At 27.7% G+C, this 977,056-nt stretch overlaps 32 protein-coding genes across 50 annotated transcripts; 14 read left to right on the top strand and 18 right to left on the bottom strand.

The window, feature by feature from the left end:
• Positions 1-1,329: 1,329 nt before the first annotated feature.
• LOC122511384 (damage-control phosphatase ARMT1-like) lies at positions 1,330-5,363 on the bottom strand. The gene is made up of 6 exons (XM_043626587.1): positions 4,981-5,363; positions 4,643-4,748; positions 4,330-4,574; positions 4,029-4,214; positions 3,558-3,951; positions 1,330-1,809 (listed from the first exon to the last, which is right to left on the bottom strand). The coding sequence occupies exons 1-6, from the start codon at positions 5,166-5,168 to the stop codon at positions 1,462-1,464; spliced, it is 1,467 nt and encodes a 488-aa protein (XP_043482522.1). The 5' UTR covers positions 5,169-5,363; the 3' UTR covers positions 1,330-1,461.
• Positions 5,364-61,346: 55,983 nt separating this feature from the next.
• Positions 61,347-554,590, bottom strand: LOC122511383 (lachesin-like). 7 transcript variants are annotated; one of them, XM_043626583.1, is made up of 13 exons: positions 554,458-554,590; positions 553,409-553,598; positions 499,009-499,076; positions 374,332-374,441; positions 283,364-283,571; positions 249,902-250,060; positions 249,056-249,184; positions 188,442-188,659; positions 179,453-179,528; positions 119,865-119,921; positions 115,118-115,198; positions 73,081-73,179; positions 61,347-61,930 (listed from the first exon to the last, which is right to left on the bottom strand). In XM_043626583.1, the coding sequence occupies exons 5-13, from the start codon at positions 283,560-283,562 to the stop codon at positions 61,857-61,859; spliced, it is 1,092 nt and encodes a 363-aa protein (XP_043482518.1). In that variant the 5' UTR covers positions 283,563-283,571; positions 374,332-374,441; positions 499,009-499,076; positions 553,409-553,598; positions 554,458-554,590; the 3' UTR covers positions 61,347-61,856. The 7 variants fall into 7 exon arrangements, with proteins under 7 accessions (XP_043482518.1, XP_043482519.1, XP_043482516.1 ...); XM_043626584.1 differs by having other exon boundaries at positions 554,462-554,579; XM_043626581.1 differs by having other exon boundaries at positions 553,776-554,562.
• Positions 554,591-554,688: 98 nt separating this feature from the next.
• LOC122511381 (myosin-11-like) lies at positions 554,689-566,125 on the top strand. 2 transcript variants are annotated; one of them, XM_043626577.1, is made up of 13 exons: positions 554,689-554,881; positions 554,984-555,216; positions 555,358-555,563; positions 557,883-558,098; positions 558,162-558,264; positions 558,448-558,737; positions 559,544-560,845; positions 560,938-561,284; positions 564,205-564,365; positions 564,470-564,685; positions 564,821-565,073; positions 565,156-565,306; positions 565,675-566,125. In XM_043626577.1, exons 2-12 carry the CDS (start codon positions 555,000-555,002, stop codon positions 565,259-565,261), a joined length of 3,417 nt encoding a protein of 1,138 aa, XP_043482512.1. In that variant the 5' UTR covers positions 554,689-554,881; positions 554,984-554,999; the 3' UTR covers positions 565,262-565,306; positions 565,675-566,125. The 2 variants fall into 2 exon arrangements, with proteins under 2 accessions (XP_043482512.1, XP_043482513.1); XM_043626578.1 differs by having other exon boundaries at positions 554,690-554,881; positions 555,361-555,563.
• A 398-nt stretch (positions 566,126-566,523) lies between these two features.
• LOC122511204 (fatty acid synthase) lies at positions 566,524-586,953 on the top strand. Its single transcript, XM_043626317.1, has 16 exons — positions 566,524-566,875; positions 570,626-570,876; positions 571,552-571,783; positions 572,011-572,429; positions 572,514-572,807; positions 573,254-573,464; positions 574,748-574,908; positions 575,003-575,320; positions 577,445-578,255; positions 578,353-578,748; positions 578,810-579,773; positions 581,676-582,672; positions 584,321-585,634; positions 585,700-585,954; positions 586,038-586,292; positions 586,434-586,953. Exons 1-16 carry the CDS (start codon positions 566,686-566,688, stop codon positions 586,620-586,622), a joined length of 7,257 nt encoding a protein of 2,418 aa, XP_043482252.1. The 5' UTR covers positions 566,524-566,685; the 3' UTR covers positions 586,623-586,953.
• Positions 586,954-589,200: 2,247 nt separating this feature from the next.
• LOC122511193 lies at positions 589,201-591,100 on the bottom strand. Of its 4 annotated transcripts, none has more exons than XM_043626302.1 (4): positions 590,912-591,100; positions 590,434-590,720; positions 590,085-590,327; positions 589,201-589,992 (listed from the first exon to the last, which is right to left on the bottom strand). In XM_043626302.1, exons 2-4 carry the CDS (start codon positions 590,673-590,675, stop codon positions 589,764-589,766), a joined length of 714 nt encoding a protein of 237 aa, XP_043482237.1. In that variant the 5' UTR covers positions 590,676-590,720; positions 590,912-591,100; the 3' UTR covers positions 589,201-589,763. The 4 variants fall into 4 exon arrangements, with proteins under 4 accessions (XP_043482237.1, XP_043482236.1, XP_043482239.1 ...); XM_043626301.1 differs by having other exon boundaries at positions 590,916-591,100; XM_043626304.1 differs by having other exon boundaries at positions 590,085-590,324; positions 590,916-591,100.
• Positions 591,101-593,291: 2,191 nt separating this feature from the next.
• Positions 593,292-603,919, top strand: LOC122511280 (ATP-binding cassette sub-family G member 4). The gene is made up of 13 exons (XM_043626431.1): positions 593,292-593,475; positions 596,763-597,055; positions 597,795-597,978; positions 598,360-598,483; positions 598,728-598,873; positions 599,210-599,333; positions 600,481-600,595; positions 600,688-600,816; positions 600,925-601,079; positions 601,232-601,400; positions 601,477-601,733; positions 602,990-603,123; positions 603,296-603,919. The coding sequence occupies exons 2-13, from the start codon at positions 596,851-596,853 to the stop codon at positions 603,501-603,503; spliced, it is 1,950 nt and encodes a 649-aa protein (XP_043482366.1). The 5' UTR covers positions 593,292-593,475; positions 596,763-596,850; the 3' UTR covers positions 603,504-603,919.
• An 89-nt stretch (positions 603,920-604,008) lies between these two features.
• Positions 604,009-608,920, bottom strand: LOC122511281 (ATP-binding cassette sub-family G member 4-like). Its single transcript, XM_043626432.1, has 11 exons — positions 608,434-608,920; positions 607,849-608,159; positions 607,142-607,315; positions 605,933-606,143; positions 605,732-605,848; positions 605,343-605,485; positions 605,106-605,274; positions 604,907-605,007; positions 604,629-604,784; positions 604,412-604,530; positions 604,009-604,329 (listed from the first exon to the last, which is right to left on the bottom strand). Exons 1-11 carry the CDS (start codon positions 608,600-608,602, stop codon positions 604,107-604,109), a joined length of 1,893 nt encoding a protein of 630 aa, XP_043482367.1. The 5' UTR covers positions 608,603-608,920; the 3' UTR covers positions 604,009-604,106.
• A 647-nt stretch (positions 608,921-609,567) lies between these two features.
• LOC122511326 (ABC transporter G family member 3-like) lies at positions 609,568-653,374 on the bottom strand. Its single transcript, XM_043626484.1, has 20 exons — positions 653,235-653,374; positions 646,522-646,908; positions 640,412-640,529; positions 638,045-638,240; positions 636,295-636,442; positions 631,979-632,218; positions 631,143-631,256; positions 630,767-631,042; positions 624,215-624,471; positions 623,746-624,096; positions 616,604-616,778; positions 614,156-614,273; positions 613,826-614,009; positions 612,977-613,122; positions 612,654-612,892; positions 612,299-612,582; positions 611,982-612,150; positions 611,310-611,566; positions 610,061-610,215; positions 609,568-609,978 (listed from the first exon to the last, which is right to left on the bottom strand). The coding sequence occupies exons 2-20, from the start codon at positions 646,745-646,747 to the stop codon at positions 609,783-609,785; spliced, it is 3,849 nt and encodes a 1,282-aa protein (XP_043482419.1). The 5' UTR covers positions 646,748-646,908; positions 653,235-653,374; the 3' UTR covers positions 609,568-609,782.
• A 38-nt stretch (positions 653,375-653,412) lies between these two features.
• Positions 653,413-670,111, top strand: LOC122511282 (uroporphyrinogen decarboxylase). Of its 2 annotated transcripts, XM_043626433.1 has the most exons (8): positions 653,413-653,551; positions 667,788-667,931; positions 668,376-668,673; positions 668,821-668,979; positions 669,065-669,226; positions 669,388-669,525; positions 669,622-669,795; positions 669,876-670,111. In XM_043626433.1, exons 3-8 carry the CDS (start codon positions 668,380-668,382, stop codon positions 670,014-670,016), a joined length of 1,068 nt encoding a protein of 355 aa, XP_043482368.1. In that variant the 5' UTR covers positions 653,413-653,551; positions 667,788-667,931; positions 668,376-668,379; the 3' UTR covers positions 670,017-670,111. The 2 variants fall into 2 exon arrangements, with proteins under 2 accessions (XP_043482368.1, XP_043482369.1); XM_043626434.1 differs by lacking the exons at positions 653,413-653,551; positions 667,788-667,931 and adding an exon at positions 668,018-668,159.
• A 148-nt stretch (positions 670,112-670,259) lies between these two features.
• On the bottom strand, positions 670,260-686,345 carry LOC122511279. The gene is made up of 6 exons (XM_043626430.1): positions 685,790-686,345; positions 681,309-681,443; positions 681,004-681,214; positions 678,833-679,229; positions 673,881-678,747; positions 670,260-672,339 (listed from the first exon to the last, which is right to left on the bottom strand). Exons 1-6 carry the CDS (start codon positions 685,922-685,924, stop codon positions 671,455-671,457), a joined length of 6,630 nt encoding a protein of 2,209 aa, XP_043482365.1. The 5' UTR covers positions 685,925-686,345; the 3' UTR covers positions 670,260-671,454.
• Positions 681,594-683,759, top strand: LOC122511283. The gene is made up of 2 exons (XM_043626435.1): positions 681,594-681,824; positions 682,844-683,759. Exon 2 carries the CDS (start codon positions 683,262-683,264, stop codon positions 683,700-683,702), a length of 441 nt encoding a protein of 146 aa, XP_043482370.1. The 5' UTR covers positions 681,594-681,824; positions 682,844-683,261; the 3' UTR covers positions 683,703-683,759.
• Positions 686,346-687,928: 1,583 nt separating the features above from the next.
• Positions 687,929-704,665, bottom strand: LOC122511278 (protein mahjong). Of its 2 annotated transcripts, none has more exons than XM_043626427.1 (16): positions 704,449-704,665; positions 703,390-703,664; positions 698,987-700,369; positions 698,686-698,895; positions 697,054-697,220; positions 696,722-696,962; positions 696,463-696,585; positions 696,088-696,387; positions 695,818-696,015; positions 695,496-695,737; positions 695,103-695,357; positions 694,711-694,900; positions 694,291-694,584; positions 690,823-691,231; positions 690,479-690,718; positions 687,929-688,908 (listed from the first exon to the last, which is right to left on the bottom strand). In XM_043626427.1, the coding sequence occupies exons 2-16, from the start codon at positions 703,648-703,650 to the stop codon at positions 688,700-688,702; spliced, it is 4,722 nt and encodes a 1,573-aa protein (XP_043482362.1). In that variant the 5' UTR covers positions 703,651-703,664; positions 704,449-704,665; the 3' UTR covers positions 687,929-688,699. The 2 variants fall into 2 exon arrangements, with proteins under 2 accessions (XP_043482362.1, XP_043482363.1); XM_043626428.1 differs by lacking the exon at positions 704,449-704,665 and adding an exon at positions 704,122-704,300.
• Positions 704,666-705,334: 669 nt separating this feature from the next.
• Positions 705,335-708,291, top strand: LOC122511300 (zinc finger CCHC-type and RNA-binding motif-containing protein 1-like). Its single transcript, XM_043626451.1, has 4 exons — positions 705,335-705,693; positions 705,823-705,934; positions 706,038-706,388; positions 707,981-708,291. Exons 1-4 carry the CDS (start codon positions 705,581-705,583, stop codon positions 708,116-708,118), a joined length of 714 nt encoding a protein of 237 aa, XP_043482386.1. The 5' UTR covers positions 705,335-705,580; the 3' UTR covers positions 708,119-708,291.
• On the bottom strand, positions 708,226-709,910 carry LOC122511299. Its single transcript, XM_043626449.1, has 3 exons — positions 709,633-709,910; positions 709,113-709,453; positions 708,226-709,034 (listed from the first exon to the last, which is right to left on the bottom strand). Exons 1-3 carry the CDS (start codon positions 709,634-709,636, stop codon positions 708,372-708,374), a joined length of 1,008 nt encoding a protein of 335 aa, XP_043482384.1. The 5' UTR covers positions 709,637-709,910; the 3' UTR covers positions 708,226-708,371.
• A 2,563-nt stretch (positions 709,911-712,473) lies between these two features.
• LOC122511203 lies at positions 712,474-713,605 on the bottom strand. The gene is made up of 3 exons (XM_043626316.1): positions 713,477-713,605; positions 713,048-713,373; positions 712,474-712,982 (listed from the first exon to the last, which is right to left on the bottom strand). Exons 1-3 carry the CDS (start codon positions 713,478-713,480, stop codon positions 712,581-712,583), a joined length of 732 nt encoding a protein of 243 aa, XP_043482251.1. The 5' UTR covers positions 713,481-713,605; the 3' UTR covers positions 712,474-712,580.
• A 206-nt stretch (positions 713,606-713,811) lies between these two features.
• On the bottom strand, positions 713,812-715,386 carry LOC122511194 (60S ribosomal protein L9). Its single transcript, XM_043626306.1, has 4 exons — positions 715,279-715,386; positions 714,669-714,816; positions 714,133-714,460; positions 713,812-713,942 (listed from the first exon to the last, which is right to left on the bottom strand). Exons 2-4 carry the CDS (start codon positions 714,804-714,806, stop codon positions 713,836-713,838), a joined length of 573 nt encoding a protein of 190 aa, XP_043482241.1. The 5' UTR covers positions 714,807-714,816; positions 715,279-715,386; the 3' UTR covers positions 713,812-713,835.
• A 378-nt stretch (positions 715,387-715,764) lies between these two features.
• On the top strand, positions 715,765-717,923 carry LOC122511294 (cytochrome c oxidase subunit 5B, mitochondrial-like). The gene is made up of 3 exons (XM_043626445.1): positions 715,765-715,954; positions 716,128-716,198; positions 717,447-717,923. Exons 1-3 carry the CDS (start codon positions 715,855-715,857, stop codon positions 717,660-717,662), a joined length of 387 nt encoding a protein of 128 aa, XP_043482380.1. The 5' UTR covers positions 715,765-715,854; the 3' UTR covers positions 717,663-717,923.
• A 474-nt stretch (positions 717,924-718,397) lies between these two features.
• On the bottom strand, positions 718,398-721,948 carry LOC122511293 (probable peroxisomal membrane protein PEX13). The gene is made up of 5 exons (XM_043626444.1): positions 721,671-721,948; positions 721,258-721,539; positions 720,918-721,165; positions 720,660-720,845; positions 718,398-718,873 (listed from the first exon to the last, which is right to left on the bottom strand). Exons 1-5 carry the CDS (start codon positions 721,736-721,738, stop codon positions 718,473-718,475), a joined length of 1,185 nt encoding a protein of 394 aa, XP_043482379.1. The 5' UTR covers positions 721,739-721,948; the 3' UTR covers positions 718,398-718,472.
• A 586-nt stretch (positions 721,949-722,534) lies between these two features.
• LOC122511286 (protein phosphatase 1 regulatory subunit 14B) lies at positions 722,535-729,037 on the top strand. The gene is made up of 5 exons (XM_043626437.1): positions 722,535-722,780; positions 723,477-723,694; positions 723,830-723,919; positions 724,003-724,044; positions 724,971-729,037. Exons 2-5 carry the CDS (start codon positions 723,488-723,490, stop codon positions 725,010-725,012), a joined length of 381 nt encoding a protein of 126 aa, XP_043482372.1. The 5' UTR covers positions 722,535-722,780; positions 723,477-723,487; the 3' UTR covers positions 725,013-729,037.
• Positions 729,038-729,381: 344 nt separating this feature from the next.
• LOC122511201 (RNA-binding protein 7) lies at positions 729,382-731,608 on the top strand. The gene is made up of 2 exons (XM_043626314.1): positions 729,382-729,606; positions 730,486-731,608. The coding sequence occupies exons 1-2, from the start codon at positions 729,520-729,522 to the stop codon at positions 731,086-731,088; spliced, it is 690 nt and encodes a 229-aa protein (XP_043482249.1). The 5' UTR covers positions 729,382-729,519; the 3' UTR covers positions 731,089-731,608.
• On the bottom strand, positions 731,544-732,715 carry LOC122511200 (beta-1,3-galactosyltransferase 1-like). The gene has a single exon (XM_043626313.1). It carries the CDS (start codon positions 732,678-732,680, stop codon positions 731,544-731,546), a length of 1,137 nt encoding a protein of 378 aa, XP_043482248.1. The 5' UTR covers positions 732,681-732,715.
• A 77-nt stretch (positions 732,716-732,792) lies between these two features.
• Positions 732,793-738,989, bottom strand: LOC122511197 (glucose dehydrogenase [FAD, quinone]-like). The gene is made up of 11 exons (XM_043626307.1): positions 738,377-738,989; positions 738,019-738,218; positions 737,820-737,931; positions 734,900-735,034; positions 734,663-734,775; positions 734,431-734,598; positions 734,142-734,295; positions 733,853-734,010; positions 733,547-733,724; positions 733,206-733,410; positions 732,793-733,123 (listed from the first exon to the last, which is right to left on the bottom strand). The coding sequence occupies exons 1-11, from the start codon at positions 738,534-738,536 to the stop codon at positions 732,931-732,933; spliced, it is 1,776 nt and encodes a 591-aa protein (XP_043482242.1). The 5' UTR covers positions 738,537-738,989; the 3' UTR covers positions 732,793-732,930.
• A 161-nt stretch (positions 738,990-739,150) lies between these two features.
• Positions 739,151-778,732, top strand: LOC122511199 (protein decapentaplegic-like). Of its 4 annotated transcripts, none has more exons than XM_043626308.1 (5): positions 739,151-739,292; positions 741,548-741,867; positions 757,558-757,752; positions 766,627-766,977; positions 776,544-778,732. In XM_043626308.1, the coding sequence occupies exons 4-5, from the start codon at positions 766,656-766,658 to the stop codon at positions 777,404-777,406; spliced, it is 1,185 nt and encodes a 394-aa protein (XP_043482243.1). In that variant the 5' UTR covers positions 739,151-739,292; positions 741,548-741,867; positions 757,558-757,752; positions 766,627-766,655; the 3' UTR covers positions 777,407-778,732. The 4 variants fall into 4 exon arrangements, with proteins under 4 accessions (XP_043482243.1, XP_043482245.1, XP_043482246.1 ...); XM_043626310.1 differs by lacking the exon at positions 739,151-739,292 and adding an exon at positions 739,414-739,665; XM_043626311.1 differs by lacking the exons at positions 739,151-739,292; positions 741,548-741,867 and adding an exon at positions 757,178-757,315.
• Positions 778,733-803,196: 24,464 nt separating this feature from the next.
• On the bottom strand, positions 803,197-811,729 carry LOC122511144 (malonate--CoA ligase ACSF3, mitochondrial). Of its 2 annotated transcripts, none has more exons than XM_043626211.1 (9): positions 811,223-811,729; positions 810,972-811,114; positions 810,593-810,830; positions 810,197-810,508; positions 809,582-809,939; positions 809,358-809,503; positions 808,991-809,230; positions 804,069-804,247; positions 803,197-803,953 (listed from the first exon to the last, which is right to left on the bottom strand). In XM_043626211.1, the coding sequence occupies exons 2-9, from the start codon at positions 811,098-811,100 to the stop codon at positions 803,765-803,767; spliced, it is 1,791 nt and encodes a 596-aa protein (XP_043482146.1). In that variant the 5' UTR covers positions 811,101-811,114; positions 811,223-811,729; the 3' UTR covers positions 803,197-803,764. The 2 variants fall into 2 exon arrangements, with proteins under 2 accessions (XP_043482146.1, XP_043482145.1); XM_043626210.1 differs by having other exon boundaries at positions 810,972-811,118; positions 811,223-811,728.
• Positions 811,730-811,930: 201 nt separating this feature from the next.
• Positions 811,931-813,313, top strand: LOC122511145 (exosome complex component MTR3-like). The gene is made up of 4 exons (XM_043626212.1): positions 811,931-812,244; positions 812,374-812,627; positions 812,703-812,849; positions 812,936-813,313. Exons 1-4 carry the CDS (start codon positions 812,097-812,099, stop codon positions 813,245-813,247), a joined length of 861 nt encoding a protein of 286 aa, XP_043482147.1. The 5' UTR covers positions 811,931-812,096; the 3' UTR covers positions 813,248-813,313.
• On the bottom strand, positions 813,250-813,910 carry LOC122511147 (splicing factor 3B subunit 5). Its single transcript, XM_043626214.1, has 2 exons — positions 813,756-813,910; positions 813,250-813,636 (listed from the first exon to the last, which is right to left on the bottom strand). Exon 2 carries the CDS (start codon positions 813,633-813,635, stop codon positions 813,378-813,380), a length of 258 nt encoding a protein of 85 aa, XP_043482149.1. The 5' UTR covers position 813,636; positions 813,756-813,910; the 3' UTR covers positions 813,250-813,377.
• A 1,524-nt stretch (positions 813,911-815,434) lies between these two features.
• Positions 815,435-820,376, top strand: LOC122511142 (U4/U6.U5 tri-snRNP-associated protein 1). 2 transcript variants are annotated; one of them, XM_043626207.1, is made up of 11 exons: positions 815,435-815,775; positions 815,949-816,391; positions 816,468-816,596; positions 818,058-818,477; positions 818,583-818,733; positions 818,842-819,113; positions 819,204-819,288; positions 819,369-819,564; positions 819,639-819,825; positions 819,913-820,067; positions 820,142-820,376. In XM_043626207.1, exons 1-11 carry the CDS (start codon positions 815,598-815,600, stop codon positions 820,167-820,169), a joined length of 2,244 nt encoding a protein of 747 aa, XP_043482142.1. In that variant the 5' UTR covers positions 815,435-815,597; the 3' UTR covers positions 820,170-820,376. The 2 variants fall into 2 exon arrangements, with proteins under 2 accessions (XP_043482142.1, XP_043482141.1); XM_043626206.1 differs by having other exon boundaries at positions 819,366-819,564.
• Positions 820,377-820,435: 59 nt separating this feature from the next.
• On the bottom strand, positions 820,436-822,398 carry LOC122511146 (peptidyl-prolyl cis-trans isomerase-like). The gene is made up of 2 exons (XM_043626213.1): positions 822,254-822,398; positions 820,436-821,525 (listed from the first exon to the last, which is right to left on the bottom strand). The coding sequence occupies exon 2, from the start codon at positions 821,501-821,503 to the stop codon at positions 821,009-821,011; it is 495 nt and encodes a 164-aa protein (XP_043482148.1). The 5' UTR covers positions 821,504-821,525; positions 822,254-822,398; the 3' UTR covers positions 820,436-821,008.
• A 111-nt stretch (positions 822,399-822,509) lies between these two features.
• LOC122511143 lies at positions 822,510-829,300 on the top strand. Its single transcript, XM_043626209.1, has 12 exons — positions 822,510-822,994; positions 823,878-824,015; positions 824,241-824,376; positions 825,301-825,518; positions 825,775-825,962; positions 826,331-826,487; positions 826,578-826,616; positions 826,687-826,852; positions 826,952-827,340; positions 827,411-827,700; positions 827,797-827,904; positions 828,918-829,300. The coding sequence occupies exons 2-12, from the start codon at positions 823,941-823,943 to the stop codon at positions 829,033-829,035; spliced, it is 1,884 nt and encodes a 627-aa protein (XP_043482144.1). The 5' UTR covers positions 822,510-822,994; positions 823,878-823,940; the 3' UTR covers positions 829,036-829,300.
• Positions 829,301-829,615: 315 nt separating this feature from the next.
• Positions 829,616-830,902, bottom strand: LOC122511325 (dual specificity protein phosphatase CDC14B-like). Its single transcript, XM_043626483.1, has 4 exons — positions 830,626-830,902; positions 830,269-830,530; positions 830,042-830,171; positions 829,616-829,975 (listed from the first exon to the last, which is right to left on the bottom strand). Exons 1-4 carry the CDS (start codon positions 830,900-830,902, stop codon positions 829,766-829,768), a joined length of 879 nt encoding a protein of 292 aa, XP_043482418.1. The 3' UTR covers positions 829,616-829,765.
• A 5,888-nt stretch (positions 830,903-836,790) lies between these two features.
• LOC122511260 (ras-responsive element-binding protein 1) lies at positions 836,791-889,883 on the bottom strand. 2 transcript variants are annotated; one of them, XM_043626402.1, is made up of 4 exons: positions 889,745-889,883; positions 844,701-844,771; positions 840,168-844,400; positions 836,791-838,796 (listed from the first exon to the last, which is right to left on the bottom strand). In XM_043626402.1, coding segments are annotated over exons 1-4 (4,863 nt in total). In that variant the 5' UTR covers positions 889,746-889,883; the 3' UTR covers positions 836,791-838,238. The 2 variants fall into 2 exon arrangements, with proteins under 2 accessions (XP_043482337.1, XP_043482336.1); XM_043626401.1 differs by lacking the exon at positions 889,745-889,883 and adding an exon at positions 856,318-856,822.
• Positions 889,884-890,982: 1,099 nt separating this feature from the next.
• Positions 890,983-969,195, top strand: LOC122511323. Its single transcript, XM_043626482.1, has 2 exons — positions 890,983-891,705; positions 969,100-969,195. Exons 1-2 carry the CDS (start codon positions 891,496-891,498, stop codon positions 969,193-969,195), a joined length of 306 nt encoding a protein of 101 aa, XP_043482417.1. The 5' UTR covers positions 890,983-891,495.
• Positions 969,196-977,056: the final 7,861 nt, after the last annotated feature.

Below are 977,056 nucleotides of genomic sequence, written 5' to 3'. Positions count from 1 at the left end.
AAATTAACATGGCTTTTGGCGAGTAAAAAAGTTTTTTTGTGTAAAAAGTGAGAATTAGACTGGTCAGATAACATTGTTTATTTTAAATCACCGTTACTATGAATGTTATTGTGTTTAATATACAAATGTATTTAATATTTTAGATTTTTAAAATAAAAATCCATAAACTTTAAGGTCAAACGAATGCCGTTTTATATATAACTTATTAATATTGAATTAAGATCTCAAATTCTTAATTTTGCATTTAAGATAAAGCCTAAGTAAAATTACAAGTTAACAATTTTTATCATTTTTTTTATTTCTTAAAAGAACTGATGATACAAAATCAAAAAAGTCATTCATTTTTTTCTGTACAATAGATTCTATTCTTTTTTTTTGAGTCTTATTCTCATTTTCATCTACACCTCTAAGATATTGAAAAAGAAGTAATTTTTTTAGACATTTTAGTGTGAGCGTGTATAAGAAATGTGAATTTTATAATATAATGTATAGATGTAGTTTGAAATTTTCTGTACAGTATAAGATATAAAGAAAGACAAAAAAAGTATGAGAGACTTTTAATAAAGTCAAATAATAATTAAAAATAAAGAGTAATTATGCAATAATTATACATTATGAAATAATATAAGAACGAATATAATCTGTTTTGTTAAATTCAAATGTTATTTTACTTTCATTTGATATACAAATTATATAGATAATTGTACAAACATTAATATAGAGCAAGATATATCGAAAGATAGAATATTTACAAATAATCGTTACTTATGACATAATCATAATTATTCTTATTCTTATTATAATCATAATTATCCTTCAAATTATAATTATTAATAAAATTATTATTAAAATTATAATTCAAATTATTAAAATTATTATTATTATTATTATTAAAATTATTATTATTATTATTAAGCTTTAGATTAAAAACGAATCTAATAAAATGTTGTAAAAGTACTTCACACTTATACTTCTTTAAATTACACGCATCAAATCCATGCTTTTGTATTTGGAATAGTTGACTAAGTTAATTGACAGAAAAATTGGTCTTTTTCAAATCATAATGTATTATTTACACATCTATGAAAATTTGTTTATATTTATACAAAAGTTTCGATTTAAAATCTACTTGTATCTAAATAGCTAGATTTTCAATTTTGATTAAGGAAGAATCGCAACAAAACTTAGTCCTATGTCGTAATTTCGTATTTTAAAAGAAAAAGTCGAATTAAATTATTAATATTTTCGATAATTTAAAGGTGCATTTGAGTAAAAATTACAATTTTCTGTGAATAAGGAACGATTCAGATAGAAACTATGTAAAATTTATCAAATCTCGTTCTTCTTGAGAGAAAACTAATTTTTATTGAAATGCAACTTTTAATATTTTTAAATGTTGGAATCTAAATTGTTTGGACTGTCCGTTAGATTTTTCCTTATGAAATTACTTTTTTGCGAAAATTAATTGCACTTGCACTTGCTACCGAGAGTTGTTTCAATTAATCCATATTTACCAGTGTGCAACCAATCTTTGTCCTCTTTTTCTACAACTTCCGCTTGACCAGATGCTAATCCAACACACACGTCGCATTTGATTGTGCGTAAACTTGCAATATTTGTGGGTTCAAATTCCTGTAAGGCTTGAACGAAATCTGTTGTGTACTCCCAATTAATATCGCCTACAAGTTTTCGATAATTTAAGTCGCCCTTGAAAATTACCAAAACGGCTTCAGAAAATTTTGCATAAAGAGTAGGATCCCGCTTTTTTATTTCATCAAATGTATAGGGTTCGGTCCAGAAATTTTCCATCTAGAGAAAAAATAGCAAACAATTAATCAATTGTTTATTACATTCTCGTCAAAATTTCGATTGTCTTTCTAAATAATAAAATTCGTCTCCAAAATTTAATTACATATTTTCAAAAATTTTAATAAAATTCTTGTTAAAATTTAAATTATTTTCAAAAATTTTAATAAATTTTATTCTCGTCTAATTTTCAATAGTCTTTTTAAATTTAAATAATAAAATTCTTCTCCCAAATTCAATTATTTTCAAAAATTTTAATAAAATTTTTGGCAAAATTTCAATTATGTTCGAAAATTTTTAAAAATTCTCGTCTAAATTTCAATAGTTTTTTTAAATAATAAAATTCTTCTCCGAAATTCAATTATTTTCAAAAATTTTTTAAAAAATTTTTGGCAAAATTTCAATTATGTTCGAAAATTTTTTTAATTTCTCGTCTAAATTTCAATAGTCTTTTTAAATAATAAAATTCTTCTCCGAAATTCAATTATTTTAAAAAATTTTAATAAAATTCTTGGCAAAGTTTCAATTATTTTCAAAAATTTGAATAAATTCTTGACAAAATTTCAATTATTTATTTATTTATTTTACAAATTTACGGGCAGTGCCCTTTCGTACATAAGTACTTAATATACGGTATTCAATCAAATTGACAATATGCGAAGTATTGACACTTAACTATCTAAACTGTAGATCAACTCTACTTGAATTATGTTCAAAAATTTTTTCAAATTCTCATCAAAATTTCAATTATCTTTCTAAATAATAAAATTCTTCTCCGAAATTCAATTATTTTCAAATATTTTAATAAAATTCTAGGCAAACATTTAATTATTTTCATAAGTAATAAAAATTTTTACAAGAATTCAATTATTTACAATTGTTTTTATAAATTTCTCGCAATAATTTCATTATTTTCATAAATAATAAAATTTTTTACAGGGTTTCAATTATTTTTATAAATAATAAAACTCATCGCTACAATTGTAATCAAATTCCACGAAAAATATAATTATTTTCGAAAATTTTATTAAAATTCGTCGAAAGAAGCATTATAGCTTGAATTTTTAGAAAGAATTGAATTTTGAAATGGTTTCAAATGAAAATCTTTGACAATTTGAATTTTTCATCATTTTTACTGATAATTCCGTAGAAATAATTTTTTTTTGAAAAAGTTTAATTGAATTTTTGTTGAAATTATTTAAAGGTTTTATTTTCTAATATATATTAGTTGAAGAATTTCCGAAAAATCGAAATTCGGCAAAATTGAATTGTAAACAAATGGATTTGAAAATATTCTAGAAAATAGTAATTGAATGAAAATGATGAAAATAATTTCGAAGTAGTTACAGTAACATTATTTTTATAATATAAATTAATGATTTTATCATTTGGTTATCTTTTAAATATTATAAAACATGAAGAAATCGATAACTCCGAGTCTTCGACTCAGAGTGATCGATTTTTTCATGTTTTATAATAATATTCTTGTATAAGTTGTTGAATTCCAAAAAGGTTTGAATTTGTAATTTTAAAAAATCTTAATTCCTATGGAAAAATAATAATGAATAAATATTTAAATAATAATTAATAATTAAAGAGATTCGTAAATAAATCTAAGAAAAATTTTTTTTGAGTATCTAATAATTTGTAGACTGAATCAGAATAGTCTTTAGAATCAGGGAAAAAGTCAAAGTTTTGTTTGGAAATCAGGGAAAAAAGCAAAATTAAATAATAAAGAAATGTTAATTTACCTCTATAGTCCAGACTCCTTTTGCCAAATAGTCATGGCATATTTCGCCCAAAGATTTCAAAATTTCATTTGAAGAATTCTTCATTGTTTCAATTGTCCAATGAAAATCATTTACCGTAACATCACTCACATACCATGGATACCGTTTTACGTAGAATCGTATTTTGGTCGTGAATTTCTGTGACGTTATAAATGCAGCAAATGTCAAGTCAGTGAATAATTCGTAACCTGCATTGTCTAAAACAATATCAACAATGCCGGTAGTGTTTTTACTTAACAGGTCCCATATTAGTTGTGAATCATCAACAAGAAGATCTTTTTGAAAAGTATCTACAAAATCAAGTGGATTTCCACTTGCGCTACATTCTGCACCTCCAGACAAGGATAAATCACACCTGTGAAATAATTCTCCTGTTACTCATTCTGTCTACAAATGGAAATTGAAAACTTGAGTATAAATGTTTATTATTACTTGTTTCCCCAGAGATTGATCTTTAAAAGTTGAATGAACCCATTTTCACGCTCTGCTGGAGTGAGTTTATTGCCTTTGTTTATTAGGTCCATGACAAATTCACTTACAATATTAATGCTGCTCAGTGAATTATTAAAAGCTGTCACTTTTTGCTTTTCGAAAGGATCATAAGTTTTGAGATGTTTTCTGAAAACAGCAGCAAATTAATATAATGCTAGATTAAATATTGGAATGTAAGGGAAAAATTTGGGATTAAAAATGGTAAAAAAGTAGGATAAGTGTAGGATAAAAATTAACATACGTAAGGGCGAGTTCCTGGTAAATTCTTCGGTACAAGTAGCATTCGCAATATATCCAGATTGTATTGTACCAAGTAGGCGTTTTTCCCTCAATTTCAGTTCGTTCTTCGAGGAATTTATTCCAAATTATTCCATCCTCATCATTTTCAGACAATAATGTTAGTGGTTTTAACTCTTTATTCGTCACCATTTCATTCTTCATTTTACTAATACAACCAATTATGTGTTTAATTTCTTCAGCTGTTCCCTGTAAAATATCATTCATTACTTAGAAATGGCAAAAATTCTTATTTATTTTAAATCAAAAATACCAACATCTCCATATTTGCTAATCATTTCTTCTTTATCACGACTCATTGTATCGATAATTCTCGTCACAATTACTGGTAGTCTATCTTTTATTGTCTCATATCCAAAACTCCTGTAAATAAAAATTACATGTCAATTATTATTTACATAATAATATGTAATTATTAACATATATAATTATATATAAATTTTAATTTTCTAAATTATTTTCTATATATAAAGTACATAAATATTAATTTTCATTTCTATACGAAAAGAATATCTGTCTGTAATTAAAATTTGTATAAAATTCGACATTATGTAGAGAGGTTATGTAGAGAGGTTAAAAAAGAAGATAACTTTACCGTTTATATTTTCCCGATAATGGTACTCCAATGGGTGTTTTGATATCCTCTAAATCATGTATTTCTACAGAATCCATTCTTTGCGTCATGATTTCAGGTGGAAATTCGACAATTTGTATAGAAAATATTTGATGAATGACAATAAGTAAACTGATGATGTGCGCAACTAACCAAAGATTCCGAAACATAGTGAATTAAATAGATGTGGATATTTATACTTCTGAATCCAATGCCGTTTATGTAATGAGAAGACGAGATTTTTATGTTTATTCAACATTTTTCTTTCTCTACTTGCAAAACACTCACAATTTGATAATTAAGATATGATAAATTTCTTTTTTTTTAAACAAAATATTTTATTGAGTACGAGGAGCCAATCAAATTTATCAAGCGATGCAAGAAGAGTGCGCGAGTTTAAAGGTAAGTACGCGTGCGCAAGTTTGAATTTTGAATAATTTGGTAATTTTATTTAGTGTTGAATCTATAATTTAAAGGGGGAAAATTTATACTTTTTATATGAATCTACTTAAAAAATAATCTATTCTTGGCGAATGAAATTTTGTTAGTTTTTAGTGGAAAAATTATAATTTTATAATGTAATCATTCTACAGGGGCGAAAGCACCTTTCGATAGGCTAGCGAGCTTCCATCAGAGTATTTAGTGAAGTATTAAAAACCAATGGACTAAATATTTAAAGCAAAATTTTCTTTTCTATTTTTTTTGTTTTGAAGGAAAAGTTTTTTTCTAAATTATTTTTTGTTTGACAATTATAATTATAATTATTTCACAACAATTATCTCTTAAAATATTAGTCAAGAAAAGTTGCAATTTTCAGAAATAATTGAAACACGGAAAGAGAATATATGGGTGATTCTCCGCGTAGCGCACAATTTTGATTTTACTATTTTTGAAAATTTTTTTTCAAATTAAGTAAAAGTCGATATAGAATTTTAAAGTTCAATATTCAAGAACGAAATATTCGTGGTGGGCCAGACAAAATAAACACCCATGTAAAATTGATTACACCATGACGCTCTGATTCGACCATGACGCACAAGAAAAACTAATTTTTTAAGCAAATTATTATCGATTTAAAAAAATTTTTTTTCCACGTATTTTGTTTTCACTTACTTTATACTACTAAACTTGTTTTGAGGTAAAATATGAATAATTATTCATTTTATTGCAAATATATTATGATTCGACCATGACGATTCTGTGATTCCCTATGCAACTTTCATGCTTGTAACACATATAAAACAGAAAAATAAATTTTTTTATTAATTTCTTTTTTAGTAGTTTACTTAGGAGAGTTTATTAATGCTTTTTATTAATGTTAAGTAATTTTTCGATTTGATTTTTTATGTAAATTAGGCAATTTTACAAAGTGATGATACCATGACGCGAAAACAGGGGACAAGAAATATCTACAGAAATATTAAAAAATAATTTTTTTTTTCCATAAGTGTTTTGTTTTTCTCAATTCTACTAATTTAGACAATAAGAAAATTTCAATATTCATTATATTTATTATTATATTTTACTAAAAAAATAACATTTTATTTATGAAATGGTAGTGGGGACTGATTACACCATGGCGTTTTGGCACCTTAAAACAGATTTTTAAGTAAAATTATAAACTTTTAAATGAAAACGACAATAGACTGTTATTTGTTATCATGGAAATAAGTTATCCACGTTGAATTTATTAGAATATATGAAACTGATTTCTTAAAAAACATGAGGGACATTAAATTGTGCGCTACGCGGAGAATCACCCATATATTAAATTTTGTAAAAGTATTTTGCAAATTGGGGAAAAAGTGCAACAAAGCGAAATTTTGATATAAAAAATACTAAACTTTAAAAAAAGTGATGTGAAATTTAGTAAAGTTATATTAGAATTTAATTAATATTCTGAATATTTGATATAATTATACCAAATTTCACATAAATTTTTTTAAAATTTAGTATTTTTTATATCAAAATTTCGCTTTGTCGCTGAAAATTCATTAGTCACAATAGTTTAATAAAAGTTTTGAAATATACCGTCAAGACTCTCGCTTATAGAGGTCCGATAGCAGATTTTCTCGCTTATAGAGGTTTATTAAGTGGTAACAGAAACTCTCACTTAAAGAGGTCCCAGGCAGTCCTAGGGTGGTTTTTCTCACTTATATAAAAATTTGGTTAAATAATTTATTTTTTCGAAATTTTTTTGGAAATGCTATTCTAAATTCATAGAATTTCTGTGGAAATTTTATTATTTATGAAAATAATTGAATTTTTGATAAATTTTATCAATGCTTTTTAAATAATTGAATTGTTTTGCGAAATTTCATGAAAATACTAGATATTGGAACCGATGGTATAGCTCGGTTGGCGGAATCCCGTGGCTTGCGATCACGGAGATTAAGCACATTTGAGCACGGTTAGTACTTGGATGGGTGACCCTCTGTGAATCGCTACAGTCTCGGTGTTTTTCGCTGATCGAGATATATCAAACGGGAGGTTTGACGTCTGAGGCTATGCTTGTGCATTTGTGATGGCTATCCAAATGTACATTCATGACTCGACGTCAATAAACCGGTTGTACTCGGGAAGTAGGTTTACTTTACTTTACTAGATATTGAAAATAATTGGATTTCGAATATTTTTTTAAAATAATTGAATCTTTTTAAAGAATTTGATTATAATTTTTAAGAATAGTTTTTTTATTTCTAGTATTTGCGAATACACATTATACTTATTTATGAAAATTTAATGGAATTAATATAGTTTATTTATTTTACATTCTTCCCTCTCGCAGCTCATTTTTCATCACTTTTCATACGTGTATAAAATCTTCTATTACATAATAGAGATAAATGTTTGTTAATTTAACTCTTTTCTTTTCCTCTTAATTTAATTTCTCCCACAATATATATATATATATATATATATATATAGAATGCAGATGAAAAAAAGAATTTACATTTATTCGAAAAATTTTAGGAAAATGAATCTTAAAGACGAGAAAAATTTCATTTTCTGGTATATACTCTCTTCGGACAGTGATAAATTCAGATGAAATGCCAGACAATATGAAATTAATCACAATTAGCTGCTATTCATTCAAGTTCCGAGAAAGTTTTCACAAGCTCTTTCCTCTGAGTATAATTAGGTGCAAAATCCCTATGCCAGTTGAATTTTCAAATTGTGGCTTTAAAATGACTGCGTAAAAAAAACTTTTTTAATAACTTTCTAACGAAAGACATTGAGTTTCTTTCAATTCGAACATAGATTGTATATGATTAATAATTAATAAAAATTGAATTATTTTTATAAGCAGTAAAATTCATCGCAAGAATTGATATTTATATAATTTTCCCAAATATCAATTAATTTCTATAAACGAAATGGAATTATTTTCATCTCGAAATAAAATAATTTGATATTAAACAGAGTAGAATTACTAGGTTTAGAGTAGGAAACATGAGACATTATTGTTCTCTGATAGAAGAAACATATATACTTCATTTTAAAAGTTGTTGTTGGCCATCTGGCAGTATTACTACAAGCTGGTAATGGCCATTGTATGAAGGTTCTTTTGGATCAATGACAGGTGTACACCTCTATAAAGAAAGTGTAGTAACATAAAAAGAACAGTAAAAGTACATTACGTTACGCACCTTTTCTTACTCCAAAGAAATTGGTTGTGATCAACAAAGTAATCTATTATTATTACTAAACTTTCATTCCACTTTCTCACCAACATAATTGCAAAAAATTTTCCTTATTTTTTTCGAATTAAGGTTCTTCACAATTGTAGTGGATTATTATTATACTTTTATTTCTTAAAATAAATACAAAAAGTAATCATACTATATTGGAAATAGATTTTCTATATTTGAAAGCAAAACCGGTAAAAGAAAATAAATTAGAACAACGTTATTCGATATGACGAAAAATCTAGAAAACCCATGTACATTTATGTATATAAAAGGAAAATATATATTTATATTCCATTTGTAAATAAATAACATATTAGTTATTTTATTAAAAAAGCTTTTTCATTTTTCATTCTAAAAATATAAAAGTTACTCACTAGATATTATTTGAAAATGTTATTAAGAAATTGTCTTCGATAATGATATAATCAATCGCGGGAGTAATTTGAAGTTCCGAACGGAAAAGGAATGTGTAAGCAAACCCTGTCCGTTAATCAATGAGAGAAATGTTTTAATAATTTCAATAGCGCCAAGGTATTGTACGATTGTTGGAATTATCAATGGAATTTGTAGATTTGAAGTTATGTTGTTCGAGATAGAAGGTATGTATATAATTAACAATCAGACTATCGCCGACATTTCATATCGCGCTTTGGATTTCGCATATGCAACAAAAGGAACGGTTCTGTCAATCATATAAATTATTTTAAACTATAATTTTTTTAATTATTCCGCAATATAATTTAGTACGACTACTGTTGTTTTACTAAATTTAGCATAAATACTAAATTTAATTTAGTATAACGGCTGTTATTTAATTTTAATCTCAGGATAAAACAATTGCTTCATATGACAGAATATTATTTATGACGCAGAATGTGGCGCATCACAAAAAAGAAAAACAAAATTATAACTATTCTAAAGTCCTCTCACCAAAAAGTTTATTAAGAACAGTTGTCATCTGTAGCTAAATTATCGTTGTTTTGGCTTCGACAAAAACTTGTTTGCTAAGACAAGAGTCGTGGAATGAACTTATCAACTTTGTGTTGTCCTAGAGACATTACCTACCACCTTCTGCTTTAAACCTTTCAACTTTCTAAACATGGAAACTAAAACCAAGTTTTTAAAATAAAAAAACGAAAAATATTATGACTGAGTATTTAAACAAACAATTTAATTACAATTAAATAGTTAATAATACATGATTTTAATTGCGAAACGATTGTAAAATAATACTTGTCTTTCTAAATCGGAAGAAAATGGAGCTACTTACTCATCTTAGTAAATTTTTTTTTTACTAATTTCTATTCATTTTATAGGCTAAAACTTTAGTAAAAAAATTATAACTAATACTTAAAAAAATAAGTAAAAGTAAGATTGGGAAATTGTGGGCCACACTTTTTTAGCTTAATATCTTACACACAAAATTTTTTTTTAAATTTTAAAATTTTTTTGTCAGTAGGAGGTATAAACTAACATATATCATCGTCAGTTTCCCAAAATTATCACTTACCTTAAAGAAATTTTTGTTTTATTTATTTATTTATTAACAATATAAACGGGCTAAATGCCCTTTGTATAATTAAGCTACATAAACGTAAAATACTGTGAGGCATTGGCATCTACATCAAATAATAAATGTTTTAAATTTGTTTTAAAAGAGGACAAAGAAACTCCAAAGAAATCTAGCTTATCACTATATATTCATATTGTTTCTTTTAATTTTTTTATTACATACCTGCTTTTTAATTGAAATTCTAAATAATTAAGTTTCTCAAACATTTATTAATTAGATATTCGTGTCTATACACATTTATTAGGGGAGGATGGGGCAAGGATAGTTAGGTAAGACCTTTTCGGATCTAGCGGCCAAACTTAAATTTGTAGGGTGTTGCGCAACGTTTTTTTTCGTTGGACGAAAAACATGTCAAAAAATTAAATTTTTAAATATTTCAAAATTGAATAACTTAGAGGCATCATAATAGAATATTTCTGCATTATTAGATTTTTAGAATTTTAAATTTTTCCTACAAATTTTTTGCTTTCTCAAAAATGTCTGTTTTTGCATTTTCCAAAAAAGTTGGGGTGATGTGCAACACCAGTAAAATTCCAGTATATGTAATGCATAAATGACGGGTTCCACGTCAAGTGCCCCAGGTCAAAAATTTACATGGAATATTTAAAAAATTTGTAGTTTCTTTAAAACAAAACGAAAATACGTTTTCTATTTTGGGTTTTTCTGCTGTTTTTCAACACTTTCTAATGGTGTAAACAAATGTAGAGAAAAAAAATTTTTTGACCTTGAAAAATTAAATTAAAAAATAAAATTTCATTTTTTTATCAAATGGACAGTTTTTATTTTTTAAAAAAAAATTTTATCATACACGGAGAAAAATTTTCTGTTAATGATTACAATAGTCGAACAGTACTGCTCGGATATGTGACTACTTTTCGTAATGCCTAAAGTAGCTTCGTTGTAACAATTCTGTAAGTCGAACGTACTCATTAAAAATTTATTTGAAATAAATACGAACTAAATATGAGTTAGCACAAAGTCTATGTGACTGATTACAATAGTTTACGTTAAAAGGAAGTCTTGGATTCTATCCACATTTGCAGCAATCTAAGGGAATCAGTGATACAGTCTGTAGTAGCCTTTACAACAGGACTATTGTAAAATAAGGTGACCGCGGCTGCCTGCCTTCTTATTTTACAATAGTTCTTCGTAAAGACTACTATTGCTATATTTCTGATTACAAATGACTGTTGTAAAGTTAAAAAAGAAAATTTTCAACTAAAATAAAATTTTTTTGTAATTCATGACTTCTAATCATGTATTGCACATTAATTTCACTCTTCCAAGACTACCCACTTCAAGATTAATTATATTATTAAACTAGACAATTTCACTAAACCCTAAGTACATAAATCTAACTTAAATACTAAACGCATAACATAATAACGATCGCTGTTTACACATATTTATACATGACTTGAACTTCCTTATATACTAACTGCTATGAAAGTTCACCACTTGCGAGAAAGACTTATACACTTTAAATGTAAAAAAATCACTTCGTTCTCAATAATTAATACAATTATTGTTCATTGTTAGTCTTTAATATTGTAAGGTCTATTTTTTATTACATTTCCATAGTGAAAATTTTTTTTTTTAACACACGCACCGAAGGTAAAAGATTTCTTGCCTGTATAAATTGTTATATAATTTACACAACTTACGTAAGTTACGTAAATAACAAAAGTAAGTTACATAAACAAGTAAGTTAATTTACGTAAGTTACGTAAAATATAAGTTATGTACATAATGTAAGTTACGTAAATAACGTAAGTTGCACTTACGTAAATAACTTAAGTTACGTAATGAACGAATTATTGTAAATTGCACTAATTAGGTAACTTACGTACTTTACCCCGTGCAGAAATTAAAATGTGGGCCTGATAGGGTACTGGACAGTTTTCCCGATCTCTGGTGTGGCTCTGGGTAGAGAAACTGACCAGTGCCCGACTAGTGTGTGACGCTGTTCCCGACCAATGCCCTACTTAGGGAAAAACTGGTAAGGGCCTCGTCAGTTTTTCTTAAAATTGCCCCATTTTGTGAGGTTAATTTTATTCAAAAAAATTACAATAAAATTACTGTAATTAAAAATATTATTGTATTAGAAACATAATGAACACAACATATTTATTATACATAACATAATGAGGTATTATAGTCATTTTGACTAATTTAAAAGTGAAAATGATAAAAATAATATAATTTCAAGAATAGAAAAACTTAAAAATTTTTGAAAAATATAATTTTTGGTTTTATGATTAATTCATTTTTCTTTTGGAGGTTGTCGCTCCTTTCTGCCTCCTTAATTTTATAATATTAATAAAGGTTATAATTTTTGATTTCAAATGTATAAGTAATAATTAATATTTATTTAATAAATATTTTATTCAAATTTATTAATTATGTTTAAAAAATAGTTATTAAATATTGAAGGTGTTAAATTTAACAATCTCTCCGAATCATTTTCTCACTTTAAGCTAATATAATATAAAATAATTATTATTATTAAAATAATATAATATATATATACAAACCAAATGATAAATTCATCCTATAAATTAATAATTATTAAAATTCATTAAGTATAATTTATTAATAATTGTTTATTAATTATTATTTTTTAAATTCATAATTTTTATTTTTAAATAAATGTATAATAATTAATTATTTAATAACTATTATTATTTGTTATTTATAATTTAGTTGTTATTATTAATAAATAAACTTTCTTATAATATTGTACTTAAAAAGAAAAAAAAATTATATGTATTTTCGTTTTTTAAATATATTACCATAATTATTTTATAAAGTGTTTTAAAAGAACACGCTTTTTTAACTTAAATAACTGTTTTAAAAAAGTTAATTTTAAAAAATTAAATTTATTTACATGTTTTTAAAACGAGGAAAACTGTCGAGGCCCTGATCAGAGCCCTATTTCATATCTAGTGAACACCCCACTTAGGGTTTTGGCCAGAATTTCTGGTCAAACCCATAAGATAAAAAAATTCTTAAAAATGTAGTATAATTACTCCGTTTAATTAATTTCTTCAATTGTTTACAATTTTATTATGGGAACTAATTTAAAAAACTTAATTCATTTACACTTTATTCAAACGAGGAAAACTGTCGAGGCCCTGATCAGAGCCCTATTTAATATCTAGTGAACACCTCACTTGGGGTTTTGGCAAGAAATTCTGGTCAAACCCACAAAATAAAAAAATTATTAAAACGATAGTATAATTACTCCCTTTAATTGTATTCTTCAATTGTTCATTATTTTTTATCAAAAGTAATTTTAGAGATTTAATTTTTTACACTTTATTTAAACAAGGAAAACTGTCGAGGCCCTGATCAGTACCCTATCTAAAATCTAATGAACACCCTACCTGGGGTTCTGGCTAGGAATTCTAGTCAAACCCCTGAAATAAAAAAATTATTAAATAACTAAAATAATGATTGCCTTTCATTGTTAATAGCTTCTACAACAAAAAGGAATTCTAAAAACTTTATTAAAAAAAAAATTTAATAGGGAAAACTGTCGAGGCCCTGACCAGAACCCTGTTTTAAATAGGGCAAAGTGGGGCATTTTCTGCACGGGACGCAAGTCATGAATTACAAAAAAAAATTATTTTAGTTGAAAATTTTCTTTTTTTACTTTACAACAGTCATTTGTAATCAGAAATATAGCAATAGTAGTCTTTACGAAGAACTATAGTAAAATAAGAAGGCGAAGCAGCCGCGGTCACCTTATTTTACAATAGTCCTGTTGTAAAGGCTACTACAGTCTGTATCACTGATTCCTTTAGACCGCTACAAATGTGAACAGTATCCAAGATTTTCTTTTAACGTAGACTATTGTAATTATAACAAGTCTCTGCGTGAATGCCTACAGTACCCTTTCTGAACCTGTACATTTAAACTATTAATGATTCCAAAAAATTAATTTCAACACGATTAATACAGTGTTTGGATTCATTAAAGTAACTATAGTAATCGCTCCTACTAAATTCTTAATAAATTACATAGTTTTCGTAATCATTACAAAAAGTGGTCACATATCCGAGCTGTAATATAGACTATTGTAATCATTACGAAAGAAATTTTCTCCGTGTAAAGGTGAGGTTTTTTCCTAAAAAAAATGTATAGGTCAAAACGTGGGACAAGAACTTTTAACTGGTCAAAATAAACATTTACTTCTGCAGTGCACCGACCCACAGTAGAATTTTTTTTACAATTTACTATTAAAAAATGTCTACACCTTACAATTTTTAACCGATTTGAGTGTTCTTTGTCTTAAATTAAAGGGGAATAAATTCTTAAGACATCCTTCGAGGACAATTTTGGGGATTTTAATTATTTATAATTTTTTTTTAATCAAAGTTAACAAATTAATACACTTTTTTAAAAAAGGACGTTTATTTTCTTATTCCGTTGCTGCACATGATCTAAATCAATTCAAATTCATCCAATATGACCACCAGATAATTACTAAAGCATAAAATAATTTATTTCAATTGTTATAAACAATATATAGCCCAACAACGAGCAGGGGCGGTGGATTGCAGAAGTAAATGTTTATTTTGACCAGTTAAAAGTTCTTGTCCCACGTTTTGACCTATACATTTTTTTTAGCAAAAAACCTCACCTTTATGATAAAATTTTTTTTTAAAAAATAAAAACTGTCCATTTGATAAAAAAATGAAATTTTATTTTTTAATTTAATTTTTCAAGGTCAAAAAATTTTTTTTCTCTACATTTGTTTACACCATTAGAAAGTGTTAAAAACAGCAGAAAAATCCAAAATAGAAAACGTATTTTCGTTTTGTTTTAAAGAAACTACAAATTTTTCAAATATTCCATGTAAGACCAAAAATTTAAACTTTGACCCCCTCCAGTTTTTATATTTGTTTAAATAAATTAATAATATTTGATATTTTTTATTGTATCTAATAGGACTACTGTTTGTGCAAACTTTTTACCTGATCCCAAACATGTTAAATTTGGACCTGGGTCACTTGACGTGGAACCCATCAAATATCGATGAAAATCTCTTTAATTATTAACTTTAGGCTTTTTCAATGCAAACTAATCGAAATCTGCCAAAACAAAATTTACTAAGGTATAGTTGACCTCTAAAAAGTGGAGATTTCACCAAAGAAGAAAAAATTTTTTTGTTTAATTTTTTATTTATTCATAACTTAATAAGGAATATAATTAAAGGAAAATAACTCAGAATTTGTTATTCATCATGTGAATCGCAGTTATGGCACGTAAAGTATAAAAAAGAAAAAGTGTTGCACATCACCCCAAATATGATATTTTGCGAAAAATGATTTGTACGCAATACGCAATGGAATCAAAATAAAAACAGATATTTAAAAACACTTAAAAAACCAACAATAAACACATTCTTATCTATAAAATAAATTGAAACCCTTCACGAAACGACTAGAAATGTAAAGCGCGAGAAATATTTCCTTCTCGAGAAATTTAAGTCAACTTACGTACAGCAAACATAGCTGCGAGCTGTCTCGTGAGTTATATATCAAGAACAAGTTACTGAGGACACACACAAATGGCAATACTTGGCTCTGTTCAATATCGAACTGTATCACTGAAAAAAATATATTTATGGTACTGCCCAAGAAGGCTAGAGACAGGAGGTGAAACTTCGGTAGTGAGGATGAGTCAAAAGCCTTTCATTAACCAGGCGTTTTTCGTTTCGAAAAGTCGCCGGCGCGGTGCTTCTGCACCTCACTCACACATTCAAATTCTTGTATGCCATATGTTTTACATATGTGTATGATATGATTTTAATTTGAGGTTAACTTTAAAGTGCAATCAGTGCAATCGAGACACAATTGACAATGTGTGTCATAACGGATATATAGAAATAATATGAGTGATTATTAAATTAAGTGTTATTCAAATAGTTGAAAATTCCGAAAACGTGCTGTGTGGAAAGTTGTAACAAGAAGACAGATGAACACAACACTATGACTATTACTTTTTGTTAACTTTTAATACACTTCATGCTACAGTTTACACATTTTTTTGTTTTTAAAACGTTTTTTTAATAACTATAAGATGTTTGAAAATATAAACACTTATATTTCATATTGTATTTGTATAGAATATATTTTCCCGTGTTTACGTCTGTTAGATTGCGCAGAAGTCCGTCTGGTCTACTGCGGCGAAAACTTTTTTTGAAAGTAAACGCCTGACCATACATCAGCTGAGCGACTCAGCATTGCCATACCCCCACTACCGAAGTTTTACCTCCTGTCTCTAGTCTTCTTGGTATTGCCATAAATATGGCCAATTCTCACATATTATATTGGTGGATATGGAACAGCCATACAGTATTGCTGTTTCAGCTATAAGCAGTGTAGAACAGCCATAGGGGACGTCCATAAATCACGTGACTGATTTTCGGTCAATTTCTGACCCCCCAAGTAATCAACCGTGATACATTCTATGACTTCCCACCCCCCTCCCATTGTCACGTGACTTCTAATTTTTATGAAAATTGTTAAAAAACGAAGGAAAAATTTTTAACAAAGTTTGAGAGACTGATAATTGCAAATTCTAAATATATTATATATATATTTCATATAAAATTTAATAATCATGTCATTAATATTTTTATTTATACCCATTGAGATGCTGAATATGAAAAATCGGCCAAGTCTCAAATTAAGCTTTTATTGAAAATTTAGAGTTAATTCATATCACGTGATCATGTGCGAAGCCCCCTACCCCCCAGGTGATCAACCGTGATAATTTTCCTAACCCCCCACCCCCCATTTTGAGTCACGTGATTTATGGACGCCCCCATATGTATGTGAGATACAGTAATATGTATGTGGAGAATACCAATACTGTATTTGAAGAACAGAAATACAGTATTGTTCACTGAAAAAAAAAGTTCATTGAATCAAGTAAATGCATTTTCTTGACCTGATTTATTTGAAACAAACCCATATTTTCTTATTGGAAGAAATTTATTTTCTTGTGTCAAGTAATTTTGAGCATTGATCAAAGTTATTGAAATAAGAAAATATGGGTTTGACATAAGTAAATATCTTACTGTTTCAAACGAACTGTTTTACATGCGCCAAGTCTCGAAAAAGTATTGAATCAAGAATATCATGTTCTCACGTCAAGTAATTTACCTTGAGTCATTTGGTATCTTGAGTCAAATAATTTTTTTATTTCCTTTAAAGCAACTATTTATTTCATCCAACACCCATAGTCTTGAGCCAAGAAAATGGGAAGATTAATACAAGTTAATAATTGTTTCAACTCAATTAAAAATTATTTTGTTTCAAAGAAATATTAATTAATCTAAGCATTTCTTTTACTTGAAGCATTTCTATATTCTCATGTTTCAAAATCATTAATTTCTTGCGAGAATGTTATATATTTTCTGGAATGAAATATTTTATTTATTCAATTCAATTAAGTGTAAGATCTTGAATTAAATCATTCTTTTGTTTCCTTTAAAAAAGTTTTTACTTAATTCAACGCTCATATAATCCTGATTCAAGAAAATACGAAGGTTAATATAAGTAAATATTTGTTTCAAGTTGATTAAAAATTATATTCAATTAATCCCATATTTATTTGAAGAAAGAAATTCATTTTCTTGTGTCAAGTAATTATTAGCATTGAACAGAATTCTTGAATTAACAATTTAGTATTTGTCAGAACTCAATATGTAATTATTTCAACCAAATATTTTACTTTTCCGAAGTACCAAAAAGTATTGAATCTAGAATATCATGTTCTTAAGCGAAATAATAAAGTATTGTCTGGAGAATTCATGTTTCTTGAATCGAATCTTTTTATTTATTTGCTTTGAAACTTTTTTTTACTTAACACAATGCCAGTGTTCTTGATCCAAGAAAATATTTTTCTTCAAATGTATATGCAACTTAAATATCAGTTTTTGAAAACTGTCCATTGAGGCTAGGATGGCATAGCGGTAGCGTGACGGCTTCTGGTGCGTGCAACCCGAGTTCAATTCCTCCGACCGTGGAAAATTTTCTTTCAAGGTATATTTGTTGTATTTGTGTTAAGTAATAATTAAATGTAAATATATATGTAAAATAACAATTATTTAATTATTTAAATAAAAAATATAAATGTTAATTAATTAAAAAATAAAAATGTTTGACCTAAGTATTAGAAAAGATGGGATGGGGGTAAGGGGGGGGGGTAATTTAAGTAAATAATTTACTTGTATTGAGAAAGTATTTTTTTGATTGAAATCTATAAATTTTCTCAAATCAAGAAAATATTTTCTCGGACAGAGAACATACTTTCTTGATTTGATACATAAATGATTTTGAATTAATATATTCTGCATTTCTTACATGCTACTTAATTTCTTGATCGAATTCCATATTTTCTTGGATCAAGAATATCTGCGTTCTCTCACAAAATAAATGTTTTCTTTATTTAAATCTTGAATTACTTGAATGAACGTTACAAAAAATTGAATGAATCAAATAAAATAATTCAATTAACTATATATATTCTTAGAACAAGAAAATATTTTATTCATTTAATACATTTTATATTTCGTACAAGTCGATTAACTTCTTGGTCAAATTCCATATTTTCTTGGATCAAGAATATCTGTTCTTCTCACAAAATAAATGTTTTCTTCATTTAAATCTTGAATTACTTGAACGAACGTTACAAAAAATTGAATGAATCAAATAAAATAATTCAATTAACTATATGACGGGTTCCACGTTAAGTGACCCAGGTCAAAATTTTAAATGTTTGGGATCGGGTAAAAATTTTGCAGAAACAGTAGTCCTATTAGATACAATTAAAAATACCAAATATTATTAATTTATTTAAACAAATATAAAAACTGGAGGGGGTCAAAGTTTAAATTTTTGGTCTAACATGGAATATTTGAAAAATTTGTAGTTTCTTTAAAACAAAACGAAAATACGTTTTCTATTTTGGGTTTTTCTGCTGTTTTTCAACACTTTCTAATGGTGTAAACAAATGTAGAGAAAAAAAATGTTTGACCTTGAAAAATTAAATTAAAAAATAAAATTTCATTTTTTCATCAAATGGACAGTTTTTATTTAAAAAAAAAAAATTTTATCATAAAGGTGAGGTTTTTTGCTAAAAAAAATGTATAGGTCAAAACGTGGGACAAGAACTTTTAACTGGTCAAAATAAACATTTACTTCTGCAATCCACCGCCCCTGCTCGTTGTTGGGCTATATATTGTTTATAACAATTGAAATAGATTATTTTATGCTTTATTAATTATCTGGTGGTCATATTGGATGAATTTAAATTTATTTAGATCATGTGCATCAACGGAATAAGAAAATAAACCTCCTTTTTTAAAAAAGTGTATTAATTTGTTAACTTTGATTTTAAAAAAATTATAAATAATTAAAATCTCCAAAATCGGCCTCGAAGGATGTCTTAAGAATTTATTCCTCTTTAATTTAAGTTAAAGAACACTCAAATCGGTTAAAAATTGTAAGCTATAGACATTTTTTAATAGTAAATTGTAAAAAAAATTCCACTGTGGGACGGTGCACGGCAGAAGTAAATGCTTAATTTGACCAGTTAAAAGTTCTTGTCCCACGTTTTGACCTATACATTTTTTTTAGGAAAAAACCTCACCTTTCTGATAAAATTTTTTTAAAAAAATTAAAAACTGCCCATTTGATAAAAAAATGAAATTTTATTTTTTAATTTAATTTTTCAAGGTCAAACAATTTTTTTTCTCTACATTTGTTCACACTATTAGAAAGTGTTGAAAAACAGCAGCAAAACCCAAAATAGAAAACGTATTTTCGTTTTGTTTTACAGAAACTACAAATTTTTCAAATATTCCATGTAAATTTTTGACCTGGGTCACTTGACGTGGAACCCGTCATATATATTCTTAGAACAAGAAAATATTTTATTCATTTAATACATTTCATACTTCGTATAAGAAGACTAACTTCTTGGTCGAATTCCATATTTTCTTGGATCAAGAATATATGTTCTTCTCCCAAATATCCTATGTCAAGAAAATCGTTTTCTTGAATCAATACTTTAATAGTCTTGGCCGTATTCAATCCCACGATTTGCTTCAACCAAGAAAAATTTTCTTGGTTCAATACTTTTTTTTTTCAGTGTTGTTTCAGCTATATAAGTTCTAACCATACTCGTATGACAAAATAGACAATATCATTTTTTTCAGTGTAGATCAGAAATCGGCGGTGTTGCACATCACCCCAGAACACTCTACTTTTTTACTAGGGGAAGTGCGCCGGTTGTGGGCACTCTCCGGTTGTGGGCACCACTACGTAAACTTCGACGGCAAGCAGACTTTACTGATCTAAGTATTGCAAGTAGTGTTCATTGACAATACGGACTTTTCGTATTGATAGCGAAACAAATATATGCATTTGTGTAATAGCTGTGAGCATAATAAAGAAAATTTGCATTAAATAAATAAAAAAGTAATTTTGTATTGTTTTCGAAGAGCAACATATGGGTGTAGATTCGTTCAGAAAAAAAGGGTTTAATTTTTTTTTGCAGTGTTGTCATTATATTTTGTGATTTACCTTCGTGTTTAACCAAAATCCTGCATCACAAAATGTGTTGGTCTTTTTAAAAAATGACTGTCATTCCCGGTTGTGGGCACCTTTATGTTAAGGAGGCTCTACCATCTGACAATGATGTGGACTACTGTCTCATCTATCTAAACTTTCTGCCAAGGAATGTGACAGCCGCAAACTCCATTAAATGCGATGAATTCGCATTCGAAGTGCGTTATGGTTTGCGTACTAGCTACTTCACATGCAAGCATTATGCTTTTGTTAGCGATGAGCATAGTGTGAAAACGTGTCATCATTTTTGTTCTTTATCCCGGCAAAGTCTCTTAAAATAAAGAAACTTTCATTTCTTCTTTATTTGTGTTGGTTTCCTTTAATATTTTTCCATTTTTAGCGGATTTTTCAAGGGTGCCCACAACCGGGCACAAAAATTTTTTTGTCAAAAAATTTCTATTTCACTAAATTTCTAATAAAACTTTTTTATTTAAAGGAATCAATTTAATTCCTTCACTGACAGTCACCTTGGACCTCTAGCTTTAAATTCGTACACATATATTTGTAAAATATGCACATGGACAAATGTTAAATGCAGAGGACTTTTGAAACACTTTTTTCTCTGTTCTACCAAAAGATAAAAAATTATATAATATATGGAAATTATTTATTTTTTCATGAATATTTCAAATATGTAGTAAAAAAATAACATTAAATAAATTAAAATTTCGTCTAAAATGTGACTTTTCTCAAAAGCGAAGTAATTAATTTTCGATTTTTTTCTTTCATTACAACATTATTTTAAATAAAGAAATTATTCGCACTTATGTCAAAATGGTGCTCTTTAGGGTTCAAATTATATTTAAAAATATGTCAGTCGTTGCACAGATTTTAGAGAAGGAAATTGGAAAATTAACCACAAAACATTCGCATTCTTTTGTTTTTGAAGGTTAATTTTTTAAAAAGTGTAAAAGTTGAATAAAACTGTTGATTCAGCCAAAATTTAATTATTTTAAATAAATATTTTTCTGAGTGTATTTTTTAATGAAAAAAGTAGCCAAATTTTTTAAACGCAAGAAAATTTTTAGTTGCAAACCCCAAACTATTTTCTCGGTGAGTGTGTATATTTCACTCAAAGCGGTGAACGTGCTTTCAGATCGCACAGCATCCAGTATTCCTAAAGTAACTTCGTCAAGTTGGTATGTACATCTAAACGTTTCTTGGAAACTCTTAGGGTTTATCTTCTTCTTTTTCTCGCATCCTCTGATGGACTTTCCAAGACGAAGAGATTTTCTGTGATCCTCTCAGAAAGCTTCTAATTTCTTTTCTAATTCGAGCGAATTAAAGTCTACTTTAATTTAAAAACTTCTTTTAAAAATACTACTCTTATTGGAATGTATACATGTTAATATTTTTTAATTTTTTAATTCTTTGTTGATTATTTGCTACATGTGTTTTTGTATTTTGAACACAGTTTTTCTAAGGATGTCAAAATTGAGGCAAAAAAAGAATCAAAAGTGTTGCGAAGCAACAATTTTTATCCGTTGTTTTGTCTCAAATTGATATCCTTAGAAAAACTACGAAACTGTCTTTATAATTTTATTATGAAACTATGTCATTAGTCTCTAAATCTGAACAAAAAGTGAATTAACTATTTAAGAAAGAATTAACGGATAATAATTTTTGACCATATTTTTTATCCCATCAAAAAACTCTTCTTCTGTATAAAAAAAAGAATAAAATGATCTATAATAAAGTTATTTTGCACTAAATATCAATATTCTATCAACAAATCAATGTTGGGGGTATTTTTGTACCCTAGTTGTAGTGTCTAGGCTTAATTAGTTTTTGATCAATGGTAATTTAGCCATAAATAACGTGAAATAGGGAAATAACAATAAGACACTATATGTATTAATTTGACGATAATGATATTCGATCGTTTTTTTATATTGGTTATCACGTAAGCCGGAAAACAGAAAGTATCATGGACTAAAATGGCTGGTATAGGCTCTCACAAGTGTCAGAGAGAATGGAAAATAATAGGGTAATTGTTATGCCACGGCACGGTAACTTGAGGATCAAAACAGTGTTCCTTCGATAAGACACGGTCGGTGTGGGCGGGTACTTAACAGAGTTAAGACTGTTTTATATCACAACCCTGAAATCTATGCTTTTCGATTCCGTAAAAATTTAGAAAGCTTGTACACAAACTTTTTTTCATTACTTTCCGTTTTTTCATTCTTTCAAAACTAAAAAGTACAACCACAAATATTAACAAATTTTGTTTCCCATTTTTTTGGTTTTATTTTTAAAGAAAAAGAAAGTTTTTTTAATCTTTTTTTTTTAATTTTTTTATGAATTTTCATAAAAAAATATTATGCTTGAATGTGTTATGATCCTAATTATTATAATTTCCCTAATGTTTCCCGATTTTATTTTAAAATTAATTAAAATGGGGACGGGGTAGTAAATAACAAGAAATTACTTTAGTTGAACAAATATATGTGTATTTTATGAAATAAGATAAAATTGATGAAAATAAGAGATGGACATAGGCTTTCTAATGTGAGTCTTAGAGTGGTTGATTGTTTACCTTGGGACAAAGGGTGATGTTAGTCGCTCAGGTATAATGGCACTAGTCCGTTAATGGTTGACTAAGTGGATGCAGTATTGTGTCTCGAGAAACAGGAACACTCTTTTCAAATGGCAAATTTGACTTCCAGATTGACTTTCCAAAATGCACTTTTGAAATATACGTAGAGTAAAGGACAACTACTGAAACTGGGTTTAGAGCACTGTGTCGTGAAGAACCACTTGTTATAGATAAAATTTTAAGACTGACTTGTGCAGAGCACCACTTCTCAATTTGAGACTTATAATATTGACGACTACATTTTCTTGACTGCTTTTTTAGACTGCTTTCTTAGACTGACTTCTTAGACTGAACTGCTGTTGATGGTCTGGCTCTTCTTATACCCAAATTTCCCTGTGTATTTGAAGAAACTGTACGTTTTGCCATGTATTTGAAGAATCGTTCGCTTTGCCATGCATTTGGAGAAACCCTTTGTTGCAGGAACACTTGTGGTGACTCACCATTAGATCGCACGTGTCCATTGCTTATTACTCATATGTTATTTTATAATTTTGTTATTTCCATCAATTGTTTATAATTTGTTACAATTGATTGTTTATTACAATTCATTATTTATAATTTGTTGTATTATTTGTTGATTATAATTGTTTACAATTAAAGTCGGTATTCATTCCTAGTTATTATAATTCTATTATTACTGTTAATATTTATTATTACAATGTTTATGTTTATTATTGTTTATTATTATTTGTTAAAAGTTGTTGTTTAAAATTGTTATAACTATCTGTTTATTATAATTTGTTATTATTTCTAATAATTATTCTTACAATTTATTGTAGTTTATTATTGTTATTTGTTATAATTTATTGTCGTTTATTATTTGTTATATTTATTTATTATAATAATATGTTAAATAATTACACAGCCACACAAAAAAAAAAAAAAGTTCTGATCTGGGGGTCTCACTATGTAGACTTTATGTTTTTTGGGTCGCTGAATCCGAATCCGAGGTCCATTTAACCCCATCAGATCAGGATTTTGACATAACCTCAAAAAACCAATATGGCGGACACATTTTTGAAAAGTTCATCGGATTCGCTTGAAATTCGTTACTCGGGGGTTTTTGGGGTCGCTGATTACGAATTTGAAGTCTGATTTCAAAAATTAAAAATGGCGGATCCAATATGGCGGACAAGTTTTTGAAAAATTCATCAGATTCGCTTGAAATTCGTTACTCTGGGGTTTTTGGGGTCGCTGATTACGAAAATGATGTCGGTTTTTCAAAATTCAAATTTTTTTTTTTTTCAAAATTTTTTCAAATTCAAAATTTTGAAAAACCGACATCAATTTCGTAATCAGCGACCCCAAAAACCCCAGAGTAACGAATTTCAAGCGAATCCGATGAATTTTTCAAAAACTTGTCCGCCATATTGGATCCGCCATTTTGAATTTTTGAAATCAGACTTCAAATTCGTAATCAGCGACCCCAAAAACCCCCGAGTAACGAATTTCAAGCGAATCCGATGAACTTTTCAAAAATGTGTCCGCCATATTGGTTTTTTGAGGTTATCTCAAAATCCTGATCTGATGGGGTTAAATGGACCTCGGATTCGGATTCAGCGACCCAAAAAACATAAAGTCTACATAGTGAGACCCCCAGATCAGACCTTTTTTTTTTTTTTGTGTGGCTGTGTTATGATTACTATTATTACTATTATTATTAATTATTATGATTGTTATTATTAATTATTGTAATTAATATTATTAATTATTATGATTATTATTATTAATTATTATAATTATTATTTATTATTATTTTACATATTATTATTAATATTATTGAAAATAGGTTACGGTGACGTAACAAATGATTGAAATTGGTAGAAGAAATTAAAATGATTAAAAATTTTAAAAACAGGAAATGAAAGATAAGTTATAATTAGCAAATAATTAATTAAATTGATATTTTTTTCAGAGGTGCGTGATACAGTTGTTAGCAGCATTTCTAAAGAACCACTTCACGGATTACACCTCAACTTCCTATAGGGGGTAACTTCGCTGAACTGCATGCACTTACCAGTAAGTCCTTGTATAACGGAAGTCGTAAGTACCCCGTCACAACTTCTTTAACGTCGTAAATTTCTTAAGTTTGCATTACCTCCTCGAAAGTACAGAGGTAAACAATTTTCTGGATTAAAGACATTTCTTTGAAACTTTAGACATTGGAATTTAATTTTACAGAATGTGTTAACAAACCAATGTGCACTATTTTAGTGTGTAAATTGGAAAATATTTATTTTATTTCACGAATTTCCGTTTGCCTTTAATTATAACGAAAGTTTTTATATTTTTAAAGAGAATATATTATGTATAATAATTTCCACGAAATGAATATTTATTACCAATATATTAATATTAATTTTTATTAAATCATGAAATTTGGTATTGAGTTTCTAAATGTAATAATCTTAAATATGGATTTAAGTTGAATATTTAAGATATTCTATTTCGCAAATGGTTTGACCTATAAACAAATTTAAACGCTGGTATTGTATTATTTTGCAAAAATTTCACTTTTTGGTGAACTCTGAAAATATTGAAAATTTTAAACATTCATTGAATTAAATTTTTCACGTTAACTACCTACAAGAAATCAGAAAGTTACAGTTGAAAATTTTATGAATCTTGTAAAATTGTCTGAAAATTATTCAAAATAATTTACTTATAGAAAAAATGAATTTTTTTAATTTAGTTGAACTTTTAACTGTGTTAAAGTAGGATTTAGAAATTTAATATTTAATTTTAAAAGATTAATTTTTAAAACTTTAACTCACGTGTCCTTCGGACAAAAGAAATTGTAAAGGTAGTGGATTCCCTCTCTACTTAGTTATTGATTCAACTAAGAGGTTGAGAACCCTACTCTTGAGTAAAATGAGAAGATAGGAAAATAATTAGGATGTGTTAATGGAATATTAGTGTGTGTTGTGACACGTAAGATCTTTACTCACTACTCGGTGATTCTTACTTGGTAATACGAATCCAATGAATGTGTCTTGTCTTTATACCTGCTTCACGATGTTTTTCCGAAAAATTCAGGAAATACCAAATCTAGGTTCACTAGATTGATATTTCACTGGGAATTTTAATATTCTTTTAAGTTATACAAAGTTTAAGACCTAAACCTTGTAAATAATAAAGGTTGTCTTCTGTCTTCTAATATATATTTGAAATTAATATTATTTATTCTTTAATGGCTTTACTTTATTTTCCTTTTTGATATAAGAGTCTTTTACTTTACTTTGATCACTTTAATTCTTTTATATTTCTTTCACAAATTCCTTTATGTTTATTCCACAAATTTTTATATTCAATTTCATTTATTTTATTTTCAATATTTTCTTTTATTTCTTTTATCTTTTTAATTATATCACTTTATTTTATTCTTTATATTTCAATTATATATTTTTCAATTCAACCTTTTTTTACTTGTATTTATTTATATTTTTCTCAATTAAATTCACTTTTCTTAACAAACTTCTTATTAATTTCTTTAAACTTCTGAGATCGTTTTCATACAAACACGGCTAATTTGCCGGACTTAGATTTGCCTGGCCCAAAAATGCCGGCTACAACTACAGGCTACAACGGCCTGGACTAAAAACTGCGGGCCTAAACTGCCCGGGCTAACTGCCGGCTACAACGGCCTGGCTTAAACTGCCCAGATTTCCCTGTGTCAATCAATTTTATTGAAAGACGATTTAGTGGGAGAATTCATAATTAACGTGGCTGTTGCTAAGCCGATTTCTGCAACCTTACAGATTTAGGCAGTGGCGTGATCCGAGTTCGGTGACTTGGATGCACCACTCCTTATATTGAGCTATTTGCTTGCCTTTGATAATTTCTAACCATTTCTCAAAAGAGTTAATAAGCTGTTTGTGAAAGAAAGGAATTTATTAAGAAGTACTGCATTATATTCTTAAGTTTTTACTTTAAAATTGTGAAACTTAAAGGAATGTTAAATCCCATTAAATCTTTTATTTATATAGAATTAGATCTTTATCCGATTAAAATATTTTGGATTAAGATATTCAAAAAGAAGAATGTCCCTTTTGTGAAATTACAAAGGGTTGTTTTTGTGTAAATGTTTTTATTATGTTTAACAAAATCGCATGTTGTGTGTAATTGTTGCATGTAATTTTAGTTTAACTATAATTAAAAAGATATTAACAATATAAAAAGTTACGGAGTTCGGCCGTAACAAACTGTAAAATTCAATGAAAATTTCCAAATAATTGAGATTTTGTTAAATTGAATTAATAGAAATTGAATCTAAAATTGCATTTTTAACATAAATTTTTTTTTATTATGAAATAATTCAATTCTCAAAGATCTTTCAAAAAATTAGTAAAAATAATTGATTTAGAAAAGAATTTAAGCTAAAAAGTTTAAAAAATAATTGAATATTGAAAAGTTACATTTGAAATTTCTATAAAATAATTAAATTTTGGAAAAATTGCAGTCAATTATTTGAAAACAATTTAATTTTAGTCATAACTCATATTTTGTTGTAATTTCTATTCTTGTAAATAAAAATAATTGAATTTTCAAAAATATTTTTCAAAATTACTAAAAATAATAATTGATTTAGAGAAGAATATAAGTTAATAATTTTGGTAAATAATTGAATTTTGGAAGAATTACAAGTAATTAATTGGAAATAATTGAATTTTAGACGAATTTTAAATGAACATTTTTTTAACTAAAATAATCGTATTATTAGAAAACTTTCTCAAAATTTATTTAGAGAACAATTTCATAGTAAAAATTTCCAGAAAATACTTAATTTTTTGTCTAATTTTACTTAAACTTTTTATAAAATAATATAATTTCGTAGAATGACAGTTAATTAAATAAAAGCAATTGAATTTTACAACGTTTCAAAAATTAACTTTCATTTTTTAAAAATAAATAATTAATAGAGGTGTACAAAAAACTCGAATTGCCGAGCCCGAGCCGTCTTGATGTGTTACGTCCAAAGATATTTAACATAGTTTAAAAATATAGATATTTGAACCTAGACTAAAAGTCCAATAGTTCGGGAAACTATTAGTATTAGAAACTTTGATCAACTAAATTGTCTTTGATTGTGTAAAAAAAGAAGTTTTAAAGAAGGAAGAAAAGAAGCTAACAAAAGAGATTGAAATATATAATCTACGCGCTTAAGGGGTTACGCCACCCTGAAATTTTCAAAAAAATTTATTTTTTTTTTTTTGCTTAATTTCAAAGTTTATATTCTAACGAATATTTTGAGATGTCGCCAAAGACAATGTCTCACTAATTACAAAAGTTATGGTCATTAGAAGTCAGCGCAGTGGGGACGCGCCGAGAGCTGCTGGAAGCAGCGACTTTCTATTTTCGAATGGTCTAGGGGGCCCTTTCATGATTTAGGAAGGGTCCTTTTCATTGTATCCCATCCATTCTTAAATAAAAAAAATTATGGCCCAGGAATTGCTGATTAAATAGTAAATTGAAAAATTTTCAAGTTATAATACACTAAAGTTCATTTTTTTCTTCTTTTGCGTTTTTCTCGAAACCACAATTTTCGAGACGGTGTACACGATAACTCAAAAACTATTCAATCGATTGACTTGAAAATTAATATACATCTTCCTAAATAGATTTTCCACAGAGTGACGTGGGATTTTTTTGATTGAATAATTTGAAAATTTTTTATCCAATTTTTTATACGGTAATTTTAGCCAAAAAAAAAATGTCAATTTTTGAAGTGCTTCCATTTGCGTAAAAAATTTTTTTTTTTTAAATGGCTTCGTCACTCTGTTCAAAATTTATCACTTTTTAAGAAAAATATTGTTTTACTTGTTTCTGACAAAAATTGAACTGCCAATCATGTACACCATCAAGGAGTGCTCCGGAAAAATTGATCCACGCCAATAGTTATATCTCCGCCATTTTTAATTAAAAACCATTTTTTTTTTAATATTTAAAAAGCTCAATATATGTACTAAAGCATCAATAAATGTAAAGAAGTCCTACCTGAAACAGTTTTATCAAAAAAATTCCTAAAAAACCATCCGATTTTCATGCGTTCAGGGTGGCGTAACCCCTTAAAAAAAATAAGGTTAGCAATTATATGTTCTCAAAACCGCGCTTTTCCCTAAAAAATTGTAATAATGTCATCATAAAACTCGATTTTACAAGTTTCTATTTCTGACGAAAAATAAAGAGTAGAGAAATAAAAAAAAATGTGTGTAAATTGAATGCAAAACAATGAGTAAAATGTACAAGTTTTTATTTATTAGACATACTTTTTAACAGAAATTTTATTAAATCAACGAAATAAAACGGGCAGCAAAGTAACTCGTCGTCAAATCCTTGGTAATTTCTCCTCAAGATTATTGTAGTTGTAGAACTTGTTAAGAACTTGTTTAAAACTTGTTAAAAACTTGTTAAAAGCTTTTTAACTTTGAAAACTAGTTTAAAACTTTTTAAAAACTTGTTGAAAGCTTTTTAACTTTGAGAACTTGTTAAAACTTTTTAACTTTAAACTTTTTTTTTAAGTTTAAAAAGTTGGAAAACTTGCTTGAAAACTTTTAAAACTTTGGAAACTTGTTTAAAACTTTGAAACTTGGATTTAGTTAAAACTTGTTAAAACTTTGTAAAATTTTGAATATTTGAATTGTGGTAAATGAAATTAGGGGCCGTCCATAAATTACGTAAGGTCATTTGGGTGGGGGGGTGGGTAGACAATTTTTCTATGTTAACTTACATGGGTGGATACCTAGTTAAACGAATTTCTTACGTAAGATATATTTTTTTACACTACTCCATAAATTTCGGAAATTCTCAAGCTATGATAGGGTCGTTCCAGAATGAGCCAAAACGCAACAAAGACGCGACGCGTCCCAATGCCAAAGATGTTAATATTAAGCAAAATTTCTGCATTAAGGTACTACTTACTACACTTTAGAAGGCTCTTAAAAGACCAAATTTAAAAAAAATTTTTCTTAGGTCTTTTATTATAAATATTTAAAACACTTTTTTGCCTATATTAGTACATATTTGGAGAATAAAAATAATGGTTTGCTTTTAATCTTTATTTAATATCATAATCTGCAGACAGCATTCAGATCGAAACTCCAAAAAGTTAGTTGTCCAATTGCGTACAGTTTATCTCAAGATTGACAAATCGGAAACAAAAAATCCAAATTGCCTTTTCAAAAGGAAGGTGTCTTGCATAGAAATCTACCACCAATAATGAAAAATCGACTAAAATAAAAAAATAGCAGATGTTTCAATAATTTGTTTAAAAATACACTATGTTTTTCAGTATTTTTCTAGTCTGCAAAAATGTTTTTTTTAATTTTTTTGACCATTTTCAGCAAAAGCTTACGTAAGATAGGGGGGGTGGGTGGTTCAAAATCTTACGGAGCCTTACAGACGTGGGTGCATGGGTCAAAATTTAAGAAAAATGCCTTACGTAATTTATGGACGGTCCCTTATAACTGTGTCGAAACGAGTAAAAAACGAATGTGTCGCTTCTTGCAAGTGTTCCAATTTTTATATTTTAGTCCCCTCCAAAAATTTTCAAGTTAAGAGTTAATTTTCCTGGTGGAGGAGTGTGGGCTGGCAAATTTTCTGTTTTGTCAAATCGTGGAAAAAGAAGGCGGAAAAACTCATTAGCGCGGGCCTTACGATTGGGACCCTTCGTTACGTCTGTCCGAAAGTTGCCAAAATATACGTAGGCGTTTTGAATTTTAAACTTTTTAGAGTGGGATTATAGTTTTGAGTTTTTCAAATAGATGGAAACACTGTTAGTTTTTTGTAAGATTTTAAATTTCAAAAATTCAACCTTTTGAGAAATTTCCAAAGATTTTTACATTAAATTGAGATAAAAAAATGGGATAAAAAATTTTTAACAAACAATTCGAAATTAGTTAACTTAAATTACTTACAAATAAAACTTGGAAATGTGGAGTATTTTCTAATTTACATTATAATTAGTATTTGTAATATTTAATTGTTTATTACTAAGTTTAGTTACTAAATATTATTAACTTAAAAAAATATTGAAACTAATTAAATTTCATCATATTGAAGTAAAATTGTTTAACTTAAATTTTGTAGGGTATTTATTTCTTTAATCAGTTAAACAACTAATTTTTACTAATTTTAGTAAATTAGTATTTATTTTTAGTTAAAACAATTTTTAGATTTCGCCATGTTGAGATTGAATTAAATGTTTATTGAAACTTAATTTCTAAATAATGTATTATTTAAAACAATTAAATAATTTTATTGAATTTAGTAATTTAGTAATTTTGAGCACTCGAAATTATTCGAGCTTTTTATACAGCTCGGCTCGGCTCAAAAAATGAAAAGTTCAAAAAGCTCTATCAAGCTTCGAGCTTTTTGCACTCCTCTAATAAATAAATTCTTAAGCTATTTTCCCAAAATTAATAAAAGGAATTTATTTAGAAAAGAATTTTAGTTTAAAATTCTAGAAAATAAATGAATTTTGGTTGCAGTTCATCAATTGAGAATAATTTAAGTTTAGATAAATTTTATGTGAACTTTCCTTTATTTTAAATAAATAATTAAATTCTGAAAAAAATGTCCGAAAATTAATAAAAATAATTGAATTCGAAAATAATTTTAATTAAAAATTCTTGAAAAGAATTGAATTTTAAACCAATTTAATTAGTAAGTAGACTTTGCTTTTTGAATAAATAATTAAATCTTTATATATACTTTTCTCAAAATTACTAAAAGTAATTGATTTAGAAAAAAAATTTAGTTGAAAACTCCGAAAAATAATTGAATTTTGGAAGAATTGCATTCAATTAATTAAAAATAATTAAATTTTAAATAAATTTAATTAGTAAACTTTACTTTTCTTTAATAAATAGGAATTAAATTTTTATAAATTTTTCTCAAAATTACAAAAAGTAATTGATTTAGAAAATAATTTTAGTTAAAAATTCCGAAAAATAATTAAATTTTGAATAAGTTACAGTAGATATTTAAAGGAATAATTAAATTTTGTAAAAATTGTAATTAATTTTGTACTTATACAAAAACTTAGAATTGTAGTTTTAATATCCGAATGAGAAAAAGAATTAAAAACTTTTCTGAAAAAAAGTAAAAAATCAAAAAGTAGATTTTTTATAGAAACATTGAATAAAATTAAAAACTTTTCGGATTTGTTACGAACCAGAAAATATTTAAATAATTAATATAGTTAAATTAACTATATAGATTATTTTAGGCTTTTGAGATGGCCCTATTTTCGAGTCTGTCGGAGGAATTCAAACTGCCAGAGCGTGAGCTCTGTTTAATCTTATAGGATTTGTGTTTCCTTGTAGCTTAAGTCAGAAATGAAAAAAAGAGGAGGGGAGAGAACAAAATAGAATGAAGAATAATAGTTAGAGTTAAAGAAGAAAATTTATTAAAATTTAATATTGTTATTTTCCATCTTTCGCACAATTAAATGAGGGAGGAAAATGGTATTTGTTACCCCAGAACGACACAGAGTACTTACCGCTCCGGGATCCTTAAAACTACCGTCAGAAGATTCTTCTTTCTGCGGGCGAAGATTTCACAATTTTTCGAAATGCGGTACGTACACGCACAATTATGAATTTTTATTGTCCTTAATTATTAATTTCTTAAATTAATTTCTTAAATTAATTTCTTAAACCATTAAAACAGGGCGGACGCGGCAACAACACGAAACCGACCGGTCTTTTCGACAAGAAAGATTTTATAAAATTTTATTTCTTCACTATTTTAATTTTTAAGACTACCACGCGGATTTCGAGGTATTTTAAAATTTTATTTTACGTCCGGCCAAATTGCTTGTATAAGCATACAATCAATTTGGATCCTGTATACCGGACGGGAACATTATAGGAAATATTATTTTTACTCCGACAGAGTTCGAGTCTCTGTGCTGTGGGAAACCGTACTGAACAATTTGGATGGTCATTGATGTGTCTTTTATAGTTTGATGGATTTCTAATTAGGTGGGAAAATATTGCAATAAAAGATGGTGGGGACAGGGCGTTGGACCTGTTGCCATGCCAAAATTGCTGAACTTGCATCTTATGGAATCGGTTCATTGCACGTTGAAATAAATTTCTTTTTTTCTTGTATTCTTAGAAAAGAATATCTTTTAATATTCTTTTAATTATTGAAACAATTTTTAATTTGTTTATTTATTTTTCAAATTAATCTCTTAAAATAGGATTAATGTAAGTTAGAAATAATGGACATTTCAAAAATAGAAATTCCATTCTATTTTGTAACCCATTAAAGGTTGTTACAAATCCAACATTAAATCAGTTGCCCCAATAATTATTTTAATATTGCGTAGAAACCTTCCGCAAGTATGCAGTTTATGGCAGGCAAGGTTCGTAGGCTAGGTTGGTAAAGGGAAGCAAGAAAGGATAAATTATAATTCATAAATAATTAAATAAACCTAAACGTTCCCGTTCATGTATATATTGTATGATAAATATAGTTTTAATTTAACCGGGCCAGCATCTACCCTGTATTCAATAATTCGAAAAATTAGAAGATGTATTAAAATAATAAAATTCACTATTAGTGGGAGAGAAAAAGAGCTACAGGACAGAAAGAGTACACTGTAAAAAATTTAGGGAGTTAACGGACTCGGGAGTTGGGAGTGAAATTTTTCGAGTTAAAAATCAACTCCAAAAGAGAGTTAATTTCTAACTCCCTTCATTCAACACCCGCGCGAGTTATTTTTTCCTTGGGGAGTTAGCATTTGGGTGTGAAATTTTAACTCTCTTTATTTAACTCCCCTGGCATTAACTCCCCAATGGGTGCGACTTTTATAGACCCCCCAGGGGAGTTAAAATTTAACTCCCTTTTTTTACAGTGTACGCAATACTCTGTAAGAACAATATGTACGAGAGAGAACGCTTCAATGCTATACATAATATTTCTTCTCTCTCGCACAATGTCAAGGGGAGCGCGGGGAGCCTTCACTCAACGCGTTGAGTGAAGCCTCTTGTCCATTTTTCGTATATTCAGTGAAACCTCGATTATCCGAACCGAAAATCATTTTATCCGATCTTCTATTATCCGAACTTTTTTTTAGCCTCCCGAATCTTTCAGAGGAAAATAACGAAATTTATGCCAGAAAAATCTTAAAAAATTCTGAATTCTATGTTTTATTATTATATTATTACACTGTAAAAAATTTAGGGAGTTAACGGACTCGGGAGTTGGGAGTGAAATTTTTCGAGTTAAAAATCAACTCCAAAAGAGAGTTAATTTCTAACTCCCTTCATTCAACACCCGCGCGAGTTATTTTTTCCATGGGGAATTAGCATTTGGGTGTTAAATTTTAACTCTCTTTATTTAACTCCCCTGGCATTAACTCTCTAATGGGTGCGACTTTTATGGATTCCCCTGGGGAGTTGAAATTTAACTCCCTTTTTTTACAGTGTATTTAAGTATATATGCTTATGTATATTTAAAAATGGATTAAATGAAATATATATAATTCAACTGCCCGTGTGGAAAATGAAAATTGGTCCTAGCATGGTCCTACCTATTTTGCCCTGTTAATAGCTTGGACCTAAGTAGGCAGTGTAGTTTGGACCAACAATGGCTGGTGATGCGATTTTAGCCTGGTCCTAACTTGGGAGCCTAGTTAGAACCAGTTTATGGGTCCATTTTTGGACCTAGAAAGGACCATCTCAGACAGTATTTTCTATTTCATTATAATTTTAATTAGTTTATAATATTTGTTAAAGAAATAACCTAAATTATTAATAATAAGTATTAGTTTTAATTAATTATTATTTTTTTCAATTAAATGATGACCAAAAGCGAATTCATAAATAATGTTAATATATTCAGAGATTAATATATATTCCTCTACACGGAGAGACCCACATTCGTAAAAATTACTAAAAACGGTTGCAATGACCGGAAATAAGGGGACTTTTAGCATAATGTACTACAGAATTAGATAAATTTACAAAAGAAATAGATAAATTTGCTACATTGAAATAGCAAGTTTTAATATTTTGTGTAAGAGTTGTAAATGTAGCGAAAATTGATTATAGTTTTCTCTAATTTAATTAGACAAAATCTGACAAATGAAAACATTTTCCACTAAAATCTTCTATCCACTGTAGTAATTTTTGGTGAGCAAGTGTGGCTAGCGAGTGCAGTCATATGGCGCCTGTATTTCTATTGGTTGCTAACCTCGTCAATCTCCGTAAATGAGCCGATGCCTTCCGATCATTGACAGTGACTATGTTTCGCGTATGTAAAATAAATTTGGATATTATCCACAATAATTAAATATAAAGTGAAACGTAGGTCGTTCGGTATCTCAGAAATTGACCATTATAAATTAATAAATTTTGCATTTATTCCTGTCCCAAGAAGTATGTCTTATAATAAGTTGTTAAAAGTAAACTGCTTTCTCGTAAGTGCTGTAAATTTTCATCATTCAATATATAAGGAAACAAAGATGTATACTTTCAGTGAAATTCGTTGTCGTGCGTGCAGTTGTGTATTAGGTCACAACACAAAGGTCCACAAAAAAGGCAATGTCACCAACACTTTTCTTTTGTGTGTGGTTCTTTCGAAAGGAGAAAGAAAAAAACAGGGTAGAGGGAAAGGGTAACAACAGGCATTCACCTAGTCCACATGTCCACATGTTCTTGCAACCACACGTATCGTGTGCTATTTTTGGCAGATCGGTCTAAAATATCACGATTCGGTAACGCTCTCGATGCACTGGACAGTTCCACTGGAAAATTTCGAGGCACTTTACAGTTAAACTGGCTAAAAACTATAAAGTGATGTCACGCTAATTTCTTCAAGTTATTGTCCAGTCAAATTTTACAGTTTCTGATCATCAGTCCTGTAGAAAAACTATACAAAATAATTCACTTGGAAATGTCAAAACTTTCTTTATATTGACGTTACGTATTAAACACGTACAAATTTGAAAATATAACGTTAAATTTTTTTGTCAACAAATTAAATAAATTAAAATTTTACGAAACTATATTTTTACTGTTGGTGTATCTATTGTTCCGTATAATAAATGATTTATAATAAATTATCTGTAAAATTATTTTTAAATAACTACATAATTAAAAAAAAATATAAAAATTACTGATTCTTGAACACATGTCATTTTTTTACATTAAACAACATTCACTTTTTCCTTTAATTAAGCACAACACTGAAATAAATATTATTATTTTATCACACTACAAACTTATAAGTAAACCCTAATATGAAGAATTAATTCAGTTCAAACGAAAAATATCTAGCGGTTTCGGGGAGCGAACTCGGGTCACACTGGGACGAAATACCTAAACGCACGCTTTACGCATCACGGCCGTTCTAGTCGATGGACGATTCCGGAAAAATAAGAACCATACTCTACCGGCAGGTAAAGCAGTTCCCTTTTTCATCTTTTCTAGCTCAACTGGCGAATTACTGGACAGCTACTGCATAACACTCTAAAGTTGAACTTATTGATTATTACTGTATAGAAGTTCTGTCTGTCCAGTTATTCTCATGGTACTGTCTAGGCGTTCCGTGAAATTATGTTTCAAAGTTTGTCGTGGCGTTAGCGCTACCGTCAGTCCAGCAACTGAACAGTGTTGTGTAGACATTTTCCATAAATACATCAGAGTATACACTGAAAGAAATAATTCGCGGGTGTAACTAGAATTATGTCTATTTTTTCCGTAAGGAATTAGTAATAAATTGTTACTGTCTACTGTCATTAATTATAGACAGTTCTGTTATTCAGATCGGAGAGCTATACATATGTCAACGTCAATTCATCAATGTAAAACATAACCTCACTTTATTGGACCAATTCTAACTTTTTGTATGTAACAGGTTTGTTAAATTAATATTTATACATATAATAAGAGTATATAATCTTGAAAAGAAATTGTCTTCTGAATTTAAAAAATTAGTTATTTTAATTAACTCAATTAATTGAAGCGAATTTTAAAAAAATTTTTTTTTTCTAAAGGAATTTTCATTAAAAATAAATTTTGATTGAAAAGAAATTTTTATTATTAAATCAAAATTTTAATATTAAATAATTTAAAAAATTTGTTATTTAGTTGTCAACAGTAAAATAAAAGAACAAAATTAAAATTATAAAAACTATAAACTGTAAAACCAAAAGATTTATTTTATAGAAAATATTTCGAAAATGTCAATACACAACTGTTTAGTTACTGAAACTGGCGGTAGCGCTAACGCCACGACAAACTTTGGAACATCATTTCTCGGAACGCCTCGACAGTGCCATGAAAATAACTGTACAGGACTTCTATGCAGTAATAACCAAGTTCAACTTTATATTTTCTTTAACAGTGTTATGCAGTAGCTGTCTAGTAATTCGCCAGTTAAGCTAGATTAAACTTCCATGACTAAAACTGTACAGTAACTTGAATAAATCTAGTCATGCCACGACAAATTTCTACTAGGGTCAGTCGCGGGGTCGCGATACATGCCGAGGCAAGCCCGCAGACAGGACCGTTCAAAAACTCTGATCATTTCCATTGCATTTGGGGAAATCCCAAACCAGATAAGACAACCGTAAACCAAAATCGGGCGAATTAGTAAAATATAGCAAAGCAGTTTTACCCGCGGATCAATTTGGCGAGAAAAGAATAATCTTTTAAGAGAAAAAAAAGCTTTTTTAGCTTTATCAATTGAGGTTTTAACATGGTCAGTAAATTGAAATCGATCATCAATAAATATTCCTAAATATTTTACCACCCGCTTATGGTTAAGGCTATTTGGTACAGTTTGATTATCATTTATTGCGAATTGTCTCCATATTTTATAATTACATTTCAATTTGGTATCCGCTATTCTTGACCTAAACAGAATGGTCTCGCACTTTTCAAAATTACATCGAAGGCGCCAAGTTTCAAAATAGTCATTTATATCGATTAGCAATTTTTGCAGCTTTGCCTGAGCAACTGAGACTGAGGCGTCAGCGACGTAAATAATCAGGTCATCAGCAAAACCAATGCCCTTGATGGAGCTGTCAGAATTCATGCCATAAAGAAGCAATAGGTCACTAAAAAAATATTAAATAAAATAGGTGAATTAACCGCACCCTGCTGTAGGCCTTCTATGAGCTCGAAAGTAAGATCGGAAGCAACCTCAAGTTCCTGCACAAATAATTTTTTGCCTCGTATAGAGTTCCAAAGAATTCGTAAGAGATATATCGGGATATTTTTTTTAATCAATTTAAAGAACAGTCCATTGAGCCAAACTGTGTCGAACGCTTTTTCAAGGTCGATCAAACAAGCCGCTACTAACTTTCCGTCTGTAACTGCTTTGTTTACGTCAGATGTCAGTTTCGTAATCGCATGTACAGTGGATACTTGATGTCTAAAACCAAATTGTTCATTGGGGATGATGTAATTTTCGGCACAAAATTTAGAAATTGACTGGTTTAAGACGATCCCGAATACCTTACTTATGTTAGGTAGCAAGCTGATAGGCCTGTAGCTGACAGGCAAAAAGGGTTCTTTATTCTTTTTTAACAACGCTTTAATTTTAGCAATTTTCCACTTTTGGGGGTAGTGACTATTATTTAGTAAATTATCAATAATTATAACATAAAAGATCAAAAAGTTGTCAAGTCCTAACCACTACACACTAAAAACAAAGTCTTAAATTTAATGGTGGCTAGTTTTAATTTTTGACTTATCTTAACCCTTTAACGTCCAAATTTTTTTTTCCATTCAAAATTCATGACACTTGGTACCTAGGGGTTTTCGGGGTCCCTGATTACGAATCTCATGTCAGATTTCAAAAATTCAAAATGGCGGATCCAATATGGCGGACCGGAATTTTAAAATTTGGTGAATTTTTATGAAACTTGGTATATAGGGGTTTTCGGGGTCGCTGATTACGAATTTTAAGTCAGATTTTAAAAATTTAAAATGGCGGATCTAATATGGCGGACCTAAAATTTAAAATTCGTTGGATTTTTATGAAACTTGGTATGTAGGGGTTTTTGTGGTAGCTGATTATAAATCCAATGTAGCTTGGAACTAGTGGCATACTAAGTCCACGTCGTTAGTTCTGGGTCACGCAAAGTGTAAGTTGGTTTCGTATTTAAAAATTATTAAAGACCTAATACAGTTTCTAAAATTTATCCATTATCTTTAAATGCGACATTTTGAATATTGAAAATATGACATCTAATTCGTAATCAGTGACATCGAAAACCCCTAGATTCAAAGCTCCATATAAATTCATGAATTTAAAATTCTCGGTCCGCCATATTGGATTTGCCGTTTTTAATTTTCAAAATCCTACATCAGATTCGTAATCAGCGACCTCGAAAACCCCTAGATACCAAGTTCCATGAAAATCCATCTAATTTTAAATTTTTGTCCGCCGTATTGGATCCGCCATTTTGAATTTTAAAAATCTGACATTAGATTCATAATCAGCGACCTCGAAAACCTCTACATACTAAGTTTCATAAAAATCCATCAAATTTTAAATTTTTCTATCCGCCATATTGGATTTACCATTTTAAAATTTCAAAATCCGACATCTGATTCGTAATCAGCGACCTCGAAAACGCCTAGATACCAAGTTCCATGAAAATTTATCGAATTGTAAATTTTCGTCCGCCATATTGGATCCGCCATTTTTAATTTTCAAAATCTGACATCAGATTCGTAATCAGCGACCCCGAAAACCCCTAGATATCATTTTGTAATTAAATATATTAACCCTATTTGAAGATAGGTTTTTTTATTCTTTATGGTACAGCATATGTACCGCTGGACGTTAAAGGGTTAAGCTATCAACTTTATTTAATCATAAAAATTAACTGAAAATTAAAGTTAGTTGTACTCTTACTTAAATAAAACTCAGTTTGTAATTTATTTGTAATACACCGGACTTAATTTCAGATCCAATGGTATTAATAAAAAGTTGGATGAAATTAACTTCTAATAAGGTACGCTAACAGCTGACTGTAAGTCTGGCGAGGCTGAAAAAGTTGATTGTGACGTCACAAGGGACGCAATTTGCAAACGTGAAAAGTCTGAATAGCGCGTCGCGTCGCCGGTTTATACTTTTGACTCGTGTTTTATTAATAATATATAAGTCCATAAATTATATTTATAATTGGTGAATCTTAGACAGAAAGTTTAGTTTTATTAGTATGTTAATATTTTAATTCGATTATAAACAAGTTTATAAACAGTTTATAATCTTAATTTCACCTAATATATATGTGCATTAGCATTTAATTCTTTATCTTAAAGAGAGAAATTTCCACTGATAGTTTTAATAATTGTTGTTTGTTATAAGAAATAATTAAATGTGACATATGTTTATTTTAATAAAATTCAAGAATATGAACATACACTGTAAAAACAAAGTCTTTCTTTAAGGCGGTGTCAAAGTCGATTGGATTTTTGCATTGAGCTTCAATGGAAAAATCGCATCGACTTTGACACCGCCTTTAAGCTCGAAATTTGTCTTTTTTCAAGGTGTAAACGGAAGACTCCCCAATTGATACAAGTAAGGTGTTAAATAAACTGAAATTCAACTGTAAGCTTGTAAGAAGGCTGAAATTTAGCTAGATGGTTTGGCTGAATTTTAGCCTTCTTACTAGCTTACAGTTGAATTTCAGTTCATTTAACACCTTACTTGTATCAATTGGGGAGTATTCTTTTTAAACTTCTAATCATTACTGACATTCAGCCAACATGGTCTACTTCCGTTTACACCTTGAAAAAAGACAAATTTCGGGCTTAAAGGAAGACTTTGTTTTTACAGTGTATGCTACGGAGCCTAACTGAACATCGACGTCTTATTGTCAGTGACTTGTTGACTTGCTTTTGATGATTCAATATAGTATTTATTGACTCGAATACACCATAATAAATAAAAAAACTAATACCTTCTCATATGATGAGAATGTAAAAATAGTTTAACAACAACAATAATAATAAAATAATATTCAAATATAAACATTCAAAAATTAATATTTTTATATTATATAAAGAAAAAAATATCTTTTCATTTTCGTTAAAAACAGGTTTTTCATTATTCTCAATCATTTTTAACATTAATTTGTTGGTCTAAAAAAATATTCGTCTTTTGGACTTGGAAATTTTTGCTAATTAATTAAGTGGGTGATTCACTTTTTATAAAAAATGTCAAAAAATTTATGTTAAAAACATGTTTTTCATTGTTCTAAATCATTTTAAACATTAATTTTTTGTTGAAAAAAATTTTTTAAATTTGGACTTAGAAATTTTTGCTAATGAAACTAGGAAGCCCAGGTAGGGCCTGGGTTGGACCTGGGTGGGTCAGCTCACATTCAAATTGCAATATCTTCTAGTGTTTAGCACCAACTTAAAAGAAACTTAAAATCAGCGAACGAAATTAAAAATATATTTTACTAATTATAATTATATTGCAGTCTTTATCTGTTTAAATAAATAAATGTTACTGTTTTATTAACTTTTGTGACAAATTACTTAGAAATTTGCAGTTTTTTTTCTAATTTCGCGATTATTACACTTGAGTAGTAAAATATGAAGATAATTTATCATTTTAACAATTCAGTTATTTGTTTAAACAAATAAATGTTGTTATTTATTAACTCTTGATACAAAGTACCTAGAAACTTGCAGTTTTTCCTAATTTTGCAATAAACTAATTTAAAAAGTATGAAATAGAGATATTTTATAATTTTAACAATTCAGCATTTGTTTAAACAAAAAATTGTTGTTATTTATTAACTCTTGAGACAATAAAGCGTCTAGACACTTGTAGTCTTTTAAAATTTTGCAATTAACTAATCTGAGTATTTACTTATTGCAAAATTAGAAAAAACTGCTAGTTTCTAGGTTGATTGTGTGAAAAATGAGTAAATAACAATTAGTTGTTTAAACAATTGCTGAATTAATAAATTAACTTTATTTTATAATATTTGTATAATTTTCTGATTTATGTCAAACAATAAATTGTTTAAACAAATATGATTATCAATTAATTTTATAAATATTAATTGAGAATATTTATCAATTTTTACATGTTTTTCATGTATCAATTTTGACACTTTACTTTCCTAAAAATTTTTCTAAGTCATAACTGGATTTCCTAGTTAGTACCAAGTTAGGACCAGCCTAGGATATATAAAAAGGGGTTGCCAAGTTAGGTCCAAGCTAGGGCCAATAATCATTTTAGGCATAGCATAGTGATTTCTACACGGGTGTCGATTTTTTTACTTTGATTATATAAAAAAATTAAAATCTCTATTATCCGAACTTTCGATTATCCGTACCCGGCCTTGCCTAGGTTAGTTCGGATAATCGAGGTTCCACTGTATATATATATATATTGTATTTTATTATTTTAATTCTAATAGTTAATAATTTTTCCTTTACATTTTATTTTAAATAAAATAGGCAATATATATATATATATATATATATATATATACTCTCTAAATCTGAATATGTGAAATTTCACTTATTGTACGTTATAAGTCGTCTTCTCGATCAATAAGTGCATATACACTTATAAATAAGTGAATTTTTCACTTATTCTGAGTGAAATTTCACTTATTATAAGTGTATATGCACTTATTGAACGAGAGAGCGACTTATAACTTACAAATATGTGAATTTTCACATATTCAGATTTAGAGAGTATATACGTATACACACACTCATTTGCTTATGCGGTTGCTGTTTCTAAAGTCATAAAAAAACATAAAAATGATAGCCCTTCATTAATTGATTTACCTGAAAGTCATGAAAATAAAATATTTTAATTACTGAAATAATACTTTCAGGCGGAAGAAATAAGGATTACGGTCTTTGAACCGAGTTCATTTTCTGCGCGATTGCAAAATGCTAAGCATGCATTTCATTAATTAATTTTAATTAATGATAAATAAAATATAAAATTTGTGTAAAATTTTTGTTACGATAATGGCGTAACAGATTTTTTTGTAATTATGCCCGTGCAGAAATTAAAATGTGGGCCTGATAGGGTATACTGGACAGTTTTCCCGATCTCTGGTGTGGCTCTGGGTAGAGAAACTGACCAGTGCCCGACTAGTGTGTGACGCTGTTTCCGACTAATGCCCTACTTAGGGAAAAACTGGTCAGGGCCTCGTCAGTTTTTCTTAAAATTGCCCTATTTTGTGAGGTTAATTTTATTCAAAAGAAATTACAATAAAATTACTGTAATTAAAAATATGATTATATATACAACATATACATAACATAATGAGGTATTATAGTCATTTTGACAAATTTAAAAGTGAAAATGATAAAAATAATATAATTTCAAGAATAGAAAAACTTAAAAATTTTTGAAAAATATAATTTTTGGTTTTATGATTAATTTATTTTTCTTTTGGAGGTTGTCGCTCCTTTCTGCCTCCTTAATTTTATAATATTAATAAAGGTTATAATTGAGGGTTCACGTGCAATAAGGGGATACGCATGGAAGTGAAAGTCCCCGCGTATAGCGATTCTGCGGCTGCGCGAGAGGACAACGAATAGCTTGCGCGTCCCCTTATCGCACGTGAACCCTCAATTTTTGTTTTCGAATGTATAAGTAATAATTAATATTTATTTAATTAATATTTTATTCAAATTTATTAATTATGTTTAAAAAATAGTTATTAAATATTGAAGGTGTTAAATTTAACAATCTCTCCGAATAATTTTCTTACTTTAAGCTAATATAATATAAAATAATTATTATTACTAAAATAATATAATACCTATATATATACAAACCAAATGATAAATGCATCCTATAAATTAATAATTATTAAAATTCATTAAGTATAATTTGTTAATAATTGTTTATTAATTATTATTTTTTAAATTCATAATTTTTATTTTTAAATAAATGTATAATAATTTATTATTTAATAACTATTATTATTCGTTATTTATAATTTAGTTGTTATTATTAATAAATAAACTTTATTATAATATTGTACTTAAAGGAAAAAAAATTATATGTATTTTCGTTTTTTAAATATATTACCATAATTATTTTATAAAGTGTTTTAAAAGAACACGCTTTTTTAACTTAAATAACTGTATTAAAAAAGTTAATTTTAAAAAATTAAATTTATTTACATGCTTTTAAAACGAGGAAAACTGTCGAGGCCCTGATCAGAGCCATATTTCATATCTAGTGAACACCCCACTTAGGGTTTTGGCCAGAATTTCTGGTCAAACCCATAAGATAAAAAAATTCTTAAAAATGTAGTATAATTACTCCGTTTAATTAATTTCTTCAATTGTTTATAATTTTATTATGGGAACTAATTTAAAAAACTTAATTTATTTACACTTTATTGAAACGAGGAAAACTGTCGAGGCCTTGATCAGTACCCTATCTAAAATCTAATGAACACCCTACCTGGGGTTCTGGCTAGGAATTCTAGTCAAACCCCTAAAATAAAAAAATTATTAAATAACTAAAATAATGATTGCCTTTCATTGATAATAGCTTCTACAACAAAAAGGAATTCTAAAAACTTTATTAAAAAAAAAAAATTAATAGGGAAAACTGTCCAGGCCCCGACCAGAACCCTGTTTTAAATAGGGCAAAGTGGGGCATTTTCTTCACGGGTGGAATATGACTACCTAAAACAACTTTTTTTGATTTTTAAAATCGATCCGAGAAACTGTAATAATTTTGAAAGAAACCTTTAAAAACTATATTATTTTTTTTCTTTTTCTATTTTTGGATTTTTTTCAGTTATTTGTTTCTAAATTTAATACATTGTACTTTATGTTTGAAAAGCAAAAAGATGAAAAAAGGAAAAAGTATTTTTCTGGCAAGTGAATCATATGTGATTTTTAGTTACATATATGTTTATACATATATGTATGTGGGATTATGAAAGGTTAAGCAATTCAAGTTTAGAGTTTTAGCAAAGTACATTCGAAGTTACATTATTTGTATACTTAAGGTAGAGCTTCAAGGGAGCCAGATGTGATTTCGAAGATTTACATTTCGGGAAATTGCAACTTTGCTCCTGGCCCATGAAATACATAACTACATAAACATATAATATAATAAAGAGTATTTTCGAAACGATATAAAATCTTATCTCTCGGATACAAACATTGGAAATACAGCAATAACTGTGTAATTTGCTTTTAGGGGCGTTCTTTTCCTCTATAACGTAACAATTTCCCAAACTTTAAGCTTACAAAAAAATACGCAATTTTCTTCTACTTTTTTAGTCAGCGAACTTATAATATTAATTCTAATTCGAATGTATCAGAACTGATTTTAATATTTTTTTTTTATTACTTTTTTATTATTTTTTTTCTTATATTTAACGAAATTCGAATATTGAAATAATAAAATTGTCTTAAGTAATTTGTTTATAAACTGAATGGAATATGGTAAATGAATGTATGAATAAAAGTTTTTTTTGGCTGCACCTTTTTTTTAATCATTTTTTTTAACAAACTAATCTCATCAGTCGTGAATAAAAAAATAGAAACGAAAAATCGTGTATGAAGGACAAATTCGTTAAAATGAAAACGAGGATATTTTTTTTTTGTTTTTTTTAAATCATTTTTTTGTGAAATTTCGTAGGACTCGCAAATTGTTTTGCCTTTGGCAGTTGGGGAAAATCAATGGAGAAAAGCTGTGTGCGGTGTGGTCCGTTACGAATTTCGACTAACCACGGTAGGAGAGTTAAGCGGTTAGAAATTGCAATTCGAATTCCAAACCATTTACTGCTTCAAACCAACATTTGACCCTTTTCTAATTTATTCTTCTTTTACATTGCTGATGATCCATCTTCTCTCATGAATTTTGCCGCTAAATTCATCCATTCGATTAATTAACAGTTACTATTTGTCTAAACCGTAAATCATATTAACGGTTGGATTTTTAAAGACATTTTTTCGCAAGAATTCAATTATTTCCGTAAATAATGAAATTTTTCGATAAAATTCAATTATTTTTAATATATCTACTAATTTTAATAAAATATACCAAAAAAATACAATTAGGGTATAAATTTCAATGTGCGATTACTACTATAGTTTTGTGCTTACGTGTTTATTTCAACTTGCATTAAAGAGAGGGTTTAACTGTAATTCCCAGACTGTAAAAGTTTTTCTTAATTTCTTAACGGTGTTAGTATAAAATAACATAATTTTGAGGATTGCTTGTCCCCTAGTACCGGACAGTTAAAAAATTGGTTTTTGTAGGTAAAGTCAGCCAATAAGTGAATAGTTAAGTCACTTTTGTTTTATTTGAATATATTAGACAGGAATATTCGTTGAACCAATCATACACTTAATGTGAATGTGTTTTTGGTAGGATGCACTGTAAAATTTAAATAAAAAATAAAAAAAAGGAAAAATTTTTTTTTCTAAAGTTGGTGATTTTATTTTACAATATCTTTGGCAATAACACTTCTTTTAATACAGCAAGAATACAGTCTTTGATCGTTGCATCATTTCTCAATAATATCTTGCGCGTAAAATTAAAAGTTTTAGACTGTCCGGTACTATAGGGGACAATTTCAAAATTGTAGTATTTCGATACCAAAACTAAATTGAACTTAAAAAAAAAGTTTATCAAAATATTCTATTTTTGTTAATTGATTTTGGTGTTATATATTGTAGAGTTAATTAATTCATAAATGAAGTCATATTTTTTAAAGTAGTTTTAATTTTATTTCATGAAAACCTTAGTAGGTGTCCGGTACTAGGGGACTTTCCCCTATTTTCAAAAATTTCGATAAAATTTCTTTATAAGAATTAAATCATATTTTCATACATAATAAAATTCATCCCTAGAATTCAATTATTTTTAATACAATGTGAATTCAATTAATTGAAATAATTGAATTATTCTTTTTAATTTTAATACACTGAGAGACCTTTTGGACTGTAGTGGAACAACGTATGCTCCCAATGGGAAATGCCAGTGTAGTGCCGATGTTTACCACTGGCTTAGTACTCAGACGATTGTTCGGCGTAGTCTAGCCGAGCCTCGACAATTAGTGCTGGCGCAGTACAGAATTTTTGTTTCGCCAAAGCTTGGACAAGCCACGGTGGCAAGTGCTGGCTGAGTATAGAAAAATTATTCACAACGCTCTTTGCCAACATTGCTTTTTTGACATAAATATTAAAATACTATAATTATACTTCTTACTATAAATAAAAAATTATTAAAAAATTACCACGTAATTTAAAAAATACGTAAAATGTTAAATGCAATAAGTAAAGTAATTTAATTTAATTATTAAAAATTTAGTTTAATTTATTTTATTTCAATTTATTATTTCTAACGTATCCCTATTTTTTTCTCATCTTTGACTCAATAATTGTATGTCTGAATGATACTGAGATATTAATACTTTACTGTACACATGTGTCGTTAGCATAGTGGTTAGAGCGTTAGTCTGTTAGTCCGTAGGTCGTAGGTTCGATTCCCCTCGTCAGCAATTTTGTTTATTTTCATAGGTTTGCGATATTTCTAGATTCCAATCGTTAGGTACTAAAATATGAAAATCTAATGCACACTTACTGTAATTGTTTATTATTTAATTTTTAAATGTTATAAACAATTTTTTTCTACTTCATTTACTATATCCATTGTTAGTCTCCATCTTTAATACAATTTCTTTAGGAAGAGATTTATTTTATGAATAATAACTATTTATTAATATTATTTACCATTTTGTTGTTAAATTATTTATAATTATTAATTTACAACTAATTAATAACAGTACGGCATTTATTGCGGCAATATTCTCAGCCAGCACTGGTCCAGTGCTGCGCCAGCGCTGTCTGGCAGCACTTACAGACAGTACTTCGGCAGCGCCGGACGGCGTTATCATCCCAGTGCCATGCCAGTGCTGGCTCTCAGCCTTGCCGCCAGTGCTGCCAGTGCTGGCGCAGTACTACGCCAGTTGTAAATTTCCCATTGGGCTATAGCAGCTCCACTACCCAGGTAGAAATTTGTCAAGTATTACTTGTTTCCTTCCAGTAGCTGTAGAGTCGAGAGCGAGTTTTACTTGCCAAGACAATCTGGCCAGTCCTGAATAAGTGACTGGCCAGTTTCACTGGATAAAAACAATTCCCCTTTGTGAACAGTACTTTTGTCAAGTCACTGACTAGAAATTCTGATCATAACAGTGATAAGAATTTCTCTCCAGACACTGGCCAGTCACTGATTTGAAGAATTATTTAAGATTCCACCTAGAAAAACTGGTCCACCACTGATCAGAAAAACTTGCCGAATCCTATTAAAGGAATTATTCTACACTGAGAAAACTGGAGTATTAGACTAAACATCTGGAGGGACAAATCGTTCATATTTGAGAGTTAGCTATTGGATAACAATCTAAATGGTCAAATACACTATTGACAGATATTCGTGCCATTTCTCTAACAGAGGGACAAATTAACCATCTTGAGAAATCCCTTCCTTATCCGGCGCGAAATGAATAAATATGGCAACCTAACCCCTAAATTAAATACATAAAATGTCAGAAAAATAATTTCGCGCGCATCAGATCGTACACATTTTCTGCGCAACTTTTAACCCTCAGATATAATGGGAGAGAATATACAAGTAGATTTCCATTACCAATTCAAAATTTATTTTAGAAGGACTATTTAACTCATCTCTTCATAGGCAAAGGAAACATACATACTTTTTGAACTTCTGAATTTGACTCTCCAGTTTTCTCAGTGTAGATTTTTTCGAATCTCTAGCCAGAAAATTTTGGCACTATCAAAAAAAGAAACTGATGACACAGAAACTGACCAGTTACTAAAGAAAAAAACAAAGCCCCAGTCCCATAAAAATACACTCTTAGTCAATCATTTATAATAAGATATTAAAAATAATTTTTATGTTCCATACGGTTAAAAACAGAAAAGTCTAAAGTAACTTTATTTAAAAGTTATGATCGTTTCACTGTCACATTACCAAAGTTTACATTTTTTACATTTAAATTTTGACAAGATAAGCCGTCAAGTCTCTGACAAGTGACTAAACAGTTTATCTGGTCATGAATTCTAATCATTAGGGGCCGTCCATAAATAAATCCTTACTTCTGACAAGTCACTGGCTAGAAATTCTGGTCACAATGGGAATAGAACTTGAGTTCTTAAACTTGTAGTTATGCTAAGTAACTATCTAGTCACCGTGGCTGCGTGGTAACGCACATGCGTTGTGTCTCCAGGGTCTAGGGTTCAATCCCCCATGGGTGCGAATTTTTCATTCTTAGATTTAAGTGTTATTGGTAGAGTAATTGTTCATTAGTCTTAAATATTTGAATAAACAAAAAAATATAAATAAATATGTAATTATAAACAAAATAAAAAGAGCAGGGAAAAGTTATATTTTATTCTAGATTTTGAGCAGAAAACTGGCTAGTTACTGGTCAGTTACTTGTCAGTCAATTGTGATTAAGCTTACAAACTAATTTCAATTAAACAAAATCACTTAAAATTATTTTTCTATTTGAATTAAGTGCCTATAATGTTTTCTCAGTGTATGTTTCGAATAATTTTACTTAAAAATTTTAAAAAAATGTTCTTTTAAGTTGTAATTTTTACAGCAATATAGAATTAAATTTTAGAAAACTTTTACATTAATATTTTTAAAAATTTCAATTCCTGTAGAGAAATAAATAAGAATGAGTATTTAAATATTTTTTTAACAAAAATTATTCAAGTACCTATGAATAATTTAATTTAGAAAGTATGAAAATATAAAGTTGTCGTTTGAAAAATATTAATTAAAATCTTTTGAATGTAGTTACTTAAATACTTGTAAAAATTTCAGGATGAACCTGCGCGACTTTCCCTGACAAAAATTTAAACCTCAAAATGAGACTTTTCATATGGGATATATGAGGGTAAAAAAATGATTTTTGATGGAAATCAGGAAGAAGTCAGGGAAACACATAATTTGTTTTTATCTTTATAAACAATTTGTATTGGGTGAAATTAAAATAAATTAAAATAAAATTAATTTTTAGTTCGAAATAAAAAATACTTTCTTTCAACAGTATTTTGAAAAAAATGATTTGGTCGAAATAAATATTTATTTTGACGATAGCCAAGTAACATTGTTTGAATCGAAAATAAATTCTTTTCTCGTTGTAACGTGAAAGATTTATGAACGAAAATTGAATTATTTATAAAAGTATAAATAAAAAAAGTCCTTTGAAATAAAGTTCTAGACCCAAACAAGGGAGATGAGGAGGTTAATAGTAGTGGCAAAGACCACGTTATCGAAGAACCTTTGGGGATTTCGATGATGGAAAGAGACTAACTTTTTCCTACAAACTATATATGTTCTGTTAGCCCCTTCTCTTACCAACTTTCCTACATGTACATTCCATGTCCCTTCAACTCATATGACAAGTCCATATATTCATTTTCCAACTTTTCATTCAGTTAAAGTAGAATTAAATTTCATTTTCTTTTAGAATGCATTATTATATACGAATGACAAAGAATTCATACCTCTGTTATATAAAATGAAAAGAGGCAAACGTAAAATATATATATAATATGTAAAAACATGTATTAAAAAACGCTTTAAATCTTAAAATAAACCGACTTTTAACAATTTATTTCTTTCTTTTAAATTTTACATATGATGAACGTATTCATTTTTTTACTAAAGTATAATTTTAATAGAGATGAAAGAAACCTATTTACTATTTCATCAGTCTGGAAAATTTTATTAACTCTTCCACTGGGAAAAAAGTTAAATATAATATAGAGTATATTGCATGCTCTAAATTTTATAAACGAAAATCGGAGAAAAAAAAGTACAAAAATATTAGTCTAGTTTGCAGTTAAATTTAATTCATAATACCCCTCGATCTTTGTCCCCTTGTAACTTGTCTCATCAAGGATTTAACGACCATGTCGTTGGAAACTTTGCCGAAGAAAGTCTCCAATTTCTCTCCTTGGAAAATGAGAAATTGGTGCACCTCAATTTATATAGTTTTTTTCCCCCTTATGTCCAGACTGACGTTTGAAATAATAAAGTTTTTAATTTCTACTATTACATAAAAAGAAAGAAGTTCAGTAAAAAAGAGAAATGTAAAGAAGACTATTTTTAAGAATCGTAATTTTCTTTAAAATATAAAATTTATTTCAAAAAAAAAAATTTGACGAAATTTTTAATTGTTTGAAAATTTTGCAATTGAAGAAAATTTAATTAAAATTTTTCAGAAAACGTAAGTTTTTTTAGAATTTCTAAATTAAATTATTTATATCAATGCTTCAGTAATTTTGTTAAATTATTTTAAATATCTTTTGTTATTTATTTTTCCTCGAGAATTCAAATTTTTTAAATTTACAATTTTAAAACTTCTGAAATTCAATTATTTATAAACATTACAACTGTAATTCTTCCAAAATTCAATTTATTTTCTAAAATTTTAAACTAAAATTCTTCTCTAAATCAATTATTTTTAGTGATTTTTGAAAGTTTTCTACACGGAAAGACTTTGTGTTTCAAAATTTAACATGATCATGTCAAACAGGGGAAAACGATGTTTTTATGTTATTTAATCGTATTAACGTATCAACTATTAATATGGTTTATACTAAAGATTGGCACGGACCATACTAATTTTTTGTATTAGGGGAGAGTGGGGCAAAATGGGGTACCTTTTTGAAATTGGCTGTTTACAGAGAACCAAACGAATAAATCGATTCAGTTAAACTTCAGAATTCTTCTTTGTAAACTTAGCTTTGAGGAAATTATGATAATAGCGGAGAAAAAAATTTTTGAAAGAACTTATATCGTATTTTCTGAGAAAGTGCTGAAATCCCATTTTGCCCCACCCGTGGGGCAAAATGGGGTGGCATCAAATAACTATACAAAACATTGAATATTTTTTCAAAATTCATTAAATTCTTGTTGTATGAGATTATAAATACAAACAAAAAGTAGGATTCTTTATTACTATGAAAAAACAAGTAATATTTATTAGAATTTAACAAAAAAAACATGGATATTGCAAAATATCGATATATCGATAATGAAACATCGATAGTATAAATGCCTCGAAGCAAAAATATCGATTCTTCTACAGGAAACCTTTAAATATGCATAATATAATGTTTTTAAATAGTTTTAATGAAGCCCCAATGGGAAATGCCAGTGTAGTGCCGATGTTTACCACTGGCTTAGTACTCAGACGATTGTTCGGCGTAGTCTAGCCGAGCCTCGACAATTAGTGCTGGCGCAGTACAGAATTTTTGTTTCGCCAAAGCTTGGACAAGCCTCGGCGGGAAGTGCTGGCTGAGTATAGAAAAATTGTTCACGACGCTCTTTGCCAACATTGCTTTTTTGACATAAACTTGAAAAAAATTATAAAAAAAGTTTATAAATGTTTATAAATATAAATTTATTGAAAAAAATTAATATTTTACTTTTGAGTTGTTCATTTTTTATTCTTATTAAATTTAATAATAACAATTTAACACAATTATCTAATTTTGAAAATAATAAATTATTTAAACAAATTAAAATTATAAACAAAATTTAAACTTTAATCTCAATAATAATTTGGTTCCTATTAAAATACTATTATACTTCTTACTATTAAAAATTTAGTTTAATTTATTTTATTTCAATTTATTATTTCTAACGTATCCGTATTTTTTTCTCATCTTTGACTCAATAATTGTATGTATGAATGATACTGAGATATTAATACTTTACTGTACACATGTGTCGTTAGCATAGTGGTTAGAGCATTAGTCTGTTAGTCCGTAGGTCGTAGGTTCGATTCCCCTCGTCAGCAATTTTGTTTATTTTCATAGGTTTGCGATATTTCTAGATTCCAATCGTTAGGTACTAAAATATGAAAATCTAATGCACACTTACTGTAATTGTTTATTATTTAATTTTTAAATGTTATAAACAATTTTTTTCTACTTCCTTTACTATATCCATTGTTAGTCTCCATCTTTAATACAATTTCTTTAAGAAGAGAAATATTTCATGAATAATAACTATTTATTAATATTATTTACCATTTTGTTGTTAAATTATTTATAATTATTAATTTACGACTAATTAATAAATAACAATACGGCATTTATTGCGGCAATATTCTCAGCCAGCACTGGTCCAGTGCTGCGCCAGCGCTGTCTGGCAGCACTGACAGACAGTACTTCGGCAGCGCCAGACGGCGTTATCATCCCAGTGCCATGCCAGTGCTGGCTCTCAGCCTTGCCGCCAGTGCTGCCAGTACTGGCGCAGTACTACGCCAGTTGTAAATTTCCCATTGGGGCGGCGTAGCTTCCGGCATGCCCCACACTTAGGTACCCCATTCTGCCCCACACTGCATATTAAAACAAAATGCAATGTTTACAAGTTATTGTAAACAATTAAACAATCTATTCTATTGGAAATTACTCTAGAATAAGTACTGAAAAAGATCCCACACTTGCCAAACTAAATGCATTATCCCAAAAAGTTTGGTAAGCACTTTAATTTTGAAAAAAATTCATATTTTTTTTGCTTAAAACTTAAAAGTTGTATAACTTTAAAAAAAAAAAATTCTTTCGAGTGTCTTCATAATTAATAACAGTTTCTGATCAACATGAATAATATATGTCGAGGATAAAAAAATTAAAAGTACCTTTCATGGAAAGACAGAGGTACCCCATTTGACCCGCCTACCCCATTTTGCCCCACTCTCCCCTACTTTGTTAAAAGCTGATACGTTCGTACGATTAAATAACATAAAAACATCGTTTTCCCCTGTTTCAAATGCATCATATTAAAGTTTGAAATGAATTCTATTAATTTTTTAAACAAAAAGTTTTTCAATGTAATAATACGATAATTTAAGTTAAAAAAATAAAAGTTCATTTAAAATTCGTAAAAAATCAATTATTTTTAATTAATTGACTGCAATTCTTTCAAAATTCAATTATTTCCTGTAATTTTTAACTAATATTCTTCTTTAAATTAATTATTTTTAGTAATTTTGAGGAAGATTCTTAATAATTTAATTATTTATTTTAAAAAAGGAAATTTAGTTTAAGGGGTTACGCCACCCTGAACGCATGAAAATCGGATGGTTTTTTAGGAATTTTTTTGATAAAACTGTTTCAGGTAGGACTTCTTTACATTTATTGATGCTTTAGTACATATATTGAGCTTTTTAAATATTAAAAAAAAAATGGTTTTTAATTAAAAATGGCGGAGATATAACTATTGGCGTGGATCAATTTTTCCGGAGCACTCCTTGATGGTGTACATGATTGGCAGTTCAATTTTTGTCAGAAACAAGTAAAACAATATTTTTCTTAAAAAGTGATAAATTTTGAACAGAGTGACGAAGCCATTTAAAAAAAAAAAATTTTTTACGCAAATGGAAGCACTTCAAAAATTGACATTTTTTTTTTGGCTAAAATTACCGTATAAAAAATTGGATAAAAAATTTTCAAATTATTCAATCAAAAAAATCCCTCGTCACTCTGTGGAAAATCTATTTAGGAAGATGTATATTAATTTTCAAGTCAATCGATTGAATAGTTTTTGAGTTATCGTGTACACCGTCTCGAAAATTGTGGTTTCGAGAAAAACGCAAAAGAAGAAAAAAATGAACTTTAGTGTATTATAACTTGAAAATTTTTCAATTTACTATTTAATCAGCAATTCCTGGGCCATAATTTTTTTTATTTAAGAATGGATGGGATACAATGAAAAGGACCCTTCCTAAATCATGAAAGGGCCCCCTAGACCATTCGAAAATAGAAACTCGCTGCTTCCAGCAGCTCTCGGCGCGTCCCCACTGCTCTGACTTCTAATGACCATAACTTTTGTAATTAGTGAGACATTGTCTTCGGCGACATCTCAAAATATTCGTTAGAATATAAACTTTGAAATTAAGCAAAAAAAAAAAATAAATTTTTTTGAAAATTTCAGGGTGGCGTAACCCCTTAAAGTTCGTCTAAAATTCAATTATTTTCTGGAATTCTATTAATTAAAATTTTGCTAATTTTGAGAAAAACTCTTTAGAATTTAATAATTTCTTTAAAATTCGTCTAGAATTCAATTATTTTTAATTAATTGACTACATTTCTTCCAAAATTCAATTATTTTCTGATAATCTTGACTAAAATCGTTCTCTAAATCAATTATTTTTAGTAATTTTGAGAAAGTTTTTGTTAATTCAATTATTCATTTTAAAAGAATGAAAGTTCATTTAAAAAATCTTTATAAATTCAATTGCTTTTATTTAATGAACAATAATTTTTCAAAATTCAATTATTTCTTAGAATTTTTAACTTAAATTCTTCTAAATGCAATTATTTTTCGTATTATTGAGAAATTCTTTTGAGAATTCAATTATTTAAAAAATAGAAATTCCATTTAAAATAAGTCTAAAGTTCAATTGTTTTCAATTAAATTTTACGATATTTCGATTATTCGAAAATTTTTCATTTATATATAGTATATATTATATTCAAAAATTGAACTAATTTCTAAAAAATTTAAATCAACATTTTTCTAAAAACTATATTCTTCAGAGAGTTTAATTTAAATTATTCTAAAGTTTTCCATTTTGAAATTGTATTTCAGGAAAATAAGGAAATGAAAGAAGAAATAAGCTTCGAGTTTTTTGGTTAGTTTCATAATTAAATTAAAAATATTAACAAAAAAATATTACTTTTTAATAAAATTCAATGGTTTCACTGGTTTTTCAATTTAATTTTTGCTAAATAATAGAAAATTGAAGTTACGAAGAATTTTTTTTGAGATTTTTGGAGAAAGATAAAAAAAATTAAAAAAGAACCATCTTTACCTTTAGCTTCTTTAATAAGACGACGATTATTTCTACCAGAAAATTGAAGTGAAAGAAGGAAAAGATTTTATGGTTTAGGAAAAATAGTCACATTGGAAATAATTTAGTTTTCTTGTTTTTATTACATATTTTGTAGGTCCTTTCTTTTTCATTTCTTTTAACAACATTCAACTCAACATCGCGAAAGCATAATGGTGTTTACAATAATATTAATCATAATAATATCGTGTTTAACATACAATATAGCGATATCATTATTTTAATAATCTCCTGATGCCTTTTTTCTCTTTTTTTTTAATACAATATCACAGAAAAAATCTGAATTCAATTTCAGTGGCGTACTGATGAATTTGATACGCAACAAAAATGAGCTCAGGTGTTTTCCATATATATTTATATATATAATATTTTTAATTATGTATACCTTCGCATTAATTCGTTCGTTAGTTTTTTATAACGATTAGACGAACAAGTACACGGTAATTCGTTTCTCTTAAAACTAGAGTCAAAATATTTTCACTGAGATTTTTTCTTAACCGTTACTTTTCTCGTCTTTACAATCGTATATTAATAATTTAATAATAATATTTTTGCAGTAGGATTCGCTATCTCACCGCCCTTATGGTTAATTTAAAACTAAACCCTAATTTATAACTATTAGTTTATAATTTTATATTCGCATATTTATATTCATATTTACAAAAAAACGTCCTTCTAAGCTTTTTTTCTGTTTCAAATATATATCAAACCGGTGTTTTTTTAATTACTTTATTTTGTAAATTCGTAAAAGAAAATTTTACGTTTTATTTTTTCGATGAAGGTGCAATAGTTCCAGATTGAATTAGAAGTTTGAGCTTTTCTTTAAAAGTGATTAAAAAAAATGTTCTCGAATCAAAATTTGAATATTTATTCCGATATGAGATTTTAAATTACAAAATAAATTTAAAATTAGGTATAAAATTTCTTACTTTTAGGATATGAAGCAATTTTTGAAATCTTTTATTAAAAGTTTAGTCTTTGGGGTTTTCTTTGGAATTATTTTCTAAATATTTGTCTAAATTTGAAAAATTTTATCTCTATTTTGAATTAGTAAAAAAGTTTATTAATTAGTCAGTGTTAGTAAATTTTATCAACAAATTGTAATTTCTATTAATTTATCAATAAAATACACTAATTCAAAAGCAAAAAATCAATCACTAATTCAAAATTAATAAACATTTTTAGTTTTTTACTAATTCAAATTTAGAGAGTTTGTAATTACACACTTTTTTTAGTTATGAAAACAATTTGCAATGTGTGGCTATATTAAAAATGTTCAATTAAAATTTTAATTTCGATTTGAATTAAAATAAATGACAAAATTAAAATCTTCAACAACAAATGAAATAAATGAGTTTAATATGCGCACAATTGCAAATTAAAAAGAAAATAAAATTACTTTTATATACCATTTAAGTATAAAGTCGTGTAATTTGACAATTTGTGGTTGGTATTATTCTGCTATTAACTTTTATTACTCTTATCACGTTTTTATTGCGTCGTATTTTCCACGAACTGATTACAAGGTACTTTACATTACTTGACGATTAGCAGAATCTTAACATACTTTTTCCAAAGCACAATAAATACATTATCAAATTTTCTAAATTCATAATTTTCTTGTGCGCTTGTAATGCAAATTTAATGCTTGGTTTAATGCAAATGAATAAATATTTAATCATATATAAAATAGGAAATAAATAAAAATTTATTAATAAATATTGCTTTTTGATTAGTTGAGTTAATAATAAATAAATTAATTAGGTATAAAACTTAATTGGAATTAATTTTTATAATTAGTTTTGATTACAAAATTTTCAAAAAGTTTAATTATTAAAACATTGTTTTTTAATTTCTTTTGCTTTATTTATATAGTCGAAATAATTAAATAAATAATAAGTAATAAATATTTCACTGAAAAAAAGTTATTTGGTTCAAATAACAGATTACTTGTAAATAAAAAAAATGTTTATTTAAATCAATTAAATTGTATTTAAACCAGGGACTCTTTCCAACACAAATGAACACAAATATCAAGTGTTGTGTTCAGAACACAAACAGATTTCAATAGTAAATTGAACTCGCCACATGTGTTTGAGCAAATGTGTTTTTTCGAACACAAACACATTTCAAAATTTGAATTGTGTTGTGTTCTGAACACAACACAATTTCAATATTTGAATTGAGTTGTGTTCTGATAACACAACACAAACTCAACACAAACGTTTGGTAACTGTCCCTGATTTAAAGCAATTATTTTAGTATTTGAAGAAAATATGAATTGAATCATTTAATTGACTCAAATAAAAATTATTTGATTCAAGTAAATATTTAATTGATAATAGTCGTTAAAAAATTATTATTATTTTAATACTTATTATTTTAATCGAATAATTTTTATTTCAGTGTAATAATCGAAAATTATGTTTATATAGTAGAAAAAAATCTCTTTTTACAAAACCCTAAATCCAAATTGTTATTGTTTTTAATCCATTGCAAATCCTTGAACTTTTGTATTGTCTCGAGTCTTAGACCTGTTGCACTTGAAAAGGTATGTTGAATAATACATGTTTGAAAGACTTTTACACTTTTTAGGCTTATGCAAGACTGGATTTTATATTCTTAATTTTTTTTTATTTTTTTATTTCTTTTTTGGAAATAAATTCAATTACTCAGAAATTAATTTTTTGTTAAATCATTTAAACTAAAGTTTTTAAAATTTTATTTGATTGATTGAAAATTGATTAGTGAATAACTCTTGAATTGTTCAATTTTATTTAATTGATTTTAATGTTTAATGCTCAAGTGTAAAGAGAAAAACTTTTGACTTTTTTTTGTAATTCTTGTTTGATTACTTTCAAGTTGTTAGATGAAAAGTTAAAGCCCTATAAAATTACAAACTTTATAGAGTTTAATGGTTCCAAAGTGAAAAGTACCGAATCTTTAGTGCTTTTAATCTCGAAAAATTAAACCTTCAAATCAAACTAAATAATATAATTTAAATTCCTCTCAAGGTGGGAAATAATAAAATTTTACTTGTCGAGAAAAATTTATCAATTAGTAGTAAAAATAAAAAATCAAATATCAATCTCTGCGAAACGAGTGTAAAATTGATGTCAAGTAATCAATACTAATAAAATTTTAATTCAAAATTTTATTTTCAATTAGATATACCCAAAAGGTGAGGGGAAGAAATCAAGAGAGCTCAAAAGTGTGAAAATAATTTGAATCTCTACATTATCTTTAAAACTTGATCAAAAAGCCTCATTTCTGAGATCACGTCATTGCAAATCGAAGACGTTTGCAAATTATAATATTCGACTTTTTAATATTCGACTCAGTCTTCACTCATTCCCTGCTTGCTTGAACGTCGTTTCGAACGAATCTGACATTTTAATCTGAAGTATCCAGATGGGATCTGCAATTCTGCAAGCAGAAGAATCAGAAAGAGGGTATGGGAAAAATGAAAAAGAGAAAAAAACGAGAGGGGTCGGAAAAAGTGAGTATCAAGAAAGACACTAAATAAAGGATAGATTGTGCTTTAGAGAAAAGAAAACTAAACGAGACGGAAAACTTAAATGTATTTTTCCAAAAGAAAATAGAGAAAAAAGAACTCATACACAAATTACACGACTTTCGATTTCTTATTTGTAAAATATGTATAAGATAATAATATGTATACAGAGAAACATTGAGCATAATCTTGTTGAAAATCACAAAAACTAATGCTATTTTCCTGAAAATGAGCTAATTTGAATTTTAAAATATTTCTTGCGACAGAAATCTTGAATTCTCTATTTCTCTGCACTTAATTTAAATGTCGTTTATTTATTTACTTAATAAAAAGTAAACGAGCCAAACATCGTTGTTCTATTTATCAAAGAAACAAATTTATATTAAAATTAATTTATTTATTAATTAGAAATTAGAATGTTTTAATAATTAGAAAATTTTGAAATTAATTTATACTTTAATTTAATTAATTTATACGGTCGTGAAGTTTATAACGTTTATAATTAACAGTTTGAAAGAAAAAATATTTTTCTATTGTAATTTTTATCTAAAAATTTTTTCTAACTATTTTTTCCATCTAAAATTCAAAAAATTAAATATTGTTAATAAACAATATTTTTTTGGCATGAAAAATATTTCTTTCTTTCAATCTATGAATTGACGCTGTATAAACGTTGTAAACTTCGCCCACGTTAATTAATTTAATTTTTTACCATCTTTTGTTTGTATTTAAATGGAAAATATTTTTGCTATCCGAATACAGACACGCATGATAAAACACAAGGGACTTTAAATATTTGAGATAAAAAAATATGCGCATAAACATTTTAAAAAAAATAATTTTTCGAAAACTATTTCTTCTTTTCACAACTTGGAATTCTTTTGAGGATTATATGCTTACTTTCGTTTCCTCGCCTTCTTGAAAATCTAGTTTTCTTTTCTTTTTCTTTTACTAAGTAAGAAAATGTTAATTTTGTTTTTGTAATTTAATTTTTTAAGTCGAAAGAGAGCTCTTTATAAACTGAAAATATTTGCTAAACAAAAAACTACTTTTCTGAATGAAATATTCAATTTATGAATTAAAATATAAGGAATTTATAAATGAAAATAATTAATTAATTGTTTTGCTTCTTAGGTCTCTTCGCGACGCTTCAAAATTTAATTAGTTAATTTGTTAATTAAATATATTAGAATCGTAAATTATTTAATTAATTAAATAAATTACACTTTGAATTAGTAAATTTTACTAATAAATTAATAGAAATTACTTAGTAAAATTTACTAATTTTAATTTAGAGACTATTTAATTGATTGATTAAATTATTAATTTTTTTAATTGACAAATTTAATTGTTTCATTATTTAATTAATTAATTAAATTATTTTATACAATAATAAAAAATTTAGAAAAAAATGAAATGAATAAAAATGTGAAGAAAACATTTTATACTGATAAAATATTGGAGAGCTTTATTTCTAAGTGACCTAGTTGTTTTGCCGCAGATCGACATGAAAAGCTCAGATTAATAAATATCATTGCTCATATATAAACAATCTCACGCACTTTTTCATTTTTCTTACATTTTCTCCTTTTAGCAGTGACACAAGTTTTGTGAAATATATTACATTAAAGGCTACAGTCGTTGCACTTTTGCAAATATTCAATCATTTATTAATTATTTGTTTTCATTTTATCACTTTTTTTCATTTACACACAAACATACATTCGTTTTATTTATTTCAAATAATTATTTGCAAGTGTCCACAATTGGTATCACGAAATCCATTTGTTGGCACGATTTATTTATAAACTGTAATGAATAGCACTAAATACTCCTGTCAGTCTTTCGTTTTCTTTTTAATTTTCCATTCTCTTTATATTTTTCTTTAAAATTACAGTTTATAATTATATTTAAAATTGTAACTCTTTTTTTTGGTGACACAGTTTTCTACTGGTTGAGCCGGAGAATGAGTAGTGTCAGTACAATAAAAATTCCAGTCGTTGTCAATTTCTCAGCACCAGCTGCAAAGATAAAAAAAATTATATATTAAAAGGTATCGAAAATCAATTTAAAATTTTTCTTTCGTTTTTTACCGGTATTTAAAAACTAGGATGTAAAAAGCTATATTCTTCTGTTTTTTTAGAGCTTTTAATATTTTTTTATATTACTTTCCATATTTCAGCAATCTATCTATGGTCGTTAAAAATGTGACATTTATTTCAAAAAAAAAAAATATATATATATATATAGTGTTCCAATGGTGATTGAAAAAGAAAATTAAAATATTTTCATCAAGAATTTACGATATTCACTAATTGACGTGAATTGAAAAAAAAATTAAATTTATTTCTTTTATTCGCTCATAAAAACATTTCCTTCTCTTTAATTCTATTTTTATTAATGAATTCGGATTTTAAAAATTTATCCCTGAGAAGATAGATAGGATTTTTTTTAAATCTAAATAAGGTTAAATTTACCTAAAAGCAGAAAAATGTTTAAAAGAAGTATTTAAAACCACTTTTCAAACGTGATGCTTTTTATTAAATCTCATTAAAAATTCTGATTACGACAACATATTTTTTATCGCTGGCTAAAAAAAATGAACGAGAATTTACCGATCCGTTTAGATGATAATTTTTTTTTCTTTTAATTACTAAGTTCATTTAAAGTTTCGGATGAAGTACCTTTTTTAATATATAAACTGCTAAAAAAACGTCAATTGCTAAAATAAAAATCGACGATTGCGAGCAAGTTGCACAGTTGATACAGCTAAAGCAGCATGGTGCCTGAATTTACGACTCTTGATTTTGCTCTTGCTAGCAAACGCGATACCCAAATCCAATTCTAGAATTCGCCTCACTACAGTTTCTAAAAGTGTTTTGACAAAAATTTCATCAACCACACATGTTTTTCAATTCACTTTATAAAAATAAAGTTTCGTCCGTTTAATTATTTTTATTTTCGGAAAAATAAACAAATGAAAATAATTGAAAAAATTCTGTAGAATAGAAATTGAATAAAACAATATAAATAAAAAAAATAAAATTGTAAAAATTCGAATTTGGTAAAAACTATCGATATTTGTGTAAGAAAATTACGTTAATTACGTTAATAAAAGTTCCATTTTGTTCCTTTATTTTATTGTATCTTTGCAAAAAGGATTATATGAACCGTTAAACGAGAAGAATATTTCATGGTGAAGAGAAAGGAAAAAAAGAAAAGTTGAAAAATATGGAAAATTCTTAAAGTTTGCTTTGCGATGAATCCGATGAGAAGGTTCGAATTCAACAATGCGAATGTTGGTGTAAAGCGAACTAACGTCAGGGCAAGCTTTGCGAATGAGATATCTTGGAATTCTCAATTTTCATTCAAGAGTCCAAGAGAAAGTCAGTTATTCTTCCGGTTGGCCTCCTCTTTCCCCGGCTATTACTCGCTTCGAGAGAAATATATTCTTCGTGTTCTTCCTGCCTTCACTCATCTCTAATTACGAATCAGAAACAAGCCAGTCTTCCGCCATTCTACCGTGTCCTTCGTTTCACTCTGGTTTGCCGCACTTTCACCCCATCCCTTAAAATTTCTTCGCTTCGCTACTTTTGTCTACTCTTCAACTCTTGGCTCTCTACTTTTCTCTCTGTCTCTCTTCTTATCAATTTTTCCCATTTCTTCTTTTTTTTATTTGAAAATATTTTTTTATCCTCTTTAACTTTTATTTTATTGCTTATTTTTTTAAATTATTCTTTTATTTTCTCCCAAATTAATATTCTTGTTTCTTTTTATTTTCTTCCAGGCTTCGCACTCATCTATACCCAAACCTACTATTTAATATTTTTTACGTTATACTACTATTTGGGTACTTTTGTTAGATTTCAGCCACTAAAAGCTACTATTTCTGTTTTTTTTTCTTTTGAGAATTTTCACTACATTAAATTCGCTAATACTAAAAATCAAAAAAGTATTCCAAAAAATTATAATCAAATTCTTTAATACAATTCAATTATTTTCAAAAAATTTTCGAAATTTAATTATTTTCAATATCTAGTATTTTAATAAAATTTCGCAAAACAATTCAATTATTATTCAATAAAAAATTGATAAAATTCATCCAAAATTCAATTATTTTCATAAATAATAAAATTTCCATAGGAATTCAATTACCCAGGCGCGAAGTGACGCCGAGTTCAGGCTTTATAAAGATTGGCCGAGCATTGGTCAACATTGATTGAGCATGAGTGAATCAGCGAGCGCAGGAATGATCGAAGCTTTAATGTAACACCGATTCCAGACTGCAGCGCGAGCCTTGATTCAGCATTGGACATCAATGCTCAATCAATGCTGCGGACGCCTAACGCAGGACTGAAACAAGACTGCTTCCACTGTTCCCAAATTTACTCGTTTCTCACGTTTATTCAATATAATGTAAATATATGAATTATTAATAATAATAATAAATATTATTGTTATTATTTTAATTCATGTGCGTATATATACATATATATTTAATGACAATAAGTTATTATTTGTAATAATTATATTATCTTCATATAAATAAGAATATATTACTAACAATAAATATCATTTGAATAGTAATTTTAAAAAAATAATTTTAGTAAAAAAAGACAATTTTTCTGTTAATCGTTACATTTTTTTCTTGATTTTTAACATACTTTTAACATTATTTATAAACATGTTCACATTTTTTATTCACGACACAACACACAATTTTATTTTTTTATATAAACGCTTATAACAAAGAATGAAAAATATTCGCTCGCATGTGGGATCGAAACTCACGCACCCCGCCCCCCTAACGCATACCGGAAGTTCTCAACGCACGCATTTAAACCGCTCGGCCACAGAAGGCTGGAAGGCTTCTCGCCTAATCTACTATATCAATGCCAGTGCCGTCACTCAATATTGGTTCAGCATGGGACACCAATGTTCGTCCCATGCTCGATTCAAGACTCGGTCAATCTTGTTACAATATTCAGTTCCTTTATTGCCGTGTGCACTGTACAATATTAAATATAAATATTTATAAATTATTTAATATTAAAATATTTCTTCTGATAATTTTATAAGTTAAATTATATATTATTATTTTTCTCGCACAGTGTCAAATTATTATTTTCAAAGTTCAAGAGTTTCGTTTATCTGTAAAATTTTCAGTGAAAAAAATGTTCATTAGGTAGTAGTAAATATTTATGCCTAGTAGTTTTACACTAGGATTAACTGTTTACTGAATATTATCAAAAATATATTTTTCGTCAAACGCGCGCGACTAAACACAAATAACCTTGAGACGTTGCGATTGTCGTGCTCCCACCATCCCATCTACTCAATACACTCCCCGCCTGTGACGTCATGAGGGGAAAGCATTGAGTAGATGGGATGGTGGGAGCACGACAATCGCAACGTCTCAAGGTTATTTGTGTTTAGTCGCGCGCGTTTGACGAAAAATATATTTTTGATAATATTCAGTAAACAGTTAAACCTAGTGTAAAACTACTAGGCATAAATATTTATTACTACCTAATGAACATTTTTTTCACTGAAAATTTTTCAGATAAACGAAACTCTTGAACTTTGAAAATAATAATTTGACATTGCAAGAAAAAAAATAATATATAATTTAATTTTATTTATATGAATCTTATATAATTAATATAAATATTATACACTAAATAAATATTAATATTTACTTACCAATTCATATCTTAATAACAATAATAATAATAATACTTATTATATTATTTAATAATAATTAATAATAAGAATAATAATTTTTAAATAGTATAAAAAATTACTAAAAAATATCACTAATAATATTTTAATATTAAATAATTTATAAATATTTATATCTAATATTGTTATAAGTGCACACGGTAATAAATAAACTATCAAGATTGATTCAAGCTTGAATAAAGACGGGATGTTGAAGCTCCACTTACGAAGATTGATCGAGTGTTAAATCGAGCATGGGACGAACATTGGTGTCCCATGCTGAACCAATATTGAGTGACAATGATATAAAGACTGCTTCAACTCTGGGTTACCCACGCTGGGCGTTCAAGACTCAGTCAAGTTTCAACCCATCGTCAGCACTGGTCTTTCGCGCCTGGGTATTTAACAAAATTTTTTTACAATTCTTCACTATAATTCAATTACTTTAACTAATATAATAACATTTTTCATGAAAATTCAATTCTTCAAAAAAAATTTTGATAAAACTCTATGCAAGAATTCAATTATTTTCACAAATAAAGTTTTCCACAAGAATTTATTATATTTCAAAAAAATTAATTATTTAAAACAAAGTTTATAAATTTCTCATAATGAATCCAATTATTTTCAAAAATAACAAAATTTTCCACAGAAATTTAATTCTTTTTAAACATTTTAATAAAATTTTTCGCAATAATTCAATTATTTTCATAAATAATAAAAGTCTTCTCAGAAATTCAATTATTTTTGAAAATTTTAATAAAATTCTTAGCCTCGTACTGCAAAATCAAGCTCGGACGAGAAACTTGCGCTTTGCGTCCTCGTTGCACAATGTACTATTTTAAATTCTTTGGAAGAATTCAATTATTTACAAAAATATTAGAATTTTTCACGCGGTAATTCAATTACTTTCAAATATTTTAATTTAAAATTGTTCGAAGGAAATCAATTATTTTAAATACAATTTTAATTAAATTTTTTTGAAATAATTCAATCATTCTTTTAGATTTTAATAAAATTTTTCTCAAGAATTCAATTAGATATATAAATAATTCTTCGAAAGAATTCAATTATGTCGATAAATAACAAAATTATTCCCGAAAATTCAATTATTTTGAGGAATTTTAATAAAATTCTTTGCAAAATTCAATTAGTTTCATAAGTAACAATAGTCATCACAAGAATTCAATTATTTTTAAACGTAATAAATTTCTTCTTGGAAATTCAATTATTTAAAAAAAATCTAATAAAATTGTTCTTAGGAATTAAATTATTTTCATAAATAATAAAATGCTTTTTAGGAATTCAATTATTTTCAAAATAATTTAATAAAATACCACACAGATTTTTTTATATAATTAAATTATTTTTAAAAACTTTTCGCAGTTCAATGATTTTAAATATTTACTATTATCATAAAATTTCCGAACGGAATTCAATTATTTAAAAATTTGTTTGTAAAAATCTTCATAAGAATTCAATTCTTTTCATGAATAATAAAAATTTCGCAGGAATTCAATTATTTAAATTAGAATTTGCATAAAATTAGTCGAAAGAAATAAATTATTTAAAAATTTTATAAAATTCTTCCCAAGAATTGAATTATTTTTATAAATATTTAAATTCTTTTATGAATAATAAAATTCGTTGCAGGAATTCAATTTATTAGCTCGATAAGAAAGGATAGGAAAGGATTTTTTATGAAAATTAGGAAAAAGTCAGGAAAATAAAATATAGAATGGAATTTTTGTCAGTTTTGTGAAGTGTCTAAAACGAGTTTTTTTGGTCGTCAAGTTTAATTTTTCGATAGAAATTTTTTTACTAACTTTTTTTTAGTTTGAAAGATACTTTTTTCTACTTTTTTAATATTAATTATCGAGTTCGAAGTCTGTTTTTCGTTTTATTCATTTTTTATTTTTCTCCTGGAAGAATTTTTTTGTCGAAAATTTAAAAACTCGATTTTTTCACTTTCAGGGTTGCCACAGTTTATAGAGAAATCAGAAAAATGTCAGAAAATTTTATCAAATGTATTGGAAAAATATGTGGTGTTTGCTACTGAAAATTAATTAGGATATACTAAAATTCATGGAATTTTAAAACAAAAGCAGAGTTCTCACAAAAATTTTGATTCAAAATTTATAAAAATTGCTAGTTATGGAAGAAGATAAAAATATATACCTACTAATAATTAACAGAAAAAATCTGATTTAAAAAAGTTGTAATTAAGAGAGAAAGTATAAAAATATAAATTTCTACGTTAACTTTACAGCGGTTTTTTTCTTCTAATTTATTTTTTTTTCTAAATTCTCTTATGGATTCTCTTTTTACCCTTTTCTTTCGTTCCCGTCTTTCTTCTCTTTTTCAATTTTTCTCGGAATTTTTTTCAACGTTTCTCTCTATCTATTTCATAGTTTTTCTCTTTTATACACTTGAGATTTTTCTCTTTCTCCTTCAGCTCTATAACTCGTCGTTTCCTTTTCTCCCAGTCTACTGGGCTCTTTTTCCACACATTTTCGTTCAGCACCCTTCCTTTCTTCTTCGTCATCTTTTTTTCCACTCCTCTTTCTTCCATCCGCTTTCCATCGAATGGGCAGATGATTTATGAACGTGTGCTTGGAGAACTCGATGGGGTCGCACTTTTAAGCATAGAAATCATTTTAATTGGGATCGGTGTGCTTCGCGAGAAAGTCGACTTTGACGGGTTTCAAAGTTGGTCGTTTCCAATAGGGAAAAGGTGGAAAAAAGAGAAGTATCGTGTGACGCGCGTACGAAAAGCGGTTTAATTAAGCTTTCCCGCCAAGTCAACTCTTTAAAACTTCTCACCACGTCGAGGTTTAGTTAAAAACATTTCTTTAAGTGATATTCAAGTGGATTTTTACTTTTTCTATTATTTTCTTAATAAAGGGAAGATGGGTTGCTACAAAAATTTTATTTTATTTTTCCCCTATTTTTCCCTAACTTCCAGACAAAATTTTGATTTTTTTTCCTTATTCTAAAAAATATTCTGATTCACTTTAAAAATTATTAGATACTCAAAAAAATGTTCTACTTTTACTTGCGAATTTCTTTAATTGTAAAATTATTCGAAAACATCAATAATTTCTTTTTTAAATAAATATTTAATAATTATTATTTTCTAGAATTTTTAACTAAAATTTTTTTAAACATTATTTTATTCAGTCAAAATTTAAATTTTTTACAAGTCAAAGTAAAGTAAAGCCCACACTGAGCAAGTCACTGAACAAACACACATGTAAACAATACTGTTTTGACCTATCAACCTGTCCTTATACACTAAAGAGAACATTTTTTTACCACTTGTTAGAGAAAAAGGGCATTCTAGTTAGGGCCTGATTCAAATATTTAATAGGGGCCTAAATAGAACCAGCTAGATTTCCTTATTTAAGAAAAGAGGGCATTCTAGTCAATGCCCGATTATTGCCTATCCAGATATTATTAGTGTGGTTGGCCTAACTAATTCCTAATCAGTGCCCTTCTTCAAATAAGGTGAAGTCGGGCAATTTCCACACGGGTAATTAAAATTTTGCATAGAAATCTATAAAAATTTTTTTAAATAATTGAATTCAGTTATTTTATTAGAATTTTCTTGAGACATTTTATTGAAAATAATCGAATTCATACGAAAAATTAAAAATAATTTAAATTCAGCTATTATTTTATTAGAATTGTATTAAAAATAATGAAATTCTTGCAAAGAATTTAAAAATAATTTACATTTTGACAAGAAATTTATAAAAAATTCGAAGAATAATTGAAATTCTGGTAAGGGATTTATTAACAATTGTAAGAATAATAAAAACGATGAGATAGTGGATCACTCCGAGTCAGAATCCTGACTCGGAGTGATCGACTATCTCATCGTTTTTATTAATTTATCGACCGAGTGATAACATCATTATTACTATATATAACTTTAAGAATAATTGAATTCAAATATTTTATTAAAATTGTATTGAAAATAATTGAATTCCTTCAAAGAATTTTAAAATAATTGAAATTTTTATACTAAATCGAACGCCTTGATGCAAGAACCAGACATAGCTCCGAGAAAAGAGTGGGGGGTTGTCCCCTGGCAATAAAATATTCAACTTCAAAATTTTTAAATTTTATTTTTATAAAGAATAAAAAACTGCATCTTTTTTTCCTTTGAGAAAAAGTTGTAGAATTAATATTTTTTTAAATAAAATTAAAAAACTTGTTTTTTCTCAAACGAATTTTTAATTAAAATTTCATCTTCAACTCGCTGCCAAATCTACAATTTTGCATATTTTTCAATCAAATTTAGAATGGACACACTTTATATTATCCTTTTTGAGCATATATGTTTTAAAAATTTATATGTTTGTTTATAAACAAACTAAAAAATATTTATTAGCCAATGGTAAAATTTTAACACCATAATCTTTGAACGCTTCGTTTATCGAGGAAATTTTGAGTAAATGAAAACTTCCAGTGAAGAAGTTGTTTAAAATAGTATAAAAAAGTTTTCTGGAAATTATTAAATTATCAAAATTGATAGAAAAAATTCTAACATCGTTTAACTTTTCTCGCGCGGCGGACTCTAACGAAACGAATTTCTATATCTGGCGGAGCCAGCCAGGACTGTCTGTTTTTTCATTTCACAGCTTAGAATAATGAAAATAATTAATATTTATTATTTTAATAATATTTTTTAACGCTAATATAATAATTGATTTATTCTTATATTGAGTGATATGAAAAATATTGTTTTCCGAAAAAAGCATATTAATGTTTTGTTTTCATTATTCTAAGCTGTGAAATGAAAAAACAGACAGTCCTGGCTGGCTCCGCCAGATATAGAAATTCGTTTCGTTAGAGTCCGCCGCGCGAGAAAAGTTAAACGTTGTTAGAATTTTTTCTATCAATTTTGATAATTCAATAATTTCCAGAAAACTTTTTTATACTATTTTGAACAATTTCTTCACTGGAAGTTTTCATTTGCTCAAAATTTCCTCGATAAACGAAACGTTCAAAGATTATGGTGTTAAAATTTTACCATTGGCTAATAAATATTTTTTAGTTTGTTTATAAACAAACATATAAATTTTTAAAACATATATGCTCAAAAAGGATAATATAAAGTGTGTCCATTCTAAATTTGATTGAAAAATATGCAAAATTGTAGATTTGGCAGCGAGTTGAAGATGAAATTTTAATTAAAAATTCGTTTGAGAAAAAACAAGTTTTTTAATTTTATTTAAAAAAATATTAATTCTACAACTTTTTCTCAAAGGAAAAAAAGATGCAGTTTTTTATTCTTTATAAGAATAAAATTTAAAAATTCAAAAATTTTGAAGTTGAATATTTTATTGCCAGGGGACTACCCCCCACTCTTTTCTCGGAGCTATGTCTGGTTCTTGCATCAAGGCGTTCAATCTATAAAAGTCTTTAAAAAAATTGAATTATTTTGAGAAATTTTATTAAAAATAATTAAATTTATGCTTAGTTCTATGAATTTAATTATTTTCACTAAAATTTTTAAATTTATTCAAAATTAAAATTTTCTAAAATTTCAATTAGAAACCTTTTGAAATTAATTTATTCATGAAAATTGTAAACCCAACTCTTATAAAATTCAATTATTTTTGAAAGTTTCAAGTAAAATTATTCATTAAATAATTTCTAAGTAATAATTTTATGATTTTTCTTAAAGAATTCAATTATTTAATGTAAATTATTGTGAGAAATGGAAAAAATAAAAAATTTTGTATTATTAGAATTCATAGTAATTTCATATTTTATGAGGAAAGCACATTCAAAATTTTCTTATGAATTTTAAAAATTGTATTTTTTTCGAGTATTCTTAATATAATTAAAAAGATCTCATTAAAAAAATCTCGACTTAAAAATTTGATTTCGTTAGAAAAAAGGCACAGATCTGAAGCTTTCTTATAAAAAGTAGAGAATTGATGGTATATTGGCTTGATGAAATATACAATGTGGAAAGAAAAATCGCGTCCGAATATTTTTGTGCTGTAACAGCTGTAGGTTACACAAGACATCGAAATGCAGAGGCAAATGGTTGGCAGGCGATGCCACTCTTCCCTTTTCTTCTTCTTCTTTTTTTCTCCTTTTTTCCTTCCTTCGAGGAATTACCCAAGTACCTCGGGTATCTGGTGCACTGCCATAGAATACAGATTTGCACACTTTGCCATTAAGCAAATTCCTTTTAAAAAGAAATTGCCAATAGGGTGCGCGCAAAAGCAGTGGGAAAAATATGAACGTCGAAAAGAAATATCCAATATTGCCCCTGAGGGCTTTGCGGAATTTCTAAAGGGCGAGAGAGGAGAGAGAGAGAGAGAGAGAGAGAGAGACCGATCGCGACGGATGTGAAGTTCTCATTCATTTCAAAAGCTTTATACTGACGCGAAGAACCGAGTACATTATATCTAATTTAGCTCAAAGTTGCCGAGTTGATTTTTTTTAAAAGTTCTTCTTATATACTTTAACTGAATCCATTAGATGCAATACCTATGCTTTGTATATGTGACACTATATGAATAAGATATTGCAACTTTTTTATTCTTTGCAGAAAATGTCTACTGCATCTTAATGTAATTATTATTTTTTTTACTTTTATTACGTACTGTTACTTCTAGTATTTTTTTCTCTTTTTTTATCATTTTATTTCCAATTTGATTATCATCTTTTTTTTTAATTTTCTTTTATATATATTATAATTTTTTGTAAATTTGTGATATTTGAAAACTTTTTTCAGCTTTTTTTTCTTTCTTGTTAAAGAATTCCAATTAAAAGAAAATTAATCTAAAGTAAGAAATTAGTATGTAATAACTTGATAACTGTAGAGAATAATTTATGGCATTTAAATTACTTTCTGTTACACTTCTTCTTAGTCATGCATATCATGTTCGTGATTGATTAAATCTTTATCGATTTGTTTAAATTTGCAATTCTGAGACTTGAACTTGTTTTATGCCACTGTACATTTAATATTAAACTTTCTCTTTAATTTTTCATTTTCTTTGAATAATTGAATTCAATTTCGATTTACATGTTTTTTCGTTCGATTAAAAAGAGACATTTTTTTATTTCATTATTTTTAATTATTTAATTACTCTTAATTATAATTATTTTTAAGAATTGAAAAATTAAAACTATGAACAAATGGGGAACTAACCCCATAAATTTTTAATTATTTAATTACTTTTATTTAATTATTTTTAAGAATTAAAAAATTAAAACTATAAAAAAATGGGGGACTAACCCCATAAATTATTTTTAATTATTTCAATATTTTTAATTAACTATTTAAAACTATGAGTATTTCAATAATGATTTTAGAATTGAATATTCAATTGGATTATTATATTTTTCGTGTCATTTTTAGCTAAGAAAAAAAATTGTTATTGGAAAAACGTTTCGTATACTGTTAATACAGAAATATTACCAGTCTCGGGGTCCCATTTATTTTTTCGCTTCCTCTCCAATTCATTAGATTTCTGTTCAGATTTTCCAATGTCGTTTAAGTTAGATTGCGACTTGCTGACTGAAATGAGAAAAAAAATTTGTTCAAATAATTATGAAATACTTTTTTCTTTAGATTTAGAGTTATTTTCAATATTTTCTTTCGAGGAGAAAAAATGTTTATAAATCGATGTTATTCTAAGAGCAGCAAAGAAAATTTTATTTCGAAAACGATTGCATTTAGAAATAGTTTAATAATTAATTATAATAACATAATACTTTTTTTTGTTAAATTCTTGAAAAATTAGAAATTAACAATCTCGAATTTAGATGAGCGCATTAATGCCATAAACAAAGAGACGTGAGACGAATTGTCGATGTACAGATGTTTACGCCTTTGTTGCATGCCAATTGGGTAAGTGAAGTGAGTCGCGCTTTAGTCAGACATTATTTTCCATTCACGCGTCGCACTCCTCTCATAAGATCGAATGAACAATATTTATGTATACATAAATATATTCAACAAAACAAAATTTTAACAAAATAGAACAGAATATATTAATGAGTACATAAATATTATAAAAATATAAACGTATTTAAATTTATAAGTAATTAAATTGAAGAATAATAATTAACAGTCTACAAAATTCTATTAATTTATGAATATTAATGATTGATAATGTTAAATAATGTCAAATAAATTGTATCTTTCCTAAAGGTTTATCAATATTCGAAATGCATGGCTTTTTACGCTTAAGCAATAAGCAGACAAAATGACCTCGAGAAAATTTACAAAGCTTTTCCGGTGGGACAACGTTACAGCAAAACAAGTTAAATCGCTTTTGACAAAGTTCCGGTCCGGTCACACTGCCCTCGAGCTGAGTAATTCTACCGGAATTGGGCTACACGTTCACTAAATACGAAAGACAAAACTATTATAATAATAAAAACTCTAAATTCTCTTTTTGCTTGTGTATTACATAATAGCAAACATTTTTAAGAAAACCTTCGCTCATTTTTTTTTACAAATTTACAAAAATTCTTTTAAATTCGAACAATCTAAATTCCAAGCCACTGTTTTAAAAAATATTATTTATTATAGAAAAATTAATTAACTAAATAAATACTGAATTTAAATATTTTTAAATTCGGTAAATAGTAAGTTTTGAAAATATTTAAACAGAAAGATAAATTTCTTTCCTTTGGACGTTCAAACTTTCAGTGAAATTTCTTTTTTTAGAAACTAGGGCCTCAGACGGCCTACGGCCGTCTTCGTTGCTTTTGTTTCATGCTCATTTTTGTTCAATTTTTAAAAGTTCCCACGTTAATTTTTTCAATTCATGTTTTTTTAACATAAAATTCTATTCACTTAAAATATTTTTAAAACAAAAATACTTAAAATTTTCATGTTTTATATTTAAATTTAATTTTTTTCCTAAAGTTTTCACTGCTTCAGTTAAGCAATTATTTCAGTTATTGCTAATTTTTCTAATCTTTCGAACGGAAATAGTTAGAGCATTGTAATTTTAATTATAGAAGGGTGTTATCACTCTAAATAAATGTCCGGAGTTATGTTACATTCTGTTCATTTTTGTGGTGTCCATATTTAAAGTTTGTTTTCACCCTACTTTTAAAAATTTTTTCGTAAAAGAAAATATCAACTTTTAAGTATATTTTTTGAATTTATTCTCATCGCGATTTTTTAGGTCCTTATTTGGGTCCTTTCAAGAGATACCTAAAGGTATTTGCTAAATATCTTTAGTCAGATTTTTTATATTTGTTGTTAAAGCCAAAAATGCACCCTGGGGCGAAATGTTAAATAACACACTGCAACAGAATTTCACTTTCTTATTATTTCTGGGATCGCATAGGGTGATTTTTATAGGTTTTTTAAAGCTGAATCCGTAATCAGAATTGTTCCATCATCCTAGGTTTTCGAGAAATTTGACTTTGAAAATTGAAAAATGGACGTTTTTGGGATACTGTTTGGTTTTTTATCAGGGTACACAAATTTTTTCTAGGGTTTTCATGATATGCGTACGAAAGCATGAGGCTGAAGTTCGAAACGTTTTTGAAAACGAAAAATTAAAAATAAAAAAAGTAAATTTTTTTCAACGTGAGATTGTCCCAAATGATAACCAACACCTAAAAATAAATTTTTGTCCCCCTACCCTCTTCGGTTCCCTTCGTTTATGGGGTAAAATGGTCCAAAAAATTAAAAAAAATTTCTTAAAAATAGAAAAAGGCTCGGGGGAAAAATTTTATTGCACAAATCGATTGCATTCACAGCCAGGAAGCTGTAAAAAAATATGCGCCCCCCTACACCCTTCGGCTCCCCTCGTTTATGGGGTAAAATGGTCCAAAAAATTAAAAAAAATTTCTTAAAAATAGAAAAAAGCTCGGGGGAAAAATTTTATTGCACACATCAATTGCATTCACAGCCAGGAAGCTGTAAAAAAATATGCGCCCCCCTACACCCTTCGGCTCCCCTCGTTTATGGGGTAAAATGGTCCAAAAAATTAAAAAAAATTTCTTAAAAATAGAAAAAGGCTCGGGGGAAAAATTTTATTGCACAAATCGATTGCATTCACAGCCAGAAAGCTGTAAAAAAATTTGCGCCCCCCTACACCCTTCGGCTCCCCTCGTTTATGGGGTAAAATGGTCCTAAAAATTAAAAAAAATTTCTTAAAAATTGGAAAAGGCTCGGGGGAAAAATTTTATTGCACAACTTAGTTGCAATCGATGCCAGAAAGATGTAAAAAAATTTGCGCCCCCCTACACCCTTCGGCTCCCCTCGTTTATGGGGTAAAATGGTCCCAAAAATTAAAAAAAATTTCTCAAAAATAGAAAAAAGCTCGGGGGAAAAATTTTATTGCACAAATCAATTGCATTCACAGCCAGGAAGCTGTAAAAAAATATGCGCCCCCCTACACCCTTCGGCTCCCCTCGTTTATGGGGTAAAATGGTCCAAAAAATTAAAAAAAATTTCTTAAAAATAGAAAAAGGCTCGGGGGAAAAATTTTATTGCACAAATCGATTGCATTCACAGCCAGAAAGCTGTAAAAAAATTTGCGCCCCCCTACACCCTTCGGCTCCCCTCGTTTATGGGGTAAAATGGTCCTAAAAATTAAAAAAAATTTCTTAAAAATTGGAAAAGGCTCGGGGGAAAAATTTTATTGCACAACTTAGTTGCAATCGATGCCAGAAAGATGTAATAGTATATTGTGCAACAAGTACAGAAAGAAGCTGTTTTCCGACGAGTGCAAAGTTTGCTGTCCCGAGCGAAGCGAGGGCAGCAATTTGCACGAAGTTGGAAAATCTTCTTTCGTACGTGTTGCACACAGTACTTTGTGCAACACCTTTTGGTTTTGATAAAAAAGCTGTTTGGAAACGCTAGTTGACGCTAACATACGTACTGTTTAGCAGGGTTTGGAACGTATGTTACCGCACGTAATATTCGTGGTTTTTTACGCGTATATTACTGTAAAAAACAGGTATTCTACAAATAGAAAACAAATACCTATGTATATCACCAAAAAAACCCAAAAGTTTAAGAACTTTGCCGCACTAGTGCAGCAAAGTAAAAACTTTGCCGCACTAGTGCAGCAAAATAAGCACTTTGCCGCACTAGTGCAGCAAAGTAAGCTCTTTGCCGCACTAGTGCAGCAAAGTACTGTTTTGCGCCTACTTTACAGGCATGCAAAGTATTACTTTCCTTACAGGTGTTGCACAAAAAAATTTGCGTACCCTTAAACCGTTCGCTTCCCTTCGTTTATAAAGTAAATTGGCCCAAAAATTAAAAAAAAAATTAATAAAAAATTTTTTAAAAATTGGAAAGGCTCGGGGGAAAAATTTTATTGCTTAACTTAGTTGCATTTAATATTAGTAAGCTGTGAAAAAATTTGCGTGCCCTTAAACCCTTCGCTTCCCTTCGTTTATAAAGTAAATTGTCCCAAAAATTAAAAAAAAAATTAATAAAAAGTTTTTTAAAAATTGGAAAAGGCTCGAGGGAAAAATTTTATTGCACAACTTAGTTGCATTCGATGCCAGGAAGATGTAAAAAAATTTGCGTGCCCTTAAACCCTTCGCTTCCCTTCGTTTATAAAGTAAATTGTCCCAAAAATTAAAAAAAAAATTAATAAAAAGTTTTTTAAAAATTGGAAAAGGCTCGAGGGAAAAATTTTATTGCACAACTTAGTTGCATTTAATATTAGTAAGATGTAAAAAAATTTGCGTGCCCTTAAACCCTTCGCTTCCCTTCGTTTATAAAGTAAATTGTCCCAAAAATTAAAAAAAAAATTAATAAAAAGTTTTTTAAAAATTGGAAAAGGCTCGGGGGAAAAATTTTATTGCACAACTTAGTTGCATTCGATGCCAGGAAGATGTAAAAAAATTTGCGTGCCCTTAAACCCTTCGCTTCCCTTCGTTTATAAAGTAAATTGTCCCAAAAATTAAGAAAAAAATTAATAAAAAATTTCTTAAAAATTGGAAAGGCTCGGGGGAAAAATTTTATTGCACAACTTAGTTGCATTTAATATTAGTAAGATGTAAAAAAATTTGCGTGCCCTTAAACCCTTCGCTTCCCTTCGTTTATAAAGTAAATTGTCCCAAAAATTAAAAAAAAAATTAATAAAAAGTTTTTTAAAAATTGGAAAAGGCTCGGGGGAAAAATTTTATTGCACAACTTAGTTGCATTCGATGCCAGGAAGATGTAAAAAAATTTGCGTGCCCTTAAACCCTTCGCTTCCCTTCGTTTATAAAGTAAATTGTCCCAAAAATTAAAAAAAAAATTAATAAAAAATTTCTTAAAAATTGGAAAGGCTCGGGGGAAAAATTTTATTGCTTAACTTAGTTGCATTTAATATTAGTAAGCTGTGAAAAAATTTGCGTGCCCTTAAACCCTTCGCTTCCTTTCGTTTATGGAGTAAAATAGTCCCAAAAATTAAAAAAAAATTAATAAAAATTTTTTTAAAAATTAGAAAAGGCTCGGGGGAAAAATTTTATTGCACAACTTAGTTGCATTTAATATTAGTAAGCTGTGAAAAAATTTGCGTGCCCTTAAAGCCTTCGCTTCCCTTCGTTTATAAAGTAAATTGTCCCAAAAATTAAAAAAAAAATTAATAAAAAATTTCTTAAAAATTGGAAAGGCTCGGGGGAAAAATTTTATTGCACAACTTAGTTGCATTCGATGCCAGGAAGATGTAAAAAAATTTGCGTGCCCTTAAACCCTTCGCTTCCTTTCGTTTATGGAGTAAAATAGTCCCAAAAATTAAAAAAGAAATTATTAAAAATTTTTTAAAAAATTGGAAAAGGCTCAGGGGAAAAATTTTATTGCACAACTTAGTTGCATTCGATGCCAGAAAGATGTAAAAAAATTTGCGTGCCCTTAAACCCTTCGCTTCCCTTCGTTTATAAAGTAAATTGGCCCAAAAATTAAAAAAAAAATTAATAAAAAATTTCTTAAAAATTGGAAAAGGCTCGGGGGAAAAATTTTATTGCACAACTTAGTTGCATTTAATATTAGTAAGCTGTGAAAAAATTTGCGTGCCCTTAAACCCTTCGCTTCTCTTCGTTTATGGAGTAAATTGACCCAAAAATTAAAAAAAAAATTAATAAAAAATTTCTTAAAAATTGGAAAAGGCTCGGGGGAAAAATTTTATTGCACAACTTAGTTGCATTCGATGCCAGAAAAATGTAAAAAAATTTGCGTGCCCTTAAACCGTTCGCTTCCCTTCGTTTATAAAGTAAATTGGCCCAAAAATTAAAAAAAAAATTAATAAAAAATTTTTTAAAAATTGGAAAGGCTCGAGGGAAAAATTTTATTGCACAACTTAGTTGCATTTAATATTAGTAAGCTGTGAAAAAATTTGCGTGCCCTTAAAGCTTTCGCTTCCCTTCGTTTATAAAGTAAATTGTCCCAAAAATTAAAAAAAAAATTAATAAAAAGTTTTTTAAAAATTGGAAAAGGCTCGGGGGAAAAATTTTATTGCACAACTTAGTTGCATTCGATGCCAGGAAGATGTAAAAAAATTTGCGTGCCCTTAAACCCTTCGCTTCCCTTCGTTTATAAAGTAAATTGTCCCAAAAATTAAAAAAAAAATTAATAAAAAGTTTTTTAAAAATTGGAAAAGGCTCGGAGGAAAAATTTTATTGCACAACTTAGTTGCATTCGATGCCAGGAAGATGTAAAAAAATTTGCGTGCTCTTAAACCCTTCGCTTCCCTTCGTTTATAAAGTAAATTGGCCCAAAAATTAAAAAAAAAATTAATAAAAAATTTTTTAAAAATTGGAAAGGCTCGGGGGAAAAATTTTATTGCACAACTTAGTTGCATTCGATGCCAGGAAGATGTAAAAAAATTTGCGTGCCCTTAAACCCTTCGCTTCCTTTCGTTTATAAAGTAAATTGGCCCAAAAATTAAAAAAAAAATTAATAAAAAATTTTTTAAAAATTGGAAAGGCTCGGGGGAAAAATTTTATTGCACAACTTAGTTGCATTCGATGCCAGAAAGATGTAAACAAATTTGCGTGCCCTTAAACCCTTCGCTTCCTTTCGTTTATAAAGTAAATTGGCCCAAAAATTAAAAAAAAAATTAATAAAAAATTTTTTAAAAATTGGAAAGGCTCGGGGGAAAAATTTTATTGCACAACTTAGTTGCATTTAATATTAGTAAGCTGTGAAAAAATTTGCGTGCCCTTAAAGCTTTCGCTTCCCTTCGTTTATGGAGTAAATTGACCCAAAAATTAAAAAAAAAATTAATAAAAAATTTTTTAAAAATTGGAAAGGCTCGGGGGAAAAATTTTATTGCACAACTTAGTTGCATTTAATATTAGTAAGCTGTGAAAAAATTTGCGTGCCCTTAAAGCTTTCGCTTCCCTTCGTTTATAAAGTAAATTGTCCCAAAAATTAAAAAAAAAATTAATAAAAAGTTTTTTAAAAATTGGAAAAGGCTCGGGGGAAAAATTTTATGCACAACTTAGTTGCATTCGATGCCAGGAAGATGTAAAAAAATTTGCGTGCCCTTAAACCCTTCGCTTCCCTTCGTTTATAAAGTAAATTGTCCCAAAAATTAAAAAAAAAAATTAATAAAAAATTTTTTAAAAATTAAAAAAGGCTCGGGGGAAAAATTTTATTGCACAACTTAGTTGCATTCGATGCCAGAAAGATGTAAACAAATTTGCGTGCCCTTAAACCGTTCGCTTCCCTTCGTTTATAAAGTAAATTGGCCCAAAAATTAAAAAAAAAATTAATGAAAAATTTTTTAAAAATTGGAAAGGCTCGGGGGAAAAATTTTATTGCTTAACTTAGTTGCATTTAATATTAGTAAGCTGTGAGAAAATTTGCGTGCCCTTAAACCCTTCGCTTCCCTTCGTTTATGGAGTAAATTGACCCAAAAATTAAAAAAAAAATTAATAAAAAATTTCTTTAAAATTGGAAAAGGCTCGGGGGAAAAATTTTATTGCACAACTTAGTTGCATTCGATGCCAGAAAGATGTAAAAAAATTTGCGTGCCCTTAAACCCTTCGCTTCCCTTCGTTTATAAAGTAAATTGGCCAAAAAATTAAAAAAAAAATTAATAAAAAGTTTTTTAAAAATTGGAAAAGGCTCGGGGGAAAAATTTTATTGCACAACTTAGTTGCATTCGATGCCAGAAAGATGTAAAAAAATTTGCGTGCCCTTAAACCCTTCGCTTCCCTTCGTTTATAAAGTAAATTGTCCCAAAAATTAAAAAAAAAATTAATAAAAAGTTTTTTAAAAATTGGAAAAGGCTCGGGGGATAAATTTTATTGCACAACTTAGTTGCATTCGATGCCAGGAAGATGTAAAAAAATTTGCGTGCCCTTAAACCCTTCGCTTCCCTTCGTTTATAAAGTAAATTGTCCTAAAAATTAAAAAAAAAATTAATAAAAAGTTTCTTAAAAATCGGAAAAGGCTCGGGGGAGAAATTTTATTGCACAACTCAGTTGCATTCGATACCAGTAAGCTGTGAAAAAATTTGCAGGTTCTTAAACCCTTCGCTTCCCTTCGTTTATAGAGTAAATTGTCCTAAAAATTAAAAAAAATTTCTTAAAAATTTCTTAAAAATTGGAAAAAGTTTGGGGGAGAAATTTTATTGGACAACTCAGTTGCATTCGATACCAGTAAGCTGTAAAAAAATTTGCGTGCCCCTAAACCCTTTGCTTCCCTTCGTTTATGGAGTAAAATGGCCAAAAAACGAAAAAAAATTTAGCAAAATTACAGATGGTCTTACAGATATAATTTTTTTTATAAATCACTTATATTAGACCCCACTAGAATACAAAAAAAGTTTCGCCCTTGCAACCCTTTCAGATCCTTTCGTTTATGGGGTAAAATGGTGAAAAAACGAAAAAAATTCTTCAATATTATAGATGGTCTTACAGTTGCAATTTTTTTCTGAAATCACTTGACTAGACCCCACTAGACTTCAAGAAAAGTTTCGCCCTTCTAACCCCTTCGGACTCCTTCATTTATGAGGTAAAATGACCAATAATTGTAAAAAAATTCAGCAAAATTCAAAAATGTAATATTTTCTTATTATTTTGTTTTAATTGGGCTCCAAAAGCACAACACTAGTAATTTTTTGCATAGATTTTGTTTCATGAGGTCACAATAGTGTGTAAAAAGTTTTTAGACCCTATTTAAAAGGATCTATTCAATTTTGTGAAACATACATTTATTAAATAGTTTTTTCATTTTTGTATTTAAATAATTGAATTCTCGTAGAATTTTCTAATAAATGTCGGTTTAATATGAATTTAAGTGAAAATTTTAGATAATAATTGAATAGGGGAGAGTAGGGCAAACCGGCCAGGTGTCAATATCTCTGAAATGTCGAAATTGTCTAAAGTGTTTACAAATTTGAAACAACCATGAGTAGTATACCTTATTTTTATTCAATTTGACATTTTTTACTTTTGTTTGTGCAACGCTGGGAACAGAAGTTTTTTTTTTAAGTTCCGTTATACACTTTTAAGAACTTGTTCTTAAGAAAATTCTGAGGGAATCATGTAATATTTCCAAATATTATGTCTTAGGTTTTTTAAAGTTAACGCAGGAACTAAACAATAAAAGATAAAGTATATAGGTGTCTCTTGGAAAAATTTTCCAAAAATTTTCGCAATTAAATGATCTTACCAAGAAGACATCGAAAAATCAAATCGGTTGATTCATTTAGTCACAAGAGTAAAAAAAACTGTTAGTATGGCCGTTTTGCCCCACTCTCCCCTATTGAAAGCATTATAGCTTGAATTTTTAGAAATAATTTTAATAATTGTATTTTGAAATGTAGTTTAATTGAATGTTTCTTTTGAAATTATTTCTAGTTTTTATTTTTTAAATATTTAATTGGAGAATTTCCGAATAATGGGAATTTCGAAGAATTTTATTTTGAACTAATATGGGTTTGAAAATTCTCTAGGAACTTTTGCAAAACTTATTAAAAATAATTGTTAATTGTTCATTTATTTCTGTCGACAAATTTTAATAAATTTTTGAAATTAATTACGTTTTTCGAAGACTTACTTAAAATTATATTAAAAAATAATTAAAATCCTGTGAAAAATTTTATTATTTGTGAAAATAATTGAAGTCTTGCAACGAATTTTATTACATTTCTTTTAAATAATTGAAATCCTGTGAAAAATTTTATTATTTATGAAAATGATTGAATTCATGAAACGAATTTTATTACATTTTTTTAAATAATTGAATTGATGTAAAAAAAATTGTATTACTTTTAATAATAGTTGAATTCTTACGAAGGATTTTATTAAAATTTTTGTAAATAATTAAATTTTTTTTAAATTTTGTAGAAATTTAAATTATTATAAACATGAAGATATCGAGCTATCTTTATGTTTTATAATAAATATTCTTGCCTAAATTGCATAAATTTGTTTCATTAGATCCCTTCGGCACTCTTCGTTTATTTTTTAGGTTTTACCGAAGATTGATAATTTTTTTTTTAAATTAATAAATGGCATAGGGGTTGTCCATATACCACGTGAACCGTTTTTCAAAGATTTTTTACCCCTCCCTCCCTTGTGGACACAAAAATACATGGGATCGTGGACATTTTCAAACTTTTTTAACCCCCCCCCCTCCCCCAAAAGTGTCCACGTGGTATATGGACGACCCCATAGCAGTAACAATTTTAAAAAGTAATTAATTTTTTGAAGAATTATATTAATAATTTTGAAAACTTTGATTTCTAAAAAAAATTTTAATGATTATTTTCAATAATATTTTAAAAAATTGTATACTCTCTAAATCTGAATCAGTGAAATTCTACTGAAAATCAGTTAAATTTGACTGAGAATCAGTGACTTTATTCTCGGGATTTGAATTAGTGGAATTTCACTGAAAATCAGTTAAAAATAACTGAAATTTCAGTCATTTTCCACTGATTTGCCAATCAAAAAACTACTGAAAATTTCAGTTATTTTTTAATTGAACAATCAGTGAAAAGTGACTGAAATTTTAATCATTTTTAACTGATCTTCAGTGAAATTTCACTAATTTAAATCGCGAGAATGGAGTTACTGATTCTCAGTCAAATTTCACTGATTCAGTTTGACAAAAAAACCAACTTGGAAAACTTCGAAGTCGTTTTCCTCGAAATATTTTTTCGGACCGTGGGTCCCTTTTAACTGTCCCTGTCACATGCGTATTTTAAATTAGAAGCATTTACTGCTATCCGGCTGGTATTAGCGCGTGTCTTCAAGCGTCGGCTGAAAGAGAGAGAGAGATTGAAATTGTGATTGGAAAATAAAAAATACGCAAAACGTATTTGTTTTCTAGTTCTTAATTTTAATCATTAAACAATTTGTTTTATTAGAAAAACAATAAATCTGTATAATTTTCATTTGTCAAACATTAGCCGAGATAATCTTTTTATATAGAAAAACAATGAAAAAAATTTGTTTATGGAAAACTGTTAAGCTTGCCCAATCTAATATCTTATATTTCTCTATGTTTTAAAAGCATTTAAAAATAATATAATTGGTTATCAGTGAAAAAAATGACTAATTTTCAGAAAACATTAATTGTACAATTAGCTATAGATTTGACAAATTGAATCAATTGAAAAATATTTTGGCTTATCAAAATTTTGTAGATATTCTTTTTTATTTTTTAAAAAATTAGAAACTAATTTTTCTTCTAAGAAGGAAAAAATTTAAAAATAGAATTTGTAAATAAGAAAAAATAAAATCTTAACTAAATATTAAAAAATTTTAAAAAAGAAAGTTTCACATTAATTATGTGGAGGATCGTATTGCTGAAAAATAAAAAAGTATGAGTTGTCCATACGCCGATCAAAACAAAGTATTGCGTAGAGTTTCGAATGTATGTAGTACAACGGCGGAGAGAAGTGAAATACACCGTTCGGTTGTACTCGGTACATTTCGGCCACACGATCGGATCCAAAGTCCCGCCTCACTCCTCAAAGAGCACGCCAAGGCATCAGAAACGAAAAACTCTTTTCGCTTGCCTTTCACTACGTTCGCTTATCCCCACTCTACTCAATCTTCTACGCGATTCGCATGTGTGCGCGCACACCACTCTAGAGACAGTAACGTTTTCGTGTAAACGAATCCCCAAATGAGCGCTTGGATCGTAGATACTCAAAAATCAACTTTTGAATTTAACTATTTTAAATACACATCCTTATAGGAAATTTCATTTCGCATCTTTTTCACTTATGCAATTTTTTTGTATCTATTAACGTTTTCGAAATATTTGGAAAAAACTGTTTTTTTGAAACTGTAAAGTTAATGACATTTTTCACTTCAACTCGCGATATTTCAGACAATTTTAAAAATTTTTCAATGAAACAAAAAATAAAATGCGTCTTAAGGTATTCTACGAATGATGAAAAAAGAAAACAGTTATTTTCTTTATAAACAAAATTGTTATTAATTTTTTTTCTTAATTAATGTAAAAATCACGAACTACAATCTTCACGGCTCTCGTTTAACGGGCGAATTTTGAGTAACAGAGAACTTCCAATGAGAAAGTTGTTCATTATGGTCCAAAAAAGTTTTCTCGAAAATCATAGGGTTAATAATTAATTAGTGTTGATATGGTGAATGTTTAAAGTTGCTAGGAGTTGCTATGAAACAACACTCCGGAGTATCTACCTATGACGAGTGACGCGTGGTGTACGTTCGGCTCCTAGCAACTTTAAACATTCACCATATTAACACTAATTAATTATTAACCCTATGATTTTCGAGAAAACTTTTTGGACCATAATGAACAACTTTCTCATTGGAAGTTCTCTGTTACTCAAAATTCGCCCGTTAAACGAGAGCCGTGAAGATTGTAGTTCGTGATTTTTACATTAATTAAGAAAAAAAATTAATAACAATTTTGTTTATAAAGAAAATAACTGTTTTCTTTTTTCATCATTCGTAGAATACCTTAAGACGCATTTTATTTTTTGTTTCATTGAAAAATTTTTAAAATTGTCTGAAATATCGCGAGTTGAAGTGAAAAATGTCATTAACTTTACAGTTTCAAAAAAACAGTTTTTTCCAAATATTTCGAAAACGTTAATAGATACAAAAAAATTGCATAAGTGAAAAAGATGCGAAATGAAATTTCCTATAAGGATGTGTATTTAAAATAGTTAAATTCAAAAGTTGATTTTTGAGTATCTACGATCCAAGCGCTCATTTGGGGATTCGTTTACACGAAAACGTTACTGTCTCTAGAGTGGTGTGCGCGCACACATGCGAATCGCGTAGAAGATTGAGTAGAGTGGGGATAAGCGAACGTAGTGAAAGAAAAGAGCGAAAAGAGTTTTTCGTTTCTGATGCCTTGGCGTGCTCTTTGAGGAGTGAGGCGGGACTTTGGATCCGATCGTGTGGCCGAAATGTACCGAGTACAACCGAACGGTGTATTTCACTTCTCTCCGCCGTTGTACTACATACCACGACTACATACATTCGGAACTCTACGCAATACAGTCGGGCCGCAGAACTGTACGGTACCCCAGAAATAACCCCTCCACTTGATTTCAAACTGTACGCTGACGAACTCATCCCCACTATTTAATTTTCAGGACTGTATACTTATATATTTAAGGAGCAAGTTTTCAAAAGTTGATAAATATATTTTTTTTTAAATCGAGATAAACATAAATTTAATAATTTAAATATCTCACAAATCATCATGTCCTTGCTAAATTTAAAAAAAAAATTATTAACAGCGAATTTTCAATTTAAAAACTTTTTGACATAACCAAATTGACTTTTAATTTTTATGTTTGTTATTTGAACAAATTACCAAAACCTTAAAGTTACTTTATTATGTGAAAGTTTTATTAAAAACAGAACGTATTAAATATAAAAACTTTGTTACAAATATTAAATATTACAAATTTTTTAGTTTGAAATTAACTGAGTGGTTATGTCAGGAAAGTCATTTATTTCGATTTCTCGAAATAATAAGAAAATAGGAATTTATCAAATTTTGAAAATTTGCTCCTCATTTATCGTCTGGGACTATAATATACATAATTTTAGATTTAAAATTAATTGAAATCATAAAAATATATATACTATTCTTAAAATTATAAATGTTAGAAAAATTAACAATTTTTAACCAAAACGTATTGCCTCATAGAATTAAAAGAAGTCCACTGATTTATCCAAATTATGAAAAAGAAAATAATTTGATTAAATCAGTAAAATTTTTAATTTTAAGGAAGAATTTGATAAACAATCGGAACAAAAGTTAGTCCAAAGTCATAATTTAGTATTTAAAAAAAAAGTCAAATTAAATTTTCAATTCCTTTTGGTAAAAGCGTAAGGAATTTAATTTTCTAAATTTTGAAAATTTTAAATATATATTTGAATAAAAATGATAATTTTGTCGTCAATAATGAATGATTTAAGTAACATAACCTAAAATTTAACAAATGTTTATTCTTATTGACAGAAAATTGTAATTTTTATTCAAATGAAACTTTTAATCGTTTTAAATATTCAAAATTAAATTCTTCGCCTTTCCAACAAGACGAATTTAAAATTTAATTAGTTTTTTTAAATTACGAAATTATGACATTGGAATAACTTTTTATTTGACTGTCCCTCAGATTCTTCCTTAAAAGGCAACATTTTCAAATATACGGCACTGAATTTAGTAGCGCCACCGTACACTGTGGAGCACTTAAAAACTAAAGCCAGCGTACAGTTTGGCGACAGCGTACAGTTTGAAAGCGTTCAGTTCGGAGGCCCGACTGTACTTTGTTTTGATCGGCGTATGGACAACTCATACTTTTTTATTTTTCAGCAATACGATCCTCCACATAATTAATGTAAAACTTTCTTTTTTAAAATTTTTATTATTTTTTTTTATTTACAAATTCTTTTTTTAAATTTTTTCTTTTCTTCTAAGTTTTTAATTTTTTAACTAATAGAAAAGAATAGATATTCTTTTCTATTTGTGAAAAATTTTGATAAGCGAAAAATTTTTTAATTGATTTAATTTGACAAATATAACTAATTTTCCAATTAATGTTTTCTGAAAATTAGTCATTTTGCTTCCTCGTGGAGGAAGCTTCGTAGTCGTTTAATTTACAAAATTTTTAAAAATCCTTTAAACAAATTTTCTTCTATATAGGACTATGTTATATGTATAAGACCCTGAAATTGTCCGCATTCAGCACTGTCTGCTATAATGTTAAAGGATGCAAAATACGTGCGTAAATCAAGTATTGACTGCCTTTAAAATGTTGTATCTTAATTTAAGGCTGCTTTTCTGCCTTAAAATAAGACTTTCTTTTTACTGTGTATGTGTGTGTGTGGATCCCGTTTTTTGTGAACAGAATAACTCGAAGAGGTTTTAACGAATTTGTCAAAAATTTGCCAGATATAATTATCATAAAACTATCTCGAAATAGATTTATGGACTTTGAAAAATCCTCGGAAAAAAAATTTTTATTTAACTTTTTTCTAAAAAAATTTTTATAAGTTGGTTTTTAAAGTTAATATATAATAAAATCTTTTCTTTTGCATCAAGACGAATTAATTAGTCTATACAAAGTATAAATTGTATTAGAATTTATAGAGTTAATCACAATTAAAGCTGAAATATTCGCATTTTTATCAAAAAGTGAGTTCTTTCCGCGAAATTATGTTGCTATATAATAAAATGTTATTATTTATCGAAAAAAAATCAAAACTCTTATTCTTTGTATCAAGACGAATCGATTAGTGTATGTAAAGTATATATTATATTCAAAAACTATAGAATTAATTACAATTAAGTGGAAAAATTCACTTTTTTACTAAAAATTTTTTTGTTTATTTAGATTCATATTACTGTATAAGAAAATTTTATTCTTTCTATTAAGACGAATGCACTTTATTTTATAAATGTTAAATTGTATTGAAAATGATTTAAAAATTAAATATATTTGTCGTTAATGATTTCTCCACGAAGAAGCAAAATTTGTTTGCTGATCGTAAAGAGGAAGCAAAATGTTCATGTAATGAACATCTGAATTTACAACTTGTTTTAATACAATTTTAAGTAAGGACTTTGAAAAACTTAATTATGTTCAAATATTGTATGAAATCTTTTCGAAAAAATGAACAATTAACAATTATATTTAATAATTTTAGCAAAAGTTCATAGAGAATTTTCAAATCTATTTGTTCACAATAAAATTTGACAAAATTTTAATTATTCGTTTATTCTCCAATTATTAAATATTTAGAAAATAAAAACTAGAAATAATTTTTAAAAAAAATTTAATTAAACATTTCAAAATACACTTATTTCTAAAAATCAAGCTATAATGCTTTTATTATTCAATTATTATCAAAAATTTTAACTCAAATTCATGTTTTAATAAAAAATTCTACAAGCATTCAATTATTTAAGGATTGTCACGGCGGTGGTGAGGGGCAAGGGGATTGTTCCCATTACTCCTATGTAAAATCTTGCATGTTTGCAACCTCAAAAAAAAATTTTAGTTTTATAATTTTAATCAAAAAACCTATATATTTATTTTATTCAAAGAAAAAAACATTCAAAAAAGATGTAAAAATTAATGATAAAATTTTTTCAAGACTAAAATATTAAAAAATGCATTTAATTAATTTTTTGAAAAAGTGCTAAAAACCATTACACAACATAGTCGACATATGGTTGGTACGACTGGAATATAGTATATTGTCAGAGGTTAACCTCAAATTTTTTAGTGTTGAGAACACGAAAATAACAATAAACAAATGTAAAATATAATTATGATTCAAAAGAAACATAAAAATTATTAACTTATGTTTAAGGAATATTATTAATTTCAAATGTACACATCAAATTTGTATTTTTTTGAGGTTGTGTGTTGTTGCCACATTTTCATGTGTTTTTGTGTTTGATATACTTATACAATTATTATTGTTCTGAAAACTAAAACTTTAATAATTATTTATTCATTAAATCTGTGGTAAACTTTCTCTAAACTCTTTTAGTTTAAACTTTTTGACATTGTCTATCCATATAAAAAACCACAGATTTTTCTCTCATTTCCTTCACACTTTTTTTCTAAGATTTATCTGAGCTCCCATAAGAGCCTATGTTAAATTGCAAATTTATTTGATTTTTTTAAGAAAAAACTACGTGGTAAAAAATTCTGAAAAAAATAATATGTTTCTAAAATAATATAAACATCAAACTGTCAAATTTTTAAAATTTTCTCTCCTAAAAGTAATTTCTAAAAAAAAATTACAACTGTAAGACCATCTGTAATTTTGCTAAATTTCTTTTCGTTTTTTGTCCATTTTACCCCATAAACGAAGGGAAGCGAAAGGTTTAAGGGCACGCAAATTTTTTCACAGCTTACTGGTATTAAATACAACTTGATTGTTCAATAAAATTTTTCCCCCGAGCCTTTTCCAATTCTTAAGAAATTTTTTATTAATTTTTTTTTAATTTTTGGGACTATTTTACTCCATAAACGAAGGGAAGCGAAGGGTTTAAGGGCACGCAAACTTTTTTACATCTTCCTGGCATCGAATGCAACTAAGTTGTGCAATAAAATTTTTCCCCCGAGCCTTTTCTAATTTTTAAGAAATTTTTTATTAATTTTTTTTTTAATTTTTGGGCCAATTTACTTTATAAACGAAGGGAAGCGAAGGGTTTAAGGGCACGCAAATTTTTTTACATCTTTCTGGCATCGAATGCAACTAAGTTGTGCAATAAAATTTTTCCCCCGAGCCTTTTTTAATTTTTAAATAATTTTTTATTAATTTTTTTTTAATTTTTGGGACTATTTTACTCCACAAACGAAGGGAAGCGAAGGGTTTAAGGGCACGCAAATTTTTTTACATCTTCCTGGCATCGAATGCAACTAAGTTGTGCAATAAAATTTTTCCCCCGAGCCTTTTCCAATTTTTAAGAAATTTTTTATTAATTTTTTTTTTAATTTTTGGGACAATATACTTTATAAACGAAGGGAAGCGAAAGGTTTAAGGGCACGCAAATTTTTTCACAGCTTACTAATATTAAATGCAACTAATTTGTGCAATAAAATTTTTCCCCCGAGCCTTTTTTAATTTTTAAAAAATTTTTTATTAATTTTTTTTTTAATTTTTGGGCCAATTTACTTTATAAACGAAGGGAAGCGAAGGGTTTAAGGGCACGCAAATTTTTTTACATCTTTCTGGCATCGAATGCAACTAAGTTGTGCAATAAAATTTTTCCCCCGAGCCTTTTTTAATTTTTAAAAAATTTTTTATTAATTTTTTTTTTAATTTTTGGGCCAATTTACTTTATAAACGAAGGGAAGCGAAGGGTTTAAGGGCACGCAAATTTTTTTACATCTTTCTGGCATCGAATGCAACTAAGTTGTGCAATAAAATTTTTCCCCCGAGCCTTTTTTAATTTTTAAAAAATTTTTTATTAATTTTTTTTTAATTTTTGGGCCAATTTACTTTATAAACGAAGGGAAGCGAAGGGTTTAAGGGCACACAAAATTTTTCCAAGCTTACTAATATTAAATGCAACTAAGTTAAGCGATAAAATTTTTCCCCCGAGCCTTTTCCAATTTTTAAAAAATTTTTTATTAATTTTTTTTTTAATTTTTGGGCCAATTTACTTTATAAACGAAGGGAAGCGAAGGGTTTAAGGGCACGCAAATTTTTTTACATCTTTCTGGCATCGAATGCAACTAAGTTGTGCCATAAAATTTTTCCCCTGAGCCTTTTTTAATTTTTAAAAAATTTTTTATTAATTTTTTTTTTAATTTTTGGGCCAATTTACTTTATAAACGAAGGGATGCGAAGGGTTTAAGGGCACGCAAATTTTTTTACATCTTTCTGGCATCAAATGCAACTAAGTTGTGCAATAAAATTTTTTCCCCGAGCCTTTTTTAATTTTTAAAAAATTTTTTATTAATTTTTTTTTTAATTTTTGGGCAAATTTACTTTATAAACGAAGGGAAGCGAAGGGTTTAAGGGCACGCAAATTTTTTCACAGCTTACTAATATTAAATGCAACTAAGTTAAGCAATAAAATTTTTCCCCCGAGCCTTTTCCAATTTTTAAAAAATTTTTTATTAATTTTTTTTTTAATTTTTGGGCCAATTTACTTTATAAACGAAGGGAAGCGAAGGGTTTAAGGGCACGCAAATTTTTTCACAGCTTACTAATATTAAATGCAACTAAGTTAAGCAATAAAATTTTTCCCCCGAGCCTTTTCTAATTTTTAAGAAATTTTTTATTAATTTTTTTTTTAATTTTTGGGCCAATTTACTTTATAAACGAAGGGAAGCGAAGGGTTTAAGGGCACGCAAATTTTTTCACAGCTTACTAATATTAAATGCAACTAAGTTGTGCAATAAAATTTTTCCCCCGAGCCTTTTCTAATTTTTAAAAAAATTTTTATTAATTTTTTTTTAATTTTTGGGACTATTTTACTCCATAAACGAAGGGAAGCGAAGGGTTTAAGGGCACGCAAATTTTTTTACATCTTCCTGGCATCGAATGCAACTAAGTTGTGCAATAAAATTTTTCCCCCGAGCCTTTTTTAATTTTTAAAAAATTTTTTATTAATTTTTTTTTAATTTTTGGGACTATTTTACTCCATAAACGAAGGGAAGCGAAGGGTTTAAAGGCACGCAAATTTTTTTACATCTTTCTGGCATCGAATGCAACTAAGTTGTGCAATAAAATTTTTCCCCCGAGCCTTTTTTAATTTTTAAAAAATTTTTTATTAATTTTTTTTTTAATTTTTGGGCCAATTTACTTTATAAACGAAGGGAAGCGAAGGGTTTAAGGGCACGCAAATTTTTTTACATCTTTCTGGCATCGAATGCAACTAAGTTGTGCAATAAAATTTTTCCCCCGAGCCTGTTCCAATTTTTAAAAAATTTTTTATTAATTTTTTTTTTAATTTTTGGGCCAATTTACTTTATAAACGAAGGGAAGCGAACGGTTTAAGGGCACGCAAATTTTTTTACATCTTTCTGGCATCGAATGCAACTAAGTTGTGCAATAAAATTTTTCCCCCGAGCCTGTTCCAATTTTTAAAAAATTTTTTATTAATTTTTTTTTAATTTTTGGGCCAATTTACTTTATAAACGAAGGGAAGCGAAGGGTTTAAGGGCACGCAAATTTTTTTACATCTTTCTGGCATCGAATGCAACTAAGTTGTGCAATAAAATTTTTCCCCCGAGCCTTTTTCTATTTTTAAGAAATTTTTTTTAATTTTTGGGACCATTTTACCCCATAAACGAGGGGAACCGAAGGGTGTAGGGGGGCGCAAATTTTTTTACAGCTTCCTGGCTGTGAGTGCAATTGATTTGTGCAATAAAATTTTTCCCCCGAGCCTTTTTCTATTTTTAAGAAATTTTTTTTAATTTTTGGGACCATTTTACCCCATAAACGAGGGGAACCGAAGGGTGTAGGGGGGCGCAAATTTTTTTACAGCTTCCTGGCTGTGAATGCAATTGATTTGTGCAATAAAATTTTTCCCCTGAGCCTTTTTCTATTTTTAAGAAATTTTTTTTAATTTTTTGGACCATTTTACCCCATAGACGAAGGGAACCGAAGAGGGTAGGGGGACAAAAATTTATTTTTAGGTGTTGGTTATCATTTGGGACAATCTCACGTTGAAAAAAATTTACTTTTTTTATTTTTAATTTTTCGTTTTCAAAAACGTTTCGAACTTCAGCCTCATACGAAAGCTCACATCCTCCTCAACAATCTCCAATTTGAACATTTTAAAAATATCTATTTTTCGATGAGTTATCTTTGTTTTTGTTAAATTATTGTTAAAGAATTTGAAATGATAAACAAAAAAAACAATGGTTAATTTATTTTTGATTTTCCTAAGAATGTAATACTTTCTTTAATAAATCATTGGTTTCTGCTTGAGATTTAATGGGTTAATATTAATAATATTAATATTATGTTAATATTTTTCTCACTGTTATCCCATTTGACGATGCGACGCGAACTTCAAACAAAGATAACTCATCGAAAAATAGATATTTTTTAAAGGTTCAAATTGGAAATTGTTAAGGAGGATATGTGCTTTCGTTCGCATATAATGAAAACCAAGGGAAAAATGTTTATACCCTGATAAAAAACCAAAAAGTACCCCAAAAACGGTCTTTTTTCAATTTTTAACGTCAAATTTCTCAAAAATCTAGGGTGATGAAACAATTCTGATTACGGATTCGCGTTCGGCATCAAAAAACCTATAAAAATCACCCTATACGATCCCAGAAATAAAAATGCTGTTGCACTGTGTAATGGGTGGGGCGAAAAGTTAAATGTATTTTTACATGTTGTTAAAAATGATTTTTACATTTTTTGTTTTTTTTGGGTTTATTTGTTTAAAAATTATTTATTTGACATTGGGCAAGTACTCTGTCAAAAAACAAGACCGTTAACGTGTAATAAACCAAAAAATCTTTTTTTTTTTGAAATTTTAATTTATTAACTTTATAACTGTTCTAAAGCTTTTGTTAAATAAACACAGACCTTTTATTAACTAAATTACTTGTTTACGTATACTTTAACTTATCTACTACTTAACTCCTATCAGAAAATAGTTTTAGTAGGCTAAAAACAGAATTTAACATTTAGGCCCAGCCACTTAATTTTTCGCTCCACCATGGGGCGAAAAGTTAAAACAAATAAAATTTTCAAAAAAGGACAAAACATGTATTGTATGCGAAAATATCAAAAACTTTTTTATTGAAAGTTGTAGAGGACAATTTGCCCTATAATACTGATATATAAATATTTGCATCTAAGCGGTTTATATTGTCTAAAAAAATCATTTATGCAAAATTTAACCTTTTGCCCCAGTCTCCCCTAAATCGTTCAAATAATAAAAGATGCTTAAATACGCATAAATTTGTTGTTGAAAACAAAAATATTTGAGTCGTAAAACAATGTGCCTGAAGTTCGGAACATTTCTATCACAGAAAATAAAAAGTGTTATTGTAACACCGAATTTGGTGTTAAAATAACACGCAACAAATTTAACCGTCATAGGTGGCGCCACATTCTATGTCGTTTAACATTGGTTAATTTAACACGCAACAAAAATCACACCAACTTTTTTCTAGTGTAATGACGAAAAATCAAAACAGAATTTTCTTTAATTTAAATTAAATTCATTAATATTTTTTTGGCAATTTGCGTCTTTGTTCTTCATGAAGTTTTTTTGGTTTTAAAGTTTGACAAAAAGAGCCTATTTCACAAACTTGTTATTACATACATATCGTTCACCCCAAGTACAATGTATGTATTTATGTTTAAAAACCATTTTGGAAGTTACCTATTTTCCACGTTTGCTTTAGAAATCACGTAAGTTAGAGGATTGTTTTGGAAACTACGTATGTTTCCCCTTCCGAGCAAAAACTACGTATCTCTGACAGTCGCTTTAGAACCTACTAATGTACTAAATAATATTATAATAATTTTATAAAAAAAATTAAATTATTATTAAAAATATACATTTTAATGCATCAACTTACAAAAAAATTCACTTCACAACAAAATATTAACTTTAAAATAATAGTAATAATAATAAAAAGTAGAGCTTCTAAGGCTACTGTCAGAGATACGTATCACTGAAAAAAATATATTTATGGTACTACCATAAAAATATATCCAATTCTCATATATTATATTGGTGGATATGGAACTGCCATAGAGTATTGCTGTTTCAGCCATATGTATGTGAGAGACAGTGATATGTATGTGGAGAACACCAATACTGCATTTTAAGAACAGCAATACAATATTGCTGTTTCAGCTATATACATCCTAACCATAAATACTTGTATGTTAAAATTTACATTATCATTTTTTTCAGTGTAGTTTTTGCACGGAACTTGTAAAAAATAAATATTTTGAATTAAAACATTTAGAATAGTATTTGTATTTTACAGTTAAAAAAAATAATTCGAAACGTAACTAAATAATTTCTAAATTATTAGAAAATAGAGAAAGAAAAATACTTTTAAGTTAAATTCACCAGCAAATTAGATTTAATCCAAAAATATTTTATGTGGAGTACAAGAAAAAATAATTTATCTCACATTTTTTAGGAAAATTTTAGCCAGTAAAAATATTTTTCGTTACAGTGTAGAGATTTTTCACTCTGAAATTATAATGAAGTTATCTCTTTCCCGGGTAACATTTTTTTACTGCAATTTCATTTAATACAACATGATATAAAATAAAATGAATAAAACAAAAGTACATAAAGTAACCTCCTCATGTGTCGCGTATTCTCCTCATTGTACTATAGCAATATGAGATATTGTCGAACATGTTAACAGTGTGTGGAGTATTTGATAATTACTTGTTCAGTCAAACATTTCGAAATTTGATTCGATAAGACTTGATTGTCACGTAACAGATTGAATGACTGTATTGGAGTAGGTCGCGTGCCAATATGAATATGGCACATACTCGCGAAGCCTCCAGAAGTTGTGTAGGTCGAAATCTGGGAATAGGTCATATTGGAAAGATGTTCGAGAGAGCAGGTGAAGGAAAACTATGCGTGCGCATGTATAGAGAGTGTGTGTGTGTGTGATACATGCGATATTCTTGGCTATTTGAGAGAGAGAGAGAGAGAGAGAGAGAGGCCAATGGTTGCAATGCCTGCTCGTCGTGCCACAGAACATTGTCATTGCTAATGTTTACCCACGATTTGCATATGTCCGTCTGCCCTATCAATTCCTGGCATACAGCTTCCTCCCTTCATTGCACATACCTAGCCAAACGCACACGGGAATGCGCAAATTTCATGGCACTGAGTGCCTCCACGATCACCAATTACCTTACCAAAATAGCCAATTGTGCCAAGATACATTCATTTTGCACCCGAGGGTCAATCGTCAAACAGCCTTATTTGTGCCGTTCACTCATCGCAAACCGTTTTGCTCAAGGGGGGAAAAGTTTCCTACTTTACACTATACAGTTCTTCTAAGGATATCAAATTGAAACAAAAAACGAATCAAAACGTTGCTTCGCAACTTATTTCTTTATAAACAACCAATATTTAAACAATGTGTTAATTAATAAAATTACTTAAATTACTATAATAATAATTATTAAATAATGCAATAATTGTTAAATTATTGACAATAGTGGCCCGACTGTCGGGAGGTTAACCGCGGTAGGCCGTCGGCAGCCAATTATCGGCCGATTCTCGGTAAACATTAATGGCCCAATATTGGCTGCCATTACTCCCCAGTGTTGACAGAATTAACAAAAAAATATATTTTTTATTTAATTAACTAATTAATTTATAACATTTATACGGCTTAATTCTTACCGATTGCGGGGATCGATAACTGAACCTGATGCACCACAGCCTAACACTCTGACCACTCTGCTACTTTTTTTTTTTTTTTTTTCATTTATTTTTAACGACTCATAAAATACATAAATAGTACGAAGTAAATGAACAAAGCATTCGTATGTAAAATTTTTTGAATTTAATAGACCACTCTGCTACTCTGACGTGAAGTCGAGGAAACAAAAGGGTTCTTATAAGCTACACTACACTGGCCGATACTGTGCCATTATTGGGCCGAGCTACATCCCAATATTAGCAATTATAATTTGCCATCATAGATACAAAATGATAGACATTAATGTGCCATTCCTGAGCCAAGCTACGCCCCAATTCTGGCAATTATAATTTGCCATCAAAGACACAAAATTTTTGCCATTAAAGTGCCATTAATGGGCCGATCTTCGTCACATCACTGGCAATTGAATTTTACCATTAAAGATTGATCAACTTTGTCGTGAATGTGCCATTATTGGGCCGAGAGCTGGCCCAGTCTTAAAAAATTTGAAAATCTGACCATCGGAGCCATCATTGGCCCATCAATGGAACGTTTTGAACACCAGTAATGGCCCAGTAACTACTGCCAATTCTCGGCAGACATTACTGGATCAATAATGGGCCGTTTTTGCAGTCTTGGCATTTCGCACTTGGGTTATATTAATTAACAAATTAATTATACATAATTATTGAATAATGTAATTTACGCCGAATCGTTCGTAAAAACTTGGTAATTAATAATTTTATGATTGTTAATATTAATAACTATAATGTTTAAATAATTTTCATACACAAAATGTAAATATTATTATATAAAAATATGTCAGAGAAAACGTTGAAACTAAGAAAATTCGTCATTTTTGTAAAATCTAAAAATTTGAAGGTGAAAAGGGAGATGAAGTTGAGGAAGGTCAAGACTCAAATTCTCTACAAGTTCTTTTCAAGTTAAAAATCAATTTTCAAGTTATCTACAAGTTCTCAAAAATTCTTTTTTAAATCCTTCAAAGTTCTCAAGTTTCCACAAAGTCTAAATTTTAAAGGTTAATAGGGGAGACTAGGTGCGGTTGTTACGCTGTGCAGTTGCTACAAAGAGAAAAATGTTTAGTTTTTATGTACGAACTTGCTGCAATATGTTTAAAAATTATATGCAAGCTTTACAAGTAAAAAATAGGCACATTGGTTTTTAGAGGCCAAAAGTAAATATTTCTCTGCCTGATATTTTTTAAGTAATTAATTGACCTTTATACTTAACAAAGTAAATTTTTTAATATCAATTCTATGAGAATTTAGCTTTAACAAACTGCCTTGGTTGTCCACATTTAGTGTATACTTTTTTAATAAAGTGATTTTTTGTAAAAAAAATGTACCTGTTGTGCAGTTGTTACAAGTGATGATGAGAACAGATATTTTTTTAAAAATTCGAAACAATATTAGTGCTGCTATCTCTACGACACTGTCACGCACTATTATGTTGAGTCAAAAATTATGAATAATTAATAAAAGTTGATATAAGAAATTATTTGTCTTCAATTTAGAAATGTTATAGATGATTCTTGGTATTGTAACAACCGACATTCACTTTGTGCAGTTGTTACAATTTATACGCTGTCACTCAAATGCTTGTAGTTAATTCAATAATAGATATAGAGCTAAATCAATTAAGGCCTTTTAAAACTAGATAATATACGTTTGATTTAATTGTTTGACCAAACAAATAGGAGTTAAACTCTAATCACTGTAACTGATTTTATCAAAATTGTAACAACTGCACCTAGTCTCAACTATTCTATAAAATTCCAACCTCTACTTTAACTTCGTTCCAGCTTCAACAAATTTATTCCAAGTATTTTATTTTGACTCCTAAATTACTAACCTATGAATCCGAGAATGATTATTAAGAATTCGTTTTTTTTTCAAGAAAGATCTCACTCCTTTTAAATTCAATTTTCCCTTATAAAATCAAAATTGAACCAAATAAACAAAGAAATAATATAAAGTGTTCCCAAGCTATTGAATGTAAAAATCGCAGACTTAAAACAAATTTGTTTAATTAAATTTCTATATTAAATTAAATTAAAAATAAGTATTGTTATTTTCATCATATTTTAGGACGTAATATATTTTTTCAACAATTTGGAATTGTTATTAATACATTGTTATAATAAATAATTGATAAGTAAAACCACTTCAGGTGTTTGCTGAGACAACAAAGAACAAGCTCCTTAATTGTTAACAATTGACACCAAAGAATTTTGTTACAGCAACCAGGGATGTTATTCGATTAAATTAACTTGACGTAAATCATGATTTAAATCGGAATTTAAATCAAAAATGACATCCATTTTAATCATAATTAAAATAATTTTTTACTTAAAAATCGAGTTTTTAATCAATTTTCACTTAACTGACATTTTACAGACAGTTATATTAAAAGCTAATCCAACTTCCAAACACTCTCGTATTTTCAGTAATCAATAATTATAATTAAAAAGTGTTTTACGAATTGTGCAATTTTTAATTATTAAAAAGAAATTAATAATAAAATAAATCTATTAACTTTTCTCTAAAATATTTCTCATGAAATGCATTATTTTAATTTAGAAAAGAAAATACGAAATCTGTCTGCTCAGAGAGAAAAGAATTTTTAAAATGAAACTAACATTTATTATTTTATTATGTTCAGGCCTTGCACTCATCGACTAATACCTGCATTCTACTACTTTTTAACGACTTGCTACTATTTGGATTCTATTTTTTATTTGTTTCACTAAAAGCTACTTTTTCCATGTTTGAGAATTTACAATATTTTAAATTTGTTAAGTAGGGGAGACTGGGGCGAAAAGTTAAACTGTCAAAACAGTTAAAATTCATTATCTTTCGAACGGAAATAGTTAGAGCATTGCAATTTTAATTATGGAAGGGTGTTATCACCCTAAATAAATGTCCGGAGTTATGTGACATTCTGCTAATTTTTGTGGTGACCATATTTAAATTATTTTTTCACCCTACTTTTAAAAATTTTTTCGTAAAAGAAAATATTAACTTTTAAGTATATTTTTTGCATTTATTCTCACCGCGATTTTTTTACTTCATTATTTGCACAGAAAAAAACTGTACTCAAAATGAGTCGGAAAAGTGACTCATTATGAGCTGCAACAAAAATGAGTAGGGCAGATGGCGCCACGTTCTATGTCATTTAACATGGACTCATTTTGAGTTGCAACAAAAATGAGTACAAGTTTTTTCTGTGTGGGTCCCCTGAAGAGATACCTAAAGGTATTTTCTAAATATCTTTAGTCAGATTTTTTATATTTGCTGTTAAAGCTAAAAACGCACCCTGATGGGGCGAAAAGTTAAATGTATTTTTACATGTTATTAAAAATTTTTTTTTATTTTTCGTTTTTTTGGGTTTATTTGTTTAAAAATGATTTATTTGACATTGGGCAAGTACTCTGTCAAAAAACAAGACCGTTAACGTGTAATAAACCAAAAAATCTTTTTTTTTTGAAATTTTAATTTATTAACTTTATAACTGTTCTAAAGCTTTTGTTAAATAAACACAGACCTTTTATTAACTAAATTACTTGTTTACGTATACTTTAACTTATTATCTACTACTTAACTCCTATCAGAAAATAGTTTTAGTAGGCTAAAAACAGAATTTAACATTTAGGCCCAGCCACTTAATTTTTCGCTCCAGCATGGGGCGAAAAGTTAAAACAAATAAAATTTTCAAAAAAGGACAAAACATGTATTGTATGCGAAAATATCAGAAACTTTTTTATTGAAAGTTGTAGGGGACAAGTTGCCCTACAATATTGATGTATAAATATTTACATCTAAGCGGATTATATTGTCTAAAAAAATCATTTATGCAAAATTTAACTTTTCGCCCCAGTCTTCCCTAACAGTTGAAATAAAAAACTTATTTTTACAGATTTTAGTAGTTGTTGGAAAAAATTCAAAAATTTTAATAAAATTCTTTAAAACGATTAAATTATTTAAAACAAAATTTTTCTAATATTTTTCGAAAAAATCAATTATTTAAAGAGATTTTTATAAAATTCTTTACAAGAATTCAATTATTTTTATAAATAATAAAATTCTTCTCATGAATTCAATTATTTTTAAAAATTTTAATAATAATCGTAAGTATTCAATTATTTTTATAAATATTAAAACTCATCACAGGATTTCAATTACTTTTTAATACAATTTTAAATAAATTCCGCGAAAAATGCAACTATTATTCTTAAAAATTTTAATAAAACCAGGGACTCTTTCCAACACAAATGAACATAAATATCAAGTGTGTGTTTGTGTTGTGTTCAGAACACAAACGGTTTTCAATAGTAAATTGAACTCGCCACATGTGTTTGAGCAAATATGTTTTTTCGAACACAAACACATTTCAAAATTTGAATTATGTTGTGTTCTGAACACAACACAATTTTAATCGATTTCAATATTCGAATTGAGTTGTATTCTGAACACAACACGCACTGAAAAAACATTATATTCGATTCAAGTGAAAAAATAATTTTAAGTGACTTTGTTTAATTGAAAGTAGTTTGTAAGCTTAATCCCAATATATAAAAAATATCTACTGCTTTGTTTCAAAAATAATATTTGTTTTAATAATTATGTTTAATTCAAACATATTTTCTGTTTTGGTTTAAACAAAAAATATGTTCAAAAATGTTATGTTTGATCCAAACTTAAATGTTGATTAGATATAATTTAAAATCAACCATAAATTAGGTTTGAATTGAATATATTATTTCTATAAATGAACCAAAAAATATGTTTGAATTAAACTTAAATTTGTTTGACTGTATAGCAAAGATATTTTAAGTTTGATTTAAGGTACTACTACACTTTAGAAGGCTCTTAAAAGACCAAATTTAAAAAAAAATTTCTTAGGTCTTTTATTATAAATATTTAAAAAACTTTTTTCCCTATATTAGTATATATTTGGAGAATGGAAACTCGAGAACTGGAACTCGAGAAAAAAATTTGTTAATTTAGCAGTACTAAAAAATTCAATTGTTAATAACTTTTACAAAAAAATTTTTTTTGGCTTAATATTTTTAGGGATTTTTCTTAACCATATTAAGAGTCAAAAAAATATTTTGGTTCAAAAAGAAAATTTTTTAGTTTCAGGTAATCCGTTTGAGAAATTCTGACCCTATTCTATTTTTGAATGTAATTAAGAAATTATAAAACAACTAGCACAAATAACGCGCGCTAATGCGCGCGTGAAGTTTCTTGTTTCACTTTTAACATATATATATAACAATAAAGTAATTTTTACATTACATGTCACATGAAAATTAATGAAAGCGTGAATGCCAATGAGACGATAATGAAAAATATGTTCATTACATTATTTTTGACTTATTAATTATCAAAAATAAATTACATTTAATTACAATTAATTATTTATTTGTTATTTTGTTTCTAATAGTTTTCTAGTCAAAATTAATTAATATTATTTTCATATCATTAACATTCAAAAATTCAATTATTCAGAAGAATTCTACACAAAATCACTATTTTTCTAAATTTATTCAGGGAAATCAGGAAAAAGTCAGAAAATTTTGTCAAAAGTGCTGGAATAATATTCAATTTCAAGAATTCATAAGAAAATTCTGAATGTTATTCTTAAGCATTGAAAAGATTTTATATATTTCAAACTCTTCCTGTTTTTAACAATAATTAGACTTTAGGGGAGACTGGGGCGAAAAGTTAAATTTTGCATAAATGATTTTTTTTAGACAATATAATCCGCTTACATGCAAATATTTATACATCAATATTGTAGGGCAACTTGTCTCCTACAACTTTCAATAAAAAAGTTTCTGATATTTTTGCATACAATACATGTTTTGTCCTTTTTTGAAAATTTTGTTTTTTTTAACTTTTCGCCCCATGCTGGGCGAAAAGTTAAATGGCTGGGGCAAAAAGTTAAATTCTATTTTTAGCCTACTAAAACTATTTTCTGATAGGTGTTAAGTAGTAGATAAGTTAAAGTATACGTAAACAAGTAATTTAGTTAATAAAAGATCTTTGTTTACTTAACAAAAGCTTTAGAATACCGTCAACTGGGGCTATTTTGTGCATCCGGGGGCTATTTTGTGCACGCGAGTTTTTTAATGAAAAAAATTATTAAAATGAATTATTTTAATCTGCTATTTTGTTAAATGAAAGTTTGATTACATGACAATAGAGAGCACTAAATGTTATTATTTAATTCTTTGTCAATTAAGAGAAAAAAATTCCTAAAAACGGAAAATTTGTTTAAAAAATTTTGAAAGTTCGGAAAAATTATACCAGATCTTCTAGAGTTTTAATGTGTCTCATAAACTGAGTTAGATATTTGTTGTCAATTGTGTTGTGATGATACATACGTAATGCGCTAATTTTTTATTCATTATTTTAAGAGAAAAGTGGAAAAAACTGAAAAACCAGGATTCCATGGGGCTATTTTGTGCACTTAAAAAAATCAAATATTTTTCATAAATGTTTTATTTAGTAAGTAAAGAAGATTCTGTTTATCATTTTAATACATTTTTGTCTTACTTTTCTGTCAAAAAACTGTAAATACGTTAATTAAAATCATTAAAACGATTAAGCTCAACCGGTGCACAACGTAACCTCAAAAAATGAACATTAATTAATATTTATAAGTTTTTCAAATTAGTTTTAAAACTATTTTCTCGTTTCTCTTAAAATAACTTGAAAAGCATATTAGATATTAAATTGTTATCTATTTAACCTTAAAAATATTTATTTCAAGATTTTTAAAAATATCATTCAAAACCATTAAAAAAGCTCCTATTGAAATGATGTTTTAAAGTTATTTATAAGTGTTTAAACGATCATTTTATAATTATATTAGTATATTATTATAAAATATATATATTAAAAAAGAAAAAAATGTTATTTACTATCTGCGTAATATACAATTTAAAGAAAGATTGTTAATTTTTAGTAAATTCAGATTTTAGCAAAATTTTTGTGCTTTATTTTACATTTTTTGTATAATTTATCTACAAAAAAATTTTACTAGGTCATTCTTTTTTTAACTTACTCTCAAATATATACACAAAAGATTTCATGAAGCAGAAACGATTAAAAATATGTTTACGCAACATTATAGGAAAACAAAGTTCGATGCACAAAATAGCCCCATCCCGGGAGTTATTGTGTGCACGACTTTCAATGACTATAACTAAGACAAAAAAATTTTTTTCTTTGCCAAATTTATAGGAAAGCTTCAGAAGGATGTCCACAACATATATCAAAAGTTGATTTTCTTTATTCTCTTAATTCTGAATTTAAATAAATCTTTGAATAAAAAAAAGCTATTTGGTGCACAAAATAGCCCCGGTTGACGGTAGTTATAAAGTTAATAAATTGAAATTTCAAAAAAAAAAAAAAATTTTTTTGGTTTATTTCACCTGAGCGGTCTTGATTTTTGATAGAGTACTTGCCTAATGGCAAATAAATCATTTTTAAACAAATAAACCCAAAAAAACGAAAAATAAAAAAAAATTTTTGATAACATGTAAAAATGCATTTAACTTTTCGCCCCAGGGTACGTTTTTGGCTTTAACAACAAATATAAAAAATCTGACTAAAGATATTTAGCAAATACCTTTAGGTATCTCTTCAGAGGATCCAAATGATGAAGTAAAAAAATCGCGGTGAGAATAAATGCAAAAAATATACTTAAAAGTTGATATTTTCTTTTACGAAAAAATTTTCAAAAGTAGGGTGAAAAAAAAATTTAAATATGGACACCACAAAAATTGGCAGAATGTCACATAACTCCGGACATTTATTCAGGGTGATAACACCCTTCTATAATTAAAATTGCAATGCTCTAACTATTTCCGTTCGAAAGATAATGAATTTTAACTGTTTTCACAATTTAACTTTTCGCCCCAGTCTCCCCTACAGATTTAAAATTAATTTTCTTAAATAATTTAATTTTTGAAAAACTATCGAGAAAAAATTATTTTTTAATAATTATTTTGGAATAATTTTTTATTTAAAAATTAAAAAAATAATTGAATTTTATGAAATTTGTATTTAAAATTTTTTTATAAATAATATAAATAAGTAGTAAATGTCACGCCCGCCAAACAAAGTATTTAATTTATTATTATTATTATTATTATTATTATTATTATTATTATTATCATTACTCAAAAGAAATTCGATTATCTTTACAAAATTTCAATAAAAAATTCTTCGAAAAATTTATGAAAAATTACAAAAATGTTATCTTTTGAAATTATTACAGGTGAAAGCTAAAAAAACGTGCGTGTAGTTTCTCCTAGTATTAATAGATAATTAATAATAATGCCTATTAACAATAAAAACTGGTACTTAATCACTTAACTACTTAATCACAAAAAATAATTTAAAAATTAAAAAAAATTTCGTTAAAAATTGAAATTTACAAAATATATCACTGCTTTGCTAACTTTGCATAAAATTTCATATTTGTGCCTTCAAAAAATGAATTTAAAAATGTTTTGATAAAATTCTTTATCAGACTTAAATTTTAAGAAATTTTAATTATTCAATAAATTATTTATTTTTGCATTTAAATTATTGAATTCTCTAATAAAAATTTATTTCAAAATGAATTTCAGTTAAAGTTCTACATAATAATTGAATATTAAAAGCATTATAGTATGAATTTTAAGAAATAATTAAATTTTAAAATGGTTCCAAATCAAATTCTTTAAAAATTTGTATTTTTCATACTTATAACTAACAATTCTGTAGAATTAATTATTTTAAAAAAGTTTAATTGAATTTTTTTCTGAAATTATTTGAAGTATTTATTTTTTAATTCGTATTTAGTTGAAGAATTTCTGAATAATTTAAATTTCGTAAACAAATGGATTTTAAAATTCTCAAAGAACTTTTTTCAAAAATTATTAAAAATAATTTATTCCTGTGGGAAAATAACAATGATTAAAATTTATTTAGAAAAGAAGTAATTGATGTTTTCAAATAATTTTAGAATTAAAGATATTCGTATATAAATGTAATGGAACATTTTTTGGAGTATCTAATCATTTTTAGAGAGAATCAGAATATTCTTTAGAGTCAAGGAAAAAGTCAAAATTTTGTCAATTAATAAAGTTTTTCATATTAAAAAAAAGAAAATATTTTACAGGATTTACATTTGTTAATTTTCTAAAATGTTTGTTACAAAATGCTAATTTTTTAGAATCAAAGGAAATAATGAATAATATAATATTTATAATTTTTTTAGATTAATAAAAATATTTTTGAATTATTTGAGAAATAAAAATAATATTATTAAATTAAAAAAATAAAAACAAAATAAAGAAATGTAATATTACACAGGCCAACAAAATTTGATTTAATTTACTTTCCAAGAATCAGACAATACTTTTCCGAAGGATTTCGACGTGCTGAATCCGAATCTGGCCTCAAAATAGACCCATCACGTCAGCTTTTCGAGATATTTTAACCTAAAAGTGCAAAAAACCTGTTTTTAGTTATATTTGATGTCATGTAACATCAAGTGATAATTTTTTATTTAAAAAGTCAATATTGCGTCTAAAAGTGCTACTCTTCCCCTTTAATATCCATTTTGAAAATTTTAAAAATCTTCATTTGTCTCTGAGTAATCGTTCATTGAATTTTTTGAGTTTGGCGAATTCTTCGAAAACTAAGTAGAAACACAAAACTTCGATAATAAAGCAGATTTTAACTACAAACATCTAAATTTTAAATAGTTCTAAGGATTTTCGATATAACTGAATACAAATTCGATATCAGATTAACAGAATTCAAAATGGCATATTTGAGGAAAATACAATCAATTTGAAATAAATCGTCTGCCATATTGTATACGCCATTTTGAATTTTGTGAATCTAATATCGAATTCGTATTCAGTTATATCGAAAATCCTCAGAACTATTTAAAATTTAGATGTTTGTAGTTAAAATCTGCTTTATTATCGAAGTTTTGTCTGTTTCTACTTAGTTTTCGAAGAATTCGCCAAACTCAAAAAATTCAATGAACGATTACTCAGAGACAAATGAAGATTTTTTAAATTTTCAAAATGGATATTAAAGGGGAAGAGTAGCACTTTTAGACGCAATATTGACTTTTTAAATGAAAAAATTATCTCTTGATGTTACATGACATCAAATATGACTAAAAACAGGTTTCTTGCACTTTTAGGTTAAAATATCTCGAAAACCTGACGTGATGGGTCTATTTTAAGGCCGAATTCGGATTCAGCACGTCGAAAACCTTCGGAAAAGTATTATCTGATTCTTGGAAAGTAAATCTTGTCGGCCTGTGTTATCTATCAAAACATATAAAAAACAAAAGCACGAATTTTGTTAAAAAATCGTTATTTTATATTTTATTTCTATTTTCTATCAAAACGAATAAAAAACGAAAGAATAACCATGACTAACTTCAGGTGTGGACAGACTGGACAGAATGAATACGACGATTATTATAGTTAATTGAGTGGTCAAGTTTAATTTTTTGATGGATACTTTTCCACTACTTTTTTCTGTTTTTAAGCTACTTTTACTTCCTCATAGAGAAAGTATTGTAATACCAAAATTTTTCGAGTTCGATTTTTTGACATATCTTTATGTTATTTGACCTCAGGAGTTCAAAAATGACATTTGTAAAAAATGTCATTCCGTATGTGTGTGTGTGTGTGTGTGTAAACATCACATTTTCATAAATATCTCGAAATCATGAAGAGCTTTTGGGTTAAAATTTTTTTTAAATTGTAGATCTCACCTGCGGACATAAAATGAGAGTACGTTGAGATAGATTAATAAAGTTTAACTAATTTTTTTTTGGATTTTTAATTTTGCAAAAAAACGTTTTTTGCCCATAACTTTAAAAAGATGTTAGGACACCTATAAATGTTTTTCCATAATTTTGTAGAGTTTTTTTAGACGCATCTTTTGAGCCCTAAATTGAACATTTTTCGTCCATATTGACCGGAGATATTAAACTTTTAAAAATAAAAAATTTTGGAAATTGATTGACATATTTTTGAACCTAATTCGATAATAAATTTCGAAAATATTGGTATTTTAAAAACAAAAAATTGTGGATAGTATTCAAAATAAGATATACTTTTTCCTGTGATTAATTTTTAGACTTTTTCATTTATTTTATTTCATTAATTGATCCACACGGTACATGTAATGTCACTATAATGTTACAGCAATGTCACAGTAGTCTTACAGAGAAAGATCGCAAAATTCCTTATTATAATGAGTTTATGAACTTTCTTTTATAACATCATTGTAACATTGCTGCAATGTTTTTGTGAAATTACTGTAAGCTATGTACATCCTACAGATATTTAACAATTACATAACATAATTATCTCGATATTACGATGAGCGGCCCACATATCTAAGATATACTAGTATAACGATGTAGATTCTACAAAGGTCTAACAAATGTAGTCTTACATGGAAAGGCCTATTTGAAACTTATCTCGATATTATGTTGGGGGACCTACATATTTGTGATGTAGGATTACCGATCTAAATATTTCATATATTTAAGATATGTAGGCCTACATAGAAAGATCTTCGCAAATCCTACATAGATTGAACAACTGTAGACCTATATATAGAAAGACTTACTCAAAACTTATCTCGGTGTTACATTAAGTGGCCTTTATAAGTCCGATGTACAAATAGCGATGTAAACCCTACATAAATCTATGAAATATAGGTCTATATAAAAAGACCTTCGCAGATCCTACATAGATCTAACAATTACAGGCATACGTACAAAAGCCTACTCAAAACTTATCTCGGAACTACGTTGGATGACCGACATTTGTCCGACATACGATTACCGATGTAGGTCCTAAATATATTCAAAAACAATAGACCTACATAGACATGCCTACATAAGACCTATGTCGACACTACATCGAAATGGCTTCGTCAATACACCAATACTTTACATAGAATGAACATAGCGTGGCCTGTATAGGAGGCCGACTTTCAGCCTACATAAACACTATGTACGTTATACATAGGCCGTATTACTTTTTTACTCGGGTGTTCATGAAATGAATACCAAAATTATAAACAAATATATACAACTTGGCTGCGGTTTTTTAAAATTAATTATCGAGTACGAAGCCTGTCAGTTGTGCATTGTTATCGCAACAATTCTGAATTGTTAACACAATAAAATTAATTTGTTAGTAATACCTACATATATGTATACTCTCTGAATCTGAATATGTGAACATTCATATATTTGTAAGTTATAAGTCGCTCTCTCATTCAATAAGTGCATTATACACTTATAATAAGTGAAATTTCACTCATCAGAATAAGTGATAATTCACTTAAAAAAAAGTGTATATGCACTTATTGATCGAGAAGACGACTTATATAACGAATAATAAGTGAAATTTCACATATTTAAATTTAGAGAGTATTAACAGTTTAATTTTTAAAGTAAATTTTACTCTGCAGTGTAATCAGTTGAAAACGTAATTATTTATTTAATGTAAAGTTAAATTTTAATTAGCACACACTGTAAAAAAGGGAGTTAAATTTTAACTCCCCCGGGGGGTCTATAAAAGTCGCACCCATTGAGGAGTTAATGCCAGGGGAGTTAAATAAAGAGAGTTAAAATTTCACACCCAAATGCTAACTCCCCATGGAAAAAATAACTCGCGCGGGTGTTGAATGAAGGGAGTTAGAAATTAACTCTCTTTTGGAGTTGATTTTTAACTCGAAAAATTTCACTCCCAACTCCCGAGTCCGTTAACTCCCTAAATTTTTTACAGTGTACAAACATATAGTATACATATTTAAATATGTATGTAATGTATTTATTTTGCAGCAGCAAGTCGAAAATTCATTTATATTTTAATAATAATAATCATAATAATTTGTATTTTGATATAACTTGGTGTAATTTAATTATATTATTTATATTAATTTACATTATTTAATTTGTATTGACGTAACATGTAAATGTGTAAATATATTGAAAATCGGGGAAATTGAATGCAGTAATTAGTGATTAACCAGAAGAGAAAGAGCTTTCCTCTTAAGCAGTAGAGGCGTTTAGGACAAAGACATTTTCGCATGATCACATGTACGTAGGTGTTGAGATATTTGCATCGTTGTGGTTGAACGTGAATACAGTGGCCCAACAAAGGTTGGGCTATATCTGTATATAAGGGAGTAACATTAATGCCACCCCACAGACCGCAGATGTTGCGCCAATTACAAACCTCAACCCTCAACGTGCCCCGACCTCAGAAACATAAGCCATTCCACCGACTTACTGCCACATTGTCGAGGTTTTCTTTTACGCCATACTTTTCCCTTCAATGAAACGACAAAGGAAAGCCTCGAAAAAAAGTCCCTAACAAACAAGTCAACTAATCGCCTTTTTATGTCTCATTAACTGATTTAAGTATATACTTTATTTTTGTCCCACGCAGCAAACTATTATTTTTAATTTCTTTCTCATTTTTACATTTGCTGCTATTACAAATACCAAATAGAATTTATCTGATTTAATATAATAATTGTTAGAAATAGAAGTTGAATGTCCAAATTGGAAATGATAAGATTACATAATTTAATATAAAGAAAACCGAAATCTGCTTCCTCTTATTTGAGAATAATCCACTAGGAAAGGAGGAAAGTATAAAGGGAGAGCGAGATGGAAAGATGAAACCATACTGCGAGAAAGAGGAAGTAAGAGAATGTGGAAATACGGAAGCTGATATTATTCTTGGGTCTTCCTTGCTGAAGCATTATTAGTTCTAGTTGTTAGCATATATGAAATATTGATGTTACAACCCCTCTTGAACAAAGTCTCTGGCCGTGGGTTCCGTTATGAACAAGCTTGTACACTTCTCTCTTCTTCTAACTCCCTTTGTCACACTCCTTCCTTCCTCTCTTTTATTTCTCTCTATTCATCTCGTCTCTCTTTTCCTTTTTTTATAATTTATAAATATACGCATTTTTAAAATTATTTCTCAACAATTTAACCATAATTTATGATGTCTTTTAATTTTTGCGAAAGAAATAACACAAGCCTGCAAAAAAACAAAAATTTATTTTCCAAATTTTTTGGTGCGCTGAATCCGAATCTGGCAACGAAAACCTCCCATCACGTCAGGATTTTGAGAAAAGTGGGGGTAAATTCCCAAAAATCATATTTTTCGCAGTTTTTGAAAATTTCTACCGGGTAAATCCGACGTGCTAGAGACTTGTCATAGGGTAACGAGTTTCAGGCAAATTTAATCGATTTTAAAAAGTCGTCCGCCATATTGGATCCAACATTTAAAATTTTGAAAATCTGACATCATATGCGAAATAAGCGACCTCGAAAACCCCCGAGTAACAAATGCTAAGCGAATCCAAGTCTTTTCTAAAACAGTTATATTATTATATTATTATATTATACCAACTTTTAAAAAAATCGTTTTTGACAGCTAATTTAGTTCGTTATTGGCAAAATCGCTATATATCTTCGTAAAGTAGAGGGTTCAAGCTTAAAGTTTACTCCTATGACAAGTCTCTAGCACGTCGGATTTAACTGGTAGAAAATTATTATTTTTTTTTTGCAGGCTTGTATAATTATTCCAGGAACATGTTCCAATGAATAAAATTGTTAATTAACATTTGCATTTTAAAAAACCCCAAAAATCAAAAAATAATTTGTTAATTAGTCTCCATTTACAGTATACATGGTTGCCATAGGTATGAAACTGAAGTAACCAACGTTGATTCAATGAAAAACTTAAAAAAAAAAATTTCTCAGGATACAAATTTTTCTTGTTTACTTTTAACCCAAGTAATTTTTTTTAAAAATCACGCAATTTCAATTAAATTAATAATTCCTCGCATCGGTAGTCATTTTTTTCTTTTGATAATTATTTATTCTGGCATTAGACGTTATTTTAAAAAATTTCAAGTAATTCCAAGTCGGGGAAAGCAGTGATTTTGATTTTTTTAAATGAAATTTCGTAATTCTTGGAAAAAATTCGACAAAAAAAATAAAAATCACTGCTTTCCCCGACTTGGAATGACTTGAAATTTTTTTAAAATAACGCCTGATGCCAGAATAAACAATTATCAAAAGAAAAAAATGACTACTGAAACGAGGAAACGTTAATTAATTTGAAATTTCGATATTTTTGGAAAATTCGTGACACAAAAAAATTAAAAATCACTATTTTAAAACTATTTTTTAAACTAAAAAAAACTGTCTTTCACGTACAAAACAAAAAATTTGGTGGAATTATAATGACGATTTTTTATTGAAATAGGAAGTTTTAAAAATTAATAAACTTGTGATTTATTTCGCTTAGGGTGTCAACTTCAATATTCTGATGTGATAAAGAATTTTAAATCTTTGAACCATCCGAATTTACAGCGTATTTTCAATTTTAAGAGTGGTAAAGTTGTCTGCTCTACTATCTAGTAAGAAAAATACTGGAAGATATGCTTTCATTACAATTGTCAACGTGATAAACTTAAACTCTCACTTTTCCTACCTAACCTGACATCGAAATATATTAAACTCCTATATTAACAAATATTAAATATTTAACAACAATTTTCTATTTTTTCGAGTGGAAAATAAGATTTTTTACAATCTGTAAGTGGAAATATTATTTTCGAAGTAAATTGTAGTGTTTTATTAGAGGTGGTTCAATGTAGACACACATTCTTCAAAATAAAAGTGTAACTGGTTAGAAAAAAATTAAATTAAATTATTATTTAATCATAATAATTTGTGTTTGTAACGTGTGTATTAACTAAAGGAGTACTTCAGTTTTGTTTTCATACAAAAACCTGATCAAAATTTGTAAAATTTAATTAGTTCTTGGACTTTATAAAAAAACCTGGTTCAATGTAGCGTACTCTCCTCTATTTAAAAATTTATTAATAAAATTATGTATAAGAATTAAATTTTAAGACACATTCACTTATTCAATAAATTATTTATGTTTGTGTTTAAATAATAAATTATTTAAAAATTTATTGATAAAATTACCTATGTATAAAAATTAAATTTGAAGACACATTAAACTATTCAATAAATTATTTACGTTTAAATAATCGAATTCTTGTAAAATTTTCTAATAAAAATTGATTTAAAAATTAATTTCAGTTAAAGTTTTACATAATAATTGAATTTTTGAGAAGTTACTAATAATTGCAATTTTTAGAAATAATTGAATTAAATCCGAATAATCGAAATTTTGGGACCATTCAAGTATTACGTAAGCATTTAAGGGGGAGGGGGGGGTCTAGCTATTGCTTATTTCCATTAGAAAAAATGGCGCTAATGCATATAAAAAATCTTACATGGGGGACGGAGGGGTCTTAAAACCTAAAAAATATGCTTACGTAATACTTGAATGGCTCCTTTAGGTAAATCTTAATTGAAAACAAATGGATTTAAAAATTCTCAATATTAAGTTTTTCAAAAATTATTAAAAAGAATTGATTTAAAAAGAATTTTATTTAAAAGTTGTAGAAAATAATAATTGAATTGAAATGATGAAAATAATTTTGAAGAAGTTCAATATTCTTATAAGAATATTGTCTTCGACTCGGAGTGATAGATATCTTCATGTTTTATAATAATATTCCTAATATTATTAGAATTAGAAATTTTAAAAATCTTAGTTCCCATGGAAAAATAATAATGATTAAATATTTATTTTATTTAGTGAATGAGAATATTCTTTAGGGTTAGAGAAAACGTCAAAATCTTATCTGGAAATCAGGGAAAGGTCAGGGAAAAACAAAATTAAATTTTTGTGTCAACTTTGAGTATAGTAACGAATTATCACAAATTATATTTCGGAAAATGAATTCTGTATATGCTAATGAAAATTAATTAATTAAATTATAAAATAAAAGTAAAATCAATAAAGCATACTTTTTTTGTTATAATTAATTAATAATAACTTTAAATGAATTGATTAATACACTGTAAAATAGTAATGAAGTAAGTTTTTAATTATGCAAATATCAAGTCCTATAATGCTAATGCTTCGAATCACATGATTCGTCCAATTATTATGAGGAATAATACACTGTAAACATTGTTAAATCAATATTTCCAAATGAAACCAATTGCTTTACCAACTAACCACAATGAAACATGTATCAACGCTTTAATTATAAAACTTTGTGTACTTTTGCTTCAATTTAATTTGTTTCGCGTAATGAATAAAACGCCAAAAAATAATTTTAACAAACTTTCCAATTATGTACATATATTACTGCGGTCAATACATATTTTAATGTGAAGGTGATACCTTGGATTCCGCACTCAAAGGTTATGTGGGGAACCCGACCATTCCCCGAACATCTTTTTGACCGAATGGACATTTCCCCGAATGCCAACTTTACCGAACAGACAACATCCCGAAAATAAAATAGATAGTAAATAGAAAATAAACAGTATTTTTACACATTTACGTCTATCCTCACCAGGGATGTGTTCGGAAACGGAATCAAAATTAAAAATAATTTTGTTTCGTTTCGGGCCAAGGACACGGAAATAAAATGTGTGTAAGATTTTCGTATCGTGTCCAAATACGAAATACAAATAAACTCTCTAAATCTGAATTAGTAAAAATGTTTACTAATTTGAATTAGTGACTGACTTTTTGCTTTTGAATTAGTAAATTTTACTATTAAATAGTTATTTCTACTAATTTATTAGTAAAATTTACTAATTCAAAAGCAAAAAGTCAGTCACTAATTCAAATTAGTAAACATTTTTACTAATTCAGATTTAGAGAGAAAGTCGTTCTTGTTTACGTTCAGAGTCTAGAGTTCTAAAAATTGAATTAGTACAATGAAAAGTAGTTAATTTCGTGTTCGAACCCGCGAAATAATAAAAAAAAATTTCGGTAAAGTTGACATTCGGGGAAATCGATTCGGGGGAAGTACAGTAATCGTTATGTGGGGTTGGTATAATAAATTAGTACTAAAATCAATTATGGTTTTAACTTAAAATAATATATGTACATTTTGATCCAAATATTAAAAATTCATTTTGTAATAATTTTAGATAATGTTAAGGACAATGAAAATATAATCTCAAGCTTACCTTTCTTTTTATCATTTTGAATTGTCAACGAGCTGGGATTTCCATAAACAGAATTATTCATTTCTGTAAGAACCTCCCATTCTAAAACATGAAAAAAATTAACTTTAATAATAATAATAAAAAGTTGAAAAAAAGCCTTTTGTTTTTTATTGTCATAAAATAATTTATACAATATCAAAATTATTTATTATGCCATAGGTTTTAAAATTAAAAATTTCATTCATTATTATTTATTATAAATGAATTATTAATCAATCTTTTATGTCCGAGAAATATTAATTATAGATGAAGGGAAATAAAAACATTTTAAATTTTCAAAAAATTTTACGACCTAGCAATCTTTCTTGAGACATGAATTTTTGAAAAGTTTTATTGTGAAAAATTACATGCCAAAGGAAAAGATATCCACAATCCCTTGTCAATACTGATAAAAGTATCAAGAAAATTCTCTTAAGTGAATTTAAAAAATAAAAAATATATAAAGGCGTCAATAATTTCTTTTTTCAGAATACCTGGTGTGCAGAGAGACACTTTAACATTACATGCGGAAGGGTTAAAGATCACCTTGCAACTTCATTATCTTCAGTTCATTATTGGCACATGCGCAGATTTCAGGTAAGGATAGTGATAGCTGATACGCGGTTTAATGATGATAATGAGTCTCAAACTGTCTCATATTCTGGTTAATCTTTAATGAAGTTGACCGGACTTGGTAATTAATCGTCAAAAGAAAAGAAAACCACTTTTATATCTACTTTTGCTCTGACTTTTTTTAAATATGAATTTGAAAATATATTCTTTAAATTTTTTATTTCATTTCAATTATTGTTATTAATTTATTTTATTTCTTTTTCATGAAAGCTTTGTTTTACACGATAATTTTCGAAGTCGATTTTTTCACTTTTCTTCACGTTTTTTTTTTTTTTGAAACCCATCACGGTGCGTTTTAAACTCATTTAACCCAAAAGTCCTGCAGGGTGTCTAGTATTTTCGTTCAACAAAATTCCCGGTTATTTCCCGGATTTTCCCGGTTATGTCCAAATTTTTTCCCGGTTTTTTTTCTCATCAAATTTAAATTTAAATTTAAATTTGATTTCGAAAATAAATAAATCTTTAAATTTTTTTAATTTTTCAAAAATAATCTTGTCTCTTTATAATTATAATTGAAATTTTGATTTTTTAATTTTATTAAAATTATATTGATAATAATTGAATTTCTGCAAAAAAATTTCACTATTTATAAAAACAATTGAATTCTTTCTAAAGAATGCTATATTATTTATTAAAATAATTTAATTCTTGTGAAGAATAAGTAATAAACATTTAATCAGAAATTTAAAATTAAATTAAATTATAATTACGGTCACTAACTTCCCTTGATTATTTTCGAAAAATTTAAATAAAATTCTTTAAAAGAATTCAATTATTTTTCAAAAAATGTAAACAAATTTCAATTATTTGTTTAGAAAAATTCAATTATCTTGAAACAATAGAATTAAAAAATTACAACAATCTTATTTTGCAGAATTAAAAAAAAAAATTTGCGAAAGTTCAATTTTATTAAACAATTTTAAGTATGTATATTTTTTTAAATTAACTAATAAAAATTTTAATTATTAATCTTCGCAGTAAGAAACATGAATACATTAGAATTTAACTCTTTATAATATTCAATTATTAATCAATTATTAAATTCAAATACTTTGAAAATTCTATTTGTTAAAAAGTTTCTAATGAAATTCTTTAACAAATTTAATTACATATTTTCAGTCGAATTGACTTTTTACTATCAAATTAATTATTTTTAACTAACTTAAATTTAGAGAACAGTATAAATACCTATAAAAATTGAAATAAAAAGTGATTTTTTAAAAACAAATTAAAATAATAAAACTTTTTTAATTTTGGTAAAAAAATTCCCGGTTTGGTATAAAATTTCCGGCTAATTCCCGGTTTTTCCCGGTCAAATAAAATTCCCGGTTATTTCCCGGTTAGTAGACACCCTGTCCTGGCATCTGGGATTTTCTTCTTAATTTCGATTCTGGAGTGTGAACACATGATTTTACAACAAAAATTAAAATAATCGCCGGAGCCGTTTTTGATAACATCGATTTTTACATTTAAAAAAACGAAAATTCAAATTTGCTTAAAAAATTTTTTATTTTAGAAAAAAATGAAAATTAATTATAATTAGCTTCTCAAAATTATATTAAAATATTTTTAAAAAGTAAATCTTAGAATTTGATCATTCTCATTTGTTAAAATTCAATTATACTCTCAATACTTTTAATTAAATATTTACGAAAAATCAAATAAAAAAATAAACGTAACATTAAAATTTTACAGAATTATTTTTAACGTTTTGGAGAAAACAATCATCCCAGTAAAAAAAAACTAATTCAAACGGATTGAAATAAATTAAGATTTTTGGTAGAAAGCGGGATTCATTCAAGCTCTTTGTATATTCGATTGAATTCGATTCAATTTGCCTGAAGTTGTGCAAACGAATTCGCATTCGTAAGAAATGACCAAGGCATGCATTGAATTCGTGGTGACGAATTAAAAAAAAATTAAAGGCCTCAAAACTTGTCCATTGAATTAGTAAGAATAGAAGGTTTGGAAGTTCAATACAGTAGTTTGACGAATTCAGGAAAATTGCAACATAGCTCCAATTCGTATTTGTCCCAAAGCGGGATTCACTGAAACTCTTACTGAATTCTTTTTAATTTATTTCAATTAGTTTTTGTTTACTGGGATGTTAAAAATTTTTAATTAAAATTCTTCAAAAAATTTGTTTTTTTTTAAATTACATATACAGAAATTTTTTTAGTAAGAATATCAATTATTTTCAAAAAATTACATTACATTTTTAAAAAAAACTTATTCTTATTCTTCTTCATAAAACAATTATTTTATCAAAATTTTTTAAGAATTAATTATCTTCAAACAACAAAGTAAATTTAAAATTTACTTTTTTAGACTTACTAAAATTTCAATTCTATTTCAATTCTATTTAATTGGAAAACTATTACTTTATTATTAAACTATTTGTTGATTTTTGGAAAAAATATAAAGTTTTTCAAAAAACTTTTTGCGGCACAAACCTAGCCCAATTCAGCACAAGTTTCGTTTTTTTGAAATTTTTAGTTTGCGGTGCCAACTATTAATCTCTAACAATTATTTAAATACAATATTTCAAAAAAATTAATTTTATGAATTTCTTTATTATGTCACGTCATCGCGACGTATTTGTTTTGATATTTGTAAAGTTAGAATCTGAATCCTCCCTTTTTCTTGTAACCCAAACACATCAATTCAAATGTGTGTCATCTTGGACAGATTTTTCTATATATGGTCATCCACGATTGTCACCCTTCTATAAGGTTACTGAACTGTCTAAAACAGTTACCAAAATCAACGCAGTATTGATCCGAAGAAGTCTTTCTCTGATTAGCGAACGCCAAATATGGTCATGTCTATCTTGTCATTTTTCTATTGGTTCCCCACTTACATGTGATACATTTTTTATCACTTTAACCCAGAGGTAGTAAGAGTGGGTGGTAAAACATAAAATTCCCCTTGTGGAAGGAAACTATATAAGGGGCCACCCTCGCCGAATTAGTTAGTCCGGGAAGAGCCTTCAACTTAACTAGACGCAAGTTCTCACTTCGCGTCTTCTTCGTATCAGTCCAAAAGTCACCCTCGAACAGAAACATGCGTTCTTCGTTACTCCAGAAATCGCCACCAAGTTAAGAAGTCGTAGAATAAACTCGATGACGATACACGTATCGTCATCGAGTTTATTCTACGACTCCAGTTCCAAAAAACTCTTCAAGTACCAAGTGCATTCTTCAAGTCTCAGTTAAGTTCATTCAAGAAGAATTTAATCAAGGAGATAATTTCTAATACGAGGCACGTTTCTATTTGCTAAGGACTGCATTATTTCGACTTCAACATCAAATCAATAATTCGACACCTGGACTCCGGACCTGCCACTTCGGCTGGCCCGAAAACAATTCGAAGGAATCTACTTCATATTCTGTTTCCCACTAGACAACGTCATTGCTTCGACTTCACACTGAAGGAGGTATCGCCTGTTGGGTTTACGACTCTAATAATAATATTTAAAAGTAAGTAACTAATACTTTTATAATTAGTCCCCATCTAAATTCTCGATTGATTCTACAAAGTCCGTATTTGTTTCAGTATCCCTGAAGACATGACATGTGGATCTACTCTTTCTCTCTCATTCTAATTGTAAAGGATTCAAATAAAAACTTTAATAATATAACTTCAATTAAACAGTTACTCTTTCTTAAAACCTGTCCCTTGAAATCAGAGTGTTCGACTCTGTGAATAAATCAGGTATGAATCACCGATGCCGAACAAATTAAATATATAAATTATAGTTATGTTTAGTTTCATTTCTGAGACATACCTATTATATTTTCTTGAAAATATTTAACTTAAAAGAAGAAAAGTTACAGTTACAAGTTATTATAAAAAATAAAATTTATTGAATTCTCAAAAACCGTTCGGAAAATGTAAAAAATCTAATTATTATTTTATGATTGAAATCTTGAATGATTGTTGGTAGAATCTTTAAATACGGTCACTGGTTATAAAAGTGTGAAAATTTAATGAAATTTAAAAGAAAATGGAAAAAGGAGTAATATTAATTCAGTAGTTAAGAAAATAATAATGAGACAAAAGAATTATAAAGAAGTATATAGAAAATTGACCTTACCCTTTTTTGCGAGTTCAGTAGTGGGCGGACTTGGACTGGTACTTGGAGGAGGCGACTCTGTAACAAAAAAAAGTTTCATTTTAAATTAAAGTTTCTCTACAGATTTATCCGAACCCACATTAAGCATGGATGGAAGTGGGTTTGTTGTATGAATTTGCGTCATCTGTTACTATAACTTTAAACCGTGAAAGGTATTTAGCGATCCAACGCACGTGGTCGGTCTGATTTCCCGACTGCTCGGCCACCCTAACTGGTTATCATATTTTATTCAGGACATACGTGTACAAGCAGTAGATTTTACCCGTAAATATACTGGAATAATTATTTCTAATTTCAACATTTGTCCACATTCGTCATCCCACATTTGCCCTGTATTAAATGATCGAAAGTTCTCATTTACTCAACCCACCAGATTTCTCAATTTCGACTAATCTCAGTTCTCTTATTGCACTCTTTAACTTATCAGCGCTTATTAATTATTAATTAATTTTAGTTAAAATATTTTTACTTTAACGGGAGACTTAACTAATTATTCCAGGAACATGTTCTAATAAATAAACAAATAGTTAATTAATAATTGAATTTTCAAAAACACCTAAACACAAAAATGCCCAAAAAATGATTGTCTGCTGACTAGTGGGCATACTCAAGTATGCTTAAAATAAATACTCAGCACAAGTTTAAATATTAAAAATTTTATTATATTAACTGGATAATTTAATAACATTTCCATTTGAAAAATTTTATTTATGGCACTTTTTTAAAAGAGTTTTACATTATTGAGAAATGTTTTTACCTTTCTTTATACAAACAACATTCGATACGATCACTGAATTTATTTTTAGGGGAGAGTAGTCAGGGTTGGACATAGTTTTGACTTTTCTTCATAACTTCCCCTGTAGGACGAATTTCGCGATTTTGCGCATATTGTTGGAAATTGTAAATTCTCGATGAATAGTTAAGTACCCTGTAAATCGCTCTGGTGCAAATTGACTGCATTCGTAAATCGATTTGATACGGTCGACTTCTATAATCGAGCCACTCAACGGGATTATTACGGGAAGATTATCCGATTTCAAGAGCAATGTGGTCGAGTTGTATAGTGTAGATATACATATCTATATATATATAAATAGAGGGGGATAGAAAATTCATTTATCACTTTTGTAAGTTGCCGAAGAGAGTGAGAGACATTAGAGAGAAGTGTCGATTCGAAAGGAGGAAAATTGAGAGAGAAAAGACGAAGAGTGTGTGAGAAGAGATTCGCAGTTGCCATTTTGCTCTCCTGGCTGAGTGGCAGCTCTAGGAAAAGAGACTGAAAGTAAAGTGAGTTAGTGACTTTTGACTTTTGATTTATCGCACCAACTTTTATTTCTCCCTGAGAGATATTAAAACCCGTTGTCCCGACCATTTAACTTTCTGTGGCTGATTGATGATTGGCTCCTACTCCAAGAATTTTCTCGCGAGTCAAGAAATTAATCGCATAAATATTAAAAATTATATTTCGAGAGGTAAAAAGATTTTTTGTCACACCTCAATTTTTCAAAATTTCTTTTTAAATTTTCTCCCTTTTAAAAGATCCTTTTTAAATGGGAAAATAATTTTACCGGAGAAATATAAATTGGAGGGAATTTTTTGTCCTTTTTTTTGTTATACAAGAAAAAATGACACGCTTCAATTAAAAAAAACTATAGTGTACAATCAAACGACTGCACGGACTTTCGAAGAAATTTGAGGAAAGCAATTGAATAATTGAATGAAATTAGCGAATTGATTTAATGAAGTCTTGAATTGGTGATTTGAGTGCTTTGAAAATTTTCGCATTTTTACAACACGACATTCGATAATTGAGAGAATGAAAGGAAACCGAAGTGGAGAACCTCTAATCCGTGGGAAGAGACTCCTATGCTGTGAAACCGAGCGACTGATTGGAGAGGTGATGCTAAATCGACCAATCTGTACTACAGATCTGAATTTCCAATCAAATGTTCCAGATAACGGGTCCTCTGTTACAAAGTCTCACTCTTTTATACTAGATTAACAGTTCAGATATTCGAAATTAACTTGTGAAAACAAATTTTTTCCACAATCAATAATAAGGTTGCTACAGGTCAGGAAAATCAGGGAATTCAGGGAAAGTAGCATTGGTTAGGAAAATAAGGAAAAAATCAGTAAATTTTATTAAATAAGTACTGGAAAAAATTAAATTTTTACACTTCATCAGAAAATACTGAATTTTGGTGTCTTTTTTTCTTGACTCGCATAAACTATAAAATTTGCACGAATTCCAGTACAGAACCTTCAATGTTTTAAATTTCTGACACTGAGAAAACATTATACTTAATTTAAATAGAAAAATAATTATGTTTAATTCAAACATATTTTCTGTTTTCGTTTAAACAAAAAATATGTTTAAAAATTTTATGTTTGATTCAAACTTAAAAGTTGATTATAAATAATTTAAAAACAACCATAACTTATGTTTAAATTAAATAAATTACCTACTTCTTTAAATGAACCAAAAAATATGTTTCAGTTAAACTTAAATATGTTCGACTGTATAGCAAATATATTTTAAGCTTGATTTAAACAAAATATTAGAGTTGTGCAAAAAGCTTGAAGCTCGAAGCTCGATCGAGCTTTTTCGAGCTTTTCATTTTTCGAGCCGAGCCGAGCCTAATCAGTTCGAGCTCGAGCCGAGCTGTGTAAAAAGCTCGAATAGTTTCGAGTACTCGAATTTTTCGAGCACTCGAGGGAATTCGAGTACTTGATTTAATTCGAGTACTCGAATTTTTTCGAGCTCTTAAGTAAATTCGAGTTTTAGAGAAAATTCATATAATTTTCGCATATATTATATTTAGCAAATAGAAATACACTTTGAAATTAAAGATTTCTTTACTTTATTGATTACACACTCGAGTGTTCGAATTTCATCGAATACTCGAATTTACCCGAGTACTCGAAGTCACTCGAGTACTCGAAAATTTCGAGTACTCGATACATCGAGCCGGCTTGGGCTTGGCTCGGCTCGACATTTCGAGCTTTTTGCACATCTCTACAAAATATGTTTGAATCAAATAAATCGATTTCTCAGTGGACAATAATTTACTTTAAATAAATTTATTCATAAAGAACTATTGAAAATTATTACTTATATAAATAAGTTAATGAATAATTTTACTTAAATATTTGAAAATTAATTAAATTTTAAAAAAGTTACGTTTACAATTTTCATCAATAAATGAATTTTTAAGGTTTCAAATTGAAATTTTAGAAAATTACAGTTTCAAATGTATTTAATTAGAAATTTTCTTGTAAATAATTAAATTCATACAACTAAACATGAATTTAATTATTTTCAAAAAAATTTGTCAGAAAAATTCAAATATTCTTAAAATTTGTGATAAATTAAACAATTAGCTACCTCCCAATGGGAAATGCCAGTGTAGTGCCGATGTTCACCACTGGCTTAGTACTCAGACGATTTATTATGTTTTTTTAATTATAAAAAAAGTTTAGGAATGTTTATAAATATAAATTTATTAAAAAAAATTAATATTTTACTTTTCAGTTGTTCATTTTTTATTCTTATTAAATTTAATAATAACAATTTAACACAATTGTCGAATTTTACAAATAATAAATTATTTAAACAAATTAAAATTATAAACAAAATTTAAACTTTAATCTCAATAATAATTTGGTTCCTATTAAAATACTATTATACTTCTTACTATAAATAAAAAATTATTAAAAAATTACCACGTAATTTAAGAATTACGTAAAATGATAAATGCAATAAGTAAAGTAATTTAATTTAATTATTAAAAATTTAGTTTAATTTATTTTATTTCAATTTATTATTTCTAACGTATCCCTATTTTTTTCTCATCTTTGACTCAATAATTGTATGTCTGAATGATACTGAGATATTAATACTTTACTGTACACATGTGTCGTTAGCATAGTGGTTAGAGCGTTAGTCTGTTAGTCCGTAGGTCGTAGGTTCGATTCCCCTCGTCAGCAATTTTGTTTATTTTCATAGGTTTGCGATATTTCTAGATTCCAATCGTTAGGTACTAAAATATGAAAATCTAATGCACACTTACTGTAAATGTTTATTTTTTAATTTTTAAATGTTATAAACAATTTTTTTCTACTTCATTTACTTCATTCCATTGTTAGTCTCCATCTTTAATACAATTTCTTTAAGAAGAGAAATATTTTATGAATAATAACTATTTATTAATACTATTTACCATTTTGTTGTTAAATTATTTATAATTATTAATTTACGACTAATTGAGGAGCTGGATCGAAGAACCGGCTCTTCGCTTGGACCGCACGCGCTAATGTCAGTCGGGTGACAGTGAGCGCCTCTGGGCCATTCACTCCTACCCGACTGGTATTAGCGCGTGAGGTCCGAGCGAAGAGCCGGTTCTTCGATCCAGCTCCTCAATTAATAACAATACGGCATTTATTGCGGCAATATTCTCAGCCAGCACTGGTCCAGTGCTGTGCCAGCGCTGCCTGGCAGCACTGGCAGGCAGTACTTCGCCAGCGTTAGACAGCGTTATCATCCCAGAGTTATCAGTGCTGTCTGTCAGCGTAGCTGCCAGTACTGCCAGTGCTGGCGCAGTACTCCGCCAGTAAATTTCCCATTGGGCTAGCTCAAAACTTACACTTATTATTATTTTTATTATTGTCTCATTAGACATTCTCTTTTTTTATACTTATATTAAATTCTAAGTACTATTTGTACTAAAGGGCATTTTTTTGTAAGCATGTATACATTTACTAAATAAATGAATAAATAAATTTCTCACCGGAATTTCAATTATTTTGAATCAAATTTCTTAAAAAATTTCAATTATTTTTAAATTTTTTTTATAAATTTCTTCTCAAAATTTAAATTATTTTTAAATTCTTTGTAAGAATTCAACTATACTTTCAAGTCAATTTTTAATATTAATTTTTCGCAAGAAATAAATTATTTTCAACAAAATTTCTCGAAAGAATTCAATTATTCTTAAATTTTTTTCTAAATTTCTTTCTTCAGAATTCCAATTACATATTTTAAATTCTTCTTAAGAATTGAATTATTTTCAATAACATTTTTCGAAAGAATTCAATAATTATTCTTACATTTTTTTATAAATTTCATTCTTTAGAATTTCAATTATTTAATATTTTTTGCAAGAATATTCAGTAAAATTTCTCAAAAGAATTCAATTATTTTTAAAAATACTGATAAATTTCTTTGCTAAATTTCAATTATTTTCAATAAAATTTTTCAAAAGAATTCAATCACTTTAAAAATTTTTCTTTAATTTGCTTATCAAAATTTCAATTATTTTAAAATTCTTCTTATGAATTGAATTATTTTCAATAAAATTTCTCGAAAATATTTAATAAGTTTAAATTTTTTTATGAATTTACTTGTCAAAATTTTAATTATTCATAAAATGAATTTAATTAATTATTAATAATTAATTATTTATTTCTTTTCAGAATTTAAATTATTTTGACTTTTAGAAAATTTGAGCTTTGAATAAATTTAATTAGAAATTTAACTTAGTTTGTTGTAAAATGTTCGATAATTCAAATTCTTTTAAAACTATTTGAATGTTTTAAGATATATTTAATTAATTATTATAAATAATGGATTTATAGAAGAATTTTAGTTAAAAACTCTAATAATAGCAGTTTTTAGAAATGCATTGAATTTTGAGTGGATTTTTTAAAGTCAAATCTTTGAAATCTGAAATTTTCATACTTTTAATAAACAATTCTGTAGAACTAATTTTTTAAAAAAATTTTAATTTCAATTCTTTTGAAATTATTTGAGGTTTTTATTTTGTAATATATATTTAATTGAATAATTTGCAACGAAATTTAGTAAAATTGAATTGTAAAAAAATGGATATGAAAATTAAACATTTTTAAAATGAAAATGAACTTTTTCAAAATTATTTAAAATAATTGATTTAAAGAAGAATTTTAGATAAAAAATTCTAGAAAATAATAATTAAATTAATATGATGAAAATAATTTTGAAGAAGTTAGAATAACAATATTCTTATATTTTTTACGGTCAGGGAAGAAATCAAAATTTTATCTGGAAATCAGGGAAAAGTCAGGGAAAAATGAAATAAAATTTTGGTGGTAATCCCGAATAAGTCAAAGTAAATAATTTTATAGAACTTTTAAAAAATTAAAATAAAAAATTTGACTTGAATATTAATTTCATGAAAATCATGAAAATAATTTCGAAAAAATTCAAAATTCTTGATTGAAAAGAATACAGCATTGATATTAACAGACCATTGAATTGTCCCTCATCAGAAGTATATATCCATGAGAGTCTAATTTCAATTTCCTCCGAGGAAACTCTCATGAGCCATTTTGTTTGGGGAATAGATTAAGATCCTTTGGTTTTGAAATTGAATTTAGCAAGTTATTGGACAAACAAATTCCATCATATCTGCACAGATCTGATTACTTTGTACTAACGATTTCATCCGGAACCTCTCATGGAATTCGTATATATTTCTAGATACAGCAATGGATTCTCGTTTCGTACGTTATATTTCCGTCAGTACATATTTCATTGATTTGCAAACATTTTCCAATTCTTATTGAAAAATTAATTCTCCCAATAATAACTGCGAAATACTACTCTTTAATTTTTAAATTAAAAGATGGAATAAGTAAATTATAATCATACAAATTTTATTTTTTTTATTGATATTATAATTAATGGGTAAAAGAATAATTATCTCAGTATTGAGAAACAGGATAAATTGAATAAAAATTGATTGAAATAAAATAGTGATAATAAGGAAAAAGAAAAAGAGGAAAACTAAAAGTTGGGAATTAATAGAAAAATATGAAAGTATTAAAAGAGGGTCGAGGTGAGGAAATAGAGGGGGGAAAGTGGAAAGAGATAAACGTGATTTGAATGGGATTAACCTTGACAGGGCCGAATGCGTTCAGTCCTTGGTTAGGATATACAGAAGTTGTGAATTGAAAGGCCGCTATCTATGGACTGTCTGGGACTATCGTGGTGTGGGACTTTCTCTAAGGGCAGTGCAGGTTGGCCATCTGAGGGTGGGGCGCAGGAGGGAAAGAGTAGAATTAGTATGCGGAAGTTGTCTCGCTCTTTCCATCGTTCCTCAACCCCCTCGTATGGACCACCCCAGCTAGACCGTTAATTTTCCATCTCGTGACGCCAATCAATCTTATAGCACGTCAGCGGTTCTCTCTCTCTCTCTCTCTCTTTTTTATTTCTTATACCCTTTTCTTGTTTTTCCTTAATACATTACACTTATGACGATGCTAAAGTGTCATTTAAAACCTCTTTTTATCTTAGCAGCTTACCATCTTTCATAAATGAACTTTTCTTTATTTCATACACTGAAAAAAAGTTATTTGAATCAAATAACTGATTACTTGTCTATTATCAAATAAATATTTACTTGAATCAAATAATTTTTATTTCAATCAAACGAATTGTATATTTGAATCAATTATTTCAGTATTTTAATTTATTTATTTGTTTATACACTCGTCTTGAGCCTACAATCTTGGCTATACAAGTGTTTGTTTACATCTCTTAAATTTCACTTACAAATATTTCTTATATACATTTCCTTAATACTAAATTTTGCGCCTACAGAGCGACTTGAAGATTAGGAGTACTCGCATTTGCCTGGACCACCCGTCTAATGGGTTTTCTCGCCAGTGGAGAGGGAAACTGTAGAAAACCTCTCCGAGTTTATCGACTGTTTATCGACAGTCGAATTCTAATGGTGTGTACCGGACAATAATCGACGGTGCACATCATTATACCTCGACGTTAAACCTCCCGCTCAGATTGTCTCACGTGCCGGAAAAATACCAAGCCAAGTGAGCGCGAACCAAGGATACTTATACCCTTGGTCCTTAAACGACCACCAACGCCAGGCACTTATCCGACTGAGCCAATCTGTCGGTGAAAACTACTAATTCATGTAGTATAAGTCAGCTTATTAATTTGAAATAGTAAAACTTCTATAAAATTTAATTTTTTTAGAGTTTTTAACTAAAATTCTTCTATAAATCCATTATTTTTAATAACTAATTAAATATATATATTATATTAAAATATTCAAATAGTTTTAAAAGAATTTAAATTATCGAAAATTTTTCAACAAACTAAGTTTTTTAAAATTTCTAAATTTTAAATCAAAATTCAAATTTTCTAAAAGTCAAAAAAAATATAAATTCTAATTTATCAAACATTTTAAGAATAATTGAATTCTAATATTTTATTAAAATTGAATTGAAAATAATTGAATTCTTGTAAAGAATTTATTTTAAAATATTTGCAAAAATTTTTTAAATTATTCAATTCTTTTCAGAAATTTTATTGAAAGTAATTAAATTCATGCTTATTTAAGTACCTAAAATTACATATTAAATAATTTATAAGTAATATAATTCTTTGAAAGTTCTTCATGAGTTAAATTTTCAAAATATATTATTGTCAGAAGTGGAGAAAATTGAAGGTTTTGTATTATTAATTCGTGATAATTTCATAGTTTATGTGTCAAACAGAAAAGACACAAAAATTTAGTGTTCTGTTATGAATTTTAAAAATTGAATTTCTTTTCAGTACTTTTAATAAAAGTTCCAGATTTCCCTGACTTTTGGCGACCAGAATGAACTAGGGTAAGTCCGGGGGAGATGGCCAATTTAAATATTTTACAGAATTTGTAAAAAAATATCACTTATTATTGGTTATTTTTCAACCTTTTGTGACTAATAATAAATGTAAAAATGAATTTCTTAAAAAATAATAAAATAAAATTTTAAGATAATTTTAAATTTCATTGAGTAGTACATAACCTTCGCTTTAATATAGAGGAGTATTTTGGTGCTTTGGCGCTGTGTAAGTATAAATTTTCAGGTGTGCAACTTTTGGTCTATTTTTTAAATGGTTAATAAGCTATCAATGCGCTTTTTTCACTAAAATGATTCATATTTAATTGGAAATCAAATAGTATATTATACTTAACAGTTTAATCAACTGGTTTTTTCATATTTGATAAAAAGTGAAAAACTGCGCAATGGGGCTGATTGTGCCTTTCGCTCGGGGCTAATTGTGCCGCAGTCAGTGGCAATTTTTTAGAATGAGAACATACAACATGTATGGGAAATTCCACGTGAAACGTAGTTATTAGTTGTATCAAATGTAATAAATTAAAAAAAGTAAAAAATGGCTTTTAATATCTGCTTTTTGACCTAGGTGCACAATATGCCGCGTGCGAGCGACCTGCACGTGGAGACTAACTATTTTTTAAAATCCATGAAACTTATCAGATTCACTCTAAAATTTTTTGCAAAAACTTCTTAGTATTTTAAGGTACATTTTAAACAAAAAAATTTTTTTATCGAATATCTTAAGTTAAAAAAAACTTAATTTGTTTATAAAAAATTGTTATTTTTTTAGTATAAAATGGGAAAATTTTTTTGTCAACATATTATTCAATAGTAGAGAAGAAATTAAAACTATTCTTCTCTTGTCAAAAATTAAAGAAAAACAATATTTTTCGAGTTATCTGATATTAAAAAGTAGGTAAAAAAAACATTCAAAAAAACGAAAAATTTTGAAAATTCGTAACTCAAAAATTTGGATTAAAACGTTGCAGATTATTTTAATCTATTCTAGTGTTGATTTACTGTGTATTTAAATGTTTATAATAAATAATATTATTTGCTGTAATTTAAACAAGGTAAAACTCTATGCGGCATAATCTGCCCCAGCGTCGGCACAACCGGCCCCGCAGCGAGAGTCGTTGGGACGCATCGCCGCGCTGCAAAAAATCACATTTTTATTGAAAACTATGAAAAATTGTTAAAAAGTATAAATAAATTCAAAAACTACATAAAATTCTACACCAAATAGTTCATAAATAAAAACAAATAGTTGTTATTTTACTATTGTTTTCTTTCATTTTGGCGAAATCGGCACTTTCAACCCCGCTCTCCCCTAAACAAAAAATTAATTTTTTTATGTTAACTTTAGATATTCAAGAAATATTACAGAAAAACAAATTAAAAAACCTCTGATAACAAAATAATTGATCCAATTGACACCAGAGATGAAGATCTATTCTCGGGTTGTGCCGAAAGTTACAACCAAACGATATTGATTGAAGATAGTATTTGACACTTTTGACTACATGAAAACTGCACTTAATTGCATTAAACATGTTCAAAATGCGACCAGAAAAAGAGGAAAGTAATGTTTTTCTATGAAAATATTTTATTTCATTTTTCGTCATTTTAAAGTTAAGTGTTCAATGTTTAATTATCAATAAAAGTTAAGACAAGAAACGTTTTTTTATAATTTTTACAATCCTTTAAAAAACTATGGCCATTTCTCCCGGACTTACCCTTTACAAGTAATTGTTAATTACTAATTAATGATAATCATAATTAATAAGTAACGGTGACGTGGCAATAATATTAAATTCTAAAGTTCCAAAAGTTTATATTAAATCATGATTTCCCTCTCTTTGATTTTAAACATTATTTGAAATTTAACTTAATCGCAATTATTAATACTGACATTCAATTAATTGAATGAACATTAATTTAATTTCACGCCAGATTGCTCCTGAAATTTCATATAATATAAATTCTGCGCTTCTTGGCTAAAGGCGGAAAGAAATGCTTTATGTATGTGCATAAAAGATATAGAGAACAAAGTGGGGGTGCAGTGTTGAAATTTATTCGACTACAGAAGTAAAAATAGAAAAACAATTTTTTTTAAAGAGAATTTTTTTGTCTGTAAATTTAAACCGAGATTTATTAAATATCTGGTCCTAATATTACTACGTAAAAGTTGATAATTTTAATTCTAAATGGAGAGGTATCCATCTGCTGACAAATACTACCTGCACTGAATATGTACTGAATTTTACAACGTGTGTATTAAGTGCCATTCACATGTTGACTATTATTGCGCATTCATTGCATATGTTACGTATGGCAACATCATGGAAACATTTCTCTCTATGCTTTCGAAATGCTGTAGATTATCGCGAACGTTGCATGATACCTGTTTGGTTGTAACGCGGAACCAAAATCCATTTCCGACAAAAGCATATATGAATTCAAAATCCGTTTCGAACTTTTACCACAAAAACGAACGCTCATAACTCTTCAGCGAAAAACAAGGGAATTGATGTAGATTCATTTAATAATGCGTGTCTCGGGTTATTGAAAACAAGAATTCAAATTAATTTTTTTTTTAAATATTATTGAAAAGATCCCAAGTAGAAATGTAATACTGGCATTGTACTGACCCAGTACTGACTGCCAGTATACTAGCAGTACTGACTCCAGTACTAAATCAGTACTGGGAAATCCCTGGCTGGTAACGCTGTCCAGTACTGATTTTTTACCGGCAGTCAGTACTAAGTCAGTATTAAAATATCACTGGCAGAACAACGCCTATATATGTCGTAGGCAACTAGAAGAATCCGGCATTAAGCTTAATTCCTAGGCAATAAGCTTACTGCCGGCAATTAGACGAATACACGACGAAATCGTTCAGATTTGTCTATTTGCCTAGGCAGTAAGCTTAATGCCCGGTAGTAAGCTTATTGCCCGATGAAGATTCGGCAATTAGACGAATCACATTAGAATCCATTTGCAGTGCACAAACGTCCTATAAAAAATTAATTAAAAACAATAATAATAATAATAATAATAATAATAATAATAATAATAATAATAATAATAATAATAATAATAATAATAATAATAAATCATTCTGGACAGAATTAAATATTTCTTGGGTAAAAAAAATATTTCTTGAGTCTAATAAACATTTCTTGGATCAATTAAATAATTCTGGACAGAATTAAATATTTTTTGAGTAAAAAAAATATCTCCTGAGTCAAATAAATAATTTTTTTACTTTTGCATAAAGAAAAATATTTCTCGACTAAAATAAATTTTGTTCAAGTCTATCAAACAATTTTTGACTAAAATATTCCTTTAGTGAAATAAATATTTATTGAGTCAAATAGAGATTGTTTGATTTAAATAAATATTTCTTGACTCAAATAAATGCTTCTTGACTCTTATAAATATTTGTTATCATTGAGAAACATTTCTTGAGTCTAATAAATATTTTTTGCCTCAAAAAGAAATAATTCTTGGATGAAAAAAAATATTTCTTAGGAAAATATAAATTATTTATTTGACTCAGGAAATATTTTTTTTACTCAAAAAATATTTAATTCTGTCCAGAATTATTTAATTGATCCAAGAAATGTTTATTAGACTCAAGAAATATTTTTTTTACCCAAGAAATATTTAATTCTGTCCAGAATGATTTATTTCAGTTAAGAAATGTTTATTTGACTCAAGCAATATTTATTTTAGTCGAGAATTATTTATATGAGTCAAGGAATATTATTATCATTATTATTATTATTATTATCATTATTATTGTTTTTAATTAATTTTTTATAGGACGTTTGTGCACTGCAAATGGATTCTAATGTGATTCGTCTAATTGCCGAATCTTCAACGGGCAATAAGCTTACTGCCGGGCATTAAGCTTACTGCCTAGGCAAATAGACAAATCTGAACGATTTTGTCGTGTATTCGTCTAATTGCCGGCAGTAAGCTTATTGCCTAGGAATTAAGCTTAATGCCGGATTCTTCTAGTTGCCTACGACATATATACTGATTCGCAGGTAAAATTTAGTAAATTTGGAAAATGCTGTAACGCATTCTCTAAAACAAAATTTACCTTTAGAAGCTTATATTAATTTGTTATTTGATTATTAAAGAAAAGGGAGTAATTTATTGAATACTAATAATTATTATTAATATTTCTGTAGTAAATAAACTTTTATGAGTAATAGTAAAAATGTAAATAATTAGCAAAATTGCTTTTATTGAAATAAGTTTAAAAAAAAAATTTTTCTTTTTTTTTCATTAATTTATACAATCTTATTTATTTTAATTAATTACTAAATTATTATTATTGTTTATAATTATTTAAATTTATATTTTATGTAACACTGTTGAGAATTATACACTAAACACTTAGAACTAAAACGGAAAAATATCGCACGCACGGGGGATCGAACCCTAGACCTCGAGGACGCAAGTCGAATACACTAACCACACAGCCACGCAAGCTTGGAAGTGATTTTACTTAAACTTCCTTTTGAATTATGGGAAGGATATATACAGTGCTAAAATAATGAATTCACTGTATATTATATTTAGTTAAAGAAAAATTATTATAATTTGTCCCTCTGCGTTATAAACTCATTTTCCCTCCAAGAGAAATAGCACGAATATTTGTCAATGGTGTATTTGAACATTTTGATTGTTATCCAATAGCTAACTCTCAAATATGAACGATTTGTCCCTCCAGATGTTTAGTCCAATACTCCAGTTTTCTCAGTGTATTGTTGATGAATAATGTTTTTAAAAATTTTGGAAAATATTTTAATAGTTAATAAATCAAACGATGTTGTTATTAATAATGGCCGGTTTAATGCCATTATAACAAATTTTGTTTGTTTTTTAACTCCTTCGCAGTACTGATTTGGTGTTATGCCAGTTTTCTGCCAGTACTGATTTTAATACTTTTCTAACTCCGACATAGTACTGATTCGGTTTTGGAGTCAGTATACTCCCAGCACTGATCGGGTTCCGAAAGTCAGTACCGTCGGTCAGTACTAAGTCAGTACGATGCCGGTGTTTAACTCCGTCCTAAATCCGGACATTTCTACTTGGGGAGCGTGACATTTTTCGATAGTTGAAGGATTTAACTAAAAAAAGTATATGTACAAGTTTGGAGTATTTATACAAAGTATCTATACAAAGAAAATAAAAACTGAAAATAAGATAGAAAAATGAATTTTGATAAATATGTCCAAAATTAGATAAAAAAATAACAGAAAGTAAATTAGGTACATTTGTCTGTGAATTCAATACTTGTGATATAACAGATATATATTGACTTTCAATAGATCCAATAATCCCTCCTCCACGACGTAGGAGCGATATGAAAAAAGATTGACATGCAACTGCAATATCACTAAATTACCCTGTCAATCTCACTTTTCAAAAACAATTATCCAAATAGATAAAAAAAGACACAATATTACACCAGTATCTTCATCAATTTTTAATAAAATGAAATACTCTTCTCAAAGGACTTTTAAAGCAAAAAGTGTATAAAAATATATTTAAAATCCCCAATGACTGATGTATGTATGACAATTTTTATTTTCTGCAAATAAATAAAGTCGATAAAGAGCGGAAAAAAGGTGAAAAATCCTGGAGAGAAATTAAAGTTTATATTTAAAAACAAATTTATTATATATATACTTGGGGTTTTCTGTGCTTTGAGAAAATAAAGTTTATAATCAGACAGTAAAAAAAGTGAGTTCTATCTCTTTTCAACTTTAGGCACGAACACACGTTGGCCTTGTGATTTCAACTTTAACAAACCCTTAGATTAAAACTCCTCCAGTTGAAAAGAATAATCTTTATTCGCTTCACGCGAAGGGTGCTTTTGGCTTATATCCAATCCCCATACGAGATATGAGTAAATAATAAGTTTTTTAATCTTTTACTTTACAGTCTTCAATCATTTTTCGATGAATACATTTTTTTATTCCTTTTTTCAAAAAAAGAACATTTTCGTATATGAGGTAAACGATCCAGCTGGGCATTACCAAAGGCTGGATATTAATACGAATAATATAATAATTTCTACAAATACATCTTTTGTTTTCAAAACAGTGTAGTAACATTTTTAAATGAATTTATAGAATTATAATTGTTCGGTAATTCAGCTTTTTGTTCTTTTCATTATCTTCCACTAAATTAGATAATAATAATTGGTTTACTATATCGTTCGAAGGATAATGATACAAAAATATAATAATAAATTAATTTAAGTCAATAATCAATTACTAAATTAGCATATATTACGTGCGCGAAACGCGATATTCAATTTATTATTGTTATGCAAATTACAAAATTTTTAATTTTCAAATATTAACTTCAATTTTTGAATAAATTCAAAATCAAAATTTTAAAAAAATCCAGAAATTAACTCATTTATTATTTTCAAATATTTTAATAAAATTCTTAGTAAGAATTCAATTATTTTAATCAGGGACCGTCACGGAATCAAAACAAAATTAAAAAATACTTTTGTTTTGATTCGGATATGGGTATCAGAATCAAAATTCCACTCTATTTAGTTCTGATTCCAATATCAAAATCAAAATTCCACTCTATTTCGTTTTGGTTCCGATATCAAAATCAAAATTCCACTCTATTTCGTTTTGGTTCCGATATCAAAATCAAAATTCCACTCTATTTCGTTTTGGTTCCAATATCAAAATCAAAATTCCATTCTATTTAGTTTTGATTCCAATATCAGAATTCTTTTTTGTTTTAATTTTGATAAAATACTGCTGCGCATGTATAAGTCTCATTGAACCTAAATTTTGTTGCAAATGTCAAATATATCAGAAGATAATATCGTTTTTACATACGTAATCTGAAGTAGAATATTCGAATCGACTTCTGTTTCTATAAGAAAACCGAATTGCAGTATTACAGTATCAGAATCAAAATAGGAAGTAAATTTTGTTTCGTTACAGTATCAGAATCAAAATAGGAAGTGAATTTTGTTTCGTTACAGTATCGGAATCAAAATAGAAAGTAAATTTTGTTTCGTTACAGTATCGGAATCAAAATACATTAATAATTTCGTTTTGTTTTGGAATAAATTAACGAAATCAAAATTTGATTTCCGTGACGGTCCCTGATTTTAATAAATAATAAAATTCCTTGGAAGAATTCACAAGTTTCAGTTCATCAATTTCCCTGACATTTCCCTGACAAAATTCTTTTTACAGTAAAATACGAAAGTTTACGGGAAATGAGTACCTACCTAAAATTTATGAACTTTAATAATTTCTAAAAATTACAATTATCTGAATTCAATTATTTCCTACAATTTCCAAACAATTGAAATTTGGTAAAATCTTTTTAAAATAATTGAATTTTTGGAAAATATAAATAAAAATAATAAAATATCAATTTGAATTTATCACTTGGTGTTATTTAATAATAATGATGACTTTATCGATCACTCCGAGTCATTTAAAATAATGAAAAAATTAAGAGAAAAAAAAAAAAATTTTCTTTACGTTTCAACGGCACAGCCGTCCTCTTCAGAATCTGAAATTTTATTATAATTTATAAATACTCATACATAAAATACTTTTACAAATAAAAAAATTATTTTACAAAAATAAAAATATTTAACAAAAAAATATTTACCATTGAAAAAAAAAATATATAAATAAAAATAAAAATTTTGGACATTATTAAACAATTTGTCGATTGTTAAAACGTCTCGCTTGACACGATTGCTAATAGACACTGATCAATTATAAAGTCATTAGAATAATATGAAGAGAGAAAAGTAAGTTCAATGAACTTATTACAATAATGCGAATAATAAATAGACGAAATGTCAAGGTGTTACTAAACAAAGAAACACTATAAATATTTTCTCTCATTAAGGAAATGGAGATAACAATTACTAAGATTTTGAGTATCATCTTTTTTGTTTATTGCATTCTTTTGCAAATTAATATGAATCATTTCGGATATTAAACGTTTGCTCTCATTAGATTCTTTGTCAAGTATGTAAAAATTATCCCAATTAAAGTCATGTTTTTGTAAGTTTCTATGAGTAACAGTGACGCCAATCTTAGCTTTTTTGTGTTCGTTAATACGAACCCCCACCATTCTTTTGGTTTCACCAACATAAGATGCTGAACAATCCTTACAGTTAATTTTATAAACAACGTTAGTAATCTCGGATTTTTTATTTATATCTTTACCCTTTTTGATTAAATTATGATTCAAAACTTTATTATTAGTTGGTACAGTTAAAATATTATATTGTTTCAGAAATGATGAAGATTTTTCATACAACTTTGGTACATATGGTAAAAATACTTTTGGTGATTTTCTATATAAAAATGAATTGACATTGTTTTTTTGAGTATTGGATTCAATAGAACAAATGCGTTTCTTAATGTATTTGTCTATAAAAACAATAGGATAATTATTTCTAAGAAGAATTGTTTTAACATATTTAATATTTTTAATATGGAATTTTTTATCTGATAACTTTATTGCCCTGTCCGTTAAATTATAAATAATTGCAATTTTTTGAGCTATAGGATGTTGTGAATCATAATTTAAAGTACGTTCAGAAAAAGTAGGTTTTTTATACCAATCCGTGATTATTTTATTACTATCTTTAATTATAAGTACATCTAAAAAATTAATTGAATGATTAACTTCTAATTCATGAGTGAATTGTAATCTTAAATCATAACTGTTAAAAATGTTCAACATTTCTTGAATTTTGTCATTTGGAATGCATGTGATTATATCATCAACGTACCTAAAGAAAAACAACGGTTTAAACGACAATTTATTTAAACCACAAGTCTCAAGATCATCCATGACGATGTCCGCAAATAGCCCAGATATGGAAGAACCCATAGGTGTACCATAAGTTTGCTGGTAAAATTTACCATTAAATTTGAAATAAATATTATCAAACAAAAAGGAGCATGCGTCAAGTAGATCATCGAGAGGGATATTTGAATTTTTAGAAATAGAAGAATAACGTTTTATGATGCAATCAGATACATGTTTAGATCCGACATTTGTAAATAAAGATTTGACATCTAAACTAATTAATATGTGATTATCTGGAATAACGAAATTTTTAATCTTTTCAATGAAATCAAAACTATTGCGAATGTAAGATTTAGGTTTAGGAATAGATTCATTCAGAATATATAACAAATGTTTGGAAAAAAAATATGTTGATGAACCTACAGTAGAAACGACAGGTCTAAAAGGACAATCCTTTTTATGTATCTTAGGTAGTCCATCAAATTTAGCAAGATTCGTATTAGTTTGCGTCAGAACAAAGTCACTATATGATTTGTTTAAGTATCCACTTTTATTCCAATATTTTAATAATTCATAAGTGTTGGATTTTAGTTTTGGGAGTGGATCCTTTTTAATAATTTTATAAGTATCTACATCAGATAACAACAATTCGGTATTTTTTAAATAATTATCTCTGTTTAGTGCAACCGTAACATTTCAAAAGAGTTAATATTTTTTAAAATTTTATTTCTAATATTATTTGAAATTTCAGTATTTAAATCATAAGAATCAAAAAACTGTTTTATAGATTTAATATATTCAATTGTAGAATTCAAAGAATTATTATTATTATTGTTAAATCTATAACCATTGCCGAGAGAAACGACATCAATGACATTATTGGGAATGTCACAATTTGATAGATTAAGAAACCATTTTTGTTGTGGACAAATGGAATTATTCCTATTTTCACATTTTTTGTTGTTTTTGTTACACATAAAATTAAATTTTTTACAAATTTTATCTTTTAGTATAGAGACAAAACGTGCATGCTCTTTGTCATGTATTGAAAAAATTGACTTGGAAAATGTTGGACATTTTTAACAGTTATGATTTAAGATTACAATTCACTCATGAATTAGAAGTTAATCATTCAATTAATTTTTTAGATGTACTTATAATTAAAGATAGTAATAAAATAATCACGGATTGGTATAAAAAACCTACTTTTTCTGAACGTACTTTAAATTATGATTCACAACATCCTATAGCTCAAAAAATTGCAATTATTTATAATTTAACGGACAGGGCAATAAAGTTATCAGATAAAAAATTCCATATTAAAAATATTAAATATGTTAAAACAATTCTTCTTAGAAATAATTATCCTATTGTTTTTATAGACAAATACATTAAGAAACGCATTTGTTCTATTGAATCCAATACTCAAAAAAACAATGTCAATTCATTTTTATATAGAAAATCACCAAAAGTATTTTTACCATATGTACCAAAGTTGTATGAAAAATCTTCATCATTTCTGAAACAATATAATATTTTAACTGTACCAACTAATAATAAAGTTTTGAATCATAATTTAATCAAAAAGGGTAAAGATATAAATAAAAAATCCGAGATTACTAACGTTGTTTATAAAATTAACTGTAAGGATTGTTCAGCATCTTATGTTGGTGAAACCAAAAGAATGGTGGGGGTTCGTATTAACGAACACAAAAAAGCTAAGATTGGCGTCACTGTTACTCATAGAAACTTACAAAAACATGACTTTAATTGGGATAATTTTTACATACTTGACAAAGAATCTAATGAGAGCAAACGTTTAATATCCGAAATGATTCATATTAATTTGCAAAAGAATGCAATAAACAAAAAAGATGATACTCAAAATCTTAGTAATTGTTATCTCCATTTCCTTAATGAGAGAAAATATTTATAGTGTTTCTTTGTTTAGTAACACCTTGACATTTCGTCTATTTATTATTCGCATTATTGTAATAAGTTCATTGAACTTACTTTTCTCTCTTCATATTATTCTAATGACTTTATAATTGATCAGTGTCTATTAGCAATCGTGTCAAGCGAGACGTTTTAACAATCGACAAATTGTTTAATAATGTCCAAAATTTTTATTTTTATTTATATATTTTTTTTTTCAATGGTAAATATTTTTTTGTTAAATATTTTTATTTTTGTAAAATAATTTTTTTATTTGTAAAAGTATTTTATGTATGAGTATTTATAAATTATAATAAAATTTCAGATTCTGAAGAGGACGGCTGTGCCGTTGAAACGTAAAGAAAATTTTTTTTTTTTTCTCCTTATTTTTTCATTATTTTAAATGACTCGGAGTGATCGATAAAGTCATCATTATTATTAAAAATAATAAAATTTTTGAAGAATTTTAATTATAATATGAAAGAATTTTTGTATACGGGAGACCGGGGCGTAACGGATCACTTTTTACTTTTTGTTGCTTAACGTCGTCATTCTTGCTTTAATAAAAATGTCATCATATGGAAAACTTAGCCTAACATCTCAGCTTTCAATTAAAAAAAAGTACGCCCTAATATCACTTATACTTTTTTTCTGAAACAATGTTTTTGAAGAAATGCAAGGTGATCCATTACGCCTCGGGCCGGGGCGTAATGGATCACTACCCGGGGCGTATTGAACCAGGAATGAGATTATAATTTAGATCATGAAATATTATTACAGTATTGATAATTTTGATTTTCATTGTACATTTATAACAATATGAATAGGGTAAGAATTCCTGAAGTGGGCAACGGATTTTCTAAGGTTTGCAATTTCTATAATAAACTTTATAAAAATAAAGTACTAATAGAGGGACAAACAGTCACCAAGTTTTATTTAAAAATATTCATTTGTTTATTTTTTATAAACAATTTAATTTTAATGTAACATTTTATTTAAACATTTATATCTCAGAACTAGATTATCGGATTTTCATGAAAATTTTTGAACACAATTAATAAAGATTTGAGTTTTTTAAGAAAAATTATTTCAATGTTGAAAAAATTATTTATTGAAAAAAATAATTGTTAATAATAAACAAATGAATAATTAATTGTGTTCTGGACCATTTTCGTAAAAATTTTTTTCAGAAGCTTAAACTATATAAATCAAGGATTAAATAACTGAAAGAAGAAGTTGGTAGATTGAAATAGTTTATTAACTGTGAATTTTTTTGTGAGCGCGGTCGCGTTGTTCAGTGCGTCGTGGCTTGACGTGGAGCTCCATAAGTTCATTGCATACTCACCACGAACACTGAGTATTCTTAAAAACTGAAATACAGAATAAGTATTCAAAATTTAAGATTATTAGTAATTATACAATATTTCTTGAACAAAAAGTTAAAATTGAAAACTTTCCAAGTGTAAAATATTGTCTTCTGAGTAATAAACAGTTTTTTTCTTCAAAATCATCGTTGATGATATTAAAAAAATTAATCTAACACAAGCAAATTTGAAATCTTTGCTTTAGACCAAATTTTACCAGTTTCAGTAAAATTCCATAAAAAAAATTTAAATCTAAAGAAAATTTTTTTACTGTGAAGTTTTTACTTTTAACCCTCAAGGGCTCGAGCCGGGTCTCTCGGACCCGGAGGAAAGTTTTTTTGATCTACTTCCGGTTAAGAAAATACTATTGGAAAATCAACTTCACATTAGCCTTGGGGACGTAAAAACACACATTTTTCATCAATATAAACAATTTTTTTTATAAAATACTCTTGCTTAATAAGTATGTAGTTCGATTTATTCAAAATGACTCATTAAATTTATTAAACAAATTTTAGTTATAACTTGATTACTTTTTAATATTTAAAATTTCTTATGCAATTATATCATTAAAATTGTATTAAATATGAAAAATAAAAAGCACTTTGCTATTAAATTTTATTTTTTATTGCATTGAAACATCCGGGTCCCTCGGACCCACCTTGTGCGCGCATTTCAAAAATCGAACTCGAGCCTGTGAGGGTTAACAAAAACATTTCTTATTTACTTAAAAATTTACCCAGGTAGCAATTTCAACTCTATAATGACCAGTCACTGGGAAGTTTTTCTAGATTTTGGCCAGTGATTGACCAGAAAATCTGTCAAGTTATTGATTAGAAATGTAACGCGCTGCTTTAGCAGTCACTGTTTAGATTATCTGGCCAGTGACTGGCAAGTAACTGATCAGTAACTGGACAGCTTTCTGCTCAAAATCTAGGATAAAATATAATTTTTCCTGGCTCTTTTTTTTGTTTATAATTACATATTTATTTATATTTTTGTGATTATTCAAATATTTAAGACTAATGAACAATAATTACTCTACCAATAACACTTAAATCTAAGAATTAAAAATTCGAACGCATGGGGGATCGAACCCTAGACCCTGGAGACACAACGCATGTGCGTTACGACGCAGCCACGGTTTAAGAACTGAAGTTCCATTCCGATTGTGACCAGAATTTCTGGCCAGTGACTTGTCAGAAGTAATGATCAAAAATCATGACCAGATAAACTGTTTAGTCACTTGTCAGAGACTTGACGGCTTATTTTGTCAAAATTTAGAAAAATGTAAACTTTGGTAATGTGACAGTGAAACGATCATAACTTTTATATAAAGTTACTTTAGACTTTTCTGTTTTTGATCGTATGGAACATAATAGTATATTAAGCAACAAGGGTATAAAGGCAGCCATTTGTTTACGGTGATTTTTGTGACATGAGTGGAGGTCGAGGGCGCCCCGAGACCGGAACGCCATGGCCGTTTTCTCCCTTGGGCAAAAATAACGCATGGGATCAGCGGTTATGTTTGCACATGGGAGAAAATGGACGCCATTTTCATATGATCGAACAAATGAGTGACTTTACTCCCTGTCGTCAGCTATCTAAAAGCGCCATTTTTGTGCATGTGGGATAAAAAAATTATTTTTAATATCTAATTATAAATGATTGACTAAGAGTGTATTTTTATGGGACTGGGGCTTTGTTTTTTTCTTTAGTAACTGGTCAGTTTCTGTGTCAGCAGTTTCTTTTTTTGATAGTGCCAAAATTTTCTGGCTAGAGATTCGAAAAAATCTAGAATAATTCCTTTAATAGGATTCGGCAAGTTTTTCTGATCAGTGGTGGACCAGTTTTTCTAGGTGGAATCTTAAATAATTCTTCAAATCAGTGACTGGCCAGTGTCTGGAAAGAAATTCTTATCACTGTTATGATCAGAATTTCTGGTCAGTGACTTGACAAAAGTACTGTTCACAAAGGGGAATTGTTTTTATCCAGTGAAACTGGCCAGTCACTTATTCAGGACTGGCCAGATTGTCTTGGCAAGTAAAACTCGCTCTCGACTCTACAGCTACTGGAAGAAAACAAGTAATACTTGACAAATTTCTACCTGGGTAGTCGAAAATTTAAACAAAAATACTTTGTTAGTTAAACACCAACAATGTAAAATTTATTTAATTAAAAATAAATTACATTTCTTGAGAAAACCTAAATAAAAAAATTATATTTACATATTATTGTCACTAATAAAAACAATAATGTGGTAAAATAATTCTACTAATAATCTTAAATAAACTTATGAAGCTCCACGTCAAGCCGCGACGCACGGAACAACGCGATCGCGCTCACAAAAAAATCCACAGTTAATAAACTATTTCGATCTACCAACTTCTTCTTTCAGTTATTTAATCTTTGATTTATATAGTTTAAGGTTCTGAAAAAAAATTTTACGAAAAAGGTCCAGAACACAATTAATTATTAATTTGTTTATTATTAACAATTATTTTTTACAATAAATAATTTTTTTTCAACATTGAAATAATTTTTCTTAAAAAGCTCAAATCTTTATTAATTCGATAATCCAGTTCTGAGATATAAATGTTTAAAAAAAATGTTACATTAAAATTAAATTGTTTATAAAAAATAAACAAATGAATATTTTTAAATAAAACTTGGTGACTGTTTGTCTCTCTATTAGTACTTTATTTTTATAAAGTTTATTACAGAAATTGCAAACCTTGGAAAATCAGTTGCCCACTTCACGAATTTTCACCCATATATATATATATATATATATATATATATATATATATATATATATATATATATATATATATATATATATATATATATATATATATACTCCCAGGCGGAAAAGTCGGACGAACGTCGGAGTTTACAACCGGCTGGGATCCGCGCCCGTACAAACCACAAGTACCGACGGTCTGTACCGATTCGGATCTGAAAAAGCAACCGGCGCGGTACAGATTATGTCGGAAGAACGACGGATATGTTGAGTCTGTACTGGCTCGGTGCTGGGCCGGATCCGACTGCGGATCTCGTCATTTATTGTCACATTATAAATTAAATAATTATTACAAGTAATTGCATTATTTTAGAAAATAATTATTAATAAATGAATCTAATCAATATATTAAGTAATTATTTATTGAGACTTTTTTAAAAATTAAATAATTAGAAAAATTCGATATTAATTAATATTATATATTATTAATTAATAATATCTCAATAATAATTGAATAATTGTTTCTCAATATAATAATATTGAAGGTAATGATATTAATAATTTTAATTAATATCTCAATAATAATAAATTTATTGTTATTGATATATTATTAATTAATAATAATATTGATAATTTATTATTAATTCTCAATAATATTAATGTTAATTATTAATATATAAAATTAATTAATAATATCTTAATAATAATAAATTTATTATTATTGAGATATTAATTAAAATTATTATTATTATTACGTTCAATATAATTATATTGAAAAACAATTATTCAATATATGTATTATATAATAATAAAAATATAACAAGTTTCTTTTTTAACGAAATATTGAAATAGTCCTAAATATACATTCAATAAAGTATTGAAAATATACCCAGTGAGAAATTGCCAATAGACTTTAATCGGTCCAATATCGGTCCAATATTGGTTGCCGTGCTAAGCGCCGATTGACTCCCAATATTGGACCAATATGGGCTGATGCTTGGGATGTAACGGCATCGCCAGTCATCGGTTGTCAATATTGGTCCAATATTGGCCGAATATTGGCAACCAAGAGAAAAAAATTTTTTTAAATAAATTTTTTTTAATTAAATAATAATAATAAAAAATTAATGTTTATAATTTTTGTTTAATATATTTATTTGTTTAATTATTTATTTTTAATAATTCATGTAAATAATAAATAATTTATTATTTATAAATTATAATTATTTAAAAATGCAGCAGCTATTAGAAAATAGCATTCTGCAAAAAAATTCTATCATTGAAAAATCAATGATAGGCGAGAGAAATCCGCGTCTTTAAATAGATTCGCAGATGATAGACAAGAGATATCCGCGTCATTAAACGGATTCGCAGATATACTCTGGTCTCGCGACGAATCTCTCGATACTTATATACACTGGAGTCGCCGTGTCAGTTGCGAGAACGGTTACAGCGTCCCTCTTGCGGCGGAGATAAGAATTGTCACGTAAACTGCGGGTATAATGAGGCGGTCGGTAAAGCGATTTAGCAGTTTACGTGACAATTCTTATCTCCGCCGCAAGAGGGACGCTGTAACCGTTCTCGAAACTGACACGGTGACTCCAGTGTATATAAGTATCGAGAGATTCGTCGCGAGACCAGAGTATATCTGCGAATCCGTTTAATGACGCGGATATCTCTTGTCTATCATCTGCGAATCTATTTAAAGACGCGGATTTCTCTCGCCTATCATTGATTTTTCAATGATAGAATTTTTTTGCAGAATGCTATTTCGATTATTTCCTAATAGTTGCTGCATTTTTAAATAATTATAATTTATAAATAATAAATTATTTATTATTTACATGAATTATTAAAAATAAATAATTAAACAAATAAATATATTAAACAAAAATTATAAACATTAATTTTTTATTATTATTATTTAATTAAAAAAAATTTATTTAAAAAAATTTTTTTCTCTTGGTTGCCAATATTTAGCCAATATTGGACCAATATTGGGAGCCTTTATTGGACCGATGATCGGTCTCTTGGCTCCCAATATTGGACCGATATTGGACCGGTGAGAAATTTCTCACTGGGTAGCGGTATCATTGACGCGTAGTAATTCTGCAAGTTTTATTTGAGCTAGTAACACTTGAGAGTATTTAAGATTTGAGAGTCCCATGCGAGCGTAGCATAGTGATTAGCGTGCGAGTAGAGTGCCAGATCCCAGCCGGTTGAATTATACACGGAACGGCTTCTCCCGGCCGGTCAGCGGGCGGTAGAATGCCAGTTCCGAGCCGGTTGCCAGCGCGCTCCTGGCCTAGTCATTATTCGGTAGAATGCCCGTTCACATTCGGTTGGCAGGCGGTTCCCAGCCAGTACACCCAGGTGAGATTTTTTGGTCGGCCCATAGTTGGGCCAACTTATACAAAGTCGGCCCAACTTCTCGTGTCAGAGGTTGGGCCAACCATACAGATGATAACGGTCGCCGTCTAATGGCGACGATGGTTGGCCCGACAACTCATAAGGAAGTTGGCCCAACTTACAATGTATATGTTGTGCCAACTATACATTTCAATGGTTGGTCCAAAGACTGACGCCAAAGTTGGCACAACTTTAGATGCGTAAGTTGGGCCAACCACAATTTTCAAAGTTTGGCCAACTTCAACAGCCAAAGGTAAAAAATTATTAAAAAACTAAATTATTTAAACAATTAACAGGTTATTATTAGTAGGAACATCAGATATAGCCTTTACCTATTATTATTAAACACAATCTCATACATACATTTTCGCAAATATCTAACGCTCGCTGGGATCGAACCCCTAACCTAACGCACCGAAGACTTATACACTGACCACTACGCTACGCTCACATGGGAGTGCATAACGCAAAATGTATATTTAAGCTGCAACAGTCGGGCCAACCGTAGCCCAGAGTTCGGCCAACCAAGAAAAATCAAGTCAATTAAACTGCATTTGACAAAGTTTTGCCAACCGATGGGCCAACCGTGGCCCAGAGTTCGGCCAACCAAGAAAGTTTAAGTCATTTAAACTGCATTTGACAAAGTTTTGCCAACCGTCGGGCAAACCGTGGCCCAGAGTTCGGCCGACCAAGAAAGTTTACGTCATTTAAACTGCATTTGACAAAGTTTTGCCAACCGTTGGGCCAACCGTGGCACAGAGTTCGGCCGACCAAAATAATGTAAGTCAATTAAACTGCGTTTCACATAGTTTTGCCAACCGTCGGGCCAACCGTGGCCCAGAGTTCGGCCGACCAAAATAATGTAAGTCAATTAAACTGCGTTTCACAAAGTTTTGCCAACCGTCGGGCCAACCGTGGCCCAGAGTTTGGCCGACCAAGAAAGTTTAAGTCAATGAAACTGCGTTTCTAGAGTTTTGCCAACCGTTGGGCCAACCGTGGCCCAGAGTTCGGCTGACCAAAAAACTATAAGTCAATTATACTGCTTTTCTTGAGTTTTGCCAACCGTCGGGCCAACCGTGGGCCAGAGTTCGGCCAACCGAAACTGAAAGTCTTTTAAACTACGTTTGGATGAGTTGTGCCAACCTTTGTCGCCAAAGTTGGCCCGACGGTTGGTTAAACTCTGCATTTAATGGTTGGCTTGCAAAGTCGGGCCAACTGTGGCAACCAAAACTTCGCTTGCCAAAGTTAGGCCAACCTTGGGCTAACCTTCAAACTCTGGCGGCCAACCTAAATTCGCACCTGGGCAGTTATACCGGCGTCAGTACGGGCTAGGATCCGCGCCGGTTGGAAATTTCCGCCTGGGCTGAAGTAACATTATTTTTATTTTTGTTCTTCGAGTTTTACCGAACTTTTAGTAAATTGTAACTTGTTCCCTTTTCCCGAACACTTTATTTTACGTTTTACCGAACTTTTTAATAAATATAAATGTAGCGAGCACTTAGTTTACGATTTACCGAACTGTAAGTGAAGCGCTAATACATGTATCGTAAAGTTTATGCTTTTTACATTATTTTTCAGTGCAATTTCTTTTACAGTCTAATTCTTGAAAAATTACTGTTTTGACAGTTCATCCCAGTTTTACCGAACTAAATTCAGTAAAATTTCAGGAATAAATTTTCTCCATGTGTATAAAAACTTAAAAGAAATTTTTCTTCAAATTCAATTATACTTTAAAAATTTTCATTATAATTATCAGAGAGAAACTGAGAGTAGGCACGTAATGGAAATGAGTTGTTCCCGTAAAACAGTGCCTCTAGCGGCCAAAAAGTGGTACTTAGGGGTGTAATTTGAATTCACTTGCTTTCGCGGGTTATGTTTCCTCCCTATGTCCGTGAGACGCACACATACATTTGGAAATCCGAACTTGGACGAATATCGTCGAGAATACTCGGTCCAACGAGGTCCAGCTCTTTTACACAAACTGTACATACATTTTTCGTATGTGCTGACAGCGTATTTTAGGTTAGAGTGTCGCATTTAGTTTATTTTATAACTGTCAATACAAAAATTGACAAAATAGTAGGCATGGTAAAGATACTCGCCATTTATATATTTTTCCACAGCGGAGTACAAAACGACACGAAAACTGGTTGATAAATTTTGTTTTAAACGTCCAAATAAACGAAAATTATTTTATTGAATACTTTGTTTAATTTTTTATTTTATTGTAAAATAATTTTTCAAGGTGTCTACTATTTTCGTTCAACAAAATTCCCGTTTTTCCCGGCTTTGTCCTAATTTTTCCCGGTTTTGTTTTCTCATCAAATTTACATTTATTTGATTTCGAACCTAAATAAATCTACAAATGGCTTCCAAAATTTTTATTAGAGTTTTTATGAATATTCAAATTCTTTTGACGAGTTCCTTTAAATTTTTTTTAAATAATGTTTTTTTTAATAATTTTAATTAAAAATGTGGAAAATACATAATTGAATTAAACAAAGGATTTTTTCAATTTTTCAAAATAATATTGTCTTTTCATAATTATCATTGAAAATTTGTTTAATTCAATTTTAATCATATGTATTGATGGTAATTGAATTTCTGCAAAGAATTTTACTATTTATAAAAGTAATGAAATCCTTCCAAAGAATGTTATAATTTATGAAAATAATTAAATGTTTGCGTAGAATTTTATTAAAATTTTTGAAAATAATTCAATTGTGGAGAACAATTTAATTATTTATAAAGATAATTTAAACTTAAAGGAGAAATTAAAAAAATTTGTAAACATAATTGAATTCCTGCGAAGAATTTTATTACTTTTGAAAATAATTGAATTGTTTTTTTAGAATTTTATGAAAATTTATGAAAACAATTGAATTCTTGTAAAGAATTTTTTTAAAAATAATATTCAAAAGAATTTAGTAAATCTAAAGAATTTTGCTATTTATGGAAATAATTGAATTCTTGAGAAGAATATTTTTACAGTTTCTAAAAATAATTGAATTCTTTCGACGAATTTCAATCAAAATTTCAAGAATTATTACATTTTTCGAGGAATTTGAATAAAATTGTATTACAAATAATTAAAATTCTGCAATGAGATTTACTGTTTATTAAAAAAATTAAATATATTGCGAAGAAATTTTTAAAAATAAAATTATAATTACGGAGACTAACTTTGATTATTTCCGAAAAAATTAAATAAAATTCTTTAAATGAATTTAATTATTTTTAAAGAAAATTTTTGTAAAGAAATTTTTTGATTTTGTAAAGAAATTTAATTTATTTCAAAAATTTTTAATTATTTGTTTATAAAAATTCAATTATCTTGAAACAATAGAATTGAAAAATTTCAGAATTCTTATTTTTCAGAATTGTCATAAAAACTTTGCGAAAATTCAATTATTTATCAATTATTAAATTAAAATACTTTGAAAATTCGATTTGTTAAAAAGGTAATATCTATAAAAATTGAAATAAAAAGCGATTTTTTTAAAACAAATAAAAATAATAAAACTTTTTCTAATTTGATGAAATAAAATAATAAAATTCCTGGCTTATTTCCGGTGTTTCCCTTGTCAAATTAAATTTCCGGTTAGTAGACAACCTGTTTTTCTACATTAAGAAAATTAATTATTTTTGACTAAGAAAATATTTTTGTTTTTTATTTTAGTACAGTAATGTTTGGAAATATTTAAAATGGAAATAATTTCGTTGATTTGACAGTTCAAAACTTATAAATGGTTAAATAATTAATTTTAGAATGAATTAATGAAATTTTATTACATGAAATTAAGGAAGAAATTGACATTCAGTCAAAACAAAAGTTAGTCCAATAACATAATTTCCTATTTTAAGAGTAAAAGACAAATTAATTTTAAACTTGCTTTAGTGGAAGGGTAAAGAATTCAATTTTCAACATTGTAAGCAATTAATGTTGCACTTGAATAAAAATTATAATTTTTTGCTATTAAAAAATTATTGATAAATTTTAAGTTATGTTATCTAAATCGTTTCTATTGACAGAAAATTGTAAATTTTATTTAAATTCAACTTTAAATTACATATTTCAAATGTTGAAAATTAAATTCTTTACTCTTCCACTATGTAACAAATTAGAAATTAAATTTGTCTTTTTCTGTTAAAGTACGCAATTATGATTCTTTTTAGATCAAAATCCCATTCGGATTTTTTAAGTTTAGAAAAAGTGTTTATTCAAGTATAAAAACATTATTTGCAATTAAAATTTGTTATAGTAAACCTTCTGACGTATGACATTTATAAACATTAAAAAATATATTTCATTATATTTAGACTTGACAGACATTTTTTTAATTTATGATTTATACAATTTCATAAAAATCCTCAAAAATGTAAATATGTGATTACTTTAAAGTTTAAAAAATAATTTAAAATTATATTCATAAACATAGAAATAAACAATAAAATATAAAAGAAGAAAATATATACAAGCGAAATTATTGATATAAATTTTGAATAAATAAATATTTGATTTATATTAATATTTAAGTAATAATTTAATTGATATTAAAAGAAATTTACTGTAGATATTTGTTTCGACTGGTAATATCCCTTCCAAGCTTCGCGTTCGTTTTATGGATCTCGTGAGAAAAGTATAGAAGAACCTCGAAAGCGAAAAATGTACAGTTTGTAAAAGAGCTGGGCCTCGTTGGTCCGAGTATTCTCGACGATATTCGTCCAAGTTCGGATTTCCAAATGTATGTGTGCGTCTCACGGACATAGGGAGGAAACATAACCCGCGAAAGCAAGTGAATTCAAATTACACCCCTAAGTACCACTTTTTGGCCGCTAGAGGCACTGTTTTACGGGAACAACTCATTTCCATTACGTGCCTACTCTCAGTTTCTCTCTGTAATTATTAAAAAAGCAATTATTTAAAAAAAATTTTAAATATTTTCATACTCTCTAAATTTTAATTAGTAGTTTTCTACTAATTGCTAATACAGTCATTTTAATATTACATCAATTAATTAGAAATTGTATCAGTCAATATAAAATATACGAATAGTTAAAATACGATAAGAAAACAAAGAATTCTGAATAAATGGAAATTTTTAGGAGGAAGATTGGTTTCTGCGAAAACAAATAGAAGAAAATATCAGGTGGTGCAGAAGATGCACGTTTCAAAAAAGAAATCACAGTCTTTTAAATCGAAACCCGTTACCAAAATCAGACTTTACCCACGATTCGTACACACTATCTTCATATTTTCATCTCTTTTATTCCATCACATACACGATCTGAAATTCTTCTCAACTGACATTTCGGAATGTCCCATCGAATCGCATCACGAAGGCAGCGTGCGTTTCAGAAACCCTCGAACTTCATTTCTCCAATATGGCTACGCATAAGTAGAATAAGATATCTGTACTCACGTGTCTGAATATGTATTTGAGAAATTCTCACGTTCAGACAGGCCAGTCGTGTATTTCCTAGAAAACTTGGGATGTCCTCTCGCTTTTTCCTCCGCCACTTCTTCTTCTTGCACGAGTGGCAGTCGCTTGTATAATTCATGGACCACCCGGCGTTCGTGGTCGGGTGGATTCTTTGGCTCTCACCCACTCGACAAGCACCCCCACAGCATCTCAATGCTGACCGACCGCGAGATTAGCCCCAGGAAATTGCCAAACTTCTTCGCCCCGGCCGAAAAGTCCATTTCAAAAGTCATTCCTCAAGAAGACTTTCGAGACTGGCCGGCTTCTTTCGGCAGAGGACACACTCCGAAATGTCTTTTAAATTAATGCGCCATACGTCCACCAATCTTTTCTTGATCCCGTTCCAATACTGTGTGTGTATACCTGTCGTCAACACACAGTATATGGGATAAAAATTTCTTGGCATTGATGGCTGGATATCCGAAGAACTTTGCCTGATATTGGTTTACTTTCATTCTTGAGTCTTGACCACCGCCACGTTTGCTTTTGGCAAACATATACGACTAATTTGATATCCGAGCTTTTTGATGGTATATACAAGACGGGACAGAAAATTCCCCAACAAAAATTATTTCTTTTCAGAAAAAGATGGGGAGGGGCGCGGGAGAAAGAGTCTTCCAATTGTGACCGAGTTTACGTGCAAAGAATACAAAACTTTTTATTTTATAAAGTATTTTTACGTGAAAATATTCTCCAACAAGGCGAACTGTGAAATAAGAGATATAGTTCACTATATATTTGAAAAATATATGAATAAAATATAATACAACTAAAACTAGATTTTTCTAGTTTATAAATTTTTAGATGATAATTTATTTTTTAGCGTAGAGAAGAGTGGGGCAAAATGGGGTAGACGGGTCAAATGGGGTACCCCTGTTTTTCCATGATAGGTACTTTCAATTTTTTTATCCTTTATATATATATATCATTCATATTAATCAGAAATATTTTTTTTTGTAACTTATGCAACTTTAAAGTTTTAAGCAAAAAAAATATAAATATTTATCGAAATTAAAGTGCTTTTAAAACTTTTTGGGATAATGCATTTAATTTGGCAAGTATAGGATCTTTTTCAGCATTTATTTTAGAGTAATTTCCAATAGGATAGATTATTAAATAATTGTTTACAATAACTTGGAAACATTACATTTTGTTTTAATATGCAGTGTGGGGCAGAATGGGGTACTAAAATGTGGGACATACCGGGTGCTACGCCGTTTCATTCAACTATTTAAAAACATTACATTATGCAAACTTAAAAGTTTCCCGCAGAAGAATCGATATTTTTGTTTCGAGGCATTTATACTATCGATATATCGATATTTTGCAATATCGATGTTTTTTGTTAAAAATAAATATTACTTGTTTTTTCATAGTAATAAAGAACCCTATTTTTTGTTTGTATTTATAATCTCACTGTAAAAAATTTTTGGGGTAATTTTACCAAAACTGATTTGGAAGTAATTTACACCAAGAATTTGTGGGTAAAAATACACAAGATTTTTGGAAGTTTTACCCAAAATTTCTTGAAAAAATTCCTATTAAGTTTTAGGTAAAAATGCACAAGAGTTTTAGTGATTTTACCCAAACATTTTGGAAGAAATACCTAAAAGGTTTGGGGTAAAAATGCAAACATTTTGGTATCTTTTATAAAAGTTTTGGAAAAAATACCCAAAAATTTTTAGGTAAAATTACACAAGTTTTTGTACTTTTTTCCAAAATTATGTGCAGAAATACCCATGAAATTTTTGGACAAATTCAAGTTTTGTGATAATTTTTTATCTAAACATTTTGAGAAAATACGTAAGTAATGAAATGGAATAGTTAATTTTTCATCCCCAATTTAAAAAAATTCGCTAATACCCAGGCGCGAAAGACCAATGCTGACGATGGGTTGAAGCTTGATTGAGTCTTGAACGCCCAGCGTGGGTAACCCAGAGTTGAAGCAGTCTTTATATCATTGTCACTCAATATTGGTTCAGCATGGGACACCAATGTTCGTCTTATGCTCGATTTAACACTCGGTCAATCTTCGTAAGTGGAGCTTCAACATCCCGTCTTTATTCAAGCTTGAATCAATCTTGATAGTTTATTTATTACCGTGTGCACTTATAACAATATTAGATATAAATATTTATAAATTATTTAATATTAAAATATTATTAGTGATATTTTTTAGTAATTTTTTATACTATTTAAAAATTATTATTCTTATTATTAATTATTATTAAATAATATAATAAGTATTATTATTATTATTGTTATTAAGATATGAATTGGTAAGTAAATATTAATATTTATTTAGTGTATAATATTTATATTAATTATATAAGATTCATATAAATAAAATTAAATTATATATTATTTTTTTTCTTGCAATGTCAAATTATTATTTTCAAAGTTCAAGAGTTTCGTTTATCTGAAAAATTTTCAGTGAAAAAAATGTTCATTAGGTAGTAATAAATATTTATGCCTAGTAGTTTTACACTAGGTTTAACTGTTTACTGAATATTATCAAAAATATATTTTTCGTCAAACGCGCGCGACTAAACACAAATAACCTTGAGACTTTACAACGCGACGTTGCGATTGTCGTGCTCCCACCATCCCATCTACTCAATGCTTTCCCCTCATGACGTCACAGGCGGGGAGTGTATTGAGTAGATGGGATGGTGGGAGCACGACAATCGCAACGTCTCAAGGTTCCCTAGTAGAAATTTGTCGTGGCATGACTAGATTTATTCAAGTTACTGTACAGTTTTAGTCATGGAAGTTTAATCTAGCTTAACTGGCGAATTACTAGACAGCTACTGCATAACACTGTTAAAGAAAATATAAAGTTGAACTTGATTATTACTGCATAGAAGTCCTGTACAGTTATTTTCATGGCACTGTCGAGGCGTTCCGAGAAATGATGTTCCAAAGTTTGTCGTGGCGTTAGCGCTACCGCCAGTTTCAGTAACTAAACAGTTGTGTATTGACATTTTCGAAATATTTTCTATAAAATAAATCTTTTGGTTTTACAGTTTATAGTTTTTATAATTTTAATTTTGTTCTTTTATTTTACTGTTGACAACTAAATAACAAATTTTTTAAATTATTTAATATTAAAATTTTGATTTAATAATAAAAATTTCTTTTCAATCAAAATTTATTTTTAATGAAAATTCCTTTAGAAAAAAAAAATTTTTTTAAAATTCGCTTCAATTAATTGAGTTAATTAAAATAACTAATTTTTTAAATTCAGAAGACAATTTCTTTTCAAGATTATATACTCTTATTATATGTATAAATATTAATTTAACAAACCTGTTACATACAAAAAGTTAGAATTGGTCCAATAAAGTGAGGTTATGTTTTACATTGATGAATTGACGTTGACATATGTATAGCTCTCCGATCTGAATAACAGAACTGTCTATAATTAATGACAGTAGACAGTAACAATTTATTACTAATTCCTTACGGAAAAAATAGACATAATTCTAGTTACACCCGCGAATTATTTCTTTCAGTGTATACTCTGATGTATTTATGGAAAATGTCTACACAACACTGTTCAGTTGCTGGACTGACGGTAGCGCTAACGCCACGACAAACTTTGAAACATAATTTCACGGAACGCCTAGACAGTACCATGAGAATAACTGGACAGACAGAACTTCTATACAGTAATAATCAATAAGTTCAAGTTTAGAGTGTTATGCAGTAGCTGTCCAGTAATTCGCCAGTTGAGCTAGAAAAGATGAAAAAGGGAACTGCTTTACCTGCCGGTAGAGTATGGTTCTTATTTTTCCGGAATCGTCCATCGACTAGAACGGCCGTGATGCGTAAAGCGTGCGTTTAGGTATTTCGTCCCAGTGTGACCCGAGTTCGCTCCCCGAAACCGCTAGATATTTTTCGTTTGAACTGAATTAATTCTTCATATTAGGGTTTACTTATAAGTTTGTAGTGTGATAAAATAATAATATTTATTTCAGTGTTGTGCTTAATTAAAGGAAAAAGTGAATGTTGTTTAATGTAAAAAAATGACATGTGTTCAAGAATCAGTAATTTTTATATTTTTTTTTAATTATGTAGTTATTTAAAAATAATTTTACAGATAATTTATTATAAATCATTTATTATACGGAACAATAGATACACCAACAGTAAAAATATAGTTTCGTAAAATTTTAATTTATTTAATTTGTTGACAAAAAAATTTAACGTTATATTTTCAAATTTGTACGTGTTTAATACGTAACGTCAATATAAAGAAAGTTTTGACATTTCCAAGTGAATTATTTTGTATAGTTTTTCTACAGGACTGATGATCAGAAACTGTAAAATTTGACTGGACAATAACTTGAAGAAATTAGCGTGACATCACTTTATAGTTTTTAGCCAGTTTAACTGTAAAGTGCCTCGAAATTTTCCAGTGGAACTGTCCAGTGCCCTTAAAGATACTATGACAAATTTCTACTAGGGTTATTTGTGTTTAGTCGCGCGCGTTTGACGAAAAATATATTTTTGATAATATTCAGTAAACAGTTAATCCTAGTGTAAAACTACTAGGCATAAATATTTATTACTAGGGGAGAGTGGGGCAAAATGGGGTACCTTTTTGAAATTGGCTGTTTACAGAGAACCAAACGAATAAATCGATTCAGCTAAACTTCAGAATTCTTCTTTGTACACTTAGCTTTGAGGAAATTATGATAATAGCGGAGAAAAAAATTTTTGAAAGAACTTATATCGTATTTTCTAAGAAAGTGCTAAAATCCCATTTTGCCCCACCCGTGGGGCAAAATGGGGTGGCATCAAATAACTATACAAAACATTGAGTATTTTTTCAAAATTCATTAAATTCTTGTTGTATGAGATTATAAATACAAACAAAAAGTAGGATTCTTTATTACTATGACAAAACAAGTAATATTTATTGGAATTTAACAAAAAAAACATGGATATTGCAAAATATCGATATATCGATAATGAAACATCGATAGTATAAATGCCTCGAAGCAAAAATATCGATTCTTCTGCAGGAAACCTTTAAATATGCATAATATAATGTTTTTAAATAGTTTTAATGAAACGGCGTAGCTTCCGGCATGCCCCACACTTAGGTACCCCATTCTGCCCCACACTGCATATTAAAACAAAATGCAATGTTTACAAGTTATTGTAAACAATTAAACAATCTATTCTATTGGAAATTACTCTAGAATAAGTACTGAAAAAGATCCCACACTTGCCAAATTAAATGCATTATCCCAAAAAGTTTGGAGAGCACTTTAATTTTGAAAAAAATTCATATTTTTTTTGCTTAAAACTTAAAAGTTGTATAACTTTCAAAAAAAAATTTTCTTTGGAGTGTCTTCATAATTAATAACAGTTTCTTATCAACATTAATGATATATGTCAAGGAAAAAAAAATTAAAAGTACCTATCATGGAAAAACAGAGGTACCCCATTTGACCCGCCTACCCCATTTTGCCCCACTCTCCCCTACCTAATGAACATTTTTTTCACTGAAAATTTTTCAGATAAACGAAACTCTTGAATTTGAAAATAATAATTTGACACTGTGCGAGAAAAAAAATAATATATAATTTAACTTATAAAATTATCAGAAAAAATATTTTAATATTAAATAATTTATAAATATTTATAGATAATATTGTACAGTGCACACGGTAATAAAGAAACTGAATATTGTATCAAGATTGACCGAGTCTTGAATCGAGCATGGGACGAACATTGGTATCCCATGTTGAGTGACGGCACTGGCATTGATATAGTAGATTAGGCGAGAAGCCTTCCAGCCTTCTGTGGCTGAGCGGTTTAAATGCGTGCGTTGAGAACTTCCGGTATGCGTTAGGGGGGCGGGGTGCGTGAGTTTCGATCCCACATGCGAGCGAATATTTTTCATTCTTTGTTATAAGCGTTTATATAAAATAATAAAATTGTGTGTTGTGTTGTGAATAAAAAATGTGAACATGTTTATAAATAATGTTAAAAGTCTGTTAAAAATCAAGAAAAAAATGAAACGATTAACAGAAAAATTGTCTTTTTTTACTAAAATTATTTTTTTAAAATTACTATTCAAATGATATTTATTGTTAGTAATATATTCTTATTTATATGAAAATAATATAATTATTACAAATAATAACTTATTGTCATTAAATATATATGTATATATACGCACATGAATTAAAATAATAACAATAATATTTATTATTATTATTAATAATTCATATATTCACATTATATTGAATAAACGTGAGAAACGAGTAAATTTGGGAACAGTGGAAGCAGTCTTGTTTCAGTCCTGCATTAGGCGTCCGCAGCATTGATTGAGCATTGGTGTTCAATGCTGAATCAAGGCTCGCGCTGCAGTCTGGAATCGGTGTTACATTAAAGCTTCGATCAGTCCTGCTCTCGCTGATTCACTCATGCTCAATCAATGTTGACCAATGCTCGGCCAATCTTTATAAAGCCTGAACTCGGCGTCACTTCGCGCCTGGGAAATTACCCAAACATCTTTGTGTAAAATAATTTTACCCTCAAAACCTTGAAAAATTTCACAAGAGTTTACCTAAGCTTTAGGAAAATTCTCCAATTTAATTAGGTAATATTTCACAATTCTTGTAGAATTCCCAACATCTTTGGGTAAAATGACTTTACCCGCAAAATTTAGAAATTTTCCCAAGAGTTTACCCAAGTTTTAGGAAAATTTTTCAATTTATTTATAGGTAATATTTCACAATTTTTGCAGAATTACCAAAAGTTTTGGGTAAAACGACTTTACCCAAAATTATAAGAGAAATTACCTAAGAAAAATTAATTAAAGAATTTAATTAATTTTGAAAAAATATTCCATGTTTTGTATAGTTATTTTATACCACCCCATATTGCCCCACGGGTAAATTTTTGCCATTTTGCCCCATGCACCTCAGAAAATACGATATAAGTTCTTTCAAAATTCTTTTTCTCCGCTATTATCATAATTTCTTCAAAGCTAAATGTACAAGGAAGAATTCTGAAGTTTAGTTGAATCGGTTTATTCGTTTGGTTCTCTGTAAACAGACAATTTCAAAAAGGTACCCCATTTTGCCCCACTCTCCCCTGCTTAATTTTGAAAATTAAAATTTAAATATTTTTAATTTGTTTAAAACCAACATACAATTTTGGAAAATTAAGTGGGTGCTAATTTTAGCTTCACAAAAAATATTTAACTTTAAAATTTAATTAAAAAAATTAAGAAGGTGCTTCTTTAGCTTCTTGATATGGAGAATAAAAAAATAATTTTTGATTACACTGAGAGACCTTTGGGACTGTAGCGGAACAACGTATGTGACAGCAGCTCCACTATGGTTTTGGTGCGCTGCGGTAAAATTTTGGGCGCGTGACAGTCCCAAATGGTGGTGAGCAGCTCACCGAAGTAGTGGGAATGCCGCCTTTGGTTTGCAGCTGAACAACTTTGGGACTGTCATGCGCCCAAGATTTTACCGCAGCAACCCAAAAGTATAGTCCTGTAGCGTTCTTCCAAAATGGTCAGTAGCAGCCTATCGAAAGTCTCAGACCCTCCGTGAGTTTCCGAAGATTTCTCTAATAATTGGGGAAATAATTTGACGCGCAGACAAAATTAAAGTAATGATAAAAAAAATTATTGGAAAAAGATTTCTACGTTATCATCATAAAAGTTCTACCTTTAACGCATGGGACGTCAGTATACTACGATTGCAAGAGATCCATGCTATTTTAGTATATGTTTCATGCAACTGAGGTATAAGGACACGCCTCAAGCAGGGCGTTCATACAAAATTACCATAGAAAGTCTCCATACTACAAACGCTTTATTTTTCTCTCCGTGTATAATATTAATTTATCTTTCACATTTTTTTTCGTGCCTGCCCCCGACCAGAAGCACTCGCTTCGCTCGTGCATCAAATGTCGGGGCAAGCGAATATTGTTTGCAAGAGAGAGACAGAGAAAACACTAGAGCTTCACGAGTGTCCGCTAGAGGCGTTGAAGTGAGGAGCAAAAGTAAATAAAGATGGCCGGCTGTCAAATGAAACACGATTGCAATTTTCTTAAAAAATAAATTAGCGAGCGTACTTTCGACCGTATATAAAGAAAAATAGTATACATTATTATAAGGGCAGAAAGTTCGAAAGCCCTAAACTACGCGATAATGCCCTCGGCTTCGCCTCGGGCATCATTTCGCGCAGTGCAGGAATTTCGAACTTTCTGCCCTTATAATGTAATATACTATTTCAGAGTCGAGGTATAATTGGAATCAACTGCACACTGGAATCAATTGCAAACTACTCAAGTCAAATTAGACTCTCCCACGGAAGATATTGCCTGTCAACAAACTTAAAGTCGCGCACTAAATCCAGAAGCTTGCAGGTATGGCCATTTGTTCACTAGTACCCATGAACTCAACCGTACCTACCCGTGTAGAAATTGTCATATTTAGGCCATAACATGGCAATTTCTACACGGGTAATAAACATTGTCCTTCTTTTAGAGTTAATCTGGTAAAATTTAAACTCCCGAAATTCGAGCATTGTATGTGGTGTGAAGAAGAATGCGAGAACTTTCATCACATGCTTGTTGATTGCCCCAAATACAATCATATTAGAAAGAGTTTTTATCCCGAAATTTGTACAAGTGTGTGTGAGGCCTCTTTTTGGGGGAAAATTTTATCAACGGAATCATTGTCAGATATTAAAAATTTTACAAAGATGCTTATTAGTATCCTAACTGTAAGAATGAATGGGTAATGTGTTGGAACTCTGTTTTCTTTTTTTTCATTGTATCTTTTTGTGAATATTGTATATGGATTTTTTTTGTTCCTGTATCAAAATGGGCAGTTTGGACGAATAAAGTTTATATATATATTTTCAAGTACAATATTGTATTCGAAAATTGAAGAGAGCTATTTTAGAAAAGAAGAATTTCGTATAGTAATAATAATGAATATGAAATTTTCAACATCTCAGCTGAATTAAAAAGTCATCTGCTGAACGTACACATAATGGAAAAACAAATAATTTACGCTTTTTTCTTTATTCATTTTGGAAAAAAACCATTAAAGTAAAAATACTCGTAACAACAAAATTTGCAAAAAGAATTCTTGAATAAAAACGAAGTTTTAAAAATAGTAGTAACAACTTTTTATTTTATAAAGTATTTAAAAAATATTTAATATTTTAATATTTTCAAAATGTAGAGAAAATTTAAAATGGTTAAAAATTTAAAAGTATTTTCCCCACCCAATAATAAGTACTGTCGTAAAAAGGAAAGACCACTTTGTTTAAAGTCAAACCCAAATCCAATGTAAACGTACCGCGTACTTTGTTCTTTTAATAAATTATTTATCACAGACATATTGCAGTTTCGCTCTTTTATAACACATTGAAGGCGAAAAAGTTCCAAGAATAGACCTTGGAGATTTTCTTCCTTAAAGTTTTTTCAAGGAGATTCTTAAAGCAGGAGGGTGACTATTAAAATTTTTACACCTCAAACCAACTAGTGCACGAGCTATGTTATATAAAAAAGAAGTGGCACGTCAACGAGAAGCACTCATTATGTCTCGCAAGCTGTGAAAGTCTGATCAATTTATAATTAAAGCAAGTGACTTTTTAAGGAAAAAGTTCGATAAGATGATGACGTCGACGACAGTTCGTCGCGTGCTTACCAGGGTTTTATATTGAAAAATTCACTATATAACTAATCCAAGTTCTCTGCTGAAATCTTTACATTCACTCTCCAAGTTCAAGTTTTGCAACCTTCTTCGAATAATAACTCTATCAAACTTCATGGTACGTACTTCAACGTGGGAAAGTTCGCTAATATATTAACTTTACCCGAGTTTCAAATCTGTCGAACAAATAAATATTAAAATACAGATATTTTTTTTTTCACGGAAATAGCGAATCTGTAATCGTTTGTATATCACAGTTTTTCTAAGGATAACAAATTGAGACAAAAAACGTATCAAAACGTTTTTTGTTTCAAAACACTTTTTATTCATTTTTTGTCTTAATCTGATATCCTTAGAAAAACTGTGCTCCTTAAAACGAAATTATTCAAAAGTAGCCTATTTTTAAGCTGTGAACCACACAGGATTGCCACAACAATTTTATTTTATTTTTCCCTGATTTTCAAATAAAATTTTGATTTTTCTCCTGACTCTAAAGAATATTATGCGATTCACTCTAAAAATTATTAGGTACTCAAAATAATATTGTTAATAAATTAATTTTCGAGCTTCTTTAATATTGTAAAATGATTCGAAATCATCAATAACTTATTTTTTAAATAAATATTTAATCATTATTATTTTTTCATAGGAATTAAGATTTTCAAAAATTTAAAATTTAAACCTTTTTGAGATTACACAAGTTATAAAAATATTATTATATGTATAACATGAAGAAATCGATCAAATTAGTGATAATGTGATAAAATCATTATTTTTTTGTTATACACGGAGAAAAAGGAATAGTTGACACATCCAGATACATGGATATCACAGCCATATTATATTGAAAAATACGGGATATCCATAGTTAAGGTTGCTGCTTCCATATTTTATGGCTGGCTGTATATTGTTGGAGCAGCAAAAGATCTATGGTTGCGGGTGATCCATAGTAATGGAAATGGGTAAAAAAATTGGAATCACTCAATTAATTAAATTCAATGTCACTTGAGATATTTTATACACATTTTTGTTAATTAATACACACCACTTATTGAATAACCGCATATTAACAAAATAAATTATTAACCGATGGGGGAGACACGAACCCTAGACCTAACGCATACTAAACACTAACGCTATCCACCTACACTATACACACAACTACAATATTTGAGCATATAATATTCCTTATATACTCTACACATATTTCATGAAAATGAATTTACATAAACACTAATAGACAATAACGATAATAAATAATAAACAATTATAACACTATTTATACACAATAAACTCACAACGCGATTATATAGACGTGACAGGAAACCGACGCGACGGACAAATTGAGACGACCATTTTTAAATGGATGCCATGATAATGAATTGCGCGCAACATGTATCGAAATTTTGAACTAACTATGGATCTCCCAACCAAAGTTTACATGGATGAGGCAGCCATATGTGAAAATCCATAGCATGAATTGTAAGCCCAACCATGCCTACACGGAGAAAAATAAATAGTAATAATTATACTATTTTCGATGAAAAATTACTACTTTTAAGTAGTAATTTTGAAACTGCTCGAAAAATAGTAACTTTTGCTTCGTATTCAAACGATTTTTACTTTTTTGAAAAAGTATAATTTACTTCAAGGAATCTAAATTTTATTAAAAGCCGAGTAATATTTAAAATGTCCCGAGCAATTAATACTCTGAGCGAAGCAACTTTTATTACGAATCAGAGCAATTATTACTATTTCGGTAAAGATTTTTACTCGTAAAAGTAGTAATCCGTACCCACACAATGACGCGCCTCACACCGACGGGCGAAACGAATGCCGGCGCGCCTGCGCGTCTGTCCACGCCGTGACGAAAAAAAATGCTGGTGTAGAGAGCTATATTGTCTCGTTTTATTTTAATAAATTAAAATAAAATAATCAGTGCGTTCAAAAAATATTTTTTCAAGTAATTAACACTCTGCATGTGTATTATTATTCATTATTCATAAGTTTTACTTTTTTTTCACATTCTTACTTACAATTAACAACTTAACATATCGGAAAATCTTAACATCTATACAGTTTCGAACCCTACCTAACTTATATCTAACGCAACCTAAAATCGCACGCATTTATACTAAGCCTCTCGGCTACGCAATCGCTATGGAGAAAATTTCATGTTACCCGCATTTATCTCTTTTCGATAAAGTGAATCATAAATTATATTTATTTAGATAAGTTACTGAATTAAAATATAAACATTTATAATAATAATAATAATAATAATAATAATAATAATAATAATAATAATAATAAACAGTATTATTAATTTAAAATTACTTATTTTAATTATTAAATTATTAGATTATAATGTTAATGATTTTATTTATTTATATATTTTTTACTAATTAATTAGTAATTTATTAAAAATTAATTAACTAATTATTAAGTGATTATACATGAATTGCATACTTTGGAAATTGATAAATAATTAAAATGCATATAGCAATTAATGATCGCACCACTGATATAAACAAAATTGTCCAAAGAACTGAACCGTGCTACACGTGCTTCTTGTAACCTAGAAATGTTGGATCACTTTGACGTCAGGTTACGGTCGCTGCGCATGACAGTAGTGACGTGATCACACACATAGGTGTGTAACAGTAGTGGTACGGATTACTACTTTTACGAGTAAAAAGTTTGTTCTGCAATAGTAAAAGTTGCTTCTTGCAGAAGCAATCTTTATTTTCCGCAGTATTAATTATTAGAATTTCTACAAGTAATATTTACAACATATCGAATGTAAAAAGTAATACAAAATTTAATAAAATTTACAATGACGATGTAAAAATTAAAATTCTTAAAGCAATTTTTAAACGTGACTACTGTAATAATTACTATTAGTAATTTTTACTACCAAAAATAGTAATTTTTACTTCATGCGAAGTACATTTTACTATGAATAGTAATTTTTAATATAAAAGTAGAATTATTACTATTCCATAGGAACTTTTACTAGAAACTCAGCACCATTTTTCTCCGTGTATGGATGTCACATCCATATTTGATTCAACAATATAATATGGCTCCCTCATCCATTGAATATGGAATGTGCTTCCATTCTGAAAGTTGTCTCTTCCATTGAATAGGATAACACAACAATATTCTGCTCAACAATATTTTTATGGATATCTCTTCCAGACCTTTTCTTTCCGTGTATAAATATTGTTACTGTAACTAATTCAAAATTATTTTCATCATCAATTCAATTATTATTTTTTTAGAGTTTTTAACTAAAATTCTTCTTTAAATAAATTATTTTTAATAATTTTTGAAAACCTTCTTTGAGAATTTTCAAATTCATTTGTTTACAATTCAATTTTACGAAATTTCGATTATTCGAAAATTCTTCAATTAAATATTACAAAATTTAACAAATTTAAAAAAAAGAAAATTTTTTTTTCAAATTTTTAAAAGGCACAGAACATTAGAAAAAATAAATTGTTTATAAACAATTATTAATTATTAAAAAATAAACTTTTTAAAAATTTTCTAATTCTAAACGAAAGTATATTTTATCCCCTTTGTATTCCCGCTTGGTTCATTTAAATCGGTTCATTCATTTAGGATAAATAAAATTTTGTTTAAAAAGTTGCAAAAAAATTTATTCTGCAATACCTTTTATAAATAAAATTTTTTTTATGTCCTTTGGTAGACTTATTTCTAAGGCCAAATAGAAATGTTTCGTCAACATTTCGATTAAAAAAATATACTTTTTATTTTTAGTGAAAATTTCACGAATTTTTTCCAATTACATTTTTTGAGGAATTTGATTAAAATTGTATTAAAAATAATTGAAATTCTTCGATGAGTTCTATTATTTATGAAAATAATTCAATTACTAAAAAGAATTTATTTATATTTATGAAAATAATGGAATTATTGTGAAGAAATTTATAAAAAATAATTGAATTCCTGTGGAATTTTTATTATTTATGGAAATAATTAAATATTTGCGTAGAATTTTGTCAACATTATTTTTAAATAATTAAATTTTTTTGGAAAATTTTATTAAAATATTAAATACTGAAAATAATTGAATTGAGAAAAATTTTTGAAAATAATTGAATTACGGCGAAGAATTTTACTATTTATAAAGATATTTGAAATTTTGACAAGAATTTTTTTAAAAATTGTGAAAATAATTTAATCGTTTGATAAATATTGTTATTTATGAAAATAATTGAATTTTGCAAAAAATTTATTAAAATTCCTGAATGATTAAATTTTTGTGAAGAATCTTGGTATTTATTATAAGATAATTCAATATTTTCAATAAATTGAGATAAAATTTTTGAAACTAATTGAATTTCGCAAAAAATGTTATTAAAATTCCTTAAAATAATTGAATTTCAGTGAAGAATTTTGTTATTTATAAAGATAATTAAATTCTTTCTAAGAATTGCGTTAAAATTTTTGAAATAATTGAATTTGAAATTTTTTCTTTTTAATTTTAATTAATTTGAATTTTTACCTTGTTTTCTTTTTAATTTTCATTGTGAAATAACTTAAGATCACAATAACAAACAATTGTGACAAAAACTACTTACACCTTATTTTAATATTTTTAGTCTTAGCGAAGAAATATTTCGTTAAATAATACAAATCAGGATTATACCATAATTTAAGGAGAGAATTTTGAAGAAAAGAATTATTTTCACTTTCATAAAAGTTAAATTTACCCAGTTTTTTGTCAAATTGCAACCTATTGAAAATATTCTCAAAAGAAATAAAAGGTATCTTACACTAAAAAATTGGAATTGTAAATTAAAATGTCTGGCTTACATGAGGATATCTCAATTGGAAAAGAGAAGAGCGACCAATCTCATTAGTGCGGAGGCGAAGTAAAAGATTTATTCTCGTAAAGTTCAGATTAAGAGGACCGGATCTTCGTATATACTTTGTAGATGCAAAGAAATATAAAGGGCGTTTTCGCGTGATTTAGTACAAGCTTTTGCGGAGAAGACATAATTCTTGATTTTCAACTGTACTGTTTGAATACTTGTATAATAAGATTTTGTCTAAAGAAGAGAGAGAGAGAGAGAGAGAAAGAAGAATTCTTCGTATTACTTTTAACCGCAAACACAGTTAATTTTTTCCTAATTAAAAAAACTTTCATTTGCACCTAATTAATCACATATTCCATTGCAAGAAGGAAAATTGTAAAATTTTATTCGAAATACTCGACACGAATATATAAAATATTATGCTCAAAGTTTCATAAGATGAATTATTTAAAGGGCAATTAATTTTTAAATAGAGTTTGAAATATGTTTTTAAATTGACCTCACAAAGATTTAATAACTTACAAAATTTTCTAATAAGCGAAAGTCTTCATCAAACTCTTCATCAAGATGCTTACTTCATATTTTTAATGAACTCTAAAGTTTCTCCTTATGAGTTCTCGCATATTTCGAGCGGACATTGTAATTTATGATATTCAATTTTTATTTTTGGGTAAACATCCAGAAATGTGCATTTTAAATTTATTTCTATTTCTATTATATATTTGTATAAAAGAAAAAATTTGTTCGTTACATACAAGCAAGAAATTAAATTCAAAGCAAAAAGCTCAATCGAATGGATAAGGGGAAAAAGTAGAATAAAAAGAATGAGGAGACAAAAATATATAAAGGAAGAGCAAGGGATGGAAAAAGCGGGAGTTTAAAAACAAAAAAGGAGATTAAAAGACAGAGGGAGAGGGAAAGTTAAAGCTAAAAAGTAAGAGGAGGAGAGCGGAAGAAGATGGGACGAGTTTGATATGGATGAGGATACAGGAGACTAGAATAAAGCCAGATACGAAGAAACAGGGAGCCCTTAGCCCTCAGGCGGTCCTTAATAATAAATTCATATCTCTACAAGCACCCTTTCCCTTTTACCTCTCCTTATACTCTCTTCCTTCCACTCAGTTTTTGCCTCAACCATATACACACCAAGATGGTCCCTTCTCAGTTGAACTACAAATATCTTTTTTATACCGCTTAATAAAACTCGCTTGACATATCTCGACTGCTACCACTTAATTTTCGAAAGCGGCCTGCCCGGCTACTATTCACATTTCGCTTTCTCTCCCACACGACTGTATTCTTTTCCCTTTTCTCGGTAATCCCCAAAACTCTTACCTCGTGGAAAATGAATATTCTCCAGTCTTCCTTGAATTTTATTCCCCACTGAACCTTAATCCTCTATTGTCGAACGTTAAATGTTAAATTCGAGTCACGTGACTCAGACTAGAAAAAAAAATTTATTTTTTCTGTATCTCAAATAATTGAATTAAAAAGAAAACTTACGAATGATAAAATCTATTAGCCAGTTTCTCTAAATATTATATATCTTCACTGAGAAAAATGGAGAGTCAAATTCAGAGGTTCAAAAAGTGTATGTTTCCTTTGCTTATGAAGAGAGTTAAATAGTCCTTCTAAAATAAATTTTGAATTGATAATGGAAATCTACTTGTATATTCTCTCCCATTATATCTGAGGGTTAAAAGTTGCGCAGAAAATGTGTACGATCTCCCAGGCGGAAATTTCCAACCGGCGCGGATCCTAGCCCGTACTGACGCCGGTGTAACTGTACTGGCTCGGAACCGCCTGCCAACCGAATGTGAACGGGCATTCTACCGAATAGTGACTAGGCCAGGAGCGCGCTGGCAACCGGCTCGGAACTGGCATTCTACCGCCCGCTGACCGGCCGGGAGAAGCCGTTCCGTGTATAATTCAACCGGCTGGGACCTGGCACTCTACCGACCGTGGATTTTTCATTTAATACCCAACGGGAAGTTGCCAATGTTAACGATTGGTTCAATAATGGGCCATGCTTGGTACCCAATGGTTTTTTCTTGGCAAAACAATTGGCAACCATCATTGGACCACCAATGGTTTAAACTTGGGATGATCACGCTACTGCCAATGATCGGTAGCCAAGCATCGGGCCAATATTATTTGCCAAGGAATTGCCAAGGAGACAAAATCGATTTTCAAAAGCTTGATTTTTTATTGGCAGCCAACAAAAAACAAAGGTTTTGAAAATTGATTTTTTTTAATTATTAATTAAAATTTATTTTTAAAAAATATATTTTTCAAAAAATTATTTAAAAAAAAAATATATTTTTTTAAATTAATAGAACATATTAATTTAATTTGTCACCTCTGGTAAAACAAAGATGGAAGACTGATAAATTCCCTCACTTTATATTTTACAGTGGAGGGATGACTGTGAATGTCTTTGCGAGAGAGGAGCAGGTACTTATATAGAGCCAGTGAGAAAGGTCACAAGCGAGAACAAATCACTAGCATGCACTCTGGCGGCGCTTGTCGGAAGTGGCGCAACGTTGGTTGCCAAGCGCTGCGTCGATAATGTCAGGATATGCATGCGCGCCAGAAAACAGTTCCGACAAGCGCCGCCAGAGTGCATGCTAGTGATTTCTTCTCGCTTGTGACCTGTTTCACTGGCTCTATATAAGTACCTGCTCCTCTCTCGCAAAGACATTCACAGTTATCCCTCCACTGTAAAATATAAAGTGAGGGAATTTATCAGTCTTTCATCTTTGTTTTACCAGAGGTGACAAATTAAATTAATATGTTCTATTAATTTAAAAAAATATATATTTTTAAAAAATATATTTTTTTTTAAAATAATTTTTTGAAAAATATATTTTTTAAAAATAAATTTTAATTAATAATTAAGAAAAATCAATTTTCAAAACCTTTGTTTTTTGTTGGCTGCCAATAAAAAATCAAGCTTTTGAAAATCGATTTTGTTTCCTTGGCAATTCCTTGGCAACTAATATTGGCCCGATGCTTGGCTACCGATCATTGGCAGTAGCGTGATCATCCCAAGTTTAAACCATTGGTGGTCCAATGATGGTTGCCATTAATGTTCCAATAATGGAACGGAGTTCGCCAAGCATGGCCCATTATTGAACCAATCGTTTACTTCCCATTGGGTAGCCAGCCGAGCGCTGGCATTCTACCGACTGACAACCGGGTCGGATCCAAATGATAATTTCAACAAATATCAATAAAAAAAATAATAATTAATTGCAAAAGATAAATACTAATGACAATTCATTGACAGTTCACTTTACACATTTTTTTTATTTTTTTATACACTTAAACGTAATTTGTTATTACATACACATTTGAAAAATCCTAACGCTTGGAGGTACGAACCTACGCCTAACCGAATATTTACGCACCGAAATCTCGCACGCTAACCACTATGCTACGCTCGCATGGGACTCTCAAATCTTAAATACTCTCAAGTGTCACAAGCTGAAATAAAACTTGTCGAATAACTACGCGTCAATGCTACAGCTATATTTTTATTATTATTTAATATATTAAATAATTGTATCTCAATATAATAATATTGAACATAATAATATTAATAATTTTAATTAATATCACAATAATAATAAATTTATTATTATTGAGATATTATTAATTAACATTAATATTATTGAGAATTAATAATAAATTATTAACATGAATATTAATATTTATTAATATTAATAATTTATTATTAATTCTCAATAATATTAATTAATAATATCTCAATAATAATAAATTTATATTAATAGTATAAATTTATTTATAATAATTATAAACTATAAGTGCACAACAAATTTTTTTAATTGCTTAATTTTGAAAAAACTCTTAATAAATAATTACTTAATATTTTGATTAAATTCATTTATTAATTAATCATTATTTTCTAAAATAATGCAATTAATTATTGTAATAATTATTTAGTTATGACACATTTATTGAAAATAAATTTATAATGTGATTTATAATGTGACAATAAATGACGACATCCGCAGTCGGATCCGGCCCAGCACCGAGCCAGTACGGACTAAACATATCCGTCATTCTTCCGACGCCGCAGAAGAATAAGATCCGCCGGCGGAAGAAATCCAGTACCGAGCCGGTACTGACAATAGTGGGAAGACGGTTCCGACAGTCGGAGCATAATCTGTACCGCGCCGGTTGCTTTTTCAGATCCGAATCGGTACAGACCGTCGGTACTTGCGGTCTGTACGGGCGCGGATCCCAGCCGGTTGTAAATTCCGACATTCGTCCGACTTTTCCGCCTGGGCTGATGCGCGCGAAATTATTTTTCTGACATTTTATGTATTTAATTTAGGGGTTAGGTTGCCATATTTATTCATTTCGCGCCGGATAAGGAAGGGATTTCTCAAGATGGTTAATTTGTCCCTCTGTTATAAACTCATTTTCCCTCCAAGAGAAATGGCACGAATATCTGTCAATGGTGTATTTGAACATTTAGATTGTTATCCAATAGCTAACTCTCAAATATCAACGATTTGTCCCTCCAGATGTTTAGTCCAATACTCCAGTTTTCTCAGTGTTGAGTGAGTTAGGACACGGCACGAATTTTCGTATTTTTATTAATTTATTTATTAATTGTTAACGTCCATTTTATAGTTCACTTTTATGATTTTCACTATTCGCCAATTGTCTTCAATTTCTTTCACTTCACGTGTTCAAATAATTGTTTTTTTTAAGTAATACAACACTAATTTTTTCCTTAAAAGAGTTCCTATCTATTTAACTTTAAAAACTTAAAATAGTTTTTAAATTAGTCAAATTTTTAAGAAACTACAGCGTTTTTTGTAAAAAAAAGTCAATTTTGCAATTTTTTGGTGTTTTTTTTTGTTTTAACAGTTTTTTTTCAAAATTCTTTTAATTTATAAAAATATGAATAATATCATTGTGTTCCTTACTAAAAAACCAATCAAATTCACTATACATAATTTTTGTACGTCAAATAAAAACCTTATAAAACAAGTTTAAAGCATGGGGTGTCAGGATACCCCAGTTACTCCTTAGATGGTGAGTAAATTCACGTACTCCTTCTACACGGAAAAAATTAGTCGCTGAAGTTTTCAGCTACTAATTAAAGACTCTCGGATATGAAAAAAAACTTTACGGACTTTTTGAAATACTCTTCGCTTTTATCAGAAATTCTCTGAAAAAAGTTGAGGACGTTTTATAAACCTAGTAGCGGAAAATAGTCGTAGAATTATTGTAACACTTTGATAGAAATTTTCGTCGACGAGTCGCGGAAAATGATGCGCAGAAAAGATGCGCAAACTCTCAGGCGGTAAACGTCACGTGAAATAATTTTGACTGACTTTGTTTACGTATTTTTTATTTTTATTTATTTATTTTTATTTTTTTTTATTTTTCTTTATTTACTTTTTATTTATTTATTTTTTTTATTTTTTTCTTAGCAATGTCAAATCAATTATTAAATAACAAAATTATAAAAAATAAAACAGTTTGTACAGGTATCATTACTTTTCAATGTGAAAGTGACTATTTTTATTTTCATTGGTATCGCGCACCTTTACGATGGAGGAGTTTGAAAATCCGGTAAGAAATTTAAAATAATTTGTGACAATTAAATACCAACTTTAAATGAATATTTTGTTTCATCAAAAAATATAATCACTCTCGAGCTTATTTCATTATAATTTAATTGTTAATAATACTTTTAATACGCACATTATAAATTTATAGAAATTGTAGAAATATATTTTAATATTTATTTACATATTTTATATTCAAAATTTTTAGGATTGTTTATTATGAATTAATATAATTTATTATTGATTATAATAATAATATATAATATATCAAATCATATTATTCAAAATAATAAAAAACATAATAACATACAGTAATATAAAATATAATTATTAATCGTTAAAGAAGTTTTTACAGTAATTAACAGAAAAAAATTTGTTTGGTTTAATTATTTTTTTCATTAAATATTATAATTCTTCTATACATATGTGATAAATTAAAAATAATAAAATGGAAATAAGTGTGAAATAGTCCTTAACGCATACTGAAATACTCTTTAAAATTCTAAAATATGTTGAGCAGAAATATTTGAGATTTATAATTTTCAAAATATTGCACTTTTTCTCGCAAGCGGTAAAGAAATGTTTCATTTAATATATAAGGACGATGAAAAAGTAGATTTGTAGCGTGCGAAAGCGTAGGGTAATATATGCGTGTTAGTTATTTAGTTTGACGTAGGAAATTAGTGTTTAAATAGTGTTCGATTACATGTGATAAGTGTCGTGATTATGTATAAATGTACAAGTGTAATTAAATATAAGGCATAATAAGAATAAAATAAATAAGAACTGAAAGAATTTTTTTTTTTTCATTGGTCGGCCGAATTTTTCATTTTCCGCGACTATCGATGAAAGTTTAGAATACTATAAAACAAGATTTCCGCGACTGTCGCCAAATCGTTCGCGCGCCGGCTGTGTTTTCATTTTCCGCGACTGACGCTGAAAGTTTCGAATCCTTTTTCTAAATTCTCTTCGAATGTAGTTTATTTTTCCTGCAACCTGTTAATATGATTTTTAAAACTCAGTGATGTTAAAAATTTAAATACTTTCCACTAAATCCGAGAGTCTTTTACAAAGTCGCGGAAAATTTCAGCAACTAATTTTTTCCGTGTAGGGTTAAAATTGTGAAGATTAACAAAACAAACAAAAAGTGAATTGATAGTGTTTGTTCAATTATTATCATAATTACTTTTATTATTTTATAAATTATAAAATTAATAAAATAACTGAATTTATCACAAAGATATTGTGGTGAAGTGCATTAAAATCTGATATTTATAAATTATTCCATTAAATATATGAAGACCTCCACGGAATAACGATCTATGGCACATTTTAACATAAATCCAATTGTAATGAAAATATGTAGACGTATTATTGAATTTTCAGCCTAAATGAATAAAATATTGTAGTTGGAATAATGATTTATGGCAATTCAAAGTTGAAAATTTTAAGCATTTTGAAATGTGCCACAGATCGTTATTCCGTGGAGGTCTTCATATATCCATTTAATAAGTAATAATTATTTAACTCTCGATTAAATGATGTTTAATGAATAATTTAATAATCTACAAATATTTAATGCAGAAATTAAAATTGTCAATCGCTACACAACTCAATAGTAATACTGTCTGTTGTAAATATTAACACAACGTCTACACATACCATTGGTAATTAATTAACAGATTAATTACACGAATTATGCTGATTTAATCGAATAAAACTAATTGAGATTTGATCTTAATTACCAGCAAATTATAATTGATTAATATAAAGTACCTTTTCACTTAATTAGTTCAAACTCTACTCGAGAACAATGTAAAATTATTAAGTTTCAAAATATGGGTCAATTAGGATCTATTATACAACTGTTGGAATATATCATATGTCGTAATATAACATACGTGTAATATAAGTATTATTATTATTATTATTATTATTCTACTAAAATGTACTATTTACTACTTTTTTTACTATTTGTTACTATTTAGCTACATTTCTTACATTATTGACACAATATAAAAGCTACTTTTTTCTATTTTTGAGAATTTGCACAACTTTAAAATCGCTAATAGTTGGAATAAAAGAATTATTCTCAAAAATTTTATTAAAATTCTTAGAAACAATTAAAATAATTTTTATAAAATTCTTTCAAACTATTCAATTATTTTCAAAAAGTCGAAATTCAATTATTTTCAATATCTACTAATTTAATAAAAAATTTCCCAATAGAATTCAAATATTTTTAAAAAAACGTTATAAAATATTTTGCAAACATTCAATTATTTTCGTAAATAACAAAATTTCAGAGGAATTCAATTATTTAAAAATTAAAACACAGTTGTCATAAAATTTTCCGAAAAAATCAATTATTTAAAAAGGTTTGTACTAAATTCTTTGCAAGAATTAAATTATTTAAAAATAATTTAATAAAATTCTTTGCAAGAATTAAATTATTTAAAAATAATTTAATAAAATTCTTTGCAAAATTCAATTATTTTTACAACTAATAACACTCATCGCAGGATTTTAATTATTTTTAATATAATTTAAAATAAATTCCTAGAAAAATGCTATTATTCTTAAAAATTTTATTAAAATTCTTCAAAAGAATTCGATTATTTTTAAAAATTTGATATTTATTTATTAGATTTGAATAATTATTTACAATACATTTTTCATTAAATTTCTGGAAAGAATTTAATTATTTTTAAAAATTTTAATGAAATTCTTCATAGAAATTTTATTAATTTCAAAGATTTGTCGAAATTCAATTATTTTTAATATCTACTATTTCAATAAAATTTTCCAAAAGAATTCAATTATTTTCAAAAAGTTTAACAACTTTTGTTGACAGAATTAACTCTTTTTTAAAATCGTTATTCAATTACTTTCAGTACAATTTTAATTAGAGGTGTGCATTTAATCGAGTCAAACCGAACATTAATCGACTCGGCAACAGAGAATTCGAATCGGAGATAATTCGATTCGAACTAGTCAATTCGAAAATCGACGTTTTGAATTTCGAATTGCACAACTCGACTCGTTCTACTTTCGATTCGAATCGGCTAATTCGAAATTTCGAATTGCGAATTGCACGACTCGACTAGGTTAACTTTCGATTCGAATCGGACAATTCGAAATTCGAAGTTTCGACTTTCGAATTACTCGACTCGACTCGATTTTCGAATCAAGTCGGCCAATTCGAATATCGAAGTTAGACTTTCGAATTGCTATGTAATGTGCTATGATGTGTATGCTGTATGTTATGCAATTCGAAAGTCGAAACTTCCAATTTCGAATTGTCCGATTAAACTCCTCGTACTAACTTGAATTTTATTCGAAACAATTAAATTTCATTTTTTAAAATTATTTTTATATATTACTTTTATAAATAATAACATTTTCATTGGAATTCAATTATTTCATTAATTTAATTAAATTTAATTTTAATTGTTTTTAATACAAATTTAAATAAATTCTTTGAAAAATGTAATTATTCTTGAAAATTTTATTACAAATTCATGGAAAGAATTCAATTACTTTAAAAAGTTTTGATAAAGTTCTTGTAAGAATTTATTTTTAAGAAATATTCAATTATTTATTTTTGTATTTAAATAATTGAATACTTGTAGAAATTTCAAATGAAAAATGATTTAAAATTGAATTTCAGTTAAAAATTATCGAGTACGAAAATTAAGGTCAAATTAAAATCATTTATTAAAACTATTAATTAATTGATTCATTATTCAATTAATTATTAAATTAATAGAACCACAAACAGCGAGTTGGAGCACAAAACGCAATAATAATTTTTATTATTATTTATAATAATAAAAATAATCTAAAAATCGGAAATACAAGAAAGAATGTCTGCTTTTGGAAAAATTGCAAAAGATAAGAGTTTTTTATTTAAAAAGTTTCGAATTAAGTTACGAAAGAAGAATTCATTTCTGACTAACCTTTGATCTATTCTTTTCCTCACAAAATGATTTTTCTTTACACAATATCGAATTCGTTTTTAAACTTATATTTCTATCGTTTCTCTTCTGGATTATTTGCAGACGAAACGATTAGAAAATGAAAGAAATTGATCCCAAGTTGATATGTTTTTCAATACGAAAGAAGAAATATAATTCAGTACTGAGTAAAATAGAGCAAATAGAAATTTTTGCTATAGTCGAAAAATTCTGATTTTGTGGCTAAAGTCAAAGAATTTCTAAAGATGATGTTTTATTGTTTTAAAAAATAGATTTCGATAAATAAAGAATAATTTTCCATTACACTATGGTTCAAAAATAAATATTTAAAAAGTTATGGTTAAAAAACTGATTTGTCCCATTGAATTCAATGCATTGTTTGTCCTCCGGTAAATCAGCTGATGTCAGCCATATTGGATTTCCCCCACCCAACTTGAACTACCTTATTGTATTTAAATGTTTGTCAGTAGTACTATCGAATTTTAGGCAGACAAGCCTTTCTTTAATTCATTTGACAAATAGCAGTAACAGTAACTTAAGTCAAACAGTTTCTTTCCATTTCTCTTTCGATATTCGCAATATCAGTAGTACGAGTCAGCGTATGTCGGACACAACATTTCTAAATGCCTCTTACTTTTATTTGAGCAGTAAACGTCAATTTAGTTCAAACGGAATTTTTTTTTAAATTGCCGTAAATTTGATATCACTATACTAAAAGTCAGTTTCAGATAAGAAATTTACTTCCAATTCTTGTTTGTTTTCTTCCAGTATACCTAGTTATTTTTTCCGTGTCACTTGCTTTTAAAATGTAGTGAAGTAGTAGAAAAAATTTCTAGTGAGACAAGAGCGTGTAATTCACAATAGATTTTTTTGTCTCAACTTGATAATCTTAGAAAAACTGTGTAAATAAAGAAACAAAGAATTAAATATTTGAAGATCGATAGCGATGAGTAATTCGCGAGACTAATATAGAAATTAAACAGCAAGACTAAAGCATCTCATTTCATCGGCCAGGTTTAGTGTAAGAAGAAATGGTGAGAGGCAAAGTTCGCTCTCTTTTTGCAGCCAGCCTTTTATGCTAAACGCTCTCTTCATTTGAATGGCGCTAATGCGAAAAACCGATGCATGCTAATGGAGAGCACACGACTCTGTCTACTCGTCGCATACAAACCAACCCTTCATGTCATATGCATACGTTACGACCGTGAAATCATCCAACTACCTTTCCCACCTAACGAGCATTGAGCTATAGTTGACCCAACTATAGTCACTTTCTATGCTTTTAAACTCATAAAATCTGCAATATTTTACGAAAATATCTATTTTGGATTACACGCTCTTGTCTCACTGGACATTTTTTCTACCACTTTTAAAAGTAGAAGAAACATTTTTTTTTACATTTTAAAAGCAAGTGACACGAAAAAATTACTATACTGGAAGAAAACAAACTGTTTGACTTCAAGTAACTTTTACTGCTATTTGTCAAAAGAATTAAAAAAAGATTTGTCTGGCTAAAATTCTGTATTACTACTGCCAAAAATTACAAGCATTGAGAAAATTGGTGTAACATTTACAAAGATTAAAAAATATTCCGCCTGACTTAAATTGACTTTCACTACTGATAAAAAATTATAAAGAGACATTTAGAAATGATGTGTCTGATAAACGCTGACTTCTACTACTAATATACCAAATTTAAGGGAAGACTTAGACTACATTTTTAACTATATCAAGAAAATGATTTAAATTTACCACAAACTTATTATTCATAATAATTTTTGGAGAGGACCATTGATTTACAGATATTTATCAAACTCATTAAATAAAAAAAAGTCTTGTCTGACTAAAATTCGATATTACTACTGACAAAGATTTAAATACAATTCTTCCTTTCTATGATGAAGCAAAAAAATTTTAACTGACTGAATTTGACTTAGACTACTGATATAAAAATAAAAGAGATTCAAAAATTTTTGTCTAACAAGCTTTGACTTTTACTACTGACATAAGATTTAAAAGAAAAGGAATGAAAAGGTTAGATATAAAATAGTTTTGAATGATATTTATACAATGAATGAAATAAAGAATACGACTTGTCTGACTAAAATTTGATATTACTAATAAAAAAATTTAAAAATATAAAAATTATAGAAATAAATTACAAAAAATTACTGTCTGCCGAAAAGACACTGATAATCCAACCATTCAAAATTTACAAGAATTAATAAAAAACCAGCCTGACCTAAATTAACTTTTACTACTGATACAAAACTAATGCTGGTTCAAGTTTCGTCTGACAAGCACTGACTTTTTCCACATTCTGTTTTTAACAGAGTGTTCTTATTAAATTAATTATTTTTCCTTCTGTAGATTAGTAATTCATTTTTTTTTCTTGAAAAATTTTTGCTATGTGTTGGTATTTGTAAAATATTGATTTCAAACGTTGGTTCAGTATTGGTAACCAATAAATAACCAAGCATTAATTTAATTTTAAAGCATTGGTAAATAATTGGTCATTAATATGGGTCCAATCTTTGTTGCCAATGAATAACCAAGGCTTGGAAAGTCCGGCATTTGCCTTGGCAGCCAATAGTGATCCAATATTGGCTGCCAATGCTTGTCAAAGTCGTGATCATCCCAAGACTCTAGCAATAATAGCCCAATATTGGTTGCTAATGTTTGACCAAGAAAAATCTGTTGGCAGCAAATATTGGTCCATTATTTAGCCAATGGTGACCATTGGCAATTTCCCATTGGGAAGATATACAAGAAATGAAAAGTATTTAACTTGCATTAACTTTTACTGATACTTTTACAAAATGAATTAAATAAAGAAAGAGTCTTGTCTGACTAAATGTGTATTTTACTACTGTCGTAGTAGATACAAGCACTTAGAGAATTACTGCTTGCTAAACACTCACATTTACCGTTCTAATAGGAACTTTACAAGAATTCAAAAATATTCCTTTGTATTTATAAATACCTTTGTTACTTATAAAAAGACTTGAATAAATAAACATTCTGTCTGACTTAAACTGCATTTTACTACTAATATAATTAGAAGCATTCAAGAAAGTTGTGTCTGACGTTGACCTTTACTACTGTCAACATGTTTATGTAGAACACGAAACTTTAGATTTGAATTTACTTTTACAATTGTCTGACCTATGTTGACTTGTACTACTTAACTGTTAGTTAAAATTTGAAAACAAGTAAAGTTACTTTCTATAGGTCAGTATTTTGCTCATTAACAAATCAGTATTGCTTTTATGACTCGCTACATCGTGTTTTACTGTTGAAGAATTTGAGAAAAATTTCTGACCAAAACTACATTTTACTCCTGAACTCGTAAAAGTCCGACATTAGCTAATTTGTACTACTGACTTTTACTGCTATTACAGAAATTACAAAAATTAGGAAAGTTTTAATTAAACTAAAACTAACTTTACAATTTTTACCTTTTTTAGAGCACTTCGATTAAAATATTCATATAAAATTTTTACTACTTAAATAATTCCATACTTTTGAAAAATTCGATTTAATTTTTCGTTTAAATGAAAATAAATAAATAAATTCAATTTGTTGAAGAATTTTTTAATAATTTTTGAGATGAGCAGATAATATTGAAAATTTGCCATAAAAAGAACTATAAATTAAACATATATATATATATATAATTATAAAGAGATTTAATTTATTTTCTTTTGTACTTATTGATTGACGACGGGTTTACTGCGACCCACGTTTTACCTTTCGATCAGTGACGTCGTAAATGCAGCCACTCAAATTTACGACTCGTACACGCTTCTCACTTACAAAGAAGAATGAAAAGCAAAAGAGAAAAACTTGGCTTTGAGTTCCAAATAAACGAATATAACAAATTAGAAAATAATACAAATATACCTATCAACCTACCAATCAATCGCTAAAAAAATTTTTAATTTTTTTATAAAACAAAAAAAGTTACTCACCATAAATACGAATTGTACCATCTGTCTCTCCTCGCGGATTTTTTGCTATACAATTGTAGCTTCCATAATCTGACATCTGAAAAAAATTGAGTTATAAACAACAAAATAATTGCAAAAAAAAAATGGAAAAAACAAATAAAAGCACTCTCTCGAAAAAAACGTGTCATGTGCAAACTGGCTTTGTTGAATTATTACTAAAGGTTCAACGAATCAATATATCTACTGCTTTCTACTATACTGCAGATTGTTAAATAATCGAAATCTTTACTCTTCCTCTTTCTATATATATATATATATATATATGATACAAGTGCACGTTGTGATTTCCTATCAGATAAATTCATAAATGTGAACTGGTTTACTCTCAAAACATGAAAGGGCTGTTTATTTTGGTTTCATGAATATCCACCTGTCTTTTGTTACTTTTGCAAATTTTATTTACTCGTCGTTATTATTCCAGTTTCTAGTCTAAAAGGTACCACAAACTAGCGTCTATTGTGCAAAAATATGATGCAACGCTTATATTGTAATACAATTTTTATAGCTTATTTTAGTTAAATTTTGTAAAGGAGCTTATTTTAATCAAAAATCTGACGAATGTCTGTTCGTCAGATTTTTTATCAAGTTTTGTTCTTTATTATAAATTATTTAATAAATAATTTTACATAGAAATTTCAAAAATTATTCTTATAAAATTCTTGTCAAAATTTCAACTATTTTAAAATTCTTTGCAAGAATTTAATTATTTTCAATACAATACAATTATTCGTATAAAAGTTGATAAATTTCTTTGCAGAATTTCAATTATTTTGAGTTTTTCGCGTAAATAGGGAGTTTTTACCAAAAATTTTTTTTCTGTGCCACAAAAAAAATATTAGGAGGCAATGCTTCCAGTTGTACACGAAGTAGTATAAGGAGACCCATTGCCATATATTGAAATGGTTCCACTTTTTGGATCAGCTTTAGAGCCCAAATGGGCACTTTGCGATTTTATTTAATTGAAAAAAATTTATAAGCTTCAATTGATGCTCGTTCGTGAAATGTGTAATTATTTATCACTTAAGAAAATATTAATGTTTAAAAAACATTGAAAAAATTATTTTAAACAATATTTGATACAATTGTCTAAAAAGATATACATTTACAATATAATTAGTTTAATTATTCAACTTTTAATTCTGCTTACCGCAGCAATTAAAACATTCATGTGAAATACATGGGCAATTGACAATAGCGCAATACAATTGACACAGCGCGCGGGATATTCTGATATTTTTTGATACTTTTGATCTTTTTAAATATTTAAATTTAATCAAAAGCTAGAATTTTATAAGCCATTAATTTTTGCAAAAACTTCTTAAGAATACAAACAATTATTTTAATAAATTATAAATTTAATTCCTTTGCTATAAATATATTTTTTTTATATGCAAAAGATATCTTGGCTGAAATGCCGCAGAAACTAGTGCACTTATCCTATATGCTGCCATATAGGTCAGGAAATTAAGAGAAAAACCAGTGAATTTTTTCGAAATTATTGGAAAAAGTATTAAATTTCTGGAATTGATAAAAATAATTCTGGTATTTTGTGTCCAGAAACCTTTGAAATTTTTAAAAATATTTAATCTTTTCGTATTAAAATTATTAATTGGGGTAAATTAATTAATTAAATATTTAATTGAAACATCACGACTTTCAATATAAAACCTTAAAAATTTATTCTCTATCTGGACAGTAATGGAACTTTATAGAATATGAAATTGAATATTTATTTTTATTTATTTTATTTATTTTTACACTCGTCTTTTGCCTAATACTAGCGTTTACCGGACAATAATCGACAGTCCACATAATTATGTGTACTGTCGATTATTGTCCGGTACACACCATTACACACCATACCTCGACGTCAAACCTCCCGCTTAGATTATCTCACGTGTCGGAAAAATCCCAGGCTAATGGGCGCGAACCAAGTACCCTTGGTCCTACAGCGTCCGCCGAGCGAGGCATTTATCCGACCGAGCTAATCTCTCGGTTATATGAAATTGAATATATTTTAAATAACTTAATCCATTATAATCTTTTTTAAAATTATTATTATAAAATAAGTTGTATATTTTTTTATAATTTTGGTGCTCATTTCATTAACACTTTGCTTCCTCATAGAGATAATAATAATAGAAACATATGAATAACTTTTTATAAATATGGTAAAAGTGATTGAATCTTGAGTCAATTAATGTATTTCTAAGTACCCTACAAGATAATTATAATAGTTTTATAGTTAAACAAAAATTTTCAAACAAAAAAATTGAGAAAATGTCATTTTCCACAATTTTTGGTTTTTAAAATATCAATAATTTCGAAATTTATTATCGAATTAGGTTCAAAAATAGCTAAATCGAAGCGTTTTTTAATGCTCTACAAGTTGGTAATGATAATTTGTAAATAACTTCTACATTTTTCAACAAAATTTTCAAAAAATCTTATTTTCCAAAATTTTTTATTTTTAAAAGTTTAATATCTCCGGTCAATATGGACGAAAATTTTTAATTATGGCTCAAAAGATGCGTCTAAAAAACTCTACAAAATTATGGAAAAACATTTATAGGTGTCCTAACATTTTTTTAAAGTTATGGGCAAAAAACGTTTTTTTGCAAAATTAAAAATCAAAAAAAAATTTAGTTAAACTTTATTAATCTATCTCAAAGTACTCTCATTTTATGTCCGCAGGTGAGATCTACAATTAAAAAAAAAAATGCAACCCAAAAGCTCTTCATGATTTCGAGATATTCATTATATTATATATATATATATATATATATATATATATATATATATATATATATATATATATATATATATATATATATATATATATATATATTAGGGGGGCTTCGCCCCCCTGCGCGCTTCGCGCGCCAACCCCCTATCCCTATTTTTATATTTATTTTAATTTAAATTTTTATAAATTTAAAATAATGTTTTCTTACATGGAAAACACTGCATGGTTGGGACAACCATATATATATTGAAAAATACGGGATATCCATTTTTTTTCTATGGATGTGTCAACTAAATAAATGAATGTGGTATATGGATGTGATAACCTTAAAAATGGATATTCCGTATTTTTCAATATATATGGTTGTCCCAACCATGCAGTTTTTTCCGTGTATATGAATGCATCATAATAAATTACATACAACCCCCTATCTGTATTTTTTATATTTATTTTAATTTTTATAAATTTCAAATAATGTTTTTTTAATATGAATGCATCATAATAAATTACAATAAGTATATGACAAAGTACACATGGATTTTGAAGTAATGAAACAATCGTTATTGACCTTTTTTTAACCTATATGTGAAAAATTAGATTAAATTTTGACTTATATTTTGACTCTATTTAATTTTAAAGTTATGTTTGCTTTCCCACCTATTATTCTGACCTAATTTTGGTGTTTTATTTTTACTCTCTCACCTATAACTTTTAAACTAAGTTTGAGGTTATGTTTTCCTCTAAAGGAAAATAAATTTTAATAAAATTTTTAAAAATAGATGTCAGTTTATAACATCTTTTATTTTGATTTAAACTTACTATTAAAATTTAAGTCAAGCTTCTTTTAACCTATAGGTCAAAAATTTTGTCAAATTTTAATATAAGGTAACGACCTCTTGAAGTATCCTAATTAATTTGCTTTTTTGATAAGTAGGTTAAAAAATATGTCAAATTTGACCTAAATTATGAGGGAAGGTCAGGTCAGAAGGAGTTTTCTCGACAATTTTTGCGGTGTAGATAAAAACTGCTCTTAAAATTTAGGTTCGTCAATTTTCTCCGTTTCGGTCAAAATCTTTTAAAATTGACCTACATTTTGAGAGCAGAGGGAATTGTTTGTCAATTTTTTACCTGTAGGTTAAAACTGCCCTTTAAATTGACCTAAATTTTGAGGGCAGAGGGATTAGTTTATCAATTTTTGACCTGAAGGTTAAAACTGCCCTTAAAATTGACCTGAATATGGGTCAAATGTAACTTGTTTCTGACGATGGGCCTACCTTAACAGTGGGCCAACCTTGACTATGTGCCCTTTCTAAAGGGCCCTTAGAAATGACTGAATCAGCGACGGCGGCGGCGAAATGATTTTATATTATAGGGATAGATATATTCATTATATATTCACTTCCTTTTCACCTCACTTTCACTTCATATTCACTTCACTTTCACTCTACTTGACTATTATTCCATTTTCACTTCACTTCTACCTCACTTTCACTTCACATTCGCTTTAAAGTGGAGTAAAAGTGAAGTGAAAATGGAGTTACTTAAATGAAGTGAAAGTCAAGTGAACAAGTTGTTCATTTCATGACCATTTAGCTTCCTCAATGTATAAAAATTGCGGTTTTGCAAACTTTTGAAAAACTATGTACAAAAGGGTTCGTCCAGAAGATTTGTTAAAAATAAAATTATATAAATCATTTATAATTTATAAGTTGTTATATAAATATTTGGTGAAATTTACACTTTCATTTGCCAATTGGTTCTTTTTTATGATAAAATAATCATTTCAAAATATAAATATTAATATTAAATAAATTATGAAAAAATACAAAATTTGAATTTTTTTTTTAAAAGAAAAATATTTATTAATTTGATAAATTTTGATAAAATATATACTTTGTATACATCAATCGATTCGTTTTCTTGTCAGGAATGTAATTTTGAGAATAATTAATAAAAATATTAACAAATAAAAAAATTATTTCAAAAAATACAAAAAAAAATTCTTTCTGAATTTTAAAAAAATTGTATTAAAAAAAATTTTGTAGATATTTTTGAAAATCCTTGCGTCAGATTTTAGGTATTAATGACTGCAATAAACCTGCAAAATTTCAGGACAATCCATCAAAATTTGTTTGAGATAATTTGTACACAATTTTTGTGACATACACACACACACACACACACGGAGAGAGATTTTGTATTAATATTTGTTAAAATTGGCAATAGAATTTAATATATTCTTTTTCAATTTAGGGAAATCGTGTTTTATATTAAAAATTAATATTGTGCATATTAGTAGGCAGCCCTTGATATATTTTACAAAAATTAATAAAATTGTAATACAATTTAATAAAAGAATTATAATTTTTAAAAATGACTATATTAAAATCGCAGTCCGTGAAAGTATCGAAAGAATAAGAAAAATTGAAATAGTTCTTTTAAATTTTAGAATAAAATACATATTTCAATCTTTAATATAGTCAATACTAAAAATTATGAGTGAGTCGAAAAGGACAGGAAATAAAAAGACGTAGGAAGGAGGAGGATAGAATTATCGTTTCGAAAGTATTTCGCACACACACTAATGAGCTAACGCAAGCATCATACTATACATCATACTATACAAACACAAACTATATACAATTTCGGAGATCTATGTTAAAACCTATAAACGCATACATATAAACTTAACTTAAATACAAATAAACGCAATAACGCACGCACGCTGTACATTGGGAGATACAGTTCTCAACTTCCTTATATACTAAACTCGAGAAATTTTCTGAACTTGTGAGAAAGTGATATTTTCTCCATATTTTGTTTAAAAAAGTTCTTAATTTATTTTACATTATAAATACATACTTTTGTATGCTGGGTCAAAATTTTATTCAGAAATGTTTATCATAATACTGTTTTTAAAATTGTTTGTTTCTGGAAAATGATTTCTATTGAAATTATATCCAATTTTTCGTTATATAAAAAAACCCATCATTTAATTTATTGGCATAAGAAAATGCAGCATATCTTAAATCATTTTTTTTAAATACCTTCCAATGTCCTAATTCATTTTCGTACACGGAAAAAAATTAATATCTAAACTTGAAATAATATTAATTTGAAATCCAATGGAATGTAAGTACCGTCAACTGGGGCTATTTTGTGCATCCGGGGGCTATTTTGTGCACGCGAGTTTTTTGATGAAAAAAATTATTAAAATGAATTATTTTAATCTGCTATTTTGTAAAATGAAAGTTTGATTACATGACAATAGAGAGCACTAAATGTTATTATTTAATTCTTCGTCAATTAAGAGAAAAAAATTCCTAAAAACGGAAAATTTGTTTAAAAAATTTTGAAAGTTCGGAAAAATTATACCAGATCTTCTAGAGTTTTAATGTGTCTCATAAACTAAGTTAGATATTTGTTGTCAATTGTGTTGTGATGATACATACGTAATGCGCTAATTTTTTATTCATTATTTTAAGAGAAAAGTGGAAAAAACTGAAAAACCAGGATTCCATGGGGCTATTTTGTGCACTTAAAAAAATCAAATATTTTTCATAAATGTTTTATTTAGTAAGTAAAGAAGATTCTGTTTATCATTTTAATACATTTTTGTCTTACTTTTCTGTCAAAAAACTGTAAATACGTTAATTAAAATCATTAAAACGATTAAAAGCTCAACCGCTGCACAACGTAACCTCAAAAAATGAACATTAATTAATATTTATAAGTTTTTCAAATTAGTTTTAAAACTATTTTCTCGTTTCTCTTAAAATGACTTGAAAAGCATATAAGATATTAAATTGTTATCTATTTAACCTTAAAAATATTTATTTCAAGATTTTTAAAAATATCATTCAAAACCATTAAAAAAGCTCCTATTGAAATGATGTTTTAAAGTTATTTATAAGTGTTTAAACGATCATTTTATAATTATATTAGTATATTATTATAAAATATATATTGAAAAAGAAAAAAATGTTATTTACTATCTGCGTAATATACAATTTAAAGAAAGATTGTTAATGTTTAGTAAATTCAGATTTTAGCAAAATTTTAGTGCTTTATTTTATATTTTTTGTATAATATATCTACAAAAAAAATTTTACTAGGTCATTCTTTTTTTAACTTACTCTCAAATATATACACAAAAGATTTCATGAAGCAGAAACGATTAAAAAAATGTTTACGCAACATTATAGGAAAACAAAGTTCGATGCACAAAATAGCCCCATCCCGGGAGTTATTGTGTGCACGACTTTCAATGACTATAACTAAGACAAAAAAATTTTTTTCTTTGCCAAATTTATAGGAAAGCTTCAGAAGGATGTCCACAACATATATCAAAAGTTGATTTTCTTTATTCTCTTAATTCTGAATTTAAATAAATCTTTGAATAAAAAAAAAGCTATTTGGTGCACAAAATAGCCCCGGTTGACGGTATGTCTAAAATAGACATTATAGTCACAATTAAATTCACATCTCTGATTTAGAGATTTGTTAATTTCACAACTTATCTGATGTGAATTACATTGCGTTTTAAGTTCATCATTGTCAAAGAATATTTAAACCTTTTTAATTATTTAAGTATTAATTTTATGTTTTAAATGCGTTTCATTCCCAGTTTTCACTTTCCATATTTTACGAATGTTTTTCGCGTTATCACGTGTGGGACATATTTTTATTTATTAGTATTTTCAGGTTAAACTTTCGTTTGACACTTGAAAACCTAACCTATATTGAAAGTTGTACCAAACCATGTTTTTTTTATTAAGAAATAGAAAAAGAATGTTTATATTGTGTGATGTTGAGATAATTTGATTCAAATAAAGAAATGAAATAATAAAAAATTCATATTATCTTCAAAAAATGTCCAATTTTTTATGATTGTCAATGGATTTGTTTATAAGTTCACACTAAAAGAAAAATATACATTCTTTGAATAATTCTCACTCTAAATTGTGATAAATCATAAAATTTGAGATTTCTAATATCATTTTCAGGCATAAAAATACGGATTCTTCACACTGATAATATATGCGGATTAGATATAACTCTAAATTTCAGTTTTAGAGATCTGTTCAAATCACACATCCGATTCCAGTGATAGTTTATGCCTAAATCTCATATTAAATCTCTAATTTAGAGATTAATTTTTTTCCGTGTAAATTTTGAATGCTCTCAAATGCTCATTTAAAAGACAATGGACTATGCCTTTTACTACAATTAGGAAATCTTCATTGTCGATTAAAATTATTGAATGAACAAAATAAAATTATTCACCCAATTCCGACACATTTTGACACATCAAATTAAAATATTTTGGGGTAAACACAACGTGCACATGTTGCCACGAGGTTTGACTCGGATAATTTCGGAACTGCTCGACTGAAATATTCGGCTAATCTCGGACAGCTTCGTAACCGCTCTACGTCAGCCTGACGTCAGCCCATAGCCTGCTATGGCCTGCTACTAGGCTGGTCATAATTTTTATTATAGTCGATAATACTATTCATAACTAAATTAACAACTTATGTAATTCTTCGATAGTATTTAGTATAATCATCTGGTAATACTTTTTACTATTGCATACTTTCTTACTTATAATATTACAACTTCTTATTGACTATTTCAATTTCTATTACTACAGAATAATACAAAGTAATAATTTGATTATAAACTTTCTTAAAAATGGTAATATTAATTCATAAATGTACATGATTTCCCCAAATTGCAATCGGTTTTACTAAATACTAATATAATAATACGAAATATTAAAACAGAATCTCTCTCCGTGCACATACATCTGGACATTTGCTCATAATTGAATATACATATGTTCTAGATGAAAATGAGTCCATATAACCTTCTTTTGAAAAATTGAAAATCGTCACGAATGCAAAGCTTCCTCAGGAGGAAGCAAAATGAAATAAAAGTGAAGTGAAAGTGAATTAAAATGGACGTATAAGTGGAGTGAGAGTGTTTAAAAGTGAAGTGATGGTGAAGTGAAAATGGAGTAAAAATGAAGTGAATGTGGTATGAAAGTGAAGAGAATATGAAGTGAAAATGAAATAAAATACTAAAATTGAAATGAGAGTGAGGTGTAAGTGAAAGTAAAGTGAATAAATAAATTTAAAAAAATGAAAACCCTAATAAATTGATGTATGTATATATTTTATAAAATCAACATTCAACACTCACCTGTATATCGAAAATAGTCAATGTCATATTCGTTTTGTACGGGGGTTTCTCAGGAGTGGACGTGACTTTGTACTTTTTATTCTCGTGTATCATGGGGCCGTCTTCGCGAGTCCAGTAATTTAAAGAAGTCGGATGCGCCTCCGTGTGACATTCCAAAGTCACTGAATATCCTAAGGGCACACCGACCAATTGATGTGGTATAGATAGCATCGGCGGGACTGTAACAGAGAAGTGATTGATTGTCCCATAAATACTCCAATTACCAACAGTATACAGAATCGATATCCTTTTGCTTGTGTCAATAAATTTTCCTCGAACCCAACTAATGTCAGTTTATACGTTTCATAGTTTTCCGAAGTGCCCTATACGCTCACTTTTTTCATTTTCATTCTACATGTCTCGCGCCAATAATCTACACACTGGGTGATCAGAACATTCCCATTTTTATACATTTCATATATTTTATATTTAAAAATATTATTCCATTTTATTCCTTATTATTTCTCAATATAACAGAGAGACCTTAGCGAAATTTGGATATTTTACCCAAAGTCGACAGACTTTCGTTAAAATATCAAAATTTCGCAAAATTTCAGAACAATTCTATTCAAAATATTTCTCACTGACTTGGTAAAAATTGACAAAGGATTATTTTTAGAGCTGTGCAAAATTCGAATCGAACCTAGTTTTGTTCGGTTTTTGGGGCGCCGAAATGTCGAATATTCGACATCCGAACTAAGCTAACTCGAATGTCGAATATTCGACATTCGAACTGGGCGACTGTAATGCCGAATTTTAGAATTCGACATTTTAGCGTACTAAAACCGAACACAACTCGGTTCGGTTCGAATTTTATAGTAACTCGAATGTCGAATTTTCGACATTCGAACTAAAGTCGGGGACAAAAGAAAGCGACTCTGGCTTTTTTTGTTTATATCTCATTGAAAAAAAATCTCTCAACATTCTGGTAAAAAAATTTATGAAAGCTTAAAGTCTTGAGAATGAAAAAAAGTATATTTCGAGACCACAAAAAATTTTTTGCAGTAGCTATGACACAAAATGTGCCAAAAAACACAGTTTTTCAGCCCTTTTTTACAAGTCTATACTTTCACCTGTTCCCCAAGCGAAACTGCTAGTAGGAAAAATTTTAAAAAATTCACAGATATTCTTTAAGGTGTGTACAATTAATTTTTGTTTTTGAAATTAAAAAATAATAATTAATTTGTATAAATTAGAGATGAAATACTATCAATCTATCCAAGTCAGGTTAAAATAAAAACACTCCGTTTTAACGTTTCGACGATACAATCGTCCTCTTCAGAAACTAAAATTTATTATAATAATAAGATAAAAAAATTATTTGTACATATAAAAAAATTTTTAATAATTAACATTTACCGAAAAAAAAAGTTGATATAAAATTTTGTTCAATCAAATGAACGTGTACATTGCCGGACGAAGACTAACTAAACAATACAAAATCCATTAATATAAATATATAGAAATAAATATGTTATTGAAAAAAAGGTCGATGAACCTATGACAGGTGTAATTATTGTGTTTATATATTAATGAATATAAATCTAAATTCTAAATTGTGTAAATTTACTCAATTAAATTAAATTCCTATAAAATAATTTTGAAGAAAAAAAGTTTTTATAAATTTGACTTAGATTTTTTGTATCCTCTTTTTTATTGAGGGGTTTTATCTGTAATCCAATATGGATCATCTCGGAAATTAGTCTTTTTCGCCAAACAGGTTCATTATCTAATACCAAAACATTATCCCAATCAAATTGATGTTTAAAATCACGTTTATGTATCGCGACAACATTAGTTTTCGACATTTTATGTTCATCCACTCTTACACTCAACATTCTTTTTGTTTCACCAACATAACAAGATGAACAATCCCTACAATTAATTTTATAGACACAATTTGTTTTATTGTTTTTTTGAGTTATATCTTTGCCTTTTTTAATAAGTTTATTATTGTTATTTATTTTTGAAATTGTGAAAATATTATTTTCATGTAACAATTTTGTAGCTTTATAATAAATATGTTCTGAGTAGGGTAAAACAATTTTTTTGACATTACGGTAAAAAATATCTTTGTCCACCGGTCTTTCATTCATATTGATCATGTGAAGTCGTTTTCTTATAAACTTATCAATAAAATCTGAAGGATAGCCATTGTCTAAAAGAAGATTTTTGGCAATTTTGATATTTTTTTCGTGGAATTTTTTATGTGATAATTTTATCGCTCTGTCAATGAGGTTATAAACAATACCAATTTTTTGAGAAATCGGATTATGTGAATAAAAATTTAAAAAGCGTCCAGAAAAGGTAGGTTTCATAAACCAGTCAGTTATTAAAAGATTGTTTTGCTTTATAATAAGTACGTCAAGAAAATTTATAAAATTATCATTTTCAACTTCACATGTAAATTGTAAGCGTTCATCATAAGAGTTAAAAACATTCAAGATCTCGTCAATTTTATCAAAAGGAATACATGTAATAATGTCATCCACATAACGAAAGAAAAACAACGGTAAAAAGGATAATTTTTCAAAACATACTTCCTCCAAATCTATCATGACCATTTTAACCAAGTGATAAATTCAACATCATCATAATAATTAATTTATTGTTTACACAGCTTTATTCAGCTTAATGCTATCTTTTAAACAAATAGAGATAAAATGACGTTTTTTAGCTTAAAATGTGCAATTTTATAGTAGGATAAAATTACATAAATTAAAAACTAAATAAATTGAATATTCTTCTCAAAAAATGAATATACATATTTTGGGCTTTAATGAGAATCGACGTGTGGCTGCCATAAAGCAAGAAGTTGTAGAAAAAAAAGAGTTTCGAGTGTACAATAGAAAACCCAGAAGAAAATCGCCAGATGTGGGATTGCACTCAGGGATGTCTCTACGCTTAACAGATAAAATCCTTGAGTGGCTCCCAATAAATGAGACAAAATTTTATGAAATAATATTTTTATCCAGAACAATTTTTTAAACTACTACTTATTAATTAATATTTGTAATTTATAATATGATCTACTTATTAATTTATAATAAATTATGCTACATTCCTAAGCGAAATTTTATACATTTATTATTTAATCTTTTTTCTAAGGAAAATTTGACTACATGAAACACATTAAGTATTAAATAATTAATTACTGTAACATTACCTGTAATGTTAAAGTAATATTACCATGTATATTACTGTAATGCTATTAATAATATTACTAATACATTGCAATATTACTAATATTACATGTTACACTACAGTAATATTACGTTCTACTTGGGATATTGCAAAAAAAACTGCAAATTGGATTTAAAAATTTTTTTTTTACAAAACTGGTTTTGCAAAATAAAATTTTTTACATCAAATTTGCATAATACTATAAAAATGTAGTATGCAACTTATTGAAAATCTAGTATGCAAAATTAATTTTGCATAAACAATGTATAAAGTTTCGTTTTGTTTAAAAAATTGTTCTGGATAAAAATATTATTTCATAAAATTTTGTCTCATTTATTGAGAGCCACTCAAGGATTTTATCTGTTAAGCGTAGAGACATCCCTGAGTGCAATCCCACATCTGGCGATTTTCTTCTGGGTTTTCTATTGTACACTCGAAACTCTTTTTTTTCTACAACTTCTTGCTTTATGGCAGCCACACGTCGATTCTCATTAAAGCCCAAAATATGTATATTCATTTTTTGAGAAGAATATTCTATTTATTTAGTTTTTAATTTATGTAATTTTATCCTACTATAAAATTGCACATTTTAAACTAAAAACGTCATTTTATCTCTATTTTTTTAAAAGATAGCATTAAGCTGAATAAAGCTGTGTAAACAATAAATTACTTATTATTTTTTAATTACAAAAACAAAAATTAATTGCACACACCTTAAAGAATATCTGTGAATTTTTTCAAATTTTTCCTACACGGAGAAAAATGGTGCTGAGTTTCTAGTAAAAGTTCCTATGGAATAGTAATAATTCTACTTTTATATTAAAAATTACTATTCATAGTAAAATGTACTTCGCATGAAGTAAAAATTACTATTTTTGGTAGTAAAAATTACTAATAGTAATTATTACAGTAGTCACGTTTAAAAATTGCTTTAAGAATTTTAATTTTTACATCGTCATTGTAAATTTTATTAAATTTTGTATTACTTTTTACATTCGATATGTTGTAAATATTACTTGTAGAAATTCTAATAATTAATACTGCGGAAAATAAAGATTGCTTCTGCAAGAAGCAACTTTTACTATTGCAGAACAAACTTTTTACTCGTAAAAGTAGTAATCCGTACCACTACTGTTACACACCTATGTGTGTGATCACGTCACTACTGTCATGCGCAGCGACCGTAACCTGACGTCAAAGTGATCCAACATTTCTAGGTTACAAGAAGCACGTGTAGCACGGTTCAGTTCTTTGGACAATTTTGTTTATATCAGTGGTGCGATCATTAATTGCTATATGCATTTTAATTATTTATCAATTTCCAAAGTATGCAATTCATGTATAATCACTTAATAATTAGTTAATTAATTTTTAATAAATTACTAATTAATTAGTAAAAAATATATAAATAAATAAAATCATTAACATTATAATCTAATAATTTAATAATTAAAATAAGTAATTTTAAATTAATAATACTGTTTATTATTATTATTATTATTATTATTATTATTATTATTATTATTATTATTATTATTATAAATGTTTATATTTTAATTCAGTAACTTATCTAAATAAATATAATTTATGATTCACTTTATCGAAAAGAGATAAATGCGGGTAACATGAAATTTTCTCCATAGCGATTGCGTAGCCGAGAGGCTTAGTATAAATGCGTGCGATTTTAGGTTGCGTTAGATATAAGTTAGGTAGGGTTCGAAACTGTATAGATGTTAAGATTTTCCGATATGTTAAGTTGTTAATTGTAAGTAAGAATGTGAAAAAAAAGTAAAACTTATGAATAATGAATAATAATACACATGCAGAGTGTTAATTACTTGAAAAAATATTTTTTGAACGCACTGATTATTTTATTTTAATTTATTAAAATAAAACGAGACAATATAGCTCTCTACACCAGCATTTTTTTTCGTCACGGCGTGGACAGACGCGCAGGCGCGCCGGCATTCGTTTCGCCCGTCGGTGTGAGGCGCGTCATTGTGTGGGTACGGATTACTACTTTTACGAGTAAAAATCTTTACCGAAATAGTAATAATTGCTCTGATTCGTAATAAAAGTTGCTTCGCTCAGAGTATTAATTGCTCGGGACATTTTAAATATTACTCGGCTTTTAATAAAATTTAGATTCCTTGAAGTAAATTATACTTTTTCAAAAAAGTAAAAATCGTTTGAATACGAAGCAAAAGTTACTATTTTTCGAGCAGTTTCAAAATTACTACTTAAAAGTAGTAATTTTTCATCGAAAATAGTATAATTATTACTATTTATTTTTCTCCGTGTACTAGCAGTTTCGCTTGGGGAACAGGTGAAAGTATAGACTTGTAAAAAAGGGCTGAAAAACTGTGTTTTTTGGCACATTTTGTGCCATAGCTACTGCAAAAAATTTTTTGTGGTCTCGAAATATACTTTTTTTCATTCTCAAGACTTTATAAGCTTTCATAAATTTTTTACCAGAATGTTTAGAGATTTTTTTTCAATGAGATATAAACAAAAAAAGCCAGAGTCGAACTTTTTTTTAGCCTCCCGAATCTTTCAGAGGAAAATAACGAAATTTATGCCAGAAAAATCTTTAAAAATTCTGAATTCTATGTTTTATTATTATATTATTACACTGTAAAAAATTTAGGGAGTTAACGGACTCGGGAGTTGGGAGTGAAATTTTTCGAGTTAAAAATCAACTCCAAAAGAGAGTTAATTTCTAACTCCCTTCATTCAACACCCGCGCGAGTTATTTTTTTCATGGGGAATTAGCATTTGGGTGTTAAATTTTAACTCTCTTTATTTAACTCCCCTGGCATTAACTCTCTAATGGGTGCGACTTTTATGGATTCCCCTGGGGAGTTGAAATTTAACTCCCTTTTTTTACAGTGTATTTAAGTATATATGCTTATGTATATTTAAAAATGGATTAAATGAAATATATATAATTCAACTGCCCGTGTGGAAAATGAAAATTGGTCCTAGCATGGTCCTACCTATTTTGCCCTGTTAATAGCTTGGACCTAAGTAGGCAGTGTAGTTTGGACCAACAATGGCTGGTGATGCGATTTTAGCCTGGTCCTAACTTGGGAGCCTAGTTAGGACCAGTTTATTTATATATTTTATTATAATTTTAATTAGTTTATAATATTTGCTAAAGAAATAACCTAAATTATTAATAATAAGTATTAGTTTTAATTAATTATTATTTTTTTCAATTAAATGATGACCAAAAGCGAATTCATAAATAATGTTAGTATATGCAGAGATTAATATATATTCCTCTAATATATACATAAAAAATTATAAAAAAATTAGAAATTTGTTAATTAAATTATTTTACAGTATATATAATCTTTAAATTATAAATGCAAACCTAAGAAGCAAATAAAATCTAACGCACGCGGGAATCGAACCTATGACCTACGGACTTCGAGACTAACGTCCTAACCACTATGCTACGGAGCCTAACTGAACATCGACGTCTTATTGTCAGTGACTTGTTGACTTGCTTTTGATGATTCAATATAGTATTTATTGACTCTAATACACCATAATAAATAAAAAAAACTAATACCTTCTCATATGATGAGAATGTAAAAATAGTTTAACAACAACAATAATAATAAAATAATATTCAAATATAAAAATTCAAAAATTAATATTTTTATATTATATAAAGAAAAAAATATCTTTTCATTTTCGTTAAAAACAGGTTTTTCATTGTTCTCAATCATTTTTAACATTAATTTGTTGGTCTAAAAAAATATTCGTCTTTTGGACTTGGAAATTTTTGCTAATTAATTAAGTGGGTGATTCACTTTTTTAAAAAAATGTCAAAAAATTTATGTTAAAAACACGTTTTTTATTGTTCCAAATCATTTTAAACATTAATTTTTTGTTGCAAAAAATTTTTTAAGTTTGGACTTAGAAATTTTTGCTAATGAAACTGGGAAGCCTAGGTAGGGCCTGGGTTGGACCTGGGTGGGTCAGCCCACATTCAGATTGCAATATCTTCTAGTGTTTAGCACCAACTTAAAAGAAACTTAAAATCAGCGAACGAAATTAAAAATATATTTTACTAATTATAATTATATTGCAGTCTGTATCTGTTTAAATAAATAAATGTTACTGTTTTATTAACTTTTGTGACAAATTACTTAGAAATTTATAGTTTTTTTTCTAATTTCGCGATTATTACACTTGAGTAGTAAAATATGAAGATAATTTATCATTTTAACAATTCAGTTATTTGTTTAAACAAATAAATGTTGTTATTTATTAACTCTTGATACAAAGTACCTAGAAACTTGCAGTTTTTCCTAATTTTGCAATAAACTAATTTAAAAAGTATGAAATAGAGATATTTTATAATTTTAACAATTCAGCATTTGTTTAAACAAAAAATTGTTGTTATTTATTAACTCTTGAGACAATAAAGCGCCTAGACACTTGTAGTCTTTTAAAATTTTGCAATTAACTAATCTGAGTATTTACTTATTGCAAAATTAGAAAAAACTGCTAGTTTCTAGGTTGATTGTGTGAAAAATGAGTAAATAACAATTAGTTGTTTAAACAATTGCTGAATTAATAAATTAACTTTATTTTATAATATTTGTATAATTTTCTGATTTATGTCAAACAATAAATTGTTTAAACAAATATGATTATCAATTAATTTTATAAATATTAATTGAGAATATTTATCAATTTTTACATGTTTTTCATGTACCAATTTTGACAGTTTACTTTCCTAAAAATTTTTCCAAGTCATAACTGGATTTCCTAGTTAGTACCAAGTTAGGACTAGCCTAGGATATATAAAAAGGGGTTGCCAAGTTAGGTCCAAGCTAGGGTCAATAATCATTTTAGGCATAGCATGGTGATTTCTACACGGGTGTCGATTTTTTTACTTTAATTATATAAAAAAATTAAAATCTCTATTATCCGAACTTTCGATTATCCGTACCCGGCCTTGCCTAGGTTAGTTCGGATAATCGAGGTTCCACTGTATTATTAATTAAAAAATTGTTTGATAACAATTGATATATACACTTCCTATATACTAGGATCGATAAAATAATTGTCCCACTTTTCGGAAATGGCCCGCTTGTTCGTTTATTTGCCAAAAGTTTTGTGTGTGCTTCTTTGGAAGTTGGGTAGTTTTATCTGCTAAGTTAAATCCCATGCGCAGAACCCAAGTACATCGCACAAGACTTAATAAAAAAGTAATCCCATTACGATGAACGTCTCCACTAACCCCTTTTCCTTTTATCCTCACTCGTCGTTCCCTATATAATATCCTCACGGCGCAGGCACTTCAATTTAACTTAAACCTTGTGAACATTATTTCCATTATGCCAATCTGAAATCTCTAATATGTATTCATACCTCTATACATATACCTTTGTCGAAAAGACAAAACGTTGCTTCAAAATTAAATGTCATTAAAAGCTGCCGGCAATAATTCTCGGGTTGCTGCTTTTGTTTCACATTATATATACAAACTGCAATATATATTGAATAAAATACATTGAACCTCTACCGATATATTAATACGATAATCATTCTTGATCACATTTCCTTTCAATAGATTTACCTTCAATCAAATTTTCTTTGAATCAAATTTTTTAAAAATTCGGATAATTTGTTGATTTGTTCTGAATTCAATGAAATTGTTTTTAAATTAAGAAACAATGTTTTAAATACGATTTAAATTATTAAAATATTTCTACGAAGGCTAAAGTCTTCCGACAGTTCAGAACGAGTGGAAAAAGAGTTTCAAAAGAAAGTTTACGGCTCTCTAAATTTAAATTAGTAAACACGTTAATAAAAAATAAAAAATGCTAATTAATTTAAATTTATAACATACTTTTTGCTTTTGAGTTAGTAAATTATTATACTAATAAATAGTAATTTCTTCTATAATTCATTAGTGAAATTTACTAATTCAACAGATAATTTCTCTAATAAATATTTAAATACCAATTTACATTTTTCGTAGGAATTAAAACATTTTAAATGATTTCCATGTAAAGCCTTTTTGAAATTTTAACTATTTTAAAAAAATTCCAACTCTAATTCTTCCAAACTTCAATTATTTTTTCGTTAAAATTTTCAATTGAAATTATTCAAAAATGTAATCATTTGATTTCAAAATAAAAAGTTAAATATTATAACAGTTTTACGACAATTAAAATTTTTAAAGATTTCAATTCAAAAATCTTTTGAAATTTCAAAAGATTTTTGAATTAATTCTATTATATTTTTCAAAAATCACACAATAATGCTTTTAATATTCAATTCTCTGAAAATTTCAATAAAATTCAATTTTAAATCAATTCTTCTTAGAAAGTTCTACGAGAATTAAATTATTTATATAAAGAAATAAATTATTTATCGAATAATTGAATATTTCTTAAAACTAAATTCTTATAAAGAATTTTCTCAAAATCTTTTAAAATAATTGAATTCTTTTGAGGAATTTTAATAAAATTTTTAGGAATAATTGCATTTTTCGGGGAATTCATTTAAAAGTGTATTAAAACTAATTAAATAATTGAATTTCTGTGAATTCTATAAACAATTTTTGTTAAACTTTTTTAAAATACCTTAATTCCATCAAGAAATTTTAATCAAATTGTATTTAATTAAATGATTTTTTCAAAATAATTTTAATTTAGTTAGAAATTTTATTATTTTCAATAAAATTTCTCGAAAGAATACAATAATATTCCAATTTTTTATAGATTTCTTCACAGAATTTTAATTATTTTCAATAAAATTTTTGAATAGAATTCAATTGTTTTTAAAATTTATTATAAATTTCTTATTAAAATTTCAATTATTTTAAAATTCTTTGCAAAAATTATATTGTTTTAAATTTTTCTCATAAATTGTATCATTTCTCAAAAAAATTCAATAATTCTTAAAATTTTTAATAAATTACTTATCAGAATTTCAATTATTTTCAACAAAATTTCACTAAAGAATTCAATTATTAATAATAATTGAATTCCTGTGAATTCTATGAACAAATTTTCTTAAACTTTTTAAAAATAACTGAATTCTTGACAAGATTTTTTAAATAATTGTTACGTCTTATGGACTAAACATAATTATTTTAAATTCAATTTATTAAATAAATGAATATTTAATAAATGGAATTATGTGTGTGATTTGAACCTTAGCTCTCGCTTAATAGTTCGGGACACTTCGAGTTTTATTTTGTTTTGAAATGATTTTTTAGGATTGTTGGAATTTAATTTATAAGGAATGAAACCAAATCATCGAACACAGAAAAGTAAGATGACAGCTTTCGATAACATAGTGTAAGAAATTAGAGATCTTTCAGGCGAATCGTTGTGAATATTGAGAAAGAAGGGAGAATCTTGTAAACGATGATTTAAGTGTCGCGCATGTCATAAGTTAGTGGTCAAGGGACCTTCGCATGTGAAACATGCAAAATCTTCGTCAAAATATTTGTAGATCAAGATTGTAACACGCCAAGTGGTATTTGACGAATACGCTAAAGACAACGCCCAATAGGGGTAAATATTTAATTAATTTTGTGTAAAAGTGTATAAAAAATGGTGTATTAATTGTATTTCTTTTTTTGTCTTAATTTTAAAGCGGTTGGTGAAGAAATCGAACTCACCGTGTGTTTCGTCGACGAGGCTTGACGAAAATTAAACTAACCTTTTATAACTATCTTTTTTTAAAACAAAAAAGATAAAAACCTTGTGTGTATCTGGAGTGGATTCGATGTCAAGAGAAGTCACCAATTAATTGGCTTTGCATCATCTGTATAATAATCGAGGTGGAATCTTGGATTTGGCCGATCAAGTTTTCCCGAAGAGCATACTCTAATCACACTTTTATCAGAGGTTTTCTTTTCTTATACAAAGTTTGTCGACTTCCATCTTTTGGATGGATAAAAATCTATTTTTTTATATTGACTGGGTGAGTTAGCCTATACATTTTATACAAGATCTTTGATCTTGCCCTTGACCACAAATTTTCTGTTAAATTGAATGTACAAATTTTACATAGCCCTTCAAATTGAATCTTATGTTTAAAAAAATATTAATATACAAATTTATTATAAATTTTCGAGTATAGTGTAAATGTGAAAAGTGTGAATCGTATGTTTTTGTTGATGGACTAAAAGAGATATTTTCTGTACAGACTAAATTATATCAAACTTTATAAATATAAATAAATATCCTCTATTTCACATTGAACTTGTATCAATAATTATTAAAAATATTAAATTTGTTACAATAGGTAACAATTTCAGGATTCAAAAATAGTTTTAAAAAGGTATTAAAGTTATAGTTCTCAGTCATAGAACCTTTTTTTTACGGATTTGGGAATTTGACAAGATTTAAGAAAGTTAAGAAGAGAAAGATGAATTTAATAAGAATATTTTGAATTTGTACTCACTTTTTATTTATAGTTATACAAAAATTTGTTGCTTCTTCCAGAACGTGAAATAATTTGGATTTTGTATAATATCGATTATTAATATTGATTGATCGATTTAAATATATCGATATATCGATTTATGATTTCGATATATTTGCGAGATTATTTGAATTTAGTTGGATTATTTAACGTTGATAATAAAAATTGACACTTGTATTTTATACAGGATGTAACAATTGATTTTTCTCAAAAAAATTTATGAACATTATGTTTTAAAGAATTGAATTCCTGGGAAAATTTTACTATTTATAAAAATAATTGAATGTTTGCAAAGAATATTATACAAAAATTTTTTAAATAAATTTTTTAAATAATTGAATGCTTTTGGGAAATTTTGATTAAAATAGTACCTATATAATATTGAAAATAATTGAAATTAGATAAAGTTTTAAAAAATAAAAAAACTTTCTTTACCCGACACCCAGGTGCGATTTTTTGGTCGGCCCATAGTTGGGCCAACTTATACAAAGTCGGCCCAACTTCTCGTGTCAGAGTTTGGGCCAACCATATAGATGATAACGGTCGCCGTCTAATGGCGACGATGGTTGGCCCGACAACTCATAAGGAAGTTGGCCCAACTTACAATGTATATGTTGTGCTAACTATACATTTCAATGGTTGGTCCAAAGACTGACGCCAAAGTTGGCACAACTTTAGATGCGTAAGTTGGGCCAACCACAATTTTCAAAGTTTGGCCAACTTCAACAGCCAAAGGTAAAAAATTATTAAAAAACTACATTATTTAAACAATTAACAGGTGATTATTAGCGGGAACATCAGATATAACCTTTACCTATTATTATTAAACACAATCTCATACATACATTTTCGCAAATATCTAACGCTCGCTGGGATCGAACCCCTAACCTAACGCACCGAAGACTTATACACTGACCACTACGCTACGCTCACATGGGAGTGCATAACGCAAAAGGTATATTAAAGCTGCAACAGTCGGGCAAACCGTGACCCAGAGTTCGGCCGACCAAGAAAATTTAAGTCATTTAAACTGCATTTGACAAAGTTTTGCCAACCGTTGGGCCAACCGTGGCCCAGAGTTCGGCCGACCAAAATAATGTAAGTCAATTAAACTGCGTTTCACATAGTTTTGCCAACCGTGGCCCAGAGTTCGGCCGACCAAGAAAGTTTAAGTCATTTAAACTGCATTTGACAAAGTTTTACCAACCATCGGGCCAACCGTGGCCCAGAGTTTGGCCGACCAAGAAAGTTTAAGTAAATGAAACTGCGTTTCTAGAGTTTTGCCAACCGTTGGGCCAACCGTGGCCCAGAGTTCGGCCGACCGAAACTGAAAGTCTTTTAAACTACGTTTGGATGAGTTGTGCCAACCGTCTGGCCAACCGTGGCCCAGAGTTCGGCCAACCGAAACTGAAAGTCTTTTAAACTACGTTTGGATGAGTTGTGCCAACCTTTGTCGCCAAAGTTGGCCCGACGGTTGGTTAAACTCTGCATTTAATGGTTGGCTTGCAAAGTCGGGCCAACTGTGGGCACTAGTACTTGCCAAAGTTGGGCAAACTCTGGCAACCAAAACTTCGCTTGCCAAAGTTAGGCCAACCTTGGGCCAACCTTCAAACTCTGGCGGCCAACCTAAATTCGCACCTGGGCAGTTGTATTCAATTTCCATAAATTATATTCTGCAATTATTTTTTAAGTTCGAGAAAAAATTTGGCAACCAAAACAAACGACCCAGATATATTTCACGTCTGAAGGCAGATTTAGTCCAGATTTACTTACAATAATTCCTGGACCAAATTTTCTCGAGTTTGATCATATCTCTATTCCAAATTTTATTTGTATATTGTACTTCTCGAGAAAATAGATTTATTGAAATATTAAATTTTACGATATGATTCATTAGCAGTATCTAGCTTTTTATTTCGATTTCGGACGAATAAAAAAAACGTAAAATTTATAATAATAATTAAAACAAAAATTTCTAGTCTTTTTTGAGAAAGACAACAAAAATAATTCTTTATTTCATAAATTAATGTTTTATTGATGTTCCAAGTTAGCCACTTATTTATTAAAGAAATTATTTTCATGAAGATTCATATTACTTTTTAATCCCAAAGACTAAAATATTTAAAGAATAGAATAATATATTATTAAAAAATTCTCGTATTGGAAAAAAATATACTTCTTTTTTAAATTTGTATTTAAATTTGTAGTTTTAAAAAGATTGTTTCATTAAAGTCTTTTCATTCGATTTATCTTTTTTATTAAATTGTAATAAAAAAGTAATAATGAATAACTAAATATTCATTGATTATTATTTTAAAACAGAATAAAGTCTGGTGACACAAAAAGCACTATCGATATCATGAAAGATCCCTTTTCCTCCCCCAGGAATTTATGTTTAGTTCCTCCTGGTCCATATCTGTGGAAACGCAACCCATTCGCTATTCTCTATATTTGCTGTAGTACAGCGAAAAACTCGATTTCTCTTTAGCATCGATTTCTTGAAACCTTCCTGTGTCTCTAAAGTGAAAAACCCAGAAAAGAGAGAAAGAGAGAAAAGGGGAGGGTAATGTCTGTGTTTTTCGAAAGAACCAAGAACTAATATCTACTGAGAAAAATTGTTGTCCAGTAAAAGTCAAATGGACTACGAATTTTCCCTTGGTACTCCGAGAGCTGGCAGCGCAAAGATCAAAAGAATCATAAAGTATGTTGAGAACCGTGTCTGAGAACAGGTACTACTGAAAGTATAGGAACATTTTCAGAACGAAAACAAGCCAGTTAAAAGTGTACTTTGTCTTTTTTATTCGAAAAGAAAAGATTTCGTCTTAAATTACAATTCGAAAAATTTTGCAAAAACAAAATTGGTAGATCCTAATTCACGGAGTGTAAATTGTAATATATTTTTAGCATTTGATGCATGAAGTCAATGATTACTCAGAATTGCGTAAAACCTTCAATATTCTTCCGTTGACACAACGATTCATTTATGCCGACCTAGTTCCCTTTTTAAAATAATTAAATTAATAACTAAACTACTAACAATTCTAATTTAGGCTAACTTCTTCCTTACTTTTTTAAATAAAATTCTCAATTTAAAAAAAATAGAATTTAAAAATATTTAATTAAAATTTGTTTTCATAAAAATAAAATATGAATTTGAATATGGTTTTAATAGTATTTTATAACTACAATAATCATATATTCTAAGATAGGGAATTCAGGAAAAATTCAGAGACTTTTATTAAAAGTACTAGAAAAAATTAAATTTTTAGAATTTATAAGAAAATTCTGATTTACAATTTTTAAAAATAAATAAATTTCAAAGCTTCCAATTTTAATAAAATTCTTTACAAAATTCAATTATTTTGAAATAAAAAGAATTCAATAAAATTCTTGGCAGAAATTCAATTATTATCAAAATTTTTTTTAAAAAAATCTCGTCAAAATTTCAGTTATCTTTATAAATAAAAAAAATTCTTCGCCGAAATTCAATTATTTTCAAAACAATTTTAATAAAATTCATTGCAAAATTTCAATTATTTTTAAAAATAATTACTTTTCCTAATTAATTCAATTATTAAAAAAGAATTTTGATAGAATTTTACACAAACATTTAATTATTTTCAATAATAATAAAAATTTCTCAGGAATTCAATTATTTACATATTTTTTATATATTTCTTCGCAATAATTCAATTATTTTCATAAATAATAATAATATTTTTTAAAATGATTTAGTTATTTAAAACACAATTTTCATAAAATTTTTCGACAAAAATCAATTATTTAAAATTCTTTGCAAGAATTTCATTATTTTTATAAATTATAAAATTCTATCCATGAATTCAATTATGTTTATGAATAATAAAATTTTATTCAAGAATTCAATTATTTTTATAAATAATAAAATCCTATTCAAGAATTAGATTATTTTATTTTCAATAAAATTCATTGCAAAAATTCAATTATTTTCATAAATAATAAAATCCTTTGTAGGATTTTAACTATTTTTAATACAATTTTATTCAAGTTTCTCGAAAAATGTAATTATTCGTAAAAATTTTATTAAAATTAGTCGAAAGAATGAAATTATTTAAAAAATTTTTGTGAAAATTCCATTTTGAGAATAATTTGATAAATTATTGATTTTTGAATTTAAATAATTAAATTCTCGTAGAATTTTCTAACAAAAATTGATTTAAAACTGAATTTTAAATTTTAATAAAAATTTTAGATAGGTAATAAAATTATATTGAATATTAAAATCATTGTGACATGAATTTTTAGAAATAATTGAATTTTAAAAAGGTTTCCAATTAAAATTAAAATCATTAAAAATTTTAATTTTTCATTCATTTAATTAACAATTTTGTAGAACTAATTTTTTTCAATAATTTTAATTCTAATTCTGTTGAAATTATTTTAAGTTTATATTTTTTAATAAATATTTAATTGAAGAGTTTCCGAATAATCGAAATTCCGTAAAATTGAATTGTAAACAAATGGATTTGAAAATTCTCAAAGAACTTTTTTAAAAATTATATTAAAAATAGATGATTTAAAGAAGAATTTTAGTTACGAATTCTTATAGGTAAGTTGTTGAATTTCAAAGAGGTTTGAATTTGAAATTTTTTAGTATCTTAATTTCTACGGAAAAATAATAATTGACAAATAGAATTTATAAAAATTGTTCTCTTTATTTTTAAAAAACTTTGAATTTTATTAAAACAATTGTAATTAAGAAATAGAAATGATGCAAATTATTTCCTTATGAAAGTTGAGAATTTTCTAAAAAAAATATTAAAAAATAGGAAAATGTAATATTTTTTTTCCAAAAGAAAGGAATGAGTTTGTGAATAATGTTGTTATTGAGAAATAAAAATTATGCATAAAATAGGTATATTTCCTATTCCTTAATCATAATTTGTTAACAATTGACAATATTTTCTATTTTTTATAAATAAATAGGAGGAAAATTTGCTCAATTTAAATCAGTGAAACGAAATTTACTATAGAAAAAAGCATATAATAAACAAAATGGATATATTTTTTATTTGTTAATCATAAAAAAAATTAATCATAATATTTTTTAAACTTTCTAATTTCTAATATTATTTTATTATTGAATTATGAAAAAATATCTGCATATTTTCGATTTGTCAAACAAAAACCAAAGCATACACAAAAGCTGACTTTAAAATGAAAACTGAAGTATCAGATTATTGTAGGTAATTAGAACATGTGGAATCAGCCAACTTCAATTGATAAATGTATTAATATTCCCACTGATTTTTTTAAAAAGTATAAAGTAAATATTGATAACATTAAGGGATATGTTGTTTCAAATGTAAACGTTTAGATCACTAGTCCAATTAATAGAAAAATTAGCTTTAAAATATTATTTTTCATCATTTAATAAAAATTTAGATATTTTTTTGAGAAAAAAAGACAATCGAATAGGTACAAATTAATATTGAAAAAAACTAATTTTCTATTTTTCTATTTAAACATTCATTTTTTTCAATGAAAATTTGCGTTCGATTGTCTTTTTTTGTCGAAAATTGTCAAAAAAATGAAAGTTTAGATAGAAAAATATTTTATTCATTTTTTAAAATGCTAATTTGTGCTCGATTCTCTTTTTTTCTTGAAAAATATCAAACTTTTTATTTAATGAAAAATAATATTTAAAAGCAAATTTTTTTATTTATTGGACTAGAGATCCATGAATCAATAAATAAAATACTATTTTTCTTATATTTTGTCAAAATTTATTTTATATTTTTTAAGAAAATCGGGAGAATAATAATATAATAATATAATAATACATGTATTAATTGAAGTTGGCTAGTTGAACATGCCCTTAATAGTTAATTAAAATAAACTAAAAATCGTTTCTTTAAATAATTCATAATTATTTTTCTTTCGCTATTAAAATAACTCAATCCTAAGAATACCATAGATTTTTAATTGACAACTATTTATTTAATTGAGAAACTAATGAGAAATTCGATACAAGAATCTGAATTCTCCAGGATTTCCCTTTATTTTCTCCTTTCTTTTTTCTCTCTCTCTCTCTCTCTCTTTTCATGATAGAACATTTGCACATTACTTTTTTTTCTTTTTATTCGACTTTTCGTCTGCAAAGGACGAAGGAAGAAGCGAGTGCTTCGAATCGAGGAGCAGAGGGGATTCGACACCTTCTTAAAATGCAAAACATCCCTGCATCTGAGAATGAGAAAGACGTGAAAAAGGGGGAAAATAAAGGTGAAAGGGAAGTCTGAGACGAAAGTTGGGAACGGGGTGACACTCCGATCCTTATTGCGACGACAAGCATTGACTTGGAACTCGAACCCGTCTCAGTCTATTCACCACTAAAATAGAAGGAAATCTAACTCAAACACGTAAAAAGTGTTCCCTAAGGATGTAAATTCGATACTCTTTTCTTTCTATTACGTGATGTATCATTATTTTTTCCCCTTCTATAAAATCAATTTTTAACCGCGCAAATTTACACAAAATCAGTTAGCATAATTTTTTTTTCGTCCTTGTACTTATTCTGGTGAGATGATTCATTGAACTGAAAAATTCTTCTTATTGAACAGAATTCAACGAGACTGATTCACGAAATCTTTTGAAAGATTTTCTTCAATATAACACGGTTTGAAAATATACACTGAGAGAAAATTATGTTTGAATCAGATGCTTCATTTTGTTATATAAATTTAAATTGTTGGTTATTCTAACAAAATTTTATTTGACCTCAAAAAAGATTTATATGATTTAAATAATTAGTCAAATTGGTCAGGGAATTTTATTAAAAGTACTAGAAAAAATTTAAATTTTTAGAATTCATAAGAAAATTCTGAATTTTTGTGGCTTTTTTGTTTGTCTCATAAACTATAAAATTACCACGAATTTTAATACAAAACCTTCAATTTTTTCTATTTCTGACAATAATTTCTTTTTAAATAACTTAATTCTTGAAGAACTATCATAAAATTATTACTTATAAATTATTTAATAAATAATTGTACTTAAAAATTTCAAAATTAATTGGTTTTCAAAAGAATAAATTGCGTTTACAATCTTTATAAATAGATGAACTTTAAAGCTTTTAATTTCAAATTTTAGAAAACTTCGATTTTAAATAAATTTAGTTAGAAATTTAATTATTTTCAATAAAATTTGTCGAAAGAATTCAATAATTATTAACAAATTTTATAGATTTTTTAACAGAATTTTAATTATTTTCAATAAAGATTCTCAATAAAATTGAATTATTCTTAAATTTTTTTTTAAATTTCTTGTCATTTCAATTATATTAACTTTTTTACTAGAATCCAATTATTTTCATTACAACATTAATAAAATATCAGAATTAAATTAGTTTCAAAAATTTTGATAAACTTGTTTTGTAGAATTTCAATTATTTTAACTTTTTACTAGAATTCAATTGTTTTTAAAAATTTTGCTAAATTTGTTTTGCAGAATTTCAATTATTTTTACTTTTAGAAAATTTCAGTTGTGAATGAATTTTCTTTGAAATTATAAGGAATTTAGTTTTTTAAAAAAAATTTGATAATTCAAATTGTTTTGAAATTAAGTTAAAGTTTTTAATGTATATTTAATTAATTATTATTTAAAATAATTTATTTATAGAAGAATTTTAGTTAAAAACTTTTTAAAAAATGAATTTTATGGAGGTTACAAATAATAGAAGTTATTAGAAATAATTGAATTTTGAAAAGGTTTTAAATTCAAATCTTGAAAAATTTGTATTTTTATAAATTTTCGAATAAACAATATGAAATAAACGGATTTAAAAATCCTCAAAGAACGTTTTTAAAAATTATTTAAAATAATTGAGTTGAAGAAGAATTTTATAATTTTGAGAATTTTAGAGAAATTACAAATGATTGCAGAAATTCAATTATTTTCAAAAGTAATAAAATTCGTCGCAGAAATTCAATTATCTTCAAAAGTAATAAAATTCTTCGCAGAAATTCAATTATCTTTAAAATTTTTTTTAAATTCTCATCAAAATTACTATTATTTTTAGAAATAATGAAATTCTTCTCCGAAATTCAATTATTTTCAAAAATTTTCCTCAATTCAATGATTTTCAATATCTACTATTTTCATAAAATTTTCCAAAAGTATTCAATTATTTAAAAGAAATTTAATAAAATTCCACACAAACTTTTAATTATTTTCAAAAAACAATAAAAATTTCACAGGAATTTTATTATTTACAAATTTTTTTATAAATTTCTTGGCAATCATTCAATTATTTTCATAAATAATAAAATTTTTACGGGGATTCAATTATTTTTGTAAATAATAGCATTCTTTTTAGGGATTCAATTATTTTCATAAATATAATAAAACACATTGCAGAATTTCAATTATTTTTAATACAATTTTAATCGAATTCCTCGAAAAAATTCTTAAAAATTTTATTAAAAATCATCAAAAGAATTCAGTTATTTAAAATTCTTTATAAAAATTCAATTTTAAGAAACATGCAAGTATTCAATAAATTATTTATTTTTGTATTTAAATAATTGAATTCTAGTAGAATTTTCTAATAAAAATTTATTTAAACATGAATTTCTGTTAAAATTTTAGATAGTAATTGAATATTGATGGCGTGATTATTTAGAAATAATTTAATTTTGAAATTAATTTGTTTGAAAAAGTTTAATTGAACTTTTTAATTATTATTTTAAGTTTTTATTTTCTAATATTTATTTAATTGAAGAATTTTCGAACAATTGAAATTCCGTAAAATTGAATATTGTAAACAAATGGATTTGAAAATTGTCAAAGAACTTTTTAGAAAATTATTAAAAATAATAATCGATTTAAAGAAGAATTTTAGTTAAAAATTCTTGTAAATAATAATTGAATTGTAAATGATTTTATCACTTGGTCATCTTGAATTATTATAAAACATGAAGAAATCGATAACTCCGAGTCTTCGACCCGAAGTGATCGATTTCTTCATGTTTTATAGTTATGAAAAATTTAATTTATACTTTAAATAAAATGTTTTCTTATTTGACTCGGACTGGCTATATTTTTGTCAATAATTGGTCCGTAAATGGTCCGTAAAGTCCGTATCTTTAAATACTTTCAATGGTTCGAGCCCTGAGTATATCTAATAATTTTTAGAGTGAATCAAAATATTTCTTGGGATCAGGGAAAAAAATGAAAATTCTGTCTGGAAATCCGGGAAAAGTGAGGGAAAAATAAAATAAAATTTTTGTGGCAACCCTGCTGATTATGAGGAAAATTGAAAAACTTAACGAAGAGTAATAAATAAAAGAGGGGAATAAAGGAAGTGCGCCTGAATAAATGGACAAAAATATAGTTTCCTCTAAAATGTTCGATTTAACAAAGACGAATTTGAGGTGAACCTTGAGTTAAACGGGTAAGAATAAAACTTGTACTTGTAAAGGGAGAAAGCCCAATGGGAAATTTACAACTGGCGTAGTACTGCGCCAGCACTGGCAGCACTGGCGGCAAGGCTGAGAGCCAGCACTGGCATGGCACTGGGATGATAACGCCGTCTGGCGCTGCCGAAGTACTGTCTGTCAGTGCTGCCAGACAGCGCTGGCGCAGCACTGGACCAGTGCTGGCTGAGAATATTGCCGCAATAAATGCCGTATTGTTATTTATTAATTAGTCGTAAATTAATAATTATAAATAATTTAACAACAAAATGGTAAATAATATTAATAAATAGTTATTATTCATAAAATATTTCTCTTCTTAAAGAAATTGTATTAAAGATGGAGACTAACAATGGATATAGTAAATGAAGTAGAAAAAAATTGTTTATAACATTTAAAAATTAAATAATAAACAATTACAGTAAGTGTGCATTAGATTTTCATATTTTAGTACCTAACGATTGGAATCTAGAAATATCGCAAACCTATGAAAATAAACAAAATTGCTGACGAGGGGAATCGAACCTACGACCTACGGACTAACAGACTAACGCTCTAACCACTATGCTAACGACACGTGTGTGCAGTAAAATTTTAATATCTCAGTATCATTCAGACATACAATTATTGAGTCAAAGATGAGAAAAAAATAGGGATACGTTAGAAATAATAAATTGAAATAAAATAAATTAAACTAAATTTTTAAAAATTAAATTACTTTACTTATTGCATTTAACATTTTACGTAATTCTTAAATTACGTGGTAATTTTTTAATAATTTTTTATTCATAGTAAGAAGTATAATAGTATTTTAATAGGAACCAAATTATTATTGAGATTAAAGTTTAAATTTTGTTTATAATTTTAATTTGTTTAAATAATTTATTATTTACAAAATTAGACAATTATGTTAAATTATTATTATTATGAAATTTAATAAAAATAAAAAATTAATAACTGAAAAGTAAAATATTCATTTTTTTCAATAAATTTATATTTATAAACATTCATAAACTTTTTTTATAATTTTTTTCAAGTTTATGTCAAAAAAGCAATGTTGGCAAAGAGCGTTGTGAACAATTTTTCTATACTCAGCCAGCACTTGCCGCCGTGGCTTGTCCAAGCTTTGGCGAAACAAAAATTCTGTACTGCGCCAGCACTAATTGTCGAGGCTCGGCTAGACTACGCCGAACAATCGTCTGAGTACTAAGCCAGTGGTGAACATCGGCACTACACTGGCATTTCCCATTGGGAGAGGGAGGAGAGAACTTTTTTAGGTTCATATTCCGCACTTAAGTTACTTCTGCCTCAAGAAACGCGTTTTAGTTGTTCCATGCTCTAGAGGGGAGAAGAAGAAGAAGAAGAAGAAGAAGAAGAAATAATAGAAAGGATTTTTATGATTATTTACGTGCTGTTTACTTTGAATTGTATTTTATTCTCGATAACTTTTATTGTTGTACCCACTATTCAACAGCATTATTTAGCACGCAAAACGATAGGAACGTAAGTTTGTAGCAAAAATGAGCTTTAAATACCATAAAAATAATACAAATGATACCACTAATACAACTAATAGATAGAATTACATGTCCATTAGTCTAAATTGTTGTCTTTGGAGAAATATTTGTATTTAATTGTTTGTGGTATATACAATTACACTCTGCTCCATATAATGGATTTTGAGTGTATTTAAATATCAAGCAGAGGGATTCCTTAGATCTTGCAAGTAGCACTGATCTCAGATGGCTATTCAGTTTAATTTAGTGTGTCAGTTTCAACTGTTCTCCAGCGACCAAAATGTATGCACACAGGCCATCGCGTCGTCTCTTGGCAAAGCTAAAGTCTACCAAGGGAAACAAACCTGTCCTTTATGGTAGAGGATGCCTCTTCAAGGTTGTGGTGTCGCACAAAGCAATCCTTTCCATTTGTAATTAATTCCGTTATTGTCGGTTCGAGAAATGCACGCAGATCAGGTTTCTGAGGCTGTAATAGAAACAGTTCATTTCGAGATCCAAAGAAATACTTGTCGGGTTGTTTGTAATCCCAAGAGCCTTTGAAACTGTCCTAATCAAAATTATATCATCTACCTCAAACTATTTCATTCCCATCATTATTATGCTCCAAGTAATTATTATTATATCTTTGAAATTGTATTCATTTGCAAAGATGTTTTTAGAACCTCAGGACATCCATAACTACCAATATTATATTATTTTCATTGAAAATTTAAAATCAAGAACAAAGAGAATTTTCTCTTATTGAAAAAGAAAGTTGGGGAGAATAATAAAAATTTGTAATCGTGTAATGAAAGTTTCGGAATCTAATCTAGAGACTGCCTCTAATGTGACAGGGCTTTTGATATAGCCACACACACACACATAGTGGTTGTCGTCGTTTGGTTAGTTGAAACTTTCAACATTTCCTGACCCCGAACCGGAATTCTCATGGAATTTTAATCCCTTGCTTGGAAACTCGGCGAGATTTATAAAGCGGCTGAATATACTCCTTCCGCACTTTTCAGGAAGTGTCGACGGAGATCACGTAGACCTTTGGCGCAAAAACGAGGCAGTTTATGAACGTTTAAAATCAGCCGAGAACTGCTAATCTGTCCATTCGACATGAGGATTTATAAAATACGAAACTTCATAACTGGACTTTTATTTTTCATTTTCCTCATACACTGAAAATTGTAACTTCTTTTCAACCTCTTCCTTTTAATATCAAAACTTGAAAAGCCATTTGAAAATAATATAGAGAGAAGACTTTTGCAAAGTCTTTTTTCCAAAAGGAACGGGTACAAAAAACGTAATTATAAACTTTCGTTAATAGATGGAGACAGAAAGAGAGGATAAAAATATATCTTTGAAAAATCTTCAACTTTTCAAATGATGCATAAGGGTAAAATTTAAATTCAAAGAAAAATGTTCCAATGTTTAATAACTTAGAATTGTTTGAAATTTGAATGATTCTGCAGGGAATGGCAGTCAAAAGGACTGTAAGGTTTGCAATGAATTTAAGACCACTCTTGCCTTAACTGTGCAGACCACGCTAGTGCAAGTGTACAGAGCATGCACCGGCAACATTGTTTAACTTCCATCTGAATTAGCCCACAACCCACATTATTCTCCACAATTTGGGTTCCCCGTCGTTTCTAGTTTCACATGAGTCTGGAGAATGTTTAAACTTTAAAAAGAACATTTTAAATGATGATTCAATGAATAAAAAATATTATAGATTTTTCCTCACTGTTACACTGTAGAAAAATGTAAATCTGTACTAAAATAATTCCATTCAAATGGAAGAATTAGAATTTTCCGAAACAGTAAATTTTGGGAAAATTTTTAAGTTTCAAAGGTTGTCAAAAAAATATGATTTTGTTTTTCCCTGATTTCTAGACAGAATGTTGATTGTTGACTTTATTCTAACCCTGACAAATATTTTGATTTACTCTAAAATTTATTATTTACTCAACAACATGTTCTAATACATTTTTTTGCGAATTTCTTTAATTGTAAAATTATGCAGAAAAATCAATAGTTTTATTTAAAAATTTAAAATATATATTTAATCGTTCTTAATTTTTTATAGAAATTAAGATTTTCAAAAATTCCAAATTAAAACCTTTTAAAATTTAATAACATATTATTATTATAATACATGAACATATCGATCGTTCAATTTCTTCATATTTTATAATAATTAAAGATGATCGAGTGCGATATAATCATTTTTTTATATTATAAGAATACTGTTACTGTAACTTTATCAAAATTACACCGAAAAAAATAAAATCTCAAAGTGAGAAAAAAATTCTGCTTGACAATTATTTTAACATTTTATTTTCAATATATACGAATATTCATCTACAAAAAAGAAGAATTTTTGTATATATATATATATTTAAAAGTTTTTTAACTAAAAGATGAATTTTAATCTTTCTTCTTTGATTTAAATTATTCCTTTTAAATTGAAACAAATTTATACATTTAATAGAAAATATAAAAGAGGAAAATCCTCTCAATTAGTAAGGAAAAATTTAGTGCCCATATGTAAGAGGAAAAAATGCTGCAAAAGAAGAGGAATCGTCTAAAATTGAAAACATTTTTTTTCGGTGTATTTTCATCATTTCAATTCAATTATTATTTTTTAAAATTTTTAACTAAAATTCTTTTTCAAATCAATCTTTCAAAAATTCAACTATTTCGAAAATTCAATTTTTTTAGAGTTTTTAATTCAAATTCTTCTATATAAATCCATTGTTTTTAATAATTAATTAAATATAAAAATATATTAAGAAACTTAACTAATTTTTAAAGAATTTAAATTATCAAAATTTTTCAAAAAACTAAGTTCTTAATCGGATACTTTTGAAAAATTTTATTGAAAATTATTCAATTCATACAAAAAAATTCAAAATAATTGAAATTTTGATAAGAAATTTATCATCATTTTTAAAAATAATTTAATTATTTTGAGAAATTTTATTGAAAACAATTGATATTCTGCCAAGAAATTTATCAAAAATTTTAAAGAATAATTCAACTTTCAACTAATTGAAATTTTGACAAGAAATTTATAAAAAATTTTAAGAATAATTAAATTCTCGTGAGAAATTTTATTGAAAATAATTGATATTCTTCTAAGAAATTTATTACAAGCTTTAAGAATTATTGACTTCTTTCTAGTAATTTTCTTAATTTTCAAATTGAAACCTTTTGAAATTAATTCTTCTTATGAAAATTGTAAAGGCAACTATTATAATATTTAATTATTTTTGAAATTTTCAAATAAAACTATTCATTAAATAATTTCTAAATAATAATTGGAGGCGAGTTTTTTGGATATGTAAAATCAAAAAATTCAAGTTATAAATTTGTGAAGTTCGGGGCAAGTACGGAAAAGTACAGCAAAGTATGGAAGATTCTAAAAATGGGTTTTTGGGAAATATTAAGTCTGAAAATTAAAATTCTATCTTTTTGGAGTTCGGCAAAGTACGGAAAAGTACAGAACAGTATGAGAGATTAAAAAAATAGTTTTTTGAGAAATATTAACCCTTAAACCGCACCCTGGGTGTGCGACACCCATATTCTAGCTTTTTCCTCTAATATCTCGTTTAAATTCGTAAAATTTGAACATGTCTTGATATTGGGCAGTACATTTTGTACTTAACTTTATAATTCGTAAGTGACATAAGTCTGCCAAGTGTCTTTGATAACTTTATGAAGTTGACGGCGAAAAATGTGTGCTTGTCTGACACCTAGTTTTTGGTTTAAGGTAATTTCAGTAGTTTTAAAAAACTCTTTTTTAATTATTAAAATTAAATAAATCATTATGAAATCTATTTTCCTCCAAAATAGATGTACTGAGCTATATAAGATAATTTTTCCAAAAGATAATATCCTATTCCAGCTTGGAGAACACACTTAAAAGTCCCCGGGTGTCGCACACCCAGTGTGCGGTTTAAGGGTTAAATAATAAGAAAATTACAAATCTGAATTTTTAGAGTTTGGCAAAGTACGGGAAAGTACAGCAAAGTATGGGAGAGTAAAAAAGGGGTCTTTGGAAAATATTAAAAAAGAAAATTTAAAATCTGAATTTTTTTCCAAAAAACCTATTTTACTCTGTACATTTACGTATTTTGTCGAACTTCAAAAATTCAGATTTTTAATTTTCTTATTTAATATTTCCCAGAAAACCCTTTTTTTACTCTCCTATACTTTGCTGTACTTTTACATATACCTTGCCGAACACCAAAAAGACAGAATTTTAATTTTCAGATTTAATATTTCTAAAAAACTATTTTTGTAATCACCCATTCTTTGCTGTTCTTTCCCATACTTTGCCAAACGTCAAAAATTTAGAATTTTAATTTTCAGATATAACATTTCCCAAAAAACTATTTTTTAAATCTCCCATACTTTTCTGTAGGTACTTTCCCGTACTTTGCCGAACTCCAAAAAGACAGATTTTTTATTTTCTTATTTAATAGGGTAACTGCACCAATTGCCGAGGGTGCTCCAATTGTCGAGGATAATAATTTTCTTTTTTAGATAAATAGTATAATATATAATATTTAAGAACAAAAAAAAATTCTAAATAATCTTTGTATTTTCAACTGTATATTTATATATAAAAATTTCGTAGCGATTCTACTAAAATAATTATTTAATTAATATTATAATTCACTGCTGTGAAATTTACACGAATCTCCATTTTCTTAATACTTCAGGTTGATTAAAACAGATTTTTAGAAATGCAAATTAAACATATTTATAATGACTTTTTGTGTACAAAATTATTATTATAATTTTGTACACGAACTAAATTAATTTTGTATGCATGTTTTTTTGTTAAAAAAAAATATTTAATATTTTTTAAAAGCAAATCATCGGTATTTGGTTCCTTTTTTTGACAGTTCCATTTTTCGAGGTAATGACTCGAAAATTGGTGTAGTCACTTTTTTCGCTGATGCACCATTTATCGATGGTTAAGTGTTTATTTACTAAACGTCAAACATAAATGCCAAACATTTATAGGTACAGAGAAAAAGAAAAAAAATGCTCCAAAAATTTACAACCAACAGAAAATAATCAACCAAAAAAACGAGAAAGACCGAAAAAAAATTAATAAAAAAATGCATTATTTAAAACTAAAAAATGTTGTACTATAGTTTAATTATAATTAACCATTATATTTACAGTTCGTAATAAAAGTTTATTTTATTCGTTTACAAATTTAATGTGACCTAAATTAATTTATTTTTTCAATTAATGTCTGATTAACAAAATTGATTAAATTTAATTAACTTATATTTATAAAAGTTTAAAAAACAGTTAAATAATTTTCTGTCCTGTATCATCTACAATAAAAATGTTTTATATCGATATTATAAATTATTGAATTATAGTTAAATAAATATATTTGTTTTCTGGTAATGTTCTATAATATTTTTATCGAAAAAATAAATATCTACTCGATTTTCTAATATCTGTACAGGTTAATTGTTAGGTTATATTGGGTTATATGTTTAAAAATGTCATACCCTCGACAATTGGAACAGACCCTCGAGAAATTAGCACAAGACCATCGACAAATGGTGCTTTTGCTCGATTGACTTTTAAATATATTTTTTGATTAACAATTTAGTTTATATTAAAAAAATAAATATGAATATTAAACATTATTAGATCCTTCGTCCAAATATACAAAAATCAAATTTTAAAGTGCATTTACTTCCGAGAAAAAAAATGTCAAAGTCACATGTTGCCTAAAACCCTCGACAATTGGTACAGTTACCCTATTTCCCAATAAACCCTTTTGTACACTCCCACACTTTGCTGTACTTTTCCGTACTTTGCCAAACTCTAAAAATTCAGATTTTTAATTTTCTTATTTAATATTTCTCAAAAAACTATTTTTTTAATCTCTCATACTGTTCTGTACTTTTCCGTACTTTGCCAAACTCCAAAAAGATAGAATTTTAATTTTCAGACTTAATATTTCCCAAAAAACCATTTTTTGAATCTCTCATACTTTGCTGTACTTTTCCGTACTTGCCCCGAACTTTCCAAATTTATAACTTGAATTTTTTGATTTTGTGTGGCAACGCTGTAATCAGTTATATCATGATTTAGGGACTTTTGTTTCAGTTACACCCTTCTAATTTTAAAGATTAATAATTAAACACAAAAATATATCTTCTGATATAGTAATTAATTAATTTTAATAGTGCAATTCACTATACAGAGTTCTAAAAATAAAGTGTAAATATTATAAGAAAGAATTATTATGTAATATTGAAAAATATACTAAAATACACTAAATGAATTTTCGAGATAGAGACAAGTTGCGACTTTGATATAAGGAGTTCCACGTATGAACAAAGTGAGTGATGTCAGAGATAAGGAATCAAGCTTGATTCGCGAATATACCTGAGAACATGATTGTTCGAACAAAGTTTATAGTTCGAACAGCATGAAACTAGGTCGCAATGTAACTAACGAGACAACGCGGAGATGATCTCTTTCATCTGAAGCATCTTGAGTGGCAGCAGGTGATGATAAATTTAGTGCAACAACGAGACCACGATCCAAGTAATTAAGAAGCTTTTATAAAGACAAGTGAGAGTCTCCAAGGAGTCACTCGTTGGAGGTCATAAAATAAAAATGAAAAAGACACAAGAACCTTCACTAAGTCTCCTAGAAGAGATATTTTCAACTGCACAAAAAAGAAACAGAAATAAAAACAATAAAGAAGAGATGAGGTAAAAGCTAAGAGAAAATATAATTTTTAGTTTCAAGAAATGTTTTTCCTTCAAAAAAAAAAATTTGAAAAGCATCAAACATTGAAAACTTAATATTTCAAAACTTTCATATTAAGTCTTTGAACTTATTTCTTTTTGCTAATTATTTCGAAATAAGATATTTATCATTTTAGCTAAAAATTCTAATTAGTCAATTTATTTATTAGATTTAAATAAAAAAAAGTGTTTGAGTGAACAAAAAGGAAGTAACCGAATAATATTATCAAGTTAGAGAAATTTTTCTTTGATCCACTAGCAATGCGGTACAAATTTCTTTGATTTACACAAGCTTTCTTTGAATCAAATAATCCGATTTCTAGCAGTACATTATTCGAAAGCACAATTGTCGATTTGTACACTGATTGAAATAACACCACCTCTTCTTCTGTATGTCTCATGTCTGAGTGAAATTGAATTTACATCTGTAAGTTGATAATTTGTTCGCTGAGGGTTTATACCGTTGGGTCATGAAGAACAGATAGGTTTCAGGATCAAAGAGTGAAAATTCCTTCAGGAATTCAAATACGCCTGCGAAGTCTCTTTTACATTTAGATGCGCTCCATGTTATATTATTTTAATTCAATCCTCTTTTATACCTCCAAGATATAATTGTTTTACATTCAGAATAAAAAGTGTTTTGTAAATGTTGAATAAGAATGACAAGAAATGAGATATCATTTTTTTTCTTTTCGTCGTGAAACATTTTTCATTGTTAATTCTTTTTGACAAAAAATAGCTAAAATAAAGTACATAAAAGAATGGAATTACGGTTCAATTTTTTTAAATCTACCCGCCATATTAGATCGACCATTTTGAATTTATAAAATCTGGTCTAAAAGAATCAAACGTGAAAGACGATTACAGGATTCGCACTCATCAAATAAAACCTACTATTTACTACTTTTTTACGTTATGCTACTATTTGGGTACTTTTTTTAGATTTCACCCACTAAATGCTACTATTTCTGTATTTTGAGAATTTCCACTACTTTAAATTCGCTAATACTAGAAATCAAAAAACTATTCTCAAAAATTATAATCAAATTCTTTAAAACGATTCAATTATTTTTAAAAAATATTCGAAATTCAATTATTTTCAATATCTAGTATGTATTCTCATAAAATTTTGCAAAACAATTTAATTATTTTTAAAAAAGTTGATAAAATTCAACCAAAAATTAAATTATTTTCATAAATAATACACGGAGAGAGAATATATATTAAATTTTGTAAAAGTATTTTAAAAATGGGGAAAAAGTGCAACAAAGCGAAATTTTGATATAGAAAATACTAAACTTTAAAAAAAGTTTTGTGAAATTAAAGGTAGGTGCAGCGATACGTCACCGGACTAATATCAATAGGGGTTTCTTCATTCGCCATGTATTTGGATAGGTCTCATTGAACTTGATTCTGGTATGTGTCGTTTCTCTCTCTTTCGGAGTGCATTCTTCTTTCCTTATGTGTGGTCTAGTTTGCAGAAGGTTGTCAAATTGATGCGTAATCCTTATTTCTTTTACATTACTTGAAATATAACTTCTCTTTCTTGGATTTGTTATAACTTATAAATTTGTTGTAATTACATAAATATAATAAGATATCCCAGGCGGAAATTTCCAACCGGCGCGGATCCTAGCCCGTACTGACGCCGGTGTAACTGTACTGGCTCGGAACCGCCTGCCAACCGAATGTGAACGGGCATTCTACCGAATAGTGACTAGGCCAGGAGCGCGCTGGCAACCGGCTCGGAACTGGCATTCTACCGCCCGCTGACCGGCCGGGAGAAGCCGTTCCGTGTATAATTCAACCGGCTGGGACCTGGCACTCTACCGACCGTGGATTTTTCATTCAATAGCCAGCTGAGCGCTGGCATTCTACCGACTGACAACCGGGTCGGATCCAAATGATAATTTCAACAAATATCAATACAAAAAATAATAATTAATTGCAAAAGATAAATACTAATGACAATTCATTGACAGTTCACTTTACACATTTTTTTATACACTTAAACGCAATTTTTTATTACATAGACATTTGAAAAATCCTAACGCTTGGGGTACGAACCTACGCCTAACCGAATATTTACGCACCGAAATCTCGCACGCTAACCACTATGCTACGCTCGCATGGGACTCTCAAATCTTAAATACTCTCAAGTGTCACAAGCTGAAATAAAACTTGTAGAATTACTACGCGTCAATGATACCGCCATATTTTCAATACTTAATTGAATGTATATTTAGGACTATTTCAATATTTCGTTAAAAAAGAAACTTGTTATATTTTTATTATTATATAATACATATATTGAATAATTGTTTTTCAATATAATAATATTGAACGTAATAATATTAATAATTTTAATTAATATCTCAATAATAATAAATTTATTATTATTAAGATATTATTAATTAATTTTATATATTATTAATTAACATTAATATTATTGAGAATTAATAATAAATTATCAATATTAATATTAATTAATAATATATCAATAACCATAAATTTATTATTATTGAGATATTAATTAAAATTATTAATATCATTACCTTCATTAATATTGTATTGAGAAACAATTATTCAATTATTATTGAGATATTATTAATTAATAATATATAATATTAATTAATAACGAATTTTTCTAATTATTTAATTTTTAAAAAAGTCTCAATAAATAATTACTTAATATATTGATTAGATTCATTTATTAATAATTATTTTCTAAAATAATGCAATTACTTGTAATAATTATATAATTTATAATGTGACAATAAATGACGAGATCCGCAGTCGGATCCGCCCCAGTACCGAGCCAGTACAGACTCAACATATCCGTCATTCTTCCGACGCCGCAGAAGAATAAGATCCGCCGGCGGAAGAAATCCAGTTCCGAGCCAGTACTGACAATAGTGGGAAGACGGTTCCGACAGTCGGAGCATAATCTGTACCGCGCCGGTTGCTTTTTCAGATCCGAATCGGTACAGACCGTCGGTACTTGCGGTCTGTACGGGCGCGGATCCCAGCCGGTTGTAAACTCCGACGTTCGTCCGACTTTTCCGCCTGGGATACCATATTAATAGAAAATGTACTGAATATAATGCAATGATATATGACATACACATACACACACATACACATACACATGTAAATATTATAAGAATTATATAAGTAAATCAAGAATATTAATAAGAATATACATAAATAATTCAAGAATATTAATAAGAATATACATAGGTAAATAAAGAATATAATTAAGAAACTACATAGTTGAATCAAGAATATTGATAAGTTACGGACGTAACAAAAGTTATAATAAATTCGTCCGCAAGAATTCAATTATTTTCATAAATAATACAATGCTTTTTAAAAATTCAATTCTTTCCAAAAAAATTTAATAAAATGCCACGCAGACATTCAATTATTGTTAAAATTTTGAATAGAATTCTTTGTAAAATTGAATTATTTTTTAAAACTTTTCGCAATTCAATGATTTTTAATAGGTATCTACCCATTATTGCATTAAATTTTCAAACAAAATTCAATTATTTAAATTAGAATTTACATAAAATTAGTCGAAAGAAATGAATTATTTAAAAAATTTTATAAAATTCCTCGCAAGAATTAAATTATTTTTATAAATATTTAAATTCTGTCATGAATAATAAAATTCTTTAAAGGAATTGAATTTATTAGCGGGATATTGGGATATCCCAGGGATATTTGTGACATCTCAGAGATATCCCTGGGATATCCAAATTTGCATCCCATGGGAGACTCGCGCGGGATATCCAAATATTCTCAACACGGGATATGCCACGTGAGGAATATAGTAATATGTTGAGAAATAATTAGAGCTTTAAAGAGTTGAAAAACCATTATTAAATTATATCCAGAATGAGAAAAAAATTATTTCAAAAATAAAAGATTATTTGACTAATATCAAAGTTATTTGTTTGTGATTTAATAAACATTAGTTGAATTCAATAAAATGTTTTTTTAACGCTAAACATTTATTGTGTGTGGGTTTAAACTAATTTTAGTCAATTCATTTTGTCTATTACTGATAAATATTTATTGGTTAAAGATATTTACAAGAAACTAAAAAAATGTGAAAGTTAAACATATTAAACAGCAACACTTATAATCACACAGTGCAAAACACACGCTTCTGATCTAATGACGCGACGCCATGGTCGTCATGACACTCAACAGCTGGGATGGTCGATGAGTACATACTTATAAAATTTTATTTCTTCTTGTTTAAAGGGGAAAATATACTGGATTTTCAGTAATTAATCTAGTAATTTATGCAGTATTTGTTTAGAATGTAGTTAGAATAAATATTTGAATAATTTAATATATATCATCTACCAAAAAAGTAACTAAAAAATCGTACACTCTAAGCTGAATTGATAAATATATTTATTTTCCACTTTCGTTAATTTAATGCAACAAATATCTAAACAAACTTTTTCTAATTTAAATGCGTTAAATATAATTTCACAGGTCTTTGACACACACTCTTTGACACTTGGAACGATTGCATTTCGTTTCCTGCGCATGCGCTGACATATCCCACGCGGGATATCCCACACGAGTTGCCCCAAGAAAGAAAACTTTGCATATCCCGTGGATATCCCAGGGATCTCCCAGAGATATCCAGTGGATGTCCTTGGGATATCCAAATTTCCGTCCCGTGAGATATCTCATGGGATCTCCCTGAGATATCCTAGGGATATCACGGGATGGAAATGGGATATTCGCGGGATATCCCGTGCTGTGAGAGAAATTTTTTCACTCCTTTTTTTTAGTTTGAAAGCTACTTTTTGCTACTTTTTTAAAATTAATTATCGAGTGCGAAATCTGTAATTACGATTTATGATAATTGAGGATATTTTTGTCAAAAAACTTACTCTCTAAATTTGAATCAGCGAAAAGTCGCTGATTGACCAGCCCAGAGTATGCAGCTGATGAAATAGCGTATATACGCTGGAAAATCAGTGCATATACGCTGTTTTATCAGTGTATATACGCTATTTCATCAGCGCGTCAAGTTGCGCAGACGTCACTCATGGGAATATACTAGAATATATACTTTCACTTAAAGCTAACCCCGGTCTCACAGACCGCTATACTTCAAATATTTATTTATATTACAAAATTTAACGAATAAAAATTTTTAAAAAAGTTGTCTCCTAACAGATTTTCATAAAATATGAAGCTACTAAAAAGTTCAAGTTCTTATTATACTTTGAAAAAAAGTTACAAGCAAAGAAAATTTTAATAGCGGTCTGTCAGACCGGCATAGCACTTTAAAGGTTAATCAAAAAATGGATTATTCTAATTTTTATCGAAGTAAATGACAAAAAATTTAATACCTCATATAGTTTACACCGAGAGTGAGACAAAAATGTTTCTTTGAAAATTAACAGAACAAGACAAAGGGCGAGGAAAAAGTGTACATATATAACCGTAAATGCAAGTAGAAAAGACAGAGTAGACAGATAGTGTAAAGGTGCTGGAGGTGAGTCAGAACAGAGGCATTGTCGCATTAACATTCCTTTCGTGTGAAGAGGGTGTAGAGCGGGAGAGTGGAGCGGTTAGGGTGGGATTTGATTATGGAGGGTTGGTAGTGGCCTGTGAGTTGGATGGAGCTTTCGAATAAGAAGAGAAAAGGGTCGAAGCGAGAGGGAAGGATTCGGAAACGAAGTTACTGAAAGAGGAGAGACGCCGTTTTTGGATGCGTTGTGGAGCGCACGAATTAGGCGACTTCTCTGGCATTCAAGTTAGTCTTGGATAAAAACCGTTTCTCCTAACGAGGATTTCGAATGCGCCAAGGGAAAGCAATAATAAGAGAGCAGAGTCTCCCAATTCTCAAAAACACAAATTTCTACCTGTTCTCTTTCTTCTTAATCCATCCCTCAAATCTTTTCCCATTAGAAAATTAAGGAACTACAATTATTAAAAATATTAGAAATAAATAAGAAAATTAGACAGTGATAGTATCTGCTATACATGAATTTGGAAAAGAGACGATCAAATCAAAGTGATCATTCACAGGATGGATCTGTGATATATATTTCGGAAACTAGGGATCGATAAACCAATCCAAACGGATATGACTCTCTCCATCCTATATGTGAGAGTGATTCGAATATCAAGTTGACAATATTTGTCCATTTTCTAAATCTCGTAAATCAGTTTCCTTCCTTCCCTCCATTTTGAAACATGTCAATATTAGAAAAAAAAGAATTAACAAAATTCATTGTAAAATGGCATCAATAACTGATTGAAAATACTTGTACCGAAAACTGGCGAATATAGAGTATTGCAACTACGATCGTTGAATAAACAAACAACAAATTTAATGAAAAGTCCATTATTTACCTTCATTGTTGATATAAAAAATATATTTTTTAATAAATAAAGAAGACATTTTTTCTATAGGCATATGGGTGATTCTCCGTGTAGCGCAGAATTTAATGTCCCTGGTGTTTTTTAAGAAATCAGTTTCATATATTGTAATAAATACAACGTGGGTAACTTATTTCCATGATAACAAATAACAGTCTATTGTCGTTTTCATTTAAAAGTTTATAATTTTGCTTAAAAATCTGTTTTAAGGTGCCAAATCGTCATGCCCAAGTAGAAATGTAATACTGGCATAGTACTGATCTTGTACTGACTGCCAGTATTGCAGTACTGACTCCAGTACTAAGTCAGTACTGGGAAAACCCTGGCTGGTAACGCTGTCCAGTACTGATTTTTACCGGCGGTCAGTATAAGCTCCTTATTTAATTATTAAAGCATGGGGAGTAATTTATTGAATACTAATAATTATTATTAGTAATAATTATTATTAATTAATTATTAGAATTCCTTTTATTAAAATAAGTTTTAAAAAAATATTTTTCTTATTTTTTCATTATTTATTTAAATCTTATTTATTTAAATTAATGACTAAATTATTATTATTACTGGTTATTAATTATTTAAACTTATACTTTATGTAACACTGTTAAGAATTATACACAAAACACTTAAAACTAAGACGGAAAAATATCGCACGCACGGGGGACCGAACCCTAGACCTCGAGGACGCAAGTCGAATACACATACCGCATAGCCACGCAAGCTCGGGAGTTATCTCGCATAAACTTCCTTTTGAATTGTGGGACCGATATATACAGTGCTTTAATAATAAATCCACTGCATAATGCATATTATATTTATTTCAAGAAAAATTATTATACATATATCTTTATATACATTTTATCAAGTCATTATGTAGTAATTAATAGATACATCATAATAATATGGTAAAAATTATTAATATAATTATTTATTTATTATTTATAATCTAATTATTTATTAAAATAATAATAAAAAAAAATTTATTTAAGAAAAATTTTTGTTAAATAAATAAATAAAAATATATATACAGCTTTAAAAAATAAAATTTTTTTTATTATTAATAATACGTAATAATTCTAAAAATAATTAATTAATAATAATTTATTATTATATTATTAAAATATAGGGTAGAGTGGGGTAAAAAAGCCATGGTGTAAAAAAGCCATTTGAGTTTTATTTAAAAACTATTAAGCCGATTTATCAGCTGTTTAGAATATAAATACTATTAGGTAATACGCAACTTTTGAATCTAATTTGAATGTTGTACCTAGATTAATATTGTTTTTATTGTAATTTTAATTTTTTGTTGCTTTTTTGAAAACATTTTGGTGAACTTTTCAAACATATTACAATTTGATTAAGTGAACGAATAATAAAAGTAAATGTTTGTACATAAGGAGAAAAGTATACCGAAAACGTATACAATGTTAATTTTTGGAAATTGAACTGAATTAACAATTTATTTTTGCTTTTTTTAATAACTGGTCTTGGGTGTAAAAAAGCCAGGGCAAAAAATCCATTAAATATTTTGTGAAATTCACTTGTTTTCTATTTAAACTAACCTTCTTATTTTACAAAATTTCTCGTGTTTATTTAATAAAATAAATTAAACACGACGAAAAAGAAGTTCAAAATGCATTTAAAAAATAAACAATGAATAAACGGTTGCAACGAAATATGTTATCTGTGGTAAAACTTAAAGAGAACTTCTAAAAAAGGTACGAAAAATTGGCAGTGCAAATGAAAAACAGGTAAACTTAATATAATTTTCAATTTTGCTTGCTAAAAACTCTTTCATAATTATTAGAATATTTTTCAAATAAGACTATTTGTCATATAAATAAAGGGAAACTATAAAAATACCTAAATTGATAACATGTTTTGCTAAAATCGTAGGGTGGCTTTTTCACCCCACCAGGTGGTGCAAAAAAGCCACTTGCAGTCCTTTCGTAAAACTCTTATAACTTAGTCCTTTCATGAGATAAAAAATATTTCCGTCAAGAATTTTCAAGCTTAATAACTAAACTTTCAATAACAATTGGAAATTTGAGAAAAAAATTTTAAATACAGATTTTACAACATCAAAAGTAAAAATGTGGCTTTTTTACCCCACTCTACCCTATTAGTTAATAATAAATTAATAAAATGTTTGATATTATTGTTGATGAATAATGTTTTTACAAATCTTTGCAAATATTTTAATTGTTAATAAATCAAACGATGTTTAATGTTTAATTACATTATAACAAATTTTGATTGTTTTTTTAACTCCTTCGCAGTACTGATTTAGTGTTAAGCCAGTTTTCTGCCAGTACTGATTTTAGAACTTTTCTAACTCCGACATAGTACTGATTCGGTTTTGGAGTCAGTATACTCCCAGTACTGATCGGGTTCCGAAAGTCAGTACCGACGGTCAGTACTGAGTCAGTACCATGTCGGTGTTTAACTCCGTCCTAACTCCGGACATTTCTACTTGGGTGGTGTAATCAGTCCCCACTACCATTTAATATATAAAATGTTATTCTTTTAGTAAAATATAATAATAAATATAATGAATATTGACATTTTCTTATTGTCGAAGTTAGTGGAATTGAGAAGAACAAAATACTTGTGAAAAAAAAATTTATTTTTTAAATATTTTTGTAGTTATTTCTTGTCTCTCGTTTTCGCGTCATGGTATAATCACTTTGTAAAACTGCATAATTTACATAAAAAATGAAATCGAAAAATTAGTTAACATTAATAAAAATCATTAATAAACTCTCCTAAGTAAATTACTAAAAAATAAATTAATGCAAAAAATTTGTTTTCTGTTTTATATGTGTTACAAGCATGAAAGTTGCATAGGGAATCACAGAATCGCCATGGTCGAATCATAATAATTATATTTGCAATAAAATGAATAATTATTTATATTTTACGTCAAAACAAGTTTAATAGTCTAAGGTTAGTGAAAATAAATGACGTTAAAAAAGAAAAAAATTAAAATCGCTAATAATTTGTTTAAAAAAATAGTTTTATTTGCGCGTCATGGTGTAATCAATTTTACACGGGTGTTTATTGTAAAAAAGAAAATTATAATTATTTTGTCTGGCCTACCACGAATATTTTATTCTTGAATGTTGAACTTTAAAATTCTATATCGACTTTTACATAATTTGACAAAAAAATTTCAAAAATAATAAAATCCAAATTGTGCGCTACGCGGAGAATCACCCATATATAGACATAGTGCGACAAATTGCAGATAATTTAGTTAAAACTGTGTGCAGGAGTCTCTGATTTAAATACGGGTTGTTGTGCTGGCCGACATTTGAATTATTTGAATATACGAGATACATAATGTTTACACATCAAGTATACGACTAACACGTATACACATAAACAGTTATATACCAGTCTCTAGAAAGACATGCCATTACACCGAAACATCCTTTGAATACAAAATTTCGCCTTGAGTAGAAAAATCCTCTAGGACTTGTTCGCATATAAGTCTTGCTGCTAGATCGATCAGCCTCAAGGTGAAAAGTGCAAAAAAGATTTGTACGTTTTAGAAAAAAAGGGAGAGAACTTATATTTCTTTTTGTATTGCAGACGCACTGTAAATACAAAATCTGCAGTTAAAAAATAGTGCTGAAGAACTTTCAATGTTTAACAATAATTTTTAAAAAATTACCAATTTTCCCAAATTGTACATTTTTAAAGTCCAACAACTTTAAAAAGTTAGCTCCGAAAAGCACATGTTTACTATCCTCACTCCCTGCTGTATAATGAATCTCGAGAAGCGTATTATTTCTTACATGAAGTGCAAAAAAAACTTACTTAATCATAGCCATTATTCATTTTTGATACAAATTTTCAATTCTGAGGGGATCATCCCTTAACCATCTTTATCTTCTGAAGGAAGAGTTTCCCTTGTGAAATTTGCTGAATCTCTAATCTGCGCAAGATGTTGCCCCACTCTCATGAGAGATGAGACTAATGGCGAAAGTAAGGATGAGCAAAAATGAAAGGGAAGTAATTACTAAACGTTAAAATAATCATCCGTACCTTCTGGGCCTAAGAAGTTATACATTATTTTATTCATTTCTCACCGCATAATTGCTTTTTTTGCTTTTTTTCGTTTTTCAATTATGTTGAGAAAATTACCACCGAAAATACTTTAAGACATCGCATGGATATTGTATGAAAGAAATGAAAAATTCGTTCAAGAATTATATGAAATTATATATAGCGTCTCTACGACTATGAAAGGATTTACAGTAAACGAGGTCACGGATATCAATTCAGAAGTAAAATATTCCTACAAACGGAAATTGTTACCGGAATTTCATTAATTTTGCACGATCAAAAATTCTTACGATTTATTGCAATTTGTTATACTATTCTACCATTGTAATGTAGAATAATTGAAAATGCAATTCATCATTAGCCTTTTGCTAATGATAAATTCACTCTATTAATCTAACAATTCATCTGTGACATGAAAGGATTGTGGCATCATCGATTATTGGCGAAGCTCACAAAGTTAAAACTCTTTCAATGGCTATATTTTATAAATCCTTTCATTTTTTTCTAATAATATCTATACTTTTTTATTTCGTCAAGAAATACAAAATTTTCCAAAAGTTTCAATTTAAAATTTTCGAAAATTTTAATGAAAAAATCAAAATTTTGTCTGCAAATCAGGGAAAAGTCAGCGAAAAATACAATAAAGTATGACTGCGAATCATTATTCGGAGAGATTCCATTCCCAAATGACAAATAGAGAAAATTCATTATCAATAATTGTTATCAAAAATTAAATAAAACTGTTGATCCCATTACCTTTTTATCTTTTGCATCCTTTGCGCGAATGATAAAAGAACCCGATGACCTATGAAATTGAAAAGCATTCACCGAGTAATCGGTTTCCGTTATAAAACCGCAAAGTCCGTCAAATCACTTGGTGTGAATCCGTCACGTTCAGGATATTATTAAGAGAGAGACATATTTTTCACATTGTTCGTGGATTTATCTTTTTTTCCCGGATTTTATTATACACCTAAATCGTTAATTTCACATTTCATTTTTTTGTTTGCGAATATTTTAAGTCATAAATTTTCTTTCTTTTCTTTTTCATTCTTTTTTAAATCTTGCGTAAAAATTCTTATTTTAAAATTATGAAAAGGCAAAATGTAATGAATATTCTGAAACTAATTCACGAAGGGGAATTATTTTCATTTCTATCCATATACATAAGACGCTGAATTATTTCCCCTTGGTTCGTTTGAAGATTATTCTGTCAGTCAAGAGGAAATTAGCAAAAAAGTTCTCTTGTACAAGAAAAATGTATCTTCGAGCAATAAAAGTCTCCAGACTTGTTTGTCACGCGTCACATTTCTTTAGTGTAGTGGAAAAAAAATGAATTTTAATTTTTGCATAAAATAATTGCAATTCAAGTATAATCGAAATTTTTATTGCTTTATTAATATCAATAAATAATCGATAAATAATTTTTTACTTTTTTCCGTTTTCAACTAAAAGTTTGGGTAAACCAGTTATTCAAATTAAGGGGTTACATCCAACATTCAAGTTTGTAAACATTGTCTTAAAGCAATAATAATTCGTCTGTTCCTTTTTTCTACCTGTCTATTATGAATGATAAAATATGTTTAAATAAAGGTCAAAGTACACTTTATATGTGCATTAATTTTGAAATTGAAATAGTCAATAGTTTTCTCATAAAAAATTCCTAAAATATCGACTTTGTTTAGCTGTTTAACTGGATGTAAGCCTTTAACAAAATAAAAATATCGCCGTCGAGTAGTCTAAATATAAGTTTTGTAATCCACGGACACAAATTTAATAGTGTTTATACAATAGAAACTCTCGCGCAGTTTGAAAGGGCAAAGAAGACTATTGCCGTGGGGTTGTACAACACGCTTTTCCGGACGTTGTGTCGTACGAAGCGATTCATTCTTGGCCGTTTCTCCCAAGGGAGCACCTGAATAGTAACCCTTCGTTCTCTACGTGCTCAGATTACCCGACATTTTCGTTCAGAAAAACCGGGACCAGTTAACTTTTTGAAACCTGTGGCCGCGCACGTCACTTCTGTTTACGTCAAGAGTGTACTGAAATTTGATAAGGGACTTGGAGTTCATTTTTTGCATTCTTTGACGTTCTTTTCACAGAGAATTTCCTTGGAATAACCGTTTTGTGGTAACTCACTTTTATCCCCCAATATTCCAACAACCAAAAAGTTACGGTTCCACTATAAAGTAATATCATTTTCAAAAGTTAACCTCCGAGGCATTTTCTATACTTTTTATGTATATACAATGTTTTCATCAAAATATATTTTATATAAAAGAAGTTAAATTTTGAACTTGGGAAAGTTTTCTTCTCAGAAAGGTTTAGATGGATGATTGAAAAAGTAGAGCGTAATCTAGATTAGCGATTCTGGGTCGCAAGGTAAATGAAATAGGTTCAGGAAAAAAACGTCGTTGGAGAAAAATCTACTATTTAAGACAATATGTGGAAGTCAGGGGCCAACTAAAATGACCGTCAAAATTCCATCCGTGGTTATACTATCCGGAGGCTCAATTACAATAACAGGGTTGCCACAGGTCAGGGATATCAGGGAATTCAGGGAAAAGTCAAGGATTTTTATTAAAAGTACTGGAAAAAATTAAATTTTTAGAATTTATAAGAAAATTATGAATTTTTGTGTCTTTTTGTTTGCCTGATAAACTATAAAATTACAACGAATTCTAAAAAACCTTAAATTTTTTCTATTTCTGACAATAATTTATTTTTAATAACTAAATTCTATTGAAGAACTGCCATAAAATTATTACTTATAAATAATGAAGTATTTTTTTGAAAAATTTTAATTTCAATTCTGTTGAAATTAGTTTCAATTTTAAAGATATTAACGCAATGTTTTGAAAGAATTCAACTTCCTTAACAAATATTGAAGTTGTTTCCAGAAATTCAATTATTTTGAAAAATTTAAAAAAAAATTTTCGTTTCAATTATTTTTATAAATAACAATATTCATCACAAGAATTCAATTATTTTCATAAATAATAGTATTCATCACAAATTCAATTATTTTCAAAAATTTTTCTTTATTCAACGATTCTACTATTTCAATAAAATTTCACAAAAGAATTCAAGCATTAAACAAATATTTTGATAATATTCTACACCAACATTTAATTATTTTCCAAAAAAATTAAAATTTAACAGGAATTCAATATTATTTAAAATAGAATTTGAATACCTAGAAAAAATCAAATGTTTTAAAATTTCGCATTACATTTTTCGCAGTAATTCAATTATTTTCATAAATTTTAAAATCCTTCCAGGGATTTAATTATTTTCATAAATAATAAAATCATTCGGAGGAAGTCAATTATTTTCATAAATAACATTGTTCATCACAAGAATTAAATTATTTTCAAAATTTTTTATAAAATTCATTGGGGAGCGTTCACAAATGATGTCACGCAATTATTCGCGATTTTAGACCCCCCCCCTCCCCCTGTCCCGCAATTCCATGCAATTTCACATGCAAAAATACATTGTGTCACGTTTAGTAGAGACCCCCCCCCTCCCCCAAAAAATGTGACATCATTTGTGAACGCTCCCTTGCAAATATTCAATTATTTTCAAAAATTTTTCTTAGTTCAACGATTTACAATATACTACTATTTTAATAAAATTTCCCAAAAGAATTCAATTATTTAAAAACAATTTTGACAAAATCTTACACGAATATTCAATTATTTTCTAAAATAATGAAAATTTCACATGAATTCAATTATTAACAATAGAATAATAGAAAAATGTAATTATTCTTATAAATGTTATTAAAATTCATCGAAAGAATTCAAATACTTAAAAATTTGTTGATACAATTATGTATAAGAATTTAATTTTAAGAAACATTCAATTATTCAATAAATTATCTATGTTTGTATTTAAATAATGGAATTCTCGTTAAAATTTTTGAATAAAAATTGATTTAAAAATTAATTTCAGTTAAAGTTTTAAATAGAATTGAATTTTAGAGAAGTTACTAATAATTGCAATTTTTTAGAAATAATTGAATTTTGTAAAAGTTTCAAATTAAAATTTTTTTAAATTTGAAATTTTCTTACTTTTAATTAAAAATTCTATGGAACTAATATTTTTTAAAAAGCTTAATCGAAATTTTTTAAAATTATTTCAAGTTTTTATTTTCTAATGTATTATGTTTAATTGAAGAATTTCCGAATAATCAAAAGTTCGTAAAATTGAATTGTAAAAAAATGAATTTGAATATTCTCAAAAGAACTTTATCAAAAATTTTTAAAAATAATTGATTTAAAGAAGAATTTCAGTTAAAAATTCTAGAAAATAATAATTGAATTAAAATGATGAAAATAATTGCTTCCTCGGGAGGAAGCTTTGCATTGGTAACGATTTTCAATTTTTCAAAAGAAGGTTATATGGACTCATTTTCATCTAGAACATAATTATGTATATTCAATTATGAGCAAATGTCCAGATGTATGTGTGTGTGTGTGTATGTCACAAAAATTGTGTACAAATTATCTCAGACAAATTTTGATGGATTGTCCTGAAATTTTGCAGGTTTATTGCAGTCATTAATACCTAAAATCTGACACAAGGATTTTCAAAAATATCTACAAAATTTTTTTTAATACAATTTTTTTTAAAATTCAGAAAGAATTTTTTTTTGTATTTTTTGAAATAATTTTTTTATTTGTTAATATTTTTATTAATTATTCTCAAAATTACATTCCTGACAAGAAAACGAATCGATTGATGTATACAAAGTATATATTTTATCAAAATTTATAAAATTAATAAATATTTTTCTTTTTCACAAAAAATTCAAATTTTTTTCATAATTTATTTAATATTAATATTTTGAAATGATTATTTTATCATAAAAAAGAACCAATTGGCAAATGAAAGTGTAAATTTCACCAAATATTTATATAACAACTTATAAATTATAAATGATTTATATAATTTTATTTTTAACAAAACTTCTGGACGAACCCTTTTGTACATAGTTTTTCAAAAGTTTGCAAAACCGCAATTTTTATATATTGAGGAAGCTAAATGGTCATGAAATGAACAACTTGTTTTAAAGAAGTTACAGTAACAATAATATTCTTATCAAATAAAATAATGATTTTACCACTCGGTCACATTTAATTATTATAAGTTATTGAATTTTAAAAGATTTGAATTAGAAATTTTGAAAATCTTTGTTCCCATGCAAAAATAATAGTGATTACCTAAATATTTATTTGAAAATGAAGTTATTGGTGTTTTTGTATAATTTTACAATTAAGGAAATTCGTAAATAAATGTAATAGAACATTTTTTTGTGTATCCAGTCATTTTTAGAGTGAATCAGAATATTCTTTAAGGTTAGGGAAAAAGTTAAAATTTTGTCTGCAAATCAAGAAAAAGTCAGGGAAAAACAAAATTAAATTTTTGTGGCAACCCTGAATAATATTGTAATAATTAATAATTCAGAAATATATTCCGATATTCAGAAATAGAATACCTACTCTCTAAATCTGAATATGTGAAATTTCACTTATTGTACGTTATAAGTCGTCCTCTCGATCAATAAGTGCATATACACTTATAAATAAGTGAATTTTTCACTTATTCTGAGTGAAATTTCACTTATTATAAGTGTATATGCACTTATTGATCGAGAAGACGACTTATAACGTACAAATATGTGAATTTTCACATATTCAGATTTAGAGAGTAATGGACAGTAATTATCATACGAAAGCACTGCAGATTTCTGCGATTTGATACGATTATAACTGGTAGCCAATGTAATAATTCAAAATTACAATACTCTAGTTAGTATTGCGTTATGCACTGAGTCTATTTCAGTACGAATTTTGGTTACGTTAGTGTCAACAGAATGTGAGAGAAAGCTCAAGGGGAGCGATGATGTAAAGGGAAACTGAAGAGAAATGGGTTACAGAGGGACAAATATGCGAACTCTAAGAGGAAGAGAAGACAATGCAGAAGGAGAGACGACAGTGCAATGCAAATAAAAATAAAATATTTAATAAAAGATAAAACTAGAAGTTTATCTAATTTATGCAAATAAAACTAATCTATTTTAAAATTAGTTAATTACTTTTAATTTTTCTAAAATTTTTTTCATTAAAATGTCGATATCGAAATTACATTAAAACCTAACTTTAATGTCTTTAGAAAGAGGACATATAAACGCGTTATTTCCAAGTACTGATTCGGTATGTAAAATGATTTATGTGACACGCATATCTACTCATCAGTTTTATTTCTCCTTTTTTCATCAGTCTGTTTCATTCAACGCGCTACAGAGATATTATATGAGTTTTAGGATGTTTCAAAAAATTTTTTTTTAGATTTTTCTTGACATATTTTAACAAAAAATTTTCAATTATCTTGAACTTTTAGCTCCAGACTATAAACCTCTAGAGCTTAAAAATATTAAAATATTACAAAATTTTTAATAATTGTTTAAATTTTGTTTTATCTACAGTTTAGTAAAACTATAACTGAAAAATGGTAATTGAAAGAACATCCACTTAATATTAACTTTCAAAGCGCGGTTTTTTTTCTTGCTATATCAGATCTATAATAGCAGAAAGATCGTTTGAATTTTAAATTTAAGAAAAATTAATTCATATGGAAAAATAATAATGATCAAATAATTATTTAAAGAAGAAGTTATTGATGTTTTCGAATAATTTTACAATTCAAGAAATTCACAAATAAAAGTATTAAAACATAGAGTGAATCAGAGAACTTTTTAGAATTAGTGAAAAAGTCAAAATTCTGTCTGGAAATTAGGGAAAACAAATTTTTATTTTTGTGGCGACGACGATGTAATTTTATTAAAATTGTTTTATTTTTTTTTTGCATAATTTTTTTAATACTACGCAAACACAACTTGTTAACTGCAATAATAATGGCTTAGTGGAGAGAACTTGTTCAGGAATCTCTTCTCTTTTTTTCGCTCAATTTTCATCGCAACTCAAGTGTAAAAACATGAATATGTTCACCTCATTATACGCAGTCGCAAATGACGGCATTGCGTCTCCAACTTTACAAATATTCAGTAACGCAAATTGTCATTTTCCTCGACTATTATTATAGTTTTACACAGAGTTTCTCCTCCTTTTTTTATGTCCCTTTTTTTCAACAAAACATTGAAAAAGTAAAATAACCCTAATTTCTATATTTAAGTCAAGTATTGCGTACACAAAAGAAGTATAAAACTTCTCTTGGCCTACTGCCAATCGTTTCTTCGAAACAAAGTTGCTGGAATTTGCCAGCAGCAGCAATATAATTGCCTCGCGTGTCGATACAGATATAAATTCACCGGGTACAATTATTGCGTAAAATTATCACCGTCAAATAACCGATGTAAAATTTAAATAATGATGTTCCAAAATTTGGTTTTGTCGTCACCTCTTTCAAACATTTAGGAAAGATTTATTTATTTTTATTTATTATTTATTCTCATTCGATTAGATTCGTTTTTAATTAATACTGTATATACATAATTATATTAAATTTGACTTTTTTGTGGAAAAAAGAAATTAATTTTGGAAATTTTATTCATCTTGTTTGGCGTGTGATTTTTATATTATTCAATGCAAGTTTTCCTGTTTTACATTTTGATATTGTTTTACAAACTCAAGTTACAAGTGGTGGTAAATATTGAGAGATTGCAGATAGATGCGGAAAAGCGGCTAATTCGCGGTATGCGAGCTCATAAAAATTCAACGCCCCCAAGAACTCGTACGCATCGTCAGGCGTCAAATATAAAAAAATTACAAGCAGAAGCAATTTTATTATACAATCTAAAAAAACGATAGGATAAAATGCTTTGTACCAAAACTGACCATTAATTTCCTTTTAATAAAAAATAAACAAATTGTTTTCTTTATACAAACTTATTCTTTTTTTTTTTTTGAAAAAAAAATTACACATTTCTTAATATTTTTGTCGAAAATTCTCAATTTTCATAAGGAAATAATTTGCATCATTTTTATGATGATGCTTTCAATTGTTGTTTTAATAAAATTCAAAGTTTTTTAAAAATATAGGAAAAAAGTGTTTATAAATTCTATTTGTCAATATTACAAATTCTAATTGAATTTTCAAAGCATTAAAATTCAAACCTTTTTTGAAATTAAACAACTTAAAAAATTATTTTTATAAAACACGAAGATATCGATAACTCAAAGTCTTTGACTGACTATGGTGATAATTCTGTTTTAAACAGAATATGTAAAGAGGCTAATGAATACAGTGCTGAATTAGATATTTTCAATAATTCAATGTCGTCATTTAAGGCATCTGCGTAAAGGGCTTAGGGGGTTAAGTGTGCAAAAACTGCCCCCGCATCTATTTTTCTCAAATTTGGCCCATATATTACTATCCATATGACTATAACTTTCTGCAATTTTGAACTCAAAATTCGCTTTTTTGGGGAAGTTATGGAGGGGGAAAGCAAAATCAAAAAACTTATTTTTCTCGAAAACTACTGAACCGATTTTAATGAAATTTTAAGAGGTTGTAAATATAGATAAGACGATTTTAGAAAAAAAAATCAAAATTTTTTTTCAAAAAAAATTTTCAAAAATTTTTTTTAGGGTTATTTTTTAAAGTGACCACTTTCTCTTTTGTTGTAAAAAGTACCTTATCATGTCCCCTTTAACATATAATTTTTTCAAATTTTTTAAAAATATAGTTTTTGAGTAAAATGTCAAAAACCATGGTCATGCTATTTGTCACGTACGGTAATGCACATATATACATATGGGCAATTTCATGTGATAGGGTACAGCCAAATAAGTATGGAAAAAGTGACCCGAATATATTTTTCCCATTCATTCCTACCCACTTAAAAATATCTTTTGAAATTTTTAACTCAAAATTTTGAGTTTTTCGGAACTAATGGAGGGAAAAAAATCGAAAAACGCATTTTTCTCAAAAGCTACTGTATGCATTTTAATCAGCTTCGGATATGTTGAAAAGACAATTAAAGAGATTCCAAAAAAAAATTTCAATTTTTTTTTCAAAAAATTCCAAAAATCTTTTTTTTTGAAAATTTCAAAATGAAAATTTTTTTAGTTCTATTAAAGTGACATTTTTATGTATTTTCTCATTTCATTCTCTTATGTGATCTACTTAATAAAAAAATTTTGCCCGACATGATTTCGGGGTGTGTCACGGTAAATAACTCAAAAACCCTACCCGGTACATTTTTATGTTGTATGTAAATGGTTAATTTTAAAAAATCTGTCAAATATTTTTGCAACTTATTACTAGTGGGTTATTAAGGTTGATAAATACAAATCTGAAGTTGATATAAAAAAATATCTTTAGACAAACAAAAAAATTTGGAAAATTTTAAAATCAAATTTTAGGATTTTTGAAGTTTTTTTACCGTGTCGCACTCTAAAATCATCTAGGCCATTATTTTTTAAAAAGTAAGACTGTTAAAAAAGTTAAATAAAAAAGTGTGATGTACCGCTTCAACGATCCAAAAAGAAAAAAAATTTAAATGCCAAAATAAAAATTTTTGGATTTTTCTTTGGAAATAATTTTTTTTGACATCGATTTCAGACTTGTATTCAGAAAACCCCTAAGTATTAATTTGTAATTAAATAAATAATTAATTAGTTAACCATTCACATACAACATAAAAATGTACCGGGTAGGGTTTTTGAGTTATTTACCGTGACACCCTGAAATCATGTCGGGCAAAATTTTTTTATTAAGTAGACCACATAAGAGAATGAAATGAGAAAATACATAAAAATGTCACTTTAATAGAACTAAAAAATTTTTTTTTTTTTAATTTCAAAAAATTTTCAAAAAAAATATTTTTGGAATTTTTTGAAAAAAAAATTTGAAATTTTTCTTTGGAATCTCTTTAATTGTCTTTTCAACATATCCAAAGCTGATTAAAATGCGTACAGCAATTTTTGAGAAAAATGCGTTTTTCGATTTTTTTCCCTCCATAAGTTCCAAAAAACTCAAAATTTTGAGTTAAAAATTTCAAAAGATATTTTTAAGTGGGTAGGAATGAATGGGAAAAATATATACGGGTCACTTTTTCCATACATATTTTCTCTATCACATGAAATTGCCCATATGTAGGGGAGAGTCTCCAGTTGTGAGACGGGTTTCATTTTTAACCCGTAAATTGTAAACGGGTAAACGAAATTGTAAATAAAATACACCGTTCGAAAGGTAACAGAAATACGCAACTTTTATTAAAAGAAAGTACAGTGTTTCGATGAACTCAAAAAATTTTACGATACATTTTCCGAGCACATCGCTTTTTTCAAACAAAAAAAATGTCTCCAGTTGTGAGACACTCATTAAAAATGAATTATGAATTAAAATTTTTTAATAATTATTCTATTATTTTTAAAATTGCTAATTTTATTTAAAAAAGTAAGTAAGAAGTTAGTTACATTATTAAATGAATAAATTGAAATTGAATAGATTTTTTTAAACGTTTTATAAAGAGAGATGAAAAATTTTAGAAACTGAAGTCTCAAACTTCAGATTGTATCTTATTATTTCGCATTTTGCGTTGCAGCAGAGCCTATAAATATACTCTATGTTGAATGTAGAGCGCCTGGTGAGCCTATATTTTACCATAAAAGCAGACATTCGTTTATGAAAGTTTCATGACGACTAGCGTCACCATGAAAAGTCAGATTGCGCGTTACCCGCAGGTTCAAAAACAATAAATTTTACTCAAATAAGAAACGTCGTCCCCTTTTTCGAGAAGTTCTCGATTTTTACTTGGAAAAGAGAATTTACGACAGCGAGAAACAAAAATTTACTCAATTTTCTTGCTTACACTTTCTCAAAGAACTAAATTTTAAGATGTTGCTGTGCTTATTTTTGTAATAGGATAATATTTTTCGGGTAACTTTCATTTTTCAAAAGACAATTTTACCAAAATGTAAAATGAGAAGATGAAAATTTTTTCTTACTTTTTCTTTCATGCCTGACATTATTTCACTTTTTTGCTTCTTATTTCCCTTTTATAAATTAATGACTACGAAATTTATTTGAAAATATATATTGAAATAGCAATTATATAATATCTATAAATTATTAAATATCCTAATTTAAATCAGTTTAATTAAACAGTTCTTTTTCAATGAGTTCCCGATTTCAAAGTTATTTCTATCAAGAAATATTTTTGAAATGCAAATTACATTTATTTTTCAGGTCTTTCAATATTCAGATTGGTTTCGTTCCAAATAAAGAGAAGAAGACTCGAGACATTTCTTTGGTATTGGATTCGTTTTCAAATTAAAAATTAATATCCTTTTGCTTGACTACTATTCATTATTATTATTATTTCTAATTATTACTTAATAATAATAAAATATTTAATATACTTGGTAATTTGGTGTCCACCAAACATTCAGTGGTACTGTTAAACGTTAATTGGACAGAAACAAAATTTGTCTGGAATTTGCCAAGTATTTTGAGAAACGTTTCATTAAGTCAAAATGAATCTCACTATTCTAAACTACCAGCCGCAGTAACTGGAATAACGCAATCTAATATAGAAATAATTTTTAATTAACTTAAAATATCTGTATTCATTAAAGAAATTAAAAACCACACCATAAAAAACACTCGAGAAAATAAGTCTCTCGAAAGTGAAAATTCGAAAAAGAAATCTCTAAAAGTTAACCATCCTCTTAAATGAAATTTCATTATTCAATCTTCTTTCTTTTCTTTGATATTTCAAGTTTCCACTATCTCTCGTGAATTCTTCGAGCCATTCAAAGAAAGCAAGAATAAAAAAGGAAAAAAGGGAATATATGAGACATGTTAATGAGTTTTTTCCTGAGGCAGAAAAAAAAGTGGAAAAAGGAAGTGAGTGCCAAATAGAGACGATCGACAAGAGATGAGAATTAGAGGGTGCAGGTGACATTCTAAGGAAGGAAAAAGGGATGCTGAAAAAGATCGATTTCCAGTTTTAAATTTAAATAAACGCAAACTCGTATACAACTGATAAGACTCCCCTTTTGTTCCCCTTTTATATATGGAATATAATTCACTATATCTTGACTTTCATCCTGATTTCTTTTTTTATATACCTAATATATATATATAGAAATATTATTTTGTATGCATGAGATTGCTAATCGTACAGAGATAACAACTTGAGTCTCAATTTTCTTTCTAAATAATGAAACTTTTAATGAAATAAGAATGACATTTTTGTATGAAAAATAAATTTTCCTCTTTGTTCTAAAAACATTGTTTTTAACATTTGTTAAAAAAGTTTGTTTTTTTAAAATTTATTTTAATTATTTATTTAAATTGAGTTCTTTAATCAAGATGGTTGGCAGACCCAGCTAAGAAAGTTCTATAGAATTTCCCTAGAATCATTCTATAGATTCATTCTATATAAATTCTATAGAATTTCACTATAATTCTAGTAAATTTTAGTAAACTTTAATTAGAAAAAATTTAAATTCGTGAAATAACACTTTACAACTTTATATTATTGTATACCTATAATTAAATTTTACATTTGATTTCAATGACAAATTTTAGACAAAATGGTTTAAATCATTTAAATTTATACAATTCTTTGAACTTATAGTAGCATACAATAATATAATGTTAAAAAAAACTATTTCACGAAATTTATATTCTTCTTCTTCTTCTTCTTCTTCTTCTTCTTCTTCTTCTTCTTCTTCTTCTTCTTCTTCTTCTTCTTCTTCTTCTTCTTCTTCTTCTTCTTCTTCTTCTTCTTCTTCTTCTTCTTCTTCTTCTTCTTCTTCTTCTTCTTCTTCTTCTTCTTCTTCTTCTTCTTCTTCTTCTTCTTCTTCTTCTTCTTCTTCTTCTTCTTCTTCTTCTTCTTCTTCTTCTTCTTCTTCTTCTTAAATGACTTTAGGCTTTGGCGACTGTCAGAACAAACACTTAGAAGAATAAGAGTTAAGAATTAAAAGTTTCCATGAAATTGGTTAATGTGGAAAAAAAAAAAAGAATGTGAAAAAAAAACGAAATTTATATTCTTTCTAATCAAAAATTAATAAAATTTAGTAGAATTCATGTAGAAATTCTACAGAATCGTTCTAGCGAAATTCTATAGAATATTCACTAGAATTTATATAGAATGATTCTAGTGAAAATCTATAGAACTTTTTCAGTTGGGGAGGTAAGGGAACACAGGGAAAAGTTAGGGAACGTAGAACTAGTCAGGGTATTTTATTAAATGTATTAAAAAAAATTAAATTCTTAGAATTCACAAGAAAATTATGAATTTTTGTGTCTTTTTTGTTTGTCTCATAAACTATATAAAATTACCATAACGAATTCTAATACAAACCCTTCCATTTTTCTATTTCTAACAACAATTTATTTTCAATATTTTAATTCTTGAAGAACTATCATAAAATTATTGCGTAAGAATTATTTAATGAATAATTTTAATTAAATATTTCAAAATAATTAGGTACTTTCAAATTCTTTGGAAGAAATCAATTATTTTGAATTCTTCGCAAGAATTCAATTATTTTAAATAAAATTTTTCAAAAAAATTCAATTATTTTTTTTTAAATACTTGCAGAATTTTAATTATTTTGAATTCTTCGCAAGAATTCAATTATTTTCAATAAAATATCTTCAATCAATTGTTTTAAAAATTTTTATTTTCGTGTCAGAATTTCAATTATTTTTCTAATAAAATTTCTCAAAAGAATTCAATTATTTTAATAAATTTATCTGCAGAGTTAAAATTATTTTAAATTCTTTACAAGAATTCAATTATTCCTACATTTTTTTAAAAATTCTTGTCAAAAAAAGTTATTGATGTTTTCTAATAATTTTACAATAATTCAAGAAATCCGCAAGTAAATGTATTAAAAACATTTTTAGAGTGATTCGCAGAATATTCTTTAGAGTCAGGGAAAGAAATCAAAATTTCGTATGAAAATTAGGAAAAAGTGAGGGAAAAATAAAATAAAATTTTTGTGACAAACCTGATTCAATGAATTAATTAATTGAGTCGAAGAAAGAAAGAAAGTCAAGAAAAAAATGAAAATTGTAGAACTAGAATGTAGAACGTTTTATGATGCTTTTAGCCAACAAAAACATTATCACTCTCATTTGCTCAGGATTCAATAAGATTATAATTGAAATTATTGTTGAGTGAAAACAAAGATAGATGCGCCGATCGGTAATATCCGCACCATGATGGCTCACGTCCAAGCAGAAGTTCAATTTCCTTTGAATTGAACAATTAAATTAGAATCGGTAAACGAGAAATGTTACAACACCATATAATATGTTAACCACTTTATACTGAAGTTAAATTTTGTCAGCTAATAATAAAATTCCACATAAAAGATAAAAGAAAAAATCACGAAAAATTTGGCACTCCTCTTTTCTATTTTGCAGCGCAATTCATTTTTCTATCGTTTTTTCAAAACCAGAAAATAACACTAATTTTTTGATAGATAAAAAATTGTCCAGATTTTACAAACTAATAAAATTCAATTAACAAATTGAATTTCCTCGTTACAATATAGTTCTATATTTACCAAAAAGAAACAATAAATTCAAAAGCGAGAGATTTTTACAAAATAAAAAAAAATAAACTTTTAAATTAGAATAGAAAGGACAAAAATAACAAAAGGAAAAATGTATTGTTTTATTTATAATTGGAAAAGAATAAAATAATTAAAAAAAAACAAAATAAATAAAAGCGGATAAAAATTTACATGAATGGTAAATAAATACTGCAAACAAATAAACAGAGACGAAACATTAAAATAGAGTTATCAATTCAAAAGTTAATTATAAATTGCCTAATTTAAAACTAAAATAAATAAAAGACAAAAATACAATCCTTTCCCTATGAAGAAGTAATAGTAAATAAATTCTCAATTTATAATTTAAATTTAATCAGTATTTTATGGTACATAGCTAACCACGTATAGGTATAATGTTTACAGCGTTATCATACAACGAGGAAAAGGTGGACGAGTGTAGAAAAGAAAAAAAAGAATAAAAAATAGCAAATATTTCTGGTAAAGATTAACCAAAAGACGTCAACTTCTCGAGTCCAGTAATTTCGTTTCAAGTTTACAGTTGCAGGTGGCTTAATTTTTGCCGTAACACGTTTGTCGGCGCGCACAGCAAGTGTTACAAGATACGGCACGGATTTTTCTTCGTTTGCTGATTTTAATAACAGATTGCTACTTTGGAGTCAGTGGAAGTTGACTGTGTATGGCTGAAACGGGGGTTGAGTCACTGCCTATACGTGACTGCAGCAACACCAATTTTCCTGCACAATTGCATATTCCCTATGTTTCCTATTGTTCTCACCAAAAACTCGTTTTCAATTCCAGTAATTATTTAAAATTCAAAAAAAAAAATTCTAAAAGTAATTAATTTTTCAAAGTTACTTATTTGAAGCAGCAAGTAGGTTATTATTCTAAAAATCATTTTAATTTTATTTAAATTGAGTTCTTTAATTAACAAGGTTTTTAAACTTTAGAATTCATAATAAAATACTGAATTTTTGTGACTTTTTTGTTTGCGTCATAAACTATGAAATTTACCACGAATTCTAATACAAAGCCTTCAATTTTTTCCATTTCTGACAATAATTTATTTTTAAATAACTTACTTCTCGAAAAAATATCATAAAATTATTATACTCATAAATTATTTAATGAATAATTTTACTAAAATGTTTCAAAATTAATTGAATTTTAAAGGAGTTGCATTTACAATTTTCATAAATAAATGAACTTCAAAAGGTCTCAATTTCAAATTCAATTAAATTAAAATTTTTTAAAAGATTTCTTATCAGAATTTCAATTATTTTCAAGCAAACTGCTCAAAAGAATTCAATTATTCATAAAATTTATTATACATTTCTTGTTAAAATATAAATTAATTTCAAATTCTTTACAAGATATTAATTATTTTCAATACAATTGTCATAAAATATCTGAATTCAATTATTCTTAAAAATGTTAATAACAGTCCAATATTGGACTGCGGAAATCAGGGTGGGAATGTATATATATTAAATAAATAAATAAATAAATAAATTTCTTTGCAGAATTTAACTTATTTTAAATTCTTGTCAAGAATTCAATTATTTTAAATAAAATCTCTTAAAAGAATTCAATTGTTCTTAAAATTTGTTGCTGAATTTCTTAGCAGAATATCAATTATTTTTTTAATAAAATTTCTCGAAAGAATTCAATTATTCTAAAATTTTTTTATAAATTTCTTTTTTCAGAAATTCAATTATTTTAAAATACTTTGGAAGAATTTAATTATTTTCAATAGAATTTTAATAAAATATCAGAATTCAATTATTTTCAAAAATTTCGATAAATTTTTTTGCAGAATAAATTTTTTCATCTAAATTTTTAAAAGTAATTAAATTTTTAAAGTGACTTATTGAAGAATAAGGTTATAAATCAAAAAATGATTTTGATTTAATTTTATTTGACATAAGTACGTAAAAATATACATTATTTTTACCCAGATTTAATATATTTCATGAACCTGTTACGAATATTTTATTATTTCACTAGAATATTCTAGGAATATTCATAGTTTAGGAGTATTCTAGAATATTCTAAATTCTTAAAGAGCTAAAACAAATAGTTTTTATAACTTTTTACATCTTTTAAAAAAAATTCCAAGATTGTTTAATATTAGAAATTTTGAACTTCAAAATTTCTTATACGATACTTACTATGAAATATAGCTTTATTAAATATTTTTTCGTTTTAATATAACCATATTAAGTTTCGTACAAGTCTCTCTCTAATGTTCGGAATTTATTAAATAAAAATTTTCTAACTGTGACTGACATTCTCTCTAAATTATAATAAGTTTTTAAATTTGATAAAATCGACTTTTTTATTATTTAGCAATTTTATTTTTCTTTAAAAATAAAATAAAAATTCTTTCGAGTAGGGAAAAAGAGTGACTCTATATTTGAATTATTAAAAACGTTTACTAATTTACATTGGTGACTGACTTTTCGCTTTTGAATTAGTCAATTTTACTAATAAATTAGAAAAGAACTAATAAATTATTAGAAATTACTATTTTTTCGTAAAATGTATTAACTCCTACGAAATAATCATAAAACTATCAAAATTCAATAAGTTTCAGTAAAGAAAATTATCAAATGGGTAAAATACAACACAAACATACGATAAGCAGCGTGTATAATTTGAGAGATCAATAATCAAATTGCCACTTAGGAGTCAATAATCACTTTACTAGTAATTTAATTAGCTATTGTGATAATTATTTCATGCAACCCCAATAAGCTTACGTGCCAGCCTTACTGACAGTTTTCCACGCTAATTAGTCGCTAATAGTATTAGAGGCGCTTGGTCATTTAATCTTCTAAATTTAAATAATCGATTTCATGACTGTTGTTATAAAACAGATAATTATTTGTTACAAAGTTACAAATGAAAGCAAATTTCCCTTTCTGCTCCAAATAATTATTTATTTGAGGGGTTACATCCAGTTAGACAGCCGAAAAAAGTCGATATTTTAGGAATTTTTTCTGAGAAAACTATTGAGTATTTCAATTAAAAAATTAATGCACATATTAAGGGTACACTGAGAAAAAAGGCGTAGTGAGTCTTACTAAACAGAAATAGTTAAAGAGGAATGGTCGGGCTAACTGAATAACCGCTTCCTGCAACTATAAGAATAGTCAAGTTTACTATTCCAACTAGTTAGAGAATCTACGCTGCTTAGTGAACGTTAGAAAAGTTTGTCTTACTACGCAGATAGTTTGACATACTAAATAGCATAGTATTTTGGAAGCATAGTACCACAGAACTTCGTTTAGTAAGTCTTACAAATTACTAGGTTATAGTGACTTAGCCCAACTAGTAATTGAATTTACATCTAAATAAAGGGTTAATATTGACATTTAATTAATAGTTTATTATTAGCATATTAAATATAAATAAATAAAGTATATGAAATATTGATGTTTGATTTTATCAATAGTTTTATAATATTGATATATTATTTATAGATTAATAAATTTTTATTAATCAATTTTAATTATTAATTAATTAATTGTAATTATTATTTGTTTATTTTAATCTTATTTGGCGTCAAATAAACCCTTTTCTAAATAAGCGTATATATTTAAATATTTGCAGTATATCTATAACTTTAATTAAAATGTATTATGATCGGTTATAACTTATAGGTGAATTTTAATTATTTTACTTTATATAACAAACTTATATTTACTATAGTACTGATTTTAAAAAATTATCGTTTAATTAAAATAAGTTTTTTCAAAACATTACGTTTAACAAATATTTTTGTACTTAAAAAGGCATATATATCATTTTGTAGTATGAATCAGAAAACATCTTGTTGCCGTGCGGTGAACAAAGACATAGGACCCTTGGCAAAGTATTTTGACCCACGACTTCGTAATTTTTTTTACATGTGTTTTTTTGTTTCGTGCATTTTCGGTTAATTACGGAAAGTGAAAGGACATTTTTCCTGTCAACATTTCTTCATATTCTCCTTATTCAGCCCTTAGAATTCTTTCGCCTAACATTATATTTCAAACTTCAGTGGTAGATATTGCGTAGATTCAAGTCTTATTTTTCACAGTGAATTGTTGCAAAGTATATTTAAGCTTTAATAAATTTATAATATTACCAGTGTTTTAATGTGAAAGTGTAAATTTAACTTATAATTAATTACTATTAAGTATTTTATTAGTAAAACATTACTATATTTGAATCATGGACTGTGAGATTTTTCCAATCAAGTTATTTCTAATTAGTTCAAATTTGGAAAGAAATATTATTCAAAGTATATAGTGTCTATTTATTTCTGCTAAAGAAGAAAAGTTTTTCTACAGACTATGTTTTTATTTGTGAAGCAATTAAAAGTGTGTGTATTATGAATTTTGTGAAAATGGTTTAAATTAAATTTAAAAAATGGATTGCTAAGTTATTCTTTTTCAAAATACGTGATTTAATATGTTGAAAACAACATTATATATATGTATGTACAAAATAAATTATATTATTATTAATATAAATATGCTTTTAATATTTACACAATGTACCATGTTTTATTTCAGTTGCTATGGCGAATACTACATAAGTAGTATCTTTAACTATATTATTTGGAAGCATTAAACTAAAAACTCAGTAGCTCGAACTACGTTAATTAGTAATACTAAGTAAGCAGCGTAGTGTTTTTAATTAAGAATCGTAGTCAAATTGACCGAGCAAAATAGTATGTTTTATTGCACCTTTCAGTAAGACTCACCTCGATATTTAGTAAGAGTTACTAAAAGGCGTAGTGTTCTTTACTACCCATCGTAGTAAAACTAAAATAATGGCGTAGTATGTTTTACTACGCCAGTTAGTTAGGCTCACAAAACCCACTGTCACTAGACGGAGTAGTACATGTCACTACGCTGCTTAGTGCTCCCATATTTTACTACGCCAAATAGTAAGTCTAACTATTTATTCAGTTAGCCTAACTATTCTTTTTTCTCTGTGTACGTTTCAATTTAACCCGACTTTTTAAAAAATAATCCGTATTCTGTCCGACATTTTGAATTTTATAAAATTAAACACTAGGACATAGGGGTCCCTATCAGGGTACTAACCGTAATCAACGATGCTTAACCTCCGTGATGGCAAGCAAAGAACATCAATACCCATGCTATAGCATTGCTCACTTTGTAGTTATACTAAACAATAATTTAAATAATTTTTCTAAAATTACTTTATTACTGTCTTGAAAAATAAAATTTACCTAAACAGACAATTTTCTCCCACACATTACTGTTTATCAGAGAATGCTATATTTTTCCAAGTTTGAAAAGTAATTCAGTACTCGTAAAGACGTGCGCTATTTTCAGGAAATTGTGATATCTGAGGTAAAATTTAACACAACAATAGTCTAACGCGATAGTAAAAAAAAACAGTAATAGCGTGTTGTGGTTGACTAAAGCTCGCTTGGTTTTATATGTCTCCTGAGGGTGAAGCATACTCTCTTTCTTTTCGACCCCTTTCCACTTGTTGTTACTGGAAGGTGGCAAAGGAAGAATAGATGTATATTTTTGTATGTTAGCAAGAGTAAAACGAGAGAGAGAGAGAGAGAAATACACTCAAAGCCTTGCTTTGTCACCCGTCGCCTTTCTCCATTATTAAATTGCTCGGTTCCCATCCCTTAACACGTGGATACCACTTCTCGAAACATACACTTTTCCCCATTCAACAAAGTATTATTCACTTCGTAAAGAATAATTTAGGGTCATGTTCTGCCTCACTGCTTTAATTACTCTATTTACATAAACCTTATAACCCTTTTGAAAAATAATAATCAAGGAAAGAAAATTTTTATTCCTTTTAAAAAAAAGAAATATTTCATTTTTTTTTGACGATTGCATAAATTACAAATATATAGTTTTTAACTATAATCTTAATTCATTTTATTATTTAATAACATAAGGATGTCTTTCTTTACCTGATTTGCATATCTACTCTTTTCATATAAGGGAAACATTTATTTTCTGACAATTTGGAGTTAAAAACGTCTCCAAATTGTCAGAAAATAAATTTTGTTAATTTAGTTTCGCTGAAAAATAATTAAAATATGTTAAACGCAGATATTGTACTTACAGTCAACTGATACTTTGATCTGCTTGCTCACAGTTGGAGGTATTCCATTACTGGCTATGCAGAGATAAGCTCCCATGTCTAACCTGGATATCCGGGCCATTTCTAAAGTGTTTCCATCCCATTCGGACACTAAAATGAGATATTTTTTGTGTGCCATTTGCAGAAATGAGCAGAATGTAAATATTAATATAATATACGGAAAGAAATTTTATTCAAAAATTTAACAGATTATTAAACTTTATTCAATGTTTACTGCAAAATATTAATAGAGTCACAGCGAAAAGAAAAAATAAACATATTCTCTTCTTTTCTCTGTGGCAATTTACTAGTGACAATATTAATATTTTGTACGTCTATAGCAGGCATCGAATAAGATTTAATAATCCGTTTATGAAATTTTAAAATAATATATCTTTCTTTGTACAGAAATTACTGTTTTAAATTGCTTCCAATACATTTATTTTCGGAGTATATAAATAAATTTGCAGATATATTAATTAATATTAGTCATGGATAAATTGGAAATTTAATTATTCCAATTTTAGTTGCAGCTTTTTGTTAAAGTATAGTTCGCTTTTAATTTCCTTATATAATATTTAAAAAGTAATAATAATTATCCAATAATAATTTCGCGCATGAAATAGTTATCAAAAGAGATTTAATAATGCATTAAAAATGTTCAAACAAACGTCAATATAATTTCTATTTTGATTTAAAAATAAAATACCGCCGTTTATATTTACCATTCTGAATGTTATAGAATTATTGTTTCCAAGCATATTATGTGAGTTTTAAATAACTTTTTATAATTAACATTGTTTAAAATCGAAATATTGGAATTTTTACCTGATAAACTTTTGTTGATCGCAATTTTTGTACCATCTTCCCGTTTCCAACGAATGCTGGGTATTGGACTTCCAGTTGCTTTACAAGTGAGTGAGACATTTGAGCCTTCTCGGACAATAGCATCGGACGAGCTTTGCGAATCGTCAATATTGGGTGGCACTAAAAGAATAAAAATATATTTTTTCGTTTATAATTATTTGACAATGATTTAATACTTCAATTAATTGATTTGTAATAAGGTTCTTAATTTTTTAGTCGATCGCATGAATTAAAAATATATTTTAACTATAACAGAGTAGCCACAAAAATATAATTTTGTTTTTCCCTAATTTTTAGAGAGAATTTCGACTTTTTCCCTGACCTTAAATAATATTCTAATTCACTCTTCTATATCAATTATTTTTAATAATTTTTAAAAAAGTTCTTTGAGAATTTTCAAATCTATTTGTTTACAATTCAAATTTATGAAATTTCGATTATTCGGAAATTCTTTAATTAAATATATATATTAAATAGGTACAAAATAAACAACTTCAAATAATTTTTAAAAAATGCAATTAAATTTTTTTAAAAAAATTTAAATTCTACCGAATTGTTAGTTAAAAATACAAAAATTCAAATCTTTAAAGATTTTAATTTGAAAACTTTTCAAAATTCAATCATTTAATTAAAATTTAATTCTCAAAGAATTTTATCAACAAATTTTTAATGAATTTAATTTTTTCGACGAATTTTTCCTACAAATGTTTAAATAATTAAATTCTTTCGACGCATTTTAATAAAATTTTTAAGAATAATTACAGTTTTTGAGGAATTCAATTAAAATTGTATTAAAAATAATTGAATTTTTTCGACGAATTTTAATAAAATTTTTAATAATAATTACATTTTTTGGAATTTGATTAAAAATCATTGAATTCATTCGACGAATTTAGTCTACAAATGTTTAAATAATTGCATTATTTCCATGAATTTTAATAAAATTTTTAAGAATAATTACATTTTTCGAGGAATTTGATTAAAATTGTATTAAAAATAATTAAAAATCAGTGTTCAATTATTTATGAACATAATTGAATCTCTGTAAAGATTAAAGAATTTTATTATTTTTGGAAATAATTGAATCTCTGTAAAGAATTTTTTTATTTATGAAAATAATGGAATTATTGCAAAGAAATAAATAATTTATAAATAATTCATAAATAATTGAATTCCTATGAAATTTTTATTATTTGTGAAAATAATTAGGGTCATTTGGGGTAATATTTTATTTTGACAATTGGCAATGCCATAGTGTAAGTTATCTTTTAATGCAAAAAGATTATAATGCAAAGTTTTACTGTTTCAGTATTTTGTGTCGCATTTGCATAAAAATAAATTTTAAAATCAAACAAACATATCTAATTCTTCCTTATTAATGCCCTAACAAAAATTGACTTTGATTTTCATCAATTTAGTTAATAAATAATTAAGTGTTTAAATTTACCCCGAGAATTCGAAAACTCGGTGTAAATGTAAACAGAACTTGAACTACATTTTAAAAGAAAATAATTGAATTTTGCTTCTATTTCACAATTTCATTAATTTGGCAATGTAAAATTACATAAAAAAGGAAATTAAGTCCTTTTTAAAAAAAAATTTGATAAAAAAAATTTTTTTTTTGAAAATTTGATCAATTTTTAAAAATATTTTTAGGTTCATCCGGCATTTTGAAAATTTAAAATTTGACTTCAGATTCGTATTCAGCGACCTCAAAAACCCCCGAGTAGCCAGATTCAAGCAAATTTGATCAATTTTTAACAATATTTTATGTTTGACCGCCATATTGGATCCACCATTTTGAAATTTAAAAATTCAATTTTACATTCTTATTCAGCAAAATAAAAAAAAAACTTCTTTTTACCAAGTTGAATGAAAATCTATTAAAATTTGTTCAAGTTATTCAAGTTTTTACATTACTAATTTTGTAATGGTTGATTGTTTATTTTATATGATACATTATCAGTCAACTGGTTGATTTACTATACATCTACGAAGAATTTTTATCAGTTCTTCCATCCCTTAAAACAGTAGTATACTTGAAATAACTTGTTTCTTAAACCTCGCTTAACTACAGTGGTGTTTACATTTACCCCGAATTTTAGGAAAATTTCAAAATCTCGGGGTAAATGTAAACATTCAGTTTTAGGCGATTCAGGTGCATCAATATTTTTTTGTACCTCATAAAATTTTTCTAGGGAACTCTAGTAACAAGTTCATGCAAAAGAAATCCGTCCGTTTTACCTTTTAACAAAAAAAAACTAATGTTTTTGGTGAAGAATAGATATTTCCGAGGGGTGAACAACTCTCATTCAGGGCGTACGAAGAATATATTCCCAGCAAGGAATACTTGAGAATATTTGGGAATACTTCAGAATATTTGGGAATATGGAATACTCAGAATAGTTAGACAAATGTAAGAATATTATGTTTGAATATAAAGGAATATCATGGAGAATATTGAAGAATATGTTTGAATATAAAGGAATATGCCAAGGAATATATGAATATGTTTGAAGAAAAGGGAATATGTTTGAAAATATAAGATTATTATATAGGTATAATATTTAGAAAAATTATAGAATATTAGTCAATGTTTCTTGAGAAATATTAAGAAAAGCGGAATTTATTTAAAATACCCTTTTATGTAAATCCGGGGTAAAATCTTATAAACTTTCAAAATATGCTTTGCTTCTGATTTTTATTTTATCTTCAAAAACTCTAATTTATTCTTTCAATTAAATTTTTGAGTGTCATAACCCTCACAAAATTATTAAAAATAAGTCTTAGAACTGATGTTTTCGTATACTGTCAATCCTTTGACGTATTTGCAGTCATATAACCAAAAGGTAGTTAGTACCTTACCCAGGGTGGTAACAAGATTCAGTTTATCAATTTCCCTGACAATTTACTGATATGAAAATTATTTTCTATTATAAAATATTTTTACAGGAAAATATGAAAGTTTACGAAAAACGAACCGACAGATTAGCTCAGTCGGATAGATGCCTCGCTTGGCGGTCGTTTAAGGACCAAGGGTATAGTACCCTTGGTTCGCGCCCATTTGGCTTGGCATTTTTCCGGCACGTGAGACAATCTGAGCGGGAGGTTTGACGTCGAGGTATAATGATGTGCACTCTGTTTTTTAACTCGAGTATCGAAACAGCAGATAATTTTGAATTTCCGGAGCCTTTACGCGTATAAATTTAAAATGACAAATGTAAAAATATGTTACAGTTTTCTTGAAACTGTTGTTACTGCTCGTTAATATTATAGAATATGTCAAAATATTAGAGATTACTTAGGAATATATGGGAATATATAGGGAATATTAAAGAATATAAGTGCCCAATGGGAAATTTACAACTGGCGTAGTACTGCGCCAGTACTGGCAGCACTGGCGGCAAGGCTGAGAGCCAGCACTGGCATGGCACTGGGATGATAACGCCGTCTGGCGCTGCCGAAGTACTGTCTGTCAGTGCTGCCAGACAGCGCTGGCGCAGCACTGGACCAGTGCTGGCTGAGAATATTGCCGCAATAAATGCCGTATTGTTATTTATTAATTAGTCGTAAATTAATAATTATAAATAATTTAACAACAAAATGGTAAATAATATTAATAAATAGTTATTATTCATGAAATATTTCTCTTCTTAAAGAAATTGTATTAAAGATGGAGACTAACAATGGATATAGTAAAGGAAGTAGAAAAAAATTGTTTATAACATTTAAAAATTAAATAATAAACAATTACAGTAAGTGTGCATTAGATTTTCATATTTTAGTACCTAACGATTGGAATCTAGAAATATCGCAAACCTATGAAAATAAACAAAATTGCTGACGAGGGGAATCGAACCTACGACCTACGGACTAACAGACTAATGCTCTAACCACTATGCTAACGACACATGTGTACAGTAAAGTATTAATATCTCAGTATCATTCATACATACAATTATTGAGTCAAAGATGAGAAAAAAATACGGATACGTTAGAAATAATAAATTGAAATAAAATAAATTAAACTAAATTTTTAATAGTAAGAAGTATAATAGTATTTTAATAGGAACCAAATTATTATTGAGATTAAAGTTTAAATTTTGTTTATAATTTTAATTTGTTTAAATAATTTATTATTTTCAAAATTAGATAATTGTGTTAAATTGTTATTATTAAATTTAATAAGAATAAAAAATGAACAACTCAAAAGTAAAATATTAATTTTTTTCAATAAATTTATATTTATAAACATTTATAAACTTTTTTTATAATTTTTTTCAAGTTTATGTCAAAAAAGCAATGTTGGCAAAGAGCGTCGTGAACAATTTTTCTATACTCAGCCAGCACTTCCCGCCGAGGCTTGTCCAAGCTTTGGCGAAACAAAAATTCTGTACTGCGCCAGCACTAATTGTCGAGGCTCGGCTAGACTACGCCGAACAATCGTCTGAGTACTAAGCCAGTGGTGAACATCGGCACTACACTGGCATTTCCCATTGGGAATACTGATAATATTAAAGAATATCAGTGAATACTGAGAATACTGAATATATGCTGGAAAACATGGGAATACCCATAGAATAAGGAAAAGGTGTACGAGATGATCCCCCTAAGGAAAAAAACCTATTATTCAAAGAAAAATCAACATATTCGAGTTTTTTTTGTACACGGAGAGACCCACATTCGTAAAAATTACTAAAAATGGTTGCAATGACCGGAAATAAGGGGACTTTTAGCATAATGTACTACAGAATTAGATAAATTTACAAAAGAAATAGATAAATTTGCTACATTGAAATAGCAAGTTTTAATATTTTGTGTAAGAGTTGTAAATGTAGCAAAAATTGATTATAGTTTTCTCTAATTTAATTAGACAAAATCTGACAAATGAAAACATTTTCCACTAAAACCTACGATCCACTGTAGTAATTTTTGGTGAGCAAGTGTGGCTAGCGAGTGCAGTCATATGGCGCCTGCATTTCTATTGGTTGCTAACTTCGTCAATCTCCGTAAATGAGCCGATGCCATCCGATCATTGACAGTGACTATGTTTCGCGTATGAAAAATAAATTTGGATATTATCTACAATAATTAAATATAAAGTGAAACGTAGGTCGTTCGTTATCTCAGAAATTGACCATTATAAATTAATAAACTTTGCATTTATTCCTGTCCCAAGAACTATGTCTTATAATAAGTTGTTAAAAGTAAACTGCTTTCTTGTAAGTGCTGTTAATTTTCATCATTCAATATATAAGGAAACAAAGATGTATGCTTTCAGTGAAATTCGTTGTCGTGCGTGCAGTTGTGTATTAGTGTATTAATTAACCGCGTCTATACATATAAGTGAAATAAACATGTGTGTGTCTTCAAATATTTATCCAACAAATATATAAGTGTGTGAGTGTGTGTGTCTGTGTATGTAAAAATCCTTCCAGTTTACCTCCATTAGTCAAGAATTGACGGGAAACCGGCGACAAAAATCCGTATTTTTTCTTTCACTCTTTCTTTCTGCATTTACAAACGACTGTAGTAATTTTACGTACACAATGCTTCTGAGTTTACTACAGTTATTTGGAACTATTGGACGAAACACCCATTGAGGGATCATCTTGCCCCAAATGCCACTATTTTGTAATTTGTTCGTAGCTTAACCTACGAGCTCTGTTATTCCATAATACCAATCAGAACACTTAGTTGAAGAGATACTGAAGCCGTGAGTACAAGAAACATGGAATTTCAGCTACTACACGGAAAAAAATATTCACCTGGAACAGCTATAAATTTCACTAGTTTAGCCAAATTTTTAGTTGTTTCAGTTAAGACTTTTGCTATTTTAGAGAAACTTATCGCTGTTCCAGGTAAATATTTTTTTCCGTGTACAACAAAAGTTATCTAAGCCCAAAGTTAAGCTTTCCTTAGATCAAAAGTATGAAATTTTTATTTTTTCCAGTAGAATTTTTTTAATGACGCGTGTTGTCATGACAGTTTGACTGATTCATAGGTATGTCATTGGCAACGTATTACCGTATTTGCCTAAAAGGTGGCGCTAATAGGCTCGCCAAAATTCAAAAGGATCATCTTGCAACAGGGGATCATCTCGTACACCTTTCCCCTACATGTGAATATGTACTGAGTGTACAAGGAATATCGAAGTTGTTCACCCCTCGGATATTCCGTTTACATTTACCCTAAATGACCCTAAATATTTCATATAATTTTTTCAAATTTTTTTTTAAATATTTGAATTCTTTTGGAAAATTTTATCAAAATAGTATAGATATTGAAAACCATTGAATTCAGGAAAATTTTTGAAAATAATTGAATTTTAGCAAAGAATTTTGCTATTTATAAAGATATTTGATATTTTGACGAGCATTTTTAAAAAAGTATTGAAAATAGTTAGAAATATGTCCCAATGGGAAATAGCCATTAGTCTACCATTGGTGCATTAATGGCTCAATATTGGGAGCCATTGGTTTTTCTAGGTTTATTATTGGCACCCAATAATGGACCACTAATGGTGAACTCGTGGGATGTCCACGCCGATGCCAATAATTGGCAACCATTATTGGCTGCCATTAAAAAACCAATAATAAAAAAAAAATTTTTTTATTAAATTTTTATTAAATAATAAATTTATTTATTTAATAATTATTTTATTTATTATTATTATTGTTTATTAATAAAAATATTAATTTTTTTAATTAATTATTTTATAGAAATGGTTATTATTTTTTATCACAGCGAAATGTGAATAACCCTTTCGTTCAGAGTCTAAAAATTATTTACCTCACATCCATCAGTGCAAAGATAGGAGAGGACGGGCAGAATAAAATTCCACAAATATTCGTGAGAATGCTGCCTCCTTATATACTTTTCAAGTTTCATGTTAATTGCGAGAGAGTTTCACGCAACACCCTCCTATGGGGCATTGAGCGAACTACATACTTACTACATGATAATTTCTGCAGCGTCGGTAAGTAATTGTATGTAGTTCGCTCATCGCTCCGTTGTTTCAAACTCTCTCGCAACTAACACGAAACTTGAAAAGTATATAAGGAGGCAGCATTCTCACAAATATTTGTGGAAATAACCATTTCTACAAAATAATTAATTAAAAAAATTAATATTTTTAATAATAAATAATAATAATATATAAAATAATTTTTAAATAAATAAATTTATTATTTAATAAAAGTTAATAAAATTTTTTTTTATTAATGGTTTTTTAATGGCTTAATGGTTTTTTAATTATTGGCCAAATAATGGGCCAATAATGGTTGCCAATTATTGGCATCGGCGTGTACATCCCACGATTTTACCATTAGTGGTCCATTATTAGGTGCCAATAATGGGACAATAATGGAATGGTGGCTCCCATTATTGGACCATTAATGCGCCAATGGTCTTTTTCTCATTGGGGTCCATCATAGTTTGTTAATGTTGATAATATAAAAATGATCAGTTGACAGTGAATCGTTCGATGTTTTAACAAAATTTAGACTGATGAGGTTGGCAAACCGTAGCCAACGAAACGTCGCTTTTTTAACGACACACATTTGAATTTTATTCAAATCTTACCTTCTCAAGATCATTTATATTATCAACATTAACTTTTGAAAATAATTAAATTCTTCTGATGATTATTATTATTTATGAAAATAACTGAATTTTGCAAAAAAATTTATTCTTAAAAATAATTAAATTTCTGTGATGACTTTCGTTATTTATTAAGATAATTAAATTCTTTTGAAGAATTTTATAAAAAATTTTAAAAATAATTGAATTTCGGAAAAGAATTTTATTACTTATAAAGATAATCTCGAGATAATTTATGTTTTGACGAGAATCTAAAAAAATTGTTGAATATAATTGAATTTCTACGAAGAATTTTATTAAAATTTTTGAAAATAATTGAATTTCAGAGAAAAATTTTATTATTTATAAAAATAATTAATTAAGTATATTTTTAAAAATTTAACTAATTTCGCATTTATTATAAATTAGCAAATTGAAATATACTTTGAAATTGAAGATTTATTTACTTTATTGATTCAGTAATTCGAATAAATTCGAAATTTTCTAATTACCTATTAATAGTTTTTTTAGTAATTTAAAAGCTCGAATCCATGCGAGTACTCGAATATTTCGAGTACTCGATTGCACTCGAGTGCTCGAATTTAATCGAGTACTTGAATTTACACGAGTACTCGAATTTTTCGAGTACTTGAAGGCACTCGAGTACTCGAAAATTTCGAGTACTCGATACATCGAGTCGGCTTGAGCTTGGCTCGGCTCATCTCGAAAAAATTTCGGTTTGGCTCGGCTCGACCTTTCGAGCTTTTTGCATACCTCTACTAATTATGGTTATGAACTAATAAAGATAAGCTGTTCTGATGCACTGAATTTAACGTTTTTAATTAAATAAATATAGTTAATTATTAATAGTTAATTACTTACATTAATTAATATATTTATTTGTTTATTTACTTTATTTGAATTCAATGTTTTTGACATTTGAACCTCAAAAAATTGTTCTGTTTTATTATTAACCACCAAAGAATAAAAATAAAATACATTCAAGTGTAATATGTAATGTTTTTGATAATTTCTTAAGAATTAAGTTACTGAAAAAAATTATTGTCAAAAATGAAGAAAATTGAAGGTTTTGTATAAATTGTTTACATTTCAAATATTAATTCTTCATTTCAAGAAATTCTGTTAATCTGTTTAAAATAAGATAAATTGTTACAAGGAAAAAAATTGTCAACACGAAGGGTTGGAGAACAGTGTGCAGATAAGAGAAAGAGGAAATCTCCGTTAAAGACTCGTAATCATCGACGATAAGAGGGGAGTTCGCGAAAGAAATGTCTTTGAAAAGCGCGCACTTGATTCCCGCAGTGAAATCTGAACAAAGTTTAGACAGACCTTAACCGCAAAAAAATCGACGCTTCTTTACCTTTGAAAACGGTTTTCATTTAATGGACAAAATTTTTTTTTCTCTCGACGATTCGTCGAATTTCAACATTTGCCTCCTCTTTTTACCAATTATCAAGGCGGCTTATTCTGGAATTACTGGAATCCCTTGCCTCCTCTTAATGAGCTTTAAAAATTGTTCCCCCGCATTCAACGTGAGCCTTATTGCGAGAACATAAGCGCAGCAGGGAGAAAACTGGATACTGCGGTAGTTGTAAATCAATTATAGGCGAACCGAATGGCCCGCGAAATTTGTTTGCATTATAACGGAAATTCGTTTCGTTTATATACCCATGTTTCATGTGTGTGATAAAAGCCAAAAAATATTTTGACAAATAAAAATCAATTTAAAAGGGATATAAAATTTATTTTTAGTGAAAGTTGAGTGAAAGAATCGTTTACAAAAAAACTAAAAACCGTATCATCATTTCTTAGTTATTCATGAAATCAAGAATCCATTATGAAATTAAAAGTCTGACATATCTAAACAGCAATTATTATTGGTAATTGCGCTTAATTATCTACGTGTCAAGAATGCGCAATTTTCTGTTATCAACTGTCAAATTAAAATTCGCCACATAAATTAAGGACCAGACGACAGATGCATTCGATTTTCAGGGAATTCTGATTAATAAACTGACGGCTTTTAACCCGCAACTAACTGTCACTGATTAAAATGAAAAGTGATCACGAAAAAGCTTTTTATATCACATTTTTTACATACTTCTAATAATTATTATGCTAATTAATTTCTCAATGCTTATCTGTAATTGAATATTTCATTTTTATTTCAAATGTCACACACACTTTGGATAGAATATTATTAATTTATTTCACAAAAATCGTTTAATATTTTCAATATCTCTAATTCTTAATTTCTTAATATCTTAATGAAATTGGAATTTAAAAATATTGAAATTCTTGGAAGAATACAGTTCCAGTGGAACATCGTGTGATAAATTATAGAGTCAACTGAACCTAGAGGGAGTCGTAAATGTTTCATAATTGTTTCATGGAAATGCGTACAGGTACTACACCTACAGTTGTTCATAGTAGCGAATATCGCTGATAACATTAAGTACTTGAAACGTGAAAACGAACTGTAGGCACTATTTGAACTTTATGCAAATTAAGATCAAATATTATATCAAGGATAGAATAAGCAAAAATTCGCCTAATAGACAATATTTACTAATTCACTTCAAATTTTTCTTTTCTTAAACACTCATTGACGATATCACTGAATTTTAGATTTTTAGACGAAGAATTTTTTACCAGACGTACCAATTTTCAATTTTAATCACCGTACCCTGCTAACAATAGAGAAAGTCAGGAATATGTTATTTTCTCCCGCCAGGTAAACTCAAATTTCAAACAACAAAAAGTTCTTACACACCCCAATGGGAAGTAAACGATTGGTTCAATAATGGGCCATGCTTGTCGAACTCCGTTCCATTATTGGAACATTAATGGCAACCATCATTGGACCACCAATGGTTTAAACTTGGGATGATCACGCTACTGCCAATGATCGGTAGCCAAGCATCGGGCCAATATTAGTTGCCAAGGAATTGCCAAGAAAACAAAATCGATTTTTAAAAGCTTGATTTTTTATTGGCAGCCAACAAAAAACCAAGGTTTTGAAAATTGATTTTTTTTAATTATTAATTAAAATTTATTTTCAAAAAATATATTTTTCAAAAATTAATTTTAAAAAAATATATTTTTCAAAAATATATATTTTTTTAAATTAATAGAACATATTAATTTAATTTGTCACCTCTGGTAAAACAAAGATGAAAGACTGATAAATTCCCTCACTTTATATCTTACAGTGGAGGGATAACTGTGAATGTCTTTGCGAGAGAGGAGCAGGTACTTATATAGAGCCAGTGAAACAGGTCACAAGCGAGAAGAAATCACTAGCATGCACTCTGGCGGCGCTTGTCGGAAGTGGCGCAACGTTGGTTGCCAAGCGCTGTGTCGATAACGTCAGGATATGCATGCGCGCCAGAAAACAGTTCCGACAAGCGCCGCCAGAGTGCATGCTAGTGATTTTTTCTCGCTTGTGACCTGTTTCACTGGCTCTATATAAGTACCTGCTCCTCTCTCGCAAAGACATTCACAGTTATCCCTCCACTGTAAGATATAAAGTGAGGGAATTTATCAGTCTTTCATCTTTGTTTTACCAGAAGTGACAAATTAAATTAATATGTTCTATTAATTTAAAAAAATATATATTTTTAAAAAATAAATTTTTAAAAAATAAATTTTTGAAAAATATATTTTTTAAAAATAAATTTTAATTAATAATTAAAAAAAACCAATTTTTAAAACCTTGGTTTTTTGTTGGCTGCCAATAAAAAATCAAGCTTTTGAAAATCGATTTTGTTTCCTTGTCAATTCCTTGGCAACTAATATTGGCCCGATGCTTGGCTACCGATCATTGGCAGTAGCGTGATCATCCCAAGTTTAAACCATTGGTGGTCCAATGATGGTTGCCAATTGTTTTGCCAAGAAAAAACCATTGGGCACCAAGCATGGCCCATTATTGAACCAATCGTTAACATTGGCAACTTCCCGTTGGGACGAGTCGATGATGAATCTGCACTTTATTACAGAAACATATCTGATTTCAGTACCAGCAGAAAACAACTCGAGTTATGTATGGTTTCGAGTAAAATAAATACGCCCATTAGCAGCTTATGAAAAATAACAAAAAGGAACGAAAATAATAAAAATCGTTGTAACGAAGCATTGCGTTATATGAACCTTTTCTGGTTTCTATCATTTTGGGTCCTTGTTTCCGAATTTAAAGATAAAACAATAACGATAGAGCAAGAAAGCACGCGTTAAACTAAATTAACTGTTAGTATAAGCGATTTTCCCTAGACTTCGCATTCATCTAATAAAACCTACTATTTTCTACTTTTTTCAAGTTACACTACTATTTGAGTACTTTTTTTTAGATTTCAGCCATTAAAAGCTACTCCAAAAAATTTTCGAAATTCAATTATTTTCATAAAATTTCGCAAAACAATTCAATTATTTAAAAAAAAATTAATAAAATTCATCCAAAATTCAATTCTTTTCATAATAAATAATAAAATTCATCGCAGAATTTCAATTATTTTTAATACAACTTTAGAGGAATTGCTCAAAAAATGTAATTATTCTTAAAAATTTAATTTCAATTCCTCGAAAAAATCAATTATTTAAAAAAATGTTTATAAAATTCTTTGGAAGAATTCAATTATTTTTAAATACTTTAATAAAATTGTTCGAAAGAAATTAATTATTTCTAATACAATTTCAATTAATTTGAAATAATTCAATTATTCTCTTAGATTTTAATAAAATTCTTCCCAAATAAGAGTTTGTTCAGTAAAATTATCATTTCATCTTTGCAAAAACTATTTTTTTGTTATATTTCTTAAAATATTTGATATTTAAAAATTTTTATTTTTTTAAACAATTGGTCTGATTGTATTGAAAGTAAATTTTTAACACCAAGTGAAATAGACAAAAAATAAAGGAGATTTAAAAAACGTCGTTGCCCCGTATAGCGTCTTTACCCCACTCTCCCCTACTTTTTTTTAGTTTGAAAGTTACTTTTTGGTATTTTTTTGAAATTAATTATCTAAGTCTGTAAGTATTATATTTTTAAATTTTGTTTTTATTGAAAAATGTGTCGCTTTGTAACTAAATTGAAGGAATTTGTACGATAGAACTACAGTAATTATAATGAAATACGCAATTGTTTGACATATCAGCGAGAAGCCTAATTTTTATCCAGATAGACGAATGCAGTTAGATAAAGCATAAATATACAGCGGAGAATATATACGAGTATATCAGAGGTTATCCCACACGACCGAGCAATCCTATGAATTACCGCAGGTGTTGGCCGATATCCTACATTAATGCTAATGCGTGGGTGTTACCGAATTGTTCAACAAGCACAGATTGAACGAGCCTCTGTTATATTGCATGGCCACGGACTGTTGCTGCATTATTCAGACGGAATACAGCCCGTTTTGTTGTCCTCCATGTTGTCCTAACTTGCCCTATACTCTATCGAATTTGCTTTATACTTCTGAAGAAGACAACTACTGTCCTCATAGCATTTTCTCTTGTTTTTTAAACAAAAAATTCCACTTAACCCTTTAATGGCCGAGTTTTTTGCCGTTAATATAAATGTATAATGTTTAGTAAATTCGATTATTCTATTATTCAATATGAGAAAACATTTTTTTTAACATGTTCCACCCCTTAAAACCACCCTTAACGTATATTACTACCCAAAAAAATTGATAATTAATCTAAGTGATAAATTGAATATTTTTTAGCTCCTGTCTGCTTTATAATTATTTATAAATATTGTCTGGTTGTTCAAAAATAAAAAATAATTATAAATAACTACTTGAACACCACCCTTAAAGTCAAATAGCCACCCCTTGACGATAATAGTTTTTATAAATATTTAAAAAAAATCTATAGATTCTAAATGCATCTAAATTATAAAAAAAATATTTCTAAGTGACACAAATATGGATAATAATGTTAAACACCCCCCTTGGAACCCACCCCTATTTCATAATTATTCTTACATACTGTCAATAGTTTTGAACAATTAAGAAAATAATTATTATAGATTTTATACGTTTCGAAAATACAAAAAAATATTTGTATGATGACTAGGTAATGCTAGTAAATGTAAACCAGCCTCTAAAAACAACCCCATGGTCAAATAACCACCCCTTGTTGATAAAAGTTTTTGTGAATGATAAAAAAAATCTATAGCTTCTAAATGCTTCTAAATTATAAAAAAGGTTTCTAAGTGACACAGATGTGGATAATATTAATAAGCACACCCCTCGAAACCACCCATACTGCATAACAAGATTCAGGCGAATCTGATAAATTTTTTTTTGTCCGCCATATTGGATCCGCCATTTTGAATTTTTGAAAACTGACATCGGATTCGTAATAAGCGACCCTGAAAACCCCCAAGGAACAAATTTTATGCGAATTTGGTAGATTTTTAAATTTATCGTCCGCCATGTTGGATCCGCCATTTTGAATTTTTGAAAACTAACATTGGATTCATAAACAGCGACCCCGAAAACCCCCGAGTAACTAATTTTAGGCGAATTTAGCAGATTTTTAAATTTTTTCGTTTTTTTGGGGTAGTTTTCATTTATTTTTTTACCCTGAGGTAAAATTTTCTTATTAATTTTTTTTACAAAGTTTATAATATTTTAAAACTTATGTTACTTTGAAAGCCGAAAAAAAAAATTTTTTCTTGAATTTATACCTTTTTTTAAATTTTTGTCATTTTTTGCGTTTTTTGAAGGGGTGTATTTCATAAAGGTTAGTATTTTGGAAAATGTAATTCATATGTATTTATTACTCTCGCTCACCCCTTCAAAATGAGACCTTAGCGAAGTTGATCTGTTAAGTTTTAATAAAGTTATGATTTATTGAAGTAGGTGGTACGTATGTGTACCACTGGCCATTAAAGGGTTAAAGAATCTTTTAATAGATAAAGAATGATAGCACATTATTTAACAGTTAAAAATTACTTTGGACAAACAAATACTTTTAGCATTGTTATCAACCGTAATTTTCTTACAGGTACACTACCGGATTCAAGATAGAAGAGGAATGAAGATTCAGAATCCTTACGAGAAACTTTCGTAGACAAGAACACAGACACTGCACAAGTGCACACGAAGAAAATAGAAAAGTCTATTGAACCGAATCGAATATATGTCGATGTTTGTGAAACTTTTAAAGTAGTAGCAAACGATGAATTTTTTTTGGCATTAATTAGTTTTGTAAATAAACTTTAGTCAATTCTGTATTTTTCTTACATGTAAAAGCAGTTTTTTACAAGGAGTCTTAGTTTTTATTTCAATTTTATTAAATTCTATTCATTACGAATTGATTTCGAAAAACTACAATCTCGAATAGAGATATCAATTTCTTTTCTGGTTCATCCAATTAAACAAAAAGGAAATATTGTTATTAAATAGAGTTATTATTGTCACAAATCTCTTTTCATGAAGACAACGTCGAAAAGATATTTCTCAAAAACAATTATCCATTGGATTTTGTAAATGAAAATATTCATTTCAGAATTCGAAAACTACTCTCTAAAACTAAATCAGTGAAATATGACTGATTTTCAGTGACTCTATTCTCGCGAAGAAACGTTTTGCTTCACAACAATTTTGATACTTTTTTTTGTCTCAATTTGATATCCTTAAAAAGACTTTGAAGTTGGGTAAAAGATACATATTTGAATTATTTAATAATAAATTATTCCTAACTGCCAAATTACTTACAAGTGAAAATAGAAAACTAATGTTTGAAAAGACTATAATTCTATTTCCCAGGGGAAATTATATCAATTTTTATGTTTTTAAATTTTTCCAGTCAAGTAGTTTGGGAAATAAAATTGATTGCTGTTCAACTACATATAAATATTTATTTCCTTTTTTTATTAAAGGAGAAGGAAGTCTAGAGCACCTTTTAATAGATTGCAAATTCAGGACTAATGTAAATTCCATTTTAAAATTCTATTGCCAAGTCTGAAGTTTTGCAGAGAAATTCGCTTTAGACCAATGAGAATCACAATAAAATGAGGGTTCAAAGGCAACCTTCAATTTTTAAAATTGAATATAGAAATTTATATGACTTCATAAGAATCTCAGGTTATGGAACTGACAGGTCTCGTTTGAATTTATCTTAGAAACATATTATTCATCGCAGGGCGATTTGTAGACGTCAGTTCACAGATTTCCTTTTACATAACAAAGTTTAAATTCATTTCCTTGTTATCGAATTGCCAAAAAAAATTGCTATAGTAAAAATAAACACATAAATTCAAATCGTTCTTTTCAGTTTAATTTTCAACTTTAAGAATATTTTTCTGTTCACTTTATTAAGGAATACAGTTTCAGTTATGAAATCTTTCATGAATAATGAAATGTTTCTTTCATATGAAATATGGTTGGTTCTCAGTGAATTAGCTTTTTCCTGTTTCCAGACGCTCTCTCTATGAACCATCATAAAATGCAAATTGCTAACTGCTCGGTTGTTCTAGAAATTATTATGCCATGTGCATATGTGGACATCCAAATGCCACTGTAGCATGTTAATTTAATATTTCTAACGTATATTTTCATACCTCCTCAATTTTTTTAGTGCACATATATTTAGAATCTGCGGTATACATTTTTTGAATATCTCAAACATGTATTCTTAAAGGGTTACATCCACTTAGGATTTTGAAAAAATCAATTTTTTATTGCATTTTCGTAATATTATACATGTATTTAAGAATACACTCAGAAAATTTCAGGGCTATCCGTTAAATATTCCCCAAGTACAGGGCTCGAACCAATGAAAGTACCTATTTAAAAATTATTGACAAAAATATAACAACCCGCGTAAAAAAATGTTGGCTCGCTCAAGGCTCGAGGCTTGGTTGAAGCTAAAAATTCCCCTAAAGCTTAAGACTCGCTGAAGGCTCTCTTAAAGCTCGAGACATGGTTAAATTAAATAAAACTTCTAAACTGTTCAACATGAAGAGCTAAAATTTGGCATACTGGTGTATTTTAACGCGAATATTACAGGAAAAATATAGAGAACTTGCTATGTAATAATAACCATATCGTTGTCAAGGAAAAACTAAAAAAAATTTTGAAAATTTTTTTTTTCTAATTTCTACATTATTTGATCTAATTAACTAAAAATGGGTTTATTAGTATATTTTTACAGTCTAATTACAAAAAGTATATTAAAAAATCTAAAAAAAAATTAAAAAAAATTTTTTTTTAGATTTTTAAAAAAATTTTACAAAAATTTAAAAATAAAATTAAAAAAAAAGTGGACAAGTGCGAGTTGTACTTGCACTGCAATGGCGGGTTCCGTACACAAATATTAAAACAACACTTGCAACATTTATCGGTACACTTTTTTTTAATGATTACAATAGTCTACATATATGTAATATTACAGTTCGGATATGTGACCACTTTTTGGAATGATTACGAAGACTATGTAATGAGTTAAGAATTGAGTAGGAACGATTACTATAGCTGTTGTAAGCGATACCTTCATGTTTGTACTCCTTACAACAGCTATAGTAATCATCACAAAAAGTGGTCACATATCCGAACAGTAATATAGACTATTGTAATCATTATGAATAAATTTTTCTCCGTGTAGATAATAAAATTAAACATAAAAATTCAAATAAGGACAACAAAGATGACATTATTCTAAATTTTTATTCAGTTAAAAGTAATTTGCCTTCAGCGAGTATTAAGTTTCAGATGAATTTTTAGCTTCAACCAAGTCTCAAGCCTTGAGCGAGCCTTGAGGATTATTTTTAGATTCAACCAAGTCTGGAGCCTAGGGGGAGCCTTAAGCTTTAGGATTATTTTTAGCTTCAACCAAGTCTCGAGCCTTGATCGAGCCTTGTTCATTTCAATTCAATTATTATTTTAAAGTATTTTTAACTAAAATTCTACTTTAGATCAATTATTTTTAATAATTTTTGAAAAAATTCTTTGGCAATATTTTTAAATTCATTTGTTTACAATTCAATTTTACAACATTTCAATTATTCGGAAATTCTTCAATTAAATATATATTAGAAAATAAAAACTTGAAAGAATTTCCAAAAAAAATTCAATTAAACTTTTTCAAAAGAATTAATTCTACAGAATTGTTAGTTAAAAATATGAAAAATTCAGATTTTCAAAGATTTTAATTTGAAACCTTTTCAAAATTCAAGTATTTCTAAAAATCTACGTTATAATGCTTTTAATATTTAATTATAGTCTAAAATTTTAACTGAAACACTACAAATCAAAGTGAGTGAAATTCATGCACTCGAAGTGGATAAAATATAAAATGCATAAGAATGGACACACTTTGCCGTCAAAGTGCATGAGAATAATGCACTTCAAAGTGTGTTCAGAACTGGGACAATCAAAGTGCATAAATTTTACTCACATTAGTTTTTAAAACAATTTTTATTAGTAAATTCTACGAGAATTCAATTATTTAAATACAAAAATTGAATAATTTATTAATTGAATGTTTCTTAAAATTAAATTCTCATAAAAATTTTATCAACAAAATATAATTAAATTCTTTTGACAAATTTTAATAAAATTTTGAAGAATTTTTCGAGGAATTTGATTAAAATTACGTTAAAAATAATTGAAATTCTGCACACTGAGAAAACTGGAGTATTGGACTAAACATCTGGAGGGACAAATCGTTGATATTTGAGAGTTAGCTATTGGATAACAATCTAAATGTTCAAATTCACCATTGACAGATATTCGTGCCATTTCTCTAACAGAGGGACAAATTAACCATCTTGAGAAATCCCTTCCTTATCCGGCGCGAAATGAATAAATATGGCAACCTAACCCCTAAATTAAATACATAAAATGTCAGAAAAATAATTTCGCGCGCATCAGATCGTACACATTTTCTGCGCAACTTTTAACCCTCAGATATAATGGGAGAGAATATACAAGTAGATTTCCATTATCAATTCAAAATTTATTTTAGAAGGACTATTTAACTCTCTTCATAAGCAAAGGAAACATACACTTTTTGAACCTCTGAATTTGACTCTCCAGTTTTCTCAGTGCAATGAGTTTTAATATTTATGAAAATAATTGAATTATTGCGAAGAAATTTGAAATTGCTGTAAAGAATTTTATTATTTATGAAAATAATTGAATTGTTTTAGAAAATTTTATTAAAATAGTAGATATTAAAAATCATTGAATTGAAGAAAATTTTGGAAAATAATTGAAATTTTGCCAAGAATTTGATTAAAATTTTGGAAAATAATTTAATTTCAGAGAAGAATTTTATTATTTCCCAGGCGCGAAAGACCAATGCTGACGATAGATTAAAGGTTGATTGAGTCTTGAACGCTCAGTGTGGATAACTCACAGTAGAAGCAGTCTTTACATCACTGTCAATCAATATTAGTTCAATATTGGTTCAACATTGGACCCAATGCTCGTCCCATGCTCGATTCAAGACTCGGTCAATCTTTATGAGTGAAGCTCGAACATCTAATCTTGATTCAAGCTTGAATCAATCTTTACACAATATTCAGTTTATCTTTATTTATTACCGTGTTCACTTAATTAAATAATATTATAATAATTATAATTATAATAATTGTTTCAAATAATAATAATAATTAACATTAAGTTATCAATTGATAAATGAATATTTATATTTATTTAGTATAAATATATTATTAATTGTAACATTCATATTTAAAAAAAGTTAAATGGAAAATTTTTTTATAAATGTTTTTAAAATTATTATAGATAATTAATAAATAATAATTAAAATGTGCAATAAATATTCCTGGCACTGCATCATATTTAATAATTTTATTAATTATGTTAACTTTTAATATTAATTTAATTAATTATTATAATTATAAATAATAATTATTATTCAATTAATAAATATTATTATAATTAATAATAATTATAATATTTAACATTATAATTCATTATTATTCCAAATTATATTTATTTAAATAATATATTATTAATATATCTAATTATAAATGTTAATAATTTTGTTACTGAATAATAAAAAATATCAATTATTTATCGATGTTTATTAAATTATCCAATAAATATTTTTAATTGTAAAATGTTTTAAAAGTTGAATTTTGTAATGATTACAATTTTATTATGAATTATTTAATATTCATTTTTAATAATTAAAATAATTCAGGATTAGTATGTGTAAAATTTTTAGTCATAGTTTTCACTTTGCCCTTATAAGTAACAAAGTATACGGCACTGGCATTAATATATTACATTAGTCCGAGGTCTCATCGAGACTCAGTGGCCGTGCGGTTTAAGTGGTTGCGTCAAGGACTTCCGGAATGCGTCTGGGGCGGGGGGACGTGAGTTCGATCCCACATGCGAGCGGATTTTTTCATTATAAGCGTTACATAAAATAATAAAATTACTATTTAATCTGTATAATTAATAAGTGTTGTGAAAAAAAACTTGTGAACTTGTTTGTAAATAATATTAAAAGTCTGTTAAAAATGAAGTTAAAAAATGTACCAATTATCACAAATTGTCTTTTTTTGCTAAAATTATTTTTCAATATTATTATGTTAAATGACATTTATTGTTAGTAATATAATATTTATATGAAAATAATATAATTATTACAATAATAACTTATTGTCATTAAATGTGTAAATACATATATATTAATAACAATACTGTTTATTATTAATAATAATAATTAATATATTCACGTTATATTGAATGAACGCGTGAGAAGCGTGTAAATTTGGGAACAGTGGAAGCAGTCTTGTTCAGTCCTGCTTTCGGCTTCCGCAGCATTGATTGAAGATTGAACGCCAGTCTTCAACAAAGACTGAGCGTCAGGTTTACATCGATGTTACTATTCCGGACTGAAGCAGCCTTGCTTTCGCTGTCCCACCAAGCTTCAACTAATACTGACCAAGCCTCAATCAAGCTTCGTAAAGCCTGAACTCACTGTCAGCTCGCGCCTGGGTTATAATGATAATTGAAATTTTGATGAGAATTTTTAAATATTTTTGAATACAATTAAATTTCTGCAATCATTTGTAATTTCTCTAAAATTCTTTAAATTATATTGTACAATTTACGAACTTTTCGTCCTTTTTTAATCAAATTACGGACTTTACGGACCTTTTTTATAAAGAAAACGGACTTTAAAGGACTTGAAGCGAATTTACGGACCTAATTCGAGCCCTGTAAGTTATATTCAAGTTTGTAAACATTGTCGGAGCGTCTGTCCCTTTTTTCTACCCTTTATATGTTTAATTATTTTGAAATTGAAATACTCAATAGTTTCCTCAAAAAAAATCCCTAAAATATCGACTTTTTCGGCTATCTACCTGGATGTAACCCCTTAAGTATTTTTTGAGAAAAAGTTCTCTGCTAGTGTCAGAATCGTATGTTGGAGATGAAGAATGAAGAAAAGGCAATAATTTAATCAAAGGAGGAGAAGCGAAGTAGTATATAGAAAGGATTCGTAGTCTTCCGGCAGAACATATTAATATCTTGAGTTTTGACATTTCAGGACGCTGAGGGGATGGTGGTACAGTCGGCGGAGTAATCAGAGGGCTAGATTAATTGTTTCCATGGGAGTCTTGCCCTGAGATGCAGACACAAGCGCGCAAGACTCACGCCAACATTCGGCGATTTCGGCGATTGTGTTATAATACCAACAGGCAACATAATACGGATGGTGCCATAATTCAAGTGTCGCAATACTAGGCCGTTTGTGCCAAGTATATTGCAACACAAGTTCTACTGAAAATCTATTAGATTTTCCCGTCTGTTTCTCCCGCAGTCCCGCCTTTCTGTTGCATCAAAATCCGTCTCCTATTTACCGTGTCGCAAATAGAGCAAAACCACAGGGATTTGACTTTTATTCGATTTAAAGCTACGAAGGAAAACTTCCTCAGAAATGGAGAACCGTTAGAGCTGAGTGGACGAGAACTGGGGTTCAATCGTATAATACGCTGCGACCTTTTCAGCTCCTCGATACTTATCGCGACATCCTCTTTCGACTTCTTCAGTTTCAATGATTGTACACTTAACACCACTTGTAAATGTCAGCACAATTTTATTTTTTCATTGGTAGAAGAAATTATTTCATATATGGATTTTCAAAATGAAAAATAAATTATTGATTCGAGTGAAAAATTTTTAACTGTAGGAAAATTAATACTTCCTCTCGTAAATAATATTAACTTTCTATTTTCATTACAAAATTAATCAATATCTTTTCTTTGGATAAATGTCATTTTATATGTCATTAAACATTTCAAAATGTAAAAATATTCTGTTTATATTGGTAAAAGTATCAAAAATAATTCTTTTCTCGACAATTGTGATTTCATATGCGACATTAAAAATTTGAGAATGTATTCTATTTATATTGGTAAAAGTGGAGAAAAAAATTCTCTTCAAATTACGTATAAATATTGGAAATTATTTTTCTTTCTGTCTCATCCATATTCAAGTATAATAATATAAATGCCAATTATATAATTATAAATATAGTTGTTCGATTTGACAGTAAATTGTATTATTTCAAAACAATGAATCGATTTTTCTTTATTTTTATTTTAGCTCATAGTTATATCCAAATTGATTTTCAAAAAGACAAGTTGGATGTTCATTTTAATTCAAGTTTCTTCAAATTCATATTGTTTGTAAAATATTTCCTAAAAATATTCCAGTACAGTCGATCCTGTCGGAATGCAACTTTATTCTTGAAACTCTTATGTATTCAAAAATTTCCAACATGAGTTATTTTCACTTAGTTACCGAATATTGAAAAATATTACAAACAATTTTTTAAGGATTGTTTACTGTAATAAAATTTAAAAACTCGACTTGCATTCCGACAGGTTTCACTGTATTACACTGTAAAAACAAAGTCTTCCTTTAAGCCCGAAATTTGTCTTTTTTCAAGGTGTAAACGGAAGTAGACCATATTGGCTGAATGTCAGTAATGATTAGAAGTTTAAAAAGAATACTCCCCAATTGATATACAAGTAAGGTGTTAAATGAACTGAAATTCAACTGTAAGCTAGTAAGAAGGCTAAAATTTAGCCAAACCATCTAGCTAAATTTCAGCCTTCTTACAAGCTTACAGTTGAATTTCAGTTTATTTAACACCTTACTTGTATTAATTGGGGAGTCTTCCGCTTACACCTTGAAAAAAGACAAATTTCGAGCTTAGGGGCCGTACACATAATACGTCACGCGGCTAGGGGGAGGGAGGGGGTCTGAGAATTGTGACTAAGTGTGACATGGGGGAGGGGGGTGAACTCATGTGTTACGTCACGATCTTTTAAATTCAAAGATTATAAGAAATTATATGTGACAATGTCACTTTTTCTAAATAAAACAAGTTAAAAATGCTTTAAACTATTTAATATCTATCACGTACCTGTTTAACATCTATTGGTATATTATTTATAATATGATAAATAATATATTCTCTTAATTTGAATCAGTTAAAAATCATGGTTTTAACTGACAATCAGCAGTGACTGACTTTTTGCTTCTTAATCAGTTAAAAATAATTGAAAAATTATCCACAAAACATTATTAAAAACATTAAACATTATTTGCTTGCATACTTCGAAAAATTTACTTGCAAAGTTTATTTTAAAATTGTGTAAAGATTTAAATTTCTCACTCCAATAAATGTCTATCGTCAAATTTTCTTAAAAATATAGCTTGAAACTTTCCTGAACATTTGAATTATTGCATTTTCGACCATACTTTCGTGAAAATTTAAGTTAAATTTTCAGGAAAGTTTCGCGCTAAACATTTATTGAAGTGGGATATTTAAATCTTTACACAATTTTCACTAAACTTTGCATTTAAATATTTCGAAGCTTGCGAGTAAATCTTTAGTAAATTTTTAGGAAAGTTTCGGTGCTATGTATAGGTAGTTAAACGTGACTAATTGAATCAATCAAAAACAATTGTATTGAAACATCAGTTATTTTTAACTAATTGTCAGAAAAAAATATTACTGTTTGAATTAGTGACTGACTTTTTGCTTCTACCCGTGTAGAAATTTTGGCAGGGGCCTGGCCGGGCCCAGAACGGGCTTCCCTAAACCGGGGTGAAACAATAAAACCGACCGGGGCCATGGCAAAAGCCCGATTTGCCCCCGATTTGCCGAGCTCCCAGACCGGGCCCGGTCGGGTTCCCTGTTTCATGCGGGGTCTGGGCCCGGGTGGGCAATTTCTGCACGGGTAAATCAAGTATTTTTAACTGATTCAATAATTTAGAGTGTAAGATATAATATATATTGTCCAATGTATAAAATTTGCAGTGAAATTTATGTTTGTGACGTGACGTAGGGGAAGGGGGGGGGTTCAAGATTTGTGACGAAGTGTGACATAGGGGGAGGGAGGGGTTAAAAATGGTCAAAAATTGCGTGACTTATTATGTGTACGACCCCATTAAAGGCGGTGTAAAAGTCGATGCGATTTTTCCATTGAAGCTCAATGCAAAAATCCAATCGACTTTGACACCGCCTTAAAGAAAGACTTTGTTTTTACAGTGTATGTTCATATTCTTGAATTTTATTAAAATATCGATTTTTATGGCATATCTTTAAGCGTTTTTATAAATGGTTTGAGAGACAAAATTTTTTGCTCAACATAAATGATGTGTCTTCACTTTGCGTAATAAGCTAATATTATTTTTTGTTATATTTAGTACTTTTGTACGAAAGGGCAAGACCCGTGTAAATAAATAAATAAATAAAATAAACATATGTCACATTTAATTTCTTATAACAAACAACAATTATTAAAACTATCAGTGGAAATTTCTCTCTTTAAGATAAAGAATTAAATGCTAATGCACATATATATTAGGTGAAATTAAGATTATAAAATGTTTATAAACTATTATTTATAATCGAATTAAAATATTAACATACTAATAAAACTAAACTTTCTGTCTAAGATTCACCAATTATAAATATAATTTATGGACTTATATATTATTAATAAAACACGAGTCAAAAGTATAAACCGGCGACGCGACGCGCTATTCAGACTTTTCACGTTTGCAAATTGCGTCCCTTGTGACGTCACAATCAACTGTTTCAGCCTCGCCAGACTTACAGTCAGCTGTTAGCGTACCTTATTAGAAGTTAATTTCATCTTACTTTTTAATAATACCATTGGATCTGAAATTAAGTCCGGTGTATTACAAATAAATTACAAACTGAGTTTTATTTAAGTAAGAGTACAACTAACTTTAATTTTCAGTTAGTTTTTATGATTAAATAAAGTTGATAGCTTAAGATAAGTCAAAAATTAAAACTAGCCACCATTAAATTTAAGACTTAGTTTTTACTGTGTAAGAAATAACACGTATACATTTTTTTAAATAAAATTTTTCCAACTTTAGAGATAGTTCTTTCTAGTGTGCTATTTAGATCGAATAATTTCAAGATTGTTACTTAATTCGTTTTTGATAAATGGAAAAATCGTGGCAGAAAGAAAACTCTTGTGCGAGTGCTCTAAAAAAAGAAACTGTTGCACCTATTTTTATATTGAAACGAATGCGTACAACTTCTAATAAACGAAACAAAAGAAAACCAGTCTAGAAGTTGAAAACTTATCAATCACGACTGTAGTTTAGATTCTACTTTAATAAAATCGGTTGAATTTATATTCTCCGACACATTTCAATGAAAATTATTTTTACTGAAGCTTAACAATTTTATTATATGAAACCTATAGTTCTTTCATTTAACGAAAGAATACATTTTTCCTTATCAAAACAATAAGAATAAAACTAATAATTTTTTCACTATAATCTTCACTAAAATCACGTAAAACTGCCAATTTCCACTGGTATTGATTATAATTATTATTTATTTAAAACTTTTTAATTTTAAATATTGTTCTTGAGTATCATCCCAATGGGAAATGCCAGTGTAGTGCCGATGTTCACCACTGGCTTAGTACTCAGACGATTGTTCGGCGTAGTCTAGCCGAGCCTCGATAATTAGTGCTGGCACAGTACAGAATTTTTGTTTCGCCAAAGCTTGGACAAGCCACGGCGGCAAGTGCTGGCTGAGTATAGAAAAATTGTTCACGACGCTCTTTGCCAACATTGCTTTTTTGACATAAACTTGAAAAAAATTATAAAAAAGTTTATGAATGTTTATAAATATAAATTTATTGAAAAAATTAATATTTTACTTTTCAGTTGTTCATTTTTTATTTTTATTAAATTTAATAATAATAATTTAACATAATTGTCTAATTTTGTAAATAATAAATTATTTGAACAAATTAAAATTACCACGTAATTTAAGAATTACGTAAAATGTTAAATGCAATAAGTAAAGTAATTTAATTTTTAAAAATTTAGTTTAATTTATTTTATTTCAATTTATTATTTCTACCGTATTCCTATTTTTTCTCATCTTTGACTCAATAATTGTATGTCTGAATGATACTGAGATATTAATACTTTACTGTACACATGTGTCGTTAGCATAGTGGTTAGAGCGTTAGTCTGTTAGTCCGTAGGTCGTAGGTTCGATTCCCCTCGTCAGCAATTTTGTTTATTTTCATAGGTTTGCGATATTTCTAGATTCCAATCGTTAGGTACTAAAATATGAAAATCTAATGCACACTTACTGTAATTGTTTATTATTTAATTTTTAAATGTTATAAACAATTTTTTTCTACTTCATTTACTATATCCATTGTTAGTCTCCATCTTTAATACAATTTCTTTAAGAAGAGAAATGTTTTATGAATAATAACTATTTATTAATGTTATTTACCATTTTGTTGTTAAATTATTTATAATTATGAATTTACGACTAATTAATAACAATACGGCATTTATTGCGGCAATATTCTCAGCCAGCGCTGTCTGGCAGCACTGACAGACAGTACTTCGGCAGCGCCAGACGGCGTTATCATCCCAGTGCCATGCCAGTGCTGGCTCTCAGCCTTGCCGCCAGTGCTGCCGCAGTACTACGCCAGTTGTAAATTTCCCATTGGGATTGCATGACCCGTGTAGAAATTGAAACGTGGTAGTCATTCGGCCCTGATCAGGTTAAATAGGGCCCTGAATTGGAAATAAAACACTTTTTCTGATCAGGCCCTGAAGTGGTGTTTTAGAAAAAGGCCAAATAAGGTTGTGATCCGGGCCTTATAAGTTTAAAAAAATTAAAGCTAACAAAAAATGTAATTGACAAATGTGAATGATGCAAATTGTTTTAATTCTTTTTGATAAAAAACTAAAATTTTGTTAAAAAATATTTGACAAATCAAAACTATGCAGATTTTTTTTTCTTTATTTCTAAATAAATGTAGAAAATTAAGCAAATTTTAGCAAAAAAAAAATAACTTGCATCATTCCTATTTTTAAATCATAATTTTCTGAAAAAATCTGATTTATTTTAAAAAGAAAAAAAATTATATTTTTTTAATTAATTACAATTTTTCAACAAAATGTCAAATTATATTTTTTTATTGTTTATAATTACAATATTAAATTCGTACCTTCAGTTTCAGAAAAAACATATTTTCGAGTTTCATTAGAATCCGCTTGAAAAAATTTAATTTGTTTATACAAATTATGTTGTTTATAATATATTTAAAAAAATCTAAGGTGAAATATGTACTTATTTACTTTTGCATTCGGAAAATAATTATTCAATTCTTGTATGAATCTATATGTCTCTTTACTCTTTTTGAACTTTTCTTCGTATATAAGTCAATCCTGATCAGGGCCAAACCACAAACAGAATTTACTTAAGGCAATTTCTACACGGGCGAGTGACTTTTCTTCTATCAAAATTTTAAATTATGTGGCAGATGAATTTCTTTTGTGCGATAAATATAAATGTACTCTCATATCCAACAGTTTTGATATATTTTTCGAAATATTTCAAATTTGTTACAAAACGCACTTTTTTTTTGCTATAACTGCTTCACATTTTCAATTCGAGTATTAAAATTGGTTATTTTCCTGACAGATGTAAAGATGGCATAATTGTACCTGTCTTCAAGGAAGGTGACGTTTCTAACATTGCAAACTGCAGGCCAATAACAATACTAAATTCTATACCTAAATTGTTTGAAAGTATTATACATGACAGACTGTATTCGGCATTTAAAAGTATTCACTGCAAAAACAGGTGTCTATATTTGAGACACTTTTGTCCTTATTTTTAAGACGTTTTGGGATGTCTTTCAGGAAGACGTTAAAAGTGACTATTTTGGAGACGTTTAAAGTGTCTTCATTCAGATGAAATTTCTGCTTGAATCGATACATAACCTAAAAATGCATGTATGCATTGATATTGCGCGGGAAACTTTCATCGAGACGAGGCAAGACGAATATTACCGAAGATACTCGAATACACAAAATGTCTTTTATTCAAAGTGTCTTACTTCGAAAACGTCTTAAATTAGCAAAAATGACTTAAATGTAGACACTTTTACCGTCTACATTATATGTCTTAAATTATAAGCACTGAAAGTGACTTGTTTACATTTGTAAGACGCAAGAAGTGTCTCAAATTTTTAGACACTTTGCATGAAAGACAGATGAATTAGTCATTTATTCCAGACTAGACGTTTTCGAAACGTCTAATGTCTTAAAATAAGACGTTTCGAAGACGCTAGTTTTTGCAGTGTTCTAATGGAAGAACAGCATGGTTTCTGTAAAAGCCGTTCAGTTTGCACAAATCTATGTATTTATTCTGAGTACATTGCAAATAATTTAGCAACGGAAAAACAAATTGATCCAATTTACTTTGACTTTTCCAAAGCGTTTGACAAGGTTGATCATAAAATACTTTTAAACTAAACTCAAGGTCTATGGAATGACAATTGCGCTCTCTCCTGGTTTGCCTCACATCTACATAAGAGAATACAATATGTTAGAGTCAATAAAATATTGTCTGAGGGATTTTGTGCTTTGTCAGGTGTGCCACAGGGATCTCATTTGGGCCCTCTTCTTTTTATAATTTTAATAAATGACTTACAAAACAATATTAATCATAGTAAATTTTATGTTATGCAGACGATTTTAAATTATTCTCTACTATTTCATTTATAGTATCGGCCACTGATTTGCAGGAGGACATTGAGGGAGTCCTGACATGGTCCAAGAAGAATAATTTACCCATAAACGAAAATAAGTGTTCGGTGATAACTTTTACTAAAAAAAGAAAAAACATTAGATTTTATTATAACTTAAATTCAAAATTGCTAACTCGAGTTTCTAGTTTAAAAGATTTGGGTGTAGTGTTTGACACCACATTAAGTTTCACTGAGCACTTAAATATTACAGTTAACAAGTCTTTGAGAGTTTTGGGACAAGTTATTAGATCATCTCATGACTTCCATAATTTTCTAGTCCTAAAAACTCTTTACTTTAGCCTAGTTAGGCCAATTCTAGAATTTGCGTCTATCATTAAGAACACCATATTATGAATGTAACAGGGTAAAACTGGAGAGAGTTCAGAATCGATATCTCAGATTTATGGCACACCAGCTTAATGTACAATATGATAAATTCTCCCATGACTATAGTGGACTGCGTGCAGTATTTAAAATGCCATCAATTAGACATAGATTTTTGCAGACTGATTTGCAGTTTTTGTATTCAATTATCAACAATAAAATAGACTCTTCCTCAATCTTATCTCTTATTTCTTTATCAGCGCCAGTAATTTGCACCAGAAGTGTCACCACCTTCCGAGTACTTTTCCATAGAACAAATTATGGCGAAAACTGTCCGCTTTCGCGTGTTTTTGCAAAGAGGCGAACTTACACAAAAAAATTGATTTTTTTAATAATTCTAAAAGCGTCTTCGGTAGACAGTTAGCGTTATCGCTAAAAGAGTTGTTTAGAATTTCTGTGTGTGGTGTGTTCGTTTAACTTCAAAATAAAATGTTAAAATTTATTATACTTAAGTTAAATACTAATTATCATTTTATTGTAATAAAGGGTGATTACCAGTTAAATATTTCAAATAAATAAATAAATATAAATTGTCTGAAATAATACAATAATACAAGTACTTGTACCTACATGAACCCGTACAAGATCATATACATTTTCTTGTACTAGTTTTTTTTTCTTGTACAAGTACTTGTACATTTTCTTGTACAAGTTCCAATAAAAGAACTTGTTTCAAATCCGTATACAAGAAATTGTACATTTTCTTGTACAAGTTCAGCTGCTGAACGTGTGCATTTTCTTGTGCAAGATCTTATACAGGGATTTTCAGTAGGGAGAACATACTTTTTTAACGGACGTTTACTTTTAAACACCCATTAAATATAAATAAGTATTCACTCTTGGCATTTAATACTTATTAAATTATTAAAAAAGCAGAAAAGAGAAAATGAAGAATAATTTTAATATAAAACATATATTTTTAAACGCTATTTTAAAATCTTTTGAAAAAAGAATTTTAAATTGATTTCTCGAATTATAAATATCAGTATAAGTAAAAAGTATTTTAAGGTCTACTTAAGTATCTTACTCTAAAGCAGGGTTCGAACCAGTGAAAGTAATTAAAAATACGGACTTTGCGGACAAAAAATATAACCAGTCCGAGTCTTATAAGAGAACATTTTACTTAAAACTATAAAATAAATTTTTCATAACTATAAAACATGAAAATATCGATAACTTTAACATGATCGATTTCTGCATGTTTTATAATAATTAAAGATGACCAAATGATAAAATCATTATCAATTACACTATTATTTTCAAGAATTTTTAACTAAAATTCTTCTTTAAATCCATTTATTTACAATATTCAATTTTACGAAATTTCAATTATTCGTAAATTCTTCAATTAAAATATATATTAGAAAATAAAAACTTAAAATAATATAAAAATAATTCAATTAAACTTTTTCAAAAAAATTAATTTCAAAATTCAATTATTTCTAAATATTCACGCTATATTGTTTTTAAAATTCAATTAAAATTTAAAATTTGAACTGAAATCCATTTTTAAATCACTGTTTATAAGAAAATTCTATTAGAATTCAAATATTTAAATACAAAAATAAAAATTTATTGAATAATTGCAAGTTTCTTAAAATTGAATTCGATTAAATTTGTATTAAAAATAATTGAAATTCTGCAATGAGTTTTATTATTTATGCAAATAATTGAATTCCTAATAAGAATTTTATTATTTACGAAAATAATTGAATGATTGCGAAGAAATTTATAAAAAAATTTGTAAATAATGAAATTCCTGTTAAATTTTTATAATTTTTTGAAAATAATTAAAAGTTTGTGTACCTAGAATTTTAGTAAATTTTTTTTAATTCTTTTGGAAAATTTTATAAAAATAATAGATATTGAAAATCCTTGAATTTTTAAAATTTTTTGAAAATAATTGAATTTTGGAGAAGAATTTAATTTTTTTTAAGATAATTGAAATTTTGATGAGAATTTTTAAAAATTTTTTAACATAATTGAATTTTTGCGAAGAATTTTATTACTTTTGAAAATATTTGAATTTCTGCAATCATTTGTAATTTATCTAAAATTATCCAAATTATATCGTACAATTTACGAAATTTTCGTCCTTTTTTAATCAAATTACGGACTTTATGGACCTTTTTTAAAAAAAACAGATATTCACGGACTTCAAGCAAAGTTACGGACTTTTACGCGATTTACGGTCCTAGTTCGATCCCTACTAAAGCCGAAAAAAAGGTGGTTTTTGTTAATTTTTTCAGAGTATTTATAAAGTCAATTAACATTTGAACATGAGGTGTTTATTAATTATTATTGTTAATTAATTGTTGTCACTAATTATTTTGTACCGGTTGACATTTTTTGTTTTACTAGACGCATCTCACTTTAATAAATATTCACTGAGAAAACATTATACTTGATTCAAATAGAAATATAATTTTCAGTGATTTTGTTTAATTGAAATTAGTTTGTAAGCTTAGTCTCAATATATAGAAAAAATCTACTGCTTTGATTCAAAAATATTATTTGTTTGAATAATTATGGTTAATTTAAATATATTTTCAGTGTGGATTTAAACAAAAATTATGTTTGAAAACTTTATGTTTGATTCAAACTTAAAAGTTGATTATAAATAATTTAAAATTAACTATAACTTATGTTTGAATTAAATATATTATTTCTTTAAATGAACCAAAAAATATTTTTTAATTAAACTTAAATAGGTTTGACTGTATAGCAAAGATATTTTAAGTTTGATTTAAACAAAATATGTTTTAATCAAATAAATCGTTTTCTCAGTGATTGTTTCAATCTTCATTCAATAGAAAAAAACTTCTGAACCCGTGTGGAAATAGCCCGAGGTCGTCCGTATAGAAGTCGGTTGCTGGTCAGGGGCTATAAGGACTAATTTTTCACATAAAAGGAATGTCAGATCTGGTAGGGGACAAGTTGGGCTCAGTTTTTTGAAAGTCTTACTAGGAAATACATGAATTCTGGACAGTTTAGGTTCAACATAAAAAGTTTAAAATTATTATCTTGACATAAAAGTAATATTTCTAAATCCAAAAATTTATTTCTTTATATTAATAAAGTTTTGCCTGCCGCTGAATCTGCATCTTTAGTTGAAATTGGAAATTTTTTATTTCGGCTTCAAAATAACAAACAAAAATTTTAAGTAATCGAATTTGACGAAATTACTTACTCACAAATTTTCAAAATTGCTAAAATCAAATTTTTCAACAAAATTAAAAAATTTGAAAATTTTGACATGAAAATGGCTACAAAAAATTCATAAATTAAAAAATCTATCTGAAACTACTAACTCGTATATTTCAAAGTCGATGAATCCGAATTTGTGAACAACATTTAAAATTTTTAAAACAGTGGCTTCCAATAAATGAAAAAAAATTAAAGTTAATAAATTTGGATAAGAAATGACCATTACGGTTTTTTTTTTCGCTAATTCTTCAGGATACATCCTCTTTTTTGCTGAAGAAACTGCTCTTCTTTTTCTGTTATTAATTCTTAACTTATTTTGATCTCTGATGGTGGTAAAAAAATGACAGTTTTTTAACCCTCAAAATTGACAGTTATAAAAAAATTGAAAAAGATGAATAATAATTTCATGCACGCAAACCTTGTTCGTTGAAATAGGGACAGCGAAAAAGTTCGCTATGACAGGAAACTCGCATACATTTTTACTAATGTTTGCTGCCACAGCAAACTTCTTAGCTGTGGTAGCTAATTTTCAGAGATTTCACAGCAAACATCTGTTTACTGCTGTAGCTAATTTCTTTTTTTCCGTGATGTTATTATCGTAACCTTTTAATTTTCAGTTGCTTTTTTAAGAGCTAGTGCGAGCAATTATTGTTCCAGAATGTCAATTTGACATTTCAATTTGTTTTTGCATATGAAACACCAGTTTAAGTACGAATTTATTAAAAAAAATAATTTTCAAAAAACCCTTATAATATTAGTCGGGCCCTAGTAGGGCGCTCTAATATTTCGCTCAAATAGCCACCGAATAAAATGGTGTTTCGTTTCTGGCTGGGATCCAGCCAGAAGCCGGATAAGTGCCCAGGTTACGTCTGTGTTCACTTCCCATAACACGACTAGCGCCCAACTTTAACACGGGCTCCCCGGCCATGGCACGGCTAGCGCCCAGATTCAATTTCCACACGGGAATATCTTCATTTACCTGATTTGCATATATCTACTCTTTCATATAAGTATAAATGAATATAAATAAATAATAAATAAAAAAAGTGATAAAATTCATTGATGAAAAAAATGAAAGTTTATGAAGTTAATAAATAAAATGTTACACTCACCTACAACGTGTAAATAACCATATTGCGTTTTGGCAGTGACAGTGTTAATCTGGCACATGTATTTTCCCTTGTCGTCCTCTTGCACATCGTTGATATGAAGATACCACGTCCTGTGCTTATCGTGTGACACGGCTATCCTTGGGTTCCTCGTAATAACGTGGTTGTGTACCGTCAAAATAGCACTCTGATCGAAGAGCATCCAAGCCACCTGAAAGCATGAGACAATCGATCGTTCATCTCTAAATGTCACCTGGTCAAATAAGATCTAATCTTCTAAGAACAATACACGAGAAGATAGTGTACAACTTCTCATAATATTCAAATTCTCCATTATCTTTACAATATAATAGCTAACTAGTCCCACTTTCCTCCCGCTCCAAATTCAGTTTACAAACTTTCAAACCATTTTCCGTTTTATTTTCTCGAATTAGAAACAAAACAACTTTTTATGTTGCTTCCAGATTCTAGACTCGAGAAGAGTTCAATTGTTTTACTTGCAAAGTTTTATTGTTTGGAAAAAAATTTGAATATCTATTGAAATTAACATTTTTTTATAACATATATATATAAAGGTCAATTTTTCTTCCGTTGTTAAAGTTTATTACTCGATTATCAGAAGAGTAATAAATGAAACGTTATTTCATTAGTTGTGCAACGATTCGGTGTCTAGGTTTGACACCATCATTGAGTCACTTTATTAAACAATGAAATTATTTTTTAACCAAAAATGAAAAATTACGGACCAATAATTATTACTGACAAAAATATAAGCAGTCCTAGTCAAATAACAGAACATTTTACATAAAACTATAAATTCTCATAACTATAAAACATTGTACTTCTTCAAAATTATTTTCATTTTAATAAAATTATTATTTTCAAAAATTTTTAACTAAAATTCTTCTTTTAATCAATTATTTTTAATAATTTTCGAAAAAGTTCTTTGACAATTTTCAAATCCATTTATTTACAATATTCAATTTTACGAAATTTATTTCAATTATTCGTAAATTCTTCATTTAAAAAATAAATTATTTATAAAAATCCATACTATAATGCTTTTAATATTCGTCATTATTATTATCAAAAATTTTAACTGATAAATTCATTTTTAAGAGCATTTGAATCATAATGACGTCACAGTTTGAGCAAAGCATGTGTTTTAAAGCTGTGACGTCATGATGGTTCAAATGCCCTTAAATCAATTTTTATTAGAAAATTCTATTAGAATTCAAATATTTAAATATAAAAATAAACAATGTATTGAATTATTGAATGTTTCTTAAAATCTAATCCTCATAAAGAATTTTATCAACAAATTTTTAAATAATTAAATTCTTTAGACGAATTTTAATAAAATTCTGAATAATTACTTTTTCCAAAAGTTTAATTAAAATTGTATTAAAAATAATTGAAATTCTGCAATGAGTTTTATTATTTATGAAAATAATTGAATTTCTGCAATAATTTGTAACTTTAAAAAGTTCTTTGAGAATTTTCAAATTTATTTTATTACAATTCAATTTTACAAAATTTCAATTATTCAGATATTCTTCAATTAACTATATATTATTAGAAAATAAAAACTACAAAAAAATAATTTCAAGTAACATTCAAATAAACTTATTCAAAAAAATTAATTCTTCCACAGACATGATGGTTAAAAGTATATGAATAATTCAAACTTTCAAAGATTTTAATATGAAACCTTTTCAAATATTCAATATATTTCTAAAAATTCACGCTATAATGCTTTTAATATTCAATTATAATCTAAAATTTTAACTAAAATTCGTTTTTAAATCAGTTTTTATTAGAAAATTCAACTAGAATTCAATTATAGAATTTAATTACTGAATTAATATAAATAAAGAAACTATATAAAGTATAAATAAAAAAAATATACACGAAGAAAAATTTTCTGTTAATGATTACAATAGTCGAACAGTACTGCTCGGATATGTGACCACTTTTCGTAATGCCTAAAGTAGCTTCGTTGTAACAATTCTGTAAGTCGAACGTACTCATTAAAAATTTATTTGAAATAAATACGAACTAAATATAAGTGAGCACAAAGTCTATGTGACTGATTACAATAGTCTACGTTAAAAGGAAATCTTGAATTCTATCCACATTTGCAGCAATCTAAGGGAATCAGTGATACAGACTGTAGTAGCCTTTACAACAGGACTATTGTAAAATAAGGTGACCGGCTGCCTTACCTTCTTATTTTACAATAGTTCTTTGCAAAGACTACTATTGCTATATTTCTGATTACAAATGACTGTTGTAAAGTAAAAAAAGAAAATTTTCAACTAAAATAATTTTTTTTGTAATTCATAACTTTTAATCATATATTGCACATTAATTTCACTCATTCAAGACTCCCAACTTCAAGATTAATTATACTATTAACCTAGACAATTTTACTAAACCCTAAGTACACAAATCTAACTTAAATACTAAACGCATAACATAATAGCGATCGCTATTTACACATATTTATACATGACTTAAACTTCCTTATATACTAACTGCTATGCAAATTCACCGCTTGCGAGAAAGACTAATACACTTTCAATGTAAAAAAATCACTTCGTTCTCAATAATTAATACAATTATTATTCATTGTTAGTCTTTAATATTGTAAGGTCTATTTTTTATTACATTTCTATAGTAAAAAATTTTTTTTCTAACACACGCACCGAAGGTGCAAGATTTCTTGCCTGTATAAATTGTTATGTAATTTACACAACTTACGTAAGTTACGTAACTTACGCAATTTACGTAAGTAACAAAAGTAAGTTACATAAACAAGTAAGTTAACTTACGTAAATAATGTAAGTTACGTAAGTTGTACTTACATAAACAACTTAAGTTACGTAATGAACGGATTATTGTAAATTGCACTAATTAGGTAACTTACGTACTTCACGCAAGTCATGAATTACAAAAAAAATTTATTTTAGTTGAAAATTTTCTTTTTTTTTACTTTACAACAGTCATTTGTAATCAGAAATATAGCAATAGTAGTCTTTGCAAAGAACTATTGTAAAATAAGAAGGCAAGGCAGCCGGTCACCTTATTTTACAATAGTCCTGTTGTAAAGGCTACTTTCAGTCTGTATCACTGATTTCCTTAGACCGCTGCAAATGTGAACAGAATCCAAGATTTCCTTTTAACGTAGACTATTGTAATTATAACAAGTCTCTGCGTGAATGAGTACAGTTTCCTTTCTGAACCTGTACATCTTAATTATTAATGATTCCAAAAAATAAATTTCAACACGATTAATACAGTGTTTGGATTCATTAAAGTAACTATAGTAATCGCTCCTACTAAATTCTTAATAAATTACATAGTTTTCGTAATCATTACAAAAAGTGGTCACATATCCGAGCTGTATAATATAGACTATTGTAATCATTATGAAAGAAATTTTCTCCGTGTAAATTAAACAATAAATACGTGAAGTAATAACATTTTTTTCTCCTTGTAGGAAGTCAACTTAGGTACGTACAAAAAAGAATTCTTTTATTAATTCATCAAGACTCTTTGATAAATAAAGTACGAAAATTGTGTCTTAAAAAATTCAGAACACAATTCTCAATTGTTTCAGGCAATATTTTATGCACTAATGCTTGGGCGAGATTAATTTTTACAAAATGAAAAAAGGAAATAAAATTTCTTCGTCTTTTTCACAAACGAAAAAGAGCCAATGTAGTGTAAAGAAATGTATTATCGGGTGTGCGATAAAATTGGAAAGAACTAGAAAAAGGACATGTTACATAGAAAAGAAAGTGAAAATCTCCGCGAGCGCGCGCGCACAAGCACTCGTGGAAGCAGATAAATAGAGAGATGGCGAAAAGGCGCAAGGAGTAAATGGCAGAAAGATGGATAGGCAACTACAAAGAGAAGAAAAGAGATAATAAGATCAGTGGCGGAAGATAAGAAATAAAGAAGAAAAGAGGGAGCTATGGGGTGAAAATTCGTTACATCAAAAGTGCAATCGTACGTTTGACCCCTGGGGTATACTATTCCTCGAAACCTATGATCTACAACACCCTCGAAACATTATCCGATCAATGGAAGTTTCAAAGTTATGGATATTCATTCCATAAATTAATCATTCGGGATTTTATATTCTTTGCAAAATTTTTTATTATCGAAACACAAAGTTAAATTTTTAATCAAAAAATGAATTTTTTTATTAAATTTTTTTATTTACTTACTAATGATATGTTTTTTTTATAAATAAATTGGGAAATAATAATAAAATTAAATTAAAAAATAAATCAATCAACATATTAAAAATAAATAAAATTGAAAAACAAATAATTAAATATTTTTCTTACTTTGAAAATAATCAGAAATTATTATAATAAATTGACTTTAAAGATGTACGTGCACGTTTTTTAGAAATTAGAAAACACACTTTTTTTTATATATGAGGCATTTTACGTGAAATGTCCTAAGTTGAAATTTCAACTTCTTGAAAAAAATTGAAACTCGGGGAATTTGTTGTTCTATCAAGTAGAAATGTGACCCAAAAAATATTTTTGATTTTTTCGAAAAATTGGAGGGGGTAGAGGGGGGTCAATTTGACCAATTTTTCCAACACCGGCTACTTTGTGAATTTTTTCTGAACATACTTCTAATAGGAAAAATTTTTTAGAATATGTTTCTGAAAGGTTTTTTCGTCCTCTTTCCAATGGTGAATTTTATTTTTTAATATTTTAAAAATTTACCCTAATTTTTGATAATTAATATTTAATTTTCAATTTCCCAAAAATCGGTCCGTTCACGCAAACACTCAGAAAAAAATTTGTTCGAAACAACCAAATTTTGGTTGAATAAAACCAAATAAATGCATTGCTATACAGTCAACCAAACGTTTGTTTGATTCAACCAAAAAATTTCTTCTAATACGTTTATTTGTATTAACCAAATGGTTATTACACTTAACCAAAAAATTTTATTTAATATAACTAAAAACTTTGTTTATTTCAAGAGAAAAGATTTGTTTGATTCAAATAAATAGTTTTAGTAAACGTATTTGGTTCATTTAAATAAATATTTTTGTTTACTTAATTTTGTTATTTATTTTCCTCTAATAATATTTGAATTTCCTAATTTAATATTTTCTAGTACATATTATTGGTTAATTTATAATTTATTATATAATTATTGATATTTTAAAATTATACATATAATAAATTATAAATTAACCAATAATATGTATACTAGAAAATATTAAATTAGGAAACTCAAACATTATTAGAGGAAAATAAATAACAATTAAGTAAAATATTATATATATGTATTTCTTCATATAAAAAAAATTACTTAATTATAAAAAAACATTTGAAATATTACATTAAACATATTATAATTATGATTTTTATACGTGCACTCAGAAAAAAGTTTATTCAAAACAACCAACTGAAAACTTCACAAAACCTTTTTGTAAATATTCTTCTCACTGGTACAAATTAAATATGCAGTAAGTCAATGAACACAATGTATTTAATATTTATTTAACCGACACTTATAATTTTGTTTCTTTGATTTACCGATTTAAGAAATAAATTTGACGCGAACGCGGACTGTAGACAAGTGAGATCTCCATTTTTAAATTCACACATGTACTTTTTGAGACAAGCAAATATTTTTGTTCGACTCAAATAAAATGATTTGGTTGAATCAAACAAATTTGTGTGTTGTGTCGAACAAACTGTATTTAACTATAAATAATATTCTCTATTCAAAACACAAATTTGGTTAAATGAAACAAACAACTTCAAATAAAAAATTTCTTTCCAATAACCAAACAAATTTTACGTATTTATTAAAATGAACCAAATTTTTATTTAAATCAACAAAATTGTTTTATCGTGACAAATAAAATAGGTTAATTAAACAGTTTGGTTAAGTGAAATAAACTTTTTCTCTGAGTGAAAAAAAGGTTGGATAATACATCCAATTTTTATTGGATAGAAAGAAATTAGCTGTTATATCTATGTAAAATCATATATGATCAAACGGCGTTGGTTCCAGTGACAATTTTAAATTTATACTTATGATTAGTCATTATATCTATTTAGTTGGATACGGTTTCCAACGAGTTGAATGTAGCAGCTAACTGAAATTTGTAAGTCCCGATTCCTACTCTCTAAATTTGAATCAGCGAAAAGTCGCTGATTCACCAGCCCAGAGTATGCAGCTGATGAAATAGCGTATATACACTGATGAAACAGCGTATATGCACTGATTTTCCAGCGTATATACGCTGTTTCATCAGCTGCATACTCTGGGCTGGTGAATCAGCGACTTTTCGCTGATTCAAATTTAGAGAGTATGATGCGCATGCGCTGTCAAGAAGTTGCGACTCGATTCCGACAATTTCGTGCGTGAACGTGAACTGTCAAGACAAAAATACTATAAAGTCCAACGCACAATAGGTTCGCGAAAGTCGTTCGCGAACGAGACACATGAGATAGACAAGGACACAAATATATCTCTGTCCTTTTCTAACTCATGCTTTGCGTTCGCGAACGACTTTCGCGAACCTATTGTGCTTAGGCCTTAATGGACGAAAACACGATACATTTTTTGAAAATAATCGCGCCAACAAACTGTGAACATTTAATAACATTGTTAAACGAAAGTGACTAAGTGAAAGTGAAAGTGTCAAGTAATAAAGTAGCAAAATTGAAATCAAAGTTTGTAAAATTCTGTCTTCGCTTTTACAGAGAATCTTATAGATTATGAAACACTATTATCTCTTAAAGAGAATATGATTTTGATAAATTGATTTATTTGTGATGAGGAACAACCGCTCCACGATGAGGAATACCTAACGCGGAAAACATTTTTAGGTTATGTTTGTTAATTTTAAAGTAAATAAATCATAAAGAGAATTAATTTTCAGTAATAACTAATGATATTTAAATCTTAATTATATCTAAAACATTCAATAAGAATTAAATTAGTAAAATTAAATAAACACATAATTTTATTAATATTCATGTGTAAATTTAATTAAATATGTAAAATATAAATGATTATTTCACTATTAGAAAATAATTGCATTATCCAACTTAAAAGTAGTAATAACAAAAAAAAAACAGACAGTTCACAAACCGACAGATTGGCTCAGTCGGATAGATGCCTGGCGTTGGTGGTCGTTTAAGGACCAAGGGTATAAGTACCCTTGGTTCGCGCCCATTTGGCTTGGTATTTTTCCGGCACGTGAGACAATCTGAGCGGGAGGTTTGACGTCGAGGTATAATGATGTGCACCGTCGATTATTGTCCGGTACACACCATTAGAACTCGACTGTCGATAAACCGGTTGTACTCAGAGAGGTTTTCTACAGTTTCCCTCTTCTCTGGCGAGAAAACCCATTGACGGGTGGTCCAGGCGTAATGCGAGTACTCCTAATAAAGTCGGCTGTAGACGCAAAATTAGGTTAATATATATAGAAAATTTCTAAAAGTAGAATGGTTATGCTTAATCCAAAAAAAGTATTTCTCGGGGACTCTTGTCGAAGTGCGTAAGGCCAATAGGGCAGGAGTATAAACAATAAAAAAAAAAAACAGACAGTTCACAAAACAAATTGGCTCCCCTATCCAACATCTAAGAATCCAATTAAATTGGTTGCCCTGTCCAACTAAATAGATCGCGCTCCAGACACTATCTAAAATAGCTGGGGTATCCAACACATAGTATACTGTATCCAACTATTTTTCTGCGTGTTTTATTTGTAAATAAATTATTGCAAACGAAAGCTGAGGTTTTTTCCTATGGGCATGTAAATTTTCAGAATGCCCTTTTTTTGAGTTATTAAATTTCAAAGAATAAATTGCGGCGCGCTGCGACGTGGTGGCACTGAACCGCGTGGCACCCGTGGTGAGGCGAGGCGCCCGCGACACAATTTATTCTTTGAAATCAGAAACATATTCTTAAAAAAATTTTTTCCATTACAAGTATGTTCAGAAAAAATTCACAAAGTAGCCGGTGTTGGCAAAATTGGTTAAATTGACCCCTCTCTACCCCCTCCAATTTTTCGAAAAAATCAAAAATATTTTTTGGGTCACATTTCCACTTGATAGAACAACAAATTCCCCGAGTTTCAATTTTTTTCAAGAAGTTGAAATTTCAACTTAGGACATTTCACGTAAAATGCCTCATATATCAAAAGTTTTAGGTAAAAAAAAATTTCTGGCAAAGTTTGGAGTCGGTTTACTACGGATTTATTGAATATGTAATACGAATTTTAAATTATAAACATTTAACATTGATTCTTATGGAGATATGTGAAAATCCTTTTAATTAAAAAAAAATGTTGAAAGAAATCCAAATAAATTCATGTTTTTTTTAAATAAGTGCATGGCGATATCACAAATCATTTTCAAAAAAAATTATACTATGTTACCGGAAATATATTAACAAATTTTAGAAAATAGTAACAAAAATATGATCTATTAAATTTTTTAAATAACAAAGGAAGAAAAGAGGCAACGTCACTTTTACACGCGTTATTAAACTGGTAAACAAAAGAACTAATATTTTTATCATTTTATTGTTATAAATGTAAGTAAAATAGAAAAAGGTTTTTTAAAACATTTCCATCCCAACGATAAATTACATGCATTGACATTTTTCTGCATTAATAAAGAATATTCTAATTCTAACCAACTAATCATAAAACAATAACATTCGTTCATGTTTTCATTGTTTTTACAAGGATTTTCAAAAATTAATTATGGAAAATATTTTTTTTAATTATTGTGTGTCATTGGTACTTTGACTTTAAAAACAAAATTTTGCATTAAATTTAAATGAATAAATAATACAAAGCTTTTTGTAAAATGAAGCATTTGGGGAATTGTGGGCCACTTTTTTGGGAAAGTATTTGTTGCTTGTTTTTAGCGATTTAATTGGAAATATTATTAAAATCACTCATAGTTATAGTAATTTAACAAAAACAATTATATTCATTGCGATTCAAGTGATAGAGCTGTTCACTTAAAATGAGTAATTAATTGAGCCTATTTTACTTGTCTAAATTGTGATTCCGATTAATTTTATTTTCTTACTTTTTGTTTTCTAATTTTAAACTAATAATTAAACATTTATAACATTTTTAATATTTCTAACCATTTAATAAATATATTTCATCGTTATTTTTAATTTTGAACTCAATTTAGGCAGTGGCCCACAATTCCCCAACATTTTTAAAAATCATAAAAGTGCTCTCTTTGGTAAAACTGAAATTTCTTTTAGATAAGTGATAATTTTGGTAAACTGACTATAATATATGATAGTTTAGACCTCCTGACATGAAAAATTTGAAAAAAAAATTTTTTGTGCAAGATATTGAACTAAGAAAAAGTATGGCCCACAATACCCCAATCTCCTCTACTTTTGAAAATAATTGAATTTCTGCAATTATTTATAATTTCTCCAAAATTGAATTTTGTTAATGGTTTCAACAAAAATTTTAATTAAAAAATTTTAAATTCTATTATATTTAAAATTGTTAATTTTATTGAAAAAAGGAAGTAAGAAGTTAGCTGCGCGCTTTAGCGCGCGAATTGTTGCTAGTCTATCAATAAACATTTATAGGATTTACAATTATTTTTTAAAAATTAAATTAATTAATTTGGAATTAAATTTTGAAAATAAGCGAGATAATTTTTATCGGAAATTTGTTGTCATTTTTGACCTTATAATGGATTAAATAAGCGATTCGAAATACATTATTTCTGTATAGTAAACAATTCAATTGTTTCACTTGTCTTTTGGTACACTGTAAACATTTTATTTCGAAAAGGTCAATTTTAAAAGAACATATAAAAAAATTGTTGATTACATTTTAAAAATGAGGAATATGTAACTCTCTTTATGCTCAACGAGGCATGCATATTCAGAAAATTATCCACGATATTCAGAAAATAGCTGAGCCATTTTAATTAAAAAAAGATTGAAACAAAAAAACATTAATTTAGTTCTTTGAATAAAAAGTTAGTCCTTTTAAAAAAATCTATTGCAAATGTTTCGTTATGTATTCTTTTGAAACAAATTTCCCGCCACTAATTGAAAACGTAAAACTAAAAATACAAAATATTTGGTTATTTTCAAGCTCTACAACAAAAAGTGCAGAATAAATTACATTTTTTTTAATAAACAACTCTCATATTCTTGTCTGTTATTTTCGTTGCTTCTGAAAAGTATTTGGACTGAAACTTTTGAAAAGTCGCCAATGTACGTACATCGAATTGTACCAGTGGACTATGAAATATTTATGTTTTCCTGTTTCGCGACAGGAGAAAGAAAGAGAGAGAGAGAGAGAGAGAGAAAACGAAAAAGTGAAAAGAGAAATTTTTGTGGTGAAGAAGAGGAAAAATGGTTAGGAACAAAATTTTTCTTGTAGTTTAAAGAAAGTCCTTGGAGAAATAGTGAGAAGAAAGAGTACTCTTTTTACCACATGTGTAGTTTTTATGTCTTGTATTATCTATATAGAACGCGGACTTGAACAAGGTGTGTAGAAAGGGTGGAAAATGAACTATAGATACACGTATCCTGGCACCAAATCAAAACAAGTTTTCGTGTTAAAAACTTTCAGATATAAGAGAAATTATTAAAAATGTATCACTTTTCACTTTTATTCAATAAGCAGCAAAATAACAAAAAATAAAATAATAAACAAAAGATTTTCTTACAAAATGAATTCTCAAAGGAATTCAGTCTTTTATTTTGATTTCATTACCAAAACCCGTGTAGAAATCATCATGCTATGCCTAAAATGATTATTGGCCCTAGCTTGGACCTAACTTGGCAACCCCTTTTTATATATCCTAGGCTGGTCCTAACTTGGTACTAACTAGGAGATCCAGTTATGACTTAGAAAAATTTTTAGGAAAATAAAGTGTCAAAATTGATACATGAAAAACATGTAAAAATTGATAAATATTCTCAATTAATATTTATAAAATTAATTGATAATCATATTTGTTTAAACAATTTATTGTTTGACATAAATCAGAAAATTATACAAATATTATAAAATAAAGTTAATTTATTAATTCAGCAATTGTTTAAACAACTAATTGTTATTTACTCATTTTTCACACAATCAACCTAGAAACTAGCAGTTTTTTCTAATTTTCCAATAAGTAAATACTCAGATTAGTTAATTGCAAAATTTTAAAAGACTACAAGTGTCTAGACGCTTTATTGTCTCAAGAGTTAATAAATAACAACAATTTTTTGTTTAAACAAATGCTGAATTGTTAAAATTATAAAATATCTCTATTTCATACTTTTTAAATTAGTTTATTGCAAAATTAGGAAAAACTGCAAGTTTCTAGGTACTTTGTATCAAGAGTTAATAAATAACAACATTTATTTGTTTAAACAAATAACTGAATTGTTAAAATGATAAATTATCTTCATATTTTACTACTCAAGTGTAATAATCGCGAAATTAGAAAAAAAACTGCAAATTTCTAAGTAATTTGTCACAAAAGTTAAAAAAACAGTAACATTTATTTATTTATTTAAACAGATACAGACTGCAATATAATTATAATTAGTAAAATATATTTTTAATTTCGTTCGCTGATTTTAAGTTTCTTTTAAGTTGGTGCTAAACACTAGAAGATATTGCAATTTGAATGTGGGCTGACCCACCCAGGTCCAACCCAGGCCCTACCTGGGCTTCCTAGTTTCATTAGCAAAAATTTCTAAGTCCAAATTTAAAAAATTTTTTGCAACAAAAAATTAATGTTTAAAATGATTTAGAACAATGAAAAACGTGTTTTTAACATAAATTTTTTGATATTTTTTTTAAAAAGTGGATCACCCACTTAATTAATTAGCAAAAATTTCCAAGTCCAAAAGACGAATATTTTTTTAGACCAACAAATTAATGTTAAAAATGATTGAGAACAATGAAAAACCTGTTTTTAACGAAAATGAAAAGATATTTTTTTCTTTATATAATATAAAAATATTAATTTTTGAATTTTTATATTTGAATATTATTTTATTATTATTGTTGTTGTTAAACTATTTTTACATTCTCATCATATGAGAAGGTATTAGTTTTTTTTATTTATTATGGTGTATTAGAGTCAATAAATACTATATTGAATCATCAAAAGCAAGTCAACAAGTCACTGACAATAAGACGTCGATGTTCAGTTAGGCTCCGTAGCATAGTGGTTAGGACGTTAGTCTCGAAGTCCGTAGGTCATAGGTTCGATTCCCGCGTGCGTTAGATTTTATTTACTTCTTAGGTTTGCGTTTATTCCGATTTTTCTGCGTTGTATTCGTATAAGTATGCAATTTAATGATTATATATACTGTAAAATAATTTAATTAACAAATTTCTAATTTTTTTATAATTTTTAATGTATTTATTAGAGTAATATATATTAATCTCTACATATATACTAACATTATTTATGAATTCGCTTTTGGTCATCATTTAATTGAAAAAAATAATAATTAATTAAAACTAATACTTATTATTAATAATTTAGGTTATTTCTTTAGCAAATATTATAAACTAATTAAAATTATAATAAAATATATAAATAAACTGGTCCTAACTAGGCTCCCAAGTTAGGACCAGGCTAAAATCGCATCACCAGCCATTGTTGGTCCAAACTACACTGCCTACTTAGGTCCAAGCTATTAACAGGGCAAAATAGGTAGGACCATGCTAGGACCAATTTTCATTTTCCACACGGGAACCGAAAAATATTGTAACGTATTTTTTAAACGGATATTTTGATTATACGTAGAAAACGAAAAAGGTAACTTTTACTATATTTTCAAAGTAAAACTTTCACTAGTAGAAAATTCTGCCGTTGATACTTAATAAATACCAACGCTTATATATTTTGTGTAATATTTCCTATTTGTCAATACTTTGTGAATAAATAAACTTTGTGAATTTTAAGAAATAACAAATTAGGAAAATAAAAATTAGAAAAGATTAATAATGATGAAATAAAAATGAACAAGTATAAAATATCAATAATATATAGCATTATATTAAAAACAAGAACATATCTCCCTCAATAGATACGTTACTGACAGACACGCACGCCACTCAAAGTCTTCCCTCTTACGTCTCTTCCCTACCGCGTCACCGAAAAAAAATAGAGACGTCACTCGATCGAATATCCCTCGATGGAGGTTTCAGTGTATTTTTGAGTAAAAGTTGCTACTGTCGAAGTAAATGTTGGTAAAAATTAGTTAGAGCTTAGCAAAACAATTTAAATTGTCAAAGATTTCTATTTAAAAATCTTATGAAATTTAATTATTTCTAAAATTTCCCACTATATATATCGTTTTCAATATTGAATTATTATCTATAATTTTAACTGAAATTTAATTTTAAATCAATTCTTATTCGAGAGTTCTACACTAAAAAAAATTTATTTGATTCAAATAATCGATTAGGGGAGCGAGGAGGAATTGGAGCCCCTTAAGGAAAATTATTAAAAAAACCAACTTATCTTTATAATAATTCATTGTTTTCGTCATTTTCTACTCATTTCGTTATTTATCTTTAATTATGTTTAATTAGAAACTTAAAAAGAGAAAATAAATTGGGAATAAAAATTTTTCAAAAAAAAATACATTTTTTGCTATCACCCAATTTGTGGGGTATTGGGAGCTTTCACTTGAAATTAAAAATTTTTTTATTTTTTAGAAATATTTTTTGTTTTCTAATAGAAAAAAGTGTTAATACTTACACAGAAGCCAAAACTTTAGACTTAGAATAAATTTTTTCCTAAATTATAATTTAATACAAAATTTTTGAAAAAAAATTAAATTTTTCATTTTTTCCACCAAAAATGATTTTTTAATTAAAAGTTTGTTCATAATGTGATATCTTTTACAATTTTCAAAGAAATAACGAAAGCCGTAACATAGTAAAAAAATTCTTTGGGCTGACACTAATTCTCCCATTACCCCACAGAATTTTTACAGGACAAAATTTAAATAAAAAAAAAAAAAAACACGAACAAATTTTATTATTATCTCGATTTTTATACAAGTATGCATATCCACACATATTCACCTATAATATAATGAAAAAACAGAACTAAATAATACGATTTTAACTACTTATGGTGATGTTTTGAAATATTTTGCATTTTACAACGAAAACTCAAAAAATACATTTTCCTTTGTCATTACTAAAAATTTGTCAAGAATGTGATCGTTTGTTTTGGAATGATATAAACAAAGGTTGTAGAAGTTTTTCTAGACATTACAGCGAATTTGAAGGCTTTTAAGTACGTGAAATTTAAAAGCTCCCATTACCCGCAAGCTCCCATTACCCCACGCTCCCCTACTTGACTATTATCAATTAAATATTTACTTGAATCAAATAATATTTATTGGAGTCAATTAAATGGTATTTGTTTCAAATACTGAAATTATTGGTTTAAATACCATTTAATTGACTCCAATAAATATTACTTGATTCAATTAAATATTTAATTGATAATAGTCAAGTAATCGGTTATTTGAAACAATATACATTTTTCAGTGTACGAGAATTCAATTATTTAAGTACAAAAATAAATAATTTACTAATTAATTAAATTTTTACTTAAAATAGAATTTTGTATAAAGAACTTCATTACAACTTTTTAAACTAATTGAATTCTTTCGAAGAATTTTAATAACATTTTTAAGAATAATTGCATTTTTCGGAGAATTTTATAACTTGGAAAATAATTGAATTCTTGCGACAAATTTTATTAAAATTTTCTTTTAAATAGTTTAATTTTTTGGGAAATAGAAGATGAAGGTTAAAATAGTGGATATTAAAAATAATTGAATTTCGACAAATTTTTGAAATTAAAAAATTTTTATGAAGAATTTTATTAAAAAAAATTTTAAATATAAAATAATTAAATTGTTCCAAAGAATTTTATTAAAATTTTTGAAAATAATTAAATTCTTGCAAAGAAATTTAATTTAAAATGTATTGAAAATAATTATTAAATTCTAATAAACAAATTAAATCAAAATTTTTGAAAATAATTAAAATCTTATGAAAACTTTTAATAAAATTTTTAAGAAATAATTGCATTTTTCGAGAAATTTATTTAAAATTGTATTAAAAATAATTGAAATCCTGTGATGAGTTGTATTAGTTATGAAAATAATTAAATTTTAGCAAAAAATGTTATTAAAATTTTTTAAAATAATTAAATAATTAAATGTTTGCAAAGAAACCAAATTTTTAAAAATTTGAATTCTTTTGAAGAATTTAAATAAAATTTTCGAGAATAATTGTGTTTTTCGAAACATTAATTAAAAATTGTATTAAAAATAATTTAAAATGAAATAAAATTAAACTAATTAAATAATTGATTTCGCGTAAAAATATTATTATTTATGAAAATAATAGACAAAAATAAAAAAATAGGTAAAATTTGTAAAAATACAAATACAAATATTTAGAGAAAAATTTAAATGTTCCTCTAAATTTGTCATACAAGGAATTTCATTAAAATTATTCTGAAAATAATTAAATTCCTTTCAAGAATTAATCACAATTTTGAAAAATAAGTGAATTATATCAAAAATTTTGTTTTCCAATTTCATTAATTTTTTTTTAAGCAATTCAATTCTTTTGGAAATTTTTATTGAAATAGTAGATATTGAAAATCATTGAATTTTGAAATATTTTTGAAAATAATTGAATCGTTTTGAAAGAATTTTATTTAAATTTTTGAGAATAATTTTTTTATTTCAATTATTAGCGAATTTAAAGTAATGCAAATTCCCAAACTTAGAAAAAAGTATCTTTTAGTGACACAAATCTAAGAAAAGATTAATCGTGAAGAAGTAGTAAATAATAGATTTTAGAAGACGAATACGAAGCCTTAAGTACTTTTCAATTAACCCGTGTAGAAATTGCCATGTTATGGCCTAGATATGGCAATTTCTACACGGGCTGATGGGGTTTGACTTCAATTTTTATTTTATTTTTCATCATGTCCCGTGTAGAAATTGCCATGTTATGGCCTACATAATGATCAAAAGATCTGGCCCCGATTTGGGCCATGGTTAAATTTCTACACGGGGTGTGAAAAGTGTAAATATTCACGGACAAAAGGAAACTAAATGTAGAAGCAGAGGAAATGGGCAGAACCGTCTGCATAATATGCGAGGTCTCGTTAGTCAAGAAATGAATTATATGAACAGTACACATTGTTTTGGTTACAATGCCGAAATTCTGAGTAACCAATTATTAATTTTACGTTATGCATAAATGTATCAACCACTTGTAAATTATACATACATTGTAAATGCATAATGAACTAAAACCTTGTTCATTGTTGTATTAATTTTCGACTTTAATTAACGTGTAGCTTTATACGACATCTGTGTGTGAAAAATTATGTGTTTATTAAATTATTATACTCCAAAAGGACTCGATAAAATTTATTTTAATAATAGAAATTCTATAATTAAAATAAATTTTATTTTAATTTGCAAATTTCTTTTAGTAGGGTAACATTTGCTCTGGTAGGAAAATTCATTAATTTCAATCAAACTTTCGATATTAACTTAGAAATAAATAAAATATAGATTCGAACATTTCATTCAAATACCTATTATTAAAAAAAGATAACAAACAATTGAATGAAATTACTTGTAAAATTAAAAGTTGAATTATTTAATTTTTAAATGATGACACACTGAATTAATAAACACAAAAAGTATTAATTAAAAGTAATGTTAAACCCTTAAAGTGTGTAAACATTAATTTTTGATAAAATTTTCATATTTTTTCCGTTTGAAGAAGAATTTTTATAAATATAGATTATAGATAAAATTAAAATTTAGGACAATTTTTTAGGGTAATTACTAAATCTCCATTACAAAGGGAAAATGTTAAAAGCTCCTTGTGACTGCACATAAATTTTTCAAACTTCTTAAATCCATAATACTTTTTTTCTATTAATCAAGATAGAATAATAAATGTAAAAGAAAAATGTTGAGATAAAAAAATTAGTTGAAATAATTATGAAATATAAAAAACGAGACTAAGAGATGAGAGAGAAAATAAAAGAGAATATATTTCTTGAAGATTTTCTTTTATAAATAATTCTTTCTTTTATAAATAATTTTGTTCTTTTCTCTCATATGCGGAGCGGGAATCTGTTAAACTTTCGATTTATATTTTTTCCTTATATCAGCATGCACGGGACCAGAAATAAGATGAATTTTTGCTCGTTTCGAGGCAAAAGCATTGATTCCTCGGTGTGAGAAGAGAAGAGAGTTACAGCTTTGTTTACAACGAGTGCGTTGAGCTCAGCGCCGTCCAGTCTGGACCAAGTTATATCTAGTCACCTCCTTCTTTCCTCTTTTCCTACTTTTTTTTTGCTTCCCACCCACCACAATACTTCTCTTTTCCTTCTTCTTTAACTCATTCGCTCTTTCATTTCCTCTCTTTTAAACTCTTCAAGATCCAATTTATGTAACACGTTAAAATCATCCCTTCAATCTTTAACTTTTATTTTCTCAACTCTTCACTTTGAGAAAAAAAAGCTTCAATTTTCACATCTCACTTATCTGCTCCGTTTTGATTTCAAAGAATTCATAGTAGATTGTTATATTCATTTTTTTCAACTCCTCTTTGAAGAATCGAAAATTTCAAAAATCAAGAGTATTTTATGAAAAAAAAATCTTAAAGGAGATTTCCACCATTTCTATTTCTCAATTACAATTTTTCAATAAAATACTGTTTTTTTAAGAAATAAATTTGAAAAATTAATGTTTCTCAATCATAATTTCAATTTTTTTAAAAATTTTCCTCAATTCAATGATTTTTAATATCTACTATTTTAATAAAATTTTACAAAAGAATTGAATTATTTAAAAAAAAATTTTAATAAAATTCTACGCAAACATTTAATTATTATTTTCATAAATAATAATAGAAACTTCAAAGGAATTTAATTACTTACATTTTTTATACGCATTTCTTTGTAATAATTCAATTATTTTCATAAATAATACAATTTTTTACAAGGATTCAATTATTATTTTCATAAATAATAAAACTTATCGCAGAATTTAAATTATTTTTAATACCTACAATTTTAATAAAATTCCTGGAAAAATGTAATTATTTTAAAAAAATTTTTTTAAATTCGACAAATGAATTCAATTTTTTCAAAATTTGCTGAGAAAATTCTTTATGAGAATTTAATTTTAAGAAGCATCCAATAAATTATTTATTTTTGTATTTAAATAATTAAATTTATGTAGAATTTTCTTATAAAAATTGATTTCTAAAGAATTCAATTGTTCTTAAAAAATTAAAAAATTTCTTGTCAAAATTTTAATTATTTTAAATTCTTTGCAAGAATTCAATTATTTTCAATATAATTTAATAAATAATATCTGAAATCAATTATTCCTCAAAATATTGATAAATTTTTTTGCAGAATTTCAATTATTTTAAATTATTCGCATGAATTTAATTATTTTCAATAAAATCTCTTAAAAGAATTCAATCATTCTTAAAATGTTTCATACATTTATTTGTAGAATTTCTATTATTTTTTTAATAAAATTTTTCAAAAGAATTCAATTATTTTTAAACTTTTTTTTGTAACTTTTCTGATAAAATTTCAATTATTTTCAAAACAATTACGTAAAATTGAATTGTAAACAAATGGTTTTGAAAATTTTTAAAGAACTTTTTCAAAATTTCTTTAAAACAATTGCTTTAAAAAATTTAGTTAAAAATTTTAGAAAGTAATAATTGAATTGAAATGTTGAAAATAATTTTGAAGTTACAGTAACAATATTTTTAGAATATAAAATAATGATTTTATCACTGGGTCTTTTATAATAATATTCTTATAAGTTGTTGAATTTAAATGTTTTAAAAATCTTAATTCCAATGGAAAAATACTAAAATAGTAATGATGAAATACTTATTTAAAAAAGAAGTTTCAAATTTAATAAATGTCCTTTCTTTTATATTGGAGTGCTTGTAAGGGGTTACATGGGTCAAAACGTCCAGACAATGTATGATTGTTTAAATATTTTTTTTTTAAATAAATAAATTTTTTTATTTGAGTGTTTTTATATCTTAAAGTACACTATTAAAAGAGTAACTTTTAAAAATTTCGTTAAAAAATATTTAAAATCAGGGCCGTACCTACAGGTTCTTTGAGAACCCTTCCAAAAAAGCGGTGGTCACGATATCTTCTGACCGGTTTATTTAAAATCAAAAAACCAAATATTTTCTGTTAGTGGATGAGTATAGCTCGTGATTGAACGAAGGAATATTTTTTTTGTTGATTAGAACCGATTTTACATGGTCTTGATGATTCTAAAAATTTTAACTTTTGATAAAAGACACTGTCAAACATCCAAATTTAAATTTCTTTGAAAACCCTTCGTTAAATCACGAGATATATTCACCCACTAACAGAAAATTTTTTGTATTTTGATTTTAGATGAAGCAGTCAAAAGATATCTTGACCACCGCAAAAGCAATTTTTTTTTAAAGGGGCCCGAAGAACTGTTGCTACGGGCCTGATTTTAAATATTTTTTATAAACAATTTAATATCTTTCTCATTTAATACTGTACTTTCAGATACCAAAGTGTTCAAATAAAAAAATTTATTTATTTTATGAAAAAAAAATTATTAAAAAAACATACGTTTTCAGGTCGTTTTGACCCATGTAACCCCTTAAATCGTGGTGTATTTTTTATTCCCTATCCTGGTCCCAAAATCTGGCGACCGTGACAGGACTGTGTTAAGTTGGGAAGTTGTGATAGTGGAATTTTAAAGTTAAGTGAATTTATCACCACGTGGAGAAAATGGACGCCATCAAGAAGGAACGAAAGGCCTTACGTACGGCATTTTCCAGAGCGCACACAGCGTTTGCTGCCAAAGCGTAGAGCGATTGTTTGAGAGAAGAAAAGTTTGTCGCTTTTCAATTTTTGGAAGCAAAAATGATGGAGTTAGATGCAGTGCATGATCGTTTCAATAGAGAGATGTTCAAGTCTGATGCAACTGAGGAAGAAATTGACAAAGAGTTGGAAACTAACGACGCCTACAAAACGAAATTTCTAACGTCGAAAGTAAAGATGTCGTCACTTACAGCTCCAGCTGTATTTCAGCAAACTGGTACTCCTTCAGCCAGCATCAGAGAGGTGATGAAACTGTCGAGCATCGAACTTCCAAAATTCAAAGGAAATGTGCGCGAGTGGCTGCCATTTTGGAGCCAGTTTCGGAAAATCCACGACGATCCAAGTGTGAGACGTGAGGACAAGTTCCAATACTTGATTCAAGCAACCGTGCCGGATTCTCGTGCTAATGAACTCGTTAATAGTTTTCCACCAACCGCTGAGAACTATGATAAAGTTATAACGTGTCTGAAAAATCGAGGTAAGAATGATTTTAAAGATGTCGCTACGGCGAGTGTACTTTTTGTATCTAAAGAGAATAAAGTTGTTAATTGTATTTTTTGTAAATCGAATCACGAGAGTCGCGAATGTGAGGAAGCGCGAAAACTTAATTTATCGGAACGGTCAGAAGTTGTAAAATAGGAAAGATGTTGTTTTAAATGCCTGAAGTACGGTCATATTTCTAAATTGTGTAAAGTAAAGTTAAAATGTGACTGGTGCTCCGGAAGGCACGTTTTATTAATGTGTTCGCGTTTTGGACAAGGTAACGGCATAGAAAGAAAAAATTACGACTCGAGTAGTAACGAAAACGTAATAGTTGAGAATAGTTTGTCAAGTTTCAGTGGGTCGTCGTTCAAAATTTGTTTACAAACATTGCGCGTTTTATTGTATTCGAAAAATGTAGAAAAGGTAGTAAGAGTTCTTATAGACACCGGTTCTCAAAGATCATATGTTCGAGACTAGCTCGCGAGAGAGATGAACTATGTTTCAGAAGGGAATATGAAAATGACTCATTCTCTATTTGGTGGGGCGAAATCCAAGTGTGAAACACACAGTGTGTTCAAAATACGAGTGAGAAGTCTCGACGGCCAATATGCTTGTAACTTTTCAGCGATAAGTCAAGGTACGATTTGTGATACGGTTCTAAGTATTAAACATGACAGTTGGGTTGAGGAATTGTATACAAAGAGTATCGTCTTATCAGATATTGATGCAAGCGATGGAGGTCGTAAAGATATTCTCGTCGGTGCAGATATAGCAGGGAAATTGCTCACGGGTAAAAAATACGAATTAGAGAATGGGTTAGTTGCGCTCGAAACTCTTTTAGGTTGGACAGTAATGGCCAAATTGCCCAATGTAATGAAAAGTATAGATTCCGCAATGTTGATTAACGCTATGTTTGTGAAAGAGGCGGATCCATGCGATTTGTGGCGTTTAGACGTTATAGGGATTTCAGATCCTATTGAAAAAGTAAATAAAAATATAAAAGACGAACAAACGCTAAAGTTTTTGATAGATTCGACAATATTGACTGAGGAAGGTAGATACGAGATTTTTTCACCGTGGGTAGAAGATCATGCTCCGATTTCCGATAATTATGATATTGCACATAAACGATTAGAAAAAACGGTTAAGAAATTAAAGACGAAAAATCTTTATAAAGATTATGACGCTGTTTTCCGAGAGTGGGTATCTGAAGGAATTATTGAGGAAGTCGAGGATAATAAAATGCAAAACAGCCTTCATTATTTACCGCATCGCCCAGTGGTTAAGTTGCAAAGTACGACAGTAATTCGCCCGGTTTACGACGCATCGACCAAACGTGAAGGTTTTCCGTCGTTGAACCAATGCCTAGAACGGGGGCCAAATTTAATCGTACTCGTGCCGAATGCAATAAATCGATTTAGAGAAAGAGCCATTGGGGTTATAGCCGACATCCGAAAGGCTTTTTTGCAAATAAGCGTAAACGAAAAAGATAGAGATTATCTCAGGTTCCTGTGGGTTCGAGAAGACAAAGTGTTGATTTTTCGTCATTGTAGAGTCGTGTTTGGATTATCGTGTAGTCCTTTTATTTTAGCTGCAATAATAAAGTTACTTTTGAGTTCGGCTCAGGAAAAAGCAAAAAATTCGCAATGTGTTTGGTCAGAAAAAACAGTCGAAAAATTGTGCGATGCGTTTTATGTAGATAATTGTGCAACCAGTCTAGATTCTGAAACAGAAATAAAATCATTCGTGCAGGAATCCACTGCAATTTTTGCGTCGCGAGGGTTTGACCTTCGAGCTTGGGAAAACACGAATGCTAACAGTGAAAAAGAATCTACATTGGTATTAGGCTTGCTTTGGAATAAGAAAAGAGACACAATTTCAATTAATCCAAGTACATTCGAATCAGAAGATACTCAATAAATAACAAAACGCACGATTCTTTCGGCTACGCATAAAATTTTTGATCCGATAGGAATCACGTGTCCAGTTGCATTAAAACCAAAAATGATATTACGTAATTTGTGGGAAGAGAAAATAGACTGAGACACGAATATCAAAGGAAAATTAAAAGAAGAATTTTTGGAATGGTCACGTGAAATCAAGTTGTTAAAAAATGTAGAAATTCCTCGAACGATATAGGTGTAGGAAATTTAACATTGCATACATTTGGCGATGCCAGTGGTGCAGCTTATGTAGCCGTTGTTTTTGCAAGAGTAATGTGGGGGAATTCCGTAAAAGTCACATTATTAAATGCGAAATCTAGAGTTGCGCCAAAAGGGGCAACTATCCCTCGCTTAGAGTTGATGGCTGCGACTATAGGTGTTCGCTTTACGCAAACAGTTGCAGAGTCCTTATCGCGAAAAATTTTAGACAAAAAGGATAATACTAGATAAGGAAAACAATTACAATAGAAGATTAATATCAGAAATGATCTATATTAATTTACAAAAAAAACCGGTTAATAAAAAGGATGATGTACAAAATCTTAATAATACTTATAATCACTTTCTTAATGAAATGAAATATTCACAATCTTCTAATCTGTTTTAACTTTCCTTGACATTTCCTGTGTTTGCTTTATTTTGTTTTCTTTTCGCTAACACGGTCATTCACCTTGTGCCGATAGAGTATACTACGAAAATTGTATATATTTCATTCATCAGTGTCTAATTGTAATCGCCACGGCGAGGACGTCTCCTATGAGACTCTTCAAACAATTTAAATATTTTTGCAATCGGTAATAATTTTACTAATATGTTTGTAAATAATTTTATCTTATAATTTTAATAATGTAATTTTTTATTAATGTATTTTAATTAATTTTTTTTCTGTCAAATAAATAATAGTTTCTGAAGAGGGCAGCAGCGCTGCTGAAACGTAAAACGTAAAAACCAATGTGTTTTTTTAAATTATTGACTCGTAATGATCGTTAAATTTTAATTATTAAAATAACTAATACACGGAAAAAAAAAGTACGTGAATTTTTCATTGACTCGGTACTTGACTTTTGGATACGACACAAAATACTAAAAACAGTCTAGTACTTTTGCATGAGAGTTTCAAAAGCAGTCAATGAAAATTTCTAGTACCTTGCTTGAGAATTTCATTGACTTTAAAAAAAATTGTAAAATAAAAAAAATAATTTCCACTTGTTCACACCGTTTTTCTGAAATTCACTCATTCATTCACATATTTGGATAATTAATCACACAAACAAAGAACAATTATTGTATCACTTTTCGACGTTCGTCAACACTTATGAACTAACCTATAATACACACATATATTCGCGTATAACTTAAATATAAACACACACTTAACACTTAAAAGTACGTATCGAATTGTTCTTACATACCACATGGTGAAATTTTTCACGACTTCTGAGACATGCTATTTCACTGAAAACTGAGACTTACATAACATTCTGTTTTGTGAGAAACACAAAATAAAAAATATTTTTTTGAAAGTCAATTCTTGAAGACAAATATATATTAACACTATTTGTTTTTCATAAAATAATAGTATATTCACATCTGAAATTAACACAAATGGAAACAGACGATCAGCTGGCATTTACCTTGGGTAGAAACGCGCAACGCACACTGCGCATGCTCTACAGAATTTTCAAGCGCAGTCAACTAATCTTTCACGTACTTTATAAAACTGAACAAATGACTTTTCGTTAAAATTTAAAAAACACTGTTGCCCATACTAGTACTAGAATAACTCTAGGACTTTTCTATATTTTCTAATAAAAAGTATATGATACAGCCTTGTACTTTGTGTTCTATCCAAAAGTCAAGCACTTTCAAGGAAGGATTCAAGTACTTTTTTTTTCCGTGTACGAACGAGTGATAAAGTCATATTATCATGTATTGAAAATAGTTGAATCTTTGGGAAGAATTCAAAATAATTTATTTAAATAATACACTCTTAAGGTACTTCTTTTTGCAGTGAAGATATTAACCTCCCTACGGTTAACCCCGAGTATTTAATATCAAAATAAATACGAAATTGTCAAAATTAATTTTAACAAAATTATAAATTTATTTCCTGCACAATTGAAAAATGATAAAACCATAGGAGGGTTAATAACCGTAGGTTCAAATTTTCTAAAAATCAAAATAATAAAAATTCTGCAAAGAAATTTATCAGCATTCTTAAAAATAATTGAATCCAGATATTTTATTAAAATTGTATTTAAATTAATTGAATTCTTACAAAAAATTTAAAATAATTGAAATTCTGACAAGAAATTTATAAAAAAATTTTAAAATAATTGAATTCTTTCGAAAAATATCGTAGAAAATAATTGAATTCTTCTAAAGAAATTTATGAAAATTTGTAAGAATAATGGAAATAATTGAATTATATTGCAAAGAACTTTAAAATAATTAAAATTTTGACAAGAAATTTATAAAAAAAATTTAAGAATTATTGAATTTTTTCCAGAAATTTTCTAATATTTTAAATTGAAACCATTTAAAATTCATCTATTTATGAAAATTGTAAACGCAACTGTTTTAAAATTTAATTAATTTCGAAATAGTTCAGTATAATTATTCATTAAATAATTAATAAGTAATAATTTGATAATAGTTTTAAAGAATTAGGTTATTTGAAAATAAATTATTGTCAGAAATAGAAAAATTTGAAGGTTTTGTATTAGAATTCGTGGTAATTTAATAGAGGAAAACAAGAAAGACACAAAAATTCAGAATTTTCTTAGAAATTCTAAAAATTTAATTTTTTTCCATTAGGGTAGGGTGAGGCATTACTATTCTTGTTTGGATTTTTGAGTCTAAAAAATGTATTTAAAAAAAAATAAAAAAATGAGTAGGACCGTTTGAAAACTTGACTTCTTAGCTACAATTTTGCCATGTATTATTTTGCTGTAACTGGATTCTGCTCCGAACTACAGCGATTTTACGATTTTTTTTTTTTGATGTCGAAAAAACGAGGGGCGAAACTATTCTTGCAGCTATTAATGATTTAATACTAAAAAAAATATAAAAATTAATTTGTTAATTGGAGGAGTTTTTCTGGTTTTTCTCTTCCAATTTCTTACCATTCTAACCTAAAAACAAGCACACACAAAAATACACTGTTCCGTAGTTTTCGCTGTTATCTATGGGAGTGAAAACAAGTAAGCGAGTATATCAAAATTACATTTGAGTTCCTAACTCCTATGATAGATGGCGCCAGAAGCTCAAATGTGGCGTACAATGTTCATTTCACATGACAAGTATACAATGTAAAAGGGGTTTCAATCGGATGAATAGTTTTCTCTCCAGGACTATAGAATAGTTTCGCCCCGCGAATAGTACACAGAAAAAAACTGAACTCAAAATGATACCCCTTCGACTCATTCTGAGTTTCTGGGGAAAAGACTCCTCAAAATGAGTAAAAGCGGTATCATTTTGGGTTTATGCTAAAATTACAATAACATTGGAATAACTAGGAATAATTCATAAAAATATAAATTAAAATAATTGTTTATCTTTATAATGAATAAACACGTTACACTTGTCAAAACATTAATACTTGAAGTCGATTTACCGCATTTATGAGAAATGAAAAAGAAATTTTTAGGTTAGGCACTTGTGAATTGACTGTCAGTGATGGCAACCATGTAACACGAAACATGCGAAATAGGCCTAATGCGAAACACAAAAAAAGTAACGGCGCAACGCGCAGCAGACATTTTCTACAGTTGTTGCCAACATAACACACAAAAAATACTAGAACTGACATTTTTTCATTTTGAGTCACTTGAAGTTGTCAATTACTCATTTCGAGACCGACTTCCAAATGCGTTGCAACAAAAGTGAGTCGGGTTTTTTTCTGTGTAATGCCCCACCCAACCCCACTTTTAATAGAATTTCCTGATTTTTCTCTGACCAATATGTGACTGTCCACGACAAAACACGGCTTAGGTCCAAAAAATCAATTTGGAGTTTTTTATGGCAATCGACAGATTTTATGTTGCTTTTTCAAATGCAAAAGTCAAAAGTTAAAAATATCAATTACTTTCGACAATATATCGTTTTAAAGATGGGTATGTCAAGCGTAGTTAACTTCAATCGTAGATCGTAGTACATCAATCGCTCGCCTTGTGAAATTCACGTTTCGGAGCTAAGCCGCGTTTTCTCGTGGACAGTCACATATAATGCTTTCCCTGACTTTTCCCCGAATTTCCTCAATTCCCTGACCTGTGGCAACCCTCGTTCAGATTCTAATTTTCTATTTTTATTAATTGTTACATATTACTCATCTTGATAAAAAATACAAAAACTTTAAGACTTAAACTTAACTAACTTTTAGAGTTGGTTTTATACTCTGCAAGTTTTTTCTCCAAACAGTGATGGTTATAAATGATTACATTCTCGTGAGAGTGTGAGGAATACTCGTTCGTCAAAAATTGAACGAAAGAAAAATTGTTGTCGCAGTGTTTGATAAAAATAAACATTTTGCAAGAAAGTACCAACTTCAAGATGCCGTGTATGTGAAGAAATCTAGACGAATTTCTAAAAGGCACACACGTGACATGTGACAGTGTTGAAGTAGTGGATGCGTTATGTTGTTGCCTCCGTTGTTTAGTTTAGTTCCACGGCATCTGGCAGAGCGAGGAACGTGGGCCAAAGCCATGCAGCGGGATCAAAATGAGGAAGGAAGGAGCGAGACACGATGAGAAGTCTTGGATTCTAGAGGATAAAACGGAGATCGGAGAGAGGGAATTGAGGGATGTGAGAGTGCCTCGAGGGTTGTGGTGTACGTTTCTCTAGTCAGGGCACGCGCGACGTAATTGTGAAGGTGGGGGTGGTGCACCTTCACAAGTGGGCGAAGGAAAATTCAGAAAGGGATGCAAGACTACGCTAGCAGCAGCTAGCAGACAGCGTTCGATGCGATGGAAGGTTGGGCCACTCATTAAACCGCTCCGACTACCCACATGGCATACGGGATCGGCAATAAAATCATCCCACGATCATCGGAGCAATAAAAGCAATACCCACACTCTTCCAATTGAAAATTAAACACATCTTAGAAACTAAAACTTTATTTTCATCTCTCGATAGTTATTTTTCCCACACAGAAAATCCATTTTTAAGTATTTACTTCGATACCAGAGTAAAATTTTATTACAAACAATGCATAATTGATGAGCTGCACGACTTGAGGAGAAGCCCTTCAATTTTATATTCAAGATGTAAATGAGCTGGTTACGTTCATTGATGTAGAATCTTAAAGGTGAACAGCCAAGAATAGAGGGAACTTTACTCCCGACAGTCCCGACCGGGGAAGAAATTATAGCTACGGGAGGGTAAGAAGTTCATCCTCAACTACACACTGCACCAGCTTGGCAATTAAATCATCCAGCCATTCATCAAAGTGGCAAAAAGTAGATGAAAGACAAAGGCAAAAAATTATTCCTATCAACTTCAACTGTTTAAAGCGTCTGCTAATTCTGCAATTTTTTCGTTTACAAATTCAAGCGTACTCAAATTATAGTAAATATTTTCACATATATAATAAATTTGTAACAAAAGAGTGATGACATCGAAAATGATGGATTTAAAATCATAAATTTGAAATAAAATAATGGATTTTAATTAAAAATGATGATTAAACAATTCTAATAAAATGCTTTTTAATTCAACGGATATGAAATTTACCGAAACGAAAATTCATACGTGTCTATAATTGATTATTTACATAATTTGCAATACAGAGAGTCTAACGCGAAGCAAAATATGGAAATAGCAACCGCAACTGTCGGTGCTCCCGGAGTTACACTTGCCTACAAACAAGTTTAATTAAAAGCCCACGCCACATGCTAGGTTCAAGTTGAGACATTACAACCTTAGACAGTTTACTCAGTATACCTGCGTCATAAATATTTAAAGATCTGTCTAGCTTCTCACTTCCGAATGTTCCAACTCTTCAAACTTTCCAGCCTGGCAAATTTCATTTTTCTAAACACAACTTTTTTTTCCAACGCACCAACTTCTTTTCAAAATGTTTCATTACATTTATATTTCCGGATTTTTTTCCAAAACATTCAAATTCAAATAATTAAATATGACCGAGTGATAAAATCATTATTTTGTCTTTTAAGAATATTTTTACTGTAACAAAATTATTTTCGTCATTTCAATTCAATTAAATTATTTTCTAGAATTTTTAACTAAAAATCTTCTTTGAATTAATTACCTATTTTTAATAATTGAAATTTTGTCAAAAAATTTAACATTAATTGAATACTTTTGAGAAATTATATTAAAAAAATAATTGAAATTCTACAAATAAATGTATGAAACATAATTGGATTGCATTTCTGCAATCATTTGTAACTTTTCTAAAAATTATTTTTTTAAGACTTTTTAACTAAAATTCATTTATAAATTTATCAAAATTTTCTAGAATACCTAATTGAATTCTGATATTTTATTAAATTTTTATTGAAAATAATTAAATTCTTGCATAGAATTTTAAAATAATTGAAATTTTTACAAAAAACTTATAGAAATTTTAAGAATAATTGAATTCTTTTGAGAAATTTGATTGAAAATAATTGAATTCCTATAAAGAATTTAAAATAATTTAAATTCTGTTAGTAAATTAATCAAACATTTTAAGAATAAGTGAATACTTTCGAGAAATTTTATTAAAAAAATACTTGAAATTTTGACAAAAAACTTGGGAGAAAGGCTTGCAGGTTGTCCCACTTGCGTTTTTTTTATTGTAGAAATGCCATAATTTAAAACGTGACTGATATTGTTGTCAAATGATTAGTTATTACTTTTTATGATCTTTTGGAGCAAAAAGAAGCAATAAAAATGTTATTGTTAAACAAATTCTGAAATTAACTTGTGGAAAAATTGAAAAATGTAACTTTTTCATCTGCTTACAAATGAAATATTTTTATGGATAATTTAAGTTACAATTTTTTTCTGAGTTGCTTTTTTAATCAATTTTGATAATCCAAAAGGAATTTTTAAAATATCATGAATTAATATTTTTTTCATCGATTTAAAAATAGAGTTCAAAATTAAAGGTTGACTCACTTTACGGTTTGCAGGTCCGAAATACGAATCCGCAATGATAATTTGGAGTAAATTTACACGATTTCCGAAATTTCATTTTTTTCACATATCTCGCTTTTCGTTTCATATTCAATTGAAAAAAATATTTTTTATTTAAAAAAGTTTTATTTATTAATAAATTGTTTAAAAAAATTAAATTTAAATTATTATGTTGAGATTTGAGAAACATTAAATGTAAGTGAAATTTAATAAATTTATTGGAGTTGTTCCATATTATTATCAATTTTTCAAGGTGGGTCAACCTGCAAGCCTAAATTTCGAAACGTTGATTTTACATCGTTTTAAAAAATTGATGTAAAAATTTTATTTTTTTCCAATTTAAATTATCTATGGGTCAAATTTGTAGCTTTTTAAGTTTTCTTTCCGATGGTATGTTCATATAAATTATTATTTTTTTAATGAGTTATGAACAAAAAAGCTTATAGGTATGGCAACCTGCAAGCCTTTCCCCTATAAAAAATTTTCGGACCGCACGAGCTAATAGCTAATACCAGTCAGGTAGGAGTAAGTGACCCAGAGGCGCTCACTGCCACCCGACTGATATTAGCGTTTGCGGTTCGAGCGAAGAGCCGATTCTTCGATCCAGCTCCTCAATTGAATTCTTTTGAGAAATTTGATAGAAAATAATGGATTTTTTACAAAGAATTCAATATAATTGAAATTTTTTGACAAGAAATTTATAAAAAAAATTTTGAGAATAATTGAATTCTTTTGAGAAATTTTATTAAAAAATAATTGTAATTCTGCTAATCAATTTTTCAAACACTTTAAGAATAATTGAATTATTTAAGATATATTTTTAAAATAATTGAAATTCTGCTAAGAAATATATCAAAAATTTTAAGAATTATTAATTTCTTTTGAGAACTTTTATTAAAAATAATTCATTTTTGTTTTTGCGAAGAATTAAAAACAATTTAAATTCTGCACCAAAAATTTTAAGAATAATTTACTTCTTTTCGGGAATTTTATTAAAAATAATTGAATTCATTTGAAATATTCAAAATAATTGAAATTCTGCAAAGAAATAAATTAATTAATTAAATTTATTTAAAATTACAATTTTCTAAAATTTTAAATTGAAACCTTTTCAAATTCATTTATTTATGATAATTGTAAACGCAACTTGTTTAAAATTCAATTAACTTTGAAATATTTAAGTAAAATTATTAACTACCATTTAAACAAAGACTTCGTTTTCACAAAGAAACGCAATAAAATTTAAAGAAACACGAAAAAACGAATATAATCCGAAATTGAAATCCGTTTATTTCCTTGTGAATAGAGCAAAATATCACTATGCAGAAATCGGATCAATCTTGGATATATTTTAAGAGGGATGATGTTACTTTTCTTTGTGAACGACAGAAGGATGCAGATAAGGATCTCGAAGGAACAATGAAAAGGTGGAAATAAGATAGTTGAGAGAAAAGTCATGCCTGAAATGCAGAAGGAATAATTCAGTCTTTCATGTATGATGTTTTTTCTTTTGAGAGAAAGAGAGAGAGAGAGAGAGAGAAAACTACAAGATCTTTTTCATATGCAGAAACAAACGCAAGACGCAGACAAGTCTCGACTTACAAGAATACTGTGGCACGACAACGACGACGATGCTTTACAGAAGAGAAGAAACGTTGAGGTATTTATATTGGCTTTACTCTGCGTGACAGGCGTGATGTACTGGGAATTTCACCCTCCATCGTCCCTCGTTTCGCCTCAACCCCACACACAATCCTTCAACCCCAGCCCCACGACTTTTCGTCGAACTAATAAAAATGGACTTTATCCGACTTCAAGCATTAGGACAATTACCACTTTTCACTTGTAAAACTTCATATTCAATAGAAAAGTAATCTTCAAGATATAAACTTCTACACTCAGAAAAAAATTTGTTCGAAACAACCAAATTTTGGTTGAATCAACCAAATAAATGCATTGCTATACAGTCAACCAAACGTTTGTTTGATTCAACCAAAAAATTTCTTCCAATACGTTTATTTGTATTAACCAAATGGTTATTACACTTAACCAAAAAATTTTATTTAATATAACTAAAAACTTTGTTTATTTCAAGAGAAAAGATTTGTTTGATTCAAATAAATAGTTTTAGTAAACGTATTTGGTTCATTTAAATAAATATTTTTGTTTACTTAATTTTGTTATTTATTTTTCTCTAATAATATTTGAATTTCCTAATTTAATATTTTCTAGTACATATTATTGGTTAATTTATAATTTATTATATAATTATTGATATTTTAAAATTATACATATAATAAATTATAAATTAACCAATAATATGTATACTAGAAAATATTAAATTAGGAAACTCAAACATTATTAGAGGAAAATAAATAACAATTAAGTAAAATATTATATATGTATTTCTTCATATAAACAAAATTACTTAATTATAAAAAAACATTTGAAATATTACATTAGTAGTTAGACAATGTGAGTTCTCGGTGATAGTTCGCAAGGCCGCCGCTAGAGGCGCCACTAGCGCTGCAGTCGGTGAATGGCGCGCGTTTTTGAAATTAGTTCGCGAGGCCGCCACTAGCGCTGCAGTCGGTTATGGCGCGTATATTTGAAATTGTTTAATTTCTACCTAACCCTAATTTCTAGCCTAACCCTTTTTACTAGTGCAATTTGCTATGTGTGAATCCGTGAGTTGGGTATAAATATCTGGAATTCAATGCCAACCCACAGTCGGTATTGCAGATTCCATCATTAACAGTTGATTGAAATGCAGATTCCTACCCTACATTTTAATTCAACCGTCAGAGTAGGGAACTGTTTTTTCGACATGTTTCGACCCTCATCTGTGTTATATTTTACACATGTGTTAGTGCAATTTGTGATGTGTGAATCTGTATATTGGGTATATGTACACACGACAAAGAAATTTACCTGGAACAACCATAAATTTCACTATATTAACGAAAGTTTTAGTTATTTCAGTTAAGACTTTCACCTTATTGCAGTTCCAGTTAAAATTTTATTTCCGTGTACAACACCTGAAATAGATTTCAGATATTCACACCTGTCTCTTTTTAATTAATTATTAATTCATTAATGATTTGTCTTATCTATCCAAATATTTTATTTTAACGAGTCTTGAAAATTTTTTTCTTCAAGACAAGTACATATCAGGATATTTTACTTTAAGAGCTTTCTTATTATATAATCATTATAAAATATACATTACAATTAAATGTAAGTAGTTTTTTATCAGTTGATATTAATTCATTGTTGAATCATAGTTGATGCATTAATGACTCATTGTTGATTCGTTAATGATTCATCGGTGATTAATTAATGATTTATTATTGATTCATTAATGGTTTACGGTTAAATAATTCTTTAAAGATTCATTATTGATTAATTTCTTATTAATTTTTTGAATAATAATAATTTATTAGTTAATGATTTGTCTTGTCTATATAAATACACAGAGAAAAATTAATAGTCAAAATTACACTGAGAGAAGTTTAGCACAGCATCTGAACTCAGATACAGCAGCCGCGCGAAATGAGGGTTAGATATTGTTCCCTGATTTTATTCAGATGCTGAGATAAAATAGAACAGCATATGTGCTAAAACTTTCGTATATGTGTTAAAAGTTTAGTTTCTGTAATTCTGTACACCAGAACGAGAAGTCTTTAAAACCGTGGGACCAATGTTGCGCGGAAGGTTAGGTACAGAATCTGAAACATGCGCAATGCAGAATCTGAGCTAAACTTCCCTCAGATACACCAGATCATGGACGAATATACGTTGAAAGACTTTTCATTTCAAAAAGGGTAAAATGATGTTTTTATGTTACTTAATCGTATGAACGTATCCACTATTAATACAGTTCAAACTAATAAGTGGGTCTCTACTAAACGAAAAATAATATATTTTTCTCATCTAAAATTGCGCGAAATTGTAGTAGAGGTGGGAGGGGGTGAATCTCAAAAAAAAAAACTACATGACATCATTTGGGAACGCTTCCTAACCAATTGACAAATATTTCAGTTCATTATTGGTTCATTAATGACTCATTGTTAATTCATTGTTGATTCCTTAATGATTCATACTTGATTTATTTATGATCCATTGATGATTCATTAATGTCTCATTGTTAATAAATTAATGATTGATAGTTGATTTATTTATAATTCATTATTGATTCATTGTTAATTCATAGTTGATTCACTAATGACACATTGTTGATTCATTAATGATTCATAGCTGATTTTTTATGATTCATTAATGACTCATTGTTAATTAATTGTTGATTTATTAATGACTTATAGTTGATTTATTTATAATTAATTGTTGATTCATTAATTATTCATAGTTGATTTATTAATGGTTCATAGTTGATTTTTTATGATTCATTCTTGATTCATTAATGATTCATTGTTGATTCATTAATGACTAATTGTTGATTTATTAATGCTTCAGTGTTGATTTATTAATTATTTACTGTTTTTTCATTAATGATCTGTCTTAAATATCCAACTATTATTGAAAATGAATGATGAAATGTTAATAGTAGTGAATAAACTCCATACATTAGGTTGAAAAACTTATCGATGTCGAGTAAAAATGCTTGGTATTGTAGATTTAGTAGATTTTAGTAGATTTAGTAGAAATGATATCTTATTTTAAAATAAATAGATATTTTTTCCAAATATTTTTGGGCTGTTCCTGTAGAGAATAAAAATGGAAAAGATGTTGCTGATGCAATGTAATATTTAGTAAATAAATGTATTCCAAAATACCTGCATTCAGATAATGAAAAGAAAATAATCTTACAATTAACAATTTGAATCAGAAACGAAAATGAATAAAATTACTTTTAATCAGCATGCAGGAATCTAAAAAATGTCAGTTGTTGAACGATTTAATAGAACACTTAAGAGTGAAGGTGTAAATTTAGAAGTTGTTGACACATTAAAAGTACCTTTTTTAAAATTAAAAAAAGTACCGCAGTGAATACCAAAGTTAAAAAAATCATGATAAAGTACGAGTCATCAAATAAAACATTAACTAAAACATTCACCATTGGGGTCGTCCATAAATTAATTCAAACATTTATGGGGGAGGGTCTACACGGAAAAAAAGTACGTGAATCCTTCCTTGAAAGTGCTTGACTTTTGGATAGGACACAAAATACAAGGCTGTATCATATACTTTTTATTAGAAAATATAGAAAAGTCCTAGAGTTATTCTAGTACTAGTATGGGCAACAGTGTTTTTTAAATTTTAACGAAAAGTCATTTGCTCAGTTTTATAAAGTACGTGAAAGATTAGTTGACTGCGCTTGAAAACTCTGTAGAGCATGCGCAGTGTGCGTTGCGCGTTTTTACCCAAGGTAAATGCCAGCTGATCGTCTGTTTCCGTTTGTGTTAATTTCAGATGTGAATATACTATTATTTTATGAAAAACAAATAGTGTTAATATATATTTGTCTTCAAGAATTGACTTTCAAAAAAATATTTTTTATTTTGTGTTTCTCACAAAACAGAATGTTATGTAAGTATCAGTTTTCAGTGAAATAGCATGTCTCAGAAGTCGTGAAAAATTTCACCATGTGGTATATAAGAACAATTCGATACGTACTTTTAAGTGTTAAAAGTGTGTTTATATTTAAGTTATACGCGAATATATGTGTGTGTTATAGGTTAGTTCATAAGTTTTGACGAACGTCGAAAAGTGATACAATAATTGTTCTTTGTTTGTGTAATTAATTATCCAAATATGTGAATAAATTTCAGAAAAACTGTGTGAACAAGTGGAAATTATTTTTTTTTATTTTACAATTTTTTTGAAAGTCAATGAAATTCTTAAGCAAGGTTATTTTAGAAATTTTCATTGACTGCTTTTGAAACTCTCATGCAAAAGTACAAGACTGTTTTCAGTATTTTGTGTCGTATCCTAAAGTCAAGTATCGAGTCAATGAAAATTTCACGTATTTTTTTTCCGTGTAGCTAGTTCTTACGAACAATAGAAAAAATTGAGCTGATGTATGTAAAATATCTTACTAGGAGGAGGGGGGGGGGAAGGTTAAATTTTCAAAAAATATTTTACGTAATTTATGGACGGCCCCATTGACAAAGTTGTATCAACTACACCTGTGACTTATAAGATCAATAATTACTATAGGACCAACCAATAAGTAAAATATCCTGGTACATATCTTGTAGAAAAAGTTGTCAAGTCTCGTGGAAATAAAATTTTGATTAAGTGGTTAGACTTTAATTATTATCAAAACAGTTGGATAGATAAGACAAATTATTAATGAATCAACTAACAATTATTATTGTTGACTATTGAAAACTACTTAAATTGTATTATAATGTATATTTTATAAGGATTTTATAGAGAGGAACTTCTTAAAGTAAAATATTCTGATACATACATTCTATAGCAATAGTTCTTAAGACTCGTGGTATTAAAATATTTGTCAAGTGGTTAGGCTTCGATAATTCTCATAATAGTTGGATATATAAGACAAATCAATAATGAATTAATAATGTTTCATTATTTTATTAACAGTCAATCATTAATGAATCAACAATGAATCATAAATAAATCAAGTATGAATCAATAATGAATTAATGTTAACTACAAAAAAGACTAGTTAATTTGAATTATAGTGTATATTTTGTAAGAATGCTATAAAGAGGAACAGTTTAAAGTAAAATATTCTGAAGTACATATATCTTGTAGAAAAAGTTGTCAATTCTCGTGAGACTAAAATATTAATCAATCGCTTAGGCTTTGAAAATTCTCCTATTAGTAGGATATTTGTATAAGACAAATCATTAATGAATCAATAATGAATTATTAATAAAATCATTAATTAATCAATAAAGAATCAACTATCAATCATAAATAAATCAACTTCAAAACATTAATAAATCAACAATGAATTCATGTTAAATATTAAAAAGCTACCTATAGTGAATTATAATGTATATATTTTATAAAAAATCTATAAAAAGGAACTTCTTAAAGTAAAATATCCTGATGTATTTTATAATACAAATCAATAATGATCAATAATGATCATTAATAAATCAGTCATAAATCATTAATGAATCAACTAACTAATTAAGCAAGCCAACGATTTGTCAAAAAAAAGCAAAAGGAGTCTTTGTCTTAGTCAAAGTGATAGTCAAAGTCTTAGTAAAGTTAACGTTCAAGTCTTATTCCAAGTCTTAATCAACGTCTTAGTCTAAGTCTCGTTCAAAGTATTGGTCACAGTCCAAGTCTTAGTCATGATCAAAGTCTAAGTCAAAGTCTTAGCCATGGTGAAAGTCAAAGCCTTAGTCAAATTCTTGGTCAAAGTCTCGTCCAAAGTCCTAGTCTTAGTCCAAGTCAAAGTTTCAGTCTTTGACTTTGACCATAGTTAGTCTTAGACTTAGATTTACTTTGATTTTCTTTGATAAATCGTTGACTTGGTTTAGATTTTAAATAAAATTTCATTCGTAATTAAAAATAACAGTAAAATGAATTATTTTTTATCCATTCTGGTGTTATTTTTAATACCTCACGATTTACTGTGTAAGGATTCCAATTCAATTCAACATGCTCCTTTTGTCAATACCACGAATCCAATCTTGTCAAAGTATAACTCTCCTAGTTAAGTCAGCTAGTATAATTAGTCATTTTGAAAGTTTTCTTAGTTGTGCATGCGCATGTTTCTGCTTTAGCGGTATTTGGCTCTGTGAATCGTGAATTTACGTGAATCGTGGAATTTTTTTATGCATATAGAATGGGTTTTCTATGTCTTCCACGTTTTAAAATGAAGCTATTACATTGTATATCACTAATATAATGTAATTATAAGTAGTCAATTATTTCAGACATTTTAGATTTAGTTCCAGTCTAAAATTAATTTCATACAAGCGGTATCAACATTTTTTAGTATTCTAATTAGTTTTGTTAAAACGTACTTTACCATTGCAATATGTAATGCATGGATTTGGATGCATTTACATTAAGTTCTTGACAAGCAAGTAAAATGGTGTATATTTAATTATTCATTTCTTGTTAAGTCATTAACGATTCTTTAATAATTCATTATTGATTCATGGTTAACTTATTAATGATTCATTATTGATTCATTAATGCTTCATTATTGATTCATTAATGCTTCATTATTGATTCATTGTTGATTCATTGTTTATTCATTAATGATTCATTGTTGATTCATTAATGATTCATTATTGATTCATTGTTGATTCATTGTTGATTCATTGTTGATTCATTAATGATTCATTATTGACTCATTAATGATTCATTATTGATTCATGGTTAACTTATTAATGATTCATTATTGATTCATTGTTTATTCATTAATGATTCATTAATGATTCATTATTGACTCATTAATGATTAATTATTGATTCATTATTGATTCATTAATGATTCATTGTTGACTCATTAATGATTCATTGTTGAATCATTAATGATTCATTATTGATTCATTGTTGATTCATTGTTGATTCATTAATGATTCATTGTTGATTCATTAATGATTCATTGTTGATTCATTATTGATTCATTAATGATTCATTAATGATTCATTAATGATTCATTAATGATTCATTATTGATTCATTGTTGATTAATTATTGACTCATTAATGATTCATTATTGATTCATTGTTGATTCATTAATGATTCATTATTGATCCATTCATTCATTGTTGTTTTATTATTGATTTATAAATGATTCATTTTTGATTTATTAAGGGGTTACATCACTTTGACCCGACCAAAAATACGCTTTTTCAACAATTTTTATTTAACAATAGAAATTTTTTTAAAAATTCCAGTGTTAGTTTGATGCAATCTTATAAGGTGTAAGCTTACGTTGACCTTATACTATACGCTGTGATTATTGTCATAAGATTACCGTAACCTTACATGTAATGTTACGTTGACATTAAGGTGTCAATTTTTTTAAATATAATGATAAGAGTACAATATTAATTCCCCTTTAAATGTTTCCATCATCCAATTTTTTTAAGAGTTTTCTTTTTATAATATATTTTTCAGATTTTTGAAAAATGTATTTTTATATATTTTATATATAATATTTCGATGTACTTTTTAAACATATTACAACTTGTTTAAGTGAATATTATTTAAATATTATGTAAAATTCATTTGTTTTCTATTTATATTAACCTTCTTGTTTCACAAAATTGTTGGTGTATGGCTGATTCATTAAGGATCCATTATTATTAATTCATTATTGACTTATTAATGATTCATTATTGATTCATTAAAGATTCATTATTGATTCATTAATGATACATAGTTGATTCAATAATGATTCCTAGATGATTCAATAATGATTTATAATTGATTAATTATAGTAATTCATTGTTGATTCATTAATGATTTATATCTGATTCATTAATGATGCATTATTGATTCATTACTGATTCATGTTGATTCCTAGTTTATTTATTAATGATCGCTAATTGATTTATTAATCATCGCTTATTGATTCATTAATGATCCATTATTGATTTATTAATGATTCTTGTTGATTTAAATTTGATCCATTAATTATGCATTAATGATTCATTATTGATTCATTAATGATACATTAATGATTCATTGTTGATTCATTCATGATTTATGACTGATTCTTCGTTAATTCTTTAATGGTCTATGGCTGATTCGTTAATGATCTATTAATGATTCATAGTTGACTCATTAATTATTTATAGCTGATGAATTAATGATGAATAATTGATTTATTACTGATTCTTCTTGTTTCACAGTTGATTTATTAATTATTCATAGTTGATTCATAAAGGATTCATTGTTGATTTATTAATGGCTCATTATTGCGATTCACTAATGATTTGTATTATTCAATATATGGCATATTTTTTTAGAAGTTCCTCTTTACAAAAATTCTTATAAAATATACATCACACATAGCACGTTATCTTGCTGTAAGCTTATTCTTTAAGCTTATGAGTGAAGTTCGACAGTAAACTTAAGGTAAACCCAGAAAAACCGTAATATGTCCCCATCATAGTAAACTTACATTATAGACAGTGTAGTGGCACAGTGGTTCAAAATTACAATTTAGTGTTCATAATCACCTACATCCTACAATTTTGACTTTTTTTTTAAATAAATAAAAAAAAAGAAAAAGTTGCCTATTATGGCTGCAATAATTTAAATAGTAGTTTAAATAAAAGTTAGGATAGAAAAGTAAATGTTTATAATAATTATCTCTCTATATTATATAAAGATTTCGTCGCCGGATTCATTGTTTTGAAGTCAAAGGTCAAAAGTCAAAGATCATAGGTCATAGGTCAAGAGACGAACATAACCTAAAAATTAGGTCAAAGATCATAGGGCATATGTCAAAAGATGAACACTAGTGTGTGATCTATTCCCTAATTTTGAGGTTATGTTCGTCTCTTAACCTATGATCTTTGACCTGATTTTGAGGTTGTGTTCATCTTTTGACATATGCCCTATGATCTTTGACCTAATTTTTAGGTTATGTTCGTCTCTTGACCTATGACCTATGATCTTTGACTTTTGACCTTTGACTTCAAAACAATGAATCCGGCGACGAAATCTTTATATAATATAGAGAGATAATTATTATAAACATTTACTTTTCTATCCTAACTTTTATTTAAACTACTATTTAAATTATTGCAGCCATAATAGGCAACTTTTTCTTTTTTTTTATTTATTTAAAAAAAAAGTCAAAATTGTAGGATGTAGGTGATTATGAACACTAAATTGTAATTTTGAACCACTGTGCCACTACACTGTCTATAATGTAAGTTTACTATGATGGGGACATATTACGGTTTTTCTGGGTTTACCTTAAGTTTACTGTCGAACTTCACTCATAAGCTTAAAGAATAAGCTTACAGCAAGATAACGTGCTATGTGTGATGTATATTTTATAAGAATTTTTGTAAAGAGGAACTTCTAAAAAAATATGCCATATATTGAATAATACAAATCATTAGTGAATCGCAATAATGAGCCATTAATAAATCAACAATGAATCCTTTATGAATCAACTATGAATAATTAATAAATCAACTGTGAAACAAGAAGAATCAGTAATAAATCAATTATTCATCATTAATTCATCAGCTATAAATAATTAATGAGTCAACTATGAATCATTAATAGATCATTAACGAATCAGCCATAGACCATTAAAGAATTAACGAAGAATCAGTCATAAATCATGAATGAATCAACAATGAATCATTAATGTATCATTAATGAATCAATAATGAATCATTAATGCATAATTAATGGATCAAATTTAAATCAACAAGAATCATTAATAAATCAATAATGGATCATTAATGAATCAATAAGCGATGATTAATAAATCAATTAGCGATCATTAATAAATAAACTAGGAATCAACATGAATCAGTAATGAATCAATAATGCATCATTAATGAATCAGATATAAATCATTAATGAATCAACAATGAATTACTATAATTAATCAATTATAAATCATTATTGAATCATCTAGGAATCATTATTGAATCAACTATGTATCATTAATGAATCAATAATGAATCTTTAATGAATCAATAATGAATCATTAATAAGTCAATAATGAATTAATAATAATGGATCCTTAATGAATCAGCCATACACCAACAATTTTGTGAAACAAGAAGGTTAATATAAATAGAAAACAAATGAATTTTACATAATATTTAAATAATATTCACTTAAACAAGTTGTAATATGTTTAAAAAGTACATCGAAATATTATATATAAAATATATAAAAATACATTTTTCAAAAATCTGAAAAATATATTATAAAAAGAAAACTCTTAAAAAAATTGGATGATGGAAACATTTAAAGGGGAATTAATATTGTACTCTTATCATTATATTTAAAAAAATTGACACCTTAATGTCAACGTAACATTACATGTAAGGTTACGGTAATCTTATGACAATAATCACAGCGTATAGTATAAGGTCAACGTAAGCTTACACCTTATAAGATTGCATCAAACTAACACTGGAATTTTTAAAAAAATTTCTATTGTTAAATAAAAATTGTTGAAAAAGCGTATTTTTGGTCGGGTCAAAGTGATGTAACCCCTTAATAAATCAAAAATGAATCATTTATAAATCAATAATAAAACAACAATGAATGAATGGATCAATAATGAATCATTAATGAATCAACAATGAATCAATAATGAATCATTAATGAGTCAATAATTAATCAACAATGAATCAATAATGAATCATTAATGAATCATTAATGAATCATTAATGAATCATTAATGAATCAATAATGAATCAACAATGAATCATTAATGAATCAACAATGAATCATTAATGAATCAACAATGAATCAACAATGAATCAATAATGAATCATTAATGATTCAACAATGAATCATTAATGAGTCAACAATGAATCATTAATGAATCAATAATGAATCAATAATTAATCATTAATGAGTCAATAATGAATCATTAATGAATCATTAATGAATAAACAATGAATCAATAATGAATCATTAATAAGTTAACCATGAATCAATAATGAATCATTAATGAGTCAATAATGAATCATTAATGAATCAACAATGAATCAACAATGAATCAACAATGAATCAATAATGAATCATTAATGAATCAACAATGAATCATTAATGAATAAACAATGAATCAACAATGAATCAATAATGAAGCATTAATGAATCAATAATGAAGCATTAATGAATCAATAATGAATCATTAATAAGTTAACCATGAATCAATAATGAATTATTAAAGAATCGTTAATGACTTAACAAGAAATGAATAATTAAATATACACCATTTTACTTGCTTGTCAAGAACTTAATGTAAATGCATCCAAATCCATGCATTACATATTGCAATGGTAAAGTACGTTTTAACAAAACTAATTAGAATACTAAAAAATGTTGATACCGCTTGTATGAAATTAATTTTAGACTGGAACTAAATCTAAAATGTCTGAAATAATTGACTACTTATAATTACATTATATTAGTGATATACAATGTAATAGCTTCATTTTAAAACGTGGAAGACATAGAAAACCCATTCTATATGCATAAAAAAATTCCACGATTCACGTAAATTCACGATTCACAGAGCCAAATACCGCTAAAGCAGAAACATGCGCATGCACAACTAAGAAAACTTTCAAAATGACTAATTATACTAGCTGACTTAACTAGGAGAGTTATACTTTGACAAGATTGGATTCGTGGTATTGACAAAAGGAGCATGTTGAATTGAATTGGAATCCTTACACAGTAAATCGTGAGGTATTAAAAATAACACCAGAATGGATAAAAAATAATTCATTTTACTGTTATTTTTAATTACGAATGAAATTTTATTTAAAATCTAAACCAAGTCAACGATTTATCAAAGAAAATCAAAGTAAATCTAAGTCTAAGACTAACTATGGTCAAAGTCAAAGACTGAAACTTTGACTTGGACTAAGACTAGGACTTTGGACGAGACTTTGACCAAGAATTTGACTAAGGCTTTGACTTTCACCATGGCTAAGACTTTGACTTAGACTTTGATCATGACTAAGACTTGGACTGTGACCAATACTTTGAACGAGACTTAGACTAAGACGTTGATTAAGACTTGGAATAAGACTTGAACGTTAACTTTACTAAGACTTTGACTATCACTTTGACTAAGACAAAGACTCCTTTTGCTTTTTTTTTGACAAATCGTTGGCTTGCTTAATTAGTTAGTTGATTCATTAATGATTTATGACTGATTTATTAATGATCATTATTGATCATTATTGATTTGTATTATAAAATACATCAGGATATTTTACTTTAAGAAGTTCCTTTTTATAGATTTTTTATAAAATATATACATTATAATTCACTATAGGTAGCTTTTTAATATTTAACATGAATTCATTGTTGATTTATTAATGTTTTGAAGTTGATTTATTTATGATTGATAGTTGATTCTTTATTGATTAATTAATGATTTTATTAATAATTCATTATTGATTCATTAATGATTTGTCTTATACAAATATCCTACTAATAGGAGAATTTTCAAAGCCTAAGCGATTGATTAATATTTTAGTCTCACGAGAATTGACAACTTTTTCTACAAGATATATGTACTTCAGAATATTTTACTTTAAACTGTTCCTCTTTATAGCATTCTTACAAAATATACACTATAATTCAAATTAACTAGTCTTTTTTGTAGTTAACATTAATTCATTATTGATTCATACTTGATTTATTTATGATTCATTGTTGATTCATTAATGATTGACTGTTAATAAAATAATGAAACATTATTAATTCATTATTGATTTGTCTTATATATCCAACTATTATGAGAATTATCGAAGCCTAACCACTTGACAAATATTTTAATACCACGAGTCTTAAGAACTATTGCTATAGAATGTATGTATCAGAATATTTTACTTTAAGAAGTTCCTCTCTATAAAATCCTTATAAAATATACATTATAATACAATTTAAGTAGTTTTCAATAGTCAACAATAATAATTGTTAGTTGATTCATTAATAATTTGTCTTATCTATCCAACTGTTTTGATAATAATTAAAGTCTAACCACTTAATCAAAATTTTATTTCCACGAGACTTGACAACTTTTTCTACAAGATATGTACCAGGATATTTTACTTATTGGTTGGTCCTATAGTAATTATTGATCTTATAAGTCACAGGTGTAGTTGATACAACTTTGTCAATGGGGCCGTCCATAAATTACGTAAAATATTTTTTGAAAATTTAACCTTCCCCCCCCCTCCTCCTAGTAAGATATTTTACATACATCAGCTCAATTTTTTCTATTGTTCGTAAGAACTAGCTACACGGAAAAAAAATACGTGAAATTTTCATTGACTCGATACTTGACTTTAGGATACGACACAAAATACTGAAAACAGTCTTGTACTTTTGCATGAGAGTTTCAAAAGCAGTCAATGAAAATTTCTAAAATAACCTTGCTTAAGAATTTCATTGACTTTCAAAAAAATTGTAAAATAAAAAAAATAATTTCCACTTGTTCACACAGTTTTTCTGAAATTTATTCACATATTTGGATAATTAATTACACAAACAAAGAACAATTATTGTATCACTTTTCGACGTTCGTCAAAACTTATGAACTAACCTATAACACACACATATATTCGCGTATAACTTAAATATAAACACACTTTTAACACTTAAAAGTACGTATCGAATTGTTCTTATATACCACATGGTGAAATTTTTCACGACTTCTGAGACATGCTATTTCACTGAAAACTGATACTTACATAACATTCTGTTTTGTGAGAAACACAAAATAAAAAATATTTTTTTGAAAGTCAATTCTTGAAGACAAATATATATTAACACTATTTGTTTTTCATAAAATAATAGTATATTCACATCTGAAATTAACACAAACGGAAACAGACGATCAGCTGGCATTTACCTTGGGTAAAAACGCGCAACGCACACTGCGCATGCTCTACAGAGTTTTCAAGCGCAGTCAACTAATCTTTCACGTACTTTATAAAACTGAGCAAATGACTTTTCGTTAAAATTTAAAAAACACTGTTGCCCATACTAGTACTAGAATAACTCTAGGACTTTTCTATATTTTCTAATAAAAAGTATATGATACAGCCTTGTATTTTGTGTCCTATCCAAAAGTCAAGCACTTTCAAGGAAGGATTCACGTACTTTTTTTCCGTGTAGACCCTCCCCCATAAATGTTTGAATTAATTTATGGACGACCCCAATGGTGAATGTTTTAGTTAATGTTTTATTTGATGACTCGTACTTTATCATGATTTTTTTAACTTTGGTATTCACTGCGGTACTTTTTTTAATTTTAAAAAAGGTACTTTTAATGTGTCAACAACTTCTAAATTTACACCTTCACTCTTAAGTGTTCTATTAAATCGTTCAACAACTGACATTTTTTAGATTCCTGCATGCTGATTAAAAGTAATTTTATTCATTTTCGTTTCTGATTCAAATTGTTAATTGTAAGATTATTTTCTTTTCATTATCTGAATGCAGGTATTTTGGAATACATTTATTTACTAAATATTACATTGCATCAGCAACATCTTTTCCATTTTTATTCTCTACAGGAACAGCCCAAAAATATTTGGAAAAAATATCTATTTATTTTAAAATAAGATATCATTTCTACTAAATCTACTAAAATCTACTAAATCTACAATACCAAGCATTTTTACTCGACATCGATAAGTTTTTCAACCTAATGTATGGAGTTTATTCACTACTATTAACATTTCATCATTCATTTTCAATAATAGTTGGATATTTAAGACAGATCATTAATGAAAAAACAGTAAATAATTAATAAATCAACACTGAAGCATTAATAAATCAACAATTAGTCATTAATGAATCAACAATGAATCATTAATGAATCAAGAATGAATCATAAAAAATCAACTATGAACCATTAATAAATCAACTATGAATAATTAATGAATCAACAATTAATTATAAATAAATCAACTATAAGTCATTAATAAATCAACAATTAATTAACAATGAGTCATTAATGAATCATAAAAAATCAGCTATGAATCATTAATGAATCAACAATGTGTCATTAGTGAATCAACTATGAATTAACAATGAATCAATAATGAATTATAAATAAATCAACTATCAATCATTAATTTATTAACAATGAGACATTAATGAATCATCAATGGATCATAAATAAATCAAGTATGAATCATTAAGGAATCAACAATGAATTAACAATGAGTCATTAATGAACCAATAATGAACTGAAATATTTGTCAATTGGTTAGGAAGCGTTCCCAAATGATGTCATGTAGTTTTTTTTTTTGAGATTCACCCCCTCCCACCTCTACTACAATTTCGCGCAATTTTAGATGAGAAAAATATATTATTTTTCGTTTAGTAGAGACCCACTTATTAGTTTGAACTGTATTAATAGTGGATACGTTCATACGATTAAGTAACATAAAAACATCATTTTACCCTTTTTGAAATGAAAAGTCTTTCAACGTATATTCGTCCATGATCTGGTGTATCTGAGGGAAGTTTAGCTCAGATTCTGCATTGCGCATGTTTCAGATTCTGTACCTAACCTTCCGCGCAACATTGGTCCCACGGTTTTAAAGACTTCTCGTTCTGGTGTACAGAATTACAGAAACTAAACTTTTAACACATATACGAAAGTTTTAGCACATATGCTGTTCTATTTTATCTCAGCATCTGAATAAAATCAGGGAACAATATCTAACCCTCATTTCGCGCGGCTGCTGTATCTGAGTTCAGATGCTGTGCTAAACTTCTCTCAGTGTAATTTTGACTATTAATTTTTCTCTGTGTATTTATATAGACAAGACAAATCATTAACTAATAAATTATTATTATTCAAAAAATTAATAAGAAATTAATCAATAATGAATCTTTAAAGAATTATTTAACCGTAAACCATTAATGAATCAATAATAAATCATTAATTAATCACCGATGAATCATTAACGAATCAACAATGAGTCATTAATGCATCAACTATGATTCAACAATGAATTAATATCAACTGATAAAAAACTACTTACATTTAATTGTAATGTATATTTTATAATGATTATATAATAAGAAAGCTCTTAAAGTAAAATATCCTGATATGTACTTGTCTTGAAGAAAAAAATTTTCAAGACTCGTTAAAATAAAATATTTGGATAGATAAGACAAATCATTAATGAATTAATAATTAATTAAAAAGAGACAGGTGTGAATATCTGAAATCTATTTCAGGTGTTGTACACGGAAATAAAATTTTAACTGGAACTGCAATAAGGTGAAAGTCTTAACTGAAATAACTAAAACTTTCGTTAATATAGTGAAATTTATGGTTGTTCCAGGTAAATTTCTTTGTCGTGTGTACATATACCCAATATACAGATTCACACATCACAAATTGCACTAACACATGTGTAAAATATAACACAGATGAGGGTCGAAACATGTCGAAAAAACAGTTCCCTACTCTGACGGTTGAATTAAAATGTAGGGTAGGAATCTGCATTTCAATCAACTGTTAATGATGGAATCTGCAATACCGACTGTGGGTTGGCATTGAATTCCAGATATTTATACCCAACTCACGGATTCACACATAGCAAATTGCACTAGTAAAAAGGGTTAGGCTAGAAATTAGGGTTAGGTAGAAATTAAACAATTTCAAATATACGCGCCATAACCGACTGCAGCGCTAGTGGCGGCCTCGCGAACTAATTTCAAAAACGCGCGCCATTCACCGACTGCAGCGCTAGTGGCGCCTCTAGCGGCGGCCTTGCGAACTATCACCGAGAACTCACATTGTCTAACTACTTACATTAAACATATTATAATTATGATTTTTATACGTGCACTCAGAAAAAAGTTTATTCAAAACAACCAACTGAAAACTTCACAAAACCTTTTTGTAAATATTCTTCTCACTGGTACAAATTAAATATGCAGTAAGTAAATGAACACAATGTATTTAATATTTATTTAACCGACACTTATAATTTTTTTTCTTTGATTTACCGATTTAACAAATAAATTTGACGCGAACGCGGACTGTAGACAAGTGAGATCGCCATTTTTAAATTCACACATGTACTTTTTGAGACAAGCAAATATTTTTGTTCGACTCAAATAAAATGATTTGGTTGAATCAAACAAATTTGTGTGTTGTGTCGAACAAACTGTATTTAACTATAAATAATATTCTCTATTCAAAACACAAATTTGGTTAAATGAAACAAACAACTTCAAATAAAAAATTTCTTTCCAATAACCAAACAAATTTTACGTATTTATTAAAATGAACCAAATTTTTATTTAAATCAACAAAATTGTTTTATCGTGACAAATAAAATAGGTTAATTAAACAGTTTGGTTAAGTGAAATAAACTTTTTCTCTGAGTGTAAATTCATTTTAATACATGGATTTATGTACTAATTTCTTCTAATTCATGTCTTGTTTTTTAATTTCATTATTTTCCTTTATCTTTATGTCATCTGTTTATCTTTGCCTTATAAGGATTATAATCCTTATCTTTTCGTTCATCTTTTTCTTTACCTTTTTGCTACATCTCTTTTACTTTAATTATAATTGGCAAATGTGATAATGTGTGTTAATAAAAAAATGTTATATTCAGACCTTTAATATTCTCAGATTTTCAGTAGTAAAAGGCAGATTTAGTCAGACATTGTAAATAAGCATAATATTTGTGTTCGCCACTGGAAAAAACAATTTTATTAGGATTGAATTCTTATATGTATAGTAAAAAAATTTACAGTCTCACAATACTTTTTGAAATTATAGAAGCAGTAGTAGAAGTAAATTTTAAGTCAGACAGAGTAAGTGAAATTTTTATAGTTTCAGTGTCAGTAGTAAAAGTACAATCAGATTTGATAGATTTTAATTGTAAAAAGGTTATAATCAGTGATATAAGTCAATCAGTAGTAGACATTTCCAATCAGACTAAACTTTTCTACATTAAAATTGAAACAAAAAATTTCATTTTGTTATTGACTGACTTTCTCCAGATTTCCAGGCAAAAATTTTTTAAACAGTTCTTTGAGAATTTTCAAATTCACTTGTTTACAATTCAATTTTACCAAAAATTTTGCACATTATGTTTTTATTATAATATTATTCAAATGTAAATTTTTGAAGTTTACTAACAAAATAAAAGTAAGTTAAGGACAACTACCTTGTTATGTTTCACTAATTTTAACTTTAAGTTATGTTTTTTTCACTATTAAAATAGTTGGCCGCCTCACTCCACGTTTTTGCAAATATGCCAAAAACGTGGTCCTTTGGAAAAAGGATTGTTGAAATTTTTAAGTGCAACCTACGTCAAAATGTAAAGTTGAAAAACCTATTACTCTATGAAAGGTCTGCATTTGGCCATATATCCCACCTGGGATTGCAAAGAGGTAGTTTTTTCAAAATTTTGTTTCAAAAAATTTTTTAAAATTTTTTTCGGGCAAAAAAAAGTTTTTTTTTGTTTTATTTTTTCTTAAAAGTGCTTCTTATTATGAGTATTTTCCAAAAAAAACTTATCTTAATCGGTAAGAAGGAAAAAAGTTATATGCCTTTTTTGAAAAACCGACCAAAATTTTAGGTAAACGGTATCACAAAAATTTTTTGAAATTTTGAAAAAACTTTTATACATTTTTACTCAATGTATATAGAGGAACAAATTCCTCGACAAATTATTATTGTTATTAATATTGCTAAAATCATCGAAAATTCTTCAGATCACTTCCCGTGGAATTGCTTAAAGTCAGATTTTGTATTAACAAAATCTCAGTTTAAGTCAACAAATCGTTTCAAATGTTTTACTTTACGTATTAAAAATAAAGATAAAATTTTATTTCTGCATTGCATTGCATAATTATTAACATATCAAGATTTTTTTTTAAAATAATTGATATTTTAATTGTGATATAAAGTGAATCTGTTTGCAGTGAGAAACATTCTCCCAGTGAACTGTCAATTATGTCTCTCTCTCTCTCGGTGTACTTTGCAGATAATAAATATTTACGTAGCAGGTGACAAATAATTTATTAGCACATACTTCCGTCAAATTTGTATCAGAACACACAAAAAAGCAAATGCTATTTCTGCTTACATTTTATTGGAAAATTGAATTGCACTAAATTCCAGTGCACTTAAAATACTACACACCATAAGAGGTTCACTCTTTTATAAAAGTGTACACAAAATCCATAAAAATTTGAACAACTATCCGCAAAAATACAAAGTTACTTTATTAAAAAGTAAAAGAAGAATCAATGTACAACAAAATGTGAGCATAAAACTTTTATATCTATCTCTCTGTGTCCAAAACTTTCAACTTTTCAACTTCTCACTTCTGATTTGAATATTTTTTGAAAACAAAATATTTTTATCTCCAAAGAAATATATGTGTATGTACTTGGACAATAACTCATATATTGCGAGAGTTTTCCAGAAGAAAATCGTGGAATGACTTATAGCTGATAAGCAGGGAAAATGGTCAAAACTGAATCACAGAAGGATGAGATATTTATCACAATATGATTGTGATTGCTTCGGTTTGTCACGGATGCACTTCAGACTTGTAGTTTCTTGTTGGCTTTATTTTGCCGGCAAGGACCTCGCTAACCTCCTGGAACAAAGTTGAAAGACCACATCGACAGGGTTGCTACAAAAATTAATTTTGTTTTTCCCTGATCTTTCCCTGATTTCCAGACAAAATTTTCACTTTTCCCCTAAGGAATATTCTGATTCACTGTAAATTCTTGGAAAAATATAATTACTTTTAAAATTTTTATTAAAATTCTTCGAAATTAATCAATTATTTTATTATTAAAAAAATAATTTAATGTTTGCTTAGAATTATATTTTTTTTAAATAATTGAATACTTTTAAAAAATTTTATATAAAATAGTAGATATTGGAAAATCATTGAATTGAGGAAATTGTTGAAAAATAATATTGATTATTTGCCAAGAATGCTATTAGAATTTTTGAAAAGAATTTAATTTTACACCTGAAGAGAACGATATGTACTTATTTAGTACCTAAATCAACTCCAATTTAGAAGCTTTTTTACAGTGTGAAGAAAAATTTTATTAATTGAAGGAAATTAATTTATCATTCGGCAATCAATATTAAAGGTAAAAGAAGTTAACAATTTTTCCAAATCAATCTCACAAATAAATATTTTGAATAAGCTCTTAAGTTTCATATGTATCGACAGCACGGCTGTCCTAATACAGAAACCTGCTTAATCTGAAAAATATTTTTTCGAAATTAATTAATAATTAATTAATTAACTAATCCTAATTATTAATAATTAGGACAGTGCTGTCGATACATATAAAACTCATGAGCTTATTCAAGAGATTTATTTGTGAGATTGATTCGGAAAAATTCTAAACAATTAATTTTTTTGCAGTTCTTTAATAAAAAGAGGGGCTGAAGGGAACAACGGCAGCATCTGGGGTAGGTGACGGAGTCATGAGTCGAGAGGGGGGAAGGAGCTTAAACTAAAGGCTACAGGATGTCGCGTTCAACTTTACCAATAACCAACAAGAACCTACGAAAACCTTAAAATGTAACTAGCATCATATGCATGAAACACCTGATTCTCTAATCATGATCAAACCGAAACTAAAAATACCCTCTGCCAGTGTTTTTGTTAATTCCAATTCGATGTATTGATTTGTAATTATATTCTCCACACAGGTCATCTATAAATGATAATGTGAAGAAAAATTTACGCGAGAAAGTTTAAAAACATTTTTGATGCAGTAAATAATTTTCAACACTCGAGAACAATGAGAGAGCGTGTGATATTTGGCACGTTTCACGATCGTGTGGTAAAATATATGAAAAAGATGTATGTATATATATTGTGCACGGTTTGTTGCAGAAAAGCATTGTTTCCCCAGCTAGCGCACAGAGAGAAAAGATCTAGAGCGAGAATGTGGAATCTCGAAGTCGAAGCATGCCCGACAAATAGTTGCCATGGGATGAGGGCTTTGTTGACCCAAGCCTGGTGTTTACCCAGATTCTATATACACTGGTTTATGATTAAAGTGCACCAATATGTTTGTCATAATTGTAGCTTTGCGACAGGCCATAAAGAGACTTGTACACTTTCCTAACGACGTTTTCCACTTTAGTTAAACTCTTCCTGCGTTTAATGAAATCATGTTAACACATTCAACTACCGAACTCTCAAAATCATCTATTTATAATAATATTATAACTACCGTGTTATCAAAACAATGGATAATTATACAAACCACAGACAAAGCTTGAACTGAAATGAAATTTCCAAATCCTTTTCTCCATTGTCACGAAACTTTTATTTTATTCGGACTTTTCCCTGATTTGCAGACAAAATGTTATCGATCGATATCTTCATGTTTTGTAATAATAATTAAAAATGATCGAGTGACAAAAAATATTATTTTTTGTTTTAAAAATATTATTACTGTAACTTCTCCAAAAATATGTTCATCATTTCAATTCAATTATTATTTTCTAGAATTTTTAACTAAAATTCTTCTTTAAATCCATTATTTTAAATAATTTTTTAAAAAGTTCGTCGTTGAAAATTTTCAAATTCATTTGTTTACAATTCAATTAAACGAATTTTCATATTTTCGGAAATTCTCCAATTAAATATATATTAGAAAATAACTGCAAATAATTTTCAACAGAATTGGAATTAAAATTTTTCAAAAAACTAAGTTCTTTAAATTTTCTAATTAAATTCATTCAAAATTTAAATTTTCTAAGTCTAAATAATAGAAAAACCGCTGCCAAGTTGTATATTTTTTTTATAATTTTTGTGTTCATTTCATGAACACTTTGCTTCCTCATAGAGATAATAATAATAGAAACAAGTTGTTCATTTCATGATCATTAGGCTTCCTCAATATAATATATACCAATCGTTTAATTATTTATTTTAGAATAATTATTTTAAAGTGTTAAGATAAAATTTCGAAAAATACAAAATTTCAATTTTTTGTGAAAAATTAAAATATTTAATAATTCTATAAATTTGGATAAAATATATACTTTATATACATGAATCGATTAGTTTTCATGTCAGGAATGCAATTTTGCCAAGAATTAATAAAAATTTTAATATAGAAAAAAGTTATTTCAAAAAATCCAAAAATTAATTTTTTCAAAAATTAAAAAATTGTTGAAAAAAAATTTTTTTTAGACATTTTTGAAAATCCTTCTGTCTGATTTTTGGTATTCGTGACCGTAATACACCTACAAAATTTTATCAAAATCCGTCAAGACGTGTAAGAGAAAATCTGTCCACAAGAATCGGTGACACACACACACACCCATACATACACACATACATCCGGACATTTGTTCCTCTCGACGAATTATATATACTACACTTGAAAATTTGTAAAAATAATTGATTTTAAAAAATTCGGAAATCGACATCACTATAAGGCTTCCTTTAAGAGGAAGCAATATATGAATAACTTTTTATAAATATGGTAAAAGTGATTGAATCTTGGGTCAACCAATGTATTTTTAAATACCCTACAAGATAGTTACAATAGTTTAATAGTTCAACAAAAATTTTCAAACAAAAAAGTTAAGAAAATGTCATTTTCCACAATTTTTGGTTTTTAAAATACCAATATTTTCGATATTTATTATCGAATTAGGTTCAAAACTAGGTCAATCGAAGCGTTTTTTAATGCTCTACAAGTTGGTAATGATAATTTTAAAGTTACTTCTACATTTTTCAACAAAATTTTCAAAAAAGTCTTATTTTTCAAAATTTTTGATTTTTAAATGTTTAATATCTCCGGTCAATATGGACGAAAAATGTTCAATTATGTACAAAATTATGGAAAAACATTTATAGGTGTCCTAACATATTTTTTTAAAGTTATGGAAAAAAACGTATTTTTGCAAAATTAAAAATCCAAAAAAAATTTAATTAAACTTTATTAATCTATCTCAAAGTACTCTCATTTTATGTCCGCAGGTGAGATCTATAATTTAAAAAAAATTCAACCCAAAAGCTCTTCATGATTTCGAGATATTTATGAAAATGTGATTTTTACACACACACACACACACACACACATACGGAATGACATTTTTTAAAAATGTCATTTTTGAACTCCTGAGGTCAAATAACATAAAGATATGTCAAAAATCGAACTCGAAAAAATTTCGTATACAATACTTCCTCTATGAGGAGGAAATAATGAAAATTTTGATAAGAAATTTAAAAAAAAATTGTAAGAATAATTCAATTCTTTTCATAAATTAAAAAAAACAGAATTGGAATTAAAATTTTACAAACAAATTATGTAGTATTCTACAGAATTGTTAATTAAAAGTATGAAAATTTCAGATTTTCAAAGATTTGTGTTTGAAACCTTACCAAAATTCAATTATTTTTCAAATCTATTTGTAACTTCTCTGAAATTCAATTTCTTTAAAAACTTTAAACAAAAATTCTTTCATAAATCCATTATTTTTAATAATAAATCAAATATCTATTAAAAAATTCAACAAATTTTAAAGTAATTTGAAGTTTTTAAATTATTCAATATTTAAGTTCTTTACCTATTTCTAATAAAATTCATTAAAAATTCAAATTTTCTAAAAGTCAAAATAATAGAAATTCTACAAAGAAATTTCTCAAAATTTTTACGAATAAGTCAATTCTGATATTTTATTATAATTATATTTAGACAAGAATATTTCGATAAATTTAAGCAAGAAATTTATCGAAATTTTTAAGAATAATTGAATTATGATGTTTTATTAAAACTGTATTTAAAATAATTAAATTCTTGAAACGAATTTTAAGATAATTTAAATTCTGATAAGAAATTTATAGATAATTTTAAGAATAATTGAATTATTTTGAGAAATTTTATTTATAAACTAATTGAATTCATGCAAACAACTCATATTAATAGAAATTTTGTAATGAAATTTATTAAAATTTTAAAAATTATTGAATTCTAAGATTTTATTAAAATTGTATTGAAAAAAATGCAATTCTTGCAATCAATTGAAAAATAATTGAAATTTTGACAAGAAATTTATAAAAAAATTTAAGAATAATTAAATTCTGATATTTTATTAAAAATAATTGAACTCTTGAAATTTATAAATAATTTCAAGAATAATTGAATTCTTTTAAGAAATGTTATTTATAAAATAATTGAATTCATGCGTAGAATTCAAAATAATTTTAATTCTGTAAGTAAAATCAAACTTTTAAAGAATAATTAAATTCTTTTAAGAAATTTTTTTGGAAATAATTGAATTCATGCATGAATTTTTTCGCATGCGAAAAAATCGAAATTTTTAAGACTAATTGAATTCAGATATTTTTGTCAAGAAATTTAAGGAATAATTCAATTTTTTGTAAAAAATTTTATTGAATATGATTGAAATTCTGTTAAGAAATTTACTAAAATTTTTAAGAATAATTGAATTCCTTTGAGAAATTTTATTGAAAATCATTCAAAATTCAAGTTTTCTAAAATTTGAAATTAAAACCTTTTGAAAAAATTGAAGGTTTGATATTAAAATTCGTGGTAATTTCATAGTTTATGAGGAAAACAAAAAAGACACGAAAATGCAGAATTTTCTTATGAATTATAAAAATTCAATTTTTTCCAACTACTTTTAATAAATTTCCTTCACTTTTTCCTGATTTTCCTGACCTGTGGCAATCCTGTTCTCTCTTCCAAATAGAATAGGATTTTAATAAAATAATATTTTATTTCTCTCTTAAATGGAGAAAAATAAAATTTGTAAACAAAATTGAAGAATAGATCTCATTATGCGATCGACAAGAATGGACCAATATTCAATTTTTACTACCGCAATACTGGTATTTGGTAGTTTTTGTTGGAAATTTGTTCACTCAAAGAACGGGCTGACCAAGTGGATTGAAACACACCACAGAGAGAATGAGAATCACAAGAACTTCCGTTAGCTACTTGAAAACGCAGGGGTTATACACTTTGAGTAGTGCAACTTTGAAAGCTCTACTCTCAATGCTGTTGGGGGGCTATACATACATATACAGAAACATATACCAAAGTGTTGTCCAACGAAAGCGAAACGAGAAAAATCGTATCCTCTATTGTAGTTTACAAAAGGAGAAAACACGATTTCACAATAAATATACTCAACGTTTTATTGAATAAAAAAGAAAAGAAAAAAAGTTCATTTTAAAAAATGTACGAAACAATAATTTCACACTTCTTAAAATCACTGCAACATAATAAATGTCTGATTATTCATTTACTTTTACTCCTTCAAATATTTTTTCATTGATTATTCTATCCTCAATGTATTAGTAAAAAAAACGGAGAAGACAATTTTTCTCTCATATTAGAAACTGGTTTCTGAAGAATTATTTTCGAGCTGATTTTATTAACTTTTGTAATTTGAAATTTTTTTAAGATTACCCTCCTGCGAAAAATAAATACACCAAATATATCTCCGTAATGTAGTTTTCAAACTTTCCTAAAGAACTTTCAGAAAATAAAAAAGTATATGCCTAAAACGTATATCGCAAGAAATTCAATTACTTTTCGAATATGAAAAATTTATAAAGAGAGCATCAAAATTTTTGTGCTTAGCTTCACAATACAAGCAATGTCCTGCATCTTGGAAAATGTTATATTTTGTTTAGAGTCTACTAAATTTGTGTCAAATAACATTTTTTTTTTTTAAATATTTATAAAAAAAAAATTTACTAATTCAAAAGCAAAAAGTCAGCCACTTTTAAATTACCACCTAAACATTTTTACAAAATCAATTCGATTTTTTAAAAAAATTTTCTTAAAATTAATATCTCTTGCAAATGCATTTTGAGAAGAGGATTTTTATCACATAATAAATCGTCTTTGATGTTAAAAATAACTAGGTTAAATTAAAGTGATTCTGTTATAGGTTTTTATGATTAAAATTTTACGCGACCTACACTCGAAAATCATTGCTTTTAATATAAATTAAGGAGATGTTTTTCTATTTAAATACAATTTTACTTTGTTCTATTTAAATGGGGTAGGGGATAGTGGGCTACATTGAACCACTTCAATTTTCTGAGAAATGACTGAGTGAAATTTTTTCTTATTCAATATATAAGTTAGTATTACCGAAACAGACTATGTCCAAAAATTTCCGGCACGTAGGTTTATTATTCACGAAGAAAAACTAAAAAAACTGTTTTCACGTACAAAACAAAAAATTTAGTGGAAATATAATGACGTTTTTTTATTCAAATAGGAAGTTTCAAAAATAAGTAAACTTGTTATTTATTTTGCTTAGGGTGTCAACTTTAATATTCCGATGTGATAAAGAATTTTAAGTCTTACATAAATTTATTATAAACCATTTTTGTTGGGAATGTCATATGTATACGTGTGATAAACTTAAACTGTCACTTTTGCTACGTAACCTGACATCGAAATATATTAATCTCCTATATTAACAAATAATAACAAATTTAACAACAATTTGCTATTTTGTTGAGTAGAAAATAAGATTTTTTACAATGTGTAAGTATAAATATTATTTTCGAGGTAAGTCGTATGTGTTTTCATAGAGCTGGCTCAATGTAAACAAAAGGCCTTCAAAATAAGACTATAGTGTAACAGGTTAGAAAAAAATTAAATTTTATTATTTAATCATAATAATTTGTGTTTGTAACGTGTGTATTAACTAAAGGAGTATTTCAGTTCTATAGTTTTGATACAAAAAACTGATCAAAACTTGTAAAATTTAATTAGTTCTTGGACTCTATAAAAAAACCCGGTTGAATGTAGCCCACTCTCCCCTACACTACTTGTAACGCAAAAAGAAGACATTTTTCAATAAATTAGGTTCTAATAAACTATTAAATTTTTTAAAAATATTTAATACTCCCAGAAACAAATTTTATTTAAACCAAATGGGTATAATTTATTTTATATTTTACATTTTTGTTCTATTAAGTTGACTGATTATTGCAGGAAACTTTAAGAAACTTAAAACAAAATCAGGAAAATTGAAATTTATTTGACTGTCACGTTTGGAATCTATAGTTGCGAAACTCATGAAACTTGAAGTAATTCTTTAAATGTTTACTATTTTTCGATATTTGACGCAAGAGTTGATTGCATATTGCATGCGGAAGTTAAAACTTTTTATTTTAAGGTTCTTAAATTTTTATGCAATTTTTTATTCAACATTTTAAATAACAAAGAACTTAGATTTATGAAAAAATTTTATAATTAAAATTCCTCTGAAATTAGTTAAATGTTTTTAATATATATATATATATATACACTATTTTCGGGAATTTACGGTACAATTTTTGGGCAGCACGCGCAGGGCCCAAAAACATACCAATCTTTAAATCACGATTTCTTTGTAAATACAAATGTCAGAAAATTAACAAATTTACACTGGGGTCAAAAAGTTTTAGTACATTTGTACTGATTACTTTTAAATGCTCGCTTCACTTCAAATTCAAATATTTCTGTAAAAATAGATGTTAGAGCTATCAAACTAGGATCATTTTAAAGTTCAATAAATTTAGAGTCAAATAGGCTAAGACACAACCAATTTAATAGTGTAAATATTAAAAAAATAATTCTTTAAAGTTAGAGATTTTTTGTGAAAATAGCGATTTTCAAATCTAGAATTTAAGCGCACGCCAATTGAAGAAAATTTTTTTTAAGATTTGATAGTTGCACATAATATCAAGTATAAATTCCATTCTTTAATTCTAGACCAAAATAATTCACAAATATTAATTAATATAAAAATAACTTCCCTTGCTCTCGAAATTTTTCAAAGAATATTAATTGCAAATTCGTCGTTTTCGTTCACTTGTTTTATCAATTAACCACACTTTTGAAAAATATGCACCTTTTTGTCATTGTAAAATAAAAAAATAGTCACCAAGAAGGAAAATAAGGAATAATGATAGAGTTAAAATTTGTAAAACTATAAGAAGAGGGATAAATTTCATTTAAATATCTTTAATTTTCTAAGATGAAGAGGTTCTATATTTTTCAAAAGTGTGGTTATTTGATAGAACAAGTGAATGAAAACGACAAATTTGCAATTTATATTCTTCGAAAAATTTAGAGCAAGAGATATTATTTTTATAGAATTTGAAAAAAATACTTAATATATGTGAATTATTTTGGTCTAGAATTAAAGAATGGAATTTATACTTGATATTCCCAATGGGAAATTTACAACTGGCGGAGTACTGAGCCAGCACTGGCAGTAATGGAATTTATACTTGATATTGTGCAACTATCAAATCTTAAAAGAAATTTTTCTTCAATTGACGTGCGCTTGAATTCCAGATTTAAAAATCGCAATTTTCACCAAAAATCTCTAACTTTAAAGAATTATATTTTTAATATTTACACTATTAAATTGGTTATATCTTATCCTATTTGACTCTAAATTTATTGAACTTTAAAATGATCCTACTTTGATAGCTCATACATCTACACTGAAAAAAATTCTTAGTAGATTTGACTACTTTTTAACTACTTTCCTTAGTTCAATAAGTCCCCAAAGATAATTTTGAACTTACATTAATTATCAGATATGTAGTTGAATGAAGTGATAATACAGTTGCATTAACTACTTTTGTTAGTTAAATAGGAACCAATGACAGTTTTGCAGTAGAATTAACTGCTGATATGTAGTTAAAGTTACTAAGATAACTCAGTAATAAAGACAACTACTGAAAATGGTAAAATAAAATTATTTATAATTTATTATAAATATTATCGAGTTGTATTTTTTTATATTTCCCCCTACCCACTTTTGTTTACCTATACCTTATTTATTTAATGTCTATATACCTATAACGGAGAAAAATCTCTAAACGTCGGGAGTTGAACGCTCGACCCTAACATTCGTAAACCGATAACCCAACCACCTAACCACGCTCGCCCGCTTCGATGAGTTGCTTAATACTTAAAGGCATTCCAGACACAGTTCAACTGATAACTGTAGTTAATTTTACTACTTAAAGTAGTTGCATTTACAACTTTTCACAGTTGATAATCTTCTATAAAAATCTATAACATAAATTACATGGAAAATAATTCAACTCCTAGAAGAAGTAAAAACTACTACAAAATTAGTCTATCGAACTACTTTAAGTAGTAGAATCTACTACTTTCTGTAGTCATTTCTATAACATACCTGCAGTTACAAAGTTAACTGTAAAATTACATTAATTTAATTAATAATTTTTAACTACATAAAACAGTTAAAATAAGTATCAAAAGTAGCCAGACTAATTAAAAAAGTAGTTCGTTTTATTACTTTTTACTCTACTAAGGGGATGTAGTTGAAAATGTCTCATGTATTTTTTTCAGTGTATTTTTACAGAAATATTTGAATCTTAAGTAAAGCGAGCACTTAACAGTAATCAGTACAAATGTACTGAAACTTTTTGACCCTAGTGTACCATTCGAAAGATTATTAAATTCTACGATTAATGATACATACCTGAAAATTTTAATAATTTATAAAAGATTGCAGCAATCGACAAATTTGACAAAAAAATTGAAAAAATAAAATTTTTGTGGAAATTTTTTCACCCCCTGCATATTTTTTAAAAATTGTTGAAAAAATTTGAAACTTACATAGGTGTGATCATTTAAGTCTCATCTTTAATTTAAGACCAAAAAAGTTCAAGAATCTTAATCAGTTAGCGAGATATCATTATAAACGTCCGAGCATTTTTAGCCAAAAATCGTTCAAAATTGACTAATTCAATGCATTTGTCAAAAAACATGCTCGGACGTTTATAACGATATCTCACGAACCGAATAAGATTTTTAAATTTTTTGTTCTTAAATTAAAGATGAGACTTGAATAATCACATCTATATGAGTTTCAAATTTTTTCTACAATTTTTAAAAAATGTGCAGGGGTTGAAAAAATTTCCAAAAAAATTTAATTTTTAAAATTTTTTGGTCAAATTTGTCGATTGCTGAAATATTTGTATAAATTATTAAAATTTTTAGTTATGTATCATTAATCGTAGAATTTAATAATCTTTCGAATGGTATATTTGTTAATTTTCTGACATTTGTATTTACAAAGAAATCGTGATTTAAAGATTGGCATGTTTTTGGGCCGTGCACGTGCAGCCGTACCGATAATTCCCGACGATAGTATATATATATATATATATATATATATATATATATATATATATATATATATATATATGTTTAATTAAGTATTAAAAATAATGTATTTATAAAAGAATTTTATTTAAAAACACTAAAAAAATTTGAATTGTATTCAGAATTTCAAAAAAATACCCCATTGTAAATTTATGCAAATTTTTCTTCTTTTACCAAAAATTTTTTATTAAATTTAAACTTTATTTAGGCCAGTTGCTTTATTATTATTGCAAAAATGCATGTCTGAAATTGTAACTTCAGATTAATTATTTCAAAGTGTTAAAATAAGTTTTGAAAACATGTTAAATTTTAATTTTTACATTTTCATCACACGAGAAGGTATTTTTAAAATAAGAATAAAATAAGAATATTCTATATTTAGAATAAATAAGAATAATCTTTTATAAATAAAATCAGACTTTTGTCTGTACATTGCTCATATCTTTAAATTTCGCACACAATTATTCCTTTTAAGCATCAAGGATTCCAAATAGGTATATACCAATAAAAAATTCCATGTATATACACTGAAAGAAAAGTTCTGGTTAGGGTATATTTAACACGATATTCTAGTTAAAACAACCAGAATTCTGGTTAACATAACCAGAAAAAATCTAGTTAGGGCATATTTAACACGAAATTCTAGTTAAAAACATGTTTTCTGGTAATTCCAACCAGAACTTTTTTTTCAGTGTATGTATGTATGTGTGTCGGTATATTTGAAAAATATTAATTCGAACGGGAGATATTCATTTTTTTCAAAAAATTCAAAAATTATTAAATTTTACATTTTTTAATCAATTGCTTTTAAACTGTCTATAATTGATTATTACATATTATTTAGTCAAATTTTAGCATAATTTTGCCAAAAATACTGTTTTATAAGTAAGATATAAGTATAAAAATAATTTCAAAAAATCGCAAATTTCCAAATTTTATATTTTTAATGGACTGCTTTTAAACTCTCTATAATTAAGTATTACATGTTATTTAGTCACATTTTAGCATAATTTTGCACAAAAAAATCCTATCACTACGATGTAAGTATAAAAATATTTTCGATGTCAAAAAATCGAAAAAATTATAATTATTATTAATTACTATTATATAAGCTTAATTCAGTAGTATTTTTGGTGTTTCTGATTAAGATTTTGACGTCAAAATAATGCAATTCATAATTATTTGTCTAATTCATCCAATATTCTTCAATTGAAAGAGCTTCAGAAACATTAAAAATGGAGATGTTTAATGATAAATATTTTATGATAAAAATAATATCGCAGGATGTCAAGAATTGAGGGCTCGGATCAAAGAACCGACGCTTCGCAATGTTCTGTGCGTTTATAAGCGGTGGTTTATTATGCTACTGGGTAAAAGCTTAGGTGGTAAAAAGTTTTGTTATTTTACTTTTTGATTTAACTTTTAAAGATGTTTTGAGCAAAATAAAGACAAAAGTTAAGCAGGGTGTCTACGTTTGTTTAACAAAATTCCCGGCTTTGTCCAAATTTTACCCGGTTTATTTTTGTTAATCAAATTTAAATTTACTTGATTTTAAGTTTTAACTTAACCATAAATAAATATGCAGATAGCTACAAAAATTGACTTATTTTATGAAAATACTCTTTTTTCAGTTCATATGTTATATACCAGTACTAGTCTTTGACGCGGGCTTTAGTTTCTACTATAATACATTTAACAGAGTGTCTATACTAATTGCACGGGGAAACCGAGAAATAGCCAGGAATTTAATTTGACCAGGAAAAACTGTAAGTTTTCTTACCAAATTAAAAAATTTTATTATATTAATTTGTTTTTAAAAATTGCTTTTTACTTGAATTTTTATTGATGTAATATTTATGTAAACAGATCCGAGTCAAAATTTGTGTCCTATTTTCAGACTCTACTTTGACTCCAAAAGTTGCTGTAAATTTAGGATTAATTTTTAATAGTACTACAAACGCATAAAGTACGACAAGTTGATAAATACTGTTCCTGAATAACTAAATAGTATATTAAGCAACAAGGTACGTACACTGAAAAAAAAATTATTTGATTCAAATAACCGATTAATTGACTACCCAATGGGAAATTTACAACTGGCGTAGTACTGCGCCAGCACTGGCAGCACTGGCGGCAAGGCTGAGAGTCAGCACTGGCATGGCACTGGGATGATAACGCCGTCCGGCGCTGCCGAAGTACTGTCTGTCAGTGCTGCCAGACAGCGCTGGCGCAGCACTGGACCAGTGCTGGCTGAGAATATTGCCGCAATAAATGCCGTATTGTTATTAATTAGTCGTAAATTCATAATTATAAATAATTTAACAACAAAATGGTAAATAATATTAATAAATATTTATTATTCATAAAATATTTCTCTTCTCAAAGAAATTGTATTAAAGATGGAGACTAACAATGGATATAGTAAATGAAGTAGAAAAAAATTGTTTATAACATTTAAAAATTAAATAATAAACAATTACAGTAAGTGTGCATTAGATTTTCATATTTTAGTACCTAACGATTGGAATCTAGAAATATCGCAAACCTATGAAAATAAACAAAATTGCTGACGAGGGGAATCGAACCTACGACCTACGGACTAACAGACTAACGCTCTAACCACTATGCTAACGACACATGTGTACAGTAAAGTATTAATATCTCAGTATCATTCAGACATACAATTATTGAGTCAAAGATGAGAAAATAAAAAAATAGGGATACGTTAGAAATAATAAATTCAAATAAAGTAAATTAAACTAAATTTTTAATAATAGAATTAAATAACTTTACTTATTGCATTTAACATTTTACAAGTGATAATTTTTTAATAATTTTTAATTCATAGTAAGAAATATAATAGTATTTTAATAGGAACCAAATTATTATTGAGATTAAAGTTTAAATTTTGATTATAATTTTAATTTGTTTAAATAATTTATTATTTACAAAATTAGACAATTGTGTTTAATTGTTATTATTAAATTTAATAAGAATAAAAAATGAACAACTGAAAAGTAAAATATTAATTTTTTTCAATAAATTTATATTTATAATCATTTATAAACTTTTTTTATAATTTTTTTCAAGTTTATGTCAAAAAAGCAATGTTGGCAAAGAGCGTTGTGAACAATTTTTCTATACTCAGACAGCACTTGCCGCCGTGGCTTGTCCAAGCTTTGGCGAAACAAAAATTCTGTACTGCGCCAGCACTAATTGTCGAGGCTCGGCTAGACTACGCCGAACAATCGTCTGAGTACTATGCCAGTGAACATCGGCACTACACTGGCATTTCCCATTGGGTATTATCAATTAAATATTTAATTGAATCAAATAATATATATTGGAGTTAATTCAAGTAAACAAATAAATGGTTTTTAGTTCCTGTCGGCTGCTATCTAAAAGCGCCTATTTTGTGCCTGAGGTATGAAAAATTGCATTAAAGTTTTAGAAATTTAAAACAAAATCAAGAAAATTGAAATTTATTTTACTGCAATCTTCGGAATCTTTATTTGCGAAACTTAAAAAACTTGTAGAAATTCTTTAAATGCCCTCTATTTTTCAAAGTGTTACGTTCCAAAAAGATGGTAAATAACAATATTTGTTTTAATTTAATTAAATATTAAAATTTAATTAACAATTTATTTTTAAGCCTCTGAGTGAAATAATATTATATATGAACCAAAAAGTACATGTTTACAGAGCTTTAAAAAAAATAAAAATTTTCTTTATCAAAATCTTTATGAGTAATGAGCCATTGAAGTGACGCTTTCAGCAAGAGTTCATTTGATAAGCAAAAATAAAATTGATTTACATTTATTGTAAAATTATCTAGCTCCCAATCGAAGGATTTAAAAATATACAAATTTAACAAAACGGCGTTCTTTCATAAAATTAAGAGTACGATTTTCTTTAAACAATAATATCGATTTCCAGCTGTAGAAAAAAAATTTATTTATTAGAAAAAAATCCTTTGATTGGGTACAACAGTTGCAATTTTCGGAAAATCGAGCGATTTTCCGAAAGTTTCAACTGTTTGTACCCGCTTAAACTAAAACTTTAGCAAGAGCCTATTCTCTAGAATTTGCTTTAGATCGAGCTTTAGCTTTCGATTTACTCTAGAGTTCTCTTTTAAATAGCACAAAATAGTTCAGTTTTAAAGGACTCCTTTCTTTATTTTACAAATTTTTTTTGTTTTAAGAAACGAAAGAACTGGACAATGAAGAAATCGAAGACGACATTCGATGAGGAAGCGAAAGGATTGAAATAAACGACTTTGCACGGAGAGAAGGGCGTAGTCAGATTAACTACTTGCGCAGTTAAATGTACTAAACAAAATAGTCGATTTTGGACTGACTAAACTGGTAGTAGGATTTACTAAACAAGCGTTTAGTCATTGTGACTACTCAGGAAAAAGTTAATTCAACTGCACAGAAAGTCAAATGGACTAAACTGTTTAGTAAAATGTAAAAATATTGAAATATTGTTTTCTACATTTAATTTTGCAATAATTTCAATAGTAGTAGAAAGTCAACGTGAAATTTTTATATTTTAACAGAAAACAAAAACATAATTATCACAAAAATTTCGAGCAGTTAATTTGCATATTTTTAAGAGGTTATGTTGATTTTTTCTGTAATCACAGAAATTATTTTTTAAATTAAATATAGAAAACTGCATTACTATTGGTAAACAAATGTTTGGCAATAATAGAAGCGTTTCGTTTAATTTCTTACCTCAAAATAAGCACTTCGTGAATATCGAAACTTACCTGCAAACGCATTAGCGCCATTTTGAAAAAACAGTGTACTGCGCAGTGTTCTGTGAGTTTAACTAAGCATGCAGTGTCTTCGACAACACTGTTTAGTAAAATCGACTAAACGAAACTAAATGACGTTTTTTAAATGTAACTGAATATTCAGTTATTATTACTACATACTGACTTACTAAACGTGTTAAGTAGAATTAACTACAACTTTTCTCTCCGTGTGGAGAGAAGGATTTTAAGAGTCGCGCCGAACGAAAGAAAAGGAGAACAAAGTGAGAGCTAAAAGCTTATAGCAACGTATTTAGGATCGATGTAGAGTTGGTCACAGTAATTTATCGTCCCCCCTTTTGTCCCCTTACCTCCTTGGATTTCGATTACTTTGGAGTGTCCGCTTCGCTAAACTCTTGACCATTCGTGTACCAAAAGCTAAATCGAGATCACTCTGTGTCGTCCCTCCTATAGCCATCGAGTCACATCCCTCCTTCTGTCTGTTCTCGCGTAAAACACACACTCGGGATCTCAAACTGCAATATCTGTCACTACAGCGTCCACTCTGTGTGTGCACGTCTATTCTGAAGACCCATTTCCTCACTCTCACTAAATTCAACTCTGTTGCATCAACATCATCCACCAACAATCAGGACTCACAATTGATTCCACCAGAATCCATATACTGTTGCGAACCGAATTGCTAAGATAGCTGCTATATATAGAAGCGAAACAATGCCCGCTGGGAGGTCCAGCAAGGCTTCTTCGACTGAATCAACTTTGATTTGTGAATACGGCACACGATGAAACCGTACAGCATATAGAAACAGATTTCAAGACAATTGTTGTCCAATGAAAATCGAACCGTATTTTATTTTTTCAAATTTTCACAGTCGACTTTAATTCTACATTTAAACAATTTAAATCTATATAAGTAAACTGTTTTTGAAACCGTTTTTATGAACGCGTTTTCCTCCAAACTATGTTTTTAAAGTCGGTGAGCAAAATTTCTCGAAAACGGCTCAACCTCTCAGGTTTTATCACAAGCTTTTTAATTATATTTTTTAGTGATTAATCGAAGGTTTTTTTACAATAAATATTTTTTATTTTATAAGCAATTTAAGTTGTGAATTTCGGTAAAAAATCTATATCTCCGCTTTCAGAAGACGCCATTTTGTCAAAAATTAATATTTTGTTTATTCCTTCGTTTAATCACAGGATAATCTATTATATTAACGAAAATTTTTTAGTTCTTTCATTTTAAACAACGCTCTTTGCCAACATTGCTTTTTTGACATAAACTTGAAAAAAATTATAAAAAAAGTTTATAAATGTTTATAAATATAAATTTATTGAAAGAAAATAAAAAATTAATATTTTACTTTTCAGTTGTTCATTTTTTATTCTTATTAAATTTAATAATAACAATTTAACACAATTGTCTAATTTTGAAAATAATAAATTATTTAAACAAATTAAAATTATAAACAAAATTTAAACTTAAATCTCAATAATAATTTGGTTCCTATTAAAATACTATTATACTTCTTACTATAAATAAAAAATTATTAAAAAATTACCACGTAATTTAAGAATTACGTAAAATGTTAAATGCAATAAGTAAAGTAATTTAATTTAATTATTAAAAATTTAGTTTAATTTATTTTATTTCAATTTATTATTTCTAACGTATCCCTATTTTTTTCTCATCTTTGACTCAATAATTGTATGTCTGAATGATACTGAGATATTAATACTTTACTGTACACATGTGTCGTTAGCATAGTGGTTAGAGCGTTAGTCTATTAGTCCGTAGGTCGTAGGTTCGATTCCCCTCGTCAGCAATTTTGTTTATTTTCATAGGTTTGCGATATTTCTAGATTCCAATCGTTAGGTACTAAAATATGAAAATCTAATGCACACTTACTGTAATTGTTTATTATTTAATTTTTAAATGTTATAAACAATTTTTTTCTACTTCATTTACTATATCGATTGTTAGTCTCCATCTTTAATACAATTTCTTTAAGAAGAGAAATATTTTATGAATAATAACTATTTATTAATATTATTTACCATTTTGTTGCTAAATTATTTTTAATTATTAATTTACGACTAATTAATAACAATACGGCATTTATTGCGGCAATATTCTCAGCCAGCACTGGTCCAGTGCTGCGCCAGCGCTAGACAGCGTTATCATCCCAGAGTTATGCCAGTGCTGTCTGTCAGCGTAGCTGCCAGTACTGCCAGTGCTGGCGCAGTACTCCGCCAGTCAACTTTTGCGTTAAACATTAAAAACAATAGACATTTCAAGAATTCCGAAGACTTCCTACAAGTTTCACGAGTTTCGCAACGTAAGATTTTTTAGGTGTCAGTCAAGCTATACAAGAATTTTCAAAAATATCCACAAAAATTTTATTTCAACCAATATTTTAATCATTGAAAAAAATTGTTTTTCCTTTTTCCATTATGTATAACTTTTTTCTCTGTAGAAAGTTTAAATAATTCACGTCCAACTTGTATTTCTAGCACGAATACGAATTTATTAATGTGTAGAAAGTACACATTTTAGCATTATATTATATAGTTAAAAGCTATTCTTATTTTTAAAATACCTTCTCGTGTGATGAGAATGTAAAAAATTAAAGTTTTACATGTTTTCAAAACTTATTTTAACACTTTGGAATAAATCAATGTAAAGTCAAAATTCCAGATATACATTTTGTAATGAAAACTGAATTAATTGAGCTTCAATAAAGTATAAATTTAATACGAAATTTTTAATAAAAGAAGAAAAATGTACATACATTCACTATAGGGCATTTTTTCGAAATTCTGAATAAAATTCAAATTTCATTTAAAATAATCTCAAACTTCCCAGTGAGAAATTGCCAATAGACTTTAATCGGTCCAATATTGGTTGCCGTGCTGGGCGCCGATTGACTCCCAATATTGGACCAATATGGGCTGATGCTTGGGATGTAACGGCATCGCCAATCATCGGTTGTCAATATTGGTCCAATATTGGCCGAATATTGGCAACCAAGAGAAAAAAATTTTTTTAAATAAATTTTTTTTAATTAAATAATAATAATAAAAAATTAATGTTTATAATTTTTGTTTAATATATTTATTTGTTTAATTATTTATTTTTAATAATTCATGTAAATAATAAATAATTTATTATTTATAAATTATAATTATTTAAAAATGCAGCAACTATTAGGAAATAATCGAAATAGCATTCTGCAAAAAAATTCTATCATTGAAAAATCAATGATAGGCGAGAGAAATCCGCGTCTTTAAATAGATTCGCAGATGATAGACAAGAGATATCCGCGTCATTAAACGGATTCGCAGATATACTCTGGTCTCGCGACGAATCTCTCGATACTTATATACACTGGAGTCGCCGTGTCAGTTGCGAGAACGGTTACAGCGTCCCTCTTGCGGCGGAGATAAGAATTGTCACGTAAACTGCGGGTATAATAAGGCCGTCGGTAAAGAGATTTAGCATTTTACGTGAAAATTTGTATCTCTGCCGCAAGAGGGACGCTGTAACCGTTCTCGCAACTGACACGGCGACTCCAGTGTATATAAGTATCGAGAGATTCGTCGCGAGACCAGAGTATATCTGCGAATCCGTTTAATGACGCGGATATCTCTTGTCTATCATCTGCGAATCTATTTAAAGACGCGGATTTCTCTCGCCTATCATTGATTTTTCAATGATAGAATTTTTTTGCAGAATGCTATTTCCTAATAGCTGCTGCATTTTTAAATAATTATAATTTATAAATAATAAATTATTTATTATTTACATGAATTATTAAAAATAAGTAATTAAACAAATAAATATATTAAACAAAAATTATAAACATTAATTTTTTATTATTATTATTTAATTAAAAAAAATTTATTTAAAAAAATTTTTTTCTCTTGGTTGCCAATATTCGGCCAATATTGGACCAATATTGACAACCGATGATTGGCGATGCCGTTACATCCCAAGCATCAGCCCATATTGGTCCAATATTGGGAGCCTTTATTGGACCGATGATCGGTCTCTTGGCTCCCAATATTGGACCGATATTGGACCGGTGAGAAATTTCTCACTGGGTTATGGGAGGTTTGTGGAGACGCTGATTACGAATTCAAAGTCAGTTTTTAAAAATTCAAAACAGCCATATGCCCAGGCGGAAAAGTCGGACGAACGTCGGAGTTTACAACCGGCTGGGATCCGCGCCCGTACAGACCGCAAGTACCGACGGTCTGTACCGATTCGGATCTGAAAAAGCAACCGGCGCGGTACAGATTATGCTCCGACTGTCGGAACCGTCTTCCCACTATTGTCAGTACCGGCTCGGTACTGGATTTCTTCCGCCGGCGGATCTTATTCTTCTGCGGCGTCGGAAGAATGACGGATATGTTGAGTCTGTACTGGCTCGGTACTGGGGCGGATCCGACTGCGGATCTCGTCATTTATTGTCACATTATAAATTTAATAATTATTACAAGTAATTGCATTATTTTAGAAAATAATTATTAATAAATGAATCTGTTTAGGAATATGTGTTAATTCAAGTATTTGAGTTATTATGAATGTCCTAGTATTAGTAAGATTTACGAATTTTCTCGATGTAACCCGAAAGGTATTTGCAGGATTGTAACGAATTCCTTATCGAATCAGTCTTCGTCTTGAACAGAAGAGAGAAACACTCAATTTTCTTTCTAAACAAAAAAAAAAAAACAATACTAAAGTCAAATTTGTAGTGATTTAAAACAGACATCTCTGGTTATTATTAATTTTGAAATTCTTGTGTAAGTGAAATTGATTTTGAAATAAAAGTTGATCAATTTTTTGTAATTAAAATGGTTTTGTTTTATTTTCAAAGATGATTGTGTTCCGATTTCCATAAAGTTTTATGGCTTATCTTTAAAGTTACTCAAAAAATTATTGTGAGTGAATAATAGTGGTGATAAAAAAAATCTAAACTCTCAATCCTCAACAAATTGGCGATCCTACCTGGATATTTCGGTACGCATCTCAAAAAAAAATCGAAAGATTCATTACACAAGTGATTCATCGCGTCGCGTCCTGTCGACATTTTCTATATGGAAAATTACAAGTTCCTTCATTTTCAAAATCATAGAAGTCACGTATAGTCCATCATGACGTCATACCAACAGTGAGTCATCATCCATTCATCGAAATTAAGACGAAGACTATTTAAATGTCAACATGTTCTAAGTTGACCCGTTTAATAACGTCGTTCATACGTTACACACATCAGCTGTTCTATTCAAAATAATATCACCACCATGACAACAAGTGGAAGTGGTGATACAAAAACATTTATAACATTAGAAACATTACTAAAGGATCAGTACATTGATCTAGAATCTTTAAATAGATGTATGAGTTACATCGAAGATCTCCAGCAAGATGCTCGATTGGGGCCTGTTTTGGAAAATCGAGCTAAACATCTATTCATGTGTTGGACAAGCTTTGTCTCAAGACATTACCAGCTTCATCATATAGCAACAAACGATGAAATCAAAAATCGTTCGTACTTCAAAAATAAAATCTTCGAAACTACAGAAGCAAAGTATCTCTCCATCAGTGACCTGTTATCTCTTTGGATGACGACTGCAAATCCACCAAGCAAACCATCAATCTTTCAAGGACAACCATCGGAGCAGTCCAACGTTAAATTACCACCAATAAGTATCCCGATGTTTTCTGGTAAGTTAACTGAATGGGCCACATTTAAAGATAGTTTTCAGTCCCTCATTGTATCTCAAAAAAATTTAAGCAAATTAGAAAAATTGCATTATTTAAAAGCTTCGGTGCAGGGGGACGCACATGAATTAATTTGCAATATAACATTAGTAGCATCAAACTTCGAAACTGCTTGGGATTTGTTAACAACGCGATACTCAAATACTAGAGCTTCAGTGAATGCACATATAAACGAAATTTTTTCTATCGAACCCATCAAAAAAGAATCTGCGTCTAGCTTACTTAATTTGCGAAATATAATAAAACGAAATTTATCTGCATTAAATAATTTAGATCGTCCGATTGAAAATTATAGCGATATTTTAATAAACAGATTGGTTGATCGACTTGACCCAAACACTCAGCGTGACTGGGAACTTAGTTTGGCTGCAACTACAAATTGTCCAAGTTACGATGATTTTGATAAATTTCTTTTAAATCGAATTCGTGCTCTAGAAGCCCTAGGTCGAGTTGAGACTGTGGTTAAGTCGAATCCAAACAAACAAATCAATTCACAAACAAAAACTAATACCTCAAAAAACAAATCAATTCTAGCTAATTCTTATGTAATTTCACATGAAAATTCTCAATGTTTAGTTTGCAATGAAGAGCATAAAATTTACAAATGCCCCACATTTTCAAGTTTGTCGCCTATAGATAGATTTGCTAAAATTAAATCGCTTCAATTATGTACAAATTGTTTAACAAAAGGTCATAAACTTCAAAATTGTAGTAGTAAACACACGTGTTTCGAATGCAAAATGAAACATCACACGTTACTTCATCGTCAAAATGCAAATAAAGTTAAATTAAATCAAGTTGACGAAAAAAGTTCAGCGTTGATATCAAATCAAGCTGAATCTAGTAATGTTCAATCTCATTTTTTAACAACAGAAAGTCTTCGAGAAAAACGGGTTATTTTAGCTACGATTAAATTATGCGTTTTTTCCAATTCAAATCAAAAAATTGTAGTAAGAGCTCTGGTTGATCAAGGATCAACATGGTCTTTCGTCTCCAAAAAATTAGCTACTGCATTAAATGCAAAACAAACTCGTGTAACAGCAACATTGTCGGGATTGAGTGGTAATTCGGCCGGTACATCTTCGTCAGCAATTGAAATTAATCTTTGTCCAATAAATTCAGAAAAACCTAAACTTTCAACACAAGCGTTAGTCATCCCTCGAATCACCACCTACATTCCTGAAAAAAGAATTGCGTTTGAGAAGTGGCCTCACTTAAATAATATCGAATTTTCTGACGATTTTAAAAGTGATGAAGAAATTCATATGCTCATTGGAGCTGATCTATATGGCGGATTAATATTAAATGAAATCAAAAAAGGGGGTTTAAACGAACCAGTAGCACAAAACACTATTTTTGGTTGGATATTATCTGGTCCAGTTTCATCTGGCATATTTTCTAATTTAAATCCTATCTCGATTCATCTTTGCACAGAATTTAATCAATTAAATTCCACATTAAATAAATTTTGGGAAATTGAAAATATACCCACTGAAAAACCTATTTCGCCGGAAGACGAATTTTGCGAATCTCATTTCATGTCCACTCACTCACGTACGGAGAAAGGTCAATATATGGTTCGAATTCCTTTTAGTTCTGAATCTCCTCAGATTGGTCAATCTAGACATATAGCAGAACGTTCATTAAAAAGTATTGAGTCCAAATTAGAAAAAAATTCCGAACATAAAGAAATGTATAATAAATTTATGAAGGAATATGAAACCTTACAACATATGACTCGTATAATCAATTTAAATTCAATTCCAAAGCCGATAGTTTTTATTCCTCACCATCCAATTTTTCGATTCTACAGTCAGACCACAAAAATGAGAGCAGTATTTCATGCTTCAAAAAAAAACGTCAAATGGGAAGTCTCTTAATGATCATATGTTAACTGGTCCAAAGCTCCAACCTGATCTTTGTCATATTCTTTGTCAATGGAGGTCATACCGTTTTGTATACACTGCTGATATCACAAAAATGTATCGACAAATACTGATAGATCCTTCCGATAGACATTACCAGTGCATACTATGGAGAGTATCTCCAACTTTTCCAATATCTGAATACCAATTAAACACAGTGACTTACGGTACAAGATCTGCTCCATATCTCGCATTAAGAGTAATGAAACAACTTGTTTCCGACGAAGGATCTAATTACCCGCTCGCATCTCCCGTTTTATTACACGACACATTTGTTGATGATTTTCTATTTGGTTCACATGATAGGAAAACTGCTAAATTAACACGTGATGAGGTCATATCCCTGTTAAAGAAAGGTCAGTTGGAAGCGCGTAAATGGGCGAGCAATGATTCATCTCTCATATCAGATATTAATCCTGAGAATCACGGACTTGCTTGGAATACATCTGGATCTGGTTCAGATGAACAGATGCTCAAGGTTCTTGGAATTACTTGGAAAACAGATACAGATACATTTCATTATGCTGTTAACCTTGAAATTCCGGAAATATTGACTCACCGCGTAGTATTATCTCTTTTGGCCCAATTATTTGATCCCGTCGGGTGGATCTCGCCTATCATTGTTAAAGGGAAAATTTTGATGCAAAAAACGTGGTTATGTAAAGTAAATTGGGATGAGCCATTGCCAAACTCACTTCAAAATGAATGGTATAATTATTTTTTATCATTAAAAAAATTATCTAAAATTTCAATTCCTCGATGGAATTATTATGATCCAAAAAATTCTCAAATTGAATTACACGGATTCTCAGACGCATCTGACCTTGCGTACGGCGCGGTTATTTATCAAAGAACAATTTCAAATAAAGGAGAAATTAAAGTTTCATTGATTGCTAGCAAAACCAAAGTATGCCCAATAAAGAAAATATCAATACCACGAGCAGAATTACAAGGGGCTGTTCTTCTTGCTCGACTTTTTTCGTCATTAAAAGGAGTCAGAGCCTTTTCTAATATCTCTATTTATTGTTGGACTGATTCTATGGTTGTGTTGGCCTGGTTAAGTAAACATGCTTCTTCGTGGAAGCTTTTTGTGGCAAACAGAGTTTCCGAAATTCAAACTCTTCTCCCATCACAAAAGTGGAAACATGTGCCGACAGACAGTAATCCTGCAGATTTAGCATCGCGTGGACAATCACCATTACAACTCCATGAATCAACTATATGGTGGAATGGACCTAATTGGTTGATGCTTCATCCAGATCAGTGGCCGAGTCAAAATCTGCCATCTGATGAGGAATCATCTGTTGAACTGAAATCAAACACTCACCATATTAATGATCTTTCCACACATCCCTTGTATAATCATTTAATAAAATTTTCATCTTGGGAGAAAATAATTAGAATAATAGCTTATGTTTTAAAATTTGTTAAACTCTGTATCAAAACAATGAGTAAAAAAAGTTTCTCTTTCAAGACCTTTCGCGAACAAGTTCAATTTGATCAATCTGACAATAAAGTAGAATCAACGAAAAATCTAACTGCAAAGGATTTGTTGGATGCAAAAATCATTTTATATAAAATGTTGCAACAACAATTTCTTTCTGAAGATATAAAATCCTTGATAGAAAGAAAATATGTTTCATCAAAAAGTCCGTTGCACTCCTTAAATCCCTTTATCGATAAACAAGGAGTAGTTCGTGTTGGTGGTAGATTGGAAAACTCCAATTTACCGTTCGAAACAAAACATCCAGTGATATTGAAAAAACACCCTATTGTAACATCATTGATACGATCAACTCATGTTAATTGCCTGCACGGGGGAATGAAATTAACATTGAGTACGTTAAGACAACAAGTTTGGATAATAAACCCGAGACCTCAAATAAAATCAGTCCTGTTTAAATGTATATTATGTACCAGACTTCGGGCATCAATGGCCACCCAATTAATGTCAAATCTACCAAAATCACGCGTAACAAAACCGCCCAAACCGTTTACTCATTGCGGGTTGGATTACGCAGGCCCTCTTCAAGTACGATTAGCAAGTGGTCGAGGTCATAAATCGCAATCCTGTTACATTGCGCTATTTATTTGTCTTTCCGTCAAAGCGATACACCTTGAACTTGTTTCAGATTATTCTTCGGAAAAATTTATTGCAGCCTATCAAAGATTTTGTTCCCGCCGCGGTATTCCTGCACATATTTATTCTGATCATGGGACAAATTTCAAGGGTGCATCGCGACTTTTACAGGAAGATTTTGCCAGAATTACGGCTGAACCAGATTTTCATGCATTATTAGCGAAAGATAATGTCATTTGGCATTTTATCCCTCCAGCTGCACCTCACTTTGGAGGTATTTGGGAGGCTGGTATAAAAAGTGTGAAGACACACCTCAAACGTATTCTTTTAGGTAAAACTCCTACTCTTGAAGAACTACAAACACTTTTATGCCAAATTGAATCGATTTTAAATTCAAGGCCAATTGCTCCTTATACCGACAATGTTGATGATTTAGATCCACTAACGCCAGGACATTTTCTTATCGGCGGTCCAATTAATGCTGTTCCATTTGAATCATTAATTAATTTAAATGAAAATAGGTTAACACGCTGGCAACAAATGCAACAAATGTTTGAAAAATTTTGGAAACGCTGGTCGACTGATTACCTTCAATCATTACAACACCGAACTAAGTGGCAAATATCTAATGTTCAAATAAAAACTGGACAAATGGTCCTGCTTCGAAAGCCAGATTTACCTCCCACAAAGTGGAATCTTGCACGCATTTCTAAATGCTTTCCTGGCACCGACGGTGTAATTCGTGTTGTCAAAGTAAAAACATATAAATCCGAATACATTCGACCGATAACCGAACTTATTTTATTACCCATTGATTTAAATGAAAATTGAATTTATTGTTAGTATATCTATAAAAAAAATATTTTTTTTTGAATAAATCGTCAATAACGATGTTTATTTAACATGTATTGAAATTTGTTATTTCAAGGCGGGCGGTTTGTTTAGGAATATGTGTTAATTCAAGTATTTGAGTTATTATGAATGTCCTAGTATTAGTAAGATTTACGAATTTTCTCGATGTAACCCGAAAGGTATTTGCAGGATTGTAACGAATTCCTTATCGAATCAGTCTTCGTCTTGAACAGAAGAGAGAAACACTCAATTTTCTTTCTAAACAAAAAAAAAAACAATACTAAAGTCAAATTTGTAGTGATTTAAAACAGACATCTCTGGTTATTATTAATTTTGAAATTCTTGTGTAAGTGAAATTGATTTTGAAATAAAAGTTGATCAATTTTTTGTAATTAAAATGGTTTTGTTTTATTTTCAAAGATGATTGTGTTCCGATTTCCATAAAGTTTTATGGCTTATCTTTAAAGTTACTCAAAAAATTATTGTGAGTGAATAATAGTGGTGATAAAAAAAATCTAAACTCTCAATCCTCAACAGAATCTAATCAATATATTAAGTAATTATTTATTGAGACTTTTTTAAAAATTAAATAATTAGAAAAATTCGATATTAATTAATATTATATATTATTAATTAATAATATCTCAATAATAATTGAATAATTGTTTCTCAATATAATAATATTGAAGGTAATGATATTAATAATTTTAATTAATATCTCAATAATAATAAATTTATTGTTATTGATATATTATTAATTAATAATAATATTGATAATTTATTATTAATTCTCAATAATATTAATGTTAATTAATAATATATAAAATTAATTAATAATATCTTAATAATAATAAATTTATTATTATTGAGATATTAATTAAAATTATTAATATTATTACGTTCAATATTATTATATTGAAAAACAATTATTCAATATAATATGTATTATATAATAATAAAAATATAACAAGTTTCTTTTTTAACGAAATATTGAAATAGTCCTAAATATACATTCAATAAAGTATTGAAAATATAGCGGTATCATTGACGCGTAGTAATTCTACAAGTTTTATTTCAGCTTGTGACACTTGAGAGTATTTAAGATTTGAGAGTCCCATGCGAGCATAGCATAGTGGTTAGCGTGCGAGATTTCGGTGCGTAAATATTCGGTTAGGCGTAGGTTCGTACCTCCAAGCGTTAGGATTTTTCAAATGTGTATGTAATAAAAAAATTGCGTTTAAGTGTATAAAAAAATTGTGTAAAGTGAACTGTCAATGAATTGTCATTAGTATTTATCTTTTGCAATTAATTATTATTTTTTTTATTGATATTTGTTGAAATTATCATTTGGATCCGACCCGGTTGTCAGTCGGTAGAATGCCAGCGCTCGGCTGGCTATTAAATGAAAAATCCGCGGTCGGTAGAGTGCCAGATCCCAGCCGGTTGAATTATACACGGAACGGCTTCTCCCGGCCGGTCAGCGGGCGGTAGAATGCCAGTTTCGGGCCGGTTGCCAGCGCGCTCCTGGCCTAGTCACTATTCGGTAGAATGCCCGTTCACATTCGGTTGGCAGGCGGTTCCGAGCCAGTACAGTTACACCGGCGTCAGTACGGGCTAGGATCCGCGCCGGTTGGAAATTTCCGCCTGGGTGTATGTGAGAGACAGTAATATGTATGTGGAGGACACCAATACTGCATTTTACGAACAGCAATACAGTATTCCTGTTTCAGCTATACATCCTAACCATACTTGTATGTCAAAATTTACATTGTCATTTTTTTCAGTGTGTTTGTGGTTTGTCCCTGATCAGAATTCAGATCCCTGATCTACTGTTCAATTTTCAATAACTCTTAAGATTAGCAAGAAGGCCGAAAACAACAAAAAAATGTAAGTCCTTTAAAAACTAATATACTTGTTGTTACTTCTTATAAAAATAAATTACTTTATTATTGAATAATTGAAAATATTATTTATTATAATCTTGCAAAAATCTTACAAAAAATTTTAAATAACAAACCTTTCAAAACTATATACAATAATTTTAATATTTACTTCCTTAGTTTATTAATGTATATTGAAATTAACCTTCCATTTTTACATCATAACGTAAATAACAGATATAAATTATAACTGCAGATAAAATAACCTATTTTATAATTTATTATAAGTAAGGTCCTGATCACAATCTGATTTGGCCTTTACTTTAAATACCACTTCAGGATCTGATCAGAAAAAGTGTTTCATTTCCAATTCAGGGCCCTATTTAACCTGATCAGGACCGGTGGCTACCATGTTTCAGTTTCTACACGGGTATTAACATAATTTAAAATTCATCGAAACTGGTTTAAAAAAAAACAAGCAACTACTCAATATGTAATATCCGGAAAATGCACTTGATTATAAATATTTTATGAAGCATTTTTCGCAGCTTTTAAAATATGTAACAGAAATTTTAGGCCGATTACTTCTTGTCAACCGGATGTATAACATCCGCTCTTTTGAACTTCAACCATTTTATCAGATAACCAGAAAGTTTTTTATTTTTTTTACAATGAATTTTCGTGGGCGTCAGAAATATTTTTACAAAAAATGATACACAATGACGTGCACTATGAACTAAAGATTGAAAGCTTTTTAATAACCAAGGGGAAAAAAATGGAAAATTTCTGTCAGAAAATTGTATTCATTCGTCCGTTGTATGACAGACACATGAATAAATAAATTTTAAACAAAAAATTACTCATTGTACATTTATTTATATTTAACCAAAATGACGATTCTCTTTATATTCGTATAACGATATTTCCAAACTAAACATTCCTTTTTCGCCTCGTTTCCACATTTCCATTTCTACCGCGATACTTTTTCCAGAGAGAGATAATTGCCATTCTTTCGAGAACAAGAAACTCTGACACTATTAGCTCGATATGGATTGTAAGACTGTATAATTTTGTTTCTAAAACAAGAATTGAAAAAAATAGAGAAAAAAAATCAACTGTTTTAAAAGTCAATAAACGAAAAGAAGAGATAGGAGAGAAAATGCAGGAACAAAGCAAGAAAAAAAGAGAAAATTGAAAACAAGAAAAAGAGAGAGAAGAGAGAGAGAGGAAAAAACTGTGTTATATTCACAATGTATACTTTGCTAAAGTGCTGAAAAGTGTTTCAATGTGTTCAGATTTTCCGACTATAATCGGAGCGTTAAAGCCTCAATCGTTTCCACTGAAAGTAGTCGAATATATTTCGATTTATTGAAAGTGTTCCAATTTCTATTTAAATTGATTATACAATGTTCAGTGTGCCGTGCTTCAAATAAATTTTTGTCCAATTTTTAGTGTACTGTGAATAAACTAATATTCAATCACTGTTAAAACGAACATAAAATTTGTTATAATAAAGCTTTCATCAAACCAATGGACAATAAAATATTTAAATTGATCACACGATTTGTTATTTCGACGCAGTAATTAAAAAAATTGATGAATTCATTTTTACTAAACACAACAAAAAAATATATTCGACATCTGTATTCTTGTATTCAAATTTGAAAATTAATGTTTAAAAAAAAACTTATTCTTTCAAGACAAAATCAAAAGAATTTATTCAATTACGTTTATGTCAATAGCAGTCGGCAGTTTATTACTGATCTTTTTTATAATTGAATGTGATGAGATTACAGAAAGAAGCACATTTTTTTGAAATTGCAAATAAAACGAAAACCGAAACAATTTATAAATATTTTCTCCCTTTTTTATAACTATGATTGAAAAAGGTCTAGAATAGTATTGGCAGGGTGCTAATACGGACAGTCTCGACATTCGGGTCCCGAGGTATGCGAGGAAAAAAATGTTGAAAAAAGCACGATTTGTGCATACATACATGGCGCCAAAGTGCCAAAGAGTGTTTCTTCGTGTTCGAAACTAATCGATGCGTTAATCTCCCGACCTTTTACCCCTCGACCTCACCCTTTTAAATCGACCCTGGTGACCAGCCAGCATCCGTTATTGAACATTTTCCCGCAAAAGTCGAACTTTCGAGACGATATTATTCAAAGAGTATACTGGCTTACCAATACATCCAACCTATTAGTACTTGCAATTCAATTCAACTTTAAATTTCAGCACACTCTTATATTGATTCAAACAAATATTATTTATAAACTATTTTTCACTTTGGCCAACAATATTTTTTATTTTTCCTTCCAATATTTGCTTTTAATTTAAATTTAAATGCTTCTTTTCTTTTCTCTTGAAAAAGATTATCTCTCTATGAATATAAAAGAGTTAGGTAAAATTATTTTGATACACGTTCAAAAATTTCTTGAATTTGCATACAAAAATTCCTGACGTTTATATGGAGCGTTGTCTTCTTTTCAGGTTTTTAAAAAATAATTTTTATTGTAAAGAAATTTAAATTATTTTATAGTACTAAAAACATTTTACTAATTGCAGAAATTTAGAAAAAAAATTAATAGAAAAATGATTTACAATATACAAGAGTAGGAAGAAGCTAATAAGTAACTGTATGCTAAAATGCTTTTCTTTACGGTAGCTTACTTTCATTGTGTCGGTACTTTCATTCATTTGTTTAGAGTTACAATAAAGTCCCCTTTAAAGTGAAAAGAGAATGGAGAATTTATTCCGTAAAAATAAGCTCACAATTTGCGCCTTCTTGTTTTCTCGGTGCTTTTCCTTCTCAGTGTATTTAGATGCATGCGAAACCATTAAAGTAAAATACTTGATGCAATTCCCTGAAAGAAATATTTTGCAATCAACTTTTCTCCTCAAATGTCAATTGTTTTAAAATCATTAAATAAGTTTTCTCAATTTACTTCTTCTCTTTGTCTCATTTTTATTGAAACTTTTTCAACTAATGATCCATTAAAAGTTGAATAAAAATTTTTCATTAGAGAAAATTTAAGTTTTAATATTAAAACCCTCTTAATAAAAAGAAAAGGGGACTTGCAGTAAAAAGAAAAATGATAAATTTACCAAAAAATATAATTTAGAAATAAAATTATTAGTGAAAAATGGTCCTTTTGAGATTTTGTGGTAAAACTTTTTGGCTGAAAGAATTTCCATTGAAATTTAACCGATGATCCGCGGATGATGGGAGTTTGAAAAAAAAAATTGGTATTTGAAGGGAGGCAAGTTGTACGGCAAGATGGTACAAAGTTTGTGGTGTTAAGCGGCAAGCTTTACTGGCACTTACCATCCCAAACATTATTTTATCATTCTAATAGGGGGGGGGGAGAAACCGGAAAGCAGAAGGGGGTATAACTCGACTCCTCCAAGTCTGAGGTTCACCTCCCCAACCCTTACAATTGACCCTCGCCGTCTTATATAAGATTACGCTTGTTACTATAGTCTCCGGTTGACGACGATGTCGTCGCTTCATCCGCTCGCTCAGCACGGCAGTGTTGACTTCGTTAGTAAGGACGCTTTAATTCACTACCTTCTGCTATATTCCTCCCCTCAATTTCCTGCTCCCTTTTCACTCCTCACTCCCTCTCTTCTAAATTCATCCTCGTTTCTCTCAGTGGTTTCTGTATGCCATCATTTTTTCATATCTATTTTACCAGCATCATCGTCTCTTTAACCATGTTCTTTACGTCTGACCTTCTTCCCTCTTTTCCGTTTACTTTCCATTTGTTCAAACTTCCCTGCGCTGTAAAAAGAGGTTCCTTTTCTCAGTAACTCACACTCCGTCCAGAAAAGTTTTCCTTTTCCCTTATTGGACAAGGATATCCATCATCCTTCACAAAGGATTTTTATTAAAACTTCGCCGTTAGTCAACTTTTAATATTAGTTAGACACTGTGATTAGCCACGCTTGACTGATTATTTGTCTGTTCTGCACACAGAATATTATATCGATAAAGACCTACAACAGTTGGACTTTAACTTTGAAAAGTTGTTACTAAATATGTCTTTTTTTAAATCCTTCCATTAGAAACTAGATAATCTTGTAATAAATGTAAATCAACTTAAGGGGTTACATTCACTTAGAATTTTGAAAAAATCTATTTTTTATTGCATTTTCGTAATATACATGTATTTAAGAGTACACTCAGAAAATTTCAGGGCGATCCGTTGAATATTCCCCAAATTACATTCAAGTTTACATACATTGTTAGAGGATCTGTACCTTTGTTCCACCTGCCTATTGTGAATGAACAAGACTCATACTCATAAAGTTCTTTTAGGTAAAATATTTTTAGCGTTTATTCTGATTTATTTGATTTAAAATGTTAAAGACAAAAGTCTTCATTCTCATTTGATAAGTACATTATAATCAAATGAGAATAGAGACTTTTGTCTTTAATATCTTAAATCAAATAAATTATACTCAAATAAGTCGAAACGAAAAACAACATCTATTCACTGATGTTTATTCTGATTGTTTATTTCAAAAAATAATAATTGCTTCGAGCAACATAGAAATTTATCAAAAAAAGAAATTTAAATGCAGTATGAGGCCTTGTCTGGAGTTTTAATTTCCTTCGCGGGAAGCTAAAACACCGCGCTAAGTTGCCTTCAGGCATAGTGTTAGCTTTGGTTTGAGGTTTGGCCGCAGCAAGCCGCATGTTTGCGGTATTGCTGTCGGTGCTCCGGAGTACATTCTACAATCCACCCTCTGCAAATCTATATTCACCCTCCTGTTCCGGAGGAGACATCAAGCTCAGCTCGAACGCGAACAATAGAAGATAATCCCCACATCCGCAAACACTATAGTCAATAAGGACATCATCTTTACGATCGCTAATTAAATCATTTACAAACTCTCCGCCTTTCTTAAAATGGTAAACATCTTAAAAACCCTCCATAACATTTCCATCTTTTCATTAATTTCGACTGACATTTTTTAAAATTGACCAGATTCGCTCTTTCTCAGATTCTCTTTGAAACTCAGTAGTGACATATGTTCCAAACACAATTCAATTGTATTTTGATGCACTTAGCCCACTGTAAAAAGGAAGGTACTAATTTAGTACCAATTTTGGTACTAAATCGACATATCTTTATGTTATTTGACCTCTGGAGTTCAAAAATGACGTTTTTAAAAAATGTCATCCCGTGTGTATGTGTGTAAACATTACATTTTCATAAATATCACGAGATTATGAAAACCTTTAGGGATGGATTTTTTTTTAAATTGTAGGTCTCACGTACGGACATAATATATAGTATATTAAGCAACAAGGGTATAAAGGCAGCCATTTGTTTACGGTGATTTTTGTGACACGAGTGGAGGTCGAGGGCGCCCGGAGACCGGAACAAGTGTCACAAAAATCATTGTAAAGAAATTGGCTGCCTTTATTCTCGTGTTACTTACGATATTTTTTATTCCTAATGCACAAAAGTGGCGATTTCAGATAGCAGACGACAGGGAATAAAAGTCAGTCACTTGTTCGACTTATATGAAAAAGGCGGCCGTTTACTCCCTTGGGCAAAAATAACGCATGGGATCAGCGGTTATGTTTGCACATGGGTGAAAATGGACGCCATTTTCATATGGTCGAACAAATGAGTGACTTTACTTCCTCGTCAGTTATCTAAAAGCGCCATTTTTGTGCATGTGGGATAAAAAGAGTATTTTCAGCCCGCTTCATAAAGTTTAACAATATTTTTTTGATTTTTAATTTTGCAAAAAAACGTTTGTTACCACAAACTTTAAAAAAATGTTAGGACACCTATAAATGTTTTTCTCTAATTTTGTAGAGTTTTTTTAGACGCATCTTTTGAGCGCTTATTGAACATTTTTGTCCATATTAACCGGAGATATTAAACTTTTAAAAATAAAACATTTTGGAAAATAAGACTTTTTTTAAAATTTTGTTGAAAAATGTTGAAGTAACTTTAAAATTATCGTTACCAACTTGTAGAGCATTAAAAAAAGCTTCGATTGACCTATTTTTAAACCTAATTCGATCATAAATTTCGAAATTATTGGTATTTTAAAAATCAAAAATTGTGCACGGAGAAAAATGGATATTTAAGGTAAATATCTAGATGTTAAAGTATAATATTTTTATTCTTTAACATAGGGACAGCTATCTGGATGTTAAGCGTTAATATCTAGCATGTTGCATGTGATTTGAATATCTAGATATAGTTTAGTATTTTTGATGTTAAGAGTTAATATATTTTTTCAATATCTACTTTTGAATATTCAGTTTTCTCCGTGTGGAAAATGACATTTTCTTAACTTTTTTGTTTGAAAATTTTTGTTTAATTATTAAACTATTATAACTATCTTGTAGGGTATTTCAAAATACATTGATTGACCCAAGATTATTTACCATATTTATCAAAAGTTATTCATATATTTCTATTATTATTATCTCTATGAGAAAGCAAAGTGTTCATGAAATGAGCACCAAAATTATATAAAAAAATATACAACTTGGTAGCGGATTTTTAATACCGAAATCAGCTCTAATTATTTAAATACAAAGGTAACTATAATTTATTGAATCACTGTGAATCATGATTTTTAACATAGTTCTAGTACCAAATTAAAATTAAGGTACGAAACTTTAAAAAAGAAGCTAGGAAAAAAATTTCTATGGAACACTAAGAAAATGTGGAGGTTGCTTTCTCTAAATTTTGATTTTATTGATTTTTATTGAACCACAGGGTCTAATTTTGTGGGTTTTTGGGAAATAGTTGGGGAAATAGGGTACTCGTATATAAGTAAAGTTGGTAGGTGATTTTTGGTGAAGACCGGAATCTCAAATACGGTTGGCCAGTTGAAATTTTACATCCACAGAGAGTGCACGAAGATTGAATTGATGTTCCTTGGCCTTTTGCCAGCTCTTACGTCGCACCACGATAAAAGTCTTCTCGACCCTCTTCTTCAATTTGAAATTGAAGAGGCAAGTCACTGGCGAGAGTTCCGCTTTCTGCAAAGTTTACATGACAAATCTTCCATTCTTATCTAACTTGAATTATCGGTAATGAAACTCACTTTATGTCAATTTAATTATAGATTTAATTACAAAATTAGTGTAACTTTTTAACCAAATTAATGTCGATATTTTACTTTCCCGCTTGGTTTTGGTTTGAACTTTTAAATTCTATCTCTTACTTAGCATAACGGATTTATTAACCAAAAATTGGTGTGAAAAATACCACTGTATTATTTATCCAATTTTAAAAAGAAATTAAAAAGAAAGTTTTGGTTTGCGCGTATAATTGAATGTCTTTAGAGAATTTTATTTCTTGAAGAGCGTGATTGAAAAATTGAATCTAGCCAGAATAATACTCCACCTTAACTTGAAGAGGAAATAAAGAAAGTGAAAACAAAGAGAGGGACTTTAAATTACGTTTGTTGCGCTTAAAAACATCCGCTAATTCAGCTAATGCAATTTCAGCTAACGAGGAGTTTATAATCAGTGCAAGTAGTTATCTTTTATTTTCCCATGCAACTGAAACAAAAGTTTAAAACCGGTTTTAAGAAAGTCCTGAACTACCTTTAGCAAAAAAAAAACAAACCTTACAAAAGTTTCTGATTGAAAGAAAAAAATCAAACAAATGTTTTACAAGAATGAGAGTAATCAAGTTATGTACTTTCGAGTAGTTTACGAGTCTTTTGAACTTGTAACACGAGTTAGAAATTGTATATGGACCTTTTTATTAAGAAGAAAAAAGATTTTTATTTCTGCTTTTTTGGGTAAAATTATTATTATATAAATGAAAAATTTTGATGCAATAAAAACCGGATAAGAATCTGGCTTGAGGAAAAAATTTTCAATCAAAGATTTCCATTTGGTGTGAAAGTTTTATCGTGGTTAGTTTTAGTACGAGAGGAATTTTCTTTTATGCTACTCAAATGCTTTCAAACTAGTCCTTAGTACCCTTTAGAGTCCCATAGACAGGTCACTGGGGATCACTCCTACTGAATCCGCTCTTATCTAACATCAAAGTTAAGGGAAGTGTTCCGGTTGTGGGCACCCTTTTGTTTTTGCCTCATAACATTTGTCCATGTGCATATTTTACAAATATATGTGTACGAATTTAAAGCTAGAGGTCCAAGGTGACTGTCAGTGAAGGAATTAAATTGATTCCTTTAAATAAAAAAGTTTTATTAGAAATTTAGTGAAATAGAAATTTTTTGACAAAAAAATTTTTGTGCCCGGTTGTGGGCACCCTTGAAAAATCCGCTAAAAATGGAAAAATATTAAAGGAAACCAACACAAATAAAGAAGAAATGAAAGTTTCTTTATTTTAAGAGACTTTGCCGGGATAAAGAACAAAAATGATGACACGTTTTCACACTATGCTCATCGCTAACAAAAGCATAATGCTTGCATGTGAAGTAGCTAGTACGCAAACCATAACGCACTTCGAATGCGAATTCATCGCATTTAATGGAGTTTGCGGCTGTCACATTCCTTGGCAGAAAGTTTAGATAGATGAGACAGTAGTCCACATCATTGTCAGATGGTAGAGCCTCCTTAACATAAAGGTGCCCACAACCGGGAATGACAGTCATTTTTTAAAAAGACCAACACATTTTGTGATGCAGGATTATGGTTAAACACGAAGGTAAATCACAAAATATAATGACAACACTGCAACAAAAAATTAAATCCTTTTTTTCTGAACGAATCTACACTAGGGTGGTCCAAAAATACATGGGAAAAAAAATAAAATCGGAATTTTAATGCTCTCACCCCCTAGGAATGTTCTATATGGAGAAAAAAAATACCCCTATTTTTTTTTAAATAAAAAAATATTTAGAGGTCGCTCAAAGCGCTGGAAGTTTCCCATGTAAAATGCATGGGGAAAAAACACTTTTTCGTAGAATTGGTATAGAATCCTTGAAAATCAATATTTTTCATTCAGCAAACTCTGTTTTTCTTCAGAAGACTTCAAAGAATAGTGCTGAATTGTTTATTTAATAATTTTTCAAATTAACTATTTTTTATAATGCCCCAAAAAAACCCCATAAATTTCAAAATTACAAAAAAAACCATTAAAAAATATTTTTTACTATTTTTATTAAAGTTTTTTCCTAGATTTTGAATAAATAACACAAATATTGATTTTTAAACATTATTCCATGTAATTGCTAATTTGTTTAAACAAATTATTATTGTTTATTTACAACTTTTTATCTAATTGAGCTAAAAAGTTTCGATTTTTTCTCAATTTTGCAACTTTTTAGGCCGAATGTAACCAGTCACTATCAACTAACTAAGAATATTAATTTTACCAATTGTTTAAACAAATTACTATTGTTTAATTTTATCTTTTTATCAAATTGAGCTGCAGAGTCGCAATTTTTTTCTCAATTTTGTATTTTTCCAAGGCAAATGTAACTAAAGTTACTAACAACAATCTAAGAATTACAATTTTACCAATTGTTTAAACAAATTGTTATTTTAAATTTGAAGCTGTCGCAGTAGTAATTTCAATGACGTAAATAAAAATTTTTGTACTTATCATTTTTATAATAATAAATTTATTGTTTACAATTTTTACTCGAAAATTAAGTCTTACATTAATTATTACCTCACAAAAAAAATAAAATGATTAAATAAATAATTTAGCACTATTCTTTGAAGTCTTCTGAAGAGAAACAGAGTTTGCTGAATGAAAAATATTGATTTTCAAGGATTCTATACCAATTCTACGAAAAAGTGTTATTTCCCCATGCATTTTACATGGGAAACTTTGAGCGACCTCTAAATATTTTTTTATTTAAAAAAAAAATAGGGGTATTTTTTTTCTCCATATAGAACAATCCTAGGGGGTGAGAGCATTAAAATTCCGATTTTACTTTTTTTGGACCACCCTAATCTACACCCATATGTTGCTCTTCGAAAACAATACAAAATTACTTTTTTATTAATTTAATGCAAATTTTCTTTATTATGCTCACAGCTATTACACAAATGCATATATTTGTTTCGTTATAAATACGAAAAGTTCGTATTGTCAACGAACACGACTTGCAATACTTAGATCAGTAAAGTCTGCTTGCCGTCGAAGTTTACGTAGAGGTGCCCACAACCGGAGAGTGCCCACAACCGGCGCACTTCCCCTACTATATAATCAGATATGTATTTGTTACACCAAATATTCCTTGAAACTTTTTGCCACTTTCTTTATTTTTTCTTTTTAAATTTTTAATGAAGTAAGTAAAATTAAAAATTTATGGGCACGAAAAAACTTGTTAAATTATTAAAATTTGGAAAAATTGAAAATTTCTTAAGATACTGAATCAATAATTAAATCTTTTAATTGTCTTTCTAAAAAATAACACAAACATTTGTTTAAAAAAAGTGACCGTCAATTTTATTTACGGATATTCCGTCTTAATAATGCAACCACTGTGCAAACTGTACCCAAGTTTATCAGCATTACACATTCCTGTCTAGAGCAATATGGAATTAACGAACCCCTCGAGAATAAAGTCGCGACGTCTCTATAACAACCCTCAAGATCAGTTGAAATAACGTTTCAGCCTATTAATTGGGAGAATATTCTTTCAACAATGGAAAAAAATATCACTAAAGAAACATAGAAACTTGAAATATAATTTATGATTAAAATTTCATATCCTCGTATAACAAAAGATAGAAAAAAAGACTGAAATATCGATTTTACTTTTTTTGTCCAATTTCCCAAGAACTCAGCAAATTCTCTAATAAATTTACAATTATTCAAAAGGTGCACTCAGCCGAAACTGTTTTAATTTTAATAAATGAAATATATTTAATTCAATAGTATCACTTTCATATTTTTTTCAGACCCACAATTTTTTTTCAAATTAAATGCACTTGACAAATTTCTTCACCTCTTTAATTCTGTATTTTTAAAAACTTTATGAATTTTAGAATCTCTTCTTTTAAAAACTCAATGATCTCAATTATAAAATTATTAAATAATAATTCCAATCGTTTTTATTACAAGAAATATTCTTACATCGAATTATATAAAATAAAATTTTATTCCGAAGAAATTGATGATTATAAAAGCTTTAGAAAAAATGAAATTAGACGAGACGAAATAATGTGCGAGAGAGTGAAAAAGGCAACATTATAGGATCCTTCTATCAAAAAACGAAATCGAGAATAGTTTTCAATGTGAATAAAAACAGTGGGAACTAAAATAATCCAATTCTTGAGCAAAGAATCAAATAATATATTTCCTTATCTAAAATCGTTTCCTCGTCCTATTTCCTACGAATCCGTAGCAGAAAAGAACCAATCTTCTTATGTTACCACTACACACTTGGGACGGTACCTATACGCCGGTATCACGGAATTATACCGGTAAATCGAGAAATCCTCTCTTAACTTCCACTGTATCGTTTAGTGTCGAACAAAGGACAATGCTCCGAGAAAATTTACATTTTCACTGCGGTTCGATTCGATGTTTCCTTTTACTGGGTCAAACTGGTTACCAAAATATGTTGCTCTAAGAATTTTCCCACCAAAATAGAACATCGTAAAAGTAATTTGAAATATTATAATACAGACAGACAATATTTTAATGAATTTCATAGAACCAAGAATAGGAAAAGTATTTTTCCGAAAATTGGTATTCTTATAGAAAAGAAATTTTAGAACAATAATTAAATTTTTTATATCACATGTCAATTTTTGCTCCAGTTGAACCTCTTTAATAAAATTATTTCTTTTTTTTAATTTTTCAAAAAGTACGTTGAACAGATATATTTTGTGTTTTTGATCTTTTCAGCATATTCAGAAATAGCGACACACAGGCACACAACTGAAGGGTAAAGATAATCTTTGAAAGTTCGTTCACTTTTGTTTATTTTGATTTTAATGAGATCCTCCAATGAATCACCAGGCATTGAAACACGATTCGCTTCACGAGAGGTGAAGCTCAACTGTTCAGCGCAACATCTCTTACGAGATTTTCAAGTACGCATATATATAATTTTCATCATTCGGACTTTATATCACTGAAAATCCACTTGCAAACTATATACTAAACTTTCCAAGAACATTTTGTTTCAATGTTTCTAGTGTATATGCGAAGATTACAAACGATTGCATCGCACTAAAATATAGTTTATAGCGAAACTCCATTTGTTTTGTGAAAAGATGCAATATGTGACATTAAGAAAACTATTTAATACGAAAAATTACTCACTTTGTATGTTCCCAAGTCTTTCACTGTACATCCCAACTTTACACTTCGTCCAGCTGGAACTGTTATATTTCCGATCTCATCGACGAATTCTGGATCTGGAACGGTGGACACTGAAGAATAAAAACAATTTTTGATTATTATGCTGAAAAATGTTAAATAATATGTGAAATTTCTGTATTATTTTGTAGTACTAAACAGGACTTTAAATCTATTCTTTTATGAAACATGATGTGATGCGAGTAGCAATAGTTTCAAAGCGAATCACAGTACCTTATTTGGAAAGGGATGAGAGTACTAGAAAATTCTCTTTGCTAACACTCCATCACTTATCACCCACCTTGTTTGAGAGCATTTGACGTGAGAACCTATTAGTGTATTTTTGAGCTTTTGGTACTTAATTTCATACTCTAGTATATTCAAAAACTATAACCAAAAAAAATATACGTAACAATAAAAGATATGTTATTGACGGTCCAAAATATTCATGAATATTTTCGAATGATTTACTTGGAGATAATGTACATCAGGATTTCCTTTCATATAATATCAAACTCCCTATAGTTTTCAGAAAGGATACATTAAAATTCAGAACTAGAAAAAGGAACAGAAAGACACATGCTTTCCTTTCTAGTATATATAGAGTACTTACTGAAATTTATTATTGGCAAAGAGATAAAGTTACATTTGACATTCGCATATCAAAAAAGCAAATTTTATTTTCTTAAAATTCACGAACATTATTTTTCTCATTTTTCAAAGAATCATTAACAGCGTGTGATTGTTACAAAATTCAATGTTAATTTTTTCGACCACTTTTCTCTTAAAATATTAAATAAATTAAGCTAGTTTTTTGTGAATAACTCTAAAATATCATAAAGAAGGGCAGTGATGTGAAAAAGTTTTAATATTTTTAAAATTATTTATTAAAAAATAACTTTAAAATTATCAGTTCTTAAAATCACTTTTAATCAATTTCTCGTCTTTTCCGATTTCAAAGTATTTTTTTATAATTTATTTTAGGATTATTAAAACTTTTGCACATCACTGCTCTTCTTTATTATATTTTAGAGTTATTCACAAAAAACTAGCTTAATTTATTTAATATTTTAAGAGAAAAGTGGTCGAAAAAATTAACATTGATTTCTGTAACAGTCACATGCTGTGGCCATTTTATTCATTTTTTTATATTCTCAAAGAATTATTTGTTTTTCTTATTTTTCAAAGAATCATTATCATTCAATCTTTTGCAAAAAATTTTCTTCTAATAAACCATTAAATTTTTTTTCAAATAGTATTCATTTAATTGCTTATAACAATTAAATTGTTTGTAATAATATGATTGTTTAAACTATAAGAGTAATAGTAATTATTGTAAATATTTATTGTAAACATTCGATTTATAAACTTTCATAACTAATTATTAGAAAAATTATAATTTAATAACATAATAAATCAGATTCAATATAATTGAAATTATATAAATTGTTTATAACAATTAAATTTTTTGTAATGTTCATAACAATATGATTGTTTAAATTAGAAGAGGAAATTGTAAACATTTGATTTATAAACTTTCATAACTAATTATTATAAAAATTGTAATTATATTTTAATAACAATATATGAAAACATTGTCGTTTGATTGTGAAAACTAATACATACATATAATACAGTCATCAATACATTCAATGGAGGACCCACTTACAATGACCTACTTCCGATTTCGGACTATAGGAAAAAGATAAGATACATATTATATAAGCGGCTTAGTCGAAGAACAATTAACAGAATCAACAAGCAAGGTAGAGGAGAACGGGGCGAGGCAGCCAAGATTGCACATTTTGGTTTGCGAGGCAGTTATTTAAATAGGTTTTTTCAATTTTAATATCGCGTTAGAAAGCTTGTCTTATTGGCTAAAAAATCGCCGTAGAACATTTTGACGTAGGTTGCACTTAAAAATTTCTACAACCCTTTTCCCAAAGGACCACATTTTGGCATATTTGAAAAAACGTGGGGTAAGGTGGCCAACTATTTTAATAGTTAAAAAACATAACTTAAAGTTAAAATTTGTGAAACATAACAAGGTAGTTGTCCTTAACTTACTTTTATTTTGTTAGTAAACTTCAAAAATTTACATTTGAATAATATTATAATAATAACATTAATTAAATTCAATTTAACATTTTAAGGAAATATAAATTTGTTATTCTTAAAAAATGGTTTATAAAATTCAATAAAATCAACACAAAAAGATGAAAAATTTAGTGTTGGCTGCCTAACCCCACGAGTACTTTTTTAAGAAAACATCCACAAAACCCGTAATATTAAAAATATCGCAATTTCATTAACACCATCGTCTTCAGCACTAAATTCTGCATTAAAAATCACTTTACAAGAATTTTATTCGTGTAACTCTATTAACTAAAATCACCAAAATAACTCTTAGAAAAGTTACATCCAAAAAGTCTGTTTTCATAAATGATACTGCCATTGCTAAACTGCTGCAGCAATAATGCCCATCTCTTAGCAACTAAAGTAAACTACCATAAGTAGTCTAAATTATCAATAGCGCACGATTTGAAAAAATTATGCAGAAATAAGAAGCAATTGGCTGCCTCGCCCCGTTCTCCTCTACACTGCTTTTCTTAAAGACAAAACAAGGACTAAATACTTATTTATTAGTTTTCGAAATCTAAAGACAATCTAATAGTATATTTTCAATTTGATAATAAAATTATTTTAAAAAACAATAAAGTCTTTATTGAGTTTATTTACTACCCGTGTTCCCATTTCATCATTTGGATGAAATAAAGCAAGGAATAGATAGGGAAAAATAATTTTTCTTAGAGTAGAATAATTAAAAATTAATAAACGATGTTTCAATTCTTCTGTAATATAATTGTAAAAAAATCTTATTTTAAATATAATATACTGAAGGCATTAGGCCAAACAGAAGAACTGAAACAACTTTTATATTTATATAATTTTATGACTTTCATAAAATATTGAATTAATTAAAAATTAAGACATAACACGATTGATGAAATTTAATCTCGGTCTAATGAGTGTAATAAAAGCGGAAAAGTTTATCTACAACCCTCATTCTTGTTTTTCGTCATCTGTCTACCACCATGAGTAGCGGCGCAATGATATCGAAGATATTGGAACTTTTTTCTCTTTCGCTATTCCTGGAAGAGGAACAAGTGGCCCCTTTTTGAAAAAGAGAGGCTGATAAAGTCAACTCATTGGCACCGGAATAGATAGACTGCTGTCATTTGTCAGCACGTCTCTTGCGTCGACATAGGGAGAAAGTGAGAGGGAGGGCGAAGAAACGTAATAGAGGGAAACGTTTAACTTAGCCATGCTTTTGATTCGATTCGGCAGGGGTGCTCGTATCAGCAGTTTCTAGCGGAGAAAATTCGCGAGAGAGGAAAATAGTTAAATGAAAATGCAACGTAAGCTCCTGGGCTCATGAATGCTAATTAAAAAGACACGCTATTGAACAGACCATGTTCTTATGTAATACAATAATTCTAACGTACCTCAGGAATTTTAAATTCTAGAAGAAAAAATATCATCATTATAGTAGAAAAAATTAGGCATTGCTCAAATTAGCACAAATCCAAGACTTTCTCATTTTTGATGAGAATGTAAAAAGATAAGAAGTCTATCATTTTTGTAGGAGACGGAAACCTGTTCTGAATTGTTTACTCAGAATTGCCACAAAACCTTTGGCTTATTATTTAGCAGTAATAATAAAAAAATATAAGTATATTTAAATAAATATGAAAACAGGATTTCCACAAAAATTTAATTTTGTTTTTTCTGGACTTTTCCCTGATTAACAGATAAAATTTTTACTTTTTCCCTGACCTTAAAGAATATTATAATATTATTTTATTAAAATTATATTGAAAATAAATAAATTCTTGCAAAGAATTTTAAAATAATTAAAATTCTGCAAATAAATTTATCAAACATTTTATTAATAATTTAATTCTTTTAAGAAAAATCCGTGACTGGTTGGAACTTTCGCTAAATCCGACGATGGCCAGTAGCCCAAGGATGCAGGAGGGCAACAACGCGTTTAAAGTATCACAGATCGTCGTGGACAAGGTGGAGAGAAGAGGAAGCACGAGCAGCGTCACAAGTCAAGCCAGCTGCATTTCTGTCTTCAGTAATCCTTCTGCGATTGACATTGCTAGCTGCAACGAAGATCGGGATGAATGCATTAAGCTGCGGGAGGAAGAGGAAACGAGCATTCTAAAAATGGAGGATGAGGTCAGAAAGATGCTGAAGTCCTGCGAAGACCAGAATGTCAATATGACAATCAAGGATACCCGTGTAGAAATTGACATATTTAGGCTGACCTGGAGGACAGTCAGATAAGGGTTGTGGGAGCTTTACCCACTAAAAACCACCTCTTTATCAAAATTGGAGGGACTTCAAATCAGGCGTCGTTCACCGAGGAGGTGACAAGGGTAATTGGAGTCTTAGGTAAGGTGGAGATGTCGGACCCGCGAACTACGTTGGAGATCCGCGATATGGATGCCCTTACAGAAAAAGAAGACGTACAGCATGCCCTGGAGAAAATTTCTACGGTGCCAGCAGGAAGGTGACGGTCCTTGGATCAAACAAGAGAGGAGTAAAGCTCGCTGTCGTGGTCACCAGCCAAGAAGACGCTGATAAGCTGGAGAAAATCGGGCACATTAAGATGGGGTTCGTCTCCTGCAAGATAAGAAAAAGAGCTATGGTCACAAGGTGTCATATGGCATATAGGTAGAGATTGCCAAGCAATAGACAGGTCGGCTGCGTGCTTTAAGTACGGAGAAGACGGACATAAGGCAGCAGATTGTAAGAAGAGCCCATGCTGGATCAGGAGGATGCAGAGTCTTCAGAACTGCCCTGGGAAAAGCAAAGAAGAACAAGAGCGGTACGGGAGAGTCGCGCCAGCGACTAAATGGGACCATTCATCTGCGAAGTCTGAAGCCGCAAAGTTGTTCCATAGGTGTATAGAAGGTTCAAAACCTAGGGGATCAACAAGAGTTTTTTAATCGGTAGGGGTAAAGCGCATTAAAACGGAAATTATCGAATATATACTTTATTATTTTTTTAATAATCATCTTTGGGAATCTGTCTTTCGTCGACAAATTTTACAAGTAAAGGTTGCATTTTTATCTTTGACATCGACACCAGCACAACTGCTCAAAGCCCATTGGCCGCAGACAGAACAAGCAGCCCAGCCTTCATTTGAGTCTAAATAATAACCATTGCAATAGAGACAAGGTGTATTTTCCACATTCCCTTCGCTAAGTAATGATTTAACCTTACAAGCTTTATTCTTTTGGTCACTCTTATTTTATTCAGTTTTGATTTTAGTAGTTTTCTTAACATCTCTTATCTCTCTTTTCTTTTGCTTAATTTGTGTACCCCGTCTTGCCCCACTCTTCCCTACCAAATCTTGCTCGCACCTACGAAATTGAATAAACATCTTGCCCCACTCTCCCCTATTCGTGATTGCCTAAAGCAGGTATGCAAGGTTTATTTTTTTATCCTTAACTTTTGTTACCCCAGCGTAACTGGGAGCTTCCTGGGCATGCGTTAAAAGCATTTTTCTCTTCTCCCCCGTGAATAAAAAAAATTCTTTCAAGAAAATTTATTGGAAAAATTGTAATTCTGTTAAGAAATTTATAAACATTTTTAAGGGGTCAGTCTGGGTCTTTTGCACGTATTTTGAAGATTTTTTTTTTATAGTGAAATTAATTTAAACATTTAAAATTTTTTACATATTATTACACATATATATTAAACTAAATAAAAAAATTTCTTTCTATGTTTTTTGTTGTTAATGGCGAAGAACTGCGGCAACTGTAAGTAGAGTCCTCGAAAATCTGGTTGACATGATATCTTCAGTCAAAACAGACGGAATCAAAAAATTCAAACGGAATATTAAAATAGAGGTAAGTGGTTACAGCCGGAAGTAAAATAAAAAATTTTCATTGAAAAATAACACAATGACTGACTTTTTAATATTTTAACCCTTCTTTTGCAAACAAAAATTGTTTAAAAAACAGGTTAAAAATTATGATTTATTTCGGACTATAACCACTTACCTATATTTTAATGTCCGTTTTAATTTTTTGATTCCATCTGTTCTGACTAAAGATATCATGTCAACCAAAATTTCGAGGACTTTACTTATAATCACCGCAGTTCTTCGCTATTAACAACAAAATATATAGAAAATTTTTTTTTTATTTAGTTTATGCCACTGCCTATGCCCGTGTTATAGCTTTATAATATTTCACTATATTGTTCTGATATAGTAAAACTATCTAGAAACTTGATGTCCGTAGCGTTACATTTCAAGATAGTTACTACAACATTTCACGCTATCGCAACTAGATAGCAACTAGTGAAACTATATCATTACGGTACAGATACGTGACAAATTTCCACACGGGTTTAAATATTTAATTATTATTTAAAATTTTATCTGTAATCCGTTTTTAAATTAATTTTTATTCGAAAATTCTACAAGAATTCGATTATTTAAATACAAAAATAAATAATAATTTGTTGAATAATTGAATGTTTCTTAAAATTGAATTTTCATAAAGAATTTTATCAACAAATTTTTAAATAATTGAATTCTTTTGACGAATTTTTATTAATAAAATTTGTAATGACAATTACATTTATCGAGGTATCTGATTAAAATTGTATTACAAATAATTGAAATTTTACAAAGAATTTTATTAATTTTAAAGATAATTGAAATTTTGACTAGAAATTTTTAAAATTTTTAAACATAATTGAATTTCTGTGAAGAATTTTATTACTTTTTAAAATAATTGAATTTTCTAAAATTATTTGTAACTTCTCAAGAATTCAATTTTTTAAGTGTTTTTAACTAAAAATTTAATTTTTTCCCGTACTTTTAATAAAAATCCCGAACTTTTCCCTGATTTCCCTGACCAATTCTACTTTCCCTGACTTGCCTGACCTGTAGCAACCCTGAAAAATTAGAAATAGATGAAAATTTCTAATTGAATCTGAAAAACGGAGTATAAAAGTCGTTTACTTTTTTCGCCAGTGAAGAATCTAATCTTTCTCGCACGTGAAAATTCACACGCTCAGAGTGCATTCTCTCCCCAGTAGTGAAGAGAGAGAGAGAGAGTATTCACTCTCGACGAAATAAAAGAACATCGACGAACGCATGAGCGAAAAATACACGGACTCTTGAATCGAGATAAAATATATAGGCATTGGCCTGCCTTATCTTGGATTTAGTTCGGACTGTTCTTTCTCACACACGAAGAGAAGTTACCACACACACAAGAAGAGAAATGTTATAAAGACTCTCCTTTCGGCAAACGGACATTCAGCTTTCAGAATGGTCGCGAACCCCATGCATTTCTGATGAACGTTTGCCCGAAAGATTTCTTTCCCTCTGTGCCAGACTCGTGCTGCGATACTGATCTCGATTTTATGAAAACGCCACCCCCGAAACAATTCGGGCGCACTGCCATGTTTCCCATTTCACTTTCCAACGTTAAGGAAAAATCTCCACTCGATCCCGCAAACGATACCAAAATACACGAGGTTTATTTCCCTTCTATTTTATTTTCTATACGTCTCTCTCTCTCTCTTTATTTTATATTTTTTTCTCCTTTTCTTATCCACCTCTACATGGTATGTACACCCCCTCTGCGCTTTTTCGATGGCTTCTCATTCTCTGTGTGAGGATGAAAACTGCTCTTTGTGAACGAAATACCTTTTTACTTTGAATGTATATTTTCTTTTGTCATTCCCATTCCTAAAAAGATCTACTCGTTCAGGCTTTCATACACATAGCGAGGATTAAAATTTCATTATTAAATGAAAAGATTACATCTCAACTTTAATATTTCTCTAGCCTAAAAAGAACTTAATTAGTCAAGTATAAAAAAGTTCAATTAATATTCATAAACTGTAAAAAGTATATGTTCATTATAAATAGTCATTAATTCTTAATCTGTTTTTTTTTATTTTTTCTTATTTAATATATTAATATGTATCAATGTTTAATACTTTAATTTAATAATGTATTTGCCCTCAATATTCTGAATTATTTTCTGACTTTCAGGTTTGCTGATTATGAACCTGAAGTCGAAATTGTAAATTTCAAAATGGCAGATTCAATATGGCGGACAACCAAAATTAAGAATCAAAAGTTTTGCTTGAAACTTGTTAATCAGGAATTATTAGGGAAAGTTGATTATGAATCTAAAGTCGAAATGTCATTATTCAAAACTCTGATGTCGAAATTTCAAAATGGTGGATCAAATATGACGGACCCAAAGACCCTGAAGTACTAAGTTTGAAGTAATTCCGAGCGATTTTCAATTTTTTCATCCGCCATTTTGAATTTATAAATTTAGACTTTTGGTAACCACTAAATGTCAAAGTTGTTAAATGTAATTAATTTCAATGAAAGAAAATTGCGAAAAAAAGGAAAATCGTTAATTTTTCAATAGAACACACATTTATCGAATAAATTTCACGAGCAGACGAACAGTTAATGAAAAGGCAAAGAGAGAATGAAATTTGACAGAGCTCAAGATACCATCAAAGGCGATAAGAGGATAAATTTCGAATTACCGGTCCTCATCTTTCTTTTTGTCTTAACTTTCATCTGTGAAGTCTTGCTCTTATTTTCTGGCTTATCGGCTTGAATCTCATAAATTTCGCGGAAAACGCGATTAAGCGAACCTCGACCCGTCCAATCTAAGTATTCAAATGAGAGAACCGACTTACAGCCCTTACGTCGTCGGCTCTATATAGCTTTTTACAATCGTCGCTCCCACTCTCTCTCTCTCTCTCTCTTTCTCACCCTCTCGTTATGTGAGAGCTTGTAACACGAAGAAAGTTGAGAGTTTTAAAAAATGGGTCTTGTGTGCGTATATTACCGGAAAAACCTCCAGCTTATTCTCTCATTTATAACCCTTTCGTATCAAAAGTCGATCGAGAATGACGAATTCTAACCATGTATGCGTGTCAAATTTATTCCAGGACATTTTTCACTGCATCACTTTGCGTGTCTCATTTTAATGTCATTAAAAAATCTACAAGTGTAAAATTTTAAAATAAGTTAACTTCTCATGTATCTCTTTAAAATCTGTTTAAATTTCTCTCTAAGAAACATAAAAAGTTTTTTAATTTTGCCGCATCAACAACCGCGTTTTCTTCCTAATTAAATAGGGGAGAGTGGGGCAAAGGCGCTAGGTTTACATTTATCGATGTATATTTTTTAAATTAAGCAATAAATTTATGCGGTTTTTGTTTTTCATTATTCTAAAACTAATCAACAAGAAATTTTAATAGTTGTTATTTAGTATATTATAATTATAAATAGATTATTTAATGAAATTTAAAAACAATGCAAAAAATGCCTTTGCCCCACATGCTGGGGCAGCGACGTTTTCACTTATATTTCTAAAAGAAAGCCTTTATAAGCCTTAAAAAAATTAACAAGTGATATTTATTAGTATAATATTTACGAAACATAAGGTTAACAACATATTATTAAAAGAATTAAACTATTTAAATAAAAAATAAAATTTTGTAGTGATTTTAACCTTATATTGTGAATTAATAAGGAGAAAATTCGAATATTCAATTGTTTTTAACCAAATTATGTTCAATATTGCCTTTGCCCCACATAACAAACTTTTTTTTACTTTTAATTTAAAATATTTAGATACAAAATTAAACTAAAACACCACGCCAGTTGTGTAGAGAAATATTTAATTTATTTACATGCTATGTTTTTAATAATTAAATACTTAAACTTATGTTTTAAAAAATAAGAATTTGTTCAGTAAAATTATCATTTTATTTTTGCAAAACAATTTTTTTGTTATATTTCTTAAAATATTTGATATTTTTAGGTTTTTCTTTTTCCCAATGGGAAATGCCAGTGTAGTGCCGATGTTCACCACTGGCTTAGTACTCAGACGATTGTTCGGCGTAGTCTAACCAAGCCTCGACATTAGTGCTGGCGCAGTACAGAATTTTTGTTTCGCCAAAGCTTGGACAAGCCTCGGCGGGAAGTGCTGGCTGAGTATAGAAAAATTGTTCATGACGCTCTTTGCCAACATTGCTTTTTTGACATAAACTTGAAAAAAATTATAAAAAAAGTTTATAAATGTTTATAAATATAAATTTATTGAAAAAAAAATAAAAAATTAATATTTTACTTTTCAGATGTTCATTTTTTATTCTTATTAAATTTAATAATGACAATTTAACACAATTGTCTAATTTTGTAAATAATAAATTATTTAAACAAATTAAAATTATAAACAAAATTTAAACTTTAATCTCAATAATAATTTGGTTCCTATTAAAATACTATTATACTTCTTACTATGAATAAAAAATTATTAAAAAATTACCACGTAATTTAAGAATTACGTAAAATGTTAAATGCAATAAGTAAAGTAATTTAATTTAATTTTTAAAAATTTAGTTTAATTTATTTTATTTCAATTTATTATTTCTAACGTATCCCTATTTTTTTCTCATCTTTGACTCAATAATTGTATGTCTGAATGATACTGAGATATTAATACTTTAATGTACACATGTGTCGTTAGCATAGTGGTTAGAGCATTAGTCTGTTAGTCCGTAGGTCGTAGGTTCGATTCCCCTCGTCAGCAATTTTGTTTATTTTCATAGGTTTGCGATATTTCTAGATTCCAATCGTTAGGTACTAAAATATGAAAATCTAATGCACACTTACTGTAATTGTTTATTATTTAATTTTTAAATGTTATAAACAATTTTTTTCTACTTCATTTACTATATCCTTGTTAGTCTCCATCTTTAATACAATTTCTTTAAGAAGAGAAATATTTTATGAATAATAACTATTTATTAATATTATTTACCATTTTGTTGCTAAATTATTTTTAATTATTAATTTACGACTAATTAATAACAATACGGCATTTATTGCGGCAATATTCTCAGCCAGCACTGGTCCAGTGCTGCGCCAGCGTTGTCTGGCGCTGGCAGGCAGTACTTCGACAGCGCTAGACAGCGTTATCATCCCAGAGTTATGCCAGTGCTGTCTGTCAGCGTAGCTGCCAGTACTGCCAGTGCTGGCGCAGTACTACGCCAGTTGTAAATTTTCCATTGGGTTTTAATTAATTGGTCTGATTGCATTGCAACTTAATTTTTTATACCAATTGGAATAGACAGAAAATAAAGGAGATATTTTAAAAAACGTCTTTGCCCCGCATAGCGCCTTTGCCCCACTCTCCCCTACTCCATAAAATAATTTTAAAAAACTTGTCATTTATTAATTAATGCGAAAAATGCCTTGTGGCCTTAAGTAAAATTAAATTCATTATTTTAATTATGTTGGAAAAATTAATTAGTATAAAATATAAGTGCAATTTTTGAGAAAGTATTTTTTTTGGTCAAAACAAAAGCAAATTCCTTTTTTCCCGCGTAATTAAAAGCCGTTAACATTATTTGATTAAAACAAGTTTTTATGATTGCATAAAAGGATTCAACTTAGTCTTTAAGTATTGTCTTTTCTTTAGTTCGAGGAAAGTTTACCTAAGAATGAATGTAAAAGTAGAAGAAGAAGAAGAAGAAAAGTGAACATGGAAAGAAATGCATCAGGTCTTTGTTTCGAGTACTGATAGAATCTAAAAGTACCTTCTTTTTAAAACTCCACTGGACCAATATCAGAAGAAGATAAGGATTTTATCTTAATGAACTACCGAAGCGCTACGCAACTCAAAAGCTAATATACGACACGAATAACATTAAATTTAAAAAGAAATCTACACTAAGAAATTTTAATTAATAATACATTTTGATTATTTATTTTGTAATATTGTTCTTATTTTTTTACTTTTTATTATTATTATTATTATCACGATTGTTATGATTTAAATCATAAATTTATTTAGGCTTTTTATCATTCAATTTAAAACTCTAAACAAGAGTACTAATAGAAGGATAAAAAATTTATTTTCCAACATTTTAAACAATTAAAAGTTGCATTTGAATGAAAATTATAATTTTTTGTCACTGAGAAATGTCAATAATTTAATTTTTTAAGAAATATCATAAAATTATTAGGGGACTGTGTCCAGTTGTAAGACAGTCGATTTTTTTTAACACGCAATATTAAAAAGCCAATTGCGTTTATATAAAAACATTTCTTTTTATATCATATTTATAATAAATCATAAATTTAACTCAGGATTTAAATCTAAAAAGTTTTCATTTTAATCATGATTTAAATCGAATTTTTACTTAAAATAGGTTTTTTAATTAACTTTGACTTAACGAAGAATCCAACAAAGAATTTGAAAGAATCGGAATAACAAAAGATGAAACTAAAGTTATTAACGCTTACGTCGACAAAATCAAATAAAAATAGCATAAATTATTCAGTAAATATTATCTTTTTCCCGCCCCAATTGGATTGAAAATCTGTTTAGGATGTAATAAAGTAATAATAAAGTTCTTTTTATCAAAAATTATTTGCTTCTTGGTCTTAAAAAATTCAACTTTTTGCGTTAACGAAAACATTGCTAACTTCAGTTTCATGACAAAATTTGGTGCAATGTCATGATTTTAAGTATTAAATTTTAATTAAAAGTTGGCATCTAACTAAAACAGTTCATATATTCGCTTCGGCGTACACGAAAAAGTTGGCTTATATAAAAAGAAATGTTTAAAAAAAATTAATGTTTAAAATTAAACTATTGATATTTCTCAGTGACAAAAAATTGTAATTTTTATTCAAATACAACTTTTAATTGTTTAAAATGTTAGAAAATAAATTTTTTATCCTTCTATTAGTACTCTTGTTTAGAGTTTTAAATTCGAAAAATAAAAAGCCTAAATAAAAACCAATATATTATTAAATATAAAGACTGTTAATTAAACAGAAGGTAGTCATTTATTTTTTCAACATGTTTGGTTAAATAGTTTATTAAAAAAATAAAAGTAGCTATTCTTTCTTGCTTCTATTTTTAAATTAATTTTTTATTATCATTACTAAAAAGCCAAGCTCTAGAAAAAATTGATTTAAATAAAAAATGGGATTTCGTTTTTAAATCATGATTTTTAACAGCTTTGATTATCATTATTGTATTTTTTTACTTTTTATTATTATTATAATTTTTGTTAGTGAAACTAAACAATCTTTATTTGCTGAAAGAAAGCAGAAATGGTAAGGAACATTAGGAAAATATGTAAATATTAACGAAATTGAGGAACTCTTTCGAAAATGAAATATTAGTGCAGGGTAAATGTTTAATGTTGCGAGGGCCTAGCAGACGTCGAATAGCGCAGTCTAACAAGTTGAAATCAAGTTTTAAGAGGAAATGCTGCGAGTGGGGTGCAAGTACTGTAATAGCTTTGTCAGCTTTGCTTCCTTATTCATAGCAACAAAGCTTTATATGATGCAAAGCATTGTTTCGCTGGGAATGCACCAGCTGCAATGCAGTTTCATATTAATTTATAATTCATAATAATAAATATTATATATAATATTTATTTCCTGTTTACCTATTATTGTTTTAACACTTTTAACATATTATTATTACAATTATTATACAATAACAATGCATTATTACAATATCACAGTTTTTCCAAGGCTATCAAATTGAGACAAAAAAGTATCAAAATACACTAGAACTCCCAAGAGAGTCACTCGCAGAGTTTTATGTGACTCTCTTGGAGAGTGACCTTGACCTTTCAAAAATGTAAACATTAAGGGCCGTAGGGTCTATGAAAACAATATTTATACGTCCACATGAAAAGGACCAATTTATTCTATTTATTATATAAATGGATATAAATTTTTATATTTTTTACAATTTTATATTATAAATTAAACAAATTTTATCAATATGAATAGAAATGTATAATGTTTATTTATAATTTAAAACTTGAAGAACAATATTTTTTTAAGAAAACGTGTGAAATTTCACATATTTAGGATCAGAGAGTAAAAACAGAATTTTATTATTATTTAAATTAATTATTCTTCTATTAACAATTTATAATAATAAGTCTCGTAAGGACAGTAAATATTAAGATTTCAATATATTTTAACCCCTCCACTGTCAGTGGGCTCTATAGAGCCATAAAAAAGTCGTGCCCTGTATGTCAGTGGGCTCTATAGGGCCATCGAAAAAAAAGACATTTAAAAGTTAACGAATCTGGCTAAAAATCCTTACTCGGGGGTTTTTGGGGTCGCTGAATCCAAATCCGTTGTAGAAAATTCAAAATTCCAAATGGCGGCTTCAAACTGGCGCCCAAAAAAATTTTTAAGTTAACGAATCTGTCTGAAAATGCCTTAAAATGCCTACTCGGGGGTTTTTGAGGTCGCTGATTCCAAATCCATGGTCAAAAATTCAAAATTTAAAATGGCAGTTTTAGAAAAGCGACAAAAAAATTTTTAAGATAACGAATTCGTTAACCTTTCTTTTTTTTGGTCGATATTTTGAAGCCGCCATTTTGAATTTTCACTTTTCGACCACGGATTTGGAATCAGCGACCTCGAAAACATATAATATGCCAATATCATGTTTTTTTTAAAAAAAAATTTTTTTGGACACTTATGGCACAAAAACTTTATTTTTACTCGACTGTCAAGGGGTTAAGTGTATGAAACAGTATTACTAACTTTAAAAATAACTTTTTAATAGTTTGATTGCAAAAATTAATCATTTTTTAGATAAAAAATTGATAGTTCAAAAGTATATTTTATTTTACTTAAACAAAAATTATGTTTCAGATATTTAGTTTAATTTTATGATACTATTAGATAATATTTAATTTAGAAACAAATTTTATGTTTAAATAAAATATATTATTTGCATTAATTAAATAAACAGTCTCAATTTGACAAGCTTAGGAAAACTATGTAAACAAAAATTAAACTTTTAAGTTTAATTTATACTTTATTTATATTTTTATTATAATTAAATATAAAGTTTATTTTCAGAAAAATCAGAACAAAATGAAGATAATTTTTGCGTAAACAAATATATTAACAAAGTCTAGTGTGTCAGTTTCTAAAGTCATCGAGCAAGTAAGAGAGACGTTTGCACATTGGTCCCGTTAATCGATTTTAATTTCCGGTTTGCCTTTATGGACGAATATGTTATTATTCCTTGGCTTTCAAGCGGCTTCGCAGATTTAAAAACGAACATTTCATGCACTCACGGAAGCGGTAAAACGACATGTTTTGCATGAGACGCACATGCATTTTACTAAAAAGAATTTTATTTTATTATTCATATATAATTTTTTTTAGACGGAATAAAAATTATTAGGTACTCAACTTTATTAAAAGTTATATTAAAATACCACTGATGATAGTTATTTCTTTTGTAAAAATAACAAACAAAAGTTTATTACAATTAAAACTTTTCCATTCTAGAGACATAAATTATTAATAGATGGGTCAGAATTTCCCAAACGGATCACCTAAAACTAAAAAATTTTCTTTTTAAACCAAAATATTTTTTTTGACTCTTAATATGGTTAAGAAAAATCCCTGAAAATATTATTCCAAAAAAAAATTTTTTGTAAAAGTTATAAACATTTGAATTTTTTAGTACTGGTAAATTAACAAAGTTTTTTCTCGAGTTCCAGTTGACGGACTTAAAAATTAAAATATCGGTTTTTCTCGTCTTGAATTGCACTATTCAAATATATTTTTTATTTTTAATTTTATAATTTTTTATATTATTTGTTTATAAAATGTTAATAAACAAATATGTTCTTCACGTCCTAACAAAAAAAAATAAAATTGTATTATATTCCTTCAACGTCTCCGAGTGTAAAACCGTTTTGAAATTTTATCGAATTTTGATGGTCTTGGTCTTAAATTAAAGGGGATAAAATTTATAAGAGATCCCTCTAAACCAATTTTTGAATTTTAAATTGTTTAAATTTTTTTTGTTACTCAAAGTTAACAATTTACAATATTTTTAGAAAAAATTATGTTTACTTTTTATTTTTTCATTGCAAATGATTGAAATCAATTTAAATTAGTCTGACATGACCACCAGACAAATAATAATTCATAATTTATTTATAATTATAATTATTATTATTATTATTATTATTATTATTATTATTATTATTATTTATTTATAATTTATTTTTATTTAAATTGTTGCAAACAATGTTATTTGTTTAAAAAGTAAATAATCGGTTTATAAATTATAACAAATGAAATTGTTTGTTTTAAAACGTTTACAAATGTCAAAGAAACATGATTTTTGTTCATAATAATTGCCAATAACAATGATAATTATTAACTTTAAAATCATTTTTTACCAAAATCGACATAGATTACTTAAATAAACAAATTTGTCTGCAAAAAAAAAATTGTTTAAAAAAGAACCGAAGTTATCTATTTGTTAATTAACATTGTTTGCAACAATTTAAATAAATTGTATTAAGCATTATTATTTGTCTGGTGGTCATGCCAGACTAATTTAAATTAATTTCAATCATTTGCAATGAAAAAATAAAAAAATAAACATGATTTTTTCTAAAAATATTGTAAATTGTTAACTTTGAGTAACAAAAAAAATATAAACAATTAAAAATTTAAAATGTTTTAGAAGGATCTCTTATAAATTTTATCCCCTTTAACTTAAGACCAAGATCATCAAAATCCAATAAAATTTGTAGGCTCCAGACAATTTCGAACAGTAAATTGTAAAAAATGCCAATGTGCGCGGGGCGAGTTTAACGTTATGTTTACATGACGTAGCTCTACACAGGTGCAGTTTTTAATTAATAAATTTTTTTCTAATTGAGGCTCATTTTTTTCAAAACGGTTTTACTCTCGGAGACGTTGAAGGAATATAATACAATTTTATTTTTTTTTGTTAGGACGTGAAGAACATATTTGTTTATTAACATTTTATAAACAAATAATATAAAAAATTATTAAAAAAAAAAAAATTTAAAAACAAAAAATATATTCGAATAGTGCAATTCAAGACGAAAAAAACTCATATTTTAATTTTTAAATCCGTCAACTGGAACTCGAGAAAAAAATTTGTTAATTTAGCAGTACTAAAAAATTCAATTGTTAATAACTTTTACAAAAAATTCTTTTTTGGATTAATAATTTCAAGGATTCTTCTTAACCATATTAAGAGTCAAAAAAAAAATATTTTGGTTCAAAAAGAAAATTTTTTAGTTTCAGGCGATCCGTTTGAGAAATTCTGACCCAGTTATTGCAAAAAAATATATGATTATACAGAAAATACACAGTATACAGTGCCGCTCAATAACTTTTGCCCACCCTCCCAATGGGAAATTTACAACTGGCGTAGTACTGCGCCAGCACTGGCAGCACTGGCGGCAAGGCTGAGAGCCAGCACTGGCATGGCACTGGGATGATAACGCCGTCTGGCGCTGCCGAAGTACTGTCTGTCAGTGCTGCCAGACAGCGCTGGTGCAGCACTGGACCAGTGCTGGCTGAGTATATTGCCGCAATAAATGCCGTATTGTTATTAATTAGTCCTAAATTAATAATTATAAATAATTTAACAACAAAATGGTAAATAATATTAATAAATAGTTATTATTCATAAAATATTTCTCTTCTTAAAGAAATTGTATTAAAGATGGAGACTAACAATGGATATAGTAAATGAAGTAGAAAAAAATTGTTTATAACATTTAAAAATTAAATAATAAACAATTACAGTAAGTGTGCATTAGATTTTCATATTTTAGTACCTAACGATTGGAATCTAGAAATATCGCAAACCTATGAAAATAAACAAAATTGCTGACGAGGGGATTCGAACCTACGACCTACGGACTTACAGACTAACGCTCTAACCACTATGCTAACGACACATGTGTACAGAAAAGTATTAATATCTCAGTATCATTCAGACATACAATTATTGAGTCAAAGATGAGAAAAAAATAGGGATACGTTAGAAATAATAAATTGAAGTAAAATAAGTTAAACTAAATTTTTAATAATTAAATTAAATTACTTTATTCATAGTAAGAAGTATAATAGTATTTTAATAGGAACCAAATTATTATTGAGATTAAAGTTTAAATATTGTTTATAATTTTAATTTGTTTAAATAATTTATTATTTACAAAATTAGACAATTGTGTTAAATTGTTATTATTAAATTTAGTAAGAATAAAAAATGAACAACTGAAAAGTAAAATATTAATTTTTTTCAATGAATTCATATTTATAAACATTCATAAACTTTTTTTATAATTTTTTTCAAGTTTATGTCAAAAAAGCAACGTTGGCAAAGAGCGTTGTGAACAATTTTTCTATACTCAGCCAGCACTTGCCGCCGTGGCTTGTCCAAGCTTTGGCGAAACAAAAATTCTGTACTGCGCCAGCACCAATTGTCGAGGCTCGGCTAGACTACGCCGAACAATCGTCTGAGTACTAAGCCAGTGGTGAACATCGGCACTACACTGGCATTTCCCATTGGGCTACAGCGATTGAAGGCTTTACAAAAAGTTTTGTAATTTGTTTATTGTTAAAGATAAAAAGCACAAAAAGGTCTCTTTTTAAAGCTCTTTTCCTGAGCTTTAACACTGTATAAAACAAAAATTAAAAAAATTAATTTGTTAATGTTTAAAAAATGTTATTGCAACATAAAATTTTTCGTTTTTTTTAAAGTGATACAGTTTCATAGGAAATGGTCGCATTTTAATCAAACACATATTTTCTGAAAGCTAGTTTTATCACCTTTAAAATGCATTTTTTTAAATTTTCATACGATAATTTTTAAGGAAAATATGATTTTTTGTTTAAAAAATTAGCCATTTTTTTCAATTGTTGATAACTCAAAAACGGTTACTTTAGGAAAAAAATTTTAAAAACATAAATTGTTCCTTCTTGTGTGCAGAATTAGAAAAAAATTATTAAAAATTTTTATTTGAAAAAAATTTTTTTGACTTTTTTTGAAAAAAAATTTTTTTTTCATTTTTTATAGTTTTATGTTTGAATTATAGAAACTCGCTTTTTACACTCACTTGTGACAATTGTCACAAGACTGACATTATGATGACAATCGTCAAAGTAATTAAGAACCTTTAATCCGTTTACAAATAATATAATAAATAAGTATTATATCAAAAGTTATTTAAATGATTGGTGATTTAAAATTATTGAAAAAAATTAAATAAATACGTTGAAAAATTTTCTTGCTTGTTGTACTGAGTGTAAAAAGCGAGTTTCTACAATTAAAACATAAAAAAATAAAAAAGGAAAAAAATTTTTTTTCTTCAAAAAAAGTCAAAAAATTTTTTTTTAAACAAAAATTTTTAATATTTTTTTTCTAATTCTGCACACAAAAATGAACAATTTATGTACTTAAAATATTTTTTTCTAAAGTAAGCGTTTTTGAGTTATCAACAATTGAAAAAAATGGCTAATTTTTTAAACAAAAAATCATATTTTTCTTAAAAATGATCGTATAAAAATTTTTAAAAATGCATTTTAAAGGTGATAAAACTAGCTTTCAGAAAATATGTGTTTGATTAAAATGCGACCATTTCCTATGAAACTGTATCGCTTTAAAAAAAACGAAAGAAAACGAAAAATTTTATGTTGCAATAAGATTTTTTAAACATTAACAAGTTAATTTTTAAAATTTTTGTTTTATACAGTGTTAAAGCTCAGGAAAAGAGCTTGAAAAAGAGACCTTTTTGAGCGTTTTATCTTTAATAATAAACAAAATACAAAACTTTTTGTACAGCTCTCAATCGCTGTAGGGTGGGCAAAAGTTATTGAGCGGCACTGTATATATAGAAAAAATATTAAAAAATATATAATAATAAAAACAGTGAAAGTAACAACATACAAAACTTTTACACTCCAACATCTCATTTTGAGAAATAACCATCGATTTTACAGTAAAAATTGTCCATTTTTATGATCAGATTACGACCGCCAGTTGATGCCACTCACGCCACTTAAGAAAACTTAATACGACTATTTTAACATTAAACAGAAAAATTTATGCAAATATTTTGCAATATTCCTTTTACGCTCATATCAACATTAAAGTTGAAAATGTCCGTTACATTTCGATGAATAAAAAAGATATTTTTTTATATCGATACCAACAATGACATAAATTTTGCCACAATGCAAAAAATACCATTATACTTGTGATGAAAAAAAAATTTTAAAGCAAAGAAAGAACAAATTTTTCCATCAATAAAATATTTATTTATCCATTGTTTTTTTGCATATTTCAATATACAAGTATTTGTATATTTTTAATACAGCTAATAATATATTTCTATATATTTCATAGTTGTTTAAACATTCCGAGAACTCTTTAAATATAAATGGAATGTATTTTTTTTCAATAATTTTTGCTTTAAAAAATTATTGATTTAATGTATAGTGGAGGATGGGGCAAGGATAGTTAGGTAAGACCTTTTCTGATCTAGCCGCCAAACTTGAATATATGTGACTGTCCACGAGAAAACAGGGCTTAGGTCCAAAAAATAAATTTTGAGTTTTTTATGGTAATCGACAGATTTTATGTTGCTTTTTCAAATGCAAAAGTCAAAAGTTAAAAATATCAATTATTTTCAACAATATATCGTTTTAAAGCTGGGTATGTCAAGTGTAGTTAACTTCAATCGTCGACTGTCCACGACAAAACACGGCTTAGGTCCAAAAAATCAATTTGAGTTTTTTATGGTAATCGACAGATTTTATGTTGCTTTTTCAGATGCAAAAGTCAAAAGTTAAAAATATCAACTACTTTCGACAATATATCGTTTTAAAGATGGGTATGTGAAGCGTAGTTAACTTCAATCGTAGTACTTCAATCGCTCGCCCTGTGAAATTCACGTTTGGGAGCTAAGCCCTGTTTTCTCGTGGACAGTCACATATATGTATCTGCAAACGAAAAGTATTTTTGGAAAGCCTGGTTGTTTGGATATAATATACATTATTTTACTATGTAGACTCAAATCCCTACGAGATACGAATGAAAAAGTAAACAAAATTTTTTAACTATCTCAGTTTTAACCAATTTTCTTCAGACAACTACCAACTTCTTGGTCAATAAGCTTCGTTTTCCGTATGTAATTTACATTTTTTTTTTTAATTTTTTTTTTACGTGAAATTTTCATTGACTCGGTACTTGACTTTTGGATACGACACAAAATACTAAAAACAGTCTAGTACTTTTGCATGAGAGATTCAAAAGCAGTCAATGAAAAACACAGTTTTTCTGAAATTCACTCATTCATTCACATATTTGGATAATTAATCACACAAACAAAGAACAATTATTGTATCACTTTTCGACGTTCGTCAACACTTATGAACTAACCTATAACACACACATATATTCGCGTATAACTTAAATATAAACACACACTTAACACTTAAAAGTATACGTATCGAATTGTTCTTACATACCACATGGTGAAATTTTCCACGACTTCTGAGATATGCTATTTCACTGAAAACTGATACTTACATAACATTCTGTTTTGTGAGAAACACAAAATAAAAAATATTTTTTTGAAAGTCAATTCTTGAAGACAAATATATATTAACACTATTTGTTTTTCATAAAATAATAGTATATTCACATCTGAAATTAACACAAATGGAAACAGACGATCAGCTGGCATTTACCTTGGGTAGAAACGCGCAACGCACACTGCGCATGCTCTACAGAATTTTCAAGCGCAGTCAACTAATCTTTCACGTACTTTATAAAACTGAACAAATGACTTTTCGTTAAAATTTAAAAAACACTGTTGCCCATACTAGTACTAGAATAACTCTAGGACTTTTCTATATTTTCTAATAAAAAGTATATGATACAGCCTTGTATTTTGTGTCCTATTCAAAAGTCAAGCACTTTCAAGGAAGGATTCACGTACATACTTTTTTTCCGTGTACGCACTATTATGTATATCAGCCCAAAAAGAACAATTAAACATTTTTTTACAGTGTACAGTCGCATTAGCAGGATTGTACCGTGCCATATATTAGCTCTAACTATCCTTGCCCCGTGGGGGGAAAAGGAGCCCATATTTCAATTTTTCCTAATTTTTTGTGAAACGACGTGAATTTAATTGAAAATAAATATTCGGAAGCACTAATAAAGAAAACAATATGACAAAACGTGACAAAGATTCCGTTGTCATTTTTTAAGAACAGGTGTTTTTTAAAAATAAACTCCTAACTTCGCAAATGGTGGCAGATTGACTTCCAATTTTTACTATAATCTTTTTTGGTGTTAAGACGCGAAAATATCATGAATGACGCGCTAATTTGAATAAGCCGTTTAAGCAATACAGCTACTAACTATCCTTGGCCCATCCTCCCCTACACATTAAAAATATACAAGAAAGGAATTTTTACTTTAAAAAATTATTGAAAAAAAATATATTCAATTTATATTTAAAGAGTTCTCTGAATGTTTAAAAAAGACTTTAAAGAAGATTTTAAATGAAGATTGACCATATATCAGCTGCAAAAACTGCTCGGCAAAAGCACACGGAAAAAATAAGTTCAGCAGATTTTACGAAACTAATTTCGCACTAGCGGATATTTAAGATTCCTAGACGAAGTTTTTCAAAAACCCAGAAACTTTCACTACTTTAAGCAGAACAATTGTCGAGAAACTGCAACCAGTGTTGTAATTTATAAAACAAGCTTGAATGTAGAAATGTTTCGTATTTTCTGGTGAACATTTTATCAGAAAATGGTAAAAATGTTTCGTGCAATCTAAAAACGCGTGGTTTGAGTTTCCACTTCGCTGTCTATCGTGAATTCTCGAACACAAAGTTTCGTAAAATTCTATACGGGGTGTACCAAAAGTCGCGTTATAAATAGATATGTTGAAGCTTGTCTCGTCGCGTCGGTATTAACTTGTCTGCTGTATATAGAGATAATATGTGGAAGGGAAAAGAGAACTGCTTTACCTGCCGGTAACATTTGGATAATTGTTTTCTTTTACGTATTTCACATTTCATTGTTCCAAATTCGTAACATTTTTTATGTGCTTTTGTAATTCAAACTTTTAATTATTATTAATTTCTTTTAATTTACAGTCCAATAAATTTTATAGTTTATCATAATATTTACCGATGACAATATATATATTAATTTCTCAAGTTTTAACTGTTATTACTTCAAATTTTAGACAATTTAATATAAACATTTTTTGAGTTTGAATTTAATTTTGAAAATTTTTTGTCAATTTATTTATAATTTAAAATTAAGAATAAAATTATTTTCTAAAAATTGAAAAATTTTATAGAGATTTTATAACTAATTATAATCAAAAAATGTTATTTTAAAAACCATAAAATATTTTGTATAACTTTTAAAAAAATGATTTTTTTAAAAATTAATATTCAGTATATTGACATTTCTCACAAGCGCAGTTTTAATCTCCTCAGTTAGTATATAAAGAAACTCAATTCTTTCATCTACAAGTGCGAGTTATATTGTATGTGCGTTGCGTCAGAATTCGTTTATATGTATGCGTATTTCCGTTAAGTTAGTGTCAGAATAAAATAAGCCAATCCAAGCGAACCATTGCGTTGTAGAGTGCAGTCACATGTGTCGAACCAATCATCTATCTCCTATAGAAGACGAGAAAAAATGGTCTTGAGAGCTCATTGGTACATTAAGAAATTTTTTTTTCTGCTTTATTCGTTTTTTCCTCCGTGAATATTTTTTTCCGTGGCGCATGCGCTTCAGGCTAAACATTTTACAAAACTCTTGAATTAGAACGTCCAACCGATCATTTGTGAATTCCATAGAATTTTTTTTGAGTTTTCGAGAAACGCAGTCATCATATATTACTATTGATTCTGTTTTATCTTATACTAAACTCCTCTCCGTATCCGCTATTCCAAAATTAGTTTCGTAAAATGTACTAAATTAATTTTTTCCGTGCAGTGCTATCAATCAGCGGTGTTCACCAAGGACACTAAGTCCCTGGACCAGACATTATCCAATAAATTACCGAGAAAAAATGTCGGAAATTTTGATCCCCTGAAAATCTGTCATCATTCAAGACATGCCACACGATCAGAATATTATAGTCTTAAAGAGGATATTAAACAATGTGTGAATTAAAGAATTTTCCTAAATTCAACAACAATAATTTATTGTCACTTAAAATCCACTTTAATTAATTTATACTTTCCTTTCCAGTTACACTTTTACTTTTGATTTCAGTGCCATACAATTTTTTTTCTGTTTTCCATTCAGTTTTATTGATTTTAATAGGGGAGAGTGCAGTGGGGCAAACCGGCCATTCTAACGGTTTTTTACTCTTGTGACTAAACGAATCAACCGATTTCATTTTTCGATGACTTGTTTGAAAGATCATTTAATTGCGAAACTTTTTTCCAGAGACATCTACACTTTATCTTTCACTGTTTACTTGCTGTGTTAACTTTAAAAAAATTTGCAAACTGTCCGGTTTGCCCCACCCCCTGGGGTAAACCGGCCAATTGGGTTTTTTATCTATAATATTGCATTTGTATAATCTACAATAACAACAAACATAAAGAATCATGTGAACAATGGTTGTAATACTGTAAATAATAATACAGGATTGAATTTTAATTAAATAAATAATTTTTTTTAATAACAAAACAAAAATGTTTGAAATTATCAGGAAAACAATATTAAATGGTCTAATTCTCATTGGAAAACAATTATTTTTCATTGAAAGTAAATATTTTAATGAAAAAAACATTCTAATTAATAATAATTTTCTTGAAACTCTGATACAATGAAAATATCCTATGGCCGCTTTGCCCTACAGGCTCATTTTGAGAATAAATATTTGTTTAAAAAAACGCTTTGCAAATTTATCAAAGTTTTTGATGGTAACTATTCCTGAGGTGTGTATACCTTCAAATCCTAAGACCTAATATTTGGAAATATTACACGATTTCCTCAGAATTTCCAAGAAAAAAATTCGTAAAAGTGTAGAAAAAAACTAAGAAAAAAAAACTTTTGCTCCCAGCGTTGCACAAAAAAAAGTAAAAAATGTCAAATTGAAAAAATAAGGTATACTCTCCCTTAAAACCTCTTGGCAGTCGATGACGTGTATACACGATTTTCAAAATACAATGTGGCGGTTCGAATATGGCTGGCGTCATTTAAAAAAATTTATCAGATTTACTTAAAAGTTGTTACTTGGGATTTATTGATGTCGTAGATTAAAAAGGTAATATCGGTTTTGAAAATGGCGGATCCAATATAAGAACAAACAAAAAAAAATATAAAAAAACAAAATAAATAAAGGAGTGTAGAATCCGACCGCATACCTCCACGTGGTAAACTCTGGGGTCGTAAGTAAAGTAGTACACGGAGAGAGAAAAAAGTTGTAACTGCTTTCTTTTGAGTCGTCATGATAATTTTATAAAGTCAAGTACACTGAAAAAAATTCTTAGTAGATTTGACTACTTTTTAACTACGTTCCTTAGTTCAATAAGTCCCCAAAGATAATTTTGAACTTACATTAATTATCAGATATGTAGTTGAATGAAGTGATAATACAGTTGCATTAACTACTTTTGTTAGTTAAATAGGAACCAATGACAGTTTTGCAGTAGAATTAACTGCTGATATGTAGTTAAAGTTACTAAGATAACTCAGTAATAAAGTAACTACTGAAAATGGTAAAATAAAATTATTTATAATTTATTATAAATATTATCGAGTTGTATTTTTTTATATTTCCCCCTACCCACTTTTGTTTACCTATACCTTATTTATTTAATGTCTATATACCTAACGGAGAAAAATCTCTAAACGTCGGGAGTTGAACGCTCGACCCTAACATTCGTAAACCGATAACCCAACCACCTAACCACGCTCGCCCGCTTCGATGAGTTGCTTAATACTTAAAGGCATTCCAGACACAGTTCAACTGATAACTGTAGTTAATTTTACTACTTAAAGTAGTTGCATTTACAACTTTTCACAGTTGCTAATCTTCTATAAAAACCTATAACATAAATTACATGGAAAATTATTTAACTCCTAGAAGAAGTAAAGACTACTACAAAATTAGTCTATCGAACTACTTTAAGTAGTAGAATCTACTACTTTCTGTAGTCATTTCTATAACATACCTGCAGTTACAAAGTTAACTGTAAAATTACATTAATTTAATTAATAATTTTTAACTACATAAAACAGTTAAAATAAGTATCAAAAGTAGCCAGACTAATTAAAAAAGTAGTTCGTTTTATTACTTTTTACTCTACTAAGGGGATGTAGTTGAAAATGTCTCATGTATTTTTTTCAGTGTAGTTGTAACCGGAGAGCCAGGCCGTTTTTACTTGGATCTCAAGTTGCGTCTTTAGTTTTCCTCAGTCAATTTACTACTGATATCGATCCAGCCATTGACACTACTAGAGGCAGCCAAGCCAAAACTGCCTGGCTGTCAAATTGTGCTGACTTGGGTATCAGAGGTTATGTTAACGCCTGTGTCGGTCAAGTAGTTTTAACCGGGGTCTCCGGTTGGTATAACCTACATTTTTTCTCCGTGTATACTTAACAGCTGACTGCGGGGGAAAATTTTGTATTTATTATCGTTCCAAAAGTTTTTCGTAATCAGCGAAAACGCTCTAATAAAGAGTTTCAAATGAATCCGATGAATTTCAGAAAATTTCATTCGCCATATTGGACCCGCTATTTTGAATTTTCAAAATCTGAAATCGGATTCGTAATCAGCGACCCCGAAAACCCCCGAGTAAAAAGTTTTAAGTGAATTCAGTCGATTTTTAATTTTTATGTCCGCCATATTGGATCCGCCATTTTGAATTTTCAAAATCTGATATCGGATTCGTAATCAGCGACTTCAAATACAATAGTATGCTCTTTGCGCAAATTTTAGTTTTCTAAAAAGTTGTCGACATTTTGAGCCGACTTATGAGATTTTGGTCTTGACTGCGAAGGGGTTAATTAATTTTAATTTTCCTTTTTTTAAATAATTTAAATTCTGCAAGTAAATTTGTCAAATGTTTAAAGAATAATTAAATTATTTTGAGAAATTTAATTGAAAATAATTAAATTAATGCAAAAACTGCAAAATAATTTAAATTCTACAAGTAAATATATATAGTTGATTTTTTCGATTTTTTCTTCCGTTGTTGAATTTTGTTGATATTCTTTAATCGATTATCGGAAGAGTAATAATTGAATTCTTGCAAAGAATTTGAAATAATTTTGACAGAAATTTATCAACACTTTTAAGAATAATTGAATTTTTATTAGAATTGTATTAAAAATAATTGAATTCCTTCAAAGAATTTGAAAATAATTTAAATTCTAAAAGTAAATTTATCAAACATTTTTAGAATAATTACATTTTTTTGAGCAATTTTATTGAAAATAATTGAATTATTGTAAAGAATTTAAAATCATTCTAATTTTGACAAAAAATTTATAAAAAATTTTAAGAATAATTAAGTTCTGATATTTTAATCAAATTGTATTGAAAATAACTGAATTTTTGCAAAGAATTTTAAAATAATTGAAATTCTGACAAGAAATTTATAACAAATTTTAAGAATAGTTGAATTCTTTTGAGAAATTTTAGTGAAAATAATTAAAATTTTTGTAAGAAATTTCTCAAAAATTTGAATAATTGATTTCTTTAAAAAAAAATTATTAACAATATGTATTTTAATTCATGCGAATAATTCAAAATAATTTAAATTCTACAAAAACTTATTAATATCTTTATCAATAATTGAATTCAGATATTTCATTAAAATTATATTGAAAATAATTGAATTTACTGCGAGTACTCTTACACGGAGAGACCGAGATTACTAATTTTTGTATAAAATCACACTAGAATTTACTATTTTCACATTGCAACCACCGGAAATAAGGGAACTTTTTGTATTTTTTACTATTTTCTACACTAAGTCACTAATCCCGACAAATGTTCACCAAATTAGCAAAGTTTCTTACTATTTCGTCCAATAGTTCCAAATAACTGTAGTAAACTCAGAAGCATTGTGTACGTAAAATTACTACAGTCGTTTGTAAATGCAGAAAGAAAGAGTGAAAGAAAAAATACGGATTTTTGTCGCCGGTTTCCCGTCAATTCTTGATTAATGGAGACAAACTGGAAGAATTTTTACATACACAGACACACACACACACTTATATATTTGTTGGATAAATATTTGAAGACACACACATGTTTATTTCACTTATATGTATAGACGCGGTTAATTAATACACTAATACACAACTGCACGCACGACGACGAATTTCACTGAAAGTATACATGTTTGTTTTCTTATAATATATTGAATGATGAAAATTTACAGCACTTAAGAGAAAGCAGTTTACTTTTAACAACTTATTATAAGACATAGTTCTTGGGACAGGAATAAATGCAAAATTTATTAATTTATAATGGTCAATTTCTGAGATAACGAACGACCTACGTTTCACTTTATATTTAATTATTGTAGATAATATCCAAATTTATTTTTCATACGCGAAACATAGTCACTGTCAATGATCGGATGGCATCGGCTCATTTACGGAGATTGACGAAGTTAGCAACCAATAGAAATGCAGGCGCCATATGACTGCACTCGCTAGCCACACTTGCTCACCAAAAATTACTACAGTGGATAGTAGGTTTTAGTGGAAAATGTTTTCATTTGTCAGATTTTGTCTAATTAAATTAGAGAAAACTATAATCAATTTTCGCTACATTTACAACTCTCACACAAAATATTAAAACTTGCTATTTCAGTGTAGCAAATTTATCTATTTCTTTTGTAAATTTATCTAATTCTGTAGTACATTATGCTAAAAGTCCCCTTATTTCCGGTCATTGCAACCATTTTTAGTAATTTTTACGAATGTGGGTCTCTCCGTGTAATTTTCAAGTCGTTCTGTAGGCGCAAAAATTTAGAATAAGTTTATAGTATGTAAGAAAATTTCCTCGGGGACACTTGTAAACGCTAGTATTAAGGCAAAAAGACGAGTGTATAAATAAATAAATGAATTTATTGCAAAGAATTTTAAAATAATTGAAATTACGACACAAAATTTTAAGAATAGTTCAATTCTTTATAGAAATTTTATTAAAAATAATTGAAATTCTGCAAAGAAATTTAATTTTTGAATTATCATATTTAATTAAAATTTTATTGAAAATAATTGAATTCAAATATTTTATTAAGTTTTTATTGAAAATTATTAAATTCTTACAATGAATTTTAAAATATACAAGTAAATTTAATTGAATTCATGCCAAAAAAACTCAAATCAATAGAAAGTCTGCAAAGAATTTTATAAACTTTTTAATGACTACACGGAAAAAAAGTACGTGAATCCTTCCTTGAAAATGCTTGACTTTTGGATAGGACACAAAATACAAGGCAGTATCATATACTTTTTATTAGAAAATATAGAAAAGTCCTAGAGTTATTTTAGTACTAGTATGGGCAACAGTGTTTTTTAAATTTTAACGAAAAGTCATTTGTTCAGTTTTATAAAGTACGTGAAAGATTAGTTGACTGCGCTTGAAAATTCTGTAGAGCATGCGCAGTGTGCGTTGCGCGTTTCTACCCAAGGTAAATGCCAGCTGATCGTCTGTTTCCATTTGTGTTAATTTCAGATGTGAATATACTATTATTTTATGAAAAACAAATAGTGTTAATATATATTTGTCTTCAAGAATTGACTTTCAAAAAAATATTTTTTATTTTGTGTTTCTCACAAAACAGAATGTTATGTAAGTCTCAGTTTTCAGTGAAATAGTATGTCTCAGAAGTCGTGAAAAATTTCACCATGTGGTATATAAGAACAATTCGATACGTACTTTTAAGTGTTAAGTGTGTGTTTATATTTAAGTTATACGCGAATATATGTGTGTGTTACAGGTTAGTTCATAAGTGTTGACGAACGTCGAAAAGTGATACAATAATTGTTCTTTGTTTGTGTGATTAATTATCCAAATATGTGAATGAATGAGTGAATTTCAGAAAAACGGTGTGAACAAGTGGAAATTATTTTTTTTATTTTACAGTTTTTTTGAAAGTCAATGAAATTCTCAAGCAAGGTACTAGAAATTTTCATTGACTGCTTTTGAAACTCTCATGCAAAAGTACTAGACTGTTTTTAGTATTTTGTGTCGTATCCAAAAGTCAAGTACCGAGTCAATGAAAAATTCACGTACTTTTTTTTCCGTGTAATTGAATTTAAATGTTTTATATTGGGATCTCTTTTGGGGGCGTGGCTTAATAATTTGACCTACTCTCAGTAGTACCATTTTTCGACACCGCGTTAAAAAGCTATTCTGGTTGGTGGAAGCTAGAAAAGTTTAGACAAAACGACCTACTGTCAAAGGTTACAAAAATTTTCAACACAGAGCGTCTCACGGTACAAGAAATCCCAATAAGTTTGTATTGAAAATAATTAAATTCTTCCAATGAATTTTAAAATAATTGAAATTTTTTGACATGAAATTTATGAAAAATGTTAAGAATTTTAATTAAATTCTGTTATTAGATAAGCCGTGGAAATAAAGAAAAAGAATATTATTTAAAGGAACACTGATCACACTATTTATTGAGAAACATTAGAATACACGATAGACGTGATATACATTCTAGACAGTAGTCACTTTTATTATTCTTTATTTATATGAAAACAAACGATAATAAAAGTGACTTTGAGAACCTTTGGTCGCCTCGGGGCGCCCTAGGGCGAGCATCTCGTAAACGCCCAGTGAGTGAAATAGACACAAACATAATAAAGGTGGCAGCACTTCGAGCGTGAATCGTTCAAATAATCACAACAAAATTCTTTTTGGAGAAATTTTATTTAAAAAAATTAATTTATAATTTAATTCAATTAATTTAAGAAATTAGATTACTTTTCGCAGTTATTGAATAAAATGCAATATACACGAAACTTTTAAAGTTCCGACGAGCAATTTTCGAGCTTCTCGCTAGAAACGATCGAACGTAGGTATAAAAATTCCATTGAAACACCACACCTCATAACTGCTAAGTACAACCAATCAAACTGTTTTGTCCCACGTCAGTTTCTATATATTCCAGGAAAAGTTTCCGAACCATTAATTTCAAAAACTTGCTCACGACTGCGTGGGGAAAGAGAAGAAGATGAAGAGAACTAAAGAAGAATGACATGAAAGGGATGAACTTGCTCTTTATTTTCCGGTCACATATTTGTAAATTATGCCTGCGCTTCTATATGACGTTAAAATTCTAGAGTCAACTTGACATGCCCTCTTATGTATCACATGACACAGAAAATGAAACAGTAAAATTACATTTATAATCCGACATGCAATTGAAAGGAAAACGAAAGGATCTATATTCTACATGAGCTATTTTCTATTATATTCCCTATTCGTAAAATCAAAAACATGATAAAAAATTGGAATGTAAGAATGTAAAAATTATAAAACAATTTTTACATTCTTAGCCCTATTTAAAAATTTTTTTTTAAACAGTTGTCGATAAATGGGAATATCTTATTGGTTAAAGAATAACAACGCGCATTTGATGTTCTACAGCCACATGTGGTGATCGACAAGGCCAATTTGGGACAACTAATCTAAATTCAAATTGGCTCGAACAAAACTAATCTAGTGGTTGACCGTCCCTTCACGCGCCGTCCAGTCTACATAGTATCCAATCGACAAAAGTTTCTTTTCCTTGTAAAATTATTCTTATTTTTTTCACATTCACAAAAATAGGATCACTAAATCACGTCCCTAAAGTTTTGATATTTTTTGCCACTAATTTTAAATATTTTTTCATAACAAAAATATATTTTCTTTGTAATTTTTTTGACCGCATATAAAAGATTTTTTTTTCCCCACAAATGGAGTAGGGTCATTTGGGGTAAATGTAAACAGTAGATGTTTCAGGTAAATTTACAAATTTAAAAATGACTACGACGTCAATATTTTTACCTCAGCTCACCTACAAGATGTTCTGAGTATTGACAATATTTTATTTTGACAATTGGCAATGCCATAGTGTAAGTTATCTTTTAATCCAAAAAAGATTGAAAATCAAAGTTTTACTGTTTTAGTATTTTGTCTCGCATTTGCATAAAAATAAATTAAAAAATCAAACAAAAATTTGTAATTCTTCCTTATTAATGCCCTAACAAAAATTGACTTTGATTTCTGATTTTCGTCAATTTAGTTAATAAATAATTAAGTGTTTACATTTCCCCCGAGAATTCGAAAACTCGGGGTAAATGTAAACAGAACTTGAACTACATTTTAAAAGAAAATAATTGAATAAATTTGCTTCTATTTCACAATTTTATTACTTTGGCAATGTAAAATTACATAGAAAAGGAAATTAGGTCTTCTTTCATACCTCCTTCGTGTTAGTCAGTTTTGTATTGCATAGTTTATGTTTGACCCCCATATTGGATCCACCATTTTGAAACTTAAAAATTCGATTTTAGATAAAAACTTCTTTTTACCAAGTTGAATGAAAATCTATTAAAATTTGTTCAAGTTATTCAACTTTTTACATTACTAATTTTGTCATGGTTGATTGTTTATTTTATATGATACATTATCAGTCAACTGGTTGATTTACTATACATCTACGAAGAATTTTTTTCAGTTTTTCATCCCTTAAAACAGTAGTATACTTGAAATAACTTGTTTCTTAAACCTCGCTTAACTACAGTGGTGTTTACATTTACCCCGAATTTTAGGAAAATTTCAAAATCTCGGGGTGAATGTAAAGTAAAGTAACAATAGTTCATGCAAAAGAAATCCGTCCGTTTTACCTTTTAACAAAAAAAACTAATGTTTTTGGTAAAATAGATATTCCGTTTACATTTACCCCAAATGACCCTATATTAAAAGTTTTATTAATATCCATTCTCAAAACTTTTAATTTGCTAAATTGCTCAGACTGAGTAAAAACATGACTTATTACTTACAAATGTTATGAATAATTTCTTTCATTTTTATTTATGTAATATTTTTTTGACCCACTTTTTAACGAATCATATAAAATTCTTTATTGATTCTTTTGTTTTTATTATTTCTTTTTATCTTTGAAATTACTCACTCTCTAAATTTTAAGTAATTATTATAGTGACTCATTGTTTACTTTTGAATTAGTAAACTTTACTAACAATATAGATTACAATTTGTTTTTGAATTAGTAAGTTTTACTAATAAATAATTATCAATATTTATTAGCGAAAATATTTGCTATTTACTAATTCAAAGGCAAGAACTTATTTACTAATTCAAATTACTATAAGGACTTTTACTAATCTAAATTTAGAGAGCAGCGTGCTCATATAAAAATTATTCTTTATTATTTAATTTTTAAAACTTTAGCACTAAAAAAGATTTATAATACAAAATGAAACTGTAGCTACAGAATAATTATTTTTGTACGAAATTCGATCGTTTCAACCTTAAAGGAATTTTGTTTTTAAGATCATATTAAGTATCAAAGAAAAGTTTGAAGCTCTTGTTATCTAAATAATATAAGAAATCGTACAACTTTAAAATTATTAAAAGCTCTTAGAAATATGTCAGAAACAGATATTTACCAGAGCTACAAGATATTGACAAAATTGGTCAACACTTTACAATCTTAAGTTTTCTCATTACTTTCTTCAATATACTATATATTCATAATATATTCTTAAAGTAATAAATTAAAATGTTATAAAAATAAAAAAGAGTGCCATCTAGAAAAAAGTATAAGTATAATTTTTCATAATCGGGAAAGTAAATTATTTTATAAACGATGCAAAATAAATGTCTTATTTCCAGATAAGATACTAAAGTATAAGGACAATTTAATTTTACAAAATGAGCAACTCGTGCTAAATTTATATAACCTTTTTTAAAATTATACCTTTTAAATCAATAAAATTGTACATTTAAAATTATATAAGATCTAATCATCATACAATTTTTCCCTGAAGTTAAAACTGATCTTTTGAGGTTAATTTATTTTCAGCTGCAGAAAATATTTTTTGTTTTACTGTCAAATGTTAAGAGTTTTTTTTGTTTTATTTTTATTTCGACAATTGTCACAAGAAACTTGTGACTGTGAAGAAGTAATATTGGTACGCTAAAGGAACTTAAACGAGCTACAATAGTTAAAAAAATAAATTCATAGTTTTAAATTATTGGAAATAATTTAAATTTATAATTTCAAAAACCAACAGTTTGAGTAATTAAATTATGAGTAATTGAATTAAGAGTAATTATAATAATATTTGATATTACATGATAAATATTTACATTAGATACGTATTTTCTAATTCGAACATTAGTAGTAATCGAATTATTAATTTACTCTTTAAATATAAATATTTTAACTAGATATTTCACGCTACACATGATGTAATATAATTAGTAAATTTAACCGACAGATTAGCTCGGTCGGATAAATGCCTGGCTCGGTGGGCGGACCAAGGGTACTTGGTTCGCGCCCATTAGCCTGGGATTTTTCCGGCACGTGAGATAATCTGAGCGGGAGGTTTGACGTCCAAGTATAATGATGTGCACCGTCGATTATTGTCCGGTACACACCATTAGAATTCGACTGTCGATAAACCGGTTGTACTCAGGAGAGGTTTTCTACAGTTTCCCTCTTCTCTGGCGAGAAAACCCATTGACGGGTGGTCCAGGCAAATGCGAGTACTCCTAATCTCAAAAAGTCGTTCTGTAGAAATGCAAAACTAGTTGGTATATAAGAGTGTGTGTTCTGACAGTTGGCCTAGCTTCAAGTCATTTAAGAAGAAAAAAAAACTATCATAACTAAAAAGCAAGCTCCAGAAAAAATTGGATTGAAATCAAGAAAATCAGATTTTATTTTATTTTTTAAAAATAATCATGATTTTTAACAACTCTGATAGGTGCAAATATTATATTACAGCTAAAATTGAGACAATTCCATTGTTGTCGCGAGATTGTGTTTGAAAGACGAAGTGAAGGATTGTTGTGGCTGAGAAAGTAGTCCACTATTTGTGATATTAAACAGTTTAATCACCGGCCTATAGAAAAACCACGTGTGTTACATAAACTCATTCTTTTTCGTGTCAGTGTACATTTACGTATTCCAACATACCCTGCATAGCTCGTAAATCACGTCCGTCCAACCCCGATACAACAGGACGTCGACTACGAGAGAAAGAGAGAAAGGAAACGGGAGCACAGTGTTGGAGGAGGTTCAAGAGAAACAACACGAAACTGTGTAACAATTGGCATCGGAGTTTAGCCAGTGACAAAAATTAAACATACAAAACGACACAAAGTGATCCCTTTGCAAAGTTAAAGCTTTGTTAAATTGTATTTCCTTTCTTGTACTACCACAACACTTACTGTTGTCCTTTGTCATTTTACAAGCAATAACACTCATTATTTCCACGTAAACAACAGAATTAGTGCAACTCCTATTAATCATGAATTCAGAAAAAAAATTACAACCACCTTAAATAATAATTACCAGTCTTTAGCAAAGTCTGAAATCGTTTACATCTTAAGGGGTTACATCCTGTTAGACAGTCGAAAAAGTCCATATTTTAGGAATTTTTTCTAAGAAAACTAAAAAAATCGCAAACTTCTAATAGTAATAAAAATAACAATAAATCGCTTATGTTTAGTCGTCTTCCAAAAATTTGTATTCCTTTTAATAACGGTTACACACAATTATCAAACATTTTAATGAATTATAATTTTTTGTTGACAATTCCAATTGTTAAAAAAAATCTGAGTTCGATTATAAAACAGGGTAAAGATACAAAAAAAATGGAACCAAACTGGTATTGTTTATAAGTTTAATTGTAATGGTTGTCAGGCTACGTACATCGGTGACTCAAAGCGCAGTTTGGAAAAGAGAAAAACATAATTAAAAAGCTTGTGTTAAAATCTGAGACTGATCGGTTCAGCCATTTTCAAGAAATCTTGCTCACCGACTTTAAAAACATATAGTTTTGAGAAAAACGCGTCCATAAAAAAGGTTTTGAAACCACTTTACTCATAGAAAAAAAATTTTTTTTTAACTTACTTTGAATCATCTATTCCAGGCCTACATAATGAATCTTCAGCACCTTCTAGAACTTCTTTTTGGTCTTGTTAATTCACAATAGGTATAGGTAGAAAAAAGGGACAGACGCACCGACAATGTTTACAAACTTTTCTCTAAATTTGAATTAGAAAAAATGTTTACTAATTTCAATTAGTGACTGACTTTTTGCTTTTGAATAAGTAAATTTTACTAATTAATAGTAATTTCTACTAATTTATTAATTTATCATAACTTATTAAACTATTAGACTGAAGCGATACAATCTCATGAAAGATTGACTCTTGGAAAATGTTACCGGTCCGACTTCAAAGTATTTCCAAAATTTAATCATTACCATTCACTTCGCCGCAAATATCCTGGACCCGAGATACAATGGTGATCATTTAACTCGTTCAAAAAAACTTTGGGAATGGAAGTAATTCTTGACAGGGCAAACTATCTATATGGAGAAAATAGTAACTCAGTGACTGAAATTTTAACAGACTTAGCTCATTATAAAGAGAAACAAGGAACATATAGTTCAGCTTTTGTTCAGAATGCAATCAAGACACTACCACCTATTATTTGGTGGAAAACTAATAATTCTGATCTCAAGTTATCGTCGATCGCAGTAGATATTCTAAGTATGCCAGCAACAAGTGCTGCAACTGAAAGAACTTTCAGTAAATATGGAAATGTGCATACAACGAAAAGAAATCGTTTGTTAACTGATAGAGCAGGAATGTTAACCTACATTTCTTTCAACTTAAAAGTATTTTTGGAGACAGAAGAAAGAGAAAAGCGAAAGCAAAAAAGAAGTCTATTCGTTACTCCCTGGAATGATAATGAATTTGGATTACAAGCGGCGGAATTGGAAGCAGCAAACGATGATAATTCATTCGAGGATAGCGATATTGATACAGATTCAGATCTTTAAAAAGGTTTTTCTGATTGTAGTTATTCAAATTCTATTCGAAAGTTTTATAAAGTATTTACAGATTTTAATTTAAAAATTTTAAGATATTTACTGTTTAAAAATACTAAGACTGTTTAAAAATATGTTTAAAGAGTTTAAATATTAAACATAAAGTTCGTTATTATTTTAAATCACTAAGAGTATTAAAAATGTGATATAATTTATAGGTATAATATGATATACGTGATACTAAAAAATAATTGTTAAAAAGGCGTCTCGTACAGAAAGGAATTACGCTGTTTTTTATTCATTGTTCAAATTATATAATGATTAATAAATTATATAATTTCATATAATAACACTTATGTCGTTTATTTTAACCTACATACTATAAAAATACATATTTAAATTAAAAAAGGCAGATATTAATCATTTAAATGAATATTCTCGTATATTCTCATAAATTCTCTTTTCTTCGGTAATTTACCACAATTTTCTTTCTTACCTTCTCCGGTTTCAATCTTACCGAGAATTTTAAAACACTATTCATGAAATGAGCACCAAAATTATAAAAAAAAAATATACAACTTGGCAGCGGTTTTGTATTTTATTTTGACTGATTTCTTTTTAAATATTGTTATTTGAATATGCGTATATTTGTGTGTTTATTTGTCATTTTATTTTCTATACTTATGTATACATCCCTGACGTCAGGCCTATTTTATTTAAACCTTTGACGGAAATATAAATTTTATTTCTTTTTGTAAATTATTTATGGGTTTATTAATTGAGTATTTTGTATTTTTGTGCAATTTCGTTATTTTATTTAATTATTTAAAATTCTTTGTTTTATAATTTTTATTGTTTTTGTATTTTGTATTGTCGCGGTTTTTATTTATTTTACGAAATAAGAAAATCGTTACAAGACTGACGTGAAATTAATTAAATGGCACTTTATTTAATCTTATTTTAGAGTTTATAATGTGTATAACTATTAAATATTTGATTGCTCCAAATTTAACAAAGTAATATAATCCACGTACCGACATTAATATTTCAGACAAGTCATAAATATTTAATTTTGAAAATTGAAAATTTTATGAATATATTCTGATTTTGTATATAGTGTGTGTACATAAGCCGCAAATTTATGTGGACTAACCTCAGTCGGCCCAAGGGATGGCAATAATTAATAGACGGAAATGGGAGTAGGTGACGAAGATTCTAGATGTCATGGAATTAGTTATAGGATGGTCTCTACACACTAGACTCAATTGGCTTAACCACAGTTAGTCAAACCGTTGCTCCTCGTATATCGAGAATTAAACTTCAGAATCCCTAATTACTTGAGAGGAAGAATATTATTATCAAACACGATTTTTCTCGCAGTAAAAAATTATTTGCATCATTTGCATATAATTTAAAAATAATTTTCCACACTGTTTAAATTATTTCGTTAAAACAAAAATATTCCAGTGAAAATATTCCCTTACAGAATAAATTGGATGTGGAAAAGAGGAAAATGTTAGAAAAGTATATAATATACAATTATTTTTATTAAAATATCGACGTTTATTGGATAGAAATGATTTGATATATATAATTTTTCTGGTTGTGCAACATGTTAATATTTGTTGAAAATAAATTCTCTTTGACTAGACTCAAAAATATGTTTGATATTTTTAAGTTCTAAAGATATTAATACACAATTTTTTTAGCAATGGAGGCAACGTAATCGATGTTGAAAGGAAAAAAATGGAACACGAGGTTGAGCATAAAACTTTGCATGAATGGATTTTGCAGGTTTACAAATAACAGTCAGTATACGGTATTGCATTTCCTTTCGCATGGCATGTTTTTTTTACAATAGTAAACGTCATAATGTATCGAGCAGAACGATACACCCTGCGGACAGAAACCTACCGATTGAAAGAATAACAACTGTAATGGGCCAACGAAACGTGCGTCAGACAATAAATAACATGAAAAATTGCACTCACAATCCGGAAGCATAGATTTTGTATGATTGTTAAAAACTTCTTTCTTCTTATTACTTGTCTCGTAACTTTTCTTAAAAACCAGAATATTTTTTGTAAATTACAACAATTATTACTACAATTCGCGGTATTTGCAAAGATTTATCATTAAATAAACAAAAAGTCACAAATTCTTAAAAATAAATTTTTTGGACCTAAGCCGTGTTTTCTCGTGGACAGTCACATATATATATACTAGGGTGGCCGTTAAAAACGACATTTTGGAATTTTGTCCATTCCGGGTCTCATTTTGTTACAAATTGAAAATAATTATATACGTATTTTTTTATTTTTTTTTTAATTAATATTTAGTGGTGCCTGTAGCCTATTGAAATTTTGCATGTATTTTGCATGGGAAAAAACCTTGTTTTCGTAGATTTCCTGTAAAATCGTTGAAAATTAATATTTTTTGACTGGACTACTCTGTTTCTCTTCATAAATGTTCAAAGAATAATATACAATTTTTGACATATGAAATTTGTTAAGTTAATTATTTTTTACAGGACCCAAAATTTGACCAAAAAAACCAAAATAGGTTATTATTGGCAAAAAATATTAATTCTAAAAAAAACAAGAAATTTAAACTGCTAATCATAGTTTCTATTGTTTTTGAGGTCGCTGATTACAAAATTGAAGTCATATTTCAAAAATTCAAAATAGCGGATCCAATATGGCAGTCATGAAAATTTTAAAATTAATCAATTTCTAGGAAACTTCGTATTAGGAGGTTTTTGGGGTCCCTGATTACAAATCTGAAGTCAGATTTCAAAAATTCAAAATTGCGGATCCAATATGGCGACCATGCAAATTTTTAAATTAATTAATTTTTATGAAACTTTGTATCAAGGTGTTTTTTGAGGTCCCTAGTTATAAATCTGAAGTTAAAAATTTAAACAGGACCTCACTGCTAATCAGAAATTAGAAGGTTAGTATTTATTAGCTAGATAAGGTTCATTCACAAATTAGATGATACGATTTTATATATATTTTGACTCCATCCTCCTTTATTACACTTTCTACATAGTAAAAATTAGAAAATTAGATATGCTGTTACACTTAGATAGTTACACTTAGGAAAAAGGGTACATAAAAGTATGCTTTATTAGTTCACTTTAACTAATCGATTTATTAGAAATATTACTATTTGAATCAGAGATCGACTTTTTGTTATCACAACAGTTATTTCTAATTAACTTAAATTTAGAAAGAACTTTCACAAAAATTTTGTTGGATAATGGGATAAGATATTCCATAATTAAGTTTCTTAAAATATTATTAATTTTTTAAACATTATGCCCGCCATATTGGTTCCAGCACCTTTAATTTTTGAAATCTGACTTCAGATTTGTAATCAGAGACCTCAAAAACAATAGAAACCATGATTAGCACTTTAAATTTCTCGTTTTTTTTAGAATTAATATTTTTTGCCAATAATAACCTATTTTGGTTTTTTTGGTCAAATTTTGGGTCCTGTAAAAAATAATTAACTTAACAAATTTCATATGTCAAAAATTGTATATTATTCTTTGAACATTTATGAAGAGAACAGAGTAGTCCAGTCAAAAAATATTAATTTTCAACAATTTTACAGGAAATCTACGAAAAAAGTTTTTTTCAAATGCAAAATACATGCAAAATTTCAATATGCTACAGGCACCACTAAATATTAATTTAAAAAAAAATAAAAAAATACGTATATAATTTTTTTCAATTTGTGACAAAATGAGACCCGGAAATGGACAAAATTCCAAATTTCGTTTTTAACGGCCACCCTAATATATACCTATAATATATTTTAAATGATATTTACTGCTAGTGTAGTATACTATTTATTTGAAAATAATATAATTATTAGAATAATAAGTTATTGTCATTAAATATATGTATGAATAACAATAATTGTATTATTATTATTATTATTATTATTATTATTATTATTAATTCATATATTCACATTACATTGAATAAACGTGAGAAGCTAGTAAATTTGGGTAAATTATTTAAAATTAAAAAACTGAAATATTGAAATCGAACCTAAAATTTTAAATATTAGCACTGCTCATTAGCCCTGATTAGCTTGTTCAGTCTAGACCAACGTGTGGTTCGATCGTCACTGGTCTGATTAGCCCATGATCAGACAGTCTTTTCAGCACCCAGTTAGAGAATAGACTGTCTTTCTGGCACCACACTAGAACCCAACAATTTTTCTACACGGGCAAATATTACGTCAAAATATTCAGTAATTTTTGAGATGGCAAAATTTTGGAAAAATTTTGAAATCGTTATATCTTCTTTCTATCTAACCCAAATCACTTAATTTTTTTGGAAAAAATTCAGCATAAAAAAACGAAATAAATTTTTACTTACTTGATTACTTACTTACTCTGATCGGGATCTATTGTTCCTGGTAAAGCTAAAATCGGTGAATTTTGACAAAGCATTAACTTGGTTTTGATTTGAAGTGAAATTTCATACGTATATATATATTTAAAAATAAGACCAATCCATGGATTATTTTAATCATTTTTGGTGTTAATTTAATCTGCAACGCTTTTTAATACCTTACAATTTACTATGGTGTAACCATTTTCTCATAAGCAATGTCTCCTTGGACATTTCAGTTTTATTTCAAATTTAAACTACTGAGCAACGACTGCTACTTATATATGTTCAAGAAAAAAAAGAAGGAAAAAGGAGAAAAACATAAAAAAAATCTCTCAAAATATAAAAAGGTGTGTTAAGACAAAAATGATAAAATGTTAAAACCTCTAATTCTGAACTAAAAACGTTTCTTTAATTTCTCTGCTTTCAACAGCAATTACAAAAAATATTGCAATTTCAATTTTTATAATTAAAAACTCCCCTATACGAAAGAAAACAATTTTTAAAAATACTACACGGTTTGTAATTTTAAAAAAATCGACAAATAAATAAGAGTTCTGATTGCCGCCCTTTGTTAAAGAATATCAAAAATAAACGTCAAAAGAATCGATAATTTAATTATCGAATGTAAAAATGAAAATATTACTTGAACCTCGGAAACAGAAGTTTTCGTTCAGATATACAGTGTTGTAAATTCATTGCAGACATTTGTAACTCCTAGAATTGTGTTTCTGATAAAATATATCGTCATCGGATTTAATTTTAACGAACTACTTACGAGCGCAAGATAAGCCCACTAACGACAGAAGAACGGTTCACTGTGGTAATAACGGAGACGTATAATAAAAGCAACTACTTTTCACGTTGCAATATACGAATTACTTCTTTTTTTTATGGAGATTCTATGTTTCTCTCGGAAAGAAATAAAAACGTCACGTCTTTCTTATTAAATTATGATCATTTTTTAATTTATTTTTCAGCAAAAATGTTATTGCAAAACAAGAGCAAAGAAAGTTTTTCATTTACTTTCTAAAATAGCAAAGAAAATATTATAAATAACATTTATAAATTCAAATACTTTAATAAAAATCTCTTGTTTTCTTAAGAAAAAAAAATTACTCTGATTGATCTCAGTTACAAGAAGAAAACTTTCTGGAGAAAAAAAAAGGAAACTTTCATGTATATAATGAAACTTTATAAATTCTTATTATTTCAGAAATTTTTTCTATTATTTTTCTTTTTCATTGCAAGAGCTAAAGTTAAAGAAAAGTACAGAATGTACTTAAATAATGAAATTATTTCAATTCTTTCGAACAGCATAAGCCCCCAGTAGTACGAGTCGAGCTTCAGGTAGACAAAGGCAACTTTTCCTTTCTCCTCCTAAGACCTACAGAGTGGCAGCAACAAATTTTTTTTTTTTTTTTTGAACTTTTTCTTTATATTCTCTAAAAAATTAAGAAAAAGTAATTCCTTTTTATGGAGAGTCGACTATACATGGCATTTGACAAACAAAATCTATGGATCTATTTTCCATTTACAAGTTTCACTATGGGTGAGGAAACTTAGTTTACGGCTTAAAGTACTGAAAAAGTGTGCATCCGGATTTGAGAAAAGAGTAGTCCGCTATAAAGCCATCGGGGCAGATAACGTTTATGCAGAGAAGAGAAGAAGCGTCGCGAGTTGAAATATCTGTTTACCAGAAACTTCTTGAAGATCATTCAGAACGTGCTTCGAAAGGTCGATCGCGAGTGGTTGTTTCACCCCTTTAAACCTCTGACTACCGACTTTTCCGAACGTGCTGTTGCCGTTGCTATATATTAAAGTGTGGCGCGAAGCACAAACAAAAGTGTCAAATCGGTTGGATCAGCTTCAGATTCAAACTTGATAATTTAGCATAAACTAAAGTGCACATGTAATATAAATTTCGAAATCGTATATAAACATGCAAATATTTTCTTTATCAATTATCTACATTGTTATTAAATTCAGCCAAGAAGTAATTTTCAACATGGGCGATTCTTCTGAAACTCACATTTTTTGTATCTTGATTAATTTTATAAAATATACACGGAAAAAAAAGTTCACGAATCTCTCGTGAACTAGTATATCACTTTTGGATGGGACACAAAATTATTGAAAATCAACAAACGCAGTTCGTCAAAATTTCATCAACTCCTTCACTAGAAACATAGTACGGTTTCCGAACTTTTCGTCAAAGTTAACGAAAAATTCGTGAACTTTTAAAAAATGCTGAAAACAAGAAAAAATAATTTCCAAACACTACTTTTTTATATTTCACTTAATTTGATAATTTGACGTCTATACGCACCCAACTACACAGAATACACAATTTTATCGCCATTAAAATTCGTAATTCGCTTCACGGGATTCGAACCTAGTACCCTATACCCTATAACATAATATTTCTAACAACTAACCGCCACGGCTAAATCTAGATACACTGTCCTTTGACAATTGAAACGATTAGCTTTGTCTGCTGTAAAACTCAGGACCGTGCAAAGTAGAAAAAGTCCCTTATCGTAACTTTTAATTCATTTTATGAATTATTTGTTTCACAAAGGAAATTAGCAAACAAAAATATTCACTAAGTAATAAAAAACACTGATTCTAAAGATAACTTTCATCAAAGAATTTTCCCGAATGTAAACACCGATTACACCGACTGAATGATGAATGCTTGATCAGCCATATTTGATGCGCATTACGAACTGCGCATACTACTGACACTCGCGAGTTCACGATTTTTTCGTGAACTTGTACCTCTACTTTTGACGAACTACTCTTCCTTAACAGTTCATCAAAAATTCATTAACTTTGTTTCAGTTTTTCGTTGACGTTCGCCATTTCTAATCAAAAGTGAATGAAAATTTTGAAATTTTCTGTCCCATCCAAAAGTGATATACTAGTTCACGAGAGATTCGTGAACTTTTTTTTCCGTGTACTCTCTAATAATTATTAACCATTTTCATAGCCAAAAGTTAATATGTGACAGGGACAGTTATAAAAGGGACCTACACGGAAAAAAAGTACGTGAAATTTTCATTGACTCGGTACTTGACTTTTGGATACGACACAAAATACTAAAAACAGTCTAGTACTTTTGCATGAGAGTTTCAAAAGCAGTCAATGAAAATTTCTAGTACCTTGCTTGAGAATTTCATTGACTTTCAAAAAAACTGTAAAATAAAAAAAATAATTTCCACTTGTTCACACCGTTTTTCTGAAATTCACTCATTCATTCACATATTTGGATAATTAATCACACAAACAAAGAACAATTATTGTATCACTTTTCGACGTTCGGCAACACTTATGAACTAACCTGTAACACACACATATATTCGCGTATAACTTAAATATAAACACACACTTAACACTTAAAAGTACGTATCGAATTGTTCTTATATACCACATGGTGAAATTTTTCACGACTTCTGAGACATACTATTTCACTGAAAACTGAGACTTACATAACATTCTGTTTTGTGAGAAACACAAAATAAAAAATATTTTTTTGAAAGTCAATTCTTGAAGACAAATATATATTAACACTATTTGTTTTTCATAAAATAATAGTATATTCACATCTGAAATTAACACAAATGGAAACAGACGATCAGCTGGCATTTACCTTGGGTAGAAACGCGCAACGCACACTGCGCATGCTCTACAGAATTTTCAAGCGCAGTCAACTAATCTTTCACGTACTTTATAAAACTGAACAAATGACTTTTCGTTAAAATTTAAAAAACACTGTTGCCCATACTAGTACTAGAATAACTCTAGGACTTTTCTATATTTTCTAATAAAAAGTATATGATACAGCCTTGTATTTTGTGTCCTATCCAAAAGTCAAGCATTTTCAAGGAAGGATTCACGTACATACTTTTTTTCCGTGTACGGTCTATAAGAATCACTAATCAATAAAAATTGATTTTTTCGAACCGTAGGTCCCTTTTAACTGTCCCTGTCACATATATTAGAAAAATCTTCAAATGGTTTTTAAAAAAATGCAATTTAACTTTTTCAAAAAAAATTGATTCTACAGAATTTTTGGTAAAAGTATGTAAAATTCAAATTTTCAAAAATTTAATTTGAAACTTTTTGAAAATTCAATTATTTCTAAAAATTTATGCTATATTGCTTTTAATATTTAATTATTATCTAAAATTTTAACTGAAATATTCGTTGTTAAATCAATTTTTATTAGAAAATTCTTATTCTACGAGAATTCAATTATTTAAATACAAAAATAAATAATTTATTAAATAATTGATTACTTCTTAAAAATAAATTCTCATAAAGAATTTTATCAACAAATTTTGAAATAATTGAATTCTATTGTAGAATTTTAATAAAAAGTTTAAGAACAAAACATTCTTTGAGAAATTCGATTAAAATTGTAGGTATTAAAAATAATTAAAATTCTGCGTTTAGTTTTATTATTTATGAAATAATTTATTTCATAAACAGAATTTTATTATTTTTAAAAATAATTGTATCTCTGAAAAAAATTTTATTTTTTATGCAAATAATTGAATTGTTGCGAAGAAATTTATAAAAAATTTGTAAATAATTGAATTCCTGTGAAATTTGTATTATTTATGAAAATAATTAAATGTTTGCTTACAATTTTATTAAAATTTTTTAAAGTACCTACCCAGGCGCGAAAGACCAATGCTGACGATAGATTAAAGGTTGATTGAGTCTTGAACGCTCAGTGTGGGTAACTCACAGTAGAAGCAGTCTTTACATCACTGTCAATCAATATTAGTTCAATATTGGTTCAACATTGGACCCAATGCTCGTCCCATGCTCGATTCAAGACTCGGTCAGTCTTTATGAGTGAAGCTCGAACATCTAATCTTGATTCAAGCTTGAATCAATCTTTACTCAATATTCAGTTTATCTTTATTTATTACCGTGTTCACTTAATTAAATAATATTATAATAATTATAATTATAATAATTGTTTCAAATAATAATAATAATAATTAACATTAAGTTATCAATTGATAAATAAATATATTATTAATTGTAACATTCATATTTAAAGAAAGTTAAATGGAAAATTTTTTTTTATAAATGTTTTCAAAATTATTATAGATAATTAATAAATAATAATTAAAATGTGCAATAAATATTCCTGACACTGCATCATATTTAATCATTTTATTAATTATGTTAACTTTTAATATTAATTTAATTAATTATTATTTATTTATTTATTAATTATTATAATTTTAATAATTATTATTCAATTAATAAATATTATTATAATTAATAATAATTATAATATTTAACATTATAATCCATTATTATTCCAAATTATATTTATTTACATAATATATTATTAATATATCTAATAATAAATGTTAATAATTTTGTTACTGAATAATAAAAAATATCAATTATTTATCGATGTTTATTAAATTATCCATTAAATATTTTTAATTGTAAAATGTTTTAGTCATAGTTTTCACTTTGCCCTTATAAGTAACAAAGTATACGGCACTGGCATTAATATATTACATTAGCCCGAGGTCTCATCGAGACTCAGTGGCCGTGCGGATTAAGTGGTTGCGTCTAGGACTTCCGGAATGCGTCTGGGGCGGGGGGACGTGAGTTCGATCCCACATGCGAGCGGATTTTTTCATTATAAGCGGTTACATAAAATAATATAATTACTATTTAATCTGTATAATTAATAAGTGTTGTGAATAAAAACTTGTGAACTTGTTTGTGAATAATATTAAAAGTCTGTCAAAAATGAAGTTAAAAAATGTACAAATTATCACAAATTGTGTTTTTTTTTTGCTAAAATTATTTTTCAATATTATTATGTTAAATGACATTTATTGTTAGTAATATAATATTTATATGAAAATAATATAATTATTATAATAATAACTTATTGTCATTAAATATGTAAATACATATATATTAATAACAATACTGTTTATTATTAATAATAATAATTAATATATTCACGTTATATTGAATGAACGCGTGAAAAGCGTGTAAATTTGGGAACAGTGGAAGTAGTCTTGTTCAGTCCTGCTTTCGGTTTCCGCAGCATTGATTGAAGATTGAACGCCAGTCTTCAACAAAGACTGAGCGTCAGGTTTACATCGATGTTACTATTCCGGACTCAAGTAGCCTTGCTTTCGCTGTCCCACCAATCTTCAACCAATACTGACCAAGTCTCAATCAAGCTTCGTAAAGCCTGAACTCACTGTCAGCTCGCGCCTGGGTAATTGAAATTTTTGTTAAGAATTTTATTCAAATTTTTGTATAAATAATTGAATTTCAGAGAAGAATTTCATTCAAATTCTTAAAAATAATTGAAATTTTAAGCATAATTTAAAAAATGTTTGAAAATAATTGAATTTCTGTGAAGAATTTTGTTGCATTTAAAAATAATTGAATTTCTGCGATTATTTGTAACTTTTTTAAAATTCATTGTTTTTAGTGTTTTTAACTAAAGTTCTTCCATAAGATAATTATGTTCACTAATTAATTAAATATATATGTATATTGAAAAATTTAACTAATTTCAAAAGAACTTGAATTATAAAAATTTTTCAAAAATATTTTTAAAATAATTGATTTTTTTTGCAAAATTTTATTGAAAATAATTCAATTCCTGCAAAAACTTCAAAATAATTAGAATTCTTGAAATAAATTTATCCACATTTGTAAGAATAATTAAATTCAGATATTTTTTTAAAATTGTATTGAAAGTAATTGAATTTTTGCAAAAAATTTTTAAATAATTGAAATTCTGACAAGAAATTTAAAAAAAATTAAGAATAATTGAATTTCTGTGATAAATTTTTTAAAATAATTGAATTTCTGAAAAAAGTTCAAAATAATTTAAATTCTTCAAAGAAATTGATCATCATTTCTAAAAATTATTGAATTCAGATATTTTATTAAAATTGTATTGAAAGTAATTGAATTTTTGTAAGAAATTTTATTGAAAATAATGGAAATTTTGTCAAGAAATTTTAAAAAAATTTTAAGAAAAATTCAATTCTTTCGAGAAATTTTTTTGAAAATAATTGAAATTCTGCTTAGAAATTTATAAAAAATTTTAAGAATTATTAAATTCTTTCGTGAAATTTTATTGCAAATAATTAAATTCATGCTTTGTTGCATGAATTTAATTATTTTCAAGAAAGTTTCTAATTAAATTAATTGAAAATTGAAGTTTTATAAAATTTCAAATTGAAACCTTTTAAAGTTCATTTATTTATAAAAATTGTAAACGCAACTCGTTTTATATCCAATTTATAGTTTAAGAGGCAAACCAAAAATACCCCAAAATTCAAAATTTTTTTATGAATTCTAAAAATTTTATTTTTCCAGTACTTTTAATAAAGTTCCCTGACTTTTTCCTAATTTCCTGAACAATTCTATTTTTCCCGACATTTCCCAGAATTTCCTGATTTTTCTTTTCAATAGAAGTTTCAATAGAAAAATTCCAAAATAAAAAAAATAAATTAAAAAATCGAATTTTAGAAGTTTCATAAATTTCAGAAGAAAAATCACTTGTCAACGAAATTTTGAACAATTTTAATTTCGTGCTTTTGAAAACTGGGCTATATGCCATTTACAATTTTACGTCATTTCAACGTATGAATATTCATGGCTAATTTGTAAGAAGCTCTACAAACAACGAAGACTCACATGAGCACATCCCTTTTCTCTCTTTCGCACCTTCTCTCCATTTCACTCATCCATCTCAACACGAACTGTTTCTCTATATACTGTTTTGCATACTTAGACATTTATTGAGTAGGTACGGTTTACCTTTAATTAGCGTCAGAATGAATAAAAGATTCTTCCCATCGCGTCGAGTGTCTTTTGCTCTAAAAACACGTGCCTCACACTTTCGTAGTGTTTCGTATGTGAAAACAATTTATAAACATTTTTCGCAACACCCCGCTTTACATATATGAGCTCAAGAAAATAACTACTATTTTATAATCGAATTAATATTCATTGACAACCATTTTTTTTAATGTTTCATACTAATTTCAATATAAGGATAAAGTTTTTCTAAGGATATCAAATTGAGACAAAAAACTTATCAAAATTGTTGAGAATTTTGGTAAATGTTTACTCTCTAAATATCTCAGAAACCTAATTTTTTGTAACCACTTTGTACATATATATGTGTAAAAATTACGAGAATGTTCCTTCAAAAATTGTGATTTATACTTTTTAATTTTTTATTCTTTGGACAATGATTTTGAACTTAACAATATTATAACCGGTGCAAATTTTCTAATGATATGAAATTAAGACAAAAAACGTATAAACATTGTTGTGATGCAACGTTTTGATGCTGTAATAATCTCAAATTGAGAGTCTTAGAAAACTTTACGTTTTTTGATCGAACCTTCAATCGTTAGTAAAATTATTACAACATCATTTGCTGGACGACTATTCGTCAATTTATTAACATTTTTTTATTAATTTTGATTTAGCGAGAAGTAAATAGTTCAAAAAATGGGAAAAATATTGCATAGTGATAAACTATGCAATAAACTATTTCTTTGCATAGTGATTAACATTTTTTTATTAATTTTGATTTAGCGAGAAGTAAATAGTTCAAAAAGTAGGAAAAATATTGCATAGTGATAATCTCGAATCTTTGTTTCAATCAAGAAGAAGAAGAAGAAGAAGAAGAAGAAGAAGAAGAAGAAGAAGAAGAAGAAGAAGAAGAAATTCCGGTAAAAGTTTCTATCCGAAATTGCGCTATATGGATCCATTGTATCGAAGCGACAAGAGTTTGCCCAAATGTTGTAAACACTTTAAATAAATTACCTTCTCCACATCTTGGAGAGTAATCACACAACGTCCACAAGATTTATTTCTCATGTTTGCTTCCTAACAATCGTTTCCCTTTCGTTTCTCCTTTCTGTTTATCATATTTCTCTCTTCCCCCTTCATGTCCGACCAATCCTCGCAAGCATCAAAGAAATTTCACCCTCTCCACTCTTGCATTCATCGCAGCACGACGTTCATAAAATGCAAATATTATTAGTAGCTCCCTTCGTATTCTTTCCCTGTGTACTATAGGTAACCACAAAACACAAAACACACAATACTTGATATTCAAAACGTTGAGCTTTATGACGGACGTGGAGCAACTCGTTCTCGGTCTAGACCTGTCTCGTCGTGATAAAAACGACTTTAATGTCATAATTATTGTTTAGTGGCTTTGCCGTGTGTTGTACGACACAGCAAAGAGCGAGGCGAACTTTCGTTGATTTTACGACCAATTCCTACGAGCACTAAAGACGTCTTCATTTTTATTAAATTTTTCCTCCCTCGCAATTGCAGTTATAAACGGTATTCGACGATAAAAAGCCTCAAAGTGCTGAAAAGTATAGCTGCAATGGCTAAAGAGTCCAACATCTCTCGAGAGAGTCTCGTTAGATTCAAAACGATTCAGAGGCACTCTCATATTGGTAGTTCTCTAATTTCAAATGTGCAACCGTAAAATATCATTAATGTTGTATTACTGCCTTGTAATTTATTTCCTTAATTATTTCAAAATTTCATTCCATCCCTCTCTCTCTCTCTCTCTCTCTTATTTTTCTCTAGCAATTTTTTATTATATTGCGATTATTTTTCTTTTGCAATTTTCAACAAAACTGAATTATATTTTAAAAATCCTACTATCAATTAAAATTTTTTTATAAAACTATATTAATTGAACCCATGCGCAGGGAAATTGTAGCCATTCCACAATTTTCAAATCGAGTCGTTATACTTTTAATCCCTAGTGAGCACTGCATTCATTATTTTTATCTGCGTATATAGAGAATGAATGAAAAAATGCCAATATTGTGAAATCACACCAAACAAGTGGTTGAACTTTGTCTAACGATAAATTTTTTACTGTTCATACAACCATATTCTGGCGATTTTTTTTTTGCGAAAAAAACAAAAAAATTCCATAACAAATGGCAAAATCAGTGACTAAAAACAAAGTTTTTTGCAAATATTACAATACACGGAGAAAATTTTTCTGTTAATGATTACAATAGTCGAACAGTACTGCTCGGATATGTGACCACTTTTCGTAATGCCTAAAGTAGCTTTGTTGTAACAATTCTGTAAGTCGAACGTACTCATTAAAAATTTATTTAAAATAAATACGAACTAAATATAAGTGAGCACAAAGTCTATGTGACTGATTACAATAGTCTACGTTAAAAGGAAATCTTGAATTCTATCCACATTTGCAGCAATCTAAGGGAATCAGTGATACAGACTGTAGTAGCCTTTACAACAGGACTCGATTTGAAAATTGTGGAATGGCTACAATTTCCCTGCGCATGGGTTAAAAAAGAAAATTTTCAACTAAAATAAAATTTTTTTGTAATTCATGACTTCTAATCATGTATTGCACATTAATTTCACTCTTCCAAGACTACCCACTTCAAGATTAATTATATTATTAAACTAGACAATTTCACTAAACCCTAAGTACATAAATCTAACTTAAATACTAAACGCATAACATAATAACGATCGCTATTTACACATATTTATACATGACTTAAACTTCCTTATATACTAACTGCTATGAAAGTTCACCGCTTGCGAGAAAGACTTATCCACTTTAAATGTAAAAAAATCACTTCGTTCTCAATAATTAATACAATTATTGTTCATTGTTAGTCTTTAATATTGTAAGGTCTGTTTTTTATTACATTTCCATAGTGAAATTTTTTTTTTCTAACACACGCACCGAAGGTACAAGATTTCTTGCCTCACTGTAAAAAAAAGGTTCTAAATTAGAGCTAATTTCGGTATTGAAATAGAACCAAATTACGATTTAGTACCAAAATTGGTACTAAATTAGTACCTTTCTTTTTACAGTGCTGTATAAATTGTTATATAATTTACACAACTTACGTAAGTTACATAACTTACGCAAGTTACGTAAATAACAAAAGTAAGTTACACAAATAAGTAAGTTAACTTACGTAAATTACGTAAGTTACGTAAAATATAAGTTACATAAGTAATGTAAGTTACGTAAATAACGTAAGTTGTACTTACGTAAATAACTTAAGTTACGTAATGGACGAATTATTGTAAATTGCACTAATTAGGCAACTTACGTACTTTACGCAAGTCATGAATTACAAAAAAAAATTATTTTAGTTGAAAATTTTCTTTTTTTACTTTACAACAGTCATTTGTAATCAGAAATATAGCAATAGTAGTCTTTACGAAGAACTATAGTAAAATAAGAAGGCAAGGCAGCCGCGGTCACCTTATTTTACAATAGTCCTGTTGTAAAGGCTACTACAGTCTGTATCACTGATTCCCTTAGACCGCTACAAATGTGAACAGTATCCAAGATTTCCTTTTAACGTAGACTATTGTAATTATAACAAGTCTCTGCGTGAATGCTTACAGTACCCTTTCTGAACCTGTACATCTAAACTATTAATGATTCCAAAAAATAAATTTCAACACGATTAATACAGTGTTTGGATTCATTAAAGTAACTATAGTAATCGCTCCTACTAAATTCTTAATAAATTACATAGTTTTCGTAATCATTACAAAAAGTGGTCACATATCCGAGCTGTATAATATAGACTATTGTAATCATTACGAAAGAAATTTTCTCCGTGTACATATTACAGCTCGGATATGTGACCACTTTTTGGAATGATTACGAAGACTATGTAATGAGTTAAGAATTGAGTAGGAACGATTACTATAGCTGTTGTAAGCGATACCTTCATGTTTGTACTCCTTACAACAGCTATAGTAATCATCACAAAAAGTGGTCACATATTCGAACAGTAATATAGACTATTGTAATCATTATGAATAAATTTTTCTCCGTGTATGATTATTTGCACTGAAAAAAATAGGTCTTTGAATCAAACATAATTATCGCTTTTATAAACTTTTCTTTAGTAATCAAAAGCGAATTTAATTTAATTTAATTTAATTTAATTTAATTTCGATTTTAAATCGAAGCGAAGGTAATAAATTTGATTGAATATACAAATTATTTAATTAAATTATAAAATATATTTAATTCAATTAGAAAGTAATGTTTACTTCAAATATATATTTTTTTGGTTAATTACACAGGGCCACGAAATTTTTTTAAAGAAAGTATTGAGTGGACTATGTTTTTTATATGTTTTTTGGGTCACTGAATTCAAATTCGAACTCAGTTTTCCGCCATCACATCAAGTTTCTTCACAAATTAATAAAATTCGAAAAAAACTGACTGTAAACAAGATTTAAATAAAAATAAGCAAAAGATTCTATTAAAAAACAACTTTAAAACACTGAAAAAATATTATATAATGGTAAACAATCAAAAAAACTCGTAAATATTCAAAATTTAAGATGCCGGATCCAATATGGCGTCAATTTTTTTAAAATTACCCAATTCGTCTAAATCTTGTTACTTGGGGGTTTTTGGGGTTGCTAAGTACGAATTTCACCTTAGTTTTCAAAAATTCAAAAACTGATAAATTTTTAAATAATTCGTTAGCCATATTGGATCCGCCATTTTGGATTTTTTAAAACTAAGGTGAAATTCGTATTCAGCGACCCCAAGAACCCCTAAGTAACAAATTTCAAGTAAATCTGGTACATTTTTGAAAAATTCGACAGCCATATTGGATCCGCCATTTTGAAGAAATTTGACGTAATGGCGCAAAACTGAGTTCGGATTCGAATTCAGCGACCCAAAAGGCATATAAAAAACATGGTCCGGTCAATACTTTCTTTAAAAAAAATTTGGTGGTCCTGTGTTATCTATTGTTGCTACGACAACAACAATTCAACTATTATCTATAATTTTTAATGAAATTCATTTTTAAATCAATTTTTATTAGAAAATTCAAAAAGAATCGAATCATTAAAATACTAAAATAAATAATTTATTTAATAATTTAAAGTTTCTCAAAATTGAATTCTCATCAACAAATTTTGAAATAATTAACTTATTTCAACAAATTTTAATAAAATTTTTAAGAATAATTACATTTACCGGGGAATTCGATTAAAATTGTATTAAAAATAATTGCGATGAGTTTTATTATTTATGAAAATAATGATTCAATCTCTGTAAAACATCCCAACGGGAAGTTGCCAATGTTAACGATTGGTTCAATAATGGGCCATGCTTGGTGCCCAATGGTTTTTTCTTGGCAAAACAATTGGCAACCATCATTGGACCACCAATGGTTTAAACTTGGGATGATCACGCTACTGCCAATGATCGGTAGCCAAGCATCGGGCCAATATTAGTTGCCAAGGAATTGCCAAGGAAACAAAATCGATTTTCAAAAGCTTGATTTTTTATTGGCAGCCAACAAAAAACCAAGGTTTTGAAAATTGATTTTTTTAATTATTAATTAAAATATATTTTTCAAAAATATATATTTTTTTAAATTAATAGAACATATTAATTTAATTTGTCACCTCTGGTAAAACAAAGATGAAAGACTGATAAATTCCCTCACTTTATATCTTACAGTGGAGGGATAACTGTGAATGTCTTTGCGAGAGAGGAGCAGGTACTTATATAGAGCCAGTGAAACAGGTCACAAGCGAGAAGAAATCACTAGCATGCACTCTGGCGGCGCTTGTCGGAAGTGGCGCAACGTTGGTTGCCAAGCGCTGTGTCGATAACGTCAGGATATGCATGCGCGCCAGAAAACAGTTCCGACAAGCGCCGCCAGAGTGCATGCTAGTGATTTCTTCTCGCTTGTGACCTGTTTCACTGGCTCTATATAAGTACCTGCTCCTCTCTCGCAAAGACATTCACAGTTATCCCTCCACTGTAAAATATAAAGTGAGGGAATTTATCAGTCTTTCATCTTTGTTTTACCAGAGGTGACAAATTAAATTAATATGTTCTATTAATTTAAAAAAATATATATTTTTAAAAAATATATTTTTTTAAAATAAATTTTTGAAAAATATATTTTTCAAAAATAAATTTTAATTAATAATTAAAAAAAATAAATTTTCAAAACCTTGGTTTTTTGTTGGCTGCCAATAAAAAATCAAGCTTTTGAAAATCGATTTTGTTTCCTTGGCAATTCCTTGGCAACTAATATTGGCCCGATGCTTGGCTACCGATCATTGGCAGTAGCGTGATCATCCCAAGTTTAAACCATTGGTGGTCCAATGATGGTTGCCATTAATGTTCCAATAATGGAACGGAGTTCGCCAAGCATGGCCCATTATTGAACCAATCGTTTACTTCCCATTGGGATTTTATTATTTATAAAAATAATAGAATTCTTGCTAAAAAAATTTTATAAAATATTTGAAAATAATTGAATTCCTGTGAAATTTTTATTATTTATGAAAATAAATAAATGCTTCTTGGAATTTTATCAATTTTTCTTTAAATAATTGAATTCTTTTAGGAATATTTTTTATTAAAATAGTAGATATTGGAAATCTTTGAATTCAGGAAAATTTTTTTAAAATAATTGAAATTTCGCAAAGAATGTTATTCAAATTCTTGAAAATAATTAAATTTCAGAAAAGAATTTTGTTATTTATAAAGAAAATTGAATTTTTTGCAAGAATTTTGTTAACTTTTTGATCATAATTGAATTCAATTAAAATTGTATTGAAAATAATTAAAAGTAATTAAAAATGTTTGCGTAGAACTTTATCAACATTTTTTTAAGTAATTGAATACATTTGGAAAATTTCTTTTAAATCTAGTAATTATTGAAAATAATTGAATTGAGGAGCAGAATTTTGTTATTTATACAGATATGTAATTGAATTTTTGACAAGAATTTTACTAAATTTTTGAACATAATTGAATTCAATTAAAATTGTATTAAAAATAATTGAAATTCCGAAAAAGTAATTTATAATTTATGAAAATAATTGAATTATTGCTAAGAAATTTATAAAAAATTTGTAAATAATTTTTATTTTACCCAATTAAGGCCAAAAACAATTTAAATACGTTTCCTTTATAGTTACATATATTATATTATTAATTGGACGTAGGTAAAATATTTCTCTTTTACTATAATAAGCAAATGTCTAATATTAATAAATTTTCAAACTTACGAACCAGAGTAAAGAAGAAAATTCCCATTAGAAACTCACCTATAACAGAAAAGGAAAAAAAAATGATTAATTATTCCATTATTATAGAAAAAAAACCATTTATTACTTTAAAAAAAAAATAACTTTTCATATTTAATAATAATTAGTTGCGACAAAAAAAATTGAGCTATAAAAATTTCAGAAACTCACTTGAAACTTTTTTTTCATCAGGAAACTTATAATCAGGAGTAGAATGTTTTTTTCAAACTTGAGGTGTGTCGAACTAGCCGGTTATCTAGTCGGAAGGGCTAATTTCTATACAGGAAGACATAGGCGAGAAAAATGAAACAAGGAAACTTTCATTTTAACCTCCGCAGTACACTATACAAAGTTGCGGAAACAACGAACTAACGATGCATACTTCTGGAAACTATGTTATTTTCTCTTTTATACTTTTCCTTAAGCTTTCCCTCTATATCTCCTTTTTTTCTTTGTCTTTAACATTTTCTCACCCCTTCAACTTTCAGTATTATAGTCTATCATAGTCACCGGATATTCTCGGTTAATAATCTCGTTACTAATGCGTGACCCAACACGAACATTTTCTCAACTATACGTGTATACTCCTTCAGTAATAGGCTACTTCGTCATTTCTGAGCTTTACTTTCGTGCAGGAGAAGAGTATAATTATTGTAACGCTATAAAAGAGAAAGTGAAAAACATTTTGTTTCACATTTCTCGAATTTATTTTGGATAAATTTTATTGAAAATAGAAAAAGTCACTCGGCTAATCGTTTACAGTTTTTCTAAGGATATTAAATTGAGACAAAAAACGAATCAAAATGTTGCAACATTTTAATTCGTTTTTTGTCTCAATTTAATATCCTTAGAAAAAATGGAAACGTTTTTTTCTATTTTCAATAAAATTTTGCATCTCAAAGTATGACTTCATTTCTAGTTGAAAATAAAAAATTTTTTTGTGAATAATTATTTTATAGTGAGGACAAGATGAGAGAAAAAACTACGAAATCTTTATTTGAATATTACAGCATCGATAAAAATGTTAAACAGGCAGGCAATTAATTTCGAGCAAATTAATAATTATAATAGTCATTAAATATTCCCGAGTTTCTGTCCGTTCATTGAAAAGTTGTATCAATTTTATCGATATTAATTACTGCCGTCTCCTCACAGCAGAATGTAAAATATATGCACTGAAAAATGGTCTACTAATTTCAACTCATCCTTTTGTCAGTTTATTTCATAATTAAAATACAATTAACGAAAAGTAATAAATTCTGGAAGACAAATTCTTTTTTTTAAATTAAAATGTTTTTTGTATGTAACAATAAAAAACATTTTTCTCACTGTATTAGATGGATAAAGAATTTAATTTTCAACAAATTTTCATGTCTCAATTTGATATCCTTAGAAAAAATGTGATTTTGAAAAAGTAGATCAATTATTATTTTTAAAAAACCTAGTACTTTATTCTGGAAAGCTTTAATTTTTTAACGGCATTTTTTTATATTAATAATAAAACAACTAAAACTAAAATATTTATAGAAACATATAAAATTTATATGAATAACCAGTGAATGAAAGCTTTGTACGAGTGAATGGATAAACATTTATTTTTATATTTCTTCTATATAAATTTTATACAAGAAAAACAAAGCTTTAAAAATATTAATTTTCCATTTTTTGTAAAAAATAATTGTTATTTTTATTTATAATACTTTTTTGAGTGTTGATTGGTATTTAACCAATTAGATTGAAATTAATTTTCTTGATGATTATTAATTTTAATTAATGAAGAAAAAACAAAATTTTAAGAAAAGTAAAAAGTTAATGTTTAGAATTTTTTAAAAACGTCCTAAGTATGAAAACCACCAGGGCTTAATAACGGCCCAGCACTGGCAAAGTTGCCAAGACTAGGGTCTTGGCAGATATTTTTGGGACGACTCTTGTGATGTTATTGTTAATTACGGTTGGACGTCAGCAAACGTTAATGGCGCAATATTGACTGCCATTACACTGTAAAAAATTTAGGGAGTTGACGGTCATCACTGTTGGAAGTGCAATTTTTCGAGTTAAAAATCAACTCCAAAAGGGAGTTAATTATAAAATTAACTCCCTTTTGGAGTTAATTCTTATTTTCACCGTGTAAATCTTAACTCCCTTCGTCCAATTCCCTTCGCTTTAACTCCCAAATGGGTGCGACTTTTATAGAATCCCCTGGGGAGTTAAAATTTGAATCCCTTTTTTACAGTGTACTTACAAAATACAAAAACTAAAATAAATTATTACATTTTTTATTAATTAACTAATTAATTTATCATATTTATACGGATTTTATTTCACTCTGCTACTCTGACGTGAAGTCAAGAAAGCATAAAGGTTTTATAAGCATATTTATCGATATTGTGATATTATTGGGGCGAGGTACGTTCCAATATTTGCAATTGTATTTTGCTATCATAGCAGATACAAAATTTTTACTATTAATGTGCCATTACTGAGCCGAACAACGTCCCAATATTCTGAAACTGAAATTACCAACGTTTATTCGACGAAAATTTTCACTTTAGCTAATTATAATTAGCAAAAGTAAAAATTTTCGTCAAATAAACGTTGGTAATTTCGTATTAATTATTTCGTTTGAATCTGATGCAAAAAATTAAAAATGGCGGATTTAAAATGGCGGAGTAGTTGCTGATTACAAATCTGAAATGAGAATGAAGGATTTAAAAATGAAGTTTTAAGAATAATAACATGTTTACTTACAGATTTTAACGTTCATTTAACAGTGTCATTGAAACATTGTATTTTTACTTTGTCAGATAGCCTAAGTAACATGTAAACTTACAAGAATCTAGTATAGCAAGTTTGGTAAGAAATAGCAAAATGTCTTCCCCACTGTGTAACATATATACTTTCCGCAAACTTATTGAGCAAGCATACGGTAATCTTACATTCTGCGAAGCGGCGACAACATTTTTCAATCTGTAGCAAGCTTTAATTGCATGTTTAGTAAGCTTGCTGCAAGTTTTCTGCCAGCTTACGGTCAATTTTGGGTTTCACTTATATTTACAGTTTTTAAAATCATCTTATCTTCAAGGGAATGTTTCTCTTTAGTCAATATTCTTATCTGCATCGATTACATATAGCTCTAAAGCGGAGAGCAAAACCTCATCGTGAAATAACATTGCCGACAGGACTTAACATTCTCTGGAATGAAAATATTTTCTAAAATAAAAACCCATTAACTTTACACTCAATTGACAATCTTGTCAATTCATTACCTGCATTACATATAAGACAAGTGCTATTTCGTGTCTGTGTTAACCCTCCAACCGTCGCATGGTGAGAAATTCCCTCACCCAGTTTCTTTTTTTATTTATAACTTTTAAAATACAAAAAATTATAATTTCATATTCTCAGTACCTTTTACAGCACTCTTCTTCTTTACATTAAAAAAATGTTTGTGTTTTTTTATGTTTTAATTTCTTTGTTATTGAATTTGAAAGTAGCAAATGTAGGGGATTTTTGACGCGAAGTGAGGAAACTTTTCACCATGCGACTGACCGCGTATACTCGGTCATAAAAGTTAATTTTACTGCCAATAGCTTGTTTGAAAATTCTAATGAACATTAAAAAAAAAAACAAGTTTGGACTAATTTATGAGGGTGAGAATTTTCCTCACCTGCGACGGATCGCGTTACAAAAAAAGGTTCGACGGATGGAGGGTTAAGACATTTAGTCTTAAACAGCCAGGATCTGACTCCATCTCAAGAATTTTGTTTCAAATTGATTGATTGATTGCAATTAGTGCACGAAATAGCACTTGTCTTATATGTAATGCAGGTAATGAATTGACAAGATTGTCAATTGAGTGTAAAGTTAATGTGTTTATTTCACATAATATTTTCATTTCATAAAATGTTAAGTCCTGTAGGCATCATTTAAGTGATGAAGGTTTTTTACTGGAGCCACTATTACAAGGTTTATGTTTCATTAACAGCCCCTACGTAATCAAAGGTCAAGCTTTTCAACCTTCAAGCTTTTCTTCAAGAGATTCATAATGTTGCTTTAAATCAAACTAGAATTTTTGATGAAAATAGTCTCTCGGATAAGGATTTTGAATGTCTCTGTCCTATGAATAAAGTATAGTTTCAAGAATTATTCACATATTGTGATAAAGTTCCTTGTAATAATGGTTACAGGTATGTCGAAAAGAAGGATCTTATAATGTTTTTATATGTAAAATCCGACAGGGTCTATCAGATGAGTTCTTTAAAGTGATGTTTAAATATACCACTAGGCAGGCAACAAGTTTAGCTGTCGCAACTGTGCAACAATCTTTGATGATTCAGTTCGTTCCACAGAATATAGGATTCGACGCTTTAACAAGAGCAGATTATATTAACAGACATGTAACTGATTTCTCAAATCAATTATATAACCCGGAACCAGAAACTCCTCGAGTAATTGCTTTCTTCGATGGTACGTACATTTACATACAAAAAAGTAGTAACTTCAGGGCTCTTTGTCAATCGTATTGTCTCCATAAAGGTCAGCACTTGCTGAAACCAGTGATGATAGTTGCTCCTAATGGCTATATACTAGTCATCCAAGGTCCGTACTTTTCTGATAGTCGTAATAATGATGCTGCCTTATTAGAAAATGAATTTGAAAGAGATGCTGAGAGAATGTTAAGATGGTTTCAGGAAGATGATATTCTTATTGTTGATAGGGGATATAGGGATGCTACTGGTCTTTTAAGACGTTTAGGAATCGAATGGAAAATGCCCGCACTTCTATCTTCCAAGAAACCAGCATCAGCTTAGTGCAGAGGATGCTAATGAATCCCGCCTTGTAACAAAACAAAGGTGGATAGTGGAAGATAGAAACGGTCATCTAAAGTTAATGTTTAAATTCTTTCAGCAAAAAATGCAAATGCATCATCTTTCTAACCTTGGAGATTTTTGTAGAATAGCAGGGGCAATCATAAATAGATATCATCCCACTATACATTTATGGAAGGAGCTAATGCCGCAAAAGCAATTCAAATCCTTGAGAAAGCGAGAGAACCTAACTTAGTTCAAGCTTTAGAAATAAAGAGAACAAAATCTGCATAATTTCGATTTGTCGCAATCATTTTAACTTTTTAACAAAATTATAGTTTTTTATTGAAAAGAATCTGCATAATTTCGATTTGTCGCAATCATTTTAACTTTTTAACAAAATTTTAGTTTTTTATTGAAAAGAAATAAAACAATTTGTATATTAAAATTAACCTTCCATTTTCACATGAAATGATAGAAATAAATTTTACTGCAGATAAAATAAGCTAATTTATAATAAGTATACTTATAAAATACCAAATCAGGTTGTGATCAGGGCCTTATAAGGCCCTGATGTGGCCTTTTTTTAAACACCATTTCAGGACCTGATCAGAAAAAGTGTTTCATTTCCAAATCAGGGCCCCATTTAACCTGAGCCGGATCACTACCACGTTTCAATTTCTAAACGGGAAGTCGAATCATGTGGTTTTAATTAATTTATCGATAATTTAACTGTTTGATTTCATTGGTTCTTTAGAAAAATGAAAAGGGCCCATTTTGTCGGTCATTTGCAAAAGTAATCTGTATTTTAAAAATGGAGGTGTGGAAAAATTTAAAACCTCTTGATTTTTCATCTTTAAGGTGTCCTTGACTGTAAACAATCAGAGATATTGATGTTAGAGTCTTTTTTTGTAATTATCGAAATGAAAATTAGGATATTGCGTCAATTTTTTCATAATAGACTATCAGAAAATTTTAAATAAGTTTAATATTTATTCTTTTTCTTCAAATGACACAATAAAATTGTACCTAATCATTGTATAAATAATCTAACCTAATCTTGTAAAAAAATGGTTTTTTAATAGAAAAACTGTCCTTTTTAGAAAAGGGCCCATATTGTCGGTTTTTCGTATTTTCAAAATTAAGAGGGGGGGATTAATCGCGCTCAATGGTGCTTAACCTCTGTGATCGCAAGCCTCGAGTTCCGCCAACCAAGCTATACCATCGGTCCACATATACGTACATGGGTGATTAAATTTAAAATGTCATTTTTGATCCTACTAACTTTGTTTTTTCGATGTTGGATTTTGAACTTAACGATACTCTATTTTGGTTGACGAGAATATATGATGGACAAAAATAATAATGGTCGAGCAGGTGGAAGCAAATTTTAATTTTCACCACGTGAAAAACGATAGGCAGAAATGATAAGAAATTTTCTGTTTTCGTTTATTCTTTTCTCAAATAAATTCTTACAACTTTAAAAAGTTATTAAAATATTTCAAATTACAATAATGAATGTTTCAACATGACTTAAAAAATATTTGTAATGAGTTCTGCCATAAATTAATATACTTTTGAAGACCAAAAAGACATATGAACATTGAGGGACACCACTGACATTTTTGAAAGATTTCATTGATATTTTTTTTTTGAATAGTGAGAATAAAATCAGCTTATAAATTACAATCCAGTATCAAATCTTCATTAACTGCATATAAGGAGTAAATTTAACACAAATTTATTAAAAATAAAATAATAAGCTGCAAGAAACAGAATTTTGAGGGGACACCACTGACAAGGAACACCACTGACATTTTGCTTCATTTCTCAATTTCGAAAAAGAAAGACTTTATTTTTAACTTAAAGTCGGTGCGGTTTTTAAAATACGTGTAATACCTGAAAACGAGATACAATAATATTTAAAAAATATTAATATTATGAACAAGTTTTCGATGGGGACACCACTGACATGGTGTGCTCGACAAAGTGTTACTTGCTTTCTGCCACCAACCGTACAAGTTATAAATGTGATAGAATGTTGTAATGTTTTTTTCTTTAAGAAGCTATACATATCACCAATACTATTATAGCTTAATAAGGCAATTATCTGCACTAGGTTATTTAAATATCAGACATGATATTCAAAATTTGCGATAATTACTTAAAAATATGAAACTTACGGACAGGCGATTTTGATTTTTTTCTAGCACTGGATCAAAATTATTCTGTAAGCACAATTACTATATAAAAATATAGACTCTTAGCTGTACAAAATAATTTTTCTGGTACTAAAAGTGTGAGAATCAAAATTTTTATTATTAGGTAAAGTTCTGATTTCTTAAGTGCGGACAAGGGACACCACTGACATTTTGCTTCTAATTCTTCTGCCAAATTTTTTCAGAGAATTTTTAGCGACTAAGAATTATTAATTTAAGTAGAAGGAGTGATTAAGAAAATTAATTGACTTCAAAAACTTTTATATATGAACTAGTATTCCAGATTTTTGGGCAGGACATGAAAATGACATTTTAAATTTAATCACCCATATAATTAATAAATGTATTAGGGGCGAGTAGTAAAGATCATATCGTCTTTTAAAATACACTGTTATAGGAGCTGCTTAGTTAGCGTAACACACAAAAACTCGTAGCGTAAACTTCAAATATTTTTTTCTCGAAAACATCAAAAAGCACTTCTTCAACAATTTAACCAATTTTGAGAAACTAATTTTTCTAGAAAATTCCATGATGTTCCTAGCATGTTTTTTTAACAATAAAAAATTATGGTTTAAACAAATTATTGAAAAATTAATTTTTCTTAACTTTTTTTTAATATTATAAATAATTGACATTTTCTCTATAATTCTGAATAAATGACCTTTTCTTGTGGAATCAATAGTTTTCGAAATAAAAATTCTCGAAAAAAGTCATTTTTTTCAAATTCCGAATTTTCAAATGCAAATATCTTGCAAAAAAATTTTTTTTTTTGCAAAACTGTATGGCACAGTTATTTTTTATGTACTACAAAATTACAGAGTTTAAAAAAATCAGTGATCCACCATTTGCTTTTCCTATGGAACTGCCCTATACTCAATTATGTCTTCAAGTGTATTGTCCTACACGGAGAGAAAAATCAAGCGTTTGTAGCATGGAGCCCTTCTATACTGCAGTTGCATGAAACATATATACGGAAAAGCATGGATATCTTGCAATCGTAGTATACTGACGTCCCATGCGTCTAAAGGTAGAACTTTCATGCTCATATCGTACCAATTCATACCAATACAGTATAAATTTTACGCCTATTGCGCATGTACATTCTTTTGCGAAATAAGGTTATGTGTTCTTACTACAAAAGCTTGATTTTTCACTCCGTGTACAAACTCAGCAAGATCCTAAGCCTGTGGGACAGATGATTTTTTGGAGATTATGATCTCCCAGACGAACCTTTCGCAGGTAATTTACGAAACGCCCACCTTCGTTTTTGCAACCAATTAAAATAGCTAATTTCCCACCAAAAATTATTTGTACACCCCCAAACTCAGAACGTTAAGTAATTTTTTGAAATATATTAAGCAGTCACTGCACAACCTTCGTCTTAAAAACTAATCACTCCTCCACCTTATGTATTTATCCCGTTACATCTCAATATTTTAATAAATGTTAAATTTCATGACACAACAGGAAGCCTATACATTAATTACCTTCCTACTTTGATCGTATTAAACTAAATGCGAGATAAAACAATTATTATAAGTAGTGGAAATTCTTTAAAAAAAAAAACAGAAATAGTAGCTTTTAGTGGCTGAATTCTAAAAAAATTATCCAAATAGGAGCATAACGCAAAATATGTAGTAAATAGTAGGTTTTAGTAGATGAGTGCGAAGCCTGGAACAATCTTGGAATCAACAATAAAACTTTTTGTAAAATCCCTTCAAAATCCATGGGACGTTTTTTAACGAAAATCCCAACAGAAAATCCCACAGGGAGGGAAAAAATAAAAAGTAATCTACAAAATGTGACCTCCAAATCAAGTTAGGTATACATATGCATAAAAATGTCAAAGCGAGGAATATTGTCATTGTGAGATGTATTACATTTTTACCGGTTGGTAACGATAGATCAGGTTATTATTATACAGTAGAGAATCAGATATTCTATATATATATATATATATATATATAGGTTAGATGACCAAGCAATAGGTTACTGGAATGGCTGTTCAGTATGCATTGCGGTCTTCTGGCAAGTGGTAATTCCTAGGCTCAGGTATACATACACGTATGATATGCTTCTCACACACACTCACGAAATTGACATACACCTACACAGTGTCTGCATATATTCAAAGGGTTGTATGCGTTTCTGTCATCATTGGCCCAATAATCTTAGTTTTATAAGCCATTTATAATTAAAGCAGACCCAATGTCAATATATACATACATATATGCAACAAGATTTTAGAATATCAAGCATAAACAGATTTATCGCGTGTATTAAACTGTTTCGCACCATCGGTTACAATGTTCGGCAATAAACTCTTGATTACTTTATAAATACACCGAAATGAAACTAATTAAAAATTTATATACTATTTCAATCTACTTTATATGGAAAAAAGTAAATTAAAAATTAACGAAATTAAAGAAAGTACATTAAAAATTAGCAAAATTAAAAAAAAGTGTATTAAAAATTAACAAAATTAAAAAAATTACATTAAAAAATTAACGAAAATTAAATTACTAAAAAACAAATTTCTTCGCTTAAATTTGACTAATAAATAGTAATTTTCACTAATTTATTAGTAAAACTTACTAATTCAAAAACAAAAAAATCAGTTACTAATTTCAATTAGTAAACATTTTATTACTAATTTAAATGAAGAGAGTGGCAAAAAATTTCTTTCATTTCAATGTTCAGAACTTGTGGATCATTAATTACATTCCAAAGTGATGATATAAAAATAATCGCATCTTTTGTTATAAATTAATTATTATTTTTCTATTTGTAGGACCTTAATTTTTATATATAAACTTTATAAGATTTTGTGGCCTTTGGTCCGTAAAAGTAAGGTGTTGGTTTTAAGAATTAATTTAATTGAAAATAATTTTATTTCTGTCTAATGCATTTTCGCTGTCAACACAGCTCATCAGGAACTACAATGAAAAAATATATACATGTCAATTTAAGTGTACACATGTAGTTCAAAGTATAATATAGAGAAAAAACATATCTTACGGCATTTGGAAATTAATAAAAAACAATTAAAATTTGAAATATAAATATAAATATTATAAGAAAACATAACCTCAGTCAATAAAAACAATTAAAAAATAATAAATATGTAGAAAATCTTTGTTTCATAAGGCAATATGTCATCTGTGCAAAATATTATGGAACCTCTGCCTTATGAAACAAAGATTTTCTACATATTTATTATTTTTTAATTGTTTTTATCGACTGAGGTTATGTTTTCTTATAATATTTATATTTATATTTCAAATTTTAATTGTTTTTTATTAATTTCCAAATGCCGTAAGATATGTTTTTTCTCTATATTATACTTTGAACTACATGTGTACACTTAAATTGACATGTATATATTTTTTCATTGTAGTTCCTGATGAGCTGTGTTGACAGCGAAAATGCATTAGACAGAAATAAAATTATTTTCAATTAAATTAATTCTTGAAACCAACACCTTACTTTTACGGACCAAAGGCCACAAAATCTTATAAAGTTTATAAATTAATTATTGCAGTAACAAGAGCATTAATTAGAAGTGAATAATTAAAACTCGTCTCATAAATATCGACAGAAAGTTTAATTAGTTCGACAAACATTTTTTTTATCATCCATACAAACTTTCATAATTTTTGTAATTGTAATTAAAATTTTGTTAATTCTCTTTTTTAATCTAACAATTTCTTTATTTCATTTTATCTACCCTTCCAATTTTCTTTTTCGTTTAAATGTTTTTTTTAATATCATTAATTATTTTGCTATTAGAATAATTTTTTCAAATTAAATTTTCATAGAATATAAAAGACAAATAGTGTGTTACATTTTGTTATAATATGTCGCGATTGATAAAAGCAATATGAACTCTAAAACGAAATACAAATGACACGTCTCTTTAATGTAGAGAATAAAGTTTCGTCTCTCTTGAGTATATTGTGCAAAGTTCATTTTAAATACATTAACTGAAGGAAAACAGTAACAAAGATGGTTTCAACGTAACTCATGGGATACAATTACTTATTATGTAAAATTTTCGGATTGTATACACTAAAAGCTTATGAAGACAAACAATGTAACAATATATTAAAGCATAAAATTTTCAACAATTATTTACATTAGTATAACAGCACTGCAGATTGATGCAATTGTGCTACTTTTAAGTTAAACCAACACATAACTGATACGTATGAATCTAATTTTAATTTAACTTTTTAAAAGCTAAAAAACATAATAAACAAGATCTTATTTTACTTTTTAAATTTTCTGTTGTTTCAAAAGAAATCTGATAAAAAATAGAAATTGCAATTTTAGAAACAAAACGTTAGTTTCTTTTATTTTTTTTAATTATAAATGAATAATCGAAAGCATTTAGTTGCGAGAGAGTTGTGAGTGAATTCTATTTAATTTAGAGTTGAAAAGTTTTGGAGTCGTTAAAAATTTTTGAAGTCCTTATGTGCTAACGAAGTCGCAGCAATGAAATAAAGAAAAGTCGTTGTAGAGATAACGAGCTACAGGCACTAATCACAAAAGGTCTAATACGAAGGACAGTTCACTGCGTCGCAAATAAATTGTTAGCGTCGAGTGGATACAGACTTGGGGGAGGCAGGTGGCAGGGTGGTGGTCATAGCAGTACGTACGTGACTGGACTCTAAAATACACTGGTCCCTGTGAGACGTGTGGTCGACTTTAGTGAAAACTGATGCAACCTATACCAACATTATGTGCTATCATGAAATTATACCTTCACAAAGATATATCGTCCCTTATTCTCCTTCATTTATCACTCACATTCATCTTTTCAATACAACAACAAAAAAATACTTTTTTCCAAAATTAAACATTTCTTTCATCTCTAAATTTATCTCTAAAATTTAGAGAGAAAAAAATTTTAATCATCTCCATATTAAAAAGAAACAAATATAATATAAAAAAAATAAATGGAAATTTTTATAAAAGTCGCAATGAAAAGATTTTAAATTTCAAACTTCAGAAATTTTTGAAAAGGAAAGTTTACGCTTTTTGTCGAAGTGTTCTGATGTTGAAAAAACTACTCTTGGAAAAAATTCATAAGACTTTGAAACTAACATTTTTTTATAAACACTTTAGGAATCTAAAATTATTTCTATGATTTTATAGGTTTAGAAAATCTATTAAGTCCTCCGTAGAACTCTCCCGAGAGAAGAGGGTTTGTGGAAACTATTACCACAGTTCTTATAGCTCTTAAAACTTTAGAAATCGAAATGATTTGTAAACTTTAAGAGGGCTCATTTTTTTAAGTCTTAAATTTTCAACAAAAAAAATGTCAATTCCTATTCGAAAACTGTAAATACAATTCCCTTTTTGTTAAAACCGTTTTTATAATAAAAAAGTCTAAATAAGCCTACAACTGAAGCATTTTTATTATAAAATAAGTAAATTTTTTTAAAGTTTAAGTTACTTTAAAAAACCAAACTCCAGAAATCAAAAATATTTCTTTAAAGAAAATTATTTATTTACTTTTCTTCAGAGAAAGCAAAAATTATAAAATAGTAACTGAAGATTCAAAAAGTTATTTTGTCACACAAGGTTTATTATCGCAATTGATCGGTTCCAGTCTACCTAAAGTATTATTTAACTAACCTTACTAAACAATTAATTTCTCGAACCGAATTTTTATTTCAACTATTGATTTTCATGACCTTCATATACTCCTAAATTTTTTACTCAACTTGTTTGCTATTCTTCAGTGTTAAATAATAATTTTCCAATAAAGCATATGGGGCATTCCAGGCCAAATCGGAAATTATTTTGCTTTTGCATCTCAAATTTTTTTTAAACATTTTTTTTCTTTTAGTACTCTTTGAAATGAGCTACCTTGATTTTTTTCAAATTTTTTCATAAAGCGGTTCAGGAGATACAGATTTTTGAAAAATGACGTTTTTTACGTAAATTTTTTTTTAAATGCTTATAACTCGGTCAAAAATTGATCAAATTGGACGTTTTTATAATGAAAAGTTTTGTTTTCACGCGTAGTTTTTAATAAAAAATTTAAAAATAATTTACGATAAGATTTTAAAATTTTTAAAATAAAATTTCATTTTTAACAATGTATGTATCGATCAATTTTTTTCAAAATTTTTAGTAAGAAACCAGCATTAAATTAACAATTTTTAAGCCTTGTCCGATCGTGGGCAAACGATGGGATCTATGTATTTTGAAATTTTAAATTTTTATATACGCAGTGGTGGCCAAATGACTAACTTTCCATTTGACAAAATCACACAAATTTTTCACAGCAAATGTGTTTTCAGACTGAGTCTCTTCAAACTTAACCATCTTTCTGTGTAAAATTGTGATTTGGTCAAATGAAAAGTTAGGCCTACCGTTTTCACTGTGGATATAAAAATTAAAATTTTTTAAATAAATAGATCCCATCGTTTGCTCACGATCGGACAAGGCTTAAAAATTGTTAATTTAGTGCTAGTTTCTTACAAAAAATTTTGAAAAAAATTGATCGATACATACATTGTTAAAAATGAAATTTTATTTAAAAAATTTTTAAATCTTATCGTAAATTATTTTAAATTTTTTTAAAAATATTTTTATCAAAAACTACGCGTGAAAACAAAACTTTTCATTATAAAAACGTCCAATTTGATCAATTTTTGACTGAGTTAAGAGCATTTAAAAAAAATTTACGTAAAAAACGTCATTTTTCAAAAATCTGTATCTCCTGAACCGCTTTATGAAAAAATTTGAAAAAAATCAAGGTAGCTCATTTCAAAGAGTACTAAAAGAAAAAAATGTTTAAAAAAAATTTGAGATGCAAAAGCAAAATAATTTCCGATTTGGCCTGGAATGCCCCATATACACCTGTCGTGTTTACCAGTAGTTCACAGTTCAAGTAATTTTTAATAAGTAAACACACTCCTTTTTTCACACTAATTTTTCACTACCTCCATATTTTCTCTAAATTGTGATTTTCTAGTATTCCACCTCTATAGTCATTTTCATCAACAATATATATTAGAAAAAAAGTCGAGTAAACAACGAAACGATTGTGAGATAAGGTATAAATTCTGTTAAAAGAAAAAATACTTTATTCCACTAGGTCCAGATTAAACGCAAAGATTAATGAGAGTATATTTCTATGTCAGGCAGCAGTTCATTTTTGCTAACTGTGAAAAGTTCACATTTTTCTTCACAATTCATGATCATTTAAATGCTACTGTAATTCTATATTTATACATGCACTGGAAATTTTTATTATTAAAACAGTGTTGTTTTAAAAAACAATGGCAAACATTTTTCTATTATTGAAACATCTTTTATTATTTGAATTTTATTAAAAAAGAAAAAACAAAAAAACACAAATAAATAATGTAATTAATATTTTTCAAACTAATTTCAATATGAAAATTTTGTTTACCGAATATTATTGTTGAGTTTTATTATTCTCCATTTTTTTTGTTAGAGTAGATAAAACGTATTTGCTCTTATTTTTAAATATCAATTTGTATTCCATTTATTTTTTCCTCGAAAAATATTATTTATTCTCCATTGTATACGATGGCTTATATACAATGCCTCGAAAAATATAATTATTTTTAACAAATTAATTAATACGGTCAAACAAAAACAAAAATTACAAATTTTTGACAATATTCTTGAATCTAATTATTCAAAGAATATAGAAAGTTCACTTTGAATTCAGTTGAATAAAATTGTTTAATATTCTTTTTTAAATGAATAAGTGCTAAATTTTTACTATATAAAATGGTTAATAATTATTAGAGAGTAAATTTTATAAAATTAATCAAAACATCAAAGATGTCACTTTCAGAAGAATCATTTTCCTCTTTTACTAAACACTTTTATATATAGTTTATATTTTAAATAAAATTTATTAAATTCTATCTTCTAAATATTCATTTCGAAGAAGATTACTTTACGTCTTGATTTAAATGAAAAGCATTAAGGAATTTTTATTTTTTAAAGAAAATTGTTCAATACTAACCCATTGCAATTTATGGGTTCCTGACCTTATTTAATTTCTTTTGAAAAAATATTTCTCGAGGAGAATATTCGATATGAAAGTAGTTTGTTTATAGCTGTACAAATAAAAAACCACTATTCATGTACATTTTTCAGGTATTCACAATTTGATCTCTGGCAAATCTTTAGTATAACTGAAGGTAGTTGGTTTTTTTTCTCTCTCTCATTTTTGTGGGAAAATAAGTATTGAAAACGAATAGAAGAATTTCATTCCATTTCAAAAGAAAATTTTCCACTTCAGATTTAGTCTCTACCTTTTGATTTCTTAACATTGAATTTTGCTTGGAAATCATAAAAACATTTTTTTCCATAAATTTATTTATTTTATATATATATTTCATGTAAATTATTTTATATAATTTTTTTCGGTTATAATTAAAAATAATTTTTTTTTTAAATAATTTTTCAATGCAAATTAAATGTTATAATTTAGTTTAATTAATAAAAATCTCTTTACATCTGTTACTTTATCGTCAATTGTAATTCGTTTTGTTTCAATTTGCTCGTTAAAAAAAATTTTTGTTATAATTTTAATTGGAAGCATTTTAAATATATTAAAAGTAAATGAAATTGGAAAATTTAATGAATTTGAGAAAGGAATTGTTAAAATGTTAAAAAATGTTTCACAAATAAATGTGAGGGATTTTAATTGTTTCTTTATGAAATAAAACTATTGTTTGCGGGTGTTCCGAACGTGACATAATGAACTATTCTCTTTAAGAAGAGAAGACAATTTAATTCGATAAATTGGAACAATTATAGTGGTAAAATTTCAGGTTTGAAGCCATGTGTAGGAGAAGCTTTTCATTGAATTATCGATTTACATTTTGTCCCTTAGGGATGTAGTGTGAATTTGAATTCCACGTGTACGCTCATTGTCACAGCTTTGGCTTCTGCATTTAACCAAATTCCGACTGTAATATGCGCGTTATTCGCGCTTCCGCCACTTGAATCGCGACATCAATTTATTGCCATCTGTACATACACAACGATGTGAAGACGTTTTGGAATGAGGTTTTGAATTCCTGACCTGATTTTATTAATAAAAAATAAGCGTTTGTCACTACTTTCTATATTTTATTAATATTAGTGTTTGCTGAAACTTTTTATTTTTTTCTACTTGGGGACTTTTGGGCAATCTGCTTACAGATACCTTGGATTTTTTTAAATTTCGTACCACTTCCCATGTGGAAATCTGCCCAAGTTAGCCCAGTTGAAAAGTGGGGGCCAGCTGGACTTCCTCGGGGCTTCCCAATTTTTTTTTTTAAATATTAACATTATAATAAAAAAGCCTTAAAATTAAATATAACTGTTGATAATGAATCATTCTACAATTAATTCATAACAATAATAATCATTATTTGTGGACGTCCGCATGAAAAGGGACCACTTTGGCACTATTGGACTTATCTATATGGGCGAATTCCTGACAAAATTTGGAAAATTTTTAGTGGTCTTACAACCTTTTTGGTGAAAAATTCGATGAGTTATAGAAATTGAAAGTTTGGAGTATCAAATACGTCATTTCGAGAAAAACGAAATCAAAGATTGTAATAAGAATTTCTTTAGTTCTTCTAGGAAGTTATTTAGATAAGAGTTGATTTAAGTCTAGTACACTCTTAAGATTAAAAATTAATAGGTTTCGAATTACCCCCTCCCCCCTCATTTTTTAACAACGAAAAAATAATGGATTTCCGACAAAGTGGTCCCTTTTCTAAAAATACGATTATTAATTAATATAGTTGAATATTTAACGAAGTTAAAGGTTCGGTGTTATTTTTTAGAGTTATTTCAAGCAAAGAAAAGAAACGTATCCTCAAAAAATATTTTTAACCGACTTTATTATAAAAAATCTTAGAAAAAATTAAAAATTTCATTTCTAAAAACACGAAATTAAAAATTGTAATGCGAATTTCTCCGGCTCTTCTGCGAAGTTATTCAGATAAAAGTTGTTTTAAGTCTAGTACACCCTTAAGATTGAAAATAAATAGGTTTCGAATTTCCCCCTCCCCCTGATTTTTTAACAATGACAAAATAATGGATTTCCGACAAAGTGGTCCCTTTTCTAAAAATATGGTTATTGATTAATAAAGTGGAATATTTAACGAAGTTAAAGGTTTCGGTGTTTTTTTAGAGTTATTTTAAGCAAAGAAAAGAAAAGTAGCCAACAAAAATTTTTTAAGCGACTTTAATAAAAAATCTTAGAAAAAATTAAAAATTTCATTTCAAAAAACACGAAATTAAAAATTGTAATGCGAATTTCTCCGGCTCTTCTTGGAAGTTATTCAGATAAGAGTTGTTTTAAGTGCAGTACACCCTTAATATTGAAAATCAATAGGTTTCGAATTTTTTTTCCCCTTCGTTTTGAAACAATGAAAAAATAACGGATTTCCGACAAAGTGGTCCCTTTTCATTTTTTTTTGTTAACAACAAAACAAAATATTTAGAGTGTCAATAAATTGATGAAAACTGCATGAATCGACGTGTTAGACCCTGTAGATTAAGAAAAAAGGATAAAAAAATTTTGATATTTTTATTCAAAATTAGTAAATTGCGAATATCTCAGAATCTAGAACCGACAAAGTGGTCCCTTTTCATGCGGACGTCCACATTTGTTTAAACAATTTATTATTGTTAATTATTAACTTTTATTGTAGTACACTAACAGACATTCAATTTTTCCGAAATTTGAAATTTATCCAGCTGAATTTATTTATTTAATAATTAACTTATCAAGGCATAACCGTTTTTTATACATTTTGATAATTATTTAAACAAATAATTGCTGTTAATTAATAACTCTTGACACAAACTATCTAGAAACTTGCAGTTTTTTTCTAATTTTGCAATTAACTAATACGAACCACACGAAATAAAGATAATTTATGGTTCTAACAATTCAGAAATTGTTTAAACAAATATTTGTTGTTATTGACTAACTTTTTACACGAAGTACCTAGAAACATGATTTTTTTAAAAATTTTTTAATTAACTAATCTGAAAAGTATGAAATGAAAATATTTGATGATTTAAACAATTCAGAAATTGCTTAAACAAATAATTGTTGTTATTTATTAACTTTTGATACAAATAATCTAGAAACTAACAGTTTCTTTTTTAATTTTTGCAATTAACTAATCTAAGTAGTAAAACATGCAGATATTTTATGATTTTAACAATTCATCAAATGTTTAAACAAATAATTGTTGCTATTTACTAACTCTTGACACATAGCATCTAGAAAGATGCAGTTTTTTCTTATTTTGCAATTCGCTAATCAGAGTAGTTGTACACGGAGAAAAAGGAATAGTTGACACATCCAGATACATGGATATCACAGCCATATTATATTGAAAAATACGGGATATCCATAGTTAAGGTTGCTGTATCCATATTTTATGGCTGGCTGTATATTGTTAGAGCAGCAAAAGACCTATGGTTGGGTGATCCATAGTAATGGAAATGGGAAACAAAAAATTTGAATCACTCAATTAATTAGATTCAATGTCACTTGAGATATTTTATACAAATTTTTGTTAATTAATACACAACACTTATTGAATAACCGCATATTAACGAAATAAATTATTAACCGATGGGGGGAGACACGAACCCTAGACCTAACGTATACTAAACACTAACGCTATCCACTACACTATACACGCAACTACAATATTGGAGCATATAATATTCCTTATATACTCTACACATATTTCATGAAAATGAATTTACATAAACACTAATAAACAATAACGATAATAAATAATAAACAATTATAACACTATTTATACACAATAAACTCACAACGTGATTATATAGACGTGACAGGAAACCGACGCGACGAACAAATTGAGACGACCATTTTTAAATGGATGCCATGATAATGAATTGAGCGCAACATGTATCGAAATTTTGAACTAACTATGGATCTCCCAACCAAAGTTTACATGGATGAGGCAGCCATATGTGAAAATCCATAGCATGAATTGTAAGCCCAACCATGCCTATGGATGTCACATCCATATTTGATTCAACAATATAATATGGCTCCCTCATCCATTGAATATGGAATGTGCTTCCATTCTGAAAGTTGTCTCTTCCATTGAATTGGATAACACAACAATATTCTGCTCAACAATATTTTTATGGATATCTCTTCCAGACCTTTTCTTTCCGTGTAGTAATTGTGAAATTAGAAAAAAATAAATAAATAACAACAAATCATTTGTTTAAACAATTTCTGAATTGTTAAAACTATATATTATCTTTATTTCATGTGGTTCGTATTAGTTATTAAAAAATTAGAAAAAAACTGCATCTTTCTAGATGCCAGTGTCAAGAGTTATTAATTAACAAGAATTATTTATTTAAATAAATAAAGACTGCAGTATAACATTAGTAAAATTTATTATATATAATAACAAAAATCATTTACACTTTTCAGTGAAAATGATTAATTATTATTTTAGTTTTTCTTTAATATTTAATAATGAAACTTTGATATTATCGTGGTCATCTTTGTACATGAAATGACAATTGTTATAAATAAACAATAAACTTGTCTATGAAATAAATTCATCAGTTTACAAACACATTTATGAAGATCAATTCTCGATATACTACAAACATTTTTTATGACAAAAGAATGCACTTTTTTTCTTTTTCGATAACATGAATGCATCAACTACAAACCTCGGAATGTAATTTAGCAATAAAAGAGTTAAATGCAGAAGTGCGGAGATGAAAACATGATATCTCACTTAAAACGGATATGAACAGTGCATATAGTGAAAATATATGTGTTTTACATAAATCACGAGAGATAATTGAGACTTATATTTGTGTGGGGGATGTGGGAAAGGTTTTGGGAGACCTTACACACGATTTGTATAATAGTGTGTTTTGCGGTGTAGGCGCACTGGAATGCATCGAGTGGAGCAGGTCGAACTTCCATTACCGGTGGTGACAATTAATAATTACCCCATATCGCTGATGATATCCCAGAATCCATTTTGCCGTGTAGTTAGAGCCAGCCAGGCTCCGTGTTTCGCAGGAAGCGAGATCTTGCACTCTCTGGTTAAGTCCTCCTCTGACCCTTCGACCCCTAAACTAACATTTCCCACAGCATTGACCATTTTGTCCTATAACTAGGAGGTGCATTAATGCAACCTACCGAGAAGATAACGTCGGCCTATCGAACACGCAGCGCGGCGCTACTCGATCCCATCGACCAATTCGCAAAGTTAATAATAAAGTGTCGACATTCCACATTGTGCTATTTCAAGTCCAATTACCATGCATTCGAGAAAACGAAATTTCTTTTTAATAACTTTACTAATGCATTAATTTCTTTTTCTTTTGCTTCATTTCTATTCGTCAATTATTATAATTATTCATTTATTTCACACTTTCAAGTACAAAAATATTTCTAATCACAGTTTATCTACTACGGTAAAATTTGTAAATGATAAAAAATTAATAACACCAACAGTTGACAGATGTAAAAATAAAATCAGTCGAAAAATATTTTATACGAAAAATTCAGTGTACACTACTCGACAAATTCAACCTTTTTTCCTTCCATTCTGCAACGTTTCGGTATTTATTGTTTTAATTTACACCCGTGCTCGTGTTTAATTATAGAAGGTTAATTTCATCAGACATTATAGTGACTCGCCGCGAACCTTGTTATCCAGTTCTGGCGGACAGTTTTGTTTGCGCTTAATGACTATCTTCTATAAAGAATGTTATGTCATTTATAAAAAAAACACTATCATAAATAATAATTGTAAATCGTCGTTAGAAAAAATTCCATGTTTACTCTTAATTAGTACACGAACTAATTTAAAAACTCAAGCACTAATTCAAGTACTAATTTAAGAACTATTTTAAGAACAAATTTAACTACTAGCAGTTTTTTTCCAACAAGAGTTGAAAAAACTTTAATTTTTGATAGTTGAAACTCAAAATTTTACAAACAACTTTTATGTATAAAAATTTCGACTCTAGGAAATCCATTAATACCACGTGTTTCAGCGGAAGGATTCACCTTTGTCTCAGCGAGTTTATATCGGTAGCACTAAAACGACACAGTAAAAGAAGAAAAAAGACGCATAAAAAGGGGTAAATTGAAATGAAAGCAAAGTGAGGATCGCTGAAGAATTGCACAGCTGTGCAACAGAGGAGCAGAGGAACAAAAATATCCCAAACATTCCGTTAGCTTCACCACTATTTTCGAGTAGAAGCAAAGAGCCGGAAAAAGAGAGAATATAGGCAGACGCATAATAACATTTTACATTTTTGACATTGTCAACTTGATCAAACTTTAATTATACTTCATACATGGAATATGACTTTCTCAATTTTCAGTTTTCTACACATACAGAATATACCAAAATTGTCATCTCTACATTCATCTCTCCCGCGCTTAATGCCAACCACAAATATTATTCTGTTCAAAAATTATATTCCAATTATAAAAAAAATTGGAAGTTATTATTATTATATAAATTTGATATATAAATCTGAATTTAGAAACTTTTTTTTCTAATTTGAATTAGTGACTGACTCTTACCTTTTGAATTGGTAAATTAGTAAGTTTTACTAATACAGAGATACCACAAATCTTTAATTTTGTTTTTACCTGATTTCCAGACAAAATGTTAACTTTTTCCCTCTAAAAATGATTAGCTACTCAAAAAAATGTTCTATTACATTTATTTACGAATTTCTTTAACTGTAAAATTATTCGAAACTACCAATAACTTCCCTCTGAGCAAAAGGATATACCAGGGATATCCTAGAGATATCTCGCGGGATATTGGGATATCCCAGGGACATCGGGATATCCCAGGGATATTTGTGACATCTCAGAGATATCCCTGGGATATCCAAATTTGCATCCCATGGGAGACTCGCGCGGGATATCCAAATATTCTCAACACGGGATATGCCACGTGAGGAATATAGTAATATGTTGAGAAATAATTAGAGCTTTAAAGAGTTGAAAAACCATTATTAAATTATATCCAGAATGAGAAAAAAATTATTTCAAAAATAAAAGATTATTTGACTAATATCAAAGTTATTTGTTTGTGATTTAATAAACATTAGTTGAATTCAATAAAATGTTTTTTTAACGCTAAACATTTATTGTGTGTGGGTTTAAACTAATTTTAGTCAATTCATTTTGTCTATTACTGATAAATATTTATTGGTTAAAGATATTTACAAGAAACTAAAAAAATGTGAAAGTTAAACATATTAAACAGCAACACTTATAATCACACAGTGCAAAACACACGCTTCTGATCTAATGACGCGACGCCATGGTCGTCATGACACTCAACAGCTGGGATGGTCGATGAGTACATACTTATAAAATTTTATTTCTTCTTGTTTAAAGGGGAAAATATACTGGATTTTCAGTAATTAATCTAGTAATTTATGCAGTATTTGTTTAGAATGTAGTTAGAATAAATATTTGAATAATTTAATATATATCATCTACCAAAAAAGTAACTAAAAAATCGTACACTTTAAGCTGAATTGATAAATATATTTATTTTCCACTTTCGTTAATTTAATGCAACAAATATCTAAACAAACTTTTTCTAATTTAAATGCGTTAAATATAATTTCACAGGTCTTTGACACACACTCTTTGACACTTGGAACGATTGCATTTCGTTTCCTGCACATGCGCTGACATATCCCACGCGGGATATCCCACACGGGATGCCCCACGAAAGAAAACTTTGCATATCCCGTGGATATCCCAGAGATATCCAGTGGATGTCCTTGGGATATCCAAATTTCCTATCTCCCTGAGATATTCTACACGGAAAGAAAAAGTCCGTCAATCATTAATAGACTAGTATATTACTTTGAGACGGGACACAAAATCATTGAATGCATAACATACTTTGAGTCACAATCAGTGACGAGTTGCTTGGTAAAATTTAGAAAACTGTCATCAATATATAAAACTCGTTCACTAAAATTTAGAAAACTGTCTATTAAATTTTCTATGACTATCAAAAGCATTCAAAAAATTCAACTTCTTTCAGAATTATCCCTAATTTTAGACACTATTTGGTACAGAATGAACACATTTTTTTCGTTGCACAGTTCCGATATTTTATTTACACTCTTAGACGCTTTAGACCAACACATTTTCGCACTTATAATAACTACACGTAGAAACGCACACTTATAACACTTTAAGTTTAGAAGCGAACTGTTCTTATATACCAAATAACAAAATTTTTCACAACTTGTGAGAAATGATTTTGCACTAATAACTACTTTTTAATTAGCGAGAAATATAAAAGAAAATATATTTTTATCGAGGTCAATTTCTAGACGCAATTCAACTGCAAATTGTTAGTTAAGTTAAATATTCACATTACACATAATAGTATATAGGGATATGTATAGCAGACAGCAAAAACACATGGACTATAGAGAAACCGGAAGAAATGCGCATCGGTACACTGCGCAACAATGCGCTAGTGAAGAGCGCCGATTTAGAATACGAGTCAACTAACGTTTCACAAACTTTCACTAATGATTCGTAAACATTCAAACAGCCATTGATAACAATTCAGCATTAAATCTAAAACAATTGGTCACATACTGGCATTCTAATCAATCCATGACTCGTTTTCAATCGTTAAGTAAAGTTAAGCAACCATCAACGGAAAAAGAGTCCCGTCTCAAAGTAATATACTAATCCATTAATGGTTGACGGACTTTTTCTTTCCGTGTAGGGATATCGCGGGATGGAAATGGGATATTCGCGGGATATCCCGTGCTGTGAGGGTTATTTGGCAATTTTCAAATTCATTTGTTTACAATTCAAGTTCACTAAATTTGAATTATTTAGAAATTCCATAATTAAATATATGTATATTAGAATAACCTTTTTAAAATTCAATTATTTCTGAAAATTCATACTATAATGATTCAAATATTCAATTATTATCTAAAATTTTAACTAAAATTTATTTTTAAATCAATTTTTATTAGAAAATTCTGCGAGAATTCAATTATTCAAGTACAAAAATAAATTATTTATTTGAATAATAGAATGTTTTTTAAAATTCAATTCTCATAAAGAATTTTATCAACAAATTTTTAAATAACTGAATTCTTTCGACGAATTTTATTAAATTTTTTAAAAATAATTACATTTTTCGAGGAATTTGACTAAAATTGTATTAAAATAATTCAAATTCTACAATGAGTTTTATTATTTATGAAAATAAATGAATTCTTCTGGAAAAATTTATTAAAATAGTAGATATTGAAAATCTTTGAATAGAGGAAACTTTTTGAAAATAATTGAAATTTTGTCAAGAATTTTATTAAAAGTTTTGTAAGTAATTGAATTTCTGCGAATAATTTTATTACTTTTGACAATAATTGAATTTCTGAAATCATTTATAAGTTCTCGAAATTCAGAATTTTCTTATGAATTCTCAAAATTAAATTTTTTCCAGTAATATTAATAAAAAATCCTTAACTTTTTCCTGATTTCCCTGACTTTTCCCTTGAATTTCCTTTAATAAATTAGTAGAAATTATTATTTATTAATAAAATTTACTAATTCAAAAGCCAATTCGTTAGTCACTAATTCAAATTAGTAAACATTTTCACATTTTCACTAATTCAAATTCAGAGAGCTTGATGATCCACAAGTTTTGAACGTTCCAACGAATGCAATATTTTTCATCAAAAGTATTTCATAAATTGATTTTGATAAAAATTAAAAAACTAAATTTAGTTTAAAAACTAATAGAGTTTGAAAGTTAATGGTATTGCTTTGCTTCGTTTTGAAAATAAAAATAAAATTAAAATAAAAATTAAAATATTTAAACATTTATTATTTTCAAAAAATTACCCCTTAATTGCGAACGATCTCTATTAATATGATTAATTAATATAATTTGTTAATATGATTAATATGTAAAACGAAAATTGAAAATTTTATTATTCAGTTTAGTGTCAAGGAACGAGAAATAATAATGCGCTCGCGATTTTTCGTTAGTTTTAAAATTAATTTTCAAGTTAAGAAATAAAATTTCTGCTTAAAAAATTGTATGTTTTTCCGTTCGCACAGAAAATTGATGAATTAACACCCATTTTTATGGCGTAATCCTTTTATCTTTCAATGAACCGTTATTAAATTTACAACTATTATATAAAAAATACACAAATAACTCCGCGAGAAAGAAATTGAAAAAACAAACGAGAGGCGGGCAAAAAATATTTTGCAATTTAAAACAGTGATGCGTGACAGGGGTAAAAGGGGTATGAAGGGAGGATGGGAATGGTGGTCAGCAATCGAAGGATGGAGTTGGTGTCGGAGGCGAAAGTGCTGGCGCGCGAGGACCAGTAACAATGGACACATCCGTGTATGTGTTTCCGGTCGGTGAGAACCTTCCGGTAGAGAATTACGCGGGTGAATAAATATAGTCGAGACCGCGCGCATAGCCACAAGAGAATATTACACTTTGGAAGGGTGAAAGCCGAGAGAGCTAATGAAATTGAAATGAACGGGAAAGGAAGGATTAGTCTTAAATGCGAGTGTAACGAACGATCTTATCTATAACGCGTGTGTCTAGAATTTATCTATAACACATATGAATTCGTTTGTTTGTGAAAATATACTTGCGAATTGCATAAATTTTAATGCTTCCGTTATTGTGAACGGATTCTCTAAATAAATTTTCATAACATACATTAAACTCTAAAGCTCAAAATTTAATTACAAAATCACCAAAATATACGTAAAATTCTATGCCTTATGAAAAGTATACTCTCTAAATTTGAATTAGTTAAAAATAACTAATTTGATAGCAAAAAGTCAGTCACTGCTTATTCAAATAGTAATATTTTACTAATGAAATAGTTAATAATGACTAATTATTAGTTAAATTCACTTTTAAGTTATGTAAAAATGACTGAAATTTGTAGTAACTAATTCAATTAATGAAATTTGACTATTTTTTCTTTGTTATTTATTTACTATTAATTAGTGATTCTCTACTCATAATTAAAGTTACTTTTTACTAATTGATGAAGTAAAAAGTCATCCACGATTTTACTAATAATTAGTTATTTTTAACTAATTCAGATTTAGAGAGTAGCTGAATAATTCTAAAATATAGACATATTTTCCAAAAAAATTTACATATTTTCCCTTTTTTAATTGATAATTTGCGAATGTGGCATTTATAGCAACACTGGTTATTCAAGTCCGCATTCACATGAATTTTTATGATGAAATTCAATTGTTCATAGTTTTAAAGCCTTTTATGATTTAATTGATTTAAGCTAACGCAATTCTAACGGAAATAATACAATTTTGTGAAGTGTTAAAAAAATGAAAATATGTATTCCTCGGATATTTTGAAACATAAATAAACGTGAAACATTTTTGCATTTAGCAGATTAAAATTTTTCATTTTTTTTAACTGATAAAATTTGAGTCTATAATTATGAAGCCTATTTATTAATAACTTATGATCCTATTTATGAAATAATTAAAGAAAAAAAATTTTGTATCAGTTGATTTAATTTGCTATTATATAGATAACAATTATTTTTAATTAACAGTCTTCTTTTGTTATAGAGTTAAAATCATCTGTAGCTGTTATAAAGGAAATTAAAAAAATTTCTGTAAGATATAATAGCAATTAAATGTCAATACCCAATGGGAAATGCCAGTGTAGTGCCGATGTTTACCACTGGCTTAGTACTCAGACGATTGTTCGGCGTAGTCTAGCCGAGCCTCGACAATTAGTGCTGGCGCAGTACAGAATTTTTGTTTCGCCAAAGCTTGGACAAGCCTCGGCGGGAAGTGCTGGCTGAGTATAGAAAAATTGTTCACGACGCTCTTTGCCAACATTGCTTTTTTGACATAAACTTGAAAAAAATTATAAAAAAAGTTTATAAATGTTTATAAATATAAATTTATTGAAAAAAATTAATATTTTACTTTTGAGTTGTTCATTTTTTATTCTTATTAAATTTAATAATAACAATTTAACACAATTATCTAATTTTGAAAATAATAAATTATTTAAACAAATTAAAATTATAAACAAAATTTAAACTTTAATCTCAATAATAATTTGGTTCCTATTAAAATACTATTATACTTCTTACTATTAAAAATTTAGTTTAATTTATTTTATTTCAATTTATTATTTCTAACGTATCCGTATTTTTTTCTCATCTTTGACTCAATAATTGTATGTATGAATGATACTGAGATATTAATACTTTACTGTACACATGTGTCGTTAGCATAGTGGTTAGAGCATTAGTCTGTTAGTCCGTAGGTCGTAGGTTCGATTCCCCTCGTCAGCAATTTTGTTTATTTTCATAGGTTTGCGATATTTCTAGATTCCAATCGTTAGGTACTAAAATATGAAAATCTAATGCACACTTACTGTAATTGTTTATTATTTAATTTTTAAATGTTATAAACAATTTTTTTCTACTTCCTTTACTATATCCATTGTTAGTCTCCATCTTTAATACAATTTCTTTAAGAAGAGAAATATTTCATGAATAATAACTATTTATTAATATTATTTACCATTTTGTTGTTAAATTATTTATAATTATGAATTTACGACTAATTAATAACAATACGGCATTTATTGCGGCAATATTCTCAGCCAGCACTGGTCCAGTGCTGCGCCAGCGCTGTCTGGCAGCACTGACAGACAGTACTTCGGCAGCGCCAGACGGCGTTATCATCCCAGTGCCATGCCAGTGCTGGCTCTCAGCCTTGCCGCCAGTGCTGCCAGTACTGGCGCAGTACTACGCCAGTTGTAAATTTCCCATTGGGTAGTTATAACGACATTTTTTCTCCGCGTGTTTCATTGTAAAATTTTATTTAATTATATTTCGTGCTTGGCTTTGATTAAATTGCACCAAACCTATGGAAATATAAACCACTATGCAAAAAGAACTAATTATATTAATGGAAATGCTTCATTGACTGTATATTCAAAGAATGTTCACAATTCTCATAGTTTGAAGCACATTTACCAAAAGTTATTAATATTATGTTACTTATTATATTAATAATAAAAAAGTTGTTATGTTCGAAAGTAACATTGGGGCATTCCAGGTGAAATTTCTTTCAATAAAAATTTTTTTTCTTTGGAACAATTCTTTTTGAATTCTATTTGAAAAAGAAAAAAACACGTATTTTTTATTTTGTTATTGGAAGAAAGCTTTGGAATCTGTAATTTTTTTAAATTCGACTTCTTCAAAAGCCAATACTTTTAAAACGTGTTTTTCTTTAACATTTCTAGAATTCTATTAATAATTAACATTAAGAAAAATTAAAGGAAATGAATTTATCATTCGGTAATTAAATATTAAAGGTGAAAGAAGTTAACAATTTTCTGAATCAATTTCACAAATAAATAAATATCTTAAATAAATCTCTTGATAAGCTCATGGGTTTCATATGTATCGACAGCACAGCTGCCCTAATACAGAAACCCATGAGCTTATCAAGAGATTGATTTAAGATATTTATTTATTTGTGAAATTGATTCGGAAAATTGTTAACTTTATTCACCTTTAAAATTAAGAAAAATTGTTGGTACATACAGAAAAATAGAGTATTTAATTCAAACATAATTCTTTCCTCCGCAAGGGCTTAAGTGCTAAATATGTATTTTAATAATTTGCATAAAATTTCAGGAAAATGCATACAGCAATAATTAACAAGTCAGTTAAACTTAAGTAAGTCGATTTATATAATTTTGTCTTAAGCTCCATAAGCACTAAATTTACAAAGACCATCTTTATTTTACCATAATGAACCATAATTAAAAAACCAAAAACCACTCTTTATCGACATTAAAATTTTTCCTCGTTTTTCAATAACAATAATATATAAATATCAATTAAATTAAATTGTTTCAAACAGATATATAAATATAAATTCACTTCTAAATTGAAACCCACAATAATTGAAATTGTTCAAATTGTTTCTTTGTTTTATTTTCAAAACAGTCAGTTTACCCTCAAATTCAATTCTGTAGAATTAAATGTAAATAATTAGAAAAAATAGTCGTATAAAATAGTAATAATAAAATAGTCGAATTGAGTAAAAAAATGAATAAATATATAATGCAGAAGAGAGAGAATTCTATTAGAGACAGAATACATTAACGATTTTTTTTCAACTCGAGAATAGCAAATTTACACTGGTAAAATGGAGCATTGACCAAGAGCAGATGTTTCACAAGCTGTCGAATTAAAATATCGTATGCTAGCGATTTGCCGCCTTGGCACACTATGGCAAGGAAATGGTGACAAAAAGAATCTATCGGAGATTCGAATAAACCTTTTCTACTACATATATATTCGTCGACTACAGTAATCGACTGGCGAAAATCCGCTCTAGGACCAACTTGATTGCTTCTCGAATATCAAATGGGAAAACGACGACCTCTTCTTTCAAAGATTCTTTCCTTTCATTCTAAATCGTCGCGGCAGCGTGCTCTTTATTCTTGTTAGAAGGAAAAAACGTTTTTTACGCCAATTGCTATGTTCAGAAACTGAAATAGTCCATGCTCGATACTATCGTTATATCCCAATAGGAAATTTACAACTGGCGTAGTACTGCGCCAGTACTGGCAGCACTGGCGGCAAGGCTGAGAGCCAGCACTGGCATGGCACTGGGATGATAACGCCGTCTGGCGCTGCCGAAGTACTGTCTGTCAGTGCTGCCAGACAGCGCTGGCGCAGCACTGGACCAGTGCTGGCTGAGAATATTGCCGCAATAAATGCCGTATTGTTATTAATTAGTCGTAAATTCATAATTATAAATAATTTAAGAACAAAATGGTAAATAATATTAATAAATAGTTATTATTCATAAAATATTTCTCTTCTTAAAGAAATTGTAGTAAAGATGGAGACTAACAATGGATATAGTAAATGAAGTAGAAAAAAATTGTTTATAACATTTAAAAATTAAATAATAAACAATTACAGTAAGTGTGCATTAGATTTCCATATTTTAGTACCTAACGATTGGAATCTTGAAATATCGCAAACCTATGAAAATAAACAAAATTGCTGACGAGGGGAATCGAACCTACGACCTACGGACTAACAGACTAACGCTCTAACCACTATGCTAACGACACATGTGTACAGTAAAGTATTAATATCTCAGTATCATTCAGACTTACAATTATTGAGTCAAAGATGAGAAAAAAATTGGGATACGTTAGAAATAATAAATTGAAATAAAATAAATTAAACTAAATTTTTAAAAATTAAATTACTTTACTTATTGCATTTAACATTTTACGTAATTCTTAAATTACGTGATAATTTTTTAATAATTTTTTATTCATAGTAAGAAGTATAATAATATTTTAATAGGAACCAAATTATTATTGAGATTAAAGTTTAAATTTTGTTTATAATTTTAATTTGTTTAAATAATTTATTATTTAGAAAATTAGACAATTGTGTTAAATTGTTATTATTAAATTTAATAAGAATAAAAAATGAACAACTGAAAAGTAAAATATTAATGTTTTCAATAAATTTATATTTATAAACATTTATAAACTTTTTTTATAATTTTTTTCAAGTTTATGTCAAAAAAGCAATGTTGGCAAAGAGCGTCATGAACAATTTTTCTATACTCAGCCAGCACTTGCCGCCGTGGCTTGTCCAAGCTTTGGCGAAACAAAAATTCTGTACTGCGCCAGCACTAATTGTCGAGGCTCGGCTAGAATACGCCAAACAATCGTCTGAGTACTAAGCCAGTGGTGAACATCGGCACTACACTGGCATTTCCCATTGGGATATTGACTTTCCTCCAATGTCATCAAAGATAAAATGAAATCTGGTATAAAGAAATGTCCTGCGAACTTCATGATTGAAAAAATTTGTTCTGCACAATTTTAACTTTCGCAACTAATTATAAAGAGATTATGAAACACTCAAATTGCATGTAGAAGAGAAATTGATGTTTGAATGTGGATCATTTTCAATCAAGAATCAACACGTACATTTGAAACGTCTTCATCAGGGTTGCCCCAAAAACTTAATTTTGTTTTTCCCTGATTTCCAGGCAAAATTTTGACTTTTTCCCTGATTTTAAAGAATATTCTGATTCATTCTAAAAAGATTAGACACTAAAAAAATGTCCTATTACATTTATTTACAAATTTCTTTAATTGTAAAATCATTCAAAAACAAATAACTTCTTTTTTAGATAAATATATATTTATTCATTATTATTTTTCCACAAAAATTAAAATTTTTTAAAATTTCAAATTCAAACCTTTTTCAAATTTAATAACTAATAAGAATATTATTCTTCTTTGAGAATTTTCAAATCCATTTGTTTAAAATTCAAGTTTATCAAATTTGGATTATTCGTAAATTCTTCAATTAAATATTTATTAAAAAGTAAAAAACTTGAAATAATTTCAAAAAAATTCAAATAAAATTTTTCAAAAAAATTAATTAATTAGAAAATTCAACGAGAATTCAATTATTTAAATACAAAAATAAATAATTTATTGAAAAATTAAATGTTTCTTAAAATCGAATTCTCATCAAGAAATTTATCAACAAATTCAATAATTATTGAATTCTTTCGACAATTTTTAATAAAATTTTTAAGAATAATTACCAACATTTTTCGAGAAATTCGATTAAAATTGTAGGGGAGAGGGCCCTAAGGTGGTCACCCATCTTTTGAACGACTGTAGATTTCAAATGGAATTATATATAAAGGTCAATAATACGGCGTTTGAAACTTTATCTTATTACCTAACTTCCTATCATAAAGTTTTTTTTATTTCATTAATAAAAAAAAAGTTATGGCACTTTTTAAAAAAAGTTGAAAATTCGACTTTTAAAAAAGTGGCCCCAAGGTGGTCACCATACAAAAATTCACTAAAAAAGTTTTAAAAAAATGTAAAAAACGTATTACTAAGTTGTTTATTTAATATTAATTGTTTTTCAGGATCACAGAAACATATTACATATTTTTTTTGCACTTTGTCCTTTCGTCAAAAATGATACTTTTTGTGTATATATTAGATAGGTAAAATTTTGAAAATAATTCTATTTTATTATTATTCATCATAAAACTTAAAAATTGATAAAATTCACATTCACAGTGATAAATGTTGATAAATATGGCGTATAAACATATTTTCATAAAAAATCAAAAGTGACCACCTTGTGGCCAAAAAAGTGTCCACCTTAGGGCCAAGACAGAATTTTTTAAACGTTAATGAAAAAATTTTTTAAAGCACAATATTAATTATATTCATTTGGAATATTATTGTACGATATATAAAGATAATTATAACGATTTTTACTAATTTAAAATGGTTAATTTCGATGATTTTAACACCCTGAGAAAAAAATTTCTCGATCATTTAAAAACAGAAATTTTACGACGTTCACGTTACAAAGAGACTCATACGACTATTTACCTCAAAACTTTACTAAAATCTTTGTCTTCTCAAATAATAACAATAACAAAAAACATTTGAAGATACTAACTAATATACAAAAATTTTCTTAGGGTGACCACCTTGGGGCCCTGACCACCTTGGGGCCCTCTCCCCTATTATAAAGATAAATGAAATTCTTCGATAAGTTGTATTATTATTTATGAAAAAATTGGAATTATTGCAAAAAAAAATTTATAAAAAGTTTGTAAATAATAAATTGAATTCCTGTAAAAATTTTATTATTAATGAAAATATTTAAATTTTTGCGTAGAATTTTATCAAAAATTTATTTATTTAATTAAATTCTTTTGGAAAATTTTGTATAAATAGTAGATAATAAAAATCATTGAATTGTTGAAAATTTTTTTAAAAAATTGAAATTTTGTCAAGAATTTTATTAAAATTTTAGAAAATAATTCAATTTTGAAGAAAAATTTTATAATTTCTAAAGATAATTGAAATTTTTACAAGAATTTAAAAAATTTTTTGAACATAATTGAATTTCTGCGATGAATTTTGTTACTTTTGAAAATAATTGAAATTTAGCCAAGGATTTTATTGAAAATTTTTTAAATAATTTAATTTTGAAAAAATAATTATTATTTGTAAAGATAATTGAAATTTTCATGAGAATTTTTACAAATTTTTTAACATAATTGAATTTTTGCAAAGAATTTTATTTTTATTTTTTAAAAATAATTGAATTTCTGCAATCATTTGTAACTTCAAAATTAAATTCTTTTTTAGTGTTTTCAACTAAAATTCTTCTTCTTTCAACTAAAATTATTTTAAATAATTCATTAAATATATATTTAAAAAAAATTGTTCAATTGTCCATCAGTGGACAAACAATTTATTAATACATTTTTTAAAAATGATGAAAACTGTAACCATTTCCAATGAACCTAATTTTTTTTCTATTTTCTATCGCTAAACAAACAATTCATTAATACATTTTTTTAAATTTAGCGTGGTCTTCATTAAGTTTTTTGACTTTGAATTTTGATAAAAGGAGCTCATTTTAGAGTTTTAACCAGTTTTTTGGAAAAACATGAAAATTGTGACCATTTCCGAAGAACCAAACTATTTCCTTCCTATTCTGTAACTCTAAATAAATAATTCATTAATACATTTTTTAAAATTAGCGTCGTCTTCATTAAGCTTTTTGGCTTTGAAGTTTACGAAAACAGCCCATTTCATAGTTTTGGCTTTACAATAAATTAACCTTTTTTATTTATTAAATATTTACAGAAGATCCGAATTTTCGTGTTCATTTAAACGACTCATATTATATTAATAAAAACACTAGCAAAAATAAAGCTTAAATTTAGAAATAAACAAGCAGTTTTAATGATTAGAGTCCGTTAGAGAAAAAGAAAAACGTCACGTAAAAATGCCTTGAAAGGTTTTAGGAAATTTCAAAGTAATCTTGGTGGTCACGTCGCTCTGGCTCGCAGAACTTTTCCAGGATGAGGCGAACGCGATAAGAATGAAAATGTAAAAAACGTCAAAGTGCGGAAAAAAACGCTATACGCTAAGACAGTGAAAAATTGATGATAAGCCAAAAATTCCATAAATAAAGTTTGAGTAAATAAATTTTTTAAAGTAGAAAATTAAAAAACGCAATTATAAACAATTTTTAAAAATTGTAAAAACAAATTTACAGAATTTAGTATACTTTTAGTTTTTACGAAATAAAAATAATTCTAAAAAAAATCTCCTGACTTTTGAATGTCCCTATAAATAGAGATAAAAAGTGTACAACTTTTTACATTGAGACGCACTTTTTCCAGTTTTTATACAATAAAACATGAAATGTCCCTCTTATTATTGAAAGTTGTAGACACGAGATAGCAGACTCGTGAATTTTTCAATTGAATTCAACGCGAAAATGTTATTATCGTCGTTATGGAGTTAGTAAAATCAAGGGAGAAGAGAATCTGTGGTTCTTTTATGACTCGAATGTTGGTAATCAACAGGGTAAACTCATTCCACTTGTAGGACCCTCGAACGTGGCCAAAGTGGAGGGCGATAGTCGCCCTTCCAACCAATGTCTATAAAGTTCTATCGGAGCATATAGGTAGACATAACAATATAAGGGTACATATAGATTAATCAAAAGATAATTTTTGCTAATAAATAAAAAGGGAGACAGTGTCACACAAGGGTTATGTCAAGTTTGTACATCAAGCAACATTCCTGAATTATGAAACATTGCTTATTTTTATGAAGAACATAAGTATATATATAAGATGTTCACAACATTTATAATCAATGATTCAAAAAAACTTAATTTTTCAAAAAGAAAATAATAGATTTTTTTCCTAAAAATTGATTCGACTAATTTTGAATAATTATCCAAAAATTCTTTTAAAAAAATGTTTTTAAAATCAATTATTTTCAATATTTTCAGTTATACATATTTTTAATTATTTACCTTTTAATTAATTTTTTTGAGAAAAACGTGAAGATTTGCATTTACAATTATTATAAAAAATTGAATTTTTATATTTAAATAATTAAATTCTCGAAAAACTTTCGAAAAGTTATTAAAAATTATTTATTTTGAGACGAAGTTTAGTTAAAAATTCTAAAAAATATATAAATTTTGAAAAAGTGCAACTACTTACGGTAAACTTTGTACAGTCATTGTTGAAAATTACTCACCTGAAACGAAAAAGAAATAGTTTTTAATACAGAAATTGCAGCAATTTTTTAACATTTCTAAAATTTGAATAAGTTACTAACAAATAAGGTCCTCTTCAAAATTAAAAAAGTCAGTACATTTTTGTAAAAGCATATTTCGATTATAACTAATGTGGAATTTTATTTAAAGTACTGGAAAAAATTAAATTTTTAGAATTTATAAGAAAATTATGAATTTGGAGAAGTTAAAAATGATTACAGAAATTCAATTATTTTCAAAAATAATAAAATTCTTGCCAAAATTTCAATTATTAAAAAAGTTTTTCGCAATTCAATGAATTTTTATTATCTACTATTTATATAAAATTTTCCAAAAGAATTTTAATCGAATTCCTCGAAAAATGAAAGTAATTATTCTTAAAAATTTTATTAAAAATCGTCGAAAGAATTTAATTATATAAAAATTCGTAGATAAAATTCTGTAATGGGAATTCGATTTTAAGAAATATTTAATTTTTCAATAAATTATTTATTTTTTTATTTTAATAAATGAATATTCTCGTAGAATTTTCTCATAAAAATTGATTTAAAAATTAATTTCATTTAAAATTTTAGATAATAATTAAAAATTAAAAGGCTTATAGCATGAATTTTTATAGAAAAAATTAATTTTTGAAAAGGTTTGAATTGAAATCTTTGAAATTTTGAATTTTTTACTAAGGGGCCGTCCTAATATTACGTAACGCTTTTTGGGGGGAGGGGGGGTCAAGCTATTTGTTACGATAAGCAAAAAAAATGGCGCTAATGTATGTAACAGTGTGTTACATGGGGGGAGGGGGGGGGTCTCAATTTTCAAAAATTAGCGTTGCGTAATATATGGACGGCCCCTAACAATTCTAATTTTTGAAATCATTTCAAGCTTTTATTTTTTAATATACCCAAGTAGAAATGTAATACTGGCATAGTACTGATCTTGTACTGACTGCCAGTATTGCAGTACTGACTCCAGTACTAAGTCAGTACTGGGAAAACCCTGGCTGGTAACGCTGTCCAGTACTGATTTTTACCGGCAGTCAGTATAAGCTCCTTATATAATTATTAAAGCATGGGGAGTAATTTATTGAATACTAATAATTATTATTAGTATTAATTATTATTAATTAATTATTAGAATTCCTTTTATTAAAATAAGTTTTAAAAAAATATTTTTCTTATTTTTTCATTATTTATTTAAATCTTATTTATTTAAATGAATGACTAAATTATTATTATTACTGCTTATTAATTATTTAAACTTATACTTTATGTAACACTGTTAAGAATTATACACAAAACACTTAAAACTAAGACGGAAAAATATCGCACGCACGGGGGACCGAACCCTAGACATTTTATCAAGTCATTATGTAGTAATTAATAGATACATCATAATAATATGGTAAAAATTATTAATATAATTATTTATTTATTATTTATAATCTAATTATTTATTAAAATAATAATAACAAAAAAAAAAATTTATTTAAGAAAAATTTTTGTTAAATAAATAAATAAAAATATATATACAGCTTTAAAAAATAAAATTTTTTTTATTATTAATAATACGTAATAATTCTAAAAATAATTAATTAATAATAATTTATTATTATATTATTAAAATATATCTATTAGTTAATAATAAATTAATAAAATGTTTGATATTATTGTTGATGAATAATGTTTTTACAAATCTTTGCAAATATTTTAATTGTTAATAAATCAAACGATGTTTAATGTTTAATTACATTATAACAAATTTTGATTGTTTTTTTAACTCCTTCGCAGTACTGATTTAGTGTTAAGCCAGTTTTCTGCCAGTACTGATTTTAGAACTTTTCTAACTCCGACATAGTACTGATTCGGTTTTAGAGTCAGTATACTCCCAGTACTGATCGGGTTCCGAAAGTCAGTACCGACGGTCAGTACTGAGTCAGTACCATGTCGGTGTTTAACTCCGTCCTAACTCCGGACATTTCTACTTGGGTAATATAGGGGAAAGGCTTGCAGGTTTTCTCACCTAAGTTTTTTGCTCATAACTCATTAAAAAAAATAATAATAATTAATATGAACATGCCATCGGAAAGAGGACCTAAAAAACTACAAATTTGACCCATAGATAATTTAAATTGGCAGAAAATAAAATTTTTACATCAATTTTTAAAAATGATTTAAAATCAACGTTTTGAAATTTCGGCTTGCAGGTTGACCCACCTTGAAAAATTGATAATAATATGGAACAACTCCAATAAGTTTATTAATTTTCACTTATATTTAATGTTTCTGAATATAATAATTTCAATTTAAATTTTTTAAACAATTTATTAATAAATAAAATTATTTTTAAATAAAAAATATTTTTGAAAAATAAAAATTTTTTTTTCAATTGAAAATCAAACGAAAAGCAACTTATGTGAAAAAAAATGAAATTTCGGAAATCGTGTATAACTTTACTCCAAATTATCATTACGGATTCACATTTCGGACCTGCAAACCGTAAAGTGAGTCAACCTGCAATTTTGAACTCTATTTTTAAATTGATAAAAAAAATATTAATTCATGATATTTTAAAAATTCCTTTTGGATTATCAAAATTGATAAAAAAAAGCAACTCAGTAAAAAATTGAAACTTAAATTATACATAAAAATATTTCATTTGTAAGCACATGAAAAAGTCACATTTTTAATTTTTCAATTTTTTCACAAGTCAATTTCAGAATTTGTTTAACAAGAACATTTTATTGCTTCTTTTGCTCCAAAAGATCATAAAAAGTAATAACTAATCATTTGACAACAATATCAGTCGCGTTTTTAATTATGGCATTATATATATTCATTATATATATTATATATTCAATTGCAAAAGCAGTAGGTAAATATCATAAGTCACATACTATACTTTAGAGTTGTGTTAAAAAATTTCTAACGTAAAGCAGTTAGTGAGTTGCGAGAACGATGATTGAATTTAGCAGTTTTCACGTCAAAGATGTCACCCCTTGAAATGGAAAGAGAAGTAAGCTTTCAAATATAGCAGTAGTAAGTGAAGGGCCGTTGCTTCAACTGATCCTGGAAGAGGACCAAGCTTCAACTTCCTAACCGAATTGTTAACTCGAGGTTGATGGCAGTAGAGGCAAACTTGCCGGTTAACTTCTTGGCGACGATGTCACCAGAGATACGGCAAGAGACTTCAGGTGGATCAGGGGAACTAATGGATGGGTTGGGATGGGATGGTAGCAGTCTAACTAAAAAGATGGAAGCTCCGACTGCGCTGATTTAGTAAACATAATCTGAATATCTGATTGGATCTCTTGTAAGTTCCGTGTCGTTTACAGAACAACTGCCATCAGCAATTTTCCCCTTTTTTCCACACATTTATATTCTCTTCTCATTCCGCTTGATTAAATATTTCAGCAAAAAATCAAATTCATTAGCTGTTATTTTTCAAAATAATTTACACTTTTTCATTCCTTTTCTATCTCAATTTGATATTCTTAGAAAAACTGTGTTTAACCGCAATTTTTTTCTTCTTTTTTTACTTTTACTCTTATCTTGAAAGCGACTTTCTCTTTCTTTCATAAGCAAGTTCGACGCTCGAGAAGTTGGAATTATTTAGATTTTATAACACAATAGCCAAGTTTATGAGTGGAGTCTGAGGTACTCCAATATTTTCATAAGAATTTAATAATACCGCAACCCGGAGCGCAATTAATATACTTTTTTTCTTATTGCTCGAAAGAAAATGCAAAAGGTTAGTGTTTCAAAAGGAGATGCTGTTTCAACTCGAATTACTGAAATCATTCCATCCACAAAGCAATACATAATTTTAAACATTCTTGAAACTTGGTTAATCAAATTTAAAAATTCTAAGAATCCTTTAAAAAAATGTATCATATAATTTATTTACGTTTAACAAACTTTCGTTGTACTTTTAATTTTGTACATTTTATCAATATGGTCAAATAGGTATTAAAAATAGTTTCCCCCTATTACAATATGATTAAATTTTTAAAAACATTTTCAACAAGTTACTTATTTTTAATCCTTGAACTTTCGTAACTACACTGAGAAAAATAGAGTTTGAAAAACTGGGAGTCAATATTGAAAAAACTGGACTCAGTCCAGTAAAAGTACATTAATTCATTTCCATCAAGCATCTTAGGGAGCGTTCACAAATTACGTAACGCTAATTTTTGAAAATTTTGACCCCCCCCCCTCCCCCCATGTAACACACTGTTACATACATTAGCGCCATTTTTTCTGCTGTACATAACAAATAGCTAGACCCCCCCCTCCCCTTTATAATGTTACGTAATTTGTGAACGCTCCCTTAGGGTGTTGCGTATAGTGTATAAAGGGCCTTAGTTCCAAATGTCACTGTAAAGAGCATTGAAACACAGGCGAAGATTATAAGGCGCGCTGCAGTGTGCATAGTAGAGAAACTGGACTCAGTCCCCTACTTCGAAATTTTCACAATGAGGGAACGCAGGCGCGGAACCTGTCAATAAATGTCCGTTGCGACGCGAAACGAGTGTTTCCTTTTATTCACTTCGTCAATTTTATATAAAAAAAACAATAACCAATCATTAAAAAAAAAGAAAAATATGTTAAATGCACTCTTTATATATTCATATTCATTAATTCACAAGTTTTATTCTTACCACATCTTCATACTTACAATTAACAACTAAATGCATCGGAAAATCTTACAATCATACGGGATTGAACACCTACCTAACCATACAACTAAATATACGCATAATTATAAATCGCACGCTTTTACATTAAGCCTCTCGGCTACGCAATCGATGGGGGAAATTTCCTATTTAAGAAACATCCCTTACCAATGAAATAAATTAGAATATGCGTCGATTTTACTTTGTAATTAATGTAAGTATGGATGTCAACAATATTCATAATATTGAATAAATAATATTGTCAACTAGTTTAAATTTGATACGGTTATTAGAATTTAATAATAAATAAATAAAAAACATTAATTTTTTCTTAATAACCTTGAAACCTTTTTTAAGTTTGACAGTCCTCATGGTAAATTTGATTATTCTTTTTTTTCGTGTACAAAATAGTGAATTGACCTTGAATGAAATGTATAATTAATTATTCTCACAGCAATATTTAATAATTTAATGAACTTAACTGCACTGCATAATAGTTGAGAGTAGTAAGAGTAAGTGAAACGGTAAGATAAGTGAACGACCATTAGTGTGAGAGAGAGAGAGAGAGAGAGAGAGAGAGAGAGAGAGAGAGAGAGAGAGAGAGAGAGAGAGAGAGAGAGAGAGAGAGAGAGAGAGAGAGAATAACTTGTGGTTTTCGAGTAGGTATCTACTTTATGTGCACGGCGTTCATTTTTCGAAAGAACTGGACTGAGTACTATTTGTTCAATATTCGCTTCTATTATTGACTTGTGTTTTGTACACTGCCGCGTTCTTTTAACAATTACATGAGAAAGTAATTTCTCATTCCAATTTTTTATACTCTTATAAAATTGTATATAAAATCTTTATATACTCTCCCTCTTAGAGTATATAAACAGTCTTGTTTAAGCTGATGAATGGGATAACTTGTGTTGAGTCCCAAACTGTTCAGCTATGAAACTTCTAATACTATAGTGTGTACCTGTCACATATTATTCTATAAAGGAGTACTACACTGACTGCATAAATCATTTTTCCATTTTTCTCCGTGTAGTGAATCATATTCTATTTTAGAAAAAGGAATATTTATTTATCATATTTTTTATATTAAGCAATTTGTTTGAAGGTAATAGAGAAGGGATTTATCTTTCTGTATTTCATTACTCTATTAGAATTACTCTTTTATGTTAAGCGAAGAATGAAAGTACATATTATATGTCCGTATGTATATACCCAAATCCTCATTGGGGTAACTGCCTTGCAATATAAGGGGAGATTCCCATCGGGGATTTAATCTGCAGGGGAAGAAAAATCGGAAAATGAACGTAAAGTGACCTGACGAGAATAAATTGTGTAATATATTTTTTGCTCTTCGCAAAATTTAGAAAAAATGTAAAAAAACGTGTTTGTAGACAAAGTGTATATGGGTACATATTTCAAAGAGTTAATGAAACAGTGACTGTTTTCTGTTTCATCAGAGATCGTTAATTTGATAGATAGTTTTTTTACGATTTTGAAAGCAATATCCAGAAGAATTCGAAGATCAGTTTAATATTGGTTTTTTTAGTCGTTGATTTCTTGCGATATTGTCTTCAATGGGCAATACAGATCCAAAATAATATGTTCATTGTCTTGATATCAGATCGAATCAAGAAATTTAGTTGGTTTTTCTACGATGTTTTCCCCTCTTTTAAAAGAATTTTTTCTCTCTTTTTCCTCTCTTGTTCTTTGATTGCTTCTTTCTTCGTTGTTTTTTTTCCTCTTCAAAAATGCATTATTTCGTTACCCTAAAGAACTAGCGAGTAAAAACGTTTTTGTTATCTCAGTCTCAGTGAATTATTAAAGAAGTTCGTCGATAGTCGCAGCTAGATTCGCGACATTTGAGCGCATATTTATCCTCTCCTATTGGACCATAAGTATTTTCCGTTCTATGAACCCTCTTCATGGGGACATTATCTGCTGTAGCCTGAGGGGTGCCATCTGTTTCATCCGCGTAACCCTCTAATTACGTATAGCGACAGTAGTAAGCGTCGTGTTAAATCTAATGTCGAATGTTCTATGTGTCCCTTTAGGGTAACGCTTCAGCCGTGACGAAAAGTCGACTTACTCTTTTGCCTTTTTTACGAATAACGAGAATTTCTGATAAATTTAAGCAAATACTTTAAGGAGTTACTTTCACTTTTCTTTATTTTTCTCAAAATTAACATTATCAAGGTTAGATCCCTCTTCGACGCGCGGCTCCAATTTAAGACCGCTTTCAAAAGGGACCATTTTGTCAAAAATTATTATTTTGTTTATTCCTTCAATTAATCACAGGATAATCTATTATATTAACGAAAATTTTTTGGTTTTTTCATTTTAGATTATCCAGTCCAGAAATATCCTGCTCACCGAAAGATGCCTCTCTTCGGAGGAGCTCTCGCAAATTCTTTATAGAAGTTTAAAAAAAATTATTTTTATAAATAAAATATGTCAAAATAAAGTTCAAAGTACCCTTTATATGTGCATTAATTTTTAAATTGAAATACTCAATAGTAGGGTTTTAACCCCTTAAAAAGAATTTATTTTTAATAAAAGGTAGTAAACAAAGAGATCCCCAGGCGGAAATTTCCAACCGGCGCGGATCCTAGCCCGTACTGACGCCGGTGTAACTGTACTGGCTCGGAACCGCCTGCCAACCGAATGTGAACGGGCATTCTACCGAATAGTGACTAGGCCAGGAGCGCGCTGGCAACCGGCTCGGAACTGGCATTCTACCGCCCGCTGACCGGCCGGGAGAAGCCGTTCCGTGTATAATTCAACCGGCTGGGACCTGGCACTCTACCGACCGTGGATTTTTCATTTAATAGCCAGCCGAGCGCTGGCATTCTACCGACTGACAACCGGGTCGGATCCAAATGATAATTTCAACAAATATCAATAAAAAAAATAATAATTAATTGCAAAAGATAAATACTGATGACAATTCATTGACAGTTCACTTTACACATTTTTTTTATTTTTTTATACACTTAAACGCAATTTTTTATTACATGCACATTTGAAAAATCCTAACGCTTGGGGGTACGGAACCTGCGCCTAACCGAATATCTACGCACCGAAATCTCGCACGCTAACCACTATGCTACGCTCGCATGGGACTCTCAAATCTTAAATACTCTCAAGTGTCACAAGCTGAAATAAAACTTGTAGAATTACTACGCGTCAATGATACCGCTATATCTTTATTATTATATAATATATTAAATAATTTTATCTCAATATAATAATATTGAACATAATAATATTAATAATTTTAATTAATATCACAATAATAATAAATTTATTATTATTGAGATATTATTAATTAACATTAATATTATTGAGAATTAATAATAAATTATTAACATGAATATTAATATTTATTAATATTTATTAATATTAATAATTTATTATTAATTCTCAATAATATTAATTAATAATATCTCAATAATAATAAATTTATATTAATAGTATAAATTTATTTATAATAATTATAAATTATAAGTGCAAAACAAATTTTTTTAATTGTTTAATTTTGAAAAAACTCTTAATAAATAATTACTTAATATTTTGATTAAATTCATTTTTTAATTAATAGAGGTGTGCAAAAAGCTCGAATAGCATGGTCGAGCTCGAGCCGGGCTCGATACTCGAGTCAGGCTCGAGTTTTAGTTACTCAAAAATATTTGAGTGCTCGAAAAATTCAAGTGCTCAAAATTATTTTAGGTTTAATACTGCACGTGTCGGATGGAACTTGGTTCAATTTCGGATTGATTCTGCTCAGCTCTGCTAGAAAAACGAAAAGCTTGAAAATACTCGATCGAGCTTTTTGCACAACTCTATTAATTAATCATTATTTTCTAAAATAATGCAATAAATTATTGTAATAATTATTTAGTTATGACACATTTATTGAAAATAAATTTATAATGTGATTTATAATGTGACAATAAATGACGACACCCAATGGAAAATTTACAACTGGCGTAGTACTGCGCCAGCACTGGCAGTACTGGCAGCTACGCTGACAGACAGCACTGGCATAACTCTGGGATGATAACGCTGTCTAGCGCTGTCGAAGTACTGCCTGCCAGCGCCAGACAACGCTGGCGCAGCACTGGACCAGTGCTGGCTGAGAATATTGCCGCAATAAATGCCGTATTGTTATTAATTAGTCGTAAATTCATAATTATAAATAATTTAAGAACAAAATGGTAAATAATATTAATAAATAGTTATTATTCATAAAATATTTCTCTTCTTAAAGAAATTGTATTAAAGATGGAGACTCACAATGGATATAGTAAATGAAGTAGAAAAAAATTGTTTATAACATTTAAAAATTAAATAATAAACAATTACAGTAAGTGTGCATTAGATTTTCATATTTTAGTACCTAACGATTGGAATCTAGAAATATCGCAAACCTATGAAAATAAACAAAATTGCTGACGAGGGGAATCGAACCTACGACCTACGGACTAACAGACTAACGCTCTAACCACTATGCTAACGACACATGTGTACAGTAAAGTATTAATATCTCAGTATCATTCAGACATACAATTATTGAGTCAAAGATGAGAAAATAAAAAAATAGGGATACGTTAGAAATAATAAATTGAAATAAAATAAATTAAACTAAATTTTTAAAAATTAAATTAAATTACTTTACTTATTGCATTTAACATTTTACGTAATTCTTAAATTACGTGGTAATTTTTTAATAATTTTTTATTCATAGTAAGAAGTATAATAGTATTTTAATAGGAACCAAATTATTATTGAGATTAAAGTTTAAATTTTGTTTATAATTTTAATTTGTTTAAATAATTTATTATTTACAAAATTAGACAATTGTGTTAAATTGTCATTATTAAATTTAATAAGAATAAAAAATGAACATCTGAAAAGTAAAATATTAATTTTTTATTTTTTTTTCAATAAATTTATATTTATAAACATTTATAAACTTTTTTTATAATTTTTTTCAAGTTTATGTCAAAAAAGCAATGTTGGCAAAGAGCGTCATGAACAATTTTTCTATACTCAGCCAGCACTTCCCGCCGAGGCTTGTCCAAGCTTTGGCGAAACAAAAATTCTGTACTGCGCCAGCACTAATGTCGAGGCTTGGTTAGACTACGCCGAACAATCGTCTGAGTACTAAGCCAGTGGTGAACATCGGCACTACACTGGCATTTCCCATTGGGCATCCGCAGTCGGATCCGGCCCAGCACCGAGCCAGTACGGACTAAACATATCCGTCATTCTTCCGACGCCGCAGAAGAATAAGATCCGCCGGCGGAAGAAATCCAGTACCGAGCCGGTACTGACAATAGTGGGAAGACGGTTCCGACAGTCGGAGCATAATCTGTACCGCGCCGGTTGCTTTTTCAGATCCGAATCGGTACAGACCGTCGGTACTTGCGGTCTGTACGGGCGCGGATCCCAGCCGGTTGTAAATTCCGACATTCGTCCGACTTTTCCGCCTGGGCGAGACTGTTTTAAAATTAAAAGGGTGATTTTTAAATCGCCTGTTTTTAAATAATTGTTATTTTTCAAGAGAGTGATATACTGTGTGTATATAAATATACACATTAGGATTTTGCTGCGGTCGAGCAACTTATTGTGAAATGTACTTTGACAGGAATTCTTTTCACTGCTATGCAGGAAAGCAGTATCGGGAGACTTTTGAAGTCGAAAGCTCCTCTCTCTCTCTCTGGTAAAAATAGAAAAGTACTTTCACGTACAAGTTTATTGAGTTACTGTGAGGAATGTCAATTTTCTTTGTTCGTATTTGTTACACTGTAAATGACAAAAGTCAAGTACAAATTCATTTGTTGTAATTAAATTGAAAATAATTTAAATTGCCTCATTCAAAGCATAGTAAAACAAACTCAAAGTAGTAAATTACAGAATATATACAACTAATTTTAACGGCTAATGTGAAAATCTTTCTATAAAAATACAAATTTTTATCCAAAGTTGACTATCATTTTCTTTCTTCTTTCTTTCTTCTGTTTCCTTGCAAAAAAAAGTTTCAACATGTATAAAATTGAATATAAGAATTCGATAAGCCTAAGAGTCGGAAAGAAAGTCTCTCAGAAGTGTGAAACATATTTAAAAGTTGAAAGCTACGGAAGAAAGAGGAAAATCACCCTTTCTCACGGGAGTAGAGGGCTTTTCGTTCATTAAACTTATCGAATTGTCGAGTTCGTACAGAGTATAAGATAAAGGGAATCTCCCAAGTGGCACACATATACAAAACGCCAAGTCACGTGGGTGAAACTTGGGTGTGTGTAGAGCGAAAGCTCTGTGCAAAGAAAGAAAAAAAAGATGAGGCGCGTATCCAATGACCAGACGATGATCAAAGATAATTTTTGATCAAAGATTAAAGAGGGTCGCTCTCGCAGACCCACAGTCACTATATATAAGAATCAAAGTCGAACGAAATATAAAATGCATGAAGTGAAAATCCCTCGAGTGTGGCGCTACGTTTTCTCACACCCTTTTAAGAATTATATACGAAATCTATCTTCCAAAGGCACACACGCTCTGCATGTACTGGAATTTTACCATTTTTTTCTACTTATTTCCTTAACTTTTCTTAACTTACTAGTTTCTTTAATTGCAGGCTTCGTACTAGACAATTAATTTTAAAAAAAATAGCTTCAAGGAATGAAAGAAGTAACTAAAGTAAATAGTACCTTTTTTAATAGTAGATTGTAGATGATATTATAAAAAACACAATTATCAACGTTGTAAAAACAATTAGACACATAATAAAATCATAATAAAAATGTATTTCGACCAACGACTGAAAACTAAAGTAAAAAAAGCTACAGGAATTATATCTCCCAATTAAAAGTTTTCTCTTTTCCCTCACAAATCACGATACAAATCTTAAAATTTCTTACTTGCTGAACAAGTTTTCTCTAGAATTTCAAGTTTATTCTTTCCTCTTATCCTTAAAGAAATGAATATTCACCAAAGAACGCGGAGCTATTATCCTTGGTTTATCGACGTCGGAAGTAAACGCGAACTTAAAAGTGTCAAGTCACGCCTTCAACCCTCGACGGAAAATATTTTTTAACCACGTTATCCCTGATACATCCAAAGTAGCAGCTTCCACCTTGTATTAAAGACAATTCATTTACATACATTTTTATATATATACCTAAAAATAAACCCTTGTTGATCGACAAGACTCGAGTGTGACGGTTCACTTCATGAATTATGTATAAGAATCAGAAGCAGAAGAAGAAGGAGAAGAGAAGATGGACTACTCAATTTTTATAATACATTTTTACGCAAAAAAAAGAAAAAAATACACAAAATGCTCGAGTATTCAATGTATTTAGTTTTATAACAGAGAAAAGACACACTACGCTTTTATAGTGACTTAAAATTGCAATATATATACTCAAAAGGTTTAAAAAAGTCCTGACATTCATTGAAATGAAAAATGCAAGCAAGCTGCACTACCTTTGTTAACGAAGTAAATAAGAGGCGCACAATTCCCTTGCGACGCGCCTTGAAACGTCATTTTGTGGAGCTAATAATGCCACTTGAATGTAAATTGAAAAACTATGTGTACCTGAATTAAATCATTTAAATTCTCCTGTTGTCAAACACAAATAAAAATTTCACAAACTGTCCTAAACTTTAGAAAAAATTAGAAAAATTTATTTATTTCTTATTTAAATTTAATTTTTGTTCGAATAACTTTGCGTCATTATACACGCAGAAAAAAATTATGTTTTCATCTAAATATTTATTAGTTACACAGTTTTCTTGAAAGTATCAAATTAATACTAAAGTAATATGATACAACAATTGATTCAACAATTTGATACAATTGATATTGATACAACAATTTAAAACAGTTTTTTATTTAATCCACATTTCGGTATGAAATTGATATACATTTTAGTATTAATTCGGTACTTTCAAGAAAATTATAAATCTAAGTACTTATTTGATTTAAATAAACATTTGCTTCAGTTTAATAAATTTTGCCTTCACAAAAAAAAATTTAGTCATCTGAAGCAAACTTTTAGTTGAACGAAACAAATGCAGACTTCGCACTAGGTAAATAATTTTTAAAAAGTAGCTTCAAGACTGAAAACAGTAGCAAAAGGTAGCTATCGAAAAATGGAATTTTACTGCTGAAAATACTCATTTTAGTCGATTCATAAAAACTTGATTCAGTATTTCCCTGACTTTTGCCAATTTCCATCAAAATATTCACAATTTATCAGGTCTGTGAAGCTTGCTGAACCACTTTTATAAAATATGCCATTAATTATTATTGCTCAGGTAGTGTTAATTTTGTACCACATTGCCATATTTAGTTCTCAATGTTTCTTTAAAAAAACACTGGTTCTGCTGAGTGAAAGTTCCGCTGGTCGGATCAATACGAAAAACGCGTTCAAAGCGTCAAAAAACAATTTAACAATAGCCAAAAATAATTAAGCAAATTGCCTAAAAAGAAAAGAAAAATTTTTAAACTTAAGAATTTTCGGTACAACTGGCAAGGGTATTTTTTTTACCAAAGGGTGGAATCGAAAAAACGAATAGGGTATTTTTTAAGAGCTCAAAAATAATTAAGTTAATTCCCGTACAAAAAAAAAAAATTTTAATTTTCGTTTTTTTTTGTTTTAAATAATTGAATCTTTTTATAAAATTTTATTGAAAATTTAAAATAGTAATTGAAAATAATTGAATTTAACCAAAAATTTTTTTACTTGTGAAAATAATTCAATTCGTGCGAAATTTTTTTTTCAATTTTTGAAAATAATAAATTGAATGGTCTGAAAGAATTTTATTAAATTTTTTTGAATTGTTTCTAAAAATTTGATGAAAATTTTTAAACGTTAACTGTACACTGTAAAAAAAAGGTTGTAAATTAGAGTTGATTTCCGTACCTTTCTTTCTCCAGTCTACAGCGCAATGCATTTCTTTGGTTGACTTGTGGATCATCTAATTTAACACTTTCTTTTTATAGTGCAATAATGTATCAAATTAATAAATAATTTAAAATTAAAATCATTAATAAATATTTCTACATAAAAATTCTAAAACTCTTGATGAAATAATAGCGCCCATAGGTCAAACATGCTTTATTAAACATGTAATTGTTCGAAATAGCCATTCTGGTTTATCGAAAAGCTATTACAACCATTATTACCACACTAACGTTACCTTTACCATAGTAATTGATCTAATGATGCAAAACGTAATAACTTCCCTAGATTACTACAATCAGAATTCAATGAATTATTTTTAAATTCAACCCAAAAAATACCATTTTCCTTTCCTATGTACAAAAATTGGTTTATTATCAGTTAGAACAAATCAATTCAACTAAGGAATAAAGTGTACAAAGTGGATATTTTAAAACAAGACAGTTTAATGAATTACAAAAATCAGATTAGAATTTCTAAATGATCCAATGATCGGACAGTGTTAAACTAACCGTGAAAGATTGTCGTTGAAAGGGAGAAACTCATTTGCATATCAATTAATCGCGCGATTTTAAAGTGGCACGTGACCGCGTGAACAAGCGGATGGTTGAAAATATAGACAGGCAGGCGCAGCATGAAAATCCCTTTATAATGACAATTTTTTTTCATTTTATTGGAATTTAAAAAGAGATGAGGTTTAAAATTTAAAAAAATTTTACTAAAAAAATTATACGACCGCAAATACGTGTTCAAAAGTTTACAGTCCATTTCCCGAATTATACCAATCTCACTCGACAGATGCTCAATCCTAAAGTTTATTACTATACCAATGGGATAAATTGTCCCCATATATTTCTCGGTGGTCGTTCACGTACACTAACAATAGCAATGCCGATTTAACGCGTGTGCGCTTTGGATCTTTACTGTTTTAATTACCCTTGTACAATTATAAACAAATGAGTATTATGTACTAAAGGAATTTTTATAGAATAAATTTATTATGTTATTATTATCATGAAAATTTGTACTTTAATTTTAATTATAATTTTAACTTTAATTACAATTAATTTAATTAATTTTTCTTTAATTTCTATTACATTTCAAACAATAAGAGAAAGGGGAAAAAATAATAGAAAAAGAAAGATAATATTATATACTTTAAAAAGAAGACAAGAGATGAAAGAGTAGTGGGGGCGATTATCGAGTAAAAGAAGAGAAAAATAGAAGGGGAGTGAATTCCAAAATACACTGCTCGCGTTCTGCAAACTCGGAAATAGCGCGCGTCACACACGATTCGCCAATTAACCGCTTAACTCTGCACAAATTATTTTAAAGCAATGATAAACGCACGCAGGAAGCGTTATTCTCTCACTCTATATATTATTAGAGAATTATTAATGAGAAAATGGAAGTTTAAGCATAGTCCTTTGTTTCAAATTTCAAATAATTTAAATTACGGTCAATATTATTCTCTTGTTCAAATATATATTCATATAATGAACAATATCAATTCTAGAAAAAATAAATCTGACTTTAATGCAAGGAAGGTAACTGAATTACGTTTATAAAGCGAAAATTGTTTACAATTGTTTCCACTGGAAAGCGAGAATTGAACCAAAAAAGAATATTTAAAAAGAATCTCTCAACTTTTAGGTATTATTTAAAAAAATATTTTTTTATAATTTATATTTCTTATGCTTATTTATGTATAATAAATATCAAGTTTATAGACGTAATTTCCTATATCCATGTTCGATGTTTACAAATATTTTTTATATTAATAATAAAACAACTAAAACTGAAATATTCATAAAAACATATAAAATTTATATGAATAACCAGTGAATGAACGCTTTGTACGAGTAAATGAATAAACATTTATTTTTATATTTCTTCTATAAATTTTATACAAGAAAAACAAAGCATTAAAAATATTAATTTTCCATTTTGTGTAAAAAAGAATGGTTATTTTTAATTATAATACGTTTTTTATCAACTGCTCATTTACTAGTGCAGTATGACCCTATTGTATTAAAAAATATTTATTGAAATATAATCATCAAATTTTCAATAGAAATGTATTATAAAAATATTGTATAATTTGAACATTTTTATTCAAAAACTACAATTGTATTAAAAATTTAAAAATTGGAATTTTTTTGTATTGGAGAAAAACTTTGCAGACAAAAAAAATATGCTTAAAACAAATACTCTATTTTGTTGTATCAACCTTATTTTTAGGTTATTCTGATTAAAGTTTGTTTAATTCAAATAATATATTAATTTAATTTAAGTATTTTTTTTTATTGAGAGCTGTTAAAAATCATGATTTTGTTAAAACAATAAAAAAAAGCTTTTTCTTAGTAATGAATAATAAAAAGTTAATTTTATAATAGGAGCAACAAAGAATAACTGCTTTTATTTTTCTTATAAGAAATTATTTAACCGAACATGTTGAAAAAATAATTGACTACCTTCTTAATTAAGTCCTTATATTTAATAAGATATGTATTGGTTTTCTTATAATTTTTTTATTTTATGAATTTAAAACTTTCAACAAAAGTACTAGCAGAGGGATAAAGAATTTAATTTCCAAAAATTTAAACAATTAAAAATTGCATTTGAATAAAAATTACAATTTTTTGTCAATGAGAAATATTTATTAAATATTAGGTTTAATCGTTTCTTTTATAGATAGAAAATTGTATACTTTTTATTTAAATTTTCATTTTATTCAAATTTTTAATTTCTTCTCAATTCAAATATAAAAAAAAATTCTGTCAAAATTTTCAATGCAATTTTTAATTGTTTAAAATGTTGAAAATTGAATTCTTTATGCGCTTCCACTAAATCGAATTTAAAATTTATTAATTTATCTTTTTCATACAAAATACGAAATCATGACATTAGACTAACTTTTGTTATGAAAATGAAGTTTCAACCAAAATTTAATTGTTTCAAACTAATTTTTGGGCAATGTGAGTTTAAATAAGAAAATAATGAGAAAAGTACGATCTACTATAATTTGATATAACTTGGGGAAAATAGAAAAATTTTTATACCTCGAATATGTCAGATATAATTTGAAGATGTTACCGATCTCTAATATGAAATGGTATTATTCTGATCAGTATGATAACACAGTAATGGCAGATGGTGTCTCTGATATTATAGCGATAAAATTGAGGTTATAGGTTTGCGTGGGTCCTGAACTACGATTTAGTGAAAACGACCAAAGTGTGACCTGACTTCATATACCGTATATTTTCCTTTTTTAAAAAAAGAAAAAAAAGCGAACGTATACATCGAAAACGTGTTTTCTCTTCCCCTTTTTCCCCAAGTTTTATAACTTATATATAGAAGAATTTTAAAGAAAAGTGTGTACTCTGACTTTAGCTTTTGTCAGCTAAAGGACAAAAAATTGAAAACAAAACCTTTAAAAAGGTCGTCTGATAGAAACTACAAACTATATAGATTAGTCGCAAAAGTAAAAATGTTTTTTTTTAACTTTTTTAAAATTTCCCTAAAATCAAGATGCCTATAAAATATGAGAAAGTCGAGAAACGGAGAAAGTATTTCCAGACAAGAAAGTCTATTCAAAAATTCATATTCGTGAAACAAATATTTACCAGTTGTGAAAGCAGCTGATGTTGACCTAGCACACTGTAGCAATATCCACATGGCAAAAATGACAGTAGACATTCTTGATAGATTTTTGTTCATAATCCTTCCTCTCATCTTCCTTGGAAGACAAGACTTTATTTGAACATTTGAACATTCACACGCGATTTTTTCATCAGTCACACACTTGTAATTAATTTTTCCCGAATCAAAAATCATCAAACTATCAAAATACTCCCTCTGAAGGAAGGCAAAATTCCATTGTCTCTGCTCAGAACAACTCTCAAACATTTCCTATAAACATTTCTAATAATATCACATTCGTCTCAATGTCCCACGTGATCTTGCTGCACTAGAATTTTGTAGAAAATTATGTCCATTCTGATCATTGTCCGATCGAAAAAAAAATCAAAATTATTAAACCTTACATGGATATATGTAGAGAAATTGATCTTTAGAAATTCGTTCCTTTATTTACTATCTTAGATTATCTTTTGTTTATATAAGTAATTATTATATAATTAATAATTAATTTTTTATATTTGTTAATATATGTTTTAGTTGAATAGCTAATATTTTGAAATAGGTGAAAATATATTTTTGTAATGGATCGAAATTTTTGAAATGCGAAAATACTTCGTTGCTTTGTAACCGGTAGATTTAAAATTCAGCGGATGAGTAAAACTCGCAGCCGTTCAATGTAAGCGCTCGGCGTCGACTGATTTCATCCCCCGAGAAAGTTGGACATCGTGCTCGGAGCGCGGCGCATCACCCCCGGCGGAAATCTCACCCTGTGGAGAACAGGCCAATCGCTATTTAGGAACGTACCGCCCATCATGTTGCGAGGGCGGTGCTTCCGAATTAAGATTTTCGACTTCTTCTTCTTCATCTTCTTCTTCTTGAGCAAAGTCGGACTCTCCTCGCAGCATCCGAGGCTTTACCAAACGAGAGAGTGGCTAATTCCAATCTTGCCACTGTTTAACTTTCTTGCAGGGCAGTGACGAGTTGCTAACCTGGGAACTTCTCTTTCGCTCCTTGGGGAACAACCGATGCGATGTGGCATCGGCAGGTCCACCCTTCCTGTTCGGAATTCAGCCCCAGGCTCCTATTTCCGCTTCTTTTCGTTGGTGCGGCACGTCCTCCAGAGGATCCTTCCGAGTACTCGTGTGGAATTCAATTATCATCGCTAATTTGATAAATTTCTTATGTTCTCCCGCAGAGAACCAGATTTTTAGCGCAAATATGTTCACGCTGTCCGGCACAAGAAGAAGAAAAAAAGCACTTGGAATTTTAAAAAAGATGAGGGCAAACCAAGGTTTTAACTTTTATAAGTTTACCTTTTTCCAATTTTACTAAAGACTTACTCCAATTCAATTAAAAGTAACCTTTCAAAAAAAGGACCAAAAATAAATCTTGACATCTTTTAGTTTTTAGGTAAGCATTCTTTTGAAAAAAAAAGAAAAACTTCATTTGCTCTGTTGATTCTAAATAGAAATCATAGTGAAATTGTAAATTAGTTTCAGGTCATGAATGACCTGAATAAAAATCATAAATTATGTATTTGTCTCTCGAGGAAAGGAATAAAACGCCCCAGAATAATACGTCTGCAGACATACCAAGAATACAATTAATCGATTCCATTGAAGGTCATTTCACCCAGCAAATATTAGCATTATCGTTATTTCTTTGTCCAAGACAATCACCATCTCATAAGATTATACGAAAATTAGGTTAATATTTATATTGCTAATTGCCTAAATTTAAGGATCTTTAGAAATAAAAAAATTCGCCCTTTTTGAAAAGTTTTTTGTAGAAAAGTAAACAAACAAGAAAAGGATTTCGAGTTTTCCATTGGTGATAACAAGCAACATAATCATTTAAATAGCCATTAAGATTAATAAAATTAAATAGCTACTCTATTACGACTTACGAGTTTACGTAAATCAATATAAGTGTCGATTATATTCAACCTCAGAATGTCCAAATTGTCAGACTAATCTAAAGAAATATATACTTGTTTACAAAAACTTTTGGATAGAAATTAGCTCAACTGCTCTCGCTGGACTGCCAATTTAGATAAGAATCTTCGATGGATCTCAACGTGTAATGAAAACCTCAGATCCCGCCTTTGTGCAAAAAAAAAATGTTTTCTCTGACTTTCCAAATGAATTTCAAGTCAAGCAAAAATAAAAAAATTCCCGAAACTATAAGTCTACTATATGTATATACTATAATATACTACCAAACAAATAATATTTGAAACAATTTCAAAATACTAACCATCTGAAAATAAAAATAATTATTTTATTTTCTCAAAATCAGTTACTACCCAATGGGAAATGCCAGTGTAGTGCCGATGTTCACCACTGGCTTAGTACTCAGACGATTGTTCGGCGTAGTCTAGCCGAGCCTCGACAATTAGTGCTGGCGCAGTACAGAATTTTTGTTTCGCCAAAGCTTGGACAAGCCACGGCGGCAAGTGCTGGCTGAGTATAGAAAAATTGTTCACGACGCTCTTTGCCAACATTGCTTTTTTGACATAAACTTGAAAAAAATTATAAAAAAAGTTTATAAATGCTTATAAATATAAATTTACTGAAAAAAATTAATATTTTACTTTTCAGTTGTTCATTTTTTATTCTTATTAAATTTAATAATAACAATTTAACATAATTGTCTAATTTTGTAAAAATAATAAATTATTTAAACAAATTAAAATTATAAACAAAATTTAAACTTTAATCTCAATAATAATTTGGTTCCTATTAAAATACTATTACCCGTGTAGAAATTGCCATGTTATGGCCTACACAATGATCAAAAAATCTGGCCCCGATTTGGGCCATGGTTAAATTTCTACACGGGTATACTTCTTACTATGAATAAAAAATTATTAAAAAATTACCACGTAATTTAAGAATTACGTAAAATGTTAGATGCAATAAGTAAAGTAATTTAATTTTTAAAAATTTAGTTTAATTTATTTTATTTCAATTTATTATTTCTAACGTATCCCTATTTTTTCGCATCTTTAACTCAATAATTGTATGTCTGAATGATACTGAGATATTAATACTTTACTGTACACATGTGTCGTTAGCATAGTGGTTAGAGCGTTAGTCTGTTAGTCCGTAGGTCGTAGGTTCGATTCCCCTCGTCAGCAATTTTGTTTATTTTCATAGGTTTGCGATATTTCTAGATTCCAATCGTTAGGGACTAAAATATGAAAATCTAATGCACACTTACTGTACACTGAAAAAAATTCTTAGTAGATTTGACTACTTTTTAACTACTTTCCTTAGTTCAATAAGTCCCCAAAGATTATTTTGAACTTACATTAATTATCAGATATGTAGTTGAATGAAGTAATAATACAGTTGCATTAACTACTTTTCTTAGTTAAATAGGAACCAATGACAGTTTTGCAGTAGAATTAACTGCTGATATGTAGTTAAAGTTACTATAAGATAACTCAGTAATAAAGACAACTACTGAAAATGGTAAAATAAAATTATTTATAATTTATTATAAATATTATCGAGTTGTATTTTTTATATTTCCCCCTACCCACTTTTGTTTACCTATACCTTATTTATTTAATGTCTATATACCTAACGGAGAAAAATCTCTAAACGTCGGGAGTTGAACGCTCGACCCTAACATTCGTAAACCGATAACCTAACCACCTAACCACGCTCGCCCGCTACGATGAGTTGCTTAATACTTAAAGGCATTCCTGACACAGTTCAACTGATAACTGTAGTTAATTTTACTACTTAAAGTAGTTGCATTTACAACTTTTCACAGTTGCTAATCTTCTATAAAAACCTATAACATAAATTACATGGAAAATTATTTAACTCCTAGAAGAAGTAAAGACTACTACAAAATTAGTCTATCGAACTACTTTAAGTAGTAGAATCTACTACTTTCTGTAGTCATTTCTGTAACATACCTGCAGTTACAAAGTTAACTATAAAATTACATTAATTTAATTAATAATTTTTAACAACATAAAACAGTTAAAATAAGTATCAAAAGTAGCCAGACTAACTAAAAAAGTAGTTCGTTTTATTACTTTTTACTCTACTAAGGGGATGTAGTTGAAAATGTCTCATGTATTTTTTTCAGTGTAATTGTTTATTATTTAATTTTTAAATGTTATAAACAATTTTTTTCTACTTCAATTACTATATCCTTGTTAGTCTCCATCTTTAATACAATTTCTTTAAGAAGAGAAATATTTTATGAATAAGAACTTTTTATTAATATTATTTACCATTTTGCTGTTAAATTTTTTATAATTATGAATTTACGACTAATTAATAACAATACGGCATTTATTGCGGAAATATTCTCAGCCAGCACTGGTCCAGTGCTGCGCCAGCGCTGCCTGGCAGCACTGACAGACAGTACTTCGGCAGCGCCAGACGACGTTATCATCCCAGTGCTGCCAGTGCTGGCGCAGTACAACGCCAGTTGTAAATTTCCCATTGGGCTAGTGCAAAATTTTTTATTTGTACAATATATAGCAATAAAATAATAAAAGCAATAAAAAATTGTGGGGTATGATTTTAACCTAAAAATGGATTAAAATAACCAGCGAAGCTTTCATCTATCTATATTTTAAATAATCCATCGAAGGATTACCTTTTAAAAATGGTTATACGAATAATTGATTTAAAGAAATATTTGTCAATTTTTCATATAGGAAAAAGCGTATTATTTTAATCTTTCTTTCCTGAGTGTGTAAATTTAGACTGCAACTCTTTTTAATACCTTATAGTTTGATGTAAAATGAATTTTTAAAATTTTATTTATTCAGACGTTGAAAATTATTTTTGAAAATTTCATTTACAATTATACAGAGAAATTCGAAAAACAAGAAAATTATTTGCGCTCATCAGAATGGATGTTTATTTAAAAACAATTGAAATTTCCACAAATATATTCATGTATTTTGAGAAACTTCATGTATAGATAATAATAAAGGGAAATTCTCATCGACAAGAATAAATTTCAAAACATAATTTATTATGTTACAATAAGTATACGTAACATGATTGTTGTAACAATATTAAAACTGAAGAAAATTTATTCTGAAATTAAGAATTAAGAATGTATACTTAGCACTTATTTTATAGATCATTATTTATACTTAAATTCACACAGTTTTTCTAAGGATATTAAAATGAGACAAAAAAACTAATTAAAATGTTGCTTCGCAACACTTTTAATTCATTTTTTGTCTCAATTTCTTGATATTCTTAGAAAAACATATTACTATTTAGTATAACTATTTACTATTTATTTACTATTCAATATTTATTATTTAGTATAGGTAATATACTAAATCTATAAGAGTAAGGGAGATTGGGGAATTGTGAGCCACATTTTTTTTAGCTCAATATCTTACACACAAATTTTTTTTCCAATTTTTTAATTTTTCATGTCAGTAGGAGGTATAAACTAACATATATCATAGCCAGTTTCCCAAAATTATCACTTAACCTTAAAGAAATTTCAGTTTTACTAAAGAGTCAAATCATAAGATTTTTAAAAATGTTGGGGAATTGTGGGCCACTGCCTAAATTGAGTTCAAAATAAAAAATAACGATGGAATATATTTATTAAATGGTTAGAAATATTAAAAGTGGTATAAATGTTTAATTATTAGTTTAAAATTAGAAAAGAAAAAGTAAAAAAATGAAATTAATCGGAATCACAATTTGGACAAGTGAAATAGGCTCCATTAATTTTAAATTTTTAAGTGAACAGCTTTATCGCATGAATTGCAATGAATCGAATTGTTTTTGTTAAATTACTATACTATTATATTTTAATAATATGTACCTGCATTGTGCAATTAAATCGCCAAAAACAAGCAATAAATACTTCCCTAAAAAAAGTGGCCTACAATTTCCCAAATGCTTCATTTTACAAAAAGCTCTGTATTATTTATTCATTTTAATTTGATGCAAAATTTCTTTTTGGAGTCAAAGTACCAATGCCACACAATAATTAAAAAAATATTTTTCATAATTTATTCTTGAAAATCCTTGTAAAAACATGAAGGCCCAAATTAAATATTTGAATGCAATTTTTCAGGTGATTTTTGTTTACGATTTATAGGTAATTGTAAACCATTGTAAAGTAATGAAATGCTAATGAAAAATTTACTTTGGACGAACCGAGGGGGTATTTACTAGTTGAAAACGTGTACACTCCAATACACTTATTACGCTAAAATTACACTTATTACCAAGTATTACAGGGTATTACAGGGTAATACAGAGATATTTTTAGGTATTACACCCACGTAATAACGTACTATTACGCCCTATTACGCGATATTACACGACTATTACAAGAAGAGTGTACACTCCAATACGGAAGTACATATATACCCCCTCGGGACGAACAAAAGAAAATAAAAAAAAATTGGGTGATCAAACTTATAAATATTATTAAATAATTGAGGTGGCCCACAATTCCCCAATCCCTCCTATTTATGAAACTAATAAGCCTGCAACGTTTTTAATAACGAAAACGAAAAATAATGAGACGATTTATTTTATTTTGGTCTCAAATTCATGTTATTTTTCAAATTTCAGCAGTAACAATTAATTTCTTAAAAATTTAAGCACATTAAAATTAGAGCTTGAAGAAAAATTCTCTTTTGATGTTTCGTTTTTGAAAACGTTGTAAACTTCAATATTAATAATATTTACTAAATATTAAGAATATATTCTTATTTTAAGGATGCAATATACCTACTAAATTTAAGTATAAAATATCACAACATTTAGAATTTAAGAATCGACTATGCAAAATATTTTCTACAAAAAAATATATAAGAATTTCAATAGAAAAATATTTATTTCTTCTAAGTCGTTGATTATTGCAGATATCTTCACCAACATATATATTCTTAAGTTCAAAATTAATTTTCTTCAGTTTCTTGATTTTTAATCAAACATTTTCGACTTCTCTTTATTGAAGTAAAACTATAAATGACAGAATAAGAAAGTCTGTGATCTATTAACAAGTCTCAGTGTATAACAACGGATTCAATTGCCGAGAAACTATTCATAGGATGAAACAATTGGAATGTAATTGCTTTCTCATTCAGTACCAATTCATTTTGTGGCTCAATTCTCTGCTTCATTGTCTTCAAAAAATCTTTGTATTTCATTTTTAAAAAATTTCAAAGTTTCTTTCAAAATCAAAATTCAAGAGAGAGAGGAAATTTGTACAGATTGCGGAGGATGATTGCAAATAATAATTGAAATAAGAAAAAATTACTTCTAACATAATATTTATAATATTAAAAATAATTATTTTTTTATAAAAAATGAATTATTGATAAACTCACCGATTTTAAATATTTAAAGTTAATAGCAAAAATATATCGCATAAATAATATATAAAAGTTTGTTAAATTTTATGTTTTTTCTCCTTCGCCTTAAGCCATTCATTCACAAAAAGTTTTACAGCCGTAATTGTGGGTTTACATTCAAGACATATTTCCCTTGTATGATTAACGAGAGTCGCTCTCCCTCGAGAAGTAAAACTCCAAAAACTAAGATTATATAAAAGGAATTATTTAAATGCATTTAAACTCTTAAACGCATATTTATGTAATGAGATGCCCCCAGGGCTTTCAAAAATGGAAAAAGGAGCTCTAACTCCAACTTCTCGCGAATTAGATTCGAATCCCTGTAAAATATTTTTCTATATTGATTCAGAATACATTAATTTTAAAAAAAAGACATCTGCCGTTTATCTAACTTCTCTCCATAATATTTCTAAACTATGTGGAAATAAATATTTACTTTCATATTCACTTTCACTTTGACAGATTTTTATTTTCACTTTAACTCTTTTACTCTTTAACTTTAATTTTGATATGATTTTATTTTCACTTTAATTTTCTCTTTCATTTTGATGGATTTTTATTCTCACTTTTAATTTCACTTTCATGGTATTTTATTTTTTTTTTCCTTTTTTACAGCTACTTTTAATTTTCAGTATTTTATTTTCACCATTCACTTTAATAGTAGAAAATAAAATACTTATAAGTAGTTAAATTTGCTGTAAAAAATAAAAAAATAAAATCCCATCAAAGTAAAAATGAAAGTGGAAATAAAATTCTATCAAAATGAAAATTTATCATAGGTGAAAATGAAAGTTGAAATAAAAATCTGTCAAAGTGAAAATAAAAATGAAAATTAAAATGAAAGTGAAAGTGAAAGTGAAAGTAGAAATGAAATTTCGTAATCAACCCCCTGAATGGAATATAAAGAAATATTTACCTATTTATTTAAATTCATCTAAATTATGGTCAACAATTAATATTGTTACTATTATCATTAAAATAATTATTTTATTCATAAACAATTTTGCTTCCGTTCTTTTCTAATAGAGAAAGAGAATAAACAAAAGCATAATTCCAAGTTAATTAATTATAAATTTGAAATGAAATTTTCGATGCTTAAGATCTTCTTTCAGCTAATACATAGTATCAATGAGTATATCTGAAACTTGATACTTGAAAAGTAGTAAATTGTTTGAGATGTTTTGAACAGCACGCGCGAGTAACAGGAAGGGCAATGGGCCAATTTAGCACAAGGGAAACTCTAGCAGTACAAAGACGTCAGATCACGATTCGGAGCACAACCAACGTTGCTGCCTTCGCTTGATTAATGAACGAAAACTTTCAATCGATTCGATTAAACCTATACACTAAACAAACGAGGGGTAACCGATGAATATGTGCTGGTGATAACAACTATGACGAACATTTCACGCGGCAATTCATTAATCATATTAAAATACACCCCGATCATATGTTCCTTTAATTTTCCACTACTTCCTAAATAGTTCATCCTACGTGTAAGGATTTAATAAAAAATATTTACAAAAATGTTCATCAAATTTTCTCTTATTTTTAGTCAAGTTTTTCTCTCTCTGTTATTTTCAAAAATAAAGGAAAAAAATGATTTCGAAAGTTTCACATATAAGTTTAAATGCAAATATCTCTTATTAAAAATATTTTAAACTGATATCATATGAAATTCCCATGTGTAAATACCTGGCGCATGCATTTTTCATGAAATAATATTTTTTTTAAAAAAAGCGTATAGAAAATTTCACACGCAAACTCAATCAGAACTTCTGACTTTATACATATATAGAAACTATATTATTAAAGTTTTGAGATTATATAGTTTTTTGCAATAAAAGTTTACATTTGTCTTTTGAAATTTTTACTTTTGGACAAGAAATAAAGCTGAAAATTTCGAGAAAAATTTAATAAAATTACTGACCTTTCCTTGATTTTCAGAAAAGTTTTCAACCATTTCCCTTGATCTTTATAACTTTAATTTTCAGTTTTTGTAAACTTCATTTATTTTCAAAATATTTCCTCAAATGTTTTTACATATTTCTTCAAAAATGTTTAAGCTTTTTCTCTTTTCTTTTATAAAGAATAAATTTTATAAACCCGTTTATATCAGGTTTGTGTCACGTCCTCGTGACGAATAATTTTCTTTCATTGAAATATTTAGAATTAAGGAAATGTTTATATTATCAAAAGCATTAACCTTTGTACTTAAAATCATAATGTAACTCTGACACGTGTCGACTTGTTACTAGTGTTGCCGCAAGACTCGAGATTTTCGAGACGAGACGAGATAATCATCGTCAAGACCAAGACCAAGATGAACTTTTTTTCTCGTCTTGTCTATTCAAGACGAGACGAGACAATAACTGTCAAGACCAAGACAAGATTCAAGACTTGAAAACTATCGTTAAATACAGTGTACGATTAGAAAAATACGAAAAAATAACGCTTAAATAAGTTGTTGCACCATAAAATATAGTACACGGAAAAAAATATTTACCTGGAACAGCGATAAGTTTCTCTAAAATAGCGAAAGTCTTAACTGAAACAACTAAAAATTTGGCTAAACTAGTGAAATTTATAGCTGTTCCAGGTGAATATTTTTTTCCGTCCCGTGTAGAAATTGCCATATTTAGGCCATAACATGGCATGAAACACCTTCCCAAGACTGGCCAGACTTGGGCCCGATCTGGGAAGGTAAACACCTTTTCTTTTGATCATTGTGTAGGCCATAACATGCCATGAAACATGCCATGTTATGGCCTACACAATGATCAAAAGATCTGGCCCCGATTTAGGCCATGGTTAAATTTCTACACGGGGTGTAACATTACATCTATATTTTATGAAATTACTCTGAATTTTAGTTATAAATCTAAAATTTTAGTTTAATGTGAAATATAAGACCAACATTTTCATCAATTTAAAATCTTTATTCATGAAAAAAATAAAATGTTTTAACACTTAACTTCTTTCGCAATTTTTCAATCTACCATATAAGTGTTTAATGATTTAAAGGAAGAAAATAGTTTTTAAATTATTGATCATATAGCAAAATCTAAAGATAAATTAAAAACCTTTTGAAATTCCATAATTTATACAAATTGAATGTAAATTCAACTCGAGAGGGTATTTACTTGTGTACTTGCGTGTACGCTCTTCCCGTAATAGTCACGTAATAGAGTGCAACAGAGCACTATTACGGCAGTGTAATACCATACATAATATAGAGGTAATATTCTGTAATAATCAGTAATACCCTGTAATAGTTCTGTAATACCCAATAAATCTAGATAATACGCGTAATAGCAGGAAAATTTAGTGTATTAGAGTGTACACCATTTTAACCAGTAATTACCCCCTCGATTCTACTATTCTAAAATCCAATAATTTTTCAATTTTCAAGTAAAATTATTCTCTGAATATTTTATAAATAACAATGTTATGAAACTTTTCTAAGATTTAACTTATTTAAAATAAATTCAATTTCAGATTCTGTAAAGATCAATTTTATTTTTAGAAATGGAAAAAATTTAAAGTTTAGCATTAATATTTGTGGTTGATTTTAAAGTTTATAACCAGAACATGGAAAATTTAAAAATAATTAAATGTTTTTAATATCTTCAAAGATTGCTGGACACAAAAAATTAAACTTTTTCTTCAATTCTAGAAAATTAATACTTATTCCAGTATTTTTGATAAAATTCTCTGATTTTCTTGAAAAATTTTTGTTTTCCTAATTTTTTATTAAATTTCCTGTTTTCCGAACCTGTAGTAGCCTTATTAATTGAAAAAATATCGAGACTTCAAGACGAGACGAGATTCTATGTCTCAAGACGAGACTTTTTCGAGACAAGACTCTTTGTTGGTCTTGACATTTCAAGACGAGACGAGATTGAAAAGAATCTCGTCTTGTCTCGTCTTGCGGCAACACTAGCTCTGAGGGCTAACCTGCGAATCTTCGATTCACTTATTTCTACGAAATTTAACCGTCTTCTTAAAATAATGGGGTGCTGCTCTAAAAATGGAATTCTGGTGGTTATACAAATCACCCTGTTTTGTGGAAGCTTTGTAACAGCCCAGTTCCAGTATCATCAGTCTAAAATTCGTCGTGAAACCTTTGAACCATTTCGTCTGTGAATTCCCTGATCTGTGGCACCGTGTATTTATATTTGAAATAAATGTTTAGTTTTTAAGTTTAAAAAGAATGTGATAAAGCACCAAAAAGTGGAATTTTTTTGCAACGAGCAAAAGAAAAATCGAAATAGTGACATTTTTCGAAAATAGCCAAAAAAGTAATTATTATCCGAGACCTGAAGCCACTGTTAAAAATTGGAAAGACGATTAAAGAAGGCAAAGTGAAGGCCTAACCTCTGCGACGTTTCTGAAGATTCATCAGCGAGTAATTTTGATAAAAAATCATCCGAGTCTTGTCGTAATAGACTTTAGTCGTTGGTTGCGAGGGGTGTGTCGGGGTGTTAGTTTCCTGGACGGATATTAGCTGTCACCCGGCTCACTGGACAGGACGCCAGATATATATCGAACAGGAATAGTGTGAGGTCCAGGTATAGTAGGCATCCAACATTGGATGCTTGCCACTTTTATGTATAGGAATCGCGTTACGGAAACCTAGAATGGTGTGTCGGAATTTCATTGGTTTGACATCACGGAAGAAAAGTAATAAACCGAAACACAATTCAAATTGTATTTCTTCAGTCTTATAAATAGTTTTCTTCATTTTATGTTAATTCCCCAAAAACATTTGTCTAGAATAGGTATTTTTCTTTTCTCTCTAACCTGATTTCTTCAAAATCATCAATTTACCAGAAAGTAATTAAAAACAAGAAAATCATTAATAAAAAAAGGGACAGAGCTAAAAAAATTTTTAAAATGACATCAAATAATTTCCTCGGAGACAAGCATTGAAGTGTAGTCTGACCGAATCAGATTTTTCCACTTAAATAATACATTTGATAAAAAAAACACGAAATATCACTTGAAAATTTCAACAAGAATATCTATTGAAACTTCGCAAAAATCCGTGTGGGATATTTTTTATTTACAAAATAAATATTTAATCATTATTATTTTTTCCATAGGAATTAAGATTTTCAAAAATTGAATATTGTTACCTACTGTCACATCTTCAAAAGTATTTTTATCATTTCAATTTCGCAATTATTATTTTCTAGGATTTTTAAGTATTAAAAAATACAGATTTTCAAAGATTTGAGTTTGAAACCGCATTTCAAAATTTAATTATTTCTTAAAATTTGCTATTATTTGTAAAATCTCTAAAATTCAATTCTTTTTTAGTGTTCCTAACTAAAATTCTTCTATAAATCCATTATTTTTAATAATTTATTAAATAGGTACATGGGGTAGTTGCATCAGTGAAAGAATTGACACCAGTAAAAGAACAAATTTATTATTTATCACGATATTTTACAAAATAATTGAAATTCTGCAAATAAATTTATAAAAACTTTTAAGAATTTTATAATTCAGATATTTTATAAAAATTGTATTGAAAATAATTGAATTTTTGCAAAGAATTTAAAAATAATTGAATTCTTTTGAAAAATGGTATTGAAAATAATTGAACTCATGGGAAAAATTCTAAATAACTGAAATTCTACAATGAAATTTATGAACTCTTATAAAATTTACTTATTATTGAAATTTTCAAGTAGAATTATTCAATAAATAATTTAGAAGTAATTACTTTATGATACTTTTTAATGAATTAAATTATTTAAAATAAATAATTTAAAAAATGGAAAACATTTATTTTATTCAAATAAAGAAATACGGTTTAAATAAAAAAAACATGATTTTTAGCAGCTTTTAGTTTCATGTTTTCAGTTTAGTATTTAGTTTCAAGTTTTTTGTTTATCATTTACTCAGGCTTCACAGCGCAAAATAAGTTCAAAAAAGGGGAATAAGGGAATTTTTTATTCAAAATATTGGGGGGAAAGGGGAAAATCTAAACATATTTTTTAGTTAAATTTGGACTCTTATTTTATAAAACTGCTTTAAAAATTGCTATAATCTAAAGTTGATTTAGTTTAGAACATTTATTAAACATTAATTTATAAAGTTTATCACATTATATCATTCCTAAATTGTGCGATACTTTGATTTTGTCTTCTAATTAAAAAAAATTTTAATTAAAAAGAAAACAGACATTTTATTTATTTCTTTTGATTTCTTCGATTCTATAACTGACTCCACAACCTTGAATTTTCGTTTTAGAATATTTCTTAATTAATTACTTTCATAGCAAATCTAAATATTTTAATCTCTAATATTAAAATTACCGAAAATTATTTTCCCGAATAGGTACTGTTTTACCAAAAATGCACTTCTCCCGAATTCATATCTCCGAAAAAAAACATTTTAGCCATGTCTCCAAATAAATTTTTCCGAAAGAAGTTGTTTTAAAATTTTAGAACAAAAAATTGTTTTTTGAAATAAATTGAATTTTTGTTGTGCTTTAGCACTTTTTAAACACAATTTTTTTATGTTTGAAAATTAATTTTATGCTGTTTTGATGTACTTTCGGTCAAAATGCATTCAATAAAATTGTATTCGGGGGAATTTTTATTCGGTGAAAAATATGTTTGGGTAAATTCTGGTGAATGGTCGGATACCATTTTGAGAAATGTAATATTGTTTTATAGCTTTACTTAATTAAGATTTTAATTAAAATTTCTAAATTAATAAATTATCGACATTGAAAATATCAATATTCAAAATAGTAAAATTTCAACTACACTTTTTATTTGTTGCAAATAAACTTTATTTTGTTTAAATAAAAGTTTTATTTATGTTCAATAAAATTTGCCTTTGAAACAAATAAATAACCTAGTTGGCTCGGAGTCAAATCTACGTTTATTTAACTCAAATAAAATATATTTGATATAAAAAAAAATTGTTCTCTTGGTGTACAACACAAAATAGGGGAAAGGAGTAAAAAAATAGGGGAAAAAGGGTAAATATATTGATAAAAAAGGGGAATTTTTTTGAAATAGAGGGAAAAAAGGGGAATAGGGGAAACACTGTGAAGCCTGTTTACTTTTACTAATAACAAAAAATGTGGAACTTGTCCAGAATAGAAATAAAAGGGATTTTTTTTTACACAGTATTCGACAAATTAACGTGAATGAGAGAATTATTACGAGAATTGGAAGAGGACACTGGTAATATGTTCTCGGTTGGCAATCAGTGATAGGAATCGCAATAGATCTGCATTTCTGAACGGATTTAAGCGATATCCATAGCTTCGATGCAGCCTATGTTATAGTCTGCGTACTCCATACGTGATGCAATGCTACCGAAGGCATCACTGGAATACCAAAATACATCATCTCCAAGAGCCTATATTCCACCCGTTTCTGTATATCTTTCGCAAAAAATAAAGTGTTACACATAAGGATACCTTATTTTCAGTAGAATACAAAAACCATAGGTTACGATCTCTAGTTTAGTCACAAAATGAATATTTTTATTCATATAAAGAAGAATCCTTATTTTCTTTCTTATATTTGGTTTATACACCCGTCTTAAGCTTATCTAGCTATACAAGTGTGTTTACATTTTCTCTTACATAATATTTCTTATATACATTTTCCTAATACTAAGTTTTGCGCCTACAGAGCGACTTGAAGATTAGGAGTACTCGCATTTGCCTGGACCACCCGTCTAATGGGTTTTCTCGCCAGTGGAGAGGGAAACTGTAGAAAACATCTCCTGAGTACAACCAGTTTATCGACAGTCGAGTTCTAATGGTGTGTACCGGACAATAATCGACAATGTTTTTCACGTGCCGGAAAAATACCAAATACCAAAGCCAAATGGGCGCGAACCAAGGGTACTTACCCTTGGTTCTTAAACGACCGCCAAGCGAGGCATCTATCCGACTGAGCTAATCTGTAGGTATTTTCTTTCTTATAAGAAGCTTCATTGTTAAGATTTAAAATTCATTTGTTTTCGATCCGGACAATGCAAATTTTACCGCAAGTACTTCAAGGTAATTAAATTAAAATATGGTATGAAATTTTAAATATAATTACTTTATGAAAAAACTCACCAATAGTCGTGGTTCCCGCTATTTAAGTGTTGTATAGTTCATTGCAGTGTTCTGAATCCGAGTGGAATCTAAAAAAAAACAATTTTTTAAATTAATTTATAATAATTAAAAAATTATAAAAATATTATGTCCCTGAAATTAACCTCTACGCTCAGCGTATCAAACTAATATTTGAGGCTTTCAGAGACGAAAATGTTACTAAATTCACTTCTTTTTTTCCACCTATAGGGAGTAAAAACACGTTTCTAAGAATATTAAATTGAGACAAAAAACGTATCAAAAATGTTGCGAAGCAACGTTTTGATACGTTTTCTGTCTCAATTTGATATCCTTCGAAAAACTGTGTGCGCTCAGCGTATTAAAAAAGTGTCGAACCTCCAAATTTAGTATGTGTGATATTTGTACCCAATGCAAATTTGTGTCATTAAGTTTGCAAATAAGTTATTTTAATAGCAGTTACGATTTACAAACTGGCTAATAATCACTTCGGAGTATTATTATTATTATCTAGATGAGTAAAATCTGCCTAATGGTAATAGCTTAATGAGAAACAGTGCCTCCATCGATTAGCTTAAGTTCTAATCGAGCGGTGGCAGATTCCTAAAACCGCAACTCATCGTCGTAACAGTATTATTAATGAAAACGGTGGTTGCTATAGAGCGGGAGAAATGAGAATTATAGCGAACATAAGTGACATTACCATAAGATTTTCGAAAGGCTTACTCAAGCCCGAGGGACAACCTGACAGGATTTAAACGCTTATATCGCGACAAAGGCGGGATTGTATATTCTAATATGATCCACGTGCAACCCTCCCGCATATTATTTGTGCACCACAATACGTGCGTGTTGTACTATTTTCATAAATACAAATTGTTGACAAATATTTTAAATATTTAACTTTTTTAAAACTTTTCTGCAGCTTATTAATGAATTTTATTTCCAAATACAAATTTTTGAATAATTTCTTAGTCAAAATTTAAAAAATTCATTTATTAAGTACACAATTAATTATTATTGTTTATATTTTCAAAACTTTTAATTTCTTGGTAAGAATTCAGTTATTTTCACTAATAATAATATTCTTCGGAAAAATTCAATTATTTTTATAAATATTAAATTTGTATGCAAACAATCAATTATTTCAACAAAATTTTTAAAAAATTTCACGAAAGAATTCAATTTTCTTCTTAATTCGCTTTAAAAATTCCCGAAAGAGCTCAATTATTTTCTCAAATTTTTATAATTTTATTTTTTCTTTTATTTTTATATTTTTATAATTGAATTTTCAAAACAATTCAATTATTTCCAATAAAATTTCCCGAAAGAATTCAGTTTTTTTTTTCTTAAATTTGCTTATTAAAAATTTTCAAAAGAATTCAATTATTTTCTAAAATTATAATAAATCCTTCGAAACAATTCAATTATTTTTATAAATAATAAAATTCTTTGCAAGAATTAAATTTTTTTTTATAAATAATAAAATTCTTCTCAGGAATTCAATTATTTTTAATACAATTTTAATAAACTTCAATAATCAAATATTTAACTATAATTATTAAAAGACACGATTATTTTAAAAAGTTGAAAAAGATTCTTTGTTTAATTCAATAATTTTCAAAATTTTCAATTAAAATTATTCAAAAAACTGTACTAATTTCAAAAAAACTTTTAAAAATTCTTCAAAAGAATTTAATTATTATTTACAAAAACTTTAATAAAATTGTTTAAAATAGTTTAAGTTTTTATCAATAATTTTAATAGTGAAATTATTAATTGCAATTTATAACAAAATCGATTATATTCAATAAATTAAAAAAATTTTTTGAAAGAATTTAATTATTTTCTATATTTTAATAAAATTCCTTGAATGAATAAAATTATTTTAGAAAATTGTGATAAAATTCTAAGAAAAATTTAATTATTTTTCAAAAGTTTTAATAGAATTCAATAATTAAATGTTTAATTTCAATTATTAAGAAACACGATTTCTAATTAAAATTATTATTGAAACTCATCCATTGTTTTAAAAAAATTCAAAGAAATTCATCAAAAGAATTGAATTTTCAAAAATTTTACTAAAATTCTTCGATGAAATTCAAAAGGCCGCCATTTTCATACAAGTCGAACAAGTGAATGACTTTTACTCCCTGTCGTCTGCTATCTGAAATCGCCGCTTTTGTGCATTAGGAATAAAAAATATCGTAAGTAACACGAGAATAAAGGCAGCCATTTATTTACGATGATTTTTGTGACACGAGTGGAGGTCGAGGGCGCCTCGAGACCGTAACGAGTGTCACAAAAATCACCGTAAATAAATGGCTGCCTTTACGTACCTTGTTGCTTAATATACTATTAAAAAGAAAACTTATTGAAAAAGTTAGGAAACAAAAAAGCAAATAATAACTTACTTCAAACTGCGAACAGATTATACCGGAATACAACGATTATTAATATAGATTGCTTGCTCTCTAAATCTGAATTAGTGCGGATTCGTTTACCAATTTGAATTAGTAACAATTTTTACTAATTTTTAGTAGTTTTTTACTAATTGCTAGTAGAAAATTACTAATTCAATTACTAGAACGTATTTTTTACTATTTCAAATTAGTAAATTTTCTACTAATAATTACTTAAAAAACTACTAAAAATTAGTAAAAACAGTTTGTTACTAATTCAATTGGTAAACGAATCCGCACTATTTCATTAGTAGAAAACTACTAATTCAGATTTAGAGAGTGCCCCCGTCCCTCTTGAAGTGTTACAAAATATATGAACGACCACTAATGTATAACTAATAAAGAATCCAAATATTGAATACATTATTGTTGAATAATTTTCGATTCGAATATAAAAGAAATCAATTAGGAAAAGTTGTATAATATAAATGGTAATGTTCAATGTACAAGTATTGATTTTATTTGGATGGGAAGTTTTCAAATTGTGTTAAAGAACATAAGGCAAGTTTCAGTGTCGTTTTTATTTGTTCCGAGAGTCTTGAAGAAAAAAGCTTTAACACGCCGCTTTCCTTTTCGATTTATTTCGACATCACGAAAGAAAAGTAATAGCGCCGACCAGCGAAGATTGCCTTAGTATAGAACTTCTTTATGAGAATTCATCAAATGGATTTCGACGAGACTGCAGGTGTTTCATTACATTTTATATTTGTCTATTTATTACAATCCCTCTCTCTCTCTCTTACTCCTCGCGAATCATCAATACAAGTTCTTTCCTTTACAATTATAAGTCAAATACTGACATTTAGAATTTTTTCTAAATTTAGAATTCCAAAAATTGGAGAAACAATTTTTTCTTTAAATTTTTAATTTAAACTCATTAAAGCATGTTATATCAATTTATATTATACTAAATGCATCAAAGCTACAATTATTGTCAGATTTTGAAGACAGAAAAAGGAGAAATCCCACGCACTTTAGAATGTGCTATAATCCTTTCAACAAAAAATTGCAGGTGGAAAAAGTCTGTTCTTCCATAGTTATAAAACCAGACCCACATGATCGTGCTCTCACGAATTAAGACCTAATTTTCCAAAAACGCCGCTAGAAGAATTCCTCCATACTTTCAATTAGTCACGTAATTTCGAAATTTTCTCTTCGTTTGATCCGCTTTATACATAATAAAACAATTATTTTCCCCAAAAATAAATTTTCTTCACAGTACTTTCTATAGTAACTTCAAATATTTTTTATTCTTATAATAATTAAAAATAAAAGCAATATGAATTACTCAATAAAAGTTAATTTAGTCAACATAAACAATGAATTAGTTTAGTGTCAACTAAATTAAAATTATTTTATTATTTCAATCAATAACCTGATATGAAAAATTGAAATAAATCGAATAAAGCCAAAAGACATCGAATGAAAATCAAATAAATTCTCCGCTTTCTTTTGAATTGAAAAAAACTTGGTATTTTGAAAATAAAAAATTTAATAAAACGATATGTCAAAAAAAGGCGTAAATTTAATCAACTGGGAAAGCAGAAAATAGGAGGGAAGTTTGAATTTTCCATTGAAATGTACACAGGACGTTTATATAATAGTGGGGAATGTTGGACCGTTAGATTCATCGACAGAAATTTATTGAATTCTCGAGGCAAACTCGTATACAATGTGCCTTAGCTTAGTATATTCCATTACCGTGATGTGTAAAGATTTAAATCAACGACGAGAGTCACTATGGGAAAAATTTCATATTTTTTCAATTGTTAACAAATAAGTTATAAAAGAAATGGACGAATGCAATAAATGTATATATATATATACATATTTGCAACTGACCTAACAAAAATGCCTAAAGCCTTTTCACTATATTATAAATATACGCATTTTATAATACAATCTGACACGCTTCCAATCTGTGGCAACGTAACGAATTTAAAATTTCGCTCGTTTTTAATTAAACTGTTACTCTTAATAAATCCATATTGATTTTAATGAAACACTTTTCAATTAGTAAATATTTTAATAGGTTGTTATGTATTCATTTTTAAAAGTCAAATAATAAGATAATAATTTTTAAATCCGTTTGTTTTACAATTCAATTTTATTAAATTTTTCGTTTAATAAAAAATTCGGAAAACATATTTTAGAAAATAAAAATTTTAAATAATTTCAACAGAACTGGAATTAAAATTTTTCAAAAAAATTAGTTCTACAGAATTGGGAATTAAAAGTATAAAAGAAAATCAAAAATTTGATTTGAAAATTTTCAAAGATTTGAGTTTGAAACCATTTCAAAATTCAATTATTTCAAAAAATTTCTATTAGGTATCTGTAACTTCTCTAAAATTCATTTTTTTAGAGTTTTTATCAAAAATTATTCTATAAATCCATTATTTTTAATAATTAATTAAATATTATATTAAAACATTCAACTAGATTCAAAAGAATTTGAATTATCAAACTTTTTCAAAAAAACTAAGTTCTTTAAAATTTCTTAATAAATTCATTTTTAAACATTCAAATTTTCCAAAAGTAAATTATACATTCTTATAAAGAATTTAAAATAATTGATTTTTTGCCAAGAAAATAAAAAATTTGACCAATAATTTAATTTTTTCGAGAAATTTTATTAAAAAAATAATTGACATTCTGCCAAGAAATTTATCAAAAATTTTAAAAACAATGAATTAATTTTTTTGGAATAATTTTATTAAAAATATTTAAATTCTGGAAAAGAATTCAAAATAATTTAAATTGTGCAAGTAAATTTATCAAACATTTTAAGAATAATTAAATTCGTTTCAGAAATTTTATTGAAAATAATTGAATTCGTACTAGAAATACAATATTATTAAATTTTTGCAAATAAATTTATTAACATTTTTAAAAATAATTGATTTCAGATATTTTATAAAAAATTTGTAGAAAATCATTGAATTATCGTAAAGAATTTTAAAATAATTGGAATTTTGACAAGAAATCTATAAAAAATGTTGAGAATGAATGAACTATTCTGAAAAGTTTTATTAAAATAATTGAATTTTTGCAAATAAAATTATCAACATTTTTAGGAATAATTTATTTAAGATATTTTATTAAAATTGAATTAAAAATAATTTAATTCTTGCAAAGTATTTTAAAATAATCGGAATTTTGACAAGAAATTTACCCAATGGGAAATGCCAGTGTAGTGCCGATGTTCACCACTGGCTTAGTGCTCAGGCGATTGTTCGGCGTAGTCTAGCCGAGCCTCGACAATTAGTGCTGGCGCAGTACAGAATTTTTGTTTCGCCAAAGCTTGGACAAGCCACGGCGGCAAGTGCTGGCTGAGTATAGAAAAATTGTTCACGACGCTCTTTGCCAACATTGCTTTTTTGACATAAACTTGAAAAAAATTATAAAAAAAGTTTATAAATATAAATTTATTGAAAAAAATTAATATTTTACTTTTCAGTTGTTCATTTTTTATTCTTATTAAATTTAATAATAACAATTTAACACAATTGTCTAACTTTGTAAATAATAAATTATTTAAACAAATTAAAATTATAAACAAAATTTAAACTTTAATTTCAATAATAATTTGGTTCCTATTAAAATACTATTATACTTCTTACTATGAATAAAAAATTATTAAAAAATTACCACGTAATTTAAGAATTACGTAAAATGTTAAATGCAATAAGTAAAGTAATTTAATTTAATTTTTAAAAATTTAGTTTAATTTATTTTATTTCAATTTATTATTTCTAACGTATCCCTATTTTTTTCTCATCTTTGACTCAATAATTGTATGTCTGAATGATACTGAGATATTAAAATTTTACTGCACACACGTGTCGTTAGCATAGTGGTAAGAGCGTTAGTCTGTTAGTCCGTAGGTCGTAGGTTCGATTCCCCTCGTCAGCAATTTTGTTTATTTTCATAGGTTTGCGATATTTCTAGATTCCAATCGTTAGGTACTAAAATATGAAAATCTAATGCACACTTACTGTAATTGTTTATTATTTAATTTTTAAATGTTATAAACAATTTTTTTCTACTTCATTTACTATATCCATTGTTAGTCTCCATCTTTAATACAATTTCTTTAAGAAGAGAAATATTTTATGAATAATAACTATTTATTAATATTATTTACCATTTTGTTGTTAAATTATTTATAATTATTAATTTACGACTAATTAATAGCAATACGGCATTTATTGCGGCAATATTCTCAGCCAGCACTGGTCCAGTGCTGCGCCAGCGCTGTCTGGCAGCACTGACAGACAGTACTTCGGCAGCGCCAGACGGCGTTATCATCCCAGAGTTATGCCAGTGCTGGCTCTCAGCCTTGCCGCCAGTGCTGCCAGTGCTGGCGCAGTACTACGCCAGTTGTAAATTTCCCATTGGGTATAAACAATGTTGAGAATAATTGAATTCTTTTGAAGAATTTTATTGAAAATAATTGACTTCATGCGAAAACTTCTGCACGGAAAAAAAAAGTACGTGAATCCTTCCTTGAAAGTGCTTGACTTTTGGATAGAACACAAAGTACAAGGCTGTATCATATACTTTTTATTAGAAAATATAGAAAAGTCCTAGAGTTATTTTAGTACTAGTATGGGCAACAGTGTTTTTTAAATTTTAACGAAAAGTCATTTGTTCAGTTTTATAAAGTACGTGAAAGATTAGTTGACTGCGCTTGAAAATTCTGTAGAGCATGCGCAGTGTGCGTTGCGCGTTTCTACCCAAGGTAAATGCCAGCTGATCGTCTGTTTCCATTTGTGTTAATTTCAGATGTGAATATACTATTATTTTATGAAAAACAAATAGTGTTAATATATATTTGTCTTCAAGAATTGACTTTCAAAAAAATATTTTTTGTTTTGTGTTTCTCACAAAACAGAATGTTATGTAAGTCTCAGTTTTCAGTGAAATAGCATGTCTCAGAAGTCGTGAAAAATTTCACCATGTGGTATATAAGAACAATTCGATACGTACTTTTAAGTGTAAGTGTGTGTTTATATTTAAGTTATACGCGAATATGTGTGTGTTATAGGTTAGTTCATAAGTGTTGACGAACGTCGAAAAGTGATACAATAATTGTTCTTTGTTTGTGTGATTAATTATCCAAATATGTGAATGAATGAGTGAATTTCAGAAAAACGGTGTGAACAAGTGGAAATTATTTTTTTTATTTTACAGTTTTTTTGAAAGTCAATGAAATTCTCAAGCAAGGTACTAGAAATTTTCATTGACTGCTTTTGAAACTCTCATGCAAAAGTACTAGACTGTTTTTAGTATTTTGTGTCGTATCCAAAAGTCAAGTACCGAGTCAATGAAAAATTCACGTACTTTTTTTTTCCGTGTGCAAAGAAATTTATCAACATTTTTAAGAATAACTGAATTCTTTTGAAAAATTGTATTGAAAATAATTGAATTCTTGCAAAGTATTTTAAAATAATTGAAATTTTGACAAGAAATCTATAAAAAATGTTAAGATTAAGTAAATTCTTTTGGGGAATTTTATTGAAAATAATTTAAATTCTGCTAAGAAATTTATCAAATATTTTAAGAATTATTGGATTCTTTCGAGAAATTTTATTGAAAATTCGAATTTTCTAAAATTTTAAATTGACACACCTTTTGAAATTCATTTATTTGTGAAAATTGTAAACGCAAGTCTTATAGGGGAGAGTGGGGCAAGACGGGGTACTGGCCCTATTTAACAAACGAATTAACTAATCTCGATCATGTTTCACGAAATACAGCACCGAGACGATAGTTTCTTGCCAATGGGAAATGCCAGTGTAGTGCCAATGTTCACCACTGGCTTAGTACTCAGACGATTGTTCGGCGTAGTCTAGTCGAGCCGCGACAATTAGTGCTGGCGCAGTACAGAATTTTTGTTTCGCCAAAGCTTGGACAAGCCACGGCGGCAAGTACTGGCTGAGTATAGAAAAATTAATTAATTAATTTCTTGCGAGAATGTTATATTTTCTGGAATGAAATATTTTATTTATTCAATTCAATTAAGTGTAAGATCTTGAATTAAATCATTCTTTTGTTTCCCTTAAAAAAGTTTTTACTTAATTCAACGCTCATATAATCCTGATTCAAGAAAATACGAAGGTTAATATAAGTAAATATTTGTTTCAAGTTGATTAAAAATTATATTCAATTAATCCCATATTTATTTGAAGAAAGAAATTCATTTTCTTGTGTCAAGTAATTATTATCATTGAACAGAATTCTTGAATTAACAATTTAGTATTTGGCAGAACTCAATATGTAATTATTTCAACCAAATATTTTACTTTTCCGAAGTACCAAAAAGTATTGAATCTAGAATATCATGTTCTTAAGCGAAATAATAAAGTATTGTCTGGAGAATTCATGTTTCTTGAATCGAATCATTTTATTTATTTGCTTTGAAACTTTTTTTTACTTAACACAATGCCGGTGTTCTTGATCCAAGAAAATATTTTTCTTCAAATGTATATGCAACTTAAATATCAGTTTTTGAAAACTGTCCATTGAGGCTAGGATGGCATAGTGGTAGCGTGACGGCTTCTGGTGCGTGCAACCCGAGTTCAATTCCTCCGACCGTGGAAAATTTTCTTTCAAGGTATATTTGTTGTATTTGTGTTAAGTAATAATTAAATGTAAATATATATGTAAAATAACAATTATTTAAATCAAAAATATAAATGTTAATTAATTAAATAATACAAATGTTTGACCTAAGTATTAGAAAAGATGGGATGGGGGTAATTTAAGTAAATAATTTACTTGTATTGAGAAAGTATTTTTTTGATTGAAATCTATAAATTTTCTCAAATCAAGAAAAAATTTTCTCAGACAGAGAACATACTTTCTTGATTTGATACATAAATGATTTTTAATTAATATATTCTGCATTTCTTACATGCTACTTAACTTCTTGATCGAATTCCATATTTTCTTGGATCAAGAATATCTGCGTTCTCTCACAAAATAAATGTTTTCTTCATTTAAATCTTTAATTACTTGAACGAACGTTACAAAAAATTGAATGAATAAAATAAAATAATTCAATTAACTATATATATTCTTAGAACAAGAAAATATTTGATTCATTTAATACATTTTATATTTCGTACAAGTCGATTAACTTCTTGGTCGAATTCCATATTTTCTTGGATCAAGAATATATGTTCTTCTCCCAAATATCCTATGTCAAGAAAATCGTTTTCTTGAATCAATACTTTAATAGTCTTGGCCGTATTCAATCCCACGATTTGCTTTAACCAAGAAAAATTTTCTTGGTTCAATACTTTTTTTTCAGTGTATGAATAAAAAATAATTAAAAAATTATCACGTAATTTAACCCTAGAAGGAGTACGTTAATTTACTCACCCTCTAAGGAGTAACTGGGGTGTCCCGACACCCCACGCTTTAAACTTGTTTTATAAGGTTTATATTTGACGTAAAAAAAATTTATTATACTGAATTAATTGGTTTTTTAGTAAGGAATACTATAATATTATTCATATTTTGATAAATTAAAAAAAATTTGAAAAAAAATCATAAAAACCCAAAAAAACACCAAAAAATTGCAAAATTGACTTTTTTCACAAAAAACGTTGTAGTTTCTTAAAAATTTGACTAATTTAAAAACTATTCTAGGTTTTTAAAGTTAAATAGATACACTTTTAGGGGAAAAAATTAGTTTTTGTATTACTTCCAAAAAACATAATTATTTGAACATCTAAAGTGAAAGAAATTAAAGACAATTGACAAATAGTGAAAATCATAAAAATGAACTATAAAACGGACTTAAACAATTAATATTTACTAAAAATGGTGTTATAAATTTAAAATTTTACAAACTTAATATATCTGAATATATTAACATTAAAATTAATAACTTATGAAATGATTCTGTAAATTAATATTTAATCAAAATTTTAATTTACAATTCTTAATGCCTCTAATATATGTTAAAATATTATTAACAATATATAATTTATAATTTAAATTTGACTGTCATATACTACATTTTTCTGTATTAGAATTTAATTTCTGACTGTAGAGAGAGCACAGAAATTTTTAATAAATCTTAACTCAAATTTCATAAGTTGTTACAAATACAGAATGTCTATTTTTCATAAAAATAGAATTTTTGTATACAAATTTTTCCTTTTTTATAAAATACAACTTTTTCATGCATAACCTATCAATTTACACTTTATCAGATGATTTTAACTGATTAAAAACGATTTTTTAAAAAAATTTGAATTTACTTATCTTGACAATTTTTCTAACGTTAGGGAGTAACTGGGGTGTCCAGACACCCCAGACGTATTTTAGCAGGAGATAGAGCTCTTCCTAGAGCAAAACTTTTGTCGGCACATACAGGTGTCAAAAGATAGAGGTTCAAACTAAATTATCAACGGGTTTTGAGCGCAAAAAAATTATTGGTTAAGCCATGGGAATATTTTGAATTTTGCTTGGGGTGTCCAGACACCACAGTTACTCCTTCTAGGGTTAAGAATGACGTAAAATGTTAAATGCAATAAGTAAAGTAATTTAATTTTTAAAAATTTAATTTAATTTATTTTATTTCAATTTATTACTTCTAACGTATCCCTATTTTTTTTTCATCTTTGACTCAATAATTGTATGTCTGAATGATACTGAGATATTAATACTTTACTGTACACATGTGTCGTTAGCATAGTGGTTAGAGCGTTAGTCTGTTAGTCCGTAGGTCGTAGGTTCGATTCCCCTCGTCAGCAATTTTGTTTATTTTCATAGGTTTGCGATATTTCTAGATTCCAATCGTTAGGTACTAAAATATGAAAATCTAATGCACACTTACTGTAATTGTTTATTATTTAATTTTTAAATGTTATAAACAATTTTTTATACTTCATTTACTATATCCATTGTTAGTCTCCGTCTTTAATACAATTTCTTTAAGAAGAGAAATATTTTATGAATAAGAACTATTTATTAATATTATTTACCATTTTGTTGTTAAATTGTTTATAATTATGAATTTACGACTAATTAATAACAATACAGCATTTATTGCGGCAATATTCTCAGCCAGCACTGGTCCAGTGCTGCGCCAGCGCTGTCTGGCAGCACTGGCAGGCAGTACTTCGCCAGCATTAGACAGCGTTATCATCCCAGAGTTATGCCAGTACTGCCAGTACTGCCAGTGCTGGCGCAGTACTCCGCCAGTTGTAAATTTCCCATTGGGTTGTTTACAAAAGCATTGAGCCATGAGAACAAATTTTTTATCTGTTTTACTAAAACAACTGTTTACGACGATTTTCTTGTAAGTTTTTCACTTTTTTTAGGAGGTGTTTATTATGTAAATAATAACAGTTCATGAACTAGCATGTTCTGTCCACGGCCAATGGGCTTTGTGCAGTTGTGCTCGTGTCGATGTCGAAAATGAAGATTTCTAAGATTATCATAAACAAATCTAAGCTTTTGTAATTGAAAAAAAATTTTTTGTACGGTTTTTGAAAGCTTTTTAAAGTGGCCGATTGCTGTCGGATTCTTACTTGTTTATTTACTCATTTTTTTAATGAATAAAAATTTTTTTTTCATAAACATGATTGTAATAGTTTTGTGTGATCGTAAGGAACAACATCACAAAAAAGAATTCGAAAAAAATATGAATTGCACTTTTAATAAAACAGTATTAATTGAAAAGATTTTTTTAAGTGGCCGACTACTGTCTGGTTTACCCTATTTAAAATAAATTATTGTCTGAAATGGAAAAAATTAAAGATTTTGAATTAGAATTCGTGGTAATTTGATAGTTTACGAGGTTAATGAACTGCCTCATTAGTTAGAATAATTTCAAGTGTGGAGTGTATCTGCTAGAAATAAGAAACTTATTGTAGAAATCGATAATCGTTTTTAAACAAAGAATTGACACGGACAATTCGCTTGACTTATTAAATAAATTTCGTTTACTTATATGATAGGTTTTTTCTCGTCCTCTCCCTTGTTATGAACGACGCAGGTAAATACCTGTATATTCAGAGTCAGAACACTTCTGAATTCGTATTTTTGTTTTTTTCCTCTCCAGCACGTGTGGACATAGGTGCATTCACAAGTTTCCTGCGCGATCTTGATTTCATCAACGTGTCTCTTTTTATTGTTGCCAGTTTAGTGAGGCTTTAAATATTTTGTCACGACATTAAGCTTTCGTTACTGGGTGAAAATTGACAATATATTCTCTTACCGTTGTTCCAATCAAGCTGCTATGAAAGATCACGTCCAACCCGACTCATCCCAACTACCGAATCCCCTCACCACCACCACCACCAGCAACCATCCCTTATCCCATCAGTTCGTTGTAACAGTTTACCTATATATATATATATATATATATATGTCTAAGTTTCCACCCTTGGATTTAGATCCACCTCAACTTCTGACCGAATAGCGGTGTGTTCTGAAACCATACATCGTCAGCATTGGTCAAAATCTACCCGACTTTGCACAATCATAAACCCCCTGTCACTTTTTCCTTAAAAGATTTCTTCTGATTTGGAAGATTTATTCTGGAAATCTATGTAAGACTTTATAATAATTCAAAATTCAATTTTTTCATTTTTAACTTAATCGTACTACTTTTTTTATCACGTCGATGGCTCTTAAATCAAAAAAGCTGCTCTTAAATCAAAAAATCTATAAAACAAATACGATTATTATTCGACAAGTAATCGATTATTAAATACATTTTTTTACTAAGGTACCAATCTGATGATAGAAGGATAAATCAGTTGTAAAACCAAGTTGCAGTAGGACATTTCTAATATACACATGTAATTTGCTGTGTCAGTAGTATAAACCAGTTTACGTCAGACCCAAAAGTGAAACCCCGTTGAGTAAAAATGTGTATTCTGAAAATCAGTAGTTAAAGAGCGTTTTAGTAAGACAAACTTTCCAGTTCGTGGTCTTTTGAGTTTCAGTAGTAAAAATCCGTTTTAGGCTGACGTTTTTTAAAGAAATCGTCACCACTGTCCTTTATGGAACTAATATTCTCTATATTTAATATTTGTAAATATTATTCTAAATTTTTGATTATTTTCGACGTATATGTTGTTGCTTATTTTCTTCCGCGTGGTTGCAGAGTGAACGGTGAAATTTTCCGAGAGGGAGTGGGTGATGAATTGAATAGAGGATAAAAAGAAGAAGGAAAGATTCTAAAAGTAGAACGGCAGCCCGGAGGGCCTCTAAATTGGTTGAGAATCAATTAAATGCTGCGGAGTAATCAGTGTATTGGCTTCGTATTGGAAGAAGTCCTGCGTATATACAGGGAGAAGATTCACGCCCCAATCAACGGAAATACGACTATTTACGAGCGAAGCCATGACTCCTCTTATTTCTCAAGGACTCTTTTAGAGCAATCCACGATCTCCGCAAATTCTAGTATACAGCTCTTTATGACCCTGTATGTTGGGCACGAGAAAAAGTTTCTTACCCCCTTATATTATATATCGTTTTCACGCTTGTTATTATTTTCTAACATATCATTCATTTTATGCACTTTAAAGAAACTTTTCTTTTTAAATTCAAAAATTAAATATATTTGAAAAATTTAATTATCTTAAAAATTATTCAAAAATAACTTTTAGTTATTTTTCGCACTATAAAAATTGAAATAATTTGCATTTTATACTAAAAAATGTGGTATTTTGTTGCAATATTTGGAAGAAAAGTCGCAATTTTTGAAAATAAATCGAAAAAAAGTTTCAATTTTCTTAATTTCGCTGACAAAAAATTTTTTCCTGACATTTCCCTGACTTTACCGATATGTGGCAACCCTGATATTTTAATGAACAATTTTTAATATAACAGAAAAAAATCGAATTTTTTTTATTAAAAAAATCGTGATTTTTAACAGCTCTGATAGAAAGATATTTAAATCTGCAGTTATAACGTCAAATGGGCAATAAGAAACAAAGCCATTTTTTGAAAACAAATAGGGGAAGAAAGTAGAATCAAATAAAGAAAAGGTAGCTATACAAAACATAAATTATGATCCCAATCGTAGAGATTACAAGCCCTTCTTCCCAATTCTTTATTAGGATAGTTCAAATGGGATCAAACTACTTTTGCCACTCCGTTTAACTTTCCTTATCTCGAGGTCTTTTTTCAAAAAGAATATCTATTTGCAGATTTTTTTTCAATCTAATGTTCAAAAACACTTGTCTAGACACAGTTCATCGTAAAATTGAGTTTACAATCATAAAAAGAAGGACATCACAAACGGTAGGAAAATAAAATTAATATTTTAATTTTCTACAAAACAGATTTTTTTGCAGAACAGTAAAATCAATTTACAGAAACAAACTTCAAGTGTTGAGAGAAAAACATTTCTAGTGTCGAAAAGAAGTGTTCAAGTATTAAACAATTTTAGCCTGACATGAATATTTTGATTGAAGAAATGCGGAAATAATAAAAAGAAAAGTCAGAATAAGCAGAGGCGACGTTTCCAAGAGATGCCACAGAATGTAAATACCAATTCCGGTTAGCAAAACTGAAGGATCCAGAGAGTCTGGGTGAAAGCATTGAATGAAACAAGTTTGCTTTTGTCCTTCAATTACTCAGAGACAATGAGAGCACCCTCCAAGAAGTCCCCTTAACCCCCAATCCTTTTCGTTCGGCAAAACCGAACGAATTAATATCAAACTTGAGAGAAAGAAAGACCGAGCAACCATCGCACCAACTTTGTTTGTTGTAACAAAGATTTAGAGGACAAACCGAATAATTTCGAATCACTTATACGATGAAAATCTCTAATAAAACATTATTCAACAAGGCATGTGTCAAATCGACAAAAAAGTAAATATTCCGCTTAATAATAATTTCTAATTTCAAATTATTAATTTTAAATTCATATTTAAATAACCAAAAAATAGATTCTTCACTCTGAATAGGAAAATTGAAAAGAATACGAGAAGTAGCACCTAAAGAAGAATATTTTTTTTGCTTGCTTCTGACAAGAAAAATACAAACTAAAGATAAAGTCGTGGGATGAGCTGTAAGCCTTAAGCCTGAGCAAAACCTAGCTAGCTGTGTGACTGGCAGGTTTCTTCATCGAAGAAGCCACCGGAAATGATGTTTCGATCGAAGAGTGGAAAATTATTGTCTCGGTCGCAACCGGTAAAAATTTTGTAAAACAAGTCAATATTTTAGCAATAACGGAAATATACTTTAAATATGAAACAGTTCAATCCAAGGCCGATCCTTATCGGGATGCCTCCTGACATCGACATCTACGATTCACTTCCTCCTTTGAAACTCTCAATGCAAACACCAAAAAAGCGCGAGTGTTTACCCAATTGAAAATATACATTCAATAACTATATCTAATATATTACATGAAACTAGTAATAAAAAAATAAAGGAAAAATTTGTTTCTACATATTATTCAGTTAATATTTTGTACATCAGGGTTGCTAGAAAAACTTAGCTTTGTTTTCCCCTGACTTTTCCCTGATTAACAGACAAAATTTTCACTTTTTCCCTAAGGAATATCCCGATTCACTCTAAAACTGATTAAATACCCAAAAAGATGTTCTAATTCTTTTATTAGGTATCAAATTTCTCTAAAAGTAGAATTATTCAAAAACATCAATAACTTCTTTCTTAAATTAATATTTAATCATTATTTTTCCATAGGAATTAAAATTTTTATTTTTTTAATATAATTTATTCATTTTAATTAAATCTGAATAATACACTGAAAAAAATATATTTGTGCAACACCTGTATGGAAAGTAATACTTTGCATGCCTGTAAAGTAGGCGCAAAACAGTACTTTGCTGCACTAGTGCGGCAAAGAGCTTACTTTGCTGCACTAGTGCGTCAAAGTGCTTATTTTGCTGCACTAGTGCGGCAAAGTTCTTAAACTTTTGGGTTTTTTTGGTGATATACATAGGTATTTGTTTTCTACTTGTAGAATACCTGTTTTTTACAGTAATATACGCGTAGAAAACCACGTATATTACGTGCGGTAACATACGTTCCAAACCCTGCTAAACAGTACGTATGTTGGCGTCAACTAGCGTTTCCAAACAGCTTTCTTTATCAAAACCAAAAGGTGTTGCACAAAGTACTGTGTGCAACACGTACGAAAGAAGATTTTCCGAGTTCGTGCAAATTGTTGCCCTCGCTTCGCTCGGGACAGCAAACTTTGCACTCGTCGGAAAACAGCTTCTTTCTGTACTTGTTGCACAATATACTATTATGGTACTACCATAAATAAAGCCAATTCTCACATATTATATTGGTGGATATGGAACAGCCATACAGAATTGCTGTTTCAGCCATACGTATGTGAGAAAGAGTATTATGTATGTGGAGAACACCAATACTGTATTTTAAGAACATGTTCTTAAGTAATGCAGCAATACAGTATTACTGTTTTAAACATTTTTCTTTAATATAATTAAAACATATTTTAAACCTTCAGTAAATTGCAACTGGTTACATTTTACCGAACACTTTATCTTACATTTACCGTTCTATTCAATAAATTGCAACTCATCAGTTTTACCGAACACTTTATCTTACGTTTTACCAAACTATTCAATAAATATGAATGTAGCGAGCACTTAGCTTACGTTTTACCGAACTGTAACCCGTGTAGAAATTGAAATTTGGATTTAGTAAGGCCCCGAATATACGCCCTATATCGTTTAGTGAGGCGCAAACTAGGAAAATTCGCCAAGACCCGGCTTATTTCGTCACGCTTGTAAAATCAGGCGATGATGCGGAAAACTAGAAAGGTTCTAACTAGATCGTAAGGTTTCTTTTACAGTCTAGTTCTTGAGAAATTACTGTTTTGACAGTTCATCCCAGTTTTACCGAACTACCTAAATTAAGTGAAATTTCAGGAATAAATTTTCTCCGTGCAGAGTTTTAATAAAATTTTTACGAATAATTGCATTTTTCGAGGAATTTATTTAAAATTGTATTAAAAATATTTGAAATTCTGCGATGAAAATAATGGAATTCCTAAAAGAAATGTATTATTCTTTATGAAAATAATTGAATGTTTTCGTAGATTTTTATCAAAAAATTTTTTTCAATAATTAAACTTTGTGATAAATTTTATGAAAATAGTAAATATTGACAATCATTAAATTGCTAAAAACATTTGAAATTCATTGAAATTTTGCAAAGAATTTTATTAAAATTTTTGAAAATAATTTAATTTTTGCTAAAAAATGTTGTTATTTATGAAGAAAATTGAATTGTTGACGAGATATTCGTTAATATTTCTGAAAATAATTTAATTTCTACGTAAAATTTAATTACTTTTGAAAATAATTGAATTCTTGTGATGAATATTGTTATTTATGAAAATAATTGAATTTTGCAAAAAATTTTATTAAAACTCCTAAAAATAATTGAATTTCAGTGAAGAATTTTGTTATTTACGAAGATAATTGCGTTAAAACTTTTGAAATAAGTAAATAATATTAAAAAATTCATTCTTGTCAGACATAGAAAAAAATTGAAGGTTTTCTACTAGATTTCGTAGTAACTTCATAGTTTATGAATCAAACAAAAAAGTCACTAAATGCAGAATTTTCTTTTGAATTCTAGAAATTTAATTTTTTCCAGTGCTTTTAATAAAAATCCCTGACTTTTCCCTGATTTCCCTAACATGTGGCAACCTTGTACATTTTCTTCTCACTGAGAAAAATATGTTTTGTTATTAATTAAATTTCAATAAGTAAAACAGATACGATATTAAAAGTTGTATCTTCTTGATATAAAGATATTCTTCAATAAAAGTCAAGTAAAAGTAAGCGAATAATAATATAAAATTTCAAATTTTACCCCCTACATATTTTTAAATCTAATTTTAACAACTTATTACGAGAAATTTCTTTCGGTAATTTACATTGAAAAGTTAAATTTTCATGTTAGCGAGATATTGTATATATTATAGTCTACGTATATACTATATATTCAGGTTTTGTATGAGAACTTTTCTAGATGTTGCAAAGATAGTATTCGAAAAGTACATTTCCTTCTATGAATATTGTAATGGAAAGAGAAACTCGAAACGAGGGATGGATATCATGTAACATAACTAGTCGGGTATAATATATAAGGAAACTATGACCGGTTCGTTATCAGAGACGAATGCCAATTATATTTTAGCCAAGGCGAATCCAATTTGTGTTCAAACTTTTCAAGTGAGGGCTTCAAGTTTGAACCATCAAGAGCTTTCTCTCCTCAATTCCAACACTTACATCGCAAATGGAAAATAACGAGAATCACCCATCGTTTGTCACATGTTTTTTCGAGTGGTCAATATAATGACTTGAATAACTTTAAGTGCAACAATAAAGATAATATTTTAATAAAGCATCAAAAATATTTTTTACCCATTATTATTATTATATACAACTTATTTATATATTTATATTTTGTTAAACAAAAATTAAAAGATTTGGTAAAAAATAATTCTATAAAATGAAACGGTACAAATTTTTTTGAAACGATCGACCTTGAAGCATAATCTACACGCATGGATTTTAAAATCTGGCGTTTAAGCTTGGATTTTTATTTGGAAAAAGTGAGTTGATGGAAATTTAGATTCGGATAGAGTAAGAGCGTACGGTGGATTTAGCCTGAAGCTGCTGGCAACCGCGTGGTCAGAGCCGATTAACGGGAGAAATTTATCAAAAAATAAAAGTGTACTTTTAAGCTGAAGCGATATTTTACCATACATATCGCTCCAGTAGGAAAGAAATAAGTCTATGATTCTTATTCTTCATTTTGATTTAATTGTTATAGTTATAAATTAATATTTTACCCTTTAAAAATGCAATTAGCAAATATAACAAATGGTTAAAAATATCACTTAACTATGATTTTGATTCCAAGCATAAAAACAATTTTCATACAGAATTGAATGGAACAAAAGGAGAAAAGAAAAATAATAAAAAAGATACTACTGTGTATGCATTATTCAAAATGAAAAAGTTTTTTCATTTGGCTATCTGTTGCAGAAGATTAGCGGAATGTTGAAAGCTTTTCGTTCTTGAAAAAGAAAAGAGGAGACTATAGGATGGTGCGATCTAATAAAATACATGAGGAAGCGACGTCAGATTTTAGTTCGCTCATCAAGGGTTACCGAGAAGATATTAAAAGTAAAGTACGATAGCGAACTTAACTCATTAGAACAGCTTGCCTTCTGACTTTCGTTACAAGATATAATACCCTTGAACTCTCTTCTTTTGTATTGGTCCTTCTCTAGAACCTTACTCTTTTATTATCCACACTGAAATAATAACAAAAGTAACAATACAAACACTTTATTACACGAATATTTCATTTCGATTCATATGCAAATCATTTCAATATTATTCATTCTAAAAATCTTGTAACTCAAAAAATCCATTAGGAAATGGATGGATTAAAAAAATTTCCAACACAAAAACAGATAATATTTAATTATATGTTTAAAAGTATAACAATGGACTAAAATTTTAATCGTTATCTACTATTATAAAAAAATCCTAGAGCGAAAAAGTAAAGAATAAAAACAAACGGAAATTGAATCGATTACGTTAACAAGATTTCAACGAGTGAACGGTTTTAAACTCAAACACCTACTGGAAAACATGCGATACTTTCTACAAAGTGATGAAGGATTTAGAAAATCTTTCTTTTTTTTCTGTCATCTGGCAAACTCGATGAGTGATTCAGAGAGACAAAAAGAGACGGAAATAGAAAAAGAGAATGAAATGAGTCGAGAGGTAAAAGCAACGTGATTTTAAGAGGATACCTCAAAGTCGATTAATCAAGAATGACTAAAAGAATTAAAAAGAACGTATTTCATAGGAGAATTCATTTCCTACTGAACAAATTGTTTGTTTATGACTTTAAAACCAGAAAATCTTTAATTTCACGCTAAATTTATCTAAACTATTGTACAAAGTTGCAAACAAGAGAAATAAATTAACAAATATTCGTTCAAAATGGATAAAGAATATGTATACTGCTAATAACAGGGTGGTCACAAGTTTCAGATTATCAATTTCCCTGACATTTTCCAGACAATTTACTGACATTAAAATTATTTTCCCTGACAAAGTTCTTTTTACAGAAAAATATGAAAGTTTATGGATAACAAGTAAAATTTATGGATTTTAATAATTTCTAAAAATTACAATTAAAACCATTCCTGAATTCAATTATTTTCTACAATTTCCCGTACAGCACAAGATTTTTTTGGATACGACACAAAATACGAGAAACAGTCAAGGATTTTTGCATGAGAGTTTCAAAAGCAGTCAATGAAAATTTCTAGTACCTTGCTTGAGAATTTCATTGACTTTCAAAAAAATTGTATATTTCTGTAAAATAAAAAAAATAATTTCCACTTGTTCACACAGTTTTTCTGAAATTCACTCATTCATTCACATATTTGGATAATTAATCACACAAACAAACAACAATTATTGTATCACTTTTCGACGTTCGTCAACACTTATGAACTAACCTATAATACACACATATATTCGCGTATAACTTAAATATAAACACACACTTAACACTTAAAAGTACGTATCGAATTGTTCTTACATACCACATGGTGAAATTTTTCACGACTTCTGAGACATGCTATTTCACTGAAAACTGAGACTTACATAACATTCTGTTTTGTGAGAAACACAAAATAAAAAATATTTTTTTGAAAGTCAATTCTTGAAGACAAATATATATATATTAACACTATTTGTTTTTCATAAAATAATAGTCTTCTTCTTCTTCTTTACTACAGGAAAGCTGTAGTTATCTAATTTTTGTCTTTGTATAAACAGGCCAATTCAAAACACATGTAATTCACTTAAAGAAATGTAGATATATAGTTAATTAATATCGTCTGATTATTTGTTAGCTTATTTGTTAGCTTATTTGTTGCGGTGCACATCTGTATGTTCCCTTGTTTGATATGTTCTTCTTCTTCTTCTTTCCTTTTTAGTGGCCTATTGCAGAGCATACAGCCATTTCTATTTGTGAACAGCATATATATATATATATATATATATATATATATATATATATATATATATATATATATATCAGTATAAGTTCTTGTACATATACCATGAACTAAACAAATTCAAGTAGGGTTCAGCAATAAATTTATAAAGGTGCTCAACACACCGCTGAACAAAAATTTAAGCGGGAAAAATCATAAAACAAAATCATAAACAAAATCATAAAACAAAACCAAATAAAACTCAAAGCAAAGGGAAAAAAAATTAAAATCAAACACAAAACAGCAAAAGCATACTCAAATCCGCATTAGAGCGCCAATGTAGGCCCAGGCTACTCAATTCACCCAGGGGGAAGATTGGCAAAATGCAAGAAAAGAAATATACCATTGCTTAAGAAGAAAAAAAAAATAAATCAAAACTCAAAACACAAGAGAAAAAAAAACAAAATCAAAACCAAAAGCAAAACAAAATTAGAAAATAAAGAACCAAACAAGAAAAAGAAAAAATTCTTAGAATCTAGAGCACACAATCAAAGTTAATTTAAATTATTATACGGGAGGTGCCTCCGCCAATAAATCGACCAAAAGCCTCAACCATCTCTCTCGTAGGTCTCATCACAACATCAAATGGATTAAACCTCTCCGGATCCTCAATTCCCAATCTATGATGTAGGAATCCAAAAAACTCCGGTCTACTTGGAGACAAAATAGGGCATTCATTGAAAAGATGTTTTAAACTCCTATTTTCTGCAATTTAGAAAGGGAGAGTGGCGGGAAGGTTTAAACTTAGGTCTGTGACTATCCCAGCTGTTCCTGAATGAGAAAACTTTTATAGACATATATGTTTCTTATATACAATAGCAATGACATATTTATCCAGGCTCGAATGAAAATACCTTAACCAAGCATAAATGAGAAATCAGTAAAATATTTACTCACTTGGAGTATAACTAAGTTTGATTTATCACTTATAAAGTATGGTGTGATCTATATTTAAGAGAAAGCACAAAAGATAAGAATGATCCACCAAACTCAGTGATAACACTTTAACATTAGTATAATATTTTAAAAGTGCATTAGACATGCTTAAGTAATACTATTTATAGGATAAATTTCAACATTATCCGTCTCCTTCCCGAACTAGAGCTTGGATCAGCAGCAATAACATATGCCTAAGGCCCAGAACAGTTGATTAATCCGGGTTCCTCTGCCTTCAATTAATATGATAGTGTTTTAAAATTATAATTTATAGTAATTTGTGTAACAGAAAAAATTTACGAATAGACTTAAATTAAATTAAATTGTTTCTCCTTTATCCCTCTTCCCTTTCCTCTTATTTTCCCTTCTCCTTTTCTTCTCTTTGATTAAATGCTTAACAATTAACTCCCTAGCAAATTTGTTTCTTAAATTAGGAAAACTAAATAAAAATTTTTTTTTTCGCCCCTTGCTCTTTCTTGCTTTTTTGTTTTTCAGAGTTGAACTTAAAACCAGTCGATAGACTCACCCTCGATATAAAGTTTACATTTTGCCTTTGCAGCATTACTTAATTTTATAAACTAAATTTAGTAAAGAAATAAATAAATCCTTCATTCTTGAAGTGTGCCTATATTTAAATAATTATATCCTTTCCCATAAAAAATTTACCCATTTCCATGATAATTTCTAAATTAGGGAAAAAATCAAGAAGTCCAAATTCTCCAGGAAGATGTGAGAATTTCCCAGTTTTCCCCTCAAGAATCTTTGGAAATTCTCTCTGTCACCATCAAACATGGGGCAGTCTTGTAAATAATGTCTAGTCGAGCTCATCTCGAAACCGCATTTGCACTGTGCAGAAAGATTCCATCCCATCCTTCTAAAATGGATTCCCGTACAAATGTGTCCGGTTCTCATTCGGGTAATAAGATTGATATAATTTCTGGGCGCAGCATAACCAGCAAACCATGGGCGGGGAGTATTCGCGTCAATATATTCAAAATATTTCTGCTTGGTTCTTATATTGTCAAAAAAAGGCCACCGGTATTTCAATCCCGCAAAGTAATCTCTTTGAAATAATTTAGTCATTTCTTCTTGGAGGGGGTAAATTTTGGTTCCTATATTTATTGTTGAGGCTATTTTGGCCACTTTATCCGCTTGCGAATTTCCATTTATCCCTGAGTGGGCTGGTATCCAAAGAAATTTTACACTATTTCCCTTTTTAGTTAAAGAGAAAATTAGTTTTACAATTTTGTGTATTATCGGATCTAAAGCAAAATCTCGCCAGTGTTGTCAGGTCACTATAGCGCTTTCCTCCTAGATCGTCATATATTTTCCACTAAACATTTTTTTTCCACTAAAAGTATTTGCTGCAAATTTTGACTAGAATTTAGGGATATAACTCTAAATGTCTCTATCTGAACGCAAATTTTTTGAATTTGTACATTTTCAAAAGTTATTTAAATAATTGTGCCATAAAATGTTATAGTTTAATGTAACAATTTACAATTATAGTTATAGATATTTTTAAAAAATTTCAAAGCTATTAATTTTAAATAAAATTTATTTATAAAATTTACATATTTTAAAAACATGAAATAATTATGACAAATGAATTATGCATCAAGAAAACTCTCATATTTATATGCTTCAGTTATTAGGAATTAATTACATTAATTGCCTCAACATCAAAATTTCCTTTATATACTTCTTCGGTGTTAAACTTTGTAAGCATATTTTCTGTCGGCTCAAACTTTTTGCACGTTTCAGGTAACAAATATCGAACTCGAAGAATACAATCTACTGTAGAAATCATTAATCTATTGCGCAAATTGTCCTTTATTATTTTCATTTGAGAAAACGCTCTTTCTACTTCTGCATTAGAGAAGGGCAATGAAAGTAAGGATATTGCTAATTTGGATATGTCGTCGGCTTGGTGGAAAACTGTACCATTTCAAGAATTCGTTATAAACTATACCATTTCAAAAGTTTGTTATAAAACATACCATTTCGATGAAGATCTATAAAAGCGTTGCACTAAAGAATTTGTAATGATTAATAAGCAATTATTTTAAATTATTAAAAATTTTGAATTAATACATCGAAAAGATGAACAAGAGAATATTTAAGATACCGTTTTTTAAAAAAGCATAACCTTATTTTATGTCTAGTAGCAGTGTTGACAAACTTGGAAAAAAAGCAAAATACTTTTTTTCTTGAAATGGTATGTTTTAAAACAATTTACCGAAATGATACAGTTTTCCACTAAGCCGACGATGTGTCCAAATCGTTGATTTCCTCCACTATCTCTATCTTGAGCTACAGCTGACCAAAATTCATCGGTACTTTTGGCATCAGTTTCAAAACGGTGAAGAATGTTCCATTCCCTCACAGCTTCATCGACGTTTCCGCAAACTTCTTTGAATTGAATGGCAATGATTGAAATATCCAACCTTTGTAGTGACGTTGCTGATTCGATAGAAAATATACTAATTTTTTCCAAAATATGTATGTTTTCTGGAATTCTTGCCTGCAATTGATCACATAAGGTAACAAGAAAGTTTTTGCATTTTTCTTTTATTTCAAAGAGTTGGTTTTTATCGACGTGAGTAGATGCTTCGTTAAAGTCATAACCAAAGTAGATTGCAGAAACTGGCATTAAATGATCCGAAAATTTAAATGAGGAAAGATTTTGACGTTTAACTTTTTCTAGGTAGGATGGTATAACAATCAATTTCAAATTAGAGTATAGTAAGTCGCTTAAATCTCTCATTAATTTTAAAGGTTCAGCTGTTTGAGATTAAAACAATTTATTTAAACTTATCACTGAACCAAGTACTCCTTTTAAAAAAATTAAATAAAGCTTGTTCTCGTGATTATACATGTCGAATAAAACTCTCGTAGTAAAACATCTTTCTCTGCTGGCTGCCATTTGAAAATGTAATTTCAAACTGTCAAATTGATCTAGAATAACTTTAATTGAATTGATACGTGCTAACCATCGTGTACCTGAAAGCTTACAAATTTTTTTAGGGTCTTTTTCTGCATCATACATTAATTTAAATATATCTCTATATTCATTAATTCGTTTTGTGGAATTAAAAAAACCAGTTGTGACTCTCCTTTACCATAAAATATAAATTTACTGGTAGTACTTTGCACGCTTCTTCAGCTGCAGTGTGCAAGGAATGACAGATACATTTAATTGTGACTAAATGAAGGATTAAGCTTTGAAGACGTGAACTCACTGAATTATGTTGACCGATCATAACATTTGCTGCATCCACACCAATACCAATTAATTTTTCTAATTTTAATCCATCCGAAACCAATTGTTCTTTAAAAGCATTAGTCATTATTTCAGCTGTGCCACCTTCCAATTCAATAAAACGATAAAATGTGGTGTGCATTCGACGGCGATTTATACTGAAATATCTTATTATTAAACACATAATTTTTTTTGTGTCAACTGTCGTACTTTCATCAATTATGATAGAAAAATATGAGTCACCGATATCTCTAATTAGTTCCTCGAATAAACACGGCGACAATATATTTACTATTAATCCTGTACATTTAGTTTTGTGCAATTTCATAGATTTTAAAATTTCTGAGTCGTTATCCAAATCGCTTATAACTTCTCCCAAATGATCAATACTATTCAAAGAGCAATGCTCTGCAACAAAAGCAGCAATTTTTAGTTCCGCCCTTTTTCTGCTTTTGCTTATTGCTTTCTTTATTATTGCAGAAATTTTAGGAGTACTCGAACAGACTTTCTCGTGATTCACATTTCGTAAATGTTTTTGGGAATCTGCATGCGTCGTTAATCCTGCTCTGTGAGCCGCTATGTCCATCTTACAATATGAGCAATATGCTCTTGTACTATCCGATGGAAATGGTCTTAACCAATCTATAAAAAAAGCTTTTAGAACTTTCAGAATTTAAGTGTTAATTATATATATTTAAAAAAACGAAATAATAAACATGAATTTTAACATTTAGTAAAATCGAAGGAACTTATTTATATTAAAAATAATATAAATAGCATGTTTATTTTGATTTTTTATACGAAACAACAAATAATGAAATATAACCTTTAAATTGAGTTTCGCTTTCCCAAGAGGTTTTATACCTCTGTACATATTTTTTTGCAGTTGGAGTAGGCGGCATTTATAAATTACTTTTCGGATTTATTTTTTCGGATTTAACTTTTCGACTTTAAACTTATAATTGGCTTAAGACATTTGGAAACTGTCCAATTGTCAAAAATTACTTTGCAAATAGACGGGGAAATAAACATACACGAAACAGACGTGCAGGATACAGGGCTCGGTAAGTATGAGACCATTCTTTCTTGTAGAATTCAAAGACTAAATTTGATTGGCTCTGCCCGTACATACGTCTAACTTCCATCAGAAAAACCAATCAAATTCAGTTAAACAGTTTAAGCTTCGGCTGCAGTCACACGACAGCGGCTTAAAGCGCGTTTTGTAACTAGATCATAAGTGTGAAAGTAGGCTAAAGTGACAAATTAGGGTAAAATTAAATTGAGGTAAAAATCACTAAAAATCCACTAAACGAAAAGAAACATACTAATTTTTCTACTAAAATATTTCTCCCACTAAAATTTCCACTGAAGGGCCAAAATATTACTAAATTTAATGGAAAAACCACTAACTTGACAAATTCTCTCTTTGATCTTTAAGAGTGCTGCCATAGAGTCCGTGCATATCACACTTTTATCCAAGTTCAATTCCACAATGTATTTTAATGCTTGGAAAATTGCGTACAATACTGCTGAGAGAGCCGAAGAGCAATTGTGTAGTCTGGTCCCCTGTTTTATCTGTATAGATGGGAGTTTCTTCCTCAAATTTATGGCCAAGTAGTTCCTTAAATTCCGTTTCCGCCTGCTGTAAATTTTTAAGATTGTATCCTGACTCCATGTCCATCAGTGAGTCAATATCAGCAACAATCTCTTCCCAAGGGTGATCAAAATATGTTGGTCTGCTTGGTTTAGGCGGATAGTTTAGCAGAGAGAAAGCTGGCTCAATACAGCCCAATGGAGCGAATTTTTTAATAAATCGTTGAGCGTTAGGAGTTTTTTCTGTTCTTTTTTTTAATCCTCGAATCCTTGGGGCAATAGGGTTATCTCTCCAACTGGAAATCCTCAGCGAGAATTTGGCCAAGATAAGACTCCTCCTTACTTCCAGAGGGAGCTCATTCGCTTCTGATAACAGTATTGGAATTGGAGTGGTGCGCATGCACCCCATCGCGAACCTCAGCGCCTGGTATTGTATTCTGTCTAGTTTTTTGAGGTGGCAGTTCGATGATCCTTCAAAAAGGGATGCGCCCCATTCAAGGTGTGCTCTTATTAATCCTTTATAGACCTGCATTAGGATTTCCGGATTTGCTCCCCATGAGACTTTACCTAGAGTTCTCAATACATTGATTGTCGCTAAAGCCTTAGATCCGATGTGGTCAATGTGGTTTTTCCACGTCAATTTCGTATCTAGCATAATTCCTAGATAGAGCAGGGAAGAGCTTGACTTAACAGTTGTTTTATCAACTCGTAGCGTGATTGTAGAGTAATCCTCTCGTCTTCTATCCAGGATGCATAGTTGGCATTTATTTGGTGCTATTTCAAGCCCAAATTCTTGTAGATAAAGTTTGAGTTTTTTGGTCGCTTCTTCCAGTTGTGTGATTGCTTCCCCGATGTCCTTAAATCTACAATAGAGCAAAATGTCATCAGCGTATTGTAATAATTTAATACTTATTGGTAGGTGTCTATTGATTTTCCGTAGGACTAGATTAAATAAAATCGGTGAGGGGACCCCGCCCTGTAGAACGCCTGTGGAGCAGACTTGTGGGGAGCCATAAGCGTCTCCAAAAGTGAGTTTTCTACCTGTGATCATATGAGTCACGAAATTGTAAATTCTGATAGGTACTCCACAGCTTCTCAATTCCTCCACTATTTTTTCGGGTAACAAGGCATTGAAGGCACCTTTTATATTAATGGCAAGGACTGCAGTTCCCGACCCTTTTTGAAAAAAAGTTCCCTGTCAAAACGTCAGTCACCAATGCCGTAGTGCAATCAATTGCAGATCGATTCCTTCTAAATCCAAATTGACTTGATGGAATCAATCTTTTATTTTCCACAAAATGTTCCAGACGTCTGTGGATGATTCTCTCCATGAGTTTACCCATATTCGATGTTAATGAAATTGGTCTGTGGCCCTTTCCTCCAGGTTTTGGGATGAATTTAACTAGCGATGTTCTCCAATTTTCAGGGAAGTAAGAGTATCTAAAACATTCATTAAAGATCTCTAATTGTAAAAGGTGCGCCTTCGCTGTTTTTGGTAGTTTATTAATTGCCTCGTAGCCAATTTGATCCAGTCCTGAAACAGATTCTTTCTTCCACGATTCAAGCGCTGAATGGAATTCTTGTTTCGTGAACGGTTTGTTGTATGAATCCGATTCGGATCTTTCGTCGATTTCCCTTGGTTCTACTTGAAAAGGTTGTATGTCACTTCTAAGTAATTCCTCCTTCAGCTTCATGGAACTCCTTTGCGTTTGGATCATTTGATGTATTTAATGGGGGGATGAATTTTCCCTGGAAGGCTCTGACGAGACCCCAGATCCTTTTTGTTCCCATCCCTGAGTTGATTGATTCACACAGAGTTCTAAAAGACTCTCTTTTACATTCTGCAAGAATAGTGTTTGCCTCATGTTCTGCAACCAAGTACAGGTCAAGATTTTCCCTCGAGCTATCAGACAAATATCTTTTTCGCGCTGTTTTTTTATTGTCTAGAGCTTCCTCGCATTTCTTCGTCCACCAGAGAGGTTTGATAGGTGAATTTTTCTCATTTTTACTTGGTACGTAGGCTCCAGCCTTTTTTAGGTGTTCTATGAACACTTCAGCAAATTTATTGTATTTTAGGTCCGGTGTCATATTCTGTGGATAAGTTACGTTTTCCACGTATTCCTTGAAGAGGTCGCCGAATAGGATCCAATTAACTTTATGTAATCTCAGTCTATTTGAGCAGTCGCAGATATCCGAGATTCTTAGTTGAATTGATAGAAGCACCGGAAGGTGATCACTACCGAACGCTCCACCTGCCGTCCAACCTTAAGAGATGCTGCTGATCTGTGGTGATACCAAAATAAGGTCCAGTACGCTGCCATGATCCATCATTTCACCATAAGTTGATTGGCCATCATTCATAATAATCAAGTTTCTATCTTCCAGTAAATCCATCAATACCTTTCCTGACAGATTGATGTCGTATGGACTGAAATGTGGAATGTGCGCGTTAAAATCTCCCATGATGATCATCTTGGCATCCATTGGAATATGTTCCAGGAGATCCGACCAGTGTTGCATTGTGACCTTCTTTGTAGGAGCAATATATATCAAAAATATATATAAAGGTCCAGCTGATGTTTCAGTTTTAATTCCTACTGCTTCAATGATTTCAGTCCAAGGACCTTTCAGTGTTAGCATCTCAGTAGTTATTGATCTTTTTACCAAGAGCATTGATCCTCCGCCAGCGCCTTCTCCAGGTCTATCGAATCTGTAAGAGTTATATCCTTTTAGAAACCAGCTTTTATTGTCTGGTGTGAGCCATGTTTCAGTTATTGCAATTATGTCCAAATTATATTGAAAAGCCATGCATTCCAAATTTTTTTTTAACGCTTCTTGCGTTCCAGGTGGCGCATTTGAGTAATGGAGGGTTTGGTTGTTCCATCTTGTAAGTTTTAAGTTTCCTGCACGTTATAAGTTGTCTAAGACTATATTTAGTGGGGCCGAAAAGGAAAGAAAAAAAGACAGAAGAAAAAGAAAATTTTTTCCCACTTCCCCTCCTTTATTTTCCTCTTCTTTATCCTTATCTGTGACTTATATTAACAAACTAAATTAAAGTCTAAAAACTTAACTAAAGAATATCTTACTATATGTAAATAAAATAATAGTATATTCACATCTGTAATTAGCACAAATGGAAACAGACGATCAGCTGGCATTTACCTTGGGTAGAAACGCGCAACGCACACTGCGCATGCTCTACAGAATTTTTAAGCGCAGTCAACTAATCTTTCACGTACTTTATAAAACTGAACAAATGACTTTTGGTTAAAATTTAAAAAACACTGTTGCCCATACTAGTACTTGAATAATTCTAGGACTTTGTTATATTTTCTAATAAAAAGTATATGATACAGTTTGGTATTTTGTGTCCTATCCAAAAGTCAAGCACTTTCAAGGAAGGATTCACGTACTTTTTTTTCGTGCAGTTAGATCTATAGATATCTGGGATATCTCAGGGATATCTTATAGATATTCCAACAAATATCCTAAGAGAAGGAACTTTTTATATCCTGCAAATGTCTAGGGGATATTTCTGGATATTTTTAGGACGTCCTGTGGATATCTGTGGGATGTGGCACTTAATGTCCCCGTAACAACCCTGAGATATCCTTGGATATGAAAGGTTAAATCACTTACAACTTTTTTTATCAATTTTTATGTACTTTGTTCGAAAATAATTGAATCTTGAAAAATTATGATAAAATAATTATAAAAATTAGTTTTTAAAAATATTTTAATGTAATTTTTCGAAAATAATTGATTTTCTTAAACGAATTTTTGTATAATTTAAAAAAAACATTTAAATATTTTTTATTAAAATTTTTGATAATTCAATTACTTTCAAAATTTTTAATTATAAAACTCTTCAAAAGTTGATTTTCAAAAATTGTAAAAAAATATTTGAAAAAAATTAATTATTTCCAATTACATTTTACAAAATTGTAATTATTTAATTACGTGATGTGAGACTAAATTACTAGCGCTATACAGAGTTTTATAACATTTGTTTTTAAATATTTATATATATTGTAGTGCTTATATGGACAAAAGGGCAATTTTTTATTTGTATGCCCGTACAGTATTTAAATAAATAAATTTAAAGCAATTCTTATCATAGATTATAGATATATTTAGAAAATTTAATTTTCTTAAAAAGTGATTCAAGAATAATTTTTGAAAGATTTGTTTATAGTTATTTTTGGAGGTGCCTGAAGTTGTCATCGATGCTCAAAATCGAAAATTTTTTTTTCATCAGACCATAAATTTTTTTTCATTTTCTTACTCAAGGAGGTACCCAATAAATAACTATCAAGTTTCATCCCATTCTCGATAATAATAATTATATTCTCGATAATAATAATTCGAAATAATTTGCATTTTATACTAAAAAATGTGATTTTTTGTTGCAATATTTGAAAGAAAAAAATTGTTTCAATATGTCATTTCTTGACTTTACTGCCAAAAATTTTGTTTTTCTGACATTTCCCTGGCTTTACTGACAAGTGGCCACTTTTGTACATTAAAAAGTTATTTTTATCCTCACAAATTTTTTATTCTGAATAAAAATTAATTTTTGGATTGTCCTGTCGAGGACAAAGACACTTAAGGAGTTAACAACACACTCGGTAAAAACGAGTGTATTGAAATCGATTGAAATGATTACAAGTATAGCTGAATTCTTGAAATCATTTTAATCCAAACGAATGACATTTTTGTCCATCAATAAATTTATTCCAATCACAGTAATCTATTTGAACACACTTAAATTCAGTTGAATTCCTGTTAACATTTCAAATCTGTTAAAATGACGAAAAATGATATCAATTTAATCCAGTTTAATGCTTTCTGGAAATTTTAAAAAGTGAAATCATTTGAATCCTTTCTTGAACATAAACATTGTTAACATTTTAATTTTTTTGGATTGAAATGGATTAAACTGATTACCCGAGTCGAACTTTTAGACCTGCTTACCTCCTTAAAACTGAGGGTTTGTAAGGATGTAATAGGATGAAAGCAGAGTTTATTTGCATTGCAAGTTAACTCTGATTACCTCCTGCAAACCCCTGGTTAGCGACAAATTTAGATGGTAAAAGGGGGAAAGCAGGTGTTCCTAGAACCTTATTAAATACTGCGCTTGACCCTTACTTACAGAATTCTTTCCTCTCCAAAAACCCTGGAAAAACTGCTCATAGCATATTTGAGATCATTTTTAACTAATTTTTATAATAACTTTAATTATTAATAAATGGCATTATTATTTAATGATTTTTACTTTTTTTTTAATTTAATCGTGACCAATAGCGAATTCATAAATAATGTTAGTATATATGTGGGGATTAATACATATCCATTTATATATAAAAAAAAAATTTTAATTTAATATTTGTTAATTAAATTATTTAACGGTGTATATAATCATTAAATTGCATACTTATACCTATACAATACAGAAAAATCGGAATAAACGCAAACCTACGAAATAAATAAAATCTAACGCACGCGAGACTTGAACCTACGACCTACGAACTACGGACTACGAAACTAACGCCCTAACCACTATGCTACGGAACCTAACTGAACATAGACGCTCTATTTTCAGTGACTTGTTGAGTGATTCAATAAAGCATTAATTGACACTAATACACTACAGCAAATAAATAAATTGTTTAATAATAATAACCTTTAAACATTCATAAATTAATATTTTTATTATTTAAAAAAAATGTCAAAACATTTCAGTTAAAAATAATATTTATAAATTAATAATAAAAAAGTACATGTTTCGGTAACCTATTTGCAGTTTGAAGTTAATTGTTGTTTACATTTTGGTTTCTTAATCTTTTTTTAATTTTTCTTTTCAAATATTTTCAATTTTAAAATTAATGTATTGAAAATCTTCGAATTGTTGCAAAGAATTTTATCAAAAAATTTGATAATAATAGAATATTCCTTCAAAGAATTTCTTTATTTAGAAAAATAACTAAATTCTCGCAAAGAATTTTATTAATATTTTTAAAAATCCTAATTAAATTTTTTTGAAAAATTTCTTTGAATTTTTTTTAAACTAATGGAGTTTCTTTAATAATTTTAATTGAAAATTTCGAAAGCAATTGAATTTTATGAAGAAGAATTTTATTAAAATTGTATTGAAAATAAGTGATTTCTTGCGAAGAATTTATTAAAATTTTAAGAAATAATTAAATTGTTTATGAAGAATTTTATAGAAATATTTAAAAATCATGAAATTTTTTCGAAAAATTCAATTAAAGTTGTTTCGAAAATAATTGAATTTCTTTAAAGAATTTTATTAAAATTAAGTATATTCAAAATAATTGAATTCATCATAAGAATTTTAATTACTTTTCGAAAATAATAGAATTATTTTAATTCTTTTGACGAATATATTCAAAAATTGTATTGAGCTAGTAATTTATGTCTTATATAGAATTTTTTTAAAATATTTTGAGAATAATTAAATTGTTTTTCAAAAATTTTAAATTCTTGTTGAAACAAAATTTTATGGGAATTTTTGAAAATAATTAAATTCTTTCGTTTAATTTTATTTTAATTGGGTTAATAATTATTTAATTCTTGCAAAGAGTTTTAGTATTTATAAAAATAGTTGAATTATTTCGAAGAATTTATTAAAGTTTAAGAAAATAATTGCAATTTATGAAAATATTTTTTAAAATATTTGAATTCATCTAAGGAATTCAATTAAAATTGTTTTGAAAATAATTGAATTCCTGCAAAGAATTTTACTATTTATAAAAATAATTGAATTTTTTCGAAGGATTTATTAAAATTTTAGAAAATAATTGAATTCTTTCGTGAAGTTTTCAAAATAAAAAATTTTGTAATTTGCAAAACAATAATAAGTTGAATATCTTGTACCGCGCGTAACATTTCCTATTGCGTAAGAATGTGGTAGAAGCAATACAGGGTTTAAGGTTCAATTAGGACTTAAAAAGGAGTTGTCAGAGTTAAATAGAACTTACGCAGGAGGAAAAAAACACCAAGGGTTTGTTAGGTGCAGGTTAGGGTTAAATTATACTTACCAGGAGGTAAGCAGGTCTAAAAGTTCGACTCGGGTACCAATATGCTATGAATTCTCAATCATTTTAATCCAAACCAATGTCGTTTTCGTCCTTTTTGTGATATCATTTTAATTCATTTTAATACACACCTTCTTATCGGGCAGTTTTTCTAAGGATATCAATTTGAGACAAAAACGAATCAAAAGACTTTCGATTCATTTTTTGTCTCAATTTGATATCCTTAAAAAAACTGTGATAATGAAAAAATAGAAAAATGAAGAAAAAATGATAAATCCATATAAATATAATTATATTATCAAAATCCAATAATAAAGGCATCATAATAATTTAGTAGAAATTGCAATAAAGGCGCAAGACGGAAACACGGTTAATGCTAATAAATGGCTCAGTAAACTGTTCCATTGTTGCACGGCCAAATTCGGATGTGGCTAACTGACGAAGGATAATTTAACCGGCCAAAACACTGACGCAAATATGCTCTCTAATCCACAACGTCGGATATTAAGTGTAATTTGTAATAAAGGCAATTCAAGTATAATTTATATCGCATTCCTGCTGACTTCCCGCATTTCAATTTAGATGGCGTCAACGTTTAACCATTTATAGTTATAGAAACCAGACGAAAGCGCAATCGATGTGCAACTTGAAAAATAGACAAATTTGTCGCGTGTCACTTTGAGTTCACAATATACGAATGTATACAAGAAAACTCATTGTTCAATGTTCTGGAAGTTCTTCCCTTTTAACATTATAAAGGACATTCCAAGGAACATTTAATTTCATTTTCTGCACGAAAACATATTTATTCCGTCATATTTCAATTTTTAATCAATGTATTTTTTAACTCCTATAATTCATTCTATTTTGTTTTCACATTTTATTTTATTATACTTTATCAAAAATATGTTAATAAATTACTGATTGCAATATAAAAGTTAAAAAACAAAATTTTATATTTAGAAAATTTTAAAATAAATTTTTTCCAGTGACAGCAAGTTATTGTAATAAAAAATATAATGTAAAGAAGAAATAAATTTTCGTTCAGAATTTTAGGAACATCCTCAATTACCAAATATGTAAGAAATGAATGACAACATAAAAAATACATATTTATTCTATTCTGATATCTCAAGCCACAGGAGATTGAAAATCTCATTGACAATATTGTCAATAAACCAAATGATGTGTTCTAAATTAAATTGTCAAATTTCATTAATCTACCTACTTATCAATTGATATCTTTGAGTGACAACTAGAATTATTACTGATAACGTATTCCTTAATAACTTGCTCGCATCGTCACATTTTGTAATATGAAACTTAACTCGATTGATATTTCCCTTCTATAATAATAATTTCTATTTCAGCGATGGTACATAGATATATTAGTAAAATTTTTAAAAAAATATCAATAAACCAAACTAATGATATCTAAATTTTAAATATTTGTACTTTTCCACAAAGATATAAAACAAAATTACGTAATTCATACGAATTGCTGCTAAATACATAGTGAAAAATAAAATTTTAATGTATGGAAAAAGTTATTTATCTTTTAGAGATGAAAAACAAATTATTTAGAGTTGAAAAACAAATTATTAAGTACTCATTAAAATTTGTCAGCTGTCCAGAATACTTCACTTGTTCGCGTTGGAAAATACAATATTCATATAGAAATGAAAATAAATTGGTAGCCGTGACTCTACTCAGACCATCGATTGTCGCGAATTGAAAAACAATTAGTGAATTGTGGTTGGCACTAGTATCCACTACAATGACCATTTTCTAGTAACGTTTGAAACTGGACGCTATATATAATATACTTCCATATCCTCCCGAATGCCATTGACGTTGCGTTTATTTGCATCCCATATTTCGAGAGTCAAACAAAATTTCCAGATGTCTACAAAGTTACACATTGCCGAACTGAAAAGGCAATTTTTAGTCTTATCTTCTATATAGTTGTATATTTACATTCAAAATATCAAAGCAAGAATGAAGACAAATTGGAAAAAATTTTGCAATCTTTTTTGGTCACTCTGACGTGGTGACATATAATATTCATGAAACTACCGTTATTCACAATCGCATTGGTACCATTTTCTGCCGGTATTTAAAAGAAATGGCTTAGCGAAAGAGCGCAAATGGGTAATTAATCCATTTTTTAATGATTGTGGTGTAGCACAATTTTCAAGAAACACCCATTGCCAAAAAGTGCATCGGTGCCATTTTTTGCCGCTGTGTAAGGCTCACTGAATATGTTAAAAAATGCGTTAAAGCGAATGAGCGCAAATGGATAATTGATCAATTTCTAAATTAATTAATAATTGTGGTGCCATACAATATTCAAGAAACTACACTGAAAAAAATGATAATGTAAATTTTGACATACAAGTATGGTTAGGATATATAGCTGAAATAGGAGTATACTGTATTGCCTATTGGTGAAACTCTTGTGTCCGTAGCCAAATCGTGTCCCCCCCTAGCGGCTAAACTATTTGACCTAAAGAGCTCAAATTTGGTCCAGATATGTATTTTCACTCGTAGATTACAGGAAAAATATAGCGAATGTGAACAGACGTGATGGTCATAGCGTTGTCAAGGAAATAACAAGATTTTTGGACAAAAATGCATAAAAAGTGACCATTCCCCCCCCTTAACTTCTAAACTATTCGACATGGAGAGCTAAAATTTTGCATGCTGGTGTATTTTTACTCGAATATTACAGGAAAAATATAGAGAACTTGATATGTAATGATGTCCATAGCGTTGTCAAGAAAAAACTAAAAAATTTTTTAAAAAAATTTTTTTTACCCTAATTTTTACATTATTTGACCTAATGATCTGAAAATTGGTATCCTAGTGTATTATTACAGTCTGACGACAAAAAATTTATTTAAGAAACTTTTTGAAAAAAAATCAAAAAATTTTTTTTTTAATTTTTTTTAGTTTAAACACGTGGCATTAAATATTTTAAGGAAGAGTGAAATTTTAAGAGAATAAATGAGAGATTGTTTTCTGACTTTAATTTCTTAAATAAAAACAAAAAAAAATTGGACAAGTGCGAGTTGCACTCGCACTGCAATGGCGGGTTCCGTACACAAATATTAAAACAATACTTGCAACATTTATCGGTACTTTGTAGAATTAAAATAAACAATTAAAAAAATATATTAAAATCATTTGATAAAAAAAAATAACTAAAGAAAATTAAAGTATTGTATATCTAATATTGTAAACAATAATAAGCAGAGGAACTATAATTTTAAAAATTTTGTTCCTCTGCTTATTATTGTTTACAATATTAGATATATACAACACTTTAATTATTTTTTAGTTATTTTTTTTATCAAATGATTTTAATATATTTTTTTAATTGTTTATTTTAATTCTACCAATTACCGAGAAATGTTGCAAGTATTGTTTTAATATTTGTGTACGGAACCCGCTATTGCAGTGCGAGTATAACTCGCACTTGTTTTCCATTATTTTTGAGTTTGTTTTGTACGAACTAGTAGATAATTAATCCATCTAACTTTTCTGATTAGAAATGTATGCAGCTAATTAATATTTTACAAGTAAATTTAATTTTTCTAAAACCTTACAAAAGGATCATCTTGGACACCGAGGTGTCCAATATGATCCCCCTGGCATGGGCAAGATGATCCGTAGGTTTATCTTACCCCAATTATTGGAAAAGGAGACTAAATTGAAGAAATAACATATATTAATATTAAATATGCTTTATTTTAGGTTCACAGTTTTCTGAAAAGTATCAAATTGATAGTATATTGCAGATCAAATTGTGGCAACGTTTTGATATTAAATGGTAAATAATTATAATTTATGTTATATATGTGAGGCATTCCATTTCAAAACGACCCCCTTCGTAAACAATTGACAATGAAAGACAATTTTTAAATGAATAGGTATTTCTTCCATTCTGTAGAACCAAACTACTTTTTATATTAGTGATTTCGAAAGTAGAATTTCTGTACTTTCTGATAATAAAAATATATATTTTTTTAATAATTTAATTTAAATAGAAAATTGAGTTTAAAAGTTAAACTTTGAAAAATCTCAAAACACGTTACCTCCGATTTTAATAAAATTCATATCAAACGAAAGCTTGAATATTCTACTTTTTATTTATCAAGCGATAATAATGGACATTTCAGTGGATTTTGAGAAAATAATTAAATTTTACAAACATTTCGAAGGTTATATTGAGAGAACCATTTATTAAGTATAGGGCCAACTCAACAAAAAAAGAATATTGTGTACAACTTAGTTGATAGAGCCATTTCATTGTCCAATAAAAAGTTCCATTTTGACAACTTCAAGAAAATTAAAACAATTCTAAAAAACAATTTATAATTATATTATATTATATTATATTATAATTATAATTATCCCTTAGATTTCATCGAAAAACATATTGGTATCAGAATGAAAAAACTAAAATTCTCTAATGAGAATAATAATAACCAAAATAGAATCAATATCTATAGTCAAATCCCCAAGGTGCCTTTGCCCTTCAATGAAAAATATTTCTTCAAGTTGTCAAATGTTCTTAAAGATTTTAATTGTATTTCTATTCCCATCATAAATAAAAACTCCAGTTCTATTATAAAATTAGGAAAAGATGTAACTAAAAAATGGGACAAAACGAATGTTGTATATAAGTTTGATTGTAAAGACTGCCCAGCAACTTATATTGGAGAGACAAAACGATCATTACAAACTCGCATTAACGAGCATAAAAAAGTGAATGACAATTCTGTAGTCTATCGACATCGTTTAAATTTTAACCATGATTTTGATTGGGAAAATACAAAAATATTGGACAATAAACCTAATTTTAAAAAAAGACGAATATCTGAAATGATTTATATAAAAACTAATCGTTCCACTGTCAACAGAAAGGAAGATATCTTCACCTTAAACAAAACATTCTTTCCTTTACTTAGACGTATGGACTCGTGTCCATAGAGAAAATAATAATATCAATATAGCTTGTATTTCTTTTAAGAATGTGTTTATATTTTATTTCATTGACTTCTCTGACGTATTTACTAGTTTGACTTTATAAGATGAATAAAATTCTTTTCAGTTGACAGTGAATCGCTGTTGTGAGAATGTCGTCTCTCCTTCACAAATTTTACTCTCATAAGTGTGGAATGTTTGTTTTTCATAATTTGACAAAACTTTTTAATTTTTTGACGTGTTAGTACGTATTTGATGTTCTAACCAAACCTAGGTATATTATTATTGTTTATTAAAATAGTGCTTTTTTAGACCTTGATAAAAAATACTGATGTGTAACTTATCTATTCAATAAATTTTTTAGCCTGATGAGGTTGGCAAACCCTGGCCAACGAAACGTCGCTTTAACGATACACTTTTGAATTTTTTATTCAAATCTTACCTTCCCAAGATCATATACAATTTCAACATTAAAGCTGGAAATTGTTTAAATTTGATAGAAACAAAGCTGGAAATTGTTTAAATTAGATAAAAATGCTGGAAATTGGTTAAATTGGATAAAAGGCAAAATTAGAAATCGCTTATATTGGATAAAAGGCAAAATTAAAAATTGGTTATATTGGATAAAAGGCAAAATTGGAAATTGGTTCTATTGGATAAAAACAAAGCTGGAAATTGTTTAAATTGGATAAAAGGAAGAATTTGAAATTGGTTATATTGGATAAAAACAAAGATGGAAATTAGTTAAATTGGATAAAAGGCAAAATTGAAAATTGGTTATATTGGATAAAAAGCTGGAAATTGGTTAAATTGGATAAAAACAAAGCTAGAAATTGATAATATTGGATAAAAACAAAGTTGGAAATTGTTTAAATTTGATAGAAACAAAGCTGGAAATTGTTTAAATTGGATAAAAACAAAGCTGAAAATTGGTTAAATTGGTTAAATTGGATAAAAGGAAAAATTGTAAATTATTTATATTGGATAAAAACAAATTGGATGAAAGACAAAATTGGACATTGATTTTATTTGATAGAAGGAAAAATTTGAAAGTTTTGAATAAAGGAGAGAATTGTAAATTTGTTATTTTCTATAAGAGGCAAAATTTGGTAACATTGGATAAAAGGAAATTATAAAATTTATAATTAAATGTATAAAACTTGATATTATAATTCTAATGTAATATTACTATTTTTAAAATTATAATTCCTTGATATATGTAAATTTTAAATAATAAAAGAACAAAGTCTAATAATGGAGAAACTGGTAATGCGACTACTCATGATTTAAGTATTGTTGTCACTGAAGGAGCAATGCTAAATAATGATCATATGTATGAATTTCAAAAGCTATTGGGAAGACAATCAAATTTTTTTTATAATATGCAAAATACTTTGTGTTTACAAACAATTGATTTGATAGTTCCAATCGTGAAAAGTAAGCAGCACATTCAAATACTTTTTAGTGGATCTTATAAATCTGGTCATTGGATTTGTACTTATTATAATGGAATAAACCTTTACATTTTTGATAGTCTTAATAAAAAATTTGTAAATCATGATCAAAGAGATTATTTAATTAGATTATATCCTTTTGAACCACCAGTAGTTTTCACAACTGTTGATCAACAACCAGAATACCAAAATCTCTGTGGCGCATATGGTCCGTGGCCGCACCAACTGTTCCCGTAAATTTTGAAATATCTTGAGTATATAATTTTTTATTTATTGTGCATTACAATAGCTAAAGCAACACGTAGGATTTTTTCGATATATTGATCTATGGTCAAATGGCGCACTTCTAAAGTTAACCTCTCTATATTCTACCAAAAAATCGTCAGTAAATTGTTAATAACAAATGAACAATACAAAATAAAAAAAAAAACCTACGTGATGCCTTAAAAAATATATTTTCAAAGATGTTTGTGAAGTTTGAACTTAATCGGTTGAAAATTGTACGAGTTGTTAGTGCGGCCAACTCGAAAAATGTACACGGAAAAAAATACTAGGCTAAAAACACATGAGCGTCTGTTGTGTATATTGCACGCACACTACCATGCGTGATTAGCTTGGAATCCATCCTATTTTCGCATGGTGCTGTGGCAAAAGTCACAAAAGCCATGCATTTTTAGTAAACTCCTGTGTGATATTTGCAAAATGGGCTCATGTAAAAATCGAACCAATAGACTCCATGCATTATTAGGCTGATTTTTTTTGCCGTGTAGTTTTCAGATAATCGCGTTTAAAGTTTAAAGTTAATATGCTCTTCACATGCTTGACTATGCCTAACTGACTGAAACAGACGCTTGCATACTGTTTGTGAAGTCAAATTGTGTAGAATAGACTATAGTTTAGACAGAAAAGTAGCCTTATACCTGCTCTAGATCCTTCAAAGATGACCTCCCGTAGCGCGCTAACAAAAGGACCTCGCCGCTACGAAAATACGAAACTACGAAAATAAATTACTTAGATATTTTCCCTAGCCGTAATACTACGATATGTTATTTCTGATACCCTAAGGGACTATTTAATGCAAAAAAATAAAAATCGATTTTTTTAAAATCCTAGAGTGGCATAACCCCTTAAGTGAAAAACACACTTGAACTAAGAAAAAAGTGGACCATTCTGTTACAAAATTCAAGGTCAAATTTACTATTGAATTAATAGTGCTTTATATCCGAATAAAGGTGAGGATCCATGTTTTGGTCAATTATTTATTTATGACCCAGAGGAATCAATCAGATACAGATTAAAAAGTAACGAAAATTTGGATGAAGACGGTTTAAAATCTATAGAAAATATTATGAGAAATTCTAATGCATACACAAAATCTCACATGATGATGTCCACTTGGAAATAAGGGTTATAATATTAATATGATTCGTAGTGATAGTGATTACAGAATTAGAAATCATACTATTTCTAGGTCTGCCTACATTAAATAAAAAATTGCTGTAAGAGATAAAGAATTTAATCAATTTTTATATGGAGGTAGATTGTTTTAACAATGGGTGGTTGAAAATGATGTAAAAATAGAAAAAGATAGATTAAGTTTTTGTGCAAATAATCATGCTTAAGTGAGAAGTGAAAGATATAAAGGACTGATGGATTATTTACACAATCATGTGTTGGAAAATGATGTACACGTGTGAAAAACGCTTATATTGCCTTCTACTTTTATAGAATCACCTCGCAATATGATGCAACAATATCAGGATTCGATGGCTATTGTTGCTCGTCATGGTAGACCAGATTCATTTATCGCAATGACGTGTAATCCAAATTGGAAAGAGATACAGGAAAATTTATTCCCCTATCAAACTGCTGCTGATAGACCTGATATAGTAACTAGGGTTTTCGCATTAAAAGTTAAACATTTACTTAAACCTATTGTTGATAATAAATTATTTGGAGAAGTCAAATCTTATGTTTATGTTATTGAATTTCAAAAGCGAGGATTGCCACACATTCATTTGTTAGTTATATTGAAAGAAAATTCTAAAATATCGTTATATTTCTGCAGAAATTCCTGATGAAAATATCAATTCTAAGTAAACCTTTAGAGAAAAAGAGTCATAGCGTTAATCGCTTACCCATATATTTGCCAAATAAACTGAATGTTATTATTCGAGATGAAAAATATAGTAACGGCATTTCTTTCGATTTAAATACAAAACTTTTGGATTATTTTAAACTTAACCAACGAGATAGTAATGCTCAAAAGTATTATTATTCAAATATACCAGAGCATTATACCGTCGGCTTAGTGGAAAACTGTACCATTTCAGGTATTCGTTATAAACTGTACCATTTCGGTAAATTGTTTGAAAACATACCATTTCGAGAAAAAAAGTTTTTTGATTTTTTTCCAAGTTTGTCAACACTGCTGCTAGACATAAAATAAGGTTATGCTTTTTTAAAAAACGGTATCTTAAATATACTCTTGTTCATCTTTTCAATGTATTAATTCAAAATTTCTAATAATTTAAATTAATTGCTTGTTAACCATTAGAAATTCTTTAGTGCAACGGTTTTATAGATCTTCATCGAAATGGTATGTTTTATAACAAACTTTTGAAATGTATTAAAGTTAAAGTTAAATTAAAGTTCAAAAATAATATGTTTATTTTTCAAATATTAATTTTTTCTCCATTTTGTTTAACTCAACCAGCAAATAGAAAAGTTGATTTTGAAAATAGGAGGAGTTTGAATCTTTTTTTATTGGCTAATAGCAGTCATTTTTTTGTGAGGGTTTGAGACTTAATATTATATTTTTTTAAGTTTAATATTTTCTCCATTTTGTTCTATTGAAGCCAAGAATAAAAAAAAGCTTTTATTAAGAGGGAGGAGTTTAAATGGTAATTTAATTGGTCTTAAACATCCATTTTATCTTTTGGGGGTTGGGACTAAATTTTATATTTTTAAATATTAATATTTTCTCCATTTTGTGGTATTGAAGCAACAAATAAAAAAAGGTTTCTTTAAAAAGGAGGAGTTTAAATTTTCTTTAATTGGTCTAAATCATCCATTTTTCCTTTTGGCCATTGGAATAATATAATTTATTTCTTAAATATTAGTTTTTCCTCCATTTTGTTTAACTCAACCAACAAATAGAAAAATTGATTTTGAAAATGGGAGGAGTTTGTTTATAATTCTTATTGGTCTAAATCATTATTTTTTCTTTGGGGGTTGGTATTATATGTTTTATTTTTTAATTATTAATTATTTTTTCCATTTTGTTTTACTCAACTAACAAATAAAAAATTCCATTTTGAAAATAGGAGGAGTTTATTTTTATTGGCCAGAAGTCTTTTTTTCTTATTGGGTCCCCAGTGGGCACACTTATTCAAAAGACGTCCTAAGGATGTCTTTTTGCGGACGTCTTTTGTACTTGTACAAAAAGACGTCTTAAAGACGTCCCATACATGTTCTATGTCTTGGCTATTAGATGTCTTTAAGATGTCTAAAAAACGTCTTTTTCATTCAACATTTGAAAATAGAAAAATTTTCATAAATAGAAAATATTATTTTCTAAGTTCAACTTGGACTTAGAAATTCATGAATGTGAAATTCATTGGAATTTTTCTAAGTTAAATTCATTTCATTGACAAGTGAGATCGTTAACTTTGTAGAGGTTCATATCTGTCTTGAACGGCTGAGGTGCTTAAGGCGCAGTACTTCAAGCCCAAGGTATCCGAGTTCGATCCCAGCTTCGTAGGAATTTTTTCATTATTTCTCCACATTTTAGAAAACATAAAATTAAACTTATAATAAATTTAAAACAATATTACTGAGTTTCAACTTAGAAAATGATATAAAAGAAATGTCTATTTCAAATCTGAAGGAATGTAAAAAGGACGTCCAAAAGACGTCTTTTAGACGTCCAAAAGACGTCATTGAGACGTTCTTTAGACGTCCTTTGTTTTGTCTTTTAGACGTCTTTTGGACCAGACATAGAACGTCTTTTAGACGTCTTTTAGTTGTCTTTTTGATGACTCAGAGACATTACCATCATTGTCCCCGAATTGTCCGCGGACAAAAAGGGACGTCTTTAAGACGTCTTTTAGACGTCCCTGTGCCCACTGGGTCAAGACCAAATGTAACTTTTTAAAAATTAAATATTCACTCCCTTTTTGTAATGTTGAACCAACGAATAAAAAAATTGCTTTCTTAAAGTCGGAGGAGTTAGAATCTTATTTTAATTGGTCTAAAAAGTAGATTTTCTAATAACTTCAAAAAAACGGGAAAAAATTGCCTATTTTATCTTTCTTAGTATAATTATTTATTTATTTCTGCGTTTTTATTTTTCATATTTTATTAAATATACTAATAATTGTCTTTGTAAGCGATTAAATTAAAAAAAGGTTAATTTCAATATCAATTTCTAGAATTGATTTAAATAACATTCATCTTGAAAAGTTGGTTTTCCTATTTCTTGTTTTGAATGTGATAAAACAGAAAGCAGTTCGAATGTCAGTCCCGCCATCTGTCGTGACAAATGCGCGGCGATATATCAGTAGTATATTATTATCGCTTTACACACACACGCATACATCTCACAGTAGAACTGACATCTCCAACTTTAAACATTAATTATTCAATAAGTAAACATTAATTTGCCCTAAATATGTAATAAATAAATGTTATTGATTACTTAATGTTACTTAATGTTAATGATTACTTTTGTCAAATATAATAAGTTTTCCTAATTTTTCCTTTTTTTTATTCACTAAATATTCCATTTAAAACACCCTATATTCACTGGAAACTATATTTTGGCACTTTTACTGATATTTTTTCTAAAAATATCGACCTACACAGCTAAATATTTAAAAAATTATTCATCAACAATAGTAATAATCAAATTTTAAATACTTACTATTAAGAACGGAATGACCGCACCCATAAATATTTCACTATACCTTGAGCCAAAAATCTCCAGAAATTGTAAAGTTACCTTTAATCGAAATGTCATAACAACGTGAATTGAGGTTAGTGTATTTCAATACAAGTTTTTTTTAAATAATGTGCTCATTTTATATAATTTCTCACATTTCTCACTGTTAATATGTAAAATAAAACAATTTTTAATACTTAAGAGTATATAAAACTAAATAAATTGATTAGTTAAATTTCCAGTTAATGCGAACCGGCCATGACAGTGTTACATTGCTACAGATACACGTATTAAAAAATGATACTGTATTGACTATCATTCTTAAAAAAGATACTTATATTCGTATCAACTTGATACATTATACAGCGTTGCCAAATTATAACTAAGATTTAAGTATAAAAATGTTTTCAAAAAATTTTAAAAATCACAAATTTTTAAAGTTTACATTTTGTAATGAATTGCTTTTACATAATGACTAAAATGTAAGTATAAAAATATTTTCGATATCAAAAAATCGATAAAATTATAATTGTTATTAATTACTATCAAGCTTAATTCAGTAGTATTTTTGGGGTCTCTGATTAAGATTTTGTCATCAAAATAATGCAATTCATCCAATATTCTTTAATTGAAACTTAACTTCTAAAGATATTTTGAGCAATGTAAAGACAAAAGTTAAGCATGGGATATATGTTTGTTTAAAAAAATTCCTGGCGTTGTCCAAATTTTACCCGGTTTAGTTTTTTTAAACAAATTTAAATTTACTTGATTTTATTATATTATTATTATTTTATTATATTAATTTGTTTTTAAAAACTGCTTTTTCCTTTAATTTTTACACGGAAAAAAAAGTTCACGAATCTCTCGTGAACTAGTATATCACTTTTGGATGGGACACAAAATTATTGAAAATCAACAAACGCAGTTCGTCAAAATTTCATCAACTCCTTCACTAGAAACATAGTACGGTTTCCGAACTTTTCGTCAAAGTTAACGAAAAATTCGTGAACTTTTAAAAAATGCTGAAAACAAGAAAAAATAATTTCCAGACACTACTTTTTTATATTTCACTTAATTTGATAATTTGACGTCTATACGCACCCAACTACACAGAATACACAATTTTATCGCCATTAAAATTCGTAATTCGCTTCACGGGATTCGAACCTAGTACCCTATACCCTATAACATAATATTTCTAACAACTAACCGCCACGGCTAAATCTAGATACACTGTCCTTCGACAAACGAAACGATTAGCTTTGTCTGCTGTAAAACTCAGGACCGTGCAAAGTAGAAAAAGTCCCTTATCGTAACTTTTAATTCATTTTATGAATTATTTGTTTCACAAAGGAAATTAGCAAACAAAAATATTCACTAAGTAATAAAAAACACTGATTCTAAAGATAACTTTCATCAAAGAATTTTCCCGAATGTAAACACCGATGACACCGACTGAATGATGAATGCTTGATCAGCCATATTTGATGCGCATTACGAACTGCGCATACTACTGACACTCGCGAGTTCACGATTTTTTCGTGAACTTGTACCTCTACTTTTGACGAACTACTCTTCATTAACAGTTCATCAAAAATTCATTAACTTTGTTTCAGTTTTTCGTTGACGTTCGCCATTTCTAATCAAAAGTGAATGAAAATTTTGAAATTTTGTGTCCCATCCAAAAGTGATATACTAGTTCACGAGAGATTCGTGAACTTTTTTTTCCGTGTATTGATGTAATATTTATGTAAACAGACCCAAGTAAAAATTTAAGCCCTACTTTCAGCCTACACTGAGAAAACTGGAGTATTGGACTAAACATCTGGAGGGACAAATCGTTCATATTTGAGAGTTAGCTATTGGATAACAATCTAAATGTTCAAATACACCATTGACAGATATTCGTGCCATTTCTCTTGGAGGGAAAATGAGTTTATAACAGAGGGACAAATTAACCATCTTGAGAAATCCCTTCCTTATCCGGCGCGAAATGAATAAATATGGCAACCTTACCCCTAAATTAAATACATAAAATGTCAGAAAAATAATTTCGCGCGCATCAGATCGTACACATTTTCTGCGCAACTTTTGACCCTCAGATATAATGGGAGAAAATATACAAGTAGATTTCCATTATCAATTCAAAATTTATTTTAGAAGGACTATTTAACTCTCTTCATAAGCAAAGGAAACATACACTTTTTGAACCTCTGAATTTGACTCTCTAGTTTTCTCAGTGTAAACATATAGATTTTATTTAGGTTTTAGCAGTCGTAAGGTAGGATCTAATTGCGACACAATTATTTCGAAATAGACTCTACTTTGACTCCAAAAGCTGGTGTAAATTTAGGATTAATTTTTAATACCTACATTAATTGTAGTACTACAAACGCATAAAGTACTACAAGTTGACAAATACTGTTCCTGAATAACAAATTTGATAGAAAACAGTCTGTCACTGATTAAAATAGTAATATTTTCCTAACGAAATAGTTAATGTTAACTTATTATTAGTTTTTCACAGTAAACTTTAATTTCCGGTAAACACCCTTTCAAATGTATTAGCAGAAACTAAAACCCATCGAAGACGGGTCCGACAGCTAGTATTAAAATATATTCCAACATGTGACCAATTGGCAGACACGTTTACAAAATCCTTGCCTGCTGTACAGTTCCAATCAATTCGTAACAAAATAGGACTGAAGGATGTTTGAGATCTGATTGCGGAACGAAATTCAACTTTTGTCCGGAACTGTGACAATCACCTGCACCAGAGAAACTACTCTACGAATATGTACACATTGAGAAAATAATATGTTGTAAATCAATAAGATTCTTTCCGGTCTAATTAGGTTTTATCTGAGGTTTTCCTAATTCATCGCAGCAAATGCTGGACCAGTCTTGTACCTCAGTGTCAAAATGTAAAACATCGCAAATATTTTACAATTATTTTGAGTGGGAGTATTGAAATATACAAAATAATTTAATATTATTTAAGGGGCACACCTAGTGTGAGTGATTGAAAAAACGTCGATTTTTAGGAATTTTTTTCAGGGAAATTATTGCTTCTAATTTTTTTTAAAGTTTTGTACATGTATATTTGTATAAATAGTGAACATTTTGTAGTTTTTTTAAAGAAAAATATCTTTTTTTTAAAAAGTTATTCGCTATCTCCTGAGTATCCGAAAAAAAGTTCTCCCACTGCTGCAGTGATTGCGGCCTTCTCAGTGACCTAAATCAAAAAAACCAAAAAGATTATTAAACTAGATGATATTTGCCGTACAATGACCCTCGGATGTCAAAAAATATTGAATTGCAACAAAATGGCGGAGTTTTGAAAAAAGCTTTTAAATTTCACCAAAAAAAATCCGATGGTTTTTGGCATCCCAAAATTTTATTTTTCATCCAATTAAAAAACTGGAGCCTCATTGTACGGCAAATATCTTCTAGTTTAATAATCTTTTTGGTTTTTTTGATTTAGGTCACTGAGAAGGCCGCAATAACTGCAGCAGTGGGAAAACTGTTTTTTTTTATATAGCGAATAACTCTTTAAAAAAAGATATTTTTCTTTGAAAAAATTACAAAATGTTCACTATTTATACAAATATGTATACATGTACAAAACTTTAAAAAAAATTAGATGCAATAATTTCCCTGAAAAAAATTCCTAAAAATCGACGTTTTTTCAATCACTCACACTAGGTGTGCCCCTTAACTATATATGCAGTAATGTAGATGCTCATATATATGTGCCACGTGCACCTTCTTAACTTTGTTTATATGATATCGATACGGGCCAGCTCATGTAGTCGTGTGGACCATAGTGAATTTTACACTATCTTTTTTAGTCCCTTGCCGGCTCTCGATTTGTAAAGACGTATATCTTCTTAAATACATTTTGACTTTAATATTATATTTGATTCTACTTTATTTTAACCGAACTGCTTCCTTCTTTTAATTAAATTCCAATATTATTTAAGTTGAAATTTCGAAATTTTTGGAAAATTCGTATAACACAACAAAATTCAAAATCACTGCTTTCCCCGACTTGGAATCACTTGGAATTTTCTTTAAATACCCGTGTAGGGGCCTGACCGGGCTTCCCCAAACCGGGGTGAAACAGAAAACCCGACCGGGTTCCCTGTTTCATTCTTGGATTTTCAGAAAATCCGTGTCAAAAAAACCAAACTCACTGTTTTCCCCGACTTCACATGTTAAAGTTTAATATTTTTATTCTTTAACATAGGGACAGCTATCTAGATATTAAAAGTAAATATCTGGATGTTAAGCGTTAATATCTAGCATGTGATTTGAATATCTAAATATTAAAGTTTAATATTTATTTTTTCAATATCTACTTTTGAATATATATCGAGTTCTCTCCGTGTTGGAACCTTTCGAAATTTTTTTTAAACTCTATGTACGAGACTAAAAAAATCGTTGGTAGCGCGAAGGTTAAAAATAAACAAAAAAAAATTGTATCCTGAACTTTTTAGAGAAAATTTTTTTTTCAATTTTTTCGTTGAATCAACGTTGGTAACTTCAGTTTCATGACGTTTTTACCTTTCCAACGATATATTTTTTGTTATGTTTATCTAAATCCATATTAATTTTACAAAGCGATTTCGGAGGAACTCAGGTGAGACTTTTTGGCCTGCCGGAAGGACGTTGGACACTCTATGGTTAATTATGCAATAGGTCCCAATGTATAGGTTAACGTATCTAAAATTATCCATTGAATGATTTATAAGTAATAAGTTTATGATGTTCTTATAGAATTAAATTATGTAAAATATATTATTGTCAGAAATGGAAAAAATTGAAGGTTTTGTATTTGAATTTGTGGTAATTTTATAGTTTAGGAAGGCAAACAAAAAGACACAAAAATTCAGAATTTTCTTATGAATTCAAAAATTTAATTTATGTTTTTCAGTACTGTTAATAAAATTCCCTAACTTTTCATTAATTTTCCTGACTTTTACCTAAATTATCTGACTTGTGGCAACCTATCTGACTGCAGAGACATATGTAATTAAATTTTTTTAACAATGAACTCATCCTTGTGCAACTTCCCTCGGCCAATAAATATAATATCAACTTTGAAAGATGGAGAATAACTTCCTTTTCTAACAAAATTTTCTTTTTTTTCTCTGACATTTTCAACCAATCGGTTCTCGATCTAGTCTTTCAACTAATCCAATCCGTCAAGATAAGTCTTTCAGACATGAAGATAATTCGTTTACGCCGACACCTCGTTCTATCTAACCTGATATATATAGTCATCTAACATCATTTCAAATATCCTTTTCACTTTTTTTCTATATAAAATAATTTGAAATCGTTTCAAATTTTCCCAATGTAAGCAAACACGTTTTTTTATTTATTAACAAGAAAAAAATTAATTGAATCAAAAAGTTCACTGCATGGAAAAAATATTCAAAAAAACCAAACTATGAATGACGTATATAAAGTGTAATATGGGAGATGAGATATTTCCCCCATGACATATTCGTCACCCCAGTAACAAAACATTTTCATTAATAATTTTCAATAAAATCCCACTATATTATTTTATAGTTTTTTTCCCAAATACAATTACGTTATCCCAGAGATTTTTACAAATCAATAAGCAATCCATCTTTTTCATAAATAATTAATAGAGAATTTACTTGACACTCTAATTGAAAAATTATTTTTAACGCATTTATGGTAAAAATATATGGAAAGTTTTTAAGTTTTCTTTTTTTTTTAATACATTTAATGTATTTAATGCATGTTTAATATAATTAATAAATAATTAATAATTAGCGATTTTGTACAATATACACTTTTTAACTTTTTTCGTGTACAGAAAAATTTGGATTTTGCCTGCGGTTGAGACCTATTGAAAAAATCATATGAGAAGCCACCTATGCTTATAAAATTTTCATTTATTTTTCGCATACTACAACCATATGCAGCTGGTGCAGCATTGTGTGTAAAAAGGCTAGACCAACGCAAACGCAAATATTGAACCGATCATGGAAAATTCGAACCAACGAACAAAAGAAAAATTTTTGTACGTGGGTACTATAACGTATATACTTTAATGAAAATTTTTGCTTCTTTTCTATATACAAAATAAAATTTCCATAAATGGTGGATGTGTATCGTCTATATAAATAAAACAAACCCGCTGTTAAAAAACTATTTTTTAACGACTATACTTTATTAAAAAAACACGTATCAAGTTTCATAAAAATAAAGGAGAACAATAAATTCCATCAGGAATAAAATATTTGAATATCAAATAATTATTTGTACATAGGGTCAGATGGGGTAAATAAAAACAAGGGGTAAATCGAAACAGTAGTTATTTCAGTTAAATAAAAAATTTTTTAAATGAATACGGCCTTACATCTTGAAGCTTATATCACCCCCAACAAGTTCTAAGTATTTTCCCATTTTCCGTTTGTCAATTAGCAGCAGTATATAAAAAAATATTTCCTATTGCATAAAAAATTGAAAATCAAAGAAGACACCCTTTCACTTTTTTGACTCGCATTTGGAAAAAATAAAATAAAAATTCATACTAATAATTATCTCTTATTAATACTACAACAAAAACCAACTTTGATTTTTTCATTTTGCAAACTTTAATAAAAAATAGGAGACTGTTTCTATTTACCCCTAAAAACTGGAAATTCGGGGTAAATAGAAACAGCAGAAATTTCAATAATATTTCATATAATATAAATGAGAAAATTATTTCTATCAAACTACAACACTATAGAAGAGAAAAAGAGAGAACAAACCTTTATTTGTGTAATGTGTTTCAACTTTTGGCATGGTTTATTTTTAAACTTATGTAATGCATTATTAATTATTAATTTGAATTATTTTATAAATAACACAATTTCTTATGTAATTCTTTGTGTCTTTTAACATTTCCATACTTAAAATTGATTTTTTCTTAAATTTTTTTAAGAAATAATGAACTGTTTCTATTTACCCCTAAATTTTTGCAAAGTTGAAAAATTTAGGGGAAAATAGAAACAGTTGATTATTGCAATTTAATGATACCCATATTTTTTACTTCGCCATAAAATTGTTCCACGGAAGTGAAATAATAACGCAATACACAAAAAAACCGAAAGTATTCCAATTTAAAAGAAAAAACTTATGTTATTGGTGAAACTTAGCAAATCTGTTTCTATTTACCCCAACTGACCCTAAAATGTTATTTTATTTCAAAATGATTTCACGATAATAGAGTAATTGAGGCTCCGGATCTTAAAAGGGCACTTTCACCATGTAAAGTCTATGCGGAAAGTGCCCTTTTAAGATCCGGAGTCTCAATTAAAGGCTGATTATCTCTAAAATTAATTATTATTATATATGAATAATATTACTATAGCTAGATTGCTTTTTCCGTAACGAATCCAGTGATATAAAAAACTTATTTTGCATAAAAATGTCGAATACAGACTTTCTTCATCAGGACGGCAATACGTATTCCGGATATTTTTGTGACGTTTATTTTATATACGAGCAGGAGTACATAACACAGTAAACAAAATTATAGGCCATTGAATATTAAATAATAGAATAAAAAAGAAATTTTAAAATTGAATATCTGTCTCTGAAACTGTGAATTAAATAAATTGTATTTATTTAATTAAATAATAATAATTGTCTGATTCAATAAATAAATGATTCTATGTAAATAATTCTTTAATATTTAGTTATTTGACACGAAATAATCAAAAATATAACGAAAAACTTTTTCCCTTTTCAAATATACAGTAATAATAAAACATGAGAGAATTAGAAGTTATCACTTGACCTCATTTAATTTCAATTATCTTCACCTACACTCATCATTTTGCTTCTAATAAAAGTGGATATGAGCTTCTGAAAATTTCTACAATATATTACTTCTTGTTCTATCTTGTTATTTTGCATTGCAATAACTATGTTCATAATGATGTTCTGAAGAGCCTCTTAAGAATTGCACTTGTCACGACCAGTATACTTGAAAATATTTTGCACCTTCATGTCCATATATAATTATTAAAACCATTTCATCATCATTTATTCTCTCTAGTTACCAGAGTTGGTACAATCTCTAAGGAATATTTATTTGCATTATATGTCAAGACTTTAAATCTCCTTGTTATTGTTATAATTATACAAATTAACTATATTCAAAATTTTATATATTTTATAAATTACTTTGTGAAACATTAAAAAGTAACTTTTGAACTGATAACTCATGGAATTGACTTTTGAAGATTTAGTTGGAGCAAATATAAAATATAAAATTAAAGTTAAATGTGCCTGAGGCAAAACTTCTATATGAGAAGAGTATTTCTTCTTTCGTTGGCTAACGATTTTGGGGAAGATGTCGGAGTTAGCTAATTGGTTGACTGCCTCAGGCAATTGTTCTCTCAAGAAATACGTTTTTTATTCCTGAAACTTGAAAATAGATATATCTAAACCTAAAGTTAAAACTTCCCTCCCCCTAAAAAAATAATAAAACTTTCCAAGGACGTTCAAGTATATGGAACGTTTATCTTACACAAAACTTTTTATTTGGAACAACACCAATTATAGTAAATGATTTTAAAAAATTATATTTACTCACTTTTTGTAGAAATTGGAGACCATTTTCCCTGTTGAATTCCAGTTTTGTTAAAGTTGTCAACACATAGGTACTTCAAGCTATTCATTTTCGATTTACATAATGAGAGACGTGCAAAATAAACTAATAAACTAAAAAAAAGTTTTTGTACTTTATCCTTTTCACAAAAAATTTGCAATAGAACTCCGAAAAACTAAAACGACTTTCATTCATTTCTATCACCTCCATTACTGAGATTATTTTTGTTATTTTTTTAAGCAATTTTACTATAACCAAATAAATAATCAAAAAACTTTTAATTAAAAACTAGTTTAGTTAAATAATTTTATCAAAATAGACAATTAATATAAAGAATAAAAAATTTGGATACCTAACCTAACTTTTACTGCTGTACACCATTCGTATAATTTGATACCTTTTTGCAACTATTTTAACAAATATCAAATATTCCCATAACTCTCAAGGAAGAATAAATTAAATTCAAAAGTTTTACCCAAATAAAAATATTCTTCTTCTTCTTCTTCTTAAATGACTTGAGGCATAGCCAACTGTCAGAACATAAAAATAGAAATATTTGCATGTAAAATAATGAAAATAGAGGTGAAGAACAATGAGAAAACTACACGAGGGACACCCGTGTAGAAATTTAACCATGGCCCAAATCGGGGCCAGATCTTATGATCATTGTGTAGCCTACTACACGGGCACGAGCAAAAAGCAAAGAATTCACCGCGTATTGTCCAACTTTTTCTGGATTTTGATTCATAAACTTGATTTTTAATTATTACTTATTGTTAATGTATAATTTATTATTATTAACTTTCACTTTTATTAATTTAATAATTAACTAAACCGCGCGAAGTTAAAAGCAAAAATGTTAACATTCTGAAAAATGTACAGAATACATTTTTTTATTATTTTATAATTAAATATATTATATATTAAAACTATTCTAAATAAGAAAAATAACACTGTATATATTGTTCAGTTTGAGACAAAATTATTTCTTTCGTTACAGAATTGTAAAATAAACGTAACAGTATTAACTGTACCTACTACCGATAATTAATATAGATTTGATTATATAATTTCAATTATTATTATATCATTTTACAAAGTCACGGTTATCGGGATATGTAATTAAAATCCTTTCCAGACAGTCTTCTTGTTTTGTTCCAGACTCAATTTATTTTGCTTATCGACAATAGAAAATTTAACACCAGATGTCACCAGTAAATACCTGCTCTCTACACTCGAAATTACCAACTATAGACAAAAACATGAACTGCGCAACTCTAAAAACAACAAATATCGTTTAAAAAAATGTATTTTAAAATGAAGTTTAATTTACAATTATTAGTGTGTAAATACGTTTAAGAACATGTTTTAAAAGAGTGAACAAAGTAAACAAATGTTACAATAAAAAAAAATGAAGAAAAAATAAAATTTAATCTTAAAATTCTGTGAATGAAAAAGGTAAACAAACTAATCTGCTTCTAGTGTTTTTGATATTCCTGTCAAATTATTTAATGACATTTTCGTATATTTATTAATAATAAATAATTTATTCTATACCAGGATTTTATCGAAAATCATGGACAAGAATACAGAATTAGAGAACAAAGAGGAAAAGGATGTTTTACACGAGCTTCAATGTAAACACAGTCGAAATTTAAAAGCCACTTCTAATCTAAAACATAAGTTATTCCAAAAATCAAAACTCCTTGAATTATCGAATAAAAAAGGAGAAAATTTAGAACGAAAACTAATGACTGCAAGATCTGAAATTGCTGGCATAAGTCGAATTTTAGGTAATTTATATTTGTGTTAACAAGATTTAGTTTTATTATAACAATACAGTTTGCGAGAGAGTTTGTATACAATTTTGAGTCTCATAATTTTCATTTGAATATATAAACATTTAATTTGTTTAATAAATTAATTAATTTCAGCAGAATTGGAGCGACAAGAGAGACAAGAATTAGAAAGTAGAACGCTGAATCTAATAAAGGGTGCAAAAAGAAAATGGGAAAACTCAGAAAAGAATAAAGTACACGTACAAACTGTTCAGATTGCTGAATTACGGGATAAGCTACAAAAAACAGAATCTGAATTAAATACATCAAATACCGAATTGGAAAAATTGAAAATTTTACAGGTATTTGTAATTTAAACGTACTAATTAATTAAACTGGTACAGGGCTCGAAGTAGGTCCGTAAATCCTGAAAAAATCCGTAACTTTGCTTCAGGTCCGTAAAAGTCCGTTTTTTTAAAAAAAATGTCCGTAAAGTCCGTAATTTCATTCAAAACTGATGGAAAGTTCGTAAATTGTACGATATAATTTTGAGAATTTTAGAGAAATTACAAACGATTACAGAAATTCAATTATTTTTAAAAGTAATAAAATTCTTCGCAAAAATTCAATTATTTTCAAAATTTTTTTTAAATTCTCGTCAAAATTTCAATTATCTTTAGAAATATTAAAATTCTTCTCCGAAATTTAATTATTTTCAAAAAATCTAAAAAAAACATTGTCAACATTTCAATTATCTTTATAAATAAATAGCAAAATTTAATTATTTTCAAAAATTTTATTAAAATTCATTAAAAAATTTCAATTATTTTCATAATTAACAATATTTATCACGCGAATTCAATTATTTTCCAAAGTAATAAAATTCCATTATTTAATATTAATATTAATTTATTAATTAATTAATAATATTCTTCGCAAAAATTAAATATTGTTCAATATCTACTATTTTCATAAAATTTACCAAAAGAATTTAATTATTTAAAAAAAAAATTTAATAAAATTCTACAAAAACTTTTAATTATTTTCAAAAAATAATAAAAATTTCACAAGAATTTCATTAATAACAATTTTTTTTTTCATAAATTTCTTCGCAATCATTCAACTATTTTCATATTTAATAAAATTTTTACCGGGATTCAATTATTTTCGTAAATAATAAAATTCTTTTTAGGAATTAAATTATTTTCAATAGAATTTTAATCAAATTCCTCGAAAAAATTCTTAAAAATTTTATTAAAATTCGTCCAAAGAATTTAATTATTTAAAAATTTATTAATAAAATTTTTAATAGGAATTGAACTCCAAGAAACATTCAATTATTCAATAAATTATTTATTTTTGTATTTAAATAATTAAATTCTGGTAGAATTTTCTCATAACATTGATTTAAAAATAGATTTCAGTTAAAATCTTAGATTATAATAATTGAATTTTTTTCGAAGAATTTCATTAAGACTTTTGAAAAATAATTGAATCTCTGCAAAGATTTTTATTATTTTACGAAAATATTTAAATTCTTGCGAAAATTTTTTTAAAATTTCTGAAAGTAATTGAAGATCTGCTAAGAATTTTGTTATTTTTAATTTATGCCAAGAATTTTATTAAAATTTTTAAAAATAATTGAATTCCTGTTAATTTTTTACAAGAATTTAAATTATTTTTGAAAATTTTAATAAAATTCTTCGCGAGAATTCAATTATTTTCATAAATGCAGAATTTTAATTATTTTTAATACAATTTTAATCGAATTTTGTCGAAAAATGTAATTATTATTAAAAATTTTATTAAAATTCGTTCATAGAATTCAATTATTTTCGAAAATTTGTTGATAACGATTTTTTGTGGGAATTGAATTTTAAGAAACGTTCAATTATTCAACAAATTATTTATTTGCATTTTATTTGTATTTAAATAATTGAATTCTAGTAGAATATTCTAATAAAAATTGATTTTCATAAAAATGAATTTCAGTTAAAATTTTAGATAATAATTGAATATTAAAAGCAATATTGCGTGAATTTTAAAAAATAATTGAATTTTGTAATTAACTTTTTTTAAAAAGTTCAATTGAATTTTTTTAATATTATTTTTAGTTTCTATTTTCTAATATTTATTTAATTAAAGAATTTTTGAATAATTGAAATTTCGTAAAATTGAATATTGTAAAGAAATGAATTTGAAAATTTTTAAAGAACTTTTTTGAAAATTATTAAAAATAATCGATATAAAGAAGAATTTTAGATAAAAATTCTTAAAAATAATAATTGAATTGATAATGATTTTAATTATTATAAATTATTTTTATTAATGATTATTATTAATTTTTATAAAACATTAAGAAATCGATGACTTCGAGTCGAAGACTCGGAGTTATCGATTTCTTCATGTTTTATAGTTATGAAAAATTGAATTTCTAGTTTTAAGTAAAATGTTCTCTTATTTGATTCGGCCTAATTCTATTTTTGTCAGTTGGTCTGTAAATGGTCCGTAATTTTTAATTTTTGATCCGTAAAGTCCGTATTTTTAAATACTTTCACTGCTTCGAGCACTGCTGGTAATAAAAACAATTTTTAAAATTTCTAAATAGTTTTGTTGTAATGTTATTTTATAAGTTATTTGAGAGGAAATATTTTTATGTTAATAAATTATTTTATTTTCAGATTCAGTATAAAGAGTCTTTAAATAAAATGAAGGAATGCAGTCGTCAGAGTGCTCAAGGGATAGGGGACAATTTAAAGAAAATGATAATTCGTTCTCATGATCAATTATCTGAAGTTCAGAAACAATTGGAATTGGAGAAATTAAAATACATAGATTTACGAGATCAGAACGAGTTAATTATTACCGAAAATAAGCAATTACAATATCAATCAAAAGTGAGTGAAATCTATTTTAATCCTTCATCTGCTAGAATTAATAAATTTTTTCTTATTTTTTAGATTTCTGAATCGAAACTTAAAGATACGCTTTTGAATCTTGAAAGTGTTAAAAAGGAAAAAGAAACTTTTGAACTTCAGTTGCGTACCTCTTTAAATACAGAAGGTATAATTTTTCGTTTATTAAATTTTATTTTATTTTTGTGTCATTTTATTTTATTCTACATATTTCTTTTTGATTTTATTTTATTTCTACTTCATTTGAATTTATATTCTTTTATGAATAAATTAATTAATATTTGTAAACATTTTCATAAGTCAGTAATATTGAAAAACAATTTTTTTCCAGAAAATCAATTACAGAAGATTAATAAATTAGAAGAACTATTGAAAAAATTACAAGAAAGAGAACTATCTGATGCCAATCTTGATAAACGTTTAGCAATTAAAACTGAAGAAGAAAAAATAAAGTTAATAGAAGAGGAGAAACTAAAATTGATGGAGGAATTGAAGAAAAGAGAAGAGGATGATGACAAATCCATTAAAGTATTGAAAGAAATAGAAATTGCTAAAATTTCATTGGCAGAGTTAACCAAAGAATCCGAAAATAACAAAATACAAGCAGATTTGGCTAATAAGGTTGTTTTATATGAATATAATTTTTATTTATTTGTTTGTAAATTTTTTTATTTATTTTTATTTTATTAAAACACTAGCAAATGTTACGCGAGCTAGCGCGCGGAACGTGATATTCAATTTATTATTCTTATGCAAATTAAACATTTTTATTTTCAAATATAAATTTTTAAAATAATTTCATGATCAAAATTTAAAAAATTCACTTATTAAGTACTTACTAAATTAATTATTACTGTTCATATTTTCAAAAATTTTTTTTAAATTTCACAAAAGAATTAAATTATTTTCTAAAATTTTAATAAATCCTTCTAAACAATTCAATGATTTTTTAAACAATTTTAATTGAATTCCTCAGAAGAATTCAATTTTTTATAAAAATTTTAATAAATCCTTCGAAAAAATTCAATTATTTTTATAAATAGTAAAATTCTTCGCAAGAATTCAATTGTTTTCAATTCAATTTTAATAAAATTCTTCTTCATAAAATTCAATTGCTTTCAAAATTTTCAATTAAAATTATCAAAAAATCTCCATTAATTTAAAAAAAATTCAAAGAAATTCTTCAAATGAATTAAATTGTGATTTTTAAAAATTTTAATAAAATTCTTTGCGAGAATTCAATTATTTTTCTAAATAATAAAATTTTTTGAAGGACTTTATTATTATTAATTCTCTCTAGTTTTTGCTTTTAATTTTTACAATTTAATTGTAATTTTTTTAAAACTAATTTTAATTTTTAACTACAATTAAATTTAATTTACAAAAAATTTAATATTAACAATTTCAATTTCTAATCATTTTTACAGGCTTTAACAAACTCGAATAAAAAAAATGAAAAACTTCAGCATTCAAATGCATTATTACGAAGAGAATTAGATGCGTCCCTCCGGGAAATTCGAGAAAATCAATATCGAATAGATAGTCTTAATAAATATTTTGAATTAAAGATATTGAAACAAAATGAGATAATAAGTGAATATGAAGATAAAATCGAGAAACTACAAAAAGAAAATAATAATTGTCATGTTAACGATACTTTACTTAAAAAAGCCTGTTCTATTCTTGAGGAACAATTGAATGATTATGAAAAACTGACAAATGATTTCGAAAAACGAGAGAATAGTCTCCTCGAAGAAAAAAGTAAACTGCAAAATGATTTACGAACTTTGAAAAGTAATATTCGAAAATGCAAAATAGTTGAAAGTGAAGAGAATACGATGAGACAAATTGCAGAAAAAGCGATTGAAAAATTGGATGCTGAAATGAGTGACATTGAAAACGAGAGAGATAATTTAATTACAGAAAGAGATGAATACAAATTATTAGTTTATAAACTAAATAAACAAATTACTGAAATATCATTAAAATGTAGTAATTTAGAATGCGATTTATCACAAATGAAGCAATTAGTCGATATGGCAAAAAAGGAAACACAAATTATTAAAGAAGAAAATTCACAGCATTTATCGAAAGTTTATGAATTAAAAGAATTGAATATAAATCTTGTTTCGGATTTACAAAAAAATGCCAATCAATGTCAAGCACTTGAAATGAGAGTCACTGAACGAGAAGATGTTATGAATGAAATGAGACAATTTTATAAAGAGAGAGAAACCAAAGCAGAAAGTAATTACACACAGCAAACCAACTTTAAAATCGACGACTACAATAAAAAGAAAAAAGGCGTCTACAATAAATTATTCGGTCTTAAAAAAAAGGAAAATATTGAAATTGCGACTGCCGTTAATTATCATGAATTAGAAAAACAATTGGAAATAGAGAGAACAAAAGTAAAGGTTTTAATGGAACAATTATTAAATACTAAAATATCAAGACTATCGTCACCGAAGAATGTACCTTCTATGGAAAAGAAATACAATTTACTTGTAGGAAATGTGGAAGAAAAAAATATTGTCACTGTACCAATTGCAAGCAGTATATCTAAAAATTTGGAGAGCAGTTCAGAATGTTTTTCGAATTCCACTAGTAGTCCGAAAACACTAACAATAAATGAGCCAGATCTACCCGAAAGAGATATTGATTATTTGCAAATTGATCAGAGCACTTTTATTGATTGCCAAACAATACTAAAACTGGAAAAAAATAAGGTATTTAATATTTTTAGAAATTTTTTTTTTAATTTGATATGATTTATTTGATTGTAAACATTTTTTTCAACCCTTATTTTTTATTATTTCAGCTGAATTTGAACTGTGTTTTGGAAATTGAAGAAGGAGTTTTATTAATAGGCGCAGAAGAAGGTTTATACGTTTATCACTGTTTGCAAACTCAAATTCTGAAGGTAATTAGAGGAGTAAAAAATGTTCATCAATTGTCTCTACATTACAATTTGGGATTGGCTTTGATGATTGCTGAGGAAGAAAGACAATTACTTTCTTGTAGTGTTAAACAATTTGATTTTCTATCATTCAAATATTCACGACCTAAAATTAATACAAAACGTATTTTGGCTGAATCCGAAAATAATTGTCATCTTTATCAAGTTGAAGGAGAGACAATTTGTGCAGCAACTTCTTCTCACATTATGTAAGTAAATTTAAAATGTTAAAATTATTAAATTATTGAAATTTTAAATCAATTTTAGTAAATTTAAAATATATATATATATATTTATACATATTATACATACATTATAATAATCGTAAGTTTCCTTTCCGTTAGCAAATTATCTGCATTCATTTGTTTGTTTTGAATATTAATTTTTGTGGGTTATTTTCATTTTTTTTAATGTCAAAAAAACCCCAAAAAAACTCGTTTTATTCACTTTACAAAATTGACAAAATTTCCATTCCATAATTTTTATTTTCCTGACTTTTTCCTAATTTTCATCAAAAATATTTACTTTTTTCTCATCCTGCTAATAAATTGAATTTCTGCTACGAATTTTATTATTCATGAAAGAATTTAAAATAATTTAATTCTTGCGAAGAATTTTATAAAAATTTTTAAATAATTCATTTCTTTCGAATAATTTTATGCAAATTCTAATTTAAATAATTGAATTGATGAAAATTTTTATTATTCATGAAAAGAATTGAATTTTTACAAACAATTTTTTAAATAATTGAATTCTATTTGGAAATTTTATGAAAATAGTAGATAGGTATTGAAAATCATTGAATTGCGAAAAGTTTTTAAAGATAATTAAATTTTACAAATTTGTCAATAATAATTGAATGTCTGTGGGAAATATATATTTATTTAAATTAAATATATATTTATTTTTAATATATATATATATTTTTATATATATATTTTATTAAATTTTTTTAACTTAGAATGTTTTCAGGACCTTAAAAATTTTCAATGTTTTCAGGACAAATTTATTTGATTAAATTTTTTTGAAAATAATTAAATTCCTAAAAAACATTTTATTATTTATGAAAATAATTGAATTCTTGCAAACGATTTACTAGAATTTTTTAAAATGATGGAATTTTCAAGAAGAAATTTATTATTTTTAAAAATAATTGAATTATTGTGATGAATATTGTTATTTATGAAAATAATTGAATTTTGAAAAAAATTTTATTAAAATACCTTAAAATAATTGAATTTTCGGGAGTAATTTTTTTATCTATCTATTACACAGGCCGACAAAATTTTGGCGAATCTCAGAACCAAGAACCGGACAATACTTTTCCGAAGGTTTTTGACGTGCTGAATCCGAATCTGACCTCAGAATTGCCCCATCACGTCAGGTTTTTGAGATATTCTAACCTAAAAGTTCCAAAAACACTTTTTTTTGGCATTTTTAAAGTCCTGTACAATCAAGAAAACATTTTTTTTCTAAAAGTTATTTGCGGCATCCAAAAGTACTATTCTTCCACTTTAAAAAGCTTTTTGAAACTTAAAAAAATCTTTATTTTTCACTGAGATATCGTCATTTGAAGTTTTTGAATCTGGTCAGTATACGAATATTGACCAATTTACCACATTCAAAAACTTCAAATGACGATATCTCAGTGAAAAATAAAGATTTTTTCAAGTTTCAAAAGGCTTTTTAAAGGTTAGAATATCTCAAAAACCTGACGTGATGGGGCAATTCTGAGGTCAGATTCGGATTCAGCACGTCAAAAACCTTCGGAAAAGTATTGTCCGGTTCTTGGTTCTGAGATTCGCCAAAATTTTGTCAGCCTGTGTTATCTTTAATAATTGAATTCTTTCGAAAAATTATTTGTGTAAATAATTGAATTCTTAGAAAAAATGTTATTAAAATTAAAAAAAATTGAATTATTCCAAAAAAGTTTAATTAAAATTGTATTTGAAACAATTAATTTCATTCGAACAGTTTTATTAAATTTTTGAAAATAATTATTCAATTCTTCCATAGAATTAAAAAAAACATTTTTTTAAATGATTTATTTTTGTCCAGGAATTGAAATTAAGTTTTTAAGAATAATTAAATTTTTGAGCAATTCCTGTAAAATTGTATTAAAAATAATTGAAATCCTGCTATGAATTTTATTATTTATGAAAATAATTGAATAGTTTTTAATTTGAATAGAATTTTATTATAATTCTCAAAAATAATTGAATTACAGAGAAGAATTTTATTATTTTTGAAAATAATTGAATTATTGCGGAAAAGCTTATTAAAATATTTAAAAAGTATTGAATTTCTGTAAAAAGTTTTATTATTTTTGAAAGTAAGTGAATTCTTCATTAGAATTTTATAAACATTGTTTTAAATAATTTTTTTTTTCGAAATATAATAAATATTATGAAAATTTTATTATTTAAAATAATTGAATTCTTGTGTGAAAACTTTATTTGTGAAAATAACTGAATTTTTCGATTATTAATTTAAAATAGTAATGAAAATAATTGAAATTCTTCGATGAGTTTTATTATTTATGAAAATAATTAAATTCTTGCTTAGAATTTAATCAAAAAATTTTTTTTTAAATTGATTTTTCATGAAAAATTTTATTATTAGTGAAAGTAATTGAATTATTGTGAAAAATAAATTGCATAAAATTTTGTTAAATAATTGATTTTTCGAAATTTTTTTGAAAATCAGCGAATTTAAAATAATGGAAATATTCTCTAAAAAAAAATATAATTTATATTCTTTGTTCAGAAAGTTGAAGATTATTTTTAATTTAGGTATCAAATATCAATTTTTGCGAAATTCAATTTACCTCGTACAACAGAAAGTTTAATTATTTTCAATTTTGAAAATCTGATGTAAAATTTGAAATTAGTATCAAAATTTCTTAAAGTTTTTTTATTTACTTTAAAGTTTAAAAATATAATATAATTTGAAAATTTAATTCTAATTAGTTTTTCAGTTATGTGTCATAATAAGTATTTCTTTAAAAATTACTTAAATTAAAATGACTTGAAATTGTTTACAATAAACAGTGTAAAATTAAGTCTATAGACTCAATTTTAACACTAGTAAAATTTGAATTTTTTCACTCGTATGAAATTTATTCTACAGCCTGCTAAAATGGACCTTAAATGGAGAATCTGGTGAATTTATCAAGATACGTGAAATTAAAACACAAGAACCTTGCAGTTGTGTTTTATTTATAAAAAATAATCTCATTGTTGGTTGTAACGAATTCTTTCAAATAGACATGACGACATTTAAAATGAATGGTAAATTTAATTTTTTGTTAATTATTTTTTAAAGCAATTAAAGTATTTTTTTTTACATTTGTATTTTCTGTATTTTTATTCATTTAATTTTGGATCTTTTTCAGACTTTCCACAAATAGATGATTCTTCTGTGAGAACTGACGAAGTTACTGAATTAACAGGACTCAAAATATTTCCTATTTATGCTCTGGATGTTTCTATTGATTTACAAACTGTAGAAATTTTATTATGTTACAATGAATTTGGCATTTTTGTTAATGGATCTGGACAGAAGATTAGATGTGAAAATCTCAACTGGAGTCATCTTCCGTTTGCATTTGGTAAAAAATCTTCTATTTCATTTTCTTTTTTTCTTATAAACACAAAAAAACAAAAGAACTTAAGTTTTTTTATTTCTGATAATATTTGAACTTTACAGAATATGAAATTGAACTTTTTTTAATTATTGTTTCCAGCATTCAGTGCACCATATTTATTCGTGGTGCATTTTTCCTCGGTAGAAATCATAAAAATTGATCCAGATTCACTTAAAGTGCCTTCGATAATGCCAGAAAGAATAATTCTGGAATTAAACAATCCCCGTTATTTGGGCTTATCTGGTAAAAGTATTTACATATCCATTTCCAATTTTATACTTGAACTGCTAAAAATTAAAGGAAAATCACTGACACCAGGGTTAAGTGGTAGTCTGACTAGCATAGATTCATTGTAAGTAAATATTATAATTTTCATATTCAAGACATACATTGCAATCGCCTTACAATTTTCCAACAACTATTTTAATTTTCAGATCTAGAAATTGGAATTACACATCTGATTTTAGTGTCATGTCGAATTTAACAGAAGTTCTTGATGGTCGAGGAAGAAATAAATATTCTAACATTTCCAACGAGTAATGATATACGCATCTAATATAAAAATAGAAATCACAGTATCTTTCGGTAAGTTTTTTACAATTTTTTTAATTCTATATTTGTTAAAAAAAACTGAATATTCTAATTTCAGTTGTAAACAAGTATTTCTGTATAATTTATGTTTCATGCATAAGTAAAATAAAAGGAAAACAGCCTCATTTAATTTTAAAATAAAAAACAATATATTCACATTTTTTATTTTTGACTTCGAATTATTATTCATTTATAATATATGTAAAGTGACTGAATAATTAACATTTTCTTTAAATTTTCCAATCATACAAAAAGTATCACATTTTCTTTTTACAATTAGAAAAGCAAAAAACTTACTACTTTTGAAATAATTTACATAATTTGCATAATGTTTAAAAGTTCTAATAGTGTTTCATTTTCAGGAAATAACTAATAACTCTCGAAATATTTCTAATGGCCCAACAAATATAACTTGTAATAAATCTGATAACAAGTACTACTAATTTATGGATATTCTATGCAGAATGATGCGACGTCCGGGTAACCTTTGATACTGGATGTATTACCGCATAAAAACCAACGCATATTCATTGTGAGCCGCCTTATTGTTTTTTTAAAGGATTTCTTTCGAGAGCGTTCTGAAAACTATCAATGGAATTCAAGTTCAATGCCCTAGAAAAAGCTAGTTGTCCTTATGTTTGTTTTTTTTATTTTTACTCTTTTTATTACTGCTATTACTTCTATTCAAGATTCAAAGGAGAATAATTTACCATTTTACATAAAAAAATAATATATTTTAATTTAAAAATCAAAAAAATTATATTACTTTGTGTAATAAATGTTTGACAAATATAAATTTCCATCTTTTCTAAATTTGAAGACACATTTTTTATTTATTTTTTATTATATTATATTTTTATTTTATTTTTTATTTGTATTTTTTTATTATTAGTAAAAATTGAACTTATTGAACTGAAGATATCTTTCGAGATTGGAATATAAAAAGAATTGAGAATAATTTATTATATGAAAGAAGGAAAAAAAAGATTTTAACTTTTTGACATATATGTATGTTGTTTTTTCGAATTTATTTTAAAAGAAAAAGTCAATTGCTTCCTGTAGTGCATTTCTAATTAACAGAGCAAGGCTACTCTGGGGTTAATGTCGATTCGTATTAAATTTCGATGGCTACCAAGTTTGAAGGAGATTGGGGTTTGGAGTTTCACATTCGATTTTAAAGTGGGGGTATCCGTTGTTATAAAAGAACGTTTAAAAATTTTCTCATTCTTACTCGGACTATTATATAATAGAGAAGCAAAATAAGGAAAATTTTTTCTCCATTTAAAATTAATGTGGTGTGATTAGTGAGAATATAATAATTAGTGGTGCTCATTTGGCGGGTCTATACATTTTGGATATTCAGCCTATTAAAGATGAGCGAAAATAAAACGACAACCACCGTTTGCAATGGCAAACGAGTCATTGCCGAAAGTCCTGATGAGGAAATTGTCATTTCCGGTATCGCCGGAAGATTTCCCGATTCCGATGATGTGAAACATTTTAAGGAAAATTTGTTCAATAAGGTAGATCTTATTTCGGACGACGATCGACGATGGAAATTGGGTCAGTTTTTTGTCAATGAATATTGAAATTTTTCTTTCGTTTCGTTTATTAATTATTGTTCATTATTTCAAACAGGGAAAATTTTCCGAAGAGTAGAAATAAATTTCATTGGGTTAAAATTTGTTTTAGAATTACAGTGAAAGTAATTTATTAGTAATAATTTCAAAAATTATTTTCTATCGAATTTTGTGAAAATTATTTTCTTTTCAATTTCTTAAAACAGAAATATTAGTTAATTTTACATGTTTAAAAAAAAGTTTTAATAAAAATAAATATTGATCTAATTGAAATTAGAACTGATAAATTATTAAATTTATTTGTTCTAATTTGAAAAGATCAATATTTATTTTTATTGCAACTTTTTTTTGTTAAAACTTGTAAAATTAATTGAACTAATAAATTATTAAATTTATTACATCTAATTTCAATAGATCAACATTTATTTTTATTTTTATGTTTATATTTATTTTTATGTTTTTCTGTTAAAAAATTAATTAATTTTGCATGTTTTAATGAAAAAACAAGTTTTAATAAAAATAAATGTTGATCTTTTAAAATTAGAACTAATAATACATAATACATAATAATAATTTGCTATTCCGTGAACAGAAAATGTCGTCTTTTGTTTTTCTATAGTAATTAATGTTTTGATAGAAATTTTGGTTAAGAGTATTCCCATATGTGTGATAACCACTTGATGCAAAGAAATTTTTTTACAAATAAAAGAAAAATGATCAAGACATGCCTATATTCAACTGATGTTAAAAATGGTAAATACATGTAATTTTTTCAAGAATTCTCTATTATTTTGTTAATTCTTATAAATTTAATTAGTGAACTGAATTTTATTTGCCACTTTTGTTTGACAAAAATAAATTGATTAAAGACACTTAAATTTTGAAGTTTAAATATTTAGTATGTTTTTTAGATTAAAATAGTGTTTTTCAATTAAATCTTTAGAATTTTTATTTCTTTTGGTAAATTCAGTCTCCTATAAAATGATAATTCAATAAACTTCAAAAAAAATTCCGCATTTTTTACATTTTTTGATACTCTTGCCATTCCGGTTACGCAGAATCGGGTACTTTATTTATTTCAGAAAAAATAATACTTATAAATTCTATTAAACATTTCTTTCCTTCAATTATCAACATTTCAATGTATTAAATATATTTTTCGGATGAATACTAACAATTATTAGGGTAGGCGAACACTATTTTTAAAAAAAGTATTTTCTACACCTTTTTGTCTAAAAAGTCGATTTCTAATTAAATCTGTTTTCTGAAAAAAGTTTTTATAAAAAGTTATAATTTCTAACGTTTATTTTCCTAAAATTTCTAAAATTCCATAATTTTGATAAAAATTAGAAAATTGTTTAAAAATAAAGATTAAATTTTCTGTTTCTCAATTACAATTCTGTTTACAAAATTATAAGTTTCTTTTTGAAAATGAAGAAAATTTTTTATAAAATTACTATTTCTTATCACAATTTGTTAACAAAATTCTATTCTTCTTTGAAAAAAAATAATTTGCATCATTTTTACATTTAAATTTCCAAAGTTAATATATTTATAAAAAATTTTTTTAGAAAATTTTAAATATCTTTAGGGAAAAAATCCCTATAATTTGTTAATTACGATTTTTAACCAGATTATTTAAAAATTTTGTTAAGTAATTTGCATAATTTCTATTTTTTATTATAATTTTTTAACGAAATATCAAGTATTTTTTTAAAGAATTAACAAATTTTCGTAAATTTTATTTTTAAATCATATGTACTTATTGATCGTGATTAAAAAAATAGAATATTGTTAGAAAAAAAAAAAATTTTGAAAATTACCTTTATTAGAAAAATAAATTTTTAGAAAATTAGCTTTATTAGAAGACAGAAAATTTTAAAATCACCTTTATTATTAGAAAAAAGTTTTTTAGAAATTCACCTTTATTAGAAAAAAAAATTTTAGAAAATACGATTTAGAAAAACTGTACCCCAACCATTATTAGAAACATAAGAATGAAAATTAAAATATTTGCAGAAATTATAATTTAAATCTTTTGAGTTTGAATTTTATTACATTTATATGAGCTTAAAAAATGTTTGAGGGATTTCATGAGAAAATTACATGTATAAAAATTACATTTGAAACTTGAGTTGAGTAGAGGCATGTTTTTTCACTTGGTAATTATATTTATTTTAATAACAGAAGCCATTAAAAAATCGCAAAAGGATCCAAGGCAAGAAAAATAGTAATTTTGATTTTTCGAGGATTTTCTAAAAATCTCGGTATTTAAATAACTAAATTATAATTTCCACCCCTTGGAAGCAATTTTTTTCGTTTGCTAATTATTTATTTTAATGTTAGAAGTCATTAAAAAATTTTGCAAGAATATCGAAGGCGGGGAAAGCAGTGATTTTGATTTATTTTATATTTTAGGATTTCTGAAAAATCCGTGACAAAAAATAAAAATCACTGCTTTCCCCGCCTTCGATCTTCTTGCAATTTTTTTAAATGGCTTCTGAGGCGTGGAAATGATAATATAGTTGAAATACCGAGATTTTTTAAAAAATCATAACTATTGTAAACATGCAAGAATATAAATTGAAATTATTAAATTTTTTCTGTGGAAAGCAGATAGGTAGATTGCTACCGTGATAATTCCTTAAATCATTCACGCGCGCATCGCGCGCGTAGGACTTTGCTAGTAGTTATAATAAATTTCAATAGATCGACATTTATTTTTATTATTTTATGTATATATATATATATATATATATATATATATATATATATTTGAGGAGCAAGTTTTCAAAACTTGATAAATCCATATTTTCTTATTTCGAGAAAATGAAACAAATGACTTTTCTCACATAACCACTATAGTTAATTTTAAATTAAAAAATTTGTATTAATTTATTCTTATAACAATGTTTTTATATTTAAGGCGTTCTGATTTTAATTAAACATTATCATAATTAAGTGATTTAAAGGTTTTGGTAATTTTTTTAAATAAAAAACATAAAAATTATAAGTCATCTTGGTTATGTCAAAAAGTTTTTAAATTAAAAATTCGTTGTTAATAAAATTTTTTTCTTACATTTAACAGTGACAGGTCGATTTGTAAGGTCTTTAAAATATTAAATTTATGTTTATCTCAATTTTTTTAAAAATGGATTTATCAGCTTTTGAAAATTTGCTCCTCATTTATTTTTATGTTTTTCTATTAAAGGATTAATTAATTTTACACGTTTTAAACAAAGAAAAGTTTTAATAAAAATAAATATTGATCTATTGAAATTATAACTGATAAATTATTAAATTTAGTTCCAATTTTAATAGATAAATTTTTTATTTGTACTAAAAATGGTTTTTTTGGTAAAACGTACAATTTGTTAATTTCTGTATTTTGCAAAATTAAAAAAAGGATTAAAGGTCTTGACGTTAAATCTATTTTAATTTAACGGCCTCAAACCTACTTTTGAAATTAAAATGAGCTAATTGTTTATTGATGTAAAGTTTGTCAATAAGTGACATCAAGATTACATCAAAAGACGTAAAATTAAAATTGCTTCTGGAAGCTTCTGGTAAATCTAATCAACAAATTTTTTTAAAGAAGTAGTTTTACTTTTTAATTAAATATTAATTTATATTTTTTTTTATATTTTGATTTTTTTGAGATTTGGAAATAGGAATATATTTTTGAATATGAATCTGATATTTACGAATATTAAAAATTAAATTTCTTTTTCAGATCATCCGGAAATTCCCCAAAGAACTGGAAAAGTGAATAATGTTGGAAAATTTGATTCCGTCTTCTTTGGAGTTCACTTCAAGCAGGCACACACCATGGATCCAATGTGCCGAATGCTGTTGGAACACACGTACGAGGCAGTCATTGATGCTGGAGTTAATCCTCGAAAATTGCGTGGCACCAGAACAGGTGTCTTCATCGGCGCATGTTTTTCCGAATCTGAAAAAACTTGGTTCTACGAAAAACTGCAGGTGAAAATAATTTTTCGTTTCCGAAAAAATCCACTTTTGTAAAATTATTAATCATTTTAATTCAATTTTAGTTAATTATATTAATTTAATGTAGTCAGTTAATTATTTTAGTTTGGTTCAGTTATTTATTTCAATTTAGTTTAGTTAATTATTTCAATTCAGTTTAGTCAATTATTTCAATTCAGTTTAGTCAATTATTTCAATTTAGTTCAAACAACTAGTTTCCTTAAAAGAAAATAATGTCAAAGTTCAAATATTCTTTTAAAATCACACACATTGTTCCAAATTAATTATTCATATAATTTTTTCGAATTTGAATTTATTTAAAATTTATTTTATTTATCTTATTTAAAATTAATGCAATGAGACATTTTTAATTTTATTTTTGTTAATGGAATGTAAATATATGCGTGAAATAATTTGACTGGATTTTCGAACAACACTGTGCGATATAATGCGTGTTTCCTGCTCGAATTTAAATAGCATTGACCTCTCGCGACTTATTCTCAACATTATCGACTTGTTAAATCAAATAGGGAGTTTTATTTGTTTTTATTATCATTTTCCGAAAGTGGAAAATTCTATTGACAATTGTCGTTTCTCGAAAGTGGAAAATTCTACTGACAATGAGAGAAATGTAAAGTTTTAAGTATATGAAAATTTGTAATTTTTCAGGTAAATGGATTTGGTATCACAGGATGCAGTCGAGCTATGCTTGCAAACCGAATATCTTACTGGTTGGGAATCAATGGTCCCAGTTATACTGTCGACTCAGCTTGTAGCTCCAGTTTATTTGCGATGGAACATGCATACAGAGCGATTCGTGATGGTCTTTGTGATGCTGCAATTGTCGGCGGCTCCAATCTTTGTCTCCACCCCTACGTATCCCTTCAATTTTCGCGTCTTGGTATATAAAATAAAACTGGCCTTTTCAATATATTATTTTTCTTGGAAATTCAATTTTTGCTGGTATTTTTCTACTAACAGAAAAACATAATTTTAGAGAAAAAATAATCTATACTGAAGACTTTGATAATAATTTTCATAAACTTATTTTTATTTAATAATTTTAAATTCGAATCGAAAAATCGATTTTCCAATTCGGTTTTTTCACTTTTCTTTTTTTTTCTTTAGGTGTCCTATCACCTGACGGACGATGCAAATCATTCGACGTCGATGCGAATGGTTACACTCGCAGTGAAGCTATCAGCGTAGTTTTTCTGCAAAAGGCCAAGGATGCAAAGAGAGTCTATGCAACTTATGTGTACGCTAAAACAAATTGCGATGGTTACAAGGAACAAGGAATCACATTCCCCTCAAGTGTTATGCAAAGTGTCCTTCTGCAGGAATTTTATCAAGATTGTGGAATTCCCCCGACAATGTTGAATTACGTAGAGGCCCATGGAACTGGAACAAAAGTTGGAGATCCTGAAGAAGTGAATGCTCTTGAAAAGGTTTTCTGTCCTGGACGAACAACTCCGTTGAAGATTGGTTCCATCAAGTCCAATATGGGACACTCTGAACCTGCCAGTGGTCTCTGCTCGGTCGCTAAGGTTGTCTATTTGTCGAATAATTAGTTATTAGACAATAATATTTTTCCATGTTTATATTTTTTAATATTTATTTACATTCGTTAGGTGGTCATTGCGATGGAAACTGGTTTTATTCCTCCAAATTTGCATTACAATAAACCGAGGGAAGGTGTAAAGGCCTTGGAAGATGGACGCATCAAGGTTATAACCGAATTAACACCTTGGGAATTGGGCTACGTGGGAATTAATTCCTTTGGTTTTGGTGGAGCAAACGCTCACATTTTACTTAGATCGAATCAAAAAGAGAAGGTCAACAATGGAGCACCTCCGGATGATTTACCTAGGCTCGTTGTTGTTTCCGGACGAACCGAAGAAGCTGTTCACACATTACTGAATGATGTAAATTCTTTGCCAAAATTTTTAATCAGTACCTTAATTATTAATTTCGTAAATTTTATCTTTTAATCTTAATAGGAGAGAACGCACGAATTATTCGTGCATTATTATTTTTATTCTTTTCTTTGTGCATTTCTGCATAGACGCAATTTTTGTTTAAAACTAGAAAAATAAATTCAAATTATTAAAAATCTTACCAGATACGATCTGGCCATCAGGCCAAACAAAGAAGTTTAAGATGTTTATTATTTAAATTATATACTTGTAAAAATTTCTTTTATCATTCAGATAAGTTGTCAAATAACTAAAATGAGCTTTCTTGAATTTTTCTTTAGGCGATCTGATTCAAAATTGTCAAATCTTTTGGTATCGCTGACAGAATTCAAAAAAAAAATTTTAATGAACTTTTAAACAAAATATTAATATTGTATATTTGAAATTTTCGAAAGATCGAAAGCCGTCCGGTAGATGTCGAGCACGTGAGACTGCTTCATGATATTCATTCTGAGGACATTCCGAGTCATTTGTATAGAGGATATTCCATAATGGGAGGAAAAGACGTTGGAAGCAGTCCGATTAAAGAAATTCAACATTTCCCGGGCAATAAACGACCCGTTTGGTTCGTCTTCGCCGGAATGGGTTCCCAATGGCCTGGAATGGGTAAATCATCTTTCATCTATCAAATAATTACGAGACGTGAATTCAATTATTTTCTAGAATTTTCAACTTAACTTCATTTCTAAATAAATTATTTTAAATGATTTTTCGAAAGTTCTTCTAGAATCCAATTATTATTTAAATACAAAAACTCGATTATTTATAATAATTGTAACTGTCCGTGCTTAAGTTATTAAGGTAAAATATTTTCAAAAAATTATAATAAAGAAATTTTTACAATTAATTTTTAAAAAACTATATTTCAATAATTTTTTAAAGATTTTAATGATATAGAATTGAAAAATTTCCAAACAACTGAAATTTGATAAAATCTTTTAAAAATAATTTAATTCTTGAAGAATATGAATAAAAATAATCAAATTTTTGAAGAATTTTAACTATAAATATTTATAATTTTTTAATAAGTCTAAAAAAGTAAATGTTTATAAATTTTTATTCACTTTGTTCGATATTGAATCAAAAAATTTTGATAAAGAAAATCCTAAGAATTAGTTTTTAAAAATATTTTAATGTAATTTTTTAAAAATAATTGAATTTCTTAAAAGAATTTTTGTAATATAATTTTTTCTCTAAAATGTGAAAAATAATTCTAAAATATTATTTTTCGTGTGTATTTGAATTTTCGGAAAAATGTAATTAAAAATATTGAAAATATTGAATTTTAAAAAATTAGAAGCGAATTTTCATTTTTAAATTTTACATTTAAAGATTTTTCATTAATATTTTTGATAATTCAATTATTTACAAAATTTGCAATTGAAATTCTTCAAAAGTTGATTTTACGAAATTGTAACAAAATACCTACTTGAAAAAAATTAATTATTTTCAATTAAATTTTAGAAAATTTCAATTATTCAAAAAGTTTTTTTTTTACAGATATATATTTGAAAAATTTAATTATATCTTAAAAAAGTGATTCAAAAATTATTTTTTGAAAGATTCGTTTATAGTTATTTTTCGCACTTTAAAAATCGATATAAGTTACATTTTATATTAGAATATGTGGTATTTTGTTGCAATATTTAAAAGAAAAGTCGAAAAATTCGCAATTTTTGAAAAAAAGTCGGAAAAAGTGATAATTTCTTTAATTTCCCAGACAAAAATTTTTTTTCCCTGTCATTTCCCTGATTTTACTGACAAAAATGTTGTTTTCATGACATTTTCCTAACTTTACTGACATGTGGCCACCCTGGCAATTGTCTTAAAAAATTTGTGCACATGAGACGAATTTATATTGAAGAACACAATTTTTTTTTAAATTTCAGGAGAAGCACTTATGCGTTTCCCCATTTTCGCTGAAGCTGTACGAAAATGTGACGCTGTTCTAAAACCCCGTGGTGTTGATATTTACAATATTCTGACAAGCAAGGACAAGAAGATATTTGACAATATTCTTAATTCTTTTGTTGGAATTGCAACTGTCCAGGTAAAGATGAACTCGATTGGAAAGCGAAGGAGTGATCCTCGCTTGAGAGGAGAGTGAGAACGTTGTTTTTAACGATTAAACCAAACAATTTCAGATCGGTTTGGTTGATTTGCTGACATCCGTGGGTATTACACCGGACTATATAATCGGTCATTCTGTCGGAGAATTGGGTTGCGCTTACGCCGATAAATGCTTCACTGCCGAACAAATGGTACTTTGTGCTTATTCCCGAGGTCTCGCCTCTATTGAGACTGAAGTTGTGAGAGGATCAATGGCCGCCGTTGGTTTGGGATACGAAGATTTGAAGGATTTGTGCCCTCCTGATATTGAAATTGCCTGTCATAATTCATCAGACAGTGCGACCATCAGTGGACCAGCGGAATCAATGAAAAATTTTGTTGCCCAATTACAGGTCTGTTTAAATTAATTCCGCTTCCTCGTGGTACAAGTATTTTTATTTCTTTTCCTTTAGAGTAATTACCAGGGCTCGAACCAGTGAAAGTATTTAAAAATACGGACTTTACGGGCCAAAAATGAAAAATTACGGACCAATTACTGACAAACATATAACCAGTTCGAGTCAAATAAGAGAACATTTTACTTAAAACTATAAATTTAATTTTTCATATCTTCATGTTTTATATTAATTAAAAATGGCAAATTAATAAAATCATTTACAATTCAATTATTATTTACAAAGAATTTTTAACTACAATTCTTCTTAAAATCGATTATTTTTAATAATTTTCGAAAAAGTTCTTTGACAATTTTCAAATACATTTCTTTACAATATTCAATTCTACGAAATTTCAATTATTTGTAAATTCTTCAATTAAATATATATTAGAAAATAAGAACTTCAAATAATATAAAAAAAATCTGCAATTAAACTTTTTCAAAAAAATTAATTTCAAAATTCAATTATTTTTAAAAATTCACGATATATTGCTTTTAATAATCAATTATAATCTAAAATTTTAACTGAAACTAATTTTTAAATCAATTTTTATTAGAAAATTCTATACTAGAATTTAATTATTTAAATACAAAAATAAATAATTTATTGAATAATTGAATGTTTCTTAAAATTCAATTCCCATAAAGAATCGTTATCAAAAAGATTTCAAATAATTGAATTCTATTAACGAATTTTAATAAAATTTTTAAGAATAATTACATTTTTCGAGAAATTGGATTAAAATTGTATTAAAAATAATTAAAATTCTGCAATAAGTTTTATTATTTGTGAAAATAATTGAATCCGTAAGAAGAATTTTATTACTTTTGAATGATATTTAATTTTTGCGAAGAATATTATTACTTTTGAAAATAATTAAATTTTTGCAATAATTTGTAACGTTTACAAAATTAAATTTTTTTTGTGTTTTTAACTAAACATCTTCTATAAATCCATTATTTTTAATAATTTTTGAAAAAGTTCTTTAAGAATTTTTAAATTCATTCGTTTATAATTCAATTTTACAAAATTTCAATTACCTATTCGTAAATTGTTTAGTTAAATTAAAAAATTTAAATAGTTAAAAAAAAAATCCGCAATTAAAATTTCTGAAAAAAAAATAATTCCGCAGAATTGTTAGTTAAAAATATGAAAAATTCAAATTTTCAAAGATTTTTTAAATTCAATTATTTCTAAAAATTTACGCTCTAATGCGTTTAAAATTCAATTATAATCTAAAATTTTAACTGAAATCCATTTTTAAGTCAATGTTTATGAGAAAATTCTACTAAATACAAAAATTAAAATTTATCGAATAATTGCATGTTTCTTAAAATTGAATTCTAATAAAGAATTTTATCTATAAATTTTTAAATAACTGAATTCTTTTGACGAATTTTAATAAAATTTTTAAGAATTTTTTCCAGAAATTCGATTAAAATTGTATTAAAAATAATTGAATATCTGCAATGAGTTTTATTATTTATGAAAATAATTCAATTCCTAAAAAGAATTTTATTATTTACGAAAATAATTGAATCCCTCTAAGAATTTTAGTATTTATGAAAATAATTGAATGATTGAGAAGAAATTTATAAAAAAAATTTGTAAATAATAACATTTCTGTGAAATTTATATTATTTTTTGAAAATAATTAAAAGTTTGTGTAGAATTTTATTAAATTTTTTTTTAAATAATTGAATTCTTTTCTGAAATTTTATGAAAATAGTAGATATTGAAAATCATTGAATTGAGGAAAATTTTTGAAAATAATTGAATTTCGAAGATGAATTTAATTATTTCTAAAGATATAATTGAAATTTTGAAGAGAATTTAAAAAAATTTTTGAAAATAATTGAATTTCTGCAATCATTTGTAATTTCTCTAAAATTCTCAAAATTATATCGTACAATTTACGAACTTTTCATCTTTTTTGAATGAAATTACGGACTTTAGGGACCTTTTTTCAAAAAAACGGACTTTTACGTGATTTACGAACCTAGTTTGAGTCCTGAATTACTGGCACTTAATTCTATTATTTTTGAGTAATTAACATTGAATTCTATAATTTTTGCCCAGGCGAATCAAATCTTCGCCAAGGAAGTTCCCTGCAGCAATATTCCCTACCACAGCAAGTACATTGCTCCAATGGGTCCAAAATTGTTGGCCTACTTGAAAAAGGTGATTCCAAATCCAAAAGCACGCTCCAACAAATGGCTCAGTTCGTCAGTACCAAGAAGTGAATGGAATTCGACTCTCGCACAATTGTCGTCGGCAGAATATCACACGAATAATCTCTTGAGTTCAGTACTTTTCGAAGAAACCAGTGCCGCCATTTCTAGGGATGCAGTGACTATTGAGATTGCACCGCACGGTCTTTTGCAGGCAATTCTGCGAAGATCACTCGCTCCAAGTGTTGTTAATGTGGCTCTAACTAAGCGTGGCTATAAAGATAATGCAGAAATGTTTCTTCAAGGTCTCGGAAAATTGTACAATATTGGTCTTCAACCCGAGTTACACAATATCTATCCTGAAGTTCAATATCCAGTTAGTCGTGGCACTCCTATGATTTCGCCGCTTATTCGTTGGGAGCACTCCGACGATTGGTATGTAACTTCTTATCGAATGCAAGAGAAGATTGTATCGGGAGAGAGAATAGTTGAGGTGACTCTTTCCGATGAGGACTTTGAATACATGTCTGGACATGTGATTGACGGGAGAAATCTTTTCCCGGCTACTGGATATTTGACTCTTGCTTGGGAAACCGTTGGAATGATGAGAGGAGAATTGTACACTGAAGTTTCGGTGGTATTCGAGGATGTTAAATTTTTGAGAGCGACGTCTATTCCAAAGGAGGGCAGCATTGAATTAACGGTCATGATACAGAAGGGTAATTGATTTCAGTTTCTGAATAAATTGTCAAATTCATAGTAATTGATTAATTTGCAATAATGATGTATTTACTCAAAATTTTGAAATAATTTCAGGTACTGGAAGATTTGAAGTAATCGAAGGCGGCGTAGCAGTCGTGACAGGATTTATCCGGGCGACACAAAATCCATCTGATGAGAGAATTAATCCTGACCTAACGCCCAAATTAGAGATGGATGAAGATATGCAGACTAGAGATGTATACAAGGAGTTGAGACTTCGTGGTTATCAATACTCTGGATTATTCCGCAGCATAAAAAGTGCTTCGATAAAAGGAGAGAAGGGCCACATCGCTTGGGCCAATAATTGGGTTGCTTTTATGGACAACATGCTGCAGATGCAAATCTTAGGTTCCGATACCAGAGGACTCTTCGTTCCAACAGGAATCCAGAAACTTGTGATCGACACCAAAGTGCATTTAAATCAAATTCGAGCAATGGGTGAAGAGAAAGGTAAGAAAATTACTTTCTCACTAAGATTTGAACCAAAAAAAAATGTTATTTTATTTTTCAGTATTTCCCGTCTTCGTATACAAGGATTTCTCAGCTCTAGTTTCCGGCGGAGTTGAAGTTAGAGGTTTAAAGGCGAGTGCCATCTCGCGAAGGAAGCCAGCCGGAGAGCCAGTACTCGAAGAATACAAATTTATCGCTCATCGTGATCGAGCTGAAATTCCGTTCCAAACGGCTATTCGTATCGCAACACACATTGCGCTTGAATGTCACTTGGGAATTAAAGTAAAATCAGTGGAATTAGCAGACGATGAGAATATTTCCATCGATGATTTGGTATCACCAAAAATATTGGAAACCCTCGGTGACATGCCTCTTATTCAAGCAGATGTTAACATCGGCACTACGAAAACTTTCGAGGAAAATGAAGCTCTCACCAATATTATTCTCAATGATCCAAAGAAAGTAGTAACAACCGAAGCAAATGCTTTGATTGCAATTGGTCATCAACTCTTTACGAAAAACAAAACCGAAGATTTAAAGAAATTGCTCTTCGCCGTGAAAGATGGGGGTTTTGTAATCAGCTGTGAATCAAATGATGCAATTATTCCCGACTCTACCGAGAATAATGATGCAGATATCGTACTCGAGAAAAAGACCGAGAAAGGTGTTGTAGTTTTACTTCGTAAACGAGACAGACTCATTAAATATTCATCTGTAATAAAAATAAACAACAGCGAATTCTCTTGGGTTGAGGAAATGAAAAAGACACTAAAAGCTGAGGCTGAGAAGGATTTCAGTGGAAATTTGAGAGTTGTTATCGTGGCGGAAGGAGATTTTGAATCGGGATTAGTTGGACTTGTTAACTGTTTGACCAAAGAGCCAGGCGGTGAAATTGTCAGAGGTGTATTAATACAAGATTCAAAAGCTCCTGAATTCTCTATAAATAATCCGTTCTATTTGAAACAATTGAAAATGGACTTGTCGGTTAATGTTCTACGTCCTGGAAATTGTTGGGGTTCTTACAGGTGAATTAATAGAAATAATTAAAACAGGGTTGCCACAGGTCAGGAAATTGAGGGAATTCAGAGAAAAGTCAGGGAAAGTAAAATTGCTCAGGGGAAGGTCAGGAATTTTTATTAAAAGTACTGGAAAAAATTTAATTTTTAGAATTCATAAGAAAATGATGAATTTTGGTGTATTTTTTGTTTGAATAATTTACTTAAATATTTCAAAATTGATTGAATTTTAATAGAGTTGCATTTACAATTTTCATTAATAGATGAACTTTCAAAAGTCATAAAATTCTTCGCAGAAATTCAATAATTGAATTTTTAAACATAATTACTATGTTAAAAATTTTAAAAATTTCTTGTCAAAATTTAAATTATTATTATCAAGAATAAAATTCTACTCTAACATTCAATTATTTTCAAAAATTTTAATAAAATTATTGACAAAATTTCAATTATTTCCAAAATTTTTCAAAAATTTAATGATTTTCAAGATCTACTATTTAAATCAAATTTTTCAAATAAACTCAATTTTATAAAAAAATTTAATACAATTCTTCACAAGAATTCAATTATTTCCTTAAATAATGAAATTCTTAATAAGAATTCAATTACTTTCTAAAAATTTTCATAAATTTCTTGAAAGAAATCAATTATTTTCAAAAATTTTGATAAAATTATTTTAAAGAATTCAATTATCTTCATTAATAATAAACTCATCGCAGAATATCAAATATTTTTAATATTATTTTAATTGAATTGCTTGAAAAATGTAATTATTCTTAAAAATTTTATTTAAATTCGTCGAAAGAATTGAATTTTAAAAATCATTAAATTATTTAAAAAATTAATTTTTTTTTTATTTAAATAATTGAATTCTCGAGGAATTTTCTAATAAAAATTAATTTAAAAATGAATGTCAGTTAAAATTTTAGATAATAATTAAATATTAAAAGCATTATAGCGTGAATTTTGAGAAATAATTGAATTTTTGAAAAGGTTTCAAATTAAAATCTTTGAAAATCTGAATTATTCATAATTTCAACTAACAACTTTTTTGAAATTGTTTAATTGAATTTTTTCTGTTGAAATTATTTAATGTTTTTATTTTTTATGAAATATTTAATTGAAGAATTTCCGAATAATCAAAATTTTATAAAATTGATTTTAGGAAATGGAAGGATTTGAAAATTCTCAAAGAAATTTGTCAAAAAAATATTAAAAATAATAATTGATTTAAGGAAGAATTTTAGTTCAACATTCTGGGTAATAATAATTGAATTTAAATAATGAAAATGATTTTTGAAGTATTTACAGCTAACAATTTTCTTATAACAAAAAAATAATTATTTTATCACTCGGTCATCTTTAATTATTATAAGTTATTGAATTTCAAAAAGATTTGAATTTGAATGTTTTGAACATCTTAATTCCTATCTTATTAATATCTTTAATAATAAAAAAAAATAAAAATATTAAATATTTAAAATATATTAATAATATATAATATAATATTATATAATATTATTATTATTATTATTATTATTATTATTATTATTATTATTATTATTATTATTATTATTATTATTATTATATTATATTATTATATTTATATTAATATTTATTTATTTTATTGATTAAATATTTATTCAAAAACAAGTTATTGATGGTTTCGAATAATTTTACAATTAAAGAAATTCGTGAATAAATGTAATACCTAGAACATTTTTTGATTATTAAACAATTTTTAGAGTGAATCAGAATATTCCTTAGGGACCGGACAGAGTGAAAATGTTGTCTGAAAATCAGGGAAAAGTCAGGAAAAAAGAAAATTAAATTGTGGCAATCCTGATTAAAATGAATTAAAATGAATTTCATGTCAAGATTGAAATATTGAATAATTTTCGTTTTTTCCAGACACTTGCAGTTACCACCAGTAGAACCGAAACTCATCCGTCACTTGTGGATGAATCAATTGGTGAGAGGAGATTTAAGTTCCCTGTCATGGCTCGAAGGACCACATCCACCGGGTTTCAAACACGACGATCTAGTTAAAATCGTCTACGCTCCTTTAAATTTCCGAGATATTATGCTGGCCACTGGAAAACTAGCCGTAGAAGTTGTGGCAAAAACCAGGCAATTACAAGATTGCGTCATTGGATTTGAATACTCTGGCATTGATCCCAAAGGCCAACGAATTATGGGCATGTTGAACAGCCGGTGCCTCTCTAATATGCGTGTGATAGACAGAAATCTCTGTTGGGAAGTTCCCCACAATTGGAGTTTAGAAGATGCGGCAACAGTTCCTTGCGTTTATGGCACTTGCGTCTATGCGCTTTATTTGAGTGGAAAGATGAAGAAAGGCGATAAGGTCTTGATACACGCTGGTACCGGTGGTGTTGGCCAAGCGGCTATAAATCTCGCTCTTTATGAGGGTTGTGAAGTTTTCACCACTGTTGGAACACCGGAAAAACGGAAATTCATTAGAGAACACTTTCCACAAATTCCTGACGATCATATCGGTAATTCTCGTGACACAAGTTTTGAGTACATGATTTTCCAACAGACCGATGGTCGTGGTGTTGATATTGTTCTGAATTCGTTGGCTGAGGAGAAATTACTCGCTTCTGTGCGTTGCTTGGCTGACAATGGTCGCTTCTTGGAGATTGGAAAGTTTGATCTTGTGGCGAATAATCCGCTGGGAATGGAAAATTTCTTAAAGGAGATCAGTTTTCAGGGTGTGATGTTGGATAATATGTTTGATTCTCCTGATGAAAGGAAAATTGAGTTGAAACATCTTGTGGATAAATATTTACGTTCGGGTGCTATAAAACCATTGACGAGGACTGTGTTTCCGAAGGATCAAGTGGAAGCTGCTTTCAGGTACATGGCAGCGGGAAAACATATTGGCAAGGTAATTTTTTCAAATTAACTTATCTATTTGTTGCTTGTAGTTTTTACAGACTTCTGACTCGATAATTAATTTTAAAAAAGTAGTAAAAAGGTAGCTATCAAAAAATTAAACTTGACGACCAAAAAAACTCTTTTTAGACACTTCACAAAACTGACAAAAATTCCATTCTATATTTTATTTTCCTGACTTTTTCTAAATTTTCATCAAAAATATTTACTTCATTCTCATCCTGTTAATAAATTGAATTCCTGCAACGAATTTCATTATTCATGAAAAAACTTAAATACAGTAGGATCTTTCAATAGTGCAGTTCTGAACAGTGCAGTCATTAGTGAGTTGAGTTGACAAGGGGTTTCGGGGGGCAAAGGGAAAGGGAATCTGTGACGTCAAATACCGTGCTGTCGCTTATTTGATTATTTAGAATCATTTAGTGATGCCCGGTATTTAGTAGTGGGGGACCCTTAATTGATTGATTTCCTGAGAAATTTTTATTATTCATGAAAAGAATTGAATTCTTAAGAAGATTTTTACAAAAAATTTTTTAAATAATATTGAATTTTGTTTAGAAATTTTATGAAAATAGTAGATATTGAAAATCATTTAATTGCAAAAATTTCCAAAAATAATAAAATTCTACAATGATTTCTATTAAAATTTTTGACAATAATAAAATGTCTGTGTGGTTTTTTATTAAATTTTGTTGAAAATAATTGAATTCTTGTGAACGATTTTATTAGAATTTTTTTTAAATAATTGAATTTTCAAGAAGAAATTTATTACTTTTAAAAATAATTGAATTCTTCTGATGAATGTTGTTATTTATGAAAATAATTGAATTTTGCAAAGAATTTTATTAAAATGCCTCAAAATAATTGAATTTTCGGGAATAATTTTGTTATTTATCGACAGAATTGAATTCTTTTGAAAAATTATTTAGGTAAATAAATAATTGAATTCTTGGTAAGAATTTTATTAAAATCTAAAAGAATAATTTTAATTACTTCAAAAAACTTGAATTAAAATTGAATCGTGAATTTCGAAAAAGGCTCATCTCTGATTTTTTTCAATTATTATTATTATTTATGAAAATAATTGAATTCTTGCTTAGAATTTTATCAAATTTTTTTAGATAATTGAATTTCCATAAAAAATGTTATTATTAGTGAAAATAATTAAATTATTTTGAAGAATTGTATAAAAATTTTGTTAAATATCTGATTTTTTGAAATGTTGTTGAAAATGATATTCTAAATTAATTGAATTCCAGTGGAAATTTTATTATTTCTGAAAATAATCGAATTTGGGATGAATATTATCATTTTCTTTTTTTAATAATTGAATTCTTTTGCGAAATTTTATGAAAATACTAGATATTGAAAATAATTGAATTTCGAATATTTTTTGAAAATAATTGAATCGTTTTAAAGAATTCGATTACAATTTTTTCGAATAGTTTTTTGATTTCTAGTATTAGAGAATTTAAAGTAGTGGAAATTCTCAAAAGAAAAAAAACAGAAATAGGAGCTTTTAGTGGGTGAAATCTAGAAAACGTACCCAAATAGTAGCATAACGTAAAAAAGTAGTAAATAGTAGGTTTTAGTAGATGAGTGCGAAGCCTGTCTTTAATTTAATTTGAAATTTGTTTTAGGTGATGATAAAAGTATGCGAAGAGGAAGATCCAGTGGATGGTCTGGTTCCAGCTCTGCCCAGATATCACTGTTTGAAAGGTTGCAGTTATATTCTTCTTGGAGGTCTAGGTGGATTTGGATTAGAATTAGCCGATTGGCTAGTACTCCGAGGAGCAGAGAACTTGGTGTTGACGTCTCGAACAGGAATAAGAAACGGTTACCAACGTATGCGAGTAGAACTGTGGAGAAGCTATGGAGTGAGAGTTGTCATCGTCCCAGGAAAAGACGCATCAAAGAGAGAAGATTGTCAATCAATTCTCAAAACTGCAGCTGAACTTGGACCAATTGATGCAATTTTCAATCTGGCAGTAGTTTTGAAAGACAGTCTATGGGAAAATCAAACAGCCGAGACCTTTGAGGAGTCCTTCAGATCAAAGGCTTGGAGTACAAAACTACTAGATGAACTGTCGAGAAAAATGTGTCCGAAATTGCGTCACTTTGTTGTATTTTCATCAGTATCTTGCGGTCGTGGTAATGCCGGACAGTCGAATTATGGAATGTCCAACTCCGTCATGGAGAGGATTTGCGAGAGGCGTCACGCTGAAGGTTTACCTGCTTTGGCCGTCGAATGGGGCGCAGTGGGAGATGTTGGTCTCGTGGCAGAAATGCAGGAGGACCACAAGGAATTAGTCATCGGTGGAACTCTCCAACAGACCATTCTATCTTGTCTGAAGGAACTTGATGGTTTTCTACGACAAGATAAACCTATTGTCGCGAGTATGGTTGTCGCGGAGAAAAGAGCAGGAGGCGCTGGAGCGACAAACATTGTCGACGCTGTCCTCAATATAATGGGTCTGAAGGACCTGAAAACCGTGAGTCAACAAACTTCCTTAGCCGAGTTGGGCATGGATTCAATGATGGCTGTCGAGATCAAGCAAACACTAGAGAGAGAATTCGAAGTCTTCCTCACGGCTCAAGATATTCGTAGTCTTAATTTCGCCAAACTCGTACAAATGGCAAGTCAGGATCAGGAAACCGAGAAGAAACTCGCAGCCGCCAAGGATAAAAATAAAAATACAGAATCAATCGCCGGAATGAGACTCTTAATCCGTGTCTTGGGTACCGGTGATCTCAATCAAGACGAAGCTTACGAATTACCATCAAAGAATGAACCAGGCAGACAGGAAGTTTACCTCATTCCTGGAATCGAAGGTTATGGAGCTGTATTTAAACCACTCACTGAAAAGATGAAATCACGAGCTATTTGCCTGCAACTTGTCAAGAATATGAAAACGGAACTTTCCATAATTGAGATGGCTAAGCAACTATTACCCGTGAGTAAACTCTACATAAAAATTATCTACTCAGTAACTTATTTTACCATCTCTACTATTTTTAGATTGTACTCGAGAGATCGAAGAATCGTAGAGATTTTGTCCTGGTAGGCTACTCGTTTGGATGCGTCGTAACGATAGAGCTTGCCAGGTTATTAGAAAACGAAGGTTTTACCGGCAGAATAGTACTTATTGACGGTTCCCCGGAAATTATGAAAAAACTCGTTGAACAACAACTTCCTTCCACTCACAAGGGAGAATTGGAAACAAACTTCCTTTTAGGTTTAATGGACATAATGGCACCGAATTTAAGTGGCGAAGTAAACAATTTTCTCATTATGCTCTTAAAATGTTTCATTCTCCGAATAACTAATTCTCAATAATAATTCATTTTCAATTTCAGTTTCTCGTCAAATTGGAAAAATGTACAAATTGGTATCAAAAATTGGAGGTATTAACCAATGAAGTGCCCAATAATCCAATAATGAATGTCGCGCCAGAAGATCAAAGAAATATTTGTACAGCTGTTTACAATCGTCTATTAGCATTGCAAGCCTATAACTATGCAACATTAGCACCTATCAGATCACAAATTATTCTCCTCAAGCCATCGCAACCAACTCTTCGTGAAATTTCAGACGATTACGGTCTTCGAACGGTGCGTATTTTACTTTTAATTCAATTTCAGTAATATAATATTTTTCGTGTATAAAAAATTATGCAATGAAACAATTGTTCGAAAATCAAAACACGTGGGATAGGCCATTAATAATAATTCTTTAATTGGAAACATTTGCAGATAACACGAGACAAAGTGGAGATTTACACGCTGGAAGGAAATCATGTTACTATCTTAGAACACGATAAAATAGCGTGTGCAATCAATGGTGAGCCTTTGGAGGATGCAGATACATTTAAAGCAAGCATAATGGAAGACTCAAATACTGTAAGAACTTCGATAATGAGCGACAAACCTAGTAGAACCTAAGCAAACTTTTTAAGGGCTTTCCAAAACAATTGGGAGCTATTTCATTTTTAACAAAGAAAAAAAATTAAATCCAATTTTAAATTTTATATTCACATTGTATTTTTTTAATTTATGGGTTCAATTTAATGGTTTTATATAAATAGCATGAAATTGTTTTCAAATTGTCAATTTTTTTTTGGTATGAGGAGAGAATTTAAAATATGTTCTAGATTAAAATATTTTTTTAACTCTTAATAAAAATCTCATTTATTTAAAAATTCACCTGGCAAGATTGTATAGAATCTTTGTTTTCGATAATAAATAGTTATTTATTAAAATCATTTAAAAAAAATTCTTTTATTTTAAAATCCAGGGTGGTCACAATTTTTAGTTTATCGATTTCCCTGACAATTTACTGATACCTATTAAAACTATTTTCCCTAACAAAATTCTTTTTACAGTCTAAAAAATTAAATTTTTATAAATTTTTATTCATTTTGTTCGAAATTGAATCAAAAAATTTTGATAAAACAATTCTAAGAATTAGTTTTTAAAAATATTTTAAAGTAATTTTATGAAAATAATTGAATTTCTTAAAAGAATTTTTGTACCTATAATTTAAAAAAACGAATTAATTTTTTGATGAATTTTAATTAAAAATTCTTAACACAATTTTTTTTCTCTAAAATGTTAAAAATAATTCTAAAATATTATTTTTCGTGTGTATTTGAATTTTCGGAAAAATGCAATTAAAAATATAGAAAATATTGAATTTTAAAAAATTAGAAGCCAATTTTCATTAATGTTCATTTTTAAATTTTACATTTAAAGATTTTTCATTACCATTTTTGATAATTCAACTTATTTTTAAAATTTTCAATTAAAATTCTTCAAACGTTGATTTTCCAAAATTGTAACAAAATACTTGAAAAAAAATTAATTATTTTCAATTAAATTTTAGAAAATTTCAATTATTCAAAAAGATTTTTTTTACAGATAGATTTGAAAAATTTAATTATATCTTAAAAAAGTGATTCAAAAATTATTTTTGAAAGATTTGTTTATAGTTATTTTTCGCACTTTAAAAATCGATATAAGTTACATTTTATATTAGAAAATGTGGTATTTTGTTGCAATATTTAGAAGAAAAGTCGAAAAATTCGCAATTTTTGAAAAAAGTCGGAAAAAGTCGCAATTTCTTTAATTTCCCAGAAATACGGCTCGAACCAGTGAAAGTATTTAAAATTACGGACCATTTACGGACCAATTGCTGACAAAAATATAACCAGTCCGAGTCAAATAAAAAAACCTTTTAATTAAATTTTTCATAACTATGAAACTAAGAAATCGATAACTCTGAGTCTTCGACTCGGAGTGATCGATTTCTTCATGTTTTATAATAATTAAAGATGGCAAATTGATAACATCATTATCAATTCAATTATTTTCAAAAATTTTTTTAAAATAAAAAATTCAAATAATATAAAAAAATCAGCAATTAAACTTTCTTAAAAAAAAAAAAATAATTCCACAAAATTGTTAGTTACAAATTATGAAAAATTCAAAATTTCAAAGATTTCAATCTAAAACCTTTTCAAAATTCAATTATTTCTAAAAATTTGCGCTCTAATGCTTTTAATATTCTATTATTATCTAAAATTTTAACTGAAATCCATTTTTAAATCAATTTTTATTAGAAAATTCTACAAGAATTCATTTATTTAATAAAAAAATAAATATTTTATTAAATAATTGAATGTTTCTTAAAATTGAATTTTCACAAAGAATTTAATTAACAATTTTTTAAATACCTATTTGAATTCTTTTGACGAATTTTAATAAAATTTTTAAAAATAATTACATTTTTGCGAGGAATTCGATTAAAATTGTATTAAAAATAATTGAAATTCTGCAATGAGCTTTATTATTTATTAAAATAATTGAATTACTAATAAGAATTTTATTATTATTAAATTTTTTTTAAATCATTAAATTTTTTTGGAAAATTTTATTAGAATAGTAGATATCTATTAAAAATCATTGAATTGAGGAAAATTTTTGAAAATAATTGAAATTTTGACAAGAATTTTATTAAAATTTTTTAAAATAATTGATATTTCGGAGAAGAATTTATAATTATTTCTAAAGATAATTGAAATTTGGACAAGAATTTAAAAAAAATTTTGAACATAATTGAATTTTTGGAAAGAATTTGATTACTTTTAAAAATAATTGAATTCCTACAATGATTTGAAATTTCTATAAAATTATCCAAATTATATATATTTATATCGTACAATTTACGGACTTTACGGAACTTTTTCAATCAAATTACGGACTTTACGGACCAATTTTCAAAAAAACGGACTTTTACGGACTTCAAGCAATGTTACGGACTTTTACGGGATTTAAGGACCTAGTTTGAGCCCTGCAGAAAAACAATTCTTTTCCTGTCATTTCCCTGACTTTACTAACATATGGTCACCCTGAAATCTTGAAAGAAAAGTCAATTTTTAAAAAATTTTTTGTCATAAGAGAAAAAATGGAAGAAAATTATTCTAAGAGAAAATAATAATGCTAAAAAATAATACTATAAACATTATTAAGAAGATAATTCATACTTTATTGTACAATTTTCATACATACGTAATGAACAGTAATATGAATATAAATTATGTATTATGAAGCTAATGTACCATTTGTAAATTTAACATTACATATTCTTCCACAACTGTCATTTTTATCATTTACATTCATATTTTATTTTATCACAAACAAAAACTTTCTTCATTCAATTTTTTTTCATTTAAAAAAAACATATTTGTAATGGCAGTAAAGAAGCGTGAATAATTTCTACTTAATGTACGTAACACCGTCAATCTGTATTAACTTCTCTGCACTACAATTTATTTTTTTCATCGCAATAAATATTCAAATATATAATGAAAAACTAAAATACATTTCTAATAGAAATAATTAATAAAAAAACAAACTTTTTATAGAATATTTTAGAAATCAAAAAAAAAAAATTTCATATTTTGATATATAACGAAAAATGTGGAAAAGTATTTTTAAAATTTCTACCTTTTCTCATCAACTGTTTACAACATTAAAAAAAAAAAAGTTTATACAAAACAGAAAATCTCAGTGTTTTGTTAATTTTTATAAATCCATTGGTTCATAAGTTGATGTAATATTATTTTGAAGTCTTACTTGGTTGAAATCGTGCACGGTTTCGTTATTATTATTCCCTTCTTCATCGGACATGGCATTGTTATTGTCATCAGATGAATTGGGAATTGGAGTTGATGGTGTATTCCTTGGAGTGTGCATAATTCTTAAATGTTTATTTGGTGGTTCCCAGAGAACTAACGCCATGGAGGGCCTTTCCCTGAAAGAGAGAATCTACTCAGTTTTTGTTTCATTATTCAATGTAAATTTAAATGGTTTACTAAACATTTTTTTAAATATTAATACACTTACAGTTTTGATAAAATTGATGATGGAATAATAGGCTCCTCTTGCAATCTTTTTAGCTCTTCGGATAAAATTAATTTTGCCTGGGGTTTCTTCATTTTCTCAAAATCTATTAGATTTGTACTGTCCATTTCTAAATCTTCTTGTGAATTAAATTGATTACAGGTTTGTGTGGAATTGGGAGAAATGTGCAATTGTTGAAAATGAGCTGCCATTTTTTCTTCAGTTATAAGCTGCTTTGAAGGTCTACTAAAATAAATGAAAAAGATATTTTAATTTAAAGAAATTAACATTTTTTTGTATTAAAATTTTTGAAATAAAATGACATGTTTAGAAAAAAATCTTATAAACTTACGTGTCAACTAGATCTGGCATTACAAGTTTTCTCTTTTGATGCAAAAAAAAACCTTTTGGCTGAGGACTTTCGCCTGTAAATCGAACCAAATCTGGTTGCTGAAGTGCTGGAATACTCCATGGCATTGATGGTTGAGGAATCTGTGGTACTTGTAACCATTGTTCTGGTTCTTGGGGTACATTTTGCTGTCCCATCATGTGTTGAAATACAGATTGTGGAGTGTGAAGATGAGCACCACCCATTTTTTTAAAAACTTTTTTGTAATAAATTCTCGTACGGAGCAAATCCTTATATTCAAATTTTGTTGTCGTTAATAAATATGTAATTTTTTTGTTTTCTTTTGAAAATTGTTTTTACGATAGCATAGCATTATGAATGCGAAATTTTATAACTTAATAAAAATCGAGCAGATAATGCAACTGTACTATACAAGAAGCTAATAAATAATTCTAGAAAAGTCTTTCTAGAATATACTTACTTACTTACTGTTAAAGAAGGGTAGCAAAGTAAATAAAGTTTTCCAACAAAAATCTGTGTGTTGTTTCTAGTATTTTTTCTCTTTATTATTTCAATGTCAAATTATATATTTAATTGTATTCCGTCTTTAAATAAATTGTAAAAAAACTGTTTACAACACTGACTGACACAATGCAAACTGTTTCTTCCTTAAACTACTCATTTCATATAGAGAGGAAATCGACAAACTTAGTTCCAAAAATATTCACTAGACTAATTTTGTATTGTTCTATTTATAATTAAATAATCAATGAAACTGAAAACAAGTTCTATTTTGTAATATTCTTTATAATATTTTACGGCTTTACGCTTGAAGAATAAACAAACCTTTTTGAACAATAAAAGAATAAATTTGATGATTTGATTGTTTGAAATTTGAATTCATTTATGTAACTCTAGCGGTATAATTTGTAACTATAAGCAAGTGTATATGGCATCTATTAAGTTCATGATCAATGGTTCTGAGAAGAAAAAAACAAAAAAAAAAAATAACGGAAAAAAGTGAAACGGAACAAAATAAGTATATTTGTGATTTAAGTTATTCAATTATTATTTATATTTTACTTTATGGTAAATATAATCAAATATTAATTTATTTAACATTAAACGTTAAATTTATTAAAAAAATATTTTCCATCAGATTTGTTTGTGTACTTCTAACCTTAAATTCGACTTTATTTTTGTGATTTTTGCACATTTTCGAAATTATATATTTTGTTATTTTAACACTTGATTTATTAAATAAAAGACGTAATTTTAATTAGTGCTAAAACATAATAACTTTAAGATGAAATTAGTTTGTACATTATTACAAAATTTAAAAAATGTCGATATTATTGAGAAAACCCTGACTATTTTGTAAAACTCCTGCTTGTAAGTTTTATTTTTATAAACATTTTGTTGTTGAACATTTATTAGTTTAAATTAAATTTTGTATATTTTAAATGTTTTTCATTAAAATTAATTAAAGCAAGTGCAAACTTGTTAGATCTTGAAAAAAATAACCAAAATGATTCCAGTATTGATAATAGAAAGTAAAGAGAAATGTTCCAATGTTTTTAACGTTTTTAATTAATATTTATCAGAAAGAAACATTTAATGTAATTATATGTATGTAATACTTCACCTAACGATCTTTAACCTGTAAACTTCATTTTTAAATTTAAATGTTTGACGTTCATGTTCACATTTTTTTGAGTTTTATCAGATTAATCCATTTTTAGTTTTTTCTATAGTAATATTTATTTCATTCATTTATTTAATAAAGTGTTGATTTAACATATTTTCAAATTGCAATTAATATATTTTTAAATTAAATGAATCATTGTTTTGAAATTGGTATTTTATTATTGAATGTGTGGTCTCATTAGTAACCAATATTGATCTTAACAGGTCAATGACTAACTTACGCACATATTAGTTATTTTAATAGTTACTATCTTATATTGACAAGTCAATATTTTTAAATAAATCTTTTTTTGTTTATAATATTTAATCGTGTTGTAATAACTTGTTCAGTATTTAGATTTAATTTTCAATTACTACATTAGAATATTATTGAAAATTATTACTAGAAGTTGTTACTTTTGTTACCAAGTTGAAGTCCACAACATTGCTCAACGAAAAAAAATGGTTCACTAAGCAAATTAATTAAAAATAAAGCAGCAATATTGACACAAAACTATTTAGAAAGTAAAGGTTGATGTTTATATTTAGATAATAATTATTTTATAATTAAATATTAAATTAAAAATAATACTTAAATGCATTAAATAAATTTTTTTCATTGATCAACGTTGTGGACTTCAACTTTGTACTTTTGTTAATATTAAGTGGCTCCCTTTTTTCCAGTTTTTTTATTTGAATATTTTCAAGTAAGATTCAGAAAAATGATAGAAAAAATCTTAATAGAGGAAAACTATCAGTATATCGAAAAAAACAATTTTCATGGTGAAATGTAATTTATTACACGCTTAATTGTCTTTAGTTTGCTAAAAAATGTATCCATAAAAAGCAAATAATTTCTCTTTTATTACGTTTTTTACTGCATTAACATTGAATCAAATATGTGTTGGAGTACAGTTAACGAATGTCTGATTACAAAATAATTGTTTATAAATACAGCCCTTTTTCATTCTTTTGCATATAATTGAGAATAACAGTTTTCAATACCACGTAGATCATTTGTGATATTTATTTCTCTTTTCATAGTTCGAGATTAGAGAGGGGATGGCACAAGAGGACAAGGAAAAGAGAGAAGAAAGAAGGGAATTGATAGGAAGGGAGGTAGGACGGAAGAACATGTGTACTGGATTCTGGGATGAATCGTCAGTAGTAAGTAGACAGTAGACAGAATCACTCTCCATTTGATTCATTTACTCAATTTTTATTAACCACTTTGTGACATTTTTCAATCTTATGTTTCTTTGTGATAACATTTTATTTTTATCCTAGGCGAAAAATTTTTCTATTTTGAGTGATCCAAATTGGAATCTGGACCGATGTTCTCCAAGAAGAAATAAAGTGGTGAGTTTAAAGTTATTTCTATATAAGTATTATTTTACTTCTAAGTAAATTTCAATTGCTCAATTCAAGAGAACAGAAAACAATTTTCAATTTAGATGAATTTCTTTTTTTTTTTTTTTAATATTCTCAGCACTTTGAAACAAAAATACAATTAAAAAAATAATTTCTTGGAAAAATTTTATTAAAGAAACTTTCTAATTCAAGAAGGGTCGTCAACATTTTTTTATCCAAGTGTTGTCATTCTCTTGATCCCTACGATCACGTTTTTGAATCATATTAAATTGCATTCATTTCTACATTATAACTTTGAAAAAATTATTGATATTTTCTATTTTTGCAAGTGGAAATCAATTAACATTATTGCAGATTTTTTTAATGTTCCAGATGCCATTGCATTGTAACGTATTATTATGAACTTTGTCCACATAAATTCACGCACTTTTCTGTTTTCCAATTTATCTGATGCACTAATGTAGGACAAACTTAAGAATTGGCTAACTGTATTTGTGATTCTATTGAAAAAAAGTCACTTTAATTTAAACAATAACACTCACTTTCGTCAACTGTTATTAGCTTACCAGAAAAGTTTCAATGAAACTTGTTTATTTAATTTACAAAACGAAAATTACTTTATGTAAATGAAATTTAAATACTACTAAAAATCAGAAAAACTAATTTCTACATTACTATTGAATACAAATTATTTATGAAATAAAACTAGTAAATTTACTCATTATATAAATAATAATTATTCTATTAATATTACACAAATAAGGAACAATTTCTAAGAATAAAATAAAATATGCGACACAAAGAAAAATTGATTAAAATATTCACAAAATCGCCTACTTAAGTATATGTAAATTTTATACAAGTTAAAATGGAATGATTAAGCAAAGACCGCAACAAAAATATTTGTTTTTTAATTTTTTTATTTCAATTTTCATCATAAAAATATTCTTTTTATGAGATAAATTTAAAAGAAAAAAATGAAGAAAAAAATTCATGAAACACTTAGAGACTCTTTATAAAAATTTCTAATGTTTGTTAAATTAATTAATTAAAATTAAGTCAAATGTTCACGTTTACTAATAAACTATTATTAAGTTGTTAGAAATGTTTGCAAGAAAATAAATTACCATTAAATTAATTAATTGTTAGTTCACAATTTTTTTTCACAACAAAACTACATTAAATTAATATTTATGAAAGTGTGATTGGCATAAATTACTCATATTCAATAAATAATAATTGAACTTTTATCTAAAGAACAAAGTCGACATTAGAATTATAATATATCAAAGCCATCAAAATAAATTAAAAATCTATTTAATTAAAAATTAGACTTAATTAGAAAAATGAATTTCAAGTTTAATTTCATTAATTCATTGACTTCTTCATAGAGGTCAATTTTTTTTGTAAATTATCTATTTTATCGTTTAAGGGCTAGATTAGAAAATTGTTTTCTATTGTTTAACTGAAGTACACCACATTTTCTATTATTTAAAAATATTTTCAATCAAATTGAATATTTGTAAAAATAGAAAATATTGATTATAAAAATTAAAAATGTTTAATTAAATATAAAAACTAAAAATATTTAATTAATTAACTGTAAAAATTAATTATAGTATGTTGTGACAGTTGATAAATATTTAAAAATAATCATCAAGATAATAAAATTGTATGATGCGTTGTAGGAAACACAAAGGAGTTTCATCAGGACTATAATAATCATTCTTGTTACTATTTCCTCTTATCACTGCAAGGCAAAGTGACCATAATTTTTTCTTTTTTTTCGTAAACACGCTAACACGATATGAATGCACTAGGGTGATAATATATATATGGTTCAAATTCAAACTTGTAACAATACATATACTTAATATGAATCATAATTTATTTGGACTTTGATCGTAACCACCATCCGTTATCGTTTGTTATCATTTTAAAATGCACGTGGTTCTAAAGTCTTCTTGGACAGGCACCAATTGTCTTGCAGAATAATGTTATCAATTGTTTTTATTCGCTAAAGTCGCGTGCAATTACCCTCCTCAATCATTAAATAAAAAGTGTGCCAATTTGTCTGATTGTTACACTTTACTGATTTTCAAGTGAAATCATTTATATACAGAAACTAGATTCTCCTAGAATTTCCATTCTCAATGTCAGATGTATTTTACAAAATAGATATATATCAGTAAATTCAATCAATATTAATTATTTAATTTAATTTACTTTTATCTCTTATTTAATTTTCAAAAAAAAAAATTTTTTTTTCTATAAACAAAATTTACAACTTAGAAAAAATATCTCTTTTTAATGAAAGAAGAAATTTGAAGAATTTTGTCTCAAAAAGAAAATAAAAGAAAGAGTTGTGAGTAATTAATAACAATCATGACAATGAAGGAAGTGGGAACAAAAAAAAAATATTTCTTCTGCAACAGCAAATGAAATTTAAATATGCAAATATGATTAAAGATTCGTGAGAATAAATAAGACATTTACAATTCATAATGCATCTATGTGAAATAAATAGACATTTAAAGTGAAAAATGAAATAACTTTTTTAAACCAAGGCCGTCTTATACGCACAGACTCGCAAAAAATGATGCCAAGAGGATGTAATCTTAATCGGTGACTAAACTTGAATCTAGAGAATCCACCTTTACCTGTTATAAAAGTGGACTTTAAATCCAAGTCCACTAACCCGAGACCTTCGATCTTGATTATTGACATTTATTCATCAAAGCTAGATTAAATAATTCTTATCGAAAATTTGGTAAAACAGTTATCAATTTTTTCAAAACCTTTTCTTTTTCGTTAATGTACAAAAAAAATTATTCCTTAATTTTTGAAAATTATTAAATACAGAACAGCAAGAAAATACAAAATTAAATATTAAATTCTCACAATAATAGTTTACCTCATTTGATGAGATAATAACAAGTATCAAAGGTGTTAAATTAAAAAAAACACATAAATTTTACGTTTGTCCTCTTCGGAAACAAGAAGAAAAAACTTTATTAACAATTAAATTAAAAAAATATTGTAATATATTGTGAACGTAAAGAAAATTTAAATAAACATTTGTGTGACCAATACAGTTGATATACGCAATTTTTTCATCTCAAAAAAAAGAGAAATGAAAAAAATATTAAAGAAAAGAATTCGATGACAAAGATCTAGATTCCCCACTTTTCTGCCATGATTGCGACATATAGTAATCAGTAACAGCTAAACAATATTATTTCAATTGACAGAAGACAATTTTCATTTTTTTCCAGATTGGTTATCTTTCTCAAAGCGACAGTCGATTTCATCTAATCGGCAAAAATTCATATTTTTCTCTAGTGTGAAAAAAGTGAAAGAATAATGGAGGTTTTAATGCATGAGGCATCGAAGGGCCCGGACGAAAATGAAAATTCGACATGCACTACTTATTTGGAGCAAAGTTTGAGAAATGAAGAAATGGAAATAAAAGACAAAAATCCTCAGATCGCGTTGATTAAAAAAGAGGACTACATGGACATTATATTCGAGAATATAACGTACAATGTTTCCTTGGGATTTCGAAAAGGTATTTATATTGTTTTTTCAATTGTTTCGAATATTTATTTTATGAATTTTCAATTGTTTCGAATATTTATTTGACGAATTTACAATTGTTTCGAATATTTATTTTACGAGTTTACAATCGTTGTTTCGAATATTTAATTGATGAATTTCCAATTGTTTTGAATATTTATTTTACGAATTTTTATTTTATCCCTTTGAATAACTGTCAAATGGACTTTTTTTTAATTGTTTCTAAATCAAACGAAAAATGATTAAGTACTTTTTTATATAGTAAATGTCGACTCGATGAAAAACAAAGGTGATATTTTATATCACTGATAAAAAAAGTTTGACAAGTTTTTTTTTATGATTTTCTTCGTATTTAATGATGAAGTTTGTGAATGACACTGAGAATAATTATTATCAGTGACTATTAATTTTTCAAAACCTCTTTTTGCTCACCAATTCACATTAATTTAAAAAGACATAAAGAGAAAAAGAGAGGATTTCCATTAATTCTATGAGGAAAATTTTTAATCATGTTTGCTTAAAGTTGTAATTTGTAAAACAATTAAAAAAAATTGATTGTCTAACTTAGTCAGCTTTTTCATATTTGATTGTGTATTTTCTATTCTATTTGTGGATTTTTCAAGAGTATTTTTTTCTAATTTGATTTCGAAACTGAATACAAAAGTTTGGAAATAAAATATATAAAAAATTTTTAACGCTTTTATTTTCTTTTTTTTCTTTTTTAAAAATAGGAGCGAAAGAAATTTTACATGGCATCAATGGGAGACTTCCGGGAAAGCAACTAATTGCTATAATGGGACCTTCTGGAGCCGGTAAATCCACATTACTCGATATTCTTTCCGGATATCGAATAACCGGTGTGCAAGGCACTGTTTACGTTAATGGTCGAATTCGAGATTTGAATTCTTTCAGAAGGTTTGTTTTTTTTAATTGGATATTTAAAGAATAATCATTCTAATGTTTCTGAAGTTCTGAACCTTCAGATAAATGAAATTTATTTGTTTCTTCTTTTGATTAAAATTTTATTGTAAGTTTCTAAATGTAAGATTTTGATTTTCAATTTTTATTACAATTAGTAATTCGAGGAAATATTAAAACAGATACTTCGTTCATTTGAGCATTCAAAACTTGTGGATCATTTATTCTAAATATTTGTGAACGATGATAAAGGAATAAAATTTGAATTTAATTAAGTAAACGAAGGTTGTTTCAGCAAAAACTCGAAAAAAGTTTTATCTCACTAATGTTATATTTTATTAAACATAATTTTGAGTGTAAATAAAAAATTGATTACAGGTGTAGTGCGTATATTACACAGGACGACAGATTGCAGCCTTTACTGACTGTCACTGAGAATATGAGAGTGGCCGCAGATCTCAAATTAGGAACAGATACTCCAACGGAACAGAAAAAGAAAATTGTAAGTTTAAAAATAATTACATTGTATTTTTTAATTTAGTTTATGAAAGAATTTTAAAATAAACACAAAATAGTACTTCTTTTGAAGAAATTTTCAGAATATTAATATTTATAATTATAACTCTACAAGAAAAGTATTTTTAAAATAAGCGGAAAGTCCAAAATAAATTATAGTTTATTGAGCAATGAAAACTAAGTATAGAAAAGAAGTGTAAAGTACATATCTACTATTCAATTTGTCACAGATAGATGAAATCTTAACCACCCTAAGCTTAAATGGAAATTTAAAAACTAAAGCAGAAAGATTAAGTGGAGGTCAAAAGAAGCGATTGTCCATTGCGCTGGAACTGGTCAACAACCCCACTGTAATGTTTCTGGATGAACCAACAACGTAAGTTCAATGAAATTGTAACGAATGGATTTCGATAAAATTCTGTTCGACATTATGGTTGAACTTCCCACAAGGAAATTAGTTGATGTTTCTCTTTTTCTTTTTGTTCTTTTAAAAGAATCGATTAATCGTAATATTACGAATACACGCATAAAGATCATGACTTATCAATTAAAAAAATGTAGATGCATAAAAATAGAACAAAAATATTTTCCATTTTCTATTCCGATTAAATTATTTTAAGATAATGAAATTTTCTAAGTGCATAAATAATTCTCTAAATAATTTTCCATATTTTAGTATTAGAAAATAATAATTTGTTTTCTTTTATTTTAGAGGTCTTGACAGTTCTTCTTGTATGCAAGTTGTGAATTTGTTGAAACTTCTTGCTTCTCAAGGAAAAACAATTGTGTGCACTATTCATCAACCGAGTGCCTCTCTTTTTCAATTATTTGATCAGGTAATTTTTTATGTGTTAATTTTATTAATGCAGGGTTGCCACAGGTCAGGGAGTTTAAGGGAATTTTTATCAAAAGTACTGGAAAAATATTAAATTTTTAGAATTCATAAGATAATTCTGGTTTTTGATGTCAAAAAGCAACCTTTAAAAATATTTAAAAGATTTAATTATTTTTATTTCCGAAAATATTTGAACTTTACAGAATATGAAATTGAATTTATTTTAAACAATTTATTTATTTACAAAATCAGTACAAAATTTAATTTTTGAAGATTAATCAAAATTATTATTTATAAATTATTTAGCGAATTATTATACTTAGAAATTTTTTAAATAATTGAACTTTATAAGAGTTTTGTTTACAATTTCTATAAATAATTAAATTTCAAAAGGTTTCAAATTGAAAATTTAGACAATTTGAATTGTAAATAATTTTAATTTAAGAAGAAAAATCATAAAATTATTATTTTTAAATTATTTAATGGATAATAATTTTACTTAAAAATTTCAAGAATAATTGAATTGTATGGAATTTGTGTTTGCAATTTTTATAAATAATTGAATTTCAAAAGATTTCGAAAAATTTCAAATTTAGAAAATATGAATTTTAAATAATTGTAATTAGAAATAAGAACTTCTTTTTGTTTAATTATTAAATATAAATCAAATTAGAGAAGAAGTTTAGTTAAAAATTCTAGAAAATATTTGAATTGAAATCATGAAAATAATTTAATGAAGTTATAGTATCAATTTTTATAAATTATTTACTGGGTTTGAAATTTTTTATTTTTGAAAAGCTTAATCTAAGGAAAACTGATGATAATGATTAAAGATTTAATCTAAAAAATCTATTCTTGTTTCCGAATAGTTTTACAAAGATAAGATAGATTAAAGATTCATTAAAGATATTCACAAATAAATATACATATTAGAAACATTTTTTTGTCTATCTAATCATTTTTAAAGTGCATCCGACTATTCTTTTAGGTCAGGGAAAAAGTTAAAATTTCGTCTAGAAATTAGAAAAAGAAAAAATCTAATTTTTCTGGCAACCCTGATAGGTAATTTAATTTACAAAAAAATGTAATTTATAGAATTACTTACTAAGAAAAAAGCTTTTTTCATTTAGTATTAATTTTCTTTTTAGGTTTATGTACTATCTGATGGAGAATGTTTATATCAAGGAGCAGTTCATCAATTAGTTCCGTATTTAGACAGCGTTAAACTTCCTTGTCCAATGTATCACAATCCAGCTGATTATGGTAAAAATATTAATCTAATTAAAAATTAAATAAATATTAGAAAAATTATAATAGAAGAATAAATTTCTCATGTTACAAGATACTTTTTTCAGTAATTGAACTGGCTTGTAATGAATACGGAGAAGACAAAGTAGAATCTATGATTTGTGCAACACAAAATGGAAAAAGTTTACAGTGGTTCGACAAGTCGCTCAATTTATTAGATTTAAGGGCACTGAGAGGTATTTTTTCGGAATATTTTTAATTGTATTTCTTTTTTTGTTAAACAACGAATTCGTTATTTGAATTCGTTTTCGAATTTTTAAAAAAAATTTCTTTACCTAATTTAGCCGCATTTCCGGAGAAAGAGGATCGTAAGAACGAAAAGAGTATTATAGCTTCGAGTCCGAAGAAAAAGTCGGAAGAAAGCTTACAAGCAACATCTCAGTTACATCAATTGAAGGTTCTTCTTGGTAGAGGAATGATTAAAGTTAAAAGAGATCCGGTATGTAATTAATGAAACCACTTTTATTAAAAGTAACCTATTTTTTAAATTATTCTCGTCAAAGAATATTATTTTTGTCTAGAAACAATTTTTTTCTACTTAAAAAAAAAAAATTTGAATATTAAAACACTTATTATTAAATTTATTTTCAGACCTTGACGCATTTGAGAATAATTGTAAATATTTGTACGGGACTTATGCTTGGATCTCTCTTCATTAAAGCAGGAAATGATGGGAAACGTGTAATTGACAATTATAATCTTCTTTTTGGTATTCTTATGCATCACATGATGACCACAATGATGTTGACTATTTTAACATGTAAATTAAATTTTTATTTTAATTTAAAATTTTCTTATTGCTTATTCAAAAATGTAATTTTTAAATTTATTTTCAGTTCCTACGGAAATGAGTATTTTGCAAAAGGAACACTTTAATCGGTGGTACAGTCTGAAGGCTTTCTACGTTTCTGTGAATATAATTGATATCCCAGTCTCAGTACTTTGTTGTACGATATTTTCCTTTATTGTCTATTTTATGTCTGCTCAACCTCCTGACGTGACAAGATTTTCCATGTTTTTCACAATTAGTTTATTGGTATCTTTCGTTGCCCAGAGTTTTGGTCTTATGATTGGAGCAGTATTTAATGTAGTAGTAAGTCTGCTTGTCAATAAGTGATTTTTTGGAATTTAAACAAATGTTCAGGGCTCGAACTAAGTCCGTCCAAAAATTTTAATACAATTCTTGTCAAAATTTCAATTATTTTCAAAAATGTTCCTCAATTCAATGATTTTCAATATCTAAGTATTTTAATAAAATTTTCCAAAAGAATTCAATTATTTAAAAGAATTTTAATGAAATTCTACGCAAATATTTAATTATTTTCTTAAAATAATAAAAATTTCACAGGAATTCAATTATGTACAAATTTTTTTAGAAATTTCTTCGCAATAATTCAATTATTTTCATAAATAATAAAATTTCTACAAGATTCAATTATTCTCGTAAATAATAAAATTCTTTTTAGGAATTCAATTATTTTGATAAATAATAAAACTCATTGCAAAATTTCAATTAAAATTTAATACAAATTTAATCAAATTCCTTGAAAAATGTAATTAATCTTAAAAATTTTATTAAAATTCGTCAAATGAATTCAGTTATTTTAAAAATTCTTTATGAGAATTAAAATTTAAGAAACATTTAAATATTCAATAAATTATTTATTTTTATATTCAAATAATTGAATTCTAGTAGAATTTTATAATAAAAAATTTATTTAAAAATTAATTTCAGTTAAAATTTTAGATAATAATTGATTATTAAAAACAGTGCGTGATTTTTTAGAAATATTTGAATTTTAAAATTAGTCTTTTTAAAAAAGTTTAATTCAATTTTTTTAATATTATTTGAAGCTTTTATTTTCTAATATAAATTTAATTGAATATTGTGCCAATAGATTTGAAATTTTTTAAAGTACTTTTTCGAAAATTATTGAAAATAATTGATTTAAAGAAGAATTTTAGTTAAAAATTCTTGAAAATAATAATTGAATTGAAATGATGAAAATAATTTTGAAGAAGTACAATATTCTTATAATATAAAAGAATGATTTCATCACTCGGTCATCTTTAATTGTTACAAAACATGGAGAAATCGATCACTCCGAGTCGAAGACTCGGAGTTATTGATATCTTCATGTTTTATAGTTATGAAAAAATTGAATTTATAGTTTTAGTAAAATGTTCTCTTATTTGACTCGGGCTGGTTATATTTTTGTCAGTAATTTTTCATTTTTGGTCCGTAAAGACCGTATTAAATACTTTCACTGGTTCGAGCCCTGAATGTTTAATTTGAACTTTTTAAGGGTGATGTTTAAAATAGAATTTTAATGAAAATACGATTTTCAGAATGGAACTTTCTTGGGACCGACTATTTCTGTACCAATGATGATGTTTGCTGGTTTTGGTGTTACTCTACGTGATATGCCCGGTTTTTTGAAATGGGGCACTTATGTCAGTTATCTGCGATATGGACTGGAAGGGTGAGTTAAATTATTTTTTAAAAATACATATTAGATTTTAATAAAAATCGCTAAATTGATGGTACATGAAAAAGTACAAAAAATGGCTTCTTTTTAAATAATATAGGACATAGATATAGTTTAGGAATTTAATATTAAGTTAAAAATAATAAGAATGTTAATTTGATATCAGGTACATAAATGCAATTTATGGACTGAACCGAAAGACACTTGCCTGTAAAGACTACTGCCATTATAAATATCCAAGAAAATTTTTAAATGAAATTGCCATGAGAGACGATCAATTTTGGAATGATGTAATTGCTCTCATTGTGATACTCTTCATTACTCGTTTTCTAGCATACGTTCTCCTGCGATGGAAACTTATGGCAGCGAGATAAAAAAAAAAAAAAAGAAAGAGCATTTTATTCCATTGGAAACAAAATACTCGAATAATTGAATTCGTTCAGTTGAAACTTATGTATTCGACAGTTTTCTACAATTATTTAATTTAGATCTCGTTTTTCTGTATTTCATATTGAAAATTTTGAGATCAACTTAAAAGACTTATTTCAGAATTAATAATTAATAATAGAAAAAAGTAAAAAAAAAATTTGCTAAGTCTTTTAAAATCAAGTTATGTTATAATTTTAGAGTCAGTATATTTTAATGGTTATTTATTTTGCGTAATTATATTTTAGACTTTAAAAAAAGGTTGGTAAAGAGATATTTAAGTGATAAAGCAACTTTTTGTACGTTTATGTATATATATCAATGATAAAATATTTCCTATTTAAGTAAATCTTAAGAAATCGTTGAACCTTCCGTTTATATGTTTTTTTCATACATTTCATTAGTTCAACATTAAATTTATCACTCATTCATGAAGCGTATAAAATTCTCAAAAATGTTCAAATTTTATTTATTTTAGCAAAAATATTTAATTTCACGTAAAAAAATATACATTTTTCTGACTGGCATAAATTTTGATTCGTATAAAAATTCTATTTGGCAGCGATATACAATTTCCATCTCAGCACAAAATAAATAGTAAAATGAAGAACAACAGTCCATGCAATTAAAGCTAAATTAGTAGTTAAATACGTTACAGAAGGCATATTTAATTGAGATAAAATTCTTCCGGGTGTGATACACATCTCGACAGTGCAGTTAAAAATCCGACGATTTGATCCATAAATCGCTTGAAGTATTCCTTCAAAAGCGTATCTGAAAATTTTTTAAACATTAAATTTCTATTCCTTTTTTCAAACGTTTTAAACATAAATAATTATTAATAAAACGAATTTACCTGAAGTAACTCAATTCAGATATAAAACGAAAATAATATGGCATTTCGCTAAATTTCAAGAAAAATCCAGAAAAAAGAAACATCGGAATATTCAGTGCAGGAATTAAAAACATTCCAATCTGTAAGGAGAAAATATTTATTAAATTATTAAAAATAATTAAAATATTAAATATACGACTGAATGAAATTTTAGAAATGAAAAATATAAGTGTAATACATCAGTATTGAAAGCTGCTCCCGTAACAATTCCCATAGATTGTGCGAGAATAGTGAATAGGACACAAATAATCCAACTTTGAACGAATCTCGTCACTTCACAGGGTTGTCCGGTTAAGTAATAAACAATTAATAAAAGACTAGTAGGACAAAGTATCTAAAATTAGAATTCGAATTAAAATTAAAATTAGATTTAATAATAATTAGAAGTAAAAAATATTAAAAATAATTAAAAATTACGTTGAAGAACAAAAAGAATTACAATAGGGAATATTTTACCTGCAAAGGAAGATCTGAAACAACTTTAGAAATATAGTACACGTGCAGTGAATACCAGTTATTTGAATTTTCCCTGACGAAAACTGCAGTCTCTGTAGGAACTTAATTTGCAAAAGAGAAATCTATAAATAAATTTGGTATTTGGCGAATTTTTTTTTTTTATTTGGAAAATTATGTAGTAGTATTTTTTCTTTCTTACACATTTGAACAGCCGGCATCGAATTTGCAAAAAAGAGGAAAAGTAAGATGAAAAATATGCAAGCAATATTGCTTTGTATTTTGGTAGACACCTCACCAAATTTGTAAAATACTATTCCCAATAAAAGTGCTACAACTAAATGAGTAGTGTAACGCAATTTTGTCAACGTCTGAAAATATATTCCATTTATTAAAATAAAAGAATGTGGTCCTTGGGGAGCAATTATAAATTACTCACATTATCTCGTCGTATACAAATGAAGGAACGTCTTAATAATACTTTTAATTGGACCCAATTGGAAACTGCGTACCTCCTCGATTCCACATTAGAGTCTTTTTCGTTTTCCAAATTTTTAAATATGAACAACTTTCTATTTTCATCTAATTAGTGAATTAAATTGATGAATTAAATTAGAGATTTAAATTGAGAAATTTTATTCGAGAATTAAATTAAGAAATTAAATTCGAGAATTAAAAAAGAGTGTTTTCTTAAAATTGAGGCTCCAAATCTTAAAAGGGCACTTTCACCATGTAAAGTCTATGGGGAAAGTGCCCTTTTAAGATCCGGAGTCTCAATTGAAATATTTAATTTCTTTGATATTTTTAAACACAAAAAAAGTATCTTACTATTTTTGTTGTTTTTTACAGTCTCATCATAGAATATATTTTCTCTTTCTTTATTCGTATGAAGTTTTTCTAAAATTGACAAGTCACCGGCTCTTCTCTCTGTTATCACTTCCAGGACTGAAAAAAATTTACTCGTGAAATTTAAATAAGAAATAAAAGTGTGAAAAATAAAAGTATTATTTATTAGAAAAATTATTTTACCAAATTCTGCGATATTGTAAAAATTAGGACAGATAAATCCAGCTTCACTAAAAGTATCGACAATATTGTCCCGAGGACCACAATAGTAGCATTTTCCTTGACCAAGAATGATAATATCGTCAAATAGCGAAAATAATTGACTACTCGGCTGATGAATAGAACAAATAATTGTACACCCTGTTTGTGCCAAGGAGTGTAACAATTCAATTACCTGCAATTAATATAAGCAATGTTTGCATTTAATTTTTCATTCAGTACTTGGTAATATGAAAAGTATTTTTTAATTATAGAAATGTAAATTTTTATAATTTTATTTTATTATTTTTTGCATTACACGATTCTCCAAATTTTAGTTATATCGGCGTATTCATTTATTTTTTCTTTGAAAATTCCATAGAATTATTTTTATGGTTCCTTTTTGTAAGGAATTCAATTGTCATTAAAAATCTACAAATTTTGAGGAAAAACAAAAATTCAAAAGAGGTACAAATATTTTCTGACTCATTTTATTTTATGTCCATTAAATTCCTCACATAAAATTACCATAAAATATTTTATATAATATTTAAATTATTTTCTTGATGTAGTTAAAAGTATGGGCAAACTCACGCCTTATCATAGTTGAAATTTAATTATTTTCGAATAAGTTTTTCCAATTTTTGAATAAATAAAAAAATAATTTCGTCTTTGAAATTTATTACAATCTTTATAAATAATTTTTTCTTTGAATTCAAAATTATTTTTAAAGATTGTAATAAATTTCTTCTAATTAAAATTTTTATTTCAATACAATTTGACAAAATTTTCATTGACTTGAAAATATTTCAATGAACTATTTTCGGAAATTCAATTATCTTGAAATTTTGTATTATTGCGGACAAAAAAAGTGATCCAAGGTTTATTAATTGAATGTGCGCAATAAACTTGACATTCAATATTCATGAGGTTCATTGCTGATGATTATGTAGTTATTGCACAGCAAGTGTATTCAACATGCACTTAGAATTATTATTTTTGCTTTTTACGTTTAAAAAAAAAATAAATATGTATTAATCGATTAGATTTTTTTGAATAATTATTTATGTACTATTGATTATTGAAAATTGAAAATTGAAATACCAACGAAATAATTAAAAATAAAAATTTTTTTTCTTAATAAATTACCAAATGTTCAATTTGGGAAACACACTTAAATTTAAGTGCACATACCTGTTTTGATGAAACACTATCAAGACCACTCGTTGGTTCATCTAAAAGTAGTACTGAAGGACTTGTAATGACTTCAAGCCCAATAGATAATCGTTTTTTTTCTCCGCCACTTAGTCTTTGTACTATTGAGTTCCAGCATTCATTCAAATTAAGTTTATTAACAATCTCGTTTACCTTAAATATTCAATATTCAATTTAGTTGTGTTCATAAAAATATTGTTCTTACTATTATTTTTCTTATTATTATTATTATTTTTATTATTATTATAATAAATTTATAGTATACATTTTTTATTTTATAGTATTTTTTTATTTATAGTATAAATTACAAAATAATTAATTACAAATTATTACAAAAATATTTTCCAATTCAGAAATCAGTCAGTTTTCCATCATAAAATTAGCTAAATTTCATCTAATCTTCAAAGAGAAAAAATTTTCTCTTTAAGGTCATGTTATTCAGTGGTCACGTGTTCCCATAGTAAAGTATATGGAGCACGTGACCACTGAATAACATGACCTTAATGGAAAATTTGTTCTAAATTCTCTCTAAATAAAATTTAATAATTAATTAAAATAATAATTATAATATAATTATTACAATATTATTATATTGTAAGGATATTATAATTATAATATAATAATTAATAAAATAATCAATTAGTACTAATACTAATACACTAAAATAAAAATTTGCATATACTAACTATCAATTCTCGAGCGCGTGCATCGTAGGTATTGTTTAACTTTAATTCCGCAGCGATTAAAAGAGTTTCCTTTACGGTGAGAAGTGGCATTAATGCGAATTCTTGAGGAATATAGCAACAATGTTTTTGCAAAGTTTGATATGATATTTTCATTCCATTCACGATTATACAACCTTGAGATTCTATTTTTTTTCGTCCTGCTAAAATATTTAGCAAACTCGTTTTTCCTGCACCAGAGGGTCCTAAAATTGCCGTCAATCTTCCTGGCAGAAAACGTCCCGAAACTTCTCTGAGAATATCCTTAAAATTTCCTGTAAAAACAATAAATTACTCAAAAATTTCTTATAATTTACGTCTTTGTAAATTATTTTTACTATTTACGTCTCAAATCTAAATAAATGAAATTCAATTGTTGAATATTTACTTTTGAATGTTTATTTCTGAATTTAAATTTTTGAATTTTCGTTTGTGAACTTTCGTATATTATTTTTTATATTATTCTTTTATTAGTTATATTAATTTTTTATTTTTTACATTATTCTTTTATTTGCAATATTATTTTTCATACGATTTTTGTCAACAAACCTTTTTTACACTCGACACTGTATTTTAAATTAACAAATTCAATGCTCATTTGTTTATTTCCATCGGAATTTTCATTATTTTCAGTTAATAATTTTTGATAGGGAGCTAAATCAACTTCACATTGTTCCGTTTTTAATGCTTCATCTGAATTCTCAGGACTTTGATCCATATTGCAATTATCTCTTTAACTCACCACTGTCTTAAATAATAATTGGGAGCAAAAAAAAAGTAGTTTTTAATTTTTTTTAATAAATGTTTTTTATTTTTAATATTCACTGCATTTTAGAAAAGAGAGAAAACACATTTTCATTTGATTTCACAAGTTGAACTTTAAAAATTCAAAGTGAAAGTCTCGCACTGTCTCTTTTATAATTCTACTATTGCAACGAGGAATTGACTCGTCGAGAATCAACCGCTTACTGATAGATAGCATAATTTTATCTTAGTATAAAATGGAGTAGAGAAAAATATATATATATCTATATATAAAAAAAGATTATTAACATGAGTTAAATCATTGGTCACTCTCTTGAAAAGACTTGTTATAATTTTATTTTTTTAAGCATTATGTACTTTAAAGAAAAGAAACAAAAAAAATTTAACAGATTTGTAAAAATTTAATTTCACAATTATGGAAAATTTTTGATAGTAATTGGCAAATTTTGTATCATTATTAGATATTATTTCTATTAATTTTATTATTATTATTATCATTATTGTATTATTATATTAACGAGTTAATGAAAAAGACGAAATTTGCGATAAAGAGAAAAAATTTGTTAAGAAAAAAAATAGTACAAAGAAATAAAAACAACTCTCTAAATTTGAATTAGTAAACATTGTACTAATAGGAATTAGTGACTGACTTTTTGCTTTTGAATTAGAAAATTGGACTAATAAACAGTCATTTCTGCTAATTTATTTATAATTTTTATGAATTATAATAAACGTGACTAATAAATAGTAATTTCTACTAATTTATTTGTAATTTTTTTTACTTATTGTAATTTATTATAATTAGCGGAAATGACTATTTATTAGTCAAATTTTTCTAATTAAAAAGCAAAAACTCAGTCACTAATTCGAATTAGAAAACATGTTTACCAATTCAGATTTAGTGAGCACACAATTGAGTATAAAGAAGAATAAAATGTTTTATTAAGAAAAAGTTAGGTACAATGAATCGTGAACCTCTCCGTAGGCAAAATTATTCATCCCTCAAAATGTCTTTTATGCAGAAAATACAAAAAATTCGTCAACATCTTCATTTATATAAACTTTACAATGTTATTTAATAAATAACATTTTATAATTCAATTTTAAACATATTATATTAAGCTTATCACATTTTAACGATAAAAACGTTGTTTCAGCCTCAATCTCAATATTATGAAGGCACAAGTATCGAGTATAATGTAAATTAAAATCAAAATGGCAATGCTGTACCAATAATCTGAATATCTCATTCCAACTGCTTTTAAAAGTTGTTTTGGATGAGAAAAATGGCAATAATCTGAGGTGCAACGCATCTTTGGTCTGTCGTATCTAAAGAGAAAATAAAAACAGTTAATAGTTGGATTTTTTTTAAATTTCGTATATTTGTTATAAAGTAGTAATTATTATTTACCCATAAATGGCAACCATAACTCCTTCGAAACCGTATTTTAAAAAAGAAATATGAAACAACCATTGTAAAAATGGTTGAGCGTCATTCATGTGGACAAAAAAACCACTGAATATTGTAAAAGGCATTATGAACAGTGGTCCAAAAATTACTCCATTCTGTAAGGAAATTATAATAATTATTTATAATTTTTTTAAACAATGATGATAATAAAAGTTCATGTCACTTTTAATCTAATTAGTTCAAATTTTCATTAATTACAATTTTGAGAATAAATTTTTACTGTATTTAACTATTTTTTTTACTGTTTTTTACTATTTTTTCAAGAAAAAATTATTTGGTTTTCTATAATTTAGCGCTATTAATAGTGATATTTTTTAATGTTTAAAGATTACATTTTTGTTTAAAAAATGTTATAAAATTTCTGTAATTTTCATAATTAAGAATCTGAAATATTTTAATTCTTGCATAGAATTTTATTAAAATCTTCGAAAGCATTTAGGTACTTGCATTTTTTTTATAAGAATTTTATATATTCACATTTACGACAATAATGAAATTTCTTCCAGAAATTTTATTATTAAAAATTTTAATTTTTTCAATGAATTTTATTAAAGTTTATGAGAAAATAATTGAATTATTTTCAATAATTTTATTAAAGTTTTTATAAATAATTGAATTTCTAGTAAGAATTTTATTATTTCTGAAAATAATTGAATTCTTGTGAAGAATATTATTATTAACGACAACAATTAAATTCTTAAGCAAAATTTTATTACATTTTTTGAAAATTTTTTTGTTTCACACAATAAGTGAATTCCTTCAAGGAATTTTATTAAAATTTATGAAAATAATTGAATTCTTGCGAAGAATTTTATTAGAACTATACTGAAAATAATTGAATTCTTGGAAAGATTTTTATGAAAATTTTTAAAAATAATTGACTTCCTGATAAGAATTTTCTTACTTATAAAAATAATTGAATTTTTCCAATGAATTATGTTGAAATTTTTAAAATAGTTTAATTTTTTAGAAATTTATGAAAATTTTCGAAAATAATTGAATTCCTCCTAAGAATTTTATTATTTATTCAAATAATTGAATTCTTTCGAAAAATTTAATTTCTATTAAGATTGTATTGAAAATAATTGAATTCTATCAAGGAATTTTATTAAGATTTATGAAAATAATTGAATTTTAACTAAATCAATTAAAATTAACGCCTAAGCTAATTGGATACTTAGATAAATACCTGTAGTTTCATTGCTATTCCAACAATAAGACCAATTTTTTGTGCAACGAGACTGATGGCAATACATATAAAAATATAAAGGGCCAGCCTCTTCACTTCATTTACTTGGCCACTCATATAATAAACTATTAAAGTATAAATAATTGTTGCTATAATTTGTATCGGGAGGTCTGCCAATTTGTTAGCCAAATAAAATGAATGAAGTTTATACCAACGATTAAAATGCTCTCTTGTTAAAACTGGTACTTCCAAAGGAACTGTAAAGAAAAGTACAAATTAATTTTATAAAAATCACAATTTCGACCATTTTTATATTATTAAAATTTGAATTTTTACATAATTATAAATTAATCAAGCTGTAATTAATAAAAAAATTTAATTAATTACATACAGATTAATATTCACAGAAGCCTAATATAAATTTTTATTAATATTAATTATATTTTATCATTATTTTATTATTTTATTGTTAAACAATATTATTTAATTACATATTAATATTATAATAATTTTTGATTATATCAATATTAATTATATTAATATTATTTTTATAATAAAAATAGAATAATCTAAAATGATATTTGTATAAAATTGAAATTCGCTTCTATTAAATTGAGATAAGAGTGAAAGTTTGAAATCTAGAATAATAATTATTGAAAGCATTATATTTACATGTTATGAGTGTTGCACTAAATGCACTATACATGAGGAACATGACATTAAAGAAAAGCAAATTGTAATTATCCAATGCGTAAGTGGCGTCCTCGCCAATATTGAAGAAAATAATCCCAACCAAAATTGCAATTATAAAGTGCATTGAAAGTCGCATAAAAGTCAGAACCTGTTAAAGAAACAATTTTTTTCAATTAAGTAAATTAGTCTTTAAAATTTTTTTTATTAATATTAATTATCAATTAGTTTAATTAATTAATTAAATAATTAATAATTAATTCATTAGGTGGTGATTTTTGTATAAAATTTTCAATTACCCTATCTCTAGAAAGTCGAATGAAATTTTGTCTGAGTAAAATGCACAATTGCATCCAAAATCCAGTTGCATGATTTGATCCATTGATTTTATTTTTCATAAATATGGCAGGAGTTGGAAGATTTGGTGAAACTATTGGTGTCATAATATTCTCATTAATTAGTTGTTCTATTTTACATAAATCGTCTTCTGTTGGCGATCGCCAAGATTTACTTTTACCATTTTCTATCGAGTTTACTAACTTTAATAAATGATCGCCATAATCTCCGTTGCATATTTCTAGTACTGAATAAAAGGAAATATTAATTAGATTTAATAAATATTTTCAAACGTTGATTATAATTATTGAAACTCACTAAAATCCGCTGGATTATGATATGTCGGACAATTTAATTGAAATGAAGCTAGAAAATTAACTAAATTTTTTGTTCCGCCAGTATAAAGGCATTTTCCTTGTGACACTACGTAAAGATGATCGATCATGTCAAAAAGAGTTGCACTTGGTTGATGTATTGTACAAATTACTGTTCTTCCTTCACGTGCCAACATTTTTAAAAAAGCCAAACACTGCTTTGATGATACACTGTCCAAGCCACTGAAAATTTCATTTATAATTAATTCATAATTAATTATAAAAAATGATTGATTTTTAAAAAGTAGGAAGAAAAAAATCCAATACCTTGTTGGCTCATCAAAGAACATAATCGGCGGATTATTCACTAGCTCTAAAGCAATTACCAGTCTTTTTCTCTGTCCACCACTGAGTTTGTCAGTACGAGTTTTTCGACATTTCGAAAGACCCATTGCAACTAAAATTTGATCAACCTATAAAAAAGAAAACCTATTAGAGAGAAAACATTAAAGCCATTAAAGGGGGTTCTATTTTTTCTCAATAGAAATATGGATTTAGAAATAGAAAAATAATAAAATTAAAAAAAAAAATGTATTTAGAAATAACAAAAAATAAAATAGAGGAAGAAACGGATTTAAAAATTGGAAAATAATAAATTAAAGGAAGAAATGGATTTGAAAATAAAAAATAATAATTATAATAAAATCTACAACGTCCGAATGGCTTTAATAATAAGACAAAATTTTATTTATTTTAAAAATTAGACAAAAAATAGTAAAATAGAGAAAGAAGTTGATTTAAAAATTAGAAAATAATAATATAAAGGAAGAAATAAATTTGGAAATAAAAAATATTAAAATATAGGAAGAAATGGATTTAGAAGTAAATAATATTAAAACAAAAAGAAGAAATGGATTTGAAAACAGAAAAATAATAGAATGAAGGAAGAAATCGGAAATAGAAAAATAATGAAATAAAGGAAAATATGGATTTAGAAATGAAAAAATAATATAATATAGACAGAAATGGTTTAAAAAATACTAAAATAAACAAAAAAATCTACTTAAATACTTAAAATAAAAAAAAATAATTTTTTATCTACATATTAATAACAATGAATTAAAATATTACTCTGATTAAATGGAAAAATATCTACAGACTAATTTATTTCCTTACAGTGTGCTTCTTTTCCGAAGCTGAAGTATTAAGTTTCAAATTTGCAGCACAGTCCATTGCTTCCTGAACAGTTAATAGAAGTTGAAGATTGTCATCTTGCATAATGTAAGCTGATGATCTTCTGAAGGATGCTAAATCACGATTCTCTCCATTAACTATTATATTTCCAGTTACTGATGATGTCCTGTCAAAAGAAAGAAAAAATATCTATTTCAAAATAAACTCTTTCCTTTTTCAAAAAATAGGGGGTGAAAAATTTTTCGAAAAATTAAAAATTATTTTTTTAAATTTTACAAATTTTTATAGAAAAATTATCAAAGCTTTTCATACGTGAATCCAGCTAAAATATCCATCATTGTCGATTTTCCCGCTCCAGATGGACCTATAATTGCTGTCAGCTCCCCCGATCTAAAATCTCCGGAAATATCGAATAGTAATTGTTTTCTTTCTGTAAAAAAAATGCAAAAATTATTAAAAATATTTCATTTATTTAATTTTTTTTTATTATTATTTATTATTTAAACTACCTATTAAAACTTATTAAAACAATTTTTTACAAAAATCTCTTTTACGTTTTTGATAAAAAAAAATGTGCTAAGCATTTTTTTGTACCAAAATATATAAAAATTTTAATAGAAAAATTTCTTTTCGTCTAAATCGTTAATTATATAAACGTTGTGAAATTCACCAACATTTAAGCATTAGAAAATAAGTGATTGGAAAGATTTTTACCATTATTATTTAAATTATTTATTTATTTATAAATTTCTCTGGTCGTTGGCTTTTGATATCGCAAAACTTTCAATAAGTTGATACGAACAATGCGGATTTATGTATAACAATTAAAAACTCGTCTTAATGTTCTGCTTTTAATTCTCAATAAGTAAACGAATAATAAATTTTATTCAATTTTATTTATTATTCTTTTTATCAATGTACCTATAATTTAATATTTATTATTATTTATATCTTATTTTGTTTACATGTAACATTAGGCCTGAAGCCTATTTTTATTTATTATTATTTAGAATTTAATTTATTAATTAATTTACTAATAATAATAATAATAATAATAATAATAATAACAACAAACACATAAAATGCATTCGATATTTAAAAAAAATTGATGAACATTTTATTTGAAGGAAAATTCAAGAGTTTTTTTGCAAAAATGTTGCAATTAATTTTTGCAATAAAAAGGAAAGAGGAAAAAAAGATGATTTATGAGAAAATGTTAAAAATACAAATTTAATTTCTAAAATATATAAGTCTTGTGTCACATTTTGCAGTGAGAGTGTAAATTCTTGTCGATCTCTTAAATACATAAAGTAGATAATATAATCATTGAATTTTTGTGATGTTCACATCATTGTATATATACGTTAAAGATAAGTAAAAATCTTTTCATCAAATTCACAAAAAAGAGGGATATTTTATTTATCAGTGAATTAATATAAATATTCTTTTCACTCAATTTACACATTTAATTCTCATTTTCATCTTGACACTCTATACATGTATTATATTCTTATCGTTCAGAAATGTTTTATCTCAACTAACAAATTCTTTCTAAATCTGAAAAACATCTTCCGTCATTGATTTAATAATTGCTAAAAAAATATTCTTGTTGATATTTACAAAAAAATCTAGTTTTATTTTCAAAATTCTACATTTATTCTCAAAATTCTACTTTTTATTCTCAAAATTCTAGTTTCACTTCATCCAATTTTATTGCTATATTCAAAATGATCTATCTTCACATAATTAATTTCACCAAAATCCAGTTTTAGGAAAAAAGATTTTACAGAAAAACTCGCACGTGTATGAATTCAAAAAGAAAAAAAAAAGAAAAATAAAATGCAAAAGAATTCTGCAAAAAATCAACTGAAATTCCACTTTAATATTATTATGAATGTTATATGTGTACGCATCTTCACATATTTATGTGTGTGCATGAATAATAAACCAAACCTCTGAATCACAATCGTTTTAATGAAGCAAAAGCAATATTTAAAAAAACATAAATAAAAATTACCAGGAAAATACTTCATTTTAATAAATTAAATATTAATAACATATGAAATATTAAAAAGAAAATTAAATTCTAAAAAAGTGGTTGAAAAAAATTTACAAAGAAATAAAAGTCGAAAAGAATGTGAAATAATTTTTCTGTTGTATTTTTTTTATCACTATTATCATGGAGACAAAGTTTAAAGATTTAACTATATATCGAAAGTTGGTAGATAATAGTTGGATATAGAAAATTAATAACCAACTAATTATTCTTTAGATTTTGATAATATGGGGATAAGATATCGAAATAGAAGAAAAACATTTTGTTCCTTATCGAGAGAAGATATCTCAAATATTTTACATTTCTGCGCGAAGAAAATTTCAATTATTTCTTTTTTTTCATTTTTTTAAGTCTCTTATTAATTAATTAGAAATAATACCTAAAATATATTATTATTATTATATTATATTAACATAATAATAATTTCAATTCCAATTAAAATAAGAGAATTTTTTTGAAATAAGTAGAAAAAGAAAAAAGAAAGAAAGGAATAATTCGTCTATTAATATAATAATAATAATAATAATAATAATAATAATAATAATAATAATAATAATAATAATAATAATAATAATAAATTATTACTGAGGTGCAATTAATATCAAATTAATTAAAAATTACTTAAAGTAATTATTCATAAAACACGTGGATATTAAATTTATTTGGTTCATTATTTTCGTGTATTGTAAAAAAAGATATCATACTTTTCGATAAAATATTAGTCCGAACACTGTAGGAGATATTGTTGAAAACCAAATTAATGGATTTATTCGATTGATTTGATCCAGCATCATTGAATGTATCATGTTTTTTAATTTGGCTTAAATTTATCTTGAGATTCCTCGATTTTTGGCACACTTCAGTCATTGTTGAAAATTTAATAATTTTTTATCATTTTTTGCACAAATATCCAAATGCAAAAGCATGCATTTCGCGTTCTTCATAAATACGCATTTAATTGTGAATGCTCATACACATATGTACCATTGTTCTATTTTCATCTCAACACACTACTTATTTAATCACAAAACAAATTTTCTCACTTTGTATATTATAATGACAGTTGTAGGATAAAAAATTGAAAAACAATTAAAATATCACTTTTTTTGAACCGTATTTATAGGAACTTGTTAAATATTCTCCTCAGATATTTTAAGGCACATATTGAACTCTTGTAGTTGTCTTGAAGGTTTTTATTTGTTGTTGAAAGAAAAGATATTGTGGATGAAAGGAAATATTTTTTTGATAATATTAAAAAGTTGGAAAAATTAAATTAGGAGGAGAAGAATTAAATTTATATTTTAAAATATAATTTCGAAGTTGTTAAGGAATTTTTAGAGTGGAATTAGATTGTCTAATAACATTAATTTATGTGTATAGTCAATATAGAGAGTGGTGAGCGTCCGACTCATTCCGCCTACGAAGCTACACTGAGCAAGTAACACTCGACACATTCAATCGTAAAAATAGAATGAAGAAATGAAGATTAGGTATTTCGTTTTTAATTATAAAAAAAAAAGAAACAAAACATTCTTTGTCTTTTCGCTTATTAGTATTTTATTTTCCGTTTTACATAGTTCACTTTGTGGTTTTTGATTTTAAGCATTCTTGCTTACGTATTATTTTTCTTGCTTACCTTCATCTTCTTTCTACTGCCATACGAAACATTATTTCAACATCTACACAAAAGTATTCCTTTTAAGACTGTAATGAGTAAAAAAAATTTATTTCTTTTTTTTATCAAGTAGACTGCAGTGAAAAAAATTATTTCTTTTTTATCAAGTAGACAATGAATAAATAAAGAAGAAATTTTTTTTTATTTATCAAATAGACTGTAATAAATAAAAAAATAAAGAAATTATTTGATTATGTTTTTTTCTATTCCAATTAAAATAAGAAAATTCTCTGCAAAATAAGTAGAAAAAGAAAATAATTTGTCTATTAAATTCATTTTTCAAAAAAAAAAATGTTCAATGAAAGTGAAAAAAAGTATGTCACAAAAGGAATTTTGAATAGGAAAACACAGAGCATAAAAATTACGCACAACTTTCTCAAACTGTCAGTTTCATATTTTTGCATTTTATTATTTTTATTGATTATTAATGACATTTTTAAACAATTTAAAAATAATAGTTGTAAAAATCTTATAAGCAAAGAAGGATAAGATACAGTGAATATAAAGATAAGATATAAACATTTTGTTTCCTCTTTCCTTTTTTGTAATTTTTGTCCTTGTTCGCTTCGGTTTTTTTGTTTCTTTAAACAATCAAAGTCAAATATAAAAGAATTAGAAAATTTTACCTATAATTTATTGCCATTAAAAATTACTTCCATCATTTATGCAAAAAACTCGTCAATTTATCATTTTTTTTTTAAATAAATTTATACGAAAATTTATCGATTTGTAAAAGCATTTTTTAAACAATTAAAATACATTGTATTGAGATAATCACAAGTCTCTTATCATTATACTTTCATATCTTAAAAAAATGTCTTATTGTTTAGTAGATATTGTAAAATTTACGTTAGCACAGCTTTTCCAGTGCACATTTTGAGAATGAATTTGAATTAAATTCCAAAGGAATTAAAAAGGCATTAAATCATAATGAAAAAGAAATAAAAATTAAGATAATTAGGATAATTAAAATAATTATACAAATTATGTAAAAATTACACGTTAAGAAAAAGAAGCAAAAAGTTCAACTAAACTAGAAAAGTAAAGTAAAGAGAAAGATAAAAAAGTTGAACAAAAACATGTTTTTTAAAGAAGAAAATAAAACTTTGAAACAAAGTTCTTTTCTATATAATAGCACCTACGGAATGATTAACTGACATACATGTATGCAAAATATAATCATATTTCCTCAAATCTTAAGATTATTTTTTTCAATTAATTATTTAATTAATAAATTATTTAACTATATAGCTATCAATTAATGTCTTTATTAAATAAATTATAAATAAAGACGTTAGTCTTTATTTATATAATTTATTTAATTTAATTTATTTTATAAAGATACTAGCACAAATAACGCGCGCTAAAACTCGCGTGAAGTTTCTTGTTTCACTTTTAACATATATATGTCGTAGGCAATTAGAAGAATCAGCCAATTAGCTAAACGCCTAGGCGATTAGCTAAGTGGCGGCCAGTAGACAAATATGCTTGGAAATTATTTGTATTTGTCTACTGGCCTAACAAAATTCGCCATTTAGCTAACTGGCTAGGCAGTTGTCTAATCGCCTAACACGTTTTAGGCGAATAGAAAATATACATCATCCAATGCATGTAAGATTAAAGAAATATTTCACTTTCTCATTTATTATTTTATTGTAATATATATTTATACATGTTTGAACTAAACGAAATGTCACTTTCATCAAAATTATATTGACATAAGTTTTTAAAAATTTTCGCAATTGAAAAAGGAAAATATTAATTTATACTAAAATAAAATTAAATTTATTTCATAAATTCATAATTTTTGAATTCTGGTTTTTCATTTTATAGTTTTGTTTATGTTTCTCTTTTCAAAATTATTTATTCTTTGTTTTCGTAGATATATTGTTTACTTTTGCTATATTTAATAACTCGTATATTAGATTTAATAAATTAGCATTATTAGTATTTTCTGCACAGCCGTTGAAAGTAGATGTATATTGACATCTTTATATTATATATTTACTTTTAAAAAATATTTGACAAAGTGCTTTATACTTATTCGAATAAAAAATGAGTGAGTGCAGTGTAAACAGTGAAGAATTTATCGAAAAATTAAAATCATTTTATTCCAATCAAAAAAGTAATAGAAGTGTATGGAATAAAAGTCGTTTGGAAACTGTGATAGAAAGTTTAAAACATTTTGAAGGATCGGAGTCGAAGAAAAGTTGTTCATTTTTTATTCATTCATTTTTTATTCGAATAAGTATAAAGCACTTTGTCAAATATTTTTTAAAAGTAAATATATAATATAAAGATGTCAATATACATCTACTTTCAACGGCTGTGCAGAAAATACTAATAATGCTAATTTATTAAATCTAATATACGAGTTATTAAATATAGCAAAAGTAAACAATATATCTACGGAAACAAAGAATAAATAATTTTGAAAAGAGAAAAATAAACAAAACTATAAAATGAAAAACCAGAATTCAAAAATTATGAATTTATGAAATAAATTTAATTTTATTTTAGTATAAATTAATATTTTCCTTTTTCAATTGCGAAAATTTTTAAAAACTTATGTCAATATAATTTTGATGAAAGTGACATTTCGTTTAGTTCAAACATGTATAAATATATATTACAATAAAATAATAAATGAGAAAGTGAAATATTTCTTTAATCTTACATGCATTGGATGATGTATATTTTCTATTCGCCTAAAACGTGTTAGGCGATTAGACAACTGCCTAGCCAGTTAGCTAAATGGCGAATTTTGTTAGGCCAGTAGACAAATACAAATAATTTCCAAGCATATTTGTCTACTGGCCGCCACTTAGCTAATCGCCTAGGCGTTTAGCTAATTGGCTGATTCTTCTAATTGCCTACGACATATATATATATAACAATAATGTAATTTTTACATTACATGTCACATGAAAATTAATGAAAGCGTGAATGCCAATAAGACGATAATGAAAAATATGTTCATTACATTATTTTTGAATTATTAATTATCAAAAATAAATTACATTTAATTACAATTAATTATTTATATTTGTTATTTTGTTTCTAATAGTTTTCTAGTCAAAATTAATTAATATTATTTTCATGTCATTAACGTTCAAAAATTCAATTATTCAGAAGAATTTTACACAAAATCACTATTTTTCTAAATTTATTCAGGGAAATCAGGAAAAAGTCAGAAAATTTTGTCAAAAGTGCTGGAATAATATTCAATTTCAAGAATTCATAAGAAAATTCTGAATGATATTCTTCAGCATTGAAAAGATTTTATATATTTCAAACTCTTCCTGTTTTTAACAATAATTAGACTTTACAGATTTAAAATTGATTTTCTTAAATAATTTAATTTTTGAAAAACTATCGAGAAAAAATTATTTTTTATTAATTATTTTGGAATAATTTTTTATTTAAAAATTAAAAAAATAATTGAATTTTATGAAATTTGTATTTAAAATTTTTTTATAAATAATATAAATAAGTAGTAAATGTCACGCCCGCCAAACAAAGTATTTAATTTACTATTATTATATTATCATTACTCAAAAGAAATTCGATTATCTTTACAAAATTTCAATAAAAAATTCTTCGAAAAATTTATGAAAAATTACAAAAATGTTATCTTTTGAAATTATTACAGGTGACAGCTAAAAAAACGCGTGTGTAGTTTCTCCTAGTATTAATAGATAATTAATAATAATGCCTATTAACAATAAAAACTGGTACTTAATCACAAAAGTAATTAAAAAATTAAAAAAAATTTCGTTAAAAATTGAAATTTACAAAATATATCACTGTTTTGCTAACTTTGCATAAAATTTCATATTTGTGCCTTCAAAAAATGAATTTAAAAATGTTTTGATAAAATTCTTTATCAGACTTAAATTTTAAGAAATTTTAATTATTCAATAAATTATTTATTTTTGCATTTAAATTATTGAATTATCTAATAAAAATTTATTTAAAAATGAATTTCAGTTAAAGTTCTACATAATAATTGAATATTAAAAGCATTATCCTAGCATGAATTTTAAAAAATAATTAAATTTTAAAATGGTTCCAAATCAAATTCTTTAAAAATTTGTATTTTTCTTACTTATAACTAACAGTTCTGTAGAATTAATTATTTTTAAAAAGTTTAATTGAATTTTTTTCTGAAATTATTTGAAGTATTTATTTTTTAATTCGTATTTAGTTGAAGAATTTCTGAATAATTTAAATTTCGTAAACAAATGGATTTTAAAATTCTCAATCAAAGAACTTTTTTCAAAAATTATTAAAAATAATTTATTCCTGTGGGGAAATAATAATGATTAAAATTTATTTAGAAAAGAAGTTATTGATGTTTTCAAATAATTTTAGAATTAAAGAAATTCGTAAATAAATTTAATGGAACATTTTTTGGAGTATCTAATCATTTTTAGAGTTAATCAGAATATTCTTTAGAGTCAAGGAAGAAGTCAAAATTTTGTCAAGTAATAAAGTTTTTCATATTAAAAAAAAGAAAATATTTCACAGGTTTTACATTTGTTAATTTTCTAAAATGTTTGTTACAAAATGCTAATTTTTTAGAAACAAAGGAAATAATGAATAATATAATAATAGGTATTAATAATTTTTTTAGATTAATAAAAATATTTTTGAATTATTTGAGAAATAAAAATAATATTATTAAATTAAAAAAATAATAACAAAATAAAGAAATGTAATATTATCTATCAAAACATATAAAAAACAAAAGCATGAATTTTGTTAAAAAATCGTTATTTTATATTTTATTTCTATTTTCTATCAAAACGAATAAAAAACAAAAGAATAACCATGACTAACTCCAGGTGTGGACAGACTGGACAGAATGAATGAATGAATACGACGATTATTATAGTTAATTAATTAATTAATTGTTTTTTAATATAATTTAATTGATATAGATTATTTAATTAATTATTAGTTATTTAATTCAAACAAATTGTTCAGTGAAATTTTATTAATTTTCAGAAGCAGGTTAATGAAAACATTCATATTTGCTATGCAATTACTTTATTTCATTATATATTATATACGAAATATACAAATATAAAGAGATTTTTTAAAAAATCTTAAAGTAAAAAATAATTGACGGAAGTTTAAGATCTGTTACTCTTAAAATAATTTAATATGCAAAAAAAAGTACTAGGAAAAAACGAATATTCTACAATTACATATTTCCAAGTACAATTTAACGAATGTCTAATTTTTCCATTTCAATTTCCAAATATTTGCAAAATTCACACTTTTCCTTAAAGATTAATAAAACAATCACAAAATCGCAAAAATTTGTATTGAAGTACAGTAATCTGTACTGAACAATTATAAATTAAATATCTGTATTTTTTAACATAGTTCTTAATAAGTAAATTACGATATTTAAATAGAAAATATTTACAAAAAATAAATAATTATGTTAGGGTCATAAATATGATTCGTTTCGAGTTGAGCTAAAATAAAGAAATTAGTTTTCATATGGAAAGAAAATATGAAATGATGAACCAACCCTATTTTATACGCTCAAAATATTAATGAATCATATTTTTTAAATTAAATTAAGTAATACGTAAGTCACTTGTTATTTATCTTTCAAGGTTTAAAAAGATCTTCAATTTCTTAAAACTTTCATTTCTTTTTTCTAATGAGATTCTGAATTATAAATAGATTTCTGTATAAATTCACTTTCAGACGATATCAAAAATAATTAGTATTTGTCACTTTCACTTTCTGTTCACAATTCTTTATAATTTTTGGTTTCTTGACTTTTAACAAACTTTAAAACATTTAAAACATTACATTCTCAAATATTATAGCAAAATTATTAAGTCCGCGCTGTGATTTAAAATCTTTCGAATGCAAACTTCATAATTTGCACGAATTCTTTCCTTGAAAATTAAGTATTAAACATTTGAAAAAAGTATTTAATGTCATAAGAGTAAAAAATTTAAGACTGCTTTCAGAAATTAGTCTAAATTAAGTTATATAAATATTTCTCGCAGACAATTTGCTGTTTTATTTTTTCTAAAAAAAGCTTTCTCGTAATTAAATTCTAAAGCTGATTGCTCTTGACGAGACTAGCAGACGCTTTAAGCGAATACTGAACCACCAAATAAGTTTTTTAATTTCAACTCATCTTCTATTAAGTTTGCACCAAAGTGCACTTGCCGTGAGGAGATGCATAAGCACTCCAATTCCTATTATTAGAACCAAATTGTTGACTACATTTGTGTCGGCAATTTCCATATCACTGAGGAATTTTTGCCCCTTTTTATAATGGCAATAAGCAATTACTTCCTTTGTGTCTTCGCACTTTAGATCTTTTCGATTGAAACCGTAAATTGAAACCAATAAACTGTGAAATCCGGCTCTAAAGTAGGAAATGTGGAAGATCCAACGAAAGACTTTTGGCGTATCCATATAACGGATGCAAAATCCAAAGACCGAGAAGAGAACAGCAATAATTGGCCCAGCGAAAACTGCGATCTGAAATTAAAAATTTAATTACTTAGATTAATTGTATTGATTATATGGATATTAATATTAATTAATTATATTAATTAATACTACAAATTTGATTTGCAATGGTAAATAAATTACGTACTCGTACGGGAGTTGTCGCTCCGATGAAAAAGCCCCAGGCCTGTGCAGTTAAACTTGCAGCAATACTCAGGAGCATAAAATAAACAATTCGGTGTGTTTCCACAGGTTGACCCGTCAACCAGTAACTAACAGACAAATACATTAGGGCACAAGCTGCTTGAAATGGTATTTCAATCAGGAGCAAACTAATATAATACGGAGCGAGTCGATACCATCGATTAAAGTGTTCTCTAGTCAATATTTGCATCTCTAGTGGAACTGAAACAAAAATTATTCAATAATTTTAATAAATCGCATATATAGTTGAAATCTGTTTTTATAAAAGACGATTATCTAAATTTAAACCTTAATCACATTATTGATGACATTCTTAAAATAATTACATTTCCAGACAATGTATATCATTCAAGAATTCAATTATGATAAGCATCATTGTCAAATAATAATGAAAAACAATTATTTACAATAAGAATAATAATAATTTTATAAATAAACTGTTACTATGATACAGTCATTAATTTCTTTTTTCATAATCATTAAATCTATGGTTTGACAAAACAATGTTAAAAAAAACATGAGTAAAATTCACGTTTATCATCGACGACTGGAAGAAAAAAAACAGTTTTTACTCAAAAAATAATATTTTACGTTTACAAATTTTTTTTAACAATCTTTTTTGACCAACAGATCAAGAAACGTGTAAAAAAAATTTTTAAGACAAAAATTTAAATAGAAAATTATTTTTTCTTCTAAATAATTAATTGAAGGCTTCGCACTCATATACCAACCAACTTTTTACTTTTTTTTACGATTAGCTACTATTTGAATACTTTTTTCAAATTTGTGGCACTAAAAACTACTTTTTTCTTTGCTTTTTTTTTAAATTTTCACTACTTTAAATCTGCTAATAATTGAAAAAATTTTAATAAAATTCTTCTTAGAAACAATTCAAAACAATTTAAAAAAATTTTTTTAAATTATTAAATTTTCAATAATTTTTGGGAAATCTTTCCGAAGAATTCAATTATTTTCGAATAAATAATGAAATTCTTTGCTGGAATTCAAATACTTTCAATATCTACTATTTTAATAAAATTTCTCAAAAGAATTCAATTATTAAAAAAAAAAAAAATTAATGAAATTCAAAGCAACAACTCATTATTTTCATGAATAATAAAATTTTTACAGAAATTCAATTATTTGAAATACAGTTTTCAAGAAAAATTTTCGAAAGAAATCAATTATTTAAAATATTTCAATAAAATTCTTTGAATTATTGTTATAAATAATATCTTCAAAAGAATTCAATTATTTCTAAAATTTTAGTTCAATGAATTGAATTATTTTCATTACAATTTTAATTAAATTCCTCGAAAAAAAATAATTATTTCTAAAAATTTTGATAAAATTCTTGTGAAAAATTAAATTATTCTCAGGACATTTTAAATTAAGTTATTCAATAAAATTTGATTATTTTCCAAACTTGGATTAAAATTCTTTGCAAGAATTCAATTATTATTTGCATAAATAATAAAATTCTTAGCAGGAATTCAATTATTCTTAAAAAATTTAATAAAATTCGTTGCGAAATTCAATTATTTTCATAAATAGTTTAGAAGATTTTAATTATTTTTAATACAATTCTAATTAAATTTTGTCAAAAAAAATGAATTATTTTTTAAAATTTTGATAAATTTCTTTTGAAAAATTTAATTTTTCTCAGTTTAATTTAAGTTAAGTTATTCAATAAAATTTGATTATTTTACAAATTATAATAAAATTCTTCTCAAGAAGTCAATTATTTTCAATAATAATAAAATTTTTTTGTAATACAGTCGGGTCCCCATACTGTTACATTTCCAGAAATTTCCCACTCCTCCAGACTCAGCTCTGTTATGTGCTCAAAGTATGCTACTGCGCACCTTTCAGGAACGTAAATATATAAACCTCAAGTTTGGCCTAGAAGTATATGCCCCCTTTTCTTTGGGCTTAAGAATACGGCCCTGAAAATTGGTGACGTCACCTAACACTTCTGAATTTGGAGGTTATGCAAAAACATAACACTACTGAGGACATAACAGTTTGGAATTCTCCTTGCCTGGAGATGATCAGAAGTTTTTTTAATGAATGTTTTATTCAGTCCACTTTCCCGACGTCATGGAGGTCGACTTTGGTTCGATTTATTCCAAAACCAGAAGGTAAAGGATTTCGACCCATATCACTGACCTCGGCATTGGGAAAGTTGATGGAACGAATGGTTAACACACGATTAGAGCATTATGTGGAACGTCAGGCCCTTATCCCTGACCATCAATATGGCTTCCGCAAAGAGAGATCTGCTCTTGATTGCGTGACCTTCCTAACTGCAGACATACTCCACAATTTCACACAAAAAAAGAACACGGTGACGGTGGCTCTAGACATCAAGGGGGCATTTAATGCCCTCCTGCCGTCAGCGGTCATGAGTCAGCTGAGAGATTCGGGGGTACCTGCCAGAATACGTAACTTTGTATCATTTATGATTACTGAGAGGGTACTCTATTTCGGGAGAGAATCCTCTGCCCCTCGAGTCTGTGGGGTTGGAGTGCCACAGGGAGGAGTTTTATCCCCTTTATTATTCAACCTGGCTTTGAGAGAGATAAAACAAATTATTGGAGAGGATGTGCAAATTCTGCAATTTGCAGATGACATCTTATTGTACGCCGCAAACGAAAATCACAATGAAGCACAATCTCAAATCGAGGATGCTATTGATAGGCTAATCCCTTGGCTATCAGATCTTGGCTTCAGCGTCGCCACAGGGAAAAGCCAAATGTGTATATTTTCGAGAGGTGCGAATGACCTCTCTTCAGAGAAAATAAGGGTTGGAAATAACCAAATAACGAACTCCAATAGTATAATATATTTGGGAGTCATCATGGACCATAAACTGGACTGGCATGAGCACATCGATAATTTGGTGCTGAGAGCCAACAAGTCACTAAGTATTATGCGAACACTGGCAAAGGTGACCTACGGAGCCCACCCAGAGTCAATGCTGGTGGTATACAGGGGCCTTACAAGATCTCTGCTTGAATGGGCCTCCATACTCTTTGCTAGCGCCGGTCGATGCAGACTAATTAGATTAGATCGTATCCAGTTTAGTGCCCTCAGGATTGCTCTAGGATGTATGAGGACAACCCCAATCCCGATACTTTTGTCGGAAGCGGGGGAACCTACACTTGAGTGTAGAAGGTCTCTGCTCCTGAATAGAAACTCTATTAGAATCTCTAGTTGGATGAGCAACCCTCTGCTACGCAGACTAGAGGACTTGTCACTCGAAATCGCAGAAACAAAACAGACGCCCAAATATTTATATAATTTTCCTCCATTAAAATACCTGAAACCGGTGGAAGATCTGTCATCCACTACCATCAGACCTCTAAAACCGGCATACTATGATAGAGACTGGGCGGAGCTAATAATGGATGTCGACAACATCATGGATAAAGAAACGGGCTATGATGTAAGATCAGCTGAAAACCCCCGAGAAGCTTTCCATAATGTTGTTAAAAACAAATACGGACACAATACTCTAATCTATACAGATGGATCATATGCGGAAATTGGCGGAAGGGCGTCTTCGAGTCTCTATATTCCTCAGACACAATTCAGACAGGGTAACAGACTGAATGGGTGTTTGTCGCCTATAATGGCGGAGCTGAGTGGTATACACTCGGCTCTAAAACACTCCATTGAGGAGGACATTATACACCCTTTAATCATCACAGACTCTATGAAGTCGATGCATGTAATCAGAGATAGATTGAGAGACTCTGAGTCCAGAGTACTAGTCCACGAGATCGCTTCAATGATCTTACAGTTGATACATCTCCAAAAAGATATTAAAATGCTCTGGATTCCATCACACTCAAACATACCGGGAAATGAGGAAGCCGACAGGTTAGCAAAACTGGCCCTAAGCTTTCCGGCAGGAAGAAAAGCCTTCTTCTCAAAAGAAGACCTAAAAAACCTTATAAACAACGATCATATATCGACAATCAAACACGCGTGGCCATTTTATCCGGAAGCAAAAACCAGACAAAAATATTTTAACTATATCACTGCTAAATCTGAAAGACCCTGGTTCTCAAGCTATGATATACCAAGACGAAACATTAATCTGATCACGAGACTCAGAACGGGACATGTCTGTGTGGGGGAGTTTTTTTCCAGACTAGGCTGGAACATTGCACCTACATGCAGATGTGGATATGAGACGAGCTCGGTTCTGCATTATGTTAACGATTGTCCCTTGTTTTCTGAGGGAAGAGTCAAATTCATTGAATTTTTCTACAACAAATTCAAAACTAGAACGGTGAATCCCCCAGAATGGAACTTCCTAATATACAACCCAACTATGGAATCTGTCACGGAAATTGGTGACCTCCTGTTGAGGGATGATATAGTTATTTAAATTAAATCCGGAAACCGATCTGAAGGTAGTCTGCTATAAGCAAGACTAATTTAGAAGTCGCACAAATTTTTTCTAATTATTTTTATTTTTTTGTTGTTTTTATTTTGTTTTTTGTTTTTTTATTTTTTTCTTTTCTTTTTACTAATTCTGATAAACGAATTAGTTGTATAATGTCAACAACCTCAGAGTTTCTTTAATATTTCAATCGGAACTTGAGTAGAAAACAGAGACATATATGCCTCTCAAAAAAATTTAATTTTGATATTTTAATTTGGAGGAGAAGAGAAGGAATTTCACTTCTCAATTCTCTTATTATGAATAGGATTAAGAGGAACAATGGAAGTATAATAATTATCAATTACAAAATCGAGTTTGTCCAAAATGTACAAATTTAAAAAAAAAAAAAAAAAAAAAAAAAATTATATTGGCCGAAAGCACAGATATATCCATGAAATGCAAAAAGATTAGCACATGTAAATATTTAGGCAATAGGAAAAGGAAAAGAGAAATATATAATAAATAATAAATACGAATGATAGGAAGAAAAAAAAAAAAAAAAAAAAAAAAAAATTCAAATTATGGTGACTGATTGTATAGGGAATGCTAGTAAAAGTCCCCCAAACCTATCCTACCACAACAATCCTAATAAAAGCACTCTCAAAAAGCACTACACAAATTGATGTATAACACACATACAGTTAAATCAATTGGAACAATATATACAAATCAAAATAATTAAAAAGTCAAGCTAAGAAAGATATTCTAAAAATATATAAAATAATAAGATATTAATTACCATTGTATGCCAACAGACATTTTTTAAATAATTTTTTTTCCCTACACAACGGAGAGGAAGGCAACGCCACCTAGTGTCAAACTCCTAAACCTCTCCACCACTGCAAACAGCTGTCATCTAATAAGACTCACAAGTGGAACCTCAAATAAGAATAATACATTACATGGTATAATATACTACTGGAATTGGCCTGAGTAATCGAAGCCAGAAATTAAGAAGAAGAAGAAGAAGAAGAAGAACAGTTTGGAATCTAACAGTATGGGGACCTGACTGTAATTCAATTTTTTTTTAAATTGTTATTAAATTCTTTACAGAAATTCAATTATTTTCAAAAATTTTAAGAAAATTCTTCACAAGAATTAAATTATTGTTGTAAAAAATTGAATTCTTCGCACGAATTAAATTATTGTCATAATTAATAAAATTCTTAACAAGAATCCAATTATTTTCAAGTAATTCAGAAGATTTCAATTATTTTTAATAAAATTTTAAATAAATTCCTCGAAAAATGTAATTATTTTCAAAAATTTTTATAAATTTCTTCATAAGTATCAGTTTTAAGAAATCATCAATTATTTATTTTTGTATTTAAATAATTGAATTCTAGTAGAATTTTCTAATAAGAATTGATTAAAAAATGAATTTCAGTTAAAATTTTAGATTATAATCTAATTTTTGAAGAATCCTAACTAAAATTTTAGAAAATATTGAATTTCATAAAAATTTAGAATTGAAGTTATTGCAAGGATACGAAGAAAAGTGAATATTTTGTATGGAAATCAGAGAAATACAGAATTAAATTTTTGTGATTTTTGTGAATCGACTGAAACGAATTTTTTAGTCGTCATATTTAATTTTTCGATAGCTACTATTTTAGTATTTTTATCAGTCTTCAATCTACTTTTTGCTACTTTTTTTTAGAAATAATTATTGGGTGCACACCCTGTAATTATAAACGTTGTAAATTTTATCAACATTAAAAAAATATATAGAATTAACGCGTTAGTGAAATTAACAATGTTTATAATCAACGATTGAGATGAGAAAATAATTTTCTATTTAAATTTTGTATATATTTTTGTAAAACAAAATTAAAAAATGTTTTGCATAGTTTTTTGATCAATAAATTAAAAAAAAATAGCTTTCTTCCTTTCGCCATAAAAAATATTTTTTATTCTTTCAATCATTGATCATAAACATTGTGAACTTTACCGACATGAATTTACAGCAATAAATTTCATAGAACGAAATAATAAATTTCATAGATCGAAATAATAAATTTCATAGATCGAAATACTTACAAGCAAGGGTAACGGCCATTTTTCCCGTGTAAACAATTAATAAAAGTGATCCGTAAAGATAGACATAATTAGCAAAAACTCCATTCGCTCGAAAACCACTTCCCCTGTAGAGATATCCAAAAATTACACCAATCAGCAAATGACAAAGAAGACGAATGACCATTAAAGTGTAATCCCTCTTTAAAGAGATCAATTGCCTTTTATAGAGTAAGTAACATTGAGCCAAAAATCCAGCAGGCGGAGGTGCTTTTTCATTTGAAACACAATCGTCCAAATCTAGAATAAAATTATTACATTTCACAATTATGTAAATTTTTTTCAAAAAAAAAAAAAAAAAAAAAAAAAAATAGAACAAAAAATATGTAAAACTAATTACCATCGATACTCGATTTTATTGCTGGCAACGTGTGGTCCTCATTTGGTATACTTTCAATTTTTTCTATTAATTTTTCTATTGTGACTCCGTACTCCCCAATCGCAACTTCCAACACTAAAATATAAAAACAATTATTACCATCTAAATTTTTATTCTATTATATTTTATTAATTAAAGGAAAGGATTTAGATTTTATTTATAAATATTTTTAAATTGATATTTTATGAATCGAATATTTGAGAAAATTATGCGAGTAAAGAGAGTAAATAATGAGTTGATATTAGATATTTGCTTCTTAATGACCTTCACCTCTTTCAAAAACTATTTCGCTTAAAGATGCTGCTTTTATGGAATTAAATTAGATAAAATTTCTAGGGCATTGGAGCATCCAAATGTTTCTTAAGGAACCTGATTTATTAATAAATTATCTTGTTTCACATATCCTGTACTATCAACTAGGGTAAATGTATGGAAAATTATGTCAATTAAACCGCGTAATCGTAATTGGAGAGAGATTACAAAAAAAGTCTCATTACATTACGTCATTATCATTCACTTTGCAATATATAAAAATAATGGGATATTTAGTTCATCTCTATTTATGAATAAAATTGTATCATTATCTCGAGAATAATACTTATTGTCTCTTCAACTTTGATACAGAAAATATTAAATCACAATATAAACAAAGAAAATGTCATTAGTATGACACACTTTCAGAAATGATTCTTAAATGAATGTCATTAAATATATCAGAAGAATGGATTAAGAAATATATTTTATTATAAAAAATAAGAAAAAATAATTAAAGAAGAAAAAAAGTGAATGAAACGTACAAAAATCTGCTGGATTGTGATAAGGTGGACAGTCGGCTCCGATTGATGATAAATGTGGTACTAGTGATTGTATAGATCCTCTATATATACAGTGACCTTCGGCAACCGCGTAAAGTTGGTCAAACATTTCGAAGAGCAGAGCACTAGGTTGATGAATCGTACACACTACAGTTCGTCTTTCCACTCTTGCCAATCGTTGCAAGAGAGCAATGCACTGGCTACAGGAAGCAGAATCCAAGCCTGAAAATATCGAAAATTTCTTAATATCTATAAACATGTAGATTATCATTTTAAATATTTACAGTTTCAACATTACTGTGCGAATTTTAGAAATTGGCAAGAAAACTAGAAAATGTTACGCGCGAATCGTGGTATTTAATTTCTTTAATTTTTTGCAAATATGCAAATTTGTTTTTATTTTTCAATATCTACTTCAATTTTTGAATAAGTAACAAAATTTTCACAAGCTCACTTATTAACTAATTAACTTATTATTATTTCTTATTTTCAAAAATTTTAATAAAATCCTTCCCAGGAATTCAATTATTTTCAATACAATTTTCATAAAATTATTCGAAACAATTTAAATATTTTCATAATTATAATAAAATTCCTTAAAAGAATTCAATTATGAGGCATTTTACGTGAAATGTCCTAAGTTGAAATTTCAACTTCTTGAAAAAAATTGAAACTCGGAGAATTTGTTGTTCTATCAAGTAGAAATGTGACCCAAAAAATATTTTTGATTTTTTCGAAAAATTGGAGGGGGTAGAGGGGGGTCAATTTGACCAATTTTGCCAACACCGGCTACTTTGTGAATTTTTTCTGAACATACTTGTAATGGGAAAAATTTTTTAGAATATCTTTCTGAAAGGTTTTTTCGTCCTCTTTCCAATGGTGAATTTTATTTTTTAATATTTTAAAAATTTACCCTAGTTTTTGATAATTAATATTTAATTTTCAATTTCCCAAAAATCGGTCCGTTTTTTGAAAATAAATTATTGCAAACGAAAGCTGAGGTTTTTTCCTATCGGCATGTAAATTTTCAGAATGCCCTTTTTTTTTTGTTTTTGAGTTATTAAATTTCAAAGAATGAATTGCGTCCTGGGCGCCTCGTCTCACGCCGGTTGCCACGCGGCTCAGTGCAACCGCGACGCAGCGCGCCGCAATTTATTCTTTGAAATCTAATAACTCAAAAACAAAAAAAAGGGCATTCTGAAAATTTACATGCCGATAGGAAAAAACCTCAGCTTTCGTTTGCAATAATTTATTTAAAAAAAACGAACCGATTTTTGGGAAATTGAAAATTAAATATTAATTATCAAAAATTAGGGTAAATTTTTAAAATATTAAGAAATAAAATACACTACCGGTCAAAATTGAGAGACCACCCATTTTCAGGCGATTGTAAAACGTTTTAAAACACAAAATGTATTAAAACTAAAATTATTTTCTTTTTATTTTTTGAAAGATGATAAAATTTTGAAAAGAACAAGATCTTTTAGAAGTCATTTGGCCAATATTATATTTAGATATTTTTAAAATTACTCATTTTCAATGTTTCACAAAAATTTGAATAACTTCTAAAATAATGGAAGCTTTTTGATGATCCTAGGCTTATTTTAAAGGTCATTTGCTACACTATAAGAATTATTTATAGGCATTAAAGTATAATTTTTTTCTTAGAAAATGCAGACCTTCAAACTTAGACCAAAAAAATTCAAAAAATTTGGTACAATTTTTCTGTACTAAAAACTATTCTAGAAAATATATAAAACATCATATGGTGTAGAGTTTTCAAGAAAATTTAATAAAAAAAATACGTTTGAATTTTAAAAATTATTTTTCTGTTAATAAGATTGTTTCAAATTTTTTGAATTTTTTTGGTCCAAGTTTGATGGCCTGCATTTTCTAAGAAAAAAATTATACGTTAATGCATATAAGTAATTCTTGTAGTGTAGCAAATGACCTTTAAAATAAGCCTAAGATCATTAAAAAGCGTTCATTATTTTAGAAGTTATTCAAATTTTTGTAAAACATTGAAAATGACGATTTTTTAAAAATATCTAAATAAATTATTGGCCAAACGATTTCTGAAAGATGTTGTTCTATTCAAAATGTTATCATCTTTTAAAACATAAAAGGAAAAAAATTTTAGTTTCAATAAATTTTATGTTTTAAAACGATTTTCATTCGCCTGAAAATGGGTGGTCTCTCAATTTTGACCGGTAGTGTACACCATTGGAAAGAGGACGAAAAAACCTTTCAGAAACATATTCTAAAAAATTTTTCCCATTACAAGTATGTTCAGAAAAAATTCACAAAGTAGCCGGTGTTAGCAAAATTGGTCAAATTAAATCCCCTCTACCCCCTCCAAATTTTCGAAAAAATCAAAAATATTTTTTGTGGCACATTTCTACTTGATAGAACAACAAATTCCCTGAGTTTCAATTTTTTTTCAAGAAGTTGAAATTTCAACTTAGGACATTTCACGTAAAATGCCTCTTATGTTCAAAAATTTGGATGAAATTCGTTCAAAGAATTTAATTAAAATTTAATTTAATCAAATTCCTCAAAAAATTCATTTATAAAAATTTTGATAAAATTCTTTAAAGAAATTCAATTATTTTCAGTACAATTTACAGTAAATTCCTAGATGAAATTTGATTATTTCCCAAAATTGGATTAAAATTCTTCGCAAGAAGTCAATTATTTTCATAAATAATCAAATTTTTTTGCAAGAATTTAGTTGTAATAAAAAATTGTAATAAATTATTTTTAAAAATAAATTTTTTTTTTCAAGAATTCAGTTTCTTTTAAAAAATTGTAATAAAATTCTTCGAAGGAATTCAATTATTTTCAAAAATTGTAATAAATTTTTTGTCATGAATTAAATATTATTGTAGGTAAATAAAAAAAATTCTTCGCAAGAATTTAATTATTTTCATAAATAATAAAGTTCTTAACAGGAATTCAATTATTTTTAATACCATTTTAAAAAGAATCCTTAAGACTTCAAATTTTTTTAAAAAATTTTAAACTTTCATAAAAAATTTAATTATTTAAAAAATTTTAACAAACGTCTTTTGAATAATTTAAATAATTTTAGTATAATTTCAGTTAAATTCCTCGACAAAATTGAATTATTTTACAAAATTGTAATAAAATTCTTCGCAAGAATTTAATTTATTTTTAAAATTTCTAATAAAATTCTTCACAGGAATTCAATTGTTTTATAAAAAATTGTAATGAAATTTTTGGTTAAGTATTCAATTATTTATTATTACTTTCAGAAATAATAAAATTCTTACAAGCAATTCAATTATTTAAAAAAATGTTAACAGAATTATTAAAAAAAATTTATTTATTTTCAGAAATTTTGATAAAGCTCTTGCTAAGAATTAAATTAATTATAAATAATTAAATTTCTCAAAAGAAAGAAAAGAATTGAATTATTTTCAAGAAATTTTGATACAATTCTTTATAAGAATTTAATTATTTAAAAAAATTTTGATGCAATTTTTTATAACAATATTATTCAATTACTTTCAATTTAATTTTAACTACATTTCTCGAAAGAACTATTTTTAGTGTGCCTAAAATTGAAATTTTTGCTCAAAAGAATTAAATTTTTCTTCTAAATAATTGAATTTGTAATTTTACAAATTATATTATTTTTATAAATAATAAAATTCTCCGCAGGTATTCAGTTATTTTCAATACAATTTTAATAAAATTTTTCGATAGAATTGAATTATTTGCAGGACAATTTTAATTCATTTCCTTGAAAGAATTTAATTATTTTCAAAAGTTTCAATAAAATTCTTCTTAACAATTCAATTATTTTCAGTACAATTTAAATTAAATTTGAATTTTTATAAATTTTATTTTTTATTGTTATTATTTTCATAAATAATTGAAATTGCAGAAGAATTTAATTATTTTTAATACCAGTTTCATAAAATTTCTGGAAAGAATTCAATTCTTTTTAAAAATTTTCATAAAGTTCTTTATAAAAATTTAATTATTTTCAATACATTTTATTTAAATTTCTTGAAAGAATTCAATTATTCTCAAAAATAATTTTTTTCAGAGGAATGAAATTATTATCAATAAAATTTCTTTATAGAATTAATTTTTTTTCGAAATTATTAATAAAATTGCTTTAAAGAATTCAGTCATTTTAAAAAATTTAATAAAACTCTTTAGAAGATATCAATTATTTTCACTACAATTTAAAATAATTCTACTTTATAAAATTCAGTCTGACAAAATTCGATCGACTGAAAATTCGAAACACAGTAAAAAAAACGTACCAGTTGTAGGTTCATCAAGAAATAATACTGATGGATTGCTGAGTAGCTCTATAGCAACATCAAGTCTCTTTTTTTGTCCACCCGATAATCGACCGCATAAGGTATCATAGCAATAACCAAGTCCAAGAATTTCAAGAAGCTCCAAAACCTGTAAGAAAAATTCAGAATTACTTTCTGTCTTTAACTTATAAACATATCTTTAAAAATGAAAGTGTTGAAATGTTTCCATTAACCCCATGAATGTGTACGATGCACGTAAAATATGTGCCATAAAAAAAACCTGTCCAGAGAATTGACGATATTGCATACGAATCGTAAAATAAATTAAAAAAAAAAGAAACAAATTTAAAATAAACTTAGTCTTATCATTGAAAATGAAATTTAGATCAAGATCTTTTTCAACTTTATTTGAAAATGAAAAAGTAATTTTTTCCTACGAAATTCTAATCTTAATTTTTACAATGAAGATGATGATTTACAGTATAAGTAGAAAATATTTTATATCCGAGAATTATTATAATGCAATATCAGAAAGTCTAAGTCATCAAAAAAATTAATAATTTCAAATCGATCAAATTTTCCATTTATAAAATGAAAATTAATGATCATTGAAATATACACGTGGAGTAAAAGATTGTGTTGTAAAATTTTTGCATAATTAAGAATGTTTAAATCTATAATTTTTATTTTATGAGGGTCATACTATCAAGTGCAGTGTTATTATTATTATTATTAACGACGTATAAAATAAAACAAGAATATAGTAAAATTTTGTACAATTTAACAAAACAAGTTTTCATTTGATTTTTTCCCTCTTTTATCCGTCACTTATAATTTGTATCGTATATAAAATCTTGGCATGCAATTAAAATTTACAAAAAAAAGTAAAATAATTTTTTTAAAAAAGATACAAAGTTGACTAATTTTATTTACGTTTAAGATTTATAACCAAATTGTTTTGTTTTTTCTGAGAGTTAATTTTTCTTGATTTTTACACTAGTGGGAGAATTTAACTACATTTTTTTTCTGTTGGCAGACATTTCGTCATCTTTGGCATTATATTGATAAAGTGAGAAAATCTTTCATCGAAATGTGGACATTTCAAATGCCACAGATAATTTTTGCAATATCGATTCTTTTTTTTATTGATAAAGCAAATGAAGATTTGCTTATAAAAAAATTGTTGAAAAAAAAGTATTTGGTTCAAATAACCGATTACTTGTCTATTATCCTATTTGCTTGAATCAATTTTTAATTACATAATAAATTTCTATTTCAATCTATTAAATCTTGTTTGTTGAATATTCAAATACTGAAATTATTGGTTCAAGTAAAATTTATTTCAAACCAATTTGATTGTAATAAAAATTATTTGAATCAAATAAATTTGAGAGTAGACAAGTAGTCGGTTATTTGGATTAAATAAATTTATCAGCCCTTAGAAGCTTTGTTAATAAAATAAATAAAAATATTGAATTTTTAGTTTTGAAAATCTCGTCAAAATGCAGTTTCTCGAATTACATAAAAATGTGTTAACTAACATTCGTTTAGAGGTAAAGAGCCAATAGCGAATTTTTATGTAAATACAAATTGTCTTAGGAAACATGTATCATTAAGAATGATTGATAGTAAAATATAAACAATGAAGAAATCTTTCGGAAATTGAAGCCTGAATTTTTGTTTTTACAATCATAATATGCAACAGAAAAAAAAATTAAAAAAAATGCAAAAGCCTATTTCATTTACACACCTGAGTGTGTTTGTAAGCAGAACTGATAGTGTAGCCGAGTTTGAGGTGAGCGGCAAGAGTCATGGCTTCTCCCACCGTTAGTCTCGTTCTTTGTAAAGAATCCTGTTGTATGTAGCACGATGTTCTTCTCCACCTTTCACTGTGTGGTACTCGTTTCTTTCCATTCACTAGGATTTCACCGGTAGTACCTTGAACACTGAAAAAAGGAAGAAAAAAAATTTAAATACAGATCATCAAAATCATAATCGTTGTTCTTTATTCGCCAAGAAAATTTTCCAACAGAAAAATTCCAAGAATGAAGATTTGAACTCGAGGGATCAGTAGGGTCGTGAGTTTTGTCACGTAGCCCCAGTTCATTGCACCCAATTATTATTTTGCATTTCTCTCTTCTGTATAATATTCGTAATAATTCGGTACTGACAAGACAAACGTGACAGAACTCTGAAAATTTAAAGTTATATCAGATATTACTCCAATTTTTTCCTCAAGTTTTTCTTAATTAAAGACTACAATTAAAAGAATTATTCAGAAAATTATGAAGTTGAAACACCCGCTCCGGAAATTAAATTTTAAAGTTAAATATTAAATTTTTTTGTTGAGAACCAAAATTTGCAAAAAGTAAGTTTCAGTTTCATCAAAAAATTTATTTGTCTACAATATTTCCCTTACATTGTAAATAATCGTTTGAATAAATAATACTCAAATGAGGTGAATAGTATAAAAAGTGTTTTAATTAAAAAATTGATTACAAAACTGACTTATTATGATATAATTTGAAATATCATCACATTTACAGCAGAGGAATTAATTTCAGTAATTTTCGAAAACAATAAATTGAAATGAATGTCAAATAGCTCACGTCTTGCAACTGAAATAACTTTTGACATAATGACATTCTAAATAAATATGAGACGAATACGTATTTATTCAAATTGTATACAATTTCCAACAACTAAATACTTTTTTCCCCATTATCAGATATAACTTTATATGCAATTTTACCTTATATGCTTTATAAAATGTCAAAGAAAATATGAAATAAAAGTTCCATTCCATAGGAATGTTTTTATATTCTCTCGTGTTCAGTGAACATTATATAAAACAATAATCCTTATAACAACGGAAATTACTCATAATTTTAAATTTATACTATACTTAGATTTTACAAACTATTTTTCTTTCCATTAAACTGTCTTATCGTAATTTACCCACATGAGAATTATTTCTTTTTTAAAATGTCCATCACGTTCTTTATATTAATATTATCTCCCATCGTTTATGAGTTTTTAATTTTTCTTTCTTACAAAAATTATAATCCAGGAAATTGAATAAATTTAAGTTTACTTTTATTTTTCTAATCTTGACCTATAAGTTGACATAAATTAATATCCATTTTGAAAAATAGAGAATAAAAGGCATTTGACACTTAATTGCTGGCTATCATCATCATTAGTCATTGTCAACTTTTTCCTATAATTTTCACAATAATTAGAAAAATTTATTTTCCTTCACACACGTCTAAAGTTGAATGTAAAAATCTTATTAGACTTGCGCATCAACTTTTTAATAAAACTGGATCCAGTTATTACATTAACTATTTCATTTGATCTGCATTAGTCATTTTCTTATCAGCGATGAATAATAATGAAAAAATCGCAACTTAAACTCTATAAAAAATTTTATATCAATTTTAACACTCAATATGCTTTATAACATAGTATAAAATTTCAGCATAAACTTAGTTTCTTTTATCTAAATAATTCTTTTCCGTTTTTTCTTTCCTTTCTCGATTAAATTTTTATCCTACTTGAAAATGAAAAACAATTTTTAGCAATTATTTTAATGAAATACTTAAAAACGTGAGTGTTGAGATCTATTAAAAGACGTAACAATAAATGTGCAAATCAATTCAATCAGGTATTTAACATGGATTTTCTGATAAACTAATTACAAGTAATAAAATTTTCTTGTCTTATGTTAATTAGGATAATGCGTTTTCGAATCGATTCCTATTCATTATGTAATAAAAATATAAAAATGTGAATCACGTTTATTGCATCTCGATTGCTTTGTAAACCTATTAGGTGTTACTTGACTTCCGTCTCTTCTATTTGTAACTAATTTAAATATGTAATAAAAATATTTATAGACAAATATTTTTAAATTACTTCAACTCTGTGAATATGTTAGAAAAATCCTTTTTAATGATTCAGTATACTTTGCTTGTTTGTTTCTTTTTTTGATTATTTTCCAAATTTTTCCAATTATTTTTCAAAGACAAAAAAAAATAAATAAACATAAAAATTTCTAGAAATTGAACATAATAAATTCTAGAAATTTTTTTCTTTTTTAAAGAATGTTTCTTACGTAAATCCAGCTAGAACGTTCAAAAGTGTTGATTTTCCAGCACCGGAAGGTCCCATGATAGCTGTTAATTCGCCAGCTTTAAAATCTCCACTGACTCCATGCAGAATCTCTTTGGGCTCTGTAAGAGAAATAAAATAATTAATTTACAATATTTTTGTAAATATGTATTTTAAGCTGAATTTTTTCTCTTGTTCTAAACGTAAAATTCAAAAATAATTGAATTTTTGCGAAGAATTTTATTATTTATGGAAATAATTGAATTCCTGAGAAGAATTTTATTAATTATGAAAATAATTGAATTCCTGGGAAGAATTTTATTATTTATGAAAATAATTGAATTCTTGCGAAGAATTTTACTACATATATTTTATTCTTTATGAGAATTTATTTTTAAGAAGTAATCAATTATTTATTCAATAAATTATTTATTTTTGTATTTAAATAATTGAATTCTCGTAGAATTTTCTAATCAAAATTGATTTGAAAATTTATTTTTTTTGAAATTTTGATAATAATTGAATATTAAAAGCATTGGAGCATGAATTTTTAGAAAAAATTGAATTTTGAAAAGGTCTCAAATTAAAATCTTGTAAAATTTGCATTTTTCATACTTTTCAACTAACAATTCTGAACAATTAATTTTTTTTAAAAAGTTCTCGTCAAAATTTCAATTATTATCTTTTCAAATAATAAAATTCTTCGCAAAAATTCAATTGTTTTCAAAAATTTTAATAAAATTCTTGTCAAAATTTCAATTATCTTTATAAATAATTAAATTCTTCTCCAAAATTCAATTATTTTCAAAAATTTTTCTCAATTCAATGATTTTTAATATGTAGGGTGATGTGGGGTGATGTGAAACATGGGGGGATGTGCAACACCGCCGATTTCTGATCTACAGTTCGATATTGAACAGAGCCAAGTATTGCCATTTGTTTGTGTCCTCAGTAGCTTGTTTTTTATATAAAACTCACGAGACAGCTCGCAGCTAGGTTTACTGTACGTAAGTTGACTTAAATTTCTCGAGAAGGAAATATTTCTCGCGCTTTACATTTCTAGTCGTTTTTGGTCGTTTTGTGAAGGGTTTTAATTTATTTTATAGATAAGAATGTGCTTATTGTTGCTTTTTTAAGTGTTTTTAAATATCTTTTTATATTTTGTGTTTCCATTGCATTGAATTGCGTACAAATCATTTTTTGCAAAATATCATATTTGGGGTGATGTGCAACACTTTTTTTGGGGTGGACATAACTACTTTTTACATGCCATAACTGCGATTCACATGATGAATAAAAAATTCTTAGTTATTTTCCTTTAATTATATTTCTCATTCAGTTATAAATAAATAAAAAATTAAACAAAAAAAATTTTTTTTTTCTTTGGTGAAATCTCTACTTTTCAGAGGTCAACTATACCTCAGTAAATTTTTTTTTGGCAGATTTCGATTAGTTTGCATTAAAAAAGCCTAAAATTAATAATTAAAGAGATTTTCATCGATATTTATGCATTACATACCTGAATTTTACTGGTGTTGCACATCACCCCAACTTTTTTGGAAAATGCAAAAACAGACGTTTTTGAAAAAGCGAAAAATTTGTAGGAAAAATTTAAAATTCTGAAAATCTAATAATGCAGAAATATTCTATTATAATGCCTCTAAGTAATTCAATTTTGAAATATTTAAAAATTTAATTATTTGACATGTTTTTCGTCCAACGAAAAAAAACGTTGCACATCACCCCACATCACCCTATCTACTATTCTAATAAAATTTTCCAAAAGAATTCAATTATTTAAAAAACAATTGAATAAAATTCCACACAAACATTTAATTATTTTCAAAAAATAATAAAAATTTCACAGGAATTTCATTATATTTACAATTTTTTTTATAAATTTCTTCGCAATCATTCAATTATTTTCATAAATAATAAAATTTTTACAGGAATTCAATTATGTATTTTGGTAAATAATAAAATTTTCATTTTTTGTCCGTAAAGTCCGTATTTTGAAATACTTTCACTGGTTCGAGTCCTGCTGCGTAGAATTTTATTATAATATTTGAAAATAATTGAATTTCTAAGAAGAATTTTATTATTTATGAAAATAATTGAATTAGTCAATATGTAAGTGAATTTTTTAAAAATTCGAATTTAAAATCATTCAAAAATTGAAGTTGATATTTGAAAATAAACAAATTTTTAAAAATCTTTTAAAGATCAAAAATAAAACAAGAAATTAAAAAAATTTTATTTTTTTTTATTGTATTTTTAACTCTTTATAACTTCAGAAAACACCTCCTAAAGTATTTATAACCAATTGTAAAAAATAAAAGTAAATTTTTCAAAAAATATTCAATTAATGTAAAAAGTCATTGACAAATTAAGTAAGTCTTAAGGGGATGGTGGCGTCCAACTTTTTGTTACGACCACTAGAAACATTGGTGCTAATGTATGTAACAGTGTCTGAAATAAAAAAAATGGTGGGGGTTCAATTTGCAAAAGAATTTTAGGTAATTTATGGATGGCCTCTAACGATACATATAAGTTTAAACGCATTTTTCTCAAAATAACGTTTTCTCAAATTGCGGACAGTTTATCTCTGAATCTACTGAACCGATTTTAGTAAGGGGCCGTTCAAAAATTACGTAACGCTATTTTTCGGAAATTTGAACCCCCCCCCCCCTCCCCCCATGTAACGCAATGTTGTATACATTAGCGCCATTTTTTCTGCTGACCGTAACAAATAGCTTGACCCCCCCTCCCCCCTAAAGCGTTACGTATTTTTTGAACGGCCCCTAAATGATAACTCGTTTTGTTTGTTAGCATGTCCTGTGTGACAATTTACCAGAAAATGGTCAAAAAATTAAAAAAAAACATTTTTGCAGACTAGAAAAATATTGAAAAACATAGTGTATTTTTAAACAAATTATTGAAACATCTGCTATTTTTTTATTTTAGTCGATTTTTCATTATTGGTGGTAGATTTCTATGCAAGACACCTTCCTTTTTAAAAAGCAATTTGGATTTTTTGTTTCCGATTTGTCAATCTTGAGATAAACTGTCCGCAATTGGACAACTAACATTTTGGAGTTTCGATCTGAATGCTGTCTGCAGATTATGATATTAAATAAAAATTAAAAACAAACCATTATTTTTATACTCCAAATATGTACTAATATAGGCAAAAAAGTTTTTTAAATATTTATAATAAAAGACCTAAGAAATTTTTTTTTAAAATTTGGTCTTTTAAGAGCCTTCTAAAGTGTAGTAGTACCTTAACTATAGAGTTACGGTAAATTATATAAACCGCATTTTTTTAATAATTAAATTGATTTTTAAAATAACTCTAATAAAAGAAATTAACTAATAAACTTATTACAGCAAAATAATAATAATAATGTTAAAATTATTATTTCTCGCATTATCTATCATTTAGATAGTCACAATTAAAAAGTTGAATGATAATTCATTTATATACATATACACATAAGTATATTACAGTAAAAACCACATAATTGCGTTTTATTACACAATAAGGTAATTCCACTTGACTTAATAAATGATTCGACAGGAAATAATTAATAAAAGTTGAATGCTCAATCATTTTTTTCAAAAGCAGATGACATCTGTTTCGTGTCAAACTTAATTCTGCGAACTTTGAGCGGCGTTTCCGAAAGCATAATTGCTTTTCTAGTTAAAATGACGTAATTTTTGTTTTGCATGACCAAATGATAAGAAACTTTATTAGATGATAATAAAAATATGTAGGTACTTTGTATTAACCTTCGATTTAAAAAAAAATAGAAAGTGCGAATTCTATTTTGCAAATCCTGATCCAAATTTTTGTTATACACAAACTAAAAAAAATACACTTTCTCGAATGCAAAAAAAAAATATGTGACACCGTAATCATTTTTAGTCAATTTAAGCTATTTTGGTGGAATAATCTTAATTATGTTGAGACGATTAGAAATTGGGTCAATATTCGATTATCAATTCTACGACACCGAATCTAGAGCTTTTTCAGTAATAAATAGACATATCGCTGCACAAATGTCGATTATCAAATAGTTCAAGGACACCGAATCACAAATCCATTAAATACTTGTTACAATTAATTTAATAATAATAACTAATTTCACGAAAGCAATTAATCTACACGAGAACATATTGGTTTTTAATTATTGATATTATGATTATTTATTATTGTCGCATATTATTTTTAATGCATTTTTAACAGACAATTAAAATTTCAGACTTCAGTCTACATTTTCTCGGAAGTTAAAAGAAAAGTTGGAAAAGTTGTCTTAAGGAAAAATTACATTCTATCATTTGCTTATACTTTTTAATCATAATGAAGAAAAAATTAAAAAATTCCAATGATTAACTATATATTAGCGATGATAAGAAAAAGTTCAAGGTGAAGATTGCAGTAATTCGAAAAAGAGTTTATCTCTGTCTTCATAAGATACTTCATCAATATATTATTCATAACGATTCATCACGAGACATTTGTGAAAGTCCAATTTTCACATCGGATGCAATTTTTTGTTTATAAATAATAAAAATAATGATCAATTTCTTATATAATGCATAGATATAGTATTAGAAAGATTATTAAACATCGTTTAATGAAAAAAAGAAAAAAGTTTATAACCCATGATTAATATTTTCTGGCAAATTAAAGCCGGATATAAATTTTAATAATAATAAATAAGGAAAAATATCATGTAAATTGATTCGAGCCTTCAATTTTAATCCCCTCATTATTCAAAACGGATTATGAGGAAATTTATAATGAAATTCAGATTGTATATATTATGTGGAAAATGGCTCAATTTTCACTTGAGTTGAAAAAGAAAAAAAAAGTTTAAATATAAAATTATTTCATTTCTCATTAACCTCAGGCCACAATGTGACGATACAAGCTATTGTCTATCGTTTCCTTTGTTTCGATATGAATAATTTAGTGAATCCATAAGATGATTTCATATTTTAATTATTTTCTTTGCTTTGTAGGTTGAAAAAACGAGAAAAAAAATTTTTCCTTACATCAATATTTTTTTTTCAGAAATTTGTCATATTGTTTAAATCATTTTAAGTAAAAAAAACTCGCATTTAATTATTTCTGAAATTGCTGGTCTTCTATAAATCAATTAGAATTTTAATTTTTGAGAATTCAATTATTCAAAGAAAAAAAGACAGGTTCACAAATAAATCTAAAAACCACTGATTTGCAATGCAATTTTACGGAATTTCGATTGTTTAAAAATTTATCAATTAAATATTTAAATACGTGACCAAAAATTCAATTAATTTAAAAAATAATTTCAATAAAAATGTTGTAGAAACAAATTACTTCGGATTTTTTAATTAAAATTATTTTCCATTCAAATTTACAATTTTTGAAAATAATTGAATTTTTGCCAAGAACTTTATTAAAGATTTTTTTAAAATAATTGAATTCCTGCTACAAATTTTATTACAATTTTTAAAAATAAATTAATTCCCGTGACGAATTATTATTCTTGAATTATAATTCTTGAAAATATGTAATTTAAATCATTCGACGAATTTTACTATTTTTAAAAAGAAAATGAATTCTTGTGAAGACTTTTATTTTTTACGAAAATAATTGAATTTTTGAGAAGAACTTTATTAAAATTTTCCAAAATTATTGATTTCCTGCCAAGAATTTTATTAGGATGAAAATAATTGAATTTTGCAAAGAATTTTACTATTTAAGAAAATAATTGAATTCCTTAGAGAAATTTAATTAAACTGTATTAAAAATAATTGAATATTATTATTCTTACGAAAAATTTTTTCACAGTGTTTTAAAAATAAATTAATTTTTGTGAATACTTGTTGATTTATTTTACGACAATAATTAAATTCTTGAGAAAAATAATTGAATTGTTGATAAAAATTGTATTGCAATTCTTGAAAATAATTTAATTTAGCTATATATTTACGAGAATAATTAAGTATTAAATATAAAGAGTTGTAATTCATTAAAATTAATTAAAATAATTAAATAATTTTTATATTGTACGTAGTAAATTTTGTTAGCATTGAAAATAAAACATAAAATAAAAGTTTATTTACCAGGTTTCAATTTTCGGAGGTTCCATTGCTTGATGCTGTACCTAATATTCCGAAAGGATAAATCGACTTCCGGCCTCTTTGGGAAAGAGTGTTTCTCTTGCATAAAATAATTATTGTTTCCAGGCACGCATGTCTCATTCACGTCGCTTTGACTAGTATTATCCACCTGGCAACAGCTTAAAGATGATCGGGAAGGCGAGCAATGATTCGAATGATTCGACGTCATTCTGATGATCAAAGAAAAAAATTCAAATTCTTCAAGTTTCAAAAAAAAAAAAAAAAAAAATTATCCTCTATTCATCCTCATTCAGAAATTTGGAATTAATTCTTCTCTATGCGGGATTCTCCCCTTTTATCAATCTTGCATCTTGTCCCAGCTTCACTATACTGAAATCATAAGAGAGAAAGTTGTTTAATATTTCTGAATTCTGCAATGACCGCATTTGCAAAATTAAATAGTACTTGAGTCAATTTTTTTTTCTCTAATGAGCTGTAAATCGCTTCAACCTCAATACGTATGAATTTATTATTATATAAAAATTGTACTAATTGCGATTTCTTAATCAAAAAAATACTTGATTCAATGTTTTGTCTAACAACACCAAACCATAAAAATAAATTTTTCAATCCAACCATAAAAAACTATTTTTCTGTAAAATTCATAATTTTAATTTCATAATTTTCATTTTTCGAAATTTTCAAACTAATATTTGGGAAATACAATTTCAGTCACGTTTAAATTAAAAACTTTCTGCCAAGATTTATATATGATAATAAAAAAGAAAACAAAAAAGACGAAACGACCTCTTCACGGTTCTGAAGCATGTTTCAAGATTGAAATCTCGAAATCTCTCCACATCGAATTTTCTGACTCCTAAACCTCAATCACTCCTTTTTTTTACTTCTATTCCGCTTGCAAATATATGTAACGTTAGGAACTTTCACAACATACTTATGTCCGTTATAATTATGCAAATATTTTGGCTTAATAAGAATAATAATAATAAAAAGTTGACAGTTTTTCTCGTAAAACTATTTTTAACAATTTAATAGAACTTGTCAATAATAATTGCTTTTTTTCCCCACGGAAGTGTTTTAGAATATCTTCATTAACATATTGTTGAGACCACGTATTAGAATCGTCTATTAAAAACTGCCTACACTAAGAAAGTAAAAAAATTTTTTGCAAAACAATTGCATAACAAAAGTAGTTTTAAGGAAAAGGTCATCGACTAATGACTTCCTACTTTATACAAATTTATGAGGGTTGGGAATTTTTTTTTTTTTTTTTTTGATGATCAAGAAAAGCAAATATTATCCAAGGCAGGGTTGATGCAGGTCAGGGGAATCAGAGAATTTTATTAAAGTAAATTCAATAAATTTTGACAAAATTGTAATGAAAATAATTAAATTCTTTCGAGAAATTTTACTAAAATTGTACTGAAAATAGTTGAATTTTTTCAAGGAATTTTATTAAAATTATAATGAAAATAATTAATTACATGAAAAAACTTTATTAAAATTTTATTAATTTTTTATTTACGAGAGTAATTAAATTCTTGAGAAAAATTTTATTTAAATTCTTGAAAATAATTGAATTTCTATAAAGATTTTTATTATTTACGACACTACCTAATAATTGAATTTTTTAAAAATTTAATTAAGAAATTCCCGAATAATCGAAATTTAGTTAAATTGAATTGTAAACAGTATTTCAAAATTAATTTAGGTGAGCTTGGAATAATTGAATTCTCAACGAACTTTGTCAAAAATTATTAAAAATAATTGATTTAGAGAATTTTAGTTAAAAATCCCAGAAAATTAAATTGAAATCATGAAAATAATTTTGAAGAACTTACAGTAGCAATTTTTATAAATTATTAAATATCAAAAAGTTTGAAATTAAATTCTTGTAAAATTTGTATTCATATGGAAAAATAATACTGATTTAATATTTATTCAAAAAAGAAAATTTGATGTTTTTGAATAATTTTACATTTCAAGAAATTCGCGAATAAAAGTATTAGAATTTTTTTTTCTTCATAGTCATTTTTACAGTAAATTAGAATATTTTTTAGAGTCAGGGAAAAATTCGAAATTCTGTCTGAAAATCAGGAAAATGTCAGGGAAAATCAAAATCAAATTTTCCTTGCGTAATTTCATTAATGAAAGTCAAAATAACAATTTTCCTCTTAGAAATCGAAAATTCGATTCTTTTGTATTGTTTCAATTCTTTTCATATCTTCTCTCGCATCAAATTACAAGGTTTTCCCAGTGCGTCAGAAAAATTATTATAAATTCGCACACAAAAAAAAAATAAAAAAAGAAGTATTGAAACGTTAAACTGCAACAAGAAACATAAACTAATGTATCAATGAAAGTCAAAAGTTAATTAATTTTACTGCCAACAAGAGATGATCAATCATTTTAAATTGGAAATGGAGTTAATAAATAAAAAGTCGACAGATAAAAACAATAGTCGACAATGTGTTTTGTTTAATGTTTAACGAGCAAACTACAACGACCGATAAATCCCTAAACATTTTTTCCCCACCAAGAGAAAAATATCAACAATACAGAAGAATAAGAAAAAAAAAATTCAAGAATGAAACATTGTTTGACATTTGGCAATGAATACCATAAAATATCACTCGAGGGATTTTTTTTTTGAATGATTAATAATTTATTGTGCGAAAATAAATTAATATAATTCAATGGGTAATTATTTGTGTAAGAGCAAATATGAAACACCGTTATATGGAGCTACATTAATTTTATATAATTAAAGTCTTTCTTCCATATTATTTTCTTTTTCCCTTTTTTTCTTTCTTCATTTTCTTCCTTCTTTTTTATTTTTTCACTTCTTTATTTTCTTTCTTCTTCTTTATTCTTTTCCTTCCTTATTTTCTATCTTCTTATTGTTTCTCTTTTTTATTTTCTTCTTTTCTTATTTTTTTCCTCTTTTATTTTTTACTTTTTTATTTTTTTCCTTTTTTATTTTCTTTCTTCTTTATTTTTTCTCTTTTTTTATTTTCTTCCTCTTTCATTTTTTCCCTTTTTTATTTTCATTCTTCTTTATTTTTCCCCTTCTTTATTTCGTTCCTTTTTTATTTTCATTCTTCTTCTTTATTTTTCTCCTACTTTATTTTCTTCCTTCTTTATTTTTTATTTTCTTTCTTTTTCATTTTTTTCTTCCTTTATTTTTTTCTTTCATTATTTTTCCCCCCTTATTTTCTTTCTTCTTTTTTTTTTATTTTGTTCGATGTTTTCTAAGTGCTCTCACAAAAAAAAATTTCATTTAGGACCCTCTCCGAATTGTTACCACAGTGTTTTCCAAAGTTTCTTTTCTTTTTTTAAATTATATGTAAATGCACAACGGAAAAAAGTGTGAAGGTTATATGCAAAAAGAATAACAAAAATTGTTGATAATACAGTTCTTCATCCACAAGTATGTCAAAGTCCAAGTTCGTGGAGTTATCACTAACATTCAAGTCAAGGGCCGCAGACTGGAATCATAATCGGAGGATTTGTAGACAATGATGTATTTTGAATATAGTATTAATCAGAGAAGAGAAGAATGATTAAAGATCTGAGGAAGCTTCCAGAAAATCGACAACAAATTTTCAACTTCTTTCTTTCTTTCTTTCTTTGATATTATTTTAAACCAAAATATTCTTTTCAGTTTAGAATTCCTGCGATGATTTATTATTTACGACAATAATTGAATTCTTGAGAAAAATTTTATTACAATTTATTCTTGAAAATAATTGAATTTCTATAAAGACTTTTATTATTTACGACAGTAATTGCGAATTTCTGAAAAGAATTTAATTACAATTTTTGAAAATAATTGAATTCTTGAGAAAAAATTTATTAAAATTTTTGAAAATAATTAAATTCTTTTGAGGAATTTAATTAAAATTGTATTGAAAATAATTGAATTATTGTTTGAATAAAACTGTAGCCATTTATTACAATTTTGAAAATAATTGAATCCATTCGAAGAATTTAGTTAAAATTTTAAAAAATAATTCAATTCTTGAGAAGGTTTTTTTTATTAAAATTTTGAATATAATTAAATTGGTTTAAAGAATTTAAAGGAAATTTTTGGAAATAATACTAATAATAGTTAATTATTTAATAAGTAAAATTGTTGTGAATTTGAAATTTGAAATCATTCAAAAATTGAAGTTGATATTCGAAAATAAAAAATCTTGTATAAATTGCATAATAATAATAATAATAATAATAAATAAATTGAATAATGCGTTTCGCGCTCAAACGCACGTAGCATTTGCCAGTTAGTTAATAATAAATAGTGCTTATTACTTACATATGTAAATAAAATTTTAATGAAAATTTATAATATATTAAACAAAGTGCTTGCTCTTTTTGATAAAAAAGAATTAATAATATAATATATCTACAGTACAAAAACCATCATCCCCAAAATTTGTATACTTTCTAGAAATTTTCAAAGTCTTGCATGTATATAAAAAATAAAATCAAAGTCGATGAGTAGAGATTTGTAAATTTTGTTTTACAAAATTTAAAAATTTTAAAGTATTTAAAAAAATTAGTTAATTGATATTTATATGCCTATAATAATATAAGGACAAGATCGAGGTAAAATTTTTACATTGACCGCAATATTATGACTCTCGATTTCATTTGGTATTATATATATATGAATGCCTCGAATTAACATTTTTTTAATGCCATTTTTATGATAATTCTAATAAAATCAATGTCATGATCTGTAAATGTTGCTTTACAACTTTACTATAATACCGTTATGTAAAATTTTGCATTTAACCATCAATTTTTTATTATGCAACTAAAATTTTTGTTTTCTTAAACATTTTGCCGAGATGACTAGGCAGACGTTTCTTTTGTTTCTCTTTTTTAATTGTCTTATATAATTTTTTTTTTTTAAATTAATTTGATAAAAACGAATTATTATTATTATTAATTATTCCCAAGTTTCTTGAATTTAATTTACTGTAAAAAAGTTTATTTCGCTATTAAAATAGAAACAAATTATTATTCAATACCAAAATTGGTACTAAATTAGAACCTTTCTTTTTACAGTGCAAATAATGAATTTCTGTAAATTTAATTTTTACAAAATAATTAATGTCTTTAGATTTTATTTAATACAAAATAATTTCTTTAAATTTAATGGAATAAAAAATAATTAACTTTTTTTAATTGAAATTAATAAAAAATAATTAATTTTTTTAATTCGGTAAAAAATAAATAACTTATTTAAATTAAATTTAATAAAAAATAATTAATTTTACAAAATTAAGAAAAGTTTGAAATTATACGGAACAAAGCTGTTTGTGCAAAAATGCATTCTGCAATTTCTACGCAAATTGTAAAATAAGTGATGTACTAACGGTTTCTGAAGATAACAGACATGGTAGATAAGAAAAAAAAATACACAATGAAAAATACTGAATTGTCTAAGGGCACTCTAAGCCTAGGGTTATTAGCCCAGAGAACATGATTTTTAACAAATTTTTTTCTTATTTGCGTGAAAAATCATGTTCTCTGGACTAAAAAATTAAAAAAATTGTTTGAAAGTTGATAACAATTTTTTAAACTAAATTTTTTTTAAATATTTCTAAAATATTTAGAATGCATCTCAGGAGATTCGAATTTTTAATTTTTACATTATTCTTTAAACTTAAGAATAAAATTTTTTTTCAACGAACATAATATTCAGTCATTTGAATTTTAATAGAACAAACAAATATTTCTTTTCACAAAACAGCCTATAAATATTCTTCAGTTCAATTTAAATTTTTTAAACTTAATTTTATATACACTGTGAACGTATTAGAATTCAAGGCTCTTTCAAATTATTCATTTTCTTAAAAATTTAAAGTCTCTTGTTTCTAAAATGTTTTAATCCTTCTCTAATAATATTATTCGAAGACTATTTTTTAAAACCAAAAAAATAAACCTTTCTCTAGTGAAGTTTTTGCAAACAATTTTTTATTTCAATTTTTTAAACAGTGATAGTTAATTTCCTGTTTGCAAGTAAACTTCAAAATTTAAATTATTCAAATTCAAATTAAGTAGTTTTAATTCTGATTTTTTTTTTAAAATTATTGACAATCATCTTTGAAATATATTTAGAACAAATAAATTAAATACTTGAATTTTAAAGAATATAATAATATTAATATTTTGAATATTTATTTTTGCATCCACGTGGAGAAAGCTTTTGCTATTTAAATATATTGTGTGAAAAAAATTTTAAAAAGCAGTAAGTAAAATATTTTTGAAAATTTGATTTAACTTTAATTATTCTTTTAATTATTTTGAATCTTAAGCGTAATAATAATTCGACTGTCGAAGGCGCAATTATTTCAGGGACAAACATTTTAATTATAGATAACTATGTCAGGTTGAAGTATTGTTTAAAAAAAAGTGAACAATAATTTTCGAATATTGAATTCAAACGATAGAATAAAAGAAGTTTTATAATTTTGAGTTATTTTGAAATTTGCAAAAAAATTATTTGAATCAAATAATTGAGTCAATGAAATGGTTCAATTCATATTTACTGAAATTATTAGTTCAAATACGATTTAATTGACTGAAATAAAAATGATTTGATTCAAGTAAATATTTATTTATAGACGAGTAATTGGTTATTTTTTTTAGTGTTGAAGAATATTTTGAAGAAGTAAATCAAGTACCTGAATTTGAAATGTCACAAGGTGACTGGAACGGAAATGAATTTATTTCCCACGTTTAAATGAATATTTAAATTTCACACTGCCGGTTGAGCGCGTGGATAATGAAACTTTTGATTGAACTAAAGAGTGCAATCGAATGTCGCGGTTGATGATTGAAATTGTATGACACAACACGTACGAGCCGGTCTCCTTAAAAAGCTAAGGCAGAGGATGGCCAATGACAACTTAACTTGCGAATACTTTTAGCGTTACTGACGAGTAGTTGCCATCGTCCAAGCTTTTCTACAAGACTTCTTTGTGAAGGGGTTAGTACGCAGGTTCGTAGCGCATATGATATCGAAATTCAAATCATCATCTATATATCATCAATTCCAACATTTATAATCAGTATTATCCATCGTTATTTAACATAGATAACATATTATGACTAATTAAAAGTCTTCCAACTTCCACAAATCTCAACAAATCAATATCTTATTATTCTCGCAATTTTCTCCGAATTGGAATCTCCAATTTTTACACAGCTTGTGTATATCCAGAAAATAAAAACATCATCACTTTACATATGATCTATATATAATAATTGAGTTGTTGCGAACATTTTTTTTTATTACATACATTTTTTTTAAATAATTTATAATAATTAAATAATTTAATTGTCACGAAGTAATTTAGTAAAATTTTTGAAAATAATTGAATTCTTTCGAGAAATTAAAAAAATTGTATTCAAAATAATTGACTGTGAATTATAGAGAATAAATATATCTATACTTTTATAATATTGTAGAATTACGGTAAAATTCAATCCTAACTATAAAATTACAGTATAATTCAATTCTAAATACAGAATTACAGAGAAAACCAATTAAAATTATAAAATTACAATATAATTCAATTTCAAATTTTTGAAAATAATTCAATTATTTCGAAGAATTTAATTTAAATAGGTATATTAAAAATAATTGAATTCTTATAAAGAATTTAATTAAAATTGAATTGAAAATAATTAATTTCCTGTTAAGAATTTTGTTACTTACAAGAATAATTGAATTCTTGCGAAGAATATTATAACAATTTTCGAAAATAATTGAATGTCTGTGACGAATTTTATTATTTACAACAATAATTGAATTCCTGAGAAGAATCCAAATACATTTTTTGAAAATAATTGAATTCCTGTGAAGACTTAATATTTACAACAATAATTGAATACTTGATACAAATTTTATTACAATTTTTGAGAATTATTAAATTTAAGTAAAGACGTTTATTTAAAATTTATTATTTACAATAATTGAATTTCTGAGAAGAATTTTAATACAGTTTTTGTAGATAATTAAATTCTTAAGAGAAATTAAATTTGAATTGTACTGAAAATAATTGAATTCTTCAAAACAATTTGACAAAAATTTTTTTAAGCAATTTAAAAGTTCTTTAAAATAATTGAAATCTATCCGAAAAAATGTATTCAAATTGTAGATATTGTAAATAATTGAATTGTTTGAATTAAAATAAAAATTTTATCAGAATTTTAAAAATAATTTAATTCCTGCAGAAACTTATCCTTTTCGACAATAATTAAATTCTTGAGCAAAATTTCATTACAATATTTCAAAATAATTGAATTCCTCTGAAGAATTTTATTACCTACAATTTTTAAAAAGAAATTAAATTCTTGCGAAGAATTTTATTTCAATTTTGGAAAATAATTCATTTTTTTCGAGGAATTTAACTGAGATAATACAAAAATTAATTGAATTATTCAAAAAAATTTTATTAAAATTTTTTAAATAATTGAATTTTTTTATAGAATTTCTTGAAAATTTTTTTTAAAAATTTGAAATCCCCAAGGAATTTTCTTAAAATTGTATTAAAAATAATTGAATTCTGAATTAAAATAAAAATTTTATTACAATTTTAAAAATAATTGAATTAATTCGAAAAATTTTATTTAAATTTTAAAAAATAATTGAATATCTGCTGAGAATTTTATTATTTATGAAAATAATTGAATTTCGACAATAATTGAATTCTGGGGCAGAATATAATTATTTGAAAATAATTGAATTCCCGTGGATAATTTTTTTCTAATTTTTACAATTGAATTCTTGCTAAAAATTTTTTTTTACTGAGATAATTGAATTCTTGTAAATTACCTATTTTATTATACAATTTTTGAAAATAATTAAATTTTTTCGAGGACTGTAATTTAAATTGTTTTCAAAATAATTGAATTTTTTGAATTAAGGTTTTAAATTTTACCACTATTTCGAAAATAATTGAATTCATTCGATAAATTATATTAAATTTTAGGTACTAAAAATAATTGAATTCATTCGAAGAATTTTAATAAATATTGTATAAAAAATAATTTAATTCTTCTAAACAATTTTATCAGATTTTTTGAAAACAATTAAATTGTTTCGAAGAATTTTCTTGAATTATTTGTAATAATAGATAATAATAATAGTAATTGTTATGTAATTGCAATTAAAACCTGAACATGGAAATAAAAATATTTAAAATTAATGTAAATCTAAATTTTACATTTACATTTAAATAATTAAAAAAAAAGAGTTCAGACAACTTTTTATTCTTTGCAAACGTTTTGATATTCAAAATTAATGTAAAATTAAATATTACATTAGCAATTAAAATATTAAATAATTTGAAAAAACTGAATTGAGACGACGTTTTACTTATTTGCAAAAGTTGTGAACAAAAGTATTTTTAATTTACCACAAGTAACTTTTTTTCAAAGCCCACTATCAATTGTGAACAATTTTAAAAAATTTAATTATCGAAGAGAAACGAAGAGAAAGAGAAAGTGTGTTATTTGCAAGAAACGAATACCCTGCAAGGCACGCTTTCTTTCAAGATCATTGAACTGCTAAACTTATCCGTCCAAATGACTCAACGGGTTTGGCTATATCTATGCACATAATGCTTATTTCACAATATCTCCAAATTTTTTTTTTAATGTTTATACTTTGCAAAAAAAACACACTTTCTCTTTGACTGATTTTTTTAAAGCAATTCTTCAATTTTTTGATTGCTTGGTGTACACAGTACTCGAGATTGTTACCACACAATTGCAATTCTAATAATTTTAAAAGTCACTCAAATTTATGGATTTTAAAATAACAGTAAAATTTCAACTAAAGTGTAAATCTTGACTCAAAAAAAGAAAAAAAAATTCGGTTTATTCCTTTGAGTTAATCTGATATGAGAGTATAAAAATTTTTCTTTTTCTCAAATTCCAAGTTGAAAATTTAAAGCAGGATGGAATCTTTTTCTCATATTTTATATGCGAATTTCCTAAACGTGTGTCTTCCAAGAAGAAAGATAATATGAACATCTATGTGTCACGTTCAATTACAAACGAGAGAAAAAAAAATGTTGGAAAACGTGCCATGAGTAATTCGAGGTCAAAGATTTTTTTCTCAGATTTGACATTAAACGCTCTTGGATTGTTAATTTCTGAAAAATTTTTTTCTTTTCGAAAACTATTTTATGAATATGCTTCTAATACATATAAAATAACGTAAATTGATATTATATTTATTTAAATAAGATAAAATTGAGCAAGAACATTAAAGAATTCAAATCAACTTTTACGATAATCAATCTTACAATCATGGAAAAAAATTATTAAAAAGAAAAAAAAACATTAACCCTTTGGATTATGCAATAATGACACGAGATGAAATATTCATCAGAATGCGCTTCCACTGTCCAAATAAATTTTAATTCACTGTAATAATGAGAATGAAAAACAGAAAAAAATATCTTGTAAATTAAAAGAAAGATTATTTAGCAAATTATTTAAATTAAATTTGTCAATAAATTTTTTAATTTTCGTTTTGTCCTCGATTATTTATTTTTTGATTTAAATATTTTCTTTTTATTTGAATATTTTCTCTTTTCTTCACTGTCAATGAGTATTGATGAATGAATCACTCAATATAAAAACAAAATATCGCGCTTCGTATTTTTATGCAACTTTTCTGAACTTTGAATGAAAAGAAGCTTTTGCTTTGCTAAAGCTTTTAGCTTTTGTTGATAAACAAACAAGATTAATGCTGGAAGAAATTCAATTCGGGGAAAAATGTTTATTACTTTTATTTACTGTTAAATTTTAATGCGTTCCTTAAACCGTGCGGCATTATTTAACCTTATGATTGTTTTTTCCGGTCGTTTTTCAATAGTATAAACAATCTTTCAGAATGATCTCGTGATAAATTTTTGCACTTTTTTTTATGCAATTGTTGAAAAAAATTCTTGTTATTGTTAAATGACATTAATCAAATCGTGTATTATAATCTTACGTAATCAATTAAAATTGTCATTTGTTAAAATCTTTATCAATTTTTCTAGAATTTTTAAAATAACAATTTCAGACCTCGGATTGACTTTAAAGGGACAAAAAAATGTCGTTTTTGTCGATTCAGAGTAGAAAAAAAATTGGAAAAAGTCATTTATTATATTTAGAGTTGTCACAAGAGTGATTTTTTATTTCTTGTATTTCTTACTAAATTTATTCAAAATAAGTATTTTTACCAATTTTTAAAATAAGTATTTAAATACCTATTATTATTATTAAATATTAAAAATTGAAATTAAAAAAAATTGGTTAATGTTAAAAAAATTTATAGGGTCAGTTGGGGTAAATAGAAACAGATTTGCTAAGTTTCACCAATAACATAAAGTTTTTTCTTTTAAATTGGAATACTTTCGGTTTTTTTGTGTATTGCGTTATTATTTCACTTCCGTGGAACAATTTTATGGCGAAGTAAAAAATATAGGTATCATTAAATCGCAATAATCAACTGTTTCTATTTTCCCCTAAATTTTTCAACTTTGCAAAAATTTAGGGGTAAATAGAAACAGTTCATTATTTCTTAAAAAAATTTAAGAAAAAATCAATTTTAAGTATGGAAATGTTAAAAGACACAAAGAATTACATAAGAAATTGTGTTATTTATAAAATAATTCAAATTAATAATTAATAATGCATTACATAAGTTTAAAAATAAACCATGCCAAAAGTTGAAACACATTACACAAATAAAGGTTTTTTCTCTCTTTTTCTCTTCTATAGTGTTGTAGTTTGATAGAAATAATTTTCTCATTTATATTATATGAAATATTATTGAAATTTCTGCTGTTTCTATTTACCCCGAATTTCCAGTTTTTAGGGGTAAATAGAAACAGTCTCCTATTTTTTATTAAAGTTTGCAAAATGAAAAAATCAAAGTTGGTTTTTGTTGTAGTATTAATAAGAGATAATTATTAGTATGAATTTTTATTTTATTTTTTCCAAATGCGAGTCAAAAAAGTGAAAGGGTGTCTTCTTTGATTTTCAATTTTTTATGCAATAGGAAATATTTTTTTATATACTGCTGCTAATTGACAAACGGAAGATGGGAAAATACTTAGAACTTGTTGGGGGTGATATAAGCTTCAAGATGTAAGGCCGTATTTATTTTTAAAATTTTTTATTTAACTGAAATAACGACTGTTTCGATTTACCCCTTGTTTCTATTTACCCCATCTGACCCTAATCAACAATAAAAAATTGTTTAAACAATTTAATAATTTATGAAATTAATACTGAATGTTTGTATAATAATTACCTATTAAATTTCGGGTAAAAAACTAGAAGAAATATACTACAAATTGATTTTTTTCAATTATGTTCTTTTTTCCAAAGTTAATTAATTAATATATTATTTATTTAATAAAAGTGAAATTATATGAAATTTTTTATTTCAAGAATACTAAAATATGATTTCTAATGTACTTATAAATTTTTTGAATGTTAAAAACTTTATTTTATAGCAACATATCGATTTTTCATACTTTGTTGTAAACAAATAAATATAAATAAACAAAAATTAAAAAATCGGCATCAAGGAATCAATAGAGAATTTAGTAACGAAGATTTAAAAAAAATTTTAGTTTAATTTGAATGAAAATTTTGAGCTCTAGACTGATTTTGACACAAAAAATACATTTGGTCCCACTGTGCACCGCGCAATTCAAAGTAGATATTCCTTTTGGGAAAGACAACCCGAGCGTAGCTGTTGTTATTGCACGCTGCGGCTCAATTTTAAAAAAGTTCTTTAAGAATTTAATTATTCAAAAAAAATTCCATTTAAGAATAAATAATTAATCAATAATTAATTAAATAATTGAAGAAAATTGAATAATTTATTTCTCAAAAAACCTTTGAAAAATTAAAATAAATGATTTAGAAAAAAATTTAGTTAAAAATACTAAGAATTTTAGATGATTTGCGTTTACATGTTTATAAATAATTCAATTCCAAAGGGTTGATATTGAAATTTTAAATAATTTAATTGCAAATTCTGAAGAAATTTTCAGAAAACTTGTTTCTAAATTCTTTTGAAATTAGTTTAATTTTTGAATATATTGATGAACAATTGAATAATTATTGAATACTTGTAAAAGTTTCGAATAATCAAAATTTCTTAAAAATTAATTGCATACAAGTATGGATTTCAGAATTATTTTATATAAACTTTGTTTCTTAAATAATTGAATATTCAAAGAACTTTCTCAGAAATTAATAAAAATAATTGATTAAAATGCTAGTATTTAAAAATTTAATTCATCTCGCTATTTATGCAATTTTTAGAATTATTTTCTAATTATACTCAATTAATCACTATTAATTCACCAGAATAATTGAATTTTCTTTGACCTTTTATGAAACAATTTTTTTTCAGATCACAGATTATAATAGATTACGTGATCGACCTTCAAGTAATTACATATTACGTTTCTCCTCTTACCAACAATAAAATTTTACAATCCTAAGATATTTATATTTTTATTCTATGAATACAAAAAAAACAAATTAATATCAATTTTTATTGATCAGGAAACCATAAGCCAGTTTTATCCTAACCGTCCTTGGTTTAATTTCAGGATAAAAATGATTTTATGGTATATCGAGGTATATAATATTGTGAAACTAATGAAAAAAAACAGTTCTGTTCTAAATAAACAAATTCAACAAAAACTGATCAACTCCTTTTGATTTGAAATTAATGACAATATTTAAATAATTCAAGATTTTCATTCAAATGCAAATATTTTTCAACTACAAAAAACACATTTGTCATTTTGAAAAAATGAAATAATAAAACTAACAATGCAAGTTCTTTAATGATCTGTAATCAGGCGCCTTATTTTTTGTCTCTAATTAATGATCTTTCATTGATTATAATAGTGGTTTGTATGCCATTTCTATTTTTCTTTTTACTATTTTAGATTTTTTGTTTTCTAAATTAAATGTTTTGGAGTAAAAAAAAAGAATTTGTATTTTCATTTACAAATTAAATCCAAAATGAGTTTTGGAGTAAATGCGGAAAAGCATTTTTTCAGTTTTATTTTTATTATGTAAAAAGTTGAAAATGAAAAATATTCAAAATTGAAACTATGAAAAACAGTTAGACAAGGATATAAAAAATTTCATAAGGTCTCTATTCGGAAAGTGTTAAAGGCCCTGACGTCAAAAGTGATCAAGGTTGTGCACGTCCGAATCGTAATAAATTAAATGTTTAACATTGCCTACAGACGTGCACATCAGTTCACGTACTGAAATAATTAAAAATCTTAAGTGCGTCATAAAATGTTTGATAAGTAGTCTGTTGTATGCATGCATCAAGGTCAATAGCCGAAACGGCACTTGTCAAAAAAAAAAAAAAATTAATTACATAAATTTCCTTCAGTCGGAAAAATATAATATTTATCAAAAACATTCCTCCTCGAAATGAAAATATTTACTCGAAAAATCAACTTTGTAGTATGTATTCACCTGATTTCTTTGAAAATCACATACTTTATATTTTTTTCTTTTCCTCGTGTGAACGAATCTGACAATTAAAAATATCGTTCTCTTATATCATTTTCAATTTATAGTCTTTTTTCTTTCATTATTTTTCTCACAAAAGAAATCAAAACATAATAGAAAAACTGCTATATACGTTTTTTTCTGTAAACAAATATAGTGAATAGGAAAACATTTTTGCAAAATCAACAATTTTCTCAAGAAAGTGTAAATATGACATAATTTAGAGCGCTTTTATGTTTTTATGAGCAATTTGCAAGCATTTAATAGAAAATCATATTGCGTGCAATAAATTATACATTATTATGATTTCTGCATCTTTGTTTTTACATCAAAACAAAGTGCACATGTTTTAAAAACACGAATGCTTATTGACATATTAATATATGCAATTAAAAGATAATTAAACAACTTTCCTCTGGATAATGTATTTTTCGAAAAATCTCCTCAGATGAAAAAATAATATAAATAAATCAAACTACCTACCTTATTTTAAAAACAATTTTTTTTACATAAAATTAACTGCAAATTATCCAAATTTATTTTCAAGATTCTAATTTAATTATTATTTTCTAGAATTTTTTGCTTACTTAAACTTCTTCTCTAAATTATTTTTAATAATTGTTAAAACTTTTTTGAGAATTCAACTATTCAATTTTTTTTCAATTATTTAAATAATTATTCAATTATTTATTTTTGAATAATTGAATTCTTAAAAAACTTTTACAAAATTATTAAAAAATTAATGATTTAGAGAAAAATTCTGTAGTTGAAAATTGTAGAAAATTATTTGAATTTTGAAAGTTGTAATTTTTAGAAATAATTTAATTTCAGAAGGTTTCAAGTATTTTCTTAATTAAAAAAATTCTTAGCAGAAATTCAATTATTTTTTTAGATTTTCATAAAAATTTTCGAATGAATTTAATTATATTTATAAAACTAGCTGTCGTACCCGTCTTCGACGGGTTTTAGTTTCTACAAATACATTCAATAGTGTGTCGACCAGTCTCGAAAAATGGGAAATAGCGGGGAATTTAATTTGACCGGAAAAAATAATATTTAGCTACCATTAACTATTTCATTAGAAAAATATTACTATTTTAAATCAGTGATTGACTTTTTATCATCAAATAATTTATTTTTAATTAATTAAAATGCAGAGAACAATGTTTTGTCAATTATTTGTAGAAATTTAATTATTGTATTATAAGTTAATCCAAAATTTCCACCAGTTTTTGGAGTTATAGTGAAGTCAAATTCGAACTAATTGTATCATAATTGCTAAAATCTAAAATAAGACCTATATTGCAGGCTGAATTCACAGTTTTTCCCGATTAAATTAAATTCCTGCATATTTCCCGTTTTTTCCAGTTGGTAGAACCCCTGTTAAAAGTAGGGGAGAGTGGGGAAAAATGGGGTACCTTTTTGAAATTGGCTGTTTACAGAGAACCAAACGAATAAATCGATTCAGCTAAACTTCAGAATTCTTCTTTGTACACTTAGCTTTGAGGAAATTATGATAATAGCGGAGAAAAAAATTTTTGAAAGAACTTATATCGTATTTTCTAAGAAAGTGCTAAAATCCCATTTTGCCCCACCCGTGGGGCAAAATGGGGTGGCATCAAATAACTATACAAAACATTGAATATTTTTTCAAAATTCATTAAATTCTTGTTGTATGAGATTATAAATACAAACACAAAGTAGGATTCTTCATTATTATGAAAAAACAAGTAATATTTATTAGAATTTAACAAAAAATCATGGATATTGCAAAATGTCGATATATCGATAATGAAACATCGATAGTATAAATGCCTCGAAGCAAAAATATCGATTCTTCTACAGGAAACCTTTAAATATGCATAATATAATGTTTTTAAATAGTTTTAATGAAGCGGCGTAGCTTCCGGCATGCCCCACACTTAGGTACCCCATTCTGCCCCACACTGCATATTAAAACAAAATGCAATGTTTACAAGTTATTGTAAACAATTAAACAATCTATTCTATTGGAAATTACTCTAGAATAAGTACTGAAAAAGATCCCACACTTGCCAAACTAAATGCATTATCCCAAAAAGTTTGGAGAGCACTTTAATTTTGAAAAAAATTCATATTTTTTTTGCTTAAAACTTAAAAGTTGTATAACTTTCAAAAAAAAATTTTCTTTGGAGTGTCTTCATAATTAATAACAGTTTCTTATCAACATGAATGATATATGTCGAGGGAAAAAAAATTAAAAGTACCTATCATGGAAAAACAGAGGTACCCCATTTGACCCGCCTACCCCATTTTGCCCCACTCTCCCCTATTAGTAAAAACAAAAACCCGTCGAAGAGTATTTTCATAAAATAAGTGAATTTTTGTAGCCATTTGTAGTTTTATTTATTGTTAATTCTTATCAAGAAAATTTATATTTGATGAGAAAAGATACACCTGGAAAAATTTGGACAAAGCTGGGAAAAACCGGATAGTTTGTTAAACAAAAATAATAATAGACACCCTCTTTAACTTTTGCCTTTACATAATGCTCAAAACATCCCTAAAAGTTAAATCTAGAATTAAAATAACCAAACTTTTTACTATCTAAGTTTTTTCCCAGTAGCATAATGCAAGTATCGTATCACATATTCTTGAATTCCTGCAGTATCAATTTTATCATAAGAATCTCCATTTTTAATATTTTCGAAATTTTTTCAATTGAAAAATTTTCGATTAATTGGATAAACAAATAATTCTAAATTCCATTATTTTGACGTCAAAAATTTATCAGAGACTTCAAAAATACTGCTGAATTAAGCTTGATAGTAATTGGTCTGTCAATTATAATTTTTCAATTTTTTGATATTAAAAACATTTTTATACTTAGGACTTCCATCTTATAGTTATAGAACAGTATTTTTTTCAAAATTGTGCTAAAATATGACTAAATAACATGTAATATTTAATTACAGAAAGTTTAAAAAATATACATTAAAAAATATAAAATTTGGAAATTTTCCATTTTTTTAATTTTTTGAAAAAATTGAATACCTCCCGTTCTAATTAATATATTTAAAATCTGTAAATTTATTGTTTATATATATATATATCTTACAAAAGTCATAACTGATTAATTTACAGCAATCTGTCAAAATTTAAAAAAAAATTTTAATTGTTTGGAAAATTCATAATTTTTTTTCATATTAATATTATTTTTTAATTCAATTTATTTTTATATATCTTTAAAATCATTTATATTATTAGTAAATTAAAAAATTTATGCCAATCTGCAAAAATTGAAAAAAAAAATTTTTTTGAATTTTTTGAAAAATTCATAACTTTTGTTCAGCTCAATATTTTTTCATCAAATATAGCTAATATTTTAAGTTAGACCAATACCTGAAAGATTGCCAAATTTTACTTCAATCGGTCAAGACGTTTTCAAGTTATACGCGAACAAAATTTTGCGGACATACATACATACATACATACATACATACATACATACATACATACATACATACATACATACAGACAGGAAATTTTCTATTACCATTTTTGGATTCTCCGTTGTTCAAATAAATAAATTATGCTACAAAAAATTAATTTCGTGCAATGTACAGACTAAAGTCTGATTTTATTAATATAGATTGTGATAAAATTTTTATTTGAATTCAAAGAATTATAAATTATTTTTAATACAATTTTAATGTACTTTTTCTTGATGGATTTCAATTATTTTAAAAAATCTTAAACAAATTCCTTTAAAAAAATTACAAAAATTCAATTATTTCATGATTTCAATTCAATAAATAAAAAAAAAGTTTTTAGCAATTTAATTTTGAAAATTTTATTCTAATTTCAAAAGAATTTAAATACAAATTTTCTAATAATTTCTTCAGAATTTGCTATTAAATTATTCTAAATTTCAATTTGAACCCTTTTGGAATTCAAGTATATTTATAAAAATTTTAAACGCAAATCATGCAAAATTCAATTATTTTCCATAATTTCTAACTAAAATTCTTCTCTGAATTAATTATTTAAAATAATTTTTAAGACGGTTTTTTGAAAATTCAAGTAGTTAAATAAAAAAATGAAGTTTCTTCAAATTAATTATTAAAAAAAAAATAACTTTTTCAGTAATTTATATATAATTTTATATTTAAGTAAAAAGAACTATTATTTTCTAAATAATTTAAATTTATATTTAAATTTGTTAAATTTTATTATTTATGTGTATTATTTTTGCTGGACACTAACATTCAGAATTTTCTTATGAAATCTAGAAGTATATAATATTTCTTCAGTATTTTTGAGACAACTTCCTGATTTTCCCCCGATTTTTCTGACCTGTGGCAACCGATATTAATAATTATTGATAAAATTCAAAGCATTTTTTTTGTTTAATACCCACGTCTCGTTTTCACTTACAATGTAATCATGTATTGATGAAAAAAACTACTTTAACTAATGTTTAAATGAAATTTTGTAAAAATTTTGTTAGAAAATTATAAAGGAAATGTACACACAGGTGCAAAATATGCAGCTCATTATATTACAAAATTATGACGGTAAAATTGCTCTACGAATAAATTTGAAATAACGCACCAATCATGAACTATACAATCTACCTAATTACTTTATTGCTGATATTCATTACGCAATCCTATCACAATTTTTATAAGGAGAGAACTCCCCCCCCCATATCTGACGAGAAAAGAAACAAAACAAAATTAAATTAAAAAAAAACTTTTTTATAATGCTTTTTCTATTACGATTCTAGATTAAAACTATCAGTTTATGCAATTTGAAACGCTATCATACTTGTTTCCTGAATATAACTGCTATATCCTGTTATTCTACAATATAACAGTACCCACATACAATATGACGCTTGAATAAAAACTTCTTACTTTACATGAATTTATATTTTCAAATTAAATTTATAACGTTACTTTATAATGTCAAAAAAGAATTCTAACCCAAATGTGTAAAAAGAAACACTGTTCTTGTTTTTGTTATTATACTTTAAAAAAAAGAATATGACTCAGATAGATCATCAATTAAATTTAAATGAGTAGATAAAATGTTGTTCATTATTCTTTAAAAAAACCAAATTAAATGTAATTAAGGAAAAACGAATGCAAACTTCGCATTTTCTTTTACTTTTTTGTAAGACGCGCGGTGATATTATTGTTTTTCGAAAAAAGAAAAAATGTTCACTTGACGCTGACAATAATGAGAAAAAAAATCAATTATTAACAAAATTTCAAATTAAATATTAACAGACGTATCTGTTTGAAATTGAAAATGTTTCGGACATTGTAACTATTTAATTACATATCGCGAACCACTAAACAATAATTATTTCAACATAATTCTACTTGTCTTCAAGTTGCAGCCTATTTCTAATAACCATCCATTAATTAATCATTTTTTTTTGTAATAAATAAATTTTTTCTATGAAATATTTTCACGAATCTAACGACCTAGAAAGATTTCAATATTTTCACATATTAAAATATAAAATTGATTTAAAATACAAAATTATGATTTTAAAATAAAAATATAGTCAATAAAATAAAATAAGAGAAAATTACTCACAGGTATTGTTATAAAGTTAGGCAAAAGTTGTTGAGTGCACGGTTGAAGATTACATACTTCCTGGTGATGCCAAGTGATAGAAAAGCGTGAAATGAGGTCATCCCCTTCTCTCTTATACTGCGATTCACTTTAGATTTTGTTTTTCGCGTAGAATTTTATGTTAATTTACGTTCTAAAAATACAGTTAGAAATTAAAGGAAAAAAATCATCTTGTAATGGGAAAATAAGGTTGTATTATAATTATAGATAATTTTCAAATTAAATTAGAAAAATTTTTGCTGTCATTACCGGTGCATGTTGAACAAGAGACAAATAAGACTGAATAAAACTACAATGTAAATTGCTGGAGCCAAATGTCAATCAGCGCATGTTTTATTCCCATTCCAGAATTTATTTCTTCCTACACTTTGCCAAACGCTGCGTCGTACTGCATCCACCCACTAGAATCTATATGTATAACAATTATATTACACTCATTGCAATTTTGCCATTTTTATTTCTTGCACATGCGCGCAAAAGAGCTTTAAAAAAGCCCGAAAGCTTTTTTTGTTTACTAACGTCTTTGGAAATTACTTTTATTTTAGTCTTTTCAATAGTCTTTCCAATGTTAAAGTTAAAAAATGTTTCAATCTTTCCGTATCGCTTGAATTCCTTAAATTTGATAACAATCAAGATTTAAAATTTTTAGGTTAGAATAAAAATAACAAAAATCTAAAACTCTAAAATAATGAAAATATATAAATATAATAGCAAAAATATGATCCAAAGGTAAAATCATATAATTTTGTACTGATAAACACTACAATAATGTACTAATAAGGGTATAAATATCATAATATTCACTAATTTCAATTTGTGTAAATCGTGTACCTAAATTTATTTAGAGACAAAAGGTGCACGTGGATTTTAAACCGGTTTATTAGTCAAGTAAACAATGTTCACTATAATATACATTACCATAAAAAACTTGATTCTATGGTTGCAATTAAAACTTATAATCTGCGAATTGTGATTGTCCATTTTTTCTAATTTAAAGTTTTTGATCATTGTTCGAGAATAAATTTGGTTTGTTTTGGTTTCAGATAACTACATAACATATTAGAATAATTACATAAACATTTCGCCGAGACTGCAGGTCCATCTACCGGAGAAACTCAAAAGTTTCAGTACGTCATCGATCAGCTGATTGTGACACGTGTCTAATAGGTTATTCGGCAAAAAGATAGGTATTTATTTGTTGTTTTATATTTATTACTTATACAGCCATATATAAAAAAGTTGTTTCAATTGCCCTCGATAATTTTATCTCCATTATTATTTTTGCAATCATAACCAAAGTCGTTGATTTTTACTATTTACAATTTTTACCATTTTTCCTTTATAATGTTATCAAAATTTACTTTTATTTTACTTCATAGTTCGTTCATGGAATGACTGTCATTTTTCCACTGAAAGTAAAATTCATTTGTTTATTACAATTTTATTATAATGATTATAATTCTTTGCTGTATAATGTTGAGGAGTATTTATAAATTATATTATTCTTATAATTGTACTGTTATTCGATAGAAAAATTATATTGTAATTGTGCAGTAAATTTAGATCTACCTCGAGATATACTGTATTCTTACTGATGAATTTAAAATGAAAACAATTTTTAATGATTTCAGAATAATGGAACATAATTTTCCTGAATTGAAAAATGACAGAATTCTTCGAGCAGCCAGAGGTGAAGAAGTTGACAAGATTCCAGTTTGGATAATGAGACAGGCTGGCAGATATTTACCCGAATTTAGAGAATTGAGATCAAAAAATGATTTTTTTACAATTTGTCAAACACCGAATCTTGCCTGTGAAATCACACTTCAGCCCATAAGAAGATTTGATTTAGACGCTAGTATTATATTTTCTGATATTTTGGTCGTTCCCCAAGTAATGGGAATGATTGTCGAAATGAAACCCGGTGTTGTAAGTATATTTAAAAAAATAATATTCTACAGTTTCCACAATTACAAATTAAAATACAAATCTTTAATTTCTTTTTTTCTCTTTTTCTTGTTACTTTATTTTTATTCTCCTACACTTTTCAACTGTTTAATTATAAATCTCTTTCAGGGTCCCGTATTGCCAAATCCACTTTTAGATCCTTCACATCTATCCAGGTTGATTTTACCAAATGTTGAAACTGACCTTAAATACGTCGGTGATGCAATAACACTAACTCGTCATAAACTTGAGGGAAAAGTTCCTCTTATCGGATTTTCTGGAGCTCCAGTAAGTTTTTATATTTTAGAAAAATGGAAAGAAATTTCGAAATATATTTTTAATGGGAGATTTTTAATTTAATTTTTAATTACAGTGGACATTGATGTGCTATATGATAGAAGGAGGTGGAAGTTCCATGATGTCGAAAGCTCGTCCTTGGCTCTACAAATACAGAGAAGATTCTCACAAGTTACTGCAAATGATCACAAATGTTATTATTGACTATCTTGTGTTACAAGTTAAAGCAGGAGCTCAAGTAAGATAAATTAAATAACAATTACATCTAAAATTTAACATTTCACCGAGTGATAAATTCTACTTCTAATTAATTTAATTAAAGTTTAATTAGTTTTAAAATTAAATGTTAATTTAAATTCAACTTTCTTATTTTTAAATATTATCAAATTTCTATTATAGTTACTTCAAGTATTCGAGAGCAATGGAAATTTTCTCAATCTAGAACTGTTTAAGGAATTTTCCTTTAAATATTTAAAACAAATCAGCGAAAAAGTGAAAGAGAAACTTAATGCTGAAAATATTCCAAATGTTCCAATGGTGTGTAGAAATTTTCTTATTATCTAATTTTAAGATTTATTTTTCAACTTTCTTTTGATATAACATTGCTTGCAATTTTTAAATGTCAATATTTAGATTGTATTTCCAAAAGGAGCCACTTTAGACTCACTGGAATTATTGGCGAAGGATCAATGTTATGATGTAATTGGTCTTGACTGGACTGTAAATATTCAGGAAGCCAGAGAACGATTGGGAAACAATGTTACTTTACAAGGAAATATGGATCCTTGTGCGATGTTTGACACTAAGGTAAATATTACACAATTTTTTCTGTTTCTCTAAAAATAAAAACTGCATAATTAATCAATCGAAAAATATCCTTGTTTCAGGAAAACGTTTTAAATCGTGCGACCGAAATCGGTAAAAACTTTGGTAAACATCGCTACATTGCCAATTTAGGTCATGGTATTTTACCAGAGACTCCAATAACGTCTGTAGAATCATTTATAGCAGGTGTTCATATCAATTAATTGTCATTTTTTTTAAAACCTTGTTACTAATTTTTTGTTTCGTCTCTTTAGTAAGAAACCACAAACATATATTTAATACATTTTATAAAAGATTATTACAAAGTTTAATTATTCAACTTTCTTTTTATTGATATATATATATATATATATATAGTTTTCAAAATATTTTTCTAATTTGCTTTCTCATAGAGGAAAATTTTTTTTTAATGGACTAAAGGGAACTAATTCGAAAAATTCATAAGATAAGTGCAAATGACCTCAGGCATTTATTCAAAAATTCGTTTCTGATATAACAATTATTAGCCTTGGCTGTGTCAAACTATATATCTTTTTCAAATGATAATTTAAATAATTTTTTTCATCGCGTGATTAAAATATGACGCCGTTTGCGTTTTATTTGTGAAAGATTTGGAAGTTTCATTTTCTTTTTTCTTGTCTTTATAATATATTCTTTATACATCAGTTTAGCAAGTGGCTTATCACAATAAAATTTTTTTTCATTAAATTAAAGCTTAATTATATGTAATAGAACATAATTAGATAACATCAGTGGAACTGCCTTTAGAATTTAGGCAAATCTAAACGCTCACACATTTTTTTCCTTTCACACCTTATTTATAATTCTAAATATAATTTGCATTTATTTCACGTATAAAGCTAATCGCTTTTCACTGCTGGCCCTATGCTACATTATTTACATATACGAAGTATAGAGCGAATTTTTAACACAACGTTCATTCATATTTTTTTTTAACAAGGACTGAAAAGTTCTTTTTTCACCAAGGGGAAGCCACAGTTGAACTCGAAATTTTCCGAAAAAAATACTTTTAACACAAAAAGATTGCGTTTCAAAAATAATTCTTACATCTTCCTATAAAAGTCCATTCTCTCAAAACATTTACAAATAAATCAGAATACAGATTGCTGTGCATTGTAAAATATACTACTCATTTATTTTGAAACTTTGGAAAATAATATCGTACATGATTCAGGAACTGGAAATTGTTTCTTTTTACAACACTTTTACTCAATTTTTACAAGTTTCGTCATTAAATACTAGTTTGACAAATTACTTGAAGGAAATAAATATAAACTTTTAGTTAAACTTCCAGTAGAGACGAATTTGGAAAAAGGGAATGGATTTTGAAATGGAAAAGTGATAAACACAGTAAGAAAAGAATGAAAAGTTGGGCATAGCACAACATAAGAAATATTTTCGTCAACATTCCCTTATTCATAAAAATGCCCATACGACTTTTAAGCGCGACAGTTAGGGCCTTTGCCGAGCGAAAATTTACACTCTTAATAACTTAAATTAACTTACTATACAATAGTACATGTGTAAGGTACATAGGAAATGTTTAGTGACGTCTTCGTGGTCCCTCTCAAGCTCATCTACGTCACATCACTTTTTGTCAAATACTCCAATTTTTGACACTTAACTTTTGGCACTCGTTCTTGACTCTTCTTCACATTCACCTTCAATTTTATTTTCAATTATTTTTTCCTTCTCTATATTCTCCTCATGCTCCACTTCTTCTTCTCCAGTTGAAATATTCGTCTCAATAATATTTTGATCGAGATTATCATCGTTAACATCAAATGTTTCTTCGCTCATTCTCTGATTTTCTTCTTCGTCATTGAAAAATGTATTTTGATCATCTGGAACTTGTACATATTCAGATTCGCCGTCAAAATCATCTTGATAAACGTATTGAGTTACTACTTCACGAATTAAAATAGGATTACCATCGTCATCCTTGCCAACAGTTAAAATGGTTTTATTTAAATTCTGCATGGAATGATCTTCATTGTTAATATCCTCATCTATATTAGTCTCGTCTTCATAATTTTCCTCTCCTATAATTTCTTCCTCGATGAGAGAATTATTATCGCCTAATTCTCCTTCTATTTCGACGTTATTTTCCATTTGGAGTTCATCTGCGTCTTCCAGTATTACTCCCTCGGCTTCGTCAAAATTCTCATCAATTATTTCTGATTGCTCCATTGCGTCTGCTGAACAATTTTCGTTCACTATTTGTTCCTTTTCGCTTTCAACTTCGTACATCTCTTCTTCTACTTCTTCCTCTTCGGCTTCTTCTTCAGCCTCTTCTTCTGCTTCTTCCTCTCCAACTTCCTCTTCTGCTTCTTCCTCTCCAACATCGTCTTCAGGTTCTTCTTCTTCTTCTTCTTCTGCTTCTTCTTCTGCTTCTTCCTCTTCTTCTCCTGCTTCGTCATCGAGATTTTCGTTATTACTTTCTTCCTCTGATTCGACAGAATCCTGCGTTCCTTTCTCTTCAAGTACTTCTTGATTTATTTCATTCTGTAAACATATTGAAATGGAATTGTAAATTTTTATTTCAGAATCAAAATCGAAAAAAAGGAATTGTAACCTTTTTATTTTTAGAACTAGCAAATGTTACGCGCGGAGCACGGTATTCCATTTATTATTATTTTGTAAACTAAGAAATTTTATATTTTCAAGAATAAACAGCAATTTTTGAATGTTTACAGATTTAAAATTTAAAGAATTCACTTACTAAGTACATAATATTAAATATTCTTGTTTATTCAAAGATTTTAATAAAATTTCTCGTAAGAATACAATTATTTTTAAAAATATTAATTAAATTCGATTATTTTCAAGAATTTTAATGTAAATTCAATTATTATGAACAATTTTGATGAAATTCTTTAAAAAAATCATTATTTTCAAAATATTTTAAATAAAATTCCTTCATAAAATTCAATTATTTTCAAAATTTCCATTAAAAATTATTATTTAAAAAAGATTCATTATTTTCAAGAATATTGAAATCAATTCTTCAAAATAATTCAATTATTAATTAAAGAATTAAAATAAAGATCTTGCCAAGAATTAAATTATTTTCAAAACAATTTTAATTACATTTTCTCGAAAGAATTCAATTATTGAAAAAAATGTTGATAAAATTCTTGAAATGAATTCAATTATTTTCAAATTTTTTTATAAATACTTTACAAAAATTCAATGATTTACAGTACTTTGTCAATTTAATTATTTTTTAAAATAATTGAATTCTTGAATAGAATTTTATTAAAACTGTTTTAAATAATTGAATCCCTGCAAAAAAATGTATTATTTCTACAAATAATTGAATTTTTGCAAAATTTTAAAAAATAAGTGCATTTTTGAGAAGAATTTTATTAAAATTGTATTTAAAATAATTGTATTCCTGCGAAAAATTGACTATTTATAGATAAATTCTTTCAAAGAATTTTAAAAGAATTTTTTAAAATAATTTAACTTTCTTCTGGAATTCAATTTAAAATTGAAAATTTAATTATTCATGAAAATAATTGAATTCTTGAATTGAATTTTATCAAAAGTTTTTTAAATAATTGAAATCTTGTGAAAAATTCAATTATTTTTTAAAATAATTAAATTCTTCATAAAATTCAATTACTTTCAAAATTTCCATTAAAAATTATTATTTAAAAAAGCTTCATTATTTTCAAGAATATTGAAATCAGTTCTTCAAAATAATTCAATTATTAATTAAAGAATTAAAATAAAGATCTTGCCAAGAATTAAATTATTTTCAAAACAATTTGAATTACATTTTCTCGAAAGAATTCAATTATTGGAAAAAATGTTGATAAGTTTCTTGAAATGAATTCAATTATTTTCAAATTTTTTTATAAATACTTTACAAGAATGCAATGATTTACAATGCATTATTTAAACAGAAAAATTATTTTAAAAGTTTGTAAACAAAAAAGGAAACAGCAACTAACTTCAAACTGCGAACAGATTACTGGAATAAAAGGATTATTAATATAGAAAGAATTAAAATTTAAAAAGTTGAGAAATTATGATCTTACCTTAAAATCCATTTCTTCCTCTTCTACTTCTTCCTCCACCTCTTCTCCTTCATTATCATCATCATCTTCTTCGTCTGTATTTGGGGCCGAATTCTCCTCCTTAAGTTGCGCAGCTTCTTCGTAGATGCACATTTTATTTTCATCATCATCGCTTTCGGATTCCGTTTGATCTGCCTCGGTCAAATTCATATCAGTTGTCGGATTTTTCAAATCGTTCATCTTCATTTCCAAATTCACCATAGGACTTAATTTATTCATTTCGTTAATCTGACTAGTCATATCCTCCTCTTGCGAAGGCAACAAAGGCATCATGGGACTCAAAACTGGTGGTCCCTCGTCATCAGAATATTCCATACTATCCAATGTTTTCTCTGGTTTCATTTCTAAATTTTCAAAAACAGCCGAGTCCTTTGTGTCCGACTCCGATAACGTCAATTCTTTTTTGACTCTTCTAATATCTTTTTGTTCTTTTATTGTTTCTTTTTCCTCTAACTTTACACTTGTTTCATTTTCACAGTCTTCTGAATTATCGGAATCACCATCCTCACTATCACTTGTGCAACTCAATTCTCCAAGTCTGCTTGTTGTTCTCGATTCAGGTGCCGTTCCATTATCTTCATTTTCATTATCGTCATTTTCATCCTCTTCATCGTCTTCATCACTCGAACTGGATGAACTATCCGTTTCTGAATCATCCGAATCGTCAGAACTGCTTTCTTCATTATCAGAAGCCTTCTCCTCACCTTCGGAACCAAATTCTGCCTCTTTTTCTTCTTTTTCGACTTTCTCATCTTTATTTGCCGCGTCATGCCGAACACCTAGACCCGATTGTCTACCTTCACAATTTCCAGTGTGCTCCTTCAATTTCTCGTCAGTTTCGAAACTACGTTTACACTTGTTGCACATTGGATTATTCTTGCAATTGATATGAATGCTCATGTGCAGTAATAATTTGCTCCTTGCGTTGTGATATCTTCCGCAAATTTTACAAGTGAAATTATTACCTTCGCAGGATAGGAGAGCTTGATGGGCGGCTTTTAAATGATCAGCCAAATCTTCATACGTCTTACACAACTTTAGACAAACTCCACAGGTGACTGCAGCTTCCGTTCGATGAAAACGAATCAAATGTTGCCACAAGTGTTTCTTCGCAGGCCATTGTTTTCCACAAACCTCGCAAGTACACTCAGTATTCGTCGATTCATCGTAAACCTTTCTTGAATCTTTTCTCGAACATTTATTGCTACTCGAGGAAGACTTTAGTGATAAATTCTGAACTGGTCTCTGGCCCGACAGTTGCATATTTATATCTTCAAAAAGATTGAAATCTGGAGTATTTAAATTATTCTCATCAAGTTCATTATTTTCATCCTCTCTCTTGATTTGATTATTATTCTTCAAATGCGCCTCGAGAATTGACGTCGAAAAACTGGGAACTTCCGGTAGACAGCGGCAAACGAAAAGATGTTCATGATATAATTCTTTTGAATCAAATTGCGAATTGCAAGACTTACATACATAGCTTTCTTGATCGTTCATTTTCTGTTCAATCGTAAGATTACGACAAACGACAATATGATCGTAAAATTGTTCCTTTGTTTCAAATTGAACTTTACAGGGTCTACATTCATAATTTTCACGATCCTTCATCTTCTTACCGCTTGGATCCAATTTCATCTTCTTTGCCAAATGCATCTCGTCCAAATCATTCGGCTCCCTTTGATAATAACCTCGAGCATCATAATCGTAATCCGATTCAGATATTCTTCTCTTATAATCCATTGAATAATCTTCAGCAGGTTCTTCGTAGAACTCAAGTTCCTCTGGTTCTTCTTTCATGACAATTTCCAACGAATCGTAGTGACGTTTGCGTCCAATTTCCAAGCGATACTCGTAAGTGGCTAATTGATCCTTAGGAACATTATGAATGTGCTCATAATGATTCTTCATATCTTCTTCAGTTATGAACACAGCCAAACATTGTTTACAAGTCTTGAAAACTTTTCCATGACATTTCTTTGTATGATCGAAAGCCTTCCACTTTGACGCATATTGTTTACCGCAAACCTGACAAGTATTTGGTTTTAATAGAATTTCCTTATGAGAGTCCTCGACGTGTTTCTTCAAATCCTTTGGATCTTTCATCGGAATTAAACAAACTCCACAAGAGACGCCAATTTCATTTCGATGCAATGACAACACGTGCATTTTTAATTTCAGCTTATTTTCCACCGTGTCGCCGCAGAAATCGCAAACATTCGGTGAACTGTGATATTTATGATCTTTTTTATGAGATTCAAGATCCTCTTTCGTTCGGAAAAGTTTCTTACAATTACTATGATCGCATGTAAGATCCGGATGATCCATGTGATGAACTCGATTGTGAGTCATAATTGCCAATTTCGAAGTGATTGTTTCATTACACAAATGACAAGTGTAACTACTGTGATGATTCTCAATGTGCTTTTGAAGACTCGCTCGATCCTTGAATATTCTCTCGCAAGCACGACATCGGGTCAAAAGTGCTCCGGGATCTTTCCTATAATTCTGACAACCTTTCATGTGGCGTCGCAATAAATACCTTTTATGGAAACCTTTATTACATTTCTCGCAGTGATGGAGAATTTCGTCCTCTGGTGCAGTGACCTTATGATTTGTTGGTTCTCTCACATTGTTCTTCACCTCAGGTTCGTATCTGTGGATTTTCGCAATATGTGCTGCTAAATGCTCCCTTGAGGCGCTGGTTTTCAGACAAAATCGACAAGTCACGTCCTCGTGACCTTTATGAACACGATTTACATGCTTCCACAAATGTGACGTTCTTCCATAACATTTGTTGCACAAATCACAAGGGAACAGACTATGCGTTATTCTTCTATGATTACAGAGATCCTCCAGTGTCACAAACTTTAAATCTCCACACATTTCACAACTGAAATCGACCTCAGTTGTTCCTCCATTATCGAAACGTCCCGTGTCATTCATATACTCGCTAGGATCCGGATTAGCATGACCATCGCCATCGAGACCATGAATCTTTCTGTGTCTCGACATTTTTGACTTATTCGAATAAGGTCTTCCACAAATGTCGCAACTGAAATCGCCATTAGTCAACGGCCAGTGATTTGCCTTAACATGGGAACTTAATTGCAGAACGTTGGGAAATACTTTGAGGCAAACTCCACAAATTAGAGGCACAGTGTCCGAATGAACGCCCATCACGTGCTTCCAGTAATCGACTCGACTGCCCCACAATTTTCCGCAAATCTCACAAGTGTTGGGCGAACTGCCTTGAATCATGTGATGTTGAACGTGTTCATTACGCAACGATTTAGTGGCAAATATTTTCGCACAATCTTCTCTTTCGCATTTTATCGAAGATTCATTTCCATGAACACTCGAAACGTGAAGCCAACGTTCCCATTTACTCGGATATGAACTTCCGCAGAGTTCACAAATGAAGAACAAATGATATTGTGCTCTGTTTCCATTTCCATTGGGTCCGGGAGCATTGCCATTTGACGCAGATTCTCCAATTGCTACGGCTGGATCGGATTTGTGAGCGTTTCGTTGATGTCTTATAAGATGATCTTCGTTGGGAAACGATTTGTAGCAAATGTAACAGTCGACCTTCTCGCCATCCTCGACCTCTCCATCAATCTGCTCGTTGCCTTCGTTGCTATTTACATTCTCATTATAGTAATTGCTGTTTAGTTGAACGAAACTTGCAGGGTCGTAGCTGGGATCAACGTTGTGAATTGACACGTGGGTAATTAACTTCTTGCGAGAATCGTGTTGTCGTCCACAAATTGTACAACTGTAGCGCCTTTGCTCGGACATGAGAAGTTTCGAACCACCATGATACATGTTGACATGATTCAGTAATTGGGCATTGTCAGAACAGATTTTTAAACAAACACCACAAGCGAAAGCGGCAAATTCTTTGTGAGTTGCGCGTATATGAAGCCACAATGAAGCTCTGTCATTGAAATCTCGGGTACAGATTTCACAAACAAAAACTGTTTCAATCTCAATCATTTTAGTTTCCGTCTGTTGCTGATCGTCATCATTCTCCAAAACTGCTTCTGGATATGTAATCGGTGATTCCTCTCTTTTAATCGTCAAATTCTTACCGTTTGAATCCTGTTTTTTATTCCAGCCTTGAGACTTCTTTAAACATCTATCACTCTCGAGAATCGGATTCGGATCAACGCCATGAATCGTAACAATGTGATTACCCAAAATCGATTTCTGCGCAAAATCTTTCTCGCAAAGTAAACAAAAATAGGGTTTCTCCATTTCATGCGTGAGTTCGTGTTCTTTGAAACTCTCCAAAGAGTTGAAATTCTGAGAACAAGATTCGCAGAACCATCGTTTCTGTACATCAGTCTCACTATTCTCGGTTCCTGTTTGTTTCTTCGATTTTGAATTAATCTTGTATTTCTCGTCATAACTTCTCTTTAAGTTGTCTCCTTTGGTAAGTGCCTGTTTGAGAATTGTGAGTTGTGGATTTTTCGCAAGTTTCGCCTCGGCATTTTTATATTCCTTCGACTCGTCAGTTGACTCATTACTCGACATGTCTGACGTGTCAATGTGACTTCTCTTCAACTTTTCTATTATTAAATTATTTGGCAATTCTTTTTGCTGAACACCTGCACACATTCGACTGTGTTTATTAAGGTCCGTAGTATTCGTATACATCTTGGGACATGTTTTACATTGATATTTATTTTCCGGCTGAACGTAGGAAACTGGCAGTTCCGGCGGAAGTGGCAAACCAGCGTGTCTAGACCTAATGTGCTCTTCTAGATTTCCTCTCGTTGAATAAATGCGCGAACAGTAACTACATGTTACCGCAGGATGTCCTCTGTAAGATTAAAGGAAAATAATATACATAAATGCGTATAGTGAAGAGGAGAATTTAAAAATATTGTTGGAATTGAAGAATGTACCTGTGCGTTGTTGAAACGTGACCCCATCGATGTTTTGCAGTTGAATAAGCCTTATAACACAAGTCACATTGATAGGGCCTTTTGTAAGAAGTGTGATCGTCGGTGATAACTTTTTCACCGATTACATCACCTGCGCCAACGTGTATTCTAGCGTGAAGTGACAAATGACCTTTCGAGCTGAATGCCTTGTTACAAAGTGAACAAACATAAACTTCGTGTTGCTCAGATTTATGATGTGATGGTCTTGAATTTTGCGTTCGTGTGGAAACAACTCCACCTCTTATATTTTCTTCCACATCCTCTGTAACCATTGGTGTCATTTCCAAAAAATCACTGGGATTCATTTCCATATCCATTTCGTATTCCTCTGATTTTCTGTCTTCTGCATCATCCATTCCTATAGGAATTCAATAAAAGATTATCATTTACAAATATATAATAAATATCAATATATTTTACAAAAAAAAATAAATATTGAATTGCAACGAAAATTTAATTTTGTTTTTCCCTGATTTCCAGATAAAATTTTAACTTTTTCTACAGGAATTAAAATTTTTAAAAATTTCAAATTTCAAACTTCTTGAAATCCAATAAATTACAAGAATTTACACTATAACTTCGCAAAAATTATTTTACTAATTTCAATTCAATAATTTTCAAGAAGAAAAAAACATTTTTGAAAATTTTATTGAGAAAACTCTTTTTTGAATCAATTATTTTTAAAATTTTTGAGAAAGTCCAATTTTACGAAATTTCAAACAATTTCAAAACAATTTGAATAAAATTTTTTGCTGAAAACTAACTTCTTTAAAAATTTTCATCAAAATATTTTAAAATTCAAATTTTCTAAAATTTCAATTTGAAACCCCTCTGAAATTCAATTATTTATAGAAGTTGTAAACGAAACTTTTATAAAATTCTACTCAAAATCAATTATTTTAAATTGTTTTTAAGACATTTTTTGAAAATTCAAGTACTTAAACAAAAGAAGAAAATTTCTTTTAATCCATTCGTTTACAATTCAATTTTACAAAATTTCAATTATTCGAAAATTTTCTAATTCAATATTAAAAAATACAACTGATTTCAAAAAAATTTGAATAAAACTTATAAAATTCAATTATTTTTAGAATTTTTATTAAAATTCTTCCGTAAATCAGTTATTTTTAATAATTCTTGTAAAAGTTCTTTGCAAATTCATTTGTTTCAAATTTCAATTTGAAATCTTTTGAAATTCAATTTATCAAAATTATAAACAAAATTCTTATAAAATACAATTATTCTGGAATTTTTACTAAAATTCTCCTCTAAATCAATTATTTTAAATAATTTATGACAACATTTTTTGAGAATTCAATTATTTAAACAAAAAAAGAGAGCTTCTAATTTTTTTTTAATTCTTCTGATTTCTTCTATTTAATTATTTGTTTACAATTCCATTTTACGAAATTTTAATTATTCAAAAATTTTTCTTTTAAATATATTTTTAAAAAATTTAACTGATTTAAAAAAATATTTGAATAAAATTATTTTTAAAAACTAACTTCTTCAGAAATTTTTTATTACAATTAGGTATTGAAAAGTTAAATTTTCTAAAATTTTAAATTGAAACCTTTTAAAAATTCAATTATTTATAAACGCAACTCATCTAAAACTCAATTAATTTTAGTTTAGTTTTATGTAAAATTATTCGCTTAATAATATAAAGGTAATAACTTTATGATAATTCTTGAAGAATTAAATTATTTAAAATAAATTAGATTTCATATTCTATGAAGTTCAATTATTGTTACAAATAAAGAAAACTTAACCTTTTTGTATTAAAATTTGCGTTGATTTAAAAGTTTATAACGTCGGTAAAGTTAATAACGTTTACGATTAACGATTGAATGGAAAAAAAATGTTATGCCGGAAACAAGAAAATTTTTCTTTTTCTAAATTGTTGATTACAAACGTTGTGATCGTTGTAAACTTCAATAACGTAATTTATAAGGCAAACAAAAAGGAATTCAAGAAGAATTAAATCTTTTTAATATTTTCAAAAGTTACTCCGGAATTTTCTTATGAATTCAGAAAGTTTAATATTTTTCCAGTACTTTTTGATAAAATTTGCTAACTTTTCCGATTCCCTTGGACCTACGGTAAGCTTGAAATACATAATTGAAAAGTACCTTCTTCGGTACCGCTCTGCTCCAAAATTTCTTCATCGTCATTATCTGCTTCGCCATCGGAATTAAGTCTCGGTGGTGTTCCTAAAGCTGCATTTGGATTAACTACGGGGGCTTCTGGAATGAGTATTGGCATATGTTGTTTTTCCTTAAGAAGTTCAGTTCGCAGTTCTGAATAATGTTCTGGTGGATTTCTTCTGTTTTCTTCATTTCTCTAAAATGATAAATTCGTTACATTATAAAAACGTTGCTATTGAAAACGAAAGAAACTAAACAAATATTTGTGAAAATCAATTTTTTTAACTTACATCTTTATCTTGAGGTAGACACCTTTCTAAAAGAGCAACTGCATTCACGCAGGCTGTCCTGAAGTCGTAAAAATTTTCTAAATTGTACATGCAACGATAGCAAAGACACTTTGGTAGGCGATCATTCTCTGCTATCTGAAATCAAAAAAAGAATATTCTTAAAAATGGTTCACAAATTTTGAACAAAAAATACTATCATAAATTACCGATTGTATTAAAATACATACAATTATTTTTGAAAAAAATTACAAAAACTCAAGATATGAGAACGGACACCATATGTTATCTTATAAGTCTTCAATACCGGTTTACAGATAAAAATGGCAAAATCAACAATATATATGTATAAATGCTGCAAGGAATGTCAATTAAAAACCGTTCATAGGGAAATTGAAAGTACCACTAGCGCCAGGATTCATTGATAACGAGCCGTAGTGGAGAAAGTAATGCCTTACTATTTACTATATGGGTCAAGGTGTGTGTACTCGTATGGAATGAGTCACTGATATATACCAGGTGATCATATTATTAAATCTTTTTCAAGTTTCACTCCAATTACTTTATGCAAATGTAAACAAGGAAACAAACTATCAAAGCGCTGAATTAAAACACACTATCTAAAATATTCCATTTTTATAAATTTGCCCCGCTTTTCTCTTTGCATAAAATGAAAAATTCATCATTATTTAAATTAACTACCATACATTGTGTATTTAAACGATTTAAACGAAAGTCAAAACAATTTTAAAAAGCGAATAAATATTTCAATTAGGTACGTATAATAATGTCAACTCAACATTTTCATTTTTTTTCTCCGCTCAATAAAAATAGGATCAGTCTTTTTAATTTCACTCGCTTCATTTGAATAAGAATCGCCATTTTTTGCCAATAAATATATAATAAATAATATTATTTAATTAATTTTAGGTTGTTACCAAAATCGTTTCTTAACTTTCTTATTGTTATTGACAGAAAATGCAGAAAATTGTACCTACAACTTTTATTCATATGAACATTCAAATTGTTTTAAGTGCGTTGAAAATTAAATTCTATGCCCTTCCTCTAAAACGAATTTAAAATTTAATTTATCCTTTTTTACTAAAATACGAAATTCTAACACTGGACCCACTGGACTGACTTTTGTTTGTCGGATTCTTTCTTAAACTATTTTTATCAAAATATTAATAATGGTAATTGTTATTATTACTAATTAATATTAATAATAATATTGAGAATAACAATAACAATAAGAATAGTTTTTAATAATAATAATTTAATAAAATCTAAATAAATAAAAAAGTCTTAATGAAATATATAATATCTTAATGAATAAATAGCTTTTTTAAAATGACAATTTATAAATTTAATAAAAAAATGGCACAAAAAGCTGTTGGGAATTTGTAGGTGGGATTGGAAATATAATTAGAAAATACGAAAAAGGTTTATTCGAAACTCGAATTGGAGAAAAAGTGAAAAGAAGTGTTTGAAATCTAGGTCTTGAAAAAGAGGAAAATATCTTAAAGAGACATTTTCAGGTCGATCGGATTCCCACGTTACGTGATGTTGAGCCTCGCCAACCCCCTGTAACTTTATCGATATTCCGAGGAGTCTGAGAGCAATACAAGGGAGAGAAACTCGTCGATTCTCAATTCTCAAGTTTTATGAAGCCGACCCCAGGTGCAATCTGTGTGTGCCTGGCCAGGTGATGCCGAGGGACGGGACGTGAAGTGAAATCAGGCGCAGGTAATTAAGGAGCAGCGGAGCTTCAGGTCAGGTAATAGTTTAGGCCACTGGCGATGTTGAATTTGAAGGCGAGGCGAGGCCTGGCCTGGCCTGGCAGAATGGAAGAACAGAGAGCATAAAACGGTGACAGAAGAGCTGAGGAGAATATACACAGTGCTGCTGGCGAAATGGTATTGGTGACTCTCGTATAGAACGCGACGAGGATGCGCCATGCAGGAAGCCGGGCAGTGTTCGGAATCAGGGGGCGATCCCCGAGCAGCGAACAGAGGAGATGGGAGGGAGGGGAAGGGAAAGACGGCCGGACATGGACTGGCAGAGACGAGGAGGAGAGACGCCGACGCTTTTTCAATGAGTGACGAAGATGCACGACAAACTGCGTCTCTCCATGTAGCAGGCGATCAACCGCACCCGGCTCACCAAGAGCCCTGGCCACGGCCCCAGAACTGTGAAGCAGTGAAGATAAAGGCCAACTCACTTCTCCTCCGAGGTCTCTTCAATTCCACCTATAACGGGTGTTCAATTCACAACAACAACAACGACACTTTGCTCCTTTATTCATTCCTCAATATCTTTTATCTTCTCACTCAAAATCCTCTCTTCTTACGTAATCAAATCAAAATAATTCAACATTTTCAATTACTTCAAAGATAAATGAAAAAAATATTACAATCAAGAAATTTCCATTATTACGAATAAACTATTTTTACATTTTTAGTGTAATCGAATATTAGATTTATTATCCAAAAAGCATAGTCTATACAATTATATTTTAATTTAAAAAAATCCCTTTTAGATTTCTTTGTTAACGAGGGAAATTTCATTAAAATATTTGTTGACTCTTTCTACGTAGACACGGTAGCCTTTGACAGTTCCCAACGGGGTAAAATCCTGTGTGAATTCTCTGAAGACTCCAAGTCTCCAACAGGATGAAACCGCTGTATAGGAAGCTATCGGATTACAGCTACCTGGTGTCGCAAAAATACCCATCAATTCTACTTTTATTTAGAAAACAAAAACAATTTTCTTCCTTTTCGAAATATTGGAACTGATCGATTTATCTTTAATTTTCTCTAATATTGTTGCTTTTTCACAATTTCCCTTTTTTCTAAATTAATTGAGTTTATTGTAACTTAATGAAAACTCAAGAATCTTCTATAATTGTTTCTCAAGCCAGACCTTGACGTATACTCTCTCTAATTGATTCTTAAGAATATTTATTCTGGAAAAATGACAAGAAACTACGATATAGCCATTGAAGCAGAAAATAATTATTGTTCTTTGTAAATACACTGGAAAGTAAATTTTGCAAAATTTAAATTAAATTTTATTTTGATACAAATGTAGATGATTCATATTAAACTCCAGACAAGGCAATTCGAAGACAGTAATGAAGAACCCTGGACTTTCGTCAAGGCAAAGAACGAGGTCTCTCTCTCTCTCTCTCTCTCATAACTTGCGAAAAGGTTTAAACATCAGATTTTAATAAAACTATCACCGTTTATGAATAATTAATTTATATTAATCATCGGAATTCGAAATAGAGGATCTCTAAGACACAATTTAAAAACAACTTTTTCGAAAGGCTATTTGATTTCTTCTTTCCGAATTTTCAAAAACTAATTAGTTTTTAATTCCATCGAGACCTCAGAGTATACTGTTCTTAAAAGAATACAAAAAAGTAAAATCGCTATTTTGTGAAAATAAAAACCAAGATACATTAAAATGTATAAAAAATATTTTCTAACAATTATCAAATGCACAAAGATATCAAAAGAGAAGTTGATAAGAATGATAAAAAATAATTATACAAAATACTTCTTTTGTTACAAAATTGTTATCTAGAGATTCCGTTTTAAATTGAATCAATTTGAATCAACTTTCCGCTTTGAAATATACAGTATACCTGCGTGAATGATCAAAATTACATAAGAAATTCTTGCAAATTTAACGGGATTTTTTCTGGCCTTATTTAGAGAAATATGAAGAAACAAAAACATATCAGAAGAAGAACAGAAACAACATTTCCATCGTTACAAAAGCAAATTTAAAATATTAATAAACTTTGTAAACTTTTTGCAAAATTTCAATAAAAACGGAGACAATTTAAAATAATTTCAACAAAACAAGGTTAAAAGTTATCAATAAATGCAACATTTAATCAAAAAATAAAAAAAAAATGAATCTTTGATATACCTAGGCATTCATAAATGTAATTGGCAAAAGTTGTAAGAAAAAAATTGTAGGTGTGTAAAATTAGATAATTTAAGAGAGTAAATTCCCCGGGTCTTTGAAATTAAAGGAAGGTAGTGAAAACAAAATGTCTTCCGCGAGAGGCTAGCCTTTGATTGCTGAGGATACACCTAACCACGTCAATGCGTACTTGAAGCAATTCGATGACAATTGGAAAGTAAGCCGTGGCAAGGGGCTGACGAGTCTGGAAACGAGAACAGGGACGTGGGCAGATACGAGGCTATACACTACGTAGGTAAATGTCTTCAACTGCGACTTGATGATGTCGAACGTGAACGAGATCGAGGCCGTTTTCGATGTGCGTAGGGGAATATTACATATTAGTCAAGAGCAAAAAGAATCTCGTAATAAAAGATAACACCCAGGCACCCAGATGTAAATTCTCGATGATATTTTTTTATTTTGCCAATTTTAAATTGACATAAAGCACAGATAGTTAGATAGCTAAGGGATTATTTTATAATAAAGAAAATGAAAGCAGGTCTTACCTTAAACGGCAGGCAGGCTTGTATTTTGTCAATTAACTGACGATTTTTGCCTTCCTGGCCGAAAAGATCCATCTTGACGGCATCGTAGGAGGCACAAAGTCTGCATAATTCCTCGTAACGTTCTCTTTGCTCCATTGTCGATATTCGGGTTCCTCGTAACAAAGAGTATGAGGAGTACTGAACCGTTCCGAGGACTTGAGCCGACTGATCCGCGCACTAGGCACCGCTCGAAACAACTGACCTCTTCCTCGCGGCAATTTCTTGCCTGCACATATACCCAGAGCTCCGATAATCGGACTGGGCTTTAGACTGATTACATTCTCGTCAAGATCCTGACTTGCAATTATTCGATTCACTACGTACACTCTTTCGCTGTTTATTCCGCACTTTAGCGAACAAAAACGCCAGCTTACTATTTCGCGCAATGATTAACCGACTGTTCTGGTAGGTACCACCATCTTGTACACAGAGTCACAAACACTTGTTTCGATCGAAGTGCAGGGGTCGTCGCCGGCGGTACCGAGGAACCATCCTCCACCATCCGCGAGGACAATGTTTTTTTTCTCGCTTGCACGTGTTGCAAGATGGCGTCCACACACGCGCGCCCTCTAGTTCCAAAGGCGGCATTTTCAAATTTCATTCTTTTATTTATTTTATTTTATTATCTGCTTCTATCGTTTCTATTGAGTATTAATTTATAGGTCTCGGAAAAAAGTCGCTTTAGTCGCATAAATTTACAACAAAAGTCACGAAAAGTCGCATAAAATTTCCGAAAAAGTCGAAAAAAGTCGCATGAAATCTTAGAAAAAAACGACAAAAAGAAAACACAAAATTGTAAAAAAATCACATTTCTCGACAACAGATACATTATAATATCAAACAAAATCCGGAATAAAATTTAAAAAATATAATAAAATTCATAGCAAAATTTTAATTAGGTATTTTTAACAATTTTTTAAAAAACTCTCTTTAAAATGTCAATTATTTTTATAAATAATAAAATTCTTCTCCGAAATTCAATTATATTCAAATTTTTTTTTTAATTTTTCGTCAAAATTTTATAAATAATAAAATTCATCATAAAAATTTAATTATTTTTAAAAGTTCTGATAAAATTCTTTACAAAATTCAATTATCTTCAAAAGTATGAAAATTCTTTAAAGAAATTCAATTATGTTTATAAATATCAAAATTCTTCTGCAAAATTCAATTACTTTAAAAAAAAAATCTGTTAAAAATTTCAATTATCTTTATGAATAATAAAATTCTTCTCTAAAATTCAATTATTTGCAAAGAATTTTAATAAAATTCTTGTCAAAATTTCAATTATTTTTATACATAATAAAATTCATTCTAGAAATTCAATTATTTTCAAAAGTAATAAAATTCTTCGCAGAAATTTAATTATTTTCAAAATTTTCTTTAAATTTCTCGTCAAAATTATCATTATCTTCATAAATAATAAAATTCATCCTGGAAATTTAATTATTTTCAAAAGTTCTGCCAAAATTCTTTGCAAAATTCAATTATCTTCAGAAGAAAGAAAATTCTTGGCAGAAATTAAATTAATTTCAAAATTTTTTTTTAAATTCTTCTCAAAATTTCAATTATGTTTATAAATATCAAAATTCTTCTGCTATAATTCAATTACTTTTAAACATTTTTAAAAAAATCTGTTCAAAATTTCAATTATCTTTGAGAGTAATAAAATTCTTCTCTGAAATTCAATTATTTGAATAATTATTCAATTATTTCCGAGTCGAAGACTCGGAGTGATCGATTTCTTCATGTTTTATAACAATTTTTTATAAGTTGTTTAATTTCAAAAAGGTTTGAATTTGAATCTTTTGAAAAATTTTAATTTCTCTGGAAAAATAATAATTAAATATTTATTTAAAAAAGAAGTTATTGATGTTTTCGAAAGATTTGAAAGAAATTTGTAAATAAATGTAACAGAACATTTTTTTGACTCAAACTTTTTCCTTTAAATTTTACTAAAAAAAATTTCGAAAAAGTCGATTAGTCGCATTTTTTCACAAAAAAATCGAAAAAAGTCACATTTCCTTAGAAAAGTCGAAAAAAGTCGACAAAGTCGCACAATCTGAGACCTGAGGTTAATTTTAGAAATGACAAGAAAAAGACTTTTTACAATATTTATTAATATTTATATTCATATACATTATAGAGATATTTATTTAATCACGATCACTAACCAATTATATTTCACAATAATACCTAAAGATCAGTTATCCGTTGAGTTTGGCTTTACTGAAAGTACGTAAAATAGAAAAAATTTTTGTTGAAATCATTTACATATGATGAGCGCAAGAGAAGAGCATTCATTGCATCTTCATTTCGTGTATAGAAAAGTAACATTTTTAAAATCCTATCTATTTTTTTCTGCTGTACCTATTCGACTCTCTTCATTGAAAAAAATCTCAAAAGTAACTACTGTTTATTGTTTCTTGTTTCCTTAACAATATCTGAAATTCGTGGCTAGGTAAAGATTTTTTTTATTAAATCCTTATTCAGTAGTGCAATGCATTCTCGTATAATGAAATTAATTTAAAGTGTAGTGAAGACCTCTCATTTTGTACATATCAGAACAACGCATCACTTCGTATTTTTTTTTGTTTTTTTTTTGTATTTTTTTATAATTATTGATTGCCTATTTTTAATCGTGAACATCACGACAAAACTATCTTCTAAAATTTATTAACATGACTTAACTCCTGTCTTCCAATGTTAAAACTCAACAAATTGAGTCCTTATAGAATGAAATCAATAAATATTAACACGTTTATATAAAAAGAAGAATTAGCGCTTACTTGTGCAATAAATTTTTCTGAGACTCTTCAAGAGTCTAGATTGAAAAAATAAAATACCACGGTATTCCAGAGAATGTTCTATTCAGGGGAACATTATTTCTATATCATCCATATCTGAGAAGGAAAAATCATCCGAGAGATCATTTGAATCCTCATTTGGATCAAATTCAATGCTGTCGTCTGCTGATTCATCACCATCACCACTTTCATCGTCTTCATCGTTATCGTCCCCATCATTTTGTTCGTTGTCATCTCTATTATCTTCGCTTCCAGGATCAGCATTATCTGGATCTGTTTTTACAATTTTTAATTAATCTTTAAACTCTTCTGATAAGGGCTGTTAATCATCGGGTACACGCTTCATGATACTCGAAGTATTCCAAAGTACGACATTTAATTAATAATTTAAACTTTATTATTTGTGTTATAAATTTTACTACCTTTTATTTAAAAATTGAAATTATTCTCCAGATTCCAATTAAATTTTTTTCTAGAATTTTTCAACTAAAATTCTTCTCTAATTAAATTATTTTATAGAATTTTTAATAAAATTTAAAACAATTTTTTTAATTATTTAAAGAAAAAAGTTTACGTAAAATAATTCTGAAATTCTCTTGCTTACAATTCTTTTTTAAGAAATTTTGATTATACGAAAAGTTTTCAATTATTTAATAATAATTATTCAATTGTTCAATAATTTATTATTGAATATATTAACAAATTATACTAATTTCAAAAGAATTTAAATACAAATTTTCTAAAAATTTCTTCAGAATTTTCAATTAAATTATTTTAAATTTCAATTTGAACCCTTTTGGATTTCAATTACATATATATATATATATATATAAAAAAATTGTAACCGCATCTCTTCTAACATGCAATTCTTTTTGTAATTTTTAACTAAAATTATTCCCTAAATCAATTATTTTAAATTATTTTTTAGAAAGTTTTTTGAAAATTTAAATATTTAAACAAAAGAAGAAAGTTTCTTGAATTCCATTTATTCACAATTTCATTTTACGAAATTTTAATTCAACTGATTGAAATTTTTTTAAATACCTATATTCAAAAATTCAACTGACTTAAAAAAATTGAATAAAAGTTGTTCAAAAAAACTAATTCTTCGGAATTTTAAAAAAAATCAAATTTCCTAAAACTTTTATTTGAAACCTTTTGAAATTTAATTACATTTATGAAAATTGTAAACACAACTTTAGTAAAATTAAATTATTTTTGGAATCTTTAAGTAAAATTTTATCAAATAGTTATGTAAGTAAAATTATTAAATTTTAATTCAAATTTTCTAAAACTTCAATTTGATACCAATTAAATATAAAAATTATAAACGCAAAGCTACTAAAATTAAATTATTTTTCAAATTTTTAATTAGTATTTTTTTATTGTTCTTTAAGAATTCAATAACTTAAAATAAATGCAGTTTCAATTATTATTATTTTTATTATTTATGATTTCAAAGTTTATATTACAAACAACAACAAAAATTCAAGAAGAATTAAATCTTTGCTAAATTTTTAAAGACTGATTGACTCCAAATTCCGAAATTTTCTAATGAATTTTAAAAATTAAATTAAAAAATTTTTTTAAACTTGATAATTTTCCGGAACTTTTGATAAAGTTCCCTGACATTTTCCTGCGATTTCCCTGACCTGGGACAACCCTGATTAACATTAACATTCAATTAAATTTGAAAAAATTTATTTTGAAAAACAACAAAATTTAACAACGAAATTCTATAACACTTTTTTGGAAACTCTAAGACTAAACAAATTTTGAACACGTTTCCAGGCATAAAATAAGCCTCAAACAACGACAAGTCGAAAAAGAAAAAAGGCCTCACCATCACCATTATTGTCATCTGAACCCGAGTTTGATCCATCATCATCACTCTCATTAAGATCCTCCTCGTCATCATCTTCCTCTGCTTCATCCTCATCATCTCTTCTCCTACCGACATCATATAATCTTACCCAAGACTCCTGTATGCTATTAAATTCTCCCAAATTTTCAACTACTGCAATTTGCGTATCAAACTTATTGCAGGCCAATCCAAAAATGCCTCTCTTTACATCGTAGGTTGCTAAAAACAAAAGGGTTCATTAGAAATTACTTAAAATTAATTAAGCCAAATTATATGCTTAATAGAAACATAAAAAACAATTGTAAATTTACTACTGTACTTACCAATACTACTGTAATCTAAAGCATCTAATGTTTTAAAGGAAGTTGTATAATGGGATTCATCATCATTTTCCTGATCCATAGAAACTGCATAAATGATACTATTCACTGGAGAAAATATAATTTCCATTTGATCAAGAGCCGGAACTGTTTTTAATAAATGGAACGTTCTCAAATCCCATACTTCTGTATTCGACACAACTTCAGTTCCGTTCGGATGGAAAACGCCATTTAACGTTTGGTTCAATTTGTCAAACTTGTGAATTTCCTTTCCCGAATTCACATCCCATAATATTCCATCATTTAGAACTAATTCGTCATTCATACTAAATGTGGCTCGATTTTTGGTATATTGATTCGATATAGAAGGTGTTAAGGTTGTCAATAATTTTCCGGTAGTTATGTCATATATCTGCGAACGAATTAAAAATATTAATTTTTTATAAATAATTCTATTAATACTTGGTCTTCATTATTTTCAAAGATTTTTTTTTTTCAAATATTAATTTCAATTTTTGAATAATTTCAAATTCAAAATTTAAAAAAAAATCCAGCCCCTCTAATTATTAACTAATTTACTAATTAATTGTAAATATATTTATTGTTTTCAAAGACTTTAATAAAATTCTTCGCAAAAATTCAATTATTTTTAAAAATTTGATAAAATTCTTCGCTAAAATTCAATTATTTAAAAAAAATTTTATCATTAACAGGGTGTCCAGCGATTCTTTAAAAAAAATTCAAGGACTTTTCAAGGTTTTCAAGGTCCAAAATAATTTTTTTCAAGATCCATTTTTAGGGTACTAATTTTAAAAATATTTGTTATTTATAATCGAGTGTAATAGAGTAAGTTCTGTTTATTAGTTTTCCTCAATAAGTGTATTGCAAGTAAATTTTTACTTACCCTCTAAATTTGAATTAATAAAAATGATTACTAATTTGATTTAGTGACTGACTTTTTGCTTTTGAATTAGTAAATTTTACTAATAAATAATCATTTCTACTAATTTTTTAGTGAAATTTACTAATTAAAAAGCAAAAAGTCAGTTACTAATTCAAATCAGTGAACATTTTTACTAATTCAAATTTAGAGAATACTTATAAACAGTTTTATAATTTCTACATACAACAGTTATTCATAAATAATAACTTTAAATACAATTTATTGATAAAATATTAGAAATATAAAAAATATCTATTTAAGACAAGTTGTTCATTTCATGACCATTTAGCTTCCTCAATATATAAATAGAAATTCGTGACGTAATTCACGTACAAAATTTTAAAATTGAAATTCAAAAATTCAAAAATTTGAATTTTTTGTGAAAAAGAAAAATATTTATTAATTTTATAAATTTTAATAAAATATATACTTTGTATACATTAATCGATTCGTTTTCTTGTCAGGAATGTAATTTTGAGAATAATTAATAAAAATATATATTAACAAATAAAAAAATTATTTTAAAAAAAACAAAAAAAAGTTTTTTCTGAATTTTAAAAAAATTGTATAAAAAAAAATTTTGTATATATTTTCGAAAATCCTTGTGTCAGATTTTAGGTATTAATGACTGCAATAAACCTGCAAAATTTCAGGACAATCCATCAAAATTTGTCTGAGATAATTTGTACACAATTTTTGTGACATACACACACATCTGGACATTTGCTCATAATTGAATATACATATATGTTCTAGATGAAAATGAGTCCATATAACCTTCTTTTAAAAAATTGAAAATCGTCACGAATGCAGAGCTTCCTCATGAGGAAGCAATACATCAATCAAAATTGTTTTTAAATAATTGAATTTTTTTGGAATTTCTATTAAAATAATTGAAATTTTGCAATGAATTTTATTAAAATTTTTGAAAATAATTGAATTCTATTACTTTTGAAAAAAATTAAATTACTGTGAAGAATTTAATGCTAAATTTTAAAACAACTGATTTTTGCGAAAAAATTTATGCAAATTCATTTTAAATAATTGAATTATTGTAAAATTTTTTTTTTTGAAAATAATTGAAAGTTTGTGTAGAATTTTTAAAAAAATTTTTGTTTAATAATTAAATTCTTTCGGGGAATGTTATTAAAATAGTAGAATATTGAAAACCATCGAAGTAAGAACAATTTTGGAAAATAATTGAATTTCTGCAAAGAATTTAATTAATTTTTAAAATAATTGAATTCTTGTGTTGAATATTGTTATTTATGAAAATAATTGTATTTTGCAATGAATTTTATTAAAATTCCTCAAAATAATTGAACTTTGTCAAAGATTATTGTTATTTATTTATAAAGATAATTGAAATGTTGACCACAATTTTTTTTGAGTTTTTGAAAATAATTGAATTTCTGCGAAGAATTTAATTAATTTTTAAAATAATTGAATTCTTGTAATGAATATTGTTATTTATGAAAATAATTGTATTTTGCAATGAATTTTATAAAAGTTTCTGAATATAATTGAATTTCGGCGAAGAATTTTTATAGTTATAAAGATAATGGAAATATTGACGAGAATTCAACTTAAAATATCAAGGAAATAAATCTCATTTTTAAGAATTTTAATTTTTCAAGGTTTTCTCATAAAATTCAAGGTGTTTTCAAGGTTTTCAAGGTAGCTGGACACCCTGATTAAATTCTTTATGAAAATTGAAATATTTTCAATACAATTTTAATTAAATTCTTTTAAAATATTCAATTATTTTCAAAAATTTGATAAAATTTTTTGCAAAAATTCAATTATTATAGAAAATTTTTATGATTAAATTCTTTATGAATATTTAAATATTTTCAAAACAATTTAAATTAAATTCCTTGAAAAATTATTTTTGAAAATTTTATTAAATTGTTAGCAAGATTTTAATTATTTTCATAATTTATAAAATTTTTCACAGGAATTAATTAAATTTTTTTGAAGAAATTCAATTATTTAAAAAAAATTGTAATAAAATTACTCGAAAGAATTCAATTATTTAAATTGTAATAAAATTTCTCGAAAGAATTCAATGATCTATTTAAGAAAATGTTAATTATAACATTCTTCACAGAAATTCAATTATTTTTAAAAATTTTGATAAAACTCTTTATTAGAATAATTTAAACATTTTTAATATTATTTTAATTAAATTTCTCTTAAGAATTAACTTATTTTTAAAGATTTTAATTAAATTTTTCGCAAGAAATTTAAGTATTTTAAAACATGTGGATAAAATTCTTTAAAAAAATTTATTTATTTTAGATTCAAAATTCTAAAAAAAATATATTTAATTGAAAACAATTTTGTTTAATTAATTTTTGGTATTTTGTAATCTTCATAGTATCAAGTTAGAATTTCATTAATTTTAAAATTAAAAAATTAAAAAGAGAAATTATAATTTAAAAAATTAGGAAACAAAAATCAAACGAAAATATAAACTTTTATATTATTTTTTACTGTATTTTTAACTTTAATCAATTTCATCTTACCGTTGCGACTTCGCCTTGAGTTCCAATTATCCTATCCTGGAGTTTTCCAAACTCTACGAAATCCTCGTGATCAAGAGATAATTTCATATCGAAAAATGTCCCAAAACTCCAAAGAGCAGACATTGGTGTTCGCCATGCGGTCGAAGTTAATAAGAGATTTCCTTTTTTATTGCATTCTATGTGATAAATGTAAGATTCATGACATTGATATGTTCCTTCTTCAGTTCCTGTGTGAGCATTAAACATTTTCACTTCTCCGGCGTAATTTCCAAGCACAAGATATTCTTGACATGGCTGAAAAAATATTTAGTAAAATTATTAAAGAAAATTAAACTTTCAATCACTAAAAGAACGATTAAGATTTTAGGACATTTTTCCACTTATTTTTTTAATTAAAAAGTAAACGTTTTTTTTTCTTACCGAAAACGTGCAGCAAGTGAAGGTTCCTTCAGGATCATTCGGTCGGAAAGTTTTAACAGGACAAAAACGACTGTAAATATGTCTTCTATCCAATCGTCTTCCATCTACGCCTAAAGGTCGTCTTGATAATCGCATTGACACGTTCAATGGTGTTGAATTTTTTGTACAAGGATCAGGACATTTGTGAGGTCTACAAAAATATAATATTTTAGTTGAGCAAAATTCTTATCTTGGTAATTGCAAGTATGAATTTTTTAACATATTTTTAATTATATTTCTTGTATTGTATTCTATTTTCTATATTCTGTATTCTTCGTTGTATATTCTAATAATGTAGATATGTAGTAATATAATTATAATATACTAAAAAATATTGTAGAAATAAAACTTACTCAAAAAGATTAAATTGAGGACACGTGACCATAGGATTTTTGCACAGAGCGTGTTGATTTGTTAAATATTCCGTAATAATAGAATCTAAAGTAACAGTGGCCATATTTGACGTCGCAACTCCTGGACCACCTCCGCCAGGATCTCGTGATATCTGTTTTTGCAAAGATCGACAAGAATTCGCCTGCAATTGCGAGGAGAACTGAGAATTCGTTAGAGCTGTCGACAACGGTTGTTTCTCGCTTTGAATGGATTTTCTGTGAGAAGAAAATTAAGAGAAATTAGTTATTAATAAATCATGTGCAGTTTTTTTTTGAAATTTTGATTAATCAATAAAAAGTAATTAAAAAGAAATTTTGATTAACTAATTAAAAGTAAGTAATGAAAATAATTACTTTTGATTAATTTGAAGTTTTATCGGTTGACTAAGATTATTTGCTGCAGGACTCTGACTCAGAGAATCTGCAAGTTTTATGCGAATTGGATTTGGCGAAGGTGAAGCATTCGAGCAGACGTTAATAAATCGGGAAGGACCAGAAGTGGGAGTCACATTTGTTCTTGGTGTTGTTTCTCGAGCACCACATCTATTTGTATTGTAGAGATTCGCAGGTGCGCCTGGTGAAAAACCAACCCTTGGCTGAAAAAAGAAAATTGTCATGTAATTAAAAAAATAATACAAATTTTCCAAAAAATATGAATATTTCTACAATTACTCACCCCTGCCGGCGCAGGACTTCTATAATGAAAAGGTTGATATGATGTAACAGCTTTCAAAGCAGCAGGAGAATCTAAACTCGCTTCTCGCAGAAGTGAATTGGCCGTTTCCATTAAGCCTTTCGAAACAAAATGCTGATACATAAGTTGATATAACTGTTGTTCATTATATTGTATTCTCGTTTGCGCAACAACGTTTGCCTAAGGAATAAAATTTCGAATTTTTAATTTTAATTTTTTAATTAAATAAATAGTGGACTTTCTTTTACTTACTCGGTGTAGACTGACTAGTGAAATTTCGTATTCAGCCCCAGTTGGCTTTGCTTTACCAGAAACTCTCTCCATCAATTCCAAAGCATATTTTTGAAACATAACGTGCTCCTGTCTTTTCTCTTGAAGTATTGGATCCTTCATGAGAGCCTGAATTAAATTATCAGTAACCATTGGCAATTTACTGATAATTTGTCTGACTTTTTCACTCCTTGCGAGTCCAGCAAGTGCTCGACATGCGAGAGCACGAATACTGTCTGCGTCCGTGATTGGAGTTTTCACCATCATTAATTGTAATAAAACCTGTAAGGAAAAAATTTTAAAAATTAACAATATCTAGACAGTAATAATTTAAGATTATAAAATAAAATTAATTACCATTATGCCATTGTTTGATCTCACACTTTCCCACACTTTTTGTATTAATTCCTCACTATTATGAAGATTGGTCTTCTTTTTTGCTGACCCTGTTACTGAAAACCTAGCAACGTTTCCGCCCACCTAAAAAAGATTTACTATTAAATAACTATTAATAACAATTTATTAAAACTAAATTAAAATTAAATAAAAAAAAAAAATTACCAATTGTCACGTGATAAATAATTATTTTAATAGATTAATTAAAAAGTAACTTTACCCTATTAATCGGTGCACAAACACAATTTACAACAGCTCGAAGCGCAGCTCTTTGAACATCGGGATCTGCAATGATTTCGCATTCTGCAGCGGCCAATAATAAATTAATTGCCATTGTCATGGACATGTCCGGCATGTCAACTCTTTCGCAAAGTAATGACATAACTTTTGGTACAACAGAACAAATTGCAATAACATCCAAACAAGAACGAACAGTTTCTGCACTAGACGTGGCGTGAACTCTGTAATTTTAAAATAATTTTCAATTTTAATCATAATGTTATTAATCATGTTTTTTTCCAAAAGTTGATAAAAATGGACAATTATATTCACCTTCCACTGTAATTCCATTCACGAGCAAAAGCAATTATTTGGAGAAGAAGAGTAATTCCACCGAGACGATAAAGTTCTTCCACTGGAAACCATAATGTTCTCAAAGACATTAATTCTTGTAGAATTTCTACTTTCGCTTGCACTTCTTCGCTGCTCAATTTACACGCCTAGAAGAAATTGTTTAATTTTAATTAGAAATAATTTTCATTGTTTACTAATTTTACAATTTACATTTTTTTATTTACAACTCAAGTCTTAGATAAAACACTAATCTATATCTATATTAAAAATCGTACAGTTTTTTAATAATTTTTCTTTTTAAATTTTTTCAATTTAAAAATTAATGTATTGAAAATCATTGAATTCATGAAAAAAATTTTATTAAAAGATTTGGAAATAATTGAATTCCTTCGAAGAATTTTATTATTTATGAAATAAAATGAATTCTTTCGAAGAATTTTATTATTTATGAAATAAAATGAATTGTTTTGAAAAATTTTATTATTTATGAGAATAATTGAATTCTTTTGAGAAATAAATACTATTGAAGTTTTTGACAATAGCAAATTAAATTCTTTGAAACGATTTTATTAGTTTTTCTAAATAATTATATTATTTTGAAGAATTTCTTTAACTTTTTTATAAAAATAATGTAGTTTTTTAAAATAATTTTAATTTAAGCAAAGATTTTTATTCAAATTTTTAAAATAATCGTGTCTCTTAATAATTATAATCAAAAATTTGATTACCAATTATTGAATTTTAGTAAAATTGTATTGAAAATAATTTAATTTCACAGGAAAATTTTATTATTTATAAAAAATAATTGAATTCTTTCGATAAATTTTATTAAAATTTTATTGTATTAAAAAATTCAATGAATTCCTACAAAGAATTTTGCTATTATTTATAAAAAAATAATTAGATTCTTTTAAAGAATGTTATTATTTATGAAAATAATTCAATTTAAAAAAAAATTTTGAAAATCCTAATTAATTTCTTTGAATTTTTTAAAAATAATGGAGTTTCTTTTTAATTGAAATTTTTGAAAGTGATTGAATTTTATGAAATTTTTTTTTTTTAGTTTTTATAACAATCGAATTTGTTAATAATTGAAATAAAACAATTAATTATTGAATTTTATTAATATTGTCAGAATAACAATCAAATTGTTCTCAGAATTATATTACAATTTTTTAAAATAATTTTATTCATTCAATGAATTTTATTAAAATATTGAAAATAATTTATTTGTTTCGGAGAATTTATTAAAATTTTAGAAAATATTTAATTCTTTCAAAAAAATTTTATTACAAATTTAAAAAATATAATTGAATCCTTTCGTGAAATTTTATAGAAAATGTATTAAAAATACTTGAATTCCCGCAAAGAATTTTACTATATATAAAAATAATTGAATTCTTTCGAAAAATGTTATTATTTTTGAAAATAATTGAATTCTTGCGGAAATTTTTTAAAATAATAAATAATAATAATAATTATGTAGTTAATAAGTAATTTTTAAAAATTCTCGAATCCAAAATTATTTAAAAATTGAAGTTGATGATAATTGTAATTTTCATAATAATATTATAAAATAAGCGTATAATAAAATATGTAAACAATAAAAACCTTATATGGAGGAATAGAAGGCTGCCAAGTATCGCGTTCAGTTCTAGCATTCTCCGCTCTTTGCAACTGTTCTGCTTTTAAATACAAATGTGCCTCCATATATCTTTTCAAAGCGACAGCGACGTGTCTGACAATTTGTCTAGAAGCACATTCTTCATCGTCATTCAGAGAAGGCTCTTCCTCGACGTTTAGAATCGGTAACGTTGATATCTAAAAAATTTTCCATATTAATAAAATTTGATGTTATTTACCTTTCACTAAATTTTTTTAAAATTAAACAAAAAGTGAGATTTACACTCACCACATTAAATAGTTTTCTAAGGCCATCTTGAGCGTCGAATTCCTCCAAAATGACCTTAAATGGAAAAGAAAAACCGAAAAACATTGTTGCATGACATCTTCCGGAATCATGGCTTCTTTCAAGCAACCAAAGTGCATATGTGACAAGATCCGAAATAACGTGTTTCGGCAAGAGACAAACACGCTCCATCGCATCCTCACAATATGCAAGATAATACAGACATATCGAAACACCAGTGGCAGCAACACTAGGTCTCGGAACATCTAACAATTTTTGCAAACCACCCATATTCAAAAATTCGATGGAAAACTTTTTATGACATAAAAGAGAGGCGAGATATTTTAGCGCTTCGAAAGCCAAACGACTGTCTTTAGTTTCCCGAACATTAATGTACTTGAGAATTAATTCTAAAGCATTCTGCTCGAAAACATGGCCTAAAAATTCTTGATACTCTCCCATTGGTGTCAAATACCTAAGAATTAGCATTTGCCTCGTAGCAAGCGTTGGAGGGTGAATTTGTATATTCCCAATCACATAAGACTCCATTTCCGCCCAGGATGAATTTGAATTTCCTTCCACAACACTACTTGGTGTAGTACTAACATTTAACGATCTAGATAAATTGCATCTCGCTGCAGTTGTCGCGCTACTGGGTCTAGGTGGAGTAGAAAGATTGTTCTGTCCTTTTACAGGTGTTACTTGGGAATTTGAAAAATTGTTAGCTTTTGGAATCGATAAGGGAGGCGACATTATTTCCGGATAAGAATTGTCGAGTGTTTTTAACGGAGTCGATGGTTCATCATTATTTTTCAATCTTTTACTGGGGGGAATTTCGTCGGAACTTTGACCACTCTCTTCTTCATAATCTTCACAAGTATTTTCATGCGATGCCGAAACATTTTCTGAAGAATTAACAACTCCATTTTCTCGATACTTGTTCTTGACTTTTCGCTTTCCTGGAACGCCTTTGTGCTCGAAATCATGCAGAATATTTCGATTTTGTCCGAAATGAGCAAAAGGTCGTGTGGTTGCACACGCTTGCCTTCCTTCAGTGGCTTTATCCTGTAATTTGTGAAGTCTCTGCAACATTAATGGCACCATTTTACCATTTTGCTCTCGAAATCCTGTTGCAATGTCCTGGACTTCCATTGCTGCGGCCAATAAACCAGTTGCATAGCTTTGAAGTGGTTCGACACTTTTTTCAGCCCAAGAAAAAAGTCTTTGAATTAAACCTTCCATATCGGGTTGAAATACTGCTGATGTTTCGAGGCCAGGTAGAATATCCAACATCAAACGACATGCTGCGGTGTTTAATTTTCTCACATCTCGTCCAGCAATGCCTGATCGCATCCAAAAAGTATCTCGAAGGTAATCGTTGATTAACTGTCAAAAACAATCAAATAAGTATTCAATACACAGCTTACAGGCCTCGGGTCGACTTTAAGGAACAAAATAATAATTTTAAAAAATTATAATAAAGAAACTCTTAAAATTAATTTTTTTTTAAATATTTTGACAGGGTTGCTACAATGTCTGGAAACCTGGAAAACCTGGAAATGTCAGGGAATTTTATTTTGTATGGAAAAGTCAGGGAAAATAATTTTCTGTTAAAATTATATTAATTTTTGGCGAATTTTACCAAATTTTACCATAAAAGGTACCCTTTGCTACCTTTTTCCCTGTTAAGGGGATGTCAAAGTCGATTGGATTTTTGCATTGAGCTTCAATGGGAAAATCGCATCGACTTTGACATCCCCTTAAGGGAATTGGCTGCCAAAAAGAGACAATTAATAGAAGAGGCTAACCTAATTAATTGAGAGTTAAAAATTATATAAAAACTATAAGATTTTATATTTATGAGATTGAATTACTTAATTTTATTTTTTAAACCATGTTATAAAAACATACCGCAATAGTGTATCTTAAATACACACGTTTTTACATCTATCTCATATCGCAAATTAATAATTTTTAAAATACTATGATAAAAAATATAATAATTATACGTATATGGGGCATTCCATTTCAAAACGAACCACCTTATAAACAATTGACATTGTAAGGCAATTTTTAAATAATTATTTCTACTATTTATTGAAGTCAAACTTTATTTACTATTATTGATTTGAATAGAAAAATTTCTCAACTTTATGATGGTAAAAAAATTTTTGAAAAAAATAATAGAATTTTTGAAAAAAATTAAGTTTGAAAGTTAATCTTTTAAATATCTCAAAACATGTCGCGTCCGATTTTCTTGAAACTTATATCAAAATGAAGCTTAAAAATTGTAGTTTTATTTTCTGTAAACATTATAATGGGCAATTCGGTTGAAATTAAGAAATGAATTAAATTTTACAAGAATTTCGAAGGTTATAATGTATATATCGAGCGGAATTTGTTTTTTTCAAATTTTTACACAGTTTAACCTCTGACATCTTTGTAAAATTTAATTAATTTCTTAATTTTTACCGAATTTCCCATTATAATGGTTACAGTAAATAAAACTAAAATTTTTAAGCTTTATTTTGACATAAATTACAATAAAATCGGACGTTTTGAGATATTCAAAAGGTTAACTTTCAAACTTAATTTTTTTCATAAATTCTATTATTTTTTAAAAAAAATTTTTTACCATCATAAAGTTGAGAAAATTTTCTTTTAAAATCACTAATAGTAAATAAAGTTTCGCTTCAATAAATTGGAGAAATAATTATTTAAAAATTGCCTTACAATGTCAATTGTTTATAAGGTGGTTCGTTTTGAAATGGAATGCCCCATATATATATATATATATATATATATATATATACAATTAAAAAATTTCCAAACAATTGAATTTTGGTAAAATCTTTTAAAAATAATTGAATCGTGAATTTGGAAAAGGGTTCAGCTTGGATTTTTTCAAATTTCACTTTTTTGCATTTTTTGCATTATTACATATTCACTGACGTTTTCTTAAAAGGAAAATTTCATCTGAGGTAATTTTAGCAGAGAAAAATGTATTAAAGTGTGATTTCCTTTGACTTTTAAGTTCTAACCTAAGATTGTTTGTTTTCTAACCTCATGCTGAATTGTTTTTGAGTTAAAAAAAAATTAATTTTAATACATTTTAAAATTAAATAAACAAATTGTTTCTCGATAGTAAAACATTTCATTAATATATTTTTACGATTAAAACGATTAAATTTTTTTCATAAATTTCGAAAAGGGCTCAACTCTGACAACTATAATATCAATTTTCTCAAACTCACTGTTATTAAGGACAATTCTTTTATAATTTTCTCATATAAAATAGCATCTAGTTACTATGAAAAAAAGCGGACTCTTTTAATTAAAGCTGTTTGAAATAAACAGTTTTTTGTGTCTCCTGTAAAATTTCAAAAAACCGAGTTGAGCCCTTTTCGAAATTCACGATTCATTTAAAATTTGATAAAATCTTTTTAAAACAATTGAATTTTGGAAAAATCGTTTAAAAATAATTTAAATTTGACAAAATCTTTAAAAAATAATTGAATATTTGAAAAATATAAAATATATTAAATTTTTGAAGAATTTTAATTATAAATATAAACATGATTTTTCCGAAATTTTAATAAGAATCTAAAGAAGTAAATATAACAAAATGTAATTTACTTTGTTCGTAGATAAGTAAATCTTAAAAAATTATGATAAAACAATTCTAAGAATTATTTTTTTAAAAACATTGTAATGTAATTTTTCGAAAATAATTAAATTTCTTAAAAGAATTTATGTATAATTTAAAAAAAAACTAAGTAATTTTTTGAAGAATTTTAATTAAAAATTTTCACAATTATTGTTTTCTCCAAACTGTTAAAAATTTTAATGTTTGTATTATTTTGTGTACCTATGTATTTGAATTTTCGGAATTATATTTTTAAAAATATTGAAAATAATTGAATTTTAAAAAGTTATAATGAAAAAAATTCTAAGAATTACTTTTCTAAAAAAAATTTGAATATTATTTTTTAGAAGTTAGTTTTCCTTAATTTTAATTATCATAAATTTATACTTGAAGATTTTTCATTTAATTTTTTTGAGAATTCAATTATTTTCACAAAATTTGCAATGAAATTTCTTCAAAAGTTGATTTTTAAAAATTGTTATAATAATACTTGAAAAAAATCAATTATTTTCAATTAAATTTTACAAAATTTCAATTATTTCAAATCTCTTTAATTGTATATTTTGAAAATTTAATTAGAAAAATGATTCAAAAATAATTTTTGAAAGATTTGTCTACAGTTATTTTTCACACTAGAAAAATTAAAATAATTTGCATTTATCCTAGAAATGTGGTATTTTGTTGCAATATTTGGAAGAAAAGTCGAAAAAGTCAAAATATCCAAATTTATTAAAATTTATAAATTTAATTATTTACGTACCTTTGTCATAAAATTTTCTTTTCGGAAAAGTACTTTCAAGATGTGACCAAAATTACATTCGGGATCAGTTCGTGACGGATGTCTTTCATCAAACGGATCAGGATCCATTTTTAAATAATTTTCTGTTTCAAGTTCAATGATTTCAGCTAGTCTTTGTAAAGTTGGAATTGGATCGTAAGTTGAGGAAACATGCTCCTCTTCCCATTGTCTCAAAATTTGAACTACATCCGTAACTTCTGCAAGTGATTCTGCTGTAGCCATCTTGAGGTTGAAAACTATAATAACCAGTAAACAAAATAAAAATTAATTGCAAATATTTAAAAAAAAAAAATTAAATGTTTTGAATGTTTCTTTAATAATATTATTTTTAATTTATTAAATTTATAGAAAGTTTAAAAAGTAAAAATATTAAACACTGTTTAAAGAATTATTGAATTGCAAGTAATTAATATTAATTAATTGCAACTAAGATATTAATTGTTGTAAAATACATACAACATGTTTAAATTCATGTCATTAATAGTAAAACAACTTAAAAAATCTATAACACCAAAATACTAACCGGATTAAAAAACAAACTCTGTATTTATTGATAAACACTTATTAAATAACTTTACAAAACAAAAGTGAAAAGAATATTAATTTCAATCACTTTTTGAAACTAGTATTTTAAACATCAATTTCATTATAGACGATTAGTTTTTACCGTTTTTACTATACCAAAAAACTAACCTCAACTATTGAACGTCATTTAAAATATATGAAAAATCATGAAAGTACGTAAGTTTGAAAATAATATTTCTCTTCTAGTGTTAATTGAATATCCAAACAAATATATCGTAGCAATTAGAATGCGTTAATAGTGACAATGAAAGTACAATATACAGAACAACATTCGTCCGTGCAAAAAAGAAGCCATATGTACGGACGGGTTGTGCTGACGATCTGCATCATCTGACGACAATCCGACGAAGGGATGGCGTGTATCATTTATAGGTTATGTCATATTAATGAATGAGGAAGGAAAATGAAATGCACATGACAGTGTATAAAGCATACCTTTTTCAATAAAAAGTAAATAAATATTATTAACGTAATTCCCCGATCTTAATTAACACTTTGTGTTCCTCAGTCTTCTTTATATTGCAGAGAAAAAAAATAATCTTATAAATCTCAATTGTAAAGCACGCAACTTTTGTCCTTCGATTGACTACAAAATGTTCACAATATGAGTGAACAACCACCAAACTTGCAACCACGAACTAAGTTCTCTTTACATCACAACAACAATCACACAACACAACCACCACAAACAAAAGTGTTTAAAATGGTTCAAGGGAATATACTTCAAAAAGACACTTTTTTCAAATAATTTGGAAATGATTCTGGAAAGTTTTATTCAAGAATATAACACTTTGGATATGTACATTAATTTATATTAGACTTCTATAAAATTTACCCATCTTGCTATATTAAGAATCTTGACATTTTTTTAAAGTAAGTAATAATTTTTTTTACAAGAAACATAAACTTTCTAAAAACTATAATATTTGGCGCTAAAAGGTAATTTTATATAAATTTTCAAGTTTTTGGAAATTTTGAACGAGGTCTAACAGAAATGAAGCACTATTGGTTTAAATATTTATTCCTAACAATTGGTTCTTTTCTAATTGGTCGAATCATTTTTTTCTAAATTAAAACTGAATTTCATTGGTTCGTTCGTAATGGACAATTAAGCTTTCACCATACATTAATCTGACCGAACTGAACATAATATTTAAAAATTTTTTAAATTAATTAACTAATTTTACTTGTAACAATTAAATTAAATTATCAATAGTTATTAATCTAAAAATTAAATGTATTTGAAAGACTTTATGTAATGATAATATTTTACTTAAGATGACGTGGATGACATTTACATTTTAAGGTTATGTTTTTATAATATAAATGTATTGACCGCAGTGTTACTGTCAATTGTGTAATTATGCATCTACGTTTATTTGGCTGTTTTTACATAAACAATTAAAGTTTTAACAATAAAAATATTGAAGAAATAATTTTATTATAGAAAGAATTCTATAATTTGAAATAATTTGCTAGAATGACGAAAAAGTGATTTTGAATCAGAATGTTTATGTTTAGATTGAATTTATTTATGACAATTGAAAGAAGTTAAAATTTTGTAAATATGAGTGGTGGCATAGCTCCTAGTAAAGCAACAGTCTATATTTCAAATTTACCATTTTCATTAACAAATAATGATGTTCACAAATTGCTGGAAAGTTATGGAAAAATTGTTAAGTAAGCCTATAAAAATTAAAATAATAATAAAATAAAAATAATCCAAATTTTTAAGATTTCGAAATATGTTTAGAGACACTGTATAGATATATGTGAGTTAAAATATGAATATGTTATTTATTGTTTCAGAGTAACTATTGTGAAAGATAAATTGACTCGAAGAAGTAAAGGCGTGGCTTTTGTTTTGTTTTTAAAATCTGAAGAAGCTCTCTCATGCGCTAAAGGATTAAATGACACCCAAGTGAGTTAGGTTATTGTCTCTTATTAATAAGTTATTAATTAAGTTAAAGGTTAAAGAAACCATTGGAAAAAGTATGTTTTATTTAGAGAAAAAACCATTTCAGATTGGAGGTCGTACAGTAAGAAGTTCAATAGCAAAAGACAATGGTCGAAGTACAGAATTTATTCGGCGTAAAGACTATCCGGATAAATCTCGTTGTTACGAATGTGGAGAAGAAGGACATTTATCTTATCAATGTGAGAGTAATACTCTAGGTTCTCGTACACCACCGCCGAAAAAAATAAGAAAGAGAAATCTAAAATTAAAAGATGACAATGTTGAAGGAAGTAACGTTAGTTATTACGATGGCGACAGTGAGGAAGAAGTTCGAGAGCCAAGAGGCGCAGACAAAGATGAGCATTATACAGAAGAAACCACTGACGATGAGACATGGAGTTCGTCCATTAGAATAGAAGTAAGAATATTGCCAAAAGTTATTTCTAACCAATGCTATTATTTTTATTAATTATTGTGCTCGGATTGTGCGACTTTATCGACTTTTTTCGACTTTTCTAAGGAAATGTGACTTTTTTCGACTTTTTTGTAAAAAATGCGACTAATCGACTTTTTCGAAATTTTTTTTAGTTAAAATGCGACTGAAATTAAAATTTTTTTTTTTTAATTTAAAGGAAAAAGTTTGAGTCAAAAAAATGTTCTGTTACATTTATTTACAAATTTCTTTCAAATTTTTCGAAAACATCAATAACTTCTTTTTTAAATAGTAAATATTTAATTATTATTTTTCCACAGGAATTAAAATTTTTCAAAAGATTCAAATTCAAACCTTTTTGAAATTAAACAACTTATAAAAAATTGTTATAAAACATTAAGAAATCGATCACTCCGAGTCATCGACTCGGAGCAATCAATGTCTTCCTGTTTTATAATAATTAAAGAGGATCGAGTGTTAAAATCATTATTTTATATTATAAATATAAGACTTTATAAAAAAAAAATTTTTAATTATTTTTTATGTAAATAATTAAATTATTGGGAAGAAATTTATAAAACATTAGTAAGTAATTGAATTTTGCAGAAGAATTTTGATATTTACAAAAATAATTGAAATTTTGATAATTTAAAAAAAATTTTTGAAAATAATTTAATTTCTGCCAAGAATTTTTTTACTTTTGAAGATATTTGAATTTTGCAAAGAATTTTATCAGAACTTTTGAAAATAATTAAATTTCTAGGATGAATTTTATTATTTATGAAGATAATGATAATTTTGACGAGAAATTTAAAGAAAATTTTGAAAATAATTGAATTTCTAGAATGAATTTTATTATTTATAAAGATAATTGAAATTTTGACAAGAATTTTATTAAAATTCTTTGCAAATAATTGAATTTTAGAGAAGAATTTTATTATTCACAAAGATAATTGAAATTTTTAACAGATTTTTTTTTTAAAGTAATTGAATTTTGCAGAAGAATTTTTATATTTATAAACAAAATTAAATTTCTTTAAAGAATTTTGAAAATAATTAAATTTTTATGATGAATTTTATTATTTATAAAATTTTGAATATTATTGAATTTCTGCGAGGAATTTTATTACTTTTGAAAATACATAATTGAATTTCAGAGAAGAATTTTATTAAAATTTTTTTTTAATTGAATTTCGGAGAAGAATTTTATTATTTATAAAAATAATAATTGACATTTTAAAGACAGTTTTTTAAAAAATTGTTAAAAATACCTAATGAAAATTTTGCTATGAATTTTATTAGATTTTTTAAATTTTATTCCGAATTGTTTGATATTAATGTATCTGTTGTCGAGAAATGTGATTTTTTTACAATTTTGTGTTTTCTTTTTGTCGTTTTTTTCTAAGATTTCATGCGACTTTTTTTCGACTTTTTCGGAAATTTTATGCGACTTTTTGTGACTTTTGTTGTGAATTTATGCGACTAAAGCGACTTTTTTTGAGTCTTAAAGACGATCCGAGCCCTGTATTATATTTGATCTGTTTTATTTTATTGATAAATAAAATTTTATATTTTAGCAAGAAAAGCAAGAAGTTGAAAAGTATAGACTTAAAGTTGTAACTGGACATTACAACGAATCCGAACAGTCAGTAAAGAGGAAACGTTTCAAGAAAAGTAGCTACTTTAGTGATGAAGAAGAAGCATTTGAAGAGTAATTTTAATATAGGTATAAAATTTCAATATTATTTCTAGTTAAGTGTTTTTAAATATGAAATATGTATTTAATTGAATATTTTTTAGTCAGGAATTAAAACAAGAAGTCTCAAAGTTGTACAAAAATTTAAATATATTTATTTTTGGTATAAAAGATAAATTTCCTTTTAGAGTAGTTAACAGCATTTTTAAAGCATTCAACTTTTAGTTTTTATATTAGAAAAATATAGAAAAATTTCATCTTATGAATATTAATTAAGTCAACGTAAGATTTTTTCCACTCGTACTGTGATTAATAAACTCATTAGATTCTGGACACACAGTTGGTAAATGACCTTTCTTCTTACATTTCTTGCAAAGTCGTCCAAAACTTGCACATTTTCTCTCAACATCAACATGAGATTGACCGCAATTTTGACAAAAAGTTAACATTCGAAATGGACACTTCCAATAAAAATGAAATAATCCATCGCATCTGGAACATTGCATTCCAAAAGCAGGACACTGATTTTCTCCATGATTCATTCCACACTGAAGGCAATCAATAATATAGAGATATTTACAAGTTTTCGCAAAATGATTCAATTCATTACATTTGTAGCATCGTTGTTGATTTGCAGGACACAATCCATGCGATAAATGATAACGACCACAACAATTATTATTATGGCGTAAATCTGATTTCCTAGTTTCTAATTTCTGGAGATAATTTTCCCTCAACTCTCGATGTCGCTGATTTTCATGGACATTTACCAAAAAAATAATTTCATTCATATTGAGATGCTTTAGTTGAAATGAATTTCGAATACAAATAATTTCCGTTATGATCTCGAGAAAATTATTCTGCTTTAAATCGTAAATAATTTTTTCCTTTACTGCTGTGTCCGAAGATTCGCATCCAAAATTTTTAGCTTCAATCTAAAAGTAATTAAAATTAAATTACGTTTTGTAAAAAATATTTTTCAAAAGTAATCTTGAAAGTAAACTTGTACATACTTTTAAACGGTCTATGTATTCTTTAATACATTCCGTTTGTTTATTTCTAGGAAAGCGACGTAAGTAGAAAAAAGTGTCAAATTTTTTTAACAAAGCATCAAAATTTTGTTCATCAAAACTATTGCTGAATACAAAATATTCTGCAATTATATCTAGTCCATAAGGTCCAATGACCTTTCTTAATACGAGTCCTAAAATTTCCGAAGTTTCCACTTTTAGGGCTTCATTTTTAATTGTATTGAAAAATTTCTCTTTCCAAATTATCCATTTATGCCAATCACAATGTCTTGGTAGAGGATCGACATTGTAAGTGACATTTTTTTCGCTACTCTCACAACAACCTATAAAAATTAATGATCACATTTTCCCACTAATTTAAACTATTTAATTTGAATCACACGTAATAAAAATTGTGTTAATTTTCGACAGTTAAATTATTTATTTATTAATTTTTATTAATTATTTATTTATAATTATGCACAATAATGGTAAATAAATGTCTTTTTAAGGTTATGATTACCCATTTTGTTGTTTGTTGAAAATCTATAAATATTCTTAATACAAAAAAGAATTTTTTTATTCTTTTTCCGAAATGTACATTATACACTATAAAAATTCACACGTTTAGAATATTAAATTAATTTTGTTTTATTAACTTATTTAATACTTTGAAAACAATTGTTTAGTCTACCGGTTCAACCGGCTTTAGCGGGTGTATGTACATTCGATATACAATTCGCAATTTCAGTTCAGGTTAGTATTTAGACTACAGCATAATATTGATTTTTGAAAATTATTCAATGTACCAATTCTAAAAAAGGGGTGAATATTTCATTTAGAGCAGTTTTTATTTAAAAAGTGCTATTTACCAAAAATAATGATTCTTATTACAAATGAAATACATTTTATTGAAGATTCAGAATACAAATTCGTAGAAAAATACAAAAGACAAGTCTATTTTATTATATAAAATATATTTATATATGTATATTTTTTAAACGTAATTTTCAGTAGAGAAAATATTTTTATCATAAAGTATTTCGCGAATATTTAATCTATAAATCGTAGAAAAATACAAAACATTTCTTTATCTATAATTATAACATTTATCGTTGATTTACAACTAAAAATTTCTTTGGATTCGCAAAGAGTCAAAAGCTTATTTAATTTATTCATTTATATTTGCATATTTTTTAAACATAACTTTTAGAAGAGAAAATATTTTTATCAAAAAGTATTTCACGAATATTTAGACTATAAATCGTAGAAAAATACAAAAAATTTCCTTATCTATAATTATGATATTGAATATTTTTATGTTGAAGAAAAATTTTCTTCTAAAAAATTATTAGTATTTTTAAAGTCTTTCAGGAATATGTAAACTACATATCGTAGAAAAATACGAAACATTTATAATTATAACATTAATCGTTGATCAACAACTAGAAATTTCTTTGGTATAACAAAGAGTCAAAAACTTATTTGTTAATAATTCAAAAAAGATTGAAAGTGTTTATAATCAGGAAGAAATTGATAAGTTTCTGGAATATTTTACCTTCTTTTTACAATTATCACACGTCTATATCTTCCTGATTGTGAGCGAGTTGGTTGAAGACATTTCCAATGAAAATGATTATTTCCATTGCACCTGGAGCATTTAAGATGAAAAGCTTCGCAGTTGCGTTTGAGATGACTAATTCCACAATAAGTACAATCCATAACATAGGCGCGACTTCTTATCCCATATAGATGATTTACTAGAATATTTGCGAGATATTATTTTATTTCTCAAAACATCACTTTAGTATAATTTTAGCTCTAAAAAATAATTGTAAGACAGAATGCTTATAGGTAAATAATGTCTTATTAAGTAATGAATCATTAATCAAATTTTAAGTAAAAATACTTTTTAAACAACATAAGTCTTAATTGAAAGAATTTTTTAGAATAAGAATAATAATTAAACAAAAATATCTTTAAAACTAAAATAGATTTGAACGATATTTTATAGAAAAAGATTACAATTTGTAAAAAAATTTGTTAAGCAAATATTTAAAGTCTCAAATTCTTTGTTTAATAGAATATTTATGTGCCAATCTTTCAATTTTCAAAAAATCTTATTTATTGGAATATATGTTTAAATAAACTTTTATTAATACAATGTATTATTTAGAAAAAATGATATATGAAAAAATGTATAATTTAATTAACTCTTGTATGACAAAAATTTTTCTTAGGCAAATGGTAATTTTATAGAATGTTAATTAAAAAGAATATTAATTTACAAGAAATGAAAGTGAAACGAATTCTAATTTAATAGAATACTTAAATGTCTGAATTATAATTTGGCAGCATGTCAATTCGATCGATTTTATATTTGTAAGAAATTCAATTTGACATAACATCAATTTATAAGAAACACTTTTTCGTAGAATTTTAATTTATCAGAATTGTAATTTTGTAGAATATTAATATTGCCAAATCTAATTTTAGTAGAAATCTGCTTTATCAGAATGATCAAATGTTCGAATCTTCAAAATTTCTAATTTCATTTTTACCTACAATCAATGTGACATAAATATTTGGCGCAAATTTAAAAATTGACCAATCAGAAATTAAATTTTTAAAATTTGCGCCAAATATTTATGTCACATTGATTGTAGGTAAAAATGAAATTAGAAATTTTGAAGATTCGAACATTTGATCATTCTGATAAAGCAGATTTCTACTAAAATTAGATTTGGCAATATTAATATTCTACAAAATTACAATTCTGATAAATTAAAATTCTACGAAAAAGTGTTTCTTATAAATTGATGTTATGTCAAATTGAATTTCTTACAAATATAAAATCGATCGAATTGACATGCTGCCAAATTATAATTCAGACATTTAAGTATTCTATTAAATTAGAATTCGTTTCACTTTCATTTCTTGTAAATTAATATTCTTTTTAATTAACATTCTATAAAATTACCATTTGCCTAAGAAAAATTTTTGTCATACAAGAGTTAATTAAATTATACATTTTTTCATATATCATTTTTTCTAAATAATACATTGTATTAATAAAAGTTTATTTAAACATATATTCCAATAAATAAGATTTTTTGAAAATTGAAAGATTGGCACATAAATATTCTATTAAACAAAGAATTTGAGACTTTAAATATTTGCTTAACAAATTTTTTTACAAATTGTAATCTTTTTCTATAAAATATCGTTCAAATCTATTTTAGTTTTAAAGATATTTTTGTTTAATTATTATTCTTATTCTAAAAAATTCTTTCAATTAAGACTTATGTTGTTTAAAAAGTATTTTTACTTAAAATTTGATTAATGATTCATTACTTAATAAGACATTATTTACCTATAAGCATTCTGTCTTACAATTATTTTTTAGAGCTAAAATTATACTAAAGTGATGTTTTGAGAAATAAAATAATATCTCGCAAATATTCTAGTAAATCATCTATATGGGATAAGAAGTCGCGCCATAACATAAGGTGCCTGGCATACTCTTGCAAAATGATTTAAATTATTGCATATAAAACACCTCTTTCCAAGGGCAATACATTCATCAAGTTCATTATGTTGTTGTCCACAACAATTTTGATTATATCGAAAACCATTGTTAGTCTGTTGTTTTTGTAAGTAAACTTTCTTTGCTTGTATGCATTCACGATTATCATAAACCGATATCAAAAACGTTAACTCCTCGATATTTAAAATTTTTAAGTCCATGATATCAATTCGCATCAAAACATATTTTGAAATTGTATTTAAGAAATTTATATTCTTTAAGTCGAAAATTAAATGCTCCTTTACTGCTTGTAGTGGACGTTGGCTGCCCCACTGATTCGCACGAACCTAAAACGAAAAAATATTCTATATCTACTTTAGAAAATTCGTTTTCGTTTTATTACAAGTCTTACCACTAATCTTTGTACGTAGTCTCCGATTTTTTCTCCTTGATTTCGCTTTATACCATTTAAGTAGAAAAATAAATCTAATTTTCTCAAGAGAATATAAAAATTGTGTCTTTGATTATTGTCAATACAGAAGTTTCTAATGATTTTTTGTCCGTATGAACCAATCGATTCTTCAAGTTTATACCCTAATTTATTGGGCAGTTCTGTTTCTATTTCATTTGCAATAATAGCTTGTAGATTTTCTTTCCAAGAAAGCCAAGTTTCCAAAGAGCAATTTAATGGTAATGGAGCAATGCTAAAGTATTCTTCATTACTACTTAATGTACAACCTGTTTATTTGACATAAATTAATTTTCACAATTATTACCTCAATAAGTGTTGTAATTGTAAACATTATAATTTTCCGATTCTGTATAAATTGTAATTACTTACCCATTTTTAGCACTTGTTAGTTAAGTTTACCTCCATTTATTATCAAACAAACCACAACAAAAACAACTTTTAATCATACACCATAAATACATGTAGATGGTAGACTCAATGTTTACAGTTGTGCTGCCATCTACTTTTTTGGACAAAAAAAAAAGATTCAACCTTAACTCTTGTTTTCATTAAATTCTTTTAGAACCACCTTTGTTATAAACTTTAAATTTCATAATTTCATAAACATTTTAATTTTAAGAGTAAAAGAAATTTTAAATAAATTAAAATTATAATTTATGAATATAGAAAGACACTTTGGGTTATAAAATAGAAAAGAAATAAAATAGTTGGAAAACTGCACAGAATATTTATTCGTCATCTTGTACAACTGTCGTTTTTTCCGAAACATATAAACCATCCAAGAACTTTCTGATATCCTTATTTTTGACTGTTGTCGATTGCTGGATCAAAGCAGCTGTAAAAGAATACATATAGTTAATAAAAACATACATTTTATTTTCCTGAAGAAATTAAATTCAATTTAAAGTATTTAAAAGCAAAATTAAAAAAGAAAGTGTTAAATTAGGAAATTCATTAAAAGCCATTAAAAGAAGTGTTGGGTGAATATTTTAAAAATCAAAGATTGAAATATCTTTTAAACTCACCTGATCTGGATACATCCTCTAAAGAGTTTCCTTCAAGAATTAACTCATCCTTTTGTTTGGCAGAATTACATACAGTAACACCAGGTGCCATCTTCACTCTACGGATGTATTTTTCACCCAAGAAATTACGAATTTCAATAACAGAATTGTTCTCGGTGGTTACACAATTAATGGGGAAATGAGCATATACAGATCTCATTTTGTATTGGTATCCCTTAGTTACACCCTTTAACATATTCTCGATGTGAGAACATACTGTGCGAACGGCAGCCAATTCTTTCTTAGTTCCAAACCATTTTTCAACTTTTAATACCTTAGGATTGACCATCTAGAAAAAAACAACAAATCTTTTATCCAATTATTCGAAACACTGGAAAATTATTAAATGCTAATTAAAGTTTATTAAAATCAGTAAAGGACTACTCATTTATAATTAAAATGAAGGGGAATCCACTATCTCATCATAAAAATTTTTTTATATCTTTTTATATCAAACTACTTTAAATTTAATTTTACTGAAATAAAAGATAACTTACACGAATATCCAAAGCGAGATGTTTGAAAGACCTCTTTAATACTCCTCGAGGTCCTTTGACTGTAATCATTCGAGATTTAACAGAAACTGTTAATCCCTCCGGGATTTTTACAGTCTGATTCGTAACAATCTGTTTCATCGTGTAATATCTGAAAATACATGATTTCGTTAATATAAATTTGTCTATTAATATAAATTAACATAAACTTAATATTAAAAATCTATTATTAATCAAATTGTTTCTTGATAAACACTACATAACCAAAACAATGTCAAAAATAACAGAAACACAACAAACAGTACAAAATAAAAATTCTAACTTTAAAAAATTGTTACACTTCTCTTATTAAACAATTGAATACTAATTGAAACAAAACAACAGTTTATAGTTCAATGAAAATTCAATGAAAACTAAGATTCGTGTAACAGAAAGACATGACAGCAGAAAGGTTAGAATTCTTTTTTAACACAAAAAAGTGAGAATTTGAAAAAAATAATCATCAGGAAACACAGAATATAAATAAGTGAAACATCCTTGAGGAAAAAAAGTGGAAAATCTAAATTCTTCACACGGATTAAAAGAAATTAAAAATTGACAATTATTCGTATACCTTTTACACGTTACGACCGAACAGGAAAAGGGATTGGGAAGACGACCATAGACTAAGGAAGATAGATTTTGAACTCGGTGGGTACGCCAATGTATTCATTTTCTATTAGCTCAATTTTACAATAATTATTAAGATTTCTTGAGAAATTTAAAAAAAGAAGGTAACATTTTCCAAATAGTTTTACATTAATAAATTTATTTCTTTTGTATTAAAAGATTTTAAATGTATTATGTATTTAACAAAATTACCCTTTTAAAAATCCCGCCAAAAGTAAAATACTTCCAAAATTTCAAAAAATGTTTGGTAATTTTCAAAGAATATTATTATTAATAATTATTATTAACAAATAGTAAAAAATACTGAATTTGAATTTTATTTACTTAATAAACTCGAATTTATCCTGTTGAAAATTAAAAAGAAAGTAATGTAACTTAAAAATCAGCCTTAAGATTATAGATGTCGCTGCAGTCGACTTAAAGAATCTATACTTGAATGTCATATCTAGTAAATTTATTGAGTTAATCTTTGAGATTTTAGAGAAAATAGATTTTTCAGATTTAAAAGACCTACATAATAATGGCATCAATTTGCGGTCGGCTTATTTTAAGAAATACACGTCGAGAATTTTCGACTAAAACACCATGTCTTTCTGGCTGGTTCTGGGGACCTAAGTATAGTAAATATTTTTTAATTTAATTTACTTTTAGTCCATCGTCAAAAGGGCTACATGTTACAAGTATTTTGTTTCAGTTTCTTATTACGTAATGAATTTTAATGTTTTTTCATTATTTTACAAAATATTTATCTATGGTGTTTCAATTTATTAATTGCACATATATTTTTCTTTAGTGCCTGATCCTGTTGAACACGCCCAGGGATTGGAAAAGAAAGAATTGCTGGCCCATTTATCCGGCAACGATGTGAGTTTTTTGGAGTAAAAAAAATATTTCGTACAATTGATAACTTTCTTATTATTTTAAGAAAAAGATAAAAAAAAAACATTTTCGTTTTATTTTTGTTTTTACTAAATTCTTTTCTGGTAATACTTTATTGATTATTTTTCTGAATGATTTGCAGTACAATATTTTCTGAAAATAACAAAAGTCAGGCCTTGGATATTTTGACTTTTTCGACTTTTTTTACTATTTTCCAAAAATGCGACTTTTTTCAACTTATTTTAAAAAATTGCGACTTTTTCGACTTTTCTTCCAAATATTGCAACAAAATACCCCATTTTTAGTATATAAATACAAATTATTTTAATTTTTCTAATGTGAAAAATAAATATAGACAAATCTTTCAAAAATTATTATTGAATAATTTTTCTAATTAAATTTTCAAAATATACAATTAAAGAGATTTAAAATAATTAAAATTTTGTAAAATTTAATTGAAAACAATTGATTTTTTCAAGTATTATTATTATTATTACAATTTTTTAAAATGAACTTTTGAAGAAATTTAATTGCAAATTTTGTGAAAAAAATGAAATGAAAAATCTTCAAGTTTAAATTTATGAAAATGAAAATTAATGAATACTAGCTTCTAAAAAATAACATTAACATTGTTTTTAAAAAAATAATTCTTAGAATTGTTTTATCATAATTTTTTAAGATTTACTTGTCTACGAACAAAGTAAATTAAATTTTGTTATATTCACTTCTTTAGATTCTTATTAAAAGTTCGGAAAAATCATGTTTTTATTTATAATTAAAATTCTTCAAAAATTTGATTATTTATTTTTCAAATATTCAATTAATTTTTAAAGATTTTGTAAAATTTCAATTATCTTTAAATGATTTTACCAAAATTCAATTGTTTTAAAAAGATTTGATCAAATTTCAATTATTTTTAAAAGATTTTACCAAAATTCAATTTATTGTTTGGAAATTTTTTAATTGTATAATATACCTATGATTGAAAGACATCTTTAAAAATATTTTTTAAAAATTAATTTTAAGAGTTTCTTTTTTTCATTTTTTAAAAAATTTTATACCTTAATAACTTTAAAAAAACATGGACAATAATTACAGTTACAAGATAAAATTTTTAGTTGCAACACTGAATGTGTTTTGTGTCTTAAAGTCGATCTAAAGCCTGAAAAGTAACTACATTATATTATAATGTTAGTTTTTAAATTCTATGTTAATTATTATGTATTATTTCAGGATCCTTTCATGTCGAAAGCCCTAATAAGACACGATAATTCTAAGGATCGTCCAATTATGGTTCCAAGTGCTTTTGATAGTCGTATGATCGGATGTATTTGTGAAGAAGATCAAACTTACATTTGTTGGATGTGGTTGCATGCAGGAAATCCAAGACGTTGTGAATGTGGACATTGGTTTAAATTACAAAAGAAAACACCAATTACAGCTGATTAAAATTGATAAGATAGTAGATCGCTTAAAAATTCATCTTGAATTTAGTTCAACTTTATTTACGTATTCAAATCAAAAAATATTAATAAGTCAATAAGTCCTGATGTGAATGTAGTAAGTAAAGTTAAACTTTATTTTTGAATCAAGTTGCATTATCTTTATTCCAACCGTACGGTTGAAAAAACAAAGAAAATAAAGTTACTCATCGTTAATAGTAATGTATATAATTTTTCCTATAAATAAAACCAATCGAAGGATAATTTAGATATTAGTTGTATTTTTTTATTTTGTATTCATTACATATTTGTTTGTTTTGTTATAAGTACTTATTTTACAAAAAGGTACAAATTCGGTTTTATCTATTTAGAAACGAGGCACGTTTTTAAAGTAATTAAATAAAATTAAAAACTTAACCTCAGTTTATTTTATGAGTACATTACATTGATTATAGTTTTACGATTACTTGTGATCCTTGTAATTTATAGGAATGTACTGAATATTACAGAAAATTTAAAAATGACACGTGTCTGAAAATATCTGAAATACGGTTTAGTTAGGAATTTTCAATATCTAGCTACCAAATTACAGTAAAAAAGCTATTTTCTTACAACTTCGGAAAAAAATTCTCTTTAATTTTTTTTAAACCCAAAATATAATAATAAATTATAAAATACATAAATTAAATCAATTTCACAGATTCGGGATAAAATACCATCAGTCGTTCTTTTTTTCTTTAAAGCTTTTGTTGGCCTATTCGTTCTTCAGTAATCTAAACATTGGTGTATTTACAAATTCTTTGCCATTTAATTATTGTTAGAAAATCTCGTCATTGGTATCTTGACATTCTTTATTACTGGATCTTTCTTTATATGCTTCTTCGAGATTGTACTTAAAATTTGTTTCTTTGGAAGTAACTTTTGAATTTGTCGAATTTTCTTCGGGTATAGATTGATTTATGTTGGAATTTGTTTCTGTTTTCTTTTTCAATTGTCCTACTATCGTTACATACGACGAAGGAATTAAACCGACGTTGATACTGTCAGTTGCCTTCCACCATCCTGGTAAAGCTTTTGGATGTAGAGATTGTGGAGCAAGCCAGAGTTTTTGTCCAGTCTTGAAACTTAATTCATCATTCGATGCAGCGACAAAATCATATAAAGTTGTTGCTATATAAATGGGTTCGTTATATTTTACCCAATCTTTCGGATTATTTTCTGTAAAAGAAATCATCATTGAGTAAATTTTAATTCACTTTTTCCAAACTGGATCGAAATACCAGACTTCGCACTCGATAATTAATTTTTAAAAAGTAGCAAGCAGTAGCTTTCAAACTAAAAAAAGTAGCTATCGAAAAATTAAACTTGACGACTAAAAAAGCTCGTTTTAGACGTTTTAGACACTTCAACGAAATTTTAAAAGTTTCATTCTATATTTTATTTTCTTGACTTTTTTCTAATTTTGATCAAAAATATTTACTTCTTTCTTATCCTACTAATAAATTGAATTCCTGCAACGAATTTTATTAATCATGAAAGAATTTAAATTTTTATAAAAATAATTTAATTCTTGCGAAGAATTTTACAAAAAAAATTTTAACAATTGATTTCTTTCGACTAATTTTATCCAAATTCTAATTTAAATAATTGAATTCTGTTTGGAAATTTTATGAAAATAAATAGTTTTTAAAAATAATCAAATTTTACAAAGAATTCTATTAAAATTTTTGAGAATAATTGAATTATTTTCAAAAAATTTAATTATAAAATTGTATTTAAATTAATTGATTTCTTTCAAACAATTTTATTAAAATATTTGAAAATAATTGAATTCCTGTGAAAAATTCTAATATCTTTTTGTAAATAATTGAATTCTTCCAAAGAATTCTAAAAAAACATTTTTTTAAATAATTGATTTTTTCGAGGAATCGAAATTAAATTTTTAAGAATAATTACATTTTTCGATCAATTCCTGTAAAATTGTATTAAAAATAATTGAAATCCTGCGATGAATTTTATTATTTTTATGCGAAAAAAATTGAATAGTTCGAAAGAATTTTATTAAAATTTTCAAAAATAATTTAATTCTTGAGAAAAATTTTACTATTTTATTAAAATAATAATTGAATTTTTGCGAAAAATTTTATTAAAATGTTTGAAAAGAATTGAAATTTTGTGAAAATTTTTTATTTTTTTTTAATCTTATGTACGAGTTTTATAAACATTGTTTTAAATAATTAATTTTGGAGAAAAATAAATATTATGAAAATTTTATTTTAAATAATTGAATTTTTCGATTAATTAATTTAAAATGATATTAAAAATAATTTAAATTAAGTTTTATTATTTATGAAAATAATTGAATTATTGTTTAGAATTTTATCGAAAATTGTTTTAAAAAATTGGATTTCCATGAAAAATGTTATTAAATTAGTGAAAGTAATTAAATTATTGTGAACGATTGTTGAAAAATTTTGTTAAATAATTGATTTTTTCTAAATTTTTTTGAAAATGCTATTCTAAATTAATTGAATTCCTGTGGAAATTTTATTATTTATGAAAATTATATATCAATTTTATAAATTATAAATTATATATTCTACGATCTTTTTCTACATTCCAAGTAGAATGGTATAATGGTTTTCCAACCGTGGGCTTGATAATTTTGCAAATAAAAAAAAGAATTATTGAATTTTGGGTGAATTTTATCATTTTTTTCAAATAATTGGATTCTTTTGTAAAGTTTTATGAAAATACTGGATATTGAAAATAATTGAATCGTTTTAAAGAATTTGATTATAATTTTTGAGAATAGTTTCTTGATTTCTGGTATTAGCGAATTTAAAGTAGTGGAAATTCTCAAAAGAAAAAATAGAAATAGTAGCTTTTAGTGACTGAAATCTAAAAAAAGTTTCCAAATAGTAGTTTAACGTAAAAAAGTATTAAATAGTAGGTTTTAGTAGATGAGTGCGAAGCCCGAAATACGTAACTATTTTGAATTTACCTTCGATACTTGTACTCTTAACATTATTGACTAATTTATGAACCATATAAGGAGCTGCGACTAGTAAACTTAGGAACATGAAAATTGGCCAAGTAGAAGGACCATTTTGAGAAACGGTCTCATTCATTACTTCGGATACAGTTTGTTGCCAAGCTGATTCACTGCTGGGGTCATGGCCCCTCAAACCTAAATAAAACGAGTTTTGAATTATTTTTCAACTCAATATGAAAACAACTGATAAGGGGTTTGTAAACATACCGAGCAAGTGTCGTGTTTTCCAGTACAACCACTTCAGAATCCTCACTAATGCAAAACTGTTCAAAAACTGTCCAAATATTAATCGTAATCTACCCATGTTTTCAGCAACGCCCAAGATTGCTCTAAAGGAGCTGGTCATCGCAAAAAATGTCGATTCCAACATCATTGTAACGGATGAAAAAGTGTGAACCATAGTCTCTATTGATTGAAAAGCAGGCCTTGTGCTTTCTTCCGCATATTGTACAAACCTTAAAGACAATTGACTCACAATTGATTGTATGACAAAATAAATGACTTACTTTAATAAAATAATTATCATAAGTAATTCTTTTTTAATCACCTGTTTTCAACGTCACCACTGGGTCCTCCAAACTGTCCATTACCGTATGGAGAATATCCATAACTCCCATATCTTCCATTATGCATCCCATAGGATCCATAGCCACCATAACCTCCATATCCACTGTAATTTAAACTACTCCCCATTCCATAATTTCCAAAATAATTGCCTAATCCTGGATAATTATTATAATTTTGATACGATGACACTGACCGGCGGGGAGGTAGAGGCGGTGGAATTGTATTTGGAACACCTGATCCAACAATTTGGGGACCGGAGCCACTACAATTAGTCAATTAATGAAAATTGAAATTATTTTCAATTTTTTTTTTTTTTTTTTTTTTCAATTATTTTCAATTATTTTATTGAGATTAAAAAATAATACAAAAATTATAGTAACAAGAGATAAATACCTTGCTAAAATGGAGGTAGAATTTCTTAAATTATTCGAATTAATTATATTTGGTCGTTGTTGATTCATTTTTTACACACATTAAATTCACAGGATGAAATTGCACAATTTAATTGTTGGAAAACAATTACAGCTGCAATTTAAAACGAACTATTTACTTTTTAAAGCTATTATCTATAACGGTTCAAAGGTCAATTCTGTTTTTTATAATAATTTATGACATTTCTTACGGATATTACTGCAAAAATTTATGAGTAGAACTGTCAAAAATAAAGCAGACGATTTTTCTTTTCTTTTGAAGCTGCACTCTGATTTGTTAACTTTGTGGAATGGAATTAGGTTAAGTTTTTTTTTATGTTTTAAACGAAAGTCTATAAATTTTAATATTAAAATAAAAAAGTATGCACTGAAAAGTAAATTGGATAATTTTCTGCTTGTTTTTCTGTTAATTAAAATGGAAAAATAGAAGTAAATCTGTAAATCCAGTTGTTTAATTATTAATTTGACTGAAGCAGTAGTAATTCGCGCGGCATTTTTAAACATAATTTCTGATTTTGTTATACATTTTTTTAATTTCTTTATTTTTATTTTAAGTTAATTGCCAATTTCTTATAGACATACTTAAAAATGTTAATTAAAATATTCTATCATAAAATAAGTTTCTGTATTTTTTCTCTTTCTCTCTCTCTACATTTTTTTCAAAATAACTTTATACAAAAATATTTAATCTTTTAATTAGTTTAACATTAAATAACGGAAGAAAACAAATTATAATAATTTAGTTTACTGTAAAGTGTAAAATGTGTAAAATTAACATGTATTAACATGATTAACATATTATTATCATTTTTATCTACTTGACGTTTGCGACAGATGGCGCTTTCTGAAAACGAAGCGCTTGTTAATCGAATAGCATTTTTGGATGAAAGACAAAATATTTTTGTGTGCTACTGTTTGTTTGTCGGAAATAGTTTAATTGTTTAACAGTTCACTTAACGATTGAATTGATTGTTGAATAATATTATCAAACAACATTATTAAAGGACTACAGCGAAGGAAGCTTATAAATTTCCTCCGCCTAGCATCGTTTTTGTTCTCCTGAAAATACTTGGTAAGTTTTTTAGAATATCCTGTGTATGTAAGTGCTGTAAAGTCAATTAATTTTTAACTTTTTAAAATAATATTTCTTTAAAATGTACAAAAATCGGTTCATTATATTTGGTCTTGTATTTAAAGAAATTTAATGTTGCCTTGAAAATAATTTATGTCAAATTTGTGTTTTTTATAATTAAAAACCTATTTATATATGAGTACTACATACATATCTCGAGAAATATTCCAAATTTTATTTTTATACACAGATTGCATATATATTCCATTTACGCAATGGATAAAATATTGTTTACGAACAAAATTTTTAGAAAACAAATTTTTACATTCTCATTTTTTTAATAGAAATTGCGTAAATTTTGATGTTGTAATCTTTTATTGTCATTAAAATAGTTTTTATCCATAGTCATCAATAACAAAAGATGTGGTAAAAACTATGACTAAATGAACTTTTTTTATTGTTACGTTTTCTTCTATTTATTCTCCTTCTTTGTTTTTGACACTTTTAAAATTTATTTTCTAGTTGACTTTTAATATCGTTTTTCAAAGTTTAAAAAAATATAATTTTATTTTGAAGAATTGCATTTTTTAATTGATGCGGAATGCGGATTAATTGAATTATAATAATAATTGTTAAAGTCTTAAGAATGCTGAATTAAAAATTAGTTCTTCATACCTGGTTTATGATTCATGTTAGGTATTTCAATAATGGAAGGAGGAGGTGTGTTGACCGCGGAACGTAGTCCTGCCCGCGCTAATTTACATGTTGCTTTTACTGAGAAAGGGGAAGTAAAAGAGCGTCGAGAAAAATTTCTCACGGCAAAGTATGGTTCTCATCAAATGTCTCTTATTAGAAAGAGGTTGGCTGTAGAAATGTGGTTGTTTGATGAGCTTCAAAAACTTTACGAAACTGTGGTAAGAAAAATTTTTTATTAAAATTTGTAGAAGATAATTTTTCACCAATCCAGTGCAATTAAAAATAAAATTATAATTCGTTGCACTTTGTGATGTAAATGGAAATAAAGAAAAGATTTTCTGAAAAATTTACAGAACGACACGGGAAAGAGTCGAGAAGTCGAAGTCGATATTGATGAACTTCTTGATATGGATAGTGATGATCATAGACGAAGTTTTTTACAGGTTTGTTTAATGCTTTCTTATTAATAACTTTGTATACAAAATATTTTTTTATACACGAAATTCAATTAAAAATATTCTTCTAGGAACTTCTTGTTGATGCAAAGAAACCACCTCATGATGTTAAAGTAAGTTTTCTCAATATTTTCAGGCCTCGGATATTATGACATTTTCGACTTTTTTCGACTATTTTACAAAAATGCGAGTTTTTCGACTTTTGTTCCAAATATTGCAACAAAATACCACATTTTTAGTATAAATTGCAAATTATTTCGATTTTGTGAAATTATTGAATTCTCAAGAAACATCTTCAAGTGTTAAATTTATGAAAATGAAAATTAATGAAAACTAGCTTCTAAAAATAATATTAAATTTTTTTATTATAAATTTCTAAAATTCAATTATTTTCAATATTTTCAAAAATATAATTCCGAAAATTCAAATACATAGGTACATACAAAAAATAATACAAATATTAAAATTTTTCAGACTTTTTTTTAACATTTTCGAGAAAACAATCGTTATGAAAATTTTTAATTAAAATTCTTCAAAAAATTACTTAGTTTTTTTTTAAATTATACAAAAATTCTTTTAAGAAATTCAATTAATTTCGAAAGATTACTAGAATATTTTTAAGAAACTAATTCTTAGAATTGTTTTATTATAATTTTTTAAGATTTACTTATCTACGAACAAAGTAAATTACATTTTTTTTTAAATTTACTTCTTTAGATTCTTATTAAAAGTTCGGAAAAATCATGTTTATTTTTATAATTAAAATTCTTCAAAAATTACAAGATAAAATTTTTAAATTTACTTCTTTAGATTCTTATTAAAAGTTCGGAAAAATCATGTTTATATTTATATAATTAAAATTCTTCAAAAACTACAAGACAAAATTTTTGGTTGCAACACTGAATTAAAGAAACGACTATTCCGACTTTTTTTGTATCTTTAATCGACTAAAGCGACTTTTTTTTTGTCTTAAAGTCAATCCGAGCCCTGTATTTTGAACTTTAATTTCTAATCTGATTTTTTTCGTTTGTAATTTTAGAAATTCATCAACGATTTGTTGGAGAAGGCAAAAACTCTGTGAGGAGTTGACATTGACTACGGGGTGTATCTTTATAACGAATTTCAAAATTTACGCATGTTCCAAATGCCAAGGCCTTTCAAACAAGTTTCGGATTTCTACTTAAAAAAAAAAGAATGGACCTTCTGGAAGTCAGTAATCCTTAATTTTAATTTTAATCTTAATCCGAAATATGAATATCAGTATATAATTTGACAAAGTTTGTATTGAATTGTTTCATATTGAAAACAAAGGTCAGTACTTGTGGTGAACCATCGAAATATTTAGTGATGATTTTTAGATATAATTTTTGTGCGCATCGCACAATACACACCGCAGCTACTAGTAGAGAAAAACTGCCTAATCGCTGAACTTGAAAAGTGAATTTTTGTAGAATAGTAGACTGTCATTTAGGGAGAAATTAAGGCCAGTAACCCCAAGAAACGATTTTGTTTTCACTTTGGAAAAAAGATCGCCTTTCGTCTAACAAATATAAAATGTGTACTTGAGATTAAATACTATTTATGTAATTATTCTCGACACATTCTTGCCAATTCGTTATAATAGAAGGTACAAAAGTCATGACGAACAAAAGAAGTTAGTTTTAATTCGTACACTATCATATTAAGTGTTCTCTTAGGTACGTTAATGAATCAAAACTAGTTTTTGACAAGTAAATTTAATTTACTTTAGTGGCACTTTAGTTTTTTTATTCATTATTCTCAAGACAGTCGTTCTATTTTATTTTAGTAAACACCGTCATCGAATATTAGTTACTTCCAGATTCTTAGATAATTCAGTGCGAATGAAGTGCCAAATAGCTCATATTTATCGTGCAACAAAACACCAGATTTTTAGACTGTCTCATCAAAAAAAAAGAATTTTATTACTAGATTCTTAGAATTGTCATTATCTTATATCATTTTCATATCATCCAAATATGTAAATTTATATGGTGTTGAAATTTTAAACCGTCGCCGCATTCCCGAAGAAAAGATCTCAAAGGTTTTGAACCGATTTTTTTTATGGTACTTAAATTTTACTAAAATTGGTACTAACCGAAAATCGATTATATTTCATGAAAGTAATTTTAGCAAGATTGTCATGAAACGTAAGACTTTTAAAGCCGTCCGATTTTCAAATACTCAACATTTTTCTTTCTTTATAAATTTTCTTTAAATTTCTTTAATTATTCTCGTTCGAATTAAGATTTAAGGAACTTTGTTTTTAAAGTGATTGCATTTGAATGATTCTCTGATAGTAGTTTTATTTTTGAGATTGCAATAGTTGTCCTTAAAGCCTTTGTAGATCTTTATTTTCTAGATGAAAGAAGTCATTCCTGAAATTAAATCACATATCTTGATTACAGCACACCATATCTGGGTCTTGAGAAAAAAAATAAAAAAATAGATTAGGTGACTCGTTGTATTTCGGCTTCGGTAGCTAAGAAAATTTCTGGTGCTGTTCCCTTTTATTAGGAACACAGCTGAATCAAGTGTTCGAATATCTTTATACTATTTGTTGATAGTTTTCATTAGTTTATTACAGATTGAATGTTTTAAAAATTCTATTTAAGCCCCTTGTTAATTGCAATTTTTAGGAGACAGTGTTTTATGATCTCTTTAAGAGAGTAATTTTTTCTTTTATTTTGGGAAATGATCCTGATTGAACCCAGTAGTGACCTAGTTCATTTTTCTTCGTATTAGGTAAGAAATAATTAATCTCGAATCAGCGTGAGCTTTGAAATTTTTTATTTAAACAGCTTTGCATTTTAAAAAGGCATTAAATACGTTTTTTGTCATTAGATGTGTGTGCGTGTGTCTTTTCTTTTTAGAAAATTAATTTTCTATTGACTTTTATCTCTTAAAAATTAGAAAGTAACATAAATTCATGTAATGAATCAAAATGTCGTTAAAATTTTGCACAGCTTATCCAAAGTAACATTTAATTGTTATAAATTTAATCAAAGTGTTACACTAAATTATTTAGTCATCTTTTAAATTACAAAGTCTAAAGATTTTGTAATCTGTTTTAAAAAGTTAAGAGAATTTTAGTGTTATGAAAAAAGAAGGTTTTTAACGAACAAAAACAATGGAACAATCCAAAGAACATTTTTATATTTTAGAAAAATCCAAACACGCTTCCTTTTCTATAAGATGTATTTTTATTTCTTGCATGAACTCCATGCATTTTTTTGCATTTATTATTTTATATAATGTTAGGTATAGGAAATTGACAAAATTGAAATTTTACAATTAGATGAAAAATTGTCAACAACGATTAGAAAAATTTATAGAATATGGTGCTGTTTTCTTTGTCATTTTCCTATTTCAACGACTGTGCATTTATATTATAATATTTAACTTAAATTATGTTTGGGCATTATTATATGTATACACTCTATATAGTAGAATTTTTAACAGTATATTAATGAGCAAGAATTTACCCAAAAAAATATTCCATTAAAGAAAATGACTTTGCATTGAAATTATTTTTCCAAAAATTAATTTCAATCTGCCTAATTATGTCAATATTGCAAAAATTAAATTTTATGGTAATATTCTTTGCTGCGTTCTACGAACATAATTTAAAAAAAAAATTTTTTCTCTTGTGTAGAAATTTAAAAATGTACACAAAGACTTGAAAAACAATCGATATTTACAGACTATTTAATTTTGAAAATATTTTCATACTTTGTACACAGCTTTTTAAACTAAGCGACACGTTAATTGCCATTTTAAACAATTTTAAAAAAACAATGCAAAATTTAACCGCCGAGAACTGTTTTTCTTGCTATTTCCATTATTGAATTAAGAAATTTTAGAATTAAAATTAACGTAGAAGTAAAATTCTTTAACTGTGAAATTTAAAGACTTGCTTAAAAAATATTTTACATTACAGAAAGAAAAAAAATAGAAAACAAAAGACATTTGATATTAACACACGGAGCTGCTCAATTATAGATTAAGAATAAAATTATAGAAATAAGAAATAATTCTTGGCAGTTAACGTGTATTAATCTCATATTTAATCGTTGCTCAAAAAAAAAAATAAATAAACCGATACGAAATAAAAATAATTTTGTGAAAATGAAATTGTCACCGTGTTTCTGTGTTTACAAATTAATAATATTTTTTAATTGTAAGCTCAGGGAAATTCAGCCTGATGTACTTTCTTTTGCAAGGAAACAATTTCCGCTTTTATTATATATATACTTCCCGACTGGTTGTGTGGTAAAATATAATTTTTCATGTAACAATCATCGCCTGGCACACTATATCTTGAAAATTATGGGAAAAAGAGCACATAAGTTTCATCAGCTTCATTTATACACTCATGCCTTAAAAATATCGCATACATTATAAATATCTAATCGAAAATAGTGAGTTCAAAAAAAGTGAATAACTGCAATACTTTAGAATTTTTCAGAAAATTCTATAATAATATAATATTTACGAATAATCGACGAGGACTTGAATTTTTGTTTCTCGAGCAAATAAAGATAATATTTCGCACAAAAAAGGCTCGACACTTCCCTCGTTGATTTTCTAATTAGATTTACAACAAATATGATTGTGCTGTGATATAAAAAATCCGAGTCTTTTGGCGATTACTTATATGAGTTCATGAAAAAAGCTAAAATATTGCATAAAATTAAAAATAAATAATACTAATAAGTGTACTAAAAAGTTGATAAAAAAAAGTAGAATGTAAAGTAAAACATTGCAAACGTATATTTACTTTGATAGGCAGTATGACTAGTGGTGAACAAGTCGTATTTTCTGATTTTTATACATGTGTGTATGCCTGTGAAATATATTTAAAAAAATTTTCGAATGAATAGTACGGATATATCACGGTAACAAAGTCCATTTTTTATTTCTTGACTGCAAAAAAAGAAAAAAAAACAAAGTTGCTCTTATTTTCACAATTTTATTATTGAACTGAACTCAATTGAGGTGTAATCAACGAAATGTTTATATTATTTCCATTTTATGCGAAATTAATAGTTGCAATATACATATACGAATAAACAAAAGAAACTGAAATTTTATTTTTCCTCATTTTTCCTTGACTTTTTGACAACTATATCGGGGAAAATCTAGTATATTTTTTGTTTTGTACGGCAGTTTATATAATTAAAATAAAATTACCCTTTTCCAATCGGCTACTAAACTTCATCACATATTTATTGCTTTTGAAATTTTAATTATAACAATAACAAGAAGTTTGAATTATTATTAATTATTAATATAATTGTGAGCTGATGTTTACAGTCCTAACTTAAAATGACTAAACACTTTTGGCGGGCGTGGTCTTTAAATTTTTTTAAAAACTTGTCCAATTTCCCCTCATCCTTATTTTTAATTGGTCCATATTAAAGATTAAAATTCTAACCTATACTGACCTTACAACAATTACAATTTTACAATCTGCGTTATGTTTTGACTTTGTCTTTAAAAATTTAACAATTTATTTAAAAGTTTGTTGTTAAAATTAATGAGAAACTTGTTCTAATCGTCAAATAATCATGTCTGAGGATGAAAGAACAATTTGGTTGGGGAATTTAAATAGTGAAAAAGTTACAGAAGATGTTCTGTATGAGCTATTTTTACAGGTAATTAGTTCGACAATTTTTCGTTACTTTGATTATTTTACAACTTTTTCAACTTTTCAGTTATTTATGAATTATTTTTAAACATCTTCTATGAGCGTATATTCAAAAATAAACAGTAAACCTAGTATTTTTGGTACTAAAAATGTAGTTTCGTTTAAAAAATACAGTTTTTAACATAACCTTAAAAAATATTTCATTTCTCACAATAGTTTATTGTTTGCTTATAATAAATTTTAAGGGGGAAGGAGCGGTTGTAAAATCCCATTGAAATATGCCTTTTTTTTAGGTACCATTTTCTCAGCTCCAAATGATTATTTTTCATCAAACACTTTTTCTGCTGATTTTATATACAAAGGAGTAAAATCTGATCTTTCGATAAAGCCAAATTTTTATTTTTGAATTTGCTGTGCCATTTTGAAAAAATAATTACCACTCTCCCGAAAAATCACATTTTTCCACGGTACCATTTTCTAGAATACAATTCTTCTTTTTTTTAATACTTGTACATTAATGGACTGTAATCTGATCGTTCGGTTTTAGAAATAAATTAGTTTATTTAAAGTTATTTGAATATTTAACAAAAAAAACCAAGAAAACGAGTAATTATTTTTCAAAATGACACAGAAAATTCAAAAATAAAAGTTTGTCTATCGAACGACCAGATTTTACTCTTTTCAGAAAAAAAGTTTGTTGAAAAATAATCATTTAGAGCTCTGAGAAAATAGTACCAAAAAATAGGTACATTTCAATGGGATTTTACAACTGCTCTTTTCCCCTTAAACTAACTTATGATGATAAAAAAATTAAAAAGATATATTTTCGTTAAACTAAACAAAAATCTTTTTTTTAAATTAAAATATTATGAACAATTCTTTTTAGGCTGGGCCACTAGACAGAATTCATATTCCAAAGGATCGTGAGGGAAAGCAGCGAAATTTTGCGTTTGTAACATATAAACATCTGGTTTCAGTACCTTATGCTGTAACATTATTCGATGGAACAATGCTATTCAACAGACAAGTTTATATGAAAGCGAGAAGTAATGAAGCGCAACCAAATACTAATTCCGCTGAACAAAATCATCATTATCAAAATGAATTAATTCAACTTGGAAATCAAATGCTTCAATGTATACCAAATCCATCATTAGTTTACGGGAATTTTCCTAGTCCGCCAATGTTAATGCAGCAGCCGAATCAATTTATCCCTCAACAATTCTATTACAATGAGGAAAGAAGATCTCAACAAAATTATGCACATCCTTATCAGCGGGAGCCGGAGAGAAATAAAGGCCGATACAACAACGATCCTGGACACGAGAAAAGAAGAGACAACTATTCTTCGTCCCACAGAAATAATTATAGAGAAAATCCTCATTATTCTCAAAGACATGGTGGAAATCGACATGAAAATAGCAGTCGAGAAAGTAATAATCGTCAAGAAAGTAGTAGTCGACACGATAGAAGGTATTACAGATCTTAAATTACATGATTCAATAATACTTCTACATTTTCTATAATTTGATTTAAAAATTTGCAAACGTTTCTCAAATCTTACTAGATTTAAATTTCTCATTTTAAATTGCAAGAAATTTTTGTTCATTTTTGCAATAGTTATTAAGTTAATATATTCATTGAAATTCATTGTCTTGAAATTAGTTTATTAGTAAGAAAGAAAGATATTTAACAATTTTTTTACTACGTTTTTTAAACTTTAAATGTAAAGCTCGTCACAATGTTTCTTGTATATTTGTTTCAAAAGATAGGAACAAGACAATAGTTTGAGAATTCTCTTCAACAAATTTTATATTTCTATCTTGAAAACTAAATATATATAAATTTTGGAAATTAAAATATATATCTATTTTCCTTTTTTTGGTAATCATTGTTAAATATTTCTGCACTTGTTGGAAAATTGTAAAAAAGAATTTGCTCGATTTAATATGTAAGACTTGCTGTGCAAAAAGCAATTGTCAATAAAAGAAAATTATTTTTCATTAAAATTGACGTGGAAGATTTTTGAATACAAAAATACGGACAATCGGGATTACATTCAAAGAGTCGTTCCCATAAATCGTGTTGTTCGGTAGGTTTGATGCTGTGCAAACTTATGCTTCTTTGAAGTTCGCAAACACTAAAGGAAATTCGATTATTGACAAATTCCTGTCTGTCTATTCTTTTAATTCCCAATTTCTCGGCTACGATACCAGTTACAAAGACGTCTTCTAATTTCAAAAATGGTGTATTCAATGATTCTTTATGTAGCCGATGGACTGAATTTCCAGACAGTAAGTAAGCTGGTCCAGTGACAAAAGGTGGATACTCGGAGAATTTATATTGAATAATTGGAACGTAATATTTATTCTCTTTGTTTCTGTGCGGTTTTGTGTGTGGTGATATTTTGCCAAAAATCACATTATTCAATTTTAATCGTAAGCGCACAAATGTTAAGAGTCGGGGCATATTCAAGAAAACATCGTCGTCAGTTTTCAGAACGAAATTCACATTGAAGCAGTATCTGTCAACCCATTCGAGAATGGAAATTGTTTTCAGTGTCAGGTTAGTATAACTATCGTAGACATTACATCGTACAATGTCATCGAAAATTTTCTGCTCGTGAGCGAGTTTTATTTCGAGGTAAGGATCACTCGTTGAACCCAAGAAGAATAATATTATCACGTCCTTTCTCTTTCCGAATATTCCCCACGTTTCTCGAATTGCTTTTCTAGCCAAATAATGCCAAGGATCTGATAAAATCGGTATGAGGAGTTTTACTTTTGTCCCGTGATTCAAACATTTGTGGGAAAGAGACACAAAATGACCGGATTCGTAAATTTCACTAACGTTTACAACTAGTTTTCTGTCCTTATATTTCTCTTCCTCGGTGTCTTTTACTTGAATATCTCTTGATTCTATAGCTAAATGATTTATTACTTCCTTTTTATCATTGTTGTTTGTGATAAAAAGCTGAGTCTCTTTCTCCTTTTTACTCGAATCTATTGTTTTTACAGTAATTAAATTTTCGAAAATGACCAAAATTAAGAAATATTGTATAAAATGATGAAATTTTAACATTTTTTTGTAAAGTTCGACCTTGAAGTGTATACATAGCGATAGATGTTTATGTCGGTAGACAGCATTTCAGTAATTAAAATATTTATTTCAAAAAATAGAATTCGCACAAAAATATTTCTTTGTAACTAGACATTTTTTTCTATACACTCTTAATATTTATAAACTTGATTCGAAACTATATAAACACTGGTAACAAAAAATGACAAACAAAATGACAAAATAACAAAAAAAAAACAGGTTAGAAAACAAATCACGATCGTAAAAAAAATATATTCCTGACGTAACATTTAGCGAACAATTGATTTGATTTCTTCCTTTTTCTTTGTTGAAATAGTTGAGCAGCTTTTTCAGCAAGCATCACAACAGCTGCGTTAATATTTCCACTGGGCAGAATTGGAAATACAGAAGCGTCGACAACAAACAAGTTTGATGTATTATAAATCCTGTAAAAAATATTAAATATTTAATTTTTTAACTAGCTAAAAAATTGTTCTTTTCAATATTTCATTAGAAAAAGCGAATTACCTGAACGATTCATCAACTACCGATCCCATGCGAGAAGTTCCTGCGGGATGATAGGAAGTCAATGTCAAATGACGAACATAACATTCCCAATATTCGTTACTATCGAAAGTTCTCTCTTCACATCCAGGAAAAGGTTTTCGATAAAGATGCGCTCCCAACATTTTCATGGCTTCTGTCTCCAACAATTGTTTCACAAACAAAATACCTAAAAATTGAATTTTCAAATCTCATTCAATTATTTAATTTTCATCGGATTAAAAAATCCAATGAATTTAAAGACTTAAATTTGTTTTCCCATGAGGAAGCTTTGTATTAATTATATTTTATTAATTATTATTTACCTTCTATTAAAATTTCAACATCTTCTTTATTCGACAAATATTTAGGATTAATGATAGGTGATTCTCGAGGATTTTTACTATTGAGTTTAATTTCTCCCAAGCTTTTTGGATGCAATAAAACTGGAGCTAAAGTAACTACATTTTTGTACGTGAGGGGTGCAAAATATTCTTGAAATACCTACAGATTCAGGGCAATAAATAGAAGAAATTTTGGATTTTAACTTAAATCAAATTTAAATCTAATCTAATTTTTTAAGAAAAAAAATTAGTAATAACTAATTTGCTTTCAATTGTTAAAATACAGACCTTATCTGAAATTCCCATTGCCTTTCGCCAGCTAAATCCATTGTCTTGTGAAATTCCAATAGGCATCACCATTAATTCTAAATCAGGTGCTGCGGATTTATTTTGTAAAGAACTGTGAAATGTGCCTATCACATCAATTCCGTTGAAACTCCATAGGCCTAAAGTGTTAAAATTGAGAGAAAATAATTGTCGTATGTTTAAAGACTTTTTTTCAATTTTATCGCTATTCAGTAAGATATATTTAATGACAAAATCAATTCAATTATTTGTAAATGCAATTTTTAAAAACCTTTTTTATGAAAGAAATATTGAAAGGCTGATAAAGGACTTAAGACATCAATAATGCTGACAGGTTGACTAGAGTTAAGTATCACTAAATCCAAACCAGTTATTATGTGATCCATTAAATTTTGACCCACTGGCAGGTCAGATACAACGTCGATCTGATAGACAAATTATGAATTATTTTAACAAAACTTTCAGTCAATTACTTCTTTTATTTATTATTATTATTTTTTTTATTATTATTAAATATATTAATGCCCCTTATAAAAAGAAAATTATATTAAATTCCTTACCTTCAAATCATCTAAATGGCTTTTTGGTCCAACACCAGAAAGCATTAAAATTTTCGGAGTACCAATTGCTCCAGCACTTAAAATAACTCCCTTTTTCGCAAATACTTTGTACATTTTACCGAATTTCAAAAATTCAACTCCTACTGCTTTCTTTGATTGAAAGAGAATCTAAAAAACATTTTAAAATTATATTTGTTCAAATTGCATAATTATTATTTAATCGTTTACTTACTTTGTCAACATGTGCATAGTTGATTGTAAAAAGATTATTTTTATTTTTTTCCAAAACTCTATCCGAGCTCCAACGTTCTCCATTTTTCATAAATACTTTCGTTTTCATAAATCCTGAAAAAAATAAAAATTTTTGATAAACAAGGATTTTTATTTCCTATAAAGTTACTAATTTTCTTTAATATTATTTTTTGGTAAAATTTGTTATGTTATTTGATTATTTTTATTATATTCATACCTGTATTGCTATTTTTATTAATATTCTGAACGGTGTAACCCAATTCTTCAACAGCTTTTAACATAATTTCTGTGAGTTTAGTGGACCAATTTAAATCTTCTATACTGACAATTTCACTTTCCTCTAAAGAAAATTCTGAAAAATAAATAAAATTTAATATAAAAAAGTTAATAAAGAAACAAAATAAATAAAGAAAACAAAATAAATACAATATTATAATATATATAAAAAAAAAATATTAATAAAATTGCTATACTTTATTATTTGGATAATTTATATTTCTTATGCTTTACCAGGGTGTCTACAACACCTGGAAAACCTGGAAAACCGGGAAATGTCAGGGAAATTAAAAATGTCCTGGAAAACCTGGAAATGTCAGGGAATTTTTTCGAAAGTCAGGGAATTTTTTTCATTAAGACTTGAAATACTCTTGAACAATATTTTTAAATCCCACAATTAGTTTTACAAATTTTTAGTAAAAAATTAATAGTAATAATTATTATTGCCTTTCTAATTTGCAATTCTATTCTATTTTGATTTTTGAGAAATAATATGAACCACAGACATACATATAATCAAATAGAAAAAGATTAACCACTTAAAATTCTGAAAAATCAAAAGAAAAGCAGAAATGATGGCATATTGGCATATTTTGTTTCGTAAAATAAGTCAATTTATTTTTAAAATACATAATTCAAGGCTCGAAGTAAATCCGTAAATTCCGTAAAGTTCGTAAAAGTCAGTTTTTTTGATAAAAGGTCCGTAAAGTCCGTAATTTGATTAAAAAAGAACGAAAAGTTTGTAAATTGTACGATATAATTTGGGAAATTTTAGAGAAATTACAAATGATTGCAGAAATTCAATTATTTTAAAAAGTAATAAAATTCTTATCACAAAATTCAATTATGTTCAAAATTTACAAAAAAATCTCGACAAAATCCCAAGTATTATCTTTATAAATAAAAAAAATCTTCAAAATTCAATTATTTTCAAAAATTTTAATAAAATTCTTGGCAAAATTTCAATTATTTTTAAAAATGTTCCTCATTTCAATGTTTTTCAATATCTACTATTTTAATAAAAATTTTCCAAAACAATCTAATTATTTAAAAAAATTTTTATTATTTTTATAAAATAATAAACATTTAACAGGAATTCAATTATTTACAAATTCAATACTATTTTAAATCAATTAATCGAAAAATTAAATTATTTTCAAAAATAAAGTTTTCCAGAAGAATCCAATTATTTAAAATAAAATTTTCATAATATTTCTTTTATTTCGAAAAAATTAATTATTTAAAGCAATTTTTATAAAATTCTTATGAAGAATTCCATTATTTTCAAAAATAATAAAATTTTTCACTAAAATTTAATTCTTTTTAAAAATTTTAATAAAATTTTTCAGGAATTCAAATATTTTCGAAAATTTTAATAAAATTCTTTGCAACTATTCAATTATTTGCATAAATAACAAAATCCATTACCGGATTTAAATTATTTTTAATAAAATTTTATAGAAATTGCTAAAAAATGTAATTATTGTTAAAAATTTAATTTCAATTCCTCGAGAAAATCAATTACTTAAAAAAATGTTTTTTTAAATTCTTTGGAAGAATTCAATTATTTTCGTAAATAACAATATTCATTACAAGAATTCAATTATTTTTAAAAACTTTTCACAATTTAATGATTTTCAATATCTACTATTTTTATAAAATTTCCAAACAAAATTCAATTATTTAAAAATTTTATGTAAAAATCTTCGTAAGAGTTCCATTTTTTTGAGAATAATAAAAATTTCTCAAGAATTTAATTATTTTTGAAATTTTTTTGTAAAATTGTTAACAACTGTTCAATTATTTTCATAAATAATAAAAATCATCAAAGAATTTCAATTATTTTTAATACAATTTTAATCGAATTCTTCGAAAAATGTAATTATTCTTTAAAATTTTATTAAAATTCGTCATCAATTTAAAAATTTGTTGGTAAAATTCTTTATTATGAGAATTAAATTTTAAGAAACATTGAATAAATTATTTATTTTTGTTTTCAAATAATTAAATTCTAATAAAAATTAATTTCAGTTAAAATTTTAGATAATAATTGAATATTAAAAGCCGTATAGCGTGTATTTTTATAATTAATTGAATTTTTTTTAATTGAAGTTTTTATTTTCGAATATATATTTAATTGAAGAATTTACGAATAATTGAGATTTCGTAAAAGTGATTTAAAGATGAATTTTAGTTAAAAATTGTTGAAAATAATAATTGAATTGATAATGATTTTATCACTCGATCATCTTTAATTATTGGAAAACATGAAGAAATCTATCACTCCGAGTCGAAGACTCGGAGTTATGGATATCTTCATGTTTTATAGTTGTGAAAAATTTAATTTATAATTTTAAGTAAAATGTTCTCTTATTTGACTCGGACTGCTGATATTTTTTTTTCGTAATTTTTCATTTTTGGCCCGTAAAGTACATATTTTTAAATACTGTGTCACTGGTTCGAGCCCTGATAATTTTTTTAAAAATGTTCATTTTATATTCATAATTTATAACGTTGGTGACGTTTACAATAATTTAGAAGAAAAAATAATTTTCTATTCAAACTTTTGTCTTAATAAAACTTTTACAACGTTTCTTGAACAAAAAGTTAAAAAAAGGATAATTTGGTAAACGTAAAATATTGTTTTCTGAGTGAAAAACAGTTTTTTTTCTTCAAATCGTTGATGACAAACGTTGTGAATACTTCTCCCACGTCATTTATAAGTGTTATTAAATAAAATTTAAGCAATGTATTTTTTATTATGTCGATTCTTAAAACCTGGAAAAAAATTTTAGAAGGCCTGGAAAACCTGGAAATGTCAGGACAATTTTTTTCAGATTAGTTGTAGACACCCTGTTTACCTTGAAAATCTGGAAACCATTCCTTAAAATCGTCAGGATGTCCTCTAGCGTAAATCATATAGTTCAATCGACTAGTTCCACCGAAAACTTTCCCTCTTGGCCAAATGCTTTGCTGTTCAATATAAATTTTATTATTTTTATACACCACAATTTAATCGAGTTAGCCATACGAAAAAATATTCTCTTTTTGTAAACATACATTATTAATTAAACCTTTACAGGCATGAGCTTGGGACGTTGTAACATATCGCCAATCGTAGATACTTTCTTGAAGAGCAGGTGAAATAATGGGTACATTTATTAGAGAAGGTGATGCTCCTCCTGCTTCGATTAATAAAACTTTATCTCCGTCTTCTGATAATTTAGAAGCGAGAACTGAACCTGCACTGCCTGCTCCAACTTGAAATATTTATTTAAAATTTAGATTAAATTGAAAATAGGTAGAATTCTCATTAATTTAAAATGTATACAATATTTTAACTTATACTAGATTTTAATTAAAAAACTTAAACTTCTAATTTTAATTAAAAAAAATTAAATTTCTAATTTTCACTTACCAACTATATAGTCGTAAGTATCATTTCCTTTAATATCATTTAACCACCAATCTTTGTAAATCTCCCATGAATTATAAATGTTTAAATAGTATACAAATAAGTATACACTTAAATTGTATATTAAAAAAGAACAATATCTTAATAAACTAGACAATTCCATATTTTGTTTATTAAAATTACTGGTTTGTACGTTATTGAACCTAAATATTTGATAACTTTTAGTAAAATATATTAATTTTACTTAATTTTTCCAGTTTTTGTCAAATTGTCCAACATTTAAAAATGCCAGTTTTATAAAAACAAATTTAGTCCAACTATTTTTATTTGAAAATACTAAGAAAATTATTTCAACTGTTGTGTCAACAATGAATTCAATTTTCAACTTTGTTGCTTTTTGTTTCAAATCTAAATGACACTTGTTCTTTAAATTATAAATTAACACATATTTTTCAAAACTTCTTCAATGCTTCTTTAAGTAATAATAAATAGGTACAGAGTTGAATTTTAAAACAATTTTTATTCCTAATTTTACTTGTTTTGTTATAGAATTTGTATACCACGTTGTTTCTCTTTATGATGAAATAAACAAGCGCCACCTGACAAGTAGCAGACGACAGTGGAAGATAAAATTGTTAAAGTTCTATTACTTTTAATATTTTGTTTTTATGATAGATACTGCTATTATTTTTCCAATTTACTATTAATTTACCATTTACTAGTTGCTTTTAAATTAATCGTTTATTTTTATTAAAATTTTTCAATATGTTAACAATACAATTTTCTGTTTTATCGACAGAGTCCAGATTTGAAATTCGAACAAATGGCAGTTATTATTCCAAGATGGAGACAGGAGTACACTTGCTCGACTACTCAATTAAAAGTTGAAATTTATCACACCGATTTGAACAAACACTTGGTGAGTAATTTTGCTATTAAAATTTTGATATTTGTTAAATCTAATCTCTAAATAATATTCCTATTTCGTATTGAATTGATTGTATGTAGTTTTAAGAAATGCAAGTACTTATCACGTGCTTCTAAGCCGCCGGGACCACCGGTTAGTCTACCTGTAAATCTTGCTTATTTTTTTTGGATTTTAATTACGGTTTATTAAATATTGGATTGTATGTAATGAAATTGAAAAATATTTTTTCTCTTGAATTGAGAAATTGTGGATAAAATTTTCTACGAGGCCTCGAAATGACGATGGTGGGTCTTAACGTTTTATGAGAGGTCCGTGGGTGTTTTTAATAAATAAATCTTTTACGCACGATCGACTTCGCAGGAACGTGAGTATATTTTGCTAGGATCAGATATCCCAACTCCCAAGTTTATGAAAATCTAGTTTATATGCTTCTATATAAGTGGTGCATTTTTTTATTCTCTTTTTTATACTTTATTGCAATCGGCAATAAAATTCCGCTGAGCATAATAATAATTTACTTATAGTATTTATTCCCTATAGTAAATAATTGTGTTAGAATTTTAGTGTTTTTTTTTATTTTGTCAGAAATCCTTAGTCGAAAATTCCAGATTCTGCGAATTTGTTTCTTTATAAACTAAAATAAGTTTTTCTTTCTCGCAGTGAAACGTGAAAGTTATTAGTAATATTTAATATTATGAATTTTTCAAATTAGGAACAAATATATTAAATATGTAAAACTTGTATATTTATCGCTAGTAGAATTTAGGGGGGGAAAAAGTATCGTTTCCTTATAATCTCATGAAGAAATGGAATATTTATCAATTTGTTTTTATTTGAGAAGACTGATTGCTTCTTTATTATACTAAATTCGTCTTCTCTGTATTCTCCTCTAATTTTTTGCAACTGAAATTGGTATTTGACTTGAGCGAGGACGAATACCAGTTAATAATCAATTCCATTCGATAAAAACGGGCAAGTCTCTCCTTGTTAGTTTAAGTTGCACAGCACCAAGCATGGAATAGGCGACGCGCTGTCTGCCTTCTCCTGGACTTGCTTGCCTGGTTGCTCGACTCGCTTGTGAGATTGCCTTGATGGCTCTGGCTTCTTCTACATTAATATATTCCCTCCAGGCAACAGCAGATCAGCTCTTGCGAGAGTCAACTTTTATAACGCCGATGAAAACAATTTTTTTTTTCTTTAATATCCAAAATACATTTTCATTTTTTACAAGAACTTTCAATTTTTGCTATTGTTATATTTCTTCGATTCTAATTTACAATTAGAAAGCTGTGAATAAATAATTTTGACAAAATAATTATTTTAATCGATAAAAATTGTTTTGTAAAAAAGTAAACATAAAACTAGTTTAATATAATAAAAAAATGAGAATGTAAAAATTGGGAGATTGAAAATTTTATATTCTTTAAGGAAATTAATTATAAAATTATAAATTCATTAGGTCATTAAATGTCTAATAATTTAAATATTTTTACTTCATGAGAAGAATGCTGTTTAATCGCAAACTCACGTCTCTTTATCTTGCAATCTTTTTTTTTATTATTTTTCTCTCATCTCTCGTCATCTCTTTTATTCCTTTTTCTTTTCCGCTCGTGTTCTTTATTTCGAAACCTATTCTAAAACAGGTCTCTTAAGCACACCGTAATAATGACAATGTTTTTGGTCATATATAGACTTTAATATATGGTCCAGAATATAGAATCTCAATTTTGTCGAATTATGATGAATTCTACTGGTCGATCATCAGAAACGTGTAATTACCATTTCAATTACTATGATTCGCGAGTTTCGCGTTTTAGTTTTTTCATAACTAATATTTTTGAATTTCCAAGAATTTTTGTGATTTGTTAAATGCGCACTCATCAATTCTAACACATTTTTCTGACCAGATATCTGGAATGTTGAAGCGACTGGTAATACTATATGTATATAACTGCTTCGAGTCGAAAGAATGCAACAGGTTTTCAAGAACAAAAGAGTAGAAAACGATTGACATTCGGTGAATGGTCCTTGTAAACTACAGCTACTGATGACAAGTTTAAGTCTATAATGTTTGTTTATTAAGAAGGAAATACAAATATGTGTATCTAGTTTCTTGGTGTATTTTTGGAAACTTTTATTTCATTTTTGAACGATTTTTGAAAAAAAAAATTGAAAAGTTTATTTGTTTTTAGTTTCTTTATTAATGTTTGGAGTCGATCAATAAAGTGCGTTGATTTTGATTGCAGGTACCTGGGAATAAAGAATACGAAGTGGAACCATTTATTGGAAATGATATTTGCCGAAAGATACCAAGAGGAACTCCATTGTAGGAGCATCAGTGAGGTCGTTAATCACATATATCGGAATCATTTACTATAAAAGCAGCTTGACGTCTTGGTTACCGATTCTAAATTGAATATGACGTACTTCCATGAATATCCACCGACAAACGATTGCTAGATTGTGAAGGTGCTTCTCAATACGACTGTGGAAGTCTTCACACATACCAATAGACCTGTTTACTTACTGGCTGTAGCGCACAGCTGGCTGACGAGCTAGCGAACAGGTGGGTTTCTGGCTTTTCTCACCAGATGCTAACATACCACGGAATGCATGCATGCAGGTGCACTGCGTAGTTACTGGAAGTGGCTCTTTTTAAGTACCAATACAACAAATATAATTTGCAATTGATGCTAATGCTTGCCTTGTCCTACAGCGTAGTAAATCATTGCGGATCGAATTGAAAACAATTATTATATATATATGTTTATGCGCAACTTTTCTTATGACTTTGCATTCTCATATAGTTTCATATATATACTAATTTCGCTCTCCCTTGTAATTATTTACTTTTTTATCAATAACTCTTTCCCTCGCTGTTTACAAATCTTTCAATTAAAATTAAAATCAATAATCTCTCATCTCTATATTATTCTCTAAAGTATTAGCGATAATGGCAAGTTCAGAAGGATTTATTACATATTCGCAGGCTTCGTACTCATTCACTAAAAATAAATTTACTATTTTTTTTACGATTTGCTGCAATTTAAATACTTTTTTTTAGATTTGTGACACTAAAAGCTAATACATTTTTCAATATTTGAAAATTTACACTATACTTTAAATTCACTAATAGTTGAAATAAAAAATTATTCTAAAAAAATTTTATAAAATTCTTAGCAACAATTCATTAAATTGTAAATAAAATTCTTAGAAAAAATTCATAAAATTTTAAGAAAATTATTTTAAACCATTGAATTATTTTTAAAAATATTTCGAAACTCAATTTTCATTATCTACTATTTGAATAAAAATTTTCCAAAAGAATTCAATTAATTAAAAAATATTAAAACTCATCTCGCAGGAATCCAATTATTTTTAATACAATTTTAAATGAATTTTACGAAAAATGCAATTATTCTTACAAATTTTATTAAAATTCTTCGCAAGAATTCAATTATTTAAAAAAAAATTAATTATGTTATTCGCAAGAATACATAATTATTTTTACAAATAATTAAATTCGTTGCAAAAATTCAATTATTTTCATAAAACTTATCGTAATAGGAGTTCAATTTTTTTAAATAACATTTTTAATGAATTTCACGAAAAATGTAATTATATATTCTTAAAAATTTGACTAAAATTCTTCAAAAGAATTCAAATAATTAAACAAATTGTAATATGTATAGTTTATTTATTAGAATTTAATTAAATTCTTCGTGACAATTCATTTATTTTCAAATAGTTGTATATATAGTAAAATTTGTCGCAAGAATTCAATTATTTTCATGAGTTATACAATTCTTTAGAAAAATTAAATTATTTTAGATACAATTTATTTAAAATTTCTTGATGGAATTTAACTATTTTTTTAAAAAGTTTAACAAAATAGTTGACAGAATTGACTTATTTTTAAAAATTGTCATAAACTCTTTTAGAAAGAATTTAATTATTTTTAGTACAATTTTAATTAAATTCCTCGTATGTTAAATTATTTTCTTCGAAAAAATTGAATTTGCATTTTTTACAAATTTTTTTTTTATTAGTTTTATTTTTACCTACTATTAATTTAATTTAATTTCAATTATTCTTAATATAATTTAAAATAAATTCTTCAAAAAATGTTTTATTCTTGAAAATTTTATAAAAATTCTTCCAAACATTTTAATTATTTAAAAAAAAATGTTCATAAAGTTCTTTATAAGAATTTAATTTTAAGAAATATTCAATTATTTAATAAATTATTTATTTTTGTATTTAAATTATTGAAATCTCGTTGAACTTTCTAATAAAAATTGATTTAAAATGGAATTTCAGTTAAAATTGTAGATTATATTAAATATTAAATATATTAAAATTTTGAATAATTTTATGTATATATATTTAAAAATTTCAACAAAAACATGATTAAATTTTGGAAGAATTAACGCAGTTGTAATTTTTAGAAACATAGTTAAATTTCAAAAGGGCTTTACATTAAAATCATTTAAAATTTATATTAATTCCAGTGAAAAACTAAATAGGTATACATATTAAAATATTTATTTTAAACAAATTATTCTATTTTTGAATTTTGAAAAGCTTTTTAGAATTTTGATAAAGTTCTTTATATAAGAATTCAATTTTAAGAAATATTCAATATTATTCAATAAATGAATTGAATTTTCCCAGAATTTTTCACGAAAATAAATAAATTATTTTTGTATTTAAATAATTGAATTCTCGTAGAACTTTTTAATAAAAATTGATTTAAAATTTAATTTCAGTTAAAATTTAATTTAGAATTTTAAATTGAGTTCAAATCTTTATTATCTCTTAAACATATAGAACTTTTCATTAAGAAGTTGTGTCAAAAGTTGCAAGAATCAATACGAGTGCTATAAATATTAGATGATTTTTGTCAGAATAATTTTCTTCTAAATTTAAAGTAGTCTCATTTCCAGTTATACTACCAGCAGCATTTGTGGTAAACTTCATGCATGTATATATATTATATATAACTTAATTATCAAATACTTCTTTACTAGCAAAATCCTACGCGCGCGATGCGCGCGTGAATGATTTAAAGAATTATCACGGTAGCAATTTACCTGCCTGTCTTACCACAGAAAAAGTACATACGGGAAAATGTTCATGATTAATAAAATGAAGAATATATATTTCAGAACTATGGATACAGAAAAATTTTTGAAAATCCTACAAAACCGTAGGTTGAAAATGTACGGAAAAAATTTTTCAGGGAAAGTTCTCGAACTGTACCTGAACACCTGAACAGTGAGAAAAGAACATGAGAAAAAGTTGAGGTCTAATCCTGCATTACACTAAAGAAATTCTTGAACTTTTCAGGAATCTACTGTGTAGAGCAGGAGAAATTCTCGAAGTTCACGGCAGATTTTTGAAAAATTCAGGGACATCTTTAGTGTAATGCAGAATTAGACCTTAACTTTTTCTCATATCCACCGTTCAGGTACAGTTCGGGAACTTTGACTGAAAAAATGTTTTCCGTGTGCTAAGAGTTTTCGATAAAAATTATAATGAATTTAATGGAAACTTTCTGAACTTTAGATAGAATAATTGTTGAACTACTCAACAATCGCAAAATTTTAAATTGTCTCTCAGTTTTCTCTTTTTTACTAATTAATATTGGTAGGTATATATTGTAATTTTTTGTAACTTCTCTAAAAAATTTTCCGTATTCACCATTTCAGAATAAATTCTCGATTTTTGTGAGACAACATTTTTCTATGTTCCTTTTACAAATTGAAACATATCGATTATAATATCGATATATTTAAAACTCTTTTAAAGAATTTTATTTAAATTTTTTGAAAATTATCAGGGGAAGTTAGTCACCATAATTATAATTTTATTTTTTTTAATTTCTTCACAATATATTCAATTATTTTCATAAATAGTAAAACTCATTGCAGAATTTCAATTAGTTTTAAGACAATTTTAATCAAATTCCTGGAAAAATGTAATTATTCTTAAAAATTTTATTAAAATTCGTCGAAAAAATTCAATTATTTCTAGAAACAGTTAAAAATGTTTCTCAAGAATTTAATTATTTCTATAAGTTGCAAAATTCTTTAGATTTACTAAATTCTATTAAATACAATTTTTAAAAAGAATCCTTTACTAGAATTCAGCTATTTTCATAAATTTCTATAAAATTCTAAAAAAACAACTCAATTATTTTCAAATGTAATAAAATTCTTCGCAGAAATTCAATTATATTTAAAAATTTGTTTAAATTCTTATCAAAATTTTAATTATTTTTATAAATAATTAAATTGTTCTGTAAAATTCATTTTTTCAAAAATTTTAATATAAAATTCTACGCAAACATTCAATTATTTTCATAAATAATAACATTCTTTGGAAGTATTCAATTACTTTCATAAATAGTAAAATTCTTTGCAGAAATTCAATTATTATCAATAACATTTTAATAAAATTAAATAATCAAATTTTCAATTAAAATTATTAAAAAAACATTATTTTCAAAAATTTTTAAGAAACTCGCCAAAAGAATTATTTATCATTCATAAAAACTCTAATAACAATTTTTGAAGCCATTTGTAGATTTATTTATATTTGAAATCAAATAAATTTAAATTTGATGAGGAAAAAAACCGGAAATAATTAGGACAAAGTCGTGAAAAAACCGGGAATTTTGTTAAATATAGCGCACAAAAAAATTATTATTAAAAATTTTTAATTCCTTAAATTGTCAATATTTAGGGACGTATGACTCTCCCCAAATTTAACTGTATAAATAATTGTTATTTCATGGAATTTTAAACTTTATAATTATTATTTACTCAAAAGGTAGATATCTAAAATTTAATGCTAACATTATTGCTTAGTTTTTATTTTATGTCACTGAATACGTAATTCGTAGAATATTCTATGAATTATTGAAAATCTATTGTTGATTATATGCAATAGAGATTATAAAAAATTAAATCTTCCATTAAATTAAAATTATGTAAAATATTATTTCGCGTATTTAAATTATTTATGTTATTTGAAAAATATCCTATAAAACCATCATTATTTCAAATAAATAAAAATAATTCATAAAAATTATGAGAAATAAATATTATATTTTTAACGATTGTATTTAAAAATTAAAATATTAAGAATTGTAATAATGTTGTCATTAAATTATAGCCACTCACCTTAAGAGTAATTGGTGTTTATAAATTTTAAAATTCTATTAAATAATAATTATAATTGTATAAGGTGGATTCCACGTCAGTTCAACACACTTATTTTCATGACTTGTTGGGATTTGGCTGTACTTTTGTAAATTTATTACTTTTATAGTGATAAACAACTCCACCAAATATTTTTTCAAAATTTTGAAAATTACAAAAAATATGGCATTTTCAAAATTTTTGTCTTTTTTTTGGAAAGTGCTATAACTTTGGTTCTAATTAACCGATTTTGGATTTAAAAAAAACAATTTCTTTGGTTTTAAGTATATTTTAAGTTAAAATTAACATAAAAAAAAAATTTTTTTTTTTAATTTTGAAAAATTAAAAATCCGTTTTTGAAAAAACATCATCTTCGATTTTTTTCAAAATTTTACTTAATGTTAGGGCAAATGTGCTTTACATGTCCTGTAAGTTTTATCTTGGGATCTCAAAGGGATTCGGAGTAAAAAAATAAAACGTAACCACAAATTACGAACATATGAGGCAAAATTCCTCAACTGCCCAGGTAAAACAATGAATTTTCTCTAAACTTTGCTAAAATTTTACTATTATTAGTAGAAGTGTAAATATTATTTTTTTTTGAATTTGATAAAATATTTTTTGAGTTATGGAGTTTCAAAATTTTGATTTTTTTTAAATATCTTTTTTTCGATTTAATATATTGATAAGTAAAATTAATCAAATTTAAAGTATGAATAGTGATTTTTAAAGGGGTTTTCACGGGCTTTAAGCTGGTGACCTTTTTTCTATGAGCCATGTAAAAATCAGAGTGGGACCATGAGAATCTTTGAGGAAAATAATAATTTATCATTATTTTACATAGAAAATGATGATTTATAATTAATTTCTTCAAAAAGTTCCATGGTCCCACTCTAATTTTTACATGGCTCATATGAAAAAAGGTAAGCTTTCGACTGGGATAGGTTACAAAAAAATAAAAAAAATTGGACAAGTGCGAGTTGTACTCGCACTGCAATGGTGGGTTCCGTACACAAATATTAAAACAATACTTGCAACATTTATCGGTAATTGGTAGAATTGAAATAAACAATTAAAAAAATATATTAAAATCATTTGATAAAAAAGAATAACTAAAAAAATTAAAGTATTGTATATATCAAATATTGTAAACAATAATAAGCAGAGGAACTATAATTTTGAAAATTTTGTTCCTCTGCTTATTATTGTTTACAATATTAGATATACAATACTTTAATTTTTTTTAGTTATTTCTTATTATCAAATGATTTTAATATATTTTTTTAATTGTTTCTTTTAATTCTACTAATTACCGATAAATGTTGCAAGTATTGTTTTAATATTTGTGTACGGAACCCGCCATTGCAGTGCGAGTACAACTCGCACTTGTCCAATTTTTTTTTTATTTTTAGTTAAGAAATTAAAGTCAGAAAACAATCTCTCATTTATTCTCTTAAAATTTCAATCTTCCTTAAAATATTTAATGCCACGTGTTTAAACTAAAAAAAATTTAAAAAAATTTTTTTTTTGAAAAAAAAAATTTTTTAAAAAATTTTTTTTTAAAAAGTTTCTTAAATAAATTTTTTGTCGTCAGACTGTAATAATACACCAGGATACCAATTTCCAGCTCATTAGGTCAAATAATGTAAAAGTTAGGGAAAAAAAATTTTTTTTTTTTTAATTTTTTAGTTTTTCCTTGACAATGCTATGGCCATCATTACATATCAAGTTCTCTATATTTTTCCTGTAATATTCGAGTAAAAATACACCAGCATGCAAAATTTCAGCTCTCCATGTCGAATAGTTTAGAAGTTAAGGGGGGGGGAATGGTCACTTTTTATGCATTTTTGGCCAAAAATCTTGTTATTTCCTTGACAACGCTATGGCCATCACCTCCAATCACATTCGCTATATTTTTCCTGTAATCTACGAGTGAAAATACATATCTGGACCAAATTTGAGCTCTTTAGGTCAAATAGTTTAGCCGCTAGGGGGGGGGGCACGATTTGGCTACGGACAACAGAGTCTCACCAATAGGGTTCCGCCGATACACCGTAGGTGTACGGAACCCTAAAAACACTGATTTTGAAATACAGTAGAACTTGGTTAATATACGATTCTGTAGGGACCGCACTAAGAATGCGTCTTATGCGGGGAAACGTATTAGGTGGGATATAAAATGTATGTCTTTAATTGCAGGGACCACCATAAATGAGCGTCTTAAGCGGGAAATCGTATTAAACGGGATCGTATTAACCGGGTTCTACTGTATATTGAAATTAAGAATTTGACCTTAAATTTCAAGGTCAAATTGACAGAAAACAACTTTTTTTATCACCCAGCTTATAGCCCGTGAAAACCTCTTTAAAAATCACTATTCATACTTTAAATTTGATTAATTTTACTTATCAATATATTAAATCGAAAAAAAGATATTTAAAAAAAATCAAAATTTTAAAACTCCATAACTCAAAAAATATTTTATCAAATTCAAAAAAAATAATATTCACACTTCTACTAATAATAGTAACATTTTAGCAAAGTTTAGAGAAAATTCATTTTTTTACCTGGGCAGTTGAGGAATTTTGCACCATATGTTCGTAATTTGTGGTTACGTTTTATTTTTTTACTCCGAATCCCTTTGAGATCCCAAGATGAAACTTACAGGACATGTAAAGCACATTTGCCCTAACATTTAGTAAAATTTTGAAAAAAATCGAAGATGATGTTTTTTCAAAAACGGATTTTTAATTTTTCAAAATTTCAAAAAAAAAATTTTTTTGAATTTTTTTTTATGTTAATTTTAACTTAAAATATACTTAAAACCAAAGAAATTCTTTTTTTAAAATCTAAAATCGGTTAATTAGAACCAAAGTTATAGCACTTTCCAAAAAAAAGACAAAAATTTTGAAAATGCCATATTTTTGGTAATTTTCAAAATTTTGAAAAAATATTTGGTGGAGTTGTTTATCACTATAAAAGTAATAAATTTACAAAAGTACAGCCAAATCCCAACAAGTAATGAAAATAAGTGTGTTGAACTGACGTGGAATCTACCATAAAGTAGAATTTGGGGGAAGTCATGCGCCCCGAATTTTTAACCATAAAAATAGAAACAACACTTTAAAGCATTATATCTGTCAAGACATCATTAATTATATAGAAAAACAAAAGACGACACCTTCTGTTCACGCGCGGAATAGCAAATTATAATTATTATGTATATAGTATATATAAGGTTTTTCTTAAATTTTACCAAGAACGTTTTACGAAGATTATATATCTGTTAGATTTGAATTTGAATGACAAATAGAAAATCTTATTCAAGGTCGAAAAAATTATCAATCTAACGCTAAGTTTGTTCAAATAAAAACACTTGAGTTTGAAGACGTCACCGGTACTATAGAGTGTGATTGGAAATATATTAATGTGAATGACTCGTTTCTCATGCTTTTTGAATTCTTTGCAATTTCTTGAAATTTACAAAAGAAAAAATGATAGTTTCTTGGAATTTGTTTCAGCTCTTAAAATTGACTGCAAAAATAGAGGACGTGAAATTTTGATAATATATATATAAGAGAAAACTATGCGATAGAGTTGCATTTCCATTTGTTATTGAATATAAGTGGAGATTTAATTTCGAAAATGTGGTTTTTGACGTCTTATTACTCAGGAGAAAAATCGAGGCATATAATTAGAGTAAAACAAATTGCCGAATCTCGTGCGGTTTATAGCTTTGTGAGTATTCATATGATATTTTCTGTCTCTTTCACGATGACTCCGCCCACTGGCTTGAAAACAATGCACATTACTGCCAATTATCAATGGACTGCCATCAACCACCCACCGTATATTCGAGAAAGAGAGCCTAGGCTCTTCGCTTCTTTCAGACTATCATTTTGTGTGGCCGAATGAAAAAGACCACCTTCGTGGAACCCATTTTACCGCCGGCTGAGGATTCAGAACGCCGCAGGGCAATGGCTGTGAGAACTGCCATATCGAAGGGTCGTGTGACCTTTCCGAAACGAGAATGGTTTTGAAACAAAAGTACAAGAGACATGCTCCGCTGATTTAGATCTGCGTCCCAAAGCCTCGTCGTCACGATTCCGCGAATTGTTTCTGTCGCGGTTTTCTTCCTCTACCTTCCTCTCGATCATCTTCTTTATATATATTCCATCTCACTCTAACTTTGGTTTCGCACGGGTCTTCCCATGAGTATCTGTGTATACAGACAACTTTGCATTCGCAGTGCGCTTGACAAGGATCGTGTTTATACAGTGTTGGCAAAAAAAGACGCATCGGGAGGGGGATGGGGGGGATGCAAATAAAAGCAAGACTTTCTTCTCCCTCTACCTTGTTGAGAAACAAATTATATTCATTTTGAATGAATCAGTTCATTTCTTTTTTTAATTTTTCGTTTTCATGTATATAATTATCTGAATTTTACTATATTAGGAGGTAAAAAAGTTCTTCTTTTATTCATATTTCGTTTTACAGGGATCACAGTCCCGTTTTTCCCCTTTTCTATTTCTTTAAATTATAATAAAATCCCATAAAGCACCTAGAATCGGTTACTTTCTCCTCTTTTCCCCCTTTCTTGAAAAAAAATTACAATTTGTAGTTATTTTAAGGGAAAAAATCTCCACTTTTTGCAAATATTTCAATTTTTGTCGTACCTATTTCACAAATTTCGATAATTTCTTATACCTTCTTCACCTTTTTTACGATTCGATTAATTTTTGGATGCAATAATATGTTTCGAAAATATTTGAATTTACAATGAAAAAGAAAAAAAATCAGGGTTGCTACAGGTCAGGGAATTCAGGGAAAAGTCAGGGATTTTTAGTAAAAGTATACTGGCAAAAATTAAATATAATGAATAAATTTACTTAAATATTTCTAAATTAATTGAATTTTAAAAGAGTTGCGTTTACGATTTTCATAAATAAAAGGTTTTAATTTGAAATTTTACAAAATTTCAATTTTGAATGAATTTAATTAGAAATTTTAAAGAACTCAGATTTTTGAAAAATTTTATTAATAAATTAATAAACAAAAACACTAAAAACAATTGAATTTTGGAGAAATTATACAAATGTTTGCAGAAATTCAATTAATTTCAAAAGTAATAAAATTCTTGGCAAAAAATCAATTATGTTCAAAACTTTTTTTAAAAATTCTCGTCAAAATTTCAATTATCTTTATAAATAATAAAATTCTTCTTCAAAATTCAATTATTTTCAAAAATTTTAATAAACTTGGTAAGATTTCAATTATTTTCAAAAATTTTCCTCAATTCAATTATTTTCAATATCTAGGTACTATATTTTAATAAAATTTTCCAAAAGAATTCAATTATTTAAAAGAAATTTTAATAATTATTCTTAAAAATTTTATTAAAATTCGACAATAAAATTCAATCATTTAAAAATTTGGTTATAAAATTCTTTATGAGAATTCAATAATTTTAAGAAACATTCAATTATTCAATAAATTATTTATTTTTCTATTTAAATAATCGAATTATTTTATAATTTTCTTATAAAAATTGACATAAAATTGAATTTTATTTAAAGTTTTAGGTAATAATTAATATTAAAAGCATAATTATAACATGAATTTTTAGAAAGAATTGAATTTTGAAAAGATTTCAAATTACAATCTTTGAAAGTCTGAATTTTTCGTACTTTTTGTTTATTTGGTTTTTTTTTAAATTATTGTAAGTTTTCATTTTCTTATATAACTAATATATTTATAATTGAAGAATTTCCGAATAATCAATTTATTTTAAATGTGAAAATAAAAAAAAAAAAATTTTGAGAAATTTTATTGAAATAGTGGATTTTTAAAATATTTGTATATCTCAGCGAAGAACTTCATATTATTATTTTATGAAATATAATTGAATTCTTGCAGAAAATATTTTAAATCTTTTTAAAAGTAATTTAATTTTTCGAAGAATTTATTTAAAATTTTATTAAAAATAATTGAAATCCTTACTATGAAGAATTTTATTGATTATGAAAATTGAATTCTTACAACGAATTTTATTGCATTTTTTAAAAATAATTGAAATCCGGTGAAGAATTTTATTGTTTATGATAATAATTGAATTCTTGTAACGAATTTTATTACATTTTTTTTTAAATAATTGAATTCTTTTGCGAAATTTTATTAAAACAGTAGATTTTGAAAATATTTGAATTTCGCCGAAGAATTTTATAATAATTTTAAAAAAGAAATTGAATTCTTGCAAAAATTTTTCGATCCTTCTTATGAAAATTATTATTTTTCTTGAGAAATTCATTTAAGATTGTATAAAAATAAATAATTGAAATCTTGTGAAAAATTTTATTATTAATGAAAATAATTGAATTCTTACAACGAATTTTATTACATTTTTTTAAATAATTGAATTTATGTGAAAAATTTTATTAATTGTAAAAATAATTGAATTCTTGCGAAGCATTTTCTTAGAATTTTTATAAATAATTTAATTTTTTTTTTGAAAAATTTAATGGAAATTGAAATTATTATAAAACATAAAGAAATCGATTACTCTGAGAGTCGAAGACTCGGAGTGATCCATTTCTTTATGTTTTACAATAATATTCTTATCAGTATGATTATAGGTATGAATTAAAATTTTTTTTTGAAATCTTAATTCCTATACGGAAAATAATAATAATAAAATATTTATTTAAAAAAAAGGTATTTATGTTTTCGAATAATTTTACAATTAAAGAAATTTTTGTAATTAAAGGTAATAGAAAAATTTTTTGAGTATCTATAATAATTTTTAGAGTGAATCAGAATAATATTCTTTAGGGTCAGGGAAAAAGAAAATTAAATTTTTGTGGCAACTCTGAAAAAACTTAGGAGTGGTAAAATTTACTTACGGATGACTATTCGTTATTAAAAATAAAAATATTAATCTTCCTCACTTGATTTCTCATTTTTTTTGAATTTCAATTAATTTAGGAATATTGAGTATAGTTAACGGATAAGGTTATAAGCTGATAGTTAAAATATATATTATTCACATTGAAATGTGTCAATTTGTTAAGAATGTGATAATTTACTTAGTGTTTTAGGAATTTGGAAAGAGAAGGCAGAATTCTTGACTCACACACAGGCATTCTTCAATTGAATTTCTATTTCTCGAGAGAGACATTATTTTTATTTCGACGGTCGTGAGAGCAACACACGGGCCTATTGGGACCTCTGATGAGATTTCAAAGTCATCTATTCTTTCTCTTTTATCTTAATGTTTACGGACCATCATCGATTCCGTCCGGCCTTTCCCTTCATCACCAAGAATGAATTCACGCCCGTGCTCCAAGCCAAACTGGGGGCTGACAGTGCGAACGAAGTGTCTCATAAAACTGCCTGAAATTTTCATTAAAAAAAAAATAGAAAAGCTGATACTTGAATGAAAAAAATCTTTTTTTTCAATTACGTGAAAAAATATTACTAGAATTTCTCCGTCGCTTGGTGGGCAATGATTATACTTCCCCTCGCGGGACAGAAAGGCAATCGATAATTAGATCGAATGTTTATTCAGGTAAAGAGCATCTTTTGCATGGTTCATCGTTTTTCACTGTTTTGCTATTAGTTTCAGTGAGTCATCAGTTGCGTATTCGGAAGGACCGAGAACTTCCGAAGAAATACGGTGCATTTTAGGACCAGAAATAAGAGGGCTTGAAAAAAATCACTGAGATAAAGTCAACTATCTTATATATACCAGTTAAATACTTAAAGGCGATGCCGGCAACTTAAGAGAAAGAACGAAAGAGAGAAAGAGAGAAGTAGTATACCTACTGGAACTTACCTCCCATTGTCTTTATACCAGCTTTATTTTATCCTTCGTTCGATCTCTAATAAACCGTGAATTGTTTGGGTACAAACACCCTTTTTCCCAATAACAAAAAAAGAAAGAAGGACCGAAAGACGAAAATTCGAATATACGATAAGCATCAGATATTTTCTTGTTATTTTACAGCCTATTCGATATATAGTGCTTTTTAAGATGTTTAAATCTTGCTGGTTTTTAATTAATTTCTAATTAATTTCTACTTCAATTTTTTACACGAGATAATTTTTTTATCGTGTGTGTTTCATCCTACAAGTAATATTAAATTATACTATGTATACTAACTGGTATATATATACTTCTAAAAATTATCGCATTTAAAATTATTCAAAATGCTATAAAAGCACTAGACAAAATTCCATCAGTATGACAATGTAGTTTAATTGGGACGGAGAATTTCATGATATCGTGTGTCAGCAGCATAGCTGATTACAGAGGATGCGTCTTTGAGACAAGTACAGAATTGTAGGTTTTATTTCAAGACAGTAGACTTGGGGACAATTTTACTTTAAATTAAAAATTATAACTTGTGCAAATACTTCTGCCTTAATTTTTAAATACTTGGAAAAGTCGCCTATATATAAAATTCAGTATAAACTGCGGTTAGAAATGAGACGAAATTATATATTATTAGAGAAATTAACAATTATTTTTACATTTGAATATAGTACAAAAATTATTCTATTTAATTATTGATTGAAGTAGCATATAAAACATGATATTTAATTTAATATTATGATGCAAATTAGGTACAAACATTTTTTTTCAAATATGAATTAATAGTTTTTGATTAATTTCAGATTCAAAATTTAAAAATTCACTTATTAAGTAAAAAATTAATTATTATTGTTTATTATTTTTTAAAAATTTTAATACATAATTCGAAACAATTCAATTACTTTCATCAATAGTGAAATTCTTCGCAGGGATTAAATAATTTTTAAAAATTTTAATAAATTCTTTAAAACAATAAAATTCAATTATTTTTATAAATAGTAAAATTATTTGCAAGAATTCAATTATTTTCAATACAAGTTTTAAAAAACTTTACCAAAAGATTCAATTATTTTTTACAATTTTAATAACAAATTTTCGAAAAAATTTAATAATCTCCAAAAAATTAAAAAAATTCTTCGAAACAATTCAATTATTTTTATAAATAGTAAAAGTCTTCACAAGAATTAAATTATTTTTATATAAATAATAAAATTCTTTTCAGGAATTCAATTATTTTCAATTATTTCAATTATTTTTTAATAACATTTTTCGAAAAAATTCAATTATTTTTAAAAATTTTAATAATTATATTCTTTTGAAACAATTCAATTATTTTTATAAATAGTAAAATTATTTGCAAGAATTCAATTATATTTTCAATACAATTTTAATATCATTTTTCGAAAAAATTAAACAATTTTCTAAAATTTTAATAAATTTTTCAAAACCTCAATTACTTTTATAAATAGCGAAGTTCTTCGAAAAAATTAAATTATTCTTATAAATAGTAAAAAATTCTTTGCAAGAATTAAATTATTCATATAAATAATAATTTATTATTTATTTTCAATACAATTTTAATAAAATTCAATATCAGGACTTTAATTGTCATAATTAATAGACACAATTATTTTTAAGATTTTTTTAAAAAGTCACTGTTTAATTCAATTATTTTCAAAAAATTTTAATTTAAATTATTAAAAATACTACATTATTCTCAAAAATTAAAAAAAATATTCCTAAAGAATTTAAATATTTACAAAAACTAATAGAATTGTTTAAAAGAATATAATTTTCTACCCTGATATTTTTAATAAAATTTAATAGTAAAAATTGATTAAAATTATTAGCAAAATCGATTATATTAAAAAAAAATTGAAGAAATTTTTTGAAAGAATTCAATTTCTATATTTTAATGAAATTCTGAGAAGAATTTATTAGGTAATTATTTTCTGAAAATTTTAATTAGATTCAATAAATAATCAAAATGTTCAATTTTAATTTTTAACAAATGCGATTTATTTTAACAACTTGAAAGAAATTCTTCATAAAATTCAATAAATTAGTTTGAAAAGTTCCATTTAAAATTCTATAACAGAAACTCCATTATTTTAACAAAATTTAATGAATTTCTTGAAAAGAATTTAATTAAGATTTTTGATAAATTTAATAAAATTTCTAAAGTTCATTCACTTATTTTCAATAAAATTTTTATAAAATTTCTTCAAAGGAATCAATTATTTACAATAAATTCATAAAATTCTTCAATTATTTAAAAATTTTATGATAAAATTTAAGAAATCATTTATTTTCAAGAAATTAATTTTGAAATTGGAAACATTTAAAAAAAATGATCAAAAAATTTAGGAAACAGAAAAGCAAACAATTAATTTCAATTTGCGATCAGAATACCGAAATACAACGATTATTAATATAAAAAAAATATAAATATAGAAATAGATATATATAGAAGATATAGATATAAAATCAGTTTTAAAAAAAACTATTAATACAGTCATATTTTTAGTATTTATGAATTAAAAATATTCTTTCTCATTAGAATATGGAAAATTAATAAATTGCACGTGTATTATTGCTTTTATGCGGTATAATAAGAGACGAGGTGGGAGGGAGAGGGTGATTATCGATATATGCGTGAAATAATTTATTCCGTGTGAGGATATTAATAATATTGACTGTGGGAGAATTTTAAGAGGCTCGTTTAGCAGTTGATTATTGGATTCTGTATTTATTTAGCTTTACGAGTAATGCGCGCCGAGCTGTCTGCCCAATTCCCAGTTAATTCAACATTTACACCATTTCCGCTTGGAGACTCACTCGGCTAGAGATTTCTTAGTAAAACCCACGCCATCATTAATGGGATTCTGAGAGAGGTGGCAGAGGGGAGATTGTCTGAACTCGATTCTTCTGATGGATTTGTACTCATAAAATTTTCTTTCTCCATTATGATAATTATAAATATGCGATGTGATCAAAAGTTAAATTTACAAACTGAAAATATTAATTTACTATTTACAACCAAATAAGGTTTTAAAAATAATTTTCTATTAAATGAGTAATTTAATTGATAATTAGAATTTACGAAAGAAGAACTAATAATAAAAGAAATTAATAATTATAACTAATATCGTTGAAATACTAATTTTTCTTTTCTTTTCAGATTGGTCCGGCTAGAATTCTGATTGCGGAGAACTTACCAATAGAGAAGATTTTGTAAGAAAATTTTCTCGTAAAATCATTCACGTGACCGGATATCTGTTTGGAAATAATGGAAGAAATGTATATGGAGTCACGCATGGGCTTGCATCAATGTGTCGAGGAAAATTATGATTCCAAGTCTGAGAATTCATTACAGGTTTGAACAATCTTTGCTTTTTAGCAGTCTTACATTTCCTTTTTACCGAGAATAATATCATTCTAGGTATGTGCGAATTGAAATGTAGGACTGTTTGCATGTTTGGTTCTAAAACTAGTTCGCAAGTGGCCTATAGACAAAATTTAATTAAATTTCAATTCAAACAAAGAGGAAGTATAGATTCAAACAAAAGCAAACTCGAAATAATTGTTATTGCTCAAATAATATTTTCCGCAAAAAGATTTGAAAATTAATCAAATATCAATAGATTTTGAATTTCCGTAAGAAAATTGAATTATAAATATAGAAATGAATCTCAATTTTATATATATTTAGCTGTTGCGGTATACAGGGTTGCCACGCAACCTGGAAACCTGGAAAATCTGGAAATGTCAGGGAATTTTATAAACTTTGAAAAAACCTGGAAAAGTCAGGGAATTTTGATCGAAATCCTGAAAAATTCTTGTTTTCTAAAGTTATTGTGATTATTATTAAAATTTAATTAATTTTTGAATCTAAGAAAATTTTGAATTTTTTTTCAAAATCTTCCATTTTTTCCATTTCTGACAATAATTTATTTTAAATAATTTAATTATCTTTAACAACTGTCATAAAGTTATTATTCATAGATTATAATCAATTAAATATATTTAATTAATAATTTTACTTAAATATTTAAAAATTAATTCAATTTTAAAAGAGTTGCGTTTATAATTTCCATATAAATATGATGAACTTATCAAAAAGTTTTATTATGAAATTTTATAAAATTTCAATTTTCAATAAATTTAATTAGAAATTTAAAAGAATTTAAATTTTTGAAAAATGAAAAAAAACTCAACGCAAAATTACAATTTTTTTTAATATCTACAATTTTAATCGAATTCAATAAATTATTATGAATAAAAAATAAATTTAAATATGAATTTTAGTTAAAGAACACTAAAATAATTATACATTTTTTTTAGAAAAGTTACAAATGTTCAAAAATTCAATTATGTTCAAAAATTTTAAAAAATTCTGGTCAAAATTTCAATTATCTTTAAAAATAATAAAATTCTTCTCTAAAGGAGGTTCTATCGCCGATAATTGATTTAATGAACAGATTTTGATAAAACTTGATGAGCAGCTAGATAAAGTTAATATAAAGGCGTAGTTAAATTTTTGTGACCTCTAGGTACCTATGAAAAAAGTTATAAACATTTTTGGTTTTCAACGTTTAACATTGAGTCTTATGGGAATTGAGTAATTTGTCATATATATTTACATACTGCAAAGTATGAAATGAACAGATATTGTTCTAAATTTTTTAAATACTAAACCGATATGCAATAATTATATATATCTGTAAAAACAATTGTCAATAGGTACCAGTGAGATTTACAATACTTTTTACTGTTTTGACTAGCTGCGTCAAGCGATAGAACCTATCCTTAATAATTTTCAATATCAATTATTTTAATAAAATTTTCCAAAAGAATAATTAAATGTTTGCGTGGAATTCTGTTAAAATTTTTTTTAAATAATTATTTAAAAAAAATTTTACCAGAATTCCACGCAAACATTTAATTATTTTTATAAATATAATAAAAATTCCACTGAAATTCAATTCTTTACAAAGATATTTTTTAAATTTCTTCGCAATAATTTCATTATTTTCATAAATAATAAAACTCTTTGTATAGGAATTCAATTATTTTCATATTAATAGGTATGAATAAAACTCATCGCAGTATTTCAATTATTTTTAGAACAATTTTAAGAAACATTAAAATTATATTCAATAAATGATTTATTTTTACATTTAAATAATTAAATTCTCGTTAAATTTTCTAATAAAATTTGATTGAAAAATGTCTTTAGTTAAAATTTTAAATAAATAATTGATCTAAATTTCTCAGAAAATGCAATTCTTTTATTAGAATTTTATTAAAATTCTTCTAAAGAATTCAATTATTTTCGAAAATCTTAATAAAATTCTATAGTCAAGAATTCAATTGTCTTCATAAAATAATGAAATTCTTTTTAGAAATTTAATTATTTTCACAAATAATAAAATTCATTTTAGGAAATAAATTATTTTCATAAATGAAACTCATCGCAGAATTTAAATTACTTATTGTTAATACAATTTTAATCCAATTTCTTTGACAAATGTAATTATTGTTAAAAATTTTATTTTATTTCGTTAAAAGAATTTAATTATTTAAAAATTTGTTGATCAAATTCTTTATGAAAATTCAATTTTAAGAAACATTCAATTATTCAAAAAAATTATTTATTTTTGTATATAAATAGTTGAATTTTAGTAGAATATTCAAATTAAATTTTTTGAAAATCTGAAGTTTTCATACTTTTAACTATAACAATTGTGTAGAATTAATTTTTTTTGAAAAAGTTCGGAGTAAACCATGTCTTCATGTTTTATAATAATGTGAAATTTTTGAAAATTTTAATTCATATGAAAAAATAATAATAATTGATGTTTTTGATTAATTTTACAATATTACGGAAATTCTTAAATAAATGTAGGTAATAGATTTAATTTGGTAAATAATAAGTGTAGTTTTAAAAACCGTGGAAAAATTTCGTTTTTTAATCTGGAAAACTTGGAAAAGTCAGGGAATTTGAAATGAGCAAAAGCGTGGCAACCCTGTCGGTAAATTTCCATTCTGAAGAAAAGTTGCACAAGGGACGATAAACAATTTGTTAGAACTGAAGACTGATGTCTTCATTCTAATATCGAAAGAAAGAAAAAAATGTCTTCTCGACATTTTGTCGAGAAATGTCTTCTCGAAATCAATTCTTCTCGACTGGGTGGAATTGATAATCATTCGCGCAGTATTATAAAGTAGAGCACAAACACAAGTGGAAAGGTTGCGCAACCTTTCAATCTTCAATCAGTTTCACGTAACGCCTATAATGTGGAGTTGTATATCATCAACAAATATGGATAGAACTCGAGCTGTATAGCTGTATTTAGTATTGAAGATGGTGAAGGGAAGAGACAGCAACATCCCGGAGGATGGGTGGAGGATTTTAGGGGAAGAAGAAGAGGAGTAGGGAAAGAGAAAGGAAGGAATGGCAGGGAAGAACAATATCGTGCCGGTTGCTGCTCCGCCCCAACTTCAGGGTCGTCTTAATTACCGGGTGGTCCAGTTCGGAACCCCATAAATATTCCGAGGCGGCACTCTTTCTGTCGAGAGTCAGCCTCAAAAAATACACACGAGCTTTTGCCATGGCCCCCATGACTCCTTGTGTTCTAATCCTCAAAACCTCTCTCTTGGTATTCTCGAGAGGAGAAATCCAGGTTCGAGCCGATAAGCCTATCGCATTTCTGAAATTCATTTTCGACGCGTTTCGACGAATGAGTGCAGCGTGTTGCTAAAGGTTCTGACGAATTCTCCGGGAAAAAAAAGAAAGAAAAACTTGGGTGTCTCATGACAAAAAAACTACGATTCTTATCTGCTTAGAATTTCCTGACCACCGAAGCGAAGCGATTGGGACGAAATGCATGGGAACTGATGTCAATTGGGATCAATGCTATTTTGGAGAGGATGAATGAATTGGAAGCTGCTTCTGAGTGCTGAAGGACATTGACTAATCGATTCTAAATTATTTCAGAGAGGATGAAAGTTACTGGGAAGTGTCATACACGGATGATAAACTTTCGACCATTTAGTTTTCTTGTTAAAGAAGATTAGTTTCGAATTGTTCCTCGAATATCAACAAATTCATTGTTGGAAAGATTTCAAAGATTTGTTTGTTGAATCTATTTATTTAACTTGACATATTATATTCTTCGAAAGAAAAAGAGAGAAAGAAAGAAATTGATGAATCAATAATCTACTCTTTTATTCCAATTTCCAAAATTTGACAAACAGATTATCAAACTTGGGCTATTCGATCAGAAAAGAAAAGAACTCTCTTCTTTACTAGTATAATGACACAAATTCTCCCATTGAAAAATTAACTCGAACGTAAAAATTTGATTGAAATTGTTGTTGAGACAATATTCGAATTGTCATTGAGAATGAAATTGTGTTTTCGAAAATACGATAGCAATGATTGATTTAGAGACGATGGTGTGTTGCATGCTTAAATATTTGTTTGCTGATAAATCTAAATACATAACGCATGTTTCAGAGAGTGTGCAATCTTGAGAATATCACACACGGAGATTCATCGGAGATTGAAATTTTGTAGAGAGCTCTGGCCCCATGGGGCGTGTAGAAAAGCAAATGTTGGTGGGGGGGACTTGGCAGGGAAGAAACCGAAGATAGGTCGACTGAAGAGGAGGCAGGCTGGATGGAACATCAAGGACAGCAAGGAGCATCCATAGAAGTTAGAAGAGCTCGTAAAAGACCAAACCTCATGTTTGAACCAATGTTGTTGGGTGGTGGGGAAAAAGCAAAAGCTCTCAAACGCCGTGAAAGGGACTGAACATGCTTTTCAGAACGGGGCCCGTTTGCTTTCGATTCAGCCCTGTCCAAACATCTTGGGAACTCAGCTCCTTCTTTCACGACGGCGACGACGGCAGCGGCGGCCTCGGCTGGGCTCTCGACCAGTCAGTAGTCACCCTATGCTTCGGTGAACTGGACACAGAAACGGTTGCTCGGTTCTGTGTTGCCAACTCGGTAGTAATTCTACCTCCGTTAGTCGCAGTTACGGTCAAGCTGTTCTCTTGGACGCAACGCTCCCTGGATCATTTGAGTGTCCGTTACGCAGTGCTACGTCGCTACGATCAGCTCGTAACAGAATCTGGACTTGGAGAAAAAGTGTTTTTGTTTTTTTCAAAACAATTTTTCATTTCTTGAAAGAAATCTTGAAGAAATCTTGAAAAAATTGAAATCAAGTTCAGTGTGAACTGAAGAGATTAAATCTGGTGGACAAATTGGATTGAATTTTAAATTGTTGGATTGCTTTGCAGTGTTGATTGAAGATTTTGATTTTGATATAACATTGTGAATGGTGAGTGGTGGTGCCAAGTGAGATTGCCGAGAGTGAGATTACATAGTGCATAGACTCGTTGAGATGCCGTGGCTGCTCACACTACGGACTTACGGCTAGCTAGGTGAGATCCTTTTTACGTGACATGTTATATCTATATTTTGTATAGTTATATATACTCTATATAGCCTCAGGTGAGATTCTTGATGCACGAAACGAGATTCCAAGATTGCCCCTTCTCGTCAGTTTCTTCTTTTTTTTCTTTCTTCTGGTTCGATTATTATTTTTGATGATGACGTGCCTTAGTTGTCTTGCACATCCTCTCGTCGAAAAACCTTGCCCTTATGTCCCGCATTCCTTAAGGAGAGCGCGGAAGCAAACAGTTTACAAACAGACTGTATCGTCATTCCACGGCGAAAGGAATCTAAAAGCGACGGCACGATCAAAAAGTAAATAGATCACTTTATTTTCGTCTTTAACAAATTCTTATCTTTGCACGTGGAGATGATTTTGCAGTTAACTTTTTAGCTAATAAGTCTTGAAAGATAGTTAATAAGAATTCTCTAGGAATAAATGAATATTACAGAAGGATTATTTTAGAATTTACCTGACGATTGAGTTACAGATGGTGTATTTGCAGATGAATATTTTCAATAAATCATTTTAGCTGAGTCAATTGAAAGGATGATTCATGGAGAAAATGCAAAGGACTGAAAAATAAGTTGCATTTAAAGACATTTTCTTCTAATGAGAAAATTCAGTTATGGTTTTAGGAAGAGGAACATAAATTAATGTCAAGAATATAAGCGTTTGTTGAAATCTGAAAGAAAGTAATTACTATTTTGGTTAATACCCATTCAGAGGTATATTGCTTTTTGAGAAATAAACTGTCACTTCTTGCTTTTGCGTTTGCGCTTTTGCTCAGGCAATAACTCACGGTATGTTTATTACTCTATTGTTGGTGCTTCTCTTAAAATCGACTGGTATTTCAGGATTATGGACCGAAAATTTTATTGTTCCTATAAAACGGAACTTAATCCATTCACAAATTAGGGATTAAGAATGAGAGAGTTTCTTGAGCAGTAAAAGTGGAAATCCGGAAATATTGCTGTAAAAGATATACTAAAATGAAAATATAGATTTATCAACAATAACGGTAATTGCAAAATGATAATTGTACTTCGTAAACAGAGTTGTTTTGTAGTTGTGTGTTCTATAATTAGACTAGAGAGAGGAATAAGTAAACAAGAGCACTTAATTCATTGTATATGAACCAAAGTAGAGGAGACAAGGTTTTAAATCAGGATTCGTCATCCTAGTCTAACTCGTCGAAGCACGTATCACTAATTTAGTTTATGAGGATTTGTGATAAAGAAACAAGAACAGCAGGACGTTTTTTTGCGAGTCGTGACTCAGCAGTTAATTAATAAAGAAATGAATTGCTCTCGAGTGGATTATTTTTCTGCTTATCAAACGAATATTTGAATGTTTTAGAATAGAGGAAACGAGAAGGTACGAGTGTGGAATAAACGATTGAAATGAAAGTGATTGGAACTTGACCTTCATTAAATAACTAGATTGTATAGTGTTTTGCAATAGCTACGCGTATACTGTAGAATAACTACATATTTATATATTGTGAACATTATAATAATGTTCACGGTATATTGTAATATTCGGAACATATTGAAAACACAGCACAAGATAATATAATTAAATATTAGGAGAGTAAAGAATTAATTGACTTATCCCTTTTGTAGAGATGAAATTCGAGAGCGGTGCGTGACAAATTTTGCGCGCAGGTAGAAGGAGAATGAAAATGAAGAAGCAAGGAGGAGTTTATTTGAGGTCAGAAAAAAAGTGCCTTGTAAGATAGTTTGTGAGTCGAGGTTCTCTTCAATTATGAACCAGAAAAGGAAGCCACCGGCCCTGAATTAGTCCCTGTAGAGTCGATAAGCAGAACTGGAAAGGTAAAATCACCGACATTAAAAAAGAGGAGTCGATAAGATCAGAAACGCGCATCTTCTTGGTCGACGATTGACGGGATCCTTGGCATTGTTGGAGTCGAGGTCCCTTCCGGCGATCCAGAGTCGCGTATATGCCACACGCCACGGGCGGTAGCTTGAGATCTGGCAAGCAAGATTATAAGAGTCTGCAGCAGACAGCCTGGCTCTAGCGTCTCCGCAACGGCAGCCTTTCCGTCTCCAACTCTATCTTCCCTCCTTATACAGAGTACATATACCTCAACCGGCACAGGTCAAACACAAGCCACTATACCTTTCTTCTCAAATATATTCTTCAGGGAACGTTTCTTTTTCTCATATTAATTATTTCAAATTCATTCAACAAATTCTCATTTTGGCTGCGATTTTTTCCAAAAACTCAGATTCAGAAATTTTTAAATGGAATATTCGAAAACTGATTCGAAATTTATTCGGTTTTGAATAAAACATGCGGGATTGTAAGCAATCACGATCATTGATTGGGGCTAGTGATTTGTAACTTAGGCTTTAATGAGATAATAGCCTGAGAGCACTTTATCACTTCTCGTCGTTTAGACGTCTTTTCTTTTTATTTTCTATACTTTCTTCTGAATACTTTGGAATTTTTCCGTTTACTTTGGTTAATTTTCGTTCATTGTAAAGTTTCAAAATTGTTTTCAATTTTCAAAAATTGTAAGTTAGGAAAATATGGAAGATTGTCTGCGAAAAAAAACGATGGAGGTTATTTATGTTAAACATAGTTAAAGTGCAGGATTGAATGTAACGACACATCACGTGTGCACAACGTGGTTCACCTTTCCGTGAAAAATCAAAAAGCAATGCTTGTATATATATTCACGACGAGAGAAAGCTGTTTGCATGAGTCGCAGGTGTTTTGGCCCTGATGGTTAATAAACACACACCTCATCTCGCAGCTGGACGATGCAGGCTTACTTATTCGAGTCTTGATATAATGGATTTTCAAGTAATACGCGTTACGCACCGTATGACTTTTTTCTCTCGCTCTTATTGGCGAAAACGAAAACAAGTATTAATCTATTCTCGAAGGCATAATATTTAGTGCTTTCTTCCTTCAAAGAAATTTTTCTTCAAATTTCTTCAAAATATTCTTCTTATTTTTTTTTCTCATCAAAAATTTGTTCGCTTCTCTCTAGATATTATATATTGAATTCTTACAAGGGCCTTAATATATGTTTGTCTTTGAATAATGTGTCATTCCTGTTATCTGCGGCTGATCTCAGTAAAATATCGGACGCAGAGTTTCTTCTCGAGACAGCTTAGAAAAAAAAGAATTCACCAGGACAAGCTTCTTGTAATAAATCGCGAAGCTCCCGATAAGATTCTCCTCGAGGGGTTTATTTTAGTCTGAGAATTAAGACTGTTTTTTAAACATGCGTTCATAGGGTGATGTATAGGATTTTCGAATTCTTTTCCTTTTTTTACTTTATCGATAAAAAACGATATTTTCGTAAATTGAAAGTCCAATTTACCCAATGTAACTAATTTAAGATTTTAGTTTATTAAATCTGCTACTCTTATTCCTTTTGGAATTTCTCAGAATTTTTAGATACAAATATTACTTCATCAAACTTTAGCTTTTTCTCTGAAGTACTTATTTACTTCTATCAATAAACTATTCGGATTATTAACTTGGTCAAAATCGGAAAAGTTAAAAAAAAACCCAAAATTGAGATTTCTTCTCGGAAATGTCTATAGATTCAAAATTATTGTAACAAAATTGACAAAATCTGAGAGATAAAGAAAATGTTTTCTAAACATTGGGAAAATAAAAAAAATGCTGGGTTTTGTTTAAAAAACAGTAAAGTTAAAGAATAGCGTCTTTTCTTTTAGAAAGTATATAAGAAACCGGTTAAAAACAATTTTAAAAATTCTAATGATTCCTCTTTTATATCTGTTTTAGGAGTGGCAGTGCCAGTGACTGACGTCACGATGCGCATGTTGCTGCTGCTGAGATTGGTGTTAGCGGCAGCGGGTGCGCTGCTGGCGAGCGCGAATTCGCTGATTGACACAGAAGACGAGATGCCATACCAGATCAGTTCGAAAGAACGTAAACAGGCAATTGCCAGAGTAGAGAATGAAATTCTTAATCTATTGGGAATGGCCAAACGGCCCAAGTCCGTTGAACCAGCTCACGTTCCTGACTCCCTCAAAAAACTCTATAAACGTCAAAACTTCCTTGGAACGGCTAATATTGCCAAGCGAGGAATACATGCCAATTCAGCAAACACAGTTCGTGCCTTCAATCATATCGGTTAGTTTCCATAGAAATAATTTAAATTTATTCACGCATAGTGTCTAATTTTATTCTTTTTAAAGAGAAAAAAAGGCATACAAATTTCTCTAATTCAAGTCTTTTCGAATATTTAAAAAAAAGGGGAAATTCAAAAAAATTTTGGGACCAAGGCTTCAAAAAACATGACACTGAAACCAGTATTATTTTAATTTTTCAAAAATGCTTATAATTTCGACTTTTTATGTGAGAATTTTTTATGAGAATTCTATTTCCTGATTTGTATTTCATCAGGAATTTTTCTTTTTAAATCAAACAAAAAATTTCGATCTCATGAATATATTTTGAACTTGAAGAACGTAATTAATTATTAAAGCTGAAAATTTCTCGTCATCTGATTGTAATACAATTATTATTATTTTTATATTATTTTATTTATTATTATTATTATTATTATCATTATTATCATTGTTATTATTCATTTTTTTATTATTATTGTTGTATTTTATTATTATTTTTATAGTACTTTAGAAAATTGACTTTTTCAATTTCAAAATCTAAAAATTAATTCAAGAATATTTTGAAAAGATGAGTATAGAAATTAATTCATTCGAAATTCATTAAAAATACGTATAGATGACGAAAAGTCAGAAATAGATATATAGTAAAATAATGAGAAATTTAAGACCAGTTAGAAGTCTTTGAAAACGAAATTGAGTTAACGATTATTAGTTAAGAGTAACAGGTTTTGAAACATTGTCAGGCTTTTAGTTTCGCTTTACCCACGATTAGTTTCGCTATTTTATTTTTATTTTCTATGCCTCTCATTGTCAGGTGGGACGAATTTTATCCTCGTGTTAACGAGGAGTTCAAAATTCTTAAATCAATTATAAGCCGAGAACGATAATTTACAGAGAATTATTTATATATGCTTTTTTACTCATTTGAAAACTTAATAAGGAAAATTAAAACGAAAACATTCGGACAAATATACCTAATTCTTTAATTGTGTTTCGGCACAGATTTCCTCTTTAGCGATGAGACTAATTTGACATATATAGAATTAAAAACATAAAATTGAAAATTATGAAATAGAAAATATAGAATTATAAATATTACACAATAATTATTGCTTCATTTTTTATATTATTGTTTCAATTTATTTTATTTTTCTTTACTTTGGCAATTGCTTCTTTTTATTATTGCGGACAATAATTTAATTTCTTTATTTCTGTTATTATTGTTAAAATATTTCAAAACAATTCAATTATTTTCTAAAATTTTTAAAATCCTTCGAAATAATTCAATTATATTCAAAACAATTCCATGAAAGAATTCAATTTTTTTCTTTATTCGTTATAAAAAATTTCAAAAGAATTCAATTATTTTCTAAAATTTTAATAAATTCTTCGAAAAAATTCAATTATATATGAGCGGATGGGAAGAAGAACTCGATGTGACGCTCCGCTGCACGCTGTATTCTCAGTCAAGAGTTTCAAATGCCGATAAAATTAAAGTTTGAAATTTAAAATTTTAAAAAGTGCTACATTATAGAAAATAAAGAGGCGCATCTTTTTTTCCTTTGAATTTTTTTTATAGGACAATTAGTTTAAATAGTAAGTGCAAAAAACTAAAAAAATTTTATTTTTATTTTTCATTCAATTTTAAAACATAAATCATCGTAGTTAAGACAAATATTGATAAAATTAATCGGTATTTGATATACAAACTCGTTAGAGTCTATAGAAGACGATAACATATCAAAAAACTTAAAAATTATTAATTGTTTAATAATATTTAATTATTATTAATGTACTACCAGCAATCACATTTTCTCACCTTCGCCGACAAAAAGTCAGTGGGGAAGTTTCGAATTAAAAGAACTTCCAGTGAGACATTTGTTCTTCAATGTATAAAGATGTTTTCTGAAAAATTTCAAATTGATTTATTGAAAAGTTTAGAAAATATCGAAGTTTAAACAAATTGCGCGTGGCGCGCTAGCGAGTCGCTGTGTATAGAGAATTATATTCTGTGTATAAATGATCTGCTTCTCATAACTTTTACATATACATTTATTTACTATCGCAAATAAATTGTTTTCAATTATATTAAACTTTTATAATAATAAATAATAAAATTATTTAAACATTTTTTAAATGTAATATATAATATTGAAACCTTATATTAAATTATTATAATTAAACACATTTTAATATGTGAAATTAAAAATAAATAAAATATTTTTTAAATACTAATAAATGTTAATAAATAACTCAAACTAATGTTAAGGCATTTTAATAACATATTTAATGAAATACTAGATATATATTAATTAAATTTTTCCACTTTTCTTTTGACGCATCATAATATTTCCTTTTTCGTTCTAATGACATATTTTAACAATAACGTTAAAGGTAATATTTCACATTCTTAAAGCGTAAAAATTTTTAACAATAATTAAAAATATTTAATATAATAATAATATTATAATATAAATAATATTTTATTCTATTCATTTAGTAAAAATTTATTAATTTAAACATTAAATCAATTTTAATTTCTCAATATAAATAAATTGAAAACAATTTATTTGCGATAGTAAATAAATGTATATGTAAAAGTTATGAGAAGCAGATCATTTATACACAGAATATAATTCTCTATACACGGCGACTCGCTAGCGCGCCACGCGCAATTTGTTTAAACTTCGATATTTTCTAAACTTTTCAATAAATCAATTTGAAATTTTTCAGAAAACATCTTTATACATTGAAGAACAAATGTCTCACTGGAAGTTCTTTTAATTCGAAACTTCCCCACTGACTTTTTGTCGGCGAAGGTAAGAAAATGTGATTGCTGGTAGATCATTAATAATAATTAAATATTATTAAACAATTAATAATTTTTAAGTTTTTTGATATGTTATCGTCTTCTATAGACTCTAACGAGTTTGTATATCAAATACCGATTAATTTTATCAATATTTGTCTTAACTACGATGATTTATGTTTTAAAATTGAATGAAAAATAAAAATAAATTTTTTTTAGTTTTTTGCACTTACTATTTAAACTAATTGTCCTATAAAAAAAATTCAAAGGAAAAAAAGATGCGCCTCTTTATTTTCTATAATGTAGCACTTTTTAAAATTTTAAATTTCAAACTTTAATTTTATCGGCATTTGGAACTCTTGACTGACAATACAGCGTGCACCGGAGCGTCACATCGAGTTCTTCTTCCCATCCGCTCATATTAAGTATTTGTAAATAGTAAAATTCTTTGCAAAAATTCAATTTTATTTTCAAAAAAATGTCACAAAACAAAACAAAACTCCATTACTTAAAAAACAATTCAAAGAATTATTCTTCAAAAAGAACAATTCAATGATTTTCAAACCATTAATTTTAAAATTGAAAATATTTAAAAAGAAAAATTATTAAAAAAGTAACGAAACAAAAAAGCAAACAAGAACTAAACTTCAAACTGAGAACAGATTATCAAATATATGTATCCAAAAATTAAGCAGTTTTAATAAAAAGGAAAATAAAAACCTTCGTTTTTATTATAACTGTGCTCGAACGCGTTAAAGAATTATGATTACTAAAATCTTATTAAATGCGTGAAATATTAAAATTGAGTATTTTTATTTTTTGAAATTGACGAAAAGTTATCCGAGAACGAATGTCGAAATGATTTAAGAGAATTTTTATTTACGTGAATTTTCTCATTTCATATAAGGAATTTTTATTTCACACAGAACCTTTTTTATATTGTTTGATCAAAGCACGTGCTTGATATCACGTATATATTAACTCGTATAGTTTTTTTCTTATTAGAAAATGATTCTCGTTGGGTTAAAAGAAAATTTATGCCTATAGCAAATTATTGTATCGAAATCTAAGTTTCGCAAAGAAATTTCTTAGATTTCTCTAAGAAACTTAGAGAATCTAATAAAAAATTAAATTATTAATTGACTGAAAAATTGCAATATAATTTGAAATTGAATGATTGTCGGTTTATTAATAATTAATAAATATTAATAAATGGTATTAATAAATTGTAAACGAGAAAAATTAGCGTTGAAATATATTACAATGAGTGGCTCGCGCCTATATTTAATGTTGATATTTTAACTTTGGTAGTCTGTATATAGTAGCTGCGAGGAGATTAAATCCAGCAGCTCTGCACGGCTGTTATAGAACTCTCCGGCTGGACAATGGTCCTTTCGAATGAATTATGGGCGTATCCGTGACTCTCTTGGGCTTAACACGATACAATGACACTAGAATAGGCAACGATAAATTGGTTTAAAGAAAGGTAGAGTGCCGTGAATATCAGTTACAAAGGTAAAGCCTCTATTTGACCAAATGGACCATCAAAAAAAGAATGAACAATGTTTTACCTCCCATTGGCCGCTATTTTTACGTTTTATTTGTCAGACAAAATTACTTTTCGAATCAATTGCCATTGTGTAAAGAGGATTTACCGGGCCACTTACTACTGTGAATATCTATATACACTGCGTCTTTTTTTTCCCATACAAATCGCATTTAAGTATCTTTGAGGTTTTTCTCCTTTATTCAATTTCGGACTAATTCTAAATACGTAAGACGGAAATAAAATGTGGTTTGTTCGATTTAGACCTAATTTTCTCAACGTTTTTTAATATTTCAAAGAGAGTGTTATTTATTCCAGTTAAATAAAATAATAATAATTAATTAATTTCTCCTCTTTTTAAAAAACTTTTTCTTGAATTAATTTTGAAATTGAAATTTTTAACATACTCTAAAAAAAAGAATAATAATAATTTTAGTAAAGCAATAAAAGTATAATTTTGTTAACTTTCAAGTGGAATTTGATTAATCTGTAGAATTATTTAAATGATGTTCAAATTTGTTTTCATCACCTTCTGTGCCAGAATGTATGTCCTTAAGGTGAATTAATGCTCGCACTGCATATGTATTTTTCATTATGGATTCGTATTTTATAATTTATTTACATAAAGATCGTGAAGAGAAGGTTCGTTCAGCTTTGTGTAGCAGTTCACAACCTTCAAGGTTGACAGCCAATTTTTATAGTGAGGTTGTGCATCAGTGCATGACATTATACAGTTTAATGTCACCACACGATGACAATTTTTGATCTCATTTAATAAATTACTTACTATTCGTTATTTTCTTTACAACATTATTAATATTAATGTAATACTCATTATTAATTCATTTCTACAATTTTTAAATTTAATTTTTAATTTTACTAAAACTTTTATTTAAATAACTATACTGGAGATTGTGAACCTGAAATTTCAGGTTTGAGAATATAATTATTAAAATTAGAACCATAATTTTAATAATATTAAAGCAAATTATCAATTCAGGGTTAACAATCGCGCCACGCATATAATATCGTATTTTTCACTTATGGAGTAATATACATTTTTTCGTGTATCGTTTTATAGAGAGATTTACATATTATAGAAGAGAGGAATTAGAGGGGGAAAATAGGGATAAACGGGATGATAATTATTATATAATATAAAGCAACCCTCTGGAATCCATTTTACTTGCGGTTTTATCTTTATAAACGAGAATACATGCGCGCACGTTTTATAAAAGCTAAAATGGAAAGTTTCCGATTTTAAGAGGTACATAATTCGAAGCTAAATTGTACAGTAACCAAGGTCCATTATCTCACGCGGATTATACAAATTATCCTTGAAAAACTTCATCCCGAGGACCACCCACAGACTCAACAAAGTCATTGCGCCTTCAATTAAACATTTTTTAAAAATTTTTTCCAAATTATGATATTCTACTTGCCGTTTTTACAAAATTTATATGAATACAATTCACATTTTTTGGAGAATTGGTCACAAGGAATTTTTTTCAATTTCACAAATTTTTTGTTAAATATATTATTTTGAAAAAACTTATTTGTCAGAGGAAAGAAAATTTTAAAGAGAATGAAAATAGAAGTATATATATATTATATATAAATATGATAAGAGTGATTTTTTTCATGTAATATCTGTGTAATTAATTCTTTTGCTATTATATAGGGAAATCGTAGGAAATTCAGAGAAATGTCAGGGAAATCAGGAAAAAGTTTGAATTTTATCAAAAGTATTGGAAAAGTAAAAAAAAAACTCGTAGAGAATTACTGCAAAAATTATGTTTTTAGTGACGAAAAATATTTTTGAATAAGAACATAAAAACTTTAACTTCTCCTTGAATTTTTTTCCACTTTAAAAAGTTTATTGAATCGCAAATGAATTTTAAAATAATGCCTTTAATTTGTCTTATTTCTGCGTAAATAATTAATTAATTCTGCGTAAATACTTTCTTAAAGTTAATTAATTTTATTTAAATTAAATAAGATTTTATTTGAAAAAATTTGAATTTTAAAAAATAATCAAGTTTCCGAAGGTTTTTAATTAAAATTTTTAATGTGAAATTGTTAATTGATTTTTAAAGAATTTTTAATTCAATTATGTTTTAAAATTAAATTTCAAAAAACCAACTTATTAAGAAAGTTAAAAAAATGATCAAATTAATCAAAATTCTATTAAAAATAGTAAATATTAATTATTATTAATTAATTAATTAATAAATTTCAAAAATCATTTAAGTTTTAGATAATTTTAATTAAAATTCTGAAAAAATTGTCTTTATTCTACAAGATATTAATTTAATTGTCTGAAAATAATAAAAGTTCATACGATAACAATTTATTAAAAAAGTTAAAAAATTATCAAATTAATTGCGTGAAATTTTATTAAAAATAATTTATATTGTTAAAGAATTTCGATCTGGATGATTTAAAAAAATCGAAATTTAAAAGAAATTTAATTTATTAATTGATAAATAATTATTGAACTGAATTTAACAGCGGTGCAGCATTAAAAGTTCTAAATTGTATTTAAATTACTTTAAGTACGAAACTCAGTTATAATTACTATTTTTATTAATTAGTCAATTTTAAAAAGATTAGAATTAAAAATTTTGTTAAAAAATTGAATCTTTGATAAGTTTTTTTATAATTCTGAAGAATTACAGTTTTTTAACAAAATAATTCAATTCTATTTTCTAAGATAATTGAATTTTCATGAACAAATAATTCCAATTTTTTAAAGTAATAATTGAAATTCTCTAAAATTCTGTTAAAAATAATTGATTTTCTTAGGGATTTTATTTAAGTTTTGAATTTAATTATTTAATTTAGTAAATTAATTATTAATGTAATTGAATTTATCTAATAAGTCAAGAGATGTTTGACCTATAGGGCAAATTTTTTTAATCCTAAAGATTTTCAAAACTTTCTATCTGAATTTATATGAAATATATGAATGATTTATATGATTTATATGAATTATATGAAAAAAACGGGTACCGAAAAAGTCATAAAACAGACCCTTTTGCAACAAGAAACCATTATACATAGTTGGCCATATCCTTAGACAAACCACATGTTGAACATATTTTCTAAAAAGAGAAAATTCTTTTCTCAAACATCTTATATTTTTTATTTAGGGTGAAAATATTTTACAAAACATAGAATACATCATATTTGAAACTCATTCAATTTTACAAAAAAATAAGTGAATAGTTTTTGTTAATAAGAATGCACAAAGTTTTCTTATTTAAACTTTTCATCTTTGTTAATCCACAAGTTTTATTTTTAATTTTTAAAAAATCATTGAATATATTTTATTGTAAATTAAAATTATTATAAATTGTTATTATAAAGATAATAAATATTTTTCCTTTATTAATTATTATATTAAAAAAAAAATCAACAATCTTTGCTGTCTTTCTTTTAGCAATCAGCAGAAAATATTTTAATTATATTAAATAATATGACTAATCATTTACTAAAATTAATAATGATTACTTTTCAGTAAAAAATAACTAAAAATAGTCAAATTTGACAAATAGAATTATATAATATAAAGGAAAATTATTTTAGTTAGTTAGTTCGTTAATTATTTAGTTAGTAGTACCCGAAATGTTAATAAAAAATATATTCTCAAAGTTTGTTGCATATACTTTTTCCAAAAAATTTGGTGATAATTCTCTAAATTTCTATTGAATATGTTTTTCCCCAAAAAGTTATTGAATATTCCCAAATTTTATGAAAAAATTCCTTAAAAGCTGGGAAATATTCATAAACTTTTTGGGGACAATTATATTCACTAGAATTTTGTAGAATTTTCACCAAATTTTAAGAGATATTCACAAATTTGTTGGGGAAAAGTAGTTTCCCCAAAAAATGTGTAATATTCAACAAGAAAAGTTTGTGAATATTCCCCAAATTTTTTACAGTGATATAGTGATTAGTTTTACTTTTTTAGTATTTTAATTTTTCTTAGATTGCAATGGGAAAAAAGTCAAAATTTTATATTTGAATAATTTTAAAAATATGAAATCATATTTTTGTGGCAACGTTGTAAAAGTATTCTCAAATTTTAAATATAAACAACTAAAATGATCTAGATCAATAAAATTTACAGGAATCTTAACAAAAATTCTGTAAGAAAATAGCTGATTTTCCATGCTAATAAGTGCGGTAAGAACCCTTAAATTAGAAATTTTAAGTAAATATCCGAAAAAACGATTTGGATTTGAAATTTAATGATTCGTTTAAACGTCAATTTGCTTTTAATACCTTAAGATTATACAAATCCTTTTTGAAATATTTAACGCACATAAAAAGAAAATCATTAAAAATGCGATTATCTGGAAACTTATCCTTTCCATTTTATTAAAACTTCTTAAAACGTTGAAAAAAGAATCTTTATTGGAAGTGCTTGACTTTGATTTCTCACGTTATAAAACTTTTATTCTGATATATAGACCCTTTTAAGACAAGCAAAGATTATAAAGCTATTTTACAGAGGCTTTAAAATCGACTTTATGTTCTCGTATAGTGTAAATATTCGACATTTCGATTTGAAAGAAATAACTGTATTATACCTATAGAGACTACTAGAGAGAGACGGGGTTAATAAAATGCCTGCACGGATATATACTTAATTATATTAATATTGATAAATTTGAATTCTCACTGAATTATCTCGTTATTTATAATTTATTAGTGAAAACTTTTTTTTTGGGGAGTAAAATTATATCAGAAAATATAATGTATTTTTAATTTGTATATATAAAGAATGGTGAATTTTGAATGATCTTTTTTCTTCTTTTTCTTTCATCGATTGCTATCTATTAACATCTAATTTAAGATCCTTTTTGGTTTCTATTAGATATGTTAGAGAGATATGTTTCCGAAAGTTTCAATTGCGGTCGCGTGAAAAAAGAAGAGGTTTGGCGGTACCCCAGGCGGTCGTCTTTTTTGCCCGCCCCTAAAGCCGACTCGAATATACATATATACCTTTTATTTCTTATGTAAATAGTAGGCAACAGGCTATAATAATTCATCAAAATTGAAATAAATGAGAAATATTTATTTTTATCTGACAATTCGCCACAGAGATTTGGATACATTTTTTCAGAATTTAGAGCAGAATTTCACTTTTACAAATAGAAATTAATTAATAACAAAATTGTTAATATTGTGTTTCTTTTTATTTCAGAAAGCAATCTGGACAAGACTTTCAAGAATCCGTACAGGTTTCGGCTCAACTTTGATGTGAGGAGTATTCCGGATGGTGAAAAGCTGGAAGCTTCGCAATTGACGTTGTCGAGGGTATCGCTTCCAGAAGACGGGCGAACCGAGCGACGAGCAGTGCGCATTCTGGTGCACGATATCGTTCGACCTGGAGTCAAAGGCGTTCATCAGCCCATCTTCAGGCTAATTGACAGCCAAGTGGTGGACGCGAGAAGGAACACGTCAGTGAGTTTGGACGTGCATCCGGCTGTTGAAAGGTGGTTGAGAAAGGGAGGAGCGAGCGAGAACCATGGGTTGCTGGTCGAAGTGGTGGGTGACGAGACAATGAAGAAGGTCGAGCACGTGAGACTGCGACGCAGCGTTGATGAGTCTCATGATTCCTGGGTCGTTAATCGGCCAACGCTCTTCATCTACACTGACGATGGCAAGAACAAAATGGCCACCGCCAACCAGATAATAGAGCGACGGGAGAGGCGTGCGGCGACTCGGAAGCATCGCAGAAAAGACGGCAGGGAAAATTGCCGACGACATCCGCTCTACGTTGACTTTGTCGACGTCGGCTGGAACGACTGGATCGTGGCTCCTCCGGGGTACGATGCGTTCTATTGCCACGGCGAGTGTCCATTCCCCCTCGCCGATCATCTCAATTCGACGAATCACGCCATTGTCCAAAATTTGGTCCACTCGACGAATCCGAGTCAAGTGCCCAAGGCCTGTTGCGTGCCCACGGCTCTCAGCTCCATTTCCATGCTCTACTTGGACGAGGAGAACAAGGTGGTGTTGAAGAACTACCAGGACATGGCGGTGCTGGGCTGCGGTTGTCGCTGAAGAATTAAAAGCTGAGAAGAGCAGAAGAGGAATGCCGAGGTGAGCCGAGTAAACCCGAGAAGATGTGACTCGAGAGCCTCGCAGGTATAGGCGAGTAGAGTCAGAGGGAGAGAGAGAGAGAGAGAAAGAGAGAGAGAGAGTACACTGCGACCTGTCTCCACTTGCCTCCATACTCCAAGTTACTTGCTCGTTAGAAGGAGCGAATGGCAAACGCGCGAATGCGTGACGCTGCCGCATTCTCTACAGTTTCAGTAATCAACAAACTTGGCGGCCTATGAACTAAGAGACCGATAGGCAAAGCCAAACCTCCTTGGACGCGCGTAATTTATTAATAAGGCTGTAGCGAAAACCGGTATAGATTTATTTAGCGTCCGCGGATACGTGCTATTTGAAGAAACGAATGTATGGATCTTTGTAAGTCAACTTATTTCAATGTATCAAAATGTTCTCTTCTCTCGACTCTCGAAATCTAAGATTTCTATTATCAATGTCAAAAAATACATAACCGAAAGAATCATTAATATCGAGAACAAAATTTCGAAACAGACACAATATAGAAACTGGATGGATCAGGCCATCGAAGAAAAGAATAGTCTCTGCCTCGAGCAATATATTCGATGGAAAAGTTGCGTTCCGGTATACGCGCCACTGGCAAGAATGCGTGTACTGTGTACAACGTTGCGTCACTGACAGTCAACAACCCGATGCATATGCGCAAGCATAAAATCGCTAATTTTCCGATTCCCGAGTGCGAATTATTATAATTTGCCCTGTGGTTTTTGTTTTTAATAGTTTATCTCGAGAGAATTCTTTTATAAAAAATTGCGGTTTCCGAAAGTCGCCTTTAAAGTTAAAGAGCTTAGACTGTGTAGATTTATCTCTGTGTCGTCTTTCTCCTATTCTTCGAAAAGCATTTTGCTTTATAGACTATTCTCTTTTTTTTAATGAACGCGAGTAATATATTTATACGTATATGTGATTTTGTGAATTACAAAATTGAAAATATTTAACGTAAATCCGTACCTGCTTAAGGAATATTATTTATTACTTTTTTGCTAACGAATCTTTTAGGAAAAGCGTGTATATTTGTACAAATTTTTGTTAATAATAACTTTAGCTGCGATGTAAAATGTGTGAATAGGTATGACTATGTACACACTGTAAATAAAAAAAAGTACGAGTTGTAAATGTACACCACGTATGATGTATATTTTTTACAATTGTTATAAATGTATATTTTTAAACAATTGTTTACACCGATATTCGCATATAATTGTCTATTGTACATAAGGAATAAATCCGAAAAATTAGCAATTACACCTTCAATTATTGTGTTGTTCAATTAAAATTCCCTTTCACAATATGTATTTTTAATATTTTTCAAAAACTAATATACAAAGATGAAAATTCTGAGCATTAAATAATAAGATAACGAGTCACGAAAGTTGAAATTCCAGTTGTAATCTCTCTCTATCTCTCTCTTTCTTTCTCTTTTTCTCTTCTCCCACCATTCTTTATTTAAAAATTATTTTTGAGCTTTCACTTTATTGGGAATTTAGTTTTTTCAACAATAATTTTGCAATCATTTTTTGAAAAATGAGTGGAAAATAATTTTAATGATAAAAGCATTGCGGGTGGATAAAGAGAAAGTTTGAAATCTGCAGATCAAAGATGTTTACGCGCATATAAAAGACGGAAGTGGAATATGCTGTGAAATTCTTACCGAATGTTGTGTATACATTTTCGAAAATAATCATTCAGATTCAAAATAAATTTTATCCACTTTGAAAATTTGAATTATTTTTCCTGACTAGTATTTTCTATTAGAAAAACTTTTTGGTCTTCAAAATTTACTCTCTGACAATAAAAAAAGTTTTTCTAATAGAAAATACTAGTCAGGAAAAATAATTAAAATTTAAGGATTAGATAAAAACTGTTTTGACTCCAAAATTTGTTCTCTGACGATAGTCATATTTTGGTGACAAAAAAGTTTGTCGCAGAGAATAAATTTTGGAGACAGAAAAGTTTTTCTCGCGTTAAAAGGAATAATTTTCACATGTTCGAGATGCCAACACCTTTTGGTATATTAAGAATGGCAGCAAATAAGAGAATATGCTTTTGCGTATAATTCTCATGCGTATATGTGGGTATAAACCACACCTAGATCCACGTCAAGATCACTCGAGATTTCTGAGCGGATCGGAGGGTACTGGCTGAGGTTTTAAAAAGGCTGTTATTAAGCATCGTTAAGTGGTTCGTTATGACAAATCAAGATTTTTCTCAGCCCACACACTTTGAAACAAAGGGCACTCGAAACTTATTATATATAACATCCTGCCCAGAAAACATCTTCTTCTTCTTTTGCTTCTTCTTCTATGCTAACAAATTTACCGCCAGATGTTAAACAACCTTCACATGTCACCTGAAATCCCGCTTTGAAATTTATTACCTTTTAATAACAGTCGCTATGGAAGATGATCGATTCCCCACCATCGGCAGTGGAGTGCTCCAAACTCTCGGGGCTGATAGTGCGATCCAGGTGTCACATAAAAATAAATAACAATAAATAAAATGTCGTGAAAGGGCAAGGAAGAATTACAAATATTACGTTGAATTGTGAAGAATAGGAATTTAAAATTCTATTACCAAAAAGCAGTTAATGAGAGATTAGGGGTTCGCGCCCCGCGGTGATAGCTTCGCTCGGTGGGGGAAAGTCTAACTTCCCCTCACGGGAGCGAATTGATAATCACCAGCAGTTTCCAAGTTTTTTGAACACCAACACGCTCTCTTTGATGCAGAGCCTCATTCATGAATCAGCAGTCCTTTTACCATTAAACAGACGATACTCGAGTATCGTGTTTATGAATCATTTGGAATTGGATATTATGGCCAATGGCACCTGCCGAAGGAAAAGCAAGCCGCATGACAATTGGCTAATAGGACTGGATCTGGCGATGATAGTGAAGATGAAGCGGCGGTGTTCATAAAGCGTCGTCCTCTCTTCTCTCTCGTTCGAAAAAGGAGACGTGGAAATTGTTTCATAATGAGAGTTATGTTAGAACAACGTGCCGTATAGTTGAGTAGTCTTTGTTTTAGAATGAGCGTTTTACCACACGGGCGATTATCAATTCGCTCCTTTCAGGGGAAGTGGACTTCCCCTTCCAAGACGAATGACTAATGCCTGTGTGCCCCAAATCGAATTCGGGGCGGGCAGCACGATCGAGATGTCGCATAAAACTGCCTATAATTTTCATTATTTGAAAAAAGTCAATGAGAAAAGAAAGCATTGGAGAAAATGAATGTTTTGTTTCTAATGAGACAATTAGTACGATCATCATTCCCTAGACGTATTAAACTTGGTGAGTTTATACCTCCGGGGTACATCATCGACATGAAATCAATGACATAGGCTCCTCGCAGAAATACTGCATAGTGCAAATGAATCCGTACATAATAGCCTTTAATTTCAATTGAAGGGCTGGATGTAGCAACTGACCCTACACCGAAAAAACGTTAATCTAAATTTAAGAATATCTTCTTGGTTCCTATTTAAGTATATTGTATACTTAAATAAACTATTATACTACTCTTAAAATGAGAATATATTCTTATTTAAGAAAATATATTTTAGTTTATATTTTTCTTAAAATATATTTTCTTAAAATAAGAATATATCTCATTTTAAGAATAGTATAATACTTAATTTAAATATACAATAAACTTAAATAGGAGCCAAGAATATATTCTTAAATTTAGATTTACGTTTTTTATGTGTACGCGCTGTCTCACTGCTCACTGACTGGTATAGTCCTTTTCGATGGCGCATAGGGGCAGTTGCTACGTCCGGCCCCTCAATTATTAATAAAAAATAAAAACTTTAATTATTGACTGAAGAGAAATACGTTTTTTCCAATTAAACTTTCTAAATCTGAAACAGCGATAAGAATACAAATATAATTCCAATTAGCGTATATACGCTTTTTGAAATTAGTTGTATACTTATCGCTGTGAAACAGTGAAATTTCGCTTATTCAAATTTAGAGAGAAGAAACAAAACATTCAATATCCAAAACCTGAAAATAAAATTAATTACTAACTGCGCTACCGACGCAGTTTCAACACTGAAAAAATTATATTCTGATTTTAAGAAAATCTTCTTAAATATGCGCCAAGAATATTCCCTACTTCAATTAAGTGGGGAATATTCTTGGCGCATATTATACGATTTTTTTTTACTTTTTCTAACTTTTCTTTCCAAAAAGTGCAACTGTTCACCACTTATTTTTAAAAAATACGACATTTTGAATTTTTCAACTTTTTGTGACTTATATTTAAAAAAAAGGATATTTCGACTATTACTTACCTTTTTTCCCAAAAAAGTACTACTTTTCGACACTTATTTTTGTGAAACATGACTTTTCCATTTTTTGTGACTTTCTTTTTAATAATATACGATTTTTCCTGATCTTTTCTTACCAAAAAATGGAACCTTTCGACATTTATTTTGATGAAATATAATTTTTTCTTTTCGTTTAATTTTTGTGATTAGTCACAAAAATTTTAAATTGTTCTAAAAATCTGTCCCACGTTATTTAAATTTTGTCTCATTTTAAATCTTAAAATTTCTAAAAAAATTCTTAACGAGTGTTTTACATTTTGATACCGTCAACTTTGGCTAACAGCTATCAAAGGTAGAGAAGAAAGAATTTCATGGGTTTAGGCAGCTTGAAAAATAAATTTTAGTATTTTCTCGGACCCTCCAAAAAGTTTCCAGAAATTAAAGAAGTGAGATAAATTTCTTTGAACAAGGAAGAGAGTCCCAATTTCAGACCCTTTGAAAGTTTCCGAAAATTAGAATGACGAGTGGCGGATGTGAAAGCAATTCGGACCCTTCGAGAGTTTCCGTAATTTTTGTACGGTTAGGGAAAAAGTATAAGCTTTATAGGAATATCGTGGCAAAATAAATAAATGAATTTAAATTCCGGACCCTCAAAGAGTTTCCAGAATTCTAATATACGGAATGGAAAGAAAAGAATTTTGGACCCTCCAAGAGTTTCCTGAAATTCCTTTTGACGAGATAAGAGGCAAGAGAAAATAAGGTGTTTATTACAGGGGGAAAACTGAAAGGCAAAAATACACGACTGTGCGGGTTGGCGGCTCATAAGCAAGTGTCGGAGAGAGCTCCGTCTCTGGGCTCTCTGACTCGGCGTGGAGGGAGGACGCTACATGGTGGGAGCAAGCAGCGCTCGGATTGGTTCGAGTCGTCACGTGAGAGCCTTGCGCTATAGAACCCGGTCTCGGGACTAACCGAGAACTACTAACTACTAACCGAGAACTACATAAAATAAGGGGACGAACGCGAGGCTTGGAAGGGATACTACCAGTCGGGTAGCAGTGACAAGCCTTGAGCCGCTCGCTGCTACCTGACTGATATTATCCCTTTCAACCACGCGTTCGTCCCCTTATTTTATGTAACCCTTCAATTGAATTGGGAATTTCGAAAAGGGCTCAACTCGGATTTTTTTTAAATTTCACTTTTTCGTATTTTTCGCATTATTATATATACTGGACAATACTGGACTCTTTTAATTAAAGCTGTTTGAAATAAAACGTTTTTTGTCTCTCCTGTAAAATTTAAAAAAACCGAGTTGAGCCCTTTTCGAAATTCGCAATTCAATTTCGTTCGAAGACAGAAATAACAAAACGCAGTTAAATATATATATAGTTTTTATTAACATAATTTTACGCATATGAAATCCACGGGGTCTGTCTCGGACGAATGCGTCGATTCACGAAATCAAAATTACAGAACTCATACAATATATACCAAAAAAAAATCCAAAATAGAATTCAAATTGACTCGAAGAAAAAAAATATATAATTTCATAATCTCTTAATATTTACAATGTACCTTACATGCATATCTCTCACTACGCACTAGTAGTTTACAATTTAAGAACTTACATCTATCTCCCATTTTTTCTTTCAATAACACTGCTAAACGTTAAACATTAGCGTAGAAAAAACACAAAATAGAATAATTCACTTATAAATATACGTAAAATGTAAAGGACAAAAAACAAATAAAATGCGCATTCATAATGACAATTTGTTAGTCAACAGAAAAAAAAATAATAACCCTTACTAAAATAATGAATAAAGAGATATGATTTAAAAGAAAGTAATAAATAAAAATTTCCTCACGTGATGATTGTTCTATATAAAATGTAAAGAGAAAAACAATAAACCCGCCTAAATAAAAAAAAGGAAATTTTCATTTTTTTTTAAACAATGAACGCCCGACATTCTAAACGTTAAAGATTAGCGTAGAAAAAACACAAAATACAATAATTAACTTATAAATATACGTAAAATGTAAAGGACAAAAGAGAAATAAAATGCGCATTCATAATGACAATTTGTTAGTCAACAGAAAAAAAAAATAATAACCCTTACTAATAAATAATGAATAAAGAGATATGATTTAAAAGAAAGTAATAAATAAAAATTTCCTCACGTGATGATTGTCCTATATAAAATGTAAAGAGAAAAACAATAAACCCGCCTAAATAAAAAAAAGGAAATTTTCATTTTTTTTTAAACAATGAACGCCTGACATTCTAAACGTTAAAGATTAGCGTAGAAAAAACACAAAATACAATAATTCACTTATAAATATACGTAAAATGTAAAGGACAAAAAACAAATAAAATGCGCATTCATAATGACAATTTGTTAGTCAACAGAAAAAAAATAATAACCCTTACTAATAAATAATGAATAAAGAGATATGATTTAAAAGAAAGTAATAAATAAAAATTTCCTCACGTGATGATTGTCCTATATAAAATGTAAAGAGAAAAACAATAAACCCGCCTAAATAAAAAAAAGGAAATTTTCATTTTTTTTTAAACAATGAACGCCCGACATTCTAAACGTTAAACATTAGCGTAGAAAAAACACAAAATAGAATAATTCACTTATAAATATACGTAAAATGTAAAGGACAAAAAACAAATAAAATGCGCATTCATAAATAAAATAAAGGAAATTTTCATTTTTTTTAAAACAATGAACGCCTGACATTTTCCAGTGAGTTGTTATTACTTACAATACCTAATTTTGGTCGCTTAGGGGTTTTGTAAGTAGACGGTCTAGCTGCAGGCATTGTAGGACGCGGTGAATGTAGTTTATCCTTCTTCTTGTCGACTCTTTTTGGTGAAGCGGAGGCTTTTTTCTGTTTTTTAATCGGCGATTTTCTACGCGGAGATCGGGGTCTTTTTTTCGAATCCGGATCTTCGAAATTCCTACTCTGAAAAGCTTCACGCCTTTGTTTTACCGGTGCAACTTCCGGTTTCTTTCGCCATTCCTTGAAAACTCTCTGCTTCATTGGAGTGTCATCTGTGCTTGGGGACATCTTTCTACTGAGGGTGATACGTAGATCGCGAGTTTTGGGCGTATGGGAGACTCTCCAGCGGCAATGGGGACTCGCACCTTTTCTTGGAGAGGAGACTCTCTTACCCTTACTTGGAGAGAAAACCTTTACATTTTTTCTCGGAAGGGAAACACTCACACTTTTTATTTGAGAAAAAACACTCGCCTTTTCCTTCGAAGAAGAAGGACTTAATACTCGTTTTACAGTAATGGGCGAAGTTGGGAAGGGAGATGTTTGTATATCGAGAAAGTCTTGATCTTTCTCTGCTGTTACACTTGAATTAGGGTCAAAAACTTTTTGAGGAGTGGAGAAGATCTGCAGAGCTTCCTCGAGTGTAAACTCGTTTTTGTTGAGAGGGAGTATTTCTGGTATTACTCCTTTAATATTTTCAGTCAAGGTGAGGGGAGCACAATGAATTGGTGGGATGTCCGGTTCTTTTTGAGCTGTTGATGAAATTTTTTCTTGTATCGGATTGGCAATTTCGGGAGCCGGAGTCACTAAAAATTTGGTCTGTTTCTTCTTTCTTCTGTTTCGGTGTCTTGCTGGAGGGATCGGCACGTAGACGTCCGGATTTCTTCTCTGTTCCTCAAAGGCTGCTCTTCGCCTTTCCGTTCTTCTTTTGTGTTGACTGGGCTTCTTGGTAACCTTCTGTATGCTTGTGGTTTCACCATTTACAACTTCGGAATTCATTTTCGATAAATTTATCTACACGCCGCGTGATCAATACGGTAAGAGACTCGGGTTCCAACTGAACAACAGCGCTACGCTTCCGAACTGCTAGGACGGTGCCTTCCCAACTACTCACATTCGCCGTAAGGGTGGGGGTAGGCGTAGCTTCTGTACACGCCAATTTCAAAAGTTCTCGATTATAACTTTTTTCGCGGACGTAAATTATAAAGATGTTTAACCAACGGCGTTGGTCTTTCTTCGGAAGATTCCAACATCTCTACATTTCGAGTGGAAACTAGTTTTTCTGGTTGTTGGCATTCCTTTTCGTTTAACGTTGGTTTTTCCGACACGATCTGTTTTCGGGGATACGCGCGACGAAGGTTCGTGCTGTCTATTTTCGCTAATCGATTTTCCAAATCGATCTCATACACTTCCCCCCACAGTGACGTTTCACGAGGTACGGTCCTTCCCCACAGGGAGCTAATCCGGCGTGGAACACTTTTTCTTTATCGAACAGATGATGTGTACGTACGTAAACTAAACTGCCGATTTGAAATGACTCATTTACTTTAGGGGGTATCGCGTATTTTTTTTTTATATTCGGATTGATGTTGCGAAACTTCTTTCATACGTTCTTCTAACCGAATCAGAGCCACAGTTCCCTTGATGTTCCGTAGACATGGTGTTATTAAAAGGAACTTGTTGGGATTTGGAGTTTCTTCAAGAATCCGGCGGAGTCTGAATCAAGACCGTACGTGAACGTAATTCTTTATCCTGAGGAGTTCTTGAAGTCATTGTGATGTTGACTGCTTAATTAATTTTATTTATTTATTTTTATCTGATTGTGAAATTTTACACAAAATCTGGAATTCTTGCTATCTCTTTTTATCAGTATTACCGAAATATAAGGCGATTTAGCTCGTTCAATTTCGGTTTCTGGTTTCTTTTGGGTGACTAGAACTGAAACCGATTTTTTCATTTCTAGTTTGTCGTAAAATCGTCGAGCGCCACCGGGTGTTTTTGTCTAACATAAAGTCGTCTCACTCGCGGAAGTGAGGTTAAATCGAAGTGACTTTGGGTTCAGGTTATCTTCGGAAAACCACTTTTTTTAAAAAGGGCCCCACGTTGGGCGCCAAAATTGATACCGTCAATTTTGGATAACAGCTATCAAAGGTAGAGAAGAAAGAATTTTATGGGTTTAGGCAGCTTGAAAAATAAATTTTAGTATTTTCTCGGACCCTCCAAAAAGTTTCCAGAAATTAAAGAAGTGAGATAAATTTCTTTGAACAAGGAAGAGAGTCCCAATTTCAGACCCTCGTGGAGTTTCTAAAAATTGGTCTATTGGTAAGGAAAAAGATTTCACCGTGATATTGGACCCTATGAAAGTTTCCAAAATCTTCTTAAGAGAAAGGAGAAAAAAGTAAAAAAAACCTGAAAAGGAGAAATTCTAATCTCAGACCCTTTGGTAGTTTCCGAAAATTAGAATGACGAGTGGCGGATGTGAAAGCAATTGGACCCTTCGAGAGTTTCCGTAATTTTTGTACGGTTAGGGAAAAAGTAATTTTTATAGGAATATCGTGGCAAAATAAATAAATGAATTTAAATTCCGGACCCTCAAAGAGTTTCCAGAATTCTAATATACGGAATGGAAAGAAAAGAATTTTGGACCCTCCAAGAGTTTCCTGAAATTCCTTTTGACGAGGTAAGAGGCAAGAGAAAATAAGGGGTTTATTACAGGGGGAAAATTGAAAGGGAAAAATTCACAACTGTGCGGGTTGGCGGCTCAGAAGCAAGTTCGTAATGCTTTATATGCATGTGGGAAAGGGGCCCCCTCCTTCGCCCCCTTTTGTGAGGTACAACCAAAGAAATCATTGTTTTTAAATGAAATACAAAAGAAAAAATTGTTGTCTATTGTATAAAATTTAAAAGCAACTCATTTACCTCCCCAAAAAATGAATGTCAAATGTGTAAAGCTGCCGAAAAAACCAAAAGTGTTTGATGATAATGAATCAATCATTTAAATTAAATGTCTTATAGCCGGAAAAACTTCCGGTTTGGGGATATCTTTATCCGATAATAAGCCTTCCAAATATAATCCTATATTCAGAATGTTTCTTCCCGCATTGATGTCGCGCTCCCACATTATTTTGCAACCTTTACACAATGCGTATCGATGTTTTGTTTTTGATACTAAGCAATCGTCATTACAGGTGGTGGATATCACGTCAAAACTCCACCCAAAAAAAAAATGTTGTCCAATTATTTCCAAATTTTTTTTATGATATGCCCTATAGGTTAGTAATTTATCATATAAATTTTTTTGAATTTTATAAAAAATTGTCCAAGGGGGAGGGGGTAGAAGTTCTGAACTTTTGCGTGACGCGCTCCACTTTGATTATTTCTTATAATTAGAGGAAAAAATTTAAAAAAAAATTAGAATATGGGTTTTTTAGATTTTTTCATGGGCTTTCGAATGGCAAAGTCTATTTTCAAAAATTTTTTTATTTTGACATAAATTTTGAAAAAATAAAAATAAATTTTCACTTTTCGCATCTTTGGGTTCATTTTTTCTTTTTCCTTTTATTTTTAAATGAAAGCTGAGCTTTTTTCTGATGAAATACTTGTTTTCCAAAAAACCGTTTTTTTTTGTTTTCGAGAAATGAATTTTTGAATATAGCGCATCACGTCGTCGCGCCGCAATTTAATTTATAAAACGTTACAATGAACTATTTTCTGCATTTTACAGGGTTGAGACTGACATTAGAACAATATAATGCCTGCATTATAGTTTTTTTTTATTTTTTTAAATTAAAAAAATATTTATTTTTTTAAATTTTTAACAAAATTAAAAAAAAATTTTTTTTAGACTTTTATTTTTAATTTAATGCCTACAATTTATTTATTTTCATTTCTAAATTAAAAAAAAGCGAACAGAAAAATAAAATACAGGCATTAAATTAAAAATAAAATTGCAAAAATATTTTGTTAAAAATTTAAAAAAATAAATATTTTTTTTAATTTAAAAAAATAAAAAAAAACTATAATGCAGGCATTATATTGTTCTAATGTCAGTCTCAACCCTGTAAAATGCAGAAAATAGTTCATTGTAACGTTTTATAAATTAAATTGTGGCGCGACGACGTGATGCGCTATATTCAAAAATTCATTTCTCGAAAACAAAAAAAAACGGTTTTTTGGAAAACAAGTATTTCATCAGAAAAAAGCTCAGCTTTCATTTAAAAATAAAAGGAAAAAGAAAAAATGAACCCAAAGATGCGAAAAGTGAAAATTTATTTTTATTTTTTCAAAATTTATGTCAAAATAAAAAAATTTTTGAAAATAGACTTTGCCATTCGAAAGCCCATGAAAAAATCTAAAAAACCCATATTCTAATTTTTTTTTAAATTTTTTCCTCTAATTATAAGAAATAATCAAAGTGGAGCGCGTCACGCAAAAGTTCAGAACTTCTACCCCCTCCCCCTTGGACAATTTTTTATAAAATTCAAAAAAATTTATATGATAAATTACTAACCTATAGGGCATATCATAAAAAAAATTTGGGAATAATTGGACAACATTTTTTTTTTGGGTGGAGTTTTGACGTGATATCCACCAGGTGGAACATTTTTTGGTTGTGTAGGCTTCGTTAACAATAATTACCTTTAGACTTTTTGTTCCGTATTCTTTGCTTCTGTTGATTAGTCTACGTTTTATTTCATTTAATTTTGTCGCATGATGTCCTTTAATAAATGACCTAATATCGGTTTGTCCTAGTACCACTAAACATGGTGATGATTTCGTGTCACCAATTATAAAATTTATTAATTTTTCAAATTCTGATTCTCTTCTAATAATTTTATTCCAATTTAAATGATTGAATACACTTTTCTCCAAAACAGGTTGATAAATTCTAAATATTGCAATTCGGTATTTTGCAATATTCAAATAATTTAAAGGGTTTTTTAAATTAATGTCTTTGAAATTACTATTTTCACGAATAACATGCTTTTTCATTTCAATAATTGTTTTTGTTTTTTTTTTTAACAATTAACCTTCTTTGCGGAATTCCCATTCTAAATCTCATACTGCGATTATGCACATAAATTGCTTGATCTTGATGTTTATTATTAGAAGGTTTTGGATTACCAACTCTCACAACACCTCCAAAAACAGCCTTCTTTCCTGGATCTAAACCAACGAAACGTGAATATTTTGTTTCTTCATTAGTGCATTTTCCTTCATCTTCAACTTTCAATAGATTCTTGTAAAACCCAACCGATGCTTTCACTCCGTCAGTCATGATAAACTGTGCGATATTTTTTTTATTTAAATTTTCAATTTTGATAGACAGCCTATTAAATAAAAATTTTAATTGTTCATTTCTTTTTTCTTTATTATACGATTCATTATTTTCTTCATGGTTCCTTTTCTTTGTTGAATTAAAAATCTCTAATTCTTTTCTTTGTTCTTCTGTTCGGTTTCTTTTTTTATTTCTTTCCATATTTTGAATATAGGGCAAAACATCATCTTTCAATACTGTAAAAGTATACGTTTGGTGTTGCACACCTAATCTCTTTATTGGAAAAAGCGTAAAACTTTTTACTCCATTCATTATAAAATATTTTTGTAATCTTAGAAAGAATGGAAAAAATTTTTTACAAGAACCATCTTTCTCTATATTTTTAAATGATAAATTTTCTTCGTTTAGTTTTTGGAAAATAGTGTCATTACATTTCCCTATCATAGCGTCATTCAATAATGCCTCCATTTCTTCTTTTGATCTGCGTGGTTTTCTTTCTCTTCTTAATGTACTTGTCATGTTCGTTTCTTTTTTTTCTTCTTTTTCATTTTTCCTCTTTTTCTTTGTTTCTCTCATTTTCTTCATAAAACAGTCTGAAATATTTTGTTTTTCATTTAAACTCTTTCTATTTTTCCTCCTTTTCTTTCCATGAATATTTTTCTTTAATGCGTTGTCCCTTTTTTTTCTTTCGGCTGCTACTCTTTTCTTCCTTCGTTGTCTTTTCTTCCTTGAGTTGTGTCTCCTTCTATTTTTCCCACTTGCATTTTTCTTTTCTGTTTCCAACGTTTTTATTTCAATCTTTTTTAAATCGTCATTGATTTCAATTTTTTCCTTACACTCTTCAGACGGTTTTAGGTAAAAAAACTTTTTTAGCATATTAATTAGTTGACTTTTCATTAAAGTTTTTAATGACTCCTCATAATTTTCAGCCGCCTGCTTAACTAAGTTCTTTTTTAAAAAAGTATTGTACAGAGGTATTTCACTTTCTTCTATAAGTTCTCGATATGAATCAAAAGCATCATATAATTTTTTGTTTCTTTCTATTAAAGACAAAGTTGCTTTTGCATTTCTGTCCCTTATTGTGAAGCACTCAAATATTGTTGAAATTCTTAGCTTATTGTCAACCCATTGTTGTAAAAAATCTGCATCCGGAATCGTAAATAAATATTCGCAAAAATAACTCGCTCTAATTGCGATTCTAGAAACAATTTTGACGTCGTCTCTAATTTTTTTTAAAACATCAGAGTTCTTTACAATTGCGTTCAAAGAACATTTTTTTACAAAAATGTCTTCTTCACAATTCAGAATTTTTTTTTCTTTAAATTGTCTTTTACTGCCTGCTGATACGTCACCGTCGATTGTTTTTATAATTTTTTTACGATCTGGCATTTTTTGTAAGGAAAAAGATTTCCAAAATCTTCCTAAGGGAAAGGAGAAAAAAGTAAAAAAAAACTGAAAAGGAGAAATTCTAATCTCAGACCCTTTGGTAGTTTCCGAAAATTAGAATGACGAGTGGCGGATGTGAAAGCAATTCGGACCCTTCGAGAGTTTCCGTAATTTTTGTATGGTTAGGGAAAAAGTAAAAGTTTTATAGGAATATCGTGGCACAATAAATAAATGAATTTAAATTCAGGACCCTCAAAGAGTTTCCAGAAATTAAAGAAGTGAGATAAATTTCTTTGAACAAGGAAGAGAATCCCAATTTCAGACCCTCGTGGAGTTTCTAAAAATTGGTCTATTGGTAAGGAAAAAGATTTCACCGTGATATTGGACCCTATGAAAGTTTCCAAAATCTTCCTAAGAGAAAGAAGAAAAAAGTAAAAAAAAACTGAAAAGGAGAAATTCTAATCTCAGACCCTTTGGTAGTTTCCGAAAATTAGAATGACGAGTGGCGGATGTGAAAGCAATTCGGACCCTTCGAGAGTTTCCGTAATTTTTGTACGGTTAGGGAAAAAGTAAGCTTTATAGGAATATCGTGGCAAAATAAATAAATGAATTTAAATTCCGGACCCTCAAAGAGTTTCCAGAATTCTAATATACGGAATGGAAAGAAAAGAATTTTGGACCCTCCAAGAGTTTCCTGAAATTCCTTTTGACGAGGTAAGAGGCAAGAGAAAATAAGGTGTTTATTACAGGGGGAAAATTGAAAGGGAAAAATTCACAACTGTGCGGGTTGGCGGCTCAGAAGCAAGTGTCGGAGAGAGCTCCGTCTCTGGTCTCTCTGACTCGACGTGGAGGGAGGACGCTACATGGTGGGAGCAAGCAGCGCTCGGATTGGTTCGAGTCGTCACGTGAGAGCCTTGCGCTATAGAACCCGGTCTCGGGACTAACCGATCGTCAATTTTGGCTAACAGCTATCAAAGGTAGACAAGAATGAATTTTATGGGTTTAGGCAGCTTGAAAAATAAATTTTAGTATTTTCTCGGACCCTCCAAAAAGTTTCCAGAAATTAAAGAAGTGAGATAAATTTCTTTGAACAAGGAAGAGAGTCCCAATTTCAGACCCTCGTGGAGTTTCTAAAAATTGGTCTATTGGTAAGGAAAAAGATTTCACCGTGATATTGGAACCTATGAAAGTTTCCAAAATCTTCCTAAGAGAATGGAGAAAAAAGTAAAAAAAAACTGAAAAGGAGAAATTCTAATCTCAGACCCTTTGGTAGTTTCCGAAAATTAGAATGACGAGTGGCGGATGTGAAAGCAATTCGGACCCTTCGAGAGTTTCCGTAATTTTTGTACGGTTAGGGAAAAAGTAAGTTTTATAGGAATATCGTGGCAAAATAAATAAATGAATTTAAATTCCGGACCCTCAAAGAGTTTCCAGAATTCTAATATACGGAATGGAAAGAAAAGAATTTTGGACCCTCCAAGAGTTTCCTGAAATTCCTTTTGACGAGATAAGAGGCAAGAGAAAATAAGGTGTTTATTACAGGGGGAAAACTGAAAGGCAAAAATACACGACTGTGCGGGTTGGCGGCTCATAAGCAAGTGTCGGAGAGAGCTCCGTCTCTGGGCTCTCTGACTCGGCGTGGAGGGAGGACGCTACATGGTGGGAGCAAGCAGCGCTCGGATTGGTTCGAGTCGTCACGTGAGAGCCTTGCGCTATAGAACCCGGTCTCGGGACTAACCGATCGATAATTTCGTTCGAAGACAGAAATAACAAAACGCAGTTAAATATATATATATATATATATAGTTTTTATATCAATTTAATTGTTCGTAATGCTTTATATGCATGTGGGAAAGGGGCCCCCTCCTTCGCCCCCTTTTGTGAGGTACGGTAGGGTGCAAAGATGCCTTCTTAGTTTGAACGTGTCACACTTATATGTTTCCATGGAAACATATGAGTGCGACACGTTCAAACTAGGAAGGCATCTTTGCACTCTACTGTACAACCAAAGAAATTGAGGCTCCGGATCTTAAAAGGGCACACGCGCGAACACACGGCAAATAAGTTGCAAATTCATTTTGAACAACTTCAAAATTTTATCTCCAGGGGCCAACTTATTTGCCGTGTGTTCGCGCGTGTGCCCTTTTAAGATCCGGAGCCTCAATTATTGTTTTTAAATGAAATACAAAAGAAAATTTTTTTGTCTATTGTATAAAATTTAAATGCAACTCATTTACCTCCCCAAAAAATGAATGTCAAATGTGTAAAGCTACCGAAAAAAGCAAAAGTGTTTGATGATAATGAATCAATCATTTAAATTAATTTCCTAAAGTTTTTCCAGAAGCCCAATTACTACAAAAAAATCCAAACAGGACAGCATTCGAGACGTCCATAAGGTGCTTTTTTAGTGTTTTTTTTACATTTTCTGAATTTTATTTTTCAATCGTTTTTTCGTTTTCTATTTCAATTTTTCAAGCGTTTTAATTTTTTTTACCTTTTTATTTATAAACACCATGTTACATAAGTGATGTGTTTCAAAGAACAGTTCAAAGACTTTAGATTATTAAGTAATGAATCAAAAATCTGAAAAAGTGATAATATATTTTGAACTTTTATTTTTTCAAGTGTTATATATTTTTTTCGTTTTTCACTTATATTTTTCGAGCATTTTTTTAGTTTATTCACTTTTTTATATTTATAATTTTATACTTTCAAATTTTTGATGAAAATTATTTTAATAAATGTGATTTACCTTATCATTGATAAATGTTATAGTGCTGTGTTCTAAACAACAATACAAAGACTTTGGATTATTTAGTAATGTATTAAAGATCTCAATTGTTCTACGAAATTACTATTCAATAGTTAAGAAAAATGGTATTCTTAATTGCAATTAAAACATATTTATAATTTCATATTTTTAATTTTTTGTTGGGAATTATGTTTTTGCGAGGTTGCTCACGTATACCTACATATGACTATAACAGTATGAAATATTGTTCCTCATAACCTTGTCGAAGCTGGCTACGATTACTATGCGTTTCATAAATGTTGAGCCCTGAAACTTAAACTGTAATAACTCAACAAAAAAAAAACGCTAATCAGCGAAAAAACATTCACTGTATAGATCATTTTATTGAGTACATACTTTCTTTTCATGAAACATACATACATTCATTTCTTATAAAGTAATAAGCATTAGAGTATATAAAAACACAGGAAAATACAGGAAAATGCGATTGACGAACTTTGGCGAATTCTAGCAATTGCACGATTCAAAATAAAACATTCAAAAAAATCAAGCATATTCTTTGGTTTCTCCTTAATCAATAGTGACAATAAAAATTCAAAAATGTTATTAACTTTTAAAAATACAACCAATAATACACGACAATGCTATCTTAGCTTCTAACAGTGAGAGAAAGTTCATTCAAAAAACAATAAATTGTAAAAAAATCAATTAACTCAAAAAATTAAAAATTAAGTAACAATAAAAATTATTATAAGTTTAGAACGCGATTCTTCTTTCATCACTATTTTTTATTGGCTCTTGAAACTGATACTATCACCACAATCAGGAAAAGACTTGGTCCTTTCTTTGTATCCTTTATGCCTGAAAAGAAATTCAGAAGTAGTGAGTGCTACAAACTCCATAGGCGCAGAAACGAAAAATAATAATAATAAAATTTAAAATTATCAACGTCAGTATTAATTATTATTATTATTACTTTTATTACTGTTAAAGTTGTTGTTATTTTCATTATTGCTATTATTATTAATATAAATATTAGTATTATTATTAATGTTATTATTATATGAAGTAGAATTTATCACTCCGTCGAAATTTATATATGTCAGAATGATTTGTTCTGACATATATAATGTTATTATTATTACTGTTAATATTACTATTAATTTTATTTTTATTATTATTATTATTAATATTATTTTTATTATTATTATTATTATTATTATTATTATTATTATTTTTATTGTTATTATTATTTTTATTGTTATAATTATTATTATTTACTATTATTTAATATTATTTAATATTTTTATTATTGTTTTTATTATTCTGAATTGATTAGGGACTCACATCTTCTTACCCTTTTCCAGCGACTGAATAAATTTTATCTGTCTACGCTTTTGCTCTGTCTTTCCTCTTCTTAGCCTCGGAAAAAGTTTGAATGGACCCAGGTATGACATCGATACCATAGACCTCTTTTCTTCTCAAACCCCAAAAAAAATTAATAAAAAAAGAATCGCGTTCTAAACTTATAATAATTTTTATTGTTACTTAATTTTTAATTTTTTGAGTTAATTGATTTTTTTGCAATTTATTGTTTTTTGAATGAACTTTCTCTCACTGTTAGAAGTTAAGATAGCATTGTCGTGTATTATTGGTTGTATTTTTAAAAGTTAATAACATTTTTGAATTTTTATTGTCACTATTGATTAAGGAGAAACCAAAGAATATGCTTGATTTTTTTGAATGTTTTATTTTGAATCGTGCAATTGCCAGAATTAGCCAAAGTTCGTCAATCGCATTTTCCTGTATATTTTCCTGTGTTTTTATATACTCTAATGCTAATTACTTTATAAGAAATGAATGTATGTATGTTTCATGAAAAGAAAGTATGTACTCAATAAAATGATCTATACAGTGAATGTTTTTTCGCTGATTAGCGATTTTTTTTTGTTGAGTTATTACAGTTTAAGTTTCAGGGCTCAACATTTATGAAACGCATAGTAGGTGTTGTATTGAAAAATTTTAATAAACTTTAATTTAATTTTGTTTGTTTAAAAGTCAACAGTGATAATTTTTTTCTCTTCATTCAACTTACCCTATAATATTAATTAACTTATTCTTTTATAAAAATGAAACAACTGTTATATATGGAATTTTCTAAAATGAATGTAATTTTAATTTTTCTTTTTCATTCGAGTTCCTCTCGATAGGATTATCTCGTATTCTTTTTTTATTATCTTCTCATTTTCAATTTTTTGGTATCAAAAACTGTAAAAAGATCTTGGGCAACCAATGTTTTCAAAAGGGGAGTGTAGCATACTAACATGCATAGTAACATATAATAAATATTACAGAGAAAACCCTACTCGAAATGAGAGTCAAGAATGAATCAGTTAATGTTAATATAATCAGCATAATGAGGGATTAAGGGACCGGGCACCCCGCTGTGCTAGGTTCGCTCCGAACCTCCAACTCAGGCCCCTGGCCGCATTGTGGGGGAAGACTACTTCCCCTCACGGGAGCGAATCGATGACTGCCCTACCACACAGGTAGAGAATGCGGTTCGCGGTGGTTCCCCCATGCTCCCATGGTCCACACGCACAGGCACAAGTGCTTGCAAGGGAGAGAAAACTATATAGGGTGACCCATCCTCCACACTTCTTCATTATCGAAATAACGCACAACTCTTCATTCTTCCTTCGAGACACAATCTTCAATAAATCGGCGTGCTTTCCAATCTGAAAAACCGATATAAATCAAATTAATTGTATATTTTCAAATCTCTACGCAGAATTGCCACAGAAATTTAATTTTCAATTTTCCCGATTTACATAGACGGAATTTTCACATTTTTCCTGATTCTAAAAAATATTATGATTGACTCTAAAAATAATTATTATAGATATACTCAAAAAAATTTTATAATTTTTTGACATGCTCGAAAACCTGGTTTTATTGTGTGAATTGGGTTGTAAATTGAAGCTTACAGGCTAGGCGATGTCAGAGGGAAAAAAGTAGTGTTTTTCTATAGTAATTAATGTTTTGATAGAAATTTTGGTTATGAGTATTCCCATATATATGTGTGATTACGCAGAATCGGGTACTTTATTTATTTCAGAAAAAATAATACTTATAAATTCTATTAAACATTTCTTTCCTTCAATTATCAACATTTCAATGTATTCAATATATTTTTCGGATGAATACTAACAATTATTAGGGTAGGCGAACACTATTTTAAAAAAAAGTATTTTCTACACCTTTTTGTCTAAAAAGGCGATTTCTAATTAAATCTGGTTTCTGAAAAAAGTTTTTATAAAAAGTTATAAATTCTAATGTTTATTTTCCTAAAATTTCTAAAATTCCATAATTTTGATAAAAATTAGAAAATTGTTTAAAAATAAAGATTAAATTTTCTGTTTCTCAATTACAATTCTCTTTACAAAATTATAAGTTTCTTTTTGAAAATGAAGAAAAATTTTTATCAAATTACTATTTCTTATCACAATTTGTTAACAAAATTCTATTCTTCTTTGAAAAAAAATAATTTGCATCATTTTTACATTTAAATTTCCAAAGTTAATATATTTATAAAAATTTTTTTTAGAAAATTTTAAATATCTTTAGTGAAAAAATCCCTATAATTTGTTAATTACGATTTTTAACCAGATTATTTAAAAATTTTGTTAAGTAATTTGCATAATTTCTATTTTTTATTATAATTTTTTAACGAAATATCAAGTATTTTTTTAAAGAATTAACAAATTTTCGTAAATTTTATTTTTAAATCATATGTACTTATTGATCGTGATTACAAAAATAGAATATTGTTAGAAAAAAGAAAAATTTTGAAAATTACCTTTATTAGAAAAATAAATTTTTAGAAAATTAGCTTTATTAGAAGACAGAAAATTTCAAAATCACCTTTATTATTAGAAAAAAGTTTTTTAGAAATTCACCTTTATTAGAAAAAAAAATTTTAGAAAATACGATTTAGAAAAACTGTACCCCAACCATTATTAGAAACATAAGAATGAAAATTAAAATATTTGCAGAAATTATAATTTAAATCTTTTGAGTTTGAATTTTATTACATTTATATGAGCTTAAAAAATGTTTGAGGGATTTCATGAGAAAATTACATGTATAAAAATTACATTTGAAACTTGAGTTGAGTAGAGGCATGTTTTTTCACTTGGTAATTATATTTATTTTAATAACAGAAGCCATTAAAAAATCGCAAAAGGATCCAAGGCAAGAAAAGTAGTAATTTTGATTTTTCGAGGATTTTCTAAAAATCTCGGTATTTAAACTAAATTATAATCTCCACCCCTTGGAAGCAATTTTTTGTTTGCTAATTATTTATTTTAATGTTAGAAGTCATTAAAAAATTTTGCAAGAAGATCGAAGGCGGGCAAAGCAGTGATTTTAATTTATTTTATATTTTAGGATTTCTGAAAAATCCGTGACAAAAAATAAAAATCACTGCTTTCCCCGCCTTCGATCTTCTTGCAATTTTTTTAAATGGCTTCTAAGGCGTGGAAATGATAATATAGTTGAAATACCGAGATTTTTTAAAAAATCATAACTATTGTAAACATGCAAGAATATAAATTGAAATTATTAAATTTTTTCTGTGGAAAGCAGGTAGGCAGATTGCTACCGTGATAATTCTTTAAATAATTCCCGTGTGGAAAAATATTGTGGCAGTCTAGAGTCCAATGATTTCCCGATTAGCAATCATCAAGTCCGTCTAATTCTAGAGGGTCCATCAAGTCCCGAATCAGTGACTTAACAGATTGGCTTATTAGAAAAAATCTAAGTCAAATATGTCCGTCTAGTACGGTGTTATTAAGACCGTCTAGATTTGGTCTAGGATGTTATATGCGCATGCGTCGATGAATGCCCAGCTGTTAAGTAACATGGCGCCTAATGGCGTCGCGTCGTTTGGCGTCGTTAGATCAGTCAGTGTGTGATGCATTTTGTTTGTGAATTATAGTATTTGTTGTGGTTTCTGTTTTACGTGAATAATAATGTACTATGTTGTTGTTGTTTTCTGTATAATTTAATTTTAAATGTGCCCTGAAAAAAAATGATTTTGATGTGTTTCTATGTGTTTTGATTAGTCGGCTGAAGCTAGCAGTCGTACTCAGCATCAATGTTTAGGCGTCATCTACCAATATGCCTCTCCTTCAAATTTTGTAATACTTAATGATTTAAAAAACCATCGAGTATTGTTATTTGGGAATCAATATCCACTAAATAGTAAATTTAGTAAGTTTTTATTTATTAATTTCATTAATTAGTGGTTGACGCCTAAAGATTGGTGCTGAGTACGACTGCTAGTTTCATCCGGCTGTTTTGATTTGCAGTAAATTTTATTTTACAAAAAGACTACTATATCTCCAATGCCAAAGATTGGGAGAGACACAAAGCCTTACGCTTAAAGAAAGTTGAAGTGAAAAATACAGAAAGTTAAAATATTTTTTAATAATTTTATATAAAAAAAAGTCATTAAAATTATTTCAAATATAATTAAGTTTTATCATTCTAAGAATAGTTGTCATAACATATAATGAGAAATTTTAAATAGACGTAGATTAGAATTTACTAGCACTGCTGATCAGACCAGAAACGCTGGTCTATTCTAGACGATAGCGTGGAAGTTTCGTTTCAATTCTGAACAGCCGCTCGACAAGACCGTCTGCCCTGGGTCTAGAAAGACGTTAGACAGTCTATTAAGCGCTTGGTCAGCGCCCTAAAATTTTTCCACACGGGTCACGCGCGCATCGCGCGCGTAGGACTTTTGCTAGTAAAATATAATAAAATATAAAAAAAAAATAAAATAAAAATAAAAAAAAAATAAAAATAAATAATAAATAATAATAATAAATAATAATGTAAAAAAAATTTGATTAAAATTTTTCAAAAAGAAAATAGAATTGTGTACTGAAATGTTATAATTAAAAGTATTAAAATTGCAAATTCTCAAAAAGACTTGAATTTGAAACCTTTTCAAAATTCAATTATTATTTCTAAAAATTCAATATAATAAGTCAATTATTTCGCCAAAATTCAATTATATTCGAAAATTTTTAAAAAGTTCTCAAAATTTCAATTATTTTGAATGTCAACTATTTTAAAAATATTTCCCCAAAAAATTCAATTATTTAAAAAAAAATGTTTGATAAAATTCGACGCAAAATTTATCTAATTATTTTCATAAATAATAAAAATTTCACAGGGAATTCAATTATTTAATAAAGAATTGGAATTAAATAAAAAAAAACAATTATTTAAAATTTTTTTTTAAAGTTCTTCACAATAATTCAATTATTTTCATAAATATTAAATTTTTTACAGAGTAATACAATATTTTTGTAAATAATAAAATAAATAAAATAAATAAAATAAATAAAATAAATAAAATAAATAAAATAAATAAAATAAATAAAATAAATAAAATAAATAAAATAAATAAAATAAATAAAATAAATAAAATAAATAAAATAAATAAAATAAATAAAATAAAATAATTGAATATTATATAAGTATTAAAAATTGAATTTTGCTAAGAATTTTATTAAAATTTCCGAATATAATTGGATTTCGTCAAAAATTTTATTCTTAATAAAAGTAATTGAAATCTTGGCGAGAAATTTAAAAAAAATTTTGAAAATAATTGAATTTCTGTGGAGAATTTTATTATTTTAGAAAAGAATTGAATTCTTGTGTTATTTATGAAAATAATTGAATTGTGCAAAGAATTTTATCAAAATTCCTGAAAATAATTAGATTTCTGGAAAGAACCTTTGATCAAATCAAAAAATCCACTAATTTAAAAAGAATTTTAATTAATATATTTTTTAAAAAACAAAGTTCAACAAAATTTCTAATTAAATTAATCTGAATTTCAAATTATCTAAAATTGAAATTTAAAACTTTTTGAAATTCAATTATTTATAAAAATTGTAAATTCAACTCTTATAAAATTCAATTATTTTTGAAATTATGTAAATTAATTTATGTAAAATTATTCATTCAATAATTTATAAGTAATAATTTTACAATAGTTGTTCAAGAATTGAATTGTTTTAAATAAAGTCAATTTAATATTCTGTAATAAGTTCAAATATTGTCAGAAATAAAAAATTTAAGTTTTTTTGTGAACGCAAAGTTTATAATACAAACAAAATGAAATTTAAGAAGAATTAATTCTTTTTAATATTTTTAAAGCTTTCTATAGACATTAAAATTGAGAATTATCTTATGAATTTCAAAAATTTAATTTTTTTCCCTACTTTTAATAAAATTTCCTGATCAATTCTACTTTCCCTGACTTTTTCCTGAATTCCCCGATTTTCTTGATCTGTGGCAACCCTGATTATGTAAAAATCACTGTTACCGAAAAATTGTTCGATCCACCCATGAAGTTTGATCACTCACTCTAAAAATGTAAAATACATTTTTTATAAAAATCTTTTCAATTGATAAATTATACGAGTTATTTGCGGAAAAATTTGAATCGGTATAACTTGTCCCTTTGAAACTGAAAAACGTGTAAAAACACAAATTTGACTGATGTAGTAATAAATTCCAAGCGATGAAATCTAGAATCCGACTTCCATAGAATGATGTATAATGGAATAATTTGAGGACAGTGAAGACACCCAGTATAAAGGAGTATAGAAATTCTCCCGTCAGATGCACACATATGGGTCCTCTCTCATGACATCCACTACTGTTCATTCTCCATAAACTGATTGTGGGTTTGGACCCCCTTGCGTCAACTCGTTCACCATTCTTCTTTGGATTCAAGATGACCATGTGGTAATGGCTTTATTTTCAACGCAGATAAACTCGCTCCCTCTAAATCTCCTCGAGTATCATATACTACTCACTTGTCGACCTTTTTTTTTCTTGGTTCTCCACTCACCATTCACTCGTCCATTATGGTCCCGCTGTCTTAATGACAATTTCAGGTAGGAAGAATGTTGAAAACGAAAAATCTCTCTTAACGCCGACGTTCCCGCTTTACCCCCGGGTGTCCAGGTTGCACACCCGGCGGACCTCTCATCGGCTCTCTTTGTAATACATTATATTATACCGACGATGTCGCAACAGAATTTCCATCAACCTCTCTTTAGTGTTTTTGTGTGTGTGTGCGATGAAGGAAAATTTTTAAGTTACACCGCACCTGAAGAAGAATTTTTGCCTTCTCCCCCCCTCTCTCTCTCTCTCTCTCTGGCGGGTTGAGAATAATCTTGCATAAACGACCTCCATCCGGTTTCGAATGAGGGACCCCCCATGGAAGAATTGGATCCTGGATTTTTTGATCGGCTCCTTTCATGTCCTTTGAACACAAAAATTGGCGATGTGTGTTGGTCCTGGCAAGAAGCAAACGCTTTTGCCATCTTCAATATGGAATTTCATCTCTTATCCGTTAATGTTGTCCTTCCTGGAAAACTGAAGATGTAAGCTTGTTAAATCTGGAGGGAGAAATTTAAGATGGGATTCTTGAGTGGGAACTACTCATATTTTGTCGGCTGTTTTTTAGTATCTTCTCGTGAAAAAACAGTCATTAATAGATAGAACCCAATAGAACTGTCAATGGACCGCGCACTTTTAAAATAATCTCAACATTAATTGTTTCCCTCTCTATTAAAAAAAAAAATTCTTTTCCTCTTTTTTAACAATTTTATCATCTCTCTAATATATAAAAAAATAATCTAGACTTTAACGATCAAATATAAAAGAACACAAATCGTTTGTGAAAAGAAAAAAATAAGATCACTCTAGACCCGCATCGGGAAATACATATTCATGTGTGAAATCACGTATGGCGCATTTTTCACAAAAAAAATTCCAGGATTCGTAATTTTCAAAAAATGTAAAGAATGCAATAGAAAAGTTTTCGGAACAAAGGCATTAGTTTTAAAAGTTTCTTATGGAGATTTTTATAGTATATCCAAGAAGTATATATTTAAAATTTTCTGATAAAAGATATTATTCACAAATACATTTTTTTCAGAAATAAAATAGTGCATTATAATTTTTATTCAAAACCAAAAACAAGCTTTTTTTTCCTGAAATATTCACCCAGAGTATTTTATCTATTCTATTAAAATTTTGTTCTGGAACACTATAGGCCTTATGGGTCTTTATTGGTCCAATTATTGCGTAAGAACAAAAATACAATTATCAAAAAAATGCAAGTCTTGAGCTAAAAATCAAAATTGCAACTCTTAGAACTTTTTAGAAAAGTTTATTTTATTTTCTAATACTCAAATTATGTTTATAATTAAAATTTTACAGCCAATGTTATAATATGTTAATATATGTGAAGTAAAAATTGTTATCACCGTAATATACCAAATAATCCAATTAAATTAGTAAAATTAAGTTTTTGGTAGTAAATGTGCTTATGAATTTTAAGAGACTGTCAAAATCGATAGAGAAAATCGAAGTGACTTTGACATTCCCTTAACATAAAATGTCAGACGTCATCGTTACTGACTTATTTCTAATATTCAAACGAAAACATATTTTTGCTCATAAATTACAAGAAATAAGTTTCATTTGCAAATTTTGATTTGTTCTTTCGTGAATATAATTATGTTGCTAATAGTTCCCTTTTATATGTTTTCTTCTTTTTAGAATTCAATAATTATTTTTCGCAATAAAAGTGAATTTCGAATAACTTACGATTATTTTCCTCATACAACGCACCATATTCTAAAAATATAAGAAAATTATAAAGTCAAAAACCATTGTTCCGCATCGTTTCCATTTGTTCGATAATATAAAAATTTCTTATTATTTCTCCTCGAATATTGTCGTTAAAATATAAGGCTTATTCACTTTTCCCATATTGTTTTTGGGAATTTTTTCAACGACTTTTAAAACTGTGGGTACTGCATAATGAGGCAGCGACTTTTTACCAAATATTCTCAACTGGGATAATATCACTTCTGTATTTTCTCTCAATACAACGACAGCAGCGACCTATTTACAGAATAAAAATGTAAAATTAAAAAATAATTGAAGAAAAGTTTACGTAAACAATATTTTGAAATTCTTTATTTTTAAATCAAAATATAAAATGTAATGTTTAACTGACCTTTTGGCCCCAGGTTGAATCTGAAATTCCAACAACTGCACAATCGATAATATCGGGATGTCCCAGAATGGCTGTTTCTACTTCTAAAGCGCTGACTTTGTAGCCTCCTGATTTTATAATGTCAATTGAAGTTCGACCGAGAATTTTGTATATTCCATTTTCATATTGAACAGTATCTCCTAATAATTACAAGAAAAAAAAATTTTAAACATTTAAATTACAAAGATTCGTACTCATCTACTAAAACCTATACTATTTACTACTTTTTTACGATTTGATACTATTTGGATACTTTTTTCTAGACTTGTGACACTAAAAACTATACTTTTTTCTTTTCTTTTGAAAAAATAAAATTCTTAAATTAATTAAAAACAATAAAAAAAATTTTAATAAAATTCGTTGAAACAATTCAATTATTTTAAACAATTTGAAAAAAAAAATTCCGCAAGAATTCAATTATTTTCACAATTACTTAAATTTTTTGTTGAAATTCAATTATTTTCAATATCTACAATTATTTAAATCAAATTTTACAAAAATTAAATTATTTAAAAAAGGAAGTTATAATAGAATTCTTCTCAAAAATTATATTATTTTCATATATAATATTTTCACAGAAAATTTTAATTTTTTCAAAAAATTTTTTTTGAAAGAAATTAATTATCCCAACAAAAACATCTTTGATGCAAAAAGTTCCGCCAAGTAAAAGATTTTGTGACTGTCCAAACAATTAGTGAAATAAAAGTTTACCAAGTAAAATTTATAATTAAAATTTTAATAATGATTGATTTTAAATATTTTCTCTACTACACAACTCGAAGTACATATTGCAGTTGAAAAAAAACAACCCGGGCTTAGCTATGTTGTTATTGTACATTGCGGCTTAATTACATTTCCGAATTAAGTCAATGTTCTTCATTGCATTTTGAATTGTAACAAATAGAATTTAACTTTATAATTAACATTAACGAAAAACGAAATCTAATTACTCGTCATAATAAAAAATTTCTATTTAAGCAATTTAAAAATCTTGGCGTCAATAATGCTTCTAACTTGTAATTAATGAAAGTATTGACGCCAAGATTTTTAAATTGCTGAAATAGAAATTTTTTATTATGACAAGTAATTAGATTTCGTTTTTTGTTAATGTTAATTATAAACTTAAATTCTATTTGTTACAATTCAAAATGCAATGAAGAACATTGACTTAATTCGGAAATGTAATTAAGCCGCAATGTACAATAACAACAGCTAAGCCCGGGTTGTTTTTTTCAACTGCAATATGTACTTCGAGTTGTGTAGTAGAGAAAATATTTAAAATCAATCATTATTAAAATTTTAATTATAAATTTTACTTGGTAAACTTTTATTTCACTAATTGTTTGGACAGTCACAAAATCTTTTACTTGGCGGAACTTTTTGCATCAAAGATGTTTTTGTTGGGATTTTAAAACTTTTTGCGTCATCTCAACTTTTTAATAAATGAAATAATTAATTGTAAAAATATTGTGGTCTTTGAACTAATAATTTAAAATGAAATCAGGCTTCGAAGTCTAGTAGCAGGTCAAAAAAAGTGTGAAAAAGTAGCATTTTGGAAAAAAGTGTCCTCTAAATTGAAAAAAAGTAGCAAAAAGTAGCATATTAAAAATGAAGTAAAATTATTTTTTTAAGTAAGAAAATTAAGTGAATATATGTTGTTGTCCAAAAAATTGAAAGAAAAAAATACTAAAAATAGGAATTCACAAAATTTTTTTTAAATTTTGATTTATAAACATAAAACATGAAAATATAATAGCTTTTTTGTCGATATTTTACATTAGAAAGTTTTATTTACATAATGAAATGTAATTGTTAATAATACTTAAATGAGATTTTTTATAAGAATTTGTTTTTTAATAACAGGCTCATAATTTTGAGAAGTTAAATTGACACCTTCTTTCTCCTTATTATTTTTTAAAAAACTATCAATAACTTTTTATCAGCCATCTAATTTTTAAAAATAAAACGTAAACATTTTTTAGTAATTTACTAATAACAACTATCAAAATAAAAAAAATGGATTGTTTTTAGTCATATAAATTTTTTAAATTTTAGAATCCACATAGCCATAATTTTGTACAATAATAAATTATGAGCAATTTAATTCCAATAAAAAAAATTATAATTTTTCTTCTAGATAGATCTTAAATCTTTATAAATGATTTTTTTATTATTGAACAACCGACTTAAAACACTGTATTATTGAAAATACAATTAATATTTTTAAATTTGACATAAAGTTTGTAAACATAATATAATAAATAATCACGTTAAATAAATATTATTTTGGATTTTTAATCAAACAATTTATATAACCAAAAGAATTAAGTTTTCATTCTTAATTGATTTTTTCTATACTTGATGAAACTTTTATAAAGTCAAAAAAGGTATTACTATTAAATTATATAGTGAAAAATGAAAAATTTAGTTTTTAATTTTTTTAAGAAGCTTAAAGAATATTATATTACTATTAGTAATTATTATAATATATTATAATCACGCGTCCAATAATAAATTTAATTCACTTCGCGGGTTTTTTGAAATCTACAAAATTCACCAAAAAAAACTAAAATTCTTGAATTCTGTAAATTTTTTTTACATTTTTTGGAAAAAAGTAGCATTTAGTAGCTTTTTGACAAAATAAGTAGCAAAAAGTAGGCTTGACCAAAAAAAGTGTCAAAAAAGTTGAAAAGTGTGTCACTTCGAAGCCTGTAAAATACAATTAAGTTTTAAATAAGAATTTATTTAAGATATGATTCTTTACAGAAATTTTTACATAATTTTTAAAATTTTTATTCTATACACTCTAAAAATAACATAAAAACAAAAAAGTTTTTAAAATAAATTTCAAGCTTTCAATCCATAATAATATTTCAAAATATTTTACAAATCTGTTTAGTAGTTTAATCTCTGCGTTCGTCTAAATGTCAAAAAATTCAATTTTTTAAAAAAATAAAAATTTTTAAAAAAAATAAAAAATTTTCAAAAAAATAAAAATTTTTCAAAAAATACGAACTATCTTAAAATTTCCTTTAATATATATCGAGATTTTAACCCAATCAATAATATTCTAGAATATTTCACATAACCGTTTAGAAGTTTAGTCTCTGCGTTCGTCTAAATGTCAAAAAATTGAATTTTTTTGAGAAAAATCAAAATTTTTCAAAAAATACGAAGTGAATTAAAATTTCCTGAAATGTATATCGAGATTTTAACCTAATTAATAATATTCTAGAATATTTCAGAAATCCATTTAGGAGTTTACGCTCCTCGTTTGTCTAAATCTCAAAAAATCTCTATTTTTCCGGTTTTCCTAGCCTAAATTCTATAAAACTATATAAAATATTGAGTAAACTTAACAGAATTCTTTCTTTTTTGATTCTTTATCCAACGAAAAAAGAATGAGCCAAATCGGTTAAAATTAACTCGAGTTATTCAATTTTATCGAAAAACAGCCGATATTTCGAGAATATATATTCGCGGTTTTTGCTTTTTACTTGGCGGCGATTCTCTACCGCGAATCTTGATTTAAAAAAACTTTTTATTGATTTCTCAAAAAAAAATCAATTGTTTATAATAATTTTGATACAATTTTTGTATATAAGAATTCATATTTTTTATACAATTGTAATTATTTTTTTTTAACGAAATTTAATTATTTTTAATTTTTTTTAATAAAAAAATCAAATATTACAAAAATTTTAATAAATTTTTTTACAAGAATTCAATTATTTTCAAAAAATAGTAAACTTTTCCCCAGGAATTAAATCGTTTAAAAAGATTTTAATAAAATTCGTTACAATAATTCAATTATTGTCAAAAATAATAAAATATTTCCCTCGAACTGAATTGTTTAAAAAAATTTTAATAAAAGTCGTTACAAGAATTTATTTATTTTCATAAATAATAAAATTCTTCCCTAGAATTGAATTGTTTTTAATACAATTTTAAATATATGAATTCCTCGAAAAATGCTTAAAAATTTTATTCAAATTCTTTGAAAGAATTCAATTATTTTTTACAATTTCTTTACAATTCTTTATAAGAATTCAATTTTAAGAAATGATCTTTTATTCAATCATAATTTTAGTCCAATTAATTGGAAATTTTGTCAAATTTAATGGAATTCAATTTTATATTTAACCCCTTAACTGTTTGAGGAAAATACAACATGATTGTCCTAAACTGCCCAGCGGAATCTAATACTTTCTCAAATAGTATAATATATTTAAATTATAATTAATTATTCAATTATTTTCTAAAATATCATTAATGACCCTTATAATTTCTTATAATATTGATATGAAGAAAAATATCTATCAATTTATATACAAATTATATTTATTTTAGTGATAGTGAACACGACCCACGGGTGGGTCGGAAACAGTTATGGCCATACTTTTTCACGACCCACCCGTGGGTCGGAAACAGGCAACGGGTTAAAAGAATTTTTTTTTACTTATAAAAATTATTTTTAACTATGTATTATTATTGAAGAAGTTTAACTAAGAATTAGAAAAAAAAAGAAATTTTAGAAAAGGACACTTCTGGATTTTCTTCACCAATTTTTTCTGAATTTTAAAAAAGTTTAGAATTGAATAAGTTACATATTACCAGAATAAGAAAAAAAAGTTAATATTTTTTATGAAAATTAGAAAAGTCAGGGAAATATGGAATCAATTTTTTGTGAATTAGTCTTTTTTAGTCGTTAAATTCAATTTTTCGACTGCTTTCAGTCTTAAGGCTACTTTTTAAAAATTAAATTATTTAAGAAAAAATTAATGCAATTATAAACAATTTTTTTGGAGTTAATAGAAACGTTGAATATAATTCCCTAACAAGCTAAAGTTAATAATCTTTCAAAAATATTTTCAAACAATTACCGGTTTTAAACCATCCATCGGATGTGAATGACTTTGCAGTCACGTCAGGTTTTTTCCAGTATTCTTTGAAGACACTTGGACCTTTAATTTGGAGATCTCCAGAAACAGGATCCGAAGTTTTCATAACGACATTACTCTTTTCTGTTGTCCCATGAACAAGAACTGCCGTATCACAACCACTTTGCGCTTCTGCTTTCGTTATTCGAACTTCTACACCTGTTAAAGGTGTTCCGACGGTTCCTAAAAAGTTATTCGATTTTAACGAAAAATACCTTTCAAAAATATCTAAATACAAAATTATTATGATTAGAAATACATTTAAAAAAATCCATAGGTATAATTTAATTTTATAATAGTATTTTTTCACCTGGAATGCGTTCGCCTTCCAAAGGATTGGACAAAGTCATACCAGTCTCCGTCATGCCATATCTTTCCAATAATCGATGTCCAGTAATTTCTTCCCATCTATCAAAAATAGGTTTCGGTAGAGGAGCCGATCCGCTAACCATTAATCTGCAAAGGAAATTTAATTGGAGTGAAAAATTTAAGTTTTAATTGAAATTAAAAATTTGTTAAATTTTAACAACTTACCTCATTTTTGTACTGCAAACATTATAAATGTACTCCTTAATTTTAGGTTGTTTACTAAAAAGTTGTTCATAATCATGTATTAATTTCATATAAATAGTTGGCACAGCCATGAAAACGTTTGTTCGTTCGGAATTCTGTAAATTGATAGCAATCAATTCACTCCAAACGGATGATGACTCAAATCTTGGTAACATAATGCAGCGTGCGCCAACATATAATGGACACAGGAGCAAATTTATAACTCCATGCACGTGATTTAGAGGCAATGTGTGTAGAACAATATCTTTGCTGTTGTACTTCCAAGCAGACACCAATGAATTAACTTGGGCCTGCAGATTTTTATGGCTTAGAACCACACCTTCATTAATTAATTTTAGTATTACTTTAATTTGAAACCAATTTTATATTTATACCTACAAATCGATGGTTTTACTAAAATATTTTGCTCAACTAAAAGGAAAATAAAAAAAGTACGTACATAACAAAAGAAGCAAATTCTAAAATATGAACATAAAAACTTACATAAAAAATAAAATTATAATATAAGAATTTATGCTTATTAATTAAAAAATTAGACTAATTAAATTACAACTAAATTTAAAAATAAAAATTTACCCTTTGGTTTACTCGTTGTTCCGGAAGTGTAAATAAACATTGCATTACTATTATTATAAAAATTTCCCTTAACTCCTGCGTCAAGAGAATTTTCGAATTCATGATCAGATTTATTGTTCGCTATTTTTCCGTCAACTTTCATTGCTAATACTCGAAGAACATCGTCGAAAACTATTAAACGTCTTTTCGATTTTTCAGCAACTGATTCAATTAATGGTAAATATTCCATAGTGGTGATAATGACTTTAGCATCAGCATCGCTAACATAATAGTCAAGAACTGATGTCGGATGTTGATCGCTCAATGGTACAGCTGAAATAGAAATTTTTCTATAATTATTTTCAAATTTTTATAACTATTCATAACAATAGAAAATAAAAATATTAAATTATGTACCAATTTGACCGCTTATCCAACAGGCCCATTGAACAATAACGTAAGAAGCATCGTTTGGTAATAAAAATGCCACTCGTTCTTGTTTTCCTTCGCCAAGCAATTCATTTAATTCATTAGCAAATTGTTTTGCACTCAAAAAGATACCACGATACGTGTAATCGCCATGCATATCACGAAGTGCTGTTTTATCACCAAAATGTGTCGCTTGCTTAAAAACGGGAACAACATCACTTGATAACTGAAATTAGAATAATAATAATAATTATTTCTCTTATTAATTATAGCTTAAAAATAACTTTAAAAAATTAATAAAAATTAATAAAAATAAAAATATAATTAACAAACATAGAATTTATAACAATTTTTCAACAACTTTTACCTGATTTGTATCAATAGTGGAATTAATTGCAGCTTTGCTGTGTTGAGTTCTTCTTGAAACAACGGGTTTATGAGCTCGAATTGATGAATTAAAAAACAAAAATAACTTCCTTCTCATTAACGAACTCATTTTCTATTCCAATTCTGTCTATTTATTATGAATAAGTAATAATTGTGAGCATTTTTACAATAAATGACAGCAAATGATAAAAAGCTGTTGAGAATAATATTTATTATAACCTTAAAACGTACCGGCAAGATGAGGAAGATAAACGAGTAACAGGTGAAATATTAAAAACGAATGGTAATGCAAATATTTAAATGAAAATTTGCAAATACCGCAAATACTAATGAATAATGCGTATTATAAATAAGGCGCCTTCATGTCTCCAAATTACGTCACAGAAAGTTTTCAAAACGGTCTCGTGAGAAATTACGCCCACCTGTCACGATCAATAAATATTTAAATTCAGAACTTTTTGAGTTTTGACCTGAGGAAATTGCACACTCTTCACAATGTAAACGTGACTAAACTTCACTTTTTTCTTCTTTTTATCCCTTTAAATGCAACTTATATTTACTTGAAAAACAGAATGGATCGGATGAATTAAGATAAAACATATGATACGAATCTGTCATTTCTGCCTGTTTCTGCCACTGTTGTGTGCTAGCTGCTAGGTGTGCTATTTTTGCAAACACCTTACAATTTCAGAAAAATCTTTTGAAAATAATTTACAATTTTTCTTTATTTCGGAATGTTTAATTACAAATTTCTAAAATGTTATTATACAAAACAATTTTTATTTTGTGTTTATAATGTTTAAAAAATAAAAAAAATAATTAAATCATTTTTAAATAATGTTGCTCTACTTCTTTCTGTTATAATGAACTATTTTGATTGGCTACTGAGTATTCTTTAGTAGTTATCAGGAAAACCAATCAGATTCGATTTGGAATGAAAAACAAGATGGCGCTATTACATGGTCTTTAAATTGTCTAACACGTGCGCTGTGTTTTTATTTTGTATTGTTAATGTTTATTTCATAATTTTCTTTAATTAAATTAAATTAAATAGTTTATATATATTTTAATCAATTATTCAAATTTTTAAATTCTAAATAGAAAAATGCCGGTGGATCAGAAAAGAATTAACGGACCAGAAATATCAATTCCTTACAGTGTTTATATTGACAGAAGTGTCAAAGACAAATCGCAAGAAAATTCTTTGAAAAAGAGAGAAGATGGAAGAGAATTTAATGAACTTAGAAAAATGTGTAAGCTATTTATGACTTTTATAATATATAATTCAATGTGAAAAAATGTTTCTTAATTTGAGGTTAGGTTATGTACTTAAAGCGTTAAATTTTTCCGATTTGAATAAGATTTTTAAAAATAATTTTTAGTTGTCAAAGTTGGAATTGTGAGCCAAGCAAAAGGATCTGCTTATATTGAAATGGGTCGAACGAAAGTAATATGTTCAGTATTTGATCCACGAGAAATTCCTAATAAGAGTAATTACACCCACCAAGGAGAATTATTTTGTGAATTTAAATTTGCAACTTTTTCCACGTCGAAAAGAAAGATTCATCAGCAAGATTCTGAAGAAAAAGAATATAGTTGCGTTATGCAGAGGGCATTAGAACCTGCAGTGTGTCGTGTAAGTTTATCATGTTAAATTAAAGTATTAATAATTTTACTAATAATTTATTATATTATTTCACTTTTTTCACAGAGCGAATTTCCTAATTTTCAAGTGGATATTTATGCCCTTGTTCTCGAAAATGGTGGATCAGCTTTAGCTGCTGCTATCATGGCTGCAAGTTTAGCTTTATCTAATGCTAATGTTCCGATGTTTGGTCTTGTAACAGCAGTTACAATGGTATGAACAATTACAATTGTGATTAATAGGCAAGATGGTACAATATAGATTAAAGTCGATTGTTAAATGTTTTTCTCTCTTCATAGGGAATTCGTGACAAAATTGTTTTCCTTGATCCAACATCAGAAGAAGAAACAATGTTTTTATCGATATCGAGAGACGAAATAAAAGAAGAAAAAAATCACGGTCTCATAGTGCAAGCATCGATGACACAACATTCACAAATCACCGAATTCTTCTTTACCGGAAGTTTAGACTTGGAATCAATGAAATCTCAAACAGAAAAACTGAATGAAGCGGAAGAACAAATATTTCCAATAATGCAACAATCTTTGATTAAATCTGTGTCAAAATCATTAAAAAAGAACGAAGAATCAAGTCAAGAAATGGAAACTTAAAATTGGTATAAAATTAGTTTAATTGGTAAGAATTATTTTTAATAATAAATTTACATTGACGTAAAATGTAGTGTGTTATTGAAATGATACCTAGAGTCTCATAGTCCTTAATAAAATACGAGAATTTTCTCTAGTCTTCGGGCTTTTCTGGTGGTGGTCCACAAGGTTGAAGCATCTTCTCCATGAGGTTGAATCGCACGCGTGCTTTAGCTTCATTTTCAGCAATGGCAAAAAAATTAAGAAGATCGTAGTGACCCATATACGAACTACAAGAATCTCGATGTTGATTGACAAGCCAATCGTACTTGGTTGTATCGGCGTGTCCAGTGCCAATATATTTTGACATTAAATGCTCTAGTTGACTGTGAATATTATATCGCTCACCCATTCTGCAACGAAAGAAAATAGTTTATTCAAAAGGTAAGAGTCAAAATAGTCAGACTGTATTTTTAGAAATGTCTTAAAAACTAAGATCCTTTAGAAAATATTAAATATTTTACTATCGTACTTGATTATATAAAAGCCTCTCTTCAATAAATAATAACTTTTTTTAGTTTCTTAAAAATTTGTAAGCACAACAACAACAACAAGATAACCTCAAAGTTGCTCTCAAACGTCACGAATGATCTGAATGAAGCAGCGTATGCCATTCGATATATTTCGATAATACAGACGTTTTCCAGCCAATCGTACGTTTAAATTTTGGACACTCTTATTTTTCAACCAATGAAAACGGCCACTTATTTCTTACCTGTCTGTGATTCCTGTGAATTCTAGTTAAGAATTTGGGGTGCTACTCTCTGTACCAAAAACATAAGTTCGAATGCTCATTATGCCGAATTTACAATTTAGAAATGACCAGATACGCGAATCCTCAATAACCTAAATTGTATATTGAATGAAATTCAAAAGTAGGGAATAATCATTTGATATATTCTGCATATGGAGAATATTATTTTAAACTAATTCTTTTTTTCCACAATTTGAAATTATTGCAATTTTTATTTTTGGAATTTCCACTTTACCTACATTTTAATAGATCGAAATGTAAAATATCAGAATTGACATTTAATTGAAATATGATGGAGAATAAATATATATTCACTGAATAAAAAGATTAAATAATTATTAAATGTTTGAATTTAATAAAAACATATTGTTCAAAAGTTACAGTGCGAATTGTACAGAATATATATTAATAAGAAATATAATTTGGCAGAATGTCGATTCGATCGATTTTATATTTGCAAGAAATTCAATTTGACAGAATATCAATTTATAAGAAACACGTTTTCGTAGAACTTTAACTTGTCAGAATTGTAATTTTGTAGAATATTAATATTGGCAAATCTAATTTTGGTAGAAATCTGCTTTATCAGAATGATCACATGTTCGAATCCTCAAAAGTTAGAATTCCATTTTTACCGAAAATGGATTCCACATAAATATTTGGCGCAAATTTTAAAATTCTGATTTCTGATTGGTCGATTTTAAAATTTGCGCCAAATATTTATGTGGAATCCATTTTCGGTAAAAATGGAATTCTAACTTTTGAGGATTCGAACATGTGATCATTCTGATAAAGCAGATTTCTACCAAAATTAGATTTGCCAATATTAATATTCTACAAAATTACAATTCTGACAAGTTAAAGTTCTACGAAAACGTGTTTCTTATAAATTGATATTCTGTCAAATTGAATTTCTTGCAAATATAAAATCGATCGAATCGACATTCTGCCAAATTATATTTCTTATTAATATATATTCTGTACAATTCGCACTGTAACTTTTGAACAATATGTTTTTATTAAATTCAAACATTTAATAATTATTTAATCTTTTTATTCAGTGAATATATATTTATTCTCCATCATATTTCAATTAAATGTCAATTCTGATATTTTACGTTTCGATCTATTAAAATGTAGGTAAAGTGGAAATTCCAAAAATAAAAATTGCAATAATTTCAAATTGTGGAAAAAAAGAATTAGTTTAAAATAATATTCTCCATATGCAGAATATATCAAATGATTATTCCCTACTTTTGAATTTCATTCAATATACAATTTAGGTTATTGAGGATTCGCGTATCTGGTCATTTCTAAATTGTAAATTCGGCATAATGAGCATTCGAACTTATGTTTTTGGTACAGAGGGTAGCACCCCAAGAATTTATGCAACTGTCATTTGGTTGTGAGCTCCACATTAAAGCGAACTTTGAAGGTTATGTTTTATTTCGTAATGATGACGATTGATAATAATTGATAAGAAACGTTTTTAAAGAAGTTGTTGTTGAAATTGTGATTTATAAAATAATTCGCCTTTAGAAGTTTGGAAATTAATTAAAAATGGGTTCCAATAAACGCCATAAATCTGACAAGTGTCGTGAACAGAAGAAAAAAAGACACAGAAGTCGTTCTCGTTCAATTTCTGTTGAACGAATTGAACGCGTTGAACGTGATAAAGAAAGACACAGGCATCACAAAAAGCACAAGAAAAAAGAACGCAAGGATTATGACAGTGACAGTAAGTAATTAGTTAACTATTTTGCATAATTGAGTAAATTATTTATTATTTTTGTCTCTATTTACATAATTAGTTCATGCAAAATAAAAATTCGAACACAAGTTTTGCATTCAAATTTTCATACTAAGCGTAATATAACTTCATACCTAAGTGTAAAAATTTAAATTTTTTAGTCGAAATTGTCAGTGCACCTCCACCACCGAAAATATCAAAGGCGCATTTGTCAACACCACCGCCGCCCGATATATCAAAGGAAAAGAGTCTTTCTCCAAAAAGTGGTGGTTCACAACTTTCTCTGTCTATTGAGGAAACAAATAAATTGAGAGCTAAACTTGGTTTGGCTCCTTTGGATGTTCAAGAGCAATCAAAGTCCGATCTTAATGTATTCAAAGATGATTTGGGAGAATTCCATCACAAACCCGCTCCCAATAAGAAAGATGAAGCCAGAGCTAAGAAAATTAAAGAGAAACTGAATACTTGGCGTGAAAAAAGGAAAATTGAAACTAAATTATCAAAAGTTAAAGGACTTGGAGAAAGTGATTCAGAAGATGATGCTAGAACTTGGATTGAGAAAAACAGAAAATTACAAATGGAAAAGAAAAAAGCTGACGAGAGGGTAAGATTTTTTAACAAGTTCTTGTTAATACATTTCTTGGCATCAAGACATTGAAATCAAAAACTATTATTTTTAGGCAAAAATGTTGGATCAATTAGATGAGGAGTTTGGCATTGGGAATTTAGTGAAAGAGGAGGTTCAAAACGAAAGACACAAGGCTTACACTACAAAGGACTTGAGAGGTTTGAGAGTCGAACATGACGTTGTAAGTAAAAATATTATTTCGTTTCTAATTATAATTTTGATTCAATTTATAACTATCAGGCTTCGCACTCATCTACAAAAATCTACTGTTTACTACTTTTCTTACGTTATGGTACCATTTGGGTACTTTTTTTAGATTTCAGCCACTAAGAGCTACTGTTTCTGTTTTTTTTTCTTTTCAGAATTTCCACTACATTAAATTCGCTAATACTAGAAATCAAAAAACTATTCGAAAAAATTATAATCAAATTCTTCAAAACGATTCAATTATTTTCAAAAAATATTCAAAATTCAATTACTTTCATAAGTAATAAAATTCTTCTCAGGAATTCAATTATTTTTGAAAATTTTAATAAAATTCTTTGCAACTATTCAATTATTTTCATAAATAATAAAATTCATCGCAGGATTTCAACTATTTTTAATACAATTTTACAGGAATTGTTCAAAAAATGTAATAAATTATTCTTAAAAATTTAATTTCAATTCCTCGAAAAAATCAATTATTTAAAAAAATGGTTTTTTTTAAATTCTTTGGATGAATTCAATTATTTACAAAAATATTAGAATTTTTCTCAGAAATTCAATTAATTTCAAATATTTTAATAAAATTGTTTGAAAGAAATCAATTATTTTAAATACAATTTTAATTGAATTTTCTTGAAATAATTCAATTATTCTTTTAGATTTTAATAAAATTCTTCTCAAGAATTCAATTATTTACATAAATTATTCTTCAAAAGAATTCATTTATGTCGATAAATAACAAAATTATTCCCGAAAATTCAATTATTTTGAGCCATTTTAATAAAATTCTTTGCAAAATTTAATTATTTTCATAAATAACAATATTCATCACAAGATTTCAATTATTTTTAAAAGTAATAAATTTCTTCTTGGAAATTCAATTATTTTAAAAAATTCTAATAAAATCTTTTCGCAATTCAATGATTTTTAATAACAACTGTTTTCAAAAAATTTCCAAACAGAATTAAATTATTTAAAAAATTTTTTGTAATATATCTTCGTAAGAAATCAATTTTTTTCATGAATAGGTAATAAAAATTTCATAGGAATTGAATTATTTAGATTAGAATTTGCATAAAATTAGACGAAAGAAATCAATTATTATTTAAATATTTTTATAAAATTCTTCGCAAGAATTAAATTTTTTCATGAATAATATGAAATTCGTTGTAGGAATTCAATTTATTAGCATATTTTTGATGAAAATTAGGAAAAAGTCAGGAAAATAAAAAATATGGAATGGAATTTTTGTCAGTTTTGTGAAGTGTCTAAAACGAGTTTTTTTGGTCGTCAAGATTAATTTTTCGATAGCTACTTTTTGCTACTTTTTTAAAATTAATTATCGAGTGCGAAGTCTGAACTAGCGACATATTCCTAGCTAATTATTTGGATTCAGTCAAAAGAATTATTTACAAATTTAATTTAAATTTCGTAGGAAACTTTTCAAGAGGGCAAAACAACTATTTTAACTTTAAAAGATCAAGGTGTTCTTGACGAAAACGACGATGTACTTGTGAATGTAAACATGTTGGATGAAGAACGTTACAAACGAAGTAATTTGAATAAAAAGAAAAAGCCCGGATACGATGCTTATGAGGAAAATGAACTGGATGAGTTTGGCATGCCCATCAAGGCAGTTTTAGAAAAGTATGATGAAGAAATTGATGGACAGAAAAAAGAAAGTTTTGCCCTAGGTTCTAATAATTTTAAAGAAATGAAAGAACGACAAGTTGAATTGGTTAAGCAGCGATTAGCAAACAAGAGGTTAGAGTCACTAAAACTTATTGAACCAAAACTTGCCAGTGAATATTATAATGAAGAGGAAATGGCCAAGTTTAAGAAACCGAAGAAGAAGGTTTGATTTAATAATACTTCTATATTTTTATATTTCTTCTATATTTCTGTATTTTTTCTTTTAATTTTTTCTATTTATTTTTAATTTAATGTTAATTTTTTATAGATTCGTAAAATTAGATCTAAAAAGATGCTGAAAGCCACTGATCTTGTACCCGATTCAAATGATTATTTGAAAGATCTGGGAAGTCGTCGAAATCGGAAAATTGAAAGCAAGCCAAAAGAAGAAAATTTGATGGATGTTGACGATTATGAAGGTGAGTTTAAATTTTACGCCCTCAGGGTTTTATTTTTAATTTATGATACATGAAAGTACTAGTCATGTAATTACTTTTTGGCAATTTAGTTACGTTTTCAATGAACAGCGCCACCAGAAAACGTATCCGGAATAAAAATCGAAGAAGAGGACAAGGAGTTTGATATGAAGCTTGCTAGGAAAAAAGCGAAACGTTCAAAAACGTTACAAACAGATAGCATTGAAGAGGTTGTTTCACACATAAAACCAGATCCTGAAAAAGAAAGTAGTCAAATTGGGAATATCGTTTTGAATTCAACAGCTGAATTTTGCAGAACACTTGGCGATATTCCAACTTATGGTCTTTCTGGAAACAGAGAGGAAAATGTTCAGGATTTAATGGTAATTGTTGATTTTAATTTAATTTTACTTAATTCACTTTTACAAAGTTTTTATTTTCTTTTTATTTATAATATTGACTAATATTTTTAGGAGTTTCAAAAAGAAGAAATCGAAGATGACAATATGGGCGAAAATGATGATTCAGGACGTGGAGCTTGGAACAGTGTTGAAACTGGTGAGGATAGGATTTTACTTTATTTTCTTATGTATATTAAAAAAAGGAGCAAGAATTACAAAATATTTTGATTTTAGAAGAATCAGTTATTGAAACTGCAGCATTGGAGGCTCCAATTTTGGACGTAGAACCTTCTCTAGGCCAAGGCGTTGGGGGAGCTTTGACTTTAGCGATCAGTAAAGGTTACTTGCAAAAAGAAGATTCAAACCGTCCATCAGCTTCTCGATTTGCACATCTGCAAGCTCAAAACTATTCTATTGAGGATAAAACTTATGGGTAAATTTTCTACTTTTGTTGGCAAATTTTACATTATTTAAAAATTCAAGAGTTAATTTTTAATTCTGTTTCAGAGATGATGATAAATTTGGAAGGAGAGATCGATTCAATGGTCCGACATCTGATTTTAAGGATAAGGATTGCTTTAAACCAAATGTCAAATTGGAATATATCGATGATGACGGTCATGTTTTAAGTGCTAAAGAAGCCTTTAGATATCTTTCACACAAATTCCACGGAAAGGGTCCCGGAAAGAATAAGGTTCGATATTTTTCAATTAGAGAGAACCAATAAAAATTAAAAAGATTAAAATTATTTAATAATAAATGAATTCATTTTAAATTCAAGGTGGAGAAGAGAATGAAAAAATCAGAACAAGAAGTGCTTATGAAGCGAATGTCTTCAACGGATACGCCGTTGGGAACTTTGAATTTACTTCAAGCTAAACAGAAAGAAACGCAGTCGCCGTATATTCATTTAAGTGGAAGCAAACAGTCACAGACGTAAGTACCTTTAAAGAGATAACTACTCCCTTGAAAAGAAAAACAAATCTAAACTTTTTCATTTCTGTTTTTAGAGCCAGTATATCCAAGTCCAAACACTGATGGAACTTCATTTACTTCTAATTGTAAAATTTCCAAAATTGTACTTTCATTTTTCTATTGAAAATGAAACTAGAATGTAAAAGTAATTACATTTTTTGTTAAATTTCTGAAATTGAGATAAATTACATCTAAGAAAACACTTTCAATTATTTAAGTTGAAAAGTATTAACTTTGTCAGAAAATAAAATTTTATTTGTCAATAATAAATTAGTGCTTTTGTTCTATCTTAAAAGAAAAATGTGTATTAGTATGAAATAAAACAAGTATTTGACAGAAATTCATTTATTCAATGCAATATGACCATCAAAGGCTATTGAAAATAGAAAAACATGGTAAAAAAAATTTATATCCAGGGCAAAGAACGTTAATGTTCGTCTCATGAATATGTATATATTTTAAGGGAATATACCACCACGCATAGAAATTGTTTACATTATTACGTGAATAAGTACATATTAGGAATAGAGTCGATTTATAATCACCTACTATACACAAAAAAGTACTAGTCGGAGAATTAAAAGTTTTGTTCAATGCCCTGAGAGAGTTTAAATTTCGAAAAAGTATTCAAAGAGGTAATGAATGGAAATTTATGATTTGAAAACATATAAATGCTTGCACATGTGCGTTTTTTCAAAAAGATGTCATTGTAATTATAAAGTCATAATTGGTGTTTTGTCGACATTTTCAAATATATCAAAAACTTGTTTCCATTGATTTTTCAATTCCTTGTTTTCCATTCATGACTTCAATTCAATAGGCAGAGGGAATGGAAATTTAAATGCTTTGTTTTCTTTTAAATCAACATGACTCTTCCCCGTTGAGGAATTGTGAAGACAAATTTAAAGTTGACCAGAGTCGGCGATGACGATTTTCTTGGAAGTCTTTCCATTTGGAGTTCCATAGCTCTCCAATTTTTTCACAACGTCCATACCGTCGACGACGGCACCAAAGACAACGTGTTTATTGTCCAACCATGAGGTTTTAACGGTGGTGATGAAGAATTGTGAACCGTTGGTGTTTGCTCCAGCATTCGCCATGGACATGATTCCTGGTCCGGTGTGTTTTAGACTGAAGTTCTCGTCCTCGAATTTCTCGCCATAGATGGATTTTCCCCCGGTGCCATTGTGCTTGGTGAAATCACCACCTTGGCACATGAAATTTGGAATGACACGATGGAACGAACTGTTCTTGTAGCCAAATCCTTTTTCTCCTGTGCAAAGAGCCCGGAAGTTCTCAGCAGTCTTGGGAACGACGTCGCTTCTCAATTCGATGACAATGCGACCGGCTGGTTGTCCATCGACGGTCATGTCAAAAAAACATCTTGGGAGTTCCATTGTAGATTTAGTTTTTTGATTACTGTAAAAGAAAGAAAATTATCTTAGCAAACTAATTCTTTTTTTTATCATGATTTATTAACAAATCCGAAATTATAAAATTTTCACTAGAGATTTCAATTTCAGAAAACATTTTTCATTTAACAAATGATAAATTCTTAATAGTAAATCTATTTCTATATCTGATGAACAAATAAAGATCATGTGAATTCACACTTATAACACTAGTCAAATAAAATTCAATATACGTTAATATTCACTACAATGAAACAAGAGATTTTCCAATATGATAAAAATAAGTGAAAACAATTGCCATTGTACTTTATTTACTGTTAGAAAAAAATTTTAAATTACTCTCATTTTTTATAATTAACGGTTAGCAATTCATGGAATTCGACCTCGATTAGAAAAACGTGCCGATGAAATGGCGGCTATGAAAGTGAATATAGGCGGTAATTTATTAATTCCAAGTTCACATCGAAAACTTATTGGAAAATTTCAACAATTGGGAACTCTTTTAAACCAAGAAACACAAATTTTCAAACAAATATTTTTAAAACAAACTTGTGTAATCAACACCGGTACTTTGTAAAATGGGGGGAAAAGGAACGCCAACAACCATCGTGTAATTCCATCTTTCGATTTTGTTTAGTTATAAATAGAAAAATAGCAATTTTTTTGCACAAAGAAACTATTGTTAATGGAGAAATAAGAGTGAGGTGAAATAAAGTTAATATTTTTTAAACTTACCTTATAAAATAAGTTAAATGTGAGGTGAGAACGCTCAAGGCAGCAAAACGTGACGAGCGGAAAAGACTTCCTTCGTGTCCCCTTCCAGTTCCTTGGGTTCCCTTTTAGAAATGTGTATGTATTTCAATAAAAGTGCATACGTATGCACTAACACAAAACACTTTGTCGGAATTTTCCATTACCATAGAAAATAAGCATCATGATTGGCTGTCTCTTACTTTCCAGATCACGTGATCATAGGAGTCTCAAACGATACTAGCGCTATTTTTAAATTTAAGCAAATATTATTATCAAAAAATAATTACAATGTTTCTTATACTAAGCAGACCTTGAATGTTTGCATAAATTTTACATTTTTATTCTGTACTGGTTAATATCTAGTATTGCTGTATAAAATTTTAAGGTTAGAAAAGTTGATAACGCTTTAACGGATCTTAGTCATCCTTTGTGGTTTCCTCACGGTTTCTTATACACAAAATGTTTACAAAAATAATAGATTAGAAAATATTGTTTCCTTAAAAAGAAACATTTATTGATGTTTTAAAAACAATGATAATTTACCAAAATAATATTACATTTTAATATATAATATCCGAAGATAGTTTTTCGTGTCATAGTAAGATTTTTACAACAGACTGTACCTTAATGTTATGGCCACTTGTCAAAGAAAATTTTTATACTAATTTTTGTAGCATATGCTAACCATCGCAAAAAAATATGCGCAATTATTTTTACAAAAAGGTGAGTAAACTCATATTTGCAATTATTTTCAATTCTTTCTACATAGAAACAATATATTGATAATTGTTTTGATAATTTTGAATTTTAACCTAAAAATATAGCAAAATGAATTTTATGAATTTGTATATGTATTTTAAAATCAGGATAAGATTTAATCTTATTTTCAAAAATTATTCTGTATTTGTAAATATTGATAAAAATTCAACGATAATATAAATTTTTATTTCGAGATAAATAAATTATGTTAAATAGGTTATATATATAACATGGAAAAAGATGTTTTGTTATTTATAATTTTTTACATGTATAATAATGTTTAATAAACACTTTGAAAACAATTTAGTTGTATTAGATAAAAATTGTGTATACAATATATAAATATATTAATTTTTCATTATAGTTTATTTAATGTTTATTTAAACGTTTATTTATTGTTTTAAGCTTTGTTTATTCAGTTTAAGAAAGAAATGAAAAATAAAACGATCTGTGAAAAAAGATGTTTTTCATATCACTTGTCTTCATATAAGGCAGATAACAATTAACAAGACTTAATTTTTCTTAAAAAGTGAACAAATTTAAAAATTATCGAGAATTTAAGAATTTTCTTTTTGGAATATATTATTATGGAAAATAAAAAGATGGTAAAATTAATAATAATGAAGAGTGTATAATAATTCTTGAAGTTAAAGAAAATATAAACTAGAATTTTTTGATAAATTAATACAAATGTTCTTATAAAAAGCGATTAAATGTATTATCATGTCCGAATGATAAAATTATTAAAGTACTTTTGCTTGTCATTGCACTTAGTTTAATATTAACGTATTGAATGTATTTATAATATAAAATTAATAGTTTTATATAATTATATTTTTTGTTTCAGAGAGTGAAGAATGTAAGATTTAATATAAAAGTTTCGTGACATGCTTTAAATGTCAACGAAAAAATGCTTTCTGCTTATATTTTCATATTGTGGATTGTTCTTTCGGAAGGATCGTTTATTAACAACAACTTTTGTGAAGTAGGTATTTATAATAATAATTATAATAATATAACTCAAAAGAATTAACTTTCATTTTATTATTATTTTATTTATATTATTGTTATATTTATTTATTTTTTGTCATATTCGAGTTATTTTGAATTATTTATTAGTTCAATTTAGTTGAATACAAAATTCATTCATAGAAGTCTAAAATAATTAAGCTTTAAAGCAAACAATATAATAATTTGTATTTATTTGCAGTATAAATGCAGATTGAAGAATAGTAATCAGACAGTCGTCAATGTCCATAAAACTGGAAATTTATGCAGTTTGGATAATGTTCCAAATAAAGTTACAATGACAGTTATGGAAACAGCTGAAGGCGTTTCAACTGAAGGTAAATGTGATTATTGTAGGGGAGAGTGGGGCAAAGGTGCTATGCGGGGCAAAGACGTTTTTTAAAATATCTCCTTTATTTTCTGTCTATTCCAATTGGTATTAAAAATTAAGTTGCAATGCAATCAGACCAATTGATTAAAAAAAGAAAAACCTAAAAATATCAAATATTTTAAGAAATATAACAAAAAAGTTGTTTTGGAAAAATAAAATTATAATTTTACTGAAGAAACTTTTATTTTTTAAAACATAAGTTTAAGTATTTAATTTTTAAAAACGTAACATGTAAATAAATTAAATATTTCTCTACACAACTGGCGTGGTGTTATAGTTAAATTTTGTATCCAAATATTTTAAATTTAAAGTAAAAAAAAAGTTTGTTATGTGGGGCAAAGGCAATATTGAACATAATTTGGTTAAAAACAATTGAATATTCGAATTTTCTATGTATTAATTCACAATATAAGGTTAAAATCACTAAAAGTTTTTATTTTTTATTTAAATAGTTTAATTATTTTAATAATATGTTGTTAACCTTATGTTTCGTAAATATTATACTAATAAATATCACTTGTTAATTTTTTTAAGGCTTATAAATGCTTTCTTTTAGAAATATAAGCGAAAACGTCGCTGCCCCAGCGTGTGGGGCAAAGGCATTTTTTGCATTGTTTTTAAATTTCATTAAATAATGTATTTATAATTATAATATACTAAATAACGACTATTAAAATTTCTTGTTGATTAATTTTAGAATAATGAAAAACAAAGACCGCATAAATTAATTGCTTAATTTAAAAAATATACATCGATAAATGTAAACCTAGCGCCTTTGCCCCACTCTCCCCTACATACAAAATTTATAATCAAAAAAAGTTTTTCTCTTATAGTATTTATAAGTAAATTAATAATTATATTTTTCCTGTAGGTATTGTAAGAGTTAACTTTAGTCCTCCCAAAGAAGAATGTCGTTATAAAATTGCACTTGTAGTAAATCCTCTTATTAAAAGTTCTGAGGAATGTGAAAAAGTTATATTTCACGCGAAAGGAATTGATGTACAAGAAGTTCACACTGCCGAAAAATCTTATTGCATTTTAAATAATTATTTAAACAAAAGTCAAGAATCACAAACTCCTTATTGTCAGGTAAGACAATTTTTCTTTTACACTTCATTACGCGGTGAAATTCACAATGTTTATAATCGCCGATTTAGAAGAAAAATTATTTTACCTTCAAATTTTCTGTCTGAAAAAATTGTTTAGAATATTTTTTTATCAATAACTTAAAAATTTGTTTTTATAAAATTGTAAAAAAATTTGTTTGCGATCGTTGATCGCATTAACGTTGTGAACTTAATGTTTCATCATACGATATTAAAATTAAATTATTTCTCCATAACAGGATCAGAAACTAACAATGTGGTACGAAAACATTTTCACAGGATGTTACGCTCTAAGATTTCGAATCAGTGAAAATGAATTTGTCTTTAGAGGTCAATTATTTATAAAAACAGATCATTTACACTCTTCGATTAATGCACCGGACTTTCATTGCAAATACACTTCTGTTCCAAATGATTCCGATCCCAGGTCTGTATATTTTTTTCCTTTAAATTCTGGTTTAGGGAAAGTATGACAATTTTTATAATTAACAAATGCTAAATTCGATATAGAGTCACAAAAAATGATAATTCTTTACTCGTTCTTCTTGGGTTAAGTGCTAATTCATCTCTATATTGTAAGATTAATTATTAGAATATAATTGAAAAATAATCATCTCATGCTTCCCAGCTTGAAATTCCTGCTGCTACTATATGTGTTTTTAGGATCCACGTGCTTGGTTTATTAACCCCCCGCTTTTATCATGACATCACGATAGGTATATGGTTCTTGATAAGATTAATTAAATACTAAAAGAAATCGAAAATCGAGACAACATGCGCAATTATAATTTGCAGTTTTGAAAAGCTGACGTTTTCCACTAGTACTTCGAATGATATTCGCTTTGCGGGATTACAGCAGCAAATTGCCGTCTTGTCCTCTTTAGAGCGAGACAAGGAAAATTCTTGTGTGAAATTTAATAAGCGTACTATTTTTTCACATACAATATACACGGTAAATTTTTTCCTTTCATTTTTCACTTTTAGTCAATAAGACGTCGAATTAAATTCTTCAATTTAAAATTTCTCCTTTATTTTTTTTTAGGACAGGATAAATGCAACTTCGAATAATTGCACTTTAACGGTAATTTAAAAACTTTCAAAATTAATAATTCTTGTTATCTAACAATTAACTAAGAAACTTTTTGAAATAGATTGCTGAAAAGGGTTCTGGACAAAATGTCGAGTGCAATTTTGAATTTCAAAGTTCAAAGAATACAAGATTCTGTTTTGTGATTCATTTTCTTGATGACAGATGTAAAAAGGCAACAAGATGGAATCCGCCTCTAAAGGGTTATCTTCCTTGCACATGGGTTCAAAGTAATTTCTTTAAATTCTTTCATGTGAATGAAAATGAATTATTAATGAAATTAACTAAAATAGAAAAAATTAATTTCTCAAATAAAAATGTTGTTTTAGCTTGTACGAAAATAGAAACAGATCCTTTGCTCGTTATTCGCGGTGGAAGTCTGCAGGATCAAGAGCAAATTGCTTCCACCCAACTATTATGTCTTCCATTCATAATTATTGCGTTCATAATATTTTTGACGATAATTGGAAGCATTTATTGCATACACAGATTGCGTTCGAAGAATTCAAAGTGCAATTCAAGCACTTGTTCCATAGATTTAAAGGAAGAAGACGACTCCAAGTATTTTGAAACTGATGAGTTTCGATACGAAGACGATGCGAAGAAGGAAAAAAGAAATGATAGAGATATAATTCTTTTGTACGTTAAAGGACCTAAATCGTTCATGAAGATGATGTCCGATTTTCGAAATATTCTAGAACGATGCCTGAAGTGTCATGTAATTAAAAATACGATTAATTAACCATTTTTTTTATAATTCTCGTTATTCCATAAATTTTTTTTCGCAGGTTTACGATTGGTTTGCGCCAGAAGAATGGGACAATGTTGCCACTGTTGGTGGCTATGAGTGGATTGGAAAACTTCTGAAAAAGGATTGTCGTGTTGTTTGGATAGACACATCGAAGGCAAGAGCATTATTTGCTTCACAATACAATTTAATTGACACAAATGTTTCACGAAATAAAGATGTCGAGGAGTTTAGCGATTTTCGTGATTGTGTCTTTCCAGCGATAGTAGATTTAGCCAAACGTAGTTTGCAGCATATTTTGTTGCAATATTCGAGGCATTTTGTCGTCAGGTAAATGTCAATTGTGACTAGTTATTAATAATTATTTTATTTTTTAAAGTGAAAAATTCGATAAAATTATTACTAATTCTTGTAATTCGATCGTAGGATCGAAGGACTTGATACTCTTGATGAAGGGAGTGATCCTTTTTCCGATCTTTCACCTCATGCTCGATATATTATACCCCATCATCTGCGAGAACTTTGTTCTCATTTGTAAGTTTCAACATAAATTATCATTTCCTTAATATTTTAATTAATACATTTTAACTAAAATTAATTTATTTCATAAATAAAAAAAAATCTTATATTAATAATCGTTGTATTCCGGTAATCTGTTCGCAGTTTAAAGTTAGTTGTTGTTTGCTTTCTTGCTTCCTAACATTTTTAAAAATTTTTCTTTTTAAATATTTTCAATTTTAAAATGAATTTGAAAATCATTGAATTCTTGATAAAAGAATTTTATCAAAAAATTTGAGAATAATTGAATTTCTTCGAGGAATTTTCTTATTTATGAAAATAATTAAATTCTTGACGAGAATTTTATTAAAATTTTTGAAAATCTTAATTTAATTTAATTTAAATTTTTACAGTAATTGAATTTTATGAACAATTTCTTTCAAGTTTTTAAAATAATCATGCTTCTTAATAATTGAAATTAAACAATTAAAGTATTATATTGAATGTTATTAAAATGTTTAGAAACTAATTAACATCTTTTTAGAATTTTATTACAATTTTCTAAAATAATTTTAATAACAATTTTAAAAACTTGAATTGTTTCGAAGGATTTATTAAAATTTTAGAAAATAATTGAATTCGTATGAAAATTTTTATAACGAATTAAGAAAGAAATTGAAATCTTTCGTGAAATTTTATTGAAAATAATTGAATTTTTGTAAAGATTTTACTATATTTAAAAATAATTGAATTGTTTCGAAGGATTTAAAAAATTTTAGAAAATAATTGAATTCTTTTGAAAAATTTCATAACGAATTACGAAAAAAATTGAATTCTTTCGCGAAATTTTATTAAAAAATTGAATTTTGGCAAAAAATTTTACTATTTATAAAAATAATTGAATTCTTGCGAAGAATTATATTTAAATTTTTGAAAATATAAACAATAATAATGAATTTTGTACTTAATAAGTGAATTTTTTTAATTTTGACTATGAAATTATAAATTATGAAATTTCTGATAAAAATTAAAAATTGAAAATTTTTTAGATCAGTGCCGATGTCAGTACCGGAAAAGCATGTACAGTTAGAGGAGAGACGACTGCGGCAGCATTTAGTTTCGGATGATGAACTCGAATCTAATCTGAGTTTGTATAAAGTTTATTAATTTCCCTCTTTTATTGTTAAATTCTTCCGAAATGATAGAATAGTTTTTCAAGTTAATCTCAACAACTCAGGTTGTACAGAACTGATTTAAATTTCTGACAGGTGTTCAAATTTCTAAATAATCTGATCACTATATAATTTGACACATTTTAAAGTTTACACACTTAAGTCTGGTAGAAAAAAGAGAATATATAGTTTTTTAAGTTGTAAATAATAGTTATACTTGTACAATTTGTCAATAAATAGAATACATTTTTTAAATTAAATATTTCGTTTTCAGAGGATTTTTTAGTCAATTTTTCTAAAAATTGCAAATTACAACTTCTTTTTCGTTTTCATTACTATCTTTTGCTTCACGTATTTTTTTCTTACTTTGCTTCAATCTTTGACTTAGATTTAATATTTCTGTAAAAATAAATGGTGAACAAATTTTTTTTAATGAGAAATGGAAAATTAAATTAAAATTATTGTTTAAATTTAAATTAATTTTTTGGCTCGGTTGACTAATACCTGAATGATCTAAATATTTGAAGGTGTGATAATCTTTATGACTGAAGGTTTGAAATTTTTCTAATTTCTGATTGATTGAGTAAATACCGTACTTATGACGAGTAATCGAATTACTCTTATGATGACATATTAGTCTGCGAAGAAAATTAAAATTGCTTCATTTTAATTAATCATCTTTAACTAAATTTCAAATTAGTTTCTAATAATTAAATTTATTTCTGTTAATAGGAATACTTTTGAAAATCTACTCGCCTGTAGAAATGACCTGCTCTCTGCAATAGGCTCTCAATTTCTTCGAGCCACTTCTGTTGAGGAGCAATTATAGAACCTGGTCTGCAAATTCTCACCCAAGCAATAGCTTCTCTGGCATTTAATCGATAGTGCTTAATTATATAAGCCGCTATCAATGTTCCTGTTCTTCCCAGACCAGCCTAAAAAATAATTTACAATTTTAGTTTTTGAAAATTGTTTCCCTCGGCAAATTTGTATTTCATTACTTTGCAGTGAACTGCAATAGCTCCCTTGTTATTTTCGCAAATTTCAAGAAATTCTTCTAGTATTCGACGAGTTGGCGCAGTACCATCTGGCATATATAGATTGTAGTGTTTTATTCCTATTTTCTTGAATCTAAAAGGGAAATATCAACAGTAAACAATAATTAATAGCAAAATAGTAAAAGAACAGCTTTCAATTAAAATTGTAATATGTAATAGAAAAATTCTACCTTGACGCATCATAGCATTTTCTATTCAATCGAATAATTGCTTCCACACCATTTCTAACAAAGTAATTAAAATATTTTTCCGGTGGATGATAATTTGTGTCCTTCTTCGTACTTGGACCGACAAATCCAATAAATTTCCGAGGTATTATCCAATTTAAATCACCATTTCTCATTTGGGAATATTTTTCATATTCCAATAAATTAAAATCTTGGAAATTGAAAAATCCACATTTCAGTGCCTTTTTCATTCCATTTAAACAATCTTCAATTGGACAATCAATAGAAATTAGTGGACAATTAAAAACTTTTCTTTATTTACAAAATTTCTTTAGGACGTATTTATATATAAATTTTTACCAAGTAGTGTGAGTGTGAGATTTTCAGTATGAGAAGCATCTGGAAATGGTTTTAAAATCACATTATTTGAAACTAAAATTTTATCAATTTCACTAGGTGTTTTTTCCAGAAATATCACAGCGAATGAAGAAATCAGAAAAGCAGCATTTGCCATCTTATTTCCATCTTCACTTGTGTAGTAAACAATTTGCTTGCACCAGTTATCGGGATTTTTCAATTTTCTACGTAAAATGTTGCAAAACCTGTTTGGAAATAATTTAGGGGCCTTATCAATCATAATATAACTAAATGGAAATTTATTATAAGTTTTAATTTCCAATGAATTAATTCTCAATTTCAAGTTGATATTTTTAAATATACTTTTAAATAAATCTTTAAAGATATTCTTAAATAAATTTTTAAATATATTCTTAAATAAATCTTTAAATATATTTTTAAATATATTTATTCACCTATAGACACACGCAAGATTCAAAGGTCCAAAATCATTATTAATTGGACTATAAACAAATTCGTCATCCGTATTGAAAAACAAAATATTTTCCGCACATCGTGCAACTTTATGACCTGGATTCAATGTGGCAAAATATAATTTATCTTCTATAAATTCAACGACATGATTAATGTCAGGATGATTGTGAACCGTACATACACCTATAGATGATTTAGTTAAAGCAAAAAAAAGTTATTGATGAGAAGAGAGAATAATTTATTACAGTAAAAAGAAACAAAACTCTGGAATTAAATATTTTATTTAATTAATTCACTTCTAAATAAATTATTATTTCGATTGTCGATTACTTGCAAAAGTAGGATTCTCATGTAGGCAGCAGGTTTTTATGAATTTTTGCATTATTGATAATTTAAAATGTTTTCTGTTGAATGTTGCTGCGTAAAATTATTAGAGTACTGACATCTTCCTAGCATATTTCATTAATATTTTTTTTTACTATTTTAAAAATTGGAAAGAGTAATTTTACTGAAGTAAAAAATTTTTTTTATTTACGTAGAATGGAATTTGGATATTTAATTGATTTTTATGTTGCATAACTATTTTTAAATCGTCCACAGTTTAAATTTCGAAATACAAGTTCAATTTTCACTTGAGAAAAATACTGTTGACAATTTTACTTTTAATTTGGTTATAATTTGCCATTTCTATTTGTTTCTTAGAACTTAAATCGATATTCATATTTTTATATTTTTATATTGTTTATATAACACTTCAATTGTTTAATTTATGATACTATAAATTAAAACAAAAGTCTTTCTTAATCATTGTATTTTTTAAAAATTTCATATCATTTTTGTTCTAATTAGTTCAAATTTGACTAATTTATGATTTAGAGAATATTTTTTCTGATACTATTTTTACAAGAAATGTTCAAAATTATGATACTTTCTATTATTTTAAATAATTTAATTAATTCAAAAAAATTTTATTAACATTTTTGGAAATAATGGACTATTTATAATAATTTTAATTGAAAATTGTGAAAGTAATTGAATTTTACAAAGAATTTCTTTATTTTTTCGTAATAATCGTTTTTGTTAACAATTGTAGTTAAAAAGGCCGCAGCAGTATAAGCATGTAAAAATGGCCCCCTCTTGGATTGGGTCCATATTTAGGGAATAATTTTGACCTATTATGAGACTTATTTTCACCAAGTTTCAACTCGACAAAAAATTTTGTTTTTGAGTTATACAATTTTTTTGAAAAATTCAAAAAAATTCAAAAATTTTTTTTCCCTCCGAAATGGTTGAACCGATTTTCATGAAAAAATTTTTTTTGTACAATACAATATGAAAAGTTAATAAAAAAAAATTTTTCGACCAAATTCTAACAAAGAAAGTCAGTAAAAAGTCAGTAAAAAAATTTTTTAAAATTTTTTTTTAAAAAACATTTTTTTTTTATTGAAATTTTTTTTGCACAACCGCCATTTTTTTCTATAAAATAATAGTCATTTCAAGAGTAACATATATTTTTTGCAAGATGATTGAAAGGGTACTTCATACTTTAAAAAATAAAAAACCGATTTTTGGCCCCTAAATAGTACAGTTTTCTATATAAACGAGGGGCCAACATTTTTTAAAGTTACATTAAAAATTAATTAAATTAAATTTCTAAAAAAGTTAATAATACATGCCTGTTTATTGTAAATATTGATTTTTTAGTCAACTTTTCAAAAAAATTTACAAAAAAAAAAATTATTTTTGAAGTTTTTTCAACTTTGGCATATTTTTTAATAATTGTAGAAAAAATTTGAAATTTACATAGGTTTAAGTTTTATCTTTAACTTAAGACCATAAGAGTTTGAAAATCTTAATCGCGACGCCTCCCGTTCATATAATGCTTATTGAAAAACAAATGCAAGATCGTGCAAGATCATTCTTATTCAGTTTTTAGTGCAAGACAATTCTTATTCGATTTTCCGTGCAATAAAATGCTTATTCAAAATTGTGTGCAAAACAATTGCCACTGACAGAACAATAAATGTAACCCTAAATCATCTTTTTAATATTAAATTGCAATTAAATATCTGAGAATTTCAGTGCGTATCTATTGTTATTAGAAAATTTAATACTTGATTATCTCTTACGTATTAAGAAATATTGTTTAAGCAATTGTAATTAAAAATTATATTCAATTGAAAATTTTATAAAACTCATAGTGGAAGCTAATTTCAGATTGTACTTTTTAGCATAGAATTTTGAATAAGCATTTTATTGCACGGAAAATCGAATAAGATTAATTAAGATAATTGTCTTGCACTAAAAACTGAATAAGAATGATCTTGCATTTGTTTTTCAATAAGCATTATATGAACGGGAGGCGTCGATCGGTTCGTGAGATCCCAATATATATAGAAAATATCTACTGCTTTGATTCAAAAGTAATATTTGTTTGAATAATTGTGTTTAATTCAAATATATTTTCTGTTTTGGTTTAAACAAAGAATATGTTTCAAAATTTTATGTTTGATCCAAACTTAAATGTTGATTAGAAATATTTTAAAATCAACCTTAAATTTTGTTTGAATTGAATATATTACTTCTATAAATGAACCAAAAAATATGTTTGAATTAAACTGAAATTTGTTTGACTGTATAGCAAAGATATTTTAAGTATGATTTAAACAAAATTTTTTTGAATCAAATAAATCGTTTTCTCAGTGATTGACATGTTTTTGGGCCGTGCGCGTGCAGCCGTACCGGTAATTCCCGACGGTAGTTTACGTCCATTTACTTTTTTAATAAACCTTGTACATACTAAAAAATCAATATTTACAATAAACAGGCATATATTATTAACTTTTTTAGAAATTTAATTTAATTAATTTTTAATGTAATTTTAAAAAATGTTGACCCCTCGTTTATATAGAAAACTGTACTATTTAGGGGCCAAAAATCGGTTTTTTATTTTTTAAAGTATGAAGTACCCTTTCAATCATCTTGCAAAAAATATATGTTACTCTTGAAATGACTATTTTTATAGAAAAAAATGGCGGTTGTGCAAAAAAAATTTCAATAAAAAAAAAATGTTTTTTAAAAAAAAATTAAAAAAAAATTTTTTTTTACTGACTTTTTACTGACTTTCTTTGTTAGAATTTGGTCGAAAAATTTTTTTTTATTAACTTTTCATATTGTATTGTACAAAAAAATTTTTTCATGAAAATCGGTTCAACCATTTCGGAGGGAAAAAAAATTGTATAACTCAAAAACAAAATTTTTTTTCGAGTTGAAACTTGGTGAAAATAAGTCTCATAAAAGGTCAAAATTATTCCCTAAATATGGACCCAATCCAAGAGGGGGCCATTTTTACATGCTTATACTGCTACGGCCTTTACTTATATTATATTAAAATATTTTAGGAAATAATTAAATTCGTCGCAAATTTTAATTATAATTTTTTTTTAAAATTGAATTTATTACAAAATTTTTATTAAAATGTTAAAAATATAATTGAAATCTTTAAAAAGAATTATTTAAGTTACATTGAAAATAATTGAATTATATGAAAAATTTTATTAAATTTTTACAAAATAATTGCAATCTTTCAAGAAATTTTAATTTATTAAAAATAATTGAATTTCAGCTACAGAATTTTATTATTTATGAAAATAATTGAATTATTGCAAAGAATTTTATTATATTTATGACAATAATTTAATTTACAAATTGAATTGTTTCGAAGAATCGATTAAAATTTTTGAAAATATTTGAATAGTTTTGAAGAATTTCTTTAATTTTTTTAAGTTAATAGTGTTTTTAAATATTTCTAATTGAAAATTTTGAAAATATGTAATTGAATTTTAAAAGAAATTTCTTTCAAGCTGTTAAAATAAATGATTTTGTTAACAATTATAGTAAAAATTTGTTCGTTCAATTTTATTAAAATTTTTTAAGAAATAGTTGAATTTTTCGTAAAATTTAATTACTTACAATTTTTTGAAATAGTTGAATTTATGCAAGAAACTTTTTAAAAATAATGAAAATAATTGAATTCTTTCGAAGAATTTTATTAAATATTATATAGTGGGATTCCATGGGAGATTTTAGTATTTTTGGAGTAAGTAAACTAATTACAATGAAACTTAGGAATTTTAATCTACACATAAAAAGAAATATTTCCACTAAATATTACGTCAAAATATTCAATAGTTTTTGAGATGTCAAAATTTTGGAAAAATTTTGAAATCGTTACATCTTCTTTCCATCTTAACCAAATCACTTCATTCTTTTTGGAGAAAATTCAGCATAAAAAAACGAAAAAAAAATAATTGACTAACTTTTGAACACAAGCACGAAATTGAATGAGGCAAACACTAAAAAAATCTACGCTGCGGCTTCTATATATTGTATTAAAAATAATTGAATTCCTGATAAGAAATTATATATTTGTGAAAATAATCGAATTATTGCGAAGAATTTTATTATATTTATGAACTATTTAATCTAATTAAAATTTTTAAAAATAATAATTCTTTTTTTCGAAGCATTTGATAAAAACTTTTTTAAATAAATTAAATCTTTTGGGAAGTTTTATTAAAATTGTAAAATTGTAAAATAAAATATAAAAATAATTAATAAATAAAGAATTAAATAATTATAATAATTTAAAAAATTCGAGAAAAGGTTAAAAGTTGAATAAAATATGCTCTCTTAATTTTAAGTTGCAGTGTATTTTAATAATTCATCATGGGTACAACTCAAGATCAATTTGTAAGTGTTACAATGTTTATTAATTTATAATAAGACACACGGTTTACTATTGTCTAAAGCCAGATTCTCAACACTTTTTTTTTTTTTTTAATACTCAGTATTATTTTATAATTTATAATCACAAGTTAACAAGAAATGAATTAGCAAATGTCAAATTTTCCATAAACATAGAAAGAAAAATATATAGAAAGAAAAGAGCGGAGGATAAGGGCATTTACGCAATAGTGTATTATGGTCATGTGTAATATACGCATGAATTATTATATTTATATATATATAATATATTATATATATCAAATCGAGGGATTGCATTTAAGGAAGTTTTCAAGTCACTTCAACTATTTACATTTACAGATTAATCGATTTCACAGATCATTCTTAGCACTCAATAGCATTTGATTTATTGCGATCTTTAATATCATATCCTTGGAAAACTAGGTGAGATAATTTAAAACGCACATTTATGCTATCTAAATACAACTAGATCTTTAGATAATAAAATATAAATCGATTAAATGCAATAAACTCTGCTTTTCTATTTCCTGTCGTTAAATTACATAAGTTATATTGCTCTACTACACATTAAAAGTCAAGAGAAAACTAGATTTTCAAACGCATTTTTCAATATTTCTGTTCTAATGTATTTCTTTTTTTCTTCCTACATTATTAAATTTACTATTTGAAAATGACAAAATTTAGAAATACATTATTGCACAGGTTTTTCTTTTCAACTTTTTTTTCCCCCAATTGCAGATAAATATTATTATCTTCACTGTCCCAAAAAGTGTTAACAATAAAATTCAAGATTATCATACCTAGTTAAATTTTTTAAATAAACTATAATTTTTCTTTAACTCAATGAATTAGTTATGAAATTAATTTTGAATTAATTGTAAAATTAATTATGATATTAATTATGAAAAATTCCAAATAAATAATGAACAGTAATAATTAAGAGACCTTGTTGCAATGAATATTTAATTTTCTTTTTAAGAAAATTTTATAAACAGATGAACATTAATAATTTTTTTTTAAAAGAAATATTGACTTTTAAAATTATTTCTATGGCTTAATTGTAGCAGTGCGTTCTCTATGACTGACTTCTCGCTTTTAATAAGAATAAATTACAATAGTTCTAATCACCTTTGTTAGGAACGCACCTTTAATTGCAGTCGTTGCTTTCATGAAGAGACACGAAGACTATTAATTTATACAATAATAAATAGAACCGAAATATAATATTTATATTTATATATGGCTATCCTTAATTTGTCAATAAAAAGTTTCTTTGGATTCAAATATAACATTCCTCGAAACAATTGTTTGTTTTCTGGTTTGCTTTTTCTATCATTTCTCTCTCTCTCTCTCTTTTTTAGTTACTTTATAATAATGAATTAAATATATCATGTTATTAATTAAATAATTAACATTCTCAGACGAGACTATCTTAACAAACAGCTTTTATTTATCTTCTTAACAACTAATGTCTTTTCGGACGACGTTAGGAATCTTCCTATGAAAGAGAGATTTTTTTTCTTATTTAATTTTCGTTAAAGTTCCATAATTCCATTTTTATACTCTCGTCTACACAATTCGTTGTTTTATGAAACTTTGGCGAAAAGTGTAACGCAACTTATAATTTACTTATTCTTAAATCTAAATAGTCTATTTACAATGATTTTAACGAACTTAATTAATTAACTTAATTATAATGTATAATCTTTTAAATCGTGCATTAAACAATAATAAAAGTCTGTTTTGTTTAGCTAATTTTTTTCAAAAATAATTTCATGCCCTTTGCAATGGTAATTATCGCAAAAGGCATGTAATTAAAAATACTTTCAGAACATTAAATAATGAAATTTAATTTATTTTGAGAAATTGATATTATCAATATCTTTGTGAAATATGAAAATCTGAAATATTGCCTTAAAATACAAAGTATTTTTTCTGAATATAAAATACAAAGTATTTTTAAACCAACATTAATTGGAAATTGCTTTCACGTATTCACAAAAAAGTGCTTATTTACACACACACACTAAATTCTACAATTATGAATGATTATTTTCCACTACGTTTTTAATAAGAGAACTTACAGACTTTTTTTGTCCACAGTTATAAACCGTGAATTTTCAATTTAAAGTTTTAAACACTATCTCTAAGGCACGAGTGTGTACACAATGCAATAGAAATAATAGAGACAATGATAGTTTCAATTCTAAAGAGATGATGATAAAATATAAATCTTGTAAAATTAAATATAATAATATATTACATGTAAAGAAACTGTAAACCTGAAAAGCTAATTTTTATCCTGACAATTGTCAATAAAATTTACAATAAATTCTAATCCTGCGTTTATGTTAAAGGGGCAAAAAAAAAAAAATTTACTCACTATTGCCCTTGACTCCCAATAGTTTAGCAGCATCGTCAGGAGTAGCAAGGAGCATTTTATCGACAATACCGGGATCTTTGATTCCCAGTAAATTGGAGATCAGATCGTTACCAGTTTCCGTTGCGTCGTGATTGCTCTGGGCATTTGACAATTTACTGGTGAGAGTCGCAAGTTTCTCGTAGGGATTGAACCTCGTTAGACTGCTGGGAGCAGCGTCTCCGGTAGCAATGGTGGCCACAGTTGGTAGGGACATTCTTTCGGCAATCATTGAATTGCCAGTGGTTACGGCAATTGAAGCTGGTGATTGCTGTTGGCTTCTTGGGGTGATTGTTGGCGGTTGATTTGGAGATATTTCCTCATCGCCACTGCCAATGTACATTGTCGAGTCGACTGATTCGTGCTTCTTTCGATGACGAAGCATACTGTGCTTCAGGGTGAATCGCCTGTCGCAAATATCGCACCAGAATGGTTTCTCTCCAGTGTGAGTTCTCACGTGGCGTCGGAGATCCTCGGCCGACCAGAATCGTCGCATGCAGAAGGCGCAGACAACCTGAAGGAAAAAGCAAATATTAGTATAAATTATAAAATAATACAATCTTCGTAATCTAAAGTTACTGGTTTTTGTTTATTTTCTTGTTTTCTAATTTTATAAGTAATTTTTTTTTCTAAATGTTTTGAATTTAAACGCTAAACATTTTTAATGTATTGAATTGAAATCATTGAATTCTTATTAAGAACTTTATAAAAATTTTTTTATATCATTTTGAAAATAATTGACTTCTTTTGAAGAATTTTATTGAAATTTTTAAAAATAATTGATTTTTTTGCGAAGAATTTTATTAAAATTTTCGAAAATAATTGAAATGTTTTGAAGAATTTCTTCGAATTTTTTGAAAATCATTAAATTCTTCTCAGGATTTTATTAAAATAATTAAATTATTGTGAAGGATTTTAGAAATTTTATAAATAATTGAATTTTTTTGAAAGATTTCTTTGAATTTTTTGAAAATAATGGTAATTTTAATAATTTTAATTGAAAATATCAAAATTAAATTCGATTGTTTGAAAATAATTGTTTTTTAATAGTTGTAGTTTGATAATTGAATTTTTTAAAATTTTTTGGAAATAATTCAATTCTTCTCTGAAATTTATTAAAATAATTGAATTCTTGTTAAGAATATTTTTGAAATTTTTAAAGTAATTGAATTGTTTTTAAATTTTTTTAAAAATTTTTTGAAATTTTAAGTTTTTTATAATTTTAATTGAAAATATTAAAAGTAATTAAATTGTTTTAAAATAAACGTGTATTTATTTAATAATTGTAGTTTGATAATTCAATTTTTTTAAAACTTTCAGGAAATCTTTTAAAAAATGTTATCGAAATTGTACCTATTGAAAATAATTAAATTTTTGCTAAGACCGTTATTAAAATATTTGAAATAATTGAATTTTTTTGAGTAAATATATTTTAATTGTATATTAAAAATAATTGATTTTCTGAGAAGACTTATTATTTATAAAAAAAATTGAATTCTTTAAATAAAAATTTTCTTGAAAGTTTTAAAAATAATTTAATTCTTGCTAAGACTTTTATTAAAATATTTAAAATAATTGAATAGTTTTGAGGAAATCGATTGAAAGTTTATTGAAATTGTATTGAAAATAATTGAATTCAAGCGAAGAAATTTCTGAAAACTTTTAAAAAATAATTGAAGTTTTTCAAGAAATTTTATTAAAATTCTACTGAAAATATTTGAAATCCTGAGAAGAATTTTATTAAAATTTTAGGAAATAATAAAAAATAATTTAGTCAAAGTAGTTTTTTTTAGTTATTTGATTATTAATTACTTAAAAAATTAACTTATTTTTTTAATAAAAAAAGTGGATGCTTTGACTGAAATAAAACTGTCGAGGATAATACCTTTCTGTCTTTATAGTCCAGACTCCTGGGCCCATCACTCGAGTGTTGATTAGGCGGAGGTTGTTGCTCCTCAGTCGAAGTGATTCCCATCTGCAAAGCCCCCTTGGACACCAAAATCTCGTACTCCCTCTCATGATGCATTCGAATATGATCCAAACAGTCCTGCCGTTCAGCAAACCCATTGTCACAATTCGGAATATGACACTTGAACGGCGTGTCCGTGGGCCCTGGCGAAGAGGTGGGCGAAGTTCGACAAGACCTCGCCGTCTCATTGGTCGAGGAAGAAGTATTCTGATTAGCCTTATGAAGTTCCATCGGCGACGATGTCTCGACATTCTCCGAACTCGACGATCCACCATCGTCGCCGCTGTGATCGTTCTGCTTCTGACAATGATCCGAGTGTTGAGGATCGCTGGAAGACGTTTCAGATCGGGAATTCATTTTCCTCGAGTGCTTCGTGGAGCGGTGTTTCTTGAGATTGCCGAGGGTGGCGAATGTTGAGCTGGGACACTGGTTGCATTTGTAGGGTCGTTCGGGGACGTTTCTCGTGGAGAAACTGTTGTTGTTTGTGACTCGCGAATCGTGATTGTCGGGCGAGGAGGAGTTGCGGATGTTTCGGGCGTTGGAGCGTTGGAGAAGGCTCTTGTGCTTGCGGTTCAGGTGGCGATCGCAGTTTGATTTTGTGGTGAAGTCGAGCATGCAGTAGTCGCAGCGGTAGGGTTTCACTCCGGTGTGGGTGAGAATGTGGCGACGGAGGGAGGAGATCCAGGGGAACTCGCGGTGGCAGTATTTGCAGATGACGCGGTTCGGCGCCATGGAGTAGGCCGAGGCTTTCATTTTCTTCTTCTTTTTCTTCTTCTTCAATGAAGTCAAAGAGTTTTCGGATTTTTCGTCCGTACTCCCGGAGTGGTTGCCGGAGTGTTCGCTGTTGGAGTGCGCGACACCGTCTTCGTCGCTAAGATACTGGGACTTGAACTGCGGGTATTTTTGCGACGCGGTTTGGATTAGCTTTGGAACACTGGCGAGATCGACAGCTTCTTCTTCGGTTTTCCCCCTTTCTTCGGTCTCTTTTTCCGTTTCTTCTTCTTTGTCGTCTTCTTCTTTTTCTTCCTCTTTATCCCCATTGTCGATTTTCGCCTCTGGTACTTCCTCCTCCTTTCTTTCTTCCTTTTCTTCCTCTTTCCACTCTTTTTCGGAGTGTTCCAGATTTTTACGGAGCAGACTGATTGATTTGCTGTGCTCGCTGGCCTCTTCGTCGATGACCAGCTCCTCGTCGGAGTCTTGAGCCTCGTCGCCCTTGTTGCCCTTGAGTTGCTGAGCGAGAATCGCGTACTTGACTTGATCGGAAATTGGATGTCGGGCAAAGTCTTCTTCCTTTTGTACCGGAGGTTCGTAGGATGAATTTGAAGATTTGCTTCGGATGAAACTGGGAGAATTGGAGCCGACGTTTTGGAGGAGAGTTGGGGGTCTGGCTGGGGGTCGACCTCGGGTGGAGTGTCCGCCCCGGGGTCTTCGGTGCCAGAGTTCGTTGTGTTGCTGCTTGATGTGTCGCTCCATGTTGGTCTTGAGGGTGAACTTGGCGGAGCAGTATTCGCAGGTGAAGGGTCTTTCGGTTCGGTAGCGTCTCTGCTTTTGTTTGCGCATGAGGACTCCGTTCTTGATGACCATCTTCACCGAGTTCGACGAGGGGGATTCGCTGATTCGTTCCCTGGGGGAGACTACTCTACTGGAGACGTTTGGCGGGATCAGACTGGGATAGGGGATTTGCTCCTCCCTTGGTTGGGGGGTTCGGCCTGAGGGGGGATAGTTGTTGTTGAAGGCGGCACTTTCGCTCGGTTGCTCGACGAGGGAGCCGCCGCTGGTTTGGAGACCTCGGGCTAGTTCCTTCTGGAGGCGCTCCTTCATGGCGTAGCCTTGCTCGAAGATGGAGTTGAGAAAGTAGGGGGAGATGAGGCCGGTACCGGAGCTGAGGGCCAGGTTGTTGTAGATCATGTTGGCGTGGGCGTTGGCGTAGAGGGCTTCTAGGGACGTTGGGGGAGAGTTGACTTGACGCGCCTTGAGGAGGGCTTGGGTCAGGAGGAGAGGATTTGCGGAGTTGTAGAAGTCTTTCTGGTCCTCGACGTGGTCTTCGGATTTGCCGTTCACTTCCTTGTCTTTGGATTTTTTGCTGAGGTCGAGTACGTCCATGGAGAGATCCAAAGGTCCGTCGTCGCTGGAGGAATCACTCGATTTTTTCAGGTTCATCGGATTGGCTTGAATTCTTTGGTGTGTGTCCGGTTTGGTTTCACTGACTAGAGATACGCTGCCCTCCGATGACCTCGACTCAAGGTCTTCCTCCAGTCTGGGGTATTCAGACTTGACGATTGGATGCTGTGGGGAACTTCTGTAGGTCAACTCGAGGGGCTGGACAGACCGTGGTCTGGGGAACACTTCCGACTGTTCGTAGTGGTTCGCCTGCATGTTCATGTGGTTTATCTGACTTAGTTGGCTGATGTGGTTCAAGTGGTTCAGGGGATTTAGTTGAGATGCGGGATTAATACTCGGCTCGGGCTTCTTCTCGTCCTTGACCTTAATGTCCTGATGCATGTGCATGACGGTGTAGGAATTGTGGTAATTTTCTTCTTTGGGAAAGACGAGGGTTTTTCTCACTTCGTCTTTGACTGGTCTGGGGAGGCTCCTGTCGAGACCCTCGTTCGTCAGATCTTCAGTCGGGTGGTAAATGATTGTCTTCTGCACTTCGTTCTTGTCGTGGACCCCGTGGCGATTTCTCACGTGTCTCTCGCAGTTGGCCTTGGTGGTGAAGGCGTAGGTGCACTGGGCACACTCGAAGGGTCTGTCGCCGTTGTGCGTCTTCAGATGCCTTGTGAGAGTTGTTTTGTCAGTGCTGGTGTAATTGCAGATGTTGCAGGGATACGGCATTCCGGGAGGAACTCCCATGTGAGCTCTATTGTGACCCTTCAGGGCTCTCAGATTTGGGAACACTGCGTCGCAAAGTTTGCAGGGGAACTCGCCTTTTAGTTTCATTTTCCTGAATTCGGCGGCGAAGGCGTCTTGGGTCTCCTCCTCGTTACATTCGGAGGAAACAGTTCCCGATGAACCAGACGACCCGACGTTTTGATTAATTTTGTTGCTACAATTGTCCGGGGTGCTGGCGTCGGATCTGGAGAAGCTGTGAAGAATCGGACTCGACGTGATGCTGATGATGCTTTGAATGTCGGCGAGGTCCTTTCCGTCTTTCGCTTCTGTCATGGCCGCTTTGTTTTGAAGATTCAGTCCCGCGAAGAAGTCGTCCCTCCGCGACTGGGAGTCGTTTCCCTTCCAGTGAACGTTTGGAATTCCACAATCCATCTCGTGGGAGTCCAAAGCTGACTTGCAGGGAAAAGCTCTCAGGCACTTTGCACACTGGAACTTGGCCATTTCCCCCGAAGCTGGTCTGTGCAGAAATTCCTCGCATTTCGCTCTAGCGATCATGGGATATTTGGTTGAGGTGAAATCGACGAAGGTCAAGTCACCAAAACCCTCCACTGAATGTCTTAGGTTTCTGGTGGCATTCCTGTAGGAATTCTCGTTGATGTTGTTGACCGATCGATGAAGATTGAGAACCCTGTGACATTTGTAGGACAAATTGTCCGATTCACACTTGTCGATCTCCAAGTGATGATGCTCGAGATGTATTTCCAAAAGTGAACTGCTGGCGAAATCTTGCTTTCCGCAAATGGGACAAGTGTAGTTAATCTGACTCTCCGTTAAGTTGTTCTTGAATTTTTTCTGCGGCGACAAATCCTCAGTGTAGTCAAGGGACTTTCTCTTCAACAAATTAAGAGATTCATTTTCGTTAATGAGATCCGGGGAATTTCTTTTGGCAATTTCGTTATTATTGTATTCCTCGATTTTCTTTGTCGGCGATTCCGAGTCATTGCTGGCCTCGGAATCGGAACAACTGTGCGATGAGAGACGATTGTGAGCAATTTTCGAGTGTCTGTTCATGTTTCCGTTGCTGGTGAAAGCCATGTCGCAAGGATTACATTTGAAGGGTAGCTCATCAGAATGCACGAGGATGTGTCGCTCCAAGGAACTCGCGGATCTCAATACTTTGTAACATACTTTACAAGTGAATTCTTCCTCAATGGCACTGTCAATACTTTCCGGAGAATTGTGATTTTCAATATGATGATTCGATAAATCCCGATAATTTGAAAGAATTGATGAACTCGCCTTCTTCGATTGACCAATCTGCGAAAAAAATTTAAAAAGTTAAAAGATTGATTATGGAAAAATTAAACAAAAGAAAGAAACATGAGGTTAAGAACAATATTAAATAAATTTCTCGATTATCTCTTAATTGTATCAATAAAATCGAAAGAATGAGAGGGAGAGAAAAAATGAAAAACGTGTTCTGTGAGAAAATAAGATAAAGTTAATATCAGAAGAGTGTTATCTCAAAAAATCCCCCAGCACTTGAATCTTGTTTATTTTTCTTAATGTTATCGTTAATTTTCAAGGTGAAACTACATAATAGTTTTTAATACTCACCAATAATTCTGGTACAATTGTGGTTTGTGCGACACTGCAATTCGTCTGGTACTGTCCAATTTTTGGTTTCACTGTAATCAGACAAAGAGAGAAAAATTAGAGATCGACATTATTTTTTTAATTTTAAGAGGAAAATAATTCTGGACCACAAACTTGTGCGGTCTGAACTCTGAAGTCTGCTGGTTTAGCGGATGCTTATGGTCACATTCGCCAAGTCAATGATTTTAGGAGAAAAACTGCGAAACAGTTTCCGCGTTATGAATAATTCAATATACACATACATGGATCTAATAAACACATGTTATTATTTAGCATTAAGATGCTTATACTCTATGTTAATTATAAAAATAATTTATTGTTAGTCCAATTATTACAGTGAGCTTTGTATAATTCTTTTTATATAACCTAAGATTACTATACGCTTCCTTAACACTTTTATATAGTTTTTACTTTCTCTCCTTGCGTTCATGTTAATTTCCAATTATTTTTGGAAAAACATCAATTTTTTATTTTTTTAAATAGCCTCGCTTTTATTCACTTCTACTTTCTGTATTTTATAATATTGTTAATTAACAATATAATTTATTGTATTATTTTTTATTTGATGCTGCAAGTTGATCTAGCTCTTTCGAAAATAAAAATTTCTTTCAAAAATATTTAGTAAATATTGTATAATTCAGTGCGCATCATTTTTAATTAAAAGTATATAATTTTAACTAAAAATCACACATTAATTTTTAATCATTCAGTGGAAATTAATCGACTTTAAAAACGAGTCCAACTTGCAGCATCAAACAAAAAATAAAAAGAATGTTGATTATTAATTATTTGTATAAAATACAGAGAATTGAGTATACAATTTTTAATCAAGAAGATAATTTTCGCTCCTTCTGCGTAATTTCAGATAAAATCAGAGACTCGTTGATTATTTTATTTTATTCTGAAGTGGATTCCGAAAGAGATGATGAGAGATATATATAATGAAAACCGTGATTTTTCTCTTATTAGGGAAACTATATCGAAAGTAACAGAATGCAACTATTCGTATATTGCCACATGTAAAAATCCAGAATCCGAGCAAAAGCGGCATTACGTGGAATTAGCAACCGTGAAATGATGCAATTGAATGTGAGTTGGACACGGAGGAACGAGAGCGGATTCATGCCGAGAAACATGAACGATTGATCAGTGACGATGATAAAATTCTGATATTTCAAACACTATAATTGTCTTTTGCTCAATACAGTTAATAATAATTGCAAATGCTGTACTAAAAATAGAAAAACAAATTTACAGACTTTAATTCTTTATAATCAAAAGCATCTCTATATCACTATATATTCGAATTGAGATATTGTTCTTAAAAAATAATTATAAAAAATTTTAATTTTATTATTTTTAATTATTATTAATTATAAATTTTACAAAATTTCAATTATTCAAAATTTTTTAATTATACACTCAAAAAGTTTCAATTGACAACGTTTTTTTTATAATTTTCAAATTACCGGAAATAAATATTTTTTTAAATATTCTTGAGTTGAGTTTAATGGCAGTTTTCAGTGTATAATTAAAATTATTAACAATTATTCATTATTTACATAATTTTTATTTAAAATTCAAGACTGGTTTTATATTTTACTTTTTATTTGTGAGTCGGTGCTTTATTGCAGAATTATTGTTTTTATTATTAGATTAATAAAAAAAGTTTAACTGAGCGCTACTGGCAAGTAGTATTAGTAGGTAAAGTCGATAACGTCAGTCACGCTGGGACATGTCTCACTCGACTGCGCCACTACTACTTGCGTCTGGCTACACACGTCTGCGGTGCGCTTTTATAAGCGTTCTCCACGCAACAAAAATTTAATTATCTCTATTAATAATTTAATCAAAATAATCCCAAATTTATTTTTACTAAAATAAAACAATGGTTCAAATTTTTTAATTTAGTAAAATTTAAATACAAAATAAACGAAAACTCAAAATAATATTGTAATCCCACAAAAACTTTATATACAAAATTAATTTAAAATACAGTTTTAATTGATGAAATTGATTTAATTGATGAATTGAATTCTTGATACTAAATTAAATAAGAAATTGATCCAAAAAGAATTTAGCTCAATTTTATATTTGATTCACATTTTTGGTATCAATTCGTTGCAATTTGATACTTTAAAGTTAATAGAAAACAGTTTAAAAATCATCACACACTTGTGAATAAGAAAAAAATATGAAAAGAATATCTAAAAATTGTTTGAGAATAGTAAACCGATGATTGATTGGATGACTTTTGATGATAAATGTGATAACAAAATTCCAGGTTAACTTTCTTTGTATGGATTCTGTTTTTTCATTTGAAATCTATAAAAATGTGTGATACTTTAAGTGGCCAGGGATTTCAAAATTTATGACGAGAGAATGACGAATTTTTCATTATATATTATATCGATCTGTCTGCATCAAATGACAGACACAACATGCATCTTAGTGCGGTATTATCACTTTCGGTATATATCTTCGATTGATGCTCAGATTAGTATTAATGACGTGCAATTTTTCGATATATGTGCGTTTTTTTTAAGAAAAAGAGAGTAAAGATTATAAATACGCGCAGTTTTAATTCAAAAAATGTTTTCATGCAAAAAATCGAGAAGAATTAATAATAAAAAATGTTAGATTTCAATTTCTTACATCAATATTATTATTTTTTATTTATAATTCATAATAATTTTAACTAATTATTAATTTTTATTAATTTATTAATAACTTAATTTATTTGTTATTTATCATTCATTTATTATTTACTTGCTCTCTAAATTTGAATTAGAAAAAAATGTTTACTAATTTATAGTGACTATGGTTTTTTATTGGTTTTTGAATTTAAATAATAAAAAAGGAATACCTATAATCAAGGTAAATGTAGTTCAAACATAACCTAAAATTCGTTTGCTGCTTAGGTGCTTATTTCTTGGAAGAGCAACACATATCCTTTTACTTATAGTTTTCAGAATTTCATAAATAAATAAAAATTAATTTAGCAATAAAGAAAGAAGCGAGAGAATATTATTTTTAAGATACTAAGCTTTATCTGTATTGCGAGAGTATAATAGTATAACAAATTTTATAAGATGCGAGAAGTAACTCTTCACTGTCATGAAATAGTGATTAAGTTTGCGGCATGTCGTCTAATGAAATCTTGTCATTTTTTTCAAATCTATTATTGGAAAAATATATTTCACCAATACTGAGAGACCTTTGGGTCAGCAGCAGACTTTCGATAGGCTGCTATACTGACCATTTTGGAGGAACGCTACAGGACTATACTTTTGGGTTGCTGCGGTAAAATCTTGGGCGCGTGACAGTCCAAAACTTGTTCAGCTGCAAACCAAAGGCGGCATCCCCACTACTTCGGTGAGCTGCTCACCAACATTTGGGACTGTCACGCGCCCAAAATTTTACCGCAGCGCACCAAAACCATATAGTGGAGCTGCTGTCACATACATTGTTTCGCTACAGTCCCAAAGGTCTCTCAGTGTAGATTCGAAAAAAATGACAAGATTTCATGATTGATAATTTGTTTTCATCTTAAAATAATAGAATATAATTAGTTTGACAGTTAACAATTTCACATAATACGCTTTTGTATGAAATTCTATATTTGTTATATACAAACGCCGAGAGAATGACAAATTTAGAGTTTAGACCGAATAGCAAAGGGTAGAAAATTTATTAAATATATTTTGATAATGGAACGAACGCGTGTCTTTTTAAGCCATTTCTATAGCCCACATGAATATACATTAAGTCTGGTGGTAAGTGATTTTATTCACGTTCGTAAATCATGCGTGCGCCTTATAGTGTGCAAACGGGTTTGCGTGAACCTGTAACACACTCTGGTATATATACAATGTGAATACTCGAACAAGTGGTTATAGATATACACCAGCTGACGCAAATCTCTCTTTATGACTAAATTTAAAAATTCATTTCTCTATAGTTTTGATTATATTTTTATTAGGTTTTTGAAAAATAGAAATAGCAAAAAAAAACAATCACGTTCTCTATACTCTGTTTATAACTTTCTATTTTCTTTAGTCCATATTAGCTGTCATTTAATCTATATACACTACTGACATTGATTATACTTTATCTTGTACAATAACTTTTTATTTTCCAATATGTACCTATGGAGTAGAATATTTATTATTTTTATAACTTCTGCAATGTGACGCGCGCCGAAGAAATTTACATTTACTAAGAAGCAAATCATTTTAAGATTAAGTTTGTATTTTTTACCTCTAATTTTTCTGTTCTATAAATTGTGACGTCATAAAGGGTAAAATTAAGGTAGAAGAGTATATTTAAGTTAGTAGAACTCTATGACGTCATAATATTGTTCAAATGCCCTTAAAACTGAAATTACTTATTTTTGTTAATTTTATTTCCAGTAGTTACGAATTAAATATTAATAGTTTATACTAAGAGTTGATTCCTCCGAATAAATGACAAATATAACCTACTAAAACCTTTCTTCGGAATACAATAATATTGTGACGCCCTCCGAAGAAAGGCATTTGATGATAATGATTGTTTATGATGATTTGAACCTTTATTATTAATATTAGTGTCTCTTTAAGAAACCAAGCAAAAATACTTTTCTCACATATATATATACAAATAGTGGCGTGGGCAAAAACAAAATTTCCTAAGATCACGATTCCCACTCTTATAGACAAAATTGCAGTGTTGATCATATAAGGTTGTCATTCGGTTTAGCAAGCAGAATAAGCAAGCTGAAAGCAAGCTGAAAGTTTCCTAAGTAGTGCTATAACCTTTCGTGTAAGATTGTCAAGAACCTTGAATGGCGAACTGTGCTTCCTTTCGTTGCAAGAGAAAAGCAATGGAACATTTGAGTATAAGGCGTATACATATAATGTATATAAAGGATCGTGTATAAGAAGCAGCATTCTTTTCTACGCAGATGTGCGCAATATCGTGAGATTTTCCGATGATGGTTTTGTATTTTAGCTCTCTGTATAGACATTGGCCATATAATGATGACAGCAGCTCTGAGATGGAGAGGCGAAATATATATACATCCCATTCCTGGAAATCTCACTGGGAGCCGCACCTTCAACGGAAGTGGTTTTGTTTCAAAGGAACGTTCACAATAAATACAACTATACAATTCTTTCCTTTGAGTCAATAACCCGAAGAGGCTTCATCTCTCCAATGCGGATATTTCATTTTTGCCCAGCCAAAAGTCATTTGAGAAAACGTAATAACTATATAAATTCTAGCTCTATCTAAACCAAATACAACAACAGTAAGTTGAGACAAAAAACTGCGTGTGTATATCAATATAACTGATGTGAATTTCTGGCTAAATTTGAGATAAATGATGCGACAAGGAAAAAGATTTGGAAGAAGCTCAAGGAAAGTGATTGTAAAAATGAGATATTTGAACAAGTGACACTAAAATAAGGAAAAATTATTGCTGTCCATGAGAATTGTCTTTCTGGATTTGGTTTCAGATAACGGAAAAACACGAAATTGGTACAAACAGTTCGATTTGCAGGAAGATATAGACAATCGAAGATGGTGATAATGATCATCAATTTATTATGTTTACTTTGAGCCTATATTTAAACATTTTTAATTTTACAAATCTAAGTTCCTCATCCGTATAAGGAAAACACTTATTCCTAACATTTAAGGCCAGATCCATTAACTTCGCGATTAAAAGCTAATTAGTAATTAAAGCCACGATTGTTCGGTTAAGGATTAACCTTTAATCAGTTTGGTGCAACCGGCTTTTTTGAATTCGAAAAAGAATGGACTGCGGATGGAGAGAGCAAAACCGAAAATGGAGAAATAGGAACAATAGTTCGGTGAGAGTATAAAAATAGCTGAAAAGTATTGGATCGAATAGAAAAGGTAAAAGAAGAGAGGCTTTTGTTCGCCAAAATGGGAGCGGCTGATGCACATCAGTGATGGTGGATGCTGCGCTGTATCAATAGTGTAGGAGGCATGGATGGGCGTGACCTTAGAACCTATTGGCTGGCGTTCATCTCGAGGGCTCTTATCTCATTCTCCGACCTTTTCTTTCTCACTCTCTCCCCCTACATGCCAGCCAATCAGCTTCCGCTACCAATCACGCTTGCCCTGTAGTACTTCTCCTTTCTCCCTTGCCTCTTCTCACGCAATCTCAGACTCATTTCTCATATTCTCTCTCTCTTTTCCTCTCCTCTCTTCTCTTCTTTTTTCTTCTCCCTCACTCTTCTCTCTTTCATCAGGACTTCCTTTCCGTCTCGTCTCCCTCTTGCTCACTAGATTTAAGGACTATTTTCTCCTCCTCCCTCGCCGACCGGAACACCCACACGCCGCAGGAGAGAAGCAAAGATGGCGGTCGTCGGTTTAGTATGTTTCGAGAGCTGTAACCCTGACAACCTTGGACTTACCCACCCGTAACCTCCAACCCTCCAACCAAGAGGCTATAGCACCGCCAGGTACGTTGACGATTCATGAGTCACGGAAAATCCCGCTGTGTTCAAAAACCAGGAGAACAAAGGCTAGATCACAAAAGTCTATTCTTCCCTCAACTGGTATATCGAATATTCTCATCGAATTCTCTCCAAACGCAAAACTCTTTACAAATAATAACTCGTACCAAAAGAACGAAAAATTACAAACAAAAAGTCCTAATATTTGAAAAGGTATGTGCTAATAGCCACATCATAACTCTGAAAGAATTCAGTATGGACCTTTTCCAACTTTAATTACTGTACTTAGATTAAAAAAATCATTAGCGCTAATTATATTATACACTTCCTTGAAACATGAGCTATAAGGAACAATTCTAGATCCATAACTTTCTGTATAGACCACACGTCACGCATAAATGATAAAAATTCAAGTTGCAAATTATAAATCGTTCACAGTTGTTACATTGTTATTCCGTGCATTGATTTTTCAGATATACACCAGAACAAAGCGACACATAATTAAAGTACCGTTTAAACATTACATAAATAATATATCCATTGAATTTATCGATTTTCATTCTATTACTATAAAGTACGTCTGCTGTATCTCTTATCACATGAAGCTGAAGTCCACATTGTTTTAAAAACTAAAAATAAAAAAGAATTTTGTTCATTCATCTTGAATTTTTATGTGCACTAATTTTTGAGAAATTCACTTTTTTTAAAGGACAAAATAAAGCACAACATTTAGAATATTTTAACTTCAAATTTTAATTCTCACTGCGATGCATATATATATACCAACAAAGAATTATAATTTGAAGCTAAAATAATAAATGCTGCAACTACCAACAAAGAGTTAAAATATAATAAATGCTGCAGCTACCAACAAAGAATTAAAATTTGATGTTAAAATAATAAAAGTTGTGTCATTATTATTTTCTCGTTTTCGTTTTTAAAAACTTTGCGGACTTCAGCCTCATTCTTATCGTCGTAGAATAAGACATAGATCAAGTGCGTTAGAGAAAAAAATATCAGATAAAATGAATTTATACAAAATAAGAAAAATTCCGTTTTTTATACAAATATATATATAAGTATAATATTCAGTTTTTCTGCAGATATCAAATTGAGACAAAAAACGAATCAAAAAGTGTTGCGAAGCAACGTTTTGATTCATTTTTTGGCTCAATTTGATATCTGCAGAAAAATTGTGTTTATATTGGTATACAGAAAAAAACAGAATTTGAAACCAAAACAATTGAAAAGTATAATATATTTTATAAAACTCGAAACTAGATTTTAGTCTTGAATTTTAATCAAAGATCATCAAGGCTAAAGTTTTAAAATGATAACAGATTAAACACCTGTTTTAGTCAAAAATGGGTTGAATAAATCAAGATTTATTTTTTACAGTGCAAGAAGCAAAAAGTTAATTTTTGAAATAGAAATATACCCAAAGAGGATCAACTGCGATATGGTTTAATACCGCATATTTGCATATTAATTTTCCGAATATTATAATAGAAATTTTCTTTTAAGAAACTGACGCATCAGAAAAGATTCTACATATATATGAAAATAAAAGTCTGAATATAGACTTATACCCTTCAAGATATAGATATGTGAAAAAAAGTTTTGCAGAAAATATCCTAAGAGCGTATACGTGGCCCAACCAAAAGACTCCGCATGTACCTAAGCACAAGTTATAGTTTATCTAAGTATAACTGCATCGAAAGAATCTGAAAATCTATATCATGCTGCATATCATTAAAGCAGGTTGCCAGCGAGGTCACAATAGTTTTGTCATCAACGACCTCTTTTCGAAATACAAGAATTACTTTTTCTCTCTTAAGAATAATGCAACAATTTCTATACGTTGCATATGGAGAAGCTATAATAATAATTATTATATATTTATCAAATAATAAACTACCTCGTTTAGCCGCAAAGAGGACTCATTTTCAATATAATATAATTTCTATATACCTATACTTTTAACAACACTTTCAATAAGATTTTCAACAAGTCTTTCCTTAAAATAAAGACCAATTGAAAAGTATATAATATAACAATAAAATATATACCTATAGGTATACGTACGTTTATAGAGACTAGTTAATTGCAGGAAAAATGTAGCGTTGCAAAATAACTATTTGATAAAAAAATGACTGTGAACGATAAGTACAACTTCAGATAAGAAGAACAATTTGAACATTAGTGAAGTGCTTTTGTAAGTTAGAGACTAACCTTCGTTAATTTACTAATAAGATGGCCTTCAAGCATCTAAGTTGTTAGGCAGTCAACAATTTTTTTCAGTGAAGTAAACATTTTTCTAGAGCACCTAATGATATAATAATTATATTATTCAGAAAAGTAAATTCATTATTCTAATATAAAATAAGAAAATTCCCTGCTCTAAATATATAAAATTGAAAAAACATATCACTATATAATATACAAGAGCAGGAGGATGCGACTACAAAAAAAGGAGGAAATTATTCAAAGATGTTTTATTCCTCTCCACGACATATTAAAGAATATAATGAATAAGTGAATCATAAACATTTGCACACAAATGTGTATCAAAGAGTTCACGAAAATATTGATGATATTCTGTTGTGATAAAGATAACACCTTTGTATCTTTATCTTTGAGATGTATAAGCAATCTTTATGAGGCTCTAAACATTAAAAATTTTTATTGTTTCCTTCTCCGAAGAATTATGCAGTACTCCGCGCGGTGTGTATGGGAAGAAGATTTGGAATTGATAGCAATAATACGAAGAAATCAGAGTAAATTATAACCGATTTTTTTTCTTAAAAATTGAGATTATTTATATATCATATTGGAAAAGTTGATTCGCACTCGATTTATTTTGTGCGCCCTGGAAATGTAGTTCTATTTTATAATTATAAGAAATGCTCCTTTTGCAGGTATGTTATTTTGTACGTTTTTTGTGTATCATATACTTTTAAGGATATCATAAATTGAGACAAAAGAAGGATCAAAATGGTTGCATCGCAACAATTTCTCTACGTCTTTTGTCTCAATTTATATGATATCGTTAGAAAGTGTTATAGCAAAGTTGTTCCGAAGCAACATTTTTTGTTTTTTTGTACTGAAAAAAGCGTACGTGCTCCTGCTTTTTCTAAAAAAGAGATCTTTGCGTTTATGCCACGCCCTAATTCTGGTTCCTAACCAAAGTAACCTTACATCCACCCTCTAGACGCCAATTCTCCCTTCTAAGGGAAAACTTCCCCCACTTTTATCACAAAGGTGCAAGTATTCACCAACCAATGAACTTTTGAAATCTCACCCTCTCGAATCAACCTCCTTTTTACTCACTTTTGGAAAAAAATGTCTGAATACATACAATTTTTTCATACTATATTAATTTTTAATAAAATTAATTTTTTCACATATAAATAATTTTCTATTAATAGAAATGAAGCCAAAGGAAATGGAGTAAAAGAAAAGTAAAGCACAGGAAAAACAAATTCTAAAATTGTTTGCCTTAAAACCAAAATTATTGAGTATTTTTAAATATAAAGTGTGGGTTAAGTCAATAGGACTTGAAATCATATTCTCAAGGTTGAAATTCAGTATATTAAAGAAAGATTCTAATGTAGGTTAAAAATCGAATGTATATAGTTAAAGATGGATTGAAAGTATAAGATTAATATATTTATACCTGAAAATGTTCATTCAAAATGAAAAAGTATACAGTTTTTAATTTAATATTAGAATTTTCTAAACATAAATTTGCAGTCATCATTGTTGTCTCAGTTGAAATATTAGTTTTTGGTTTATGGTACGGCAATTGCTCTCAGACTTAAAAGTTATCTTAATTAAGAGCAAATAATTTAAAACTGATTCCAAGAATATAACATTTTGGTCCAGATTGTTATTCTTGTACCTGCAATCTTTTTTTCTTTTAAAAAATTTAGAAATGCATGAAAGCTATAATCATATGCAGTTAGAAAAAGGTCAATGCTCTTGTCGCAATATAATCAAAATATGTTATATATACCCAACGGACATCACTTTTGCAACACATCTTTAAGAAACATCTATAATCGATTTGTATTAATTACACCTATTTGTGAACAGAACAGAATATGCTTTGATGGATGGAACTAAAAAATAGAAGACCAATTTTAAACACTATATAATAAATGATTGCTTTATGAAACTTATCGGATTTATCCAAATTGATCTAGATCCGAAAAAAGAAAAAGATAATTTTCTTTATAAAGAAATTATTTCTTCTTAATTTAAAAAACACTTTTCTAAATTCTTAATATTATCTATATGGATGAAATAAGAAGGAAGATTTTGAGTGTCGAAATATATACTTAAATGTTTGCGTGTTATTGAAAACTTTCAAAATAATTAATCTTTGCGGTTAAAGTATATAGAAGATTGTATTATTTGATCTTGTTGATATATCATTAAGATTTTGGAACTCTCATTGTTTAGGCAGAGTACAGATGTCGATTCAATGACACAAGTATACAAAGATGCGAGACTTTTGAAGAATATAATTTCGAAATATGAAATTGAGATTATAAAAGTTTTGTTTTCGAAAGGAGGAGAATGACATTCGCTCTCTTTCGAAGAGAAAAGATGAGAACTTTACACGTTATTCTTGAAGATTCGTTCCGCCTGAAGCGATTCGAAAAACATCTCGAGACAAGAAAGATCATTGTTTTGATTACAAGAGGAGACACATACTATTGATAAAATTCTCAAAGCGGAACGAAAAAGTCATTCAAAATATTTTCGTCTAAAGGCACACACACGTCGTTTTCATTAATCTTAAAAAAAATTGAAAGAAGAGACAAAAATAATATAAAGTTTCTCTATTTTGCTTATTGTTGCATGTTTGATAATGGACCTCATTAACGGATGTAAGTCGCAGTTTATCACACGGTTCATAAGAAACCGCAATGTAAAATTTCATCAGAGAGGGAATCCCTAAAGTCTGAGATAATCCGTCGGAAGAAATCCGATAAGATCACCTTATCAGCACTCTGCGGAGGAATTGTTTGCAAAATGCGAGGCAAAATGTCATTCATCGTGATTATACTGAAAGCAAAAAAAAAAAAAAAAGAAGAAACACAAACCTTTCGCAGATGCTGTCTCTGTCCTATTGACCGTATCGTCCATGAAGCCTGCGTGCGGTTGTACTTGATTAAAATCCCAGAAACGCTGATTACACACACTCTTCACCAGTCTTGAAAAATACGCATTGCATATTAACAAGCAACAAGCGTGAGATGAATCAACCGTCTAATCGTGAGCGTACACTTAATTTTTGGTCACGTAATGTTTCTCAGCAGAATCCGTCGGAAAACCGGTTCAGCGAAATTTTACCCCTTGCTCAGCGATGAGTCTCTCATCCCTTTTTGTTTTAATCCAATAATTGTTAACACATCACAACACCACATAAGTAATCACTCTTGGAGTATCTCTCACCTTCCTAATCTTTGTACGTTTAAAATTTGAATAGGAGAGAAAAAAGGCACACCTCTGGGCATACGGAGTTCCTGCACACAAATGACTCCCAATGCTTCTGACAATTTCTCTTTAACCTGCGCGTCGAGTCTCATCATCTCTCCCACCTAGTCTCTCTTTGCTCCTCTCCGATCCTCCCCACTACCTTTTGTCCGGCTGCTCCTGCCGCCTGCTGTTCATATATAGTTTGTAGAGCTCCACGGAGGAAACCTGGTGCACCTTCCCCTATCTGGCGCTTTGCTGTCTGCCTCCCCCACCCGCATCATATACACTTGGTTACTGAGTGTCTAGACTTTTACAGCAACAAAAACCCTCTTATTTTGCTAGAATTCGCCACAGCACTGGCTGCTGAATTCCAATTCAACAAGATTTTCGCATTTTTTTCGCACTTGTTCACTCGTTTCATTCATTGATATTCATTCAATCATTATTCTTAATACTAGATACTATAGAATGTCAGTGCGATGTTCTGACTATTAGAGAGGCGGATTTTTCATCCCCACTTCCTTGTGGAAGATCACACCCCCAAGCTATCGTGGACAACTATTTCTCGCTGTATTCACACTTTTCTTTTCATTACAGACTTTATACATTTATTTATTTAAGTAGTAAACGGGACTATGCCCTTTCGTACAAAGTATTCATAATACTAATTTTATTGCACTAAGCAAAATTACTAAAAATAACTTATAATTTCAATGATCAATATTTAATAGCTAGATTATAGTTGTTTTTATCCAAAAGTATATTAATTTTTCAGAAAAAAAATGTCCAGATGGAGCGAGGCTTGTCAAAAGTCCACGATATGGGAGGGGGGGGGGGTAAAAAGTAATCAAAAATTGTCCACGTGGTTAATAATTAAAAGAACCTTTTATTGGACTATTGACAAACCTCGTAATAATAGTTATATAGTTATCATTACTAATAGTTAAATAGTTCACGATTTGGGAAGAAGGGAGAGGGGGTTAAAAAGTGAGAAAAAATTGTCCACGTGGTAAATAGTTAACAGGGTTGCCACAGGTCAGGGAAAAGTCAGGAATTATTTATTAAAGTACTGGAAAAAATTGAATTTTTGAGAAGTTACAAATGATTGCAGAAATTCATTTATTATTGCTTCCTCATAGAGGAAGGATTGTATATTAGCAAAATTTTCGATTGTGATTTTTTGACATATTTCTAAATTTATTTTCATTATACCTAATCTTTTAGTACTTTATGTACGAATGGACACTGCCTGTATAAATGTTATAAATAAATAAAGATTTCGATGTAATTTTACCTCAGAAGTCCAAAAAACGTATTTTTAAAAAATGGCCGGATGTGTGCGTGTACTAACATTACATTTGCCTCAATATCTTAGAACGAGAAAGAGCTAAAGGCCTCAATTTTTTTTTAAATTGTAGGTCTCCCCGGGGGACATAAAATGAGAGTATTTTCAGCCCGATTCATAAAGATTAACTATATTTTTTTTGTATTTTTCATTTTGTAAAAAACCGTTTTTTGGCCATAACTTAAAAAAAAGGTTATAGGACACCTATAAATGTTTTTCTTTAGTTTTGTAGAGTTTTTTCAGACGCATCTTTTGAGCCTTCATTGAATATTTTTCGTCCATATTAACCAGAGATATTAAAGTTTTAAAAATCTAAATTTTTCGAAAATAATACTTATTTGAAAATTTTGTTGAAAAATGTAAAAGTAACTCTAAAAGTATCATTACCAACTGGATAGAGCATTAAAAAACGCTTCAATTGACCTATTTTTGAACCTGATTCGGTCAGAAATTATGAAATTATTGGTATATTTGAATAATAAAAAATTGTGGAAAATATCATTTTTTCAACATTCTTGTTTATTAACTTATATGTAATTTATTATTGAACTATTATAACCATCTTATAGAATATATGAAAACACATTTTTGGACCAAGATTTAATGATTTTTAACCCTTTTATAAAAAGTAATTCTTATATTTCAATTATTATTATTTATCTATGAGGAAGCAAAGTGTTCATGAAATGAACACCAAATTTATAAAAATGTACAACTTGGCAGCGGTTTTTTTAAAATCTCGTCAAAATTTCTATTATCTTTAAAAATAATAAAATTCTTCTCCAAACTTCAATTATTATCTTTAAAAATTTTCCTACAAAAGTTTTTTATAAATTTCTTCACAATATTTAATTATTTTCATAAATAATAACATTTTTTACACACATTCAATTATTTTCATGAATAATAAAACTCATCATTGAATTGCAATTATTTGTAATACAATTTTAATATAGAATTCCTCGAAAAATGTAATTATTCTTGAAAATTTTATATTAAAATTCGTCGTAAAAATTCAATTATGTTGATAACACTTTTTACGAGAATTCAATTTTGAAAAACATTTATTAATTGAATAAATTATTTATTTTTATATTTAAATATACAATTGAATTCTCGTAGATTTTTCTAATAAATATTGATTGAAAAATGAATTTCAGTTAAAATTTTAGATAATAATTGAATTAAATTAAATTAAATTTTGAAAAGGTTTCAAATTAAAATATTTGAAAATTTGAATTTTTCAGACTTTTGAAACTGACAATTCTGTAGAATTATTAATTTTTTTTCAAAAAATTTAATTGAATTTTTTTAAAAATTATTTTAAGTTTTTATTTTTCAAATATTTAATTGAAGAATTTCCGAATAATAACAATAAATTTCGTAAAATTGAATTGTAAACAAATGGATTAAAAAATTTTCTAGGAACTTTTGCAAAAATTATTAAATATAATTGACATTTGAATTCTTTCGAAAATAATTAATTAATTAAATAATTGAATTCACGTGGAAAAGTATATTACTTGTAAAAATAATTCAATTATCTTATGCGAAGGATTTTGTTACATTTTTTTTTAAATAATTAAATTATTTTGAGAAATTTTATTAAACTATGTAGATTTTGATAATTTTTGAATGTCAGCAAAGAATTTCATTATTTGTGAAATGTAATTGAATTCTTGCAAAAAATTTTAAAAAATAATTACATTTTTCGAGGAATTTAAAATTTAAAAAAAAAAATTTTTTTTTTTAATTTAAAATTGTATTGAAAATAATGAAATCCTTTGAAAAAGTTTGTTATTTATGAAAATAATTGAATTCTTACAACGAATTTTATTACATTTTTTAAAATAATTGAATTCATGTGAAAAATTTTATTACTTTTGTAAAAATAATTGAATTCCTGCGAAGGATTTTATTAAAATTTTTATAAATAATTAAATTTTTTTTTTGAAAAAAGATCGATATCTACATATGTTATAATAATATTCTTATAAGTTGTTGAATTTCATAAAATTTATTTTTAAATCAATAAAGAATTTATTGATGTTTGCGAATAATTTTACAATTAAAAACATTCGTAAATATAAGAGTAATAGAACTTTTTTTTTGAGCATGTAAAAGTTTATAATATAGTAAATTAGAATATTCTTTAGGGTCGCGCAGGGAAAAAGTCATAATTTGTCTGGAAATCAGGAAAAAGTAAGGGAAAAACAAAATTAATTTTTTTTGGCAACATTGGTTAATAGTCCAGATTTGGGAAGGGAGGAGGGGGGAGGTTAAAAAGTGGTAAAAAAATTGTCCACGTGGTTAGTATAAATTTAATAATCCCACACAACTTGAGTGTGAATTTTTACCAAATTTTCTTCAAATTATTCGAAAATTACTGGAATTTAAATACATAAACAGTTTGTGCTCTCACTGTGAATGTTTGAGCAACAAAAAATGACTTGATATATAAACTTATGAACAATTACGTGACTGCAACTGTGGACGATGTGATTTATTAAACACTATATACAGTAAAGAGTGTGAGATGCACGGAATGAAAGAGTGTTTATGTTAATTTAAGAGGACATCTAGAATGGTTATACTTTATACCTGAATTGAACCCAGGAGTTTTTATATTATATGAATTTTAATTGCTGCACTGGACCCGAGGATGCCGTTCGAAATGGACCATTCATATTCTTTGTGCCTAAATGTATATAAGAAGATATGGTCAGATGCCCGAAAAAATCAAAGGGATGCGAATGTGACTCTTTGTCCTTATCCCCAACTTTTGGACAAACGTGTTGACCGTCATTAGAAATTAAAAAAAAATTACTTGAAAGGAATAATAGTTGACTTAACCGTTAGAGTTAAATGTTTCCTTCTACCTGCGGACAAATCGATTAACTCCAGATGCTTGCGTCGAGAATGGATCAATATTAACTTTCGGAAGGTGGGGCATACAATTGGCACAAATCACTTTAACCTTTCTTCTCCTTTTTTTTATCTTCCTGCTTTTCTATCTTCTATCACTTTCAATCGTATTTTCTGTATAAATCTATAAAAATACAAATTTTTTCTAAGGATATCAAATTGAGACAAAAAATTATTAACAAATCCAAATTGTTGCTTCGCAAGAATTTTGATTCGTTTTTTTGTCTCAATTTGATATCCTCAGAAAAAATGTTATACGAAATCTGAGAGGAAGGAATAAGTAATATACAAGAAGAAGAGAGGAGAAGTAATTACAGACATGTTATTTAAAATAATTTAAGATGCAGATAATAATCAACTTGAAATAACAATTCCAAAGAAAGGATGAGATATACATAAAGGAGAGAGAAAAAAAATTCTGAGAATTGTATAGTCTGCAGAGCAAATCAAAGTGGAAAAGATTCCCTTTATCAGACTATATGGCAAGTTTAGAGTAAACCGAACCGGATGGACCAATGATGACATCATTCTCTGATCAAACATGGGCGAGGACTCAGGAGCAAACAAGTATACGATCTAATCGCGTTTCGCTTATCAGTTTTAGTTACATATTCTGTCACTGAATATATCTTCGAAATATTGACACTGCAGCTTCACTAAAAGCTAAAATATACAAAAGAGATTTTCCTCAATTTTTCTTACATATAATGTTTTGTCTTCACTTTTCTTTTTAAAAATTGAGAGCGTATCTCGTTATCTCGCAGTAAAAGTTTACTATTCCCTTTTCCAAAAAGTTTATTTTTTTATGTGTAGAGAATTAAGAATATTTTTAATTTTTCAAAGAACATTTGTTCTGTAAATTTACACCTGTGGAAAATAAATCTTAAAGATAACTTAAAATTATCAAATTGTAACGAATTGATACCAAAAATGTGGATGAAATAAAAAATTGATCCGAATTTTTGGCATCAATTTGATTTACTTTAGTGTCTTTGATACTTTCGAGAAAACTGTCAATTTTAATTTTAGCCTGAAGAGTATATGATTTTATTTGAGACGATTTATATTCTTTAGTTTTCTATAATTTTCAATCGCATGTTGGTTTTTAGTAAGTTTTCAGATTTTCTTTTTCCGGAGAGAAAACTGTAAAATTTTCTCTCGATTCTCATTAAAGTAATGAAACTTCTTTTTAAGAGACTTTTAACGAGGTTGAGTAATAGTGTCTCGCGATTTTCTACTTCAAGGTCTACGTGAGTATTACTAATGCTCATCAGTAAAGGATTTGAGATATTATTGAAACTCAAAGTGTCTCACTGATGATTTTGTTATGTGTTATCAAAAAAACATGAAACGAAGCTCAAATCTTAAGTGATCCACGGATTGGTCATTAGATCTTCATTACATTTCACTTACACTTATCAGTTATGGAAGAGATTACTTTACAGACCAAAAATCACTTGTTTCATGGTCTTCAATCTTCATAGATAAAGAGTATACCTTGTAAATTTATTAAACTTGTCTCTTGTATAAAATAATAAGCTATTTATATATTGCTTCCTCATAAAGGAAGCTTTGTATTAGCAAAATTTTGGATTGTCATTACTAGAGCTGTGCAAAATAATTCGAACCGAACTGTTCGAATTTTTTCGTCTAGTTCGAATGTCGAAAATTCGACATTCGAGTTAGCTTAGTTCGAATGTCGGTTTTTCGACATTCGAACTAGCCCAGTTCGAATGTCGAATATTCGACATTCGAGTTACTACAAAATTAGAACCGAACCGAGTTTTGTTCGGTTTTGGTACGCTAAAATGTCGAATTCTAAAATTCGACATTTTAGTCGCCCAGTTCGAATGTCGAATATTCGACATTCGACATTTCGGCGCCCCAAAACCGAACTAAACTCGGTTCGGTTCGAATTTTGCACAGCTCTATTTAGTACTTTATATATGCACAGGAACTCCCCGTATAAATGTTCTAAATAAATAAAAAAAAATTTCGACGTATTTTGACCTCCGAAGTCCAAAAAATGGATTTTAAAAATTTGTCCCGATGTGTGTGTGTGTGTGTGTGTGTGTGTGTGTGTGTGTGTGTACTAACATTACATTTGCCTCAATATCTCAGAACGAGAAAGAGCTAAAGGCCTCAATTTTTTTTTAAATTGTAGGTCTCCCCGGGGGACATAAAATGAGAGTATTTTCAGCCCGATTCATGAAGTTTAACTATTTTTTTTTGCATTTTTTATTTTGTAAAAAATCGTTTTTTGGACATAACTTAAAAAAATGTTAGGACACTTATAAATCTTTTTCTTTAGTTTTGTAGAGTTTTTTCACACGCATCTTTTAAGCCCTAATTGAACATTTTTCGTCCATATTAACCGGAGATATTAAACTTTTAAAAATCAAAAATTTTGGAAAATAAGACTTTTTTAAAATTTTTTTTTAAAAATGTAGAAGTTTAGTTTTGTATTTAGATTTGTAGAGTTTTTTCAGACGCATCTTTTGAGCCCTAATTGAACATTTTTCGTTCATATTAACCGCGGAGATATTAAACTTTTAAAAATCTAAAATTTTGAAAAATAAGACTTTTATAAAATTTTTTTAAATGATGTAAAAGTAACTTCAAAAAATTATTACCAACTTGAAGAGCATTAAAAAACGCTTCGATTGACCTATTTTTGAACCTGATTCGGGCAGAAATTATGAAATTATTGGTATTTGAAAAATCAAAAATTGTGGAAAATATCATTTTTTCAACATTCTTGTTTATTAATTTATGTGTAATTATTAAACTATTATTATCATCTTATAGAATATATAAAAACACATTTTTTGGACCAAGATTTAATGATTTTTAACCCTTTTATAAAAAGTAATTCTTATATTTCAATTATTATTATTTCTATGAGGAAGCAAAGTGTTCATGAAATAAACACCAAATTTATAAAAATGTACAACTTGGCAGCGGTTTTTTATTTGTTAATCCATTATATTTTGACTAAATAGTTCGCTGACTAAAATAGGGTTGCCACAAAAATTTAATTTTGTTTTTCTCTGATTTCCAGACAATATTTTGACTTTTTCCCTGACCCTGAAGAATATTCCGATTAACTCCAAAAATTATTCGATACTCAAACAAATGTATTCTATTAAATTTATTTACAAATTTCCTTAATTCTAAAATTATTCAAAAACACCGATTAATTTTTAAATAAATATTCAATCATTACTATTTTTCCATAGGAATTAAAATTCTTATTCAATACATTCAAACCTTTTTGAAATTCAATAACTCATAAGAAAACTATTGTAAAACATAAAGAAATCGATTTCTTCATATTTTATAATAATTAAAGATAAAGATGACCGAGTGATAAAGTCATGATTTTATATTATTACTGTAGCTCCTTTAAAATTATTTTCATCATTTCAATTAATATTTTCTACAATTTTTAAATTCTTTAAATCAATTCTTTAAAACAATTATTTTTAATAATTTTTTAAAAAGTTCGATTATTTGTAAATTCTTCAATAAGTAAATATATTAGAAATAAAAACTTGAAATAAATTTTAAAAATTTTGATTAAGCTTTTTGAAGAAAATTAGTTCCATAGAATTTTTAATTAAAAGTCTGAAAAATTCAAAATTTCAGAGACTGAATTTTGTAAAGGTTTCAACCTTTACAAAATTCAAATATTTCTATAAATTGCAATTATTAGTAAATTCTCAAAAATTCAGTTGAATTAATTAATTTTTAAATCAATTTTTATTAGAAAATTCCACGAGAGATCAATTATTTAAATACAAAAATACAAACATTAGTTTTATTATTTATAATAATAATTGAATTATTGCAAAAAATGTTATATAAAAAAGTTTCAAACAATTGATTTTTTTTTTGAAAAATAATTGAATGTTCCTGTTGTATTTTATCACAATTTTTGTTTAATAATTGAATTCTTTTGGGAAATTTTTGATTAAAATAGTAGAATATTAAATATCAATGAACTAAGAAAATTTTTTGAAAATAATTGAAATTTTACTTGAATTTTATTAAAATATTTGAAATACTATTATTTATAAAAATAATTGAATTTTGCAATGAATTTTATTAAAGCACCTGAAAATAATTGAATTTTATCGAAGAATTTTGCTATTCATTTATAAAGATAATTGAATTGTTGAAGACAATTATTTTTTAGATTTTTTGAAAATATAATTGAATTTCTGCGTGGAATTTTATTAATTTTTAGAATAATTAAATTCTTGTGATGAATAAATTGTTATTTATGAAAATAATTGAATTTTATATTAAAATTTCTGATTATAATTGAATTTCGACGAAGAATTTTGCTATTTATAAAGATAATTGAAATGTTGACAACTTTTTTTTACGATTTTTTGAAAATAATTGAATTTCTGCGAAGAATTTTATTAATTTTCAAAATAATTCAATTCTTGTGATGAATAAATTGGTACCGTCAACAGGGGAAATTATGGAACATCAGAGGTATAAATATATGGAACGCGTAATTCTTTTTTATGTAAAATTTTTGTGGTAAATTATTTTAATTTGGTTCTTGTTGTAAATAATAGTTTAATATATTACCTACAAAGTTACTCCAGATGTTTTTATTTTTATTGTCATTGGCAACGAGAAAATAATTATTAAACATCGAAAAAGTGGAAAGGTTATTTCACAAAAGTGTAAAAATCTACTAAATTGTTCGAATTAAATTCGCGTTTAGTTTACTATTATTATTTTACTCTGCAGTAATAAATAAAGTTTTCTTAATATACAGACAAAGAAAATTTGTTATACTTGTTTTTATAATTAATTATAATAATTTGTTCTATAATTGCCCCAAATGCGAGGCAATTATGGAGCAATATTTATGTTTAAATAACTCCGTCAAAAAATTTTTTTTGTAAATGGAACTTGAAGGAAATCTTTAGAAGAATGTTCACAATATATTTGAATAGCTAATAAAATTTTTTTGTACACTTTAGATTTTTAGTGCGTTTTTTAGAACGCGAAAAAATCGCGTTTTTTTGTTCCATAATAAATTACCCCTGTTGACGGTATTTATGAAAATAATTGAAATTTGAAATGAATTTTATTAAAATTTCTGAATATAATTATAGTGAAGGAGAATAAAACGAAAAGATTCGGACAAATTAGTTTTTAAAATTAGTTTACTTCAACGTTTCGAAATCCAACTGATTTCCTCTTTAGGAAGTATATAAAAATCTAAAATAATATACAAAAAAATATAAAACAATATACAAAAAAAATATACTTAACATTTGTCAATCAAAAAATAAATTATAAAATACAAAAAATATATAAATTTCAAACAAATTTTTCAAAAAAATCAAAAATATAATTAAATTTCGGCAAAGAATTTTGCTATTTATAATAAGATAATTAAAATGTTAAAGACAATTTTTTTCGATTTTTTGAAAATAATTGAATTTCTGAGAAGAATTTTGATATTTATTAAGATAATTGAATTTTTTCAAAGAATTTCGTTAAAATTTTTAAATTAAAATATTTTTTAAAAAAATACTTCATTGAATGATTTAGAAATAATAACTTGACAGTTCTTCAATAGAAATAAGTTATTTAAATTAAATTATTGTTAGAAGTCGAAAAAATTTAAAGTGTTTTTTAGAATTCGTGGTAATTTCATAGTTCAAAAGGCAAACAAATAGAAACAAAAATTCAGAATTTTCTTATAAATTTTAATCATTAAATTTTTCCAGTACTTTTAATAAAAATTCCTGACTTTTCCCTGATTTCCCTGACCACTTTTATTTTCCCTGACTTTTCCCTAAATTCCCTGATTCCCCTGACATGTGGTCACCCTGTAAAACAAACTAATTTTATAAGAGTAGTTTTTTAAACTAAAAATGTTGAAAAAATTCTTTGATTCTCATTTGGTTGGGATGTTCCTATAATCTCGAATTAATGGTTTCATCAAATTTTTTCAAGAATGAACAAGTTTGGAAACAAACATATTTATATGCGGAAATTTATGAATAAGAAAAGATTGTTAAGTCATTACTATAATAAACGGTTATAGTGATGAAAGAAACTTTGGTTTCAAACCCCCTACTGTGGTTGGCGAAAAATTCATCTCTGAAAAGTCTATTATATCTGCGTGCAACCAGTGAGAACGGGAAATATACAAAGATGTAAATCTAACTAAAGGTGTTTATCGAAATATGAGAAATATACCCAAAGTTCCATTCACCTATTCGAATGGTCATAAAAGCTCTCGGTTACTACATTCCTTCAGTTTAACAACAAAGTTATATAAGTCAAATAATCTTGTACCAACAGTCCCCTATTGTGTCCACGTCCAAATGAAATAGGGGTCCATAAAAGATAAAACTCTTCCCTCGAAACCTAATTGGCAAGATTTGAGCGAAAAAAATGTTCCTTTTGTAAATACGAAAAATAAATTGCTTCTCTAGTGATTTTAATTCTCTGAAACAATACGGTTTCCTGATATTCTTGAAAATGTAATTGAATATTCTCCCGAAGCTTTACGACAATCTTAGTCAGCTTGATGTGATATTGTATTGCTGCCAATCGCTAGTCTCGCTCTCTAACGGATAACCCACATTCGTGGAGGACTGATACTCAGGTGAGTGTGTCCACGATTCACGTATTGTTCAACTGAAGACGTTTTTTGTATGCAAGCTTCGTAATTTCTTCCTCGTATTTATCTTCTGTTCGTATATCCGTTCTATATGCAAACAAACACATATGCATACGCGCATACTCGCATACTCGCACAGTTCATCGGTATATATAACTTCTTTCAAATAGGTCATTTGACTTTGAATTTGAATTAATCTTCAAACACGCCTTCACTCATCGATAAAAATCTACATTTATTACGACTGTTATTTCGACGAAAAATTCTCTGTCTTCACAAGAAAAGTGCGAGAAGTGACAATTATTCACTTAAAATTACAGAAATATTAAGTTTTTTCGAGTTTTTAGATTGACTTGTAGACCCGTGCCACTGTGCAGGTGGAGGAAAAATATTTCTTTTCCGGTTTTAGAAAAAATGTAGTATTCTGTTTTTTTTGGATAATGCAACAGAGATGACAGATGTTTAACAGACACTTTTTTTCCTATGGCCTAGAAGCATCCGCACCTATGTCACCTTTCATGGATTATAATTTGTCCTCTCGAACTATTATATTCTCATTAGTGATATATTTCCTTCCTGTCTAATTTCAGAAAATTAAATTAATTCCGAAATGTGTTCTAAATTTTCTCTCTTGGGTTTTACAGTTTTAGATTCGGTACATTTTCATCCTCTTTATTTTTTCCTATTTTCCTACACTCAAAATAAAATAATAATCAGAGCTGTTGACAATCATGATTTTTCTAAAAAAAAATCCAATTCTTTCATTTGAATAAAATTTCTTCCGGAGCTTGGTCTTTAGTAATGATAATAAAAAAATTTATTTAATAACAATATGGGTTGCAACAAAAATTTAATTTTCTTTTTCCCTGATTTCCAGACAAAATTTTGCCATTTTCCCTGACCCTACCCTAATTCTAAGAAAAAGTTCTTTGAGAATTTTCAAATTAAGATTCAATTTTACGAAATTTCGATTATTCGGAAATTCGTCAATTATAAATTTAAAAATCAAGTTTTCAGAATTTTTAATTAAAATTATCTGAAATTTTGTATTTTCTAAAATTTCAAATTAACAACTTTTGAAATTCAATTATTTCTAAAAATGTTAAACGCAATATTGATAAAATTCAATTGGTTTTGGAAGTTTTGAATAAGATTATTCTCTGAATTAATTATTTTTAATAATTTTTGAAAAAGTTCATTGAGAGTTGAATTATTCAAACAATAAGAAGAAAGTTCATATAAAATAATTCTAAAATTCACTTGTTTGCAATTTATTAGAATTTAATAATTACTTTTAATAGATTTTAAATTAAAATACTTGAAAGAATTTAATTATTTTCAAAAATTTTAATGAAATTCTTCGTAGAAATTCAATTATTTTCAAAAATTTTGAAATGTTCTTTGCAAGAATTTAATTTTAAGAAACATTCAATTAGTATCTATAAAATTTTTCTGAAATTCATTTTTAAATCAAATTTTGTAAGAAAATTCTACGATAATTCAATTATTTAAATACAAAAATTAATAATTTATTGAATAATTGAATTTTTCTTCAAAATTGAATTCTCATGAAGAATATTATATTAACAAATCTTTAAATAATTCAATTCTTTTATTTATAAAAATAACTGAATTTTGCAAAGAATTTTATGAATTTATTAAAAATTCAACTAATTTCAACAAAATTGAAATTAAAATTTTTCAAAAAAATTCGTTCCACAGAATTAATATGTAATATTAAAAGTATATGAAAAATTCTGATTCTTTTAAAGTTCAATTATTTTTGAAATAATTAAGTAAAATTATTCATTAAATAATTTTTTGTTTTTTGTCTCAATTTGATAATCTTAAAAAAACTGTGATTATAAATTTATCGATTTGCTGAAAGACTACGAGAAAAATATTAAAATTCCCTGAGAATAATACTAAAACTCTCTCTGAGAATAATAACGAAAAATGGTAACAGAGATTATTTTTGAAAATGTACAAAGAGAAAGGTAGAAAAAAAAGAAGAAGAAGAAGAAGAAGAAGAAGAAGAAGAAGAAGAGTCTTTATTTACGGGAGATGCGGATATAAGCGTGGCACCAAAGAAACCATACAAGAATAAAAGTCAAAGGGGGGACCACCTGTGTAAGATACTTCCGTCGAGGCGTGTTATGTGTATACCCGTCTTCCGGATCCTGGACCGGAGGAAAAATCATCTCTTCAACAGGAGAGGTTACACGCAACAATATTATAAGGAGAACTCGAGATTATCGTGACTCCCACATGTTGCGGGAGGCGCCGTGGTCACTTCATTTGTAATCCCATCGCGTTCTCTTTTGAGATGAAAGGGAGTCGAGACACGAAGGGCATAAAAAGGATCCTCTCTCTCTTTCTTTCAGTATACAGTCAATAATTTGTAATCTACTCTCAGTTTATCTTTATATACGGACAAAAGTGTTTGTGCAAAATTACACTGGCGTCTTACTAAAGGGACTTGAAATTTACAAAAATTCCTTGGAAAGAGTATGTATTTAAAAAAAACATTTTTGAATTTAGTTTAGTAATTTTGAAATTTTCAACTAGAATTCTATAAATTTTCAATTCTAAAATTTGTAAAATTCAATTATTTTCCAAATTTTTAGTTAGAATTCTAACTTTTCAATACTACAATTTTCTGAAATTTAAATTTCCTATTAGAATGAATACTAAATTTTTCGAAAATTCAATTACTTTTCAAATTTCCAGTTAGAATTGTAAATTTTAAATTCTAAATTTTTCTAAAATTCAATTATTTCCCAAATTTACAATAAGAATTATAAATTTCCAATTCTAAAATTCAATTATTTTCTAAATTTCCTTAGAATTATAAATTTTCAATTCTAATTTTTTCTAAAATATAATTATTTTCCAAATTTTCAATTCTAAATTTTTCTAAAATTCAATTATATCCCAAATATCTAATATTAGGTAGAATTATAAATTTTCAATTCTAAATTTTTTTAAAATTCAATTATTTTCTAAATTTTCAATTCTAGTTTTTTCTAAAATACAATTATTTTCCAAATTTTCAATTCTAAATTTTTTCAAATTCAATTATTTCCCAAATTTCTAATATTAGAATTATACATTTTTTAAAATTCAATTATTTACCAAATTCTCAATTAGAATGATAAATTTTCAATTCTAAATTTTTCTAAAATTCTGTTAATTTCCAAATTTACAACTAGAATTCTATATATATATATATATATATATATATATATATATATATATATATATATATATATATATATATATATATATATATATATATATATATTCTATATAGAAAAGTATATATAATTTTAACGTTATTTCTGAAAAAAATATATGACTTAATTTTCTATGATGATTGTATTAATTAATCTCTAGTTTTCCTATTCGGATTCCTGTACAGGAGATTAAATCGCGATTAATTATAAAATCCACAACTGTTATATTCTTAATTTCAATTATACAATGAACGCTTCGTCGAATACAATTTATCGAAATAATCAAATGAAATAATTAAAAGAGCGCGCAGGATAATAAAGTATCATTTCGCTAATCAAAAATATCTTTGAAAAAAATTAATAAAATCTAATTTCTCGAGTCTTTTTTGAACATAACACTTTTTAAAAATTTGTTCAAAAGAAATTAGTTTTTTAATCTTTATTGAGCTATGCACGCGCAGTAAATCGATGAATATTTGCTTTAAAAATGATAGAGAGTCTGAATAAATGTGAAATTATAGACGTCCAGAAGTATGTTAAAGAAGAGCTGATTGTGTTTCTGTCTGCTAGATAAAAGTGCAAGAAAAATGTAGGTGTGCAAGTTGAAATTGTATGGATATAAAAAGAATAACGTGAACAGACCTTAAGTCGATGCAGGTTGCATTGAGTACCACCTGCTTCCTCTCATCGTCTTCTCGGAGTCTCGAGAGATCTTTTTATTATACCTTCTCGCTATGTATGTTACACGGTATATGGAGGTGAGCTCCCACAGAATAAAAATCCTACATGGTATATAACTCAGCCTCCAATATACCGATTCAAAGCCACGCACGTGCCGAGCCGGTGACGACGACGACAGCCACACACAACTTCTTGTACAGCCACTTTCTTTATACAGGTGTACTTACAAAGACACTTTTTTTTAAATTATTATTTTCTTCTATTTTTTCCTTTCTTCCCTTTTTTCTTATACTTCTCCGTATTTTGCATATTTTCTGATACGTTCCTTAATCACAATTCTGCGTTCACAAAATTAAGAGTTTCATTTTAAAAAAGAAGCAATATTTTTGCAAAATTAATCATCACAATTTTTTAACAAAATTCTATTCTCCTTTGAAATCTTGACGAGGAATAAACAAGTTTTTTTTTAAATAATTGAATTCTTAATATGAATATTGTTATTTATAAAAATAATAAAATTGAATTTTGTAAATTAATTTTATTCGAATTTTTGAAAATAATTGAATTAGTTGATTTATTTATTTTTTTTGTTGTTATTTTTTTATAATTGATTTTTGCAAAGAATTGTACCTATTGAAATATTCCAAAGAATAAATTGAATTTTCGAGAAAAATTTTGCTATATTTATAAAAATAATTGAAATTTTGACGAGGATTTTAAAATTTTTTTTGACAATAATTGTATTTCTGGGATGAATGTTGATGTTTATCAAGATAATTGAATTCTTTCAATTAAAAAATTTTTTTTTTGAAAAAAAAAATAATAATTTTGCATCATTTTTATACCAAAATTTCAAAAATTAATATAATATAAATTGTAATTTTTATTCAAATGCAAATTTTAATTGTTTAAATTGTTGGAAATTAAATTCTTTATCTTTCTACTACACGGAAAAAAATATAAAGTAACTTTTACTACTTTCATAGTAAAAAATTTCCGGTAAAGTATTTCTGGTAATTTTTACTACTTTTGGAGTAAATTTTGCTACGTTCGAAGTAAATTTTACTCATTTTTATAAATATTTACTTCGAACGTAGCAAAATTTACTCTAAAAGTAGTAAAAATTACCAGAAATCCTTTACCGGAAATTTTTTACTATAAAAATAGTAAAAGTTACTTTATATTTTTCTCCGCGTAGTACTCTTGTTTAAAAGTTTGAAATTAAAAAAAATAAAGAAATTACAAGAAAATAGTTTCTTAAGAAAAATAAAAGTAAGCTATATTCTTTGTTTCTTATGTTATGAAATTAATTTTTTATTATCATTACTAAAAAACCAAGGTTTAGAAAACATTTTATTTAAGTAAAAAAAATACGAATTAAATATAGAAAATCGTATTTTTCTGATTAAAAAAAATCATGATTATTTGTATGCAGTTTAAATTAATTTAATTTTTTTTTATTAAAATTTGTAATTTTTAATTAAATGCATTTAGACGGTATGCAGTCTAAATTTTTGTATAATATTTTTATATTAATAAATTCAATAATTGTATTGAAAAAAAATTTGTTTTTATATGCAGTTTTCCTGTTTCCTAGCTGCTCTCTAAATTTGAATTAGTAAATATGAGTAATAAATATAATTTCTACTAATTTATTAGTAAAATTTACTAATTTGAATTGGTGACTGACTTTTTGCTTTTGAATTAGTAAATAGCAAAAAGTTTTACTATAATAAATAAATAGTAATTTCCACTAATTTTTTTTTATAGTAAAATTTACTAATTCAAAAGCAAAGTGTTGATGAAATGAAGGCAACTGTTTTTTTCCTTTTCTTTTCTATTTTCCATTTTTTCTCCTTCTTTATTTTGTAGTGCGATGAAATAAGTATTATGTAGACGCACATGAGAAATACGTAGGTAATGTATATGAATGTATAATGACTTCGGAGGCTGCATCAGTCGTGGGAGACAGGTAGCACACTTCCGGTCGTCCACGGCTATTACCATCACAAATAAAACTATACAGTGTGTCATATAAATTTTTACACTCATTTATATGAATATATGTAACAATAATATAGAAGGCAATTATTGAAACAATGTTAAACTCATACAACTATAATTAATTCACTTTATTTTTATCCGCATATTTGTTATACTTTTCAAAGTATCTCTTTCATCTCTCATTCAAAGAGTAGATCCTTTCTCTCTAATTATATATATATATATATATATATATTGTACATTCAACAATTGAAGAGAATTTGTTTTTGTTTTATATTGTTTTTAATTTTTACTATTTTTTTTATTTTTACTAAATTGTTATTTACTACTATTTTGGTCTTTGTACTCTCTCTAAATTTTGAATTAGTGGACTGACATTTTGCTTTTGAATTAGTGAATTTTACTAATAAATTAATAGAAATTATTATATTTATTAGTAAAATTTACTAATTCAAAAGCAAAAAGTCAGCCACTAATTCAAATTAGTAAATATTTTTACTAATTCAAATTTAGAGAGCTCAACTACTAAAACCTACAATTCACTATTTCTTACGATTTGCAACTATTTGGATAATTTTCTTTAGCTTCATGCCACTATACTAAAAGATATATTTTTTTTAAATTTGCATTACTTGTATCAAAAAATTCTAAAAAATAATTTAATTTTGGTAGAAAATTGCAATTGCAATTTTTAGAAATAATTAATTGTTGTATCAACTATTTATTTTTGTATTCAAATACATAATTCAATTTTTGTAGTTGAATTCTGATATGAATAAATTTGAAAAAAAATTTATACTTTAGTATAGTCAATTTTAAATTGTTCGGAAGAATTTTATTAGAATTTTAAAATATAATTCAATGTTCTTATTCCAGGAATCTAATTAAAATTAAAAATAATTAAAATGTTATAAGAAATTTTATAAAAATTTTTTTAAAAATATGTAAATTTTTCTGAAGAGTTTTATTAAATTTCTTTAAAAATAATGAAGTTCATAGTTAACATACAGTACTACTTTTTTTTACTATACTTAAGTATAGTAAAAAGCACAATAATAAAGTATAATTAAATTCCTACGAAGAATTTTTTTTACGAAAATAATTGAGTTCTTTGGAAAAGTTTTTTTTTACAATTTTTGATATCATTTGAATTGTCTGAAAGATTTTTAGTAAAATTTATGTTCATTCGAGGAATTCAATTAAAATTTTATTAAAAATAATGGACTTATTTTTTTACAATTTTATTATTTATTGAAAAAATTAAATTATTTTCATAATTGAATTTTTTCATTTTTATTTCAATTTTTGCAATTAATTGAATAACTCTCAGAAGAATTTTATAAATATTGTATTTAAAATAATTGAATTGAATTGAATTTTTATGAGGAATTTTATTAAAAAATTTTAAAAACAATTACATTTTTTCTTTATTTAAATTGCGTATTGAAAATAATTGATCTCTTGTGCAAAGAATTTTGTTATTCATAAAAGTAATTGAATTCTCACTAAGAATTTCATTAAAATTTTTGATAACAGTAAATTAGAGTTAATTAGATCAATTTAATTAATTAATTTGTTAAAAAGTGAATTAAAAAAATAAATTTTTAGAATTCATTAGAAAATTCTGAATTTTTGTGTCTTTTTTGTTTGCCTCATAAACTATGAAATTACCGTCAATTCTATAATACAAATCCTTCAATTTTTTAAATTTCTGAAAATAATTTCTTTTTAAATAACTTAAATCTTGAACAACTATCATAAAATAATGACTTATAAATTATTAAATAAATAATTTTACTCAAATATTTCAAAATTAATTCAATTTTAAAAGAGTTGCGTTTACAATTTTCACAAATAAATGAACTTTAAAAGGTTTTAATTTGAAATTTTAGAAAATTTCAATTCTTAATGAATCTCCGAGTCTTTGACTCGGAGCAATCGATATCTTCATGTTTCATACCAATATTTTAAAAGTTTTTTAATTTCAAAAAGGTTTGAATTTGAAATTTTTGACATGCTTAATTCCTATGAAAAAATAATAATAATTAAATATTTATTTACAAAGGAAGTTATTGATGTTTTTGAATAATCTTGCAATTAAAGAAATTCATAAATAAATGGGCATATTTTTCATTTGTTTCTAATCATCATTTTTTTAAATTTTCTAATTTTTATTATTATTTTGTTATGAATCATGAAAAAATACCTGCATATTTTCGATTTGTCAAACAATATTTTTTAAAGAAAAAAAACAACTTTGATTCGTTTTTTGTCCCAATTTGATATCCTTAGAAAAATTGTGAACTAATATTGAATGTTAGTAAAAAAAAGTAAACTGTATGTGTATAGTAAAAAAAGTATACCGTAGGTAAGTAAAAAAAAGTAGACGTGTCTCAAATGGGATTTTAAAGACACCTCCGGAAATGAGAAGGAATTTTTAATCGCTATTTTGCAACCCGAAACTAAAAAGAGTCAGTATAGAGATCTATATGAACTTCATTGTCTCGACGTCATCTGGCGATCCTGGCATTTTTATCTTTATATTCTCCATCCCACCTTCTGATTTCATCACAAATCGCTAGGCTTTTGCTCACGAAATGCGAAATTAAATCATCGTTAACCTTGACACTTCTCTCATTCAGGAAGTGGTTCCTTTTTTGCTTATTTTATCTGAAAACTTCCTTTATCGCCTTTTATCAGCACTGATATGCTTGAAATTATGATTTAAATCATGATTCCAGGCATCACAGTGCCCCTAAAAAGTATTTTAGGGGAAATAGGGGACTGAAAATTAAAAAATAGGGGACTTTTAGGGGACCATAAAAATTGGTTAAATATGATAAAAATATAATTTATTTATACAGGGTTGCCACAAAAATTTAACTTTATTTTTCCCTGATTTCTAAACACAATTTTGACTTTTTTCCTCACCCTAAAGAATATTCTGATTCACTCTATAAAAATTAATGCTCAAAAAAATGTTCTATTATAAATTTATTTACAAATTTCTTCAAAAAGTCAAATTATTCGAAAACATTAATAGTTTTATTTCAAATAAATATTTAATCACTTTTTTTTCATTGAGTAAGATGTTCAAAAATTTTTAATTCAAACCTATTGAAATTCAATTACTTCTAAAAATATTATTATAAAACATAAAGAAATGGATCACTCCGAGTCTTAGGAGTCGAAGACTCGGAGTGATCCATTTCTCTATGTTTTATAATAATTTATTAAAAATGACCGACTGATAAAATCATTAGTTTATTATTATATGAATATTGTTACTGCCATTTCTTCAAAATTATTTGTATCATTTCAATTCAATTAACATTTTCTAGAATTTTTAACTAAAATTCTACTTTCAATCAATAACTTTAATTATTATTATTTAATGAAACTTTTTAAAAAAAAATTAATTCTACAGAATTGTTAGTTAAAAGTACAAAAAACAATAATTTAATTGTACGAGAAATCAATTATTTAAATACAAAAATAAATAATATTGAATGTTTCTTAAAATTTAATTTTTACGAAGAATTGTATTAACAACATTTTAAAATATTTAATTTCTTTTCAGGAATTTAATTAAAATTTTAATGAAATTTATTATATTAAAGAATTTTATAACAATTTTTGAAAATAATTGAAAACTTTTTGAAAAATTTTATTAAATTTTATTAAAAATAATTGAATTCCTGAGAAGAATTTAAATAATAATTTTTTAAAACAATTGAATTCATGAGAAGAATTTTATTAAAATTTTTGAAAATAATTGACTTCTTGAGAAGAATTTAAAAAAAAATTTTGACAATAATTTAATTCTTGAGAAGAATTTTCCTATCTATTTAAGGTAGAAGCACCAGTTTTGGCCACTTTAACGCCAGTTTTGGCCACTAGTTAATATTCATTGTAATTATTTATATTTAAGTTCAATGAAGTATTTTACTTAAGGAAATACTTAAAATCCTGTAGTACTGTAATATTATATTGAGAAATATTCATTAATAATAAATAATTAAATAAAAATTTTATAAAAATGACCAAAACTGGAGCAGTGGCCAAAAGTGGTATACTTCTACCCTATAAAGATAATTTAATTCTTGACGAGAATTTTTAAAAAATTTTGAAAATAATTTAATTTCTCCAAAGTATTTTATTATTTTTCAAAAGAATTGAATTCCTGTGATTAATTTTTGATATTTATCAAAATAATTGAATTTTGGAAAAGAATTTTATTAAAATTCCTTAGAATAATTGATTTTATGGGAAGAATTTATGCGATTTTGTTGTTTATCAAACTAATTGAATTCTTTTGCAAAATTACTTAAAAATTTTTGAAAATAATTGATTTTCTGCAACGAATTAAATGTTATTTATGAAAATATTTGAATTATTGCAATGAATTCGTAAATGAAATTTTAATATTTATGAAAATAATTGAATCTTTTCGTAGAACTGTATCAACAATTTTTTTCTATAATTAAATCTGTTGATAACTTTTATGAAAATAGTAAATATTTAAAAACATTGAATTGTGAAAAACTTTAAAAATAATTGAAATTTTGCAAAGAATTTTATTTAAATGTTTGAAAATAATTGAATTTTTTGCGAAAAATTTTGCTATTTATAAAAATAATTGAATTCGTGCAAAGTATTTTATTAAATTTTGTTTAAATCATTGAAATTTTGCCAAGAATTTAATTAAAATTTTTAGGAATAATTGAATTCTTGAGAAGAATAATGTTGATGTTTATCAAAATAATTGAATTTTGGAAAATAATTTGATTAAAAATCCTTAAAATAATTGATTTTAGGGGGAGAATTTTGTTGGTTACCAAGATAATTGAATTCTTTTGCAGAATCACTTTAAAATTATTGAAAATAATTGATTTCCTGCGACGAAAAAAATAGGGGAATTTTAGGGGAAATTTTCAAAATAGGGTACGTTTAGGGCCCAAAATTAAAAAAAGGGGACTTTTAGGGAAATAGGGGACAGAAAACTATTCCATTAAACTTATTTTCATATTCTTATAATATTCAAACTTAGGTATAATTTTTTAATTTTTATCATAGTTTTTCTACGGATATCAAATTGAGACAAAAAACGAATCAAAATTGTTGTCATGCAACAATGCAGAAGAACTATGATAAAAATTAAAAAATTATAAGTTTCAATAAATTTTCCTGGTTGAATATGAAAATAAGTTTAATAGAATAATTTCTATATTTGCACTAAATGATCTGATATGTGTTGGTGTGTCTTTATAATGCGGCGATATCGTAAAAGTTGTGCAACCACGAAATACTTTCTTCAGCAGCGGAACTCGAGCGAGTAGCTCGGCATCAAAGTGGGCTCATTACACGTAGAGAATCAGTATATAACGCAAACCCAAACGTAAAATCGAATGAAGAAAGTGCTTGCCTTCTTATTCTCCCGCAACTTTGCATCGGAAACCAGAAACTACCAGGCGAAACTAAAATAACGTGTGCGTGTACCGATATGCACGCTTGTTGCGCTCATCGATTTTTTTTCATCACCTCCGAGTACTAGCATAAGCGAATTCCAACCAGTTTGTCACTTCCGGTCCACGAAATACGAATATTCCAATTTGTAAAAAAAAATACTTTTTCAATTTTCATTTTGGATTCTAAAATGTTTTGTAGAATTGTTTCAGAATAAGGAAACTAGAAAAATATTGTTCTATATAGTTTTTATTTAAAAATTCAAATGAAGAATGACTTTTTTGTTTGAAATGTATGTTTTTTTCAAGAACTGTTTTTAAAAAGACGTCTCAACTTTCAGATTGTAAGAGCCACACATGACAAATTATGAAATTGAATTAAAATGAGAAACATATATTTCACTGACAAAAATAATAAGATAACGAGAGAGAGATTGTCTTGAAAAACACACGTGCCGTCCGAGGGAGTTTTGTGTCAAACTTATAATAATAATATCTGTGCGCGGTTTTAATTTTCGTCTTCTTCCGGATTTCGTGTTAAATTGCACTTCTTTGCTCGTGATCTTATAAATGATCAAATGATCCATTCATTCTTCCTGGTTTTCGCAGACGTTTTCTCTTATTTCAATTAAGAATGCTTAGAACATCACTCTTTGATATATATATATACTTCATTTTTGCTTATTAGCATTCCAGTCCTTCGTCTCAATTTCTTCGAAAGATGCTGTGCTATGCTATATATAAAAGTTATATTTATACATACCTGATCTTTTTTCCTTCTGCACAAAAATACTAAAAAACTAAAATAATCCCGAAGAATTTTAAACATTTAATTTTTTTTCTAATTAGAAATGTGTATTAAAATTTTAATAATTTAGAATACACTTTTTAGAAAAAAAGACTTTTGATTAATTAACGATGTTAATTTTTTTCAAGGTCGTATCCTTGAAACTAATTTGATATTTGAAATTAAATGAAGTGGAAATTTTCGATTGATTGGAAATTGCAAATTTTATATATTTTATCATCAATAAATAATGATTTTTATTCTTAAAAGAATATAATTAAGAATATAAGTGAAATTATAATTCATGATGATGATGATGGACGGTTTTTCTCGTTAAAAAGAAATAAAAAGAAAAAAAAATGAAATAAGGTGATAGTTATGAATATATCGCAGCATCTGAATAAAGCACCTGTGTACACGGATCCATATTATCTCTTGATGAGGAACGAACTCTCTTTTATTATCCGATTGTTACACTTTTAGACATATATTCTACTATTTGCCTTTGAAATATGGATCATTTGACGAACGTTATTTTCATCTAAAGAAATCCTCTTACATATCTAAAGATAAAATTTTATTTATATTTATATAATACCTATTTGTTATACATGTATATATATATATATAGTTTTTTTATATCATATATTTATTTATCTTCTGGTCTATTTTCGATTATGTATAGAATTATTAATATAACTATAGCATAGTTAGAATTTTTTAATAATTTCAGATTCAGAATTGAAATAATTCACTTTTTAACAAATTAATTAATTAAAATGATCTAATTAACTCTAATTTACTGCCCGTGTAGAAAAATTTCGTGGCGCTAGCTAGCAGCGCTAGACTGCATGTAAATTTACCATGTATCTAGCACTGCTAGCTAGCGCCAAGAAATTTTTCTACACGGGTGTTTTCAAAAATTTTAATGAAATCCTTAGTGAGAATTCAATTACTTTTATGAATAACAAAATTCTTTGCACAAGAATTCAATTATTTTCAATATGTACAACGAAGAATTTTAAAAATTATAAAAATAATGCAATTTATTGTTTTTAAAAATTAATAAAATTCTTCACAATTTTGTTGTTTTTTTACTATACATAGGTATAGTAAAAAAAAAGTAGTATACTAAGTTAATTTAATTAATTAATTAAAGAAAGAGTAGAAGTTTCATAAACATAAAGATGATTACATATATATACAAGCACTTAGAACGAGCTTCCAAATAAATTATATTAGGGTCGTTTGTTGAAAAACAAGAAGCAAAGCATGAAAGGATGAAATAAATATACAAGACTGCAAAATTCTGTAAAAGTGGGAAATTCCCAGAGTCGAGAGGGTAACAATTGTAATTTACTATCTTTGTGAAATACTGCACAACAATGTTACTCATTTTGAGATGATGTGGTGGAAGATGAGTCTCTTGTTTCAATAGTAGGTATGCTCTTAAACACACTATGAGAAAAGTTAAACCAACTTCTCTCAAATCCCCTGATTAAACTTAAAATTTTGTTTACCTTGGCGTTAATTTCCTCGCTGAATGGGAGGAGTTTTTCCTCTAAATTTATGACCATTCGTAAATCCATTAAAAAAGTTTAGATACCTCTCATCGCTTGGCGGGAGATTGCGGCAAAGGAAAAATCATATTACCTGATGCCAAATATCAGAGACCTTCGCAATTTTTCAAGATTTTACTTCAAAAGCATCTGAAAGCATCGTATTTCTCTTCAGATTAAAGACTCACGAAATGGACATAAAAACAATATTACTGACAATTTTAACATCACATTTACGTAATACAGCAATAAAGATGTAACAATTTTTTTAAGATTTAACAGAACGAGAAGAATGAAGTATATACTGTTAGAAATGAGAAATTATTCATGACATTTGTGTTTGTCTAACTGTACAGAATGAAGGGTGGAATAAAATAAAAACAAGAAATAAGAAACGAGAGGTGATGAGAATAAGCCATCAGGAAGGACAAGGTGGCTACTACAGAAAGCAGTAAGGTTGGTTTTGATAGAGAGAAAAAAGCATCAAGTGGTCAAACGACACGTGTTGTAGTTAACGTCCGAGGCATTGGCCGACCCGACTGGACTTTTCGGTCTCGAAAAAAAGGAAGGTTCAAAATGGACAACGGGACCATAATAACCATCAAAAACATGAAAGGGGTCAAATGTGGCAATAAAAAGGGTACGCGTGCCCGGGTCGAAACCTTTCACGTTCCTGTTTTTTAAATCTTTCACTCACTGGAGATTTTTTCCGCAGAAAACGCAGCATCCGAAAAAACATTTCATGCATTTGAGAAAATTTGCTAATTTTTCTATAATCGCATTAATGAAATTACTCTTCTTTATAATAGGGATCATAGTGATTTTTTCGTGTATACTACTATTAAGAATTTAGGGGATTAAAATTTTTTAAAGAAGGGATTATGATTAAAAAAAGAGAATTTTTCAAATTAAGAAACAAATTACCTCTCTAAATATAAATTAGTAGAAATCTTTATACTAATTTCAATCAATGACTAACTTTTTGCTTTTGAATTAAGTAAATAGCAAAAAGTTTTACTAATAAATAGTAATTTGTATTAATCTTCTTCTATATTAATAATCATTGTATTTCGGTAATCTGGTTCGCAGTTTGAAGTAAGTTGTTGTTTCCTTTTTTCTTTCTTAATTTTTAAAATAATTTTTCTTCTTAAATATTTTTAATTTTAAAATAAATGTATTAAAAATCATCGAATTGTTGCAAAGAATTTTATCAAAAAATTTAATAATAATAGAATTCCTTCGAAGAATTCCATTATTTAGGAAAAAGAATTTTGTAAAAAAATTTGATAATAATAGAATTTCTTCGAAGAATTTTATTATTTAGGAAAATATTTGAATTTCCGTGAAGAATTTTGTTATATATGTAATTTTTAAAAATTCTAATTAAAATTCTATTTGAAGAATTTCTTTCAATTTTTTTTTTAAATAATGGACTTTCTTTAAAAATTTTAACTAAAAATTTTACAAATAATTGAATTTTATGAACAATTTCTTTAAAGTTTTTAAAATAATTGTATTTGTTAATCAAAATGAAATTAAATATTTAGTTATTGTTATTTATTAAAATTTTAAAAAATAATTGATTTCTTTTGAAAAATTTTATAACGAATTAAAAAATTGAATTATTCTTTTGTGAAATTTTGTTGAAAACAATTGGATTTTTGCAAAGAATTTTACTATTTAAAATATAATTGAATTGTTTCGAAGGATTTATTAAAAGTTTAGAAAATAATTGAATTTTTTCGAAAAATATTATTAAAAATTAAAAAAAAATTGAATGCTTTCATGAAATTTTATTAAAATTGTATTAAAAATAATTGAATTTTTGCAAAGAATATTACTATTTATATCTAAATATAATTGAATTTTTTCGAAGAATTTATTAAAATTCTACGAAAATAATTGAATTCTATTGAAATTTGTTATTAGAATGAATCAAGAAAAAAAATTGAATTCTTTCATCAAAATAGGTTTTGAATATAATTAAATTTTTGCCAAAAATTTTATTATTTATAAATATTGTTGTTTTGAAGGAGTTTTAATTGTTTTGAAGGATTTATTAAAATTTTAGAAAATAATTAAATTTTTCTGAAAAATATTATATTATTACAAATTTTTTTAAAATTCAATTCTTTCATAAAATGTTATTAAAAAAATTGTATTAAAAAAATTGTATTAAAAATAATTGAATTAAAAATAATTGAATTTTTTTGAAGAATTTATAAAAATTTTAGAAGATAATTAAATTCTTTAAATATTTTATAACAAATTAAGAAAAAAATTGAATTTTTTCGTAAATTTTTTTTGAAAATAATTGAATTTTGGCAAAGATTTTATTACTTATAAAAATAATTGAATTGTTTCAAAGGATTTATTAAAATTTTAGAAAATAATTGTATTCGTTCGTGAAATTATATTAATATTATATATTAACATCATTTCACGAACGAATTAAATTAAAACTTAAAAATAATTAATAATTCAATTATTTTTAAACAAAATATTATTTTAAAGGTGAAGAAGCTATCAATTTTCAATTTTTTACATATGAAACCCATGAGCTTATAGAGATTTATTTAAGATATTTAATTTATTTGTTAAAATTGATTCGGAAAATTGATAGCTTCTTCACCTTTAATATATAACTGCCGAATGATAAATTCACTTTCTATAATTATTTTGTTTAAAAATAATTGAATTTTTTCAAAAAATTGTCCTTTTTTATAAAAATAATTTAATTCTTACGAAGAATGTTATTATTTATGAAAATAATAATTGAATTATTGCGAAGAATTTTATTAAAAATTTTTTAATTAATAAACAAGAATAATCAATTAGTAAATTAGTTAATGATTAGATTTTTAAAGATTGGATCTGAAATTATTCAAAAATTCATATTTGAAAATAAGAAATTTTGTTATTTGCATAATAATAATAATAAATTGAATATCACGTTACGCGCGCTAGTGTGCGTAACATTTGCTAGTTTATTTATAAAATTTACTAATTCAAAAGCAAAAAGTCAGTACAAATTATTATTTACTAGTAAAATATTTTGTTTTCAAGAGAAACGGGGAGAATATACTTAGGCGTTTTTCGGGATTTTATTAATTTAAGGGAATAAAACAGGGAAAAAATGTGCAACAAGAAGGAAAAAATTGTTAAAAATTCAAACTATTAGAGGACCCAACGACCTAACTACCTTTCCCAGTTTCTACAACAAATAAGTGCGACAATTACGATAATTAAGACTGATTTTTATTTTCTATTCAAAACTTTTTTTCCACACACTTTAAAAATTAAATTCCTATTACGAAAGGTATCTCATTACGTGGAATGCACGTGAGAGAAATTTGTCTCATTTTTAAAGAAAATCGATATGATATAGAGAACAAAAGTAAAAATGATGATGCAAACATTTTTTTCTTTTTTTTTGATGACTTCTCAATTTTTGCTTGATATATTCAATTGCACGGCGAGTGTTTAGGATCATTGACATTGCGTTCCAGTATATATATATATACAATGTGCAAAAAAAAGGGGACAATGTGTGACTATTCTTTTTTCTCGTAATATACGCGAGGTTCATCAACTTATGCTGAGCATTTCATTTGGTGGTGCACTTGTCGACCTCAGACATAACGAGCTTGGTTAATCTCTTCTCGTTTTAAGCGCCTCCTGAAACGGGTACCTTTTTTTTCAACTCGCGGAGGTATCTTGTCGCAAGTATCTGCTTATTATACTTGTCTTGCGGACCAGTGTCAAATTCTGGAGCGTGGGATTCATAAGGCAACTTTGTGCTCACGTTTAATGATTTAATGTCTACATTTTGCACTTGTTATACATACGAGAGAGGAAAATCATTTGCGGAAAAGTTTTGCAATATATATGCTTTCTTCTATAAAGAAAATATTTAATTGATAAAGGGAAATTTTATACAAACGGATATATTGTGCTTAAAAAATTATTTTTGTTAGAGTTTAATTATATATATTGTGTAAATGTATTGGGGAAGAATATTGGTTGATTCTTATCATTTTAATCATTTTCCTTATTGCTATATTATTAGGATTCATTATAAACTTATTTTCTTCGGATAAAACTGAATTTTAGTGAGAGTTTTCTGGAAAAGATAATGAAGAATTTGAGTTTTAATGATAGAATGACAGTATATGTCATGCATAATTCCTGAGTCACTAAAGTATTAAGATCTGAGTCGGCTTAATGAAAGGATTGTTAGAATAAGACTTTAGGTATCTCTATCTCTTCTTGTAAATGTATATACACACTCTTATAGCGCTCAAGAATACCTCATCTGTCGCTCTCAGATAAGGTTTAATCGTATACTGCTCATCTTATCAAGATTATAAATGAATGCAACATTTCAATTGACTCCAGGTTGGTCCATATACATTCAATAATGTTCATTCTTTCAAATTTTTAAAATAAAATCAATAAATTATTTTTATTGTAGAACATAAGAATTTGTATATTAGATTACTAATTCGGAGTAATTTGCTTTTTTCCCTTTGTTGTACAATAATTAACAAAAACTTTCTATAATCTATAATTATTATAGCTATAACCTCTACAACATATATGTCGATCACTTGTTATTTCATTGACTTTCATTGGAATTACATTCTAATAATTATTAATAAATTATGCTAAATATTGTCGATTGTAATAATTAAAATGACTTTATAATTTATCTACTAAATATCTATTTATGTTATACTTATGTCTTTTGTAATAAAAACGTAAATAAAATAAGTTTATCTATGTTAAATAATATTTCAATTATAAACAAAATTTTATTATTAGGGGAATGTAGTCAAGGTTGGCCTACTGTCTAGGTAGGCCACTCGCGTTTTTTTGTCAAGTTCACTAGCGCCACCTACGCGCATTTTTGTCGAAGCTTGTCTTAGTGAAACCTAACTTTTTGTTCAATTACATTTTCGGAAAATCGAAAATTGTGTTTTCTGTGACGTCGGTACAAAAAAAGCTCAAAAAAAGTTTTGTGCATAATGTGAAAAACCATTAATAAAAGATAAAAAACAAATTGAATCGTCAAGGCAAGTATGCAGAAAATTTGTGGGACTCATGGTTGAAAGGAAAACAAAGTAAAAAATCGAATCCCGAAACGTATTTCTTTATGGTTACAACAATTCGGTAATGTTACTTACTGTCAAGGTCGGCCACTATGTGTTTAAAATGCGCAAAGTTGAGGACGAGCTACTTCATTTGCAAAAACTGCAATTCTGTATAACTCATAATATAATTGATCATCTTATTAATATTTTTATTCAATTTTATTAATATTTTAGTGCAAAATTTTTTTTTATTTATATTTATTTTTTTATATTGTTTATTGTTATTATTTTGTTATTTCATTAAGTTACAAACTGTAAACAATAAAGAATCAATTTTCCGTAACTCCAAACATGTTATTTTATTTTTTAACGATTAATGCCCTTTGAATTTTAAACATGGCCGACCTTGACTGTAATGGCCAACCTGGACTACAAATTTTTTTTTTTTTAAATCTTTATAACTTTTTCATTTTTAAACCTGTCAATTTACTTTGTACAGAAAAAATGTTCCTATTAAACAGGACTTTCCAACCATATACTTCAATTGTCCAAATTCATTTTTAAAAAAAAGTTATAAACAAAAGTCAAAAAGGTGGCCGACCTAGACTATGTTCCCCTACCAATAAATAACCTATAGTTGGCTCCTAATTTTTTTAATTAAATATTTCAATTTTAAAATTAATATATTGAAAATAATTGAATTATTGCAAAGAATTTTATCAAAAAATTTTTAAATAATTAAATTCCTGTAAAGAATTTTATTACAGGTATGTGTAGGTTATAGGTATATATTAAAATAATTGAATTCTCGACAAATTTTTCTACGAATTTAATTAAAATAAATGTATTGAAAATCATTCAATTATTGCAAAGAATTTTATCAGTTTGAAAATAATTATGAACTCTTGCAAACTTTTTCCACAAATTTAATTTAAAATAATATATTTAAAAATATTAAAAATTTAAAGAATTTTATCAGAAAATTTGAAAATAATTGAATTCTTGCAAATTTGTTTTAACAAATTTAATTAAAAATGAATTGAAAATAATTGAATTCTTGAGAAGAATTTTATTGAAATTATATTGAATTGTTAAAGAAATTGTAGAAAATATTTAAATTCTACTCAGAATTTTTTTACAATTTTTTAAAATAATTTAATTTATTCCAGAAATTTTATTAAAATATTGAGAATAATTGAATTCTTTCAAAAAATTTCCTTAATTTTCTGAATATAATCGATTTTGTTAATAATTCTAATTTATTAATATTTTACTATTTAATTTTATTCAAATAATTCATAAAAAATAAAATTCTTTTGAAGTATTGAAAAAAATTTTTTTTTTTTGGAATAATGTATAGTAATTTAAAAATTTTAATTGGAAACTTTGATTATAATTGAATTAAAAAAAAATTTTTTTTCAACTGTTTAAAATAATCGTTTCTGTTAATAATTATAATGAAAAATTTGATTTTTGAATTTTATAAAAATTGTATTGAAAATAATTGAATTTTACTATTTATAAAAATAATTGAATTATTTCAAAGAATTTATTAGAATTTTAGAAAATAATAAAATTCAACTATGTTCAAAATTTGAAAAAAATTCTCGTAAAGATTCCAATTATCTTTATAAATAACAAAATTCTTCTCCAAAGTTCAATTATTTTCATAAATGTTAAAAAAATTTCACAGGAATTCAATTATTTTCATAAATAATAAAAAATTTTTTTAAGGAATTCAATTATTATTTTCATAAAAAATAATTTAAAATTCTAGAAAATAATAATTGAATTAAAATGATGAAAATAATTTTGATGAAGTTATACAGCAACAATATATTCTTATAATATAAAATAATGATTTTATCTCACGGTCATTTTTAATTATATATGGTAATATTAGAAAACATGAAGAAATCGATCACTCCGAGTCTTCGACTAGGAGCAATCAATATCTTAATGTTTTATAGCAAAATACTTTTGTAAGTTGTTTAATTTAAAAAAGGTTTGAATTTGAAATTTTTGAATGTCTTAATTCCTGTCAGAAACCTGTTCCAAAAATAAGATTAAAAATAGGAATTGTGCAAATATTTTTCTTCTTTTTCTAAAACAAAATAATAATTTTGTTAAAAAAATTGTGATTCATAAAGAAAAATAATGCAAAATAAATAAATTTTCTATTTCTCAATCACAGTTTTTAACAATTTTCTAATTTTCCTTAGAAGTAAAGAACAAAAATCTGCATAATTTCAATTTGACAAAACATAATATTTAACAAAATTTTAGTCTTTTAATGAAAAGAAGTGAAAAAATTTCTGATGATTTCTATTTATCATTACAATTTTGAATTAATTATAAAATAAAAATAATTATAACAAATAATAATATATAATACACAATCTATCTAAAGATAACAAAAAACAAAAGTATAAACAAAAGACATTCGCAATAAGCGAATTTTAATTATTTTGTTTAAAAATTTCACTGCCTGTCAAAGTAATTTATATACTCAATGAAAATTTTTATAGAAAAAAGCGAGAAGTAAAAACAGATGAAATCATTGCGGTAAGATGATCGATCTTCAGGTAATCAGTATAGTCAAGAATATGGAATTTGTGAGACGAATGTGTTATGTGATAAGAGGTACACAGTTAGTGACCCAAATATCAGGATATATCTCCTACAATGTATTTAATAATTTCGATAAGGAATTTTGACTGGAACAACAAACTAGATATAGTTGAATTAGATTTTCAACAAGATTTTAAAAAAGTTATAGTGTATATTGCACACCTTATCTTCAAGTACGCGTATAATATAATTCAGATTTTGAAATCAAAAAAATTTATAGACAAGATCGATGATTTCATTTTTGTATTAAAATTTCAAGAGACTGAGTTATAAACATTTCCAATCAGAAAATTATAAAATTAGCAATAAATACATTTATATAAAGAAAAATCGAGAAAAATTATGCTATCAATGAAATTTAAATAAGTTTTTCTAATTTTCGTTTTTTGTTTTCAATACGGAAAAGTAACGAATATGATAATATAACGTTTTTACTGTGTTGTCTGAAATATGGGGTTAGAAAGTTAGAACAAAGGGAATTAGGGCACGTAGCATATTTTGCATTTGCTTCTAAAAATAGCATAGTAAATATTAACAAAAATGTCTCTGCGTGACTAAAATTAACCATCTATAACGATAGAATAATAATTTCATCGTTTCTTTGATGAATTGACTAAATATGAACAATGAGAACTAATTTTCTACATAATGTTGAACTTACTATTGTTGAAATTATATATATAGGTAGTTGAATACTTTTCTCATATTGTTTCTTGATCTGATGAGTATATCACTTTGTTAAACTGAACTAATGTATAAAACAAATATAATTAAAAAATAGTAATGATTAAATAAACAGAACACTCGGCAAAAAGAACTTTGTTTTTGTGGACAAGCGCCATCTGGTGACAACTTCAGTACTTACATTTCGCGCGCGTGATTCCAGTAATAATGTGCCGTTGAAACTTTCAATTGGAAACTTTCGTTTTTAAGGTTTCAAATCATGAAATTTATGATCGATGAAATTTTTCATGAAATTTGTAAATATGGTATTTTGGTTATGTCAAGTCTCAATCATGTTTAGAAGTTGATAAAATTTGTGTTTATTTTGAATTTTTAACCTGCACAAACTTGTTATTGTAAACATATTCACCTATTTATTCATGTGATCCTTGAAATCTTATTTTTAAAATAATAAAAATTTAAAAAAATTTATGAAAATTAAAATTAAGGAAATAAATTTTTGTAAAAATAAATATTTTAAATTAAAACATTTAAAATAGTATATAGTATTTGCATTTTACAGTTAAAAGGAATAATTGGAAACGTAACTAAAGAATTTCTAAATTATTAGTTTTAAAAAATTAGAGGTTGAGGCTAAAATTTCATAAATTTCAATTAATTTGAAACTTTTCATTGAAACTTTCAACTGAAAGTTTCGAAAAGTATAAGTTTCGGAAACGGCACATTACTAGATTCCACTAGCGTTTGACAATTTCGTAATTTTTCTAATTAAAAGCAATAAACCTTCAAAAAATGTTATTACAAAAAAATTTAATTCAATATTTTCAGTGAAGGAAGTTTTCTAAATATTCCATTGTTTAATATTTTTTATATACGTGACTTACGGGAACTATTTTCACTTCGCATGTGCCATCTAGCGATAAATATTTGTAGTATACGTGTTTCTCGAATTTTGCAGTTTTTGGAGTGAGGAATATTAATTTAATAATAATTAAATATTAACATGACACTTTTTATAATAATACTGTAATAATAAGAACTACTTTTGTTAAATACGTAAATTAACCAATAATACTAGAATTATAAGAGAAAAAACTGTGTTCATCGAGTGTCCCATCTAGTGGTGAATCTTTGTAGTTCGTGCTTCAGCGTCGCTTGCAGTCGCGTGGACTCGTCCTGTTCAGTAAATTCTCTTTTTCTCAAAAAAAGTATTAAATCTCGAGGAAAATCGTGAAAAGTGAACAAGTCGTCGTTTAGAACAAAGTGAACAGTTTACAATGATATAATTTCACTAAATAAACAATTCCAAAGCAGTGCATTGTTTCCCGTTTGTCTTTGTGACAAACAATCTAACCTAACATTTCGGAGCAGTTTCAGTTGTTGGGTAAAAAAAAAAACAATTTTCACAGTTTTATCCTTATACAGTGAGTTAGTTTCTCTGAATATTGCCCACAAAATAAGCCTACAAAATGTTTCTTTTCATTATTGTGTGAATAATGTATATAATTCACCTGAAATCGGGAGCCATAAACCCAGTGGGACTCTCGAGATCGAAGATTCGCAAGAAATTTATTCTAAACTCATCATCAGTTGTAATTCGTGAACCGAACTGTTAAAACACCGGTGTTTCGTTTTGTATTTTTCTAAAAGAGTTAAATAATCGAAAGTTTTCCTAAAATGCGGGAATCGGGAGTGTTCGAATTGTTTTGAATCGATTGCTGAGAGTTTATGCAAAAAGTCGCGTGTTCGTGTTTTCAAGTCAAGTTTATATTATTGAGACAGTATTGTTTATGGATATTGAAATATTTTACTTATGTGATTTCGGGATTTTCGGAAATTTTAAAGTCGCGAGTGTATGTGCTGTGGCAGAAAATATCATCGTTTGAGAGCAACATTTCGGAATGGAGTTTGCAGCGGATTGCAGCTGAGAATTTAAAGGTTAGTTTTTGTGTCAATTTGTAAAATCCGTATTGTTTATGGATAACAAAATATTTTGAATTTAAGGTTTAATATATTATTCCTTTGAACAAACGGAGTGATTTACTGGATAAAGTTTATATTTATTCAATTTCTTGATTTTTACGGTTTAAAGCAATAATTTTTATTGCGTTGCGCTCAGCGTCTGAATTTCCTGAAATCTTAATATTTCTCTCGCGCGTAGATAAGAAATTCGATAAACTTTATATATACAATATGATTGTCTATAAAGAGTCTATCTTCACTGGCGATGCTTGTTGGTTTCTCTTGCACTAATTAGCAAAAGTTTTCTGTGCAATAAACTCGTCTATCTTTACGTAACTGCTCAGACTGGACACTCATTGCTTCTTTATAAACATGTGTTAGTGATTCTCGAATCGTGTGTGTATATTTGTATGAGAATTTTTTGCGATGCATGATGTATATATAAGATTGTCTTAATTCTACTTGTAGCGTATTTGTGTAATACGTACACATATTAACCTGGTGTGTACCATCCATGTTTGCGTCCTAATGGAGTAACTTCCAACCGAGGTAATATTCGCAGCCTCTCTCTTCCTGTATCGCTCAAGTAGCGTTCAAATTAGCAAGCGTGCCTTCCGGAGCACTTCTTTGACCATTTCCGGCTTGTGAGGTTCCTTTTTAAATCCCACCTTGCATTGCAATTATTTTCAGTCTCAGCAATGTCTTGAATTTTTAATCTCTATATATGCGATTATTGCCGTTAAAGAATATTTTCGCAAAATTCAGACGCCGCGTTGTCGACCAATTTTTATGTGTTTAAATTTTTTTAATTATTGTCTAAACTATTTTTTATTATTTATTTATTATTTTCTAAATCATTTATTATTTTTCTACTTATTTTTTATTATTTTCTAGATTATTTTCTAAATTATTTTTGAAATTATTTACACAGATTATATTATTTCGCAGAGTACTTGAAATTGACGAAATTGAAATAATAAATTATTTGAGAAAAATTATTTTAAATAGATTAATCTTTTTATTAAAATATAGACTGAATATTGATTTTTATATTTTCCTAAGGTATTTGATCTTGGGAAGGTTAAATTATAACTTTTTACATTAGAAAAAGTCACGTAGGAGAATTTCTGATCTCATTATACATCTATTTAGTTAAGATACCTTTCTCATTTGTAATAGTTGACGAGAAGTAATTCTTATCAATTAACATAATAAATATCTGCTTAGGTGTTTCGTTTTCAATTCAAAGGCACATAAACCTTAACTAAACATTTGTCAGAATATATATTAATAACAATTACTTTCATATTTTTAAAATGAATGTTTCGTGTGTGCAACATCCGCGCACCAGTTTCTACAATATCATTATTTATTTATATCAAAATTATGATAATGCAATCAAAATTTTAATATAATAATCGTTGAATTGAATAATATAAGTAATTCCATTATAATTATATATTGACAACAAAAATAATAATAAGAAGAAAAAGAATGATAATTATAATAATATGATGATGATAAAAATAATAATAGTACCTAATAATAAGAACTCATATTTTTATTAATTAATAAATAATATTTAAATGTCACATGAATTTTTTATAAACATATGATGAATAAATAATAATTTTAATGTAAACACGGAAAAATAATTTTATCTGAAACAGCTACAAATTTCACTATAAAAAGTGAAAGTTTTAGTTGTTTCAACAAATACTTTCGCTGTTCCAGGTAAAATTATTTTTCCGTTAATAAAAATATTTGTCAAACTTTTATTAAAAATGAAATATGAAAAAATCCACCAACAATATTTATTATAAAAAATTGAAAATTAAATTTTTTGAAATAAATTCGCTAAAAGTGAAAACGCCAAGGAATAATTTTGTAGTATATATTATAGCTTTGTTTTGAGTCACAAAACATACATGTGTACATTCTATACTAATACACGATTTTTTCATTTGATCGAAAAAAAGTCCGAGTATTATCGAGATATGAGATAATCAGGAATAAGAACTGGAACCTTGCAAAAGACGATAAAAATATCTTCTTTGCCTCATCAATGATAAGCGCGCAGAGAGAATATAAAGCTTTTCAAGAACTGAAACGCAGATTTTCAAAATTTTAGATGAATAAATGAGACTAGATTATAATTATAGATTTCGATTTTTCAGACGATTATTATCAATATCAATTAAAAATTTATATAAAAACAATAACAATGAATAAAATTTAAAATTTTCTTGCCACGATCAAAAAATTTTTGTTTGAAACAGATTAAAATTTTACTATATTGGCAAAATTTTTAGTTATTTCAATATTTATACTTTCGCTATTATAGGGAAACTTATCGCTGTTCCAGGTAAAACGTTTTTTCCGTGTGAAATATTAAAAATGTGTTAAATGTTATATATGTAAATGAAATATATATGTTTAAAAATTGAATTATTGAATTTTTATTAAAATTAAATATTGAATTTACTTATAGAATAATTTTTTTTAACCGGATAGAAAAAATAATATAAAAATTTTGTTTGTTTACGTTATGGATTTTTCAAATTTTCTTCATTAATCTTATAATAGAAGGCTAAAAATAAATGTCTGATTAGTTCAATGGCATATTTATAACACGATTCTTTTCTTAGCATCTTTGATTAAATTTGAGAAGGCTGGATCATGAATCCGTTGCTATACATAGCCTATAAACTGACATGTTACACCGATGTCTTATCTCATATATTACACACAAGTGCTCAAAGGTGCATATATTTGCAAGGGAAACAGCTCTTATTCTCTTCTTACATTTCTTTTACTTGTATTTCCCCTAGTGCTAAATATTTATACATCATCTTATTGTTTTTCCCTTATCAAATGGTGTTCTTCAAGGAATTTTTCAAATTATCCAGATATAGTGCTCTTTATTTTTCAATTTATGTTTAATAAATGACAAATTCTTTCTGCTAGTGTTTCTCCCGTCTATAATATATCAAAAGATAAATTCTATCAATTGTTTGTATTATTATTTCGAGTGTTAAAGTAAAAAAGTTGTTATTGTTATTATTATTGATTTGTTATAAAAGACGTTATAAAACAAAATAATATATATATATCGTTAGTGTATGTGCAAAAAATAAATTAAAGAATTTCTGTCGAAATGATGAGATCGTTGTCTAAAAAAATATTTATTATCTTAACGACTATAGCACGCTATATACTTTTTCTTCCGCGTTGAGAGCAATCGTATTTAGAAACGAATAAGAATTAGAAGTGCTTTAAAACTTTCACCAGAATAAATATTAACTTATTTCTGGTTTGTAATACTGATACTATGCTTTTTTTGGTCCAGAAAATCGATTGCAATTGATAAACTTTTTTTTGAAATCTTATAATCCAAAAAATACTATTTTTATATACTTTTGTTGACACGAGATTTTCTTAGACTAATTCTTTTCTAAATAAACCAAAATAATAGGTTCACTATGTTTTATTGGAAAAAAAGCAAAAATTTCTTTATACAAGTTTTAGAAGCATAAGCGCGCAGCACAGCATTTAACAAGTGAATCTGCAGATTTATCCATCATAATGGAATGTTTGTACGAAAAAAAGAGAAAAAAGCACCCGCTTATCTTTCGTACCTTGTTGATAAAACGTGTGCTATACACTAACACTTACAAACGGCATTTATGACTGTTCGTCTGAATATTTCCTCTCGAATTTAATCTTCATCTCGCGAGAATATGCTATCGTGCTTTTTGTATATCATCTTTTTATATGTGCCTCAGTTTACCACAGACATACTTTTGTGGATCATAAGGACTCTTATATATGACACTTCCCGGCACGTGCCATTATAAAAAAAGAATAATAAAATATAGTATATTGTACCTCCAGCAGATCGTAAAGTAACACTATCCCTGCTGTTTATATGCCACAGTTGGGTCATGGGTGGCACCAAATACAGATGATGCATACGAATGACGATTAAAAGCGATTTCCATTTAGATAAATGCTTTTCTCAGAATTTTCTTTTTCCCCCTTATTATTATTATTCTTACATTGCACAATATATTTCTAAGAGTTTATTCTATTTAACGAATTGCATAAATTCATACCAGTTGTTAAAAATCAGTTAAAATCATGATTTTTTTTAAATATGAAAAATACGATTTTTTGGATTTAAATCGGATTTTTTTATTTAAATCAAATTGTTTCTGGAGCTTGCTTTTTAGTAATGATAGTCAAAAATTTATTTGATAATAGAAGCAACAAAGAATAGTTACTTTTATTTTTTTTTAAGAAACTATCTAACCGAACTGACTACCTTCTTAAGGGGTTACGCCACCCAGAACGCATTTAAATTGGACGGTTTTTTAAGAATTTTTTTAACGAAAATATTTAAGATAAGACATTTTTATTGTTTCTTAATACATATTGTAAGCTATATAAATACGAAATAGTTTTAAAAAAAATTAAAAATGTTGGACCAATTACTGACAAAAATTTAACCAGTCAGAGTCAAATAATTTTACTTAAAACTCCAAATTAAATTTTTCATAACCAAAAAACATGAAGATATCGATAACTCCAAGTCTTCGACTCGGAGTGATCGTTTCTTTATGTTTTATAATAATTCATGACCGAGTGATAACATGATTATCAACTAAATTATTATTTTCAAGAATTATCAAATTTCTTTACAACATAAACTTTCTCAAAAAAATTAAATTATTTTTAAAAATTTACGCTATATTGATTTTAATATTCAATTATTATCTAAAATTTTAACTGAAATTCATTTTTAAATTAATTTTTATTAGAAAATTCAACTAGAATTTAATTATTTAAATACAAAAAAAATTTATTGAATAATTGCATGTTTCTTAAAATTCAATTCTCGTAAAGAATTTTATCAACAAATTTTTAAATAATTAAATTCTATAGACGAACTTTAATAAAATTTTTATGAATAATTACATTTTTCGAGAAATTCGATTAAAATTGTGTTAAAAAGAATTCAAATTTATTATTTTTAAACAATATTTAATTTTTGCGAAGAATATTATTACTCTTGAAAATAATTGAATTTCTGCAATTTGTAACTTTTCCAAAATTAAATTTTTTTCGTGTTTTTAACTAAAATTCTACTATAAATGCATTATTTTTAATAATTTCAGAAAAAATTCTTTAAGAAATTTTAAATTTATTTGTATACAATTCAATTTTACAAAATTTCAATTATTTGTAAATCCTTCAATTAAATATATATTAGAAAATAAAAACTTGAAATAATTTTTAAAAAAATCCATAATTAAACTTTCTCAAAAAAATTAATTCCACAGTTAAAAATATGAAACATTCAGATTCTCACAGATTTTAACCCTTTAGTGGCCAGTGGTACACATACTACGTACCACCTACTTCAAAAAATCATAACTTTCTTAAAACTTAACGGATCAAATCCGCTAAGGTCTCATTTTGAAGGGGTGAACGAGAGTAATAAATACATATGCTTCTCATTTTCCAAAAATCTACCCTTTCTGAAATACACCCCTTTAAAAAACGCGAAAAATGACAAAAATTGTAAAAAAGGTATAAATTTAAAAAAAAAATTTTTTTTTCGGCTTACGCAGTAACAAATGTTTAAAAATATTGTAATCTTTGTAAAAAAAAATTAATAACAAAAATTTTCCTATTAAAAAAAAGAAAATTAATGAAAACTACCCCCAAAAAACAAAACAATTTAAAAATCTACCGAATTCGCCTAAAATTTATTACTCGGGGGTTTTCGAGGTCGCTGATTACGAATCTGATGTCAGTTTTCAAAAATTCAAAATGGCGGATCCAATATGGCGGCCAATAAATTAAAAATTCATCATATTCGCCTGAAACTTGTTACTCGGGGGTTTTCGGGGTCGCTGATTACGAATATGATGTCAGTTTTCAAAAATTCAAAATGGCGGATCCAATATGGCGGACAATAAATTAAAAATTCATCATATTTGCCGGAAACTTGTTACTCGGGGGTTTCCAATGAATCCTTTTAGTATGGAACGATAAAAGAAAATAGGAGAAAGGAATAAAAATTGCAAAAGGTAAAATGTCGTAAATTGGTTAAAATTAATATAAATTATCTTTTTCCAGTTTTCAGAATCACAATTGTTCAACATTGATAAAAAAATATATCAAACCATTTACCCAATATACAAAGATAATAACAAATTTCTCCAATTAAACTATAATTGTATCTATGAACAGTTATTAAATAGGGGTGAGTTCTGAGGATGCTGTTTATTATTATTTTCATCTATAACTGTGTAATTCTGAAAAACATTTTATGATTTAAAATCAATTAGAATTAATAATTTTTAAAAATCTAATACAAAACTTTTTATCATGAAAGGGTGGTTATTTGACCTTAGGGTTATTTTTTTAAGGGTAGTTTATATTTACTATCATTACCCAGTCACCATAAAAATATTTTTTCGTATTTTCGAAACGTATAGAATTAATAAAAATGACTTTTTTAATTGTTCAAAACTATTGACAGTATGTAAGAATAATTATTAAATAGGGGTGAGTTCCAAGGGGGGGGGGGTGATTAACATTATTATCCATATCTGTGTCACTTAGAAACATTTTTTTATAATTTAGATGCATTTAGAATCTATAGATTTTTTTTAAATATTCACAAAAATTAATATCGTCAAGAGGTGATTATTTGACTTTGAGGGTGATGTTCAAGTGGTTATTTATAATTCTTTTTCATTTTTTAACAACCGGAGAATATTTATAAATAATTATAAAGCTGACAGGAGCTAAAAAATATTTAATTTATTACTTAGATTAATTATCAATTTTTTAGGGTAGTAATATACGTTAGGGGTGGTTTTAAGGGGTGGAACATGTTAAAAAAAATTGTTTTTTCATATTGAATAATAGAATAATCGAATTTACTAAACATTATACGTTTATAATAACGGCAAAAAACTCGGCCATTAAAGGGTTAATTTGAAACCTTTTTAAAATTTAATTATTTCTGAAAATTCACGCTCTAATGCTTTTAATATTCAATTTATAATCGAAAATTATAACTGAAATCCATTTTTAAATCAATTTTTATTAGAAAATTCTACTAGAATTCAATTATTTACATACAAAAAAACAATTTATTGAATAATTGTTTATTTCTTAAATTTGAATTCTCATAAAGAATTTTATCAATAAATTTTTAAATAATTAAATTCTTTTGACGAATTTTAATAAAATTTTTAAGAACAATTACATTTTTCGACGAATTCGATTAAAATTGTATTAAAAATAATTGAAATTCTGCAATGAGTTTTTTTATTTATGAAAATAATTGAATGTCTGTAAAAAATGTTATTATTTATGAAAATAATTAAATATTGTGAAGAAATTTATAAAAAATTTGTAAATAATTGAGGCCTTGGATCCAAAAACTCGCCCGACGCTCGGAGGAACGCGCAACTGCCAGTCAGTGAGCAGTGAGCGCCTCTGGACCACTCACTGCTACCCGACTGGTATTAGCGCGTGCCTCCGAGCGTCGGGCGAGTTATTGGATCCAAGGCCTCAATTGAATTCCTGTCAATTTAAATAATTGATTTGTTTTGTAAAACTTTATTATACTAATAGATATTGAAAATCATATAGAATTGGGGACAATTTTTTTAAATAACTGAAATTTTGTCAAGAATTTTATTACAATTTTTGAAAATAATTGAATTTCGGAGATGAATGTAATTATTTCTAAAGATAATTGAAATTTTGACGATAATTTTTAAAAAATTTTGAACATAATTTAATGTCTGCGAAGAATTTTATTCCTTTTGAAAATAATTGATTTTCTGCAATCATTTGTAATTTCTCTAAAATTCTTCAAATTGATCGTACAATTTACGAACTTTTCGTCCTTTCTCAATAAAATTACGGACTTTTACGGACTTCAAGCAAATTTAAGGACTTTTACGGGATTTACGGACCTAATTCGAGCCCTGCTTTTCAATTTTGATCTCAAACAAGTAAAAAAACATTTTTTCTAAAAAGTGATAAATTTTGAACAGATTGAAGTAACCGTATGGAAAAAAAATTTTTTACATTCAAAATTTATCACTTTTTAGAAAAAATGTTTTTTTTACTTGTTTCTTATCGAAATTGAAATGCTAATCATGCCCATCATCATAAGGAATGTACTGCTGCACTGAAACTATTTCGTATTTACATAGTTTACAATATGTATTAAGAAACAATAAAAATAAAAATATCTTATCTTAAATATTTTCGTCAAAAAAAATTCTTAAAAACCGTTCAATTTAAATGCGTTCAGGGTGGCGTAACCCCTTAATTAATATTTAACTAATATCTTTATATTTAATAAGACATTAATTTTTTTATAATTTTTTATTTTTCGAATTTAAAATTTTGAACAAGAGTAGTAGCAGAAGGATAAAGAATTTGAATCCCAACAATTTAAACAATTAAAAGTTGCATTTGAATAACAGGGTGGCTACATGTATCATTAAAGTCAGTAAAGTCAGGGAAATGTAAGTAAAACAAAATTCTTTTCAGTAAAGTCAGGGAAATAGAAGGAAAAAAAACTTTTTGTCAGGGAAATTAAGAAAATTGAGACTTTTTTGAACTTATTTTAAAACATTGCTACTTTTTCCATTTTTCTTCCAAATATTGCAACAAAATAACACATTTTTCAGTATGAAATGCAACTTATTTCGATTTTATAGTATCAAATAATTGAAATTGTATAAAATTTAATTGAAAATAATTAATTTTTTTAAAGTATTTTGTCACAATTTTTAAAAATCAACTTTTAAAGAATTTTAATTGCAAATTTTGAAAATAATTGAATTATCAAAAGATTTCATGCAAAATCTTTAAATGTAAATTTAAAATGTAAATTAATGAAAATACGTATACAAAAAAAAAACATCGAATCTATCTTTAACAACTTGAAAAAAATGTTTAATTAAAATTAATCAGCTTTTCTTAAATTATACAAAAATTCTTTTAAAAAATTCAATTATTTTCAACAAATTACATTAAAATATTTTTAAAACTAATTCTTAGAATTGTTTTATCATAATTTTTTAAGATTTAATTATCTTCGAACAGAGTAAATAAAAATTTACTGTTTTATATTCATTAATATTTTGGAGAAATCATGGTCCTATTTGTAATTAAAGTTCTTCAAAAATTTGATTATTTTTAAAAGATTTTAAGAAATTTTAATTGTTTGGAAATTTTTCAATTGTTTATAATTAAAAAACTATTATCTTTAAAAAATAAACTATTATTTAAATATATTTTAAACAAAATTAATTGTAGGTAATAATTTCATTTTTTAGAATTTTTTAAACATATTTATTAATAACTTAAGAAAGAACATGGGCAGTTACGATTATTATAAAAAATTGAGATTTTGTATTTAAATAATTAAGTTCTAGACGAACTTTAGGAAAATTATTTAAAATAATTGGTTTGGAGATAAAGTCTCTGGTTTAAAATTGTAGAAAATAATTAAATTCAGAAAGGGTTATAATTGTAAATTTTAGAAATTATTAACATTCAAAAATTTTACTCATTTTCTGTAAAATGTCATATTTTTCTGTAAAAAAAAAATTTGTCAGGGAAAATAATTTTAATGTCAGTAAATTGTCAGGGAAAATTGTGACCACCATGAATAAAAATTTTCAATTTTTTGTCAGTGCGAAATATTTGTTAAATATTAGCTTATATCACTTAAATGGTTTTTTATTAATAGAAAATTGTAATTAATTCTAAAATTTCAAAATATAAATTTAGTTTTTTAATTTTTACTGCAATCGGTATTTTATGAAAATTTGATAAAAAACATTTGAAGCATTCAAAATTTTAGTGAAATTCCTCCTCATTATTTCAATAAAAATCTAATTTTAAGAAGAAATAAATAAATTTCGTTCATTTGAATAAAACTTTAGGATCATATTCAGTGAAAAAATTTGATTATTCTAATTTTAAAAAAATAATATAGAAACAATTCTTTTATAAATATAATATACGAATCTCTTTTTAATTATACTTCTTACGAAAATTAAATATTTGTTTATTAAATAAAAAAAATAAAATAAAATAAAAAAAAATTGATAAATTCTATTTACTCAATTCTTTACATATTTATATTATTATAGTATGCGTGAAAAAAGACTCGAGAATTTGTTTTCTACTTTATTTTCTTAGTTTTTTTCCTTGAGGATTAGAAAACATGAAAGAGAGAGATAGACCCCACTAATTAACTCGATAATAACAAATTACCCGAGTGACCGCCTTGGTAAAAAAAAATTACGACTTATAAAGATGTGAAGTGGTATCGTGTGGACTTATCTTAACGTGAACTGAAAAGTCGTACAGCCATGTGACACGTGCCTTTTGCACTTATACGTATTATATTCCACTTGGTAGCTTTACGGTTTTTGCGGTAAAATAACCAAAATGATACAGGGACTTAGTTGTTTCTTTTTTTTCTCTATCACTGCGAATTAGAGTTTGATTTTTATTTTTGGAAATTAAAAATTGAGATTGAGAATTTTTATTTTACAATATAGAGTAAGAATTCTCTTCCTCGTTTTCTTTGCATAATACATGCGTTTAGATCTAACGGTGTAGGATATTGTAAAAAAAAGGAGGAATAATAGAATACTCTTGCAATCATTGGACAGAATCACGACTTGTATTGTTAATGCAGATTGGTTCGAGTCCTGTTGGATGAATCACGTGCTTTCCGGAGTGCGTGTCTGAATTGGAGGTGCGCTTGAGAAGAAAAAAAAGGGAAAGAGTTGCGTGACTCATTGGCCATCAAAAAACCTCTAATACATAAGGAGGGTGACTTTTTCTGAACCCCATCCACAGTCATCAATAACAGAAAACAACGAATCTGGAGTCTTTGCATATTTTAAATTTCTCTAAAATTTTTTTTTCTCTATCTTTCTCTCTACAAGACTGCTACACAAAATTTAATTTTGTTTTTCTCTGACTTTTCCCTGATTTCCAGATAAAGTTCTGACTATTTTTCCATTATTCTAAAAAATATTTCACTCTTTTTGACATTCAATAACCTATAAAAGAATAAAATTTTAAAACATGAAGATATTGATGACTCCGAGTCATCACTCATCATTATCATTTTTTTATAGTATAAGAACATTGTTACTCTAACTTCTGCAAAATTATTTGCATCATTTCAATTCACTTATTATTTCCTAGAATTTTTAACTAAAATTCTTCTTTAAATCAATTATTATTATTTTTATTAATTTTTGAAAAAGTTCTTTCAGAATTTTCAAATCCATTTGTTTATAATTCAATTTTATGAAATTTCGATTATTCGGTAATTCTTCAATTTATATTTAATAATGAAAGCTTCAAATAATTTCAAAAAAATTTCAATTTAACTTCTTCAAAAACATTAATTCTACAGAATTGTTATTTAGATGTATATGAAAAATTCAGATGTTCAAACATTTTAATTTAAAACCTTTTTAAAATTTAATTATTTCTAAACATAATATTTATTTATCTAAAACTTTAACTGAAATTCATTTTTAAGTCAATTTTTATTAGAAAATTCTAAAACAATTCAATATTTTTTAAATTCAAAAATAAATAATTTATTGAATATGTAAATGTTTCTTAATATTGAATTTTTATACAGAATTTTATCAATAAATTTTTAAATAATTGAATTCCTTCAACGAATTTTAATAAAATTTTAAAAAACAATTGCATTTTTTCGAGGAATTTAATTAAAATTGTATTAAAAATAATTGAATTTCTGCGATGAGTTTTATTGGTTATGAAATTAATTGAATTTTTGCAAGGAATTTTATAAACATTTTTAAAAATAATTAAATTTCTGAAAAGAATTTTATTAGTTATAAAAATAATTGAATTCTTGAGAATTTTAAAAACAATTGAATTCTTTTAGAATTTTTTTTATTGAAATAAAAGATATACTGAAAATAATATAGAATTTCGAATAATTTTGGAAAATAATGAATCGTTTAAAAAAATTTCATTAAAATTTTGTGAATTGTTTCTTAGAATTTTAAAATTGTATTAAAAATTGAATTCTTACAATGAATTTTATTATTTATGAAAATAATATAATTCCTAAAAACATTTGTATTATTTATAAAAATAAATGAATACCTGAAAAGAATTTTAATACTTATGAAAATTTTTGAATTATTGCGAAGAATTTTAATAAATTTTGTTAAGTAATCGATTCTTTCGAAAAAATGTATCAAAATTCTTCTTCAAATAATTTAATGTTTGGGTCAAATTTTCTCTAAATTTTTTTTAGATAATTCAATTCTTTTGGAAAATTTTATTAAAATATTAGTAGATATTGAAAATTATTGAATTGAAAATTTTTTTTGAAAATAATTGAAATTTTGCATTGAATTATATTGAAATTTTTGAAAATAATTGAATTTCGGCGAAGAATTTTGTTATATATAAAAATAATTGAAATCTTGAAGATAATTTAAAAATAATTTTTAAGATTAATTTAATTTGCAAAGTTTTTTATTACATTTGAAAATAATTGAATTTTATTAAAATTCCTGAAAATAATTAAATTCCTGAGAAGAATTTCAATATATATCAAAATAATTGAATTCTTTCGAAGAATTGCGTTACAATTTTTGAAATAATATTAAATATATATATTAAAAAATTAAAATGTAATTTCGACAGAATTGAAATTAAAATTTTTCAAAAAATAGTACACTGTAAAAAAAGGGAGTTAAATTTTAACTCCCCAGGGGATTCTATAAGAGTTGCACCCATTGGGGAGTTAATGCCAGGGGAGTTAAATAAAGAGAGTTAAAATTTCACACCCAAATGCTAACTCCCCAAGGAAAAAATAACTCGCGCGGGTGTTGAATGAGGGGAGTTAGAAATTAACTCTCTTTTGGAGTTGATTTTTAACTCGAAAAATTTCACTCCCAACTCCCGAGTCCGTTAACTATCTAAATTTTTTACAGTGTAATGAATTCTAAAAATTATATTTTTTTTCTTTACTTTTAATAAAATTCCCTGATTTTTTCCTGACCTGTGTAAACCCTGCTTTGTTTTTTAAAATGATAAAAATATCATTTTTTAGGAAAAAATCAGGAAATTCAGGGAAAAGTCAGGGAATTTTATTGATTTGAAGGTTTTGGAAAAAAATTTAATTTTTATTAAAATTGCAAAAATGTTTGTATTAAACAAAGATTCAATTTAGTGCTTCAATTTCTATAAGTATATAGTTAAAAAAAGAAAAGGGGATTTTTTTAAGATGTTTTAGATTTAGAAAATATTGGTTAAAGATTATTTACAATTATAGTTGAATTGACATTTCCGTTCATTTATTTGCCTGACATGCTTGAATGATAAAAACATTTATGGCATTTGTTGGTGGTTTACGCTGATTTCGTAGTTTAATAAACATTAATTAGATGAATTTCACACGAGTCAAGACAATAGGACACGAGTCTGCCTGCATGATTGTGTACGCATGTAAAACACTTGGTGACGTATTCGCATTGTCTTTAAATGATAAATTTACCTAAATCAATTTCAACCTTGGGTGTGAGTTCAGAAAATGCTTAAATTTACCTTCATTTCTATTGCTAAATTTTATTTTCGGAATTGACTACTGATGCAAAAGAAATCATTTTTACTTGAAACAACTCTCTAAATTCTGATATTCGAAATAAATTATTTCATAAAATAAAATTAGATAAAATATACTACTCACTGATTCTTCCCACCATCATTGCTGCTCGTTCCATTTGCTCTTTGAAATTCTGTTCTTCTACGCAATTTGAAGTTTCAACTTGAAAATGTGTCTGCCTTATAGAAACACTTGTTATCATTTTTAAGAATGAATTTTTCTTATCAATTTTTAGTCTCTATTTATGAAGTAATTGGTTTTTAATTTAAAAATCAGTTTGTAGTTTAGAAATCAATTAATTTACAGTTTAGTTTTTAGTTTGAAAATGAAAGAGTAATTTTTATCCCCAAGGATTTAAAACGCGTTTAAGATAATTTTTCGAAAGATGTGATCTCGTCGGTTCAGAAGCAAAACTTCATCTGAATTTGATCATGGGATGTTGGTAGATTCAGGAGATTTTTTTTTCTTTTGGTGCAGGCAAGAATGTATTGTGAGGCAAGGAATTAAAATTAGATCCACCCTTTCGTTTCGCTCTAATTTATCCACCAATGGGAAGCCAGGGCTTTTTTTCAATCTGGGGCAGTGAAGGGGTTGAAATACCTGCCCTTCTTCAAGACGAAAATGTCCGTTAGCAAAATTCGTTTCTAAACTATAAATTTACATATTAAATAATAGAATAACTTTTCTAGTTTATATCTCGATTTGTTTTATTTTCCGTTTCTTTAGACACATTTATATATAAATTTAATAAATTTATTAAAGAAAAAAGATTTTGAGAAATATTTTTAAAAATTATATATTTGAAATAATTATACTGAAAGTTCTTTTTCTTGTCAAAATTCAATGTCAAGGAATCTGTGAAACTCTTATCACTAGAATCATATGGTTAAATAAAATTTGTAAACAGATAGAGTTTTTAATTTGAATTAATAATGAGGCACTATTGTATTTATAAAAATGTCTACGTGACTTTCTTATTTTATAAAATAAGTTATGCTAATAAAAATCGAAATTCATAGATAACAGGAACATTTCCGAGGAGACTGTCTGTAACAGATGATTTAATATTAAGAGATTGCAACATAATATTAAATTCTGTTTATCGATTTTAAATATTAGCAGGTAATATTCTCTTTTTAAAAATTTGAAATTTATTTTCGTTAAGCCCCAATGGGAAATGCCAGTGTAGTGCCGATGTTCACCACTGGCTTAGTACTCAGACGATTGTTCGGCGTAGTCTAGCCGAGCCTCGACAATTAGTGCTGGCGCAGTACAGAATTTTTGTTTCGCCAAAGCTTGGACAAGCCTCGGCGGGAAGTGCTGGCTGAGTATAGAAAAATTGTTCACGACGCTCTTTGCCAACATTGCTTTTTTGACATAAACTTGAAAAAAATTATAAAAAAAGTTTATGAATGTTTATAAATATAAATTTATTAAAAAAAATTAATATTTCACTTTTCAGTTGTTCATTTTTTATTTTTATTAAATTTAATAATAACAATTTAACATAATTGTCTAATTTTGTAAATAATAAATTATTTAAACAAATTAAAATTATAAACAAAATTAAACTTTAATCTCAATAATAATTTGGTTCCTATTAAAATACTATTATACTTCTTACTATGAATAAAAAATTATTAAAAAATTACCACGTAATTTAAGAATTACGTAAAATGTTAAATGCAATAAGTAAAGTAATTTAATTTAATTATTAAAAATTTAGTTTAATTTATTTTATTTCAATTTATTATTTCTAACGTATCCCTATTTTTTTCTCATCTTTGACTCAATAATTGCATGTCTGAATGATACTGAGATATTAATACTTTACTGTACACATGTGTCGTTAGCATAGTGGTTAGAGCGTTAGTCTGTTAGTCCGTAGGTCGTAGGTTCGATTCCCCTCGTCAGCAATTTGGTTTATTTTCATAGGTTTGCGATATTTCTAGATTCCAATCGTTAGGTACTAAAATATGAAAATCTAATGCACACTTACTGTAATTGTTTATTATTTAATTTTTAAATATTATAAACAATTTTTTTCTACTTCATTTACTATATCCATTGTTAGTCTCCATCTTTAATACAATTTCTTTAAGAAGAGAAATATTTTATGAATAATAACTATTTATTAATATTATTTACCATTTTGTTGTTAAATTGTTTATAATTATGAATTTACGACTAATTAATAACAATACGGCATTTATTGCGGCAATATTCTCAGCCAGCACTGGTCCAGTGCTGCGCCAGCGCTGTCTGGCAGCACTGACAGACAGTACTTCGGCAGCGCCAGACGGCGTTATCATCCCAGAGTTATGCCAGTGCTGTCTGTCAGCGTAGCTGCCAGTACTGCCAGTGCTGGCGCAGTACTCCGCCAGTTGTAAATTTCCCATTGGGAGTATACAAAAGGTACAAAAGTACAAAAGGGTTGCAAAAATTGAAAAGACAAATATAACAATAGCAAACTTATTGCTTTTAAAATTACAATAATTTTTGGTTTATTTTTATAAAATAGAACTTTTTTTTCTCATTGCACGGGTATTTCTCGCATAGATCGCATGACTGGACTGTCACTCTTTGCGTCATTAGAAAACGATAAGCTGACTCCTTCATTATTTGCAAGGCAATTACATATCCGTAGCGCATCGAGTCAAATTGCAAGGTCTTTTACGTATACAACTAGATAATTCCGTGCCCTACATATTCACCTTCTCTTTTGGATAGTTTTTCAATATTTATTTAACATTAATATTTTTAAATATATACAAAAAGAAAAAGAAATCATTCGATATTTCAAAATTTTACCGCGCAGACCTTTATAATATATATCAGTGATAAGAAAATGTATGTCGAGACATATGTACATTAGAATACTTTTGTTGTAATTATGTAATTAATAGTAGGTACATTATAATAATTAAATTATAACTCGCATTGATATCAATCCTGTTGGTTATTTTTTGAATTCAACAAAATCTAGGGAAAAAATTACAATGATAACAATGACAAATTTTATAAAATATTTATCTGAATCATTATGATGTGATGACATGTTGAAAAAGTAGGTGATAAAATTTATTGAATTATTGCATCACAGAGGCCGGAAGTGATCTGCGTAATTTATTTCTAACTTACAATGATAATTCAATCAATAGTGCCGAATAGTGCAATATTGTGTAAATATTCAATTTATCTTGTTTTTAGTTCTGAGATATATTTCTCGAGGAAATTTATTTTCGCTCTACTGAATTTTTATTTAAAAAACTATGTAGTTAGAAAATAATTGTGTTAATAATTGTTCCGATCAAAGAACAGGTTATCATTTTTAAGACTCAAAATTTTCGACTTCTAATCCTTTCTTAAAAAAGACATGGAGTGGAAAGGTCGAATGTATCGAAAAGTATCGAAGTAAAGAATGGGCAATGAGAATGTAAAATCTTAATAGAAGGGTGTTTTTAAAATTGTTTGTACATGTGAAGGTGGCGCTGCAGTCGTATGTTATTTAAAAAGAGCGCGAATATATAAATTTTATTTTTGTTAAGAGAAAGTACTCATAATAAATCTTATTTTGCATTGTCAAAAAAAACGTCAACATTTCAAATATAAATAAGCAAATTATTAACTGAAAAAATTTGAATATTATTATTAATGAAATAATGGACTTGGACAATGGACATATAAAAAATTAAAAACTAGCACCGTAGACGGCCGCTTGCGGCCGTCGGAGGAGCTAGTCTAAATAAAAAATTGATTTAAAATTTTAATTTCTTTCTATGAAGATTACGAAAATATTACTCCTCCAAAAAATGTGATCTAAAACTTTTTAATTTTTTTGTTTCGTTCATTTGAAGGTTCAAAACTTTAGGATCATAAATGATTTTCGCGATTATTAATAAATTTTAAAGAAGCATTTTTTTCGGACAAATTTGATAGTTTTTTCGCTCTAAAAAAATTGTCTGCGAGGAGAAAAAATGTGGGGAGAACATGACCACCATATATCTTATAATTTTATTTGTCGCTCTCATTTCGCGTGTACGTGAGAAAAAGTATAGAAAAAGAGCATATTAACCATATTAAAATGAACAAGACCTCGTAAATATTCACAAGTCACTAATGATTCACTTCTTATATTCTATAGTGCGAATATATTTTCTTCGTCTGACGTGCAGATAATTTTTCATCTTATCTTAAACGTTGTGATAAGATGAAGTATATTTTTACTTGTAACCGGTTGCTAAGTGGCCGCAAGAATATTGACTACTGCCAACATTTATATTGTTAAATATTGTCGTTAAAGCTTAACCTGCTTTCCACTGTATACTTTAACTAAATAATTGTTATTAATTTTCACAAGAAAAAAAAAGTATAGTCATTAGATAGTCGTAAAAATTAGTCAATTTTCTGGAAAAAATTGGTATTTCTTTATTAATATTTATATAAATATATGTTTCTGTAATTATATTCATAAAATATATATATTTAAAATATTATATTCACACTTTTCTTGAAAGTATATGAAAATTGATACTAAAATGGATGAAATTATTGCCAAAAATTAAGATCTTATATAATTTGATCCACATTTTTGGTATCCATTTGTTGCATAAGGTTAACAGTGAATTACTTATTTTTTGTTTATTATTATTTATACTAATTACTCTAAAAGTGATACATTTTTGTTGAAATTTTTCTATAGTTGATTAAAAGAGAAAATTTTAGATTTTGAAAATTCTAAAATCAGTGCTGATGCACGAAAGGGCATTTTTATATTTGTAAGCCCGTTCATGGATAAATAAATAAATAAGTAAATAAATAAATAAATAAAAATTCTGAGAGATTAAAAAAGCGTTTTGAACACACATTTTTTGGAGTAAGAGATATTTTTCTTCGTGCGTTTAGCTTTAAAGAAAATGATGAGCACTTTTTGACGAAGTTAAAATGATCATAATTATGTGCATGTTTTGTACTTTCAGAGGAAAAAAATCGATGTCAACAGATTTAATGATTATTCAAAACGCTTTACAATTCAAATAGACAATGATATTCTTCAACGTATATGAATTTTATAATCAGTATAACAAGATGTTCTTTTCATTTATGCTTTTTTCTAGAAATGCATTTTTAATTTATTACATATATTTACGTGTATAAATTATCTAACTTAGAATAGGCCGAACCAATAACAAGATTTAGTTTTTTAAATCAAACTCCCGAAATATATTTACGATTTTACAATTAGTTGTCTAGTTTATCAAAATGATGGTTTGTTTGTGAATCGTTTTGAAGAGTGAATAAGCGCATGATCGTTTGATAATTGCGCAATGATGCTGCATAATGCATACGTGTTGGTGTGAAAGGCTGGACCAGCGTTGAGATATTCTGAGAGTAGGGTTACTGTTGTCGTGATTGGACAGATGTGGAAAACCAATGGCACGAAAGAGCATTCTCTTGCGCCACGTCCCTCGATTCAATTTTTTATTCAACTTGAAATAGATTTGAGAATTTTTTTTTATTTAAATTGTGAGTTTTTATTCCAGTTTATTAATTCTATTAGTGATGGTATCGACTCACTGATATCTAAAAATTGTAGTTATATCTTTTTGAATGAAGAATAAATAATTCTTTGCATATTTATTGTTGTAGATTCGTTAGACATTTGACATTTTTCACAATCGAATATATTTTTACTGAGGAAAAATTTAAGTGTTCATTAAATACAAAATATTTGGTCTCTGAAGTTGGCTTCAGGAATAACCTAATATTTTGTATTTAATGAACATTTAAAAAATTTGCTTCAGGTGCTTCAGATTTGAAGAAGTTGGCTTCAGATTTTGCATTTAATGAACATTTAAAATGAGAGTCGAATAATATTTTTCTCACGAAACCAGAACGAATAAAAGCTTTTTCCTTTGAAGATTCTATTAGTAAAAAAATTATTCTGTAAAACCTTTTTTATTCTCTTGGAGAAATTAGTAATTTTTCGATCTCTATAGAAATCGCAAATGATACTTTTCGACGCTGAGTGTCGACGCTAACTTTAGGGACATGAAATATTAGAGATTTTGATAAACATCGCAAGTGCAACACCTGCTTGAGGTCGGATCTTTAAAGTAATAAAATCGACAAATAAACTAGTATCCTCGAAAGATTTTGTATATTTAAACATTATATTTATCATGTTTGTTATTTGTACAAGAGTCGAGGTGTTACATCAAACGGTTCCTGTCTGGATTTTTCTAGAGATTTTGAAAAAGAATAAAATGGTAGTTTGGTTTTTAGTATATCAGGAAAATTGGGAGATTTTTTCAGTTTTTTTGAGTATGAAATTTTTAGAGATGAATGTTTAAAGTCTGAGCAGGAAGTGTAGACTATTCACCCCAAGCCCTTTAAGGACACGTTCTTCCTTGATGTACATCAGTTGCGGAGTAAGGATGGGGGTCACTTAGGGGATGGTTCTCCAGTTCAGAGGTCACATACCTGCACGTTCCTCGAGGAACATATCGTGCTGTTACAACCCCTATCTATAGGGTGGTTAGAGATTTCCTCTGACCGGTTTTGAATAAGAGCAAATCTGACAGGGTGCTTTTTAAAAAGGATGAGAAATTAGAATTAGATCTAATTTTCTTTAGGCATCCAATTTCATGCTCCAAAAGATATTACATATATGTAAATAGATACTTCTTCAAATTTCAGTGAATTTTTCAGTGCTTTTTTATTTTTGATACTTGCTTTGATTTTTTAAGTGCATCTGATGTATGTACATTTTTTTTGTAAGGAGTGAAAACTGTTTCTTCAATTTAAAAAATCTATGAAAAAGAATGTTGTACTCCTTGAAATAATAAAGGAAGAACAACACCTAAATAAGTCTAAAATTTTGAATTAGGTTTTCCGTAGGATAAGCCTCGTTGTTTGTGTATAATCATACACAGCAAAAATAATTTCTGATTTTAGATTTTCGAGTGCTGAATTTAAGACGTAAATTGAGTCAGACTAAAACGGAATTTAAGATGTCAAAACTGTTCAAGACATCCTTTTTGTTGCACACTTCAATAGGTGCGTATATTCTCAATTATTCAACTCTTATTACTTCTAATTACCAAATACCCATTTTTACATTATCATATATTGTGAAGGATTTCCACAAAACTCAAAAGTCATTTTTGTTTTTGTTTCAATACATTATGAGGCTATACGATTTGCAAACGTGAAAAACCTGCTAATCTCGGCCTCTATGGCAGAGAGAACAAAGCTCTTAAATTTTAGGCCTTTAAAGTTCAGAAAAGGTCATATCGGGTGAACCGATGGTCACCGAGGGTCGTACAGGTACATAACCCTTTCAGGGTTCTTTTAAATACCCCTACTATGAATAGCTTCCTGGACTCGAGTTTAGATATGTATACACACATTATTTAAGCAATGTGTATGCTTGGTATATCAAGACTGAATTTCTCAGAAAGATTGTTAGCCTCATACATATATGAGAGGGATAAGGTTCTTTAATAGTTCTTATGGTCATATGTATACTGAATAGCCGTTGGATATTTTTCTCGCTCACGAATAAAGAAGGCGATGATCTATTGCACCAAAGGTGTTTACGTTTCGTTTCATTATTCCCAACCTGGTCCGAGGTCCAAAAGGGTTGATGAATCGCTCTAATTTTGTATTATTTTTATTTTATTCTTATTCTCATCTTGACCATTTTTTTTCTTATGTTTTGGTGCATTGGGAGCAAATATCTATTTATAAGTATATGCTCTAAATAGAAATTCTAAATTCATTTTTAACTAAAAATTGATTACCTATATTGCTTTGAAATTACGATCGAACAATAATATTGATAGTAGTTGAGAGCAGTTATCAATATCCTCGTGTGTGATCAATTTTTCGTTGATGCGTTTTTCAAACAAAAATGCCTTTCACAAAAGAATCAGTTTGTGATCTTTGACCCAAAATTGGAACATTTTTGTTCTTTTTTCCGGAAATCTTTGTTCTTCTTTTTCTGTAACGAAAACGAAAAACCAGTCCTGCAATCCGTTAGCGCAGTTTTGATATATATACATATTAATATAACGGACATTGAGTCGAGATTGCTAAAATGAAAAATTTAAGAAGCTCGGGATTGGTGGCGTCGAGAAATTTGGGACGTGTCCAAAGGTGGTCTTGAAGTTCTTAAAAAGAATCGAGAGTGGGGTAAAAATATCCGTTGCTCTATTTAACAAAATGGAGCACATACGATAGTCTGTCAAGTCAGACCAGGTGTAAATATACAACCTTGTGTGTAAATTTCTGATTTGCGTTGTGTAATTTAGTATTTTAACGTTCAATATACACACATTGAGCAGCAACGTACAAATCTTTAAATACCTGTACTCTTTCATACCTATCACTTATATGTGTGGTGTTTTCATTTTTACGCGCATTTAGATACATTTTATGCGCACATATACACTTATTAACACATGCACACTTGAATGCATATATAAACTTATAAACGCACGTATACACTTATATGCACATATAGGCTTATAAGCACATATACACTTAAATGCACATGTACACTTATAAACACATAAGCTCACAGTACACATATAATAAGCAGCGTAAAAATATTAAATAATTTCTTATATGTGAAGAGGCAAAGTATATTTGTGTATATAGTTCACATGTATACACTGTCGTGAAGCGAAGAGGGGGGAGTACGTATCAAAATTGGTTCAATAAGGCACACCTGTACTTAACGGATTTTTTCGACCTGATTGAAGTAGGTCCGTTCCGCACCACAATGACCGGACAGTGTCCAGGTAAATTTTGGTAACGGAGACTGCAAAAGAGAGAAAAAAATGCCTCAGGTAGAGATCGTCCATGGGAATCTTCGTAGTGACCATTTGGAAATTAGAATATTAGCCCTTTTTATTTAGAGGTATACCCATATGTGCGTCTGTTGGACACTGTCCTCTCTTAGTACCAGTGAACAATTTTGATCCAATTGTTCCAAAAAGGTTCGAATGCATTTAATATTTTGGGTCGAGTGATGGGAATGTCCAGGACCACTGCTATCATCGTGGGATAATTGTTATGATGGGAATTTTCTCTCCTCTCCTCTGATATAATTTTATACAATTTCTCAAGATGCATCTGCAGGACCACTTAATAATTCTCTCTAACTTTTAAGTCTTTTTCTAAATTATGTCTGTCCTTTGCCAACAAAATTCCGTTTGCATTAAATAAAATGAAATTAATTGGCCGATAGCTGATTCAGTTAAAGTTTCAGCTTCATTTAGTAATTTAAGTTGAAGAAGAAAAAATAAATTTTGAACGTCCAGAACCTTATAGGATCGTTCACTGTCAACTTAAAAGTATCAAATTGCAACAAATTGAAAAAAAATTATGGATTAAATCATAAATTGATCCAAATTTTTTGTATCAGTTTGATCCACTTTAGTATCAATTTGATAGTCTTAAGAAAACTGAATGTGAAATAGAGATTTTATTTTTAGCTTGAAGAATAATCTGCTTGAGAAAATTTGTACAGACAATTGTTTATTATTGTTATTAGAGAATCTTGAACTATTTTTGAGTCTGGTGTATTTAAAATGTTAGGAATGTTGATAATGATTATAATATGATATATAGATTTTACAATGACATTGATGGCGATAATGACAATGGCACTGGAAATGGAGGTTGGTGTTTAATGTTAAAGATTAGAAAGACAATTGATTAAGTGTTCAAACACTCTTATCAAATTATATCTAATGGAATCAGTGATTCAATTTTCGTCATTACTCTGTTTTATAATAAAAAAAAACCTGCACAATGGGAACCATTTTTTCCACTTGCATAATATTTATCGGAATTATAAAGTTAGGAACATTTTTCTATTGTTTTCTATTCTAAATCCTCTCTGAGGATGGTAAAATTAAGTTAATTTAAGTCATAAGTTATATGACTTAACCCCAGTTTTAAATTTAAACGCTACAATAAAGCTTATTGTGGAAAAAAATTCAAAAATGGAAAAAAAGCAAAGCGGTTCGAAAGATGTAAAAATGTAAATTATGTAATAATTAAAAAAGTGGAAATTTACAATATTATGTACTCTCTAAATCTGAATATGTGAAAATTCACATATTTGTACGTTATAAGTCGTCTTCTCGATCAATAAGTGCATATACACTTATAATAAGTGAAATTTCACTCAGAATAAGTGAAAAATTCACTTATTTATAAGTGTATATGCACTTATTGATCGAGAGGACGACTTATAACGTACAATAAGTGAAATTTCACATATTCAGATTTAGAGAGTATAACAATTGAAAGTTCGATGAAAGATAACGTATATATATATACACTGAGAGGTCTGTAAATCTGTGAACATTTTATTAATGAAAATTTAAGCAGGTCTTTTGCCTTGGATACTTTTTCACTGAGCAGAGTTTACTGGTAAATTGTGATTAGCATAAATTTACAGACAAAACTGTACAGTGTGCTGCCCTGCGACTGACTATCTGCGTGTTAACCACCTCATTTGCATATGCTTGATCCCTGGGCGCTATTATATGATGTGGGCATCTGCATTTCACTTCAAATTAGAATATTCTAAAATCCTATTTTTCACTATATTTTAAAGAACCGTGTGTTTCATTTGCATCACTGTGATCTCCTTGCAATTAAAAAACTAAAAATGTCTCAAAATTTTAAACAAGTTTAACTTTATTTAAGCATATAGTATATATTTAAAAACTGTCAAATTGTTAGATTTAAATTTTGTGTTTTTTTCATAAATCTTGATTTCTGAAAATCGTTGTTCGATTTTGGAAAAGTTGAACGACCCCGAAAGATTTGTATAAATATTTGAATTGCAAAATAGATTCCTTTTTTTGTCAAGAGAATAGTTTTAGTTAATTAGGGATGTCTAATGGATAAATAAAGAATGAAGATGCGGTTTTCGATCTTTCCTGTTTACGATCGTTTTCATTTGCAGAGGCCGCAGCCTCATGACCCATAGGATCAATGAAATGATCGTCACAGAATGATTGATCCATATTCATGGTTATTCAATGAGGCGTGTATATATAGAGAGGAAATAAGGAGCTGAACACACTTCTTATTTGTGGCTTAAAGTTAATGCTTATTTGCGTGAATGTAACCGTGATGTTACGATGTGCGCACCAAATAGGGTCATAGGTCACTGCAAACAATTCTTTATGTGGGAAAGGCCGCCGTTTTAAGTTTGTATCACAAATGACTGCTTGCAGTGTGTGTTACAGAATTAAGAAGATACACAAAATTGACGTGATGACTACAGATATATATAATTTTCTTGATTGCCTGCGAAATTTTTTTATTCAGAGAAAATTTCTTTTCTTCAACGGGATATTTGCTTTTTATTTAATACTTTTACTTTTACTGTGCGTAGACTACTTCTCTCTCTTTCTCTCCCCCTAATCTCCCCCTGTCTCATATAATTACACGGAGAAAATTTATTCCTGAAATTTTACTGAATTTAGTTCGGTAAAACTGGGATGAAGTGTCAAAACAGTAATTTTTCAAGAACTAGACTGTAAAAGAAATTGCATTGAAAAATAATGTAAAAATCATAAAGCTCACGATACATGTATTAGCGCTTCACTTACAGTTCGGTAAAACGTAAGCCAAGTGCTCGCTACATTCATATTTATTGAATAGTTCGGTAAAACGTAAGATAAAGTCTTCGGTAAAACTGACGAGTTGCAATTTATTGAATAGTTCGGTAAAACGTAAGATAAAGTCTTCGGTAAAACTGACGAGTTGCAATTTACTGAAAGTTCGGTAAAAGTTGAAGAACAAAAATAAAAAATAATGTTACTTCAGTAGATCTATATTAATACTGCCGTAACTCTCAATTTACCTACTTCAATCACTACCTAAACCCCCTACAATTGTTTACGAACAAATACTAATTGATACACCTGCCTACAGTACATTCTAAACGCATACACTAATACACACATCGCACGCTTTACATTAATGCTTCAGAAAGTTTCAACTGTCCTTATATATTAATCTCAATTTTCTTTCACCGCTTGTGAGAAAGATTCAAATTAATAAACTATCGTTGTACAAAATTAAAAATTATTTATATTAATGAATCATTTCTAACTATATTCAAGGTCAATTTATGAAATATTTTTAAATTATGTTTTTATTATTATAAAGAAAAATGTTTAAATTTTTATTTAATGGAATAAAACAATAATTTATGAAAATCCGTCATTCTCAAATTTTTGTGTTTAAAATTAAAAATATACATATTAAAAGTGCAAGTTGGAAATTATTAAATTAATTAATAGAAAATTAATCTTTCTGAAATATTAAATAATAATTGTGAGGAATTAAAAAGCGAAAAGGAAATAAGCAAGTAAGTATGCAAATAAGAAAGTAAGTAATCAAGAAGGAAATAAGAAAGTAAGCAAAGTAAGCAAGGAGGAAATAAGCAAGTAAACAAAGTAAGCAAGAAGGAAATAAGAAAGTAAGCAAGTAAGCAGAAAGGAAACAAGCAAGTAAGCAAGAAGGAAATTAGGAAGTAAGCAAATAAGTAGGTAAGCAAGTAAGCAAAGTAAGCAAGAAAGAAATAAGCAAGTAAGTATGCAAATAAGAAAGTAAGCTAGTAAGCAAGCAAGTTATTTCCTTTTTGCTTACTTGCTTACCTACTTATTTACTTACTTACATACTTACTTATATGTTTAATTGCTTACTTATTTATTTCCTTTTTGCTTACTTACTTATGTTTACTTGCTTACTTACTTGCTTTCTTGATTGCTTGCTTACTTACTTACTATTATTCATATTTAATTAAAATGAATAAATTATATGTTAAAAAAATAAGTATGTTATTGCCATTTTATATTTTCTTTTTACATGATTTAAAAGCATTTATTACATATTTGGCAATTAATAAGTGTTTAAATTTTAAAATAATGAATTAATTGAATTTTAATTTAAATAATAATAAAATGATTATTAATTAAGTCTAAATAAGTTGGAAAAATCAACTATTAGTGTGAAAGTCTTTCATTTGGCTGCGGGACACTTGAAATAAAATATTTCAATCCAGAAAACTAAAACTTTAGGCAAATCAAGGAAGTTTTACCGAACTATTCCTGAAAACTAACACTTTAGGCAAGTCAAGAAAGTTTTACCGAACTATTCCTGAAACGTTAGTGCCCATCAAGGAGGTATTTATTTAATTTACATTAAACGTTCAGTTTCAATTTTTTTTCAACTTTTACAGTACTAGTTCTTAAGGAATAAAGATATCACATTAGATTTTAAATATTGTTACCGAAAAAATAATATAAAAATTATTAAAAATTACGATTATGCTACTATATCCCAAGTTTATTGAAAAATTCGGTAAAATGTAAGGAACAAATTTTCTCCGTGTACAAATATTGCATGTAATACAAAATTTGAAAATGAAAAAATTTTGAAATTCAATTTTAAAAAATCGTGAGGCTTAAATCCGCGCCTTTATTTATAAAAACAAAAAAAAAGAAGCTTTTTGAAATTAAGTTCATCTCTAATTTTCATGTTAGAAAAATTTTAAGGAAATTTTAAAAAAATTATTACTTAACAGTTATTATTTAAAAGACAAGTTATTCGCCCATTTAAACCTACTATATTTACTACTTATTTTACGATTTGAATACTTTTTTTTTAAAAATGTGACACTAAAAGCTAGTTTTTCTAAGTTCAAGAATTTGCACTACTTTAAAATTCACTAATAAAATATTTAAAAAATATTTAATAAACTTCTTTTGCAAGAATTCAATTATTTTTATAAAAAATTCATCTCAGAAATCCAATTTTTTTTTAATTTTAATAAAATTCGTTGCAAAAATTCAAGTATTTTCATAACTAACAAAACTCTTCGCAGGATTTCAATTATTTTTTTAATACAATTTTAAATGAATTCCTCGAAAATTTAATTTAATTTAATTTTTTTATTAGAATTTAGTAATTATTCTCCACTTGTATATAGCCAAGATTGTAGGCTTAAGACGGGTGTATAAACAAATAAATAAAAAAAAAATATATATAAATAAATAAAATAGTAATTATTTTCAATACATTTTTTTATCAAATTTCTAAAAAGAATTTAATTGTTTTTAAAATTTTTAATAAATTCGTACTAATTTAATTATTTTCAAAAAGTTTCAATAAAATTCAATGTAGAAAATTAATTTCAAAATTTGTGGTAATTCAATTATATATATGCAATATTTACTATTTCAATAAATTCAATTATTCTTGAAAATTTTAATATAATTTTTCGAAAGAATTCAATTAGGGTAGTATAGTCGAGGTTGGACCACTGTCAAGGTAGGCCATTCGCGATTTTTTGGACAAGTTCACTAGCGCCACCTACGCGCATGCTTGTCTAAGCTTGTCTTAGTGGCTTATTACATTTTCGGAGAATCGAAAATAGTGTTTTCTGTGACGTCGGTACAAAAAGAGCTCAAAAAAAGTTTTGTGCATCATTTGAAAAACCATTAATAAAATATTTAAAAAATCATGGAATCGTCAAGGCAAGCACGCAGAAGTATTGTTGGATTCATGGTTGAAAAAAAACAAAGTGATAAATCGAATTCCGAAACGTATTTCTTTATGGTTAGAATAATTCGGTAATGTTACTTTCTGTCAAGGTTGGCCACTTTGTACTTAAAAAGATGAGGACGAGCTACTTAATTTGCACGGAAAGAAAAGGTCTGGAAGAGATATCCATAAAAATATTGTTGAGCAGAATATTGTTGTGTTATCCAATTCAATGGAAGAGACAACTTTCAGAATGGAAGCACATTCCATATTCAATGGATGAGGGAGCCATATTATATTGTTGAATCAAATATTGATGTGACATCCATAGGCATGGTTGGGCTTACAATTCATGCTATGGATTTTCACATATGGCTGCCTCATCCATATAAACTTTGGTTGGGAGATCCATAAATAGTTCAAAATTTCGATACATGTTGCGCGCAATTCATTATCATGGCATCCATTTAAAAATGGTCGTCTCAATTTGTCCGTCGCGTCGGTTTCCTGTCACGTCTATATAATCGCGTTGTGAGTTTATTGTGTATAAATAGTGTTATAATTGTTTATTATTTATTATCGTTATTGTCTATTAGTGTTTATGTAAATTCATTTTCATGAAATATGTGTAGAGTATATAAGGAATATTATGTGCTCAAATATTGTAGTTGCGTGTATAGTGTAGTGGATAGTGTTAGTGTTTAGTATGCGTTAGGTCTAGGGTTCGTGTCTCCCCCCATCGGTTACTAATTTATTTCGTAAATATGCGGTTACTCAATAAGTGGTGTGTAATAATTAACAAAAATGTGTATAAAATATCTCAAGTGACATTGAATTTAATTAATTGAGTGATTCAAATTTTTTGTTTCCCATTTCCATTACTATGGATCACCCAACCATAGATCTTTTGCTGTTCCAACAATATATAGCCAGCCATAGAATATGGTTGCAGCAACCTTAACTATGGATATCCCGTATTTTTCAATATAATATGGCTGTGATATCCATGTATCTGGATGTGTCAACTATTCCTTTTTCTCCGTGTGCATAAACTGCGATTCTGAATAACTCATAATTTAACTGATAATCTTATTAATATTTTTATTTAATTTTATTAATATTTCAGTGCAAAATTTTGCCAAAGATATTAGAAAAATAATATTAAATCCTATACATTTTGTTTATTTATATTGTTTATTTTTATTAATTTATTAATTTATTAAGTTACAAGCTATAAACAATAAAGGATCAATTTTCCGTAACTCTAAACATGTTATTTTATTTTTTAACGGTAATGCCCTTTGAATTTCAAACATGGACCGACCTTAACTGTAAGAGACAACCAGGACTGACAAATCTTTTTTTTTTGAAATCTTTATAACTTTTTCATTTTAAAACTAATCAATTTACTTTGTACAGAAAAAATGTTCCTATTATAAACAGGACTTTCCAACAATGTATACTTCAATTGACCAAATTCATTTTTAAAAAAAGTTATAAACAAAAGCAAAAGGTGGTCCGACCTCGACTATACTCCCCGATTTAAAAATTTTTTTTTGATAAAATTCTTTATAAAAATTTAATTTTAAAAAAAATTCACATATTCAATAATTTTTTATTTTTGAAAATTCGTAAAGAACGTTGCCAAAAATTATTAAAAATAATTGATTTAAAGAAGAATTTTAAGAGTTAAATTACTCTCTAAATCTGAATTAGTAGAATTCTACTAAGAAATAGTAAAATTTGACTAATTTTTAGTAGTTTTCATGGACGACTTTTCCCCTTTTCAATTAGTAGAATATTACTAATTCTTAGTAAAATTTTACTAATGTTTTAATAAAAATTCACTAATTAAAAGTCACTCATTTCACTAAATGAATTAGTAAAACTGTTTTATCGACTATTAATAAAACAGTTCTACTAATTGTTAGTAGAAATCTACTAATCAATTAGTAAAATTCACTATTTGTTAGTAATACATGTGACGTGTTCCCAAGAAAGGTACCTAAGAAGGAAAAAATTTGAGGTTATGTTTTAAATTTTTTTAAGTAAAAAAACAGAAAGAGAATCCATTATTAATTAAAAATTGTTCAAGTTTTCATTATATTCAAAATATTCAATTAATATTGGTTTAAAATTCAAATAATTAAAAATGAACTTTTAATCAAGATAAATCTAACTCGAACCCAACCTATAATTCGTTTGCTTCTTGGGTACCTTTCTTCGGGTCGCGTCACATATTATTACTAAATCATTTGGTGGACGACTTTTCATCATTTCATTAGTAACTTTCTACTAATTCAGATTTAGAGAGTCATCTAAATAATTGTATTCTCGTACTCTCTAAATTTGAATCAGTTAAAATTTAGTCAGTCACTATAATTCAAATAGTAATATTTCTACTGACAATTAGTTAAAAATAACTGATTGTCAGTTAAAAGTAACTGAAGTTTCAGTAAAATTTTTTTTTGACTGATTCAATTAGTCAAGTTTAACTAATTTTTCAGTTATTTTTTACTGAAAATTAGTTATTTTTTCACTGAAAATCAGTTATTTTTAACTGATTCAGAAGCAAAAAGTTACTTTAGTCACTGATTATTGTCAGTTAAAACCACGATTTTTAACTGATTCAAATTAAGAGAGTAGAACTTTCTAATCAGAATTAATTTAAAATTGAATTTTAGTTAAAAATTTAAATAATAATTGAATATTAGAAGCGTTATAGTTTAAATTTTGAGAAATAATTATATATCAAAAAATTTTTGAATTGAAATCTTTGAAAATTTTAATTCCTGTGGAAAGATAAATAGATATTTAAGTATTTTTTAATAAAATTTTTTTATTTTTGAATGTAATTTAATTTCGAAATTATGAAAAAATTGAGTAAAATCTTGGCTGATTTATTTTTGCTACGTCAATTAATTAAAAATAACTAATTATTATTTACTAAAAATTTTATAATTATGTTGACTAAATGTGTACTAAAAGTCTAAAAGTGAATGTTACTGGTAATTATATTGTCATTATGATTTTTGATTAATAGAAATATCAAATTAGTAATTTTTAACTAATTTAAAAGAGGGAAAATAATATAATTTTAGTAAACATTTAATTTCAGAGGAAATAATTTCCTTATTCTCGTATTTTGCGTATTTCCCATTGAATACAGTATATATGTACTCGTGTAACTTTCTTCGATGAATATTCGAAAATTCTTGAAATTTGGATGCATAATTAAATGAACGTATGTATAAAGTTGCGTGCTTCTGTTTCGTTATGGAGCTTTTCCGTGAACATTTGTCATTAGAAGGAATCGGTCTAAATACACGTGTCACGCATGGTTATGCACACTCACACATTTTCCGAATATTTGTTTTCGTGACACACGCATGTCTCTTTTATATAGAATATATTCTCGTCCAGTAGCAGCAAACATCTTAATGTCTCTCATCGCGCTGAGAATGATTTCCGATAATAAGTGTCACGAAGCTAAAATCTATAAGCGTCGTGTAAGAAATATGACAAAAATCGTGCAAATATGACAAAAAGGAACATTAAAGAGGCAAGAAAAGAATTTTCTATGTAGATTTAACGGAGAATATCAAGTTTTTAATAACTTCTGTTTTTATTACATTTTGCGCTTTCATATTTGATGATAAAAGTTATTGTCGTAGAGATGATAAAAGAGTCAATGTGTCCTTGGAAAAATTGATTTTGACTTTGAAACTTGGAAAAAAGGTAAGAATATTTAAAATATATGCAATGGAAAAAATTTGTTCTGAAACTGAAAAATGGTTTTGAATCGTTTTTTGTCTCAATTTGATATCTTTAGAAAAACCATGTCTGAGATTCAAGACTGATTTTGATTTTTAGTTTGTTAAAGAAATAAACTTCATCCAGAGGATTATTTAAAAGTTGCAGAGTTTTAGCTGCTTTGGAGCAAAAAGAGCTTTTTTAAAAAACATATGAGATTTAAAAAAGTTTACTACCAGAAAACAGTTACATCTCGAAGCAAATTACGAAAAAGATTTTGCTGGTAATCATATCTTTCAACCTCATTTTGCAAAAAAAATAAAAAAGAATACGTTGGTTCCAGAAAGCCGTTGAATTACGGAAGTTGTACTACTCTATTTTTGTTTATCCTTTCGATCTATTGTGACGACAGGACACCAGCAACAGCGCAGAAAGCCGGGTGTAATCGTTGGAAATGTAATTTCTTGCGCTTTCATAAGTCTGCATTTTCCTCGTAATCAGTCTTCACCTTTGGGCGCAGAGAGCGATGAGTGAAAAGAGCGTTTCAAGGATATTAGCTGAGGCGGAAGATGGTCGGTGATAATAATTTATCGCCTGCGACGGTGGCATGCGCCCACCCACCCACCGACTGTATACACAAGGGGTCACACATCAGGGTTGAGGTGCGGAGTGGGGGAAATTGATTCTCACGTGGCCGCATATCAATAGCGCCAAACAAATGGTCAAAGTGATTTTCTGTTGTGGTTGGAATCGCGATGGCAACCAATGGCACTAAGCTGGTCGTCCATGGCAACACCGCGGTGCCTGGCTCATTCGGCTGGCTTTTAATTCACAAATGCTGGGTCGGGATGGTCGGACTATGAACGCCTCCGCCGTCTACCTCGTATAAGATAGAGCTGGGCGACCTCACCAGGTGAATGAGGTCGGAGGGAGCGAGAAGGATGAGGAAAAAAGCCAAGGAGTGAGACAGTCGGCAGAGCAAACAGGGTGCGCGTGTTTCTCTTTGCGTTGGCATGGCGACGACTTGTATATATAGAGTGTTCGTTATAGTAATCGCTTTTGAACAATGTCATGAGGTGTCCGTCTTTATCCCACGCTCATTGAGGACACCTGCCTCATGATTACCTCGCGGAAAAATTACATCGCAGGAGATATATGTGGACAAATCATATTGTACACCTATTTCTATAGGCGCCTACTCATGTATTCTATATAAACCCATCAAATTACGACTTTGATGACATTGCCGATGTCGAAAGGGCATTGCGATCGAAAGGGGAGGCTTTATTACTTATCATTCTCTGGCGTTTTTGGTATTAAAACAGAATTCTCTTCTTCGTATCTATACAAAAAATTATTCCTTATTTTCTCTTCTAAACTTTAGAAACTACTTAAAAATCGGACTATTTGCCATCCGAAAGATTGCAAATTCACATTTTTTCTGCGGATATCAAATTGAGACAAAAAACGAATCAAAACTTTGCTTCGCAAAACTTTTGATTCGTTTTTTGTCTCAATTTGATATCTGCAGAAAAAATGTGTTTCAATCTCAAAAAGTGTGTTTTTCATTTGATACAATATAAAAAGCATGCATCTCATTTTAAGATGTTATTGTAGTCACTTCTAAGTTGTTTCGTAAAAGTTATCAAAAACATCTTAAAATGCATTGGTTTTTAAGTTGGAAGATGGAAAAATATGATGTTTTAAATATCTTAAAAGTGACTACGAATGTATTTTAATTTTCAAGATGTTTCTTTCTGCAGTGTACACTGCAAAAAGATAAGGCTGAAGTCCGCAACATTTTTAAAAACATAAAAACCAAAAAAAAATTCGTTTCTATTTTTTATGTTCGTAAATTTTTAAGAAATTATTACTTAATAATTGTTACTTAAAAAAAATTGGTAGAAAATAACATGAACTTGAAACTAAAATAAAATAAATCGTCGCATTATTTTTGAGTTTTCGTTTTTAAAAACGTTGCGGACTTCAGCCTCATGCAAAAAGAAGCATCTTAAAATACATTGTTAGTCACTTTCAAGATATTTAAAACATCTAATTCTTTGGTTTTCCATCTTAAAGATCAGTGCATTTTAAGATGCTTTTGTTAATTTTTTTGAAATAACTTAGAAGTGACTTCTTTTTAAAGTGATTGGATTGATTAAAAAGTTTAAACCAATTAAGAAGCATCAAAATTTCAATCTTTTTGGCTCAATCACTGTAAAAAGAAGGCATCTTATTTTAAGATACTTTGGTTGTCACTTTTAAGTTGTTTCCAAAAAGTTATCAAAAGCATCTTAAAATGCATTAGTTTCTAAGATGGAAGTTGGGAAAATAAGATGTTTTAAAACGTTAAACGTTTAAAATATAACGTTTTTATAACGTTTTAAACGTTTTAAAAGTGACTACAATGTATTTTAAGATGCTTGTTTTTTCAGTGATGGAGCCCGATTTTTAACAGTTTAGAGAATAAAGAATTTATACCGTTTTGCGGTTTCTTATTTACTTTAATATCGCACTATCAATTTTAAGAAATGTGACGAAGTGAACTTTAATACTGATGCTATTCGTACGTATGTTCCATTCGCAGAATTCAACAAATTACGAAGAAAAGATATATTTTGTAAATATGCAGAACATATGCGGTAGTTTAATATTTGCGACGAATCAATACATTTTTTCATAATAATTTTATACATTTCCCTAAATAGCAAAAATAGTTTTAAATCGTTTACATCTTAAACGTTTAAATTTAAATTAGTAAAACTGTTTACTAATTTAAATTAGTTTAAGATTCAGGATTCACTATAAAAAGAAGTGTGTTACTGGAATGCACTTCAAGTGCATAAATGATGTCCCAGATCTGAACACACTTTGAAGTGCATTACCCTCATGCGTTTTGGTCACAAATGTAATGTATTTCACTGTTTTATGCACTTTAAAGTGCATAAAAATTTGAAGGCTAAATGCATTAAAACACACTTCTTTTTATAGTGTTCAGTTTCAAAAATAAGGAAAACGATCTTTTTGTAACTCTGGATACACAGTGTACAAAAAAAATTCTAATTTAAGATCAGTCATAAAATCAGCACAATCTGTTTACATGCAACATCCTCAAAAATGCACACTGCAAAAATAGATGTCTTTTTTGATATCTTGAAATAAAATGTAAGATGTAAGATGGAAAAAAGGTATCTTACATCTTAAAATAAGATGTTTTCTAAAGTATCTTACTGATATGTAAGATATGCTTTATATACGTTTCAGCAGTGATTAAAATATTTCTTCCGCATCTTAGAAAAGTGAGATGCTTCGGCAAGTTTTTAAAAGTATATAAATTACAACAAAAAGGTATTATATAAATAGTGTTATACATAAGAGCCTATAGTTAACCTTAAAACTTTCTTCCCAAAAAATATGCTGAAAATGTGTATGAAGATAATTTTAACATCCTACATTATAAGATATTTCAAATAACTAAAAAGTGTCTACCAAAACATCTTAAATTAAGATACTTCTTTTTGCAGTGCAATCCGTAAATTCAGCACTGACTGTCTTAAAAATGCTGTATTTTAATATCCCAATTTTTCTAAGGATATCAAATTGAGACAAATGACGAATCAAAAGTGTTGTGAACCAACATTTTTTATTCGTTTTTTGTCTGCCAAGGACTGCAAGGACTGCATCCTTGAATATAGAAAGTTGTGTCTCGTTGAAAAGATTGTTTTTCCCCGTTTCGTTAAGAATATATAGCGAAACGTGTGACAATTTTCGATTTAAAGATGAGCTGACATATAAGTTTATAATGTCTGCTAGATTTTCCTTGATGCAACTTTCCAAGTAGCGGATGCGAACGGTATTAGTGGATGTGTGACACCGACAAATAGATGGACATACATACGAACAAGAGAACACGTCGCAAAGACGGTTACGTGATCTGCGATTGTTATGTAAATATGGCTGCCCGCTTACGCACAGGGACGCAAAACAATGTCTCCAAACGGTGACTGTCTATTTTCATTTCATCTCGCTGCGACTTATTAAGTCGAATATATATACTTGAACTTGACAGTTAATGAGACATTTTTTTATTTAATACCACACACAGTTGAAAATTTGAAAGCTCTGACATTCAAATTTTACTTTCTCTTTAGACTCTATATACTGTCTCTTATTCTTTTTAAGAATAAAAAAAATTTTTTGTGTCTTACTCAAAAATTATCCGACAATTTTAAACAATTTTTTTAAGATTTTGTTTTAGATTCTGCTTTTTCTGCGAAATCTTTATTTTATAGATATTTGAAGCCAAATACGTAATTTTTCTAAAAAAAATTTTTCTAAAAAAAAGATGATTCATTTCGTCTTTTCATCTGTTAATGATTCACACCAAGCGGTTTTCGCCGTAATTTTCTTGATTAAATGAGGAGTCCTCAAAGATATAAACTTTCCTCAGAAAAATTGAAGATAAATCATTCTTATCAGGAGAATTTTTATTTTCATTTCATGCAATTATTTTTTTAATATTTTACATGATGATTACAATTTACAAGTGCGCATTTGCAATAGCAATAAGTAAAAAAGAAAGTAAAAAAATTTCAACCATTTTAGAATTTTTGCGAAAAATCTTACTTTTTACAAAAGTGTAAGATTTTAGTATAAAACTTTTTAAATGAAAAAGCGCAGCCCTGTGGTAGTCAGCAATCGGTCGAAAACCAGAAGCGGGCAACCTAGGTGGTATTCTCGTTTGACGACTTTGTATCTGAAAGTGGGGCTGTCGAGAAAAAAAGAAGCTAATTCTGATAACGATAACGGCCTTATCATAACCCTCTCTCTCTGTCTTTCCCCCTTTCGCCCCGCCTTATTCCCCTTCTATCTTTTTTCCCTTTCGAGTTTCCAACAATGGTAACATGTCGGACAGGTCTCCACTCTTAGTTGATTGGAAAAATTACTCTATATTTTCCATCACATTTGTCATAATTTTCTTTTATTTATTGCCTATTTGTATATAGCACATCATTTCTTTGAGTTCAGTTTTTCACAGCAGAAAGTTTTAGACTAAAATAGTTTTCCACTGTAATTTGTAGAAATGCTCACGTGCTCGAGTTTGTTATTTGAACTATATGCGACCAAGGTGGGTCTGAGAACCCAGATGCTTTATAAAGCAAATAGGAACCAAATTCTATAGCAAGGTGCTTAATATTTTCGATCTTTATGATGCAATTTTATAAATTTTTTATTATTACGTAACCACCCAAGTAGAAATGTCCGGAGTTAGGACGGAGTTAAACACCGACATGGTACTGACTCAGTACTGACCGTCGGTACTGACTTTCGGAACCCGATCAGTACTGGGAGTATACTGACTCCAAAACCGAATCAGTACTATGTCGGAGTTAGAAAAGTTCTAAAATCAGTACTGGCAGAAAACTGGCTTAACACTAAATCAGTACTGCGAAGGAGTTAAAAAAACAATCAAAATTTGTTATAATGTAATTAAACATTAAACATCGTTTGATTTATTAACAATTAAAATATTTGCAAAGATTTGTAAAAACATTATTCATCAACAATAATATCAACCATTTTATTAATTTATTATTAACTAATAGATATATTTTAATATTATAATAATAAATTATTATTAATTAATTATTTTTAGAATTATTACGTATTATTAATAATAAAAAAAATTTTATTTTTTAAAGCTGTATATATATTTTTATTTATTTATTTAACAAAAATTTTTCTTAAATAAATTTTTTTTTATTATTATTTTAATAAATATTTAGATTATAAATAATAAATAAATAATTATATTAATAATTTTTACCATATTATTATGATGTATCTATTAATTACTACATAATGACTTGATAAAATGTATATAAAGATATATGTATAATAATTTTTCTTGAAATAAATATAATATGCAGTGGATTTATTATTAAAGCACTGTATATAACGGTCCCATGATTCAAAAGGAAGTTTATGCGAGATAACTCCCGAGCTTGCGTGGCTATGCGGTATGTGTATTCGACTTGCGTCCTCGAGGTCTAGGGTTTGGTCCCCCGTGCGTGCGATATTTTTCCGTCTTAGTTTTAAGTGTTTTGTGTTTAATTCTTAACAATGTTACATAAAGTATAAGTTTAAATAATTAATAACCAGTAATAATAATAATTTAGTCATTAATTTAAATAAATAAGATTTAAATAAATAATGAAAAAATAAGAAAAATATTTTTTTAAAACTTATTTTAATAAAAGGAATTCTAATAATTAATTAATAATAATTAATACTAATAATAATTATTAGTATTCAATAAATTACTCCCCATGCTTTAATAATTAAATAAGGAGCTTATACTGACCGCCGGTAAAAATCAGTACTGGACAGCGTTACCAGCCAGGGTTTTCCCAGTACTGAGTTAGTACTGGAGTCAGTACTGCAATACTGGCAGTCAGTACAAGATCAGTACTATGCCAGTATTACATTTCTACTTGGGCAAGTGTAATTTGACGACGATTTTATAATTTATTCTTAAGTAGAAGTAGACGAAAAAACTCTGGATTCCAGGAAAACATAAAATTGTCTATTATTACATAGAAAAAAATGTGTTAAATTTGTTGCGTGTAGTTTTCAGATGGTGTTGTTTTAACACAATTTCGGTGTTATTTTACCCCCATTAAAAATGTATATTAATTTAACACCCTCTAGTGTTAACTTAACACGCTCTAGGGTTATTTTAACACTAATGAAGTGTTAAAATCACACAGTATCGGTTAAAAATGTTGCGTGTTGTTTTAACACTACTTTTAGTGTTAAAATAATACTTCTTTTTTCCTGTGTACGTAACCAATTATATAATTTGATGACTTTAAAAATAATTTCTTCTTAAGTAGAAGGTTGGGGGTGGGGGTTAAAATATTTTTCTACCGTATGTTTAAATGTATTAAAATGTATTTTAATTAGCAAGTTGTATTTAAACGTTTGCTCTGTTGTTGCATATACAATTTGGTGTTTCTTTATATAGAAGAAGGGGTTCATTAACTTCGGGGACATTATGTAGAAATAAAAAGTATAGGAAGACGACTTAATATTGGTGAGGGGGTGACCATTCCCTTTTGTTCGTTGCCGAAGGAGGCTGGGAGTCTTATTTTCACGAATGTGGATATTTCATAGTTGATGAGTATGGGTTTATATTTGAGAAACATACAGACAGGCAGTTTGAGGCAGGTGCAGCACAAACAGTAACAGCTGTCGGCCGCCCAACCCTACTGCAGGCGCACGCGCCAACCCACATTTTTACGTTACACATTACCTTAAACCTTTCTCCTCATTCCTTTTTTTAATCTCTACATTTAGGTGTGACTTCATTCTCAGAGTTTATATACTTCATTCAAGTTGAATTTCACTCTTTTCGAGTGTATTTTTCATCTATTGCAATCTATCCATTTATTTCAATGTTGCTATTGGAAAATTATACCTTTGGGATATATACTTTTTTCATAAACAATTGGCGCATGAATTTATTTTTCATTTAAAGTGGCAAAGAAAAATTGGAATTTACAGGTCGTGATGAAATATTTAAACACTAAGTTTTCATGTGAAGGTCTAATTGTCATTAAACAGACACAACTTTGAAGAAATCGTAACTTTCCGTTATAGTTTAAATATCGAATTATTTTACTAATAAGTTGCTTTTTAAGGCGCATTTAAAGAAAATTGGAAAATCTTTTCTTTTACTAAAGAGGGAAGTAAGAACTGGCACCCACTTTATTTTTTAAATTAAATTAAAAAGTTAAATGCTTTTTTGGGTTAAAACCACCATAAAATTTTGAAACATTAATTGGGTGCTTATAGCCATTTAATTTTGGAAATTAAATTTTAAAGTCGTGCGCCTAGTTATCAGGACCCACTTAATTTTTAAAAACTTTGTTGATTTTAAACAAAAAAGATATTTAACTTTAAAATTAAATCTCCAAAATTAAGTGCGAGTGTCAGTTTCAGCCTCATGAGGGAAATGAAGATTGAGTCTAGAATTTAATTTATTTTTTTATTACATATTCGAGACAGAAAAAAAATATTCTTTTGGTCCTTATATAGTCTCAAATATAGTAATTCGGTAAAAGTTTTGAAGATGAGAATTCTGCTAAACGAACAAGTTACGCCATTGTGAAAAGAGTTTGGGCGCAATTGGCGGTTTTTGCAAAATTGTCACGCGCTTCCTGCAGCCAGTCTCTTCCGCCATTAGAATGACCGATCAAAGACGCGAATGACAAGGAGGTAAAAGCAATGGGCATATAAGTCTATAACAGAACGACAGAGAAGAGGTTACAAGATTGGTCTTTAAATGCCGTTAGGTTTTGGTTTGTTGTCTACAGGTTCCTGTTAGTTTCAACCCGCAATCGTCGTTGACCATCTCATAATTTCATGTTATAATTTTTAACTTTTGTGTGACTTTACTATTTTTTAATATTTTCCACACTTAATTGTAATTTTTTCATTAAGTATACACTGTAAAAAATTTAGGGAGTTAACGGACTCGGGAGTTGGGAGTGAAATTTTTCGAGTTAAAAATCAACTCCAAAAGAGAGTTAATTTCTAACTCCCTTCATTCAACACCCGCGCGAGTTATTTTTTCCTTGGGGAGTTAGCATTTGGGTGTTAAATTTTAACTCTCTTTATTTAACTCCCCAGGCATTAACTCTCCAATGGGTGCGACTTTTATAGAATCCCCTGGGGAGTTAAAATTTAACTCCCTTTTTTTACAGTGTAATTATTAAAAATCTGCGCCTACGCTGACTTGTCTCCACTCTAGCGAGTTTTAATGCAATTCCTTCTCATAAGACATTTTTATTTTTTAATTCCTCATTAAATTAATAAAAAAATTGTCATTCCTCATTAAAAAGTTTTTCTAAAGATATCAAATTCAGACAAAAACGTGTTGCATTGCAACACTTTTGTTTCGTTTTTTATCTCAATTTGATATCCTTTAGAAAACTGTGATGGTTTTATTTCAAATAAAAAAAGATATATATATATATAAATTCAACCCCTACACAGTAAAAAGTAAATCTTAATTTAAGAGCAGTCTTAAATTCAGCACTGCTGTCTGCTCTAATGTTAAATTATACAAAATCCATTGCTTAAATTCAGCATTGACTGCCTTAAAAATGTTGCGTCTCAATTTAGGGCTGCTTTCCTGCCTTAAAATAAGACTTTCTTTTTACTGTGTAGAAATACATCAAATAAACATTAAAGAGAATAAGTCATGTTCTAGTTTAAAGTTGAATGTTTTAGTTTTATGTAAAAAAATTGCTATAAGCTTATCACTTCCTGCTGTTAATTTCTTTTGAATCTTAAAATCAATATGTGTTAGTGTATTACTTCTTTAATAAATCTTTACACTGCAATATTACATTTACTATAGGATCAATTATAATATATATATACTTATATAACTCTCACGCGTGAATTTTAATTCATTGCATGAACTTTTAAATTTTTGATAGTTATAGCTGGTTTATATTTAATCACAGAAATAAAATGCTCTTTTTTATATATATGTAAATGGTAAAACACTTCATTTGCATAAGCACCTATACATATCTTGAAATAAAAGTTTTCTTATAAAGAAAGAAAAACTTGTTTAGAAAATATCTGAATAAATCCTGTGTTATAGGAATATTTTATAGGATGTTACATTATTCTTTTTTATATCCATCAACAGTGAGACACAATTTTATTCTTATTTTCAGTAGAATCTATTAACCCCTTAAGTGGCGAATTGGCGATAGCAAAGATTTTGTCCGTCAAATCTTTGCCATGGCACTTAAGGGATTAAATATAGCCCATATGAATTGCTCACAAATTTTTAAGACTAAAATTGAAACCTAAAATTTCGAACAAAAGTTTTTTTCGATTAATATGAGAATTTTGAAAATATATCATTTCAAGACAACTTTTCAGTTATATGTAAGAAAGTTTTCTTTTGGACCATACAATGTTTCTTTAACCACAATATATGGGACAATGTTACAAACTGTTGAGGTTTTAATTGTGTTTAAAAAAATGTCGTTTTATGTCGTTGTGGTTTCTCCACCCTCTTCATCCCCTTATCTATACTTATAAACGACATTTGCATTCACAGTAAATAGAGAGAGAGAGAGAGAGAGAGAGAAAGCATCGATTTTTATGGGCGGCATTTTCATATAAACGTCTATTTATCTGACAAACGAGGAGGAAAAGGGCAAAGTACTGGCCATGGGCTTTTTTTAGTCAGCTGTACCTACTTGGCTGATAATAAATATCCATTAATGCTGTAGAAACGAGACGAGGGATGTTTATCACATCACGCACAACAGAGGCAGATGACTCGAAGAAGATACTACAGCTGTCTTCGATGAGTCGACGATATAGTCCTAACCTGGACTTTAGATTTCGAGTTATGTATTTTGTATATTCGTATATTCAACGGGATAAATGCACCTTACACTATACTCGATGCCCCAACAATTTTTTCGTTTCTTACCAGTATGGGCAGCGTTTTTCTAAGAACATCAAATTGAGACAATCAAAACCTTCCTTCGCAACAAATTATATACGTTTTTTTCTCAATCTCATATCTTTACCATTATGGGCAGAGTTTTTCTAAAATTATGAAAATGAGACGAAAAAGTAACAATTCTTTATTTAGTGAGAAATAATCGATTTAAAATTGTATAAATTTTATCGTTAATCGACAATAAATTGCGTGCTCAGTGAAAGAATATATAAAAGAAAATGATAACTAATTGAAGGCGAATTTTTCAATTATTCCGAGTTGATGAATGTTATTTTGTAGCTTATGCATCATTGCAAATGTGTGCAATTTAAACATTTTGATTGAATTGGTCTCGGAGCAAAGAGAGTGTGACGAAACAGCATCCACTTTCTTTATACGCGCGGTCATATATATATAGGCGGCAAGAGTGTGACTTGAAAGAGGAAAAAAAACCGAGTTGGCTCGTGCCGGTTCAGGTTTCCTAGAGTGTTGCCCAGCAGTAGCAGGTGCCTTCCACGCATTTACACATCGTACCGAATACACTCACTTTCAAAGAAACAGGTATTCCACACTCGCAAGATGTTGTCCGAGATCATGAAGAGGAACCGCTGCAGCCTTCGATCTTCACTCTTGATTTTTATCTCCGACAAAAAATCGCACATTGACCCCGACCTCCAGACTACTCTTTGTTTATTTCTTTATTAACTATTCAGGCTAAAAAAGTTAATTATTGATGCAATAGATTCAATAGAGAAAATAGATTCACTAGAGCAAATAAATTCATAAGAGCCAAAACCAATAGATTCGTAACAGAGCAAATAGAGTCAATATATTTTTAGTATTAGAATATTAATTTTAGAAAAGTCTTCTTTTCCTTCTAGCAAAGTCTGTTTTCCCTCTGTTTTCTGTCCCTTTGAATGCGGCTGTAAGATGTTCTATTGGTTCAACGGCACCGTGATATGCCACATACATGTTTGAAAACTAGCTTAACTCTAATTTTAACCATAAATAACACGTTACTATAAGAATAATTTTACATAAAAAGAAGAACGTTACGCACGCAACGAGTCAACCGGCGAACCGCTGGCAGCAGGTGTCATTAAGAATTCAAAAGCACGTGGAGAAAGATACATACGTTACTTTATAAGTGTCCGCAAGATGGTACTCGACATTTCGAATAGACTTCCAAATGTGCTCTTATGTGTATGCCTCGTACCATATTCTCTCTTTAGAAATTCAACTCATTTCTAACTTTGCATATTTTTCTAATTTTATCGCATTGTTTGCGGAAATTCTTTATATCTAAACATTCATATACGTAGTTATTTCTTTAGTATTTTTAAATTTCTGAATCTATTGTGTCCCCTTCATCTGTTGAAATCAATACAAAATTAGTGAACATGATTAGGCACTTTTCATTCAATTTGGGTTTTAAAAAAAATCATCAGACAGTTATTACAGGGAAAAGTGAGGGAAAAACAAAACAAAATTGTTGTGGTAACCCTCTATTATCAAGTCTGATGTGTAACGTTTTTAAGGTATATAGAGATGGAATCTGATAGGAGAAGCAGCTGATAACCAAGGTCGTCTTCTTTATGCGAAAGCCACAATTTCAGTGGGAGCAGCTTGCATCTTTCCAGCATCTGTAGGAGAGAGTATGAATAAATTCTGTTAATTATGGTCTTCAATATGTTTACTGTTTTCGGTCTGCTGATATAGCTGACATTTATATAGTACTTCATGTTAATTTAAGAAAACCCAGATAGCAAATAAGCCTCACTGTTAATCTGAAAGTATCAAGCTGCAACGAATTGATACAAAAAAAACCAAAATATTTGGATCAAATCATAAATTGATCCAAATTTTTGAAAAAGAAAGTTGCCGTAAGATTTCCGTAAGCAATGTTGCCAAAAAAACTTGCAGCAAGCTTAAATCATACGGCAAGAACTTAATAATTACTTGTTTTGTTAAGTGACGCAAAATTGTAATAACATTATTGCATAAGGAGGCAATCATATTTTATAAAAATTCTACAAAATCATTTAGTAGAATCCCGTGTGGAAAAATTTTAGGGCGCTGATCAAGCGCTTAATAGACTGTCTAACGTCTTTCTAGACCCAGGGCAGACGGTCTTGTCGAGCGGCTGTTCAGAATTGAAACGAAACTTCCACGCTATCGTCTAGAATAGACCAGCGTTTCTGGTCTGATCAGCAATGCTAGTAAATTCTAATCTACGTCTATTCAAAATTTCTCATTATATGTTATGACAACTATTCTTAGAATGATAAAACTTAATTATATTTGAAATAATTTTGATGACTTTTTTTTACATAAAAAGTATAAATAAAGTATAAATTTACTGCAAATCAAAACAGCCGGATGAAACCAGCAGTCGTACTCAGCACCAATCTTCAGGCGTCAACCACTAATTAATGAAATTAATAAATAAAAACTTACTAAATTTGCTATTTAGTGGATATTGATTCTCAAATAACAATATTCGATGGTTTTTTAAATCATTAAGTATTACTAAATTTGAAGGAGAGGCATATTTGTAGATGACGCCTAAACATTGATGCTGAGTACGACTGCTAGATTCAGCCGACTAGTCAAAACACATAGAAACACATCAAAATCTATTTTTTCAGTGCACATTTAAAATTAAATTATACAGAAAACAGCAACAACATAGCACATTATTATTCACATAAAACAGAAACCACAACGAATACTAAAATTCACAAAGAAAATGCACCATACGCTGACTGATCTAACGACGCCAAACGACGCGACGCAATTAGGCGCCAAGTTACTTAACAGCTGGGCATACATCGACGCATGCGCATATAACATCCTAGACCAAATCTAGACGGTCTTAATAACACCGTACTAGGCGGACACATTTGACTTAGATTTTTTCTAATAAGCCCATCTGTTAAGTCACTGATTCGGGACTTGATGGACCGTCTAGAATTAGACGGACTTGATGATTGCTAATCGGGAAATCATTGGACTCTAGACTGCCACAATATTTTTCCACACGGGATGCTGCAGAATTTTATTTGCTAAGAACGAATTTATTGCTTTTCTGCATTACACAGAACTGCGGGGCTTCGTAAAAAAATAGTTTGCAGTTAAAATAGTGCGTGCATCATTAAAATCTTGAAGATAAGGTATATGGTAAATGAAAATTCCTGTTCGAATATAAGAGAAGAACGTGCGGACAAAGAATCATTAAATGTCCACCTTTCATTATATGGTGGTTGTGTTTTTTCTTCCTCTGTTCTAAAGATGGGTGCATTGGCCAGACAGTCGGTCGGTTGGATCGTCAGAAGATCTCGATATTCACATCTTGAAAGCTGACGGCACGCGTCTTCGTGGCAAGGTGTGCCTCTCACACACAAGACTCCCTGTTTCAGCATCGTCCCATTCGGTTCCGTTCTTCGAGAGATGGGAGCAGCTGTTGTCGAGGAGCGCATGGCGCGTGCCACCAGGTACCTTACCTATATAATAAAAAGGAGATAATGTCGGGGTGCACGATGGTACACGCGGCCAAAGAACTCGTCGAAGAACAGGGGCCGCGCAGATAACAGAACCGACATCGATTTTCCCCTTTATGCTTCCTTTTCCTCCATAGCACGAGAGAGTAGCCTTCTTCTTATGGCCATTTATACACATTTCTACCTTATTTAAAGATTCTTTACAAATTTCCCCTTCGGAGAAAATAATTATTATTATTTCCTTCTAATGTCGTTTTGTGCACGAGTTTTAACGAAGCCACCGCCGTCTGCACAGTACTTTCAGTCATCACGAAGACAAATGTTGAGGCATTACTGACAGTTTGTGAATATTGTTATATGATAACTCTTTTTGCTATTCTTGACAACTCTTTTGCAGGCTTTGTACACGTCTACTGAAGCCTACGTTGAAAAAGTTTAGTCGAAAAGTTCAACTATAACATTATGAAGTTGACTGCGGAAAGAAGTAGTTAAATTAATTACTTTTTTGGTTATGCAAACAATGATAGTTTATTTGTTTTATGGCACAAGCCAATACAAAGCGGTTGCCGTAGTTTATAAAAGTTTAAGTAACACCTTATCTGATATCTAATTTTTCACATAAAGCCTTGGTAAGGCAATACAAATTTTTCATTCAATTAATTTGCGTGTTTTCTAACATAAAAATAAATACGCCTTCTATAACAGACTCATCCTGATCCATACAAAAATATTTAATTCTTTCCGTTGAGAGATAAGGACATTCATATAAAAGGTGATAAAACATTTCAGAAGTTTTCGTTCCACAGCCCCTGCAGACTTAACATTCTAGTAGATATATGTTATTTAAGAGATGAATTTTTGACTTACAACTCTTATATACTTCAAAGGAATTTTAATTTGTAAATATTTCTGCGGTCCCTTAATTAGAGCCAAGTGTGGCAAAATCTGCAGTGAATGAGATTCACTTAATTTTTTTAAATCTTCCATATACAAGTAGTTTTCGTATTTTCCTATCCAAAAAATTTTTTTCGCTTGCAATTGATGTATATCTAAGTTATTCCATTCTATTATTTCAGCAATATATTCGAATATGAGTCCTACCTGATCGTATCAATTAAATTTATTTTTTTAAATTTTACTCTGAGCTAAAGCTTTCAGTCTTAAAAAGCACATTTTTGGCTATTGGCCTTCTTTCATCAATAATATTTTCTCTATTAGGTTTAAAACATATTTAAAAACTTTAACTGATAATCTGGAGACTCCTGACTTCAATCTCAATGCACAGTTCGGCGTATTTTTTGGAAGAAGTAAAATTTTTTTAAGTAAAGTACTTTGAATTATTTCAATATCATAATTCAAGTATCTTAAACCCCATAGGGGTTAAAAAAATAGGGGTTATCATAAAATGATAACCCTACTTGAATAGCATAAAATAAATTACTTGCAGTAAGGCATTTAAATAATCTATTAACTGGGCTCCAAGATTTCAAACTCAGACGATCTATTAAAGAAAGTGTATAGTTCAAAGAGCTACATTCGCTTTTAGTTAAAAAATAATAGTTCAGTTGACTAAAAAAGTAGTCAAATTACAAAAAACAACTTCAAAATCTGATTGCATCAACAATCATCAACAATTTCTTTTAATAAAATTTTGGTTTCAAGAGAAGGTAAAATGATTCTTTCTACGTTAACAAAATCTCGAGAATCATTATATAGGTGTGAAATAATAAAGTAATAATAGATAAAATGATTAAAGTAAAATATTATAATAAAGGAAGTAATGGCGACTGTCCTTGATGGTAAAACGGAAGGAGTTACGTTGGAAAAACAAGTGAACATTGGAGAAGAGAACTATTTGTCGTTTTATCTTCAAGGTATCACCTTGACAAGTAGCAGCTAGCGCGGCTGCAGATCATCTCGAAGTCAGCCTAGCATAACGAAGACCAACAGGGCTCCGCATTGTTCTGCCTTTCTGAATAAATACTAATTCTCCTAACCCACGCTCTCTTGCAAGATACTAGACCAGTTCCCACGAATAGCCTGCACGCGAATCCAATGTACCGGTTTCATGATCGGAGGCACTTTACTGCATAGGTTATCCGAAATGCGAAGCTGTCGTATTCCGAGATCTACATCGAATGTCGGTCGTAAATTTTCATTCTTTTTTCATCCATATATAGGAATACCTAATTCTCAAGGAATGACCTTCGACAATTTTACTCTCTCAAAATTGCACACATAAGAAAACACATCCTAAATTTTAATAGCTATTTCTTTAATTCAATTAATCTTTGCTTTTTTCTTTCTAAAACTGATTTAACTGTGTATTTCCTGGAAAATTCCTCTTATTCCGAATTGATCCAAACACATAGAAATCATTAACATTCAATTTTATATAAAATCAGCAAATATGAAAAACAGTGATGTTGATGATCAGCAAATTATCAAACATATTATTAAATTTATAAAAAATTTCTTTTTTACAGCAAAGAATAAAGGAATCTTGTGAAAGGTGATAAAGCTCGAGTTTCTGTGAATTTGAAACCCCCTTAGAAAATCTTAAAGAAAAATTGTTTCGCGTAACTGCTGGAAGACCTTGCGGTTCACAGTATACAACTCATTAGCGACATTCCATGTCGTTGGCTGACTCATCAGTATTGCCTTAGCTTCCACAACTCTGCATACCGCAAGACATAAGCTCGCATTGTGATTTCAATCTCAGTGCAGAGCCAATAAACACCCAAGAACAAAGTTCGCATGACCCAGAGTTGAAGGCGAATTCTCAAACAGTCCAACATATACATTTTCAATGTCCTTTAAACACTTCGTATTTTAACACAACTAGAAGGTTATAAGGAAAATTTACCCTTTTAACCATTTTTCAAAAAGTCAAATAAATTTCCTAATTACATTCTCATTTTTTTTTTTAATATAATTAGATACACTAAAAATTGTTTGGAATTTTTTCCAAAAAATTGAGTATCAAATTGCAACCAATTCTAAATGAATGACAAAGAGTTTATCTTACAGAGAGTTTTTCTTTAGGGAAGCTTACTAATTTTAAGATCAATACACCGATGATGAAAATTATGATTCGACTAGCAAAATAGTGGAAAACAATAGGAGCGGAAAAGAGGTCTTTGTCATCCGGTTGGAACGGCAAAGTTTTTCAAACGAAACGTGACGCTTAAAACGAGAAGAGAGGTATGGACTTGATAAATGATTTGCTATCGGTTAAAGTGCTGTTATGATTTTTTTTACAACATTACTTCACAGTAGGCCGAATAACAGGATATATGGTGTCCAATAAACATCCTTCATTTCTTCAACTCTGTCCGTTATCGACCTGTCACTCACGGTGACACACACATACAGACTTGAAAAATTATGCGCAACAAAATAGCACATTTTTGACTTTTCTCCTATTGGTTCGCACCTATTCACCATTTCTATTCACCTATTGATGGGCAAATGACGAAATAAATAATAAAAAGCAAATGTGACACGCATTGAAGAAAGGTATCGAGAAGCAAAAAATTTGAGGTTATGTTTGTAATTTTCGGAATAAAAATAATTAAAGAGGATCATCTCTTATATATTTTTATTTTGCAACACTTTTGATTCTTTTTTTGTCTCAATTTGATATTCTTAAAAAAAACTGTGCCATAGTAGAATAAGAGTTGATCCTCTTTTAGTATTTTTATTCCGAAGACTACAAACATAACCTCAAATTTTTTGCTTCTAAGGTTCCTTTCTTCAATGCGAGTCACATTTGTTTTATTATTTATTTATGTTGCTTCGCAATACTTTTGATTCGTTTTTTTGTCTCAATTTGATATACATAGAAAAACTGTGATAGGTTTTAGTCTTCATGCAATATATTCGATAAAAGTCCATTTTAATTTCGCACGATCTAATAGAAACTTTCAATTGAAGTAAAAATTACACAATAAGCATCATAGTTTTCTTGAAAAATTCATTATTTAATGAGTAATTTTACTTAAATAATTGAAAATCAACTGAATTCTGAAAGAGATACGTTTACAAGTTTCATAAATATAGTAGGTGAACTTTAAAAGGTCTCAATTTTTAAAAATTTCAATTTTGAATGAATTTAATTAGAAATTTTAAAGAACTTAGATTTCTGAAAAATATTAATAATTCAAATTAGTCTGAAATTAGTTAAATTTTTAATATAATATATTTAATCCTTAATAGAAAAACAGCTATTTTTTGGCTGATGATGACGGTAGCTATTGGCTGAAATAATTTCAAATTTTTGTGCGCGCGCAATTTTGAGGTTCTAATTTATTCCACGTGGTCGAGTGCGAGTATTATACATGATGATACATGATGAATATTACAGAGTATTACAGAATATTACAGATTACAAAGTGAAGAACACGTGTTTTTTGCTTAAATATTCTTCATCATTCTTAATAATATTCTTAAATTATGGGATGATAAAAAGTGAAAAGTGACAAAACAATAAAAAAAAATCTGCCCGCCCTTCGAGCGGACACATTCTCATCCGCGCTTCGCGCGGGGGGCTCGCAAGTTTCAGCGCGCCTTGGGGCGCGCGAATTTTGGTCGTCGCGCTTCGCGCTCCGAGGATTGTTGCGCGCTACGCTCGCAGTCATCTACGACCGTTGTGCATTATTTGCGTTCTTTTCCTTTTTTCTATTATGCGTTTTATGGAATTATTTTTTCTTAAAGTTACTACGACTTTAAGGATTACATTCTCATCACATATTTTTGTTTGCTGATAATTGTGAGATTAAGTGAACTTAAATGCAAATTTTAGTTCTGGCTGATAGAAAATGTGAAATTATTTTAACTACTAATTATCTTCGCAGAAACATGGTTTGTTAAAGAAGCTACAATATTTTAAAAATACAAGTCGGGTAACAGTGACAAGCCTTAAGCCGCTCACTGCTACTTGACTGGTATTATCCCTTTCAACAACGCGTTCGTCTCCTTATTGCAGCCAGCCCATCATTTGTAAATAACAATTATTTGTATAAACTGCTGCTCAAATTGATCAAATCATAAAATATCTTCATGTTTTTATGAACAACTTAATTATTTGCAAAATTTAAAAATAACCCTAGTTTTTAGGTGCTTTACATAAGAAAAATAATAAAAACTACTAAGTTTACTTCCTATGAGATTCAATGCAATTTGAGGGGTAGAACATATAAATAATTCAAATTGATTATAAAATTATTATTAAAAATATGAAATTTTTAAATTTACAATCATGAAAATATTTTCATTTGAAAGAGTGAAATTATACTTTGTGTAATCAGTGTAACCTTCATTAATTTATTGTAAACGCATTTTTAGTTATTAATTATTTTTTAAAATGTTGTAATATTCTGTTATAATGCAAAAAAAAACAAAAATTTCAAATTTCAAGAAACAATTAAAAGGTTTTTTTGTTCTATTCCAAAATACAGATTTTTATAAAAGTTTTAAGATTTTAAAAATCAATAAAATTTTTTTAACACAGTAGAACTGGTCGGGCCCAAAAACTTAAAAAAAAATTTTTTTTTTTTAAAATGTTATAAAGAAAAGTTGTTTGTAAAAAAATTAGTTTTTTGACAGTTATTAAAAAATAACTCAAAAAGTTTTGGGTTGGGCAAAAAGTTGTCAACAGCAAAGTTGTAGCTGATGCAAAGCCAAGAAAAAAAGTCTCTGGTAGCAAAATCGCATATGCAAGAATGTCGGAGATAATGGAGTCGGAATATTGATTTTTTGTCAAAAAAACACACAAAAAATATATATATAGAGTGATTTTTCTGGAAATTACGAGTTTTTTGTGTTCAAGTATGTTTTTCAAGTATTTTAGGGTAAGAATATGTCAAAATCAATTGACTGACTTTTATTCCTTTAAAAAAATTCGATTTTTAGTGTTATTTTAGGATTTTTTTTAGTTTTTTTGACCATTTAAGAGACTATAACATAAAAAATTGAGTTTTTATGAAAAATTGTTATAGAGAAAAAATGTTTGTATTTTCCTAATCTAAAATAATATAAAGTTAAAAATTCTGAAATTTGAAAAAATTGAGTTTTCAAAATTTTGAAACTACCGTAGTTTTTGTAGTTTTCAACGAAAATGGCTGGTTATCGAACTTAGCCTTCATTTTTACACCAACTTTAAGTGTGTTAAATTTAAAAACGATCCGATAAGTTTTTCAAGAGTTATCGTGGGAACAACATATTACCGTCTACAGACGGACAGACAGACAGACAGACACTCAGGGCACCTCAAAACGTAAAGATTTCATAAAATTAGCAAAAGTCAAAATTCGACCAAAACTAATACCTTCTCATGTGATGAGAATGTAATATATATAAAATATCATATAAGTGATCAGAAGTAAAAAAAGTTTTGTGATTAAAATAAGGATAAGGAGGATATAGGTAAATTTTTAAAAATTGTGTAAAATACATCTTTTTAGTGATAAAATTTTTTTTTTGTAAGTAATTGCAATTATGAAATAAACCTCTTTCCCGTCTAAGTCATTAAAATATAATCTATTTTTTTAGCAATTAAACTTATAATAAAGAAATTTAAGTAACTTTCTAGAATAACTTAAAAAATTCTTGAGTTTGCCTTGTTTTATTAAAATATTAAAATTAATATAATTTCTGAAAACTTTACATGTTTTAATATGTTTTGAATGAATCTTAAATAAGCACCCAGTTTTCATTTAAAAAAAAAATTTTTTTAAACAAAAAGAATATTTAGGTATAAAATTAAACTCTGAAAGTTAACAAACAGGTGCTATAATAATTGGATTACAGTTTCAGCATCTGTAACTTTTAGAATTAAATTTTAATGGTAAATATTCTTTTTTTTAAACAAAAACATTAATTTTTTAAAAATAAACTGGATGCGTATTTTAGCTTTACCCAAAGAACATTAAAACATGTAAAGTATTTCCGAAATTATATTAATTTTCCTAATATATATAATAGTAGGTAATAAATAATAATTTATCCCAGAATAATTTCATCCCAACAAAAACATCTTTGATGTTATAAGTAAAAATATAATAAAATTTGTGCAACACCTGTAAGGAAAGTAATACTTTGCATGCCTGTAAAGTAAGCGCAAAACAGTACTTTGCTGCACTAGTGCGGCAAAGTTCTTAAACTTTTGCGGGTTTTTTTTGTGATACACATAGGTATTTGTTTTCTACTTGTAGAATACCTGTTTTTTACAGTAATATACGCGTAGAAAACCACGTATATTACGTGCGGTAACATACGTTCCAAACCCTGCTAAACAGTACGTATGTTGGCGTCAACTAGCGTTTCCAAACAGCTTTTTTTATCAAAACCAAAAGGTGTTGCACAAAGTACTGTGTGCAACACGTACGAAAGAAGATTTTCCGACTTCGTGCAAATTGCTGCCCTCGCTTCGCTCGGGACAGCAAACTTTGCACTCGTCGGAAAACAGCTTCTTTCTGTACTTGTTGCACAATATACTATTATATAATAAACTGATGGAAAAAATCTGTAGCGTTTTTACTTTGTAATTTATATATTATGAACACAATTAGTTTTGTAATATATATTAATATTATTTCAATATTAAATATAAGAAAAACTCTAATAAAAATATAATATAGGATATAGACTATCGGTCAAAATTTAAAGACCATACCCATTTTCAGGTGAATGAAAAACATTTTAAAACATTTAATTTAATGGAAACTAAAATTTTTTTCTTTTTATGTTTATTAAATTAAGGTTAAATTGAGGATTTGTTTTGTCTCAAAGGACTAGGAGTATAGGGGCGCAACGCGCGCCGTTTTGGTTCTATTTAATTACTAAAAATAATGGATTTATAGAAAAATTTTAGTTAGAAACACTAAAAAAATTTAATTTTGGAGAAATAACAAATGATGGCAGAGATTCATTTATTTTCAAAAATGCAATTATAGTAAAAAACTTTAAAAAAATTCTCATCATAATTTCAATTTATCCTTATAAATAACAAAATTCTTCGCAGAAATTCAATTATTTTCAAAAATTTCAATTAATTCTCGTCAAAATTTCAATTATCTTTATAAATAATATAAAATTCTTCTCCAAAATTTAATTATTTTCAAAAATTTCAATAAATTCTCGTCAAAATTTCAATTATCTTTATAAATAATATAAAATTTTTCTCCAAAATTGAAGTATTTTCAAAAATTTCAATAAATTATTTTTAAAATTTTAATCATCTTTATAAATAATATAAAATTCTTCTCCGAAATTCAATTATTTTCAAAAATATTCCTCAGTTCAATGTTTTTAAAAATCTACTATTTCAATAAAATTTTCCAAAAGAATTCAATTTATTTAAAAAGAAATTTTGACAAAATTCTTCGTAAACATTTATAATTTTCATAAATCTCTTATTATATTAAGTTGAAGAACGACCGACCGACCGACCGACCGACCGACCCTAGCCGTATATATATGTATATCTTTTAAAAATAATATTAACACAAATGTATACATATTCACAATGTCACGCATGCGCAGTAGTGTTCTGTCAATGTCACGCATGCGCAGTAGTGTTCTGTCAATGTCACGCATGCGCAGTAGTGTTCTGTCAATGTTACGCATGCGCAGTAGTGTTCTGTCAATGTTACGCATGCGCAGTAGTGTTCTGTCAATGTTACGCATGCGCAGTAGTGTTCTGTCAATGTTACGCATGCGCAGTAGTGTTCTATCACTGTTACGCATGCGCAGTAGTGTTCTATCACTGTTACGCATGCGCAGTAGTGTTCTATCACTGTTACGCATGCGCAGTAGTGTTCTGTCAATATTACACATGCGCAGTAGTGTTCTGACAATATTACACATGCGCAGTAGTGTTCTATTAGTGCCACGCATGCGCAGTAGTGTTCTGACAATATTACACATGCGCAGTAGTGTTTTATTAGTGCCACGCATGCGCAGTAGTGTTCTGTCAATATCAGGCATGCGCAGTAGTGTTCTATGAATATCAGGCATGCGCAGTAGTGTTCTATCAATGTCAGGCATGCGCACTATTGTTCTATGAATGTCAGGCATGCGCAGTAGTGTTCTATCAATGTGAGGAATGCGCAGTAGTGTTCTATGAATATCAGGCATGCGCAGTAGTGTTCTATGAATATCAAGCATGCGCGCATAACACCCACACATGTATACTCACACATATACACTAATCACATGTACATGTATACTCACACATGTTCATAAATTACATACACATGTATACTGCTCATATGCAGATATAAACTCCTACATATACACAAATCACATATATGTATAGATTTAATAAACGATTGATAATATAAATTGTTGAATTTTTTAAGGTTCGTTGATGCACGTAGTGTCTGTTGAAATTTTTTTAAATATACGTAAATACCTCACTCGCTAATGCTGCGCTGTCTGTGTTGTAATGGAACTTATTTATTTACTTGTGTATTTACTTATTTATTTCAGGGTTGCCACAAGACATCGATTTTAAAATTCCATGACTTTTCCAGGTTTTCCAGACCATTTCTTAAAAAATTCCAAACCAGAAATAAAATTGTTTTGGTATGTTTTTAGCTAATTACGACAAAAAGTATAAAATCCTTTAAGTAAATTGTTAACAAAATAAGTTATTAATTTTTAATTTCATTATTAACAAAAAATTAAGTTAAAATTTGTAAGGTTATTTGAGATACGCTCCGAAGAAAGATGAGGAGCAAATCTTTTTAAATTTAAAAATTTAGTTAAGTTTAGAATTTTTCACAATTATTAAACCAGTATTTTAAAAAGCATTTTAATAACATTTTATGAAACTGAAGTTACCTACGTTTATTCAATGACAATTTTTTCTTTGCTAATTATTTATTTTAATGTTAGAAGCCTTTTAAAAAATTTTAAAAGATCGAAGTCGGGGAAATTATTAATTTTGATTTTTTACACAGATTTTCGAAAAATCCATATATTATTTAAACAAAATTATTATTTCCTCACCTCATAAGCAATTTTTTCTTTTACAAATTATTTATTTTAATGTGACAAGTCATTTAAAAAAATTGTAAGAGGATCTAAGGAAGGCAAGGAAATTAGTGATTTTTAATTATTTTTTCGTAGATTTTCCAAATATCCCGAAATTTTAACTAAATTATTATTTCCTTGCTTCAGAAGCAATTTTTTTCGATTGCAATTTTTTAAAGGGCTTCTTACATTAAAAAACAATTAGCAAAAGAAAAAATTTTCATTGCATAAAAGTTGGTAGCTTCAGTTTCATAACATTTTGGGGTTTCTAAAATGTATTAATTTAAAAATTATTTAAAGGAAGATAGAGACCAAAAGAAACTAAAATTTAGAAATGCCATATTGATTTCAATTGTAAGCACTAAATTTAAAATCAAAAAGTTGTATGTCAACTTGAAAACTTGAAATTTTTACGACTCAAATACAAAAAATTGAGCTTTTAGTATCAGGCTTTATAAAATTCCCTGACAATTCCAGATTTTTCAGGTTTTCCATGACTGAAAAAAAATTCCATGACAATTCCGGGTTTCCCAGGTTTTCCAGGTCCGTGGCAACCCTGTATTTGTTTGGCAGACATCAACAATAATTTTTTAAATGGATAATCAGTGAAAAATGACTTATATTTCTGTAAGTTAGTGTTTCACTTCGATCCGCGAATTTCATTTTTTCGAGCGATTATTTGGTTATCGTCTTTGGTTTTCAAACGATCATCTTGTTTATTCTTTTGTTAATTGTCAAATCGTATCGTCTAATTTTCTAATTGTCATCGACCGAACTTCTCGACTGCTTCTCGACTTTCCCATAACTGACAACTAAAAATAATACAATAATAACCTATTTTTTGAAAAAAATCGATATCCAAAAACATTTAAATTCTTTTTTATTAATTCTATTAAAAACTAAAATTAAATTCATTTTAGTGAATTAAAATTATTATATCAAGTTAAAAATTAATTCAAGGTGTCTAGTGAATTATTATTTTTAAATTCCCGGACCAAAAATAAATATTCCCGGATTGATTTTTTAAAACAGCAATTACTATAAAATTTAAATATTAATACTTTTAATAAAGAAATTTTTAAGAAAATCAATTTTAAAAAGTCAATAGACATCTTTATTTAGAGAAATATATATAATATTACTTGTTATATATTACTTAATAAATCTATAACATTGTAATAGTTGGATCTAAATTGAAAATTAACCTACTTTTTTATTTTTCTATTAGTTGGGCTTTTTTGCGGAGTATTATTATTATTTTTAATTGTGTATTTAAATAATAAAAATTAAAAATAATTATTTTTAATTTTTATTATTAAAAAAAAAAAGTTGTCTGTTCATTGAACAAGACCTACCCAGTGAGAAATTTCTCACCTGTCCAATATCGGTCCAATATTGGGAGCCAAGAGACCGATCATCGGTCCAATAAAGGCTCCCAATATTGGACCAATATGGGCTGATGCTTGGGATGTAACGGCATCGCCAATCATCGGTTGTCAATATTGGTCCAATATTGGCCGAATATTGGCAACCAAGAGAAAAAAATTTTTTTAAATAAATATTTTTTAATTAAATAATAATAATAAAAAATTAATGTTTATAATTTTTGTTTAATATATTTATTTGTTTAATTATTTATTTTTAATAATTCATGTAAATAATAAATAATTTATTATTAATAAATTATAATTATTTAAAAATGCAGCAACTATTAGAAAATAGCATTCTGCAAAAAAATTCTATCATTGAAAAATCAATGAAAGGCGAGAGAAATCCGCGTCTTTAAATAGATTCGCAGATGATAGACAAGAGATATCCGCGTCATTAAACGGATTCGCAGATATACTCTGGTCTCGCGACGAATCTCTCGATACTTATATACACTGGAGTCGCCGTGTCAGTTGCGAGAACGGTTACAGCGTCCCTCTTTCGGCGGAGATAAGAATTGTCACGTAAACTGCGGGTATAATAAGGCGGTCGGTAAAGCGATTTAGCAGTTTACGTGACAATTCTTATCTCCGCCGAAAGAGGGACGCTGTAACCGTTCTCGCAACTGACACGGCGACTCCAGTGTATATAAGTATCGAGAGATTCGTCGCGAGACCAGAGTATATCTGCGAATCCGTTTAATGACGCGGATATCTCTTGTCTATCATCTGCGAATCTATTTAAAGACGCGGATTTCTCTCGCCTATCATTGATTTTTCAATGATAGAATTTTTTTGCAGAATGCTATTTTCTAATAGCTGCTGCATTTTTAAATAATTATAATTTATAAATAATAAATTATTTATTATTTACATGAATTATTAAAAATAAATAATTAATCAAATAAATATATTAAACAAAAATTATAAACATTAATTTTTTATTATTATTATTTAATTAAAAAAAATTTATTTAAAAAAATTTTTTTCTCTTGGTTGCCAATATTCGGCCAATATTGGACCAATATTGACAACCGATGATTGGCGATGCCGTTACATCCCAAGCATCAGCCCATATTGGTCCAATATTGGGAGTCAATCGGCGCCCAGCACGGCAACCAATATTGGACCGATATTGGACCGATTAAAGTCTATTGGCAATTTCTCACTGGGTACATGTCTTATAGTATTTTGGCCCCCTGAATACGAATATGAAGTCAGAATTGCTCCATCACCCTCTGTTTTCTTTTAAATCGAAAAAACTACCCTTAAGTCTAAAATTCAAGAATTAAAGTAAAAAAAAATAAAAACACGGCTTTCTTCGGAGTAGAAGAATATATTTATGCGTTTTCTTCTTTCAACAACTCAAATAATGTCAAAATTGCTCCACCACCCCTACTTTTTTTTAAATCGAAGAAAGTACCCTTAAATCTAAAATTCAAGAACTAAAGTGAAAAAAAATGAAATAACCGGTTTTCTTCGGAGTAGAAGAATATATTTATGCGTTTTCTTCTTTCAACAACAAATAATGATAAATTAACTCTGATTCTGCTTTTTAGTTATGAGAACAAAAATAAAGGAACGTATGCTTTTGCTAAAAACTAATTGTTTTTATTGTTGTTAGTATACTCTGGGTTCATACTTAAAGGGGTAGTTTTTTCAATATAAATCAATAAGAGGGTGATGAAGCAATGCTGATGCTTTTTTAAAAAGTACATAAATATATTCTTCTACTTTGGAAAAAACCTGTTATATCATTTTTTACTATAATTCTTGAATTTTAGATTTAAGGGCAGGGGGTGATGGAGCAATTTCGTCATTATTTCTAAATTGTTGAAAGAAAAAAACGCATAAATATATTTTTCGACTTCGCAAAAAAACTGGTTATTTCATTCTTTGACTTTAGTTCTTGAATTTTAGATTTAAGGGTAGTTTCTCCCATTTAAAAGAAACAGGGGTGGTGGAGCAATTTTGACATTATTTCTGAGAGGTTAAAGGAAGAAAACGCATAAATATATTCTTCTACTCCTAAGAAAACCGGTTATTTCATAGTTTTTACTTTAGTTCTTGAATTTTAGATTTAAGGGTAGTTTCTCCCATTTAAAAAAACAGGGGTGGTGGAGCAATTTTGACAATATTTCTTAGTGGTTGAAGGAAGAAAACGCATAAATATATTCTTCTACTTCGCAAAAAAGTGGTTATTTCATTCTTTGACTTTAGTTCTTGAATTTTAGATTTAAGGGTAGTTTCTCCCATTTAAAAAAACAGGGGTGGTGGAGCAATTTTGACATTATTTGAGTTGTTGAAAGAAGAAAACGCATAAATATATTCTTCTACTCCGAAGAAAGCCGTGTTTTTATTTTTTTTTACTTTAATTCTTGAATTTTAGACTTAAGGGTAGTTTTTTCGATTTAAAAAAAACAGAGGGTGCTGGAGCAATTCTGACTTCATATTCGTATTCAGGGGGCCAAAATACTATAAGACATGTAGGTCTTGTTCAATGAACAGACAACTTTTTTTTTGTGTGCCTGTGATTGTAATCATGCCTAAATTAAAAAAATTTAACATTTTTAGGTATAAAATAATTTTTTAATAAACATTAATAAAAATTTAGTTTTCTAAACATTATTCAAAAGTAGACGAAAGAACAAAGTTTTGTCCTCTTGATGTAATTTTTCTAAATTCAATAGATTAAGTTATAGATAATTAAAAATAAGTATACTTAGATTTCTTTGAATAATTTTTTAACACAATTAAATTTTTCAAATATGTCTACAATAGAAACCTTTTTGAATAGTTGAAATTGTGCAAAATTTAATTGAAAATAATTAATTTATTTCAAGTATTTTGTTACAATTTTTTGAAGAATTTTAATTGCAAATTTTGAAAATAATTGAATTACCAAAAATTTAAAAAAAATTTTTAAAGGAAATTAGGATATAAGAATTATTTTAAGAAATTCAATTATTTTCGAAAAATAACATTATAATATTTTTAAAAACTAATATTATTAGAATTTTTTTATAGTAATTTTTTAAGATTTAATTATCTTCGAATAATGTAAATAAACATTTATGAAAATTTACTTCAATAAGACGAGCGAACATGACAGCTTGGTTATCAAAACAAAAAGAAAATCGTTTTTTGTTCGTTTCTCGGATCGTGTTGCTCGAATGAAACACTACTGTAAGTGTAATTTTCAACTGACTTTTAGTAAAATTATTTGTTTGACAGAAATTTACAATATTAATAAATAAATCACAATAAAATAATAATCAGTGAAGAATGACTGATATTTTAGTACTTTTCAACTGATTTTCAGTAAAATTCCACTGATTATGAATCCAAAGTCACTTTTTAAAAATACAAAATGGCGAATCCAGGATAGCGGACGAAAATGAAAGGTTTAGTAAGAGAATACGTAAAAATAACATTTCGTATAATGTACAATGACATTTTTTGTAAATGTCACTTCATAATTTTTGTCTTATTACACAATGATTTTAAATAAAATAATTTATATTTTTATAAATATTAATAATTTTTTACATTTTCTAACCACTATAAGGTTTTAATTTTGTAAATGTTCAAATAATTCTGGTTTAGAAAGAAAAATTTATATTATTATACAACTATATTGTCTAGACTTGCAAAAACCCAAAGTCTAGACTTTGTTGTAACAATATTGTTACAATATATATTGTAACAATATTGGTGACGGTGACATGCGTAAGAATAGTGCAGTAAAAATTTCAAAAAAACACCCTGATCATTACCTACAGAAAATCCTATTAGTAAGAAAAGAATGGACGTATCTTCGCCCTTTTCTTACTAATTATTCAGAGAATCAGGCTAACATTCAAAATCTAACCTTCTAAGTTTAGTTATTTCAAAAAAATTATTTTATTGATGCAAATAAATATTTATTTTAATTAAAAACTATGCATTATTTAATCAAGTAATTTTTATAATTGATTTAAAGCAATATTTATTAAATTAAATTATTCTATTTAATTGACTTAAGTAATTTGTATTTGGTTCAAATAACTATTTAATAGATACCATAAATTAAAATATTTATGTCCAGTAAATATTTACTTAGTTCAAATAAAAAAAAAAAAATAAGTAAAAACTAATAAGTTTAAATACAACCGAACGAGCGTTAGCGAGTGAGGTATATGTTGCTAGTTATAATAATTTCACAGAGATTCAATTATTTACAAATTTGAAAAATTGAATGTTGGAGAAGTTACAAATTAATGCAGAATTTCAATTATTTGGAATAGAATTTTAATCGGGGATTTTTCGAAAAATGTAATTATTCTTAAAAAATGTTATTAAAATTTGTTAAAAAAATTCAATTATTTAATAATTTGTAGATAAAATTCTTCATTAGAATTCAATTATTTAATAAATTATTTATTTTTGTATTTATATTTGAATTCTCGTAGAATTTTGTAAAAAAAAATTAATTTAAAAATGTATTGTAGTTCAAATTTTAAATAATAATTGAATATTAAAAGCATATATTATAGCATGAATTTTTAGAAATAAGTGAATTTTAAAAGATTTTTAAATTGAAATCTTTGGAAATTTTAATTGTTGAGAATCTATAATAATATTTAAATTTTTATTTTGTAATAAAATGATTAAAGTTTTGAATAATTTTATTTGAAAATTTCAACAAAAGAATGATTGAATTTTAAAAAAATTACAGTTGTAATTTTTTAAAAATAGTTTAATTTCATAAAGGCTGTACATATTGAAATCTTTTAAAATATTTTAATTTTTGAGTAAAAATAAGAAGGTAATTTAAATATTTACTTTAAAAAAATTATTCTATTCCTGAACTCTCTAAATTTAAATTAGTAAAAAATAAAAATGTTTACTGATTTGAATTATAATTTAGTTCCTACGGAAAAATATTAATAATTAAATATTTATTTTAAATAAAAGTATTAATGGTTTCAAATAATTTTATACAATTTAATAAATTGGCTAATAAAAGTATTAGAACATTTTTTTGACTATCTAATAAGTAATTTTTGGAGTGAATCAGAATATTCTTTAGGTTCAGGGAGAAAGGTAAAATTTTGTCTGAATATCAGGGAAAAAACAAAATTTAATTTTCGTGGCAAACCTGAAATAATAAAAAGCAAATGGGATCAATAAATAATAAAATGTAAATAAGAATAAACGATAATTAAAACGATGGACCTACGTTTAAGAAATGTTATTAAGTTATTAGTGAATACAAACGATTGGTGAACACCCCTTGCATGAATGATGCGAGTGTACCAGTTTATATATCACTCTATTGAAAGTGGATGTCTGACATTTAGCGCGTGGCATTTGACTCGGCTTCAGCAACCCTCGTTAAACAAGCCCCAAGCAATTTCCTCTCCGATCACGGGACCATTATAAAGAGAGAAGAACACATCTCCCATGCCTTTGCGGGTGACATAATACTGTCATCTCATACCCATGTGTATTCTTCCCACACCAGCTTTCAATGGCTCATTGTTTGCATACAATGTAAGCCACAACGTAAAAATTACACAGGATCAGGTATTCTCTTCCACTCAGGATCCATCTATACACCCCTAAGTAAATTGTCAATATTTACTGCACCATGCTGCCACACACAGCATTAACAAACTATAGCCTGTACAAAAGGTCAAATATCTAATTATTAAAAACGCCCTATGACTTTCTAATAAACTCTCTTAGTGAAAAGTATTTCATTTTTTAATTCATTAATTAATTATTATTTATATAATCGAAATCCTGGAAAATTGTTGTTTTCTAAAGTTATTGTGTTTATTCTTGACATCTAATTTTGCTTAAATATTTCAAAATTAATTCAATTTTCAAAGAGTTGCGTTTCCAATTTTTATAAGTAGATGAACTTCAAAAGGTTTTAATTTGGAATTTTTTAAAATTTCAATTTTCAATAAATTTCTTTAGAAATCTTAAAGAACGTAGATTTTTAAAAAATTTTAATAATTTAAATTCTTCTGAAATTAGTCAAATAATTAGTTAAAATAATGGATTTATAAAAGAACTTTTGTTAAAAACACATAAAAGAAATATTGAATTTTGGAGCAATGATTGCAGAAATTTAATTATTTTTAAATGTAGTAAAATTCTTCTCAGAAATTCAATTATTTTCAAAAATTTTAATAAAATTCTTGACAAAATTTCAAAAACTTTCCCCCATTTAATGATTTTTAATATCTACTGTTTTAAGAAAATTTTCCAAAAAAATTCAATTATTTAAAAAAATTTTAATAAAATTCTAAGCAAACATTTAATTGTTTTCATAAATAATAAAAATTTCACAGGAATCAATTATTTGCAAATTATTTTCATAAATAATAACATTTATTACAAGGACTCATTTATTTTCATAAATAATAAGATTCTTTTTTGGAATTCAATGATTTTCATAAATAATAAAACTCATTGCAGACTTTCAATTATTTTTAATGCAATTTTAATGAAATTCCTCAAAAATTGTAATTATTCTTAAAAATTTTATTAAAATTCATCAAAGAAATTCAATTAGTTTAAAAACCTTTTCTACAAAATATTTATTATAGAATTTAAGTATTATTTAAATTTATTCAAAGAATTAAAAAATTTGTCAAAATTTATTTATTTTCAATGTCTACTATTTCAATAAAATTTCACAAAAAAATTCAATTATTAAAAAAAATATTTAATAAAATTCTACGCAAACATTTAATTAATTCATAAATAATAAAAATTTCAGAGGCATTCAATTACTTTAAAAACTCCTATAAAATTCTTTGAAATTCAAATCTTTTTAATACAATTTTAATCAAATTTCTCAACAAAAGAAATTATTTAAAAAAATTTTATTAAAATTTTTCAAGATACTTTTAACCCCTTCGCAGTCTAGTTGAAAATCGCTTGTGGTCCAAAAACGGTCCGAAAAAAAAGTTTACAAAAAAATATGATTTAATCATATATAAGGTTTTTGGGGTCGCTGAATTCGAATTTGAGGTTAATTTTTGAAAATTCAAAATGGCGGATCCAATATGGCGACCAAATATGGTGGATAATTTTAAAATTAAAGCGTTTTAAGGGAAATTCATTTCTCGGGGGTTTTCGAGGTCGCTGAATCCAAATCTGAAGTCAGATTTAAAAAATTCAAAATGGCGGACCCAAAATGTCGACTTCAAAAAAAAATTTTTTTTCAGATTCCCTTAAAACTCGTTACTCGGGGGTTTTCGGGGTCTCTAATTACAAATATGATGTCAGATTTTCAAAATTCAAAATGGCGGATCCAATATGGCGGATGATTTCAAGATTGATGCGAAAAAAATATGAAGTTACCTCAAAAACCCCTGAGTAAACATTTTAGACAAATTTGTCAACATTCAAAAAATTTGATCGACATATTGAATCCAAAATTTAGCATTTAGAAAAACGAACATCAAATTCGAATTCAGCGACCCCAAAAAACCCCGGGAACGGAATTTCGATCAAAACGCATAAATTTTGAAATTATCCGCCATATTGGATCCAACATTTTGAATTTTGTAAAACGAACATCAAATTCAAATTCAGCGACCCCAAAAACCCCCGAGAAACGAATTTTAATCGAATCGCATCAATCTTGAAATTATCCGCCATATTGGATCCGCCATTTTGAATTTTAAAAATCTGACATCATATTTGTAATCAGAGACCCCGAAAACCCCCCAAGTAACGAGTTTAAAGCGAATTTGAAATTTTTTTATTTTTCGAAGTCAACATTTTGGGTCCGCCATTTTGAATTTTTTAAATCTGACTTCAGATTCGGATTCAGCGACCCCAAAAACAGTAGTATGTACTTCGCTACTAAAATCAAATCATGTTTAGTATTTTTTTTTTGAGATGGCCATATATGGCCACAGACGCAAAGGTGGCACGACTTTTCGTGGCCATATATGGGCCATGGACTGTTAAGGGGTTAATAAACAATTCTGTAGAATTAATTTTTTTCAAAAATTTTAATCGAAATTTCGTAAAATTAAATTTTAAACAAATGAATTTGAAAATTTTCAAGGAACTTTGTCAGAAATTATTAAAAATAATTGATTTCAAGAAGAAATTTAGTTAAAAATTTTAGAAATGAATAATTTAATTGAATCGAAATAATGAAAATATTTTTGAAGAATTTTCAGTAAAAATATTCTTGTAATATAAAATAATGATTTTAGCAAGTTTTAATTATTATAAAACATGAAGAAAGCGATAAAAATCACTCTGAGTCGAAGACTCGGAGTGATCTCGATATCGTCATGTTTTATAATAATATTCTTATTATGTTATTGAATTTAAAATTTTTGAAAATCTTAATTCCTATGGAAAAATAATAATCATTAAATATTTATTTGAAAAAGAAGTTATTGATGTTTTCGAATAATTTAACAATTAAAAAATTTGTAAATAAATGTAATAGAACATTTTCTTGTGTATCTAATCATTTTCCGAATAAATCAGAATATTCTTTAGAGACAGGGAAAAAGTCAAAGTTTTGTCAGGGAATCAGGGAGTTATTTATTTTGGTAAAATATAAATGTAGTTTTAGAAACCTGGAAAAATTCCGTTTTGTAACCTGGAAGACCTAAAATTTTGGTTTCCAACCTGATGAATATCCATTTTTCTCAATGTATACGGCCTTAAAATAATACCAAAAGTATACATCTGTTCAAGATCTTTAAAATATCACCTACATATGTTTTGAAAAGAAATAAAATAAAATTGCCGGCAATAAAATTCATCTTATTATTAAAAGAAGCAAATTATTAAATTTGCCTTTGGAAATTAATTTTTTCAATGGCTTTGACTTTTAGGGATCCCTTCGGTCTTATCTGCGTTCATCAAGTAACATGGGATGGGATGAGGAGTCTGTTAAAATGATTCGTGAAGGTGCGCCCGAAAAACGGCGAAGCATGCGATGACAGATGTTGGCACAGCATTAGATAATTAATCCGAAATGGGAGGATTGAGAATAGCGGGTGTGGAGAGATTATTACCACGGTGTTTATTTTTATTATGCCATCAATCGGAGGGAGAGAAGCGACCCTCGCCTTTTTCTCATTTGTGTGTCTCGTGACTTTTTATCTTTTCTAACTTTTTATTATAACTTGGCAAGTCATACATTAAAGCATCAGTCTCAATAATGTGGAGAGATGAGATATATTTTCAAAATGATGCACGGAATAATTCAATAAAACAGACATATGTAGAGAAAAGTATACGCATGTAAAAGTATAATATGCCTTTCACGTTACTCCTCACTGGACCTCGTTAGTCTGCAATTAATCAACTGTTGAACTAATTTGTCGTCAAACCACAAAGAACAAGGGGAGAAATTATTTTATAAATGGGAAGAGTATAAAATTCAAGACTGTGATTAATGTTTAAGGTACTGAAACTAGAGAAGATTCTCTTTTTAGCAAAAGAGTTGTCAGGATTATAACATACGCTTATTGTACTCGATAATTAATTTTTTAAAAATTAGCTAAAAGTCGCTTTAAGACTGGAAAAAAGTAGTAAGAAAGTAGCTATCGAAAAATTAAATTTGACAACTGAATTTTTTCTATTTTTCCAAATTAAATTACATTCTTTCCAGGGCTGATAAAAATCATGATTTTTTTAAAAATCAAAACAATTCGATTTTTTTATTTAAATCATTTTTTTATACTATTTTTTAAATATTTATTACTAAGCAGATCGTTTTTTTAATATTAAAAATTATAAAATATTAATATTAATAGAGTGGCTGCAAAATTTCATTTTCAGAATTCTCTGACTTTTCCTGACTAATTTTTCGTTTTCCCTGATTAATACATTTTTAAATTATTTAATATTCTGCATTGATAATTAAATATTCAATAATGCTTCTTACGTAACAATTTTATTTATAATAAAGATTTTGATTTAAAAACCTTTTGAAATTTACTTCTTTCTAAAAATTTACACTATGACGCTACTAATATTCAATTACTAAATAAAATGTTAACTGAAATTCAATTTTAAATAAATAACCTACCCTGAAAAAAAATATTCTTGTTTTGAGACTAAAACTCCACTTGCAAAAATCCTCTTGAATCAAGAATATTACTCTCTAAATCTGAATATGTGAAATTTCACTTAATTATACGTTATAAGTCGTCTTCTCGATCAATAAGTGCATATAAACTTATGAATACAGTCAACTCTATGAATAGTGCCGCAAAATTGCACAGCGTTTACGACTTTTCTTGGAACTGTAGTACCCCCACTGTTTGTATATTTCTCTCTTAGGGGAAACTCGAAATTCAGAAGCCGTGCTAGAGTCGCTAAAGTGGGGATAGAGCTCGAGCGAGAAAGAGGAGAAGTGGCACTATTGATAGCGGCACTATTCATAGAGTTGACTGTAAGTGAATTTTTCACTTATTCTGAGAGAAATTTCACTTATTATACACAGTAAAAAGTAAATCTTAATTTAAGAGCAGTCTTAAATTCAGCACTGTCTGCTCTAATGTTAAAAATTATACAAAATCGATTGCTTAAAATCAGCATTGACTGCCTTAAAAATGTTGCGTCTTAATTTAAGGCTGCTTTCCTGCTTTAAAATAAGACTTTCTTTTTATTGTGTGTTTTAATATTCTTAAGTGGAGAATAATCCTCTTAAAATAAGAGGATTATTTTTTAGCCATATTTAAGAAGAAAATATGCATTAAAATAAGAGAAATCCGCTTTTAACATTTTTTTCGGTGTATTAAAAAGTTTTAAGGCGGGAGGGGGGGGGGGAGGATAAGGTCTGAACATTGAAAAGAGCATGTTTTTAAGAATTTTTTTTGTCGATACACAGAAAGTTAATTTATTTTATCGCTTTGCATATAATATTGCAACATTTGAACAATATTTCTCTAAATTTTAATTAAAAAATATTAAGAATTGAGCGAGATAATGAGATTTTCTTCAGACGCCTCCAAAAAAATTGATTTGCGGTGTACACTCTAACTCGCAATAGAATCATAATGTAAAACAAAAAAATCAAAGTGAATTTGTTAAAAGAGATGTTTTTGAGGTAACGCTGGGAGGAATTTTTTTTTTTATTTTTCGATTTTTTGTAGCACTTGAAAGCCAAAAAGTCGATTTTCGCTATAAAAAAATCGATTAATTTGTTATAGTAACATTAGTAGTTAAAAAAAAAAGTTCCCAGCGTTACCTCAAAAAACATCTTCTTTGACAAGTGCACTTTGATTTTTTTTTATTTGGACGATTCTGTTGCGAGTTAGAGCGTACACCGCAAATCAATTTTTTTTTTGAGTAGCCTGAGAAAAATCTCATTATCTCGCTCAATTCTTAATATTTTTTAATTAAAATTTAAAGAAATATTGTTCAAATGTTACAATATTATATGCAAAGCGATAAAATAAATTACATTTTGCGTATCGACTAAAAAAAATTCTCAAAAACATGCTCTTTTTCACCGTTAAGACCTTATCCCCCCCCCCAAGAGAATTCAATTATTTAAATACAAAAATAATATTTTGAATAATTAAAAATTTCTTAAAATTGAATTCTTATAAAGAATTTCAACCAATTTTTTTTAAATAATTCAATTCTTTCGAAGGAGGAATTTAACTAAAATTGTACTGAAAATAATTGAATTCTGCTAAAGACGACTTTATTACATTTTTATTGATAAGCGAATTCTATCAACAAATTTTGTTAAACTTTTTAAAAATAATTAAATATCAAGAAATTTTATACAAATCGTATTTAAAATAATTGAATTTTTCCAAAGAATTTTATAACTTATGAAAATACTCGATTTCTTGCAATTAGTGAAATTTTACTAAAAAAAAGTTAGTAAAATTTTACTAACAATTAGTAATATTCTATTCATTAAAAAGAGAAAAAGTTTTCTATGAAAACTACTAGTAATTAGTAAATGTTTACTATTTTTTAGTAGAATAATTCTACTAATTCAGATATAAAGAGCACATTTTCAAAGAGGAATCCGCTAAAATGAAGATTACTTTTTTAGGGTGTTCTGAAAAAAATATATTTATGATACTGCCATAAATATAGCCAATTCTCACATATTATATTGGTGGATATGGAACTGCCATTCATACAGTATTGCTGTTTCAGCCATACGCAGTATAGAACAGCCATATGTATGTGAGAGACAGTGATATGTATGTGGAGAACACCAATACTGTATTTTAAGAACAGCAATACTGTATTGCTGTTTCAGCTATACATCCTAACCTTACTTGTATGTCAAAATTTACATTATCATTTTTTCAGTGTGTACTTTCTAAATCTGAATAAGTGAAAGGTACCTAAAAAGCAAATCATTTTAAGGTTATATGTATTTGTGTTACTTTTAGCGTATGATTAAAATTTTCTGCGTGTTTAATTTAAAACCAAAATCAAGTTTTATTAATTATTTAAGATGTGATGAAGATTTAAATAACAGTGGTTTATATTAAGAGTTTATTCCCTTTGTGTATTTGCATTCCGAAAATTACAAACATAATCTAAAATTTTCTGCTTCTGAGTTTGAAGTGCTTCTTATATATATACATTTTTATAACTGAATTGTTATTGATACTACAATTTTGATATCAATTCGTTGCAATTTAACAACCCAGTGGGAAATTTGCAACCGGCGCGGATCCTCGCCTGTACCGACGCCGGAGTAGTGGTACTGGCTGGGAACCGCCTGCCTACCGCCCGAGAACTGGTATTCTACCAAAAGATGACTTGGCCAGGAGCTGGCTGGCCATCCGTCTCGGAACTGGCATTCTACCGCCCGGTAACCGGCCGCGAAGAGCCGTTCCGTGTATAATTCAACCGGCTGGGACCCGGCACTGTACCGACTGCGGATCTTTCATTTCCTAGCCAGATGTGCGCTGGAAATGCTGGCATTCTACCGCCTGACAACCGGCTCGGATCAAAATGATAATTTCAACAAATATCAATAAAAAAATAATAATTAATTGCAAAAGATAAATATTGATAACAATTCATTGATAGTTCACTTTACACATTTTTTTATTTCTTTATACACTTAAACGCAATTTTTTATTACATACACATTTGAAAAATCCTAACGCTTGGGGGTACGAACCTACGCCTAACCGAATATTTACGCACCGAAATCTCGCACGCTAACCACTATGCTACGCTCGCATGGAACTCTCAAATCTTAAATGCTTTCAAGTCTCACTAGCTAAAATGAAAATTGTAAAATTACTACGCGGCAATAAACAATTTTCAAATACGGACTGATGTTATACCGGTATTTATGAATATTTTAATATTTCGTTTAAAAAGGAACTTGTTAAAATTGTTATTTTATTATTATATTTTTTAATATTTTATTACGTAATTATTAATAATTGAATGAAATTTGAATGCACAACACATTTTTTAATTATTTAATTTGCAGAAAAGTGTCAATAAATAATTACTTAATATATTGTTTAAATTAAAAAGAGATTATTAATTAATTAACAATAAATAAATTAATTAATAATCTGTTTTTTATATATTTATTTAATGTGTTATTTATTGTAGGTATTATTATATATTGAACACATTTTCTTTCAAGTTAATATTATTATTTATTAAAAATTATTTATTTAATTGCACATTAATAAAGTTGGATTTTTATAAATATAATGAAAAAATTAAGTTTCTTATATTCTTCCTTTGCATCAATACAATTAATTTATTTATTGGTTAAATAATAATAATAATAATAATAATATAATAAATGCAATTAGTTATTGTAATAATTAATTATAATAATAAAATAAATTTATGATTATACTGATAATGTGAACTATAACAATAAATGACGAGATCCGCAGTCGGATCCGCCCCAGCACCGAGCCAGTACAGACCTAACATCCGTCATTTTTCCGACGCCCGTAGAAGAATGAAATCCGCAGGCGGAACAAATCCAGTACCACGTCAGTACTGCCGAAAGTAGAAAGGCGGATCCAAAATTCTGAGCCTAATCTGTTCCGCGCCGGTTGAATTTTGGGATCCGAATCGGTACAAAACATCGGTACTGGCGGTCCGTACGGGCGCGGATCCCAGGCGGTTGTAAACTCCGACATTCGTCCGACTTTTCCTCCTGGGAAGAAAAGAAAATAAGTTTAATTTTTAACCTGATTTTGAGATAAATATTCCCTGAAACATATTTTCTCCTAGGTGAGGGCGCCACAGTCTATGTGAATTAGCATTGCTTAAAATTATCCACAACAAAAATTATTCCACCTTTTTTCTATCAGTTTTCTTAAAAGTTCAAATTGATACCAAATATTTGTATCAATTTTATATTTGATTTCAATTCAATTCGTTGCAATTTGATACTTTTGAGCAAACAGTGGGGTTGATACTTTTAAGTTAGCAGTGAAGAAAAGAAAATTGATACTTTGGGAGCAAAAAGTAATATTTTCATATAAGTAACGTGATGAATGTGTAAAATAAGAGGATTAATGCTTCATGTACGAATGATAAGAGAAATTTTATCATTCACGTGTTAATGATATCGTAATGAGAATGTTTGTTACATGCATGCACTTGGAAGGTATATTATCTAAAGAAATAGTATAAAGTAAAATTCAGATGAAGATTATTTATTTTTGATATTTTAAACTAATACAAAAATGTTTAGTTTATCTCATAAGAAATCTTTTGGAATGATTAAAAAAAATGCTGTAATATTTTGATGACTATATCTTGAAAATGAATGAAAATGACTGAAATGACCTGATAAGAAAAAAAGTGAAAATAACCTTGACATGTTGAAACTAAATTGAAATAATGGAATGAGATTAAAGTTTCGATGCCGATTACTGCGGTGTTGCTTGGCTACGAATTTACTCCACCCTCTTTGATCAGCCTTTGATTTGCTCCACTCCCCTAAAGCAGCAATGGCGCCTTTTCCCCGTATATAATCTTGTGCTATTTGTAGTTTCCTGAGAAGAATTGAGGATTTCTAGGAAAGCACTTTTTTCAAAGAAGACACCCTGCGCCAGTCTTCCTGAGTGAATTAGTGAGTGTAGAGAGAGAAACAGAAAGAGGACTAGAGAGGTGGGGAGGAGTGGATGAGGGGGCGACAGTGGGGCAAAGAGGTTGCGAGAGCGAGGTCCCCAGGTATTGATCCGACTGGCTAGCTGGCTGCCTGGCTGGCTGATTTTACTCCGCTCGGAGGAGGACCATTATGGATGTAGTCATACGGACATGTGGTAGACACGACGATACGTGCACGCCAACATTAAACTGACTCTGTGTACGTGCGCCAAAGAGGTACGGCGTTGGTGGTTCGCGTAGCCAGGCAACCCGGACTGATTCCAACCGCACCCTCAATTACCCAATTTATTATTCATATTATAATCACTCGCTGATAAACCCAACCGAGGACCTGCTTTTCAAATCACTGAATTTCATACCCACCCTAATCAATCCTGACCAATTTGGTCAAAAATTTATGAATTTATGAACTTTTGATTTCTTTTTTGTCTCAATTTGATATCCTTAGAAACATTATGTGATATTAAGGAAGCAAACCCAATCAAAACTTTGCGTCTCAACACTTTTGTTTCGTTTTTTGTCTCAATTTGATATCCTTTCAGCATCCATGAGTTTTTCTAAAGATATATCAAATTGAGACAAACATTGCTTCGCAACAATTTTGATACCTTTTTTGTCTGATCTTGATATCCTTACCAGCAATGCCAAAGTTTTTCTAAGGATATTAAGGAAACAAAAACGAAATAAAAACGTTGCGTCGCAACACTTTTGTTTTGTCTTTTGCTGCCTCGATTTGATATTCCTAGAAAAACTGTCGTTAGATATAATTTTGTTTTTTCCATTCTCTCATCGTTTGAGAATTAGAAATAAACAGGTTTTCTCGGATATACCGAGAACAGAGAATAATTCTCAAGTTGAAATTACGTAATCGAGAAACTAAAGCACTTGAAAGTGAAGTTTTCTCAAAGTATATACAAAACAAGTTCCACAAAGCTAGAAAAGTCTTATTAAAGAAAGTATAATTTTTTCAAAGTGAATGATGACCTTCGGTGAAGTACCCTCCATCAAGAGCCACGTAATATCGAAGCTATAAATGACGTGTAGATCCACTTTATATACCTTTGATGTCACATATGTGCGTCGTTAGTGTTCTGGATTGACATGTTGTAATAATAGGTTTCTTTCTGTTTATTTTTTTCGGGTGAAAATGGGGATGAAATCGAGAAAAATTGAACGGGGGAGAGGAAGGGTGAAAACGGCAAAGTCAGATCTCCAAGGTTCCAATAGGTGTGTTGGCTACAAACGGTTGCCAGGTAACGGCTAGGGAGGCTACTACCAACGGGTCAATACCTGGCTGGTGCTAGTTTACCTCTGCATGAGCTAAAACGTCACCAGAGCTACTCTCTCTTTTTTTCCAACTTCCCCTCTGCAGACTTTGCTGCTGACTACACTCCCCCTTTGGCTTCCTGGCCAACAACCCCACCCTTGCCACCCCTATGTACTCACATTAGCTCATCCACTCGTCCGGAGAACCGTCCAGCCACCAAGCTAACCTCCTGGACGTGAAACTTCCCGGAACTTCCAGTCTCGATCGAGTATATATAGCACACATCGCTTCACGATCCATATCTCGAGAATATTTGATGAAGTCACTTTATAGATTATTATTGATGGACAAAGCTGTTTACTGCTGTGTGTGTTCATGTGGAGGAACTCACACCGAAACTCAATTGCCATGATGGTCATTTTTAGGTAGCGAATCGATTTTATTAGTATTCAATATAGCTAGGTCTTTTTAAAACAAAAAATATTCAGGACACCGTTTCGGATATCAAATTGATGATGTAGATGTGAAATAAGACTCAAAATTTTTCTCCTTTAGAAACTAAATGAATATAATGTTTTTCAAAAATTTCAATACCTCAATATGTGGAACCTCGATTATCCGAACTTTCCTCGTCATCTTAAACACAATAAACTTTCACTTCTTATCCATATCTATTGGTATACGATGATCTCATAAAAATAAAGAAATTTTATTGACCAACCGCACTGATTTTTAATGTAAATACTTTAACGAAGACTCAAATGCCATATTGAATAGTGCAAAATAATTTCAAAGCAATCTTAATAAATATAAACGAAAATAATTGTAATTTCTATTATCCGAACGAGTAGTGGCGATAATCGAGGTTCCACTGTATTGTAATTTTTTTAATTTTGTATATGAAAGTATTTTTAAGGAGACATTTATTGCCATCTATCATAATTGTGTTGTCTGACGTATATGTAGAGCAATAAATAATCACTTATAAGTTACTTATAAACGTAGCATTTATAACTTTGAAGCAAACTACATAATAATATACCTAATAATGGTAACATGTAAAATTCATGAATGGATAAGTATACTTTTATACATATAACACTTTATATATAAGTTAAAAGAAAAAAGTAGCATTAAAAAAGAACCTTTATTACATCACGTGTGATAGTATAAATTTTAATTATACTGTAAAAAAATCTTATTTCAAAAGTTTTAAAAATTAATGTAATTTACAGATTTTTATCGCGGATGCCTCTAAATTTTATTCAGATTTTCGTCTCAAATATTTTTGTCATCAGTATACTTCAAAATAATTGAGCATAATTTATTCAATATGATTAAAAGGTTGTTCATTTCTCATGATCATTTAGCTTCCTCAATATATAATACACTGTAAAAAATTTAGGGAGTTGATGGTCGCACTGGAGTTGGGAGTGAGATTTTTCGAGTTAAAAATCAACTCCAAAAGGGAGTTAATTATTAAATTAACTCCCTTTTGGAGTTGATTCTTATTTTTATTGTGTAAATTTTAATTCCCTCCGCTTTAACTCCCAAATGGGTGCGACTTTTATAGAATCTCCTGGGGAGTTAAAATTTAACTCCCATTTTTTACAGTGTATATACCAATTGCTTAATTTTTTATTATAGAATAATTATTTTAAAGTAAAGGGTTCATACCACTTTGTCAACTTCAAAAAATAAAAAATTTTTTACTACGGATTTTGAAAGTAAAATATGTCAAAAATGTGGTGTAAAATTTCTAGAAAGATCCCAGCACTCAAAATATTTTTTTTTCAGTAATATTTGAGCGCGTACACGGGCTATGTAAGTTACAACACAAACTTTAAACAACGCGTTTCTTTTTTCCATGATGCGTAATGTTTTTTTCGGAAACTACTAGACCGAACTAGAATTATATTTAAAAATATTAATTTTTACTATTTTTTTAAACCGAAAAACTGCCCAAAAAACCTTGATTTTCGAAAATCTTTGTTTAAATTGTCGCCATTTTGTTATTTTTGGATAAAAATTAAAAATTCTAGTTCGGGCGATAAGCACAGTCCTACTGAACATAAATCAACTTGAATTTTGTGATTCAGATTTTTCTAACCGGAGAAATCAGTATTGTTAAATTTTAAATTAACAAATAATATTTTTTTAATAAAATAAGGTTTTTTATAAAGTTAAAGAGTGTATTTATTGAACTAAAAAAGATGCAGATGAATGTAATCCATATAGGAATCGTAAAAAAATCTTAAAAAATAGCTTTTTATTTCCAAGCGTGTAAAGTGGTTTCAAAAAATGCAAAATTTGAATTTTTTGTTAAAAATTCCGATTAATTTTATAAATATTGATAAAATATATTATACTTTATATACATGAATCGATTCGTTTTCATGTCAGGAATATAATATTGACAAGAATTAAGTAAAATTTTAATAAAGAAAAAAGTTATTTAAAAAAAATAATATAAAAATCAATTTTTTCAAAAATTAAAAAATTGCTATATATAAAGCTCCTTCGGGAGGAAGCAAAATGATTTATTTTTATGATTTTCTTGAAAATATCAAATTGATACTAATTTGATACAACAATGAAGATCAATTTTTTATTTGGTTCACATTTTTTTCACGAAAACTGTGTTATTATTAACCACCAAAGAATAAAAATATTCTACATTCCAGTGGAATACTTTGATTTTTAGAGGATTGTTTAAAAAATTCTTTGATTTTACTATTAACCACAAAAGCATAAAAAAATATTTTTATGCTTTTGTGGTTAATAATAAATATAGTTTTTAAATGATAATTTGAGTTGATTGTTAAAAAAATTGTTTTATTTATTATTTAACCACAAAAGAATAAAAAAATCTACATTCAATTGGAATACTTTTTTCAAGAGGAAAACTTTAGAGGATATTAGAAGAAAATTTTTCCTTTAAATATAAGATTAACTTTATAAGTATTGAAGAAATATTCTCTGAGTATACTCGTATATTGAGCAGAAACGTTATCAGGGCTTCCACCAACGCCCAATACCTCCCCTTTTTCCTACTCTTTAGATTGCATCCCCCACCAATTTCATCCCTCCAGCTTTGCCCTCTTTGAGATAACGGATCACTTCTCAGATAACCTTTCTCAATGACACAGATTTTGAAAAGCATTTATTCTAAAACATTATAATATTATTCAAAATTATTCTATTTTCAGTCTATGATACTTCCTTTTTCTAGACCGTCTGGTAAATTTGAAAAAATTCAAATTTGGAAAATTCAAATCAAATAATTTTGAAAAGTCAAATGGGAAAATTCAAATTTACTGAAAAAAATACTTGAATGGCATGAAAAAGACTAATTTTCCATTGATTTTTGGCTCCATCGATAAAATCGGACTTGTTTTAATTTACAGGGAGCAGTAATCAACGGCGCATATCTTGATGAATATTTGGGGACTTTGAGAGATCAGTATCCTTTGTTCGACTCTTCAGGATGCATAAACTTCTAAGGTAAAGGTCAATTTCATTGCATAAAATGTCCATGTAGGTATATAAACGAAATAGCGGATGAATTAAGGTTTGAATATGTAAGAGGCGAAATGGTTTTAATATGCATGAATTACTGACGTTTGATCATTTTGACCTTGCTTTTTTGTTACAAAGATAAATCTGTATAGCGACGCAGATTCGATTTTTATATTTCCGACCGTTTCTGAAGCGATAGAAAATTTCACCTTGAGCCAGAATTGTTAAAGGAAGCCTCTCTTTTACAGAAAAAAGTGCAGGTTGTTATTTGGACATTATTGACGAATTATTTTTATCATTTATATACTTTTGCCTCTTAGTTCTTTTTTAATGTATTTCTTCTTTCTTTTTAATGTTCTTTCTTCTCATTGATGAGATTTAATGGTTCTGTGGCGATAACGTTACAGCCCTAATTACTGGAAAAGATTTTTAAATAAACTTTTTTTAAAAATTAAATTCTGACAAATGTTCTACACAAACATATACACAAACACACACACACACACACATATTGTGACACACTACATAATTTTATCAATTTGTTATAATTAATTTTGGTTGTGCTCATGAAATTTATATTTATTTTTCTAAATTCAAAATTTTCTTAATGTAAATTAGGAATGCAGTTTCAGTTTTCGTCAAACCTTTCAATAACTCTCGGTTGACGAGTACCTACCCGTGACCCGATCAAAAAATCGGTACATATATCTTAATTTACTCATCAGTAGTCTCATTAACGGTGAAGATTGTGTAATGTTTTCCCCTTGGAAATTTTGTATCTGTCATGGTTAATTTCATGAAAATTTCTTTTTTTCTTTACTGTATGAAAATTAAGACTTTTAACTATTAAAAGTTTTAAGGATTTTAATGAGGTTATTGATTTTATCTGTCATGAAGATAAATATTTTTTATATATGTGATATCCATTAATTTGTGAAGTAATTGTAATATTTTTGTCGTTACTTTTTATTACAAAGTTTTTAGTCTCAGCTTTTTAATTAAATTTTTATCTTTTTTTGAATTTCGCGCCAAAAGTTCATTTAATCGTCGCCTAGATGGCATGAAAATTCTCTCATAAACGAAATGAGGCGAATAGATGACTTTATAGAATCATTCTAGTAAAATTCTACAAAACTTTTCTGACAGGATTATTCATCAAATTGAAATTTATTCGTTCTTTGAATAAAAATTAGAATTAAGCAGCACATTTTTGAACCTATTATTTACACTGGAAAAAATTGATTTGATTCAAATAACCGATTATTTCTATTATCAAATAAATATTCACTTCAATAAAATAATTTTTATTTGAATCAAGTAAATTGTATTTAAATCAATAATTTCAGTGAATAATTTTTATTTGAGTCAAATAAATTGTATTTTCTTCAAATACTGAAATTATTGATTCAAATAAAAATTATTTGATTCAAGTAAATATTTAATTATTGATAACAGTCGAGTGATCGGTTATTTGAATCAAATAAATTTTCTTTTTATTCTTAAAAACTGGAAAAAAGTAGATGAGCTGGAAAACTTGGAAATGTCAGAAAAATATTGTAAAGTTATGTAAACACCTTGCTTTTAGACTTCTGTGTTGCTTTTTTATATATCTTTTTATATAAAAGTTTGAAATTCATCTTAGATAACATTTTTTTCCAAATGTGAAGAAATACTTTTTTTGACAAGAAAATTATAAAATTGATTGAAAGAAAATTTCCACCTGCACCCAATTCTCTTTCTCTATAGAAATGGATTTTTGACAGTTTCCAATTAGAAGAGAACATCAGGTGAGCACGTGCTACCGAAACAAGCTGCTCGGTATCTCACAGGTTGATGCTTTTTTTGAGTTTTAGAGGGTTCTCGATCTAAAATTTGGAGAAAAAAAACGAAAACAGGTGTTCGTTTTTTGGAAGTTTATATATGCAATTTTGTATACAATATGCGCGAAAGAGGGATGAACTTTAGGACTATTCTTCGATGTAGAAGATTCAACGATCGTTGAACTCGCAATGGTGCTGACAGGACATGTACTCCCACCTTCTCGGTATGAAAAAGTCTCTCTCTCTCTCTCACCTCGCCAACTCACCTGGTTCTCCCAACTTCCCCTTCTGTTGAGAACAAGTCCCCTCTCTCTGCTATTTCTTCAACGCCTTCTCCTCTCCACGCGAATCGTGTGGCGTCGCATCATTTATTTATATTTATTTCATTTGATAAATAGTCGAAATTTTTCTTTTTTTCTTTAAATTTTTTTCTGTGGACATCAAATTGAGACAAAAAATGTATCAAAATTGTTGCGAAGCAACGTTTTCATTGTCTCAATTTGATATTTTTAGAAAAACTGTGATTAAGACGACGAAGAAATCAATAAAAAAAGATAGTGATACTTTTCTGACGTGGTTGGAATTTTTCGAAACTTTATCTTCTGTTAAAGAAAAAATTTTCTCTAAATCACTCGATTTACCTATATTTATTTAATTGTTTTTAAATTATCCTCTTTTGGAGATTTTTAATTTCCAAAGTTTTAGAATATAGTAACGACCATTTTTATGTTCTCTAAATTTTTTTGTATTGGTGTGGGAAACAGTATTTCTTAAAAATGACGTTTATTCTGACGATTATAATCGAAGTTGTTTAAATTGTCGGAGAATTTGAATGTGTGAATGAGCCAATTATCTTCATCTTCTTGCTGATCAGCTAACATATGCGCTTACCTTTACTAAATAATTGCCTATTCAGACACTCAATCCACATTCATGCCGCGGTACCAATCCGGGACTGTCGCCAAGTGTCATATGAGAGCATTTCCACGAAGTCAGATAAAAAGCCTCTAGCAGGTGAAATATGATTTTTTCTGATGGATACGATAGGCATTTAATCATTTTTATTGATGTATTTCTATAATTATTTATATTATGAGACAATATTTTTTTTCAATCAATTGAATTTAATGATGAAAGTTTTGCAAAATTGATACCATTTTTAATTTTGGTATCGACAGGGCTCGAACTATAGGTCTGTAAACCCGCAAAGGTCCATAAATTTGCTTGAAGTCCGTAAAAGTCCATTTTTTTTTAAAAAAGGTCCGAAAAGTCTGTAATTTTATAGTAAAAGGACGAAAGTTCGTGATTTGTACGATATAATTTGGAAAATTTTAGAGAAATTACAAATGATTGCAGAAATTCAATTATTTTCAAAAGTAACAAAATTCTTCGCAGACATTCAATTATGATATACACGGAAAAACCTTTAAGCAGTCTGCTCACCCGAAACTTATGCGTCAGCGCCACCACTAAACTTGTTCATCTGCACTCCCAAACTGGGTGACCAACGTACCCAGTTGTAATTTTCTAAACTTTTTGGGAAGTTTGTCTATCGAAAACGGTAATGCTACGCACCCAGTGGCGGGCGATCAGACTTTCCATGCAGTGAGAAGCGAAATTTTGTGACAGTGGGAAAACAGACTTCTCAAAGGTTTTTCCGTGTAGTATATTTCGTAACGAGTGCGAGCAGTTGCCAATTTTTGAACGAGCACTTTTTTTGGAACAAACTGTAGGCGAAGCTTCGCTTCGCACTAGTTACGAACGATATTTTTCATAACAAGGTGCAAAAAAGTGCCCTTTTTAGCACCGCGTTATGAATAAAAATTTTTTTAAATTCTCATCAAAATTTCAATTATCTTTAGAAATAATAAAATTCTTCTCCGAAATTCAATTATTTTCGAAAATTTTGATAAAATTTTACGACCACATTTAATTATCTTCATAAAATAATAAAAATCTCACAGGAACTCAATTATTTACGAATTTTTTATAAATTTCTTCGCAATAATTCAATTATTTCAATTTTATTGAATTTAAAATGAAATTTGTTGATAAAATTCTTTTGGAACCTCGAATTAATTATTCGAAAATAATAAAATTTGTACAGTGCTTCAATTATTTTCGTAAATAATAAAATTCTTTTTACGAATTCAATTATTTTATTAAATTAATAAAACTCATTGCAGAACTTTAATTTTTTTAAATGCAATTTTAATCGAATTCCTCAAAAATGTAATTATTCTTAAAAATTTTATTAAAATTCGTCGAAAAAATTCAATTATTTAAAAATTTGTTGACAAAATTCTTTATTATTCAATAAATTATTTTTTTTGTATTTAAATAATTGAATTCTAGTAGAATTTTCTAATAAAAATTGTATTTAAAATGGATTTCAGTTAAAATTTTAGACAACAGTTGAATATTAAACGCAATATAACGTGAATTTTTGGAAATAATTGAATTTTGAAATTAATTTTTTTGAAAAATTTTAATTGAATTTTTTTTTTATATTATTTGAAGTTTTTATTTTCTAATATTTATTTAATTGGAGAATTTACGAATAATTATAATTTCGTAAAATTGAATTATGTAAACAAATTAATTTGAAAATTGTCAAAGAACTTTTTACAAAATAATTAAAAATAATTTATTTATAAAGAAGAGTTTTATTTTCAAATTGAATTGAAATGATGAAAATAATTTTGAAAAAGTTATATTATACTTATGAAAAATTTAATTTATAGTTTTAACCCTCCTACGATTTTATCATTTTTTAATTTTGCAGGAAATAAATTTATAATTTTGTTAAAATTAATTTTGACTATTTCATTTTCACTTTGATATTATAAGTACAACGATATTTAGTTTCAAGTTACACTACAAATTTTATTTATATGACTCTCGAATTAAATTTTTTTAAATAAATAAATGAAAGATACACCCCGAGTATACTCGGGTTAAACCGTAGGGGAGGTTAAGAAAAATGTTCTATCTTATTTAATTCGGACTGGTTATATTTTTGTCAGCAATTGGTCTGTACATGGTCCGCAATTTTTCATTTTTAGTCTATAAAGTCCGTATTTTTTTAATTACTTTCACTGGTTCGAGCCCTGTATCTATTTTATAGCTACTGTTTAGTTCCTATTTGGAGTGTATATTTTTATTAATCACGCTTACGAGCGCAGATTTTGATCCTCGGGTTCTTGCCAAAAGCTACTTTGTGAAATTTAATCCTATTCTCGGTTGAAGGTCAGGTGAAAAGACACAAGTTACAATTAAAAAATATCCACGTGCTATGAAAGTCACACTCTTTCTCTCTCTCTCTCTGTGAATGTAAATCTCAAAAAAGGAAATTGCGGAAAATAATACCTTCTCTATAATCTTGGGAATAAATTATCCAGTTTGCTTCTATGTATAAATTCTCACATTAAGAATTTATATACCTATATGGTATTAGTTCGAATTGCTTCACTCTGCTTTATTACTAATAGAAGAGATGGAAATTTATTATAATTACTTATCATACTGGAAAGATCGCCAGCGAAGATTAATTCTCTACATATATTTTCTGAAATTTTCCAATTTCGAAATAAGGTTTAGATTAAGACAAGCATTTCTGTAAATTGAATAGCAATAGTTATAGATAATTGGATTGTGTATAATTATATAGTATATGTTTAAAGTACCTTGTTTGATTTGTAACAAAAAACATGTTTCAATTGTTTATCCTGATTCCGAGTTAGATTTAAATGCGATAAAGAAAAAGTTCTTTGAGAGAGGATGCAGAGGTTGTTTCCTGCGATCCTGCGTAAGAAAAGGGCTCCACCCCGGATTCCGATGTTCCACATTTGAAATTGTACGTTATGCTCGGTTCATAATGAATCGCGTGAGTAAAATGGTTATCTGTGCTTCCTTGATTTTTGAGACTTTCGATTGACCTCGTGACAATATTTAAATTTTTGACCCTATCCCAAATATCTTATATCCCTCATTCCAGTATAGAATTAATAAGGTTTTCTTTTCTTTTCGAAAATGTAATTATTTGAAATAGAAATGGATATCCATCAGGAACCATGTGATTATGAAATGAGGAAGACAAATCAGAAATGTGATGCAACAACTCGACTAAAGAGTATTATTGAGTTTGGAATGAATATAGAAATTAGTTATACAGTCTTTGCGGAGTGAATCGAAAGAAAAGATGTGCATAACGGTGGAATGTATATATAAGTTTTTGAGGAAATCCAAAAAATAAATCCTCATTCTCTCTCTTAGGCATCGGAAAGTCTTTCCGGACGTAATTCTGTTTAATCGAAGGAGGATGTGGAGTCGGTTAAACCGAAGTCAGTCAGTTTCATTTGAACGTCAGCTGCCCGGATGTCTCCCCCATCTGTGGGACTCGTGTTGCAGGGAACAGAGGCACCCATGTGAGACACCTTCTCCTGTGCTCACTCACTCGTCTGCTCGCTCAGGTGGACCTGCAGACGCACGTGCACACGCGAATACGAAAGCATCCATGTACTCGCATCTGGATAAGCTACACTCGCAACTTGCCCAAGCTTACTACTGCTATGATCGTCAAAGACACTTAAGACCATAGACTTGAACCCTACAAGCGTAACCGTATTTCTCTTACCTTTAATTATATTTATACTCTTCTGGAATTGGAGAGAGGAAAAATTATCTCCATGGTTTAGACCCACTTCTTTTCTTTCACTGCTTATTAGTACATCCTCTGTTTTTCTCTTCTTTATGATATCTTAAGATGTTTACTAAAGTAATATCTTACTAAAATCTAAGATGCTTTATATGTTTTATTAGCATAGTGCTGAAGATATTTCTTCCATCTTAGTAAAGTAAGTTTCTTTAACAAGTTTCTAAAGTATCTTATATATTAAGATGGTTCTGGTGCAATAAGATGTTTAGCGATCATTGCAAAAAGAAGTATCTTATTTTAAGATGTTTTGGTAGACACTTTTTAGACATTTTAAATATCTTAATTTAAAATATTAAAAGTAACTTTGTACACATTTTCAGCATATTTTTTGGGAAAAAAGTTTTGAGGTTAACTGTGGGCTTATATGGAAAACACTTTATGTATATCTTAGTTTTTAGTATAACTTACATTTTTTTCGCATCTTATGATTTTCAAGTATAACTTATCGCTATAAACATCTTAATGCACCAGAAACATCTTAATTTAAGATACTTTAAAAACCTTATAGAAGTATCTTAGAAATTAGTATAAGATACTTTAGAAAACATCTTATTTTAAGATGAAAGATACCATTTTTTTATCTTTTTCATCTTTTTATTTTGGTAGGGAATTTTATCAAAAGTACCGGAAGAATATTCAATTTTTAGAATTTATAAGAAAATTATGAATTTTGTTGTCCAACTTAACAGACTTAAGAAAAAAGAAAATATTAAATTATTTTTTCTTAGAAAATAAATTTCTAAAAAAACCGTATTGTTTTACGTCCGTAACTTTTTATTAAATATTCTTGATTCAACTATGTATTTTCTTATTAATATTCTTGATTGTACTATGTATTTTCTATAATATTCATGTGTGTATGTGTATGTCGTATATTATTACATTATATTCAGTACATTTCCTATTCCTATGAATATGATATTTGTTATTATATATTTTCTATGTATTTCCAACAAATTAATAAGTTGCAACAAATCCAAGAAAGAGAAGTTATATTTCAAATAATGTAAAAAGAATAACCAATTACGTATCAATTCGACAACCTTCTACAAACTATAGACCACACATGAGGAAAGAAGAATGCACTCCGAAAGAGAGAGAAAGACACATACCAGAGCCAGGTCCAGCGAGTTCTATCCAAATACATGGCGAATGAAGAATACCCTATTGATATTGGGTCCAGTGAATAATCGCTGCACCTACCAGCATGTGTAGTATTTCGGCACGTGTATTATTCGTTAATCACCTTGCATTAGAAAATTTGATATAAAAAGGGAAAGCATCTTCGTTAGACTAGAGAGTATTTTT

Source organism: Leptopilina heterotoma, unplaced genomic scaffold (genome assembly GCF_015476425.1).
Source record: "Leptopilina heterotoma isolate Lh14 unplaced genomic scaffold, ASM1547642v1 Lhet_81, whole genome shotgun sequence".
Classification (NCBI taxonomy): domain Eukaryota; kingdom Metazoa; phylum Arthropoda; class Insecta; order Hymenoptera; family Figitidae; genus Leptopilina; species Leptopilina heterotoma.
Note: the sequence above shows the minus strand (reverse complement) of the source record. Positions and strands in the feature narration are given on the sequence as shown.

What these genes read in the sequence shown, in the direction of transcription:
- LOC122511384 (XM_043626587.1), bottom strand. Translation starts at nt 5,168, where the DNA reads ATGTTTCGGAATCTTTGGTTAGTTGCGCACATCATCAGTTTACTTATT. An exon ending in TACCAGGAACTCGCCCTTAC is followed by an intron (nt 4,215 to 4,329) that starts GTATGTTAATTT and finishes TGCTGTTTTCAG; the next exon opens with AAAACATCTCAAAACTTATG. An exon ending in AAGGAGTCTGGACTATAGAG is followed by an intron (nt 1,810 to 3,557) that starts GTAAATTAACAT and finishes TTTTTTCTCTAG; the next exon opens with ATGGAAAATTTCTGGACCGA.
- LOC122511383 (XM_043626579.1), bottom strand. Translation starts at nt 483,802, where the DNA reads ATGTTTGAGAGTTGTTCTGAGCAGAGACAATGGAATTTTGCCTTCCTT. An exon ending in ATCAGCTGCTTTCACAACTG is followed by an intron (nt 374,442 to 483,519) that starts GTAAATATTTGT and finishes TTTATTCTTCAG; the next exon opens with TGTCCACCGTTCCAGATCCA. An exon ending in TACTGAACTCGCAAAAAAGG is followed by an intron (nt 115,199 to 119,864) that starts GTAAGGTCAATT and finishes TTCATGTTTTAG; the next exon opens with AATGGGAGGTTCTTACAGAA.
- LOC122511381 (XM_043626577.1), top strand. Translation starts at nt 555,000, where the DNA reads ATGGACAAGAATACAGAATTAGAGAACAAAGAGGAAAAGGATGTTTTA. An exon ending in AATTACAATATCAATCAAAA is followed by an intron (nt 558,099 to 558,161) that starts GTGAGTGAAATC and finishes CTTATTTTTTAG; the next exon opens with ATTTCTGAATCGAAACTTAA. An exon ending in TACCTCTTTAAATACAGAAG is followed by an intron (nt 558,265 to 558,447) that starts GTATAATTTTTC and finishes ATTTTTTTCCAG; the next exon opens with AAAATCAATTACAGAAGATT.
- LOC122511204 (XM_043626317.1), top strand. Translation starts at nt 566,686, where the DNA reads ATGAGCGAAAATAAAACGACAACCACCGTTTGCAATGGCAAACGAGTC. An exon ending in TGGCTAAGCAACTATTACCC is followed by an intron (nt 585,635 to 585,699) that starts GTGAGTAAACTC and finishes TACTATTTTTAG; the next exon opens with ATTGTACTCGAGAGATCGAA. An exon ending in ACGATTACGGTCTTCGAACG is followed by an intron (nt 586,293 to 586,433) that starts GTGCGTATTTTA and finishes AAACATTTGCAG; the next exon opens with ATAACACGAGACAAAGTGGA.
- LOC122511193 (XM_043626302.1), bottom strand. Translation starts at nt 590,675, where the DNA reads ATGGGTGGTGCTCATCTTCACACTCCACAATCTGTATTTCAACACATG. An exon ending in ATGCCAGATCTAGTTGACAC is followed by an intron (nt 590,328 to 590,433) that starts GTAAGTTTATAA and finishes CATTTATTTTAG; the next exon opens with TAGACCTTCAAAGCAGCTTA. An exon ending in TCATCAATTTTATCAAAACT is followed by an intron (nt 589,993 to 590,084) that starts GTAAGTGTATTA and finishes TCTCTCTTTCAG; the next exon opens with GGAAAGGCCCTCCATGGCGT.
- LOC122511280 (XM_043626431.1), top strand. Translation starts at nt 596,851, where the DNA reads ATGGAGGTTTTAATGCATGAGGCATCGAAGGGCCCGGACGAAAATGAA. An exon ending in TTTCTGGATGAACCAACAAC is followed by an intron (nt 598,874 to 599,209) that starts GTAAGTTCAATG and finishes CTTTTATTTTAG; the next exon opens with AGGTCTTGACAGTTCTTCTT. An exon ending in TTTTTCAATTATTTGATCAG is followed by an intron (nt 599,334 to 600,480) that starts GTAATTTTTTAT and finishes TTTTCTTTTTAG; the next exon opens with GTTTATGTACTATCTGATGG.
- LOC122511281 (XM_043626432.1), bottom strand. Translation starts at nt 608,602, where the DNA reads ATGGATCAAAGTCCTGAGAATTCAGATGAAGCATTAAAAACGGAACAA. An exon ending in ATAGTGTTTCATCAAAACAG is followed by an intron (nt 606,144 to 607,141) that starts GTATGTGCACTT and finishes TATTAATTGCAG; the next exon opens with GTAATTGAATTGTTACACTC. An exon ending in TGTAAAAAACAACAAAAATA is followed by an intron (nt 605,486 to 605,731) that starts GTAAGATACTTT and finishes TTCACTAATTAG; the next exon opens with ATGAAAATAGAAAGTTGTTC.
- LOC122511326 (XM_043626484.1), bottom strand. Translation starts at nt 646,747, where the DNA reads ATGACGTCGAATCATTCGAATCATTGCTCGCCTTCCCGATCATCTTTA. An exon ending in AACGTTCTAGCTGGATTTAC is followed by an intron (nt 638,241 to 640,411) that starts GTAAGAAACATT and finishes TCCTTTTTTCAG; the next exon opens with TGTTCAAGGTACTACCGGTG. An exon ending in GAGCGACAACTCCCGTACGA is followed by an intron (nt 624,097 to 624,214) that starts GTACGTAATTTA and finishes TTTTAATTTCAG; the next exon opens with ATCGCAGTTTTCGCTGGGCC.
- LOC122511282 (XM_043626433.1), top strand. Translation starts at nt 668,380, where the DNA reads ATGGAACATAATTTTCCTGAATTGAAAAATGACAGAATTCTTCGAGCA. An exon ending in TCGAAATGAAACCCGGTGTT is followed by an intron (nt 668,674 to 668,820) that starts GTAAGTATATTT and finishes AATCTCTTTCAG; the next exon opens with GGTCCCGTATTGCCAAATCC. An exon ending in ATATTCCAAATGTTCCAATG is followed by an intron (nt 669,526 to 669,621) that starts GTGTGTAGAAAT and finishes GTCAATATTTAG; the next exon opens with ATTGTATTTCCAAAAGGAGC.
- LOC122511283 (XM_043626435.1), top strand. Translation starts at nt 683,262, where the DNA reads ATGCAGGAAGCCGGGCAGTGTTCGGAATCAGGGGGCGATCCCCGAGCA.
- LOC122511279 (XM_043626430.1), bottom strand. Translation starts at nt 685,924, where the DNA reads ATGGAGCAAAGAGAACGTTACGAGGAATTATGCAGACTTTGTGCCTCC. An exon ending in AAGCCTGCCTGCCGTTTAAG is followed by an intron (nt 681,444 to 685,789) that starts GTAAGACCTGCT and finishes TTTTGATTTCAG; the next exon opens with ATAGCAGAGAATGATCGCCT. An exon ending in GTCTACCTCAAGATAAAGAT is followed by an intron (nt 681,215 to 681,308) that starts GTAAGTTAAAAA and finishes TTATCATTTTAG; the next exon opens with AGAAATGAAGAAAACAGAAG.
- LOC122511278 (XM_043626427.1), bottom strand. Translation starts at nt 703,650, where the DNA reads ATGGCTACAGCAGAATCACTTGCAGAAGTTACGGATGTAGTTCAAATT. An exon ending in AAACTTCAAATTAATCAAAA is followed by an intron (nt 695,358 to 695,495) that starts GTAATTATTTTC and finishes TTCTTCTCACAG; the next exon opens with AAAATCCATTCAAAGCGAGA. An exon ending in TCACTTGCTGCACGTTTTCG is followed by an intron (nt 694,585 to 694,710) that starts GTAAGAAAAAAA and finishes ATATTTTTTCAG; the next exon opens with CCATGTCAAGAATATCTTGT.
- LOC122511300 (XM_043626451.1), top strand. Translation starts at nt 705,581, where the DNA reads ATGAGTGGTGGCATAGCTCCTAGTAAAGCAACAGTCTATATTTCAAAT. An exon ending in AGTTATGGAAAAATTGTTAA is followed by an intron (nt 705,694 to 705,822) that starts GTAAGCCTATAA and finishes TTATTGTTTCAG; the next exon opens with AGTAACTATTGTGAAAGATA. An exon ending in AAGGATTAAATGACACCCAA is followed by an intron (nt 705,935 to 706,037) that starts GTGAGTTAGGTT and finishes AAACCATTTCAG; the next exon opens with ATTGGAGGTCGTACAGTAAG.
- LOC122511299 (XM_043626449.1), bottom strand. An exon ending in AATACATAGACCGTTTAAAA is followed by an intron (nt 709,035 to 709,112) that starts GTATGTACAAGT and finishes AATTACTTTTAG; the next exon opens with ATTGAAGCTAAAAATTTTGG.
- LOC122511203 (XM_043626316.1), bottom strand. An exon ending in ACTACGTACAAAGATTAGTG is followed by an intron (nt 712,983 to 713,047) that starts GTAAGACTTGTA and finishes TTTTCGTTTTAG; the next exon opens with GTTCGTGCGAATCAGTGGGG.
- LOC122511194 (XM_043626306.1), bottom strand. Translation starts at nt 714,806, where the DNA reads ATGAAACAGATTGTTACGAATCAGACTGTAAAAATCCCGGAGGGATTA. An exon ending in ATCTCGCTTTGGATATTCGT is followed by an intron (nt 714,461 to 714,668) that starts GTAAGTTATCTT and finishes GTTTTTTTCTAG; the next exon opens with ATGGTCAATCCTAAGGTATT. An exon ending in AGAGGATGTATCCAGATCAG is followed by an intron (nt 713,943 to 714,132) that starts GTGAGTTTAAAA and finishes ATTCTTTTACAG; the next exon opens with CTGCTTTGATCCAGCAATCG.
- LOC122511294 (XM_043626445.1), top strand. Translation starts at nt 715,855, where the DNA reads ATGGCATCAATTTGCGGTCGGCTTATTTTAAGAAATACACGTCGAGAA. An exon ending in GTTCTGGGGACCTAAGTATA is followed by an intron (nt 715,955 to 716,127) that starts GTAAATATTTTT and finishes ATTTTTCTTTAG; the next exon opens with TGCCTGATCCTGTTGAACAC. An exon ending in CCCATTTATCCGGCAACGAT is followed by an intron (nt 716,199 to 717,446) that starts GTGAGTTTTTTG and finishes GTATTATTTCAG; the next exon opens with GATCCTTTCATGTCGAAAGC.
- LOC122511293 (XM_043626444.1), bottom strand. Translation starts at nt 721,738, where the DNA reads ATGAATCAACAACGACCAAATATAATTAATTCGAATAATTTAAGAAAT. An exon ending in TCTACCTCCATTTTAGCAAG is followed by an intron (nt 721,540 to 721,670) that starts GTATTTATCTCT and finishes GACTAATTGTAG; the next exon opens with TGGCTCCGGTCCCCAAATTG. An exon ending in TAAGAGTACAAGTATCGAAG is followed by an intron (nt 718,874 to 720,659) that starts GTAAATTCAAAA and finishes TTTCTTTTACAG; the next exon opens with AAAATAATCCGAAAGATTGG.
- LOC122511286 (XM_043626437.1), top strand. Translation starts at nt 723,488, where the DNA reads ATGGAAGGAGGAGGTGTGTTGACCGCGGAACGTAGTCCTGCCCGCGCT. An exon ending in AAAAACTTTACGAAACTGTG is followed by an intron (nt 723,695 to 723,829) that starts GTAAGAAAAATT and finishes AAAAATTTACAG; the next exon opens with AACGACACGGGAAAGAGTCG. An exon ending in ATAGACGAAGTTTTTTACAG is followed by an intron (nt 723,920 to 724,002) that starts GTTTGTTTAATG and finishes ATATTCTTCTAG; the next exon opens with GAACTTCTTGTTGATGCAAA.
- LOC122511201 (XM_043626314.1), top strand. Translation starts at nt 729,520, where the DNA reads ATGTCTGAGGATGAAAGAACAATTTGGTTGGGGAATTTAAATAGTGAA. An exon ending in TGTATGAGCTATTTTTACAG is followed by an intron (nt 729,607 to 730,485) that starts GTAATTAGTTCG and finishes AATTCTTTTTAG; the next exon opens with GCTGGGCCACTAGACAGAAT.
- LOC122511200 (XM_043626313.1), bottom strand. Translation starts at nt 732,680, where the DNA reads ATGTTAAAATTTCATCATTTTATACAATATTTCTTAATTTTGGTCATT.
- LOC122511197 (XM_043626307.1), bottom strand. Translation starts at nt 738,536, where the DNA reads ATGGAATTGTCTAGTTTATTAAGATATTGTTCTTTTTTAATATACAAT. An exon ending in ATGGTTTCCAGATTTTCAAG is followed by an intron (nt 735,035 to 737,819) that starts GTAAACAGGGTG and finishes TTTATTTTTCAG; the next exon opens with AATTTTCTTTAGAGGAAAGT. An exon ending in CAATGGGAATTTCAGATAAG is followed by an intron (nt 733,725 to 733,852) that starts GTCTGTATTTTA and finishes CTGAATCTGTAG; the next exon opens with GTATTTCAAGAATATTTTGC.
- LOC122511199 (XM_043626308.1), top strand. Translation starts at nt 766,656, where the DNA reads ATGCGCATGTTGCTGCTGCTGAGATTGGTGTTAGCGGCAGCGGGTGCG. An exon ending in TCGTGCCTTCAATCATATCG is followed by an intron (nt 766,978 to 776,543) that starts GTTAGTTTCCAT and finishes TTTTTATTTCAG; the next exon opens with AAAGCAATCTGGACAAGACT.
- LOC122511144 (XM_043626211.1), bottom strand. Translation starts at nt 811,100, where the DNA reads ATGAGTTCGTTAATGAGAAGGAAGTTATTTTTGTTTTTTAATTCATCA. An exon ending in CGATGGATGGTTTAAAACCG is followed by an intron (nt 804,248 to 808,990) that starts GTAATTGTTTGA and finishes TGTAATTATTAG; the next exon opens with GAGATACTGTTCAATATGAA. An exon ending in ATTCAACCTGGGGCCAAAAG is followed by an intron (nt 803,954 to 804,068) that starts GTCAGTTAAACA and finishes TTCTGTAAATAG; the next exon opens with GTCGCTGCTGTCGTTGTATT.
- LOC122511145 (XM_043626212.1), top strand. Translation starts at nt 812,097, where the DNA reads ATGCCGGTGGATCAGAAAAGAATTAACGGACCAGAAATATCAATTCCT. An exon ending in TAATGAACTTAGAAAAATGT is followed by an intron (nt 812,245 to 812,373) that starts GTAAGCTATTTA and finishes AATAATTTTTAG; the next exon opens with TTGTCAAAGTTGGAATTGTG. An exon ending in TTGTAACAGCAGTTACAATG is followed by an intron (nt 812,850 to 812,935) that starts GTATGAACAATT and finishes CTCTCTTCATAG; the next exon opens with GGAATTCGTGACAAAATTGT.
- LOC122511147 (XM_043626214.1), bottom strand. Translation starts at nt 813,635, where the DNA reads ATGGGTGAGCGATATAATATTCACAGTCAACTAGAGCATTTAATGTCA.
- LOC122511142 (XM_043626206.1), top strand. Translation starts at nt 815,598, where the DNA reads ATGGGTTCCAATAAACGCCATAAATCTGACAAGTGTCGTGAACAGAAG. An exon ending in TTGGAACAGTGTTGAAACTG is followed by an intron (nt 819,289 to 819,365) that starts GTGAGGATAGGA and finishes TTTTGATTTTAG; the next exon opens with AAGAATCAGTTATTGAAACT. An exon ending in GGAAGCAAACAGTCACAGAC is followed by an intron (nt 820,068 to 820,141) that starts GTAAGTACCTTT and finishes TTCTGTTTTTAG; the next exon opens with AGCCAGTATATCCAAGTCCA.
- LOC122511146 (XM_043626213.1), bottom strand. Translation starts at nt 821,503, where the DNA reads ATGGAACTCCCAAGATGTTTTTTTGACATGACCGTCGATGGACAACCA.
- LOC122511143 (XM_043626209.1), top strand. Translation starts at nt 823,941, where the DNA reads ATGCTTTCTGCTTATATTTTCATATTGTGGATTGTTCTTTCGGAAGGA. An exon ending in CGAATAATTGCACTTTAACG is followed by an intron (nt 826,617 to 826,686) that starts GTAATTTAAAAA and finishes TTTTTGAAATAG; the next exon opens with ATTGCTGAAAAGGGTTCTGG. An exon ending in CGAGAACTTTGTTCTCATTT is followed by an intron (nt 827,905 to 828,917) that starts GTAAGTTTCAAC and finishes AAAATTTTTTAG; the next exon opens with ATCAGTGCCGATGTCAGTAC.
- LOC122511325 (XM_043626483.1), bottom strand. Translation starts at nt 830,902, where the DNA reads ATGATTGATAAGGCCCCTAAATTATTTCCAAACAGGTTTTGCAACATT. An exon ending in TCTCACACTCACACTACTTG is followed by an intron (nt 830,531 to 830,625) that starts GTAAAAATTTAT and finishes GTCCAATTGAAG; the next exon opens with ATTGTTTAAATGGAATGAAA. An exon ending in CTATTGCAGTTCACTGCAAA is followed by an intron (nt 829,976 to 830,041) that starts GTAATGAAATAC and finishes ATTATTTTTTAG; the next exon opens with GCTGGTCTGGGAAGAACAGG.
- LOC122511260 (XM_043626401.1), bottom strand. Translation starts at nt 856,360, where the DNA reads ATGGACGATACGGTCAATAGGACAGAGACAGCATCTGCGAAAG. An exon ending in CAATTGTACCAGAATTATTG is followed by an intron (nt 844,401 to 844,700) that starts GTGAGTATTAAA and finishes TTTTTTTCGCAG; the next exon opens with ATTGGTCAATCGAAGAAGGC. An exon ending in TGGACTATAAAGACAGAAAG is followed by an intron (nt 838,797 to 840,167) that starts GTATTATCCTCG and finishes TTTTTCCTTCAG; the next exon opens with GTTGTCTGCGCCTTCTGCAT.
- LOC122511323 (XM_043626482.1), top strand. Translation starts at nt 891,496, where the DNA reads ATGCAAAAAGTCGCGTGTTCGTGTTTTCAAGTCAAGTTTATATTATTG. An exon ending in TTGCAGCTGAGAATTTAAAG is followed by an intron (nt 891,706 to 969,099) that starts GTTAGTTTTTGT and finishes TTTAATTTACAG; the next exon opens with GGAGCAGTAATCAACGGCGC.